Here is a 1,153,433-nt window from a genome sequence, read left to right on the forward strand (position 1 = left end):
AAGATGACTTTCCACAATCTTTACCTTCAGCTATAAAAAGAAGAAATGAGGAAAAGGGAGCATGAGTACCTTTCCTTTTAAAGGTACAATCCAGAAGTTGCACAAACCAGTCTTGTTTATATGATCCCATTGACTAGAATTAAGATACGTACTTCTGTGTGAGGGAGGCTGGAGAAAATGTAGTCTTTAGCCCAGCTAAAACTTTTATTACTGAAAAAGAAGAGGAAAGCAGACAATGGGGAAACAGGTACAGCCCCTGCCACAAAGGTAAATCCGTGGTGCCTGCCCACCATTAAGAAAGCCAAAGGGCCCCATCCTTCCTTTCCCAGCACCAATGCAGCCAGGAGTTGGGGATGCAACTAAGTGTGGCCAATTGAATGCTCTCTCTTGGGGTTTTGAATCTTCAGTGAGCAGGCAAGGACAGAAAGTAAATCAGAGGCCTTATATTTAGTGGATATGTGCCGAACCAAGTTGCTGCCAAGAGGTTGCCATCCTTCTTCCTAGTTCCTAGAACTCTATGGCTCTCTGCCTATTCCCAAACCTGGCCTCAAAGCCTCCTGTTGATTCTATAGCAGCCACCCCCCTCCACATCCACGACATCCTGGATATCTTTTCAATAAATTTCCTTTTGCTTTAGTTGGCTAGATTCTATTTCCATTGCTTTCAGTGAAGAACTTCCAAGACAAGAGGGTTAGCCTGAGTCTAGGGAAATGAAAAAACTCAGAACCAAGAGGTTGGACAAACCCTGGCAGGTGCAATCAGCACCAGCCACAGTGGAGCCTAGGGATTGTGTCATTAAAATTCCCTGTTTTCAGAGATCTAGGGCCCACTCTAGAATTTATCATTCCCATTGTACTCCCCATCTGTATTAGTTATCCTTTGCTGCATAACAAATAGACCCTAAAATTTCACAGTTTAAACCAAAAAACATTTATTATCTCACAGTTTCTATGCAGCAGAAATCTGAGTGTCACTTAGCGGAGTGCCTCTGGCTGACAGTCTCTCATGAGGAGACAGTCAAGCTACCGGCCAGGACTGTGGTCTCATCTGGAAGTCCAGCCGGGTGGGGAGAGAGGCGGGGAGGAGATCTGCTTTCTGGTTCATTCACGTGGTTGTTAGCAAGCCTCATCCCTCCTCATTGTGGCTCCTCAGGGCTGCTCACAACATGGCAGCTGGTTTCCCCCAGGTGAGAGATCTAAGAGTGATCAAGAGAGAGGACCCAAGATGGAAGTCACAATCTTTTACAACCTAATCCCAGAAGTGGCATCCCATTATTTCTGCATTTCCTGTTTGTTAGAAGTGAGTCATTAAACCTATCTCGCACTCAGGAGGAGAAGCTGACACAGGCATGAACACCAGAAGGCAGAGATCACAGGGGCCATCTTCAAGTCTGCCTGCCACACCATAACCATCATTCCTTACATAGAAATAAATCACAATCAGAGGAGGAGAAGGGTAAAGCTTACCTAAAAGTATGATTTCCCTTTTTTTTTTCATGAAATGGCCTAAAAATATTTAAGTGACTATTTTGCTTTCAAAATATCAGGCAGCAATTGTCAGGCAGAACCCACTATTGCCAATTTTTTTACGGTACTATAATTTACATTGCACTGTTACAACTGCTATTTTATATGACATTCCCAAGGATAGTTTAAACGATGATAAAAAAGACAGTTATATCAATTTCTTGAATTTTATTATTATTAACAATAATAACAACCAGGTGAGCAAAAAGAGGTAATGTGTCTCTTTCCCCACTTATCTCATTTTAGTCCTCTATTATGATGTCCTCAGCTGCCATTGTAGCTTTCAAAAAGCTAGTTCAATTACCAAAGCACTACCCATTAAATTAGAAATGATGGGTTTGCCAAAGAAATCAGCTATTATTTCGAGATAAAAAGCATAGGCAAAGATACTGCTAACCTTCAATGAATTTCCAGAAGTCTTAACACCTTTTCAAAGCCATTGTGAACAACATAACTAAATTGATGCTTTTGAAATCTAACAAATTGCTAAAGGTACAAGAGGGACAACACCTAGGAACAGCCAGGTTTTCTCAATTATCTAATAAAAGAGCTCATGTGAAAACCAAGTGATGTTTAAGCATCTATATGCCAATTGTTCAATCATCAGAGTCTTCGTTACTTTCCATAGCTTTCATCTGAATGAGACGAGGTCCCCTGCCCAGTGAGGTCTGCACACACTCCCTGGAAGTCTACCGCTTGGGGTGGCCAAAAGCATTGAGAGGTCTTGCAGGGTCAAGAAAATGTTTGCCAAATTTTATTTCAATACAGAAAAGGAAAGGAAGGGGAGTATTTATAGTCAGGGTGCCCAGCCTCGCCTCTAGCAAACATGTTATCTCATTTAATCCAAGCTTAAGCGTCACTTTCCTCAAAGAAAACTTCCCTGATCACCCTCTCTGAAGGATCTCCAACACCCCTTCCCCATTGTTCTCTGCCTCATGCCCTATTCATTTCCTTCATAGCTCTTATTTTTATGTTAATTATGCATTTCTTTCTTTCCTGGCATATGTACTACCCTACATCATAAGCTCCATGACGATAAGATCCCCACTCACACCACGAGGCAATGCTGCGCAGGAGCTGAGCACCCAGCTCCCAGCACCGGGCTGCCTGGCTCCCAGTCCTGGAGATGTCAGTCACCAACTGTGTGACCTGTGCAAGTTTCCTAACTTTTTTGTGCCTTACTCTTGCCATCTGTAAAATGGGGATAAAAACAACACCCCTCCCCCCCAACTTTGCTGTAAAGATTAAGTGAGCTAGTGTATATTAGCACTTTGAAGACTGCATGCCACTTAGCAAAAACTGTTTAAATATTAGTTAACATTGAATGCCTAGCTTGGGGCTCAATGAATGCGTGTTTAACGAATAAATCAATTCTCACAACAGTTCAACCAAATAGACATCATTGTTTCTAAGTCTACAGATGAGTAGCTCAAACCTCAGAAATCAGCCAAGATCATACACTAGTTAGTAGGCCTGGAATGTGTCTGAGCAACCTATATTTCCTGAACCAAATTATCCAGCTTTATGTTACTCTTCGGGTTAGCTTTATTTTCATTGTTTCCTAGCCTTTAGCAAAGTTTGCCAGCCTTAGAGTAACTGTGTTATGGTGTACTAAAGGGAAAATCACTTCTTTATGCTAAAGTCTTAAAACCAGGAGAGTGGGCTCCCTTGCTAGAGGCTTGCAGGGGGTTCCCAAGATGAGGGGAGCCTGGAGACAAGAGTTGGGGTTGCAGGACCGAGGCCCCTCTCCCCAGTGTAAGGCTCTTCTCCCTTCAAGGTCAGCTTGAAGGAACTGGGCCTCATTTATTAAGGACTCCACAGTTTCCTTTCAATATGTTGCTAATTTTCACAAGAATGCTGTTAATAAGTATTACTATCCTCATTTTACAGAAGAGGTATTGTGGAGAGATTGAGTAACTGTTCTCCTTCTCCCAACACACATGTGGAGCAGGACTGCAACGTAAACTGGTGGCCCATTTGATTCCAAAACACAGTGGTTCCGGAATGAGCCCTGGGATCAGATCCCTGAGGCTCTGAATCCTGGCCCACCCACTTACTAGCTGAGGCAAGTAATTTAATATCTCTGAGTTCAGCTTCCTAATCCGGAAAAGAGAAATAATAATAACTATCTCATTGGATTGTTGCATAATTTAAACAAAGTCTGTTCATGGAAAGTGCCTAGCACACTCCTGGGACCATAATGCACTAAGTGGGGAGGGGGGCGGGAAGCAAGACGTAGGTAGTGTTGGCAATTAGACCATGTACACAATGATTCTTAAAGTGTAAGATGAATTGCCCAGATGGACAAGAAGTCAGGTGAGAGGCCTCTGCTACGGAAGATACGGCCTGTGAAGGCAAAGAACATGAAGGCTTGTTTGAGCAACAACATGGCTGAAGGAGAGGCAGTAGGAAAGATTGGGATTGTCATGAAAAAGAGTTTCAACTAGAAAAGAGACATAAACAGATTTGCTTTTAAAAATATTGTCCTGGAGTGCTGAGTTCCACAGGTTGAATCAGAGGAGACAATGTGAAGATCAGGGCACAGTCCATGGTGAACACTTGAATTGCAGCTGGGCTTGCAAACAGAGAGAAGGGACACAATTTAAAATTTGGGGGAGAAGAGTTGACAGGATTTGACCATGGTTTGAGGGGGACTAGAGAGAGAGGAGGCTCAGACTCTATGTATCTAGCATGAGTGACCAAGCAGAGGGACCAGCCATTAACAGAGATAAGACAACTGACAGAAAACTAGGCTTCCAAGGTCAGGCAGAAAATGAAGAATTTTATGAAAGAATGTAAAACCCTTCGAGGGCAGACTTATCAGACAGCTAAATCCTGCAGGACCAAAGATCCAACACTGGATGGACATACCTCTTGCTGTGTTTGTACTGAAACAGCCTGACTGTGCTCTTCCAGAGCAGGGTTCCCGTGCCCTCATCCCTGGGCACAGTGCCTGGCCCCCAGCATCGTGTGTGAGAGTTAAGTTCTAAAATAAGTGCTGGTTCTTCATTTGAGCACCAGGTGAGCAAGTTTGGCTTGTGTTTAGGATCATGATGTGAGAACAGCATGTACGTTTAAACACTAGAATAAAACTCAGCATGAAGAGGTACTCACACCATGAGAGATACCAGGACGAGGGCTGCCTTCTCACTCTCCCTCAGGACATTCCGGCAATGAGTTGAAACCAGGTGGAACTGTCTAGTCAATTCAAGCTGTTATTTCTCTCCCCTAATTCTCCCCATTTTAATTTGCTGAGTGAATATAGTGGGATGCACGTAAGTTAAACATATGATGTGAGTCCTCTATAGAGGTTCAATTGGTCTTTAATGGATAAATTAGTTAACGAATGATTAAATCTTCTAAGCTTCATGTGCTTTCCCAAATTTGCCCCAACTGGAAGGTAATGCTATGTGTAAACTGAGAAAATGGAGTCCTACAAGCCAGTGGTCTTCAAATCTTCTTGTTGGCCTAGCCATTGAAGGAATTTTAAGAGTATGTGCCCACTTGCATATTTTTAAGTTGATACCAAAATTTTTTCATCATAGTTCAAATAGTTGCAAAATGTATTATTTTCAGCATGGTATAAATAATGATTTTTAAATAAAACTATGAGATCACTCTTTTAAATATATCCAATGGGATATAATATTATATGATTTTGATATCCATCTTCATCCATTTCTAAAATACACACTAACAAGCTCTCCTATAACAGTGAAAATTTTTATATTGTTCCTTTCTTCTGTATATACTTATGTCCAGTCCACTGCTCTTATAGAATTTTATCCTAATGTGATGTATTTTATCCTTAATGATATTTTTTATTATTCTATCACAAGTAAATTGGGGGTAGGCCGGCCCCATGGCTGAGTGGTTGGGTTCACATGCTCCACTTTGGTGACCCGGGGTTTGCAGGTTCGGATCCTGGGAGTGGACCCACACGCCACTCATCAAGCCATGCTGTGGTGGCATCCCACATAGAAGTAAAGTAGCTTACAACTAGGATACACAGCTATGTCCTGGGGCTTTGGGGAGAAAAAAACAAAAAGAGGAAGATTGGCAACAGATGTTAGCTCAGGGCCAATCTTCAAAAACCAAAGAAAATTGGGGAAAAAAGTATGTAAACTGAAACTAAGCTTGATTATTTCCTGTGACCATATAGTTCTAAGTGTTAAAGATATTTTTCTTTCAGAATGTTATCAACTTAAATATTACTAGTGATTGCAATTGATTAAAACAACTTAAAATACATCAATATGTTGATTAAATATCATTAAACATAACAAGTTCCTATCTGTTTCCTATTGCTACCATAACAAATTACCACACATTTAGCAACTTAAAACAACACATTTCTTATCGCACTGTTCTGGGGGTCAGAAGTCCAGGTATAGATGGCTTGGGTGGTTCCTTTGCTCCGAGTCTCACGAGGTGGAAATCAAGGAATCAGCAGGCTGCGTTCCCTTCTGGAGGCTCTGGAGAGAAGCCATGTCCTGGCTCATTCAGGTTGTTGGCAGAATTCGGTTGATGCAGGTATAGAGTTGAGGTCCTATTTCTTTGCTGGCTCTTGGCTGGGGACCACTCTGAGCTCCTAGAGGCTTCTCTCTGGTCCTTAAAATTAGCCCCCTACATCTCAAACCCAGCGATGGTACCACGATCCTCACTCTTCTGCCTCCTGTTCTGCCGCATCTCTCTGACTCACGTTTCTACCTTTCTCTTCTGCTTTTAAGGGTTCATGTAATTACATTGGTCCACGAGATAATCCAGGACAACCTCCCTATTTCAAGGTCAACTGATTAGTAAATTTAATTCTGCAAAGTCCCTTCACAGCAGTACCTAGATTACTGCTTGATTGATTAATCAGAGACCAGGCATCTTGAGGAGACATCTTAAGACTTCTGCCTACCAAAGTAACTTCTCATTAGAAAAACATCTAATGAGATACTTGAGGCTGTTTTATGTTTTCAATTAGTCCACGTGTTTGTGGATGAATATTACTTACCAGGAGGATGGGATATGTTCGACAAATATTATATTTCTATTTTTCGTTTTCAAAAATGTAAGCACTGAGAAACTTTGTCCACATAAATAAGTAAATGTGGATGGAAGGTGTTTTGTTATAGCAGTGCAACTGAAATCTTTAAACTCCTTCTAAGTTATTCTCCAAAATATCGTGAAGTGATATATCATTTGCAGTCTTTTTTTTAATGATCCATCTACTAAAAAGCCACTAAGGGTCTCTTTCAAATCTATAGAAAGCAAAGAATTAAAAAACCATCTGACTTGCAATATGTTTCTTTACCCAATCATCCTTATTCTCAATTTCTGGGACTTACACCAAAAAGTATTTATAAGACTTATTGAGTGACTTTACCACGCCTATTACTCTTTCACTTATGAAGATAATGGAAATAACTTTTTAGGCGTAAATAAGTTTGGGAAGAAAGAAATGTGTCATTCCCCAGCTGAGGCTTACTATGTAAACAAAATTTTAAAATCTAAGTACCCAAGTACCAGGGGTTGGAATGATTTCCCTAAAACACCAAAACCCATCAAACACAGAGCAAAGGGCCAATATCTAGTCCAACAAGCTCACAGGCTATTTCAAAGACAACGTAAGCTCAATAGAGAACTCACAGAACAGAGGCAAATGGTTAGGAATCCAATGGGATCTATCTCCCCAGTGGATCCTGAGAGGTCACACAACCAGAACCAAAGTCAGAATTTTTCTCTTAGCCCACCTTACAACTTACTGTCACTACGTCAGAACTGTCCCTGTGCCACTTATCAATTTATTGTCTGCCTCATCAGCAAAATCACCCTTCATTGCCTGCTGGGCAAAAATGGGTCTGGATCCTTTCAATTATTTTTTCTTTGCCAGGTGGCATGATATTAAGCTTTGCCAGTAGAGGGCGCTGGACAGACATTTCAGGAGGAAGGAGTTTTCTTTCGTAGTTCAGATTTGCTTTCTCAGAAGGCTCCTAAAGCTTGGGTGACTTCTCCAGCACCCAGCTATTGTAGAGCTGATAGGATCTTCCAGGGCACAACTCATGCAACACTCACAGCTCTGCCAGTGGCCAGCTCCTGCAGGGCATAACAGGAGCACCAAACCAGCTGGACCCAGGGGCCAGCAGCTTCCTTTGGCAACCCCTCTCTAGGAGGTTTTGTAGCAGAGTGCCTCCAGTGAGATACCTTCCCATCAACAGACTTCCCTGGTATCCTAGATGGTGGATTTCCAGCAGCTTCTACCAGAGAAGCAGCACAGCGACTTCTCTGCTGTTGACTAAACACAGCCATGCATTCCCCAACAAGGACTGGATCCCCCCCGGCAGTCAGGGAGAGCCCCTCTTCCCTGGGTACCCCTTCCTCAGCCCTCAGAGTAGTGGCTGCTCCTTACACCTGCCATTCCTGTAGTCTTTGAAGTTCCCTTTACTAGCCAATCCCTGATAACCCCAGTTATTGTTATAATCAATAATTCCCTACATTAAGCTTTCCCTGTTAAAATCTGTGTGGTTTCCCTCTCCTGGTTGGACCCTGTTCTAGCCCTAAAATCAGACACATCCCGGAGAACTTCCCTTATTTCAGCTAAGAGAAATATGTCTCTTTAAGATTCACAGAGAACGAAATTTTTTTAAGATGTTAGTTTCTCCTTTCACCAGATCACATTGTCTAAGACAAATTAATATTATTTTTAGCAAAGTCCCTTATTATACAGGATGAATAATTCCAACCCATTTAACCTTTCTCACAAGCTCTCGTTCAAATCATTCAGCACTTTTCATTGGTCTTTTGGGATCTCCTAAGTGTGAAGAGGGATTCTGTAACCCCAGACAGACTTCCAGACATGCTGCTGTGCACTTCGGTTAAAATAGTTACATTTTCACAAATTATGAAAAGCGAGAAACATGCTGATGCAAAGGTAAAATTATTTTAATAGGTAGAAAAGGCACTCTTTCTTTCATCTCTCTTTATTAAAACATGGAAGTGTGGAAAGCAGAGGGGAAAGAAGGCAGACCACAAAATGTTAAGCAACCTAATCAAAATAGAAAAGAAGCTGGTAATGCTTAAGTAATAAAATGACAACGTGGAAGTGAGAATAAGGGATCTATTGAGTTTTAAATCTACATTCAGACTACTGTCTGCCATTAGCAGAGGGGCCACGCTGAGCATTCACGGCTCTGGGAGAGGCCCGGAGAGAATCCCTGAGGGCAGGGCGACCCCCAGCTGCCGTTGCCCGCCCCGTGGGTCTAGGGATTGCCGGAGATCTCGGAGAAGACCGGGGCGGGGGGAACTTTCAAAAGGCCGGTCCTGCGACCCGGAGGGGAAGCGCCGGAGCTCCGCCCGGGCAGCAGACAAAACTCTCTGTCTGCCATTAGCAGAGGGGCCACGCCCAGCATTCACGGCTCCGGCAGAGGCCCGGAGAGAAGCCCTGAGGGCGGGGCGACCCCCAGCTGCCGTTGCCCACCCCGTGGGTCTAGGGATTGCCGGAGATCTCGGAGAGGACTGGGGCTGGAGAGAGTTCCAGAGACCCAGCTTAGTAGCCTAGGGGGAAACCCTACAGGCTCACAGCAGCCTTAGGGAAAGCCTCTGCACAGCACCAGTAGAAGGCACCCAGCCACCAGCCACAAGGCTGGAAGACCCAAGGGCAAAAGCAGCATAACTAGGTGTACTAACCACAGACTGTAGAAGATGCCAATAGCTCTCCTGCGACCTATAGAGGACAAGTGAGATTTGGTGGGTGCCGACAGCAACGGAGCAACAAATATAAGTGATCCCACCCCTGGCTGCTGGAAAAGCCCATAACACCGTTGCAGACCCCAAGGAGAGAGCACATCTAGGTGGGCTGCAACAGTAGGCACCTGCAGCCTGAAGCCCCCCTGTGACGGCCCCCACAGCAGAGGAGGGAATCCAAAGGGCCACTGTGGCTACGAAGAGGGGCCCAGGCCCAGTTAGCAACTACGGACAGGGTTCCTGGTTGGTGAAATATAAACAGCTGCTCCTCCCACCGCAGCAGCTGAAACAAGTGAAAGGAGCAACTAAACTCTATCTCCATGCGGAGGCACAAATCAACAACATCAAGCAATATGAAAAAATACATTAAATCTCCAGAACAGAAAGAAAGCAACAAATACACAGAAAACAATCCCAAAGAAAATGAGATGTATAACCTAAATGACGATGACTTCAAAACAGCCATCATTAAGATTCTCAATGAGTTAAGAGAGAATTCTGACCGACAACTCAACGAGTTCAGGAGCTATGTCACAAAAGAGTTTGATACGATAAAGAAGAACCAAACAGAAATATTGGAAATGAAGAACACAATAGAGGAGATTAAGAAAAATCTAGATGCTCTGAACAGTAGGGCCGATAATATGGAGGAAAGAATTAGCAATTTGGAAGATGGCAATATAGAATTGTTGCAGGCAGAGGAGGAGAGAGAAGCAAGACTTAAAAGAAATGAAGAAACTCTCCGAGAATTATCAGACACAATTAGGAGATGCAACGTAAGGATTATAGGTATACCAGAGGGAGAAGAGAAGGAGAAAGGGGCAGAAAACCTATTCAAAGAAATAATGGCTGAGAACTTCCCAAATCTGGTGAGGGAGATGGATCTTCAGGTGACAGAAGCCAATAGATCTCCAAACTTTATCAATGCAAGAAGACCAACTCCACGGCATATAGTAGTGAAGCTAGCAAAGGAGACAAGGAGAAAATATTAAGGACAGCCAGGCAAAAGAAACTAACCTACAAAGGAACCCCCATCAGGCTATCAGCAGATTTCTCAGCAGAAACTTTACAGGCTAGAAGAGAGTGGAATGATATATTCAAAAATCTGAAGGACAAAAATCTACAGCCGAGAATTCTCTACCCAGCGAAAATATCTTTCAAATACGATGGAGAAATAAAAACTTTCCCAGACAAACAAAAATTAAGGGAGTTCATTGCCACAAAACCTCCTCTTCAGGAAATCCTCAGGAAAACCCTCATTCCTGAAAAATCCAAAAAAGGAAAGGGGCTACAAAACCAAGAGCAGAGGAGATAAGTAGAAGGACAACAACAGAGAGTAGTAGCTCTACATCAGAACAGATTAAACCATGGGACGAGAAACAAAGGAAACTGAAGAAAACCGGAAAACAAGACACAAAATGGGAGTGGTAGGCCCCCACGTCTCAATAATCACTCTAAATGTAAATGGATTGAACTCCCCAATCAAAAGACACAGAGTGGCAGGATGGATCAAAGAACAAGATCCAACAATATGCTGCCTCCAGGAAACACACCTCAGCCCCAAAGACAAACACAGACTCAGAGTGAAGGGATGGAGAACAATACTCCAAGCTAATAATGAACAAAAGAAAGCAGGTGTCGCTATACTAATATCAGACAAGGTAGATTTCAAAGCAAAACAGATAAAGAAAGATAAAGAGGGACAGTATATAATGATAAAAGGGACTCTCCACCAAGAAGACATAACACTTATAAATATATACGCACCCAACACAGGAGCACCAAAATTTGTAAAGCAACTCTTAATAGAACTAAAAGAAGACATCAACAACAATACAATAATAGTAGGGGACCTCAACACACCATTAACACCAATGGACAGAACATCCAGACAGAAAATCAACAAGGAAATAATAGAATTAAATGAAAAATTAGACCAGATGGACTTAATAGATATATATAGAACACTTCATCCAAAAACAGCAGGTTACACATTCTTCTCAAGTGCACATGGAACATTCTCAAGGATTGACCATATTTTGGGAACCAAAGCAAACATCAATAAATACAAGAGAGTTGAAATAATATCAAGCATCTTTTCTGATCATAACGCTATTAAACTAGAAATCAACTACAAGAAAAAAGCAGAGAAAGGTGCAAAAATGTGGAGACTAAACAACACGCTTCTCAACAAACAATGGATCATTGAAGAAATTAAAGAAGAAATCAAATATTATCTGGAGACAAATGAAAATGAGAACACGACATACCAAATCATTTGGGATGCAGCAAAAGCAGTCCTAAGAGGGAAATTCATCGCAATACAGGCTCACCTCACTAAACAAGAAAAAGCTCACGTAAGCAACCTCAAACGACACCTAACGGAACTAGAAAAAGAAGAACAAACAAAGCCCAGAGTCAGTAGAAGGAGGGAAATAATAAAAATAAGAGCAGAAATAAACGATATTGAAACAAAAAAGACAATAGAAAGGATCAATGAAACAAAGAGTTGGTTCTTCGAAAGAATTAACAAAATTGACAAACCCCTAGCCAGACTCACCAAGAAAAGAAGAGAGAAAGCGCAAATTAATAAAATCAGGAATGAGAGAGGAGAAATCACAACAGATACCAATGAAATACAAGAGATCATAAGAGAATACTATGAAAAACTATATGCCAACAAATTGAACAACTTGGAAGAAATGGACAAATTCCTAGACTCCTACAATCTCCCCAAACTGAATCAGGAAGAAATGGAGAATCTGAATAGACCAATCACAAGTAAGGAAATAGAAACGGTAATCAAAAACCTCCCCAAAAACAAGAGTCCAGGACCAGACGGCTTCTCTGGAGAATTCTACCAAACATTCAAAGAAGACTTAATACCTATTCTCCTCAAACTGTTCCAGAAAATTGAGAAAGATGGAGAACTCCCTAACACATTCTATGAAGCCAACATCACTCTGATCCCCAAACCTGACAAGGACAACACAAAGAAGGAGAACTACAGGCCGATATCACTGATGAACATAGATGCAAAAATCCTCAACAAAATTTTGGCAAACCGATTACAGCAATACATCAAAAAGATTATACACCATGATCAAGTGGGATTTATACCAGGGACACAGGGATGGTTCAACACCCGCAAGTCAATCAACGTGATACACTACATCAACAAAATGAAAAACAAAAACCACATGATCATCTCAATAGATGCAGAGAAAGCATTCGACAAGATCCAACACCCATTTATGATAAAAACCCTCAGTAAAATGGGTATAGAAGGAAAGTACCTCAACATAATAAAGGCCATATATGATAGACCCACAGCCAACATCATACTCAATGGACAAAAGCTGAAAGCCATCCCTCTGAGGACAGGAACAAGACAAGGGTGCCCACTTTCACCACTCCTATTCAACATAGTACTGGAGGTGCTGGCCAGAGCAATTCGGCAGGAAAAAAAAATAAAAGGAATCCAAATAGGTAACGAAGAAGTAAAACTCGCGTTGTTTGCAGACGACATGATCTTATACATAGAAAACCCCAAAGAATCCACAGAAAAACTATTAGAAATAATCAAAAACTACAGCAAAGTAGCAGGGTATAAAATTAACGTGCATAAATCAGTAGCATTTCTATACACTAACAATAAACTAACAGAAAAAGAACTCAAGAACTCTATCCCATTCACAATCGCAACGAAAAGAATAAAATACCTTGGGATAAACTTAACCAAGGAAGTGAAGGATCTATACAATGAAAACTACAAGACTTTCTTGAAAGAAATTGACGATGACATAAAGAGATGGAAAGACATTCCTTGCACATGGATTGGAAGAATAAACATAGTTAAAATGTCCATACTACCCAAAGCAATATACAGATTCAATGCTATCCCAATCAGAATCCCAAGAACATTCTTCACAGAAATTCAACAAACAATCCTAAAATTCATATGGGGGAACAAAAGACCACGAATTGCTAAAGCAATCTTGAGCAAGAAAAACAAAGCCGGCGGAATCACAATCCCTGATTTCAAAACATACTACAAAGCTACAGTGATCAAAACAGCATGGTACTGGTACAAAAACAGGTGCACAGATCAATGGAACAGAATTGAAAGCCCAGAGATAAAACCACACATCTATGGACAGCTAATCTTCGACAAAGGAGCAGAGGGCCTACAATGGAGAAAAGAAAGTCTCTTCAACAAATGGTGCTGGGAAAACTGGACTGCCACATGCAAAAGATTGAAAATCGACCATTCTTTTTCACCACACACCAAAATAAACTCAAAATGGATCAAAGACCTAAAGATTAGGCCTGAGACAATAAGTCTTTTGGAAGAGAATATAGGCAGTACACTCTTTGACATCAGTTTCAAAAGAATCTTTTTGGACACTATAACTCCTCAGTTGAGGGAAACAATAGAAAGAATAAACAAATGGGACTTCATCAGACTAAAGAGCTTCTTCAAGGCAAGGGAAAACAGGATTCAAACAAAAAAACAGCTCACTAATTGGGAAAAAATATTTACAAGCCACTTATCCGACAAAGGGTTAATCTCCATAATATACAAAGAACTCACACTGCTTAACAACAAAAAAACAAACAACCCGATCAAAAAATGGGCAGAGGACATGAACAGACATTTCTCAAAAGAAGATATGAATATGGCCAATAGACACATGAAAAGATGTTCATCATCGCTAATCATCAGGGAAATGCAAATCAAAACTACACTAAGATATCACCTTACCCCCGTTAGATTGGCAAAAACATCCAAAACCAAGAACGACAAATGTTGGAGAGGTTGTGGAGAAAGAGGAACCCTCATACACTGTTGGTGGGAATGCAAACTGGTACAGCCACTATGGAAAACAGTATGGAGATTTCTCAAAAAGTTAAAAATAGAAATACCCTATGACCCAGCCATCCCATTACTGGGTATCTATCCTAAGAACCTGATATCAGATATCTCAAGAGTCCGTTGCACCCCTATGTTCATCGCAGCATTATTTACAATAGCCAAGACGTGGAACCAGCCTACATGCCCAGAAACTGATGATTGGATAAAGAAGATGTGGTATATATACACAATGGAATACTACTCAGCCATAAAAAAAGACGAAATTGGCCCATTCACAACAATGTGGATGGACCTCGAGGGCATTATGTTAAGCGAAATAAGTCAGTCAGAGAAAGACGAACTCTATATGACTCCACTCATAGGTGGAAATTAGTATATTGAGAAGGAGATCTGATCGGTGGTTACCAGGGAAAAGGGGGGGTGGGGGAGGGCACGGAGGGGGAAGTGGTGTACCCACAACATGACTAACAAAAATGTACAACTGAAATTTCACAAGCTTGTAATCCATCATAACATTAATAAAAAAAAAAAAAAAAGATTTCTAGCTGCCCTTGGAATTACCTGACAGACCTTCAAATATACAACCATCATTTAAATTAATCCCGCTTTTGCTACTGTCTTCTGACACGAGCCCAGAGACTTCTTCAATGCTTCAAGGTCATTTTCTGTAGCAGGGGCAATAGAATTCTACAGCCAAAGTCAGTCAATTCAGCAGCTGTAATAACATGAAGCCATCTGCAGCCCTCTATTTAGTATGTAAATGAGAGAAAACAAAGTTCTAGCATTAGCTGCAAGATCTTAAATTCTGCACTTCTCTGTAGCTTTCTGTTTACCTCTGGTAAGATCTGATTCATTCATTCCTTCATCAAATAGTTATGGAGTGTCTGGGGATACAGACATGAACTTGAATATAAGAGAAATCTGCACAGGCCTCTTGATTCTTTCTCATTCCTTTAGTCTATTGACTCCCTTTTGGATTTACTCACTTCCCTAAAAATCCGGAACCAGCCAATCATTTACTTCCTCACTTTCCATTTCCAGGCTGCTAAGCTTTGTAAACGTCTTAATGTTTTGGGCCTTTTAAAAGGTCCTCTAGCCCCAAGCCCATTCCTATGCCAGCAGCTTACAGCAAATGACCTCATCCAGTTTTGTGGAAACCTGAGGCCATACAGCATGAAGCCCTTCCATTTTCTTTCTTTCTTCCTCAACTTTTGTTCTGACTTGTCCCTCTCATTCTCCCAACCTCCTCCTTCGTATCTAATCAGTGATATCTATATGAGAGAATTTTCCTACATCTTTCAAATCAGTACTCTGCATCCATCTCTAAGCTTTCCCTCTGAGGCAAACCCTAGTCAGCTCTCATTGGAATGATGGCAATATACTCATTCATAGCATCTTGTATTGATCAGTGTTCTTAGTTGCAAGTAACAGAATCTCCACACACTGGGTAGCTCACAGAAACTCCAGAAAGGCCGGAGATCCATCTCTGAGCTGCGCATCCAGGAACAAGACCCCACATGCCACCGGGGTTGCTCCAAGTAAAAGCACCAATGCCGCCTGGCACCTGGCAGGATCAATACTGAGGGCAGGGACTGTGCCACTGCTGCTTCCAAAAAGCCACGTGTGTCTGTCTCTGACCTTGTTACAAGAGCAGTTTCCCCAACACTTCACATTCCCCAGTTCTAAATACAATTGTGTGTGGATAGTGGAATGAAGGTAACACGCCCGTGCTCTGGCTCCAAGGGAGCCCAGGAATGTGGGTTTCCTGAATTGAAGTTTTGGAAGCTAAAATTTACAGTGTGGGAAATTACCAAAATGTAGGAGGGCATTTACAATGTTGGCTGCCACAGAAGCAAATGACCACTAGATATACCCCTTTAATCCATGTTTTAATATTAATGAGATTACTTTACTCCCTTTTTAAAAAAAAATACCTTCAGGGGCCAGCCCGGTGGCATAGCAGTTAAGTTCACACGCTACACTTCGGTGGCCCAGGGTTTGCGCACTCAGATCCTGGGCGCAGACCTACACACCACTCATCAAGCCACGCTATGGCGGCACGCCACATACAAAATAGAGCAAGATTGGCACAGATGTTAGCTCACGGACAACCTTCCTCAAGCAAAAAGAGGAAGACTGGCAATAGATGTTAGCTCAGGGCCAATCTTCCTCACCAAATAAATAAATAAATAAATAAATATATAACTTCATGGGTTCTTATCACCTAATGATTAAATATAAGCCGTTAAAACAGTATATAACGCCTTGCATGTCTTTGTCTTCCTCACCATTAGTCATTCTCTGCTATTATTTGATACTTCTAGAAAACTGAAGCACTCAAGACTTAAAAACAAATACCCTCTGGTGGTTCATGACTTTGTATCCTTACATGTGCTTTCCCTTTGTCTAGAGAGTCCCTCTCACTTTCTGCCTTCAAATCACTGCTCAGAGCATGTATTATATGCCATATGCACTAGAAAAATAAAAACTAATAGTGGAGCTCCCACCTCAAGGTATTCAACATGGTGCTAGAGGCTGAATGTTTGTGTGCCCCCAAAATTCATTTGTTGGAACCTAATCTCCAATGTGACGGTATTTGGAGGTGGGGCCTTTGGGAGGTGATGGGAGGGTGGAGCCCTCATGAACAGGATTAGTGCCCTTATAAAAGAGACCTCGGAGAGCTCCCTTACCCTTTCTACCATTGAGGACGCAGTGAAAGGACCATGTCTTTGAACCAGGAAATGGGCCCTCACCAGACACTGAATCTGCAGGCACCTTGATCTTGGAATTCCCAGCCTCCAGAACTGTGAGAAATAAATTTCTGGTGTTTATAAGCCACCCAGTCTATAGTATTTTTTTTTTACAGCAGCCTGAGTGGACTAAGACACACGGTGAGTGAGATACATAAGCAAACTGAACGAAAACATAAAGCTACTCCTGGCATAGAGCAGTACTGGATGCTCTGCTAATTCTCTGTCCAGAGAGCCATGTGGACCCAAAGGAGGTGATTAATCCCTTCTATTTGGGGGGGCAGGGATGAAGAGGGTCAAGAAAGGTATGGCAAGATAACATTTTCAAATATTAATACTTGGGGACTTTTTGCTCCCTGATATTTCCCTCTCACCTTTTCCTGGTAAGAAGTACCTTATCATCTTTAAGCCTTTTATTGTTCAAAACCCTAAGCCCTTAGGATGGAGATCACAAACCAGCAATCCATGGGGTATATATAGCCTACAAACATACTTTGTTTGGTTCAAATAACTTTTTTATAAATTTAGAATTAGTTTCCAGCATTAAAAAAATTGGCAATTTTATATAAGATTTTAATTTTCCAGCTTCTCTTGAAAATCTGGAACTTCTACAAACTTTTGGCCCATGTGTTTCATGGTATCAATGAGCTGAAGCTGAGTCGGGGCTCCGTCTTTAAATGGACCCAGTCCCCACCACGCCTCATTATCTCTTATACACTCTTGGTCACTCTTTAAGTTACCAACCCTACCCTGTAGGCATCTGAGTTTTAACGCACGCCTTAGAATAAAAGAGAGGATTTTTCAGAGGAGGTAAATGGGAAAAGAGGATTCTAGAATACAGATAAATATGAACCAGACTAGGACTTCTCACCCCATCCCCACCCCGTCCTAGAAAGAGGTGTCACCTAGCTGAGAAGAGAAGAGAAGAACCATCTCCAGACTCCAGGGCAGCAGGAATGCAGCCCACTTTCAGGGTCATACTGCTAAAGAGATGCCGGGAAGCCCTCAAGAGATAAATGATTGGTTATAAGTCTATAGTCAGGAAGGACTGAGAACTCAACCAAAACTTCTATGCTCCAAGTATGGCATAGAAGTATCAGAGAGCTCCCAGAGATGCTGGGGCTACAAGGAAAAGGACATAGGTTCTTTTCAGCAACCTGAGGTAACCAGGTCATATCCTAAAATGGTGACTTAACTCCAGAGAAGGAAGGGAATTCCAAAAACGACTGTGATTAGGCTTTCCACCAGCCTCATAAAATAGGGGCATAGAGACAGAAATTGGCTTGAGGTGTAGAAAAATTTTAAGTGACAACACTTGCTCATCTGAATTTGTGGACAGTTAAAAAAGTTTGCAGAGGATCTGAAGATAACTAGGTATTCACCTTGAAGCCGGGAAGGGAAGTGACTCTGGGAACAGGGCAGGGATGCATGAGCTTTATGTATTCAGAGCACCACATCTGTTCATTTTGGCTGTAGTCCAGAGATCAAGATGGGACCTGAGAATCAAATATTGAAGTGGCAACCCTGAGCCTGATCATGGAAGATATAAAAGAGAATGGAGTTTATCCTGCAGGTAAGAGAAATAATTGAACAGAACACAAGATGTTGAGCAAGTTGGAATAGATGGAGAGGAAATGATGAATTCAATTTTAGACATGCTGACTTTGAGATATTTCTGGGTCATCCAAGTGGTAATGTCCACGAAGCAGTTGGATAAATTAATCTGGGATTCGGGAGAGAAATCTAGGTTATCAACACATATGTGGGCATCATAAGCCTAAATATGGTAATCAAAATCATGGGGGTGGGTGAAATCACTCAAGGAGCATGTCAAGTGGGAGAGAACCTTGAGGAAAACCTACACTTAAGTGATGATCAGAGAAAGAGGACCCTGCAAAGGAGATTGAAAAGGAGCTTCTAGAGAACAAGGAGGAAATATGAGAAGACATCATCATGGAAAACAAGAGAAAGAAGTGGTCAAAAATCACAAATACAGAGGAAAGATCAAACAAGATTAAAAAATATATATATGTGTGTGTGTGTGTGTGTTGGGTCTGGTGACATAAAGGCGCAGATTTTCAAGGCAAGATCAATTTCAGTATATAGTAGGATAAACATCATATTGCTGTGAGCTGAGGAGTGTGTGAGTGCTGAGGAAGTGGAGACTGTGTGAATAGATAATACCAAGGAAATGAAGCTCTGGAAGGACAGAAATGGAGCTGATGCTGGAATGAATTTGGGGGTCAAGGAACGGTCATTTTTAGGGTGGGAGAGAACTGAGTATGTTAGGAGGAACCTTATAAGGAGAAAAAAGTTTGAAGATGAATTAAGGACTTTTTTCTTTGATTTTATTAAATAAACACTTCTATAGCACTTATTATGTGCCAAGCCTTCTAACCACTCATGAAGTTAAGAGATTTGCTCAAGGTCACACAAGCACAAAATGACAAAACTGGGATCCAGTCCCAGGCAATGTGTGCAGAATTTGGGCTCCTCCAGCAGCTCTGTGCAACCTCTCGAGAAAGGGAGGATCATCAGGCTCAGTTCTGGGAAGGCAGGAAGGTGGAATCCAGGGTGCAGGCAAGGGATAAACCGGAGATAAGAAGGACACTTTGTCCCAGGTAAGAAGAGAGAAAGAAGGCCTGGACGAAACACAGGTTAGGATCATGAGGAGTTTCTCATCTGGTGACTTCAATTTTTTTTCCTCTAAAGTAAGAGCTGTTTGAAGGTGAGGGCATAAGGTGCATACATTTGGGAAGAGCAGAAAATGTTTAGCCATTGTGAACAATGGGGAAGCTGGCTAGAGAAACACATAGGTTTGGCTGGCTGGCTGTGTTGAGAACCCAGCTGAGGCTGGTAACCATGAATTTATGGTGGCTGCAATCAAAGCCAGCTATATGGCTTGCAGGGCCAAGTGCAAAATGCAAACATGGGACTCCTTGTTCAAAAAGCAGAAAAAGGACTACCAAAGATGCTAAAATGTTCTTCCACAGTCTTCCTCTTGGCCTGTCATGGTGTTTTTTATTCGCTATTTAATGTCACATTCCCTGGGGGCATGGGGATACTCTTTGGAGAAGCACAGAACCTCACAGGGCCCAGGGACCCCACCCCATGACTAAGCACATGTGTGTATGGGACCCACCAACTACTGTGTTTCCCCTACCCCCAGACTCTGGACAAAGATCTCTTTCCACAGGCCCATCCCAAACTGTGGCAGACCAACAACCCCCAAGGGATTCAACCTCCACATGGGGACACCCGTGGTACCTAGATGAAGGGTGGGAGAGAGGCTCCCCTCTACCTAATCACTTGCCACATGTGCTGTGGCATTGCCAGCCTAGGGCACATTCAGCCACATCAAGGTCACCCAATCACTGCTAGACAGAACGTGCGCCCAGTCTCTGGGGGCAGAGGGCTAGAAAGGGAGGCCAGGAGGGTGCCGGGGATGCCAGAGAATCCAAGTCCCAAAACCACTCCTGGAGGCAGGGAGGCCGAGAAGGGAACACACTTGAACCCCGGCTCCAAATCCCAGGTGCAACCAGGTACAGAAGGGTGAGTTTAGCATGTTTCCATTGTGTTTTCTTTTTTAACCCGGATGATGGAGGTGGAGGAAAGAGGGGGCATATCTTTGCCAAAGCACGGAATACTTCTGGGAGAACAAGATCTTCAAAATAAAGCTGCCTCTTGTGGGAGGGACCAGAACACTAGGGATGTGAAGCGAAAGGAAAAATTAGTTTCATTCATACCCCCTGTGTTGTTTGCATTTTTTTACCACATGTATACATTTCTTCTTTAATTAAAAAATAAAACTAGTCACTAAAAGAAGAAAGGAGTGAAGGAGAGGTGAGAAAACAGAGTCAGTGATTCTAGGTTTGTTATGATGGGAAGAGGATGCTTATGGTGAGCACCAGAGGGCAAAACAGAAGCTGTTCTCAAGGTGGATGAGACTGTCCTTGCCCGTGTTTCTAACCAACAATGATGGGCCACAACGAGAGGGATGCTGAACACCCAGGCGAATGGGAGATTGAATAGCAGAGCGGCATATGGGAACAACGAGGGGTGGCCTAGGGTGTACAGCGGGGAAGTAGTCCTGAGAAAAAGACCTAAATCATCTGAGACTGGAGGAAGGGATGTTCACACAGATGTAGGGGAGCATGCAGACTGACATGGGGCAAATCGAGGCCTGATTGTCCCATGTTTCCTGTGAAGGAGGCGGCTTCTGAGAGAGAGGTGGGAGGAGGAAAGTTAACTATGCACCAACATTTGAAAAGACTTCAAAGAAATACATCAAACGGTTAATACTGGTGGATTTCAGGGATAGTTTCATTTTGCTATTCTCCTTTTTTTAAATTCTTCCCCAAAAACGGTTTTTTAAATTTTCAAATAGTTTCGTCCTGACTGTGGGTGAAGAAGTATCTCACAAACGTGAAGGTGATGGCATGGCTCTGACCCAGACCCTCTCTCCACCCAAGTACTGTCAGCTCATCCCAGGAGGAGGCGGGGTTGGTCCTGGAGGCCACAGCCAGGCGAAAGATGCGCACTGGGTCTTCACCTGCTCTCTCTGGCAGCCATCCTCCGCTCCCGAGCCTGCCTCTGCCAGGGGCTCTGCTGGATTTTGATCAGAGGATCTTCGGAAGAAAAATTATGAGCCCACTGAAAGTATTTTTTTGTGTGGGAGCATCAGTACAGGCTGAATAATGCCTCTGGCTGCAGATCAAAGCAGCCTCTCAGGAAAGGGGCAGTGTGATTCTATACGAAACCTCTGAGGCCTCCACAGCTCCGGGAATCCACATCCCCCAGGTCCTGGGCTCCTTTCACCAGGCTGGGCTCTCCAGAAGGAATCCCACGCTCCAAAGCCAAAGAATTGAACATTCAACAACACATTTTTCAACAACACATACACGGATAAGCCAAAACCCAAACACAAGGCAGTGTCTTGCCTGACTTGAAAGAGTGAAGATTATGCAACTAGAGAAAAAAGAACTTGCATGGGCTCAGGGCCTAAACAGCTGAGGCCCTTCAGAGACACTTATGGTTAGGGAACATTTCCTAGCTCAACTCTTGCTTCTTAATTCACACACTCAAATAACTTCCTGTCTTATTGAGCAGATACCTCACTTTGTGTCATCTTGTTATGTGCAGAACAAACACCCTGCTTCCAAAACCTAAAGTGGAAAAGAAGCCTTTGCATTGCCTTCTGGAAACTCAGAGGGTAACTAATTTGGTCATGCTAATCTGCGTCTCAGGTGACCACTTGTGCAGTTCCTATCCTACTCCAACAGCGATTACTTCAAATTTACTTTACACCATCTTAACCATAAAACCAGCTTTTATTCTCAATTTTGATAAATTGAGAATCCACCGAGAGTTTCTGAATCCACTAAGAGTTTCAACTGTGAAGAAATTTCTTTAATTAGTCAAGCTTCTGGAACATTCCCCCAAAAGGCTGCAGTTTACAATATACTAATAAAAAGGAGTGGTTATTGAGGAGGAAACTTTTGATCTAAAATTCTCCAAGATTCTGCCCAATTTTAAAATCTCTCTGAAACATTAGAAAAGAAGTGAAAAGGAAAAGACCTCTCTAGCATTATATCCTATCATGCCTTCTCTGTGGAGCCTTAAAACAGATGTGGAAGGATTTGGGTTGTAGAACCTCTCTTTGAAATTGGCAGTGAAAAGTTAGTAGTTATGCAATTTAAACAAAAAATAGCTTTAAAAATTATAGGCCTTTCCAAAATTGATTGAATTTGAAGAAAAATGTGTATCTTTTTATTACCTCTGAACTCAAGGAAACTGAACTGAATGAATGCCTACATTGAACCAAGAATAGTAGTCTATTTAAACTGTATGAAATAGTGCTGATTTTCATGGCTGTTAACGAAAAATTTATTTCCCTCACTCTTAAGCCTAAATCACATTCAATTCTATTACTCTATGGAATGATTGTGACTTGGAGACTTTTATAATTTAACTTTTACTGATGACCTATATGCTCTAAAAAGCTGAGATGCCTTTTCCCTTAGAGAAATGGCAGTGAGGTTAATCCAGCTTATGTGAAGGACTGATAATTCCCAACCCCCATCCAACTTGGCTTAGTACAGACCACTGTATAAGCATTAGTCTTAGAATCTTTGAACTGGGTGAAGCCTTAGAGATCATCTAGGACAAGGTTCCATTTGCTTTGTGAATTTCACACACTTGCAAATGAATGATTCTTTTCCAAAATGTACAACAAGGTACAAAAAATAGCCTCAGAGAACCAGAAGAGCATAAGTGGATATGTATAAATAGCAAGCATCTTATACATCTAGCATGTAGATGAAGAGAAACCACTTGTATTTTTGTCAGATTTTACAGGCTATGATCATAGTCTAATATTGAACTTTAAATACTGCATTGTGACCCAAGTCAAATAAATCAGTATTTATTCTATTAGTACTGTTTTTCCCAAATCACACCAAACTACACCATATATTCCATCATGTAAAAGTTACAAACTAATGTAAGTTCACGCTGATATTTCTCCCAAAGAATAATAAAGAAAAAAAAATCCCACTCCCTTCTGAGAGGAAAAATGCTTGATTTCAAATAATGTTATGTTATAGTAATTTTCCTATTTTTAACATAGCAAGTGGCAAATATTGGAGAATCTCTACATGCTCAAGATAGAATCGCAATAGATCATATTCCAAAACAATCGACAGCTTGGGCACAGGTGATCACTCTCCTCCTTGAAACACTGTCTTCACCTGCCCTCCAGACACCACACTCACTTCATCGTTCCTGCTACCCACGGGGTGCCCCTGCAGTGCCTTTTGCTAGTCCTTTCTCATCCTCTCCACTTATTAACATCGAAGTTCCTCAGAACTCTCTCCTGGGCTTCTTCTCTTTTCCACTTGTTCCCTCATTGATCCCATCCAAGCTCACGGCTTTAAATGCCATCTCTTCACTGGAGATCCCAATCTACATCTCCAGCCCAGAGCGCTCCCTTAAACTTCCGACTCATATATCTAACTACCTACTTGCTATCTTCATATGAATAACGAAATAGATATCTGAAATCTAACACACACAGAACTGAGCCTCAAAACCTCCTTCTTCTAGAATCATCCCCGTCTTAGTTATTGGCAATTCTATCGTTCCAGATAAAAAGTAAAGACCTTAAAATTATCTCTCATTCCTTTCTTTTTCTAACATTCCATATTCAATCTGTAAGCAAATTCTATTTACCTTCTCAGTCAACACAAAATTTAACCATATCTCACCATGTCAATCATGCCCATCCTGGTCCAAGCCACCAATTGACTCTGCCTGAATTATTGCAATATCTTCTGGTCCCTCTGCTTCTACCTATTCTCAACACTGCAGCCAAAATGATCCTTTCCATCTTGTCTAGTCTTGCTAATCTGTGTCTCAAGTATCTACCTGTGAAGTTCCTATCCTACTCCAGGACTGAATACTCCAACTTCACTCGTTGGATTATATTACACTTTGGCTTAGAACCCTCCAATGACTTCCCAGTTTACTCAGAGTAAGCCACACCCTACAATGATCTGTAAGGCCTCACATGATCTGCATGTACGTGCCCACGCACACACGTGCACGGGCAAACACACACACACACACACACACACACTACGTTACTTCTCTCATGGTATCTTCTACTACTCTCTTTCCTTCTTATTCTTCTCTTACCTGTACCGGCCCCTGGGCTGAGTCTCCAACACTCAAGACAAGCTCCTGAAGCAGGAAGCTTTTCACAATCTGCTCCTTCTGCTCTTCCCCTGGATATTGACAGGATGCGCTCCCTCGCCTGCTCTGCTCAGATTTCACCGTGAGAGTCCTGATCAGTCCATTTAAAATTGCAACAGCATCCAACTCCCACAACTCCCTAGTCTTCTTCACTTTCTTTTTTCTCCTTAACGCTTATCAGTTTCCAATATATTTTATAAGTTATGTGCTGAGTTTATTTTCTTTCTTGCCCACTAGAATGCAAGCTTCATGAGGACAGGGATTATCTGTCTTGCTTACTGGTATATCCCTAGTACCAATGACAGTACCCAGTGGTGCTCAATAAATAATTATTGATCAAATATAGTCTTTAAACAGCTAACATGGTATGCGTTAAACAACTTTAGGGGCAATTTTATTTTCTTAAAACCAGATGCTTTCAAAGTTTTAATCCTTGATTCTTGTCACTTATACATATTCCAAAGACTCTTCTTTCAGCTACACGTTAGGGAAAAAAGATAGATATAAGATAAAGACAAGAGATAAAAATGGTGAATATATATTTTTTTTAACTTACTTCAGTTTAATTTTCTACATCTATAGAGGTCAGTGAATTGATTTTTTCTGACCTTGGACAGAATTTCATATAACAGGTACAAGCCTTTTCCAGCTTTAAAAAGTTTATTTTCCATTGAACAAAAAGATACGGAAATATAAGGCCACTTGCTCTAAAACTATAATGTAATAAAGGGCAGTCATGAAGATTGATACAGTTAATATGGATTTGGTTTACTTAGAGACCCTGTTCCAAGAATCTGTCTGCCAATCAATCTAATAGAATTATTGTTATTTTATTGAGTGTATATTGAATATTGGAGTTTAAAAACTCATAAAGTATGCTGTGCTATTATCTAAAAATCAGTTACAAAGTATTTGCTTGTTACATTTACTGCCTGATATTATGGAACCAAGGGCAACAGAATTCACTGTCTGTCTCTCTCACATACACACATGCACATACACACGGGCAAAAACACAAATAGTTTGAGAACTTTTATCACAAAATAAAAATATTTAAGTCCATTTCTTAAGAGTGAAGACTAGGAAATAAATTACACATTCAAGTTCAGAAAGGCAATTAGAAGTAGAATGAGACTTTTATCTGACTTTGTCTATTGCTCAGTCCAGGACTGGAGAAAGCATTGTTCTTTCAAGAACAATAGAAAGAATAGACAATGTCAGTTATGCCAAGGAGAACCCAACACTGCTACTACTATTTGCCATCTACCTATAGCTCACAAACATAGTAATCATAAAGTTGTAAGCTATTAAAAATCTGGGTGCCTGCAGTAAGAGGAGCGTTTTTGGAGAATTCAGAAGTGGGAATCCCAAAGAATTGCTGTTTTCTTCAGAACTGAAGAGAACTTTCCAGGTAATGTTCAATCTAGAAGCTGGTCTCTTCTACCACTTAAAAAAGAAGAGAGTCACATAGACCGGTCTTCTCCACCACAGGGCCTAGGGAGTAATGATCCAGGGAAAAAACCCTGGTGTCTCTACTACAAGTGGGCTTGACTGAGAAAGAACACTGAGGGAAAGCAAACCTTGTTTTCCTGTATCATAGATGAGTTAACCCGAAGGATCAGGTGGCCAAGTCACTCACATGAATCAAGGAACTTATCCAGTATCAAGCTTTACTAATAATTTCAGGGATACAAGCAGCTAAGACGCACAGACACAGCAAGGTGAGGTCCGATATCTCAAGTACAGCTCTCCAGGTCCTTACTTTTTACATCATTTTCACCTTCTGGCTCAGAGCCATGAGTGAGTTCTCCAGGTAAAGTATGGTTTTCTCTCCTGGAAGGGAGCATTCCAGGATATTATCTCTGAATAATATCCAGAAAGGTAGATCTGTGACATTTCCTAAGAAGCCATATTCCGTAAATCCATGGATCCTAGGTTTCTTTGCCATCAGCATTCTAAATCAGAGACATCTCACTAAAATGCTCCATAGATAAGGACCCCCCTCCTATAAAACACCATTAATTACGTTGTTTATTAGCATTCTTACCAGGATATTATATGTCATCACCTGTCTTCTCTCTTCTTGGGCATTGACAAAGATTCTCTCCTTGGCCAAACTCTAGTCAGCCTCTTCTGAGCTCTCCTTCAACTAGGTCACAATTTTGGGACCTCTTGTTTTTGTCTCTGAATTGTCTGATTTTAGCAAGAATTCTGCTAAGTCAGTTTCAGCAGAACCACCACCATCTCCCATCCTCCATATCTGATCATCCTTGATATCTAATCAGATTCCTCATTCTCCACCATCCCCTAGGTAATATCTGATGACGTTGACCTGCTTTCAGCAAGAATCCTATTAGGTGAGTTTAGCCAGAATCCCCCCTTACTCCTGATGTTTCCTCTTGGTAATTTTCCATCCACTGACCCCCACCCTGCTCCTTGGCTATCAATTCCCACTTTTCCTTCCTGTATTTGGAGTTGAGCCTGATCGCTCTCCCCTATTGCAAAATCCCACTGTAGTAGTCCCCTTTGAATAGTCTTCCTTACTGCCTTTACCAAGTGTCACGAGTAATTTTTTTTCTTTAAGAGCATGCACCCCCACCTCCCCACAAAGGGGGAGAACTGGATCACAGGCCATCTTCTTCCTCCCGTGTTGATCTGTGGAGCAGCAGATTAGAAATAACAGTGACTATTAGTACAGAAATGCAGTTAATAATCACGCAGTACTTAGAGTTTGAACCTTAAACAAATGTAGATAAAGTATCTGGCAAGTCTTTACAATCAGTAGAAAATTTTTCATATAGAGGAGGAACTTTCCAAAGCCAATTAACATAAATTTGAAGTACCATAACTGATCAGTAAACAACATCCCAAAAGACAGCGAAACACATGGTCTTGATAGAACCAAGACAGAGCTAATGCCCTTAGCCTATCTGCTATGTATTATTTGTAATTTATTGTCTACAAAATTATGCTTAAATCAAATATTTATAAATTGTATCTATTGTGTGGGTTCTATTTTTCTCAAAAAGTCTTCTCGTTGTCGTTAATATGGTTCAGATTTAATGACTCCCTTCTGGAATTGTTAAGCTGAACCAGATGATTCGCCAAAACATTTGCAGTGTCAAGATTATGGTACTCAAAGTTGGTTTTAAAAAATCATGCTGTGTTGCTGCTGGAGTGCAGTGTACATTATACACTCTCATTATTTTTTATGAAGTTCCTCAGGTACCATAAGAAGCAAATTAAATTTGCTTAATTTGCTTATACAAGACCTTTGCCCTCAAGGAAATTACACTTTAAAAGGATCAACAAACTGAGAAATCAGCAAAGTGACTGTTTCCACTCTGACCATGCTGAACTGACAGACGTCATTAAAACGAATGATTAGACGACAGAAGGACGTGCTGTCTGAACAATAGAGACCTAAATCCTGGCTCTGCCATTAGCTATCTGTTGGACCCTAGCATGCGGCTTCCTTTTTCTGGAACTCAGTCTTATCATCAGAGAAATAAACAAAATTTGGATTAGATGATGCAGAGACCCCTTCAATGTCTAAGTTCATGGAGGAAATGCATACAATAGATAGATGAAGAGAATTAGCATGCGTGATGCTGGCGTTACGAAACATGTAATTAAGTCCCAAGAACTGAGTACAGCACAATGTGTATTTCGTTTGGAAAATTCATATGATTTGCTTCATGGAGACAGGATTTGAAGTGTCATGGCTTTAGTGTTTCTATAAATATAATATGACTGTGGCTCATATTTTGGTCCCCAGTTATTTGAATGCCATGAGCTCTGACCTTAACCTTGTACTCCAAAGGCTGTTTAGGTAAAATGTCCTAATGAGCTTTATACCTTTAATTAAGTAACATACAAAAATGGCTCAATGGTAGGAAAAGTAAACATTGTTTCAAACTCTTAAAAGGGGCATTCAAAAACCTCAGAGAATACATTTGTGTTTTCTGGTCAAGTTACGCCCATAAGAAGCTCAACTCTTTTTATGAACATCTGAAGGTTTGCTGTCAATGTACCCCACATGGTACGGCATACTGAAGACCAGGGATCTGCATGCTCCCATTACAGGCGGCTTCTTCCCAAGGTAGACTGGAGTGAAAGAGATTATTATGCTAAGTGAAATAAGGCAGACAGAGAAAGATAATTGCTGCATGATCTCTCTTATATGTGGAATCTAAAAAAGTTGAACTCACAGAACCAGAGAGTAGAATGGTAAATACCAAGGGCTGGGGGATGGGTGTTCTCACCACATACACATCAAAAGAAGGGTAACTATGTGAGGTGATGGATGTGTTAATTAACTTGATGTGGTAATCATTTCACAATGTATACGGATATCAAACCATCACCTTGTACACCTTAAAGATACACAAGTTTTATTTTGTCAATTATACCTCAATAAAGTTATCCTAAATAAAAGGACCAAATTATTACTGAGGAGCTAAATCTTGAAACTGGCAAAGCCTTAGCTGACTGCAGAAGTTATGTAATTTTTTTTCTGAGTCTTCCCTAACACTAAAAATAAAGAAAAGAGGAAAAAATCCAGTTTGAGTCTTTTTTTTTAAACACCTCATAATGGCAGAAACATTTGAATTTCTTAACTGGTACACAAGAGAGAAGAAGAAAACGAGATGGGTAGAGATTCAAATTTAATCTTTTCTTCTATTGTGTGAGACTACAGCATCAACAACTGGCAATTGAGAGAAGAGATACATCATTATACTTATTTATAGCATTAACTACTTTACATTCATCCACACAAGTGAAACTGTAAAAAAAATTATAAAGGGAGTATGTGGTTCTTTCATTAGCTTGTCTGTAATACTGGATTGGTCCATAAATTAATGTGTATAAGAGGACGGGGGAAAAAAGAGAATTCAAAGCTCTGCCATTGTAATTACAGCTCTTTAAATATCAAAAGACACAAAGAAAGATTCCTTTTGAAAAGCCTACCAACTCTCTTGGCAAGACACTATTAATTACTTGCATAAATCTGCAGTTTGTACACCCAAAGCTATGGGTGACATTATTACATTATCCAAGCTTTCAACAGTCTCCATTGGTCTCAGCGTGTGTTTCTTTAAATTCTTGTTTACCAAGCAATCCCTCTGTAAACTTCAGCCTCCTGCTCAGAGGGAAGGAGCAGGGCTCTGGGACAACAGGTAGCTTTGAATCCCTCTTCACTGTCTATAACTCACACAATTCAATTAGAGAAACTGTACCAGGCGAATTATTAAATTAGGCTGCAGATTGCCATAAGCGGTAATAATACCACGATCTTATTTAAAAACAGGACATTTAGCTTCCGTAAACAAACTGTTTATAAACAAACCACATGGGCAAATGGAAAATAAGAAGTAGGCCTTGGATCTAAATTAATAGTTAAAGCCCTAGAGAAATGACATCTAGAGAAGCAGTTATATCTTAGAAAATATTTGACTCCACATTTCTAGCTTTTATATATAAACTTAATCAACATTTCTTTTTTGAACATCCATTGCATAGCAGAGTTAATAGAATTAAAATCTGGCCCAGGGCGCTATATTTTTGCAATAAACACAGACTCTAGGGAACATCCTCCAAGCTGCTTTGGAGGAGAGAGGGGGAGTGTGTTACCGGATAAAATGAAAACCTAAATTCAAAGCAGCAAATGTGTCCCCTGCTGTGCCCAAGTGCCAATTTTCAGCTTTAACCATGCATAGGAACCTTTTGCAAAAATGCTTTTAAAAGGAAAATGGATTTATGATCAAGCCGAATTGGTCCACATCTACTGGGGGAGAGACAGGAAGGAAGCAGACAGCATATCAAAACCTGAACTATCTGAAGGACCACACGCCAAGGGGAAAGTAATAGGTGCTATACCTTATGGTCTAGCCAACACGAAGCCAAAGTGGCAGGAGATTAGGTTCACCTCAAGTCAGACCCTGGTGGTGACTGTGGGTGTCAAAGATTCAAGGCTTGATCTTAGAGGTAACCCCACTCTCACAGCCGTTAAACCTAACGTGACACCATTTAATAATACAAGTTGTTGTATGCCTCTGGATTACCAACAAGCAAATTAATTATAAGACTTGGCCAACAGCCAATTCTGCTGATGTCATAAAACTTGATCATGTTACAGAATGGAACAGCTTTTTTACATCTTCTCAGTATTTATGCCTCTAATCACATAGATGAGCACAGGAATATGTTGTCCTTCGGAGGTAAGCATATGCAGGTGTGTCTGTCAGCAGATAAATTCATATGAGTGGCATGACCCGATAATAGAGACTATCAGGTAAAAATGGATGCCGTCTTAAGCAGATATCTACATATTTATAAAGAATATAAATATGTGTGGAGTGTCCCAGTGCCTCCTGGAGAAAGACTGCAAAACTCACAAACTGAAAGATAGTTTGTAGGTGTTCTGATACAACTCTTTTTATTTTACAGATGAGGAAACAGAGAGATAGAAAAGATGCATAAATTTTTCAAATTTTTACAAATTATTAGCGCTGGAGTTGGGATTCAAACTCAGATGTAGCTCTTACACAAAGATTCTTTTGCTGCTATGGGGAGAGTAGAAAGTGTAAATTGGTGAATATTGATTTTTGTTAAATCTAGCAACTGTTTTTGCTGTGGTGGCCATAATCTAACTAAATAATTATGAAAAGAAAGGAAATAAAAAACTAAACATAAAAACAAACGTATTGTATGAGAGAACACTTGTCTGGAAAGAGGATGAAGAGTCACAAATTAGATCATGTCACTTTCTTACTGAAAACATTTCAATGACTTCCTTTCATTGCTCTTATACTGAGATTCAAACTCCACTTCTCGTCAACCGTTGTATTACTAGGTCATCACTCTTGTCTATTGGTGGTATCTTTTATCATCTCCCTTCCTAGATGATAAGCCTCATACTTGTCTTTCTCGTTCATCATTTTATTCATGGTGCCTGGCACAGAGCCTAACATACAGTCGGTAATCAATAAATATATGTTGGATAAATGAATGAAGTCACACATGTAAGAATGCTTGGAAATTTTCCAGGATGTAAAATACTATTAAAGTGTTAGGTGTTTTTTCTATATAATTCTTAATGTACTTGGAATCTGATTTCTACACACAATTTCCAAGGGACAGATTTATGGCCTAAAGCTGCACACATTTTATTATGCAATGACATCTGGATGAGCCAGAGTAATTAAAAATACACTACTTTAATCATCTATCACCCAACTCCTTGTACTAACCAAACTGAGCATTCTTAACTCCACTTCTTATTAAAGAAAAAGAGGGTTCCTTCATGTCCAATAAACAAAAAGGAAAAGGGATGACCATTCACCTCTTCTAGTCTCCCATTTCTGATTGGAGAGCAGGATACTCTCAGGTCACACATAGTCATCCTCTGGGGACATATATGTGTGATGATAGACATAATGTTATTGGTCCCTTTCTGACCATAATGTGATTGATTGAGCTAAATTTCTGCTAAGGGTTCTCTCTAGGGAACACAGAAGGGGCTTCAGGGCATTATCCAAACAGAAAGCATGGGACAACCAAGTCTTCAACTCTGATGGAGCCTTGTTCCTTCTACAGATGTCCCCTCTCGCTGCTTACCTTCAGAGCAGTGGAAGCTCCCCACTGGTTTATCTCCCCAAATGTCGTTCTCTCGGAAGCTGGGCTTACCTCTCTTACATACATGTGTTTATGGGAGTGTGATATGTGGGGGAAAGTGTCAGCTGCTTTGTCTTGCTGGATATGCCATGTGAATTAAAACATTTTAACGGCCATGTCATGCTGCCTAGTGTAACACTATTACTGACGCATTTGTTCAAAAGAAAAAGCAATTAGTATCTTAAATTAAGTATTTCATTTATTCATTTTTTCAGGTACTGAGGGTGGATATATGTGTGTGTGTGTATAATAAATATAGAAGACTAAATCTCTGTCTCTTTCCATCTAGATAGATATATATATATCAGATAAAGTCTGATATCAGATAAAGTCTCTATACTCATGAAGTTTACATATATATATATCAGATAAAGTCTATATATTTACAAAGTTTACATTCTAATTGGGGGAGACAGACAATAAATAAGTAAACATATGTCAAAAGTGACAAGAGCTAAAGAGAACAGAAAAGCAAAAAGCAAGAGAGGAGAAAGGAGAAGATGGAGCCATGGTGAGGGAGAGCCAAATTACACGGGGTGGAGGTCAGGGAAGGCCTGTACAATAGGGTAATATTGAGTAAAGACTCTATGAGGGAGCAATCTATGCCAATACCTGTGGAAATGACCGTCTCCCCAGAGAGAACAAGAAATGCAATTGTATGTATATCAGGAGCATGCTGTATTAACCATATTTTCTTATTTTCTGTATTCTTGATGCTCTGGCATCTAGGGCTTTGCTGATCCTGGAAAGACTGACCCTCACAGGATTAGCTAATTCCTAGAGGTAGCAAACAACTCAGCCCAGAGGCATGTCTTCCAGATGCAAACCAGCCAATCCAAACTCATGGCCCCAGCCACCTCCTTTAATGGGCTTTTACACTCAGGGCCAATAGTTCCCTGTTCCAATCACCCAGTAACAGGTATCAGACGACTAGAGAGAATCCCTAAACATCAGGGGCCACTGACATTTTCACACTAGCCAATCCTAAACCTACTTACCCTTCCTTGTCTTGTCTTTCCCTGCAGAAACCACAATAAAGGCTTTTGCCCATTCTTTTCCCTCACTCCTTCTGCCTCTTGACTGGCCCTGGCACTTCCTCATTTAGTCCTGCATGGCATGACATGCCTCCTGCTTCTAGGGCACTGTGAGTAAAAACTTCTGTCTTCGTGACAGTCTTTTCCATGTCTGCATGTCTTACCGTACCTAATTAAAACAAATCCAGAGTACATTTTAAAATGCGTGCCTAGTGTGTTCAAGGAGCAGCAATAAGGCCAATATGGCTGGAGCAAAAATGGTGAGAGGCATAGGAGGGAGAGATGGAAACAGAGGGCCAGCTCATGTAGAGCCTTACAGACAGTTATAAGAATGCTAGCTCTTCTGCTGAGTGAAATAAAGAACCACTGAGAAATTCAGAACAGAAGGATGACATGATTTGACTTATATTTCAACAGGATCAATCCGGCTGCTATGTTGATATTATAGACTGAAGAGTAGCAATGGCAGAAATAGGGAAATAACTTGGGGATTTATTACAATAATCTAGGCAAGAGATATTGGTGGCCTGGACCAGGATGGCAGTAGGGGAGATAGCAAAGGATGGTTGAGTTCTGGATATAAAGTCTTTTGAAGGTAGAGTCAATAGAATTTGCCGATGGATTAATGTGGTGTTTGAAAGAGAGAGAGAGAAGTCATAGACGGCTGCAACTTTTTTGGCATGTGAAACTATAAAAATGCAGTTATTATTTACTGAGAGGGCAAAAACTGCAGGAAGAGCATATATGGGGTCAGGGGAGTGGGTTGAAAATTAGGAATTCAGTTTTAGGTTAAATTTGAGATGCCTATTAAACATCCTTAGTTTTATGATTAACTTATAGCAAACAAGAATAGGTAGAAGTATATCTTATTTAAAGGAGGATAAAGTAATCTTCTATGTTAGAGAGGGTCACATGGCAAAAAGCTCAGGGTGACCTCCAGCCAACAGCCAGGTAGGAATTGAGGCCCTGATTCTAACAGTCTGAAGGAAGGAATCCTGCCGACAACCATGTGAGCTTGGATACACATCCTTCCCCAGTCTGGCCTTCAGATGAGACCCTAATCTCCACTGACACCTTTATTGCAGCTTGTGAGAAATCCTAAGTTGGAGGTCCCAGCTATGCTGTGCCCAGATTCATGACCCACAGAAACTGTAAGGTAATAGATGTGTATTGTTTTAAGCTGTTAATATGGGGATAATTTGTTACACAGCACTAGATAACTAATACAAGATCATTAGAATGAATGTAGATGCAAGAAAACTGGAGTTTGGCCCTGGACACACCACTGTTTAGAAGCAAAGAAGATAAAGAGGAAGAGGCAAGGAGACAGAAAGTAGTCAGTGCTGTAGAAGGGGAACAAAGAGATCATATGACAAAGGATTCCACAAGGAGGGGGAATGATCATCTGATCAAATGCCACTGATGAGTCACATAAGATGAGGTCTAAGAATTTGTTGTTGGAGTCAGCAGGGTTGAGAATATTCGTACAATAACACTAGAAAAACAGTAGGTCAAAGAAATTGGGAACCTTAACTTTTTTTATAAATACAGCCAAAATTTCATAAATAAGGTTTCCTTTAAGCAAGATATAGTTCTATGTATTCCTGCTTGCTGCAGTTGATCACAAAATTTGAACACTGGAAAAGAACTTAGCCATTTTCAACTTGAAATATTTCTTTTGCAGATGAGCACAATGAAGTAAGTGAATTATCCAAGGTCACACAGTCAGCTAATAGAAGAGTTCAGAATAAAAATAAGACCAAAGATTCTTGACCTACTGCTCTGTCTGCTATATCACACTACTTCTTTGATTTCCTGCTTCAAGGTGGATGATTGACAATCCTAAAATTCTGTATAGCAGTATTAAGTGTAGCTAACCTCTTTTACCTGAAGTCTGATTTATTTGTGCTTTCCCATACTTAAGAGTTCATAAAAATTTTGTTAAGAAAATTTCTGTGGGATATTTTTTAAACCATTGAAAGAATCAACATGTAAAAGACAGAGGATACTGATATGGAAGCTCCTAGAATTTCATTGAAAAGCTCAAGAAAACCAAGAAGATGCTTTCAGTTAAAACAACCGCCAATGATCACACTATTTTAGAGAATGCTCTACAAAAATCAGTCTTTAATGAATAAAATCACTTGCATCATAACATTTTTCAGAAATCATTAGTTTTCTTGTGCATTTAACTATTACTCTTGCTTCCATTGTTCTAAAGTGTTGGCTCCGTGAGAGTGGGGATCTTCTATATCTTGCTCACCTCTGTATCTCAGTGCATGTAACAGTTGTTGGAAACTAGTAGAAAGTAAAATATATTTGTAGGACGAAGGAATGTTTGAACTGGGCCTTGAAGAACCTAAGTGGAGGCATGTAAAGCAGAAGAAAAAGCATAGACACAAGTCTGGAAGCATAAAGGTTCCTGATGTGTTTGAAGATGGTGAGGGGCCCTGGTCCCTGAACAGAGGGTGGTGGAGAGAGAGTGGTGGGAACACAGTGGTGGGGTAGAGTGGAGCCAGCTCTCATAAGCCTTGAATGCCAGCTGAAGAGTGCCAGCCTCCGTTCTGAAAGCTCAGGGGAACCACCAAAGATTACTGATAGGAAGAGTAATAAACATAAGAAGATCTGAGTTCTAGAAAGGACTTGGATCTCAGCGTGGACAAGAAGTTGAGATGAGACAGGAAGCAGGAAGATTTATTAGAATGCTTTGGATTGATTTTTAAAAATATTTCATCCATGTACTTGAGCTACAGCAGTGATCAAAACATCTGCCCTCAGGGAAATGACAGAGCAGTGGGGAGGCAGATGTGGAATCAGGTTGCTGCAGCACAGCATAATAAGTTAGTAAACGGAGAAAACACAGAATGTGGTGGATGCAAAAAAAGAGGTTCTGAGCTCAACTTTAGTGGCAAGTGACATTATCCCTGATGGCAGAGAGATGAGCAGCATCAGCAGTGCAGGAAGGTGGCCCAGGAACAGCAGGGCTGCTGCCCCAGAGGGGAAGAAGGGTGCTCAGTGGGAACAAAAAGCAAGAAGGCAATGAGGGCCACTCAGACCACAGGATCATAAAGATTCTGCGAGTGAGAGCACACATGAGGAGGGCAAAGAATATTTCCAGGACCCCATAACTTTCTTGAAGACCCTTTCTCAGGCTGTATCTTGAGTCCCCATCCGCTCTCTAATGCCCACACCCAAAGGTAAACATTATTCTAACTTTCATCACCATAGATTAGTTTTGCCTATTTTTAAATTTCATATAAGTAGAATCAGAGTATGGTCTATATTTTGATCTGGGTGGTAGTTACACAGGTATGCTTACATGTAACATCAACCTGTATGTTTAATATTTGTGTGCTATACTCTATGCATATTATACCTCAATCTTTAAAGCGGCAGAGAAGGAGGAAAGGAAAAATCAAAGATGGCTCCTACGCTGTGTTTCTCAAGATTTCCACCAGACACTAGTTTTACAGGATGTCAATAGGGGTTACATTAAGAAGAGGGATTCCATGTTCAAATAAGCAAGTAAATGCTGGGTTAAATTGAGTTAAAACTATTCTGTTCTGCAAGTCTCTTCTGAGTTTTTACTACATTAATAAGTACTGTGAATCTCCAAAGGGATAACAAATATCCAGAATTTCTCAAACCTTTTCTTGTGGAGTATTTCCCAGGACTCAGATATTAAGGATCTCACTTTGGAAAAGTTTGTTAGCCCGCACACTGTGGGAAATGGATTACGTGAAATGAGAACTGGTTCCTGAGGGAAATAACTCTCTTGGGCTTATTGCATTTGAGGTGCCAGAGGGTGAATCTGTCAGGCACCAGGAGTTCAGGAGGCAGCTGAAATGTAGGAATGGCCTTCCAAGAGGCATCAGGCCCGGGGATATATTTTGAACTCTGATGTTTGGTTGGTGTCTGAAATCTGTAGATAGACATGGATTACATCCCCTAGAGAGAGATGTCAGATGAGATACTCCCAGGGCCCAGGGGGTAGCTGGGCAGAAGGAAAGGGACCTTGAAAGTGACAAATAAAGAGGAGTTATGGGATCATAGGGCTTGAGTCTGGTTAAAGCTGATGCAGGAGGAGAATGCTCCTCCCGCCAACAACACAGTTTCAACGCCTTCAACCCCGTTTCCTTCCCATTTTAAGCCCTTTGCTCAAAGTGCGCCCAAACAACCAGAACTCAGAGCTCCTTAAGCATCTTTAGAGGCTCTATCTCAGAGGCCAGATTTTACTGGGTTCTTAACCTAGTAAGAAGAGAAGCTTAGTATCCAAAATATGTTTACTTTTTTGAGGTGTCTACAAATTTTAAACAAACACATGTTTCCAAAATAAAAACACTTCTGCTAATTTAAAAATTGGCTTAAAAAAAGGAGACAATATAAGTGTGGTTTGTTTACATTTTGTTCTCAGAAAAAACAAAGAAATTCCATTTGAATTAAATATCTTATATGCCTAGTGCTACTTAGTTAATAATTGTTATACCAATAGTGATGTACTTTGTTTTGATTATTAGCAGATATATGAAGATTTGTACATGGAATAGAGCAGAGGTAGATTTAGATAAGAAGTTAAAAGTTAAGCAAAGGAAAAAAGAAAACTAGTCAAGAAGAGGCAGCAATTAAGTGAAAAAACATTGCTAATATTTTATGAAAAATTGAGAAAAGCAAGATTTTGTCAGACCAAAGAGACAACCGATAAAGGTCTTGTTTCTTCCATCTGACTAATCTGGGAACAGCAGAGAATGTCGTTCATTTTAACCATCTTAAAAAAATGATCTTATAATATTGCCATCTGTTGGCATATGACAGATACAACATTCCAACGATGCAGATAATGAAGCAAAAATACAGAAAATTAAAGGGACAGATGTGAAAAACTCACACACTCATTTGGCTTAGCATTTCACATCTGTTCTCTCAGAAGCCTTCTCAGTCACACAAATCTAATTCCTGGATTCAATATCTTGAAATGTTATGCTATGCAGCAAGCGACATGCCAGTGACTTGCTCAAGATCCATTCCTTCCAACACATCATATGTTTTCTCATCAATATTGAGGGTCTTCTATCCAAAACTCAGTCTCTGTTATCAAGGGAGAATCCATGTAGGTATACAGAGGTGTATATTACGCTGGTTTTATTTATCCGTGCTTCTAAAAATTTGCCTCACTGGCGTTTGAAGTCAACTGTCACAAGAAATACAAGATGATTGTTATCCATATATTCTACATACCATTCTAAGATCATTCAGTTTTGATTGGCAGAGAGATAAAAAAATAGTAAAAATATTAACCAAGTTTTACATAATGTATACATCTGTTTATTTAAATATCAAATGCCTTTTTATATTTTAAAAATTTTGAACCATACATTTCCTTTTCAAAAGATTTACTTTAAAACATAATGCGATAAACATTTAATTATTTCACAACACTTGCCGGAGCCAACACTCACTATGCACTTTCACTGCCGAGGCAATGTTGTAGACATCAATGCTTCCCAATATAGAGTCCACGGACCACTGGGAGTCCTCAGCTGGATTCTTTTTTCTTCTCCCGGCTTTACTGAGACATAAGTGGCAAGTAATAGTCTGTAAGTTTAAGGTAGACAATGTGATGATTTGAAATACATATATGTTGTGAAATGGTTACCACAATAAAGTTAGTTAACACATCCATCACCTCACACAGTTACCATTTTTTGTGTGAGGTGAGAAGATTTAAGTTCTACTCTCCTAGCAACTTTCAAGTACACAGTACGATATTGTTAACTATAGTCATCATGTTGTACATTAGACATCCAGAATTTCTTCATCTCATAACTGGAACTTTGTAACCCTTTGACTAACATCTCCCATTTCCCCCACCCCTGAGCCTCTGGCAACCACCCACCTACTCTGTTTCTGTGGGTTAGGATTTTTTAGATTTCACATATAGGTGAGATCATACAGTATTTGTCATTCTCTGTCTGATGTATTTCACTTAGCATAATGCCCTCAAAGTTCATCCATGTTGTCACAAATGGCAGGATTCTCTTCCTTTTTAAGGCTGAATTATATTCTATTGTACGTATATACCACATTTTCTTTATAAATTCATCCATTGGCAGACACTTAGGTTGTTTCCATGTCTTGGCTATTGTGAATAATGCCTCAGTGAACACGTGGGTGCAGATACCTCTTCAAGATAGTGATTTCATTTCCTTTGGAGATATACCCAGATGTTGAATTGCTAGATGGTATGGTAGTTCTTTTTTAATTTTTTGAGGAACCTCCATACTGTTTTCCATAGTGGCTGAACCAGTTTACATTCCCACCAACAGTGTACAAGGGTTCACTTTTATCCACATCCTTGATCAATTGTATTCTTGACAGCATCAGAATTCCTAGCAGAATATTTAAATTTTGTGCCTCCATTAAACTAATAGTAATAAAAGCATATTTTCAATGATAGGGATAACAACCTTTTAACCTAATAGGGCCAAGAAACACTGTTTTTTCTTTAAGAGGTCTGTCCCTCACTAAAATCTGAGACCATTTGTAAAGCACCTGCCTTAGCACTTGTTTTTATGAACGTGTCAGTACCAAATTGCTCTGTATCAAGGGCTAACGTAAAATCAACAGAAGTGAACTTAATATAGAAATCCTGCTTTTTAGCCAAATGACATCAAGAGCTGCCAGGCAAAAAGCTTTGTGGCAGCTCACGTGGAGAAAAGTGGAGGGAGAATTGAATATCACAGAGCACGTGGTAGAAGGGTCATGCTGATCTCAAAGCTCTCAGACCTCTAGTAATCGGCACCATATTCACGTGGGAAAGACTAAAGCAACAATCTCTCTCAGATACTATCAAACATATACTTCATTTTCAGCTTACAGAAATTTAGCAACATCTAACAAAAATAATTTGTATGCATAATAGGGATCTGAGAATCCTCTCCCCCCACCTCTGACCCATTAAAGGTGTTAGTACAGACCTTAAGCTTGAGAAGAAGTGTCAATGTTACGGCCACAACTTTGGGACATATGGACCTGGGTTCCCCCAGGTTCTGGCTCTTACTAGCTGTTTGATGTAAAGTAAGTTACGGAACCCCTCTAAACCTGTCTCTTCACTTGTAACATGGAGATAACAACAGACAACGTCAAAACTGGTCAGAAGGATGAAAGGCTATTGCATTTGTTTATATCACATGCGTTCATAAAAGACCCAGCACAGAAATGTCCTAGGGCAAGATCTCAATATATTTTAGCTAGTTATTTTTATTATTATTTGTTCCTCTCAATAACACTTCATGGCAGAAATTATTGAGCCCATTTTAAGGGTGATGAAATTGAGACTCAGGAATTTCTGGTAACCGTTACACAGGAAGGAACTGAGAGATGCAAAGCAAGGCCAGGTCTGGCAGTCTCTGAAGCCTGTCATCTTTCCACTCTACCACACTCTTCCTCAGGAAGGAGCCCAAGAATTCTTATTCTCTGTAGCTGAAGATACACCTGCCTGGCCATTGGCCAGCACCATCAGCTAGAGCTGCCTCTCTTTCATTACTAGAAGCTGGGCCAGCACTTCTGACTGTACTGACCGAAGGTCACCAGGACAAGCGAAATACCAGTGATAATATTAGCAAGTGCACCTTCCTAGGACAAGGTGGAAGCTGCTGCTTTCTACTGAAATAGAAGCTCTTCTACTCTCTCTCTTCCTCAGCCTCCTTGGGCTACAGGAAGCCAGGAGCAGAAGTGTCAATGCCTCATCTCCCTTCAATGGATGGTGTATGGAAGGGGTTAAGATAAGCAGGCATGAACATTCAACATAAGTTTCTTTTTTCCTGCCAGAGAATTTTCCTCATTATCTATTACAGTTAGAGGGTTTGTTGTTTCTATTACCAAAGTAAAAATAAATAGCTGGAGGGTTTTTTTTTTTTCTCAAGAAACCTCTTCTATACCTTGATGTGCCCTCAAAAGTCAACAGAGGAAGCTAATGGTTGGAAGAATTGGGTATATAATGAGTGTGGTGGCTCACATTTCAGACATTACACTGTCTTCTTTACACAACAGGGAAATAAAATTCTCTAGACTATCAAATGTGACAAGTCTGCAGTAACAGTCAATCCTTTTTATTTCTTGTCATTAAATGTGCTCTGCATCAGTATAATATGTAATAATTGTCCATGAAATGGATGCCTTTAGACTGACTAACTTTCAGTGAAGGGGAAATAATAGAGATGTGTGATGTGGAGCTATTAGTGATGAAGAGGAGGAGGAAGCAGTATTTTTGAAATGGCTTCTTTTGAAAAACTAAAGGTAGGCTATAAAAAGGCCTAGACTATAATCAGTGGGCAAGGATTCTCAAGCCATTCTTTTAAATAAAACTTTCAGCATTATCATTAATCTTCATCCACTTTCTGTAGGATTCTTATTAGTGGCATGAGTCACGATAGGCATTGGGAGACCTATCCATAAACACTCATCTTTGTTCCCTCTAAAACGTGGATGCACACCAGGGTGATAAAGCTCTGCGCTGATCCCTTACTCTGATAATATCCTCCTCTCACACACAGTGTCAGGGTCAGCTTCCTAGAGGTTAAGTTACAGCTTGATGACACATTCAATCAGAATTTATGTGAACCCATGTTGCGCTGGGAAAGGATACAAGTCCCAAGGAGCTTGCAGTTGATTGAGCTGGCCTCTGCAACAGAGTGCAGTAAGTGCAACAATAGGATTAAGTATGAGGTTCTGTGGGAGCCCATAAGAGGGCTTTCTAACCTGGTCTTAGAGGGTCAAGGATGTGCCAGCTCAACTGAGACGTGAGTTTCAACAGGAAAGACCCAGGTGAAGAGGGAGTCGACAGGAGGAATGTCTCAGGCAGAAGGAGCATCATGCACAAAAGCGCGAGCCTTTGACAAATGGTGAGTGATTCAGGATGCCTGAAGAGAGGAGCCGGAGAGAATGGGGAGAAGTGAAATCTGAGAGCTAAAAAGATGGCAAATAAAAAAAATAAGGCCTTAAGGGGCCGGCCTCGTGGCATAGTGGTTAAGTGCATGTGCTCCACTTTGGCGGCCCCGGGTTCATGGGTTCAGATCCCGGGCAAGGACCTACACACTGCCCATCAAGCCATGCTGTGATGGGATCCCACATACAATAGAGGAAGATTGGCACAGATGTTAGCTCAGAGCCAATCTTCTTCACCAAAAAAAAAAAAAAAGAAGGCCTTGGAAACTTTATTAAGGAGTTTCACTCTTGGTAAACTAACAAAAGATTTTAAGAATGGGAGTCACATAAGCAGACTAACAATTTGGAAATATCATTCTACAGGTAAGAAAAATAGAAAAGGATAGAATAGAATAGAATAGAATAGAACAGAACAGAACAGAATAGAATAGAATAGAATAGAATAGAATAAGCTGAAAATGAGGACCTATTTGCAGTTAGGAGACAAGTGTGAAATCTGTGTGGAAAACAAGAGTGGCCTGAATTAAAGCACTTTGCCCAGTGACTGGTACATAGGAAACTTTCAATAAATTACTGGTAATGCTAACAATAATGTGATGCAGGAAAGGATGGGTTGAGATATATTTAGGATGAGGAGAATATATTTAGGTTGAGGAGAGGAGAATATATACCACTTCGTGATTGTTTAGCTGTAGGAGATGAGAAAGCAGGAGAAATCAAGGACAGCATGGTTTTCTGACCTGGGCAACTAGATGCATGGCTGCAGTAGTCTCTATGCCGGGGATACAGGAAGAGAAACAAATTTGAGGGTCACAAGAGAAGCTGAATTTAAGCGGAGACAGTTTCAGCTTGAGATGGACAGGGAAGATTTCTCAGTTCATTTTCCCTGTCCCCTCTCCTCTTTTTCTCTTTAATTCACCACTTTAACCATTTTAAACCATACAAGTCAAGGGCTTTCAGTATATTCACAATGTTGTGCAACCATCACCACTGTCTAAGTCCAGAACATTTCATTACCCCCAGAGGAAACCCCATATGCATTAAACAGCTGTTCCCCATTCCCCTTTCCCCCTAGCCCCTGGCAACACCAATCTGCTTTCTGTGTCTATGGATTTTGCCTATTCTGAATATTTCGTATAAATGAAATCACATATGTATGTGACCTTTTGTGTCTGGCATACACAAATGTTCATAGTAGCATTACTCATAGTAGCCAAAAAGGGAAAACAACCCAAGTGCCCTTCAGTTGATGAATGGATAAGCAAAATGTGGTATATCCACAAAATGGAATATTATTGAGCCGTGAAAAGATATGAAATACGGATACATGCCACAACAAGGATGAATCTTGCAAGTATTATGCTAAGTGAAAGAAGCCAGGCACAAAAGGTCACAAATAGGTGTGATTTCATTTACATGAAATATTCATAATAAGCAAAATCCATAGACACACAAAGGAGATTAGTGTTGCCGAAAACATTCCTCCCAGATATTTTTGAAATGGAACTGAAGAGAAGAGCTCTTTTCCTCTCCTGGTATGATGCTCTAAGATAGGAGCCTAAAAGCTGCCAGCAGTCACACTGAAAAGGCCAGGACACCTGACTAGAATAAAGCCAATATACCAAGAGAAGCCAGGACAAGTGATTGATCCAATGCACTAGAGTCCCTGATTCCAGGCACCCAGGACTTAGTCGCACAATCCAATGAATTCTCCATTTGGGCCTAAGCAAGTTCAAACGTAATGTCTGTTCAACACGAATTTGCAACCAAAGATTGCTGAACAACATAACTGTTGACTAGTGGACCCAGTAGGACACGGAAGTAGAGATACTGAGCAGGCAGCTGGCTGGATACAAGGTTCAAAAACAGAATCTGGGATCGAAATATCAGTTTAGGAGTCATTAGCCTATAAAAGGTAACTAACTTCATGAGAGCAAATAAGATCATCTGGAGACAAGACAGAGCGTGAAAAGATAAAACGAAACTTCAGGGAACAGAACTACTTAATGGACAGACAGAGAAAGATGAGCTAGAAAGGAGATGAGACAGTGAGTCTGAAAGGAAGGAGAAAACCAGGAGAGTGTAACATCACAGAAGCCAAAGGAAGAAAATGCTTTTGAAGGAACTGGTCGACAGTTAACTACTGTAGAGAAATCAAGCAAGAACAGGACTGAAAACTCTCCTTTGGATTTGCCAAAGTAAGACCACCAGTCACTTGAGCAAAAGCAGTTTCAGAGACATATCATCAGTGTTCACTTTATCGGGATTGAAGTGAAGAAGAGAGATGAGGAAGAAACGGATGGAGAAGTGAAAACAACATGATTTCAAAGTTACTATTCTGATTCTCACACTACTTTTGCAACTTTAGGCAAGTTGTTCAACCTTACTGGGGCTCAGTCTCCTTATCTATAGCAACACAAAAGATGGTCTCTAACTGGAAGCCACAGGCACACCACACCTTTTACAGAGGTCTTGATAAGTATCAAGATGGACAGAGGGGGATGGTAAACCCACCCAAGGACCTCTCAGGTATTCCCTGAGACTTCCTAAAGTCCTTTTTGCATAAGTCTGACTAGACTTCTTTAAAAACAAAACAGTAACAAGGACTTTGGGGTCTGTGGTCAGTTCTAGGAGCTCTGATTCTGCCTTGCAAATGCCCTAAACCTCCAAAAGGAAATGGGGGCAGACACTGTAGTGGAAACTGTGGTGCATGCTGCCTAGATGCCCTCTTTAGGACTGAAACACACACGTCCCCCACAGGGACTGATCCTGAGTGTCCACCCAGGGAAACTTCCTGCACCCAGATTCCACCCAGAGCCTGTTTCCTAGCAAAGCCCAACTCAGTTACCAGCATTTGAAAAGTTTATGGCGGATGAGAAGAAAATGCAGGCAGACAGGAGTTAGGAGTGAGTTCGATTCTGCAAGGTTCCAAACACTTAGGAGCCACAAGAACTCCTAAGTGGTATTTTTCAAGTGTGACCTGGACCACTCTCCGGAGACTTAAAACCTGAAAATCCCAGCAGCCCTTTGCAGAACCTAATACAAAATTTGTAAGGGTGAAGGGGCTCAAAAGGTGCAAACTTCCATGGGGACTACACTTAATAATACTGTATTGCATATTTGAAAGTTGCTAAGACAATAAATCTTAAAAGTTCTTATCACATAAAAAATACATATTGTAACTGTGTGTAGTGATGGATGTTATGATTTATGGTGGTGATGATTTCACAGTATATACAAATATTGAATTCCAATGTTGTACACCTGAAACTAATGTTAAAAAAAATCTGTACAGTGAAAGAGAGAGTCTGCCCCCACCTGGCCCTGGTTGGAGGTACAACTCTGTAGTCAAGGGTGGCCCTGGTGGCAAGAAGAAAGTTTCTTTACAGCCACCAAGAGCAAGAGAGCCACGCAGGGGTCCACCAGGGAAACTGGAGAGAGCAGGTGAGGACTAAGGCTTGAGGGAATGTGGCCGACATCTGTGTCCACCCACAGGCAGCCACCCTAAAGCAGTTTTCCTGCACGCCCGTGCCCAGCTCCATCCATGGCAAATGAGAAGCATGGTGGCAACATAGTGATACTTACACAAAGAGAATGTGAACTGCACAAAGCCGAAGAAGCTTGCTTCTACTCAAAGATTCATTAAAAAAAAAAGAATCAGTCCCTTACCCTAAATAGTTGAAAAATAATTTACTTTTTTTACTTCTGCTTCTGGGGTAAAAAATAGTAAAACTTTTGAAAGTCCTCTTTCCCCATCTCTCATTCTTCTACCCCACAGCTTCTCTCCTCAAGTTTCTGCCTCTTAAACTCAGCCTGCTTCCTTATCTCTCCTGCTCCTTCACCCTCTCTGTGTCTTTTTGTTTCTTGCCAGTGGTTGGCTAACTTCTCCATATGCCTCCCCACACCCTCTCAAGCTTCTCCAGTCTGTGGGCGTGTGTAGGTATTTTGAGAGAGAGCCGCCTTACGGGCACTGCCCACCACCCCACGCCGACTGCACGGGACACAGAGCCCCGGTCTGTTACTGTCCCACGACAACAGGCTCCTTCCTCACAGAACTGGGTCGGCACCTTTGCTTTCATTCTGTCATACTAGATTTATTACATTTAAAGACTGTCCTTTATTTCAAAACTACATCCTCCCCACCTTTTGGGTGTTAAAATATCATATTTTTTATGAAACGATGATGACAGTAGATGGTAGATTTTTTTCTATGTACTTGGCTAAATAAAATGTTTGCAAATTTAGATCAGCCCTCAAAACGTTCTTTAAATTTTACAAGTCCACTAAATCAAGAGGTCTGGGAATCATTATATTAAGACAATATGCACACATGAAAATATTATAATGTGTCAATTATACTTCAATAAAAAAAATTTTTTTAAGACAATATACAGAGAAAGAACACAAAGCAGGAAGGAGGGACTTGGGACTATCAGTCTGCAAAACATTGACAGCTACTACTTTTGGAAGAAGAATTTGAGGAGAGGGTAAAAACAATAGAAAGGAGCAAGGGGATTTAGAAACGTCCCAGGCAATATACAAGGGTTTTTTGCATACATTTGCATAGATGATGCTATGTAGGCATTATCACCTTGATGTTAGTGATGATGAAACTGAGGTTCAGAGACACTCACAGAGTTGCTCAAGACCATTCAGCAGGGAGGTAGCCCAGCTTCAGGTGGTGTGGAGCCTTCATGACAGCGGGGACAAGAAAGATGTCTCTGATTAGCATTTGGGTCTTAGAGACAGTGGAATTGACAGTTAGGTCCTAGTATACAGGGTCCCCAAAGAAAGAATTGAGGGAGAGTCTCGAAGGACAGACATGGACATTCTTCTGAGATAGAAATCAGTAGAAGAGCGTTAGATGTGGGGCCAAGCAAATAAAGGATGATTATCCCTAACTCACTAAATCATGACCACCACACATCTACACGCATCCATACAGAGGGTCGTACAGAAACTTAATTCACTGTCCACCAAGTGTATCTGCTGTATTCTCAACCTCAACTTTGTCTCAAGTTATCGATAGCTTTTCCTTCCTTTCTTTCTTTCTTTTCAGCTGAGCTCACTCTACCACTGCATCCTGACAGTATAATTAACACTAGCCTGGGGAGAGGAATTGTTCTGCACTAAAAAATAAGTATTGCAGACAGGTACTTTTAGACCCTCTTGCATGGCTGGGGAAGAATCAGTACACTGAGTGTCAAGTCAACAGAAGTCAAAGAACAGGGGAAAAGGAACACTAATGAATTCTCACATGTGTTAGAAACCTGTTCCGTTCTGGGTTTGACACTAGATGTGGAGTTAAGTGATTTTTAATTGTTTTTAATTGTAATTTTAAATTGAATATAATCCAAGAATGCTGTCTGTCATTTTAAACAAAGCCTCGCTAATGGTTGCACATGAAGGACATAGCAATTCCTGCCAAAGGGACTCCTTTAGGAATCAATCTTCTAAGAGTTTGGGACATAGGTGATCTTCCACGAAATTATGCATCTATTTTCCTGTATGTATTTCAGACTGAGCTGTTTATGTTTGTCAGGAGGGCCACATTGTAAGGTCAGAAGGTTTTTGGAGGTAGAAAGGAAGTTCATCTAGTTCAATACTTTTGTTAAAAGACAAGGAAATAGGCATGACACAGTCCAAAAACCAGTCAGTGACAACGCCAGGATGAACACTCAGGCCTGTGGATCCTGGTCCAGGTCCCGTTCAGTCTCATCACCGGACGGTTCTGGGATTCGAGGGCCCCCTTGAGACATTTATCCCAATGTATCATCTGTGGGTTGTCCTGTCAGGTTTATCAGTAATCAAATGATGTCCTTCATAAATCAGCAACCTCTTAATTGAATACAATGGCATTTTCCCCAAATAATCATCTAGGAAAGTAAGAAAGAGTTAGGGAAGGATTTCCTGAACTAACATACTGAAACCTTTCTGAATTTATATAAATCAGTCTACCAACTGTAAATCGCAAAATGAGATAGAGTGTAGGAAAATGGACAACTGCTCAGAACTCCTCGAATGTGATAAATTGTTATTATCATTATTATTACTACTACTACCATTACCGTATTTGAATTTGGTGTTGAAACATATAATAAAATAAACACTAATTCAGACTAATAGGGAGAGACTAGCATAAATCACACATTGTGTTACTAAAATGTAGTGTTATTATGTCAAGTTCATAGTCTAATGTAAAGCTAATGCTAACACAGTGCCACCAAATGTCGTTTTTGTGTGTTCGACTTCAAAGTAAGAAACATTTGTACTTGAAATTATACATTTACATGCTATAATTGATGTGCTAGATTTCTTACAAAAGAATTTATCCTGTTAATTATTGTAAACATGTCTATATATTAAAATCTTATTAATCCAGGCTTCCAACAATTTAGAGTTTAAGCTCATTTTCCTTATGCCAAAATGAAATATACCTTTTTTCCTGGATAACGTAATGGTATATTTCAGTAGAGCACAAGCTGAACTAATGAAATTTAAGTTCATTGTAGGGTCTCTGAAAAGAGATTTAATTTGAAAGGCTTTCAAAATCCTACATTGCTGCCACCTGGTGGTCAATGTGGTTCCCTGCTATAATTTTAAAATTAAAACTATTTGTAAAGATATGTAACAATTTGAACTTTACCAACATGTGCATGCTGTTGCAAATTTAAAAGCATTGCCATAGAGTAAATGCAAGTAGAGAATTATATAATTACCTATAAAAATGCATATTTACACTAGTAATATGCCCGAATAAATTCTTCACTCGAACATGTTCCATAGTAGATTATTAATTACTGTACAGAGAAAGGTCCCTGCCTAATGAATACAAGCCCAAAACAATGAGTAATAGTCTTTGCTAAGCCCACTTCATGTTATTCTGTTGGCATCATACAGAGTTTAGCAGTTCATGGGATTTTGAGTTCTCTCACCATAGGTCTAAGACACATCAGGTGCTATCACTTACTAGCTAAGTGACTCTAGGTAAATAACCTAAGTGCTCTGAGTGCTCCATGCCTCATTCCTCAGCCTCAAAATGGGGAGAATTACGCTTACCTCTCAGACTTGTTGTGAGGATTAACTGTGGATACGGATAAAATGTCTGACACATAGTAAGCATATAATTAATGGTAGCAGTTACTAGCATTTCTGTCCTAACTAGCAACATAGACCAGACTCAGGGAGAATGCATGGTTCTTGTTTGGACTCTAACCCTGAGTTTTCAGTCACCCTGAACCTAAAGTGCAAATCCATCACCTCCTTTCTACCCTTCCCATGTAAGCATTTAGGTGGGGTTTCTTTGTAACTACTCCTCCTGTAGGAGTTTTGCCCCTCTAAAGGCAAAATATTTCTTGGTATTTTCAAAATAGCCAGAATATAAGGAACCCACACTCAAACATGGGAAACATCCGCTGAGTTCAACCTGCACAGCTTTAAAATACTTCCTTAAAGGGCAAAGTTCTCAGCCCAAAGGTATTCCTCCCAACGACCCAGTTAAGAGGGGCATCCTGATTCTGATCACTCCTCCCCTGTCTGGGCATTCTGAGACAGAGCGGCGTGTCAGGTGGACAGCCGTTTGCTACCTCCTGCTCTGCCCTAAGACAGGTAATTTGCTACCCAGGAGCTAACATTGACTCATCATAAATTGTTTCATACACTCTGGTTTCCCAAAGGACTTAACTCAGATGTTTAGCCTTAAGTTGTTATTTCTGTATTGAGATGTTTTGGTAGTAGAAGAACAGCATGAGAGATTTTATCTCACTGAAAAGGCACACTCCAGTGACTGCATCACCCCATCCAGGATCGCCTGGCCAGACTGAACTCTCCAAACAAATCATAGCATTCAGTAAGTGTCATTTGTGATCTTGTGTGGATCGCTGTGCGAGGTGATAAAGACTGGTCAAAAATGAATAAATAAAGACATAATCCCTATTTTCAAGAAATATAATGACTGCCTGGGACCACCCAACGGTAATAAGGGAAACACTAAGAAATCACATGAATATAATGCAGAGGGAGCACATAGTTCTTTGCAACATGGAGAAGGAAGAAATCAGAGTACACTGACATGCTTCTAATCTTTGAATGTCTCTCAGTCACAGTCAGCATGATTGTCAGACACTCAGCACACTTCTGTCTGCCATGTAGCTCACCCCTAGTCTATATTTGCCCCCTCAAAAAAGTTTAATAGCTAAATCACTTAAAGAATCTTTTATTGATAACCAATTACTACGTAAAGGGAGCATCTGAAAAAATCCAATGTAGCATTCTTGTTCTAGGGGCATATAAACAGAAACTGGTTTATAAATTTCAGTTAATAAGCTTGGAAAAAAACTAGAGAGGGATTAACGTACAATTCGCGTTTGTCACAATCAGTCCCTGGATGTGAGAGTCTAGACAGGCAACAATACAGATTGACAATCTTATCAAGATTATAAGCCAGAAAATTCTTGGAAAAGATACCTTTGATTTATTATAGTCATCCAAGGAATAATTCCAGAGCTGTAGAAAATGATGTGAGTCAAATTCTAGAAGAGACAGAGTCAATTGTTAATCACTAAAATGACTTGTATCTTGGTATCTCAAAAATTATTTGAAAACACAACAAAAAGATTAATTTTGTCTATCTTGGAAAGAAGGATATGTAGCCAAGTTATCAATGCACATTTATACGAGCCTGAACTACATCAGACCTCATCACGTCTTTTGACATAATCGAATGAGTACACAGAAATACCAGAGTAATGATAATCTATTTACACCTTAACAAATTACTCAGCATAGTTTTGTGATGAAAATCCATGAAAAGTATATAGATATATAGGTAAAGGAACTGAAGTTGACATAGTAATGAACTAATTGGTTTCTAGAAAGGCTTTGATAAATGACACTACTATTGCCTATTACCTTTCTTCTTGAGCTCCAAATGGCAACATGGGGATTTTTCATGCATTCCACCTTCATAAATAAAACATTTGTCTCAGAGCACCCATACTCTGAGAGCATGTGATACAGAAAAGAAAAGATGTAGTGGGGAAATAGAGATGTGTTGAAGGGGGAAATTGTGCACACCTCTGAAGGGGGTACAGAAAATTCAGAAAAGTCAGATTGGGAAGGAGAATCACTCTCTTATTGACCATCAATTTGCCACACCTACAGGACACTGTTAAGTCATATAAATACTTTTTGCTCATTCATTCTATCCCGCCCTTCGCTCTCAATGACTGGGACCATATTTTCCCCTTTGGTTACTATGAGCATTGGAATGTGGTTCCACTAGGGAAGAGGTTTCGTATATTTTGTCAATTGCTCTATCCCAGTGCTTAGAAGAGGGATCAATAACTAGTTATTGAATGAATGGTAAATATGATCACTATACTCACTAAAGTAATCTGTCTGCTGGGTACAAGATAAATACTTCTAAAACAATAGCTTTTCTCTGCATTAACAGTAGCATTTACAAATGCAAATGGAAAAATACTCCGTTCAGAGAAGTGACAGAAACTATAAAGCAGTAACAATACAAGAACAGTACACAAATGAAGAGCGGTACAAATATTACTGAGAGACATAAAACAAAATTGGAACAAATGCAAAGATGAACATTGTTGGGTGGGAAGACGATAAAAACGTCAATTCTCCCAAAAGTAATCATGGAAATCAATGCAATTCTAATTAGTATCCCAAAAGAATCTTTTATTTCAATAAGATTATCTTGAATTTCAAAAAATAAATATCCAGAATAACCAAGAAAACTATTTAAAAATCTAATGACAATGGGAGACAAAGCCACTGTAATAAAAGCAGTATGGTATTGACATGAAAACAGATTAAAAATAATAAATCAATGGAATAAATTAGACAATCCAGAAATAGATCCCAGTGTGTATGTGACAAAGGGATACATTAATTTCATGAGTAATGAATTAATTACTTATAAAAGCATAAGGGCATAGCCAGCACCCTATGAGGAGAAAATAAATTTGGGTGGGCCTCTATTTAAACATATAAAACAAACTCCCAGTGCAGATAAGAGGTGACTGTGTAAATAAATAAAATGAAATAAAATATTAGAAGAAAATGTAAGATATTGCATATATAATCTAGGTGTAGAAGAAAATTTATTAACCAAAAGAGAAAAATCGAAAGCTGGGAAAAAGAAAGAAAGAACGAGGATGGGAGGGAAGGAGGGAAGGAAAATAGATATGACAATATAATTTTTTTCATTATGGTAAAATCATCATAAATAAAATCAATAGATAACATAGATAGTGCTTTTTGGGGAAAAAAATTTCACAACTCAGAAGATCGACAAAAGGTTATCATCTATATAGCAGGAAAAGCTCTTACATAGGAATGTGCAGTAATGCGGGTGAAGGACATGAACAGGCAGTTCACAAAGAAGCAAATCCAGTGATCAGCAAACACATGAAAATATGTTCAAATTCGTTATTAGTCAAGTAAATGCAAAAAAATAAATAACAATGAAATATCACATCTGGCAAAAATTAAAGTACAATAAATGCCAACTACTGACAAGACTGTGGGGGAAAGGAGACATTCAGACACTTGTAGGTGAAACGTCAATTTCTTGTCTTTCTGGAAGACAATCTAGCAACATCTGTTACAATTTAATATACTTACCTCCTTTGATCTAGTAATTATCCTGGTAATCTATCACATAAAAATAAAGGCATCTAAAAATATGTATAACATGTTTATTGTAGTATTGTTGACAGTGCTCAAGAACTGCAGGCAAAGAGGATGCTCACCACTTTGGGGAATGGTTGAATGTGTGAAGATTAATTTACATCAGGAAGTATTTTGCATCACTGAAAAGAATGAGTTTGAACTAGCCTACATATTTGCGAAGAGTTCCTTGAAGTTTTCTTGAGTGAGAAAAAGAAAATGCAGAAAAGTAGGAATAATATAATGCCGTTTTTAAAAACAACGGAAAAATTGCCTTCTATTTGCATGCTTGTGCATATATGCATGTGTCTGTGTTTAGTTTGTTTATAATTACAGAGCATGGAGTAAAACACATTCATAAGGGGTAAGGTCTGTCTGATTTGGGGGGGAGGGAAGGAGAGAGTTGAGAGGAGGCAAACAAGGAAGAGAAAGAAATTATAGCCCTAAAACAAATTATGATATGATCCCATTTAGGCACTTATGCAAAATTATATAAATGTGCATATATATGAATATGTGCATATTTATAAAGGATATTTTTTAATGAAAAAATGAGAAAGGAAAGGAGGGAGAGAGAAGAACAGAGGGATGGAGGAGGAGAGAGTGAGGGAGAAAGACAGGGAGATAGAAAAGAAATTGCATTGGCAATCACGATGCGATTACATTAACCCCAACTAACTACTTTGTTTGCTAGTGACTTAAGACTCAACCTTGACAGCTTTCACCAATTTCATATATTTAAACAGCTTCAGTTCAAAATGTGAGGACATTTTTAGTTTTTGTAATTTTTCTTTTCTTTTTCCTTCCCTCTCCACTTCTTTTCCCTTTTAAAAACAGGAACAACCTATTGCCAATGTCAAATGTCATCTACATGGCTTAGAATTTTACCTGACTGCATGAAAATCTTTTAAGCTGTTGTTTCTACAGACTGATTTTCTAAGCATTTCATAGCATGTATGAAGTCTCAGATAATCTATTAGGTGAGAGGCTTCTCTTAAAAGAAAAACTGTCCGATTCCAAGAAAAGCTTGCTTTTGCAAAACAACAACGAATGCTTCCACGTCTTTTAAGTTCCAAAAGACTAGAGGCTACATTTCCAACACAAAAGAAGCAATTTCTGAAACACATTAATAAGTCTCAGTAATTGTTAGAACATCATGAAGTCAAGCAGAAAACAAAGAAGGATATCAATTCCTCAAAAGATCAAGGTCAATAGAATTGGTTTCAGCAACCATTTGACAATTTATGAGATCAAACTTGTCACCAAATATCTTGCGAAAGTAATTACAATGGACATACTCTGAGGCTATGGGTTGGCATAAGGTGTCACCAAGGAATTAAGAATGATGACAACATTATAAATTTAGAGAACAATGGATGAGGAATATGAATACCACGGAAAGAGGTTTTAATACAGACATCAAGTCTGCAGAGCAAAATTAATATAAAACTTGAATTCAGCCTGGTATCATTCAAATAATCTATGTCCATTAAAATTGTATATTGAACCCTCATATCCAGTCATTCATTCAAGCTGCCTCCTTCATCTTTTCCCTGCTTTAGAAAGAATAGAGGATTGACCCTGAAGTACCTCAATTAATAATAATCTCAGAGTCTCTTTGTTGAGCCCCAGTTCTACAAGAAGCACCCTTTATATCCTATCTCATTTCAGCATGATTACAATTTTATGAAATAGGTATTTATTTCACCATTTTAAGGTGAAGAGACTGAGGCTTGGAGTACAATGAATATGACCAAGGTCAAACAGCTAGTAAGTGTCAGAGCAGGTATTCACAGCCACAGCTAACTTCGACACCTGTGCTTTTTCTGCTCCACTGCCCTGGGTGTCTCTTGTTAAGTCAGTCCTGTGCTGGAGACAGCCTAACACAAAGAAACCACCTACCCACAGCCATCTAGCTTGGAGTCACTGACTCGGTATTATTCATACTAGGTCATTGTCGTTGTTAACCCAACATCTGCGGGATGGATGAGAAGACACAGCTGCCCTCCCCCATCAGCTCATCTCCCTTAGACACTCATCCAGTGGGAAGACACTCAGCCATCTTCCCCAATCAGTGCACGCCCCACCCCTACCCAGCCACTGTCAGTATCCCAGACTCCCAGGACCCATAGGCAAGTGACCTCAGGAAACAGTCATGACCCAACCCCGTATCATCTTTTCTTGTGAAACATACACATTTTCTCCTCCTAAGCCAGAAAATCTCATTAGAAGAAGAATATTAAAGGCTAATGGGTGATTAAAATAAGGCTCCAGAATCTTATCCTTAAGAACATTGTGGGTTGAAGCATTCAGAGACTCTGTGAGGTAGAGGTCTCCAGGCCAGCACTTTTATTCAGCAGGTGAGGAAACTGGGCTTAAACTGCATCCTTCGTGATGCAGCCCCTGCCTACCTTTCCAGCCTCATCTCATGCCTCTTTGCCATCATTCATGTCCCAATTATAACACACAACTTAGAGCAGAGCAGCTACTGCCATGGACAAATTGCTTAATGTTTCTCCACCCGCATTTCCTTGTTTTCAAAATAAGAATAGTTCAACTTTTAATCTTTCAACATATTTTTATTGAGATTCAACAATACCAGGAACTTTCTAGCTAACCTCATAGAGTTTATAAGAGGATTAATTCATTAGAATTGATTAATGAGATTTAAGTTATATGTAAAACTCTTAGCCTAGCGAATGCTAAATAGTAAATTCTCCATGAATTTACTAGCTATTATTGCAGTATTAATTCCTTATCTCACCTCTCCATCTTTGTACATGCTGCCCTGTTTTCCCTTCCCCAGCTTATTCATCCTCAGAACTCAAAATAGCACCTCCTCTGTAAAGCATTTCCTTCTTTTTCTAGGAACAGTTACTGGCTGCCTTCTCCTCCTCTGCCTTTCTGAGAAGGTGATAGTTGACCCGAGATCTAAGGAATGAGAATGAACCAGACTTCCAAAGAGTTGGAGAAAAGTATTCGACTCAGAGAGACACGTAAGTACACAGACCCTCTATGGCAAAGGGTTGGAGTGACAAAGAAACAGAAAGAGAGACTCTGTGCCTGGTGCACAATGATGAAGGTGGAGGGAATACAAGATATGCTCAGAGAGGCCCAATCATACAGGGCCTCTTGGGCCAGAGAAAGGATTTTAGATTTAAGTATAGTCATGAGATAAACTGATTTATATTTTTTAAATCTCCCTGGTTGCTGTGTGGCTAATGGATGGGGTTTGAAGTGGCAGGACCACAGAGGAAGCTGTCACAGGTGGAAATGTGACAGATGATGGTGGTGTGGGCAAGACTTGTGGCAGTGGAGTTGGTCAGCAATTTCAAAAAATATGTTTGAGTCACTAGACGTGAATGGTGAGGAAAAAGGAGGACTCAGGGCTGATTCCCAGGTTTGGAGCCTGAGCACTTACTGAGCCTGAGCAGAGCAGGGTTCTGGGCAGAGCAGGGGGCAGTGGCTTGTGGAGCTGGGGAGCTCTATTTTAAAGATGTTCAATTTGAGAGGCCTATTACTCACCCACATGGAGATGTTAGTAAGATTTACAAGGTTGCAGCTCAAGGGACAAAACTGAACTGGAAATATCAATTCTAATGTAATCAGCAAATAGGTGGTATTTCAAACCACGAGAGCAGATGACATACCTGGGGACAGATTGTAGATGGAGAAGAAAACAATGCCCAGGAACAAGCCCTGGGGTATTGAATCATTTAGAGACTGCATAGCGTAAGAGGACAAGGAGGAGGAATCAGCAAAGGAAATTTAAGTAGGAGGAAAAGGTAGGTGGAACCCCAGGAGTGCAGTGTCAGAGAACCCAAGAGAAGAGAGCATTTTATGTAAAAGGTAATGGTGTCAAATGATACTGACCTGACCCCTGAGAACTGTCCTTCACATTCAGCAGGATGGAGGTTGTCAATGACCTTAGCATAGGAAGTTTGAGTGGAGTGGTAGGAACTAAAGTAAGATCCAAGCAGGTTGAAGAATAAATGAAGGCTAACAGAGTGGAGACGATTGGCCTGAGAAGTTTTGGGAGGTGGAAGGAAACCTTAAATTGATGGCATTTTCTTAAATCTCTTTGAATAACTCAGAGAACTCAAAAGACCTTTAATAAATAGTAGATGGAGATTATATTAGTCAGCGTTCTCCAGAGAGACAGAACCAATAGGATATATATAGATATATAGAAAGAAATATACTATGAGGTATTGGTTCACATGATTATGGAGGCTAAGTCCCACAGTGTGCCTTCTGCAAGGCGGAGGTGAGGAAAGCTGGCGGTATAGTCCCAGTCCAAACCCAAAAGCCTGAGAACTATGGGGTCAAGGCAGTAAATTCCAGTTGGACTCTGAAGGCTTCAGAACCACAAGCACTAATGCCCGAGGGCAGAATAAGATGGATATTCAGCTCAAGTAGAAAGCAAATTCACCCTCCCTCTACCTTTTTGCTCTAATTAGGCCCTCAACAGATTAGATGATGCCCACCCACACTGGTGAGGATGACCTTCTTTTACTCAGTCTACCAATTCAAAACACCTTCACAGACATGCCCAGAAATAATGATTAGCCAGCTATCTAAGGGTCCTTTAGTCCAGTAAAGCTGACACAAAATTAACCACCACAGAGATCAATACGTATGTGTGAATAATAATATTCATGTGTTCAATGTACATTGATAAAGCGCCTAAGTAGTGCAAATCACTGATGATTTGAAAGCAAAAAGATGAACAAATGTAGTTGCTACCATCTAACCATTACTAGTCTCTCTAGACAGATAGGACCTTTCCAACACAATTACGACATGTGCAAAGGACAGCAGCTGTGCCTGAGGAGGTCAGGGAGGTGTCATTACTGAAGCTGAATCTAAAAGTAAACAGTTACAGAAAAGATACTACATGCCAGGCACTCCTTTAAACACACTGCAGATATTGACTCATTTATTCCTGACAACCATATGAAATAGCCATTACTATTATTCCATTTTACAGATGACAAAACTGAGACACATAGGCTTAGGTTAACTTCACACAATCATACACCTAGCAGGTGGTGGAGCCAGGATTCAAAGCTACACAATCGGACTTCAGAGTCTGCGCTCTTAACTACTATACCTCTTAACTACTATGCCCCAGACCAGTAGCATCAAGATCATCTGAGAACTTGTTAGAAATGTAAATTTTCTCTGATTCTACCCTAGACCTATTGAATCAGAAATTATGGGAAAGAGACCTACCATATTTGTTTCAACAAACTCCACAGGTGATTCTGAGGCACACTAAAGTTTGAGAACCACTGTGCTCTACTATTCTGCCTCAAAAAGGTAAGCAGGTTTGCAGATAGACAAAAGTGGTCACGCATTCAGGAGGAGGGAGCAGTGTGTGAGAAGGCAGAGAGGAACAGAAGAACATGACGTGCTGTGGAGTGGAAGGTAGTTCCATGAACTGAACACTCCTCTTGCATCACTTCACAACTTCTGAGCCACCTCTTCTCCAGCCACTGCTGCAGCAGTCAATTCTGTGCAGATCTGGGCTCGCTTGGCACAGGTCTAATTAGTTAGTGCCCTTTCTCCCTGTGCCACTCATTGCCCACCTTGGGGCTTCTCTGACATCTGGTTTTGGGACGTCCATAGCAACTGCTTCGACACACACATGCTCCATCTGGACATGTGGGGGCATTAACCACCATGGGACCATCTTTCACTAGTAGAGGAGGAAGAGTAGAAGTTGATAAATACATGCTCTTTTTCATTCTCTAGGCACACAGTTCTGAAACATATGTCATAAGATTCTTCCAAAAGTCCCAGCAGGATCAAGTACCATTTGCCCACAGTGGGAGTCAAATCAATAGCACATTGCTGTGTTAGTTTTCTCTTCTTTCTGCTCCATTTCCCCAGCCTCTCACTCTTGCTCTCTGGGAACACATTCACAAACAAGCTACCTGCACATAAGCCTTTGTCTCAGGCTCTACTTTCAGGGGAATCCAGGCTAAGACATCCATTGTGGCTGAATTGTTGACAGTGTCAAGGACGGAGTGGGGGAAAGTCAAAAATGTGGGTTGACCAATCAATATGATGCCACACAGACAGGGATCAAACCACAGAGGGCTCCCATGCTTTGCTCAGAATTTGAGCGAAGGCTAGATTGGAGGAAGGCGAGATCAGAAAGAGGAAAGTCAATTAGGAGAGATTTACAGTGAGAGAAATGACGAGGGCATGAAATAAGGCAATCCTGGTAGAGAGAGAAAAAGAGAGAACTGATATAAACATCACAGAGGCAACAAAATTTCCCTGACTTACTGAATAGACATGAGAAGTAAGGGGAAGGAAGAGTCAAATATGGCACCAGTATTTCTGGCCTAAATAATTTTATATGAGATGACACAAGTTCACAAAAGTAAAAAATAAAGGAGGATGAGAAAATTTGTTGATAGAGGAAGGGAGATGAAGAGTTTGGTTTGGGTGCACATTCAGGAGGGTGTATATCCTACAAGCAGTCAGCAACATATTCCTGATGTTCGGGAGTAAGTTCTGAACCAGATACCTCCCTCTCAAACTCCTAGATTCTCTCCTCTGCCTTCTCCAGGACTTGCATTAGATTTCACCTCATCCTTCATTAGCCAAGGCGGGGTATGGCTTCTCCTGTATGTTCCCATCCCACTCTGTGCTAGCGCTACTGGAGAACTTATAGGGTAAGCTATTCATTCATGAGTCTCCGCAATATAACAGGAGCTATTTGAGGGCAGAGGCTATGATTCATTCATCTTTATGTAGAGTGCCTAGCACTCTACAAGTACTTATGAATGAATAAATAAATGAATGATGAATAAACTGCACATTTGAAAGTTATCAATAAAGAGTTGAGAGCTGGTTTGCCAAAGTAAGTGTAGTGTAAGAAAAAGTCTAAGGATAAAACAAGATTATCACACTCAGACACAAAGATAAGTTCATATTAGAAAGGGACCATGACAGTTGATGTGTATTTGTTGCTACTGTATCTTAAGCAAAATGGGGAGTTTTCCAGCTCCTTTCCTTGTAAGACTGCGTCTCTCTTCTAGATATAGAAAACACAGTGTTTTCCACATATGGCCTTGAACATCATGCATGGAATTAGGGACATAAGTGGTAATTCTTACTTCTTTTTGGAATTTTATTTTATAATCATTGATTCAGCAAATATTTACTAAGCAACTAGTATGCATCAAAATGTGCCAAGACCTGGTGTTACTGTAGAGAAGAGATAGGCGGGCCTTTGCCATCAAGAGGACTATTGTCTAGAGGTAAAAGTGGATTAGTGAGCCAGTTGTGGCCAAAGTGGAAGAATATCATCATAGGAAAGTACAGGGTGCCACAGAAGATAGACCAAGGAGCCCCACCTGGGCACGGCATCAGGGAGTGGCCTATGCTAACCTAATGGGTAAATAGGAATCAGCTAGATGAATGATGCCTAGGTGAGCACAGTTTCAAACAGGGTGTGAGAAAGCCCAGGGGTAAAAGACCAGGGTGTCTTCAGGGGCTGAAGCAAGTCCAGTATGGACACAACATACAGTGCAAAAGAAAGAGCAAGGAGAACTGAACCGGGAGAGGGCCCCGAGGTCTCCAGGGCCTTGTGACCCACTTCAGAAGTTTGGATTTATCTTCAGAGCAGTGGAAGCCTTTGAGGCATTTTAGCAGAGAGTGGCATGTTCTGATTTGCATTTTTCAAAATCAGCTTTTGGCTACATATATTGAAGGTGATTAAGGGTGGAGACGGGAAGACCAGGCAGAGGGCAAGAGAGATATTGGTGGTCTGGATGAAGACAGTGACCTTCGAAATGGAGAGAAGTGGACAGAATCTAGAGATGTTTAGGATGAAAAAAGGAATTAGTGATTGATTAGATGTTGGGAATGAAGGAAAAATAGCATTCAAGAATGGTCTCAGGGGGCTGGCCCAGTGGCACAGTGGTTCAGCTGGCACATTCTGCTTTGGCGGTCCGGGGTTCACTGGTTTGGATCTTGAGTGCGAACCTATGCACCACTTGTCAAGCCATGCTGTGGCAGGCGTCCCACATATAAAGTAGAGGAAGATGGGCATGGATGTTGGCTCAGGGCCAGTCTTCCCCAGCAAAAAAGAAGAGGATTGGTGGCAGATAGCTCAGGGCTAATCTTCCTCAAAAAAAAAAAAGTTAAAAAAAAATTAATGGTCTCAGCTTTCAGAGTTGGACACCTGGAAGGTGGTGGTGAGACTGGGGAGAGAGAACGGGGGATAGAAAGAGAAAATGAATTCGACTTTAGTCATGATGTGTTAAGGGATCTGTGTGACTTTCTGGTTTATGTCCACAAGGTAGTGGGATACATAGATCTGGACCTCATGAGTAAGGTCAGGACTGGATGCAGATTTGGGAATCAGCAGTATATTTAGACACCTCAAATCCCGGTAGGGCATAAGACTCCCTAGGAAGAGAATTTAGAGCGAGAAGAGAGAATCATTTCAACCACAACCCCACAGGAAACCAGCATTTAAAGGATGTATAGAATAGAGGGAGGCAACAAAGGAGCCCGGGGAAATGCTACGAGGGAGAATAGGATTAACATCGGTAGAGTTCAGTGTCACATAAGCCAGAAGAAAGAATATTTCTGGCCAGAGAATGTAGTCAACACTATCTTCAGGTAAGATAAGAACTGAAAAGTGCATATTGGATTTAGTGACATGATGATGATGACTGGTGACTTCATCCAAAGCAGTTTCAGTTGGCTGGTATGGGGGAAACCAGACTGCAGGAGGTTGAGTGATGAGTAGAAACTGAATACTCTGAAGAACTTTGGTTATATAGAGGAGAAAAATAGGGAGGCAGCCGAGAGGAAGAAGGTAAGGGGAAGTTGTTGATTTCTATAGCAGGGGAAGAGTTGAATACCTTGAAGTGCTGTTGAAAGAGCCACAAGGGAGAGATGGACTGAAGACAGGAGAGAGGGGAGAGAACGGATAGGACAGAGCCCCTGAGTAGGCAGGAGGACACGGGACCTGGCACATTCATGGCGGAATTGGCTTTGATCAGAAAGATTCTCATTGCATCGCAACAGAAGGAAAGTACATGCAGTACAGGGGTGGGGATGGGTGGGGATGTGAGGGCGTGCCCCTGAGATTTCTATGTTCTTTGTAAGACAGAAGCAAAAATCCTCTGCCGCTGGGGAGGGATGTGGGGGACAAATCTCATGGAAATGTGAATCAGGAGGTATAAATTAGGGATTGGGGAGACATGTGAGCTGAGAAGGAAACAGTAGAACTGACCACTGGAACATGCAGCTCTTAATAGGATTTTCCATCTTAGTCAAGTATTTCTCTTACGTCCCTTACACTAATGGCAAAAACACCCTGAGAACCCATAAAATGAGCATAATGGGTATTTTCCCCAAATCACAAAAGCAGGGAATGCTAGTGTCCGGTGTCTGCCTATAGCACATCATTTCCCCCGGTGCCCCCATTGAGGAAAAAGTGGAGCAGCATCAAGCTCCTTCCCCGCCATGTGTGCTGGGGTTTTTCACAAAGTGCCTTCTTATCCACAGTGCTGTCCCTGCTCTATTCCTATGCATTAGAAGCCCTCACTCTGGCCCTGCTGCAGCCAAGCCCCTTCCCACCAGGCAAGGAGCCCAGGGGGCTGAGCCCACCCCTAGATCTCACTCCAGACCTCCAGAATGGCCAGTGCAGGCCTCTTCCTCTGGCGTGTCTAATTGAGGGGTAACTAGTTATGGGAAGAGGGTTGAACTGTTCGGATTGCAAGGGGTCCACCACACACGTAAAAGCCCTCCTGGTGCAGCTTTCTCCTTCGTGTCATATTCTGATAAGAAATTCTGAGAAATCTGAGAATTCTAAATTAACCTTGATTTTCTAGGTCATTCTGAATGTATATTTTCATGGCAGGAGGATGAAACATATTTTATTTCAAAGTGTTTTCTCTTGATTTATAACTTTTAAATATTTGGGCAAATAGCACGTAAGCCTCCATTTGTTGTCTTGCCCCAGGCCCCACCAAAGGTTGAGTGGATCCCATATCCACACAGGCCTCCTAGCTGACCAGTCACCGTGGGTTTGACTTGGGTTCTCCTAATGACCTTAACATGTTGGCATTGTTGCTGCTGTGGCAACCTGAAGAATTCAAGTTCTAGTCTCACCAGACCCAGAAAATTCTCTCTGAGGTGGTGGCTTATTTCTTTGTGAACTCTACTCCATGTCGAGTTGTCTGCCTCACCACCTTCGGTGGCTGGCACAGCCATTGCTCTCTAGTTTGGGGCGAGACCTGGAGTTTTTTTCCCAACTATCACTTCAATAAGGCCCGAAAAATCTAATTCTTTCTCTCCTCTGAAGGGACAAGGCTCTTTGAATTACAACAGGTTAAGGCAGCTCCTCCTTCCCTCTCCTCCTGCAACATCAGCTTCATTTCCCCTCCCACGCCTGATCCTGGCCTCCATGTAAATGTTCGCTCTCAAATGGGAAAAGCAAATTCGTTCTTATCCTCATTCTCATTCTCCCTCCCTCTCTCTGTCTCTGTCTCTCTCTGTTTCTCTCCCTGCACCCATTCTCTCTTGTCTCTCCGACCTGCACATCTCGAGTATATAGGTCTCCCATTTCCCATACTCTCCATCATCCTTCCCCTCATTGAATTTCCAATCCAGTGCCACAGCTGATTTGCTTGATAAGGATTTTGACCACAAGTGACTTACCTCACCATTTTTGTTATATATCCTTAAACTTGTCTACTTGCAACTCTGGCAGATAAGCTTAAACTCATGTAGGGTAGACTTGGAAGATATGAAAGGGCATCTTTAGAGTCACTTGTTTGGAAGATGACACACGTGCACATAATATAAACTACTCAGTTGCTTCAATTCAGGTTACATATCACTGTCCCCCAACTCTTGTTGCAAACTTTGATCTTAAATGGTTTTTCCATTTGATATAAATTCAACTTTCTTTTCAGAGTTGAGAGCACAAAACAGGTTATCGTCACCATTATCAAAAATTCATGTACTATTTCACAACTGTAAAAAGATGTACCGATGTAAGATAGCAGATCATTTTGATTCAGACACTGAGGAGGGCTGTCACAATGGGAAAATCAGTTATTCACTGTATCTTCTTCGAGAAACTTGTTTACGACATTTCTAATGAGAGTAATCACAAACGTTTTTTCATGCTTCTTTGAGAAATCATTCCTAAACTCCCCAGCTGGAGGTGGGGGGTAGGAGGGTAGGGCTGCTGCCTTAAGGGTTAATTTGATATCCAAGTTATTCTAATTTACTCTTTCCCTCAAATATGGGAACTTAAGCCTACTGCAGTAACACATATGATGTCACATTTTCTGCCCTCTGGTTTTAGTTAACATTTAAGCAAAAATAAACATTTATCTTTTTTTCCAGCTACTTGTAATAAGACAAAATTTTTTCTGGGGATTTAAGTATTAAAACTTAGTGAGGTTGACAATTTCTGTTTTGGTCACATCATCTTCTATTAACATAAGTCTTGGCTTTGTTGTTAAAATTGCAGACTGCTAAAGAAATTTGACTGTCCAAAAATATATTTTTATATTTTATGAGTGTGTGTAAACGTCTATATGTATATATAGATATAGAGAGAGAGAGAGAGAGAGATCACCATATAGTGTTAAATTAAAAGTCCCTGATAACCCTAAGTGTATAATTTAAAATCTTTTCTCTACATAACATTCCATAGTTAACAGAGATCCAGGACACCAAAGAGAATCATGTCATTAGGATTGATAGAATTTATTCAAGGATTGTGAACAAACATCCGAAAGTGATTCCTTTGCCAAGCAGGCACATAATGGACAAGACGTGCGAGAGATGTACACTTTCTTCATTTTATGAATTATGGAAGAAACACCAAGGACCTGCCAAGCTTCAACTTAGTAGCCTGACGCTGTGGGATTTCACCTGTCTTATTTCAAAGAGAAGATGCTCTCTTCTTCCCTTCACTTTTTTATGCTTCTAGATACAGAGGATCTCTATTACATTTTCTTTTTTTCCCATTGTACAAATTGAAACACTTATTCCATTGTATCATCTTATTTTTTCACATTTCTATCTTCTATCTGTCAGCACTCTAAGATGGTGAAAATGTTTTCAAATGATAATGAACAATGGGAATTTTTTCCCCAGTTTTATTGAGATACAATTGACATTATATTCATTTAAGGTATACAGCATAATGATTTGATATATGCATATATTGTGAAATGATGACCACAATGAGTTTAGTTAACATCCATCACCTCACACAGTTACAAATTTTTTGTGTCTGATGAAAACTTTTAAGATCCACTCTCCTAGCAACTTTCAAATATACAATATTGTTAACTATAGTCACCATGCACAAATTACATCCCCAGAACTTATTTATAACTGGAACTTTGCACCTTCTGATCACCTTCACCCATTTACCTACCCCTTCACCCCCTGCCTTTGGCAACTACCAATTTGTTCTCTGTTTCTGTGAGTTCATTTTTTTTAGAATCCACCTATAAGTGAGATCATACAGTATTTGTCTTTCTCTGTCTGACTTATTTCACTTAGCATAATGCCCTCATGTTCCATCCATGTTGTCACAAATAGCAAGATCTTCTTCTTTTTGGCTGAATAATACTCCATTCTATATATATACACAACATCTTCTTTATCCATTCATCCATTGATGGACGCTTAGACTGTTTCCATGTCTTGGCTATTGTAAGTAATGCTGCAATGAACATGGGAGTACAGATATCTCTTCAAAGCAATGATTTTGTTTCCTCTGAATATATATCCAGAGTAGAACTGATGGATTATAAAGTAGTTCTATTTTTAATTTTTTGAGGAATCTTTATACTGTTTTCCAAAGTGGCTGCACCAATTTACATTCTCACCAACAGTGCACAAGGGTTCTCTTTTCTCCACATCCTCACCAACACGTGTTACCAGATGTCTTTTTGATTACAAGCACTCTAAGAGGTGTGAGGTGATATCTCATTGTGGTTTTGATTTTCATTTTCCTGATGATTAGTGATGTTGAGCACCTTTACATGTACCTGTTGGCCATTTGTGCATTTTCTTTGGAAAAATGTCTATTCAGTTCCTCTGTCCATTTTTCAATAACAATGGACATTCTTAAACATTGCTAGGAGGAGTGTAAACAATTAAAGCAAGCTTCAAAAATAATTTGACAAAATTGAGTGAAACTGAAAAAGTCCATACCCTAAAACCCAGTAATCCATTCCTACAAATGTGCCCTAGATAAAACTCTTGCATATTTACATGGAGACATGAATGAGAATATTCAAAGCAATCATGTCTCTAATAGCAAAATAATATAAATAACCTAAATATCCATTAAGAAGAGAATGGATTTGACATATTGCAATGTATTCATCTACTGGGATATTATGTAAAAGTAGAAATCAGTGGATTACAGCTACATATATAAACACGGATGAATCTCACAAATATCATGTTGAACAAAAAAAGCAAGCTACAGATGAATAAATGCAGCATTATGCTATTTATGCAAAGTTTACCAATATGCAAAGCAATACTAATAATGAAGATGAGAACCAGTAAATTCAGAATAGTGATATCCTGTTGGAAACACATCAGAAGATGTGATCAGGGAAGGGTACACAGGAGGAATTGGATATACTGGTAATGTTTTCTTTTTAAGCCAGGTTGTAAGTACAGGAGTGTTTGTTATATTCTTCTTTTAAAAGTAATGTTACTATTTATTGAGCAGCTACTTTGTGCAGGACCCATTGCATCCATTATGTCATATATTGAAAACCATGCAAGATAGGTATACTCCTTCAAAGGGGAAGGAAATGCTCAGAGAGATGATTAATTTGCCCCTGATCACATAGCATGTAACAGTGAAAGTGGAATTTGAAATTAAATCCATCTAAAATCAAATATTATGCACTTTCCACTACAGTACCATCCATTGTCTTGACTAATTTTTCTTTGTGGAACCGTCTTTCAATCTAAAGCTTTATGGCCAACTCCATCTCCCAACCAGGGATACACACATACTTTGTCAATCAAAGCACTCCATACTCTCAAGCAGAGTAATAAATTCAGAGAAGGACAGACGACACAAACCAGGTAAATGGAACACAATCCTGGGGCCATTATGAAATTGTTGAGAAAGATATCTGTTCAGCAGTTTGCTTAAGTAATAGGAGGCAGTTAAGTTAGGTGTTAACTAGGTTGCTTGGTGTTTAGGATGGAGTTGCTAGGCTTGTGGGATGTAAACTCAGACTACTGGTGACCATCTTTGTCACCACTTGTGGAGAATCCACTTAAGAATTAGAACAACACAGAGAAAAAGAAGACAAGTAAGAAAAAGAGAGATTCCTAACAATACCATTTGAGACCTGGAGTCTTGACTAAATGACCTATTCTCTTTTCTCCAGTTCAGCTTCAGTTGGTTTTCTGTCACTAGGAACAAAAAGTGTCCTAATATACAGTTTATTTTATTATATGCTTTCATATCACTATGGTCCTTTCTTCATATATAAGTGCGCTATTATTCATTTATTTGAATGTATTTTGATTCAGTCTCATCCTCTAAACAGCAAGGTCCATGAAAGCAAGAATCATGTTTTATTTTGCTCACCATGGTAGTCTCGATATTTCCCAGAATGACAAATAGGTGTTTACTACATATTTGTTTTATTAATAAGGAAATAAATAATGAGCAAGCAAACATAGAGCTCCCACTCAACTTTTGCATTCATGGAAGCAGCTAAAGAGGAGAGAAAAGCCACACCAACTCCCCATAATAGTCCACTTAGTTTTTCATTCATAAACAGAAATGAACAACCAAGAGTCACCAGATATTTGGGGAAAACATTTCCTAGAAGTACTGGGTGAGAAAATCTATCAAAACATAGAACTTGAAAACAAAGAGAACAAAATTAAAGGCAGGGAGGCTCATTTCAGAAAGTTCAAATTATCTAATATAAATTCTAATAAGAGAATAGGTAAAATAAGGGCAGAAAATAATCAAATAAATACAAGAAGAAAATCTTGCAAAACTGAAGAATGGCATGAATCCTCAGTTTGGAAGTACCCAGAACCAAGAATGAAAAAAGATCCATATGTAGACAAAACTGTAGAACTCAGAATACCAAAGCAAAGAGAACATACTGTAGGGAAAAAGTAAAATAAGTTATATGCAAAGGAAGGAGTTTCAGATTGGAATTAGAATTCTAGCTAACAACACTAGATTTAGGAAGGTAACAAAGCAATGGTTCAAAATTCTGAGGGAAAAACTATTTTCAATCTAAAATTATACATCCTCCCAAACTATCAACGTGTCATAGAAAACATTAGACTGTGTCACACATGCAAAGGCAGAAACTTTACCATGTACTTAGCCTGTATGAAAAAATATTTACTTAGAAATATTTACATGAAAAAATATTTACCTGATTATGTCATCCCACAGAATGAAAGAGGAATCCAAGAAAGAGAAAACAGAAGAGCCAAGAAACAGTAGAATTCAACTAGGAGTGCAATGAAAATAAATCACAGAAGACAAAAGAGCCACAGGATCCAGACAGTAATCAACCTAAAGTAAAACAGGAAGCCAGAGGGCTCTGAGGAAAATGTCCTCAAGAAAAAAGCACATTTCATTCAGCAGATGAAGCTATTAAAAGCTTGAAGCTTTTAGTCATATGGGTAAATCAGGTATAAGTTTCTATCATCAACAAGAAAAAAAGATAGCCATTGGGAGGAGAGGGGGAACAAAGGAAGTAAATAGCTGTACAAGAAAATTACAGTATCAGATCTAAAATTTTGCATGATTTTAAACTGATTTCTATGTGAGGAGAAGTAAATAATTTGGCCTTGTCACTTGGAACAGAATATAAGTGTTACAAATCTTGCCTATGTGAAAACACTGGTCACCTGGCAGAAGTTGGGAAGCAGAGGAGAACAGGAAGCTTGGGGAAGAGCAGCCAGGTTGACTTCCTCCTCTTCCACAGAGGGGGTCAAGAGGAGCTGACTACAGATGATGTCTCGAATATTAATTAAATGTACAAAGGTAATCAACGAGAATTAAGATTAATAATGACAAAACAAAATTATAAAAAATTGCAGTTATAAAGGTGGGACAGTATGAGTTAATTCATCATTTTTCATAGCAGGAAGTTAATGAGTATTGTACAAATTAATAAATCAGCTTCTAGAGATAAAAGAAGATTTAGAGAGATAAGCACTGAAAAAGCTTAAAACAAAAATAATTAAAAGTGGTTACCTCAGGGGGTAGAACAACTGGAGAGAAACTTTTCTTTTTCATTCATATCCTTCAGAATAGCTTGAGATGATTTCTTTCCATGTGTTGGAATTACTTGTACAACAAAAAGGGAAAAAATGACCAAAAAAATACATGATTGCTGTAGACCTTTTGAAAGATAAATACAAATTGGTCTTAAGTCAGGTAGTCAGGTTCATTGTAGTATGATTCATACACAATAAAATTCACTCTCTTTTGTATAAAATTTGATGAGTTTTGACAAATATATAGTCTTGTAGCTACCACCACAATCAAGTTATAGAATATTTCGATTAACCCAAGAGTGCATCCTTCCCCAGTTTCAGCCTCTGCCAACCACTCATCTAGTTTCTATCCCTCAAGTTTTGTCTTTTTCAAAATGTCATAGAAATGAAATCATAGGGTGTGTGGCCTGTTGGAATTCGGTTTCTTTCATTTAGCATAACGCTTTGTGAGATTTATCCATGCTGTTGCATATATCATACCTGTTCATTGTATTGCTGGGTATTTCAATACATAGTGTGTAAAAACTTATTCATCCATTCACTAGTGCATGAGCATTTGGGCTGATTCCAGTTTTTGACAATTATTAATAAAGCTCCTGTAAAATATTTGCATATAGGTCTTTGGTGGATATATGTTTTCATTTCTCTTGGGTAGATACCTTTGCACAAAATTGCAGAGAATTATGCTAAACTTACTATTAAGTTTATAATAAATTGCCTAATTGTTTTCCAAGATGATTGTACCATTTTGCATTTCTACCAATAATGTATGAGGAGAGTTCCAGTGATTTTTCATCCTCATCAACATTTGATTTTTGTCAATCTTTTGAAATTTAGCCATGCTAATAAGTGTAGAGAAGTATCTTATTATGATTTTAATTTTTCATTTCCCATTACTAATGATGTTAAGCATCTTTTCATGTGCTTGACACAAACATAAATGTATCTTTGGGTGCAGCGTCTGCTCAAATCTTTTCCCATTTTTCAATAAAGTTGTCTCCATATTATTGAGCTTGAAGAGTTCTTCGTAAATGCTGGAGACAAGTTCTTTTTTACTTCAATGGGTTGCAAATATTTTTACCTAGTGTTTTGCAAAGATTTGGTTTATCTTTTTATTTATTAACAGTATCTTTTAAAGCGCAGAAATTTTTAACTTTAATGCAATTTATCAGTTTTTTCTTTTACAATTTGTGCTTTTTGTGTCCAAAGAAATCTCTGCCTACCCAAGGTCACAAAGATTTTCTCCTATGTTTTCTTCTAGAAGTATTATCTTCTCTTAGGTTTATTTTTAAGTTTGTGATCCATTTTGAATTAATTTTTATATATGATACAAGGAAGGAGTCAAGTGTTTTTTTAAAGTTGATTTCCAACTGTTCCAGTACCATTATTTAAAAAAAAAATACTCTTCACCATTGAAATATTTTGGCCCCTTTGTCAAATATCATTTGAACCTGTATGTGTGGATCTATTTCTAGACTTTCTCTTCTGTTCATTTGACAGGAGTAGATATGTCTACCCCTTCCTCTAATACTACACTATCTTGATTACCGAAGTTTTATGTAAGTTTGCAGTGTGAAGCCTCCTACTTTGTTTTCCTTTTCCGAAATTGTTTTTATTCTAGGTTCTCTGTATTTCCATTTCCATTTTAGAATCAGCTTGTCAATTTCTACATAAAACATCTTCCTGAAACTTTGATCGAGACTGCATTGAATCTATCTATATACCAGTTTGGAAAAAATCGACATGTCAAAAATATTGTCTTTAGGGGGCTGGCCCCGTGGCCGAGTGGTTAAGTTCGCGCGCTCCGCTGCAGGCGGCCCAGTGGTTCGTTGGTTCGAATCCTGGGCGCGGACATGGCACTGCTCATCAAACCACGCTGAGGCAGCGTCCCACATGCCACAACTAGAAGGACCCACAACGAAGAATATACAACTATGTACCAGAGGGGCTTTGGGGAGAAAAAGGAAAAAAATAAAATCTTTAAAAAACAAAAAAATATTGTCTTTATATAAACCTGATGTATCTCCCCATTTATTTGTTTTTTCTTTCATTTCTCTCAAAAAAGTTTTATAGCTTTTAGCAGGCAAATTTTTCACATATTTTCCTCAAGCATTTTATGATTTTTGATGCTATTACTAGAATATAAAAATACAATTGACTGCTTATGTTGAACTTTTATCCTGTGACCTTGTTAATACACTTATTAGTTCTGGTACTTTTTCTGTAAGTTCTTTAGAATTTTTTACATTGATAATCATGTCATCTGCAAATAAATAGAATTTTACTTTTTCCTTTGCAATCTAGAAGATCTCCCTGTCTTGATTTTGAATAATTGCATTGGTTAAGAAGTCAAGCACAATATTAAAAATGAGTGGTAAGAGCAGATAGTCTTACCTTGCTCCCAATTTTGGCGGAAAGCGTTTAGTCTTCTATCATTACATATACTAAATAAAGGTTTATCATAGATGCCTTTTGAGGAAGTTGACAGAGTTCTTAGTTTGATAAGAGTTTTTATTAACAAGTGGGTATTGGATTTTTTCCAGTGCTTCTTACGTATCTTTTGAGAGTACTATATGATTTTCCTCAATAAGGCAATTTAAATGAATTGATTCTTGAATGTTATCAAATCTTACATTTCTGGGATAAATCTCACCGGTTCACTACCTATAATATATGTATTTGTAAATAAATATTTATAAATATATTTAGATATTAAATATGTATATAAATATTTAGGAATATATTTATATAGATGATTTGCATTTATTTTGTTAAGGATTTTTAAGCCTATTCATGAGAGAAAGTGGTCTGTAGTTTCTTTTCTTGTAACGTCTTTGGTTTGGGGATAAGTGTGACAGCCTCACAAAATAAATTGAGAAATATTCCCTCCTCCTTGATTTGCTGAAAGAAGCTTGAGTAAGACTGGTGTTCTTTTTTCGCCTTAAATGTTTGACAACATTAACTAGTGAAATCATCAGGCATAGTTTCTGTATGTGTGAATGCTGTAAATTATGAATCCAATTCATTTATAAATATAAGTCCCTTCATATTTTCTATTTCTTCTTAATTCATTTTTAATAATTTGTATCTTTCATATAATTTATCCTTTCCAAGTTGTCAAATTTATGAGCATAAAGATGTTAATAATATTCCTTTATTATCTATTTAATATCTATAGGATCTATAGTGATGTCTTCTCTTTCTTTCCTGATTTTGGTTATTTGGGCATTATGCTGGTCTATTTCTTGATTAGTCTAGCTAGACGTTTATTAATGTTATGTATCTTTACAAATAACTAGCTTTTGGGTTCTTTGATCTTCTCAATGGTTGTTTTCTATTTCATTGATTTTCATTCTTTTGTTATTATCATTTCCTCCCTTCTTTTTACTTTAGGTTTAATTTCTTTTTCTTTCTGTAGTTCCTTAAGGTAGAAGTTTAGATAAGTGACTTTAAAGCTATCTTCTTTTCTAATACAAACATTTCAAACTATAAATTTTTCTCTAAAGCCCTCTTCTAGTTGGATTACATAAATTTTAATAGATTTTGTTTTCATAGCATTCACTTCAAAGTGTTGTCTAACTTTCCTTTTGAAGTCCTTTGACCCATGGGTCATTAGAAAAGTAATATTTACTTTCTAAATATTTGGAGATTTTTCCAGACCTTTTTTGTCTTCTGTATGATTTAAATCCCTTCAAATTTGTTGAGACATTTTTAAGGTCCAGTATGCAATCTATCTTGGCAAATGTTTTGTGTGCACTTGTAAAAGAAAGTGTGTATTATATTGTTGTTGGGCGTAGGATTTTATAAATATAAACTAGTTCAACTTTGTTGATAGTGTTGCTCAAGTCTTCTATATCCTTACTGATTTTTTTGTCTCCTTGTTCTCTCAGTTACTGAGAGAAGAGTATTGACACTCCAAAAATAATTATGGATTTGTCTGTTTATTCTTCTAGTTCTGTCATAGTTATTGCTTTGTGAATTTTTAGGCCTGCTTCATGAATTGACATCTTTATCATTAAAAAATGCCTCTCTTTATCTCTGGTACATTCCTTGTCCTGAGTCCACATTGTCTGATCTTAATTTAGCCACTCCAGCTTTCTTGCAATTAGTATTTTCATGATATATTTTTTCCATTCTTTTTTTTTTATCTTATCTGTGTCCTTACAAATAGAGTTAAACTAGCCCTAGAATAAATATTACTCTTGACCTGCCCTAATAAAGCTAAATGACAAAAACCTCAAAAAATCAAGCTAATCCCTAAGTAACATATCTAGCCTGTCAAAATAAGATTCAAATATTTTCTAAAGGAAGACAACAAAACACAGGAACTTGACAATTTAAGATTTACAATGACAATCAAGAATTACCAGATATGGAGGAGTGACGTCAGCATCATGGCAGAGTGAGCTCTTCCCTCAGACTTTCCCTTCTAAAATACAACTAGAGGGACATTCAAACACCAACAGAGGACACACACACACAACACAGGAGATGTCTGGGAGACCCACGCAGCCATATGCCTGAAGGTGATGGTGACACTGGATCCTCCAGAAGAAGGTGAAGCTGCTCAGCAGGAGCTCCGCAGAGAGAGAAGACCCACAGCTAAAGGAGGGGCACAGTTGGGGAGAGGCTCTCTGTTCCTGCTGGGAATGCCAGTTCCCTGCTCCAGCCCCATGCTTGCCAGGAGAGCAGTGTAGTGAGGGAGGGGGAAGTTAAATGAGCAGCTCAGCTGGGAAGAGGGTGCTCTGTTCCCACCCAATGCACCAGCCCCACACTCCAGTCCCACGTTCACCCAGAGAGTGGCACAATGAGAGATGGGCCAGTTAGACTAGCGGCTCAGCTGGGGAGGGGCACTCTGTTCCTGCCCTGGTGTGCCAGCCCTGTGCTCCAGCCACACAATTGCAGGCAGCACCACACGGAGAGAGAAGCAGTGGCAGGTGGAGCCCTGTGATTGCACAGAGCACCACGCGGAGAGAGAGGCATTGGTTGGGAGGGGCATGCAGGTATAAGAAAGTGTTCCTCACCCCACCTGGCACTCCAGTCCTGCTATCACCCAGAGCTCCACACAGAGTGAGAAGTGGAGGCTGAGGGAAGCACAGGGGAAGGAGAGTACCCCTCCCCCTGCCCAGTGCTCCAGATCTGCCATCAGCCAGAGCATCACACAGTGAGAAAAGCAGCCAGTGGCCAGAGCTGGGGATGCCCAGATTGTGCTGGACTCAGAATACACAGTGCCTGATCCTCACCAAGTGGCGGGACATGGCAGCAGCGACCAGACAATAATGCCATGTGGAGGCAAAAATCCACACCATCAAGCAATAGGAAAAAGTATTTTAAATTTCCAGACAAGAAGGAAGATGACAAATACCCAGAAGCCAATCCCAAAGACACAGAAATATATAACCTAAATGAGAAAGAATTCAAAATAGCTATCATAAAAAAACTCAATGAGTTACAAGAAAACACAGAAAGACAAATTAATGAATTCAGGAGCTTCTTCCCAAAAGAGATTTAAACTTTAAAGAAGAACCAATCAGAATTGTTGGAGATGAAAAACATAATGGATGAGATTTTAAAAATCTGGACTCCCTAAACAACAAAACTGACAATATGGAAGGCCAAATTAACAATTTAGAAGACAATACTATAGAAATGCTTCAGAGGGAGGAGAAGAGAGAACTAAGAATAAAAATAAATAAAGAGGCTCTCAGAGAAATATCTGACTCAATTAGGAAATGCAACATAAGGATTAAAGGTATTCAAGAGGGGGAAGAAAAGGAGAATGGAGCAGAAAGCTTGTACCAAGAAACAATAGTGGGGAATTTCCCAAACCTGGGAAAGGAGATGGAAATACACGTAAAAGAGGCTAACAGAACTCCCAACTATGTTATTGTAAAAAGACATACTGCAAGGCATATAGTAATAAAACTGGCAAACCTCAATGACAAAGAAAAAATATTAAGGGCAGCAAAGCAGGAGAAAATAACTTACAAAGGAATCCCTGTCAGGCTTTCACAGGATTTCTCAGCAGAAACCTTACAGGCTAGGAGAGAGTGGAATGATATGTTCAAAATCCTGAAAGGCAAAAACTTCCAGCCAAGAATTCTCTATCCAGTGAAAATCTCCTTCAGAAATGATAGAGAAATAACTTCCCAAGATAAACAAAAGCTAAGGGAGTTCATCACCACAAGACCCCCCACTACAAGAAATCCTCAAGAAGGCTCTCACACCTGCAAGTAGAAAAAAGAAAACAGGAAAAGGGTTACAAAGCCCTGAGCAAGGAGATGAAGAGGTATGCAACAATCAGAAATTGGCAGCTGTCTATCAGATCAGGTTGGTAAACACTTAATTCTTACATCAAGAATGAAGAAAAGGAAAACACCAAAATAAAAATTACATCATCACCTTAACCACAAACTCACAACACAAGATGGAATAAGATGTGACAAAAATAAATTAGAAGAGGAAGAGGAGAGGGATGGAATCAGTATAGTCTAAGGAAATAGGAGGCAATCAGAAAATGGACTGTCTCATCTTCGAGACTTTTTATACGAACCTAATGGTAACCACTAAACAAATAATTAGAACAGAGACATATATGATAAACAAGGAGAAAATGAAGAAAACCAACATAGAAAACTACCTAATCAAATCGGTAGCCCAATATACATGGGACAAGAAAAAAGGATATGCAGAAGAACTGGAAAACATGCAATAAGATGGCAGTATTAAGTATTAAGTGATTATATCAATAATCACCTTAAATTTAAATGGACTAAATTTTCCAATCAAAAGACACAGAGTGGCAGGATGGATTAAAGAACAAGACCCAACAATGTGCTTCCTCCAGGAAACACATCTCAGCTCTAAAGACAAACATCAGCTCAGAGTGAAGGGATAGAAGACACTACTCCAAGCTAATGGCAAACAAAAGAATGCAGATGTTGCCATACTTATATCAGACAAAGTAGACTTCATGATAAAACGTAAAGAGAGACACAGAGGGGAAGCATTTAATGATAAAAGGGACTCTCCAGCAAGAAGACATAACACTTATAAACATATATGCACCCAACACAGGAGCACCAAAGTACATAAAGCAATTATTAACAAACATAAAATGAAATATTACCAACAACACAATAATAGTGGGGGACCTCAACACCCCACTTAATTCAATGGATATATCATCCAAACAAAAAGTCAACAAGGAGATAGTGGAAGTAAATGAAAAACTAGACCAGATGAACTTAATAGATATATAAGTGAGAGTTAAACTAGCCCTAGAATAAAGATTAAACTAGCTCTAGAATAAAGACTTTGGATAGAGTATTCCATCCAAAAACAGCAGAGTATACATTCTTCTCAAGTGCACATGGAACATTCTCAAGGATAGAACATATATTGGGAAACAAGGCAAACCTCAATAAATTTAAGAAGATTGAAATCATATCTACTATCTCCTCTAAGCATAATGCTATGATACTAGAAATCAACTACAAGAAAATAGCAGAGAAAGGAACAAAAATGTGGAGACTAAACAACATGCTACTAAACAACCAATGGGTTGTCAAAGAAATAAAAGGAGAAATAAAAAATTATTTGGAGACAAACGAGAATGAAAACACCGTACCTACTCATATAGGACGCAGCAAAAGTAGTCCTAAGAGGGCAATTTATAGCAATACAGGCCTATGTTAATATACAAGAAAAAGCTCAAATAAACAATCTTAAACTACACCTAACAGAATTAGAAAAAGAAGAACAAACAAAGCCCAGACTCAGTAGAAAGAAGTAAATAATAAAAATTAGAGCAGAAATAAATGAAATTGAAACAAAAAAGACTGTAGAAAGTATCAATGAAACAAGGAGCTGTTTCTTTGAGAAGATAAACAAAATTGACAAACCCTTAGCCACACTCACTAAGAAAAAAAGAGAGAAGACTCAAAAAAATAAAATTAGAAATGAAAGGGAAGAAATTACAATGGGTACTACTGAAATACAAAAGATTATAAGAGAACATTATGAAAAACTATGCACCAACAAAGTGGACAATCTAGAAGAGATGGATAAATTCTTAGACTCTTACACTCTCCCAAGACTGAATGAAGAAAAAATAGAGTATCTGAACAGACCAATCATAAGTAAAGAGATTAAAGCAGTTATCAAAAACCTCCCCCAAAATAAAAGTCCATGACCAGATGGCTTCTCAGGAGGATTCTACCAAACATTTCAAGAAGATTTATTACCCATTCTTCTCAAACTATTCCAAAAAATAGAGGAAGATGGAAATATTCTTAACACATTCTACAAGGCCAACATCACCCTGATACCAAAGCCAGATAAGGACAACATAAAGAAAGAAAATTACAGGCCAATATCACTGATGAATATAGATGCAAAAATCCTGAACAAAATATTGGCAAACTGAATACAGCAATACATTAAAAAGATCATACACCATGATCAAGTGGGATTCATACCAGGGACACAAGGATGGTTCAACATCTGCAAATCCATCAATGCGATTCACCACAGTAACAAAATGAGGAACAAAAACCACATGATAAGCTCCATAGATGCAGAGAAAGCATTTGACAAGATCCAACATCCATGCATGATAAAAACTCTCAATAAAATGCATATAGACGGAAAGTACCTCAATATAATAAAGGCCATATATGACAAGCCCACAGCCAAAATCATACTCAATGGGGAAAAACTGAAAGCCATCACTCTGAGAACAGGAACAAGACAAGGGTGCCTACTCTCACCACTCTTATTCAACATAGTACTAGAGGTTTTGGCCAGAGCAATTAGGCAAGAAAAAGAAATAAAAGAAATCCAAATAGGCACTGAAGAAGTGAAACTCTCGTTGTTTGCAGATGACATGATTTTATATATAGAAAACCCTAAAGAATCCATCGGAAACCTATTAGAAATAATCAACAACTACAGCAAAATTGCAGGGTATAAAGTCAACTTACAAAAATCAGTAGCATTTCCATACTCAAATAACGAACTAACAGAACAAGAACTCAAGAATACAATTTCATTTACAATTGCAGCAAAAATAATAAAATATCTAGGAATAAATTTAACTAAGGAGGTGAAAGACCTATACAAAGAAAACTATAAGATATTACTGGAAGAAATCGATAATGACATAAAGAAATTGAAAGATATTCCATGAACATGGATTGGAAGAATAAACATAGTTCAAATGTCCATACTACCTAAAGCAATCTACAGATTCAATGCAATCCCAATCAGAATTCCAATGACATTCTTCACAGAAATAGAACAAAGAATCATAAAATTCATCTGGGGCAACAAAAGACCCAAATAGCCAAAGCAAGACTGAAAAACAAGAACAAAGCTGGCGGCAGGGAAATCCCTGACTTCAAAATATACTACAAAGCTATAGTAATCAAAACAGCTTGGTACTGGTACAAGAACAGGCACACAGATCAATGGAACCAAACTGAAAGCACAGAAATAAAACCACACATCTATGGACAACCAATCTTTGACAAAGGAGCCAAGAACATACACTGGAGTAAGGAAAGCCTCTTTAATAAATGGTGCTGGGAAAACTGGACAGCCACACACAAAAGAATGAAAGTAGACCATTATCTTTCCCCATGCACAAAAATAGACTCAAAATGGACCAAAGACTTGAAGGTAAGACCTGAAACCATAAAATTTCTGGAAGAGAATATGGGTAGTACACTCTTTGATATCAGACTTAAAAGGATATTTTTGAATATCTTGTCTACTCAGACAAGGGTAAAAAAAGAAAAATAAACAACTGGGACTTCATCAGACTAAAGGGCTTCTGGAAGGCAAAGGAAACCAAGATCAAAATGAAAAAACAACCCACCAACTGAGAGAAAATAGTTGAAAATCATATATCCAATAAGGGGTTAATCTCCATAATATATAAAAAGCTCACACAAATGAATGACAAAAAAACCAACAACTCAATCAACAAGTGGGCAGAAGATATGAACAGACATTTTTCCAAAGAAGACATACAGATGGGCAATAGGCACATGAAAAGATGCTCAGCATCACTAATCATCAGGGAAATGCAAATCAAAACTACACTTAGATACCATTTTACACTCATTAGAATGGCTATAGTCACCAAGACAAAAAACAACAAATGTTGGAGAGGGTGTGGAGAAAAGGGAACCCTCATCCACTGCTGGTGGGAATGCAAACTGGTGCAGCCACTGTAGAAAACAGTATGGAGATTTCTCAAAAAATTAAAAATAGAACTACCATATGACCCAGATATCCCACTACTGGGTATTTACCCAAAGAACTGGAAATCAACAATTCAAAGAGACTTATGCCCCCCTATGTTCACTGCAGCATTATTCACAACAGCCCAGACGTGGAAGCAACCCAAGTGCCCATTGACGGATGATTGGATAAAGAAGATGTGGTATAAATATACAATGGAATACTACTCAGCCATAAAAAAGACAAAATCATCCCATTTGTAACCACATGGATGAAGCTTGAGGGCATCATGTTAAGTGAAATAAGCCAGAAAGAGAAAGACAAACACCATATGATTTCACTTATATATGGAAGATAAACTTATGGACAAAGAGAATAAATTAGTGGTTACTAGGGGAAAGGGGGTGGAGGGTGGGCACAAGGGGTGAAGGGGCATAATTATATGGTGTATGACAAACAATAATGTACAACTGAAATCTCACTATGTTATAAGCTATTATGACCACAATAAAAATAATACTAATAAATAAAAAATTACCAGATATGCCAAGGAGCAGAAAAACGTAACCCATAACCAAGACAAAAATCAGTCAATAAAAACAGACCCTAAAACTGTCAGTGATAATGAAATTAGTAAAAAAGGACAAAATCAAGTATTGATGCTGCCTGCCTAGGCCGTGTAGGCCCAATCAATCCATCATTTCATGTAGTCTTATCTCAGCATGGATTCTTCCCAAAAGTATTTATATGCGTTACAGAAATGTCCCATCTGGCTTCAGCAATGGCTTTCCAGAGCCCATGGTCTCACAGAAATGTGTCTTTAATATACCATTCAGTCGTCATCCAGGTGCCCAACCAGATAGTTACACTGTTAGTCACAGCTCAAGGCTCAGTAAAAACAAAACATATCTTGCATTTAGGAGTATAGTCTAGAGAAACAGTGTGGCTTTCAATTTAGGCCATTGTGCTCACCTGACCTTATCACAGTCAATCTTCCAAAGCTGTCTTTGGTCTAGCCAGCTGCTGTCATCCAGTAGACACCATTAGCTTTACATTTAGCTCAGCCATCAAGAAACCAGTTGCTCTTTGCCAGAGGCTCCAATCAACATTGTTGTGAGTAATAGATAGATATAGATAGTGATAGATAACAAGAGAACCTGTAGTTCAAGGAGACCCTGGAGTTCACAGGCCCCAAGAGTAGGGCTCTGAAACAGCCTGTTACACTGACTCTATCTCTGCTTGCTGCTCAGATCCCCAGCTAAATTTGGCATATTTTCTGATTGACTTATATATTGGGCTCAACCAAATGCCTCAATGAATCAATGTTGTCTCCAATACCCAAATAATCAAATAAAGAACTGGGCTCCCATTTTGGTAGTGGGCAGGCCATAAGGTAAATAACTTTTCCTTTACTGTCTCAGGGGTCAAACTTTGAGCCTCATAATACATTGCTCCCAAGAATGTGGCTGTTTCTTGTATTTTATCACAATTAACAAGCCTCCCCTGGGCTCTCATGTGAGTTAGTATACACTCTCAAATCATTGTCACCTGTTCTTTATGGGACCTATGGTGGGCAAACTCTAAGGTGTTCTCCAATAACCCCACCTCCCGGCATTCACAGCCTCGTATGATCCAGCCCTTGAATAACTTGCTTCCAACCAACAGAATACCTGAGCACTGAAGGGGTGTCACTTCATAATTAGACTACATAATCTTACGTAATTTCCATCTTGCTAACAGACCCCCTTCCTTGCTGTCTTCAAGAAGCAAGCTACTCTTTGGAAAGGCCCACATGGCAAGGAACTGAGGTGGCCTCCGGCAAACAACCAGCAAGGAACTGAAGCCCTCAGTCCAACAATCCTTGAAGAACTAAATTCACTCAACAATTATGTGAGCCTGGAAGCAGATTCTTTTCTAGTAGACCCCCTAGATGAGAGCCCAGCCTTAGCCAACACCTTGATTGCAGCCTTATGACAGACTCTGAAGCAGAGGACCCAGCTAAGTCATGCCAGATTCCTGATACAATGAAACTATAAATAAAAAAATTTGTGTTATTTTAAACTATTAAGTTGGTAGCCACTTGTTACCCAGAAACAGATAACTAAGGTAGGGCCTGTTTAAGTGATGTTATCAATCCAGTGAAACTACGCCCTTTAAAGAGAGAGAGATTTACGTCACGTCTCAGCCCACCCATTGATGGCAGATAACATAAGAATGCACATACTTCTGTTGCAATACCATAAGTGTGTATTGAAGCCCCAGCTAGGTAAAGGCAACTGATCTTGATCTCCCTGTGCCAAAGAGATTGAAAAGAAGGCATTAGCAACGTTCAAGATGACATTCAAGGTACTACCCGTTTTGATATACAATGCCTGGAAAAGCCAGGACTGTAATAACTGAATTCAGTGGCAGTAATCTCCCATAAGTATCCAGCTTCCATTAGTACTTTCAATGGCCACTGACCTGTTGTAAAGAATTGCATCTCTCAATACTCCTGCTGCCTTTAAGGCCTTAATCATGGTTTTGAATTCCACTATTTCTATATTGTAATTCTATTGTTTTCATTGTACAACATGGATGGAACTAGAAGCCCTGTTAGTGACTTCATCCCACTATCATCTTCTCATAAGTGATTGTTCTCAATTGGGAAAACCTTCTTGCAATTTATAAGCACTTATAATACAAGCATGTAAAACATCAATAGAAACTATGCATTCAGCAATGAGAGCAACAGCAGTGCCCAACAGTGGATTGAACAGCCCAATCCAGATGATTACAGTTACCTCCCCTCCACGTTTCACTCCTTTTTCAAATCCAGCGAATTGAATGTGTGGCCCCCACTGCTCAAAAGAACCTGTTAAGATAATCACGTGAACACTGGTATCCAAAAGAACCATAAAAATTGTACCCCTAACCCTTCTACCCTATCCCATTGTACCCTCAACGGAGTATAAGCTCTTCAGTTTCTTCTAGGGTCAGAGAGTTCCTTCTAGTGTCAGTTCCTTCTAGGGCCAGTTCCTTCTAGGGCCGGTTCCTTCTGGGGCCAGTTCCTTCTTGGTCCCACCCTTAGTCTTTTTCCTTATAAGCTGTCAAATCAGGACACAAGAGTATACAGTCAGGCAGCTCCCCAACTTATTCCCTCCCATAGCTGGAGGTTGATCACCACAGGGGAATATAGTTCTAAAAAGACACTTTCTGTTTCAGTTGGGTGGGCAACTGCCACCTGGATCCCACTTCTCCCAGCTGATATATGGGCCAAATTTCTCCAGTGCTTACCCCATCAATCTTTTCTTTGGGAATCCCTATTAATCCATATCCATATAGCCTATTGCTAGGTTCCTTTGAAGGGGAATTTTGTCTCAGATTGCAGAGAGATTGCTTCATTTGGGGGTGGCAAGGTCTATCTTTATCCTGGTAAATCATCATAGCCTCCTGCACAGGGACTCCAGGTACTAACAACAAAATTTGTGGAGTTCCCCACATTGAAGGGCAGATTTTAAGAACTCACCCATCATTCTCTGGGTACGGGGTTCATCACTAGAGTTGCCATTCGGTCCATTGTACAGATAGCATGGAGAAGCTAAAGCTCTCCTGCTTTGAATAGTTTATTCCACCACATTTCCTGGGAATTTATCAGCCTTAAGGAAGTCTCCATGAGTTGGCCATGAAGTACTCATTGAAACAGATATCCAAAGCCTTTCTGTGGAGCATGATTCCATCCCAGCTGAAGAGTTTTCATAATGGCTTGAGTCATTGGGCCATATGTAAGACAGCCTAGCTGCTGCCAGTCACCCTCCAACAACAGAACCTTTCCCATTTTCTCGTCAGATAGATGCACCTGCCAAGTCTCCCAGAGTTCCCTGCTTGGAAATGTGTCCTCTAGGTTCTGCTCAAAAACGCAACAGTTTCTTCTCTAGTTCATCTCTCTTTATTGATACCTTTTCATATAAAAGAAATCCATTAGTACTTTTCATTCTGCCTGACAAGCCCCTTAGCCAAACTGTGTTAAAAGTTTGACTCTGACACTTAGCAGCTGTGTGATATTGGGCAAAGTATTTAACCTTCATTAGTTTGAATTTCCTCACCTTGGGAATAGGAATGCTGATGCCATCCTTACAGGGTTGTTGAGAGGGGTACAGTGAATGTATGCAGAGAGCTCTAGCCACAAGTTCATTGGGTATATTCTCTATTTTCCATACTATCAACTTTCTGCCAAGCTTTTGGTCATGGGTAACACAGGTCACCTTTTCTCCAACCTCCAATGACAATTTCCTCTCTGTCCTTCCAGGCCTCACTAACAATCTCCTTGAATCACTTCCAGTTTCTACCCATCCCAAAGCCAAATTCCTACGTTATAGGTTCTTGTGACAGGTCTCTCACGAGGCTGTGATCAGGAGGGGGATGAGACTGAAGTCATTTAGAGGCTTCCCAACGACACCTGGGTGGATCGGTCTTTCTCTCCATGTATTATCCTGCGGTCCCTCCAACAGGGTAGCCAGACATTTTATATGGCCACTCTGGACTCCCAAAAATGTAAACCAGAAACTTCCAGACCTTGTTAAGGCTTAGATCCATTTAGGCAAGTGTCATTGCTCTGCCTCCCATTGTTTAAGCAATCACAGAGCAAGCCAGATTCCAGGGGAAGATAAACTCTACCTCTCAACTAGGGGAATGACAAAGGAACTGTGGCCATTTTTCATCACCCTAAGTAGGCTTATTGGAGATACACTTTAGGAATTATCTCCTCCCAGGTATATAACTTGGCATATTGACTTGACTGACAAAGTTTTGGCTATGGTGATCTGGGGGAATCATCTGACCTCTTTGCTGAGCTCTGGGCTCTTGCTAGAACGATGCATTTCATTAAGAACAGATTTTGCTACTGCTATTTTATGCAGACACATTTTCACTGAATCATTTCCTGGGATAACAATCTTAGCTATCAAGAAAAATAGACCTTTAATTTGTTTTTGGCATGTGGGCGGTGGGGGGGCAAGGTTTAAAACAGAGATTAAAACAGAAGCTAAAACAACACATCTCTTGTTGCTGATAAAAAGCAAAGTGTCAAAAGAAGCAGAAAGCTAAAACCAAGCACACTTCTGGTTTGTTGCTGAAAGGAACTAAAGGAGATGAGCAGCACTGAATTTTTATGGGATCTATTTCTGATATGTATTTCACTCACCTGGATTCACCATCTTATCACATTAATGCGGTACCAAGTTCCAGAAGCATCTTCTAAACAAGTGAACTCTGCCAGTAGCGTTTACATCTTTATGGAACAATCAAGCTGATCAGTGGTTCTTGCTATCTAAATGCTTCTCAAGAAGCAGAAGAAAATGTTTGATTATACTTCATTAAACAAAATGACATAAAATTAGATGCTTGGGAATATTATCAGACTTGGGCAAAAATCATGGGTTAATTCATTCATTTAAAAATTTGTGTTGACAAGACTGCTACGGACAATGCTGCTTACAATTTCAAAAGAAAGCATAAGAAAAAGCAGTCTGAGAGAAGTGCCTTTAAAAAGAGGTAGTTCATAAGAGGGGGGGCGACACTGTTAAAATTCTAAGACCACCCACTGTCTCTGATGCAAGCTAGTGATGCCCTGGGGGCAGCACCAACTTGACTGCTCTTCTCTGCTCCATGCTGGCCAGATAAAACTCACACCATCAGCAGTAGAAACTACCTATATAGTTGATTTGAGAATGCCAAATCTTCATGCTGAATTTTCTACAATCGTGCTCGTCCTAAAATGGTGCCTGGATGCCACCATTAGATTCCCCTTTTAGGTAAGTCAGTAGAGGACCATTGGAAACATGTCAGGCTTTGGTATTAAGACTTCATCAAGATTGTTCATCCAAACAGCTTGAAGTGAATGAGACATAGTACAGGTGCAATTTGATAGTCTAGAAACGTTGTTATGCCACAGAAGAAAAACCCTGTAGAAAAACCATTACTGCATTTATTTAACTGTCAAGGCTATTAGAATGGAGAAAACAACCTCCATCCTCAAAAAAACACTTAATACCTCTTACCGAGCATATCCGCCTGTCATCATACTATGAGCCTCTGCATAAATTCACTCTGCCTTTCACAACAATCTTGCAAGAATGGCATCAATACTCCCACTCTTATGGTGAAGAAACTCAGGCTAAAGGAGGTTAGATGTCTCAAGAGCCCAATACCACACGGCAGATAAAGGCTGAGTTATGATTTTACCCCAGTTAGGCCTGAGATCAAAACCCCTACCGGTTCTACCACATGAAGCTGTCTCAAGTAGAGAAGAGGATTTCAATTCAGTGACCACAAAGGAGCATCATCTAAATCAGAGCAAGGGGGTCAGGAACGGCATCAGGGGGACACTGACACCTGGGCTTCAATCTTGGAAGATCAATAGATTTATTCATTTAAATTTAAATTAGTTTGTTAATTATAAGCTCTCAGTAGACAGCTGAAATCAAAGAAAGCTACAAGACAAAAAGCAAAATCTCTCCTCTTTCCTCCCGCATACCCAGCAAGTCTAGGACCCACTTCAGAAGCAGCCATTGTTATGAATGTCTTGTGTATATTTCCAGAAACTTTACCTATAAAATCTTTTAAAACTTGCTTTAAGTTTAAATTATGTATTAAAATTATATGTAAATCACATATTTCAATTACACGTTAAATTTTAAAACTCACGGTACAGATCATACAGATCATATGTGCCATGAGTTTTTTAATTTAAGAAAATACGTCAATATTGTCCCACATCAGCACTAATGGCTAAATAGTGTTTCATTGTAAGGAATTCCAAATTTATTTTTTAGATGAACAGATTCATTCCCATTTTTTAATTTGCTATTACAAATAATCCTGCAAGGAGTATCCCTACACACCCACCCACTTTGCACTTGTGCACAAAAGGAAAAATCTCTAGAAAAGAAATTCAGAGTAGTGTTGAAAAAAATAAAGACTATGGCTGAAGTGTGGAGGAGAGGCTCAAGTCGGGAGAACTCAGGCTGAGGATCCAGTTAGGAGACACAGGACCAGCAGGTAGGGTAGGGAGAGACAAAAATACCAAGAGCAGAAGTAGATCATACACATGAATGTGACCTAAAGAAGATTGCGGAGAAAGGCCTGAAACCAACTTTTCCCACCACCTTCCACCCACGTACTACACAGGCATGCACGCACCACATCTAGTCCTGGTACAACTGTCCTCCCTTCTAATGAGAGTTTTTCACGAAACGCTGTGAATTTTAGCCCTTTCAGGTCTCATATTCCACTACATATAACTGAAGCAGGGCAGAGCACTGGCGATCATTTAAGCAGGCCCTAAGACTTCTGAAGCCCAACAGTGGTCTCCAGGAAGCCAGGCAAAAACACAGTTTGGGACAATGGGCTGTGGAGCACTGATCCTGATGACCCAGATTGCCACTAATGGAGCAGACTCATTTCTAGAATTACCACTGTAAAACTGTCATTACTTTTCTTATACCCACTACCTTTATAGGAGTGTTGGGGATGACGAGGGAATTGAAGGGAGCTGATAGAAAAAAAGCCTCAATTTTCACTCCCCTAAACGGTATATACATCCTCCAATATGATAAAACTTTTCCTGCATATTGATACTTGAGATGAGAAAGTCGAAGTCAAAATATTATGTAGTTTAAAGAAAAAAAAAACCCTCAGCCAGGGCAAGGGAAAATGTACTCAAACCTCAATAGCTCCCTCTGCTGTCACTTTGTGTAATTTTTCAAAGTTTTTATTTGTTTTATTTATCTTTGTTTTATTTTGTAATTATTCAACTAAGAACCACATTAAGCTGGGGAGTATAAAAGTCAGTTGATAAGATCTTTAACACTGTATCTAGAATTGGAAGCATCACTCTTGTATCATGAATAATGACCATCTTATGGTCATTTTTCTATATGGTAGAGGTGTTAGTGTAATTTAAAGAAGTGATGGCATCTCTCAAGTGAAAAGTGATATATATGCTTCAATAACAAGGAAACACCAATCTCTAAAAATCAGACTAATTTTTAAAAATAAAACTTTTAAAGTTTCACCTGTCTAGACAATTTTGGGCATGTGAAAGCTGAAAGCCGCCGGCTTTGACAAGGAGTTAGAGGATCTATGGTTGACTGCAGAGGAGGAAACGAACACTAGCCAAATTAGGGAAAGAACAAGCTTTTCTACATGAGGATGGCCAAGACTGCCAGACGAGGGAGGAAGAGCAAATGCTGGCACGCATCGAAGCCTTCAAGAGCCATGCAGTGTGCATTTCCATTTAATTCTCCAAACAAATCTGAGTGAGGATATTTTTCATTTTACAAATAAGAAACAGAGGCACTCAATTGCTTGGTGAGTCAACTACTAAGTAGTAGGTTTGGGCACAGATTTAGAAGCGTTTGACTTTGAAGTGAGAAATAGAAAATCTGGAGTCGAAGTCTTAGTTCTGTCACTAACTGGGACCTTGGAAAAGTCATAGACTCCCACCCTGTTTCTTCATCTATAACTGGAAGGTGTCATTAAATGACTTCCCAGGTCTTTCTAGCACTTTAAACAATCTCAGCGTAAATCACACTGCATTCCTCCCCCTTATCTGACCCAGAGAAAATCCAATGTAAATGAGAATCAAACACAATTTGGGGAAAAAGGAAAAAAAGAAGGAAGGGAGGGAGGGAGAGAGGGAGGCAGACTTCAAAGAGCAGCCAAATAGAATACTAAGGTGAAATGGAGATATTAGCTGGCAGTCAACTTGCTCCTTGATAAGGAAAATGAAAGTCACATGGCTTTTTGAAGCAATAATTAGCAGCACCAACTTTTCCCTACTCTATGCATCACCATTTCATGGACTGACTTCCGGTTCCTAAGCAATGAAGGCCACCATTGCAGCATCAATAGTAATGGCTCCATTCATCACAACCTAAGAAGAGGCTTGGAGGAATCAATGACTCATTCAACCAGTAGCTACTGAGCGCTTTATGTGCCAGGCAGTGTTTAGGGCAATAAAGAAGACGGAGTTCCTTCCCTCGTGAATCTCACAGCTTACAGAACAAAGACAAGGGCACGCACAAATACTTTTAGTTTTGTTCTAGGAAGAAAGTAGAAAGCAAGAGAATAGAGAGAATAACAATTTTAGATATCGTGATCAGAGACACACTCTCTGAGAAAGTTATTGTAGCAGAGCCCTGTAGGTGAAGAGAGAAAATATCTGATACAGGCAGAGAGGACAGAAAAACCCAGTGGTGGGAACGAATCTGAAGTTTGTGGAAAGGAAAGAAAGCCACTGTGGCTGGAGCACAGCAACAAGGCAGAAAGAAGGTGGTGTGAACTGAGACCTGCACCGAATCTGGGCTGGCTAACAATGGGCATGAAGAGCACTGACTTGACATGAGAGAGAAAGACAGCAGAGGAAAGTGGAGAAGCGCATTACTGATTACCTGACCATATGCCCCTGCTTTTGTTACCATGCCCTCTGCTTGGAGCTTGGTAAGTTAAATCAGTGGTACTGAAAGAAGAGCAGAGGGAAAGGGAAGCGAGAGAACACTATGGGGAGAGTGGGGCTTAGGATAGACAAGACAAGAACACCAAGGATAAGATAAAGGATAAGATAAGATAAAATCGTATCTTTTCAGATACAAAGTATCCTTATAAAAATTCCTCTAAAAACACAAAGCAAAACTTATTTTGTGGCACAAATCAAAATTAACTTTGAGTGTTAAACCACTCACATTCTTATTTTTACAGGCAATGAAGCACCAGATAAGGTGAGGAAATTATATAAAGTTAAAGAAAAAAAGTTCAATGATAACTAAAAGCTGTGAATCAATAGATCCTTTGTTATAAATGTTAACTGAGATATGTATTTGACTTTATGTTAATAGATCAAGAAGAGAAAAGAATGGTATGCCTCTGTGGGAAGGTCAGGGGCCCTGTGTATGTGGAGAGTGGAGAGTTGCCAAGACAGGACTGGTGAAGAAGTGATTCCCCAGATTTTTTTAATGAATATGAACACCAAATAGTCCATCAACAAAGTGTGTCCCAGAGGAGTGGTTCCCACAGGGAGTCTGCAATGCCAAATTTAGATTCACTGTCGTACTGACCTTTTCGCTGCATTCTCTGATGAGTGTACAATCCAGTTTTGCAGAGGATCACGTGGCAAGAGATATTGCAACAGACTGAACACACGAAAGATGAAAATCCAGCTGCTATTAAATGAAACAATAAGCACTTTAAAATTTTTCAGTTTTAGTTTCCAATGGGGTAAATATTAATAGATATAACCCACACGAACAAAACGCCTTTGGGTTCTTCAATAATTTCTGAGTAATAGGGTCCTGAGACTAAAAAGTGCAAGAACTGCTGCCCAACCTGTTAATAAATTTGATATTATTATCATATACTATAAGTATTATGTAAATATTACAAATACAACATTTACTGGTGATAAGTTTAATAAATTAAGAAATAAATGAAGACCAGATCCTTGAGACAGTAAATTCAAGGATCAAAACCATTCAGCAACCACTCTAAACAGTAGATAATCTGTGCCAGGGGGGGCCTGTGCACACCGTGGATGGTGTAAAAAAGGTATGGAATGATTAAACGTCTGAGGCTTTCCCTGCAAACAGTGAAACCTGCAACTTCATTGTGAACTGGAATAGTCTCTTCACCAAACTGTACATGTGAACTAAGGCAGAAGGAGAGGTTGTATGTCTTTATATGAATAAAACTTGGTACTAATGTCTTTGTAAAATTTGGACCTGTTGGAAAGCTGTTCAAAATGTCTTCTGTGAAATCTTTTTTTAATACGATTGCCTATACAAATAAATACTGATGCAAATAATTAGTTTATTTCTACATATATATGCTATTGATATGCATTCCATTGGTTTTTTGTTTGCTTTTAATGTGTGACTTTTCAAATATTGTCTGGAAAGCAACAGAAATTTAAAACAAAAACAAAGACAAAATGTAAAAACAAGCTTATCTAGAAAGCAAAAGCTACATAACTCCTAGATAGGTGTTTACGGCTAACTTCCTTTTCCTTGGGCATTTTTTCCCCCTTATTAAAAGGGAGTAATAGGGAAAAAACATCCATTTATATAAGTTCTGAGAAATGAAACATGTGCCTTTGCAAAGGAGGAATAGTTTACTCAAGGCAATTCCCAAGACTTGACACCGTCTCAGCGGCTTTAAATATAGATACCAGGAATTGTTACTGGGTGCATTTCTTCTGTCCAACATTTCATACAGAAAATGTTTCTCACAGTTTAGATATTTGAAATAAATATGTAGGCGCTAGCACATTATAATTTTCTAAATGGTATGAATACTTCTTTCTCACATTTATTTGCAAAGATGTCATAACAGCTTATCAATACACATGTACACATGGGCCACATGCAGATAATGGTTAACCTGTTTAATGTAGAGAGAAAAAAAGTTTTGGGACTTTAAAAAGAATAATTTAGGTTAAAATCTTAAAAATGAATGGTGTTAAATAATGAAGCAGATGTTAGTTAAGGAGATTCATAAAAAGTGATACAAACAAACCTTAAACACTTTAATTGAAAACAGACATATACTTTTATTCACCAATTTTCTGATATAGGCCCAAGGCTTTTCCTTTGAGTAGGAATCTGTTGATTCGAGTTCTCTGATGTCTTTCTTCTGTAAACCACACGTCACCTCTAATGCGTCATGTAACATTCCCCACCGAAGTGAGAACTGAAAATACACTTGCAAATTACATGCAAAATTTTATGGTTTTCCTGCCAAGTTTTTACAGTTTTCTGATCTATACCTCCAATCTATATAAATTAGACAACTCACTTTTATCAGGTATTTTTCCAAAGCAGTCAATTTAGCCTTCATAGAAACAACTCTCTTTTAGTCACATTTTACCAGGTTACATATTTAAATCTCATCATAAAAGAAACAAGTACAACTGGAATAAACAAGATAGAAGCACAGATGACTCTTAGTAAGCATGTAAACACAGGCAAACTAGAAAACAGCTACGGGATACAAGTAGTAATTGTGCTCTAAGCACTGTGTGCTTTAGCAAGGAAACCGAAAGTCAGTTAATGCAGCAAGCCCAAGCAGAAATCATGTAATATATGTGTCGGAGATAATTGCTTGAACATTAGCATGCAACAATATTATGTTGAAGCATTATTTGTAAACGTTTTACCTCAAAATAGTATCTTCCTTTTCAATATATACTAGAATAGTTAGAAGAGCCATCTTATTTTATGTATGTCAAATATCTGTTCCTTCTAAACTGCACAAGGTCACTGATGAAATATGCAGGTAACATCCATATTAGTGTGTCTATTTTGAATTGTTACTAAATATTCATAATGAAGCTCTTAGAATTTATTAATGATAAAGCTAATTCGTGATGAGGACCCAGAGAATGGAGGCCACCCCAGTGGCCGGGCGCATGTCACAAATCTAAACCTGGGTCAGCCTGCACTTATGGGAAAAACCTGTTAAGGAAACCTAACATTCACCAGCCACAATGCTCCAATTTGGCTTTAGCTAGCTCAGCAATAGGACCTGCTAGCCTTAGCAGGAAATCTCTGACCTCACAGCCAACCATGCTGTTTCAGTGTAACCTCTTCCAACCTTCTATAAAATGCACTCTTGCCCAAACTCCCTCGGGAAGAGCGCTCCGCTGCTCGTGAGGCACTGTACTTCCTCAAACCGTGAACTGTTTCCCTTGAATAAAGGACATCAAACTCTTAACTAAATTGCTTCAGTTTTGACACTAATATACTTACATGACATCAATAATAACAAAGCAAAAAATTTCTTCTTGAACTAGCTTTCATCTTTGGCTTCTTTAATTTTCTTCTATTGTTTATAGGTTTTCTTATGTTATTGTCCGTATTTGCTTTCCTTTTAGTCTAATTTGCCTTTGGTTCTGCCATCTGCTCTGCTCTATAGAAGGACAAACCAACTCTATGCTGTTATATTTTACTTAGAAAAAGCAAGAGTGATATCATTGAAAACCCTGGAAGCCAAAAGTTGCAAAAACAAAGATAAATAATTTAACTAGGCTTCATTCAGGCAGTGACAGTTCTCAGAATCTCAGTGTGAACTGAATTGAATTCAATATCAATATGAACCATATGAAACTAATCAACTTTCTACAACTGCTAAACTGCATGTAAGCAGTAAAGATTACTCTAAGAAATCTTCAATGATAATCAATAAATTCTAAATTCTCCCTAAGAAACAAGAGGATAGTAATAGTTAACATTTGAGGCCTTGCCACAGGCCCAGGGGCTGTGCTAAGCACTTTATGAATATTATTGCATTTAATCCTTCTGAAACAGAGGCTATTAGCCTTCTTTTATTTTTTTTAATCAATGAAGAAATACAGGCTTGGAGCTAGTTCAGTGGCCCCAGGATTCTGGGACAGGTCTATTGGCCTCCAAAGTCCATGCTTTTGGCCAGAATATTATGCAGCAGCCTCGTAAGTGTTTCAAAAGAATTCCATCAGAAAACAGATGCCAAGCTATTTAAATCACCTTTTCTTTTTAAAGGAATGCACCATTCTAACCATAATATCCTGTTTAACTCCTACCTCAGGTTTTTCAACCCAGCCAAATCTGAAGGACTATCCATTCTTACCTATACACATAAGATCAAAATACTGTGCCATCATTTAAATCTTCTCTATTGATAGATCTTCAATCCCTTTTTAAAAACCACTTTTTAAAAAATTGTGTAAAAATACACACAATTAGAATTAATTCAGGGAATAGGTATGAGTCTTCTTTAGAATCTCTCCAAAATACAACTGTTCTGTTGAAAAACGAGGAAGGGAAAAGAGGTGGCGGGGACGGCAGGGGAGTTGTTCTAAAAAGAGAAAAGCAAAACAAACATATTTGTATTGACACACAAGCCTCCTGGGATGAGGCTAAGTAGTAATAAAACAGATTCCCATACTCCCCTTTAAAACTACAAGGATAAGGGGGAATAAAATTGCCCAATCGAGTGTGGACTGAGACTTCCTTCCAAAGACTAGAGTATGGAAAAGAGAAGGGAAAAAAAAGAGTAACTTTACAATGGAGAAACCTAACACTACCTGAGCCAGGTGACGAAGCTCAAAATCAACAGGAATATGTTGGTAGTATGCATCCTTGATATAATGTGACAGAAATGGCACTTTACCCATGTGGTCTTCCTCCCCAAAACTTAGAACCTCAATCTAATCATAAAAACACAAGATAAATTCCAGAGGAGGAGCATTCTACCAACTATCTGACCAATACTCCTCATACTGTCAAGGTCATTGTGGGGGAATCAGAATTTGCCCCTCAAAATAAGTAAGAACAAAACACTCTGAAAGAAACTTTGACCTTCAGCCTAAGTGCCTTTTAGGATTTTAGAATTTAAGATAAAAAGGCTGCCCCCATGACAGGCCATCATCATAGACAACTCTGGCTATCAACAGACTGTGAGAGTCCTGGCTAAGCCCATTCTTATCTACCAAACATTTGCTTCTCCATTTCCACGTGATTTGCCTTCCTCCCCTTTGAAGCCCCAAACCACTACTCCCAACACTCTTCTTTGTCTTTGGCTGAAGATGCTATTTAAGCTGGCAGCTTGGCCATTCTGGCAAGTTACTCAGGTTTTTTGGGTCTCTCTTATGTATACACGTTACAAAGCTTTGTTTGATTTTCTCCTGTTATTCTGTCTCACGTCAATTTAATTTGTACGCCAGCTAGAAGGACCCAGAGGGTAGAGGATTTGTCATCCTCCTCTATTTCATCAAAAACAAGCCTGAGAAGCCATCACAGCCAAGAGGAACCTAAGGAGTCATGACAACTAAAAGTAATGTGATATCCTTGGATGGCACCCTGGACGAGAAAAAGGACATCAGGAAAAAACTTTAAAAACCTGAAAAAAGTGTGATGATAATGTACCAATGTTGGTCCATTAATCATAAAAAATGTACCATACTAACTTAAGATGTTAATAGGGGAAGCTGGGTGCAAGGTATATGGGCTCTCTCTCTACTGGCTGCCTAATTTTTCTGTAAAACTGTCCTAAAAAATAAGGTCTACTTAAAAAAAAAAAAAAGATAATGTAAAAGGGCAGTAGAATAAAAGAAACTTGGATTTCTTTGTGACATACATTCTCTTGCTGTTTACCAACACTGTGGAAAAGATGGGGACTTTGTACCTTTAGATTTTGAAATTCACTGAAGGGAAATAGTGGTCATATTTTATCAGATTCAATGAATAAAATATAATTTGAGGTATTCATTACCTATATTCTGAAAATAACCAAAGGATGACTATTAAAAATTATACTGGTTGTGTGCCTGCCAGTGGCATAGTGGTTGGGTTGGCACACGCCGCTTTGGCAGCCCAGGCTTTGCAGGTTCAGATCCTGCACACCTCTCATCAAGCCATGCTGTGGCAGTGCCTCACATACAAAATAGAGGAAGACTGCCACAGATGTTAGCTCAGGGACCATCTTCCTCATCAAATAAAAAAATTACACTGGTCCCAAACTTATTTTCAAAACGAACATTCACCATTGCTAGAATAAGCCATAGCCTTCAAAGCTATTTAAATCATAAATTACGAAATTTCAGAATGGCTAAGAATCATAGATGCATTCTACCAGGAATCTTAGATGCAGAGCCAAGCTCTGATTTTACCAATAAGTGCACTAAAAACAAAGGGAATGATTTGCTGTCAATCTATCTGCTAGAAGTAACTGGAAGTCCGGTCTTTCAACTCCCAATTCTAAGATCTTCCCCTATACACTAATTCCATTCTGGTTACATATGTGTCAGAAATATCCAATAATATTTTTAAATGACATTCAATTATCTACATCTCTAAGTGTGTTCTAAGTAGAGTATTCTTTGGAGGAGCAAGGGGGGTGGCAGGAAGGGATGAGGAACCCACCAGTGTTATGAACTCTGCACTCATATCTTTCCTTGCATACTAAGTTTTATGAAAACAATTTCTCATTTACATTTACTCCCAATGTTGTATAGCTAACTCAAATTACAAATTCTGAATTTACTGCACTCTTTATAAACAAACTGTATTTAAACTGCCACTACTATGCACGAATATAGAAGAGATCTGCTTCTCATTACTGCACCAAGACAAACGAGCAAAGACTACACAGCAAGATCATGTCATGGCAAATACTGTGATTAGAAAGCAAAGAAAAAGACCTTGAACTGGCCAGTTAACTTCTGACTCCAAGAATATTTTAGTTTCTAGACTAGAATTACTAAATCTAGTATCACTAAGCAAGACAAAGCCAAGCCAATTAGGGTCTCAACTTCAAATGAGTAGTCTCAAATGTAAGTATGCTAATGAGATGCAAACCCTCGCTTTAGAAGACCAGTCAAAAGGTTCTGGTGATGCTCCAGTGTGGGACACCTAAAGTGATTCTGTAAAACTGTGCCCTGGTCACAGGCCAACTCTGTTGTATGCATATGGTGGGTTTCAAGAGCACAAAACGAAACTTTTTGGTTTCCCCGCATCTGAGCAAGTACCTTAGATAGAGAGCCCAGCAATGATCAATGTGCCATCCAGAGTCACCATGATCCTATCTACATAAGCTCTATCTATCCCAAAGAATAATGTACAGACTGTCAGAAAAGCATTCTTTGGTACCAAGAATGGGGGATTAGGGTTATTAGACAGCTGGTGCCACTATTTCTTATTACTTGAAAATAAATAGGCCTCTTTCTCTTTTAGTATTAAGAGCACACAATTCAATAAGCTCACTGGAGTGGAAAAAAATTAGGATAAACTGTTATCTTCCCTCTCTTTAATTCCCCCACTTAATTTAAATGGCCAACTAAAATGAGTGATATAATTTATTTGTACTTGAAAGATATGTCCATCAGGAAATCCACAATAAAGTTGACAAAAATGTTATGTTTTCTGGCAGGCAATACATATTTATAAAGATAAAATGGAAAGAACACAGATATGAGTGAACAATTTTTATTGAAACCCTCAAAGATTAAAGAGGACCAAATGGTGAGTTTGGGTACCATAACAGAAAATCTCACCTAACTGTACCATCATTCACAGGAATGAACAAACCCAAACACGACAAAATTCAAATTCTCATGTAATTGCTACAAGTGAATGCAAATGAACTAATCATTTTATCATAACCTTTCTTTAATCATACGAAAAAGAAGGGAATTTACATGGCATAACAAAAGATATGCAAAACTCAATGAAAACACAATTCTCTTAAATTTCTCAAACAATTTATAGGACACAGAATGCACTTGAAATGATTAAATGACTTAAGCTGATTCTTTTTTATTGCAAACTGTTTTAACATCAGCTTAACCCCCATGCATGGTATTCAAAAAGAACACAGCTTTTGAATTAGAAAGATCACTTAAGTTAAAATAAGGAATCAAGTATTGAAATTAGGAAAAGGCTGGGGTTTCTTTTGCAAGGAATCTTCAAGTACCAATATGTATAGAGAAAGAATACTAATTTTGGTTACATTTTCCCCCTTACTGTTAAATATACAAACTATAATACCTTTCAAAATAAAATACCCACATAAGATAACTTTAATAAGAAACATTCAAACCAGATCTTGGAAAAACATTAAGCAAGAAATTCACTGGGCCAATAATATCCTAATTTGTGACTATTCGAACATTTGATTACATGTCTCCGACTGTAGAGCCCAAGTTCTCTCCCTTTTGGTCTCTACAGTTAGGAAACACTCAGTTAGCTGTGCTATTGAGACAACCTGTGATAATTTCGCTTAGAGGAAAAACATTTTGCAATACACTGACAGACCAAGGAGGGAGAGAAAGTAGGTGCTCTGAAGAAAAATGAGGAAAAAAATTACCAATTGAAAAGATAAAGTGTTTGTTGTTGTTTTTTTTTTTCCAAAAGGAATGCTGCACCCATTTCACTTAATATTAGAAATCCAGGTTAAAGGCACTGGGATGTACTCCTCACCATGAACAGACTACTCAATTACATTGGACACTTCTGAGTCGGCTACTGCAATCAGCCTGCTTGCTGAATGTTTCCCTGACACTTCTTACATAGAAACTTAAGTAAATTAAACAAGTTTGAATCCATTTATAATGTAACTAGTTTTATAAAAATATTCAGAGTTGCTAATAAAGCACCAAGAAAAAGAGAACCTCAGAGAAAGGACTCATATCCTTTCTACAAGGTCACCCCTTTACAGTTTTCTCTAATAGGACCTCCAGAGTGACAACAGTCACTTTGAACATGTCCTACCATATAGGGATGTAGAACATTGCTATGGTGACTACCCAAATGCCAATTTTCATTATAAATAGTTAAGAGATGTGTAACAAGATTTCATGGCTTACTCTTTAAAAAGGTAAAATAGGTGCAATTTTCCTTTAAGAAAGTCTTTATTCTGTAATATACCATTAATATTGTGATGTTCCCTTCAGTAGACACTGATATAACTACACTGGGACTACCAAAGAACCGTGAAGGAGCTATGATTATCTGCAAATACTGTATCTTTTTCACTTGAATACAGTATTTGTGCATTTTAAGAAAACATTGTACAAAAAAAATTATATAAATGAAAGCCTCAAAGAAATATGTCACGAAATTTTTGAACTGAAGTGACCAAAGACCATACTAAATGAAAACATCTCTAAACATGATGTAAACATAAAGAGAGTAATGCAAAACATCAAGGTATTCAAATCTACTGTATTGCTATTTCACCCTTAATGTATCTTTCTACATAGCTTTCTCCTTTTGGAACAGTAATATAAGGGGAAGTACATTATCTTCATAACTTTATGCCATCAAATCAGTTAATACAGATGCATGATACATTTAATTATACAAAATCAATTTGTTTCAAGATATAAAATTAATGTTGATATGTAATTAATGAAAAAAATAAGATGTTAAAAAGATAACTATAAGAATACCCAGATATATGCTGTATTCCCATTTATATAGATCTGATCAATAAAACATCAACACATTCACTTAGATACTGATTTAATCCATGGATCAAGGCCATATTTTCAAAGTATTTTAAGGATGCCAGGACACTGCAAAAGCTGGAGAAAAGAGTTGAGGAACAGTATATGCTTGCTAAACAAGAACTATGTTTATTTAGCTAGTGAATACCTAGAGTAATAAATTTTTACTTCATGATAGCAATCAGGCTCGCAAACACCCAGAAATAGGAATTAAGGGTTTTAAATGTAGTTATAAAGGTCATAAAAAGTCTGATTAGACTGAGGTACATTTACTCAAAATTTTGAGATTCATTAAGTGGTAGCAAACAAAATAATTCCTCAGACAAATGCACATTTTTCAGTATACATATTATTGGGGGAAGGCGGGGAGAAGAATGTGCATTAACTGGTGAAATCCACCAAGCTGCATATCAATATTCTGTTACACCAAACAGTTTGAAGACAAGGGAAATGTTCTAATATAATTTCAGATTATGTTTCATTTGGCTAAAATAGAGAGTAAGGTTGCTTTGCCATTTTAAAAGTTAACTACAATAATTTTTCACATAAACATTTAGACTTGAACTCCAGGACTAAATATGGCATGATTATTTTGCGTTTAATCTGTCAAATAGCTAAAAATTGACAATTTAAAAACTACAACAAAGAAAAAGTTGAAGCAGTGTGACTCTTACATCATTGAACCACTTCTAATGGTTAACTGTTAGTATTTAACAAATTCAAAGAGTTAATGAATCCTTGCATTCATTCAGTCTTCTGTGCCTTAGCTAGGATGCATAATTACAAAAGACAGCAGATACTGGTAAAAGCTTCAGGACAGAAAGTGCTTGACGAAGTTACAGTTCTCAAGTGTGTTTGGTGAGAGTATAAGGGCAGATGCGCTGATGAAAACCATTACAAGAAGAGTCAACTCTGTGTTAAAGAGTTCAAAGATGTCACCTTTAAGCAGAAAAAAAGCTTTAATAACGTCTTCTTTGACTTATTAGGCATTTTCAGAGTCTACATCATTAGTGTTGTAATCTAACAGGACATCTTCATATGGTTATTGTTTGTTTCTATTTCTCTCCTGAAAGAAAAACACAAAGAATTTTAACAAAATACCATCATTATTTAAAGATTTAAATTATATGCACATAGAATGCAAACATCTCCATAAAAGTTCTTCAAATAATTAATTCAAGTAATTACTTAAAAATGATTTACTATTACCTATATCCACCATAGTGGATTGATTATCACGAAATATTTTAAAATAAAGACATTCCAAACACAAAGACTTATTTCAGGAGAGTACAGACCCTCTCTACAGCCCTATTTTCCCACAAGGATTTTGTTTAAGGTGAGAATATTATAATAATGTCTTTCTAGCCCTTTCAATGAGTTTTTGATGGTGAGCTATCAAATAGACCTAAAAGGCCTTTGCAGCAATTTGAAAACTACTGGCTGATGTAGGGTTAGGAGGAAAGGAAAAGGGTTGAGGTAAATTGCATTAAAGTTGCATTAAATTAAGATCTCAGTAAAAATAAAAAAAATACTTTCAAGCACAAGGTTCCTCCATATCATATTCTCATATTCCACATCAAGAAATATTATTAATCCTTATTAATTTCTTCTACAAAACCAGAAACCCCTTGAATAAAAAGCCTGAGTGATGTTTTCATGTGTATTAACCAAACCTTTGCCCATAATACTTTGAAAAAAGGATGACCAGCATTGTGTATGCCTATCAATTGAATACATCACGTAGTTTGTGCCATCTTGCTTCAATGTGTAACTCAGCCGTTCTTTCAGAAGCATCAGAATCACCTGGATGGCTTGTGGAAACACTACCGGGCCCCAAAGGTCTGAAGCTGTATGTTTGAGTTCACATTTTTAACAAGTTCATAGGTGATCCTAGTACTGCTGGTCCAAGGACTGCATTCTGAAAACCACTTGTGTTTAACATTTTATAAGACTCTCTTTCTGTTTTCACTACTCTCATTTTTTTATGGGTAATACATGTTCCATAATAAATCTGAATGTATTTTGCACATGGTCAGATTAGCTTCCCATCCTCTGTGACACCATCAGAAAACTGTACTTTAAATCCCAAAGAGAACTTTAAGTTCTTTGTTATAAAGTCAGTTCTTTTTTATTTTAATATATTCCTAGAAACTTGAATAACAGTATTTAATACAGAAAGCTAATAAAATAAATGCCCTCATAACCACAAACAAAATTATTTCATAGACTCATAAGTTATCAGTGGGATATTTGGAAATTAAAGAATAAAACAAAAATGAACGCACAGAGCTAGCTAATTAATCATGTTTCAAAAGAATAAACAAAATCTAACACCACAAACAAAGGGGAAAAAAAAGACAAAGAATCTGGTACTAGGAAGCTGCAGTCTAACTTACAAAGGCCCTAAAGCTTTTAAAAAGCAGCCTAAACATACAGAAAGTTTAGTTCTCAGATGAAGGAAACAAAAAGATTTGTATGCGAAATTCTGAAGCCAGCCTTAATTAGCTAGATATAAAACAAGGTGTTATAGATGAAGCAAGAAGTGAAAGCACATTGCTCATTCTTCTCCATAAAATGACTGATCAAAACTAGAGAAATTCATCAACTTCATGAAAAGCCCCAAAACTATAGGAAAAAAGGGGACACTCCTTAAGGATAAGTTAGACAAAGAGGAGTTTAATTCAAGGAAGATGATTAGTTAGATCAATGAGGATGTGTTACTTAAATAGAAGTTAGAGGCGCTGTTTCCGTTTGAACTGTCATCAACTATGCACTTTAAATGAATCAATAAAATATACAGATTACATATATATTATAATACATCTATGTATTTAATGCATAACTTCCAACTCAGTGGACAAGAAGAAAATTACAAAAAACTCCATCAATCCAATAGGACAAAAAAAGAGGGAGAGATAGCTTGAAAGATCTAGATTAATCAGAAAGCACAAAAATAAGATGGCAGAAATAGTTATATTATTTATACATTTACAGTAAACAATCGAAAGATTGTAGGTTCATCAATGAAAACAAAATAGCTCAAATTTTTAAATTTTTTTTAAAATATGATTTACAAGAAATAACATGTTATTAACTAAAACATAAGGACCAGAAAAATTAAAAGTAATGAAAACAAACCAAATGAAGACTGATCCAACTACACTAATATCAGAGAAAATGGATTTTAAGGGAAAAACCACTGCTGGAGATAAAAGGATCGCTACATACTGAATAAGAAACACTTTTTTAAAAGCTATGACAATATTAAACTAAAAATACAACTTTACAAATGTTAAAAGTTGTCAAAATTACAAAGAAAACCTGACAAGTTCCTAATTACAGCAGGAGAATTGAACACATTTCTCTTAATAATTAGTAAAGCAGACAAGTTAGTAAAAATATAGACTGAATACACAGAATACAGAAAACTGAGTCAAATAATTACAGGGTACACAATGAACAAACACAAAAGGAGACTATATGCCAGACCAGAAAGCAAACGTAAATACCAAAGAGTATCATACAGATCACATTTTCTGACATCAATTTTAGAAGCAAAACAAGCACAAAACAACAAAAAACCCCCATCCACTTTTGGAAATTCTAAAACACTCTTCTAAAAGTCTCCCCAAAAATCATAATGGAAATTCAAAAATTTTTACATCAGTACAATAACAAAAATGCTAAGTCTAAGTTCCCAAAAAACACCTGGAAATTTACATGTGTAGAATTTTTTTAAAAACCTGAAAAGTAATGAGCTCATCATCCAACTCAATAATAGGAGATGAGTAACAGTAAGCCCCCAAAAGTAGAAGGAATGAAATAAGATAGCAGGAGAAAATAATGAAACAGAAAACAAAATAAAGAGACCAAAATTAAAAGGGGTCGGGGGACAACATAACCAAAAAAAATCTCTGGAAAGACTTATAAAAAAAAGAATTGAAGCATAAAAAATATCACAAAGACTGATATAGCTAAAAAATAAAATACCATTAATGCCAAGATGCAAAAGCTTAGGACAAAGCAGACAACTTCCTGAAGAGCCATACTAAAGAAGTTTAATCAACAACTAAAAATCTACCCCAAATAAAAAAACCACTGGGCTCATATGGTTTTATAGGTGTATTTGATTAAGTGTCCCAGAACTGATAATTCTAAACTTACACCAACTGCTCCAAAGACTAAAAAAGAGGGAATATTTCCTGACGCATTCTGAGGTTAGCAATACTTTGATACTAACATTGTCAAGAAAAGCATGAGAAAACTAACAATCCAGTCTCACTTGTCACAAAAAGATCTCTTAAGGGCTGTTTTTGCTGGTAACAGAGTGTGGAGGAGCAAGGTGGGAATAGCAAGGCCAGTAAGAAGGCTATCACAAATCATAAACCAGTAGGATAATAATAAGAACTCTTAGACAGGGATGAAAGATGGAGAGCTAGTGAAAAGTGCTTGGATTCAGGATACCTTTTGAAAGCAGAGCCAGCAAGACTTACTGATACTGATCAGACATTGGGTGAGAAAGAGAGGCATCAGGAATGACTCTAGCACTATTGGCCTAAACAACTGGAAGAAGAGTGGTGCCCTCTACAAAGACGGAGGTGGTTTGGGGCAGGCAATGCCCCAGGAGTAACAGGAGTTACACTGAATTTAAGATGCTTATTAGACAACTAGGTGAAGATATGGAAGAGGCAACTGGATACATGAATCTGGAGATAAGAGGAAAGGTCCAGGATGGGTATGCAAATTTGGGAACCTTCAGCAAGGTAAACATTCATCAATAAAACTCAAGTCCTTCTGAAGTTTATGATCAATATCTCTGCTTTCAGACAAAAAACAAAAAAACGCATTTATATTAACAAGATCTAGAACTGCATCTCACACTGTTAGTATTAAATATTTGAATATAATGAGATATCTATGGGCATGCTATCTACAAACCACTAGAAATATGAGACCAAGAAATGATGAGCTATCGGTAACATCACTAACTTCTGGTGTTGCTACAAAACAAGGTACATATTACATGGCTGACATCACAGTTACAAGTCCTGGTGTGTTGTGGGGAAGTAACAATTCCTTCAGAATTACAATAAAGGAGCCATGATTAGTAAACCCGGAGAAGGGCCAAGCCTCTAGTGATAGTTCAGAAGACTGCATTTTAGACATGTACACTCTTTAGGATAAACACTTCCCAAAGTGATTCACAGAACTCAATTTTTACTTCTGTGATTGAGAATTCAGAAAACAATTTGGAAAGGGATCCCTCCTCCCTCACTTTTCCATTAATGGAGAGCTGGGCATCACCAGGCAGATTCTGATATTTGAGGGCTTTTGAGTCTCTGATGTAAGGCTTCTTCACCACATTGAGCTGAGCAAAGGTACCAGAGACCAACATATATACATGATCCTAAGGTCAAGACCGAGAACTTGGCCTATGGAGATGAACTCCAGCAAGAAACTTACCTGCCAACAATATCTTTTTGACAGAGCTTAACAGATGAGCTAAGATTTCCCTATTCTTAAGGCTAGGGAAGAGCTGGAAAATGAAATCTCTTCAGTGTCCTCAGAGGAACTAACAACTTGCCCTTAACATTACACGTAAATGACTTAGTTCCTTTTAATCATCTGTAGGTTTATCACCGTTAGCAATGTCAGTAACCAGGCCTGAGCCCAAATGAGGAGAAAAAGTAACTGCGGATCTAAGAAGCCATACTACCCAGAAAGAAAATAACGATAAGCACTCAGAACACAAGTACAACAAAACAGAACTGCTGAAGGAGGCAGTGAACACTTAAAAAAGAAAAAAAGAGGGGCCAGCCCCATGGCCTAGTGGTTAAGTTCAGCGTGCTCCACTCTGGCAGCCCAGGTTTAGTTCCCAGGCATGGAGATACACCACTCATCAGGGGCTGTGGCAGCAAACCCACATACAAAATAGAGGAAGAATGGCACAGATGTTAGCTCAGGGCGAATCTTCCTCAAACAAAAAGAGGGAGATTGACAACAGATGTTCTAACACTCAGGGTGAACCCTCCTCAGCCAAAGAAAAAAATGAAAAAGAAAAAAGCAAGGAAGCAGGCACTTGAGACCCAAATGCAACAAAAACAAAAACCCTTTTTCTAGCTTAGAAATCTCATTTTCAAATTGAAATTTTTAGTAACTGAATTAAAGGGAAACATGGTCACTGCTTCATTTGGGAAGCAGAACATTAAGTCCAAGAAATACCTCAAATTACAAAGCAGAAAAAAAGAGGTAAAAATCACAAAGGAAAAAATAACAGAATTGGAGGATAAACCCAAGAAAAATGAACAATCTAGAAGCAGGAAAAAGAACTAATGGAAGAGCTAAATAAATAAAAAAATTTCACAAGTTCTTTGATACTCCTCCCTGCATGAACTGGGGCTTGATCTTCCTCCTCTTGAGAGTAGGCTGGATATACTAACTTGCTTCTAAGAAGAGAAGTACACAAAGGGGAAAAAAGGACATGTACATTGGAGAAACCCAGCAGGCACAACCTTAACCAAGTAATCAAAGTTAATATCATCAGTACTAAGTTACATATGATTAGATGAGAAAACACTTCATTTATGTGGTATTCTTCCCCAAACCACATAACCTCAGTCTGATCATGAGAAAGGATTAGGCAAAGAGACACTGAGGGACACCTTACAAAACACCTGACCAGCAGTCTTCAAAGGTGGTGTTCCAGGTCTTGAACAGAAAAAGACACTAGAGGGAAAACTGCGGAAATTCTGAAAAAAGTCTATAGTTTGGTTAACAGCATCAGATCGATTTAATTTCTTAGTTCTGATAAATGTACCATGAATATGTAACATGTTAATAATAAAGAAAACAATGATATAGAGAAATTCTCTGTATTACCTTTGCAATATTTCCATAACTTTAAAATTATTTCAAAATAAAGTTTTTAAAAATCATAATAAAAAGTTAGAAAAACACAACTCCCAAATACATTGCTGCAGAAATATGAAATACATCTATGTTCTACAGGATATTGCTATCTTAATGGCTGCCCTGCTTTTCTTCTCCTCGTTTACAAGGATAAAAGTGTTACTTAAATTCTGTCCGAAAGTTAAAATCAGTGAAATAACAGACCATATTTTTAAATTTAAAAGAGTGTGCATGGTCCAAGAAAGGCCAGTTTATAGATGAACAATGACTGAAGTTAAAATATACAATAAATTCAATTCTTCAGGAAAATTAATGATTTACCCAGAATGAAATCTGCATAGGCTGGCTGAGAGGACTGGAAAAATCCATGCTAATGAGTAAAAGAAGGGCCGTAACTGATGAATAAAACTCCCGGCTGTTCAAAAGACTGTACATTTGTCCAGAGCCCTTAAAGTACTGTAATACTGAGATAAGCTTCTGACATGCATTGTCCCAACAACAAGGATCCTTTTGCATTACAAGACCACAAACAAAGAATGCAAAGAAAATAGACCAACTCAGCACTGTAAAATAAATTCAAAACAAAAAATCAAGGGAAAGAACAATGATTATGTTTTGGAGGTTCTGTTTTTGGAAGTCAACTCTTCAAATTTCTTTTTCTTTTCCTTTCTTTTCTTTTTTGCTGAGGAAAATTTACCCTGAGCAAACAAACATCTGCTGCCAATCTTTCTCTATTTTTTCTACGTGAGCCACCAGTACAGCATAGCCACTGATAGACAAGGTGTAGGTCCATGCCTTGGAACCAAACCTGGGCTGCCAAAGCAGAAGGTGCCCAACTTAAGGACTAGGCCACCAGGGCTGACCCAACTCTTGAAATTTTTTAAACTTACATTTCCATTTAAGCGAGACTCTAATATTCTTGATCCTCTGCATGTCCACTCTATAATAAAAAAGTGCTTTAAAAGATTCCAGGGCCAGCCCAGGTGGCTTGGGTTCAGTTCCCAGGCACAGACCTACACCACTGTTAGCAGCCATGCTGTGCTGGCAGCACACATGCTAAAAAATAGAGGAAGATTGGCACAGGGATGTTAGCTCAGGGTGAGTCTTCCTCAGCCAAAGAAAAAAAGAGATTCCAGTGCCCAAGTTTGCATTTACAAAATAAAGTAGTATTTCAGGTTTCAAAAAAGAATAGATGCAGTCTAGTAACATAAAAACTATTAATCTGTACCAACCAAAGATTAAATAACTTTGAAGTGTACGATGAAACGGAAGAGTCAGGAAGAAGTTCAAATAGTGAAAAATGGGGAAGAACACTCATAACATATGTTTAGGTGGTCCAAATGAGAGTAAGAACATGGTTCTAAGACTTAGGACTAATTGATGTTTTAAACTGTGATTTAGTTTCAGCAAAATAACATCACTCATCACAATAAATTAAGTATTTTGTTTATGTATCATCTTATTTTGGTTTTACAGTTTTCACTTAATTTCATATTTAAGTAATACTACATTAAAAATATAATTGCAAGAATAAAGGAAAAAGTACAGAGGCCAGCCCAGTGGCAGGGTGGTCAAGTTCATGCACTCTGCTTCAGTGGCCCCCGGTTTGCAGGTTCAGATCCTGGGCGCAGACATGGCACTGCCCATCAAGCCATGCTGAGACAGTATCCCACATACAAAATAGAGGAAGACTGGCATAGATGTTAACTCAGCAGCAATATTCCTCAAGCAAAAAGAGGAAGGTTGGCAACACACGGGTTCAGAGGTTCAGATCCTGGGTGTGGACCTACACACCACTCATCAAGCCATGCTGACATGGTGTCCAATGTACAAAATAGAGGAAGACTGGCATAGATGTTAGCTCAGGGCCAGTCTTCCTCACCAAAAAAAAAAGAAAAGAAAAAAGAGACAAAGACAAAGATCATAAAGAAAAACATCTCCACTTGAGGACAACATGATTGTTAGGCAGAAAATCCCAAGGATGTTCTACTAGAACTACTAGAACTAACAAGTAAATTATGAAAGTCATAGGATACAGGACATTTCTATAAACCAGCAGCAAACAACTGGGAAGTAAAACTGAAAATACAACTACATTTACAATGACATTAAAAATACAAAATACTTAGCAATAAATTCAGCAAGAGACATGCAGGCCCTCAATGCTGACAACTACAAAACTCTCCTGAGAGAAATTATGTTTATCTCTCCAAGCAGACTGAGTTCTAGAAAGAAATGGCTATTTATCCTTAGTGGCTCACTGACAACCTTTACTATTTATCTGTTGTATGAATAAGAGAACTTAAGGAAAAAACATACAGGATGTAAATATATGGTGATACACGTTGACTACAATACAAGATGTGTGCTAGGAGAATTCTCAAAAAAAAAAAAAAAGACTGATCTGGGGGCCAGCCCAGTGGCTCAGCAGTTAAGTGTGCACGTTCTGCTTCGGCAGCCTGGGGTTCGCCGGTTCGGATCCCAGGTGCGGACATGGTACCGCTTGGCAAGCCATGCGGTGGCAGGCGTCCCACATATAGAGGAAGATGGGCACGGATGTTAGCTCAGAGCCAGTCTTCCTGAGCAAAAAGAGGAGGATTGACAGCAGATGTTAGCTCAGGGCTAATCTTCCTCAAAAAAAGAACCAGACTGATTGGGGACCTGGTAACAGAAGCTCCTAAAGCCAAGCAAAGGAATTCACATGCAACTCTATTTCACAGTCAGATTTTGAACTCTTTACAATAAAGTGAAAATAATAAGATAATTATATTCCAGACTGTCATTTACAAGTGGAATAGTCCACTAGTAGTTTTACATCCCAGTTCTTTTATTATATATGCTATGATCTGTTTCTATTCCCTTATGTTATTTCAAATGGAAACGAGGGTACACCAATACGGAATGTCAACTGTGACAGATACTAGAGCTGAAACATCATTCAAGGGGCCAGCCCCGTGGCCGAGTGGTTAAGTTCGCACGCTCCGCTTCAGCGGCCCAGGTTTGGATCCTGAGTGCGGACATGGCACCACTGATTAGGCCATGTTGAGGCAGCGTCCCACATGCCACAACTAGAAGGACTCACAACTAAAAAATATACAACTATGTACTGGGGATATTTAGGGAGGAAAAAAAGCAGGAAAAAAATTTTAAAAAAAAGAAACACCATTCAATAAACTCAGTTTTCTGCCAAGAGACAGTAAAGTCAGTTTCACTGAGAAATTAGAGTGCAATAGTTAGTAAATTCCTAAATGAAGAAACTGCATGTCAAATTTTTAAAATAAACTATTAAGAGGAAAGACTATTCAGTAATTGTTACTTCCAGAAACTTAAGATATTTCACATTCACTTAAAATTAAATATATATGTTCCTGAAGTAATCATGTATTTGCTGAAGAAAACTAAATGAAATAATTGAAATACCATTCAATTTACTGATGACTGTTCATACCATAACAGGTACAGAAGAACTATCTCCCAAAGATCTATAATTAACCCAACAAACTATAGGTAGTTCGTTTACTAAAAACTCATAGAATTATTTATCAGTACTGGAACATAACACAGTCACCATTAACTCTCCTAGGGGGAAACAAAATTAATCTGAGGAAAAATTAAAACAAACCAATATTATAAAATGTTAACTGAAGTACCTCCTTTCTCCCCCTGGCTTGAAAAGAATACTTACCAAGTTCAGAATAGATTACTACTGTAATAAAAACTGAATCATCTTGACTATTCAAACTATAACACAATGTTTTATCAGAGAATTATTTAAATATCTAATATAAAAGTTTTTGGTATCAAGTGTGATATCTCCTGGGCCAAAATGAATTTGTTTCTGTTAATCATAATTAACTCACTCAGAAACAGAGAACGACAATCAGAAAAGTTGACCAAAAAAGTAGCTGATCAGAAACCTCAACCCATTCTTGATCCTAAGACTGTAATTTGATTAATGGGAAAGCATTAAACTAAATGTTCTACTTGAGAAAAAGTAGTATAGAACTGTCAGGGAAATGCTTACTGCTGTCAGAGGTCTAACTATTAGTGAAGTAATTTCTTGTATATTAACACAAACTTGGTTACGATGTGACAGACCTAACATCATCTCATCTCAGAATCAATTATTCCAATTGTGAAAAAAATTATATCAGGTATTAAAATTTACTCTTTGGAAATACCCAACAATATAAAACAGCATAAATGACTAAAACGCATAGAAGATTCTAGAAATGAAAACTATTTCATAGGGATTTTATTATAATTATGTCTCGCTTGTTTCTGCTTATGCTGCAGGTCTTCACCTCTTTCTAAGGGAATAAGTAAATGCCATATTTTGGAAGTTCATCTCAAAGTTACGGGCAATTGAAACCTCTAATTATTCCTATATGGAATTAAAAGAGCCAGTGAACTAAAAATCTCACCTCAGATTATGTTTCCTGATCAATAAAGATTTACAAGAGTGAAAGAATATAGCAGGATCTAAATGACTCACATTCAACAAAGGTAAAATTTCAATAAAAAGATTAAATAGTAGAATAGAGTAAATGCTACTGCTATGCAGATTACTTGAATTTATACTGCAGAAATAAACTCAGTACATTATTAGTTCTTTGTTTTCTTTCTTTTATTTTCCAACTACAGTAGCTTTATCACTGAAAGTAATACATACAAAAAGCAAGTTAAAGTAAAGCTTCCCTTTCCTCCTCTAGCCCTCTCTAAATTAAGGTCCTCTGATGGGTTGCCATTCTAACTTTAAGTAGCATATTAATACACAAATTTCTTGATGTGTCATTTAGACATTATCAATTCCCACTGTATATGATGAGTAACTTATCACAGTGAATATATTATATTCTCCTTCTCTTCCCCATCCCTACACTAGACACCGCACTATTTTCAGTTCTAGTGACTGTCCTTATGACATTAAATAATATGCGTAAGGCACAACCGCTTGACATATCATCTTTAAACAATTATCTGTTCACTTTCAGAAAGATGAGAAAAATAGTACATTTATTTACCCTTCCTCAAACCTGTTCTTCCCACTCCACCTCATAACATTTTGTTCTAACTAATTAAACCTTCTATATACTATTGTCCATTTCTACAAATGCAAAAACCAACAGGCAGCATTTATTATATAACTTGAATGATCAAGTACATAGTTCCTAAATAAAGTGCAGTAATTAAACCAATAAAGAAAAAACATCCTATGACATTCAAATGTTCCAAAAGGAAAGAGATTCTTCAAAGCATTTACTCATCTAACAATGTTTACTAAACACCTACTTTACGCCAAGCATTAAGTGCTAGGAATCAGCAGAGAATAAAGCAAGTCTTACTTTCATAAGAGCTTATGTTCCAAAGAGAACAAAGATTGGCTAGGAATTTTATGTTTTCTTTTTAGCTTCTTTCACTTCTCAAGGTCAGTGGTTTCCAAGTGAGGGCTCATTTCGTTTGTCTGGCTTCAAAGACCACAGTGCCATTTAACAGACAGAGGAGAGAGCTGCTTGTAGTCCTGAGATAGACTGCATACAATGAAGACTTGTCTAACTCAAAACGCAAAGTCCCTGTTGTGAAAAATCTGTTCTAGTATAACCAGCTACCAACTGTTATTATCTCTTGACTTTCTTTTTCATTTTGCTGAAATACTCCTTCAAGTAACTTTCTCATGAAGGACATGCGACTAAGCTCTTGTACACTTGAAATCTTTATTTTGCACTCCCCACTACTAATTCAATACTCATCTTTAAGAACATAATTCTAATACTACCTCCCCCCCACTCTGAAATTAATTTTACATATGAGTATTTGGAGGTATAGATGAGAGAAGTATGATAGTCTGATTCTCCTTCCTTTGCAGGTAATTTGTCTTTTGCTCAGGAAGCTTTTAAGATTTTCTCTTTACCCTGTCTTTTTTCCCCCTTTTCTTTTTAATTTTAAATAATTATGCTGGTCACGCAGTAAGCCCATTCTTTCTGAAAATGTGTACCTTTTGGCTCTAGAAATTTTTCTTTAATCATTCTTCCGTTTATTTTTTCCCTGTACTCTTAATAACACTCGTTTAGAAAGAAGAGGATCTCCTCTCTTTCCATCACATCTTTCCCCCTTTATATTTTTCATCTCTATTGCTCCACATTTGGAAATTTCTTTGATTTAAAATTCTAGATCATAACTGGATCAAAAATATGAACATTTTATTAATCTGCTTGATCAATGATTTTTTTTTTTTGACAATTGCATTTCTCATTTCCAAGAACATTTTCTGGTTTTCTTTTTACATACGAATCCTAACAACAAGTCAAATTCTGTTTTATATTTTAAATTATCTTCTGCTCCCTGAATTATCTATTTCTTTTGGTAGGTCTGTCTTGGGTTTTCTTTCATAAAGCTTGATTGTAATCAAATGTATCAAAATTATGTGGTCGAATCTAAGAATGAAGAACTGGACAAATACAATAACATAGATTTCTCATCAATACCCATCACTCTAAAATAGAGGGCCTGACTAAGTTTTACATAACCAGACAAGATATGTCTGGTTGGCTCCTCCATAGGGTGCTTTGCTGGCAAGGCAAACTGGGGAATTCCTCCACTGAAAAAAATAACAAGAAGGAAAAAAATTAGTCAATAAAAAAGACCCAGCAATGACAAAATGGAATTAGCTTTTTAAAGTCCTTGTCTGCTATCACAAGTAGGCTCACGAATTTTAAGAAAACCATGAACACAGTAAGATGAGAAATGAAAGAAAACTACAGCAACTGCAGACCTAAACGTAAAATTTAAAACTATAAAACTTCTACTAAAATGCAAAGGAAACAATCTTCCCAAACTTGGGGAAGGCAGAGAATTAAAGTCAGGCCAGTATAAGCCTTCCAAAATTGTTCTTATCCAAAACTCTTTGGGCTATTCTAGGTCCTTTACCTGATCTTAGCCTAGACCTTGTATTATAAAAAAGAAAAAAAGGCTTCAAAGGACACTATGGCTCAAATAACAGACTACGACAGTTATATAAGAGAATATCCTTATTCTGAGGAAATACACTATACTTTTTTGAGGTAAAGAGCTATGATATATGAAACTTACTCTCAAATTGTTCAACAAAACATAATGCAAACAGGGAAGACTGCTAATAGGTGAATCTGGGTAAAAGGCATATGAGTGTCCTACATACTATTCGTATTTTTCCAAATACATTAAAAATCGTTTCCAAATAAAAAGATGAAGGAAAAAAGATTCACTCATACGTTGCATGTAACTATAGTTCAATCATCCTACTATATTACTATAGCAACAATGCATTTTGGTTATTTTCCTGCTTATAGAGATTTGGATTATTTCCAGTTTTTTACTATTATCGATTGTGCTCCTAAGAACATGCTTGCATGTCTTCTGGGGTATTTGGAAGTTTCTGTTAAGTATATATCTCGAAGGAAAACTAGTGAATTACAATGTATATGAAATGTTCAGCTTTATAAAAAAATGCAAAAGTGCTTCCCCAAGAGGCTATATCAATTTAATATTCCATCTGCAATTGTGTAAGAGACTTTGATGTATAGTCTCTCCAATACTTGATATTACGAAATTTTTTAATTTTGCCAAACAAACGGACAGAAAAGATTTTCTGATTATACTCTTTATTTGCATTTCCCTAATTATTAAGACTGAAGACCTTTTTATATACTTGTTAGCCATCTTCCTTCCTATCTCATAAAATGACTTATCCATATCTTTTGGCCAATTTTCTATTGGGTTATCTATCTTTTCCTTAAACTGATTCATAGGCATTCTTTATATATTCTTGATTCTAATCTTCGGTAAGTTATGTCCAAATTTCTCCCAGTTCCTAACATGTCTTTTAATTCTCTTTAAAGCATCTTTCGATGAACAGATTTTAATCTAGTCAAATTTTACCAATCTTTTCTTTTATAATAGTGCTGTTTTGTCTCTTGTTTAAGAAATCCCACTTTATTCAAGGTCTGAAGGATATGCATTTGGGAAAATGTGACCTCCACATACCAGAAGCTCTGAGGAATTTCAGCTAAATACAAGACAGATGGGGTCATGTTAAAAGAGAAACACTAAGTAATGACGTGCAAATCTTTATTTAAAGAAGAAACAAAAAATGTCTAACAAGTAAAGGAATGAATTCTAGCAAAACAACACTAATTTGTCCTTTTTGGTGGAGCTAAAGACGACCTAGAACAGACAGGGAGTACATCCTTCATCACTGGGATGCCAAGAGTATTTGAAAGCAGTTATGCTGGAAAGCCAAAGTGCAAGCACAAGCATATCTAAGAGAAAATACACAAATGAAAATCCACAAATTCTGCCTGGACAAGGGATAAGAGCACCAGGAAGAAAACTGGGCAAGGACACGTGATACCCCAATTGCCAAACAGTTAATAAGCATGGAAAACTGTTCAGTGACATGGAGGTTTCAAACTAAAAGAAAAGTCAAATTTCACTTACTAGCATACCCATTGTACTGATTCTCTCTTCTTACTCTTCACATGGTGATCAATCATTTAACTGGTAAAATCAACTTACATTATGACTCTTCCATCTCCACATTTGCAATGGGAAGAGAATATGCAACTAACAATAAGCATTAAAGGAAAGCCTTAAAAAAAAAAAAACTATTTTGGAGGAAACACCTGATGTAGATGATCCTCTTCCTAGTTCAGTGATGACAGAGAAAAAAAGCCAAAATGAGTCAAACTATTTTTTCAAAAAGAGGACACTAACACAATTATAATGAGTCCAGATCATAGCTGCCAGAGGTTAGACTCAGCGGAAGGATGTAAATATAAACAGATAGTCCAAGATAGTTTTCAGGGGATGATGGAACTAGTCTGTATCCTGACTGTCATGCTGGTTACACAAGTCTACAAATGTGTTAAAATTCACAGAACTGTACATCCAAAAAAGTGAATTTACTGTATGACTTTTAACTTTTAAAAAGTATATGTACAGAATATTTATAGGAGTTTATTTACACACTCCAAAAAGTGGAAACAACCCAGACGTCCTTCAATGGATGAATGGATAAACAAACGGTGGCATATCCAAAGAAGAGAAAGGTACTTAGTAATTAAAAGGAATAAAAAAGTGATACACAAAACAACACAGATAAATTGCAAAGATATCATGCTGAGAAAAGAAGTTAGTCTTAAAAAGATTAAATACTGTGTAATTTCATTTATGTAACATTATGAAAAATGCCTCACAGAGACAGAGAACAGATCACTAAATTAGGGGAAGACAGAGCGGGGCACTTGAACTACAGAGACAGCAAAAGGGAATTTACAAATTTACTGTATGTAAATTAAGAGAAGAAAAACACATTAAGAAGGATATGGAAGATGAAGTAGTTTCTAAAAATGATAATTACATGAAGCAAAAATAGGCTTTAAACAGTCATCTTTGTACTCAAAATCAACATGGACTGGGTCAAGGGATTTAGGTAAGAAAACAATCAACAGATGGAAAGGGGAGCTAGATGTGATAATGTAAGCAAACTAATACTGTCCCTGAAGAATTCAAAACCTCACAAATCACAGAATCAACACAAGCCAAATCCAATCAATAACAGAATTCAAATTTGAAAAGTTCTCCAAATGCAGAGAAAAATAATAAAGATAAGAACCAATGGCACTCAGGGACAAAGATTCAACATATTTTTAGACATTACTAGGAAAAAAAAAAGAAAACTTGGCCTATAGACAAAGGGTTAAGGAAAATTATACTAGAGACCCATACTGTACACATTCCATACATGTTCATACTGCAAGAATAAAGAAAAATCTTTTGTGCAGAGACAGAAATAGCTATTTGCAAAGAAGAAAATTTAGGCTGGTCTCAGACTTCTCCATAACATAGAACTATAAATAATATAAAATAAAGATAAAACTATAAAGCAGAGCCCTAAATGAAAAGACTGTGACCCAAGAATCCTCTAGGCGAACTGTTATTCACACATCATGGCCAAAGAAAAGCATTTCTTGGATAAGGGCTTAACAGATACATTACCAAATTACTCTTCCTAAAAAAATAACAAAATAAGTTAAATAAGATTCAAAGTAAACATGTCAAAGATGAGTTAGACATTATAAAAAGACTGGTAGTAAACCATAAAGCAATTTAAATGTAAAATTTAAAAATTATGAAGTTTAAATCACTGTATAAATATGATTACAAAACAATATGTAACTGTTGTAAATAACTCGAGACAATTATATAATAAAAGAAATAAAACCGGGACTAAATTTTCAGAGTGCATAGGGAAGAAATATGGGAAGACAAACAAACGTGAGTGTGACAAAGAAAAGCTGATATATATTTCCTTGCCACTCATCTTTTCTCCCTGAGTAATCTCATCCCACTTCCATGGAATCAACTATTTAGAACAAAAAGCTCCCTAACCTTTAACTCCTACATCCTGCCTCATCCAAAAGATTTCACTGTCTTTCCCAAAGGCATCTTAAAATCGGCACATCCTAAAAATGAAATTTTCACCTGCATCCTACTTTTCATACCCCAAATCATTTCTCCTGACCCTCTATTTGTAATGTCAGTTACCATATACCCACTTACTCAACTGCGGAGCTCAAAAATTCAGAAGCTACTTTTGATCCTCCTTTTTGCCTTACTTCTCACATTTAAATGGGAGAAAGCTCAATTATACTCAGCAATTCATTCACAAGGTTGAGCAGAGCCTTAAATAGTCATCTGTATTATTCCAAAGCAAAGTCTAACAATTCAGTACAGCAATCACTAGCACCTGAATCACCTGAGGTGCTTGTTAAAATGTATGCCACCAGGTCCCTTATCAAATATATCAGATTTTTCTGGGGTGGGTCTCGAGAATCTGCATTAAGAAATACTTCAATTGATATTTATGTGCCCTAAGGTTTGGAAACTACTGCTCTAGGATCATTACTTCAACATTATTCACCAGTGAGGAATGTTAGTTCAAAAGTTCCCTCTTCTGCACAGACCAAGAAGCCACAAGATATCTAACTTCACTCACAGAAACAATCACTGACGCTTTAAATAGAGTTAAGTTCCTACTTTATCTTAACTTCTACATAAGAGTTTTCCATTGCAAACAACACAACTTATTGTAGAAGGTTCTAACTTTATTCCTGCTTCACCTGAAAAGAAATTTAAATGTACTCTCCATGGAAAACTCAGCTAGTTGCCTACACCATCCGTTCTCTCTTGTCCTCCTAAAACCAAGACCCTAATTTTCTTTTGTAGTTTAGAAAGGAAAACATTCCCCAGCCTGTACTGCTCTATGTGCCCTGTGATCGAATTCTGGCCAGTATGCTGCAAGCACAGTGTGTAACTTCAGGGGAAATCTCCCTGAGAGTCTCAGAGAGGGTAAGTAACAGGATTAGTGATCAAATGCTGCTGAAATTAAACCAAACATCCGTGCCTTCCCAACTCTGAGCGGCTGCCCTCAGGTCAAATCCTTACTATATTGTATACAAATGCATTAAGTGCACAAATTATAAAAATGCTCCAGGAGTTTGAAAGAAAAAAATCTATTTTACTTCTGATAAATACAAAATGGATAATATTCAAATATTTATTTAAAAGCTATTGGTTTCAAACTCCAAACACATTTTCCCATAAAATTAATGTTTATGATTAGTGATTAGAGTCCCTGCCAGTTCCTAAGTCTGCTTAATTATAAACACAAAACTTACTGAACTCTGATGAACATGAATCAATGACCTTTATCACCTGAGGAGTATGAACAATAGGCAGGAAGCAAACTCAGAGTAAGGTTACTCACCCTTGGGAAAGAAAGAGTAAAGATTGGAATATGGCATCTGAGGCCTTTAAGGGTATTTGTAGACTTCTCTTTCTTAAGTGAAATGATTGCTTTCCTTCAGAGTAAAGTTCTTAAACTCAGAACGCAACATTCAAAGGCATTAAGGAATACCCATCCATGCATACCACCCCAATAAAAAAACCCTACACACAAAAATTACTGTACTCTTACCCTACGCATGGCTTCCTCCTCTTCTTGACGCTTTTCATAATGTGCAAAGTCATCAAAGATTGAGGTGGTATGCTTGAAAGTAGCAATTATTTTAAGCACTTGCTTAGCTTTTTCTAGGGGTACCTCTTGAGTGTCCCTTGAATTGGTAACTGGTTTGTTGTCATTATTTTCTAAGCGAATATGCCGCAATTGGTTATTGGGAACATCTTTGACAAAGATCCATTTAACTTCAAATTTGCCCTTCCACTTATCCTGAGACCAGACACCAGCGTATGCGTTATAGTCCACAACAGACTTCATTTCAGCCACTCCACAAAAATGTCCACTGCCATTCACACTGAAGAGTAAATAGAGTGGGCCTTTCCCATTCAGGGAACGGTAAGCTGCATCCAAACGCTTATTACCATGCTCAGTACTACACCAGATAGAGTACTTAATGGAACGGTGTATGTCATCCTCAGAATAGCTTTTAATTATAAACACACGTCCATTCTTCAGGTTCCAGTCAAAGTCTTTGGGATTATAGTTGTTTATGGCCTTTAGCTTTTCAAGCACTGGATGCACTTCTACACTAGAAGGTGAAGCACTGACAGGAACAACACCTAAACCAAAGTTTTCACCGCCCGCTCCATTGTTCTGGTTGAAGCCAGCTCCCCTATTCCGAGGAGCGACCCAGCGATTCTGCAGCTGTTGCTGTTGGGGCTGCACTTGGTGAGGCTGAGCCTGTGGCTGAGGTCCTTGTTGCTGCTGTGGTTGTGGTGGCTGAGGCTGCTGTTGAGGCAGTTGGCTTTGCACCAATGGTGGTGGTTGAATTAATGGCTGAGGCTGCTGGATTATAGTCTGAGGAGGCAGAACTGGTTGGGTTGGTGGAGCCTTTACCACTGACCCCTTTTCATCCCAAGTTCCAATATTCATATTGTGTTTTATAGGAGGTGGTGGCACAGCAGAACCCCCAATTCCCACATTGCCCTTGGGTTTAAGTTTCGGCTGAGGTTTGGCAGGCTTTCTGGCAATGGCAGCCCAGGAGGTTGGTTTAGGCGCTGCACTGCTAACTGGGGGCACACTATTGGTTGCAATGCTAGTCATACCACTGCTGCTCAAGGCTGTACCTACAGTTTTTGTCACTGCAGCTGTCAGGTCACCACCAATTTTCAGTCCAGTCATGCCTTGCTCAATACTGCTTATGCCAGGCACCTTACTTAAAGTATCATTGCCAAATCCAGCCTGTCCATCAGTAATAGCTCTCCCAAGAGAACTAGGTGGATAGCCATAACTGCTACTATAAGCAGAACTTTGTGTTGATTGTCCCTGAGATCCACTTGTCCCCCATGTAGAGAAATCAGCATTACCAGGAAAAAAGTTAAATCCATGTTGACCAAGAAATGGAGGGGTATTTCCTAATGCCCCAGGTTGACTAAACACACCATCTGGTATATAATGATGTTCTCCATTACTCATTTGTCCATAAGTTGTCAGATATGGCATAGGTTGGTCTCCAGCCGTGGACCATGCTGCTTCCCCAAGAGAATATGGAAATCCAATGGATGGAGCATAGTAACTAGGCATGTATGGATCTGACATTGGTGGATAGCTGTTACTCTGGAAAACAAAAGATGGTAATCAGGAGTGAAATGTCCTTTGAAGAGTAGAGGAAAAGAAGACATCTGAAAGATTAAAATCAAATAGTTTTACATAAATGGAAAACATATGCACCTGTTCCAGATAAACACAATTAAAACGTCAAATCCAGTTTTATCACCAGAAAAATTTGCTGATGATTATTTTTATTTTAAAATAGTTTTTATAAAATTGCAGGTTTTTTTGGGGGGAGGGGAATGCGGATTCTTTCTTTCAACAGCCAGATCCTCTGGCACAATTTAAAAATACTGTAATTTCTATAAAAGTCTCATTTATAAGCTTTGCAGACACAAAATGATCATTTACAGCCAGCTTTATTTTAAGTAAGTGATGTATCCAAAAATTTATATGCAAAGATTAAACAAGCTGGAAGCTATACCAAATAATAGAGGAATTAAATTATAGCATATCTTATATGATGAAATCCAGTTCAGCAATTAAATTTTGTACTTTCATAAAGAAAAAATAAAATAGAGAAATGTTCACACTCTAAGAAGAAAAAGAAAAGATTCAAGATTACACCTATAGCATGATTCAAATTTGTTTCTTCTTTTGCTTTGCCTTGCTCATTTTGAAAAAGCAAACCTTACTATGGTTTGTTAGCGGTAGGATAACAGATGTCTATTTTCTTTGTGCTCTACTTCTAAATTTTATGCAATAAACTTAACACTTTCCTGATCAGAATTTTAACTTAGAAATAGTGAGTTCTGGTAATTTTTTTCCAAAATTACTGCAATTAAATCAAATTTTACTTTTAATAATATTAACTAATCATTTAGTGATCTGCAGAAAATCAGGACAAAAAAATTCTATTAAAGAAAAAAAACAGTCAAATTTCTTACTAGCCAATGTTAAAAATATTTTAAGGATTTCTTTTGAAAATGGATTTCATATGCCAAAAACAGGCCTGATAATAAATTTTTACTCTTTGATTTAGGTGTGATTTTTAAAGCCTCAGGGAGAGCTTTAGAAGTTGTAGAATTAAGCAAGGTGAAAAAATTAAGCTAGTATCTAAACAGAACAACTAGTATTCCCTTTGCAAGGGTCAATACTATTTTGAAGGCTGATTATTCACAATTTATATAGACATTATTATTCTAAGTTCTCTGAAACAGTGTTTAACCCATTTTTTTTGCTGTTAATCTCTTGGAACTTTTCTGCCACTGCTTTCCCACTCAGAAAGTATATCACTACAAATCTGTGACTAACATCATAGATACTACCTTAACTCATTTTAAATTATTTTTTAAATGCCTATCATTGAAAACTGAGATGCTTTGGGGCCAGCCCGGTGGTGCAGCAGTTAAGTGCCCATGTTCTGCTTCGGCAGGCCGGGGTTCACTGGTTAGGATCCCGGGTGCAGACATGGCAGTGCTTGGCAAGCCACACTGTGGCAGGCGTTCCACATATAAAGTAGAGGAAGATGCACATGGATGTTAGCTCAGGGCCAGTCTTCCTCAGCAAAAAGAGGAGGACTGGCAGCAGCTGTTAGCTCAGGGCTAATCTTCCTCAGGAAAAAAATGAAAGAAAAAAAACTGAGATGCTTTATTGTTATGTTAAGTTACTCGTGACACATCTCACAACTGTTACAACTGTCCACTGTCTGTGAGAAAGTTAGTTTAATATTTTGTCTTTTGAAATGATTCTGATATAACTAAAATGAAAATAAGAAAAACAAAGAGGTTGCATTTAAATTAATAATTATGACACAGATTTACTGAGTATTTCCAGTAAAGCTTGAACTTAAAAACAAAAAACAATTGTCTTCTCAGTACTATTTAGTGAAAAAAATGACTTTTTAAATACACTTCATATTAAATATATTTTACCATATTCAAAACTGGAATGAAATAGTAACTGTGTTACTATTTACTAATTTAGTTGAACACTTTCTTTACTACAATGGATAATTATTAACTGTATTTGAAAATATATTCAAAGGATGCTCACAAGATTAGTATGAAGGAAATGAAGAGCATCTTTTGAACGACCACAGTAGTGGCATCATTACAGAAACTGACATTAGAAATACTCAGTGCTGTATTTAAATACAAATACAAGAGAAGCCTGAGGGAAGCTCAAATCACAAACAATGGTTTTCAAAGAAAAAATTCTTGGAAGAAATTAATGAGTAAACTTTACTATCCATGAAGATCTCTCTCTCTTTCTCACACACACACACGTAATTCAGCCACTAATTCATTAGTGAAAAACAGAAGTACTCCTAGTGTTTCATACTGACAAGGAAGTCACTGCTAGACTCTAAAAAACTTAAAGAAAGTGAACAGAAGTTCAGCCAGTATAAATGAACACATATAATTGATTAAAAAGACTTTAAAGACTGTCCTTTTTTAGTTTAAATAGTTACTAAAGGTATTTTTTAATACTTTATTACTTATTTTAACCAGACTGACAGAATGCCTACACTGTAAAAAAAAAAAAAAAACAAAAAACAAAAACTGATAAGATACTCATTCTAAAAGAAAATCTACAGTTAAAAAGACACATTAACATAGAAAGTAAACAATTCTACATGGGGAAAGAGTAGAAAAGCTGAGCTAAACATGGAGATAAGAAGTTGCAAAGTTTTAATTTAGAATGCTGGCACTGAAATCCAGACTCAGTAAGTTCTTACCTGGATGTGGGAGTGTAAAAGAAGACCAAGCAGAAAGTTTTAAGTTCATTCTTTGTAATAAAGTGTTTGTAAAATTACACTTATAAGTTATGGTGAATATTCTTATTTCACCATCACAAATGCTTTATACAACAGTTACACATCAAGTTTCTAACTTGGCTATACCCATAATACAGTTCAAGGGTCAGCAAACTAAAGAGTTTTCCAAGCCAAATACAGTCATTGGTCTCTGTCACATAGTCATCTTTTTTTTTTTTTTTTTTAAACAACCCTTTAAAATGCTGAAGGCTAAGGGCTGGCTCCGTGGCTGAGTGGTTAAGTTCGCGCACTCCGCTGCGGCGGCCCAGGGTTTGGATCCTGGGTGCAGACATGGCACCGCTTGTCAGGCCACGTTGAGGCAGCGTCCCACATCCCACAACTAGAAAGACCTGCAACTAAGATATGTATGGGGGGTTTGGGAAAATAAAGCAAGAAACAAAAAAAAAGAACACTGGCAACAGTTGTTGGCTCAGGTGTCAATCTTAAAAGAAAAAAATAAAGGCTGAAGGCTCAAGGGTTTTCTCAAAGAAAACAGGGAATCGACTAGATTTAGTCCCTGGCCTACAGTTTGTCAACACTGTTTTAACTGATTATCTATGCCATACCAATTTTAAAAAAAAGAAAGCCCCCAACCTATACTATTAAATTAGTGGGGAACAAATTTTTGCCGATTCTGTCACCTCTGGGGCTGCAATAGGCCCAAACTGTTTTGGATGTGGAGACTTTTATTATACATCTTTTCAATTATTTTTTTAAATTATGATTTTTACTACTTCACCCCTAAATTGGTGATTTTGTCAAAATAAGAAGTTTACCTTAAAAGGTGTTCCATTAGTCACAACTGCCTATCCGACAGACAGCTCTAGCTAATAAGCAGAGACGCACTTACTAAAGCTGCCACGGTGTTACTACCACCCTGAGCATACTGGATAAGTGGCCTGCTTTCTCCAGCTGGTCAAACAATGCTAACCATTTATTTCCCAATTCCTTCAGCAGTTTCAGCTGAATTTCAAGATGTTTCTTCCTTAGCTCTATGAAAGTAACTTAAGCAGTCTCCTTTCAAACGGCAGACTTCAGTTTGGGTTCTAGTAAGAACAAAGTTGCAGGAAACTCTTCAAAGTTTAAAAGTAAGATATGGTCAACAGTAGAGCTTCGACTGTAACTGGAAATACTATAAAATATGCTTTGCTAAATTTAAGATAAATCTTTAATTGCTAAGTAAATGAAATATCAATTAGAGGAATGTACTTAGGTAGTGAAGAGGAAAAAAATTTCCACTTACTGATGATGGAAAATAATAACTCAAAAGTTACTTTCACCTTTTACTTTAAACCTGGTTATAATGAGACATAATCAACTTAACAATTTATGTCCGAATGATTCATAATCGGGAAGTTAGTCAGTAATAATGAAATTTTACTATGTTCTTCAAAGATGTACAACCTTTAAACAAAGTGATGTGAAATGTTTGATATTTCTCTCAAGAACTAACTGGAAAGGGAAAAATAACAAGAGTATGTAAATATAAAGTGATATAATTAATGGATATAATTAAATATGTAAGAACAGATCCACAGACCCTTTACCCAAAGCATAAACTTAGAAACACAACCTGGAGAGGCCATTTAATACAAGGTTGAAGTGACGCCAAGAAGTATCTAAATTGTAATCCCAGCCCAGGTACTATCAGTTATGTGAAAGTATCAAGGTTACTTAAACTCTATAGTTTCCTCATCTGTTAAAAGGAAATACGGATACAGTGCCTAGGACACATTATTCAATCAACAAGTCATATTTATTAATACAACTTAACCTGCCTCTTTAAAACGTAAATTAATCACAAAGCACAAGGTATAATTATAACCTTAGTCCAGATCTTAAGAGTATAAAGTCAGAGGGTGATGTAGTAGTCAAAAATATGGGCTCAATTCTTTACTCTTCCACTTTGTATGTCAGGCATCTCATCAGATCACTTACTATCTCTAACTCTGTTTCTTCGTTGGTAAAATGGGGATAATACTTGCTGCTCTAATCAGTTTAAAAAATTTTTTAAAATCTACTTTGTTAATTGAAAAATGCTTATGGAAGTAAAGCATAGGAGTTAAGCCTTTAGTTTTTTTTTTTCTAATTTGGAAACTAAAATATAGGACAGACTAAAAGTTCTTCCTTAGAATTTCAAAATCATTTATAATCATTATTCCTTAGCCTTTTTATGTAGGTCAATTATTTTTCTATCATCTCAAAGAAAACTTGAACAGTAGAAAAACTTCATTCTGACCTGAGGACATTTTAATACAACCCATTATAACTGACAGTCTTTTATTTATAGTAACTTAATATCCATTTTTACTTTGTAAGTATCCAAACTTCCAAGAAAGAACATTGTACAATGTCTTAGAAGTTCAATTAAAAAAAGTTTAAGGCATTATTCACCATTAACAGCACTTCTGCACAGAGAAAAATGAAAAACTGCTTTCCATTAAAAACCTGAGAGGTACTTCAAACTCGAACTGACTTCTGAATTAACATCAAAAAATTAAGTGAGGTTTAGTATACTTTTAATGCTTCTATGTATTTTCTTCTAAGTTTTTAAAATATTATTGTACTTTTCAAAAAATATAATCCACGCATATCTAACCATAAGGATTTCATAAGAAAAACATGTTATACATCATACTCAACTTGAATATTTCATCAACCATACTTCTTCATTCCCTAATTCTAGCAGATAATCTAATTCATTCATTCATCAAATACATAATGAATGACTACTATGTGCCAGACATGGTGTCAGTCACTGGAGACAAGAAGATGAACATGGTCTCTGACCTGCAGCATTTCACTTCACAGGTCTAGTGGGGAAGACATAAAAGAAAATACTAAGAAAATATTTATATTTTCAGAAAATAATAAGTTCTATTTCCCTGAGCAAGTACGAGGGAAAAATTTGATCAAAGATGACGCAGGGAGGGAAGTGGAGCCATTTTAAGGGTATTCAATATAATAAGGGTATCCACTGTTGTGAAGCTGTGGCAGTTCTTTAACATGACAACAGTATAATCAGACTTGGACTTTAAGACTGCTAAGTGGCAATACAGAATTACCGGTTAGGATATCATTCCATAAGGGGGAGAGAATGAAAAACTTAACTAAAGGCAGTGATGGCAGGGACAGAAAATAACGAAACTCAAAATATTACTTTACTTTCTTAGTTCTCTATACTTCTTCTCTGTTAAACATGGCTATGAATTTATCTCCCCACATGTACAAGCAGATAAACAAACCATTTTTCCAATTCATTCTTTCAAATTTATATGCGCAAACCACATGGCATCTTTAACAGTGTCAATTAAATCTGAATTTTCCAATCAACTTAATCATCAGATTATTCTGAGGAACTATAGAGGATTTTAAGACCTGAAAGACAGATATTTACTTTTAAAATCGCTATAAAAATTATTCCCCCAGAAACTGAGCACTATAAAAGAAATATGCTGCCACAGAAGCAAACGCCAACAACCTGTTTTAAAGTATCCTTCGGTTTGATCTAAATTAAATCTAAGTATACAAAACAATTTAGATCAATAGCCAAAAACATCAAACATCTTCCCAAACAAAAGACTGATTTTTGTTTTTTATAATTTGAAAATCAGATGAACAGGTTTAATTTTAAAAACATTGTGTATTTAGTTGAAAATTTTTTAATTAAAGAATTATTTCAATTAGGCAAGTCCAAGGAACTATAAATACTTGCATAACTTTAAATCTGCAAATAATTACTTGAGATATTTCACCAATTAAGTCCAGTTTTCACTCATCTACATTAAAAGGTCAATTTTTTTTTAATTTTCTATTTTAGCTAGGCAATTATGAGTAACAAATTCTTATACAACTTACTTTTAAGATTTCAGATAACTTTCAATTTTTCTCTCGAATAAACCGAGTTTTCCATAGTCTACAGTTAGTAGTACTCTTTAAAAGGTAAATATGTGTCCTCATTACAGATGATTATTTTTAGTAGTATAGATAGATAATTGCTGAAAAACTATTCATTAGCACTGGCATGGTAACGGTAAGATACAGCCTTACCATATCAAATTTTAAAATTTCTCCTTAAGTAGCACAGGAATATATTGATTCGAATATCACAAATTAAAATAATGATTTAATTAAGAAAAGCATAAGATCTTCCACTTAAAACATCACATAAAAAAAAATCTTTTATAGATGTTTTTGCCCCAACATAACTTTTATGATACAATTTAAAAACTGAGTTCACTGAGGTAAATGCCTCTATATTCTTGAAAAGTAATGTTTTTCCAATACCTTTAAAGTTTTTTTACAAGCAAAATCTTATGCAGAAGTCCAATATACAAAACAGATAAAAAGCAGAGCAACGCTGGTGGCCACCTGGGTGGGATCCAGGGTACCCTGCTCTAGCCTCTCCTAGGCAGATATGGGCACCTCTGTGGAATGCCAAAACAACAATCTTGTAAGCCTCTGTGACAAATGAATTCTCATACAGGTAGTTAACGCTCAAACATTTACATGACACTACAATTCCTTGAAAACATAAGTGAAAGGATCTTCATCCTATATCCCCATCTTACAAGTTCATTTTACATTATAAAGTATGAAATCAAGTAGCAAAAATCAAATCAATTATTTAGAGCAAATAAACTTCCCAAACCTATCTGATCATAGAGACCTTTTTGGGGAAATATCTACTATACCTCAAAATAACAGAATTTCTGAAAAAAGTTGGGAAACTGCCACAAGGAATATTAACTGAGATTACCATACGGGCCCAAATAGAACACTGACTATTTCTTTTAAAACTTGCAACACATTTCACAACAAATGATCTTCCCCTACTTTCCAGTGATGTATGTTTTCACAACCTTTAGGTGGAAAGTTAATTTGTTATTGAGATCAAAACGTTAGGTTCTATCAGCATGAAATTAAGTTTTTCATTCTTTTTTAAGAGTAGCTGAACTTTTATAGATTAGATCACTTGTTTTTATTCTTTCTCATTTATTTATTCCCTCCCAACATAAGCTGGGGATGTAGATCAACAGAGAGAGGGGGTGGTTACAGAGAAATGACCAAGAGGTAGATCAAGTTGAAGGTAATAACCAGGGGTCTCCACAGTCCTAAAAATAATCCTACCTTCCACAAATTGGAAACTACTTTTTATTCAAATTTTCTGTACAACTGTCAAGTTCTGTAGTATCATTTGGTTCTTTATTTTTTTATAGTTTAAAAAAACTAGAGGTTAAGATTTCAAGGTACATTTTTCATATAACTTTTTTTAAGCAAAACAATAAAAGCAGTTTCATTCCATGACATTCTCTCTAAAGAAACGGGTTAAGGAAAGTTTTTAAAATTTATTTCTAGTAGTGCCATTTTTATTAACAGAAATGGATGCAGAAATGTATAGAGACCAAAGAGTTGCACTGTTTTTTCTTTTTCAATGTTTAAATCTAAATTACTCCTGTATACAAATTCACAAAATTATTTGTGAAAAATCTAAACACAAAAGAACCTCAAAAGCCACCAGTATTTGATGTGATGAAACTCTCCATGCTTGCAATATACAAGCATGTTTATAAAGTCTTTAATTCTATTCTCTATGTTACCAGGCCATATTAAAACTTTAATTATCACTGAAATTCAAATTGGAATGCCAAATAAAGAAGAAAAGACATTTCATCAAAAATTTTAGGCACAAACTAGTCCTCCCCACAAATTTCTAGCTAACTAAACCTTGTAATTTGCTTTGGCTATGAAGATGTGGCAGTGACCTTAAAAGGTTAAATTCTTTCAATATTCAAAAGAAAGAACCATAACATATACAAATAATGTTCATCTCCAAATCTGTATATTTCATAATCTAGTTTCAGGCATCTATAATTTCTAAAGAACTCTCCAGTGCCATAAACCTGCAACTGCTATTCACTATTATGCAGACAGACTAGATTAATCCATGTTATGGTTAGACTCATTCAATTAAAATACCTATTTGGAAAGTCAATTATTGCTAATAAAAGTTTGATTTCCTAAATATTGGACTGTCAGACTTACCTGATTTGTCTGGCTACTTAAGTATGGCTCAAAATCATCATCATTTACAGCATCTTTTTGATGAATCGAACCGTTTTGTACTGAAACTAAAAAATACGTTTGCATTAGATGTGTTGTAATTATCTTTATGAAACTCACAGAACAATGTAACATTTTCAATATTTTTCAAACCAACTCAGAGAATGTTAAATCCTAAGTTCTTTGCTCTCTTCATTTAAAAATCCTCTTAAGGATTAACTTAATTTGGAATATTAATACTTATGTGCCACCCAAAACTTACAAATCTTGTATATTATCAGGCCAAGACTACATAAACACTAACTATATATACCCTTCCAATTATCAATAACATAACATAAATAGCCCAATTTCAACACTGTAGTAAGCAAATAGTTAAATTAAAATGGTGGAAGGTTCATTAGTGCTGTATTTAAATCTAAAATAATCACTTCAAACATTATTGCAGACAATAGACTTCTGAATGTTCTCTACCTTTGTTAAATGCCTATATTAATTAGTTCAATAAAGGTAAATAAAGAAGAAAATAACTTTGGTAACTAAAGTTACAGTAAATAAACGCCTCTGGTTAAAGAAAGTGACTAAAATTCACTTGAAGAAATATCACTACGAATAATTATGAAAGATCTAAATAAAAAGGGCCTAATTCTAAAGCAAAAAACTATGAACTTTCACATGAAAGTACAAATACTAAAAATAACCATGATTACTCTTGCGACACACGAGAAAAACAGAATAATTTATAAACACCCTATTTGTTCAGAGATGATTTTTATAAATGCTCTATAAAGTTGCTCTTCTCTGGACAATGTCTCAGAGTGCTTCTGAACAGAGACTTAAGGTAAGAATGTCCTGGGTTTGAATCCCAAGTCCAACAGTGAGAAGCTGGGTGATCTCTAGTTAGCGACTAAGTCTCTCTAACTCCACTTCTCTGCTCAAGGAGGTTATTAATAGTACCTACCTCAGCTCATCTGAGTATTCAATGACAGTACTACATAAAATATTACAAGATCCAAACAGGACCAAAAATTACTCTAGACCACATAAACAGAAATTTTACAAGACTAAAACTTGATGTGCTAGCACTATGTAAACACACTGTTTATACTACTTCTGAAATACGTGAGATGAAAAAACAAAGTTTCTGATGCATGTTGACTAATCTCTTAGAAACAAAAAATCCCTCAAAATCTGCAAGATTTATTGCTTAAAAATACAGCGTCACAAAGTATAAATTAGGTTTGGGGCAATGGATTTAAGTTGTGTGTTCTTCTATAGTATCACAACATTTTTATTTTCCCTAATTTTCCCAACATCACCTAAAATACTATGAGTTGACAGTGGCATGGAAGCAAAGACAGGTGAAATCCACCCGCTGAGTAGCAATGATCAAAGAAACGATGCTACTCTGTGAAGCCGTCAAAGTAGACCTCTTATGATACTACACTGCCCCTCAAAGACTACAAGAGCAACCTCAATGTCACCTTGATCCTGGCTCCCCTGAGGTGGTTAACTGTAGAAGAACTGCATCAGAATCAGGCCTGAGCTAAATGCGCTCCCTAGAATTTAAATACGTAACAGCCACTAGAGAGGAAAATAAAGAGGAGGGCGCCTTTAGGTTATTTCTGGTGGGCTAATAATCATTTCAGTCCAAGAGATTCTGACATACCTGTTCTCCTTTACCCCTCCTTTATCAAAGGTAGTTACGCACAGTTTATTACCTCTTGAAAAAAAATTCTTCACACTATTGTACTATTACACTAGTATATATTAGTCAGTATCTGAAACAGGTACCCATTTCAAAATTACAACTATTTCTCACATTCATTAAGATTCTCAGGAAGTTAGTCCATACTGCTAATACAGCAAAAAAAAAAAAAAAAAAAAGTGCCTACTTAAAATTCATCTAAATAGATATTATACTGCTATTCTTACTCATTTCCTGTTCTATCCTTTCTCTTTTCTAATTCTGAGAGGCTGAGACTAAGAACAAAATATTCTCATACACTAAGTAAATACTGTCTACGGTCATTTATAAATGATGCATAAATACATCTAAAAACTCCTAAAAGATTATTCAAAGAGTATGGCACTCTAAGCAAAAAAATGTTTACCAAAAGTATTTCACTCATACTGACAAGCAATTTGCATTAAATTAGAAATGAGAATAGAAGCTAGCCCTTGAGTTTCAGAAGCATACCTTCCTTTAAGAAATTTAACTATTTTAAAGACTTTAGTTTTCAAACATTACTTAATGACAATCTAATGTCTTGGAGATTGAAAGCCAGTAAATAGTAATGAAATCCAAGCCAGTTCCATAGTCTGTACAAGTTCTTCAGGGAAAAAAGAACAGATGACTTACATGATTCTTCGCCTGTTTCCTCTGCTCTATGAAGCAGAGTCAAATCAAGATAGAACATGGGCCTTAGGAGCCAGGTGATTCTTTGCTCTGGTCCTGACTACATCAAGTTAGGAAAGTCAACAGATCTGTGCATCATGTTTTCCCACCTACAAAAACAGTGACAATACCATGTACCCTCTATCTCCTTACAGGAATGTTTTGAGGATTAGTATTAAAATGAAGCCTAAAATGACAGTAAAGTGCTTTGCAATCATTTCCAGAGGGGAGGTGGGGAGAGGATACAAAAGAATATTGCCAAAATACAAGGCATTTTCCGCTACTTTTCTGAAACACTGTAAGAGAGCCAAATTCAACCTTAGTCTTTTAAATTGCAGTTGTACCAAACAATGAATGGGTCCTTCCGCCAGAAGAGAATGGGGAGGAGAGGAAGGAAAAGATAAATTCCCTTCCATATATTTGCCTATTTATAAACTTAAGGGATAGGAGGAAGCAGGCAGCAAGGCCTGAGGCTACTAGGTATAAGGGATCTGACACTTCTATGTGTGCTACCTGCAGGGAAAAGCAACAGTACACTTTTATTCCAGGAAGCAAAAATTCCACTTGCTAATCAATAAAAGTGATAATGAAGTCAATTTTGCATTATGGACCAATAAGCAATTAATTATCCTTAAACTTCTACTACCCTTGAGTACTATCCCGGTCAAGGATAATTATAATATTGAACATGGGGACAATTTGTTAATTAAAAAGAATTCATATTTATAAACAAGTAAACCTAGAACTATTATTTATACTACAAAAGCATTTTTGCCCTACAAAGAGACTGATACAGAACTCCTTTCAAATTTCAGCTGCTTTAATGGATTTATGTCATTAAGGATATACAGAAAAACACTCAGCAGAAAATCAGACACTAAAGCCAGGTGTTAGGCTAACACTGTTAACTGAAGATAATTCAGGAAAGGAATATACCACCTCTGAAATTACATTAAGTCAACTGAAAAGGATTATCCTTTCAAAACTTTAACTCTTCAGAAATACGTATTTTTCATAAGTTTGATAAGTTCTGAATTCAAGTTTAATACTCATATTCTTAGAATAGTGAGGCCATAGCTCAAGAAAAATAACTTTGCTTTCTGCTTCATAAGAGTAAACAAGAATTATAAAACAATTTTACTAGCTTGAAAACCAAGTCAGCTAAGGCAGAGTAGTTTTTCTTAAATACACACACAGCTCCTTCTATCAGTTCACTGGAGGTGCTGCCTCTTCCTCGTAATTTGCCTTACAGAGGCATAAAAACACAAGTAATGTCTATGTGTATTTGTGCACTTGTAGTATCTACCATTTTAAAGCATCTTAAATGATTACCAATACTTTTAGGCAGTAGAGTTTTTCCCTCCTGCCAGGTCTGAGTCAACAGTCTTCCTGCACCTTAAAAATAGATGAGGGGAGGACGGTGAAAAGAAATCCTGCAAATATAATGGCTACCATCGGATTACTGTAATTGTAATTACAACAATCCTCAAGGCATACAAAAGGATTTATGGCTAGCATTAATACTTTTATAGATAGAGGGGAAATTCTGACCAAAAGGTGCAACGTGTCCAAGCTCACTTGGCATGTCAGTAGCCACAGGCAGTATTAGAACACAGGTCTCCTAGGATCCCAGTCCACGTTCTATCCATGGATGATATTATTAACTGAACAATAAGGGGGAAAGAAAGAAAATTTCTTGGAATAAAGAACTATCCAAATAAATACTTCGCATGTGTGTCTAAATACATCTAACAGAGGTGACACTGATAGATTAAAAAAATTTAGATAACCAAAAAATATTTATTTATAATCAATAGGCAATATTGTTTATAGATAACTTTTATTTACTATCATCAAAGATGTTACTAGGACATACCTAAGTGAAATGACTATGTCATAAGTCAAACAAAGTAATATAGTTAATGGCTTACAATGCTGTAGATGCTCTATTTTGTTTTGTCAAACAAGTTAAGTACTTCATAGAACTTGCATACTTACCTTAAAGCAGATAACACAAAACACTTAGCATTTCAAATAGCCTTGCAAAGTGCCACCTCCCCACAGATCTAGGATAAAATAATTTATGCTAGGCAATAACAACCACAGATTCCACATATCTCCAAGTCTATAAACTTCCTAATGGGTAGACTAGCAAAAAGAAATTAATGGATCATTCTTTTTAAATATACAGATAAATTTTTTAAAACTTATTTAAAATAAGTCAACAATATCAAATTCTGAGGTTTATGCTTACAACACAGAGCATAATTCTAAAATTAAAACCTTAAAAGTTAAAAATTAAATTGTAAAAATTAAATTTTCTAAATGTTTATATACTCCAAGAAAATATATCTTTCATCAAAACAAAGCAATAAATTTATGTTACCTAATACAGTGCCATATCCTGGGTATGTACAAATTCCCAAATAAATTGTACTACCACTCAAAGAAAATTAATTAAGCTGTGGTACAGAACCCATTCCTTTCAAATTTGCAATAGCAAATTAAAAAAACCTAAGAATATAAAGAGCACCAATAAACACTGAACTTACATCTAAAAGGCTACTGTAGATCTTATTTTCTAGGTAATACTTTGCTACTAAAATAAAAAAACAGGAAGCATAATTCTACTTAGTCTAATTTCAAGCCCTATTACAAATGTTATAAATATATAATTTGCTGCAATGTTATTTAATTGGCCCTGTCCCAAGAAAGCACATATTGTTCTATACTTACTAAGGTCACATGATTAATGTCATAATGTTTCAATCAGTAGACTGTATCATACCATACTAATAAATACAAATTACACTTATTTTTTAAAATGCTTTACTTTCAGTAATAGATATATTTTTTTAACTAAGGAGTAATCCTGGCAGAAACCTCACAAATTATTTCCTTCTCAGTCCTTTCTAAAATACCAGATTGAGTCACACCTTGCCATCAGGACTACACAGCAAGATGACATGCCTGTTCAGTTTTGATCTCTCACGTGTTAGTGCCTCACTGCAGCCTACTTCAATACAATCAGTGATCAACAGCACAATTTTCACTAATGTGACATGGTATTCCATGTGGGCTGCATGTGCCAATATAATCCGGACATGCCAAACAAGATGTCCACTTACTTACATACATTAGTAGAAATGTTTGTGGCACAAGTAGTTACGTAATACAGATAAAACTGTAGAATTAAAGAAATGGCACTACCTCCATCACAACACCTCCTTAACTGAAATACAACTAAGAAAACTGTTTCTTGTACCACTTTGGTTTCTATAAAAGTGGCTTCAAAGGAAGGAACCACCGAACCTTTGGATAGCATTTGGCAGCCTTAACCGTGATGAACGTTTCTCTAACCTTACATTTCAAAGAAACATTTAAAAAGAAACGGGAGCAAAAACAAAGAAAAGCCCCTCACATATTTTAAAAGTAACAGCAAACCAACACTGGGAAATAAGAGAAAAATATCCAAACTCACCTTTATTTCCTTGCCCTTTAGGTCTCTGTGTAGCAAGACGAAAGGCGTGGTAACGAAAAGGGAAAAGAAACAGAAGAGAGGGAACGTGTGTTAATCAAAGACGTTATCAACGACAAGTTATTTTAAACAATCCGCGTAGGAGGAAAACCCACCGCCTCCTCCAGGGCCACCGATTTCCCACCCATCCCGGGCTTTAAACCTCCTCCCCGCCGCTCGGGATCCGGCTCCCGGCGCGCCCGCTCTCGGCCCTACGTCCGCCGCCCTCGGGATGCGCCCCGGGGCCCCGCGAGCGGTCCTTCCCCCACCCGGCGCGGCCCGCGGCGCCCGCCTCGGCCGCAGGCTCCGGGGCCAGAGCGCACGCCCCGGCCCGGGCGGCAGGAGCGCCGCAACCTGCGCCCGGGGCACCGTTATGGGGCCGGCGGCGGCGGCGGCGGGGAGGAGCCGGAGCCCCGCGCGAGGGTGGAGCTCCGGGGCTCAGGCCTTCGCTGAGCCTGAGGCCTCTGCTCCCTCACCTGATCCACGCTAGTGGCTGACATTCTTCACCGCAACCCGAGAGGAGCTGCTGCTGCTGCCGCCGCCGCCGCCGCCGCCTGGGCCTCTCCCCGTGCACTCACAGCAGTTGGCTGCCGCCCTCGGCCGAGGGACTGTTCCAGCCGCCGCCGCCGCCGCCGCTTGCTGAGAAGCCAGAAGAGGGCCTCGCGCTCAGGAGTCGGTGGAAGGGGCCCGTCTTTTCCGCTTGCACGCTCCTCTTCCCCCTCTCTCTCTCCGCTTCTCGGGTCCACAATGGCGGACAGACGCCTTAGTCTCACTTCCGCTCCGAGCCTCCCTGACCTTCCGCTCTCCACTCTGACGTCCGTGCTCACCTCGCTCTTCCTCCCCCACCCTCCCGCCACCGACCTTGGCTCCGCCCGCGCCTCGCCACGTCACCGGAGACGGCATCGCGCGGCCGGCCCCGGCGCATGCGCCGAGGAGGTAGAGCGTCTGCGTGTTTGCGAGCGCCGACTGCCAGGGTCGCGGCGGTGCGTTCCTTCTATCCCGCTCGGTGGCCGCGGGAAGCCGGACCGGACCCAGATTCGGTCGCATTCTGGGCAGGAAGTGGGCCTGGGCGGGAGGTGGCGGCTGCCAGGGATTGTAGAGCGGGGCCGAAGGCGCAGGGTTGGCGGCGCCTTCCTGGCGTTGGACTGGCCCTTGGCCGGTTGGAATGCCGCAGCCGCGCCAGCCCCGGGTGGGCCAGCCGTGGTGGCCCGGCCTCCGCGGGAGTCTCCCGAGGCCATCCAGAGCCACGTGGGTGGTTGAGTCAGCCAGGCGCCCTCAGGATAGGGTTGCTGGGCCGTCCGCGCGAGCCGTCACGTGCAGCGAACGCGGTTTCCTTGGAGCTCTGGGCACCGCCACGCGGAAGCAAATAAGAGGTGCGCCCACAAGTGTTCGTTCTCTCCGAGCCCCAGGAACTGAATGAGAATTAGTCACGGTTCACCCGTCACCCCGGGAGTCTAACGTTGCCACCCAGTTCATGGACTTGTGTTCCCCTACCCTGACGTTGTTGATTTTGAGGAATGAATAAAGTTACCTTAGGAAAGAGAAGCATAGTTGCGTTTTTACTCCTAAAAGGAGAAACGTTTGAAGTTTCAATAGAAACTGACAGTTACTTTTCTGCAAATTGGCAAAACCAAAAGAGCCAATTTGCAACGTTTTGAACTGTTTGTTAAAGTAACTTCTTTGCAGTAAAGGCAAAGATTCCTTGCCTAACAGGTGTGATGCGGTCTCCGTATAAAGAAATAATTTAAATAACCAAATCCTTTATTTTAAAGCCATAAAATAAGTGATAATTTAGAAAGTATAAAATTGATGAATTATAGGATTAATTTTGGGTTTTACAATGTAACAAGATTTTAGAAGCACTGAGTAGTAGAACTGAAACTTATCTTGAGAGTACCGTTTTTTGTAAAAGGCCGAGAAGCACTTGTCACGTCTGTTCAGCTCCCCTGCTCTTCCGTTTTGCCACACCTCCCAGGGACTCAGGCTGAGCCCTCTGGCTATTTCCCAAGACTCCTCCCACTTTTCCAGTTGTCGCTGTTCGTCTCGCCGGTCTGCCCATCCTCCACTCAGGCACAGACCTTTCTAGTTTGAAAGTGCTTGAGTGGGGAAATTGAGAGTACACAAGAGGAATCCTGTGAACGCTTGCAGGCCTTATATCTGATCCTTAATTATCTTAGTTAAAAAGCTAGCTTTGGACTCCAACCAATCTTGAATTCTGGCTGGGCTAGAATTAGTTGTATAACCTCAAGCCACTGAGCCTTTCTAAGCCTTAGTTTGTTTCCTCATGAATAAAATTAGGTCAGATATGTACCATTCCTGGCACAGAGTAAGCTGTCAACAGACAGTTGCTATACAGGGCTAGTTTCTGGTTCCTTTGCTAAATTTTCAGAATGGTGGTAATAGCTTACATTTATTGAGTGTTCATTATATGTCAGAGACTGTAATAATCATTTAAATCTTTACAACATCCTTGTGTGTTAAGTGCTATCATAAAATCTGACACACAGTGAGGTTAAGAAACATGCCCAAAATAACAGTCACTGTGAGAGGCAGGATTTGAACATAGGCAGTTTGACTCCAAAGCTTGTACTGTCGCCACATATAATACTGCTTGATGCCATGATGTTCTGGTGAGTTTCTGTTCTCTTTCATTCCTGTCCCTCAACAAACTCCTTCCTTCCTTATTGTCCTTTGTAGCATTGAGGTCTGAACTTGCCGGATGGAGTGCTTAACTGCCCTGATATATACAAACCTATTTAATTTAATAATATATATTTTTTGAAGTATATCTGGGAACTATCTAAAATCATCTCCACTGCCTCCAGGAGAATGCAGATGCTATTTTGGAAAATGCTGCTCTCTCTAGATTGTAGACAAAATTTCCCTGTTCTACAGGGCCACTGGTATGTCACCCTCCTGAACAGCACTGTTCAGAGCTTGGAAAGGAGAGGGCAGGCTGGATTTCAGCCACCTTGGTGCCTTTATCCAGTGAACTTCCTCTCTGCACGGCTATAATCACTGGCCTTGCACTTATGCATGACTCCTGATTGTATCGAACTGATTGAACTTACTGTATCAGTTCAAATTAAGTTCAGCTGCAGGTGATATCAAGCCCAAAATAACGGGAACTTAAGATAGAGGTTTGTTTTTCTCTCATACAGAAGAAGTCTGAAGGTAGTCAGTCCAAGGCTTGGGCTGCTGTCAGGGTGTCGGGTATCCAGCTCCTTCTAGCCCCACCATCCTCATAGTAACACTTCCATCATGGTCCAGGATGGCTGCTCAACTTCCAGCGATCATAATCACATTCCTACCAGCAGAAAGCAAGGTGAAGAAAGGCACATCTCTTCCCTTTAAGGACATTTTGTAGAAATTGCATTTCCCACTTCCACCTACCTCTAACTAACTAGAACACAATCTTATGAAATACCTGGTTGAAGGAAACTTATATATTCTGATATATTCTGGGTGCCCTCTTCTGATATATTCTGGGTGGCCATGTGCTCAGCTAAAAATCAGAAAGTTTACTTCTAAGGAAGAAGGGGACAATAGATAGTGAGAGATAAATAGTAATAAACTGTGTAAGCATAGCAATTACCCAGAGTCGCTTCTTTTCTTAACAGCACTTAAACTTAGCTGTGAATTTTGCCAGTATTTAAACCAAACTTTTAAGGCTTTTTGTTATCTTTAAGTAACATAGTAAGTGAAACAAGCCTGGAAAATTCAGTTTGAAGATTGATTGTTGCCTTTTTAAAAGTAAGGTATACTTAAATATCATGCTTAAGGTAAAATTAAAAGCTGAGGACACTGAATAAAGCCTAAACAAAAAAAAATTAAACCTGCTTTGAAACAGAAAAGTCAACAACTTTTTTTTCTTTCTTGTGTTTACTGCAGAGAAATTTACAATGAGAAGACAAAGCAGAAAACATGACGTAGCCTAAAGGTTTCCCTAAACCAATGTTTTCCAAAGTGTTTCCCGGGGTTCTGACAGCATCATCTCTGGGGAACTTAATACAAATGCAAATTTTGGGGACCCACTGTATTAACCAAATCAGAATGTCTAGGGTTGGGACCAAACTCCGTGTATGGTAGAGAGGAGGAAACTTCTTTATTTTGAAATAATTATAGATGAACAGGACTGTTGCAAAGATAGTACAGAGAGTTCTGTGTTTTTCACTGAGCTTCCCCTAATGTTCACATCTTTCGTGACCACAGTGAATTTATCAAAACTAGGGGATTGACATTGATGCAATACTGTTAACTACAGACTATTTGAATTTCCACAGTGTTGTCATGAATGTCGTTTTTCTGTCTCCTTCATTCTGCAACAGTTTCTTGGCCTTTCCTTGTCTTTCATGACCTTGACAATTTTGAAGAGTACTAGGCAGATATTTTTTAGAATGAACCTCAAATTGAGTTCGTCTGATGTTTTCTCACGACGAGACTGGGGTGAGGGATTGTGGAGGACAATACCACAAGTGAGGTGCCTTTCTCATTGTATGACATCAAGGGGCACATGACATCAATATGACTTATGGCTAGTGATGTTAATCTTGGTCATTTGATTAAGGTGGCATCCACAGCAAAGTTACTGTTTTCCACCTTTCATACTCCACTCTTGGGAGGTGAGTCATGAAATCCAGCCCTCAAATCCACACTCAAGGAGAAGAGAATTAAAGCTCCATCTCTTGGAGTATCTACATGTCTTATTTGGAATTCATGTAATCCAGTATTATCATTATTTATTTTGTTGCTCAAATTGTTCCAAGCTCTGGCCACTAGGAGATCAGGTTAATTTTTGTGTCCTTTTGACATGGCCCCATCCTTTTTTTTTTCAGCACTTCACTTTGGAGCACAACAATTTTTTCATTCATTCATTCATTCTCGTGTTTAATACAGGGAAATTTACAATGACAGAGAAAAGGCAGCAGAAAACATCAAGTAAGCCTAATGTTTCCCTAAAGCATATCTTAGTGTGGTCCTGGGATAAGAGCATCAGTGCTAGGTGGGAGTTTGTTAGAAATGCAAATTCTCTAGGCCCCATCCCATAGTTATAAAATCAGAAACTCTGGGGTGGGTCCTGATAAGCTGTGTTTCATCAAGTCCAACAGGTGATTCTGAGGCACACTAAGTTTTAGAACCACTGAACTTAAGTTTCCTCAAAGATCTAGGCCAAAAATCCACCCAAAGAAGTCGTAAATTCTGTGATTAGCCCTGGTGAAAAAGTTTTTGAAGAGCTTCTGGTTATTTGCATTAAAAATAAAGCACATAAGATGTGGACAGATATTTCACCAAAGAGGATATACAGATGGCAAATAAGCACATAAAAAGATGTTCAACATCTTTAGCCATTAGAGAAATGCAAATTAAAACCACAATGAGATACCACTACACACCTATAGAGTTGCTAAAATAAAGTGACCAAATGCTGGCTAGGTTGTAGAGAAACTGCATTGCTCAAACATTGCTGGTGGGATTGTAGACTAGTACAGCCACTATGGAGAACAGCTTGACAATTTCCTATAAAACTGAGCTCTTGGGCACTTATCCCAGAGAAATGAAAACTTGTTGTTGGCTAAATAATAGCCCCACAAGAATGTCCACATGCTAACTCCCGGAATTTGTAAATGTGTTACCTTACATGACAGAAGGGTCTTTGCAGTTCTGATTAAGTTAATGATCTTGAGATGGAGAGCTTATTTAGGATGATCCAAGTGGGCCCAATGTAATCATAAGGGACCTTATAAGAGGGAGGCTGGAGGGCCAGAGTCAGAGAATCCTGTGATATTGAAAGCAGAGGTCGGATTAATGCAGCCAGGAACCAAGGAATGCCAGCCAACTCTAGAAAGAAAAGGCAAGGATCAGATTCTCCCCTAGAGCTTGCAGAAGAAACTTGGACTTCTGACCTCCATAACCGTAAGATAATAAATTTGAGATTTTTAAATTAAGTTTGTGGTCATTTGTTAGAGCAGCAAGAGGAAACTAATGCATGTTTATGTTCACACCAAAACCTGTACACAAATTTTTGTAGCAGCTTTACTCATAATAGCCAAAAACTGAAAACAACCTAGTCCTTCAGAGGATGAATGGTTAAACAAACTGTGCTACACCCACACCTGGCAGACTAGTCAGTAATAAAAAGGAAAAAACTATTGATGTATGCAACAACTTGAATAAATCTTATGCTAAACGAACAAGGCCAGCCCCAAAAGTTTGCATACTGAGTGATTCCACTTATATAAGATTCTTGAAATGACAAAATTATAGAAACAGAGAACAGATTAGTGGTTGCCAGGAGTTAAGGAAGAGTTGAGGGCGAGAAAGAAGTGGGTTTGGCTATAAACAGGCAACAGGAGGGATCCTCCTGTGATGGAAAGTTCTGTGTCTTTCCTGTATGGCTGTCGTTATCCTGGTTGTGATATTACTGTATAGTTTGCCAAGATGTTTCCACTGGGGGGAAACTGGGTAAAGAGTATACTGTATCTTCTGTATTATTTCTTACAGTGTATGTGAATGTACAATTGTCTCAAAGTAAAAAGCCTAATTTTAAACAACCAGTCACATCTCTCAAAAAGATAAAACAGACATTATAAAGACGTGACATGCCTCTTATTAAAGGTATCGAGTTATATTTTATTATCTTTTTGAACAATATTCAACGACATGGAAACCTATGTTAATGTTAAATAAAAAGGGAGCATCCAATGAGTATGGTTCCAGTCTTTTAATCTACTCTATGCATAAAAAGAGAAGAAATAAATCAAAATGTTAATTCAGTATCGATTTATATTGTTATTTTCTTCTTTGTTACTTTCTGTTTTCCAGATTTTCTACTCTTATAATTTAAAAAAAGTTAACAAGAATGTACCCATAAAATAGCTATGGATGAAGTGATATAATGTCTGGGATTTGTCTGAAAACAACCCGGCTATGGAGAGGAGAAAGAGGAAACAAGACTTGCTATGAGTTGTTAATTGCTGAGACTGGGTCATAGGCACCTGGGGATTCATTATGCTGTTCTGTCTATGTGCATATTTGAAATTTTCCCTAATGTTTTAAGAGAAGAATTAGCTCATTAATTTTTTTGTTGATTAAAAACAAACAAATGTACAGTGGATCCTCATTCTTCTCAGTCATTAGGTTCTACAAAGTCTCTGGGAACACTGACCTGGCATCTACTGAACTGTTGTTCCCAGGGAGAATAAAGGCGAGGTTCCCGTGAGCCTCTAATCACAACATTTTGTCAACCAATCAAAACGTAACCTTGTTTTATTTACGTTTCTGTTTAAGGACACCTTATTTCATGTATATTGTTGATTCATTAACAGTGAAATCAGGGCCAACACTATTGGCCAGGACTATACAAGGCCAGCACTACAACTCAGGCCTGAAGGAAGCTTATCTAACACGTGTTTTCTCCGTGGAGCACTTCACGGCCTTCTCGCGCTTAGGAACACTGGACAGCATTTCAGCACCACACTTAGGGGCCATTTTAAACAGCGAACTCAGCAACAAAAAGCACAAAAACATGAAAATCATGGAACTAAGCAGACCACAAAAAAGACATGTGTTTACAGCATGAGACCTGAAACAGGAAGGCAGAGTGTGGCCTTCTTAGACCTCAGCCGGGAACGTGTGCATCCTTGAGCAACTCAAATGTTCCCCACTTCGCGTGTGTGTATGTCTACTTCACAAAACCACTCCAGGTTTGATTTGGGGGTTACAAATAAACTTTAAGAAGTAGGCATATTTGCAAATACAGAAGGCAGGAATAATAAAGATTAACTGTAATTAAAGTGATAAGCATAGTGATTGGCACAATGTAAGTGCTATTTTTTTTTTGAGGAAAATTAGCCCTGAACTAACATCCGAAGCCAATTCTCCTCTTTTTGCTGAGGAAGACTGGCCCTGAGCTAACATCTGTGCCCATCTTCCTCTATTTTGTATATGGGATGCCTCCCACAGCATGGCTTGATAAGCAGTGCATAGGTCTGTCCCCAGGATCTGAACGGGTGAGCCCCAGGCTGCCAAAGCAGAGTGCGTGAACTTAATGACTATGCCACCAGGCTTGCCCCTGTGAGTGATAATTAAGTGTTCCTTTCCCTTTTTATAGGTACAGACTAATGCTGATTTAGTAAAGAAAATTTTATATGAGTGCTGTGGTTCTCATATAAGTGAGTTATATGAGTGAGTTAAATATATTAGAGAACAATATGTAGATTAAAAAAATATGTCATTTAACTGGTGGTTTGGTCATAGAAAGTTGACATAACCTCCAAGCCTCTGAAAAAATCAGATTTAACTTAAAGTTTTAAAATTATAACATTTTTGTCAATATTAAACCCACCATAAAATTGAAAGACTGACTACATGTCATTAAATGAGATTTGTGCTTCCCTGAGTTTCACATTTGCATCAAATAAAATATTTTAAAAGGAAAACTATTCATTTTAAGGTGAAAATTTTGAAGAATTCCAGTTTTGTTTTTCAAAAATCAGTTTTTTGAAATTGGAAACTTCAAAAGGAAAATGCTGATGTTTCAGATAAATCTAGCAAAAACAATGAAATTAGATTTAGATGGCAGAAGAGTACAAAAAGACAATGCTTGTAAATGTCATTCAAAAATCAGAAAAATCACTGGATCTTTAAAACACTGAATGAATACTTTAATTAAAATCTTATTTAATAAAATTAAGAGTGTAAAGCTCTTGAAACTGACCAAAAGTCCTCTTTTTTAGTAAAAATATTGTGTCTCGTTAGTCAACAAATACTGAATGCCTTCTGTGACTCTAGCACATTCTGAAGAGTTTTGGAGGTTATACAAAACAGACATGATCTTTATCCTCCAAAGAACTTTTCTAGTTAGGAAGATAAAACCTACCCACATTAATACCTCAGTTGAATAGTGGTTTACAGTTTTCAGGAATGTTTTTGCATACATTTTTATATGAGCCTCATTTCAGTCCTCTGAGGCAGGATACCTAGTATATAACCCATTCATAAAAGATGAAGACTGAGATTGTAATAATCAGTGATAAAATGATAGAACTGGAATTAGAACATAGATTTTCAGATGCTTAGGCCAGTTTTCTGATCAAGTTTTAGGCATTTTTTTGGAAAGGCCTCTGCTTTTTCTGAAATAATAAAATTCAGATGCCAAGTACCATAGGAGTTTTATGAGATCAACAGAGGTTAGGAAGTGGACCTTGAAGAGTGGATGGCATTTACATGGGCAGTGAAGAGGAAAAGTCTAGATAATGGGAGCATTGTGAACAGGAGCATGGAAGCAGAAACTTAGCAGTGGTACTAAGAGGTGATAGAATTGCTGACTTGTGAAGAGGCCATCTTAGGATCACTTGGGCAGAGAACTTCCCTGACTCTTACTCTCTCCCCTACCCTACCCCAAAGATTGCAAGGAGACTAGACCAGAGAGTGCTGTCCCAGGGTCACTGGATCTTGGCCAACGAGAGATGAGTTACCACTGACTTTAGCCCAGCAGAGTGGATGTGGAAATTAAGTAACTGCCCTGCCCCACAACTGCAAACCCAAGGGCGTACACATCTCCCTTGTAGATGTGGTGGCCTACTGTTTCAGGCTAAAGGCATGACAGTCCCCAGAGAAGAAAAGGATCAAGTACCTCAGGCTCAGATGAGCCAATGCAGTGACTGCAGCTATTCCTGCCAATACAAGAGTGACTCGCCATTGGTAAAAAGTAAAAGTGACGCATGAGTAACTGGCAGTGGTCCCCACGTGTGAATAGAGAATTACAAACTGCTGATAGCTGCAGAAGGAATGGGCTTTATTTTAACTACTCAGCAACACTGGTGGAAATCACGGATTTGGGGGTCGCAGTTCCCACAATCCTATAGGGGAGTCTCAGTCTTCTGACTCCTGTTCTTCTAGGCAGGGGCAGCTTGAGATATTGCTATTTTGTTTATGTAGGTTTCTCTGCCTAGAATGTCCTGTCTTAGTTTGTTCCGGCTGCTATAACAAAATACCACAGACTGGTAGCTTATACACAAAAGAAATTTATTTCTCACAGTTACGGAGGCTGTAAATCCAAGAGCAAGGTGCCAACATGGTCACATTCTCATGAGGACCCTCTCTCTTTCCGGGACATCTCCCTGTGTCCTCATGTGGCAGTAGGAGCTAGGGATCCCTTTGCTCTGCCTCATGACCTAACCACTTCTTAAAGGCCCTGCACTTCCTAAAACCGTCACAACAGACACTAGGACTTCAACATATGAATTTTGGGGGTACGTAAATATTCAGACCATAGCATGCCCTTCCTCACCTGTTAACATTTTTTTTGTTCTTCAAGGTCCAGCTGTTACTTTTCCTGTAACACCTCTGATCTCCCCAGTCAAAATGAATTGCCCCCTCCTCCAACCCCAGAGTACTTTTTAAACAATAAATTCTCATATCAGTCTGATTTGTAAATACAATTAATTGAGTGCCTATTATATGGCTGATGTGTACTAGGGCATTTACATATGTTATTTAATTCAGCCCTCACTGCAGTGTATCTCCTTTTTACACGAGTCAGCTGGCATTGGAGATAGTAACTTGCTTAAAGTCATGTGGATAGTCAGACATTGGTTTGTAATGTGCTGATAAACACTCTCATGTTGGTTAGTAATGGTGTAACAAGAACTCGGGTGACGAGGACTCTGGAATAGACTGTCCAGTAAGGCTTCACAAGGTCAGCTAGGCCGTAGATAACTAAAAAGGCAAGCTCTGGAGTAGGACCACCTGAGTGTGCATCTTGGCTTTTGCATTTACTAGTTACGTGGCCTTGGGCTAATCCTTCACCATCTCCGTGCTTTGGTGTTGTACTTGCCTCTTAGAGTTCTTGGAAAGATTCAATGAGAGAGAAGTATGTGCAGTGCTTGGCTCTGTCCTTGTCAATTAATAAACGTTCAATAAACATTAGCAGTTACCGTCATCATTATCATCACCTTCATCATCATCGTGAAATATTAAAATGTACAAGGATGTGCGGCAAGAGCTCCAGAATTTTGCTAAAAATATCTGGGTTCGTGTCCCAAGTCTGCCTCTTTAGAAGCCATGTCTTGAACAAGTATTTAACACTCTCAATTCCAATTTCTTAATTTTTAAAATGGACAAAAATATATGAGGATTGTTTTGAGAGTTAAGTGAGAAATCACATCCAAAAAACACTGTGAAACTACTAAGTGCTTTGCAAATATGTTGTCTCAGTAATATTTATAACGAACTAGTCTTTAAATATTTTGCGCATTTTATACACTGCATACTTAGGTTTAAAAAAAAAACTGCTAAATCCCGAAGTGGTAGCTGGTGATGAAAAAATTTGAGATATTTACTAATACTTTTTTCTTCTCACTTTATGAGATGTTAATGACCGAGTGTTAGTTCACTGTATATAAAATAGTGATTATGCTGTTTAAACTGTGACAATTCAATCTTAAAGCACTTAGAACATAACATGCTTATTATGGGTTGGATTGTGTCCTTCGAAAAGCTATGTTGAATTCCTAACTTCCAGTACCTGCGAATGTGACCTTACAGTTAAGATGAGATAGGAGTAGAGTGGGCCCTTAATTCAATATGCTTGGTGCCTTTTAAGATAGACAGAAACACGGACACACAAGGGGAGAACATGATGTGACGAAGGAGGCAGAGATTGAAGTGTTGCAGCTGCAAGCCAAGAACGGCAAGGATTGCCAGCAAACCACCAGAAGCCAGGAAGAAGTAATGAGGGATTCATCCTTAGGGGTTTCAGAGGGAGCTCGGCCCCACTGACACCTTGTTTTTAGACTTCTAGCCTCCAGAACTGTGAGACAAGAAATTTCTGTTCTTTTAAACCACACAGATTGTGGTACTTTGATACAGTAGCCCTGGGAAACCAATCTAATACCTTATGAATCTATTTTAAGGATGTCAGATGATCTTAACTTTTTTAAAAAATAAGAGAATCATTTGGAGAATTAAAAAAATCATAAAATAAAGTGAAAAATAATAAAAAAACTATCTTAGACCAAGACTACTCGTGAGTCCAGAATTCTATGAGAGGCAATTAGAAATAGTGAGAACACATGAATTTTTCAGTCATATATATATAGCTTCAAATTCTTGCTGAGCCACCTAATAGCTGTGTGAACTTAAGTTATTTAACGCTGGCTCAGTTTCTTCATTTTAAAAACGGAATCATCATGCCTGTGTCACAGAGTTGTTGAGAAGCATTTGACCGGCACCTGGGGCCAACCAGGGCCTCAGCCAATGGCAGTTCTCTCTGAGAACATGCCAGGGATGTTCTATACAATAGCATGGTGATTGTATTTTACCACATTCTCAGATTAAAAATATGCCAATAATGCTAAATTCCCGTTTAATAACTCATCACGAATATTTCATTCAGGAGTCAAGATTTTACTTATGAATATAAAGCAGAACACTAATTTTGCAATATTTATCAGTATTCATCCAAACCCTCTCTCCTCTTTCTCAGCATTTCCTTTTGTCCTCTTGGTCCTTTCTCCATAATTAAACAGCAGCTAGGCTCTGCTGTTTGTACTCAGGGAAGGAATGTGGCTACAGGAAAAAAAAAAAAGGATTTCTTCCTGGCCTTTGAGTTTTAAAAGCAGAGGCCTTAAGATAAAAAAGAAGAAACTAATGAATAGACAAAAGATTGGAGATAGCTCACTAGTAAGCATACAGATTCCCCTCCCTCTTCTGCACTCTCTCCACACTCTCTGCAAACAAGAATCCCCAAGGTTGAGAAGAGTTGGGAGAGGTGGAGAGTTGGGGATGAGAGGCACATGGGAGGGTCCTAGAGAAAAGCTCTGTCCTTGCTGAGTGACAGAGGCAGCACCATCCCTGATGAGTATGCGATGTCCCAGGGCCCAGGACCTCCGGGCCTGACCTCTGGGGCGGACTCCACGGAGGCAGCAGGGCTCACATGGAGTGCCCCTTGCAGTACCAAGGCAGCAGAATGAGTCCTGGCTTAAAGGAGTCGTGGAACAGGAAAAACAAAGTCTCCAGAGAAACCTACATGGACTAATTCAAAATGGCCAGATGGTATTGGGGAGAAACGAGCTTTCATCTCAGTAGCTTAGCTTTATGAAAATATTAGAGAAAAAGAGGAGAAGATACTGAATTGACCAAGACAAAATTTCTGCCAGCCTGTTAAAATGATGACTTGAAATAGAAATTAATTTGAATCATAGAAATTAAATTATATTTCTTGCACATATGAGTTGTAGGTGGAGATTCTGGCCTCATATACGTGATTTATAGGTTTAGCCTATAAAGCACAATTTAAACCAATTAATAATTATTTAGTGTCCATCACGTGCCAGGCAGTGTGTTCTTGCCCACTTGACGTCTACTGTCCATTTGGGTTGGTGGGTACTAAAAAATAATTGCAAGTCAAATAAATGTTACCAAGACAGAAGTATATGGGATCATATAGCAAAAATATTTAAAATCTATAATGGTATGATAAATGCCTCCTTGAGGAAATTATGTTTAAGCTGAAACATGAAAAATAAGACAGAACACACCCAAGGTGAACCGTAAGAAGAAGAGTGGTAGAGAGAACAGAGGGAAGAGCATGTTTCAGAATTGAGAGAGTGGCATGCGGGATGGCTAGAGCATAGAGAGCAAAGGGAAGAGTTAGTGCCTAGGGCTTGAAAAAGTTCTTAGATTTTTATTATATTATTCCTTTGCTGGGCAAATAGGCTGGAAAATAAGGTAATGTAACATATTTAGGTCTCAAATGGGGGGGAAGTCTAGCCATTATTTAAAATCGCATTTATTCACAGTGTTCCAAATTAACTTGTCATAACCGATAGTTTTAGAGTCAAAATGTTTTCACTCCTACACCCTGTGCCTATTTCTAGACATTATCTGTAGCTTCATATTGTGTCCAGATGGGTGTTCTCTTAAGGTTTTAGAGACTATGTGCTCTTGTAGCTATGTCACTATCTTTCACAACATTCTGTGGTGTTTACAAGTAGTTATGAATGAATTCAGAACTTTTAACTCATTGGAACTCATTACACTGCAAATGTTCTTTTCATATCAGAAAACAATAATTTGTTTTACTTCTGGAGTGGCAGTCTTCAACAACACATTTGTTGTCGTATATCTCTGTGAGCTGGAAATTTAGAACTTAAAATGCACTCTAACATTAAACTAATATTATAAACAATGGCTTATGCAAGACACGAATCCTGTAATATTGCTGAATTAATTTATTCTGCATCTGAATTTTGATTTGGCCCACCTGTTGTTGCTTTACGAGGCATCCGTCCTCTTCTTTTTGTTTCTGTTATTTCTATTCTTTTGTCCTCTATATCGCACAAAGTGTCAGTTTACCAAGCCTTATCTCTTTTACCTTCTAATTGTCCCTTTCTCACCATTCCCATGATACTCCCTAGTTCAGCTCTCATCCTTTCTCACTTTAACTAATGCCTCTGAACTGCCTGCACGCTCTCTCCCATCAACCATCATCCACTCTGCTGCCAGATTCAGATCTTGTTGCCATAATTCCCTCCTTAAAACCCTTCGTGGTTTCTCTTCACCCAGAGCAGCTAGCTCTAAATTTCAATGAACTCACACCCTTAACTAGGAAAACAATTTGGAGCATTCATCCCCAATACTGCCAAATTAATTTTTTATACTTTATTTGTATTATTGTATGAATATTAGGTCTAATATAAATTACATTATAGGAAGAAAAGTTTAAAATATAAACTAAACTAGGGGCTGGCCCCGTGGCCGAGTGGTTAAGTTCGCGCGCTCTGCTGCAGGCGGCCCAGTGTTTCGTTGGTTCGAATCCTGGGTGCAGACATGGCACTGCTCATCAGACCACGCTGAGGCAGCGTCCCACATGCCACAACTAGAAGGACCCACAACGAAGAATATACAACTATGTACTGGGGGGCTTTGGGGAGAAAAAGGAAAAATAAAATCTTTAAAAAAATATATATAAACTAAACTAAACGTAAATAAAAATGTTAATTTTTCCTACACTCTAGAGTACCATATTGAGCACATTCACCTCATAGGCCTCTATCTTCTCATGTTCTTCCCTCCAACTCCCACCAACTCAGGTACATATATGCTCCTACCTTCTAGCCACAATATATCACTTAGAATTCTCTCAATATACCACATTTACTCTCGACTTTGTATCCTTGCACAGGTTGTTGCTTCTGCATGGAAATCCTTTTACACTCCCACTCCCCCAACCCTTTCTTTGACTAACTCATATTCACCCTTCAGGGCTCACTTACATTACTATCTTGAAGGATACCTTCCCAGATCCTCTCAGACAGGGTCAGATACCTTTCTCTGTGTTCCCATAGCAACCTGGGTATCCTTTGCGTTACCTGCATCCCTTACTAATCATGAAGCTCCTTGAGGAAAAGGATCAGGGATTTCATCTTTATGTCATCATTGCCTAGCATAGGAGTCAGCACATAGCGTAACGTTACTATTCCGCTGAAAATAATTCAGCCAAAGGTCGTTTGGTGGAAAGCAGGCAGGACAACATGTCATTTTGGTCATGGGGTGGTTTTGTAATGTTTATGTATCTTCGAGAATTGTTGCCCGTTTTGCTTTTTGTTTCCCCCAGGGGCAGGATTGTATTTTTTGTATTAATTTATTTTTATCTCATTTGAACTTCTCTGCAGTATTTGTCATTTCAAAAATTTGTATAACCTAGATGTCCAATAATAGGTAAATTGCAAAACAGTGTGCATCATATCAGATTGTACAAAAATAACACACATTTTATTTAAAAGAAGCTTGGAGAATATAATTTAAGGTATTAATAAACATTGTACTACAAAAACAGTTTTGTATTATCGAGGACACTTCCTGCTCTTTACAGAAAACCAAAAACCACAAACAAGGAAATAAATGAAAGAATGGTCAAACTTTCGCCATCCTACAGACAACTGCTATGTGGCAGAGAATGGGAGGAAAGGAGAGATGTACGCGAACTGATTAGTGACTGATTAGGAAAAGCGTAATCTTGACAAGATTCTTGGAGGGAGACACAGAAGATCAAATGAATTTGATGGGGATCTAGGAACGATGGCTTGAAATAAATGAAGAACTCTTTTGAAGTAGCTAAACTGATCTTCCTACCTCAGATTAAAATACAATTCACTCATTTAATTTGCTAGCCCCAAATCTGAGTGAATTAAGCACGCATTTCTAACCCTTTATTTCCAGCTTATTTTCTTCTACTTCTCTTTTGCAGCCAAATTATGCTCCTCGTGCTCCCTCTAAATTTGTCCCTAACATTCTCTTGACTTTATGTCTATGCCCAAGTTATTTATTATAATGAATGCCACCGATGGTTTGCTATTGAAATTTGTCTACCTTTCAAAGCTCACGTGCAATGCTTCTTTCTCCATAAAGTCTTCGCTTTCCACCCCACTCCTACTACCCGACACAAGGAATCTTTTCCCTTTGAACCTCCATCGCAGTGTGTTTGTTGTCGACGGCCTCTGTATTCTGGCAGTGTGGAAAGGGGACAGAGAAGAGACTTTGTAATATGCGACAGTACTTTGTAAACTGAAAAGCATTGTACAAATATATGATGTTACTGTTGTTTCATCCTCAGAACTAGATTATAAGCTCCTTTATGGCAGACACTGTATTTTGTTTACCCTTTTGTCCTGATTGCCTAACGTGCTTATTTAATAAATATTTGTTAAATAGCATACAGTAACTCTTTTCTGCTTTCCTTTGTACTGATTCTTTAGGAGTGGCTATGAGTCTTAAGGATACACTTCTTGCCTTTGTTAACTTATTATCCAGTAATTTTGCAAAGTTCTGTGCTGATCATGGAAGAGGTTAACATATGCATCATCCCCAATGAGTTCGTGAGGTTTCGGTATAGAAAGTTGTTTATTTCCAGGCGTAATACTCTTTGATGAACAGATGACAAGGAATTTTCCTGAACCTGTAGGCTTGGACCAGTGCAAAGATTAGTGATCAGCATAGATGAGGGACTCACAATGTAAGGCCTTCTGTAAGACTTTCCTAATACAGGCAGAGCTGCCCAAACTACTAAGTGCAGACACTAGTCCTCTGCCTGGTGTATTCCAGATATCTGCACTCAATTTGGAATATCACCTGCATACTCTCTCCTACCTCAGATCTTGTTTTACTGTGCCACCAGAAGGATTTTCCCTACCTTTACTTGTCATAGAAGACAATGAATTTCGTCCATGCCAGCATTTCAGATTCTCTTGTCCATTATGTCCTTATGGACGAGTGAAGCCCAACATAAAATGAGGACACTTGGCTCTCTCATTCTACCAGCTGTTTCTGGACCATATTGGACTACTAGTCAAACAACATAAATTTTAGTCTTTAAAATGTGAGTTCTCAGGGAGGAAAGTTTGAGAAAACTCATTATTAGATACAGAATTATGTTGTTAGATTTATTTATCACAAAATTTCTTTATAGATGTGCATTCATTCATGCATATGTATTTACAGAAACATGTTTGCTTCTTCAGAGGCCATGCCTTTCAGTTTAGCACAGATTTGTTGTTGTATTTTGTGCCAGACACCCTACCAGCTCCTGAGGATAGAGAGTTGAATGAATGAGCCCTGGTCTCATGGAACTGAGATAGACCTTCTAATATGCCCAGGAGCTAATGGTAAATTGAGAAGACAAATAAGTCTAATTCACCATGAAATCTAGGATTGTAGACACAAAGTACAATAGTGGTTCAGAGGAAAGCATGATTATCTCAATCTCCGAGAATCAAGGAAAGCTCCACAAAGCTGGTGAGAGTTTTACAGGATGAGCAGGTGTCCAGCAGGCAAATGGTGGAGGTGAGGGCACTCCAGGAACAGGGAACAGTCTGTGCAAGGGCACAGAGGGGAAAGGTATGTGGCAGTTTGGAGGTACCATAGTAAGTAATGTGTGAGGCCTCAGGGCATGTGCCAGACAATCAATTGGAGTACCAGGCAAGCAAAAATCCAAAAATTCTATACACACTTTTGATAAGGTTATAAAGAAATACATGAACTTTCCACCGAGGGCACGAATGTAAATTGGTGCAGCCCCTACAGAGGCAATTTGAAAGATTTATCAAAATTACACACATGATTTTGACCCAGTAACTCCTCTTATTATAATTTATTATATTTGTATGTATATTTGAACACTTGCAAACTGACACATATAGTGTAGGTTTTTCATTGTAGCATCATTTGTAATACTTTTGTGATTCATCCGTGTTATTGCACATATTGGTTTTTCATTCCTCTTTATTGCTGAGTAGTGTTTCCATTATGTAGATAGTGTTTATATTATATATATGTTCCATTATATATATGTATCCTATATATACAGTAGTGTTTCCATCTCTCTCTCTATATAGATGTATTTATATACATCTATATATATACATCTATATAGTGGAAACACTACTCAGCTATAAAAACTACCAATTTGTTTATCCATTTACCAATTGATGAACATTTAGTTTCTTTCCAGATTTTGGCTATTATGAATAAACATTTGCTTATAGATCTTTGTGGTGTTTTCATTTCTCTTAAATAAATATGTAGGAATGAGACTGTTGGGTTGTACAGAAAGCACATGTTTAAGTTTACAAGAAACTGCTGGGACTGGCCCGGTGGTGCAGCTGTTAAGTTCACACGTTCTGCTTCATCAGCTGGGGGTTCACCAGTTCGGATCCTGGGTGCAGACATGGCACCGCTTGGCATGCCATGCTGTGGGAGGCGTCCCACATATAAAGTAGAGGAAGATGGGCATGCATGTTAGCTCAGGGCCAGTCTTCCTCAGCAAAAAGAGGAGGATTGGCAGCAGTTAACTCAGGGCTAATCTTACTCAAAAAAAAAAAGAAAAAAAAGAAACTGCTGAACTGTTTTTCTAAAATGGCAGTACCATTTTGCATTCCCATTGGCAATTTATGAGAGTTCTGCTTGGTCTATATTCTTGTCAGCACTTGTTATTATCAGCCATTTAATTTTAGACATTCTAGGAGCTGTGTAGAGGTATCTCATTGTAGTTTTAATTTGCTTTTCCCTAGCAATTAATGATGGTGAGCCTCTTTTCATATGCTTATTTACCATCCATATTTCTTCTTTGGTGATGTGTCCAAATCTTTTTATTAGACTGTTTGTCTCCTTATTATTGTGGTTTGGAAATATTTTCTCCCAGTTTGTGGCTTTTCTTTTCCCTTTCATAGAAGAGTCTTTCAGAACCAGAGTTTTTCGTTTTTATTGTCTAATTTATTCATTTTAACTTTTGTGGTTCATACTTATGGTGTTCTAAGAAATCTTTACCTAAACCGAGGTCACAAAGATCATCTTCTATGTTTCCTTATAAAATTTTTATAGTTTTAGCTCTAATATTTAGGTCTATCATCCTTTTGGAGTTTATTTATGCATAGTGCATATATATTCACCTTCAATAAAAAGTTAAAAAACAAAATTCTAACTATGCTGACCTTTATTTTGATAAGTGACTATTAATATTACTTCTCCTCGTGGATTCTTAAAAACACTCACACATTTAATCTATCAGTTCTTATACAGTCCTGTGTCACTTAACGACAGGGATACCTTCTGAGAAATGCATGGTTAGGTGATTTCATCATTGTGTGGACATCATCGAGTGGACCTATACAAACCTAGATGGTTTAGCTGACTACACACCTAGGCTGTAGGGTATAGCCTATTGCTCCTAGGCTATAAACGTGTACTGAAAACTGTAGGCAATTGCAACATAATGGTAAGTATTTCTGTATCTAAATATAACTAAACATAGCAAAGGTACAGTAAAAATATGGTATAAAAGATAAAAAATGATACACCTGTACAGGGCACTTACCATGAATGGAGCCTGCAGGACTGGAAGTTGCTGTGGGTGAGTCCGTGAGTGACTGGTGAGTGAATGCAAAGGTCTAGAATATCGCTGCACACTACTGCACATTTAGGCACTACATTTATAAAACAAAAAATTTTCTTTCTTCCGTAATAAATTAACCTTACCTTACTGCAAACTTTTTACTTTATAAACTTCTATTTTATTAACTTTTTGACCTTTTTAATAACACTTCACTTAAAACACAAACACATTGTACAGCTGTACAAAAACATTTTCTTTCTTTACATCCTGGTTCTAGAAACCTTTTTCTTTTTTAAGATTGGCACCTGAGCTAGCATCTGTTGCCAATCTTTTTTTTTTTCCTTCTTCTTCTTCTCCCAAAGCCCCTCAGTGCATAGTTGCATATTCTAGTTGTGGGTCCTTCTAGTTCTGCTACATGAGACGCCACCTCAGCATGGCCTGATGAGCGGTGCCATGTCTGCGCCCAGGATCTGAACTGGCGAAACCCTGGGCCACTGAAGCAGAGCATGCAAACTTAACCACTCAGCCATGCGGCCGACCCTTAGCCTTTTTCTATCTTAAAATTTTTCAAACCTTTTTTGTTAAAAACTAAGACACAAGCACACACATTAGCTTAGGCCTACACAGGGTCAGGATCATCAATATAGCTGTCTTCCACCTGCACATCTTGTCCTACTAGAAGGTATTCAGGGGCAATAGCATGCATGGAGTTATCATTTCCTACAATAATAATGCCTTCTGGAACATCTCCTGAAGGACCTGCCTGAGGATCTTCTTGAGCAGGTGTCACTCTTTTCAGAAACATGTCCATGGTGGTTTGCTTAGTTTGTTTCTTTTTTTTTGTCATAGATTTGCTTGTAAGAAGATAATGCACCATGAAAACATCCTTTCTGTTAATGAAAACCTTTTGATGTTGGGGTTCACGTTCTCGAACTTTTTAAGGAGCTTATTGAGGTCTGCAAAAGCTTCTGGTAAACCTTTCACTGTGAATCATCTTGGAGGTTCTTTTTCTTTTTCTTCTCCTAAAGTTGCACTTTCTCTTGCCCCTTCTTCAGCTATGCTTTCCTGTTCCAGTTCCAACAACTCCTCATTAGTCAATTCCTCAGAAACTACCTCTAGCAGCTTCTCAGTGACATCCCTATCCACATCCAGGTTAAAGTTGTTTGCCATTCAGCCACAGACTTGTCAATTTTGCAACCTCCTCATCCTTGGAAAATCCTTTGAAGTCATGAATGAACCTCTTGAGAGTCTGTCGGATGCTACATCACCCCAACCCCAAGCAAGGTTCCTGATGCAATCAGAGATGTAGTAATCCTTCCAGGATTACATCAGTGTCTCCCTCAGTTGCAGCAACAGCCTGGGCAAAAGTCCTCCTCAGTAGTAGGCCTTAAAAGCTTCTATAACTCCTTGATTCATTGGTTGGATCAAAGAGGTGGCATTTTAAGGGAGAAACAGAATTTTGATATTTGGATGAAGATCACCAATAAAAGAAGGATGCCTGGGAGCATTATCAACAATAAGCAAAATCTTCCAAGGTATGTTATTGTCCAAAGAGTACTTCTCCATTTCGCTGGCAGAGCAATTCAGGGGGGCACCTTGGAAGAGGAGCTGGGTCACCCATGACTTCTTACTGCTCCTGTAGTACATTGGCAGTGTGTGCTCTCTGATATGCTTGAAGGCCCTGAGGTTCTCACTGTGCTAGATCGTAAAGGGTTTCAATTTAGTGCCTGCAACATTGCCCCCAAATAAGATTGTTATCCTGTCCTTAAAAGCCTTGAAAACTGGCATTAACTTGGCCTCTGCATGGATGAAAGCTCTTTGGGGAATTCATTTCCAGAACAGGGAGGTACATCCATACTGAATATTTGCTCTGGCAAGTAATTTTCCTCTGCAATCAGCTTATCTAGAGTTTCCAAAAACTCTTCAGCTGCCTTCACATCAGCACGTGCAGACTCGCCACTCACTTTCACATTATGTAATGAATAACAATTCTTGAATCTCTTAAACCACTCAAAGCTAGCAGTACATTTAACCTTATGGTTGGGTACAGCGTTTTCTTTCAGTATCGCAAACAAACTTTTTGCTTTGGCCGTGATCATCATGGTGCTGAGAGGGGTACACTTCTGTGTCTGGTCTTGAATTCAGGTCGTTAGAAGTTTCTCCACATCTGATAGAAGCCCTTCTTGAGTTTTTATTGGTCTTGTTGCCTTCAATGAAGCAGATCCTTTAACAGCTTCTGTCACTTTGTTCTTGTTGCTCAAGATGGTAGCTATAGTGGAAAGGGACTTGCCTGACTTGTGAGTAATAACCATCACTGATTTTCCACCTTCGTAGTCCTTCACCACATTTAACTTTGTTTCTAGGTCAATCACTTGACGTGGCCTCTTACTGGCAACAGTAGCAGTGGATTTTATATGCTTACGGGCTGTGATGAACAAAACAACACAAGATTAAATCAAGCACAAGAGAAAATGATGCAATCAAAAGATATGATAAATGTGAGATGTATGAGGTGGCTGTTGACGTAACAGCATACTGTTTTACAGTAAACTTTTTTATAAGTAGAAAGAGTACACTTTAAAATAGCTAAAAAATTATAGTATAGTAAATGCATAAACTAGTAACATAGTCATTTACTATTAGTATCAAGTAATATGTACTGTACACAATTGTGTGTGTTACACTTTTATATGACTGGCAGTGCAGTAGGTTTGTTTACACCAGTATCACGACAAACCCACCAGTAATACATTGCACTATGATGTTATGATGACTACAATGTCACTAGGCAATAGGAATTTTTCAGCTCCATTATAATCTTCTGGGATTACCATCGTATATGCAGTCTCTCATTGAATGAAATGTCATTAGGTGACACGTGAATGTAATGACATTTTAACAATAAATACAAAAGCAGTTTTTTTCAAAAAAGAAACAAAAGCATTTTGAAAAAAATGTTTGAAATAATCATTTAATTTTATTTTTGAAGTAGATATAAATGTACCACCCTTAAAAATGCTCATATCTCCCCACACTTAGAAAACTTGGAAACAGATTTTTCTGACTTATTTTAAAGTCTTCCACATTAAAATGAAGCACTTCAGTGGGATTCACTTTTTTAAAATTCAAAAGTACAGCACCTTCTAATTACTTGTCAAGAACAGTTCATTGACATTAGGAAAGGTGGAAATTTACTAATTGATTTTCAATAAAAACTTTTGGATAAATGGATGGAATTGAAAAATGAGTATTGAATCTATATATCTTTGTGAGATATCTTTTTTTAATAAACAAGTATCAAAATAAGCTGAACTTATAACTCAACTTTTGGATTGCTGTATCAAAACGTGATAATCCAGGGGCTAGTGCTGGGGCTGAGTGGTTAAGTTCCTCTGCTCCACTTCCATGGCCCAGGTTTGCTGGTTCGGATCCCGGGGGTGGACCTACGCACCATCTGTCAAGCCATGCTGTGGCAGGCAGCCCACATATAAGAAAAATAGAGGAAGATGGGCACAGATGTTAGCTCAGGGCTAACCTTCCTCAAAAAAAAAAAGTGATAATCCATGATTTTAAAAAATGATTATGAATATTCACTTACTCACCAAAAATATTATTAATAGCAAAAGCAAAAAGAATTTTTTGTACCATTAATAAAAGAAAATACAATGATTTTTAAATTATTTCTACTTTATATCACACGATAAAATGTTTGTCTATGTTTTATAACATACATACATATATAATTTATAAGTATATAAACATATAATAATTAGATGTATCCTTGAAAAAATTACTCAGTCTCTCTGGGTTCCTGTATTCTCATCTGTAAAATGAGTGGTTTTGATTATATCATCTGCTGAACTTGCTTGAAAATGCTTTGATTTTATAATTCTATGCCTAGAGATTATTTTTTTGGCCTGAATGTCTACATTTTTTAAAATGATACTCTCATTAGGCTTCTTTTGTATGTTTAAAAACATTTAAGACCTTCATATTTTTTGAAATTCAGACAGCTCATTTTCCCCTGCCTGAGGTCAATTCCAAAGCTACACAAGTATCCTTTGAGGTAAAAAACAATTTTTTTTTCCATTGAGGAACAGTGGAGGCAAGGAGACCAGGTAGACAGGACCACTATGATTGAAGGATGAGAAGAGGGATTTACTTAAGACAGTGGGAAAAACAAACAAATATGGGGAATGACAGAAGAATTTATTTTACTTACTTTTCTGCTGAGGAAGATTTGCCCTGAGCTAACATCTGTGCCAATCTTTCTCTATTTCGTAAGTGGATCGCTGCAACAGCATGGCTTGATGAGTGGAGTAAGTCCATGCCTGGGATCCGAACCCGGGAACCCTGGCTGCCAAAACAGAGCACATGAAACTGTAACCACTCAGCCACGGAGCCGAGACCCAGAGGAATTTATTTTGAAGAAAGAAATGACAGAACCGGGTGATCGGATGACGCATACGGAATTTTGTAGAGAGGAGAGTAAAGATAATTTAGAAGATCCTAGTTTAGGATTAGGAGAAGGGTGATATTACGTACAGATTTATGAACAGATTTTAAAAATGCCAGTTTGTGATAGGAGAATGTTGAGCTCAGTTGCAAAAGTTAAACTTGCAGTAACTTTGGTACATCCAGTTATGATTTTTCCATGCTTTTTTTAATTAAAAAATGAATCACTGATTAAGGAAAAAATAGATTAATATTGCTAATGGATAAAGGTCATTTAGAAATCAAAACCCTGTGAATAACAGTGGAGCATTGTCTCAGACAGTGCCAGACGGTGAGAGGATGGCGCAAAAGGACGGGGCAGGGTTCTGCTCTGCTGTCCACAGGGGCGCCAGGAGTCAGAATTGACTCATGGCACCTACAACAACGAATCAATAGAAAGATACATTTACAATAGAAAATGCGCAAAGACGATGGCCAGGAATTTACCGAAGAAGACACCTAAATGACCAAGAAACTTGAAAAATGCTCAACCTCATAAATAATTTAAGTGTGAAGTTAAAATAATAATAATTTTAGTATAGATTATCAAGATAGGCTTCAGCCATAATTATGTTGGTTCTTTGGAGAAACGGTTATTTTCTCTTAGAGAATTAGACTTGAACGTGCTTGGAATGTACTCTGAAGCTGTGACTTCCGTGCTCTGGCTTGCAGAAAGGAGAACCTGAGAGGGAGAGGGAGGCAGGAAGCCTGGCTGGAGCGCAGCGAGTTGATATGACATAACAGGTGGTCCAAGAATGTGCTGAGAAGAGCTGACAATTGGAGGAATCGATGACTACATTAAGTGAAAAAGATAATCTTTTGCACACTGAAATGATATATCTCATTTGTGAAGATGAAGGAAAAGTAAAATATATCCCCTTAAATCAGCTAGCCGTTGATTCATTAACATAAGAATCCCAACATATCTGGAGAAGTTGAGAAAGCACTGGATAAGTACTGAAAAGCACCAAGGTGCAGAATCTTAGGAAAATCAGTAGAAAATATCGTTTGTCATGTACACTCTAATATCCAAGAAATGGAATTTCATTTGAAAATCCTGGAGGATGCTCTAGGAATGCAGAACAGAATGATACATCCTGTTAAATAAAAGACATCAGGAGAAACAGCAGAATTTCCCCAACTCCATTTGGAATCCACGGAAGAAATTAAGGAACAAAAATGAGGATGAAACTTCATTTCACAGGCTTCATGACTCTTTGTGGTATATTTCCTGGCAAGTCTTAATCTTCATAATAGTAGTACAGTCAATTTTCTAGCCTCCTTCTGTATATACTGCTGATTATTTGTACGTCTTTGTCCTTCCTTATATACTGCTGATTATTTATGTCTTTAGTGACTTTCTGCTTATTCTAACCGATTAAAGCTTAGAATCCTAGGAATGCCTCTTCACTTTGCAGGCTAAAAGTTTTGAAGCCACATTACCGTGCTGTGCTATGTAGAGTGGAGGGGAGCCTTCATTCAAAAGCAGTTTTTTGTTAGGCTTCTCAGTTTTCACAGAGGACATCAGACTTCTGAATTGTTTGATAATATACATGAGTCTATGTTTAAATGACAACACAGAAAATCTGGAGTTCAGGTAATGGTCAAGCATTATACATTTACTCATCGTTTACTGAGATGTTATCGACGTCTTAGCTGAGAGAAGAACCTGATCTAGGACCTACTCAGAATATTCTTTCACATTTTGTCAGCTCAACCCCTGGCTCTAGCTAGATGATAAGAGAGGTGGCTTTCCTGTTAACTTAATATTGGGCACCCTAGAATTGCTTAGTTTAATTTGCCTGGAGGGGTCTTATATCTGCTTTTGTGGAGTGATGCTATAAAGAACAGCCCTGTTGGGGCTAGCCCTGTGGCCGAGTGGTTAAGTTCACGCACTCCGCTTCATTGGCGAGGGTTTCGCCAGTTCAGATCCTGGGCGCGGACGTGGCACCACTCACCAGGCCATGTTGAGGCGGCATCCTGCATGCCACAACTAGAAGGACCCACAACTAAAATATAAACTATGTACTGGGGGGATTTGGGGAGAAAAAGCAATAGAAAAAAAAAAAGAAGATTGGAAACAGTGGGTAGCTCAGGTACCAATCTTTAAAAAAAAAAACAGCCCTGTGAAACTTGGTGTTATTTCTGCTCTAAACTTCTCATTATTTCTACAATTTCATTTCTAGAAAGTCTACCCTAAAGTAATAATTTGACTTGCATGCAAAGATGTATAAATAAAGATATTGATTATAACAGTTTATAATAAGGTAATACTGGAAACCATATACATATTCACCATATATACAATAGTTAAATTTTAACAACAACATGAATAGTTTAATCTCATTTTTTACATGCCCTAAATATGGTAATAGATGAAGATAACTGAAATTTCTCATGACAGGTCATGACCCAGTAATTCCCTACATAGAGGTGAACGTTGTAGCCACATCATTCTTACAACTCCATAACATTATATATATTTGACATATCTATCTTTAATTTTAGACAGATTCTAACAAAATACATGTAAAAATTTAATACTTTATTGAGTCAATATAGAATTTTTAAACAAATTCTATTAATGTTGTTTGTAACAAAGGAGTTTTAAGGCTTAGCTGTGATGGCCAGGTTAATTCTAATAACTATAAAATGAATTTCCAGCATAACTATATGATTTTTATATCTATTTAGTTTGCATCAACAAACTTATAGTTATTATTTATTGATCGTCTCTCTGTGTACTAGTTATTTTATTTGTATTATGTGTCGTTTATTCCTATCAACCTTATGAAGTCAACTTTATTTCTGTTTTACCGAAAAAAAAAACCTGACCTTCAGTAAATTTTAGTACTAGCCTGAGGTTGAACAAGAATTCATATAATTGTTCTGACTCAAACTTGAGGCTTTTTCAAATTTTTTGCTCTCGCTAATTTGCTAAGGAATATGTCTAATTTATATGTATGTTTATTAGATTCATTCATGAACATTGTTATAGATAAATATTTAATAGCTTAATGTAACCAAAGAAGTGTTAAATGAAGAGTACTACGACATAAACTCCATTTTAAAATATGAATGTATATACATGGATATAGAAAAAATGTTTGAAATGATACATATTCTTCAATAGTGGAATTATGAATGACTTTTATCCTGGTATGCTTTTCTTTATTTTGTAAAATACATAAAATGAATATATCTCAACTTATAACTAGAAAAATAAGATTGTTTTTTACAAATATTAAGTTGCTTCTTATTTTTAAATAGAGCATACCGGTCTCCCTCCTCACTTTAGGAAATGCAAATTTATATTGAGCTTACTTTCAAGTGAACTCTGGTTCATTTTAATTTTTCCTTGTTTCCAAGGCTGACAGAAAAACCGGTTGATTTCTTCTAAAGTTCCACTAGGTGGTGCTACAGTGAAATTAATTGTTGGTTTCTGTGTGTGTGTGTGCCTGTGTGTGTGTGTGTGTGTGTGTGTGTGTGTGTGTTTCTTTTTACTCCACTGATTCTCAAACTTTTGATTCTGTTTTGAAGTTCAAGGTGTCATTCACTTCCCCTTAATCAATCTCTTCATCACGTCACAACCAATTAACAAAAACATATCCCATTGCAATTCCAGTGCTGATTTAATGCAATATTAAGGAGGTGACACATTAAATATGATAGAAAAATGAATTGATTTATGCTAAATGATAATATAAGCAATCGTCTATTGTAAATATTAAAAGACATATATCCACCTTTGGTAACCGTGAGGTCCTTGGAGATAACTGGAGGCATCTAGACCATACTTTGTGAACCACTACAATACAGTACTTTACAATATAGTACTTTAAGAAATTTGGATCAGTAATTTCCCAGTTACCAGTAGTTCTCAAGTTTCAGATATTCATCTACAGTAATCCAAAGTTATGGCACACTGATGATTACATGCATGTAATTATGTATGGTATTTAGTGCAGTCTGTGCAAAAGTCCTACCTGTTCTGGCCCAGAGGCCTTTTATCAATGAGAGTCAAGAAATTTCTCCTTCACTGCGTGTTTTTCCCCCAATGATCTCACTTGCTCATGGCTTCATACATCACAAAATTATCTCATGTTAATATATGCTCTTCAGCTTTTTTCTGATAACATTGTCAATAAATGCAAGGGAACTTTAATGCCACTAGTTGTAATACTGTGCCATCAGATCTAGCAACTAAAAAATATGTGAGAGTTTATTACTTGTGAATAAATTTATGTAGTGTCTATAAAAGGTCGACGTGGTGGGCTGTATAATGATCTCCAAATATTCAAGTAACAATGCCCAGAACCTGTGAATATTACCTTATATGGCAAAAGGGACTTTGCAGATGTGATTAAATTAAGGATGTAGTGAGGGGGCTGCTACCCTGGATTATCTGCATGGGCCTGATGTAATTACAACAGTCCTTATAAAGGGGATATGGGAGGAGGCAAAGTCAGAGGAGAAGATAATACAAGCAGAAATTGGAGAAATATGCTTTGAAGATGAAGAAAGGGGCTACAGCCAAAGAATGCAGTCTAGGAGCTGAGAAATACAAGGAAGTGAATTCTCTTTTAAGAGCTTCTAGAACAAAGGAGGCCTGCAAGCACCTCGACTTGAGCTCAGTAAAACTGATTTTGGACTTCTGGCCTCTGAATTGTAAAAGAATAAATCTGCGTTGTTTTAAGCCACCAAGTTTGTGGCGATTTGCTACAATGGCACTAAGAAACAAATATAGTTACATACTTGATTTTTTGCTTAGTTACCTATTCCTATTAATGTAGCATTGCTGCTTTGGAATCCTTACTTGCTTACATTATTGTAATACAAAAATTGTAATCCATTGGAAAAATATGTACTACTTCTGGGGGACTTATTAAGTAGTTCAATTTTTCTTGAAGAAGGTTTACAACATGTATCAAATATTTTAAAATGTTCATACCATTTGAGCCAGCAATGCTAGATATCTAAAGATATAACCATAAATACATAGAAAGACCTAGATATAAGCATGGGCTTTGCAAGGAAATAATAAAGATTAGAAAATATACTAATAAAATAGAAAAACAAGAGAGAAAACAACATAAATATCCTGCTTCCAATAATGAATAAAACTGTGTGGCAGAAGATCAGCAAGAAATAGAAGCCTTGAACATGTTATAACTCAACCAGACCAAATGGATATGTATAAAATACTCCACCCAACAACAGCAGAATACACATTGTTCTCAAGTTCACATGGAACATTCTCCTTGATAGACCACAAGTTTGTCCACAAAAGAAGTATCAGCAAAGTAATAAGACCGAAACCGTACAAAGTATCTTCTCTGATCACAATGGAATGAAAGTAGAAATCAATAACAGAAGGAAAATCAGAAAATTCACAAATATGTGGAAATTAAACACCACACTCTGAAACAAGCAATGAGTCAAAGAAGAAATCACAAAAGCAATTAGAAAATACTTTGAGATGCGTGAAAATTAAAACACAACATACCAGAATATGAAATGCATTGGAAATAATGGTCAGAGGGAAATTTTTAGCTGTAAAGGCTTACATCAAAAAAAGACGAAAGATCTCAAATCAATAACTTAACCTTCCACTACCAGGAACTGTTGTTCTAAGGAACTGCTGTTCTAGGGAAGAAAATAGGAAACTAAACTCAAAGGTAGGAGAGGGAAACAAATGATAAAGATTGGAGTGAAGATAAATAAAATAGAAAATAGAAAAACAGTAGAAAGAATCAATGAAATTAAAAGTTGATTCTTTGAAATTATTGACAAAAGTTTAGCTAGACTGACTACGAAAAAAAGAGAGAAGACTCACATTACTAAAACTAGGAATGAAAAAGAAAACATTACTAAAGACCTTTCAGAGATAAAATGAATTATAAGCAAATACTGTGAACAATTGTATGCTAACAAATCAGATAACCTAAATGAAATGGAAAAATTCCTAGAAAGACACAAACTATCAAAACTGAATCAAGAAGAAATAGAAAATCTGAATTGACCCAGAGCAAGTAAAAACATTGAATTAGTAATCAAAAAAGTCTCACAAAGAAAAGCTCAGAATCCCATCCAAAAGCAACAGAATACACATTCTTCTCAAGTGCACATGGAACATTCTCCAGGATAGATCATATGTTAGGCAACAAAACAAGTCTCAATGAATTTAAGAAGATTGAAATCATATCAAGCATCTTTTCTGACCACAATGGTGTGACACTAGAAATCCATTACAAGAAGTAAACTGGAAAACTTACAAATATGTGGAGATTAAACAACATGCTACTGAGCAGCCAACGGGTCAAAGAAGAAATCAAAATTCACTTGAGACAAATGAAAATAGAAATACAACATACCAAAACTTATGGGATACAGCAAAAGTATTTCTAAGTAGTAGCAAAAGTAGTTCTAAAAGGAATGTTCATAGTGATAAATGCCTGCCTCAAGAAACAAGAAAAATCTCAAATAAACTACCTAACTTTACACCTCAAGGAACTAGACAAAAAAGAACAAACTAATCCCAAAGTAAGTAGGAGGAAGGAAATGAAAAAGATCAGAGCAGAAATAAATGAGACTAAAAAGACAAGAAAAAAGATGAATGAAACTAAGAGCTGGTTCTTTGAAAAGATTAAAAAAAAATTGACAAACTGTTAGCTAGACTCACCAAGAAAAAGAGAGAGAAGACAAATAAATAAAATCAGAAATGAACAGGAGATGTTACAACTGATACCGCAGAAATACAAAGGATCATAAGAGACTACTACGAACAATTATATGCCAACAAATTGGATAACCTAGAAGAAATGGATAAATTCCTAGAAACAACAACCTACCAAGACTGAATCATGAAGAAATAGAAAAACTGAACAGACTATTTACTAGTAAGGAGATAGAATCAGTAATTAAAAACCTCCCAAAAAACAAAAGTCCAGGACCAGATAGCTTCACTGGTGAATTCTGCCAAGCATTCAAGGAAGAATTAATACAAATCCTCTCAAACTCGTTCAAAAAACAGGAGGAGGGAATACGTCCGAACTCATTTTACAAGGCCAGCATTACCCTGATACCAAAACCAGACAAGGACATCACAAGAAAAGAAAATTCCAGGCCTATATCCCTGATGAAAATAGACGCAAAAATCCTCAAGAAAATATTAGCAAACTAAATTAAACAATACATTAAAAGGATCATACACCATGGTTAAGTGGGATTTATTCCAGTGTTACAAGGGTGGTTCAACATCTGCAAATCAATGTGACAAGCCATATTAACAAAATAAAGGGTAAAAATCATATGATCATCTCAATAGACACAGAAAAAGCATTTGAAAAAATTCAACATTTATTTATGATAAAAACTCTGAACAAAGTGAGTATAGAGGGAATGTACCTCACATAGTAAAGGCCATATATGATAAGCCCATAGCTAACATCATTGAAAAGTTGAAAAGCCTTTCCTCTATGATCAGGAACAAGAGAACAATGCTCACTCTCACCACTTTTATCCAACACAGTTTAGGAAGTTCTAGCCAGAGCAATTAGGCAAGAAAAAGAATTAAAAGCCATCCAAACTGGAAAGGAAGAAGTACAACTGTCACTAGTTGTGGAGGACACGATATTATACATAGAAAACTCTGTAGACTCCACCAAAAAGTGTTAGAACTAATAAATGAATTCAGTAAAGTTGCAGGATACAAAAATCAATATACAAAAATCTGTTGCATTTCTATACACTAATAATGAACTATCAGAGAGAGAAATTTTTAAAAAACAATCCCATTACAATTGCATCAAAAAGAATAAAATACCTAGGAATAACTTTAACCAAGGAGGTGAAAGCTCTGTACACTGAAAACTATAAGACATTAATGAAAGAAATATAAGACACAAATGAATGGAAAGATATACCATGCTCATGGATTGGAAGAATTAATATTGTTAAAATGTCCATACTACCTAAAACAATCCACATATTCAATGTAATCCCTATCAAGATTTCAATGGAATTTTTCACTAAAACAAAATAACCAATCCTGAAATTTGTATGGAACCATAAAAGTCCTAGAACAGCCAAAGAAATCTTCAGAAAGAAAACAAAACTGGAAGCTTGTTCTCCCTGTTTTCAAACTATGTTACAAAGCTATAGGAATTAAAACAGTATGGTATTGGCACAAAACAGGCACATAGATCAATGGAACAGAACAGAGATCCCAGAAATAAACCCATTCATATACAGTCAATTAATTTCTGACAAAGGAGCCGAGAATATACAATGGGAAAATGACAGTCTCTTAAATAAATGGTGTTGGGAAAACTGGACAGCCACATGCAAAAGAATGAAACTAGACGACTATCTTACACCACACAAAAAAGTCAATTCAGAGGCCAGCCTGATGGCACAATGGTTAAGTTCAAGTGCTCTGCTTTGGTGGACTGGGTTTGCGGGTTCGCATCCCAGGTGCAGACCTATACACTGCTCATCAAGCCATGCTGTGGCAGCCATGTGCAAAAATAGAGGAATATTGGTATGGTTGTTACCTCAGTGACAATCTTCCTCACCGCCCCCCCCCCAAAATCAATTCAAACTCGATTAAAGGCTTGAACATAAGACCTGAAACCATTAAACTCCTAAAACAAAACATAAGAGGTAAGTTTCTTGACATTGAACTTGGCAGTGATTTTTTGCATTTGACCCCAAAGAAAAGGCAACAAAAGTAAAAATAAACAAGTGGGACTACATCAAACTAAAAAAGTCTGCATAGCAAAGGAAACCATCAACAAAATGAAAAAGAAGCTTACCAAATGGGAGAAAATATTTGCAAATCATATATCTGATGAATTAATATCCAAAATATATAAAGAACTCATACAATTCAGTAGCAAAAAAACCCAAACAATCCATAAACAATAGGCAGAGGATCAGAATAGACATTTTTTCAAAGAAGACATACAGATGACTCACAGATACGTGAAAAGATGCTCAACATCACTATCAGAATGGCTATTATCAAAGACAAAAAATAACAAGTATTGTCAAGGATGTGGAGAAATGGAAACCCTTGTGTACTGTTGGTGGGAATGTAAATTGGTGCAATCACTATGGGAAAGAGTATGGAGGCTCCTCAAAAATTTAAAACTAGAACTACCATGTGACCAAGCAATTCTAGTTCTGACTATTTATCCAAAGAAAATGAAAACATTAACTTGAACAGATATACTTATCCCTACATTCATTGCAGCATTATTTACAATAGCCAAAATAAGAAAACAACTTAAGTGTCCATCAATGGATAAATGTGTAAAGAAAACATGATGCTGGAATATTATTCAGCCATAAAAAAGAATGAGATCTTGCCATTTGTGACAACATGAATGAAACTTAAGGGCATTATGCTAAGTGAAATAAGTCAGACAGAGAAAGACAAATGCCCTGTGACTTCACTTATATATGGATTGTAAAAAAAAACAACGACTGTGCTCATAGATACAGAGATCAGATTGATATATAATTGACATAACATTATAATAGTTTCAGATGTACAACATAATGATTCAATATTTGTAGTCCCACTTGTTTATTTTTGCTGTTGTTACCTTTGCTTTGGGGTCAAATCCAAAACGGATCTCAGAGATACAGAGATCAGATCGGTGGTTGCCAGAGATGGGGGTGAGGGGTCCAGCGTGGGCGAAATGGGTGAAGGAAGCCAAAAGGAATAAATTTTCAGTTATACAATAAACAAGCCATGAGGATGTAATGTACAGCATGGTGACTATAGTTAACAGTACTGTATTGCATATTTGAAAGTTGCTAAGAGAGTAAATCGTAAAAGTTCTCATCACAAGGAAAAAATTTTGTAACTATGTACGATGATGGATGTTAACTAGACTTATCATAGTGATCCTTTTGAAATATATACAAATATTGAATCATTATGTTGTACATCTGAAACTATTATAATGTTATGTCAACTATATATCAATACAAGAAAAAGAAAGGAAAGCTCAGGCCCAGATGGCTTTATTAGTAATTGTATTGAACTTTTAAAGAATTAATGTCAATTCTTCCCAAACTCTACTAAAGAATAGATTTGGAGGGAACACTTCCCTATTCATTATATAAGGCCAGTATTACCCTGACACGAAAACTAGACAAAACATGACGAGAAAACTGCAGATGAATATCCCATTATGAATACAGACACAAAAATCCTCAGCAAAATACTAGCAAATCAAATCTACCAAATATAAAAGGATTATATCCCATATCTAAGTGGGATTTATCCAAGGAATGTAAGCTTGGTTTAACATTAGAAAATCAATTAATATAATATACCATATCGATAGAGTAAAGAACAAAAAACACAGGATCATCTTACTAGGTACAGAAAAAGCATTTGATAAAATCCAACATCCTTTCATGATGAAAACGTTCAGCAACCTGGAAGTTGAAACCTCCTTAACCTGTTAAAGGGCACCTAGGGAAAATCCACAGATACTATCATACTTGACGAAAAACTGAATGCTTTTGTCTAAGACCAGGAACAAGACAAAGACATCCACTCTCACCACTTCTAGTCAACATTGTATCAGAGGTTTTAGCTAGGAAAATTGAAGAAGGAAATGAAATAAAAGTCATCCAGATGGAAAGTAAGAAACAAAACCATTTCTCATTGCAGATAACATGATCTTGCATATAGAAAATCCTAACGAATTCACAAAAACTAGTAGAGCTAACAATCAAGTTCAGCAAGGTTGCAAGATACAAGGTCAATATATGAAAATTGTATATTTACATACTAGCAATGAGCAATCCAAAAATGAAATTAAAAAATTGAAAACATCATATTTTCATCACAAATTTCATTTACAATAGCATCAAAAAGAATAAAATAGGAAAAAATTTAACAAAAGAAGTGTAAGACATGTACATTGAAAATTACAAAAGAGGAAAGTATGGGAGATAGTGAGAGTTGGTAAAAGGATGCAAGCTTTCAGCTATAAGATGAATAAGGTCTGAGGGTCTGATGTATATGATGACTACTGTATTGCATTATTGAAATTTGCTAAGAGAGTAGAGCTTAAATGTTTTCACCAAAAAAAAAAAAGTGATTGATGTGTCAATTACCTGGATAGGAGGAATCCTTTCACAATGTATATGCACATCAAATCATTAGGATGTACACTTTAAATATCTTAGGATTTAAATATCTTAGAATTTACTCAATAAAGCCAATTAAAAACAAGAATATCTTTGAAAGAAACTAAAAAAGACCTAAGTAAATGGAACGACATTCTACGATTATGAATCCAAAGACTTAATATTGTTAAGATGGTAATATCCCCCAAATTGGTGTATAGATTCAATGCAATCCCTATGGAAATCTCAGAGGCATTTTTTGTAAAAATTGTAAGCTGATCCTAAAATTAATAGGGAAATGCAAGGGACCCAGAATAGCCAAAACAATCTGGAAAAAGAAGAGCAAAATGGAGGACTCGTGGTTCCAAATTTTAAAATGTACTACAAAGCTACAGTACTTAAAACAGTATGGTATTGACATAAAGATAGACATATAGATCAATGGGATAGAATTGAGAGTCTAGAAATAAACCTTTTCATTTATGGTCAATTGAGTTTCAACAAGGGTGCCAAGACAGTTCAATGCGGAAAAGAATAATCTTTTCAACAAATGGTTCTGGGGCAAGTGGATATCCACATGCAAAAGAATGAAATCCGACCCCTTCCTCATTCCATACGTAAAATTAACTCAAAATGAATCATAGGCCTAAATACAGGAGCTAAAACTATAAAAGTCCCAGAAGAAAATATAGGTACAAATCTTCATGACCTTGGATTAGGTAAAGTCTTCTTAAGTATGACACCAAAAGCACAAGTGACAAAATAAAAAGTAAATTGGATTTCATCAAAATTCATTAAAAACTTTTGTGCTTCAAATGACACTATCAAGAAAGTGAAAAGACAACCCAGAGAATGGGAGAAAATATTTGTAAATCATATATCTGATGAGGGACTTAAATCTGGAATGTATAAAGAACCCTTACAATTCAATAATAAAAAGACAAAATTTAGAAAAGGGCAAAGGATCTGAATAGACATTTCCCCAAGGAAGCTCAACAATGGCTAATAAGCACATGAAAATATACTCAAGGTCATTAGTCATCAGAGAAATGAAATTTAAACCATAATGAGATACCATTTCACACCAAGATGGTTGTAATCAGAAAATCATATAATAACAAGTGTTGGTAAGGATGTAGAGAAATTGAAATCCTCATACCCTACTGGAAAGAATATAAAATGTTGTACCCATTATGGGAGACATCCAGGTAGTTCCTCAAAAAGTTAAAAATAGCATTCCCATAGAATGTAAACATAACACTACATCTATACAGTTAAGGGAGAATTTTTCTGCCCTCCTTCTCTCTCATCCTTCAACCCTGGTCTCTTCCTGGTCCCTTTAAACTCTGGGCTAATAAGTTAGTGTTGATTGGGTGAAATTGTCAGTTCATTCACCTCTTTCTCCCTGTGGAAAGACCCAGCTAGGAATCAGGTGAAAATGTAAGTCAAATTCTTAGTTCTGGTTATTACATAGGACTAAACATTCTAATTTCTAAATTGATACTGTTTTGGTGAAATAAGCAATAAGAGGAATTTTTTAATCTGAGAATAATTTAAAAAGTCTTCCAAGAGTAGAGGAAGAATTTCTTTCAATGGACATATTGTAAAGTCACAATGGGATACAAAAATAAAGTTTCCTTCTGATTAACTTCCTTGAGCCCTGCTTATTCAATGTATTGTTTACATATACTAAATTGTTTTCTATTATAATTTTATTTCTATAATTTTGTAATGCCCACTGTTTTATAACAGCTTTACTGAGATATAATTTACTTATAATATAATTCACCCATTTAAGTATACAATAGCTTTTAGTATTTTAGTATATTCACAGAGTTGTGCAACCATCCCACAATCAATTTTTTGGCAGATGTTTAACACTGACTCTTTCCTTCTTTTCTGTGATATAAACCAGGGTTTTTCAACCTTTTAGGACTCTTACATTTGAGCCAGAAAATCATTTGTTGTCCTGTGCATCCCAGGATGTTTAGCAGCATACCTGGCCTTTACGTGCAATACCAGTAGCACGCCACCCATCCCCAGTTGTGACAACCAAAAAAACCTTCAGACATTGCCAAATGTCCCCAGGGGTGCAAATTTATCCTTGGTTGAGAAACCACTATTATAGAGTATGTGTTTTCCTCCAGCTGAACCTTGCCCTCTTAGCTTGTTTTTGTTCTTATGACCTGTGTTAGACACAATTCAGCCCATGATAGGGTCTGCACTATACAGACTTCTTTTGGAACCAGTATCCCCAGGGAGCCCCTCTTGGACAGAATTTAAAGCAGCTCCAGGTTAGCTCTTGCTCAAGCATGGCCCAGATGTTGTCCACAAGAAGCACTCAGCATCTTTTACCCTGACAAGTTCTGAGAATGGGGATGCCCAATGTTCTTCTCTCTTCTTGCCGTTGGAGTAGCTAGCCCACAGGTCTCTGCCCTGTATGTTTTCTAGCCAAGAATCAGATACCAGGTCTGCCTAACTACAGGAGAATCAATCATATTAGCTCTTGGAGGACCGCGCTGAAGACAAACTCCCTTGACTTGAGGAAACAGGGACAAACATCTACTCTCATCTCTCCCAGGGAACTCAGCATGAATCTCTCCAGAGAACTCCTCTTTATAAATCTTTGCCTCATCTACACTTTTGACCCCTTTATATAGTAGATGAGGATAAAGCATTCAAAAGTTATGAGCCAGTTTTCAAGCAACTACTTTGCTATTCCTACAGAGTACTTTGTCTTACAACTCATCTGGTATATGATATCTAAATACCTCAGGATCCGGTGAACTTCAATTTTATCATTCTGTTCCATGATTAATAATGTCATGAATGGTTAAATAATTTATAGTGTATGTCATTCGGTAAAATATTATGCAACCATTAAAAAATTGCCCTTTGAAGAAATGCTCACAACATAATGGTGATTGAAGAAAAGACTATAAAGTGTGTTTTTACTCTATGATTTTAATATTAAAATATATACATTTCTAGACAAAAGACTAGAAGGAAATATACTTAAGTATTATTTGTGACAATCTCTAGATAGCATAACTATTTTCTTTTTAATAATTTTGTTTTCCTCAAATTTTCTACTGTGAGCATGTATTAATTTTTAATAGAAAATGTTATATGAAAATAAAGTGCTCAAAGTTTAGTCATATTCGTATTCTCTTCCTCTTATAATTTAAATATTTTTAAAACTCATGCATACTTAGACTTCCCGAAAATTTAACCTATTTCTCCTTTCTCAGGGAGCTTCTGATTGCCTCCAAAACAAACTCCAAACTCTTTGCACTCTCATCAGCCTGGCCCTCTGCATGTCATCTGCCCCTTTGCTCCCAGTCCCTACGCCCATTTGTCCCTTCTATGCTCTGATATGTACTCTTGTGATGGAGACCTTGCAAACTTTATTCCCAGACTTCCTTGGTAGCTGACTTCTGGTAGCTTCTACCAATGAAATACTAATGGGAGATTGGAAGATGGGAGGAGAGGAAAAGGGACTCACTTGCTCTTCATTGTGTCAGTAACCCTTCTGCAGCTGCAGTCAGCTATGAAAGAGTGTCTTTTAGTTGCACCATTACCCGCCGGGCACAGCCTCTTCCTCAGTCCCAGCATCAGCTCTCAGACACCACTCCATGGTCCTGACACCTGCTAAGGGCCCCTTCCCTCGGATTCCAGCAGAGCCATGTGGCGCCCCCCTCAGTCCTTCAGTGGATCCAGTACCAGTGAAAGGACTCCTCTGTGGTCCCAGAACCAGCCCAGGTGACACTGCTCCACAGTTCTGGTCTGTGGTGACCCCACCTATTCCCTTTATTCCAGTCCTAGGGGTGGTAGGTGCTTCTTACAGTCACTAATCTCTGAATTTCTTTTTAAATTTTTTCTAGTTTTATTGAGATATAATTGACATAAAGCACCGTATAAGTGTAAGATTTACAGCATAATGACTTGACTTACATATATTTTGAAATGATTACCACAATAAGTTTAGTTAATATCCATCATCTCATATAGATACAAAAAAAAAGGAAGAGAAAAATGTTTTTTCCTTGTGATGAGAACTCCTAGGATCTAATCTCTTAGCAACTTTCAAATATACCATATAGCAGTGTTAACTGTAGTTATCATGTTGTACATTACATCCCTAGTACTTATTTATCTCATAACTGGAAGTTCACCCAATTCGCCCCAATATCACCTACCCCTCCTCTGGTAACCACAAATAATCTAATCTCTTTTTCTATGAGTTTAGTTTTTTCTTTCTCTCTTTTTTTTAAGATTCACATATAAATGAGATCACGCAGTATTGTCTTTCTTTGTCTGACTTATTTCACTTAGCATAATACTCTCCAGGTCCATCCATGTTGTTGCAAATGGCAAGATTTCCTTCTTTTTTATGGCTGAATAATATTCCATTTATATATGTGTGTGTATATATATATACTTATCACAACTTCTCTATCCGTTCATCCATTGACAGACACTTAGGTTGTGTCCATGTCTTGGTTATTGTAACTAATGCTGCTGTCAACATGGGAGTGCAGATATCTCTTCAACATAGCGTTTTCTTTTCCTTCAGATATATTCCCAGAAGTGGGATTGCTGGATCATATGGTAGTTCTAGCTTTAAAATTTTGAGGACCTTCCATGCTGTTTTCCATAGTGTCTGTACCAATTTGCAGTCCCATCAACAGTGCACAACGGTTCCCTTTTCTCACAGTCTCACCAGCATTTATTACCTTTTGTCTTTTTGATCATGGCCATTCTAACAGGCTTGTGGTCACATCTCATGGTGGTTTTGATTTGCATTTCCCTAATGATTAGTGATGTTGAGTACATTTTCATGTATCTATTGGCCATTGGTATATCTGTGTTAGAAAAACGTCCATTCAGATCCTGTCAGAAAGAGGGGAATGAACTGACAACTACAGCTGCTTTGCCCATTGTTTATTTGGAGTATTGTTTTTTTTGCTATTGAGTTGCACGAGCTCTTTGTATATTTTGGATATTAACCCTTTATCAGATATATGATCTGCAAGTATTTTCTCCCATTTCGTAGCCTTTCTTTTCATTTTGTTGATCATTTCTTTTGCTGTGCAGAACCTTTTTAGTTTGATATAGTCCCTCTTGTTTATTTTGTTGCATCACTATATTGTTTTTCTACTTTCTCAATCCCTCTAACACTTGTGCAGTGAATAATCTGTATTAAATTGGCTATATTTGAAATGCCCAGAGTAATGTCTGTTTTCTTGACTGGTCCCTGACATCACGCATCACATCTGCTTAAGTTCTGTTGGCCAGATTTAGTCATGTCTCACCAACTGCAAGAGGCGGTGCCCTGAGAAATGTGGTCTAGCTGTGCCCGTGTCTAGAGAGGAGAACAGAGATAAGGGTGGTACCGGTACGCTTTTCCACATTGCCTAATGAGGCACATAGTAAGTTAATCAAATGCAAAACTAGACAATTAGGAAACAAAAAAGAACCCAACGAGGTACAATCGTCTAAAGAAAATCTAGGTATATATTGCCAAAGACTTGAAATGAGCTGATTTTGAAATTGGACATTGAGTGTAGCTTTAAGTTTCCTGGAAATGAAGGCATATAAAGAAACATATTGAATTGCAGCTTTTAAAGTGTATTTGACAGCCTAAAAAATTTGTCCTGAAATGAAACATGAGAATCATTTATCACATTTATCATCATATAGTAAATTAGAATAATACAGAAAATCATAATTTGAAACTATGATACTGTGTTCATAAATTTCTCTTCCTCAGTTCTGATCATAAGTATATTTACTTTAAAAAAGTATCAATTGCTTAGACAATCAATTTGAATTCTTAGATTATTTTCTGATGTTCAAGGCATGTACTACAAGTGTCTATAAGGAAAATAAAATCTCTATTCAAAACTTGAATAAATGATGTTATATTTACATATGTTTTTTCAAGAATAATATAGGTCAATAGCAGAATCTGGAATTTTCAAATTATTACTATTTCTATTAGCTTAAATTTTTTTTTGAATTCCACATCTAGGTAATGTGATCTATATATAACAAAAAACAATTCAATATGCTATTAATTAAGAGTTAGTTTCCAAAAATAAAATGATAGACCCAAAACATTTGTGACCCTAGAGTCTAGAAGAGCTTCTGGCCCACAGTAGGTACTCAATGTATTTACTGATTGAAGGAGATAGTTGAATCCAAAAACATTAAATCTTTGATTGACAGTTGTACACTTAAAATGCTAAAGCACACAACTCCCATATTTCCAGATCTGCCCTGTTTGTAAATACAAATTAGGTCATATTATATTAACACCTGAATCTTCCCATCTGTCGAAAAGTCCTCCCCCTCCCCCTGAGTATTTCGTAGAGGCTCAAGGTGGGTATTACACACTCACAGATCTGGGGAGGCTGCCCTCTTCTGTTGGTTCAAGCCAGACAGTCACTGTGGCTTCAATTACTCTGCCTGAGCATCTTGTCCTCACAGAGATGTTGTACTCTGCACATTCTCCATTGCCACAGTTCTAGCCCTCTCTTGGACCACAAAGCTTATCCAGCTCTCCCGGAGCTAGATTCAGGAGGATGCCTCCTCTCCCACTTCTTAGATTCAGTTAGGGGATCCCGCAGCAGAGACTTTGTGCCTTAACTTTTAATTATTTGGTGAGAAATCTTTGAGTTCACCACTCCTGCAAAGAACACTCCTATATGTAGATCTTTGTATTCTAAACCAATTATTTCCTCAGGATAAATCTCCAGGTGGAATTGCATGCACTTTTCCTTTCAGGGCATTTAAATGTGGATTGACAAACAATCTGGAAAGGGTGTGCCAATTCACACTTCCACCAGGAAATTTATATTAATTTCCAATGCCTTTATCAGCAATCATTTAGCTCTTTCCCTTTAATCAATTCCAATCTGACATATTATAAACAGTATTTCATTGTTTTATTTCTCTGATTATGGGTTAGGCAAGCATCTTTATCGTACATGAATATCAGGTTTTATAGAAATGCAATTGGGAAACATTTAAATTAGGAAAATTCTAATTTTATGTAGTACAAACTTTGAACTGGGTTAATTCATGTAACTGATCTTCAGAACTAATTCAAAGGGCAAGGCTAAGTAAACACATGCCAGAGCTTGTTTTTGATATTTACAACTGTGGACAGTGTACTAAAGGTCATCATTGAATAAACAGACTGCAGATGCCTGATTGCCTCATTCCTTCTAAAACTTCACAGACAGGCATTTATTCCCATTCTCAGAATAAGACAATTTATGTAAATGATTCTCACAAAACAGGAGAATTATGCATTAACATTGTCTATGAAACAAGACAAATTGTCATTGGTCATATTCTTAATCTGATGTTAAATAATAACTGTAGCACAGGAAATGGCTTCCCTAAGAAAACTCCTTTCTCAGTTGTTGCTCAGCTGCTGTCATCCTGCTTGTGGGGGATGGGAAGTCGGTTGGAGAGGGAGCTTTTCTTAGTGTTAATTATACAAGACATGTGCTATGTAGACCTAGCTACTTATGTTCATTTTACTTTTCCCCCCTAGAGAAGCACTTTCACACAGAGATCATTACATTTTCTAATCGATATGTTAGCCATATAAATGCTGTCATTTAAGATATTAGAGAAAAGAGAAAATTTTAGGTTGACTGGCTCAGAAATTCTTAGAGCTATAAAGTTTATACCTAAGAAAGTATCTAGTCCAGTTCTTTCCCTTATTAGATAAGCTAGAAAGATTGAAAGATTCTCTGTCACTTAAGTTTTGAAATAAGCTGTTTTAGCTTAGTGACTCCAAAAGAAAGTGTCATATGATCTTGCACAGTGCCTAGCACACAGAAGGCACTTTACAAGCATTTGTAAAATGAACTATCCTGCTGGAAGGTGTTAGAATGATTTCTCTCGAAATAGACTGCCAAAGTGTAACAGACGTAACATACGAAGTGCTTAGTATGATCCCTGGCAAGCAGTTAGCATGTATGTATGTAATATAAAATCCTGTTCCTCAGTTCAACATTCAGTGGGTTCTAAGCTACATGGCGTCCATTGGTGACTTTGCCAAGAAACGGAGTCATGTGGGCTAAGATTAGGAGCCAGTGCTTCCAAGAGATTTGATAGTTCTTTCAACCCACTGTGGTTTGCAAGTATTTTCTTGTATGTCTCTTTGACGAAATGAGCTTTAGGGTAACCTCAACAGCCAAAGAACTCCAATAATAGATCAAAAGCCTTACAAAGCAGGTTTAAGTGCTTAAATGAACAAAACTCAGGTCACAGGATATTATGTTACCAGACGTGAACCCCAGCTATTGTTATAATCACCTGTTCCTTCACTAGGGTGTACTTCCTGGATTTAAGCTAAGTGGAACTTAGAAAAGTTAAATTTATGTTTTTTAAAGATGAGACCATTGAGCAAATCTCTTTTGAATAGTTCAGACAGCTCCACAGTGTCTCCATCAACACGACTGCCCATCAAGGTGCAGGGCAGATATCATGCCAACGTTATAGTTTCAAAATCTGTGAGTGTGGGAGATAAAATATACTATCTTCAGTGAGTGGTTCTCAAACTTGCTTTATCCTAAGAATCCCCTGGAGCATCTGTTACAAATCCAGGTTTCTAGACTTCTTCTCTGAAGATTCTGATTAATAGGTCCAAATGGGGCTGGAAATCTCTGTCTTCATCAGAGCCCCAGGTAAATTATTCTAATGTTTGGTCCAGTTTGGGAAATACTGTCTTGATTACCATTTGTTAAGTAGAAAAGCTATACAAAAGCTCCTATGTGGGTCAAAAATCATCAGGGCTTGCCAAACTTAGTTCATGACTAAAACTCAGCAACAAAAGTATACAACTTCCACAGCCACCCCCAATCACTAACATCTTAAGAGAAAGATTTAGTTGGTTCAAACTGTCAGGACTTGATGTTGTACCTCTTAAATAAAAGGTCAAAAGAAGGATGGATACTGGTAAGCAGGAGTTAGAGTCATAATTTAAGTCCAGACTAGGAAGTGAACAGAATCAAAGGTACAGGTATAGCTGAGATGTTATGTTATCAGCTCTAACACACCATTAATTGTAAATGGAACCATTATTTTAGGTATTACTGAGAAAGAAAAACATTATGACACAATATTTTCTTATCATCCAAATACTTTATAGAAAGAGCTCTTTTAGATTTAATTAAAGATTTATATCATATACAACTCAACAACTTCTGAATACATAAAAAAAGGGAAATACTACATTTAAGTGAGTCTAAGACTTTTTTTTCACATTTTCAGATTACTGAAATCAGGAGGTATATTGTAATCAATGGTACCAAAGCAATGCATCCTAATTGAATGCATCTTTACTTTTACAACATATATAAAAAAATATTGTCTTACAGGACTGGCCCGGTGGCCGAGTGGTTAAGTTCGTGCGCTCCGCTTCAGGCAGCCCAGTGTTTCGTTGGTTCGAACCTTGGGCGCGAACATGGCACTGCTCATCAAACCACGCTGAGGCAGCATCCCACATGCCACAACTAGAAGGACCCACAACGAAGAACATAAAACTATGTACCAGGGGGCTTTGGGGAGAAAAAGGAAAAAAAATTTAAAAAAACCTTAAAACAAAAAATATTGTCTTACAACATATGACACAGAGTCGATGAAAGATGGTATTAACAAAATATTTTAGTTAATGCATTACTACAACTTCTTCACACCTGAGGACCACCTCTTCTGTATTATAGACATGAATGACTATGGCTTTCCACACAAATTATTATCCCCTGCGGTGTCAAAATGCAGCATTTAGGGGTCAGCCCCGGGGCCAAGTGGTTAAGTTTGCGTGCTCTGCTTCAGAGGCCCAGGGTTTTGCTGGTTCAGATCCTGGTCACGGACATGGCACCACTTGTCAGGCCATGTTGGGAGGCGTCCCACATGCCACAACTAGAAGGACCCACAACTAAAATATACAACTATGTTCTGGGGGGATTTGGGGAGAAAAAGGAGGAAAAAAAAAGAAGATTGGCAACAGTTGTTAGCTCAGGTGCCAATCTTTAAAAAAAAATGCAGCATTCATTCAAAGAGTCCATGAAAGAACTAAGTCCCATTGGTTCTGGACTCTAAGCCAGGTTTACAATTAAGTAGAACTACTGTACTTTGACTTTGGGAATATTGATAATGACATCTGATTCACTAATGTCTCCATCTATTGTCCATGACCTCTCGGGTTTTACCCTCAATCTTTTGGTTAACAGGAGAAAACAATTTCACCAATAGATGGGCTCAGCCCAGTAGTGCAGCGGTTAAGTTTGGATGTTCTGCTTTGGTGGCCCGGGGTTTGCTTGTTCGGATCCCGGGTGTGGACCTATGCACCGAATGGCAAGCCACGCTGTGGCAGGTGTCCCATATATAAAGTAGAGGAAGACGGGTACGGATGTTAGCTCAAGACCAGTCTTCCTCAACAAAAAAGAAGAGGATTGGTGGCAGATGTTAGCTCAGGGCTAATCTTCCTCAAAAAAAAAAAAAAAATTGCATCAATTGCAGCCACTGTGGAAAACAACTTTGTTATTTCTCCAAAGGTTAAACATAGAACTATCATATGACCCAGAAAGTCCACTCTGAGGCATATACCCAGAGGACCCGAAAGCAGGGACTCAAACAGATACTTGTACACCAATACTCATAGCAACATTATTCACAATAGCCAAAAGATGGAAGCAACCCAAGTGTCCATGGACAGAAGAACAGATAAAGTAAATGTGGCATATACAAACAACGGAATAATATTAGGCCATAAAAAGGAATGTAATTTTGATATATGTTACAACAAGAATGGACCTTGAAAACATTGTTAAGTAAAATAAGTCAGACACAGAAGGTGAAATATTGTGTTATTCCATTCATATGAGGTACTAGAATAGGCAAGTTGATAGACACAGAAAGTAGAACAGAGGTTACCAGGGGCTGGAGGGAGGGGATTTACTGGTTAATGGGTACAGCATTTTGATTGAGGACAATAAAATAGTTTTAGGTATAGATAGCAGTGAATACCTTGTGAATGTATTTAATGCCACTTAGTTGCACACTCATGAATGATTAAATTGATATTTTCTTATGTATATTTAGCCACACAAAAAAAGTTCGTACCACTATTTTATCTCTAGATTACATCGACCACACCATTCTTTTATCTTCTAATTTGCTTCCGTGCCACTCACACTCCTTCTGCCAGTCTTCACCCTGGCCCTTTTGATGTGTGCAGGTGGTGTCCACTATGTCACAAGTGTGGCCTGATTGATAGCAATTGTAGAAAGCCATTTAGATACATCCCAATTTCAGAGATATAACAAGTGTACCTTAGAAGCAATGAAACCAGGTTCAGAGACTTGGGATAGAGTGAAGTGTCACTGTTTAAAGTCAGACAAGGACAGTAATCACAAGAGACTAATGTGATCCTGAGATAAATTCACCTGGGGACGTGGGTAGCAAAATAGCAGATATAAAATATCTGATTTAGGTTAGCAGTCATCTAAATTAGAGCTTAACGCCAGAGTCACAAAACAAACAATGTGTGTGAGCATCATGGCGTGTTGAAGCAAAATATATATTATGAATCCATCTGACAATGAACAGATCTTGAACAAACAGAAGAATGCTTATTTGTTATCCTAAATTTGTGTTTACTTACAACATACTTTCACATCTGTTCTCTCATTTGATTTGAGCCTTGCAACGTTTCCGTGAGGTCATAGAAGGAACCCCACTCAGAGAGGGGGAAACTGAGCCTCCACAGCTGGGCACTTCCTTAGAATCACACAACTGGTGAGAAACATTCCAGAGATTCTAACTCTGGTCTGACCCCAAAGCCCAGAGCCTTTTGGCTTTGCCATAAGAAAGACTGTATCATCTGTTATATTGGATATGAGAACCAGTGTGTGATTTGGTTCTGTGGGTCCAGATGAGCCAAAGATGTGCACTTGAGTACGTAGGGGTATTCTAGGATTCATTCTTGGCCACTGGATTTTAAATGTAATCAGGGTTGACTACCATGTTCCAGAAAGAGTGCTCTAAATGCTCACAATGCTCCAAACATGCCAGCGGCTCAGGTAGGCAGATATTAACATCAAGAACTGAGTTTAGTCATCTTGTCCATCACTCAAGAGCTGAGTGGCATTAGGTTTCAGAGCAATCAACTCTTGAGACACAATTTCTTCATCTCTAACTAAGGATTACATCACATTGTGAAATTAGAGATAATGTGTGTAACATATCTAGCACATTATCTGGCAAAATGGTAGGTATTAGTAATAATTAATATTTACTCAGTGGTTTTATTTTTACTCATGACAGCTACAGTGACCCAATCAGTCAATTCTATGTTAGAGCAAGCTAGTTTCCACAATTTAAAATTATACGAAAAATAATTGCACATTTGAGGCAACATAGCATGGTGATGAAGTATATGGACACTTAATCCTGAACAGTCTTAACTGGACTGATTACCAGCTGAGATTTCTTCAAGGGAATTCAAAACAGTATTTTGACTATATATCCGTAATAAGATATTATTGGGTTTTTAATATTTATCTTTAATAATTTTATCCTGAATGTGCACATGAGGTGTTTGGGTCAGAGACAGAGCTCTTATTGGATACTTTACAGTGAATAATAAGTGGGTTAGTTCCCCTTGTCCTAATCCTTAACCCCAGGGCGACTCAATGTGAACTAAATTTTTCTACAGGACTGGCCAAACACCCCCGTTGGAAAATGTTGAGGAAAAATTATTTTTCTCTGCTTATAAAGGGGAAAAAGGCAGCTGTCCCCCTCATCCCCTAAAAGAGTCTCCTCCTTCCTACCTCCATACCTTTGGTACATAAATAAAATCTCCCGAAGAGCCAAAGAGGTCCACTAGTCTCCCTCCCACTGACTCTCAGCTTTTACTATTTAGAGACATCTCCTAGTTCCCAGGCCTCTCCTCCTCAAAATGTAAATTCCTAGGAGGACAGCCATTCCAGTCTTCATGGCACCACAGGGACTTAACCTAGGAAGTGAGTCATTTGACTTTCTCCAACAGATAAGAGAAGCTTTACTATCCTTTCAGGTCAGAGTGATTAAAGACACAAAGCTGTGTATCTCATTCTCACGGTATGTGAAGATGTTTCTCTGACTCTAGGGCTTTTTTATAGGAACACTGAGCAACCCAGGCAAGTTTTATTTCCCCACACACATATCTTAAGAACAAAGAAATCTTCCACAGCATTCAATAATCTTATTTTTAGTAGTATTGATACTGCCAATTTTAAATTTTCACGTGTAAATTATATGATTAAAACAAATAAGTAATTATGCTAATATCACTAGGTGGTAAGATTTTCAGTGTAAGAAAACAGGGATATAAATATAAAATCAAAGAAGATTAGTAACAACATGGCAACCTTAAGTTTGGGAAAAATCAGTATGAATTCATGAAGTATTTTCTGTTTAAAAAATGCATTTTCTGGTTCTCTCCACTAGAAACATCTAGAAACTATGCCAATCCAGTAGAAATGAGCAAAAATGGGAGTATCTTTGTCCCCTGCTCCCATGGGTACTCGCTATCCAGATTTCTAACACACAGTAGTTCTGCCAGGTTTTAAGCTTGTTATTGATGGAATAATACTGTGCACACTCTTTTGTGCCTGTCTTCTTCAACTCAATCTTATGTTTGTGAGATGCATCCATGTCATTGTGCATAGTTTTAGCTTGTTCATTCTCATCACATACAGTTCTTGACTGTATGAATATACCACAATTTATTTATCCCTCCTACTGTCGATAGTTTCATTGTTTCCGATTTGGGATGTAACAAATAAAGCTCCTATGAACATTTTTTTATATGTCTTTTGTTGAACCCATGGTACATTTTGTTGAATATAGGTGTTATACACACACATATATATTTTGTTGTACATGTGTTACACATAACATACATGTAGGAATGAAACCACTGGGCATAAGGCATGAATATTTTCAGCTTTAGTAAACACTGCCAACCAGTTAATGAAAACAATCAAGCATTTTTCTTACTTTTCTTATAAAAGCTGAATTTCAAGTTAACAAAATATTTGATAAGGAAAACCTCCTATTCATAGAAAAATTCCTTCTAATAAATGAGGAGAAAACGATATTAGAAAATGACCATTTTCCAATCCCTGATAAAGTAATGGGCCTAAGCAAAGACTGTCACCAGCAAATGCTAAAACCGTTAGGTAAAAGGGAAACGGATACTCTCAAATGGATGGTTCAGGGTGACAGCAGCTAAAGCAACTAATCAGTGCTAGTATACTAAAAGGGGGACAACACAGATATTATGTACGTCCTCATGTGATGCAAAGAAAAGTCACCTCATGAAACATTCTTGTCAAAGTAAGACTGAACCTAAATGTAATCAAACCTCTCGATCTAACTATCGTTCATAGGAAATGCAGGGGAAAGAGGAACAATTTAATGATACCACAAAGAAGCAATGAGTCAAATCTAGAATGTGGTAAGTCCTAAGGAAAACTGACCTAGTTATCCCAACAAATTAAGGGTATTTTTTAAAAAAAGGAGGGCGGCTATTCTTATCACTTAGGCTTACCAACCAAATGCAACGTATGGAGTTATGTAGATCCTAATTTGAATAACTTAAAAGAAACATTTTTTGGGACAATTAGGAAAATTTGAATATAAACTGCGTATTAGATGACAGGGAGAAATTGTTAATTTTTTTGAAAAATGGTATTGTGGTAATATTAAAAAATGTACATTAAAGTATTCACCAGGAAAATGATATATGTAGGTATTCTTTAAAATATTTCAGCTTATTAAAAAAGTGAGAGAGGAAGATAAAACAAGACTGGCAAAATATCATTGATTGCTGAAGCAGGCTGTATATGAGTATTCATTACTATTCTCTGTCTGCATGTTTGAAATTTTCCATGATAAATATTACTTCAAAAATTTTAAAATATGGCTTCCCATGTGATGTAAGATAAAACCAGTGCTTCAGTGGAAAACTCTGCATCGTACAGACTCTAGAAGACGCCCTGTTGATTATCTATTCTGTTTCTATCTAGGCTGTTTCACAACTCTTTAAATTATAGATAAGTGACAACAATGGCAAATAACTCTCGTCTAACAGCATGCAAATTCTGTCCTACCTGGTACAGTTTCAGTTCACCTCCCTCATTCACTGGGGAAGAAGTTAGTTTTGTCTCCATTTCCACATTCATTTCAACATCCTTTACTTCCTATCAATGTGCCCTGTTCTAACTTCTCCTTTGAACCTCTTATAACATCTGTCACTGTCCCTGATTACAAGTTAAATAAAATCTTTAACACGTGTTCATTTCTATATCTGCATGAGAGTCATAATTTTACCCTTTTTTGAAAGTTATCTCTTAACAGTGATATACAGTATTCATGTCTTTCTTGTGAAGCAGAAAGTAAAATAAACTGATTAGTATACTTATGAATCATTGTGTTAATGAATAATTGTTAAATAATTTCAGAATAAATTGTAAGGTACTCACACAAATATTAACTAACTTTTCCTTCCAATTTTGTTTTTATTTCTTCATACCATTAGTTCCAGAAACTCCTTTGGAATCTTTGTGCCAGATGCCTGGTTGCATTTGCTGTAAGCATGAAAACTCATCAGAGTAAAATATGAGTATAGCAAAACAGAAAACACTTCAAAACAAAAATTGAGTAACATCTGAAAATTTAGGCCAAGAATTCTAGACTTTGTATATAGATCCAAGATACATTCTTGAAAGACACAAGCATGGTCTGTGGTATTCAACAAAAAGTAATCAAGTTTCAGTGTAGGAATCTCACTTACAAGTCTACTCTACCACTTTTCCAACTTTTCTTCTTTCTCTTTTCTTAACAATGCACTCCTTTCTTCAATGAGACTAACTGTAGACATTGGAATTGCTTGACGTTTTAGTTACAGATACCCACTGCTACCACACTACCTCTTGGGTATTTAGGAGCATCATAGCCATCTGGGCTCCATGTTGCTTTCATATTCACTGAGTTTAATGGCAATCAATCAATCAGTAAATATTCTTTTGTGTTTATGAAAGTTTTACAAACACAGAAATAACTTTGAGCTCCATATCAACACATAGCTCACTTCCAAAAAGGGATACTACAGCTTTGATACTATAGCCATGTCTATGATCCCTCACTGAATGTTCTGCCTAATTCCAAAAAAGCAAATGCTAATTACTAAGAACAAGTAGAAGAATGTGATGAAAAAAATTTGAAAGAGAAAAAATATGCTATATATACTCTCTCATTAACTTACTTTTAAATCCTTTAAACTACTAGAGAGGACTGGCTTCCCTTGTAGTTTTAATTATTCAGAGCTCCAAGTAAGGCTTTGCACATTCCGCTCCTTGTAACTAGTACTTTCTTCTGGATCTCCTCCTGTCTCCTTCACCAGGCACACTTTCCCGATGCATCCACTAAGGCCAAGCAAACGTGGCCTCTCTGTGAAGCCTTCCCAGATCTCCTAAGCAAAGTCAAGGAGCCTTTCTGTATTCCCACAGCCCTTTCTCTTACTTCTTTCATCATAGTCTTCGCGTTGAATTTTAAACCTGTACTCCAATAGCTTTCCATCTCACTCTAAGTAAAAATCAAAGCGTGGAATCTCCACCCCTCAATACAATGGCTTTCTCACTGGATTCTGATTATTTACTCTACTGGCTTCCCAGCTCCCTCAGAAGAGAAGTCAAAGCCTGCGGCCCTGATATCCTGGATATCCCTGCGCCTGCTTCCTCATCTCTTTCCGGTGTTTATTCAAACATCTCTGTAGGTGCTATCCCCCTTCCTTGCTTTATGTTTCCCCATTGTACTTACCACCATCTCTCATACCATATTTTGTTACTTATTTATCTTATTAATGGTCTGTCTCCCTCCACAAGAATGAAAACTCCCTGATGACAAAGGTTTTTGTCTGTGTTGCTCACAGGTGTACCGCAGTACCTAGAACAAGGTCTGGACACAGCAGTCATTCAGTAACTATTCTTTTGGCAGTTTCTCTTACCATCCTCTGAGCTTCTTGAAGGCAAAGATTGGTTTTATTTGTTTGTGCAGTTCTAGCATTTCCCTGTCACATTGTACATATTCAGTAAGAACTAGTCTCGTGGCCTCCCCCTTGGGGAAACAGGCCAATTCTAGGATAGTTACAATGGGGTGAGATGAACAAAAGTCCAATTTGATATCAGCCCTGCTATCAGTTCCCCAACATCAAACCCAGCATGTATGGGGCTGAAACCGAAAGCACTCATATGTAAATATGTATTTCTTTAAACCTTGACTCGTGAGCTTTACAACCAAGTAGAAGTTACAAATTCTTAAAGCCCAGGTGGCTTCAGCTGGGCTCACACTAAAGTCTTCACTAATCATAGGTCCTTGAAGTCTATTACAGGGAAACTGATGTCCCGAGAATATCAAGAAACTGAAGCTTCCCAGTTTCCTGGCACCAGAATCCACTATCCACTAAGGACAGCCACCCATGGAATTCCTTATCTCCCTCTTTCTGCAAGCAGCCTCTCCAGGCCAAAGGCAGGCTCGTGGGGGGAAATGCTGGCCAACAAGGCTACATGCCCACTCCCCTACCTAAAAGCCCCCGCAAAAACACCTGCTTGTAGCTTTTCAGGGAGTTTGGGATTACAGTGCTGGCTGTCCATTCTCCCTGCTCAGCACTTCGCAATAAAATTCTTAGTTTCTTCCACTACACCCCGTGTCAGAGATTGGCTTGCTGAGCAAGGGGTGAGCTAACTCACTTCAGGTTTGATGTCAAATTTACCAACCTTTCTGGTTTCCACATCATTTCCTGGCTTCATTGTCATTACTTGGGATCACATAGATGAAGTTATATAAGGACTTCGGACTGTATATTGAGAGACTAGATACGGTGGTGGAGTGTAACAGAGGAAGTATGAGGTGTTTAAAAAGATTTTTTGGCACTTGCTAGTCATTTATTTGTATATGTCACTAACAAGGAAAGGTGCCAAGAACTAAGAAGATTTTGCGTGGCTTGGGAGGAAGGAGAAGAGTACTGTCAGTTAAGGCGGCATTATGAAATGTGTATTTAGAAACCACTCTTTTTACACAGTTTGAGTTGGGGAGTCAGTTTGGAGGCTTAATGGAAGGAGTACGGAGGGGGGCTCATAAAGGAGTCTGCCACGGTGCCAATAAATGCTTATTCGAAGGTTCCTTCCAGATCCGAGACAAACAATGAAGAGAGAAAGAAGAGGAAGGAAGGAAGGAAGAAATGAAGAGACAGAGAAAGAAGGAAGGAAAGAAGAAAAGAAGGGAGGGAAGAAGAGAGTGAAGGGAGGGAAGAAGAGAGGGAGGGGAGGGAAGAGGAGAGTGAGGGGAAGGAAGGAAGGAAGGAAGAAAAAAAGTTCTCCAGCAGATTATTTTTAAAACATCCGAACTAATCACAGTTAAAGTTGGCAAACTTTTTGACATCGTCCCCTTGGCGCTGAACACCAGGAACTTCCCTGCCTGGGGGAAGTTTCAGATTGTTATACAGAGCTTTCAGAACGGTCACCACCGTGGGCACACCACGTGGTTTCCTCTAAGGTGGCAGCGCCGCCCCAGCCCTCGGCCTTGTGCGAGGCCCGCCGCGGGGCGGGACGGTGGGTCTGCGCTGGGCAGCGGCCACCGGAGGAGGGGCCAAGGGTGGTGCGGAGCCCGCGGTTATTGCCGGCCGCCGGGCACCGGCGGGCATGGCAGCGATGCGGCCGGGGCCGGCGGCGGGGCTGCAGCTGAGCGCGCTGCCCGACCACTCGCCGCTGCTGCAGCCGAGCCTGGCGGAGCTCCGGCGGCGGGCCCGCGCGGCCAGCGTGCCCGAGACGCCGCTGCCGCTCACCGACTCCTTCTTGCTGCGCTTCCTGCGCGCCCGGGACTTCGACCTGGACCTGGCCTGGCGGGTAAGGGGGCCTCCCTGCTCGCTCCACCCTGTGCCCCGGGCTGAGTCCGTGTGGCGCTGCCAGACTGCCGCGAAAGCCCAAGTTGCAAGCCGGACCTCGGTGGGAACACGCCCCTAACGCACTGGGCGCGGGCTCTGTGGCTACAGGTGTTCTGAGAAATCCCGCACCGGTCCTTCCAGTTTCTCTGGGTCATGGAAACGGGAAACCTAGAAAAAGCTGAAGCCCTCTGGGGTGATGGCCCATTTGACCCCAAACACTTAAACTCTGCCCTAGAGGAGTCCGCCGAACCTGTGAAGTTTTGGGGAAACGCCTTTCCTCTCTCTGGCAGGAAGCCGTTGATATAAAACAAAGTAACACCTGAGAAGCAGAAAGGCTAAATTGATCACATTTTAGCAGATGTGGCGCGGAAAATGAAAATGCCAGTAAAACTGAAGGTCTAAAGCCAAATTCTGGCAAAATAGTATTATTAATAGTAATGCTTAAGTGTCGAGACAGGAAAGCAGTCCAGTATATTTTGAGTGGAAAGGTGGGGGTGAGGCTGTTCTTTTGTGTTTCCAGGTACAGGACAGCTAGTTGGGAGAAGGGGTGTTGGGAAGAGAGGCATCAGAAAGAGCGATGCGACCTTGAGTTCTGTCCCTTCGCCCTCAGCATCCTTATCTATTAAGTAATGGTCAGAACGCCTACCTCGTTGACTCGTTTCCAGGATTGAACATTAACCAATTTAACAGAACAAGACCTACGCAGCACAGAGCCAGGCACACAGTAGGCACCCAGCGACTGACCCCGAGCTAGCCCTGTCTCCAAGCGCCTTGCTCCTGGAGTTGGGAGGCAGAATCCAAACGTGTCTCAGATGAGGTTTTTTAATTGTTGATAACTGATTTTTAATTGAAAAAGTAAGGAGTGGGGGGTGGTAAAAAAAAAGATCCATAAATAGTAAAGAGTGTAAATAAATGTCTAAAAGCAACTTTCTAAAGGAAAAAATTTCCCCACCCTAAACCTTAGTTGGCCAGCCCCCTCGCCAGAGGCAGTACTCTTCCCTGTTTCTTCTTTATCTTTCCAGATATAGTCTACGTGCACACAAGCGTATGTACACGTTTTGCATTTTGCCTTTTTTACCTAATTTATCATAGAGATCATCCTATTTCAGCATGTGTGCGTATATCTTATTCTTTTGTGAGCTGTATACTATTCCATTGCATGAATTTATTATATTAAAATTTATTTACCAGTCCTCGTTATTGGACATAGGAGTTGGCCTCAGCCAGTGGCAGTGCTGCCATGCATGTTGTTCATTCCTTCACTCAGTGATTATTCCTGAACTCCTACGATTTGCTTGGCAATACACCAAATGCAGTAAACTAGACGAGAGAGGTTTCTTCCATCACCAACTGAGTATTCTAATATGTCTTTGTACATTTGTCTTTGTGAAAAAATAGGAATGTGTCCTTATAGGTTAAGTTCAACCTGCAAAATTCCAGGATGAAGTGAGAGGTGCGTTTTCAGTGTGGACGAATATAACAACTATCCTCCAAAGTGTCTGCACTAACTTCATCACTTCTATATTACCCAATGATGTATCTTTTTCTCCATATTATCACCCACATTGTATTATGAAACATTGTGATCTATCTGTCAGCCTGGGGGGTGAGAAATTGATTCTCATTATTATAATATGCATTTAATTACAAGTGAGGTTAATCACCTTTCATATATTTAAAATTTTAAAATTGTTTCCTAGTTAACTGCCTGTTTTTGCCATTTGTTCGTTTGGTTCAGTTTTGTTTACATAAAATATACATAAAATATAAAATATCTTTATTCATAAAGTATCTTTATGTATTAAAGAAAATAAGCCTTTGTCCCGTTGTCTTTTGACATTGTACTATTTTCTTTGTATGCAGAATTTTAAAATTTTTATGTAATCAAATATATTGATTAGATTGCCCTCCAATTGCTTCTGGTTTTTTTTTTTTTTTTTTTTTTGCTGAGAAAGATTGGCACTGAGCTAACAACTGTTGCCAGTCTTCCTCTTTCTCTCCTTTGTTTATGTGAGCCCTGGCCACAGTATGGCCACCTAACAGACGAGTGGTATAAGTCCGTGCCAGAAACTGAATCTGACTGCCAAAGTGGAGCATGCCAACTTCACCCCTAGGCCACTAGGACTGACCTGCTTCTGGGTTTTTAAGCTCTTCTCCTCTCCAGAATTTTCTCTAATAATTTACGACTTCTCTTTTTACTATTGGAATTGTTGATCTACTGGGATTTACTTTGATGTTAGGAATGAGGTAGGAATCTGCCTTTATTTATTTTTGTTTGGTCAGCTGACTACCCAGGTGTCCCAGCCTCATGAGTAATAAGCTAATATTTACTCAGCAGCTACTAAATATGAAGACACCATCTCAGGTCCTATGAAAGTGCAGTTTAAATGAGGCATTAAACATATATATGTGTAGAGGCAACTAACATTAAAAAGCATATGATTTATAGATTTCATTTTAGCTGCTTTTTAAAAGTAATGTCTAAACAGAAGAAATAAAATTTACCTGCAGCCTCTGTGTTGTTTTTTTTTTTCTGTATACTTTATTTTCCTGAATTGTTTTCACTGCTCCATGTCCTTGAGGAATTGGCTAGTAGGACTGTGTCTAAAGCCACTGGATAGGGATCAAGTTTCTGTCTGTGAACTCATTGCCTGACTTTTCTGCCAACATAAAAAGGAAAGGAAAAGGTTAGAATGTAAAACTATTTTGTCATTTTCCTCCACAAAGGCAGTTAATTCAACTCAGACTCCCTTCTTTACAATAGAAAAGCCCTATAGTTTTAGTGTATGAAGAAAGCTTGATAAGTCCCTCAGTTATAATGAAATTTCTCATTGTTCTAGCTTTTGTATTTGAAGTTATAACAAAGTAAAGACGTTTTTATAATTCTGATAGCTTATGCAGTGCCAGGTACTTTGGTTATTAGTGTTTGTGTGGATTATCTTGTATTTCCTCATTTTAGAAGAAACTGAGGTGTTGAGAGTAAATAGTCCGAAATCACAGTCAAGTGGTGAGCAGCGATTTGAACTTGGGTTGACCCCAGGCGAGCCTGTGCTCGCATGTACACCAACTACTCCGGCCCTTCTGTTTAAAACAGTGAACATGAAAACAAACAACTGTTAACATCTGTCTGTTCTACATATGTTTGTGAATTCCTGACTTTCACATGTGACGAGTCCATTCCTTATATTTTTGCTCCATGTGCTAAGTTTTTTATCCTTTAAGCATTTTTATGGTTTTCCCAAAGACTTCAAAGCTTTCAAAGCTCCACTGACTCGCTGCTAATTACCCTCTAAACGTAAAATTTCCCTGTTGTAAAATGTGTCATATCACATGTCAGTTTCAGTCTCCACTCTGCTCTGAGCGTTATTGCCCTTAAACAAGTGTGTAACTTCTCTGAACTTTAGTTTTCTTATCCATAAAGTGGGGTAACAATAGTTACCTCTCAGCATGGTTGTGAGGAATTGAAATAATGCCGTTAAACCCTATTAAAATAGCCCAAATATGGTTATTTTGTTTGAAAGTACGTGAAAAATATAAGAAGAAACCTGCTCTATTACAAAGCACAGTTAAAATAAACCATAACTTTTAATATTTATTTATTCCTACTTGTGGTACAAAACAAGTGCCTTCCAATAATGAATACTCCCTTTCAGCTGATTTTGTTGTTGTTGTGGACTTTCAGTGGTTTGTTCGAGAATTGCTCAGTAGCAGTTTACATTGTTTGCATAATTCGTTTATGTCAACTGGACCTTTGAATTTATTTATAAGTGGAAAAGTAATAATGAAAGATCCAGGCTTAGATCTTTCAACTTGCAAAAGTTAAATGTCAGAGGCATGAGAGTGATTTGTGCATCTTTACAAAAATAATTTTTTCAAGTATGTGGATCCAGCTGTTTTACTCATGCATTAATTTAGTCTTTCATTCAACACATGTACCTGTCTCTATTACCTAAAAGAACCCTTTTTTTTAGGATGATTAGCCCTGAACTAACTACTGCCAGTCCTCCTCTTTTTGCTGAGGAAGACTGGCCCTGAGCTAACATCCGTGCCCATCTTCCTCTACTTTATATGTGGGGCGCCTACCACAGCATGGCGTGCCAATCAGTGCCATGTCCACACCCGGGATCTGAACCAGTGAACCCCGGGCCACCAAAGCAGAACATGCATACTTAACGGCTGCGCCACTGGGCCAGCACCTGTAAAAGAAGCCTTTTAATGAAGCCATGACTTTATCATTGCGTGGGAAAATAAAATTGTAATTTCTGTGTAGGAGTTAATAAGCCGCTTCCAGCATTTGCTTGAATCAGAATTAAAAGAACTATTTTTATGTGTGAGGGAACTATCAAAAAAGTAATAAGCATTGTCAAATGCTATTAACACTTGTTTTGATGCCCGCTAAGACAGGAGGAAGAAGACGAGAAATTCATCTTATAGAGTAGAAGGAATATATCAGAATCTACAATGTGCCTTTTGTTCTTACTGCCTTTGGAATCTGCTATTTAGGTCACCAATTATTTCTTTGTTGGCAAATTTACCAACTTCCTTCCTTTCTTACCTCTCGGTTACATTTAACTCTTAGCTGCATTCTCTTTTTTTAAACAGTTAAGGTAAATTTGTTAGATGCACAAATGAAAAAGAGAGAGAAAGAGAGGGAGACAATATCAGAGAGAGAGAAGGAGAGAGGATCAGAGCAACACAAACACCTTTTTCCTCCCTTCTGTACACCGTAGTGCCATTTCTCCTATACTCCAACCAGCTTCTCTCTTCCTCCAGCCGTTCCCAGACATTGACCTTTCCCAGGGCTCCGAATTTCAACCTCTACTTGTTTTTGTCAAATTTGTACTTGTAGTTTCTCTTCTGATTGTTACTGCTTTGTGGTTACAGTGACCATGCTTATTTCAGTGACTCTCAGATATAACATTTGTCCTTTTTGTTCATCTGAACTTCGGTTCCACATTGCTAATAGATCTCTTTAAACTCAAAACAAATATATTGTCATTTTTGAAAAATTGAGAATGCTGAAAATCATAGAGGAAAATTAAAATATAATAAGTTTTAAATGTATAATTTGATTTTAGTATTCTTCACAATACACTGGCAATATTTGTATTCTTTGTATATGGAGAGTAACCATTATTTGTTGTTCTTTTGGGAAAAAAAGGAAACAGGATTCCTTCAAACCATATTTTGCTAAGTCCTAATACCCAGGCATAGTGTTCCACAGGTGCTCTGAGTGCGCTCCACTATTAACAAAGCTGATTTTTGTTGTTTTTCTATTAGTAAAAAGTATAGAAGTGGTATAGAGATGTCCCTTTGTATCTTTGATTGGCTCTTTTTCATAGGAAAGATAATAAATACCAAAAGATTCTAGTTATTTTTAATATAAACCTGCACTAAATACTTGGATGATTAATCCCAATAACATTTCCTTTTATAAGAATAGCAGTATTAACTACGACTCCTTACACCCATGCATGCTTTATACATGACCCTACAAGGTGGATATTGAGGAAACGAGACTTGGAGGAGTGAAACACTTACCTGAGGTCACACAGATGATAAGAGGAGGAGCCAAGGTTTTTCTGAAGAAGACACGGCACAGCCTGTAGGATCCAGTTGTCACCAACAGGCCAGCTCCCAGGGTAACAGAGATTTATTCTGTTCACTGCTGTCACTCAAGGGCCTAAAACAGTGTGTGGGACATTGTAGATACTCAAACAGTATTTGTAGAGTTAATTCATTTGATTAATTTCCATTCCTCCATATTTCAAAGAAAGACTAAAGATGGATGTTTCAGTTACCTGTCGCTGAGTAAAAGAATCACCCCACAATTTAGTGGTTTAAACCACAACAATTTGTTTGTGATTCTCCAGTTCGGGCAGGGCTTGATGGGGATGGCCCATCGCTGCTCCACATCGCATCGGATGGGAACGCCGCTGAGGTCAGACCATCTAGGATGGCCTCTCATCCTCCAGGGTCTCTCTGTGCATGGACTCACCATTTAGTATCTTACCTGTTGTCTGGATCCCAAAAAGCCAGAACAGAAGGTCCTAGACTTCTTAAAACCTAGCACAGTGTCACTTCTGCCACATTCTAGGAGTCAAAGCAAGTCGTAAGGCCAGCCCAGTTCAAGAGGAAGGAATCAGGCGGATTCCACTTCTGGGTGGGAGGGATGGCCTGTGTACACCAGCAGGGGAGGAGTGGTTGGCAGTCATCTTTGGAGACCATTTCCCTCAGGAGACAAAGGGAAATTACCAAACTTTGAATTTGTGATTAATGTCTGTCACCTGAGATGCTTGATGAGGAAACTTTTAGTTTTTACAGCTAAAAAAATGGCCAAGTGAATATTCTGACATAATAGATGGCAGGGGCCATACATAATGCCAAGGCTTTCTTCCCATTTTTACAAAATGTTTACCGTGTATGCCGTCTGCAGACAATTTTAATTTTATTTTTCAGTTACTAAAAAATTATTATAAGTGGAGAGCAGAATGTCCAGAAATAAGTGCAGACCTACACCCTAGAAGTATTCTTGGCCTTCTGAAAGCTGGCTACGTTGGCGTCCTGAGAGCCAGAGATCCCACCGGCAGCAAAGTTCTTATTTACAGAATTGGTAAGTCATACACAGCACTTCTTTTTTATTTTTCTTGATTGCCATATAGACAGGTTCAATGAGTCTATATTTAAGTAGTTAGGCTTTTAGGTTTTTAACTTAGGTTTAAGTTAGATTTTAATTCCCCTCCAAATATTGTAAAACTGGCAGTTGTGAGAAAATTAACAAAAACCAATGAAAATCCTACTTCCATTCTTCCACACAGTCAACTGTATAAAATAAGAGAAAAAGAAAACAGGGAAGAGAAATAGGGGGGAAAGGTGAAAAAGACTAAGGTAAAGAGTTTTGAAAACACTTAGTAGGAAATCCAAATAAGGATCCTGAACTATAATAATAGAAGCTCCATAAGAGCATGGATTTTGTCTGTTCTGTTCTGGTGCTCGATGTATCCCAAGCACCGAAACCAGGGCCTGGCACCTAGTAGGTATTATTAAATATTTTTGAAGCGAGTGAGTGAATGAATAGTTGAATGATGCCCCAGGTTGAGGAGCAAGAAGCTCATTGCCTGGACAGAGGAAGACGCAGTGGGAAAGCAGCTCCCTTGGGAAGTGTTGACAACATTGAATTCCACATGCCCCTCTTTGTTTTCAGTACTTCTCTTTTCCACCATTAGGCCTTCCTAGTGTTTCTTGTAAGTTGGTGACCTATAACCTATAACTTCTGTCCCTTCCTTAGACTTGTGTGTGACTAAAAATGGTGTGTAACTGAGAAGGACTCGTACTGCTCCCAGCATCCTCTCATGGCCCAGTTGAAAGGACAAAGATAACCAACATTTCATGAGCAGAATCCTATGAATTATAGTCTTACAGAGACTTCTACATCTGTAAATATTCTAGAGAACTTTGAAATTTTTGTAGAGTTGCTTTTCCTGCCCACTTAGAGATAAGATATCTGCCTATAACTCAACTGTTTGCTTTCTTGCAAGAAGACGCTGCATTTAATTCTTAAAAGGGATCAGAAGCCTGAGTAGAATGATGCTAGTTTTCTGCTCCAGCTTATGTGTCAAATACAAACTGAATTAATCATGAAGCCATTGCCTATAAAACAGACATCAGAATGTCTTTCCTGTCCTCTCATTGCCCCACCAGTGTTATAGGATGTTGAATGACATTCCCTAAGTTCCTTGGGATAGGGTTGCCAGATTTAGCAAAGTGTGTTTTATGTAGCAAGTAAACCTATATTTTATAAAAATAGAGTGTCCAGTTGCTTTTGAATTTCAGTTAAACAATAAATAATTGGGGCCTACTTATACTAAAAATATATATCCTGTTAGCTGAAATTCAACTTTAACTGGGCATCTTATATGATATCTGGCAACCCTACTCAGGGGTCCCAGGAACATAAAACTGAAACCTACGGATGATTCTTTCTGCAAGTGTCCAGGCTCTGCATTGTCTGGCTGGAGTTTTTTTGAGTTTGTTTATAAACTAACCGGGGCAAGTTGAAAAGTAAAAATGATACTTGGACGGTGAAAAAGCAAATGGCTACTTACCACTGAATTGATAATTTTCTATTGTCTAGCCAAGGTCTCTTGTCGTATATTAATTTATAAGTGTACTGTTTAACTCAAAGAGATTTTAAAATAAAAAATGCATGTAGGTTTAGTGATGGTCAGAACCGGAGGGTATGCAGCAAATCTCCTGTTATTTTAGGGTGAATAACGCATGTTATTCTAGGGTGAAAAGGAGAAACTCAGAAGAGTTTTATGAGTAAAACAAAAAGACGGGATAAAGATTTACAAATTTTCTAAATTTAAACTCAATTAATGGGAGGAACTAAAAAAGGATGTCTATGGTAGAGCTTTTTGGTAGAACATTAGCATAACCACCTTCCCTGGGTACCATCTCTGTGCAGGAGAAGCGGTGAGAAAATGCACAGAGCCTTTTTCTCTTGTCCAGCAGGGCGACCCAAGGCAAAACTAAGTTTTTGCCATTATTAGCCTACAAGCCAGAGGATGTAATTTTATGCCTTTTGAGACCGACTGCTGTACTACAACAGCAAAAGTAACATTTAACAGTGAGTATTAAGTTTTGACCATGGCTTAGTTCTTAAGAATGCAAGTTCTAGGGCACGTTGCCTGGGCTGGAATTTCAGCTCTGCTGTGTTCTAGCTACATGGAAAGCTGTGTAGCTGTAACTCCATTTTCCCTTCTGTCAAATGGGCATAGTAAAAACCTATTTCATAGGGTTGCTGTGAGCATTAAATCTTGTAACACATATAAAATACGTAATTAGAACATTACCTGGTATATAATATGCACTCAATAAATGTTAGATATATGCCGGAAAAGGAACTGAAAATTTAAGCCATGTTTTTCTTTTGTGTTAAAGGAGCTTAGAGTGTAGACCCGCACTATCCAGTAGAACTTTCTATGATGATGAAATTGTTCTACAGTAGCCACTAGCCACAGGTGGTTGTTGAGCACTTGAGATGTGGCTATTGCAACCAAGCTACTGAATTCTTAATTTTATTTAATGTCAATTCGTTTACATTTAAGTAGCCACTTGTGGCTAATGGCTACAGTATTGGATAGCACCAGTCTAGACCATGTTGGTGGGCTCAGAAATTTAGGTGAGTAACTATTTTCTGAACTGCAGACTTTCAGTGGTTCCGCTCACATTTTTCATCATTGTAGCTTTCAGCCAATGTCTGAAGTAGTACGGTATATTTGAGCTGGGTTATACATGAATTGGTTACTCAAATTCTTACCAGAAATCTGAGACTTTTAAAAAGCAAGGGGCAATCCCATTGCACCTTCCCTAATACTTCTGATTATCTCTTCTCTTTCTATATCTTCACATTTTTCCTTGCTTTGGACACTACCCGTTAACATTTACATCTGTTAAGGGTCAGCCATCCAAAACCAAACAAAAGCTCCTCCTCAACTCCACAAGACCCTCCAGCTGTCTCCCCGCTCCTCTCATTCTCAGCCACATTTCTTAAATTAATAATGTTAGCCATCCATATTTTTTCACACTTCCTCTCAATCCACCCTGATCTGGTTTCACCCCTACCTCTCTGCTAAAATGACCTTAAAAATCATCAGTGACCTTCTTTTCACCAAAACTAATGGATACATTTAGTCCTCTTTTACTTGACCTCTCCACACAGCAAACCACTTCCTCTTTCTTGAGACATCCTCTCCACTTGGCTTCTCTGATCCCACATTCTCCTAGGGTTTTCCTCCCACTTAACTGGCTGCCCCTTCTCTTTAGTCTCTTTTGCTAGCACCACCTATTCTACTCACCCTTTAAATTCTGAAATTCCTTAGGACATTGGCCTCACCTTCCTCTTCTTATGCTACTTTATCTCTCTCCTATAATAAAGATAAACACGGATCTAAGATAATTGCTGTTGCAGGCTGTCATATAAACTTAAACAACTCTCAGATTTGTGTCTTTACCCCATCATCTCCTTGTCTCCAAGGATCCATACAACCAGCCCTCCATTCCAGCTTTATCCAACTGGATGTCTCACAGTCACCAATTTTAACACGTCCAAAACTACTTATGATCTTTTCCTCACAAAACGTTTCTCTTCCAGTGTTTCCTATGTCAATAAATGGTACCGCCGCTCTACCCAGTTGTCCAAGCTAGAAACTGTGGTTTATTGAAATTTTACTATTACTTAGTCATGAATCTTTTTTACCCTTTTACTTTTGTCTTGTTAGGCACTCCATGGACCCTTCAACCTGAAAACTTGCATCTATTTTGGCTTTGGAAGATTTTTCTCTACTGTTACTATTCCTCTTTCTTCTGTTCCCTATTCTCTGTATTATTGCCTTCCAGAACTCTAATTAGTTGGATCTTGAAACTTCTGGATCTAGCTATATGTCTCTTAACTTTTTATTTATACCTGTCAACTCTTGGCTCTTGCGTGCTGAGTTTGAGAGAATTGCTGAGCTTGATGTTCCAAACCAATATTCACTCATTGGCTGTGTCTTTTCTATCATTTGCCCCATCAACTGAGATTTGCTTGAATTATCCAAGATTCCAACTGATTCTTTTTATTAAGAGCATGTTCTTATAATAACAGCCTCAGTAGCTTTTTTTTTCCCCACTGAAACTATTTTTCTTCTTTTCATGTCTCTTGCTTTATTAACTGTTTCTTTGGGTTTAGTGCCTTTGTCTATTGAGTTTGGTTCCTCTCTTCTTTGTGTGCGTTTTTAAAAGTATTATAATTCTTAGTGGATGCGTATCTTTTTTAAAGATTACCTGCTTGCCTGTCCATTACTGTCATTTCTGCATGTCATGGCCTGCCTCAGGGATGGCAGGAGGAGGGGAGTAAACAATATCAGTAACTCCTCTTCTTAGTACAGGTACTCCCTGTTTGTCCTGGGTGTGGATGGCTACCTGAGTGCTTCCTTGACTCTGCTTTCTAAAGCCTATGCTTACCTTTCTAGCCTACACAGACATGGCTGCCACATGTTGCTTGTCATTGAGGGATGTCAGAGAGATGAGCCTGCCTGTCTGCTCTTCATGCATTTCCCTTAGCAACCTCTTTGGTTGCTATAGGGTCCTAGATACTCTTCATAATCCAGGCCCTTGCTTTTCCCATTTCCAACACCTCTCAGTTTGGAGCATACCCAGAGGCACTCCCATCCTTAACTGCAGCCCTCTTTTGCATTTTTGGGGCTGTAGTTTCATCTGGCAATCAAATCCAGCCTGCATTCATTCCTTTTTTTCCCTTATGTTCTTAAAAATCTGATCTTTGCTAGGGATCTGAGGAGGGAGGGAGAAGCAGGCCTGTGTTCTTGGACCATCAATTTGATCTATTATTCAGTTCATGATTTTTGTACTTGTTTTTATTTCTACTGATCTTTTAAGTCTAAAAAGAGTTGGTTTGCCTTTGTAAGTCTCTCTGATTCTTTACACAATGCTGAGATATGCTATTTTTTATTTTTTTTAGCACACTGGGACCCAAAAGTTTTCACAGCTTACGATGTATTTCGTTTAAGTCTAATCACATCAGAGCTTATTGTCCAGGAAGTAGAAACGCAACGGAATGGCATCAAGGCCATCTTTGATCTAGAAGGCTGGCAGTTTTCTCATGCATTTCAAATGACCCCATATGTAGCCAAGAAGATTGCTGCTGTTCTTACAGTAAGTGTATACTTTAACTCCCCGGGATGTTAATTCCAAATAATAGATTTAAATTTAGTTATATGTTAGACAAAGAGAAGGGAGGGTACATTTATTGAAAAGGTAAATAAAATTTTAGAAATGATATATAGAGTTCAATAATGCTAAGATGAAGTAAAGTATTACTGATTTATGAAAGAAAGGATGTTGCAAGAAACTGAAAATATGTTCAAAATTAATAACCACAGAATTTATCCATTTAAACAATAATGTGGTGACTTTATCTATCTGTTATTAAAATTTTCTTCCTAAATTAAAACATTGACTCAAAAAACAAGATTTATAGCAGTGGCACAGTACAATTTACATAAGTCTTGGTAGGTATAAATTGATACAGTTGTTTCAGAAATCAAAAGGTTTTTAAAATGGCCATCATCTTTGCCCAATAATTCTACTTTTGGGAACCTAGCCAAAGAATAATCTTAAGTATAGTAAAGACTTTGTATGTAATAATAATAGCTTACTATGTGCCAGGTACTTTGCTAAACGTTTCAAGTACATTACCCCTTAATGGCCACAGAAGCCTATGACATATGACTATTATTTTTCCCATTTTATGAATTAATCACTGTGTCACAGAGATGACATAGCAATGCCCAAGCACACACATTTTGTCATCAGTGAAGAGGGATTTCAGTCCAGGTCGTCTGAATGTAAAAACTGCGCTTATAGCCACCACTGCCTTCTACAGATAAAGACAGTTACTATAGCATCAGTTTTTATAAAAGAAAATTAGAAATAGCTTATTTTTCCAGAAATAGGAAATGGTTATTTAAATTATAGTACGTCCGTGTGATGGATTATTGCAATAATATTAAAATTCATAATGTTTACAAAAATTGTACTATATCAATGAAACAAAATGGTGCAAATTTTTCAGATAGCATATCAGCAATTATGTGTAAAATAAAATTATTCATAGAAAGAACCTGGAAAGAAAAGTCCCCAGACTGACGACACATCTCTAAAAGCAATGCATAGAATAAAAAAAGAATTTTGCATGAAAGAAACTTGGCAGGAAAAGTCTCCATATTAATAACACATCTTTGGGTAGGGAAACTATTGACGAGGTTTTTCTTTCAGTTCTTAACTCTTTAAACCTTTTAAATAAGCCTATATTACTTTGTTGTGAAAGACTTCTACTTGTGTCAAAAGTTGAAAATTATGTGTTTGTTGTACTCTTTCAACGTTTATGAAAGTTTGATTTTTTTCCTCAAAGTAAAAAAATTGGGGAAAAGTTAAATATAAATATCCAAAAGACTCATGGGTCCCTTAAAAGAACACTTATATGTGATTGGGGAAGATATTTCCTGTCTTATTTATGAAAGATGCAGGTACTTTTTAAAATACTTTGCCTAAGCTACAAAGTGAAACCTTTTCAGAGGTCTTAATCTAGTTGCAGTGAACTATAAAGCAGGCTACTGTGTTGATGGAATAAATAATTTTGAAAATAAAATCACATTTTAGGTACTGCTGTAAGTTTATAAGTGTTCAAAGAAGGGACGTGTCAATAGGAATGTATATTGATTTATGCTTTGTTATTAGTAAGATTATTCTTTTATTTTCAAAAGGATTCTTTTCCATTAAAAGTTCGTGGTATCCATTTGATAAATGAGCCACTAATTTTCGATGCTGTCTTTTCCATGATTAAACCATTCCTGACTGAGAAAATTAAGCAACGTGTGAGTAAAACATTCAAGTCACTATTCCTCTGTACCTAACATTTCAATTCTTTTTTATATGAGAATTGTTTTATTATTTCTCCAACCCCCACAAACCATTAGCCCATTGTTTTGAGTATTCATGTAATAAGCCAACCACTTAATAAATTAAAAGTTTTTACTTTAGAAAAATCAAGTTAGTGAGGCTGTGGGGAAACTGGGTCTCTCGTACCTTGCTGGTGGGAGTGCAAGATGGTATATTCCCTGTAGGGGGCAGTGTGGTAATACTTACCAAAATGACAGCCTGCGCACTGCTGGGATTTTATCCTACAGATACACCTGCATAGAGACAAAATTACATACACAAGGAGATTGATTGCAGCAAAAGATGGGAAACCACCAAGTGCTCATCACCAGGGAACTGGTTAAATAAACTATGATGCATCTACACAATGGAATACAATAAGATTCGCAGGATGTATTGTAAAGTGAGATAGGAAAATGCAGACTGGTATTTATGGTATGCTAGCTTTTGTATAAAAAGGGGAGAAATCAGAATCTATAGGTATATTTGCATAAAAATCACATTAAAAGGTTATACAAGGAAACAGCCTAATTGGTTACCAAAGTGGAACAGAGTTGAGGTGTAGATGGTATGGATGAGATTAGGATTGGGAGCAAGACATTTCACTGTGGATCTTTTATCTTGTTTTGATTTCTAGCCATGTGAATACATTGTCTAGGCAAAAAGTAAATAAATATATTTAAATGAGACATGTAACTGAAAACCACAGTACCTAATGTATGTGGCTTAATGTCACATTAGTCAAAGCAAGAGATTTGATGTTCTGTACCCATCCTGTGAAGCCTTCTCTCAGGTGAATATCTAATATCTCTTAGGATTTCTCAAGTATTGAAAATAGAATCTGAGTTCCCAAGAATAGCAACCACTCTTCTATATGAATCTGTAAAGGATAATTTTTAGAGCATTTATGTAGACAAACATTGGCAACATCTAATGCATGAACACAGAACAGTTTTTAAAAGCTTTGACAATTTAAATCTCAAAAATTATTTAAAGATAAACAGTGATAGTGTGAGTAATAATAGCATATTCGGAGTTTTAGAAAGTATACTCTTTCATATTGAGAAAATGTAACATCTTGCATCTGGTCAGAAAATTATGACCCTAGAGCTTCTTTGAGATTATCCAGTGGGTAGTTCTGTTTACAAGAAAAACCACCCCTATGAAGATGGCCATTTTTCATTCTAATATTTTTATAAAAGTCAATTTATTTGCTTGTTCCCTTTTTTCTCTCCTCATCGTAGCTTGATAATAGCTGGCCATTTTCTCTTTAACTCTGACAGATCTAAAAATAAGTATTTCTATTTTGGGTTATATTTGAGACAAATAACAATAAACTGAACCTGATAAATAGGAGAATCTGAGCAAAAAAGAAATAAAAGTAAAAAATTGAGAAGTTAGATAAAGCATTTCAGCGATAGTTATTGCCAAAATGAGGGGAAGGGATCCAGTCTAGCCACTTTTCTCCAATTCAATATTTTGGCAATAACTAATGAATGATTTTATTTCCCACTTCCTGAGGAGACAGTAGAATTTCTTTTCAATTAGCTGATAAACATTTAAACATATCAGAAAAAATCAAAGATTGGTAGTGTGAGGTTCTGAGTGCAAGAGACTTGCTTCATTCATCTTTCAATCCTCATATCCTAGCACGGAGGAGGTGCTTATTGAATAACTGTCCGATGTTTAGGTGAATGTTTTGCCCTAACAGATGGAGAAAGGTTATTTATTTATTTTTAATGAGATGTGCTTTTAATTGAAGGTTCCAAGTCTTTAATTTCGGGGCATTATATGATCAATTTTTATAGTTTAAAATATTTGAAAATTTAAGGTTCTTAACCATCATAATTATCTCTTGATTTTGTACCAACCAAGAATATCTATCAACAGTACCAAATAAATTGTTCCCCATGTACCTAGTTGTGTGCTTATATATATGCTATTTTATATATATATATTATATTTATAGAAATATATTTATATATAAAGATATTTCTATAAATATAATATATTTATATTAATAATATGTTAATATATTTAATATATATTATAATATAAGATATATAATTTATAAACTCTAACATTTATTATAATTTCTATATATTATATTTCTAATATATTTTATATGTTTTAATATATAATATTTTATATGCTAATATATTATATATATTTTATTTAATACTACTAATACCAGGTAGTACATTTTTATGATCTACAGAATAGTCCCAGGATATTAGATATTTTGCTAAGAATCACTTGGACATTAGGGAATAGAATGTATAAAATAATTTTATTTAGAGTTTTAAAAATCTACTTTGGGGGGCTGGCCCCGTGGCCGAGTGGTTAAGTTCGCGCGCTCCGCTGCAGGCGGCCCAGTGTTTCGTTAGTTCGAATCCTGGGCGCGGACATGGCACTGCTCATCAGACCATGCTGAGGCAGCGTCCCACATGCCACAACTGGAAGGACCCACAACGAAGAATACACAACTATGTACCAGGGGGGGCTTTGGGGAGAAAAAGGAAAAAATAAAAAAATCTTAAAAATCTACTTTGGAAAGAGGAAAAGAATATCTTTTTATAAATCTTGTATAGTTATAAGAAAGCAAATATAAGGAAACAAAGAGATGATCAAATTCATAAACAGCACAATCTAAACATAAGTAAAATTCTTAGATTCATAAGCAGTGGAATAAATGATGTAGGTGTCTGTACACGCTCTCCTGTCTTGGAAGCTATTAGAGGACCTTATTTTATGGTGTTGATTTTCCATTGAAAATGCATCTAATATATTGAGAGGCAGAGGGCATGCCTTCTAAAACATTTTGGCTGTTTCAGATTCATATGCATGGGAACAATTACAAAGAGAGCTTACTTCAGCATTTCCCAGACATTCTTCCTCTGGAGTATGGTGGTGAAGAGTTCTCCATAGAGGACATTTGTCAAGAGTGGACAAATTTTATAATGAAGTCTGAAAATTATCTCAGCAGCATTTCCCAGACCATTCAGTGAGATGAAGTTATTTATCGTGAATGGCTTCCTAATTAAAAATACGTGAGTGAGATCCTAATTGGTTAAATGAATGAAAGAACAGGAATCTTTTAAACTAGTTAATGCTTGTCTGATTAATATTTAAAAATGTAAGAATCTTTTGACATGAGCAACATGAGTATTTGGGAAACCTCCTTACTTTTTATATGCATTTTCTTTACCTTTGAAGTAATTGAATGTTAGTACACCTTAAAAGCATAGAAGAGATTCCTGACTTTTGCACTTGAAAGAATATCTCTAAAGTAGCTACTCATGTGCATCTTTGTATGTTTCTGAAAAGTTTCATTTTAAACAAGTTCTGTGACTACATTGGTTTAGTAATAAATGTATAAATAATCCACTGAAAGGAAATATTAGCACAAATCAGCTGATGATAAAAATCTGTTAACACTCATTCTGGGTGGGTGTCAGATTAGATAATTCAGATTAAAATCTGAATAAAGTTGTACAGAGTTATTCCTGCGGGCCAGCAAGACAATTCATATCAGGGAAATTGTATTTTAGCATATTTCCACAATAAAAACTTTTGATTGAAGTCCACATGCCGTAAGCTATTGTATGTAGTATCTACAGGTCTCTATGAAATGACTAATGTTGACACAATTGATAACCAAAAATAATTTAGAAAATATTTCGGGCATAGTTGATGCCTTCTTAATACTGCTTCTGCATTTTCAGACAACTCAAAGATGTAATTTAACCTCTGTTTTTGGCTATTCTTTTCATAACTATGTAGAGACTTAGAGATGAAATAATATTTAGTTGTCACATACATGGACTCTATTTTTAATTGAACAATAGCACAACTATGTAAGGGAAAGAAAATGTTTACATTTTTTAAATGACTGTCAATTACATCTGGAACTCTTCAGATTATGCATGAAATAATTTGAGTTTTCCTATCATATGAGAATATTCTAGTCAAATCCTACAGTTCATTTTTACTTAAATCATTAATTAAAATGTGCCGTTTGTACTGTAGTTTATTTCATTTATTGGAAAAGATATGTCAATATAACTTTCAATTGATGACGGTTTTTATAGTGTTTTATAATTTTTTAAATTTTATTTTAAACTTGAAACTGAAAGAACATAGAGTGCAAAAATTTAAGCAGTTGGCTCAGCTTAGTTGGGTTTCAACATTAATCATACAATAGTACCTTTGTGGAAGGATCTGCGAAGGATGCTTTTCTTCATAAGAAAATTATTCTAATCACATGAGCTGATACTTATGATTCTCTGTACATATATCTATGAAAAAATTGAGAGTACTTGTGAATGTTCTTTGAATGTGCTGGATTTTAATTTAGCATTGGGAAGCTAACTTTACATTATAATTTGTATTAAAAAAATAGATTGTGCCTATTTTCTAAAAATATGTTAAAGTCTTCTTTACAAAATCATACAATTCAAAATTGTATAATTAAATATAACAGCAGAATAAAACCATTTAAAAAGAATAGACAATAACAGCAACAAAAAGCTCTGGTTTACCCAACTTTTATTCCTAGAAAGAGGCTTAGGTCGCAAAGTTCCACTTCATTTACATTTGGGCACTTAAAACACTTTCTTATGACTCTGAAGGAATGACTACTTTAGCAGATGAATAGAAGATAATATTTTTAAATGTTTTTCAAATGTGATTCATTGGTGATGTTACTGACAGTAAATAGAATTAAAATAAGGTAATCAATAGAAGTGCGTTTCATGATGGGACTTTGAAACTTCTATAAAACGCAACAATTCACTGAAGAACATTAAAAGAACCACGTGAAATAAGCAGGCAATTTTACAAGGTGGCAAGATAAGTAACTAGCGAATTGTCTAAATTACTTTACTATAATTGCACCAAAAGTGCCTTTTAAAAGATTAACTCTAACATGTGCTCTTTGTGTTACTGAACTGCATGATAATTTATTTGTTTTAATATTGCTCAAAAGAAAATAAAGATCTTTCACCTAAACTACAGCTGTTTCTTTTTCAGTTTTAGATAAGACTATGTATTACACATTCTTTTTCAAACCCTGCTTTTCTGTACAGAAAAGTTTAAGAAGACTTACCACATCTAGTTGCCCATTACACAAATGTCAGTTCTTTCTTTGTGAGTTTTTTATTGCAGGCTGGGGTTCCCTGCTGCTTAGTTCAAAACCATCTTCCCCTGACGTTTTTTACCCCCGCTGTGCTTAAAGCGACCACAAGCTAATTTCATAACACTAAGCCAGGCATTCTTAAGAAGTTAAAACTTCTAAATGAAAAAAGCCAGAATGTGCCACTTAATCAGATAATTTGATTTCGAAACAATCTGCTGTTAGCTTAGATCATGATATTATTCGTCAAACAATATACTTTTTTTACAGAAATAACACTGAAGTCCTAGAGCAAATATTATGTTTGGCACTCACTAAATTAAGCTCACAAAACAGGTTAAACATACAAACAACCCAAAAACCCAGTAAACTAGTAAGAGAGTGTTGTCTGAAACATTCCTTATCGGCATTATATGTTGAATTTTGCCATACTTAGATGCTGTGGAGGAACTATGAGTTACAAAGACTGAACTGGAAATAATGGCAATAAAATTAGGATCAGCAGGGCTGGCCGGTGGCTCAGCGGTTAAGTTCGCATGTTCCGCTTCGGCAGCCAGGGTTCGCCGGTTGGGATCCCTGGTGTGGACATGGCACCGCTTGGCACAACAGGCTGTGGTAGGCGTCCCACATATAAAGGAGAGGAAGAAGGGCATGGATGTTAGCTCAGGGCCAGTCTTCCTCAGCAAAAATGAGGAGGATTTGCAGCAGTTAGCTCAGGGCTAATCTTCCTCAGAAAAATAAATATATATATCCATTAAAAAAAAATTAAGATCAGCAGCAGTACATCCCCACCAGTCTTCTAGTTAGTGTAGGGGAGGAAGACATTTCCTCTTCCCAAATGGGGGTTCATCTGGCTGGAGAACGAATTAAATTCACATGAGACAGAATAGCAAGAGAAAATTAAACAAAGCTTTATGAAGAACCATGGCCCGGGGCCTTTCTTCCCAAAGGGGTGCACACAGTGGTTATATACCCCCAAACAGGGTGTTTCACATGTGATTGAAATGTGCCTCCCACAATAGTCACAAGATTGCCCTGTCAGCACAGTGCTTGATGGACACAGCAGGTAGTGGTCTGCTGTCTCAGAGAGCGTAGCCGGAGGCAAGTCGATTGTCTGGAGCTGGGTGGTCACAGGTGAGCTCAGCAATCAGTTCCTAGCCTAAAGAAGGATGCTTAGTCCTTAAAGAAATGCCAAAGTTGCGGGAGGGAGGGAAGTCAGTTACAGGAAGTTACCAGACTAGCACAATAAAATGCAGATTTAAGTCCTTGCTTTTGGTATTGATTAAGAGTTTCTAGAAAGAAGGTCATCTCCTTTCTTCTTCCTGGTACAGAGAGGGACGCACCTTTACAGATAGAGATTTACCTTACAAATGTAAATGTGTCCTAACAAAGGGCAAGTTCCATTCCTCAGAGCCTCCTTCCCTGTCCCAGTTTATCAAAAGCAATCAGCCTCAAATAATCCTGATGCCAAAGAGATGTATCTTGGGGTGGCCAATTCCAGGTCCCCACATTAGCAAGGACACATACCATCCTTCTCCTGTCCCCATACCTAGCACTCAATGGACTACCTCCTCTTATCTATCCAAGTCAATCATATTAATCTACTAAATATCTACTTTTGATAACACTGTACATTGAATTAAGTACTACAGTGAATAGGAAAATTAACAGGTGATACCTAGAAGAGAGAAAATGTATATCCCAAGTAACCAGGTAAAGTGCAATAGAGTGTAAGGTCGTTGGAATGGTTCCAATAAAGTGCTTTGGGAGTTCAACAGAAGGAAAGATAATTTCCATCTGGGGTAATTGAGGATGTGTTCTTAGAAGAGGGAATATTTGAAGCAGAGCCTTTAAGAAGAACTGACTTCCTTGGAGAGCAATGAAGAACTTAGGAGAGGGAGGAAATTCCAAGAAAAGAAATAGCACAAGCAAAGAATTAGATATGAGAAAGAATAGGTCATGTCTGAGAAATAGTAATATAGCTATAGTCACATATTTTTGAAAGGAGGGCATGGGTAGAGGGAGTGGGCCTTTTGCCTAGAAAGATCCATATGAAACAAAATATGGGAAGCCTTGAACGCCAACTGAAGGGCGCTCAAGTGTATGGATTACTTATTTTGTGCCAGCCGCTATATTAGATTCACATACATTATGTTCAATCTTTGCTGTGTCAATGAAAATAATCCATACCCAATCTATAAATGAAAATTTGGGTGAGTTTATTCTGAGCTGAAATCTGAGGACCATGGCCCGGGGCCTTTCTTCCCGAAGGAAGAAAGAGCACCAAAGAATTGGGGTGCACAGAATGGTTATATACCTCCAGAGAGGATGTTTCACATAGGATTGAAATGTCCCCTTTACAATAGTCGCCAGACTGCTCTGTCGGCACAGTGATTGATGAAACAGCAGGTAGGTCTGCTGTCTCGATGAACACAGCAGGATGGCAGGTCTGTTGTCTCCAGCTGAGTGGTTACAGGTGAGCGCTGCAATCAGTTCCTAGCCTAAGGAAAGATGCTTAATCTTTAAGGAAATGCCAGAGTTGGGAGGGGGAGGGAAGTTGCACCTTTATCTCAAGGGCCTTTGTCCTTGCCATAGGAAATGTATATACAATGCATGCTCAATGGCCACAGTCAGGCCCTTTTGGAAAAAACAAAGTCAGGCCAAATTAGGTTTATACCAAATGGCTTCCTCATATACTCCAATATATCTTATTGCTTGCCATTTTTATTTGTCAACTGAAAAAAAAAAGGGGGTAAGTGGCTTTATGCTCATTTTTATAGAAGGAAACTGACCTCTGAAAGTGTCCATTCCTTGCTCAGAATCACAGAGCTAGTAAATGCCAAAATCAGACTGAACTCAGCTGGCCTGGCTGTAAAGTCGACACACTCCACAACACCACCATGCTCCTAATAGACCCCCATGCTCCTAATGGACTCAATTCCACAGCCACAGGGATTGATGCCCTTCGGACTCTATCCATCCTACCTGGAAATGTCTGACCCTGACCCGTTTCTAAGGCTACTCGTCTCTCCTCTGAGCTGCTGTAATAGTCTCCACATGGGATTACCAGTTTCTCATTGTCCCTGCCCTTACACACCCTTCCTCTGCTGTCAGAGATATCTTTCTGCAAGATTTCATTCCCTGAACTTTGAGAGAGCAGCCCTGCACGCAAGGTTGCACCTGAGGCCCTTCACAACCAGGCCCAACCTGTTTTTCCATTTTCACATCGCAGGAGTCCTAACCCCACCTACGTCTAGGCATACCAACCTTTTTATCACTTTGAAAAATATCACCCCGTCCACACAGAACATCTCAGAGTCAGTGGCAAGGGGTGGGGTGTGGGAGAAAGAAGTGTGTGTATTTTATACTCTGAACATTTGCTCTTATTGTTTCCTCTGCTCCATGCCCTTTCCTGCTTTCTCTGTCTGCTCATCTGCAAAGTCCTGCTCACTTGTCACCTCTGTGAAGCCTTCTCTAACCCTCCCTAGTGAGAATTCTTTGCTCCCACTTGTGTGATCCTCTGTGTGAGTGTGTAGTATAGCCCTTATGATGCTGAATTTAGAGCTGTTTACCTGCCTGTCTGCCTGCTAGAAGGTGTTCTTAAATGTAGACGCTGTCTTTTTCATCTTTGGTAGTCAGTATCTAACCAGCAGCTAGCACAGGGTCAGTATCACAGAATGAGACCTGACTGAGGGATATTTCTTGTTGCAAGGCTGGGCGACAAGCCATCGGGGGAACACTCACAGGGCGTGATGAAGCCCTGCCCTGTGATACATGGAATATCGTTTACTGGGAAGTTGGGCTGACCTCAACAGCCTCCCTACCAACCCTCAGACTTGAATTCCTCTCTCTTCTTTTTCCCTCTCTCTCTTCCTAAATGTTAGCTGTCTTACCCTATTGAGCTTTATTTTTCTCTCAAACTTCAATCCATTTCTGTTTTAAACATCTTCACTAATTGGCTTTCATTTTTCAGTTGGTTTTAAATTTCATTTCTTTTAATGCCACACACATACATACATACAGGCTGGTCCCTATAGAGTTGTTCAGGAGAATCATTAACCATCGCTGAATAAATAAACCCCTGTTGCAATCTGGCTCTTAGGAGGGGCTCCCTCTCCAGTCAACAGAGCTCTTTGGCAGGTTTCCCACAGCAGAGCTTTACCATGCACCACACCCCTCCTTCTCAGAGCCCTATGCATTTGGGGTGATGTGGGGTGTCTGGAATGGGGAATGGTCAGGCACAGCTCCATGTTGTACTCAATCTTCCTTCCCTGCTGCTCAGTCTCAACCACTCATGACTCAGGCCAACCTGCTTTGAGGAACTTCAGTCTACCTTCGGAAATATCTGAGCCCCAACATGACCTGAATTCAGTATGTAGGTGACATTCTCTGCTCAGTGATCACTATCAACACCCAATATTTACTCCAAGCTCTTGCCCAAAAAGGACATAACATCTTTAATCATAAAATGCAATTAGCAGCCCTCACATGCCTAGGACATGATGTCTCCCCTGAAGGAAAGACTTTAGTCCTTAAAGAATTAACATCATTATCAATTTCCTTCTTCCTAAGACAACTCTGAGGGTTTCTAGGATTAGTTGGCTATTGCCAGAACTGGATCCCTAACTTATCTGGTATTGCTTCTCCCTTATATACCATGACTAAGGAGGTTGTCCCTGAACCCCTGAATTGGAACTCTCTTTCCATGTCTGTATTTCAAAATCTCAAATCCTCTCCATCCTCTTCTCCTACTTCTAGAGTCCCCAATTACGCATTAACCATTCCCCTTTTTATACATGAAAGAGATGGATACACCTTAGGGGTCCTTCCTTCCTTACCACCAAAAACTACAAGGAATACAATCTTGGGGTCACATTTCACACCTGAAAAAACACAAGCTTTACTTGAAATAGATATCCACTTCAACAGGAACCCTTAAAACAAGGGTCTTTCAAGAGCTCTCAGCAGCAGATGATGATATAGGGTGGCAAAATATGCCACTTTGACATAAGGATTATTTTGAACTGAAGGCAATTGAGAGGAAGCAGATACAAGAAAAGCTCTCTGCCTTCCCCCTATTTACCTAAAAGTAGGACACAAATTTGCAAAAATGTCTCCCCCTCCCTCCGCCCCCATCAGGAAGGACAAAAGTTCATCACTGGCAGAACATTAGACCCTTACCAGCCCAGAGATGGCACCAGAGGAATCCACATAACAAACTTTACTGGCCCTTATCTTCTACTCATTTCCCCATATATTTGCCTTCCCACAGTTTGCTGTCCCTAGAAACTCAAAGTCCTTTTCCTTTGCTTATCACTTCTCTAAAAATTTACCGTTCCTTTGCCAAGATGCTGTATAAGCCCAAGTTCTAACCAGCCCTTTGAGTTACTCTTCACTGAGGTTTCACACATATGATGTGTGCCACAGGTATTAATAAATTCCTTGTTTTTCTCCTGTTAATCTGTCTATTGTCAGTATAATTATACAGGGCCCCAGTCAGAGAAGCTAGCAGAGTAGAAGTAAAAAGGATTTTCCTTCCCTATAATGACATGAGGTAGCTTCCTTTTCCAAGAATAAATATATGGCATAAAGAAGTGGTCATCTTCCACTCAAGACACCAGAACAAGATCACCTACAATCCTATATTCAATCCCCTCCTTATTTTCCCTTTGTATCTTTCTTGTTACCCTCCTTTTATTTTTCCATCATTCATTAGTATCAAAACTTTCTTGAATCATATCTTCCCCCTTCTTTTTTGCCCTTCCTATCATTTCCTTCTTCCTTATCCTTCATTTTACCCACATTCAGGATCCCTAAAACCTTTGGATGGCTTTTGCTAAACTGATTACTCAATCTTAAAATCTTTCTTAAAATTGTTGCTTTTTTTCACCCTTTCCTTTTAGCTCAACCATCTTTCCTCAAACTCCTCTTTCCACTCTTAAAAACTCCACAGTTGGTTTAGCTGTTTTCCCCACACAATGTTAGGAAATTCTTCCTATATTTTATGTCAGTTAAGCAAATATCCAAATTCAATCTGGACCACTGTTAGAAAAAGTCTTATTTATTTCTCTGGTAATTTCACATACAAAAATTTTCTAGCTTCCAGTTTCTAAGTATCTTTTATTCTGCCAAATGTAGGGGAGGAAGACTTTTCCTCTGCCTAATGTGGGTTTGTCTGGCCAGAGAACGAATTAAATTCACATGAGACAGAATAGCAAGAGAAAATTAAACAAAGCTTTATGAGGACCATGGCCCAGGGCCTTTCCTCCCGAAGGAAGAAAGGGCACCAAAGAAGTGGGGTGCACAGAGTGGTTATATACCCTCAAACAGGATATTTCGCATATGAAATGAAATGTCCCTCCCACAATAGTCACAAGATTGCCCTGTCAGCACAGCGCTTGTTGGACACAGCAGATAGTGGGTCTGCTGTCTCAAAGAGTGTAGCAGGAGGCAAGTCTATTGTCTTGAGCTGGGTGGTCACAGGTGAGTTCAGCAATCAGTTCCTAGCCTAAGCAAAGATGCTTAATCCTTAAAGAAATGCCAACGTTGGGAGGGGGAGGGAAGTTGCACCCTTATCTCAAGGGCCCTTGTTCTTGCCATAGGGAATATCCAAAGCAGATATACAATGCATGCTCAACGGCCTCAGTCAGGCCCTTCTGGAAAGACAAGGTCAGGCCAAATTAGGTTTACACCAAAAGGCTTCCTCATGTACTACAATATATCCTATTGTTTGCCATTTCTATTTGTCAGTGTATACCTGGGAGCTGCTCAGGCAAGCCGAACAACCCACCAAAATGGCCAAAACCAACACCCCAAATATCATATCCCTAAAGACAAAGGAGGATGTTGGGGGTGGGGGGAGTCAGTTACAGGAGGTTACCTGACAAGCACAATAAACAAATGCAGATTTAAGTCCTTGCCTTCCCCATTGATTAAGAGTTTCTAGAGACAAGGTCATCCCCTTTCTTCTTCCTGGTACAGAGAGGGAGGCACCTTTACAGATAGAGATTTCCTTTACAATGTAAATGTCTCTTACAAAGGGCAAGCAAGTTCTACTTTTCAGTTGCTTTCCTGTCTGCAAAGAAACCAGCCTCAAATAATCATGCCAAAGAGAGATATGTTGGGGTGGCCAAGACCAGTCCCCCACATATGTATCCCCCTGATAAATGCCTTGTCTCCAGAACCCATCTCAGTTTCAGACTGCTGTAGGGCACGACACATGCTTCAGCCGTTTCTCCATGAACAGGGCCAACGTGAAATGCTGACTTTGGGGACTTTCTCTGAACCTTGACCAAAATTCCGCAGGAACTACTCTAATTCCTAAGTTTGTTCTAAGACAAACTATGTTTGTTTGATAAGGCCAACAAACACCAAACTTTCTCTTTTGCCTACACGTGCTGACAAGGCCAGACACAAATCCTCCAATTTCCCTCTCTTTGTCTCATTATTTATTAGCTAAAATTAGAGCTGTTTGTCCTCCTGCAATGTGCTAACTACAGAGAAAAACATTTGCTGTTCAGATATCTGACTGAGACTTCTGCTTGCAAAACAACCCTCACTGTAAATCCCTAATTTGCCATGTGTTCACTCCTTTCCATAAAAGTCAAAGGCAAAACCACCCCACTGAGACACTCCAATATTCAGATCTGGGATGCTCTCAGATTGCAACATCCAGAATCAATCAACCTCTTTCCTTGTCTAGTTTTTATCTTGGATAGAAGCCTCCCAAATATTCTCTGATAGTTAGCCAAGTGGTCTGTCTGAAATCAATAGAGGAATTCTGGGGAAGATTGTCAGCTACCATTTTCCCTTAGCTTTACTCAGCCCCTTGCTACGTGGGTGTTTTATATAGATACCAAGATGTAACTGGGCCTCCTTCACCTGATTCTGCCCTCACCCAGTCACTGTCTTGAAACAAATTTTACATCCTGCACACACATGATACATACATACACACAATAAAACATTAATAAATAATGTATTCTTCTAGTAAAGTTTTCATGTAGAAATGGAAGAGGGCTAAATTTCAGATCACCCAGCAAAAGCTCCTGTATCATTAAATTTTTTTCTTTTGCCTAAATTTGTTTTCCCTTCCTTCCCCTCCCCTCACCTCCCTTCCCCTGCCTTCCCCTTTCCTCCTTTTCTCTTCTATTCTCCTCTCTTCTTTCTTTATCTTCCCTCATTATGTCCCACCTCAGCGTTCCTTTGGGGTTTCTCTACATTCATAACCACTTTCCTCCCTTAGCAAAACAAAAGATCTCTTCCAGGATCCACCCTCCTTAAGGAGTATGGAAATAAGGTGGGATGAATTGATGATGACTCTTTATCCTACTTTTGGAGATTTAATTCTAGTCTTATGCTTTTTTTTATTTGGGGGAGTTTTAGCTCATTTTAATCTTCATTTTTTGTTTCTTTTAATTTGTCTTAAATATTATATAATTTCAAATTCGAATTTTGTTTTTCATTTTTTTAACAACTTTTAAACCTTTTGTTCCCTTATATATATTCCCACTAGATTTTGGCAAGCTATATTAATTTTCTACCACCTAGGGAATGTTACAATGAGTGAAGGACTTGTAAAGAAATGCCCCTTCCTAACTTCAGTGAGAAAACACTTGGTTTCAGATATTCCAGTACACATTCATAGGAAGTGACAGAGCAGAGATTCTGTAGCTAGACTCTGGCCCTTCTGCTTTTCTCATCTTACCAAGCTCCAGGATGGTTTATTTCACCTTCCCAGTAGAGTCGTAAGAGAACACCCTTGATGTTTGCTCCTACTAGCTTCCCTCACCCTCCTGTGAATCAAGGAGAATTAGCTAGAACAGGATTTAACCGAAGAAGGCTGTAGTTGTTATTCTGATTGGTGGTTCTCTTAAGCTTTTAGGTCCTGTTTTTAGTAATGAGAGCCCTACCTGGGAAGACAATAGAGAACAGCCCTTTCGTCTGTGATTAATGAGCCATTGCACACCCCCAGAAACGTATGTCCTGTTGGTTTTCACTAAATGGAAATAGATGCCTAAAGAGTTACTTGATGGAACTTCTGGATATAGGTCACATTGCCCCTGCTCTGCTCCTAACTTTATTCAGTTATTCATTCCTCTTGCTCCTCTTCTTCCTTTAGTGCCTGTTGAGTTCCTTCTGGGGCCTCACTCAGTGGACTGCTCTCTTCCTTTGAAGAGATCTCCTAAAACCCTCTTCTGACTAAAGGGTGAGACTAGAGCAGCTGCATTGAGAGAGCTTTTTGCCACTCCCCAGTCCTACTCAAGGACTTGCAGGGGAGGAAGACATTTCCTCTACCCTCTCTGGTTCGTCTGGCTGGAGAAAGAATTAAATTCACATGAGACAGAATAGCAGGAGAAAATTAAAGGAAGCTTTATAACATGTATACATGGGAGGCTCAGGCAAGCTGAGCAACTCACCAAAATGGCTGAAGCCCCCACCTTAAATATCATATCCAGCTAAAGACAAAGGAGGATGTTGGGGGTGGGGGGGAGTCAGTTACAGGAAGTTACCAGAAACAGGAATAAGATTATTATGCATATTTAAGTCCTTGCCTTTGGCATTGATTAAGAGTTTCTAGAGGAATGGAACTTGCCCTTTGTTAGGACACATTTACATTTTTAAGGTAAATCTCTATCTGTAAAGGTGCCTCCCTCTCTGTACCAGGAAGAAGAAAGGGGATGACCTTATCTCTAGAAACAAACAAAAAAAATGGTGCCTTCCCCATTGATTAAGAGTTTCTAGAGACAAGGTCATCCCCTTTCTTCTTCCTGGTACAGAGAGGGAGGTATCTTTACAGATGGAGATTTCCTTTACAATGTAAATGTCTCTTACAAAGGGTAAGTAAATTCTACTTTTCAGTTGGTTTCCTGTCTGCAAAGTAGCCAGCCTCAAATAATCATCATGCCAAAGAGACATATCTTGGGGTGGCCAATTCCAGGCCCCCACAGACTCATGTTGGAGTATTATTTTCCACACCACCACTACTGTGCTGGATCTCAAGGCTTAGGAAGAACTGCAGGCAGATGACGATTGGAGACATATACGTTATAGTGTTTAGGTGAACAGCACTCAGGACTCTGCTTTGGTGACAGTCGATGGTACTTCCAACAGCAACAAATGGCCTGCATGCATGTGGAGCCAAGTGTTGCTGGTGGTTTGCTCTAGAGGCAATAAAAAATGTAAAAGGAGCCAGTGGTGAAATCCTGCCATGAGCCTTAGGTAAAACATTGGCTTCAGAAACTCAGACATGAATTATTTTAGGCAAATAGTTGAAGTAAAATTAGGATGGGTTATCCAATTAACGAATAGATCTGTACTTAGAGGAGAATAAAGCGCTGACCTTTTGATGGTGGGAAAAAAAACATATCCTAGTCCCACCAGATGTGATAATATTACCAGAATTATTTAAGAAAAACAAGTTATTAATCATAAACTTAATCATTTCAAATGGTCCTTAAACAGATCTGAGGTCTAAGGTCATTCTGGAAACTTTACTTACCACATCTAATACTAATACAGTAGGAAGGATGAGGTATCTGTTTTGTTTTTGTCTGGTTTGTTTACTTGTTTGTTAGCTCTAGTGGCCTTTGTTTTATCCTTTGAAATTCCAATGGTGATTTATGTTTTGCTTTTTTCCCGATTTCTAAAAAATTTAATGTGTTTTGCTCTGGGTGCCCACTGTTGATTTTTATTTTGCATGATACTGCATTTAACTTATGAAGATTTTTTTATGTGTGTGTGAGGAGGATCAGCCCTGAGCTAACATCTATTGCCAATATTGCTTGAGGAAGATTGTCGCTGAGTTAACATCTGTGCCAATTCTCCTCTATTTTGTATGTGGGATGCCTCCATAGCATGGCTTGATGAGGAGCATGTAAGGTCTGCGTGCAGGGTCCAAACCTGTGAACCCCAGGCTGCCAAAGTGGAGCACATGAACTTAACCACTATGCCACCAGATGAATCCCTAAACTTACTAAGACTTTGTTTAGCTGTTTTTGTTAGCTAACTTAGAGTGCTTATAGTCTTAGGAACAAGAGTACCAGTAAAATGGGATCCTCTGATGGTCTTGCAGTTAAAGCTGTTATACAAAACAAGGAAATCTTATTCTTAAGGCACATTAGGGACACTTTTTAAATTCTCTTTTTATAGATTCCAATTCTCTGCTGAAAATTTCTCATCCATTTTGCCCATCTTTTTCTCTATTTTATTTAAAATTTATCACCCTTTGTTTAAAAGCATTGTCTTCTAACTCCAATATAAGGATCATCTATTGGGTCTTCCATCTTATTTTTCTTTTTAGATTACTATCACATATTTCTGCTTCTTCATATTTTTAGCAATTTTTTTGTATGTTGGACATTGTATTTAACTGTAGAGGCCTCATGTAATACCTTACTTCAGTAATGACGCTTCCTTTCTTTCGTCAGATAGAGTGAAAGGCTAGTCAGTCTAATCTGGTCTTGAGCTGGGCTGCAGATTTAGTACGACTCAGTCCATCTCTTGTTCATCCCCATTCTTCAGGATTGGTCCACTTGGGCTTTTGATTGATACCCTGGATATCTCTTTCTTCTCAGCCTTGAAAGTTCTGCCTTTTGCAGATTTTAAACTTAGTTATTATGCTTTGCATATTTAAAATTTGGCAAATGTCTTGAAGAGGAGCTCTGTTTTGTGTGTTTGTTGCAGGCTTCCTCCCTCTAACGGGACTTTGTCTCCAAAGCTCTGCCAGACAATCGAATGTTTCACTCTGCCTTTTCTACTCACCTTGCCTAGTCTCTGGGACCATCCCAGAACTCAGCACATGTCCTCTGCAAAAATCTAACCATGCAGTTTATATTTTCCAATCTTTTTTTGCCAGTTCTACATAACTACGAAAACCTCCATTGATTTCTCTTCTCCCCAGTAGTATCTCTGTTTGAGCTATGGTATATCTCTCTATCTTATATCTATGTGTATAGATATAGGTATAGATATTTATAACTTCTACCATGCTCTTTATTCCTCTTTTCTCAACTTTTTCTGTCTGGTTGGCCAGTTTTTAAATGGCCCCTTTTGGATCCTACCTATTACCTATACACAGTCAATGATCTTATTCTATTTTTCCTTTCCCCGCTCCCTTTTCCTCCCATTTTTTTACTTGCATTCTATCTACTTGGCAGAACATATGATGTCACATTGTATTCTTTGACCTATGCCCCTACCCTTTAGTCTTAGCTCTATGATTAAATATATTAACTGCTCACTGTCAATTATCTTGATAAATTTTCCCAGTCATCTTTTGTTTGGATGAAGTTCATCTTCTAGTTAGCTTTCCAGGAAGGGCATATGAGAACATCATTCTCTTAGTAATAGACTGTTCAAAACTGTGCTTCTATAGCCCTCATACTTGAAGTATAGCTCAGCCACATATAGAATCCTTGATTAAGAATTTACTTTAAATGCTACTCCATTCTAGCCTTGATTTTTTTGTAGCTTTCGAAAAGTGTGAGATCATCCTCATAGTCTTACTCTCATAAGTAAACTGACTATTTTGCCTCGTGCCCTTTATGATTTTTTTTTTCTTAATGTCCAATAATTTTACTAGGCTAACTCTCAGAGTTGATCATTCTAGGTATTGCTAAAGGCATGGATCATGTGTAATTTTATTTGTACTCCTTGTACATATAATTTTTGATGATGTGTGGAGAGATTTTAGTTCTGGCAGCTGACATTATCTTCTAGATAATTTCTCTTCTAATCCTCTAGAAAATTTATCTCTGTTACGTCTTATTAATAGAGATTTATCTTTGTTGATAAGAAACTCCAATTCATTCACTTTTATGCTTCCTACTAGTCTATTAATCATACAATTTATCCATTCTTTTATTGATGGTCATTTACACTGCATTTAATAGTTCACTGTTACAAAAAAAATGCTGCAAAGAACATACTTGTACATATTTCATTGTTCACACATGCAAGCATTTCTCTAGGGAATATATCTACGTCCAAAAAGTGCTGGATTACCAAATATGTGCATCTTCACCTTTACCAGATATTGCCTAATTGCTCTCACAAATGGTTGTAATAATTTATAATTCCGCCAGCAGTGTCAGAGAATTCTCATTTTTTTACACCCTTGACTTACTATTAAGGTTTCCATTTTTGTCAATCTGATGAATGTGACATATTATCTTGTCTTAATTTGCATTTCCCTGACGATTAGTGAAGTTTTGTTCTGTCTCTTCATATTCTTTTCTCATTTTTCTATTGGTTGTTGTCCTTTCTTATTGATTTTAATTCTTTGTATATTCTAGAAACGAATACTTTTAAAGTTGTATACTTCGTAAATATATTTTCCAAGTTTGTGTCTTACCTTCAATTTGCTTAAAGATATACAAAAGCTTTTAAATTGTAACGTCATCAAATTTATCAAGTTTTTCCATTATCTGCGGTTTTCAAAAATTTTACAAAAACTGACCACCAAAGTCATGAATATATGCTCCTATATTTTTTTTTATCAAAGTATAGTATTTTGGCTTTCACATTTACATATTTACTCACCTCGAGTTTATTTCTGTGTATAATGCCAGCTAATAATTTAACTTTTTCGCACGTGGATAGTCAATTGCTCCAGCACCACAAATTCACATTTACAAAGGCTCCCTGTCTGTTCAATTACGTTCAAAACCAGCTGAGTATTAAGGCATTTCACAATATCTTTAACTATATCCTTGGGGCTTCTCTCTCACCAGGCCCTTCCACAGTAGCATCATTTTCTTGTCAAACCAGACTACTGATTGCACTTACTCTTCTTGAAATATACCAGCTATGGTCTTGTTCTCTCTACAGTCATGCTCTCTTCCTGTCTTATTTCCTTACTAAATCGCAAACATCTTGTGTAAAAGACATTGTCCAATTCATCTCTGCATTCTCCATACTTAGCATTGATTGAGTAGATTTCCAAATACTCTTCAATTTTGCTCTGAATTTAATTTGGCCCTTACGGTGGGAACTTCCACCTAGGACAGGCCATTTCTATACACATAGGTTTCCACACACAGAAGAAGGTTCCTGACGTTTACCTACTTTCCCACCAAAATATACCTAGTGATTCTAAATCTCTTAAAATTTTAAACAGAACTCTCAAAATACTTTTAACGAATAGGCACCAAAATCATCACTTCTGCCCCTGTTTGTGGGACACACAAGTCTGCGGTGGCGCTGACAGTGAAGTCAGCAGGCATCATTTGGCCTGGACTTCGCGCTTTGCAGTTGCCGGGAGTCGGCCCCTCCTTGCCCAGCTCCGAGACGAGGCGGTGCGCCCGCGAACGTGTCCACATCCATCACCCCGCCCTTCCCCGGCGCTTCCTTTCCTCCAGACGCCTCCACTCTGCAAATAAACAGCAGGATGTGGAAATCACCTTCGAGGTCACGGCTCTCCTTATAGCGAAGCTCAAGAGTCAAACTCGGCTGTCAGCATTGCCACATAAGGCTCCGGCCTTTTAAGCAGGAGCTACAGGTGGCGCAGGGCTGCCAGGCGACTTGGAGATCTCTGGCCAGCCTCCCCCGCTGCCAGGTCGCCAGATTCGCTGAGGCCGGGACCCAGAGGTGCCCCTTCGAGAGCCTGGGCTGGGCGCCCCAGCTTGGTGTTGGGTTGCTGAGGGGCACACCGCTGTAACAGTCGAAAGGGCAGCGGCATCCGGCGCCTCCGCAGGAGCCGCGCCCCGCTCCCCGCGGCAGCCTCGCGCCGGGACTGCGTTTCCCAGAGGCCCCCGCGGCGGAGCGCCGCCCCCGCTCAACGCCACCGGGCGGCCCCCACGCACCGGCAGACCTGCAGCCCGGCCGCTCGCGGAGTCTTTGAAAGGCAGCGGGAGGCGGCGGCGCGATGGCGAGCCTTGGCCGCCTGCTCTGCGTGCTGGGCCTGCTCCTGTGCGGGGCGGCGAGCTTCAGGCTGTCGGCTCCTCGCGCCGGCACCTCGGAGAAGCCCATCATCGGTAAGCAGGCGGGCAGGGTCGGGGCCGGGGCTGCAGCCAGCGCATCCTGCCTTGGAGAAGCCCAAGTTCACGATTGCGAAGTGCGCCTTCCCTTACAGCACAAGAGCCAAGCCAAGACACCATCTAGATCGTGCTGAGATAAGCTAATACCTCGGTGATTTCCTCAAACTGATTTTGCTCATCAAGGTGGAAGAGCGGAGGATGCGCTGTGAAGAATCCTGCGCGTTGCTTTCTTCTTTGTACCTAGCTGGGAATTTCTGCTAATTAAACAAATTCTATACATGCATTATATTTACTAAGATTTCACTGGCCGAGGCCTTCTTTCAAGACAATGCATTATACTTATAAAACTCTAATTGAGTAAATAATCTAGAAATTGTGATATTCCTTCGACTTTGTCATCTTCACCATTGAAGGGCAGTGGTGGCTAGTATGATCCTAATGTCAGTTCTCTTTGTTAAAGTGAAGCATGTAATTTTTCGTTTTCAACTCATTTATGTTTTAAAAAGACAGTAAAATCAGTTTGCATTGCCAGAACGGACGTTTGAGACGGGGCGGGGGGAAAGCAACCCAGGAGAAATGAGCCCTAATATAAAATTTGCCAAAAGTAATTTATGTGCAGACAATTAAGATTGGCTTCGTTTTAGCTATAGTATTGTGCCGTTCATACTGTTTTTTCCCCCATGAAGATGAGCAGTGTATCTGTAATTAGACAGTAGATGAACATTTTTTCGTGTATATTGGTAGTGCCCAGTTTTCAAATGCTTTGTGTATCAATGTTTGGAACTTGGAGTGCCTTATTTTATAGCCGTTTGAAATGGTTGGTTAGATTCTCCGAGGAGAATTAACTCAAAGTATAATTCTGTGTAGTGTGTTGGGAATTCTAGGTGCAGGGAGGAGGAACAAAGGAAAGAAGAGGGAGAATTCTTTTCTGTTTCCTTGAAACGGTGGTAGTCCAGGGTCAAGTATAGAAAAAGTGAGTATGCTTTTGATCACCCTGATCAATTACCACCGAGTAGTTCACTCAGCACCTACGAGGTGCAAAGCATTGAGTTAGGAAGTGCAAAGGGTTTGAAGACAAGGAGGCCACAAAGTTGTGAGATGGCCTTAAAATAAGCGTGGAATTTTGTCACATTTTGAGGGGGTGGGGAATAGAGCCTGAACTCTTTTCCTAGGATGGGAAAAGTGAATAAATATGTGGCAGGAGGAGGGGAGAAGTTGGTGGAACTTCCCTCCTCTAGTGTACTTTTCTCCTTTCTAGTCCCTTGTGCTCACATATCCCCAGCCCTCCTTTGTGGCACCTCACCTTTGCATGCCCTGTACCACTCCATTTCCTGTGACACTTGCTAATTCTTTCCCTACCTAATTTCATTTTCCTCGATGAAGAGGATCTTACCTATCTGCGGGGTGAAAAACAGTCTGACTGAGAATATATAACTGTTTACTGGGGGGCTTTGGGGAGAAGAAGAAGAAAAGAAAAAAGATTGGCAACAGATGTTAGCTCAGGTGCCAATCTTTAAAAAAAAAAGTCTGAGTAAATTTCAGCATTTAGCATGTTAACTGAGAGCCTGTTAAATGCCAGTTAGCATAAGAAACTGGGACTACAGAAGTGATTGAGATCTACAGCTCTTACTGTCAGGTGGCCTACGGGAACATTGAAAGTCTTCACGATGGTGAAGCAGTGAACGATCCAAGCACAGGTACTATCCAGACAGACATCTTTGGATGGATACTGGATGCCAGTACTGTGCAACGGCTGAGGTTTCAGTGTAACAGGCAGCCGGAGAGGTAGGTGGGGAAGAACATGCAGGGTCTAGGTGCTTAAGCAAGGAGCTACCCCTGCTGATTTTTTGCCTCTCTGATCTTATTTCCTGTTGGTCCTTCCCTTGCTCACACAGGGCTCTAGTGATGTGGACTCTTTGCAGTGTGACAGGTACACATTTGACTCAGGGCCTTTGCCCCTGCTGTTCCTTCTTCCTCTTGCTCCAGGTATCTGCTTCTGGCTTACTCCCTCACCTCTCTGAAGTCCTGGCTCAAATGCCATGTTCTACCCTCTCAGGGAGGACTCACCTGGCCACCATATTTAAGGGACTCTGTTCCCCCCTATAGATATGGAACCCCCCCCACCCCCCAACTACACACCTTCTTCCTCTGCTTTACCTTTTCTTCGTGGCACTTGCCGCCAGCCTTCACACTACATGTTTTACCTTTTTGTCTTGCTTATTGTTTGTCCTCTCTCTTCTCCCTTCCACACGCTAGAATTAAGGCCCACAAGGCAGGGTTTTTGTTGGTTTTGTTTACTCGTGTGTCCTCAGCACCTAGGTCAGTGTCTGGTACATAGTATGATTCAGTAATGTATCCTGAAATGAATGAGTGGTAATATGATCAGCTTTCTTAGCCTGTGGAGAACTGGTGGAGTTGGTGGGGGTTGTTTAAGAAAGAATGTGGTGAGATATTTCAAGAGGCTGTTATAATAGTCTCAGGGGAGGGGAGGCAAGATGATGGTTGCTTGGATTAAGGTCTTATTGATGATGTCGGAGAGATGTGGGTGGAAGATATTTCCACTCTTTTGCTTTGTTGTCAAGGAAACAATGTGTCTTTGCGTGTGTGTGGGGAAGGAGAGGCCTTCTTCTAGAGATAAGGGTCTGTGCTCTGAGGTCCATTCTAGGGTGCGTGAAGGAGGCAGGTGCTATTGTAAACCTGCTTTGGGGCTTCTCTGGCCTCCCTGATGAGGCAAAAGAGGGGAACCTTCTTAAGACTCACATCAGCCTCCATTACTCCTTTCCCAAAGTCTATGGATGTACTTGCAGGTTCATGTTTAGTTCTGTGAATTAAATGAATACAGTAGTGATATTTTTACTGTGATGTGTTTCAGTTTTAGAGCAGGAAAAGAGGAAATTGCTTGAAACTAAAGCTTTTTTTTTTCTTTTTGAAATTTAGGAATATTAATGCAAAAATGCCGTGATAAGGACATGAAAAAGCTGGGGAAATATTATATTGCTGCATCCTATGTAAAGTATCTGGAGTCTGCAGGTGCAAGAGTTGTACCAATAAGGTATGATTCCACATTTTTTACACTGAATAAATAAAAACTGCTGTTTTAGCGCTAAAATTAATGCTTTCTCTTTTATGATTGTGTCCTTTAAATGTGGTAATATCGCACCTGATTTTTGCCACAAATCTCATGCTTAGAGTCTCTCGTTAAATTGTTTTAAGTATGAAGCTGTGTGTATCTATAACATCATTAGAGGTATGCCATGTGTGTTAGACGGAGAATGAACTGATGGTTTCCTTCACCCCAGGGAGGGTGGTCCTCCTCAGACATCCTGAAAGTAATGGTTCTACAACTTACCCAGCTTCGTTCCATGATATTAGGAAACGGGAACACTTAGGGAATGAAGGAGATTGCTAGCAGATGGCTTAAAATACCTTCACACGCTACTTTAAAAGTCTGTAAATGACTAATGCAGCAGTTTTGCTGCAGTATAAATTGCAAGTATTGCAGTTTTAAAGGAGGTGCATTATTTTTGTGATGTAATGGCCTAGTAAGAATAAAACGATTTGTGTCATATTTTGAGTTGGAAAGAGTCGAATTTTTTTAACAAACAAAACCTTACAAGTATTTATAATACCTTGCCACCCCAAATTAGGTTGTTTTCGAATCTCCCAGCACCCCCATCTAATCCATTATAAGAGATTTCACACACAACACACAGTTGTTTGCTCCAAGCAACCTGTTTTTGTAAATAATTCTGCATTAAAAAACTATAACAAAGTACTGTTCAAATAGAACATTAAGAATCAAAATGCAAATATTACAATTTAGAGAATTGTACCACAAAATGGTTTTATGTTTAGCTTCATAAGGATTATCTTCTTGCTTGATCTTTTACATTTAACTGTCGCTACCCCAAGATGAGCATTTGCTTTTGAAATTAGTCTTTAATTTTTTTAGTAGCAGATCTAATTTTTCAAATGAAATCTTATTTGAACCCAAATAGCACCAGAGTTTTAGAACTGAGGAAGAGGCTCCAGAGAGTCTTCAGAACAAAGTTGTAAAGTTTTGATTATGGAAGCTTTTCCTGCCAGCTGTTCTTTAAGGATATTAGTGCCAAAAACATGGATGGGAGGAAGGAGAGGCGAGAGGCAGGTGGACCAGTTCAGAGACTGATGCAAGAGGCCAGGTGTGAAGTGATGAGGGCTGGGCTTAGAGCTGTGTGGTTGTAGAACTGATAGGTAAACGTTCTTTAAAAAAATCAGCTAGACTCGGTGACTAATAGAATGAAAGGGCAGCGGGAGGATTAGACGAGAATGACAGAAGTTTTGAAACTGGGGAAATCTTGCAACTGGATGATTCACAGAATCCTGGTATTTATGACAGAGACACTGAAAATGTGACTGTCAGCATACATGTTTACTTCCAGCTTGAGTTGTCAAAGTTCATTTTAAGGAATATTGCTTGGACTTAGAATGATAGGATCCTATAAAAACAATGTAATGTGTGGCAGCTAAATTCCCAGGGTGACTTGCAAAGGATGGATTACCTAATGTAGAATGATGTGATCACACCAATAATGTTGGGTTCATTTCTGAATTTTAGATGCTAGGGGCCAACTTCTGCAGTTTAAAGGGGAAAAGGTGGAGGATGGGAGACCTAGGCAAAATTCTGGAATGGCTAAAGAAGCCTTCTTTCTGCTGCCGTCTCTCTCAGGTGCCTGGTGCTCTCAGGTCATCATACATTCCCCCTGTGGGACTAGTGGAACCCACAGAGGGTCCCCCTCCTGAGAGGGGCATGCTGCAGCCCATGGGCTGCTTTTATCTTAAAAATGTGTTTCATTCACACAGTGTTTTAAAACATTTCTAAACATTTACAAATCATAAAAGTGGACATTTACAAATCATTTACAAAAATATTTTCAAATCATAAAAACATTTACTCCATAAAAGTCTGAATTTCTGGCTTCTTTTTTTGTTTTGAAGACAATTATCTGGAGCTTATTTTGAATGGAGCAAGTGCCCTCCATTGGCAACAATGCCTGTCACCCCTTTTCATGCTGCTGAAGCTGTGTCATTTGCATCATTACCAGGCTTAAGCTGTTTTCTTTTAGTTAAAGAGAGAGTGAACTATTTCTCCTGCCCTATTGAGAGGGTCTTTTTCTTCGAGAAAGTCTGACAACATGCAGATCACATCTATGTTCAAAGACTGTGACCTGGGCTGTTTTCCCTGCCAGGCCTCTGAGGCACTCCTCCCCCCACAACACTTAAACCCCTTAATAGTGATAAGCAGGGCCCAAAAATTCAGTTATGGACAACGTGGGAACCATTTATTTAGAACTAAGGAAACGACTGAAACTAACCTGCGAGGCTAGCTGGTAGGAGTCTCTGGAATGCATCTGAGTGATCTAAATCCACTCTGGTTCCTGATGGTGGTGGTTGCCCACCCTGGCTTAAATATCCATGGGGAAGATTCTGGGTCCTGACTCGTTCCCTTTTTGGTTGACACAATCTAGGGAGATTGAATTAGCAGAATACTGGGAACGTGGACTCATATTTGGTCTCCCTGTCACTTCCCAATCCTCCATTTAAGATGGCGGTAAGCACCGTTTCAGTATCACCCACTGCTTTGTGGCTCTCTGCCAGAAGGAGGATTATTATGAACTTCTGAACAGACCTGGACTTGCACAGGTCATTTGGACGTAGAGAAGAGGGGTTTGCTGGCAAAGCACAGCCAAGTTCTAGGCATCAAATGTGTCTACTTAATAATGGGAGATGTGTTGTAATTCACCCTAAAACTTTTCCCTGAGGCAGAGATGGACTGTAGCTGACATTTGATCATAAACCTGTTTCTTCTGTGGCAGGTCAGGAGGGCATTAGACATTGTTATTCTCTTAGAGAACCAGAAGACTGCTAAATGTAGGAAAGTTCTTGCAAGAATTTCCTAAAGTTCTCTTTAGGAAATGCTCTCTTCCCGTGTTCTTGCATTTTCTTGCACTTTAGGAAGAGCAAATCCATCAGACTGTGACTTAATTAAATGTGGCCACTTGTCACAGATTAATCTCATTGGTTTTCTCTGGAGAAGGGAATAAAATGGTTAATAACTTGTTGGTTCTTAGGAGGCCCTTACGGGCTGTTTGATGAAGGGGGCTTCAGTGCTTCAGAGTAATTACCTGGGCAGATCAGGCCAGTCTCCAGTGATCTGCGTGTAGTCTCTCCCTGGATATGAACTCTTCTGACTTTTGAATATACAGGAGTCCCCAGACCTCTGCCATTGTTGGTGGGTGTGGGATGAAGCAGGGACCTGGTGTTATATATACACTCATGCATCGCTTAGCAATGGGGGTCCATTCTGAGAAATGTGTCCTTAGGTGATGTTATAGTTGTGCGAACATCACAGAGTATACTTGTAGAAACCCAGATGGTATAGCTTACTACACACCCAAGCTACGTGGTACTGATCTCGTGGGATCACTATATGCAGTCCATCGTTGACTGAAATGTTGTCATGCGGTGCGTGACTGTGTGGTTTTTAGCTGCCAGAGCAGACTGTAGTTAAGATAGGCGTGTTAATTAATCTTTTTATTTAATCTTTACATAAAACTACTGAATATCTTACATTTTTTTGATAGTTCTTGGCTAGCAGAGATATTACTGGTGTCCAAATCTCATGGTCTTTAAGGTTTTGCATATTAATACATACTTAACAATATTAAATTACCTTAGACCACAGAAAAATGTGTTTACTAGTCTGATTAGCAAAACAAGGATATAATTATTTGGCTTACATGTAGTTTGAAAAAATGCCTTTAGGAAGGTAGAGAGGTAGTATTTTCTAGTATTTAAGAATTATTTTTTGTCTGGCTGTTTAAAATTAATGTGGTGACTACATTTAGAAGCTTACTTTTTTTCTTAAGTTTTGGAGATGGATGTTTTGTAATTCTTTGTATTTTTTCAGGCTTGATCTTACATCTAAAGAATATGAAAAGCTTTTCCATTCAATTAATGGGTAAGTTGGCCACAGGGGTTTGATACAGTGTATGAGGTCTGTGTAGTCTGCTTCTGCAAAAAAGTACACATAAATATTATGGGTGTTTCTATGTAACTATCTTATCGTGGTGTAACATTAGTTTTATTAGTTATTTTATAGAAATTATTTTGTTGAGAGATACAAAAGTCCTGTAGAGAGGAGAAGACAAGTTGAGAAATAAATGTTACCGTAGTGGACAAATGTAATTTTTTTTTCTATGTAGCGTAATCTTTGTTCTTTTAATGCTTGTCTTAAGTGCTTTGGAGCCACTTTGAATGGCATGGTATACTGCTTGCTTAGTGGGTTTATGAGTCCTGAGTCTGAGGATATTAATCAGTTATCTTTCAGCAGAAATTTGAATAGAACTCGGAAAAAAGTTTCTATCCTCTGGCTTAACCACAAAAGATGTGATTGGTTAGCTCACAGAAAAAAACTTTTAATCATAGGAAAAAATATTCAGTGTTACTCATAATTAAAGGAAAGCTAATTAGAGCAATTGAAAACCATTTTTTAACCATCAACTTGGCAAAAATCAGAAAATTTGCTGTACTCTATGGTGAAGGTGTGAGGGAACACGTATTCTCATACTTTATTTATGGGAATGTAAGTTAAATAGTCTTTTTGGGGACAGTTTTGCAGTATCTGTTGAAATTTAAAATGTACATACCTTTGACCCAAGAAATCCTTCAGAAGGAATTTTATTTTACAAATATACTTCCCCCAAGGTGAAGACTTGGGCCCAAACATATGCATTGTAGTATCATCTGGAATAACCCCAATTTAGCAGCCACTCAATAGTCCATCAATTGGGAATTGGTTAAGTAAATAGACTCTATGTGTATAATAGAGTATTATGCGTGGGTTAAAAAATGAGGATATCTGTAGATGCTGCTTTGGATCACCCTTGTTATGTGAACAGTGTGATATTGTTTTTATTTTATTTATTTATTTTTTTTTGAGGAAGATTAGCCCTGAGCTAACATCTGCTGCCAATCCTCCTCTTTTTGCTGAGGGAGACTGGCCCTGAGCTTACATCCGTGCCCATCTTCCTCTACTTTATATGTGGGACGCCTGCCACAGCATGGCTTGCCAAGCAGTGCCATGTCTGCACCCGGGATCCAAACCGGGGAACCCCAGGCTGCCGAAGTGGAACGTGCGCACTTAACCGCTGCGCCACCGGGCTGGCCCCTGAACAGTGTGATATTGTTATGTGAAAAAAGTGAGGCACATAATGGTGTGACTAGTTTATTCCCATTGACTTTTGTTTTTAAGGTAGGGTGAGGAGATCTGCATATCTATCAGGTCAGCACAACAGACCTCAGCGCTGCTTGTTTCTGAGTGGGAGTGGAGTGGAGGAAGTCTATTTAGCATAAAGGTTTTCTTTTTTTACTTTTTCAAACTGCATTCATTTATTTTTTTTTTTAAACTTTGTTCATAGCAGTCATTTGCCTTTAGTTCAGTTTGGGTCAGTAAGTACTTACTGGAAAATCAGTTCAATTTCGTAAAACATTTACAATGCCTGTTCCGTGCAGTGTACTTTGGCATGGGCAAAGATAAAGAAGACCAAGCCATGCTGTGGCAGGTGTCCCATGCATAAAGCAGAGGAAGATGGGTAGGGATGCTAGTTCAGGGCCAGTCTTCCTCAGTAAAAAGAGGAGGATTGGCAATAGTTAGCTCAGGGCTAATCTTCGTGGAAAAAAAAAAAAGCTGAAGACCAGACTAGAATATATGGTAGAACCTCAAAAATATATACCAGGAAATGAGCAGTACTCTAATGCAACTTCAAAAATGCCTTTGTTGAGCCCCTATTATATATATGTGTGTGTGTGTGTGTGTATACATATACAACGTATATATGTACACAACACATATACATACATGTACAACATATATATACACACAACATATATATACATATACAACATATATACACAAATATAGATACAATATATATATACAACGTATAATATACATATACAACATATATATATATAACTATATATATATATAACTATATATATATATAACTATATATATATATATATATATGTTGAGCTGTGTTGTGCTCCGCTGTTCTGTGAGGAACACAGATACAGAGGCAGAGCCTTGCTTTAAGGGAGTTTGTCAACTGGGAAGGACAGTCAAGATTTACTTTATGAAAGGACTTTGGGGTTAAACATATCAAATTTGAGCCGAGGCAGCTTTTTAAATACTGAGTTAGTGAAAAGGGAGAATGCTAAGCAGTCTTCATGAAGCCACTTTTAGTTGTGGGGTGTCCTGCATCGTTTTGTGGCAGATGGTCTCCCTCAGAGGCTATACGTTTTCTTCTAGACTGCCATCTTACTTACAGCAGAAAGTACTCAGCTTTGTCTCTCCCCACCAGTGCCGAGCCTGGCTTATGCAAGAAGCAGAATATGTTTGTTGAATGAACAACTTGCTGCTTATGGAATAGGGAAAAAGTTGTTTTCAAAGAAAAAGATCATTTCTTTTCTGTGAGGGGAGAGGTTGAAATACACCCTGTTTGATGTTGTTTCAGCATCCTTTTTCCTGGAGGAGGTGCTGACCTCAAGAAGTCAGGTTATGCTAAAGTGGCCAAAATATTTTACGACTTTTCCATACAGGTAAATATCAATGATTCCAGATGGACTTTTGGCATTTGCATGAGGATAATTCTTTTTTAAGCATATGGTAGTACTTCCTTCACAATTACGCTGGCCTCAACACCTCTTAATTTTGAGGTGCCCGCTTTCAGCAGCCAGTGGCGACTCTCCCCCATTTTGTTTGCTTCCTTTAGTTCTGAGCTCCCGGGAACCGTCAGAGCCCTGCTGACTGGCCTTCTCTATTCCCGCTCATTAATGTGAACAGATCCTCAGGGTGGCTTAGTAAGCTGTTTTGATGATGTATGGTACATTGTCCATATGTTATTTATTCTTATCTCCTCTTGAAAGCTGCTCTTCATCCCAACTCACTCAGTCCCATCTGGCCTTTCTTCGCAGTCACTTTAGACTCCACATTCAGTCACTACCAGAGCCTCTTGACTACTTTGTGATGTCTCACACTGGGCCTGCCTTTGTACCATAGCTCAGATCCTTACCATTTCTCTCCTTAACTATGAACGGCGATTTTCTAGTTAATCTCACTGGCCCTAGGATCTCCCTGCCCCATAAAAAACTTCCCTAAAGAGCTCCTTTTAGCATATGAGATACTTGTTTGCAAACTTCTAATGCCTAGGCTGAATAACCTGCAGCCTTTTATAGTCTTTGGGTCAATACATACAGTGTGTCCACAGCCCCCCTTTTCCAGCCTTTCCTTATGGAAGTCACTGAAGCCAGGTTGGTATTCCCAGCATATATGCTGTGTCCTCCTACTTGTAAATCCATTTAGTCTGTTTCTTTCTACTCCTTCCTCAACTTATGTCTTAGCCATCTTTCAAGACTAAGACACTATTCCTCTTCTCTAGAGGTTTCTCTGCCTACTTCAGCTGGAATGGCATCTGACTCCCTCTTAACTTTTAGAGTACTTTGTTGTAGAATTGTTCAAACATTTATTTAGCTCCGCTTCTGTAATATGACAGCGTCCATGACCTTAAGGGTCTTGTATTTCAGAGGACCTACTATCTTGAGGTTAGCTGTTCATGTCTCATCAGATTTCATGGTTCTGACACCCTTTGAGCCATTCCTCATTTCATATCATATGCTACCATGTACTTAACTTAGTGCATGCTCAGTGGATATTTTGTTTAAAAAATCTAGCGAAAAAATTGAAATTTTATAGTGTGAGTGATTTAAAATGCATTTGAGAAATATCTATGTCCTTATAAGGTGCTTACTCTTCCTTTTGCGTACAGACTCATGTAACCAGCTTGCTCAATTAAAAAAAAAGGAGCCACCCAACCCAGAAGACCCAAAGATCTATTTTTTAAATGTAATTAGCTTCTTAAGGATGTCAAAGCAAAGGAAAAAAGCTTAGCAGCCTTGAATTTCTTATTTCGCTACAGCCTCTGGACTCCACAGAGCCCTCCCTGAAGAAGCCCTGAGAAGGGATGGGTCTGTTAGAGCCGTTCAGTTCCACTCTGTGTCCTTTGCTCTGCTGGAGTGTGTGGAGGATCCACAAAAAAGAAAGATATGGTCCTAGCAAATGGGGACTTAACATTTAGTTGAGAAATTAAATGTGGTACATATGACAACAGAACAGTAATCCCTCTTTTGTATTTATTATAAGTAAATTCAGTAAGACCCTTCAACTTAACATAGACGGTTCTAACATCTAAAAATAAAATTTGCCACACCTGTGCATAAAGTGTTAAAATCCTTTTGAAATAGAAAGTATAGGAATTAATGTAACTCTATATTTTTCTCAGTGAGGAACAGCAAAAAAAAAAGCCCCAGATTTTCTCCTTTGAAATTACTTACTGTTAGGTTATATTTTACAGTCTATGCAGGAAAACTGCCGCTTTTAGAGAAGTTACACAGCTCGTTTTTGTAACTCTCAACACATATGGGTTTAATCTTCAGTTAACCAGAAAATTCAGTTGCTAGAATACTTTTCCCCAGTCATGCTAATTGTTATGACTCCCTTTGAAGAAACCCAATACATTTGTACTTTTTTAGTTGACAGCTTTTACTCTGTGCAAAGTTATTTTACTTTTGCCTAGCTCCTTCCACGCTGACCGTTCTTTCCTTCCCGATCATGGCTGTTTTACCTAATGTACATGTGGTTGGCTGAAGGTGGTATAATGTAGCTCTTACTATAAATTCTGAGATGATGGAGGAAGAACTTCAGAGTGTCTTCAGAATTAGACAATCATCCAGAGCAAGCAGATTTGTAGAATATGTAACTAGGCATCTATCTGTCCTTATTTTTGATATTCACAGTCCCTAATTATTACTTGTGTAGTGTGGTAGTTGACTGGCAGATGCCCGTCTCTTTCCCAGGGCAGTTGAGGCCTGATAATTTTGTTGATTAAAACTGGATTATTATGTGGGAGCTTGGTCTGAAGAGAGAATAAGTGATAGCCTACTTATGGATCCTGGAAAATTCTTCAGAGATCTGTGTATAACTCAGGTGCCTGCCTTGTAATGACAAGCCAAATGTCTAAGTTTTGTTTTGAAAAGTTTGAATAAGCTGTTTTCTCTTTCACTCTGCAAAGAGTTTTAATGCTGGAGACTACTTTCCTGTGTGGGGCACATGCCTTGGATTTGAAGAGCTTTCATATCTGGTTAGTAACAAGTCCTTATTAACTTCCACAAATACTGATGGATGTGCACTGCCGCTGAACTTCACTAATGGTGAGAATTCTCTTTTCAACCCTTTTAAAAATATTAACTGGGCAGGATTAATGAGTAGCAAATATAACATTCAAAACTACTGATGACATTTATTAATTTTTAAATTATTTACACAGGCTGAAGATGTGAATGATCACTTTTGTACTGAGTTAGGAGGATGGGTTAAGGAATTTTGAGTTTTGATAATTTACTGCTTCTAGCGATGTTAGGACCTTGCATGATTAAGAACTCTAAAATTGGACCTGGTCTTGAGTCCTAGCTTTGTCACTTTTGCCTTGGGGAATCATGTAACCTCTCTGAGCTTTCATTTCCTGATTTGTAAAAGGGTTTGTCTCTTAGGGTTGTTTGTGAGATTAAATAAGATGATGTTTTCCAGGTACTGTACTAAGCACTTTAAGTACAACTCTCATAAATTTCAGCTATTGTTGTTACAGTACAGTGTTTTTCCCTTGGCCATATATTCTGTTTCAGCCACAGCTGGGGTGTACGGCTGTTCACTTCTGGCACTAACCACCTGGAGTTAGTGCAGACTCCACAAGTTAAAGGTCGTCTCCCCAACTAGACGACCCTTATTTCAGATATCAGCCACAAGTCACATCCCTGGGCCACCTACACTTCTCACCAACGAGCCACAAATTTGGAGATTTCCCCTGACCCCCTCAGGTTCAATGATTTACTCAAATGACTCACAGAACTGATACTGTGTTTGCCTTAACAGTTTTATTCTAAAGGATACACACAGGATGAGGTCTGGGAGGGAATTCGGAGCCTCCATGCCGTCTCGTTGTTGAGTCAGGGCCTGTCACCCTCCTGGCAGGTTAATGCGTTCACCAACCTGGAAGCTCTAATGAGCTTTGCTTTCCAGAGGTTTTATTGTCAGTTCACTGTGAAAGCACAATTGATTAAATCATTGGCCATGTGATTGAACTCAGTTTCCAGTCTCCTTTCCATCCCTGGAGGTCAGGCTGGCTCAAAATCCTAACCTACTCCAATCATGTGGTTAGTCTTTCTGGTGACCAGCCTCATCCTGAAGCTATCTGGGGTCCTCAGTCACCTCAGTAGCATTACACAGACACTCCAACACTCAGGAAATTTCAAGGGTTTTAGAAGCTCCTTGTCAGGAACCCAGAACAAAGACCAGACAAATTCTTTATCATACCACTCTTTCTAAATAGGTAATGATTCTGGTAGGTCACTTGATTTCTGAATCCTCAGATGAATGCTGCGAACCATTCCTGTTCTCATAAGGATTTTGGATGGAAGGTAGTAGTTATTATACATAGAACCTGTAGGATGTTCTATGCTTTTGAAAGCTCTTTCTTACATTATCTCACTTAATGATTGTAAGGACCCTGTGGGAAGTGAATGTATTAGGTCAGTCTGTTTTGGTTGTATGTGGTAAAACCCAGTTTATACAAAAAAGGAATAAAATCCATTGAAGTAGGGTACTTCAGTGAATTTTCATTATCTAAGGCACGGGGATTCTCATGGAAGCCATTAGCATCCTGAGTGAGAGGTCTCATTTAGGGACAGCTGGTGTCAGGGCCTTGAACACCATCAGGATATTTTTATCCCTTTGCTATATTTGAATCTATGTGTCAGAATCCAGAGCCTTCAGTGAGGTATATTGCTTTTTTCGGTCTATTTACTGAGTAGAAATTTCTTGGCCTGGTTAATGTTCTTTTCTACATTGTTGATATTTTTCACCTTTTAAGTCCCAGATACCTTTGAAAATATGTTGAAAGATCTGGATCCTTTCTTGAGAAAACAAATATATACACATGTGGAAAATTTTAACTGTTTTTTTAGCCCTGTCTAGGGAACTCAAGTTGAAAAACTCTGCTTACTCTATGGCTAGCCTGCTAATTATCCTATCAGAAGAATTTTAGAATATAGAAGAAAAGTACTTAAAGATGGAGCATATTTGGATTTGAATATTAAACTCATTTTGTGCCTGACTGGAATACTTCTGTGGAAATGATGTGTTTTGTTTATCATTTAGTCATCTTGATTGTGTCTTAATAATGGCCTTTCTTTGGCTGTAGATCAGTGACTTCAGTGGATTTTATTTTTTCTGTATTTAAATTATTTCCTTTATGCTTAAATTATTTCAGGTACATTGCAAAGCAGAATGTTCCGGAATTTTCCTTCTGACCTATTGCTGTCATTATCAGTAGAACCTTTGACTGCAAATTTCCACAAGTGGAGCCTGTCCATGAAGGTATCACATTAATTACATAATGAAATTAATGCATATAGATTAACAAGAGAAGTAATAATTTTGTTTTATTTTTATACTCCAGAATTTTACAACAAATGAAAAGTTAAAGAAGTTTTTCAATGTGTTATCTACAAATACAGATGGCAAGACTGAGTTTATTTCAACAATGGAAGGTATATATCACAGCCCATGTGCACTTTATTTCACTTAGTATATTTATTAATTTTGATTTTATAGTTCTCTTTCCTACAAATAAAATCGTATAACTTTGGAGCCTGAAGATGGAAGTTAGGATATTTTTGGAGACAGGAGACGTGTTTTGTCCATGTTCCAAATCAGTGTGGTTTACCTGGGTCATTTTCTAGAATGGGGTGATGAAAGAGGAAAAGTAAAGAGTAAAGGGAGAATGGATGAAGAAATAAATGGAGAAAGTAACTTCTGTTTCTAGCAATATTTTCAGATTAAGTACCTTGACAAGATGCTCCTCTAGACAACAACAAAACATGTGACTGACATACAGGAAAACATCTTCCTAAATACATTGATGCAGTGGCAGTAAAGACACTCAGGCCATAAACTCCAGAAGTTAAGTGGAGTATTTAAACCAGCTTTATTATTGAATCAGAAGAACTTGAGACAAAGCTCAGGACCCCCAACATGGAGAGTACCCCAGGGAGCAAGACCTGAAAATCTAGACCCTCAGAGAATCCTGCCTGCACAACTGCAAGGAGAATTGCCCCTCTTGAACCTTGGCACTAAGAGTGTGGGGGTGGGAAATAAGCCTTGAGTATTCATAGTGACAGCCTGGTCTAGTGTGGCTTGCATTATACTAACTGGGAAGTTCAACAAATCTCAAGTCAGAAATCTTGTTTAAAGTTGACTCAGACTGATAGTGCCCCAGTGTGCATGGTAAAATCAAACAGAAATAATATTCTCGGGAGAAAACTACATTTATCTCAGACTTCAAGGAATTTCCATAGTACGAGGTTTTAAGGAAAATGAGCAAGTCATAGCCAAGAAATCACTAATGCACAAAGAGCAAAGTACCATGAATGGGAACTTGCAGAAACAATAGGCAGTCTTTGAGTTGGTGAGGTTGCTTAGTGCTACTCAAGAGGCCAGGGTACTGGAGCGGAATAAACTGGAATAAAGTGGAAGTGGAAGTAGTTCATGTTATTCAAAGATTGGCCATATCACTGGCTCACTTGTTGGGAGAGGTCAGACATCTACGGGTTTAGAAACAGTATCTGGCGAATTCTGGGGAAGGCTGATCAACCCAGACTGAAGTGAACTTACCATCTGAGCTCATCATCTTCCCTGTAACCGTGTCTCCCATCCTCTATTTTTCACTTCAGTCGATAGCATCGCCGTTCACTATTTCATCCAAAGTTAGGAACCTGAGAGCTCTCCTTGACTTCCTGCCCTCATTCTCCATGTGTAAAAAATTCCTGCCTTTCTACTTCCCAAATCCTTCTTGAATATGTCACCTCCTCTCCATCTGGCCTACCCCCGTCCTGCTTCAGCATTGACCACCTCCACCTGGCGTGCCTCAGTAGCCTCCTAACTGTTCCACAAATCCGCCTTCCAGCCAGCCACTGACGACTCTTGCGAGAAACCAAACTGATCATATTGCTTGAGGAAAGCTCCTCAGTGCCTCTTCAGCACTTGGAGGGTCAAGTCGGGATTTACCAGGTCATTTTCTCCATGATCTCTCCCTTCGTTCTCTGCCTTCATTCCTGTGTGTCTTTAGTCGACCCAGCCCTCCACATAGCAGTGTTTCTTGCCCTTGTGCTTTTTCTTATGTTCTTTCTTCTCCTCCAAAAAGCTTTCCTTCCTCCCAACTCCCTTCTGCTGATGAACTCTTAGCTGTCTTTATTTTAAAGACTCAGGTGAGTGGTCATCCACTAGGGACCAGCCCTGCCCATTATCCTTCCTCCCACATCCTCACTGTTCCTCCTTTATACTTGCTCTGTGCTACCTAGGGTGTCTCTGTGTGCGTCATTTGCTCATGTTCTGTCTTTCCTCCTAGATTAAGAGCTCACTGAGAGCTGGACCTGTGTCTTACTCTTCTTTATGTTTCCAGGACTTTGTGTAAACCTCAGTAGATGTGGAGTCAATAACTAATCGCTTAAATGAACGAGTGTTGGGTTGGCAGTTAGGGAATCAAGTTCCATGTTGGTTGTCCTCCTGGCTATATCATCTTCCTGGGCTCTTTTGAACATTTTATCTTCTAAAAATTTTCTGACACCTGCTACATAGCAACACTTGAGATGCTCTTATTTGCAGATTTTTTTTGTACTCTTGATACTTTTGTTTTAAATTAGTGAAACAGGGCATGCTTCCTACAGTTGTCAGGAAGCTGCACTGATCTTTTAGCAGTGCAGTTTACTAAGGGATAGTAAATCTCGCTTGTTTCTGAATGTCAGCGTCTATCTCTCTCTGTCTGTTCATTTATCTATCTATCTATCTATCTGTTAAATTCTTGTTATAGTTGATCACTTAAGGCATTTTTTTATCCTAAATGATACTTTTCCTATCTCAAAGAAGTATATTAGATTTGCCTTTCAATTAATTATGTGTAACAGTTAATTTCATAGTCATCCAGCTTGTGGGGTTCCTGCCAGTAGCTTCACGTGTGGTTCCAGACACAAGAGAAGGAAAGTGCAGAGTCACAAGGAGGCCGGGAGAGGGCCGATGGGGAGGGACGGAGTAGAGTGATGAGAGCTGCTTGCTGGCAGGTTTGTCCCTCTTATGAACCCCAAGAAGGCTAGGATAAAATATGTTTCCTTCTTGTGACATGATCTCTAGTGGCAGAGCCTTGTGGGACGTGAGAAGACAGTGCTCTTTCCCCTAGATATCTCTGCGTTCAGCTAGTTCTCTTCATTTCTCCAAGTACTTTCCGATGGTAGTTAGGGTTATCATTTCAAAACAAAAATAATAGAGGGAAGATTTTTTTTTTAATTAAAATGAAGAAAGTCATACATAAAGAAGAAAAGAGATGAGTATATAAATTTTTCAGGAGGTACATATTATACATATTCTTGTTTTTAAAAAAATTATGGAATTTAAAAAATGTATATAAAAGGAGAGAGAGTAGTATAATGAACCTCCAGGTACCTGGCTCTAAGCTTCAACAGCTGTCAATACGTATGTGGCCATTCTTGTTTCACATTGACCTTCTCCCCATACTAGATTATTTTTTGAAGTGAATCCTAGGGACCCTATCATTTTTTTATATATAGAGATATTTAAGAGTTCTAAAAACAATTAAAATATATTACCCAAAATCTTTCATACTAAGTTTAAACTTTTAGAAACTATTCTAAAAATTGCCACCAGGAAGTCGTGAACCCTTCTGCAGACTGAGCGAGACACAATTTAGGCTGAGACAAACTGGCTTACATAAAAGGACACCAAAAGTGCTAGCACAGTTCATTCTTATATGAATAAATCATTATAGGGGGGATGAAAACGTGGTATGAAATGGGGCGAAAGAGACCCATCATGGAAGAAACTTGTGTCACTAATCAATGTGCACTTGACTATTGAACTGGGTTACATTCAAAGGCTCAACGATTTTACTCTACTCTGATTATCTAGTAAGGCGAATCATTACAAACTGTAAAAGGTTGAAAATCAGTGAAATACTGTCTTGTGAGTTTTCACATTGACTGTGAACTAAAATTCTTTATTTTCTGTCTGAGAGAATGTGTGCAATTTTACTTTGTCTGGCATTGTAAGTTATAAAATAATGTTTTACACAGGATATGAAACATAACTTAATTGTAAGTACTGTCGTAGGCTATTTCTAGTACCTACTACTTCCTCGTTTGTGTTCTTCATGCAGGATACAAGTATCCAGTGTATGGTGTCCAGTGGCATCCAGAGAAGGGACCTTATGAGTGGAAGATAGAGAAAGGCATTTCTCACTCGCCTAATGCTGTGAAAGCTGCGTTTTACTTAGCAGAGTTCTTTGTTGCTGAAGGTAATATATGGGTATATAATTTTATCACTCTAGCCTAGTTTTGAAGGAAATTGCCCTTATTTGAACTTTTGTATACTCTTTTGCTCTATAAATGTTCTATAGGTCTAACTTTTAAAAAAAATTACATCATGTGAAAGCCCTAAAATTCAGATATTAGGCATTAAAATAAACCCAGGACAAATTATTTCAGTTAGGATTTTACACTCTAAAGTGGGCTGAATTCTTGAAAAATAACATAAGGATTGTTCTTGTTTTTTCTTTCTTTCTTGAATATTTCTTTTTAGATTCTCGCCCATTGCTCTTCTTTTTTAGGAATGATGCTTTAATTCTAGCATTCTCTGAGAATTAGATGTTCTTATGTAAATTGAGTATATACTCACCAGTGTGTGGTTTTAAGGCCGCCTGTCTGTAGGCATTGGCACATTGAAGAAAGTTAATAAGCTTTGCATGCTTTTTTATGTAGAAGATACAGTTTCATGCTATGTAATGACTCTGAGAGGCGAGGCCGTTTGAAAACTTCAGCAAGCCTTGTTTGCATTCTCTCTGCAAGCTTGCCCTAAATTCTTATCAACCCTCCTGCCCACACTTGCGAGTAAAGTACTCCCTCCTGAGTTCTCTCAGAATTGTGCTCAGTTGAATGGGTAGTTTTGTGACAAAAACCCCAAATTAAAAGAAAAAAAGTTCTCCCATGTGCAGTATGAGTCCCAAGAAGCATTTTCTTGTCGTGTGTGTAGGAGTCAACGAGAACAGCACTAGGCAGAGCAAAGTTCCTTGCAGTATTATCACAGGGCAAGGTTACTTATTTGGTCTTTATTTTGCGATAGCCTTTATAAATACCATAAAAGCCTGTATTTACTTTATTTTGATTGTAGGGTAAAGTGTGAGCCTTCAGTCCCTCATGTCCAGACTCTAGCCATGCCAACCTCTTTGTGCCTCCTTGTTTTTCTTGTTTCTGCCTTAGCTGTGGAAAATGCCTCACTTCTCCATCTGCCTCAGCTTTGCCAGTTTCTCCATCTTCTTTACTCTTGAAACATCTAATGAAGATAGACTGTAAAAACGTTACAGCATACGATTCGTGTGGTGACTAGACTAGACTTCTTGAGCGTTAGGACCTTGTCTGGTTTACATTTCCATCCTCAGGCCCTCCCTCAAGTCTTGTACGCAGTAGGCACTTAGTAAGTGTTTGAATGAATGGTGGTGCGAGCACCCATGGGATCCGTGCAGGGCGGATAAAGCTGCTGTGTCAGCTGGTAACTTCTCTAAATCAAGCGCTGCTTGATTTGGGGGAAGTTTTGTAGGGCATTTCTCCTTTTTGGTGGTATTTTCCCACTTAATGCTGATTATAGAAAGAAATGTTACAAAGTAGGCTTTTGAAAATTTTATCCTCTTTTTAAAGATGAACACTTCTTTTTTTTCTTGCAGCTCGGAAAAACAACCATCATTTTGAATCTGATGTTGAAGAGGATAAAGCGCTGATTTATCAGTTCCGTCCAGTTTATACTGGAAATATTTCTATGTTTCAGCAAGCTTATATATTTGACTGAAAGCCTTCAATGTATTACCAGAGGAATTTTGAATAATTCCATGATTAAACTGTTCTAATAACTTGCCTCTCATGGCGATAACAGAAAGCCGCAGAGATTCCTTTTCTGTGATGTTACTGGCTCTGATCTTCATTCGTTACATTTGACTATATAACATTTGGTAATTAACCAATGAGACAGGTAAATAATCATAGTGTGTTTTGTGGAAAAGCTTTGTTTATTCTGAAGATTAGAACAAAATAAACTTACTGAAAATGCAAATATTTTAGTTTTTCTAATTGATTGGTTCTAGGAATAAACACCACCCCCTACCCATCCACCCCATCCTCGCTAAAGACTCTTTTTAAATCCTCCCTCTAGTTCACTGTGATGTGTCCCTCTGTCCAAGGACGCTCAGGAGTATGTACTGTGTGTATGTGTGTGTGTGTCTTTCCTTTCTGCTGTGTTAGCTCCGCAGTTCAAGTAATGTATGTAATGACTCTGAGAGGTGAGGCTGTTTGAAAACTTCAGCAAGCCTTGTTTGCATTCTCTCTGCAAGCTTGCCCTAAATTCTTATCAACCCTCCTGCCCACACTTGCGAGTAAAGTACTCCCTCCTGAGTTCTCTCGGAATTGTGCTCAGTTGAATGGGTAGTTTCGTGACAAAAACCCCAAATTAAAAGAAAAAAAGTTCTCCCATGTGCAGTATGAGTCCCAAGAAGCATTTTCTTGTCGTGTGTGTAGGAGTCAACGAGAACAGCACGGAAGCAGAGTCTGTGTCACAAGCTTTTTATCTCCCACGATGTCCAGCCCAGTAGCCCCTCCATAAGTACTTGTGACTATTTGTGAATGAATTTTTTTTTCCCATGGAAAATAATTTGAAAGCTGTCATCCATTTATTTGGGTACATTGTAATATATTTCTCAGTCTATGCTTCCTTCTTCCACCCGCCACCATCCCACGTACCCTCACAAACTCTGAAATTTAGGAATTCCTCGAGGACGACCAAGCGGCTAGAAGAGAGAAGTTTTCGAACTCTTTCTGATAGACAGGGTTTGTGCATCTGTTCTTAGCCCTCCAGAGCTGCTGCTACAGAAGTGGAAACAAGAAACAGAGTGATTGGGCAAGATGTTGGAGGAGATTATGAATGATTTTATGTGCAGAACGATAAGAACAATGATCTGAAGATACTGAGATAAATCATAAGCTTTGGGCAATAAGGCCAAACAGAACATAGAAACTGGAAGGGACGAACACAGTTAGTCAGCTAAAGAGGATTTTAATGGAAGTGTGGCAAATTTAGTTTCTGTGCATGAGCATGAAGATTCTCTGTTAAGTCTTATTGTCAAATGTGCCATTCCTGCTTCATTTTGTGTCTCTCACCACTAGAAAAGGGTGCGACACTGTTATTACTCGTACTGTCACAGCTCTTCCCAACTCGTTTGTATTGAAATATAGATCTGCTTGTCTCTGAAGTTCCCTAATAATACTTCATCCTGACTGTATCGTTACTCATGATGCTGTATCATCCATCCTTCTGCCCATGAGTACTGGCTTCTAATTGCCCCCAGAGGTTCTCACTGCTTCATTGATGATGACCACAAATGCACGAAAATGTGAACCATCATTTGTTTTCTTCTCATGCCATTTTTCATTTTTCCAATCATGTCTTTTTTTTTGAAGTTTTATGCTGGAATTACTTTATTCCAAGAATGGACTCTTTCAGAATTGACCACACCCCTGTCTTCCACATACCACCACCTGCAGGAAGGCTATGGAAGGGCCCTGAGGACAAGTGAGAAGAGCAGTCCCATTCAGGCAAGGAATGTGTAGGAGGAGATAGGCGGCCAGCCCTGGAGGACTGCCTGACACATCGGGTGGCGCCTGTGGAAGGTGTGGAGAGACCACCTTGGGCACCACTGGCTGGAGGCATGGAGGCTAAAAGATGGGTGTTGCCACCCCAGCACCTTTGCATGTTGTAAATCAGAGGTGATACTATGTTGGGAGATGGATGAGTGAGAGTCAATCATGGTCCCACATGTGTGGCTCAAGCTGGAAGGTCAGCAGTAGATCTCCAGTCATGCAGATCCCTGAACTTGTCCTGTGCCCAACGTGAGAGTCACTTAAAATCAGCACGTCAACACCATTCTGGCCACCCAGTCATGCAATCCTGTGGAAGAAATACTGTGTTTGCCAGGTGGCCCTCCTGGAACTGGCGTCTGGCCACAGGACCTGGGACAATTCTGTAGGTGTGATGCCCAGAGCTGCTCAGGGCATCTTGTTGATCTCACGAGTGGAGTAGTATTGGAGAGCATCTTGAAAAGGAGAAATGGGAGTCAGGGCCCGTGTAGGTCTAGCTAGGCTCAGAGTGCCCTGCTCACATGGCTCGGCCATGGCTGGCTTGTCAGCACTGGGAAGGCACTTAGGAAATGTTGAGGTAGGTGTTCCTGTGACCAGGACCTGCAAAAGGCCAGGTCCAAGTGTGGGGTACCTAGCCCGGATATCACTCTGGCCCTGACTAGTCCCAGGCACTAGAAAAAGGCTTAGACAACTTTGAGGAAGGTACTCCAAAGTGTGGGGACCTCTGATAGGCAAGGTCCTGAGCAGGGGCTCCACTTGCCTGAGGCTAAGGGTGATACTGCCTACCTCAGCAGGGGCCCAGTGACAGCTGCTGCTTAGAGAAGTAAACACAAAGAATTATTGGGGGGTTTCTTTCTAAAGACAAAGCGTGGATACCACACTCTACACCGTGCTCATAGAAGATAGCCCTTATAGTCCCAGGACTCATCCGCTGAACCAGTTCATGGCTCCAGGCAGCAGCTCCTATTACTGGGATTGGTTTGTCGGCTGAAACTTATTTGCCACTGCTTCTGGTCTAGAGCTGTGCTTGTCAAACTTTTATGTGCGTAGGAATGCCCTGGGGATCTTGTTAAAATGCAGATTCTGATTCAGTAGGTCTGGAGTGGGGCCTGAGACTCTGCGCCTCTCTAACGAGCCCCCAGTTGGTGCTGAGGCTGCCAGTCAGTAGGCCACACTTTCAGTTTCAAGGATCCAGACTTCTTTGTCAGCAGGACAGGAGCAGAGACAGAAAGACAAAGTGTGAGTGGGGGAACATGTGTGAATTAGGAGAAGGAATAGGAAGAAAGAGCAAAAGGAGAGAGGATTGGGCAGGTGTGGGGCTGTCTACACATAAGGGACAGCTGATGTGGATGCTTCCCCAGCCTACAGCTGATTTTGGTATCTAAGGATTTTTGGAGAACAATTGCAAAGTTCTTTCCTCCAGCATCTCCCATTCTCCCACCTCTGTGGCACATCTCAATGGAATGGGAATGTTGGACTTAAAGCACAGGTCTTGTCACTCATTTCTGTTCAGCCAGATATTGCTGAGTGCCCACACGTTTGTGTAACTTGTAGCCTGGCACACAATGTTTTACGAAGAGATGTTGGCTGTGTTTTCATTTCCACTCTGCAGGGTAGGAAAACCCTCAATACCTTGTCAGGCTGCTTCTGTGGTAGAATGGTCCTGTAGCTTCTCAAAGCACGGTGATAACTCACACTGAAGTATTCAAACCCAGTGCCTGGCACACAGTAGGCCCTTAGTAAGTACCCTTTCCCTCATTTCCCCTCCTTCCCTCTGCAATAATGGACCAGCCGTGCGTGCATGCAGGGTCTCTCTGTCCTACCTATCAGAATAGGAAATATGGGAAGAATTAAGAGAAAAAGGTCTTTTTCTCCTTAGAATCAGAAGCTTTGTTGTTATTTAGTTTGTAATTTTATTCCACTTAACAAATTTCTTTCTAAAATGAAGAAAATTTTTATTCCATATAACATTTTCTTTCTAATAGTAGTTTAAAATTACCTGAGATGTTTTGCAGTAATGTATCAGGAACACTAGATGTCAGGGGAGAACCAGCTAACCTCATGTTTCACCAGTGTGTTTACATTCAACTGTTTAGAAAAGTACATTTTAGGAGGTTGCCAGAAACCTAAAGAACATTTACTAGTACAATTGTTATATTTACTTAAATACTAACGGTTTATTGAATCACTGTGTTGTATACCTGAAACTAATATAATGTTAAATGTCAATTATATGTCAATTAAAAAAATGCTAATGGTTGCATAAACATAGATTTATACCTAATACAAGATATTTTCTACTCTGATCTCTGAGGAGGCTCTGAAGAACATGATTTAAAAAAATTAAACAATTTTAAGCATCTGTGAAGAGCCAGGTACTTTCATGTACATACGTTTGTGGACTGTATATAAAATTCCAATCTCCTTTCCCCTCTGCCTAACTGGGCAACTTCTAGGCTAGAGGAATTTTTTTTCTGCGTGGGTAAAGAACCAGAGCTTCCTATAATGAGAGATGCTTCTGGGGACACCTGCAGGGGGGACACCAAATCAATCAAGAAGGATTCCTTGAAGATCCACGATGAGTAAGACACAGGTCGGAGAAGCACTTGAAACAAACATTGACCTGGTTTCAAGTTTTTCCTGAAGAATAAAGTTTCTCAGTATAACATACTCTACATCTTGTCATAGTTTCCATTTTGAATTTAAGGAAAAGTCCATAATCATTAGTTTTTCTATTGAACATGTTCCTTTTTGCATAAATTTAGCATGCTTTTAGGCTTCCAATTCTCTCCCATTTATTCTAATTTCTCATAAGCCTAATTTAGAGTCAGTCTTGTTTCATAATATAGATTGTCTTTAGAAACTTACAATACCACTTTAACATGTTTTGCTGTAGTTCAGAATTCAAGTCAATCTATTCTGGAAACTTTTCAGGAAGAATGCAAGGGTTGGAGAGAATTAGAGCATCTCGGAATGGAACAGCTCTTGGATTATCACAGTGGGGAGTGATACACTCCGTATTTCCATTAATGAAGCCTAAACAGTATTTGTGTCAGGTTGGCCAACTTTCCCCTGGATTACATTGAACTGTCTGCAAATTAAAGATCATGATTCTTTCTTGCCGGTTTATATGTCACATCTTCCATCCAGCATCCCAGCCAGATAAGAGTGGAACGAGTGCAGGCAGTCAGGACGCTGAGGATTAAGGTCCATCTCTGCCATTTCCTAACTGTGACATCTTGGGCACATCATGCAATCTCTTAGTCACGAAAATTCCGACTCATACTCTGAGTACCTCATATACTTTAAAATTGTCCTTCAAGTTTTAAATCCAGAGCAGATACTTTTCTTTAATATCCTTTAGTAGTCTAAAAAATTTTTATTTCTTGCGTTTTTTATAAAGTAAAATAAGACAATAAAAATTTTCACCTTGCACAGTTAGAATAACAATTTTAATTTTCCATTAGTTAAAACTATCTTTTCTTCTTCAATTTTATAAAGTAAATTGAAGTGAGCATGAACACTGACATTTTTTCTTCCCTAATCAGAAGAATCTAAATGACTTGGTTCCTCTCTACTAGTCTCTACCAAGGGACAAAGGCGCTAACAAATAATATATGCAAATCTTTTGGTATAATTAAAGATAATGATTGAAGCAATTTTGAGGGAAAATAGACACAGAAAACACAATTTGAACCAAGAACAGAGTTTAGAACAATAATAATGTAACTATGATAATAGAAAAAATTGAATTAAAAATTCTATTTCCCCTGGGTGTATTTTCATGTAGTTGCAAATATAGTTTGTGTTCTGCTCTTAGTTAACTGGATCAAAAGCATGTTTCTGTGTTGCTATGCAGCTAGCCATTCTAGCTGGCTGGCTCCTTGCCCTTTGGGAGGACTGGATGACCCAGGCAAAGGACTAACCTTGGTGGTTGGGATTGGCCAGTGTGGGAGGTGGGTCGAGGGTTCAGACAGGACAGGAATTCTCCTTGATGTGGTTGGTGGGGCAGTGAGGCAGATCCAAACCAAAGTACACTAGGGAAGCAGAAAGTGTTAGAGCAAAAAGGACCAGAGGAATATAGTATCTAGAAAATGGAACCTAGAATTAGGACTAACGTGAAGAAAGCTTGGAAGTCTGAGCAGGTTCCTACCAGCCAGGAGAGTCCAAGACAAGTAGCCCAAACTCCAGGGGGGGATGGCAGCTTACTTTATGGTGTTCGGGTGGGGCATGCCCCTCTGTCTCCAAGAAACCCTGTCGAGACTTAGACTGATTTATTTCAATGACTGCAAGACATCCATCTGTAAAAGCTGGCGATATTTGCCTACTTTGGGCATGTAGGATGGGTACTGTAAAGTCAGCACAGGTCCACACTTTAACCCTCTTCTCCCAACACTGGTTGCAGGCTGCCTTAGTGTCCTCCTGTGTTAGAATTGCTCTGGGCCACCAGCCCCTCTGCACTTCATGCTTCATCTCTTCTGCATTCTCTCTAGTCTCTTCCACCTGAGAGGGTTTGATATTCAGTGTGTTTTTAAAAAAAATTTCCCAGTCTCCTCGTGTTTGTGAGTATTTGGGGTGGTCTGCCTGACTTTGTGATTCACTGAGTGATGTATATGGTCAGGCTCCAGCCCAGTGGTGCGAGTGTCTGCTGCCTTGTGGTCAGTGTGCTGGAGCAGAACATCCCCGCGTGCGGGGAAGATGGCCCTGCACAGTGTTCACTGGCTAAGTTTAATTCACGGGGAAGTGGTAAAAGGCCTCTCATTTCGGTCTTGTGTTTAAGCTATGCTCTCTAACGCAACTTTAGACAGCAATAAAGCAATGGCTGTATTTTACTTCTTTCCTGTGTGTATAGAGAAGGAAGGTTGAAGCACTAGGCTTCCCCAGAGCCCCTAATACCTGCAAGGGTGAATCAGTTAAAGGTCCTTGCTCCCCTTTTCAATGGGCTATTGCTTATAATCATTCTCAGGATGAAGGCCACTGCAGCAGCCTGATGCTGCTGTAGCTTCCTGGGGCTGGACACCACTGCCCCCCTGAGGCTGCCTCAGGCCACCTTCAGATGCATCACCTGGCTGGCAGAGGCCCCATGTGCACCTGTTTGTGATCTCCATCATGCTCACCCAGTCCTCTACCACAGGGAGCAGGGTCCAGGTCTGGGTCAAACTCACCACCTCCAATTTGAGGGAGTGCTAGACTCGGTGATGTCAGGCAGTGTTTCAGTTCGCTTTTGTGTAACGACTCCTGTCTCTCCCATTTTGGTGGCTTGAAATAACCATTTTATTTAGCTCACGATTCTGTGTGTCTGCTGGGCAGTCCTTTCGTCTGGGCATTTAGTGGGTTAACAGCTATGTGCCCTGTCTGAGAGGCAGATCCTTCCAGAGTTAAGCACACAAGGTGCCGAATACATTGGGAGAGAGTTAATTCAATTCAGCATCTGTGACCCCTGTCTAACTTTGTGGCCCTTTCAAAACATTGAAATAGAGCTGCTAAAACTTTTCAGCCTCAAGGTGGACAATCTGTCCATCAGTTACTGTTTTAAAATGTAGATTTTCGATCTGGCCCGGTAGCCTAGTGATTAAGTTCACATGCTCCACTTCAGTGGCCCAGGGTTTGCAGGTTCAGATCCTGGGTGCAGACCTACATACCACTCATCAAACCATGCTGTGAGAGCATCCCACATACAAAACAGAGGAAGATTGGCAACTTAGCTCAGTGACAATCTTCCTCACACACACACACACAAAAGTGGATTTTATTTTTCATTCAGGTATGATGAGGCCAACAGATCAGAAGATAGTTGCCATAAAAAAGATAGTTTATTACTTGTAGTTCCCAAGAGGAGGGGCGCATATCACGCCATGCAGGGCCACAAGGGGAAGTACCAATGTCAGTCACAGGGCAAGAGCCTTTATTATGGCTTTTGCAGGAAGGGATGGGCAAGGCAGGGTAAGAAGGTTTAGCACTGGCTAGTTTGTGTAATTTCAGCGAGCTCAGGGTGTAGGAGCTGTCCCTAGTTGTGTAATGGCTGGCCCTGGGGGGCTTAGGATGGGGAATAGTGTCCTGAAGTGTAAGAGCCTGATAAACCAGTGGATGGGGTATGGGTTGCTACCTCTAGGAATGAGCTAATCCTGAGAAGGGCAGTCCTTCTGCAGTTAGGAAAGCCTCGAACGTCAAAGCATCAATACAGAAGCTAGAAAATGTGGTAAATACAGCTTCCTGTGCCTCCTGTGCCTAGGCCAGGTGACTGCGTGCCAGCTTCTGATCTCCAAATGCCCCTAGGAAGTTCTCACTTAGATTTCTCTTCCTGCTTACCTTCCCTTGTAGTGGTGAGACTCAGGCAACATCGTCACAAAAATGGCAGAGGTTATCCTCTGGCGTGCACACTCCCACATCCTCTTCTCCTCTGATTATTGGTGAAAGCTGGAGTCTCCATGGACTGCCAACTCACCCAACATCTGATCCCAGCTCTTCGTTTGTGCCTGGATTTTGGAGCCTTTGAGAGTCAGACCCATCTGTTCACTTCTCCTCATTCATAGACCAAAGGCTTATTGGGTTGGGACCTACAGCAATCTGCGTTTGATCAACTACAGGACTGGCTCATCTGCCACCATTACCACATGACAGAAGTGGAAAGGCATTCCCCTTTTCTCAGGCACTATGGTTTTTACCCTGACTTTTTCCACACTTTCTGTGAGGACAGAGAAACCTCGGGTGCTGGTCAGTGTCTGGGACAGCCAAGGGTCACCCAGAGGGACCTCCTGGATGCCTTTGACATATCAGGGATTGGACATCAGCCCTACTTTTTAAATCAGCATCTTCTCAAGGTACTGTAGCATGTGACACATGTTACCAGTCTTACTCCTCTTTGACTCCTAAGATGGCTCCAGGAAGGCAGAAACTTGACCTGGATTGGCAGTTTCTGAAAATAATAAATCATTCTGTGTAAATAAAATAATAAATCATCCCATTTTTGTGCCCTTTTTTTGTTTCATGTTTTAGATAATTTCCTCAGCTGGGGTCTACAAAATGGGATTACTGGGAAACTTTTGGTTCTTGATTGAATTGCAAAATTGCTTTCCACAAGAGTCAACATATTTCACAGTATATCCGCCAGCTTATCGCACTAATTTTACCAGACCTCAATAGCCTTAAATACTGTAATTGAACACTTTCATTCTATGTTAGTAAATTAAGAACAGTACATCATGTCTTTCATTTCTTTGATTGTTAGTGGTGTGAAATGAGTTTAATATCTGTTTTATCTACATTGTGAATTAACTATTCATTCCCTTTGCTCTCTATTAGTTTCTCCATATTTTTCTTATTTGGTAGGTAGCTCTTTACATAACATTTTTTAACCCATTATTTGTCATCTTTATTGAAAATAGAAAAATTTTCTTTATAGGAAAAGTCTTGTTTTATATATTTTTTCCCTTGATGTAAAGAAATTTTTCTTTTTGTGTAGTCAAGTTTTTAGATTTTTTTCTTTCTTTTTTTCCCAGCTTCATTGAGGTATATTTGACAAATAAAGTTGTAATATATTTGAACCGTACAATATGGTGATTTGGTACACACATACATCATGAAAGGATTCCCACCATTGAGTAAATTAATACATCCATCACCTCACATATTGACCTTTTTTTTTTTTGGTGAGAACACGTAAGTTCTATTCTCTAAGAAAATTTCAATTATACAATACAGTATAATCAACTATAGTCACCATGTTACCCATTAGATCCGCAGAACTTATTCATCTTATAACTGAAAGTTTGAACACTTTTACCGACCTCTATCCATTTCCTCCAGCCCCCAGCCCTTGGCAACCACCATTCTATGCTCTGTTTCTATGTTTGACTTTCTCTTTTTAGATTCCACACATAAGTGATGCCATGCAGTATTTGTCTTTCTCCAACTTACTTCACTTAGCATAGGTCCTCAAGGTTCATCCATATTGTTGCAAATGGCAGAATTTCCTTCTTTTTGTTAAGGCTGAATAATATTCCATTGTAATTATACCACCTCTTCTTTATCCATTCATCCATCAACAGATACTTAGGTTGTTTCCATACTTTGGCTATTGTGAATAATCCTGTAACGAACTTGTGAGTGCAGTTACCTCTTTGAGATAATGTTTTCATTTTCTTTGGGTATATACTCAGAAGTGGGATTGCAGGATCATATAATAGTTCTATTTTTAATTTTTAATCCATATTTTTTTCCATAGTAGTGTACCAATTTTCATTTCCATCAGTGGTGCACAAGTGTTCCCTTTTCCACATTCTCACCAACACTTATCTCCTGTCTTTTTGATGATAGACATCCTAAAAGGTGTAAGGTGATATCTCATTGTTGTTTTGATTTGCATTACCTGATGATATTGAGCACCTGTGTGATGACCTGTTGGTCATTTGCATGTTTTCTTTGGAAAAAATGTCTATTCGGGTTCTTTGCCCATATCTTACCTGGGTTATTTGTCTTTTTGCTATTGAGCTGTATGAGTTCCATGTATATTTTTGACATTAACCCCTTTTCAGATATTTGGTTTGCAAGTATTTTCTCCCATTCCTTAGGTTGCCTTTTCATTTTGTTAATGGTTTCCTTTGCTGTGCAGAAGATTTTTAGTTTGATGTAGTTTCACTTGTTTATTTTTCACTTTTGTTGCCATTTTTTGTTGCCATTGCCAAGATCAATGTCAAGGAGATTACCCTCAATATTTTCCTTACTGATATTCTGTCTGGATGATCTATCCATTCTCGAAAGTGGAGTACTGAAGTCTCCCACTATTCTTGTATTGCTGTATATTTCTCTTTTCAGATCTATTAATATTTGCTTTATACATTTAGGTGATCCTATGTTGGGTGCATAGATATTTACAATTGTTATATTCTCTTCATGAATTGACCCCTTTATCTTTATAGATTGTCTCTCATTACAGTTTTTGGCTTAAAGTCTATTTTTTCTGATATAGGCAGAGCCAGTCCTGCTTTCTTTTGCTTCCCATTTGCATGGGCTATCTTTTTCCATCCTTGCACTTTCAGTCTGTGTTTGTCTTTAAAGGTGAAGTGAGTCACTCGTAGGCAGCATGTAGTTGGATCTTGTTTTTTTTTTTTTAAATCCATTCAGCCATTCTATGTCTTTTGATTAAAGACTTTCATCCATTTACATTTAAAGTAAATATTGATAGGTATGCAACTTACTATTGCCATTTTCGTTAATTGTTTTCTGGCTGTTTTGTAGTTCCCTTGTTCCTTTCTTCCTCTCTTCCTTGTGATTTGATGATTTTCTGTAGTGGTATGCTTAATTTCCATCTCTTTTGTGTATCTACCATAGGTTTTTGCTTTGTGGTTACCACGAGGCTTACACAGAACATCTTATGTATATAACAGTCTATTTTAAGCTGATGACAACTTAACTTCGAACATATACAAAAACTCTATTTTTACAGCCCCCCCCCCGTTATTTTGGATGTCAAAATTTATATCTTTTTATACTGTGTATCCATTAACAATCATTGTAGTTGTAGTTATTTTTAATACTTTTGTCTTTAAACCTTTATACTAGACTTATAAGTGACTTACCCACCACCATTACAATATTAGAATATTATGAATTTAACTATATATTTCCCTTTACCAGTGAGTCTTATACTTTCCCTGTTTTCCATGTTATACTTTTATGTTTTCACGTTACTAATTAGCATCCTTCCATTTCAGCTTGAAGAACTCCCTTTAATGTTTCTTGTGAGGCCCGTCTGGTGGTGATGAATTCCTTCAGCTTTTGTTTCTTTGAGAAACTTTATCTATCCTTCAATTTTGAGGGATAACTTTACCAGGTAGAGTATTCTTGGCTGGCAGTTTTCTTCTTTCATTACTTTGAATATATCATCCCACTCTTTTCTGGTCTACAAGGTTTCTGCTGAACAACCTGCTGATAATTTTATGGGGGTTCTCTTTCCTGTAATAATTTGCTTTTCTCTTGCTGCTTTTGATTCTCTCTGTCTTTATCTTTTGACAATTTAATTATAATGTGTATTGTTATAGATCTCTTTGGGTTCATCTTGTTAGGTACGTATGGACTTCTTAGATCTAGACGTCTGTTTCTTTCCTCATTTTAGGGACCTTTTCAGCTATTGTTTCTTTGAATAAGCTTTCTGCCCCTTTGTTTCTCTTTTCTTCTTCTGGGACCCCTATAATGCATATATTGGTCTCCTATAAGTCCCTTAAGCTATCTTTGCTCTTTTATTTTTTATTCCTCTGGTTAAATGAATTCCACTACCATGTGTTCATGTTCACTGATCTTTTCTTCCATTTGATCTTATCTGTTGTTGAACCCCCCCATTTAACTTCAGTTCTGTATTGTATTCTTCGGCTCTATGATTTCTGTTAGATACATTTTCATATTTTCTATCTTTGTTGAAACTCTTACTTTGTTCATGCAGTGCTCTCCTGACCTTTGTAATCATCTTTACCACTGTTATTTTGACCTCTCTATCAGATATATCTCTTATCTCTGTTTCATTAAGACTGGTTTCTGGAGATTTATCTTGTTCTTTTGTTTTGAACATATTTCCTTTTTTTTTCATTTTCCTTGACTCTGTGTTGGTTTCTGTGAATTAGACCAAAACAGTCACCACTTCTAGTCTTTACAGACTGATTTCCTAAAGGAGATGAACCTTGTCAATCAGGCCAGTTCAAGCTCTTTGTTGACTCTCAAACCTTTGTAATCATCCAAGCCACTATCTTTTTTCTTAGTGGCTCCTAGAAGTTGAGGGTGTGCCAAGACTGTCAGTGTATCAAAGGGGAGATGTGCAGTTAGCAACTAGATGCAGGTTGATTAGTAACTGGACTCTCAGACAGCAGCTGGGAAAATATGCAGTCAAACCCCTTCCAGGGAGAAAGTGGGAGATGGGAGTTTTTGCCTGCTCCCTCTGTGCTGAGCCAAAGTGTATAGCCATGGGGCATGCTCCTGCACCTGTTTAAAAACTTGCTTCTTTGTTTGCTATAGTCCTTTGGAACTGATGAATGCAAGTCTTGTTGGCTATCGGGGTAGGTGACTTAGGGGCCCATCCCTCAGTCGACAGCTGTAAATGTTGGGGCACTAGATGTGTGGACAAGCTTCTTCCAGGCAGATACTTTTGACTTGCTTTTATTGTTGGAACAAGCCAGGGGAAGAAGGTTGGGATGTGCCCACTGGCTCTTTTGGGCTCCAGGACTAATTGCAGTCAGCACCTAGTTGTGTGCTAATTAGAAGCAGAACTCTCAGGCAGCAGCTGACAAAGCATGCAGTTAAATTCCTTCCAGGGAAAGACTGGAAGATGGGCATTTTTGCTTGATCCTTCTACACTGAGCCCCACGGGTTAGCTTAGGCGAGTACACATCTGCCTGTTAACAACTACTTTTTTGTTTATCTAGTCTTATAGGACTTGTGAATGCAAGGCCCATTGGCTTTCAGAGCTAGGTGATTTGGGGGCCCATCCTTTGAGAGGCAGCCTTAGAAGTTGGGGCACTAGATGTATGATCCAAACCTTTCATTCCTCAAGGAGAAGGTGAGAGTGTAGGGTTCCCTCCCAACCGTATAGTGCTGTGCCGGAGGTGAAGTTTATGGTGAGAGTATATCTCAGTTCTTCCTACTCATTTTGATGTGGGTATTATCTCAGTTTCCTGACGTGTAGGAGTCACTCAGCTAATTTCTGGATTTCTCTCAGAGGAAATTGCTTTGTGTGTAAGGCATATTTGGTGTGTCCATGAAAGGAGGGAAGTTCAGGAGACTCCTATGTTGCCATCTTGGTCTGAACCTAGATATTTTTCTTTAAATGTGCATTTATCTTTTACATAAAGCCTAGAAAGTTCTTCCACCATTATATTTCTGTTTTCAATTTTTTTCTGATTTTCTACTGAATGACTATTTAACTCTGTAACTCACCCCAGGTTTGTTTTGGAGTGTGGTGTAGAGTTAGCAGCTGATTTTTTGTTCCATTTTTACAAATGGATTTTCTAGCATCATTATCAAATAATCATCTCCTTCCCCAGTTATTTACAATGTTGTCTATAAAATATACAAAATTATTGTAAACACTGTTTACAATATTTAAAACCAATCCTCTATTATTGGTTTTCTTTTAAAGAATTTGTTTTGATATCATTTCCTATTTATAAGTGAAAATGAATTTAAGAATTATTTTGTTGAGTCCTCAAAACTCTTCCCCACCCCAACATGGGTTTTATTGGGAATACAATAAGCCTATATATTAATTTGAGAAAAACTGACGTCTTATATTTAACTTTTTCCGTATAGCAATATACGTGTCTTTTATATGTCTTAATCAGTTAAGTAGTTTCATATACATTTCTCATGAGGATTTTTCTTAGTTATTTCATTGTCTGTTGCTATTTCTCAATATGATTTATTAATTTACTTTCTTACACGGAAATTTTTAAACACACTTCTTGAACTCATCAGAATAGGATGTCTTATAAAATTTTTAACAGGTTTTTTTTTTGGTGGGGATGGTGGGGATGTGGCATACTGGCATTCCACTGATTTTTGTGAATTTTTTACCTGTTTTTATTAATTCTAGTAACTTTTTAATTGATTCCTGAGGGTTTATCATATTTTCCTTATTATATATAATATATTTCTATATAAATATATGTAATTATATTTTATGCAAATATAAAAAATATATTATGATTATTAATTTACATTTTCTGTTTGTACATATGTGCATTTTCCATATTCTACTTGATGATTCTTTCCCAGAAATAAAGAATTGAAAGTACATGTTAATTAAAGAATGTTCAATCATTTAGACATTGAAGAGCTGCAATGAAAATAACATGGTTAAGGTTTACAGACTTCTACTTTACGTGACTAAAATCATTGCAAGAGGTGATAGAGTAATCATAACATGTAATTTTCTGGAAGACATTATCCCAAATCAGCTATTTACAGGTAGGTCAGATGTGTGTGGATTATTGCTCTCTGGTACTACGATTAAGCTTTACCTTTGCTTTCAAACAGAAAGGGCTGACAAACTAGGTAGTGCCTTCAGGGCCTCTTGGAAACTGCACAAATGGTGCCCTTTTGTTGGACTGTACCTGAAAGAAAGAACTGATGCTGAGCTAATGAATGTGTGTCAGCCTATCACCAGTTCAGTATCATCACTTCTAATTAGGGCCTCCAGAGTTCTATGAACCTCGCCAGGTCTCTGGCCTGGACCATTTTAATGTGTTTCCATTCCAAAGTCTGGCTACTAATTTTGATTTTTTTTAATCCTCTTGTGGACTTCCTGAATCATTATGACATAAAAATCATTTACTTTCATAATAAAGACTTTCTATTAAAAACACTTTTAGGGGCCGGCCCGGTGGTACAGTGGTTAAGTTCTCACTTTCTGCTTCTCGCCGGCCCGGGGTTCGCTGGTTCAGATCCTGGGTGCGGACATGGCACTGCTTGGCACGCCATGCTGTAGTAGGCGTCCCACATATAAAGTAGAGGAAGATGGGCACGGATGTTAGCTCAGGGCAAGGCTTCCTCAGCAAAAAGAGGAGGACTGGCAGTAGTTAGCTCAGGGCTAATCTTCCTCAAAAAAAAAAAAATTTAAAAACACTTTTAGTTTTCAAATGATTTCAGTCTTACCGAGAAGTTGCAATTATTATACAAAGAATTCCTATATATCCTTTGCCCATATTATCCAACTGTTAACATTTTATACATTTGCATTATCACTCTCTCTCTCTCTCTGCTCTGTGCACGTATGTACATGCGTACACACCCACACACCCACACACATTCTTTTTTTAAAACCACATGAGATTAAATTGCAGATGTGTTGCCTTTTACCCCTAAATACATCAATGTGTGTTTCCAAAACAAGGATATTGTCTTAAATAATACTGTATAATAATCAACATCAACAGACTTTATTAAAATATTGCCAATTGTCCCGCTATTGTTCTCTATAGCAAATAAAATGTTTTTTTTTCAGATCCACCATCCAGTCTGGAATCACATGCTGTGTTTAGCTGTCATGTCTTCTTAGCCTCCTTTAATCTTTTCCTCACTCTTTGTCTTCCCTAACCTTGAATTTGTGAAGAATATAGGCAAGTTATTTTGTGGAATCTTTCTCTTAATCCTAAATCTTCAACTAATTCTAAAGACATAACCTTTAACTTGTAATTGAGCTCTTGTTATCTTAATTTTCTCTTATCTAACTTGAAGACATTTACTTCCTATTTATGATTCAAGAGCTCAAATGTCCAAGGGCAGAAATAAGGGGAGGGAATTCATACTTCCTGAACACCTGCAAAGTTCCTGTACCCGGCAATTGATAAGCATCTCATTTAATTAGCACATTTTGCAAATGAGGAGAAAGATGCTCAGAGATTGTAACCTGCCTAAAGCCACACAGTTGGAGCTGGGACAGCCCAAATCTTCCACTTCACCACACCCCTTCTGAAAAGGTGCTTAAGCTACCTTGGCCCTCACCAACACTTGGTTCTATATAAACCTTAACTTCTGCAGGCTGTTCTAGCCTTCCATGGAGGTCACTAATTTATTACCTATCTTTTCCGCTGGACCGTAAGCCAGCTCCCAAGGTGGAGAGACCATAGGTTATTTACTTTGTAGCCCAAGTCTAACCTAAATATTAGCATGTAGACAGTTCTTGAATGAAGAAATTTGAGTGTATAAAGTCTAAGAGGAATAGGAAATGCATCCGTGTCCTCAACTTGAGTTTTCCTTGTCCGGGACCGTGACCACTGCCTGAGCCCTGGCGCTGTCCTGAGGCCTCATGAAGAGTGTGAGCTGCTGCATCCTCCACCACACGAGGCCCAGGGGTCTCCCTGCTGTGGGATCTGGGCTTGGAGCCCTGATGCTGTGGTTTGGATTTTGAAACTTAAAACACTAAAAAAGAATTCTAACTTGTAAACAGGAAAGAAGTGATGAGTCATTTTCAAGAGATAAAAATGATGAAGGACCAAGTGTTTCATGATTTTCCCACTTGTGAAATTTTGTGATACAAGGGGGAGAAATATCACCTGCTTCTAGGAAATTCAAGTAGTCTTTCTTGAATGAATGTCCTACTTAAGGGTCACGCAACAGAAGTACAAATGGTCACGTTTTGTGGACTTGCTCTCCACTCATCTATGTAGTTAGACTGCTGAAAGCAAGATAATATTGAGAGCAACACTGAATGTGGGCATGAAACTATGATCCTTAGAAAGGTGAACAAATCAAGTGAAAAGGGCAATTCAGTGGAAACCTTCATATGTGAATTTAATTTCTCAAATTTAACCATACACAATCAGCAAAAACTCCGAAACAAAAAAACTGTAATGAAGAAAAAAACCCTACTGTATTTTGTGTATAACACAGCCTCTACATGCAAACCAGTTGTTTGTTGCATTTGGTGCTCAGCTGAAGAGAGAGCAAGCAGGTTGCCATTGGCCCTGACCCCAAGCGCACCCCCAGTCATGCTTCACTATCTGGATACACTTCCCTAGTTGGCTTCCTTTTCTGTTCTCCAAGTTAAGTGTTTCTCATCCCTTCTCTCAAATCTCCAGCACCTTTCCTCTCTCCTCACCATCAGCTCATGAACTTGCTTCTGTTAACCTGGAGATATGAAAAAGGATGAGAAGAGAACTCCTACAGGCCCTTATTCCTCAGCTACTGTCACCTTTCTCTGAGCACAGACTCTCTGCCTTTCCTCACTGGGCCTGGGCCAGTATATGCATCACAACTGACCGTCCGAGGCTAACTCTTCCACTTATGCACCAAAACCTATCCATTTTCACCTACTCAAGGGCATTGCACTAGCAAATGGTTCCCTTTTTCCTACATTATCAGTATCTCCCTCTCTCTGGAATCATTCTGATCATTACACTTACATGCTGTTACATTTCTTACTTTTAAAAAATCTTTTCTCAACTTAATCTCTCTACTTACCTCTTCACTTTGCTATATCCCTTTACAATAAAACTGTTCAAAGAGTTATCTATACTTAATGTCTTTAATTTTCCCCCTCTAATTCTCTCTCAAATCTACTCCACTGGATTTAGGTACTTTCACTCTGACACTCCATGGAAACTATTCTTGTCAAGGTTACCAATGACCTCCATGTGGCTAAGTCCAATGGTCAGTGCCTAGGCCCCTCTGTCTTGCTCTATGAGCAGCATTTGGTGTGACTGTCCCTCTCTCCTTAGGGAAACACTGTGTTTACTTGGCAACAGGAAGACATGCTCTTTTGGTTCTCTTCTGACCTCACTAGCTGCTGCTTCTCAGTCTTGTTGATTTATCCTCACCTCTCTGACTGTTAAACACTGGATTGCCTGGCCCAGTGCACGGACCTCCTCTCTCCTGTCTCTGCATTAACCTATGTGGTGTTCTCCAGTCTTATGACTCTAAATACAGCTTGGCTACTTTAAAATGTGTATGGGTAGCCTGGACCTTTCCTGAACTCCAGACTCATATCTACCTGCTTTTTCTATGTCTTCACTTGGATGTCTAATCTAACTAGCACCTCAGATGTAACAGGCAACAGTAAAGTCCTGGTTTTCCTTCCATCTCTTTCCCATCTTAGTAAATGGAAACTCCATCGTTCCCGTTTCTCAGAATACTATGCTGTAGAACCATCCTTGATTTCCTTTTGTCTCATATCCACACACAATCCAGTAGTAATTTCTGCCAGATATTATAGGTGATACTATCATGAGGCAGTGGTAGTTTAAAAAATATCTTTCAAATTCTCACTGAAATTCAAATAGACTGATAAGGACCGAATTGTGTCTTCTCAAGATTCAGATCTTAAAGCCTAACCCCCAATGTGATGGTGTTTGGAGACAGGGCCTTTGGGAGGTGATTAGGGTCAGATGAGGTTGTGACCATAGGGCTTTCATGCTGGGATTAGTACCTTTATTGAAGAGACACCAGAGAGCTTGCTTTCTTTTTCTCTGCCATGTGAGCACAGAGTGAGAGGCAGTGTCTGCAAGCCAGGAAGAGAGCTCTCACCAGAATCTGACCATGCTGGCACCCTGATCTTGGACTTCTGGTCTCCAGAACTGTGAGAAAATAAATTTCTGTTTTGTTGTTTCAATGACGCATTCTGTAGTATTTTGTTATGGAAGCTGGAGCTGACTGATAAATAGACCAACCTGTACAGTGAATGGAAAAAATACCCATGGAAACCACCTTTGAGAAAGCTGGATGACAGAAAATCCTTAAAGTCACAGAATTCAGACATCTTGTCTCAATCGCTGCCAGCAATATGACAGTTGTGTGATGGGAGTGGTAGAAAATGAAAAGCAAACATGATAAGTCCTATTAGCTGCAAAACCCAAATATCACCAAAAAACACCTGTCCCTAAAGGCAGAGGAGCCACCCCGAGAGGGACTTGGGTGATTGGGTATGAGAACAACCAGTGAACAGAAATCTTCACAAGGTCCATAGTTGCAAGTGAGTACAGAAAACTGTGCAGATGGAGGAGATTCAAAAAGGGCTATGGAGGTTTAAGTCTGAGGTTCTCAGAAATGTCTAGCAAATAAGCTCTTGTATAACTTCACAGTGTTACAGGGTGGGAAAATAACCAGAAATAGAAAATGCATGGAACAGAACAGGAACCCAGGGGCAAGGAGTAAAGACGGTTCAGAGAGTGGAGGTGCTGGTGGGGGAGGGGAACTCAGAGGAAGTGGCTTCCAGAAGGTGCTGTCAATGCTAAGTGCAAACACAGGGCTGGAGGCAAAAACCCTTCCTGAACCAGTCCCCAATCCTTTTATTTTTAATAAAAAAAATTCCACCACCTTGTTGGAGAAATGGGCCAGTTGTCCTGTGGACTGTCCCACATTCTGATTTTGTCTGCCACCTACATTTCCTGTAAACCGGAAGTTAGCTCTAGGTTTGATTGGAAGCAGTTTTGATTTTTGGGCAGAAATATTATGTATTAGTACTTTGATGAGTACTGCATCCTGGATCACCTCAAGAGGGACATGATGTCTGGTTTTCTCATTTCTTAGGATGGGAAGATTGATCAGTAGGTCCAGGGGTGACAGCTTGATCCCTCTCCTGTAAAGACTTTTATCAACTAACTCATCTGATTGGCGAACCACAGAATGCATCCACTTCTAACCACTGTTGCCACCACCGCTGTGGTCAAAGCCACCCCCGTCTCTCACCTGGAGTATTGCAACCATATTCTTACCTGTCACCTGTTTCTGCTCTTGCTCCTCAATGGTTTCTTCTCAACAAAGTAGCCAGAGGGATTCTTTAGAAACTTGGGTCCCAACATGTTACTCTTCTGCTCTCTTTCTCTCCAATTGCTTCCTAACCCACTCAGAGTAACGTGGCCTTGTGCACTGGCCTCTTAGGTCTCAGGGATCCAGCCCTACGTCATCTCTGTCCACCCTGCCCTTCCCTCTCCATGCCAGCTGCCAGCTGCACTGGCCTCCTTCCTGTGTCTCCCACCCTCCAAGCACACTTCCTCATCTGACCTTTGCACTTACAGCTCCTTTGTCTGCAATATCCTTCCGCAGAGAGCTGCCCTCACATCCGTCCTTCCTTCCAGTCTCTACTTCAATGTCGTCTTCCCAATGAGACCTCCCCTGATTACTCCGCATAAAATTATAACTCTTATCTTGGTGTTGCTTCTCAACTTTCCCTGCTTTATTTGGCTCCACAGCACATAAAACTGATGTAATTTTACATACTTGCTCATGTCCTTATTCTTTGCCTCCTCGCCTAGGATGTAAGTCACATGAAGGTGGGAACTTTATTTTGTCTTACTTCACTGCCTGCGTGTGCGTTAAATAAGTGATGAAGAGCTGTGTGCTAATGCCGAGAAACTCCTGACGAGGCTGAACTTGAGTGTACAGTCAACGAGTACGGTACTTGAGGGGTGAGTACAGGGTTTTTAGTGGAAATTTTGACTACTCTTAACTTTTTCTTTAAACTCACTTTAAAACTTAATCCCCCGAATAGGATTTAACTTCACTATAGAAGATGGCAGCCATGTGACCTCTTCCGTAAAATAAATAACAAAAACGTGGCGACTCAAAGGTCTTTAAAGCCTCTGACCACAATTAGTAAGTAAGTGCTGGTGTCAATGGCCTCAAGCACCAAATATACTGAAAAAATGCACTGGGCTCATAGTCTCAATTTTAATAATTTAACCCAAATAACATGAGGCTTTCTTGCTTCCAACTCAAACCCCTGTCAGCCCTGCACCATACACACACAAAAATGCATAACTCTGACCAAAAGGCACGGAGGAGTAATATGAATTTTTGGTTGAAGTTTTCATTTTATTTTTTTATGAAGCTATGGGGAGGGGGTGATTTCACTGTCACAAATACACGAAGATTTCCTACCACACTCTCTAGACATCGTTCATTCTGAAAGTTCCTTAGTCACTCCATTCTCGTTTCAATTCTGCCTCTCCAAGCTCTCAGTCGACTTGCCCTCTCTCTCCTTCTCTCTCCCACTTCTCCATTCTTCTTCCTTCTACATATCTCATAATATTTCTAATATAGTTCTGTGTAGCTTCTCCCGGTTTTTAATCCGGAAACAACCCTAATTCACACTCAGCACAACCAAAGGCTGAGTGTGAACAAGGTTTTCCTCTCCCTCTCAGGCGAAGGCTGAGCGGCCTCCGTGGTAGCGTTCATCCGTGTCACAGGGTGAATTCTCACCTCGCTGCTGCCTGCCTTTTTACCGTATTTAATTCTCCTGGCTCTCGCCTTGCAGCTGCGCGGTTTGGAATGAACTCCTGAAGAAGACAGAGGACGAGCATCTGAAATCACTTCCCGTGATTAAGCAGGCAGCAGGATATGCCTTTGCCACGCCTATCTAATGGCGGTTTGTTTGTTTAATATTAAAATGTTGTTAGATCTACGTAAGACATCTGCGTTTCCTCCTGATTCGTTGAAGCCTGATGCATTAAAGCATCTGTAACGCTATTTCTTTTTATGTCATTAAGGGTGGGAATGTGCTAATGTAAATACCAATTGGAAAGCTTGAGTAATTTTTCAAATTTTTCAATCATGCTGTTTGCTGTATTATTATTCTGGATTAGTCTACTTTAGGTACAATTTTACAGTATCATCAAAGTCGTACTCCAATATTTAGATCCCAAATCACAGATTTAACGGCCTTAGTTAACATCCCCATGATGTAGGCTTAATTTTATGGTTCACCTGTTTTTGCTGTTTACTTCCCTGAGCTTCAGCCAAGCTGAAGTAACTGTATGAAAGCCGAGTCCGATTGTCCATAAAAGAAAATGCCACCTTCCTTAGAAAAAGGAAAACCTGGATTCTCCTGAGTGGGCACCTGAAAGAGACTCTGCACATGGGGCTGGAGGAAATGTAGGCCCCACACTCCTGCGCTTCTGCCCAGGTAAAGCCTCAGTCACTCTGGCTTCAAGGACACGCTCTCACCCTTGAATGTTCTAGCTCAGTTGAGGAGCTGTGACTCTTCTCTCAGTAGCCTGTGGTTCTGCTGGTTTAAGATCAAAACATTCTATTTATTTGTTATCAACCTGAATTTTCCCGAACAGATTATAAAAGGAAAGTCTAAACGGTCTATTCCTCGGTCTGTGCCCCCCAGCCCCCCAGCCCTCCGTGAGGTGACCAGCGTAACTGATTTCTTTATATCCTCTCAGAGACATTCCACACTTAGACAAATACTGATAAGATTCCCCTTTTCACAAACATGGTAGCACACTGCACACGCTTCCACAAGTGGCCCTTCCCCTTAGACTGTCTTGGAAATCCTCCAGCACGCAAAGTTCCTCATTCTTTTCTGATAGCTGCATAATGACCCATTGTATGGCTGTACCATAATTTATTTTGGCAGTTTCCTACTAATAGGCATTTGAGTTGTTTCTAGTCTTTTTAACTACCAAAATGCTTCACTAAAAACAATAAATAATTTTTTGCACAAATGCAACATCTGTAGGACAATGTTCTAAAAATTGCTAGGTGAAAGGATAGGTACCTCTTTAACGTTAATATATAGTGTCAAATTTACACTAATAATATTCCAACTTACACCCCTCCCCACACACAAATAACGTATGCATTTAATAAGAGTTTACAATCGGGATAACATAAGGAAATAGACCTAGTGACCTGAAGTCAGATAATATGGTTTCTGAGATACAGCTTACTCTTCTTTAGTTTCTGATCTGTTGGAAGAATGCTTTGTTCCTAGCCCTCAACTTGCTTGTATAGAGCAGAAACTATCTCCGTGGGGTAGGAGAGTTGTTTTCCCCATCACCTGCCTCACATCCCTCCACCTCTCTAAGCCAGAACGTAACACGAGATGCCTTAGGTAATGCAACTCAGGGAATAGAAAGTTTGGTGTTTTCCCATCTCCATCCTCCCAAAGCCAACATCTGGCCCAACTAGAACTAATGCCAGAGGCTGAGCTTGAGGAGTGGGTGGGTATCAAAAGAGGAGGAGGCCAAGGGGTCATGGTAGGTGGAAAAGAGAGAAAAGAAAAGGGGGCAGAGATTTCTCTACTGACAGGAGAGGAGGCTCTGTTGTGTCCTGAGAGAATGTGACGGTGGCATCATTTACTTTCCTTGTTCACCTATATGCTTTTGTATGATGTGTGCAAAGATTCAGATTAAGACAGTCACTATTATTCTACGGGAGCTTAAAGTTTGAGGACAATTTCTTTTGTTCCTACTCCTCTAATTTTCTTAAATATTGGTGAAATTCTAATACAACAAACACTGATTACAATGAAAAAAATACTAAATGAAACTATTGTAGTAAAAGATTGTTGGGGCATAGTTTGCTACGTGTGTACCATATTCTATTTCCTTTTCTTTCTGAGCCAGTACTAGATGCTATTTTTCTGCTTTCCTTGCCGTTTGGTGGGATCCTGTGAACATGTTCTGGCCTGAGGAATGTGGACACAAGTGATGTGCACCATTTCCAGGCCTGGTGTCTAAAAGCTTCCTCATGAAATTACCTGTACTCTCTTTCTTTCTCCTTCTGTGCAGCTGGAGGCAAAAGACTCCAAGGCTTTAGGCCATGGTTAAGCCTGAAGACAGGATGAGCCGGGAGCCCTGAATTCGGCTTGAGGAGAGCAACTCAAGAAAGCCGGAGTTTTCTGCCCTCATCAACTGGATGTTAGTTCTCTCCTTGGACTGATCTCTGCTGGCAGGTTGCTGTAACATCCACATACTTATAAGCTTCAGGGTAAGAGGGCATGACAATAGGTATAGGATTCAACTTCACTCTAGAGCTTTCTCCAATTTTAAATGAAAATCTTGCCCTTACGTCCTAGAAGAGGTCAGATAACTCTTTGTGAAACCTCTTGAAATAAAAAATAGAATAGAAGTTTACTCTACAGGCTGGAACGTCCTTCTGAGTGTATTAAACTATGTCACTGGTCTCCCTCCCGTGATGGGAGGAAGGAAACTCAGAGGAGGAAAGAGAAGAAAAGAGAGGGAGGGAGACAGTGGCTGAAGAATGAGATGTGATGTGACCCTAAGTAGCGCCTCCTCTCCAACCACCCGCTCCTCTTTTCTCTGAGATGCTTGCTCTGTAACAATGCCTGTAACTCAAGGAAATTGCTTCAGCCGCTTTTATTCCCCAGGACACTTTGTCCCTTAAGGAATTGTTCAATTAAAGAGCTCTAAAAGGATTGCATTAACTGAAGATATCCAGTATTCCTTTATTTCTCGTCACCAAAATGACAAAGACAGAATCAGGCACCATTAGTGCTGATGTTTCAGTCCATGTAGGTCTTCATTAGGCCCCTTTAACATAACCATTGAAGGCGACATCAGCTTTTGGGAAAAATACTTTTTGAAAGCAAACTTAATGAAATCATTTCTACATAATTTGGAAGAAAAATGTCTTTTATGATTGAATTTCCATTTCCAACATATTGACTAATGTCAGGGATTATTACGTGTCACAGTGAGCTGAACAAACACATGCTTCGCTCTGCGTTGGCACAGGTGTCTTCTCAAAGGATTAAGATGGCAAAGGCAGGGAGGGATAAAATTAAATAAAATAAAATTTCTGCTTAAGTAAGAGGAATAGTGCAGTACCGTTGTTCTTTGCCAACAATTCTGGTGTTTAAAGTTGCATGCAATTCCTAGTATTTGCTGGTATTTGTTACCCAAAGAGGTAACATTGGAGGTGACTTGACTTACCCATGGCCAGTCAGGGCCTAATGCTCTCCAGTAGTTTCCTATTGAATAAAATCTCAATTTACATTGACTTACAAGTTCTGAATCTGTCTACTTCCTACCTCCCACTTCCCAACCTTTTCTTGTACTTCTCTTCTGCTCTCTCTATACTCCAACCACGGAGGGCTCCTTTCAGTAACTTGATTGTGTCCCCCTCTTTCCCATCTCACAGTCTTTGTACTTACAAGTAAATTAGAGATGTTACCCAGCCACTCTTTTGAAGGAAGGGCCTTGTGTCACATCCATTTACTCTCCATCACATCATTCTGTTTATGTTTTGTAGGGAAGGTAGACATTTCCTCTACCCACTCTAGGTCCTTCTGGCCAGACTGTGAATTAAAGTCCCATGAGACAGAATAACAGGAGAAAATTAAACAAAGCTTTATAACGTGTATACGTGAGAGACCCAGAAAAACTGAGCAACTCACCAAAATGGTGGAAGCTCTCACCTTAAATAGCATCCTCAGTGAAAGACAAAGGAGGATGTTGGGGGTGGGAGGAATCAGTTATGGGAGATTACCAGAAAAGCTCAATAAGCAAGAGTAAGGTTATTATGCAGATTTAAGTCCTTGCCTTCCGCATTCATAAGAGTTTTTAGAGACAAGGTCATCCCCCCTTCTTCCTGGTACAGAGAGGGAGACACCTTTACAGATGGAGATTTCTCTTACAAATGTAAATATATCGTAACAAAGGGTAATTTCTACTTTTCAGAGTTTCTCTCCTGTCTGCAGTTTTTAAAAGTAACCAGCCCAAAACAATCCTCATGCCAAAGAGGCATATCTTGGGGTGGCCAATTCCAATCCCCCACCGTTTTCATGGAACTTATCACAATCTGAATTTATTTTTAATTTGTTTACCGGTTTGCTCCAAGTTTACCCACCATGTGATTTTTGGATTTCCCTTTCCTCATCAAGATATTAGCTCCTTGAGGCCTGCTAGAGACCAAGGAAATTTTATAATTGCAAATGGCTAATGGTTATCATTTCTTCACTTTCTCTGGTAAGAAGGATAACTTACCAGATAAACACTGGTAATTGTTAGTTGAAGTCTCATACGGTTGAAGAAAAGATCTAACTGGCCCCCCAATCTGTAACCTTTCAAGACACAAAGACTCAAAATGTGAACGACTCGAATGGAGGAATGTTTCTGTTTGGCTCAATAAACCTGCAGGCAAGACCATTCCTCTGGGTGAGTGGGAGGATCTTACAGGAGGAGGGGTGCCAGAAGACACCTTTACGGTCAATCACAATGGAAATTTGCAAAAAGTGAAAGAAAATGGATTTTAAAAATCATAAACTGGTGCATTTAGTGGAAATACCAGCTAAGATGCTCAGATATTACTTATACTATCTTGCAAAAACCAACTGTGGTCTTTAAGAACCAATATGAATTATCAACACCTCAGGTCAGAGATACTATTTCTTTTTCATAAAATTAATATTTTAGACTGCTTTAGAGACGTTAGGAAAATGATGAATCTGGGTTCCAGAATGGTACTTTAAAGTAGTGTATCACTCAGATTCCAAGGTGACATTTGGGGCCTGATTGATGGGAATAATGTGATAATTTGGCGATAATCACTTTCTAATTTGCCCTATTCAATAATTTGTAACTTCCGGTTAAAAAGTTGTTTGAATATTTGTAGGTCACATGAATCTGAGAAGAATAACTGATAGGTTGGTTTAATAAATCAGAACTCAAAATGATATCATCAAATTGAAATGGTTGGCTGAATCTAACAAAATTAAGTTTAATAGTAGCCAATATAATATAAATACCTGAAATTGAGCCCAATAAACCAATTGCACAGATGCAGAATGGGGAGTTTTCAGTTAAAGTAGTATATGGGGGGAAAACCTAACTTTATGGCTCTAGGTGATGGAAGAATTAATGGGAAGGAAAAGGGTAACATGCTTGCCAAAAAAGCTAATGTGATTCATATTTCTAAGCATTGAAAACTAACAATGACGTAGGTGTGGTTAGGGTTCACTGCATAATTATGGAAGCAGGACCAAAGTTCTTTGAGTGCAGAGAGACCAATTCTGCTAGGTGATTCAGGATCATCACATAGCAAGCTCCTTAATTATAAGTTGAGTGGATTTTTAATGGGATAACATTTGACTTAGATCTTGAAGACTGAGTAAAATGTATCTAGCATTCAAGATGGTATCAGCATTCTACATTCAGAGAAGGGCTCCCAAATAATAGACACATGAAAAGCACGGGGAATGTTTGGACAAAAGTGTGAAAGAGACAAACAGGGTGTGAAAAAGGAAGTAGTGAGAGGCGAGCCTGATAGTGTAGGTCAGGTCAGATAATGGAAGATCTTATATATCAAGCTAAGGAGTTTGGATCTGATTTGTTACCCTATTTTAAGATTGTAAGCAGGGTGCTATAACAAAACTCAGGTTTGTTATTTTAGAAATATATTAAAAACAGAGTTTGGGGGAAAAGTAGAGAGTCTAAGCTCCATTAGGAGGCTGTTTAATTAAGAGATGGTGAGAGCCAGCACTGAGGCGGTGGCAGTGGGATTGGAGAGGGGGGGGGCTAAGCGATGATATTTAAGTTAATTTGACATAAGTACAAAGTAGAAGAAAAATAAACTTCAGCATCCACTTAGAGTAAGAAAAGAATATATGCTGGTTTGTTTAAATTGATAGCCACGATTAGATTATAGGAATATCTAATATGATTTCTATTTGTCCAATGAGGCATAAGAATTCAAATGTCTAGATGAGGGAAGTGGCAATAAGATCAGCAATTTAGATTTTTCCTTATTCTTCTTGTAAGCATATGGGTGTTCTGAGACTAGACTATATTTTAATCTTTTTGATAAATGGAAATAGGGACAAAAAATTTGTAATTTTTATGTTGTGCTTGCATCTTTAAGGGTAGAATCTGGAATATACCACTTAAACAAGCCTCCCCACGTGATTTTTTAATAACTTAGTTTTAGAATTAACAGAAAAACTGTAAAGTTTCCACGTGCCCACCACCCCTCCCTGACTTTTTTCTGGGATGAACCCTCTGTGAGGTGCTACTCTATTGGTTCAACACAAATTCACTCACTGTTCTTAGAGGAAACTGATCTGGGGACAGAATCCCAGCACACAAGCTTCAGGCTGGATGCTAAGGATTTTGTTAATAAATATAAATAACAGTATTCTCTTAAATAACCTCTGTGGCGATTACTCTAATGTTAAGGAGATTTTGCTCCCTAGTGAGGGTGAAGTGGAGGGTATTTGGCAGCACGACCCAGAACCAGTGCAGAAATCAACAGTGTGCAGGTCTCCCCAGGAGCAAGGAGATAGCAGGCAGGGGGCTAAGAAGAGAGGGGCTGACAAAGACCATCCTGTGAGAGGGAATTCAGAACCACTGCTGGCCCACTGGTATCTGAGATGCACTTTTAAGCTTTTCTTTTCTGGGATGTAATCTCTTTACTTATCATCAAACCTTAGTCAAATTTATTAGTTACAAAGGTTTTTTTCAGCTTTACTTGAGAAATAAAAAGAGAGCCTGAGTTCCTGCTTTGGGAAGAGGTGGCCTGGAGTGAGCTGCAGGGACAAGAAGCAGTTCTGAGAAAGTCAGAGTCACTGGCAGAGAAGTCCAGAGCAGTTGTCTGCAGCGGGCCTCCACACGGAACACCTGGGTAGATTCATGGACCATCTGAACCCTCCCCAGGGATGCTTGGAAATCCGTGGGAAAGGGACTGGGTTTCCTATAGTCATGTAGCCTAAGACCTAACTTTTCTTTGTGCATGAGATAGAAGGGTAAGCCCTTGAAATCTGAAGAACGAGAGGACATTCAAGACGCAGGCCTTTTCCAAGTTTACTATCATAGATACACACCATGATGGAGAAAAACTCATTAAAAACAGTAGCCATCTTTTACTTCAATGTACATTTTTATTCAGAATTGAAAAGAATAGCCTATTACCATAACTTATTGTAAATGTACCCAGAATCAAAGGGTCCATAGAGACATAAAAAATGTATGTAGTTTCTATTAAATAACACTTTCTGGTCACTTTAGAATATGAGTATAATATACAGGTATCATATGCACAAAAAATGTAAAAAGGAATTGTGAAAGCAAGTCTTGTTACTAATTTGTATAAGAAAAAAAGACATTCATTTTTCACAGGCTACCAACATCACGTAGAATGGTTCCTAACAGGATTCGACTTTTTCAATTAATCCACCTGGTAGCTCAAAAATCTGTAGAAAAGAAGTTAATTTACAGTGAAGTCACTACACAGTGTTGGGGGCAGTAGAAATTCATATTGGTACAAAATAGCTTCAAGATTTTTACATTAAGTTGCAGTGTCGAGATTGAGACACACCTTGGTTGGCAAGCAATCTAAGAATTGTTCAAGACAGAAGGGTTTTTTTACGACTTCTGCTGGTAAAAATGTTAAAGGTTAAAAACACGTAGAAATAGACACGAGGTGCAACGTCCTTGCCTTTCTGTCCTCTTACCAGCAGATCCTTGCCTTTGAAATATAGTGAAATGCTTAGGTACTTCCAATATTTTCCATAAGATGGCAGAGTTGGCATTACAAATGTGAGAGCACACTAACCTTCATTCTGTTGGTCACAGCAACAAAGAGACTTTGCGTCTTTCTCATCATTTAAATACTGCTATCATGCTTTCAATGATAATAATAATATCCAGTTTGTTAGAAATAATATCAAAGAAACAATTAAGTGTGTGTAATCTCTGCAATTATGCTGTAGTTGCAAGGGGACTGTTTTCAGCATTGCCTTTGCTCCTTTAGTGAGTATCCTTACTCGTCTACTCTGTTTTACTTAAGCACTGACCCATCCAGCTAGGCCCTATGGCACCACCTCAGATCACTGCAGATGTAACAAGAAAATGTCTGTTCACATCCCTGAAACATGAAGCGGCCACGACCCCTTTTGATTGTTAGGAGCTGTAGACTGGCCATCTTTCTCGCACATGCAGGGGGCCTTCAGACCTTCTTTGTTTGACATGAGTGACTACAGTTCTTACACCTGTTATTCAGGTCCTGAGCCATCGGAGGCTCATTTTGTCAATTTGCTCTTTCATGCAGAGTCACAACAACAAATGTGCACACATCTGCCCAGAGGAACAGGCCGGTGTATGGGCCAGTGAGATTTCATATCACAAAGTGAGCAGTGTAGTTTCCAGAGGCTGAACCCAAGGAAAGCAATTCACTGACTGCCTGGAAACTACTAGGATGTCTTTGTAAACTTCTCAAGGCAAAGATGTGTATTTGATTTGTTTTTGTCACTCCCCCAGCTTCTTGCACAAAGTGTTTGTTGATTCCTAAGGAGACAGAGGAGGGTTGTGAATGGGCTCTTCTTCCTCCTGGGATTGCTGGGGCTCAGAATCTGGAAGAAGAATCCGGTACATCTCCTCAGGGCCTGGCTGAGCAAGGCAGTCACTAACATTGGCTCAGGAGCGTGAGGTGAACCTACCTCTTCACAACTGGACTGTGAGCTCCTTGTGGGCACACTCTCTTTCTCTCTCTATGCCTACCAAGTGCCTCACACACAGTGGGCACTTGGCAGGGCTATTTTGATAGAAAGCAGCAGTAGGCATAGCTTGCTAGCAGTGGACACTGGTACACAGTGTGGCTTGAAGGAGGCCATTTAAATCTGTCTCACCCACGTAGTTGGTGTACCAAATGCCAGTATGGTAACTACCTGCAGAGAAGCTTCAAGACCAATAGTATCTTCTGGGTATTGTCAGTTTTACCCACCAAAGAGCAAATTGGACTTATCCATGGATGAATAAGAAACTACACATCCCAGTTTGAGATGTGCTACTATCAAGAGAGAAGAGATTTCCTTTTATAGACAGCTGATAGGCCAAGAATGTGCCAGTAAGCACAGTGTTTTGGTGAATGAGGGCAACTACTTCCCATGGAGAAAGCATGCCATGCTCTTGCTTTCTGCAAAGGCTTTGCTTTTCTGTGAAATACTCCAAGACTTTGATATCTTTGCAGCTGAAAAAATCAGGGCATAATACCAGAAAAGATAATTTGTAAACTGTGAATTGGAAGAAAATTTATCAAAGGAGAAAATTCCAGAGAGTTAATAGCAAGGCCCACGGTCTTGAAAATTCATTTTTTTTTCCAGAGATAGCTTCACACTAGAACATGGCTCCTATTTAGAACATTCAGGGAATATGTCTTTAGTATTACTGGTGATTTAACATTTTAAATACGTAAGCATTTTTATTTTAACTATTTTGGACAGAGAGGTTTCTAAAATGAAATTTATATATCTGATTATTTAAGAAGACCATATTGACCACAGGCCACTATATAATGTTGTGCAGATTATGGAAGGCAGAGCATTGTTACACATAAAGGGTTCCCATTCAAATTGTAGACTTTGAAGATCTATGTTATTATTTGAAGAATTTTCCAGCAAATGACAGGAAAGCATCTTATTCAAATAAAAATCAATAATTAATATAATTTTAGGACAAATGAAAAGAAAGTATCTTGAGTAAGGGATTCTTGTTCCTGATTCACAATACACGTTTTTATTGATAATCTGGATTCATCATAATATGAATAAAATGGTGTTCTCTGAAGCAATACAATGTTGCCCATGGACTCTACTAAATATATTCGTTCTCCCCTTAAGCGTCCCAAGACAACTGGGCTATAGATTTTCACATTAGTTTTTGATCTCTATTCTTTTAGGGAGAGTATTTTAAATTATGTTCAGTATTCTGCTTATGTTATGCCATACTTATCTAATTTTCTGCTTGTAATTTATTATGTAATTGAAAACTATGCCATTAACATAGCTAGAATTCTGTATAGATTAAGAGTAAATAGGATTTAAATAAAGGGCAGAAAAGCTTTTCTATGGAAAAAGCTCAGAAGTTTCAGAGTGTGGATTTTATAAAATGCACTGGGACAGTCAGAGACCTTTTTGTCTGTTCCTGGTTCTCAGTTCTGTTGTGGATGGACGAGGTTGCCAGGTAGCCAAGGTCTTGTATGTATAGGAAGCTCTGAAAAATCTGAAAGGTAAGCACGTCTGAGAAGACAATGTTTTGTCTTTTTACCTACAATGGCAGACATTCCTTAGTGCTTTCAGATCAGAAGCTCTCAGTGGGAGTTCTCACCTATAGGTTCCTACCGCAGGATGAGAAACAACTGTTATTCTGAGGCAGGCATTGTGCTTTAGGAAGTGATGTGGAAATTAATTCTTTTCACTTCAGTTTTCCCCTTAGGACTTAAAAGTATTTTGAAGTGTTAACACCCAAATTCCCTTTGAGTTATACAGGATGAAAGTGGAATATTTATGTCTCTAAAAGAAAATGAGACATGGTCTTATTACAGATATCACCGATGTTAATAAAACTCTGTGCTGCTGGCATCTATCATAGGGCATCTTAGCTTTGCAGGGAAAATTTAATGAAAACTCCATTTTCTTAGGAGGTTGTAAGTATCTTGTGGCCTCATATTTATAGATGTGGAAATGTGAAGCTAAGGCAGAATAAAATCAAGGAGAGTTGATGGCCAAGGCCCTAAAAAAATAAGGAAAGAATCAAACAAGATCGGGAGTTGGCTTTCTTGACCTTCCTCTCAAACTTCCTTCTTGACAAAAATTAATGGGACCAATGAGACTCAAGTTCAGGGACTTTAGAGCAAAGTCTTTGCAGGCCTAGGAGCACAAGGAGAAGGTTACAAGGGGCCAAGCGATTTCGATTCCTGGGTGAACTTTAGACATTTGAGTTCCGTAATCAATGGCCTTTCTCTGGGATGTTAAAAAATCCAAAGACCAATCAACAGACTCTTCTTTTAAATTCACCACACTAAACAGGTGGTTTTAAAATAGTAATTAAAATGGAATTAATGAGCTTTGCTTGCCTATAGAAACATGTTAAGTATGCCGCATGAATTGCCCAAAATTCTTTTCTCTAAAGTTATTTAACTTGATACTCTATACATTGTATTGCCTAAAATGTCTTGCACAGGAAATTATTTTTCTTATTTAGAGTCATGGCAGAAATGAAAAGCCATAGAAGAACCTAAATAAATATTTCTAGGTATTGGTGGAATAAATGGGTTAAATGTGACAGTTTGAAATAATAAAAACCCTGGACAGTGCAGAGAGGGCTGCACAGTGCAACACAAGCTCTGCTGAAGGAATCAGAAAGCTAATTAACATTCACACATACAGTACTCTATTTGTATTAGCATTAATGGAATGCAATAGGAATAATTGCAAAGATTAAGCTCTTGGTTTCATATGATGTAGGTGACCCAAGTAAACTGTTTTGTAAAACTGCATTCAATGACCGCTATTTTAGGTTTAAAATAGATTGAAGAAGCCAGAAAGGGAAGAGAGCAATTTCCTTTAAAAAAGAGGTTTAAAAGAAATGAAACTATGTGAGAATTAAAAAGTGACTTTAAGCAATTATTTGCAAAATCACTTCCTCTGGAACAAAAGTCTGTAGCAGAGACTGACATCCAGATAGTAAACTGTCTCCCTGCTGATTGAGAGAGGTCGTGCAAGGCCTTGACGAGGGCAGGTGGAATTATGTTTAAACCACAAATAAAGAAAGAAGGCAGCCAGGAGTGAGCTGGTCTGGCTTTTGGAAAGCAAAGAACAGTGATCTGAGGTCTGCGATTTATCATTTGCCCTGAGAAGACAAATGGGCAAGGTAAAAGCCCACTGGAAAGGGACTTTCTGATGCTCAGAGCCAAGCAGGGGGATGGTGAACTGGAAGGAGCCAACAGCACATGTCTTCCTCAGCTGTCCTGAGCCTTGATGACTGGGGCCTGGAGTCCAGGCAGAAAGGGCTTCAGACTGCAGTCAACAGCCAAGGCCTGGTTCAGCTGGGACTTGTGACAGCTGATGGCCACCAAATGCAGAAGAAAGAAGGCTGGACTGGAGGCTTGCAGAGCAGACCCCGTGGGACATGGGACAAGTCACTACAGCCTCTGGCCTCAGTCTCCTCATCTATAAACTAAGCAAATGAATCAAAGAGGTTCTTTTCAACTCTGCAATTTGATCTTGCAGAGAAATAACACGTTATTCTGGGCATCTTATTTCTTCTAACTTTCATTTTCTAAATGATCTTATACTATTAATCGTTTAGGGAAATGGGTCATATGGCACATTTTAACAATGTGATTGTTTAGAAAGGGGTGTACTCAAGTGTTGAAGTTTGTGTGTAGATATGTGTGTTCAACAAGAATAAGTCAACTGATCTTATCTCAGTCATCAGTGACAGCTTCCAGATTTGTAGGCACAAGGGGTTAGGAGAAGATAACCAACATTTTTCAGTGATTGAAATCACTTGATGAGATATTGTTTAATAAGTAGTAGATGGAAGATTTCTCTATCTCTGTCTGTGTCTCTGTCTCCCTCTCTCTCTCTCTCACACACACACACACATACACACATGCACACATGCAGACACACTCCCAGCCTAGGAGGAATATACAATAAAATCTAATTACAAAAAAAATGTTATGATTTCCCTCAATTGTATCTTTTCTTAGAGAAACAGACTATCAGGTAGTTTAAAATACTCATTCCACTCTAGCTGTTCTGTTCTTGGAGAAAAACAGATGCACAACTTTTACTGAGAGAAAATAGCAGAAGAGGAAGGATGGATCATATACTTTTCACTTATGTGTCCGGCCCCACCTTCCTAAGCACCAATGTCCATTTCCAGCTTGTTGAATTCAATAAAAAGAAAATAATGACATTACTAGTCAATTCAGAAAAGAAGGTGCTGCCAAAATAAAATAGTTAAAGAGTTGTGACCATAGAAGGATGAATTTATTTTTGTAGCAGAACAGTGAGGACAATAACACATTAGATTGGCTCTTGAATTTTAAATTCAGTTTCCAGAGAAGGAAAGCTAAAATACACTCTGCAGACTTAAGGGAAATAGAGAAGGATCTTACATCACAGATTTATTGGTTTCTGTCTAAGAAGAAAGGCAGAAAAATGAGGTAGAAATTCTCATTTCACAGAGTCAATAATTAATTCCTCACTATATTGAAGAGTATATGTATTTTTTCAGTAACGTATTATAATTAAAGTAAATGAAAACGTTATTCTAAAAAATCACGCCAACTATTTGAACTGTGTGGCAGAGACTGCTAAGAATTCTTCAACATACATTTCCCCATTATACTAAGAAGTGAAGCCACTAAGTTTTAGATGGGCACAAGACCACCAAGAATAAAGACTATAATTCCCAGCTTTCCTTGCAGCTAAATTTGGGGTGGACCGAGTTTTGGCTAATGGGATTTAGGCTAGAAGTAGTGTGTGCAATCTCTGAGACAAGTCCTTAAATGAAATAAGCACCCTTCTTTGTTCCTTTTTTCTCCTTTTGGGCTGGAATACAAAAGGAATGGCTGGAACTGTGGCAGCCATCTTGAGTCATGTTATGATCTTGAGAATGGCAGGACACATGATGAAGCAATAAGAGAGAAGGAGCCTGGGTCCCTATCTTTAGGGACCCTAAGCCTAGCTCTTTGCTGACTCTCCAGAATTTTGAAATATGAACAGATATAGACCTTTATCTTATTTAAGCCGCTGTCATTTTTCTTTTTTTGTTACTTGTAGCTAAACCTAATCCTGACTAATATAGACTAACAAGGTTGTCCACCAAAGCAAGTTCCATAAGAATAACTAGATAGATCATTAGTTTCTTCAAACTGTTTTAAAAAACCTAACTCTGAAGAGGAAAGGAAAAGCATGCCCTAAATGGAAAATGATTCAACGTCACACAAAGAAACCACAACAACAAATATGAGTTAAGGATTGACATTGTCTGAATACAAATTAGGCAGACTTTCAATTTTGGATTCTTCCTTTCTTCCTCCTCCTTCCTCCCTTTCCTTCTTTTTCTTTTCTCCCTCTCTGCCTCCCTCTCTTCTTTCCATCCTACTTTATTTCTTTTTCTTCTTTTTACTTAATTTAGCTCTCAAATTCAAGCCAAGGCATATTTTGGATTCTTTAGATATTTCACTTTTTTTAATGCTCAGCACTCAACATGATTCTTGCCCTTTATATGCTTGCAAATCCAAGGAAGATGATTCATTTTTCACCTGACACCAAATTTTTCTACAAGTATCAATATTTAGGGAGCTTTACCCACCTTCTAGAGACGACATTTTTTCTTAGCCCTTAACAAACTAAACTTTTTCAGGAAAAAAAGAGACAATCAACTCGCAAATTATCAATTATTTGAGAATCCTACTTTTTGGAGAATTATGTATTAATAAATACACTCTAATATTTAAAATGCACCTGCTCTGTTTTTGCATTGCACACTGTGCAGTTACATGAGCAGTCATTTCCTTTATCGGTTCTACGTTTGGATATAACATCCTTAAGTTGTGGGCTTATTTATCATGAATATTTGAACAGGGTGCATAGACACTTCCACAGACCTTCTATCCAGCAAATGTTGTAGATTACTCTCAAATGGGAAAGAAACAAGAAAAACAGACATTCAAAGTTTCTATCTTTCAAAAGATCAAATATTTATATTTTTCCTGACTTAATTGAGTTACCCATTAAAAGTAGATTCTACCTCGGGCTGAAATGTCAAGTTAGAACATTTGAATTCTAATCATCTGTAAAAGTTCTCCTAGTTAGATACTAAAGTAACTCAGAAATGATAAGCGAGCATTTGCTTCAAGAAATAATTAGCCAGAATATTCACTTCATAGTGAGTCCACATTTTGGGATACTATAAATTTTTAAATTAGGTCTAAAATGAAGATCTGTTTATTCTTGGCAAGATTCCTTTCTAATTTGCTTCTCAAGTTAGTGGGGTCATGATGGTTTTCCTTACCTTTGTAATGTACATGTTACTGGTTCTAATGAAGACAAATGCCCCTCAATCACGAGTGTCCTGTTCATTAAGTGCGACAGATGGCAGCCTTGCTATATTCTGTTAGATCCATCCTTTTGAAGCTGGCTATTTCCCTTACTTAGGTCTATAGGAAATAACAGAGCTTATTTGTCTGAAGGAAAAAAGAACGAAGGCAATATTTTGCTAGGGTAAGATGTCAGGTTAACTTCAAAACAAGTGAACCCACAGCCCCTCAGATTTGGAGTGGTATGGACACATGTTTTCGTTTCAGGGACACATGCCATCACATTATATGGCAGGTGGAAGGCTAGGATACCTGGGCCATACTAGCTTAGAGCTTTTCCTAAACGATGTCTGGGATTTCTCTGATGTAGACCGCTCCACACCCCAACAAGTATTCTGTCCCCTGAGAATTATCTAACCCTCCTTGTACCTCCCCTGCTTAAGTTTTGCTGCACTGGAAGCTGAAGTAGGTAGAAGGTAAACTGGACAGCATCCCAGCTGCCTGGGGCTCCGCACAATGTCAGCAGAAGACACTTGGAAAGGATCAGTCACTGGCACAAGGGCCTGGGGCAGCACTGGCCAAGGTTTATAAGCCACAATGCCAAGGTTCAAACAGGAAAACAACGTAGGTTGTAACTTTCCCCTTCTACATTCCAACCAGCACTAGGGGCTAATGGGCGGTGGATGTCCTATCTTCAGCTTTACCAGGACTGCTTCCAAGGAGATCTTGGAATGGGGAGCTGCACCATCTCTTAGGATAGTGAGAGTCTGCCAACTGAGCACAGGCTCAGATGCATCTGATTTCCTTGACTCCAACCAGACACACACTTGCTTATGGGGACGCCAAGATTTGGAAAGCTTATAAATAGAAGAAACACATCTTTGTTGAAACCCTACTGTATGGTGCGCACTGCAGAGAGGATTCCCTAAAACGGAGGCAAAAGCTGCGAGAACTGGAAACACTCACTCCTGAGGAGCAGCACTGTGGCAGCACAGCCTCGGAATCACCCGGATGAAAAGGGTCACTGCTGAGAGCTACTGCACGAGTCTACACTTCTTTTCATCTCTTTGTCCTAAGGAAGCAGAACCTCCAAAGAGTAGCCAGGAAGAGGAGAGGAAGGGAGAAGAAAAGTGGGAAGGAGAGGTTGTGGGAGGTCTATGTAACTTGGGTCTGACGACTGGCAAATCTTCTGGAACTTTAGAATTATCATTACAGATTGCTGGGATTGGGGATTGAAATAGTTATAACAATTATTTAAAGGAAGAAAGATTAAAAACTAACACACATACCATATTAAGTAGTTGCCTATACTGAATATCCATAGAAAAATCACTAATATAAGAATTTCTTCCTCAAATCCATAGTCTGCAGTTAGACAATATCTAGACTCTGCAGGGCATCTTAGAGGTATGTAAAAAATTCACATGAAAATAAAACAGCAACAAAATGCTGCATGGTACAATTTTTTGAAATATTAACTGTGTTTTGTCTGTGCGTGTGTAGGGGATAATGGCAATTTAAAATATTTAAATATTAATTTTATCCTTCTGTGTTACTGATTTCTACATTTTTTTTTTAAAGATTTTATTTTTTTCCTTTTTCTCCCCAAAGCCCCCCCGGTACACAGTTGTATATTCTTCGTTGTGGGTCCTTCCAGATGTGGCATGTGGGACGCCGCCTCAGCGTGGTCTGACGAGCAGTGCCATGTCCGCGCCCAGGATTCGAACCAACGAAACACTGGGTTGCCTGGAGCAGAGCGCGTGAAGTTAACCACTCGGCCACGGGGCCAGCCCCTGATTTCTACATTTTTGATGTTCTGTTAGCTTTCTCCATAACAATAAAATGTACTTGTCTTGAAATTTGAATATAAAAGTTATTTTTTAATTAAGAAGTGTGATTTTTAGTCTGCATTATTTCTAACCACTTAAACATGGGCAATTTTTTCAAGCCACTTTTTAGAAAACTTCAAGAGTTTGGTGTTTCCATGGGCTTTTCACAGCGCTGGGGTGTGTGGCAAGAGCTCCAGATAAGACCCAACTTATTGTTTCAACATTGCAATAATGACTGCCCCTTCAATTGTGGAGCGCTTCGCAGCTTACAGAGTATTTTTTACATTTTCATCTAATCCTCATTTCACCCTTGGGAGGTAGGGATTATAGTTCCACTTTACAGATGAGAAAAACTTCAGAGCTCAGATGTCCAACACTGTCCAAGGTCACAGTGGTGGACCTGGGACCCAAACCCACCTTTTGCCCTCCAAGTTCTCCCTCCTTCGGCCACAGCTCTCGCCCTGCTGCATACATGCGGGATCTGGGCATGTCCGCCAAATTCCCTGGGCTTCAGCTCCCTCAGCTGTGCAATGGCAACTGGGATTTGACCATCTCCAAGTTCCCTGCTAGTTTCTCTTCATTTTGAATTTATTCAGTAGAATAAAAAGCGATGGGTGTCAGCTGAGTGAAGGGGCAAATAGGCTTCCAGAAAGGCCACAGTGGTTGTCATGAAGTGGGAGGAACCAGCCAGCCTTGTTGCCTAAGTTCTGACTCTTAACAGACTCTCATGAAACATACGAACTCCAAACAAGAAGAAGAACATGCCTCTACATGCACACAAAAATGTACATACAATTTTAGATGGTTCATAGGCTGACTTCTTAGGGATGTATGAGCCAAGTTAACAACTTCTGGATTAAAGAGTATGCATGTACACAATTTTGTGGCCTGCAGGAGGCCTCACCTTGGTTGTTGCACAAAGTGAGCAAAACTTATTTTGATATGGGAAATAGTCATTGAAAGACGTGAATGGAAAAAACTGTGATGTGTTTGCAACAGTCCCTTTTTCTGTAGAAAATTATGTTTCCCATATTATTTTCTTGGTTATTGGGATGGGGTTTGGAGAAAGAAAAGTTGATGTGGAACAAATGTAAATGTCTTTTTCAGAAGTAATTATGGAGAATTCTACACCATGTTAATGCTCCTTTTGAATATCCTAAGAGCAGCATCTCTGATTGCAGATTCATGAGTGTGATTTCTGTCCCACAACCCTCAAGCTGTATGTTTAGGTCTGACACCAATGACAGGACTAAGATAAAGCGTAGAAAATAGGAACCTCAGAAATACCCAAATTCCCTTCAAAGGGGAAAGGTGTTCTACTGATCATTTCACTCTTCCGTTTGCCCATGGCATATGTTTTTCAGAACACAGGAAGAAGAAGATATAACGCATGATTCCGAAAATTTAGATTGCCATAATATTATTCTGGGTTTTGGTAAGTCGAGAACAAGGGAGGATGCCATGTTCTGACTTGTGGTGTTGAAAGAATGATCCATACTCAGTCTGAGAGCCAGAGCCACTATTTGCACCCCTTTATCAGCTGTCACAGCATCTGACTTCATGTCTTGTAACTCCATGTAACGTCTACTACTGCAGACTCCATCAGGCCCAAGATAATTGCAGCGGTCAGCAAAACTCGCTTGAAACCTCAACTATACACACCAGTATTTCTCTTAGCATTGACTGTAGCAGGTTTTCACAGAATTTTTTCATTTTGCATGCCTCACATTAAATATTGTTAAAAAATTAAAAACGATTTTTTTTTTTTTACAATTTACAAGTATTCATATAAGAAGAAAATGACTAAAAAAATACCCACCCAGGCACCTACAGCTCATCTAGAGAACAATGCTAATGATACACAGGCTGTGGCCGAGGAACCCCGTGATTCGTGGGAAAGCCGGCAGGCGCAGTCCCTCCTTCGGGAGAAAGTGAGACGTGTGGATGCAGACAGGTACTGTCAGTGGTGCTTTGCTTCCTAGGTCAAGTTCAGCAGCCGCATTGCAGAGTCAATGCCCTTACTTATTTCGACCTAAAACAGAAAATATAAATTGTTTAAAGAACTTCAAAATTGAAAACCAAATTTCCTTTCTAATCATCGAAGTTTTTCAAAATGCAAAATAGCTTTTGGGTGTGCCTTGTACTGTCTGTGTACATGATTGTAGCAATAAGAAAGCCAACAATTTGGGCTTCCTGACTTTCAGATTAGGGCATGCCAATCAGGTATAAACATCAGAGGATAGGACCAGTTTCCTGGGAGAGAAGTGCCAACCACATAGCAATTGATGAAAGATTTAGAGGTATTGCCTTTGGTTGTCTTGGGGTAAAGATGACAGGGTAATATTGTGCCTGCAAATTACTAGATACATCCCTAGCCCAATTTTCCTATAGCATTCTGTTGGTTGACTGCTCAAGAATCATCCTGGTCTGGCTTTCATACCACCTAACCATCAAATAATGTCCCTTACACAAATCCCAACCTGTGAGGGTTAATTTCATGTGTCAACTTGGCTAGACCATAGTTCCCAGGTATTTGGTCAACTGCCAGTATAAATGTTTCTGTGAAGGTATTTTTTATGTGAGACTAAAATTTAAATCAATAGACCTTGAGTAAAGCAATTTCTCTCCATAATGTGGGTGGGTCATATTCAATCAGTCTAAGGCCTTAAGAGCAAAGACCGAGGTCTCCTGAGAGGAAGAAGGAATTCTGCCTCCAGGATGGTTTCGAACTCAAGAGTGCAACAACAACTCTTCCCTGAGTCTTCAGCCTGCCAGCTTTCCCCGCAGATTTCAGACTTGCCAGCCCCAATAATCACAGGAGCCAATATCTTCAAATCTCTCGTATATATATATGTGTGTGTGTGTTTGTGTGTGTCTGTGTCTGTGTAGATATATGAATAGATGTGTGTGTGTATATATATATATATGTATATACACACACACATCTATTGGTTCTGTTTTCCTGGAATATACACTCCCATCTCCAATCACTCCTGTCTCTACACATTTGACAAAGACCCTATATATTCCTGATCCTATACTAGGCAGTAAACCTTTGGAAGGTGAGGGTTCTGGCTTCTGCATCTTCCTTTGCACAATATCAATCTCAACACAGTGTCTGCTACGTAGTTGTCACTTAATAAATATTTGTCGAATACTTTTGCTCTCACAGTTTCTCTCATTTGAAAAGTCTCAGCTGATCCAAATCTTACTCATGTTTGAGGTTCAGTTGAAATTTCTTCTCGTCCATGAAGCCTTCTAATTCTACCTTAGTTATATTTCTTTCTCATCCTGCTAATAGCAACTCATATACTATCAGCTGAACCCCATGTGGGGCTAATGGCACTCAGCCTCACAATAAGCTGTGCTCTGATTGTTTCCTCAAGTATGTAAGTTTTCTCCCTTCAACTAAATTATAAGCAACATACCAGTAGAGACTGTGTTTTACACTTATTTTATATCTCCATCCAGCAACCCTCTCCCATTAACTCAGTTCAGTAATTCTATGGCTTGGAATGGACTTTTTAGTCATAATTTGAAATAGCTGGAAAATCCTCCAGCTTTCCAGTTTCACCTTCTGGTACCCACCCTTCTCCTGTAAATTCTGTTCCCTCCTGCGCGCCTCAGGAGCTGGAGTCCTCCAGTTCACTCCCTATCTTCCGATCACATTTCCTCCACTCTTCCATTTCTACACATTCTGGAAGACATAGCCCAAATGTGTGCCCCTTTTACCTCACTCTTGTTTAACAAGGATTTAAACGGAAAATAAAGGGATGAGATTATAATGGTGGAATTTTCATAGTTTGATACACCCTTTTAGTTAGAAGGGAGATAGAAGGTTCTGAAGTTCATTCATCCATCTAATAGGTGACTCTCTTCTAGAATGGGGATACAGTAGGAGAGAAGGGTGTTTTCTTTCTTTGTTAGTGATAGTATTGGCCGGGGTTTGGGGGAACTTTTAGGTATTCACTACATTTATCTTTAATGTCAGCTCTGCTTATAGCTACTATTTTCTGCTTTGGGGCTTTAGCAACAAGGATTGGTAAAGCAGTGAAGGAGGCTAAGCCTGTTCCTATGACGCCAGTAGGAATTCTGGAGAGCTACTTCAGGCATTGGGAAATATGTCTGCACAGAGTTTTCCAAGAAGACAGTGAAGCCACTGCGAGAGGAGGCATTGAAAGGACAGCCTATTGGCATCCCTGCCTTAGGTTTTATTGACAGATTGGTTTTTAAAAATCAAATATGCACAGAAGTAGAGAAAATGGTATTATGAATTCCTACATACTCACAATCCAGCTTCAACTAAAGTAAAAATTATGTTATCAAGTTTCATTTACCCACCACAACTTTTTTTGGCTAGAGTATTTAAAAGCAAATCCTAGGCACCATGTCATGTCATTTATCAACACATCTCTATGATTCTCTAACTCAGTGATTCTTAACCCCGGGACATTTATCGATTGGTTGTTACAATTTGACGGGGGTGGTGTGTGTGCTACTGGCTTCTAGTAGCTGGAGGCCAAGGTCACTGCTAAATATCCCAAAATGTACAGGATAGCCCCGACTACAAAGAATTATCTAGTCCAGTGTTAACAGTGCTGAGGTTGAGAAACTCTGCTTAACTGATATGCATTTTTCTTTTTTTACCTATTCATTAGCATACCTATTAAAATAGGAAACAATTTCTTAATATCATTTACTATCCAGTCCATATTCACACTTCCCCAGTTACCTAAAACATCTCATTACAGTCGGCTTGTCAACAAGAACCCAAACAAGGTCCACGCATCATATTTGACTAGCATGTCTCTTAAATCTCTTTTAATTAGTTACAGTCCCCTCCCCTCCTTTTTCTCATTTTCCCTACACTATATCCCACATTCTGGGATTTAGCTGATTGCTGCCTTGTGGTGAGATTAAACTTATTCTATTATTCATGTATTTTCTACACTTGCAGTTCAAGATCAGGCTTGACTTTGTGGCAAGATACGTCATAGGCGGTGCTGTGTCTTCTTATTGCTTCCCGTCTGGAGACGCGTAACGTCTAGCTGTCACTCTTAATGATGTTATGCTGGATCCATGAGTCTGGGTAGGAGAGTTTGAGTGTTGAGATCCTTAAGATCATTTCTTTTTCCTTCTTTTTTTCTTTTTTTGGCAGATATTGTAGATATGTTAGCAGTTATCTGAGGGTACGCACCCTCAAGGCAGAATGAAATCAGATGATAAGATGGTGATGTTATTTCAAAGTGTGTCTCCTGATAGGCTTATCATTGTCTCTTTTTCTATTGCTTTTAAGTCTCTCTGTATCACTTCTGTGTATGTGTGTGTTTGTACTTTTCTCTGTGTTTGGCATATTCTTTCTTGTGTCTTGTTTTTCCCCAGAATCTGTCACACTATGGGGATTATAAATATTTTTTTATGTAAATACAAAATGAAAAAATATATGTTTAACATAAAATTTGGTTTATGTTCATTGCCTTTATTTTAAAATCAGAGGATACTTTCTCTTGAAAACAGGGCAAAATGAAGTTTTTTTACTTAACATTGATCAATTTTGGGCAGGTTAATTTTGCTGCATATCTCCACACCACTACATAAATCTATTTTCTTGCCATTGACTTCTATGACAAGTACTGAGAAGAATCCTGAGAGTTCTGGGAAGGACAGGAATTGACAGCGCCCCTGGAGAGTGCCATTCAGATACAGGCTTTCTCATTTTGGAAAAAGCTTCATGTGCTTCATGAGGAAACAGGAGAACCAGGATCCACAAAGTTCTGGGGGCAGTGTGTGAGGTCACATGTCAAATGAGAAGGTCTCCATGTCCCCAGTGAGGCACTGGGCAGATGATTGACCAAAGGTCACAGCAGACCCCCTTGTGTGTGGCTGGCTGCATTGTTGGTGGCATCATTCTTTCCTAGCAAGGACAGTAGTGCATGAACTGACAAGTATAGTGACGAGTCTGAACTGCGTGAGCCATTTAAACACAGCCATTTCATTGCTACTTAGTCAAAAGGCTGTATATTAGGATGTGTTTTTGCATAATCCCTAAAATGGTATAACCACTTCCTATGATGGATCAAAAAATTATTAGTGCCAGTGACAAAGGGAAAGTGTGCCAAAGCTAGGAAGAACAATGAGCTCTAAGTGCTGCCACCTTTGTGCTAAGTAAGGCAGGTATGCAGGGAAGGCCATCTTTCCTTTGGAACAACTAAGAGGGTGTTGAGAGCATCACGGTTGTGGCACTCTGGACTCTTGAGATAGCCCGGGAGGGTTAACGCCTCTGTAAGTGCCCACCATTTCCAGGGACTGATGGAAGCCCTCAGGCAACAGAACTCCACGCTTAGTAGTGGGGAAAGTCAGCCAGCTATCTCTGTGAGCAGATCACAGACACTTTACTCTGCATGCCACAGGTGACAGACAGCAGAGAGAGACAAATATGAAAGTGTGAAAGGCAATCAAGGACAAATGAAAACAGGATAAAGACAGAGAGCTCCATTTTTTCACCAAGCACTTAAAGACTAATAAAATGATAGGAATGATGGGATAAATGGAGGTTGTAGACTCCAGGTCCCTCCAGCTGCAGTTTACTAATACATCACCAGTGGTTATTAAATCAGGATTTGAAAGCACATCATTCTCACTTCCCCACCTCTGACACACATATACACCCACCTGATTTGTCCTAGCTGATTTTTAATCTAGATACTGTACATGCAAAATGGCCTGGCATTAACTTATAGGGATACTGATACAAAACAGCAGTTCTTAGGAAAGAACAGATGGACGCGACCACCTCTGAAGCTATCCAGCAGATCATCTGATCATCAGAGGTAGATTTCCTGTGAGTCTGGCCTGTTAGAGGCAGAGGACGGGCAGTAGAGGCATGGTGGGAGCTGACAGCCCTGCCAGCCCTAGACGGGAGTTAGCCTCATCTGTCTTCTGGTACTTAGTTGCAATAGCAGACACTCAATCAGCAGTGGCCATATAGCACGTAACAACTTTTGTGAAGAAAAATTAGCCTCCAGCAAAGGCAATCAGACAAGTCAAGATGCAGGGAAAAGTCAAGTTCTCATTGGGAAATCTTGGAAAAAGTAGCTAAAAGTGACGGGAGAAGGCTTTTTCATCAAGTCGTTCTTAACTGCAGTCATGTGGCGTCTTCCTCATGGAAATTTTTAATATCCATCAAGATCTCCGTGCTTCTATTGTGGAACTCAGCTCTGAAATTCCACTGCTGTCTTTCTTTGAGAAACTGCCTTGGTCTAATTATTTTTATGCAAAGAAGTACTGCCACATAGAGCTTAATTTTCCCACTACCCAGTTGCTGACCATTTTGATGATTTTGACAAACTTTAAAGTAATTTAGTTGCTCCCTATGATGTTGCCTGATATTCTGCATCTCTTTCATGGCTTCATGCCAAGCTACTTTTCTTCCTGAGAGGTAAACCTGATTTAGCTAGACTTCTCCCCTTGGGGTTACTGCTGCCTCCAAGACAAGCCGCTGTGTAGGTCTCTTCTTCAAAGCCACCGCCGACCACGTGGTTCTGTGCTCTAAAGACAAGGGCAACCCTCGCTCTTCTCCTTGTGAAAGGTGGCATCAATGTGTAGTAGTAGTGATGGAGGAGATCCTCACGGAGGCCTAGGTTGTACTTATGTTGAGAGTTACGACCCCCTCATTGGTGGCCGTGGCAAGACAATGGACCCCAGCCCAGGCTACCCCTGACCTGTGTGTCACATATCCCCAAACCAGATCCAGACGACAACCACTGAAAGCATCTCTATAGCTTTAAGCATAAAGAGTGACATCTTTTAAGTGGTGGAGCAATGGCTGCTGAGGATCTTGGAGCATCCCCCCCAGGAGCCACCAAGATCCCTGCTCTGCTTAAACATCTGCTTCCTCATAGGTTTGCTCATCTTATGTGAGAACTACAGCAAACGCCAGATTGGATAGTCACAAATTTCAACTTTATCTTCTGCAGAATGGCCAAGCAAATTAGATTCCATGCAAGGAACACCGGCTTTCTTCTGCTGCTTTTGATAAACTCCTCATTGTTTTCCCAAAGTCAGCTCAGCCCTTACTTCTCAGTGGAGTGTTCTTTCCCCAAGTGAGAAGGAATTGCTCCCCCTTCTGCAAAAAACTGACTTGTATCTACTTATTTCTATGTAGGTCTCCTCTCCTAGGTCATTAGCCACTGGAGGTCAAAGCTCAAGTATTACTCATCTTTGTATCTCCAGCACCCAGCACAGGGCCTAGCACACACATTGTAAGTAATCAACAAACAGTTATAAATGGAACTAAACCAATGTATTTAATCGGTGGGCCTTGGTAGTTTGATATTATTACTTCAAAGAGAGACAGAGCAGGAAAGATCAAATCTAATTGTCAATTGCCTCACCCCCATCACATCACTCCCAATACACATATTCACACACAATTTGCCTGTGACCCTTGGAAAGGTACACTTTACGATTATGAGCAAGGACGCAAACACAAGAATGAAGGTTTCCTGTACGGTCTGCAGAGTTGCCTGTGAATAGACTGTCTGTAACTACTCATCTAGAGTTGACACGTATGCCTGGGAATGTGCTAAAGATTCTCCTGATCCCCTTAATAAAGTGGCTTCCTCATAAAACCTGGCTTTGTACTCCATGGAGATTAGAGACTTAACGAGAGTTAAAAGCCAGCATTCGCTCCCCTCTCTAACAATTTCGTACAGAAGATTGGCTTTTCCTGCACCCTGTTGCTGGGTGGTGATAGGGCCTCACAGGGCTGGGTACAATGGAGCCCAACATAAAGGCCTGATTAAAAGAAATCGAGCAGGCTGACTGGTGTTGACCGGATGGATAAACGCTGCTGCAATATTCGCATACCTGTGGGGAGCACGCATACTGACCTTTTACATGGTTTCATGCACAATGATTTTAAACCAGGTTTAGTTTGATCTTTCAGATTTCTGCTCCCTTCATGGTTGAAAGGCTTTCTATATTCATCTGACATCATAATATACATAATCCGTCAAAGCGGGAACTTGTTTTCCTGCTTTCTGCAGCCTGTAGTTTATGCTACATTCAGCTAAAAAGGTCTGAGAGCTCAGCAGTGCACTGAGCAATTGAGAAAACCCTTTGAGGAGGTAGTGGAGTTGAGCAAAGCCTGTTAGGTAATCTTGCGAGGACTTTTTGTGTGTTCCCGATTCACAGAGATGGAAGTCATTTGCCTCTGGGCCATGCCACAGAACACCCTTTTGAAGTACACGGATACCTGTGTATCATTCAAGAAAGGAGATTCCATTATCAAAATTAATCAATTGAGAGTTTTTTGTGGGGTTTTTTTGGTGAGGAAGACTGGCCCTGAGCTAACATCTATTGCCTATCTTCCTCTTTTCTGCTTGAGGGAGATGCTGCTGAGGTAACACCTGTGCCAACCTTCCTCTGTTTCATATGTGGGATGCTGCCACAGCATGGCTTTATGAGAAGTGTGTAGCTCTGCACCCAGGATCCAAGCCCAAGAACCCCAGGGCGCCAAAGCGGAGCACAAGAACTTAACCACTACACCACTGGGCCGGCCCCTCAATTGCAGTTTTTAATCACCTCTAATAGATCTTTCTTACTTCTGACTAACATTTTTCATATTGCAATTTCTCTGCTGAGTTATTTTTTCACAGTGGAGGTGAAAGAAATCATTCATCATCCTCTTATCACAGAACATATATAAGACTCTCCAAGTCACCATTAGGCATTGTTTGAGTTGTTTTCTCACTTCCAGTGCACTGATCACCTTTATTATTGTCACAATCCCTGCCAAATTCCCCAAATCCACAAGTATCAACTTTTAGAGCACATCATTTACAAGCTCTCACTGGCGTGAGTAAGGAGACGGTGACCGCTTGGTCCCTGAGTGCTATATGGGGTGAATGTTTTTCCAAATTGGATTTGCTTTAAGAAACCAACACATATTTAAACATCTATCATGTGACAGACACAGTGCTGATTTGTGTAGCCTGTGAGCTATGTTTCCTTTAGAGTATTCTTCCAGAATAAAATTAATTCAGCCTGGGGAGGTGGTGGAGCCAGTGCTGGGTGGGGGCTGTAGATTTGGGCAGGAGCCACTGTGGCAAAGAGGCAGCAGAGGAAGCCTTTCACATGTATTTTTTATACCAGTGACTGTTTTACATCATTTCCACCAGCACTACGGAATTACAGAGCATTGGGCTGAAAGAGTCGGAAGGTCATCTGAGCAAGTCCACAACATCACGGGGGCCGTTTATCATCCAGGAAAGACCCCAGCTCCACCACTTACTCCTGGAGGGACTTTGGGACAGTTGCCTAATCTCCATGAACTTCAGTTTCCTTATTCATAAAGTGGACTATTGATTAGTACGTTACAGTATTTTCATGAAGAGTAAGCGAGATAATATATGCAAGGTGCTTAGCACATGATAGTTATGATTTTACACAGTTGTCTATTTGCTACTTACAGTTTTCTAGGAAAAGAGTCACTACATTTATTTTCTAGTATTTTATCAATCAGGTAACCATAATTCCTTCCATACACTCAATTGAAATCTGTCCAGTTTGAGGTGTTTTTTATTGTAGCTGTTGACTTCCTTCTGTGTCCTCTTGGGACAGTTAGTCACATATCTGAGTACCTGGCACAAGCATAGGCAACTTTACATATATATATATATATATATATATATATATATATATGGTATATACAAAGCCTATTCCATCGAACCCATCCTCCCTCTTTCACCTATGGGTGAGAGAACCAAGTCTCAGAGATGTCAAGGAAGACCTCTGAGACCATGCAGGTAGAGCCTGGATTCTAATCTTTCTCCCCTTTTCCCTCTGCTATGCTGGCTCCAAGACACATATTTAGCCTCTCTTCTGTAGACTAAATCATCTTTTTAAATTTTTCTTTCCAATTTGGCAGTCAACTATTGATCAGAAAAACAAAATAAGGATATTATTTTAGAAACATAAAGCATGTGACCTACTTCAAATCCTTTCTGGAATGAGTAATATTAATGATGATGTTGGGTTACATGTGAAAGGTGTGGTTTAAATATGAGTGGAAAATTAAACCAATGATTAGTAGTAGTCGGTCCAAATTGTTTCAGGTTTGGTTAGTTTGGGCCAAGTTAGAAGGATTAATATTTTCCATCTCATCACACCTTTACTTACAGATTAACAGGCTTTAACTCAACATGATCCTGGTAGTAGGAGTGTGCATCAAGTCCACCTATGAAATCAACTGGAAATATAACAGAGCCCAATGTGAATAAATGTGAATACAGAAACACACATAATGCTAGGTGTTTAAAAAGGAATGTGTAAAAATAGTTCACACAAATATCTGTAATGGCAAACTGTGTATTTAACATAAAGGACTGCTAAAAATATTATCAATGATCAAAAAATGGGGAAATTTTAAAAATACACAAAAAACTTGGGATCTTAGGGACTGAAAAATTATAGTTGTTATTGGCTTTCATGAGAAATGAACTAGTAAAATTAAATAACATTAGATTTTAGATAATGTGTTTGTCCTTAGGCATACTGATATGCCCTTTCCCTCATATCTCAAAAGATTTACCTTCTCTTCTTGTTGCCAGAATCCATTTTTTTCCTTAAGAATATTTATTGCACCATTAGAAAGATCTTTGAGAAGTCACGTAGTCTATGTCCATGCCTTCTGTCCTCAACCCATCCCTGACAAAGAAGCATCTGCCTCTGCAGAGAAGGTTTCATCTCCTCTTTGGTAGTATGGTACCTGTCTCACAGTCTGTATAGACTTACTATTATTGGTAATATTCTTTCTAGTTTCTTTTTGTTTTGTTTTTTTTTTCTTCGTTTTTGAGGAAGATCAGCCCTGAGCTAACATCTGCCGCCAATCTTCCTCTTTTTGCTGCAGAAGACCAGCCCTGAGCTAACATCTGTGCCCATCTTCCTCTCCTTTATATGTGGGATGTCTGCCACAGCATGGCTTGCCAAGCGGTGCCATGTCTGCACCCAGGATCCAAACCGGTGAACCCTGGGCCACGGAAGTGGAACATGCAAACTTAACCACTGCACCACTGGGCCGGCCCCTATTTCTTTTTGTTTTGATCAAAGCCTCAATCCTAATGTCCACGGCTAACACTAGTTCCTTTTTCTTGTTCTTCATTTGCTGTTATTTCAGTCCATTTAAAATATTAATTGCTTTATACCAAGTTTTGGTTATACTATAGGACTCTAACATTAACAGGTACATGGGCAAATAGGGATGCTGAACTCTCAGTGAGTGTGTATGTGTGTGCGCGTCTGTGTGTGTTTAGGTACACAGCATTCAAATATTATATCATATCCTCAGCTCAAGACAGGCGTTTCAGTGAACCGTGATTTAGAGAAAGAAGAAGTAGCCTAGAAGATCTATTGAAGCCTTGACCTACTGCAGCTCTAGCCACTCTTGTCAATCTCTGACCTGCTCTAGCCTTTTCCCTCCACTGGAGGCGCTCCAGTCAGGCTGGGTCAGTCAAAGCTTCACCAGATCACTGTGCAGACTTGAGATTTGGAATGCTGTGGGGTACACAACAGCCAGGTGGCAAGGGCCATCTCCAAGTAATCCCCCTGGAGACCAGAGGAGCCTGAAGCCCATCCTTTTCCTACCAAGTCACATAAGTTACCTGGACACTACCTTCAGAGAGAAGCATTGAGAGGGGAGTCAATCTGAGATGCTGAAAAGATTTTCTCAGAGAGAATGAGTAGCACTTAAAGGGACCATTTAGTTATATTGGACTAAGTTTTTACCAGATTAGATATTTAATCAGATATCCACTCTCTCACCCTGCTCACCAATAGGTATGAATTTAGAAGGAAGATCACATTGATTAAAAGTTGAATGACCATATCATTTACACGGAACTTTTGGGAGCTAAAAGAAATGTTAAAAATAAAATTATAAATATATGCATTTGTGAATAAAATGATTCAATTGGAAAATTATATTCAAAATAAAATTATGTATAACAATATAGATAGCATATATCTGTTTTCATTAAAGCAAAATAAAAAGAAAACTTGTTTATATTGATGATTTGAACATTAAAGATATTAACAGAATCATTATTTTTGGGATTAATTCATGTACTGCTGTGAATTTGCTCCTTAGCTGTCTGTCTCAAATACACCATATCACTGGTGTTTTCTTGGAAGAATATACTTTTTATATATATATTTCAATATGGTTTTATTATTTTCATAAATTTGTTTACAATCTTATTCAAAATTTCTTTCTATGGCTAGTAAGTTTGAAATTGTTGGTACCTTAATAACTCTGTAAATCATAGTATTTTTAACTATGGAAATATTCTCTATACAGGTGCTAGTAAACACCAAACAAGGCGGCTAGAGAGACGATACGTGTAACGCAGTTTAGCCCACATACTTTCCCAAGCACTTTTATTTTACCTCCATTCAGTGCATCTTTCTTTGCCAGAAATTTTATAAGACGCAAAACATAAATTGTATCTATTCATGATTCTTTTCACCAAATATAAGTGCTGCAAAATCTTTAGATCTTCTCAAATCAAATTCTCTTCCTTCTGGCGCAGAATATAAATTTTTCCAATTAAAAACAGGAGCTCCATCAAAAGAGTCTTTTCTCAAGTTGAGATATTTCAAAAGGAAATTATAAAATTGAAAATTAAATCTTGTATAACATTTGAGCTCTCATTTTTTAATTTGTCCAGTTCTCTTGCTTTTGTGAGCATAAATTTCAATGTCCTCCTTTTTATAAGCTTTCAATTATTGCCATTTACTAAATGCCTCCAAAGGTAATTTTTGGGAGTACTTCATTTGCTGAGTGATTTGATTTAAATTTTTCAAGTGATCTTGAATGCAATGCAACTGAAATGTGGAAGACTCATTTGTAAAAATGCTCACAACCATTGTAGGAAACAGACTGATTTACAAAGTAGCTCTTTAAAGGACGAAATGTTGCTGACTCTGACTGATGAGGAGAAGCAAAGAGAGAAAATGTATTCTGTCATCCTGAAGTTCTTTTCGTTTTCAGCATCAACTTTATTACAAAAATATTCTCAGGAAAATGTAAATCAAAACCACGATGAGATACTACTTTACACCCACTAAGATACCTAGAATCAAAAAATCGGATACTAACAAATGTAGGTGAGGATGTGGAGAAATTGGAACCCTCATACACTGCTGGTGGGAATGTAATATGGTGCAGCCACTTTGGAAAACAGTCAGGCAGGTCCTAAAATGGTTACACGTAGAGTCACCATAGGACCCAGTACCTCCACTCCTAGGTATATACTCAAGAGAAATTAAAACATATGTCTCTACACAAAACTTGTACACAAATGTTTAGAACAGCATTATTCATAATATCCAAAAGGCAGAAAAATATCCTAGTTTATTTGCCCTAATGTGTGTGTGTGTGTGTATACATTTTGAAAACTAGAGTTTCTATGTTCACTGGTAAATCACTGAAACTTTATTAGGAGGCAATTATAAACTACCTGTGCATCTAAATTCCAAACACATCTCTGCTTTACAAATTTCTTAATTTTATAAGAATACTACACTTTTTTAAACCACAATACTGTGCTTCACCAAAATTTGTATTATTACCACGAAACAAATAATTTTACCATGAATATTTACCTCATTGAATTACCACAGCACTTTAAGTAATATCAGAAGTTTTATCTTGGAAAGAATGAATATCTAAAAGTTTTACTTTGATTCTATGAATTGGATTAAAAAAAATCAAACCATACTTGAAAATAAATTAATTGGTTTTTTGCTGAAAGCTTTTGATGAATTCATACAACACTGGTATTTTAGCTCTTTGGGAAACTCTTCTTCCACTGCTGGAGGCAGCCTATCTCCCACACTTGCAGGTGCTCTCCAGGGACCCCATCCACCAGCCGTGGACCCGTGCACAGGGCTGCTGGCAGGAGCTACAGCTTCCAGCACTTGCCCCACCTCCACCTCACGTGGAAGGAGTTAGTCATCTCTACCATCTCTGTCCAAGCACCTAGCTTTTTGAATATCGATTGACCTGCACGCGTCCTTGAAAGGAAGGTGCTAGTTACACTGTGTCCTTAAAGGTCTGGGGAGACGGTGGTGGCGTTGGTTTTCTTACAGAGTTTACCACGTGTTAAAAGGAGAAATCTACTCAATGCACTTGCATCTCACACACCTTGAGAAGACTATGACAGGAAATTAAAGTGCTATCAGTTTACCCATCTTAGATTACCCTAATACAACTATTAATAATAAAATTTCATTATTATTTAAAAATTTAAGACGAAGTCTAAATCAGATAGGATCCAGGGCCACTTGTGTAAAAAGAGACCATTTCAACAAACCAAGACATAAGGTCACCCCGGTAGAAGGCAGTACAAATGAACTCCACTTTCTCTGCATATTAGAAGTCTAGTGTGATGTAAACTTTGCAAACCTCTAAAAATAAAATATCACATATGGGTAAAACTTAAATTATCAAGCTTCCATAACTAGACAAGACTACAAAAAAAGTTACTAAGAAGGAATCATTGAAAAATAGGTTAATTAAGAAACTGAAAATGTGAAGAATCCTTCATAGATGGAAAACAACAATGTGGCTTTTTGGCAACAAAAGCCTACAAATCCACAAGATGATGATGTTTCCATATAAAAAAAAATAGTTTTTATGTATATACCAACTTTCCATTTACCAGACTGGGAAGATAGTTCAAGGAAAGGGGTAAATTTAAGTGTAAATAGAGGGCAAGTTTATAGATTCTGAAATCATGTTTTTTTCTCAATGATGTCAAATGCTTTTAAAAAAATGAAAATTTTTAAGAAGGTAACAAAAGACTTGAAAATAACTCAGTAGGAAAGACTTTCGGCTTCTGATGAAGTTTGCAGAACGGTAGCTATATTCCACTGTTAAGAAAGGAAAGCAACTATGCATTCCAAAATTCACTTTAATGAGAAAGATTTGAGAAGAGAGGATGCTGAATTAAGGAATTTCTTCAGTAGAAATAAGGGGATGAATTTCAATGGAACACCTGAAGTCATAGAAGAGGCATGAATAGGTTTTCAGAGGTATTAGAAAAGGATGATTAGAAAGAAAATATTCACAAAATCTGTAGTTATTACAGTGAGAACACCATTAAGGATCTTTGGCAGAAGAGTGCCCATGGAAGAGATGGGGAAGACAGGGAAGCTTGGTGCGGGGTGGGGGAACGGCTTGCTGGGTACCTGCAGGACAACTAAATTGAATTCCATATGCTCTGCTTATTAAAGTCCTGAAATGCAGAGCAAGAAATCAGTACAATTAAGAGCTGGCATCAGCTGTCCAGAAAAGCCAGTTACGCAGAGCATGGCTCTCTTCCCCCATTCTCAGAAACTAAGGTGTTACTATAGAAGAGCCCTCAGAGCCTGCAGCCAGGAAACCCTGTTATTTGCAGTTCTTTCAAATGTGTTTCCTGTGCCAACAGCACAGCCAAGCAACTTCTGGGAAGGAATCATGCTACTTGTAACTGAATATCTTTGCCGTTACTCGCTCCAGCCACTGCAAATTCATGACAAGCATTCTCACCGACCTGAAGGAATCACACAGCTACTCTAGATTTAAAGCAACATCCAACTGTACAAATACAGACTTGTTTTCCGCTTGTAAAAGCCACACAAGCAATTGCAACTTTTCTATTTGACTACAGGAAACTTTCGATCCTAAACGAAAATTCTAATAGATAATTCAGTGCTCCTGACTCAGTTCCTCACTCAGACATTGCAAACCTAATTGATTTTATACACCTAAAGCTACACATGCCATTTCCAGGGAGCGCTCAAGCTATCATTTATGTCCCAGGTCAAATATATTCACCAAATGACTAGAATGTAGGCGTTTTGTTTCTGATCCAGCTGTGGTGCATGCTGCCGTGTCACTGAATTGAGAAACATTGAGCCCCTGTAATATTGCATTTAACCCAGAGAAGTGAGAAGACTCAGGAAGACGGGGACGAAACACATATTTATTCTGAACTTGCCTCCTGGTCCAGCATTGTTTCTGCCACGCAGTTGTTATACTGTCTTAATAAGCATTTATTTTACCAGTTGCCAACACTAATGTCTTAAGGAAGTGTTGCTCAGGCCTTAAAGAACTCAAATATCGGGGCCGTTAGATTGTGATTTACTCATCCTATGATATGAATTCATAACAGAAAAGCTGTGGGAGGGGCTCGACATCAACTGAGTTCATGCAGAGGCCTTTAAAAGACCGCGGAGAGGATTTCGCAGCACCCCACAGATAATGAAGGCTTTTAGGAGAGACCGGTTATTTCAGAGGTGGCTGGCAGCTAAGCCCTGCCTGCGTTACTAGGGAACGAGCTAGTCTGCAGCATCACTGATCTGCTGCCATCTCCTTCCCGTCTGAAGAATCTGAGCTTTCACAGGCCATGACCTGCTGTACCAAACATATGCCACATTTGGGCTGCTCACAGCACATCAAGTGGCCACAGGGGTGCCATGACGGGTTGCCTGGCACAGTGAACCGACAGTGTCCTGAAACACTGCAAATGCCCAGAGTGGGTGGTTAGGGCTGTTCTGCTGCCTGCCCCAAATAATTTTATGAACCTTAAGAGCTGTTCAAGCAGGCAGATGACACCCAAGTGCAAGCTTTATGACTATTCATCATTGTTCTCTTGATGATGGAAGAAGTATAAAATCTCTTCCGCCCTTCAGGAGGCATGTGAAACTGAGGAAAGGAAGCACGTGGGCACAATGAGATGCTCAAGAATAAGTCAGCTCCAGCCAGAAGAGCAGCGTCCACAGTCCTACAGACTGTGTGGTCCAGATCAGAGTTTTCCAACATTTTTACCTCTTCCTGCCTGGTAACAGCCATGCAAAATGGACTCTTCTACTTCTCTCTTGTCCCTCTCAGTCTCAAGGGCTGACATGGAGAACTAGTATAGATCAATTGTCCCTGACAGCAATTTGGTCTGGAAAACACTGAGAGTTGTCAGTGGGAGAGTCTGGAGGGGCTGGAAGCAACGCTAGGTCTATCTGGGACTCCCAGTTCCTCTCATGCAGGGAATTAAGAAGGGAGGCAGTAAGAGACAATTAGTCTTCAGCTGGGAAATGCATGCACCAGGGCGTATGTGAGGACTTTCCAAATGGTGTGTAGGCATGTGTAGTTTAAGGTGTCAATTCCAACAGCCTTAATTCCAAAATTTATGCGCCCTGAGAAGGTACCTGTGGCCATTCTGGCTCTTGGTTCCCTCATCCTCTTCTGCAATTATCTTCTTTCCACTCTACTGAAAGGCATTTATCTCAGCCACCTGGAATCTTACCTTGGTGCATCCGCCTGGGGGGGGGGGGGGTGGGGTGAACCCTCCAGGACATTAAACAAAACAGCAGGTTTAATTTCCTCTGATGATAAAGTAATAGCAACTAATGACAAAGTGGGTGGTTTCTGATTTTTGCTTCCAAAGTAATTGAAAGAGAACTAACTGATTTATCAGCTGTAGTATCTTAAAAATAATTTTTGATAATAGATGACTATGTACCTTTTGACATATATCTCAGCCACTTTATTTATAATTTTACTCTTTCCCACTTGTCCTACCTCTTCCTTGCTTTATTTTTTCTCTTTTGTACTTATCACTATTTATCATGCTATATTATATATTTTATTTTAAAAAATCTTATTTGATGTCTGACTCCTCTACTACAATTAGAGCTTTATGAGACAAACATTTTCGTCTAATTTTGTTCACTGCTGTATCCTTAACACCTAAAACAGTGCCTGGGACAAGGTATGCCTTGAAGAATATTTGGATAAGGAAGGAATTAGAATAATTGAGTGACATTAATCGATTTCCTCCCATTCTTGTATTTTTTTGTGAACAAAATTTCTATAAATATAACACTAGCACCAAATATTGAAAGTACCTGAGGTAGCCTATTGCATTCTACCAATAACTAACATTCATCCGTGAATACATGAAATAAATGAAGCAAAACCACTTTGTCCATTTCATTAAGTGCTACCCTTCCAACAATTATTCCATTTTATGCTTAGGATTTATCATCAATATTTGTAACACATTTATCTTTGCTCATTCATGTTAGCAGCCAATAATCATAATTTTAACCCCATCCAAAGAAGAACCTTAACACTTAAAATCTAGTCACAGGAAAAAATTAAATTTTTGTTCATAGGAATAAATCTAAAGACATTTGTATGTCCTCTACATTGAATACAATAAAATATAATGAGAGAAATTAAAGATGTTTTAAGGAAATGAAAGACATATGTAACATCCGTGTATTGTGAAACTCAATATTACAAAGATACCCATTGACCTGTGGATCAATTAATCTATGGATTAAAGCAATCTCAAGAAAAATTTCAGGAGTTTAATCAAAATGCTAATTCTAAAATATATGTGGAAAAGATTAGCTGAGACAATTGTGGGGAATCAGAATTGGCCCCCCCAAAATGTGTCTCTTTGCCTTTGCCTTGATTATTTTTAAGAACAAAAGACTCTGAAAGAAACTTTGACCTTCCCCGTAACTGCCTGTAAGAATTTAAGATAAAAGGCCTGTCTCCAAGACAGGCCATCACCACAGACAACTGGGTATTAACAGACTGTGAGGGTCCTGGCTAAGCCCACTCTTATCTACCAAACATTTGCTTCTTCTTTTCCATGTAAATTGCCTTCCTCCCTTTTGAAATCCCAAACCACTACCCCCAACACTCTCCTTTGTCTGTAGCTGAAGATGCTGTTTAAGCTGGCAGCTTGGCCGTTTTAGTGAGTTACCCAGTTTTCCTGGGTTTCTCCAATGTAGACATGTTATAAAGCTTTGTTTGATTTTTCTCCTGTTATTCTCTCTCATGTCAGTTTAATTCATAGACCAGCCAGAAGGACCTAGAATGGGTAGAGGAATTCTCTTCCTCCCCTACACAATCTTCAAGAGGAACAAACCATGAAATTTCCTAATTTATGACTGATAACTGAACTATACAAATTAAGAACTTTTATTCATTAAAAGATAACATTGAGAATGAGATTTTAATCCACAAACAACTTTTCAATGTGGAAATGTATGATAGACTAAGAAAAAACTTCTTCTTCTTTTTTTCTTTTTTTTGCTGAGGAAGATTTGCCCTGAATTAACATCTGTTGCCAATCTTCCTCTCCTTTTTTTGGCTTGATGAAGAGTAGCCCTGAGCTAACACCTGTGCTGATCTTCCTCTGTTTTGTATGTGGGTGGCTGCCACATGGCTGATGAGTAGTCTAGGTCTGCACCCAGGATCTGAACCTGTGAATCCAGGCACTGGAGCAAAGTGTGCCAAACTTAACCACTACACTATAGGGCTGGTACCCCCAAGAATATGGGTGAAGTGGAAGTTACGAGTCAGAAAAGAAAATGGAATGAGTTAAAATTTCAACTGTTAATTAAAGCTTGTTTACATAATTTTAAAATGGATAATTATGGATATTAAATTGCTATGGCATTTAGAGTCCATGAGATACATTCAAAAGAGTAATGCCTTAGTTTTATTAGTAAACATCGTAGCGATTTTGTGATGTGTCAATTTATCTAAGCTGGAACTATGTTTCCTGAATTCTCTTCTGTAGATGGTGCTGAGTTAGGGCTGGCTACAAGAGACACTTGTGTGAGATACAGAAGACAGAAGAGAAACACTGGTTACTGTGGTCAGGAAGTTGGTCTAGGCTCCCAGGCCCCACAGTAGCTTGCACATGGAGTGCTGACAGCCCAGGGTGAGACACGCTTGACAACGGAGGCTGCAGTGGGACCACTGCACAGCTCCGTGATGCCAGTAGGAAGGGCAGGAAAAGACATGGATGCCCAGCTCTATCCCTCACAGCCAGGCCACCACACCAACCTTGACCTCAGAATCAGTGCTGGGACGAGGACAGCCATCCCTGCGCTGACAGCTGATGTGGCTGAGAAATCACCAAAATGGCCGAGTTTTCCTGGAGGTGCCTACCATGGGGAAGAAATGCTAAGCCTAGTTTTGTGAAAATAAGGAAAGTTATATTTTTGCTTTTAAAAACATTTTGTCTTATATTCTCTTACATTTTATGGAGCCAGAATTTAATAATGGTGAATTCTTCTAATTTCATTGTATAGCTATACAGAATGTTGAAGCTATTAAAATTAAACACAGCTTTTGGAGGGGGGGTGAGGTGAGGGGTTGTCTTTTCACAGTTTTGTAGTATTTGAATGATTCTGTTACTCTAGTGATAAGCTTCACATATCGAGTGTTCTGTGCTAAAACACGACAATTGGTCTGGAGCAAGATCATTGGGTGTGTTACATTACATATGACTCCCCATATCCTTTAAATTTTAGTGGGCTAGCCCATTATTTTTCTCCATGTTGTACAAGTAATTTATATTCTCATTCAGTATTTAAATATGAATGTTCTGGTTTTAATCTACTGAGTGACCAATGTCTCTTTCTTTACCTATTTATGAAGAATTTAGTTGTTATCCTTGTTAGAAAGAAAGGCACCAGTGCATGTTTGAAAGCACAGGGACTTTGGTACCTGAAATATCTGGATCAAATATTAGTTCCACTTCTTACAGGCTGTGTGAGTTGGGAAAAATTGCACCGTGCTCATCCATAAGATGAGGACAATGACCCACTGGGTGTGGTTGCCCTGGATGAGGTCATGGCCATGGAGTGCTGGCACAGAAAGCACGCAGCAAACAGCAGGCTGTTATTGATAATAGTTACACATTTACCTTACTCTGATGACAGATTCCCATCAACTATTGATTTTTGAAATTTCGGAAGCTTTGTTTAGAATAGAATAACAATGATTTGTGAGAATTCCAACTTTCTATGACCCCTATTCCCCAGAAGAGTGTCTCTCCTCAGGGAACTGGCATTGAACTTGTGTCTAGTTTGATTCTCTCACATTTGGAAAGAGAAGCTAGTTTGGAGGAGGGGAAATGGATTAGGTGGCTACCTTTTGAAGCCTGTGGTTTCATCTTCTATGAGCATTTTTTATTCTAGAAAGGTAAGCTTCTTTGTATAAAGACATGGTCCAAGAAAGAAAATAAAGCCCAATGGAGGCAGAATTTGTTGGGTTAAGTGTCACATGGGGTCGCTGGCTTTCCCTGTCTCCAGGGCTGGCCGTCGAATAGTCCACAAGTCGGTCAGGGGCACGTGACCTGCCCGATGTACATGTGACAATCTCGATCATCATTTGCTTAGTTTTTGACTGGCATTGTGTTTATTCTCTACTCATTTTTCCCCACAGTAGCACAAACCCTGAGGGGAGATCTCACTCTCTCTTTTTTCTTGGTATTTCAAGTCACTCCATGGGATTCTTTGTAGATAATATATCCTCTCTGTGCAAAGTGCACAAATTGACTTTCTCCTAATGTTTTCACTGTTATTCCTTTGGATGCGGTGATATGCTTATTCTAGTTATTCTGTAAGGATCCCATGGACTGTCTTTAGTATCTTGTCTTGGATTGTTGGGGGAGGCAGAACGTGGCTATAGTGTCCCAACAGGGTGCTTTGATACAAGCATCTACTACGGTGGCTTCTCTCTTCTCTGTTAGTGCAAGACTTGTACCACCTGTATAAAGACGCCTACACCATACCTGCTGCCCCCATCCTACCCCCTCAACATACATGCACTTTTTAGCTTTGATTTTCTCATATTGGGAAAGTAAGGTTTTCTTCCCCTTTCTTACTTTAGCCTTCATCTTTAATAGTGCCTTTTGCATTCTCTTTAAAATTACTCAGCTCTTTCAAAGCCACACAGATGGTGCTATTTTCCTTTAATAGATACCCTCTTAACCCTTCAGTTAATCTTCATCAGCAGCTCAGTAATTGGATGGAATGGCTGCTTGGTTATGACTACAGTTTGGCTTTACTGAAATCCCTTTTGAAGTTTTTATAACTTTTTAATTACTATCTCTTCAGAATCACTGGTGGCTGAAGGCCTTTATGTCACTATTGCTGGGCTCATTCAGAGGAACATTTTATTCTGGAGAAAACAAGGTTTAAAAAAATCCTGAAAACACCTCCTTTTCTATCTTTAGAGCCTCCTTTTCATTTTTATTTGGCTGCATTTCTAGCTTTTGTTCCTTTCGTGGGTTCAGATCTCTGGAATCAAATGTTCCCATAATCAGTGCTGACAGTTTCTTCCCACTTTAAAATTTCTGAGAGTAGACAATATTTAAATAATGGAATAATGAACGTCTAAAATCTCGGTGGGGTCAATAAAGCAGAACGGGATGGCTGAGAGGAAAAATAATCCTCAAAAAGTTAAGGGCTAAAAACAGTTCTAATTTGTCTAAACAATTGTAACTTTTCCCTATGTAATATATTTTTTCTTAGTTATCCAGTTTTTTCTAATATGTTTTTGCCATTCTCATTTAAATCTAGCCAATATTTTCCTTTGCTCTATAAATCAAGTGGCAAATACATGTTGACTTTCAAGTCTATAATTCCTTTTTATTGTCTACTTCTATAATTTTGGACATTTCCCCTTTGAATATTATTTTAATTTTTTTATAACCTTTTATTATTTTTGGTTCTTCCTTTTCTACGACAATCTCCATCCAAAAATGCCATTTCTTCTGAGATCTCTTTTATAAGTCTTTTTCATTTTCTATGAATTACTATTCAAGAAAATTGAATATGGTCATATTATTCCCAAGATGGAATCTGTTCATTGACTCTACATCATCCAGCAGGGCATCCCTGGTGTGACTTGAGTAGGAACAGACATGATAAGATACCAATTCCCTCGTGTGGAGTAGCCAGCCCTCTTGGCCAGTCATTTTTTGCTGGGAGAAAAGTAATTTATTTCCCACAGAGTGTCTTTAAATGTTGGCTTTCTCGATAACTGCCAAGATACGAAATAGGTTGGGAAGCACTAGTGTAGGACAGAATCCAAGTCCCTCAAGGACTGACCCCACTGTTGACTTAGTGAACTGAACATACCCAACTACTCATCACTTTCCAGGTGATCCAGGTTTTCCCCAGGCCTTCCTGAATATTCCATGGTTTTCTCAAGCTTTTTTGACATATTTTTTCCTGTATTTAAAATACATTTTCTTCGTTCCTTTCCTGGTGATGTAATATTCTTCGTATAAGACCATATTCACATGTCTGAGTAGCTGTGCTTGGTGCCCTGGGACGCAATTAGCCTCTGCTTATTTTTTCTGTGCACTTGATTCACTTTATACAGACCACTATCTACACTTCACTCTTCTGTAATTATTTACAGGCCTGGCTCACTTATTAGAATGTAAGGTCTCCTGGGAAAGGGATCAAGTCTTATTCATCTTTGTATCCTTGTGGTCTAACACAGAAGTCTTTCGATAACTGTTTCTTGAATGAATGAAAGAATAAATCAATAAAGGATTAGTTATTTAAGCTTGTTTAAAGCTCTAAAATTAAACAATAATATGCTGGGTCTGGACTATAAATACTTTTGGATCCGAACAGGTCAGTGACCTCAGAACAAGAAAAGATATGAGAGAAGTGCAGAATCCAGTCCAATATTTAAATGTCTACAAGAATTGGTAACCTACCTAGAATGTAGAAAGAACACAGAATTCTATAGATTTGAAATAGGCAAATGGAATGTCAACAAAGTGTCTGTTGAGTCACATGGGAAGACATTAAAATGTTTTAGAGAGTTAGCAAGTGTAAAAACCACCAAGAAGTAGCAAGTATAAAAACCATCAAGTCAAAAAGGACTCTGAATAGGAGTCTGTCCACTCATCTCTAATGTCATCTGAGTCCTGCTAGATTGTGGGCTGCTAGATTAAGCACAGTTGAAGGGAATGGAATGAGATCTCCTCTTGTTCCACTAACTATAAACAAAAAGTTCTGTAAATCCATTAATGGAAAGTTAGAGTCCTCTCGGAATTTAGGTTCTGCTTCCCAGCTGAAAATACCTTAATATGTAGCAACCTCAAATTGTTCGAGGTGCTTGTTTATTAGAGAAAGGCATTTCCAACACAGGGAATTGACTATAGAGAGAACAAAGTAAGCCAATTCCACAATTTTAATACTCTTATGAAGTACAGATTAGGATTTCGTAATCATTGGGATAATCTGTTTTTACTTGGTATGTAAAATCTTTGTGATTCTTAACATAATCACACAGATTATGCTAGATCTGGCAGATTCACGCTGTAAAACCAATTCAAAATTCAAATTGGATAATTAATTTTATACTTGTGATTTGAGGTTGACAGACATGGGAAAATTTTATTAAATTAGTGTAATACTTAGGAAAATTTAAGATTTAATATATGTATAAGCTTATTTTGTTAGATTTATTGGATTTGCTAGAATAGTTTAAAAATCAATGAGTGTTTTGTTGATTAGGACAAATATTTGAAGGACTTTAGAAGAATGATAATCGTAATGAATTTATGAACGCAGGTTAAATGTTCAAAGGACTTTAGTTTAAATTGTAAATGGAACAGATTATTTAAAGGAATTTAGACTATTGAATTTAAGTAGATCAAATAGTAATTGAAAGTTCAATGGAATATTACTCAGCCTTAGAGAGAAATGTAATTCTGATACGTGCCACAATGTGGATAAACCTTGAAAATACGATAAGTGAAATAAGTCAGACGCAGAAGAACAAATACTGTATGATTCCATTTATATGAGGTAACTAGAATAGGCAAATACATAGAGACAGAAAGTAGAATAAAGGTTACCAGGGGCTGAGGGGGAGAGAGAGAGAGGAGCTATTGTTTATGGGTACAGAATTCTCTTCGGGATGATGAAAAAGTTATGGAAATGGACAGTGGTGATGGTTGCACAACATTGTGAATGTACTAAATGCCACTTAATTGTACACTTAAAAATGTTTAAGTGTTTAATTTTACATTATGTGTATTTTGCCACAAATAAAAAGAAACAAAAAAATCCCAAAAAAGAGATCATTAAAATTTACTAGATTTATAAATGGAATATGAAAACTTCCATGTAGCATTTAGAGCTTAAGAAAAAACAGGTTTTAAAAATGTTGCCACTTTAATAAATTGCATAGTGATTTTTCTTTTTTTTTAAATTAAGATTGGCACCTGAGCTACCGTCTGTTACCGATCTTCTTCTATTTTTTTCCTTCTTCTTCTTCTCCCCAAAGCCCCCCAGTACATAGTTGTATACTCTAGTGTAGGTCCTTCTGGTTGTGCCATGTGAGACGCCACCTCAGCACGGCTTGACAAGTGGTGCCATGTCCACGCCCAGGATCCGAACTGGCGAAACCCTGGGCAGCCAAAGCAGAGCACGTGAACTTAACCACTTGGCCATGGGGCTGGCCCCACATAGTGATTTTTAAACCCTGAATAGATATAAGTAGAATTTTCTGAGCAGAAAAACTTCCCTAACGGTCATCAGAAAATGCAGTGACTTGGGCCTTCACCTGTTTTCTTGCATCTTTGTTGTCTCAGGAGGAAAACACAGTCAGTATGACATCTTGGCTTCACCTTTAGCACTAGTAACTAAGAGTTTTGGTTTTCCTTCAATAAAAAAGAAACAAATTTAATTTACTCTTCCAAGCAAACATGTAGGTGAATAAATAGAAAATGAGGCAAATATAGAAACAAAGAGGAAAAGAAAACAAAACTAAAGTCCCAGCTGTGCACCGTCTTTTCTCTCAACATGTGAAAAAATGGCATGCTTCTCATCATTTTCACGTAGTCTTTCTCCTCAATGCAGGGGTTAAAATTAAGTCCCTGATACAGTCTACCTTTTAATTTACTATTTTGAGAGTCAGCAGGCCAGGAAAGTCCAGATTGCCTTCTGACCCTCCGGAGCATCCAGCATGAAGTGGCTCCTGAAGTCAAAGCCTTTGCTTCGGCTGGAAGCTTCCTCCAGGAAGTGACTTCCTATGCACTTGCTGTTCCTCCTGCCAGGAATTTGCTTTCCTCTGGACATTCACCTCACAGGCTCCTTTCTATCCTTTAGGTCTCACTCCAGTGTCACCTCCTCCAAGTGACCTTTCCAAGCACACAGGTGGCACTTGTATATTTGTGGAATGCCTAAAATGCTCTCCTCCCCCTGCAGTGGTAGAACTCCTGCCTCTTTCTCCTGTAGGGTCTCCACCTCTGGGAACCCTTCCCTGACCATACCCTCTTGGATGCTTCTTAGTGCTGTGTGCCTCAAAGGCACTTATCATCCTGTTCTCAAGTCATGTGGTCGACTCTCCTCCAAGCAATCACACAGGGACCCAGCTCCCTTCAACACTGTGGCTCCACCATTTTAACCATGCAGTGTCCAAAGCTTCAATGTTTGTCTGTATCCAACAGGTGGAAAGGGGAAGACCATGGAGAGCCACATGTGGACGTTATTTAGGTGCCAGGCCCGGAAGTGGGCATATCCCTTCTCCTCATGTTCTGTGATCTAGAATTCAATTTCATAGGACTCCTAACTGCAGGGAGGCTGGGAAATGCAGTCCCATTGTGTGCCCGGGAGAAGAACAAACAAATGGGCTTAGTGAATAGCTGGCCAGTCTCTGACACAGACTTGTACATTACAACATTTGTGAAGGTGGCATCTAATAAACAGGGCTAGGAAATGTTACACGCTTTGCAGTTGATGGAACTATATGGAGAAAAGAAAGCTGTTCTTGCGATGCACCGCTAACTGTAATTTGGACTTTCTGTTCTTCTTACAAGCAAAGAGACAGAGTAAGAGCAAGAGCGAACAAAAGAGAGAAAGAAAGAGAGAGAGAGGGAGAGAGCGCCTGTTTCCTTCTGGGAGGAAAAAATGTGGACAATACTGAAAGGCTAGTTAGGTAAAATTTAGAATTAGTTTACTTTGTACCTCATACAACTTAGAAGGAGAGACAAATGCTTTTACTTCTCCCCTACTGTATTTTCATGTTGGCATCCAAATTATATGAATACTCCCAAATATCTCACTTAGATTCTAGTTTCAATCTTGCTCCCAGAAAGAACACTGAATTATTTTTCTCTTAGTCAATAAAGTACTTACTATAAAGCACATGACGATGTGTGTTCCATATATACCTTTTATTATTGGTTACTTGTATGATATTTCTTCAGAGAAATTATAAAATCGGTTTTCCATCAAATATTTGGTCTATGTATATAGCTCTTGAAAATATTATGTGTCACTTTGCTATCTAAAAGGGATAAGCATCTGTTTTTTTTTGTTTTTTTTTTTTTAAATTTACTTTATTGAGGTATAATTGATGTACGAAAAGCTGCACATATTTAAGTGCATAGAATTCAGTGAGTTTGGACATATGGGTACACTCATGGAACCATCACCACAATCAAGGTGGTAGACATATCCATCGCCCCCAAAAGTTTCATCGTGTCCTTCTTTTTTAATTGGTAAGAACGCTTAACATGAGATCTACCCTCAACGTTTTTTTTTTTTCTTTTTTTTTGTGCCCTCCCCCCACCCCCCCTTTTCCCTGGTAACCACCGATCAGATCTCCTTATCAATATACTAACTTCCACCTATGAGTGGAGTCATATAGAGTTCGTCTTTCTCTGACTGGCTTATTTCGGATAAGCATCTGTTTCATTGTTTGGTTTTACTTTAAAGTGCTTCTGTTTTATTGCCTTATTTTACTTAAAATGCTTCAGTGTAACCGAGGGAGTATAAGCTATTCCCTAGGGATGACCACTTAACATTTTAAGGACTTAACGATAAATCATCACTCCCCAAGTAGTCAGGGTAAGCACTTCAAAATTTGTTCCCTATGCTTGCATCAGAAATCTGCTTAATTGGCATAAGGATATTAGAATAATTTTCAATTGGTAAAAGAAGTGCTGCTCACGAGATGGGATTGCCTTGCAAAACTCAAGAGATAGGATTGCTTGGAAAGCCAAGAGAACTTTTTCAAGGAAGGAACAGTCAACGGTGACGAAGCCATCAATTGTGATGAAGCTTGATAAGATCTAAGTGAATTAGGAGGTCATTGCTGGCCTTCGAGAGAGCAGAGCGTCTCAGTGATGACATTGGACAGAAAGCCTGACAGCAGCAACCAGGAGTGAATAGGAGGTGAGAAAGTGAACACTACTTTGTAGAAAAGTCTGGATGTGGAGGGAAGAAGCACGAGAGACAGGAAAGCTAAATGTATACCAGGTGGGGAGTCAGGGTAATCTCTGTTTTCTTCTTTTTCAAAATTATGTGACTTTATTCATATGCTGAGGAAAAAGATCCAGTGAGGGGAAGAACCTGGTGAGGGAGCGGGGAGAACGAGAGAAAGACAGACATCCTATGAGACAGAGAGAGAGAGAATCATTACCGGAGCAAAGTGCCTGAATGTGTGGAAGGGATGCACATAGCCACAAAAGCCACAGGACAGAATCGAGGCCTCTTTTTTCACCTCAGGAAGAAAATAATCATAGATAAATATAGACACTTCCAATAGGAGAGAGGCCCTGGGGACTTGTGGGAACCCATGCCTACTGGCCTTCATTGTCTTTGCATCAGTCTTACTGGTAGAGAAGGGTGCCAGGAATCACATCACCCCTCTGGGCTTCATTTCCTCATTCTTAAAATGGGGGTAGGGACTCCAAAGTCTCTAAAACGAGGGTAGGGAGCTCTAAGAATGCAGTTTTAAGGGAACTGGAGAAGGCATTGACTAGGAATGAGTGAGAGGACTGGTGGGAGAGGTGGACAGCTCACATGCAACATTGTGAAGTTGCATCAGGGCCAGTGAATGCAGGCATGTGCTTCTCTCCAGCATCAGTGGGCAGCTTAGGAACAGATGTAGAGAAAAGAGGGATAAATGTACCTGCAGTGGGGCTGGCAGAACTATTGCAGTGGGAGGATTGAGAGGGTGGGGGGAGGGGGTGGGATAAGATATTGAATTTAGATTTAAAATGGAAACGCTCTCATTTAAATGAGAATGCTGTCAGCCGCTCTTCCCCCTGGGGGGAATCCTAAATTTTCCCACTAACAACCCAGAATAAAACCATTGCACAAGATCCGCATAAAATCCTTACAGCCCGTTTTTTTCTCACTGTGCATTTAGGATGCCATGAAGGTGTGAATTTTGTTATGTTACTCTGCTCCCTCATAATCACATCTGGTTCCCAAATCCCTCATCTTCCATTCTGGACCATCTGGATGGCAGATCCTTTATTCTTCCTTTTCGACTTAAGGACATGCTACACAGCTTTGGGCTATTGGTAACGGTGGTGAGAACCTGGGAGCTCCAACCTGTCTGGAGCAGGGATGTAGGGAGTGGTGGTTACACCTTCCACCAGCAGGTGGGCATTTGTGTAGAGGACTTTCTTTAGGCGTGAGGCTGATGTGTCACACTTCATCAACTATTGATCTGGATCAGAGAAATCAAGATGTTTTGAAACAGCTGTTGATATTTACCATTCATAAATGAATGAAGAATAAAATGTGATGCACTTGATTGTACCTTGAGATAACCCCACAGAGACAGGGGGCATCATCTATAGAGCTGCAATGTTAGAGCTCAGGGTACCTTCGGGATCTCCTAAAAGGAGACACAATTTGTTAATGGGCATAGAGCTAGACATTGGCAGAACTAGGATTGCCTTCATTTAAGTAATTACTAACATCCCGTTCAAACTGAAACAGAGAAAATTAAAATCCCCTCTGGAGTGTAGGTGTTCTCTGCTTGCTGGCGTCAACTTTTTGTCAAAACAGGCCACAATTAGTAGCCAATGAAAATTTCCATGGGATATAAGTGCATAATATATCTTATTGTGAATTAATCAGATTTTTTTCTATAGTGTAGGAAACTTAAATTTTCATAAGGTGTGAGGAAAGAGATATGAGAAATAACGTAAAGACAAGGGGGCAATTTCCCTACTATGTATTTTGTACAACAAATATTCACTGATTTCCTATGATGTTCCACGTACTGGACCACGTCCTGGGATCCTGGAGTGGGTAAGATATGATTCCTCTCCTCTACAAGTGGGGAATGCAGTTAATTAAAAAATAAATTGAGCACATGTTCAGAGACATACTCAGGGTACTGGGGCATGGGGGAGAGGTTATCCTTGGGAAGAACGTTAAAGAACATTTGGTTATTGGATGTGGGAGATGAAGGAAGAGTCAAGGAATATGCCCAAGTTTCTAGCTTGTGTGAGAGGTGATCATTTGTATAAATGGAGATAGAGAAGAGAAAAGGAAGAAATTGTCTCCCATCTCTGCCAATGGAAATCCTAAACATCCTTTTGAGTCCATTTGTAAATTTATCCATTCAATAATCACTCATTATCTTTGTATAGAGTATCTGTTATGTCAGGAAATGGGCTGGGTGCTGGGGATATTATGACTTTTAAAAATTACAGTTGTGTTAAATGTTTCCAAGGAAAAAGTACATTGTGCAATGAAAGCATGTAAGGATATACCACAGGTGCCCTTATTTAGCCTGGGAAGGACGAGAGAAAGTGGTAGGATTTGGGAAAAGATAATTAAGTGAGATCTGAAGAACGTACAGTTAGCGAATCATCACAGGGAGGAGTCCTCTCTGAAAGAGTGTGATGTGAGGAGGTGTGAGGAGGTGTGAAAGAGCTTGGTGGATTTGGGAAAACAGATGTGGCTAGAGATGAGGATGTGAGGAGAGCAGAAAATATGGCTGTGGATAGCCCCTAGGCAGGCTGAATTACTGGAGTCCTGGTTTGGTGGGATAGGCAATAGCCTGGGCTCCACTTTGCTGAGAGTTTAGCACTGACTTTGAGACCAATTCTAGTAAAAGAGCTTCTCTCTCTTGCCCCCATGGAGAGTCCCCACTTGGCTCACTTGTTTGAATAATTGGGTATTTATGATATTCTTTTTTAGAGAGACTGTCTTGATAACCTACCCAAGAGCTGTAATCTTATTTCTGAACCATAGCACTATAGCTGGAATCCTAGTCTGTGCTGCCTAATCTTCCCATGTGTGGGCTGGCCGAGATCCCCACACTGCTGGTCCCGACTCATTAAATGTTGGTCTATCCTTTTGGTCATATTTTGCAGTTGAAGTCACCCTGCAAGCGCATTTACTTTCCAAGTCCTTGTTCCCTCCAGGATGTCCAGGAGTGGACAAACTCAAGCTCTTACTCTGATGTGGGATAGTGGAGGTTTAATCCACCTCCTTATATCTCAACCTTCAAAATTACAAAAAATCCATCCAATTATGTTAAAGACATACAGGACCTCCGTTTACCAAAGATAAATATTTGTAAATGCCTCAGGCATCGAAATAAATTCTAAACATAAAAGAGTATCATTTCATCAAATTTGAGAACCTTAGGGTTTTGAAATAGATTTTGAAAAATGAATTGCTGGGCCAAGAGAATTTATTTAACAATATAAACTGAACAAACATTTCTTCATTAGATGCTACATGCAAGGCATTTTTCTAAGCTCTAGGGTTGCGTCAGGTGACGAAGCTCTTCCCCTCACAGTCCTTCTATTCTAGTAGAAAGATTAGCTAGTAATTTTGTAGCTATTTGGCAGAGTCATCTCAGCAAATTAGAGGAAATGGTTTAGGCTCTAAATCTGCGGTGTGGTGAGGATAGTTCCATGCAACTCACCAGATACTTACCAAAAGAAATTTATACCCTCTGAGAACCAGTAGATTCTTAATGACTTATTGGACAAAAACTGTGATTCCTCGAAATGTTGACTGTGACTACAGGATCATCCTTACCTGAGTCTCACACATTTCTCCATCTTTGACTCTCACAAAAGTCTCCTGTCCCTTTTCCCTCTAATATCCGTATATTGGATATATTCGTATCCTCAAATATCCATATATTGCAAGGCTCACAAGACAACAGGCAGGCTTTCTATTCTGAGGATCATCCAGGCCTCTGTGTCTTTCACCCCTTCCCCTAGTTCCTGACCTTTGGGTCACTCTACTTCTTTAAGGCTTCTTCATAGATTACAAAGGGAGGAAGGAAAACTTGGAAACTAACATTCAAACTAATGTTTCTCTTCCATTAACTTCTCTAGTAAATTCTTAGGAGGAGATAAGGTTATTTTTATTTCCAATTCACATCATTAGTGTGGTAATATCACCTTTTCTTCCTAAAAGGAACTCATAGGCAGACAGGCAAATACATGAACATGAGCCTGCAGGAGCCACGACTACAGTGGAGATACGGTATGTTTTTCCAGTAGTCATGCTTCCTTCCACTGAAAAGTTCCCCAAAAGTATATGGCAAGGGTCACATTGTTGCATAAAGAACTATTATGAGTTTTTCAATGTAAAATATTGAACCCACATCTGAAGGGTTCATTTCCTTTTCAAAAACTAACTGTTAGGGCTTCCAATGTGTATAGATTTCTCCCACCATTCAACATGTACAACCCAGACTAGCCTCTGTGGGCCCAAAGGGATGTCCCAGGTACAATTTGCAAACTCATAGCAGAAGGAGTAGAACCAGCAACAGATCCTCTGAAAAAGTCTGGCAATATTTATCTAAGGTAGTACCATTTTTCAGCATCTTTTGCCTCGCCTCCCTACTTCCCTGAGTTAAAAACACTCTTTTTAGTAAGTCTGACAAGATAGTAACAAGCCCACAAGTTCATTTTCAGCAGTAGAGGATTCACAAACAAGATGTTGACAGGTTTTTATGATTACAGATTCCAAATATCCTGGTCTCACAAAAGTGTTCATAAAGATTGATAGATATTATAAAAAGAAGTAAGAAATGGAACCAAGAGATATAAATAGGCTTTTTCATTAGAGTGAATGATGGAAAGTATTGACCTCACCTAGCGGTACTCTTCCTTTTGTGAGCTTTTTATTTCATTGTCTTTGACCTGCAATCACGGTCTTTATAAGAAATAGTTAGCAAAAGAGTCTGAAAGGTAACTAAGAAGCCGGGTGGCTGGAAATAAATGTTTCCTCAAGCATTTATTACCCTTCAGAAACGTCCATCAGCTGAAATTTTCGTCCCGTAGAACCACTTAAGCAGTGCAGAGGAGAGAAGCGGGTAGCTGTTATTAATTTTTAAGGCTGGCTGACAGCTTTCAGTCCAAGAATAAGGCTTAGCTTTGCATTTTGAATAATGTAGAGATTTTCATTAGTTGGAATAGGAATCGAAATGATAAATGATATATTGTCTGCCAAAATACTGTGACATTACAGAAAATATTTGCAGTTACCTTTCAGAATAAGCTTTCCAGAAGTATACTTAGACAAATTGGAAAGCTACCAGTACTGTTGTCTTATTTTGTGTTTAAATTTTGGAAAAACAATTCAAAGGACACATCTTCTTGACTGTGGGTTGGTAATGTCATGTCCAAAGGGCAGTTCATTATTGCACCTAAAAGCTAAGTGTTGGCACAAATTGTGCTAGCCCACGAGATCATTGCAATCACTTTCAGACATTTCCTTTTGCTCCCATCTGCCTTCTGAAGACTCTGGGACAATTTAATTACAAATGCACTTTTGATTCCTTCTTCTTTCAATAAAAAATGTAAAATTACACTCATTGGAGAACTATCAGACTAAAAGGTTTGTGATTGCTTTCCACTGTCATCTCTCTTCCAGCAGATTATCATGTCAGGTTGGTCTAGGGCATATTCTTTTTTTTTTCTGAGGACTCAAGACTCTTTCTGACTTTAAGTATTATTTGAATTGGTGGTAACACAACTGCTATATCCAGATGTCTCTTGGTAATTTAATGTATGGCCTTAGAAACAAACACTAGAATTACCATTAATAGAATAGACTGTTAGCAGCTGCTTCAACCCCAATTTGATGCACATTAAAATAGCTGATTCAGAGATTTTATAGAGAAACTTAAGTTAATTAAAGACACCAGGGTCCATGGAACCACAATATCTGCCAGTAGCAATACAGTCCATATACACTGATGTTATTTCTTTAAAAGAAGGCAGCTGGAAGGTCAAAAAACGTTTACCCGATTTAGATGAGCATTTGATTTTGCGTGTCGTTTTCTATTTCCCAGTTTTGCTTAAAATCACAAGCCTCAAAGAAAAGCTTTTCTATATTCTATTAGACAAAAGAAGACTATTGATTAATCTGCCTTTTCTCACACAATAAGGTAGGATGGAGCCTCCAACCAGTTCAGTGAGAAGAAAAAGAAAGAGGATGCTTTGGTACCTACTGGAAAATACCATAAGGGATTCAGCTGAGATTTGTCATTCAAAGTACTAATTTTTTGAAGTGTTTAATCAGCCCCATTTCTAATAATTTCCTTTAGGTCCCAGTTCCAGTTAAAATTGTTTGTGCTTAGCCAGTTGTTTTTGGCTGTGCAGCCTGTCTTAGCCGTGAGTGGGAAGCACACTGCTGATTTTCTGTACATCAATTTTGTTAGATCAGGGAACTACTAATGAAATTCCTGAAAATATACGTTGTGAAAGTAACCTCATAGTGGGAAGTGTTGCCATTATAACTGCACTTTTGAAATGTCAGAAACTTTCAGGCTCACCTAGCATTAAAAGAAAAATACCTGCAGGCAAGCATAAAAGATATGATGCAGTATGTTTGTGTGTTTTCACTGCCTGATGAGTTGAATCTCAGGGTCTAATATTTCTTCCGTGTGGTCAAATAAATTGAGATGAGAGCTCATTGTCAACTGGATTCCAGTTCATATATCATGAACTGCATCATTTGGTGGGAAGAATTCATCAGATCCTTCTGGAGTTGCGTTCTAGAAAGAAGTTATAATGGCCAGCTAGACACTCACCCGTATTTTGTTAAAGAGTCAAATTTTCAACTCAGACGGTAGATGCAATGACATAAACAAATCTCCAGGATGGTTGGGTGTGATTTGTTTATCTATAATAATTTAATCTTTTAATAGTTTACAATTTTCTTTGGTATTTCATGAGCCCATAACAGAGTTGTGCCAAGAAGTGCCTTAGACATTAGCAAGCACTCAATAAATGCCAGTTGTTGACTTATGTTGTTAAATCTCCTCCCACGTAACTTCAGGTCACATGTGTCTTTCTTTTGAGTGTTCTGCTAAAACATGACTACTTAGCTTTTTAGAATCCACTAATTCATTTTCAGCATCTCTTGTTTTAGGGTTTTTTTATTGAGGAAGATTAGCCCTGAGCTAACATCCACCACCAATTCTCCTCTTTTTGCTGAGGAAGGTTGGCCCTGAGCTAACATCTGTGCCCATCTTCCTCTACTTTATATGTGGGACGCCTGCCACAGCATGGCTTGGTAAGTGGTACATACATCCACGCTCAGGATACGAACCCGCGAATCCTGGACCACCTAAGTGGGATGCATGAACGTGACTGCTGCGCCACTAGGCAGGCCCATGTTTTTGTTTTTTTTATTTGCATCTCACCTTGAAAGACGTCATTTTTAGCTTTCTTAGAGCATTTTATATAGTTTATATACATATAAATCTTGCTATAATGTATTGTTGTACTGACGTTATTGCTATTAGTTAGACTTCAATATTCTGTAGGCAGCATCCTTACAATTGGATGGATAAAACAACCCCTAATCTTCTACCCAGCATAATATGGAGGTCTCTGATGAATAGTTGTTAAGACATGATATGCCAGCAATCGGTGGGCTTCTGTGTCTTTGGGCATCCTCCCATGCAACTTGGATGGAGAGTTTCAATATTTAGTGCCATTTTATTTGTGTGCAGTTTAGTTTGTAAATGTTTGAATGTAACTTTACTATGCTGAGTTCAATCATTTTAAATTCCAAATATGAAAGATTTTACAGCCCTGTAATGATGAGTTTTGGAAGCTATATCTCATGCAAAATAAACCCTCAAGCAGCTATAACAGTACTTACAAGTGTCCTCTTCTTCCATGAAAATACTGATCACATAACAGGCATACACAAAACCAACCAACTGCAAAGAAGAAAAAAAACGTACTTTAAGACTCAATGTTAAATGACCATAATTAAAGAGCCTATATAATCCAATAGATAAAGAATATATGGTAGTAATGTCTATGAATTTGTAATAGAAAAAACCTTGCTTTTAAATAATAGCTCTGATTTTAATGAGGCTTTTCATTTCTACTTAGCTTTAATAGCTTTCTAAAAAAATATACAGGAGTGGGGAAAAATCAATTTCTAGATGTTTCACTTAGATTTTGATTTGAGATTTACAGTTCTTATATTTTAAAGTTACCACAGATTATTGAGAACATATATTTTTTAAGTTTTAACTATTTATAGAGCAATTTTTAGCAGCACTCATTATTACTACAACTCTTTTAATGTTTAATATCCACAAAAGGAATCAAAATACGTTAATTATAAGTTAAATACCAATCACCTTCTTAATTATTTAAAATGCTCTGAGAATGTAAATTCTATTTAAATACTAAATTGCTTTGTTAATTATATCATAAGAAAATGCATAAACTTCCAGGTCATTAGTCATAAAATAAAATAGAAGAGATTATTTATACTTTGGATATTAAAGTTAAAAAAATACTGGTGTTGGAGTCTAGGCTTTCTAGCTTTTCATATTGTTTTCTGCGCTTATTATACTGAGAAGATGATTTCTATTCTATGGAGCCAGAGACACCGCAATTCCTGGAAGACAAAATTGTCAATGAATCTAGTCTAGGCTAAAATTACTCTGATAAGCACTTTGATGAAAAATAGATACCTCAAAAGCTGTTATATAGTCTGTCTTCTCGCCTGTCTCTCCATTATTAAAGTCTGTCCCCCTTATAAAATAACAATTGGAAAGGAAACTTCTGATAGTCCCAGCATCAAAAGCTGAAGTTCCCAACACGGATAACAATATACCTGGTGTTTGTGACTGCCCATGTCGATTGGGAGCCTAAACTCTGAACTCGTAATCTACCTCAAGACTGTGCAGACTAAGGCTAAGAAGTCCCTGAGAGAGGGAGAGGTCAGGGAGTGAGAAGGTCTTAGAGCACCAGGGTGCCAAAGGCTTCTTTTTCCCATGGGGTGCCTCTCCTCATCTCAAACCAAGTGAGGGGGTACTTCAGAGGACCACTTGAGGAGCTTAACATGTTTCTTGTAATTTGGGGAACACAGCAGCTTGGCACCTGCCTCACACTTGGAAAAGTCAAAAGGCAAGGGGCTGAGGCTAAAAGGGCTTTTGGTGGCAGAGTGTGAAGAGATGGTTAGGTGGGCATGGAAGGACAAGGATGTGTGTGTGTGCCCTTAGCCTAGGACGTGAGGCCTTCTGAACGGAGCTGGCTGTGCCCTTCTGGAGTAGGACCCCACCCAAGAGGACTTGCTGCCAGGGGCAGGTGGTCTTAGAAGAATGATGCTGGTACTTTGGATAGAGAAGGCTAGCAGGAGTGTTAAGTGGCTAGCCAGAGAGGCTGATCATCCAGAGAGACAGGGATGGGGTGGGTTTCTGAAGAACCCACAAAAGCACCCCACAAAAGGAAGGATCCCCATTTGGGATCTGTTACAACCACAGAGTGCCTCCCGCTAGATTACAACTGAACTAGCCACATAAGACCTTGTTCCTTGTTTCTTCTTCCATGATTCCTCCTTCCACTTCACCACTGGAATGACCCCAAAGAGCAGCTAGTGAGAGCAGAGAGAAATGGAGTGGGAAGAGGAGAAAGTAGCTATGAGTCCCTTCTTCACTGCAGATCTGCAAGATGAAATCAGGCCCAACTCAAGGAAGAAAGTTTTTAAGTGGATGAGGGTTTGCACTGGCCTGGACTGGGCTATTTAATATCAATGAGGGGCCAAAAGAGCTAAAAGTTCTGCCTGAAATGTGATCCAAAGGGTGAGATAGACTGAGGCCATAGAGTGTACCTGAAGGGGCAGTGGAGAAAGAGTCAAACTGTCTTTTGATGGTGTTTACTAACTCCAGCTCATTCAATAAACCAGTTGCATGCAGAAGAAAGAAATGGCTATGATTCCAAAACTAAGAACCTCCTAATGGATTTTTTTCCAGTCCTTTTTCTCATAGTTGCCATATACCATAGTTATACTCTTATGATCCAAGTCAATACTTTTCATAAGCTTCATTATTAATAACTACAAAATTTGCATGTTAGACTGAAATGTATTTCAGCAATCTCCTATTATTGACAGTTGTCTTCAAAGTTTTCATATTATAAATTCTATTATGATGAATAATCGTGTTTTTCTTGTATTTTGGATTATCTGATTCCCAGAAGTGCCATAAGTATTTTTATGCCTTTTTCACACTTTTGTAAATTGCTTTTCAACAGTTTTGTATCGCCTTTTAGCTTACTACAGCAGTGAATGACAATGCTTGCTTTATCATACCTTAGTAGCATAGGATTTTTCATTTAAACAGTATACACTAGTATAATAGACAAAATGACATCTCTTCATTTATTTAATTTACAATAGTTTTATTTCATCTGAAACATTTTCATATTTTATCACCCATTTATATTTTTTCTTTTCTGAATTATCTGCAGAAATCCTTTGCCCATTTGTTAATTTGATGTTGTTTTCATTATTTTGTATGAGGTCTTATGGAGTACATATAATATTTGCTGCAATTCTTTTCTTTGTGTTAGCAATTAACAGTGGTGGCTTTAGGGGCGGGCCCTGTGGCTGAGTGATTTGGTTCGTGCGCTCTGCTTCCACGGCCCAGTATTCGCTGGTTCTGATCCTAGGTGCAGACATGGCACTACTCATTGAGCCATGCTGAGGCGGCATCCCACATGCCACATCTAGAAGGATCCACAACTAAGAATATACAACTATATATGGGAGACTTTGGGGAGAAAAAGGAAAAATAAAATCTTTAAAAAAAAACAGTGGTGGCTTTATAACTGTGGTGGCTTCATAATTCATTTTCTTGGTAAACTATATATTGGAAAGCATCTGCCAACAAATTACTTTCAAGTTTCACTCCAAAGGGCTCTCCCTTAGGGGTCTGTGTGTGTGTATGTAAATTGAGAACTTTCTTGTATTAATTTTCTATTGTTGCTGTAACAAATTACCAAGAAGTGGATTAAAACAATGCAAATTTACGATTTTATAGCTCTGGAGGTCAGAAGTCTGAAATGAGTCTCCTTGGGCTAAAATCAAGGTGTCAGCAAGGCTGCACTCCTTCGGGAAAATCTGTTTCCTTGCCTTTTTCAGCATCTAGAAGATGCATGCGTTCCTTGGCTTGTGACCCCATTTTTCCATCTCCAAGGCCAGCAGTCCGCACGCTGCCCTGACTCTGGTTCTCCTACTTCTGCCACCTTGTTCCACTTTTAAGGACCATTGTGATTACATTAGACCCATCTGGATAATCCAGGGTAACTTCCTCAATTTAAGGTCACCAGATTAGAAATCTTAGTTCCATCTGCAACCTTAATTCATTCCCCTTTGGAGATTAGGCATGGATCTCTTCAGGGGACCATTATTCTCCCTACCACATCTGTGAACTTGTATTCTAAGTTCTCAGTAGGCTCTCTGCACAATTTAGGGCACAGTAGAGAAGGAAACAATATTATTTAAATTTTAATGTATAAAGTACAATCATAACATGCCGATTTTTTAAAAAATGACTTTAAAGGAAACTTTGAAAAGTCAAGTTGCATATAAATCCATTCCTCTCAGTAAATGTCATTTGTCAACACTGGGGAGAAAACTAATATCATCAATTTGGTGTTTGTACATCTAGTCTATATTTTTATACCTTTGCTATAAATATGCATCTACAAGCAGAACATAATTGTTTTAAAAAGCACTTATTTTGAATAGTTTCCTCGACAATTTAAATTTTGAGGGTATTTTCTTTTAAATTTGATCAGATCATCATTGCTTTTATTTTGTATTGTAAATGACAGCTCACACCAGGAGGAGGATATATGTCAGCTCTGCCATTTAAAAGTTTTTTCCATGCATGTATCCATAATGTTTTATCTTCAATCCATGGATTCTTGCAGGAAATGTTCTAAACCACACAACCATTTTGTGAGCATTAGTTTTCTTTAAAAGAGGCAATGGAACCTGTAAACCTACTTACCCCAGCACATAAAGATTGTAATTCTTCTCAATACATTCAACATGCACACCACCCTTAATTCCATCACACCGAGGAGCCCCTGCTGCCTCATGAGAGATGCTAGTACCTCAGCAACACATGCGACTTCCTAACATGTAGTCCTAGGGAGGCTACCAGTGTTAAACCACATGTTAGATATTGTTAAAGGCCAATTTTTCTTAGGTTTTTAGGTAAAATAAATAGAAATAGAAGTAATATTTTCTCCCCAGGCTCCCATGGATTATCTGGTTCACTCCTTTCAATACACGTGTTCTACTTCAGGTTATTATATGTACCTCTTTGGATGGATATGCCCTACTTTGGAGAACTTACTTAAAAGATGACCCAGTTCAGTGAGTTCAGGTGACATGAGTTCTAGTGACATAAACATAGATCAGATTTCTTTTGAACCTTAAAGAGCTAGACCAAGTGACAACCAAACAGATCTAAAGTCTCCTCCTATCCAGTGTGACCAAGATGATTGATATTCTGGGTCTCTTCCAGCCACACTGCAGGGAGATGGGTAGCAGCAGAATGGATGAATCATGTAATAACTGAAAAATTTCTGAACTTATTTTGTTACTTTGCTTACAGAGATAAATTTAGATGCTATATTGTGTATTTTATCCTGGAAGTTGATTACTGAACAGTTATCCCATAGTTGCTTGATAATTTTTGTACTCCAATAATTTTCCCTCCACAGCAAGCTCAGGTAACTTAAATCTGGAAAATCATTTTTTCATCTATGTAGGTGGGAGATAAGCAAAGATAAATAAAAATGTTTTGATTGAGTGTTATAAGACTTTTCTAGTATAAAGCTAAGGCCATCATAATGGATCAATACTACAATGAATATTATTTTTCTACTTTCCTAATAGACTACACTTCTTTAGAAAAAATATAACAACTTTATGCTGATTTAAAGTAAAAGATAAATTATTATTTTGTGTTGATTGATACCTTGGAGATGACAATGGTGTCTAAAGTATACTATTAGCCTCTTTGATAGTGAACATAGTTGGCTGTCTTCTAACATTAGCTCATTCAATTTGGCACGCTGGGTCCATCAGCATTTACTGGTCGGTTCACTGGCATTTACTGGAAGAAAGGCAGAGGATTGATGAGAGGGCCCAGTGAGAGCAAACTCTGTGAACTCAATGCTGAAACATTGTTCTCACATATTAATATGTAGAGTTAATTTGGTGAGGTTGAAAAAAATCCCATCTTGATAGAGAAATTTTGATCAAAAAGTAAGTCTACCCCACCCACCTTTGGTTTGCCTTCCAGTTGTTATAAGAGGCCAGGAAAATATTAACTGCTAATGGCTGAACAATTAATTGCTTTGTTATATACTTATACATTTAAAGATACAAATATAAACATCATCTAAGCAATCTTTCTAATATAAAATAAAATATTACTTTTTGCAGGAAACTTTTTTTTCTTGCTGAGGAAGATTTGCCCTGAGTTAACATCCCTGCCAATCTTCCTCTAGTTTGTATGTGGGTCGCCTGCCACAGCAGGACCACAGCCCAGTGGTGTAGGTTCACGCTCAGAAACTTAACTTGGGCAAGTGGTGTAGGTCTGCACCCAGGGACAAAACCTGGGCCATCGAAACTGAGCATGCTAAACTTAACCACTAGCCTACAGGGCCAGCCCCTGCAGGAAATTTTTTTTTTTTAAGATTTTATTTTTCCTTTTTCTCCTCAAAGCCCCCCGGTACATAGCTGTATATTTTAGTTGTGGGTCCTTCTAGTTGGGGCATGTGAGATGCTGCCTCAGTGTGGCTTGATGAGCGGTGCCATGTCCACGCCCAGAATTCGAACTGGCGAAACCCCGGGCCACTGAAGCAGAGTGTGCGAACTTAACCACTCGGCCATGGGGCTGGCCCCCTTCAGGAAAATTTTTAATGCTCTTCCTCCTCAGAGGAGCTTGCTTCAGCTTCCTCCTCTGTTTCCTTATCTTTTAAGGGCTCTCCTTTGATCTCAGAGTTGTCTTTTCCCTGGGCTGGATCAGTTTCCAGCTCTTCTTCACTTACTCAGATGGACTCCCTCTCACTCTGGCAAGTGAAGTAGGAGGGCTGGATGCCATATATGTTCAAACTGGGAGAGAGATGACTAAAGAGCATCTGCTGCTACTTGGTAGTCCCCTCACCACAAAGATATTGTTGGAATGTTGCTTCTCCAATTTTCTCATCACCTTATAGAGATTGCTCATCTCCCTGTAGAAGTCATCCCTCAAGCTGGAAATGTTTTGGAAGATGGTCGCATACAGTCAATAAGACCATTATAAACAATAGGCAGTGCTTCTAGTAGTTCCTGGTTCAGATCTTCAAACAATCTCAGCTTTGTTGAACTCTTCCTCCACCTTTGCGGTATTGGCTTCATCTTTCTTCTTGGCATTCTGCACTTCTTCCAGGTGGTGTTGGACACTGTCATAGTCCACGAGTTCTCTACCTCACTTGCTGATTCTTTCCTTAATCTTGCCGAACTGGGCTACATAATTTTCCATGGTCTTCAAAGCCTGGCCGGCTAGTTTCTTATCATAGTCTTCCCAAAGGAGATCATTATTCCCTACCATTGCCTTCACCCCCTCATGACTGTCCCACTCATTGCTGTAGATTTCCTGCAAGGACCACTTTCTTCACCTCACTTTGACAACACTAAGAAAGCTCTTCAGGTCCTTATATATCTTGTCACTTTCTGCTAAATTACTGGTTTACTATAAACGAATATAACTCAGGAACAGCCAGAAGGAAGAGATCCATGGGGCAAGGTATGGGGAAGGGGCGCAGACCTTCCACGCCTTCTCCAAGCACAGCACTCTCCCCTAGTCTTGAAGTGCTCACTAACCTGGAAACTATCATAGATGTTCCTTTATAAAGGCAAAAGAGAGCAAGCTCATTTGAATAATTTTTTCAGAATTATGTTTTTACTTAAGTCTTTTTTGTCTTGTGTTTTTTCCCTGTAGTTTTAGGGCCATCTATTATGCTAAAAATATTGGGTTATCTGTGTTTTCTGAAAAGAGTCTACGTCTACGTACTGAAGAGAACCGGTCGATCTATTTATTTATCCTTTTCCAAATGTATCTTTTGACTGACAGAAGGTAGGATTAGGTTCTTAATTATAGTGATAGCACACTATCCTTCTCTATTTAGCGATTATATAATTTGTTTTTTTAATAATGAAATGTGACAACACCCAGTTTTAAAAGAACAGAGCAATGTTTCACAACAGAAAATTTGTCAGATCCAGTTGTTCACTAATGGACCTTAATAATACCTTGACAGATAACAAGACAGGAATTTTGACTAGGTAATTGAAATATACAGTGTCATTAGCCGAAAACAGTAAGATAAAGACATGCCATACTAGAAATATTAGATCATTCTCCAGGCCCTCAAACAGAATTTGCCAGCTATGATCTCTATATTACAACAAATGAATTAATTAAAATACATCCTTTTACTTTTGCTTTATTGATGGGCACACTAATAAAATATTTATTCCAAAAATTACTTTTGCTATCGTGACTAACCAAACTGCTGTTTAATTAATAATGTCATTCTCATGAGAACCTGTCTAGACATCTTGTTAATCACCAATTTGTAGATGGCTGACTGTTGAGTAGTTCTTGGTTTCCCAGAATATAAGTTGAAATAGCCCCTGTGGCTTTCTGCTTATCTCCAAGAAATGGAATAAAATGCATTCTTGCCAATAGCAATGACACACAAAGTAAATACCATTAGGATAATAAGCCTTACTTCTGTGTTTAATAAAGTTTTGAAAGAGTCATTCATTGTAAAGACACCTTTTTTCTCTTCCATGAAAGCCAACCATCTCTATAATTATAACATTTAAATGAGTTTCTCCTCTGTATTATAAATTCTGACTGCATAAGTTCTCTTTTGATATATTAAATGAGGGCAAAGACAGCAGAGCAGATTCCAACCACTTTTTGTATGAGGGATTGATTGGTTTTTGCAAATAGGACGTGTATACAAGATAGATTTGTTTTGGCCTGCAGATCCTATATAAGGATTGACAGGATTAAGTTTCACACAGGCAGACACTAGGATGTCAGCCACTGGCTGTGTATCCTGCTAGCTGTGGATCTTACTAAGAATGAATCAAAGACATGAGCCATCTCTGGAAGCATGAATGTCTTCAGGGATCACTTTTAGGTGAAATAGATGGTCGAGAAAAGCTCATCGAAGGAACTTAGAGATGAGAGCTTGTATAAGACTAGCCTTAGGGTGAGAGGATTGGTGAATTTGAGGGAAGCCAAAAGGATTCTTGAACAAAAATATCTCCCCAACTGCTTTCCTAATTTTCCCAACATTTAAGCCTTAAAGCTTAAGAGAATCCCTAAGGAGTGACAGAAGTTTTTTATTTAACAGCAGGTTCTAAAATGGTCTTTGTTAGTTGATTTTTCCTCAAGTCATAAATGACTCTATAAAAGTCTTGGCCAAAACTGCCCGTGGGAGGCAGGCAGTGGCTGACACACTGCTAGCTGCAGAGAGCCTTATCCTTATGAAAGTGATTAAGTTGAACATTTGTGAGTAGAAAACTTCTGTATGTAATTTATTTGGGTTAAGGTGTTAAGTTACTTATAAAAGAAAGCATAGCTCCCTTATGTCAAAAACTGTGCAGGATCTGGGATTTTTCACTTGACTTATAAGCTGACAGGCTAACCTGCTACTGTTTCATGGATCCTGGGTCAGAGACTAAGGACTTTATTACTCATAGCACAGCAGCCAGCATGAACTTCATATCTCTTTGCTGCAGTCCCCATGCCCCTTGGGCAATGATGGACCCCACACACATGGTGGGTTGTGTTATAGGAGGAGCATGGTGCTACTTTTATAGCAAGGGGAAGCAAGCCTACTCTTTGTTGGAAGTGGGATGGGGGCGAAGTTACCTCTTTCCTAAAGGTTGTTTGCTGAAAACACAATCCTGAGAAATTGCTCAGGTAAGGAGCAATGATAAATTTGGAGGTTGTCACTATATTTAGAGATGGTATTTGAAGCTATGACTGGATTAGATCACTAAGGAAGTGAGTGAAGTCAGAGAAGGAATCCAAGAATGAAGTCTGGAACACTATGGAGAGAAGTCAAGAAACCAACAAAAGGGATTGTAAAGGCCTGATGAGAGAGGTATGGTGACATAAGAAAGTGAGGGCAATCACCTATGTCAAAGCCTCTGATGGTCAATGACAATGAACCATGTGGAGAACACGGGTGACCTTGATGGGAGTTGCTTTGGTGGAGGGTGAGGCAAAAATCTGATCAGAGTGGGTTCGAGAGAAAATAGGACGTCAACAGCTGTTTCAAGGAGTTTTGCTGGAAAGGAGAACGGAAAAAGGGATAGTAGCTGAAGAAAGATGTGAGATCAATGAGGTTTTTTGTTTTAGTGGTTTTTTTTAGGCAGGCATTACTACAACGTGTTTGTATTCCACTGGGAATTGAAATCTTCCTTAAATCATGATTCACAATTTGGTGTAATGGTGAACAAAGCTTATTTTGTCTGTCCAAGCACGCATGCACTTTTTATCTATCATCCTTTCTCCACCTGGCTTATCCTCCACTATTCTCTACCGTGAGCCTGTGCTCCAACTGTCTGAGCGCACCCCATTCTTTACTTGCCCAGGACCCCTAACCTGTTCTCACATCTCTGCTTGCACAAGCCCTCTCCTCCTTTAAGCCCTGTTGTTAATGTCACTTTCTTTGATCTCTCCAGTGTATACACCTCTAGTCTGAACTGTCTCAGCACTTTGTTCTCACATCTCTAATGGCACTTTCCAGTACTGCTTTGTATTATAGCTCTGAGTTCTTTTGTTATCCTCCCAGTAGGTCCTTGAAGGCAGAAACCCTCTGAGAGAGCTGATAGAAGGCCACATCCTCTGAGAGTCCCGCCCTGGTTCCCTCAGGAAGAGGATCTGTTCCTTCCCCTACTTTGGCATAGCCTCATATTCCTTGATTAAGAAACATTTCACATGATTACACCCATTTATTTGCATGTCTATGTCCACTACCAGGCTTTCAAGGTGAGAACTTTTTCTCAACTCAACTTTGCATTTTTGACACTTAGCACTTTGCCTGGTACAAAGAAGGTACTCGTCAAATGATTTTGAATGAATAAATGATGAGAAGCATTGTATTTCAAGGCAAAGTGGGGGAGAGAAACCAGTATGGCTGAAATAAAGTGGATGGATTTCAGAATTCCAGCATCTTAGCTACTTTAAAATTCTCACATGGGTCACTGTGTCACTCAGCCAAAGTAAAAGCAAGCTCTGCTCATGTGCAGCAGTAGCTACTGACTAGATTTGAAAAGTTCCATAGATTTTTGCTCCTTTGCTTTGATACCATCTGGGTGATGCAATAAACCAAAGAACAAGCCAATGACTATACCATCTTAGATGGATGAAACATAAACATGTAGAAAGAAAGGGATATAGGTTATTTTCACTTATGAGTTAACTATTGGTTGATTTTCCATGAAACCAAACTTTTGAAGTAGACTAAAAATACCTACAAGTATTCTTGAATAGACACTGCTTCCTTCGTTGGGGAGAGGAAAAATAATGTGATGGAATAAGAATTTTCAGCCACTTCATTGAAGTGATTCAGTGGTTTTCGTAAGGAATAGTAGTTTGAATTCAGCATGCCCTCTTGTCATGGTAGGATGACAGACAACAGAATGTCCAGATGTATAGCAGATGGTTACTAATTCGGGAATCTTCTGATTCCCTCTTCTAGAATGAGTGGGAGTTCAGCTTTGCGGGATGGCTCACCCCCAGTTTTGGATTGGACAGCAGGCGTATCCTGCCTTTTTAGGGAATTACCAAAAAACTCCAAGACTGAGAAACAGGCAGCAGGTGGACAGTCTCATCTCACAGCACTTTGTGGACACATTTTTTTCTCTATAGCTCCCAGGAGGACCTTTTTATACAACTGTCACCCATGCCCATCTGTTTTCTCTTGCGTGCCGCAGAACAGAAGTCTAGGATCTTAGGCTCCTCGGGGAAGGAGTCTCAGGAGGGACTGGCTTCTTATTTGTTTGGATCACTCTGGGAAGAGTGTGAATCCTAGTAATTCTTAGCCTATTTGTTTTTGATCAAGCTGCTCATACCTTTCCTTCAGGAATCCAGAATTAGAATTATGTCTGTTTATGGAAGTGTCCTCTGCCAAGTGAAGCCTGAAATTATTTGAAGACATTTGGTTCACTCTCCTAAGAGTCCCACTGGCACCCTGGGCTCCAAATGATTCCATGAATATGGAAATAAGTTGTTTTCTCCACGATGACCATAAAAATGCACAACAGCAACAGCCTCACATTTATTCAGGCGTTGGGGATTTATTGCCCTTACGTGTATGGGAAGCACTTGTGTAGACAGTCAAAATAGAAAACAAATGGCTTGCTGGCTTCTACCAAGGACGATAAGCCTTTTAATGACATGCTTTTGTGATGCAGACACTCTGCACAAGCCAGTTCAGCAATATCATAGAGGACACAAATGTTACTCGGACTTGCAAAGAGCGTTGTTCTCAGTGCATTTCTGGTGGCGAGTCATTGAGGAATAAGAGCATTATTCAAATAAATAAGTAAACAAATAAAGGTACTTATTTAAGTAGATCATTTCACCAAGATGTTTCTAAATGTCCATTGCCAAATTCAATAATTCTTCAATGGTATCATATGAACAGTTTGGTAGGATTTAATACCTGAGTGTTACGAAGTAATTTGAAGAAAAATGTTTCTTTTTTTAAGATTTTATTTTTCCTTTTTCTCCCCAAAGCCCCCCGGTACATAGTTGTGTATTTTTAGTTATGGGTCCTTCTAGTTGTGGCATGTGGGATGCCGCCTCAGCATGGCTTGATGAGTGGTGCCTTGTCTGCGCCCAGGATCTGAACCAGAGAAACCCTGGGCCGCCAAAGCGGAGAGCGCAAACTTAACCACTTGGCCACGGGGCCGGCCCTGAAAAATGTTTCTATTAAGGAAACTCTCATCTAGTTTTTACCTATTTTACAATCCTAAATGTAAACTAAAACAGAATTCATAAATATGTGAGATTAACATAGACTAAGTTTGGGGACAAAGAGTCGTTTTCGTGATAGTGTCTGAACGTGCTGAGTAAGGTCTTGGGTCCCCATATATATCTTTGTGGCTATGGGGACATATAAACAATCCAGGTTACATCGAGCTCTGCCTCCTCCATACCCACCCTTTAAATGGAGTCAGGTTCAGGAAACTGGAGTAAAAGCTGGATGCGGGCAGGAGCCCTCTGCCTGAGTCCACTCAAACCGGCCTCAGGCTTGCTTTTTGTCTTCTGAGCCCTGTTCCTGTCTTGAGCTATTGACTTCACTTTCTAGCAACTTAAACCTCTTGTCCTTATGACTCATTTGGAATCTGCTCTCTGGGTTACTACAGCCAACTGACTCTTTCTGTGCTCCTTCCATTTGGGGCACCCTCAGTATCTCAGGAGAGACCTTTCTGCCAGTTCACCATCAAATCCAGCTTGCCACTGGACCACAAAACCCAACAGTGGGATGTCCATCTCCAAACTTCATGTGTTGAGAACTGAGATCCCAAGAGTACCCATTGGAATGCAAAGGATGTCAGGGTGGCTGCGCTCTGAGCCCAAAGTTTAGGCAATCAGGCACCGCCCGGTGGGCATACAGATTCGCATATCTATCCACTGCCTGTCTGCTTCTCACTGAAGAGCTGGCTGAACCTACTGAACCTACTGGAGCTATTGAGGGGACATTTACAAATGGCAATGTCTTGAGCCCCATCTCTTGTGCACACTGTTCTGCCTTCCAGTGACAGTCATGTAACCTCAATAGACTGTTCAGCCTCTTATTGCAGATGGATTTGTATGTGGACAGATATACAGTTTACAGATCTCTGGAGAACTCAAGAGAAAGACAGGCATTCCTCTGCTTGTATGTGTCTGTGGAATTTGAGGGGAGACATTTTGCAATATGGAAATCTGCTTCTCTGAGATTAAATGAGGTTTTCACAGGCTTCTTAATTTGTTTGAGGGACATATTTGACAGCCCTGTCTAGTGAAATGTGGCAGATGTTATGATTCACTTGGCTGAATTAGCAGATGGAGTCAATTCCCCCTAATTCGACCTCCTTGAACGGAGTCAGAACGAGACTGATGATGCTGTGGCCCAGTTCTGAGAGGGCCCCGGGGGATTCTGTGTGAGAAACTGGCCACAGCACGAAGGTGTACCAGCCTTTGTAACTAGTGGACCTCTGAGTGAAGCCAGATAGGTAGCCTAGGATCTGCCCATACTTCTTCATTGCTGTAGCAGGTCACCTGATTGGAGAGCAAAGAAGGATCTCATGTTGTAGACCATCTGACGTACCCTGATGGTCTCAGTGAAATAAGTGCTAAGTACTGCCACTTTGCCTGTGTGGTGTTCCTGCATACTCCTTGGTTCTGAACCTCTATCTCTTCTCTCCTTACTGCTGGGAAACTTGCCCTCGGTCCTTGGGATCAATGACATTCTTAGCAGCAGAGATTCAAAGAGTTCCATTGAACACTTGAGGAATCAACATGGGGCCACTCTTGCTCCTAGCATTGCTCTGATGCATCCAAGAAGATGAGTTTCAGCTTTGTTCCTGGGATACAGTGCTTACCTTACAGTTAATGGTTATGGTGGTCAAGAGTACAGAGAGAGATCTCAGTTCAAATTTTGGCTTTCCCACTACTATCTGAGTGACCCCAGGCAAGGTTTTTAACTTCTCTGAGCTTCAGTTTCCTCATCTGTAAAATGGGTATAATGATCATTTTACTTCATTGATTGTTGTGAGGATTACTGCGATGGCAGATAGCTACTGCTTAGCACAGGGTGTAGCTGGACACTGTTCGTCCACTATTTCATTGAGTCCTTACAACTCTAAGAGTAAGTTTACTATTAACTCCATTCTATGGGTGAGAAAATCGGGACACAGAGGTTAATTAACTTGTCCCCAATCACTTAGGTAGGAAGTGACGCTCTGACTCTTTAGCCCATGATGTTGATCCCTTTTCTTACTGGAGCTCTGTATGTAGCTCTATAAGCCAAAGCTGCATTTACTTAGCAAAGCAGTTACAAGCTCTTTTATAATATAATCCCCAAGAAGACGGTGTAATTTTTCATAGTAATCTTTACGTAGTATTAACTGCATCCATCTATCCACTCAACACATTACTTACCTGTATATACATACTGTATATTTCCTAAATGATAGTTTAAACTTTTAAAGGTGAGAAGTACAAAATTTGAGTCAAAAGCATAAAATGGCTCCAAGATGCTTGTCTAATAATCTGGAGTTTGTAGACTTTACCTTTGGTTTTGTTGGATACAATCCAATCCAATGGGCAATAACCATCATTATTCCTTATAATAGGTTGAAATCAATAGAAGGGAGGAGTTTTTCACTAATGATACCCATTTTCTTATTGCCCTAACTGAGAGTTCCTTTTCTAAGATGGCTTTGGAATGATCCCAGAATCATATGGCCATGACATTTCCCTTCAAATACTAGGGCCTGTCTGAGTCCAGGCAAATTCATTTCTGTTGGAGTTCAATTGATTGTAAATGCTTTGTTGAAATTCAGATGCACTACGTATTTAGAGCCAAGCACAGTCTAGTAATCATGACCAAAAATGAAGGGAGGTTAATTCACTATGACTCACTCTGAGAGAGTCTATGCTGACCTCCAGGGGTTTTATTATCTTTGTAACTTAGAGTGCTTAAATAATGTGTTTAATAATCTATTCCATTTTGGGATGGTGGAAGGATGGTGTTAAGTTTTAGGCTCTATAATTTGTGGCATTTGTCTTTTGGAAAAATGCCACAGTTGCCCAGCTCCAAGAAGGAAAGCTTAAAGAATCACCCTGGTAAGCAATCTTGGTTCTCTAACACTGATGGAAAGCCAGTTGTGTGATTTCTGGAAGATGGGGATGAGCTCTGGGTTGTACAAGCCACATTCAAGGTGTTAAAATCTAAATATCCCAGATAGAGCCATGTACTACCAGTGGGGTCAGTGCGACCCAGCTGTGGGTTCTTACAGGAGCAGCTGTGTTACGGTGTTTCCAGACCTCGCTCTCAGCAACGTTGGTTTTCTCAATTTGGCCCTTTCAAGGTAGACATCTCAGGCCCAGTTGCCAACCTTTTTCAAAGTGAAGAATGTTCCCACCTAACAAATTCGAGAAACGAACTCCAGAAAGGATTTGGGGGTTCAAGTGTTCCTCAGAAAGGATATTTGGGCTGGGTAAGGAAGATCAGGCTGAATGAAAGTAGTTTAAAATTATTTTTTCATCTAATTGTTTTAAGGGGTAAATATTTTATTTCAGGAACCAGAGAAATTTCTAGATGCTTTAAAGATCTAATTTATACTTTAATTGAAAAAGTCTTTGTAGACATACTGTACCCACAAAAGTCCTAAATAAAAAATTAGGTTATATTTTGAGTAGTGTGAGTGAAAATAAATGGCACCTTTACTTCTGTTACAGGTGTTTACAAATAAGAATAGTTGACAATAGGTCTGACTATTGGTTTCCTGTTTCAGTTCTGCTTTATCAGTTATCAGACCGAAACTGTTCTGCTGTATGGACAACTCAGGAGGAAGGCATAAGCGTTGGTTCAGTGATAATTAGAGCTGGGTCTCTCTGCTCTGCCCTGAAAGACAGAAGCTGTGTGGGAAGAAGCTTTGGTGCCACATAAACTTAGTAGGAGAGAATGGTGTTCAATGAGCTTTAAAAATATGGCATCTTAAAATGGCATTTGAGGTCCCCCAAGGCTATCTCCATCAGAATCAGCGACAGAAAGTACATGTTCCCTACCAAGTTTGATAGTTTTCTCCACAGTGGGAGCTCAGTAGAGAGAATGACCTCCTTCATTATAGAGCGTTCTAGAGAATATCTGAATGGGAATATATTATGTGGCTGTTTTTATGGTAATAATCTGATAGATACTTCAAGACAGATTATATCTCTTAATATATTATGATGCATGTTCACATCTCATTAGAAAAAGAGAATTTGTAGCTACATTTTGAGTATTTACCTGGGGATAGGTATTCAGTGCTAAATTCTCAGTAATTTAATTTTCACAACGTGTTTGTCAGGTGAGTATTATTATCTCTCTTTTGTGGTTGAGGAAATCAAGGATAAGAATAACTTGTTTCAGGTTACATAGCTAGTTAGGAGGGGAACCAGAAATCAATCACAAGTCCTTGGGAGGCCTTGAACAAGGTTCAGATTGCTCCACATCCACTGAGCAAGACTTGAGAAGATGAAGTTGGTTCTATTAGGGATTCCCCATGGGCAGGCACTGTGGCCAGTGCTTCAGGTAAGCCCTAGCCTCCTACTCCTTCTTGCTCATTGACAGACCTCATTAAGCCCTAACCCTACATCACTCCTGCCACTGATAGCTTCGTCCCTGCTCTTGGATCATGAAGTAGAGCCGAACTATAATGCTCAGGCCCTATAAATAGCAAGTTAAACTTAACTTCTTGAGTTTCAACTTTGACCTTTATCTCACTTTCAAGCTTACCCTTGGCCTCAGCTTCATTTCCAGGACTTGACAAATTCTATCTTCATCTCTAGCTCATGATCTTCAGGGATTCTTCTAGATAGTATCAAAACCTGATGGCCACTAGATTCCTTTAAACCCATCTCGGCAGATCAGTTTATCTTATTCGTTCAGTTTCCCATCTCTTCAAATACAGTAGCCCCTCCTGACCCGTGGTTTCATTTTCAGTAGTTGCAGTTACCTGAGTCAACCATGGACCAAAAGTGTTAAATGAAAAATTCCGGAAAGAAATAATTCTTAAGTTTTAAATTGCACATTATTCTGAGAAATGTGATGAAAGCTCGCACTGTTCTGCTCCATTCCACCCAGGACGTGAATCATCTCTTTGTCTAGATATCCACACTGTGTATGCTTCCTGCCTGTCAGTCACTTAGTAGCTGTCTCAGTTATCAGGTTGATTGTCAACAGTATAGCGGTGCTTGTGTTCAAGTAAATAAAAGGCAAATAAGGGTATTTTACTTAACACAAGAGTAGTGATGGCTGGCAATTCAGATATGCTAAAGATAAGCCGTCAAGTACTTCCTTTAAGTGAAAAGGTGAAATTTCTTGACTTAATAAGGAAAGAAAAAAAATCGTATGTTTAGGTTGCTAAGATCTATGGTAACTTTTATTAAAGTATGTTGTTATAGTTGTTTGATTTTATTATTAGTTATTGTTGTGTATCTTTTACTGTGACTAATTTATAAATTAAACTTTATCATAGGTATGTATGTATAGGAAAAACAGTATATATAGGGCTCAGTACTATCTATGTTTCAAGCATCTATTGGGGGTCTTGAAAGGTATCCCCCATGGATAAGGGGGGACTACTGTACCTTAACAGATTGTTTCCATAAGCTTTTCCTACAATAGAAATCTTTGACTCCATGAAAGTCCCAAATCCAACACAACATATTCTTTATTTTTACGTATTACTTTGTTGAGTGTAAGACTATTAAGTGAATCAATTATCGTATCCACAGACACATCTTATTGTATTTTGCTTCTACATTTATTCCTTCATTCTTTTTTAATGTATCTGAGAATAAGGAGCCTTTCTCTTTAAAGATAATCCCTGTCTCTCTAATGATTTTTTCTTATCTTGATTTTCCAAGATCTTTTTTTCGCTCTTTTGAGTTTGTCTCTAATATCGCCTTTTCACAGACTCTTTTCCTTCTGCTTTCAGAAATGTTTAGTTCTCCCTTATCTTCTAAAAATGTCACTTGATTCTGTTATGTCTTACAGCTTCTTCCTTCCACCCACAAATGTCTGAAAGACTGTTGTTATCAGCCGCCTCCTTTCCTCCGCTTTTCATTCCTTCCTTAATTCATTGCAATTTGGCTTCTGGCCCTACTTTTCTGCTGAGATTGTTCTTTTAAAGGTTAACAGCCTACATTTTGTCAAATCGAATGGCCTTTTTATCCATCCAAATTCACATAGTATTGACACTATGCTCCAACTAGACTGCAAGTGTTCGGTTCGGCCAGGCTCCCACATCTCAGTCTCTGCTAGGCCCACTTAATCTACCTCTGTATTCAGCCTGGCTCCAGCACCTAGAAGCAATTCTTGCTGTGGTAACAGTGGACTGAAAGACTCTAGGTCAATGGTGGGATTTAGCAACAAGTTACTTTTTGATATTAGCAGCATGGTCGTGTATGGGTGTTATGCTGATTTCTCTTGGGCAAAAGAGAGCAACTGGGGACTACCCAGGCTTGGCACAAACTTAGGGTGGGAAAAATCTGCCTGGGATCTGGGGAGGGAGGACTGACTCCAAAACAAACTTTAGAAGAGTATCAGCTTCAGCTCTGATCCTGGCTACAGTCAACGGCCAAGGTTGTCCAGACTCAAGAAAGCAAAGAAAGCCAGGATCTGGGCTTCAGGGTGGTGATACATTCTCAAAGCTCTTGGTTTTAAGGATTAAAAACCAGTGAGGCCCATTTAAGGAGAGTTAAGGAAATGGGGAACACAGACAGCTCCTTGAGAAAAGGGGATGTAGAGACCAGAGAGAGAGGCAGGTGGAGTGGAAAGCCACCTTCCTTCCAGTTTAGAAGTGGGGATTGGAGGAAGGAACCCAGCCCAAGAAATCGGGGCAAAAGAAGCAGAGCTGCTGCCTGTTGGCACAAAGAGGAATACACTAGTAAGTCTACAGCTTGACACTCACACTGGCCCTTGTTTACTCCAGGCTCTCACAGATACCCATCTTAGGACGTGGGATCACCTCCAAACCCTAACAGCTAGTTTGGAGAGGACTCCTAATATACTACCAGGCTTGGCTGTCACTAAGCTTGGACCTTAGAAGGGCTGAGGGCATGTACTGCTTCTCAAACTCAAATTCTCCTACACATTACCTGGGATCTTGTTAAAATGCCAATTCTGATTCAGCAGATTTGAGGTGGAGTCTGAGATTGTTCACTTCTAGCAAACTCCCAGTGATACTGCTGTTGCCGGTTTGCAGACTGCACTTTGAGCAGCAGGGAGTGCAGGTAGCAATCGTTATGATGAACAGCTGGGCTGGGGCAGAACATGTCTTTTGGGGGAATCAGCACTAAGTGTGGTCTTCTGGTTTTGGTTCTAATAAAATCTAATAACAGTGGAGGATAGTCAAAAGCAATAAGATCATTATAGTATGCCACAATTTGTTTAAAAAATGTGGAGGAAGGGAACATACATCCATATCGGCTTGTATGTCATAATACATGGCTAGTTGCCTATTCAATGGCCATTCTTCCTGTATTCTTCACCAACAGAACCCCTATGTTTGAGAGTGACAAAGTGCCCATCTCAAAACTTACCCCCTCAGGGAGGGCTGGTCAATTAGATGTGGGTTGGGGCTTTCAGGAAAGCTCTTTAAAGGGAGCTGACTGCTGGGAGGCATGCTCTTTTGCTCTTCCTTCTTCTGGCCTGGAAGGTTGATGTGAGAGATTTCACTCTGGCCACCCTATTGTGATCATGAGGTGACATTCAGGATGAAAACTGCATCCCAGGAAGGATTAGGAAGAAAGATTAAAAGAGCCTGAGTCTCTAATGATCATGGAGCCACCATTAAAGGCTTGCTGTGCCTGCCTCCAGGTCCCTCTTAAATGGGAGAAAAACTAATCTCTGCCTTCTAAATAACCGTCATTTGAGCTTTCTTGTATATGTAGCTAAATTCAATTACTAGCTGATACTATAAGCACATAGCATTTCTGGAAGGTCATCCATAAAACTGATCTCCGCTGTTGCCTCTGGGGAGGAGAACTGATATGCCCTAGTTTGGGGGCTGGAAGGAAAATTTAAATTTTATAGTATGCCCTTCTGTCCTTTGTGGAATTTTCATTCTAATAGGATAACAACAACAATCACAAATAACAACAAATAAACAAATAACAACAAAACATAAACATAAAAGCAAACTAGCGAAAGATAAACACTAGTAATGTGAGAAACTTGAGTTCTTGTGAGTGTTCAAGAAAAATGTACTTTGAATTTTCAATCCCTATTTTCACGTCCTTTGAGTGACATTTTCTTTTCATTAAAGATGAAAGTGGACCCAGCTGCATTATATGAATTTAATCAGATATTTGTACAGGAATAGAAATTTGCATGCATAATTGACATTCAACTCAACTCTGATTTTTCTGTCTTGCCTTCTGCAGAATTTTACATCAGGATCACTATCCAAATAAAGCTCCAGCATTTTCACCACTAAAATCAAATCTCAAAGATTTTGAATTCATACTTATGATTGATAACAAGTGAATACATAGCTGAGAAAGAAATGTGTTTTGAAAGCATGTGTCTTTGTTGTTGGGTCTTCATTCAATTTAGTTAATCTGTTTAATAAGGTGTTGGATTTTCACTGGTAGTGTCATTTTATGGCAAATATCCTGGGAGGCACAAATCCTTACGTATGATCAAAATGCAGTTAATCAAGACTGTTCAAGAATCTTCTGCTCACACAAACACCTCCACTTGCCTTTCAAGGCTTTGTTTACTACAAAGTCAATCTTCTTCCCCTGACAGCTAGGAAAAATTTCTCCTCTTTCACTCAAAGATTCCATACTTTCTCATTATTCCAACCTTTGATCATGGATATTTCCAGTGTCTGGGTGACCGCCTCCCTTTTTATCTTTCCTAGTTGTATATATCCCACCCACTGCATACATTCAGGGAGTAACTCATTCCATGCCAGTAAACACCACAGGCTTTCTTTTTCTCCAATCCACACTAAATCACTACAGTCAATGTCATAAACTGCTGTTCTTTCTCTATAACCAGCCCACAGATATACTTCATTTGGCTAATATGTTGTTTCCTTGAGATGTTAACAGGGTTGCCAAAATAAGACATTTTGGAAGATCTCACAAAAAATTTAAAATTTCTACATTCCCTTAAAAGATTAGAGGCAAAACTGGACCTGGAGTCCTGCACTTCAACAGTCAGCTCAAATTGAATAGCTGCTGCTCTTTAAAACAGAGCAATCTCAAGTTTTCTGGATTCCTCACATTCTGTTGCCTTGCCTCTGGGTCATTTGAGTCTTTCCCCTTATCATATGGGCATGTGGGATCCTTAAAGTGGGGCATGGAAGCATGAGTGAGGTCAGGTGAGCGGGTTGACCCAAGCACAAAAATCTATGCAGACATTTGTGGATATCAGCATTTGTCTGGAGAAAGGGTTCGTTGCTTCAGTCACATTTAGGACTATGTACTGCTGTACACAAAACCCTGCAACTGGCTGTCTACAGCTGCATAATTGCACAATTTACTTTCCTCTTATTAAGCCAACTATTTATCCCAATGTACATTTTTAAGATGAAGTGGAGTCTATCGAGTATTAGGGTTCCTCCTCTTTATTTTGTAGGTCAGGAAACTGACCCAAAAAGCTAGTTATCGTTGCCTAACACACTCATCACCACTTCTTTATTATTTATGCCTGTATGTGTGACCTTTCCAAATTAGTGACAGACTCCTGGAGGGACAGAAATTTTTATTTATTTCTGGAAGCTAATAGAAGACTATGTAAATATATATATCTTTTGAATAAGTAAGTACCTAAAGTTTTTACCAAATTAAATGACTGGGATTTTGACATGAGAACACCTTTTCCTCCTAACCTTTGTATTTAAGATTGTTTTTCTCTTTGTATTTGAATTTAATTTTACTTAAATTAGAGTGACAGACTTGGCTTTGTTTATTTATTTTCTTTGGCAGTCCATTTGTATCTATATTTTCAAGCATATGATTCGAGCATTTCACTAGGGGGCTAATAACCATAGCCTGGAAAGTGTAAAGATAAATCTTATTCACACTTCATTAGATCAAGAAACATTTTCCCACATCAGTTAATATGATGCTAGTTTTTAAAATGTCTGCCTTCCTCCCCCGTGGTGCTAATGTGAAGTGAAGTTAACCTATGACTAGTATGGAAGCAGATTTAGAAAGAGAATTTGCAGATGCCATTTGAAATGTGAACCTTTCTGTGCCAGGCTCTGACTATGAAATAATGTTATCTTGTGTACCATGCTGTTGCTTCCTTTCCTCGTTTTTTTTGTTTGTTTGTTTTTTGTTTTTTAAATTCTGAGAGGTTTCACCTTATGTGATACCTAGAGATGTCTCTTCTCAGAAAAGTAATTAAATGATTTGTAACAAATAACTATTAAAATATATTTAATCCTTGCTAAAATAGATAAAAGCAAACTATGGAATTTATTATAACCTCTACCTCATACATTTTCAGTTCTTCCATTCTTATTGCTGTTGCTGCCAGTTTTAATCCTGTGAATACAAGGAATTTAAGCCTTAATGCACTTCCTGACGGATTCTCAAATAACTCTCAGCAGGGACTTTCCTAACATCCCTCTTCTGCTTATTTCATTCAATTAATAATATTTCTGTGTGTGAAGATGGAAGGGGGAATGGAGAGGGAAGGAAGAGGAGGACGAGGAAGAGTGGGAGGTACAGAAAGAGAGAGCAAGGATGTCACAAGCTTCATTCTTACAAAGAATTTTATCTGAATTTTAGAAATAGCGAAGTCGCCATGTGAATTGCTAAATGAGCAATTTTGTCTCTGCTCAAAAAGTTAAATAGGAATAGTATTTCAATTTGTCCCCTCCCCCCACTCTCTTCTCTGTTCCTTGGCCTCCAGAGGGATCCCATGTCACGTGTTCTTCCACATTGCTCCCTTTCAGATATTCTCAGACGCCTCATTGGCATTAAAGAGTAGAGTCACAGCCATCTGGCAGTCTTCAAAGGATAAAATATTAAAGGGATAAAGCCATCTAACAACCTTAAAGGGATAAAGGTTGTGAAATGGCACATTAACCAGTGAGGGGGGAAGGGCTTTATTTAGTGATCAAAGAGATGGTGTGAAAGACAGACATCATGCCCAAAGAAGGTGGTACCCACTTCCACTCTAGGTAAGCAGGCCAGCCCTGATGCGAGGGGACCTTAAATCTTGTCTCACTTGTCGCTGCGAGGCTGTACATGCTTGTGCAAGAATGTGTATGCTGAGAACATAGACACCTAAAGGGTGCTCCAGGTAGAACAGAAGAAAACCCAACTAATGAGTTTGGAATGATAATTCTTTATGTTTGAATGCATGTCATCCCTGGTTGCTGCTTCTACACTATTGTACAAGGGGAAGAGGGAGAAATTAAACACTAATTGTGGGCAGAGAAATTATCTTCCAATAAATTAGAAAACGGCTCATGGAACATAAATCAGTTGAAAGGAAGCACTGGTCTGAATAGCAAGTTTTTACCTGCATCCTGCAAATAGGCAGTGGACTTGAATGAGGAAACTACCCACATCCCATATCCTTTTACCATTATTCAAATTATCTAACAAAAGGAAATTTAGAAACAAAGACATAACTATCAACGATCATTTGCTAAAGATCTGTTTGGTGGTCAATATACTTATTTGCTGTCAGAGAATAAACATGTTTCCATAAACCCCTTTGAAGGGCAGTGTTTTTAAAAGTTTAGTAAATGTTGTCCTGCTATCTTTCCATGGGGGCTTCCTAAAACATTTTAATGCTGCTTCAGATCAACTAATTCCAGGGTCATGTGGATTCCTACAGCTAGAACTGTCAGCTAAGCTGACCTATTCAACTGAAGAACATGTTTAAAATAAATTATTCTTACAGCCATTTCAACATGCCACACTTTAATTGGGAAGGTGAACATATATTTGTTGTTACTACACGCTGTCACGTCAGCTCTGACTCTTAGTGACCTGGTGAACGATATCCACAGTGTCCTGTCCTCAACAGCCCGCCTCGGCTCCTGGAGACTCATGCCTATGGCTTCCTTTATGGAGTCACTCCATCTTGTATTTGGTCTTCCTCTTTCCCTGTGGCCTTCTGTCTTCCCAGCATTGTTTTCTTTTCCATAGAATCCTGTCTTCTCATGATGTGCCCAAAGAAAGACAGACTCAGTTTTACCATTTTTGCCTCCAGTGATGGTTTAACCTGAATTTGCTCTGGGACCCATTTGTTCACCTTTCTGGCAGTCCAGGGCATCTACAGAGCAATACTTCAACACCATATTTCAAATGAATCAAATTTTTTTTCTGTTAGCCTTCTCCACTGTCCAGTTTTTGCACTTGTCCATAATAATGGGAATTTGAGGATGTGGCTAATCTTGACCTGGGCCACGTCTATTCTGAGTCTCTAAGAATTCTGCTGCCAATTCCAATGTGTGGGTTTTTTTCCTCACACCACCAAGCAATTCTCTAATACCAGCTGGGTATCCAACAATTCAACTCAATTCTGACCTATTAACCTGGACGTAGAATCAGATTCCATAGGGGAAGGACTCAAGCCCACAAGACTGTCTCCCTCTTCAGACACCAACTGGAAGTCTAGGTTGTCACCTGTGCTTCTGACCGATTGGCCATAGATTGGAGGTTCCAATGACCACCTTGTTGGGTTTGATTAATTTGCTAGAGTGACTCGCAAAACTTAGAGAAACATTTTACTTACTAGATTACTGGTTTATTGTAAAAGGATATAACTCAGTGACAGCTAGATGGACAAGATGCATAGGGCAAGGTATGTGGGAAGGGGCACAGAGCTTTCATGCTCCCTCAGAATGCACCACTCTCCCCAAATCTCCACATGTTCAAAAACCCGAAAGCTCTCCATACCCCATCTGCAAAAGGGTTCCTGGACCCAATTCTAGCATGTGTGTGGAGACTTCCCCACACCAACAAGCAGTTCTCAGACACCAGTAGCGTGTCTGAGAATTCAACTCAATTCTGACACTATCTACCTGGAGATAGAGTCAGATTCCATAGGTAAAGGGCCCAATCCCCCAAGATCGTCCTTCACTTCGGACACCAACCACAGGTCCAGGTTGTTACCTGTGCTTCTGATCTGATTGGCTACAAGCTGATAGTTTCCACGACCCCTTCCTCGGGTTTGGTTAATTTGCTGGAAAGGCTCACAGAACTCAAGAAAACCTGTTTACTCACTAGTTTACCAATTTAATACAAAGGATATTAAAAGATACAAATCAACAGCCAGATGAAGAGATATATGGGGTGAGGTCCCAAACAAAGGAGCTTCTGTCCTTGTGGAGCTTGGAGCCTGGCACTGTGGCATATGGAAGCGTTCTGGTTCACCAACCTGAAAGCTCTCTGGAAAAGGACCCTACAAGCTGCCCTTTTGGGTTTTTATGGAGGCTTCATTATGTAGGCGTGATTGACTAAGTCACTGGCCATGGGCAATTGATTCAACTTCAAGACCCTCTCCCTTCCCTGGAAATCAGGAGGTGAGACTGAAAGTTCTAATCCTCTGATCACATGGTTAGTTCTCCTGGCAACCAGCCCCGACTCTTCGGTGGGGTCCAAAAGTCACCTTCACTAACATAAATAAGAAATTCCCAGGCTTGCAGAACTGTGAGCCAAGAACTATGGAAGAAGACCACATAACATAGGAGAAATATATTTGTCATATATATGTGACATTTATATATATATGTCATATATATATGAAGTATATTTGTCATCTGAATGCCCAAATATATATTTCTTATAAATCATAGTATCATACCATCCTTTCGAGGTTTTATAGATGCTTCATTACGTAGGCATAAATGATTAAATTATTGGCTACTGATGATTGAACTCAACCTCCAGTCACTCTCCCCTCCCCAGAGGTCAGGAAAGTGGGACTGAAAATTTCAACCCTCTAATCACATGGTTGGTTCTCTTGGCAACCAGCCCCCATTGTTAGGTGGGATCCCCAAATCACCTTATTAACACAATAAAAGACATTTTTTATTGGCTCTCATCATTAGGAAATTCCAAGAGTTTTAGGAGCTCTCTGCCAGAAATGGGAATGAAGACCAAATATATATTTCTTTTTTTTTTCTTAAAGATTGGCACCTTAGCTAACAACTTTTGCCAATCTTCTTTTATTTCCCCTTCTTTCTGGTTTTTCTCCCCAAACCCCCCCAGCACATAGTTGTATATTTTAATTATGGGTCCTTCTAGTTGTGGCATATGGGACGCTGCCTCAGCTTGGCCTGACAAGCTGTGCCATGTCCGTTCCCAGGATCCAAACTAGCGAAACCCTGGGCCACCGAAGAGGAGCACACGAACATAACCACTCGGCCATGGGGCCGGCTCCTATATATCTTATTATAAATCACAATATCACAGTCTATAAATGACATACCACCTTACTTGTTTTTCTTAGTTTCCAAAAACCAGAACAAATTCCCTCTTCCTTGGGTACTTTTTAATTGTTAAAAAAGACATTTATGCAAAAGGGCATATCAGAGCTCCATAACAGATTTTATCAGTAGCAAGTGATGGCTCTCTCCTAAATAGAACCACTGGATTTACTATTTGCATCCCAGGTTTATCACAGCCATGAATCGCATTATCTTGGTGGTCTTTGAAAGACCTCTTCCAATGTTCAACAGGATTTAAAATTTTTATCGTGCAGTCACTTTATCTTATTCTTCTTTGTAACTTTGCACCTAGTCCATTGCTGGCTCACAGCATTTGTCTAATAAACTCATGCTAAAAAGTTAAATATTGTTTTTTGGAATCCCTCAGATGAGCGCAACAAAAGGTGAGAAGGGCTCATTCAAAATTTGCTTGTTGGTGAAAGAATAGACAAGCAGATCAGTGAAACAGAAGAGGGGGCTCAGAAACAGACTCACATAAATACAGTCAACAGGTCTTTGACAAAAGAGCAAAGGTGATACAATGGAGCAAAGATAGTCTTTTCAACAAATGTTGCTGGATCAACTGGACACCCTCATGCAAAAAAGTGAACACATCCTTCACAGAGATTAACTCAAAATAGACCATAGACTTAAGTCTAAAACACAAAACTATACAACTATTAGAAGATAACGTAGGAGAAAATCTAGGTGACCTTGGATATAGTGATGTGTTTTTAGATACAATATCAAAGGCACAGTTCGCTAGAGAAAAGATTAAGATAGAGTTCACTAAAATTAAAATATCTGCTCTGTAAAAGACACTGTCAAGAAAAAGAGTAGACAAGCCACAGACTTGGGAAGAAAATACTTCTTCAGACTTCTTCAGGCTTGTGGAGAAAATATTTGCCAAAGACGTCTGATAAAGGACTGTTATCCAAAGTATACAGAGAACTCTTAAAACTCAACAATAAGAACATGAACAACCTGATTGAAAAATGGGCCTAAGACTTGAACAGACATCTCACAAAAGAAGATATACAGGTGGCAAGTAAGCATATGAAAAGATGGTCAACAGCATGTATCATTAGAGATTTTCAAATTAAAATAACAATGAGATACTGCTATACATCTATTAGAACAGCCAAAATCCAGAACACTGACACCACCAAATACTGGCAAAGACGTGGAGCAACAGGAACTCTCATTCATTGCTGGTGGGAATGCAAAATGTACACTTTGGAAAGGAGTTTCGCAATTTTTTACAAAACTAAACATACTCTTACTATTTGATCCAGCAATCACACCCCTTGGTATTTATCTAAAAGAGCTGAAACTTATGCCTACACAAAAACCTGCACGTGGATGTTGATAGCAGCTTTATTCATAATTCCCAAAACTTGGAAGCAATCAAGATGTCCTTCAGTAAGTGAATGGATAAATAAGACAACGGAACATTTTTCATCCAGACAATGGAATAGTATTCAGTGCTAAAAAGAAATGGGTCGTGAAAACCATGATAAGATATGAAGGTACCTTAAATACATATTACTAAGTGAAAGAAGCCAGTTTGAAAGGCTACATACCGTATGATTCCAACTAAACGACATTTCGAAAAATGCAAAACTACGGATATGTTAGAAGGATCAGTGGTTGACGAAGATTAGTGAGAAGGGAGGGATGAATGGGTGGAGCACACAGGATTTTTACGGGAGTGAAACTATTCTGTGTGATACTATAAAGATGGATACATGTCATTATACATTTGTTAGAACCCATAGAATGTACGACACCAGGAGAGAACTCTAATGTATACTATGGACTTTATGTGACGAGCATATGTCAATGTAGACTTATCGATTGATATAGATGTACCACATTCGTGTTTTTTTTTAATTAATAAATTTCCTTTTTTTAGAGCATTTTTAGGTTTACAGCAACATTGAGCAGAAAGAACAGAGAGCTGTGGGATTTTGATAGTTGGGGAGGCTGTGCATATGTAGGGGCAGGGAACATGGGAAAAATCTCTGTACCTTCTGCTCAATTTTGCTGTGAACCTGAAACTTCTCTAAAAATAAGGGCTATTAATTTAAAAAAAAACCCAAAGTTGTAGAAAAAGAGATTATATTTGTGGTTACCAGAGGTGAGGGGTCAGGAGTAGGGGAATTGGGTAAAGATGGTCAAAAGGTACAAACTTCCAGTTATAAGCCAAATACAGGGATGTGATATACAACATGGTAACTATAGTTAACGGTGCTATACGGTATATTTGGAAGTTTCTAAGAGAGTAGGTCTAAAAAGTTCTCATCACAAGTAAAATACACGTTTCTTTTTGTGTCTGTATGAGATGATGGATGTTAACTAAACTTATTGTGGTAATCATTTCACAATATATGTAAGTCAAGTCATTAGGCTGTACACCTTAAAATTATGCAGTGCTGTATGTCAATTATATCTCAATAAAACTGAAAAAAATAAGATCCATTAAAAAAAGTCAAGGTGCATGAATGAAATATATGTTAAACTAAATACAGAAGTGATTTTGAATATGAAGCTTCGACTGAATTTCAAATTAGCAGTCGAGCTCCAGCACCTGCACCCTTAGCCACGCCCCCCCCCCCCCCCCCCCCCCACTTCCAGCATTTCATAGATTCTGGACTCTGTCAGTTGACAAGCAGGGAGATGGATCAATCTATTTAAATCTAAGTGTGCAGCTACTGAACGAATCTTCTCATCTTTAACTGTGCTCTTCTTCTTCTCACTCCAAACTTTGTTATAAAAATATACAGGTCCCTTCACTCTGTGCTAAATTGTGGGCCCAGCCCTGGCAGGAGGATGTGATGGTGGATTTTAAATGAACACTCTTTTTGCTGTGGAGTTGACTGTGGGGCTTTTGAGAAGAGACGTCCATCCACTGTTGTCTTAGACAATCTGGTTGGAGGCAGTGGATGATCTGAAGGAACCGTGTGACTTCAGGTCCTTTGTTTCACTGAGAGAGGTGTTTAGCATGGTGGTAAAATGTCCAGATGGCTTGGGTTCAGATCCCAGCCTTGCCCCTGATTACATGTGTGACCTTGGGCGAGGGTTTCCCTCTCTGTGTCTCTGTTTCTTCCTCTACCAAATGAGGGTAATAATAATAATAGTAACATCTAGTCCATGAATGGGATTTCTGTTCGGATTAAGTGAATTATTATAAGAAAACTGATTAGGTCATGTCTCGCATGTGGTGTCTCACATACATGTTAACGTACGGACTGGAGATCCAGGACTTTAAGAAGGCTCCAGAGTTTAGGGAGCTCTGTGACCTCAGTGTGTGGATCGGGTGACAGTTCTCTGGGGGATGGATTTGACCTGAAACTATACTGCTCTCCTCTGAAAGGCTGCTGACCTAGCCGCGTCCCCGCCGGGGAACAGTCCTCCCTGTTAGATGGGAGCACGGGCCGAGCAGGCAGGCAGGGACTGTTCACAGGGGCATGCCAGGCACTGAGCTCGCTCATTTGGAGCCTTTCGTTAAAGCCTCCTGTTCACCAACAAGAACAACAGCACAAGTAAAGCTCTCCTACAGAGTACAAGTATCACCTGAGGGTCAGGTAAGGGGAGGTGATTCAGTGGCTAATGCATCTGCCAGGGGCCACCAGCAAGACTCGCATGTCACAGCAGCAAAATCAGACATTTAGGCTTTGCTTTTTCAGAGGGGATATATTAACTGATAAGAGAAGGATTATTCGATTAACCAAGTTATTATCTCCAGTGGGATTTCGTAGGTTGAATTCTCTTATAGGAAGAAAGGTAAAACCAACAGAGCAATATATTCTTCCCTTCAAACATCTAATCCACTATTGCCTTACTAAAAAAATCCTCCCGGTATTCTAAAGCACCAGAAAAAAACCTGGAAGTTTGGTATAAAGCAAATTATTTGCACATAGCTGATGCTTGGCTGAAATGCAACGTCTCCTATTAGATCTCTTTGTATCTTTCTAGTGTTGATGGCAATATTTAACAGAAAAATAAGGCTTCTTTGACTTATTCACTGGGAAAATGAAGGCTACTGTGCTGTGAATATAAATATATCAGATTTCAGTAGGACGAAACAATGCATAATTTTGGCATTAAAAATTTGTACTAGGGAGTGAGGAGTCTGGCTCTAGGCCAAAATCCTATGTGCGTTATTTCAGGCCCAACCCACGGGGAATTGCAAAGTCCTTACCTGGCAGCCTCATGGGAAAAGCTGCCCTCCCCATGCCAGACTGGGTACAGAGCCAATGCACTCCAGTCTCCGAAGGGAGGTGCTGTCAAGGTCTCACACCCCCGCCACCCCCACCACTGACCATGGTCCTTTGCATATCTGCACCCCTACCCTAGGTGCCTCCATTTGGAGGCCTTATTATTGGGCAGCTCTCGACAGAGGCCTTTCTCAGGAGCTTCTGCTGAGACCATCTTGTAGGGGAGGAGGGGCTTGAAAACACTTTTCTCTTCTCCGATTTAGCACTTTTTCACTCCTAGTCCTTCCCTCCATCCTCCTCCTGGCCCCCAGGTCTACAAAACGTCAGGAGCCTTTGGTTTGGAGCTCCTTTGACAGTGAGATGACTCCCGTCCCCATCCCCACTAACATATCTCACCCTCACACTGGTCCCATTTTGGGGGGGAATAATGGAACACTGCAGGAGCCAGCACCTTCTTTCTGGCCTCTTGCTTACACTATCACAGTAAGAGAATAAAGGCTTGACTGTTACTTTCAATTTGGCTCGCTGTCTAGTTGACGCCGCCACATCTGGCAGCTCAGCTCTCTCCCTTGACAAGGAGCACATATGGACTCAAGGTATTCACTCCTTCCCCTCTGAGAAATACACCCTCTGTCCATGATGCTGTCTGGCAGGGTTTTCCCTTTCTTACTCATTCCAAAAACAAAAGCACACCACAGTACCACAAATGTTCCAACATAGTTGTCGGGTCCACTTCCTAATGCTTGGACGGGAAGGGGACCCGGACATGAGTGTCAACTTGGATGTTCCCATGTTTGCATTTTCAGCTGTACCACTGTGAGGAGACCTTATCTGCTGTACATGAACCTCCTACGCCCCAGATGTCACTGGGGTCTCCTTGCCTCTCGGAGGTTTAGGATACTTGTCTCAAAATGAATGCAAGCCCTAAGTCCTCCCCATGATCTCAGCAATTCCTTGCCTTACATCTCACCCTCGGGGGTCTCTGTCCTGTGTTTCCAGGTACAAATTTTGCTCTATTTCAAATCCCTAAGTGGATTCTATTCACATTTTTCTAAAATTAGATGTTTTTCATTTCCCTTCTAAACTAATTTGCCTCCTGGATAGAGCACAGCTGAGGTATTCTAGATGGGGTGCAGATCTCAGATTCCTTACCGTTTTCCACAAGAAAACTGATGAAAATGATAATTTTACTGAAGATGTGAAGGGTTGCAGGGAGGAATCCCAACTAGGCCTTCCAGACCTCGAGCTGTTCACCTGCCCTACTTCCTTCCAGAAGCCCAGTTTTTCCCCTGAAACACTCTCCGTGGGGCTTGGCCCTGGGAAGGACAGCCCATGTCCTGACTCCAACCACTGAGGCAGAGCAGCTGCTGCTCCAGACCTGGGCTTTCCTTTAACTGTGGAGTCTGGGGAACAGCATTTTCTTCGTCTCATTATGTTTATTTGCTGAGCTCCACCTGGCCGCTGCTTGAAAGAGAAAAAGTAGAGAGCATGCCAGTAGGGTAAAATGAGTCTTCTGTTGCCTTTAGTACATAAAATCATTCCAAAGCAGAGGGCTATACCAGAAAAATTCCCTCTGAGAAAACTTGTTCACAATGAAATCCAGTCTTTTTAAAAAAATTATTTTATTGAGGTCATATTGGCTTATAACATTGTGTAAATTTCAGGTGTAGATTAATATATTTTGTTTTCTGTGTAGACTGCATCATGCTCACCCTCAGTAGTCTAGTTTTTATCTGTTGTCGTACACATGTGCCCCTTTATGCCTTTCATCCACTCCCCTACACCCTTCCCCTCTGGTAACTCCTAATCTGTTCTCCTTATCCATGTTTTTATTTATCTTCCACACATAAGTGAAACCATACGGTAATTGTCTTTCTCTGTCTGACTTATTTCGCTTAGTGTAATACCCTCAAAGTCCACCCATGTTGTCACAAATGGCACGATTTTGTCCAAAAGCCAGTCTTGGTCTCCAGTTTTCCCAATATGATTTCTGTTGTGCTAAAGAAGACAGATTTGAAAATCAACCTTTTTCTATAACTACTTTTCCAAAGCTAAACAGTAAGAGTAAATGGCTTCATTCAGTGATTTCCATTCTTTCAAATCTTAAATAAATATTGATTTCTTTTTAAAATCCTATTTAACTTTCACATCATTTTCCTATATTATTATCTTAAAATAATTTTCTACTCTTCCTTTTATCCCTTTTAAATTTAAAAAATTTTGTTGGATTTCAGTTGCCTAGATGGATTCTACTTAATTTATTCCTCAGATTAGATAACATTAATCTTCCTTCTCCACTAATTTTCCCATTGGAAAAATACTACCAAGACCGAATGAGTTTCTTTTCCTCTAATATTTCATCTTAAAAATATTTTTATAAAAAGTTAAAAACATCTTTGCTTTAGAAACAACATTTCTTTTCCACAGCATTCTTAGCCAAGGCTATTTCAGAGAATGTGCAGACAAAGGCACACCGCTCTCCCATTCTACCCTCTCCGTGGTCAGGTTGATATTTCTCTTGTCCTCATCCATTTCTTTCATGTACTCTATTCCCATGGATAGAGTGTGTTGTCAGAAAACTACAGGGGCAAGGAGAAAAGATCTAATCTTTTTACTTTTTGCTTCAATCATTTTACTTTTCTCCTCTGCCTCCACTGTGAGCAGCAGTGGGAAAGGTCTGCATACTAATTTGGGAGATGTCTTCGTCCTGCCATAGATCCATCGCTTGAAGTCTACTGGCAGGTTATGGAAATGCTACACATGATGTTATCACAAGGCAGAACACCCGATGACAGCCCTCCTATTCAACACTCACTCAAGTATTTAGAAGCTGAGCTTATCAGGGTTTACAAATGTTGAATGCATGCAGTTTTCCCTTACTAAGTTTTTCAGAATATGAGAGTTGAATAATAGTGTTCAAAAGTAGGCATTCGCAAAAATGATAACACTGCCATTATCGCAAAAGGGTCCCAAAGCACAGGTAGAACTCAGTGCACCGGATGGATCAACGTTACTGTGACATCATCAACATATTATTTTATTTCTGAAACCAAACCAGGGCTGGGGTTAATCCAAGCAAAAATTCTCTTTTGTCTACAACATCTTGCTACTTCAGGTATAAATTGTTTCTGCCTGAATTATTGAGATAAATGCCTCCTTGGTCCATTTCCCTTTGCTGGTGTAGTCCTAGCTTGTAACAAAAGCAAAGACCAGGTCATGAGGAAAAAAATAAAAACAAACCAGGAATGAATGAAAAGGAAACATGAAAAGAAAAACTACTCTCCCATCAGTACGATAAAATGATTTTTGCTTTCATTGAAGTTTAAAGTTATTATGCTACACCATAGAGGGTTATTTAAAACTGTTGTAAAGCTCAAGTGTTTGTAATTTGGCTTTTTATTCTAGTGAGAACATCTGCCTCCTTTTCGAACAGTCACACTTCTCTTCTTTTTCCTTTAAAGATGTTTTTCAAACTCCAGACACCCTGGTCTCTTCATGCATTCTAGTCAGATCTGTCTGTTATCTTCAGAATGACAGGAGAATAGCATACAAGGTTTCTTATCAGTTCAATGATTTAGGTGCTGATTTGCTGAAATGCCTTAAAGTCATTTTATTCTTACACAGCTGCATGTGCTACATTTCTCTGTGCATGCATTTGTGAAAATATGTGTATATTTTCAGTGTAAATCTATTCCTACATGCACAACCAAGCGACCTATTGCATTTTGGGAGATAGCTCAAAGAGAAGCTTTTTATTCTATGCTTTTAGACCGCTGTTGAAGGGTGGTTATTAAAAGTATGTAACATGCTACTTTAAATATCTAAAACAAACACCAGGCTATTGGATTTGCCATCATCAACTAATATTTCTTACTAGTAGGCAGTACGCTTTAGTAGGAAGTTTATCATGGCAACTCACTATTCCTGGCCTCTAAGAGTTTCCTTCCTGGATTGACTGTGTGGTCACAGGCTACTCAGAAAAGAGCAGCCAGGGCTGTAGGGTCTACATTAGCTGGGGCTGCAGGTTCCTATTTGAGTAAGCCTTTGAACTCGGACAGACACTGGCGACTCAGAGTTCTCTTCTCCTATCTCCTATTTTCTTGCTGGACTTTCTGGTGTGTCTTACTTTGGTTTAGGACTCACATTTATCTGTAAAAATAATGATCACAATGATGATCATCTATTGATCATACACTTTGTGCAAGTCACTATGTTGAGGATTTTATACATTATCTCACTCAATCCTTAAAATAATTTTATGAAGAAACTACTACCATTCTCATTTTGTAAATAAGAAACTGAACCATGGGAAGACTAATTAAATTGCCCAATGGGACATAGCATAGAATTGGGATATCAGAATTTGAACCCAGATGTGTATCATTAAAGATCATGTTTTTAACCATTAGACTATTCTGCCTTCTTCTTGAATAAAAAAAAAGAGGCCCTGTAATTACTTTCTTTGCTTTGCCCCTGCCTTAATTTCAGGGACATACGATGTGAAGGGTTGAAGGATCTAGATTCTCCAGTGTCTTCATGCCCATACACGCACACACGCGTATGCAGACATAGACCTGCACCCACACAGGTGGATACACACACACCTACACAAACATGCAGAAAACACATGCACACAAATAAACACATGCACATACTCACAAACATAGACACTTAAATCTGGGATTTATCCCTCCTGCATTGTGCGATGGAAAAGTAAGCCACTTTTCAGATCTTTTTAGAGTTTATGAAAAGAATAACTGCTACCACCTTTCCTCTTGATCTGAGACCCCAAAGCTCCATTTGTATTATCTATCTTCTCCGTGGGCTATTCTTATTCTTTTCAGTCTCTGCGTTATTTCTTGTGTCTTTATTCTTTCCATTTCTTCAAGTCATTGACTTGTATCCTATCTCTCCTAAAACGTTTAAATCACTCAATATTATTTCCTCCAAGTCCAAAATGATTTTCAGTGACTTCTAAAAACTCTTGACTGTATTTTATTTAGAACTAAGAATTTTTCATGACTTTTTTTTTTTACAAGGCAGTCACTGGTTTGACTTCTTACAAATAACGCAATAAATTCTCACAATGTTTTGAAAATGATGCAAACCGAAAACTTGTATGAGATTGTTCTCATGCTGGGCTACCAGACACCCACAAACTCCTTGTGGCATCACAACCAAGGGAAATGTCTTCTTCTGTGATCTCACTGTTGGCTCGCCTAGGCAGATAGAGTCTGAGGTGGAGTAGAAGGGCAAGGGATTTGAGTCCACAGTGAGGCAAGGGGAATTGCAATCCCAGTTGACTAATTGTGAAAATGGAGTTCTGACAGAGTCAACAAAGATAGTGGGAAGGGGGGTGGGCGTATCATGTTTCCTGGCAAAGCTAAGGAGAAAGGTACAATCGATACCGTTAGCGGCCACAGCAGAGTACAAAGGTCCAGCAAAGAAGAGCTGGGACAACAACTGTGGTCCAGGGAAGGAGGGAGAATCAAGATGCAAGAGGATTCAAGCCCAAGGTAAGCACCCCAGATAGCTTTGAGGCAGAAAGTAGCTCAGAACAAGATCGAAAGTAAGTTTCTTCTCTCTGGAGACAGCCCAACGATTGACTCAGCCAACTCTACCTACCATCTGTTACAGTTGATTGAGTTCCCCGATAGCAGGGATATGCTGTCATCCTCACAAGAGGCTTCTGTGTCTATGTCTGTGGCTACGTCGTGTCTGAGCAAATTTGGGCCTCCCATGGCGGGGTTGGGGTTGTCACAGCAGATAATAGAACAATCTCCGCTACTCCTCAGAGCCACAAACAACCTATTTTCCCTGTGTTGTTTCTGTGGATTAAAATGTTGAGTGGGACATTCTATATGCAAGTAGTGCCAATAAAGAAGAAATGGGAAATCTGAGATCAACCATGAGGTTATCTGAGAGCTAGATTCTGTATTCTTGGGACAATTTTTGAACCCCCCCCCCAAAATGTTTGATGAAGTTGGCCTCCTACCAGCTTTGTAGCCAGCTAGGCCAATGTAGGCATTAAATGGACAAGCACATCTGGTTTCCTATCTGAAGGACTTTCCTAGAGTTTATTGTTAGTCAATTTGCATAATCCAGATGTGTTTGCTCCCTGGCCTTAGAATGGTCTAGGGGCAGAGGGCAGTTGGTGCTGAAAAACGATGAGGACAAAACTGGTGATTAATATGCCAAGGTACGTTCTGGGAGCAGAGCATGGGAGTGCTTGAAGAAGTTGGCTGATTATCTCTGATAGATGGTATAAGTTGAAGGTGTGGCTGTAGGTACAGTCAGTTCTGCTACAATGCTTGCTTTGAAAATGTGAATTTGTGTGATTGATATATTGAGGAACAATTTGAACACCAATGTGAAGATGAAGGCAGAAATGGGGTGATGCTTCTAAAAGCCAAGAAATGCCAAAGATAGTCAGCTAATAACAAAAGCCAGGAGAGAGACATGGAATAGATTCTCCCTCATAGCCCTCAGAAGAATCCAACCCTGCCTACACCTTGATTTTGGACTTTGAGCCTCCAGAACTGTAAGATAATAAGCCCCCCACTTTGTGGTATTTTGTTATAGCAGCCCTAGGACACTAATACAGGATTCTTGGTGAAATTTCACTTGGGGGAAAAAAAGCACCACGACTTCTGAGATTAAAATTTATTTGAAAATTATTGAGTTAGAGAGAGATGGGCCAAGTGGAGAACTGTAGACGCTTCCAATACCGCACCACTTGAAGGACACAGCCCTCTGTGTGCCAGGACTCTACCAAAGTGAAGTCAAATGCATACTTCCTGACATGGGTATCGAGTTGGTCTTCTCATAGTGGGGCTGGTACTGTATAGTTTGGATGAGTGGTAGGAAGAAAAATAAAGTCACCCAACAATCAGATTATGCAATAGCCTAATGTAACCATAATTGGAAAAGGCTGAGTCGCCTTCATGTGTATTCAAAATGGTCATAATAGGGGCTGGCCCCATGGCCGAGTGGTTAAGTTTGAGTGCTCTGCTTTGGTGGCCCAGGGTTCCGCTGATTCGGATCCTGGGTGCAGACATGGCACTGCTCATCTAGGTCATGCTGAGGTGGCATCCAATACGGCACAAACCTGAGGCACTTACAACTAGACTACACAACTATGTACCGGGGGGCTTTGGGGAGAAGAAGAAGAAGAAAAAAACATGATTGGCAACAGATGTTAGCACAGGTGCCAGTCTTTAAAAAAAAAGGCCATAATAAGTTCAAAGTAGGATCTTTCATCTTTGTTCATGATCAGGAGCAGTTACATGTTCTCAGGAATCCCTATTTGGTATAACCTGTGGTTCACGTGTGCTAATACAGCAAGCCAGGAGTCGATGGGAAGGTATTGATTTTGAATAATGATTTTATTTAACACCTGGTGCTCCTTGCACAGATGTGCGTGCTTGCTTCTCCTCTTGACAAGGAGGACAGACAGTAGACGGGCGGATGGGGTTCTTCCGTAGACTTCTTTCATTAAATTCTCCACGGGATGCCATCTTTGACTGATCATGAATACATGTACCTGGCAGAAGATCAATGGCTCAGGCAGAGGGGTAGAAGGCAGGCAGGGTTTGGGCTGAGAAGTCTAAATATATTTCAAAGTCCTGAGATTTCTGTGTTAGGAACGGTTCATTTTGTTTTCTTTTGTACTCCAGTATGTGTGCTTGCTGAAAGAGGCTGCTGGAAGTGATGCTGGAAGCACCAAAGCCTTGGCTTTCAGTGATGCTGGACAAGCCCCCAAATCGCTGGAATTATAAGGTTTTGGGGGGCCAGGTAGTATCCAGAAATGTATATCCTTGGTGATATTCAAAAGTTTTTGGGGGTCCAGAACCTCTTGCAGCATTGACCAGAGACTGAGGTTGTCTTTGGATGTTGGGTTCCTGGTGCTGCCACCCAGCTGAAGGGATTACTCAGTCATCACACAGTGCCATGTGTGTGGGTATGGCCACCTGTTGAATAATAGTCTATGTTCACATTGAACTAAAGTATCACTTTGAGGATTCCCAGAGAATAAGATTTGCAGCTCTGTCATGTGTGCTGCAACAACCCTGTCCAGTACCCACAGCAGACCTCATAACTGACTAAGGCACACGTTTCTACTGAGCCCAGAATCAGCCTCAGAATTCTTCTTCACACAGCTCTCTAGATGAGTTGATGAGTTGTCATGTAAGATGAAACCTATTTCCATTGCTTATCTTAGGTCTTGAGTAGGCGTTCGGCATAATGCCTACTGCCTGTCCTGAAATAAGGCTAAACTGGTGGCCAGTTTGAGGAACACTCCAGTGTCCCTGTAGAGGACAAATCATCTGAGTGAAAGTGTCTAGATTGATGTCTTAGATGTATGCTTTGAGGTTTGTCTAATCGTTGGCTATGAACCATTTGCAAGAACACACGTTATCTTGGACACTGCTCCTAGTCAGCACTTGCAGCCCAAGCTCAAGCAGTTGGGCTCAGACCATTCTGCATCAGATAGAGAAATTCATCTGACACTATTGCATTGTGGACTAGTAGACTACTGACCTCAAATCCACAGGCAAGCAAATGTGGGCAAGCATCACTCACTATTCCCAGTGCCTGTCCAAACCTCTCCAGGGTCTGACCAGGAACTTGTTCAGCAGGAAGAGACAGGAATGAATTCACGGCAGTGAATTAGAGACTCCATCTGCTAGGTCTCTTAGCCCTGTGGGGCTTGGCTAGGTTCTCACAAGGGGCCTTGGGCCAAGTTCTTGATCGCCTGTTAGTCTAAACTATTTGCAATGTTAAAATAAAGTAGAAGAAAGGGGGAAAAGGCAAAGTGGCACTTACGGAGCCTGGCACTTTGCATATACTATCTCATTAATCTTCTCAATAGCCCCATGAGAAGGGTGGTATGATTTCATTTTAGAGATGAGAAAAGTGAAGCTCAGAGGGACTGTGTACCCTGCCTGAGGTCACAAGTAGGAAAGGGCAGAGGTGAGGTCACATTTATGTCTGCCCAGAGTTCCTCGTCATTCCTTAAGGTATCTGCTTCTACCACACCACACGGTTTATGCTGGGAAAGAAGCCATATCTTTCATATCCCATATTTTGCCTCTTGCAAAATTTGCAAAACTTCTTATTGTTTCCGGTCCTTACCCAACAGCCGGCATTTAAACAGATTGATGAAACACTATCGTCCACCTATCCAAACTCATAGTCTGCCGTTCATAATAATTCTGACATTTCTGAGGTCATCCCTCTTCCTCCCCTCAACACACAGATGAGCCTGGCTTCCTGATTCAGACTGAAAAAGGAAAATGGCAACAAATGTCAAGTGCAACAGTGATTCTTTCAGACAAAGCACCAAGAGAGCAAAGCTATTAAAAATGTCATTCTCCTCTGCCCTTCCATTTACTGGGCTGCATCCTCTGGGCTACTGAAATCAGCACCATTGGAAACAATATCTACTACTGCTGCATGGGATACAGGACTGCCTTGGTAAATGTGAATCTAACTAGAGGGAGACCCACAAATAGCTTGTTTAGCATTGGGGGTTACTAGGAAAGATCTAGTAAATTTTGTATTATGATTTATAAAGGAAGCAGGAATGGGAAAACAAGAGCTCATTATCTTTAAAGCAGTTTAAACTTATTTGTATGTTTATTTAATTTTGGATAAATATAACCAGACTCCTTTCATTAAGTCTTATTTTACCTGAAGGTAGGATATAGAAAAAGTTACCTGGATAAGAAAATCTTGCTATTTAAAAGGGAACGAAACTTCTTTTTAACTTTGAAAGAAATAGGAAGAAAATTATGCTTTCTTATATAAATTTGACATTTCATCATTGGCATCATTTCATAAACACATACTAAAACATTATTAAATCATGCCAGCAGTACTGAAAAAACCAATACTATTTAGCATATACTAACAGCATAAATTAATAGCATAAAACCAATATTTTTTAAATATTTGAATTTAAATATATGAATCAAATCAACTCTGTATTTTTAAAAATAAAAAAGCCAAACCACTTGCCACACTTCTTATGCTTTTGATAAATCTTGCCCTGCTGGTCCAGTTATTGATTCTAAGAAAATTCACTTGTCAGAGCTCTTTTAGTTGATGCCTCTCTGTTACACATTCATCATTTACCGGGCTGAAAACACACAGGCTTTCTTTCCTCACACTTTACACATCACTTTAGCGTTTTTGATCTTTATTCTTTGATAGCTGTGTGATCTTGTATGGATTTTTAAAAACTCACATACTGAGTGAGATTTTTCCATTTTCTGCATTACAGTCAAGTCTTGGAAATCCGACATTCTGAGATCACTTTATATCTTCTATCTATCTATAAAGGGCTGGGAGCCCTGGTTAGTTGTATGTGGCTAAGAATCATAAAGCAGGTGCATTTTTATTAAATAAAATAATACAGTAGAGAAAACAGGGTAAATGTTGTGTTTAGTGAAATTAAATAGAATCTGGTAGCATGTTGGATGTGTAGTGAACAAAGCTTTTTCTCTGGGTGACTCATTTTTGTCTTTTTTTTTTTTTTTAACATACTGTCTAATCCTTGCTTAAATAATGCCAGTTTCCTCTTACTCCTAGGCCTGCCTGCCTGAATATTGTGCCTGTTGAGCACACATGTGTGTGTGGCCTATTATATGAATGTCTGCTCAAAACGTCCTTTTCTCTATTTTATTTCACATCTTCTGGGATAGCTGTGATAAGTGAAGACAATAAATACAAATGTTATATCATTTACGTAGAAAGTTTTCAATCCTGACCTGGTCCTCTTTCATCGCTCATTTTGAGTCCTGTATTCACCCTGTCCCTGTCCAGTTCTTCTCCTGGACAGGACTCAGAGTCAGGTCCTGTGGGATGGAAGCCCTGAATCTCTTTTGTGGAACTTCTTGCTTGGGGAAAGAGTGACGAGGGCTGAGGGAGACGGGGATAAATACAGGGCAAGAAGTCAGCTCTGCGAGCTACAGGATTGTTTTTATCACTGAAGCAGCGGGTCAACGAATCTATACTACGAAGAAGAAGATGATTTATAAAACGTGTAGCTAGTGTGGGAAAAAGAGAATTGAAAATATGTAGGCACTGATGGCGTCCCTAACTTTGGATGTCTGCCTTCATATTAACTCTAAAAAATTCAGCACATGACAAAATATTACTTTTTAAATTTCTAATAATATCCAGATATGCCGTAGGTCTGGAGAGCTGTTCTTTGATGATTTATAGTTGTGTACAATGTACTTGGTGGGTAAAATAAGCATCCTTTCATCCACATTTCCCTTCAGATGTGGAACGGGAAGCTAAGTGGCCTTGGAGGGCATAGAGCACCATAAGACCTTCTCAGACAGTGTTTCCTTGTTGGGTAAGGCTGGTCTAATTCACCAAGTTTCAGGGCCACTGTGACTCATCAACTGCCCAGGCCCAATGCTGCTGTCTCCTGACAGCCCAGGCAGTGACCCATGTCCATGGGGAGCCCAAATGGGGACAGTCACCAAAAAGAAGCAAGTTCCTTTCATCAGTAATTCTTTCTCGTTCTTGTCTTTTGCCTCAATCTTCCTTTGACCTGGACTTCAAGAAGAACACATTAAATTCTAATACATCAGCATTTAGTTGAAAAAATTAATGTAGAACAAGAAAGCAAAGTGTTCCCATGAAGGTCTAGCTATGAACACCTGATAATATTAAAGTCAGAGGGAATTAAAATAGCCTCTGGCGAGGGCAATGGAGAGAGAATCTTCTTGTGAAGTAAAAAGGTCCTCTGCTCCATTTGTGGATTAAAAATAAAAATTTTCTTTTACCTCGATTTCACATTTTGTTCTAAGTGCTAATCTAAAGCTTAAGTAACTCTCCCAAATGTAAGCAGTTAATCTGAAGTTTTCTGAAAGGAATCTGAAATCCCTATTATCCCCAGAAATAAACCATCCTTCCTGGACACAAGAACAGACAGTTTCTAAGGCATTATTTTATTATGTGGATACACTTACTTTCTTTCCAGGTTTACGTCCAAAAATGCTGGAGGGCTGCCCCATTATGCCTTCTATAAAAAATTGAATACTTTCTTTTAAAAGCTCAAGGCAGAAATGCAAATAAATTGAGTGGCAAAAAATCTTTAAGGCCAAAGATGCCCTGTCATATCAGCCAGGCCAATGATCTGCCTGTTTGAGGCCCTAAAGCTCATATTTCAGCTCTTGCCCTGGCAGTTACTGTTACTACACTATTAATTTAGCGTACAAATAGCCTTTTAGCATGAAGTTGTAAAGTGCCTCAAATCATTTCTTAGTTACAGGTTTTAAGACCTTTCCCGTAAAGTTTGGGACCCCTAACAACTAATGAGATAGTCCTCAAGCTTTCGCAGTTCTCCGCGGCATTTCGTTGGTGCAGAGAGGAAAGGTCATGAGTTAGCGGGAACGCTAGCCTGGCAGGAGGGAGGCACAGCGCCCGGGGCTCCTTCTTCTAGCAGCAGCTTGTTTCCCAAGGAGACACAGGTCAGAGACAAATCCCAAGAAAACACTCCATTAATTTCCTATTGCTACTGTAGCAAATCATCACAAACTTAGGCACTTAAAGCAACACAGATTTATTTTCTTACAGTTCTGGAAGTTGAAAGTCCAAGATGGGTCTCGCTGGGCTCAACTCAAGGTGTCAGCAGAGCTGCGTTCCGTTCTGCAGGCTCTAGAGGAGAATCCGTTTGTTTCCTTGCTTTTTCCAGCTGTTGGAGGCCATCTGAATTCCTTGGCTCTGGGCCACCTTCCATCCTCAGAGTCAGCAAAGGCAGGTTGAATTCTCAATTTCTCTGACTCACTCTTCTCCTTCCCTTTTCCACTTTTAAAGATCCTTGTGATAATGTTGGGCTCCTTCGGATAATCTAGGACAATCTCTACATCTCAAGGTCCTTAATCTTACATCTGCAAAGTCCCTTGTGCCGCCTAAGGTAACATATCAACAGGGTCCAGGAATTAGGACATGCACATCTTTGTGGGGCCATCATATTACCTACTACAAATGCCTCTCTAGCTTGTCTCTTCAGTTTGAAAGTCCCTGGGACAATGTGAGAATGTACCACAAGAAAGCATATGCATAGCAGTCCCTGAGGTGCTGTGATGAAGAGATGCTGTTCGTACCTGTTCAGGTGATTCTTCTTTCTCAAATATCCTCACTAAGACCTATATTCCATACAGACATTTTTTCTTTCCTTCCTTTGTCACAGTTGAATTTTTCCTTTATGTGGGTTGAGTTACCAACTTTTAACATAGAAACTGGGCACTGAAAAGGTATGTAATACTGTTAAAATGGGTGGACAAATCACCCTGAGAGTATTTGCCTTGCTTAGAATTACAAAATTTATTTGTGCAACTTCTTTTATCCTGGAAGGTCAATCAGCATTGGGACAGCAAAGCTACCATCAGCTTGATCCTCTCAGGAAATCTGGCCCTCTGGAAGTCTCCTTATAGAAACAGTTTTTAATGCTAAAAAATACAGAGAGTAGGGTGAAAAGACAGGAGTCAGAAGAAAAAGAAATCTTTCTTTCTCTTTGATTGTTTTTCTCACCCTCCAGATTTAAATAAAGCAAGCCCTAGAAAAGAAGTAAAACCGTGTTTTACAACGAAAATTAATTTCTTGCAAATCCTGATTGATATGTTTATGGTGGAGCTGAGCAGATGATGTTAAACAGTGGCATATGCCTTATAACCTCTAAGTATATAACAAGATCACTAAATAAGTCAACAACCCTTTGAGATCTCTCTTTTTCATGTGGAGCTAGCAATGGAAGGATAACGTGGGTTAGGGAAGACGTATGCCAGAAAAATTTTTCCCCTTGTGGTAACAGTAAAGCTTGGCTCACATTTAACAAAAGCCATTCATTCAATCAAAAATATTTATTGAATGCCTACTAAGAGCAAAGCGGGGAGGGGAGATATATGTGGGTATGAATTTTTGTGAGTGAAAATAAAATCCAGCCCATCTTCCATCCAGTTTATAATCCAGAGAGAAAATACTGCAACTCACATGTGATTCCTGGGTGCAGTGAAGACAATTTACTGATGTCTTTGATTTTCTATTTGTAACCCACTTCTGATTTCATTTATCTGATCGATACCAAATCATCAAGGTGAGGTCTCTAAAAAAAGATTTATTTACTTTTATTTATAATTTTAAAAACCGAAAACATCACCATGTCAGATACGAATATCTTTTGGTTTTTTCAATTAATTCATAAGAGACTTTTTAGGAAACCCAAATCCATTTTATAGAGCCACAAGACCATATACATCACTCTGTGGTGTGTGAAAGTCTGGTTTTTCAATTTAGGCAAAAACGCCTAAAATCTTTAAATAGGATAGTCTGTCAGGCTGGGAATATTTTTAGATTGGGTTAAAAAGAGAAAATGGAGAATGTTCATAAATAAGAGAGATTAAAGTTAATGATAGACAAAGAATTCTTGCTATTAAGCCTTTGGAAGGAGGAAAGAAATGGAGTCAAAAACAATACGACATCGACACTTCTTCCCTGTGGGATTTCTGTCTGTTAGGGAGATGGGCATGGATGTGTTTTAGGAGGGGGATGAAGTCATGTCAGAAATATCTACGTTCTGTGGTGTTCAGGCATGGAGCCAATCCCTGTAACCCTCGTACTCAGGAGTGAGGAGAAGCGCCAACACATACTGAAATTTCTCCCTGAGTTATCAAACCTAAGACTGTTAATAAAAGGCCATTCATTTTCTTTCCATTAGAAGAGTCCAAGTTATCTTGGTGACCCCAGGAATACAAGTACCATTGTCTGGCTCTAGCTGCAGGACTTCAATATACATTTACATTTGACTCGAATGATTGGAAACTGATGTCTCAAATCCTAAGGAGTCTATTTCCTTGGAAGTGATCCCTGACAATTTTGTGTAAATTAAAATAAATAAGTGATGGTGTTACTAGCTCTTACACCTAATAATCGTATCTTATAAGTGCAAAAAGCTTCCATATATATAGTCAATAGCTCCCCCACCAACCAATACCCTCATCCACTAGATCTAAAGGATGGATTTTCTCTGGTTAAAACTTACGGAGATCGTACTTGAGGGCAGAGTAACATTTACACATCTAATAAAGCAACTATGGAACAACTTGAGAGTTATCCTTGCTACATAATTTTGCTTTCTTGCATCTCCCATTTCTTATTAGTTTCCACCAAGTCTACGAGTCTGTTTCTAAATGCTCCAGCCATCTACTCTGGGGTTCACAGGTGCCCTTTGAACAGTGCCTCCCCACACATGGTGATCCTATCACACACTTCTATACCCTAAGATTTAACCACTTCCTCCATATATATTTTATTTTCCTGATAAGTTTTTAAGAATCATGAGGGCTTATCCTTACTTTTCTGCTCTCATTAGCTCTTAGGATATACTTTGCACATAACAGACATTTCATAAACATTTATAGACTACACAGCCAAACCAATTTAAAAAATCTAAGTTTGAGGTCTCTCTTGATCTTAACCCTCAAGCATCCTGCAGCTCCCTACAACAGGACTCCCTTTGGTGGGGGGATATAGTAGATCATGTTTAAGGTAAATTGCTTTTGTAATTTCAAATTGTTCTTGGCATGAGACAAAGTGAATTAGTTGAGTGTCTTTTGTTTCTCATTAACCCCAAAGCACATTGAATTTAGAAAAATAGTCAGAATATTATTTGATAGTACATCACATTTTGTCAAATCTAGGTACTACAAAAATTATTCTGTTATAAATCAGTAGACAGATGGAAAATCCTCAGCTATAGTGTTGAAACAGAAATACCGTTTTCTGGTCACCAAAAATGTCACTATGTTTAAGGACTATAATATAATGCCATACATATTGTTTTCATATTCAGAATAAAAAAATTTCCAGCAAATAGTTAAAAATCACTTTAAGATAACTTTAGAATCTTACTAGAATTTTCAGGCATGGGGAGGGCATTCTTTAAATTGCCTGATACCAACTGTGGAGGTCTTTCCTCTACGTCTATATGACTGAATATCAGTGTTACTGAATCTGCTCAGTCCAGCAGTCGTGATCATTATTAAATCATTCATCGCTGACTTCAAAATATCATGAAGTAATGTTTTAACCTTAAATTGAGATGATGTTACCTTCCCTATCTTATGAAGATGCACAGAATCAATCACTTCAAGGATCTTAAATAAATTTTGCAAGTTTGTGAAGACAGAAAGAAGATGGAATTCATTAAAAATAAATGCCAGTTCATTATAGACAATGTCATTTACAAGGTTCTAACACTGGGGAAGCTGGTTACTCCTTGGTAATGTTTTCTGAGAAAACAAATAGTGGAATCTTGTAGGAATGTCAAATGGAGACAGGACGGTGAGTCTAGTCTTCTCTGTGAGTTATAGTAACAGAAATTGCATTTACTCCCTTTAATGATGAATGTACTGATCACACTTCAACTTTCCAGGAAAACTTATTTTTTGTTTATCAAAAGGTTTAGGGGCTGGCCTGGTGGCATAGTGGTCAAGTTCGAGTGCGTGGCTTCAGCTGCCTGGGGTTCGCAGGTTCGGATCCAGGGCAGACCTAGCACTGCTTGCCCAAGCCACGCTGTGGTGGCATCCTACACAAAATAGAGGAAGACTGACAAAGATGTTAGCTCAGGGCCAATCTTCCTCACACAAAAAAAGGTTTAAATTTCCCTCTCAGCTTGATTCTTCATACAGATATTTGAGGCTGTAATTCCTTGAATTGACTAAATACTACTTAAGTTCCTGAGTCGTCCCCTGAGTCCTGTTTATTAATTATCTCTGGATTCTGCTTCATGACAGAGTCTTCTCCAACAGGGACCTCACCACGGAGATCTGGAAGCCATCAGAGCCAAAGATTATGAGGTAGACACAGGGAGAGGCCCCTGATCAGCTCCGTCTGTGAGTGCTGGGCCCTTGATCCATGCTGGGGACTTTGTTCTCTGCTCTTACAGCTGTCAGAAAAATCCATGTAATTCTAGGCACTTGACAAGAGCAGCTGCTGTTTTGTCTTTTGGTTTTACTGAAAGGGAGTCTCGAAGACAGTCAGAGAAGGCCAGACTGGCATTATGCAACTCAAAGTCTTGAAACTTATGGATGGAAGATAGGATTATATTTAATAAATTTACTAAATCTTCCTTGTATTTTGCTGTTACAGGGGAGTATTATATTGGAAATCTAAAACAAAGGGTATGTTATATTAAAATATTTATTTTAGACGTGGGGTTGAGTGGGAATTTTATGCTTTATTTTCTAGCACAATGTTTTCAGCAATACTTTTACACTTGTATAAACAGCTACTTCTGTGGTTGTATCAAGCTATGAGAATGAACGTACATTCAAAAATCAGAAAAAATCAATAATAGAGACTCTAAGAAGCAAAAAGAATTAATTTAACTTTAGAAGGATTAAAGGCAAATTATATTAATTGAGCCCTTGTTACGTTCAGGGGTCTATATCGAGTGTGTTCAAATTTATTATCTGATTATTCAATCCTTTAGTTAATGTTATTTACTGTTTACATCAACCCTTGTGTTTAATATTAAAACTCAGATTTAATTCTAGTACATACACTATGGTTTATTGAATACAGAGGGAAAAAATTTGGATTTATTTCTTAGTGGGAGAAATCAGCAATAATTAAGTATGAATCTTAGACACTACCTGACGAGTAGTCACCAAAAGAACATTTGAGTATTGAAAATGTTGTGCTAGGTGACTTACAGCCATGGCAAAAAAATACAAAATAAAAACAAAAAGAAGAAAAATATTGGTTTGTGAAGGTATATCTAGAAATTTTCTGTGTTCTCTTGTGAATCTTAGATCCTTTCCGTTCCTGTCTATTGGAGCCTACTTTGAGCACCTTAAAGTTCATACGTATGTCTACAATAGAATTCTGGCTTCTCCTTTGAGAGATGCTTTTGCTTTTAGTAATTGCATCAGAATGACAATTTCTTCAATTTATTCATTTCCCACTTTGTTTCAAAGTCAATTTGAAGCAAATGTGGCAAGTTCTTTTTTCTCTCTCTCTTCTATTTTGTGATGGACTGTGGGAAGCATATCTTCCAGGAGTCTGCTTTAGGCACAAACGGCTTTAATGATCAAAAAATTAGTATGTACAAAAGAAAGTAACGTGGTTATAGTTTTTAAATGGTTTTTCTTTTATATACATACATAAAATATAAATATATATAAATTATATATACATAATATATAATATTTTATATATGACCAAAAAACCCCAAAAGCAAAAAAAAAAAAAGCCTTGTTGCCTTGCCTCCATAATAAGTCATTCTTACTTCATTTGTCAAAAATTGTAACATCATAGGACTTAAATGCCTTATTAATATGATGCGTTCCTACCCATTCGTTGCAACAAATGTCAGTGTATCCATTCTTTGCAATATGGCTGTTTAAATCATCTCTTATTTTCACGTCCATTTAGAATCTATGCTCCTGTGCTCTATTTTGTCTTGTAGAACAAGCTTACTTCAGGAACCTCTTTAACTGGTTTGCTTGTAGCAAATTTTTCTTCATTGAATATCTTTATCTTTTTTGGTAATGACACTTGACATCACCTCCCTGGTCCAGCTATTTCCAATTACTGTTTCCAATGTGTCTGAAATGCTGGGGTCAACCATTAGGATCATATGGGCAGAAGAATCATATGGGCAGCTTGTTAAAAACGGCCAGTTTCTGGATGTCCACTTCAAGAGATTTTTATTCATTAGGTTTGGTGAGGGGTGGGGGGTTTGCTTTTGTCACACTTTAGACCATTTCGATGAAGGTTGTTGAGGTTGACACACTAAGAAACTCTGCCGTAAGGCAATGACTCATGACTCTGAGACCTACTTTTTCCTGAGGAATTCTTTCAGTTATCTATCACTGTATGACAAACCACCTCAACACTTAGTCGCTTAAAACAATCATGGTAATTTATTTTGCTCATGAATCTGCAATTTGGGCAGGACTTGGCGGGGATGGCTTATCTCTGTTCATGCAGTGTCAGCTGGGATGGTTTGATTGGAATTGGATATCTGCTTCCAGCATGGCTCACTCACATGGCTGGCAAGTTGGTGCAGCTGTTGACTGGGAGCTCAGCCAGGAGGCTGTCAGTCAGGAGCCTCAGTTTCTTTCTACATGGGATTCTCCACACTGCTGCTTGGGCTTCCTCACAGCATGGTGGCTGGGTTCCAAGAGTGAGTGTTCTAAGAAAAAGTAAGTAGAAGCTTCCAGTCTCTTAAGACCTGGCCCCAGAAACTGACACAGCATCATTTCCTCTGTATTCCGCTTGTCAAAGCAGTGAGAGAGCTCTCCCAGATTCAAGTGGAGAGGATATAGACCCCATTCTCAATGAGAGCTGTGTCAAAGAATTTTTGACTATTTTTAATCTGTCAGAGGAACTTGATTATTTCAGACTGTGTTCACTAAAAGGGACTTTAGAAGTACTCTAGTCTACTGGCCTCCAAATTAACATAGACGATGAACCACTGGGGTACAAAGAGAAAATATTAGAACTTCATTATGTTTTTCTCACTACTTTTTTCATATATTATCTCCCAATAAGATGTACTCTTTTGCTTTTGGTGTACAGTTTTATGAATTTTACAATTCATTCTAGATGTATAGATTTGCATAGGCACTACTGCAACCAGGATACAGAACAGTTTTATCATCTCAAAAATCTCTCTTATGCTATCCCTTTATAATCACACCCTTACCTCACCCGTAATCCCTGGGAAATGCTGATTAACTTTGCATGACAATAGTTCTGTCTTTTCAAGAATGTCAAATAAATGGAATAACAGAGTATGTTACTTTTTGAGACTGGCTTCTCAAAACATTTTTGAGATTCATTTATGTTGTCGCACATATCAATGGTTTGTTCTTTTTTTACTACTGAGTTCATGGCATTGTATGAATATACCAGTTGGCTTATCTATTCACCTGCTGAAGGACATAGGGTTGTTTTCAACTTTAAGCTCCACAAGTAAAGCTGCTATGAACATTCATTATATTTTAACTCATACTTTAAAAATATATAATTGTGAGGTATGTTTTTAAATGTGCATAATACATTGATACAGTAATGCATGTTTATAATTTACACATAAATTGTGCGTGACTTCTCATTAACAAGGATAAGGGTGTGTGATCAAAAAATTTGGAGATTGTGTTGCTAACGGTGGAAGCTGGGTGATGGATACATGGGACGTCATTATAGGAGAGTAGCTTCTACTCCTTTGTTGTTTTAAAATTTACATCATATAAACTTTTAAAAGGTTTGTAGACCCTTATCTGGCCCACCCCTCTCATGTGTTGGTTTAAGAGCTGAGCATTGAGAGTACTACTGGACTTAGGAGCAGGTGGCAGACAGAGGCCCAGATCTTCTGCCTCTTTCCAATGTATCATGTTGATAACCAGCCGATTTAGACGAAATAAATTATGTAAGGATTTTAAGCTAACTAGATATATTCTCACAGTCCACCATTTGGTAACCATATATTTGAAAGTAGTGATGTATACTTTAAACAACCATATGAGAGTAAATCGAGGTCAGCGACACTGCCCTTGTTCAATCCTGGCACACTGGGCATGTGTACAGCAGAGAAGGCAAATTACTCGGCTTGTGGGACTGAGTCTTCATTCTCTTTGCCTGATGTGTGAAGAGACCCTATTTCTTCTTAACCTTTTGTTACTAATGTCAGCAAATAGTAGGAAAACAAAGGATAAAGACTTTAGCATGGGTATCATTCTGCAACACCAATGCAAAGGAATTTAATTTGTCGGAAACCTGTTGAGTGCCAAACTCTCCCTCTTTATTGTCACTGGCCCTTTGGTTTGAGTCGGGAAATAGTTCACTTACTATTTATTGCTATTTATTTATCTATTATTTCTCTCTGTAAAAGGAAAAGTAAACCACCCAGACCAGCTTAGTTTGGCTAAAACCTGCCAGATGGAGAGTTCTTTCCCTCTCACACTCTTAGACCCTGATGGCTTATCAGTGATGAAAGGGAAAGACTGAGACTATGGATATAAAATTGTATCCAAACCAGCCAAGGAGCCTAGATTTGAAACAAATGACTATAGTTCATTACAATTCAGCATGTCTCAGCTATTTAAGTTCTCACTTACTTCCTCTGTTTTCCTAGCTACAGTACAAGGAGAGCATTGCATTTCCAATAAATAATGTATAATTAATTAGCATTTCCAAAAGCATGGTACCCTCCACATATAATTGTCTTCTCTCTACCAAAACAGCAGGTATTAATGAGATCAGGTTTTTGTCTTGGAGCAATCAGTTCCTGTTATTTGGCAATTATAGAGTGCTGAGGGAATGGAACTCAATTTCTCTGGGTTCATCCATTTAAAATCAACCTTGTTACTACGGAATGGATAGAATTCTACATGGGAAATCTTATTTAACAAAGTTAGAGAAAAAGGACACTTGAGCTAAGGAAATTTTAACAAGTACCGCCATAGAGAACTTAATAATTCTGAATTAAATAGAATTTAGAAGTCAGTAGAGATGCTGATCACATTTTTGAGTATGGCTGTGTCTGCTAAGTAATAAATACTTAACCTTACTCAAGCAAGTTCAAATAAATAAAAGTTTGTTCATTTTACTCTTTAGACTAGATTCCAGGGCACACATTTTGATATAGGATGAAGCATGTTATAACTCAACTTCAAGGATGTTATTGATATGGCATGTAAAATATGTGTTCTTTCTTGTTTTTTGAGGCATGGCTGCTGCTGTGTACTTCATTCTCTTACTGCAGACCTCTCTGTAACTGGTGGGGCTGCCTGAAACTGACCAGCAGTCAGGGACCATGAGCCAGCAGGTACAACCACTTTACCCTCTGTAGTAGTGCCACGCAGTGACTGAACTCCATCACCTCATGCTTCACCACAGTATGATTTCCAAACCTGGCTGCCCATGAGGATTATCTTGGGAGCTTTTCATACATAGCTCTCTGGACCTCATTTCATACCCGTCAATGAAGATCTCCAGAAAGTGGGACTCAAGAACCTTTTAAAACATCCCTGGGCAATTCCGATTTTCAGCCTTTTGTTGACCATCGTTTCACTCAGTTTCTTTAACTGGTTCAAATAGAGGTATGTATGAAGATAACACACACACATTGTCATAACTAATCAAACCAGTGGTTCATTTAATCTAGTGGATTTTATCTCCTGATAACACCTGCGCACTTTTGGAGGTAGACTATAGAGATTAGAAAGACAAAAATATTCCCGGTTTCTCCAGAATAGCTCAACTGAATATACAGACTGTATTATGGATTTGCTCCAACTCTCTGTTGAACCTATAGTAAAAGACACTTATGACCTTTACCTAAATATATGTCTAGTAAAACTGAACAATGTGTAGGAATTATAAGTGAGATCACAAAGCTTGATAAAGTTTGCCTATTATTTTGGGGAAAAAAATCTACTTCCTAAGTGTTCAAAGTTTCCTTAAATTTGCTAAGACTGAGACTGACGAATTGTTTCATTTTTTGGAGGAGAGAGTTTAAGGCAGGGGATGGGAACCCATGGGTTTAGTTCTAATGTTAAATCTTTGCTTTGTCTGCTGAGAGACCTCAAAAAGTCACAATCTCCTTTCTCGGCTTTTTTTTTTTCCCCATTTGGGATGTTTGGTCAAGATCACCTCTAAAGTTTCTTTAGGCTCTATATGCTGTGATGATAATCATCTATTAAGCAACCACCAGTACAGTGTTGGCCACTGTCCTACTGGTGTTTAGGATTTAGGTAGGGTGACATGACATGTCCATGAAATGACAAGTGACATGCAGCATCAGGAACTAACTGGTGTAATGCAGAGCAGAAGTCCTTAAGATCATAGGGTGGGTTGATGAGGGGAGACCTTGTGGTAGAGTTAGAAGTGGGTCAGGGTTACAAAAAAGAGACTTTAAATACGCAAAAAAGAGTGGAGGGGGCATTCTGGGCCAAGTGGGAAGCATTGAAGTTGAAATATACATGCATTGAGCTCAAGCTTTCCATCCCCCGTGAAAGATGGACTGAATCTCCCCACAGAGTAAAACTCCTTCTTTGGCACTCCCAAAGCCTGTTGCAAATACCATTATTATAGTATTGACCATTATTTTTTTTCTTGTGGGTTTTTTTTCCCTTTAGACTATAGACCATTTTACATTCATCTTTCTATTGCCAAAACCCGGCAGATATCTTGTTTTCAGTAGATTGAGTACCTAATAAATACCTCTTACATCAATGGATAGGGGAAACAATGAGAATCCTGGGGAGGGGAGGCTGGTGCAGTGAATGTTGTGGCAAGTCACTCAGGTCACCCATGAGGCACCGAGTACTTATTCCCCTAGCTATTGGGAGTGTTGATAGATGGCACTCTACTCTCTACTCAATCACCCTCTGGGAATTGCTCTCAGCTGAAGAAAGGTGTCTCATCCTAGGCTGGCTTCCCTCCGCAGGAGGGGTCCATATCCAATGGCTGGTCAATGCGGGAGTATAAAATCTAAGTCTCTCTCCCTCAAAATGAACAATTTAGAAGGGCTGTCACAGCTCAAGAGCTCCCTGTGGGGTTTCTTGATGTCTTTGTTGAGTTTGCATTGCAGTTCAACTCTGCCCTCTGTTTAATCCTATTTCCTTCACTTCCTCCTGGTGTGCTTCCTAAGGGCACACTCCATTAAATAGCTGGTATGCAAATTTCCACCTCAGAGTCTGTTTCTCTCAGAATCCAATCTAAAACAGCTGGTGTGGGAGTTTAATTTTGGATACTGTGGAGGATAAAGTTGGAAAAACTCTGCCTGGAGCCCAAATGACACCCTTGGGGGAATTAGAAGGAGTTGCCCTTACTCATCTCTCAGAAAATTATTGCCCTAAATACACAAACCTACAGCGATTATAAAGGTGGAAGGCACTCCCACAGTCGACCAGTGCTTTACAATTGAGCTATATGACAGAAAGTGGCAGCCTTGAGGTGAAAGGGCAGATTTGTGCCAGATTATGAAAGGTTTTACTGATCAATCCGGGGACTTTATCTTCTCAACGCTACACTCTCATCTTTGCTGAAATTCAAAGGCCTATTGTGATGCTAGCTTTTAAAGCAAACTTAAGTAATGATTCTTTTCATAGATGCTACATGTGAATTTGCTATCAGGCTTCAACGCCTTAACATCCCTGAAATATGTCCCTGTGAGTTTTTCTGTTCAGTGTTATACGGAATTTACCTGTATTTAGCATTACAGTGTCAAGGAGGAAATGATCTATGGTTTCTCATGTATTTGTATATATGTTCACTGGGAAACATCTTCAGCTGAAGAGACAGTCTTCTAAATATGGTCCCTGAGTCTTCTCAGACTACACATCATACCATAAGTTGGACACTTGGCCAAAGGATGGCAAATGTGATATGACAGCAGCACCCTCCCAGGTCGGTGCAGAAAATGAGGGTTGAGAATCATAAGTCTTCCTTGGATCCACTTAGATCAGTTCATTTAGGCGTATACATATTCTGCAATATTTTCCTTATAATACGAAACCACAAAAACCCACCATGCACATTATACACATGCAACTCAGATTGTTAAGGTCAAATGCTTTAAAGATTGCTTAGGGCAGAATTTACCTCATATCAATGCTTTTATTGAAACACTCTTGTCACACTAAAGAATCTTTCAACTGCTTTCTATTTTTGTACTTTTATCAATAGAATTTTCCTTTTTGTGCCTTTTACTCGGAATCCTTCAAATATTCTCTCCCATTCCAGTGAGAGGAAATAAATGACGCCCTACCATTGAGAAGATAAAATCAGCAATAGAACAACCAGTATAGATCAGTTGGTGCCTTTTTCTTTTGACAATCTGCTTCATTTTGATAACAGAAGGATTTGGCCACCTTGCTCAACCCAATTTAAACTTCACAGAGGGTCATAAACTTGTAATGAGAAACTGGGTTTTCACTGCTGCATCCTGGAGGGAATTTTTTTTCCAGCCCTAATCTGCAGCTTTGGTCATCAGCCTCTGTATAGTGGCTTTTCAATAGCCAGGGTATAGATGCATTACATCCAAAAGTATAGCTTTTGTGGCTTACCCTTTCTAATGTGTAGCAAATAAGAAATTTATTATTATCTTAAGTTTCCCTTTTCATTGACATTGTGTCACTTAGTAAGACACATTTATGGGCACACGAATGCAAGGACCTGGTGGGGTGAATTTCTTAGGAATCTCCCACATGTCGTGCTCTCCAAATGAAATGAATATGGGAGCTCAGGAAAGATACTTTTAGCAAGTGAATATATTATCTTTTATAATCTCAACTAATGCCTAAGTTTATGCACTGAAGATGTGGATCAGGACAAACAGGTATGTGTTAATATACGACTTAGAAGTTCACGACCACTTAAAAAATAATGACATGTTCAAAATGAGATAGGAAGCAGTATGATCTCTCCAATTCTGTTTCTTATTCAACACGTCCTCCTCATTCCACATGAGATTACCTATTACATTGAAGGAAAGCACCAGCCAGTAATCAACTGTTCTTTCTCCTTCTAATGTTACAGTCTTTCTGGATGGAACTTCTAGTGATGAGAAAGACATTTAAGTGTTTGAGTATTAAAGCTGAACGTTGGTATGGAGACAAGACTTCAGTCTCAATATAGTGAAAGAGGAAGTAAAAAATAAACAAAAGAGAAAATGAAATCCACCACTGCCCTGTTTCCATCCTAATGGATTGTGAAATGTAAAACTTTGGCACAGATTATCACCTATTTGGCAGTTAGAGATTCAAGAGTTGATTTTGTCAGGTACAAAATAAAAAGAAACATTTACTATCAAAAAAGAGGGGAAAGACATTCTACTAGCGAATAATTAGTATCATTCCTACCTCAATTGTCATTTTATAGAAACTGAAAACTAGGGGCCGGCTCCGTGGCCAAGTGGTTAAGTTCGCGCGCTCTGCTGCAGTGGCACAGGGTTCGGATCCTGGGCGCAGACATGGCACTGCTCGTCAGGCCACGTTGAGGCAGCGTCCCACATCCCACAACTAGAAAGACCTGCAACTAAGATACACAACTATGTACAGGGGGGATTTGGGGAGATAAAGCAGAAAAAAAGAAAAAAAAGAAAGATTGGCAACAGTTGTTAGCCCAGGCGCCAATCTTAGGAAAAAAAAAAAAAGAAACTGAAAACTCGAACTCTGTAGCTTATTTTTACAAAAGATAATTTAGGCTTTGAATTTTGCAGGTGTCTCAAGGTAAAATGCAATCAGCATTAATTAAAATACTCCTGCTTATAATTATGCTTATGATGGATTCAGGAGAACAAAAACTACCGCGAAACAAATACTGCAAAGATAATTAAACAAAAATAAAGGCTTTGTAGACTCAGATTGCTTCAAGTTATTCAGCTAAATATGCACATTCATGTTTATGTTTATTTACTTAGAGTATCTTCTTCATGAATTGTTACAGCTCCCTAATACGATATTCTGCCGTAATCAAGCATTTTCTCAAATCTCACCTGCTCCATGCAGCTTTTCTGAAATTGGTAACATTTTCCTATGGTTCTACTCATCTCTGCGCATTGCTTTTTAACCTGCACCTCCTTCATTCGCACATTAGTTTGCCGGGTTCACCAGATTTCTGCCTTTGACCTTGTCTTCTTGTTCCACATGTTCTCCCTGGGTAATACTCTTACTTCAACAAAGGACAGCTAACCTCTGGTCCTAAACTGTCATCCTGAGCTCTGCCTGGATGTCCTGTAGACCTTTAAAGTGAACATGTCTAATACGTGTACTCATTATGTCCTCCCTCGCCCACCTGCTTTAATTCTGCATTCTCAACCTCAGTTAATGATGTTACTACCAACTGAGTCATCTTCTTCTTTCACTGAGACTCCAAATCTTAATGAAGTCTGTCTCGGACAAAGCATTTCCTTCCGTTCCCAATGCCATGGTGTAGTTCAGGCTCTCATCATTTCTTGTCTAGACCATCTCAAAAGCATCCTTCTTTTGATGTTCCTATGGTCAAATCATTCCACATTCACTATCTGAGATACTTACAAAACAAATACAATTCTGTTACTCCCCCATTCAAACCTGCATTGGTTCTCTTATGCCTATAGGAATAAATACAAACTTGTAAGTCAGGAAAAATTTGTTAGTTAGAAAATGCCCTTAGCCTTACGGTTAAAATCTTTCAGGTTAATTTTCCCACCCGCCCACCTTGGTTGCCAGGCTATCTTTGGCTCCAGCCAATATTTCCCCAACATAAATTTGTTTTTAATCAATGCTTTTTTCCCTGCCAGCAATGACTTTCCTTTTCTTCCTTCATTTAGCAGATCTACCCCCAAACTTTTAATATTTTACTTTATTTTTAAAAAATAAAATTTGTTTGAGACTAAAATTTATTTTTGAAAAGTTTTTCATTTTATGCAAATTTGGGGTAGAAAGTTTTAAAATCCTATCAGCTAATTCTCAGATTCACAAGCGTGGGCTAAAAATTTCAGAGTTGACAAAAACCATTCATAATCCACTCGTAATAAAGACAAAAATATCTTTTCCCCAGTAATTTCTCTGAAAAAATTCCATTTTCATCTAATCCACAGAGGAAAAACAAATGACTCTAATAAATTCTTTTTCTCCCTGATGTCATGGATGGTAACTAATTGGAATATAGAAGACTATGACCCAGAAGAAGAAAATATTACCACAGTGACTGAAAAATTAATCAGGGCTGGCTATGATTCGGAATAAATTAAAATGAAGATTAGGTGTTAAATGTTCTGAAGCTGTTATGTAAAGTGCTGATGATTAAGGAATATATTTTACTTTTTATTATGGAAATTTCCAAACATAAAATTAGCATAGGGAGAATAATGTTAATGAATTCCCATTCATCCATCAACCAATGTCTACAGTTGGTAATTTTTTGTCAATCACGTGTCATCTATCACCCACAATTTTGTTTTTCTGGAGTATTTTAAAGCAAATCCCAGTCATTATCCTGTTTTATTTGTGAATACTTCACTTTGTAGCTCTGACATAAAGGATTTTTTTAAGCTTAACAAAAATACCATTATGTTACCTAACAAAATTAGCAATAATTCCTTAACTACCATTATTATTAACAATACTGTATCTTTATCCATATCACTATTATTATATTATTATTAACAATAGTTCCTTACTATCTCATCCAATCTGTTTTCAGATTTCTTTGATTATTCCATTAATGTCTTTTTACAGTTGTTTTATTCAAATGAGAACTATATATTACATTTGGTTGATATCTTTCCTAAGTTTCTTTTAACCTATAATAATTTATCCAACTCCCTTTTTGTTTATTTCATTTATTTGTTAAAGAAATTAGGCCATTTTTACCATAAAATTTTTCGCATGCTGAAAAATCTGTACTTACACCTTTAAGATTGAGCTCATGTGTTCACTCTGGGATGCTGTCACTGATTCCCAAAGATGCATTTTCCTGCATTTGTGTTCCCACAGCACTTAGTGCTGTAACTGTGGGCCCTGCAGGACCAGTTCAGCCGACCCCTTCTCTTATCAACAGAGTGATTAAGAACTGCCTTTCAGAAAATCTGCAAAGTCACATAGCCAAGGCATGCACAAAAGAAGAAATCGTGACCTGAAATGATCACAGAACCAAAGATCCTCCTTCCCGTGGAACCCAAGGACCAGGACAGGACCAGGACCTGAAAGTTGGACTCTTGTCAGAAGCAAGGGGTCCCTCAATCAGGAAGACCCAGTATTAAAATTCCTTCCCCACCTCATCAAAAATGTTTAGAACTTCATCACAGAGGTTTAGAACCCTGTCACAAATGTTTAAAACCTCACCATAAATGCTTGAAGCCCACCAATCAAAACCTGTCCCACCAGCATTTCCGCCTGCCAGCCTGCTCTCCCTCCTCTTACATTTTGCCCCAAATTCTGAATTTGGGAGACAGACCTAAGAGCACATGCACCCATTCTCCCTACAGATCGATCTTGCAGAATAAAGCTGATCTCTTTCCCCAAAGGCTGATGCTGTAATTAATTGATTTATTTATGTGCATTGGGCAAGTGAACCCCAATTTTGTGTGGTATCAGTACATAGAATCATTAGGTTATTTTATAATTGTTTACATGTCCTTATTTCCCAATAGATTAGAAGACACTTGAAGACAGGGATGTTGTCTTATTCATCTTTGTTTTCTCAGGGCTTAACATCGTGCTTGACACGTAATTGATGCTTCATAAATTTTTGCTAAGTGAATAACTAAATGAACAAAGAAGATAAAAGACAGGTATATTTAGAAAGAGAAGTTGGCATGGGAATATGATCATTAGGAAAGGAGATAGAGTAAAATCTAGTTAAGGCTTTCTATTCTTTATAGGGTGTATCATTTGTTTCTTCCCCAAACTGCCTAATTCTTACATGAAAAATAAAATAATAAAAACAATTTTGCTATTGTTTGACTTTATAACGCTAGTTTGTTTTTGACTTTTTATTTTGAAATAATTATAGTCTCAGAGGAAGATGCAAAAATAGTACATCGAGTCCTGGGAACCCTTCATCCAGCTTCCCCCACTGTGACGTATATAACTATTGTAAATATCAAAAAAAAAGGGATTAACCTTGGTATAACACTGCTAATTATTATAGACCAAATTCAGTTTTCTCAAGTTTTTACAAGAACTCGTGTTTGCGTATGTGTGTGGGTGTGCGTAGATCTATTCAATTTTATAGAACCCTAGTTTCAATAACAGATTTATCTTCAAGTTTAAAATTATTGAATTATCAAGTCACGCAGATAAAATATTAGTTCTAGTTCACATTTTGGTCCAATGGTGCAGTTCAAATTATAGCACATCTCCTCTGCTTCAAATATACAGCAACAAAATATGAAGAGAGGGAATAAAAAAAGACAATGATCGGTTCAAGAGATGAGTTAAATATGTGTAAAATCAGAAATAGGAAAGAAACAGAAATGGTGAATAAAGATGGAGCCTCAGACCTGCTAGTCTCTGGTTTGGAAGTATGCAGTGGCTGTGAGGGTTTTGATCTCTAGAAACAAATGTGGGTAACGGCATTTCACAAATCCCAAGATTAGGCTCATTGAAGCCTTGGGCTGAGGTGGGAGGACTCCTCCTACATGCTAAAGTGGAATATGGCTGAGGACTTGCTGCCTGAAGTTGTGGCTTCACAGGAAGCTCCCAGGGGCCCTGGGGAGGTGAGAGAACAAACTCTCATCTTCTTAGTAAGAACTGAGCCAAGCTGCCTTTTGGCTCAGTGTCTGGATCTGTCATATCCTTAATATCAGAGAGGGAGAGCTCTGAAAATTCATTCTAATACCTGACTTCCAACTGAAAGCCTAGACTTAGTGACAGGGGGAGGGACAAGGAGGAAGTGACAAATGCTAGACCCAGAAAGGGTGAATCTAGGAGAAGAAAGAGAGAAAAACAAAAACTTTCTGGTCAAAATGAATTCGTCAGCTAAAATTCTACAACATATGGAAACCTTCATCTAAGAAAGATAGACAACAAAATTGAAAATTGGAACATGAGTTTATTTCAGATTTTTAAAAAACTGTGAGTCTAACAAAAGCTTTAAACCAGGTATACTTAAAATACTCAAAAGGTAATTGAAAAAATTCACTGAAAAAGAAAAAAGTTATGAAAAATAACCATGCAGAGATAAAACAGGAATAGTTAGATATGAGAAAAATGATTACAGGGGCCAGCCCAGCGGTGCAGTGGTTAAGTGCGCAGGTTCCACTTTGGCGGCCCTGGGGTTTGCCAGTTTGGATCAGGGTGCAGACATGGCACTGCTCAGCAAACCATGCTGTGGTAGGCGCCCCACATATAAAGTAGAGGAAGATGGGCATGGATGTTAGCTCAGGGCCAGTCTTCCTCAGCAAAAAGAGGAGGATTGACAGCAGTTAGCTCAGGGCTAATCTTCCTCAAAAAAAGAAGAGAAAAACTATTAGAGATATTTATAATTAACAAAATACAGCCATTGAAATGGATATCAATAAATGAGAAGTCTCTACATTGGAGAGAGAAAGAGAGAGAGTTAAGACACATCTAAGATAGAATAAAGGCTACAAAATACATCAGATAGTGGTTCTGGCAAAAGGGATTGGAATGGATGAGAAGTTTTGAAGAGCTATTTGAAGAGATAATGGGAATATTTACAGAATTGGAGCAAAATATGAGCTCTAACATCAAAATTCTACTCCAACTATTAGTCAAAGTAAATAAAAATAAATTCAGACTTAGACACATTGAAGATAAAGAGAGAATCTTAAAAACTATTGGAGGAAAAATGTAAAATTACCTACAAAGTCATTAGACTGACAGCAGATTTCTTGTTACAATAATAGCTTAAAATTGTTGAGAAAAAATTTTCAGTCCAGCATCTTTAAAACTTTCTATTAAAACATTTCAAACTTAGCCAAAAGTAGAGTCAATCTGAAATTGTATATTTAGCTAAACTAGCATATAAGAGGGAGCACAAACAAAAATGTTTTGAGCAAAGAAGGACTAAGGAAATTCACCACCCAATACCCTCATTTAATAAACAAAACTATTATTAAAGACAGTCTTCTGCAAGAAGAAAAATGAACTTGGAGGGAAGGTGTAAGTTGCAAGAAAGGTGATCAACACATAAAACTGACAAGATATATCAATAATTTTAATGAACTATTGATTATAAAAAAAAGACCAACCAAAATTTTTGTGTGTGTTTAAAATACGTAAAATAAAACTCTAGTGAACAATAACAAGATGGGGGGACTCAGTGCATGGTTAAAGCGTGACGCACTCTTAGGATTCAAGGAGGAGAATGGATATATCGAATTAATTTAAACTGTTAAAATTGTATAGTTCTCTCTATATATGTTAAAAATTAAGGGTAATAAAAGGCATACAGATTGGAAAGGAAGAAATAAAACTATCCCTATTTGCAGATGACATAATTGTCCACATAAAAAAATCCCAAAGAATATACCAAAAAACAAAACAAAAACACCTCTCCTAGACTTAATGAGCGATGCAGTAAGGTCACAGAGCACCACGCACAAAAATCAATCACATTTCTATACGCTAACAATGAATATGTGGAAAACGAAATTTGAAAACACAATACATTTACAATCATCCCAAAGAAAATGAAATACTTAGATGCAAACTTAACAAAACATGCACAGGGATCTGTACACTGCAAACTACAAAATGGTAAGGAAAGGAGTCAAAGAAGCTCTAAATAAGTGAAGAGCCATAGCATGTTGGTACAGACACTCCATTGGAAGCCTCAGCAAAGTAAAAGATATCGTTTCTCCCCAAACTGATCCATAGATTTAATGTGACTCCTAATAAGATCCTGGCAATGATTCTGTAGAACAGACAAGCTTGTTCTAAATTTATACAGAAATACACGGGCCCTAGAATAGGTTTAACAATCCTGAAAAACAATAAAGTGAGAGGAATCAGTACCCACTATTACGTCTTCCTATATAGTTACAGTAATCAAGACTGTGGTATTGATGGAGAGACTGATACATGGACCAGTGGAACAGAATAGAGAATCTAGAAATGGACTCACACGAATATGTCCAACTGATTTTTCACAAAGGTGCAAAAGCAAGTCAATGGAAGAAGACGTCCATTGTACAAATGGTGCTGGAGCCATTGGATATTCACAGGCAAAAAAAAAAATGAACCTTGACCTAAATCTCACACCTTATTCAAAAATTAACTCAACATAGATCATGGATTGCAACGTAAAATGTAAAACTAAAAAACTTTTAGAAAAAAGCACAGAAAAAAGTCTGGAGTTTACAGCAAGGAAAAGACTTCTTAGACTTGACACCAAATGCGTGATCCACAAAATGAAAAATTGATAAATTGAACCTCATGAACATTAAAAGCTTTGCTCTGTGAAAGACCCTGTTAAGAAGATGAAAACATAAGTTACAGAATGGGAGAAAATATTTGCAAACCACATTTCAACAATGAAGCTGTACCTAGAATGTATAGAGAACTGTCAAAGTTCAATAGTGAAAAAAGCAAACAGTCCAATGAAAAAAATGGACAAAAGACATGAACAAACATCCCACTGCAAAAGATATATGGATGGAAACACACACAAGAAAAATTATTCAACAGCATTAGCCATCAGGGACATGCAAATTAAAATCACTATGAGATTTCACTATCTACCTATAAGGACGGTTCAAATAAAAAATATTGTGGGGTTAGCCTGGTCCGTAGTGATTAAGTTCATGAGCTCTGCTTCGCTGCCTAGGGTTCACAGGTTTGGAGCCTGGGCATGCACCTAGACACCTGTCATCAAGTCACGCTATGGTGGTGTCCCATATATAAAACAAAGGAAGATTGGTACAGGGCCAATCTTCCTCACCAAACCAAACCAAACCAAACCAAACAGTTTACACTACCAAATGCTGGCAAGGATGCAGAGAAACTAGATCACATAGACATTGCTGGTGGGAATGTGCAGTGCTACAGCCACTTTGGAAAAGTTTGATAGTTTCATTTAAAACTATATGTGCAACTACCACACAACCCAGAAATTACACTCTCCTGGATTCAGCTCAGAGAAAAGAAAACTTACGTTCACGCAGAAACCTGTATATAAGTGTTCATACAATTTTATTTATAAAAGCCCCAAACTGCAAACAACTTGGATGCCCTTCCCCAGGCAAATGGTTAGACGAACTGTGGCATATCCCCATCAAGAAATATGGCTAGTAAGAGGAATAATTGATATATGCAACCACTTGGATGAACCTACAGGCAGTTAGGCCAAGTGAAAAAAAGCCAATCGCAAACGTTTATATACTGTATGAGTCCATTTATATAACATTTTTGAAATAACAACATAATAGAAATGGAGAACAGATTAGTGACTACCTGAGATCAGGGATGAGGTGGGGGAGAGGGTAGGGTGAGAGGCAAGCGGGTGTGGTTTATGAAAGAGTAACAGAAGGGATCCTTGTGGCTATGGAATTGTTCTGTATCTTGACTGTAACAACAGCAATACCCTCGTTGTGACACAGTACTATAGTCTTTCAAGATACAGTTACTGTTGAGGGACACTAGGTAAAAGTATACAGGCTCTATTTTATAATTTCTTACAAATGTATGCAAATCTATACTTACCTACCTATCTACATAAGTAAGACTAAGAACATTTAAAACTTCATCAATTTAACAAAAGTCAGGAAAAGAGAAAAAAGAAAGCAAAAATAAATACCTACCTCCTTATACGCATACACACATACTATGGTAAATAAAAACATAAAATAAAAAGATCAAAGTTTGTTCGATAAAGAGAAGCATAGGCTACTTGTGTATTAAAAGACAGAACTCTCCTTCAGAGTTTACATTTTATAAACGAGAAAACTGAAGCCCATAGAGCCTAAATGACTTGTGGGTGTTCTCAAAGCAAATTGGGTCCAGCATCCAGACTGAAACCCAGTCCCCCTAATTCCCATGCTCATGTGCTGTAAATAATAAACTTTTACCCCAGAAATGACCTACTCCACTGAATATATCCCGTTAGACTTGCTGGCATGCCTTGTGATATCCTCAAATCATAAAAGAAGTGGAATGTGCCTGAAAACTAAATTACATTTCTCTCCAGAGTAAAGACTCTTCTGTATTTCAAAGCTCATTTATTTTCCAATTTTGCCAGTTTTCAATTTCTCAACATGTGGCAGAGGGAACCTACCCTGAATCTAAAACTCATGAACATGGGCACTCAAGCAAGCAACTGAGCTCCTGCCTTCCAGCCTTCTGAAGCAGAGTCCCCTCCCCAGCCCTCAGGGTCAGGTTGGGGGTTTCCGAGCCTTGAGCTCAGGGGGCTGACTTCCATCTTGGACCCCCTGAGGAAGACAACATCGTAAATTACGGGATCATTAAATGAGAGTGACCAACGGCTCTGTGTCTTAATTAGTATTATTCTATTTCCTTTCACAGTCATGAAAATAAGTGAAGGCATGAAAACAAATATTAAAGCTTCTGGAGGCAACTATACTGGTTTGGACTTAGAAGACCTAGGCTTGCCTCCCATGAATGCCGTTTCTTAGCTGTGTGATCAAGAGTAAATTATTTGGCTGCCCTAGGCTTCAGTTTCTTCATCTGTAAAATGTGGAGCTATTAAAATTTCCTAAGATTGTGAGAATCAATGAGATGAGAAAGCCTCTGGCCGTCAATAGGCATTTAATATATTTTTGAAAGAACTGAATTTGAATTATTTTGAAAAGACTTAAATGTAACAGCAATGGACCTATTTAATTACCTGTAAAATTGCTTTCCCACGAAAATTACCAGTCTAGTATTTTCTTCGCACATACATGTTTCTGGGAATGTCTACCCGACTAGCGTGATTAATAACATCTGACAGTTACAGTAGACTCCAGAAGATGATGTGCTGAGGAGAGCAGCTGCCAACCTAAAGTACCTATTGAACTAAACTACCACTACAGGATGAAGATGAAATAAAGACATCAGACCAATGAAGACCGAGTTTATGCAAGTTCTGTGAAAGAACTACTAAAGCATATACTCAAGAGCAGGCTAATTGAACCTCTAATACGGGAATGGTATGCAAGAAGCAAGAGCGATGAAAGAAATTGATCAGCAGGTGCAAACATCAAAATAAGCAGTTGTTAAAAAATATTATTTACTAAGTTGTGGTCGTTATAAATAAGATGGATCTAAAATACTAGACAAAATTATATGGAAAGTGGGAGAGAGATGATGGGAATTAAAGTGAAAGGATTTTATGTCCTTATTCTATTAAAAAGGAAGATAAAAATATAAATCAAGTTTACATTTTTAAAATCAAGGACATACATAAAATTTTAAGGGTAACCACTGAAAGACTAGACATAGATATGTAACTCCTTAACTAGCAGAAGGGAAATGAAAAGAGTAAAGAAAATTGATCAATCTTACACAAAACAGAAAAAGAGAAGATAGGAAGCAAGGAAAAAGCAGGTAAATATAAGACATAAAATGAGAAATTTTAAAAATCTATAATCTATATGTTGTAAGTAATTCCATATCCATTAAAATTAGATAAGAACATGAGGGGGAGGATATTCCTCACCTTCAGGATAACAGGTACTTCTGAGGAAGGATGGAGAAAGAAAGGTTTGTTTAAAAATATCTGAAACCAAAATGGCAAAATGTTAACATTTGTTCAATTCGTGTACAAGGGCATGTGTTATATTATTTTCTGTTCATTTGAAATATATGAAAATAAAAAATCCATAAATTATATATGTCCACAAGGGCATATGTGTACACATTAACAGAAAGATCTATCCTTTGTTGCAAAAAAGTTTAATAAACTAAACACTAGATTTCTAAAATAGTGAAAGTATAATATATGATTTGGGGAAAGTTATAGCTATGAATTTGGCTAGGGTAATCAGTGTACCATTTTGCTTGTTACCCATCCTCCATTCTGCACCATTCCCTCCCTGAGAGACCAGTCATTAGCCTCCAGCGTGACTTCTGCTTGGTCTTACATAGACAATTGGCAATAAGCAAGGTATTGATCTGGTGATGATGATGATTATTATTTTTTTGGTGAGGAAGATTGTCACTGAGCTAACATCTGTGCCAATCTTCCTTTACTTTATATGTGGGATGCCACCACAGCATGGCTTGATAAGTGGTGTGTAGGCCTGTCCCGGGGATCTGAACCTGCAAACCCCTGGCCACCAAAGCAGAGCACACAAACTTAACCACTACACCACCGGCCGGCCCCTGGTGATTTTTGATAGGACAGCATTCCCGAAATTCTCCATAGTGACTAACTGGTGGAGAAAATCCCTGGAAGGCCCAGCTCTGCATGTCTTTTGATCTATGTCATGATTTTCAGTTCAGTTTACTTGGAATGCTTTTAGGAATAGATCTGAGATTTTATAATAAAATTTGATACTAGAATGGAATTCTATCACAACGGGTAAGTAAGTGGTGGGGTGGCAGGCTTGGGCTTTCTTGAGTGAAATGTGGTCCTACTGGACAGTCCCAGTGATTTTAACCACTCTACTAGCCTACTTCGTATTACAAACAGCCGAGCAGAGGACTTCACACAAACTCCCTCCTACGTGCAGATGTGTAATTGCCAGAATCAATGACTGGCATATACCAGATAATAATCTCGTGATGTGTACAGCATAGCCAATTTAACTTTCAGTGGGAAATATGCCCGAAACAGACCGACATTCTTTGGGGTCCGCTGGTTCCCGGTTGTTGCATTCCTCCTCCTTACCACATCCTGTTCCCTAGATCCCCAGATGCAGTTCTGCTCCATTCCCAGTCCCTGCATCAGTTTAAACTTGAGGAAAGAACAGTTAACCAGTTCTAATTCCGACCTTGAAGCAGTTCTGCTAACTAGGTCCTTGGGTGCTACTGGATCTCCAGTCTCCTTGGGCAGCTGCCTCAGTCTTCCTCCGGAGTCCCCATCTGGTCATTTGACTGGTATTCTGGACCAGGAGTCCTGCCCATCTCTTGCAAGGCATTAGAGTCCAGTTCTTGCATCCCAACTAGTGGCCGAGCCATTATCTCTGGCATGTATGTTTTCTTGATAGCTCCTTTCAACATTTTTTGGGCCTCTTTCTATTTCCACATTCTCAGTTGCTATATGTATCAGCTTTCTAGGGCTGCTGTAACAAGTACCGTAGACTGAATGGCTGAAACAACAAATTTGTTGTCTCACAGTCTAGAGGCTAGAAGTCCAAGATCAAGGAGCCCGCAGGGCTGGGCTCCCTTGGAAGGCGCTAGGGAAGGATCTGTTCTAGGCATCTCTCCTACCTTCTGGTAGTTTCTTGGCTTGTGGAAGCATAATGCCATTCTTCACACAATGTTCTTCTTGTGTACATGTTTGTCTCCAAATTTCCTCTTTTTATAATAACAATAGCCATATAGTATTAGCGGCCTATGCTACTCCAATTTGACTTCATATTAACTAATTATACTTGCATGACCCTATTTCCAAATAAGGTCACATCCTGAGGGACTGGAGGTTATGATTTTGATGCGTGAAGTTTTGGAGGACACAATTCAAACCTAACACTATCGTCTCTTTAACTTACTGAAACATTGTTGCTCATTTTTAATCTTTTCCATTCCCTCCTTTCTTCATTTATTCATTCAGCCAATATTTATTGAAAATTCACCATCTGTGAACTTTCAGGTGAACCACAGAAGAGCACTTGTTTTCCATCCTTCATTACAGGTTTAGAAAGGATGCCCTGCTTTTCCCAAGGACTGTTTTAACTGATCATGGTCTGCTGGACTTTGATATAACTGTTTGTCTAACTTACACGTCTACAAATTTCCCAAAAGTGCCTGTCACTAAATTTACCTGTGACCAAAGAGTCTACTATACTGATTTCAACCACTTGTTATTTGTAGACAGTAATTTACTGAGCTTTGGGTAGACAAGAGGGCTCATTCATTTAACTTTTGGGGCCTGGAAAATCCATTTACTATGCTATTGCTTAGCTATGCAAGTGAGCTTTGATAAGGAAAGAACTGTGGGAAAGACTTTTAAGCCTCCTGAGGAGGAATCCTTCTCTGAAACAAAACATTCTGCCTTTTCCAGAGAATAAATTAAAGGGCAAGTCAAATGAAAAATACAGAAGAAACAATAGGTAGAAGATATTTTCATACAGCTCCTGTTACATCACAGTGGAGCTTTCAGTCTCTAAACAAATTGCCTTGGAGAGCATGTCATTCTCTCTTTAAACAACCCCAAGCGACCCTATGAAATAAACTCTTCCTTTGTGGGAAGGACCAGCATGTCAGGGTAAAAGTCACTCTGGAAGTGTTTATGGGGTGCTTTCAGAATAACAGTAATTCTTGTTAGGTTCAACGCGTGTGTGTGCACATGCACAGGTGTGAAATAAGAACTAGTTTTTATCATCATAAAAATTATGCTTCCTTTCTACTAAACTGAATTACACAGTGTCCCATACCCTGTACACACTTGTTCCTCTGCAAAGGACAAGATAGGCTGGGACTGGGACCCCTGGCTCAACTGGTCCTTTGAGATTTAAGTGGTGAGAGAAAATATTCTCTGCAAAGCCAGATCTCTGGATAGATTTAGGCATTGTTGGCCTACGCACGAGGAATTCAGACTGGCTGCCTACAACTGGAGAAGCATCATGTGTGTTTTTGTGCACTGTAATTATCTAGTCAAATTGAGTGGCTTTGTCCACTCTGCAGACACTGGAGTCATTACCTGTCATCCACTGCTGACTTTAAAAATCACCAGTCACAGCTAACTTGGTGAACCTCCAGTTAAAGGTAGAGAATTAAAAGCAGTCATGTTGGGCCAGCCCCATGGCATAGTGGTTGGGTTTGGCACGCTCTGCTTTGGTGGCACAGGTTTCCGGCTTTGGATCATGGGTGTAGATGAACACCACTCGTCAGCCATGCTGTGGTGGCGACCCATATACAAAGTGTAGGAAGATTGGCAACAGAACTAACAGATGTTAGTTAAGGGCTAATCTTCCTCAAGCAAAAAAGAAAGAGGAAGATTGACAACAGATGTTGCAGCTCAGGGTGAATCTTTCTCAGCAAACATAAATAAATAAATAAATACATACATACATAAATAAAGGCAGTCATGTTGTTGCCCAAACCAAAACACTTTTTGAAATGGTCTTTGAAAAAACAAGGCTTGTTAAAATGGTTAAAGTGAGTTCATATAGTATTGATTTTCTGGGCCTAAGGATGTTTTAGGTGACTAATATTAACACAGGGAAGAGTGACAAATATACACTGAACACATTTTCTAACATTCACAATATTCCAAGCTACTGTCTGTTATCTGTGTTTAAAAATATGAAGCATTACTAAGTTGTTAATTCCCTTTTAATTGTATTTTAGAGCTGAAAAAGATTTAGACTTAGAGAAGTTAAGCAACATCTAGCTGAAGGTTCTGCAGCTAGAGAATTCTGGAACTGAGCTCCAAACTTAATACCACTTGATTCTAAAGTGGGTAGGCACCTTTTCCACTGTATGACACTGCTTTAAAATCTCTGTTTATAGGATTTTTCAGCATGAGGTCCACAGACACTCAAGGGGTTTGTGGATGGAGTTCAGGGGTCCATGTACATGGTGAGAAAAAGTTACATCCTTCTTTTCACTAAACTTTAACTGAATTTTAGCACTTTGTTCAATTATAAATGTTAGCAGCAAACCGCAGAAGTATTAGTTCTTGTTTTGTTTTGTTTTTGAACTTATGAGGGAGCGAAAGAATAGGGATAAGATTTGAGTGGTGGACCGGCAAAAGCAAAAGGGTGACTTCCTGGTGATAGGAATCCAGGTTATACATATTTGTAGCCCTTAAATAAGTGATACTCATGCAGGTCTGAGAATCAGAATTACCTTGACAGTTTTTTAAATATGCAAATTTCTGGACCTTGCTCTCCCAGAAATTTTGACACGACTGGTCTTGAGGCAAATTCTGGTCATCTGTGCCATGATAGACACACAGTAGATACACAATAAGTATTCTGAAGTGGAGGGGGAAGGAGAGGAATGGATGGATGGACAGATGGATGAATGAATGAATAACTGAATGCATGAACTAGAAGGTAAAAAGACAGTAAAAGAAGAAGCAGAAGCCAAAAAAGAACAAGACTACTGGCCCCAGCTAAGCGCTGTGTTCTCAAGGTCACACTGCCTTTCACCGTCTCTGCCCTGCACAGTCCCTGTGCTGGTGACCCACTCTGCAGTTCCACCAAGTTAGACACTACTTTGATGTTGGAAAGACAGATTATATACAGTATCTTAGGGATGTAGGCAACTGTCAGAAAATCTCCCATTACTGGGAACCCTCTCTCAAATAAATAAAAAATGTGGGAGATGCAGAGGGAAGAAACTGAGGCTGGGAGGAGGGTTGAGATTGAAGAGATCTCCAGTTCTCCGGACTACTACCTTTCAATTTCCCTTCCCCACTCCTCACCTCAAGAAACACTGGAATAGAAGTAAGAACAGTATTTTAGGTCTACTCGGTGGGGGAAGGGGCTATAGATTTTCCCGAGAGCAGCTTCAGGGTTGAGGACTATTTTGTAAGTACTATTACCAAGTTCCGCTTTTGCCTGATGACATTTTATTTATTAAGAGCATTTATTAGTGACAGTTGAATGGATTTTTCTTGTACTTACACACCACATAGGAAGCGAAAAAGGAATTTTCTCTGACATTTGTCTCATGCCTTATTAGATATTTATTGGAGCCAGGCTAGAATCTACACATGTTAAAAATAATCACCTCATTATGAGGCCATTTGTTGCTATTCAAGCCACCTTACTTCCTGTAAAGAAATAACATGCTACATGTGCAAAGGCTACTAATGGCGGCAAAAAAAGACCTAAGAGATGATAATAAGGCAGCAAAGCTATCGCCAGCACTGTGGTTCACTTGTTTTCCTAGTAGCTACTGGCACTGTAAGAAAGGCTTTTTATTTTAAAAACCAGAGAGCAGATATTCAAGCACGTCCAATATGGATAGGTATAAAAGGAATGACTGTCAACAATTACTTACATCCTCAAAAAGATTTAGTTAATAAAACAGGGCATCATGTTGTCGCTTCTTAATTAGTGTTTTTTCCCTCCCTCGAGCTCAGACTCCAGCAATGATAGGAATTATTTAACCCAGAAATGTCAGGATTGATGAGGATTGTGAATATTCTGCGTAATGATATTACAGATGCATTCTTAGAGCTGAAAATGAAATGTTAGGTTAGGTCCTCTCAGACCTTTGGAACTGACTCAAAGGCTCTCACCCTGACCTTACTGGGGTAAATCACCAGTGCTGCTCTGGCTCTCTAGGCCTGCCTGCCCCACCCACACCTCCTGCCACTAAGTAGCCATGCTGTTCACATAGTCACAGATAATTGACCTGCAGGTGGGTAATGGACCCAAAGAGATGGCCAGCTTTTAAACTGGCCTGTGACCTGGAGCCTACCACCAAAAAATGAGCTGGGTCAATGAGATTTATCCTCTCAGCATTTCAAAACATGTGTGTACATTCTCAGTTGATGGAGAATGCTGAGGCCAAAGGGTTATAATTCGGAGAAGGGCTGGGGGTGCCATGTTTATAGTAAGTTGAAAGCATGAAGGAGCGGCAACTATGAGTAAGCCAATGAAGTCAACTGATACAGAAGGAGAAGTGGAATAAACCTCTGGAAAGGACAGAGAGGCCACGGCAAGGGCAGAGTGGGGTCATTTCTATTTATTTTCCATGATGTTCAGCTAAGTCCAGGTCCTGTTCTTGGACTCCTAGGGGAGCTATTTTTGTTTTTCCTCAGTAAACTATCTTTCACCTGAAAAACATTAAGTGGGCCACTTTTTTTCACAGGTAAATGTGTCAGGTTAGATAAACTCACTTCAAAATGCCAAAGTTGAATTTTAGTTGAATTCATCCACAGATGAATTTTAGAAGTTTGAATCTCTGAAATTCCAATATTTGACTCTATGATCTACAAAAATGTCAATTTCATGTGGTTCAACCTGCTGTTGTGCCCTCTGTGTACCATCTCGGGTGTGCATAGAATAGGGAGCCTAGCACCTTTTAGTCCCTCACTGCCACCATTTTTCCTATTGAATCTTAAGCTTAGCAGAGTCATTATACTTCCCTGAACCACGCTGTTTCATGTCTCCATAAAATCATTTATGCTATTCTCTCTCACTGAAACACTATTCTCTAACTTTTCTCCCTGCAAATTCCTATTTATCTTCCAAGACTTACTTCAAGTGCCAGCTCATCTGTGAAATGTTCCCTGAATTCACCACATTTAATAGATCCCTTCTTCATTCCACTCTTCTTTTATACTTAGTTCTCTAACTTTATGTTAGCATATACCATGGTAAACTACTCTTGTCTGTTGAAAGTCTATCCGAAAGACTACCTAAAAGGCCATGAGGTTCCTGAGAGCAAGGGCCATGTTCTTTTTCCCATCTCTGGCAAGAGCCAGTCCTTGGGAGATGTGTGCTTTAATTAACCTAAGACACCTGGAATTTTAGAAGAGGATCCCAAACAAAAATCAAAATCAAATCAAAAATTCAAAATTCAAAAGGCATTCATCATATGGTAACACCACATTTTTTCATACCCTACCACTTACATGTGGAATGAAATAAGCTTGGAAAAAATAGAAATACAAACCCCAATATTTTGAAATTTAAAGCACCAGACACAATGTATACCCGATATTTCCACTTAAATAATTGTTGAACATGCTGCTTGAATTATAGCCAAGAAAATGAATAGTCTTGCCTTTGGAATAATAACTCAATTTCCTGTAAATGTATCCGTCCTTACTTTGAGAGCTTGAGAATAGTTTAAGTTAATCTGTTAATTTATTCTGAAATCCATTGAAAATATTGGTTTGGAATGGACTTGATGGATAAAGTGGAGATGCTAATTTTTTTTAAATAGGGAACTTAGATTTACATTTTAGAAACATGTAGAGAATAGCCCGAACAGGGAGAGATTACAGGCAGGAAGATCTGCTAAGTAATGGTTCAGAGTCTGCATTAAGGCAGTGGTTGTGGAGATGAAGAAGGGAAGGCAGAGATATTCAGGAGTACTCACAGTAAGTCACCAAATTTTCATATACATAGATAGATATGTTCAATGATACTTACTTTCAAGAACTTTGGTAAGGTAATGCTATTAATCTTTCTGGAATTTGTGTTATGAATATGGACAATAGTTTTCTCACAGAGAAGCTTTCAATCATGATATGAGTGAAAGTCAAAAAACCTACTTAGAATCAGCTAATTCTCACACATGTGGAATGGGCTCATTATACTGTCAGGAGTACTCCATTAGGGGAGGATACCAACACATCTTCCACTTTTCCACTGCAATTGCTAGGGTAGTGGGGATATATGGAGAGTATCAAGAATTATTCATTTGGATATAGCTCCGTTGTATCTATTTCCTAGAAAGCCAGACATTCATATTTTGCTCATAAACAGCCACAACAAAATAATTGGTATAAATCAGCGTATATGTGAAATTCATTCTAACGGACCTAGTACAAGTGATATGTCTTAGTCTGCACACTGAAGAACTTTTTTTAGTCCTTGAGGTACAGAGTCAAAGCAAATTCAATAATATTTAAATAACATTGAGGATCATGATTCTCAAAACTACCTGAGTTGTTGGTTAGTACCTTTGAAAAACCCTATATAATAACACAGTTTAAAATTGTAGTTTAAATTGTGGGCTGATTCTCAATCCAGTACCAAGTGATTTGCAAAAGTATCCAACCAGTTGCTCAGGACAGAAAATTGGGGGTCATCATTGGTTCCTTTCTTTCCTTTTTCTTCCCTACATCCAAACAAACATTAAGATCTAGTCATCCTGCATTCTAAGTGGTCTTTCATACCCCTGCCATGTGGAAGATTGTAAAAATGGCCACAGTACTCTGCAACTCCTCTCATCAAGAGGTGGAATCTATTTCCCCAGCCCTTGAATGTGGGTTGGTTTTGTGGCCCCCTTTGACCAATGCAATGTTGCAGAAGTAGTGTTTGAGGAATTCCCAGACTAGGACTCAAGAGACCTTGCAGGTTTTGCTAGCGTGCTCTTGGAACCACGTGACTGCCATGTGAAGAGGCTCCATTTAATCCTCATAATAACATAATTAGAAGGTAGGTACTATTGTTATCCTTATTTTAAGGATGAGAATCTAGAGCATGGAGAGGCTAAGTGACTTGGCTGAGGTTATAGAGCTAATCATCGTTTTTCTAGGTTAATCATTGCCTAGGATTCAAAGCCAGGCATTCGGACTCCAGAACCTGCACTCTTCACCACCACTCACTCAGGGAGAGAGAAATGCTCTGGTTAACCAGGGGCAGGTAGAACCTCCTTGCTATTAGTGACAGGAGTATGTACCCATCACTTTGGTAATAATATTTATCAGGGTTGCAATTAGTTGTTCAAAACAATGTCTTTCTCAATATTCTGTAAGTGTAGTGAGAGCAAGACCAGGTATGTCTTATTCTCTGGGTAGCCCCAGTGCTTGGAAAGTGCCAGACTATAGCAGATGTTTAAGAAAGAATTAATATTTCCCTTTCAGAATACCTGCATTAAAAACTAAAAACCCCAATTTTCAAATTCACAAGTAGCCTCTGAGCTTTTATTTCAACTGTTAATAAAAATGTCTATATACTATTCACACACACACAGACAATGAGCCCATTGCTCACTTTCTGTTGGTCCTCACCATCACACCAACACAGCCAGAGAAACAAATGGTGTATTGATGTGCAGTTTTGAGAGGTATAACTTCTTAAAAAAAGAGGATGGTAATATTTATTCATTGTTTTCCTCTTTGTTCTAGTTGCAAAGAAAGTTCATAATTATCATGTTTAGTTATTGTGGATTTTCTCAACCAGCAGATTTTGATCTCTTTCTCTACTTTCCTCTCTTATTTTTGATTATTTTCTTTCTTTTATCAATAGTTCTTTTTGGTCTTTTTATTTTTGTGCTTTTATTACTATATGCCTAAATCTTAGGGGAGTAGACAGGCTATGAAAAGATCCGCAAAACCACAAGTGATATATTTTTGATTTTTGTTTATATGACACATGCAGCATATAGAATTGGAAATGGAATATATATGCTGCTTAAGTGATGCCATATCTTTCAAAGAAAGTATCAGTTTATTTCCTCCAAGCCACGGTGAAGGATTAACATTACGTAACGTACACAGATACAGAATCATCCCAAGGAAAGCGTTTCATTTCCCCTGCTTCTTTCTCGTTTTGTTCTTGTATTCAGTCTATTCATAAGAGATTGATCCCTATTCCCAACCATTCAAGGTTAAATCTGCTAATCCATGGGTTCCACATTGTCCCGCTTCAGGTCAAGGTAGAGAGCAGCTGTGGGTTTGATAGTTCACCCACTGAAGCATATGTTCACAATTGCCCTCCGGGAGAGTGCCTCTGACAACTGCATTCAGAGTGTTCACATGTGCCAAGCACAGTCTAGTCTTTAACATATTAAGAAGTAACCAAATCATCAGGGTTTCATACTTCACTGGCTCCCTGCAGGTTACAGAACTTTCTCAAAGGGTAAAAGCTTATGCTGCTGTTTTCAGTTCAGCAATAAATATTTATAGGATTACCAGCCCATTGTAAATGGGATAACCAAATGCATTCTAATGCAAAACCGCTGGCTGCTTATCTAGCTGTTTGACAGAATGCAATTATATGACCAATTCTCTTTTTGTGCCCTTCTGTTACTGCTCCCTGGATCACCCATGATGGAGCCTCTGTAGGTGTTTTCTTCAACTTTTCCAAGCGTCTGCTTGGAAAAACAGGTCAGCTGTCTCAGAAGTATTGAGATATACATTATTCTGTTAATCTCCTGATATGAAAATGAGTTTTTTTTACTACAATAGAAGATCTCATTTAAAGTCATCTACAGCTAATTAGGTATGTCTTTGTTTTCAGTAAGAGGCAGTACCTTTGATGATTTATGTATAATAATATTGTACATAATGCCTATCATTTATGTAGCACTTTTTTCATAGGAGTTCCATACATTTTGTGAATCTTGAGCTAATTTACCTTTATGGGCACACTGGTGCTTGTGACATCATTATTATCAGCTAAAATTTATTAGATGCATATTATGTGCCAATCACTGTACTTACTTCCTTACATTGTCTCCAAGCCTTGCAATAACCCAGTAAAAAAGGCACCATTACTGTCTTTATAGATGAAGGAATAGAGCTTCTGAATGTTTAACCAGGATATGGTCGAGTCAGAATTCCAATCCAAGTATGTTTCTCTTTAACACTGATGAAAAACTGGTAAGGGTTGAATTGGTTCCCATGGGATCCAGTAGCAAAGAGTATGTACCTTTAAATAAGTAATTCAACAAGCATCCTTCTATAAGTAGATAAATAGTGAAGCAGAACTCAGCCACTCTCTGTGATTGTATTGGGCACCCTTCACCCTGGGAAGTAGGTAGCAATCTTTTAGGAGTATTGAGATGAGGCAAGGTTTTACCACGAAGTCCTAATCACCTCTAAGTTTCCCCAATATACAAAAATGGAGGACACTTTAAAAATATATATTATTCCAGGTGGGGTAAAAAAAATTCAGTACTTTATTATTAAATGTGATTCTTCTTTTTTTTAAATTGCAGTTATATTTGTTTATACCACAATATAAATTTCAGGTTTATGTCATTATATTTGGACTTCTGTATAGACTACATCATGTTCACCAACAAAAGCCTAGTTGCCATCCATCACCACGCATATGTGCCCCTTTACCCCTTTTGCTCTCCCCCCACCTCCCTCCCCTCTGGTAACCACCAATCTGTTCTCTGTATCTATGTGTTTTTAAAAACAACAACAAAATTAATGTGATCATTCTTAATCATTTATTCATTCCACAAACATTTATTTCTAACAGGAAGTTTTAATTATGATGTTCATATGTCTAGTGTAAGGAGCTCTGCAAAACGACCTGAATTTGCAGCCTCTCTCTCCATTCCTTGTGTACATGTTTGGAGGGACTACATGTTTCTAGGGAGTTTGAGAGCACTTGAATTCAGCTCTTTTCTCTTTGTTGGGGGTGTGGAGGTGGGGGTGTCAGAGCCAGGCCACCTGCATTGTCTGCTCTCTGCCACTGATTTCGGTACTGGCCGCAGTGGGAGGCCTGGCTGTCCAGCTGTGAGGGTGTCTAATTTGGAAGCCAGGATTAAAAAGCCAATTTAGTTGCCTATCTAAAGCTAGGCTCTTCAATTGTATTTATGCAGAATAAAGCTCATATTCTGATTTCCATTCTTCTGTTTTGTGAACTCTTTTCCTACCTGATTTTAAATTCAGAAAGAAAAGACGGGAGTGATGTATTCTCTTAAAAATTCCCTAAAAGATAACTCTAATTTTAGCAGAAAAAAAAGCAAGAAAAGACTGGATTTTTGGATGTTAACTAACCTTGCATTCCTAGGATAAATCCCCATTGGTCATAATATATGATACTTTAAAAAAAAATTGCTTTATTGAGGGTCCAGCCCCAGTGGCGGAGTGGTTAAGTTCATGTGCTCCACTTCGGTGGCCCGTGGTTTCACGGTTCGGATCCTGGGTGAAGAGGTGGCACGGCTTGTGAAGCCATGTTGAGGCGGTGTCCCACGTAGCTCAACCAGAAAGACCTACAGCTGGAATATACAACTATGTACTGGGGAGCTTTGGGGACAAGAAGGAAAACAAAAAAGAAGATTGGCAACAGATGTTAGCTCAGGAGCCAATCTTTAAAAATAAAATTACTCTATTGAGACATAATTCACAGAGTATACAATTTATCCATTTAAAGTGTACAATTCAGTTTTAGTATATTCACAGAGCTGTGTAATTACCACCATAATCTAATTTTAGAATTTTCAAGATTCCAAAAAGAAACCCCATAGTCATTAGTAGTCACTTCCCATTTTCCCCTCTTTTCCCTTCCCCAGCATTAAGTGACCACTAATCTACTTCCTGTCTCTACTGACTTGTCTATAATGGACATTTCATATAAATGGAATCATATGTGGTCCTTTGTGGCTGGCTTCTTTAACTCAGCATAATGTTTTTGAGGTTCATCCATGTTGTAGTATGTATCAGTACTTCATTCCTTTTTTATTGCTGAATATTTCATTGCATAGAATTCATGAGTTGATGGATATTATGGTTGTTTCTACTTTTTGGCTATTATAAATAAACTGATATGTACATTTGTATGTAAGTTTTGGGGTGCATGTATGTTTTCATTTTTCTTGAGTATATAGCTAGAAGGGAAATTGTTGGTTTATATGGAATCTCTGTAGTTAATCTTATGAGGAATCATTGGACTATTTTCCCAAATCAGCTGCACCATTTTACATCTCTATATATAAGTATATAAGGGTTCATATTTCTCCACATCTTCAACAATGTTTTTTATTCTCTGTCTTTTTTGTTTTGGACATATTAATCATGTGAAGTAAATATATCATGTGGTTTTCATTTGAAAACAAATTTTTTTATATGTCATGGATTCAGCATGCCAATCTCTGATTATGGATTTATGTGTCTACATTCACAAGAGATACTGGTCTGTAGTTTTCTTTCTCTGTGATGTCTCTGTGTGGTTTTGGTGTGTTAGGAATAGACTAATAAAAGGAGTTAGGAAGTGTTCCCTCCTGTTCTATTTTCTGAAAGAGTTTGTGAATGATTAGTATTATATACTTTTAAAATATTTGATAGAATCCACCAGTGAAGCTCAGGTCTGGGCTTAGGCCTTTCTTTGTTGGGTGATTTTTAATTGCTAATTCATTTTATTTATTTCCTCTTGGTTGTTCTATTCAGATTTTATATCTCTTCTCAAGTCAGCTTTGGTAATTTGTCCATTTTATGTAAGTTATCGAAATGTTTCCATAAAGTTGTTCATGGTATTCCATTTCTTTTCCACGTTTCATGTCTTTTTTGTTTCTTTTTTCCCCTTATGAACTTCTTTTGTGTTAAACAAATATTTTGCTTATTGTTCTTATTGTACCATCTAAATTTCTCTGTTGACTTTTTAACTATATTTTAAAAGTAATTTTTTTGTGGTTCTTTTAAGGATTATTATATGCATCTTTATTTATCACTGTCTAATTAATCTTCACGTTAATATTGGCTTAACTCTGGTAAACGATAGAAACTTTGCTCTAATATAGCTTCGTTTCCTCTTTTCTGCTAGTATTTTCATATATATTACATGTACATCTATTAGAAACCTAACAATACAGTGTTATAATTATTGTTTTATATAATATTATATCTTTTACATAAATTAGGAGAAGAGAAGAAGAAATTCATTCAGGCAGTCTTTTATACTTATCCACAAATTTACCATTTCTGGTGCTTTTCATTTCTTCCTTCTAATTTAAGTTACTGTATGGTATTTTCTTCCAGCCTGAAGAATTTTCTTTAGTATTTCTTGTAAGGCAGGGCTGCTAGTAATACATTTTCTCAGTCTTTGTTTTTCTGGGGATGTCTGTATTTCATTTTTCGTCCTTAGCTTTTTGGAAATAGAATTCCTCGTTGACGTTTTCTTTTCTTTAAGCACTTTAAGTACATTATTTCATTGTCTTCTAGCCTCCATTCCTTCTGATGAAAAGTCAGCTGGTAATTTTTATTGTGATTTCTTCATATGTGATGAGCTATTTTTCTTTTACTCTTTGCAAGATTTTGTCTTTGACTTTCAATAGTTTGGCTATGATGCATCTAGGTATGGATCTCCTTATGTTAATTGTTTATCCTACTTGGACTTTGTCCAGCTTCTTGGCTCTGTAGATCAATTTTTTCATTAAATTTGAGGAGATGTGGGTCATTACTTCTTCAAAAATTTTTTTGCCACTTTTTCTCTCATCTCTTGTTCTAGGACCTCAATTACAGCTATGTCATTATATTGTTATGTTGTCTTCAGATCTCTAAGGTTCTGTCCATTTGTTCCTCCCCTCTATTCATCAGATTGGACAATTTCTATTTCTCTTTCTTCAAGTTTAATGATTCTTTCTTCTGTCATTGCAAATCTGTGATGAAACCCATTTAGTGAATTTTTCATTTCAGTTATTATAATTTTCAATGATTGAATATCCATTTGGTTCTTTTTAAAATTTCTAGTTCCTTATTGAGATTTCTTATTGTTGAGTCATTGTCATTATATTTTCCTTTAATAATTTACACGTTTTCCTTTAATTTTGAACATTTTTATAATTAGTGATTTGAAGTCTTTGCTAAATACAACATCTGAGGTCACTCAGAGATAATCTCAATTGACTACTTTTTCCCCCAAGGAGTATGGATCACACTTTCCTGTTTTTTCACTTGTCGCATTTGTTTTGTTTGTTTTTGAAAACTGAACATTTAGATAATATATCACAGCAACTCTGGATTCTGCTTTTTTCCCCTGTGGGTTGTTGTTTTGTTTAAAAATAACTTGTCAAGGCTTAATTTTGGTATGTGGCTGGTAAGGCCTCTGCTCTGTTTTTGTTTATTTTTTAAATCTTCTTTTATTTTTTATCCTTGGATCCTAGAAATCACCACTATGTGTGCATAGCCTGGTGGTTGGTTGATGATGGATTAAGAGTTTGCTTAAACAACTAATGCCAGTAAAACTTCTACCCTCTGCTGACGCATCTATGTGTGGGTTGTGAAGTACGTTCAAACTTCAGAAAATTTTCAAATCTTCCCTGGCTTTTACTTTCTTCTGTGCTCTCAGGTCTTTCTTTCATATGAGTGCCGTCACCTTGCCCACTACGGATGTTTGTAGAGCTTGTGCCCCCTCCATTCTCTCCTGTACATGTGCAGTCTCACAGTTTTATATAACATAAAATAATCATGGGAGTGACATCTCATCACTTTTGCCATATAATGTAATGTATCATGGATGGTCATCTAATTATCTTTGCCATATCCTATTGTTTAGAAGCAAATCCCAGGTGTTCCCCACACTCAAGGGGAGGAGATTATGCAAGAGCATAAATACTAGAAGCAGAGAATTATTGGGGGTCACCTTAGGATCCACCGATCACTAAAGAAAGGTCATTGGGGATCTCAGTGCTTAACTGCTCTGTGGTGGGAGTTGGAAAGGTGTAAAATAGGAGGCTTTTTAGAGGATGATGGGATTTCAACACTGTTTAGGAGAATCAGCTGTACTCTTTTGCTATGCTAGTGACAATGAGATTTTAGAAATTTTGGATTTGGTGACATAGAGAATGTTCATTGTACTGGGGTAAGAGAGGCACTATAGGATGCTGACTGATTATCTTTCAGTGGAAGGAAGCAGTACAATAACTTGTTGAAGGAATAATGAGATGAGACAGAATCCCTGGCTCTTTAGATTATAAAACCTTCTTAGGGTGGGACTGTTTTGATCAACTCTTTTGGAAAAATTAGCTTGTCAATTAGTTGGTGAGCCTCTATATTACATACATATATTTTTCATATTAAATTAACTGAGTTGAATGAATTGAATTAACTAAATATTTTGGGCATCATGTAGACAGAATTTCAATCTGTGGACGTCGGTAGGAATTGAACAGGACAAATGTGGGATTTGAAAGGGCACTGAAGTGTCTTTGTATCTATTGATATTTTGAAATAGATTCATCACCACACAATTTATTACTTCTTAATTTACATGTCTGGATAATCAGGGCATAATATTGTGCCCACAAAACCTGGATGTTCCAGTTAGTGCTTGGAAGGAATTTTGAACTTGTTTTATTTAGCTTCTTCATTAGGAAATATATTTGCAATGAAAAGCCTTCCCTAGACAAGAAAAATTTCTGCTTGCTCTCTTGACTAAAATGCGGATTCTAAGTGTTAGTGATGAAATCTAAGTTGCAACAATAAGAAATGAAAACAGAGTCAATTTTGGACAGATAGATAGACGTGCTTTTGTTTTCAACAGTGTTAATATCCTGAAATACAAGGAATTCCAATTAAAAAGGATTAGTTTATCATGGATGCCCACAACTTTGCAAGGAAAATACTCTGAATACGTTAAAATCACAGACAATAATGGTGTTTTAAACCATGACTTTTTATCTTGAAAGGTTTTAATTCTATTTGATCAAAAAATAGGCATCAAGAACTTGAACCTTGAAATTTTCATGACATACTTAAGTAGCAATCTGTGGCATTCTACCTATATATTTTGATTTTTAAATTTAGAAAAGGAATTAAATTTCTTGGTACTTCTTTAAGAAGACTAATGACAAAGAAGCCCATCTCACCTATTGTAACCATCAGCCTGCCTTATGAGGCCTGGATTGGAGCAGACTCTGTTGTCTGATGAAAATGGACTCAGAATACCATTCCCTTTTACAACTGTCCTCTTCTCAGCCTAACTTCCCATGACAGAACTCAGGGCAGGCAAAAGCATCTGCTGGATGACCGTACCTTCTACTTCTCTCTAGGTCACACCTTGTGGGACAGAGAGAGCTTCCTAGGTCTCAAATAGAAGTCTATAGCTCCAAAAGAAGGAGACAGAGCCAGGTTTTGCATTAGGTCTAAAAAAGATCATGACTAGTAAACCTGCAACTGTTTCTAATGCAAATACGGGTTCCTATCAGCAAAGCACTTGTCAAAAATGTCTGTGGTGTCCTATTTGATAAGACTGTGAGATGAGGTGGATGGTAATCTTCCAGAAACAAACCCAAGAGCTAGATGTGAATGAAAAGTGGATACTCTTGATACTCAGGAGGCAGGACTAGTGCCAATAGATGGAAGTTCCAAGGCGATGGATTTGGATTTACAGACAAAAAATCATTTTTAATACTTAGAGCAGTCCAATAATGGATTGTGCTGTCTAGAGGGGTAATGAGCTGTATGATCAAGAAGAGGCTGCCTCACCATTTGTCAGGATGCCACACAGTAGCACTGTCCAATAGAAATATAATGTGAGCTGCATATGTGATGCTAAATTGTCTAGTAGCCAAATTAAAAAATAAAAAGCAGGTGAAATTAGTTTAAATAATATATTCTATTTAATATATCCAAACTATTTTTATTTCAACGTATAATCAATATAGAAAAATTATCAATGAAATATTTTATATTCTTTTTTATGTACTAAGTCTTCAAAATTCAGTATTTTTAAAGTTTTATTTTACATGTACATCTCAATTTGGACATGCTACACTTTGCCCTATGATGACATGTGGCTCTGCACTGGATAGCACAGTTCCAGATGGCTTCATAGGTCCTTTTCCATGAAAAATTCTGAGGTCCTATATAGGTACAAAATAAACACTCAGAAGTTAAGAGACAGGTCAGGCGCTCAAAAAATTTATGAAAAAGTGGTATTGGTAACAGAAACTCTCTTCAAAATGATTCAAGCAAAAAAGAGAATTTATCGATTTATGTAATTCAAACTTCAAAAACTAGGGGTGGTTTAGGCATGACTCAATCCAGGACTCCATCTGTGTGTCTCCCTCTGTCTCTGTATGGCTCTCTTTTCCTCTAGGTAGGCCCTCTCCATAAGGTGGTCACCTGCATTTACAGATGCCAGCCCTCCTAATTCAGCAGCCTTGGGGAGAAGAATTTACATTTTCTAAAAGTTAAGAATCGAGGAGCTGAGTCTCAGGATCAGCTTACCTCACATGATTATCCCTGAACCAATCACTGGGGTCAGAGGAAGGAATATGCGGATTGGTAATTCCTAGGTCCCATATCCAACCCTGGAGCTGGAGGGCAGTGGGATTAGCCCTGCCCGAACCAGAGCCCACCTTCACCACGCAGAGAGAAAGAGCAGATATGTAGTTCTCTAAAAGGCAACTGAGGTGCTGTTATCAAAAGTTGGGATGTGGAAGCTGACAGACAAAGACAACAAATGTCCCCTCTTTCTTACTCTGGCATTTGCTGTTGATCCTCTGCTCCCTATTCCCTTGGCTTACCTGTGAGTTAACCTGAAGCTGTGGTTCCCCTATACACTGACCTTCTGATTCATGGCTGGAGAGATTTCTCTGGCCCAATAGTGCCTGCTCAGGCCCTGGGTAGGACATGCTGGAATGTCAGGGTTTTAAGATTACTAGGGACATGCTCAACCAGAGAGGATGGGAACACACAGAACTCAGGAGGAGGATCTCTAGGGGCTTGAGCCATCTGTTCACAGTGATAACTTGCTCAACAACCCTCTGCTTACCAGCTTTTCTCACTGTGCTTCCTGGGATCACCTCTAAATCAACTACTTGCATTCAAGTCCTTGTTTTAGCGTCTGGTTTGCAGAATCTAGAACCCCCCTCACCTCCAGACTTCAAAGAGGACTTCAAATGTCTGTATATCTAATTGGAAGCCAACTCCGAAGACAATCTCTGTTAGAAGAGCAGAACACAGGCTTTTAACCATGTGTCTTTTGGAGCCAGAGTATTTGGTTTCAAATCTCAATTCTGCCACATGTTAGCCATGTGACCTTGGGAAGCTGTATAGTGTTTTCTTGCCTTACTTTCCTTATTTGTAAAAGGGGTAATAATAGAATTGTTAGGAAGATTAAATGAGTTAATGTTTATAAAGTGCTTAGAATGGTGCCCGCACATAATAGTTAGTAGAAAACTATTCTTTTCTCTTTTCCTCTATGTTATTCTAATCGCCAACAGTTCTCAGCCTAAGACCATGTCAACGTGTCTTATATCTGTTTTATTGAGATAGAAAATCTACCTAGTTTAGGCCTAGGCCAAAAGTAAATGCTCAATTAATATTTGTTGTTGATAATTACTATGGCAATAAAACAAACAATGAAGATTCAAGTCGTTTGAAAAGTAGTATTGAAACAGTTCAGAAATAAATATTTTGGCCTAACTTAGTTGTCTTAGTTCGTTCAGGCTGCTATCACAAAATAACACAGACTGAGTAGCTAATAAACTACAGAACTGTATTTCTCACAGTTCTGGAGGCTGGAAGGTACAAGATCAAGGTGCCAGCAGGGTCAGGTGAGGGCCCTCTTCCTGGTTCATAGCCGACGCCTTCTTGCTGTGTCCTTACATGGTGGAAAGGACTAGGGATCGCTGTGAAGTTTCTTTTATAAGGGCACTAATCCTATTTATGAGGGCTCTACCCTCATGGCTTAAGCATCTCCCAAAGGCCCCACCTCCCAATACAACCATCTTTCTGGGTTAAGATTTCAACATGAATTTTGGAGGGGACAGAAACATTCAGGTATACATATATATACATATATATATATGTATGGCCATATATATAGTTATGTATTGAAAATTTAATTAACATTTTGTCATATGAAAGTTGTGTAATTTTTATTAACTCCTCCTTTCTTACAGTGTAGCTCCAATACAAAAATAAATCCTGATTCAAAGGTGAGGAAAGAAGATCAAAATTGAATATTCCATGTTTACTCCAGGAAAGACAGAGTAAAATGAGAGCACACTTCCGGATTAGAGGCAGGTGAATTGTGCATAGACAGGGTGTTTCCACCGATCTGAAAGTTACAGAGGCTGAAGGAAGTACTGATGGTTGAGAAGGGGTTCTGGGTTACAAGACTGAAATCTGTCTATAAATTGAACCCCCACTCTCTCATTTCCCTCTGTTTTTCGTGCACAGTTTCATGTTCACATGTAAGCACAGAAGGGTCTTCCAAAATCCTACCTAAAAAAGCTATCTAGTAGTCTGTATTTTCAGTGTGATGATCCACTCCATTAATGGGAATAATTTGGAATAGAATTTGTTTCCTCTGTCCAGTACGGCTGGGACACAGAAATCTCACAATTTGAAGATTCTGAGTTACATGAAATTGTGAAACAGATGAACAAAATTTGCAAATTGACTCTTTAGAACTCTAATATCTTTCCAAACCATATACTAGAAGATACATTTATATCACTATTACCTTTTATTTTATGTATTAATGAAGTATCGTCAATAAGCACAGTAGTTTTGGGATACCATAGAACCAGTTTGATGCCCCCTCCTCAATCACTGACCACAGGACCTTGGACAAGATTTTATTTTATGCCCCAGTGTCTTCATATGTAAATTGGAGGTAATAATGCCTTTGTTGCATTACTCTTGAAAAGGTTAGGCAAGATAACTCCTCAAAGAAAGATGCCAGGCACATAGTATACACCCAGTAAATGATAGCGATGATTTTTTTTTTATTATCATTGGTTTTAAAATTATTTACAGCCAAGCCTTACAACACAGTTTTCTACTTATTGGGATTAGTTTAGCTGATTAATTAAAAGCTGTTGTGTATCCCAAGGATTTTAATTATTCATGTTTCACCATCTGCAAGACTTCCTGATTATCTTTGCTACTAAGTAATAATTATGCATTGCAAATATTTGCTTGAATTTTATATAAGTCAATTTTAAATGAAAGAGCTATTTACATTAATCAACTTAAATAAAGTGCACCATTTCCCTGTAGCTTTCTTGCAATCAATTTTACTTTTAGTCAAAAGCGACTAGCTAATACTGTACTAATTGCTTTAAACCATTATGAAATGACTATCAATTTTGAACCAACAGAATGACAGGATTTTCCAATCTGAGAAGGAATACCTTCTACTTCTAGATGATGCTTCTTTTAGGCTGACTATGTAAGTTTCACGATATATCTGGAAATAGTTCTCTAATTATTAAAACTAGTTTTGAATAATCTATGTTTGATTGCTATTATTTTATTTGTTGAGAAGAGATCAAAGTGGAGGTAAATCCCCGGACTCTGTCATCTCAGGACCTAGCAGCAGCATCTACCCCACTGCTCAAATCGAAACCCTAAGCTCCATCCTTATTTCTTCCTTTTCTTCACATGCCACTTCCTCTCCTCCTGCAAGAGCTATTGTCTAGGCATTTCCAATCTCCACTGCTACCACCCAAGTCCGAGACACCATCTTCTCTCCTGAAGTCTAGTGGAATAGCCTATAAAGTGGTTTATTTTCTTCTACACTTATTCTCCTGCAATCCATTCTCCAAACAGCTCCAGACTTGCCTAAATGTAGATCAGGCCACGCTCCTGGTTGAAACACAGTAACGTCTTTCCAGTGTCTTATAATCTAACTCAAATCCTGTACCATGTCTTCTTTAACCTCTACGTACTTCTCTGACTTCATCTTTCATCACTCTCTCCCTTATTCCCTAAGCTCTAGCCATTTGAATCTTTCTGTTTCCTCTGGAATATTCTTAGCCCGACTCTAAATGACTTAATTTGTGTATCAGCTCAAATGCCACTTCCTAAGAGACGTCTTCTCTGGCTACTCTGGTAAGTACTGACTAAAACAATTTGATCATTCATAATCAAGTCCTTTTTTGAGTAGATATTTAGAAGAAGTCAAGGGCTAAAGTTCTTCTCTCCCACAACCTTGCTACCAGAAATCAAGCAAGTTTCAGTATAAACTCCGCCAAATACATATCAATATTTCTCAGCAAACAGTGTAAAACTAGTCACAAAACTTGTTTTGCAAGCTCAATGAAGTCCCAGCTCTCTGTCCTTTTGAGCATCTGACAAGCTGCTTCTGACAATATTCTAGTAGCAAGATGTAGCCATACTTTGAGTCAGAGTTAGGCAACAGGATCTGCAAGTTTCTGAACAAAGGGCTGGAGGGAACCCAAACTCTAGAGCCCCATTCCAGAGTGTGTAGGGCCCAGTGGGCTCACCAGATTTATATGCTCTGTGCATGCAAAGCAGCCAGGAGTGCCTGAAGAATACTTCTAGCCAATTCACATAACTCGAGAACCCTTCGTTTAACCAACAAAACAACATTTCTAATATCAAGTATGCAATAAAACACTTTCTGGTGATCAGATAAAAGATGCTGAAAGCTTTTTGCAGCTGTCTCTGACAGGTAGGTTTGTTTAAGAGTCTTTCAAATGTGAACTAACCTCCTGATTAGGATACTAGAAGTGTGAACCCATCACGACAGACCCACCACTAACCCCTTCCCCCCAGCATATATAGTAAAGCCAACCCGCATGCATAGCACATTGTTTACATGCTATACTATCTTAAAGTAAATTATAGAGAGCATAACACACCCTAAGTCACTCCCTCACAGCACACTTTTATTTCCTTCAGATGACTTTTGAGTCTCTACAATTAGCTTGCTTAGTTTTGCTTACCTAGATATAAATATCTCATAAACCAGTAATTATGCAATTTACATTGGGAGCCTCTCATGTCCAAGGCGTGCTGCTAAGTTCTCCTGGTAAAAAAAAGCAAAAAAAATTTTGTTTTTGTATGCTAGGAAAAACTTACTAGGAGAAATAAGAAAACTAAATAGAAAGTAAGCAACAGTAGGAAAGAGCAGATATGAAGAGCTAAGCGGTATCTGACGTTATCCATTTGGGGTCAACCATCCCTTCATCCTCATCGGCGGGGTCAGAGGCTTCATGCTTCTCAGCGTTAGCCAAAGTCTCTGATTGCCAGGACCCATTCTGTTACTTTGCTCCTCAAATTAAAATTAAACTCTTTTACAATTTTTAAATTATGTGATAGATGAAATGAAATGACTTAAGTTTACCCTTAATAATCTTCCATTCATTGTTTCCCTCTCTCTGAATATTACCGCAATTTTACTTGTCACCTGGGCTGAAAACCTGAGTGTTCCCTTTGGGATTTTCCTTTCCATTGCTTTCTTCTCTAGTTAGTGACCAAGTTCTCCTGATTGGATCCCTCTCGCATATGTCTCTTTAGTTTCATTTTCCTCACGCTCTTCTAGCTCAGGCTTCATTACCTCTCACCTGCCTGCATGGCTGTCCTCCCAACTCCAAGTCTTCTGAACTCAAGCCCACAACTGCGACCTCATTCAACTTCCTTAAGCACATTTCTGCTTATGTTACTCCCTTGATGAAGAGCATTCACTTGGTCTCTACCTTTACTAAATTAAACACTGTTAACATTTAAAAATTTCAACACTTCAGACCAATCCCTATGTTCAGATTTCCAGAACAACCCATCCCCCGAAGGTTCTACATAATTAAATTTGTAAGGAATTGTGTTAATAAGTTTCCACAAAAATAAACATTTATATAAAAGCTAAAAATTCAGACAGTCATAAACCCGTTATTTTCACATTTCATCCAATATTTGGCCCGGGGATGTGTCTGACTGCTTGGTACAGAGAATATAATTTTTAAAAGATCACTTTGAATCTACATTGTTTGACAGGCTGTAGAAAAATGAATGTGAGTAACCTTGTCTTTACTAGTAATACTCGAGTGATAGAAATTGAGGAAGCATTTTAGAATCTCCAGGAACCATATTTTAAGTGTAGAATTCCAACAACTTTAATAAAAACACGTGGTATTGTTTAGTTTTGAATACCACGAAGGTAAAAAATAGACCCATGTTTTCAAAAATTCATTAGATTCTTGTGAATTCTTTTGGATAAACTGGTCTCTAATTTCTGCTCTCCGGCCACTCATTGCAATGAGGAGGCTATACTGACTGACAGAGCGAGAGAGAGGGTAGTTCTTTATCACAAACAGGCAATTAGGTTTTAAAAATATGTATGCACCTAAGAAATGTTAAGAGCAAGAATGGAATCAAGATGGATCACGTGTCCAGATCTAACCTCATGTATTCTCTCTGTCAATCCGGCTCTTTCTGCGAGCTGCTCTCTGCATGTAGACTCCTCTGCAGTCCTAGGGCACGTGGGCTGAGCGGCGCTCCTGTCTCCTTCACCTGCCTTCACAGTCACTTGCCAAGGATCAGTAATGTTTTGGGGATCTATCCTCTGATTTCCATTACCACTGATACCTCATAATGTTTCCTTAAGCCAGTATTTCCCAAAGTATTTCCTTTGAAAACATTGTTTAGGAATGCAGTATTTTCTTTTCAATCAAAAAGTATTTTTTTAAAATTTCATTTTGAAATAATTTCAGATTTACAGAAAATTTGAAAAAATAGTTCAAAGAATTCCTGTATATCTTTCATCAGGATTCCTCAAATGTTAGCATCTCACATCGCACACTACAATTATAAAAACCAGGAAATTAACCTTGGTACAATCCTATTATCTAATCTACAGACTATTCAGTTTTCAACAACTGTTGCACAAATGTCTGTTTTTTTTGTCCAATATCACGTTTCATTTAGTTGTCATGTTTCCTCAGTCTCCTTTAATCCATGAGTCCCTCAGTCCTTGACTTCCATGAGTTTTTTTTTTTTTTTATTAGTGGGTTTTCTCAGAAGCTTGAATATGCTAATTTACATAGTGAGTCTCAAAGGAGTGGATATAACACGACATCAGTCAAACTTAGGTCACCATGGAATCCTTCTTGAGGTTCAGTTTGTAGGATAGGTATTCCAAGGACACTCTGGGGCATATGGGCCCAGCCTGTTACAAGAAAAACCTGCTATGTGTTCCTGCTTATCTGATCCATCCTGCACACGCCTATCAGAACGGCTTCCTGAATTCCGAGTTGTGTGTATATCATTTATCTGCTTACAAGCCACAAATAGTTCTTTATTCCGCTTAGGATAAAAGCCCAAAGCCTTAAATCGGCATTTGAGCCCTTCCATCAACCTTTCTTTCCAACTTAAGCCACTACTTCTGTGCATATACTTTTTGCTCAAGCCAAAGAGAACTACTCCCTATTCTCTTGATTTCTTATTTTTTTTTTTCTCTGCTTATGCTGTTTCTTCTGTATGGAAAACATGTGAGATGTAACCAAGGGTTCTTTTTGTTGCAAGATCCAAAGCAGCCAGAGGAATCTGAACCTTGGTTTTCCTTGAGCCCGCCCTCGGCCAGCTGTAACAAGAATCAGCCAAAACCCATGCCTGGAACTCTCTTTGGCTGAGGGAATTCTGTATCCGGGGACTGTGAACTCTAGAAGGAGTTTCTCTGCCCTTTTGTTGGGACAATCAACCTGCTGCTTGTTTTTGCTCTGCTAAATGCTTCCTTCTTTGCACTTTGTGACATACATAAAAACAATATCCCAAGAGGTAATTGCTTTAACTTTCAGAATTCTTGATTCTCACTGTGGTGGCTTGAATGGAAGCTTCTGCAACCACACTGGTAACTCACTTGGGAGGTCCTTGAAATATTAAAGTTTGGTTCTTAAAAAAAAGTTTACTTCCTAGAGTGAATTCTTTAGACTAAGGTTAAATATCACAGCTTCCCCGAATGCTACTTCCTCCTGTGAACCCTGGTGGCACTTGGAAACTTAATTATGGAACTCTCATTTTCTGTCCTGTTATGGCACTTTGATTGCCTGCCTCATCTCCCCCAGAAGATGGGAAGATGAGGTCCTCCATGAGGAGGACCATGTCAAATTCAACTTGTTTGTTTGGTTTATTCCATCCTCTCATCCCCAAGGCTTTGGGGAGAGTAGGGGCTTACTGAGGGTTTTTCTGAATGAATAGTACACTGACTGTTTTCAGTTGGAAAGAATACGAAAAGTGACATAAGATTTTCTTTACGGAATTTATACAAAATTTTGTCTTTTAAAGTGAGAGTGTAAGTGTTTTTGAATTAATTCTTGTTATTATGAAAGCTACTTTTTTCTAACCTAATAATTATTCCTACCTAGGGCTAAAATGAAATGTCTGCCAACGTCTGAATTACGTTAAATTACACTAAATAAAGCATCAATAAAATTAACTTTCTTGCTTCTAATATCTCCATAAGCCTACAGTCACAATATTTGTCTTGATTAATTATTAAACATACTCAGATTTTCTATATTAATGGGTTTTCGTGCTAGATACGATTTCGAATTAAGCTTTGCCTTTCTCTGATGAAACTGTATTTAAATCTACCAAATGTCATAACTCACTTCTGCATTTAATAATCAATGTTTAGCAGATTATTTGAAACAAGCAGGGCAGTAATAATTTATGAAGATCTGCAAAATGTCTGAGATAATCATGAGCCTCTGGGCCTTGGGAGACTGGATTCTGTCCTTTGGAAATGGTATGGGTTTGTGGTTTGAAACGTAAACGTCTGTGATAACTAATTAACATATAGAATAAGATCCAATCATACACATATTATTAAGGAGAATGTTATGGCATATCAGGAATATGAACTTTAAATTTTCACACGTTTTGAGCTCTTAAAACCCCTCAATGCTGTGTACAAGTGATACCTATTAGCATTAGATTTATGTACGACTGAACATCTACATAAGAGTTGAGCATCACTATCTTTAACCTAGATGTTTCCAAAGCATGGATATAGATTTAGACAAAACAAACGTTGGATTGCCTACATTCTACTTAGGGTTTTATCAGTGAGCAGGTGACGGCAATATATATTTGAACTGTAGTTCTGAACATTTTGCTAAATCTTGTACATGTATTTATAGCAGACAAAAGTACTAAAAGTAAATGTATGATAGAATATTTTTTGGCCATAGAAAAGAATGAAGTTCTGATACATGCTACATGGGTAAACCTTGAAAACAGGCTAAGTGAAAGAAGCCAGACACAGAAAACCACCTATTATATGATTTCATTTATATGAAATCTCCAGAATAGGCAAATTTATAGGGACAGAAAGTAGATTAATAGCTGTTTAGGGTTGGGGAGGATGAGGGGTTAGAGAATGACAGCTAAAAGGGTGCAGGTTTTCTTTTAAATTTATTTTTTATCTTTTAATGTTTTTCAGTTTTATTTAGATACAATTCACATATAACATCATGTAAGTTTAAGGTGCACAATGTGTTGATTTGATACATTTATATAGAAAACATAAAAAAGAACCAAACAGAAATTTTGGAGCTGAAGAATACAATGACTAAACTGAAGAACTCAATAGAGAGCTTTAACATCAGACTTGAACAAGCACAGGAAAGACTCAGTGAGAGAGAAGACAGACCAATTGAAATTATCCAGTCAGAAGAGCAAAAAGGAAAAAGGATGAAAAGGAATGAAGAAATTCTTTGGGAATTATGGAATACCATCAAAAGAAATAATGGATGCATCATTGAAGTCTCAGAAGGAGAAGAGAGGGAGAAAGGGGTAAAGAGCTTATTTAAAGAAATGTACAGGTTTCTTTTTGAGGTGATGAATGTGCTCTAAAATTGACTGTGGTGATGGTTGCACATATCTATGAATTGAAAACTATTGAACTGTACACATTAAATGGTTGAATTGTATGATATGTGAATATTATATCTCAATATGTTAAAAAATGTATGCAAAATTCAAAGACCGAGAAAGTATACTGCATAGACATGAATACTGGAAAGAAATGACTTAAAATCAGTTTACCAAACAATTTTACTGACCAGGTAGATTCTGGTTCCTGAACACAAATGTCTCTGCTAAAGCCTTTTCAGTATTGTTGACATGACAATTCTCCCCCAACAACCACAAAGCTCTTTCAAGTATTTTGATGGTCCAATAAATGGCTCTTATATAGAAATTTAATGAAAACTGTTGATTTAGTTTTCTGAGGATGGAATTGAATGAATATAGAGACCAGAGGCAGTGTATAGGAATTAACTGATATAAATACTCAATACTTTTAGGTAGCACTTAGAAGGTGCTCAAAATTTGGTACAGGCAGAAATCATCTATTTCATATAAAAATGGATTCTCTGGGGAAGGGTGATTCTGGGGAGCATTCAGGGCAGGAGATGTTGACTGTGGTTTCTTTCCTCTTACTATCACCTACAAAGCCCCAGCAAGCAAGCAAGAAAACAAGGAGTCTGATATATCTAGCATTTTACAAGTGTTGATATCCTCCATTTTTGAGCAACAAAAAGGTGGGTGGGAGATGTTTTCAAGGGTGGAAGGAAGCATTTTGAACTATTCGCTCCATAAATCTTTTAACTATCAGATAATTCTTAATTGATTTCCATTACTTTCAGATAGCAGAGCTGCCAAGTAAACCCGACCGACGCAGTAGGAGATCCACAGCCTTACAGCTCTGACCTCAGCAAAGGGCTGTAAGGATATTGGAGGTTCTCTTTCCAATGTCATAAAGAAGCTCAGCAAAGGAGTTAAGAACATGGACTCTGATGTCCAACTGTCCGGGTTTGAGGTCCAGCTTCAGTCACTCACAAGCTGTGTGACCTTTGGCAAGTTACTTAACTCCTCTGTGTGTCTCAGTTTTCACAATTGTAAAATGAGTAAAATAATATCTACTTCTTGAGTAATTTTGAGGATGAAATGAGCTTATATTTGCAAAGCACTCAGAGTAGTTTCATGCACATACCAAGAGTTTGTTCAATAAGTGCTAATGTTAACACAGAAATAAAACAAAAAACACCTTGTAGCTATATTTACATTTTTGGAGGGGTATAATTGACATCAATTGGAACTTATTTCCAAAGCTTATCTTTTGACTTACATTCTTACACTATGTGAGTATATGTTACTGAATTAGCAATAGCATCATCTACTCCTGTCACTGTGTCGTTTGCTGTAAGCAGATGGAACGAATATCTATACAGCCTTTTGAGGATAAGCAATCCACAGGATACCTTGTGGTTTACTGTTACCTTTCCCTCTTCTCTGTTGAGTTTTAATTTATCTTCAAGCTGAATGTGTCTGATAGGAAGGACAAACAGTGATGAATGCTGACATGACTAGATAGATGCCATGCAAGGAATACGGGGATGATGGAAAACCAATTCTCAGAGCTCTGACCTCCAGCTCTGACCATGGTGACAACCTCCAAAGACATTAAAGAATGAGACTTGTCACCTCTCAGATGTGGAGGAGAATATCTTGACAGTGAGGATTCAAGACAATGTATAGGTGAAATTAGCTCCAAGGAGAGGTAGATAAGGTAAGTTTTAAAGATCTCGTCCAGGTTTAGAGATTAGGATTTGTCTACTAGCTATAAAAATGAGTTCCTTTAAAATATATATATCTTGTTTAATAGTTAACATAAGCATATGGATCTGTTTATCAGAAAATAAGTAATATTGAAAATTAAAAAGGGCCTTAAATTGCATATTTGTATTATTGACCTTTGACTTCAGACCTAGGCAGTCCACTGAAATAGAATAACTAGCTATAGTTAAGATTTAACAATGTCTCCAAATGATCAAATAAATATTATGAGATATAGGAATGTTTAATAATCTAAGGAAAACAATCATAAAATTTCTTCCACTCTTCTATACAAATCATGTGATGATTAATCAGTATTATTGAAAATGTGATACAATATTTAAAAACATTTTTGGGAAAGCATATACATAATTCTATATCTTTTTTTGTCTCTTTCTTCTCTTCTTTGACTGCTTATTTAAATCATAAATACCATTTCATGTTATATATATGGCCTTAAAATTAACATGGTTATTGCTACCTATTTAGTAATCAGTTTGATATACAGAAAATGTTATACTATGTCTTTCATAGTATATGTTTAGATCTACACAGGTTTGCTACTATAAATAACTGTGAAAGAAACATCATGCAGTAGCCTTTTGTTTCTGTTGAATCATTTTCTTGGGAGAAATTCCATGAAGTGGAGTTACAGGGCCAAAAGTTATGGACATGTTCATAAAGACTGTCTTTATAAGTAAGTACGGAACAATTTTTCAATGCTATGTGTTATTATTTTTTAAAGGTGTTAAATTAGTGAAAATAATTTTTCAAATTTACTTTGCACATTTCAAGTTACTATGAAGGATAATCATATTTTATACCTTTGTTTACAATTTGGATTTTCTGTTATATGATTACCTTTGTTCACATTCTTCGTTGATTTGATTATTAAAATTTCATATTATTATTTATTTATTTAAATGATTTCATCATATTATTGATAATAACCTTTTCCCAGTCATATGTGATACAAATATAAATTTTCATTACTTATTTATTTTAGTTTTGTAAGATTTCATGTTCAGATGTTTGGGAATTAAATGAGTAAAATATAGCACTGTAAAGTGATATTAAATGGTAATAGAGATTTCTTCAACCAGAAATATTTTATTCATATTCTCTAGTAGAAAAAGAAAGTGTAACATTTTGGGTTGTAGTATTTAATGTCATATACATGTTTCCTCCTTAAATCTGTAGTGTTACATTTGCAGAGTGAGAAACTGATTTGAAAATATGTACAGTTCAGTATGGAATTTGGACACAGTTCTAAATTTTCACCAGAAACTGTTTTGGTACTCCCCTTAATGAGAGCAAAGCAATGAAGGTAGGCCAAACTAGTGAAGTCACGCCCATGATGAAGAACACGTGGATGTGGAAGGACAAATTCAAAGGTCGAGTTATGGTCTTGGAGCAGATTGACTTTCCTCTTCCCTGCACCTGGGGACCCTCACCAATCCAGTCAAATAGCATCCGCATCAGAAATAATTTGGAAGAATGTTTTTTGCATGGGTTCCCTTTACCAAATGGTATGAAACAAAATGAAACAAAATCAAAACATAGCCTCATTAAATGACATCCAATGTTTAAAAATTATGTACTTTGCATTTTGTAAATCTAAAATCCAGAAAATTTATGTGACAATTTACTTAACAACTGAATGAGTGGCCACTTGGAGCTAGGTACAGCCTGAGGCATTAGGGATACGGGGTAAATAAGGAGTCAAAGCCACAGCCCTCAGGAGCTCACTACTGGCCTTTAACTGGCTGCTTCAACCCTTGTATCACTGAAGCAATTCTGAGGTTTTTCATGCAAATATGAAAAGTGAGCCAAATGCTCTTGAGAGGCAGAGATAGGAAAGAATTCTAGGAAGCCAGAATGTGGAAAATAGACACATGTTAAATAAAAGTTCCGTCTTCAGAATAGGGATTTATGATTGCGCGTCCTACGAACATCATATAAATGACACATTTCATGCAGGTACTGGGTGTCAGGTGTGGGATTAAAGAACTAAGAGTTCAACAGATAGAATAGCACCAGGAGGGAGCGCTTTGGTTTTTGAAGAGGGACAGGCAAAGAGCAACTGCAGTAATAACATCAGTACTAACAATACAAAGCTCATATTTATTGAGTGCTTCTGTGCCAAGCACTCTGCAGAACTTTTTGCCCACACTCTCGTCATTTCTCAGATGAAGGGAATTTTCACTCTGGCTCCTGCATTTTGTCTGCACTCACTGCTGCCAGTTTGTGATCAATAGAATCTGCCTTTTGCATTTACCCACTTCAGACTTTGGAACCTCTTATTTGTTGGTCATTGACTCATTTAACAAATTCTAGGTGCCATCACTCTGATAGTCAGTGGGACAACAGAAATGAACAAGTGAAAAAGGGGCACAATTCTGGCCTGCAAGGAGCTTTCATAAGATAGACAGAGCAGAGACTCAATAATTATGGGACAGTGTGCTCACGTGGCAGGCTGTCTAGTGCAGCCTGGGGGTGAGTGAGCCGGGCAGGTCTAGGAAATGCTCTCAGTGACACAACACTGTGTATAATAGTCACATAATTATAATACATAATTGACGTTATATTATACTATGTATTATATATTATGTGAGGTATATACGTATGTTACATATATTGTTATGTATATATATGTTATGTACATCCAAAATCATTATATTTGGATGAAGTTGACAGTCCAAATGTCCATAAATAGGGAGCCATCAAATAAACAAGGCAACACTGATGTGCTAATATAAAAATAACTACAAAATATATAATAGGTAAAAAAAAAGAAAAGCCTCAGAACTGCATGTCATATGCTGTCTTTCGTGGGGGCAAATAAAGATATAGAGTCGTATTTGCATAAAGACATTTTGGAATCACATGCGTAACACTAAAAAACAAAAAAACAGAACTGGCTGCCTGTCTGGGAGCAGAGATGGCGGAACCAGGCAAGTCGGGGCACAAGGATGGGAGGGAGTATTTTCTCTGCACACATTTTTACATTTTTGAACTAAGTGAATGTATTATCTACTTTAAAAATTAAATGAACATATCCTGAAACCTTGGGGGAAGATGTTTACTAGTGGACTGTGGCCAGGCGGATGAAGAGCTGAGATTGGGGTAAGAGGGCGCTTGGGGTGGAGAGCCCTTCCAAGCAGAGGGCTGCGTGTGGGCAGCAGGGCTGCCTTCGGAACGGTCATGCTCTGCAGAGACTGGATGGGTTCTCTTGGGGAGTGGCAGGAGATAAGACTGGGAGTCAGGCAAGCGGCAGGTCATAAGGGCCTCTCATGACAGGGCACGAATTCAGATTTCATCTCGAAGGTAATGGGAATCTTTGAAGGGTGATCAAAAGGAAAGTGAGCGATCACATTTGCACTTTGTAATCATCTCCCTGGGAGCAAATGCATGCGTGATGGTGGGTGGGGTGGACCTGGGGCCAGGAAGACTATTTAGGAGGTTACTGGCCATCCTTCACATGCCCAATGATGAGCATGTGAACCAAGGCAGGGGCAGTGAGCATGGAGGGGAGTGACTAGGACCACCCTACAGCCTGATCCTGGCTACCGCCTTTGACTTGTCATCTCGTCTGGGGAGTAAATCTTGCTCCTCCTCTCATACTGTCCACAGCCTTTCTGTGGATTCCACCCTGATCTGTAACATGCTGTTGCTGATCATTTGCAGGAGCCCTGCTCTAGGCCTCGGTGACACGAGGGCAACAGGAACTTCCCCGCCTTCCACTCTCCCTCTCCCCCTCAAGCTGAGCACCTGCGAAGGAAGCCCAAGGCAGATTGCTGCTGTGCAGGGTCAGGGGCTCTGGGAGAATGCATGAGCTACTGTGCTGGGGCCAGTTGAGTGGGTCCCAGATGCCCTCAGAGCCTTGGGTGACAGCCCCATATGGGATCCCAGCCCATTGCCCTCTTTCTGAGTTCTGCTCTTTTTTTTTTTTGTTTCCATCAAGTTTGTACACAGTTCCTGCAAAGTGCTTATGACTGGGATTTCATTTCTTCCAGTTCCACGCTCTACTTTAATGCAGGACCACTGTATAGGCAGTATTCACCAGCAGAGCTGTATCCACGGGAAATCAATCAAGCGCTTCCCTCTCACTTGCAAAGAGCTGCTGCCGTGAAACCCCGAGGGAATCCGTCCACCCTCCTGGCCGCCTCCATCGGTCTCTCCCATGTGTCCCAGATATTCCTGTGCCTCCAGCAAGTACGGGGGAACTCCTGGTGCAGGAGGGCCTATGGGACCTTGCCCGACACAAAGCCCTTTGTCTGTGTGCTTAGCTGTTGCTGATGAAGCACAGGCTAATCTTGCAACTATCACTCCTGTTTTTCAGTAACAAAACTGACATCTCAGTACATCCTAGGCAACTGATACAGGAAGTATTCCCATGTCAGATTAAAAAATCACAATTCTAGTAAATGTAAACATATTTATAAGAAATAAGTGTAAAATACAAGAAACTCATATAAAATCAACCACATAATTGGATAGTTGTAAAACAATTTCAAGATATATTTCATTTTAATATAAAAAGATAAAATATTGGAAATCTTGTCCCACAGGCATATTACACAAGAAAAGTCAGAGATCAGCATCTAATCCTTTTATTGCTGGAAGGCTGAACAGTATGGTCAGGACTATGTATGCAGGTGGACAGCTTGGAATGTCCACTAGACGAGTATGTCGAGGAATTCATTTATAAGTGGCACATACTTTCAGGTGGCAACATACACTTCATTTAGTATTTCTCTTTAGTGTAGGTTTTTATGTGTCAGTTCGGCTTCTTATCAAATAAATACTTTCACCTTGCTGTTCATTTGAATTGAGTTACTATGGAGAAATGGCTTTTTGATTTCATAGCATTCTGATGCATTATAAAAATTTGGACTTCACACCATCACACCACAAAATGGCTTAGCAATTTACTATGAATGACTTTTTAAAAGGAGGGGGTATAGGCACATATGAAAGATTCTAGAGGGACCGGCTCCATGGCCGAGTGGTTAAGTTCACGCGCTTCGCTGCGGTGGCCCAGGGTTCGGATCCTGGGCGCGGACATGGCATCACTCATCAGGCCACGTTGACGTGGTGTCCCACATCCCACAACTAGAAGGACGTGCAACTAAGATACACAACTGTGTACGGGGGCGGTTTGGGGAGATGAAGCAGAAAAAAAAAAAAAAAAGATTGGCAACAGTTGTTAGCCCAGGTGCCAATCTTTAAAAGAAAAAAAAAAAAGAAAAGAAGAAAGATTCTAGAAAAATCCTTCAATATTAAAAACGTTAAGGGGTCGGCCTGGTGATGTAGTGGTTAAGTTCACACACTCTGCTTTGGTGGCCAGGGGTTTGCAGGTTTGGAACCCTTGGCACAGACCTACACACTGCTCATCAAGCCATGCTGTGGTGGCATCCCACATGCAAGATAGGGGAAGATTGGCACAGATGCTAACACAGCAACAGTCTTCCTCAAGCAAAACGAGGAAGATTGGCAATGGACATTAGCTCAGGGTGAATCTTCCTTAACCAAAAAAAATTAATAAGAATCTTTAGAATCTATATGGTATATGGTAATAGGGTACTCTGTTACCTTAAAATAGGCTGAAAGATTTTAAGAGAAAACTTGCCTCCATATTTTTTTGATACAAAGATTTAAACATAAATACTTTGCCATAGTTTCTTTTGTAACTGCTGGGAGATTAAAGAAAGACCAGTGGATAGGGAAAGACTTATAAACATATATTGATAAATGACAGCATATAGAAACTGAGAATTATCAGATTCCCTGTTACATCTCTGAAAGAAATTTCCTCTGTATTGAGGTAAAACCTTCTTCTTTGAATTCAGGGTAGAATTTGCCTTTCATTGAACTAGAACATTGAAAGACTTTTAAATCTTTTACTTTAATCTTTAGTTTTTCTAGAAAATTACAATTCAAATGTGCTCTAAAACTATTTTAAAACATGACATATTCAGGTTAAAGAACAATAATTAATAGATTATGTAAGTGAGGTAAGACCGCCACATTGGTGGCCCCAAATGCCTCCTGGTATTCTCACCTTTCTCCAGACCCCTCCTGCATTCACTCTGGGCTTGCTCATATGACCCCCCATGGCCAATGGGACAATGGTAAGCATTACTCAAGTAGAGGCTTGATAAATGCTTACATCCTAGCCTTCTCCACTTGGAACCCAGCTACCTTGCTGTCCGAAAGCCTGTCAAGTTTTCTGCAAAAAGAGAAGCTGTGTGGAGGAGAATGTGGGCCAACTGCCAGCACCACATGTATGAGTGAGGTCTTCTTGGATATTCTGGCCCCTGGAGAGCTCCCGGTTGAAAGGTTCACACGAGTAACCCTAGCCAATACTATGTGGAGCAGAAGAACTACCCAGCTGAGCCCCACCCAAATTCCTGACCCACAGAAGTCTAAGCAATCAATAGATATTGTTTTGAGTAGTTCCATTTTGGAGTGATTTATTACACAGCAGTAGACAACAGATACGGTAAGTGATAGCAAGGATTTCTCAAAGTTTTTCTAGAAATAATTCCAAGTTATATTCTTCACTGACATACATCTCTTATATTGCTGTCATACATTTATTTATTGTTGAATCTGCATCTCTTAATCTGACTTTAATTATGCAATTGGACAGAAGAACTGAGATGGTTGGTTTATATGAAAGGTGTGGTTGAGAATGGCTTTATTGTATATTGACTCAGACAACATGTCAACTCCTTGTTTGATCTCAGGGAACACCATTCTCAATGATGGTATATATTTTAATTTCACTCCACACTGTGCTCAAATTGTCAGTGGGACAATCTGGTGGAAAGAAATTAACTTTAAGAAATCCCCAGCACGTAAACCTTCTGTGGTCCAATCAAGCCTTTTCTTCTCTCTCTTTCTCTATGTGGAATTGTATCCTGACACCAAATTTTAGGCACTAAAATGCGTAAGACTCTTTGAAGGGATCTGTTGTCTGAAAGAATAACTATTTGAAATATGAAGTTTATTAGATTGAGCAAGCCACTAGGTGCATTTCCATCCCTCTTTCTCTGGAACTGACAAGCAGTAGTAGAAGACTGCATTAGAAGCAGAAGCAGTAGTAGAAGTGATAGTAGAAGAGCCTGAGGCAGTGAACGGACAATGCATCACTTCCGGGGACAGTGATACTATTTACTGAATGATGTGGATTGTATCTCAAGTTAGAAATGACAGCAACTAACTGGTTCTAAAAACAAAGTGTCTGGATACCAAGAGGAATAATGATGTAACCTGCCAGTAAGTATAACTAATGTTAGCATAATGGCATCATCTACCAGGGGGGTGCAGATGGAAAGTTTAGATATAAAATGCCAATAAAGGAGAGTTCTGATCAGACAATGACACAAACGTGACACTCACGGAGAGTAGTATTTGGACGGCACTGTGGATGACCTCCAGGTACTGGAAGTCGACGATGCAGCCTGTGACGGAGACGTACGTGTAATCGTCCATCATGCCATGGGCTGATGGAGGCAGCACTCTCCGGACACAGCCAGGTCCGTGTTCCCGCCACCATGACCGGTGTACAGAGATGTTGAATGTCATTAGGTCTGTATCCTAAGTGAGGAGGAGACAAGAGGGTAAAAAGAGACAATCGTATCACATCACATCTTTGATTTTCACCTTAGGAAGAATCAGGATGAATAAAGTTGTTGAAACGACTTAAATATCAAGTGAAAAGTAACAAAAGGCAAAACCAAAAATGGCTGTGCATATCACATGCCTAAAGTACTGGGTTATAATTGTTCAGTGTTGAGACACAGTCCTTTGAATAATAATATTTTAACGTTAGCACACATCAAAAATCCAGAGATGAGGCCCTCTACTTATGTTCATTTAAAAAATTATTTTGTTCATTTTGAAACTTTTTGTCTGCATTTTCTTGTTGCTTTACCATCATTGACATCACCAATATGGGCTAACAATTATTGAGTGCTTTATTGCATAGGAGACATCATTCTAAGCACTTTTCTTCCAAGCACTTTTTATGTATTATATCCTTTAATGTTCACATAGGTACTGTTATTAAACCAATTTACAGTGGGATGAATAATAGTCCCTGCAGAAGATCTTTACGTCCTAGTCCCTGGAAACTGTGAATTTCATCTTCTATGGCAATAAAAGATGTTGCAGATGTGATTAAATTAAGGGTCATGAGATGGGAGGATTATACTGGATTATCTGAGTGGGCCCTAGACACAATCACAGGTCTCCTTAGAGAGGGAGACAGAGGGAGATTAGACACAAGAAGAAGAGAAGGTGGTGCGACTACAGAGATTGGAGTGACGTGGGCATGAGCATCCAAGGAATGTTGGCAGTCACGAGAAGCTGGACGAGGCAGGAAGGATTCTCCCCTAAAGCGCCAGAGGGAGCATGGCCCTGCCAACACCTTGACTACTGCCCCCTGGTGTGACTGATTTCAGACTTCTAGCCTCCAGAACCATGCGAGACTAAATGTTTGTTGTTTAAGACACCAGGTTTCTGGTAATTTTATATACCAGCCATAAGGCACTAACACAAGTGTGGAAAGTAAGTCACAGAGAGGTAAAATAAACTGCCCAATTTAGCTAATGAATAAATTAAATAACTTGCCTATCTAGTGGTAGACCCAGAACTTGATCCTATGCAGTCTGTACTTTCAGCTATGATGCTGTGTTACTATCCCAGTACCTACTGTGTTCTCACTCCCAATCCCTTCCAATTCCTTATTTCTGGAAGGGAGATAGGTCCTTCCACCTCAGTTGTTTCCAGAAAATATACTCCTAGCCAGGGCAAAAGAACAAAGAAGGCAATCCTCCACATTTATATAGCAAAGCAAGCTTTCAGAGATCTTAGGAGAGACCACAGCCAAGTGTTTAATCCTCAAGAGAGGCCCTTTAGTATTAGTGAAGTGTCAGTCATGAAGAACTAAGATCATAATGTTTTTGTCACAACAGTAGACTGAAAAGAATAGATATGGAACCAGGCTCTTGACTCCCAAACAAACTAAAGATTATAGCTGCCCCTGTGGAGAAGGAAGAAAGATATGTGAGGATGGAGAGAGGGCAAAGGGGCCTGTGGACCAGGACACTGGAGCTTCAGGGAAGCTGTGGACACAGACGCAGGGTCAACTCTTGTTAATTTCTCAGCCATGACTGAGCAAATTCTATTGTCACTAGTGCCAGGGGGACATGATGGAGTGGGCACTGTAACGCCATCTTTATCAGAGGCCCAGGGGCTGCCCCATGATTGTGCAACACAAATGATGCTCATTTCCACCTCAGTAGGGTGAGGACAGTCCCTACCTCAGTGGTGTAGGACACTCCTATGTGCCAGAAATTGAGTTTGGAACTGTGAAAACATAGAGGAAGCTGGTATAAAATGGAAAGCCCTTGAAGTTATAAGTGGCTTAGACTGAAAATAACCAGTTTGAGAGCTCCCTGAGCAAGGACAGTGGGGAAACTCTCCCCTGTTATTCTCTGCTGTATATATGTATGTCAATCACAAGGTTAGAAACATTTCCAGTTCATGTGAGTAAGCCAAGTTACTCTATGGTTTAGATTTGCCTCAGCTAAAGAAATCTGAAGTACCATTATAAGTATGCCTCAGATTATATCAATAATAAAACATTTTACATAGTTTTCTTTTCTTGGTGGTTGATTTGTTACATGTATCTTTCAGTTACCTTCACAGATATAGCACTTCATTGATAATAAAACATTTTGCATCTTTTTTTTTTTTTGGTTGTTGGTTTGCTACATGTATCATTTGCAGTTAGCCTCAGAAGGAAAAATATTATAGAAAAATAATTGCTCTAGCTAGTGAATTCAGTTTAACACATGGCAATTTACCTGCAGGCAAACTGCACACTGACTGCTCCCTTTCCTGGCCGTCAGATTTAATCTCTTACAGTTCGTCTTGATCACCACAGAAAAACTATTATTTCCCATTTTAATAGAGTTCATTCGGTTCAGGATGAACTAGCATAATCTCAAAATTCATAGCAATTTCTATTCTTTAAGCATTTTTACCCAGTGGCCTTTTCTATTGCAGGATTGCAAGTTCCTTTCAATGTGATTTTGACTAAAATTTATATTACATAAATAAAACAAAAGTATATTTGTGAACTAATGATATATATTCATTACACTCATAAAATCTCTCAGTGTAGTTCTCAATTTGTTGGCATTGAAACCAGTGGATAGTTAGCCATTAATGATTAGGTAGCTAGTAACTAAAGTTTTTTAGGCAATTATTAATCATAGTCTTTAGTTGTTCACTCACCCATTGTTAGCTGTGCTGCTTATTTTTAAGTCATGAAGACAGGCAGTATATTATCTGACTCCCACTAGGTTCCTCAGAGATAACATCTCCATGATGCTTGGGTCACCATGGTAACAGATGCCAAAGTTATTTTTCAGGAACTAACAGTTACCCCTGTCTGGTTCAGGCCAGTCCAGACTACCAACCCACCATCTGGGCCTTCATAGGTGTCCAATAGGTGAACTCCTGATGTCAGGGAACCGGAATCACCCTCAGATCATGCTAACATCACCATTTGGTGAACATTTGTCTATGAAAAGCCATGAAGCCTGACTACACTTGCACAGATCATCAATTACCTCACTTCTTACCTCCAATAATCTATTCCCACACTTCAGATCACCCTGCCCCTCTACTTCATAAATATCCCTAATCCCCATTTCTTGGGAGGCGTATTTGAGATTTGTTTTCCCGTCTCCTCACGCGGCTGCCTCGTAAATAAACGCTTTCTCTGCTGCAAGCTCATTGTCTAGGTGATTGGCTTTCCATGTGACAGGCAAAATGAACCTGGTTTAGTAACAGCACTATAACATGTTTATAAACTGTACTATTCTTTGCAATTACTGTATTAAATTTTGAATGAGAACATCAATAGTATCAAATTATACTTAAAGTTCAAACACCTTACTTAAATTTTGCATAAAATTTTATCTTAAGTTTGTGTCTGATTTCTGGCTCCTTTAGTAGTCAGATTTCAAACATTTAAAGAAAACTTAACACATGATAACTTAATTTCTCATATGAGGCATGTCAGAGGAAATGCAACATGGAAAACTGCAATCTTTTTTTTATAAAGAAAAATAAATAAATACAGAAGATTACTTATTTTTTTGAAGCTTTTTGTTACCATACCAAAGCCTGTAGTTTTGAAATATGTGGGTTAATGCTAAATCATAGATCCGCCAAGTAGTCTTAAAAATAATTTTGAGTAACTCAAATGTCGTTTTTCTTTCACTTCTTGGAATTAGGCTATTATGTGATAATTTAAGCACACCATGGTTAAGAACATTGACAACTGATATCCTCACCATTTTCTCTAGAATTTAAAAGATATAAACAATGGTATTTGTATTTATGCAAGTGTCTGTGTTTACTGAGGACAGTTTGTAGAACAAGGAAGAGGAAAGCAAGGAGAAGAGAAACATGAAATCAAAGCAGAAGAGCTTGAGAGGTGGGAGGAAAGCCTGGAAAGAAAGCATGTCAGGACCAACAGAAGAGAGAATTTCAGGGAAGTGGGCAATGCCTTTGATTCAAAATCTTGTAAAAAAAAGACCATTGAATTTGCTGATTGGTGAGGCAAGGGGGACCTTACAAAGGGCAATGCCAGGAGAGTGCTGGGAGTGAAAAACTGGATTTCAAGGAATTGAGGGGACCAAAAAGAGAGAATTTGGTGTGTTTTTTTCCATGAAGTTTGGGAGTCAAGGTAGTAAGAACGTAGGGTGGTGGCTTCAAGTGTGGGCAAGGAGGACAAGAGTCAATATGTGGGGAACCAGATGTCAGCTGTATCTGCTCAGACTCACCAAGTTATGATTTAAAAGAAAATTATTACAGAATATCTGCTTCCCCTCTAATATCTATTCAAGTAAATATTAAACGTGTAAAAGTTCTTTCATTTCGTTGGTGTGAATTTCAAACTTGTTTCCATTTTCTTCAAATACTTGAATAAAAAAAAGTAATTTCCAGAATTCTTTGAAATGCTGTTGATTAACTATATGTGGACATGTCTGCCCACATTCTCTTCATAGTAGGTAAGCATAGCCACAGTATTGGAATCGCTCACATCCTAAAAAATTCAATATTCACTTCTTTAGAGTATATCACTATACAATTTCTCATTAATCAAGGAGTTAGTCTCTGTCTTCTTTGTTCTTTTAATCATCTGCTTTTCTTGGTATGTGTCTAATTTAACTTTAGATTTAATTTAACTTTAATTTAACTCTCTATTTCTAGAAATGGACTCCCAAATACAAATACTACTCATTTTTTTCCTTCTCCTTAGTTATGGTTAAAAGGGTCATTGAATCCATATTTATATGACTATGTACTTTCTTTGTCTTTTCACTTTCTTTGTTCATAAGTCAGCCCACCTGGAAATAAAAATGTGGCCTTGGAGAGAAATCCACAAGTATTTAAGGAAATAGATTTTGCTCAATTTTAAAGAGTTAGCTTTGGATTTATATTTATATAATAGAACTCATGTCAGTCGAAACTTCTTTTGAAATACTTGTTCATCTCAGAATATGATTTAGAAAAGTTAAACCAACTTTTTTACATCTCTAATTATTTTCTTTTCACCGAAGCACTAAACTCTTCAGAGAGTATTGTAGATTTATATAATAAAGGACAAACACAGCGCTGCTGGGTAGTGAGGTTTAAGTGTTTGGAGACCATAATACAAAGATTTAGCACCAGTTCAAATATGTCAGCAATTATATACTATTTTCCTGCATGAAAAGCAGCTCTTATGGAGAGGCTTAAAAGATATTTAAGCTTCCACTGGGAAGTGTTTCCTATTTGCTGTGGCTTTCTTGAAGAATCTTTCCCACAAGCCATGAGGAAGTCAAATTCATTTAGGCCTCCGCCATTGGGATCGAATATAAAGAGCAGTCTGCAGAGTGAGGAGAGGCCATAGATCACTTTGTTTTCCTGTTTCCCATCTTTACAACTACGACTTGCTGGAATCAAGACTTTTGTCTTCATTCCAGAGCTTAATTCCCTAGATTGGACCACTTCAGGACACAACAGAGTCTCATCCATCTATTCAACAGATAGTTATAGAGTTTCTAATATAAGCTAGGCATTGGGATTCAAAAGCGAACATAAAAGATGTTATTCTTGCCCTTGTATATTCTCCATTAGAATGTATATTCTAATGGAGAAGACAGGTAACAAAGTAAACAAGTAGGTAGACAAAAGTAATTATACTCTGTGAAAACTAATATAAATAAAATGATGAATGAGGTCAGGGAAGGCTTCTCTCATAGTTGATATTTGGGCTAAGATCTGCTAGATAAGAAAGAACTAGACATGTGAAGATTTGGGAAAAGAGTGTTGCATGCAAACAGACCTGCAAGTGCAAAGATCATGAGATGGCAAAGAGGTCTAAATACTCCAGGGACTGATTAAAGGCCCACATAGCTGGAGTGAAGCTGAGGTGAGGATAAGAGTGGTGTAAAAAAGAAGACGTAAGAAACAAGCCATGATAAAAAGTCTGGATTTTTCAAAGTCCAGTTGACAAGGCAACTGCTTTCCATCTTGCAAAAGATCATTCTAAGAATTGTATAGAGAATAGATTTGACTGGGGCAAAAGTGGAAGCCAGTTAGGTGGTTATTGTAGCAGGTAAGGTGACTGGGATAAAGGTAGAGCAGTAGAGAGAGGCAGAACAGAGAGGTGAGATGTTTTGGAGGCAGAACAGCATGTGGAGATGACAGGAAGAGATAAATGAAGGATGACTCAAGTTTCTGATTGAGCATGCAGGCTCCCACCAGCTGTGACCCATCGGCAGAATAATTATAGCAGCTGGAGAGGGGGCACCCTGACCCTGTAAAGGGAGAAAGGATGGAGCAGTGTAACAGAAGAAGAGACAGTTATAAGGTCAAAGAAAAGAAATATAAATACTGTGATTTGGAAAACAGAATCTACTGCTCTTCCCGTTGGTAACATACATTTAAGTAATATATTTTACCATGCGTTTCTTTTTACCTTAGAAGTAAGAAAATATTGCCCATTATCAATTAACTCTAAGAATGATGAAATCAGTTCATTTAAATTTCTTCCTGATGTTACCTAAACAGCTTTTATGATCATGTTCTGAGTTTTGGCTCTAGTCCATTCAGTCATACTGTTAATTATATAATTTTCATGAAAATGTATAATATTTGTGTCCATTAATTTTGTTCTGATTTTTTAATTCATTCAGTTCAATATCTTAGTCCTATAGTAAACAGCACTTTAAAAAATAACTCTGTTGCTGAGTCTTTCATTTATATTCATATCTGGATTAGCTGAATTTTAGAATTAGTACAGTTTTAGTCTGTAAGTGTATATATTCATTGCTTTAGCTAAAGGATTAATATAAGCTCTATTCCCTCAGTCTTTGAAGGTTTGGTACTATATGCATGGCATCTTATACATGCAAATAAAATTGTATTGCTACCAAAAAAATATACTGCAATGATAAAATAAAACTGGAAATATCAAAATGCACTCATGATTTGAAATGATTATGTAGAGTGTGTGTGTGGTGTGTGTGTATGAGAGAGATCTCTGTCCACTGAAATGGCTGAGAAACAATGTTACCCCAGTAGCAATGAATACCTCTGATTCACACTGCGTAATATGATTTCCCAGTAAAAAGAACCAAAGTTATTCCCTGGAGAAATGGTAAACCCAGGTGCAGTGCAAGGAAGGAACAAGGAGAGTGCAAAATATACTAGAAAGCAAGAAAATTTTCAAAAATTCGTGAGTCATGTTAAAAGGATGTAGGAGTCAGTAGAAAGAATCTATCACTGGCTAAAGTTGAGATAATTTGAATCTTAAAAAGAATAATGAATGAGGCAAACCAAAACACGTTGAATCAATGAAAATCTGTGATTTCATAATGCTCAAAAAAGAAAGACAGAAAAACTCGTTAATATTGAAAGTAGCTATTTAAACAACACCTTCTTTGTGCTTTCTACTCAATTTTTCTGTGAATTGCTCTAAAAAAATGAAGTTTATTAATTATAAAGAACAACCTCACTTCAAAAATGAGTAATTAAAGGAAAAAATTAAGCATTTATTTTTCCTTTCCAGTAGGAATTCTACATCAAGATAACCAAGTTGATGAGGTAAAGCGCTACACTATTGATGAATGTCAGGCAATAAATATAGTAGGAAGGGAAGAATGTTTTTAAAGAAAAACCACAATTTTGCCAGTTCAAATTAAATTATTTGATTCTTTTAAGGATTAGCAATTGGTATAAAGAAAATTAAGTAAATAATGAATTCATGTACTGTCAAAGTATATAACACAGATTTCTTTTTGGTATCAAGTAGTATTTACATAATAACAATAATAAAGATACCATATTTCAGAACTTTTGAAGTGTACATAAAATGATATTCAGGAAAAAATTTATAGCATGTAATGTTTATAGTAGGAAAAAAGGCTTAAAATTAATGAGCTAAGCATCCAGTTAAAAATTTTTAGAAGAATAATAAGTTAAGACTAAAGATGTTAGAAGAAAAGATGAATAGATATAGATTTAATTAACAAATATTTGTTATTTGCTTATGCTGTTCTGGGATGTGGAATTAATTCATGAACAAAACAGACAAAAATCTCTACTCCAGTGGAGCTAATAACTTAATATGGGAAGACAGATCATAAATATAACAAAAAGTTAAGTATATTTCATCTTAGAAGATGAGTGTTATTTAAAAAGAGTAGGGTAAGAACATCAGAAATACATAAAAGCAGAAATTAATTTAAAAGAAATCAAAGATCCAATAGAAATGATCAACAAAGCACAAACTTGGTTCTTTAAAAAAACTAATAAAATTAATAATAACAATAAAATTAATGACAACAAGCTTGAGTGATCAAGCTTGATAGTACTTGTCACTGTCCAGTTATGGCATGATGGTCAATCAACACAGGACAAGGGCAAGTCTTAGAATAATGTGGCAACATTTAGAAGTTATGATTCTGCAATTTTACCCCTCTGTATTTATCCTAGCTCATATACACCTGTAGACATACATAAGAGTGTTCATAGCAGCATTGTTTGCAATAGCAAAAACTTGGAAAAAACCTAAATGCATATCAAAAATTAATAAATTGGTATTCATGCAATCACATGCTATGTGAAGTAGAAACAAATTAACTAATCTTATGCATATTAAAAAGGATGGATATCTCAAACATAATGTGGACTAAAAGAATCAAATTGTAGAAAAAAGATTGTATGACAATAGTTATATAAAGTTTACAAAGTTGCACAACAATAAGATGTAGTTTTTAGGGATGCATATATTTAGTAACGCTTTAAAGAAATAATCATTTATAATAAATATTAAATGCAGAATATAGGGTGATAAAAGGGATGAAGGTGTAGTAAACAAGAAAAGTTTAACTGTGTTAGAAAAATTTTATTTCATTGGTGACAACACAAGTATTTGTTGACTTATTTCATTACTTTTTATTAAGTATTCCATACTGCTTGAAGATAAAAATTAAAATTAAAAAAATCCTTGCATTTCTCTTCATTCCAATTGCCGCTACCCTAGACTGGCCAACCGTTGTTTCTCTTCAAGACAATTGCAATGACCTCTAAATGCAAGTCCTGGCATCTCCTCTTGCTCTCTTATTTTTCTTATTACAACGAGAATAATATTTTTTAAACTTAAATGTGTTGATGTCACTAGTTGCTTAAAACACTTATGTGGTTTCCCACTGCCCAAAGAGAAAAGATAACTCCTTGGCATAGCTTGAAAGGTCTATCACTTCTCCAGACTCCTTGTTTCTCTTCTCTTCACACTCCCTGCTCTAGCCATACTCAACTTCTTTCCATTCTCCAAATGAACGGTTCTCTCTAACCTGTTGGACTTCACACACCCTCTTCCATCTCCGTAGAATATTGTCATTCACCCTCACCCTTCATCTCCATCCTCTGTGTCTACAGTCAACCCTTCCCCATCCTAACTACCTGGCTAACCTGTTTGTTTTTAGCTTTCAGCAGAGACATCACTTCCTCTGGAAAGTCATCCCTGGCCCCAGGAAAGTCTGGGCAATATAACCCCTTCTATATGCTCCTAAGTGCCCGGTTCTTCCACACAATTTTAGATCTTTGAGTGGGAAGACACATTACCTTTTTATCTGCTGGATTATAAATCAACTATAATCTGCACTGCTTTCCAATGCCAAGCTCACAACAACAGCTCAATTTATGTATAAAATATAGATATATATTTTATACTATATATACTATATATATATATAGTAGTTAAATGAGTGAATAAACCTAACTTCTGGGTCTTTGAGGCACAATCTCAATTGAGAAAATCTAAAGAAACAGAAAGCCACTCCACATCCATCAAAGTGCCTCTTATATTGCTAGTGGGAGTGTGAATTTGTGCAGCCACTTTGGAAAAAGGTTTGTGTTTCTACTGAAGCTAGATATGTGTATGCCTTATGACCTAGAGGTTCCACTCCTGACTTTGTAGCCAGGAGAGATGAATGCATATGTCCGCCAAAGACCTGTACAATTATGTTCTCAGCAGCTTTTAATAGCCAAAACCTGAAAGTGGTCCAAATGTCCATCAACAGTAGAATAGAGAAATAAATATGTTTTGTTCATACAATGGAAGTTGCACAGAAATGAGAAAGAACGGACTGCTGATACAATCAAGGACATGGTTGAATTTCATGGACATGCTGTTGAGTGAATGAGATCAGATCCAACAGAGTGCACACCATATGATTCCATTTCTATGGGGTCCTGGGAAAGGCAGGACTGATCTGTGGTGATGAAGCTGGAAAGTGACGATGGGTGCTGATGAGAGGAGGTTGTCACTGGAGGTGGGAATTATGTGGTGTTGGAAAACCATGTAATTTCTTCTAAACCACAAACCTTTATTCTATATGAAGAAAACTGGGGTTGCAGGGTTTTTCAAATTTATCTTTTCCCAGCTCCTTCATTTTGGAGTTGACATGAGTCTTAAAAGATGCATTTCTTAAGAAGTGTAAAGGTGGGGAGGAACAATAATCTTTCTCATGTGTAATTAAAATAATTGAGACTGTGCAAAATGAGGAGGAAAACAACCTTGGTCAAAGACCTAATTTCCTCCCTTAAATTAGCTTCTTGTGCTGTTTGATGCTGTTGGAAAGAACTGAACAGAAACACCCAGTTTCCTAATAATGACTCTAGAGAAATCATTAGTCCCATTAGAAGAAATGATGTGAATGAAGCTCACTCTTACTGTAGGGCCACCTTGAAGGACGGTGGGAGAAATACATTGAGAAGTTAACTAAAATCTGCAATTTGCTGGAAAACTTTTTCTTTTAAATATCAAACTCCCCTTTTCTTATCTGTGTTTATTTCTTAGTTGTTCAATCATTAGCCATATCTTCCTTTACGCTGGTTTGTCTACTTTTTTTTTATGCAGAGGAACAAGAACAAGGCTTTATTATAAATTATGGAGAAGACACAAGGGTTCTGGTAGGAAGACAGGGAGTCAGCTGTAGGTGGCAGGGCGTGTCCTGTCTGCTCCAGGACTGGAGGGAAACTGGCCGAGACCCTGTCTACTGTCCTGAGGACTGTGACCACTGGGACAGGGGATGAAGGGACCCAAATGGCAAGGCTGCTCTTCACTGTGCCCCCTGCAGAGGCAGGGCTGCCTGAAGTGGAGGTGGGGATATTCATGCCCCCTAAGGCACCTCGCTGGCAGTGGTGCTGGCCTTCAGCTAGAAGTAAGGCATCTCGTCCTGGGTGGGCCCCTGAAGAAGGGACAGTAGTGCCTCCAAACCCAGATTTCTTCCTAGTGCTGGGTCATGTGGTCACCATGTTGCGGGGAGGAGGGCCCCAGGTGTTCAGGTCCAAGCTACACCCGTAGCAGTGTGTGGTGTTCAGAGCCCGACTTGTCTGTGCTGTAATGCTGAGTGTGCCAAAGGAACGGATCAGATATGAGACAGCCTTTCTGCTTCCAAAGCCCTTAGGTGCCACCAAGATCTGCAACCTGAAGGGTGCTTGGCTTTTGCTGCCAAATGATGATTGTTGCTGCCTCATGCTGATTGTTGCTGCCTAATGGTGGGCCCAACCTTGGTCACAGTGCTCTGTGTGTTGGTGGCAGCTGCAAAGCCAGAGGTATGGGCTGTGCCAGAGGGGAATACAGTTGGGGTGGCAAAGGCTGGCCAGGTGCTGGTATGGTTGCTCAAGATGGAAGGTGTGGGTAACAAACCCCAAAAAGCTGCCTGTGTGGTGCTGCCAAAGGCTGGCCGACCTGGAGCAGAGGTTGGAGCCCAGACTGGGGCTGGAGCTGCCAGCGTTGCTTCCTGAAGAGAGCTGTGTATGGTGGTGGCTCCATGCTGCTGCCCATAAGGGGCCCCAGATATGGGCTGGGCCATGGCTCTAGGGTTATCAGGAAGTTAGGGAGTTGCGGTGGGGCTGCGGAACCTCAGTGCAGACAGGTTGGTGGTGACTGAGGCCGTAATGTCACTGGAAGACATCTAAAGGGCCTGGGCAGATAGGAAGATGCTCCCACTGGAGCCAGGGGGAGACTCTAAGAGGAGAGGCTGGGGAGGTGGCGTGGTGTCCCATGGGGGTGACCTCAGGGTCAGAAGCTGGCTGGGGAGCCAGGCCTGCAGATGTGCTGGTTGAAGGGCTGGAACTGGCAGCAGAAGTGATTGGCAGGCCAGTGGAGGGAGGGGCAATAGGATCAGTGATGGGAGAAGGGCTTGGTGAGTGGAGACAGGGGAGTCTATGCATATGGGTGAGGGGGATTCTGTTCTGGAGGTGCTGGGAGCTGCAGGGAAGGAAGAACTGGCATCTGCTGCAGCTGATACTGTGGCTGTGGGTTTCAAATGTCTTCCTCCCCCACCATTCAGAGGGGGCCCCCAGGTGGACTTCAACATGAAGGCGGAGGGGACACTGCAGCAGCTGCAGCGGCAGGTCAGTCAGATGTTGGGCTTCTAATTGCAGAATCTATGCCTGGTGCACAGACAGGAGCAGGGAGGGAGGGGTTTGGGGGTCTAGGGGACAGGTCAGCCCTGTCTGATCCTGGGGAGGAAGCAGGGGTCAGAACGGTGAATGGGCTGATTGCAGGGAGTGTGAAGAGGAGCCTGGAAGGGGCTCTGACAGGGAGTAGAGGGGACATGGTGAATGTGCTTCCTCTGAGACAAAGGATGCCCAGAGGTGGCCACTCCAGCAGTTTCCAGTATGGCCAGTGAGCCCAGGGTGACCTGGATCTTCCTGTGATTCTCTAGCTGTGGAGTCCTGCTGGGGGCTGGAGGGTCAGCTGGTGGAGGAGCAGTCCCTGCAGCAGGCAGGGGACAGAACAGGAAGGCCGTGTGGCACCACGGTCCCAGATGGCCTCAGTCTCGCCCCGCAGAGCACTGTTGATGGTCCGCAGTGCTGCTTCCTTCTCTGAGTCTAGGTCTTCCACGGTGACTCGAAAACCCACCTCAGGGTGTGGTGGCAGCCTTAGAGGATCCCCTGGCTTGTGTGGCCACAGAAGAATCTTGCTTTTGGGGGCCAGCACCTGTCGGGTGTGGGTGAGCAGTTCCTCTGGGTTTGTGTCTGCCCTGTTGTTTCCTCTGCATCCTTCCCATGCTGGGTCTTCCTCTGGGAAAGCCCCGAGGCTGCAGTGGGAGACCCATGGCCCTCCTCGCTCACTTTCTTGGAGGACCTCTGGGGCAGCCGAGTGTGGGATGTGGCAGGACGCTCCTCCTCTGCACTAGTGGGAACCCTCGGGTGGAGCTATGTGAGCTCCTGATGGTGTTTCGTTTGGGATGGGAGCTCAAACATGAGGTCTGGGATTTCTGGATGGATCTGTCTTCTGCGCTCGTGGTGTGGAGGTTTCTCTGCAGAGACCCAGGCCTGGCCACGAAGGAACAGAGGCCTCCCTGGACCCCCAGCAGCCTAAATGCAGACTATGCCTCCCCAGGGTTCTCAGGGTCCCTTCCCTGATTGTCCTCTCTCTTTCTGACTCGGGGGTCTTCCTTCTGCTTGGCCATTTCCTTCCTGCTCTCTCCAGTGGTCCTAATGCCATCTTCTCTGTGTTGGAGTCTTGGGCACACCTAGGTGTAGTGGGTGGCATCGGGATGACTCCCTGCTCCTGGACCACACAGAGAATGACTGTCCACAGCAGATGTTGAGCTACAGGACATCTCAGAGGTATGAGCAGATAGCATGGCCTTCCTCTAATGGCCAGGCCTGCAGACGGAGGTGAGGACCCCCAGAAAGGAGCCCAGGGTCTTCTAGATCAAGGCACATTGCCTTGGAGTTGCTATGAGAAATCGCAGGTGTGAAGTCACTGGATTCCTATAGGATGGCCTGCGAGCAGATGGTGGGGCTTGGACAGCTGGGTGACCCCGGCTGGCTAAGGGAAGTCAGTGGGCATGCTGTGGGTGCTGGAGGTGGCTGAGCCCTCAGGGCAGCTGCTGGCCCCACGGTGCCTGGCACAGGCTGCCCAGGGTACCACCCATAGCGCACATGGGTGAGGTCTGTCCCTCAATAGAGACCTAAGCTCTGAGTTTTCTCCTTCAGGTGCCAACTACACCAAAGACTAAGCGGGCACTGTTTGGCCTGTTGCTGGGATGCAGCTTTGGAACATGTGAGGGAAGAATGGATGTGCACGAAGATTCTGGAGGGAAGGTCACTTGTACTGAGGATCTGTGAGGTCCTTGGGCAGGATGTACTAAACATATGGCCCAACAAAGTCACTCCTAGGCAGTTACCCAAGAGAAATCACAACTTATGTTCTCACGGAAACCTGTGTGTGGTGAATAGTTCTGCTGCCTCTTTCAAATTTCCTCATATAGGACTATAGAGGGTTTTCCAATTTTCTCGAGTGAGTTTGTGATGGTTTTTAGTTATTCTGGGAATAACACTATGTGTACAAATTGTTTCACAGTCTAACTGGACATAGCATTTTACCAGTGAAGTAAAATGTAGCAGACTTACAGCCCAATGGATTCTCTACCTTCCTCTGTGTCACAGTTGTCATTTGGGTCACCTTTATATGACTTGAATGCCACCCACTGAGACTGTGGCACCCTTTTTTCATTCAAAGTCATATATATATTAAAAAATTTAAGTGGAGAAAAATAGGCCACCACATATTTCCAGAGACAATCATTTCTGTTGCTCTCCTTTGTTCTTGAAGTTCCCAGCTTCTCTCTTGGGTCATTTCACCTCAGCCTGAGGAAGTTCCTCTCACAGAGTATTTTACAGCCAGTTGTATGGTGATGAATTCTCCTGGTTTTCTCTCATTTCCGTCAGCCTTAGTTTTGGTTTTGATTTGTTTGGCTTTTGATCCTTAAGGACGTCTTGCTCCCTAACATGTCCTGGGTTCATCTTTTCTTTCAGCACTTTAAAGACGTGGTTCCATCTCTTCTGCCTCTATGTTTTCTGAGGAGTAATTATAGCCCTTCAAACGTGTTCTCTTCTGTATGACCTGTCATTTTCCCGGACTGCTTTCAAGATTTTCCTTCATCTTTGCCTTTTTTTTTTTATTGAGGTCATAATAGTTTATAACATTGTGAAATTTCAATTGTACATTATTATTTGTCAGTCACCATATATACGCATCCCTTCACTTCTTGTGCCCATCCCCCAACCCCCTTCCCTCTGGTAACCAGTAAATAGTTCTCTTTGTCCATGTGTTTCTTTATTTTCCACATATGAGTGAAATCATACAGAGTTTGTCTCTCTTTGGCTTATTTTGCTTAACGTCATACCCTCAAGGTCTATCCATGTTGTTATGAATGGGAAGATTTTGTCATATTTTATGGCTGAGTAGTATTCCATTATATATATATATATATATATATACCATATCTTCCTTATCCAATCATCAGTTGATGGGCACTTGGGTTGCTTCCATGTCTTGGTTATTGTGAATAGTGCTGCAATGAACATAGGGGTACTTAAGTCTCTTTCAGTTGTTGATTTCAAGTTCTTTGGATACATACCCAGTAATGGGATAGCTGGATCATATGGTATTTCTATTTCTAATTTTTTGAGAAATCTCCATACTGTTTTCCGCAGTGGTTGCACCAGTTTGCATTCACACCAGCAGTGTACGAGTGTCCCCTTTTCTCCACAACCTCTCTAACATTTGTTATTTTTTGACTTGGTGATTATAGCCATTTAATGGGTGTAAGGCGGTATCTTAGCGTAGGTTTGATTTGAATTTCCCTGTTGATTCATGATGTTGAACATCTTTTCATGTGTTTATTGGCCATCTGTATATCTTCTTTGGAAAATGTCTGTTCGTGTCCTCTGCCCATTTTTTGATCAGGTTGTTTGATTTTTTGTTGTTCAATTGAGTGAGTTATTTATATATCACGGAGATTAACCTCTTGTTTGATATATGATTTGCAAATATTTTCTCCCAGTTGGTTGGTTGTCTTTTCGTTTTGATTTTGGTTTCCCTTGCCTTGCAGAAGCTCTTTAGTCTGATGAAGTCCCGCTTTATTTTTTCTCGTTTCCCTTGTCTTAGTAGACACGGCATTCAAAAAGATCCTTCTAAGACTGACGTCAGTGAGTATACTGTTTATATTTTCTTCTAGGAGTTTTATGGTTTCAGGTCTTACCTTCAAGTCTTTGATCCATTTTGAGTTAATTTTTGTGTATGGTGAAAGATAATGGTCTGCTTTCATTCTTTTGCATGTGGCTGTCCAGTGTTCCCAACACTATTTATTGAAGAGACTTTCCTTTCTCCATTGTTTGTTCTTAGATCTGTAGATGTGTGGTTTTATTTCTGGGCTTTCAATTCTGTTCTATTGATCTGTGTGCCTCTTTTTGTGCCAGTCCCATGCTGTTTGGAGCACTATAGCCTTGTAGTATATTTTGAAGTCAGGGATTTTGATGCCTCCAGCTTTGTTCTTTTTTCTCAGGATTGCTTTAGCTATTTGGAGTTTTTTGTTGCCCCATATGAATTTTAGGATTTTTCGTTCTATTTCTGTGAAGAATGTAATTGGGATTCTGATGGAGATTGAATCTGTCGATTGCTTTAGGTAGTACGGACATTTTAACTATGTTTATTCTTCCAATCCATGTGCATGGAGTATCTTTCGATTTCTTTATGTCACCATCAATTTCTTTCAGTAATGCCTTATAGTTTTCATTATATAGTTTCATTATATAGTTTTATAACCTCCCTGGTTAAATTTATTCCTAGAAATTTTATTCTTTTCATTGAGATTGTAAATGGGATTGTATTCTTGAGTTCTCTTTCTGTTAATTTGTTATTAGAGTATAGAAATGCAACCAATTTTTGTAAATTGATTTTGTACCCTACAACTTTGCTGTCGTTGTTAATTATTTTTAATAGTTTTCCCATGGATTCTTTAGGGTTTTCTATATATGAACTGACGTTGTCTGCACTCAGCAAGAGCTTCACTTCTTCATTGCCTATCTGGATTCCTTTTATTTCTTTTTCTTGCCTACTTGCTCTGGCCAAATCCTCTAGGACCATGTTGAATAAGAGTGGTGAGAGTGGGTGTCCTTCTCTTGCTCCTGTTCTCAGAGGGATGGCTTTCAGTTTTTCCCCATTGAGTATGATGTTGGCTGTGGATTTGTCATATAGGGCCTTTATTATGTTGAGGCAATTTCTTTTTATTCCCATTTTATTGAGAGTTTTCATCATGAATGGATGCTGAATCTTGTCAAATGCTCCCTCTGCATCTATTGAGATGATCATGTGGTTTTTATTTCTCGGTTTGTTAGTGTTGTGTATCACATTGATTGATTTGTGGATGCTGAACCATACCCGTGTCCCTGGCATAAATCCCACTTGATTGTGGTGTATAATCTTTTTGATGTATTGCCGCATTTGGTTTGCCAATATTTTCTTGGGAATTTTTACATCTATGTTCATTGATATTGGCCTGTAATTTTCCTTCTTTATGTTGTTCTTTTTGCATCAGGGTTATGTTGGCCTCATAGAATGTGTTAGGAAGTGTTTCATCTTTCTCAATTTTTTGGAATAGTTTGAGAAGGATAGGTATTAAATCTTCTTTGAATGTTTGGTAGAATTCTCCAGAGAAGTCATCTGGTCCTGGACTTTTATTTTTGGGGAGGTTTCTGATTACTGTTTCAATCTCTTTACTTGTGATTGGTCTATTCAGATTCTCTATTTCTTCTTGATTCAGTTTTGGGAGGTTGTATGAGTCTAAGAATTTATCCATTTCTTCTAGTTTGTCCAATTTGTTGGCACATAGTTTTTCATAGTATTCCCTTATAATCTTTTGTATTTCTCTGGTATCTGTTATAATTTCTCCTCTTTAATTTCTAATTTTATTTATTTGAGACTTCTCTCTTTTTTTCTTAGTGGGTTTGGCTAAGGGTTTGTCAATTTTGTTTATCTTCTCAAAGAACCAGCTCTTTGTTTCGTTGATCCTTTTTACTGTCTTTTTTGTTTCAATTTCAATTAATTCTGCTCTAATTTTTATTATTTCTATCCTTCTGCTGATGTTGGGTTTTGTTTCTTCTTCTTTTTCTAATTCTGTTAGGTGTTGTTAAAGATTGCTTATTTGAGATTTTTCTTGTTTGTTAAGGTGGGCCTGTATTGCTATGAGTTGCCTTCTTAGGACTACTTTTGCTGCATCCCATATGAGTTGGTAGGATGTATTTTCATTTTCATTTGTCTCCAGATAGTTTTTGATTTCTCCTTTAATTTCTTTTCTTTTTTGTTTTTTAAAGATTTAATTTTTTTCCTTTTTCTCCCCAAAGTCCCCCGGTACATAGTTGTGTATTCTTCGTTGTGGGTTCCTCTAGTTGTGGCATGTGGGACGCTGCCTCAGCGTGGTCTGACGAGCAGTGCCATGCCCGCGCCCAGGATTCGAACCGACGAAACACTGGGCTGCCTGCAGCGGAGCGCGCGAACTTAACCACTCGGCCACGGGGCCAGCCCCCCTCCTTTAATTTCTTCAGTGATCTATTAGTTGTTCAGTAGCATGTTGTTTTGTCTCCAACTCTTTGTTCCTTTCCCAGCTTTTTTCTTATAGTTGATTTCTAGTTCCATGGCATTATGGTCAGAAAAGATGCTTGATATGATTTAAGTCTTCTTAAATTTATTGAGGCTTGCCTTGTTTCCCAAGATATGGTCTATCCCTGATAATGTTCCATGTGCACTTGAGAAGAATGTATATTCTGCTGTTTTGAGATGGAGTGTTCTATATATATCTATAAAGTCCATCTGGTCTAGATTTCATTTAAGTCCACTATTTCCTGGTTGACTTTCTGTCTAGATAATCTATCCATGTTTGTAAGTTGGGTGTTAAGGTTTCCTATGATTAATTTGTTTTTGTTAATATCTCCTTTTATGGTTTTTATGGTTTTTTAATTGTTGCTTTATGTACTTTGGTGCTCCTGTGTTGGGTGTATATATATTTATAAGTGTTATGTCTCCGTGGTGGAGTGTCCCTTTTATCATTATATCCTGTCCCTCTTTATCTCTCATTACCTGTTTTATCTTGAAGTCTACTTTGTCTGATACAAGCATGGCACAACATCTGCCTTCTTTTGTTTGCCATTAGCTTGGACTATTGTCTTCCATTCCTTCACTCTGAGCCTGTGTTGTCTTGGGAGCTGAGATGTGTTTCCTGGAGGCAGCATATTATTGGGTTTTGTTTCTTAATCCATCTTGCCACTCTGTGTCTTTTGATTGGAGAATTCAATTCATTTACATTTAGAGTGATTATTGATATATGAATTTTTAATGCTGCCATTTTATTGCTTAATATTCCAGTTCTTCTGCATTTCCTTTATTTCTTGTCTCATGTATTTCAGACTGCCAATTTAGTTATGTAGGTTTCTATGATGGTTTTCTTAATTTTCTCTTTATTTCTCATTTGTGTCTCTGTTTTTATTGTTTAGTGATTACCATTGTGTTTGTATAAAAAATCTTTTAGATGAGACAGTCCATTTTCGGATAGTCTCTTATTTCCTTAGACTAAGCCAATTCCATCCCTTTCCTCTTCTCCTTCCAAGTTGTTATTGTCACAACTTATTCCATCTTGTGCTGTGAATTTGTGGTTAAAATGATGAGATTATATTTATGTTTGGTATTTTCCTTCCCTTTATCTTTAATGTTATAATTAAGTGTTTGCTAACCTGTTCTGATAGAGAGTTGCAATTTTGTGATTTTTTTATACCTATTTATCTCCTTGCTCAAGGCTTTTTAGACCCTTGGTTTTCTCTTTTTTTTTTTTCAGGTATGATAGCCTTCTTGAGCATTTCTTGTTGCGAGGGGGGTTCTGGCAATGAGCTCCCTTTCCCTTAGTTTTTGTTTATCTTGGAAAGTTTTCACTTCTTCATCATATGTGAAGGATGTTTTCACTGGATAGAATATTCTTGGCTGAAAGTTTTTGTCTTTCAGAATTTTGAATATATCATTCCACTCTCTTAGCCTATAAAGTTTCTGATGAGAAATCTGCTGAAAGCCTGATGGGGTTCATTTGTATGTTATTTCTTCTGCCTTGCTACCCTTAATATTTTTTCTTGGTCATTGACTTTTGCTAGCTTTGCTACTATATGTCTTGGAGAAGGTCTTTTGACATTGATGTTGTAAGGATATCTATTGGCTCCTTTCACTTATATTTCCAGATCCTTCCCCAGGTTTGGGAAGTTCCCAGCCATTATTTCTTTGAGCAAGTTTTCTGCTCCATTCTCCTTCTATTCTCTCTCTGGAATACCTATAATCCTTATGTTGCATTTCCTAATTGAATCAGATATTTCTCAGAATTTCTTCATTTTCTTTTTTAGTGTTAGTGCTCTCTCCTCCTTCTAGCTGAGGCACTTCTATATTTCTGTGCTTCAAATTGCTGATTCATTTCTATGCAATTTCGGCTCTATTATTTGGGGAGCCCAGATTCTTCTTTATCTCATCCATTGTGTTTTTCAACTCCAACATTTCTGATTTGTTCTTCTTTATAGTTTCAATCTTTTTTGTGAAGAAGTTCCTGATTTTATTGAACTGTTTGCTTATCTGTATTTTCTTATAACTCTTTGAGCTTTTTAATGATAGCTATTTTGATTTATCTGTTATTTAGATTATACATTTCTGTACCTTCAGGATTATTTCTGAGTGCTTGTCATTTTTCTTCTGGTCTGGAGAATTAATATATTTTGTCATACTGTTTGATGATGTGGATTTGTGCCTCTGCATAGTAATAGTATCTGGTCACAGCTTCCACCTGCTGTCATAGGGTAGGGGTCAATAGCTGTGTATTCTGAGCCTGCTGTGATCCACAACTCACTCGTTCCAAGCTGCTGACTGCTTTTCTATCTGTATGGCAGTCTGTCTAACTGGCTGAGCTGGAGCACCAGGTTGGGGAGGAGGGGTGCTTTCTTTTGCCTGCATTATCTTGGGGTGTTCTCGCTCTGCCCTTGCTATCTGCTCTTCTGGGGTGCTGGCTTGATGAAAACACCCCTGCAATAGCTTAGTCACCTCTGTGTGGGCATTTCCCTTGGGCTGTGAGGGAACTTGCAGAGCAAGGGTGTTCCCACAGCGGGCCACCCCACCTCCCTCTCCTCTCAGAGCCATGTGGTCCAGAGCTCAGAGTCACTGCCATTGGGGAAGGGAGAGGAGAGTCCCCTTACCTTCTTCCACTTCCTCTGGGGGGTCCAACACCTCCACCTTCAGATGCATAGCTACATGGGTCTCTCAGATGCCTTTTATGTTGTATAAATTTCCTCTGTTGGTATATGAATGTCCTTTTCACTGTATCTTAGAGAGCAGAGGCTAAGGAGAGAGCTCACTCTGCCATGATGCTGACATTACTCTTGGTTTGTCTACTTTTGATGTGCATCAGGTCCATTGCGCAGAACCAGGGATGTCCCTGTGAAAACAGCCTGGCAAAAGCTTCAAAGGACTTGAGCACTGAAACTGTTTCATGTCAATTATAGCTCAAATATTAATTACTTGTGAAAGTATAATGTACATTCACAGATATTGACATGTATGGTATGTAATTGCTGCACCTGGTTACTCTAAGATTTGCCTACAGAAGATTTTTTAAAAAAATAAGTCTAGGGGCTGGCCTGGTGGTGCAGTGGTTAAGTTCGCATGTTCTGCTTCTCAGTGGCCCAAGGTTCGCTGGTTTGGGTCCCGGGTACGGACATGGCACTGCTTGGCAAAAGTCATCCTGTGGTAGGCATCCCATGTATAAAGTAGAGGAAGATGGGTCTGGATGTTAGCTTAGGGCCAGTCTTCCTCAGCAAAAAGAGGAGGATTGGCAGTAGTTAGCTCAGGGCTAATCTTCCTCAAAAAAAAAAAAAAAAAGTCTACATTTCATTTGTAATCTATGAATTTTAAACACCTACAGTTTACTTAGTTAATTACCAGGCCCATTCAACACATCTGGCTTCTCTGTCTTTGTTTTAAATAATAATTATTTGATTACAATTTTATGCCTTTTATGCTAATTAGGATTTTGAGATCATAAAATTGTGCTACCTTTGTGCTTCATGCCAGTACTAATGTGTTATATTTATAGTTTGGTGTATTCATAATTCATGCACGCATATGCATGTATGCACACATTTTACTTCATTTGCACAGTAGAAACTTTTCTTTTCAATCTGTTTTTTGCTAAGTTTACCACCTGGAAAGAATAGCCTTGCCTATTTTGCACTTTTGGTAGGAAATATTCCTTGTCTGAGAAAAAAATAGACGTTCATTTTAACATAATAGGATTCTGAAGAAAAAAAAAAAAGGAAAGGCCATATAATCCTTTCAGTTGTTCCCTTTTTGAAGAGTAGCTGGATAAAGAGAACAATATTGGTATTTTTGACCTATGGATGTGGCTGCTAGTGTGGTTTAAAACCCTCTGCAAAAGAAGACTGTTTTTCTTAATTGCTTCCTTAGCTAAAATAATTGTGAAGGCTGGAAAGATGTCTGATTAATTGCAAAGTTGGATGTGGTTAAAACCTCTCTGGCAGGTTCTTATCTATCATTATCAATCTCAAGTCACAGAGTAACCATCTTGGATGGCTTGCAGAAGGCAACTTCTTGGGATCTGGAAGTTTCAGAGACCTGGACTCAAATGCAACCTCTGGGTGCATTTTCATCGCAGCTATGAGATGTGTTTGCCCATTTTTATTGCCTAACTCTTCATTAGGGTCTTTAGGCTTGCATACAAGTCTACTTGCAGGAGGCAGTGCTAATTCCCTCTGCTGTGAGGGAAGAGCTAGTGCGAGAATAAAAGCCCACATCTACCCGCTGTAGCAATATTCATTTTGAGAATATTATGTCTCTTCATATGTCCATGGATCCCTTGATATGACAGTAAGCAATTGTACCAAATTTGGAGATGCGTCATACCAACATTAGCTCTATGTCCTTAATCTAAACAAGATTATCACTAGTCAGATATTCCCTGAGTGTGTAAAGTCCAATGACCACAAAGGAATTACTTAAATAATAAACATTGTTTTATTTGATTACTATTGAATTATTTTGGGAGGAATGATAATGAAGGTCATTTCCTTCTTTTTTAACTCTATGGCGGTGTCATGGAACTATCTTTTCTAGTGTTGTTAGGAGCTCAGGACACTTCCAAACCATTAATTAATTCACATTAGAAAGTGAATGATTTCATTCTTACTATCAATGATTAGTCCCTAATAATTTTAACCTCCCTAAATGAAGCAAAGACCACATTTAGCTCTTCCTTAATTAAAGCTGAATTTGAAGTTTTACAAACAATGTTTGACTTCTTCTCAATTAGGACATCATGAAAGACATATCAGTTTCTGGCTGTTCACATTATAGGCAGCAGCTACTCTTAAATCAAAACATCAAACTTTTCCAAAAGCACACTTACCTATACGTTCCATAATCACCTAGATGAATACACATACGATTACCCAAAGTAGAAAAACTCCTTCCTTTCACAGATCTGCCTTTAGCCACCAAACAACCTTCCCACTGTGAACTAGAATTACTTCTGTGGGGAGACTTGCCAGGTGGAATCTTCAAGGGGTGTTGGGTTGGTTATTGTGGCAACATCTTTTGCAGTGTCTGAAGCAACAACAGTATGAAGCCACAGGTGCCTCTCTATGCTCTGCCCTATTTCCCCTTTGTCTAAACACAACGAGGCTTAAAACAGTGTAGGTTTCCTCCTTATGAATATAATAATCTCACTATACACATAGATCATTATAAATTAAAAATCTCCTTAGGTCACAAGATCTCTGAGAATGAATGCATAAATTTTTCCTTGCTCATCTCTTTAATATAAAGGCCGTTTACAGTCATTGTTCTCTATTCATCACAGAGTAAAATATTTCCTATTTTCTTAATTAGCTCTCTATAAAATATAATCTATATCGATCAAAATAAACTGGTGCATGCAGAACAAAGGTTTTCAGAACTACTTTAATTCAGAGCCATTACGTAGAAAGTGACTCACACAGTCTGATATAGTTTTCCTATCACTGATGCTTTGAGCATCTTGTCAAGGAATGATGAGGCCTGCTGGGATCTTGTTTGTTATTTGAGGATAAGTGTTGTGCCTACGGAGCTCTGTGCATACTGAAAGACTTGGTGCAGGAGCCAAGGTTTGGGAAGTGAAGCATGGTCCAGTCAGTAACCAGAATATGCCCTCACAGTCCCTGAGGCTGGAAAAGCTCATTAGTCTTCAGTCCAACCTTTTTTCTCTGAGTCTGGGAAAGAGATATACAGCTTTCGAGGAAGTCTAGCACTTTAAAAATTAATTTGGTGGCTTTCCAGAAATAGATCAGACAGGAGAAGATTTTTTTCTTTTTACTGTCATTCCTTAAAGACCTATTTCCTCAGTGAAGGGCAATGTTTCCAAGGGTCACGTTTGGCTGAGAAAGAAGAAGCTGTAGCCCTCAAAGGCAGGAGTGGCAACACAGACCTGGTAAGGGAGACTGAAAAGGCAGTTTGCCTGGTATTCTAATCACAGTCTCAACGTTAAGGAAAAAACTCTCAATTTGGATAGTGGGCTATTGGCTGAATTTTTTTTTTTTTTTTACCTTTAATCAAAGGAGAATTGAACTAATAGAACAGGCACTTGCACACTCTCTATATCTTTAAGGAGTTTAATTTTCATGAACTTGTTTAACATTCTCTAATTTTAGGTCATGTGCCAAGTAGTAGCACCAAAATACTTTAGGCCAGTTACATAAAATTTAACTTTCAATTTAAAAATCCAGGTAGTTCCCTTAAACTTTAAAATTGAGGCAGTCTTCAGCAAAGGATTATGCTATCTGGTATATCTGTCCCTATTTGGAGAAAGTTATATATTTAAATTTCCAGCTTCTAGATGTGACTCTGGTAAGGGATACATTACTCCAGGACAGACTGGGCCATGAAGTAAGGCACTAGAATTGGAGAACATGTGTGACATAAATTCTGTGAGGGCAGAAATCTTCCCAATCATCCACTCCCCATGATCTCCCATTACATGAGAGACCAGTACATGCTATTACATGGTCCTCAGTCAAGATCCAGGAAGGGAAGGAGCAGATGCATCCTGGGTAAGGATGGACTGACAACATGTAACTGAGAAGTGCAGCTAAGTGAAATGCTGCTGAAAAGGTAGCAGCTACTTTTCCCAGTGGGCTAGGTAACTAACATGGGGAAGAACAATTTCCTTCCTCTTCTTAACTCCTTCCCTTTGTCTAGAATCTAAACAGTAGCTTCTCTCTGAGTCATCCAACAAATGGTACTAATTTGCAGTAGGAAGTGAGGTAACTTGATGGCTTTGGCCATCATTGGCTTTGGGGAATATTTTGTGGACAAAGAGGCTAGAAGGAAAAGGGGAGAGGGAATAAATGCTGCCATTGTCAGAGAAAGATCGAGTGCCTGGGCCTGCGAGAAAAGAAAATTTTATGGGAACATTCAGTCAATCTGGAATCCACAGGTTAGAGCCTTGCATTACATACAATTAATGAAAGACAGAATTCGAATTACAAAGTGAGAATCCCATGGAGAATTTTTGTAGCTATTTAATGATTTATGGTACTCTTTGGTTGTTTATTTTATTCATGACTATGAATACTACTCTCAAATTCAGATAGTTTGTAATCGAATGTACCACACACAATGCATATTTATTTACTAATGTTTAGAAATAAAGATGTTCCCATAATTTAATGTAAATGCATAAATGTGTTAGGGCCATGATCTCAGCATAAAATACCAAGAATTGTTATTAAAAACATTCTGGACCATTTATATAATGATTCTCAATATTGAAAAAAGAAGGTTCTAATTCTGGGCCGTATAAATTACATCTTAGTTTCATACTCAATTTGGTCATAATTACACATAATATTAGGGCTTTGGTGTAGTGTCTGTGTGAGAATTGTGATAATTTTTTGATAGGTCAATTCTTGTATCTGATTGAAATGTATGCAGAGGATTAGAGAGAATGTCAACCAACCGACGGCATTTGTGTTGGTGATGGTTGAAATTTACCTGTTAGGCACAGCACAAGACAAATGAAGTATCTGTGGACATTTTGTGAGAGTCAACTGAGAACAAAGCTAGATGCTCAGAGCTAAAAAACAAACAAGATCTCAGCCACCCGTAAGACAATGATTCATAGGATGAGCTGATCCGAGAACTTTACAAAGTTTCTCATTGTGGACAAAAGTCTTGAAGGCTGGTTCCAAAAGGATCTAACTAGGCTCCTAGTCAAAGCCAAGAGTTGCCAACAAACAGAATTAAAGAACTTTAGCAACAAAAACAGGATCCATTTTTAGTAGGCTAGTTGCTTCTGATGGTGCTTAGACTTTTAATGAAGTGATGGCAGATCCTCCCTGCCTTTCTTCCTCACTCATGCTTCCAGCTCTACCCCCTTCCACGCACGCCTCTTGTCCCACAACTAGGAAAAGCAGATTGATGTGGTGGAGAATATGGGGGGCTCAATTTTTATAGGAAAGAGAAAGGAAACATAGATTCCAAACAAGCCTTCTCTGATCTAAGTTTCTACACCACACACAGGTTAAACATAGCACTGCAGAAATTCTGAGGACCATCCTATGCCTAATATTTACCTGGAAAGCAATCATAGTATTCTGCTTTTTCTGGACTTATGAGGTGGGAGTGGCAGCAGCAGTGCCTACCCGATGACATTTGTCTGTGGTCTTTGTCCAGCCTTGGACATAGCCAGTCCAGAGTCAACAGTACACCGACTTTTTTCCACTAATGTGAGTCCAGCTTTGTCATGAGAGTACCCCATGAACTCAGCATCCTAGCCGCACAAAGAAGCAGAACCCCAGTCAATGGAGAAACTACCACTATTGGCATAAATTTGTGTCATTTTCTTGCTCTTTGGCCCTTTCCACATTGTAGTGTAATTTATCTTTTTATAGCCTGTCTTCCACTGATTTTATGTTTCTCAAGAGTTGGCATGGATTCATTTTTGTATACACAGTGCCTAGCACAGAGCCAAACATGTAGTAGGTATGTAATAAATGCTCACTGAATGAATTACTGGTTCTTAAATAAAATAAATAGCATGAGCACTCTAAAATAAAATGGTCAATTTCATATGTATTAAAGAGTTAAGCATAAAATATAAACTATAAAAGAATTAGAGAAAACAAACATGAAAATTTATCTTAGGGTAAGAGAGTACTATATAACCAAAAGCACCAAAGGAAGAAAACAAGGAAAATGGTGGAGAATAGACATGATAAATTTCCTTGAGATGACAGCTAATGAGAATTGGCATTGGAATCAAGAGTTGACTGCATCCAAGCTGTGTTATGCTAAGCTACTTTGAAAATTGGTTTTGCCATAATTAGATGTTTCAACCACATGTTAAAAGGAATGATATTCATGTAATAACACTATTTACACAGATAAAACGGTTTAATGAAATAAGGAAAATGCTACATGAAATAAACAAGATGCATTAAAATGTCTTTTAAAAACCTATCAACGAATAATTGGTTTGACAGTATTTTTCAGAGTTTAGTCAATTAACTTGGTGTCATTTCAGTGTGATCCCAGAATTAAAGTACTAGGGAATTACTTGGTTGTAAAATACTGACAGTTTTACCACTCCACAAGTATATAGCAAGAAATGGTCCTTCTATTTACTACAGCCTTTTCTGCTGAGATTGGTTTCCAAGTAGTCTGCCATACTAACCAAGAAAGTCCACGATTGTAGGTTAAGCAGCCTAAGAGATAATCGAGAAAAAATCACATTCTGGAAAAGCCATAAACTTTATTCTTATACCTATAATTTTGCCATCTGATTCACCATCACAAAGACTTTGGGGGGTAAATTATTGTTTGTCTAGTAAATTTAAAAGGTTTTGAAATTCTATTTACAAAGCCTATTTTCTATACCCATAAAGAAACTCATGTTTATTATAAAGTAACAAAAATAAATACTTTTTAACTAAGAATCAATCTGTGTATATAAATATTGGACATATAATTAGTCTGATCAACTTAGAATTAAAAATTAGCACTTGATCAAATTAGCTGCATAATGATTATTATTTGGTATGGTAGAGATACAATTATAATTATAATAAAGCATAAAACACACAACTTTGTTGTTTTTTAATAGACTTTTGTATTATGTGTCAATTTTATTAGGCAGAAATCATCACTAATTGACACAGCAAAGAGTAAAGCATAGGCAGACATTAAAAAAATCACCTTTCAAATTTGAGAAGCTTAATGTATTATAGGGAATATTTCAATGCTTCTAGTGAAATATTTCCAAAATATAATAAAAGACTTTAGCTAGAAAATGAACGTTCTTTCTATACATAAGTGTGACCATTTAGTAATACAAGCCACAGGATGACTGCCTGAATTGCGGCCTCTTCACGTTTCACGTTCTGAGTATGAAACTATTTTAAGCTGTAGTCCAACGCCATTTGCAGTAAAATTCAGTGCTACCTCTTGATCAAGTGTCCTTTTGCTATAGCAATTTTTAAGGCAGCATTGAAACTATGATAATTTAACTGTGGGTGTAGCCTCCGTGATAATTGTGTATATCAGACACCGCTTCAGTAGCAGGTGTTAATTTCTGGGTAAATTTTGGTTGGGCTTCTTGAGAGATGATTCCTAACAGCCGCTGTTCTCTAAGTTTTTTCTGAGATTTCCAGTTTACAGGCCAAAGGGAGCAGCTCCCCAAGTGTCTATTAGGGTTCTGATGCCAGCTCTTTAGAATGATATTAATCTCTGTGCCACAGATTCATGTATTTTTTAATCTACTTCAAGAACAGAAAGGATATAATGGCCCATTAGGAAACATTAAATCCTGATCATTTCGTTAATGTTCTCGCTAATATGTATTCTATAAAGTTGCTCACTTTTATAACTAAGATTCTCGTGTCATGGGTTAATGAGCCACATAGCTTCTAATGTTGCACATCTGCCATTAATCCATTCTCAGGAAAGGACTAATCTATCGCCCTAGCAGATGGATCAGAAGTCCTGTAGGGGTAAATTAACCCCCATCCTTTATTGCTGTCTTACAGATTTACAGAGCATTTTCACATACTATCATATTTGATTCCTGAAACTATTCTCTAAAGTCAGGAGGATGTGTATTATTAATCTCATTTGCTTGACAGGCCTGGCAGGGAAGCACATCATCTTCTGTATCATTGACCAAAATGAGCTGTGGGATGGGATCTCCTCTTATTGGGAAGGTCATTAGCTGACTGCGCAGTGAGGGAGGATGAGGACCAACATACAGTCCCGTCAAAACAATCATGGGAAACCTAGTCCCAGTTTTTGGATGAGGCGTCGGTGTTTCAACCAAACAGCAGCACCATGGCAAAGGAGGCAGGCAAACTCAGGCTGCTGACTTGCTCATGGGCTTTCCCATTACGCCTTATGTCATATTCTTTGGGTGCACCAATGCGACCAGCTTCTAGATCAGGGTCACGGTAGACGAGAAAGGTTGTTGGGCCTGTGCCATTATGCCCCATCCCTGCGTGGCCCTGTGCCTCAGGGGAGGTGACTCTGCCCTCAGCTCCAGGGGGTCCTACCTGTTGGTCTAAGGGTAAACTTGCTATCCTATCTGGTCACTGTTTCAGGAAAGGGTCTGAAACCCAACTCCTGCAAAACAGATATGTGAGAAAATCTACTGCAAGGACTAAAAATTTCCATACCTAAGACAATGCCATAATTTCTTTTTCTGGACACTGTCACGACAGCATAACAAGAAAAACAACAATAGCTAACACATGTGTAGCACTTACCATGTAGCACCAGCCACAGTTCCTGGCACCTTATGGACTTTAACTGACTTAATTCTTGCCACAACCCCTAGGTAGATGCTCTCATCCTTCTGACCTTGTAGGTGAGGAAACAGGGACCACTATATGCAGCCTGGAACTGCTGTAACCTTCCTGCCTCCAGTCCTAAATCAACACCGCAAGGTTGTCATTCTCAGTGATGTTTGAATATACTTGGGATCCACGACTTTAAATAACTTGCTTTAGTTGATAGCCAGTAAGGAGTAGGTTTGATTTTGGAAGCCAGACTGACATGGCAAAACAGAGACATGGTAGTACCCTGGGTCCTTGATGACATCACCACATCAACCAACCTTGAAAGCTGCTTTACCTCTAAGCTTTGGGATGTGAGATGCTAAATGGCCTTAATGTCTGTGGCACTTTGAGTGAGGGTTTCTGTTCCTTGCAGCATAATAAAGTTCCCCAAGTGATGCAAGAGTCATGTTTTAGCACCAACTATGGATACAGCTGCTTGGGTTTGAGTTTTGGCCTCACGATTTTTCCCTCTGAGGGAAAGTGTCCCTTCCCTTTCTTATTTCTAAAATGGGAATGGTAACGGCACCTACTTCACATGTGTGGTGAGGATCAGATGACATAATGCACACAAAGTACTTAAAACAGTGCTCCAGGTAGAGGTGACATTCCTTAACATTTAGTGAATATTAGTGATTATTTTATTATTTTAATTATCATTATTATTTTTTTATTAAGCCTTGGTCTTTTTCTAATCTGTAAAATGTGAATAACAATAAACTTATAGGGCTGTTATGATTAAATGAAACAACCCATATAAAGTGTTTAGCAGAATATCTGGCAACAGAAAATATTCAATAGATATTTGGTATATACTTTCCAATTAATTTTTTATTTTAATCAAAATAATCTACATATGATGTAGATTAAACGCCAAAAACTTATAACCAAAAAAAGCAGTCCTTTCTATTTTGAGTTAAATCTGTCTTAACATGTCATTTTTCTTTAAAAAAAATCACATACATTAAAAAATAATGCTGTCATCTTTTACGTAAAGATTTACTCCTTCAATAAACCAGTCTGAATACAAACTTCATACTTCTTTTTTTATAAATGAAAACCAATTACAGTCTGTGCAAACTGTTACATAAGAAATGTCATACTATTGCACAAGCAATTGGTCTATTTCTAAATGAAAAATGGAGACACGTCTGGCAAATTATATTGCTTGCTGATCCATAAACTTGTATAGATCAAATATCCAAGTACAAAAATTAAATATCTAATACCATATCCCTAAGGAAATATTATGCTATCTGGATAAACTGAAATCTTGATCTATCAATATCTAGTGGTTGAAGTATAATTCTGGTTGAAAGAAATATTAATAATAGAAACCTGATTCTACACAAATTCCAAATACATTACAATTAGTTCTAGCCCTCTCAGAACCTGCTGAAGCTTTCCACAGAAGCAATAAACTACAATTTCATTTGCATTACTAAATTTATTAGTTGAATGAGGGATTCTATATTTCAAAGTTGTAGTTAGTGACACACATAAACCATTGAAATGTTTACTTCCATCTGTTCTTGATTTGGGAGCTAACAAATATTAACCTACAAAAATTCATTTAGAGGACATTCCTACTGAGTGATGCCCAATTTATAATAGACATGCTGTGTAACAAAATGCAAACACAAATCTCAGTGATTATTAGTGACATTGTGGCTCCTCAATAAATATTTGTTTAATAGATAAGAATACAAGAGTAGATAAAGTGCCCATTCAAAGTATTGCTAACTTTTTCCAATATAGACTTTTTGCTTATGGAGCGATCTATATGTTGCATTATTGGAAGGGAGAAGAAATATCAAAAAAGTTTTGTTTTTAATTTGTCAACTACATAAATCCGTAGCATGTCAAAATACTGTAGTACTATGTTTTGGATGTATTAAAAGGATTCATCTATCCAGTTCTACACGTAGCAGTTTAATGTCTACTATGTGCAAGACATTATTAAATGCTATGAGAGAGTCAAAAATGGAAACTATACCATCTTGGTCTCATTAAGATAGGGCACTAAAAAACACTTTATAAAAACTACAGTAAAGGCATATATTGTAAAGACCTAATCCACAAGGATGGAGAAATCTGAGAGGAGGCAAAGGACACACGATTTTCGAAGGTGGAAGCAAACTAATGAGCAGGAACTGATGGCAGTAGGGAAGATAGGGACAGACCTAAGTTACACTTGCAGAATCACAAAAATGCATCAGTTACTTCTGGAAAGGAGGTGAAGAGGGGTGATTCTGAAATCAGGCAACTTGGATAGAATCTGTCTGAGAATGAGTTAGACTTCTGATGTCTTTTGCTCCTCACTACTGTGTGCCCCTTCTCCCCCAAAAGTCTGGAGATGCATTCATTAGAGAAGGAAAACAGAGGATCTTGAGCTGGCAAATGCGATGCTCAGTTGAGGGCGTATGTACCACTCTGACAATGTGGGGTTTAAGGATCAGATGCATACCAAATGATGATGCGAAGACCCCCAGCCTCTGCCCCTAATTGGTTCTCAGGATGCTGGCTCTCAGATCCCTTCCCTCCAGATAGAAATTGAAAGATTCTTTTCTGGGGAATTTGATCTACTCCAAAGCAGAAAAGGCAAAGACACTGACACTTGGACTTCCCCCAACAAATGGTCCACACAAATTAATTCAGTGTAGCTCAGAGCTGAGAAGCCACATGACGAGCTCAGCAGGGCCAATCAGGTTCTAAAGCCCTCACTCATTATCATGCACAGAAAGCCACGGATAAGAGAATTCTGAGGAAGACTTTCAAAGATAAAGACCCAATTTAACAAACAGAAAAAACAAAAAAGTAAAGCAACTTAGAGGAAAGAGATTATGCAGGGAAAAAATGAAAAACAAAACCAAAGTATTAGTAACATGCACAAAGCAAAAATAAGATGCCATTAATGCAGAAGACTCAAATAACAAAATAAGAGCATTTGGAATCAGAAGCATAATGGCACGTGAAAATTCAGTAGAAGAATTGGAAGATATTTAGTAAATCTCACCAAAAGTAGAGTAAAAGGACAAAGAAATGGAAAATAGACAAAAGACAAGAAACTTAGAAGACTAATCCAAAATACTCAATCAACATTTGAATGATAGAAATTCCCATTAGAAAGTGGAGGATGCAGAACATCGAAGAGAGAAAATTATCAACAAATAATTTAAGAACATTTACCAAAAATATGTCATAAACTTCCAGAAAGAGAGGGCCTGTTAAATGTCCAGCATGAAGTGCCTTGTTTGTAAAGAGCCTCACGTTTCCCAGAACTCATCCATTGCTAGGTCTCATGATGCCGTAAGGGCTCTCAGAATCTCTCAAGCCAACCAGGAGTTAACTCTCTCAGCTCCTTGAAATATGAAAGACTAAACTCTGGAACTCTGGATGATCATTTAATTGTAAAATAATACACCAGTATAAGAAAAATCCCTGGACAGTATGATATTATTTAATAAGCATGTTAAAAATAAACAAGAAGGGAATTTGCCCATAATGTCACATTTATGCAACTTTTTAGAACATTCATCATCCATATCAAAATATGATGTCCCTTCTGGGCTATTAACTTCTACCACAAAGGTGTTTCATGGTTCCCAACTGTGCCAGGTGTTGCTAATAAAAAATAGATGGTTCTTAAAGCCTTTCATTCCATTTGACCAAACCATTGTTCTCAGCAACAAATGAGCCATACAAGTTCTCTAGAACTTTCAGACCCTTTAACTTTGAATTCAGAATAAAACCTTTCCTAAGCAAAGTATTAAAAAAAACCAGCAGCAAGGATAATCAGCTAAACTTCCTAGATTCTTCTCATTCATCATCTATTCATTTTCACTCAACAATATTTAATTAATCCCTACTTTTGGAAGTAATGCTCCAGCTGCTAAGACTATACAGAAACAAATGAGAATTCTTGATCAAGATGGTGATTTGAACAAAAATATATACTTCAGTTCCCTCCTCAAATATCATTGAAATATCAGTAAGAATGTTAAAAGTGCTAGGTGTGCAAGGATGAAGCCAGCCTTTACCTTCTAGGTGGCAGCCTAGAAGACTCTTCTGGGATATCTGATCAACTGGAGAACCAGGCCAAATCTATCCCCATAAGATGAAGGAGATAGCCAAGAAGACACCCAGCATGTGTTAAGTTTTTAAGCAATGTCTTCTCTACCTTCTAAATATGAGACTACAACAAAGGATTATTTGACATTTGAATAAAGCCACTAAGATGGGGGACAGAGACCACAGCAAACAGGGAAAAACAAATGATGCACTTGGAAGAAAGATTCGCCCTAATGGCAAAGACAGATTTCTTTCTCCAGAAAAAACACTATCACTCATACCCAAAGAAGGCAGAGAGAATATTTTAACCATGAAGTAACATTAAGATATTGTAAAAAGGGAAAATTTAGAGGAAAAAATTATCTTTTGGGTATTGAAAATATTCAGGGATAAACAAAAAGCTTATTTAGAAATGTTAGAAAATAAAGAAATCCTCCAGAGAAACTCCAAAGAAATTTAAAAAGTTGTTCAGGAAAGGAAAAACATCTGTATTTTACCACATCTCATCTGTGAACACCATTTTTACAGTCATAATACAATAAACATTGAATAATAAAAATAATAAAGTAGGATAAAACAAAATATAATAAAATTCACCTTGCTAATTTGCTAGAGTAGGTGTAAAAGCCTATATTTAATGATTCTCCTGCTGAAATGGTCTATTGATCTTAAAAGTCCAAATTAGAAAATAATATTGTTAAAAGTAAAATACTTGCTTCAGAGACTACCTAGTGAAAGATGACCAAAACGGTGGATATAATGAGATTAAGCAATTGTATGACTTACTTAACTGTGGTTTTAGGTAATATATTTTTAATAAATTAAAGTAATGAATGTATGTACTGCTTGCAAGGTAGAAGCAATTAAATTTAGTAGCTCTATCATGGAACAATACCCCCGTTCCCCAGGCCCGGAAAATAATGAGTTCCTTTGGAATATATTATCCTAATGCTGCTCATTCCCATGATGCTACAGAATGAAAGGAATGAAATATTGGTGCAAATGGAGGCAATCATTAATGCTGACAATTTGATTCAGTGCAGCATAATTCCCTGTGATTTTTATTTTTAATTATTCTGTTGTTATATGTCTTCATTGAAGTTTACATTGATATATTGTGGGGTCTTAATATTTCTTAAATTTGACTTAGAAGTCAACATGAAACAACCGTCAAAATTTCCCGGAACAAAATTCTGGGAACAAAATCTTCAATGTTGCTAAGTGGGTTCTACAACAGAACTATCTAAGAGACAAATTGAAAACCAAACTATCCAGAATTTTCAAAAATGGATCTGTGACTAATAATAGAACATCAGGGACAATTTACAAGAGTCATTAAAATCAAGTGCTAGTCTCTGACTTCTACATTGCAAAATGTAAACCATCTAGAAAACTCCAAAAGCCATATTTGGCTCAGCCATCAGTGTTCATTCTTGGTAATACAAATAAAATTACTATTAGTTTGATCAGAAAATAAATTTCCCAGGGATTTTATCTTTCTATAAACACTATCTGCATAAGAATCTAACTTTCAAGATCGTGATAAACAAACATTTGCTCCTAAAATGTCCACAGTTTCCATATTAAAATATTTTCCCAATGCTTTTGACATTCCCCCATTTTTCGGAAACATCGTAATTGTATGCTCTCCTGTCTTAAACTGAAGGATTTCTGAGTGGAATGATACCAATAATATTGGTTTAGAAGTTGTATTTTTATGTCAAATATATTACACAGCTGATATATTCAAATTCTAAAATGAGCTTATGCAACCATGGCAGAACTGAAAATTGCATAGTTTCGTTTGATATTCTACAGTCACTCAAATTTCAACGTTCTTTGGTTGCAGATCTTCAAGTGCAAAGGCACTGTGGGGACTACCCAGAGGAGTGAGGTATGGCCACTGACCTGAAGATGCTCATAATCTAGACATGAAGACAAGCACGTAAAGAACTAGATCATCAAACAAAGAAGAGTGGAAAGGGCTCTATAACACGCACACAAGCATACATGGCCGCTGTTAGCCCAGCGGGTGCATGAGTGGAATTTGAAGAGAAAGATGCATCTGTGGATGGCCGCAGCTCACTGCATGCTGGGCACATATGGGCATGGAGGGACTCTTGCATTCAGCCCTGTAAATTAGTGCTTTGGAACTGCAACAGACATATCAGCTCCAACAGGCATTCACAAGGAGGCTTCCAGGAAGAAGTGGCATTTGGATTTGGAAGAATGTGCAGCATCTCAGTTAGGGGAGAAGCCTGGGAAGGGTAGTCTGTTTCCCACTCTGGCCCATCTCTAAAAGATGGAAACAGGGCTCCAGAGACTCATTTTGAAGAAAGTTAATTTGAATAGCCAAGACGATTGTACCCGTCACATCATTTTCCCATGTAGAACCTTGCTGCACATGACTGCAAGTTTAGAGTCTCCCATTTACTCAGTGCTGAAAATAAGATTTTACTTTTATTTCAACATAGACTGAGCACAGGAGTGATAGTGAATGACCGATCCGTGGGGAGCCTCACTTGATTCGCATTTACCTGCTCGCCAAGTTTCTCAGCTGTTTGTCCATTTGAAGGACCCCTTGTGTTTCTGCAACCCATAAAACCTGTAATGACTAAATTTGAGATTTTTCTAATTGAGAGTTAGAAAGCGTGACTAAAGCATACGTGGCCACAGTAAACTGTTGGATACAGGCTGTGCATTTTTGACAAATGGCTGGTTGTGCATAGTGAAGAGGGGAACATCAGACGCTGCACCGATCTGAGACTCCATTGGTCTGCTGCCATGTTTTAAAATGCCCAGATGGCTGAATCTTAACATCTATTGCATTAGAGCGGCATTATGAATCAAACTGAGAGAAAGGATTCTGGGGCCAAAGTTGGTTATAGTACAGTGATAAAAAGCTTACAACCTAAGTAATACACGGGGATTAATAAAAGGTAAATCTGGCTGGATTTAATGCTGACCTTCAACAAAATAATTTGCTTTTCAGCAACCACAGATGGGTTTCTAGGATAAAAGGCAAGCTACGTATAACTTTACAGCTAAGATAAAGGGTCAAAATGCAAACATAATATTTAGAAATAATTTGTTTCTGGCCAAGAGCACCATGGAGCAGTTAGGGTCCATAAAGTAAACGGATGGAAGACAATGGTATAAAAATATAGTATTTTTCAGTTTGAGAAATATTGTCTGATGATGATTTATTTTATTTTGCCTGTAACAGGGAAAGTCTAGCATCTTCAAACTAAGTTGAAGAACAAATCAACAACACACAAAATGACAACAAAACAGTTAATTGATTATTGTTTAAAAAATGTGCTAAGATAAATTTCTTTTCTTTTTTAAAAAACTGGGCAACCATTAAAAAACTGGTTTTTTTAAAAAAAAATGTGCTTCAGATAAGGTATTTGAGCTTTTTATACAGAACTTGTTATTTTTGCATCTCCATTTTCTTTGCCAAAGGTGATGATTAATAGGTGATTCAAGGTTTAAATAATACATGTCTACCAAATTGACCATTCTGATTGAATTAGGAGATTGATGGGAAAAGAGATTATATTTCTGGGCGTCTGCACAGCATTTCATAGTTCATAAAACACTTCCACATTTGAGTGAAATTATCCTGAGGCAATCCTGGAAAATATTGTTTCTCCATTTTTTTGTTAAGGAAACTACAATGCAGAGTTGTAACAGCCTGACCCAAAGCCCTGTCCTGTAGGCTGTAGACCTGGGATCAGCTTGGCCTTCGGGCTCCTTGTCTAGTGCTCTCTTTTACCCTGTGCAGCTTCTCTAAATTATTAAGTAAATTCAAGTCAAAAAAGTTGCTTCAGAGATTCTTCTCCCCCGGCTGCCCCGCCACACTCCTTGAAGTTGGCTGTTTCAGAACAGTAGAGAAGTAGCCTGCTTCTAAACTACCGAAAGTCATTCTGAATTTCAAAATCACCTCCAAGCAATTAAATAACCAAGCTTTTAAAAATATCCTGCTCTAAAAATATCAAGATTCTAAGTAATAATTCATTGGTTACCTATTTTTGCACTCTGCATAGTTGGATAACTTGGAATAGCATAAAATACTATAAATTTACCTTTCTGTGGTGTTCTACCACAAAGACCACAGTTCGTGGCCAACTATTCATAATTCCAGGAATTATGAATTACTAATAACAGCCAAACAAGTTTAAAGATTTCCCTTTAAGAACACCAAATGACAGGACAAGGATGAATAAAACATGGGAAAAGAAGGTTAGACTTTTGAAGATCTTAAGTTCAACTAACAGACCCCTCCTTCTCCCCTCTCTCCCTTCCAAATGTAGAAAAGTAGGTGGAAGAGAAGCAGATATTTAGAAGCATTTGCTATAAAGGGTTCTTAATTAGTCACAGCAGCAATCATTTAAGCAGAATTGCCACAATATCAAAAATAGTTTATTTCATTAGCACTAATTCCATTTTGAAGGGCATTGCCAATTAAAGATGTTTTAATTGGTCATCATTCATGGTTTAGTATAGATTCTCAATGTAATTGATTCAGAATTAAAGGTATAATTATAGAGAAACTAGCATTGTGCTTTATAATAACGCAGGATATCATACTAATTTTTTTGAACTTGTTTGACCTTTTTTAAACAGCTTTTGTGCAACTATATAAAATTAATTTTCTAATTTTCAAAAAGATAGGTAGCAGAATTATTCAAATTATTGCTGTGTATCTCAAAAAAGATTTTAGGATAAATTATTAAGACATGATGTACAAATAGCCCAAAGAAGTCACAAAGAATGCATCATGTGTCTAATGACAACAATATATCAGGATTTATTTCTTTTTCTTTTTTTTCTTTTGAGGAAGGTTAGCCCTGAGCTAACTACTGCCAATCTTTCTCTTTTTGCTGAGGAAGACTGGCCCTGAGCTAACATCCATGCCCATCTTCCTCTACTTTATACGTGGGACGCCTACCACAGCTTGGCTTTTGCCAAGTGGTGCCATGTCCGCACCCGGGATCTGAACTGGCTAACCCTGGGCCTCCGAGAAGCGGAACGTGGGAACTTAACCGCTGCACCACTGGGCCGGCCCCAGGATTTATTTCTATGAGAGGTTAGCAGATGGCGAATGCAGAGAAATAGTTGCTCCGGACTAGTTCTTAAACTGGCAAAATCTTAGGCAATATTCTTATTCTTCAGGTAGAAAAATATGAAATTTGAACAATTGATAGGTGGCTTACTAGCTACTTGCATCATGGTCCTTCAGTGGTGCTGGTTAGTGAATTGATGTCAGTCACAAGGGAAGTTTCTGGGAGAGTGCTACAGAGTTCCATCTCTTCACCTGCCTGCTTCAGCATTTTTCCAATTACTTATTTCTTAAATAAAGAAATAGAAGGCAGACTCCCCTCAATTTGCAGTTGAAGTAAAGTTTATGATTAGGAAATACGCTGAATCAAAATTGTCCTGACGTGATGTAGCCATGGGCTGAAATCTACCAAATTGCTATTTAATTGGAAAAATATAAGGTCCTATACTTGGTTGTATACAGTAGGGAACATGTAGCCTAAGAGTTTTAGGAATTGAATTTGATAGGAACTCCATACAGCTCGTTAATATAGCCTCAAAAAAGAACACATGTGATGTTAGGCTGAATTAATAAAAGCAAAACATCTAGAAGTGAGAGGATGATCCTGCTCTGACCTGTGCTGTAGGGACCACAGCAGGGAGCACCCGGTTCTGGAGGTGGCTCTGCAAGAGGATATAGAAAAAGGGACTCAGACGATAGACGAACTTGAAATTCTATCAATTGTGAAGCAGTTTAGTGTTGACCCTGCTGCAGCTTAGACTAAGCACTTGAGGGGAGCAGGAAAATTTTCTTGAAACATTTTAAAGCCTGTTACTTAGAAGCGAGGTTTAAGAAAACTTTTTTCGCTCTAATGGGCACCATCACACTAAAATAATACCTACTCTACTGACTCCATCTGTGAAAATTTGGGAACTCTTTTCACTATTTTTACATTGTCCATTCTATTTTCTTTTGGTTTCCCAGTTTGTATTGATTCACTTTGTTATTTTAGACCCAATTTATGATTAAATTATATTATTATATTATTTTGGGTGTTTGAGATGAATCAACGAACAAAAACAGACGAAGATCCTTGCTCTTAAGGACCATATATTCCAGCAGTTCGGAGGTGCTGGAGGTTGGGAGGAGGGAGAGACAAACATCAAAAAGTAAACATAATAAATAAGCAAATTATTATGCATGTTAGAAAGTAACAAATGGTATAAAAAAAGAAGAAAAGGAGGAGTAGAGTTCATTGGAGTTGGAGAAGGTTTGCAATTTTAAATATGAGGTGATGAGAATAGTCATTGAAAAAGTGACATCCGAGAAAAGAGGTGAAGAAAGGGAGGCAGGGAGCTAGGAGGATGACTCATAGAAGAGAATACCAGGCAAAGAAAACAGCATATGTAAAGGCCCTGAGGCAGGTGTGTTCCCAGCAGATGGACCACAATGAGGCCAGTGCGGCTGGAGCAGAGTGGGCAAGTAGTAGGACAGAGGATGAGGATAGAGACGTTATGCGGAGGTTGGGAGGGAATGTTGCTATAGATCATGTAGGGCCCTACAGGCTGCTCTAAGGCCTTGGCTCTTACTCCAAGTCCAGTGGGGAGCCATGCAGAGTATTGAGTGGAGGGCCGACATGGTCTGACTTATGTTTTAAAAAGATCACTCTGGCTACAGTTTTGAAAATTGACTCTAGAGGGGCAAGCATGAAGAGATTCAGGTCAAGTTTCTTCCGTTTATTCCCCAGTAAAGTAAAAAGGAAGGAATTTAACAGAGTCGTTTTGCATTTATTACACACTTGTTTTTGAGTTTACTAGGAAAAAATGTACAGAACATATCACGGAGAAATCACTAAATTGTAAGAGTGGAAAAAACCTTGAGGAATAATCTATTCCACCTTGCCTCAATCAGATATATCCCAATAGATAATTTCAGACATATATGAATCTGCTTTATGTTAGAACACTTCTAGTAAAAGCAATTTCAGTTCTCCTTATAATCCACACTCCAAAGCTTCAGAGATGTCTCTTTTGGAAATTTCTTCCTTATGTCAAATTAGAATTTTTCATTCTGTGAATTACAATTTATTATTCTTTTCTCTCTCTCTCTCTTTTTTTTTTTTTTTTACAAAAAAAACCCCCTGGAACTTGGAATAAACAGTATCAAATGTAGAATCAAAAATCCAGATTTCTGATCACATAAGACTCTAGTTACAGCGGCATGCCATGTAACATTTGTCAGATCACTTCATCTCCAGGTATAAATTAAGCAACAGATGTAGCCTTCCTTTAGCTCCTAGGAAGAAATGAGCTCTATAAGTCCAAGATATAATTAGAATCATTGTTGGTATTATTCTCTCCTCATTAGAAATGAAGAATTAATTCAATCCCTTACTAGGATTTTAATTCAGCAAGATGGTGTATGTTGCCTATAGATATGAAATCTTCAGGGAACATTAAGTCATTAATTCTGAGTCAGGGGGAAAAACACTCTGAATTCACCAAAAGCTTTTAATCCAGATTTAGATCCATTCTTACTCCATTACAATGAGTGATCTTTAAGGAAAAAATCCTGACAGTAATTTAAAAGAAGTTCAACAGAACAGTTCATTATAGCTAACATAGATTCCCTATACTTTAGATGTTATATAAATCAGAGTGATGGATATATGCAGATATATATATATATATATATATATCTTTTAAAAAATATTTCTTTCATCTAGAACTATTCTTCTTAAACTGCTGGGAAATATGCTGCTTGATTTTTACAAATATCATGTGGTCTCCAATGTCATAGAAGAGAAAGTCAGAAACTACAGTGTTGACCATGACTAAGTGTTCTTAGGGTCCTGCAGTCAGCAATTCCTGAGCCCCCATTTTCCCCTGAGTTCTGCTTTAAAAGCTGGGGATAGTACAAAAAAGCCACATGCCGGCCATAGCTAGCACTGTGCACAGCACAGAGTCCATGTTGACCATATCCAAATGAAGCTCTTTAGCTTCCCTCCTGCATTCCCAAGGCTTCTTATTAAAATCATTCATTCTTAGCTCCACATTCAACCTTGGATTTATTGTCAATTACTCCTTCTGCCCTTTCAAGCCCTTACCGAGTACTGTGGATCCCGTTTTCAAAGATGCCCAATATTCTTCTTTGCGCCGTGTCCAGTGACAACTTCCTGCTTCACCTTATTTTTATTATCACCAACCTGGACCATCTCAACAGCCTCCTATATGGTCCCTTGCATATGGCTTCTTCTCTAATTCATTCTCCATGCTGCTCCTGTACTTATTTTCCTAAAGCTGTGCTCTTATTACTTGTTCATCAAGTGTCACTGGACCATCACCAGATGCCACGTACTGTATTAGGGGCTGGTGATGTGAAGGTAAATATGACTTGGTCCTTTCACTGGTGGAAAAAACAATTAAGTTTGGCAGAGAGACATGTAATTAAATAATTATAATACAGTATGATTAGTGAAACATTATGTGCGTTTACAAAGTGCCATGGCAATAGGAGGAAAGGGTCAAGGCTGCCTAAAGTGAGAGGGATTAGAGAGTCTTCAGACTGGAGAAGGTGATAGTAAATCTGTGTATTGAGGGATAGGTGGGTTTGCACCAGGAAGACACTAGGGAAATGCGAATTCCAGACAGAGAGAACAATTTTGCAGGGCCATGTAGATATGAAATATAGTGAATTTGAAGATCTCCAGTCTTTCACCATTGCTAGAGAATAAGATGTGAGTTAAGAAAGGCAGGAGAATTACCAACAGAGTCTGGGCAGGGACCTCTCTGGGTGGGTTTTGTGTGGCAGAGATGTAATTTGGACTTTATTCCATATTTCATAGATAATGTAAGTGATGGGGTAATATTTGGTTTTAAGAAGATAACTTTGGAAATTCTTCTGCTCATCTACTGGATGGGCCAGGAACTGGCAGCAAGGAGACCAGTGCGTCTCTTGCAGGCGTACAGGGAAAAGATGATTAGGGCAGTCCAGGTCAGGGAAGCAATGACAAGGGGTTAGAGAACAAAGGCCCCATTCTAGAGTCTATGACATGTACAGTTTTTACTGGAATTGGGGAGCTATTCTGTCTCTTCATTTGTCTGGTCAAGATTCTGAATCCAATCTCTTCCAATTAATGCAACTTGTTTCCTCTTTTGTTTTCTAGAATTGGTCAGAGATAGCCCAAGTCATTGTGTATTTCAATGTACAGTAAACGACATGTGCTCTTTTCCTAGAGTATATTGGTCTCCTGTTTCCTTTAGGCTCACAATTTTTAAATTGGTTTCTTCAGGGCCTTAAGATTAGTTAGAGGTACTTTAGGAGTCTTGCAGGAGATGCTTAGGTGGGATGGTTACAAGACCAAGGGGCAAAGTTCTCATACCTCTATCCTATACTTCAACAAAGTCAGCCCTGTTTTTGTTTTATGTGTGTAGTTCCACACAAGATATTCTTTGAAGAAAGCTGTTTAAACAACTTTTGCTTGAGGATAGTGGGTAGGAGTTATGCAATTTTGGTTTTCATTTAGTATTGACATAAAGGAATAACCCAATAAACTTTTTGCCAAGATGTAGAGAAATGCTGGGCTGAGCTTTTGCTGTGACCATGGAGAAATACTATATATATACCATATGACTGTAAGTCACATGAAGATGAGATTTCTGGGGCCAAGTGTATATAAAGGTCAAAAGTCACAGTGGAAAGCTTGCTCTTTCCAGTCTTTCCAGATAATGCACCTGCCTCGTGTAATAAGGTGCACATTCTTACATTGTAGGGAGAAGATTATGGAATGCTTCAAAGAGAGATAAGGTGTTTTAACTTAAACATCACTTGGTCAAGATACCATTATAACACCAACCATATCAGATACCATTATATCTTCCAACCAAAATTAGGTGAAGTAATTATCTCTGTCCTTAGTACATAACTTGAAGAACCCAAGGAACCACAGCCACAGCTAATAAATGGAGCATTATAGTACTGATAACGTTAGGAGATACAACTTACAGGGACCAAGACTAAACGTGAGAGGTGAGAGAGAGAGAAGGAGGATGTTCAGGTCTTTCCTGAACTTCTGGCTTGTGCATCTGAATGGATAATAGTGGTCCTTAACTGAAAGAGTACACAAGAGAATGAGAAGCATAGAAGGGAAGACAATAAGATTCACTGTGAGACAAGCTGAGTAGGAAATGAATGCGGAGTATCCAGGATACAGTTAGATAAAAGAGTCCAGAGTTCAGGAGATAGTCTGGGAGGGGTATACATCAGGGAGTCATCAATATGGCATTAGTGAAAATTAATTAAGTGGATGAAATTGCTGAAGAACAATATTTGAATGAGAAGAGAAGGGCAAGGATGGAATTTTGGGTGGTCCAAAATTAAGGGAGGACAGGGAAAGAGAGCTAGTAAATAAAACTGAAGAATAAACATTAGATATATAAGAATTAAATCAGGAAAAAGTGGTTATCACCAAATCCACAGGAGGAGAGAGTTTCAAGAATAAGGGAATGACAATCAGTGTTAAACTGCAAGCAAGCGATCCTCTGCAATAATTCTTTGTATCTTCAAGTGATCATAGAACAAAGCTCTAATTCTTAGCATGGAATAGGGATCCCTCCCAAATGGCATTTCTAATGTTTTTCTCACAGACCCCCAGTGTTCTTCTGTGTTTGCAAACAAAAAATCTTTGGTCTAATAGAAATTCTCTTTGCCCTTTATGAAACATGTTTTGTGCTTTTTTCTTATTGTTCCTTATACCTGAAAGCATTCTGACATGTTATCTCTGCCATTTGGGCTCCTACTTATCTTTGAAGTTTGTTGTGGCTTGACTGCAAAAATTGCCCTGTGCCTCTTACAGTATGACTTTGAAGATCTTTCCATCAAGGATCCAGCTCTTTAATTTCTATTTCTCCAGTTCTTTAATCTGGGCTGGCTTCTGGACTTGCTTGGCCAACAGAATGAGCAAAGAACATGCTAGTTCAAACCCTAGGCTTCAAGCATCCTTGAGAGGTTTCTTTCTCTTTTGGAACCCTGTTATGCCATGAGAAAAAGCCCAGGATGGCCTTCTGGAAGATATCAGATCACCTGGAGAAGAGTCAAGTTTATTACAGGCCAGCTACCAGCAGTCCCAGAACACGTAAGAGAGCTCAGCTGAGATGCGTTGAGCTGCATGGCTGACTCAGAGCTGATCACAGATGCATGAACATTTCTAACTGAGCCAGAAGATCTACTAGCTGGCCTTTAGAATCATGAACAATAACAATTGTTTATTATCTTAAGCCACCATATTTTAATGTGGATTGTCACACAGCAATTGCTATCTAATATGGTGGTCTTGCTCCTATCACATCAATTCCATGAACCCTGCCTTGATGAATCTTGCTAGGCAAACAAAATCAAAACCAAAAGCAAAGTAGTCTTTGCTTTCATAGGATGAGTGGCCTCAGATGAGGCAACAGAGGAAGACAGGACCCAGAACATGCAGTGCTTGACGGGCTATGGTGAGGATTTTAGAATTTAACATTCTCTCTTTCTTCTTTTTTTTTTTTGATGAAGATTAGCCCTGAGCTAACATCTGCTACCAATCCTCTTATTTTTGCTGAGTAAGATTGGCCCTAGTCTAACATCTGTGCCTGTCTTCCTCTAATTTATATGTGGGACGCCTGCCACAACATGGCTTGATAAGTGGTGTGTAGGTCTGTGCCTAGGATCCAAACCGGCTGCCGAAGTGAAGTACACAAACTTAACTGCTATGCGACCAGGCTGGCCCCTTAACATTCTCAAATATCACAAATTTGCTTTTTTCCCCCTTGGATAAAATAAACAAGCTAATACAACAACAAAATCTTAAAATTATGTTTAAAGTTAAAAAGTTTTGAAATCTGGAGACAACTGGAAATCCACATGAAAAGGTTTGAGAGTCCTGTTTCCTTTAATTTGGGCCAGCACACAGTGAGAGCACCCACCTACTGCTGTACTCAGCCTCGTGGCACTGCCCCCACTCTGCTTGTTATCTAAGACATGGATTTGGAACAGTGCTTAGAATCAGAGACAATGGAATGAGCACCTCCCCCTCTTTCTCAGGTTACATTCCAGACTGGAGGCACTTACCATCCTCCAAGGTTCATCTGAGCCAGCCTTTTTACAATAACACCTGCTTCGGTGCTGAAAGCACTTCCACTACGGAGGAGATATGGGTAATGTGAGAAAAAGAAACACAGGTTGCTACTTAGCTTCAAGCACTTCTTATAAAAAACTTTGAACTATCTACTTGAAACTGTGGAACTCTAAGAGATGTGAATGTTTTCAAAGGCTTCTAGGAGTTGGATGACTTGATCCTGTATTACAGATGGCAAGGATTGTGAGTCTGATACCCTCCTGCATTATAGCAGGGGAACAAATCGTTATCTTCATAATTTATTCCATGGCTTCTAGTTAGCATCCCAAGTCTCAGGGAACACAACGGAAATTGGTGAAGCAGTTAACAAACATAGCATCATCCTCCACCTGTGCTGAAGCAGTAACAATGGCAGTTGTTCTTGCATCTTCTCTCATAGACGCTGTGCAATGAAGCTTGTGACGTTACACTTTTCCCAGAGTGTAGCTTATTCAGACAAACTCAAGCTGCTGCCTCATCAGCGGAACGTTTTGCTTGTGTGAAATGTGTGCAGCTGTCAGGGAAAACCTTATCGCCTCTGAAAACTGAGAAACTGGCTGGGAATGCCTCTGCCACAATGCTTGGGGTCCTACCTACCCAGCTTCTGGACAACTGTCTACTCTTCATCGCTGCCAGCCAGGCAGACTGAGACAGAGACAGACACTTCCGTGGAGGCGCTGACACTGAATACCTCACGCTTTTCAGTGATGAACTTGGAAACCTTCCCAGACTGTACATCTGCCTTTGCATAATAGCTTGTACTTCAGAGAAAGAGGCTTTCAAGGGAGATAGTGAGAACAACCACATTTATTCACAGAGGGAGGGTGACATTTCTTCCTTCTTTCAGGGACAAGTGCCTGCCTTGTTAAACTCTGCCCCCGTTGTTGTAGCTGCTGGTGAATGTGTGTAGTCAGGAAGTGCCCACTTGGCACACAAGCCCCGCAGAGGGAAGCCTTGTGATGGTGCCACAGCCTGGCCAGCTCATCCAAAGGAGGCTACTTAGGATGGGTGGATGGGTCAGAAAGGGACACCAAGGCACCCTTGCGGCAAGGCCAAGGAGACGTTTCCACTCTCATCTTTCTCATCAACTTGTAGTATCTATTTTTTCTTTTTTGTTTTTGTTTGTTTGTTTGTTTTTCAGTATGATGGCCAAGTAGCCAGATGCCAATAAGGTTCTTTTGGTACCACCCAAGGAAATTGAGACAATGTATTGTAATTTTCCTTAGGGAACGGGCAGGGAATGCACAGGCCCAACTGATACTTTGTAAATCTCTTTAATGGGCTGATTTAATGATTAAATCTCATATTTATATTCAAATTTATATAATTTCAGTGTCAAAGAGACAGAGATACAGAAGAGGAAATTCTGGTGGGGTGTAGGAATTCTGGGCACCTGCCTGGGGTTAGTATGAATATCTGAACATTCTTTAAAATGTGATCTTCTGATATAAAGGTATAGTGAGCTCCAAAGAGGTCCACTTCATAAAGAAAGAGAGAGCGTCTTCTACGAGCAAGCACTTTTGGTCACTAGATATCTTATAAATAACTTTAAAATAAGTTCCCCGAAGGAAATAGATTATAGTTTCTGTTAAAATTTATTATCCCCCTCAACATTACAGAAGCAAATATAATGACAAATAAAAGTGGGTACATAGAATGTGCAAACTAGAAGAGGAATGCATATGTTTACCATTGTTATTTTACTTATTGAAGGGGAATTGAAAACATGAAAAAAATTTAAAATAATACAAATTCTTTATTTTTAACCTTACAGTAAGGAAGGATCTTTCAATGTTCCATAATTTAATAGGAAAAACTAAGCCATTCCATAACCAAGCTATCTGAAGAATGGATGAAAATATTGGAACGTTTATTCCTGAGATAAGAAGACTTTGTAGGAGAAGATAATACACTATGCTTGTGTGTGTGTCTGTGTTGGGAGTGTGTGTGAGAGAGAGAGAGTGAGAGACAGACAGACAGACAGAAAGTGGACTGTTCTTTATGATTCCCTTTGTATGTACTCTCTTAGTACCCTGGTGTTTTCTTTCACAGCACTTCTAACATTTGTAATTCAATGTTTATTCTGGATACACTATATCTTCTTAAGACAAGATACACTATACATTTGTTTTATTCTCTGATATATTACCAGGGTCTTTTCCAGGGTTTAGAACAAGAAAAATGCTAAGTCCATATTTTATGAGTGAATGAATGAACGGGTTTGGACCGTTATTGGACAGAAATAATATTTAGCAAACATCTACCATGACAAACCCTATCCCAAGTATTTATGTATATTTGCATCATTTAATCTTCCCTATGATTCTGAAAAACAGATATTATCAGCTCCATTTTGTAGATGAAGAAATAAAAGCTTACAGAGACTATCTGAACCATCTCTGTCTATTTAGGTGCAAGCTATTGTTCCTTTGACAATGATGGACATCCTCTGCTGCCCATAATGGAAACAGATGCCAACTCAATGTAAGGATGGACTTTCTAAGAAATCTAACAATTCTGTAATGCATTCTCTTATGAGGAACTGAATTACCTGTCATTGGAATTATGGAGTCTGCTTGACCATCTGTTAGGAACATATAATAGAGAAGATGCGAAAAGACGTTGAATTAGGAAACCTCTAATGTTCCTCTCAATGCTAAAAGTTTAATTTATTGTCTAGCCATATGCTGAAGAGGCAGAATAATATGGTTCTTCCCCCCTCTTGGTATTTTCCCCTTTTTCTTTTCCTTTTAAAGCAGATGGTTGCTATTGTACTTGCTGCCCCATGAGAAGGATGTACAGCACAACAAGCAGAAAGTCTGATATCTTTTGGCTTTTTTGTTACAGACACCTAAGCCTTCAAGGGAAGCTGGAAGCTCAGGGGCATAGACAAAATATTTGAGAGAAAGACCAAAAAAGAGATCATGGCTCCCTCATCAGTTTGAAAAAGATAATCTGTGCTGGTGAATTAGAATTAGATGTGCAGAGGAGTAATGTGTAAAATTAGAGGAGTAAATGATAGCAAGGTACTTGATGCTTGAGAGAAAGACACTCTTTAGCATCCTTCTTGGGTAGAGCCATGTGGAAGTAGAACTACCCCAAAAAGGGTTTGAGGGGCTTGGGAATACAAGAGTCTATACCTGTTTTCAGGTAAAACCCCAGGGAGATAGAAGGATTCAGCAAAACTTTATCTGGAAGGAGTATCCAGGCATCAACTGCCAGAGAGGGCACTAGGTAACCCCAGCATGAAAGGGACATGCCAGGACCCAGGGCCTTGGACCTTCAGGAGACTCCCCAAGCTCATATACAACTCTGGGCAAGGGAAGGAACTCTGCAAGAACAAGAATAGGGGAAGAATGAGCTTGAGGGTTTGTTTTGAAACTTTAAGGCTAATCAAACCAAAGATTAAAGATTTCTTTTTAATCCCTTACTTGTCATTCCTGTGTTTTTCTTCTCCTTTTAGCTAGTTGAAATGAAAACAAATACATTTCTCCAATGAGAATAGTTTAATGTGTGTGTTCTGAATAATCCATATGTGATCTTGTGATGGAATTCACATATGAACAGGGCTAATTTGTTTATTTTGAAAGACTGTCTTCATCCATTTCTGTTAGTTGTCTTCTCTAGGTTTGGAGCCTTAGAAGAGGTAATGGTTTGGTGAAGCAGGAGAAGTGGTAGATAACATCTCTCTATTCCCTTCTCTAATAACATGCTTCTCCTGTAGGCTGAACAGAGTTTGTTGTTACAGTCAGGGACCTTTGTGAAACAGACACCAAGAGTGCAAGAGATTTAATGTGGGAAATGCCTGTGAAAGATAAAGTGCAGAGGGAGCAGAAATAAGCAGGGAGAGTTTCCAGTCCACAATGCAGGTCTGACACCTTGGAAGGGAGATGGGGAAGGAGGAGCGTTGGACAGGAACATCCTTGATCGCAGTGCAGCTCTGAACGAAGACTGATAAGGAAGCCAGGAGTAAAGATGGTCTGTTAAAGCAGCACTTCAGGCAGGAAGACCCAGCTCAAGTACCTCTACTGTGCTTAGCGATAAGCTGGGGTTGGCCAGGAGAGAGGGTGGCCTTGGCAAGAAAGCCATGGTGGACCTTGAAGGTGTGACAGCTGGAGGCTGTCAGTTAACTGGCTTCCTTAAAGCAGACTTTCTCTTGACAGGTCTAAGGGTCACACCAACATGGCTTCCAGAATGAACACTGTTCATTGTTTAAAATGTAATGATCTCTTAGAATTGTATGGATATGGATAGGTTCTTGAGAGTTTTGGAGAGGGAAACACACAAAAGGAGATGAGATTACAATACAGACAAGAAGTGCCTGGCTTAAATGACCAGCCAATCATCAGAGAACACTTTATGCTAAAGACTTAACGGGCACACTGTCAGAATGAGTCACTTACCCTCACCTCACTAGACAGGGAACTGTGACTGTTTATATAGACAGTTTTGCAGTTATTCTTTGTACAGAGCCCAATAGCATCCCAATTAAACCGCTTGAGGCAAGTGTTTGAATGCCACTGTGACCATAAATAGCAATGAAGCTTAGAAAAAATAAAATTCCCCACTTGACTCAAAGGATAAGCAAAGAGAAATTAATGTTCTTGAACTTGCTTTGTTAAAAGGAAAGAATGAGGGAAGTCTTAGCGATTTATTTAAAATGATTGTTATTGATTAATTTTCAAAAGTGAATGAACCAAGGAGGTGCTTGAGAAGTAAAGAATCGTAGCTTATTAAATTCAATTTCCTCAGTTGTGAAGAATAGAAAGTTAATGAAACTGAATAAAAAGGAGGGTACTTTACAAGTCAGTGACTAAAAATGAGGACTGAAGACTTTTTAATATGATTTTTTCTAAACTAAATGTCATAATAATAGAGACTAAGTAGAAGATCTCACCTAAGCCCCAGTCTTTATGAGACCAATTTGCTCCCTTGAGCTTTGGCGAGTTTAAGCTATATATTCCCCAGACAGAAAGGATATTAAAAACCCTTTGCACCTGTTGTTATAATCTCACTAATGATGGACTGAAGCCTGCCTGGAAGGAAATCCATCAGTGGAGGTAAGAGCCTTTAGAAGAACTTGCCACACAGTCTTTCTAGCATATTTGAACCTGGCAACGTTAAGCGCAAAGCAGGATGTTGTCTTCCTGACCCACACCTGAGAACAAAGGTGTTTACAGGTCACCCTACCTTCTTCCTTTTAGAACTGCTAGCTTTTGGACCAGCTATCCCCCATCCGGTTTTGCTAGGAGGTGCTGGCTCAGCACCACTAGATTTATACTCCTCCCATCACCAACTCTCTCTCCCATACACCCGCATTAAGATGGCATGGAAGGAGAATTGTCACTTTCAGGAAAGCAGAGTTTGGGAGGGGGAGAGAAGGGAGTACTTTGCTTCCATAAATCTAAGGAAAGAAAGTTCTAATGAAATAGCTCATTAAAGACAATATGCCTATAAGAAGAGGAGATTGGCAATTCTTTCCTTGCTAGGGAGGAGAGTACTGGGGAGAGACGGCATGCTGGGTTCTGTCAGCAGAGATGGGTCCCGGACCACCTTCTTCCTCTTTCCCCTTGGTCACCCTTGAGTTCCCACTTCTTGAGAGGCCAAATGAATCCTGCACATGCCTGTGGCCTCAGGTGATAATGGATGATGGATGAGATTGGGGGCTACCATCCATATTTCAGAGGCATGTCAGGTAAGGCTGCTAGTGGGGGCTGGTCAGGAGATACGGACACATCTCCCATGTTCCCTGCATAGGGGAGCCACTAAGGACTGAGACCTTTATCAGTGGGGCCAGTTGGTGACACACCATCCATCCTTGTCAAAATCTGTGTACATGCCATGTCAGCAGTGTGACCATCCAAAAAGAAACTGTGTCACCCCAGGCAGTCTACTAAGGGCCTTCTCTGCTACATCTCTTCTCTCTGTGCCAACGTGTGTGACACATGTGCAACACAGTCTTGTGAGAGCCAGACCCAGACCCCTTCCACTCCATATTCTGGAGGGCAGGGCAGAATGGAGAAAGGGTAATGAAATGTCTATGAGACTGAGTTTTAAGAACTTTAAGTAACTGATTTAATAACTAAATAAAACTGAAAAGTTAATGGCTATAGCTATGATTTTGTTATGAGAGCTCAAGTGACAAGTAGAAAAGTCAGAATTCAGCAGAGCACATTTGGTACAGTTATTGAAAAATAAGTTTTATTTTATATTCCAATATATTATTTCTCAATAAACCAGCTACTCATTGCAGATAAAGGGTTAATAAACCCTATTCTCCTGCTGCATGAGAATCTGACCTTTGGTAACTCTCTCTGTTCTCCTGGTAACTCGGTAAATATAATATGTACCAACTAAATTATGAAGCCACACTGAGCATAATAAAGTGACCCATGATTGGCAAATCATATCTTGACTGGGATTATCCATTATAAACACTGATGAGAAGTCATACGTTTTGGCTTTTCTGAGTTCCACGTCCCTAACGGGAATTCTAAAAGCTATGCCTATGGGGATGTTACAAAAGATACGGGCTCCTCTGATGTATGAAGCTTTTAACTTAGTGCATCTCCTGCACTTGTTTGATGTAAAACTCACCTCAGACCTGACCTCCTGCGTGAATTGTTTCAAGAACTCTCAAAGAAGAAGATTAGCTGACGTTGCCCTAGGTAATCTGCTTCCTGCCTAGATTCATCTGAGTGCTGGTGCCACCTGTGGTCTATGACGGCCTTGAGTCTAAACGTTTAGTTGAAGCTAAGAAGACTCTCTATGAGTGATGTTCCCCTATAAAAGTGGCTGAAAAAAACTGCACCCAAACAGAGCAATTCAGAGAATATTTGTAAGCACCACCATCCAAGCTTGCGGGGTATCCTTGGGGAATCAAATCTACTGCTTAGTGGTTCCCCATGACTCCCAATGGGGGTGGAAAATCTTCCTCCTTCTTCTCAACCTCCCACACATACCCCTGCATTTTCTTCTGTGGATTCCTAATCTTTGTTTGCTTTTTTTCCCTCCTTGTTAATTGCCATTTTTAATAAAAATTATAAAATTTTTTGAGAGCTAACTACATTCCAAATACTTTTCTTAAGCACTTCATCAACACTATTTCCTTTCGCTTAATTATTACAACAAACTATGAGGTAGGTTAATAATCTTTATTACAAAGACCAAGATACATTTAAACAACTTCTCAAGATAATACAGTTATTAAGCCGTATAGCCATGATTTAAGCATGTCATCCAGGAGGTGATTTAAAATCATATTCTAATGATATAGAAGAATCTTTGATTTTCCCTTTGGTAGCTTTTATGAGTAAACTTATGGAACAAATATGTAAAGATTCATGTCCTAATACTGTTTTTTGAAAGCCTATCTCCCCCACCTTCAACTCTCCTCATCACTTCTAGTGGAAAAGAAAAATAATTGTCCATATGATGTGTTTTTCCTCACACTATATCCAAATGGTTTTAATGACAAACTACTATTAGAAAGGTGGAAGAAATTAAGATTGAAAGTCCATGGTTGTGCAAATAAAACATAAATCAACTGAATATCAGTTTTGTCTAGAACACCCAAAGGAGACCATGAGCCTCAAAAAAAGACCAACTACATGAAATTGAAACTTTTTCCTTAGGAAAGGAAGGGGAATGTGAAAGTCCATGTGCTAGAATCTCTCACCCAATAATTTCAAAGTTCTTCCTAAAACACAGCTGATCCAGTTGAGGCATCATTTAATAATACTGCAATTACACGGGCAATTTTGAAAGTATCAGCATTTTATCCACTTTTAAAATGGGCTCATGGGGAAAGTTCTTCACTGAGTGTCTTGAACAGTTTTTCTTACCAAGTAGGATGATTCAGGTGTGGTATGCCATGTTTTAAGATCAAAGGGCTAAATAGTCACCAAAAAAGTTTTTTCTCCTCTATAGAAATCATTCTAATTCTAATTTCATATTTGATAAGTTCGTGTTCAGTTGTTACAGCTTCAAAAACATCTTGGGAGATCTCTATAGTATATATGATGTTATTGAACCAATTAAAAACATTTACTTTCTAACTTTTCTCTAAAGTGCCAATTACTAGAATCTGAGACAAAATTCATTATAATTGAGTGGAAATTATCGGGGAAAATCTATACAGTTAAATGGAAATTATTTACCTGGAATAATTTAATATAAAAATAAGCTGAAGCATTTTTGCAAAAGGATAGTAAGACATATGAAGGATCCAGTCATCAAAAGCTTTAGTTCAAATCACACATTATACGTTACTTTACTGAATTTTGGAGTTCAAAAGATTGGATAGTCCTATCACAAAATGTCAGAGTTCTACAGAATATGCCCAATGAATAATGAAGTCACTTTTGTCTCACCTCTAGTATTGAATATGTTGAATTCCTCAACATTTTGAAAATGTGATCTCTTTTTTTTGTCTAAATGGGGCAGTGAAGGAAAGTAAAAGAAAGAGCAATAGCCAAAATCCTTTCTAAGCCATTCATGTCTCTTGACAGTTATAGGGTGCCTTTTGATAGCTGTATTAGTTTCCTACGCCTGCCATAACAAATTACTGCAATTTGAGCATCTTAAAGCACAAATTTATTATCTCCCAGTTCTGCAGGTTAGAAGACCAGATGGGCTCAGCTGGGGACTCTGCTGAGAGACTTCAAGGCTGAAATCAATGTATTAGCAGGGCTGCGTGCCTACTGGAGGCTCTGAGAAGAATCCAATTCCAAACTCATTCAGGTTGGTGACAGAACTCAGTTTTAAGTGGTTGTAGGACTAACATCCAGGTTCCCTTGCTGGCTGTTGGCCAGGTGTGGTTCTCAGCTTCTAGAGGCTACCACATTCCCTCGCTTGTGGTCTCCTTCATTTTCAAAGACGGCAATGTGGGTCAAGTCCCTCTCATGCTTTGAATCCCTCTGACCCCCTCTTCTGCCTCATCTCGCTGACCTCTCCTCCCAGCTGAAGCCAGTTCTCTGCTTCTAATGGCTCATGTGATTAACTAGGAAGCGCCAGGGCAATCTGCCTATTTTAATGTCCTTAACTGTTATTATATCTGCAAAGTTCCTTTGCCATGTCAGGTAACATATTCACAGGTTCCAGGGATCAGGGCCTGGACATCGTTGGGGGCTAGTCTGCTTACTATGCTGTTAAGAGTTGGCCATATCTCTGTCCCATTAGGTCTTGCTCCTACCAGATGCATCCTTTAATATCCCCCTGAAGACTCGGGATATATCCCCTAGCCTTTGCTTGCTTCTGTCTAGGCAGCATACAATGATTCTTCTCAGAAATGGCCTATTTCCAAGATCCCCACTCTTACCAAACCCTCACATCCACACTTATGCCACTTTAGGCTGCTCCTTCAATTCTGACAGATGGTCTCTTCTCTGCTAGTTGCCCGGATGTCGGAATATCTGATTTTATCTGTCTTCTGCCCTATCCTGGTTGGTCGGCATGGCTTCCAAACTTGTCAGTCCTAACCTGGGGTCTCCAACTATGTCTTTATGGAAGGTCTCAAGTCTTTCCATAACTTCTCTGGTTCTGACCCGAGTTATTCATCCTTCACCATGAGGCACTGTTGTTCTCATTTTTTTTGAGGAAGATTAGCCCTGAGCTAACTACTGCCAGTCCTCCTCTTTTTGCTGAGGAAGCCTGGCCCTGAGCTAACATCCATGCCCATCTTCCTCTACTTTATATGTGGGATGCCTACCACAGCATGGCTTTTTTTTTTGTCAAGCGGTGCCACATCCGCACCAGGGATCCAAACCGGCGAACCCTGGGCCGCCCAGAAGTGGAACGTGTGCACTTAACCGCTGTGCCCCCGGGCTGGCCCCTCATTTTTTAATATTTATTATGAGTTATCCCTTGTTATAGAATGTTACTAAAATGTCCTCTTTGTGTTCCAGCATTTGTTCGCTAGAAACATGACACATTTCTTAGCTATGGATTAAGCTAGTACCCATGTATTATGTGATAAATGACAAAACAAACTCAAAATTACTTTTCAAAAATCCGTATATCTGGGTTAATAGAAAAAAGTTTATACAGCCTGGATCAACTATTTTCCAGACATTTTTGATAAATTATTGAATTATGATGTAGTTACTTAGGTGATATTGTTAATATACCTGAAATGACTGGACTGTAAAATACTTCTCTTGGTAATTTGAATCACTTTAATAAATGAACAGTATAAATACCGTAGTAATCTAATAAGCTACTTGGCAATTGGTTGTTCTGCAGCTGAGAGCCAACTGTGGGTATTGGGTAGAATTGAGTAGTTACTATCAAAACGCTTACTAAGCTATTTCAAGTATTATGTAACTTCATAAGCTCAAATTACAAATATTTATTTTATGTCTATTGAGTGCAATTCACTGCAATACAAATGAGACAAACATGGACTCTTCCTTCAAGGCACTGACAGCCTATTAGAGGAGATAGCAGGTACCTCGATTCCTGGAATTCAAGGTAGAAAGTAACAAATGCTCTAGCAAAGGCACAGATGAAGCATTAAAGAAACTGAGAAGAGGAAACAAAAGGCCTCTACTATCAAGAAACATATATAGACTCTACTATCAAGAAACTATCAAGAAACTCTGAATCAAGAAATATATATATATAGCCTAGGATAGGCATTTAATAAATATTACTGAATGTATTGAGCCTCTCATTTGATTTGAATTTTGATATATTTGGACGTGGAAAGAGGGTGAATCCAGCAGTCTATCAAATGAAGAAATGTGAACCAAAGCAGAGAGATAGTGAAGGTCCTAATGTTACAGCTTTTACCTCCATCATTTAGACCTCTGTCCACTAGGTCATTCTCATCCACATTTTTCTCATCCTGGTCTCTAATACCTAGTCTTATCCACCATCTCCTCTCCCCTCCCATCCTGCACACATGGAGTCACAAAATCTTATCTATCTATAGCAGAAAAAATGTTGGCCACTCTCTTCTTTCCATTCCCACCATCATCATCCCAGATAAACACCCATCCCTTATGCATGGTCTACTGCAATAGCCTCCCAAATGGTGTCCTTGTCTTTAGAGTTTTACCTCTCCAAAACTCCTCACTGTCTTCAAACTCCTCACAGCACAACACTGAACATGTCACTCACTGCATCAAAACTATTTCATTTTTCCTGAATACACTCTGATCCTTACGCTGGCCATCAAGGGCTCTGTGATCTGATTAAACCCATGGCCCTCCTATATTTCCCTCTAGTTCTCTACACAATCCCTCTCCTCCAGCCCAGCTAGACCACTTGTGATTTACTGCTTTCCTGCTCTGCTCACATTTACTCTATTTTGGGTCTGTTTTTCTTCCTATCACTTCCTACATGCAGAAACTCATCCATCCTTAAAGATTCACCTTTTAAGCTCCTATAAAGCTCCTTACCTTGTCCTCCTATCTGGAAGTGATTTTTGTTCACATTGGACCCATTTTAACCTTTTCCGTACTTTTCCTATATCACATCTCACCCTGTCTCCCAGTACAGCTAAACCAGCCTTCAAACTCCTTGGGGAAGAGTACATAATTTTTTTCATGTTATGTCCTCATGATGGTTACTTAACGAATGATCAGTAATGGTTTAATGAATGCATTCTTGTCATTTGGTCCCTCCCTGTTTTATTTCTCTGCAGAACATTCATTTACTATTTGATATGTTCTAGTTGGCTGGTTGATTAAATGAATCTTTCAACACCAGAAAGTAGGCTTTATTTGAAAGACCTTGATAAGTCTTTTTCATTACTGAGAGCCCATCGGCCAGGACAATGTCCATTATGTCCTAGGCACTCACCCAACAAATGTTGAATAAACAAATGAATGAATAAAACTGAAAATTTAGGGAATAATGTTAATGTCTTTATACAAAAAATAGCTTGATTTGGTGATTCATAATCACTTCCATAAACCAGAAAAATGCTTCCAAAGTATTTGCAGGCATAGTATTCTCATATTTCCAGGTTCCTAGGTAATTGTATGGAGAACACTAGATAAACACAAAGTCATTAACTTTCCAAAAATGCTTACCAGTTGACATGTAGGAAGATACAGCATTCTCCATAATTAATTCTTATGAAACAGGGACATTTGAAAGGTTTCTTGATGATGCTGAAGTTTGAGAGATAGAAGAGCAAGGTAATTACCTACAAATGTTTCCTACTGCCTGAAAACTTCTATCAGGAGAATTGCTAACATGTTCCTTTATTATTCTCAAGAAGACATTCCTCTATGGTTGAGAGATCACTTGGAGATCTTCTATATGGTAGAGAGTACACTTAGAATCTGCGCTGAAAGAATAAAGTCTAAAGTGGTAGAAGCTATTTTCCATTGGCAGGTGGAAATGATGGAGCTCTCAGACTCTAATCTCCTAGAGGCATGGGCTTGAATCCTGGCACAGACAATACTAGTTCTGTGCACTTGAACAATTATTCCAACTCTTGTGTATAAAATGTGGGTGACAATGGTATCAATTTCATAGAGCTGTGGTGAGGATTAAGTGAGATACTGCATAGAGGTACTAACAACAGCTCATGCTTCTTATATGCCCTGCAGTGTGCTAAGTGCTTATTGTGAACTGTCCCCACTTAATCCTCATAATATCTCCTTAAAGTCAGTACTATTATTTTCCTTATGTTTTAGATAGAGAAACTGAAGCACAGAGAGTTGCCTGAGACCTAGTAAGTCCTTAATAAACATATAATGAACATAATTATTTGTATTTATTGGTATATACTATTAGCACATATTTTAATCAAATTATTTTAACCAAACTATATATTTTTTGGCATATATAATTTGATTAAAAGATACGATGGGGCCGGCTCCGTGGCCGAGTGGTTAAGATCACGCGCTCAGCTGCGGTGGCCCAGGGTTCGGATCCTGGGCGCAGACATGGCACTGCTCATCAGGCCACGTTGAGACAGCGTCCCACATCCCACAACTAGAAGGACCTGCAACTAAGATATACAACTATGTACCGGGGTGGGGTTTGGGGAGATAAAGCAGAAAAAAAAAAAAAACAACAAGATTGGCAACAGTTGTTAGCCCAGATGCCAATCCTTAAAAAAAAAAAAAAACCCGATATGATAATAGTAATAGCTAACACTACTGTGCACCACATTGCACCTGACGCTTTAACACTTTATGTGCTCATCTAATTTAATCCTCATAGTATGCCTACGTGATGTGATTATGACTCCCATTTTGCAGATCAGGAAAATGAGGTTTAAAAAGCTTAAGTCATGTGTCTGAGGTCACAGAGCTAGAAATTGATCGAGCCAATATTTAAACCCAGGCTGTCTGATTCCAGAGCTGGTGTGAGACCTCTACTTTTACTATATGGCCTCCAGCTCCATAAGTTTCATATGAAAATGTCAAAGGAAATGGAGTCAATGGAGAGCCGAGTCTTGGGAGTAGCACTGTGGGTGCATTTGTTTCTTGCGGTTGCCAGAACAAGTAACCACAATTTAGGGGGCTTAAAACAACAGGAATTTATTCTCTCACAGTTCCAGAAGCCAGACGTCTGAAACCAAGGTGTCAGCAAGTTATTTCCCTCCAGAGGCCCTAGGGGATGATCCATTCCTTGCCTCTTCCAGCTTCTGGTGGCTTCTAACATTCCGTGGCTTATGGCCACTTCACTCCAATCTTCAAATTTTTCTGAGCTCTGTTTTTACATTGCCTTCTGCTCTCTATGTGTCTAATTTCCCCTGCCTGTCTGTTTTTGTTTTTTTTTTTTTTTTGCTTGAGGAAGATTAGCCCTGAGCTTAGATCTATGCCAATCTTCCTCTACCTTATATGTGGGTCACCACCACACCATGGCTGATGAGTGGTGTAGGTCCATGCCAGGGACCCAAACTCAAGAATCTAGGCCACCAAAGCAGAGCATGCTGAACTTAACCACTATGCCATGGGACCAGCCCCTGCCTGTCTTTTTTAATGACACTTGTCATGGCATTTAAGGCATGCCTGGATAATCCAGGATAATGTCCCATCTCAAAGTCCTTAACTCAATCACATATACAAAGACTTTACCATGTAAGGTAACACTTAAAGTTTCCAGGGAATAGAACCTGGTATCTATGAGAATATCATTCAGCCTAATAGAGGGGGGGATATCTCATGGAATCTATGAATCCATTGATTGCCATGGATTCCTGGCCAGTCTACTAGAAGAACCCCCAACATAAAATGCAGACAAGGATTATACCCTCAGTGTAGATATAATCCAGAAAAAAATCCACCACACAGAAAGAAAGAGAAGAGCATCTTGCATGTTTCAACCTTGGCAGTGGGTAGAGGGAGGAAAACAAATCTCTGAGAATTTAAGCCCAGGTGAAGCCTGGGAAGATTTATTGTCTTGTGGTTGTGTCCAGTGTTAGTGGTACATCTCTAAGTATAGTTCCATGGCTTGAGAAGGAATCTGAGTCCTCAGAGATGCACATCTGGGCACATTAATGGTAAGCCACCTAGAGGAGCAGAAGTGCTCGCTGAGGCTGAGAGTAATTTAGAATGGAGAATAATTAGTATCTGTGGCCTCGAGACCAGCACAGCCATGGGGGCTGCAGTTTGCCTCACTAATCTTTCTTTTATAAACTATCCCAGGAAACGAGACTATTCAGAATCCTGGAGAAGCTGGCCTCGTATTGGGTAAATTTATATGAACCAATGGACCCTAAGGACACAGAAGGGGACTATACTGCATGCTGCAGTGTGCTGCCCAGGTCTCCCCTTAATGAGCAGGGCACTCTGGTTGTCTTTGCTGGACCAGATGGCTCTCAGTCCTTTTCCAGGAATTGCTCTCTCTGGAAGGAGGTAGCATCAGCCACACTTATGCTCTCTCCTCATATCCAGTGGTCCCTCTGGAGTACAAAGGCCCAGGCTCCTTGCCTCGATGAGCTCTTCTTAAGGCTCATGCCCACTTCAGAGTTCACCCTGGGATGGCGCGAGGCCTCTCAATGTCCTCTGCTAATCCTGCTTCCCTCCCTTTCCTACAGGTGCTGTCACTGAGAGAACACCACCATGGTCCTCCAGCAGGTAATGACCATCTCAGGGTCTATTTCCTGGGGAATCCTACTTACTGAATCTTTGAAAAATACAAAAATAAACCAAACAACAAACCAGGAAAACTAAAATACAAAAGCCCCAGAATTTGTCCATCTGTGCACCCTATTTAAAGGCTATTTCACACTGAACTGTCCTACAGTTAGGTTACAGATATATAAACCATGTACAACTCAGCCATCAAGTTAGAGACATTTCTAGTTTTTAAAACCTCTGGTAATTTAATTGGACCCACAAGACTGTGTACTTTTAAATATCCGTTCTATTCTAATCTAACTGGCATGTTCTTTGGAGTCAGACAGACCTGGGTATAAATTCCTGTCGTTCCACTTATTAACTATACAGCCCTGCACAAGTGACTTACTCCCTCTGAGATTCTGGAAAGTGGGGATCTATGTTACCCAGCTACCTTACAATATTGTCATGAAGATTAAATTAAAGATCCTCCATGCAAAAACCCTAGTGCTCTGCCTGGCGTGGAAGAGGCAATTTATGAATGTTAGCTCCTCTTCCGGTTCCTCTGAGGGTAACTGAAACCCCTCTCTTGCTTGTAGTCTTCTTCAGAGGATAACTGCAATAGAATAGCAGGAAATGTACTCTTTGTGGGCAGGTACTGTGAATAAAGAAAGCTAATACGCGGGGTAATAGGAAAAACAACGCCAAATAAATCCTGTCTTTTCTAATTTAAAAACAAACTCAAGGTAACAGCATCCATATGTTATTACTAGAAGGCATGGTTGGCCTAACCGCGGTCTAGGTACCATGCCAGGAGGATTTGATGAGCCCAAGTTGACATACCCTCCTGCTTCCATGGGAACTTCCTACCAGGCCAGTCTACTACTTACCGGTGTCACCTCCTGCTCCACCAGCATGCTTTTGCCTGGTAGCCCTGAGGTGACCCTGGCAGCTTTTGATGAGTGAAGGAGAGGACAATAGCTGCTGGCCGGGTATCCTTTCTTCTAGCTCATATTGAGATCTTAGAATCCCTGACCCTCAAAGTCCACACAGAACTTCCAGGGGTGTCTGGCACACCACTGGTGATGGTGGTTTAAACCTGGCTGCTCTTCAGGGAAGGAAAGCCAACCCAGCCCCTGATATTTCTATTCCCTGAATAAATGTGATCACCATGAATTTTGGATGGATTTCTCAGGCCTTAGTCAGAAGAAAAATCCATATACTCTTCCAAAATAAAAAGGCTGTAAGAAAAAATATTAACTTTGATTTGTAATAAATCAATTATTTTTGTGAATATCTATCAAGGTGATTTGGAAATATGAGTATATTGATCATGAAAAAGAGAGCTAAATTCAGTGATACTTGGCAACATACAGGGCATCTGAGAACTTTAATAGACTAGAGACAAGATAAGATCTTGCTACAGATAGAAAAAAAAATCACTTCTCACTTTTACAGCGCCATGCAGGTTACAAAGCTTTTATGCATATATTAATGTTCATGATAATTGTTTAAGATAGGTAGGTTACGTATTCTTAACCTCATTTTGCAGATCAACAAGTAAAACTCAGAAACGTTAACAGGAAATAAAATTAACTTCTTCACTCCCAGACAAAAGCTGGGCAAAGACTACACTTCTCCTTGGCACTTCCAGGAAGCCCGTGCAGAAGCTGTGTGGAACCTGCCTAGACTAACATTTGGGAAGGAGAATACCGAGGGGAGAACCAGATGCCAGATCTGTTCCCCCTACTTTCAATTGTCCTTATCTGGAGGTTTGTAATTGGCCATGCTCTCATGAAAGCCACAGCAAGAACATTTGTTCTACTCTGAGGTAACAATGCTAAAGGATGCTAACAATCCTATTGCCTCTTCCCGTCACATAGTCTCTCATCGGGATAGTTTCCACAGCTGAAGACATTTCCCATTAATAGTTGCCTGCTGAGCATCTCCACCTGGATGTCTGGCTGCTGCTTAAAACTGATCATGTCCAAATGAAATTAGTTATCATCCCCATCAAAATCTACCCTTCTATATGTTAAGCAACTTAACAGCAAGGCATCAGACTAATTGCAATTAAAATAGTTAATTCTTTGCTTCCTTGTCATCTGTTACCTTATGTGTTTCTGGTGACAGTGATACCATTGTATTGCCCACAAGCCCAAACATTTGGAGATATTAATTTAATTAATGCTAATTGGGGCAGTCCTAGGCACAAGGAGTTTCATTAATAGAGGGAGGTTGATATGTGGACGAATAAGAACCAAAAGGTAGATGGCTACAAAAAGGGTAGTGAGCCTATAAAGAAGGTAATAGTTACATCTGCTTCTGATGAAATAAGCCATGACTTCCCAAAGGAGGGAAGCCTGAGCTGGTTCCTGCATCTATGTTCACTAGACAGTCAGGCAGCAGAGGGAATTCTGGGTTAAGAGAGAGCCTGAGCCGAGGCACAGGCCTGAAAGAGCCTGGCACGTTTGGGGAGTTTTGGATTCTTCCAGAGGTCTGGATGAAGCCAGAGAGACAGTAAGGGATAAGATCATAGGAACGTGTTTACTAAGTAGGGTGGAAGTTATTCTGTAGACCAGTGACCAGCACAACTTCACAAGAGAATCACATGGAGGGCTTTTAATAAATAACATAGCCACCTCCCCACACCTCCCCTCCCATACACAAGAGATTGACTAAATCCTGCCACTGAAGCCTTGGAATTAACTAGTATTTATAGTGCTAGAGGTGATTCACAGGTGATTTCTAGGTTTTAAGAAAGAGAGTGACACACTCAGATAACTGGCCCCCCCACTGCCACCATGAAGGTTATCTGAGGGGAGCAAGACCCTATGTAGATATTCTAGGGAGATTTACTTTGGCTCTTCCATTCTTTTGGTCCTTCCATTTTTCATACTTGGCACGTCACAGAGATTGTGCCTGTAGCTTTCTTGAACCTCTTCTCTATTCTCTGTTTTCATTATTGTGTCCTAGTTTAGCACTTCATTATATTTTACTTGATATATTTCAGTGCACCTAGCTGGTGAGTCTCTATACTTCTAGTTTCTCTGCAGCCAAGTCAAATGTATCATACATACACACTAATCTTCTTAAACTGTACATTTGAGCATATCGTTGCTCCACTCAGAAACTTTCAGTGGCTCCCGATTGTTAATTGAATTTTGTTAACTTCTCAGTCTGACATCAGGAATCTTCACCTCAGTGCAATGCTACTGTTTTCTATTCCTTAACATCCTCTTTACTTTTTCTCTTTGCTCATTTTTTTTTCTTCCTACTAGAAGACATTTTTCTAGTCTGTGTTTACAAAAATCTCTCCCATGTTTCTTCCAAGTTTGGCTCATATGACACCTCTTCTATGAAGCCTTCCTTGACTGCCTAATCTCCTTGCAGATTTCATAGTCTCCTCTTAACAAACATTTATAACTTTCTAATATCTTCTCTATAACCATCATCTAACATGCTGTCAGATCACATTGTTATTAATGCTCATGCATAACTGGCCTAATTGCAAATAAAGATGGTGTCTTGGTCATCGCTATACATTACTACACATTCTGCCTACAGGCACAGAGTAAATAAAATAAATTAATAGTTTATAGATATATTAATAATTTTCAATACAATTTGAAATAATGAATTAAGAATTTTCATTGTCTCTAGATATAAAGAATTTTGCTTTTCTAACAGTTTTATAGTGAAGTTAATAATGAATGGGGGAAATACAAAGCCTATCTTAATATTCTCCCATTAGCAGTTACATGTGTAAAAGCCATTGATGTTGGAGTCAGACAAATATAGAGTTGAATTCTACTTCATCATTTACTGATTGGTTGACCTTGAGAATATTGCTAGATCTCTTTGAAGTTTAGTGTCTTTTCTATAAAATTAGACTTATGGCACCTGTATCACACGGCTATTACAATGTATAAATAAGATAACCTAGGGCATATGAAACGACCAGCATATAGTAGACACTCAACAAGTATTATTTTCATCTACAATATTAAATTAATAAATTCTATAAAAGAGTAGTAAAGAATGTCATTTACATGGTATATGGGATCAAAACCCAGATTTTTTGCAGGAGGTGCAGGCACGGCCTGATGCCACTAAACACCTGAATTACAAAACTAATCATGCCTCATCTGGTTCCATATATATTTGACATCCTTCTGATAATAATTTGACTTTTCCTATTGCTTGCTTATAGGCAAGTATCTAGTCACTTTGAAAAAATGATTTTTTCATTTTATTGGATAAACTGGCTTTTTGAGTTTGGAATCTTACGAGTTCTATTAGTGTGGATGAGTGTTTCCTTATCCAAAACCTCTAGGACACTCACAAGTCCAACATTCTGAGACATTCAGGTCCATGCCACAGTGTGCAGTCCATCCCATTATGAAGCACTTTTATATTGCTTCACACCCCAAAGCCTTGGTACAAAGTGATGGATGGTGTGAATAATCTTACACCGTACCTCTATATGAAGTTCTTGTTCCTAGTTTATAATGGCAATACAAGGAAGGATAACTGGACACTTGTTGGTTGCTTGTGCTGTGTCTTTTCTCCCTTTCCCCCTTCCCAATGGCCTCTTTTGGGGATTTATGTGGTTTCAGAGAGGCTGAGCCCACCATTGCTCTGGGATGTAACACATGACCTAGACAGACCAATCAGAATCAATTCCATGACGCCAGCTACAGTGATTGAGTTGCCATGGGCATGTGCTCTAATCCAGTTGAGTCAAATTGAATCCTGGGTCTTCTTCTTGGAACTGTAAGACAAATATATGTTATTTTCCTTTACATGATATGGGGTATGGCTTTCAGGCCAGGGACTGCTGCAGCCATTCTGTTCCAACCATGAGGGAAACTGTCCCAAAGAAATTTCCTTGGGAGGAAGGAAAAAACTAAGAAAATTTAAAGAAGCAGAGCCAGAACCCCAGTAATATCATAGTCCCAAGAATCAAACTGTGCCCGAAGCCTGACTTGTGTGTGACATCTCAGTTATATAAGCCAACGAATTCTTTCTTCTTATTTAGGACAGTTGAGTTGAATTTTATGTTACTTAGGACCATAACATAGAAAAGTACACTAGAGCATGAGCATAAATAATTTTTATTTTCTCAATTTAAAAAATGAAATCCTAAAAAGAACACATAAAATTATAAGCCAAATAGTTTCCTACTATTAATATTTCACAGAAAAATTCACAGTTACATTCTTTCAAAATGATTCTACTACGCTTAACTTTCTGATGTCATTAGGAAGAGTTGTTTATGGTGCTTACTTATCTGTATTCTCAAGTCAATAAAATCTTGGCACTAAATTTTCAGGTTTAAGCAGCTAAATCTTAAACTATTGTCAAGAGAACCTGAAGGATATAACAGAATGTTCTTGGGTAAGAATAGATTTTTTAAAGTAAAAATTTGTCAGGCAGGCTCTCAAAAATCTCAACTCATCAAGAGAAGTAGGATGCGTTCTCATCTAGTCTCATCCTGGGTGACCTGTCTCTCACATAAACTTAAAAGTTTCAGGTGTGTGAGAATGACGACAGCATACTAAAACATTCAAAAAAAGATAAGAGTCTAGGAAAAAACAACATGAATTTATTGAAAGCCACTAGATATAGCTCCTTTTTTACATGACAACGTCTATCATGCCACTCTTTCTTCACACAAGTAATTGTAAATGTTCAACTCTTGAGGACTGGGACAAATACACACTTCACTGGGGTTTTGCTTATCTGCTTTTTTTGAATGTAAGATTCAGAATCATGGAGTCTATATAATTAAGATTATTGGTTATAAGCAAGAGAAAGCAACTCTAGATACTTGAGTAAATAAGATTTATTTGGAAGGATATTAGTACAGGTATGTGCACAAGCAAATGTGGGGCCTCACAGAAATGGCGGGGATCTGAGGACCAGTTTTAGAAACAGGTGGAAGCCAAGGAAGCTACAGAGGGACAAAGACTAGGGAACAAGAACAGTTCCCTTATTTTAACCTGTCCAAGCTTACACCACTGGGATTGAAAAATCTGCCACCATTCCTCTCATCAAGATTTAACTTGCTTGTTTTAAAGTCTCAGAAGAGAATTCCTTTTGGCCACACGCTTGGCCAGGAAAGGAAGGATCTGGTCTCTTTAGCTTGTCTAGTGTGTAGCGATCACCTGGAACTGCCCTCCCAGCAGGACCACACACAATGGTGGAAAGGTCCATTTCCAAAATAGAACTGGGGCACTATTAGGAAGGGATTAACTCCTGGCCAACCAAAGCAACACCCATTTTCATTACAGCATCTACAGATCCAGGGATCCGGAGACAAGTTCCTTCCCTCAGATAGACCCAGAATGCCAAAGGAGGTAACAGCATGGTAACTGCTTTCTGCTTTGTGTCATGGGTCTAAGGCATTGGGTCTAGAGATACGTATCTCTAGGATAAAATAACAACACTCTTCAAGGCACACAGATTGAACAGAAGCATTCCTTCGAGGAAAAGTCTATGGTGAGATATTGTTTACATTGTAGATGGAGGAGAATGCCTGTGGATGCCGGTCCTGTTGTTCTGCTGTTTAAAGAGATTGAGCCCCTAAAATCACACACACAAAATAAAGAATGGCTCTCCTAAGAGACAGGGGTGGCCTTCTCTAATCCTTGAGCAAGAAATGGGGTAGAGTGTTTCTGCAAGTCCTCAGTCTCTATGTGTCTCCTCAGCAAAGGTGGTTTTTTCCTTTAGTGTATAGTGTAGAACCTGATTCTAATTGTGCTGCTTTTGCTAGTTTGAATCCAGGCTAGCTGAACAACACAGATTTTATTTGTAGACTAAAACTTTTGCAGACAAAAGCTTCGGGAGTTTGCTTCCATTATAGTGGAGTAGCATCAAACTGACCCTAAGAAGAGGAAAGGCAAACATATCATTGCTTTGTACCAAGTGACTCCCCAGTAGCTGACTTCCCTAACATGCAGAAGAACATACAGAAGAGGCAATCACTCTTTCCTTTAGCGCAGCTATTTGCAAATGTAACACATTAATGCAATGTCTACTCTGTGAGTTTCTGACAGTCCCATCCATCACAATACAACTCTCACCACGTCACCACAGCACAGTCATTCTAACGAGCCAAAGGGAAGGAAAGGCGACCAGATTATAAAGCCACTTAGGTCCTTTGACATAACTTTGCAAAGCATGCCCTTTGCTCTCCTTTTTCTTTTGTTGTGTAGCCATGATTGTACGTGCCAGCATGATTATATACTATGTGCAATTTCATCTGGTGAAAGACATTTCCCTAAGGTGGAAGAAAAAAGGAGTTTTGAAAATGTATCACTTTGGTTCTCTTAGAGGCAGACCCTGAGATAAAGTTAGGAGTGTAAGAGGTTTATTAGGAGGTAAGGTCTGTGAAGATAAAAGAGGGAGGAAGCAGGATTGAGCAGGGAAAGGCTTCAGACTGAAATGTAGATCTCATACAGTCTGGGCCAACTGAATGGGGAGCTCTAAAGGAAGAACTTCCCACTGGAGTTTTGCATTTGGCAGAGATGGCCAATGCTAGTATCCCCATCATGCTCATCATCGGCTGGGGCCTGTCTGGGGTGAATAAGACCCTGGCTCTAAAGATGAAACAAATCTTGCAGGAGACTGTCAGCTTATAGTGCTCCTTGCAGATAAACAGCGAGTGCTTTCTTGAAAGGAGACCTTCCTGGCTGCCATAGAATAGGAAACGGTTATTCTAGAAATAGATACAGGTTTAGTTCCAGTGATTGAAGTTAAAGAGTAAGTATCACCTATCGACTTGGTCAATTTTATGACTACTATCAAGGACACAGTCCTCAATTTCTAGTGAAGGCAGGGAGAGTGAAAATAATTAATTATAACAACTATTCTATCAAAGGAAGCATTTATGGATTTATTGTAAACCAATTAAAAATTACAAAAACATTGCCTTAGTTTGGGTTGCTGTAACAGAATACTACAGACTGGGCACCTTAAACAACAAACATTTAATTCTCACAGTCCTGGAGGCTGGGAAGTCCAAGATCAAGATGCCAGCAGATCCTGTGTCTGGTGAGGACACTCTTCCTGGTTTGCAGAGGGTTGTCTTCTCCTTGTATCCTCACATGGCCAAGAGCAGAGAGGGCTCATTGTTTCTTATAAGAACACTAATCTCACCCATGAGGGCTCCACTCTCATGACCTAATTACCTCCCAAAGGCACCACCACCAAATACCATCACATTGGCGTTTTAGGCTTCAACATATGAATTTGTGGGGGACACAGACATTCAGCCCATAGCAAACATTTCAAAGAATCAAGGAATACAGATATATAAAAAATTTAAAAGTATAAATTGACAGTCTTTCCTTTCCTCACCTTTCCTTTTTACAGGTTTATTATTTCTTTTACAGATTTTATTCTTTCCTTTTTTTCCCCAAATCTCCCCAGTACATAGTTGTATATTTTACTTGTGGGTCCTTCTAGTTGTGGCATGTGGGACACCACCTCAGCATGGCTTGATGAGCGGTGCCATGTCCACACCCAGGATTCGAACCAGCAAAACCCTGGGCCGCCGAAGAGGAGCACACGAACTTAACCACTTGGCCATGGGGCCGGCCGCTTTACAGGTTTATTATTAAGAAAATTGCTTAAGTATATCAATAGTCAGTATTTTATGGTGTTGACTTAGTAATTTTTGTGCCATAAGTCTTACTATAGATGATTAAACTAATGTGTGAAATCTTGAATAAACATATTTTCACTTAACACATCATCTGGGAAGACAGCATGCATATTGTAAGGGAAATAACATTGGCAAGATGTGAGAAGACTTCAGCTCTGGTCTTGAACTTTCTCCTTTTACAATTAATATCTAAATTCTAAGTTTCTAAGTAAATTAAAACATAATTTACTTTCTATTAAAAATTCCATTGTGGATTTTATTTTATCAGTATTATAGTAGACAATACCAAAAGGTTTTGAATGTCTTTAAGAATATCTCTCCATTCATTCACCAAGTATTTACTGAAGGCAGAACCCAGGCTAAGCACACTCCTAGGCATCAGGGATACAAAGCAAGGGTCATGCCCTCGTGTGGTTTATGTTCTAGTCGGGGAGACAAATAATCATCAAGAAAACACAAATACAATTTGTGATAGAAATAAGTGAAAATGCCAGTATGATTGTGTAGGTGTATGTGAGGGCTGGAGGCTTAGATTTTAGATAGGGTGGTCAAGGTCATCTTCTTCTAATGGAGAAGATGTTGGAATAGAGATCTAGATTACGTGTAGGGAAAGACACAGAAGATGTGGGGGCAGAAGGAACAGCAAGGGTAAAACTCTGGGGCAGGAATGAGCTGAGCTTCTTGGAGGAACCCCTTGAAGGTAAGTGTGGATGGATCATTGTGAAAGAGGCTGGTTGGAGAGGTGGGGTAGAAAAGGGAGGGCAGATCTTGAAGGATAGTAAAGACAAGGCAAGGAGTTTGAGGTTCATTCTAAGCCTGAAGGGAAGTCCCAGATGTTTTCAGCATAATGACCTGATCTGACATATCTTTTGGAAAGACCACTCTGGCTGCTATGGGGAAAACACCCGTAGGATGGCAAGAATGGAAGCTGGAAGCTAATGAAATAGCCCAGTTGAGAGATGAGATGGCTTAGACAGTGAGGGTTTCACTGGTCTGTTTCACCAAACATTTTGAAGGTAGAGTTGTCTTGAATTGCTGATGGATTATATGTACAGTGCGAGGATAAGAGAGGGATCAAGAACAACTCCCAATCTGAGCTACTATGTAAAGTGTGCAGCTCAAATCTGGTGTCAGGTATTTGCCAAAAATCAGGGGCAATTGCCTTGTGTAGATTAGGCTTAATTTTTGATTCTATTAACATAAGCAATGAGTGGTAATTTCAAGATATGCAAAGGGGTATGCTGTCCTTTATTTTTCTCTCACTACTTTATTCTCTACTCACTAACAATACAGCAATTGACTTTTGATCTGAATTAAACTTTTTTATATATGACTGGATCCTCTTTTGGGGAGGTAGACAGAGGAGATTTAGACCATAATTGGGCATCTTCATCAGAGAAGGGGCTTTCTGATGCTCCCTTTAACCCCTCTTAGGATAGAAATGCTTGGCAGTGATGACACCCAATCAAATCCCACACCTCATTCTGTGGGTTTCGTATGAGTAAGCCCGTTTCCGTTCTTTGGTATAATATGAAAACACAAGCTAGCACAATTTTTAGATAGTTTCTCACAGGAACTTGGCAGCTTTACGAGTTCCATTTGGTACCATAATGTAAAAGTTGCCTTTCTGAGAAAGGCAGATAGAGAGAGTGGCAGGACTTCCTTCAGAATAATAGCCTAGACAGAGACAGAACCAGCTTCTTTGTGACCTGAAGCTTAAAGAACTAAGGAGCCCTTCTTCAAGGTAAGGAACAAATAATTACAAATATAAAAATTAGAATGAGAAATTATTTAGTATGAGAAAAAAATCATAAAATGATAACTATTTAAAGCTGATAAAACCACAAACATCACATAATACACACAAATATCCTTTTTTTTTTTTTGGTAAATTAATCATCTGACACCCTTCTGTATCAATTTGTCCTTACTTTTTCCTGGTTGCATAGACTTTGATTGCTTTAACACAAAACAAAAATTAGGTAATTTTTGAATGGAGAATACATAAACATAATTTGGTTTACATGCTGGCATGGTTGATGAAACTTTTTAAAAAAATTTATAGTTGGGATGCGTAACGTGTCTTCTCACACAGATGTATTCACTGTTTGGAGAATTATGCCCTACGAACACAGAATTCTGATTAAATCTATTTTGCACCATTTTTGTAAAAAAAAAAAAACTACTATGGTTTAATGATTGAAATACTTTTGAAAGACTAACTCCTGGTTCTGTATGCTTCAAGTGTTATTCCTCTTCCTCTACTCATGGAAATTTAGTGCCGGGCACATAGACACCTTTGCACCAGGATACAGTGCTGGCCCTGCCCCTTTGTGTCAGGATGCTGGGGGAGACGACAGGGAGCCATCTGCATATTCTTGAAAGCCATTCCCACACTGAGAAGGCTACACAAAGAATGATCCATGAAACGCATAAATATACCCTATTAAACTAAAACTGAATGTATTCTCAATTTCCCTGTAGTCAAATGTCCAAAATGTCCATGTGTACTCTATCGCCATCCTGTCACCCAGGAATGTGACAAAACTGGAAGTGAAAAAAGACAGTACTCTTAAACAGTTTGAATGAACTACCTTGGCAAATTTTACTAAAACATGATTGTGTGAACGCATACCCGGGCCCTCTCTCAGCACCTGGGATGGGGCCTGTGCAGTGAGGGGCCCTGAAACCTCAGCTTTATTTCTTAACTTTTCTTTTAGTTAAGAGTCACAATTTGGTGCATCTTTTTTTTTTTTTTTAACTTGGTGAGAGAGAAAATAATAACTAAATAAGTGGTAAGCTGTAAAAGAGCTTCAGACTCATAGAAGGGAAATTTGTTCAAGAATCTCTGAGCACATTTGAAGAGGAGAAAGGGGAAAATAAATGACCTGTTTTTAGGGCATGTTAGGTTTTAAATGTTGCACCTGTGGATCCTGGGTGTCTCATTAACATGCAGATTTTGACTGACTAGTACTGGGACAGAGCCTGAGTGCATTTCTAAGTTCCTGAGTATTCCCAGTGCCAGTATTAAGATAATGTTTTGAGTCATGAGATCTTTGTAGTAGTAATTTGCGTGGTGATTTCAAGTCTCCAGAATTAAGCTCCAGAGTTTGGGCTTAGACACGGAGATTTTGAGTGTCATCAGCATGGAATCATCTAAGCATTAAGGGTAGTCAAAGATGAGAAAAGGACACACTGACAGTTAGAGCAGGCTTTCTCAACTGGAGCTCTTCATCTAAACCACAGATCTCAGAAAATGATTTGCATGATGATTTTCTCCATCCCAAGGATGGCACTTACCTAATCCAGTCTAGACGTATAAGGGGGAAGTGACATCAATGGATGCCTTTGGATCTTAGGGCTTTGCACTCTGGGGAGCTCTGGTTGAGAAAGGCTGATTTAAAATATAGCAAAATACAGCAAAAGAGAAATGATTCATCATGGTAGACTGAGAATGACTGGCTGGGAGGTTAGAGTAATATCAGGAGCCTAGGGCTTCCTGGAAATTCAGTAAGAAAAATGTATCAAGAATAAGAAAGTGATCAACTATACAGTAGTCCCTCCTTATCTGAGGTTTTGTTTTCTGCAGTCTCAGATACCTGCGGTCAACCATGGTCCAAAAATATTAAAGGGAAAATTACAGAAATAAACAATCCATAAGTTTTAAATTGCACACTGTTCTGAGTAGTGTGATGAAATCTCGCACCATCCTGCTCCATCTTGCTGAGGCGTTAATCACCCCTTTGTCCAGGGGATCCACACTGTAAATGCTACCTGCCTGTTAGTCAATTAGTAGCTGTCTTGGTTATCCGATCGACTGTCGTGGCACTGCCGTGCTTGTGTTCAAATAACCCTTATTTTACTTAATAATGGCCCCAAAGTGCAGGATTATTGATGCTGGCAATTCAGATATGCCGAAGAGAAGCTGTAGAATGCTTCCTTTAAGTGAAAAGGTGAAAGTTCTTGACATAATAAGGAAAGAAAAAAATCATATGCCAAGGTTGCTAAGATCTATTGCAAGAACTAATATTCTATCTGTGAAATTTTGAAGAAGGAAAGAGAAATTTGTGCTAGTTTTACTGTTGTACCTCAAACTGCAAAAATTACAGCCACAGTGCATAAGTGCTTAGTTAAGATGGAAAAGGCATTAAATTTGTGCAATATTTTGAGAGAGAGAGAAATCACATTCACATAACTTTTATTACAGTATATTGTTATATGTTCTATTTTATTATTAGCTATTATTGTCAATCTCCTGTGCCTAATTTACAAATTAAACTTCATCATAGGCATGTATGTATAGGAAAAAACATAGCACATATATAGGGTTCTGGACTACCTGCAGTTTCAGGCATCCAGTGGGGACCTTGGAACATATTTCCTGTGGCTAAGGGGAGCTACGTATAAAAGTTGTTAAGAGATCAAATAAAATGAGGGCTGGTTATTGATTACTATTCTCTCTTCCCACAAGACAGGCTGTGTTGACCTTGACAAGAGCCATTTCAGAGAACGAGAGATAGAAGGTTTGATTCGAGTGGGTTCAGGAGAGAATGTCAAGTGAGGAAGTTTAGATGGTGAGCATAAACACGTTTTTTGTAAAGAGTGGAAAAATGAGCTCTAGCTTGCCCCAAAAGGGAAGAGGTTGGGAAAATTTTTTGTTAAAAGATGAGAGCTATTGCAGCCTTTTTTGTATGCTAACCAAAATGATCCAGTGAGAGGAAAAATGGAAGATTTTGAAGTGAGAAGTGACAATCTTAGGGGTAAAAGCTTCAGCTGGAATAAAGGGAATAGGAGCTATGAGGAGACGAAGAGTTGGCTTTATAGAAGCGCATGGAACATGAAACAAGAGGGGACCATATAGGCTCAGGTGTAGGGCTGGACATATGAAGAGAATTAGAGAAATTATCAGCAAAGGACAGATGTCCTCACAAAGATATAATTTTTCCACCCTTTACAATACTTTTTAGGGCCATGTCTGCAGCTTCATACAGCTGCAAAAATTCTCCTGTATTGTTTCAATTCATTCACTCAGCAAACACTCATGGAGGACCAGCTGTCTGGGTGTCAAACGTTGTTGTTTCACAGGGTTGACTGGATTTGTCCATGGAACCTTTTTTCCTCTGCTGTTGATGTCTCACCACACTCACTGGGGCTGTTTTGTGAGTTTATTGGAAAAGAGTGGGCAGATAACATCACATAGAAAGGACTGGTTAGGATTAAGATGTGGGAGCCCAAGTTCTGGTATCGTGGAACTGTACTAAACCCTTCCCTGTATTTTTGGGAAACCCTGGAATTGTCAGGAGTATATGATATTACATAAATTGGATATTTGGAGGTAGTCGTATATCTCATAATCTCCTCGTGCCCCAGCACCATCTGACTCCCAGACACTCTGGTTAGGAAACTCTTGGATACCCTCGACCCTTCATTCAGCTACCTACCAAACTATCCTATCCTATACTGTCAAGACTGATCAAGGACTCTTGTGCCTAACCCTTCATTTTCATTTCTACACCTTCCTCTGCGTCTCAGCCCCTTAGAACTGACTGCGTGAATTTCTGTGATAGGCAACCAGTTGGTCTCTGCTGCTTCAAACCATTCCTTACTCCGTTTCCTAAATCACAGGTCAGATCCACCACTTTCCTTCTCAAAAATTGCCATTTACAGAAAGCCTGAATTCAATGGGACATTTGGAGCCTCCAAATCTGACATCTTTGTCTTCATTCCTTCTTCCATCCGTTGAATCACCCTCTGCTGGAGCCACCCAGAGCTACCTACCCCTCGTGCTCTTTCTTCTGCCTTCTCATGCACTTTCATGCTTTCTTCACTTCTCCTATTCTGTTTTCCAAATCTGAAATGTAATATACCCTTATCTTGGCCTTTCACAAACTGTTTCAGGGATTCATCAAAAATTCTATATTCTTGGCAAAGCCTTCTGGGATATTTCAAGTCACAATGACTTGCTCCTTTGTCTCCATCTCCACAGAAGTTAGCTTGCACAGTATTACAGTACTGACTTACATCCGCTGTGGTAGCTACATGCTTTCCCATGTTTATTTCCCATATTTGACTATCAATTCCTTGCAGAGGGGGACAGTATTTATTCATCACTGAATGGTCCCCCAAGCACATTCACACAGTGTCTCTCAAAGTGCTTTCTACACAGTAGGTGTCCAAAAAATTTTTCAGGAGCGCATCAACCAACTAATTTCTTAAGTATTTCAGAGAAAGTGAAATAAAAACAACTTTGGGCCATTCACCAGATTGTAAGTGCAACAAGATCAGAACATTTTATTAACTGCTTTATTCACAGCACAAATAACAAATCTCGATTCAATAAAAATTTGTTGTATCAATGATTAAAAGGTTCTAAGGATCAATGTATATAGGCCTATGTGATGGTTAAGGGGAAAAAAATAACTCCAGTGAGAAAAGTAATAAAACGAAAATAACTTCCAAACGAAAGTGAGTCATTCACAGCTGGATTAGCAATGATTGGTATGTCCAGGAGAAATACACTTTCAAAAGAAGCTGAGAAAGATGCTGTGGACACCATCCCTGGCTGGGAGGGGATTACAGGCACGATGAGAATGTTGACAGAAAATCTAAGTTGAGATGCCTGTGTTCACCACTATTTTGGCCTGCCTGGAGAGCCTGAGCAAGGCTGCAAACTGCAGAAACCACAGCAAGTAAACGTGCCAGCTCAGTGCATCTGGGCAGGAAGGGGGCTGGGTTAGTGCTCCTCGGCCAGCCTAGGCTCTTGTGTATCACAGAAGGGACCAGAAGTTACTGTTTCTCTTGGGGTCAGGGATAGGCATGAAAGCTGGGGAGGCTTGGAGGGGCTCATTTTGGCACAGGCTAAGTGACCCTGAATCCAAGGGCTGATGCACAGGCTTATCAGGACTAACACAATGACTTTGGCAGGTGAACTGTGCCACTCAGAGCTGGACAGGGACCTGCTCAGCAGCAGGGGGTGCTGGGCTCCCCAGGAGCATGGCCTGGCTGTGCAAACACACTGGGACGTACATCAGCCTGGGCTTGAGCAGAAACCCAGGCAGGACTCCATAGTTAAGACTGGATCCACCTCCTCTCAGCAGAGACCAGCTAGAGGACAGCCAGGACCAACAAGTCGGTGCAGGGAGACCAGCTTAAGGCCAGCTTAAGGCCAGGACCCCTTCCTCCATCTTGACATTAGGAGGACAGGAAGCTTCCCCTACAGCCAGCAACCAACTGGGGAAGCGGCAGAGGAGGGAGGGGAGGAACAGGTCTGTTAGGAGTGGAACTACATCAAGGGACTATTTACCCAGTAGAGACGACACAGAGACTGCGGGACTGCTAAGTTTACATCTCCCCATCCTTTGTCCCAGCCCAAGGAAGCAGGGACTGGTGAGGAGGAGTAGCTCAGCTAGAGAAAAAGAAAAAGTGCCATTTAATTTGTTTTCATGACCCCAGTGTGTTAAACTGCAATCTGGCAACTTGGAGGTCCAGGGGCTGTGGGAAGAGCAGCTTCAGCTGGAAACCAAGTGGTCGCCTGCCACTCAGACAGAAAGGGTCATAATGCCTCAAGGAGAGCCAAGCTTGACTGGGAAGGGATGGAGAGAGAAACAGTGGAAGGTCCAGATCACAGCTTGAGCTTGCTGACCCAGGGAGGAAAGCTAAGTGACCTGGAAGAATGGTATCCGTGCTTCAAATCTGCTTGCAACTAACTGAATCATGTGTGTTTCTGTAAGAATTCTGTTATGGAGCTCTAACTCTCCTAAACTGCCTGTGCTGAGTATCTGGAGATGCACTAGGATGATGGTAGAAACACTTTGTGTACGTCAACCCATGCCATTCTGAAGTGTTCAATAAGGGTGTTCCATGGCCAGAAGCAGGGAGAGGAAATTCTCCTGATGTCCACAGGGGCCAGAGCCAACTGGACTAGGCAGTTGCTCTCACTCCAGCAGTCATCTCTTTCCTTCTTTGGCTGAGGGATGGGGGCATGGAGGACATGGAGAAAAACTTCAAGAGATTGGTTCTGTGGTGTTTGAATGACTCTTCACTACTGCCCATAACATGCCCACATCCAGAACTGGGTTGAGACCCTGAGCTCTTACTCTCTAACTACTTTTGATAGATTCCTTTTCTTTGTGAATCAAGAGCAGCTGATCACACTGTGCCTTTAGCCCTGGACTATCTGATCTACCTTTAATCATTTCACTAGTCGTTTGCCGACATACTAACCTGATACATTAAAGTTTCCATAATGCCATCCAGGTCATCATCTCTACTAATGTAAGACCAAGATAATTAAGATCTTTACTTTTCTTAGAAAGGAAAAAAAAAAAAAAGCAAGGTCTATTTTTTAAATGTATAATTTACATGTGGCTACCTCTTCACTATCTATATACTTAATTATAGATTGTAAAACTAATTATGTGTTTTGTGGTGTTTCCTCCTGAATCCACTCCAGATAGTCTACATTAATCTTCACTACCTCTTTGTGAGATGTGGCCATAAGATCAATGATTTCCTTTTAACAGAAAGAAGAGAAGGGAAGTGGTTTGACCAAGGTTACTCAGCAAATTAGTGCTGGCACCCCGCATAAAGCCCAGGTCCCATGACTCCTGCTCCTGTACTCAGTCCAGGAAACCTTGTTGCCCCAAACCATGACATCGTTTCAGGAGTGGCTCCAGTCCAGCTAAGCAGGCAGACCTCCCCCTGAGGCGTTGGGCTAGCCAGAGAGGATGCAGCCAACGGCACAGCCAGGTCCAGTCTTACCCTTAGACCAGAAAGCAGCATAGACTAAAGAGATTAGAGGGCAACAAAGAAGCAGCCTCCCATCTCCACCCAGTGCAACAGACCATGCTGGAGCCCCTCAGTCTCATAAACCCTTTGTCAGCAATAGCAGAGGTGCAATGTACCCGTCAGTCACATTAATCTACTAAAAAATTGAGACTTTATTACACGCAAGGGCCTAAGGTATTTCTCATGTATCATCCCATTTAATCTTCACAAAACATTGTGAGGTATGTATAATTACCCAAACACGTAGTTGGTAAGTGCCCGAGCCAGGATCTGAACTCAGGTCTAACTTCAGCCTCCTTGTTAGAGCAGAAGGCAGCATGAGGGCGAGTCCTTAACAGAGTGAGTCATTGCTACTCATGAGGACAGGAGAGACAAAGATGAGCAAATCATCTCAGAAGCCGGCTCAGTAGGAACGAGGAGACAGAAAGTAGAGTGAGAGTCCCTCATGTCATCTCTTGGCTGTGGTACTAATTTAACTTTGTGACCTTGGCATAGTCAAGCCCAATGTCAAAGTGATTCCATGGAGATAGGAATGATTTCTGACTGAATGGACACTTGGAAACGGGAAAATGATGAATTCCACGTGGATGAGGGGTTACAGGGACATGCCTCTCGAGTGGGCTGGACCTCTCACTTTTTATCACTCTTTTCTCCTCATCACTGCTCCATTTTAAGCATCTCAAATAACTCCTGCTTTCCAGATATACAGTCCGGTGTAAATATGCAGAACATTCTGACACTTAAAAATATGTCCATAGCAAAGTAGGACAGGTTAGAATTACAGTCTAGCCTGCAGGCAGAAGGGAGAGAAATGAGTAGGTAATTCTTCACCTCCTGAAGTTACAAGGAATAGTTTACCAGCCAATCACCGCATAGGGAGGATAAAATTACTAACCAAATCAATAAACACATAGACTAGAAAACAAATAAATTATTTCAACAGTATTTCAAAAACCCATGTTTCATCGATGATAAATCTCTGAGTGGAAGGGAAGCTACGAATACTGTACTTATTTTAAAGACTCAATATATGACCTCAGTATCTTCAGGGTGATACATTCATTTATTCAAAAGTGCACCATCAAATTATGTGAATGGGTAAGCCTCATTTACATATAATATGCCAAGCAGTGATAAATTAGAACTCGCAATATACAGTGCCTCAGTTCCCCAATGATAAAGTCAACTAATTTCCCAGAAATGACTGTTTCCAAAGTTTACTGAAGACTCTTGCACTGCAACCTCACTATCAGATTAAATTTTTGACAAAGGATGGTGTGTCACGTTTACGATGCTAACCTCACAGCTGTCACAGGGCTGGGCATCCAATAAGCACCCGTGAATGCACAGGAAGATAGAGCATCACGTTTACCCCCAAGCCGGTGCCATGGAACTGGATCTTTGCGGTGGGATCTCATGATTTTGTGAGAACACACTCTCAGAATGCTACCCAGAGCACATTCAAATTTAATTCCAAAGCCAAACATAAGTGCTTGGATTATTTATGCCTTGGCTGCCCTTCATTAGTGCAAATAATTAAAAGCTGACTGTAAATAGAGGGGCACATGGACTGCTGAGATAAACCAAGAGATCAGCCTTCGCGTTAGTCATTCTGTTTTCTTTTGTCCTTTTGGTTCTTCGGGTGTTTACAGAGCTTCCTCCATTTGTACCACGTAATGCCTGCTGAGGGACAGGATAGAAAGTTTTATCCCCATTCCTCAAATGAGGAACCTCACACCCTGAGATACAGATTTGGCCAAGGTCACCCCAGAAGGGGCAGGAAAAGAAATAGATTTCAGTGCTTCTGTTTCCTCTCGCAGGGCTCTTTCTACTCTCCCACCTCTTTGGCATATTTTACTGAATGCACCAATAGTTGGCACCACTCGCTCATTCAACAAGTACCTACCGAGCGCTCACTGCCTGCAGGGGACTATTTTAGGTGCCGCAGATAGAATGACGAACAACAGAAAGATCCTGCCGCCATGATACCAAGGGACTGATAACACAACATGCCAATCATGAAGGTTTATTCTTTTTCTTCTTTCAGCTCTCAGCCATAAGAGAAATTAACAATTAGGTGATTGACTTTGAACCCAAAAGATGATAAGAAAAAGGATTACTTGCCTATTTGTGAGAGTCCTAGTTTCCTGTTACTGAGACTTGTGTGTGGACACAAAACAGGACATGCTTTCTTCTTATATACGGCATATGTAAAATGGATCCAAATGAATATAATGGAATGTAGGATACTGACCAACCAGTCTATTAAGGTGAATATTATTGAATATATGTGATATTACATTATTTCAATTTCTAAAATGGATTCTATCTCAGGAGGTTTTATTGTTCATCTATGAAATATTTACAAAACCGTTCTGGGCAGCTGACAAATAATAGCAAATTTCAGATGTGCTTAGAAAGCTATTGGGAAAGACAGAATTTCATGGATAGGCAGATTTTCTAAACTGTATGAAAGTTGAAATGTTTCTAACCTGAACAAAATAATGAAATTTATAAACAGAATAAATTACAATACAGCTTCATAAATTAGAAATTGATCTTTCTAATGCTTGAGCTTATAAAATACAAAGAATATCCTTTTATTTAAAAAGGATTCATTTACACAAAGAAATTTTTAATAAAATCTTCAGTTATTTGGTAATGTTAATTTACTCGTCACTTCCACTGCCTTTCCTTGTTTGTAGGTTTCTTTATCCGCCCTGAACAGTCTTGGCTGGAGGCAACCTCAGAAATACAGAACACTGTTACAGGCTTCTCCTGAAAATAAGAAAAAATTGGTGCTGGTCGTGGTTACAAAATTGCTGATAGGAAGAATGAGAACTCTATTTAGTTTGGGGATTAGAGGAGTGGTTGGGACTAGACATTTTGGAGTAACCATGAAAAACACTTATTCCACTTCACAAATTCAAAGCCTAAGGTAACACACTGTGGGGAAGAACAATTTTTCAATATAAATACAGTTTACAAAGTAAGGTTCTAATTTATGAGGCTGGTTGCCCTAAGCCACAGAAGAACCCCAAACATAGGATTCTATAATTCTATGCACCTCGCTCATTTTGTTTCTTTAGTTTGCTAAATGTTTCCCGATGCATGAAATAATAGCAGCTGAAATTCTGCAAGCCACAAAAATAGTCTCAAACTTAAAAATCTATGTCCTGATTTTTCAAGGCTGACATCAGAACAGGATGCTGCATCAGATTTTCTAAACTGGAACACAGGGAGTGTAATGGGGAATCAATTGTAGCCATGGTTCAGAACAACAGCGAAATCAGCTCCAGACAGGTACTGCTGCTTTTCATGATGGCGAGGCCACTGCTCAAGGAAGGCAGCCTCAGTCAGTTCTTCTCTCAGCTGCCACCTTCTCCCTGAGGTCCCCCTCCTAGAGCCATGTCTCTGGTCTCTCTGGGAGACAAAGCTATGAGGTTTGGCCATGAGGTTTGGCCAGAGCAGATGACTTTTGTTTAATTTTATTTGCAGAGTCAAAGGAAAAGGGGCTTATTTTATTTCCAACACAGCAATTATTTCAGTGTTCCTAACGTCCATGCCCAATATTTGCTTGTGATCCACCATAACTTCATTTCCCTTTGTTCTTCTCACTTTATATATTCTTCATTGGGGATCTCTTCTGTTCCCATGTTTACAATCGCCTATTGTTTAGGATGCCAAAATATCCATCCCATCTCCCTCCTCGGTTCCACATCCATATATCCTACAGTCTACTGGACAACTTCACCTGGATGCTTTGTGGCCAAAATGGACATCTTCATCTTCCTCTACCAATCTGCTCTTTCTCCTGCATTTTCTTTGTATTTCAGCAGACAGATTACCACCAGCACAGTTGTCTAAACCAGAAATCTGGCAGTCATTGTCATTCTCTCTCACCCTGCCTCACCAAGTTCTGTATTGATTCTACCCGTTTTGTTATACAGATATATTCTGTCCTCTCCTCATCGTCCATCCCTATTGTCACTATTTTAAACATCTGGCCTGTACTACTGCAGCCTCCTAAATGGTCTCTTTTCTTCTAGTTTTATTTCCCTCTAATCTATTCCTCACCCTGAAGCCAAAGTTATATTTCTAAAATTCAAATCTGATTAGGTCACACTCCTACCTAAAATATTTCAGTGAAAACCTATGATATAGAGTAATGGTTTTTCAATATTTTTGCCAGCAAAAGTTCATTCTTCTCTATTTAAAGTATATCCAAGAGGTGTAAGTGGACTTGTTCTGCTAGAAGCAGAGGAGGTGAATCCCTGGACCCTTTATGTCTTAGACTGAACCCCACTTCCTCCCCACCCTCCTCACAGAGTTTGAAAACAGTTGATATGTCATCATAGCCTTATGTCTCTCTGTTTACCTCCTCATACTGATTCTTATCCTCTCTCCCTACCACCAACACCTGCATCTCCAAATTTATTTGTGCCGTATCTGAACTTTGAAGAAAAGAGTGACTATGACTATAGTACAGAACATAGCTGTCCCTGGTCATTCGCTTTTGTTCTTGCTTCAATCTGGACTATGCCTATGAGCAGCAAAAATCCTGGGATCTCCCTTCATAACTCATGGGATTACCATTACCTCTCTCCTGGTTGAGACTTCCTGTTTCTTTTGAGTGCTTTTTTTTTGGTTTTGTTTGTCTGTTTTTTGTTTGTTCTCTTGTTTGATGGAACAAGGCCTCCAGTGTTTCATGAGGAAAAGTGAGTGAGTGAGTGTGTGTGAGATAAATTTTTGCATACCTTATTTGTCTTAAAATGTCCTTATTATATCCTCACTTGATTGATAGTTTGGGTTGGTCTATATTGTAAATAGGAAACAATTTTCCCTCTAATTTTCAATTTCAGGAGCTTTTTTCTCCATTGTCCTCTAGCTTTCACTATGCGTGAAGAAATATAGACTTTCTAATTTTTGATCTTTTGTATTTGACCTGTGTTTTTTCTCCCCTAAATCCTGTAGCATCTTCTAATTGTCCAAATTGCTCTGAAATTTCACAGCGATGTGCCTTATTGTGGATTTATTTAGGCCACTGGAGCTTTTCAGTCTGACAACTCACGTCCTACTCTCCTAGGAAACTTTCTTGAATTGTTTCATTGATTTTCCACTCCCCTTTTTCTAGAACCCCTATTAGTTGGCTGTTGGAGATGGACTTTCTTAACTAGTCTTCTAACTTTCTTAACTTTTCTATTTTCTTTTCCTTCACCTTCCATTCTTTATGGGAAAGAAATTTTATCAACTCTTATCGGGTTCTTTATTTCTGCTATAATATTTTTAATTTCCAAGAATTCAGTTTTGTTTTCTGCAATATTTTAAACTTGTTCTTGTTTTGGCGTTGTAAAATCTTTTCTTATTTCTCTTGGTATATTTAAATGATAGAGTGTTTTCTCCCTTTTCTCTAGTTTTTATTTTTTTGGCACAGTCTATATTTCTCTGTTTGTTTTATTTCTGCTTTGTTTTGGTCACTATCCTTCATTTTACAGGCTTTCTTTAGGTATTTGTAACCCTTGGATATCTGTTCATGATTAAGAGTGAGAGATTAAAAGAATGATTAGAACCATTGAGTCCATAGGAAGGGCTTGTCAATTTTGAGCTTCTCTGTTGAGTGATTTGGTTTAAATGTGTTCTCAGCCTGGAAGATCATCAGGTTTCTTTTCCCATAAAAGAATACTGAACTCAGTGTACATTTTGATCATATAGGCAATGAATCAGACCCCATCCTACTCCAATGGAGCAGCAGGGCTGGTGGAGCCCTCTGTGCTCTAGCCAACCAGACACACTTCCAGAGTCGATACAAAGTCCCCTCCTCTATAAAACCTGCTTTGATGTCATCCTGCCCCGTAGACCTGGACAAAATTAATTGCATCCTCTTTGAGGCTTTCAGGACACTTTGTATCTTACTTTACTTTAGAACCTATCAGGTTGCAATAACTTGCTTATGTATCCCCTTAGATTTTTATTTCCTTCAAGTAAAGAGCTATATCTTTTTCAACTTTTAAACTCCCATACTTGGATTAGTACTTGCTATGGACTGAATTATGTCCCCCCCAAAATTCATACATTAAAGCCCTAAGCCCTCAATGTAATAGTATTTGGAGATGGGGCCTTTGGGAGATAATCAGGTTTAGATGGGGTCAAAAGATGGGGGCCTCATGATGGCATTAGTGCCCTTATAAGAATAGATACCAGCGAGCTTGCTGTCTCTCTCTTTCTCTGTCATGTTGAGGACAGAGCAAGAAGGCTGTCTGTAAGCCAGAAAGAGGCCCTCATCAGAACTGGACCATGTAGGCACCCTGATCTCAGACTTCCAGCCTCCAGAACTGTGAGAAAATACATTTCTGTTGTTTAACTCACCCAGAATACGGCATTTTGTTATGGCAGCCAGAGCTGACTAATATAGTACCTAACACAGAAATGAATCCCATAACAATCCTGACTAAATCAAGATGGGGGCTACTACCCTGGAAACAAATTCCTAACGGCAAAAGGAAATTTGGTTCAATGTGCCGAAAAGAAGAATATCATATTCCTGCTTTCCTAGGTTCTGTTCCTTTTAGCATTCTTTATAAGTGCATAGTAGTTGAGAGCCTGGTTTCAGTATCATTCCTGACTTTTGACCTGACTCTGACACTTACTAGTGGTTGGACCAGGAGCAAATTCTTAATTTATTTGTGGTTGTTTCCTTCTCTGTAAAAGGGAAGCAATAAGTGTATCTACCTCAAAGAGTTGTTTGGAGAATTAAAGGTTCAGTGCTTAGAAGAGTTCTGGCAAAAATTATTTTCTCAAAAAATAGTATTTGTAACACTGAACTGCTCACACCATTACACCACAGGAATTCTAACCAATGACCAGTGAATTGGAATGTGTCAGACTATTCCTGATTTACCCCAAATAATCTGCCTCTTTAAAACCTCTTCAGAAACATTTTTGCTAATTGTCTGACTGAAAAAGAGGCTAGATATTTTTCACACTTGGTTTTTGTCCTAACATTTTGAGAATGAGAAACTTTTCTTATTCTTCTAAAAAATGTTATCTTTCTTCCAAGAGTAAATGATTTGTTCCACTTGTCTGGCAGTACTTCAGCTAGGCTGTAGGATGGCTAGTGCGAGGAGAGCCTTTGGGTAGTATGTTAACTGGTCCAAATGAAACCAGCAGAGAGTTAGCTGTTGAAGACTAAGTAGCTAGGAACTAAAGTTTTTTTCCTTTTTGCAATTACTGATTACAGCTTTTAACTGTTGAACCCACCCACTGTTAGCTGCGCTATTTAGGCAATATGCTATCTGACTCCCATTAGGCTCCTATAGATAACATCTTCCTGGAACCTGGGTCACCATGGTAATGGGTATGTGAGCTGTTTTTCAGGAATTGGAATTCCTTGTCCACTTCAGGGTGGTTGAGACCACCAGCTCATCAACTGGGCCCACGCAGATTACTGATAGGCGACCTTTTGACATCAAGAGCCTAAAACTCCACCCTTAGGTCATGCTAATGCCGCCATTTTGTGAACGTGTCCTATGAAGAAGCATAAAGTCTCACTACACTTTCGCAGATCATCAATTACTTCACTTCTCCTCACCTCCAGTCATCTATCTTCACATTTCAGACCACCTTGTCCTCCTACCCCATTAATATCCCTGAGTCCCTGTTTTCAGGGAAGTGAATTGGAGAATCATGCTCTCACCTCTGCGCATGGCTGCCTTGTGAGTAACTCTCTTTCTGCTGCAATCTCATCGTCTCGGGGTTTGGCTTTCTGGGCAGCTGGCAAAAATGAACCTGGTTTGATAACACAAATTCTAACTTCTCTTAGGAGACAGTTTGAATGATTTCTTTAAGATTAAAGGCCAAAAGTTCTAGATGGAGATAATGCCATATAAAGTATTGAATGACGTTATTGAGCTGCCGTGAAAATTGCCAAGTAATATTCCCCCCAAACCTTCCACAAGGGAGACAATCATTTGCCAATGAGACTTAATGAGGTGAATATTAGAGAGTTATGCAAATTGCTCCAACATGAGACTTGAAAATTGTTATTCCTCTTTGATTCTTTGGATGTCTCTCTCTAGCAATTCAAACCATAAAGAGGTACTTAAAAAAAGATGTGGTACCTTTTCTTATCATGCAAATATGAATATAAAATGTGAATAAAAGTAAAATTATAAATTATAAGTTGAAGAAAAAGAAAATGTATCAGTGTTATTCTGAAAAAAGAAAATCTACTTTTCTCAAGGGAAATCATCCTGCATTATTTTTTCCTTTCAAAAAAGATGTTTTTCTTTTTGTAGGTACTAGTGGAAAATCAAAATTATATTTAAATGAAGACTCATTAAAATACACATCTTTTAGGCATTCTCTGAATTTTTAAAACACTTGGAAAAGTTTAATTAATATCCTACAAAAGAGAAAACAAAAGCATTCCTGTGAGGACCAGACAGCTTCCCTGGTGACTTCTACAACACATTCAAAGAATTGTTATCAATCCTCTTCGAACTCTTCCAAAATTTTAAGAAGAGGGAATGCTTCCAAACTCATTTTACATAGCCAGCATTACCCTGATATCAAAACCAGACAAGGAGACCACAAGAAAAGAGAATTACGGCCCGATATCCCTGGTGAACATGAATGCAAAAATCCTTGACAAAATGTTAGCAAACTAAATTCAATAATACATTAAAAGGATCACACACAATGATCAAGTGAGCTTTATTTCAGGGATGCAGAGATGGCTCAACATCTTCAAATAATCAACCTGATATACCACATTAACAAAATGAAAGATAAAAATTATATGATCATCTCAGTAGATGCAGAAAAAGCATTTAACAAAATTCAAAATTCACTTACGATAAAAACTATCAACAAAGTGGGTATAGAGGGAATGTACCTGAACATAATGAAAGCCATATATGACAAGCCCATAGCTAACATCATACCCAACAGTGAAAAGCTTTCTGCTTTTCCTCTAAAATCAGGAAACAAGACAAGATGACCACTCTTGCCACTTTTATTCAACATAGTATTGGAAGTCCTAGTCAGAGCAAAATGGCAAGGAAAAGAAAGAAAAGGAATCCAAATTAGAAAGAGAGAAATATTTGTGGATGACATGACTTTATATACAGAAAACCCTAGACTCCACCAAAAAACTGTTAGAACTAACAAATGAATTCAACAAAGTTGCAGGATATAAAATCAATATACAAAAATCTGTTGCATTTCTATACACTAATAATGAACTATCAGAAAGAAAAATTAAGAAGACAATCCCATTAACAATTGCATCAAAAAAAAAAAAACCTAGGAATAAATTCAACCAAGGCACTGAAACATCAGTATCCTGAAAGATATAAGACATTGCTGAAAGAAATGGAAGACACAAATAAATAGAAAGATATTCTATGCTAATGGATTGGGAGAATTAATATTGTTAAAATGTCTATACTACTAAAAACAATCTACAGATTCAATGTGATCTTATCAAAATTCCAGAGGCATTTTTCACAGAAACGAAACAATCCTAAAATTTGTATGGAACCACAAAAAATTCCAAATAGCCAAAGCAATCTTGAAAAAGAAGAAAAAAGCTGGAAGCTTCATGCTCCGTCATTTCAAGCCATATTAAAATGTTATTGGAATGAAAACAGTAAGGTATTGGCATAAAACAGACACATAGATCAATGGAACAGAATAGATAGCCCAGAAAGAAACCCATGCATATATGGTCAATTAATCTATGACAAATGAGGTGAGAATATACAATGGAAAAAGGACAGTCTCTTCAGTAAATGGTGTTGGAAAAACTGGACAGCCAAATGCCAAAGAATGACACTAGACTACCATCTTACAGCATACACAAGAATTAACTCAAAATGGACTAAAGACTTTAAGGTAAGACCTGAAACCATAAAACTCCTAGAAGAAAACATCAATGGTAAGTTCCTTGACATTGGTCTTGGCAATGATTTTTTAGATCTGACTTTAAAAGCAAAGGCAACAAAAGCAAAAATAATCAAGTGGGACTACATTAAACTAAAAAGCTTCTGCACAGGAAAGGAAATCATCAACAAAAATGAAAAGAGAACCTACAGAATGGGAGAAAATATTTGCAAACCATATATCTGATGAGGGGTTTAATATCCAAAATACATAAAGAACTCATACAACTCAATAGCAAAACAAACAATCTGATTAAATAATGGGCAAAGGACCTGAACAGACATTTTTCCAAAGAAGACAAATAGATGGCCAACAGATACATGAAAAAGTGCTCAGCATCACTAATCACCAGGGAAATGCAAATCACAACCATAATGAGATATCACCTCATACCTGTTAGAATGGCTATTATCAAAAAGACAAGAAATAAGTGTTGGGGAGGATGTGGAGAAAAGAGAACCTTTATGCAATGTTGGTGGGAATGTAATCGGTGCAGCTACTATTGAAAACCGTAGAGGTCCTCACAAAACTAAAGATAGAACTATCATATGATCCAGCAATTCCACTACTGGGTATTTAGCTGAAGAAAATGAAAACACTAATTCAGAAAGATATACTCACCCCCATGTTCACTGCAGAATTATTTACAATAGCCAAAATATGGAAACAACCTGTGTCCATGAATAGATAAAGGGATAAAGAAAATGTGGTATGTATATTCAATGGAACACTATTTAGTCATAAAAAGAATGGAATCTTGCCATTTGCGACAATGTGGATGAACCTTGAGAGCATTAAGCTAAGCGAAATAAGTCAGATAATGACAAATGCCATATAATTTCAACTATATGTGAAATATAAAAAAACAAAAATCAAATCAAAATAAAACAAACAAGCCAAGTATGTAGGTACAGAGAACAGAGTGGTGGTTGCCAAAGGAGACAGCGGGTGAGGGTGGGCAAAATGGGTGAAGGGAGTCAAAAGGTTTTATAGACACAGTTATAACATAAATAAGTCATGGGGATGTAATGCATATCATGGTGACTATAGTTAACAGTATTGTATTATATATTTGAAAGTTACTAACAGAGTAAATTTTAAAAGTTCTCACTACAAGAAAAAGTTTTTTAACTATATATGGTGATAGATGGTAAGTAGACTTATTGTGGTAATCGTTTGGCTGTGTATACAAATATCAAAACATTATTTTGTACACCTGAAACTAATATAATGTTATATGTCAATTATACCTCAATTTTAAAAAACCTATATTAAAGATGTTAACAAAAAGCATTTCTGTTAGAAAATCTTGTTGCAATGGAAAGCCAATGAAGATTTTTCATATAAGGAAAATACTGTTTCAGCCAGTATAAAATCACTAAGTATTATTTTTTTATAACATCCTCAGTGGTGCTCTTAAAAAATCTTATATTTTCTATATGTCTAAAAATATGTTAAAAACCTGTGGCACCAGGACTGACCTTGATTTCCAGGAGATAATGAGAAGAATAAGGAAAGCAATGGCAGCATGTGACCGTGGCCAATGGTCAGTGTCCACATAACATACTCTGGTCCTTAATTGGTGATAATTGGAAACACAGAACTCAATATGCACATGTGTACATTGGTGTGTAATTAGTTACAGGAAATATCTCTTCATTTAATTTGCCTTACTCATGAGATGAGACCCACTAAAAGACATCCCAACCTCAGAGAATTCATAATCAAGTCAGGGAGAATAGGAGATAAAAAGACAGAAACATATTCAACTAACAGTGATAAAAGCAGACTATGTGCCCTAAAAAAAAAAGAAAGAAATTCCCTGTAGCTATTAGGAATGTGGTCTTTCACTGCACGACTTAACTGATGCTGGGATATTTAATTAACTTTGGGATTATTCACCTGGTAGTAGGGTATGTGATGAGGTATTGGAGCAAACGTTGGCAGGAAGCACAAAGATCAATGAGGGTGTTATTCTATTCTAAGCCAGAGGTAGTGAGTATCTGAATTTTGTAATATATTTTTAATAGGAAAGAAGAGTGGGTATGAGAAAGATTGTGAAAGAAAATTGAACCTTCGTGACAGACTTTTTACAAGTTCATGGAAAGATAAGTGTTGTGGTACAGTAAAGAATTACATAGAATTGATATAAATATTTCTACTTCCTCAGTCACTAGAATGACCAGACCTCAGAATCAAAATGTAATTTTACTCAGCCATCGGAAGGACAGAAGGATGTTGTCTTCTGTAAAACTCCAGATTGAGTGACTCCTGTGGGCTGCTTCTTGCTCAGGTAAATCTGGCATCTTAAATGGACCTATATTTAATGACAGTCCACTTTGTACCTGGCTCAAGGTTAAGTACTTGGGGAAAATAGAAATTAAGATAAAATCTATCTATTATCATGGAGTCTTTACAACAGTTTAAAATGCAGAGGTCTGCCTGGGCTCTGGCAACACTGAGTTGCCTGGCGTGATGCAGCACACCTGTTCCCTAGAAGTCCAGAGCAACGTGGCTCCAAGATGCCAAGACTGTTTGCAGGTGTCATTTCTGCAGTTTCCCATGTGGTCTCTAAACATGTGGTTTGACTTTCTCAGTCCTTTCACACGTAGGTGAAACTGCATTTTAAGGGTACAGGAAAAAAGATGAAGAGGCAGTAAGAATGTCCCCGACTTCTGCCTGTACCGCTCCACTGAAACCATTCTCACTGAAGGTGCCAACAATCTTTGTCACTAAATCTAATGGATACTGTTCTGCTTCTGTAGTAATCAAGTGTCTTTTGGTTACAAATGACAGAAAGGCAACTCAAACTGACTTAATAAAAAAAGACAAAATATTTATTGCTCACAAAATGTAAAAGTCCTAGGCTTCCAGCTCTTCCCCAGTTGTTCCAGTGAGTCCCTGGCATGGAGTCCTGGTTGACTCTCAGGCCATCCCTGTGTTCAAGGAGGTCACACACTGATTGTTTGCACCTGGGAACAACTGGGTGCGTTCACTCCATCCAAACCAAATGAACCAAGCGTAGGGAAGGCATGGTTCCTACAGGGAAACTAAAGTAATTTCCAGAAGCACAGGGAATCCATACATTTCCACTTCAGCATTTATTTTATTTGACTTGACAGAAACATTTGACTGTGATGACCGATTCTTGAAATATCGCCTTTTGCTGCTATCTTTGACATTATTTGTTTTCTCGCACTTTGCTACTCCTTCTCAGGCTTCTTTGCAGGATACACCTGACCCAGTTTATGCACTATCCCAAATCATTCAGGCCATCAGCTGCTTGCTCTGATTCCTAGCTAAAGTGAATCCATTGAGAATCACACCTCTCTGTCATTTATAAAATTCTAGCTGCTAATGCCATTGCCTCATCTCCTAATACAACTCCTTGTGTCAGCCTCTCCCAGGGGTACTGATTGAGCTGTGGCCAAGCCTCCATCACCTCCATTCCTGGGAGAGCGCTAGATGCTCCAGCACTGAGGCTTCACTGGGCTAAACCCATGGAGGCTCTGGCTTCCCCAGGGCTGCTGAGAAGGGCTGGGGGAAGCAACACTGAAGGGGCAAATTTTGATCAATGATAGGCAAGAAATCAAAAGGGCTGGAAGAGAGATTGCATGCTCTTTCTCAGCCTCACAGATGTATGGCAAGGGGAGGAGTTCCATCGGGTGTCTCTGGAGATATCTCCTGTGATTAAGCACCAGGCTGTTTCCTGTGAAGGTGACTAGGTAATGTACCATCATGTGTTTGCTTTCCCTCCTTGTCTACCTCACTCCTATTTTTCTCTTATTCTTAATGCACTACCATGGCACCCTCTCCCACAATGAAGAATTAGCATGTAGCTTTATTTCAGGCTTTGCTTCTGAGGAAACCTGGGCTAAGACATAATACCATCTTTCTCTGATGAATGCACATTTATGGTGCTCATTAGGGTTCTTCCTCGGTCACTTCACTTCTCATAGCACACATTCTTCAGGGAGGCATCACCCACTCCCAGGATTTCAATCACCAACTGTAATCAGATAACACCCAGATCTCCACCTCCATCCAGGCTCCTCTCCTGAGCTCCAGCTCCACAGATTCAACTCTTACTGGACATCTCTCCTTAGAAGGCTCACAGGGATCACCAACTCAACAAGCCCCAAACTCATGCACCTGCCAACCCCAAACTGCTCTTCCCTTGACAATTCCTCTTAGTGAATGACACGACCACACATCCAGTTGCCTAAATCAGAAACCTGGAATCCTTGATGCTTCACTCCTTTTACAACTCACTATTCACACCCAGTCTCTAACCAGGCCTTGACAACTTATCTTCTAAATACACATCAGCCACATCAATTTCATTCCATCTCCACCGCCATAACCTCTCCAAGTCATCTTCCTACCTTGCCTGCATTCCTCCAGTCCATTGTCTATAGAGTAGTCCCTTTATTGATGTTTACTTTTATTTTTTCCAGCTTTATTGAGATATAATTGACATATAACATTGTGTGAGTCTAAGGTGTACAGTGTGTTGATTTGATACACGTATATTACAAAGACTACCAAGGTCTAGAGAGTGGGAGAAATGGGAACATGGTCAAAGAATACAAACTTCCAGTTATAAAATGACTATGAGCTGTCTTTGAGATCCTTTAAAATATCAATCTCAAAGGCTTTCTGCTATTTCAGGTAGAACTTCCTTAACGAGGCTTACTCTGACCTTTACGCCCTACACTCTACCTTTTCCTCTGAGTTCATTTCTCACCTCTCAGCAATCTAGGAGATTTAGGCTTCAGCCCGATGACAGTTTTATTTTCTCATGGCTCCATGTTCTCTCTCACCTCTGAGTCTTCACATAACTTATCTTCTCTACTTAAAACAGTCTTCCCTCCCCTCTTAATCTAGCTAACGTTTACTCATCCTTCAGATCTCAGCCTAGATACTGCTTCCTCCAGGAAGCCCTTTGTCATCTCCACCCTCTTCCCCAGTCCAGGTCAGCGCCTACTGCTGAAGCTCCCACAGCACTCACAGTGCTGAGTCAGACATTCCATTTAATCCTTCTCCTTTCTACACAGGGGCAGGTCTTCTGTCTACCTCACTCCCAATTGCTTTCCTCAGAACCTGGCACAGCGACTGGTTTAAAAATACTCCTAATGTATAAATACCTTCATAAGTAGTTTTCCACCTCGATTTTTGTTTTGCGTCAAGACCCAGAACAGCAAGCATTTTCTCCCCAGAATTTTAGACAACTGTTGTATGCAGTCTTGCCCTTACAGACTTTTTTAAACAGCTTTTAGTACAGAATCACAAGTTATGGTATTAGAGAGACTTTCAACCCACGCGCTCTAAGGTAGAATATATATTATTGACTAGTTCTAAGTAATAATGCCGGGGCTGGCCTGGTGGCGCAGCTGGTTAAGTTCGCACGTTCTGCTACTCAGCAGCCCAGATTTCGATGGTTTAGATCTCCACTGCGGACATAGCACAGCATGGCTTTTGTGTCCCACATACAAAGTAGAGGAAGATGGGCATGGATGTTCGCTCAGGGCCAGTCTTCCTCAGCAAAAAGAGGAGGATTGGCAGTAGTTAGCTCAGGGCTAATCTTCCTCAAAAAAAAAGAAAGAAAAAAAGAAAGAATGCCACATAGATGTGAATGCAGTTGTTATTATATATTTCAGTTTGTCTCCTTTCTGTCTTACAGAGTTAAAAAACCCAGTCTTTAATAACTGATTTCATAGCAAGTGAATAAGTTAAGTACTCATCAGCATTGCTTGCCAGCGACCATGTGCAAGGAGCTGGGTTACAAGTGACCTTTTTATTCATTTATGCATCTTTGAGCCGAGATTCATTGCTGTTTTTCCCCCATGTCTTTCTACCTTGGAGCTCTTATTTTGTGACTGGCCTAACTTATGGTACCTTTAAGAATATTTTTTGATTATCATAATTTTTACTCGTGTGTTTTTATTTTATTCTCTGCTACTGTTTATCATCATGTGCATTGTTTCCATTATACTTTTTGCTCTGTTTGCAGTTTACCATTTGTTGAATAAAAGTTGCTGATGGCAATTTTTAGGGTTATAAAATGTAATATGGGCTCATGAGTGGGACTTTTTAAATGGAATAGATTTCCAAAGAAATCAACTTTATGTAAAAGCTAAGCCTGTTCAAAATGGGTAGATACAATGGCTTATGATAAACATTAGGAACACATACATTAACCTCCACTTTGGAGTTTTATGTTCAGAACAAGGTATTACAGGCTCAGTAAGGACATTTTTTGGTCTAAGCATATTATTTTCTGCACTAGTTTTCTTTACCATCTTAAATAACTTATTTGGAGTTGGGCGAATGAATGAAAAGGCTACACAAGCACAGATTCAAAATGTAACACTGCTCTGTTGTGCAGTCTCGTTCATAACTGGATCACGCTTCATACATTATTAGTCAGAGTGGATTAGGTCTCTAAAAATCCACCTGCTAAGCCTGGTTTTATTTAAACCTGTGAATTGAGTTCAGGATAGGCGTTGGGAGAATAAAGCTGTCTAGTAGACATGTGATCAACCATGTCTAACCACTCAACATGTCTGCGTCTCCTTTCCTAACGGAATGAGAAAAATATCTTTGCTTTTTGAAAGATTTTATTTTTTATTTTTCCTTCTTCTCCCCAAGTCCCCCCAGTACATAGTTGCATATTTTAGTTGTGCTCCTTCTAGCTGTGGCATGTGGGACACTGCCTCAGCATGGCCTGACGAGCGGTGCCATGTCCGCGCCCAGGATCGGAATCGGTGAAATCCTGGGCCGCCGAAGCGGAGTGCGCCAACTTAACCACTCTACCACAGGGCCCGGCCCCTACCTTTGATTTTTAAGGCACTGTAACTGAGATATGTATCCATCTCTCTCAGATGCTTTATCTCAAAAGTTTTTGGTATGCATTTCAAAGTAATAAGTTTCAAGATTCAATTATAAAACAGAAAATAGCTTTTGAGAACAGTAATATTTTTGGAAAGTAGAATATTAATTTCGTAAATGGGTGCTCAGATTAACTAGGAAATGCTTTTGAAAATTGTTTTGAGGGCTAAACAGTCGAGAACTTGAGCCTTACATGATTTGCATCACAAAATTGAACTAATGACAAGAACACTAGTTGAAAATGGAAACCCTAGAATATCTTTGTCTAAAGAAAAGCTGGTGCTCAGCAGTAATCATGCCCCATACATAACACCCCCCAAATTTCTCCTTTAGAAATACTGGACTTTGAGCTTTCAGAGAATCCATTTCTTCATATAAATTTGGTTAATTCTTTTATCTTCAATCCAGTGTGATATTTGATTAAAAAGGGGGAGAGGAAGATTTAAAAAGTTGTATTTGTGGTTGTGTAGACAATCTCTTTGCATCTTGATTATTTTAAGAATATTTATGCTGATTCATATTTAAAAACCTCAGAAAAACCAAGTACCCTCCCTACTCTTACCCCTTTCCAAAAGCAGTATGACTTTGTGACACTTATCATAAGGTGATAAGTAAACACCGTCATTCATATATTATCTGGCAGGACTTTTCTCTCCTTATAAACAGAAAACACAGAGTCAAATGTGAGGTAAATGGGAAAGTTTTGAGTTAAATTATCAAAAGTATGAACATGCAGTATTTTCAAAGAACTGTAGATCCAGTTTCATCCCAGAATTGTCCTTATTTTTGTGCCAGCCAACCCTGTGACCTGAAACCACTGAGCAGCGGCTCACTTTTAAGTACTCAGCCAAGCTCCATTCTTGTACCCGTGGTTGCTACTGCCCACGGCTCGTAATTAACACTGGAAACAGCCATCAAGAGACTACCGTGATTCAACTTAGGTGAACGATAACCTAATCAAGCAAAGTTAAGGACCCTCCTACAAGTAACGTTTGTTACATCATCTCCCTCTGGCTGTTCCTCTAACCTACCTAATGAGAAAATGCAACAAAATTCATGTCTTCCAGAAATGACATAGCTATGGATGGTCTGCCTGCACACAAAACTACAGAGCTGAATGTAGATAACTGCATAAACAATTACCTATGTAAACAAATTAATCAGCAATCAGTTATTACTCATCTGTTTGCGCTCGGTGCTATGAATGATAAAGACCTTCTAAATGCATATTAATTCTCTGAAAAACCATTTAACAACCAAAAATATTCAGAAAGAAAATGCCAAAATCAATATGTAGCCATTACTTAGCTTTCAGTCATAACCAAAAATAACTGAATTATAGTTGTCCTTTCTACAACTTCATTATGTGAAGATTGGATTCACTTAATTTTAAAAAGCTTCCCAAAAGTCATAATTCTGAATCTGTAGGAAATTTGGGATATAGGTATATAAACATATATAAGGATAAACAGATTAAATTGGAACTTATTCTTCTGGTTGTCTAAAAATGTCATTTTGAAGGATTTTTCTGTCTCCTAGATTTCTTTCAATAAAAAAATGTAGGTATACTCCTTAAACAGTATGTTGCTAGAGATAAGGATATAAAAGTTTGACATTTGTATCAATCAGGCTCCCCAAACGAAAGAGTGGGCACACTTAAATCAGGATATTTTTAGGAGGTCTTTATTTGCAAAGAAATAATTACAAAGACAGTGACAAGGAACAACAGAAGACAGTGCAGGAACCCAGCCCCAGAAAGACTAATGGAGGTGTTGCCCCTCCCAGACCTGAAGAGAATAGAGTGGTGAGAGGCTGGCCAGAGGGAAAGAGCCATGTAGAATAAGAGCATGAAGTGAAGGGACATAGCCAGCCTGAGATGGTCTCACAGGGAGGAGGCCAGACGATGAAAATCCCTGACTTCACTCTCCTTCTCCCTTCCATTACCTACTGACTCTCTTCATTTGCCAAAACCAACTGGAACCCAGAGAGCACTAAAATCTCTTACTAAAATACACATGTAGTCCTGGCATTTATGGGAAGGAGAAGGGTGTACCATGTGACTAGAAGGTCAAATGGAAGATATCTGGCATTACATTGAAAGAAATTTTGCATCACCATTAGAATAATAAGAGATCTAACAACTTATGCATAAAGACAGGAAAACGTCTTTCCAGATAGATACAAAGACATGTTTAGCAATGTTTGGAATGTGATGAAAAAAATTCCATAGGGGGTTGTTGAGCAACAAAGGCAAATAACCCCATAGCACACACAATGGGTCTTCCGAAGCCCTGTTGATTTGGGGAGCAGCTGTGCAGGTCTCCTTTTGTCCAATGCACTAGAGATCCACAGTGCCACCAGATATGGGGAGGTGACCCTGGCCTTGGGTTTTGGGTTATAAAGATGCACAGTTGGGAAGCCAACAGCTCCTTTCCTAGCATAGCCAGTGGCAGGGTCTAAGCTTGACTCTTGCAGCTCCTATGATACAGTGGTCCTTTGGCCCACTTCCCCAGGTCCGAATTCTGCAAGGATTGATTGCCTTGGACACTCAGCTGTAGCCAGTTTCCTTAGAACCTTGCAGGATGCAACTCCTCCTCTGGGAGACCAGCCTCCAGGAAATCAGTCTTGGATGAGTTAACACTCACCTATGTAGGTAATGTTTTTGTGTGTTAACTTCCTAGCTGATCATATATGATTTCTATTCTTTCCACATCAAAGCTTTAAAGTGGTATTTTAGCTTTGTATAATCATATTGGATATACTAGGATTTTAGAAATCTTGTACTGACTCTAAGTGAATGAACGCGGTTAAGTTATTTCATTTTTCTGGTGCTAAGCTACCTTAAACAAAGACGAGGAGCTGAATAAGATGATCTCAAAGGATTCTTTCAGCACCAACACTCTTTGGTCATTTCCATTTATCTGTGGAACATAGAAGAATGTTCTTAAAACTCTGACCTGAACATAACTTCTGAAGGTGACCATTTTGTGCTTAAAAACATATAAATTTCAGATAGTGGCAAGAATTTTTTATCTTAATCTATCCTTTTATTATAGAAAATGCATGCCTCTTTTTGTATTCACAACAAATCTTTGTGTTTATAATATGTTAGCCTATGAACCAATTGAGGAAAACGGTGATATGGAGCTTCCAAATCAGCCTCATGTAGGGAGAATATAGACAAGGAGGGAGGCATGTATCCACAGAAAGCTCATCACTATTTGATTTATATTTAACATAAATTTTGACAAACTAAACTGCCTACTTTCTTTGCAGGAAAAGGGACTAAGGGGAAAGCTATTAAAGATAAGAGATTAACATTTTTTTAAGATAATTATTAAGGTGTGAATTCAGTGGGATATATTTGCTTCAGAAAAAAAGCCAAGGGGTGTAAATTCAGTATCTACTTTATTTACATTGTGCATTATATTGTTTAGCATTATACCATAAAACAAGAAAGAGGAAATCAAATTATAAAGCTGAGGCTGTCCTTTGAGAACCCAGAAGTCTGAGTTCAGCACCAACATTATCCAACTTGAAATAAAAATGAAAGCGTCAAAAGCAATATTTTCTAAAATAACTACTCTAGAAGTGTGAGAATTGTTACGATAATATTGAAAATGGTATTGTCCTTGTCTAATGGACTTGACCCACTAGCATCCTACAGGGATACGTTTGGTTGAGAAACAGAATTCTCACTGAGGTTTCAATGACAGTTCTGCTCCATCATGTAATATGGACCACATGTTGGAACATCAAGTTTACTAGCGACAAACTGGTTTCTATTTCAATAATTAAGTTTAAAGTGGTTATCTCAGGGTAGAGGGTTATATGAATAATTTTCTTTATGATTTTCACAATTTCTAAACTTTCAAAAATCAACACCTATTAACTTTATTATAACAAAGGCATCATTTCTCCCCAGAGGACAATGGGGTTGTTTGTTTATCCATCTCTCCTGGCACAGTTTATCCTAACATCATCAGGACACATGACCTGGTGACCCGCCATTCTTCTGGACATTCACTAAGGGCCTCCTCTATCGCTGCTATTCAGTTCCACTTGAGATTAAAAATACGACAGAATTTCTGAAATTATCTTAGCTAAAGGCATCATAGCATTAAGCAGAAATAACTCCACAGAAAGAAGACTTTGAAAGGACTTATCAGATTTGTAGCATAGAAGAAAGCTGTATCTAAATTTTACAATTCTTCATCCTCATGCAGGTTTTCACAAAAATAGTCTGCTGATTTACATATTCAAAAGCAGGCTAACCCCTTCCTGGACTTGCATCTTGCTTTATCAATGAAGTATTTAACCTGCTAAGTAGTATTTTACTGCCCAAGAAACATTTCCCTGGCTTTAGGAATTTAGGGCCTGATCAGGATTAGGTTTTTGAATAACACTGATGCAGTTTCTCCGTATGTCAGTTGTCCTCCCCACTGCTTACGAAAAGCCTACAAAGAGCGAATGTGCTACAAAGCATTAGTAGATTCTTGAGAACATTTTTTGTTATCGTGATTGGGTATTTCATGTCCAATTTCTTAGCTGCAATTTACATGAACTATTAAACATAGTTCAGCTTTCCTGACAATTACCAAATAACCTTTCTGTTCCTTAGGTTTGTATTTACCCACCAGAAATATAGCAATACAGTGTGCCTTTATTTATGAAAAAATTAAAGCAATTATTTAAATTTTCATATATTTTGCAAAGCTTTCTTTTAGCACAATTATATAACCTTATTTGGGAGGTTCTCTTATCGTGCATTAGCGTGCTTATCGAATTTTGGTGGCTTGCAAATCACCTCAGCACCTCGTTAAAGTGCAGATTCTGATTCCACAGGTCTAGGGTGAGCCTGAGACCCTGAATTTCTAATAATCTCTCTGGTAATGCTAACGTGCTGGTGCAAGGGGCACACTTGGAGAAGCTAGGGTCTAGAAAAGTGAATTAGGCATTTCTCCTCTATTTCCAGGACACAGTCTGTGACTTCTGGTACTGTAACGCTGAGGTTAAAGAATTTGAGCACCAGAAGGTGCCGAAAAGGAACTGGCCCCAGTTTCCAGCTGCAAAGAAAGACACTAGAAACAGATGTCTCACACTGGGACTTCCTCTGGTTCTAGACAAGGCTGATAAGCAGAGGACATGTCTAAATGGCTGTGGAACTTGGACCCACTCTGAGTTGCTCAGGGAGGGTTCCATTGGATCCCTTAGCACTATGAGGGCTAAGCCAGACCCTGGTTTGCCAGGCTGTGTGCAAAGGCGAGATAGTAATGATTTATATATACCTCTATGTTAATAAGGTACAGGGCAAAGGGAAGGGTGCTATAAACATTCCCTGAAGTGCTTCATTCAGCTTATTCAATCTTAAATTCGACAAATGTTTATGAGGTACCTACTTGCCAGGACACTAAGGTATACCCCATAAAAGATACCAAGTAGTACAACCTTGGGATTCCACTTTTGAGAAACTTGCAAACAATTTGGGAAAATATGACTTTCACATGCAAAATGGTTACTAATAACATGATGCAGTATATGCTAAATGCCAAATTAGAGATAAGGGCTAAATTTATGACTACAAATTTCCAGTGGATACTTGCTGAAGCCTAGGAATCCTACTGTCATCCCCTAGTACAGCTGTGTTCTCATTCTCCAGGATGATTACTGACATAGTTTTCTGTCCTCATGTCCAAAGCCTTCTTCCTTATTCTCAGTTGTGTCCTCCCTCATTCTTTTTTTGATAAAAAGGGAAGTTCTCAGAAAAGAACCACTTCACCTCCCCATCACCAAATCAACTCAAATGTATACACCCTGCACCCATATTCTCCCCCTTTCCTCTTTTTGCATGTTCCTCTTCCTGCCTATGCCCAAGCTCGCTAGTTTTATCACCTCTACTCCAATTAAGGATCTTGTTTAGCGATTTCCCCTCTCTTGTGCAAGATCAATTTCTTCCTCTTAACTAGAATCATTACCATTGACTTTCGCGTATGCCTTAATATTGCCTAGACTAAAAACAAAAACAAAAATTCCGTTGATATTCTGTCTTCTTCTGGTCACTACCTCATTTTTCTCCTCACCTTTAGTACAACTTTTCAAAGTGGGTTCTACACTTTTTCCTCATCCACACATTGTGAGTGGGGTTCCTCCCTTTCAAATCCTGTAAGTGAGCTTCATTTCTTCTCTGCCTATCAACATGGGTTTTATTTTGCCAAATCTGGTGGCCTATTTCCTGTCCTTATCTCACTGGAACTCCTAGGAGCATTTGACATGGTTGACCATCTCTCTTCTTCTGGAGGCACATTCTTCTTTTGGCCTCCGTATTAACACTGTATTAGTTTCCCTTATGTCTCACTGGAAGCTTCTTTCTCATGCAACCTCTAAATTTTGGAATTCCCAGGCTCAAACCTTGGTCATATTTTCTTCTGTATCTACTGTCAAACTACAAGGATTTCACTCAGTTCCATGACTTTAAGTCGATTTAAAGAGCATAGTGTTCTGTTTTGAGATTTTTTTATTGTAATTCTGAGGTGTTAATAGAGCACATTGTAGAAAACAAAGCTACCACCTTCACCAGGGCCATCTTCTAAAGAAACCTAGAGACAAGAGAGTCTAAACTGATTTAGTAAACTTTAGCATTACGAGCTACCTGGTAAGAAGAAAGAATGAGGCAGAAGTTCCCTTCGGGAGGAGCCCAAAGTTTGTGGAACACCCAGCCTCCTTCATTTGTGTCTGTATCTTGTATCTTTGGAATTATATGAACCATCCACCCCTGCACTTATAGAATGCTGGTAGTTGTGGTATACGAAGCTGTATTGAGGTTCACGGAAGGAAAAGATAGTATATGGTTGTGAGATTAGGGTTGAATCAAAAATCAGGAATGAGCTGGCTTTTGTTCTGAGCATTAAATTGGGGCAAGACTATTAAATTAAGTCTTTAGAAAAAGAAACAGTATCAGCCATATTAATACGTGTTGCCTTTTTTGGCATTTGGGGAGGAGGAAACCCAAATACAATCTGTTGTTGCGCACCTGTGTAATAGTTAGTCTGCTCATTAAATCTACTCTTCCCAGGGCAATAGACCTTCAGGTCATCAGGTCATCTTGGCAACTTAGGGGATGGCCAACATGGCTACAGAAGACATTGAAAGGTGGATATGTCATATGTTGATGACAAGTATCATATTCTGTCTCTGGTTTTGCTTGCCTCTCTGTGTCTCTCATTTCCAATAAGTCTTCCTACCACCAGCCTCTGATTTGTAGCATGTAACTTTCAGATATGGAATATCTGGTCCATGGAAAAAGATTAACAGGAAGAATGGAGAAAAGTGTTTTTTTTTTTAATGATAATTGTGAGAAAAATAGTGGAGATGAGTTTTTATTCAAAATCTGTATTCCTCCTACCATCACTGTTTTAAAAAATTTTTCTAAGGAGGTTGCAGACCTTCCTAGGATGGGTCCACCATTCACTATTTTGTAAGGTCTTTGACTAGGAGTCAAACACTCTAGAAACACTCATATTTTGATAAAGTCATATTTCCAAGATCTTTACATATTTCCATATGTTAGAACATGTTATTAGCATATGGTGAGTGACTGTCCTAGCTTTAGAATATTAATTGAAACCCCTAAAGGAAGCAAATCTACTGGCTATTTCTTTCGTACTGAATTATAGTTATGTGTCTTTCCTGGATGGCGTTTACAATGTCAACATAAAATGAGTGGCATATTTCACCTCATAGAAACCTGACCCTTACATTTTCCTGTGTGTTCTTGGTTCTCATCTCCCTTTGCTGGCCCTCACTCTCTGGCAAGTGCAAGACAGAAGGACCTCGGCCCCAGACTCCCCTGACACTGGAGGTGTGCAGCCAACTGCCTGGGGGCCTCTTTCTGCTATACTATTTGTGCTGGCATTATGCATCTGATTCTCTAGAATGAACCAACAACAAATGCCCAGGACTTACAGTACTTCCCTTGAGGCATAAAGTTGGCCTGGAAGTCCATTTAGGCTCATCTAATAGTGGTTCCAAAGCACTGAGGATTCCTTGAGATGGGACACTAACTGCAGATAAGAAGAACATTTCCTCGAGAAGCCTGCTACTTGCTTAGTTTCATTATTTTATTTCTGTGCAGGAAATCCCAGGCTGGGAGTGCTTCTCATTTCTCAGCAGTAATCTGATGAGTGTCTTTCTAGTGGAGTTTTCCTGTGGGGCAGGATAAGAGTAGAAATCACCTGGTCCAGTAGGATCCGCAGTAAAGGAAGCTTATTTGCATGCGCGTGCTACTGCGCAGGTGCTGTGTTTCTTCCACAGCTCGCTTGGTCCTTGTAACAAAGGAATATTGCTGTGAACTCTCTGAGCAGCCTCAGCGGTGCTCTTCAAAGACTCCAGGCAAGGAAAAGGAAGAAAAGGACTTTCAGTTAAATACTGAACTTTAATAATTAGAAGAAAACATTTGTTTCATGCCTGGTTTTGCCCGGTATTAACTTTTGTTATTTAAAAAATTTTTGTACTACAGTCATAAACTTAAAAATCATACTTTTCCAAAACATACTAAATTCACATTTTTTTAGAGAAAGCTGATAGCTGTTGAAACATTTACAAAATGAAAAATTTTGCTTTTATGTAAAATAAGGAAGTTAATTCACTCCAAAGAAACAAAAAATCCAACTTTTAAACAGCATAAGTAGGAGAGTGTTGTTTAGAATTCGTCATGATGAAATGAAAATTGCTAACTATCATATATTTTCAAATATCAATTTATCATCACTAATTACCATCATTATGGAGTATGAACATAAGATTAATGGGGATTTCTGAGTTCTCTAATGAGGTCCTTCGTAGTAAAATTTATACCAGTGACATGATTTCCTTTTGTTTAGGCTATCAGTATAATTAATTCAGATCTCTAATTATGAGGAAAGTCCTAAATAGAGATAAAGTTTTCATCAATGAAATTACGCCCTCTAAAATGCTATCCTAGATAGAGCTGCAATTCACAAACTAACGAGTAGTCTCAAAGTGAGAACTTCATGTTCAGATTGAGAATTTTTTCCTTGGAATTGCCATGGACATGAATTTTCAAGCTCAAGATTGTTTAGAGATTTGTATTTTAAAAAACGCTATTTACTATGGTAAATTTCATCTTTTAGAGGTACAAAGAGACACTTACTTTAGTGTCCATTTCAAACTACTATGAATAAAGTGCACAAGAAAAATTCTGACAGGAGCTATTGCTATATATGATATATCATATATATGTGTGTGTGTGTGTGTGTGTGTGTGTGTGTGTGTATGTATCTCTTCACAAGGCTAACCCATTTCTATAATTTTTGGAAGCTGTAAAAAATGAAAATTTCTCTTTCTTGAATCATTCACCACGAGACACTGATATAGAATATTTTGAGGATTGCATCACAGATTAGGAAATAAATATTGTAAATAAGTTAATTACAAATTGGACTGGAAATCTGGCCTTCCCAAACCACAATTCTCAACTTCAATCTATTTCTGAAGCTGTCAGAAGGAATAAAATCAGTCATAAGTGTGTTTCGTTTTTTCCTTATTGCCACCTAGAATTGTCTTCAACTTGCGCCACTTTGACTTTAGTTCCGTATAACAAATCTGGATTCATATCTTGGTGCAGACCCCTTGAGTCTGTAGATGGTTTGGGTGCTGGCCTATTCTGTGTAGATGGGACAGTCATCTCTCGATATTTTCTCTTGCATTTTCCCAAGTTACAGTATGGTTTCTGCTAACATTCTATCACTGATTGTTATCACTAAAAGATTATAAGGTGAGAACATGACGCAACTTTCTTAGACAGTCCCCAAATATAAATCTCTCCACATGTGCCGCCCAGAGGGAAGTTCCTGTGGCCACCATCTCGGGGAAGAGGAGACCCTCCTTCAAGAACCACCAGCCTTAACTTTGGGGTTTTCATCTCAAACTTTACAAATCAATTTTTTTTTAACCATATTTTCAGGATCTCTTCACATGCATGAATGTTTCATACGTTAATTTGTGGGAAGCTCAGAATAAAAAATATATGATTGAAAGGGGAATCATAATGGGACACAATCTCATATAAGTGGGTGCATATTAAAAGCATTTAAAAATATTTTCAGATGTTTTCTCCTTTCGCTTTATTGTTTGATTTTATCTTTAATTAATTAATTAATTTAATCTTTTAGATACAATCTAAACTGTCTCATGATGCCTTCAATGCCTAAGGTCTCTGGAGAAGGTGTTTCATCTCTTTGGGTTTTCCTTCCTTACCCCCAGATTCCTGTGGTGGAGACAGTGCCACTTGACCCACCAGGTAAGAGAATCCCCAGATTCTCTCCTGTCCCATCTCAATTCTCAACTTTTTGTCTTTTGCTTCTCTGAGCTGAGACTCCTACCTAAACCAGCAACTTGGGTTTCTTCTTTTTCCTTTCTTTCTACTCTTCCCTTTTTCCTCCTTCCCTCCACCTCTTCCTCCTCTCTTTCCTCCCTACATGTCCATCACACTGTCCCCAGGCCAGTTACAGCAGCACTTCCATTCTTGTTTGGTTTAGCCCAAACAAGCACCTCCATTCGCTCCCTCTCCCTCTTTTCTCCTTTCTTTAAAGGCACTTTTAGGAACTTTTATGCTGAGTCTTTGCTGACATATCCTTGCTCCTTTACAGCTCTGTCCCTTCCCTCCCCACTGTCCCTGGAGTATCCCGACCAGAGACCACCTCTTCCCATCTCTGAGAGATACAGCCACTATTTTCTTTGGACATTACTTGTAGGAAAGAAGAGCACTTCTCTATGTAATTACGCTTCTAATTTCATGGCTTCAATTAAGTTGAGCATAAACTCCTACGTCCACCCTATGTTTATTTTCTTCTTCTTTGAGAGAGGAGAGAGGAGAGAGGAGGAAGAGTTCCAACTCGGTAAGTAAATACTCAGGACTCCTGATCCTTACTGCCTGCATTATTTGCAGTCTCCGAGATGCTGAGGGAGAGAGGAGGGAGGTAACGTGCATGCCCTCTGCATATCCTCTCTCATTCAGATTAGCTAAGTGCAGGTTTTATCTGGTTTCCACCAGGCAAGGTTCCTGCCAGTGCTCCCCTGGTTGGTTGCCCTTCTGGGCCAAGCACATCTGCCTCCAGTCATATGGCTGAAATTGGAGGGTTATGTGGCAGAAAGTGTGGCAGCTGTACATAAAGACAAGCTGTACCTTTGGCCTTTTTGTTCACAAGGAGCAGAGGACTTGACCACATCAGGCATTTTATGGACTTCCCTCCGGCACTCCATCCCTCTTTATTATCTGCAGTGCCTCTCTCTACTGTGGGCCACTGACACCTACCCTGTGGGGCTGCTGTACAGATTAGAAATAACATATGCAAAGGCCTGACATTCACTTAATGACCTCTGTTGTTATTATTGTGTTTTTTTACCCAGTGGGTCTTTCCCATTGCAAGAAACACAGGGTGAGAGATAGAATTCAGGATTACAGATATAGACATGAAAGCCCCACCCATGGTCACAAGACTACTGAGATAGTAGGTGTTGTAATGATTGGGAAGTTCAGGACCCTGCTGTGGCGGGGGATGGAGTTATCAACGTGACACAAAAGTAATAGTCATATGGAAAATAAAGAGAGGAAGAAGATGTGTCCCCATAAATACTTCATGCTTTCAAAATATTCTGAAATAAAAATGCTCAAAATAGCCTGTGGGATTTGAATTAGTTTTACCCAATTTTACAAGATGCAGAAACGGAGCTCAGAGAGGTTAGGTAACTTGCTCAGTCACCCAGCTATCAGGAGGCTGAGTGAGGATTTGGGGTCAAGAGTAGTAAGTTCCCAGGCCCTTCTCTTATCTTACACTTTGCAGCCTCCACACATCCCAAATAGAACCACAGAGCCGCCCCACTCTATCCCTGCAGCCCAGGGCCATTCTGCCTGCCATCCTGACTCGCTTCCTGGGGCAACCACTGCAGAAGAAGATAGAGACGAAGCATTGCATTGCCCCTTGGTAGGATAAATCGGTTAGAGGGACATTTTTATTAAATTTCCTTGGAGTAATCAGGATGTGAATTTATTCTTGCGTTCTATGAAATATACAACCCTTCAGGGCCATTTAAACCTAACTCCTACTTAGAGATATTTGTAAATCAGCTGTTACAGAAACTGACTATTCAAACACCTTTTCTACTTCAACCCCACAGAAACTCAGTTTCCTACTCAGAATTGAAAGGAGAGAATAATTGAAAGTTTGTGTTAATATTTATCAAAGGTGCCTGGTATTTTCATTTTATACCCTGGTTCAGCATTTCTCAGTTATATTCCTGAAGGGTTATAGGTATTTCAATTAAAAATAAATTCATGTTAGTAGATCATATTAAAAACATATGTGTTATATTAAAAAATAGATTGATGTGAAAAACTACTAAACCAATATAAATGGTTGCCCTTAATTATGGGGTCATCTACATATAAGAAAGAGAGTGTCACAGCTGAGAAAAGGAGGCGACAGGCCACCAAGAGACCGCCCCACATAGGTGAGCACTAGGCTTCCCCAGGTGTGACGCATCAGCAGCATTTCAGCAACTACAAGTGTCGCTGGGCTTGTCTTTTCAGTGTCCACGTGGCCATTGACATCGTGTTACAATTTCAACATGTGGTAATATTCGATACCTAATCTGTGCCAGACATTGAGATAGGTACCATGATTAAGACCATCAGTAAGACATTGTACCCACCCTTACGTGACTTGAAACCTACTCAGAGAGACTTTCAAGTCAACCATGCACATTTAATGCACAAATGTGAAGATGGCAGAAGGGAGAGCGGCCCTGGGAGGTCACAGGAAGAGAGAAATCTTCTGTAGACAGGACCTCAGGGGAGGTGGTGCTGAAACTGGATCTTGAGGATAAGGGGTTAGCTAGGCATCAGAGGGAGTAGGAGTGTTCCAGAGATGTGAGAGTACAGAGAAGTCTCTGGGAAGTAAAATTAGTTTGGAACAGATGGAATGAAAAATACCTATGAGGGAAGATCAAGAGAGTAGGTGCAAAATTCAGCCAAGGTCAGTTCATGAGGGACTCAGAGCATCTCGTTTAATGTTTTGGCTTTTCTTCTGAAAGCTGTGAAAAACCACTGAAAGCTTACAAATACAGGAGTGACATGATCAGGTTTTGATTTTAGGAAAATTATTCTGGCTTCAGGACGTTATAGGCATGGGAGAATGCGGAAGGTATAGAAGAATTTTTCATGACCCTGGATTAGGTTTTGGGTGAAGGTTGGCATCCTCACCAAGTTAAGGAATATCGGAGAAGGAGCAGGATGGGGGGAGGAGAATGCAAGGTGAGACATCACAGAGCTGCCGTTGAGGAGGAAATGTCCAGGAACAGGCAGAGATACCTGTGTGGAGGTCAGGAAAGACGTCCCTGTGGAGACATGGATTTTAAAGACAGTTGAAGAGAGTGTGGTCAAAAGTTTCTAATGCTACAGAAAATTCTAGTAAAAAGAGACCCAAACAGTGCTGTCTTGAATTGGCAGGGAGAGGTCATTAGTGACCTCTGAGAGAGCAGTTCCACAGGAATGGCAAGGGCCCCTCCTTCTGGGGAGTATTGGGAGGTTTGGAAGTGGAGACTGTGAGAACAGATTTGTCTTTCTAGAGACTTGGCTGTGAACAGGGAGGTACAGGGCGGGATGTGGAGGAAAGTTGCCCGTCTCCTAGTGTTGGAGGGGAGGCTGAAGGCTTGTTTATATGAAAAAGGAAAGATCCATCAGTGGGGGAAGAATAAAAACACACGAAAGAAAGATGAGATTTCAGGAGGAAGTAGGAGGTGTTGGGTGGAAGTGCATCTCTTTCTCCGAGTCAGAGAGAAGAGCTTAGAGAAAGACGGAAGGCAAGCTGTGGGAAGTCACAAATGCTTGCCTCTACTTCCACTTTGAAATAACAAGCAACATCGCCTGCAGAGCTAGGTGGTGATGAGGGTCTGGTCAGAGACTTGAGCAAGGTAACGGAGGTGGAAGCACTGAGACGGAGGATGCACAATATTCTAGATGCACCTCATCACAGTTTTGCTACAGTTTTGGTGACTTGCTGAATATACTTGGAAAATCTAGAAAACTTTTTTTTTTAGGGTCATAGCTCCCATCAGCCTTTAAGAACCAAAGCTTCATTATTACATGATTTTGAAGTGCTACTTTTAATGAAGAGTCTCAGCTCTCTAAGACTAATTAGGTCAAATCTCATTATAACTGTCTGCATTATGGCTTACACTTCTTTCACTGCAGAACATCATTTATATTCATTTGGAAGGAAGGCTCCATTCTACAGTATGTTTTTACAGTTCAGACTCTGCCTTTTGCTTAAACAACTTTCTAATGTAATTACATTAAAATTATTAGCATGTACCTCTTAAAAATCCAAAATGAATTAAACTCTTGAGTATAGATCCATATATAAACTTCATGAACTCATGTCTCATGAAAAGGAGTGAATTTGAAATACTTTGCTTAGAGTAAACGTTGCCCCCACATTCCTGAATCTATCGCCATCCAACACTTAGAATTTCTCTTACTGACTGGTGATGAATTTATATTGAACTATTTGTTCTCTCGCAATTCCCTCCTAATCAATGGGAAACATATATTTATCTATTTAGTCTACATATGTTGTTGCATAATAATAATGTCTAACATTTACTGAGTGCCTACTATGTGCCAGCATTGTTCTAGGTGATTTTACTAGTATTATTTCATTTAATACTCCTAGCAATCTGATGAGGTAGGTACTATTATCAATGCAAGATTACAAGGGCGAGGATATTTTCCCATTGTGTTTGCTGCTATTTCCCTACTGCCTACAACAGTGTCTGGCACACACTAGGAGTGCAAAATGTATTTATTCCATCGACAAAATTTCATTTGACCAATGATAAAATTGAGCCACAGAGATACTAAATAACTTGCCTTACTCCCTAAGGTTGTGGTACAAACTATATGAGCAACTGTTAAGAAAAGCACTTCAAAAAGAGTGGTGGTAAGGATCAAATACATTCATAGGTGTGTTGTTAGAACAGGGCCTGGCACATAGTAACACTGTCCAGGGGATTTGCCAACATTATCTGTTTACTTTTGTGTCTTGCCTTCATGATCAGGCGAGGCCTTATTCATTTCTCTACCCCTGGGCCAGTGTCTTACATAAATTAGGTAGTACACAAATATGTTGAAGGGAGAAAATGTTTTCAAATAGATATTTTTGAGAGCTTAATGAATTATTTATTTTGTTAAAAATAAAATAAATTTAAGCCATATATTCAATATTCACTCAACAAATATGTATCAAGGACTACTACATTCCAGGTACTCTGCTGAGTTTTTGGGAAAAAAAAGTCAAGAAAAAGACAGTCCCTGCCCTCATAGAAGTTGCCACCTGGGGACAGAGAGAGACACCAATACGTGTCTGTTTTTATAGTGTGGAATCGGAGGTTGTCTAAAACCATGACTTATGGATACAAAATCTATAAAAACTTCTTGATGAACTAGAACACATCCTAAAGTGCTAACAGTGATTAAGAATATGACCTACGCGAAAACATTAAGAACATAGCTTATGCATAGATTAGAGATAAATAATCCTGAGAAGAAAGGGTAACTACTTAGTAATATTTGGAAGAGAATAACAGAACAGGCTAGAATTACTTAAAATGATTTAGCATTGCATAATAAGAAATAACATTATGCAATCCAAAAATGAAACATTTAGATTGGAAATGAAAAAACTGGTAATGATAAAATTGGTTAGATAATGGGATAATTTGTCAAGAAACATCCTACTTTCAAATACAGGTGATGACAGAATGTGCAAAATTTGCTATGCAAACCACGTATAAACCCAGCAGGGAAAACATTAGCGCATCAATAATGTATTTTGTTGTGCGGCAACATATACAAGCACTTAATTCCACGTTGAGATAATAACATTTTAGTATCTCACTGACATAAGCTTGGATATAGTCCCAGTCTCCCCTCCAGGCCCCATGGCTTGTGAGATGTTTCCCAAAGCTGATGTGCAAGAGAACCTTATAGTCTCGATGAAGGTCTTCGACCTTTGTGGGCTTCAGCATCCCCATCTGTGAAGCAGGGTAATGATCTAACTCAGAATGAAGGAAACAATGACTAGCACTTATAGATCTCCCACAGTGTTTCAGAGTGCAAGATGCTCTTACAGATGCGTGCAGCTATAATAATAATGGGCCCTGTTTATTGAGTGACCTGTAGAAGGCATGTTGTTTGCAGGATCTTATTTATTCCTATCATGGCCTGTGAAGTAGGTGTTATTGTTCTTAGGGATGAGGAAACTGTGTCTTCATGGGATTCAAGAGCTTGTCTATGTGTATATGTTTAGTGAGGGGTAGAACCAGGAAAGACCTTTCTGCCTCCAGAATCTGCTTCCTGTCCTCCAGGTCCTGCTACCTCCCACGAAATTGGCCTTTCCTTCAAACTTCCATGAAATCAGCAAGCTAAAGATGACGAAAGACGCACCCTTTCCAGTTCTCTATTTTGCCAGAGAATTGTGACTTTTTCAGGAGGGAAGGAGCTTGTTAAATTTGAAATGGGTTATGAAAAGGCAAGTTGTAATTACTGCAATCGCTATCATATCATCATCTTGATGATCGTCATCTTATATCAGGGCCTGCATCAGCCTCACTTCAAAGCACGTGAAATTAGCAGAATTCCACCATCTTTCTCTCTGGATCCCTTCCCATCCCTGCTCCTGAGTACTCCATGTTCTAAGGAATATTGCTTTTCACATCACTCTTTCCACAGCACAGAGAAAGCTCCCAACGTCTGGCATCCTTGGTCCTAGCCACATATAAGTGGAAAGCAGCCTGACTGCATCTTGAAGTAATTCACAAGAGCCTACGAATAACTGCTAGACCAGCCCAACCCTCCAAGGACATAGGCATTTTAGCCCCTGAAGCAATGTGGTAATAATAGCTAGCATTTACACAGGGCATGATTGCTGACAAAGATATTGAAAGCATATTTAGTTTCGTGAGGTCCTGTTATCCATATTTCTCAAATAGGGAAACTAAAGTTTTGAGAGAGTATTTGGCAGAGAGTCATTCTGTTGCTAAGTGGCAGAATCAAAACTTGAATGCAGAACTTCTCGTTCATGATGCACATTCTGTCCATTCTCTCTCACAGTTGCTCACAGGCATTGGTTTGAGGAGGATAATCTTCTTCCTTGGCTTTTTCTTAGTTCTGGTCACCAGCATATCCTTCCTTTGAGGCACGGCATGTACAAATCATGCAGATAGCAATTTGGCAACCAGCTTCAAAAACTTGCTAAATATTCTCCTGTATTTCAATGACATGTTGAACAGAGTTAATTGTTACATTTGGCAGCATAGAGAGAAGAGTGGATGACTTGCTCTCTGAAATTGGTACTTAAGCCCTATGACAAGATGCTTTGGGCAACAGTGCATTACTTTTTCATTGTTTCATGTAATGTGTGGTGGGTACTATTTTGGGCACTTTGCTTACACTATCTTATTTAATATGCATGACAACCATACATATTATGATGAATTTGCAATTACCATGTGCATTTTATAGACGAAAACACCACAGGACAGTTAGGTAACTTACCCGAGAGGTAGCAGGTGTAGTTGAGATGCAAAGGCCAAGAGTGTGTCCCCAAGAGCCCTGCCTTTAGACCTGATGCCCCAGTGCCTTCTGTGCATCTCCCTCCTTTGCCCTGGGGAATGCTGCCGAGCTTAGTGCTGAATGGGTGTCCTGGCAGCTATGTTCACATAGCCTGAAGACAATCAGGACCTCGTGCTTCCAATGCTTTTTCAGCGTCTGTGCCCAACAGGCCACTTAATATGTTTGCTCAGTAAGAACAATCTCTGGAATCTTCATTGATATGAATTCAACCTCCTCACTGGTTGGAATTATTGAGCCCAGCATGAAACATGACTTTATATCAGAAACAAATAAACCTATCTCTGCATTCCCATCTAAATAAGGCTTTTCTCCACAGAAATCAATGAAAGTTGAGTAGTTCTGAAGGGCCTGCCTGAGATGTGCTCATACTAGAATCATTGGGTGCCCCTCCTACTTATTCTAGTGGAAGGGAAGAAACTCCAGGAGGTGCCTATATCCTAGTAGGGAGGGTGGGGTTGGGAACTAATGAACACAGAAATATCTCAAGGGCTAGAGAGCTAGAAAATTACCCTTCTCAAAAATTAAGCATACCACAAGTATAGGACTCGCGAGCTGTTTTCTTGTGCAAATTATTTAAACTCCTGGTACGTTAGTTTCCTTACATAGGGTTGCTGTTTGGATTATGTTGTATTAACATATGTAAAGTTTGTAATAATGTTTGACATTAATGTAGTGAGTTTTCAATAACTGTGATTTCTCTTTGCTCGTGACTCTTCTGAATGGATAATAGGAAGAGGGAGAAACAGTGGTTACGACTCAAAAGAGACCCATAAAAGATGACATAGGGAGGATATGGCAATTTCCAATTTCTTCTCACCCTTCAACTCCCTTGTCATACGTCACCTTTTCTTAGGAGCCCTTCTCAATTCCTTAGGCAAACTGAAGTGCTCCTTCTCCTGCAATTCACATGCTTTGTTTATTTCTCACAGTAACTGACACATTTATCAGAACCTGATGGGGCAGGAACTATTATGGTCCCCATTTTCAGATGAGGAAACTGGACTTCGATGTTCAGCAATTTGCCTGAGTCACAGAGTTGGTAAGTGGTTCTGAAGTGGAGAAAGGACTCAAGTGGAGCCGAAATAGCATCAGCAGCTTTACATAACTCAGTGTAGCGCAGCGCTTTATTAACTTTTGAGTCAGAAAAATCTGAGTGGGAGTCCAGGTTTCAGTGTTTATTAGCCATATGACCTTGGGCAAAGTCTAGATTCTTTATCTGTTAAATGTGGACAATGGTGTCTATCTCTTGGGACCCTTGTAAGAAGTAAATGAGACAGCACTTGCAGAGAACCAGGAGGAACTTAATTAATTGAAGTTTTTATTAGAATTATATACCACTTCTAGACCTTGCTCACAGCTTTATATCTCCAGCACAATGTTCAGTGTGTCATGGGTACTGATGAATGAATGAATTAGATGAATGAGACATGAAGGATTAAGTTGGGCTGAGAATATTATGCCCTGAAATATCACGTCAAAGAAATGTTATGTATCAGTTGTTCAGACCACAGTTAGTGTTGTTATTTTAATATAAATATATTCTCTACTGGACATTTTACGCATAAAGTAATGAAGGTAGGAGAAATCATACAAATATAAAAGTTAAACATAGCTATAAGCTTTATAAATGGCTATATCAATTGATTAACATTTCTAGGTACTTAAACAATGTCTGTACAAGTGCATGAATTTTTTTCCTAATCATAATATCCATTTGCACTTACATTACATTATCTAAAAGCACCTATTCATTATGTTACTGAAAAATCTACCATCAACCATTTATACTCCATAACATTTTTATTACGACTATTGTTCCTCAAGTAAGTACCCTGTCATTTGGCATAAGTTGATTATCCATATAAATTTAAAGTGGTGTGAAAAGTTTTTTCTGGCATCATTGATCTCATAGGAGCACAAGAACATCCTGAGTCATCTGCCAGGCCTGAGACAAAAGGGGCACCTCATGACCTGGCTTCTGCCCAGAAGGTTCCCTTTTTGCTGATGGTTTTGAGAAGCATTCCATTGCTACTGTCCAGATAGAAATATGCCAACGGTCTCAGGTACTGAATTTGTCTTCCTTCTATCTCTCTATCTTCAGAGAGACAGATTTTTTTTTCTTCTTTTTTTTCCCTCTCCCCTGGAGCCTTTAGGCCCTTTGCATAACTCACAGCCAACAAGAACGTTTCCTCTATTTTCATCATTGTACTTTATATGTTCTGTTTAAAAAAATAAATATTGACTCTGAGACATTTCCATTGGCCCCAAAATACATTGATAATTCCAGCTATAACATCAATATGGAGAGAGAGTTAAAACAAGTATGCTTATAAATCCTGTGAACCTAGATCCATGAATTTTCCTCATTTCTCTTCTCCAGGATGTGCTCTGTCTGACATCTTTCTGTCATCTCTTGAGCCTTTGATCCTGGTTCATAGCTTGCCAACCTAAATGGCATTTTTAGGGATTATTATCTGCCTCCTAATCTAGACATTTGTATTAGATCTATCTGGATTATAAACAAATATATGTATATTGTTTTATTTAAGATTATTTTATATTTCCTATGCAAAATTGCAATTCCTATGCAATTTTGCAATGAAATATGCAAATTTAATTTCTAAGGAAGAGTTTCCTGATTTTAGATTGTTTGATAATATTTTAATGCAGTTGCCAATGTTAGCACTATGTTGATATTCTTTATAACGAGAAAGAGAAATAACAAGTGAAAACAAAGAAGAGGAAGACAAGTGGGTTTGGTGGATCAAAGACTTCAATAGCTCCCCAGTAGGGATGAGAGGGGAGGAGCGGAGTGATCAACCTGCATTTTGGACTAGACCTTTGGGGACCTGGAAAAAGCAGACTGCCAGGAAGGGGCGTCAGTTTGAAATCCCGTGTCTTAAGCTGGTTCAAACAGACTGCAGTTTATCTTCAATTAATATCCAATTATGCCTCTTTCATCCTGGCTTCACTTCACCAGTGAATTTCTTGGTTTAATGCTCAAAAAAAGAAAAAGTTCTCCCACTGTGAACATATTAATTCAATCCTATATAAGGAATAAAATTACAGCTAAATTAATTAACTCAAAATAGATCACAGACTTAAATACAAAACATAAAACTATAAAACATTTTAAAAATAGGAAAATCTTCAGGATCTAGAGCTAGACAAAGAGTTCTTAGACTTGACGTCAAAAATATTATCCATAAAAAGAAAAATCAATAAATTGGATCTCAACAAATTTAAAAATATTTGCTCTGTTACAGAGTCTGTTAAGAGGATAAAAAGACAATCTACAGACTGGGAGAAAATATTTGCAAGCCGCAAATGTGATCAAGGATTAGTATCTAGAATATATAAAGAAGTCTCAAAACTCGACATTAATAAACCCAATATATCGAATTACAAAATGGGCAAAAGACATGAAGAGACATTTGACTACTGGAAATAAGCCAACGAAAAGATATTCAAAATCATTAGCCATTAAGAAAATGCAAATTAAAGCCATAATGAGATATCACTATACACCTATCAGAATGTCTAAAATAAGTAACAGTGACAACACCAAATGCTGGCGAGGATGCAGAGAAACTAGATTCATGCACTGATAGTGAGAATATAAAATGGTAGAGTCACTCTAGAAAATACTTTGGCAGTTTTCCATGAAACTAGAATGCAACGACCAAATGATCCAGCAATTACACACTTGGGCATGTATCTCAGAGAAATGAAAACTTACATTCACACAAAACCTGTACACAAATGTAACCTCGGGCCCATTTAAAGCCAGTTCAAACAGACCCTATCTCTTATCAACAAAGTGGTTAAGGATTGTCTTTCAGAAAAACTGCAGAGTCACGTAGCCAGGTGATGTGAAAAAGAAAAAATCATGACCTGAAATGACCGCAGAACCAAAGATCCTTCTTCCCATGGAACCCAAGGACCAGGACATGACTGGAACTTGAAAGCTGGACTCTTAATAGAAGCGAGGGGTCCTTCAATCAGGAAGATCCGGCATTAAAATCCTTCCCCACCTCATCAAAAATGTTTAGAACACTATAATAAGAGTTTAGAACCTCATCATAAATGTTTAAAACCATAAATGCTTGAAGACCCCCAAAGAAAACTGGTCCCACCAGTGTTTCCACATGCCTGCCTGTTCTCCCTAACCTCTTAAATTTCACCCCAAATCCTGAATTGGGGAGACAGATCTGAGGGCACACACCCCGTCTCACTGCAGGTCAGTCTTGCACAATAAAGCTGATCTCTTTTCCCAAAGGGTGCTGCTGTAATTAATTGGCCATTTATGTGCATTAGGCAAGTAAACTCCAATTTTGTGCAGTAAAACAAATGTTCCTGATAGCTTCGTTCATAAGAGCCAAAAGTTGGAAACAACCCAGATTTCTTTCAATGAGTGAATGGTTAAACTGTAACACATCCATATCACGGAATAAATACTACTCAGCTATAAGAAGGAATGAACTATTGATACATGTAACAACTTGGATGAATCCCCAGAGAATTATGCTGAGTGAAAAGAGCTAATCCCTAAAGGCTATATACTATATGATTCCATTTATATAATGTCCTTCAAATGACAAAATTATAGAAATGGAGAACAGTTTGGTGATTTCCAGGGGTTAAGAACAAGAGGTAATTATGTGTGTCTATAAAAGGGTAACATGAGGGATCCTGTGGTGATGGAAATGTTCTATATCTTGAGTGTATCAATGTGAATATCCTGGTTGTGATATTGTACTACAGTTTTACAAGATGCTACCCTTGGGGCCAGTTGGGCAAAGGGGATAAAGGCTGTCTCTGCATTATTTTTTACAACCGAATGTGAATCTATAATTGTCTCAAATAAAAGTTTAATTAAAACATAGTTTTCAAAAGATACTTGGGGGCTGGCACTGTGGCATAGTGGTTAAAGTTTGGCGTGCTCCGCTTCGGCATCCTGAGTTTGTAGGTTCAGATCCTGGACCTACACCACTTGTCAGCCATGCTGTGGTGGCAACCCACATATAAAGTGGAGGAAGACTGGCACAGATGTTAGCTCAGGGCTAATCTTCCTCAGCAAAAAAATAAGATATTTGTTACATAGGAAAATGCTTTTATTATAATACGTGAAAAAGCAAAATATGAAACTATATTTTAAGTAATGACAAATTTAGAGTGCATATATCTATACACATGCTGAGCTATGTATATACTATATATATGTGTGTGTGCATACACACATTCACAACATCTATACACATGCCGAGCTTAACAAATGGTAATATTAAAGTACAATGAGTCGTAGAAGGGGGAGGAGATAGATCTTTTTTTCTTCATTATAATTCAATATATTTTTCAGGGTTTTTAAAGTTTTATATATTACATTTATAATAAGCAACAATAAAACAAAACAGCTCAGGCCATGACCATCCATTCAACTCATACTTCAAAACTTCAGGCCTTTCTAGTAGGATATCAGAAGAAATGGCAATTTATTGAAAACCTGGATCTGATACTAAATAAATTATCCTTTCCTACTCTCCAAACAGATGACTTTTATAATTAATGGGCTAATTTAACTGCAAATCTTCAAGTCAGTGATATTAATTAAAAAGAAGACATGTAAATGACCTTCTGAAAAGGACTTATCTCTTAATTTGCCCACAAATGAGCACTTGCGATTACTTCTTAATCAATACCAGGAAGCTGGCTAGAATTAATGCCAAGCCTTTTAGTTTCAGCCACTTTTAAGAGCACTCAGGATCACCACATGCAGACTGTTCATGGCCAGCCCTATATTTTCCTTTAATTTACCTGACCTTTCAGGTAGTGAGTGAATTTAAGGCCTTTATAGGCTTGGTCTGAATAACTGGCAACTTTCATTACTTTAATCATGGACCAAAAGCTGTGGGAAATGTCAGCCTTCCCTATGCCATTGTTTAATATGTTAATATGATCATTAACATCTTCTTTTGCTGAGAAACACACCTGATAGGTAAAGAAAGTAGCAAGAGGCTAGAGGGGAGGGGGATGAATATAACTTCAATTTTATCTCTACAAGAAAATTAGAGGTCTTTCCTCTCTACTTTTCTTCTTGCATTAGGTGTAGCATAAATGGTGGCTAGCAGGATTCTAAGAATTGACACTTTTAGGCAAAATGCAGTTGCCTCTTATAGGGAGATAAGGGTCTAAAGTCAGCACATAAGGTAAAACTCAAGTATAATATATTCCCAATTACCCCTGGCATCCCTTAAATTGTCCAGAAAGGACATTGCTAATACACATTTGTATATAACATATCCTTGTAGCTCTTCCATTCAGTGTTAGCTCTTGATTGATTCTTTTTTTTTTTTCCTCAAAGATGTTGTTGACTGTGTTTTTTTTCTACATCTTAACAAGCATTTACTAACTTGTCAATGGTTAGGAAGGTCCTTAAAACCACTGGCATGTTCTTTCAGTAGATTTTACCAAGATAATATTGGCTGCTTCAAGTTTGAATGCTTCCATTCCCTTGAAAATATATGTGACCCAGTATGGAAATTGACAAGTTGACTTCCACTAAGGTAAATAAATACTTGCCTCATATGATTCACTGTAATGAAGGGGTAAGGATGAGTCTGTACATCTGTCTACTAGGCGTCATCTTCACATGAAATCACTGGTTACATTTTACTGCTTGACTTAGTACAGGATCTCTCCAAGTTGAGACCTGAGGTCTAACAAACATTAGAACCAAACTGGAATGCTTATTAACTCAACAGCACCACTGCAGAAAAAAGTGTAGGATATCTATTTTATTTCTTATCTTTTTTTATGAAGGGGAAGCAATATAAATAAATGGAAAAAAATAAACAAGGAAAGCCACTACAACTAATTGTCCATTGCACGAGAGGCAATCAGAACAAACTACAGCTGTTTTCAGACACAGTTGCATGGGACAGGAGCTTTGAACCAACTCAGCTTTAAGATACACCCTCCTTTCCTCGCTCTTGGCTGGGTTGACTGCAGAGGTAGACACTGGATCCTGATGAGTCAGTTAGATGCTTCCAACCTCAAACCTGAATCATATCCCTAAAAACATTATGGACTTGGGTCTAATATTCTAAGTTTGCCTCTCCCTTTAGCCACTCGTTTTGTGTGTGTTGACTAGAGATTTTGACTTCTTGGAGACATGATTTCCTCATGTGCAGAATGGGATGACGGACGATGTAGGGCAGGACTGAATGGGGCAACGAGGGTAGAGCTGCTGTAAATGGCAACCTTGCATTGCAGATGTTACGATGAAGATCACCAGTAAAGGCAGCAGGTGAGGCAGATCCTAATTTCAGATTCTAATTACAGGGCTGTGAGAACATAATCTTTTAGATAATTCAGGGCCAAAGCCTTTCTGCAATCTGAAAATACAAAAGTTGATTTACAGTCTTTGAATTCATAAGATTACTATGCTGTCTTCTTACCGTTTTGCGTTAGGTGGCTGTGGTGTCAGCTACTTGGACACATTTTTGTTTATTCATAGATCGCCCATGTCTCAAGCTTTCAGGCTGCTTAGATAAGACAGAACGCTCCTCAGTGGTGGGGGAGGAGGAGGAAGAAGAAGGTAAGAATACCAAATATGTTTGCCCTGTTTTTTCTTTTTTCTTCCGTTTTGTGTTTCTCTCACATACTAGAGGCAACTGTCAATAAGAGATATGATCTTAGTCTTGGAGAGAGCAGGCCAGGATTAAAAATTACATTTGCCAGATATCAGTTGGCTTACCAGGGATAAATTATTTACCTTCCGTAAAACTTCCATTTTCTCATCTATGTAAGGGGAAAGGCCACTTTCTTTGGGAGATTGATATCAGGTGAAATGAGCTCCTTCTGTGAACTTGCCTTGGATGCAGGAGACCGTCAAGCACTCACCTCTGTGCTCCTTTCTACCTGCTTTAAGCCCTTTGCACTCAGAGGCAGTGTCTTTTTCATTCTGGTTAAACCTCAGCACCTAGTGTCAGGGTCCTTCCAAACGTTCTTTTCTCACTAGGATAGCAATCAAAGAGGCCATGATTAGGGTAGTAAAATAAAAAATATATATTTGGTGTTTGTTGGTTTCTGGCACAGAGCTTCTAAAACCCTTGGGATTTCCTGAGTGATAAGAGTATGTTTTCCTATTCATAAGGAGCCCCTTTGGACCTTGTATGAGTTTATGCTAAGTATGCTAATGAGATGACTTTTAGGGGGTGGGGCCCCTAGATAGCTTCAGGATGGGAGATGGTTGCCAAAGGAACCGACCACATGATTACAGGGTTGGACTTCCAGCCCCACTTCCTCGGGACGGGGAGGGTGCTGAACATTGAGTCAGTTACTAATGGCCAATGATTTAATCAATCATGCCCACTTAATGAAACCTCCTTAAAAATTCTTGAACAATCTGGCTTGGGGAGCTTCTGGGTTGGTGAACACATCAGCACATCGAGGTGCTAGGAGGGTGGCACACCTGGAGAGGGCATGGAAGCTGCACATCCCATCCTCCATCCCCATACCTTGCCCTATGCATCTCTTCCATTTGGTTGTTGCTGAGTTGCATTCTTCATAATAAACCAATAATCACAAGTAAAATGCTTTCATGAATGCTAGGGGGGATTGTGGGAACCCCTGAATTTGTAATCATCTGGGCAGAAGTGTGAGTAGCCTGGGGATCCCCTTTGCAGCTGGTCTGTGAAGTGGGGCAGTCTTGTGGGACTGAGCTCTTCACCTGTGGAGTCTGTGCTGACTCTGGGCAGTTAGTGTTCGATTTGAATTGAATAGTTGGACACCCAGTTGATGGTGAAGAATTAGAGAATTGATTGGTGTCAGAAAAAAAAGCACACAATTAGAATTTCCCAAAGGACCAAAATGTGGGTTTAAATATAACTGATTCACTGTAATTAGAAGAATTTCACGGTAAACATATATAACTTGGTAGAAAAAAGTACTTTCTAATTGACTCTCAGTTTCCTTTTTTTACTCTCAATGCTAACGGCTGTCTCCGGTTAAGAGAGGAAGCAAATACTCCACATCTTTTTTGTTTTTTTTCCACTACAGTTTTGGATGTATCTATTAGAAGTACATCAACTGTTAAGTCAAAGATTTTGATAAGAGTCTAAAAATGCAGAGTGGATTTGTCAGGAAGCTAAGAAAGTTGGGCTGAAGATTCCTCACTTGGGCAGACCCCTTATGTGTTCAAAGATGGACCAGCTGGCAACATCTGGGCATCCTCAAATAAGGCATTCGGAGGGCAAGGACCATATACACCAGAGAAGCAAGAACCAAAGCGGGAAGAAAACTGAATGTGAAGTTAAAGAGGATAGAAAGTAAGAAAGACAAGGGCTAGTTGAGAAGCAGGAGGGAGGGGACAGTTTCAACGTGTCGAAAGCCCACTCTGTGTTTACTGGAGGCCTCAGTCCTCTCAGCCACTCTGATGTACAAGTTGTTTCTGTTGTTTCTCTCACAGGTGAGAACACCATAGCTCTGAGGCAACAGCGTGTGTGGCGGAGACAGAATTTAAAGCTCTCTCATACACAGCCTCTGATACACTAGCATATTCTGGCAGCTCTGTTTCCCAACTACATTTCAAATATGATTACCCTCCTCTCTGCCACTGCCACCAACCTAGTCCAAGCCACCTTTATTTCTTACCTGGACCACCACAGTCAGCTCTATGGGTCTGCTTGCTTCCACTCTTGTCCCCTACACAGCAGTCACACTGATTTTTGATCCTGTCATTCCTCTATGCTCAACCTTCCATTGGGTTCCCATTACATTTAGACTCAATCCAAATCCTTACCATGGCCAATAGGTTCCTACAGGATTTTGCCACTGCCTAGCTATCCAAAGTCATGGCCTGCCCTCCTCACCCTGTTCTTGGAATGTGAGCAACACCACACAGCATTCTTGCTGTTTCTCCTGCCTGCCAAGCATGCTCCTATCTTGGGGACCTGGCATTCCTTCATATCTTTATATGGCTTGCTCCCTTCTGCCACTTGGGTCTCCTAACTCCATCCATTCCCATGAAATCACTCTCTAGCTCCTTATCCTGCCTTTTTTTTTCTTGATAGCACTTAATACAACATGATATTATATCATATATTTATCTGTTTATATATCATGTCTCTTCTACTAAAGCTCTATGGGAGCAAATTCCTTTCATCCCTGAGTAGCATTCTCAGCCCCTACAAAAATACTTGGCATAGAGTAGATGCTCAATGAATTTGTTGAATTAAAGTGTCAGAGCCCAAAGCTGAGAAAAGAAAATGTTTAAGAAAGTTGGACCTTATTTTAAAGAAAATCTCTAAAAAGATTACTTCTAAAAAATTAAGAAAATCAACATTTTCCAATAAGCACTATGCCTTTGGAACATTTGTACAAGCATTATTTTTTGCCTTACATACCTGACAAAGTGTTTTGATAACTGCTGTCATGTTTTGTAAAGCCCCTTGAGGAAAATACAATATTTGAAGGAAAATACAATATAAATGCAAACTAATAACAAAGCACCTCTCTGTTTGGCACTCATGTTAAAGTGCATGAGGCTTTCATTGATTTAGCAAAAAATAAAGTAGAGAGTTTCTAAAGGTAAAGAAATAGATCAAGTCAAAATCATTATAGTCTGATCCAAGCAGCAAGCGGCCTTAGTGTACACACCTATCACTATTTAAACCTTAGAAATTCACTTCCAGATGTTTTCAACAATGGTGCAAACCTCCTACATTCAAGGCCTCCGGGTAGGCTGCCACTATTCTTGTACCCCAATCTAATCTGTAGTCAAACAGATGAACACCTGATTTTATTGTCTACAGTATAGCTATCTCTAAATAGGCCAACAGTTTTTCCCTTCCAGAAGTATCTATTTTTTAACATTAAAAATACTTAAGAATAAAATCCCATTTACAATTGCAACAAAAAGAATAAAATACCTAGGAATAAACTTAACCAAAGAGGTGAAAGATCTGTACACCAAAACCTGTAAAACATTGTTGAAAGAAATCCAAGAAGACACAAAGAAATGGAAAGATATTCTGTGCTCTTGCATTGGAAGAATTAACATCGTTAAAATGTCCATACTTCCTAAAGCAAACTATAGATTCAATGCAATCCCTATCAAAGTTCCAATGACATTTTTCACAGAAATAGAACAAAGAATCCTAAAATTTATGTGGAAAAACAAAAGACCCAGAATAGCCAAAGGATTCCTGAGAAAAAAGAACAAAGCTGCAGGGATCACACTCCCTGATTTCAAAATATACTACAAAGCCATAGTAACCAAAACAGTATGGTACTGACACAAAAGCAGACACACAGATCAATGGAACAAAATTGAGAGCCCAGAAATAAACCCACACATTTATGGACAGCTAATATTCGACAAGGGAGCCAAGAGCATACGATGGAGAAAGGAGAGTCTCTTCAATAAATGGTGTTGGGAAACTGGACAGCGACATGCAAAAGAATGAAAGTAGACCTTTCCCTTACACCACGCACAAAAATAAACTCAAAATGGATTAAAGACTTGGATGTAAGACCCGAAACCATGAAACTTCCAGAAGAAAACATAGGCAGTACGCTCTTTGACATTGGTCTTAGCAGCATATTTTCAAGTACATTGTCTGACTGGGCAAGGGAAACAAAAGAAAAAATGAACAAATGGGACTACATCAAACTAAAAAGCTTCTGTGCAGCAAAGGAAACCATCAACAAAATGAAAAGACAATCTAACAATTGGGAGAAGATATTTGCAAACCATATATCAGATAAGGGGTTAATATCAAAAACATACAAATAATTCATACAGCTCAACAACAAAAATCCCCAACAACCCAATCAAAAAATGGGCAAAGGATCTGAACAGAGATTTCTCCAAAAAAGATATATAGATGGCCAACAGGCATATGAAAAGATGCTCAACATCATTAGCTATCAGGGAAATGCAAATCAAAACTACAATGAGGTGTCACCTCACTCTGGTCAGAATGGCTATAATTAACAAGACAGGAAACAACAAATGTTGGAGAGGATGTGGAGAGATCGGAACCCTTGTACACTGCTGGTGGGAGTGTAAACTAGTGCAGCCACTATGGAAAGCAGTATGGAGTATCCTCAGAAAATTAAGAATAGACCTACCATATGATCCAGCTATTCCACTGCTGGTTATTTATCCAAAGAACTTGAAAATGCAAAGGCACAAAGGTACCTGCACCCCTATGTTCACTGCAGCATTATACACAATAGCCAAGACTTGGAAGCAACCTAGGTGCCCAAAAAGGGACGAATGGATAAAGAAGATGTGGCATTTATATACGATGGACTACTACTCAGCCATAAGAAATGATGAAATCCGGCCATTTGTGACAACATGGATGGACCTTGAGAGTATTATGCTGGTGAAATAAGTCAGAGGGAGAAAGTCAAATACTGTATGATCTCACTCATAAGTAGAAGATAAGAACAATGACAAACAAACACATAGCAATGGAGAATGGATTGGTAGTTACCAAGGGGGAAGGGAGAAAGGGCAAAAGGGGTGATTAGGCTCACATGTGAGGGGATGGACTATAATTAGTTTTTGGGTGGTGAACATGACGTAATCCACACAGAATTCGAAATATTTTATGATGTACATCCGAAAGCTATATAATGTTATAATCCAATGTCACTGCAATTAAAAAAAATAAATAAAAAATACTATAGACAAAGAATGAATAGTAAAACTATATGATTTAATTGGTTAAACCCACCAAAAGCCAAAAATGTATAAGTAATTGAAAACTTTCTTTCCGTAATAATTATGAATACATTTGTTGCTTTTATGATAAGAAGTTTGAAGGAAATTAGATTCTAAGTGTACATGCCTTAATTATAAATGTTTGTGTTACATAAAGCAAAGTATTTTGAAGGAGTTAAATGCGGTTGTCTATTGCCATTTCAAATCTATTCCTGGAAAACTATGCTTCTAAGATAAAAGAAAACATTTGCAAGAATGTTTCCCTACTGTCTGAGGTGGCAAAACAGTAAGTCTGCTGAGCCACTTCAGAGCTGTGTGCCTTCAATGTGATGGTTTAAAAGTAATCCATTCATGAGGACCTTCATTTATTGATTTTTTGTGTGTGTGTGAGGAAGATTGGCTCTGAGCTAACATCTGTTGCCAATCTTCCTCTTTTTGCTTGAGGAAGATTGTTGTTGAGCTAACGTTTATGCCAATCTTCCTCTATTTTGTATGTGGAACACCACCACAGCATGGCCTGATGAGTGGTGCATAAGTCCGCACCCAGGATCTGAACCTGTAAACCCCGGGCCACTGAAGCAGAGCATGCAAACTTAACCACTACACCACCGGATGGGCCTCTGATTATTTTTATATTAAAAAAAAAACTTCTCTGATAAAGCTAGAGTTATGGTCTAATACTAATCTCTATTAAAGAGTTCAACTTTTGCTTATGACACATTTCTAGAATTTTATATTTTGTCTTTAATACTTAACATAGAAAATAAAAAACTAGTTTATCTAATAATCATTTTTTTCTCCTTTCAAGAAAAAAAAACATACGGGAAAAAACAACTAAAGCAAAACACAAGAGCTGGCATCAATTTGTAAAGCAGTTTATAGACCCAGGAAGATGGGCAAATAGAGAAAGGGTGGAAAGAAGGCATTTGTCTTAGTTTTCAGAATCATTTTCTTGCTAACGATGGCACACATAGGAAGTCTTAACTTGTTTCTCATATGGAAAGCCAAAGTCATTTAAAAAAAGTTACCACTGGCATCTATGATTTCAGAATAAGAATTACCATTACAACGCTGATTTGCAAGATTTAAACTTACTGGGAATCTTTGGAGAAGTGGGTAAATTAATGTAAACATTGAGAATAAACTTCAAAGTATACCAAAAGTCCATTTTTTGGTAGAGCTCCAGAAATGGTCAATCATAGGTTAGACTTTGTCGTGTTTAAATTATGAGCTGCTGTGTTTCCTGTCTATTCTTCCTATGAAAGTCACCCTTCAGGATGACCTAGGGTTTCAAATTCCACTAGGGGCTAAGACTACCCTCACTTCACTTTTTTACAAATTCAAATATGAAGAAATTACTGTTACTGACTTAATTCCAATAGGGAAAAGAAGTGGAAAGAAATTACACTAATAAAAAAGGGATTTTTCTTTAATCAGCTTCTTATGAAGAACTGAAAAGTAAACTCCTGGTGCAGGATGAAAGTGATTATACCCCCCAGACGGCACGGGACTAAAGAAATACATGGTTAATGATTTCTTCTCCAAGAAATAAAGCCCATCACCATGCTTTCCCATGGACCAGTGTATCAGAGCACTGAGTACTACGAAGGTGTTTAATGGTTCCCAGAGAAGGTGCATCACCCTTCTCTGACAGTGCTCATTTGCATACACACGTTGAGTCCCAGCAGGAGGTGTGCATTCAGGGTCTCTGAGGGCAGAAATAAAGACATTCTCAGGTAAAAGCAGTTCCTCACTAAACTTTATAACCTCATTCCAAACTCCAGTTGTCAGTTAACAGCTTTCAGGATGACATCTTAAATCAAGAGAATGTCACACGTGTACAGTAACTGGCCTAATCTTTTCTGTAAATTGCTGCCTGTGGTTTTCAAAAACATAGTAAATTGCTGGCAATTGACAATGTGTCTCCCTGCGTGGCTAACTTCACTTCTGCACAGTTAACAAATCAGTGTTAAATTATTCATCAGATCACCCAGTGTCTAGGCTCTTCTGACTGTCATTGATTTCAGGGACCAGTAGCCTGTCTGCCTTTTACACTGACGCAAAATTCATACCATGCCCTCGGCATGTAAAATTAATCATAGGTAGGAAATAATAACTACACTTTTTGTCTCAGTATCTCAGTTAATGGTGAGCACAACTCACTGCACAATTAGTGCTCCTTCTCTCCTATGCTGCCCTAAAGGACAGAATACTTTCTCAGACTAATACTTAAAATAGCCTTAATGCCCCCGATACTTCAAATACACAGAGGAAGTGTTTTCTCTATTAATTCTATAATTAAGGACAAGAATAAAATGATGAATTGTATGTACAAACTGAAACATCAGACGGCCCATTTGGAAATGATGCCATCAAACCATTGCATATTGTTCTGGAAACAGGGTCAAATCAACTCCCCAGACAGCTCAACCAAATTGAATTTTGTTGCTAAAATAAGTGTGGGGATACAGGGCTTGTTCCGAAAGGACTTCTCAACTCAACACCATTTTTCTTTCAGCAGCATACAGCGGATTTTGCAGAAAGCATATTTACCTTTCCTTGAAATACTTTTTGAATCAGTACTGGCTAAACAGTGCAGCTGTGCAGTGAAATAGTCTTATATTTGAGGAGCTCATTAGTCTAGTTATGCTCAGGGAAATTAACTCCAGATCATCTCCAAAGGACCCCCAGCATTCTGACATTTTCTCCTAACCGTGCCTGAGCAGATATTTCCAGGCCACTGGTAGTCATGGGCTGTAACTCGAAAGCTCCCTTGTTTAGAGCATGTCCCTACATGACCACTGCCCAAGGGTAGTGACCTTGGCTCTGACGCATGTAACCACATGGAGTTCTCTCTCCAATGTATGCTGGCCAGAAGACAGTATGGAAAGAGTGTGGGATGGAGACGGGCAGATCAACAAAAATTCATTATAGGAGATTAAAAAAAAAGTAGCAACTCAAAGCACTTTTTTCACAGCTGGTAGGTCAATAACAGCACCTGTGTTTCTGAAGGTCAGCGTGGTACTTATAATGCTGTCCTTTACTCAGTGCGTACAATCCCATCTTTCCTAGGGAGGCTCCCCTGACCCCTGTGAAGACTATGCTCCCTGCTTTACGGTATCAGAGTTCTTTATCCTTCATTATTACAACACTGGTTACATTTTCTTCTTATTACTCATTTAATGTCTGTCTTTCCTATGATACAGAACATTTTCTGAGGAACTGGACATAGCCCAGAACAGTGCTTCAAAACAAGTAAAAGCTAAGTAAAATTGTCTGTAGAATTATACATGATTAGTTAGGTATTATTTTCAGCTGCATATTTCAAGCCCCAAAACACTGGTTAAACACATTTTCTAACATAAAAGAAATCTGTTGTGGGAAGGTCAAGGCTGATGTGAAAGCTCCACAGAGTTATTAGGTCCCAGGCTCCTTTTTTCTTTTTACTCTTTTATTTTCATGCATGGTTGGCATCCTCAAGGTCACCTCATGGCCCAAGATGGCTGCCACCACTGTGGTAGCACAATAATGGCCCCCAAAGATGTTCACGTCCTAATGCTCAGAACCTGTGAAGATGGTGCCCGGTGATAAAGGGGCTTTGCAGATGGCAGGCCAGTGAAGGACCTTGACCTGCTGAGATTAGCCTATATTATTCAGGTGGGCCTAATCTAATCACATGAGTCCTTAAAAGCAGAGAAGCCTTCCTGGCTGCAGAAAATCAGAGAGATGGCAGCATAAGGATTTGTGCTGCCATTGCTGGCTTTGAAGACAAGGAAGGAATGCAGGCCGCCTCTAAAATCTAGAAAAGGGGGAAAAACACCCAGATTCTCCCCCCAGCACCTCCAGAAAGGAATACAGTCCTGCTGACACTTCGATTTTATTTTATGTTTTTTCCAGTTTTATTGAGAGAGAAATGACATATAACACTATATAAGTTTAAAGTATACAACATAATGATTTGATATATGTATATATCACAAAATGATCACCACAATAAGTTTAGTTAACACTCATCTCCTCACATAGTTACAATTTTTTTTTTGTAATGAGAACTTTTAAGATCTACTCTCTAAGCAACTTTCAGATATACAATACAGTACTGTTAACTATAGTCACCATGTTGTACATTAACGTCCCTATGACTTATTCATCTTATAAGTGTAACTTTGTACGTTTTGACCCCCTTTACCCCCCACCTATGGCAAGAACCAATCTGTTCTCTGTATCTATGAGTTTGGTTTTTTTACATTCCACATGTAAGTGATATCATACAGTACTGCTCTTTTTCTGTCTGACTTACTTCACTTAGCATAATGCTCCCAAGGCCCACCCATGTTGTCACAAATGACAGCATTTCCTTCTTTCTCATGGATGAATTATATCCCATTATGTGTGGATTACCACATCTTCTTTATCCATTCACCCACTGAGAGACACTTGGGTCCTCTCCATGTCTTGGCGATTATAAACATGCAGCAACGAACCCGGGGTGCAGTTCTCTGTTCAAGATGGTGACTTCATTTCCTTCAGCTAAATACTCACAAGTAGAATCGCTAGATCATACAGTAGTTCTATTTTTAGTTTTTTGAGGACCCTCCATCCTGTTTTCCATAGTGGCAGTCTGACATCTTGATTTTAGCCATTGAGACTCATGTAGGATTTCTGACCTACAGAAGGAGTGTAAGATTTGTCTTCTTTTAAGTGTAAGAGTTGTTTTCTGTAAGTCACCATGTGTGGGTCTGCTTCTAAACTGAGTTAGCTCTTAAGTAGCCTTTTTGGAAGTCCTTCACAATTCTTCTGCTTATATCTCAATGTCCATAACTTAGACGATCCCTACTCCTCATATAGAGGCAAAGAAATATGGTTTTTCAGCCCTTCCACCTCACACAAAAGCAGAGTTTTCCATGACTCTTGACCAGAAGAAGGGGGAATAGATAATGGAAGATAACTAGAAACTTCTGCCACCATTTGCTTAATGAAAGAATGATTAAATGGATGTAGTTGAACACCTAGAAGATTAGGAAAGTGCTATGACTTTCATAGACAGTTATATTTCCCACTTGTAAATGAATGTAACAAATGGATAGCCTTCCTTTTTCTTTTAAATTAGCTAAATTTCATTCATTTTGTCCTCTCCCCATCTAATTTTAATCTTAGAAATGTATGTTTTTAAAGTTTCTATACTTTTAGATCACTAAGAACTATTGATATTCAGATTCCAGAAAGAAGTTTTCAGAGACCTTGAGTCAAACCAGCTTCTACAAGAATAAAGTAGAATTACATTCTTAATGCCTTCATTTGTTTTTCAGGCTTCAGTTATTACTTGATTGTGAGACATTTCATCTGTTTTCTGTAGCGGGCTGAAAGTTCTCGGAAAAAAGCCAACCTTTCAGGGAGTCTAGACCACTGGATGCTTTAGTGTGCTGATTTTAACAGACAAACACATTGACAATTCCTGTAAACACAACTGAACGTTGTGTTGTTGCTGTACTTCTCCTGCTACTCCTGAGTCAAAAACAGGATCGATGTTGAGGGCTTCCGAAGGGCAGAGGAGATACAAGCTCATCCCTGAATCCTGGACCATGGATGTTTCCTGCATCCTCTCCCTTCTAATTCTATCACCCTGTACCTCTGTTCAATAGTCTGGGCTGAAGCCAGACAGTTTTGCCTTATCTTCTGGGCAACCTTTGCTCCAGGTAATTTTTCTCCGTTTTCCTCTCTGTTGGTCCTCAGTCCTCAGATAGGGCATGGATGGCTGAAATCATTCATGTTTCCTGACTCTCTTCCCTAGGCAGGTCCACGCTGGAGCCAGCAACACAGTCAGCCCTGCTGGTGGGCAGACATGACTTGAAAAGAGCTTCATACCAAAGGACATCTCATTACAAGGATTTCTGACTTGTCTTTCTGTTAGCGCTTTCCTGAGTCAAGAGAAAGCAAAACATATCTCCCTTCCCACTTCTCATCTCTGACACTAAACTTCTGGCCAATGGTTTTCATTTTTCACATCTCCCCCTATAAATCTGGTTTGACTTCCTCATCCTTCTGCTTGCCTTGCATTCTCAAACTTGTCCTTTCCGAGTCAGAGATCCAGAACTCTTGTGCTAAGGCAGCTGGAGGCACAGCATTGGGCTTCCACTGGCAGCCATAACCTTCCAAACCACACATCGGAGGCGCAGACACTTTGAGGGCCATCTACGTTCAAGACTCTAACCCAAATCAGTCTGAAGCTTCAGGCCCATAAGTCCTTATGCCATCACAGCACAGTGGCTCAGAGAGAAATTTTCTCTGTACACAGTGAACTTTTTCAAGTTACTATTATTGGTGATTTACGCCCCCCACAGGAAAATTTGATACAAAGCACTGAAATGACTTGTGCTTGCCTCTGAGAGTAGTGTTGAGTAATTGCTATTGCAGGCTCCTCTGTTCCTGCAGAGCCCTTCAGCTTAATGTTCATCAGTTATAATTTGATTGTGTGGTGCTATTTTATAAGACTACTCAGTGATATATGCTGCCATTCTAGTTTTAAAAGTACGTAAATGCAACTAAACATGTTTATCAGGCTCTTTTTTATAATGTTCGGAAGCATTGCAAATGTCACTTGAAATTTTTCATCACCAGGATTGTACTTTTAACTGATGTTTCACAACAAAGGGACTGTCTTCAGAACAAACTAATTAACATCACAACTAGAAAATCCAAAATCTTAATGGCATTTACTCACATTCTATTCATTCTACACTTTGCTCTTCTAAAATGCTCTTATGTTCAACCGCCTGCATCAAAAATTCTGCAGTAGGATCTTTAAATTGTCTTTAAAAATACAGCAAAGCATTTGAAAATAAGCTATAAACCATTGTTTCTCTGCAGTACCAAAACTTTCTTGAAAATGATGCTTACATGGAAATTCAGCAGCTCTGTTCCACACAAAATGGCCTAACATTATATAACCAGCAGCTTAACAAACTTACACCTATTGGAATAATTGTAAATTTATTAAAAATATATGTTTTGTGGAATTTAGTGGAAGAATGAGCCATATCTGGAGACTGTCACATCAGTAGAGGCCACTAGCAGCAGCTGAAGACTAAGGCCAGCGTGAGGTCAGGATTCCTGCAACATCCAGCATCAGCTTAAGGATGGATATATAAGAAGCTAATCACATCCTGTCTCCTCTCCCAGAGCGGAGTCAAGAGAAGGGAGGAGAGAGAGATGTGTTAAGGCCTTAAGCATGGTGAGAGGAGAATAGAGTTAATTTTGACATAAGACTATTTTTTTTTTTTATGGAAGATTAGCCCTGAGCTAACATCTGCCACCAATCCTCCTCTTTTTGCTGAGGAAGACTGTCCCTGAGCTAACATCTGTGCCTATCTTCCTCTACTTTATATGTGGGACACCTGCCACAGCATGGCTTGACAAGTGGTGCGTAGGTCCACACCCGGGATCCGAACTGGCAAGCCCTGGGCTGCCGAAGTGAAACGTGCGAATTTAACCACTGCGCCACCGGGCTGGCCCCAAGACTAAGTTTTAATGACCAAAGTTGTTACAGAATCTGTACATAATGTAGTAAAGAAAGACAATGAGACAAAATAGCTGGGAGATGAATTATTCAATGAAATAAAATCTTTTCATACTTGTAATCCAACGAGTTGAGACAACAAACTGGATACACAGGTAAAATGTTTACCTTTCTTTAAAAATTGATCTCAGACATATTTTCGGTAGAAGAAGAATGAACTATAAAATACAAATAGCAGATACAGCACATTTCTGTGTAGTTATTCAGTTACATTTACATGGGCCTTGTTCAACGCAGTGACTCTAATTATACAGCAATAAATAGAGCTACTATTGATAGAATAATATATCCATCAGCTCTTTTGAAAAAACTGTTTGAACTTCTACAGAAGGCCATAAGATTATCATACAAATTTCTGATTACAAACCCCTAACACAATCCCAGTGGCAGCAATTACTTAGTGGTTTATTGTGGTTTCTATTTGTCATTGGACTATAACGTAGTGGCAAATTAGATTTTTAGACCAAAGGTTTTCAAAATATTTATACTTGATGAAATTTACGAAAAATATAATACTAAGTTTAAGCTTGTTTATAGTGTTCTTTATTGTGGGAAAGAAACTACAGTGGGAAACAATTATCTTACAAAGAAACACACTGAAGATGCTATTTTCGGAAGTTATGTCTACTTAGACCCATGTCAAAGGAAAAGGTATAGTTTCAGGCCTTTGAAATAAGAAATGCATGACTATATCTACACTGCGTTGCTATTTTTTTTAAAGAACATAATTGCGTCATTTTGGAAAAGGATTGTGTAGGAAATGAATATAATGATAAACACTTTCAAGTCTTTGGGTTTCCTTTTGATTTAATTCCTGGAAGCAGATTGTGACGCTTCTTCCTTTATAAATCCTTAATAGCTGGATAGATATCCACCACCACCTCCATCCTCCACAGTCAATATTACAGACAAAAACATTCTTTCAAGTGCTGGCCTGGCGGCATAGTGGTTAAATTCACATACTCCACTTCAACCGCCCAGGGTTTGTGGGTTCAGATCCTGAGGGCAAACCCACATACTGCTCATTAAGCCATGCTGTGGTGGGATGGGATCTCACATACAAAATGGAGGAAGATTGGTATAGATGTTAGTTCAGGGACAATCTTCCTCAAGCAAAAAGAGGAAGATTGGCAACAGATGTTAGCTCAGGGCCAGTCTTTCTCACCAAAAAAACCAAAAAACAAAAGAAAGAAAGAAAAAAAAAATTCCTTCAGGACAGCAGGATACGTATGCACAAATATGTTAGTTGAGAACCTGAAATGTTTTGTTATTCTAGTGAACTGAAATTGTTTATGCATTTTTCCAAAGTGTCTCATTAATATAGACATGTCATCTATTTCATGATATAATAAACAGAGTATCATTCTTCTAGTTCCAAAACCATGCATAGTTTTCCTGGATTTCTAGAATGCTATTTCTGTATCATCTATTGATACCTTATTCTTGAATAAAGATATTTTGTACCCTAGCTTCAGCCCTCTGTAAACATCACATTTCAAGATTCCTTTTGAAAAATGTCCAGGTAGGCAGAAATCATCAAAAGGAGAAGATAAATGTAAGTTTAATACTCACACTAGATTAAGTTGTATTTATTTAAATAAATAGAATTATACTATACATCATTGATTTAGTTTGAAACTGACATCAGAAAAAGAATTCTTTGAGACACAAAAATATTTAGAATATTTATTAAAAATAATGGGTGGATTGTAAGCACCTGAATGGAACTTCTGTTTCCTATGCAGTTGCTCCTACACAGAACTTTGATTGACTGTCTAAAAGTTTTAAGTGCCTGCCGTAAGCCAAAGTTAGTGGATGAATCCAACCTTGAAGGAAAATGAATCTTGATTAAGAAAGAGAAATTTTCCAGTAAGTACAGAGGAAAAATTCAGGCTAGATAATAAGAAGGAGCCTTGAAAAAAGAACAATTATCTCATTGAGCCTGTCTGGCTACTTAGGTGAAATATTCAACTGAAGAATCTCACAAGAGGAGAGGGCTTTCATGACTGAACGATGATAGGATAAGTCAAAAGAGGACAAGAAAGTGATATTGTTGCCATTGGGAGAAATGACTTAACTTTCTTTAGGAATCAAGATACCCACAAATGGAAAAAGTGCAGTCATTAAAACATGATATAGAGAAAAAATAAAGGTAGGTTTTCCTTCTGTGTGAAGGCAATGTAAAACACCTGTGCAAAGTAGGAATTGCTAAGGGTTAGTCTATCTCCCTCCTCTGGCCCTGCCTATAAATTTTTAGAAGGCCCATGATCAAAGCTCATAATTAATACAAGATAAATCTTCACGGAATTTCCTTACAGTTATTTTTTATGTCTAAATTATGCTCATGCAGAATCATGCACATTCTGAATTCTATGAAAATGTGCCACACTGAAAATTCTCTTGTATCACTAACGCATAAGTTCCACATATCTTTCAAGAAAAGTCAATCAGAAGAAATATTAGCCTACAGTTTCTACAATTTGGAGTAATCAGAAAGATGCCATAAGACATCAGCTTAATTTCTATGGAAGTTTTAAAAAGTACAACATGAGTTCTCAACATAACTTATTTTTCAGTAGCTTTAAATGTAGCAAATGAGTTGGGTTTTCATATTTACATTCTGAATGTATTCCTAGGGAGGAAAAAATGATTTCAAGCCTTGTAACTTCCAAAGAAGCAGCAATAACTTATTAATTGTGCCCTTGGTGTTCTTAAGTGCAGCATGAAAAACAGTCTTAGAGACTTTTAAAGATGCATAAAGTTCTCCCACTGGGAGAAGTAGGGACACCAGGAGAATCCAGCAGCAGAAGTATTTCAAAAAAGCTATTTACTTGTTGAAAGAAAGAATTTAATTAATAGTGTTATAGCTGTGAAGTTAATATGCAGATCTGAGGTCCTATCACAAGGGATTGTTACATATTTTTTAAATAAGTCACTCAGTCCTATATTTCTTCCCTTTTACAGTTCTTGCATAGTAATAAATATACCGCCAAAAGGTTTTCAGGATGAGGATCACGATGTCTGTTAATTTCTTCAGTAATACAATAAAGATGATGATGTTAATGACAATTATAAGAACCACTATTTACTGAATCCTCAGAATATGCCAAGATCCTTTCTAAGTCCTTTATATGCATTATCTCATTTAATTCTTTCACCTAACAATAAAGTTACTCTTGTGGTTTTCTTCATTTTGCAGAAAAGGAAACTGAGGCTCCAGTAGATTATATAAGTGCAGACACTTCTGGTTACTTATCCACAGTCATCTCGAACCTCAACATACATGTACTCATTCCTTAAAACAGTATATCCATTTCCTTCAAGTTCTGCAAGGCCTGGGGAGAATCAGAACCCTCAAGACCACAGTGATACGTGTATGCAGAGCTGCTTGGCAGATGAGATAACAGCCAAAGGAAATCTGGAGGCTGTGATCAAGAATCCCCATAATAGGCCAGATGTATGATAGCTCACGCCCGTGAGAATGTACACTACTAGTCAATAAGAATGGTTAGGTAGGTGCCTATTGCTAGAATAGCACCCAAATCCAGCGAGATGTTATGGAAATTCACTTGAATTCAGTTTTTAGAGAAAGATTCACTATTTCAGAATTTTTGTATTTTTGGGGGCAAAAGATCAAGGTATAGGAGGCTTGTATTAATCTATCGAAGTGGGTAATTCCTAGAAATACTGTCAGGGACTAAAGGAGATGGAGAGTTCTGTACATAAACCAGCACATACGGACAAGGAATTTCTTCTGAAATGCAGTCTAACCTGGAAGGGTGTCAGAGGTGCTTGTGTTTCTCCAGGAGCCTTAACTCTCTCTAGTTTTCAGAATAGATTTCCTACAGATTGGAAATGAGGCTAAAGTATGACTAATCAGGGAGATGTTAGCAGCCTTGGAGGCAGTAAATAGGAGACCAACAGAAAATCTTTAGGATGCTCCTTTCGGAGTCATCTATCCTTTTAATGATCTAGAATACTTGGTTGACTGCTTAATGGTATTTGAATGGGTAATAAAATGAGTAACTGGGACTACGATATCCATTTTTTTAAACTTGCACCCAAAGAAATTAGAAAAAAAACCCAAACCTTGACATGCATAGTGATATTAGAAAAGCAGTTACAAAAAGCAGTTACAAAAGTAACCTTGGGCAGTAGAGGGAAATTGGGCTTGTGTGGAACAAATGACTGCTATTACTATTTTTTTTTATTACTTCACAGGGCTATTTTGAAGCTTACCTAAATTACCATACATGATATGCTTAAAACAATGATAGATGCCAAACAAGCACTGATTACTACTATTATTGTCAAAGCTCACCATGTTTTTATATTTCACAGAGACACATTCAGGTTAAATGATTAGCCTAAGGGCCCATAGTTAATAAGTTCTAAAGACGAGATTTGAATGAGACTTATGATTTGAAATTCATCCTTCCTTCAACACAATATGATGTTGATTCCACAGTACAGATTTCCTCTGGTCTAATTTATTTCAAATTCAATTTTTATGGAAGAGAATAAAAGATAACTTCCACCCAGTGAAATGAAAATATGATTTAAAATGACCATTCAAATCACAAGATACAGAACACTATGGGGTGAAAAATGCTACACTTAATATTCACAATTATTTTATTCATAAAATTTGCATCTGAAAATTACTTTATAATCTGCATGTTACAGAAGATAACTGGGCGCTGATTTAAGTACTTTGTTCTGTCTCAGAAATCAGTGGTGAATGTGATTAATAGCACAAATATTAAAGGTAGGCGTTACCGCATTTGTGTGGAACTCAGTATTAGAAGTGGCATTTCTGGTTCCTGAATACATTTTCCAATGTGAGAAAATGATGACAAGTTCTAATTATAAAGTTTATTATAGTGTAGAACAAAGAGTAACCACCTCTGGAGGTTCTGGAGAAAATCCTTCAGGGATTTTTGCTGCTTGGCTGAATCAAACATTCTTTCTTACCTTATGGACCTCAGTGGAGCCTAACAATTCTAAAAGTCTCTGTGCTGGTCAAGGCAAATTTTCTTAAATATAAACCACAAATGTAGAATACCATTATGTTACTTAGAAAATCTGAGATTATCATGCAACAATAGAGTAAGTTAGCACAAATATAGTTGATAATGAGAAATCTAAAAATATAATTACTGCTTTCTTATTCTTTCTGTAATTGTACTGTTAAGCTTCTTCTCTACGATTTCTTCAAGTGAAAATTGCACTGGTTAATGAGAACAATGTTTACAAAACACAACTAGAAACTTAATCCAAGATGCTCTTACATTTTGGTGGCAATCAAAAGACGGTTCTACAGGAGTCATAATGAAAATCACGTGCCTTGCTGACATTAGTTCAACAGACAGAAGTAACATTTGTATCATGTTGCATTAAGACAACTCTCTTCTGTGTGATCAGAATTTCAAGATAAGAATCACCAGTCTGATGTACTTAGTCGTTAGTAAACGTATGCTCCACTTACATGTATAAGGATTTCATTCGTCAGTTTTTTCAGTATTAATATTCAAGCAAAAATAGCAACTTGCTATTCAACTTTGTTACAGTAACATCTTAATTAATTCCTGTTCCCACTTTAAACACAAGAATGTTCAAAACCATTTTTCACTTAACATTTGGGGCTGTGGTCACTGTACACCTTTTTAAACTGGACATGAGGATACACTGGAAGCTGAGTTCCACTACAGCTTAACAAACTAAACCATAAGGCTTTTGTTTTGGAATTCCATTGTATTAACATACTCCCAAGATCATTCTTTCCTGAATAGTATCCAAACTAATTTTTGATTAGTATTCCATTTGTAATGTTACTTAGATTACATATATACAGAAGTACTTTTTAAAGTGCACTTTAAAAGCATGATAAACTTACCTTAGAAAGCCCACCTACTTCCAAATAAAAGCAGATAATGAACACATTCCAGGTGACCCAGAGGGCAGTCCATACTGTGTACTAAAGAGAAAGGGGGGAGAGGGGAAAGAAAGAGAAAAAAAACATGGAGATGAAGGCACGTATACTAAATAAATCAATAATAAAAATGTCAATAAGTCTAAGTCTTCTGGGAAGAAACGGGGAGCGCCAGGAAAGTGTTCCTTATGAGGTCCCCTAAGATCTCCAGAAATTAAAAATCCAATAGTTTCGACTGTTTTCAGTAGAAGCCAATAAAGCTAGAGTTATTTTTAAAGTGCTGTGCTGGCTTGCAGATACAAGTCAAAGTCAAATCCAAGTGACGACTTGATTTCTGTTTTCTGAGCATTAGCTTTTCCAGGGAATGCAATTATGCAAATTTTCTGTGGGCTATCTATCTTTAATTATAATTTAAATTGTCAAATGTTTAGGAATGTTAGTCAAAACCCAGCACTTCCATATCCCTGTGTGAGGACCACATTTGAAAATGGATATTTACAGTAAAATTAACAAACTTTCATCTGTTGGACTATTCTATAAAGAGTAAAGAGTGGAGAGTGTGCCCCTAAGATAACCATACAAGAATATTTTTTTAAAAGCATGAAATTTAATAAATAGGATTAAGAATAAGTAAATGAACAACAGAGTACCATACTGGGAAAATACCTTTCAATCACATCCAATAAACTCTAAATAAGCTAGCCTTACTGATTAATTGGTTTTATTAGCGTATTATGTATTAGGAAATGCTTTCCTAGAGAGAATTAATCAGCCTGAATTAAAATAGCCTCAGATCAAGACTCATCAGTGGAGAGGGTCTTAGGACTCAACTCATCCAGTCATTTTCTCACGCAGATGAAGAAACTGAGGCCCAGAAAATCAATATATAGAACAGCTTGGATGACCAAGGATGATACTTACAATAGGAACACAATTAACAAATGAAATACAATGGCTTGCTCAGTCATTTTACTTAACCACAAAAATCTATGAATTCTTAGTTTCTCACATAGGCATACTAATTAAATTGTTGCTATCAGTGATTATAATTGTTACATGTTATTGATAAATTAAAATAAATATTAAAATCATTTTATTAGCTTATTCTATGCTCATAAAATCATGGAATTATGAATTTGAAACATTGTGTAAAATAGCCATGTTCCTATTAGAAAACTTATCAGAAGCTTTTAACTATTTGTAAAATTTAATTTACATTTTGTGTCTTTCTGTCACTTATGATTTTTTAAAGGCTTTCAAAATAATCTCATGTAGTTGTGTAGACCTATAATTGGTTACATGTAAGTCACATCATATATCTTTTCTTTTTGGAGAAGAGGCTTTTCCTTTTTGTTTTTTAAAAATAATACAATTTTAATAATGAGGAAGGCTCCACAGTCACTGGAAATTTAGAGAAGTTGGCAAATATGTTAAAACGTTAACAAAAGTTAAAATATAGATTGAGGCTTTTGTATTTGCAGACAGTGTTTATGTTGCTGCTATCTCCTGTTAGTCAGGTCTTCTAGTATGGGAGGACTAGACTGTTTTTAAAAATGTGTCAAATGCACTGAAACACACTTTTCTGAACCACAAAATATTCCCATGAATATTGAAAATAGCTAACCCACATCCTCAACGCAAACTTTTTGCCAGCTGATGAAGTCACAACAACTACAACAAATTTTAAAGCTGTTGCTAATAAAGATGGCATCTGGTATCTGATATTTTTCATTCTTAATCTAATGATGAGTACATTAGAATGAGAGAGCAGTGCAGAGCACTAAGTCATGAGAAAAAAGCCACGGATGAAGGTTAAGGAAAGCACATAAAATAAAGTAAGACTAAAGTAAGGACATGAACTGAACTAATTGCAAAACCATGATTCTTAATTATTAGGCCTGCAAACCTAAACCCGTAAGTATTCTGTTAGAAGAATCAATCAACTCATAGCTATAACGAATGCAAAATAAAACAAATCTATTTCAAAATCATAGCACAAACTTAGTGACTGAAGTATATTAGGATCTCTCACAAGTTGTACCACTGATGCCACTTCTGAACTTTCAAAGATAAAATTACCAGGCTGAGTAGACTTCAAATGTCAGCTCCTAAATTCTCAACAAAAACATGAGTTATTAGTCTGCTGCTTTCTATGTTCCTGGTACTGTGCTAAGCATTTTACATGGTTTTAAGGTATTCAGTCATCACACAAAAACCAAGGCAGGGAGGTAATCACTGGATCACCTAGTTAGTTAGTGTCAGAGTTAGGATGAGAAATCTGACAGCGTGGCTGCAGAGCTGGTGTGCTTCAGTGTTACACGATAGGCTTTATCTTCAAAGACCTTAGAAAAAGGACCGACAGATTAATTCGTGAGTCAACACTTCCCCAAATTTTACAATTCACCAAATGACCAATTCACCAAATTATCAGTTTACCAAAAGTTTATTTCATTCACATATATTCTATAACTGGCAATGTTTTTGGAATGCTGGTTTCTTTTGTGTTTGCAATTGATGTGTCATGCATTATATAAACATTGGGTTTTTCTTTTTTTAAGCAATATCATAAATTTCTTTAATACACTGGTTTGTTGAGAACAAAGAATATTTGTATGATTGAATTTTGGATTGTTATGAGATGTAAACTATATGCCTTAATATGCACCTGAGACACAAGTCTGCATAGAGAGATGAAAAAAAAGGATTTTCTAGCAATACACACAATACATCCATAGGAATTTACCTAGGCAGGAAGTGTTAGAACAACATATGGTATAAGAGACTGGCTATCCTCCTTGTCTTCTTTTTGACTTGGGTTATTTTAATTATAATTCAGTTTAAATTAGAATAAACAAAGAGATTCACTCCATTTTTAACAACCTCCCTTTGATTATTATGGAGCATACCTACACATTCATGTAGTCACATAGATATATCTGCAACATAAAAGACTTCACTTCCTAATGTAAAAAAATCACGTTGTATAATTATCTATCTGTCTATCTATCTATCTACCTATTTATTTATCCTACTTTGCTTATATCCAGTACACATATTTTAAATCTTAATTTACATAGACAATGCCTATAAAGATGAAAAAAAAATTCATGTGTTCTATGTGGCTTCCTGAATGCTTCCTAGTTTTACGAGGATATTTTAGCATTTTTTAATTGAAATGAACTTTAGAAGTCTTCCAGTCTATTTCTTTCTCATAGAGCAATTAGTCTATAACATGAATTATTTTTACTTTCTGAGCTTGTTTTCCAATTACCAGAAAGGCCACTTACTTATTCATTCATTCACATGTGTATCAATTGGATACAATATTATGCACGATATGTTAGATTTATAAAAATACTTAGGTTCCTTGCCCACTCCTTGTTCCAATATTTTCTGCAGGTTAGTATTCATGTCCAGAGTAACTTTAAGAGCAATGTACCATCCCTTCGTTTTAATAGCAAGGAAAGCAGAGTGAAAGTGAAAAAAAAAAGCCATTAAACAGCTCCATCATTTATCAAGCAGTTATTCTGTGTTAAGTTATGCTAAGTCAGTCACATACATTAGATAATATAATTCTTAAAAGCAATCTATGAGTCAGGTTTTTACAAACGAAGTCACTGTGGTACGAAGAAAGTAAATAAACGTCCCGAGTCTTCACAGCCAATATTTGGTGGAGGGGGATTTAAATCTGGGACCAGCTAACTGGAACCCTGACACTCTTAACTGTCACGTTGAGAAGTGGCTCAGGAAGGAGATTTATGACGACATAGTAGGGAAATTTTCGTGTATGACAATTCAAATGAAAGCAAGTTGTGGTTCTTTGCACATGAGTATTTGCATAAAAGTCCAAATAATAAAATTGTAGACCTGGAAAATTTACTTGGCTTTTAAAAAAATTTTTACAGGTGCTTTTGAGTTAATTTTAATTCCAAAATTAATCTCTATTCAAAAAATGCTAAATTAGCTAATACTTCTGCATTAAATCGATTTAAAACTGCTTGATTAAATTAATTTATTAGCCATAAGATAATAAAGATTTAAATAATTCTAGGGCAGAATCTCATTTTGGAATTCACAAGTAAGATTTTTAAATATTTGATGCAGGAGTAAACAGACAAGAGTAAATAGCTGATTCTAGAACAGTACTTTATGACTGCTAAATATGATTTCACGGCCCACACTCTGCTTCATTTTGTCTACAGGCAAAGAAACACAAAAGGTTCATTCAAACTCTATGACTAAACTACGTATGCCCTAATGTACATATCCCATCTTGTACTTTAGCTAAAATAAATTTTAATCAGTAAAAGAGTCCCATATGATAATGTTGCTTTTGCATTCTAACCATACAGAAATAGTAAATGGTACTTTATCAGGAGTGATGGCATCCCAAGGGGAATTATTGCTCTTTCATTTTGTGATTTGGGTGAACTTTTCTAATAGTCTTTGCAGCGATACCTCCTCAATTACAGTGGAAGGAGCCCAAGACATTATATTTCTTAGAAAAAAATAAGTTGAGGAGGAAGTCGGCTAGCGGTAGGTGCAGGCAGAGCAGCACACGCTATTTTATCATGTAAATCCCCGAGTTCAGATTGAGATAAGCAAGGCAGGAAGGCCAGTTTCTCTTGCTGAGCTATTGTTGACATGTTCTGAGATAAGAAATCACTGCCTAGTCCATCCGGTAAAGTAAAATCCCTTCATCCAATAACCTTTAATTCATTTATTACTTGTTCAATCAAGTATTAAGCTTCTTTAAAGGCCCATGCATACTGGGATAGACCTAGAATACAGCAACAGATAGGCATGGTCTGCCTACCAGGAGAACACTGTTGAATGAGGTGAGATGGGCCTGGAAGCAAGGAGGGCAACCGTGTAGAGAGGTAGAATAAAAGACTCAGCAGCATCTACAGGAGCAGAGAGAGAGAGGCACTTATCCTGGAGTGGGGAGGTCAGGGAAGGCTCTCAAAGGGGACCATTCTGTTGAAGGATTATTAAGAGTTTTCCAAGTGGGTAAGGCAAATAGGGGAATGTGTGAAAACTGAGGAGGCAGGATGTGACAGCACATGGCCTTTAGGAAACACAAATCATTCAGCATGGCTGATAGGCTAGAGGAGAGCAGGAAAGGCAAGACTACAGGACAGCTAAGTAAGAAGCAGTTTTCATAAGCTCTGACTTCCACCCTAAGGAGTTCCAAGTTTGCCTATAGGCATTGGAGAGCTTGTCCTGCATGGTCCTTTACCTTAACCATTTTCATTAAGGTGATTAATTCTTTAAATTCAACTGTGATAAACCCTGTTTACTGTCAGAAATGGGACTGGATTACAATTTGTGCTTTGGTGCTCCAAAACGTCTGTTACTTTGAAATGGATTAAATTTAATTGGCCTTACTGGTGACTGTTTCAGCCAATAAAAGAGGCCAATACTAAGAACACCACTGGCGAGTATGAGAGAAAATCTGCAGTCAAAGAGCTCTTTCCCTGATCAGAGAAAAGTCCATATGGATTTCCCATCCAGGTCTTCTCTCACTGCCATTGAAAAGTTGATGCCTTTGAGGCAGACTTTGATCAATGCGACCTATGTCATATTCATTCTCAGTCTTATTTAGGCATTTCTCCCAAACAGACAATTTATACCCATGTTAGAAGAAGAGGTAATCTGGAATTCTACACAGATACTGATATTCTATGACCAACTGAGGAGGTAGCGAAGGATCATTTCCAATATGAAAACTTATACTGACAATGGCACCATGTCATCTGGAACCTGGTGGTGGAAGCAAAGCACAGATCATGATAAAGCAACTTCATAAACCTAACAATAACAAAGGTGAGGTGGATACACATCCAGTCCTGCCTCTTCCTATCTGGGGTCCTTGGGAAAGTCATTTAACCTTTCCCTAAACCTTTCCTTGTCTGCCAAGTTAAGGATGCTAATACATACCCATAGGATATTTGTGAAGATTAAACCAAATGACATGTTTGGCATGGAGAGCTTTCCTGACAATTCATTATTTTTTTTTTTTTCCTTTTCCCCTTCCTGAAAGAAGGTCTTGAAAAAGATAGCAAATAAAACAATAGAGTTTTGGTTGGCATATGCATTAAAAGACAAAATTAAGACATGCGAAAACACGGATTGTTTGTCTTGTAGATGTTTTTCTTTGAAGGCTCTGAAAGACCTAAATCTGCCTCCTTCTACACACAGGAGGGAGAAGGGAGAGAAGGAAGTGAAGGAAAAGATGATACCAGAGAAAGAAGTGACACAAGTCCTATCATGAGTGGACTCTGAACTGGTATGAAACTAGATAAAAAACAGTGAATAAGTATTTATTGAGCACCCATTACATTCCATGCTCTCAAAGAACTCTTTGCCTAGTAGGGAAGATGTAAATGTGAACAAGTTATAAAACATGCTCAAGACACAGAGGCAAAGGAGCAGGGAGCGGTTAACTGTTAAAGTGCATGGAAGGAGGTGTGCATGAGGGACTGAGAAAATGATGCTAGAACTAGGGCACAAACACCAGCAGGGCTACAAGAGCGAGAGGCTGCAGAAGCAGGTGAGAGTAGAGGGTACATGACACTGAAATGCACAAACTCTGCTCTTTCCTTTCTCTAAAGTTGGTTCCTGCTGTCCCCAGACTCCTCCCCAGTGCTCTTCCCATTCCCCTTTCACTGTCATTCATCACCTGCAGAAAGTCCTCCTCACTCCTTGTATAATGAGTTCCTGGAGAGCAGGAACGCAGAATATACATTCTTTTCCATTTCCCCAGACCTAGCACAGTATAGTAGGTCCTCAGTAAATGCTTAATAAGTGAATGGGAACTAGTGCTATTAACATCCTTCCTGTGTGCACCACAGGGCTTCCTGCCCAGAACCCCATTCGGTCCCTTCTTCCCTAGTGAACTCACACTCACTCCACAGATCTCAGCTTTGCAACCACTCCTGCAGGGTCAGATGAATGTCCCCATTATATACTTCATGGCACAATGTGCTCCTTTGTCACACTTGTCACAGTTGCAACTTCACGTTTATCTGGATGATTATTTGATAAAGGCACATTTCCCCTCACTTAACTGTAAGGTAAGTACCCAGGAGGGCAGAGAATTTGCGTCTGTGTTTGCTTCCCAATGTGCCCCACACCTAACACAATGCCAGGTACATAGTATAAACCCAATAAATAGGGTTTGAATGAATAAGCAAATGAAAACTGGAAGGAAGGAAGTTAAGAAAGAAAGAAAGGAAGAAGGAAGAAAGGGAGCGCAGAAGATAGGAAGCAAGGAAGGATTGTGAGAACTGAGTTTGGTCAGGTGGGTCAGCCAAAAATATTAGATTTTATCCTGCTAAGAGTTAGTGAAGGGTTTTCAGCCAGCGATTTAGGAAAAGAACAAAGGGCACACTGGAAGGGAGGAAGGCCGAAAGCAAGCAAACTGTTCATATATGGGATATTGACAGCAGAAACTTCAACCAAGGCAGTCGTTTTGTGAAGAGCATGTAGAGCTAATATTTAGAGGGTAAAAGCAATAGGATTAGAGAATGTCACTAACGTACACCAACAGCCTCATCCCACAGAAGCCATTGGTTTCATAGCTATCTGGCATTTGGTGCTTCAGTAGAACACCAACATCGTAATATCAAAATTCCACAGTGAGTAAAGGTGCTCTGTGTTCATAGCAACAAATTGAGCACAGAATACAGCAATAGTTTGATATTATGCATATTAAAGCATCTTACGCTGCAAGTTCAACTCCATGAAAACCTCTTTCTAGTAGATTATACAGTGGCTTAGCAGAGGCTGTCTAACAGAGGAGAAAAGCCAACCCAGGGATTGTTTACTGAGAGACAGCAAATGCTCCTGCGCCCCGGGGCAGCCATTTTCAGTGCAGTCTGTGCTGTGGGCCAGTTCCCCTCACCACTGTGATATGGTGAAAGACACCAAAAAGCCAATTTTGAGATTCAAAATAGAGAATTGAGGCATTTCCAGAAAAAAAATTCTACATTGATTCTTTTTCATAGGTGTGATTGGATTAAATCAAAATGGAAAGATGACATTTTCAAGTCTACGGTTTTCTTCTAGTGAGGCAGTCATTGCATTGCAAGAAAATATTCACTAATCCTACTGAACAGTATATATTTATTCAGGCTCAATGAGCATTTTAGAGTATGTTACTCCTATTTCCAATTACTTATATATCCCTGTTATTTCTCACAACCTTCTTATAGTACATGTAGCCTAAAATATTGCCTTCTTTTTATAGAAAAGAAAACTAATTACTGTGAACTAATTACTAATTACTGTGAACTAAGTAATTACTAATTACTGTGAGCAACCTCCATTGGATTGTGGAGTACAGCATATACCTCATTAAATTATCCTACAGTGGAGGGTCTGCTGATCATGCTTGGCACAGTCAATGTATGGATTTATGTTTCAAATTTATTTTAACAAAATGGAGAAATGTTCAATGATATACAGTATGAAATACATTAAGGATGAGTACTAAACAACCTTCAGCACATGCATTTGTAATGTCTTAAATCAATTAATATTAAATTATAGTATTGTTATCAGTTAGGTAAACAGTTATGGCTAGGTAGCTTTGCTTTTTAGGGTTAGTGACATATGTCATAGAAATGGCAGTTAATGCATATTTGCATCTCATCATAACATCAAAACCACAATCAGTCCCCCTACTCTATCCAAACCTCATTTTAAATTTCCTTGTGAAACTTGAATTCAGTTGCACTGAGTGACACTATGCATGTCACACTTAACAGTCACATTGCTTTTCTCTCATTGTCGACATCCATTGAGCCTTCTTTTCTACAGATAATCATGTCTTAGAATTCAGTGCATGAAGGCTAGAACAGCAATACCACAATATATCAGAAGGAACTCTTAAATCATTTTATTTATCTTCTCCTAGCAATTTTGTAGTGTTTATATGAAGAGACATGGTCAAAATAAGACTTACCACCACGATATATCGAGGTCTGTACTGAATGGTTCCAAACAAACCCAATATGACGACTATTATATGTAGAAAGTTTCCAAGAATAGGCGCCCACTGGAAGCCAAGGAAGTCAAAGATCTGCCTCTCTAACGCTGAGAGCTATAACAAAGCAAGGAGAGTCCATTAGCTCCAATCCAAGCAGAATCACACCATTTTAATCTTCATTTCACAGCTAGAGAAGTCTGCGTATTCAACTTCAATCACACCTATGGACATCACATCACTAGAATAGTGATACCTATTTCGTGTACTGTTTTATGCAACTCTCTCAGAAAATACACTAAGATAACTTTCAGTATTATGACTTCAAGTATAAGTACATTTTAAATCTATCTGGAGAGCTAGAGATATACTCCTTAAGTCATTTTCTATGTTAACAATTCCAGGCAGGTATTTTATATCATATTTTATGATATTAATTTATCATTAGTTTTAATAAAATGATTGGCTTAGTATAATATTCTTGAAACAATAACTCCAGGCTTGCAATGCTAGAACTAGTATCATTTTGGGAAAAAAAATCCTCCTACCCATCCCTACCTGCCTGTGTGAAATATAAATTATCAAATCTTTGTGTTTTTTTTCTTTCGACTTTCATTGATGATAATGACTACCACTTTTTCAAAATGAAGCTTACCTATTTACTTACTCTGGGCTCAAGTCCCCAGTGTAAAGCTAGAGTTTAATAGTCCTTTTGAATCATATTTTATTGAGATCATATACCTACATGAAAATTCATCTTAGATTAGGTAAAATCCTTTCTGAATACTCAAATAAAAATTATGTGGCCATGACAATTTTAGACATGTCACGGTTTATTATATCTGCATTACATACAACATTTTTAAGCAATTCTAAAATGTATTAAAATATACAGTTAAAGCATTTATGATGAAACAGATGAATTTCATATAGTCCAGTGAATGCCAAGAATGCCATTATCATGCACAAATGATATTTATTGTATTTTATATCTATAAATTTTATAATTCCACCTTCTGTATTTGGACACTAATCTTACACATTTCAAGCATTTTTCTAGATTTACTTTGATAAAATAGTAATTCTAATAAAACAATCCAGTGATTAGCCATACTGATGGCACTAGAAACTGCAGATTTGAAATGAAAATGGTACCCTAGATATTTTTCTAGTTATGTGGCAGGTGTATGCCTGAATAGCTTTAATTTCCTTAGCCATAAAGAAATGTCCTCCATCCAAATTTACCTTGGTTAAGATTCACCTTCAGCAAGCTGTGGAGGAGAAGAGAAAGGAGCAAATGCTTAAAGACAACCACACCAGAACCACATTTCATGGGTATTTCCGATCATCAAGTGATTTGTCACCATCCCCTGCCTTCACAAGTGGGGAGATGCACAGAGATGGCTAAAACACAAAGTAATTGGAGCAAGGCATGCAGTAGAACCACGCTTCCATCCTCCCTCTCTGCTTGCGACTCATTAGTTCTCAGGAACCTTCCCCTAAAAATGCAGCATTTTATTTATTGGCCCATCAGTGATGTTTAAATATGCAGGCTTTTTTATGTCCAAGTAGGATGGATGTGCTCAGAAAAAAAAGAAACTCTAAGAGCAGCTGCAGGCAATTCATTCTAAAAAGCAACCCTATTTTAAAGCTGTCGCGCATCACAAAAACCTTTAAAGTGAACTTTTCAAACAGAGGAAAACCTATTTTTCTTTTCTGCCAGAAGATGCATGGATAGCATTCTCTTTTATGATGTTAAAGAAAACACACTTAATGAAAGAGAAGCAAACTAACATTACTTATTGGAAAATCTGCATGCGTTATTGAAGACACTATTTACTAATATTTATTCTCTGATAACTTACTAATAAATACATTTACAGTGGTTTGAAATAAGAGCATAAATAAAAGGCCTTAAAAAAAGACAGGAACGAGATCATATCAAGGATCAGGTGACAGTCAGAGATAACAACTACACAAACCATGAAAACTAGATTCTAGTACTGTCATTTAAAAAGTTAACTAACGATAACAACGAGCCCCTCAAAAATAAACAAAATACCGTTGAATTTTTTACTTAATTAGCTCATCTAATTTCCATGTTAAACTATTTAGTCATTTAGTTTACAGGCAAATATCTTCTCTCTAAATGTTATAATCTGTAGAGACACCACTTTTTGCCTTAGAGCTTGACATTAATAATAATGACCCAGAGCCACTCAATAAAATTAAATGATGCCCAGGTTGCTTTGTTAACTCAGAAAAAGTATGAATATTTTTTAGAAATATCTCTGTCGGAATGGTTCTCATCAACGGTGTGCTGAAGCTGCTGGCAGAGACCTGGGAGCGCGGATCGGGTGCATCTCTTTCCAACTCCATGGTCTGTGATCTCAAGTTCAAAACTTGACATTGGCCATTATATTTATAACACAGACATCAGAAAATGCTACAAATCAGTGTTTTGTTTATTTGTTAGGAGAGCCTATTGCTAAACATTAACCTGCACACCGCTGAATATGGCACCTAGAAAATAGCTGTATTCAGAATTCAGGAGAGCTCTGAAAGGAAGTGATCAAATGGGCAATGTAGCCTCGATAGCAGCCAGTCCAAATGAGAGCAGGGATGGAGGGCTCAGAGGACATCTGCAGAGATGCCACAGCAAAGAAGAGAATGATTGACACATCTGAAGGCCTTGAGCTTTTTTTTTTTTTTTTTAAAGATTGGCTCCTGGGCTAACAACTGTTGCCAATCTCTTTTTTCTTTTTCTGCTTTATCTCCCCGAACCCCCCCAGTACACAGTTGTATATCGTAGTTGCACATCCTTCTAGTTGTGGAATGTGGGACACTGCCTCAACGTGGCCTGACGAGCAGTGCCATGTCCACGCCCAGGATCCGAACCCTGTGCCGCCGCAGCAGAGCGCGCGAACTTAACCACTCGGCCACGGAGCCGGCCCCAGGCCTTGAGCTTTAAATAAAGGTAGGATTCAGGAAAATCTACAAGACACTCCAGAGAAAGTGAAACCATCAGTTTAAAATAGAACAGAAAGCAGTGACCTAAACAACAATGGAATCCTTTCTAAATGAAAGTAAAGTAGATAAAACTCCAGTAGCTATAAGACGAAAAAGAATATGTTTCTTTTTGAAACAAGTTGAAAAATAAAGGTAATCAGAATCTCAATAAAAAGGAGAGAAGGAAGGAAAAGAAGGAAGAAAGGAAGGAAGGGAGGAAGGAAGGGAGGAAGGAAGGAAGGAAGAAACAAAGGGCACCAAATCAGCAACGTGAGGAAAGCATGGTTCGAAAATACCAAGACAACTAAAATCAGGTGTGATTTTGAAAGTAAATATGGAGAAGGCATTGAAACAGTGTCCTTGAGTGTCACAGGGATGGCAACATTGGAACTACAGGAGAGAAATGTAACCCTAGATCATACTTGGGGCTGCATGAAAAATATTGCACACTCATAATGTAAATGTTGCTTATTGGATTGTCACTTTCAGAATCAAATTGCAGAAAGCATCAAAGTCCTCATTATGGTTATGGAACAAAATGTAAGTGTAATCTGACCATATAAAGTACATGTAACAGAGGTTGGGAGAGGCAGAATATTCTGTCAAAACACTGTGTGTGTGGCAAGGGGAAGAAGATGTGTTTGAAAATTCTTCCTGCAAGGTCAGGCATTTCCTTTATCAGGCTCCAAGATGAAAACATTTCCTATAAATCTATGAACCATTAACCACACCCCACATTAACCACACATACTCCCATAGCTCAAGAAGTGTCCCTTTTTCTTTATTTTATGTCCAAGCAATATACATAGAGACAAATAGGAGCACCTTTAAAATACAGGACAGGGGCTGGCCCGGTGGCGCGGTGGTTAAGTGCACTCATTCTTCTTTGGCGGCCTGGGATTCGCCAGTTCAGATCCCGGGTGCGGACATGGCATCACTTGTCCAGCCATGCTGAGGCAGGCATCCCACATATAAAGTGGAGGAAGATGGGCACGGATGTTAGCTCAGGGCCAGTCTTCCTCAGCAAAAAGAGGAGGATTGGCAGTAGTTAGCTCAGGGCTAATCTTTCTCAAAAAAAAAAAAATACAGGACACACTTGGCATTAAGAAAAATCCTCCTCCTCTGAGCATTCATGGTTCCACTTCACCTAGCTGCATGTGCACTAGTGTCACTCAGGCCACTGGAGGTGGTAGTGAAAACCAAGCAACAGGAAAAGGAGGTCATATATTAAACTTGATTTGATTTGATTCATTTCACTAAATGGCCAACTTTTCTATTGGTCCACTTACTATGTTTAATGCTTCATATGGTAGTTTACATAATTGCTCATAATTACTACTAATTGTAAAAATTAATTTACACTTAATTAAAGAGCAATAAAAACTCCATGTAACCACACATTTTCCCGGGCATTTACCTAGGCTGGATCCACACAGTAAGCTTCTACCCAAACAAAACCTGCGTAAGAATGTTCATTCTTACGGAGGGAGTACCCTGGGAGATTCAACTTCACAGTAAGAAACGTGAGCTGCCTTTTACTCCCATTCCCCTTGGACTTTCCCCTGCTCACTAGAGGCAGACACAATAAAAAGGATCAAAACAGGGCTCCTCATCTTGGCAGAATCATAAGAAAGCATTTGATCAAACCATCGTTTCATAAAGGACTGTGAAGTTAGAGCATATTGTATGACTTATTCTTCCGTATAACCTGTAGTCTAGGAATTCATGAGGTAAGTATTTCACAACCATGAAGGATCAAATCTTTCCTTGAAGTGGGAATTTAAAAGCTGTAATTAACATTCCCATTAGCTAAACTGATATATCCCAGGGCATTTCAAATAAGTTTTGGATTACTAGAGCAGGTTTCTTTATGTCTGGAAAGTCCATGGAGCCCTCAGCTCCACAACCATCATCCTTGCTTTCCTTGCTGTAAAATCTCATAGCAACTCAACTCCTAACAGACTTTTCATGCTTGACATTGATGATGTCCAACTTCTGTGTTCACAGACCTGGCTGAGGCCAGATTATGACCTTATATTTCAAGCTATAATTTGTAAATATTTTTTCATTGCTCTGAAAAAAAAGAAATGGATAATAGCATTTGCATCATGATCCTACTTCATAGAGGCATGCCACAAAGAGTCCTAATAACCTGGAGATTTATCACCATGTTAAAGCAGGTGCTATTTTGGAGAAGTTTCTATGTGTCTGTAGACAAGTAACCAAGTCTTAGGGTGTACACAGACTTCAATGGATCTGGGAATTCTAGATATGGACTATTCATTATTTGGTTCATCCAATACAGACAGAAATTGCATGGAGGGTTTCACAGTTTCTGAATGGCTTTGTATTATTTTTGGCAGACGTTAAGTGGGAAAGTCTATTCCAGTGAAACCAGAAGCCAATCATTTAGTGAAATGAACCAAATCAAATCAAGTTTAATATATGACCTTCTTTTCCTGTTGCTTGATCTTCACTACCACCTCCAGTGGCCTGAGTGACACTAGTGCACATGCAGCTAGGTGAGGTGGAACAAGAATGTTAAAGGATGAGGCTTTTTCTTAATGCCAAGTGTGATTGTCTAAGTTGTTCCTTGAATTAGCTGTAGGAGACATTGGTCTTCAGAATATCTGAAAAGGCTTCCTTAATTCTGTCCATACACTGTGAGTCCCTATATTTCAAGGAAGTGAAATGGGCATGTCCTACTCTTACAATCCAATAATGAAGACTTAAACTACTTGGTCAAGCAAATAATATTGGAAATCAGAAAACAGCTACATGTTGTGCTGTAAATCTACTTTTTGAAAAATAACGAACTGTGAGTAACATATCAAGGAACGTTTCCTGCTAAAAAAGGAACAGATATTACACTGCAAATTGACAGATTTATGGAGGCTGAGGAGCTGAAAAAGTGCATGTAAAGGGCATTTATGTATCACAAATTCACTCAGGAAAGTTCTGTAGTATATTTTCTACATTGACTCAGCACATCAACTAGTAGAGTGACAACTATTTCACCAAGTTCTCAATATGTCAGAGAATAAGAAAATGTATTTAAAAAGTGCTCTAAAGCCTGAAAGAACAGTAATACTATGAATGTGACAATATATATCACTGTAATTTTTCTGTATTAATCTAATCTGATGCTAACAAAATAGGATAAATGTTATTATCCCCACTGGATATATGAAGAAAGTCAGAACAATCAGCTAATTAGCATCAGAGATGAGACTGGCATCTTTATGTCCTGACCCTATATTCTTTCTTTCATATTACTCTGAAATCATGCAATAAAATGTACCTGTTTACTGAGGTTAAATTCTGAAATACGCTTTATCACAAGAGATAGAAATAACATAGGAAGCATAGTGCAGTGTTTCATGATTTAGTCCTCTTTCCTCCTCTCCACCCATCTCTACGTGGGGCAATCCCTCCCTCTGTCCTTCAGAAGCAGCAAGTTGCACCTTTCAGAAACTTACCAGTTGTGTTACCTTAGTCAAAGTTCAGTTTCTTCATCAAACGTAGATATAGTCATCTCACAGATAAATATTAGGATGTGTGTGTCAAGCACTTAGATGGCAATCAATAAGTGCCAACAGTTGTGTATTAGTGTCCTGTTGCTCTTCTAATGCTCTAACAAATTGCTACAAACTTACAGAAGTATACTATTTTCTGTAGTTCAGAAGTCCAAAATGGGTCTTGCTGTGCTAAAATCAAGGGCTGCAGGGCTGCATTCCTTTTGGGTCTCTAGAGGAATCTTTCCTTGACTTTTCCTAGAAGCTGCCCACATCCCTCTGCCCTCCTTCAACTTCATAGTCAGCAACAGTAGCTTGAATCTTCATGCTCCTATCACTCTAGTTCCCTCTCATTTACCTCCTTCTTCCATTTATAAAGACCTTTGTGATTACATTGGGTTTTCCTGGATAATCCAGGAAGATCTCTCCATTCTAACATTAGCTCCATACTTAATTCCATCTATGACCTTAATTTCCCTCTGCCAGGCCAGGAAGTGTATTGACAGGTTCCAGTGATTATGTGGAAATCTTTGGGGGCTAATATTCTTCCTACCACAAGTTGTCATTTCCTGCCCTCTTGATTTAGAGCTCTCTCAGGGATGGTACCCTGTCCTGTGGTGGAGATTTGTACATGTCTCAGCCAGGCCCTGACCAGTCCAGAAAGAGCCCACAGCCATCTGTAACCATATCTCAGCCGCAGAAAAATATCTGAGATAGTGTCAATATTTATTTCAGCTCCTGCTGTGACCAACCCCATTACTGAGGTGACCAGGACTTCTCTCAAACCTTCCTGCACCCATAGGAAGGTTTCTTTCCAGAAAAATTCATGGAAGTAGTATTATAACTCAAAGTCTGTGATATGGGTATTGGGATTTCGATGTAAATAAATATAGCTTTAACTCTACAAAAGTACCTATAAAGCTCTGTCAACAAGGCAGAATGGAAAGGAAAAGATAAATATTTCCAGTATATATACTAGGGTATTTATCACATATCCTAGTAATACCCTATTTGAAGTGAAAATATTATGAATAAGTCCTTATTTCTTTGCTTAAATAAAATCACTTTCATGTCAATAATGAGGAAAATCACTTGGGCTATGTCTAGAGAAACTTAATCATCAATAGCAATACTCAGCACTTACGCAGCAATTTTTATTTTCATGTCACTCTACTGATATTAACTAAATTCAAGATACTCTGACTTTTCCAAGAAGAACTCATTGAAAGAGAATTTGTAGTTGTTGGCCTCTCCAGAGTCCAGAATATGCTTTGGGTGGCAGGCATCACAAAATCACATGATACCAGATCACTTTAGGAAGTAAAATACCGTGTGTATGTATGTATGTATGTATGTATGTAAGTATGTATGCATGTGTATGTGTGCATAAAGTAATGATTAATGAATGTAATGTGGAAAGACTAGAGAGGCAAGCATAAAATAGTTTTAAAATGCTTTTAATTCAATCATTAGAATGTCATTAGTGATTTCTTTTTAGTTTCAGTTTTATGAACCTAAAACCTTTTATTTTTTCTCTTTTCTTAATTTATTCATTTTTTCAACGTGTACCATTTAACAATTGCTATGAGGTAGGCTCTGGGGGCACTAAGATAAATGGTAGAATTCTTGGTCTGAAGGAACTAGTCCATACTCTAGTGGGGAAGAAAGACATAGATCAAATAATTATAATAAAATATTACATATACTGTGGTACAGGAGTGTTCAAAGAGCTATAGCAGCACAGAGGAAAGTGTCTTAACCTCTGCCTGTCATGACTAGCATGTTTAAAAACCTTTACAAAAGATGTGGCTATTGAACGAGGTTCTCAAAGAAGGGTCAAAGGTTTTCAAGCAAAGAAGGGTTGGGGCAGAACTATTAAAGCAAAAGGCAGAGCAGAGCCCTTCAAAGTGTGAGGAAATGCCTCATGTGCGTCTGGGACAAATGCTTTAAATATATTCAATTTTAGTTCCACTGAATTTAAGCCCACTTTCAGGACTTTATCCTAATTGGACAACTGCAGAGGCAACACTGAGTAATGTTAGGCACATAGATTGTTGGGCCAAACTGGCTGGTTTCAAATCCTGGCTCTGCCACTTGCTAACACATGACCCTGGGCAATGGCCTTAAATTCTCTCTGCCTTGGCTCCTCATCTGTAAAATGACAGAACCTATTCTATTGTGTTGCTTTGCAGGCTAAATGAGTTAATATAAGGCACTTAAATCTGCACCTGACACACACATGCACATATATATACATATATATATATAACATATATACACACATACATATGCATGTTTGCTCTTACATAAGGATGTTCACAAAAATGATGTTCATAATGAGAAGCAATTGGAAACTAAACTAAACATGTACCTATTAAAGCTATTTGTTGATATATCCATAAAATGAAATACTACATACCCATACAAAATAATATAGATCAATATGTATTGATATAAAAAAATGATCAAAATATATTATGTAGGACAAAATTATGTATATGCATAATGGAATTCTATTGATAACAAGAAATTTATATCTATTCATTCAATCAACAAATATTTTGAGACATTTCTAGGTGTATGAAGTACTTGTGTAGTTATGCATATAAATCAGGAATATTTGTGTGTGTAGAAACATACAACACTAAATTTATCTATCTACATTGTATGTGAATAGTGGAATTTTGGTTGTTTAAAAATTATTGCTATTCTAATTTTTCTAAAAATTTTAGTTAACAAACATGGGTTACTTATGTTAAGAAAAAGATTTGTACTTTCTCCCTCTGTGTGTGTGTGTGTTTTACCTCAATCCACAGTAGGAAATACATTTTACATCTTCTACAACATACATTCTGACACAATCTTACTATGTGTGTGATCATCTGGTCTGTTCTATTGTATTTCACTAACAGCGTGAGCCAAGACCAACTAAGTTGATTTCCAACCTACCAGAGGGTCAAGAATTGTAGTTTGCAAAACATGGGTATGGAGAATATGCTATGGAAGATGCTTTGTAAGGGGAAGATGAAGAGCAAGGTGTGGCTGGTTAGAGTTTGAGATTTACCTTGCAGGTGTTAGGAAGCCATTAAAGGAGTTTCATAAACAGTATCATGCTTTAGAAAACTCCTCTATTGGAGGTTTACAAGTCTTCTGATCTTGAATGTAATGGGAGCAGAGAGGTAACGCGGGTAAGGATAGGACTCGGACTGAAGGTAGGGCACGTGTGCAAACTATTGCAATCATCGCATGAGAGCAGATGGAGCCTGACCTAAGACAGTGGCCAAGGAAAATGAGAACCGAGGTGGTGTCGAAACATTCAAGAATTAGAATCTAATGGCCAAGATATGTGAGAGGTGAAGGATAAGGCAGGTCCATTCGGCTCACCTGTTCACTCTGACTCACTGGGTGGATACTGTTGCAATCATTGAAAGTGAGGAGGAAAATTACAGGCTTGAAGCTAGTGTGTTTAAAACCCTTGGAGAAGATCTTACATAGTATCAGATTACATATTCCAATTGTGGGCTTTCCCTATCCTTTTTTTTTTTAAGGCAAATTAAAGTCTAATGTGGATGGTCTACCTGTTGATTGTGCACTTTGATAATGCCTCAGAGCAAGGAGCTGTGAACTTCCCCGCTGGGCTCATTCCAGGTACAGAAGGCCTCTCCTCTCCATCTGTCAATATGTGCACAAACAGTCAAGCGCTTTCCAATTTAGGTTAACCCAAATATAATTAGAATAATGGAAATAATAGGTAAAGACTAGGCAACAAACATCTTTTAAGGAAACCTAAACACCACTAAAAATAACTTTTGGGTTACTCACTGTTAGGCATTATTTTAATCACTACTCTTATATCAACCCAGTTAGCTTAACTAAATATACAAAATTTCAAGCTGCGGGGTTAATTGTAGGAATGAGAGTCTTCTGAGTAACTAAACGTTTAAAATATTTCCTTTGGCAGCACACAGTTTTTGAAGATTCTTACACTTTACCAGTAGGTTCTTATCAAGAGAGGGGTGTTTGTACTTGTTTTCTAGCAGCGCAGATACTGATACAGACATAAGACAAATCAGGCCATAAAGAAATGAGTCGGGGAGGAATACTCTCATTCCTTCTTTTACACTAAGTCAATAATACTCTGGGTAAGAATTTCACAAAAATTAGGCAGAAGGGAATAATCCATTATTGTTTATTCGAGGACGTGCCTTGATCTCTCAACATCATTTGATTCAGCTTCTAAGTATTCTTCCCCTGCCAGAAACAATCTCACAGCCTAACTCCTCCAACTTTGCCAAGCAGAAGCTGACCTTAAAAACATCAGCTCCAGTCCACGAATAGCTCAAACCAGGAATAAAGCAACTCTTTTAGCAAAAGCCCAAAGTGCCAATTTGTTACAGAACAGTGATTGAAGATTGAATTTCAACCCTCCAGTGGAGCCTTAATGGATCCAAGAACACTAACGTTGAACCCCTAGGCTGCATGACCTATACAATCTCACAAACAGCCGGCAGGCACATGCCTGCTGTGGCATTTAAGACGCCCATGGAGGTTTTACTTAAATGGCAACCCAGCATGGGAAGACAGAAGAGAGGGTTATGGGCCAAAAGTTTCTTTAAGGGCCTTTTCGCATTTTTATTTGTAGTAGAGACCACCTGCAAGAATTCCTTCTTTAAAGAATCCTTTTAAAGGACACATTTTCAGCAAGAACTAGATTTTTTTCATTTGGGAATGAAATTAAATGTTTCTTTTATAGAAAATAATGTAGAAATAAACTTGAACATGTCAAAGTATTTATGCTATAGAGAAGCCATTCTTACTTGAAAATTAGAATGCACAATAAACAAGTAATAAACAGTTGATGGTATTCAAGTAGGTTAACACCATCGACTGTTGATGTTTCTTTTGATGGTTCTTTTTGCCTCTCGCTTGCCATCTAAGTTCACTATGCAGCAGCTGCTTGAGTGTCCTGTTGCTGTCCATATCCTGAGAAGATTGTAGGTAATGCAGCAAACCACTACAATGGAACACGTCTCTGATTGCAGAACTAGTGAAAACCTCAGATGATGACTGAGGTGTTTCTGGTGCAAACTTGCATTTTATTTTCTTCTTCAAATTCGTTACTAATTTGACCTAATTTGGTGAAATGGTCTTCATCAACTTGATTTGAATGGCTTTAATCTTCAGTCTCAGGGGACAAACTGAATTAATCACTTTTTAATCATGTTCATACTTTTTGGACATTAAACTGTTTCCCAAAGGTGCAGTGAAGTTTGACCAGCTTCTTAGTTACCAGTTTTTTAGATTATAAGTATACAAACAGACTAAAGAAAAGAGAACATATCATACAATCTGTCTTCTGGGTCTTCTTCTAGTCACAGAGGTTGACTAAGTGTTAATTTTATGAGCTCTGTTGCAGCAACGCTGATCATACAGAGATACACTGCCAACATCCTGAGTTTTTATCTCAGCCACGCTCATTCCTTTGCTTGTAGTGAAGATCCATATTTATACATTTCTTTCTAGGGATAATGCTTTTTTCCTGTAATTTTATATGCAATGAGTATAATTACTGTTCCATACTGCAGCCTAAAGTGATGTTAATGTTACAGAAGAACATATTTATGATATTTTGACCTATTAAATAGGTTCTTGTACCTGTTCCAATGTGTGTGTGGGGTGTCTTCCCCACACCAACAAGCTATTCTCAGGACACCAGCTGAGTGTTCTACAATTCAACTCACTTCTGACACTATCTACCCGGAGATAGCGAGAGATTCCACAGATTAAAGGTTCAGTCCTATAAGACTGCCCCCTGCCCAACTTCAGATGCCAGTCTCAAGTCCAAGTTGCTACCCGTCCTTCTGACTGACTGGCTATAATTCAGAGGTTCCCAAGACCCGCCCCCCCCTCAGGTTTGATTAATTTACTACAGTGTCTCACAGAACTCAGAGAATCATTTTGCTTACTAGATTACTGCTTTATTCTAAAAGGACATAACTCAGGAACAGCCAGATGGAAGAGATGCACAGGGCAAGATATGGAGCCATTCCAGGCTGCAGGCATGGCACTCTCCAGCACTTCTCCCTATCCATCAACTTGGAAGCTCTCTGAACTCCATCATTTTGGGTTTTAACGGAGGCTTCATGACAAAGGCACAATTGATTAAACCATTGGCTATTCGTGATTGAACTCAACCTCCAGCCCCTCTCCCCTTCCTAGAGGTCAGGGGATGAAGGACTGAAAGCTCCAACCCTCTAATTGCATGGTTGGATCCCCTGGCAACCAGCCCTCATTCATAGGTATGATCCAAAAGTTACCTCATTAACATAACAAAAGACATTTATCGCTCTCTTCAATTAGAAAATTCCAAGGGTTTTAGGAGCTCTGTGTCAGAAACAGGAATGAAGACCAAATACATCTTCTTATTGTAAATCACAATATGGCACCTGTATTTCAGAGAGCCTCTATTTTAAAGTAAAAGAACTAATATTTTTACAAATCTGTTTCCTTTTCTGATAAAGTTAGGGAAAAAGAGGGAGCTAATACAGTAGTCCTCCCTTATCCATGGTTCGGATTTTCTTTCTGAGTATCATGACAGAATCTCACACGATCCCTCTCCGTCCCACCCGGGATATGAATCATCCCTTCCTCCAATGTTTTCACACCGTATATGTTTCCAGCCTGTTAGTCACTTAGCAGCCATCTTGGTTATCAGATCAACTGTCTTGATATCACAGTGCTAGTGTTCAAGTAACCCTTATTTTACTTAATAATATCCCCAAAGTGCAAGAGTAGTGATGCTGGCAATTGGGATATGCCAAAGAGAAGTTATTGTTGTTAATCTCTTATGGTGCCCAATTTATAAATTAAACTTTATCATAGGTATGTAAGTATAGGAAAAAACATAGACTACAGAGGGTTCACTACTGTCCCTGATTTCAGGCATCCACTAGGGGTCTCAGAACACATCCCCTGCGGATAAGGCACATATCCTAGTTTTGTATTTGCCCATCACCTACTGCGTGGACTGCATTATGTATGGTTTCTCATGAAATCCTAATAAGAAACCCTATGAAGAGATGTTTTACCCTCATTTTAAAGAGAATTAAGAGGTATCTAACACACTCAAGAAACACAACTAGTATTAGAATCAGCATGAGAACTTACATCAGTCAGGCTCCAGAGTCCATATTTTTTACACTACAGTATTGCCTTTCCCTGAAGGTTTAAATTAATTCCTACATTGCCTAAATAGTTTATTAAAATATACGTACAGCTTATAAAGTGCTTTCACAGACATCTTTATTTGTGACTCGTTCATGGATTTATTTTCTGCTCTGTGGTAGCAAGTTTACAGAAATAAATTTAGTCATTTAGGGAATAAATTCAACAAAACATAGAGAAGACTTTCACCTTCAGGAAGATAGATCAGACATACTTTTCTGTGTTCCTCCTGCTAAATACATCTAACAACTCAGACATCATGTGTAAAACAAACACAAGAAGACTCTGAAATGGATAGAGAAGGAAGCAGAGCAGTTATCAGCCTGAGAAATGAGGAGGTGGTGATTTCCCCAGGTTTTCTTTTTGCTGCATATACTCCAGACTTTGAACTGATGAAACTGGTAACTCATAAATGCCAATGGGTACAGACAAAAAAAAGTTCCCCCAAATCTACTCTCTCTAGCCAAATGACCAGGAAAAGAGCAGCCTAGAAAGAGAGAAAACTTTTAGGCAATAACCACTCCACTGTAGTCAAATACCACACACACAAAAAAACTGTAGCATATTCCCTTACTGATGCCAAGAAAGGCGGAGTGGGGAGCTTAGAACTAACCTAATTAGGATGTAACAAGGCAAGAATGGTGTCAGAGAAGTCCAAATAGGGAGCTGAGACTTTGATCCCTGCCAGCCAATAATGAGTCCCCCTCCCCCGCCACGGCAACAGTGGAGACCATGTGGGAAGCCTGAACTTCCACTCTTACCTGGTGGTAATGAGGCATCCCTCCCTTTCACCACTGGGGTGGTGTTAGATGAAAACTAATGGAGAGTTAGAACTTCCACCATCACCCAGAGGCTGTGAAGCTATTCCCATCTTGGTGTCAGTGGAGACCATATGGGGAGATGAAACTCTACTTCACACCCAGCAGTACCAATGAGCTCCCTGCCTTAGGTATCAGTGCAGTCTGAATGAGAAATCTGTACTTCTACCTCCACCTAGCAATAACAAGGTGCCTCACTCTCTTCTCTTGCTGGGGCAGTGTCAGAAAAAACACAGTTAACACAGAAGGTTTAAATAAGATCCAGAGTCTCCTAACAAAATGCAAATATGTCCAAGCTTCAATCAAAATCACTCATCATACCAAGAACCAGGAAGATCTCAAACTAAATGAAAAAAGACAAGCAAAAGATGTCAGCACCAACAGGAGAGAGATGCTAAAATTATCTGACAAAGATTTTAAAGCAGGCATGATAAAAATGATTCAACAAGCAACTACAAGCATACTTGAAACAAATAAGAAATTAGAAAACCTCAACAACTACAATAAGAATTTTCAGCAAAGAAATAGGAGATATAAAGAAGAACCAAATGGAAATTTTAGGACTCAAAATACAATAATTGAAATTAAAAGCTCAGTGGATGGGCTCAACAATAGAAAAGAGGGCACAGAGGACACCAATAGACTCTGATAAGATACGTGACCAAAAGAGAAACCACTAAAAAAGCTATAGATAGAGATATACTCAAAAACACTATAGATAAATCAAAAAGGAATTCTTAAAAATGTCCAAGTACCCCACAGGAAGGCAGGAAAAGAAAATAGAGATATGAAAAAAGACCAAACAGAAAATACAAAATAAAATGTTAGAATTTTAATTCTTAATATGTCAAGATCACATTAAATGTAAATGGTCTAAATATACCAATTAAAAGACAGAAATAGGCAGAGTAGTAAAAACCATGATCCATTTGTGTGCTATCTATAAGAAATCCACTTCAAATACATGATATAAACATGTGACTAGACTTATTTTTTCGATTCAGCCTGAGAATCTTTGTCTTTTAAGTCAAGCATTTTGTCCAAATGGATTTATGATGATAAATGATATGTTTGGATTTGTTTCTATTATCCTAGTTTTGTCTTTCTTCTTCTTGCAGTTTCTAGGCCTGCTTCTACTCTTTTTCCTTCTTTTGAAATGATCAGTGTTTTCCTCTTTCCATTTGCTACCCTTATTAGTTTCAAGTATATAGTCTTTATTTCTTTTATTTAAATAACTACTCTAGACTTGCTAGCATACGTACATAAGTTATCAATGCTGAAGTTAGTCATTATCTTTCCCTTCTTCCCAAACAAGACAATGGCCTTTGGACACTATAATTTCCCAAATAGGTATATTTTTTGTATAATTTCTATCTTGACATTATTATTGTTGTTGTTTGATTCAGTCAATGTTTGTATCTGATTTAGGAACATATATACCACTTTGTTGCTCACTATTTCTTCCTGTCTTTCAGACTTTCTCTTTGGGAAAACTTCTTTCTTCCTGAAGAATATACTTTCAAACTTGCTAAGTGAGGGTCTCTTGGTAGCAAACTCTTTCCATTTTTCTTCATTGGAACATATCTTTATTTCATTCAAAAACTTAAAAACATTTTCCATTAACTATATTTTACTTTCTTCACATTAAAAAAATGTGCTGGATCCAAATGATATTAATAAGAGATGAGCTATTGTTTAATTATGTTTCCTCTGAAGGAAAGTCTCCTTTCCATTCCCCCCAATAGATTTTAAAATCTATGTTCTTGATGTTTTGAAGTTTGGCTATAATGTACCTTTGTGTGGATGTCTTTTAATCTATCTTTCTTGGTAATTTTTGGCCTTCCAGTATCTCATGGTGCTTTTCATCAGTTCTGGAAAATTCTCAGCTAAAATTCTCTTTGAATACTTACACCTTTCCTATTCTGTCTTTTCCTGTTAGAACTCCATTCAGGAATGGAATAGAATTTCTTATTCCATCTTCCTGTCTCTTAATCTTCTATGTTTTCTAACTCTTGGTTTTCTGTACGGCATTCTGTATAATATCCTCAGGGAATATTTTCTCATTCATTATTTTCCCCGTTTTTTTGAATCTGCTAAACCCATCCATTGAGTTTTTAAAAATTAATATTATATATATTTCTGAATTCTATATGGTTCTTGTTCAAATTTGCTTGGTCATTTTGCTCTTTCATTATCTCAAACCTCTCTTTTATTTCTTTGAGCATATTAATTTATACTTATCTCAAACTCTGTGTCTGACATCTTTGTGGTTTTAATCAGCTGTTTATTTTTTCTATTGCTTTAGAGGTTTGGTACCTTGGTTTCTTGTATATTCTGAATTGTTGATTGCGAGTCTAGCTCCTTGAAATTTCATCTTTGGGAAACTTTATGATTTGTTTTGAAAGAGATAACCTCCAATAGAATTTTTATTTGCTTTGAATTTCCATTTGTATTTGCCAAGAGCCTTAAGATGCTAGTAGCCTACTACCACTTTAAATTAAATTCTTGGCCTATAGATTTTCTGGATCACACAGGTGGTGTGAATTTAGTTTACAAATCCATGTGGGGACCAATCTACTTTTATGAATATTCAGGAGAAATTTTTATTTTTCTCCATCTAGTACCAAGGTTGGAGGTGCACAATTTTACTTGTTTTGTGGGGATGGGTTTGGGTCTAGTTCTCACCTTCACTTTGAGGCTGGAGATGTTTGGGGTTCCAGCTTTATGTAAAGATTCTTCTAGTAGACTCCTAGCTTGAGTGTTCCTTTGGGGTTTGTCTTTTCTTCCCCATTCTTTGAATCTTAGAAACTGAGGCTCAAGTTCAGAAGAATGTAGTCTCTTATTAGCTCATTGATGCAATTAAAAAGTTTTGTAAATCTGACACTTACAATTGTTTTTAACAACAGTGTTGTTTAGGGAAATTATTCTACCACACAGCCAGAAATACATCTTCCAAAGATATTTCTGATCTCAAGTAATATATTGCCTCTAGGGTCCGGCACAATGGTGCAGCAGTTAAGTCTGCATGTTCTACTTTGGCGGCCCAGGCTTCACTGGTTGGGATCCCGCGTGCAGACATGGCACCACTTGGCAAGCCATGCTGTGGTAGGTGTCCTGCGTATAAAGTAGAGGAAGATGGGCCTGGATGTTAGCTCAGGGCTAATCTTCCTCAATAAATAAATAAAATAAATAAAATAAAACTAACTAACTAAATAAATAAATATTGCCTTTATTACATGTTCCTCTTACAGAATTACAAAGAAAAATGTCTCATTTCAAGAAAACAAAAATTCACTAATGTGTTTTATTAGGAAACTACGGACATAGGTCATCTCTATATTTTGAGACAAATTGAGAAATTGGGCTCATCTAGTTCTCCATCAAGTGATATTATTATTTAATGCTAAACATGAAACAAATAAAAGTAGCCATCTTCTTTTATAGTAGTGATTCAAATCTGATTTTTAATTATTAAATTGTGCATTTTTGGAAACTCATGGATCAGATTATGTTAAGTAGAAACACTACTGAATGCTCATTCTCATCATGTAAACATTAGAGAGCAAAACTGTGGCATGAGATGTAAGATTTAAATAATCCATGGCTCGGGTCAAATTATATTTTTATCAGATCGCATACACACAGGGAGTAAAGCAGTGTTTTGCCTATTGTGGCTGTATAATACATATTCTCAAGCAACATTCTCTTTTCTTCAGAGAAAGAGACGATAACTGTTGTTGAGATAACTTGCAATGAAGATATTTGGTGGACGATCTTGCTTTAAATCATGATAGATCTAGTAAATAAAATGAGTATTTACATAAATTAGGTGAAATAAGGAGAATGGTTTGGCAAGAGAAGTGGGAGAGGTAACTCCTGACCTTGGAAATAAGTAGATGAATAATGTGATGATTTTAAAAGTAGATTTCTGTACCAATGTGATAAAAAATGGCAATATAAGCCTTCTATGTATACATATAACATCCTTCCCTGAATTGTGGAATCCTGCATAACTTGTACGTGGAAGGAGATTTGGGGCTTTTATTTCTTTGTCTTCACCACAACTACCACCATCTGTTTTTCCTCTTATAGCCATCTCTCCATGGCAACACATATTGATTTACCAGCATGATTGCAATTGTATGGCCAACTTTATGTAACCTGGTACTGACAACCATGAATACAGCAATTTTCTCTTTCTACCTTTGCTTTCAGAGTCACCTTCCAGTGGCTGTGTTGCTGCATTTTAGGGCAGACCACACATAGGGCAGAGGTGGTGTCTTTTAGTGAAAGGTGGCTTTTATCCCAGCAGCCATCTCAGAGCCAGAACTTCTCCAGCAATTCTTTTGTGAAAGTTAAGATCTGGCTGACAACTGAAAGTGTACATACTTGTCAGCAGCATTAACTGAGATTTCAACATATCAAACCAGACAAAAGAGAAGCAGGAGAATTGGCATCAAGTTCAGAAATAGCACGTTTCTTTTTCATTAGTTCCACATAGTGCCATTCAGGATACAGTTTAATGAGAACTGGATGCTTCTTCAGTCACTGAATAGTGACATCCATAACAACAGAAAATGTGAACGAACTGATTATTGATATTGGACATTCTTTCATCTTTATGGTTCAACTAAGAAGAGCTTGCAGGCTTTGAATTACGACAGATTGCCAATGCAAAGAAATTAAACTCTCCATCAAGGGATTATATGATTCATGTTGTGAACAGCTTGGTATTTTTCCAGTGGATATCTGGAGTCAGCAGACTATTTTTATTCTAATATCTACTAAGATAATCAGAATAAATCTTCAAATAAATGAGAAAAGAAAGCCAAACGTCAGTATTCTTTCATTAATAACTGGCCTAAATACTCCTTGAAGGGAAAGAAATACAGTTTTATTTACAAATGAAAGGCCAAATAAATAACTCCTCAGCCAAAGCTATAGCTTTAGAAAGTAAAACACAGGAAATATTAAAACCAATTATAATATATAAATGTAGCTCAAACAGTGTTTAACAAGGTCCTCACTCTGTATTTCCCCAATAATTATATATCTGTTGGACTACAATATTTAGAACATGTTTAATTCAACAGTTGTATGTTGAGTAAATGAATTATGTCCCAGATAAGGCATAAGGAACTCAATGAAAAGACACATCCTCAAATACTTTGTTATTTTGCACATAGTAAGACTTAATTGAAAACACGTGCAAAGAAATGTGATCAAAAAGATAGTTTTTCCACCAAAGAGTAAAGGTGCAGCAAATGTTTCCAAAAAGAGGTTACTCAAGCTAAAGTTGCAGGACCAAATAAAATGTACACGGCCAGCAATATCTCTGCTATCAAGGTTTATCTACCAATATTTGGAGAATAAGCATGTTTTGCACATTTCCCATCTGATTTATGCATCCACCACTCTTCTTGCTGAAACTACTAGCAAAGTGGTTGGTTTTTCCAATGATACACCCCCATTGTCTCTGAATGCAGCTGAAATTACAAACTCATTTCCAAAGGTCTCAAAACACCTGTTCAAACATAATAGCTTTTCGTCCTCTCTGACCTTTGTAGGCTGAGTTAAAAGTATGTAAGTCAGGAGCAAGCCCTATTATACAAGCACCAAACACTCAAACAATGCAATACTAATTTCTCTCAATTTTTAAGATTCTTCCTTATTTTTCTCTTTTATAATAATGACTAAGGCACAGATAGGCATCATTCCTGCAGCTTCTTCAATTTCCCTCTTTGTTGTTGTTCAATTGCACTGATATTTCAAACTAAACTAGTCCATAGTTAAACAACAACAACACAAAAACTCCATGGCCATATAACTCTCTGTTAAATTTACAGAAGTCTTATCAAAAAAGATACTGAACAGAAGCAAAGATAAGGAGCCTAGAGACTCAATTCCTGCCCTTTCCTTCTACCACTCTGCCCCATTCCCCCCCTATCTACTAGGAAGGAGCATCATTTGAAAAATACTAAAGTAGATGATGAAATTATATTGACACATTCCAGAATAGCAGCTGATAAACATTTTCTCTTCTTCAAATCATTATTCACTGTAGGACTTTGCATAAACAATCTAATATAAAAATGTTTTGTCCTCTACTCTGTGTCAAGGATTAAGTATGGGGCCAGAGTCTACCCAAAGCCCACAGTCAAGTTGAGGAGATAGGCAAATAAAATAAGTCACATAAACATTGCAGAACAGTGAAGGGGAGGAGTAAGAGAGTGGCAGAGATGACATCAGGACCTCCCAGCAGATAATCAGTAGCTCCAAAGTGCTTCTGGGACACCAGAGTCAGGATTTATAATAAAATAAGGAATGTACATTGTTCTCCTTCGCCAGCCAAAGATATATTTGCCCTGTTCTTCTTGTATATACTCACTCCCCTCCCCATCTCCTATACAAAGGAGATCCCATTCTAAGAATCTGCAAAAATCCCTTACAATGTATAGTATATCTAATTTTACAGGAACGCATTAAATGCACCAAAGTCATTTTACTTGTATAAAATGCAATGCTCATTTTTTGCCTCAGAGAAGTTTAATAAATATAACTTTTTCCTTGAGAACCTTACTCTTTTAAAATCATTTCTATTCTCCATCTCTAGGTAAACATTGTTTAAAGTAACTGTGTCTCATTATTTGTAGAGAATGTCTCAGATTCTAGGTTCAATTAAGCCAATGTCAATGATGTGCTAGGAATCAATGTAGGCAATACCAGAGATTTAAAAAGAAAAATGGAGATAAATCATTATTTTCCTCAAAGGGGTTATAATCTAGTAGGAGCATAAGTGAGGCTCCCATATGACAAAGTAGAAAGAGATAAATGACATAAGAAAGAGGTAAACCAAACGCTGTCCTAGTTCAAAGGAGGAGATGGAATTACAGTTTCTTGGGTGTTGCCCATATATTTCAAAGGAAAATGGGGAGTTGGTATGAAAATAAAAAGATGAACACTTTTTTTGACTATTTTGACAGAAAGTAGTGAAGCAAAGGAGAACAAGAAATATTTACCCACAAAAGTGACATGATTCACGATACTAGCAAAGGGGCAGTCAGGGTGGATATGCAAACTATAATTGTAAGAGTTTCTAATAACTTTGTGGTCTTCAACACTAGTTCTGACCTCACTAGTAACAGGATTCATTCATTCTTTAATTCACATATTTACTCTTTCAATAAATTTATATCAAGTGATCTGTTAGGCTTTAGAGGTACAAGGTGAGCAAAGGGAGACTCATCTTCCTTTTTTGTCTCATGAGTCTTGCACCTCTGAAAACATGAGAGGATGCCACACCAGACACATGCACGTGTGAGTGTATTCATACATCTACACAGGTGAATATAACCTCTCAAATATTTGAATAAAACTTAATTCCAAAACATTTATCCAGAAGTGCAGATCGTTTAAGGGAGAAAATGGAATCAGAGATAAAGAAAGAGAGAGAAGCTGATAGGGGGAAGACTGGGCGAGAGACAAGAAGAGTGTCCACCTGGAGAAAGGCAAGGAATCAATAGGCTAGAATAAGAAAAAGAGAATTTGTCTTCCACTATTGTCAGACTATTTCAACAAGGACTTGTGTTGTCAAATTTCTAAACAGAATTTTCACTTCTCAGCAAAAATGCAAAAAGTTAAAGTGACCTTATCAGCTGCTAGCTGGTTTTACCTGATAATACATTTTCAAATTTGAAAGATGAAGAAACATACCTGTAACTGAGGCTCGATTTTACAAAGGATGACAAGAAAGATATGATTTTAAATTAGAAATAAATAACTCAAGTAGTGCAGAGGCCAAAAGAAAAGAAGTGCAGTGGGGAAAATATGATCCAATCAGATTTAAAGATGTGGGAGTTTTTATACACTCCATTGGATAAGATGAATTCCTAACAGCCTATTACATTTTACTGAGTGTCCTGATGAGAACAAAATAAAAGGAACAGGACAAGAGCTCTTCCTTAAGGGCCCTGTGAGATTCATTAAATTTTAAGGGATACTATAGAATTTACAAGTAAAACAAAAGCATTAACATAATGTATAAAAATCTATTCATTCTTAGAGGTAATTAAATGTTTACAAAATCTGTCTTTAATTTCTCTAAAGGGAGTCTTAGGTAGAGTGGGCTTTTGCAATTAAGTATGTGGAGGGAAGCAAGAATGATGTCTAATGATGGTAAAATATTATTCATTGTGGTTTCTTTTTATATATAATTTATTGTAAACTGTAAGATTATAAAAGAATACACACTTTTAAGAAGAGTTAAATCATCCATAATCTATACTTTGAATAGCCTACTGTTTTCAATTTCCCACCTTTCTCTTTGCTATTTATTCATCATTTATATCTATTAAAAATTGCAAACACACAAAAAACACACAGCTACCTCCAGCTTTTCTTCACTTAATATTATAAAATTTTCATGTTGTTAGAGTTGTCACAATTATCATTTCCTGAGGTACATTCTATTCCATCAGATTGACATGCCATATTTATGCCAATAAAGATTTTTTTCACTAACATTCATTGAGCGCTTGCAGGTACCAGATCCTCTATGTGGGCACAAGGACAAACAGGATGTGGGGGTGATCCTTGGAGCAGTGTGAGACCCCACCCCGAGGGTCGCCATAGTGCTATGAGGGCAATAATCCCAGGCTGGAGGGAAGGGCGGAACTGAGTCCTGACAAGAAAGCAACAGATTTGAAACTGTCAAACACTGTTTCTTCAACATTATCATTCTTAACAAATGTTCCCAACTACTGTATTTATAGTTCAACAAAATGTAAAATATGTTTAAAACAGTAAAATACTGAATATATTTCCAGTTCATTTATTAAAGCTCAAATTTAAGTTTAGGTAGTTTACTTTGTGACATCATAAGGAATGAAGGGATTATCAGAAAAAATACATTAATCATCTATTTGTGATTGTAGAAATTGAATTTCTGTTCACTTATGTCCAGGTAAGGGCATGGGAGTAGATAGGTCCCACAAGATGAACAGCTCAAGAGATCACAAACCAACAGAGGTTGTGTTTATATCCTTAGCTATAATGAAAAGATTTAGAGCATAAGACTTCTTATACTCAAAGTGTGGGTTGTAGATCTGCAGCATCAGCGGCACCTGGGAGCTTGTAAGAAATACAAAATCCTAGGCCCCACTGAGAACTACAGGATCAGAACCTGCATTTTAACACGATCCTCGGAAGACTTGTATGCATATTCAAATTTGAGAAGTAGTGCCTTAGAGGACACCTTCATCACCACTGCAAGCCATGGTGTGTGCCAATCCATGAGGCAATCCAATGGGAACAGTCACCCCAGGACTCTCCTCTCAGCCTGAAGGTCAGTAATTGTTGACCAATCATAGGGTCTTTGCTTGCCGGCCATCGGAGGAACAATTTTATCACATGTTTAGACCATCACTGAGCTAATGGCCAGGTGCCATTTTAAGGAGTGGCCTCGAAATTCTACAAGCATTTTAAAGCAGATTCATCAATGCGAATGTAATCACTAAAGTCATGGAAATATAGACTTCTCTTTCTCCTCACCATCAGCCTACTGGCCTCTGAGTTTTCCCTTTTGATCTGAAATGAATAAATAGGAAAAAGCCCCTGAGAGTCAACTGAAGCCATCATAAGCCAGGACCTTATTTTTACTACTTATTAATGACATTCCTCCTTACACAATGTTCTATTAGTTACCTTCTCTTTTGGCAAACCCATACAGGAGAAAATTGAACCTCTGAGGGCTGGAGAGGAGGAGATATGGTACTGCATTTATAACTGCTCAGGAGCTAAAAGAGGGAGATGAACCAATGGAGACTTCTTTAAGGACAAGGATGAAACCACCATGCTACTAACATAAGAAAATTCAGGCAGTTCGGATCAAGTGCAGATCACTAGGGACACTATCAAGTCATTCAAAACGTATTTGATTGTAGCAACTGCTGGGGCTATATGTGGGCACAATGGTAACTCAATAACAACCTCATCCTTGTCTGACTTCTTCGAGTGAGTCCCTCAATCCGTCTTTTGACTAGACAACAATGATGAAAAGAGTTGCCTCTGATGTAGGTTCAGCTGTTCTAGGTCTTCACAAATCCACTTTCTTCCCTGGCATCACACATCAGATAATAGAATATTCATTGTTCACATAAGACCATATGCTACATTGGCATGAATCCCATCATTCAATATTTAAAGCTGTGGTGGGTCCCTTGACAGCTTCTGTCAGAACCCTAGGGACAGCATGCCAGTGTAATGGCAAGACTTAAGCATCTACTACTCTATTTTCTTTTGTTACATTTTCCAACATTTTATAAGTTTATCTTTAAATAGAATGAAATTATATATAATACTTCATCCAGAGGCTATCTAAAGGCTTCTGATTTAAAATAGTGTCTGGTTCATACTCATGACATGGCCTTTCCAAATTCACACAGTGATAATGATAAAGACACCAAAATAGTGAAAGTTCAGAGAGGTGGAACACAAACAAAGGGCCAACTGCAGAATCGGGGAGAAATAATCACCGATATAATTGGGCCAAAAAGCACAACCAGTAGCCATTTGTTCTTTGTTATATGGAAACCAAGCAAGCCTGCAATTATGAATATAGATGCCTAGATGCCACCCCTCCACATCACTTCAGTATCTATCCCATTATGTGCTCCTTAGACCAGAAATGCAAGAGTCACCACAACTCTGAAACTAGTTTCTGCTTTTTTAGGTAGCCAATGTAAAGTATCAGCTTTGCCCCTATAAGTGCTTTTTCCTATATCCATTCCAACTACCATGCCCCGAAAATGACTGGGATTGCAATATGAGTGGTCTGATGAAGGTCTCTTGAATCTTATCCTCTAATTCTGAGATGGATGTGGGCATGCAAGTAACGCATTAGCCTACTATAGACAGAAGTAGGAACAGAACAAGCTCTGGAAGCAGTGCATGCTGGGAAATGTAGTTTTTCTACACAGAGTATCAGACAGCTAGCAGAAAACTACCTGTCTTCTTGCAAAAAATCAGGTTTAAATGAAGACTCAACCTCCAGGAAATATATATTAAAATGAAAATTGGTATTTTCATCCTGCTCAGATTGGCAAAACATTAAAAGATGGACAACACTCTCTATTGGTGAAGTGTGAAGAAAGATTCATATATTTTTGGTGTAACTAGCCCTTATGGAAAATAATTGAACCTTCCATTAATATTAAACATTCACATATCCCTTGACTGAATAATTCTAATTCTAGAAATCTATCTGACTAAAAAGACATTTTGCAGACATATGTAAAATGGTTCATGTTCAAAGATACACACAGCAATGTTATGTGTAATAGTAAAAAGCTGGAAACAATGTTGTGTCTATCAATTGGGGAATTTCTGCATAAATTATTTCATAATAATTTCATGTAGTCATTAGAAAGAATTAGTTAGGTTTTTGTGCACTGATATAGAAGATGTGCTCATTGTAAATCACCAAATTTAAAAAGCCAGTTATAGAATAGTATGTGTGTTAAAATTTTATTTATGTAAGGAAGATTAAAAGTTGGCGTGTACAGGGCTGACCTGTTGGTATAGTGGTTAAGTTTGTGTGCTCCACTTCAGTGGCCAGCAGCTCGCAGATTCCAATCCTGGGCACAGACCTATACACCACTTATCAAGCCATGCTGTGGCAGGCATCACACATATAAAATAGAGGAAGATGGGTACAGATGTTAGCTTGGGGCCACTTTTCCTCAGCAAAAAAGAGGAGGATTGGCTGAGGATGTTAGCTCAGGGCTAATCTTCCTCAAAAAAAAAAAAGATTTTGTGTGTGGAATGTGTTAGTGTGTATAATATACAAGGTATCTTTAGACCTTAGGAAATATATGTTTTATCATTATTGTAAATACTGTAAATGCATAGATAGAGGTCTGGAAAAATCGACAACAAAGTTTAAAGAAGCTAAATTTTGAAGAACTTTAGGGAATAGATCTTAAAAGAAAATCTTATTTATGCTCTATAACTCTGTATTATTTATATTTTTTAAATGAACATTTATTACTTTTGAGACTAAAAACTTTAAAAAAACTAGGCCTTAAAGAAATATATAAGTACAAAGTTTAAAACGTTCAGATCTTAATAATCAGATTCTGGGTTTAAATTTCTTATACATTTCTGTATTTTCCTAATTCTCTATAGGAACACATATTATCATAGTAATTACAAAAATAATAATAATTATCTTTTAAATTTAGCATGTCAATTTTGTTTTTATCATCATAGTAAAGAAAAAATAATTCAAAAAAGGACATAAATACTAACAGCAATTCCCCTTGGTTAATGACACGGTGGATAATTTTTTTGGTGTTTCTTCTATTTCACTGCATTTAAAAACTTTTCTAGATTACCAGGAAGATGGCAGACTCTGAACTCACCTCCTCCCATGGACACAATAAATCTACAACTACCTGTGGAACAATTACCTCTGAGAGAGAACTGGAAACTGGATAAAAAGAAGGCCCACAACAAAGGACAACACTGACAGAGGTGGAAGAGGCAGAAATATCACTCTGCTGAGGAAAAAAACCCATGTTCTAGCCATGATGCTTCATGGCCGGGAGCAATCTTAAGGTATGAAGCTTTTCTTGGAGGAGTTGAGGATCTGAGTGGGAGAGCTATGTCACAATAAGCAGCCTTTTAATTCAGCCCAACTGACATAAGTGCCATAATACCTGGCTTTTCTGGCTGTTAAAACCAATGAGGAACAGCTCCCAGAAAAGCTATTCAACATAAGAGAAATAAGAGTCTTCTTTTAAAGGACCCATGCACAGATTCACCCATTCTGGAAACTGACACAAAATCACCAGAAAGAAAAGTGGATAGTTCTTTGGTAAAAGAGACTTGCTTGATAAGCTCTGACTGCATCTCAGAGAGGCAGCAGGTGGCTGGGCCCACCTCTCCAGGGACTGAGACAGTGGTGACAGCCATTATTGTGACCTAGTACAGGTGTGCTGACACAGATGCTGGCAGATGCCATTGGATTTCTTCCTCTGCCTGCTAGCACCGAGGTCTGCCCCTCGACTAGATCAATGATTTAGTGGAGCTCAGGCAAGGCAAGCAGCCCATCCTTGGAACTAGCCCTGCCCCCAGAAAGCCCACATGGAACTTCTGGGCCCTCTTAGGCAGGATGTATCGGACCTCTGTAGCAGGGAAAGTGGGTCTACATTGGCAGGGTGGGATATGTGCACAGGACAGGAATGTGTTGGTGGGGTATGTGGGCCTGCAGGCAGGGCAGTGAGGCATGTCAGCTGCAGCTGAATTGTGACACTGGCCATTTCACATATCCACCCAGGATATTTGCCCCACCTTCCATCACATGAAACAACTGTGTGCTGCAATGCCTGGGGACAGCCCCACCTAGCTGTGCTCCTAAGAGAGCTAACAACAGCCTTACAGGCCCCAAACCTAGAGCAATTGTGACCTGCTGACCTAGCAACAAGCCACATTGGGGGCCTACTCATTTAAGAGCAAAGCAACAACAGGTATGTGCTATTAGACCTTGCAGCCAGACATGCTGGGACTTGCCCCACCCAATAAAGTGACTAATGTGACCTTAGTAGCCACACACAGCTGAGCCTTACAACCAGACAGCTCAGGGCACAGCCTAGCCTACCTGTGTGCCCACAGCAAGAGAAAATCTGGCAAAACAGAAGGGTATGCATAGCCTACACAGTGGACAATCCTTGAACATTTGAAACTGGTAACAAGAGAGAAGCACATTGCTGGGTGTCGTAAGGCATCTCTTACATAAGGCCATACTTCTATGATCGAGAGATGTAGCTGATCTACCCAATACATAGACATAAGCACAGAGAAGTAGTCAAAATGAGGATACAAAGGACTACGTTCCAAATAAGGGAACAGGACAAATTCTCAGAAAAAGAACTAAATGAAACAGAGATAAATAATCTACTTGATAAAGAGTACATACTAATATTCAAAAGGATACTTACTGATCTTGGGAGAAGAACAGGTGAACACAGTGAGAAGTTCAACAAAGAATTGAAAATATAAAAAGAACCAATCAGAATTGAAGAATACAATCATGGAAATGAAAAATTCACTAGAGGGAATCAACAGCAGAGTACTTGACACAGAAGAATGGATCAGTGAGCTGATGAAAGACTAGAGGAAATCACCCAAGCTGAACAGAAAAAAGAAAAAAAAATGTATTAAAAAGAATGAGGACAGAATGGACCTCTTGGACAACCTGAAGCATACTAACATCCATATTATAGGTGTCCCAGAAAGAAAAGAGAGACACAAAGGGGCAGAGAATTTATTTGAAGAAATAATGGCTGAAAAATTTCCTATTCTAAGGAAAGAAACAGACATCCAGGTACAGGAAGCATAGAGAGCACCAAACGGTGAACTCACAGAGGCCCAAACCAAGGTACATTATAATTAAAGATAAAGAGAGAATCTGAAAAGCTGCAAGAGAAAGACGAAAAGTTACATAAAAGGAAACCCATAATGCTATCAACAGACTTCTCAGCAGAAACCTTACAGGCTAGAAGGGAATGGCATGATATTTTCAAAGTGCTGAAAGGAAAAAACCTACAGCCAAGAATTCTCCACTCAGCAAGGTTATCACTCAGAAAGGAAGGAGAGATACAGAGTTTTCTAAACAAGCAAAAACTAAAGGAACTCATCACTACTAAATTGGCTTTACAAGAAACGTTAAAGGGACCTATTTAAGTGAAGAAGAAAAGACAACAAATAGGAATAAGAAAATTATCAATAAAAATAAATCACTGGTAAAGGCAAATATACAGTAAAGGTAGCAGATTAAACATCTACAAAGCTAATATGAAGGTAAAAGGACAAAAGTACTAAAAATATCTATCTCCACGATAAGATATTAAGGGATATACACACACAAAAAAGAGGTTAAATACGGTATCAAAAACATAAACTTTGGCTGGAGGGGAGTAAAAGTGTAGGGCTTTTAGTAGAAGGTCAAACTTAAGAGAACATCAATCTTAATATAGATTTCTATTTACATAGGTTATTATATATGAAACTTATGGTAATCTCACACTAGAAATCTATAATAAACACAGAAAAAATTAAGAGGAAGGAACCCAAACAAAATACTAAAGAAAACCATCAAGTCACAAGGGACAAGAGCAAGAGAAGAAGAAAGGAACAGGGAAGAACTACTAAGAACTACTAAAACACCCAGAATACAAGTAACAAAATGGCAGTGAGTGCATACTTATCAATAGCTAATTTAGATGTCAATGGACTAAAAGCTCCAATCAAAAGACAGAGGTGGCTGAATAGATTATAAAAGCAAGACCTACATACATGCTGCATACAAGAGACACACATCAGACCTAAAGACACTCACAGGCTGAAAGTGAAGGGATGGAAAAAGATACTCTGTGCAAATTGCAATGAAAAGAAGGCTGGGGTAACAAAACTTATATCAGGCAAAATAGACTTTAAAACAAAACTGTAACAAGAGACAAAGGAGAGAACTGCAGAATAAATAAGGGAACAATCCAATAAGAGGACATAATATTTTTAAATAGCTATGCACCCAACATAGGAGCATGTAAATATATAAAGCAATTGTTAATAGACATAAAAGGAGAAATAGACAGTAACACAATAATAGTAGGGAACTTTAATGCTTCACTTACACCAATGGATAGATCATCCAAACAGAAGATCAATAAGGAAACATTGCCCTTAAATGACACATTAGACCAGATGGACTTCATAGATATATACAGAACATTCCATTCCTAAACTGTAGAATACATAGTCTTTTCAAATGCACAAGGAACATTCTCCAGGATAGATTACATATTAGGCAATAAAACAAGTCTCAATAAATTTAAGAAGATTGAAATAAGACCAAGCATCTTTTCTGACTACAACAGCATGAAACTAGAAATCAACTATGAGAAGAAAACTGGAAAAACCACAAAAATGTGGAGATTAAACAAAATGCTACTGAACAAAGATTTGGTGAATGAAGAAGTCAAAGGAGAAATAAAAAAATACCTGGGGACAAATGAAAATGAAAATAAGAAATCCCAAATTTATGGGATACAGCAAAAGTGGTACTAAGAGGGAATTTTATAGCAATAAAGATCTACCTCAACAAACCAGAAAAATATCAAATAAACAATTTAACACTACACCTAAAGGAACTAGAAAAAGAAGAACAAACAAAGCCCTAAATCAGTAGATGGAAGGAAATAATAAAAATCAGAGCAGAAATAAATGAAATAGCGACTAAAAACAATAGAAAAAATCAATGAAACTAAGAGCTAGTTCTTTGAAAAGATAAACAAAATTGGTAAACCTTTAGCTAGACTCACCAAGAAAAAGGAAGAAGGCTCAAATAAATAAAATCAGAAATGAAAGAGGAGAAATCACAACAGATACCTCAGACATACAAAAAATTACAAGAGAATACTATGAAAAACTCTACACCAACAAATTATATAATCTCAAAAAAAATGGATAAACTCTTAGAATCATACAACCTACCAAAACTGAATCAAGAAGAAATAGAGAATTTGAATGGATCAATCACCAGTAAGGAGATCGAAACAGTAATCAAAAACCTCCCTAAAAACAAAAGTCCAGGACCAGATGGTTTCCCCAGTGAATTCTACCAAACATTCAAAGAAAACTTAATACATATCCTTTTCAAATGCTTTCAAAACACTGAATGGGAGGGGAAGCTTCCTAACTCATTCTATGAGGCCAACATTACCCTGATACCAAAACCAGAAAAGAACAACATAAAAAAAGAAAATTACAGGCCAATATCACTGATGAACATTGACACAAAAATCATCAACAAAATACTAGCAAATCAAATACAAGAATACACTGAAAAGGTCATATGCCATGATCAAGTGACCTTAATTCCAAGGATGCAGGGATGGTTCAACACCCAGAAATCAATCAATGTGATACACCACGTTAACAAAATGAAGAATAAAAATCACATGATCATCTCAATAGATGTAGAGCAAGTATTTGACAAGATACAGCATCCATTTATGATAAAGACTCTGAATAAATGGGTATAGAAGAAAAGTACCTCAACATAATAAAGGCAATGTATGACATACCCACAGCCAATATCATACTGAATGGTGGAAAACTGAAAGTTATCCCTTAAAGAACAGGAACCAGACATGGATGCCCACTTTCCCCACTCTTATTTAACATAGTATTGGAAGTCCTAGCCAGAGCAAACAGGCAAGAAAAAGAAATCAAAGGGATCCAGGTTGGAAAGGAAGAAGTAAAACTGTAACTATTTGCATATGACATGATTTTATCTATAGAGAACCCTAAAGAACACACCAGAAAAACTATTAGAAATAATAAATTAGTACAGTAAAGTTTCAGGATACAAAATAAGCATACAAAAATCAGTTGTGTTTCTATACACTAACAATCAAATAGCAGAAAGAAAAATTAAGAATACAATCACATTTAAAATCACAAGCAAAAGAATAAAATACCTAGGCATAAATTTAATCAAAGAGGTAAAAGACCTGTACTCTGAAAACTATAAAACATTAGTGAAATAAATTGAAGAAGATGCAAAGAAATGGAATGATATTTTGTGCTCTAGGATTGAAAGAATTAACAGAGTTAAAATTTCCATACTTCCTAAAGCAATCCACAGATTCAATGCAATCCCTATCAAAGTCCCAATGACATTTTTCACAGAAAAAGAACATGGAATTCTAAAATTTATATGGAACAACAAAAGACCTCAAATAGCCAAAGGAATCCTGAGAAAAAAGAACAAAGCTGGAGGTATCACACTCCCTGATTTCAAAATATACTACAAAACTGTAGTAACCAAAACAGCATAGTACTGGCAGAAAAACAGACACAGAGATAAATGGAACAGAATGGAGAGCACAGAAACAAACCCACACATCTCTGGACAGCTGATTTTTGACAAGGGAGCCAAGAACATACAATGGAGAAAGGAAAGTCTCTTCAATAAATGATGTTGAGAAAACTGGATGGCCACATGCAAAAGAATGAAAGTAGACCACAATCTTACACCATATATAAAAATTAACTCAAAATAATTAAAGACTTGAATGTAATACTTGAAACCATAAAACTTATAGAAGAAAATACAGACAGCATAGTCTTTGACATTGGTCTTATCAGCATCTTTTTGAATACCATGTCTGACCAGGCAAGAGAAACAAAAGAAAAAAATAAACAAATGGGACTACATCAAACTAAAAAGCTTCAGCATAGCAAAGGAAATCATCAACAAAATGAAAAGACAACCTAACAATTGGTAGAAGATATTTGCAAAGTATATATCTGATAAGGAGTTAATATCCCAAATGTATAAAGAACTCACACAACTCAAGAACAAAGAAACAAATTCCATTAAAAAATGGGCAAAAGATCTGAACTGACATTTTTTCAAAGAAGATATACAGATGGCCAACAGGCACATAAAAAGATTTTCAACATCACTAATTATTAGGGAAATGCAAATCAAAACTACAATGAGATATCACCTCATGCCCATTGGAATGGCTATGATTAATAAGACAAGAAATAACACCTATTGCAGAGGATATGGAGAAAAGGGAACCCTCATACACTGCTGGTGGGAATGTAAACTGGTACAGCCACTAGGGAAAACAGTATGGAGATTCCCCAAAAAATTAAGAATAGTAATACCCTATGATCCAGCTATTGCACTTCTGGGCATTTATCCAAAGAACATGAAAACATGAATGCGTAAAGATATTTGCAGCCCTATGTTCATTGCAACATTATTTGCAATAGCTAAGACCTGGACCCAACTCAGGTGCCCATGAAGGGATGAATGGATAAAGAAGATGTGGTGTGTATACACAATGGAATATTGCTCAGCTATACAAAACGATGAAATCTTGCCATTTGTGACAACATGGACGGACCTTAAGAGTATCATGCTAAGCAAAATAAGTCACATGGAGAAAGTCAAATGCCACATGATTTAACTCATAAGTAGAAGATAACAATAACAACAACGACAACAACCATAGATATAGAGAATAGATGAGTGGTTACCAGAAGGGAAGGGGAGGGAGATGGTGAAAGCAGTGACAGGGCATATGTGTATGGTGACAGATGGTAATTATTTTTGGGGCAGTGAACATGGTATAGTCTACACAAAAATAGAAATACAATGATGTACATCTGAAATTTATAGAATATTATAAACCAATTTTACCTCAATAAAAAAAATTTCTCTTAAGTTATACCTTTGCACTGATAAAAAATAAAATCAAAAAATAAATGAAAACCTTCTAAACTCTGGGAGATGTAGGCCAAAACAGTTATGCATTACCAAACACCTAAAATAGAAAATATGTCAAAACAGGACGGGAATTAAGTCCAGGATAGCAATTTGAGGGTATATGGACATATACAATATCATTTTTTGTGGTGTGTATTTCCATGTGCTTTAAATATTGCAAAAATAATTAAAAATTAAAGCAGTTAGACCTTAGATCCTCTCCCTCACTCCATGCAGCAGAATGACTGTCACCTCTCAATTCTGGCACAAGATGAAATATTTATCCTCTGGAGATGGTGATACAGAGAGACTATAGACTGGGCAACACAAAGTCTAATTAGGGGCAAGCCTCCTATGAAGAAAACCAGAAGGTGGGCTGCAAATCTACAAATGTAATGCTATGAACTACCACTTCATCAGCTCCTTTCCCAACTGGAGGCTCAGTGGAGTTGAGTTTTCACTCTCCAGGTAAGAGCCTTTGTGAGGGATTTGACCAGAGCAAGAGAAAAGATCTAGCCATGATGCCAATTGGGTCTTCCCCCACTGAAACAACCTGGCATGATGACTTTACAGTAAAGCCTGCAGGCAGCAAGCCCCACCCACATGCACAGAGCTTTGTTTTAGCTCACCCTTAAATATGAACAGACAGTCAAGAGTCATAACACATCTTTAACATAAAAGCCATCAAAAAAATTTAAAAAGCAACTCCGAAGAAAGAGACTGAGCAGAGAGAAGAAAATTCCACAATCACAATATGAAACAACTCAAAATCTACCATTTATATTCTTAGAGATATAAGGGAAGATTTATAAAGCAAGACTAGGATGCTACAAAGCAACACTACGAACACATAAAAGAACTCTTGGAAATTAAAATATAGCAGTAATAGAAAACATTTAGTAAGATAAATTTGAGAGACTATCTCATAAAATAGAATTAAAAATAAGACAATAGGAGACAAACGATGAGAGATACAATATCTAAATAATAGGAGTTCCCAAAGAAACATCAGAAAAACAAAGAATTTCATAAAATTTCTCAGAGTTCAAGAACAAAAGTTTCCAGATAAAATATCCTCTTTCTCAACCAAGGACCGAGCAAAATGGATGGAAATTACCCTAAAAAGCTACATCATTATGACATTTTAGAACATTGGCTACACAAACGAAGATTCTATTCTTTTTTTTTCTTTTTTTTGGGAGAGGGGGGAGCATTATATACACATCCAAAGGATTTAGAATCACAATCACTTTGGACTATAGGTTCATTCCTGTTGTCACAAATGGTAGCAATTCTTTCTTTTTAAGGATGAAAGGTATTCTATCATACAAGTATATTATATACATCTATGAGGATATGACATGTTTGTCCATTCACCCACTGTCCATATGAATGTTTGTCCATTCACCCACTGATAGACATTTAGTTGGTTTCCATATCTTGGCTATTGTGAATAACGTTGTTACAAAAATGGGTGTGCATATATATTGCTTCAAGAGTTTGATTTTGATGTCCTTTGGGTATATACACAGAAGTGGAATTGCTGGCTCATAAGATAACTTTATTTTTAATTTTTTGAGGAACCTCTATACTGTTTTCCAAAATAGCTGTACTAATTTCTGTATTGTAGATCTTAAGTGTTCTCGCTATTAAAAAAAAAAAAGATAACTATGTGAGGTGATGGATATGTTACTTAACTTAATTGTGGTGATTATTTCACAATGTATGCATGTATCGAAGCATCTATATGTATACCAAATACATATAATTTTTATGTCAACTATACCTCAACAAAGCTTGAGGAAAAAAAGAATGGTATTGGACTTCTTGACCCAACACTGGAAGCTAAAGAGCAAGGGATGAATGCCTTCAAAATTTGAAGGGAAAATAATTTTGAACCCAGAATTCTATATCTGTTAAAACTCTTAACTGAATGTTAGGATGGAATAAAATATTTTTATAAAGTAAAGTCTCAAAATGTTGCTTTTTTCACCCTGTTTCTCAGGAATCTACTGGAGGAGATTCTCTACCATAATAAAGAGTAAACCAAAAATGTAAGAGAGATCTAGACAATAGGAGAGTCTATAGAAGAAAGACAAGACATCCTAAACACCCAAAATGATGGCTGAGGGGGCTCTTCAGATGACAGCTGAAGAGTAGGCCCAGAGAGCACTCAAGCTGGAGGGTTCTGAGAGAGATGTCTCCAAGAAGATAAAACTGATAGAATAACCAATGTGTTTGACCACATTGACAGATTCACACTACGGAGGGGGGTTGGGAGTTACTTAGAGACAAATATATAGAAAACTAATAAACAGAAAAATAAGATTATAAGAATGGAAAACTAATTGTAGTATACTGCATGGCTCCGTTATGAACAGTCAGTTATAAACACCGAATATTGATCTATCAGAAAATTATGATTTATTTATACTGGGTAAATGGTGGGAGGTAATTATGGGGGTGGGATTGAGAGTTGTGGAAGATGATAAAAAATGCTAAATCTCCTTTTTTCAGGGTGGGCATTTAATTGCTAATCGCATCAAGCTAAAAATTCAGGAAGCAGCAGATTAAGCACGTTATGGAATGATTTGGAGGTAAATATCAAAAGAAACATCTAGAAGAATTGTAAACTGTTTCCTTTTGAGATCAGGAATTAGGAATGAAGGGCAGGCAAGAGACAGATATTTTTCATGATTGTTGAACTAGTTGATTGTTAAATATATGAATGTATAACTGATAAAAATTAAAAATAATAAAATGCCATAATAGTCACCAAGAGTTTTATAGCTATCCTTGACTGAGAGCTGACACAATATTAACACAAAATGAAGAAATGCATAGACTATTTGTTGATTTTGTTTTGAATGTGATTGACTGATTATATACAACATACATTAGAATGTTTATTTCAGAAAGAAGGCTTGAAAAGAAGAGAACTTGGAGCCCTATCAATATTGTTTATTCATTTGCCAAACACCCACTGAATGCCTCCCATGTTCCCCTCACTATTCTAGGTGGTTGGAGGATGGCGAGAGTAGATAAACAAACAAATATTTAACTTGTAGGACACTATAGAGGAAAATGAAAGAGGGTGACGGGAGAAAGTGGTAAGGGAGAGGCTATTGTATATTTCATTAACTGCTTCATTGAACTTGCATGAGTTAAACTTCTTGAAATTACTATAAGTAGAGATCCACTAGGATTCACAATAGTAGGAAAAACTCTTTGTAGAAAAAGTGCTACCTAATGTAGGAAAACATATCGATGGCACAAGAATGCAGAAATCAACAGTAATTCCAACTGAGACCACAGAAGCTGAAAGTATATTCAATGCTATGGAATATCTGAACTTTGTCACTGGTAGAAAAAATCTTCTTATAACAATGAACTCCAACAAGAATAAGTTTTGTGGCTGAAGTTAACTAACTGCCAATTTTATGGCAATAAACTCTCTGAAACCATTTTTCTTTTGGAACTCTGTTTCAGGTTTATTTCGTAGAAAAAAAAAGACAACTGTAAAGCTGCTTTGTAATAAGAACATCCTTTCCAAATGACGTGTTTAGAGATCAAGCCAGACCTACAATTTCCCGAAGTTCCTCAGGGCTCTTTTTTCCTGCTCCTTCTCCCTGTGCTCAGACACCTGCTTTCTGTCAGGGGAAGCAGCTCCTGGCAGAGACGCTGGTCTCAGGGAAGTTGGGCTGTAATTACAGTTGCCATCACTATGAGCCATGACACAAAGACACTGCTCTATCTTTGAACTCAGCTTCTCTGAGGTTGTGTCAAAAAGTGAAAAATATCCTGCACAAGCTTCTGCAAATGCAGCGTTGAGCAGGAGTGTCTTTCAAAAGCGACCTCATCAAAGTGGCCCAGACAGCAGAAGTCACTTTGGAAAGTCACCAGCTCCTTTGTACATGACTAGGCTCTTGCATGTTTTCAGACAGGATTTATTTTCTGAGATTCCTAAAGGAATCATAACTAATCTCTATAAAACTACACATTAATGCTCAAAGAATTACTCATTGAGAGCTGTTGGATGAAAAACAGAAAGACAAAAAAGGGAAATCAATTAGAGCGTCACTAGATAGAATGACACAATCAGGGAGAAGCGGCCAGGAGTAATGAAGTCAAACTAAGAGAAGGATAATCTTCCTGGGAGGAGAGACAGGAGAATTTGTTTCTAATTGAAGCCATTTTATCACTTGTGGCACCTTAAAAAGATGCTGAGCACTTTACAACAGTTGCAGCACCAACGCTGAGATGCTTTAGAACTCCAAGAACTTCTATTGGTTTTCTCTCTCAGCCACCATAAACAGAGAACTACATAAGAAGAAACATATATAAAATATAAACAAAGGCATCTTTTAAAAAACTTTGCTGGTATTTCCCAAGTAAAATCAGTCCATTTACTTGGCAAATGCCACCTTCAAAACAAGTCCCTTAGCAACTCCTTCAAACTAGATTTTTGTTCCTGCACCCCAACTATATATAGAAATTCTGGAGTAGCCCCTTCTTGGAGAAACAACAATCAACTACATAATGCATTCTTTCTAAGTCTGATTGCCAGATCTATTAGCATTTTGTTCTCATTCCAAATGTGCCCTACCTAGAATTTATTCCAAAGTAAAGGCATAGGGTAACTAGTCATCTTTTCTGTCTCTTTCCTGAAATGCTATAGTGCTTATTGCAAAAACTAGCATTGGAATATGTGTTGCCATGTATGCATGTCCTTGCTCCCTAATGAGATGGACCTTAGTTCTGATGATTACTGCTGTCTTTTGGATCTTTTCTCTCCTGCTGGGAAGGCAGAGTTCAGTGATACTGCACTAGGTTGAAAACTCACAATTCTCCCTCCACGCATGTTGGGAATATTGTTGGAATGTAGGCTGAAGATGGTTTGGTCTGTATATAACATGTATTCCAGTTTAGAAGAAATGAATGGAAGTTTATTGCCAGTAGCCAGTATAACTTAAGGGAATCTGAGCAAGTAAACTTTCTCAGCTCTAACTGCTTTCTTTGTCAAAAGAATTCAATTCAGGAGAGAAGAAAAAGTAGCAACTGTTCCAAGAGGGTTTTATAGGTTCTTCCAGAGACAGTTTCATGGGCACAGAACTGTTCCTGTCACGTTTCTCTAGGCCTTCCTAGATGTGTCCATGGATCCACCTAAAGGAACATCCGGGAAACACCCACTGCTGTTCTACTGGTTTACTTAGCCAATTTCTACAGAGAATATACTAAAAGCAAATGCAACTCAGTATATCCAAGTGATTAGGTTCTATCTCCCTTGCAGAGAAAGGACATATATTAACATCGTTGTTAAATTAACGCCTGACATGCACAGAAGTGTTTAGTAACTGTTCTTATGTTTATGCCTTAAAAATACTTTTTTCCAGATCTATTAGAGAAAGCAACTGGGTCATGCTGTCCTCCTCTTCTTCAGCTAGAGGTCTGAATCATGGAAGTTTTTGTGGCCTTGCTTTCTGAAAGCATTATTATGATAAATTTATTCTTTTTTTTTTAAAGATTTTATTTTTTTCCTTTTTCTCCCCAAAGCCCCCCGATACATAGTTGTACATTCTTTGTTGTGGGTCCTTCTAGTTGTGGCACGTGGGACGCCGCCTCAGTGTGGTTTGATGAGCAGTGCCATGTCTGCACCCAGGATTTGAACCAACGAAACACTGGACCGCCTGCAGTGGAGCACGCCAACTTAACCACTCGGTCACGGGGCCAGCCCAGATAAATTTATTCTTAAATGAATTATACTCTTAAAAATTTTATAAACATTCTTTATTCATGTCTCAAAGGGCTCCACTTATAGTGATGCTCCAAAAATACTTAGGGTCATTTCCCTGAAGTTTTTAATGCATGACCAAGGGAACTTAAAGAGTTATGTGTATATATATATGTGTGTGTGTGTATATATATATATATATAAAATATCAAAGATTCATATATATATATATGTCTGTTTATATATAGCTATATATGCATATTATATGAAATATATGACATGTATATGACTGAAGCAGGACATGTACTGTGACATATGCTGCTAGTGCTTGAATAAAATGAGCAGTATATGGATTCAACTCAGTGCTCATCTGTTAGCTCTCTCAATTTTGGATGCAAAAAGAAATCACTAACTGTTGAACTGAATGGGGGTAATGACTCCATAAAGACAGTCAAATTCCAAGTTTTATACATAATGCTACTCATAAACAAAACATGCACACAAATCAATTTGAATTCCAATATATTCTGCAGTGGGTAGAGTGTTATTTGTCTAGCTGTGTTTCACAAGAAGCTGCTTATGAACACTTCCTTTGGGACCATTTTGTGGTACTTTCAGAAAATCAGAAAATATATAAAGAAAAAAACAGTAAATGGAATGGTATTACATTTCTGCCATGAAGAAAGAAGCATTTCCCTGACAGGGAGAGACAGTCATGTGGAAAAGTAGAGATATCTGTTAGACTAGGTTCTCAAAGTGTGGTCTAGGAGCAGCAGCACCAACAAAGGCAAATTTTTCAAATTATATTAGAAATAGAAATGCCTGGGCCCCGTTCCAGATTTATAAAAGAGAAGTCTAGGGGTGGGACCCAGCACACTGTTTTAGAAAGCCCTCCAGGTAATTCTGACGCATGCTAAAGTGTGAAAACCACTGTGTTTAGCTATCAATGACAAGAAACAGCTGGTGACTTTTACAGTTGACGTGTGAGACTCATACGATGCTGGATTTTGGGGGTGAAAAATACATTTAATTATGATCAAATGTACATAATTTTCAGCTACCGAATGACATGAGCGTGGGGATAATTTCATAATTCAGCAATATCTGCAATGCAGAAGAGAATTTGTACAACAGAGTCAGCCCAGAGGGGTGCTGTTTTACTTATCAGCTCCCCTGCTGGCTGGTCTTTCCTTCAGACAGGTCTCGGTGTTCCATCCCACCTAGCCTGGTTCTCACTAGCCTTCCAAGGAAGTAACTCCACTCTTCTCACATATGGTTGCTGTTTATCTCAGAGTCAGCCTTCCTGTGCACACTCACTGGAACCCACATATTGGAACCAGCCTACTCAGGGGAAGAGCTTTCATTTCATGACCATAGTGCTTAATAAAGAATGGCAGATGCAAGGCAAGAAAATCATCAGAGAATTAGAGACAGCCTCAGAAAACTGAGTAGCTGGGCAAAGCTCAGCCCACCCTTCTCACTTTCATGAAGTTGCCGTGGTGATGAGGATGCATCTGAAGTCAGGGACAATCACTGCTCAGAGACCTGCAGGGCCCTCTGGGAGCCCCACATTCTCCAGTGTGCTCCAGTTCTCAATTTAAATCTGCTGCCTTTCTTTCATGTGTAACAGCGTGCAAGTTTGAATGACATTGCAGAATAACTATGATCACAACTTCATTTTCCATAAATCCATAGTGGAGGAGTTCTATTTACTCAGAGTCTGGAGAAAAAAGACTTAAAAAATCCAGGCATAATGACCATTCCTATGAATATAATATGAACTACCAATTTATACATATGGGCATTACTTCTCTATACAATTAAGGATCAAGGACTCAAGGAAAAGGGAGCACAATTTTAAAAGCTTAAGATGCTTCTAAAAACCATCTACAAAGGAAAGAAGCAGCAGGGGTAAGGAGGAGACCTTTACTGGGGTTTCAAAGTGAAATGAACTGTCTCCCAAATGTATTTCATGTTCCTCAAAGAATGTTTCTCCCTCCCAAGCATCCTGAAATGCTGGTTTGGGAGATAGGATCGGAAGATGACCACATCAGGGCCCCCCAGCCATGGGGCTAAGGTGGCTTCAAGCCAAATTATAAAATAGAAGAATTCTTTTTCGGTGTCACCATATGGAGTCACAATCTAATTTCTCCAACTTGTCCCATTACAGCCAGGTCATGCTTAAGATAATCTCCCAGAAGGTACCAACTGTTAACAGTTTTAGTTATTATTAGTTAAAATTCCACCTTTTTACATTTTTTCCCTTGAGACAATCACACTTTAACAGAGTACATTCTTAAAGTCATATTTTCAGTGGAGTCTTTCCTGATCAAACTATAAATCACAGCTGCCTTCCCAAACTCCCTATTTATTTCCTGTTTTCTTTTCCCTCTATGGCACATATCATCATTCCAAAATTATATATTTTAGGTATTTATTTGACTTTTCTCTCTCCCCCCACTAGTATGTCAGAGATTTTGCTTGGCCAACAGTTGTATCCACAGTGCCCAGAAAGTGAGTGACATAGAGGAGACACTGAAAGATTTGTCCAACGAATGAATAAAAGAATATTTTAGGAGATAATATCTTCTAGATCCAAAATGTTGACTCACCAATAGTGGAAGGAAAAGCATCAAGGCCAACAACGATATGGGATGTGAAGTAGAACTTTTCATCCATAGTCCTTCAAATCTCACTACCTCAATCAATTTGTACACTCTACCTAGAATAAGGAGGAGACTCCAGAAACTGCGTGGGGGAGCTGCCCCGGTCTCAGGCTACATTAATAAACTTTCTCATAGAATGAAATTGAAAGGCAGTGCTGGATCACAAAGCAATTACTACCATACCGACTTCTAATCAGACTCACATACAAAAGTATTTCCATTATGGTATTCATCCAGATATTGCTGAAATGCTGACACAAACACACTACAAAGCTATGTATCATCACAAAACAAATGCAAAATGCTGAGCCTGTCTGCCAGGGACACTAATTCTTAAAGAGATTAGCTTCCTAGCTCTATGAAAACATGGGTAATTACAGCATCATGTTTATTATGCTGTAGCTAGCAAGGCACACATTCATTATAAGGCAGTTCCCCCCCCTTGGGGCTTCAGTACAAATATAGATGTTATAGTTTGGACTGGATCATGAAGGCGTGAAGCCTCAGTGTGGGGGCTTGAGCAGGGTATGCTCAGTGGAACCAGATCACAGCCTTGGTGAGTGGCTTTCTCTGTCTTCCCGGCCTTGATGACATCTCCTGGCACCGTGAGGCTGGCCTTAACCTTAAGCTATCAGTCATGATCAGTGCGATGACATGGTCCATGTTAGATGATCATCTCACTTCTCATGGAGACCACTGACAAACAACAAACAGTTCAATAGAGCCCCTGGCCAAACTGAGCTGTGTTCAAGAAAGAAAGCATCAGACTGGGAGCTTTAACCAAAGAACAGATGCTAAAGTTAGTCAAAAGAACGTTTGTTTGGACTCACAATGATAGTCTAAATGACAATGTGTTTCCCTAGACGTGCTGAGGTGAGGTGAATTAAGTCCCTGATTCATTAGTGTCATCTGGGGGAACTGGGCAGTCATGATAACACTTGGCAGGCAGCTTAGCACATGGAGATGATTCAGAATTCTTTCCCCCGGAGGGAGTGTGATTGTGTGCAGCTGAGACCAGCATTCACACCAGGAAGGTAGGCAGTAGTACAGATGCTCAGCAGTATAGAGAGTCTGGTTCTTTTCCCTTCAATCTGTCTGTTCATCTCCAATCAGACCAGGTACCATCTGAGCAGGGTGTTGGGAGGAAAAAAACAGCAGCCAGTTATTTACTTCAGACCATACATAAGATGCATTCGACCACCTACATCGATGCATCTTAAACTACATCGATTTATTCCTTTATTCCTTTACTCAGAAAAAAAGTATAAGCCACCTACTAGGCATCAGACAGTGGGCTGGGAATACAAAAGAGATCGTGATCCTGTCCTTGAAGAGCACAGTCTAGTAGGGAAAACCGACATATGATTAGATCCTTGCAATGCACGCTGAGAGTGCTGTCACTGTGATTAAAAAAAGAGTCCCAGTGGGCTGAGAGTACAGGAGGCAGCAACTAATACTTTATAAGTATAGAAGGAAATGGCCTGTGAAACACAGGAAGAATGCACATGATACTTAAGGATAGATAAGTAAGTTACCAACCTATGAGACATATGAGGCAAAGATTTAGTAGAGCATGGTGTGCTGAATACAGATAGAAAGGCATAGAATGAACAAGAGGATCCTAATGTTCATAATCACCTGATATTAATGACTTACTAAAAAGTCATGCCGCACCATCAGGTCTCTGGTGAGCTGTGGATGTGGCCAGGAGGTTTTGCTACTGTGTCCCCCAAAGAGAAACACACGCGTTTCAGGCTCAGGAACTTTTTGTCTCTGGCACCCTGACTCTGGTCCTCATAACCACACCATCAGTGAGGAAGGCCAATGTGGCAGAGAGACAGAACATGTGAACAAGATGCAAATCAAGATTCTTGAAGTGTGGTTCCTTATTAAAATGAATGGACTGGCCTAGGTGGTGATAGATTGAATTTTAGCAAAAACTCAAAACCAGAAAAAAATGCACAGTTGAGGAAAAAGCAGAATGTAATATTGTTAGCATTTTCTGACATCTGAAGAGAATTTATTTCCAGAGGCAAATGATTTTCTAAGTTGTTTCAATAATAAGTGCTTTTAATCCAAGAACTAACAGCAGCAGAATCCATGAATATCATCATGTTCTGGTCTGAATTCACACAGGTCTGCAAACAACTGCCAAGATAGCTCTTAACATCATAGGATAAAGACCTAAGTTGCAAACGTTGCTTGAGTATGGGTTGTGATTGAGCTTAGGTTCTCCAGCCTATGGAATGGAGGCTGTGTATGAAATATATTTACTACAGCAACTCGCTAGAGTTTGGGACTATGAGGTGGAAACAGAAAGTGGGTCTAGTGTTTAAGTCACATTTAGAGTCACTTCCTGTCCTGGAGTTAAGTGATTCTCTTCAAGGTGCCTAAGATCCCCTCGCCTCATTTCATTGCTCAATTCTTAACTTTCTACTGTTGTTCCATTGGTTTTCCATGACAATTTCTATGACTTTATTGTAAGCTGTCTCAAATCTATTTGAATGTGGTGAGTAAATGTAATAAAAGCAAACTAGTCAGGGCAATGTCAATGGAGCAGTGCAGACAGCCACACTGAGGGATATCTGGACTGGCTGGTGATAGAACTAGCAGAGGAAGCCTCTAGGCCCTCGACCAAAGATATTGTGGGGGTTTTTCACTTCACATTAAGATATCAAAGCTCAGCTTTCAGGTCTCAGGCTTTCAGTGAGCCCAAAACAAAACAAACAAACAAAAACCAGAGCTCAGTTGACATATCTGATGTCTAGCATTCACTCTGAACATGGGTCACAACTCGTCAGCCCTCCAGCATGCATGGAAAGTGCAAGAGGACACGTCTACTTTGTTAGCCTAGTGGGAGGCAGAAAGAGCAAGGTGTCAGTAAGATTTGTCAAAAACAATTCAAAGTTAAACTACAGAAGGCCTTAGTGGGTTTTGGATAATTCTTTTCCTTTTTTAAATTAAAGAAACTTCAAGGTTATCATATAAGAATGACAGTCAAACTCACATCCTATTTGTTTTTTTTTCGGATAGCAGGGAAAAAGTTTGAATTATGGGAGAGGCCAGGAATTGCACTCAACTCTCGGTATGCCCGTGGGAGTGTGTTTAGTATGTGTATCTCATCTGCTATGTATGATAAAGGAGAAATTGCTTGAGAAATGCTGGTCTAACAGAATGAAAATGGGCCTTGGTGTCAGACAGTCCTGATTATAATTCTGCTTCTGCCACTGTGACTTCGGTCAAATCACTTAGCTTCTACGAACCTTGGTTTTCTTATCTGTAAAATTGGGAAAGTGGTATCTGCCATTTAGTGGGATAAAATGATAAAGTGTGGGCACTTGATGTATGACTTAGTTCCTCTTCCTTCCCCAAGTGTTCTGAATACTCACTATACAAGTTAGGAAGCTTTTGGTTGCAAATAACAGAAAAATCAGCTCAAACTGGCATAAGCCACATGGAATGTACTATCCCCATAATTGAAAGATTATGTAGGTTAGGTTTCAGGGATGCTTTGATCTACTGGTTAAGAGGATCACCAAGAATCTGTGATTTTTACTCTTCAACTCTGCTTTGAACAGAGCCTAACTGCCCTCCTATTACAAGATGGCTATCTACAGCTTTCAGGAGTATGAGCTTCAGAGAGAGAGAGAGAGAAACTGAGAGAGATAGAGAGAGATTACTATTTATCAACAATGTCCAGTGTCAATGTCACTCACACACTATGGATGCTACATAGAGGGAGAGTGTAGGTTAGATTAAATGCCCGGAGGTAACCATAAAGTCCACCACAGTAACAAACTAGCATCTTAAAGTCCTTATGGAAACATTTTACGTCATATTTATTAATACATTTCATATATATATATTTAAAGAGAAGAGTTTACTCTAATAGAGAATAGAAAGAAACCACAGATCAGTGTCCACCCACTCTGACACAGCCCCATCACCTCTTGGACTGGAAGTATGGGAGTCAAGGATAGTGTTTATCTTCTCTTCAGAATTCATCAGTTGTTTTCTTGTTTTCATAGAATCACATATATAGATATAATGGCCAAGAAATAACTAGATATATTTTCCTCACTAAAACTCGGACACACACCAACGACATCAAAAATCCCTTTATTAAATCCTTCATAAGCACCTGATTTCATATTGATATTATCAAGTCAAAACTCAGACCTAGAAAAAATCCTGAGGATCCATTATACTCTTGACATTTCTGAAATAGTTGTATACATAAAGCATGAACACTTCTGATTAGTATTTATTATTGGATCCTGGCTGGATCAGAGAGGCACGCATACTAATACATTTTCTAAAACATTGGTTTGTAACCTGTCCTTAGCATTTACTAAAGAGCAAATATTCTTCACATCTGAAGTATAGGGGAAAAAATGAGGACAGTGAATTAACTCCCAAAGAGACAGTAAATGCTCTGCTAATTATATAGAGATTTTGTGTCTTGAAACTTCCAAAGCGTCACAAATTCAAAAATCTTACCTTGCTATTTCAAATGGGATGCTCTATCCCCATTACTGTTTTGTAAATATATAGTTCCTGGTTTGTTCTTACTGAGGGAAAAGGTTTGATTGGCCTGGAATTTCAGCTAACAGTGAGTTAATATATGTCAGCTCTTAGACTGTAAGTAAGGTAACTCACTTTTTCATTTCCAACAATAGAAGAAACAGTAAACCTCACAGGAATGCTCAATAAAGTGGATGTGACTGCCGAAGTCTGGTTTAACTTCAGTCAAGAGTCCCGTCATTTGAGTGCTGAGTCATTTGGCTGAAACTGAGACGGGGGATTCTGGTCGCTACCTCAGCCCAGGATGGGAGGCTGGTTGGGTGGGTTTGTCAGTATCCAGTCGTGAGCTCCTCTCTCTCTGCTTTGAGGACCATAATGGGATTCCAGTCTGGGGACCAGAAAGGCTGAAGTTTACCTCTTTGAGACACTGATGTGACCACACTGATGTTACAACCATCCCAACGCTGCTCCATTTACGGAGGGCCTGTCAGGGATAGTGTGGATAGAGGGTGGGAGCAGGAAGGCGGTTTCAGGGACTTTCAGCGCTGTTATTGTTGTTGAAATACACAGATTACTGTGAGCTAAGCCTCAACAAGTGGGTGGAAAGAACCCTGGAGTGGTTACTAAGGATGGTGATTCACCCATTACTAACCACAAAGCCCTGGGAAGGGCTGCAAATTCTCTGAGCCTTTACTCCTCATTTCTCAAATGAAGTCCATTTTAGATCTAATGTTCTGTGGTTTTATAGGTACACAGGATCATGTGAGTTTTGTTTTCCTGATCAAGTAAGGTTTTGGGATTGCTTATCATGGTAAACGCTCCTATGTGCCTATCGTAGAAGCTGATCTGGTTTCTGGGAAGTGTGTATCAAGCATAACCAAGAAATTAAACAATCCATTATTCAAAATGTTGCCTTCTATATGAACAGATATATAATATGCAGAGGAAATCCAGTTCAACCTCTACTCCAAGGCAGAATTCCGCTCCAAAATGCTCTTAATTAAGCAACAGCTGGCTTCTTACTATAATGGAAAATTTGCTACAGGGGGGCTCATTCCACTTTTGGAGTCCTCTATGTTAGAAGGTACATATATATTTGAGCTGAACTCTGCTTCTCTGTTGAATCCAAACATTTTTTGCTCCTCTGCCCTGTGTAGTCATCCTCCTCATATTTACATCTGTACTGTACTTTGGATGATGTTATTGTCATTTATGCCCCCCTTAGCTCTTCCCTTCCTCATTCACTCAGTTCTTACTCCTTCAGCCCTTCTCTCATTCCATAGCTCCCAGGCCTTTGACCCCACAGGCTGCCCGCTCTGATCCACTCTAAATGATCAATGCCTCCCATAAGACGTGCTAGACACAATCTTCCAGATGGCATATAGCTCCATAAACTTGGGTATGACCTACAAATTGAGCATAAAACTGGGGTATATTATGTCTTTTAAAAGCCACATTGTAACTTATGACCTGTTAAAATCCTCAGTCTTTTTTTCCTTTTTTTGGTGAGGAAGATTGGTCCTGAGCTAACATATGTTGCCTATCTTCCTTTGTTGCTTGAGGAAGACTGTCACTGAGCTAACACCTGTGCCAATCTTCCTCTGTTTTGTATGTGGGATGCCAGCACAGCATGACTTGACAATTGGTGTGTAGGTCCACACCTGGGATCTGAACCTGCAAATCCCAGGCCACTGAATCAGAGCATGTGTACTTAACTGCTACACCACCGGGCCTGCCTCTAATCCTCAGTTATTTAATGTGACCGCTGTTTGCTTCCTATCCAAAAGTTTAATATGAGACACATACATTTCACTAATTATAGATAATCAGCATGCCCTCACCTGGTGTCAGCCCAGAGTCATATTCCTTGGACATCTCTAAATTCATAGAAAAGATCATGTAACTATGGGTCTATCAAATAAGTAACTCAGATTTTCCAAACTTTAGATAGGAAGACGAATAGCAAAAATCTTCGAACATCTACAGAAGTCTCAATATAAATTTTAATTGCTTCAGTAACTTTATGTAGTTGATTTAACCTTCATGAGACTGTCTGATAAAAATCTAAATATGAATATTTTGAGAAAAGTTATTAACATCTAGATGATCTCATCTCATTTTCTCTATTTTTATTTTAATTATGAATTATTTCAAATACATATAATGTAGACACTACTGTATTTATACCAGAATTTCCTTTTATCTTTTTTTTTGAGACATAAAGCATTGTGCCTGCAGCTAATGTCTCTTTCATAATCCCTTCCCTGTTTGTCCTTTCTGGAAGTACACAATGTGAAGTTGGTGTCTGTCATTCCCATGTGTATTTTTATACTTTTACCATATGTTTGTGTATGTATAAACCATAGATAATGCTTCTTTGTGTTTTAAATATCTACGCAAATGATATCATGCTGCATGTATCATTTTGCAGCTTTCCTTCTTTATTCAGTATTATATTTCTAGTCTTATTCACGTTGATATATGTACATCTAGCTCATTCATTTTGATGTAGCTATGGGAAATCTCTAAATAATTAGTCAGTTTAATTAGCAAACCTCTTATGGAAAGGTCAATCAATTGTATACAATTTTTCACTATTACAACGAAAGCTGCAATGAATAACCTTACACACAGTTCCTTCGTCTATGTGTGAGAGTGTTCATAGGGTCTATCCTTCAAAATAGACTTGTGAAGTTAGATCATAACATGTATTCAACTCTGTAGGTATTTCCAAATTGCTCTCCCAATAGTTATATTTATGTTCAAAAAGAAAAGATACAGTTGTGTATGAAGACAAGATAAAATTTTCCTTTTGTGGAACAAAAAGTAAAATGCCTAGAATATCTAATAAACCTATGAATTAGTTTAAGGAGACAACAGATAATAATTTAAAAAGGTAAGTCCAAACTCCAAGGAACTATTTGGTCAAATGTAAACACTGAGGAACATTATAAGAAAAGGTTTTGTGAAATTCTCCACCATAGTTATTACAGGGAGAAACGCCCCTGTAATTGCTGTCCACGGTATTACATCACGGCTCCTTTGTAGATGCTACGGGAAAGATTCCTTTGTGGGGTCGTAGGAAAGCTGTACTTCTCGACATCTGGTTTTATTTTATCCTCCATACTCTGTACATTTTATAATTGTTGATATTTTCCTCTTTACTTCGCCCACAGGAGCTTTGACCACACAACCCAGCGTGTGACCTTGGCAAACAGTGCCATTGGCAACAGTGCAAAACAGAACGGCAGAATAAACTTGTGCTAGGCACTCTTTTCTTTTCCTACTCATATCCTCTCTCCAACCAAACTTTCCAATGAATTTATTTCATGTAGTGATAATATTAGTATTTGTGTGATCAAATCTCTTTTGGAATGAAGCTTGAGGTGTGTAAGAATAAATGAGTGAATGAAACAAAGAAAAAGTGAGTCAATATATGTCTATCACCAGCTTTGAGCACAATCTCGATCTGAAGCTCTGGTCTTGCTTTTTAAACTACCCTGGGGACACTTCCAGTTAAATGACCTATAACTGACTCCAACTCTAAAATAAAATCCATCATCTTTCTCACAAAATAGCCTCCTCTTTTTGATATCCCATCAAAAGTGTTTTATTGATTATTTTTCATGATGAAAGTAATTACTCATTATTATTATTAATGGTAGGATGTTGGGGAAGGAAGCTCCCACCTCTATAATCTCCATCAGTCTCCTCACAATGTCACCTATAAAATATTATTACTTAATATAGAAATTTGAAGTTTTTCTCAGTCTCATTTCAAGTGTGAATAATAGATTGTTTAGCATGCATGTTAAGTGACTAGATTTAATATGTACCCTATGCTCAATGCCAGGAATACAAAATAAGGTAGACACAATCCACTTCCCTAAGAAGTTCAGGAAATATTAGCATCATCTTTGACTCTTTTACTCCTTCATCCTCCATATTTAGTCATGAAAGGTAATCGATTCTTCTTTTGCATTGTCTGTGGGATTCCTCCTCCATTCTTGTACAACCACCATTGCTTACGGTTCTTTCATCTCATTCTCAGAACACCGTTATCTCTTCCTCATTGATTTACCTAATCTTAGCCCCACAATCCTAGACCCCCAATCTTAGCCCCACTTCACAGAAAACAGAGAAGCCTCAAGTTGCTGTTATCCTCTACCTTCCTCCACTCCACCGTGTGCAACATGTCTACTTCTTTTATTTATTCATCCTTCATTTCTTCCTCTCAGCTCTGAGTAAAATTCATTCATTCTTCCTGACTCCCGAGTCAGTATAGTCAATACGTACTTCAGCAAAGTCTACTTCTGCAGCTCTGACAAATAGAAAAAGCCAGCATTGCCAGATTTCTATTTGAGAAAGAAACACAGAAGATTGTTAATCATGATTAGTGTAGTCACACTCATAGCAGAAGCAAGTTTACCATGGGAAACCATCCTCCATGCACAATCTAAAACACTAAGAACTGACCTAACTTAAATATAGGGATTTACTTAAAGAGACTTGAAATCATTCACTCAGGTCAAGTTTAATGGTAAAATAAATGTAATTAAATTTTTTATGGGCTGTAAAAATAAATTAGATTAAATACGCCTTTCAATTATTTATATGGTCAAAGATAGGAGGAACTCTTCCAATGAAACTTTTGATATAAACTCCTCTGATTAGCACCAAATTCTATCCATTCCACAGAGGAGCAAGAATGTGGTGTACAAAAGAGAAGAGAAAGAAGTGCTTACCCCATGGGCTGCCTTCACAGGTTTACCAGGAACAAGAGTTCCTTCCTTTCCTCTAGTCATGAAATTGCCTCTTGGGCTGCCTCCTTCTCCTCCCACTGCTCGATATTTGTTTCTTTTGAAATGTCAACTTTGAAAAGGGTACAATTCACTCTTAAGTATGCATCTCTGAGTAAGCATTTAAAAAATCTAATCAGCTCTCATTAGGGGTTTCTATGGCAGAATTCTTGATACACAGCTCCCCATTAAAGTAATCTGAGTGTAGCTGATGGGTCACAGCAGGAATTATAAGGCTGCCGGCAATTGAAGAAATTTATATGGAATCATTTATCTTTTGAGGGTCTCTCCACACTGCCCCCACCAATAGTAGCCTCTACAAAGGATGAAGTGACAAAGCAACAGATGATTCTGTATGGGGTCTTTCTTATGGATCCTTCAGTAAAATCAATCTTTATGTGTAATTAATACATCTTTAATATGACCATGTACATCACCAAACTAATGTAGCTGTTAAACCAGAGTATCTCAAGTATTCTCTGAAGACCTGCATTCATTTTATAAAATCTCAAGACATATTCAGTAGTGAGAGTAAACAAGTAACCACCATGTTACCTGGACAGCGTGCACTTAAGAATAAAGAGTGAAAATAGCACAACTGTTCAGTTTAAAACCTTTCCAAAGAAAGCAAAACAAATTTGAAAAGTCCTGGATAGCTACGTTAGAAGGATAGGGTGTGCCTGGAGATTTCAAATAATTGAAGAATGCCATGAGGGTTAATTGATGTCAGTAGCGTAAGGCTGAGAAACTACTCACTGTGGATTGAAGGTGAATAATTTGTTCTGTCCAGGGCTATTTTCTGAATGACCTATGCGATTCCCATCAGCAGACAGAATTACTTATCACTGCCAATGTGTCCCTCAAGCTCTGCTCATTTTTCAATTCACTGCCATTTGGTTGAGTTATTCCCTAAATGAATCAATCACTAATTCAGAATTAGCTCCAATGACGGCATAAATCTTTGTAGTGGAAAACTTTCGAAATGACAATGTGAATCTTTAGACAAATTGGAGACACAGCATGATTGTTATTCTTAAAACCAATTGAATCTTGGCTTAATATCTCGGTCAAGATACATTAGCTAGATTTTTTTTTCATGAGCTTATTATGATGAACTTAACACTTCTCTTTTGCATCTTTCCTTGTTTTTCACATATATACATGATAACTATTCTAGAGTAGTAGATTTATCAATGCTGTTGACATAAAAAGTCTTGTCACCAGCTCTAGGTTACAGGGAATATTATATGAAAACAAGTATTGTTACTTTAAAGTCAGATCATCATCCTCAAGGTCCAAAGCCACACAAGAGAAATTCCTTGTCACTATGCTAAAACTCTGTAAAACAATGGACTATAAAATAATAAGGCTGGATAAGCCAACTGGATTTCTAACTCAGTCTCCTCTCTGTGAGGCTTGGAGAAGTCCTGGCCTCCAGCATAGTGGTATTGGCATCACAGTCAGAATTCATTAGTCCTTCTTATCCTTGCTCCACTGCACATGCCTAAGTACAGTTGACCATACAGGTAAGTTTGAAACAAACTTACTATTGATGCATTGCCTCCCTACCTTCTTCCAAAATTCAGAACCCTGGTGCTTTTGTGGTTGTTAAGAAGACCCAGAGATCCTCCATTTTGAGATCTCATGGGAATGCTGTGCATCCCTATAGTGCGGACCTTTCTGTTTCCTTTCCCTGTACCAGGAAAATATCTCCCAGTCCTAAACATTTTGATTTCTAGTACGCAACAGTGAATGCCTGGGAGCTATTTAATTAGTCCCTCACACAAGTTTATCTAGCTGTTCCCTTCTCACTGAACTGCCTTACCACTTTGTATCTGTTTAGGTAAGTCTCACGAATATGGAGGAATGTGGTCAATACTGAGAAACTTGGTCACTGTGTTGTTATGGTCCAAGGGCCAGCATTCTTCAGCCCTTTCTCACCAAACACAGTATTTAAATGGATACACGTTTCACATGTGAATATGAAGAGATCTCACATCAGAGCAAATCCTAGACTGCTGCCTTTTGGGGATCTTTGCTTCCTCTTCACTCTCAGCCTCATGAGAGGACTAGGGTAGCTATGCAACTTGAATGTCATTGCCACCACTGCTTCCTAACAACTATTGGTCCAGAGAACCCATGCCTAATCTCAACCACAACATCGAGAACTTCCAGTCTCACATTCAAAATGTATTAAAAGAAATTACAGCGTTTAAGAATTCAGACTTCCCCATACTAAGAAATAAAAGGATTTCGAGAAAATCTTAACTAAATCTTATATAGGAATAAAGATTTTGATGACATCAGCCAGGGATGTTTTCCAGTTTCTAGAATTGTTCTTTCTTAAATTGACAACCTCTAAGTACTCTGTGTTAATGAGTTATCTGAGATTAAGTGGAACTGATTTTATAGAGAATCAGATGCTGCAATCCAGGTCCAGATCCAAGATGCTCATTTTGGCCATGATTCAGCTACATTGCCAACAATTAAAGCAGCTCAAAATTATGTGAAAGTGGAGTCAATGGGAGGACTGTCTGCATTTAATTCAACATGGATGTGTCCCTGGCCTCAGCAGTATTCTGCAGATCATGTAAATGGGATATATGTATTCCCTTCAGAGATACACATGGGATTCACTACCCATTGACCATGATCACACTTATGGCCATGGAAAGGTCTCCTCCACCATTCCAGAACATCCCTACTTTCATAGCTAAGCACTAGCTCAATTATCAACATATTTCCAGACGAGAAAAAAAGTTAGAAACTCTATAGATCCAGTCAGGTAATCACAAAGATTAATACTTCTTCCAGCAACAACATTCCCAAACAGCTGGCATGTGGCCTCTCTACCCACAGGTTATCCCAGAATCATAGAATCAGAGCAGGAAGAGACCTTGAGAGAACATTGATGCAATCCCTCGGTCCTTCAGGAAGCCTGCAACTAAATCATCCCAGACAGACGCACATTTGCCCTCATTTTCATGAGCTCCAGGCACAGAGCTCTCACAACGTCCTATTCTGAATAGAGGTCCTTTCTTACAGCTAAACAATCTCTCCCTTTAGAGCTGAAGTCTATTCATTGTATCTGGCTGTTGTTTAGGCAGGAGAGGGCATCTCTAACAATTCCTGCACCACGCACTCTTTCCACACAAACAGAAGTTGGCTCCTTTCTTGTGGGTCATATTTTCTCAACACTTTTAAAATATTAAAATAATTTTTTTGACATTCGCTTGTTTCTCAAAGTTATCTCTATTTCTTCTTAACTCTTACGTCTAGACTGAAACATGATTTTCCAGTCAAGTCTAACCAGATCTGGGTAAAATAAAGTCTCTGTGCTGTCCAGTATGGTAGCCACTGGACTCATATGCACTTGAAATATGGCTCATGTGACTGAGAAACTCAATTTTTAATTTTATTTAGTTTTACTTAAGTTTAGATCTAAAGACTGCTATTTTCTACAGTGTTTGGAAGACTTTAAATATGTTTGGAACAAATTGGGTTTATGAATCTACTTTTTTGAAATGTAAATTTTATGACATATAAATAATGTTCAAGTATTGCTGATGAAAATTTAGCACTCACTTTGAGATGTCTTACAGTGTATAATCCACAAAAGGATTTTGAAGACAATATAAAACGAAGAATTTACATATCTCTAATATTTTTATGTTGATTACACGTTGAAATTATAATATGTTGGGTATATTGGATGCTATGCACTGAAGGTTTGCATTCTTCCCTAAAAAAATTCATGTCTAAGCCCTAATCCCCAATGTGATGGGATTTGGAGGTGGGGCCTCTGAGAGAAAATTAGATCCTGAGGGTAGAGCCAACCATGCCAGCCAGCACCCTGATCTCAGACTTTCCAGCCTCCAGAACTGAGAGGAATAAATGTCTGCTGTTTAAGTCACCTAGTCTATGGCAGTTTGTTATGGCAGCTAGAGCTGACTAAAACACTGGGTTAAATAAAATATATTATCAAAATTAATTTTAATTTTTTCTTTTTTTTTTTTACTATTTTTAATGTAACTAATAATAATCATGAAAAAAATTCCTTAATGAGAGTGCTATCTCTTGTTATATTTCCCCTCATAAGCATCATAAATCTGACATAGGATTGAAAGGTTGAGAGGAAAGGAAGAGAGTCAGCAGAGCAAGATTTTAAATGTTGTGCCGCAAGGTGGTGATTAGAAGCAGCCCAGGGAAGAAGATTTAGGTCGTCTACACGGTCTCAGAACTCCAGCTAGTGACAAATCTAAGGCCCAGGGACATACATCTAATCCACATAAACAAGTTAATTTTAAGAGGTTTTTCTTGTTTTTTGATTCTTTATTTGTTTCAGAATTTGCATATGATAGATGTGAAGTGGGAATCTGGCAAAAAAGTGAAAATGCTGAAAAGGAAAAAAAAATCTTCAGTCTGTCTGGCTGGTCTGGAAGGACCTGGGACTGGCCTCTCTGCAGAGGGCTATTCCAGGCTACATATGGTGTGATGTGTGTGCACAAGTTTGTGGTTTGAGACTTGTATTCAAAGGTCTAATTCAGAGAGATAAGAGGTCGTCTCAATTTGAAAAGTTAGGAAGCTATTTTGAATGCAATGAATATGATAATATTAGCAGCATTACAACTTGGAAATGCTTTTTTAAAGTGTTACCTCATAGATTAGAGCTGAGAAGGGGCCCATTTCTAGACCCGACTCTGTCTTGGAGGAGAGATGATCATGCAGAGATGCCCACAGAATGTTAATTTTGGCAGGTCGGTGTTCACTTATATCACCTTAAGTTAAAAGCTTCTTTTTATTTCTTCTTGAAATCCCCTTCAGGTGTCTTTTAATGACAGCAAAAGAACACACTATGTGTGTAGCCCCTGTGATTGCAGGCATTAATATTGTATACGTTCTCACGGATTCCGACCTTCTAAGAATGTAAAACGTGTAATGACCGGCAGCTTTTCTTTGATGTGACATGTATTCATGACAGCACCGTTTTAAGGGTCAGGAAAGTGAATCTGGCCTGTTCTGACAGAGAAGCACCCAGGAGGATGAAAATAGAAGACATGACATTTCTGCTTCCAGATCTTTTAATGAATCAGAGAGAATTTTAGAAAGTCAACTTTCCACTCCAACTTTTCCTTGACATATTAAAATACCAATTTCTTGTTATTACATTTGTTTTTAATATGCTAACATGCCCGGAATTTAACCACACTGACATTAGAAGCTCCCTGAGGGCAGGGACTGTGTCTTTTGAGTGTCCTAAGTCCTGCTGTGTATGTGATCTGGTACAAAGGTCTACATGAAATATTGCAGAGTATCTTTTTTTCACCCTTGGGAAAAATATGTCCACCTCAAACATTGTTAAAGCTATTAAATATTAGAATTTGAATGCTAAAATGACTGTGAGAGATTGCCTAGTAAATCCCGTCATGGAAGAACAGACAAAGCTGGGACCCAGGCACTAATGGCATTTTTAAATCCTATAGCTAGTTAGCAGAAAACTGCAGCTAGAATCCAGGTCACAAAAAGATTTGCTTCCTTATGCTGTCTTCGCAACAGCTGAGATTATATAAGTGATCATTCATGAACAATGCAAATACACAGGAAATATTTCAAAGTCCACTTTTTGGTTTCTCCCTTTAAATTAAAAAAGTGATGGTACAAAAAAGTAATTTTTACTGTGTTTTTGGAAAAACAATTTTTAATCTTTTGATGCCTAATGATCTTGATGCCCAAAGTTAAAACTAAATGTTAACTACATGATGAAATCATATCTCTTTCATATCCTGCATCACTTAGAGAGCATTGACTATGTGCCAAGAACCATCCCAAACACTTCACATGCATTATCTCATTTAATCCTCCAAAATCCCAGAAGATAGGCACTATCTACAGAGGTATGGTGCTGGTGCAAGGTAGAGAACTCCGAAAATACTGCATAACTATGTTAGCTTGATATATGATTATGATGGTGCCACTATTAATGCTTTGCAATGAGGCAGCTGATACATAGAGAGGTAAGCTAAATAGCCCCAAATCAAACATTAATCTATTTCAATGATGGAATCAATTGGGCATGTGCAGGTGCTGAGTTTCTCTTGAGTCTTCAACATCTGCTCTCATATCAACTCACTTGGCTCAGGGGAGCTCATGCTGTGATTCCTGTGCCATTTGAAGTGGGAGAAATAGATACTGATATAGATAGAGATAAAGGTATAGATATGGATATAGATAAAGATATATTTCTCTTGGATAGGTGTCCTTTCTAATGAAATTCTGAAAAGCAAACATTAAAAATAGATCCACTGTAAACAAACTGTTGACCACAGTATCTCAGGGGAACTTAAAATCGACAGTCCTGAGAGAACAAAGTGTGTAACTCACAAGATGCTAATGCTTGAAGGAAACATGGAGGCCATCAGGTTACAGACAAAAATATTTACTTTTCCTCTCCTGGTCATTCACATTGTGTGGTGGAAAATACCACTGCTTGCTCACATCCCACTCTTTATGGGGGATTAAAACTTCCCTGCCTCTTTGTAGTTAGGTTCCAGTTACAGACAATGGTCGATGAGTAGAAATTAAATGTATCACTTCCACCCAAGCTTCTAATTACTGACGAAAGATCATAGAGCATTCTCTTTCCCTGCAATGTTAATAAAAAGTTGTGAGTTCCAGATTATGCAGCCACAGGATGGTGAAGCCTCCAGGTGCCTGTATTACTACAAAACTGTGTGGAGAACAACTGTCTTAAAGAATTGCCTAGAACGGTAGCAGACTTTGCTTAATAAAGAATAAACCTTCAGAATTTTGGGATATTTGCTACTACAGTATATCTTAGATTATTCTTAATTAATACTGACTGCAGTTTTTGAGAGCAAGCTTATTAGAAAAATAATTGTCCCTGTGACAAAGCATTATTTTATTCTATCTTTAAGCAGGAAAAATATTACTGCCGCATCTAAACATCATTACCAAACTGTGCAATCAGAGGAAAGAAATGACTACAACAATTCACTCATTCATTCAGTCAATATTTATGTACTAATTTTGAAAAAACACATAAATAATTTTGGCATTAAAATAGAACTTAGTGATAGAGTAAATGAGATGGTGAAGAAGAGGCTGGGGTAGGTAGGAAATCAGTAAAGGATTTATGATGAGATGTCTGGAAGTTGCTGAAAGTGGTACCCACTACTAAAATGTAGAAGACTGAAGGAGGAGGCATTTAGATCAAATTCTCAGTTAAGTACACATCAAGTTTTACATAATAAGAGATTTCCAAAATGGAAATATCGAATTGGCAGTTTGATACAGATACAGGGCTGATTCTCAAAAGAAAGACTTGGATTACTGATATATATTTATAACTGCAATAAAATTAGTGTCTAGGAATTAACTGAAACGAGAACCCATAAGATCTGCACAGAGTATATTTTTAAAACTGTTAGAGGACATCAACTATATGTAAATAAAAGGAGAAAAATACTTTGTTAATGGATGGATGGTTTCCCACTTTAAATATCTTCATTTTTCTCGTTTATCTATAAATTTGATATCATGCCAATTAAATTTGTGGAGAAGCTTTTTGAAGACCTTCGAAACCTTACTTAGGAGTAATGTGAAGCTTAGGTTATTTTGACAAAGAAGAGCAAAAATAAGTAACTTTTTTTTTTTAAGGTGTGCTTCTTTTTGATGAGAAAATTGGCCCTGAGCTAAGACCTGTTGCCCATGTCCCTCTTTTATTTTCCTCCATAGTGCCTCAGTATATAGTTGTATATCCTAGTTGTAAGTCCTTCTAATTCTTCTATGTGGGATGCCACCACAGCACGGCTTGATGAGCGGTATGTAGGTTTGTGCCCAGGATCCATACCGGTGATCACTGGGCCGCTGAAGCAGAGCGCACAAACTTAATCACTATGCTACCAGGCCAGCCCCAGTATCTTGCTTTATCATAAACGAAGGCACATTTTAAAGTCCTAGTAAAAACAGAGGTATGGTGCTGGTGCAAGATAGAGAACTTCGAAAATACTGCATAGCTATGTTAGCTTGATATATGATCATGATGGCACCAGTAGTCAATGGTGAAATGGCAGACTGTGCAGCAGAAGACATTGTGAGAAAACTTTCTTGTCAATTAAAGAAAAAAATTCCTCTGAATTCTAACCTTATACCACCAAGAGAGGGGATCAAGGTGGATTAGAAAGCTGACTGCGATTAGAAATGAATTGTGACAGATGGAACAATAAGGTTAATACAAGAATATATAGGAGAACATTGGGAGACTTCCAAATATACAAACTGTATGTCCAAAAAATCAAAGAACCTGAGTACCCCTAGATTTTGATTTTTTGTTCAACATAAGTTACCTTAGCCAAAGTTGACAAACAAATCATAGACTGTGAAAGATTTACAATATCTAAAACAAATGAGGCATAATATCTTAAAAATATAAAGAAATTTGTACAAATCAAGAAGATAGGAAACCCAATAGAAAAGCAAGCAAATGATATAAATAGGCAATTCATAGTGAAATCCAAATAGCTAACATGTATATGAAGAACTGTTGAACCTCATTAGCAATCTAATAAATGCAAATTAAAACAAGGTATGACTTCACTTTCATAAGATTGATAAAAATGAGAAAGGCTAAATAATATCAAGCGTTGGTGAAGATGTGGGGAAACAGAAACTCACATGGAGTTTTGGTGAGAGTATAAATTAATACAGCCTTTCTGGAAAGCAATCTGGCAGTATTTAGTGCAATTGATTATCCACGTAACCTATGACAACAGATCTGCTCCTGGATGGAGATATATATGTATATTACATTTTTCTCATGACAAAAGAGAATACACATAAGGGCACTCACCATAGTGTTGTTTATGGCATGGAAGAGATAGAGGCAATTCAGGAGAGAGGACGTAAAATGTGCAAGATTTCTGCTGTGGAACTTAGAAATGCATTATAGGTACATACAGTAACTTGTATATATTTTAAAAACAGTGTTGAATAGAAAAATAATGTTAAGATGCAGAATAACCCTTTGGCATAATTTCTTTTTCTTTAAATTTAGCATAATTTTGTTTTCTTGAAAATATTCCCAGACAAAAATAATATAGCAATGCTATATTCATATTCAAGGATACAATTCAAGGATACTCTATGTAAAAACAAAACAAAACAAAACACTAGCTGCTATTATTGTTAAATCTATGACCTGGCATATAATTTAAGTTATACTTAACCCCATGGAGCAGATCTGATTCCACATATCCTCACTACACAAACACAATTTTTGATGAAATATAGAGAAGCCTATGTGTAGCATAGCTATATTCCAAAAGGGAAATTTGGTTTAGAAAAGTAATACTTAGAAATTTGGAATTCAGAAATTCAAATGGATGTGTACTGCTGTATCCTGGTCATAACTATTCTTGTGTCTCAACTCTGGAAAATCTGAGTGGAGAGTCTGATGCTGAGCATGAGCTGATGTGACAGAATTCAGCTTTGTAGATGTGTTGTCTGAATCATGCATTACACTTCATTGCAGTAAATGGCCTTAGTATTTTTTTTTCTGGCAACGTATGAGACATCTATTTATCATAATGCATTACCATTATTTACATACACCAAACTAAATAGGATCTCTGTCTTCTAGGAAAGCAAATGCTTTGACAAGACAAGATTATTTTTCCCAATAATTTTGTTCCAAAGGAAATGTACATAATGCTAACTGAGCTGTCCAACTCGATTTCTTTTGACATTTTTTATTTTTTTAAAAAATAGATCTTATGATGCCAGTAGGAAAGCAAACGGTGTGATAAACTCATTTACTTAGTGAGTTTCCCATACACCCTGATGCCATATTTTTTTGTGGTTAATTTTATTTGTTTCTAAATACTTGTTGGGAAGCTAGTTATTTGTCGCTTGCTGGTAATGTACCATCTGTTCAGAGAAAATGATAAACATGAGAAATAAAAGTTATCTTGATCATAAACGACAGCCAAGATGAGGCTGAAACTGAGGATTTACCTGAACTTAAACGCGCGTTACATAAATAGACTCCCTGGGTGAGAGGCATGGATTTATTTGTAGCAGCAGCTCAGATACGAACAGTCTGACCAATTTGCAGTTTGTTCATTGCAAATGAAGATTTCCCAGCTTCAGGAACTGCGGTGTGGACACTGCCCTTTAGAACTTGGGTCTGTGGGAGTCCTGCAAAGTGCCCATTCGCCAGTGTAGCTTCTAGATGGAAAGGTGACCAAGTATAAGAGTGGAATATGAGATCAAGGGAGGTGGTTCAGAGGATTAAAAAAATGAAACAAGTATCAACCTGAAACAGAACTGACTATAAAGTTGGAAGACAAGTCAGAGGGATCTAAAACAGCAAATCCTTTAAAACCAGGGAAAACATGGTCACATATTGGAGGGGTCCTGTTTCCTCTGATCAGGCCATGATAGGAAGCAGAAATGAGAACATGTTTCCAAATCCTCATTAATTTTTTAAAAAAGAAGACTGGGGTAAAAGAAATGAGTTAGGAGCATTAAAAAGAAGTGTTAGTTGGGAGTACCAGAGATTTGCTGGCTAGGGCAATAAACTCCTTACAAACACAGAATCTTCCATCCGTAGTCACAGATTCATTAGCTTGATATTCACAATCATTCTTTTATTAAGTCAATCATCCATTGGTAATTTTAGTAACTTTCATGGATAAGAACCCTTCAAGGTCCTGGAAATATTGTGTTAAATCAGCATTGTCTCAGTTCTCCAGAATTTCATGGTATAAAATAGAAAGTTGGGCCAGCCCCAGGGGCCTAGTGGTTAAGTTTGGCACATTCCGCTTGGGTGGCCCGGGTTCAGTATCCAGGCACGGAGCTATACCACATGTCTGTTGATGGCCATGCTGTGACATCGGCTCACATACAAAAAGAGGAAGATTGGCAACAGATGTGAGTTCAAGGTGAATCTTCTTCAGCAAAAAAAATAAAATAAAATAGAAAGTCAAATCACTCATTCATTTTTGCTAAGAGAAATATATTTATTGAGCATCTACTACATACTAGGTACCATGCAAGACACTGGGAATGTGAGTGTGAGCAAAATAGATCCAACTGATATTTTCACGGGATTACTATTTAGATGGGGAAAGAGATACTAGTTAAATAATCATAAAAACAACTCCATGGTCACAAATAAAGATAAGCACAATGAATGAGTGGGACGCAGCTGTCCGAAGATGTGGACCTGAATGTTAAGGAATGCTTGCCCAAGGAAGCGGTTCTTGAGCCATCATTAGACTGATGAACAGGAGTTAGTTTGGTGAAGGTGGAGAAGATAACATTCCAAGCAAAGGAAAGATCGTTTGTAAAGATCCTGTGAAGGAAAAAGACGGCATGGCATTTTTGAGTAGATGAAAGAGGTCTGTGGGATTTTGGTAGAGAGAGCAAGTGGGAGACAAATGTGTACCAGGGTTGAAGACAGAGGACCCTTGTAGGGATTTGTATAAAATGTAAGAGCCTGTGTCTATCTCCTGAGAATAACAAGACACCTTTGAAAGATTTTAAGCAGAGAACAGTCATCATACCATTTTTATTTGGAAAAGATCATTTTGCTGCAGCAATAAGCACAGTTTGGAGAATAGCCAGAGGGATGCAAGGAGATTAATAAGAAGACTTTTCCAGTGATCTGGGTGGGAGCTGATGGTGGCCTGGAGTGGGCAGGTTACAGTGGCCTTGAGGAGACTTAGAGAGTCATTGGTCACTGAATCAATGACTAAATCCAGTGAGAGAAGCACTATAAAAGTGGGATGAGGCAACAGGGACCCCAGAGGAGAGTCATAGGAATTAGACTGCAGGAAAACATCCTGAAAGAAATGCCTCTTAAATGAAGTCATGAATGAGGAATTATTTGTTGAATAAAACCAAGGAGAGGACGTGGTATTCCAGGGCATGCAAAAACCATGAGGGGAGACAAAGAGGCTGAGATGCTGTGGGGAGCCAGACCGAGGGCAGATGAACAGTCAAAAGTCTGTCCTGGAGGTTGTGATCAATAAGTATAAAGCTGGTGAATTTATACGGATTATTTTAGGAGGGATAAGATGAGGAGAGAAACTGGACAGAGACCTTGGAACACTGCCATTTATGTAGGAAACAGAAAACAGGCACCAGGAAAATACATTAAGAAGCAGCAGCCAGTGTTGTAGAAAGGAAACACAGGAGAAAGGGTGACACAGAGAAGGAAGGTGAGTCAACAGGGTCAAACACCTAGAAAAGGTCAGTGAGAAGACTAAAAGCTAACTATGGACGCTAGCAACATGGGGTTTATCCATAATATGGTTCCCAAACATTATCCAAACTGTCTCTCATTATGCTACTAAAACTCAACTTTTATGCCATTTTCCTCTCCTCCTCTTCCTCATTCTTCTTTTTCTTCTTATTCTCTTCCATCTCTTCCTTCCTTTTTCTTCTTCTTCCTCTTCTTCTTCCTCCTCATTCTTGCTAACAAACCTTTTTTTTTTTTTTTTTTTTAAGGAACTCAATCACAATTGGTCTAAGGTAATCATAGCAAATCCATGCCTTTCCCGTGATCGGCCTAGAGGTGGATGTGAGACTCAGTACTGACATGAGTTGCCAGGGCAAAGCAGCAAAAAGAGCCAATATGCTAAGGATGATGGAGTGAAAGAAGTGAAGGCCAGGTCCTTGATGACCCAGCTGGCCCTGAACAGATCCTGGGACCAACTACCTCCAGACTTCTTGTAGAATAAATCCTTAATGTCCTTTCAGTTGAAGCTAGCTTAGCGGGGTGTGCTGTCCGTTCCATCTGAAAGCATTTCTAACAGATATAACACCTAATTATTCACTGGTCTTTGTGTTCACTCTTCCTTTTATTCATTCTATTCCTCTGCCAAGAGATTCTTTACTCAATCTTCATATATCCTAAATCAACCCAACTTTCAAGGACCTTTTAAGTGTCACTTCCATCATATGGTTTTCTTTCTCCTAGTCCTAAAGAATTACTCCCCTGTTTCCATCCCTTAATTATCTATTTCCCTTTCTGTAAATCTCTTTGACCACTTAAAATATAGGTATCTATTCACATGTCCTATGTCCACTGCTAGACTTTAATTTGCTTAAGGGCAAGATCCCTGGCTAAACTACTTTAATTTCCCAGCACCTAATACAACGTTTTGTCCATAGAAGGCACTTAACAAATTGAGTGACTTAATAAAATATCTAAAAAGTCTTGATGTAAATGAAGCTAATATTAGAAATATGTGGGAGATATAACATGTAGGAGAGTTATGATGAGAAAGAAAATTTCTAGTGGAATAACCAAAGTCAGAGAAAAGAGTTAATAGCAATTTCAGACACAGCATCATGACAAATGGCATGCTACTGGAATTGTGGACCTGTATCTTATGGCAATTTAGTGATCGTAGTACACTTCTGGCACTTGGATGCTTGTGGTGCTTAGTGATAAGAATGCAACCACTGCTGCATTTCATTAATAGACCATAGATCAGGAATAACAAACCAAGGCTGTCTTTGTTAAAGCAGGGACACGCAACATTGGCAATAAAGGAAGGGAGCATATGGAGCACAGACATAAGTGAAAGTGACAGATAAAGGATGTGAAGAACAAGGGCCACAAATCTCACTGGATGGGACACTTCACCCAGACAGACGGCACAGTGGGTGGCCAAAGTTATTCTAAGACAGTAAAACTGGGTCTGAGGTGCAAACTATAAAGTGAGGTGAGGGATAAGAAGAAGGGATGTGTCTCTAAATGCCTTTCTCAGCCTTTGACAAACAAGGCCTTTCTTGACAAAAATGCCCCCTGCACTCCCCTCTCCTGCTCTCTTGGTCCTCTCAGCTATAGTTCATGCTGATCTACCACACATTTCAGCCAGTCCTTTAGTTTTCTTTTCCTCATTCTTGGTATGTTTGCTCTCCCAACAAGGCTAGAAACTAGACCCCATAGAGAAAGCCACTTCCTCACTAAAGATAGTACAGCACGGTGCATACTCTGTGGAACCATACATGACTGTGGAGAGAAGTAGTGACTGAATTCTAAAAAGACCCTTGTTTAAAAACCTATTGAATTAGGAAGGAGCATGAGGGGAGCATTAGGGTACTGATAATGATAATGCTCTCTTTCTTTTTTCTGAGCGTTTCTTACATGGGTATATCTACTTTGTGAAAATTCACTCCATTATACACCCACAATTGGTATACAATCTGTATGTATGTTATACTTAAATAAAATTTTAACTTAGAAAAACTTATTGAAAATGTCATGCTGAAATATCTCTATTCTGAAAGAAAATCCAAAATAAAATTCACATTAATACAAGAGTCTGGCTGAGAGGTGAGGATAGCGAGGGACTAAGTCATCATCGTTGTAGATTATTGACTATGTCATCTTTGAAAAATGCTGTGGAGCTGGCCAAGCATTCTGAAACACATGAAGTAGGTTGTCCAACAGGTCCCCAGCATGTGAGGGGCTTGGCATGTGGCTCCAACTGTAGTTGCAGGACATTGTGACACAATGTGACAACAGCCAGGACATTTGAGATGTGCAGCAAAGGGAAACCAGTGGTTGTGACTTGGCCTGAGTGAGCTACTAAGTAATGGAAGATCCAAAAAGTGATGTCCAAGGTGGAGGGAGGGAGGGCAAAAATAGGTCTTGGGGCCAGCCTGGCGGTGTAGTGGTTACGTTTGCATGCTCGGCTTTGGTGGTCTTGGGTTCACAGGTTCAGATCCCGGCGCAGATCCAGCACCGCTCGTCAAGCCACGCAGTGGCGGCATCCCACATAAAACAGAGGAAGATTGGCACAGATGTTAGCTCAGCAACAATCTTCCTCAGGCAAAAAGAGGAAGATTGGCAATAGATGTTAGCTCAGGGCTTATCTTCCTCACAAAAATAAATGGGTCTAAAGCAAAGCGTTGAAAACAAGGAATGTGCTATAAGTGAGCAAAAAAATTTTCTTTGGTTGTGAAGACTTGGCCTAGAACGATTCCAGTTTACCATCTGAAAGGATTACTTTCCTCTTCCTTGTGCTTCCTCTTTGCATTTGTGGGAATGCCTCACTGCTCTCTAATCAAAATCTCCCCAGGTTTTCACAGATCTGCTTTCTCCCAAGCCCAGAGCACAACTTTCAGTGACTCTCTAGGAAATGAGGCATAAAAAGGAATTATTTCCTAGAAGTAATAATGTAACACCTTCTCTATGGAAGCCCATTCAGTAAGTTATGACAGGTGTCTGTTTTAGCTGAGCCTGAGAAGAAACGCACGAAAATGGTTTCCAGCCCCTTTTATGCTGTGCAGCTAGAGCACGGCACTTTCAGGCACCAATGCTTGAGCTAGCAGAGTCTCTCCAAAGGTCCCCTTATACAATCTCAGCCCCATCTCTTTTACATGTCCTTTCTGTAAGCCCTTCTTCTATCACGGGCCCCAGCACTGGACTGCCTGATACAGGCATGGTTACTTTTATAGATCCCACATGGAACAGCTTGTAATGTGCTGAATAATCAGTTCCAACTGTAGAATGTGAAATCAGGTTTGTAATACAAAGGAAGAGAGAGTCACATTAATAATGTCTCCTCTATCCATTCATCCTGGGATGCTACTTTTAAAAAGAGAGACAGAGAAAGAAAGAAATGATGAGAACTTTGTGATTCTCAACCAGCAGAGTATAATTTTAACATTTCTGAGAAGGTGATAGCATTCAGCGAAAAGCCTCGTAAGGAATTGGCATCAACTTGAGGTATGTGTGAACAACTGTAGTATGAGGCACTAATCCAACAGGAATGCCAATCATTTCTACCTCATTCAAATTAGATTGACTGGGAAGAATACAGTCAAACAACTATTGACTAAGGGGAAATAGTGAAACATGATTCTCTTGTTCAAATAAGTATATCTTGGGTGTCTACCGTGTGTAGAAATAGATAGCTGGAGAGATACTGATTTCATTGGACTTAGATAAATCCTAGTGAGTACCTCATAATCTACAAGCAGCATTTTATGCTTTGTTCACATTCCAGATTCAAATCAGAAATCTTCATCCATCTGGTTGTATCCACAATATCCAAGATTGTTTCAATTTTGTAAAGTGAAACCGACAAACACATAATAGAAATATTTTTTTCTAACCACTCACACACTTTGGAGAACAACGGGAAATTATTCACACAGTGCAAAATTATCTTTATTCAGAAGATCACATAAGCAGCATGTTCACCATCAAAAACATTTTATATTAGCAATAAACACCAGTCATTATGCAAGAGCTTCCCAGGAGGGTTGGTAGATATTTTTATTGCTTCATTTTGCTTCTGTCAAAGAAATGTAATAGATGCTTTTAACCCATTATCAATTCTACATCAGGTGTAGAGCAGGGAAATGCAAAGCATTAGAAAGAGATGGAGGAGGAGGGGAGAGACCTCCAATGTTCCCTGTAAAGGAAACAGATTCAGACATGGTCACCCCAGACAGTGTCTTCTAATTTATAACTTTACAAAAGCAGAATAAAAAGTATACAACCTAAGTCACACATGCACATATAACCCTACACAATTAACCATGGATGCTAAGGAAATGTAACTTTTCTTGTTTTATGGAAGGGGTGCAGAACTGCATCATAAAATTTGCTCTTCTGAACAGGTAGTTGGGAAGTCATTATCTCCATTGTAAATTAGAACATGCCAGTAAAATGGTAGGGCAAGTGGAATAAGGCTCCTCTTCAATGTCATCATACTAATCCCCAGGATCTGTTGGATATTTTACCTTACAGGACAAAAGGGACTTTACAAATGTGATTAAATGAAAGACCTTAAAATGAGGGGATTATTCTGGATTATCCAGGTGTGCCAATCTAATCAGAAGAGTCCTTAAAAGAAGAGGATGTTTTTGGCTGTAGTCAGAGGGAGATATGACTAGGTAATAATGACCAGAGGTAAACAATGTCACCGGCTTTAAAGATAAGGGCACAAGCCAAGGAATGTGGGTGCCCTCTAGAAGCTGGAAAAGACAATGGAACAGATTCTGTCCTGGAGCCTCCATAAAGGAACCCAGCCCTGCCACAGCCTGGATTTTAGCCCAGTGAGAAGTATAGGGTACTTCTAGCTTACAGAACTACAAGATAATAAATTTGATTGTTTTAAGCCACTTATTTTGTGGTAATTTGTTACAGCAGCAATTAGAAATCATTACATATGGGCTAGCAGATAAGGTTTTCTTGAGCACCAAAATCTTAAATAAAACACAGTGCTTGATTTCAACAACCATTTAGCAAGTCTCTACTATATCACAGGGGATATTAATTGCTTTTCAATATTATGCCTAAATTAACAGTCATATAAAGCTATGCTTCTATTTTTATTATGAAATCATTGCTAAGGGTCTTATCAGTCATTTCACTCAATATACCCTGTGTAATGTTCCAAATGGGAAATTACCATCAACATTTAGAACCCAGAGAAATTTTTCTCTTCATGATGAACTGTTGTATATATTCCTCTAAGATCATTTCACATATGTAACTTATTCCTGTAAATTCTTTGTGAGTAGGAGTCGATCTGTCTTGCTCTTAGCTGCCTTTCAAAAACCTACTGCTAGGCATGAGGGATTCACCCAAAATTATTTGTGAAGCAAATGAACTAATGACTAAATCTTGGCTGATAAAAGGTTCAGAGCTAGGTCATGTACAAAGCTAGAGTATTGTCCTTATTGCCATATTGATCTTATTGGCATTGCTTTCCTTGGTTCTTCCTTTACCATTTTTATTTTTTATAGCTTTATTCCATTTGTCTTGTCTGCTCTCAAAGGACTTAGCTTGTGGGGGGAAAACCACTTACATACTAACTAAAATAGAATGAAAAAGTGTTAAACAGATATTCAAGTGTTACAGAAACCAAAAGGAAGAAGCGGCTAAAAGTAGCTGGCATTTTGTCCAGGGAAGAAGGGCATTCCAAAATGAAGGGATGTCATTAACACAGATAGCTTGTTTGAGGGACAGTGAATAATCTAGGGTTGCTAGAGCATAAAGTAGTGGGAGAAGAATGTGGAAAGGACAGTAGGAGTAACACTGTGAAGGACAAAGAGCTAAGCTAAGGAATCATGGCATTATACGATAGGCAACAAGGAGCTACTGCAGGGCTTTGAGACTAACCTGTTTATTGCTGTGTTTCAGAAAAACAAAACTAAAGTAAACCCTGATGAGAATACAATGGATGGTTTGGAGAAATTAGAAACTAAAAACAGAGAAATCAATTTGAACATTATTTCAATAATCCAGGGAACAAACAATAAGGACGAAAACATAGACAGCTGGAGATAAATTCAAAGGAACCTAAAGGAGTGAAATCAACATGACATGACCAGTGATTGGATGTGAGGATTGGGATAGAAGGGAAGAGAAAATGACTATGAGATGACCACATCGTGATTAAAAGCAATAGGCATACAATAGAAGAAAGAGGCACTGAAGACAAGGTAATAAGGCAGAATATCTCCTAAGTATTGAATGACAACCGTTTGCCAGGTTTTATTTCAAATATTTTATATTCATAGTTGTTCTACAAAGTAGGTTTCATAGCCTTCATCTTACAGCTGCATGAAAAGTTTCAGTAGCTTCTCTAAACTCCTGCAGCAATTAAGAGCCAGAAATCTAACCCTGGTGTGTTCAACTACAAAGGTCATGCTCTTTATGCTGTTCTTCACAGTCCAATTTCATTTTGGACACGTTGAATTTGGAAAGCCAGAACAGCCTTGCCCAGCAAGCTGTTGCAAATGTGCATGCAGTGCCTAGGAGCATAATTGTTGCACACAGATTTCAAATCATCTGATGGTAAATGATGGCTGGGGAGGCATCTGAGATCTTTTAGAGAGACACATGGGAACAGAGAAGACCAAGAATGTTATACTCAAAAGGTAAATGGAGAAAGAGAAGTTGGAAGGGAAACAGAAATAGAATGAGAAGAAGCATAGTGTCACAGAAGTCAAGAGGGGGCATGTCAAGAAGAAGTGGATGCCCAGCTGGAATAAAACAGAAAAATTACATGAGGGTGAGAACTAGGAAGGAGCATCCAGACTTTCTGATAAGAAATTCATTAGGGACTCTGAAAGGGCAGCACGGTGTCAATCATCACATATTGGCAGAGTCCAGGAGCAAGACTGCAGGGTTGGGTGGAAGGAGTGGTGAAGAAATGCATCCTGTTCTTCATAACATTTAGCAATGACAGGAAGACTAGAGACAGGACAGAGGATGTACGGATGAGGAGAAAAAAGATAAGGTATTTTTTTTTATTGAGTTAATGATAGGTTACAATTTTGTGTGATTTCAGTTGTACATTAATGTTTGTCATTCGTGTTGTAGGTGCACCACTTCACCCTTTGTGCCCACCCCCACCCCACCTTTCCCCTGGTAGCCACTAATCTATTCTCTTTGTCCACATTTTTAAATTCCTCATATGAGTGGAGTCATACAGAGATTACCCTTCTCTACCTGGCTTATTTCACTTAACATAATTCCCTCAAGGTCCATCCATGTTGTTGCAAATGGGATGATTTTGTTCTGTTTTGCAGCTGAGTAGTATTCCATTGTATACATATACCACAACTTCTTTATCCATTCATCTGTTGATGGGCACTTAGGTTGCTTCCATGTCTTGGCTATTGTAAATAATGCTGCAGTGAACATTGGGGTGCATAGGACTTTTGGGATTGCTGACTTCAAGCTCTTTGGATAAATACCCAGTAGTGCAATGGCTGGATCGTATGGTAGTTCTATTTTTAATTTTTTGAGGAATCTCCATACTGTTTTCCATAGTGGCTGCACCAGTTTGCATTCCCATCAGCAGTGTATGAGGGTTCCATTCTCTCCACAACCTCTCCAACATTTGTTACTATTAGATTCAGATATTTTTGTCATTCTAATGGGTGTAAGGTGATATCTTAGTGTAGTTTTGATTTGCATTTCCCTGATGATCAGCAATGATGAGCATCTTTTCATGTGCCTATTGGCCATCCGTATATCTTCCTTGGAGAAATGTCTGTTCATGTCTCCAGCCCATTTTTTTGATCGGGTTGTTTGATTTTTTGTTGTTGAGTTGTGAGAGTTCTTCATATATTATGGATATTAAGCCTTTGTCAGATATATGACTTGCAAATATTTTTTTCCCAGTTAGTGGGTTGTTTTTTTGTTTCAATCCTGTTTTCATTTGCCTTGAAGAAGCTCTTTAGTCTGATGAAGTCCCATTTGTTTATTCTTTCTATTGTTTCCCTTCTCTGAGAAGACATGGTGTCCGAAAAGATCTTTTTGATACTGATGTCAAAGAGTGTACTGCCTATATTTTCTTCTAGAAGCCTTAGTGTTTCAGGTCTTATGTTTAGGTCTTTGATCCATTTTGAGTTTATTTTGGTGAATGGTGAAAAAGAATGGTCAATTTTCATTCTTTTACATATGGCTTTCCAGTTTTTCCAGCACCATTTGTTGAAAAGACTTTCTTTTCTCCATCGTATGCTCTCAGCTCCTTTGTCGAAGATAAGCTGTCCATAGATGTGTGGTTTTATTTCTGGGCTTTCAATTGTGTTCCATTGATCTGTGCACTTGTTTTTGTACCAGTACCATGCTGTTTTGATTACTGTAGCTTTGTAGTAAGTCTTGAAGTCAGGGATTGTGATGCCTCCCGTTTTGTTCTTTTTTCTCAGAATTGCTTTAGCAATTCGGGGTCTTTTGTTGCCCCATATAAATTTTAGGATTCTTTGTTCTAATTCTGTAAAGAATGTCATTGGGATTCTGATTGGGATAGCATTGAATCTGTAGATTGCTTCAGGTAGAACAGACATTTTAACCATGTTTACTCTTCCAATCCATGTACACGGAATGTCTTTCCATCTCCTTATGTCATCATCCAATTCTCTCAGAAAGGCCTTGTAATTTTCATTATATAGGTCCTTCACTTCCTTAGTTAAATTTACCCCGAGGTATTTTATTCTTTTTGTTGCTATTGTGAATGGTATTGTGTTCTTGAGTTCTTTTTCTGTTAGTTTGTTATTAGAATATAGAAATGCTACTGATTTATGCAAATTGATTTTATACCCTGCAACTTTGCTGTAGTTGTTGATTACTTCTAACAGTTTTCCAATGGATTCTTTGGGGTTTTCTATATATAAGATCATGTCGTCTGCAAACAGCGAGAGTTTCACTTCTTCCCTCCCTATTTGGATTCCTTTTATTCCTTTTTCTTGCCTGATTGCTCCGGCCAGGACCTCCAGTACTATGTTAAATAAGAGTGGTGATAGAGGGCATCCTTGTCTCATTCCTGTTTTCAGGAGGATGGCGCTCAGTTTTTGCCCATTGAGTATGATGTTGGCTGTGGGTTTGTCGTATATGGCCTTTATTATCTTGAGGTAGTTCCCTTCTATGCCCGTTTTGTTCAGAGCTTTTATCATAAATGGCTGTTGGATCTTGTCAAATGCTTTCTCTGCATCTATTGAGATGATCATATGGTTTTTATTCCTCAGTTTGTTGATGTGGTGTATCACGTTGATTGATTTGCGGATGTTGAACCATCCCTGTGTCCCTGGTATGAATCCCACTTGATCATGATGTATGATCCTTTTCATGAATTGCTGAATTCTGGTGGCCAAAATTTTGTTTAGAATTTTTGCATCTATGTTCATCAGTGATATTGGCCTGTAGTTCTCTTTTTTCATGGTGTCCTTGTCAGGCTTTGGTATCAGCGTGATGTTGGCCTCATAGAATGTGTTAGGAAGTGTTCTATACTCTCTAATTTTTTGGAATAGCTTGAAAAGGATAGGTGTTAAATCCTCTCTGAAAGTTTGGTAGATTCCCCAGGGAAGCCATCTGGTCCTGGGGTTTTATTCTTTGGGATGTTTTTGATTGCTGTTTCAATCTCTTTCCTTGTGATTGGTCTGTTCAAATTGTCTGCTTCTTCTTGAGTGAGCTTTGGGAGATTGTAGGAGTCCAAGAATTTAAGATAAGGTATTTTTTAATGCATATTTTAAAGTCTATTGGAAGGCTTGTTTGGGTATAAGAAGGCAGTGGAGAGGAAAGAGAATGAATACATGACGAAGAGATTTTCCTCACTGTCTTGATAGACTATTTGGTGGCAGTGCAAGTGATGTTACATTAGTGCTGGGCCACATCCCTTAGATGGCCATCTGCTGTGACCACATGGGTTGCTACAGGATGTTCTGCAGACAGAGCTCTGGGCAGTGCCATGGCACATCGAGAAAAGTGGGACCACTTAAACCCTCTGTAACTCAAACATAATATCCAACTAAGTTATATTGGCATTTAAAATTCATCCACTGAGAAAAATGCTGTATCCCAGACATGACTCACCACTTAGCATAGTTATATTGTTAGTAAATACTACGGATAGTCACTCAACTTTATGATTTTACTTTGTATGCATATAATAGCACTGCTCTGAATGCTTACACGCAGTAAGTGTAAGTCCAATGGCTTACGTTTGCTACAGAAATTGATTTTTAAGTGAGCAATCATAAAACAAATATTTGGAGTACCATAGGAAGACTATCTGCAAAGGTCTAGCCCAATGTCATACAGAATACACAATAGTAAATAATGCACATTTTTCATAATGGCTCGACATAAAGGGTGGAGAGCGAAGGATAGAGTTTGGCTCCAAAAGGAAAGCTGCAAGAGCCACAAAAGCTTTGGGATCAGCAACAAATATGAGAAAGGAGACTCGGAAAAGACGTGAGTAAATAGAAAGCTTTGTAACTTGGAGGGAAATGAGGAAGGAAATGAAAGACTGCAATAGATGCATGCTAGCCCTGAAGAGAAAGCCCAAAAGGAACAAAATCAGTGTTGCATCCTAGATTACTCTGTCCTAGAGGCACATTTTTTTTTTTTTTAAAGTTTATTTTTTATTTATTTTTTTATTTTTTTTAAAGATTTTATTTTTTCCTTTTTCTCCCCAAAGCCCCCCGGGACATAGTTGTGTATTCTTCGTTGTGGGTCCTTCTAGTTGTGGCATGTGGGACGCTGCCTCAGCGTGGTCTGACGAGCAGTGCCATGTCCGCGCCCAGGATTCGAACCGACGAAACACTGGGCCGCCTGCAGCGGAGCGCGCGAACTTAACCACTCGGCCACGGGGCCAGCCCCTAGAGGCACAATTTTAAAAAGAGAGAGAAAAGACAGGAAGATTTGGTATGTTTATGGGGGTGGGGGATGGGACCTCCAATAGTCACTCCCCATGGAGAGTCGGTATGATTTCTTCCTCCGCATCCACGTATTCAATATGTTTTCATATAGCAATACCAGGATATTTGGGTTAATACACTTATGTTATAAATGATCTTTGCCTTCTCAAAATACACAATTCACTCTACTTGGAAACAGTAAAAAAATAATAACATAAATGGAATAGCTAGACAATAGGAACATGTGTAAGAATATGTTTATGTGCATATATTTACCTTAACAAAAGAATAATTGATATATTATCAAATTTTCTGAAAAACTGAAATGTTCTGCTCTTGTTTAGCAATTGCATCGGCATAGCAAACCCCACTTCCTCCCTGATGACGGACAGAGTATGAGTCATCCCCACCGCTCCCAGGATGAACACTGATGGGGCCACATTCGTTTCCTAGGGCCTTTGGGCCTTCTGCCTTCTCTGGCTCTCCCTGTGATCTCCCTTTCCCTCCCAGCAATATTCCACCCATCAACCTCTGCCCTCACATCAAATACAGCCTCTTCTTCAAGGTCCAACTGCAATGTCCTTGGCCAATCCTCCCCAGCTGCTGTGCCCCTCTCTTCAGTCCTTCCCTCTGCCATGTGGTGCCGCAGAGGTAACATCTAATTGTCTTCTGATCATTTCTTACTTTTAGAATAAAGTCTGACATTTTTCTTCTGGGACTTAAACCCATGTAGCATTTTGTCCTTGATTAAGGAAGACATGATAAATGCCATTATCTAAGGCTTTAGATTGCTGAAATAAATCTCCAAGAAAGCTGACAAGATTCAAAGAGCACAGGATTAGAGACAGAATATTTGGGTTCAAATACAAGGTTTGACACCAATTCACCGTGTGCTTTAAAATGGGACATTAACTTCTCTGGGCCTCACATTACTGATATGCAAAATACCGGGGTTGAGGATGATAGAGTTCTCTAGTTTTCTGCAATCCCAATGCCATATGACCTTGCTCAGTGATAAGCGGTACACACACTCAGAGCCACCCAAACACACTAACATGGAGTGTTCACTGGAGTTGGTGTCAATCTTAAAATGTTAGGTCTGATCTTCCTCTTGAAATAAATCATCAGTTCTCCCCTCCTGTTATCAGTTCTTAGAAGATGCCTCAACCATGACAAGACATAATAAAAAGGAAGATTAATTGGTGAACCGGAAAATCCTTGGAGTGACAAGGACACAAAAAGAAAAAAAGAGAGAGAGAAAAAACCCCTGGCTACTGCATTCTTTTGAAGTCCCTGTTTATCTCAGGTTTCAAGGTTTTATTAGTGGGACGGCCAGCTTACAGCCTCAAAAATATACTGCCTCAGTTGTTAATGAAGGGAAATATACAAGTCCTAATCTTGTCATTAACTAAGCTTGATTAAAGCACCTGTTTACAGTGACTTTCAACCCCTTGGGAGGCATGATGCTATATCCTTTGCCACTTTATTTCCCCTCCACAGTGGTGCACGAAACATAATTTTCATCTAAATTAACACAAATAAAATTTAATTTTGCTTGGAGACTTTCAATGAAACATCTCTCAAATAAATCTCAGATACCATGAGTATTGCAAGGTTGGATTTGGGAATCATTCAGTGGCATTCTGTCCTAGACGGGCAGCAAAAAGAACAGAAAATACAGTTTCTATCATCAAAACGTGTGACACTTGCAGCTAACTTTTACCAAGGTCTCACCATGGGCCAGGGAACACATTTTCATACTCACAGCAGTCCTTTATGTAGGTGCCACTATTATCTCCACCTTAGTTATGTTTAGGACAATCACATGGCACAATCTGACAACTATATAGAACTACGTATCAACGAGAAACCCCTTTGTGGCACTAGAAAATCTGAATTGATAAAAGTAGGAGAATATAGAATCCAAAGGATTACAGTTGGAAATCAACTTCCTACGGAAGGTGACATTTGAATCAGTCTTGAAACTGTTATTAGATAAAAATATATGGTATTAAGGGGGAAGGACAGTCCAGAAAAAAAGAATAGTGTATGGCAAGGAAAGTCTTATCACAATAATTATCACACCTGTACTTTGCTTGCTCCATGTCAGTCGTCCCCACTGTATTGTAAGACCCATCAACTCTGAGACTCTGCCTTGCTTATAGCCATAATCCCAACTCCTAGTATATGATAATATGAGTTGGAGGAAGGAAAAGACGTGTATCACTTAGTAGCTCGAATTATTGGCCTAATTATTCATTATGTATCTAGGACTTTTGAAATGTAACTTCTCAGTTCCTCCCTAAAATGGTAAAGCGTTCTTTATCACTCTGTTACAGACTGAATGTTTGTGTGCCCCCCCCCACACCCCAAATTCATAAATTGACACCCTGTCTCCCCATGTGATGATATTTGGAAGCAGGACTTTAGGGAAGTAGTTAGGCTTAGATTAGAACATGAGGATGGGACTCTCGTGATGATTACTGCCCTTCGAAGAAAAGGAAGAGAGACATCTTTCCAGGCTCAAGCATGGAGGAAAGGCCCTGTGATCTCACAGTGAGAAGGCAGCTATGGACAAGCCAGGAAGAGGGCTGTCACCAGGAACCGAATCTGCCCACACTTTGATCTTGGACATCCCAGCCTCCAGAACTGTGAGAAATAAATGTCTGTTGTTTAAGGCACCAAGTCTACAGTATTTTGTTATGGCAGCCCAAGCAGCCTAAGACACACTCATTGATTTTGGACTGGGCCATGCGATTGGCTTTGGCCAATGAAATTATAGAAGAGGTGATCCAAGTAGAAGCTTGAAATGTGCTTGCCTTGTCCCTCGTGCTTCTGCCAACACCACAAGGAATACACAGCAGAGTGCATATGACAGCAGAGTGTGAGAGCTGAAGAGGCAGCTGAACAGAGTAATGTAACAAATTTGAAGCAGTTAATGCTGTATATGTTAGAGAGTGGAGGTGGAAATAGGAATGAGGTGTGGAGAAAACAGTTGAGGGAAGTCTTCACAGTCAAATTTAAAAGTTCACATTTCAATAGGGAGTCTTCTGAGGAGAAAAGCAATTACGCTATAGAATGTTTACAATGGAGTTGAGTAAGATAAACCAGAAACTAGACGCTACAAAAATAAGGCATTCTTCAGAACAATTCTGCCCTGCTCAATGACAAGGGTTGCAATCTGCTATCTTTATGTACAACCAGAGACACTGTTTCACGTGTTATATAACAACCCTTGCTAACTATTATTCTCAATCCAACCCAAAGGTTTGGTGATTACCAACCTTCCTTACTTCTGATGGTGGTATAAAATCATAATCAGTGTACCTTTGTTAAATACACACACACACATCTGGCAACATTCTAAAAACCAAATAAAAGAAACTAAGCAACAAGAGAGGATTTGAATTCCTGAATGCTAAGTAAAGTAGCTTAGCCACCATCCTCTTAACCACTCAGTCACTTCAGTGGTAGGTGTCAGCAGGCTTACTGACGTCAAACCTAAGATCTTTGTAGCTAATAATCCCAAGCTGGCAATGCCAAAAACTTAAGCTGCAGAAATTAATAAACTGAATTCCCTAAGGCTGGGAACCCAGAGGGTGATAAACATCCAAAGGCATCATAATCAAAGCCCCGACCGCATAGTACAGGACTCCTGGACCTCAGCATCAAGTTCAAATTTGGCTCTCAGTACATTTTATCCGCGGCGCTAGGGGCATCTAGTACATACTTAGGGTCCTTGCCTAATTGGAATTGGCCTTTCTGAGACAGGATGAAAGTCTCCAGTGCGTCTCCATTGAAAACAGGTCTGGAACCAGCAGGCACTTGGAGGTAGGAAGTGAATTGTAGGATTAGCACACCATTTTCTATCCCCATAGTAAAAGTTTATTATAAATTCAACTGCCTGCAAGGCAATAGACATCTTTCCCACTTATGCCAAGAGCTGGATGAGAAATTTCAGAGTATTTCTAGAAGTCACTGCCCACACATCTTGCATTCCAGAGAATATTGCTTCAATTATCATTATTTATTTTTATTGCTAAAACTGAATATATATCCTATTTCTCTATTATTTAGTTTTCAAGTCTACAGCTAAGACAGACATTTTATGTTTAGTAGTTCATTTTTCTATAATTTGTCATTCTCTTTCTTTCCCTCAAATTCTAGATTTTTATAACTAAAAACTATTGAATTATGTATTTAGTAGTTTTTTCTTTTTTGTAATTGTAGTCAAAAAGCATTCCAAACACTTTGTATTTTGTCAAGGTAAGAAATAAAGAATTATTTTTAACCTTAAAGCAGAAGAAACAACTTCTTTTCCAGATTAGGAAGTCTTTAGTTGGCAGCTGTATCGTCAGGAAAAAGACGGTTTTTTTTTAAGACCTTGAACTTCAATGCCTTCTTAATTGTGAAACTCATTAAGTGTTCAGAAATGACATTATTCTCTAATGCTCATACCCATTAAGCAGAGCATACCCATTGTAGTTACTAAGATACTAGGGAACCACTGCACCGGGAAGGAGGCAGGAAAATAGGAGGCCACAGACCAAAATGTAAGCATTCTCATTAAGAAACTAATTGCATTAACAATACAGAGCAAATGAAACTTCTGCTCCCAAAAAGAGGAGCTAAAGTCAGTCCAATCTACTCTAATCATGTCATACAATCCAGTGTAGTTCTGCTTTTTTGAAAGGGAGTCTCTCGTACCTTTTAGAACTCTTCCCACAGTCCCTGACACCACTGAAAACTACTCTTCAGATTGTTCCTATCACTAAGTGTGCTGAATAAATGCATGAATGAGTAAATGAATGAATGGAAGAGTCTAAGCTTTGAACAAGCAACGCTAGAGGGACTTCCTACTAAATTCATTTTGGCAGTTCTTTGTGTCAACTGGAGTCAGTGGGCAAAATGGTGCTCCATGCAATTCCTTTCTCTACAGTACTGCTCCTTTCACAGGACCTCTATCCATCTCTGATAATCCAGCAGGAACACTCTGGACAAGACTTGATAGCCAGCGCTCTCAACATCATTTAGACAGGCCTAAGGTAAAGACCAGGAACTCATTGGAGTTATTGAAACATGAGATTTTTTTCCCCATATGGTGAAGCTACGGTAAGAATGCTGGCTATCTCAGGTTTTTATGCCTACTGGGAGGCAGTATAAGAGGAACCTCATTAGTAGTCTAGTTTAAAATAGCTTATTTATTCTTGTGTGTGTTTATAACTTTCTGCCTTTCCTTTTATATTTACGTATTATAAGCAGTAAGCACATCATTAAAAGCTGTTAAATTAATAGGGCATGATAATTTTAATAAAGCATTTAACCACAAATTACACTAACACATAAAAGGCGCCCCAAAACTTAATGTCCAATTACTCAACTAAAATTCCTTGCTTAGACCAATTTACTGGGAAGCTTTGACTTAACTATGCTGTGGCGTGAACCCTGGGTTGGAGTCAGCACAGCTGGGGCTCCCTTAGTAAAGAGCTTTCCAGTGGAAAGCGGCAGGCTTACAAGTCAGCCTTTGAGTTAACTTATTAGCTGTGTGACCTTGACCAAGTTACCTAACCCTATGAATCTCAGTTCTCTTATCCATAAGTTAGGACTCTTAGTTCATAGAGCCACTGAGATATTAGATTAGGTAATGAGGGTAGACGGCTTAGCATAGTACAAGATGTCAATAATTGATAGTTAAAAATATCTCTACTTTGGGTGCTTCAGTTAACTCTGCTGTTCTGTTTTCTTTCTTATTTTTCATTTATTAAAAAAAGATTCTAAGACCTTCCTTGTCCTGTAAGAGTATATTTTTAATATATTTTCATATATTCACTGTTTAATTGTTCCCCAAGAACAGACAGCAGTTCTATTTTTGTATCCCCCATAACACTTGCATCATTGATCAAATGAATTTGTCAACAAAAGCCAGCTTAGCACAGAAGAGACGTACCTGTGTAATTCTGAAACATAGTGCTGAGTTTTAACATTTAATTCATGTTCTGCACTCATTTATTTATTTATTTCTAGTTCTCAGCTATAGATTTCCTTTCCTTTTGCTAGCAAAGTGTCTATTTTACTGACTATATAACCATGGTATTATATTAATTTCAATCCCTTATCCAAATCTGTTCTCAATTTTTGATTCAAAAATATTTAATAAGGATTTGCATAACTTACATGTAATTGGGCATTAAACAGTTACAGCAAAACTGCAGCGCAGCAAGCCAACAGTTTTAACTACAGCTGCTGTAGCAAAATATGATAATGGATAGTAAGAGATAGGAAGTAACCACAGAATAAAGGGTTTCTGATGATGGAAGGAGAGATTTCCAAGTAGACCTTAGACCAGACATTGCTCTTTCCCTCCAAAATTGCTACCAATTAAATTACTGATAGCACTTTCTGTTATTCACATGCAGCTGCAAAAAGCATAATTGCAAAATTGGTAGAAAATTGTACTTCCGACATTTTCACAGATTTGTGAAGTAACAAGTCAGAATATTTGAACTAGCTACTATAATGGAACAATAGTTGGAAGGTATGTGTTCAGACTGCAATTTGAGCAATTGCAGATAGAGTTGGGTAACGTCTTGAAATGAGTATGTTAGCTCTGCTATAAAGAAGAAAACAATCCAACAGTAGGGCATGGGCCTTCTACACAGTACTTGGTAAGATAAGAAGAAAAACCAAGACCAAAGCTCCATCCCCGAAATATGGGTTCACAGATTTGAGGTGGGGCTTCAGCATCTGTGTGTACAAAGTTTCTCAAGTAATTCAAGGATAGTGCCAATACCAAATGGTACCGAATCCCAACATTATACCTACTAAACAAACACTATACTCTTCACTTCTGGAGAGAAGTAACTGCATCACATTTTTTGTTGAACACCATCACACACCACTAAGATCTACTCAAGGCCCCGAGATGGCCCTCTCTTCAATCGTGTCTTCTTAGCTGAACTTCTTGGGAAAGCTTTCTACAATTTTCTATGTCCTCGCCTCACCGAACATTCTTGACTCAAGCTATTGCAATCCATCTTCTATACTCACAATTCCACTTAAACTGTTTTCATTAAGGTCATTTGTGACCTCCTTAATAAGTAAATCTAATGAGCGTTCAGTCCCCAATTTTTTTGGCTTCTCCCCTCAGAAATAACTGACATTATTGACTACACCCTCTTTAAAACAGCCATATTTTTTCTCTCTTCTTTTGTCCTCCTCCACAGGCTTCTCCTTCTTTTCCTGGAGCTTAACATTTGGTGTCTCCAGGGTTCTATTCTCAGTCCCCCTCTCTTCCCACTCTAGATGCTTTTCCTAACTAATAAAGGATATGGTGATAGCACTCAGACAATTTTCATCAGCCTAGACTTTTATTACCTACAATCACTCAAATAGGATTTAATGTCCAAGGTGGAATTATCTCCACCATCCTCACCCTCCCTCACATGGCACCTACTCTTTCTCCTCTATTTATATGATTGTCAATGCTTTTTAGATTTTATCTAGGCTGCAGCAAACTGCTCATATCTGTCTGTCATTAAATCCCTAGAGACCATTATTTGTGTTTGCCTCTATCAAGAAGTAGAAAAAGGGGGCTGGCCGCGTGGCGTAGTGGTTAAGTTTGTGTACTCTGCTTTGGTGGCCCTATGTTCATGGATTCTGATCCTGGGCACAGACTTGCACATCGCTCTTCAAGCTATGCTGTGGAGGTATCCTACACACGAACTGGAGGAAGATCAGCACAGACGTTACCTCAGGGACAATCGTCCTCAAGCAAAAAGAGGAATATTGGCAACAGATGTTAGCTCAGGGCCAATCTTCCTCACCAAAAAAAGAAAAGAAAGAAAGAAAAAAAAGAAAAGTCTATAATAAGTCTTTCAAAGACAAGTTAGATGTAGTGGTTAGTTTGATAGAGAGCAAGGGAAGCCCCTATACTCAGTTACTTCCAAAACATGTAACTTATAAATAGGTAGGCATAAAAAGGTGATCTAGGCATAATAATGAAGGAGATCATATGGACAAAGCCCAGACCAATAGTTGACCATTGGCCTGTAGGATCTATCTGTGATGTGCCTGCAATTTCAACTGTCTGGTAATGATGTGGAGAAAAGTGTATATTGCCAGTGGATATGCTAAGGGGTCCATTTCTTAGGAGAAGTATGGAGAGATTTATAATAAATCTTTCTGCACAATTTAGGAAGCATGATCTGATGACTTCTCTTTGGACATTTAGTATTCCTTCTTTCTTGTGGTACAATAGGTAGGGAATATGTGAGTGCTCTTAAACAGTAAAGAATTACCCACTAAGGATGCTTGTCCATCAATGTTGATTCTAGTAAGAAGTTCAGAAAATGACAAAGAGTCGAGTGTTGAGTATCCACAGTCCCGAGGGAGTGCTATCAACTACTATTTATTATTTATTTTATGCTGACTCTACTCATGCATTATCTTTTGATTCTTATAACATCCCTGAGAGAAAAGTATTATTATCCCATATTTACATTAGAAAGTAATATCAGGGGGACTTCCTCTCAATAAGATTAGTTATGGAAATTGCTATTGTATCAGCCAGAGAAGTAGAACTAATAGGAGATATATATATTAAGAGATTTCATGCAAGGAAGTGGTTTATACAATGGTGGGGCCCAGCTAAGCAAATCTGAACATAGGCCATCAGGAAGGGCAGGTCAGACTCCACGCACGGCAGGGGCACAAGTGGAATTTCTCCTTGCAGGAAAGCCTAGCTCTGTGTTTAAGGATTTTTAACTCACTAAATCAGGTTCAGACAGATTATCTAGGATAATCTCCCTTACTTAAAGTCAGCCGATCATGGGCTTTAATCACATCTACAAAACGTCATCACAGCAACACCCAGATTAGTGTTCCCATAACTAGAGACTGTATCTACCCAAACTGACACATCAAAAAGAATATCACAGCTATTATTACTGCTTTTAATATGAATAAATAATGTTTATTATACTCTACATGTTTTCAAATTATTTAACATCTGATCCTCAAAATATCTCTGAGAAAATTGGATTCGGGCTTATTGTGCCCAATTTATAAAAAAGAAAACAGAGTTAGATAACTTGAATATTTTTTTTTTTTAAGATTGGCCCTGAGCTAACATCTGTTGCCAATCTTTTTTTTTTTTTTTCTCTTCTTCCTCTTCTCCCCAAAGTCCCCCAGTGCATAGTTGTATATTCTAGTTGTGAATGCCTCTGGTTGTGCTATGTGGGATGCTGCCTCAGCCTGGCCTGATGAGTGGTGCCATGTCCACATCCGGGATCCAAACCGGAGAAACCCTGGGCAGCTGAAGGGGAGCGTGAGAACTTAACCACTCGGCCCCAGGGTCTGGGTTCACATAACTCGAATTTATCTATGGTCACACATAAGAAAATGATGGAAGAGGACTTGAAGCCAGACCTTTGGGGTCATGGGATACTCTTGGCAGCACACCCTGATGTAGGTCACTGCTCCAATTATTCATCAAAGGCACCAGACAATTTTAATGATGGGATCATGTTAGAATTTCAATTTGCAAGGTAGGAAAGTTCTGTCTCAGACAACTCTTACAAGTTATTTTAAATTCAGTGTATCATGTACTTGGTTTATTAATTGCCTCATTGATATTTGTTATGAGCAATTATGAGAACATAATTAAAATAAAATGCAAATATGATTTTCAAATAAAATAAAATTCAACTAAAATAATCATTCAAATTTAAATTAAATTAAATTAAAATTTATCATATGAATCTGCTAAATGTTTTGTCATCATTTTTCAAATTTATTATTTCTTAGAACCTACCTATAGGTAGAATTTGAGTTTTGTTTTTAAGATTGGCACCTGAGCTAACATCTGTTGCCAATCTTCTTCCTTTTTCTCTTTGTTTTTTTCCTTCTTCTCCCAAAAGCCCTCCACTACACAGTTGTATATTCTAGTTCTGAGTGCCTCTGGTTGTGCTTGTGGGAGACGGTCTCAAGATGGCCTGATGAGCGGTGCCATGTCCGCGGTGCCCAGGATCCGAACCAGTGAAACCCTGGGCAGCGAAGCAGAACCTGAGAACCTAACCACTCCGCCCCGGGGCTGGCCCCTGAGGTTTATTTTTTTAATCGCCCTTTCTCAGACATCGAAAGCAAGGCACAGGGGAGCCTAGGTCCCCAAGGACCTTCAGAGACTTTAGTTTTCATTCACTATCAGGCACCTTCCTATATAACATGTAACAATGACTTGATGAGGTTAAGGTGTTTCTACAATTTTAAAGACTTCAGGATCTTTTTTATTTTCTTTTAAAGATTGGCACCTGAGCTAACAACTGTTGCCAATCTTTTTTTTTTTTTCTTTCTGCTTTTTTCCCTCCCCAAATCCCCCCAGTACATAGTTGTATATTTTAGTTGTGGGTCCATCTAGTTGTGGCACGTGGGATGCCATCTCAGCGTGGCCTGGTGAGTGGTGCCATGTCTACACCCAGGATCCGAACCAGCAAAACCCTGGGGTGCCGCAGCGGAGCGCGCAAACTTAACCACTTGGCCATGGCACTGGCCCCCTATTTTTAATTTAATGTTATGAGTGCATAAGTCAAGACAGACAAGTATACATTTAACCTTTAAGATTTCAAATCAATTGAGGATTTTCATATAATAAATATAAGAATAATAATAGCTAACATTTATTGAATGGCATGCCTGCCATTTTGCTAGAATACTTTAATGTAAAATATCCTTTAATCTTTCCAGCAAACTTTAGAGTTACGAGGGAGGTTGAGGATCCACAGCTGTTAAGTGGCAGAGCCACAGTCTGAACCATGGTCTATCTAACTCCAGGCCCTCAGTTCTCAGCCCAGTAGCTATCTTCCTGATTAAGACAGCCTTACACACAGATATTTCTCAAAATCTCAAGCTTTACAAAGGTTTTGTTTTGCTCACAGTAGTCTATTTTTCTTTTTCTTCTGTAGTAGAAGCTCCTTCAGGTATCCCTAGCTACCTCTACTGATTCCATTATTCCAGGCTAAGAAGAATCCTATACGCTGATACCTTTTACCATAAGCCTTTCATGGAATGAGAAGGAGAACAGGACTCCCAGTGAATACCAACAGACATCAATCATTACCTCACTTATTAATTAGTTCATTCATTCATTCATAATAAATATTTACTGAGATGATGTGCTCCCCATTCAACTAGGAAATGGTAGAGATGGAAAAGAAAGAATTTTGACTCTCAAAGAATTTGTTGTCTATTGGAGTGGGGCAATGGGACAGTTATAGAAATCCATAAGTCAAGTGTCATGATAAAGAGGCATACAGGTGCTATGAAATCACAGGGAAGTTGACACTTAGCTCATCCTTGAAGAATAGGTCAGAATTAGGAGGAGGAAGGAAAGAAAGTCTTCAAAGTAAAAAGAACAGTATGTGCAGTGGCACCAAAAGAAGGTAGAGTCTGAAATGTTTCCAGGACACTGAGATGTCTCTGTAAGTGAACAAGCAAAAACAGGCAAGGAGGTGGTATCTTTGGGATGGGAGGAGGTTGGGAGAAAACTTGGGTGGGTTATTGCCAGATCTTTTGCAGCAGTGGATTCCATTAAGCCAAAGTGATCTAACTTTATAAATTTCAGTTTAAAGATGCAATTCTTAAGCTCATAAAAATAAAAATTAGATATTAAGGTAAAACATTGCTGACAATGCAGTGGACCAATAAATCCCCCAGTGGTCCAGCTGCCTTCCTAGAAATTTAATAAGCTACAGAAGTGATATTCTCACATTTATTGACAATATCAAGACCCCTGGAGAGATTTAAAGATATTTGTCATTTTTCTGGTTTACTCCCCTGAACTCTATTCCCGCATGTAATTTGTAGCTGGCAATGGAACTAGTCTAAATGCAGCTGTTATAAAGAATGACAATGGGCATGTACCAAGAGGATGTGATAGATTTACAAGATGTGTAATGATAACAGGATTGAATGACACTATTATTAATAGCTTCAGAATAATCCCCTTCTACCTGGTCATAATTTGCTGGATTGTCATGTGTATTTTATGATCATATTTGACAACGCAGATATTCAAGACTCTTGAAAAAAATGTTCAAACGAGAGAATCACTAAAACATTAAAGTGGTAAAGTAGCCATTAAGCCAACACAGAAAGTCAATCCTGTCTCTCCACGATAACGTCACTACCTGAATTACAACAAGAAATGCTGTCTTCACCTCTAAAATTATACCATTTCCTTGAGATTTATATAAAAAAAAGAGTGAATTTTCATTTTAAAAACCAGTCCTCCCCAAAATGTCCATGTCCACATTCACTTTATGTCTTAGTCTCAGTTTTTCCTCAAGGCTTTTCCAAACTGCCATCTATGAGCAGTGCATTGCTGTCCTTTATCCACTGAGTGACCCCATAGTTCCGACTTTTTGATGATTACAAAGGAAGCACAGATTCTTCCAGTCCCTTAGCACAACCTGTGCCATTTTGGAAACCACACCTGGCATGTCAGAAAACCTGCTCGCCTCTTAAGTTCATCAATTGTACCATGACCAATGATTGTGTGAGCTGTGTGGGAAGTGCAAGTGGGGCTAATTAGTTCCTTTTGTGATATTTTCAATGTTTAGGGCTTTATTTTGATTATGGTGAACTCCCTGATCTGGCATGGTCTGGGAATTGGGTATTCCAGCTGATGGCCCAGTTGGAAAAAAGAGAAAGTAAAGGTGTGACAGATGTTATCGCTTGTGAGATTCAGGCTGGGTCTGCATGAGGTGGTGGACTTTGTCAGCCTCCTCGCCTCCATTTCGTTGAACCATCAGATATCTAAACAGCAGCAAGGAAACTTCCAAAACTGTTATCTACTCTATTTTAAATGGTCCCCCTTCCCTACTCCTTTCATTCTTCCACTTTGCAGACTTTCCTCAGAAAAAGCATGTGGAATAAAGTTGTTGCCAGTCACCATTTATTGAGTCTTAAGACAATCACAAGCAGTAATAAGACTAGTAGGAAACTGCCCTGGGGATTAATAACATCTTTCTCACTTTCCAATCCATGGTGTGTGTCAGAAGTTTTCTCTATGTGTGATTGTGAAACTGTAATAAAGGATATTACTTTTTCACATTGCCTTAGGTCAAAGATCCCACATCAAAAATCAAATGCAAGTGAACAAGACATCCCATTCAGATTGTGGTTAGATGTACCAGAGATGAAACTTGCTCCCAAGCTTAATTTGAGCAATATTTCAAATTACCGTGAGGAGATGTTCCAAATATCTACTACGTTAACTGTTTGAGCACCAAATATTCAGATGAAAGAATTTACAAAAAAAAAAAAAAGAAGAAAAAGCCCTATGACTCAGAGCTAAGCATGCAATGAATTAACTACTTATATGACTTTTCATCTTTGAGATAAATAGATGCTGACTTATCCGAGGTTCCCTTTCTTCTAGACTTCAATGTCTACCTCCCTCTCTTGAAATTCCCCTTTCTTCTTGACTTCAATGTCTACCTCTCTTTCTTGAAATTCTCACAGCATCACTATCAGTCTCATCTGATTCTCCACTTGTCTGACTTTCACAGTCTTTGCTGGCTTATTTTGTTTTGCCCCTCAAACGTTGGAGCCCCTAGGACGCTGTCCTCAGCATTTCTCTTTCTGCTTTGCGTGTCTTGTGTGATTTAATCCTCTCTCACAGCCTTAACATATGAAGAATTTCCCAAATTTTCTTTCATCTCCAGCCCTGATGCTATTCCTAAGCTGACAACCTCATTTGCACTGTGTATTTTCAACTAAAAAGCCTAAGACTATTACTAATTAACATGGATTTATTGTCACCACTCAGTCCTGACCCCAGCCCATATTTCATAAACCAGTTAAGGCATTATCAATCCCCTGCTCACTCAAGCTAAGTCACTTCCCTTCAGGCTTCTTATCTTATCTGTCATTAAATCTCTAAAGTTGACCTCCACAACCACTCTCAAATCCATCCTCTCTTCTCTTTTCCAGGGTCATTGCCCTGTTTAGATCTTAGTCTCTTCTCCCTGAATGAATGCTACAGTCTCTTAACCGATGCCCCTAGCTCCCCACTCTGGTCCCTCTAACCCATCCTCAGTACTGCTGCTCTATATGACACAGAGTTACGCTTCCAGCAGTCCATGTGTTCTTGGCTCCACATTCTTACAGAATAAAGCTCAAACTTCTTGGCATAGAAGCAAAAGATCCTTAAAAGTTGACCCCAATATTTATAACTTAATCTCTATTACCTACTTTCTAGTTCAGTAGACAACAAACATAGCGAGCCACAATGAATATTGAACGAACAATTAAATAAATGATTTTTTAACAGGATTTAGCATATTTGTGCTATAAAAATGTTATTTTCCTCTCAATGTGGTGAAAACAAATAAAAATAATGGAATACATCTGAGCTGAAATTACATATACAGACCCCATGTAGCTTTCCACAGCCTCTTAGGAAGGGATTTTAAGAAAATACACCTCAGAGTTGACCCGTGGATTCTCACTTCCACAGTTACCAATGCTTCTCTCTAGGGTTTTTGTCCCCATTCCGATACTGTGAGGACAGAACAAGCAAGCAGGAGTTGCCTGGGCTGTGGACACGCTATAACAAAGGACCCAGTCCTGGAGCAGTCATGGCCATGTCTCCCTCTGGCCCAGGGGCTCTGCCTAGCAAGTATTGTTCATTTCCTGTTGGGTTGACAGAAACAAATAGATAATTAATATATGATATGGCAAGTTTAATATTAGAGTTGTTCACAGGATTTATTTCTCCTGGCTGGATGGGAAGGCTGCTGTCTCTAGGTCCACAGTCCAGTGAATGCCTGCCTACACCTGAACGGAGTCCCCTCCAGGGCCATAGCTGATGCTGCCTAACCAAAGGCTGTGCCTGGCTCACTATGACTAGAGGCCCCATAGTGGCCCCCGCTGTGATGGAGCTATGGTTGCACGAGGAAGCAGTGGCTGAAGACCAAGGTTTCCCCATGCTGGGTCCCTGTCTAATTCTGAGAGGAGAGAAAATTTCATACAAAGCAAGAAGAAAGGGAATAGATTCCCATTTACCCTGAGGGATAAGCTGGAGTACGTTTTTCCATTCATCATACCTATAGCCTAAAATGTTCTTAGTTTTGGGTTAAGCAAATTGTCCTGAATTGCAAAGCCTGTGAGTGGAAATTTGGGATTTGGAATCAGAAGCAGCTCAGAGTAAGTGCTATGCTGACTCTATTAAAAATCATAACAGATTTATCACAGAGATCTGTATAGGTCAAAGAGCCCACGCAGCAGAAGGCAGGATCAACTCAACTGGTGGTGAATGAGGAATGAGTCAGGAAAAGCTACATTGAGAAGACCTTCAAGCTGAATAATTGTGGAAAATGAGTAGACATTTTCTAAGAAAGGGAGACTTTACCCGAGTGCACAAGTAGCCAACAAAGGGCTGTAAATAGGGAAGCAACACCTATGGATTTGACCATCTGCTGTAGCTGTGTCAATATGTTCCTGTATCATTCCTTCACTTTGTGTGTCTATTAACAGGTCTTTGTGCTAGTAACTCTGTCTGCAAGTGAAGGATGCATTGTGGTGGGTAAGAATTGAAACACAGAGACCAATTAGTATACAGTACTCTGAGAACGTATCTGCCTGATTCAAGTATTAGTTACCGGGATGGAGAGAAGAGGACAACTGTAAGAGTTAAGAAGCCAGAACCTAGTGCTATGGACTGAATGCTTGTGTCCCGCCCACTCCCCGCCCCAGTTAATATGTTGAAGCCCTATCCCCCAATGTGGTGGCATTTGGAGGTGGGGTCTTTGGGAGGTAATTGGGTTAGATTAGATCATGAGAATGGAGTCCCCATGATGGTATTAATGCCCTTATAAAAAGAGGAAGACATATGAGATCTTTCACTCTCTCCACATGCACATAGAAAGGAAAGGCCACGTGAGGACATAATGAGAAGATGCAGTCTGCAAATCAGGAAGGGGACCCTCACCAGACACTGAATCTGCCAGCACCTTGATCGTGGACTTCCCAGACTCCAGAACTGTGAGAAACAAATGTTTGTTGTTTAAGCCATTGAGTCTCTGGTATTCTGTTACAGCAGCCTGGGCTGTCTAAGACACTAAGATAGAAATGTGTGAAAAGGAGTGAAAAAGAAGAGGATAGATAGTTGCAATGGAGACAGAAGGGTTTTGTGTAGGAACGGAAATTATCATTCTGAAAGTGACAATGGGGAGACAGGAGAATCTCGACAAGGCCTCCGGGATTCGTAATATGTCGGGGTGAAGAGAAACAAGCAGAGAAGTATTCTCAGGGGAGAAAGAGTCAGAAAAAGATTACCTAGGATTTTATGGGCTGGTGGCCTAGTGCGAGCACCTAACCAGATTCACAGCACAGATTCATTCAGTAAATACATTCTCAGGTTCAAATAAATGAGATTTTCAATTGAATGGAATCTAATTTGTTCACAAGTGAAGAATTCTTGCTTTAATATACGATTTTATCACACTCAACATTTAATTGTATCTCAGATATTTCTCTGGTTAGTAGACCTATTGTCTTGTATTCTGCCAAGTCATAAGGAGACAATGCATTAGGTTTTCAGCTTTGGTTATTTCTATACATTTCTAGGTGATCTGTAATAAAGTTCTCCTATAAATTTTCATTCTTTTTTTATTCCATCAGTTATTAAATCAATGGACATTTACAAAGCTACCATGGTACTGCCTCTGAGCTAGTTGATGGGGATTTAAAGATGGGCAAGGTCTAGTCATGGCTTTCAAACAGCTCACAGTTCTAGTTAGGGTGACGGAAATAGTTAGTTATTCTATAATGGGTTAAGTCAAATGACAGAATCATGCAGAGGGATTTTTACATCTATGTGGGATGGACACAGCATCTAGCCTGGGGCCTTCTTAGAGAAAGTGCCACCTGAGAGGTGTCTTAATGGATGAGTAAGGGAAGGCTAGACAAAGGGAGGAGGAAAAGGTAGAGAGCCTGTAGTCAGAAGTAGTGTGGTATATACAAGGAATTACAAGCAATTAGGTGTTGCTGGAGCATCAAGTAAGAGAAGGGGATGGCAGCACAGGATATTTTGAGCAATTATTAACATCATCTAGGTTAGAAGCAATTAAAAGAACATGAATACCTAAATCAAGGGAGAATTTAGCATTTCCTGTCACAAAACCAGTCACTAAATATGAAATGACAATGATATCATGATTGTAAATGTGAAAAGCACAAGATAAGTTGGGTTTTTAAATGACTATGCCCAGCCATTCCGATCTTACAGGAACTGTCAGTCCAGGAAGGCGGGGCTGCTCATTTCTTCTTGGGATTAGTGAATTTTCTGTCAGGATCCTCTCTCCTGCCTCTTTTCAGATCCCTGGAGAATGAATCCATCCTGATCATTTCTGAGTTTTGTCTCTGTAAATTCTGCACTCTGTGGACACTGAGAAGCTGCACCCCCTGCCCTCGTTTCTTCCCCCTCTGGGGCCTATTGCTCATGACTATTCTGCGGACTCAATAAGTCCATGACTTTGGTGTCTAGCTTCAAAGAAAGCCCCAAAGTCATTCAAGAAAGGCTTTTTTCTGGGCACAGTTCAGGGCTGTCCTTTAAATAGAAACCCAAGGCTTTTCTCAGCAAGCCCTGAGGCATCCTTCCTCTAGGACTGATTTGAAAGTGTCTCGGGCTGACTTTCTCTCTTTTGGGGACTTTGGGAAATCTCAACTCTCTGCCCTCTAAATTCTATATCCGAACAGGAATGATAATTTAATTACTTCTTCCCCAACTTTATCCTTGAAAACAAATACTATAACATGGCAAACTATGAGTGATTGAATTCTCATTTAAATTCCTGTGAAGAGAGATATTACATAAAAACCAAGTGCTGCTTTTTTTTAAAACTCTAATTCAAAATAAAATCAACCTAAATTCTGGAATATTCTAGGAAGATGCCAGGATCTTTCTCATTGTCTCTCTTCATTCCATTCCTTTACCTTTTCCTTGTTTCCTTGTTGTTTAGAATTCCACTGCAGGCAGGAGGACAGAAATATGCTGACCAATTTTGTACCAAATGAAGCTTGTTAAATAACATTTCTAAGGTTGATTTACTTCTGGAAGTTTACTCCTAGCCCCTGCGGGTTGGAATAATCCTTATTTTCTCTCTTCTCTGAAGAGTCGTAACTCCTCAGATCAGAGAGACAACAGACACCTTTCGTCTCCTCCCTCATCTTTGAATAAGGTTCCTGTTGGATGCATCCAGTGTTTCCAGAATCGTCTTAGTCCCTACTTGGTTCCCCTCAGGAACCAAAATTAATCTATTATTCTCAAGATGAAGAACAGTTTGGGATGAGTCCAGATCCAACAAGATGCTGATTGCGATCTTAACAGTGACTCAGGCAGCCTTTGTAAAGACAATAGGAACATAGTGGAGAAAGCGGGGGCTCTGGAGCTAGGATCTGGGTTCAGATTCTGACTTACCACTTATATGAGCCTGGGCAACTTGACTTCTCTCTGCATCACTTTCTTCACCTGTAGAATTTGGATAATAGCACCTATCTTGCATGGTTGTTTTATGGATTAATGAGACAATATATGTAGAACCTGGGATGGAACAGACACTTAATAAATTGTAGTTTTAATAATGGCGATAATAGTAACAAAATGAACCCATAAATATTTAAGTCAATTCTTGTGAAAATTCACATGCAGGAATTAATTATTAGGTTCCTCAAGCTCGGTGAACGATCAACCTAAGTAACACATCAACACTGCATCTTATTGTCTCTTATGACCCCAGAGACTAGCACCTGTAGCCACATTACATGCACAGTAAGAAAACAGACACAGTGGGTTAGAAGAGGAAGTGGTGGAGACTTTGTCTGAGGCCAGATCTTCTTGATTCTGGGGTCCATGCAGTAAGTCTCCATGCTGTGCGCTCTACATGGCAGGCGGATCAGTTTCGTGAAAACCTCTTCAGTGCCTAGCAAGGTGCCCAGCACGCTGCCACACCCAGCATGCTACCACACCCAGCATGCTGGCTTGCAGCTCATATGATATTAGTTGGCCAACTGTATTCTTAATACTGGCTGCACTTTAGAATTATTTGGGGATCTTTACCAAAATCTTGATAAGCAGCCCCCTGCCCCTAACCCCTCCACCCTTGGTATTCTGGCATGGTGTATGGCCCAGAAAAATAAATATTTAAAAAAATCTTTTCAGTTGATTTTAAAGGACTATTAGGTTGAGAAGCACTGGAAAAGTGCTTCTTTACTTATATTAATAACAAGATGATTAATAATAATGAGGATAACACTAACACTAATATATATTGAAAGTTTACTTCACGCTGCTTTCTATGCCAAGTGCATGGTTACACAATTTGTCGATGGTGGATTCAGGATAGAAAGCTATGTCTGAATGACTTCAACCCTTGTACTTTTAATCAGTACCATGTGTCTTGTTTTATTTTATATTTGATCGGCCATCCATATATTGCTGAAAATTAGCATACTGCATGACTTTACTTTCTTCCAAGGTAATGTACAGTCATTTCAGCAGTGGTCACTGGAGCCTGTCATCTTGGCCTTGTATAAAGGCATCACAGGGTGGTGGTCATGCATGGACTCTGGACCTGGATAGCCCTGGTTCAAATACTGGCCCAACCACTAACCAACTGAATACCTAGCTCTACTGGTTACCATTTGCTTAACCTCTCTGTTCCTCAGTTTCCTCATAAGTGAAATATAATATAAAATAATAATAATAATAAAATAGTAACTTACAGAGTTCTTTGTAGAGGATTAAATTACTATACATGTACAGTGCTTAGAACAGTGTCTGGCCTATGGTAAGAGCTATGTAAGTATTGTTTATTATTACTATATACCTAATTGAGGCAATGACTAATGGTGGGAATTTCAGGAATCGTGGAAGCCTGCCAGGGGAGACACTTTCACATGGTTAGCTGTTTAACATAGTTCTAGGAACATGTTATGTTTGTGGCAATTCAGTTCTGAATCTTTAGCACACACAGTGAATCACATGTGTTAGTAATTCTCACTGGAGGTGGTACTACCATTTAAAGAGAATTTTGGAATGTGTTGGGGCATTTTATTTGTCACAAGGAAGAGGGGAGCCCTACTCATATGTAGTGAGTGAAAACCAAGGTCATTTCATGTTCTCCTCAGAGAACTGCCCCAAAATGGCAATAACATCCCCTTCAAGAACATTTAGGAGGTAAGATACCGTTCAGGGGGATTGTACATAAAAGATTCCAATCATAAAGCCAAAGAGAAAAGGACAGCTGTACATTTCCTTAAAATTTGAAACATCTGGAGAGTTGAAGTGGCAGCCAATGGAAACCGGGGCTTGCCGGGCAAGAGAGAGGATGCTGCAGGGATGAGTACAAGGACTCCAGACTACAGCTTTAGTCTCGAGACTAAGGGCCTCAGGTTGTAGGAAGGATACATTTTGTTAAAAAGCTATGCTATCATTATTATTGTGTCAGGATATGTAAGCTTATGAACAAAAAATAGAAGGAAAAAAGTGAAAACACATTCTCGAAAAGTGTTAGGATAATAGGACTATGTATGATTTTTCTTTCTCTTAAGAGTTAAAACATTGTGAAAAATCCATAACGTGAAAAACTGACAAGCATATAATGACTTTCTAACCATAATGGTGAGGATGAAGCTAGTGTTAAAAACAGATACCCTTGGACAGGCGAGCAACCCGAGGACAGAGATAACAGAGGCAAAAATATGGCCTCGGCTTCCTCCTTTTCCTGAAAAAACTCCCCCAGTTTTTAGAAGTGTTAGGTACAAACTAATTTCCCATTTTTGACTTGTCCTTCTAATTAATCTAATGCGCTTTTCATTTACCCTTCCATACATGAGAGCTTTTAGAGCTCATAATTCTCTAGAGAATTAGGTCACCCCCCCTAGATTTCATAATTTTCACAGTAACGACAGTTCATTTAGGGTCAGTGGATTTGCCGACCGACGTTTTGCTTCACAACTTCAAATGCAGCTTTTCTTTAGTGTGAAGGCATCATTGATTAAGATAGGGTCCATCCTGACCAGACATCTTGTGCAACTTAACCATTTTCCTAGTTTTTATATCCTGCTTTCATTTCTGAATTACTCTTTATAGGCCATAAAACTGGCTGCTTATCATGAGAAAAAAATCACTCTCCCCCAGGCCAATATCAAGCACTCTAAGCAGATTTTATTCCATTTAATTTGATATTATACAGTGCTAAAGATAGTACAATTACACACTCAAAAACTCAATGTTTCTATAATCTTGATGTCTGATTCGCATTTTCTTCCTCAGTGGTTATATTTTCCTGTATGAGAGACTCTCTAAGACTTTAAATATCTGGCTTAGACGTGTTTGCACCTTTAATTGATTTATTTATAGGCTGAAATCTGCAACTCTCTTTTCAAACATCTCAGGAGTTTTTTGTCTTTTATTTGAAGAGGCATTTTCTTTCTTTGTGGGTGCTTCTTATTCTGATGTTTCTACACTTTGACCTTCTGTCTCTCTTGTGCTTTACTTTTTACACAGGCATTTTTTTTGCTTCCCCCAAAGCACATATAGATTCATTTTAGGAGCTATCTATTTGACCATCATTTTCCTATGGAACTATTTTTGTTTCAGGTCTCAGGAGCATCTTAGGTATAAGATAAGAGGACCACAAAACCTGGTTATTTCCCATCCTTTCCTTATTATTATACCTACAAAGTACAATAAAACACAGGACATTTGTTCATTTACCTTTTCTGCTTATCAATTTTCAGATTTTGTCAGGGCAACAAAAAGTATGAAGTTGAGTTTTTTTAAGTGTTTTCTGTTTTACATGCCTCTATTTAAAAATAATCTGTTATTTATGTAGAAATTTTAGCTCATAGAAGTCAGTTTGTTTCTAGGTACAAAGCTGATTCTGGAAACTAGTTAATAAATTTTTTTCTGATATCTTTAATCTCCTGTATTTTATGGGTGGGCCTATTTTTCTGCCCTGGTTCTTAGAAAGTCATTTCTCTTTTTCTCCACGTCTGGCCTGCACACACACGCTTTCTTGCCTTGTTGATTATATTTCAGTGGGAATCACCACGATTGCTTCTGTTTTCCTGCTGAATCCCTCTTTTCCATTTCCTTTCTCTGTGGGACTTTCCTGGTCCTAAAATATACACCTCCCAGCTGCCCCCTTCACACAATTAAGCATCTTATCTCCTAGAAATATTATTTCTCTTACCCAAGGAAGCTGAATATATGCAAGCATAAAAGGGATAGCCATAGGAAAGCATCCTGGTGAAAGAATTGTTTCCTGGGCTCTGTGGCTAGATGAGAGCAGCAGGGCCCTCGGAGAGCCATGAAATCCATGAAAATAACAGCCTGTGCTGCTTCCTCCAGTTGCCTCTGCAGTGGCCGGCACGGAGTCAGCCAATGGCTCTCCATTCATCCCACCACAGGGTACCCGTTTCTCACTGCCACTGGAAAAAGGACATGCTGTTGTCACTGTCCTTGGCAAAAGGTTCCAAAAGATGCTGGCGTGTGAGTGCATGCGCGTGTGGGTGCATGTGCGTGTCTGTGTGTGGATGAGTCTGTAAATCTAAGCCCATCCTTGCCCTCATTCCAGACCTGGCAAGGAGCCTGCACTCTCCTGCTGCTCAGCTCCATGGATACTTCCTCACATGACTGATACTCTAACATTTTTAACCAGCTGTTTCCTCCCCGCATGAACATTTCCTGCCCTGACTTGTCCTCTGCGCAGGAGATCTGTAAGAGTTTCCTCTGATTGCTGCTGTACCTTTCCTATGTTTTCCCCAATCAAAGCCACCTCCGCATCTGCAGTCAAGCCACATAGCTTTCCACGCTAAAGTCACAGCGTATTCCCTCTTCTCTCATTTCCCCTTGTCTTGATGCAGCAATCCATTTTAAAATTCTTGTAACACTTTAGAGTGTCAGAGACAAGCAGTATATTATTTATAAAACAAGAGAAAGGGAACAGATAGAAGTGAAAAAAAGATTACGCCAAAAAGTTGTATGTGGGGGAGGGTACAATGGCTTTTGAATTACTGAAGAAACAAACAGATACTAACTATACAACATCCACATAATAACCCTTTAACAGCAAACAATACCTGGTTGTATTCCATGCTTCCACAATAATAGTTTCAAAACTGTGCAGACTCAACTTTTCTAAATTCCATCTGAATAAGATGAAAAATTTACAGCCCTGACACCTCCCTCTGGGTTTCATATATCTATTTCTCAGTGACAACATGCCTATGAAATAAGAGCTGTGGTTATAAAATTCTAAACCTCTTACTTGACTGTGGAATGGAGTAGCAAAATGCTTCAAATTAGTCCTAGTATAACCCTAACCTGATTCTTAGCCATAAACTATAATGATTCAATAATTAACATCTGCTGAGCACTTACCCTGTACCAGGTATTTTTCCAGATAATTGACATCTTTTGTTTCATTTTATTCTCGTCACAACTTCAAGAAGACTGTGTTATTACAGAGAGGGGACGTGAGGTTCCATGAGTTTGAGTAACTTGCTCAAGTTCACAAAGATAGAAACCCATGATGTGACTTCATCACACTTCATGCTCTTGCTCTTAACCACTACTCTCTACTATGCTTTATATTAACTAGTTCAAGTGTTTCTTCATATTCTTCAGCAAGAATTTTTCATTTTAAATCTACATGAGTTTTCACAGGGCCCTCAGATTGTGTCAAATCAGGAAGCCCATCACAAACAACGCAGTGTAAGGTCTGCCTCTAGAGTTGGGCAATGCCAGGAACTCAGGTGTACCATTCATTTCAATGAGATTCTTTTCACCATTGAATAATGAGATCTCTTTGAACTGCCAAGATTTAAGGGAGAGGCAGGTGAAATGGATTTGGTGAGAAGAGGGCAGGATTATGATATGGCTGTCAAGCTTTAGTGTTCTCTAAAATCACCTGTGGGAGCTTGTTGCACACACACACACACACACACACACACACACACACACACATGTTCCAGTCTCCCAGCAGGCATTTGGTTTCAGTGAGTTTAGGGTAGATCCCAGGATTCCAAAATTTTAACAGAGTGGATAGAAGAAAAGCACTGATGGGTACAAGGTTTCTTTGGGGATGATGAAATATTTTTAAATTAGGTTATGGTGATGGTTGCAAAACTCTGTAAATATATTTAAAAACATTGAATTGTATCCTTTAAATGGGTGAACTGTATGTTATATAAATTGTATCTCAATAAAGCTGTTGGGAAAAAAATCATGAGCAGAAATGACTATAGAGGGCACAGGCTTCCAGGCAAGTCCCTCTGACAATACATCCATAGAGGCCCCACAATGATTAGGGTTTAATGGATCATTTCTCCGTGCTGGAAGTGTTGGGATTTGCTCATTCACTTCACCAAATTAAAGTAGTTTATGACAAAGCTAGATATTTACAGAGGGACTACATTGTCTCCACCTTCTTTTTGGTCCTTTCTATCCTTTGTTCCTTCTTCCTTTTTTTCTTTTTTCCTGAAGGGGGATGGTGTAAATAAGTATGTTTTAGTATCTTCTTTACTGGCTTTTTAGCTATGCTTTTTAAAATTATTTTTACAATTGCTCTAGGAATTACAATATGCATTCTTAATTTACCATGATCAACTTTGAAGTAATATTATATGTTTTCACATATAATGTAAGAGATTTTAATTGACTTTTAAAAAACTTAAGAGAAAAATAACATTTTATATTTACTCTTATCAAGGTTCTTTTTTCTGTATTGTAGGTCTGAATTTCCATCCAGTACCATCTCCCTTCAGCCTAAAATAACTCTCCTTAGCATTATTTAGTGTGAATCTGCTGGCAACCATTTCTCTCATCTTTTGTTTATCTGAAAATACTTTCATTTAACCATAATTTTTGAAATATATTTTTACAGTCTATAGAATTCTAGGTTGACAGGTATGGTTTAGTTTTCGTGTTTTAGCACCTCAAAAGTTTTGTTCTATTTTTGCCTCCACTGTTTCTTATAATGTCATATTTATTATTATTCCCTTGTAGGTATTGGTCTTTTTTTTCTGGCTGCAAGATCATGGGGTCTTCTTCTACTTTCCGTCTCAGCGCCCAGCCTCTGCTTACTCAGCAGAATTCCCACCAGAGGAAATTACTAGGCAGAGAGGATTACCTTTGTGTTTGGGTGCCAGGAGATTCAAATATAACATCCTGCCCATAGATTTGCCCAGCGTTTGATGGTTTCTGCTGGTCATAGCAAAGGCAGTCCTTCTCTGGCTTGTGGCCTCCTCCGTGTTCCCTGACCACAGCCTCAGAAACTGGTCTCACTTCCATCAGCTTCTCCCTCTGGTGTTATTTCTTTAAAATTTCTTTGTGCCCACAATTCTTCAATGTCTTTAAGAGAAATTATGATCGTTTTCATTTGCATGTTTGCTTGGTGATTTCTGATTTTTATTGCATGAACAAAGATCTTGCACATTCTTCTGTATCCAAACTGGAATTGGAACTCCTTTCTGAACACATACAACAGAACTAGGTTGGACACGCCAAGTGATAAGTGAATGATAAAGACAATCAATCTCCCAAGAGTTCAGAGGAGGAAGTAGGGTTGCCAGATACAATACAGGACATCCAGTTAAACCTGAATTCCAGATATACGAGGAATAAATTTTTAGTAAAAGTATATCCAAAATATTGCATCAGATGTAATTATATTGAAAAATATTCCTTGTTTATGTAAAATTCAGATTTAACTGGACATCCTGTATTTTTCCTAAATTTTTCCCTAGGAGAGAGGGACCACTGGCAGGGAAAAAGGTTCTGGAAGCAAGTAAAGGTGGACTCCGCCTGTTAAGGAAGGACTGAGATGTTCAAAAATTCCCACATAATGTGTCTACAGATAAGTAGTGAGAGAAATGATCAGAGAAATGTGTTAAGTTCAAAACCCCTGAGGATTCTGAATGCCAATCTAAGAAGAACGGACTCTATTTTGCTGGCAAAGATGAATAAGAAAGATTCTCTGTAAGTCTTTCATTTTTGACCTCTTTAAAGGTAAAAGTAGCAATAAGAATCAATTTTATGGCATAGGTCATCCATAGCAAAGCACTTTCCAGATTTTATAGGGCTTTTTGCTACAATAAGATCCCATATTCCTTTTTATGTTTTTCCTTAGGTTTTTACAGTCTTCCTTTGTTCAGGTATAAGGAATGATGATGGCTCTACCTTCAGAAATGTGAAATAAATAAGATTTTCTATTTCTGCCAAACAAATGAAAATCTACATCATGTAGAAATTGACAAATGCCAAACAATAGACTTTTAACCATGTTTATTAGAAGAAACTTGCTGTACTGCAGTGCACAATGACAAATCATTCTTTCAAGCGCTTCAGAATCTCAGACCTGCCAAGAGCTAATTAACTGCTCTGACAGTGGGAAGATGTGGCAACATAAGGCACAGTTTCTGAATGACTGCAAGGTATTTAGTTTGAATAAAAGGAGAATTAAAAAGCAGCAGCGAGCAAGAGTGGTAGCAGATAGAGAATGCCTACATTAAAGATTCTTATTTGATTTCAAAATTGTCCACTGGAAATTTATATTGGGACCAACGGTCTAAAGCATGAGATAGCAGATAGCAGTGACAGAGCGTGACTCCAAGTTTTGTTGGTGCAGCTCTCCCGGCAGAGACTAAGATGCCTCCTTGAGCACCTCTCCTGCTCTTCTGACTAGTGGTCAGAACATGAACCAGGATGCTCAGTGCTTGGCATCATGGTCAGAACACCGTGGTCAAAACAGTGAAGCTAACATGCATAGCTGGATCGAGTGACTGCTGTATCCTAATTTGAGGAATATATACATAATCTAATAGGTACCCTTGGCATTGATTTCTAGCTGTTTTTATTTTTTTTGAGGAAGATTAGCCCTGAGCTAACATCCGCTGCCAATCCTCATCGTTTTGCTGAGGAAGATTGGCCCTGCTAATATCTGTGCCCATCTTCCTCTATTTCATATGTGGGACGCCTGTCATAGCATGGCATGATAAGCAGTGTATAGGTCCACAGCCGGGATCTGAACCAACGAACCCCAGTCCACCTAATCGGAGAGTGCAAACTTAATTGCTACGCCACCAGCCAACCCCTGATTTCCAGCTGTTTTCAGCCACAACACGGTCTAATCCTTCACCCTAATCCTACTCCCAGGTTTGAGAAGTGGCAGAGATGGGCTTTTTTTCTTAGATCCCTTCTGAGACAGCACTCTAGATAACTTCAGCTGAAGTCTTCTGGCTGCTTCTCTCTCTCTCCTCCCTATTTCACGCCCAATTACACTTACCTTAATGAGTGGAGAGGAAAAAAACTTTTTTTGAGGTGCCAAGAGCTTTCTCTTGGTGTAATTTCTTTTAATTCTTATAAGAATATCTCCAGGGTAGGGTTACTCCTATTTTCAAGATCAAGAAACTAAGTCTCAGAAAGCTTTACTATCTTGCCCATTATTCAAAGCCAGGTGGGCTGACTCCAACCGCCTTGGCTTCCATCTCACCACACAGTCTCACTACACAGACTTTGCCTTATTCTTCAGCTCCAGTTTTCTTTGTAGCTTATCTATGATTCAATTCTCATTTCACGTGGAATTAAAGGTCCCTATAATTTTCTTCCCACCCAAGGCTGAGTCCTATCTGTAACTGAGTCCGCTCATCCCAGGAGTGAAGCTGAGTTGTCCTTATCAGGACACATGAGATTCAGCTCTCTGAACGCCCAAGATTTCTAGGCATTTCCTCTAGTTCCAGCCCTTAGCTCCTGTGAGTTAAAGTAGAAAGTGCTATTTAGGTTCATAGCCTTGTGAATCCTTCTGCTATGTGGATATTTGATCATTTTTCACAGCTACTGTTGCAACTCATATGTACCTCCTCCCACAGGAGGCGGCTGTGTGCAAGTAAGATTTTTTTACCACTTACTCTAATGCGTTTATGGTACACACAAGCTTTTCCTCTTCTAAATAATATCCTGCAACTCTTCATAGAACTTAATTTTAACAGAACTCATGAAACATTCCAAATTTATTTAAAAGTATGAGAAAAATACAACATCTACATAATTATCACCAAGACTGAACAGATGTTAACGTGTTGCAATTTAGGTCATTTTTTTTAAAGAAACAGAATGTTATAAATATTGCAAAAATGCTCCTTCCATCCCTTGCCCTTTTCTCTCTAGAAGTGTCTATTCTCCTGAAGTTGGTGTGGATCATTTCCATGCATGTTTTAGAACTTCCACAATATGAATAAATTCATCCATACAGAATATGTTTTTGAGTTTTAAAGATTTATATAATTGGAATCCAACGCCACATACCTTTTCACAACTTGTCTTCCTTTCACTTTTTATGGGTGTCTATCCTAGAGAAACTAGATGAGCTCAAAAAGATACGTACAAGGATTTTCATTGAATCACTGTAGGCTAGTAAAACAAAAAATGAAAACAATCTAATTGTTCCTCTCTTGTGTAATGTTTACATAAATGTCATTTATGGAATGGAATGCTATCAGTGCTATCCAGCAGTTAAAATGGATCAACAAGATCTACCCATATTTATAGAACTTAAGTTCTTTTTCTTTAAAATAGATTTAGGCCAAGGAAAGCAATTAATACAAAGTAAGATTTTACCATAGTAGGTTTCTGTTTGCTTCTTTTGAAGACTGATCCCTTGATAACATTAAATATTGAATGATTTAGTACATAAAAATTCTTAGGGTTATACTGGGGAGAAAGAAAAACATTGTTTCAGTATTTTCTGGATCTAAACCTCTGCTTTATCTTCAGCTCGTGTGTTGAATCCTGCAACGCAGATAGTGGAAAGATGCAGGATTTGACACTAAATTAAGTCAACATGTTGGCAAACTCTCATTCTGTTCCTGTCATTGACTCCACTAAAAAACTAAGGATAAAGGAAGATATATCTCTCATTCTTAAGAAATTCTTCCCATTTACTATATTTCTGTATGGCGATCAGATCAGTGATGCTTTCAGAGGCTTGGTCTTTCTTGCTATCTGGTCTTATCAAGTTAGTTCTGAAAAGACTTTAGATAACTCATTTGTATGCAGACCAGAATTTCCAAATTGGCAGCTCTAACTACCACAGCATTCGAACTGCCATATATAGAAGACAGTAAATTACTTTCAGTATTACCTCCAGACTATTAAAGCTATAGCAGTCTGAGAATAATGCATGTGTGCATATTGCTACCGTCAGTAGGTACCCAATCAATAAAACAATATTGCTCCGTATTTCAGCAAAGCAGAGGTCTGATAAGGTAATGGTGGCTTGAAATATGTTAATAAATATATTTAGTAAAACTTCTATTAGTGAAGACGAGGCTGCTGTGAACTGGGAGAGTTGTAAAGCATGCTGGGACCTGTGTAGCTCAGAGCTGGAATTCTGATGAAGAAACTTTGTTGTGGTTGAACTAGGAAAGGAAGTGATGTGTGAGTCAGACAGCAAATATGGAGTCATCCAGTTGAGTTGGTGAGACAAAGCAGCAATTCTCTGACCTGTTAGAATATGTCAGGCTGTCCCATTGTATGCTTCTATTATGCATTGCAATCTTCCTTAGTGAATTTTTCACAATATTAAGCATGCTATTCTTTGTAAAATTATGTGATTTTCTTTCTTCTGCCAGATGCTAAGCTGGATGGAAGGGACTGTGCCTGTCCTCTCTGTTACATGTCCCCACTGTCAAGCAAAGCTCCTTGAACACATTTAATAACAGAGTCATAAAAGTAGTTAAAGGGATGAGGGGGAGATTCCCAATGTAGAGGTCCTATCGGGCACCAGTCCTGAAAGGCAGATCTTCTCTGTGTCTCCGCCTCATCCGTGACCAACATGGCAGGAGCAGTAAGTCAGTAATTCCAGGGAAGAAATAGAGTGGAGTTCAGAGCGCAGGTCTGGATTCAGACCACCTGGTTCATATTCAACTGCATTATTGACCTGCTGTGTGACTTTGAGCAAGTTACTTAATTTTCCTAAGCCTCCACTTTCCCATCTGTAAAACACATAATGGTTTCATACATTGCTTTTATGGATGAGATAATCCAGGTATTGCTAAACATATAGTACTTGCTCAAAACATGATTTCTATTATTACCATTATTATTCTAATAGATTAGAATCTATTCCCAGGGGATGGGGGTTGATAAGTAATAACAAGCCATGACACAAGCTCCAGCCACAGGTACTCATTTAGGATAGGCTTCCAGCCCGAGGGATGTGAAGTCTCAGATGGAACCACTAAGATATTTCAGAGAACAACCCAGATTCATGGTCCAGGCTAACAGACGGGTTATGGGCTGGGGGAGGGTGACAAAGGTCTAAGCAATCAGGGGTTGAGGACAAGCAACAGGACACTGGGTTAGATGAGCGTAAGTTTGATTATTGGGAAGAATGCAGAAATCCAACGGATCTCCAGCAGGTGTTGGGAGTAGGGTTACCTTACTCAGAATTAGTTGAAACCAACTTAAGAAGCTGGCACAGAGAGAGGAAACAAGTCAGGAGCTGACCAATTCCTTCTGGTAGTGCCAATTCCTGTAGGAAGGCTTATCCAATGACATAAATATGACACGAAGCAGAACTAAACTTTTAAGGACATCAGAAAAGGGGAGTGATGGCCATACATTTGTTATACTTTTACTGAAATTAAATCACAACAAAATAGAAATGAATGTGGATAAACAGTGGATTTAGATTATTTTTCACTTTTGGCAAACAGTTTTCACCACATAGGAATTGTGCAAAAACATTGAAGAAACTTAAAACTAATCACTGACAACAGAAATCTTGTCCAGAAATTGCCATTACATGGCATATCTGCTGCCATTTTCGAATTCCGTGTCCTTGGGTGACCTCAAGGGATAATCCTGCATTCTTCCCTGGCGAGCCCGTATATGGCCTCAAGACACTTTTTTTTTTAAAGATTTTATTTTTTTCCTTTTTCTCCCCAAAGCCCCCCAGTACATAGTTGTATATTCTTCGTTGTGGGTCCTTCTAGTTGTGGCATGTGGGACTCTGCCTCAGTGTGGTCTGATAAGCAGTGCCATGTCCGCGCCCAGGATTCGAACCAACGAAACACTGGGCCGCCTGCAGCAGAGCACGCGAACTTAACCACTCTGCCAGGGGGCCAGCTGGGGCCAGACACTTTTTAATACAGTGTCGTAGCCTCTTCTAACCAAACTGGTTTGGCACAAAAGAGAGGACCTACTTGCCTTCCCTGAGCTAGATTAATCCCTTAGTATTTAAATGAGAAAGCTGAGGGCTAATGAGGCAAAACCACCTTCCTCTTAAAATCTCAGAGCCAGCTACTGCGCCTCTCCTGGTTAGTATATTTCCCCTCCTCTTTCCATGATCCTCATTTCTATCGCTATTTCTAGTCAATTAACATTATTGTTACACCAAACGCTTTTAGACAAAACGTCAGATACTAAATAAATTAATTAATTAAACGGTCTTTCTTGAAGTCACATGACTGAGTTCATGCTAAGTACTTATGGCTGAATCCACTGACCATGTAAGAAAAGGCCAATGGGAAAAATGTTGAGTAAAGTCAAAAATAAAAAGTCTTTTCAAAGGAAGACACATATATTTGAGCATCAAAATGACTCTCCTTGATGAAAGAAAGTCCTGAAGAGAAAAAGAAGACCTGAACACAGCCTACTTGAACAGCTTTTGAGAGAGATCCATCTGGACTACGCCAATTATCTTCCCTCAAAGTCTTGTAAATTCTAAACAGTAAAAATAATAGTTAATGAAACGGGTAACGTTTTATTATAGCCTCCTTATTGACTTCAGGTAAAGTTATGACAGAGACAACTATATTTTTGTATGAGGTATTTATTACATACACAGATCAAGAAGCAGCACCAATTCGGGATAATTTAAAGTGCTTACAGGAGGTTAGAGTGTTTGCACCTTTGTTTTCATAAGATTACTGATCATGGCTGTGATTTCTTTGCTGTAAAATCCTTGGTCCGCAATTTCTAATTCTTTCTTTTCTTAAGAAGTATATGATCTATTTGTTTTGATACTCTAAGAAATACAAGCACATAACATGAAGAAAGCACTGCTTAGAATCTCTGACTTGTGTGGGGCTGGGGGTGAGGGAGCAAGAGCAAAGGCCCTGAGCAGGAATGGATTAGGCACCTTTTAGGAATAAAAATGCACTTCCTGTGGGTGCTGCACAGTAGACCTGGAGAGCAGGGAAATAATCGAGAGGAGAGCTCAGAACCAAGTCATGTATGGTCTTGTAGGCTATGGGAATTGGATTTGAATTTAAGCCCCATGAGAAGTAATTTGAGGGAGGTGAGCAGGTAAATGCATGATTTGATTAACCTTTTAAAATGATGACATCTTTTCTCTTTTAATTAGTGTTATTTACCTAAGAATATTAACTAGACTCAGGACAAGGACTGTTTCTGATTCATCTCTGACACCTCCACATTGTCCAATTCATAACAGGCCCAGAATTAATGTTTACTAAATGAATAAGAGATGAATGACTTACTGAATGAAGAAATGAATATAAGAAAAGAACTGTTAATGCAGATAGAGTTCAAAACACATACAATTTGGGCCACATTTAAGTCTGAGTGGACAGGAAAAAGACTTTAAAATAGTATGCATTTATGATTTATTGTTGGAGATGTAATTAGTGCCTGACTTTTTTCCTTTTCAAAAGTTTGTGTATTCTATCTTTGTTGTATTAACATTCTTGTTTTATTTAAGTATTTTCTTGCTTATTAGCATGCATTTAGGTAGCCAGGATAATTAGGTGTGAACTACATCAATTTGGGAAGGTTAAATTCTAGTAATTATACATTTTCAACCTGCAATTAGAGTATATATCTCATGATGATATATTACTTGCAACGCATAGGATAATGGTAATATAAGAAAGATGTTGTAAACTTACATTTCTAGATGCTATTGACTTAAGCAATCCATTTAGTCTATAAAAATGTTTGAATTTGAATATTCCAAACAAAAATGTAAATAGATACCTTCCCATTTAATAATTGAAAGTGCTATACTATCTCCATCTTTAAAATGTTTTCCAAATAGGCAGACAGCCATTTAGGAAACTGGATTAGAAAACAGAAATTCCCTCTATATGCTAAACCCAGTATGTTGAAATACCCATTCCATCTTCACATATGAATTATAGTCTCAGGAACTTTTGCAAACAAATTGTAAGTTGCATTATTAAATAGTTGCACGATAAATAATTCACAGGTAGATCTCGGTTTCAAGGTGCAAATAACTAAATTATATATTTAGGCATGGGAAATGTCATTAATATGAAGAAAGACTGACACTTTTCAGATCTGCACTGAATAACTGGAAAGTTTACTGAACAATAAACAACTATTTTGGTTTCCAAAAATAGTTAAACCTCAAGCTCCTCCTGACCCATTAGGAGGACTCTTCTTATATTAGAAGATTTAGAATATCGTTAGGATCTATCTGTGAGCATCTTCGAGTAGGACATTCTGACTAGCATTTAAAATATACTCTTTAGTATTACCCTTCAAACAAGCATCAAAATGTCACTGAAGAAAAACAAGAAAAAAGGAAAGTCTACATATTGACTGATTTTTTTTTAAACGTTCTTTGATGAAGCAAATAATTTTAATTACTTCCTTTTCAACTTCCTTCGATGTGAATCCACATACAGACATAAATGTATATTTATGCCTGGAGAGATTATACATTAATAATTTTTTGATAAAATATGCTGTTATCAAGAGTAATTCTACCGACTTCATGGTCTAAGGGAAACCACGAGCCACACCAGGTTTCTGAGTTTTAATTTAAGAATACCTCTAAACACTGCACCTTCCATTTATTTATTTTTGAAAAACACTTTATTTTGGAATAATTGAAGACTTACAGAAAGGTTGCAAAGATAGCTCAGAGAGTTCTTGTATACCCCTCACCCAGTTTCCGCCATTGTCAACATCTTATTTTTTGTCCTGGGATACGAAGATTAGATAGAAGACAGATAGATAGTTAAATGTAGACATAGAGAGATATACAGATATAGATATAGATGTACAAATACACACAAAGCAAGGGAAAGATTACATATAAAATGAAAGCATTTAAGGACAAAAATTAAGTCTTAGGGGCAAGGAGAATGAATAATTCACCATGAGTTAATACGGTCTTCCATGTTGTGACATGGTTTTTTTTTTTTAATTTATTTTAGTGAGGAGGATTGGCCCTGAGCTAACATCTGTTGCCAATCTTCCCCTTTATGCTTGAGGAAGATTGTCCCTGAGCTAAGATCTGTGCCAATCTTCCTCTATTTTGCATGTGGGTGGCCACCACAGCACAGCTTGATGAGCAATGTGTAGGTCTGCACCCAGGAGCCAATCTTGGGAGCCCCAGGCCACTGAAGCAGAGCACCCAAACTGAAGCACTACGCCACCGGGCTGGTCCCATGACGTAGTTTTTAGATACCACAAAACCAAGTCCAAGGGCATAAGTTTTAATAACAAATTTACATTCAACAGACCCTTGGCACATTTTAGGATACGTCTTCTAGTTTCTATAACTGGACTTAAAAAGCACTGAGTTAACAATATTGTAATGCAGAACATAATAGGAATTTGGTGCTTCTGCAAAGTGGCTACGCATTGCAAGATGAATTACATTGATTTCCAACATTTTCTAAGGTAACATCAATGTTAATTGCTACTGAGCCTTGTACTGTGCCTAAAATATATTCAAAATTTTCTGGATTCTATTAAACTGAATTTTAATGGACTAAACTTACTTTCATTGCAAATTTTGTTGTTCCCGCTTATAGAGAAACACGTATTAGCTCTGAGTAGAATTACCAAGACGAATAAAAATGTCAGCCCTCCCTTTAAGGAGCTCAAAATATAAAAAGAGAGACAGAAGGCAGAATAAACAAGACTTAATAAAAGGCTGAATCTGAAAAGTGCTGTAAGATTTGAACCCACAAATCTTTGAGAACACACGTGGCTGGGAGAAGCAGCCTTTAGACTATGGGGATGACTGGAATGTTTTGAGCACTCAGTAATATGAGAGAAGGTCATTCTATGAAAAGAAAATGGTATGAAGCAAGGTTTGCAAAGCCAGCCTATGAAGCGCATATGTGGAGCATGAAGAGGCTAGTTTTCAAATGGATGGACAATGTTTTAGAAGCATCAGAAAGACCTTCCATCTGACAAATGAATATTGTTTTACAAAGGTAAAGACTTGGAAAACCATCTGCCTCAGCTACTTTTCCAAATCCAGATGACTAGCAGGTCATGCTTTCTTTCTGTCCTTCACAATGACAGCTGATTCAGGGTCCAGAGCTAAATTACCAACAGCCATTATTCACATCCTCGAACGGCTGGGTCGATGACCTCCAACTCTACCCACACCTCACGCTCCAGTCTGGTTGCTATGAGCAGATGTGTTTTGACATGTTTGTATTTTTAAAAGGCCTAGTCCTTCTTTATAAACATTCATCCACTTAACACGATCATTTACACACACTCCCTCTCTATAATTTTTCTTACTCCTTAGGTTTGGCAAATAAGTTTTTGTAGAGATAGCACTAGGAGTAAGCAATCAAGTCAAAGGGCTGAAGTTAAGGGCTTTCAGAAGCAGCAGCCTCAACGAAGCAGCTGAAGAACACACAAAGATTAATCTTGACAGAGCCAGACTCGCAGATGCTCAGACAGGAGGAGGATGAAATTCTTTGAGGTGTCCATTGTAGTGCTGTTATTTCTGTTTCATGTAAAACTAGAGCACTGAAGACCAGATAAAACTGGACTAATACACTAACCATTCCCCCCAGGGACCTACCTACCCATACGATCCAAACAAAAGAGACAGAAAATCTATAGGTAATCAATAGTGGGCCTATTACAGTGTAGTGGTTTAGGTAATTTTGACCACATGCCTATTTTATCCACCTGAAAAAAACTTGAATAAATCCACCCTGAATAAAAATTGAGTATAAGCAGGTGCTAATGGCCATGATAAGAAAAACAAAATGCAGTAAATGACAGACCAAGATTGTCTCTGATTATATCCACAGATGCCTAATTTAATCTACTAAGAACCATTGATGTAAATTTAAATCGATGGTAAACTGTGCTTAAATCATGCTTTACTCAATATTTTTTATCAATCATTATCTACCTAGAAAAAAGAACGCACACTTACAAAAATGAGAAAATAGATTTTCAAATGAAGTTAGGAAGTGTCTTGAAAAAGAGTTACAAACCACAAGTGGAAATCATTGTGCACTCAATTACATTAAAGACACAACCCAATACCTCAATAAAGCTGAAATTAAAAAAAAGGGTCAGACCAACCATCCCAAAAAAGTCACACAGTCAGAGTTGGAGAGGATGTCAAAGTCCACATGCCCACCCTGGAACAGATGGAAAGAATCTGCTTTATCACCCATCACTGAAAGTGGATTATCTTGTTCTGAACACTACTAGTGGCAGAGAACTTGACAGAGTTCTGTCAAGACAGAGAAGAGTCCCCCTCTGCTCAGGTGGGAACATTCTAATTTAATTTTAAGTCCTCCTCAACCAAAACAATTATCGTTAGCTTTAACTCAGCACCAGATCTCCCTATCGCCCCCTCGAGGTATGCAAAATTAACAATACCTGTTCCATCCAAGGGCCTTCCAAATATTTGAAGATGACTTTCATATCTCTCCCTAATGTAGTCCTGTTTCCATAAACAGTCTCAATTCAGCCACTTCCCATGTGCATGATTTCTCCAACTTTTATCATTTTAGTTCCCATCTTTATTCATTTAATACATATTAACTGAGCACCCGCTACACGCCAGGCACTGGGGACGTGCTCATGGATAGAATGACACAGCACCTGCACTCACGGAGCTTAAAGTCTACTAAGAAAGGCAAAGGCCTTAAGCAAGATAATTAAAAATATAATGAGCACCAAGGGGAAGATGATGGGCACTCTTCAATTCTTAAAAAGAATTACCTAGATCCCTATGTAAAACTCTAGGAATTGTTTTAATGAAGGCAAGGTACATTAGGGTGATTGATGTCCTTGATCCAACCCATGACTCTTAATTTGACCAAGATTGTGATAACTCAGAAGTCACATCGCAGAGTGGAAAATACTCACGCGAAGGCTGAGGTAAACCAGAAATTTGGTATGCAGATCAGTTTGGTACATAGCTCACGCCTGTAACTATACCTGCTGCCCCAGGTGAAAGTGCAAAATGTCCTGAGGGAAAATTCCAAAGGAAGCCCCCTAGTTCAATTAGTTAGTGGCTAATTCAGATGACCAGTGTGCATATCAGGAAAAGGATCCCCATGTAGTTAGAGAAAGGCCTGCTGCACTTTCTTTCATTTTTTTTTTTTGATGAAGATTATCCTCCTCTTTTTGCTGAGGAAAACTGGCTCTGAGCTAACATCCATGCCCATCTTCCTCTAATTTATATGTGGGATGACTGCCACAGCACGGCTTGCCAAGCAGTGGGTAGGTCCATACCCGGGATCTGAACCGGTGAACCCCAGGCCACCGAAGGGGAATGTGCGAACTTAACTGCTGTGCCATGGTGCCGGCCCCTGCACTTCCCTTTCTTAAGACTCTCTATATATTAAAAATAATAAAGAACAGCCAAAATGAAAACCTCAAATTAAATTATTTGCTGCTAACAAGATAGCAATTTTAAAGGAATATAAAGATTACTGAATGTATAATCATATTCCCTAGAGACATCTCCCAGAATTTCCTCCAACTTCATCCTGCTAGGCAGATGTCATCTCCTGTGTGTTTTTGCTGTATTTTCCTAGCATGGTAAATAAGTTCCATTATTCTACTGAACGGACCATGTTGTGGTGTTCAAACATTCTTAACTACTAATTGAGGCATTCTGGAAAATGAATAAAGTAGGCAAGAAGTAGTGTGTATAATAGGCAGTGTCCTACTAAGCAGCTTTGTCATCTTTGTGCCCCTTTAACTTTTCTGACCTTTACATTTTGAATAGCAAATGAGAGGTCATTTCTGAAGCTCTCTAAGTTTCTTCAAGCTTTAATGTCCTATTAATCTGAATATGGCTTAAGTTTAGATTAAGCTCCTATCACCATCTCCACGAGGTATGGAAAAGAAACCCTTTGGTAATTAGGAGACTAACCAAAATATAAAAATTACAGATTTTTAAAGGTCTCAAGAATACTTGACTGTGAATGATGTTAGGTAATCTATTCCCACTGTTTGAAACATTCAGTTCTTGTCATTCTACAAAATGCTTTTATGGCAGATTTTAGAAGAGATCTTCTCATCAAATTTCCACCAAATAGCTGAGTCTAGAAACAGATTGCTCACATGGCGCTTGTTACTACTTTGCACTTTCTGGATGAGCTGTTGTCCAGCTAGCTACGTTAACTGCTGCTTGAAATGTTCTGAGAGTAATAATCAATGCAGACAAACGGCAGATGACATGGATGTTGGGGTTTTATCATGCATCACTTTGACATTTGTTTGAACTCAATTTTTGTTTTGCAAATTCAGTAACTTCTGCTTAACTTCTCGCCTAGCCTCACGTGATTTTACCTTTCTTTGTAAATTATCAGACATAGGTAGTGAACTAGCTGGCCAGAGGTCAGTTGGAATACCTACCACTTTGGAGAAAGAGGGAATTGCAAATGTCATTCTGGTTCTGGAAGTGTATATGAGACAGAGAGAGAGAGAGAGAAGAGAGAGAGAGAAAGAGTGTATAATGTGCTCAGGATGAGATTGGTGAGAGAAATACACTGAACTCGATGTCTTTTTCAAATACTATTTAGAAATATTTATTTTCCTCAGTATCAATATACATATTATTTAGAAAATGTGTTGCAAATTTTGGTTTGCTTGTCTTCTATAAATTTCTTAAGAAAGCATGTACTTCTGAGAATTCCTGCCTAATTTCTATGTAAGTTATCTATCTAATCTATAAATCTATACCCATACATTATGCATGCTTTGAATAATCATGTAAATAGTTACACATTGATTTGGGCAATCCTTTGAGGCTCATCACTTGCTTTTTTTGATATCCATGTTAGAATGGCCACTGGACTTTTAAGTTAAACAGACTTTTCAGCACCTAGGACTGTTTTCAAGGGAGAAGAAAAGGTGATTCACTGGTGAGCTCTTGATTTTTAGTTAATTTATTTTATGGTAAGTATATGCTGCTTGAAAATTACTATAACCATAGTCATGAATGACAGCTGCCTCTTCTCCAAACAAATGTAGTCGAAACTAATTTAAAGGAAAAGATAGTCATAGTTCTAGTTAATATTTTCAAAATTGATGTTAAAACATAACTTACCCACTCTACATTACATAAATACCATCTATATAACCTTAGGGGAAAAAAATCACTATATGTCTCACTGTTCACTGAATGTATTTCCTTACCTACAAAGTGAATTAATCAGCTCTACCTTATTCCTATACAAAATTGTAGTGATGAGCTTTCAAAGTTTATCATGCCAAAGTAATATAAAACATTCTTCCAAATAGCTTTAATTATTTAGGAAGTGGATCAAAATTTCTTCTGCAGGGATTAGCGGTTCTAGTTTCTAATCTAGGAATATGTCGTAGATAGACGAGAAGACAGAGTGGCAGAGATTAGTAGCCAAGACTTTGGAGCCACACTGCCTGGGCTCCATCTCCTGGCTCTGCAGTCAACCTACTATGGGACTTGGACAGGCTACTCAACCTTTCTGAGCCTCAGTTTTTCACCTGTAAAGTGTGGATAATAACACCATTTCCCCCTTTGGTTGTTTTAAGGGTGAAACGAGTCATTATTGAAAGTGCTTAATGCAGTGCCTGACATATAGCAAGCCCCTATATAGATAATAATTATTATCACTGTATTGATTAAGTGTCATTTGCTTTGGAGAAGCACGCCTACAGCCACTATTGGCCTGTTGTAGAAGGTTTAACAGGTTTGAGGTGTCACTGGAGGCAGGATTCCAGCACTTAGCCCTCTAATCTTTATGAATCTGGGGAAGCCATACTTTTGGCCCTTCCTACCTTACCTGTACCCTGACACCAAATATCATCCTCAGTTCGCATTAATGAGAGCTTTTGAAATAATGTAGATGTTAAGACCATATGAAAAATAAGTAGCCACCTGCTTTGAATGTTGGAGATTAAGATCCAGGTTAATTCAAACATCATACCCCTCAAATGCCATTCAGATGATTTTTTTTCCTGAGGAAGATTCGCTCTGAGCTAACATCCATGCCAATCTTCCTCTATTTTTCAGTATGTGGTCCACCAGCACAGTATGGCCACTAAACAGAGCAGTGTAGGTCTGCACTCAGGAACCAAACTCTGGCTGTCGAAGCGGAGTGTGCTGAATTTAACCACTAGGCCACTGGGACTGGCCCTCATTCAGATGATTTTAATAAATCTAGATGAATTTCTTTTTTCTTGGGTTCTTGCCAGTCTTTAAATAAGGTTCTAGCAAATAGTGAAGGCAAGCTAGATCCCTCATTAGCTCACTCAATCATAAGAGCAGTAAAAAGATCTTTGGTCAAGCTAAAGACTGCAATAACAACTTATACCTTGGTCATCTGATTTATGGAGACGGTGACTTTACAGATTTAGATGAGTTTTTAAAGTAAAATTTGATACATTAGAGTAAGTTTTAGCTCTGGTTTTTGATTTGTAAAGTTACAACATTCTTCATGAATTAACAAAGGATGGCAAGTTAGAGGGCAGGAAATGACTGAAATAAAGACTGAAAACAACAAAGCAGTCACCAAAAGCACACTACAATTATCCTCCCCAGCAAAGGTACAGGGAACAAAAAAATAAGCATTAAAACATAGTAACCCGAATATAAAGAATACTGAAATCAAAAGTATATTATTTTGCTTCTTCTTGAGGCCCTGGTCTTAGGTTTTGTGGATGCACATTTATCTTCTCCCTAGGATTCACTTCAGTCAAAGCCATTTACTGCAATGAACACAGGGGTGCATGTATCTTTATGCCTTTGTGTTTTCAAGTTCTTTGGATAAATACCCAGCAGTGGAATAGCTGGATCATATGGTAGATCTATTCCTAATTTTCTGAGGATACTCCATACTGCTTTCCATAGTGACTGCACCAGTTTGCACTCCTACCAGCAGTGTACAAGGGTTCCCTTCTCTCCACATCCTCTCCGACACTTGTTGCTTCCTGTCTTGTTAATTACAGCCATTCTGACAGGAGTGAGGTGACACCTCATTGTAGTTTTGATTTGTATTTCCCTGATAGCTAATGATGTTGAGCATCTTTTCATATGCCTGTTGGCCATCTGTATATCATTATACACAATAGCCAAGACTTGGAAGCAACCGAGGTGCCCATTAAGGGACAAATGGATAAAAAAGATGTGGTATATACACACAATGGAATACTACTCAGCCATAAGAAATGATGAAATCTGGCCATTTGTGACAACATGGATGGTCCTTGAGGGTATTATGCTGAGTGAAATAAGTCAGATGGAGAAAGTTAAATACCGTATGATCTCACTCATAAGTAGAAGATAAAAACAATGAGAAAAAACACATAGCAATGGAGGTTGGATTGGTGGTTACCATAGGGGAAGGAGGGGAGGGCAAAAGGGGTGATTAGGCTTACATGTGAGGGGATGGACTAAAATTAGTTTTGGGGTGGTGAACATGATGTAATCTACACAGAATTCGAAATATATTACAATGTACATCTGAAAGCTATATACTCGTATTACCCAATGTTACTGCAATTAAAAAAAAAAAAGCCATTTATATCTGCTATTGACAGATAGAAAACCCAGTGAGGAAGGACCACATGTGGCAGCTTTCCTTGTGGTCTATGCTACGTGATGTTTTAACGTGGTTTAAATAAAGACAAGTTTTCCTGACAACTCAATAAGGCATAAATTTATCAAGAAGTAAAGTGAGGAAGTGGGCAACACTCGGGGGTTGTTCTCTTTCTAAACCATAAACATACACTTCATACATACCATACCATAAACATACCATATTTTAATACTTAAAACCCACTCATTCTGAAGACATATCCTACCTCTTTCAATCATGTATACATGACCCAAAAGCTGGAAAAGAAAGAAAAAAGACATGGAATGTCAAGTGCTTTTCAAAGCTTATTGTTAGTTTTATGATAGAATGCAATGAAATAAAGAGCAGCAACGGTAGCCATATTTGACATAAATGGACAAATCTGTCCTAAAAGCCCCAGCATAGGGCCATGCATGTGAAATAGATCATTTTGACAGTCCTGAGTGCTTCACGTGTTCTAAATATTTTATGTTTTCTCCATTTGTTAATGCTTCCAGTCAAATACAGATATAAAGTGGAATACAGCAGGTTGATGGTCCAGAAGTCAGACACAGATTTAAGAAACTATAGACAGAGTAAGCCTAGCTTCTAAACTTAGGTTTGTACTGCTGGCAAAGTATGCAGAATAGTGGATCCCATAACTTTTTAAGTACTGCTTCTAAAGGCCAGTTGTTTTTCACTTAAATGAAGCTGTCTAACCCCAGATAAGAAAAGCATTTTGAGATTTCTGGTGAGCTTTAAATATTCAGTTTCTTTCAAAGATCGCATTACAGACATCTTCATGTGGCAAACCATTGAGTTAGCAAGTATAAACCGTATAAAGGAAGACAGACAAGCAACATAGCTTGGAAATCCTAAGATAACACCTGCTCCCTCAACGGACACTGGATAAGACAACATAAGCTAGAACAAGAAACGGAGTTCCCATGGGCAATAGCAGCAAAGAAGAAAGAAAGCTGGAAAGACTGATTAAAATGGAGTTTGAGAATTTTCGGTGCATTTTAAAATTCCATACTACATCATATCCTTTCTAACCTTAAAAATTGATCTAGACTCAAGTTCAATGGTTCTTTACAAAAAACTGAGATTCTTACAATTGCCTTCTATATTTTCTGTCATGATGTGCAGAGCTGCCTCTTCTAGTTCTGCTGTCTTTTTCTTCAGTTTTTCTAATGTGTTTGGTTCAAAAATACTCTTGAGAATATCCATGATATTAACAGAATAAAGCAAACTATAAGCTTGTATGTACTATACAATCTCAGTTGTAGAAAAGGGTATAGAAGACATTCTCCCAAATGTGTGTGGCTTTTCTTGTCTTCTCAGCATTTTTCTGCATTTTCTAAAACTTCTAAATGTTTTGGCATTACTTTTATAATTCTAAAAGTAAACATTATTACAGGCCTTTAATCTTTTATCCACATACCTGAAATCCAAAATCTCTGAAAACTGAGTTTTTCCTAATTTTAGTCCTCCATCATTTGGCAGCACAATCTGACGTGACATAAGCAAGAAATTATTTATAGCCTTTATTCTCCTTGTGACAATTCTGATCTATTCCCCTACAGAAATACTAAAGAGTTTGATTATAGAATTCTGTCCCAGACTCCACTGGGGTTTTTACAAAATTTACAGGTATGTCTCATATTTCTAAAACCTGAAAAGTTCTGAATTCTGAAATACATCTGGCCCTAAGAATTTTGGATGAGGAACTGTGCATCTCTAATAAAGTGAAAAATCTGAATATGATCTTCCACGAGGTGTAAACACTATCTATGAGATGATCATGATCCAGTACGATTGAAAGTTCAGATCTGACCTAGCAGACATTTTATTCCATGATTAAATAGATCATAGAAAGGAAGAACCAACAACCATTCTTTTGTTAATGTTGTAATAAGTTCTATTGGCAATAAGATCCACTAACTCCTTACCTTTGAAAGTGCTTATAATTTTGAAAATGTTATAATTGGACATTATCTTATCTGATGCTTACTTATATGAGATTAACCTATGGAGGCTGGACAAGCACTACTACTGCTAAGTCCTAATGCTCAGAGAGGTAAAGTCATCTATCCTGCTGATAACAGACAAACTTCAAATTAGACCAGCTCTTCTGATTCCAATAATAATAATGTGTGTGTGTGTTTCCAGTATACCATCCTGCATCAAGACCTTGGACAAAAGCTTTTAAAAGAAAAGTCGTTCGGTTTTTAAACTTTTTCCATCCCTCGAAGCAGGCAGTACAAGGTAGAGTAAATGCTGTGGATTCTGAGGTCAAACTGACAATGATCAATTTCTGCCTCCTCCTCTTAGGAGATCCCAACCTTGAGGAAGTTACTTGACCTCTCTGAGCCATGCTTCATCTCGAAAGTGGAAATAATTATATGCATCTTCACAAAAATCTAACATAGGCAGTCAATGAATATATGGTTCCCTCTAGTTTTGATTTTCCAACATAGTGTCTGGTAACTCATGGAAAGTAAGCTACATGAAATTTTACTTTTAGATGACAACTTGTTTTATTTTACACATCATACTTTTAGGGCTGGTTAGTCTTTAATAATATTATATTTATTAAGTTGAACTTGAAAGACATCACCAGTTTTGGGAAAAACAATCTCATTTTATGTGTCTGCATGTGTAGCTGGATCCTTGTAAACCTCAGTCATTTATTTACAAGTGAATTTTTTAAACTGTTCTATTTCCTTCACTTGTCTTTTTCAGGAGTCAAATTCTTATCAATATATATATATACAAATGTTGTTTTTTCCCCTTCAAGTATGATTTAGATATTGAGAAATGGTTTGATATATACGTTATAAACATGTTATATGTAATATATGTAACATATCTGTATCTAAAGAGAGAGAGACAAAGATACTCAGAGTGAGTTCACTACCTAATTTCCTAGAAAGTTTTAAGTGAAGAAAAAAGTGAGGAAAGCATTTACGTATGCACATTTTCTTCCTTTATCAGTAGAGCCTCCTGAATTCACGGGACCATTTATTTAAAAAGGGATAATTTGGGGGAGGAGGTCAAACAACGGCTTGAACTACCTATAAAGTAAAATTTTCTAAGAAAGTTAAAAATATTGTGTATGTCCCAATATAAAGTGACCATAATACACAAATGTTTACTTGATTAATAGTAGGAAAGTTGCTTAAACTAGTGTGTTAAAAATAATGTTAGTAGCAGTTCATCTTGTAATATGAGAGACAGCAAAACTCAACTATATGGGGTCCCTTGCTTTTCTGAAGGAATAGTTTTATGAAAAAACTCATCTTAGACAAAAATGTGGCATATCTCGAAGACAGTAAACTATTATATATAATAACAACTTGTTAATTATAAATTATACCCAATTACTAATAGTTTCAAAGAAGTAATTCACAACTTTCTCCTCTCTTTACCCAATAATGGTTTCTATATAGAATACAATTTATAGAATTTCATGTCTTGATTAGATTCTGAAATTTAGAATTTTTAGAAATCCAGGCTGACTTTCTCCCTTATGTTAACTTATCAAGATTATTTCTGTTACTTAGGAATAATGACACCTAATATTCTCTGTGCCCTCAACAAACAAACAAGTCATAATCCAGAGTACAAATAAAGACTTTACATTTCAAATAATATTCCACCCCTATGAGACACTTTCCCATCTATCTTCACCATCCACCACAAAATTAAAATGGTTGGACTTGATTTTTATATTTCCATTTGACTTTGGAAAATTTATCACATATAGTTGTTGCACCCCTGTATTTTAGATATCCAAAAAGGGGCAAAAATAGCTAGAAGGATTGATGGGTCACAGGAATGTCTGAATTTCTGTTTCTGATGACTGGTGAGAGCTATGAGAGCCAGACATAATTCATTAATTTTAGAAGTGATTAGTATACCTTTACTATACGCATTGGTTGGTTGTTTTCATGTCAGAGAATGAGAAGAACCAAAAGTACAAAATTCCTTTTTATTGTGATTAATTATTTCATGGAGTATTGGGTTGACTACTGACAAAAGTGTTAGCAATGGACAATAATAGGCCCATCTATACAAATCTGTTTGGTGTCAACTCTATTAATAATCACCATGTCCTCAAATAACATCAAAGGACTATGTTAAGTGGTTAACTCAGGAGAAATAGATGGACTTGAATACATTTCACTACATAGAATCCTAATGGTTTAGCAGATGACATAGTTTTTTATATAGAAAGCCCTAAAGAATCCACTAAAAAACTTTTAAAAATAATAAATGTTGCAGGATACAAAATCAACATACAAAAAATCAGTTGTGTTTCTCTACACTAACAACAAAGTAGCGGAAAGAGAAATTAAGAATACAACCCTGTTTACAACTCCAACAAAAAGAATAAAATATCTAGTAATAAACTTAACCAAAGAGGTGAAAGATTTGTACACTGAAAACTATAAAACATCATTTAAAGAAATTGAAGAAGACACAAAGAAATGGAAAGATATTCCATGCTCATGGACTAGAAGAATTACCATGGTTAAAATATCCATACTTCCTAAGGCAATTTACAGATTCAATGCAATCCCTATCAAAGTTCCAACAACATTTTTCACAGAAATAGAACAAAGAATCCTAAAATTTATATGGAACAACAAAAGACTCCGAATAGTTAAAGGAACCCTGAGAAAAAAGAACAAAGCAGGAGTTATCATACTCTCTGATTTCAAAATAGACTACAAAGCTATATTAACCAAAACAGCATGGTACTGGCACAAAAACAGACACAAAGATCAATGGAACTGAATTGAGACCCCAGAAATAAACCCACACATCTATAGACACCTAATTTTCGACAAAGGAGCAAAGAACATACAATGGAAAAAGGAAAGTCTCTTCAATAAATGGTGTTGGGAGGACTGGACAGACACATGTAAAAGAATGAAAGTAGATCATTTTCTTATACCATACACAAAAACTAACTCAAAATGGATTAAAGACGTGAATGTAAGACCTAAAACCATGAAACTTCTAGAAGAAAACATAGGCAGTATGCTCTTCGACATCTGTAATATCCGAAGCATATTTTCAAGTATCATGTCTGACTGGGCAAGGGAAACAATAGAAAAAATAAACAAATGGGACTATATTAAACTAAAAATCTTCTGCACAGCAAAGGAAACCATCAACAAAACGAAAAGACAACCTAACAATTGGGAGAAGATATTTGGAAATTATATATCTGATAAGGGGTTAAGATCTAAAATATATAAAGAACTCATACTCTCAACAACAAAAAAACTAACAACCCAATTGAAAAATGGACAAAAGATCTGAACAGACATTTCTCTAAAGATGATATACAGATGGCCAACAGGCACATGAAAGGATGTTCAACATCATCAAGTATCGGGGAAATGCAAATCAAAACTACAATGAGATATCACCTCATGCCTATCAGAAAGGCTATAATTAACAGACAGGAAACAAAAAGTATTTGAGAGGATGTGAAGAGAAGGAACTCTCATACACTACTGGTGGGAGTACAAACTGGTGCAGCCACTATGGAAAACAGTATGTAGATTCCTCAAAAAATTAAGAATAGAACTACCATATGATCCAGCTATTCCACTGCTGGGTTTTTATCCAAAGAACATGAAAACATGAATGAGTAAGGATACATGCATCCCTATGTTCATCACAGCATTATTCACAATAGCCAAGACTTGGAAGCAATCTAGGTGTCCATCAAGGAATGAATGGATAAAGAAGATGTGGTATATATACACAAAGGAATACTGGTCAGTCATAAGAAATGATGAAATCTGGTCATTTGTGACAACATGGATGGACCTTCAGGGTATTATGTTAAGTGAAATACGTCAGAGGCAGAAAGTCAAATACCATATGATCTCACTCATAGTAGAAGATAAAAACCGCCACCAACAATCACATAGAGAAAGAGATTGTATTGGTGGTTCCCAGGGAAGAAGGGGAGAGGGAGGAGAGCAAAAGGGGTGATTAGGCACAAGTGCGTGGTGATGGACTATAATTAGTCTTTGTAGGGTGAACATGATGTAATCTACACAGGAACTGAAATATGACATAAACCTGAAATTTACATAATGTTATAAATCAATGCTACCACAACTAAAGAAAAGATCCTAATGGTTTAAATTTACTAATATACTTCCTAAATTGAGAAATAGACCCCACTTTCCAATGAGATTAAGTAAAATATTTCCATTTCACAGTTTTCAGTTACTATAAACTACAGATTGTTTTCATTCAATACCCTTTAAAGGATTAAGGGTCCACATGGTCTGGTTTACTTGAGACGGTCCTGATTTATGCCTATTTTCTCTGGGTAAATATTAATCATACTACTTTTTATTTTCAAAAGTGTCCTCATTTGGATGATACATTATATCATCATTTTAACTACAAATATTCACAAAATACTTCAAAAATTCCACCAGGAATGACACGTCAGTAACACCAAGCATTAGATTTCTCATGGCTTGCCAATTTGCATTAATGCCTAAAATATATATTTTTTAGATACCCAAATCATATGCCTAAAAAAATGAAGGCATGTACACCAATGTTCATAGTAGCATTATTAACGATAGCCAAAAGGTAGAAAAAATCCAAATGTCCGTCAATAAACAAATGCAGTATATACACACAATGGAATACTATTCAGCCTTAAAGAGGAAGAAAATTCTGACACATGCTACAACATGGATGAACCTTAATCCTTAATAATGAAAACATGCTAAGTGAAAAAAAACAGATACAATAGGACACATATGAGGTATCTAAAGTAGTAGGTTCACAGAGATAGAAAGTGGAGTAGAGTGGAGCAGAGGTTCCCAGCGGCTGGTGGGGAGAGGAATAGGGAGTATTGCTTAAAGGGTACAGAGTTCCAGTTTGGGACAATGAAAAAGTTCTAGAGTGGGATAATCATGATGGTTGAACAATAATGGGAATGTATTTAATGCCACTGACAGGTACATTTAAAAGCAGTTAAAATGGTAAATTTTATATCATGTACATTTTACCATAATAAAAAAGAAGCATGTATTAAAAATACTCACAAAACAAGTTTTATTAATTTTGACATGTTTTAATAATTTATTACAGATGTTCTCATTGAAAATCAGTAAAAGTTAACCATGTGTCAAGATCTTACTGGCGCACAAGGAATTTTGACAATTGGAGCTCTGTCTCAAGTGTCATAATCATGTCTATGATCACATGCCTAAGATCTCTTCTTTGTGCTATTACTGAGGGAGACTTTACAAGCACTTTAACTTCACCAGCTGATTCAGCAACTATTAAACACATTTCTTAGTTTCACTTAAACTTCTTTCACTTAGAGTTGAATCCTGACACCGGCAATCATAGTGAATAAATGGGCATTTTAACCGAAGCCAGAACAGAAAATGTTTTCAGGTTATTTAGTTGTTCGTATCTATAATACGCCACCCATTGCTATTGCAATACCTTGTCACTGAGTTGCTGCCACATTTCCTTTACGCATCTCTTTAAATGCACCATTTGTAACCTATGATTTTCAGTTTCTTGATTATCAAGCACATCCATATGCCTGAAATATCCTCAAATCTATAATCTTCTTCTACTATGGTCTCTTACCATTAGGCCCAGTAGAAATAACTAACTCACCAGGCCCCACACTTCAGTGTGAATGGATGTTTCAGATCCCATTTTGAGAGCAGATTTTTACTGGGGTAAGAGAAAACCATATGGAAGACTAGAGGAGAGAAGAACATGGGCCAAAGACTGGGAGGGCCAAGATCAAACAGACTATGCCATCTCTAGCCTCTGTTCCTAAATCACCTCCTCTATTTCATTCCTTGATTTCTTGGTGCCTCCCCAGCTTATATTGCATCTTCTGAGCTCTGTATAACCGGATAAGGCAAAAACAGTCCGAAGTGTGTGCTTGGGAACCAGACTCTAGTTCAAATCTCAGCCATAACACTTACTATGTGACTTACTACTAATTTCTTTAACCTCTCTGGGGCTTAATTTCCTTATAAAAGAGGTGGATATAACAGTACCTACTTCAGAGGGTATATGTAAAATGCTTAGGCGTATTGGAAGAAATCAAGTATTATTAACTATATTTATGAACATGATTTCTTCTACCACGTGGTCATCCCATACCCTGTATTCATGAAAAATAACAACTCAAACTCCAGTTTCTCTGGAAACTATTCCAAATAATTCAGTAATTAGGTATAAGCCTTCATTAGTCACTCTTTACTATTCCCATTAATATTATATTTACCTGTACATGGCCATTGAGAGGAATACATCTGCTTAATCCCTCGAAATGTGTTACAGTGGTTAATAGAATAGCATTTGAGAGCGTTCGCAGAGTCAGAACGCTTGCGTTCTAATCCAAGTTCCACAACTTATTTAGCTGCATGAATTTGGGCAAGCTACTTACTCTCGTTGCAGAATTTCCTAATAGGTAGGACAGAAATACTTTGAATATTTATCTTGTAAGATTTTTGCGTGCATTAAAATAATTAGCCCAACGCTTATCAAATAGTATCTGATGAGAAAGTATCTCTGTGAACTGCAAACACCAATAAGAAAGAAAACAACCTTAACTGGAGGAAGCAGAAATAACAGAGATGAGAGGAAATAATTTTTAATAATCACAAGAAATATCCTCAAAGATATATAGAAGGATAATGAAAACATGAGTCAGGAATAAACAATTTAAAAGAAGAACTAACTGGAGATACCAGGGATGAAAATATAATAGTCAAAGCAAAGACCTAATTTGATGGGTTTGATGGTCAAGTGAACACAGCTGAAAATGCTCAGGTGATTGAATTGTAAAGACAGCATCGGGAGTCAGAGATGGGAAAAAAAAGGGCCGTGGAGGAGAAAATACCTGCGTCCAGACTGTAGAAAACAGTCTGAAAATAAGAGAAAAAATGAATGGAGGGGAGACAAATTCTCAAGGGGTACATTCTCAAGTGTACCAAATCTGAGAATTTCTCCCACAACAAGCTCTTTGAAAACACTCTTGAAGAAGGTAAACCAACAAGAAGAGCAATAAACTGGAAAAGGTACTACAAGCTATGAAAAGGAAGGATGAATGAATAAGTAAAGTTTATTGTTGTCTAAATAAAAATTTGCCCTAGTACGAAGAAAAAAATTATATCTATAAATACCCCACAATAACTTCTTTAGTCTTTCTTATTCAATACATTAGCGAATGTCCACATCTGGATATTAAAATTAAAATTTAAATTAATTTAAATTAAATAAAAATCATCAGTTCCTCACTAAGTCACAGTAGCCATAGTTCAAGTGCTCAATAGACATGTAGATAGTGGCTACAGTATTGGGCAGCACGGTTATCGAATGTTTCCATCATCACAGAAAGTTCTGTTCAATGGTGCTATTGTAGATGATACGCAACATGGTGATTCACGGTGAGAACTGGGAAAGCCGGGTGAACTGAGCTAGGGAGAGTATCTCAGGGTACATATCTTATTCAGGGGGAAGATGGAGATATTGATATACTCAAGACACTGATATGAAAAAAGAACCATAAATATATTATATTAAGGCTAATAAACAAAGGCAAAAATCAAATATATAATTTCTACTATAAAAAAGCTTCTATCTTTTCTTGTTTTTGTTTTGTTTTGTTTTTTGAGGAAGATTAGCCCTGGGCTAACTACTGCCTCTTTTATTCTGAGGAAGACTGGCCCTGAGCTAACATCCATGCCCATCTTGCTCTAATTCACTTGTGGGATACCTGCCATGGCATGGCTCAACAAGTGGTGCATAAGCCTGCACCCAGGATCTGAACCGCTGCCGAAGCAGAATGTGCAAACTTAACCGCTGCACCACCATGGCAGTCCCAAGAAAAACAATTTTGTATGAAATAAAAAATCTGGTATAAGATGGCACAAATAAATTAACATAACTCTAATTATAATAAATATAAATAGATAAAACTAATAATTAGTGACTCAAATAGGATGTTTAAAAATTGATTCAACAATATTATATTACTTATGAGAGAGATACATTCGTCACAAAAAGATATGGAAAAAATTACAAATTAAGTGAGGAGAGAAGGAAAATTATAAAATAATAAAGTAAACTAGTTGACAATTGTGATGGAAATTAAAATACCAGACAAATAGAATTTAAGACAAAAAGTAAATGAAAAGCAACAATGAAGACATGTATTAGTAAAAGCAATAATAGGTGAAACAGTCATAATAATCATAAATATGAATGCATTGATCTATTCCTGAAATAAAAAATGCATTAATTTTCACATTTATAGGAAAAATAGATTAAACATAGATTAAGATTGTGATTGAGACTTATAAAACAACACTTTCAGAAACTGATAAAGATAAAAAAATAAGAAAACATCTAGAACTTTTGAATAAGATGATTTACAAGCTTAAATTAGTAGATATAGACATACTTTTACACCAAAAACCAGAATAGACATTTTAAGTATACATGGAACATGAAAGTCAATGATGAATTAACTCTCAAAGGAAACCTCAATTGACTTCAAAGAACTGATATCATAAATATTATATTCACTGACCATATGCAAAATAATTTGTAATCAACAAAAAAAGATAACTAAAAAATTGTATATATCTGTAAACTAAAAGACTTCTAAATAAAACGGTAATAGCACGGGAAATTAAGAACAGTTTAGAGCTAAAGGACAATTCAAAAAACTACATATCAACAATTGTAGGACATAGCTAACAGGAGACCTATACAAAAATTAAAGCTTTAAATGGATTTATCATAAAACAAGAGTGATTAAAAACAATCTAGATAAGAAACAAAAAAGGGAGTAGATACTAAGCCAAAAAATAAAAAATAAAATGGAAACAAAATTAAAGGAAGCAACGAGTGAAATAAAAAAGAAACACTAACAATTCAAAAAGATGAACAAACCAAAACTGATTATCTGAAAATACCAAAAGTTAGATAAACTTCTGTTAATGCTTACTTTTTTAAAAAAGTGTGGGTGGGAGGTGAAAAGATCTAAATAAACAAATTATAGAATGTAAGAAGAGAAATATCTCCAGATATGAGAGCTTAAAATAATACTTTGTGTATCCATATACCAATAAGTTTAGAAATCTAAAAAAATGATCCATTTCTAGAAAAATATAAAATGTCAAAATTGGCAATAGAGGTTTAATGAATGACCATTACAAATTAAACCATGAATCAAACATTACCTTTTCCATCAAAAAAGTACCCAAAGTCCAGACTGTTTTACAAAAAATTCTATCAAACTTTCAAGGACGTATAATCCAAATTGAAAAATGAAAAAAAAAAAATTGTATGGACATTTCTCAGGTGGGAAAAGAAAATCTAAATTAATTAAACTAGCTCCTTTAACAACAATTTAACAAAAATAACACACTACATCCAAATAGGATTTAATTTAGGAATACAGAAATGGTTTTTGCTTGTTTTGTTTTTTTAAATGCCTCACGTGACAGGTTTCTCACTAATTTTTTGTTGTTGTTGTTGGGAAAGTTTCACCCTGAGTTAACGTCTGTTGCCAATCTTCCTCTCTCTCTTTTCTTTCCTCCCTAAAGCCCTAGTACATAGTTGTATATTCTAGTTGTAAGTCCTTCTAGTTCTTCTAAGTGAGCCACTGCCATAGCATGGCTACTGACAGATGAGTGGTGTGGTTCCATGTCTGGGAACCAAACCCAGGCTGCTGAAGCAGAGTGTGCCAAACTTTAACCACTAGGCCATCAGAGCTGGCTGTACAAGAATATTTTAATATCAGAATATCTATCAATATAATTCATCAAATAATGAATTAATTGTAAAAAGATAGAATTGTCTTAGATGAAAAAGAGTGATGAAATTCAACATCATAGTAAACATTTTGAGAAAAGTAAAAGGAAATTCCTTAATTGATAAAATCAATATACAAAAAAACCCCACACAAACATAATGGGGTGACTTTGGTGCATATATCTTAAAAGAGAAAATGAGACGAAGATGTTCCTTATCAATGCTTTTTACTTTATTATTTCTATATGGTATTGAAGGTCTCGTAAAATGCAATAAGAAAAGATAAAATAAAAAGAGGTATAAGAATTAGAAAAGGAAAAAATAAACAGTCACTATTTACTAATATATGTTCATCTATAAGGAAAACCCAGGAGAGTTAACAGGCAAATTCTTGGAAATAATAAGATAGTTCTGGAAAATGTCCCAATACAAGATTAACTTTCAAAACTTCTTCTACACCAGGAATAACCAAACAGAAAATAAAATATTATTCAAACTAAAAAAGAGACAATAAATATCTAGGAATTATTGCAATAATTGTATAAAGAACGCATAAGGACATTATAGAGAAAATTTTAGATTTTAAAACCTTAACTCTACTAACAGATATAAAAGACCTGATTAAATGGAGGGTTACACTCTGTTCACTGACAGACGACTTGATATTGTAAAGATGCCACTTTTTCTCAATCACATTTATAACAAAGACTTGGGGGAAATGATTCATCATCAGATATGAAGACATACTGAAGAAACAAAATAAAATAAAACAAAATACCACTGCTATAGTAGTAAAAATATAATGGAAGTTAATTGTCTCTTAAAATCAGTAACATTATCTGCTACTTCCTAAGAAAGAATAAAAAGCTTAGCCCTTTGCTTGAACCAATGAGATGTAAACTTAGATGAAAATCTACATCTACAAAACTGTAGATGTAATGACAAGCAGGAGGTAAAAAGAAAATAGAATATAAAACAAACCAAGCTGAGTGTGTTGACTAATTACCACCAGATGAAGCCTTAGAAATGAAAGAGGATATATGACAGCGTGAGACAGGCTCAGCATTGAGGTTGATTTTAAAAGCAAATTTTGCCAAGTCAGGATATTTGGAACAGAAGTTTTGTGCAAACATTCCTTGTTGTACACTTAATAAACTCTTGAAATAGCCAAAAATAATGATCTGTTGCGCCTGGGACCCTGTCGCCAGATTAATCTTTCTGGAACACCGCATGTCAGGAAAATAAAAATGGCTGAGGGTAAAGATCTTTCATTGCCATCTTTATTTCACAGTCCTTCTCTCTCTCTTAACATAACCAAGAAAGGCAGAGAGAGTATAGTCATTAGAGAATTATTGAAGAGCAGGAGAGATTATACATACATAACTTAACAAAAACTTCAGCATGAACATGTATGTAGGTTTCAGGGAAACTAGCCAGTAGAAAACATTTGCAGATGAAGGAGACATGACAATGAAAGGAGATGGTAACAGAATGGATGAAGAGCAGTTAGAGACTATGGCCGAGCACTGGAGGAGTGAACCTCATTTTCTACGACTGAATGAAAGTGACGCACTTGTCAGTATCTTGGCTAAACTGAGTCCTCCCATACCTACAACAAAAATGCTGTCTTGTCAGCTGCAAATTTTATCTGAATCTTGACCAGTTTTTCATCCCCACTGAAGGTTGGACAAGGATCCTTTGACATTAATTTCTGAACAAGACCAAAGAAGTCATAAAATTCACACATGAAGGGCATCTTCAGTTTGAGTTGGATTTTGTTCCAGTATTTATCTTCTGGGTCCTTTCAGTGTTCTGAAGGAAGGTAAATAAGAAGACTGACAAATCAATATTAGAGATAATGATGTTTTCCTAATTCAAGAACTGCCCTGACCTTGGAATTACATAAAAGAGTAAATAAAATGCACATTTTCGTAAAGGAAGAGCATCCAATCTTGGGTACAAAGAAGAAGGCAAAATTCAATCTAACAGTGGGTCCTGAATGTCTTTCCATTAAAATCGACATCCAAATGCAAACAAAAAAGCAGTTCCCTTCCGATTACTCTCAGTTTCCCAAAAAAATAAGTAAAACAACAACAATAAACCATTGTTGGGACAAGAGTCACTTTGATGCAGTGAAGTAAAATGCTCCCCAACACAAACTCATGCTCATAACTTAACGGTAGACAAATAAGCAAAATCAGTTTCTCTGTTGACTGAACCTCATGTTCGGTGGCAATGGCTGTTCTATGCAAATGAACTGAGAAAACTGTGAAAAAAGAACATCTTTGATAACATCTGCCTGCAAATGTTCAGAACACTCAGCATTTGAATCCATGTGGCTAAGTACAAATGTTAATGATTCCGCATTAGATTGGATGGAGTATTGAGACTGCCAAATCTGACACCAAGAGTAACGCTAGGGGGAACAATCTGCGTGCTGGATACATTTTTTTTACTCAGGATGAACACTGAAGTGCAGAGACACTTGAAGGAAATCTATTTGTTAGCCAAAATCATGGTGGTATTTTTAATTTGCTTTCTTGCTTCCAGGCTCAAACACCTGCTAAGTTTGATCTTTTTAAGAACTGAAAAGTATGGGCTTGTTGGGATCAAAATTATACTAACAGAGAAGCTGGAGCTGCATGGTAATTGTCCTAAGAGTCTCTTAAAATAGGCCCCTCCCTTACAGTTGGTGAACTGCAAGTTGTACTTATCAGAGCCTTCTTTGCAGTCATGGAAAGGGTCCATATTTCACAATCCAGAGGAGCCGGGCTCTTGCCCTGGGGCATCTCCAGCTCTACAAATGTGGACCATAGCCAGAATCATCATTTACTTTTCACCTCAGGCGACATCACTCTCTCCTGTTTAAACTCTTTCAAGAGCTACCTAGTGACCCTTGGATAAAGCCTAACATCCTTAAGTAACTTGGCCTAGAAGGTGCTGCGTGACTGGCCTTGCCTATCTCTCCAGTCTAAACTTGTCCCATGCCCCTGCTTGCTGTCTATGCTTCTTCATTCCCCAGCACCAGCACTGCTCTGGCACGGAGCGTCAACAGCTTTGGGGATATCGGCAGTCTTGAGGACAGACACTGGCATTTTCATACTGGCTGCTCCTGACACTGGTCTCAAGGGCATCTTTGATAAGTTGCGAACCAAGGAGAGAGATCATCTGGTAGATAATCTGAGGTGATTCCGGGTGACAGACTAATCGGGGAGCTAAGAGACTCACTGTTGCACTCATAAACCACAGAAAGCGAGAAGGGGGGAGGGGAGCTCATAGCAATTGTAATCGGGCCCACATGTAAATGTTCCTCAATTGATGAACACAGTTTGTATTTGATTTTAGCACACTGATTCCCCAAACAAAGGGTAGCTAAAGAAAGGGAGAACGAAAATTGATTTTATTCTTTCCTCCAAATAAAGACAGGACCATTACCTGTGGAAAGATATACAAGAAAAATGTGAGACTTGCCAAAAGCAGCACAGAGAAGGGGGCTGAAAAGATGAGAGAAGAGGGGGGCAGGGACCACAGAGGAGCAGAAAGGAGAGGCATGGAGCCCAGAGCAGCTACTTCTCCTGTAAGGATCACTGAATTCCCTCCACCACGCACCTGCTCATGGGATCCACAATATATTTTCAAATAAGGGAGCATTATATTATAAAAATATTTAATACATGTTTATTAGAGAAAATTTGGAAGATTAGAAACATAGGAAGATAAAAAAGAATGACCCAAAGCCCATGCACAGTAAACCAAATAACGTGAAACCTCTGCTGCATTTTCTTCCAGGCTTTTTTGACATATGCAGTTTTTAGAATTATTTTTAGTTTTTTACATAGTTGATAATTTCTTTTACAGCAGTTTCCCAAGCTATCATAAATTCTTCCTAAACTTCGATTTTAATAACTGTACTGATTCCATCGGGAAGATGGCTTATCATATATTTACTCAAGTTCCCTACTTGGATGTTAAAGTACCTTCCGGTTTTTTACATATATAAATACCCACTGTGGCAATTATTTTTGCCATCATACATTTTGAAGTTCACAAGTTCTAAGCATTACCTGAGGACTTCCAAAATGTTGTCTTTACTGCTCTCAGTGGCCCCCGTAACTTAGAATCTTACAGATCCTTCCTTGCACATGAAGTCAGAAGAACTTCCCTTGAAACACCTATAAGTCATTTTAAATGATTTCTAGAAGAGACAGAAAAGCACTGCCCAGTCATCATCAGTCAACACTTCAGGCTGCCCACATTCACATATAAAATGGAGACTGTGTATAAATAAAACCTCACAATATTCTGCTATCTGTGTTTATCTGTAAGCCTGGGGGAGTTTATTTCGCAAAGCAAATTTAACTTATCTTTCTTTAACTAAGAGTGTTAAAGCTCTGTTTCCACTCCGGAGAAATTTTATGATGATTCCTTGAGGGAAGTTCAGATAAGTTAGTCATACCTATTTTCTTGTTTCAGTGGTTGTTTTGGGTGATATGATAGGTCATTAATGGTCTCATGTTTTTTCATGTGCTTTTAGTCTCTCTCTGTCAAAAGAAGGCTATTCTACTTCTGTCCATACTAATAATCTTGAAAATCTCACATCTAACAATAGCAATTTGTAATCATACATCTCTCCTTTCTAACTCACTTGCCTCTATTTTAACCTCATGAAATGACAAAGTGATTAGGAAAACAATATATTGAAGAATCTAAAACAATTTTTAATTCACTTTGGTACATTTTATTTAGATTTAAATATAATTATTAATTCATTTTAATATGCAGCCCTCCTTTTGGTGTGTCCAACACATCAAAATTATATACATATTTTTCACTTTGCAAGGACCTTAAATCCTTAATTCTGTTTGTTCAAAGTCTTGTACTTTTGAGAAACGTGAAAAATGCTAACTGCCAAGTCAAATGGCATCTGTTCAGTAGCCTGTGATATCACCATTCATTGTGCAACAAGGTGGATTTCTAATTCTGCAGTATTTATATGAAAAGCTATTTGAAATTTATATCATTGTTATTCAAGGAAACTGGTCAACATGTAAGAACTTCTAACTAAGTGAACAAAACTAAGATTTCTGAGAAAAAGGAGACTGTCTCCAATTTCTGTGTGTCAATAAAATTGCTTTGTTGTGTATTTAACAATTAATAACAAAAAAGCTGAAGACTGGAATCTATCGATAGTTAAGTAAAATGTCTATATTCATGAAGCTGGTGCTCACAGCTGTTTTACAACCATTTAATCTGACAAGAAAGAATGTAATGGCTTTATTCTGCCTCATTCAAAATCTCCATATTAAATACTATTTAAATAAATAAAAGATGTCTGTATAGACTCTTTTCAGAAAATACATTTATGTAAAATTCTTAGCCCTGAATTCAACTCAACAGAGCAGCAAGAAAAATGTTACCTAATTGCCTTAATCAGAATACAGCAAGTAAGATGTGAGGTAAGATATGGGTGAAAGAGGACTTTTAAAGAACTCTTTTTGGCTCTTGAAAATGTCGATTTACTAGTGAGGATGGGCAGATGCTGGCTCTTCCACAGACCCTCTGGCAGACCTGTGAGATGCATATCTGAAGGGCAATTCGACAATCTGTTACATTATAGTTTGAAAATGTTCATATACTCTGACCCAGCAATTGCCTTTAGGAATTTACCTTGAAAAAAAATCAAGGGTAAGCAAAAGAATTTACATGTCAGAACATTTATCTCAGTGTTTCTTTATAATATAGGGGGCAACTACATGTTAGAGAATTATAGCATGTTCCTATAAAGGCATACTGTATAGAGTACTTCATGACTAGGGAAATGACTATCGCTACAGTTTTTGTAGTATAATATGAAGTTTAAAAAAACCTTATACTTGCTTAGATGTATATCTTAGAAAAAATTCCTAAAATGATATACAGTAAAATATACTATTTATGACCAGAAAGATGATTTTTATATTCTAAATATTTTTTATTTTTTATAAATTTCTAATGAACATATATTACTTTGCAGTCTTTGACAACAATCCATATTAATTTCTAAGCATTTTACGTGGCTTAAAATAGGTGAGCTTTATCTTTGGGCCACTTGTATGTACTTATATACACGGACACAACTAATTAGTAATTAGCAGTTATTTTTAGCAAAACTCCCTTTCAATGGAGTTTTTAAGGGATTAAAATTATTTTTTGACTTCATATGTCTACTTAAGTTGACTATTTTTATTTTTCGTATGATCCATTTGCCCAGGAATCCAATCCCCATGCCCCTCACCTTGTAACTCTGTCAGTGTGTAATTTTGGGGAAGAGTAAAAATAAAGAAAGTTTGTACTGGAGAGATTTTATTGTGTCTACAATCTTTAGTTGCCAGCATCTGATGTTGCTGTGGATCAGAAACTGGTTATTAGGTCCCCAGGAAGAATTGTCGTTAACCATCAGAGAGCCCAGCCCTGAGGCCAATAAAGTCCTCACACTTCCAGGAGATGAAGGTGACCACAAAAGACAGCAAACCCAAGGGCAGCGTTTCAGAGCCTGCACTGTCTTACCTCAGCAGCTAGATGTGTTAGGGATAACCGGAAAATCGTCAGTTTATCAGAAATCTCCACTTTACTTTCATCCCCTTTTTCTCTCCCCGCCTCCTCCCTGTCCCGATCCTCCATCCTTCCATCTACTGCTCAGAGCTCAGTGTCTTCAAGTGCTCTCCTGGCTGATGTTTGCTATTGTGAAAGGGAGCTGATTTTGATGTGTAGGAATGGTCAATGCATCTAAAGCTGCTTCCAGGTCAATAGATGTTCTGTGAAAAACTAGGGAAGAGAGGGATGTTCAATGGTCAGCTCATTTATTTTTTAACCACAGGAGTTCTAGGCTGAATACATACATGTATAGTTAATTTTCAAGAGAGGTTTATAGATTAAAATACTTCCCAAATTTAATTATCGCAAAACACTTTGTGTGTGTGTGAGGAAGATTGGCCCTGAGCTAATACTGTGCCAATCTTCCTCTATTTTATGTGGGATGCCACCACAGTGTGGCTAGAGGAGTAGAGCTAGGTCCTCACTGGGGATCTGAACCATGATGCCTGGGCCGCTGAAGTGGAGTGCACGAACCCAATCACCACACCACCAGCCAGCCCCATCATGAAACCCTTTTAATCACACAACCCTTTTATTATCTAGGACTCATGCTTTTCAAGAGACAATTTTGAAAACCTTAGCCTAAATCCAGTGGTATTTTCTTTTAGGTAGATTTCAAAGCCTTTATGGAAAGGAATGACTTGATCATAATTTCTTTCATTACCTGTATCAGGTATAGGGGCAGAGACTTGGGGGAGAAGTTGTGCTTTCCTAAAATTTTCCTCCAATTATACATTATTGGGTCTCTATCTTAAGATAAACGTTTGTTCTGATAAAGCAGAACTCTTACTACCCAGCAGGACCTACTCGGGGCTGAAAAGCTTGCTGCCACATTTCTAGCTACCTCCAACGTCATTGCACCCAGGAATTATTCCCTGATTGCCCCAAACACAAGTAAACTTCCACCTTTTGCCTTTTCATCCCACATGTTGCCCATCACTTTCTTCCTTGTTTCATCATTCTCTCTCTCACCTTGTGAAGTTTGAGAGCAAGGACCCTGACTGACTTACCTCAGTAGCACCCTCAGCATCCTGCAAAATGTCTCTCACATCTTAGATTCCCCTTAAGTATTGTTGAGTGAATAAAAAATGAGAAGAAATGAAGTTGAGACATTCATGACTCAATGATAGCAACAGGGTCTAAATCCTGCTCAACTTTGAGACTCAGTTCAAGTGTTACCTTCTGAAGGACAACTTCTCTGACTTTCTTAAGAAGAGTAGAGCTCTTCTCCTATAAAGTCAATACAATCTCAGCGTACTTACCCCAGGCTGTAAGTATGCATTTTATGTGCAATTCTTTCACTCGATCTTCTTCTATTCACCTTTGTATGCTCAGTATCAAGCTCGCACAGACTCTAAGCTCCATGAGGACAAACAGTGTACCTGCCTTGCTCATATCTGCATTCCCAGGACTCAGCATTGACTCTCTCACTTAGTAAGTACTCAAAACAGATGAAGTGGATGAATGGATTGAAGGCTGAAAATCAAAAGCACAAAAGGCTGACAAAATATGAATGGACTGATTGACTCAAGCCCTTACTTGGATTTCAGATTCATTAAAAACTTAGTTTCAAAAGCTATAAAAAGCAGAAGCTATCGATATTTCTGCCAAGGAAATTTTTAACTTCTCTTAATCTAGTTAATTTAATTAATTAAATTTAATGTCAAGTGAAATTTAAAGTAATAACTCCTAAAATTGGGACTGACTTAGAGAAAAATCCCTGTCAACATTTAAAGAAAAAGTGTAATACATATCTAAATTTCCATTTCTATAGAGCTTTTTAAAATGGTTTCATTGGACATAGGGCTTGAAGAAATCACTATAAAATGGAAATAAAGTTACTTAAATCTGTGAAGACTGTATTTGCTGTAACTTTACCTGTATTTTTTCCTAGTAATTTAAAAGATGGATACTTGAGATTGTATTTTTATTTTACTAATATCCATAACTACTTTGTCCTTTGCATTTTTAAGTCTTTAATTTTTTAGACCAGCAAAATTGAGAGGAATGTACAGAGATTTCCCATATATTCCTTGCCCTCACACATGCATAGCCACCCCCATATCAGCATCTCCTACCAGAATAGTACGTCTATTATCAATAAACCTATTCCTTTTTTCCCTTTCTTAACCAAATTCTATGAGCTGATCATTCCTGTTCCCCACTTCGTACCAAGAGACTGTCAATAACCTGAGCTAATAAATTGAATATTTAGTAGGAATTGATACTTCTGCGTAGAGATGGCCCACAAACTTACAATTTGAAACTTAGCAGGAAATGCCCTTAATGATACTACATTTTCAGTTGTATGAACTGAAATAATTTAAATTTTATTTGAATAAAGAAGAGCTGGTCCAGCCCCAGTGGCCTAGTGGTTAAGTTTAGCACACTCCGCTTCGGCAACCTGAGTTTGGTTCCTGGGCGCAGACCTACAGTGCTCTGTTAGCAGCTATGCTGCACTGGTGGCCCATATGCTGAAACATAGAAGAAGATCAGCAGGGATATTAGCTCAGGGCGAATCTTCCTCAGGAAAAAAAAAAAAGGAAAAGAAGTGCCAAAATAGTTAAATTACTTTAAAAGAGCCACAACGAAAGCACTGCCCTGAGGTCAGTAAGACTGAGGTGGTGTGAAATGCATGGTGATCTTCTAAACAAGTCAGATTCTAAGGGACAAAACAGTCTTGTGTTCTTACACTCATTACTGCATGCTCAGGTTGAGAGATAAGCAAATGTTTGAAGTAAATATGAAATCTATATTCAAAACTCAATTCACATGGTCCAGGCTAAGGGGTTTAAACTGGGAGGCATTCTCTCTTCAATAACGCATTATACTTTGGATAGGCTATTTCCCTTGACACAGCCCTCAAGAAAGATCAAAGACAGCCTGAAAAAAGACAGTGTGTGATATGATGACAGACATCAAATATCATGCGAATGTACAGTTTCTGTCACAGACTAATTTGATGCATAAGCCCTTAAGTCACATCAATATCATAGAGGATTTTCTAGGTCACAAATCTAAACTATTCTACAGTCCTCTCTTCTACCATAGAAGTAGTTCATTAAAATAACCGTCTAGTTCTAAAGAAATAATTTCCCTATTTCTTGAAGTTCCTCCAAGTGATAAAAGAGCTCTTAGGCTAAGTTTTCCCTTGACTGGAAAGGCAGTACTCAGCTGGGAAATTAAATAAAACCACTTCTGAGGGGATTTCTAGTTTCTCATGATTTCAGACTTAGTAAGAACCATCATAATGATCCCATTTTCCCTTAGTATTTTTACAACATCAGAGACATTCTTTGTACATTTCTATGGGTTATTTTGAGTGATTTGGCTATCTTTTAGGAACAAGAAAATTGAGAGGACTAAAAGAGGAATGATCCAATTAGAAGCTTTTGAGGATAAACCCACATAGTCAACTGTTTGGTTCTCCATTTCTTTCCTATTACTTATTTTATTTCCTTTGCTAAGATGATTCTCACTCATCTACTTAAATATCTAAAAGGCTATGATATGTATAACTACATGTCAGTTATAAGTTTAATTGGGTGGATAAAGTTCTTAGAGTAAATTAATTAACTTTTTCCTTTATTATACGCCTTTCTTTTGGCTGTTCTTAGAGCATCTCAAGCAGATAATTAAGCATTCTCTAAGGCACTTTTACAGTCCTTGTTATCATCGATTGCTAACAAGTCTTAGCAGAAAATAAACCACCTTTTTTTTTGGTTACCTGAAAACATTAAAAAAAATCCTTTGTTATTTTAGAATACAAGAAAATCAATTGCTACACCAATAATGCTTTTCACCTACAAGCCTTGGCAAGAACAAACACAAAGATGTTATTTGTTTCATTTTGTGATAGTTTAATCCATTTGTTAAAAGAAGCTTTTACCTGAAATTATGATTGTTTCCCCACTATTCACTTTTCTGAACTTGCAATTTCAAATACAATATTAGTTTATTCTTGGTCGTATATCTTAGTCAATTTAACACAAATCAGTCCAGCCAGAGCTCAGGGCAAATAAAAGATATAGTTGACAGAAAGGAAATGCTATTAATATGTTTATTTTGAATGTAAGCTATATTTAACCTAAAAGTGAAAAAAGCATCAGATGCATCTTAGTTCTTTATGCTCTTGTTAAATACATTTAGAGAATTCGTTTTCATGTTTTCAGAACACCCACTTTCAAAGGATACAGCCTAATTAATGGCTAGAATTAAGGTAACCCAACTAGGAATCACTCTCTGATTCAGATTGTCTTTGGGTGTGACACAAGAAAACGCACCTAATGAAAGGAAGAATGGTTTCCAAGTGACATTAATATAAAACGCAAAGTTGTAAAAATATTTGTAAAATGTTGAGTGCTCTATCCCCCTATGTTTCTAACACAACCTTTCTCCTATATCATATCGTTGTATCATTTCTCGGTAAACCAGGTTCATGCCATCTGTACTCATTTTATGCCCTATGCCTGTGGTGCTTACTTGCCACTTCAGGATCAACAAAAACCCTACCAATTATTCACTATCCACATGTGCTTCTATCCCTTCCATGGTTCTTTCCGGCTGCCCATTTTCATACAGAGGTGCCCCCTACTCGGAGGCTGCCATCTTCGTACATACTTACTTCTTGTACTACAACAGGGGGAATTTACTCATAACTCTACCACATGTGCATTTGCTGTTTCAAGTTGATTTTCATAATAACCCATTTATGGCCCTATTCTCCTATTTCTAACATAATACAATTTCATTAATCTCCCCTCTTACTTCAGAAAATACCCACTCTCAAATGCAAAGTTTCTATCTTGACTTCTTTTAAGGACATGTAAAGAATGGATCAGTTCCCAGTGTAGCCACAGCACACAGACTGGAGCAAATGCCATGCCGACATGAAACATCAAGGCCTTCACTGTGCAGTGGTGTCTTAACAAAGGTGGCCAAAGGTACATTTTCAATGATGAAAGGGTTCTTCTTATAAAAGACATGGCTATATGACTCTTAGAGGGAGAACCAAAAGCAGCAAGCTCTGTACGCAGACATTTTCTGTGCATAGAAATAGTTACTGATAAATCATCTCTGTTATTAATGACATTATTAGCTAATGATTATTTTGTATCTAGTAATTATCAGTATCGTGATACACATTACCTCAATTCTTCTTCAGAAAATTCTTTAAAGTATTATTATCTACACTTCAGATGAGAAAACTGAAAGTGACAGATGACAAGGGATTTGTCCCAGCCAGCAATGAGCAGAGCGAGGATCTGAGTCCACATTACAGCCTCAGAAGCTTTTGCCTGAAAGCCTTAGTGTCTTTCGGGGACTCTTCCACTGGTTGACAGCAGTGCCTTGTAGAAATCTGGAGAGGTCTAGGACATTTCTAGTTTTTGAGGATCTAAGAATATTTTGTTTAATGTCAACAAAACAGATTTCCAAAAGTTGTGATATAGTTAAACTTACATTTAATATACTAATAATTTTGACATGAAAACAACCTCATTTGCAGATAATATCAAAAGCCTCTATTTACAGCTTCCCTAGATTAATAATTGGGCTATTTGGCTATCTTGACCCCCCTTCATTGATTGACAGCAATACTGCCAGTAGACCGCATCAAACACAAGGGTGATGTCCTCTCTATACCGAGTATCTTATACAAAAGTCTCAAGCTCAGGAGCATCCTTAAGATATACAGGTGTTTTATGAGGATCCAGTATGGTATTTATTACCCATGCTTCCACCTTATCTACATAGTGGCCAAGCTAACTGACATGAGCAGAATATATTTTTTTCTTACCTAAGTCAGCAGCTTCTGAGATAACATATCAACATGGATCCATTTAATAAAGAACAGAATAAAAAACCAAATAAACTGGAAAGCAAACCAAGGACAACTAAAGTCAGAAACTTCTTCAGCATTGCTTCTATGGAACATCTCTATGAAATATTCACTTGAGGCTGTTTTACTAAAGCTCTTAACTAATAAAATACACACCACTCAACCATATACAAAGAATCAAGGAGAAAATGCAGCAAGTCTGGGAAAGTACTGCAGGTACACAAACTCTCTCAATAGCAAATGGCCCATCAGAAGTGCTGTATTGCACAGGAAATGTGCTTTTAAAAGTTAATATTCTCATCTGCAAAAGGCCACCTTACAGTTAGATGTTTTTATCTCCTTGGCAATGGTTACTAGCCACTACTGAATTTTCATAAATACCCCATCAGTTTAAAATTATGTTGCTTGACCATCAAAGAAGTAGATTCTCATTCTAAATTCATATTGTGAAATAATTAGCTTTTTAAAAATTATACTTTACCTCATAGATTAGTGGAGGCTTTTTTATTGAAGTTATGATAGTTTATAACATTGTGAAATTTCAGTTGTACATTGTTATTTGTCAGTCACCATATAGGTGCGCCACTTCACTCCTTGTGCACACCCACCTCTCTCCTTCCCCCGGTACCCACTAAATAGTTCTCTTTGTCCATGTGTTTGTTTATCTCCCACATATGAGTGAAATCATACACTGTTTTTCTTTCTCTGGCTTATTTCACTTCACATAATACACTCAAGGTCCATCTATGTTGTTGCTAACGGGACAATTTTGTCATGTTTTATGGCTAAGTAGTACTCCACTGTATATATATACCATATCTTCTTTATCCAGTTATCAGTCAATGGGCTCTTAGGTTGCTTCCATGTTTTGGCTATTGTGAATAATGCTGCAATGAACATAAGGGTGCATAAGTCTCTCTGAATTCTTGATTTCAAGTTCTTTGGGTAGATAGCCAGTAGTGGGATAGCTGGGTCATATGGTATTTCTATTTTTAGTTTTTTGAGGACTTTCCATACTGTTTCCCATAGTGGCTGTACCAGTTTGCATTCCCATCAGAAGTGTAGGAGGGCTCCCTTTTCTCCACAACCTCTCCAACACTTGTTGTTTTCTGTCTTGGTGATTATGGCCATTCTAACAGGTGTAAGGTGCTATCTTAGTGTAGTTTTGATTTGCCTTTCACTGATGATCAGTGATGGTGAGCACCTATTCATGTGCCTATTGGTCATGTGTATACCTTCTTTGGAAAAATGTCTGTTCATATATTAGTGGAGTTTTTTTAGTAAGGTTCACTTAGAGAAGTTAACAAAGATTTATTAACAAATGTCCATGATCAAATTTTCCATGTATACATTTTATCCTCATGAAATCAGAAACTAGGGTAATTAACTCACTATGCATCACCAATGGTGGATTCCCCGTTCTTGTCATTATCCTTTCTAGATGGACAAGTCTTTTATTTTAGACCCCAAAGACTTGAACAGATATTTACCTGACATTTCCAATCTGATTAAATGCACTTGGTGATTTCTCATAATGATATAAGTAAATTTTTGGAGAATGTGAAAACCTTTTGACAAAGCTGTTAGGGTCAATCAATTAACCCATTAAAGCAGATGGGATGTTAAATGCTATTTTCTATTCTGACACATATCCTAATTTCTCATAAAATTAAGATATCTGAGTACCCAAGTCTATGAAATTGTGGAATATAACAGTAGATTTTCAGATAATATTGTGTAAGTAAAACAGACATGTAACACTGAGGCAGAAGATACCAGAGCAAAGCAAGCTACTCAAGGAAGCAAGTGCTTGACACTAAAGATCCCATTGAATACCAAGACTTGTATTTTGAAGAAAGCCAGCATACCTTGTAAGACACCTAGTACATTAATTCATGATTCTTTTTCAGACCAAATTAACTACACACAGAATATTTACAGGTTTGTTTTCATTATTAAACTCATCAGGAACAACAACAAAAAATCGAGAAAATAGAACATATCCCTTTTGTTGACTCCAAACCAAATCAATAACAGACTTATAACATGTCTTATTTAACTACATACAGCACAACTCTTATTTAACCACAAAGCCCATAGAATTAAACGCATTCATTCATATTTTCAAAAGATTCCGTCTAAAATGTGATGTAATCCAATATAATATAAGTTGCATATGTAATTTTTACATTTTCTATTAGCTATATTTAAAAAATGAACTCAACTTTAATAATATACTTTACTTAACCCAATGTATCCAAAATATTATCATTTCAACACTAAAAAGAAATATAAAAATTTTAAGGAGGTATGAGACATTTTACATTCTTTTTTTGTGCCAAGTCTTTGAAATCTGGTCTGAATTTGATAATTACAGCTCAACTTAATTCAGACTTTCCACATTTAAAGTGTTCAACAGCCACATGTGGCTCACATTTATCATATTAAACAGAGCAGGTCTAGAGTAATGTTTCTCTTCCTGAGAGGTTTTGTTACAGAACTTGAACTTTGAGAAGGGAATCCTCTGCTGTAGCCCTGAAAACTCATGTGTAGGATGTGGAGGGTGTGGATTCTATTCAAAAGAACAGAAGACAAGAAACAAAAGCCGGAGAACTGCTCCCACAAAGCCAGTGTTCACATTGGCACAATGACATAGAATGCACCATGCTATTGCATGTCTTCACAAGCGGAGACGGTGTGGGTATTTATTGAATGAGTAAGGAAAACTTTTAGCATAAAAATGGAATTTTTAATATAAAAATGTATGTTAGATAAAGTCATGGAGAGCTAAATTTGCTAGTTGTGAAAAATATGTGAATTGGCTGGAAATGGGAAGTTCTCTTGAGAGAAGACATGCTCATGTCAAATTGACAGAGAGTTGGAGGAATTAAAATAAAGCATTAAAAAAAATCACTGCTGAAAAATAATCTCAACATTTATTCCTAGGATGGCTAGACCTGGTTAAGTAGGGAGAGTATGAGGAAGAGGAAGATAACTCTATGGTGGTAAAGCTATGAAGAATAAGAATATCAATGATAGAATAGAGAAGCAAAAAAGTTTGTGTTTATTTGAGAAAGATGAATAGCTTCAAATTTAGATACTACATATACAGAAGTGTGTGTGTGTATATTTGGGTGTATATATATACATATACGTATGCATATCTATATCTATAATGTGAATGTTACATAAATATATTTATAGATGACCTAAGATTTTTAAAAGGACACATATGCTGCTAGAGATGAAGAATTTGAAACTGAGTGCAGATGGGAAATAAAACTTACAGTAAAGGTAAATCCTATAAATAAAGGACCATGCCTATTTTTCACAGAGTTGACAATCTTGAAACATTCAGGCTGTCCTTTAATGTCCTTTGGGAAGAGGAAGTCCAGTCAATGACTACATTTTCTAGCCTCTTTGCATTTAGCTGGGGTCATGTGACTTTTTCTAGCTAACAGATATAAATGTAAGTGATTTGTGTCACTTCCAGGGTGACACGGTTAAATATCCTACGTTCTCTCTTATTCTCATCTCAGCAAGCCTGGAGATGGAAGAGCCACAAGTCTGAAGGAGACAGTGTTCTTGGGTCACTCAGCCAACCAATCAGTAATATCTGCAATGGGCTTTGCAGAAGTGACAAATTTTTATTTGCTGAAGTCATTGAGATTCAGGGATTGTTTCTAACGGCAGTTTACCTATTCTGAACAAAAAACAATCTCAATTTTTTAGTTGTTCTATTTTCATTGTCTAGCACAATATATAAAACATAGTAATTAATTAATAAATATTTCATTTTTAAGCATATATCCACCCATGATAGAGTTGGTAGTGAATTGCCTATGTCAGAGATGTAAAATAATTTAATACCTCTACCAACTACAGTTAACTTTAAGTGCTGCCTCAAGCCTTGTGTTGAAAACAGTTCTGAGATAACATTCAGTTTCAATGAGAAAGAGTGTGTGATTGATTAGTGATGTCTCACATGAGTGCAAAATGGGAATGATGGGCCATGTGCCACATGTTTGCCATTTGTGATTTTCTAGGTTATTAAAATAGGATACTCAAAATGAAGTAAGACTTTGGTGGGGCTGGCCTGGTGGTGTACTGGTTAATTTCGCATGCTCCGCTTTGGTGGCTCAGGGTTCACAGGTTTGGATCCCGGGCACGTACCTTAACATGGTTGGTCAAGCCATGCTGTGGTGGCATCCCACATACAAAGTAGAGGAAGACTGGCACAGACGTTAGCTTAGCAACAATCTTCCTCAGCAAAAAGAGGAAGATTGGCAACAGATGTTAGCCCAGGGCCAATCTTCCACACCGAAACAAAATAAAACAAAACAAAAAAACAGTACGACTTTGCCAAAGTGTCAACTAAATCTGGATAGCTAATATTATGTTCTTAAACTCTTCTCAGAGTTACTTGGGACTTTATTTACTTGACCTTGCATTCAGAATACTTTTTACATTCCAAATTTGTTATGATGTTTCATAGTCATACCAAGGGAAAGACTCATGATCTTAAAAATTAATTAAAGTGTTGTTCATTTAAACCACATTGTTTTAATAGGAAAGACAGCACAGAGTTGAGAAAGAATTCTTACCATAAAAGGACATTTTCAAAAATCTTATTTCCTTAAATATTTAATGATGTATTTCATTCAACATTAAAGTAAACAGAATATACAGCCTTACTATATAACATTTTGCCCCAAAACAAAAGAACTTCACATATCTTAGTTTTCTGTAGTTCTTTATTATCTGCATAAGACTAGAGTGATGACTTCATCATATTCTTTAACTAGGAAATTAGCAATATCTCTAAAAACTTAATGCAGATGCCTATCAATCATGGGTATAAATAAACATAATAGCACAGACTCTCTCCCTACAAGACTGATCTAGACTGCCACTGCCAAATGCCCAATCTATTAGCAGCCAGAACGTACACTAAGGCCTCTCTTTAACACCATTAGTTGGGAATACCACATGACCATTTATCGGCAGATCAGTTACATCAGACCTCTTCCACCCTGGAGAGTGGTGATTTGTAACAACTCTTCCAGAGTTCTTTCCTGGGTGTACAGCCTCTGGTAGCAGGACTTTCCAAATATGTACATGAACTGTCAATGTGGTATTGCACAAAGCATTGCCTCGTTTGAAGGGACCCATTTTAAAAAGAAGGAAGTGTACCAATCATGGCATGCACATGGGATTCATGTACCCAGTTACCTACAAGCAGTTAGCTTAAGAGACTGGTGGAATGGCCGGACAAAGTCTCAACTACAAGCTTAAAACCAATACCTTATGGGGTCAATACGCTGACCTCCAGGATGCAGTACATTTATTGAATCAATGGTTAATATATACTCGTATGTCTCCATTAGCTAAACCTGGGTCCTGAAGCCAAGAGACTGAGTAGGATTGACGCTTTTATCGTCACTCCCAGTAACCCACTTATAGACCACATACTCCCCATCCTTTCAGCCTTAGGCTATGCAGGGTTAGAGATTGTAAATCCCAGTAGGCAAATGTTTCTGCAAGGGAACATATTAAAGGTACCATTGAACTCAAAGCTGCAACCTCCCCTGGTTCACACAGTGCTCTTGGTGCCAGTGGATCTGCAGCAAATAAAGGAGTAGCTGCACTGGTGGAGGTAAACATTCACGATTATCAGAAAGAGTCAGGGTACAAGGGGAGCAGGGAGGAGTAAGTCTGATACTCAAGAGACTCAATAGGACATCTCTTGAAACTTCCATGTCTAGGTTTGAGAGTAAATTAGAGAATGTAGTAACTATGACCTCCAAATACCAAAGAAACGGAAGCAGCAGAAAGAAGAAGGGACATTTGACAACTCTGAGATGAAGGTTTAGATCGTCCCACCAAGCAAGTTGCCTGGACCAGCCAAAGTGATGTTTAAGAGTGAGGGAAACCTCCAAAGTGTGGTGGAGAAGGAAGATAATAAATGTCAATTACAGCGTCATCATCAGCTATGGAAACAGAGACTATAGCTAATTTCACTAGCCCACTTACATTAAACTTTTCCGATGGTGCATTTGGTACTAGCTTAAAGAAAATTCTTTGACTGATTGGACTCTTTTGGGAAAGAACTGAGGGCCATTTACTTTTTCTCATTACATTATGAGAACAGATACAATGAAGGGGACTTAAGAGGCTGAATCGTGCCAAGGAGAGATTGTATCAGATACGTCTTCATCACCATTTCACGTCTTCTCTGCCTCACCTGCCCCTTGTTCCAGCTTGTATGACTTCTGATAGTCTTCATGTAGGCATAACTAGGCCATGCCTCATCTTCTTCCCAGGTATGTGTCTCTCACCTCCCATGCTCAAACATGTACAACCTTGAAGTGCAGAGGAGATAATAATCCATGGAATAAAATATAAACAAATGGAAATGGAAGATGATTGATACGTTCTTCCTCCTTACTCCTCAGTGGTGGATGGTCCAAAAATTCAGTCTGTACATCTTGAGGAAGATAGTTCCCAGATCAGACAGTTTCAATTGTTGGCAGCCAGCTTGATAATGCAGCTCATACACGGGGCTGGAACTGGGGTGAGGTGGGTGAGGCACTTGCTTTGGATAAAAAATTTGAGGAGACCTCAAAATCTCGGTACCAAATATAAAGAATATGTCAAGGCATTTTTTAAACAAAACTCAGAATTAATGAAAAAAATCACTGACGAACAAAATATAATTTTAAATAAACACAAAATCAGATAGCTACTGGCTCTCTCTCCTTCTCTCCTTCCCTCCTCCTCCTCTTCATTCATTCTTTCTGAATTGTTTCCCCTAATAAAATATTAGCCATCAGCCCTTTTTGTCAAGCTCTGCTTTCTGGGAAGAAAAGGCTGAGAATTCTTATAAAAGGAAAATGTCTAAAGGCAGGCACATTGGAGGACCACCTAGAGAAAAAAGAGAAAAAATACCTTTGGAGGATAAAAGAAAGGGAAAGCCTAAGAGATGGAAGAAGACAGTGATGCAAGAGAAAGCATCTAAGGCCCCCTCACCCTCACAAAATGGGAGAGAAGCAATCGTGAGTTTGGAACACGGTCTCAACACAGCTAGCGAATCCCTGGTGGGCATTAATTGTGGCTTTCTGGAGGGTGAAGAGTCAAGCAGAAGGCCATATGAGCTCCAGACTGCTCCTAGAAAGCAGCTCCATCATAGGATCAAGGTCTGAGATGCAGCAACAAGGGGATGGAGGACAGGGGACTCACCTCCTCAAGGGTACAAAAAATAATAATTCTTAATAAAATTATTATACGGAGACATTTGTACCAGTAAAAGGAAGGGAGTTTCCATATTTTAGAGATTATAATCGAAATGTCTTTGAAGAATATACATAAACATCAACAAATGCCTCACTGCAAAACTGAGGTTTGAATCATCTGTGATATAACCTACAATAAAAAATGAAAGGTGTTGGAAGAGTAGACTCTGGATAGAGTTAATATTAGAATATTGTATTAGCGCTTTATGTATCATTAATCACTACGTTAGAAAATAAAAACAAGCCTGGCGAAGATGTTCAACTCCTTTATAACTGTATAAAGTTAACCATGTTGATGGTGATGATAACACCATCCAGACTCTTCTGATCTCTCTCTCTCCCATAAACACACACACACACACACATCCATCCATCATCTCAAGCTTCACAAGGCTAAGAGGCAGAAATAGGTATTTCTAAATAATTCCTAATTCACAGATCAGTAAACTGGGCTCTAGAGAGGTCAGATATTTGTTTGAGTTTCAGTTGACAATCTGCGAGATCCAAAACAGCTGATCCTAACAACTACACTATATACAAACACTGCTCACTGCCATGGTTGGCTTCAAAGTGTTCTGGGTAAACTCCTCGTGAGTCTTCAAATTTCCACTCTGATAACATATACAAGTCATTAATGCTAAAATATTACTCATCTATAACTTGTTTCCTAACATTCTCTGCTTTTTTCACGTTACCTCTAACTGAAAGCAGACAACATTTCATACGTCATGGCTGAATACTGACAGCTGGCTAAGGACCTCAGCCAAAAGAAAGGATCAGAGATTTCATGAAATACAGTTCTTTTTAGCTATGTCCACATCATGCGAAGACTTTTGTAAGACCAGTTGAAGAAGTATTTATTGTGCTTAATTGAATCTAGTTTGCTGAAAATAACTAGAAGAATTGAATCATTGTTCATGTTTCTTTGACTACTCTTATCAAATCTTAAGAGTTCCTTTCATGAACTCTTAGCATGAATTCTTAGCAGAATTGCTGCTAATAGTCATACCACACATTTTGTTAAGAAGCGATTATACCCTGGAACAAAGCATCATAAGAATACTATCACCGAATAATTTTTCTCCACCCTCCGCATTCCTCAATTTAAATGACAAACTATCAGAAAACTAAATCAAAGCTTCATTTAAAGTGTCTTAAAAACGACATACTATATTTGCTTCATTAACAATGCAGCTGATTCTATTCACACAAAATGCACAAAAGTCCACTGAAACAGAAGTAATATATTTAAAAAGAAAATCTTGCTGTAGTTCAAAATAAAGCAATATATTCCAAACATGGTCTGCCGTGAAGTCAGGAATCGTTGGGGAGGGAGGCCTGGGAAATGAAGAGTGTCTTTATTCATCCCAAACAGGATTCAGTTGGCTTAATTTTATAAGTCCCAAACGAGAGACACCTATATGCAAATTCAAGTACAAAAAGATACTCCCAAGTTTTATCAATATTTATTTCAGATTTTGGTCATTGCTGATTTACTCAGTGACAGAAAATAAGCTTTTCTCTATATACTTAAAAAAACGATTTCTAAGTTTATTAGAATAAAAAGTTACAACATTAATAACTCATAGGTTATTACACCATCTCCTATTTTAGCGTTTAAAGTAAGTATGCCAAAGTAATAGGAAGCGATTGCTCTAGTGTGGCATATTTCCACTTAATAAAATGCACATTTACTCTGAGATAACTGCATATTTTATTTCATTAAGAAAATAAGCATAGCCAAAACTCTTTGAACAGTCTTGATTTAAACTTTATACTTTAGATTTCTCCTTCAATGTGTTTAGGGATTAGAAAAATCAAGTTTCAGCATTAGTTTCAATTTATTTAGCTCTTGTTGACTAAAATTTAATTGAAGGAACAAAGTTTTAAAACGATGCTGTGGAATTCATTGATCTATGGATCCTCTCTTGATATGAAAAACACTCACACATTTAAGACTGAGCGATAGCTGGATCCTCACTACTAGTGGAATGATAGCAACACTTCAGAGCTTATTTAACTCTCAATATAACCAGGAAAGAGAGTCATGAGCATTTTAATTTTTTATAGTTTAAATCTTTGTATGAATAATTTTTCAGAGTATGAATAAAAAGATCATTCGACTCAAGTTTATTATAAAATATACATATTTAAACACAGAAAATTCTTTTTCCATACCATATTTTCCTGGTTTTGAAGATATATAGAGATACACTGTGTATCTGAAATGTACAATGTCCTTTGAATAAAACTACCTGCTCATCAACTTCCATAAACTGAAACATAGCCACCCTGTAAATTCTAATTCCAAATGTTAAATACATCTTTAATCTTTAATACAGCTTAGCAAAACTTCTCATTCTTCTTGTCTTTGCATTGTCAAAATGCAATGCTAAAGACTTTCCAGTTTTATACTTTTGTTGAGGGGAGGATGGAAACTTTTGCTCCAAAAGTGATAAAAAAATTTTATTTTTAGATTTATAAACACTACTTAGTTAATTAGAGTGACTGATCAAGCCAATAGGTTTTTCACTTCTACATTATTTAGTTCCTTTTCACTACCTTTTATACCCATCAGATCTACTGACTCAGAACACTGAGGATGGCACACAGAAATCTGTGAAATATTAGAGATTCCCATCAAAACTAAGGGCAAAGTTTGGAGGATGGGTATTGCCGTAACTATTTATCACTTTTTTGGGAGTTCTGGCCAATGTTTTAAGGCATGTAACAGAATTAAGAGATCTAGTTTCTTTAAAGGGAAAGACAGAATGTGTAATCAAGACGATTGAGAAACTATTTCAATGAACATGACAGTTCAGTAAAGTGTCATGTGAAAGATGGATGCATAATAACCTATAGCGTTTCCTGCTACAGCTACATTGGAAGAAAGATTTCATTCCAACAGTAATAAAAATGTAAAATATTAAAAATTACTGTGAAAGAAAAATGCTTGATTTACATTTAAAAAGCTACAAGACTTTATTAAGACATTAAAGAAGATTCGAATACAGTATAGACCCCATGCTTGTAAACAAAAAGGTGGAACAGTACAAATCAACCAACTCTTCCAAAGTTAGTTTAACATTTTAATACAATCCCACTCAAAAGTAAATTGGCTGTTAAAAAATCTGACCAAACAAATCTAGGAGAACAAATAAGTAAGAATAGCTAAGAAAATATTTGAAGTGTCAATTCAATATGATGTATACCTACAATTATCTTCAAAATCTTGTGTTCAAAGTTTCCTCATATAAAAAAATGGGAAACAATCAAAATATTTTTAAAAGATGATAGCCTATGGTACATAAATATGATAGACTATAATGTACCCACTACACATTATATTTTTGAAAACTATCTATTGTTAGATAATAAATTCAAGGTGATGCTAAGTTAATAAAAAAAAATTTTGTATATGCTATGATCCCAAGTTATCTGAAAGTAGAAAAAGGCACACATGTATTTGCGTATAGAAAAAGGGAGTAATATACAAAAATATTAATATATTTATCTCTGAGTGGGGATACTATTGGTGCTTTTTATTTCTTCTCTATTAATGTCTCCTATTATTTCCTAGTTTCTACAATATTCATGTACTATTTGGAAAATCAGTAAAAATAAATATTTAAAAATCTTCTTTCCAATGGTATCCTGCACAGAAAAATTGTTGCAAATTATTCATCGTCAAATGTCTGGTTTATTATAAATATTCTAACTTAGTCAATGCTATGGTCTGAATGTGCACCCCCAAAATTCATATGGTTGAAATCCTAACCCCCAAAGTGATGGCATTAGGAGGTGAGGCCCTTGCGAGGTGCTTAAATTATGAGGGTGGAGCCCTCATGCATAGGGTTAGTGCTCTTATAAAAGAAACCCCACTAAGTTCGCTACCCTTTTCCATCATATGAGGGCACAGAGAAAAAGTGCCGTCTATGAAACAGGAAGTGGGCTCTCACCAGACACGCAATCTGCCAGCAGCTTGATCTTGGACTTCCGCCTCTAGAACTGTGAGAAATAAATTTCTGTGGTTTATAAGCTACCTAGTTTGTGGTATTTTTGCTATAGTAGACTGAATGGACTAAGACAGTCAGTGATTACAGCATCAGCAATGTGATTCACTGAAGTATGATAAAGGAAAATGAATCTTATTCACAACTAAAAATAATTGGAATATCACTCGGAATTTATTCTAAATGAATATTTTTCATTAACGTTTTCCCAGGAAAATACATATGGAACAATAAAATAGTCTATATTATTTGCATGATTACATATAAATTTGAGAAGAATACAATTCTCCTTTTCAGATGTAGAAGTAGAGACAGAAATAAATAGTAGGAAGAAGAAAATTCTTAAATACTTATGTGCTTAGAGATCTTTGTCTAAATCAGTGGAAATTCACTAAAATATTTTCTTAAATCTAAATAAAAATACTACAAATGGCATCTCAATGTGTGTAAATATGATATTTTTAATATAATGCTTTAACATCATAACTACAGGTTTTATCATAAGGCCAGCGTTTCAGCGAAGTTTAGAGCCCAGAAATTAGAGAACAATAGCCTAAGAATGTAAATTGATATTATTTTTAAGTAAGAGTGACTAAAGTATCCTATTTTTCTTTTTATGGGAGAGAAAGCTTTAGCTTTATACCTTATACCTGAGCAACTCACAATTTTGTTTTTCTGTGTTTGGAAAACAAATCCTAAGCATCATATAAATTTTATGTATTTCTTAAATTTATGTAGGGTTCCCCTTAAGAGCTCCCACATGGTTCACATATTACAGCAGACATTAATTCTACTGAGGTGCAGCCTTCTCCATTTTAAGATGTTGAAAATATTTTCAATGAAGTTATTTACATGTCTTTAAATATTTAATAGTTGCCCATATCAGGTCAAAAAGCATTTATTGGATACTTCAATGTACTCAGCCAAGGGGTAGGCATTGAGGATAGAGATTAAGTATGAGGCATGACTTCCCTAAGAATGACTTTGGAAGAATATTTCATTAAACATTTGTGGTGACTAAGATAAATCATCCTTGGGTATGCTGTAGTGAGCAATATCGATTAAAGAACTTATTGGAGAAAGGAGACTCATAAATTTCAAACAATGGGATACTGGTTCAAAATAATTTATAGTCAAGTGATAATTTGTATGGTATAAATTATTAATACTTAGTTAAAAGAAGGGAGAAATAAGTGTACTTATTAAAGTACAAAGACTCATCAAGAACACTTGAATTTAGACTTAAAAGATAAGCAAGATTAAGGCAGGGAGGAAAGAGCGGAGGATATAGCTGGGGACAAGCACAAGAGAAATGGCAGAGAGATGGGAGCGGCCTGGATATGTGGAAGGTAAAGTTGGGTGCTCTGCAATTCAGAATAACAGGTGAAAGAGTTTTAAAAGACTAAAATATATCATTTTATTAGCATCTTTTAGCCAAATGCCTATTAGTAATCTGATTTATATTATTACTTTAGAGGCATGAGGGAATATGCAAATGTAGCCTGGGAGCAGCCATGAGCTAATTAACATGGGGATAGAAAAAATCAGCAGACAACCCGGCCAGAAATGAAACTGAGAGAAATAACTGAGGCCATAGCAGACATATATACCACATGTAATAAAGAAAGAAAGCCAAATCTAAGGTTTGAGAGTACTTTTAGGAAAGAAAAAAGAAATTGGAGAATTCTTATACTTCTGTGACCAAACAAAAATTATTCATTGTGGCATTCAGACTCTAAGATGGCCCCCAAAGATCCCAGCCTCCTGGGATTCATAGATTTGCATAATCCTCTCTCCTTGACTGTAGGCTAGCCTAGCAACTTGCTTCTAACCAAAAGAATAAGGCAAAAGTGATGGGTTATCACTTCTGCGATTAGGATACAGAAGACTGAGACTTCTGTCTTCCTAGAAGATTCTCCCTTGATAGTATTGATGAAGAAAGCTGCTATGTTGGAAGGCCCACATGGCAAGGATCTGACGGTGGCCTCGAGCCAAGAGTCAATTAGGAACTGAGTCCCAGAGTCCAACAGCCCTTGAGAAACTGAAACTCTGCCAACAGCCACATGAGTTTGGAAATAGATCTGTCTCTTGTAAGCCTTCAGATGAGACCTTAGCCCTGGGTGACATCATGTTTGCAGCCTAGTGAAAGACAATGAAAGATTCCTGACCCACCATTTGAGATCATAAATGTGTCTTGTTTTAAGCCACTAAGTTTTGGGGTAATAGTGGTTACAGAAGCAACAAATAAATAATAAATTTACATATTACTTTTCCTTGCCTTTCTCTCTTCTTGTCCATGAAAAAGGAACATGACTTTAGTTTCTTCTCCTTTCACAACTTCTAAGAAAAGTTCAACCACTACTGGAATTATTCTCTTGAAGTTTGTGTTCAGAATCAAGAAGAAAGAGTAAGGGAATAAAGAACAAGAAGCATACAAAACCAGACTGGGGAAGAAGTTTATTCTGAAGAGGTAATTAAGGGGAGAGACATGAAGTGTGAGGTGAAAACAACTTAAATGAGAACAAAAACGAAAACATTTTCTTAAAAAACCCAAATATTTGCTATTTTGTCATTTGCTTTTGGTGATTGGGCTACATAATTTTCATCAAGGGCACTTCTCTGACATGAGACCACATGGCTTATGACGTCAATAGAGTAAAAGAATACATCCTCTCATTTTCACGGTGGTATTTGCTTAAAGTAAAGTTATGACTAATTAATGCCTCTGTTTGGTTTCTTTATGACCCTACACTTCAAGGAGTTTCACAGAGTTTCCATTTTATCAAGGGCACATTTTTGGAGCCATTCTAAAGTTGCTTTCTCTATCCACTCCATTCTAGGGCTATCTCCATGTTGAAGAGTAAGGGGAATGAAGATATTTAGGACAGCTGCCGAAGAATTAGGAGACAGGACTAGAGCAGCTGCTGGGAGAAGATCTCCTACCTGTGACACAGATCTTGATGTAAAAGTCTGGCAATGTCACCTGCTCTTATGGTACCAACATTTGATAAGCAGTATAGACATTGACTTGAAGGTAGAAAAGATTTATTTTTTCATAAGCTCACTACAAGTCACCAGCGTTCTGCCCAGGGTAGACAATAATAAAATAACTAACATTTTGACACTAATTATATGCCAGGGTTCTAAGTGATTTATATATATGAACTCTTTTGATTTTTACAGTAATGTATGGAAAAAGTTTCTACTATTATCTCCATTTTAGAGGTGAGGGAAGAGGCAAAGAGATGTTATATAATTTGCCTAACTTTACAAAACTATTAAGGGGCAAAGCCAGGTTACAAACCTAGGCAGTTTAATTTCAGAGTCTTTATTCTTAATAAATACTAACAAATACTGATTGATTGATGATAATTCTGGAGAGATTCCCACAGGCAGAGCTGTATACTGGTAGGTTTTAGGAGACATTTATATCATGTGTGCTTGAAAGTTTCAAGCATTAACATCTCTCTTATAATTATTGCAAATATAACTATTGCTAGTGAAATATCTTTGCAAAATTCTAAAACAGAAGTTTTTCTTTTTGCATGACTCTTTAATTCAAAAAACAAAATCCAATTAAACAAGTATTTATAGAATCCTTTTTTCTATCACCCTTCCCCTTCAGTCTGTTAGAAAGTCTTTCCAATTCTCTCTCCCCAGAGAGATCCTGAATGCAGTCATTTCTTGTTACTAAACCCTACTCCAATACTCTCATTGTCTCTTGCCTATAGGAGCCTTCTTCCCAGCTTCTCTGCTTCCACTTTTATCTCCCTATTTTTCATTCTCTAAGTAATACAAGAGTGATTTTATTAAAGCATAAAGCAGATCATGCTCAAAATTCTCCATGGGTTTATGAAAGCAATACATATGAAATCAAAACACTGTACCATGACCTACAACATCCCACTTGAACTGACTCCTGCCCACTCACAGTCCTCATGACCTGTCATTCCACACTTCAGTCACTCTGATTCTAGCCTTGCTTTTGTCCTTTGACTATGCTTAGCTATCTGTCTCAGGCCCTTTACACATGTTATTGCCTCTTACCAGAATGCTCTGTCTTCAGAGCATCACATGGCTATCTTCTTTACATATTTCAATATCAACTCAAATTAAAGCCTGTGAGCATCTTATCGCCTTCTTGATTTATTTTCTTGACAACATTTATCACTTTCTGAAATTATCTTATGTCTTGACTGTTTACCTTCCTTCCTACATCCATGAAGAAGGGACTTTATGTAAATTACTACTGTGTTCCCCATGCCTACAGCAATGTCTAACTTTTAGGAGATGCTCCATATACATTTGTTGAATGAATAAGTGAATGCATGAATGAATGAATAACTAATATTGGCTAGTAAGAATGTGACTGCTGGGGATTCCAAAGTAAATAAGAAAGATATCATACCTGCCCTCACATCTCAGGATCTTCTTATTTTCTCCCTAAGAAAGTAAAGTGTAAACTGAAACAAGAAGAGCAGATGGAATCAGCTTGATGGAGAGTGGGGGAATGTTGTCTATGAAGATGGACTATGAAACATCAAGGCCCAGAAGTAAGAGGGAGCTGAGCCTGTTGGAGGCATTGAAAGAGGGGCAGCAGCCTGGCTGTTTTGGGGCTAGACACAGAGAAATCAGATTCGATGCTGGAGGGCACATCACCCAGGGCCATATAACCCTTGTTAGAAGTATATCTTGAGGGAACAGAGAGCACTAGACAGGTTTTAAATAGGGAAGTGGTATTATAGTAGCGACAAAAGCTTGGAACTTGAATTCACCCAGTTGCAATTCAACTACATTTTAATGAACATTGAAAATGTAACCTCATGAATGATGCTATGGGTTAGGGGTAGAAAGGGTTAGTGATGAGTGGGGGGTTCCTGTGAATGTACAGAAGTGTATGTTCAAGACTAACAGTATATCACTCCCCTGAATGAATGATATAGTGACTCAATGCTGTGAGAGAAGTGAGTGGCAAATTAAATGGAAATCTTTCTTTATATGTATTTTTTCTTTCATTTCTTTTCATAAAGCTTAGAAATACATTTTTTTTTGCTGATAAGACTATTTCAGTTATGAATTAGTCCTAATTTTTATATTTTGCCTCTATGGAAAGTATTCAGTATTATTTTTACCCTTTTATTCAGGGGGAATGTAATTCAGACGTGCTAAATTGTATTTCAGAAAAGAACCCTGGCATGACTCTTTCGGACCATTCAGTCCTTCTAGCAGGATTTTCAGGACTTATCTTTTATTCTTGCATATTTTTATTTTTTCATATTTTTACTTTGTATTCTTTTCCAATACAACATGTATTTCTCTGAGCTGAACATTTTGGAATATAAATATATAATGTCGCTCCATTCTTCACTTTTTTTCCTGATTCAAAAATATTCACAGAAATCCTACTAGGTGAAAGGTGCTGTGGTCATAGGCATATCAAGCAGTGAGAGCATGATTATTTCAAAATAAAATCAAAACTAAGATTTGAGAATCTGTAAACAATTGATTCAGACAACTTAAATTTTTGGAATGTATTTATAACCATTTTTGCCCATCTTTACAAGGACATTGATCAAATAATTGGATTCTTTTCTTCATAGTCAGTTTTGTAAACCAAGTTTGCTGAAAGGTAATGAGACTGTATGTTAGGGGGTAGAAGTCAGCCATAAGCTCTTCCCCCTGTAGCCATCAGCAGGGTCCTGCACTCGTTTATACCATCAGCACTTTGCACAGCACCTGCATGTAGTAGGAAATGGCTGAACATTTACTCAATAGAATAGAGGGGGATGAAATTGACATTTGGATGTTAGACTTTACTACTTGTAATTCATTTATTTACAAGTCTATGAAATTTAACTTTGCAAACTGATTCCATATTAATGATGCCCACATACAAGTTAGCAATGTGCAATACTGGCAAAATTAACATTGATGTCCTTTTCCTTTTGCAGCTGTATCCTGTTCAGTCTTTTATCTCACCTATAGCTGTGATTCCCCAATGACCAGCTTTTGAAAAACAAGGATGTTCTTGTTTGTATGTGAATAATTTATTCACATTTTGTTCCACCCACCAATTTTACTGACACTGAAATGTGGCATAATCTCAGGCATATTGTTATTAATATTAAAGCCACCTCAAACTAGGGCAGAAGTCTGTTTTGCATTAATAAAAGTCCTTATCAATGCAAAATATTTTCACATTATCAAAATTAGCTATGCAAAAATGCAAATATGGTTCTCTAAGGATTCAAGAACTTGAGTTCAGTGGAATGTAGGTATTTCTGGGATTCCTGTAAAACTTTTGTTGACTCTACTGACCTAGCAGATTTGTAAACTTTGAAGTAATTTCTTCTATTTCTAGTTTAGTAGCTCTGAGAATTAATTAAATCACACTTGAAAATACAGAAAATGTCTATGATTTTTTCTTCATTTATTTCCCTAAATAGTTGAAAGAGAAATAATCAACTTGAATCTATATTTACCAAGATAATATCACAGTTATTAAAAAGAGTACCAAAATGGCTTTCAATATTAAGATGTGTTATTGCATTTCATAAAGGGCTTTAGATAAACAATGAAATGTGAATTCTGGTACAACATTCAGGGTACATGCGCAAAATAGTTTATTTAGTATAAATGCCACATAAACAGAAATATAGTCGGTGCTTACATTAACAAATCTATACTTTTAAAAATCTTTATATCAGATTTGTGCAAATAACTATAGCTTATATGCCCTTTCTAATTTGAGAGCAAACTATTGCACATTTAGAAATATTCCTGTGGTATATTTTTCTCGCATACTTACCCTTATATAAGAAGAAGTAGACTAAAAAGACAAATATTTACAATTAAGAAAATGTAAAGCCAGGTTTATTACAGTTGTTAGTTTAGTTTGTGTTTTTGTTGGTTTATGATCTGATCTTATCAACTATTTAATGTGTTTGAGTTTGCATATAATTATGCCACATGGCTATACCACTCTCCTCATCTTTGTTGTATACATGCCCTGTCATTTTCCACATTTACTGACAACTCTACTACCAGTCTCTAGCCTCCCTCTCCACTCAAGTCTTGCCATCACCTTGGCGATTTCAGTGACTGTGGAATGACCCCCCCTTGATGTGGTGGTTCCGTGAGCCATCTCTGGACCCACTCCTCGATCTTCTCCACTCCTGGGCCTTCCGACTTCCAGTCACTCTCCGCAGAAGAGCAATTTGTAGAAGATATAGCAGCCGCCATACAGGAACTCTCTCAACTGACCAGCCTTAATTACGATCTCCCCTTTTCCCTTCACTCCTGAATGAACAGGAGTTCCTTCTCTCAGCGAGACTAACTCACTGCTTCTGCTTTGTGCCCCATCCCCTCTTATCTGTTCAGCAAGCTTGTCTTATTTATCATTCTTCTGTCTCTTGTTTCATCCCTGGCTCCACTTTCTTGCAGCTTTTAATCATGCTATAAAAAATTCCTTCATCTATGAGACAGTTCTGATTTCCTCTGTATTTGAAGCATCTTCTATGCCTAGTCCTTCCATTTCTTCACCTCCCTTGCATTCTTCAAGCCACTGAAATCCAGATTTTCTATGTCATTCATTTCGACAGTCAGCAGATATCGAATGAAAGCTGCCTATGCACAAGACGCTGTCCGAGATGCTGGGAAACAGCAGTTAATGAGACTCGTACATTCCCAAGCATCAAGAATCTTAGGAGAAGGCCATGTCAGAGATGACATAAGTTATTTACATTTTCTTCAAGACTTACCATACTCTCTATTTTGTCCTTTGCATACAATTATCACTTGTCTAAATAAATATCAGAAAAGAATATATTTCATATCATAAGTTTATCTTAATTTTTGAAAAAAATAATTGAAATATCCCCAGTAATAGTAACAAAAAAATAAAGCTTAGGGGCCAGCCTGGTGGTGTAGCAGTTAAGTTTGCTCGCTCCGCTTCGGTGGTCTGGAGTTCAATGGTTGGATCCCAGGCACAGACCTATGCACAGCTTGTTAAGCCATGCTGTGGCAGGTGTCCCACACATAAAGTAGAGGAAGATGGGCACAGATGTTAGCTGAGGGCCAATCTTCCTCAGCAAAAAGCGGAGGATTGGCGGCAGATGTTAGCTCAGGGCTAATCTTCCCCCACCAAAATAAATTAATAAAAATAAAATTTAGTAGCTTTATCCCATATAAGTTGTGACTATAATTTCTTAAACAGCACAAACAACTCTGATATTCAAGAAGATACATTAGAAATCACTAAGAAATCAAAATAAAGATAATAATAAAGACAGAATAGCAACAGCTCATTCTGCTAATCGTGAACACGCTTCAGTTTATTTTTCCAAGGCACCATGACTACTTATGTGAAATTTAAGCATTTGAAATAATCTCCCTATTGAACCTTTTGATATATTTGTTTTAATTGTCACCATTCTTGTCTGGAAATCTTTAATTTACTGTCATATACCCTCAGTTTTGTCATACCCTTGATATTAGAGATTCAAAAGTTCACATGAAATCTGCCTGTTCATTTGGAAGGGCAGTAACCCTGCAGAGCTGTGAAAGCTCCAGCTGCAAACATCGCTTGCTTATTCTGGGGTTTAGATTTGACCTTATGTTTACTTAATTTCCAGGGTCATATGCGGAAAACGATATGTAAGTATGGAATGCCATTTCAATTTGCATCCATCTGCACAAATAGAGGGCAGTGTAATCCTCACCATCCAACTCCACATATCACTGTTTCCCAAAACTGTTTAGGTTATGTGTTTCCCACATGTAAGATCTTTTTACTCCCACCACTCCTTTGTGCCTTTTTTTCTGCCTTTGCCATAGCAGCAATGAGACAGCTGACCCGAAGGATGCTGGAAGACACCTCATAACCAACTAGAGAGCAATGATATGAATGTAAACCAGGATCTGTAGATGTCTACTATAAACTGTAGGTAACTGAGAGTTAGCTTTATATAAAATTTATCATCTATTTTCCAAGGACTGAGGGGGCAGGTAGAGTGATGCAGTGGACAGAGAACTAATTGGGAGTCAAGAGACCTGGATTCCATTCTGAGTTCCATTATAGCTGCGCTCTGTGACTCAGAGCAATTCGCCACATCGCTCTATTTCAATTGTCCCCCCTGTAAATTGGATATACTATTTATCACCTACAACCCTCTGCAGAATTTGAAGATCTAAATGAGTTATTGCCTGCAGAGTGGTTTATGCTCCTGAGGAAACAAGCAGCACATACTTCAAGATAGAAATGCTTTAACTTAAACAAAATAACTCCAATACTATCATATCTTTGCTCTGAAAAACAACAAAATGTGAATTTTAGAAGCTTTTTTTTAAAGAAGATAGGTAATTAAAGGTACAGATGGGATGATAAATTTTATTTTCTACTCTAATTAAACATGAGGATGATAGCAAAGATCAGTATCTTTAGAGCAGCAAGGCCAATGGCGTCCCTATGAAACTCTAAAATCTTAAAGATTGGGAAGGAAATCACTGGTAATAGAAATGTCATTTCTGAGCTGGGAGTTTTAAGATGATGATTCCTCTAGAATACCCCAAAGAATACGCCAAAAATTTCAATGCCCCAAATAATATTTAGTGGACATCTGTCGTGCACAACATCTGATAGCTAAAAACTGTGTGCACATACATACATATATATATATATCACTGCCTTTTCAAGGGCTCCATCCTCTCTGTCTGAATGATAAACCAAGGTTAAAGCTGTTTAAACATCACCATCACTCAGCATAAAAAATGCCAAAGAAAATCACTCTAACCTGGTGCCCAGGAAACAAGGTCACGTTAAGAAGGTTCTCTGAAATGGTAGATAGATATTTTCCTAATGATAATCAACACAAGAAAAGTCACAGGGACAAAATGAATCAAGGACTGGCTCTGGCAGTAAAGTGTAAACTGATTTGTCTTAGTTTCTTGCAGAATAGAGTAAGCAGGGCTAAAATAGAAGATTAGATAGTAGAAATCTGATACATATCAAATGTATTCTGATATAAAGTGGGAGCCACCACTGCTTAAGCAAATAAGTGAATTGGAAATTGTATAATAAACACGTTAGTATCTTAAACTAGAGGTGCCCAGGAAATACCCTGTCCTTTAAGTAGAGGGATGTCTGAGAATTAATTCCTTTAAATTCATTCATATTCCAATGCAAATTGTCTTTTTAAGGAAAACTCAAGCTTTTCATTGAATTGTCTTGAACAACATTGATCCATATAAGGAGAGAACAGGTCTAGGGACCAGGTTATGGCTTAGTCATATAAGAACTGGGCAGTTGGCACTTCTCTAAGCTCAGTTCTCTCAGCTTCTAAAAGGGAAATAATAATAGTACACTGAAAGATTATTAAGGTTTTTCAGTAAGCACTAATTTATGCATAGTGTTCTATCAAAAGTATGTGTATCCAGAATTTAGGATGAATATCTTTATTATAATTGAACATGATGTTCTAGAATTCACCACATTTAAGTCCAAATATATATATAATATATATAAACATATATATATCTATAAGTCCAAATATATATATATATACACACAAACAGACACATATATAAATGATAACTCACCAAAGACAAGTGTAAATTTGTCCCTGGGACACAAAGTTGGTTTTAATCCAAAGGTTAATTAATATACTACATCATCTAAATATAACAAAGGGGAAAACTGTATGATCATTTTAATAGAAGAAAAAGCATTTCACAAGATTCAACACCATTCATGATAAGAATAATTCTCAGCAAATTAGGGACAGAAGGAAACTTCTTCAACCTGATAAAGGATATCTATGATACACACGGAGCTGACATCATATTCAACAGTGAAAACCAGAATGCTTTCTCCTGAAACTGGGAAAAAGACAATGATGTCCCCCTTCTCCACTTCTAGCCAGTATAGCAAAGGAAAAAATAAACAAACGAAAGATAGACTGGTTACAATAGAAGAAACTACAATGTATTCATTTGCATATGCCACAGTGTGTATGTAGAATGCATGTAGACTATCCTAAGTAATCCATTTAAAAAGCTACTAAAACTAACGAGTTTGATAAAGTCTCAGGATACAAGATCAAAATGCAAAAATCAACTTTATTTTTTTACACTAGCAATGAACAACCTGAAAATGAAATAAAAGTTTGATTCATGACACCAAACTCCATAAAAAGTAAAATTCTTAGGAATTAATTTAACCAAGTTGTGCAATGCCTGTGAAGTGAAAAGTACAAAACATAGCTGAAAGAAATTAAAGAAGATATATCTAAATGGAGATATATACCATTTTCATGAAAATTCACTGTTGTTAAGAGATCAATTCTTCTAAAATTAAACTATAAATTCAACGCAGTCAGGATAAAAATCCTAGCAGTCTTTACAAAAGAATTTGACAAGCTAATTCCAGTATTTGAATTAAAAGGCAAGGGACCTAGAGTAGCCCCAATAATTTTTAAAATAAATTAAAAAAACAAAAAGTCAAATTAGCTGATATTTAAGATTTATAATAAAAACACATTAATGAAGAAAGTATGGGACTGGTACAAAAACAGACACACAGAACAATGGAAAATAATTGTGAATTCGGATATATACCCACAATTATTATATTGTAAGCTGATTTCCAACAAAGATGCCAAGGAAATTCAATAGTGTAAAGATTGTCTGTTTAATAAGTGGTATTAAATCCCTGGATATCTCCTTAAAAAAACGAAATTTGACCCTTTGCTCATACTATGCATAAAAAGCAATACAAAATTGATTATCAACCCAACTATAAGAGTGAAAACTGAAAAAAGTTTAGAAGAAAAGTTAGGAGAAAACCTTAATAACCTCTAGTTAGTCAATTTTTAAAATATGAGAAATAAAAAGCACCAACCATAAAATATAAACCCTGAAAATTAGACTTTATTAAAATTACACTAAAATATTTTGGTCATCAAATTACTCCATTAATAAAATGAAAAGGCAAGCCAAATATTGGGAGAAAATATTTGCAAAACATACATTTGACAAAGGGCTTATATCCAGAATACAAACAAACTCTTAAAACTAATAATAAGACAAACAAATCAATTTAAAAAATGCACAAAATATTTGAACAACACTTCACAAATGAAGATACATGGATTCAAAACAAACATGAAAAATACTCAACATCATTTGCATTAGGGAAATTACATGCGATGATGTGGAAACCTCACATACCTGCTGGTTGGTACAGCCAATTGGTAATGCAGTTTAGCAGTTTTTTTAAAAAAAGTTAACCATTCACTTACCATATAACTGAGAAATTCCACTCCTTAGGTGTCTATTGATGAGATATGAAAATGAATGATCACATAAAGACTTGAATGTGAATAAATACAGTAGTATCATTCATAACAGCCCCAAACAGGAAACAGCCCAAATGTCCATCATGGGGTGAACAGAGAAACAAAATGGTATATCCATACAGCGGAATAACACCCATTACTAAAAAATAATGACTTACTGTACCTACAACATGAATGAATCTCCAAAATATCATGCTTAAGGAAATAAGCTGCACGTAAAAGACTATATCCTATAATGACTTATTTGTAGGAATGTCTAGAAAATGCTGAGCTATAGAGAGAACAAGCAGATCAGTGGTTGCTTAGGCCTGAGGTACGTGTGGGTATTAACTGGAAAGAGTCAGAAGGAAACTTTTTGGTGTGATGGAAGAGTTCCAAATCTTGATCGCCAGGATGGTTGCACAACTGTATAGATATCCCAAAGAAATTGAACTGTACACTTACAATAGAAGATTATCATCAATTATACTTCAGGAAAGATATAAAAAAATTTGATAATTCTACAACTCAAGTGAGTAATATGAAAAGAGGAAATAAATACACAGTTTGAAGGTGGATGTTAAAATATCTATTTGTTAAACTATCCTTTTATTAAAACATGTGCAAGCAAAATTATAACAAAAAATTAACCAAGGAATTACTACGTGCAAAAACTAACACTAATTCATCTATTGACTGAGTAAATGCAAGATTTCACTGGGTTAACTGTTGATGTTACACTGGCCCCGTCTCACTGTAGGAAGTGGTAAGAGTCACCACCAACACTTCCTTTCCTGCTATTCTACTCAGCAAGCAGAGGACTAATTCAGAAACATCTAAACCAGGAGAGAACACTGGCCTGCATTATGAAACTGGAGGATTCCTACCCACCATCACCCGCTGCCCCATCTCAACAAGTAGATAAGAAAATACAAAATCCAAGAGAGCCCTACGTGCACCAGACACAGAATTCCCTGAAGTCACCCCAACTGCAGACTAAATATTCCATGACAGAAGGAACTCTCTTTGTTTTCTTATTCACCATTGCATTTGCATTCCTAGCTCAGCGTCTGGCATGGTATATCCAAAATAATAATTGGTGAATGATTGATGGTACATCTTTGGACTCCATATCTTCATCCCAGATCCAGCCCAGATTCCTAATAGTTTTCTTATTTTGTTGAGATTTCTTGCCAAAGCATCTGACATATTCCTGTATCTCTCATGTGTCCTTAATTCTATATACTATACACATCATGTAGCCTTTAGAAATAGACATTGAAATGCCCAATCCAATAAGACCAGGAATTAAATTTTCAGAAAGACACTTTAAAAAAAACAATATAAAATTGTTTAATAATTATCATTAGCAGATTCTGTTTATTTTACTCCCAAAACGTATTCTTAAGCTACTATTTCGTCCTCAAGCTCACACCTGACAATGTCAAAAACACCTCCTAACTGGGCTTTCTGACTCCCATATTGATTCTTTATACTGATTCTTTATAAACAAACCAGAGCAGTCATTTAAAAATGAAGATCCGTTATGTCATTCCTCTGGTCAACACCCCTCAAGGACATGGGTCATTTAGAATTAAATACAGCCTTGGCCTTACATAATCAAGTCCCTGCCAACTTCACTTCCCTTTGCTCAAAATTCTTGAGCCACTGGCCGTCTTCCTCTTCCTTCAACCCAGTTCACCCATGGGAGCTTCAGCACCTTTGCATTATCTGTTCCCTCTGCCTGGAATACCAGTCCTTCAAATCTGCACATGGTTTTACCAAGAGCATCCAGCACAGCGTTGAATGAATACTGTGCTAAATGTACACACTATGGATTAATTGAAGAATTGTAACCAAGAAAAGCAAGTCTGGCAAATTCTGGAGTCAGACAAACCTTGGTTTGAATCTATGCTCTCCCTTTTATTGCAATGAAATCTTTCTTGATGTGTATGACCAACACTTTCCTCATCTGTAAAATTGGAATGATAAAATTTATCTGACAGAGGTAACACATTTCCAACACTTCCCAGAGGACTTGATATTAAGTAGGTTCTCAATAAGTTGTTCCTAATATCAAATCAAAATATAATTTATACCCTAAGATAATAAAACAAAACGTGAGATTTCTATTTTTAAAGCATAATTTATATCCAGGACAAATAAATGTCGTTGGAGTTTTAACTAGTGCTGTTCGACAGAAATACAAGGTGAGCCACATATGTCATTTTAAATTTCCTCAAAGGAACATTAAACAGTAAAAAGAAACAGGTGAAAATTTTAATAATATACTTTATTTAACTCAGTATTTCCAAAATCTTACCATTTCAATATGTAATCAGCATAAAAATTACTAATGGGTTCGTTTCCATTCTTTTTTTCACATCAAGTCTTTAAATTCTGATATGCATTTTATCTCAATTTGGGTACTAAATTTTCACTTATTAAAGCGAGATATAGTCCAACCAAAACACTAAAATTATGCTTAATGGAAAAATATTTTATACTGGTTGTTTTTAAATTTAAATTAAGATAATTAAGATCAGGCAAAATTAAAAATTCAGTCCCTCTGTCTCACTAGTTACATTTCAAGGCCTCATAGCCACGTGCGGCTAGTGGCAACTATGTTGGACAGCACAGACTTATTCCACGGAATTTTACCTTTTTCAGTATAAGCGTATTTCCTCTCCCTACCACACATCACACTATTAGTTCTCTATTACATACAGATTTAATTCCAATCATTCTCCTCCATTAGAAAGAAAGGAGACAGCAGGTAAATTAGCTTAATCTGTAGTGATATTATTTCAGATTATGTTTGTAGGTTGCATGTGTCAGTTGCTCAATTCAAAATGCTTACACTCTAAGTTCGGAGAGTGCAATGAAATTAGAGTCTCTGTGATTTCCTTCAGATACACCACCTGCTGCCTCAAGCTTCTTCAGGCTCTTCATCCAAAATGAAACCCATAGCAGGAGCCGCAGTCAAGGTGGGGCTGAGCAAATGTGAGTGGGCTTTCTGGTAACCAGAGATCTGCTGCTGGAATCACAGAGCAATCTTCTCTAACAGGGACATCATTACACATTTTGACTTCTCTTATAATCTAAGGTTTCAAAGATGGCTCTTGCCGTGACAAGTGAAATTCCAGCAATCTTTCAATTAATGCATCTTTTTTCTAAAGTAAGCATTTTATTAAGAACAGGAAGATGGTAAATGTACCACATCATAAAGAAATTAACCCAAAATAGGTAAGTGGAGTAGTATTTTAAAATATTAACAGAAAATCTATTTAACTTTGTTTATAAAATTTGCCCCCTCTTATTCCCAAGGCCCTTTTACTATTCAAATTAGACCTTGCTAATAAGGCGTAGTTCCTCAGAGAATGCAAATGCAAGCAAATTTTAACTTTTGATGTAAAGTAAGTCTCAAGACCCAGAAATAAAATTCACTATTTTGAATCTCCAAAATATTAAGAACATGAAGGTCTTAGGGTGGTTGAGAATTCATGTTGACATAAGAACCTCTTTTCTTGCTCAGAAGGACATAAAGCTCTGCCAGCAGCGGGGTAGTCTGTATCAATTTTTCTCCTCCCTGTAAGTTCATTCCCCTCCTCACATCAAGAGGCGGATGCCATTTCCCCTCTCCTGAATCTGAGCTCATTTTATGGCTTGCTTGTAGATTGCTACACAGTGCTTTGTAAATGGCCTAGAAGCTTCAGTTTTCACTCTTTTGGATCCCCGAGTGGCCATGAAAAGCAGCTGAGCTACACTGCTGGGGAGTGTGTGAGAGAGAGATATAGCCCAGCCTGAGCTGTTCCAGCCACCCCAACTGAGGCACCAGATGCGTTAGTAAAGTCATCTTGGGTCAGCCAGCCTGCTTGAGGCTACAGATAACCAGGGTCACTTAAATAACCTCAGGTAAGGCCAGCAGAAAACAAGCCCAGATGGCTTAATTATAGGCAAATAAATGGTGGTTGTTTTGAGCCACTACTTTGGGATGGTTTGTTACACAGCAACAGATAACTGATACAAGCAGGCAGCTGAGTATAGGCAGGCAGGAGATTTAGTTAATGGCGGAGACTTTTGAGGAGGGACCTCTTATCACTCCTCTGGGAAATGTCCCAGTGTATGGTAGGCATTTAAAGGAGCCCTACATAGATTTTCCTTTTGCAGAAGAAGTGTCTGATGGGTGATGAGACCTATGTTTGATTTCTGGGTGAAGACTAAAACAGCAAGCTTCCTAGGAAAGACTCCAAAAGCAGAATAGTGAAGCACCAGTATAACAGAAGAAATGGCCAGACATGTCCAGGCAGAGAGGACCTAAAACAATCTTCCAAACTTTCCGTAGTCTCAGAGAATGTAGGGAAGTGTCCATGACTCCAACAGGTGTGTAGATGTGTCTGGATTCCATGAGCTGTCTCCAGCAGCGGATGCAATAAAGATAGACATAGATTAGCAAAGATAAGCAGCTCCAAAATACCATTCTGAATGTCAGAAGAGGATGGAGAATGACCACAGACCAGATGTCCCTCTTCCCAAAGGCCATGATCCAGTTTCAAGTCTCTTAACTCCGCATTGGAATTCAGACGCCATTGGAGGAAGAAGTATTTATGTGTGTGGGGTGGGGGGAGGGTGGTAGCAGGGGATGAGAACTCAGAACTGGTTGAGTTTAAACCTAGAATTGATGGAAAATTGCTGAACTTGCCAGTCTTACTCAAAAGTAATTAAACTTCTGATAAATAAATCAAATTGTCTGCATCAAAGGGAACAGCGACTTGAATTCTGAAGTTTAACATTTTAAAAAAATAATGGTGCATCCTTGGCCCCTTGAATCTGTGACTACTACATATATATTGTCTTTATCTCCAGTTTATGAATTCTTTACTGCTCCTAGATTAGATATTCATCTATAATTTTTATAAGATCTGGAATATAACATCTTTTCATCCACATTAAAGAAGGAATAAAGTTTGGCAGCTTTAGTAGAATATTACCAATATATTTTATCAGTATTTTTCCAGTCTTCTGGAGTAATAGTCCTTAACTGCTATATACTTTTAATAGTTTTACATTATATTATAAAAATTGTAAGAAATTAAAGACTATTCTGCCCCATTCTGTTGTTAGGCTGCGTGTGCATATGTGTGTGTGTTTACACTACTGTGCTGGTCTAGTGACTGTGGCATATATCATCAGTGAGGCATTGTTAATGTTTTTAATGACTTTCCATAATTAGTAACTTTTATAATATCTTTTTTTACAAGCCTCTATGATACTAGTAAAGTTTGAATCTTTGAATTCCTTAGCATTAGTAAAAAATGGAAAGAAAATTACCAAAAACAGTAATATCTAATTTAAAAGAACGTTTTCTTACCCAAAACTATTTATAACACGAAATTATACCATTTTGAAAGAATTCCAGATGAGGCAAAGAATTTCCTCAAACACGAATGATGGAATATTAAGTGATATTACAGATGAAAACATTTTGGTTCCTTCAAGAAAATAGCGAGTGTGCATTACTCTAGCGTCACTTCTTAGCTAATAAAGCTTAATTTATGTTTTCTATGAACTATGAATACAGATTCTACTAAAACAGAGTATGGAGTCCTGCACTCTGAAAACCTTTCTTATCTTTTTACTTAACCTTTTATGCCAATAAACAAACACGGTGTCAACATGAAGATTTGTGTTGCTGTTACAGCTCAGGAGACTGATAGGGCTGAATATGAAATCAAGTTACTTATCTCCAAGTCAGATTTTTTTTTCTAGCACTTTTGAAGAGAGTAGTTAGAATATTTTTATTTAAAACTAATCTACAGCTTTTAAAGGTGACAACACATATAAATTAGGATGATGAAAATGGAAACAGAATTACCCAAAATTGTTGCTTCTCAAAGCAACACTTTGAGAGTGAATCAACATAAGTTTTATTTTTTTTGTGCTATATCTATCCTGTTCCTGGACGACCTATTAATTTTAATGGCTCATTGGACTCCCATTTAATGGTTCAACGAATATAATACATTTGTGCTTTTCTTTGCATAATGAAGTGGGGAAGTAAGCAAGATAACTTTTTGAAGTTTATACAGCTAGAGGTTCCCAAAACAATTCCCATCACAATTAATAGTCCAACATCTAAATTCTATCCGTAACCTTGCAAACTAGCTCTAAAAGTGAGCTTCACTTTATTATAAAAACATTCTTCAAACTATACACATTTTAAAAAAGTTATAGTTAGCAAAATGCTCTTTATGATGCTGCAATAATAAACTTATTTCTCTGTTACATGCTTATTTAGTTTTGAATTACTCTGAAATCAGGTAATTGCCAATAAACTTTACTGTTCAGAGTAAAAATATTCAGTAATAACAATTCTCAAACGTATAGACACGTCCTACAAAGTTTTTCATAGGCTTATTCTATTAGAATGTTGAAATATTTGGCAGCTCTGACATTTTATCAATCTTAATTTTTTTCTACTAACTAGTTTTTTAGGGCTTTAAGTAGAATTCTGTCAAGTTGTCTAGTGAACTTTTTATTGTTGTTGTTGTTGTTACCAAGAGAGGGTCAGAGATTAAGGGTCAAAAAGAAACTATCTCAGTTGGGACAGAATGAGCACGGAAATAATTTCAGTCTGTGAAATATGAGAAAATGTTCATGACATTTTTGACATTACATAATTTTCACAAATGAATTTAATATTTTACACACACACACTCATCTTCAGACTGCATTAAACAATACGGGGTTTTAAAATTTTGCCTAATATTTCATATTCCACATTGTAATCTGCAAATTATGTCTAAAAGATTGGCACTTGCTCTTATTTTCATTTATTTTCATGTTCCTGTATTTTCACTAAAATCTACTTGAAAGTCATACTTTATATGCATTTTGCTTTTTACCCATAGGATCCCTAACTTTCCCATTTTATGCCATCTCAGTGTACTTTTTCTCTTTTTCCTTCACTGTGTCCAAATTATTTTTCTGCATGTTCAAAGGCCACCTTCCGATTTCTTCAGTTCTCCTCCTTCATCTGTTCTCTCGCTCCAGGTACAATCTTAATGCTAATCCTTCCTATTTAATGTTGTCTCGTGGTTTTGACCTTATTTCACAGCCTGAAATTGATCTTTATTTCCATCAACCAAATGACTGCCATTTCATTGAAGTCCCTTCTAAAGGGCTGTTTTAAATAAAGCCACCTCTTTGACTGCTGAGGCTGTGACAGAGCTGTGGCCTCCACAGAACAATCGAGGAAAGCTCTCAGGGACCAACAGAAGACCGCATAAGCTGTGTACAGGCGACTGCTGCTTCCAGGACTGTTTACTCCCAAAGAGGCCATGAAGGCAAATCAGGCTCTCCTTTGATTGAACTGAATTCCATTGTTTTCAAACAAACAAAATAAGCTAGGCAAAGTAACATTATCTAAGTCGGTAGTACTACTGCCCAATAAATGACATGCAAGTGGCCTAAAAACTTAATTGCATTCCCCTCGAATACTAAACTGTATGTATCAGGAAGCTACATAATGAACAGTTGCTCTGCCTTCTTTGCATCACCTCTCCTTGATACCTCTCTGTACATATTCCTATAACCAGATATGCTACACAAATTTACTCAGAGTTTCTCTTTTTTGCAAATGTGTTAATTATAAGATGTCAAGAAGAGGAATGAGATACATATTCAGTGACAGTAAAGCCTTGCTGTACCCTGAAAAGAGAGGAGCCCAGAGAATTCCCTCAGCTTGGCATGGCAGAGGCTGTCCTGCGATGGCGAGAGACAGTTGCTATTGCCAGTCTTCTCACTTCCCTCCTTTGCCTTGATGTGCAAGTCATTTCTACCAGCACCTCTTTTCCTCAGTGAAGTGCTGGGAGGGTGTCTCTACCTTCATTTCTCACTGTTTCTCTTCTCCACAGGAAAAGGAATCATGTCAGGTGGGAGCCTGCATTCCTTGGGCCATGTTGCTCTAATGGGTGGAGTTAAGGTGTTAAAGGGCAGGACTCGTGCGTGTTATGATATAGTGGATGTTATTCTTCTGTGGGTGAAACTGTGCTCCAGTTGGGGCATCATGTCTCCAGTTTCCACGTAGCAACCCTCCCTCCCACTGGCTAGGATATCCTTTCGGGCAGGGTGTCTGACCTTCACAGTTTCTCTACCTGCAGCTAAGCAGGTGAGGCCAACATCTGCTGTACCCGGAGGGCCTGCTCTAGTTTTCTGTCCAGTTTTACCAAAGAAGTCTGTGTCTTCAGGGTATTAGGCACTGCTAGGCTGGCCTATTAAGAAAGCTGATAATCCAATTCTTTGCTTGACTACAGAGTTTTTGGTTAACTAAAGATTAGGTTACCACTGGAAGGACAAGGACTTGAAAAGGGATGGCACGCCTTATGCCCAACAGCATAATGGAAGCCCAGAGACCTGACAGCAGTCAGATCTGGCTTAAATCCCAACTTGGAGATGACGTAATTGGGAAAGTTGTACAACTTCACTGAGCTCTGGTTTCTTTATTTTAAAATTAGTATAATGCAACTTTGATGGTTGTTTTAAAAATTAATTTAGATAATGATTGCAAAGTGCCTGAAGTAGAATTTGGTGTGCGATGTTCCAGCCTAGGTTTGATAAAAGCAGCTAACTAGGTGTGAACTATAATTCATCCACTTACATTTGAAGATTTTCCCAAACACTTGAGGGTTTTTTTGTTACCATATATTACTTTTGTATTACAAATAAATTTTTTCTTAGATTTTTTCTTCAAAATCATGAAATAAATCCATGCCCCACATATTATGTTCACCTATTAAATTTGAGGTGACTGTTTTTATAAATGAACAACGATCAGGCACTCTAACAGGTTTTATATGTTAGGAATAAACAATATAAGTTATTAATCTGGGGAAAAAATACTTTTGGGGTCCCAAAATAAAATTTATAAAAACCAAGGCATTTCATCCAACATATAAAACCATCACAATAACGTTTATAACATAAATGTTGATTCACAAGAAGCTTATATTACACATTGTTTCAGTGCCAAATTAGTAAATTAAGATCTGTAACTATTTAAAAAGAAACATTTTGGGAAATTATTCAATATTGTAAAAAGTCAGTATTTTATGGTAATAGGCAATAATTTACTCAGATACCCTACAACGTCATTAAATAGTAAGGCATACGAGTTAAACATACCCAAGCTAAAATCACCACGGCCTATGGGAAGACTTTTGGAAAATAATTGTTTTATTCACATAAAAGAGAAATTTTTTGTTATCAATATTTATCTAGGCAACAAGTAAGCCAAAAGCAGAGTTGTTGCTTCTCCTTTCTTAAGATAAAACAGAAACGCACATTGAATAGTATGCTTAAAATTATAATTATTACCACTCTTCCTATAGACACAAGGAACGTTAGAGGTGAAAGTCACTGTAGATGTAATCTAGTCCAATGCCTTCATTTTATAGATAAGGAAGTGGTTAAGTGACTTTCCCACAGTGCCATAGCAGCAGTAAAACATATGCCAAACTGGAGGAATATTATCACAACAGACAAGCTTTTGCATTTTTCTCCTCCAAATTGGGAGTAGGATCATGCTAAGAGGAACAGAGGCGATGATGAGCAAATGTGATCTATTTGCTCATATGTGTCCTCCATGGAATAAGGAGTCCTTTCTGAATGTAAGTACCAATGTTGAAGGTAAGATGAAGTGTTGCACTTGCTTCATATGGTAGCTTTAATAAACACTGCAGAAATAAGCCAACAGCAACTTACTCAATCAGCAGTCAAAAATGGCAGCCCAGGGGCCAGCCAGGTGGCATAGTGGTTAAGTTGGGCTGCTCCACTTTGCAGCCCAGGGTTCACAGGCCCAGATTCTGGGAGAGGACCTAGCACAGCTCATCAAGCCATGCTGCAGTGGCATCCCACATAGAATAGAGAAAGACTGGCACAGACGTTAGCTCAGTGACAATCTTCCTCAAGCAAAAAGAGGAAGATTGGAAACAGATGTTAGCTCAGGGCCAATCTTCCTCACCCAAAAATAAATAAATAAAAATGGCAGCCTTCATGTTGAATCTACCATAAGCATACTTTTATTTGATCAGCTCTATGTTTGGGACACAAATCTCTCTCACACACACAAAAAAACACTAGCATTCTGGCTTTTTGAAAAATCACATGGGCCCCTATACCATGTGACCCATGGTCCCATGTGGCAACATTCATCTAGAACTAAGTAGTGGTTGATAATTGTCTGCTCTTGATGATACAAGAACTCCTCCATTTACTACAGAATCCCCCATTTCCTGTTGCGTGACGCTTAATTCAATTATGTTACCTGCCAGCCTGGCCTGGTGAGTACTTGTGACCATCTGTTAAGACAATCATATAAATTATAAATTAATACTTTCCTGTAAGTGGGATGACCTTTCACGTACATCACAAATCTTAGAGAAGGATAATCTGTTATCATGTCCATGGGCTGCGTGATTTCTTGCCTCTCTTCCTCTCCTTCTCAGGTATTGATTTGGAGTTTCCAAGCACACTATTTCACTTGGTCCTCACCAAAACATGTGAGGTGCGTTACATGAGTTTCATAAGTCAGATTTTACAGATGGGATAACTGAGACTTAGGAAGGTTAAGGAACTTGCCCAAGGCCACTGAGTAAATAGCAGAGCTGCTGCTCAAACCCTGGTCTTCTCGGATCAACAGGCATTCAACTATATCAAGCCGCCTTACCGTGTCAGTCATTCTAACAAGACTGTACATGTAACAAAACTCTCAACTTGTCCCCCAGTAAGCACGTTAGTCAGAAAGCAAGAGTTATTATACATAAATTCATTCATTTGTTTATTATTTTTATTATTCATATTTATCATTTATTTAAAAATTAGACATAAATCAAATAATTAACTTAAAATCATGCATTGAGACAGTAGCTGTATCAGAAACGAGCACTCCTTGTGGGAGAGATCATGTCCTTTACATCCTACTGTGTTTTGCCTAACGGTACCTTTCCAGATACGCCAGGGATAATCACAGATATCAGTGACATTGCCTTACTAGTAGCTTCCCATTTTTAAAAATTTTTAATTTTCAAACAATCCTATCAGGTGGATATTATTTTAACTACTTTATAAATGAGTAAATTGAGATTTGGAGCAAGTAATAAGCAAGCCATCTGATTTTACACAACTTGCAACGTGATTTTGTCACATGTCCTTTCAAAACGGGGAGTCTATTCCTCCACATCATAACTCTGGGGCTTGGTCAAGTGACCTTCTTTGGTCCATAGAATTGTAGCAAGTTAGATGCCAGCAGAGGATGGAGAAATGCTTATGCAAGCAAGAGAAAAGACCCAGGGCACAGGCACTATTCCATCCACTGCATTTGGAACACTGAGAACTCTATGCGAGTGAGCTCAAGCTACTATTGGAGAGTCATGTGGAGAACTGATGCTCACTGGCTGATAGCCTGGTGACCACTAGTCCCAGGACAAGGCCACCCTGGAATATTAAATGAATAAACAAACTATGGGAGTTGTACAAATCCATTTCATCCATGGTGACAAACACAGCAGCCTGTATGAATCTCAAATGTATTATGCTAAGTGAAAGAAGCCAGACCAAAAAAGGATGCCCACTATAAATTTCATTTAAATGCCATTCTGGAGAAGGCAAAGGTATAGAGACAGAGAACATGTCAGTAGTTGCCAGAAGTTAGGCGTAGGAGAGAGTTTGACTTACAAAGGGACAACACAAGGGAATTTGGGGGGTAATGGAACTATTCTATATATTAATCAGGGTTGTGGCTATATGACACTATGCATTTGTCAAAATTCATAGAACTGTAACCAAAAGGAGTGAATTATATTTCATGTAAACTAAAACAAAATTTAAAAAATACTCTCTCTTCCTCTATGTTAACTGAGGAATCATGCTGAGCTGGTGACGCTGAAATTAGAAGGTCCTGGATTATTTACATTCTGGATCTCCACTTTACTATCTGAGTGATTTAAGTAAATATAATGTCTCTGAGTGTCAGTTTATAATATATAAATGAAAATAATAATACCCATCTTAGGCTTACATGCTTCATCTGTGAAATGAGGCAAGTAATACTGTACAAACTTATGGCTGAGAGTTGAATGAGATAATGTCTGTAGAGGGCCTGGCACAAGGTAAGTACTCAATAAAGGGCAATGATGATGATGTAGATTCTCATGACAATGATGATGATGATCATTTTCATCATTAGAGGAACACTATTTGGGGATAATTTATGCCTCTACAAAACTGGTAGAATTCTCAGAGTTCTGATTCTGAAGATACATTGTGTCATATGCCCTCCTAAAAGACCCTGCATCCCATGGCTAATGAGAGTTTCAACAAATGGAGGCTTCCAAGATGAATGAATTCAGCAGATATATATTAGGCATCTACTATACACAAAATACTGTTAAACAAGTGTTCTATGTAGCTATTACATTTATAATTTCTAAAAGATCTCTAACAACAAACTACAAGGATATCTTATAGATCTTTGACTTATCCTTGATTTAGGAGGACCCCCTGTAAACCTACTTGTGACCTCTGGGGTCATACTTTGCGATCTGTGGGCTCTGAACCCTAAAGATTTGTGGAATTATGGAGTCTTTGCAACTATGATTATGACTTTGCAGCAAAAGCTATTTATATTATTTTGGTTTCCTTGCCTTTATCAAATTCTTAGAATCAAGGAAATTATCTAAAGTCATTGAATCTTTGGGTAGTTAATGCTCAAAACACTAAACAATGTGCTAGCACACACCTGAATGCGGAATAGTCCCGAGAGAGAGAGCGATCCTTCACAGGTGAGGGCAAGGAGGGGATTTTCTTAGCTTAGAGCTGATAGAGTTTAACTAGAAGTTAGAAGAGGGAAAGATCAACCTGCAGACGCAGATTGGTAAGAATTTTATGAAAATATTCATGTCTCAGGGAGAGCTCATGAATATGTATATATTTATTGATATTAACCAACTATCATATATTAGAAAGAGCACTAAGCTGGGAGTAAGGAGAACTGGGCTCTAGTCCTGACTGCAGATCAAAATCTCTCCATTACATCTATCAGAGACCTGGACTGGACTGAGTCCAATTAATTCAACTATTTATATAAGTGACCATTTTACCTACAATAGGGCAAGCGTGGAGAAAGGATGCACCTTTATATTGCCAAGCAACACCTCATTTCCTTGTTCTATTTCACTTACAAATTTTTTCCTTAATTTAAATAAAGCACTATCCTTGCCAAACAGTACTTTCTAAACCTAAAGGATTAGAAGTTTGACTCCTGGGGGTAGTGAAGGAAACAGTAAAAGGGCATCCTTGTATAAAGTTGTTTCATGCATGCTTGAAGCTTTAGGCAAAGAGTAAAATTTTCGCTTGAATGTGATTGGCAAGATAAAAATGTCTTGGTGAATGGGGAAGAAAACTAATTCTCAGTATTCTTAAAGGTCCCCATACAAAGAAAAAGCAGGTAAAAATTTTAACTATGGAAATAACCGTCAATGCCAAAGGGGAGAAAAAGCAAACTAATTAAAGTTCCAAACATCTAGAAATGATAAATGGTCTTGGAAAGTATCAAAATAGTACTTTACTCACATTTATGATGCTAGAAAATGTAATATGGAATAAAGCATAGTTAATTTATGTTTTTAATTGCAAAACCAAGTAATTGATATTTTAAAAAACAGGGATACTCAAAGGTAGATCACTATGGGTTTTTCAATAGGCCCCATAAGAAGTAAATTACAACGTCTCCATTTGTGCTGCACAGGAAAAAAAAAAATCCATTACCATTTGCTCTTTATTGGCATAATAGTTCTCCAGAATGGCTCACAACTGAGCTTATATTTCACACATGAACGTTTGATTGAGCTCACCTGTTGTGCTCTGCTTTAAGTGCCCACATTTTCAGTAGCAGCTGTAGATTGCCAAAACCAAGGCTTTTATAATGTTTTAAAATAATTGAGGGAGCTTTTCCTTTGTTTTGCTCTCACTTTATCTCACTTGAATGTTAAACAGAAATTACTCAAGATCGAGAACTTGGGAGTTGCTAATGGAAGCTCGCTATTCCCACAGACTGTAGACTACTTTCCCTACTTCTTGTGACAAGGCTTTCCCAAGACCAGCACAGGAGCGACGCAGCCCTGTTCACTGTCACCTTTGTCAAAGGCACAACACAGGCACGTGCTCAGCAGCTGGAGTTGTTAGGGCCTTGGGTGCTTATGACTAGTGCTGGCAGGTGGGGCATCCACCTGCTGGATTTTGTCCAATAAGCCCAAAAGCGTTGCTATCCCTGGAAGGCTCTGGCCCATATTCCCACTGTCATCTGATAGCAGAAAGAGAAGGAAAAGCTCATTACATGAAAGTAGTAACCAAGAGGAACAACTACACTTATGACACCAGTGAAAGTCTAGAGGTCCGAGGGGTCATCTTGGTCATCCTACTGAAGCATGACAGTGAGTTCATTTGTCTTCTGAAAGTTCAAAGTTTTTATTAATTTAAAAAATCGTCTCATGACATCCTAGCTTGTATTAAAGGCTAAGTTGTCTATTTTTCATTCTTCAGGCAGAGTCTACCAAAGCCATTTCAAACAAAAGTATTTTATCATGTTTTTAAACCATGTGAACATGGGCCGGCCCAGTGGCGCAGAGGCTAAGCTCCCACGTTCCGCTTGGGTAGCCCGGGGTTCACTGGTTCAGATGCCAGATGCAGACATGGCACCGCTTGGCAAGCCATGCTGTGGTAGGCATCCCACATAAAGCAGAGAAAGATGGGCACGGACGTTGGCTCAGGGCCAGTCTTCCTCAGCAAAAAGAGGATTGGTGGCAGATGTTAGCTCAGGGCTAATTTTCCTCAAAAAAGTAAATAAAATAAAAAAATAAACCATGTGAACATACTAGTTACCAAACTCCTTTACTAATCCATTTTACTATTTAACAACGTTAGGTGCCAAGACAATTTTCCCTAAATACAGTTAATTGCCTCAGACAGTGAGATATAATGCCAAGGAGATCTATACAGACTCAAGTCCTAGCTCTGCCAACTGATGAGCCCAGCCTGAGTCTCGTTATCCTCATTCGTAACATGGGAATGCCAGCTTGAGGAGATAAGCTACATAAGAATTGCTGGTGGAGAATCTGTACCGAAAGAAATCCAGGCTACCTCTACCAGTGCTACAGTCAAAGTCCATCATTTTATACTTTCTACTCCATAAAGGCAAGAATAGACAATAGCTCATTAACACCCTTTGTGTACTTGAAAAAGGCCACCATTTTCAGCCTTCTCTTTCCTGATCCCTTATACTGGATATGTATGTATACAGCCCACTAAACATTCAAACTGCAATGTGCTTAATAATTGAACAAAATTTTTAAAAGAAACAGCTGTTACACTGAAAAGGATTCTGAGAAATGAAGCATTTAAAAAACATAAGTCTTCAATAATTTTTAGAAGCCTAAATAAGGGAATCTGGGAGGTTTATTTGGAAGGAAGAATAAAGAATAGAGAAGAAAGTTGGGTTTATATGTATGAAAATATACATTTGTGTTTGTGTGTGTGAGTATGAGAGACAGAGAAAGAGATAAAGAGATAGGGAAGAATTTTTTAAAAAGAAGAAGAGGGCCCAGCCCCATGGCAAAGTGGTTAAAATTCCATGTGCTCTGCTTCAGCGGCCCAGTTTCATGGGTTTGGATGCTGGGCGCAGACCTACTCCACTCACCAGCCATGCTGTAGAGATATCCCACATACGAAAAAATAGAGGAGGACTGGCATGGATGTTAGCTCAAGCAGAAAAAAAAAAGAGTAGGATTGGCAACGGATGTTAGCTCAGGGCGACTCTTCCTCAGGAAAAGAAAAACGAAGAAGAATGTACATGTTTTCACCAATTAACATTTTTTCATAGTAGAAATGAAAATTCAGTCCTAATTAAATGCTAATTTGGTAGTAAAATGTGTTTTTATTCTACTGTTAATTTTCCATTACATTAACCTTCTCATCAAAACTTATGTTTATATACTGGAGCTTTCTAATGATGGAACTTCATAAAACAAATTTAGACTACTTTATCTGCATAAAATGCAGATCTTCCTAGAGGGTTATTATCTCACGCTCTATAGAGAAAAAACCAAAATATTCATAAAATAATTAAGAAAAAAGTGGCTGTGACTTGTTAGTATCTTCCACAACACCATTTTATATAAGAGAATAAGACTAGATATGAATTTACCAGTAGCTCTAGAGAAAAAAAGTTGCATATTTTCTATTTAAATTATCCTAGAACCACGTCAAAAATGCCCTTCTACTTAAAGAATAAAGTCTAAACATATTAGCATTTGAAAGTGCCATAATATGATCCCTCTTATCCTTCCAGAAAGAACTCCTGACTTCTCTGTCAGCTTCCGAAGAACCGAGAGTGGTTGTCATCTTTCTACTCCCAACAGCGAGCAGGAGCTTGTACGTGCTTAGTACTCGGCAAATGTGTCTGGAACCAGACAGGTCACACAGGTTTATTCGCTATTCTCCAGCACAGCTTGTGCATTTTTCCCTCAACAAGATTTTATCAACCAGAAAAGGCCTTTTTCCTTTGTCTCTGCCCATTTCATTTCAATCTGTTTTTAAGGATGAACGCTAATATCACCTCCCTCATAAACCTGGCCATCTGAACCTCTTAATATCCACTGCTGTACCAACTCTTCAAGAAGTAAGTTTTGTCACAACCAGGCTTGGATTAGCAGTGCAACATGACAGTGCAGGGAATGTGGGCCCTTCTAGGAAGTCCATCAAGGTGGATCCTAGGCTGGACGTCGGAGTATAGAAGTAGGACTTAGAGGCAGTTTTCATAGCTTTATATTTGGAATCAAGAGTCTGCATCTAGATCAGTCCACAGGGAAAGTGCCAGAGGAAGCACAAGAGATGGGCCAAGATGTGGGGTGGTCTCAGACAATGGCAGGCACCTGCAGATTAGAAAGGTATCACTTGGGAGTCTCTATCGCAGAAAAACTGACTTTCCAGGGTTGAGTTACAGAGGCTGGGAACACTAGTGGACTGGAGATATCACTAAGGGGTGACAAGCCAGGAACGGATCAGATGGAGATGTGCAGCTTGGGCCTGGGCCCTTTGGGAGCCACCAAGAAAAGGACAAGTTCAGGGGTAAGGCAAGAAAGGAGGCTAAAGAGTTGGTGGTCAGGGAAGGCCTTTCTGCAGAGATGAACGAATTTTAAATTTCATATTAGATGTTAGTTGTTGAAGTCCCATTCATACTTCACAGCACTTCACACACATTGAGTGTCTGTGAATGTGGAACACTTAGATTCAGGAATGAGGAAGAGATTCAGGAGTGAGGAAGAGTGAAAGAAGTTTCCTCCTTCTGGGGTGACTTTCCTTGGATAGGAAAGTTCTCATAGCCTAGGGCACTGCTCCCTCATAGCTCTCAACACAATCACAGTTCCACATTTTGCATTTTATTTGAGCGGTTTTCATTAGTGGCTGAATGTAAGCACTGTCAGGGCAGGACTGTGTCTGTTATGCTCTTTGTTGTGCTCCAGCACCTAACATAGTGCCCAAGCGGAAGCAGACTCTGTGCGTGGACTCAGGCAAACATGATGTCAAAGAAAGGACAGGGTAAATACTGCAGACAAATGGCCCAGAACAACAGCAACAAGGTACATGGACTGAAGTTTTGACAGAAAACAAATCCTGAGAATTTACTACTGTTAAATATCCTTCTTTTTCAATTAGAGTTTTAAGAGTGCATGTGAGTTAAGCATTTTAACATTATTAAAGACTCTGTCTGGAACTGGTTGGCCTTTATCCCAAGAAGCCTGTCCAGGCAGTAGGATATGTTCTTTATCTACTTTGCTTATGCAATTTCATTCTTGGTCTCTCTAATTGGTAAATGAGCTAGTAGGATTGACATTTGACAGTCCTAAATATAGCACTACTATCTACTCATATGAATCAAAAAGCAACTGGAGCTCAGAATGGCTAAATAAATGACTTGTGGGCTCACAGCTACCAAGTAGCCTGGACAATGTCAAAATCGCTCTGACTCCCAAGTCTGAGTTCTTTCCACAGCACGCCACCTGGAATCACTGTCATGGTGTGTGGTTCCCATAGATTTATTTCCAGGGTGTGCCAGCTATGGGTTTCACACGTTTTCAAAGGGGAAACCCGGAGCGCTTATCAATATTAACACATAGCATTTGTACTGTACTTCACAGTGTTCATAGACCTGAAAGAATTGATCTTCACACCATGTAAGAAACACAGGCCTGATCACATTGCTCCCATTTTATAGGTGACAGATTTGAATTTCTGAGCTGAAATGACTTGCTTAGGATCAAGCAACTGGTGGACGAAAAAGTCAGTCTGGTTAATTCAAAACGTGTAAGATCGACTTTGAATTCAACATTGACAATCATCACTTTATTTCAAATAATGCATCTTGATTAAAAAAGCACAGATTGCTTTATTTGGGGTGGGAGGCACAGAGCATTTACACATAAGAAACAATGAAAATGGAATATGCACAGGATTGACAAACCCACAAAAACAGGAAGCAAAAATTGCGCAAATGATGCCAAAAAACTATGCCCCTCTCTTCACGTGCATGTGAATTTTAGTTGAGATTAATTTTCCTGAAGTTCAATGTTTTGTATTCAAATGATCCACCTCATTCCAAGTAAATTCAATAGGCAGATAAAAATGCTGTAACACTGCCGACCAAAGTCAGGTGCAAACTTCTCGTTTTAACACATATTTACATGAAGTTCCACTGCCTTGGGCTTTGCCAGATTCCTTTCAACTCTCCAATCCTACTCCCCACCCCCTAGGATTGCTTAATTTGCCAAGATTTCCTTTACTCGCTGAAACTGTGAAGCTACAAAGTAAAACCATGAAAATGGACTGCATCAGTGTGCAATTTGCCACTAAGAAGCCCTCATTTCATGGTTCAAACTCACAGCTGAAAACCAGCAGCAACCTTCCTAGGGGAGAAAACACTTATTGTCCTTAAAGCTGCCAAGCAATCCTTCTCAGCGTGGACTCCTGAATCCTCAGGCACCTGAGGTATCGCATCACTCCTGGAGAAACCAAAGAGTCATTTTTACTTGTTCTGACAATTTAGGCTAACTAGAGTTGGGCTGCAATTGCCACCACTAGTGAATTACACTCGGACGCTGTGAAATGTCTGTGTTCTAGTAATGGAAAATATTTTAAATGGAATTTTTAGTGGGTAGGACTAGCCAAAAGTGATTTTATTCCAAAGACGACCACTAATACTATTCTTGTTTAAGAGTATGTTAAGGGTGGCTTTCTGAGGTCAAGAAGTATAATTTCTACAGAGGGCATTGGGAGTCAAGTCTATAACTCACTGAAGTGACAATGAACACCTTTGCGACAAGAAAGTGCCTTTGGAGATAGACTGCTGCAGTTAATGACAACTCGTTTCTTCAGTGCAATAAGATGTAGCAAATCTTCATGTACGTTTTTGATTTGCTCTGCTTGCTTTGCAACCTTACATCAAATGATCCATCATGTCATTTGTAAAGGTACTTCAAGGGAACTAAATTCTAACTCTGAAGTAACATCCCCAAAGTCTTGGTTTAGAAGGGTTCTAAGTTTCCAAACTGGCAGAATACAACAAGACATGGGAGTAAAAGAGATTAGTATAATCTCTCCTCTCTCGAGGAGAAGAAGGGGACCCAAAAATATGGGTAGGTAGGTACGATTTCTGATATTTACTCTAAGAACTCTTTGGCTTTTATAAAATTATATTGACTTTTAAAACCAAGTTAGAATCTCAATGTGGGAATCTTAAATCTGGCCAGGAAAATTTTCTGACCCATATTTTATTTATTTAATGATAGAACACTCAACATAAAACGCTTTTTTCAAAATTCATCTAAAATTTGACAGTCCTTTAGAGTAACTTCTACTTATCTGGACCAAAAAGAGATAATGTTTGGGATGAAACATAGCACCTCACACAGATGCTGGCATCTAAGTATCATAAGTAGCTCCATACCAACTCTCTATCTAGTGATATTTTAAAACAACCCAGGGTTATTTTCTTAAGTTAATTTTCTAGAAACAGAATTTCTGAGTCAAAGGAAACGCACAAATTCTACAATTTTTAAAAAATGTTTTGCTAAATTGCTTTCCAGAATTTGCTTGTCCTAACAATAGGTATAAGAATGCTTATTTTCCTAAACAAAAACCAACAATAGGAAATATAATTCTCAAAAGTCTCTTCAAGAAGTGGGAAAGGGAACTGTTGAAAGATTGATTTTTAAGATCATAAGGTGAAAGACAACAAGGGTAGAGATGAAACAAGAGGTCATAGTTACCATTTTATCCTTCTGCTTCAGAATTTTATCTATTTTGTCTTCCTTTTAATTGTAAAGAAAGTGACGGTAAGTCATCTAAATAAAGATAAAAATTCATGAAATGCTCTACCACATGCCAGCCATCCTCCAGGATTCCTCAACAGACTCATATCCAACAGAACTTTTAGGTCACACACCACTAAAATATTTAGGTACTTACTCAGAAACCCAAAAGTCAGTTGCAAGTTACATGTAAACACCTTTCAAGTAATTGAGTTATGCCTGCTTATTGAAAGATTTGTGAGAAAAGAAATTACATGCAAAATATAGAAGGAAAAGGAAAGAACACAATACATATCGTGAAATTCTCCCTTTGCCTACTTTGGGCAAGTTTAGAAGCAGCATTGCCTTTCCAGGTGCTCAGGACAGCAGCAGTCAGGTCTTAGGTCTAGTAGGTACGAACAGTCCATCAGGAGTAAGGAAACAGCAACATCATACCACATAAGGACCTTGAGTTTTCTGTATTTTAACTCCATTAGTAAAAATTGTTTTGATAGTCTAAAAAAATTTATTTGTACTCAAACTGCAACCTTACCACCTTAGAAAGACAAAAGGCTTTGGTGACAGATGTCAGGGGCAATGCAGCACAGCTGAGAATGCAACTTGAGCAGTTTCTGAGATTTAGCATCTTCATTTTCGCTTATCAGAACTACCACGAGAATTTCCTGACTGGGTCATGTCAAACCAGATCCAGTCAATGCCCAGTCAACCATCCTCCACTGAAGCCTCATGCCAGCAAAGTCTACTCCTAGTTTCTAATACTAGATCATCTCTTCCTGACAGTCACTGATTAGATTCTATAGCTCTGTCCTGCTAGGGTTTAGATGGACTGAAAGTGGAAGGAAATTTAAGTTCCAGGATACACTCAATGCGACTCAATCTGATTTATTAGCAACAACTTTTGAAATGATTACACACACACTCACACAAACACACAGATGCTCTTAATTCAATATTTATTTTTATACCAAGACTACAGATACAACAAATCGGCATACTCTTTTATTTTTGTATCGGCCTTTTTGTTAATTTGACTTCTATGTTGAAGCCACATATTTTCCCTTTTTAAAATTTAAGGCCTAATTATCATAACGGTAAAATTTAGTCATTTTAGTGGACAGTTCTGCAACTTGTGATAAATGCATAGAATCAGTTAATCTCCACACAATCAAGATATAGAACACTTCCATTATCCCACAAAATTCTCTTTTACTCCTTTGTAATAAACCCCTCCCTCCTGTCCCCGGCAACCACTTTTCCCATAGTTTTGCCTTTTCCAGAATATCATATAAATATAGCATGTAGCCTTTTGAGTCCAGCTTCTTTACTTAGCATAGTATATTTGAGATTCGTCCATGTTGTGCATATCAGTAGTTCATTCCTTTATACTGCTAAATAGTATTCCATTGTATGGACATACCACCATTGATTTATCCATTCCAAAATTGAAAGATATTTGGGCTATAAAACCACAACTTTATATACCTCATTTTTTCTTCATTAAAAAAAGTTAAAGTTATATAGTCAAAATTTCCATTTTTAGATCTTTGAATCATTCTTAAGCTTTGTTCCCTTCTAGAGCCTCTGGTCTTGAGATTATTCTTATCTATATTCTGAATTTCTTTTAGTCTTCTGATTGTGGCTTTTATTTCATTCTCTTGTCATTGTGAACTTAAAGGTAGCATCACTTCTTTCAAAGGTTGCCATCAATTTCACAGTCAAAGCCTATTTTTCTTCAAATATGTGCACATGTTCCCAGTAAAGGGCCTATCTGAACCTATTATTATATCATTAAAAAATCAGGCATAGGTAAATGGAAAGATGTTTGATTTTTCCCTTACATCTAGGCAAACACATGCAGCTTGTTTCTTTCACAGAGAGGAGATGGGTAAGAGTCCCTGTCAGTTTCTCCTTACTATTGAAAATTTTGTCATAGAGCCATGATGAAAGCAAGTGCCAGCTATTTTTTGAAAAATAAATGTCTTCTTGCAAATTGAATTTAATAAAATATTAACTATAGCTCACATTAGAGAGAGTGTTACAAAAAGTCACCTATGTCTGCCTTTATGTGTGATCTGCTCTTTTGTAAATACTGCGTAAAATTGTGATTTTATGAGATTGTAATTGGTTGCCATCTTTGTAAAACAACCTGAAAACATTAAATAAAAATAAATTGAAAGCAATACCACTTTAGGATGAGGCCAGCATCCCAACAAGCATATAAAACTCAAATTATATCTCTCAAAACCATAAGAAAATCTATCCCCAGGTAAACAACATCTATTGCTCCGGGTACTTAATTTTGACACAAAAAGTGTGACGTGAACATCCACAACCAGACCAATATCTAAAGATAGTCATTCAGGGGACAGCTTTCTCCTCCTTTAAGCATAAAATCATATATTTTGTTAGAAACATGAAAGGGAAATATATTAGTTTCAAAGTTAAGAGAAAACAGTGAACTAAGCCTCTACCCATTTAAAAAAGAACACCATTAAAGCAAGATACATCTATTTATGATATTTTATGTTTTCTTAGGGAAATAATAGAAATTAATCATGTGTCTTGTGTATATAGCTAAATATTATCTAAAGTATATATGTGTGAGTAACCTAAACATTTTTTACTTTTTTATTTTTTAAGCAGTCATATACATAGAGGCAAAAGATTCCCAGACAAATCTACAGTCTTCATAAATTCCTTGTTATAACCCCGAGTCCCACAGCTAATCAATATGGCATTTGTCAATTCCAGAAAATCTAATTAGAACTAAAGCCATTTAATGTTAATTGGTTAAACCAGGACTAAGTTATATCTCCGATACATGTTTCTATCATCAAATATGAGAAAATGAGAAGAAAGTAAAACAGAAAAGGAATAACATTTTGATAATCCCTTGTCAAAAAACCAAAGGGGAGCCTAGTCTGCAAGGAATGACTGAGGAGTAAATCACTGAAAATAGTTTACCACACGAATCAGGAGGAAATGTTAGAAACTTCTTTAGCATTCTCACTAGTGCACAGAAAGCAGAATAGGCTGAAAGTAACAACAGCATGCAATAAAATGGAGATGTGTGAAATAGAAATGAATTCAAGTGTAATAAATTACCACCAAATACAAAAGCAGAATTAAAATCCACATCGGAGAGCAGAAATTGACAGTGCAGAATTTACACTGCAGAAAATAAAACTAAGGACTTGCAGCTCATGGAAGACTCTCCCAGATTTCAGAAGAAAAGCCAAAGATATTAAAACAAGAAAACCATGATAAGTATGGAGGGCAGAAAACAGTGATCTAACCTATGGGTTGTAGTTGTTCCTGACAAAGAAGCAATAACTGAAGTAGAAAGCATAATAAAAGAAAATGGAATTAAAAGTTTATTCAAGATTTTAAAAAATGTACTATGCATAAAATCACTAATTTCATTCCAGTTGAAAAACAGCAGAAAGTGACCTGTATGTAGCTGGATCTTGAAAGGACAAAGGAAGTAAAATAAATGAAAGACACAGAGGAGGGATGGAAGGAGAGAGAGAGAGAGAGGAAAAGAGAGAGAGAGAATTAAGAAAACAGCTGCCTTCAATATAAAAACAACAACAATAACAACAACAAAATATGTTGTCTGGATATGGCTTTTCTGGGGCATTCAATTCAGGAGGACAGAAACATAATGCGGACAGGGCTTTGTGGATAAGATGGCATGGTAAGACGGCATGGTGAGACGTCAGCCCCATTGTCATTGGAGTATTCAACAGAAGGGTAAACCACGATGTGCTCAGGACATATCACATTCCTGTGCTCTTGATTATAAATGTTCTTTAAGGTTTCCTACAGTCAATATGGAAAGGAAACAAATTTACAACTCAGGGCTCAGATAAGACTGGACTGGAGGGTCTACCATTACTGTCTCTTCTTTAAATCTCAAAGGAAATAATTCCATGGTGTTTTGTGCAGCCTACGGCAGCTGGACTCTGCAGAATTCCTACAGTTTCTTTCCTGGGTCTGTTCTACAACCAGTCAAAGGAAATGAGTTCCTTAATCCACATTTTTGCTCATGGTTCAAAGAGAATATTTTGCAATTTTAATGATTATTTGATACAATAGAACGTGCTGGATGTTCCATCCTTGGTAATACTCCTTAACTAACAATATTGAACATGATGATAGGAGAATTACTAATCCAAAAGGCTCTTTTTTCCTTTCATAAAAGCCAAGTTGTTACAATAATCAACATTGTCACAGTACTTAAGGAATATTTATTTTTCAAATCTGAAGCCTATTAAATGGCATTTGTCCTTTTCTTTTAAAATGAAGACTAAAATTCTGTTTAAAATCAATATACAATGTACAGTCATACCATGAATAACAATATTCAAAGAAAAACAAGACAGTAAGGAAATGCATTAAAATGCCAAATGCTAATAGTAGTTATCCATAAGTAATAAAGCTATGGGCAATCTCTTTCTTCCTGAGTTTTCTTTTTCCAATTTTTTAATGAGTACACTTTAATCGAACATTTTTGAAAAATATGTAAAGCAAATATGCAGATGCTCAAGCTTGCACTACTCAGATAAATGCAAATTAAATCAACAATGAGATACCACTTCACATTTGAAAGATAAGCAAAAATTTATAGTCAGAAAGTACTCAGTGATGGTACAGCAATATGTACTCCGGTATCCTGCAGTGGGGAGTGCACATTGTGACATTAGGATTTGGTAAAGTTGAAGATTTTTATTTATGCTATGATTTATCCATTTCACTCCTATAAGCTTAGAAACATTCTTGTAGCATGTATACAAGGACATATATACATAAAATGGCTCATTGTGACAGTTTGTAAGAACAAAAATGGAAACAATATCAATGTCCACCCTACTATACAGAATACTGTATAGAAAGTGAACCAGAGTTTCATGTATCAATATGGATAAATCTCAAAAACATTAGGTTTAGGAGAAAAAGCAATATGGTGTTATGCTGCATATATTTAAATTCTATGTACTAATATTTAAAATAAAACAAATACGCAAAACAATATCATATTTTTATAGGTCCATAAATATAAAAAGATTATTGAGAAAAATAAACACCAAATGCTGCCATGTGGAGGATGGGAGAGGACGGGATCAGCAAGAGATACACACGTTTGTGTTTTTTCTCCATAATTTTCTATATGCTCAAAATGTATCAAAATAATAACACACTATAATACGATCAAATCTTTAAATTGGTTTGAAAAACAAAGTTTCTAGATTTTGACTGATCTTTAGATGCTATCTATTTTGATTTTTCACCCTCTGATATCTTTAGAGAGTTACAATCAGTTCCCTGTTAGATCTGATCTTTTAACAAATCACCTTTAAGCTCTACTGATTGATCTTGAAGGTCAGCTTGGATAACAGTTCTGCAAATAAAGGTTTTTAACACATGTATATTTTAATCGATTGAAGCAAGAAAAACTTCAATGAACTACGGAATTGATAGGTCCCACAGATAATAAAACCGGTTAGAATGGGAAGAATAAAATAGAATGTCTTGTAATAATTTTAAACTCCACGGAGGAGAGGAACCACTAGGTAAAAATGTTGGAGTCTATCACGTAAGCTGCTACCCTTAAAAATAAATAAAGTCCGGGGCTGGCCCCGTGGCCGAGCGGTTAAGTTCGCGCGCTCCGCTGCAGGCGGCCCAGTGTTTCGTTGGTTCGAATCCTGGGCGCGGACATGGGACTGCTCATCAAACCACGCTGAGGCAGCGTCCCACATGCCACAACTAGAAGGACCCACAACGAAGAATATACAACGATGTACCGGGGGGCTTTGGGGAGAAAAAGGAAAAAATAAAATCTTTAAAAAAATAATAATAAAAAAATAAATAAATAAATAAAATCCAAACTCTGGATGCCATTCACTAGCTGAAATTACAAGAGGCTACACGCAGGGCTAGCAAGTATAGTAAATTCATGAAGAATTATTCATAAGCTTTCTATGTTAGAGAAGTTAAATGATTTGGGTGGAAAAAAAACTTTAACAAAAGTTTTACAATCACCTTTAAGGCATTGCTATAAGTCTTGATTTGCTAATTGACTTTTTTGTATGTTAATAGACTTGAATCTATTAATATACACATTAAGTAATGCCCTAATTTGTTTTAGTGCTTCCATTTAATGGAACTAGAACAGAGTACATATAGAAAACTATTCATTCACTCATTAACATGCCTAATAAACATTCACTTTTCCCCATACTCCAGAAGGTTTTAAAGAAAACGCTACCTGAAAAATTTTAAACACACAAATCTCTACACAGAGAAGGAAAATCAAATGAGAAATATCCTCTAGGAAACTATTCCCCATTATTATGGTACACTGCATCATTCTACATAGGTTTTATTTTATTATTTCTAATCTATACTAAAAAAGAGAAAGAAAATGAGAACTGATTAAACATCTTTCTAACGTCACACTAGAAATTCATTTCTTCTGCTTGAAAAAAGAAACTTTTGATTTCTTTCAAATTGAACTAGTTTTTGAGATAGTAAATTCACCAATAGAATTTATGATAAATGTTGGCTTGCCCAGGGGTTAGCCTATGGGGCAGACACAAAATATTTTCCTCTAATCCCCGGCATTTTTGTTTGATCACTTCAGGCAGAAATCATTTTCTTTTCTGTGACAATTTAAGGCAGTTATAACCTATAGTTCTGTATTATAATTTTTGAATAATCTATTTTATCTACCCCAATAATAATCATTAACATTTGAGTAGCACTGTAGAATATATCATCACATAGCTGATGATATGTTCGTTTGATGGGGCAGTACTGCAGCTTCATCCAACTCTTCATGGACAGCTACAAGGACAACATCAAGCTCCCATGTGTGGAGGAGACAGGCTGAATGTTCCTGGTTCCAGATAGTTAGGTAGCCGTCCACTGTTCCCACCATATGGGCTCAGGCAAAATGAAATCCGAACTGTGGATGACAAAGCTAGAGGAAGATGCATTCCAGAAAGTGATCTCCAGTGATAAGACTGGCCATCATCATGCTGATTCATCATCAAGAGAATCAAAAGTCCAGAAGATGCCTTAGGTGTGCACAGAGGCTGTCCTGAGAGATGAAGGGGAAGAGCATCACCCAGCACGTGCTGCAGGGCACTTATCCAGCTCTCTTTAGAACAGAGCTCAGTTATAACTGTTTCTTTCAGAGCTCTACTGCCCTCTGCATATTTTTATCCACACTTTTTCTTTCCTGCCCTCCTACATGATTCCTTTATCTGACTCTACCTCAGGATGTCCTTCACTTTTTTTGTTGTTGTTCTGGTGTTGTTTGGTTTCTGTTCTGTTTTGCAGTTTATCATGCCTGCTGTGCAGGAGTTTCCAATGCCTCTTGGGGTTCTCCACCCAGCTGGGAAATTGTCCCCGCTTTTGACACACACTGCTCTGTCCGCAGCTGCTGTTTCCTCACCAGCTGTTGTCTGTGCTCACTTTTCCTGGTGCCATTTTCCATTCTCGTCGCTTTTGGAATTTACATCGAAGTGTGGGAATTACCTGGCATGAGTGACAGATACATGCCCAGCTCTTCGAAATCCAGAAACCACTATGGCCACCTGAGTTATGCTGAACAGTTTGAGTTTGTCCCTCTGTTTCCTGCCTTCTGCTCCTAGTCTGCTTTCCAAATTTACATCTAGCTACTCGACAGTAATTCTTCTAGCATGACCACCTGCTCAGCCCTTGGTCTTCACTCATTCATTCATTCACTCATTCAATAGTTATTGAAATACACTGCTGTATCAGACACTGCACTGGATTGGAGAGAGAATCTCAAGCCTCCAAAACTGTATGGTCTAATTTGGGGAAAGACTAGTAAGTTCCAGGGCACTATGAAAGGGGCCAAAGCAGGTGGTACAGAACTCATATTTGGTCCATGTAGTAGGGCCTAAAAATGCTTCCTGGAGGAAGAAACATGAGTTAGCAAGGTGAAAGGGGAGGAAGTGAGCATTATAGGTAGAGGAAACCACAGGGACACAGTCTAGAGGCAAAAAGAAACATGCACAAGATGGCTCATTACTGCAGCTGCCGGGAACGGCAGAGGAAATTTTATTTTCAAACACTTAACTCTTCACTGCTCATTTCATTTTACATCAATTAAAAATAAATAAGTGCATACTTATGTTAAGAATATGAATCATTAAGCACATACTTGTATTAGGAATATGAGTCATTAAGTACAACACTGAATAAAATCATGGACCTGCAAAAATTTTCAATAATTCATCTGTCTCAACTCCCTAACAATTTTGAGTTGTTATTCTCTGTTTAAAACTAGAGTGAGAAAGAAAACGGGCCACTATAGGCTATATAGATAACTTTTTAACTTCATTCATTCATTCATTCAATCATTGTACAAATGTTTAATGAGTTCCTACTATTGCTGAGCACTTCTCTCATGACCTTCACTGTGCTCATGGAGGGAAGGAAAGACCAACACTAAAACAAGTAAACAACTAAATAATCATATAGCACTACAAATATAAACATTACAGGCAAAGCAGAGCAAATGATCCATAAACAGAAGACCAAGTCACATAAAAACATTCCTTTACTAAAAATGTTGTTGAAATCAAACTAAACACTAAAAATTCTTTCTAATAAATGGCATTAGTTATATTTCCTTTACAACTTACTAAATAACCACAAGTTGCAGATTCACTTTCTAGAATTGAACTCGGTTTATTAAGGATAACAAACGATTATGGCACATTGGTGAGAAGCGGCATCTTTAGGGATGATGTGGTCTGGCTGTAGAGACAGACTCAATCCTCCTTCTGCTATTTTGTCTACCTGGATGAATTTCAGCAGGTTATTTAACCTTATAAAAATCTCATTCCTTTTTTTATAACACGAAGATAAAAATTATAATAATGTTAGTACAAACTTGTTGGGTTGTTTTGAGGCTTAATATGAGTTAATTCACATTAAATGAGCTCTCAGAACACGTTAAGCTTTTAGAACAGTGCCTGGCCCGTTCTAAACATGTTAGCTCCCTGCACCATAATCCATTAAGAGAATTAGGCCCTTGCTGTTCAGAACCACTGTGAGGTTCCTCTGCCCTTCCTATGCCCTCAAAAGTTATCATGAAAGAGATATTAACTGCTCCAAATGGTAAAAAGCTGGTTTTCTTTTGAACCACCTTGCCTGGTTATGTCCTGACAGCCATTTTCTTTGATATTAAGAAATCAGGGGGTTAAGCACAAGCTGCTTGGGAACCTCCACTAGTCATCGACCCGTCCATGTGGAGATTCGACGCATAGACACACATTCACCCACACGACCAACCACAGCTGTTCAGTGTGATAGCTACCCTGCAACCCAGAATCTGGACAGACACTGCCTCCCTTCCTTCCTGCAGCCTCTCCCCTGGGTTGCTACATAGTATGGAACCTGGAAAGGGCTCCAGGGCAAGCGCATTCGCAGTGAGACTGATTATGCTCAGGTGAGTTTTCTGATGCGGGCAGCCTTGAGTAGGAGTGCAGGTTACAGACAGATGTCACAGCCAATGTTACTGGATGTTAAGGAGCTTGACATCGGGGTGTTCCCCCTTTGCCATTTGTGTCATAATAACTTTGGAATAAACCTCTGTCCCTTCAACCAGGAATGTTACCACAAAGCTGCATTTACCATTTACACAAGGAAACAGAATGAAGGCATAGTTGGATTTCCCATTGCTTCCCTTAAGACAATGCAGGGCAGTGGCATCTTCAGAGAAGAGTCTGCAGTGCATGTTCTCCTCCCATAAACACATGCGTTACCCACATCAGGAGTATTACTGAGACTTCTTAAGCTGGGAAGATGCTTGTTGCACTCCTCTGGTTTCTAAGAGAAGACTGACCCTAAGAAAAGACTTGTGCCTGCCTCATCCTTACTACTCGCCACAGTTGTGCAGTTGTGGAGCAGCCAGGTGGTGGATGACAGCCATTGGTCATCTCCATTGAGTGGATTATGGAGAATCTGGTCTCTATCTGTCCTCCACCCCTAGACCAAAGAGAAGTAGCAATCCTGGGTAAGTGTCTCTGGTCTGCAGACACACATCTTCCCCCCGATGCAGTGGTCCACAGTCCAGCCTGGAGATCAGGAAGTGTTAGTACGTCCATGTCACTTGCCAACAGATATAAGCTACAAGCTCCACTAGCTCTTTATCAGTTAAAAACCAAAAAGTGCTATTATGAGCTCCATCTGTCTGTGCCTATGTCTCAATTGTTTCCAAACCAGATAAATAGAAAGGATAGAAAGAATGATATTTATTAATCTCCCCCAATCCCAACACTTAGTTCATTAAGAAAAATAATTTTAAAACGTAAGGATCTTATCTAAAGACTGTAGGAATTAGTACAAGATTTTAGAAACATGGCTAAGAAAATGGACTCTCCCCCAGGAATTGTCTTTACACTATGGTTTGTGCTTGTTTGTTTGTTCTTTTTATCTTCATAAATCAGTGAAATCTGTAAGCTTGATGTAAATAAGACAGTAACGTGTAAGTTATTATTTTACATTTATTGATAAACATGAGAAAATAAGTGGAATAAGCTATATACACAAGCAATTGAGTTATAACTGAAAGCTTGATTCTTCAGCAATGCAAATGCCGAAGACATCTTCTTAAGTCTGTTAAAGGACGATTTTTATCTGAGGATGCTGAGGTGTACTTTGTGAAGAGGTGCTGGCCTCAGCAGTGCTCATCTCTCACAAATTACATATTCTACTACTCACATCTAAGAGAAAATGTTTAATTTTTTGAACCAAAGCATGAAAAATGCAAATGTGAGCTCATTTATATCTACACTTAACATATAATGGAATAAAACTTCTTCTTTTGGCTTACATAGCATTTTGTACCTTATCAACCACCATTAAAATGCATTAAAAGACTCTAATAATGATGCACAATTGACCTGCCCAGTACTTCAGCATTCCTAATCATGTCTAATTTCTGTCTGAAAATGAAGAACAGCCTAATTATCAAACTACTAACTTCAGGTCCTTTGAGTATTAAAAAAAAAAAAGGTCAAAGAACATTAATTAGCTTCAACTCTCAAAATTATGAACTTACGTACTTCTTGGGGAACTCTCAGTGACATAATTCCACCCTTTCCTCCATGCATGTGCCTGAGATATTAACAACACCTGGGCTTCATGTATTAGATATACCTTATGCTGCTTTTCCACTCGTTATCTCCATAGTATGAGTCTGTAATGTGTTCTAATATGTTTACTCTTAAAATATCAACCACAATAAGAAACCTGGTATTTAGTTAATCCTTTAAAATATATGTGCTACCTCCAAAGAACAAATAACCTGATGTGTCTATATACATCAAAGAAAAAGACTGTGTGATACTTTATCATCTAAGAACAATTTTAAAAATATAGTAGAACTAACAAATAATACAATTAATAGCATTTTAAGAGTGTAGACAATACCCCAATTTCAGAGGAAATCAAATCCCTCTCTTTCTTGTAAGCTCTGCTGACAGTTCCTAGAGTTTGAGGGTCAAGGGAAACAGGACAGGTGACAGGTAAGGATGGAGAGAGCATGAGGCCCTAGACCATGTTTCGGAGTTTGGGCTTTATTTTACAGGCTTGCATTGTCCTATGTGCCTTTCTTAAAGCAGTAACAGATGTTGTGCCAAACAAAAGAATTTTATTATCAAATAATTTGGGAATGTAACATAATTTGGGAAGACAAAGAGATGTCTTCATTCCAGGACTTCTAAGAGCCTTTAATATGCAAATAAACATTTTTCAGCAACAGGAATTTTGAATATATTCTACAGAATTTCTAATTTTCTTTTTACCATCAAATGCTTTTTTAAGAGACTATTGTTTTATAGAACTTAATTTCACAAATGCACTTAAATATGTTTAGACAAATGGGAGACATTTAGAGATTTTAATCTTAGGAGTGACACAACACGGTTTGATTTGCATTTAAGAAAGATTACTCCGATGGCTGTGTGAAAAGAGGCTGCAAGGTTAGAGTGGATTCTGTCAAGACAAGATGATTAAGGTCAGAATGCAGGAAGTAGTATTTAGGCAAAGAGAAGCATAAAGACTAGGATACATCTAAGAGAAAAATTTGGTAGAACTTGGCAACTAGTTTGATAAAGAAGTAGATTAAAGATGCCTCCCAAATTTGAAGTTTAGGTGACTGGGAGAATATGGGTGCCAATAATCAAGATAGAGAATAATGAGAAGGGACCTCATAAGCAAATAGACAAACACTTGTAAATTATGGTTTACAAAGTTCTTTCACACTCGTTATTTTATCCAACACTCATCACAACTCTAAGACATAAGTGGTATACATAGTTTTTCTTACTTAATGATGAGAAAAACGAGATCAGAATTTTAAATTACTCAACTAAAGTAAGCTAATATCCCAAGTATAATAAGGTGAGGATTCCCCTCCACCTCTTAAATCATCTCTCAGTAGGGGCCGGCCTGGTGGTGCAGTGGTTAAGTTCGCATGTTCTGCTTCTTGGCAGCCCGGGGTTCGCCAGTTTGGATCCCAGGTGCGGACATGGCACCGCTTGGTAGGTGTCCCACATATAAAGTAGAGGAAGATGGGCCGGATGTTAGCTCACAGTCAGTCTTCCTCAGCAAAAAGAGGAGGATTGGCAGCAGTTAGCTCAGGGCTAATCTTCCTCAAAAAAAAAAAAAAATCATCTCTCAGTAAAGTAAATATTTTCCTATATTCAAGTTTTCAGAAAATCTCTCATAGTTCAGAGCACTGTATAAGTGACTGCCGTTTTTTCTTTTTCCTGAAGAAGATTAGCCCTGAGCTAACATCTGAGGCAATCTTCCTTCACTTTATGTGTGGGTCACCACCATAGCACAGCTGATGAGTGCTATAGATCTGCACCTGGGATCCAAACCTACAAACCTGGGCCACCAAAGTGGAGCGTACCGAACTTAGCCACTATGCCAAAGGGCCAGCCCCCTGACTGTCTTTTGAAAAAACTGTGTTAGCCTGAAATGTTTTCAACCTATTCTAGCTGAGATGCTTTTGGAGCTCAGCTGAATAAATTGATAGAAAGTTGGGGGCAAGAAATATAACCTGGATTTAGGATTAATTCTTAGGGTTACGTCCTCATACCTGCCACTGCTGGAAGTTACAGAACTCAAAGTGTTAAAATATTGCTTTGAAAAGCCATCGACTACATTGTTACATTTCACAGATCATGATACACCTACAACGTATATGTAAAAAGAATTTTCCTTAAAGATTTACAGTTTAAGACAAAATTTGTAGTGGCAACAGCATACATAGAAACAAAAAACATCACACTTTAAAGGAATTATACAAATGTAGGATTGACGGTCCTAAAAAAGGGCATTAGATGATCACTAAATGGCTCTCACTGTGGAAGATACTTGAGAAGAATGTGAAGGACATTGTTACAGGAAATGAGAGAAAAAGCAGTTTTACTAATACACCATGTAGTTGCATATATTTGAAGTATGTCTGATTTGAAGTATCTATGAGTAATGAAAATTATAAATTAAGTACTATAAATAAGCTGTAGACTCTCACCTGCATCTCTAAGAGTTATACATTTAGACTGGCTAAAAATCTTAGTTCTTCTTATTGAAAATGGGAGAATCATCCTTTAAGCTGCCCTGCCTTCCATTCAGGCTTATCTGACATTTGGATCCTGTCCCATTCTTCCCTTCCAACACTGTTTCGACTGACTCAAAGAGACACCTGATCAGCCGAAATTGGGAAGCCAATGCTGACCTTGGAAGCAACAGAGGCAGTAAGGTCGAATTAGGAACGATATGTATGGTACTGACTGTCCAGACCTTACGAAGACTTCAAACTTTGCTTCTGACATTGGGAGGAACAAGGCTTCTAAAAAATGAAAAGCTGTATGTGCTATGACTTGGGTGTTTCCAGGGAAATAGTATGGTGCCGTGAGAAGAGCCCTAGGCTCGAAGACAACTGTGTCATCTTCTACAAGTGACTCGTCTCTTTTGGGAAACAAATCTCCACGGATCTCTCACATTTCTGCACATCTTGACAGTGAGGCATTGACTGCCCTTTATTCTAGACAATGTTTTCAAAGGTGTTTGGATAGCAAATAGCCTTGGAAGATGGACACAATATCTCTCTCCAGAGAAAAGGGAGGCATATTTACTCCCCAGTATAATAACGATAAATCTCCTTGCAGAAGCAAGGGCAGAAATGCTTTCTGCCCGCTTGAAAAGATTCATAGTCCCTAAGCTCAGACTTCTCCTATAGAGCAACCCACTGCATGTGCACATCAGATGGCCTTCTCCAAGGCCTCCTGTGGGAACTGGGGCTGAAGGATGGGTGCACACATGCTGATATGCTGGCTACTGCTATTCCTGTGTATAATAAACTGCCTTTCACCTCTGACCCAGGAGTCTTGGGTCTTCTACCAGCATCCACGAAACTGTGACAAGCTCACTTGCTAGTTTGCAAGTACGGTGAAATCTCAGACCCTTCAGACTTCTTGAAATTCTCTCCATTCCATCTTTACTTGTGTAGAATAAAAAGAGCTTGGGCTAGATAAACCTAGTTCTCTTTCCAGCTCATTGAGTATATATAATTTATATTAGGAATATAAATAAACGTGGCAAACATGGTGTTTACATTTTTATTGTTTAATAATTCTTAAAGCTTCAAGTTGTTTTTCCAAAAGAATTCCACATATCTAACACTTTGTGTTTAACATGTTCCCTCTTTCCTGAAAAAAAAACCCAAAAACCAAAAAACAACAAAACCCTGAATGCTTTCTATTTACTTTTCAAAACACGACCTGCTCTACTCAGTTAAAACTTCAGCTCTTAAACGTCCTGGATTGAGCTGTAATCAATCTCCTCTCCAATCCCTCAGGCACACTCATTTCCTGTAAGAAGTCATTCAATTACAGCTTTAGTTTTGAAGGTTCTCCGAGCACCTGAAAATGTCTCTTCACAACATACCTCCGAAACCAGCTGGTCTATTTTATACCTAAATTTTGCCTTTGTTGCTGTTTCAATTCCAAGAATGTTAGCCACAGTAAATTTTACTCTCCACCTTTGAAAAGAAAAAGTACTCTCTCATATTTGACAAAAATTTCCTTATAAGAGTAGGAAATTTATCTACTCATTAATAAATATTTATTGAGTTCCTACTATGTGCCAGAACTATAACAGATGCTTTGATATAAAAATTAATAAAACATGAATACTGCCTTCCTAAAATGTCCAATAAAATAGAGGAGTCTATAATCTAGTGATATATCTTATAGCCTGAATTTTCTTAGAAAACAGATAATATACCATTTGTACTTAACAAAAATTTTTGAATAATAGCTGAATGAATGAATACATGAATATTGAATGAATAAATATAACTATGCAAACTGAAGAGAATCCAGGCTATGCATCAAAAATATGCCATGGCAGCCTGGGGATTTCTGAAACCATTTCAGATCAGTAGTGCTAATGAAAACTCATTTCTTTGCAGAAAGTAGAGTTTAAATTCTAATTGCATTAAAATCCCTAGGCTAATACTTCTTACTTAGAATGCACATAGAAACTATTCAACTACACTTAAACTACCCCTGTCTTAGGGTTGACTATTTTTTCCCTTGTGTAAAGAAGCAAAGGTTCACCTGAGGATCTACAACAAGGTACAACTAAGCCTTGTCACAGATCTCTTATCCTGATGCCACAAGCTCACCTGGGGCTGGGCTGCACACTGAAGCTTTGTAGGTTTTGATCTTAAAGACATGGACTACACTACATCCAGGAATTAGGCTGTTGATTTGATTTGACTGCTGATCAAATAATAAGAGGGCAGATGAACTCTTGTTCCTCTTATTGGTAGACTCTCAAGTCATTAATCTGCCTGAGTGTACTGAGAATGGAAAGTTTAGTTTCCTGAAGTTACAATAGAGTTATTATAATGCAGTAGTTGTTTGTAAGGGGCTAAATCCTTGAGATTTTCATCATTAATTCATTCACTTTACAATTACTAATGCGGTGCCTATAACATGGGAGCCACTGTCTAGCAAGGAAAGTAACAGGAATGCGGAGAGGATGAACATCTCTTCACAGACCTGAGGAACCTATAGTGCAGAATGGAGAAAGGTATGCTCACCAGGAACTGGAAGGTGATGTGACATTTCCTCATGGTGGTTGGGAGTTCAGATAAGGGTCAGACAGTATGAGATTAAGTCACGTCAAGAGAGAAGAAGTAACTGTTTTCTATCTGATTCTTCAAGATCTAGAGGAAATGTCAGTTATCCTTAATGTTGGAAGGAGTGGGGCCATTTAAGAAGATGATGCTCAGCTTAATTCTTTTCCCTCAAAGAATCCTCCAGAACACCTGACTGGATCGTCCATTTTCAGCCTCCCTATCTGCTCATGTTTGTTATTTAATTCATTTCCTCCATAACTCCTGAGGAGGCAGAGAAGACATTGCCTCTCCCTACAAAGCACTTAATTTTTAATAAATAGGTTGGAATCAGTATAAGTGAATAAAATGGCCCCTGTGTTATGACAGAAATGTCTGTAGGATGCAGAAGGGAGTTGTCATTTCTACCAAGGGTTGTTGGAAAGACCTTAGAGAAGATCTTGATCAGAGCAGAAGAGTGCTCACTGTGAAGGCAAGGAGAGGAGAAACATGAGCCGAAGCTCAGCAATTTAAGGTATGAAACAGAGGTATCATAGCACCTACAGCCCACCCTTATCTGACTTCTTTAAACATCCCTCCTCTGATGAGAAGTCTGACTTGTTCCAGCAGCATAATTCTCTCTTCTTAGCATGTCCTCTCTCAAATTCTTAGCTGATTCTTTTGTCTGATAAGTGTTGCCAGCCTTCACGCCTGGTCTTTTACCAATTCACCAACTTCATCCCTATTTATTCATCCATAACTTGTACTGACTCAGCCCAGGAGGAACATCTCTGTCTCCATGCTGGAATATGACTTTTGCAACTCTGCTTTTTCCATGGTTGTCCGGATTACCTGCATGGTATCTCATAATGAAAATATTATTACTTTTTGGTGATGCTACTTCCTCTTAGAATCATAAATTCTGATGGGTTGAAGGATACTTTTCAGTATGTTAAGGCTAATAGAAATGAACAATTAATGGGCATTTGGTAAACCACAGAAACTATTCTGGGAAACAGCATATTTATCATATTATTTGGTTGTTCTAACAGCTCTTCAACTTGGAACTATATTTTATAAATCAGATATCTGAGGAGAAAAATGGTATAGCTTACCCAAAGTCACACAGGTGGTAAGTGACTGAGCCAGGATTCCACCTCCAGTCCCTCTAGCTATAAGATACTTCTCAAAAAATCTCTATCTCTGTTTCTACATCTGTCTCTATCTCTATCTCTCTATCTCTATATATCCTGCCTCTACTTGATCACTGTCAGTGATGAAAAGCTCATTACCCTCTGAGGCAACATATTTTGATATTTTATGATGATTCTAATACAAATGATATTCTGAAAAGAAATGCGCTATCAAGCCATGAGAAGACATGGAGGAAACTTAAATGCATATTGCTAAGTGAAAAAAGCCAATCTGAGAAGGCTACATACTGTATGATTCAACCATATGACATTCTGGAAAAGGCAAAACTAGGCAGACAATAAAAAAATCAGTGGTTGCCAGAGGGAAGAGAGATGAATAGGCAGAGTACACAGGAATTTTAGGGCATAACTACTCTGTACGATATTATAATGGTGGAGACATGTTATTATACATTTGTCCAAGCCCATAGAATGAACAACACCAAGAGTAAGCCCTAAGGTAAACTACAGACTTTGGGTGATTATGATGCATCAATGTAGTTTTATCCTTGGTAAAAAATGTACCATTATGATGAGTGATGTTGATAATGAGTGAGGCTACGCTTGTGCGGGGGGTAGGGGTACATAAAACTTATAGAAGAAAACATAGGCAGTATGCTCTTCAACATTGGTCCTAGCAGCATCTTTTCAAATACCATGTCTGTCCATGCAAGGGAACCAATAGAAAAAATAAATGAATGGGACTATATCACACTAAAAAGCTTCTGCACAGTAAAACAAGGAAGTCATCAACAAAATGAAAAGACAACAAAACAACAGAGAGAAGATATTTGCAAACCAAATATCTGATGGGGGTTAATATCCAAAATACATAAAGAATTCATATAACTCAACAACAAAGAGACAACCCAATTAAAAAATCGGCAAATCATCTGAACAGACATTTTTCCAAAAAAGACCTACAGATGGCCATCAGTCACATGAAAAGATGTTCACATCACTAACTATTTGGGAAATGTAAATCAAAACTAAAATGAGCTATCACCTCAGACCCATCATAAAGGTTATAATTAACAAGGCAAGAAATAACAAGTGTTGGAGAGAATGTGGAGAAAAAGGAACTCTCATATGCTCTGGTGTGAATGTAAACTGTACGTTGCAGTCACTATGGAAAACAGTATGGAGATTCCTCAAAAACTTAAGAATAGAACTACCATATGATCCAGCTGTTCCATGGCTGGGTATTTAGACAAAGAACAAGAAAACACAAACACGTAAATATACATGCACTCCTATCTTCATTGCAGCATTATTCCCAGTAGCCAAGACTTGGAAATAACTTAAATGCCCATCAAGTGATGAATGCATAAAGACGATGCAGTATATATACACAATGGAATACTACTCAGCTATAAAAATAAATGAATCTTGCCACTTGCTTCAACATGGATGAAACTTGAGGGTATTATGCTAAGTGAAATAAGTCAGATGGAGAAAGTCAAATACTATATGATCTCACTCATAAGTAGAAAACAATAACAACAACAAACAAACACATAGATACAGAGATTAGTTGGTGGTTACCAGAGGGAAAGTGGGGAGGGAGGAGGGTGAAAGGGGTGACTGGGCACATGGGTGATGGATGGTCATCAGTCTTTGGGTGGTGAACATGACGTAGTCTACACAGAAATTGAAATATAATGATGTACACCTGAAATTTATATAATATTATAAACCACTGTTACCTCAATAAAAAAAATCAATTCCAGGACCAAAGTGAAAAAAAAATTTTTTTCGAAACAAATGAAAATGGAAACACAACATACAAAAAGCTATGGGATGCTGCAAAAGCAGTTCTTAGAGGGAAGTTTATAGCAATAAATGCATATATTAAGAAAAAAAGTAAGATCTCAAATAAACCACCTAACTTTAGACCTCAAGGAACTAGACAGAAAAGAACAAACTATGCCTAAAGTTAGAAGAAGGAAGGAAATAACAGATTAGAGTGGAAATAAATGAAATAAAGACCAGAAAACAATAGAAAAAATCAATAAAACTAAGAGCTGGTTATTTGAAAAGATAAGCAAAATTTACAAACTTTTAGCTAGACTAGCTAAGAAAAAAAAGAGAAGACTCAAATAAAATCAAAAACAAAACAGGAAACTTTACAAATGTTACCACAGAAATGCAAAGGATCAAAAGAGATTACTATGAACAGTTATATACCAACGAATTGAACAACCTAGAAGAAATAGAGAAATTCCTAGAAACATACAACTTACCAAGACTGAATCATGAAAAAATAGAAAATCCAACCAGACCAATAATGAGTAAGAAGATGATGAATCAGTAATCAAAAACCTCCCAACCAAAAAGAGCCAAGGTCCACGTGGTTTCACAGATGAAGTTGATCAAATATTTAAAGAGGAATTAACTCCAATCTTTCTCAAAATCTTCCAAAAAATTGAAAAGGAGGGAACATTACCCCTGATGACTATAGATGTAAAAATTCTCAACAAAATACTAGCAAATCAAATTCTACAGTACATTAAGAGGAGCATACACCATGATCAAGTGGGATTTATCCCTGAGCCACAAGGATGATCCAACATACACATATCAATCAATGTGATACACCACATTAATAGAATGAAAGATAAATATTATATTATCATCTTAGTAGATGCAGAGAAAGCTTTTGAAAAAATTAAATATCCTTTTATGATAAAAACTCTTAACAAGTTGCCTATAGAAGGAATGTACCTCAACATAATAAAGAACATATATGACAGGCCCATAGCTAACATCATATTTAACAGTGAAAGGTTGAAAGCTTTTCCTCTACAATTAGGAACAAGACAAGGATGCCTGCTCTCACCATTCCTATTCAACATAGTACTGGATGTCCTGACTAGAGCAATTAGGCAAGAAAAAGTAATAAAGGGCATCCAAATTGGAAAGGAAAAAGTAAAATTGCCTCTGTTTGCATATTATATAATGTAACATATAGAAAATCCCAAAGATCACCAAAAACCGTTAGAATTAGTAAATGAATTCAGTAAAGTTGCAGGATACAAAACCAACATAAAGAAGTCAGCTGTGTTTCTATACACTAACAACAAAGCATGTAAAAAACAACTGAAGAAGAAAATCCAAAGAAATAAAGAAAACAATCCCATTTGCAATAGTATCATAAACAATAAAATACATTTATATGTCAATTATATCTCAATAAAACAGGGGGAAAAAACAATAAAATGCTCAGGAATAAATTTAACTAAGGACGTGAAAAGATCGGTACACTGAAGCACAAAACCTCCTGAGTAGCCAAAGCAATCCTGAGAAAGAAGAAGAAAGCTGGAGGCATACACTTCTTGATTTTAAACTACATGACAAAGCTATAGTAATCAAAACAGTCTGGTATTGGCTATAGAATAGGACAAAATATTTGCAAACCATATATCTGATAGCAGATTAATATCCAAAATATACAAAGAACTCATATAACTCAATAAAAATAACAAAGAAATTGATTAAAAAATGAGCAGAGGAAGTGGACAGACATTTTTTCCAAAGAAGATATCCAAGTGGCCAACAGGTACATGAAAAGGTGTTTAACGCCACTAATCACCAGGGAAATGCAAATCAAAAGCACAATGAGATATCACCTCACACCTGTTAGAATAGGTTGGTGAGGATGTAGAGAAAAGGGACCTGTGATATTGTGATTTATAAGAAATATATATATGGTCTTTGCCCACAGTTCCTGGCTCACAGCTCCTAAGGAATTATTTGTTATGTTAATGAAGGTGACTTTTGAAGCCACCCAAGGGTGGGGGCTGGTTGCCAGGAGAACCAGCCGTGTGATCAGAGGACTGGAACTTTCAGCCCCACCCCTTGATTTCTGGGGAGGGGAGGGAGGCTTGAGGTTGACTAAATTGTCAATGGCCAATGACTTAGCTGATCATACCTACGTAATGAGGCCCCCACAAAAACCCAAGAGGACTGCTCCTTGGCCCTTTCTCTTTCCAACAGCTTTAGGGTTGGTGAACACATGGAGGAACTGGGAGAGCGGTGCGCCTGCGGAGGGCATGGAAGCTCCACGCCCCTTCCCTCACAGCTTGCCCTATGCACCTCTCCCATCTGGAAGTTCATCTATATCCTTTATCATACCCTTTAATAAAGTGGTAAATGTAAGTAAGTGTTTCCCTAAATTCTGTGAGCTTGTCAAACAAATTAATCAAACCCAAGGAGGGGGTGTGAGAACGTTTGATTTACAGCTGGTCGGTGAGAAGCACAGGTAACAACCTGGGCTTGCGGCTGGTGTCCGAAGTGGAGGGCGATCTTGTGGGACTGAGCCTTTACCTATGGAATCTGATTTCATCTCTGGGTAGCTTGTGTCAAAATTGAGCTGAATTCTCACACACCATGTTGGTGTTTAAGAACTGCTTGTCGGTGTGAGGAAGCCTCCATACACACACATTGAAATAGGATTCAAGAATCTCTTTTGTGGGAATGTAAACTGGTGCAGCCACTATGGAAAACAGTATGGAAATTCCTCAAAAAGTTAAAAATAGAACTAGTATATGATAAAGCAATCCAACTTCTGGGTATATATCCAAAGAAAACGAAAACGAGATAACAAGAAGATACCTGCACTCCCATATTTACTACAGCATTCTTCACAATAGCTAAGATATGGAAATAACCTAAACGTCTGACAATGGATGAACGGATTAAAGACAATTGGTGTATATTCCTACAATAGACTATTATTCAGCCATGAGAAAGAAGGAAATACTGCCATTTGCAACAACATGGATGGACCTTAAGGGCATTATGCTAAGCAAGATAAGTCAGACAGAGAAAGCCAAACAGTGTATGATATCACTTATATGTGAAATCTAAAAAAATGAACTCGTAGAAACAGAGAGTAGAATGGTGGTTACCAGGGGCTAGGAGGTAGGGGAAATGGAGAGATGTTGGTTGAAGGGTACAAACTTACAGTTAGAAGATGAATACGTTCTGAGGATCAAAGGCACAGCATTGTGATTATAGTTACCCATACTGTATATATACTTTCAAGTTGCTAAGAGACTAGATCTCAAATGTTCTCATCACAATAAAGAAATGATAATATGTGATGTGATGTGAGAGAGGTGTTAGGTAATGTTATAATGGTAATCATATTGTAATATGTAAGTATATCAAGTCAACATATTTTATACCTTAAACACAGTTTTTTATATCTTAATAAAAAAAGAAAGAAAGAATAAAACTGCTGGGAGGTAGGAAGCGAAGGTTCTAGAAAATAGCCTACAGTGAAAAAGTAGGGGTAGGATCCTGGGGTGACGAGGCTCAAGGACCCTATGTCGATACAGGTACGGGGCAGGCTTGCTCAAGGTGCAGATTTAGGAAGCTCTTCTTTCCTTCCTTCTCCAACACCAGAAGGGGATGAGTATTAGTTCAATCTGGTATTAGAACAGGGGTCTTAACTTGGGGTCCACCGAAGAGTCTTGGGACTGGGAATCTGGGAATTAGATGGGAAAATAATATATTTTTATTTTCACCAACATTGAAATTTATCATTACCCCAATTATTAAATGTAGGCAATAAACTATAGTAGTATGAGCAGTACCTGTGACTTTGTTAACAATAAAAGTCACATGGGGCTGGCCCGGTGGCACAGTGGTTAAGTGCTCATGTTCCACTTAGGCAGCCCCGGGTTCGCCAGTTCAGATCCAGGGTGCCATGTCAAGCCATGCTATGGTGGGCATTCCACATACAAAGTAGAGGAAGATGGGCATGGATGTTAGCTCAGGGCCAGGCTTCCTCAACAAAAAGAGGAGGATTGGCAGTAGTTAGCTCAGGGCTAATGTTCCTCAAAATAAAAACAAAAAACAAACAAACAAACAAAACAATAAAAGTCACAGATATTTTAATTCTACTTCATAGTGTAGTTATTGCAGATATCTCAAACATCATTCATGCCCATCATTACTTTGAAAATAATGGAAGTTGGTAGACCCTCTGACAGATCTTGCTGTTTATAATAAAGCAGCACATATATTCCTATACCACATTTTAAAAACACTTTGATAATTGCATTTCAATATCTTTGATTTCCTTTGTAATCCATTGTTTCACTTTATGCATTTAAAAATACTATTCTGAGAAGAAATTCATTGGCTTCAACACATTGCCAAAGTAGTACTTGGACGAAAAAGGTCCAGAAACTCTGGGTTAGATGATGTGGAAGGGAGCAGATAGCTGGAGAGGCTCCTACCTTCTGAGCCTAGGGGAAGGGGTTTTGCTCAAAGAGAAAAGTGAGAGGATAAGCTGGGAAGTGCTAGGACCCACGTGTCTGGACTTCTGACCAGCCATTACTGATGCAGCCTGTTCCTGGGTGGCCCTGGATGGCTCTCAGGGCAGAAGAGGGAGCTGGAAGGACTTGGGCACCAGGAGGAAAAAGAGAAGTTTTGTGACAGTAGTTTTATGTATATTAATGAAAGAATTGTCATCTAAGTAAATAGGAGAATTTATGTAAAAATAATAACTACTCAAATAATGCTGACTCTACGCCAGGCAGTGTTCTATGTAATTTACAAACACTAGCTCCATTAATCCTCACAACAATCCTATACAGTAGGTACCACTATTATCCTCATTTTGCAGATGAAGTGATGAGGCAAAGCGAGGTTATGTAAACTGCCCAGAGTAGCCCAGAAGTTACGACACAAAACCAGGATACTGATGCAGTTGGTAGGACTCTGGACTATGGACCCTTATGCAGGCTGCACAAAATGACTTTCTAAAAGATTAATGATAATAACCAATGTTATCTGTTTGTACTCTGCAATAATAATGATAAGAAAGAAAATATGATAGCTAGAAATCGAAAATAGCATTCCGTGCTTGTATTTTCTACTCTGAGTTCCTCTCATCAGATGTGCTTCCTATAAATGTATTCTCAGTTTCTCCTCCAAATACCTATTATTGCAACATTAACAGTTATATTAAAGTATGCTTTGCTCCATTTTTCTAACATCTACAATGACTCCTACTGAATTCTAAGAAAGCAAATCTTAACCTCTCAAGGGCAGCTCTTCCTGTGACTGATGGCTTAACCCAAATTTTGACATGAATACATTCTTTTCAGAGAACATTATACAGAGTGAGGGCAGCTGTGCCACGCTGGCTGTGGCTGCTGTGATAACCCTTCTTCCACTCAGCACATCAATGAAAGAGCAGCCCTGTAGCTCAGTGTCCACAGATGAGCAACATCAGGAGCTCTGAGAGTCCCTTTGTGCAGAAGTCTCAGGCTACTCCATTGGGCAGGCAACCTGATGCCCAGCAGTATGTGAGCAGGTGATGTTCAAAATGCATTCATGCTTTCAGGAAGTCAGAAACCAAACAGTTTTGTTGCAGAGGAAAAGCTTGATTTAAAACGTTTCTATGCATTGGCCTTTGTGGATATGGTCTGTGTTCAAAAGAAAATCCAAATCGGTCCCTAACTTCATCGTGAATATATAGTCATTTATATAAGACTGTGAACAGTTCTCAGTGCCAATTTTATTTATTAATATTTCCAAACACAAAGCAAACAAAATAAAACAAACAAACAGAGGGAAACATTTCCTTTTCTTTTTTGTGCTCGAGGGTTGAGAGGTGTGATTATTAAGATTTGAAATTCAAGCCAAAGCTCCAGAAGGAGGCTGACACATCTTTTGCTTCATATCCTCCTTTTACACAAATATTGAAACAAGTATTTTTCTCTTTTGGGAAAAAACAGAGATATGAGTACTTTCCAATAATAACAGAATGGACGGGAATTTGTATTGAGAGTTGGAGGACCTGAATTGTAGTCTTGACTTTGTCCCTAAGCATTTACTTCTGAATAATTTATAGTTCAATAGCTTTCAAAAGGGATTTGTGGAGTGACTTGCAATAAAAACTTGCATACAAAAGGATATAAGAGAGGGAAAGGGGAAATCAGAAACAACATAGAGGAAAAAGGGAGAAAATTTGCTTAACCCATTTGATCTAACTGAGTGTCCTGGACACAAAGTAAAAAAGGGAAACATGATGAACTTCATGGGTGTCACTATCACTAAAGGCAAGTCCATCAATTTTTGATTAAAAACATAGTTTTGTTTTACTTTGTTTTGTTTTATTTCCTGGCTCTAAATTCTAGAAAGGATGTTTTCTTGTGGATCTTTGTATAAAAAAGGCATCAAGTTAGATTCTTTAGAAAATGCGAAAGCTCTGGATAAAGGTTAAAGGTATTTTATTGAATTATATTTGAGTAAGGGTAATTTCTTTGGAGAATTAATCCACTGTAGTTCCAGTAAATTGCTTTTGTTGCTCTACTTCGATGGAAGGAGTCACCATGTAGCTCTGTGAGCTCTCTTGCCTCTTAGTCGGTAAAATAGGGATTTTAATTAGATGAACTCCAAGGGTCCTTCTAACTCACAAGGTCGATTATTTCTAAGATTAATTTCATTTAGACTTTCTATTATTGTTAACACATCAGCTAAGCCCAGATGCCCACAGATTAGGGATTCCCATCACCTCCTTTTTGTCATAAAATTAACATTAAACATGTACTGAAACCAAGTTATATACTTTAAGCAAGAGACAGGTCTACCAGAGTAGCTGAAAAACAATGCCTGTTGAATTAATAAGTGAAAACAAATATTTCAAAGTTCCCAATGCCATTTTTATACCTTGTCTTTAAAAGGCTCAGATTAACGGCTACCAAGTGAGTTATTTGTATGTCCTGTGAATTCTAAAGTAAACACAGAAATCTTGCTGTAGCCCACAGCAGTTCCAAGGGTAATCAAATAGCACCAAAGTTCAGGCTGTAATTTCTAGATAAATAAAAATGTAACTACTATAATGGGTCATGAAGGGGAGCAGAATATGACCCCCCAAAATACGCCTCTTTGGCATACTGATTATTTTAAGCCGGTTGTTTTTAAGAAGCAGTAGACACAGAAGAAGCTCTGAAAACTGAGTAGAAGTTACCCTTTTGTAAGAGACATTTACATTAGTAAGGCAAATCTCTCTGTAAGGATGTTTCCCTCCCTGGACTAGGAGAAGGATGATTCTAAATTTCTATAAAGTCTTAACAATGGAGAAGGCAACCACTTAAAATGGCATACTAACCTTACTCATGTCTACTGTGCTTTTCCTGGTAACCTCCCATAACTGGCCTTGCTTTCCTACAACATCTTTTGTCTTTAGCTGGAGATGTTATTTAAGGTGGTGGCTGGAGGCCATTTCAGAGAGTTACTCAATTTTCCTGGGTATCTTCCCTGTATATAGGAGGTATATTAGTTATTAAACTTCTGTTTGCTTTTCTCCTGGTAATGTGTCTTTTATTACAGGGGAGTACCAGCCAAGAACCTAGAAGGATAGAGGGGAAATTATTTTTCCTCCCCTACAGCGGCACACAAAATATAACCATCAATCTATCGTATTATTGGAGCACCTATGTCTCAAGACTGTTTTAAAGAATGAATGCATATGATCTCAGTTCTAAATTTTTAAAATCCTTTCTTAAGGAAAATATACATTTTTTTTCACTTGGATAGGAGCAACAAACACATGTAGCTCTCTGACACCTCTTAGGAAGTATTATCATTTGTATAGAAGAAATTGTATTTAAATTCAAAGGACGCTAGATGTTTTTAAATAAAAATAAAAGATATAAATATTATTTTGCAAATTGACTACTATTTATAGGATAGCTTAGGCAAAATAAAACAAAAATTTGTTTTCTTTTCCCGAAGGAAGGTTAGCCCTGAGCTAACATCTGTGCCCTTCTTCCTCTACTTTATATGTGGGACACCTGCCACAGAATGGCTTAATGAGTGGTGCATAGGTCTGTGCCCCAGGATCCAAACCAGCAAACGCCAGGCGGCAGAAGTGGAGTGTGCAAACTTAACCACTGCGCCACCAGGCGGGCCCCCAAAAACTTGTTCTTTTTAATTTAAATTTAAAATGTTTCCATATTTACATATATGATTTAACTTATAAGAGCAAAAAATTATATAGAAAATAGTCAACGTAGAAACTGAACATTTATCCCTCAACGTTCTGAAAGGAACCAGGATTTGTCACCCAAAATATGCCTCTGTGGCATAGGATTATTTTAAGCTGATTATTTTTAAGAAACAGCAGACACAGGAGAAGTTCTGAAAACCAAATAGAAGTTACCCTTTTATAAGAGACATTTACATTTATAAGAGAAATCACCATTTGTATGGGTGTCTCTGTCTCTACCAGGAAGAGAAGAATGACTAAGTCTTTAGAAACTCTTATCAATGGAGAAGGCAGGGACTTAAATTTGCATAACAACCATAACCTTGTTTACTATGTTTGCCTGAAAATCTCCCATAACTGGCTTTCTCTACTCCCAACTTCTTTCTTTTGTCTTCAGTTGAAGATAGTATTTAAGGTGATGGCTTGAGTCATTTTAAGGATTTGCTCAGTTTTCCTGTGTATCTTCCACATATATGAGAGGCATACATACTGAACTTCTGTTTGTTTTTCTTCTGTTAATCTGGCTTTTATTACAGGAGGTGTCCCAGTGAAGAAGCTAGAAGGGCAGAGGGAAAATTATTTTTAACTCCCCAGTTTGCTGACCTCTGATGGGACTTTCTGAGATACCATACTCACTCTAGAGCCTACAGAAGGGATTCTGGAAAACTGGAAGAAGCCAGTGATGGGTAAGAATTCTTACCAAAGTCACCTCTCCTGGATCTCTCTCTATAGTGCCCAGTCATGAGAGGATGGTAAAATTTCACCTTGTCCCTTCCTTTCTAAATTTAGATTAGGAGGAGAAACTATTTGTGTAACAAGTTTCTTGGGTATAAAGATATTGGTACAGATCTCTGCTATGTGTACGCTTGTTTCTATGGATCCTGTTCCTCTCAGAGATAGTCATTGTCTTTTGTCTCTGTCTTCTGTGTTATTTGTCATAAGGAGGAGAACTATAGATTTGATGAGGGTTTCCTTTACCCATGTGTTGAGAAGTTGGCTTTGTGACCAGTGAGAATATTCTCTCTGGTCTCTGCCAGCTGCAGGATGCCTGTATCAGCATGCATCTAGCAGACAGCGGAATAGGCGATGGATCCAAGAAGTAGCATTCTCTTTATTCAACCATGCCAGCTCTCAGGGGAGTCTGTCACAAGGGATCCTGGTCCATAAGGGGCCTGTGTCATTTCAATCTCTGTTGCCTGTTAGTGCTGGAAAGGTCTCCTTCCAGTAGTGACTGGTGGTGTCAGATTAGCAGTGATTAGAGGCATCTCATTTTCTTGAGGGAAACTGGAGACACTGTTTTCACTACACCATTCTTACACCCTGTGACAATGAAGGTCTATGCTTTCTTAGGCTAACCTTGGAAGTAAACTTTCTGGATCTTGTGAGGTCTGCTTCTTCCGTACCCTCTTTTGGGATGCCTTTTGCATCCACAGTTAAGCCATAAAAAGGTTAGTGGTTTGAGTTACTATTGAAATGAAGATCCTACACATCAATGGCCAGATGATGGATCCTTTGAATTGGAACCACTTCTACATTTGAGAAAACAAATTTAGAGAGCTCTCATGCTAACCAATTGCCTTATTGGTACTCATGGAAAGATCAACTGAAAAGTGGGCACAAAGGAGTATGGTGGTTACCTTTAAGGACTCCCTTAACAAGATGAAATTACAAAGCCTTTGTTCCCTCCACTTTCAGGAGAACCTACCAAATTTACAGAAGAGGGAGAAAGATCAGTGGCCATTCAATCCCTGCTTACAGGACCTCAACTGGCTGCTAAGGAGTGTTCGTCCCACACATGATTATACTGCAGTTATCAGACAAGCCATACAGCTTGTGGAGAAAACCTCCCTCACAAAGGAAGCAGATGACCAGAATTTCTCCCAGACCCTCTTAAAAATGATCAGGAAATGAATCAGCTGAAGGCCAATATTTAGGGGCTGAAAGAAGCAACAGCAAAGGTTTTCCCCCTAAGGCGAACTGGTCTAAGGTTGAATTATAAACCAGTTCAGATCCTGGGTGCAGACCTATGCACTGATCATCAAGACATGCTGTGGTGGCATCTCACATAGAGGAACTAGAATGACCTCCAAGTAGGATACACAACAGTATACCAGGCCTTTGGGGAGAAGAAGGGAAAAAGAAGAGGAAGATTGGCAACAGATGTTAGCTCAGGGCCAATCTTAAAAAAGAAAATAAAATAAATAAAAGGAATCCAAATAGGCAATGAAGAAGAGAAACTCATGCTGTTTGCAGATGACATGATTTTATATATAGAAAACACCTAAGAATCCATTGGAAAAATATTAAAAATAATCAATAACTATAGCAAAGTTGCAGGGTACAAAATCAACTTAGAAAAATCAGTTGCATTTCTATACCTAAATAACAAACTAACAGAAAGAGAATTGAAAACTATAATCCCAGCTACAATCACAACAAAAAGAATAAAATATCTTGGAATAAATTTAGCCAAGGAAGTGAAAGAAGTATACAATGAAAAGTATAAGACATTACTGAAAGAAACCAATGATGACATAAAGAAATGGAAATATATTCCAGGCACATGGATTAGGAGAATAAACATAGTAAAAATGTCCACTCTACCTAAAGCAATCTACAGATTCAATGCAATCCCAATCAGAATCCCAATGACATTCTTCATGGAAATAGAACAAAGAATCCTGAAACTCATATGGGACAACAAAAGACCCCGAATAGCTACAGCAATCCTGAGAATAAAGCAGAAAGCTGGAGGCATCACAATTGCTGACTTCAAAATATACTACAAAGCTATGGTAATCAAAACAGCATGGTACTGATACAAAAAGAGACACATAGATCAATGGAACAGAACTGAAAGCCCAGAAATAAAATCACACATCTACAGAGAGCTAATGTTGAACAAAAGAGAAAAGAACATAAAATGGAAAAAGGAAAACTCTTCAATAAACGGGGTTGGGAAAACTGCACAGCCACATGCAAAAGAATGAAAGTAGAACATTATCTTTTGCCCTACACAAAAATTAACTCAAAATGGACGAAAGGCTTGAAGGTAAGACCTGAAACCATAAAACTCCTAGAAGAAAATACAGGCAGTACACTCTTTGACAACGGTCCTAGAAGGATCTTTTCGAATACCATGTCTACTTGGACAAGCGAAACAAAAGAAAAAATAAATAAGTGGGACTTTATCAGACTAAAGAGCTTCTGCAAGGCAAAGGAAAGCAGGATCAAAACAAAAAGACAATCCACCAACTGGGATAAAACATTTGCAAATCATATATCCAATAACGGGTTAATCTCCATAATATATAAAGAACTCACACAACTTAACAACAAAAAATCAAACAACCCAATCAAAAAATGGGCAGAGGATATGAACAGACATTTTCCAAAGAAGATATACAGATGACCAATAGGCAGATGAAAAGATGTTCAACACCATGAATCAACAGGGAAATGCAAATCAAAACTACACTAAGATATCACCTTACACCCATCGGAATGGCTGGAATCACTAACACAAAAAATAAGAAACATTGGAGGTTGTGGAGAAAAGGGAACCCTCATACACAGATAGTGAAAATGCAAATTGGTGCAGGCACTGTGGAAAACAGTATGGAGATTTCTCATAAAATTAAAAATAGAAATACCATATGACCTAGTTACCCTACTGCTGGGCATTTATCCAAAGAACTTAAAATCAACAATTCCAAGAGATTTACACACCCCTACGTTCATTTCACCATTATACACCATAGCCAAGATGCAGAAGTAACCCAAGTGCCCATCGACTGACGAGTGGATAAGGAAGATCTGATATATATATAGAACGCAATACTATTCAGCCATAAAAAACGACAAAACCATCCATTAGCAACAACACAGATGGACCCTGAGGGTACTATGTTAAGCAAAATAAGCCAGACAGAGAAAGACAAACACTATATGATTTCACTCATACGTGGAAGATAAACAAACACATGGACAAAGAGACCTGTTTAATGGTTACCAGGGGGAAGGGGTTTGGGGGTTGGGCACAAGGGGTGAAGGGGTGCATTTATATGGTGACTGACAAATAATTATGTACAACTGAAACTTTATAATGCTATAAACTATTATGACCTCAATTAAAAAAAAAGGCAAAGATGAAGGAAAATCTTGAAAGCAGTCAGGGAAAATGACAGGTCATATAGAAGAGTACACGTTTGAAGGGCTGTGATCACTCCTTAAAAAACATAGAGGCAGAAGAGATGGAACCACGCCTTTAAAGTGCTGAAAGAAAACATGAACCCAGGACATGATAGGGAGCAAGACGTCCTTAAGGATCGGAAGCCAAACAAATCAAAACCAAAACTAAGGCTGATGGAAACGAGAGAACACCAGGAGAATTCATCACCAGACAACTGGCTGTAAAATACTCTGCGAGAGGAACTTCCTCAGGCTGAGGAGAAATGACCCAAGAGAGAAGCTGGGAACTTCAAGAACAAAGGAGAGCAACAGAAATGGTTGTCTCTGGAAATATGTGGTGGCCTATTTTTCTCCTCTTAAATTTTTTAATGTATGTATGACCTTGAATGAAAAAAGGGCCCCACAGTCTCAGAGGGTGGCATTCAAGTCTTATAAAGGTGACCCATATGACAACTATGACACAGTGGAAGGTAGAGAATGCATTGGGCTGTAAGTCTGCTACATTTTGTTTCACTGGTAAAATGTTATGTCCAATTAGACTGTGAAACAATTTGTACACATAGTGTTATTCCCAGGACAACTAAAAATCATCACAAACTTACTCAAGAAAATTGGAAAAACCTCAATAGTCCTATATGAGGAAATTGAATAAGGCAGCGAAAACATTTACCACACACAGGTTTCTGTGAGAAAATAAGTTGATTTCTCTTGGGTAACTGCCTAGGAGTGGCTTTTTTGGGTAATATGTTAGGTACGTCCTGTCCCAGGTTCTCAACGATCCTCTGTACAAGTGCCATTCCCTCCAGAATCTTCGTGCACATCCATTCTTCCCTCACACCTTCCAAAGCTGCATCCTAGCAACAGGCCAAACAGTGCCCACTTCAGCTTTGGCCTAGTTGTCACCTGAAGGAGAAAACTCAGAGCTTAGGTCTCTATTGAGGGACAGACGTCACCCATGTGCGCTATGGGAAGTACCCCGGGCAGGCTGTGGCCCGCACCGTCGCTCCAAGCACTGTGGGGCCAGAACCTGCCAAGAGGGCTTGGCTGCCTCCAGCCCCCACACCATGCCCACTGACTTCCCTTAGCCAGATGGCGTCACCCAGCTGTCCAAAGCCCGGCATCCACTCGCAGTACATCCTATAAGAATCCAGGGTCTACACCCATGATTTCTCATAGCAACTCCTAGGCGATGTGCCATGGTCCTGAAGTCCCTGTGCTCCTTTCTGAGGGTCCTCACCTCCATGTGCAGGCCTGGCCATCAGAGCAAGGCCATGCTATCTGCTCTCACCTCCAAGAAGTCCTGCAGCTCAGCATCTGCAGTGGGAAAAGTCATCCCAATGCCACCCACAACAACCAGGTATCTCCACGACCCCAACACAGAGAAAATGGTGTTGAGGACCCTGGGAGAGAGCAGGGAAGAGATGGCCAAGGAAGAGGAGGACGCCCCCCAGTCACAGAGAGACAGGACAATCAGGGAAGGGGCCCTGACAACCCTGGGGAGGCATAGTCTGCATTTAGGCTGCTGGGGGTCCAGGGAGGCTTCTGTTCCTTCATGCCCAGGCCTGCGTCTCTGCAGAGAAACCTCCACACAACAAGCACAGAAGACAGATCCATCCAGAAATCCCAGACCTCAGATATGTGCTCCCGCCCCAAACGAAACGCCATCACGAGCTCATATAGCTCCACCCGAGGGTTCCCGGCAGTGCAGAGGAGCGTCCAATACCCGGATGCCCTAGAGGTCCTCCAAGAAAGTGAGTGAGGAGAGCCGTGGGTCTCCCTCTGCAGCCTCGGGGCTTTCCCAGAGGAACACCCAGCATGGGAAGGATGCAGAGGAAACAACAGGGCAGACACAAACCCGGAGGAACTGCTCACCCACACCCGACAGGTGCTGGCCTGGACAACATAGGATTCCTCTGCTGCCACACAGGTCAAGGGCCCCTCTGAGACTGCCACCACCCCCCCAAGGTGGGTTTTCAAGTCACCGTGGAAGACCTAGACTCAGAGAAGGAAGCAGCACTGCGGACCATCAACAGTGCCCTGCGGGGCGAGACTGAGGCCATCTGGGACCAAACCAGCAAACGCCACCGTGGTGCCACACGGCCTTCCTGTTCTGTCCCCTGCCTGCTGCAGGGACTGCTCCTCCACCAGCTGACCCTCCAGCCCCCAGCAGGACTCCACAGCTGGAGAATCACAGGAAGATCCAGGTCACCCTGGGCCCAGTGGCCATACTGGAAACTGCTGGAGTGGCCACCTCTGGGCATTCTTTTTCTTGGAGGAAGCACATTCACCATGTCCCCTCTACTCCGTGTCAGAGCCCCTTCCAGGCTCGTCTTCACAATCACTGCCCTCAGCCCTGCTCACCTTGCTGACCCCTACTTCCTCCCCAGGATCAGACAGGGCTGACCTGTCCCCTACACCCCAAACCCCTCCCTCCCTGCTCCTGTCCTGCACCAGGCACTGAGCCAGCAATCAGAAGTCCACCATCTGACTGGCCTGCCCCTGCAGCTGCTGCAGCATCCCCTCCCCATACAAAAAAATTAACTCAAAATGGATCAAAGACTTGACGGTAAGACCTGAAACCATAAAACTCCTAGAAAAAAGTATAGGCTGTATCCTCTTTGACATCAGTCTCAGCAGAATCTTTTCAAATACCATATCTATTTATACATGGGAAACAAAAGAAAAAATTAACAAATGGGACTACATCAGACTAGAGAGCTCCTGCAAGCCGAAGGAAACAAGGAATAAAATGAAAAGAGAACCCACCAACTGGGAGAAAATATTTGGAAATCACATATGCAACAAGGGGTTATCCTCCAAAATACATAAAAAAACTCATACAACTCACCAACAACAAAACAAACTACATGATTAAAAAAACAGGCAAAGGATACACAGACATTTTTCCAAAGAAGATATACTGATGGCCAATAGGCACATGAAAAGATGTTCAACATCACTAATCACTAGGGAAATGCAAATCAAAACTACAATGAGATATCACCTTACACCTATTAGAATAGCTATAAATATAGCTAGACAAAAAATAACAAATGTTGGAGAGGATGTGGTAAAGAGGGAACCCTCATACACTGCTTATGGGAATGCAAACTACTGTGGCCACTATGGAAAACTCTATGGAGATTTCCCAAAAAATTAAAAATAGAAATACCACATGACCCAGCTATCCCACTACTTGGTATTTATCTAAAGAACTTGAAATCAACAATTCCAAGGGACTTATGCACCCCTATGTTCATTGCAGCATTATTCACAATAGCCAAGATGAGGAAGCAACCGATCTGCCCATCAACTGATGAATGGATAAAGAAGATGTGGTATCTATATGTACAATTAAATATGACTCAGCCATAAAAAAAGACAAAATCATCCCATTTGCAATGACATGGATGGACCTTAATGGTATTACATCAAGCAAAATAAGCCAGAGAGAGAAAGACAAACATCGTATGATTTCACTCACATGTGGATGTTAAACAAACACATGGACAAAGAGAACAGATTAGTGGTTCCCATAGGGAAAGACAGTTGGGTGTGGTATAAGGGGTAAAAGGGCACATATATATGGTGACTGACAAAGAATAATGTACACCTGAAACTTCAGAATGTTATAAACTATTATGACCTCAATAAAATAATTTTTTAAAAAAGAAAATGATTTTCATCAGAATGAAAAAATTGAAGCATTTTGAAACTAGGCAAATGGAAAAATCTTCAGTCTTCTCCACAAATATTAGTAAAAAAGCTTTAGCCATCTGAGCAGGTAAACTTAACTTTTTCCAACTGCCAGAAACACAATTTGGATCCAACTGTTCTTTTATAAACTGTGAGTTTTGTATTATTATACCTGACTCTTGGCTAAAATTTTAGAACGAATGCTATAAGATTACTGTGTCTGTCTATATGTTTACATGTGTTTATTATGTGTGTATTGCAGATTTGTGATATTTTTCTCCCTCCAGATGGTATGGCAAAAATTAATTTTTAAAAGAGCTCTATTTGGTTCATTGGAAGGACACAGATTGGGTATCCTCAAGCTCTCAGATATATAGATATTAACCCACATGCTTTTCAAGTTAATGTGATCTGAGATTATCTTTGGTAGGTAAAAGCTAGTTTGTTGGTTGGTTTAATTAAAATAGGTGTGTGTTCAGAATAAAATAGAATGCAGATATACAACTTTTATTCCACCTGGTTTTACAAGTCATAAGTTCACGTTATCTCTGTTACAAAATTTGTCAGCAAGAAAAACAGCTTGGCATGATGGCTGATTTTGTCTAATATCTCATGATGTTTTCATGAGTATTCTAAACACAATGGTTGAGAGCAAGTAATTTAGATAGACGTAAGTAGGATAAGAGTTTTTAGGTGAACTTTTCAGCAATAATTATGTTTTATGATATGCTTACTTAAAAATAGCTTTCCCAAATCTCCTTGGTAACCTGAAACTGTTGAGTTTTGCTAAGTTAAAAGATGGGAAATTCATTGACTATCTAGATAATTTCCAAATAAGACAAAATATTGAACACTATTGAATGTAGTTTTATCTACTTTTGGCTTCCTACTACAGAGGAACTTAAGACATTTGGGTCTGTTGGTAAGCACATCTTCTGCCATATTGAAAAACTATAGTCATGCATCACTCAATGACAGGGATACACTCTAAAAAATGCACTGTTAGGTGATTTTGTCATTGTGTGAACATCATAGAATATTCTTCCACAAACCTAGATGGTATACCCTACCATACACCCAGGCTACATGGTACTAGGTTTATGGGACCACCATTGTATATGTCCTTTGTTGACCAAAATGCCATTATGTGGTACATGATTGTATACTATGAGGAGGTGTATGCTTCTAGAAATTATGAAATGTATTCATAAATTTGCCTGTCTAAATACTGGTATGATAGACAGTTCACATTTGCTTATTTCTTGGTTTTTCACTAGAAATTAAGGTTTCCAAGGGTTAAGAATTCCAATTAATATATTTAATTAAAGCTACTAGAAATAATAAGGGAAATAATACTGTATGCAAGGAAAGTAGGGTTTGTTTTTGGCTAAGAAAATGTATAAGGTATGGAGATGCATTTTTGTTAAGGGAAAAGACAGTAATTGTGTCCTAAAGTAAAATTGGTTATTTCAGAATGGGAAAGGAGAAAATGGTAGAGAAAGTTGGGAAGAGAGAGAGAATCTTACCTTGTGTAATCAAGCTGGCTAAAATTGGGTTGTTATATAAAGGTTTTAAAAATAAGCTTTAATATCAATAGTGCACTTACAGAAAACTAGAGCTTAATTTTCTTTCATTTATTAAAAGGACAAAGTTTTACTTTTATTGGACTATTGGTCTAATCCTGATAAGAGAGTGTCAAAGATTGTTTTTTATCTTTTAAGTAATCTTCCTAGAAAGAAAAGATTTTCTGTTTTATCAAAATAATTTTCCACATTTCACGTCGTTTTATCAATTCTTCGATTACTTAAAAAAAAAACCCTGAGTCTTCTCAATATTATAAGAGCTAAGCTTTGCTCACACATAAAACCTGCAATTGCTCTTAAAATCTTTTGCACTTTATTTAAATAGATAATTAAATATTGTTTCATAATGATCTGTGATCTTATTTATGCGTCCAAAATATTTTATACTTTTTACAAATTTCCCAAAATCATATTTTAAGTGAAGCCTTTTTCTTTTTTTTTGCTGAGGAAGACTCACCCTGAGCTAACATCTGCTACCTATCCTCCTCTTTGTGTGTGTGTGTGAGGAAGATTAGCCTTGAGCTAACATCTGTTGTCAGTCTTCCTCTTTTTGCTTGAGGGAGACTGTCCTTAGCTAACATTTCTGCCAGTCTTCCTCTATTTTTTATGCGGGATGCTGCCACAGAGTGGATTGACAAGTGGTGCTAGATCTGAACTCAGATCCAAACCTGCAAACCCCAGGCTGCCAAACTGGTGTGCGCGAACTTAACCACTATGCCACCAGGCCTGGTCCATATCCTCCTCTTCTTTGCTTGAGGAAGATGAGCCCTGAGCTAACATCTGTGCCAATCCTCCTCTATTTTTTTGTATGGGGGACACCTGCACAGTGTGGCTGGTGAGTGGAGTAGGTCTGTGCCTGGAATCCCAACCCACAAACCCTGGCCAACAAAGCAGAACACATGGAACTTTAACCACTTAGCCATGGGGCCAGGCCCAAGTGAAGTCATTTTGATCTGGAAGTAACTCTAGGATTTTCCAGAGGTCCCCCAGAACTTCTTAAAAGATTTTTTCTCTCTCCTTATAAAAGACAGGTACTAAACTAATTAGGCTTCTTTGATATGTTAAATTACATTGGGAAGTAGTATCAAATAAGAACTAATACTAAGCCATCTTTATGTTGTATTTGTACACATAGATGTTAATATAAGTGTTTCAGAAATTGTATAAGATTCCTAGAAATCTGATATGTCCTAGTACAATATTATCACTTGTGATTATAGTTATTATCTTAAAATGTTGCATATTACAGAAATAACCAAATTTCCTTGTCAATGGCATTATAATGAACTCTCATCAGGCTTTCAATCACGGCCATTTCTAAGTCATTTTGTCAACTACAGAAGTTATTTTTTTACTCTGATCTTTTGCAAATGTGTTTCATCTTCAGAAAGACTCATGGAAAGGACTCTGACATGCATAGGTTTCTGATAACTTTAAGATCATAGCATTAAACTGGGTAGGACTTTACAGAACTCTAAAGAAAAACTAGATTCATAAAATTGCTAACAAGATCAAGATCAAGAATTAATTACATGGCACTAAATGGACTAATGAGGATGGTCATAATGTTTATGACTTTGTGTTTGAAACATTGCTGGTTCTTTAATGTTTTGTTTTTCCAGATTTAAGGAAATCCTTTCTCTTGATCTATCTATGACTTACAGGAATTTAGTAAAGTATATCTTTACAAACAAAGATGAAACAATTATTTTCCCTACATGATTTCCCAGAATTTGGAAACACTATTAAGTATTCTTATTATCATGGCAATATAGTTACTTGCATAAGTTCAAAAAGAATCTATTTTTCTTATAACAGTTGGAAACATTGGTTCTGTTACAAAGGCTTACAGGAATGTCATATTTGAGAATGATAAGCATAAACTCAAATGTGTCAAGACAGCTTTAAGGAACTAGGGTTGATTCTTTGGAGCCAATAAAGCCCGTCAGAAAAACAGCCCTGTATCTTGCTTACCGAGTTCCTGGCAGCCTAACCAGGTAAGTAAGGAAGGTCACTTCCTGGCTCAGGAAGTTCAGAATATTTTGGGGACCTAGAGAAGAGAAAAATTTACCCAAATATATTGGTATTGCAGGTGAAGTATGATGGCGAGTTCTTTGCTTTGCTTCCTAGCCTCAAGGCTTGTAAAATTCTAATCTGAGATTCCTTATGAGAAGTTCCAGAAAAGCAGTTTTACAAGAGCCTACGTGATCGATCATTATTCTTGCTGAACTTATATAAATAATCAGGTCAAATTTATTGACGTTAGATTTAGTTTGCAAATGAATAGTCTTACTGTAATTATCTTTGGTAGAAATAGGGGTAATTACAGAGAGAAATTTCAGTTTTAGTAGAAACTATAATATACCTTTGTGGACTGATTCTAGTCCTGTTCATTGTCTTTGATGTTTCGTTATTTACCTGTAACTGGACTTGATCCTGAATTCTAGTTTCCTCAAATAATTTGGCTAAAACTCTCCAAACTAACATTTCCAATTTTCTCCCACTCTTTTTACTTGGAATCACTATGAACAAAAACTTGCCTTTTCCCCCTGGAACCCTGCAAACTGAATGTGAATGACTTGATATAAACTTCAGAAAAATCACCACAACAATAGCTCATGTGTAGACAATCTTCATGCTTGTTACTTTGTGGGCTATTTAGAAAGTTTACCTAAACACCCAATAACATCATCAGAGACATTCAAATTGCAAAATTTGCTTTGACCTCGAGATCTAGAAATCTAGATATCTTTATCTGGCTGACCTGAGGACTCAGATAGGCTTTATAATCTGCTCTAAACCATTAACCTTTGTGGGGATTTTTTTATTTCAATTGAAATGCTTCTTATTGAAAACGTTATTGTTTGCAACATATAGGCTTAACTTTGGGAGCCCACCTGCATCACTACCTCCTGAAATGAGATATAGCTGTTTGACTGAACTGACCTATTCTCAGGACTGAGATACTGCTTCAGCGAGATGGAGCAACTCAGCTTCTGGGCTGTTAAACCTCTTCAAAGTTTTAAAGGTGAGATTGAAAGGGAGCAGAATTTGTCACCCCAAAATATGCCTCTTTGGCATAAGGATTATTTTAGGTTGATTATTTTTAAGAAACAGTAGACACAGGAGAAGCTCTGAAAATCAAGTAGAAGTTACACTTTTACAAGACAGTTATATTTATAAGGAAAATCTCCACTTGTAGGGGTGTTTCCCTCTCTGTACCAGGAATAAGAGAATGACTAAATCTTTAGAAACGCTTATTAACAGGCCAGGCAGGGCCTTAATTCTGCATAACAACCACAGCCTCTCTTACTGTACTTTGCCTGAAAACCTCCCATAACTGGCTCTCCCCACTCTGAACATCTTTCTTTTGTCTTTAGCTGAAGACACTATTTAAGGTGATGGCTTGGGCCATCTCAGAGAGTTTCTCAGTTTTCCCTTGTATCTCCCATGTACACAGGAAGTATATACGTTATTAAACTTGTTTGTTTTCCTCCTGTTAATCTGTCTTTTATTACAGGTGGTGTCTCAGCCAAGAACCTAAAAAAGTAAAGGGGAAATTATTTTTACTCCCCCACAATTCAAAGAAATAACGTTAGTGTTCTCACTTCCAATTCTGCTCCACTCCAGGTGAATCTCCACACAGCAGTTAAACTGAGCTTCTTAAAACATAAATTTGACGTTGCTGTCTCCTGCACAAACTCCTGAAAGCTTCCTTTTGGGTTAAGGAAAAAAAATCCACACTCCTTACTGTGGCCTGTACAGCCCTGGTAGATGGACTCCTGTCCACCTTCTCATCTCATACAACTCCCTAGCCTAACTCACTAGACTTCCCTCACTCTGGGGTTTCAGTTCCCCAAACACAGCAACCATATCCTGACTCTGGAACCTGTACCCACTCTCTGGAATGTTCTTTCCTCTGGTCTAATCACAGGCAGCTCTTCTCATCCTTTTAGTCTGTTCTTAATTGCCACCTGCTCAGACAGGCCTTCCCTGACCACTCTGTCAAGAGCTGATCCCAATATTTTCTATTTCAGCTCATGTTTTGTCCTTTCCCAGCATTCATCAGAACTCGTAACTGTTTCGTCAACTTCTTTTCTTCTATGTGTCGTTGCAAAATGTAAGTTCCGTGATGGCAGATTTGTGTTGTCCTGTTTACTGCTGGATTTCAAGCACAAAGTAAACCCTTGTTTCGCAGATAACTAAAGGGTGACTCTAAATTTTATCGCTGCATAGTAACACTATAATCAGATTTATTTCATAGTCATTTTCCCATGCCTGTTCCTACTTAAAATCCTCAGCATCAATCTAGTGTTTCTACATAAACTAGAAAAATTATAAACTTTTCTTATCATAAAATGTGATGATTTCTATAAGGACATAATGGTATTTTCACAACCTATCCACGTTAACAAAGTTGTATGGCTCCTTCAAACTAACGTCTTATTAGAGCAGCTCAAACTTAGCACATACATCATTGGCAAATAATCAAATAACAGAACCAAAAGATATTGGGCACATGTTTTGTCAGAGAAGCCACAGGGCAAAGAATTGGTATGAAAAGTTCTTTCATATTCCCCTATTAGGTCACTTCCCAGATCTTCCTGAAAAGAATAAGTTTTAACAATAAGTTATTAGGCAACTATAACCCACAAGACTATTTGTCCTCTGCCTTTTCTAGAGAATTATTTTTCAAACTGCAGTTTATGAAATCAAACTACAGTTGTGAAATCAATTCAGTGGACAATGACCAGAATTTCTAAAAATTAAATACAATAGAAAAAATAGAAAAGAATGGAAAATATCAAAGAATATTGACCAGATTTAGGGTAAATGCAATTTGAAGAAATGCTTTAGTTATGTGTTTGAATGTGTGTGTGTGCATGTGTGTGTGTGTGTGTGTGTGTTGTGTATCCTTAGTCTGGATCATAATGTAAATCGTAGGTTGCAGTTGAAAACCCCTATACTTGTCAGCAAGAGATAGAAACTAGAGCAGATGACTACTTGTAAAACACATGCATATATCCAGATTTGTTATCCTCCTATAAGGACGTTAATGGAGTTCAGTACAAGCTACCCCAAAATATGGCACCTTGGCATATTAAGCTGAAGGAGTTTGCAAAAATAGCAGAAGCAGAAAGGTCATTCCGACCTTCCCTCTACTCTTCTCTCCTGAAACAGGTCCTTATTGTGAGAGGTGCCCTCCCTACACCCAGGGGAAAGGAGTGCCCTTATCCTAACAAACAGGACTTACTGAATTTCCCAGCCTACTATACAATCCTCATACTCTCTGACCTCTCATATTTCTACGTGAATGCCTACTCTTCACTAAACCTAACATAAAACACTCAGGTCTAAGTGCTTCTTCAGTTCTTCATTTCCTTATGAAGGCTCCTGTGTCACGTAAAACTTAAAGTAAATAAATTTGTAAGCCTTTCTCCTGTTAATCTGTCTTTGTCAATTTAATTTGCAGACCCAGCCAGGGACTCTGAGAGGGTCAAAGAAAATTTTCCTCCTCTACAGTACTCACACAGTTGATTTATTCCTGTCCTTCATACGTTTCATTCTGCCTTGTATTTTAGAATTGTTTTCATATATGTTTCCAACTATAACGTAAGCTCCTTGAGAGTAGGAAGATGTCTTATTCATCAGTGAATTGAATTAAGGCCATGCATTATGTTGGATTAAAGATGGCCACAAGTTATCTGACACTCTTTCCATTAAGAATCTCCATTAAGGGTCATGCCTTTTCCCTTTCAATCTGGGAGGGGAAGTCTATGATTCTATTGACCAATGAAAATGGCAGAAATGATGATGTGTGGTGTGTGTTTCCTGACCTAAAACTTATGAGGCTGGCAGCTTCCACTTCCTGTCTCCTGAAACACTCACTCACTCTTGGAGCCTGAGCTTCCAAGTGAGAAGTTGGACTACCTTGCTGGAAGAACCAAGGAGAGGGGCCCTGTAACTACCTAGAGGGGGAGAGATGCCCTGCTGAGCCCACCCTTCTAGCCATCTTCATGAAAGTAAAAGCTATTTGTGTGAAACCTTCTTGGGGCTTATAGACCAACTGCTGGTAAATTATGGCCCACAGGCAGCCACCTGATTTTGTAAATAAAATTTTATTAGAATACAACCACTCTACCTATATTTCTATCCCACAAAAATCATGAACTATAATAAAATGGTTGTTGTTCTAAGCCATTTGTTTTAGGATACATTTTTATGCAACAGCAGAAAAGTGGAAGGTAATTCATCACCTGGAAGTGTGGGGTGTTGTATAAAAATTGTGACATGTATCAATGGCTTTGGAATTAGACAGTGGACAGAAGCTGGAAGGGCCTCTTGGAGACTGTTAGTGGCAAGGAGGACTTTCAAGATATTGTTAATAAAAGCTGCAAGAGCCTTGAAAAGACTGTTGGTGAAGCCTTGAAAGAAAGTGAAAATATGTTATTGGAAGCTAGAGAATATGGGATACTCTCTCTGTACTGGCAGAAAGTTTGGTATTAGTGTTGCATGTGATAATGAACAAAATGGAAAAGAACCTAATGAATTTGTGGATTTTGCAGAGAAGATTAACAGGCAGAACAGAGAAAGTGCCAACTGGCTTCTAGCTGCCAAGGGTAAAATATGAGAAGAGAGATGAACTAAAGAAGGAACTGGTGAGTTTGTCAGCAGGATTTAGAGGAACTATGAAGGAGCCAGGGCAGGCTGGATATGAAAATAAAACTGTTTCTCACCACAGTCTCTCCCACCAATAGACTCACAAAGTCAGAAATGTCCTCAAGACAAAGGTTAAATCTGGGCTACTACTTGTAAAATGGGCCATGGGGTAAACAGTGTCCAGGTTTCAAGCTCCTCTACTGAGACCTCAAAAAGATTAGAGGGAAAGCCTAAGAGGGCTTCTAAGAACATTAAGGGCTGTACATCTCAGACCCTCTCTGCCAGAAAAGAGGGCCTCTATGAATCTTAAGATACACTTGGAAAACTCTTTCAACTAGACTAGAAAGCTTTTTTGTATACATTTCCCAGAATACCCTAAATTTCAGCTCAAAGGAGAAAAACAACTAAGTCAGAAACAAATATGTACACGTCTTTTATTTGGTGGACTGGATGATGATTTGATACACAGGTATTCTATAAAGTTTATATGGAAAAGGAGGGATGACACAGAAAGCAGAACTAAGAGCCATAGCAGTCATTTCTAGGGAAGAGGACCAGACCGTCATCAAGGACGTGGTGACCTGTATTTGGTTGGATCAGAATTAGTGTGCAACAGCAACTGCTATGTACCTCTCATTTTTGCCCTTTTGAAGAGGAGGATCTGCGGTTACCCTGTCCCTGTCTGACCATTATATACTGGGAGGAGAGCAGATAAACTCTCCCAATAGTTCACAGTGCTTCAGATTAAGAGGAATCATACTGAAGGACCTTCATCCATACATGACTTTGATTTAATCATCAGCTTTTGAAATTCAAGGCAATGTTGCAAGGACGCGAAATTTTTTAATTTCAGGAATGTAAGTATTCTGTGGCCAGAAGGTGACCAACAGTCCTTCCATAGAGAGTCATCCCTTTCTCCTTAAACCTAAGGGTGCTCTATGACTATACTGACCAATAGAATATGGTGGAAGATTTACCGGGCCAATTCTCGGGCTTGGTGCTTAAGAGAGTGAAAGTTTCTAGTTCCTGTCTCTTGGGTTACTTACTCTTGGAACCCTAAACTGTCAGATAAGCCCTCTAACTGGTCTTCTCAGGAGAGCATGTGGAAAGGTCATGAATCCACAGCCTTTAGCTAAGAATGAAGCCATCTTTGACTCTCCAATAGAGCCACTAACTGGATACTGCTGTGCATACAACATGGAGAAGAATTGTCCAGTCAGACCATGCCCAAGTTTTGACTTACAAAATCCTAAGATAAAATGAAATGGTTGTAGCTTGAAGGCGTTAAGTTTTGGGGTAATTTGTTACACAGCAACAGATAATAAACATACACTTCCTACTGGTACTAAAAGTACACAATTGTATTTTCAATATACCTAATCTCCAAAGTCACTGAGTTTGGAATGCATCGTCTCTGTTATGGGTTGAACTGTGTCTCCCAAAAAGACCTGTTGAAGTCCTAACTCCCAGAACTCGTGAATCTGACTTTATTCTGAAATAGGGTCTTTGCAGATACAATCAAATTTAGGTGAAGTCATACTGGATTAGGGTGGGCTCTAATCCAATGACTGGTGCCCTACTAAGAAGAAAGAGGGAAATGTGGACACAGACACACAGGGAAGAAGCCTGCGTGAAGGTGGAGGCAGACAGTGGAGTGATGCATCGTAAGCCAGGGGACGCAAAGGATTGCTGGCAGCCACGAGAAGCAAAGAAGGATCCTCTGTAGAGCCTTCAGGGAGAGCATGGCCCTGCCGACATCTTGATTTTGGACTTTTAGTCTCCAGAACTGTGAGAGAACAAGTTTCTGTTATTTTAAGACATCTGGTTTATGGTACTTTGCCGCTGCAGCCCTGGGTTTCTAATGTAGTCTCCTACAGCAGGTGGCATAGAAAGGAACGTGTATGTCTATTAGGAACACTACTGATAACATACAACACATCTTTTGGAATATTATCAATACTGGGTAATAGTCTTTACCTGGCCCGGCACATATACATTCCAAACATTTAGGCTGTTCTCCATATTGTGCCAATGCTCTTTTTTTGTGCTGATTCTTGAAGTCACAGGGCTGGAGTATTCCTGGCCCTTCAAAGCCACTTAATGGCCTATAGACCTTACACCTGAGGAGGGGCCCTGAGCCATAAAAAGGGATGAAATCCAATGAGGCAATGCGATCACTTGCCAGCAGTTTGGTGATGGACAACTATAATTATTCTCTAAAATGCAATTTGGAAATTTTCTGTGGCTCTTAGTTACTCGTTCTAAATACTTCCAGATAATGATACTCAGGCCCAAAGCCACAGGTAAAACATTTCATGATGGACATTTGTGTCTCTATCAATACTTCAGAATGCCTATCACTCTAAAAGCAGGAGAAAAGTTCTTGCAGCTTATTTTTAATATTTGATAATATGCATAGTTAAGAAAAATGATACATCAAGTTAATGCTTAGTAAATCCTCTTCCAAAGTGGTTCTATACACTAGGCTTCAGGAAAAGACCAGATAAATGTGACTATCACAGGATTTCACAGTAAGGCAATTGCAATAAATCTTAATTGATATTAAACCTCACTTAAGTAGCTCCTAGTACACCATGCAGAATTCAGAATTACCGCCTTACTATTATTAAAAATGCATGTCATGTTTCCAGATTGTATTCATTTGGCCAAAGGGACATGCACTATAATGAGCTAGTACCAGATTCATCTGAGCTATAAAAATAAATAGTAACTACATGATAATCTTTTGATGTACAGCCAAGAAGCATTTAATTTTTGGCGTCATAAAAAGGTGAAATGAGGCACAACTTCGAAAATGCCAGTGAGTACTTGAAGCAGATATCCTTTAGAGATAGGTAACTCTAGCTTTTCCACACATTAAAAAAATTAATTTCTTAGGGGAAAAGTTGATAGTAAATAACACATTTCTTTACTAGCATAATGGGAAACCTGAAAATATTTGCTTGAGTATTAGCTTCCACATTTTCAAAGCCATCTTGTAAACTGTGATAGAAAAACTTTTGATAAAGAAACTAATAAAAACAAAACCAGAAATACTGTATCTTACTGAATAGAAGGAGCAGAGGTTTGCGACTGTGGACCTAGGTTCCCACAGCAGCTCATTCATAGCTTAACAGGGTGACATAAGTCACTCAGTCTGCTCAGACTTCAGCCTCCTTACATAGAGAGTGAAATCATATTATTACCTATGACACTGAATCATCATAATGAAAAGTGAGAAAAATGTACAGAAAGTTTCATTCTAAACTGCAAAGCATTAGGCAGGTGTTATATTATTCATTAGTCTAACTGGGAAAGTCACCCCAAACTACAAATTTTCATGTACATTCTAACTTGAGAATTTGAAATTTAGGTTTCAGTTTGGTCTCTGCTTAATTTTTTCTGATGATGAGTTTTTATTTTACTCAAAATATAAACTCAGAATATACCAAACCAGTCACTTATTAACAGTGGATATTTAGAATAGAAACAATACGTTCTCCTGGAAGTCTAAAGCATATGCTGTTAAAACACTCTCACTGACCTTTAACAAACTCTGCTAAGCAGAAACAAGGAGTTAAGAATGTAACGGACCGAGAAACATTTTCTTATTTCTGAAGCATTTATGATTTCACACGTTCCCTTTTCAAAGTCCTTTTAACAGCTCTGACATAACACTCCACTGAAGTTCCAGCTGGAATGTAGACAGGTTGAAGGGCATACAAGTAAAAAGGCTTGCTATTAGAATCAAAATGGAAATAGCTCCTTAATTGTTCCCTTCAAATTCACATCATGATCAGTCAGAGCACATTTCTGCCCAGGTCATCCAGCTGGGGAGTTCCCCCTGACTTCAAAGAAATCCCTGCTCAGAGAAGACATCGGCTGAATCATATTTGAAGACAGAGTTAAACATTAAAAAAAAGGAATTTTTTTTTATCATTCTAAAAGCCCTTTTCCAAAGCACTGTTTAACTGGTCTTTCACAAACAAAGACAAAGATACACAATAACCCACTGGTCCTGGAACTATAAGTTAGTTGTTCAAAGTTCAGTTGAGAGGGGCTGGCCCAGTGTCGCAATGGTTAGGTTCACATGCTCTGCTTCAGCAGCCTGGGGTTCACAGGTCTGGATCCCGGGCGCAGACCTACACATCGCTCATCAAGCCATGCTATGGCAGCATCCCACATACAAAATAGAGGAAGACTGGCACAGATGTTAGCTCAGGGCCAATCTTCCACAAGCAAAAAGAGGAAGATAGGCAACAGATGTTAGCTCATGGCAATCTTCCTCACCAAAAAAAAATTTAAAAAATGTTCAGTTGGGGGGCTGGCCCCGTGGCCGAGTGGTTAAGTTCGCGCGCTCCACTGCAGGTGGCCCAGTGTTTCGTTGGTTCGAATCCTGGGCGCGGACATGGCACTGCTCATCAAACCACGCTGAGGCAGCGTCCCACATGCCACAACTAGAAGGACCCACAACAAAAAAAGAATATACAACTATGTACTGGGGGGCTTTGGGAAGAAAACGGAAAAAAATAAAATCTTTAAAAAGAAAAAAAAAAAATGTTCAGTTGGGAGATGTTTGTCTCTAATGCCCATTAATTCACTTTCCAGTTCACCCAGGATAAAAATCAAACTCCTTCCTACAGCTGATAAGACAGAATTATTCAAGCTTCCCCAGCTCTTAAAGAAGAACAAAGGCTTATGCTCACTTCTTTCTTCTTTGGATTGTATTCTTCAGAAAAAGAAGTGGAATGTATGAACACAATGCTCCTTCTAGCCATTCAGCCATCTCACAGCATTTACTGTCTATTTCATGCCAGTTACTGTGTTGATGGTAACAGGCACATGAGGGATGGTTCCTGCCTTCAAACAGATCACCACCCAGTAGGAGAGATTGTCATGTGAATCACAAATTATTTTACAGTGGGATGAGAGCTAGCATAGATGGGAATCAGAGATAGTAGTTTACGTGTCCAAGCAGAGGTGACACATAAGCTGGGTCTTCATAAATATGAAGAGTTAGCTGGATCCAGGAGGGAAGAGGATCCAGTCAGAGGGGAGAGCAGGTCTGAAGGGGCATAAAGGATCCCAGTAGTTTAATGTGGCTGTTCATAAGGCTTTGGAAGGGGGCAGAGAGGGCGACAAGAGGAGGCTAGAGAAGGAGCAAAGGGATTTGTGTCTAACGAGAGACTGGACTGCGACCTCAGTGATCTAGGGACCCAGTGGAGCTTGTCTGAGCAGGGTGAGGAGTGCTCACATTAGTGTGTTGTTGTTTTTAATGGCCCTGGAAGGGGTAAAGAAAATTAAAGAAGGTATGTGGTTAGGAGTAGAACCATTAGGAAGCCATGACAATAACCAGGGAAAGAGGTATAAGCATTTAGTTAACACCACTTTAGTGGGAAAGAAGGGAAGGGACAAAGTAAAAAGGCATATTTCAGACATTAGAAAGAAAGAAAATCTAGTTACTAATGGAATGCACTTGCAAAGAAAAGGGAGCTGTTTCCAACGATTTCCAGATTTCCATCTTGAGCAACTGAGTCATCAGAGATGTGAATCACTGAGACAGCTATACTACAGGAGGAACAGGTGTGAATTAGGTTTCCTGGGTTCTCTTCGTAAAGAAAGTGAAAGAGGAACGTGTCTGATTATAAATGTCAGCGTCAAATTCTGCCAATTCTAACCTCTTAACATGCCTCAAATCCAACCTCCTCTCGTCCCCTGCACTCCCCTCTATCAAGCTCCCACCACAGTTTCCCATTACTGGGCCAACACCTCCTGGTCTCTGGACTTACCCTGCCTTGTACTCTGAACTGTAGCCATGTTCCTGTCTAAAGATCTTCAGTGCCTGTCCTAGAACTTCAGGACAAAAATCAAACTCCTCCCTATAGCATCCGTGTTCCTTCAGTACTGTTCCCTCTTCACGCTCATTTTTTCATCACTTCCCGCTGCCCACATGAACCCTATCCCTGGGAACTACTATACTGCTTCTCCCTGCCCTGGGCCCTTGCTCACCCTCCTTCTTCTATCTGGAACACTGTGCCTCTCCTGCTCCAAGCTTTCCTCTGGCTACATCCTCATCCTCATCCTTTGAGCCTCACCTTAGGCATCATTTCTTCAGCTGTTCCTGGCCTCCAAGACAGAGAGGCGCTGCTTCTCTGGGCTCTCACTGTAGCTACCTTTGGCTTAGCAGTAAATCAGCATGTTGCCGGTTTTTCTGAACTGGAAACTTCTTGAAGTCAGAGACAATGTCTTGTTCATCCATGTGCCTCTGTATTAGTTTATCTATTGCTTTGTAAAAAGTTCTCCAATATGTATTAGAGTAAAAGAAAAATATTTATGATCTCACAGTTTCTCAGAGTTAGGAATTCTAGAGCAGATTTTCTAGGTGTGTCTGGCACAGGGCCGGTCATGAGTCTGCAACCAAGGTGTCAGCCAGGTTGAAGCTTGCCTGGGTTTAGAGGGTCCACTTCACAGCTCAGGTATATGGCTGTTGGCAGGAGGCTACGGTTCCTCACCACATGAACCACTCCATGGAGCTGCTGATGACCTAGTTTCCCTGGAGGCAGGGATCCAAGAGATAAAAAGCCCAACATGGAAGCCACAGACTTTTACTACTTAATCTCAGAAGTGACATGCCATAATTTCTGCAATGTTCTATTGGTCACACAGACCAACCCTGGTATAATGTGGGAGGGGACTACACAAGGGTGTGAGGAGCTGGAGACAGGAACCATTGGGGGCGATCTTGGAGGCTGGATCTCACAGTCTTCACCTCATAGCAGTGCAGTTAGCCCGTAAGAGGTACTAACAGATAGCCGAGAACGAATAACAAATGAGTAAAGGTAAATAAGTTTATGCAAAGTTTAGGGCTAATTACTGGAGAATGCAGAGGTGTAAAAGATGGACTTTTTATCTTTTTAATATATTTTTCTTCTAAAAAAGAGAATACCATAATCTCTAGGATGTCAGAGTCTTCTTTTGCATAAACATCTGATACAATGAGAATTGGTTTTATGGCATCTGAAGGCTGAGCCGGCAGGAAAGCTCTGTGAGATAATATCCACATCATCTCTCTACATCTTGAAAAGAAAATGAAAATATTGCTACCCATTGATTCTCATGTTTTACTTGTAACAGGACTTGTCTCATTATAGATATTTTGATACATTTAAGTTGATTAAAAGGTAAAGAAAAACAATGTCTGAAATAGCAGGTCCATTAAGCAAGAAAATGAGTACCATACACAATGCAAAGGATATTAAACTATTTTACCATTGATTGGACTTATGAATTCTGTAGAATATAATGCTGGGCTTAGTGAGGTGTAATTCAAAAGCTAAATTATAATAACAGTCTTGTCTATTGACACTATCTTCTAACTATACTGTATTAAATGTCATCTCACTGTTATAACAAATCTTTAGCCCATATGTACAATTAATAAGCATTTCTCTATCTGTCTATAAATAAAATAAGCTGGCATAATAAATAGGTCAATACATGATGCAACATTGTAATATAATGGTAATGTGCTAAGAACTGAACCAATAAGAAAAAAATCATTATTAAGGTAATTGCTTTAAAGTAACAACATTTAAAAAAGAAAGCTGGACAAGGAAAACTACAAAACATTGTTGAAAGAAATTAAAGAAAACATAAATAAATGAAAAGACATTCCATGTTCATGGAAAAGAAGACTTAAAATTGTTAAAATGTCAATACTACCCAAAGTGATCTACAGATTCAGTGCAATCCCTATCAAAATCCCAATGACATTTTTTGCAGAAATAGAAAAATCCATAGTAAAATTTATTTGGAATCTCAGCGGACCTTGAATAGCCAAAACAACCTTGAAATAGAATGAAGTTGGAAAACTCACAATTCCTGAATTCAAAAATTACTACAAAGCGACAGGAATCAAAACAGTGTGGTACTGGCATAAAGACAGACATATAGACCGATAGATGGAATGGACAGTCCAGAAATAAACCCTCACATGTATGGTCAAATTATTTTCAGCAAGGGTGCGATGCCCATTCAGTGGAGGAAAAGGCAGTCTTTTCTACAAATGGTGCTGGCAAAACTGGATCTCCACATGTAAAAGAATGAAGTAGGACCCTTACCTAACACTACATACAAAAATTAACTCAAAATGGATCAAACACCTAAATGTAAACAGTGCTAAAACTATAAAACTCTTAGAAGAAGACAAAGGGGAAAAGCTTCATGACACTGGATTTGGCAGTGATTTCTTAGATACAACACCAAAGACATATGCAACTGAAAAAAAAAAAGCAGACAAATCGGGCTTCATGAAAATTCAAAACATTTGTGCCTCAAAGGACATTGTCAACAGAGTGAAAAAGTAACCCATAAAATGGAAGACAATATTTGCAAACCAAATATCTGATAAGAGATTAATATCTAGAATATGTAGAGAACTCCTAAAAGCCAACAACAAAAACCAAACAACCCAATTCAAAATGAGCAAAGAATTCGAACAGACCCTTCTCAAAAAAGGATATACAAAGGCCAATAAGCACATGAAAAGATACTCAACATCACTCATCATTAGGGAAACGTAAATCAAAACCACAAAGAGATATCACTTCACACCCATTAGGATGGCTACCATCAAAAAAACCCCCAGAAAATAGCAGGTGTTGGCCAAGATGTGGAAAAATTGGAACCCTGTGGACTCTTGGTGGGAACATAAATGGTATAGCCACTGTGGTAAACAGCATGACAGCTCCTCAAAAAATTAAAATAGATTTACCATATGATCCAGCAATTCCACCTCGGGGTATTTACCCCAAACAACGGAAAGCCAGGTCTCAAAAAATATTTGTATAGATATGTTCAGAGCAGCATTATTCACAACAGCTAAAATGTGAAAGCAACTCTAGTGTTCACCAACAGATGAATAAATAAGCAAAATGTGGTATATACATACAACAGAATATTAACCAGCCTTAAAAAGAAAGGAAATTCTGACATATGCTACTACATGGATGAAACTTGACGACATTATCCTAAGTGAAATAAGCCAGTCATAAAAAAAACAAATACTGCATTATTCCACTTAAAAAGGTACCTAGAGTAGTCAAAATCATAGAGACAAAAAGCAGAATGGTAGTTTCCAAGGGCTCGGGGGTGGGGTGGGGAAAATGGAGACATTGTTTAGTGGGTATAGAGTTTCAATTTTGTAAGATGGATAGAATTATGGGGATGGATTGTGGTGACGGTTGCACAACAAGATAAATGTATATAATACCACTGAACTATAAACCTAAAAATTAGGAAGAAAGAAAATTTCATTTTATGTGTATTTTATCACATTAAAAAATTGGAAAAAATAGCTATAAATAAAGAAACAAAGGCAACAGGAGTGATCTGTATGGTGATAGAAGTGTCTGCATCTTGACTCTCATCAAGGTCAATATCCAGGTTGTGATATCGCACTATAGTTTTGGAAGATGTTACCATGGGAGGAAACTAGGAAAACTACGAGGGATCTCTCTCTATTATTTCTTACAACTGCATGTGAATCTACAATCATCTCAAAATAAAAATTTTAATTAACATAAAAAATAATGCTTAATAAATTAAAAATATAACTACCATATGATCCAGCTATTCCACTTCTGGGTATTTATCTAAAGAAAGCGAAAACACTAACTTAAAAAGATATATGCACCCTTATGTTCATTGCAGTATTATGTACAATAGCCAAGATATGGAAACAACCTAAGTGTTCATCAATGGATGAATGGATAAATAAAATGTGGTATATAAATGCAATGGAATATTATTCAACCATAAAAAAAGAGTGAAGTCCATAGTTTAGTTAATATTATTGTACCAATGTTAATTTCTTAGTTTTGACAAATACACCATTATTATGTGAAATGATAACATTAGGGGAATCTGATTAAAGGATACACAGGGAACTCTCTGTACTATTTTTGCAACTTTTCTGTACATCTAAAATTACAAGCATTTATTCAACACCTGCAATGTGCTGGTTCTCAGAAAGTTTACATTAGTTTTTACCCAACTTGTAGTTATCATAAGGTGAAGACTGAAATTCCCACAAGCTGTCCTACAGAGGTAAGTGCATAGATACCACTGTGATGTTATATTTAATAAACTACATTTTGTATTCAGAAAATAGATGTGTAATGAAGGGCAAATTATTTAGAGGCTACATTATACAGAATGAGTTATGTGGTAGCAATCTTTTTCAAGATATTAAAATACATACATTTAGTATCTTTGAACCAACTCCACCTGAATTCATTTTCATGGGAAAATTGAAAATACCCATTATATTCTATATATTTAGTAACTAGAGAATTGGAGGTGGGAAGAAACACTATAAGATGACATATCTTTTTATACTGTATCTTTTTTTTCTAGATCAGTATAGGACGTAAAGGTCCAAGATGTCCAAGCTTGCAGCCAAGAGCGAGAATAACCAATTTACTCCTTTGGACTATCAGCAAAATAGAAAGCTACATTTCATTTTCATGGGTGGGATGCTGCCACTTATCAAACTGTTAATCTTCAAAGATCCCATTCCTTTACCAGCAGCAGTCAAAATGGTTTAAATGTGCCTTGTTGTTCTGTTGACTTGTCAGGAATTTAGTGCTTTCTTTCTGCTTTTCCTCAGATTTTTTTTTTTTTACTTAAGGCCATTTAAAGGAGACTGGTACTTAAAGTTTTGGCTCTCTTTTGTAATGAATGTTTTCTGAAAAAATATGCATTACGTAACAATTGATAAAACAGCTATCTCCAATATACATGTTACTAATTCAACATATTATTATCAAATCAATCTCAGGTTTGAATTTCTGGTAGAAAGGTCAGTTTGAATTACTAAAAGAAGGGGATTTTCAAATAAGACATTTTAAATGTAATTTTCTTATTCACAAGTATATTTTTTAGATTATATAAGTTTAGAATGTATAAGTTGCTATTTAGACACCCAGCTGAACCTGTTTAATAAAGGTTTATGGTCTCTCTTTTTTAATAGACTTTATTTTTTGGAGTATTTTAGGTTTACAGAAATGGAAGCAAAAATTACAGAGTTCTCATATATCCCCCCCTAAGTTATTATTAACATCTTGCATTAGTGCGGTATGCTTGCTACAATTGATGGTCTATATTGATACTTTATTGTTAACTAAAGTCCATAGTTTACATTACAGTTCACGCTTGATGCACATTCTGTGAGTTTTGACAAGCGTATTAAGACATTATAGTATCATACAAAATAGTTTCACTGCCCTCCCTCCTTCCTCACGCCCCAAACTCTGGAAACCACTGATCTTTTCACTGTGTCTCTAGTTCTGCCTTGTCCAGAATGCCATATGGTTGGAATCACATAGTTTGTAGCTGTTTCAAATTGGCTTCTTTCACTCAGCGATATGTATTTAAGGTTCCTCCATGTCTTGTAGTGGCTTGATAGCTCACTTATTTTTGTTGCTGAGTAATATTCCACTGTCTGGATGTGCCAAGTTTGTTTATCCATTCACCTACTGAAGGACAGCTTTGTTACTTTAAGTTTTGTCCATTATGAATAAAGCTGCTACAAACATTCTTGTGCGGGTTTTTGTGTAGACATAAGTTTTTAAGTCACTTGGTTAAATACCAAAGAGCGTAACTGCCAAGTCATACAATAAGAGTTATGTTTCGTTTTGTAAGAAACCGCCAAACTGTCTTCCAAAGTGGCCGTACCATTTTGCATTCCCACCAGCAGTGAATGAGAGTTCTTGCTGTTCCACATCCTCACCAGCATTTCCTTTTGTCAGTGTTTTGGATATTAGCCATTCTAACAGGCATGTAGTTTTAATTTGCAATTCCCTAATGAGGTATGATGCTGAGCATCTTTTCATATGCTTATTGGCCATCTGTATAACATCTTTGGTGAGATGTCTGTTCAGATCTTTTGCCCAATTTTTAATTGGGTTGTTTTCTTATTGTTGAGTTTTAAGAGTTATTTTTATGTTTTGGATACCAATCCTTCATCAGATATAGCTTTTACAAACATTTTCTCCCCATCTATGGTATGATCCATTTTTAATAGCTTAACTAATTTTCTCATTCACCTTTATATGATCTTCAAAACCTCGAATAGGTGCCTTATATAGTATTTCTTTAGCAAGGGTTTGAAGATGCCTATTTAAAGTGCTTTCCCACTATAATATGGGTTTGCATGAAAAAAATTATTTTGTGCAAGCACATTTTCAAATATTCTGCAGTAATCATTGAGAATAAACGCTCATATATTTCCATTCACCCTCTAAAAATTGAGTTTGTTGTAACAGAGAGAAACTTGATGAAAATATATCAATCTGCTTTCAAGACTGCAGCTTGTTTCAGAGATACTTGCATTTTGAATAAGAAAACTCATCTTTTTCTAACTGGACCCCAGCCACCAGTGTAAAAAGATTTATACCACTTCATTGCTGCACTAGACCAAGATGGCCACATCGCGGACTGCTGCCCCTCCGCCAGCTAATTATGCCTGCTTCTTTCAGGTACATTTACATTTTAGATATTGCAAGCAGGGCCACCCTCTCCTTCCAACTGTTGAAGATTGACTCTGAAAAATATTTCCCGCGCTAAATCAACCCCAGTGAAGTGTTATGGACAACTGGCTAACAGAATTAAAGATCACCCATCCTTAGCATTTGCAACGAATCCTGAAGAATCCCTGAGGCTACCCTGGAAATTGAGGTCAAGACATTTAATAGATGGGTCCTGAGCTGAAAGTTCTCTGAATGAGGGTAACAGAAACCTATGAAATTGTACTACTCAGGGCATTATGTTTACATTACAATGTGTGTTTGTAGTTGATCTCTGGAAATTGACTATGTAAGAGCTTTCTATGAATTTCACTTTCAATGGTATTTTCCTTTCTAGTTTCTTTTTTAAACAACTGTAAGTACAGTTAAGCAGTAGTTGTTGCCTAGACAACATGCTAAAACAGATTTGCTGTCCTCCTCAGAAAAAGGAATTGTGTCTTATCTGATGACTGTGTCTTAAAAATCTATTAAGTCTTCCGTTGTGATCTATTTACACCAAACACCAGGCTGTTCTATCCGGAGTAAAGTCCTACCAGCGAGCACAGCTAGTGAAAACAAGCAAGCTAGGCGAATCATCTCACCTGCAACTCACAAGAGTGAGAGCTCTCAAGATTCAACCTCGTAAAAAAAAAGATGTTTTCTTCACAAGAGAATTTAGAGTTCAGTGTTCATGATTATAGATCCTTGTCACATAAGAGCTTTCGAGCATTAAATACAGTATAAAATGCATATTAAAAATATCTGATGCAGAGGAGCAGGGTCTTGATTATCGGCATAGGCATCATAGGGGCATCTTGAATGGACAGGATTGCCTAAACTAAACTTAACTAAAGATTGCCTATCAAAGAGAGTTTTAAATCCTAATGTAACACAAGTGAGGGGGGCTAACGCTTAGATTCCACTGCTGCCGAGGAGGAAGAAGTATGTGGTATAGGCTAGCATTGCAACTGAAGCCAGGTAAAGATCACTGAAAAGAGAATTCCCTTCACAAGGAAAGATCAGCTTCCTATCAACAGAGATAGGGCTACCTCCTGGGGAACCAGTAATCCAAAGTCAAGGACAGGAGTCTGCTCTCTTCACCAGTCTTGGGGCTCTCATTATAGCAAGACGGAGGTCTTTTCACTTGCTCAGTATGATGGGAACAGTAAGACCCAATTGAAGGCTTGGATAGTGGCACATCGAAGTTACACTGACTGCCACCACAGCCAGACTGTCACTCTGGATCATGTCAGCAGAATGACAGTTTAATACAGCGAGAGCATTTCCTGGGATGCTATTGAATACTGAAAGACCTACAATTTGCCTAGTAATTTAGAAATTTTAAAATCTTCATCCAGTTATGCTTTATACACTTAATTCAACATTATGCAAAATATTTTAAATCTTGCCTTAACTTATGGCCTTATTCTGAGTGCCATAACTTGAGTAGAAACTTGAGAGAGAGATAGTTTTTTAGAAGATAAATTTACCCACTAAAGGATATTTAAAATTAGTCTAACACAAAGAGATAATTAACAGAAGCAACTCTGATAAAAATGCATGCATATATTTTATTGCAGTTCTCTTAACTGTAAACACTGTTGTGTCCCTACTCTCCGCCACGAATGGGGTTTATCTTATTGACAGCAACATTTCCAGTGCTTTGTACATAGTATCCCCAATAAATGTCTTTTGAATGAATAAATAAATGAATGAAAGAGTAGGAAAATTGAGAACCATAAGTAGCTTGACCTTTGGTCTGACTGTGGGCTTTAGTGCATGGTGAACAGTTTTGCTAATGTTTATATCCTTTTACAAAAGGTGCTAGAATTCTTATAACACAGTTTCTGAAAGGATAGACTTTCATGCTTTTCTGAACCTGTGAGTGAAATATGTAGAAACTCCCCCAAATAGAACCAAACCTTTTTATGCATTCAGCTCTTTGTGTCCATTATTCTCATCACAAATATCTACTATTTTACCTTCAGTTACTTATAATTAATACCAGCTTTCTCAAAATTGTTTACATTTATGTCCTGAGCATGTGCTCTTCCAAAGAAACATTCTGACTTACATCACAGGGAAGTTTATATGCCAGCTGTGTATCAATACCTGTCCTATCATTTTTCTCCAGCTTTCAGAATAAAGGGGAAAAAAAAATCAGAATGCTAAATAAAATTCTGCAAAAAAAAAAATGTATTGGTATTTCCAAAACATAACTTTCATTGCTTAAATGACTTAGAGCAATAAGTTAACTTCATTCAATCTGCACAACTGATTTCCTGAAGAAGTCTCAATTATCTATTTAATAATATGGAAAACTTGAGAGAGTTTACACATACTAGTGTTTCCCAACAATTTCATGAATTAAAGCCACACATCCATAATTAGCTTGTAATAGAGACAAAAAGTAAGTGGTTCTTTTTTCTTTGCTGGAAACAATAGTTGGTAATGGGGTGGGGGATAGTAATCACTAATTTAAACTCAATCGGGTCCCATGTAAGCTTACAACTCACCTGAGACATATTTTCATATGTCCCTCCTTATGCTATCCACTATTCTCTCCTTCTGAAAATTGGAGGCAGACACATGTATGACAATTCATTAGGAAAAACACTTGAATATTAGGCTTCGAATCCTCAGATTTCTTTTAGCAGTTCCTTGGGGATCATAGTCCTTGAGATTATAAACCCAGAACATCACCCACTCCCCAACCCCCCACGACCCCCTGTGCCTTTTAAAGTGCATACGTGAAAGCAATGTTGGGGAAGTGGGTGGGGAGGGTGGGGTCCTTGTATACTTGCCTCCTCTCTCCTTCCTAAAGTTGATCCTATCTAGCTTGGTGATAAAGAAGATTCCAGTGAAATGGTTTATTCAAACCAGACACCCAGAATCTATAGTACTCACCAACATTTTTTGTTTATATACCCCTAATGTTTTTCCCTGAAACCCTCATACATTTTTATGTATCTGTCATCCAAAAAGATTAAATAGTTCCAAAAGATGTAATTCCATTGTACTATAACTAAATGCATTTTAAAATGAAACATCTATTTCAAAAAACATGAAAAATCTCGTCCTTAAGCATCAGAAATTTTACGTAGCTTCTTTCTCTCCTTGAACTCATATTCACGTTTCACATCCCCCAAAGAACTTCATTCTCATGTATAAATATTTTTTTCTGAAAACTTCTGTTCAAACTATCCTACTTTGTAAAAATCTGTCAATAATTAAGATTTTTATCTTTTGTCGCTATGTATCATTTTCTCTCTCAAAACTAACATCAGTACTTTGAAAGCTCCTTTCTTTGGTGTTCTCCTGGGTTTTACTCCTTGAAATCACTGACCACAGTAAAATTACAGGTGGGAGAGAGATAAGCCTTCATTTTGCAGAGCGGGAAAATGTAACTTGAGAATGGGGAGCATGGGGAAGGGAGACCCTTTCAACCACAGGCATATTTCATGCAGATCAATATTACAGAAGAGTACATGAAAGTCAAGGATCTGGAAACTGACCCTCCCAAAAGTCTCCATGCACAGGGACACGTTGGACAGTCTTCATGTGCCCTGAGTGGCATGCACATTCTAGTCTAAAAAGCACTAAGCTAAAAGTTCATTGGCATCAAGAATCTCACATGGACTTGAGCCAGTCTGGAAAATGCTCTGCATAGAAAGGTGGCTAGATGAGTGTAACTTCTTAGGCCTGGCTCCCACATTTATGCCCTCTTGCCCCATTAGTCCATAAGTCATCAAGATGGCCTCATGAAGTCATGGGCTCCTAGCCCACTGCTTGACCTCCCACTTGAATGCAGTCTCAGGTACTGAAATGATCGTGCAGTTGGCAGTCAGACAGACAAGAGTTGAAATCATAATCTGCCACCTATTATCAGAATGAACTTGGCCAAACTACTTACATCTCCGGGCCCCAGTTTCCTCACCTGAGAAATGGGGCTAATACATCTGCCTTTTGTGAGGATTAAATGAAGCCTTGCGTTTTGAAGTACCTAGCACAGCACACATAACACATTTGTTTCTGTTGCCCCTTTCTAGCCTTCCCCACAGGTTATCCAGCATCCCTCTCTGCTCATCTCCCATCTCCTTACCAAAATATACATATTTTAACCAAATCTACCTTAAAGCTAAAATATAAAATGGCAGAAAACAATGTATATGTTGCATTTTCCACATGTTTACATTGTTTTTTTTGTTGTGTTTTGTTTGGTTTGGTTTGGGTAGGTTTTTAAAACCAGTTATTACAGCCTGCAGCTAAGCATGATTCTTCAAGGGCTGAGATTTCAGGTAGAACTCAGCGGGGAGATGGAGTGGAAGGAAGAGAAAGCCTCCCTACAGCGCAGGAATTGTACAGTATTGGTGGTTCCTAAAGCAATCTGCATGTTAGGTGGCCTTGATTATGACTCTGGAGTGACTGCTGAAGTCCTCCAGGCCCGGAGGGGAATGGTCTCAATCCTCAGCATGATCCTAGAGTCACCACCATTGCCCACACCCCCTCCTAGCTTCTTGGTAAAGTCTGCAGTAGAGGGATCACTTTCTGGGTTGATGTTGGGTCTCATACATACAGCTTAGTTCCATCTCAGAAGACAGCAGACTCTAGGTCTGTGTAGATCTGATTATACAACTCCCAAGGATGGGCAAACGTAAGTAGTTCCTCTGCTTATTCAGTGCTTGATCAGATACTCCAAATCATGGCAATACCCACTTTTACTTCATTCGACCCTCAGGATCATATAGACTAATCACTTACAAGCTAATAAATAATTTTTTTTTAAAAAAGGAGAAAGTCCCATGTACTCTAGCACCTTCCATAATGTGGGAATATTTATGCTGTGGAAATACTTTCTAAATAGTTTCTAAACATACTAAACCCCATATAAAATTGTTCTTGTCCACCATTTTAGAATTAACAGCTACAATTCGCTTTGTAATGTTTTAAACATTGGTGTTTTCCCTGTCCTTTTGCTCTCTTCCTAACCGAATGGCTTTGAAAGATCATGCTGAGTTTCAATACTTTCAAAAATAGCAGAAACTTGCTTTCCACTTATATGGTAATGAATCCAACCCCATCTACTGTCTTTATTAAGCCTTTAAGTACAATTTTATTTTAGTTCAACTCTCACTTAAAGTTTCCCTTCTCTTTTAGTCTCTCACAGAAAGGCATTTTACAAGACTCAGTACAAAGAAGATAATTTGAAAAGAAGTATATCCTATTTTATTTTATGAATGCAACAAACAAGTTACACTACTAGGTCATTAGGCTGACACTGTATCATTAATTATTTTCTATTTTACAGAATATCACCTTTAAAATTTTTCTTCATGTATCAAGGTTTATAAAATAACTTATAATTGAGATTTAATGCAGGATACATAGTTCCATGAAGAATTGTGTGATAGACAAATTTCAGGGATATTTCACCCTGTCTATTTTAGGGTGTGTAGCTTAAGCACTGCTTGAGACTTTTGGAGATCTACTGATATGTCAAAAGTTTCACTACAAACAACTGAGGATGCTTCAAAGAACTAAGAGTCCTTCTTGCCTTCCTTCTACATTATGATGCAGAACATATTTCCTATTTCAGACAATTCGAAAAATCTCAATGATCATACTTATCTACATTCAACTGAAAATCATACAAATACATGCCTAGAAGGGTCTGGAGTCCCATTATTGAGTTCTCTGAAGGTAATAGACTCAAGGATTTGGGAAAAACTGGTCCAGGAATAGCATTCATATTGCAAACAAGTATGGTATTTTTCTCTTGAAATGTAACTTAGGACCTGTTAACTACCAAATTCATGAAACATGCCCTGACCAAGGTGAGTGATGGTTTTATCTTCTGCCATTAGTTGGATTAGAATTTAGTAGATTTGCAGCTCCTTGCTTTTCAAACCCTTCTGAATGTTCTTTGTATGTACATTACCAAAATAGGAAGTACTCAGGGCAGGTTGCCTTTTCAATAAACAAAAGGTGCTTCTTATAGGCATACATGATTTAAAAACTCAAATGAAATTTTTTTCAGCAATTTTAATCTTTTTTAAATGTTACATTTGCAACTTCTTGAATCATGATTAACTAAATTTGTTTTAATTTGGACATATAACACATATGCAAATCCTATTACTTTTAAAATTCAAACTCCAAACTAAAATGAAAACTATTTTCATAAAACAAAGCAACTTTAGGTATATAGATTGACCACAGGTTCTTAATAAATGGAAATTTTGAGTTTTAACATTATGCAGGGGCTGGCCCCGTGGCCCAGTGGTTAAGTTCATGTGCTCCGCTGCGGTGGCCCAGGGATTCACTGGTTCAGATCCCGGGTGCGGACATGGTGCCGCTCGTCAGGCCACATTGAGGTGGCATCCCACATGCCACAACTAGGAGGACCTGCTATAAGGTGTACAGCTATGTACTGGGGGGATTTAGGGAGATCAAGCAGAAAAAAAAAAAAGGAGATTGGCCACAGTTGTTAGCTCAGGTGCCAATCTTTAAGGAAAAATAAATAAATAAATAAAATTATGCAATTTTTTCTTTAGATAAGACACAGGATGTTTTCTATCCAGTCTGAATCTCACTAACTTTCAAGATAACTTGGTGCAAATAAAAAATGCTCTTTCAAATTTCAACACATGGTTGAGTAGATGATTGACTTTCCAAGAGTGAGGCAAAATAATGTATACTTTATTTTGAAGGTAAACAAAGTACCTCCTCCCATTTGTCAATGGGCTGTACAGGTAGACTTTCAGTTGTGAAATACAAGATTTCTCAGTGGATCTTAAAGCTCTGTTTCCAAATATCCTCATGTACTTGCTTATGTCCCCATTTCTGCTAACGGTACCTTTCTTTTCACAGAAGTTGGCTTATCACCTAGACTCAAGTTCAGTGAATTAGCTGACTCTTGCTTTTCATATGTTACCCACATTCAACTGACTGCCAAGTTCTGTTGATTTTATTTCCACCATGACCCACGAGGATGACCATTCATGCATAGTAAAATTATTCTAGTTGGTCTCTTCCAAAGATGTTGCAATTGATCCAGAAACGTTCTCCTGTACCCAGATTTGCTTTTGGCAGAACAACCAAAATACAGCTCTTGATCATGGCTTACCCTGACAAACTTCAAACTCTTCACATTGCCATACAAATTCACTCTCAATTCTTTAACTTGAATTAAAGCTCTCATTCGTCCCTGACTCAGCTATCTTAGCAACTACACTTACCCCATGCACTAGCTTGAATGAAGTACTTATCATTCCTCACAAACGTCAAGTCCTGAAATTACCATATTCTCCTCAGACATGGAGAGTGAGAACAGCTGGACGGCTGAGAACGCTGTCAGGCGAAAAAGATCCTGAAGTATAGCTTACTAGACCACTCAAGGCTATCTCCAGGAAAAAACAAAACAACGTTAAAATTAAAAAGGCATAATTTTCTTTAAATGACTTTCAGAATAACTTTTTTTTTTAAAGATTTTTATTATTTCCTTTTTCTCCCCAAAGCCCCCCGGTACATAGTTGTATATTCTTCGTTGTGGGTCCTTCTAGTTGTGGCATGTGGGACGCTGCCTCAGCGTGGTTTGATGAGCAGTGTCGTGTCCGCGCCCAGGATTCGAACCAACGAAACACTGGGCCGCCTGCAGCGGAGCGCGCGAACTTAACCACTCGGCCACGGGGCCAACCCCTCAGAATGACTTTTCCCACAGCTATCTGAGGAAACTACCTTTGGCTCTGGTTTCTCCCTGGCTATCCAGCCAAGCCTGCCCCGTCTTCTCATCCTAGATCACAGTTCCCGGTTCAACGCTTTGTTCTCCTGACCTGTTACACGTGTACTGTTCTATGCTTGAGGGAACGTTATCACTACGTCTCAGCACCTCAATTAGCTCTGACCAGGTCTGTTTGCCTTACTCTGTCTTCCCCACAACCCTACCTCAACCCCGTCCCCTGATTTAACTCTCCATTGGAATTAAATTCAGTTCATACACTCCTATTGCACAACCTAATACCACTCACCTCCCCCCAGAATACTTCAGCTAGAAGTGCTCTCTTCTTGCCTACAATAACAAATTGTACAATCCACATCGTACACGTCAGATTTCCCACATTTCCTACAAGATTATAAGGTTTTTTGTATCCCTAGTACTTAGTACGGTCTGGCACACAGTGGTGTTCAAAAAATGCATGTGGAAGGAAGGAAAGAAGAAAAATAAATAAGGAAAGAAAGAGAGAGAGAGAGAAATAAAGAAAGAAAAAATAAAGAGGGAGAGAGAGGGAAAGGAAGGAAGGAAGGGAAAGAAAGGAAGAAAAAGAGGAAAAGAGAAAGAGGAGAGAGAGAATGTTTATCCACAAAATTTGGCTTGTTGGTCTCCACTGAATTTCAGAACAACAAAGCAATTCTGCAGCATTTTTAATAGAAGAGAGTGAATTAAACCATAAGGAAAAAAGAGTTGTTTGTTTCTTTTAAAATGGTTAGGTAAGATGGCATTTAAAATGGAATCACATGTGGGGTGGTCAGTGTGTCACCAGAAGCCAGCTGCTTGGCTACCAAAATCCCATGTGGTAGCAGCAGATTGACAAGGACAGGCCCCTCAGCTCCACAGGCTCAGAAATGTGAGCAAGCTACAGCAGTGAATCATCTCTCAGGAGGCTATTCAAATTACCAAGCTCACAAAAATCAAAGTGGTAGAATTAGAATGCAACCTGACTCTTCTAATGTATATGGAGAAATAAAACTGCTGCAGAACTGATGAGGTCATGACCAGCGCACATTCTCCCTGTGGTCACACCTGCATGGAGTGTCAAATATTAAGGTTAATATTTCTTGGTGAGCGTTGGGATCAGAACCAGGCAAGTTTGTTACATGATTTGAAAGGGTAATAGCATTAGGCTAGGATGGTTTGTGGTGTCTATCTGCTCAGTGGCCATTCATCCTGAACAGGGAATTCTATTACCTGGTTCTTTGGCCAAACCTCTCTCTCTCCACTAAAATTATCATTTATTGAATGATCAATGTCAAAATTTGACATTCTAACTCTTCCTTTTCTATGTTCTATTGCCAGTCAATACGTACTTCCACTCCCTCCCCCCTCCCACACATACACACTGTCTTCTAATGATTGACACATCCTTTCTTTATCTCATGAATATATTTAGTCAGTGTTTCTCTGGCTGGGAGACATTAAGGTTTTACAGCTCTGCTCTTACTTATTTCATTCTGCTTTAATAGTTTAACTTCCTGAGCTCTTTTATTATTCTTAATTCTAAATTTTGAGAGATATCTAATATTACCCACCTGTCATATACAGTATAAGGCAAAAAAGTCCTCCTTTCAAGAACTCCCTAAGAACTTTGAAGGTGGTTGAAAGGTACAATCTTCCAGTTATAAAACAAATAAGTCCTGGGATGTAATGAACAGCATGATGACTAGTTAACAATACTGTATTGTATACTTGAAAGTTGCTAAGAGAGCAGATCTTACAAGTTCTCATCACAAGAAAAAAAAAAATGTAACTATGTGTGGTGATGCATGTTAACTAGACTTATTGTAGTGATCATTTCACAGTATATACATATATCAAATCATTATGTTGTATACCTGAAACTAACATAATGTTATATATCAATTATACCTCAATCAAAAAAGAAATCCATGACAAAAAAATTATAAAATTTAGTTCTCTCCCCAAATACTAAAATTCAGTAATACAAATAGTAAGAAAATAATTACTAGCACTTAAAATAGTAATAAATTCAACAAATACAAATATAGGCAGAACTTAATTAACGGTAGGTAGAAACAGTTTAAAACTAATAAATGATAAGGACGTTCAATCAAAATATTTGATTATAGATCAAAATTCCAAAAGAGATATTAATAGTTCGAGAAAGATGAATACATTGAACATGCTCGGTTAGGAAGCATCACCATCCTCCGTTATGTGTTACTTATGTGTTACTCTGAGCGCCATCCAACCCACTTCACTAGAACTCAGAGAAATGTCCGGGACATTAGACAGCAGAGTACAGACAGCTGACAGCTCAGATGCCAAATTTCCCATTTGCCAACTCGACGGTCAAGAATGAATCAAGGTCCTCAAAACTACAAACAAATCCAAGGACCATAAATTCTCAAAACCCAGATAAAGATGACGAGGAGAGACTAGCCTTTCATTCTTTTTCATCCATCACCATACATTAGTGCCCATGGATGAAAAAGGAGGGCCTGGCAACTAATCATGCTTAGACCTGGGGGAAATTTACAGGATGCTGGATGGGCATTTTTAAGGGACATGCAGGGAAAGGACTGGCTTCCATTGTCTCTAGAAAGGAAGTCAAAACTTGCCCTTTAAAAAATGGTGGCCTCTAGGAGAGCATCTGTCAAGGAGAAACAACAGTCAGAGGGCACTTTGTGAAGTTTACTGGTACATATTTATGCAAACTAATGACAAAATTCTGCATTAAGATAAGTTTTTAAGGTTGTTGCAGTTTTCCCAATATCCTCTTGTCAGAATTATATTTCTGTACATTATGGAATTTTCTAACTCAAATTCTATTTTCTCTTAAAACCCAATTTCTGCTGAATGATCTGTAACCACTACAGCTTTAAGGTCATACTTAATGAAAATATCTGTTTTCAAAACAGTTATCAATAATTCATATAGCAGTAACAGTGTATGTGTAACTCTGAGGATTGAAAGATGAGAAAATACTTAAGTTTTGTATAATCAAGAGTAAGCAATTTGTTATGGTAAATATAACGTTAAGAACAATCACTGTTTTGGGAGAAGCTGTTCTGTGCCAGGCGGCATGCTATTTCCTTTACTCCTTCTGGTCCTTGAAACAACTCGTAATTATTCTCCCTAAGGTAACTTACTAACCCAAGGTCATATAGCTAACGAGGCAGGTTTACTACTGAGATTTGATCACATTTTCCTCCAATATCTCTTGCTCTTTTCACTATAACTAAGTGTTTCCAAAGCAAGGTTTGATCCATCCAAAAATGGATTTTCCTGTGATTTTGGAGTCACTTCTGCTGACCTATGAACTTTTACCCTGGACATCCATGTGCCAAGGACACAATCACAGCAGGATGCTGTCACTCTAGTCAAGATAGAACAGAGGCAGATGCTTTCCTATGGCATCCAGTGGTACTTAAACTCCTGATACGTGAAACAATTAAATTATAGAATATTAGTCCTGGAGTGTTTAAGTAACCAGTCCGGGACACAGGTCAGTAAACAACAGACTGAGACTAGTCTCTTATATCTGCTGGCTCTTAATTGCTTGGTCTTTCTTCATTCTATTTGCATATTTACATTTCAGCAAATATGAGTTAAATGTCTACCCGTGTTAGGTAAATCATTTTTGAGGATTGAATTATGCACTAGAAAACAGCTTCTTAGGCATGGTATTAGAGCAGAGTAAATTGGACCTCCACAAAGAACACGTCCATCAAGCCACACTACCTTCCTCTGTCCCTTGATTGGGACTGGCAGAGGGCTGATAACTTCTTACATCAGTTCCCTTTCTGCAGGACAACATGCTTAAGCAGACGGATTTGGACAGGTACACAGCTCCTCAGCAATGCCTTTCACACCATCTCCTAGGAGGTATTTCTGTAGATGACTATGCTTGTCCTATTCCAATTTAAATATGAAAAATATTGCCTACGATCCTGTGGCTGGTTAGGGACAAGATGAAGTCTGCTCTATTTTCTATTTCCCTGCTCCTGGCAACTTCTTAAAAAGATAACTCTAATCACATTTTATTTAAAAAAAAATGAAATTAGAAATAGAAGACTAATAAATACTCCCTTGGAAATTCAACCTATAGTACTGTAACAACTTTTGCAATGTATATTGTTATTTTTATTCTATGCATTTATAGCCCTATAATACTAAAATTAAGACATTAGGTTTTAAGTTTTAAGTGCTGTATTTATTTTATTAATCAGGCAATATTTTCAATATGTATTTATAAAGATTCTATAATTCCAACAACTCGGAATTGAAATTATCTTATTTTTTAAGTTAAAACTTCCAAAAAATAAATTGATTCCTACCTACAATGTATTATATTCAATTTGAGAGAAAGCAATAAAGTAGAGTGCCTGTCAGTGCTGTTCTCTGATAAGTCAACTATATTCTCTCACAGCTTCCAAATCATGTATGCAAATCCCTTCACCACATTAAGCTACAATTTCCAAAAACGTCCTCATTTTAAGGCAATCTATTCTGCAATTAGCATTATTTGGTCCGAATACAGCTCACTTGGGTACCTTGAAGTATAGATAGGTGTTAGCAAACACCTTTTTGGGGGAATAGCTGATAAAAAATGCATGAGGTAGGAAATGAATGGCCTAGAAAGTGGATCCTCAGTCACTGGCTGTTTTTCAAGAGTCCTGTGTTAACTTCTGCAAATTAGAACAGGGAGCTTTGGCTCACACAGTGGAGCACTTCCAGGGTTATTAGGCTCACCCAGGGATCATTCAAAAGTTTCACGCATTTCATTTTAATTGTCACGACTTAGTGACCAAAGAGAACAGCCGTTTTCAAAAGAAACGGTAAATCAACCCCTGGAGAACATCTTTTCCCAATTGTCCCTGCTCTGTTTGAATTCTGTGCTTCGTTTTTAGTAGTCCCAAGGAGTCCAAAACCATGACCAGGGAACAAAACTTATTCATTCTACCCTCACTCCACCCATTAGAGTTCAGGCACTCAGCTCAAGTTATTTGCAACATGAATTTGTCATGATACCACTGTGTTCTTAAGAGGCACAAGCGGAAGGAGTTAACAGCTCAAACCTCCCTTTTAAAAGAGACCTCTGGGGAGATGAGCAAACACAAAACACAAATCTTTGAACAGAGATGCCCCAAATAATATTTTATTATCATCAGATTAAACCCTACCATCATTATTTTTCACTTACATGTTTGTTTACTAAGAAGAAAATAAACTCCATAACATGCTCTCTGGAGATTTACTGTTAGCTTTCCTCACCTCCGAAACAAAGTAGAAGATAGGATTTACATATTTATGCAGTGAATATTCACTGAGTATCTTCTTTTGCCTGGCGCTATGACAAAAGCCAGAAATTGTCATCCAACCTCCAATGGACATATTGACATCCCCTGTGGCACTAACTTGGGCTGGTCTGTCACTACAATAAAGCATAAGGTTAATTAAAATTATATTTCTAAATTAATGTTAATTTTCCTTGTTATTCATACAGCTTCTACAGAGAAGCTAAAGGGAAACACAGCTTTTGTGTAGTAAATTTTAATTACTTTTCTGTACAGCACCTAGAAATAATGCCTACTCTTTGAAACACTGACCTGCAGGTTTCGCTTTGATAAAACGGACTGCAAAAGAAGTTGGGAACCCAGCTGAGGTAAGAAGAAAGGATGCCTTTTATTCATGTGGTTTAGGGAAGTAGAAAAGACTAATGAGCAAGAATAGAGAAGTGCTTTCTTCCTAATGAATAGGTAACCCACATGAATGCCCTTGGTTTACCCATTTGGCAAACCTGAAATAGAAAACACTGCCAAGTCATGCCTCAATGAATAGCTTCACTTGAGAATTCTGAGCATGTCAAGGGGACAGTTCTAGAAGAACATATTTTTATTCATCTTGGAAGCCTTGTAGGGTAATTAGGCAAGTGAGAACACTCAGATTGAGTAAGGAGTGGCATTCAGACTATTTTTAGGCTAGCCTGTGGGGACAGCTGCTGAAAACAAAGAATTTTCCAAAAGATACAGGAGATAAGATAGCACTCAGTAGCGCTTGTCAAGATGAAATCTAGAGTTTAAGCCCCTATTGACCTCCCTGGTTTGATGTCAACTTGGGTTATGAGCAAAGTAACATTCATACTTATTTCTGTTGTTCTTTTATACGCTACCCTAAAAGATCGAATCAAATTAGGACTAATTTTGGACTTCCGTTTCTGTTTTGGCCATATTAAGGCCAATAGCAAACACAAAGCTTGTGTGTTTGTGTGTGTGTGTGTGTGTGTGTGTGTGTGTGTATGAGATGGGGGGGAGGGAGAGAGGGACAGAGAGAGAGAGAGAGAAAGAAAGAAGAGAGAGAGTGAAGTGGAATTGGTCTCAAATAGAAAAATCTGGTTATGTTCTCATTTCCCTGCCCAAGTTGAACAGCTTCAATTCTACTTCAAGTGCAGCTGAGGCATGTAAGTCTAACGAGGTGACTAAATCCTGATTCTGCTCTTTCCCCCAGGAACTTATTGAAAGGTGGTAAATTGCAGGAAGCCCTAGATCTCCTGGGAAAGGCAATCAGACAGCTATCAAATGATGTGGGTGTGTTCACGAGGGCAGCATTCATGCCACTCCCAGCTTGGCTCTGGTTGGTGGACATGTGCCCAAACACTAGGAAAAGGATAGAGAAAAGAGAGGACCAGCAGCAGTGTGCACTTCACAGCATGCTAGAAGAGTCCTTTCTAGCCAAAAGTTGTCCTCTCTGTTCATCCTACCAGTGTGGGATCATAAATCCATATGGTGAGGCTCTAAGAGTTATAATCCCTGAGGGCTGAGCTATACCACCTTGGCGCTAAAGCCAGTTGCCTTTCTGTTTGACAAGTCTAGCTGTATATTCCAGCATGTGGGGATCATAATTAGAGGTCCCTGGACTGCTAATTATAGTAACTATAGTAACTCTGAGGAACTACTAAATGCCTACTAACCCAAAAATAATTCCTGCTCACTGCTGGTGCTCCACTCCACCCTGTATATGTCTCTGTGATAGTCCTTCTCTCCTTGAATCCAACAACTTGTTTATTGGCTCTTCTTCCCTATCACCTGGGAGTCCACTGAAGATGGGGACTGTATGATATTCATCTTTGTATAACCTCAATAGACGGCATGACAGATGGCACACACAGCTACACATGACACACAAAAGATTTTGTGGAATGAATGAACAAAGATGAAATCAAATTTAGCTCCTCTTGAACACTTCAGTTACCCAAAGAGCAAATGAAACCTTAGAGAGCAGGTAAGCTCACTGCAGAGAAAAGAGCAGTGCAGAGTTTGAAAAGGCATGTATAAGGCTATGACATCAGGGACACACCAGCTCAAATTTCCCACCACCACTAGCTATGTGATATGGTACTATTTACTTAACTTCTCTGTGTCTCATTTTACTAATCTATAAAATGACTATCTTATAGAATTACTTGAGGTCTTAGAATAGATAACATTAACAAAACACCTTGTACAGTGTCTGGCACATAGAAGGCACATAATGTGTAAAGGTTATTGCTTATAAGATGCTTGAGGACAATGGGGAAGAAATATGTCTGGGGAAACATGTTTTATGTCTGAGTCTCCATGGTCCAGTGGCACGAGGACTTTGACTGACCTAGACCAAAGGGCCAGGCTCTAAAGCCAAAGGGCAGTAACCCACTAAATCACTTTTACATGGGGAAGATTAAAGCCATGTGCTGTGTAGAAAAAATTGCAGTGGATATCACTATAAGAATTAGAGGGTAGTGTTTATCTTTGCAGCCTTCTTGGCCTGTGCTCCTTCAAAAGTACTTTGCAGATACTAAGGTCATACAAAATTTCATATAGCTCAGGATTAAAGAGATGAGCAGTATATATATCTGGTATGATTCAAAATACGCATCATTTATGTACTAGTTTGATTATTTATTGATTTATTACTCTTACCCACTTCGTGAGTCATAGCACCAGGGATGAGCAGTGCAATAAAGAATAAGCCACACTATCTTCAATGAGCCCCCATTACTACACAGGAAACAGATTTACAATTTATAACTCTGTAGTCTTACGAAGTATGGTAGATTGATTATGGCCATGCCATCCTCCCTTCAGGTCTCAATATAAACATCACTTCCTTGAAGAAGACTTCCTCATCCCCTACAACCCTCCAAACCAGGCTGGGTCCCCTTACTCCCACAAAGCCTTGATATTTCTCCTTTGCATCCTGAACCATATTCCACTTCTCTAGGGTCAATCTTTACCACTTGACCAAAGACTCCATGGGCTTAAGTTCCATGCGCCTGGATCAAAACAGCTATTCAATAAATGTTGAGTAAATATGAGATGAGTCAGAAGACCAAAGTCAATGACACAAAAGAGCTCAAGTATGACTGGGAGATCAGCAGTGTAAAATGCTCCAGGAAGTTCAAATCAAACCAAAAGAAAAAAGGAAAAAGTATCTATGGCATTTGTCAGTAAGGAAGCCTTTATTAAGCCAGGTAGAAGAAGGAAGGGGTGAAAGAAGACTGCATTTATTTGAGAAGTAAATTAGAGTGGAGGAAGAAGAGATGGCAAGGGGAGACAGATTTTAAGAAAACATAGCTTAAAAGCTGGAAGGAATCAGGTGAAGGGGCCAGTGGCAAAAGGAAGAGGTTGAAAATATGAGAGAGAAACTTAAGGAGTAAAAATGTAAGCCACACATGGGGATAAATACTTGTAGCCTATATAAATGCCAATAGGTTTGTATCCAGAATCAATAAATAATCTCTGATAATTAACTTAAAACAATAGAAAAATTGGTAAAGAGTTTGAACAGGCATCATACAAGGGAAAATTCAAATGGCCAACAGGTATATGAGGAGGTGCTTTACCACACTAATAATTAGGGAAAGGCACATTAAAATAACAATGAGGCATCACTACAGCCCTACGGCGAGGAGGTGAGAAGGACTATGAATATAGATGCATCTGGAGGTTTGAGAGTAAGCAGTTAAGGTATTTCAGGTCTGTCTTTTATTCAGTATGTGAGAAGCTGTTAGTGACATAAGGACTTAAAGCGATTCATTAAAATTTGGGATAATCACCCTGAGGAATGGGAATGCATACTCTTCGGAACAAGAAAATAATTCCCCCAAAAGTTTTATGGGTCAAGCTAAATTGTAGACCTCAAATGTGTATCAGGAGCAAACTATACAACAGCAGTATTTTCTTTACATCGTGCAAAAACTCAAATGCAGGTGGAAGGCTAGACTGATTCAGGGTTAATAATTTGTAGGGTAGCTGTAGCAGACTGATAAAGGGAATTGAAATGACTGACAAAAGAATAATTGAATTATGAATTCACAGGAAATGTAGAAAAGGAAGACGTTCCAAGATGAGTAAATAAATTGGAAGAAAAAGAAGGTGATGAGGAATTTGACATGGATATCTCAATGAGGATGAGAAGGAAGAGTATTGGGAGTTGAGGTTGAGCAAACAGAGTACGTATAAGACTTCAGAGATTAGGCAGTTCCCAGCAACATTCAGGATGTGGTTAAGAGCCAGGATAACCAACACAAGTGGAGTTAGTCCTTGGAGAGGGCTATCTTTGGCCTCCTTCATAAAATAAGAACTCAAACCTCCCAGGGTTTCCAGTGAGAAGAACTGTGATGAGGACCAGGGCAGTCAGCCCTGATGGCCCTGACGCTTGTTCCCGGTAGGGATCTCTCAGTAAGTTCTAACTTACCATACATATCAAGCAATAAAACTTATTTCTTCCACAATTTACACACTGTTCCTAAAGTGCAAGCCTCAGGCCATCCATCCTCTTCTACTCTCAGTGGAAAAGTGACAGGAAGGTAAAGCTGAAATGCCCCTACTGGAGAAATAAGTCGTCCAGAAATGTGACTGTAGTTATTGTTGTCACCATTATCATTGTCATCAGTGCTAGGCAGAGCCTGGAGTTATAGCTAATGCATTTAAAAGAAAAACCATAAATCTTGACCATAGTCAGATAGAGACAGGGCTCAGACTAACTCACTAGGACAGGCAGTGGGACAAGGAGAACAGTATCAAAATGGCAGCACTTTAAGAAGCTATAATTCTTAATTATTCCCCAAGTGCACCAGTGAGTATTTTAAATGTCTGAGTCACCAAGAGTGAAGAACAGTAGTAGCCTAATTTCATACCCCTTAAGACTCAAAAGTCTAACTGATATGGAACATCAAAGCTTTTATCCAACTCAATAGCCAGTTCATCTCTTTAAACTGGTATTTCAGTTTTTCAAATTTTCCCTTTCAATCTGTATTGTTTTGGTCAATCTGTCATTGGACATAGATGTAATCAAAGCCAAGAATCATGAATCACCACTCTCTTCCCTATTTGATTGGCATATCTCATTACAAAATATGCTACAGGAAAGTACTTTTGACACATATCACTTCTTTCTTAGGAAATGTCTATTCAAAGATAAGGGAGGCCGGCCTCATGGCGTAGTGGTTAAATTTGTGTGCTCCGCCTCAGTGGCTCGGGGTTCATAGGTAAGGATCCCAGGCACAGACCTAGCACCACTTGCCGTGCTGTGGCCGCATCCCACATAAAATAGAGGAAGATCGGCACAGATGTTAGCTCAGTGACAATCTTCCTCAAGCAAAAAGGAAGACTGGCAACAGATGTTAGCTCAGGGCCAATCTTCCTCACCAAAATAAAAGAAAGGGAAAAAATTCCTTGAAAGTTGGCAATTGAAAAGGTCCATTTGAAATAATGTATATACAAATGCGCACATTCCAGTACATTGAACACTATCAGAAAATAATGGTAATTATTATATCATTAACTTATGTAGATTCCTAACATATATCTCCCAAAGCAAAACAAGATCCAGATTCTTATTTATGGTAAGAAATCTTCTTCCCTATTCTCGAACCACGATATATATTTTTAGTGCTGTCTTAACTCTTAATCCTTCTTGAAAGGGAGAGCCAATCACAACACACACATGACCAAGCCCATTGACCATACGCACAGAACCCATCTAAAGCAGGTCATTTAACCACTTGTCCACTCAAAGCACAAACCCTTTTCAGGCTCTCTCTCTATCACTCTGGGATCACCACCCTATCTCCAGTAGGGTCTTGGGTGTGCCCCGAGTAGACAATCAGTAAATACTTGTGAAATGAATCAAACCATGAATTCATTGTTTATTTTGCCTTCAGAGCCCCTATCCCTGTGCTCCTCCCATTGGATTAGTATCTGTTTTTACATAATCTTTTGTCCCAGCTCTCTAATCTGAATTCTGTCTTCCTCTCTACCTCTCAAACTCCCTGCTGGATTTAGCCTCCCCCTGACTTGCCACTCTGGAATTCAGGCTCCCTTACTTAGTTTGTGGATTGATTTGAATTCCAAAACCTCAGCCCAACTCCTTGGCCCTAGAAACACCATCCAGCACCTGTTACCCAGCACCCACAGGGATCCCATGACATGTGGAAAACATGAAGAGGAGGAAAGAGAGAGAATAGGTGGAGCCAGATTTCATTTCTAAGATTCTCTTCTGTTCAGATAAGCTGAACACTGAAGATACAGGACAGTGCACAAGAAAGCAAAAAGCAGATTGTGGGATTGGTCCTCTCACAGGAGCATAATTAGATGGGTCCACACTGGAAGCTGGGTTGGAGAGGAGCATGCTACGGATGCAAAAAGAAGGCCAAATAGGGACACATACAGTACCAGATTTTACACCAATGGCACTCTCCAAGAAAATCCTAAATAAAATAATCCATCTATAAAAAACCATAGAATATTAGTTCAAATGAAAAACAAAATAATTATCCTCTTCGTGATAAAAATATATTTAACTAACATCATCCATTCCTTAAGACATCAATAGCATTTTTTTGCATAACAAAAAAATTGATTCCAAATTGATATTTAACATGATATTCAGATGGGAAATAATATATTTATGTGTACAATAAAACCTTTTAGAATAACTATAAAAATTGTATTATTTGCCTATGACTTTTGCTTACACAAACTTTTTCAAATTCTAATTTTTAAACTTTCTAAGCTTATTGTTAATTTGAGAAAATATAAGATGAAGACAAAGAAAGTTTTTCACATAGAGCAAAAATACAACATCCTGTTGTCCTTATTCAACTTTTATAATGTGTATATATTCCTTTCTTGTGTTTCTAGATATCTTTTTACCTCATTATAATAAGAGTGCATACAATTTGTGTCTTGCCTTCTCATTCATCACTGTGCATGAAACATTTCCCTTTGTGGCTACCTAGTTTTCTTTACCATTATTCTAAAATGCTACCTATTTTTCTATCAAGAAGATATTATATAATTCATTTGAATATCCCCTAATTGTTGGATAGCTGCCTTACTTGCATTTTTTAAGGAATGTCATGCTGAACTGCTTTTGGCATTAATTTATTGGGTTTTGATAATTTGCTTATTAATTTTATGAATTCATTATAAAAATACCTTTATTATTTGTTGCAAATGATTCCTTCGTCTTTTGTTTGCCTTTTTCATTTCTGCCACACAATTTTACTCTTCATGTAAACATAGACCATTTGTTTTGTGATTTCCCAACTTAAAAAATAGGGAATTATCCTCCTGCAGAAACTGATAGCTAAACTGAGGTTTTATACTCATCTTTCTCTAAACTTCTAATCAGCATTACAGTACTACTTATTAAGGAATCCTCCTCTATCTTCATTGTTTTGTAATGCTTCCTTCAATACTTCTTAAATTCCAAAATAAAAAGAAATACTTCTAGGAAATCTGTTCTGTTTGAGGTCTATTTTTGTGCTCAAGCCAGAAAAATCCATTTTAAAATTAATTAGCTTTTTAATAGGTCTATACTAGCTGTAGAGCTGTCCCTCTTAAATAACATTTTAAATTTTTAATTCTTTTATTACTGTTTACTTCAAGTGAACTTTAGAATATTTTCTTTGAATTTACAGAATTTCTTCTTTAGATTTTGATTTAATTTCACTAAACAAATGAATTAGATTGCAGAGAATTCATACTTTTATACATTGAATATTTGCAAAATAGAGCAATGACCAGTCTCTTTGAGTACTAAAATCTTTATTTCTTAGGAGGTTTGGTAGTCTTCTGTTTGTAGGCCTACACAATTTCTGCTAATTTTACTACTATTATAATATAGATTTTATTTTCTTATAATACACTCTCTTTTTCATTATAATTTATACTTCATAATGGTTCCTATACTAAAGCAACTGTAAAATCTGGCTGCAGAGAAAAGAAAGTATACATTTAAGGAACATATAAGTGATTCAATGACCAAAAATGCTCAGAATACTTTCTGCTCCCGTTGCATTTTCCCTACTCTACCAAAAATGTTTCTTGCTAGCTGACTGTGACTTCTCTAAACTTTTTAAACTATTTATATAAAAAATGCATTTTGTCGGGGCTGGCCCCGTGGCCGAGTGTTAAGTTCGCGCGCTCCGCTGCAGGCGGCCCAGTGTTTCGTCGGTTCGAATCCTGGGCGCGGACATGGCACTGCTCGTCAGACCACGCTGAGGCAGCGTCCCACATGCCACAACTAGAGGAACCCACAACGAAGAATACACAACTATGTACCGGGGGGGGTTGGGGAGAAAAAGGAAAAAATAAAATCTTTAAAAAAAAAAAAAATGCATTTTGTCATTTTTCCCATTTGATGTCAAGCATTAAAATTTAAGATAAACTCTAGAGATTATAATAAAGAGAATTATTTTAACTGAATAGGATACCTTTTAAACTATTTCCATTTATCCCACATGTAATATTTTCATTTCATGACTTTAATTTATTTTTAATTACTAAAACTATATATTTATAATATATAGGGTAATAATAGGGTAAAAATGGGCCCTAATTTTTATTTTTTATAGTTAGAAATTGAAGTTTTTACTAGAGTCTCTCTCTGCTTTTCCATTTGAGTGGATAATCTCATTAGAATCCATACCTACCTTTATCTATTTATGTTCCCCAGATAAAGATAAGTGACATATCAGTATGGCTATAATTTCATTTGTTGCTTCTCTTTTAATTTAATTTTGTTTCTACATCTGTTCCAAAAGGGTTCTTCTTGTCTATTTTGAATAACAATAATACAATTATGTTTCAGGTTATTATAACTTTTTTTTTCATTTTTACCCCATGGCCACCTCTCAGGAGAGCCTTCTCCACCCCCATCGACTCACATACACATAGACACCACCACCACCACCACACATACAGACTAGGATCCACCTGGATGATCCAAATGTCGCTCCCAGTCAACAGCATCAACATGTTACAGCTGCTACAAGATGTGAAAATATTTGAGCCCCTCAGAGCCTCCCAATGAAAGGGAAATGATTCTTTTTCTGATTATGATTTTAAACACGACCATTCCTCCAATTTCTAATTTAAAATTTCCTGATTAACACTAAAGTTCCAAGGAACACACCAAAAAATTGATAACAAAATACAATGTTTCTTTTTAAATGAGGAAAATGTGGCAAAAGCAATATAAATAAAGCCTTTCTACATCCACACGTTGTTCAATTGATATAATAGCTCTAAGAGTAACTAAAAAAACTTCTTTTAATATCCCACATATGAACATTGCCATAAAGTCTGTTAAATAAAGAAAGCAAGAGGACTCAGGGTAATACACAGAGATGTCCCTTCTCTCGATTATTATCTACTCCCAAATTCACAACCTAATGTTTCCTTCTCTCAAACTATCTTGAATATAGATCTTCTCTATACACGAAAAAGTGTAGTGATAAAGTACAATTCATTTAAGGTACACCTTTCTGTGGGGGCGGGAGGGGCGGAGAACCTTAAAGGAACTGCACTTTCAATCCTGAGTTCTCCGTTTGAGGAGCCTTTATTCTCACAAGATGACAGGACACTCAGTCTCCCTGGGAGGCAGGCCTGTGTGAGTGTTGGAAAGGTTTCCAAGCTCGTCGTCAGGGCCTATCTTTCTGACACAGGCCACCAAACCAATGCATCATGGCTCTGTTTACTGTAAAACAGGCCCATGACAGTGCGCTCATCTGAGCACCCATCACACTAAAGCCACTGCTCCACAGAAACGCGGAGGCAATGAGAGTGACTGTGGGAGAGAAGAGAGGTTTTTCTCCTTACATAGAGTGCTCGGCACCAATTCCAAACACAAAACACAACAACAAAAAACACTAGTGCATAAAAAGATGAAAAATGATAGAACAGCAAAATATCTTTGACAATATAAAAACGTTTTATTAGCAAGAGAGAAACGACCTAACCAAAACACATATTCAACCTTGTTAGGAACTTAACGTTGGTACACAAACACTGGCTGCTTAGCTAGATGAGACAGCATGGGTTCCTCAACTCAGAGAAGCGATGTCTTAGAAATACAGGGAAAACATTATCTTCTCAACTCCAAACTTCCCTTATTTACTCATTCATTCGACAAACACTTACTGAGCACCTACCATCTCTCAGGGACTCTGTGAGTGACAGCAACATTGCAGCAAGAAAGCAGAGATGGTCCCCTGTGCACATGGGTTCCTCATGGTCTTGGAGGTACATACAACACACTAAATAAATATGTGGCTACAAGTTATGATAAATGCCATGAAGGACAAAAATAAGGGTGAGAATTGGAGGGACAGATTTAGGTTGGACAGTAAGAGAAGGCTTCTTTAGCAAAGGTGACATTACATTGATCCCTAAAAGAAAAGGGTAGGGAGACCCTCATAGTTTACTTGGGAGGAGGAGCATGTAGGAAGGCTCTGGATAGAAAGAGCAAGGGACTTTGGAGGACACAAAAAGGCCAGTGTAGCTGCAGCAAAGTAGACAAAGGGAGGTGAGGCCAGCAGGAAGTCAGGCTAGAGAGGAAGGCAGAGGTCAGACAGTCTGGGTTGCCCACTGGGACTCAGCATCGTAATGCAGGTAAGAGGTTGCTGGCAGAATTGATACTGGAGCACGTCAGAGTCTGATCTGAGATATTCTTTGAAAGATCACCATGGCCACCAAGTGGAAAATGAGAGGAGGTAGAGCAGTCTATTAGTCTATTCAACAGGTGATTGCAGTGATCTAGCATGAGGTGGTGGCTTCCTGCAGGCTAGCGGTAGTGGCAATGGCAAAAAGCAAATACATTCAAGAGCTATTTGGGGATAGAACCTAACAGACTTGGTGATGGATCAGGTAGGAGAGATGAGGAAGAGTGTGAGATTCTCAGGTTTCTATGATGAAGAACTGGATAGAAACAGCTGCCATAGGTGGCAAAACGGCTCAAGATACTGCAATGGGTGAGAGGGAGAGGATCAAGTGTTACACTTTGGAATTCTTACATTAGGAAGGCCAGTGAGGAAGAAAGCAACTTCTTCAGGAGCACAGAAGGAAGTCTGGGCTGGAGATATGAACTGAGGATCTACTGGTGTGTAGATGGCATTTGAAGAGGGGAGAGTGGGTGAAACTGCCCTGGGCAAGAGACAGAGTAAAAGAGAAGGCTGTCTCCTGGCCGAGTTCCTTGCCATGTGATAACACATGGACACTGCATGTAGAGATCTTGTAAGGAAAAGGAGTATAAAATAGCATTACAGAAGTTAATAAAACAGGGTGTTCAATGAAAGTGGTCGAGTGTAGGAAATGCTGCTGAAAGATGAAGGAAGTTAAGAATGAAAGGTGGATATTAGGTTAAGCTATAAAAAAGCCACAAGCAAGAGCCATTACAATAGAGTATCAGGAGCAGAAACCATATGGATGTGGGTTGAAGGGTTAAGTGGAGGAAAGTGAAGATAAGGTGTAAAATATACATAGAGATAAGTTGTTTATAAGACTATCCTAAAAATATTCTTATAAGGTAGAACATAGTACAGTGTGCTTTTTTTTTGATGGGAGATAAAAGGCATATTTGTGCATTAAGAGGAATGATGCAGTAGAAAGGGAGAAAATTCAAGAGAGAGAAGACATGCCCACCTAAGAAACCAGAAGCTATGAGATCAAGAGTAGATGAGCCAGGCTTAGAAAGGTGAGCTAATAGGTGGAAAGGAGAAAATACAGCGATTATGGTGGGGAGATAAGAGCGGGCCTACTTAATGACATCTGTTTACTCACTCAGTAAGAGTAGGGGATGTGTGAGGATGGGAGGTGGGGCAGAAGGATGAAATATAAAAGACGAGAAGGTTTGAAGAATGTGGACAACATGTGGAAGTCATGGAAGTTTAGGAATTCATGGAAAGATTGAATATTGTGGTGAAATTGGTGATAAGAAATTTATAGCAGCACTTGTATACTTGGTTTCCTCTGTAAATTAACAGCATTTATCACTCGTCCAGGCATTGGGCCTGAATGCTTGGGCTCATCCTTTGCTCTCCTTCTGCATGTACTTTCAACTGCTCATCAACCCTACACTTTCAAACTCCAGACTCTCCAGACCCATGGTCATTGACCTTGTTCAGGCCCTCATCATCGCTGGAATAGACAACTGCAGTAACTTTCAGTTTTCTGGCCTCCAGGCTCTCTGTTCTTGACATCTTTCCTAGATCCGCTACTTTACTAGCCACACCCATTAGAACTGCTCCCTGTGGCACTGGCTTGGTTCTATGCCCTTTTGTTTACTCTTTGTTTCCTCCAAGAATTCCCTTTCTCCTTCTAAGCAAAGTTAATTTATTCCCTCATTGGCAGTCTTAGCACTTTGATGTGTCCAGCTCCCCATTAGACAGTGAGTTCCTCAAAGAAGATGGTGTCTGGTCACCTGTTTCACCAATGCCCAGGAGACAGGACCAGCTACATAATTTTCAGAACCCAGTGCAGAATAAAAATGTGGGCCCCTTGTTAAAAAAAACTGTTAAAAATTTCAAAATGGTAATTGTAGAGCATTAAAGTAAGTGCAAGGCCCTTCGAAGCACAGTGCCTTGTGCAGCCACACAAGTCACACACTTACGAACACAGCCCGGCCAGCAAAGTACCTGAAGCGTATCAAGTGTTCAATGAATCATTGATGGACAAATACAGAATTTAGTGAAAGATAAATATATTTAGATACAGTCACTGATTAAGTAAGGCTGTACTAAGATAAAGAATAAAGCCCTAGATTTGGTCTGTGATATTAACTGGCTGTCTGATCTTGGATAACTTCTTTGATCTTCACGTTCCTAATCTCTAAAATGAGAGGACTGGATTAGGCAGCTTCTCGTACATACTTTTAAAATTCTAGAATTCGTAAATGTGCTTGGGCCTCAACTCAGTCTGACAAGAACTCCTGCTAGCAAAGAAAAATGATAGAAGATACTAACGACTTTCAGAATACCCAGGCAATCCCCTTTATTTATAAACTCAGTATCTCTTAGGAACTTAAAGGGTCCCACTTGAACAATATGAGAATTTTAAGTGAATATTACAGAAAATCAGTAAAAACTGGGAACTAGTAGCTAAACAGGAAAGTTCAAAAAACAAGTTTCCAGTAGACAAAAGAGAAGAAGGTGGCGACGATGAAATTTGTGCAATGCTCAGGTTTTCTGAGAGCTTATGATGAGCCTCACAGGGCGCCAGGCTCTGAGGATTCAAAGACAAAGAATTCCAGGTCCTGAGCTCAAGAAGTCTACAGTCTGCATGTTTCTGCACATCTGGACACACGTGGTTAACGTGGGTCTTCTTCCTTCCCAGGCCTCTATATCCACATAACTAAATGGAAATGAAGAGCGCAGAGCAGTGGTTCAGGGCATGGAAGCCAGGACAGTGCTCAGTGGAGAGCTAGGACTTGGGAGTCAAACAGCCTCTCCTTGGCTTGGACAAGCTACAGATTCCCCAGGAGCCCTCGTTGTCCCCTCTGTATGATGCGGCACATAGCAGTACCTTCCTTGTAGAACTAATTTAAAAACTGAATGCAAAGGACTGAGTTAGTTTTTGTTTTTCCTGTATCCACTGAGCACAGGTGAATTAACAATCTTAGAAAAGCTACCTGAAAAACTCACTAGACATACTCCTGAGATCTACTTTATACTTGATGCATGATCTAGGTTGGCCAGCAAGATTATCTTGTGCTCCACAATTAAACCAAGGTCTGCTCTCCTGGCCTATGCATACTAGCTCTCTGGGTTAATTTCATAGTGCACTATTCTATTTTACATAGAGCTAGATTTAATTAAAAGAACAGAAGGGGAAAACTTTCCTTAAATAACTCTCTAAATATATTTTGAGCCAAATATGACCCTTAAAACTATCTTCAATTGTCTTAATAATTCTTTAGTATCAGTATCAGTTTACACTCACATAAAGGAAAAGATATCCATTGATGAATTTTGACTAAAGTGGTAATAAGTAAATAAAAACTTAAAAACTTAATTTAATATTTCTTATCTTCCAATTGTGATTTATTCCCATCTCCTTAAAAAACAAATACAAAAAAACAAAAAATACTTGTACAAGAAAAAAGATAAAACTCACTGGGTCTAATAGAATAATAGCCCCTCCCTCCCCAGTATTTGAAAAATAGATCTATAAAAGTGCTGAAGCCTGACAGGCAACATCAGGCATCTTCCAGAAGAATGCGTTCTCAGGACATGTATGGTTTTTAGAATGTGTTTTTCAAGTTGAGGAAATTCTATAAAGATTAATATATCCAAAGATTCGAGGAGTTAGAAAAGTGAACAAAAAGTTATTATTAACTGGGCCCCTGTGTTATAAGCAATTTCACATTTTCAATAAAAAAGAGAAGAGATTAAGCATTTTTCAGAGCCTATCCAGGTAAGGGGTACTCACAATGCTGAAAAAAATATTTTTTCCTAATTATCATATTTAAATATAATACACTCTGGTTGGGTTTTTCTCTATGAAAATAAAAGATGGACAATGTTGAAAATGTAAGATGATTATTAGCTTATTTTTTTAATTCAGGAATATCTTCAAAAAGCATTTTAATAAACTTCAAAGGATTTTGTAGCTATTTTGTTCCACTATTTTATAGTGGCAAATAGTATTTAATTTTGTTACATCAAATACTGTTTGAGATATGAGACAGATTAGTGCATGGGAAGGTTAACACTTTTATTATAATAGAATCTGGTGGGAGAAGTCTTGTGACTGACCAGGAGTAAATCCACTACCGTCATTTTACCTCAGAAGGTTGATAAGGAGTCTTGATGTCACTGAAGTGCAAATTCAATCTAGAAAGACAAAAAGGTAGACTAAAGGCATTTTGTTTTTAACATATGTAATAACATATGATGTTATTATAACAAATCACACATATTTAAATACAATCTAGTTCACGCAATTGATACATACCCCTTGAACAGCAATTGGACGCCAAAGGAACATATTTATTTTCTCTCCTCTCTCTGCAGATTGCAATTTACAAGTCTAACACAGTTTCTCCAACATAACCTACGAAAATTCAAGTTGTCCATCACTTGAAATAAATCTTGTCCTTTCTTTCTCTTTTGATGATGTTAATTGCAGTAACTTTAGAATACCTCTTATTTTTTTACTCCAGTAAATATGCTACATCCATCCTTGAATATGAGATAATGAACTCAAAGATTTCGAAACACAGGCACATGGAATGTCTTCTAAATGCTTATTTGGATAGCATTTTCAAAGTTCCTATCACAGCCACCTCCCTTACAAATTAGTGGCAGGTTATGATGGAACGGTTGCAGATAGGCCACACTCATACATTTAATTTAGTTAGTCCAGCTCTTTACCAGCAGTCACGTTCACACGGCCTCCTCATGTAAGTTATTCAGACTCTTCTTATTTTTCACCTTTTTCCACCTTTAATTGTATCCCAGCAGGAAATAACAGCAAGCTTTTCAGTATCTTCTTCAATTCCTCCATGAAAGAGTCTCCATATATCCTTGTATCTCCATAGAAAGTCTTCTTTTCTCCAAACACGAAAATATTTTAGCCCCAAATGGAATTACACAAATCATAGGAAACACTAAGACAGAGTGAATTTGCTCCAGTCAAATGATCTGATTTTGAAATGATCTGATATAGTCTTGCAGATCAACCAAAAATATGTCCCAGCTTAACCCTCCAAAGTGCAAGCTGGTCTTGGCTAAAACAGAACATTTACATTTGGGTGTGACATTACTAGAAATGTAATTCCATGAAAGCATTGACTTGCCCGTCTTGTTCATTGCTGTATCCCCAGCACACAGAAGTCTGATGTCCCAAAGTTGCTACTCAATAAATATTGTTCAATACATAAACAAATAAATATAATTAATTGAATAAATTCTGGCAAACAAGCATAAAAACTACATGTGAGAAATTTTACTTTATGTAGTAGAATTCCTAACCAAAAAGCGTAGCTAAAGAGATGGGATTTGCTCTGAAGAACCTTACACAGAGAATTCTGGGAACATGGAAATTAAGTGCAGCTCTCTTACCCTCCACTCCCAACTCCAATATGGCAGCTCCTCCAGAGTCACATGGTCTCTAGGTCTGTGGGCAGCTGGGTGAAAGAGAAGCCTTAGTCTGTTTCAAGGTCTGTGGAAATGACCAACGCAAATCTTTTTTCCCGTTCTCAGGCAAAGAGTAACATCTAGAAGCATGAGTTTGGCCCACGGAAACCTGTAGACCTCTGGGGAAGAGCGACATCAGCTCCACACAAGAGGATCAGATCTCCCCGGCATTCCAAAGAGCAGGAAGTAGCTGGACCAGTCAGCTGCGTGCCCTTGACCCCTGAAGCAATAAGATTTCAAGGAGACCGGGGAGATGAGGAACAGGAACTTTCATTCCAAGAAGGAGAGAACAGATGATCTGCTTCTGCATTTTCTCTGTCGTTACTTACAGGAAACCAATACCTGGGATATTTGGACAATGAGCACAAACACACAAAAATAACCCATGTAAGGGGGTCCAGTGGCCAAAATAGGAACACATGCACAGTAAATTAGCATCGCTGGAGAAGACAGACAACCTGAATCTAAAACTGAAAGAGCACTAAAAAGATTCAAATTTAGCACCACAAGGATGTCCCTGAGCTAACAGAGATGATTTTCTAATTAGACATCTAGCAGATGAATATAAGGAGAGTATTGTTACGTTTGAGACTGATATTAGCGACCCACAGATCAACTGCAAAAAATACACAGCACTTAAAAAAAAAGCTAAAGACACGCTACTTAAATACATTTATCTCTCTCTCTATATATATATATATATTATATGCACATATATATGAAAGGATAAGAGACTAGAGAATAGATACAAAAGATCTAAGATGGAAAAATACAGTTTCAGAAGAAAAAAAAGAAACAGTTGGAAGAACTGCAATAATGAAACAAATAATTGAAATTCAATTTCTTAATCTGAAAAAGAAAAGTAAGCAAGAGAATAGAGATAGAAGAAATTCTGGTAAAATTTTTAAACTTCAAAAATTGGGAAAATTTTACAATGTTCCAGGCAGAAAGAACAAGTTACCTACAAAGGAGAAAGTATCAGTGTTATCCAACTGTGTTTTTTGACTATAGAGTCTAGAAGTCAGTGGAATACCATTTACTATCTACTGAGAGGAGGGAATGAAAATCGAAATCCCATACCATTTATCGGTCAGAGTGAAAGGAAGATATTTGAAAATATGCAAAATTGACCTAGCACACCATCTATGTTCTTTACAGGAGAAAAATATATAAATCAATTTAAATGAACAACAAATGAAACAGGATAGAGGTGTAGAGATGGGAGAATAGAAGGAGAAAAGCAGCCCCCGGCATTTGGTAGGTGGCCTGGCACTCAGAGCCAGGCCTTGGTGCTCTCCTACTGAACATAAAAATTTCACAGCACATCAACATCAGACAAGGCCATTCTGTCCTTGATGGTCAAGACAAAAACAAGACCACTCTGTAACCATGTCCAAAGTCAGACAAAAATACAGTGTCCAAACCACAAAAAAAAGGTATCTCCCTCTCTCAGTCAAAATGAGTGCCTGGTGCTCCTTTACCAATTACAGCTACAGCTTCACTCTAGTCTGCCCTTCCTGTAGATAAGATTTATTAAGATGCTCAGTCATAGAATTACACCCACTCCTTGCAGCAACCAACCCACAGGCTTAAACCATCCTCCCGATCACTGGACCTAGGCCCAAATTCTGTAAGCTCTTTCTCGCACTCTCTTCCTAAGGTGTTCCATGGTTTCTCAGGTTGGTGTTCTGCCTCCTTGTAACAAGCAATAAATTCAACTTGCTCAACTATAGGTATACTCATAGTGGTCTTCAGCTGAAGGACACTGATATTGATGATAAAGAGGAGAGGAAACAGTGGTGAACAATGAACTTAGGCCTATAGAAAAATGATAAAGATAAGCTGACTGGTAAATTGGTAATAAAAAGGCTTAATAAGGAACCTTGAAATTGAGGAGATACGCTGCAAGGGAAAGTCTAACATAGACTAGAATTAAAAGTCTTAACCCATTTCAGTAAACCTTGGAATTGTTGAGGGTAGGAATGCTAGTGTACACAGAAGTAGAAAAAAATGGAAAAGTAAAAGGAATTCAAATGATCTCATGAAGAGAGCAGGTGGAAGGAAAGATAATTTTATAACAAACATATTTTCATTTATTTAACAAATATGTATTGGATGCCTACTGTGTGCAAGGTACTTTTCCCAGTACTCCAAGATAGAACAATAAATGAAGCCGTAAAGGTTTTTGCCATCATGGAGCTTTTACTATATTGAGGAAAGGTGATAAATAAGATATATACATAATGTATTTTCATATAGTAATAAATGTAGAAGAAGAATAAAACTCAATAAGGAAATAGAACATGATAGCAGACACTATTTTAAATACTCTGTCGAAGCAGCAATAGAGCAGAGACCTAAACAGAGTGAGGGAGCAAGCCAGACATATCTTGGAAAGGGCAACAAGGCAGAAGGAAACATGAGAGTAAACATTCTGAATTGAGACTATTCTTGCTGCACTTTAGGGACAGCAAGAAGCCCAGTGTGGCTGGAGCAGAGTGACAATGGGGAAAGGCAATAAGATGGGAGAGAAGCCAGGGACCAGATGATGCAGGATTTTGGATTTTGAACAAATAGAACATTTTCTTACAGAACAAGGAGTCATATGGTAGGCAGCTGCATTGGTTCAGTTGCCCAGAATCTCCGTCAAGCCGTTTCCTACTCCTCTCTTCTACCATCCTTAGGGCAAAGACTCTCCCTTCTCAAGCTTGTTACCTCATATTTGGAACCCGATTGTGGCAGGTCCTGGAATCATGTTCTCACACAAGAGCCCCAAGTAGGAATGAAGGTGGAAGTATAAAAGCTTTCTTTTCCTGAGGATCTGTCTTTTCTTAATCCAGAAAAGAATCCTTCTTAGGTCTCATTGACTAGACTAAGTCAGATGTCTGGATTTAGACTAAACACTGACAAAAGGAATGGGAAGCCTATTATGCCAACTACCCAGGGGTAATACTCACCATCTGTGGGAATGGGAGAGGCCAGATAAAGGTATAAGTTAGAGTTAAGTTAGTAAGAGCAAAAGGTAGCAGAAATGGCTGTTGAGTAAGCAACCAAAAAGTCTGCCACCAAAATCCATTCTGTCTACAAATTCAAGAAGGGAAACTCATATGTCATATCATGTTTTTCAAATGCTAAAAGGCATTTGAAAAGATCAAATTAGCATTTAATCCTAATGAAACCACTAAGTAAAATAGGAAGAGAAGAAAATTAGCAAAAACCAACAGAATATATTATCCTCAATTTTAACTCAATATTATTCTTTATCTCATTTGAAATCAGAGATTTGAGAGCCACGATCACTATTCCATTGTTATTTTACACTGCCTTAGGTTCTAGGGAACATAGTAAAAGATGAAAGTGAAGTAACCTATATAAATGCAAAAAAAAGAAAATATGAAACTACATCTTTTGCTGATAGGATTATAAAATATAAGATATTCTAGGATGAAGTAACTAATAGAATTAGTATGCAATTTGGGTAAGGTGGTGGAATACAAAATAAATGTACCAAAATCAATAGTTTTTCTCTATTTCAACAATATACACCTAGAAATTTAAATCAGAATATACTCAATCCTCAACTGTTAAAAAATAGAAAAACACTACAAAATGTTAAGGAATATATTTAATACGAAAGACATAGGACTTCTATGAAAAAATGAAAATATTATTGCTGGGAACCAATAGAAAGATATAACATTTTCTTGGACAGGAAGATTTAATATCACACACATACATTAAATCTTCTAAGTCTAATACATAAATTTAATCCAATTTTTATTAGAATCCAGCAACCAGGATTCTTTTGGGGGGGGGGGATAAAGTGATCTTAAATTTTATTGGAAGAAGCATTCAAAAATGTCTAAAGAAGCCGTGAACTAGAAACATATGTTCTATATGTTTATGAATAATCATCAAAGATGTGTGTCAATATTCTTGCTTTTATAAATCACAAAACTGAAGCTCAGAAGTAATTATGTTGTCCTAGGTCACACAGTTAGTCAGTGAACCAGGATTCCAACCCAGGTCCCTCTAACTCCAAAGCACATATTATTGCCATGAAATGACACTGAGTCTACAATCATTAGGATGATTGCCTGACACACCTATGAGCTTTGCTAACACATTTATGCTTTACAGTAGAGCTTAAACCTTATAAAAATAAGGGTCACAAACTAATCTTACTCTTACATTTACATGACCTCATATGAACAAGAGATCTATTATAACCCCTGCATCCCAGAAGAGGGGGCGTTCTTCCATATCTATGTCCTGATTTGGTCTGCCACTTTGATACTGAGAGATGAGGCACACCAAATACGAAGTCAAGGAAGAAACCATTCTACTTAAGTCTTTGGCTCCTTTCCCTTCAAACCAACCCTAGTCTTGCTCCTAGTCTCATTCTTCCTAAAGTGATGAGGGACAGCACTGCATGGATTTCCAGAAGAGCAAAGTGATGCAAGGATCCATTTAAAAGTTCACTCTTGACAACACGACACAAACACTGAAACAAAACCTAAAAGGAAAAAAAACACCCAAAGAGGTATGTGTTGTATGTTTTGGGGAGTTAGAAGCTTGGGTCCTCTCTAGAATCTAAACTATGCATTTAATAGATTATTTTGACTCAATTTCTGTAGGAGAACTTTAGAACAGAAAAGACATATCTGTAAATGAACTGAGCTAAATGTTCATAAAATTTTTATTATGCTATATTTGGTGTAATTCAGTTAGAAATGCTGAATATGAAGGAAAGATCATTTCTATCAAAGCCCTTCAAATAAATTCACCTCAATAAATATTTTCCAAATGTCTAATATGGGCAATGAACTGGATTATATATGATGAAAGCTGATTAAAATATTGTTCTCATGGAGTTTACAGTTTGTGTGTAGGACAATAATATACACCTCCAGACAGAATATGATACTACCAGAGGCACAGTGGAAGCACAAAGCAAGCAGAAAGATTTATTTTACTAGGCAGATTAGAGAAGGTTTCATGGTGGAGGAGCTATGTAAACTGGGACTGGACGTCTTGATAGGCTACTGACAGGTGAGGATGGGAAGAAAAGAAGACATTAGGTGAGAAAATGCATGGAGCCTAGAAAGTACAGGTTATGCCAAGGCTGAGCAAGCCTAGGTGGCTGGAGCACAAACAGCAGGCATGAGGTGTATGTGCTCCAAGAGAGGAAGTAGGGATGGAGATAGTTGAAGGGAGGGTGGGTAAAGGGAGACAGAGATGGCAAGGTTAGAATCAGACTGGAGAAGGACTGTGCTAGGCATTTGGACTTGTTCTTTAGGCTCTGGAGAGCTGCCAAAAGATTTTTAATAGTCTGTCATGAGGGAATAATCCAGCAATTTCTGTATTCCACTTGAAAAACATTGAGCCTGCCTTCTCTTTCTTTCATACATTTTCTGAAAAGAGGTCCATGAGGAATTTAGAAATACTCTACAATAAATTTTCTAGAAGAAAAGCAAACAATAATGGAAAACATATTTCCATGCATCTATATTCCAAGAGCAGACAAATGCCATTGACGTGTTTCCACTAGCTTCCTCACAAAAGCTCCCTGAGTCTCAATCTTGGACTGAACGAACTGGCTTCTGTCCAAGTAAGAGCACAAGTCAGGCTCCTAACCCACCCACCAGTGAACACAACGTTGTCTCTTCACATCGAGATTGTTTCTTTAATCAAACACCATGACTAGCTAGCTGGACTACAGGCCCTTGTTAGAGAATTATGAATTTATTCGTACTGGGAACTTGCCAGGAACACTAATATTTGAAAGTGATTGTTTAATAGGAATCTATTCATTTAAATTATACAAGTCGTATTATATTAAATTGGAATACAAACAGAGGATTCCTAGACAGCCTTATCTCTGGTCCACAGAGAATCTCATCATTGAAATATGGCATAGTATTGTGCCTCCTACCTTTGAGAGCGGGGATATAAGAACTGTTCATTTAAAAAATATTTCTTCACCTTCTTTTATACAAATAAAAAAAAGTCAAGAGTACCGACCACTATATTTCACTACTTCTTTATGTGAGGCCTGCTAAGATAAATTTTACATGTTTTACTTCCAAGGTAAAGTTTATATTCTGTTTTGTCAGAAACTAAATCCTGAACAATTTATGACAAAGGGAATAGTGTGCTGAATGTAGGAAGCTCAGAGTCAATGGAATGGCCCAATGATAATATTCTGTTGCATTCAGATGTCAGTATGATCACTTCCTTCCTTGAAACCATCTTTGCTCTATTTTAAATTCAATTTGATTTGACAAACATTTACTGAGTATCTACAATATACTAAGCACTTGGCTAGACATTTGGGATGGAGATATAAATACGTATCTTATCTTGCACTTCAAAAAGAATGTAAGCTACCACAAGTCCAGTAAATGAAAGAATGTACATCATAAATAAACACACCCACATGCATAATACACAGATTCAATTTTCTAGGAGAAAAGTTGTGACTAATTTAGCCTTTTGGGTTTTTTTCAATATACAAGTATAGAAAATTGAATCGATAAATCATGCAAAATCCTAAGTGAAGAAGCTACAATTGCCTTCAAGCTTCCTGTTCCAAATATTTCTGTAGGAATGAGTGTTACACTGGTCTATCAACTCATGGGGAAAAAGGGACTGGACAGGGATGGAATATGAAGGCGCTGGGCATCAAGTTTTATCCAAAATTCAGGAGGTGGCATCAAGAATGGGCAGTGGGGGCAATAGTAGTTGTGCCCAAGCAGAGAGCTTTGAAAGCCACTCTGAGAGGAACAGGAAATCCTAATGCCGAGTCTGGCCAGGGACAGGAGAGGAGAGACCCGAACCCATGGCAAAGCCCAGGACAGCACTCAGGGAATCTCTGATGAATGTCTCCACATAATCCGCTCCTGTCTCCGCTAGTTTTAGGTTGAGCCTCTTAAACTGTAATTCTCATTCCAGGGACACCTTAAAAGAACATCATACCTCCTGACAATGAGATACACCAAAGCCAGAATTTCCAAAAAGAAGCAAATGCTATCTTTGTAGGTGAGCACAATATACATTTGTGTATTCTCTCAACTTTTCTCCATTATAAAATACACAACTCAGCAGCGCATTATTTTGCCAAGATCTTATAGCTGGCAACTCCAGATCGATGGCTTAGAAGGCGTACATTCTTGATTTTACAGTCATTTTTTCTTCTCCAGTGAAGACCTATATTTTGAGGGTTTTAGCATTTGTGAAGCCTGGGATATATCACGGGAAAGATTAAAGCAGAGGTCTTATGATGAGTATTGAAGGGTCCTAGGACCCTGTCCAGAAACAGTAATACACTTGAAAATATAAAGTCATTCTACTGCACTCCTTGACCAAGACTTTAAAATACTACTTTACCACTTTTCACAAAAAGAATCTGAAAAGTAAAAAGTCAGTTTTTTGGCCAGTTTGCTCACAGATGCATGTCTAAACCCCCAAACTGTGATGTCTCCGAAGCCATCTGTACCACACTTATTCAGTAATTCTTATTGGCTTATATTTAGGTAATTACGTATGTCAGATGGTCCAGTTTCAGAGTTTATTTTTGCATATCATTTATACCATGTTCATGTTTTACCCCTTTTCTCTGTTGAAATTCTACCCATTCTGCTTCATTATGGCTGGATCTTGAATGAGCCACATGCTCTGAAACTGAGCAACACGCAGCCTACCATCTTAATCAGAACTGCAAGGATGGCACCAAAGAAAGTAGAAAAAGCTGGAATGGCCACCATTGTCTTCCTCTAAGGGGTAGTCACAGGGGTTACAATGACCAATAAATAGACAACTTCCTAGAGGTCCACAAATAGAATTTTCTGAGCCAGCCAGTACAGTTGCGGTGTTGGCCCACCCCACCCCAGCAGAGACTTTCTTCCTTCATCCTTTCAGAGATACCCTTTCCTGTTTAGAACACACCTAGAAGTAGAGGAGGCAAGTCGTGTTCTGGACTGGGGAGACTCAAGATTGAAGAAAGGAAAAGTAGAAGCAGGCAGGGAGACATTTCAGGTTTTTATGTATAAGAATAGCATTTACAAACTTTAATTTTCACATATCACTTTCATAATTCTTGCTCATTTTGTGCTGTCCTATTGTATGATTTCTTTTTAAATCACATTATTAAAAGTAAAGTATCCCCAAAGGAATCAAAGAGTTTCATAGGCTTTTATTTCTGAAGTACATAAAATACAAAATTGTTAAAATAAACTGTTTGTCCATGTATCACCTAAAAGAACCCTGAGAACTACGCTCTGGAAAACACAGAAATGCTGTGCCACACTGTACAAAGAAGAGGACGGAAGAACAGTGGTCAAGATTTGCAGCTGATACTATTTTAAAAAGTAAGAAAATCTCCTGAAACACTATTCGATCAAAGATGACATATACAAGAAACTTAAAAACCTGATGACATCCTATATACCTTCAATAATCAGGTAAAAAATATAATGGTTTACATATAATTTAAAACAGCCACCTTGGGCCAAGCCAGAGACTACAGAGCTGCCCAATAAGGGATCCTGTGTAAAGACTTGAGTCTGTGGACTAAACCAAGGATTCAGTTGAAATTTTTTCTGTGCAATTTCCTTGTTATCTGTGACCCTTGACCAACATTTTATTCCATGGAACAACCCAGTCTCTATGACCACTTCAGGGAAATGAAGAACGGGTCTTGTGCTTGCCATTCAGGCAAATGTCTTCAGGGGATCCCAAAAAATAGTTAGCTAAGGGAAGACGGTCTCGAGTCAGCAAGAGATAACATGCAGGAGAACAGAGGAGTTAAGTGAGGTGGCAGTGACAGAACAAGAGAAGTGAATGAAACATGCACACATTTTTCTTGCCCTTTCCTCTGATCTTTGTCATGGGAACTCAAAAAATACCTGTACTTTATGCATTCAATTTGGATATGTGTTCAATATTAAAAGGAAGTGTGAACTTACAAGGTGATATACCTGGATTACACACACACACACACACACACACACACACTTATATATATATGTATAAACGCACACACCTAACATACCTAAAAAACAAATATAATATAATGATCAAAAAGACATAATCTAAAATATTAACTAGGTAACCACTCTGGATAAGATTGCAATTGTTTTTATATATGTCTTTATACTTGCCTTTATTTTTCCAATTTTCCACCAGTTTGAGTTACCTTTATAATCAGGGGGAAAAAAGGCTTTTCCTAAAAAAGAAAGACTTTTGCTCAAATGCAGTTTTTCCCAGAAAGCCTCCTTCAATCCTAGTATGAATGAATTTCTTCCTCTTACTAACCTCACAGCACTTGCCACCGTCTTGATTCGTCTTCACACAGTTATGTCCCTCACTAAATTGTAAACTCTCCTATGGTTATGGAGACCATGTCACCCTCATTTTGGTGTTCCCAAAAGTATCTAGCAAATACCTTGCATACAGGGAGTAAATATGTACTGAATCTGTAGATTATTATAAGTCACAGCTTAAAATTAAGTACTTTCTGATCTATTACCAAGCTTGGGAGCGTTAAACATAAATATTGTCAGTTTATTTGCAAATTTAGTAAACAAAAGCATTCCAGATTATGGGTTTTAGGAAGGTATGTAATGAGTGTGTCTTCTGTTTGGTATGATTTCAGCAGCTCTAGTTGGTGTGCCTCCATCAGTTCTCCTCCAATTCTTGCAACCTACAGAGCCATTAAGGCACCCCAGGCATCTTCCTAAAGCAGGTCTGTGTCCATGGCTATTCTGTCAAACAATTTGCCTAATAAACAAAGTATCTGAAACTCTAACAAGGGCTATGTGTGTGTGTTCCCCATAGCCAGTAATCCTCAGAACAGGATCCTCAGATCAAAAGAAAAGGAAAATCAGACCGTGAACGGGAAAATAGTCTAATTACCTGTTTTCCAGAAGTCCGTGAGAAATTTATTAACAGTCAATTGGTCATTACAGCGAATGGACATAATGGTTAAGAAGATGGAAGAAGCAGTCTCTGCACTAACACGTCTTTTAATGAAAGGACAAAATGCAGATCTGACTTAAGATTACTGGCAGCGTAATGTCTGTAGCCATCAAAATGAGGCACAAGGAAAGCCAATTAGCAGGTAACTCTGCAACATGTAAAAAGAATTTTTATTAAATGTGAAACATCAAAAAACTTCAAACCTTTAGAGTATTGAAAGGGAATCTACAACTGAATACTTAAAAATATCTTTGACTGAGGAAATAGTTACACATAGTAAAATGCAAAGATCTTATTTATCCAATTCAATGAACTTTGACAGATGTATACATCTCTTTAGCCAACCACCTAATGGAAATGCAGAACACTCCCACCATTCCAGAAAGTTCCCACTTGCCACCTTCCAGTCAATTCTTCTTCCTCCCCTCCCCACCCATAAGGAACAACCATTCTGATTTCTATCACAATAGAAGTTCTTGAACTTCATTGACCCAATCGTTGTTCAGTAGCATTTTGTTTAATCTCCACGTATTTGTGGCTTTTCTGATTTTCTTCCTGTAGTTGATTTCTAGTTTCATACCATTGTGGTCAGAAAAGATGCTTCATATTATTTCAATCTTCTTAAATTAAGAGAGACTTGTTTTGTGGCCTAATATGTGATCAATCCTGGAGAATGTTCCATATGCATTAGAAAGAATGTGTATTCTGTGGTTTTTGGATGGAATGTTCTGTATATATCTACTAAATCCATCTGATCTAACATGTCATTTAAGGCCAATGTTTCCTTATTGATCTTTTGTTTGGATGATCTGTCCATTGATGTAAGTGCAGTATCAAAGTCCCCTACTATTATTGTGTTACTGTCTATTTCTCCTTTTATGTCTGTTAATAATCACTTTATATATTTAGGTGTTCCTATGTTGGGTGCATAGATATTTACAAGTGTTATATCCTTTTGTTGGATTTTTCCCTTTATCATCTGTAGTGCCCTTCTTTGTCTCTTGTTACAGTTTTTGTTTTAAAGTCTATTTTGTCTGATACAAGTATTGCTACCCCAGCTTTCTTTTCATTGTCATTTGCATGGAATATCTTTTTCCATCCCTTCATTTTCAGTTTGTGAGTGTCTTTAGGTCTGAAGTGTATCTCTTGTATGCAGTATATATATGGGTCTTTTTTTTATCCAATCGGCTACCCTACGCCTTTTGATTGGAGCATTTAGTCCATTGACATTTAAAGCAGCTATTGATAAGTGTGTACTTAATGCCATTTTGTTACTTTTTCCGGGTGTTTTAGTACTTGTTCTCTGTTCCTTTCTTCTTCTCTTGCTCTCTTCCCTTGTGGTTTGATGGTTGTCTTTAGTGTTATGTTTGGGTTCCTTTCTCTTAATCTTTTGTGTATTTATTCTAGGTTTCTGGTTTGTGATTACCATGAGGTTCATACACAATAAGCTACATACACAGCAATCTATATTAAGTTGATGGTCTCTTTATTTTGACTTCTTTCTAAAAGCTCTACTCTTTTACTCCCCTCCTCCAACATTTTATATTTTTAATACCATATCTAACCTCTTTTTTGTCTCTGTGTGTGTATTACCTTCTTATCATGGAAATAGGTAATTTCATACAGTAAGAACTTCCATGTTTTCTTCTAGAAGATTACATCTGGCTTCTTTCTCTCAATATAATATTTTTGAAACTCACTCATGTTATTGTTTATACTAGTTCATTCTCTCTCTTTGGTGAGCAGTACCACAGTTTGTTTATCCATTCTTCCATTGATCAACATTTGGGTTGTTTCCAGTTTGGGGATATTATGAATAAAGCTACTATAAGAATTGTGTACAAGTTTTGGTTTTGACATATATTTTCATTTTTTGTGTCAATAGCTAGGAGTGGAATTCTAGGTGACACAGTAAGTATATGTTTAAATTTCTGAGAAATTGCAAAACAGCTGTTCAGTGTTTGTGCCATTTTACATTCTACTGAGAATGTCTGAGTGTTCCAGGTGCTCCATGTCCTCACCACCATTTGTGTTGTCAGTCCTTTAATGTTAGCTATTCTAAAGGGTAAGAAATAGTATTTCATTCCAATTTTAACTTGCATTTTCCTGATGAACAATAACAGTGAGAATATTTTTCATATGCTCTCATTTGTATATGTTCTTGTGTGAGTACCTCTTCAAGTCCTTTGTCTATTTTTTAATTGGGCTATTTGTCTTTTAATTATTGGTTTATATTAGTTTTTAAAATATTGTAATCAGAAATCCCTTGTCAGGAAGGTATAATGCAAATATTTTCTGCACTGTGTGTTTGTCTTTTCATTTGCAAAGTTTGTATTTTGATGAACAGAAGTTTTTTTGATGAAGTGTTCTCATTTGTTTCTTTCATGGTTTATGCTTTCATATCCTGTCTTTTCCTGTTCCAAGGTCACGAAGACATTCTATATTTTCTTCCAGAAAGTTATGAGTCTAGTTTTTATGTCTATGCTCCACCTCAAATTAATTTTTGTGAAGTGAATGCAAGAGGAGTCAAAATGCATATTTTTTCATATGTCTATCAGCTGAAAAGAGTTTCTTTAGTCCCTTGAATTTCCTTGGTGACTTTGTTAAAAATTATTAGGCCAACCATTTGTGAGTCTATTGGTGCACTCTTTATACTCCTTTATTCTGTGTGTCTATCTTTATCCCAAGCCACACTGCCTTAATTACTGTCAGTTTACAGTAAATCTTGAAATTAGGTAGTATGAGTCCTCCAACTTTGCTCTTCTTTACCAAGATCACTTTGGATATTCTGGGTTCTTTACATTCCATACATTTCAGAATTAACTTGTCAATACATAAAGAAAAAATTTTAAGATTTTTGGTTGAGATCGTGTTGAATCTATAGTCTGCATAGTTTGAATGTACTGTTTTATAAATATCAGTCGTGTCAATTTGGTTCAAAGTGTGGTTTAAATCTTTTACATCTATACTGATTTTCTTTTTGTCTGATTTTCTGATTAATTATCAAGTTGTTAAAATTGCTGATTGTGAATTTATCTATTTTTCTCCCTACTTGTGTCAGTTTGCTTAATATATTTTGAAACTCTGTTAATAGTTGGATGCACATTAGGATTTTTTTGAATTGATCACAATAAACAATTTTCCCCTTTGTACCTGCCAATACCCTTTTCTGATTTTCATTTTGTCTAATATTCATAAAGTACACTAGCCTTTTGATGTTTGTGGTTGGTGTAGTATCTCCATCTTTGATCTTTAACAGCATATATCAAGGTTTTGATTTTTTAATCCATTCTGACAATACACATCTTTTACTTGGAGTGTTTAATCAATTTATATTTGATGCAATTATTGATTTGTTTGTGATTTTCCATAGCATCATGGTACATTTGTTAATTTCTCAATTATGATTTTTACATCATTGTTCCTCCCCTCTTGCTTTCTTTAGGGTCATTATCATTATTTTGTTTTATTTTCTCCGCTGGCTTCAAAGTTACACCTCTGAATTATCTTTTGTTTTCTGTGAAGAATACAATATGCATCCTTTAATTATCACAGTTTACTTAGAAATTAATATTGCACTACTTAATGTAAAATATAAGAATCTTACAGCAATATAACTCCATTTATTCATCCCATCTCTTTTTCATATTTTACATCTATGTGTGATATTACACCCATAATACAATGCTATTATAGTTATGTTGTCTCTTAAAGAAATAAAGTATTTATCCAAATATTTATAACTTCTGATTCTATTCTTTGCTATTTGTGGATCTTATTTTCTGTTGTTGCTTTTCTCTAGCATGAAAGGTTTCCTTTAACATTTCTTGTAGTACAGTTCTGCTAACAACAGAGTCCTTTAGATTTTGTTAATCTGAAAATTGTGCTTCTTTTATCATGACCTTTCAAAGACATTTTTAACTTGGTATAGCATGTTAAATTACATGTTTCTTCTTTTTCCATCCAAAAATTTAAAGATGACATCCATTGTCCTTCTGGCCTCCATTGTCACTGATGAAATGTTTGCCATAATTCATATTGCTGTTTCCCTATCTGTAATGCGTCTACTATTTTTTGACTCCTTTGAAGACTTTATCTTAGGCAATGAGCAGTTTGATTACAGGATGTTGTTTTCTTTGTACTTATCCTACTTTGGGTTTACTGATTTCTTGAATTTGTAAGTTGATTTTTCTTCATGACATTGGGAAATTTTCTGCCATTGTTTCTTCAAATATTATTTCTTTCCCATTCTCTTCCCTCTATCCATTTCATATTGCTCAACAGATCACTAAGATTCTGTTCAATGTTTTTTCAACATTTTCTCTCTTTTCTTAAGGTTTTACTTTTTTTTTTTTTATTGATTTGTCTTTAAGTTCATTGGCTCTTTTCTCTTCAGTGCTCATTCTGCTGGTAAGTGCATTAAAGAAATTTTTCATTTCTGATATAGTACTTTTAAGTTTTGGAATTTCTTTTTCATTGTTTTTTCACTTTCAATTTCTCTGCTGAGTTCCCCTCTCTATTCATGCATCACTTACATGTTTCCTTTTAAATCCCTGAACATATTTATAACAGTGTTTTTAAAGTCCTTGACTGTTCATTCCAATATTTTGATCATCTTGAAATCTGCTTCTATTGACTACATTTCCTCTAAATTATGGAACATTTTTTTTGTTTCTGTGTTGGTTCTTTGCATATCTAATAATCTTTTTTATTTTACTCTGGACATCATGGAGTGGAGTCATGTGTAGTCTGAATTATGTTGCCCTCCTTTAAAGGGCATTGGTATTTGTTCCAGCAGCCAGTCACACTAATGGCAAGATCTCTGTATGCTGCCAAGCATGGTTTTATGCTTTATATAGAAGATCTGTTTTGTTTTATTCCTTAATTCTAGCTTGGGACCCTTACTCTAGGGTGTAATGCCTCTTACTCCTGAGCATAGCTTTTTGTAATATCAATTGGCTGAGGGGTGTTCAGAAAGGCCTCTTCACTCTGCTCCACTGGAAATCCAGTGGCTCCCAGGACTGCACAACCTCTGTCTCTATGTTCATCTCTGAGTCCTGCAGCAGTCATTCTGTGCTGGGCTTCACAGAGTCTCGCTTTGAGCATGTGTGACCCAGCCCACAGCCAATGTCTTGAGACATAACCACACAGACTCTTTATTCCCTGCTGTACAACATCCTCTCTGTGTTACCCACTGCAAATTTCAGTCTTAACCTCCAACACGTGCCTCTTCATGGCAGGGTGACCACCGCTCTCTGTGTAGGTTCCAATCCCTGCTTCATGTTCAGAAAGTACCCTCTACTGTCTCCCCTCTCTCAAGGTATAGCATGGCACTGCCTGTTGGCCAGTGACTAAAAACCATTGCCTCACCTATTTTGTCCAGTTTTATAGTTGTCTATGTCAAAAGAGTAAATTCAATACTACTTACTTCATGTGTTGGAAGTAGAAGTCTATAGATAATTAAAGGCGGATTTTAAAAATAAAGTGAATTTTATTCAAGGACATAGCCTAAATCCATGTTAACTTACCCTAATCTTTTTCATAAAATAAAAAAATTTAAATCCCCTTGTTTTGAATTTCTAATTGGGAAAATAGCTTTATATTAATAAATTTCTTCTTAACTTTAAAGACAGTTTCAGAGAAGATGATAAATTTTAACACCACATAAGCTATGTCACATAAAGGATAATGACTCATCTTCTCTCCCAATGAGAGATCATTTACCACCCATGGCCCAGAGCCCACAAGACAGTTTGCAACACTGGGCAGCCCAGAGGGGTCAGGAGCGTAAGCGACTGACCTAGGAGTCATCAATAAACCCCCGCACATCCTCACAAACCTGCCCCAGTCTAAGTTTAATTGTGGAGAAAACCAGGCACTCAAAAATACAAACTTTCTGTCCAATTACAACATATTAATTACATAGATTCAGAAAATATCCTAACAAAAAGGCATATTGTTTATATAATTTTATATCCAATAACTCTTTTGACAGGTTCATTAAAAACTTAGCTGAAATACACTTGTTTTTCAATAACAAACATATTCAATATAACTTATCTTTGACTTTCAAAAGTAGTTAGTTTTCAGACATTTTCTGAAAAGGGCATTCTATACATCATTACTAACAGTGAAATTCAGTGATCAATAAAATTTAACTATTATTAAAAAATAATTAAATTATACAAATCAAAAGAAAACATTATACAAGTCAAAAGTGAAAAGAATAGAATCTTATATAGTAAAAGTATGGAGTATAAAGAAAAATAAAATTCAGAAAATGAGAATATGCATTTTATCCATCATTGAAAATAAAGCATAGAAATATAAGTTGAATTCTAAAAGAAGTCAAAATAATTATTTTATTGTGATGATTGACTTGAACAAATTGAAACTATTCCTACTGAAAAAAGCATTGAAAATTACCATTCTCATTAATTTAAGCATGATTACTAGTAATTACACATTCTTGGCCTTTTAATTTTAACCTTTCTTAGCACTCTACTGAATATTACCTGAAAGGAATAAATGAACTAATAAATTATGAAATTTGCCAACCTAATAAAGAAAAGTGATTTTAATAGATAAAACTGAATATGTAGGTAAATTCAAAATTAATATGAAGCATATGCATACTTTATAGCACATCATCTCTCATTTTTATAACTGATCATTAGAACAGAGCTTGAGGTCATTAGAAGTACTATAAGTGCCTTATTTCTAGTTTTCTCTTCTTAAGTCCAGTTGCCTAGCAATGCAGAACCTTGTCACCACTCTAAAATACTTCTCTTCAATTACTAATTTAAAAAATAAAAATTAGAACTGACATAATAGGCCTGTACTAGTAAACTACTGTGCTCTCAAATCTGAATTTTTTTCCTACATTTCCAACATATCAGGTCTTATTTAAACCCAAGAAAAAGGTACTCTGAGTTTCTACACAGCTAACGTATAGCCTCAGATAGTTCATCTTTCTTCAGCATCTAAAAAGTCGTGGGAAATTCCAAGAAGAAAATGAATGGTAAGCTTCAAATTCAGAAGAGTGAATATCATTCGATTATTATATCCACTTCAACATTAAAACAATTATAAGGCTCACATTATGGTAATATTCCTAGAAATAATTTTCTAATAATAGAATTATATTAGAAAAATTATATATTACAAAAAAAGTATATTCTGATTCACTAAATTATACTAATTAATATTTTAAATATAAATTGCAAAAAATTCTCTTATTCCTTTAATATAAATAATATTTGACCATGTTTCACAGCACTTAGATTTCCTCTCGTAGTTCTTCATCAAAACTGGTCTCTAATCTGGAAAAGGCGGGATTTCTATGGTTAAAAAAAAGAATTTGAACTAAGTATGTGACAATAGAAGTAACAGACTTAAAACTTAGGGAAAATGGCAGAGAAAACTTAAAGAAAGTCTCAGGCCCAAGTGAATTTTATCATAATGCGCAATCCCAAAAAGTTATAGGATCACAGCAGACTTACAGAAATCATGGATGGTAGATAGCACCCAACTTCACTAACGATTAGCAAAGGATACTGACAAAGCATCTCTCTCTGAAAACTCTAGCCAGCATCCTAAGAGCCTGCTTCTTGAATAGGCCCATCAGCTGTGGCCCGTAAAGCCTTGAACAAACACTAACAGTTTCTAACAGCTCAAAGCTGCATCCCTAGGATGACCCTAGCCCCCCTTAAAGTACCTGCCTGAGAAAACTCAAGGCTGCCAAGAGTTTACTGTCTGGTATAGCCAACACCTGAAGATGGGTGTCTCCCAGTCTCTGTGGGAGGACTGGAGCTGAATTTCCATAAGTGCCAGTTAGCAAACCTGGACGGGTTTCACACAGACCAACAAACTGTTTCCAATTTTTGTAATAGTTCATTTCCCTGACTCTACAGAGCCCCCCTGACTCCCCTCCCTATTCCCTCATTCTCCCTTTAAAATGCCCCATCACCTCGGTACAAATTGAAGTGGAGTTCAGTGTACACTGGAGTCTTTTCTCTATTGGAATAGTTATTACCAATTAAAATCTGCTCTCATCACTTAAACTACTGTTGGACTTTGTCTATCTTTGACAGTACAGTAACCACAGGCACACCTGCAATAATGAAGAGCTCTGATCCATCACAATTTCCAAAAAATTCCTTTTTTAAAATGAGACGCAATTCGGTTTCAGAGTAACGGACGAGTGCTAACTATGTGTATGTTTGCAAGTTATATCAGAAAAAAAAGTTTAGGGCTTCTTAGTTTTTATAATTCATTTGTCAGATATAGAGCTCTTATGACTAACTGTTGGTCTCCAGCCACCTGAATCACAAAAATTCCAGGTTTATTTATAATAGTTAATCGAGATAGAACAAGAATTCCTGTCAGGCTGGCCCACGGGTGTAGTGGTTAATTTTGCTCACTCTTCAGTGTTTCAGTGGCCTGGGGTTAGTGGCATTGGATCCCAGGAACAGACCTACATGTCAGTCATCAAGCCATGCTGTGGCAGGATCCCACATATAAAATAGAGGAAGACTGACGCAGATTTTACCTCAGGGACAATCTTCCTCAAGCGAAAAGTGGAAGATTGGCAACAGGTGTTAGCTCAGGACCAATCTTTCTCACCAAAAAAAAAGAATTCCCTGTTAAAAACATTCTCAGATATGAAGTTCTTATGAACTTTCTGTTACTAAATCTCCTTAGAATGTTTACAGGATGTCTGATGGACATCAGCACGGCCCAAGATGTGCTTGAGAGGGGCAGGAGGGAACTAAGACCACTGCTAACCCTTTCCTTCTCACATAGGACACTAATGGATCCATAGCTATGATCTCAGAACCACAGCGTGAACCATGGCATCAAAACCCCAGGTGGGCAAATATTTCAAAAGGGGCAAGTGCAGGGGCCAGGTTGATAAGATTTACATCTCTTCTCAGCAAATTGCAAGAATATATGACTAAACAGACGACTTACTAGAAGTCAGTTTTACATGAGCAATATGAATTTTGCTGACATTAACAGAGTGGCAAGACAGGAACTTGTCATAGACACACATCTTGATTTCAGAAAGAAAATACAGACAATCCCCTCATGATTCTAGTAAAGAAAAGGAGTAATTGTGCTGCATAATAGAAGTTTGGTGTAGTTTCATGAATTAATTAATGGTTAAACTATAGGAACTAAATTTGTTTATCACTCAAACCACTAAACATCTTAAACTAAAAAACTACTTTAGTAGTGTGGGGTCTTTTTTACGCTTTATTCTGTTCAAGGTGTTTCTATTTCGTTATGGAGAATAACTAGATAAGAGCATAGAAGTCACGTATTAGGTGACACAAAGTGAAAAAGAGTCATTTTTTATTGGATAACAGGATTGGAATAATTAGAATTCAAAAAGTTCTCAGCTAGATGGGATGATTGACTGAAATCAATACAATAATATGAATAGATATAACAAAAACATACTGCCTTTGGATTTTAATCTAATAATTCTTATTAATAATTTTAATCTAATAATTCTAGAACAGGGGCTGGCAAACTGTGGCCCACAAACCAAATCTATCCATCTGTTTTCGAGAATAAAATTTAATTGAAACACAACCACGCTCATCCATTTATGTCTCGTCTATAGCTGCTTTCATGCTACAATGGCAGAGTTGAGTAGCTGCAACAGAGACCAAAGGGCCTGCAAAGCCTAAAGTATTTATTATTTGGCTCTTTACCAAAAAAGTTCGCTAACCCCTGGTAGAGAATGATGTAAACTTAGATTGGTAACAGCTTATGTAAAGAAGATTTGAATTTCATTGACAGTAAGTTGATAAAAAACAAAAAAAGATTAATGCAATATTAGGTTGCATTAATAGAAATAACAGTACTTACAACTATAACTAAGTAGTAAGTTAGTCATAATTAATAAAGCTATCGGTGCTCTTTGTGCTGCAAAGTCAAGCAATAGCTGGAGTACTGGGTCAAGTTCCAAATGCCTCCCTCACCTTAACAGGGACAAAGAAAACCTAAACAACACCCTGAGGAAAGTAACCAGGATGGGTAAGGTCAGTAAAGGAGTCGTAAGAGTAATATTAAAGGAAGCTGGCAGGTCTCTATTACTTTGGAGAACAGAACTGATGTCAATGGGTACAATTTTCAAGATTTTGGCTCAACATAAGGAAATCTTTTTCTGAATGTTATATGTCCAACAAGGTTACTTGAGAAAATGATGACTTTTGTGTCTCTAACCTTCCTATCAGAGAGCTCAGATGGAGACTCCATGTTTCTCACTGAGATGCTATTTATTATTTTAGGCAAGAAGTTCTCATTGGGCAGGACTGCCTGCTCATTGAAGGGCATTAGCATCTCTGCCCTTTGAGAACCTAAGTGCAGTAGCACCTTATAAACCCCACCACTCCCAGCATCGTGATAACCAAAATGTTCTCACACAGGTCCAAATGTCCTAGGTGAGGGGAGGGTGCAATACTGCCTTGGGTTAAGAATGAAGATGAAATAATATGTTTTTGGAATTCCAAAGGAAAATTACTGAATGACCTGAATCTAGGATTCACTTCTACCCCAAAAGTCCCTCATTTATTCACGTGTATAACAAACATTTATGGAGCACCTCTTACATACAAGACACTATGATCCTACTGTTTCATTTGAGACTGGCTGGAGGGCAGACTTTTTCCCTATAGTTTAACCACCCGTTACTGCCTCTGTTATTAGCCACATCTTTTTATGAATTGGTCAGCTGAGCTACGCCAGTGAGCAACACTTCCATCCAGCAGCCCTGCCTCTAACCACAGCGAGTAGGCAGGCTGCCTCTGGCTCTCCATAGATCCTTGAAGACTTTCCCTAAGTATTGCGGAGAACAAAGCTAAAGAACCACAGAATTTCAGCATGGTAGCACACCCTTTGAAGAAACGTGAGAGCTGAAATTAATTCTCTCTTCTCAGAAGAAGGGGATTGTGATAGATGATCTCTAAAGCATAAATTAAAAAAAAGGAAAAGATCCTAAGTGTTTTCCAGGGCTGTCACACCAATGGAACCCTTATTAGCCTGAAAAAATTAAAATATAACTCTTGGTACTCTTTACTATATGGAAAATATAGCATTAAGAAAGCATTACATTATTGGCTTGATAAAGTATAATTGAAATTCTCAGGTAATACTACCAGTCCAGAGTTGGGGTTTATTTAAATACCTCAGCTCTGAGTCACACCCTGACACTTTATCACAGACAACCAAACCAAGCTAGTCTCAATTCTCTCCCTGAGTCGGTCCCATGTAAAGCTTTCTTTCTAAAATCCCCAATTTTGAGACCTGTCAGGAATGCTGGGCTGAAAGACAATAGTAAGAAAAGACAAATCAAAGAGTGGATTGCAATAAAAACCCTCACTTGTGGCCCTTTCTTGCGGTCATGAACTATTTTGTTGGAAGTCTGGGTCACAGTAAATCTTATTCATGCTGCATTCCAATTCTGACAGAAACAGATCCACTCAGATTTATAATTTAAGTCTTCGACCCTCTGTACTGTTTCTAACTAAAACTAAGCAGCCTGTAAATACTTTGAAAAAATTTTCAGAGAGAACACTCTGAACGTGTTACATGATCGATGCCAAGAAAATAGAGGGAATACGTATGTTCTTATGAGGGACACCTAAAAATATTAGTTATATTTTAACACCACTTTTAATCCTTTCACAAATTTTCAAAAGAACAATAAAAGAGTAAACTATTTCACAAGACACCCTACGCTTCAATGTAGCCACCCTTTTGATATTGCAATACCAATACTGTAATATGTTCTCAAAATAAAAATTCGATATTTGGGTTACCAAACAATAGAAAAAAGCATGAAGACCTCTACATGACCTAAAATAATTAAACTGTTTTGCATTATTCATACTTTGACATAAATTATTACTTTTATTTTACTTAACCTAGAGTACATGGAAATTTTTAGAAGACAGATGGACTTATTTTGCCCAAGTATTGTGTTTATGACTTACGAAATGGTGAATCTGCTGAAAATGTTTAATTATGCATTATGCACATGCCCAGTTTTCCACCCAAAGGCAGTGTCAGCAACATTAATGAGTATTACCAAATGCCACACAAGTCAAAGTTGCTGACCTGAAGTAACTTACAACTGAGTGTAACTGACAATATATGGCTGTGACAGGAAACATATCTTCAGATGGACCCACATAGCTTGAGAAGTGCTAAAATCTTCAAAAATGTGATAATAAAATAACCCACATATTTGGGCACTTATTTTCACAGCCCTCTTAACTTTTCTATGCTGCATGATTAACTAGAACAGAAGATCACCTGCAGAAAGGAACACGGTCAAAGATAATTAGGATTGTATGCCCATCTCGGCAGTAGAATGAAAAAATAATGGACTGCTCCAGAGATATATTGTCTAACCTTTCTCAAAAGCAATTTTCTAGGGAATTGGAATACAAGAAACTATAAGGTCGAGAGAGAATTCCATAAACTGGGCAATTTTCAGTTTACCAAAGAGCCTTGTTGCAAAGAAATGTTTGAAAGTTGGTTGTGTGGCACTCTTTTGGGCTAACACTGTTTTTCGAAAACCTAGGTAAGCCACAGTGCTGCTGAGACATAGTACTGCCATATTAGTAAAGTTTCAGGCTATACTTATCCACCATGCACAGGAGTTTTATTGAGCAATGGTCTTCTTTGACAGAGAATACATCTGTCTACATATTAAGTCCAATCCCAGGTCTGCTTTACCTCCCAGTGATGTGACCTTGGCCAAGATACTTAACCTCTCTCTGTCTCATTTTTCCTATCTGTAAAAGAGGGATAACATTGGCTAAGTGTAGGGGAGCTATACAAAATATGAAGAATTACATAAAATATCTAGATGAAAGTTATAAAGTTGAGCTATTACTATACCTCCCTGCTTACTGAAACATTGTCAATGGTTATGTCAATTTCTGATAAGTTTAGGTCTTTAGAGAAACGTGCAGAACAGCCGTTCTCTAGTCCTTCTTACTGAGAGAAGCCTGGCTCTGCTCACGCAGTGAGGCGTCCCCAGAGGATGAGTCATGCTGGGCTAGGCCTTGACAGTTTTACAGGATTGGTCCAGGGAGGGCACGTGACCAACAAATAGAGGGAGAAATCCAGAAAAAGATTTTCTTTCCGGATGAAAAGAGAGCTATGAGAGAGGAAAGTCTCTTTTCTATCTGCTCTTTTCCTTCCTGAGTTGAATATTTTCATTTGAAAACAGGACGCCTGGAACTGTTGAAGGCATATTATAACCAGGGTAGAAGACCAAGAGAATCCCAGAAACACCAACCCAGAGCCCTACCATTGCTGAACTGGTAATCCATTTATTAATAGACACTCAGTGTCTGAACCTGTGCTTCTCAAACACTGTAATAATGGAACTGCGTTTTTTTAAATTTTCAATCAGTTGAGGACAAAAACTTTTGTAAAATACAATAAGAACAAATTCCTAGGATAATGGTCAGACACTTGAATGCCATGATGAATTCAAATTGCTGTAAATGTTTCTAAATGTTTCCTTCCTTACTTAGCTCCTTGCAGATCAGAAATAGAGTTTGTGTGCTGACACCGGTCTATGGGTCATACTTTGAGTAGCACTGGTTGAACCAACTTTTACCTGCACGCTTTGCTTCTTGCAACCAAAAGCATCCTGATGATACAGCAAACATCATAACTCATTTACCCAGAATTCAATATATATCTACTGAGCCACTCTTCTTGTAAGTCAGGTACAGGCACCCTGGGGAATACAAAAACCAGCAGGGCAGGAACTTTCCATCCTTACAACAGAGAGGAAACATATACTAATAATAACAAGATAAACTCAAAATGCTAACTATATGGGACATTGGCACAGAGTAATAATTCAAAGATAAGCATCTTCAAACAGAAAACATATTCAGGTGAATGTTGCTTATTATCTGCTGATAGAATCATGACAGGTAAATAGGGGAAAACATAAGAAACTGCCAATATTTGACCTCAAAACACTAAAATTTCATTGAAATTTCACCAGGCTTCACTGAGTTAGCAATCTATTAAAAAGGAAACAAATGGATAAGTTTTCCATGTCAGGAAAAATACTATGCAGGAAACTGGGAATTGAATGACTTGCTATATTGCTACGATTACAGTGAGAAAGGTCTATGTATTATTTGTTATAGTTCAGAAACCAGAGTTATTATACTTTTGAAAATAATACAATACAGTGAATATACGTTTGCCTTACATATAATTATTGTACAATGGCAATGATGGGTGCAGCCCACTTCAGCTCTTCAATGGAATATGTGTTACAATTCTCAAAAGGCTCCTTAAAGGACACACTAGGTAAGGTTAACTCTTTCGTGCTCTGTTCTCCTTTGAACATGTCTGAAGTTTTGCTAATATCTATTTAAAATACCCATTTTTATTTCATATATGTGTATATTTCTAAAGAGATTTGACATCATTTAACAAGAAGGTATGCACGTGAAGAGAGAAATCTTAATTTTTTAAATATGGAAAATTCCTAGCAAGAATTTTAATAAACAAAATTTTAAAATTATAATAAACAGAAATAAATAATCTAGATTTTAATAAATCTAGAACCACTTCACACTTACTAAACTCATGATTTTAAGATTCTTTTCAGCAGTAGAACCCCTTTCCCAAATGAAGTCTTATTTAGACTTCAGTATTTTATAAAACAGAGAATCTTAACTGCTCTGCTTAAAATGCTCTGAGCCTTCAATTTCCTACGTATAAGATCAGGAGTGGCGTCCACAATAAGACGAGGAGTGGAGTGTGGGGCCCCTTGCTGGGGACTCCCTCCTTGCTCCCCTCTGAGCAGCCAAGAGGCACTTTCTGGGATTCTAGGACCCCCTATGACATTTTACTATATGTGTGAAGGAGCACACTGGTGCGAGGGCATATTTCTTAAAGCTCACACCTCTTACTCCCTTTCCTGAAAGAGGTAAGGTAGATTGTTTTGTCACACGGAAATGCCATTTCTCATTGATATTTCTCATTATTTTAGATATTGCTAATGTTCTATGTGGTTTGACCTTCTACTTTGTTCACAATTGTACTGTGCATAAATTATTTACCCACAATTATATTGATCAGTTCATCTTATCCAAGTTGGCTGACACTGGGCCATCACCTTCGCACTTTGTTCGCCATGACCTCTTCCTGGGAGCCTTGAGAATCCCCTTCTCTCAGGCAGGGTCAGGCGCCCACTTAGGACCCCAGGGTTCCCCAGGCTTAGTTCTCCATCATAGCACATTACATTGACATTATCCATTTACTTAATTGTCTCTAGTCGCAAGACTATAAACTCCTCAGGACAAGGATGATTTTTACTTCATCTCATAGATAGTCATAAATGAAGTATGGAAAGCAGTAAAGAAAAATTATTTCAAACATTTTGTTAGCTAATGTCAATATTAACCACAATCCTACTACAAGAATTAGCCAAAAAACTCCTACAATATGTTATAATAGTTACTCATGGTATAATCCTCTGTGCTTCCGACATTTACTGTAACTAAACCATGTTTTGTTATCATACACACCACACTCCATGAGGGGAGGGCTAGGTGTGCCCTAGCCAGCCAGTGTCTAGTATTGTGCAGGACACATGGTTAGCCCTCAGTAAGTATCCCTGAATGAATTCATGAATAAATGAATGAATGAATACAATGGCTTCTGAAATTTAGTTCAGATCTATCTAATCACAATTCCTTGTTGTGATTCCATAGATGAGGTGCTAAACAGCCTCACAAACAATCATGTTGGTGGAAATGAATTAATTTTAAGTGATGCAAGTATCTCAAACAGGAAAAATAATGTTCAAAAATGACTTAGCACTCAGGAAATATATGTGCTATTGTACAATATATTATTAATCTTTCAAACTCACTTTTCTCTACAAGTTAATAGAAGGTAACATAACACAGGAAAGGCAGGAGGAAAGAGAGAGAGAGAAAAGAGTGAATTAAGAAAGGAGAGAGAGGGGAGGTGGGAGGGAAAGAAAGGAGGAACTCCCTTGAATTAAAGGAGAACTTAATTTAAATCAGTTTTATGGGGCATGGAACAGCCTGAGAAAGATGTCTCTGGGTGTTATATATTTTCACTGTGGTCATATATGGTAAATGTAGGAATTACATTGCATATTTGAATCCACTGGCTTTCAGATACTTAAAATCTCAAACCAAACTGACTGGGAAGGTATCCTGAGATACTAAAAGTTTGGAATTGTTTTAAATTCCCTTGTGTCTCCAAATCTGAAGTCACCTGATTACAGTTTTGATGCTATATACATAAATGAAAATGTGTATGGATAAAAGAAAACCAAAGAAGTTTCACGAATGTAGAGCTTCTCAGAGAGTCTAATTTAGAGTGTTAAAAATTTAAGTGAAAATAAAAAGAGAAGGGAATTGGCACAAAGACATGATTAAAATATAAAATACGCTGTATATCATATTTAAATGAAATTACATTCAAATTTACAATTTAAAAAAATGTTTGCTTTGCAAGTGGCATGTACTTATTGTATGTCTGTAAACGTTTACTGAAATCTGCGTGGTTTATTTCTCTGCCTCAAATAATGGCTGTGTGATGGTTAATGTCAAGCATCAACTTGACTGGGCTAAGGGATGCCCAGATCATTGATAAAACAATATTTCTAGATGTGTCTGTGAGGGGTCTCTGGGAAGACATTAGCATTTGAATCAGTAGACTGAGTAGAAAAGATGGCCCTGAGGAATGCTTGTGGGCATCATGGAATCCTTTGAGGGCTGGAATAGAACAAAAAGGCAGAAGAAGGAAGAATTTGCTCTCTCTGTTAGAGCTGGGACATCCATCTTCTCCTGCCCTTGGACATCAGCCCTCCTGGTTCTTAGACCTTCAGACTCAGGCTCAATTACACCACCAGCTTCCCTGGGTCTCTAGCCTGCAGATGGCTAATAGTGGGACTTCTCGGCCTCTGTTATCATGTAAACCAATTCCTATAATAAATCTCCTCATATATACATATGATAGGATATTCATTTGTATCATATTGGTTCTGTTTCTCTGGGGAACACTAACACAGACTGTATCTATCCTTTTGAACAAAAGTAGCCCCAGTCTATTCTATTCTTCAAATCTTCACAGAAATATTTTCCAAAATCTTCTTCATAACCTTCACAATACATCTTGTTCAGATAAAAATTTTTACAGAATTTGATCATGCCTACCATTTTGTGGAGGAGAATATAGAGCAGTCACTGCCGTGGCTTTCCTATGGACAGAAGAGCAAAAGGAGTAGTAGAAAGAAACACGCATGTGCTCTCAAGCGCAGGGAGTAACTTTAAACAATGATTTGGGAAGTAGACAGTTAAGAACTGATCACTTACACACCTAAATTAACGTCAAACTCACTTTCTGTAATGGCACCTTTTATGCACCTGTTTTATCCACCGTTTGCTGCCAGAAGCTGCAGGTTTCTGATATCACTTTTCTCCTATTGGAAGGAATTAGCCATACTGGAAATGTCACATGGCTCCTTCTCAGCCATCTGGGTGGAGAAGCCCATATCATAAAACACTGCTCCAGGTGGCCTCTGAGAGTCTCCAGAAGAGTGTCACACTCACAGAAATACAACTGAGGAGAGAATTCCTGGAGTGACAGGCAGGCGGCGGTCACAGGAGCAGCGGCACAAGCACAGTTATGTTGTAATTCTACCATTGCAATGGACAGCTGAGCAGATCAACCTGCAGCTGGGGTTTGTAGGGTAAGGGTGCCCTATAATGAAAATCGGGATATAATATAAACCTCAGTGTCTGCATCTCTCTCAGTAGTAAGAGACTGATGCAGGAACACCAAGAAACAGATGTAGCTAAATATAGTGCTAAGTTGACATCAACTGCATCTCACTGTATGAGACAGTACAGTAACATGTACATCTACACCTTACTCCAATAACATAGGGTAGAAGCACAAGTTAGCAGTTGTCAGACCTTGGGAACCACCAAAAAAGCTTGGAACCAAAGAGGTAAGGAGTCACAAGCGATCACTTTTGTAAGATGTCCAAGTGTCTCTAGTCAGCCACCTTGATGTGCTGCTGTCTTTCATTCTTTCCACCTCTGAGAAATAAAGCTTTCAGCATATGATTTAAGGTCTTAATGGCAATCAATTGGAGAACTGAAGATAATGATATACGTGCTCTCCTGACTCTGTCAATATTGGATCAGTAACCGGAGTGGGTCAGAACATGAAGAGCGGGACAATGATTCCTGGGATGAAGAAAACAGGGACCGAAGCAGGGTCCAGGCCGGGGAAGGAGGGAGGATATTTTCCTTTCAACATTCTGAGACAGCACCTTGTGAAACTAATAATCCACCATTAGGTTAAATAATCTGAATTTCTTCATTTTTCCTTCTGAATTATTTCCAAATTAGTATTCTCTTTAAGTTTGACTGCATATTTCACAAAATACGTCACTATGAGAATAGGAAACTATCATGTTCCTTTGTTTAAATGTATCTGATCAACACTGATGAGTGGATTGCTACATATCATGCTTATATTCATGCATTCCAATATTCGCTGCTTAAAGAATATTACACTGCTGATTCATCTTTTGCCTGTAGTTTATTACTGTTCACACCTTTACCTCCAGGACTTTCTTGCAATTGTTATCATTGTACATAATGGAGTTTATACATGAATATGTAATTTAATCCTGCCCAAAACACCATTTCTCTTATACTTAAATGTAACAGAAAAAAATAAGTCCGAATGTCAGGAACTCCCAAAACTGTTCAATGATTTTATTCCTTAAGCTTACAGATGAAGTATATAACATTTGCCATGATTTACTGCACTCTCTTTTCACTCACATTTAGTTCACACAGGACAACCTACTTCTAATGTCCCCTGATTTTCTACTGCTATCTTTGGTTAAGTTATACGATGTGAAATGTTGTCCTTATAGCGCTAATCATGCCATCTAGTTGTGATTCCCCCTATGAGGTCAGCCTCCAGTACTGCTTGAGCACCTTGGAGAAAATCATGGTACACAGTAGCTAACCATCCACTAATTCTATTGCCTGTGGGATGACAGTTCACCATTGCTTTTCCTTCATTTTGGGTCATGGAAAGCAGGTGGCCATTGCAAGTGACACGACCCAAATCTAAATTTTAGACTACCTCTTAATTAAATATAATGCAAAACACATATTGACTAAAGAATTGTATTTCTATTTATAAAAAGAGCTTTAACTACCATTCTCCTAAGAGCATTTTAAACCTTCCATTGGTAGAACGGCCATTAATCAACACTTCAAAATCAAATTAAATGTTACGATAACTAAAAATATAGTAACTATAAAGTTTAAATGTCTGAAAATATGTTTAAATATAACAAGCTCTTCAGCTTTGGTATGGTCCTCTAAATGCGAAAATAATATTATTTCTTCAATATAATGCGGGAAAAGTAGAGAAACTTGAATTAGAATCCATGCAGAATTTTTTTAACTACCAAACCAGTTTGTCATCAATAAGTTAAAATATACTACGAAAATCAACATTCTCTACTTTATACTGTCTTGAAAGAAAATCAAGCTGTTACTTATAAACTCCCCCAAACCTCTGCCCTCCAATAAAAATATCATTGGTAGTGAAGGAGTTAAAAAGTATGTATAAAGACACTTTTGGACTAGTCAAACAAACACATTAATAATAGATGACCAATGCTCCCCTGTCTGATGTAGTCTGTGAAATGTTACAAAACGTTAAGTCGGCTACTTGTGAAATGCTTCAACAGAACCACGTGCGTGAAGGACAGATCCCTGAGGACAGCTCCATCTGCGTATTTCCAACCACAGCTCTCTTTTAGATGAAAAGACTGTTAGGGGCTCTTTGCAGGCTTCCTAATGGGTCAGTGGCTTCATCTAATGCTTTCCTCTAATTGGCCCCACATTTAAGATGCTCAGTCAATGATGTGGCTGCAACATTCAGATCTTTAACAATCATACACTCCAAGGCCAAGAGTTTCCCATCAGAGAGCACAAATAATCTGTGGCTTAAACTCTTATGGAGAGGATACTTGTGAGCAGAGGTCTGGATGGTATTAGAAGATCACATGTGGACGTGAAAGCATTGTCAGAAGTGGTTCATCTGTTGAAGAAAATAGAGCATGCAAAAACTGCAAAAATATTTGGTCTGCAGAAAGCTTGCATTTCATTCACCTGTTTCAGGATAAATTGGGGTGCCTCCTGAGGGACTCTAAACATAGATACCAATCTTGAGGAAAACTACCTTCTACTAACAGAAATGGAAGAAAAAAATTGCCCTTTCAAAGAGTTACAATGTTTCTTCTAATTACTCAAGTCACCTGGATCACATCTTAAAAATCACATTTTATGTAAATAAATTGCTTGCTTAAATACTCTTTCCAACAGGTTTGGCCTGAGCCCAGAGAAACAACTTTTTCTTTTAATCCAGTCACAGGGTAACACACACAAAATTTGCTATCCATATTTCCACATTTCTGATGGCTTAAGCCATAACATACGATTTCAATATTCTGCTCAATTTCTCTACATTTCAGTTTTCTCATCTGTAAATAGGAATATATTAATATCTGCCTTATAGAGGTGTTATCAGAAGGAAACAAGGGAACTGAGGTACAATAGAATTTTGTTCCATATTGTAACAATGATTACGTTTTAAAATTCAGAAAATAAATTTTATGAGCCAAATATCTTTTAGGGTGTTCTCAAATAAATCACCTTCTCATAGCCTCCTTCAAGATTGTATATTTAGTATTTCAGTGTGGGGACGATGGAAAATTCAAGCTCATTCTAAGCCTGGAAGTACCAGGTGTGGTGTAAGAAGGTATTTTGATCTTTTTGCTATTGATTACTTGACATCCATGTAGAAGGAGTTAATTACAACCAATAACATGGACAGATGGAGGAGTTGGGCATTGGATTAAGTCCACCTTCACTCACGGGAATCAATCAACACCCGTTAGGTAGAAATGACTTTCCTTCATAGTGAGGGACTCTAGAGTCTAGTCAGTCACTAGAAAGAAAACCTATGAACCAGGATCAATTCTGGATCATTCTGTCACAAATCAGTTATCAACTGCAATGTTTAGGGAGATCGGAAAGCTATTGTATAAAAGGAGTTAATGCTGGTACTTTTGAAAATCAAAACTTCTCCATTATGTTTAAACAATTTTACAGATATACCCAAAACAATACATAAAATCTTTAGGTTAGGAAATACACTGTTTATTCATAATTGTTACATTAAGGGCTTATAAATCAGTTTCTACTTGTACAAGGAAGAAAATAATCTTTCTTCTGATGAAACTCCCTACCCAGCAGCATGCTAGTAAATGTTTAATAACTGGCTCGGAGAGGTGGGAAGAGGACCTGATTTGTGGGATTTGTGTATTTTCATGATATGAATACTTCCACCATAATAGATTTTTAGCTACCAATATGATGTCACTAGATGCAGAGTCGGAAAGAGATGCTCAATAGCATACTGTTATATAGAATTTCTACCATACAGACACAATAGATGTAAAATCACCCCTGGAGCATAGATAACAGTACAATTCAGTAAAATAATTAGGAAGGGTTGAATTTTGGATATTTATTACCTTTGTTTTTAATATCATTTAAAATTATATAATTAATTTTTAATAACGTCTGTGTTTAACAACTGGCTTGCAGAATTTCTGGAAATGTAACAGTAAACTCTCCCCATTTGGTATGAGCCGTCTCCAGTACGTCACTGCCTCCATCCGCTACTCATAATCCAGATGAAAGGCACATGTGTAGAAGATAGGATAGAAATTGAAGAATGAGAAGTTCAATTTAAATATAAGGAGAACTTTGCTAACAGTAGAGATTTCCATTCTCGGAGCTATTTAAGAATCAACAGGAGAGTCTTCAGTATTAAACAATCATGCACGGTCCTATCATGGTGCTAAAGACAGCTCTAGACAATTTCCTGAGGACTCCTCAAATCTAAGATATGTTACCTTTCACAAAGTATAATTTGAAAGAGCTCCCTCATCAAAAATTTATATTTTAAGTACAAACTGATAAAGAATTGCCATTAATGAGAATTTTATATTTTCCATTATCTTAATTATGATCAGTTACAGCTAGTTATCAGTAGAGCATAACTTGCATGTAGAGCATTCCTCTTTATACCCTAATTAACCGATTTAACCAATCAACATCTATAGCCTGGAACCTCCCACATGCAAGCACTTATTATACTCTGTATTAATCAATACCAAAGTATAACCATGTCTCTAAATACTGGAATAGAGAGAAACCATCAGAAATATATTTACGACTTATCATCACATCCATTGAGCTCATATCTCTTATGAGAATCTGATAGCTAAAATCCCATTCCACTACCTCTTGTTAATAAAGGAACTGGGCATCTGTATGAAACCATTTGTAATGCAAGTACCTGTGGAGGGAGTGGAGAGAAGAAACTCAAACATTTAATTCTACTCAATAATTCAGGAATACAATTCGTCAGGAAAACCATTCTACAGTGTGGTCCTCTATGCAGAAATGAAAAAAAGAAACTGAAAAAAAGAACAAGTTCATTAACACCACCATCATCTTGCCCCTGCTTCCCTTAACAAGGGACTATCTAATTCTTGCAATTAAAGCCCTTGTCATAACCCCCACCGCTGTTGCCCACTGACCTTCACCCCCAATCTCCTTTTCCCAATAGACAGATGCTTCTCCTCCAAATCAAAGGAAGTAGGAATTCTCTCACCAACACCAAAGAGAATATAATCAGCTAGTCCAAGGGTTTCACCTTCCGTAACTTATGTCACTGAGTAAGATTCAATGCTTTTGCTAGATTTTTTTTCAGTATGCCCATCTTAAAATATCTGGTCTACAGGGGCTGGCCCTGTGGCCGAGTGGTTAAGTCCTCGCGCTCTGCTGCAGGCGGCCCAGTGTTTCGTTGGTTCGAATCCTGGGCACGGACATGGCACTGCTCATCAAGCCACGCTGAGGCAGCGTCCCACATGCCACAACTAGAAGGACCCACAACGAAGAATATACAACTATGTACCGGGGGGCTTTGGGAGGAAAAAGGAAAAAACTAAAATCTTTAAAAAAAAAAAAAAATCTGTTCTACAGTACTCCACCTGGACCTAAGATAAGAATGTTGCATTAAGGCCTTTAGGGCCTATCTCCTATTTTATTTTAATATCTTTGCAAAATATATCAAATTAAAAATGTAAATTACATAGTTTGTGCTATGGGTCATTTGCTTGCACTACCATTTAACGGGCATTTTGAATACTAACCATTGATGAAGTGTTATCTTTTAGTCTAATGTCATATTCTGTTGTAAATGTATGAAGATTTACACACAATAATACCAATTAGCGTTAATGGGGATTAACAGCATGGATTTTGATGCACCTAAGAAAGAAGGTCCATTTTAACCTTATCAAGTATTTGGCAAACAGTCTTTCTAAAATTGACATTTGAAATGTCTTCAAAATTGTTTGAAAAATCTCTCCTTTTTTTCCAAGTGAATGTTAAAATTACTTTAAATTACGACATAAAAAGCATTACAAGAAAATGAAAACAAGCAGTTAAAAAATAATTTGTGCTTTTCTTCTTAATTTTCTTGTTGTTACCTAAACTACTATATATCTTAACTTACATATTAATCAGCTTTACTTTCAAAATGATTACTATATTTATAGTCCTATTCCATGTCACCTTCACAATGCTATTAGGCAGCTAACTCTCAAAATGCAAAACTAAGAGGCACCCAATCCTCCAGCTCCCTGCCAGGGCGCCCCTTGTGGCAAGAACAAGTGCTGGATTCTAGCCCAACACAGAACACCTCAGGGCAGTGGAGACGGCACCCAACCTCCTATTAAGACTGGGACCTTAGGAAGAAGGGAAGGTAGATGCTTCCACTGTTTGTCATTTTGTTCTGAAAGCCCTCAAATTTTGTTTTCCATTCTGATTTTCATTTTTATCTTCAATGAGTAATTTTTATTAAGCACTTGAAATCCTGCTTTTTTAAGCAAGACACACTTGACCTGATGAAAACAAATGCTTATGAAAATAGTAAAAATATATCTGTATAGATCTGTTCTTTTTTCTGCTCACTCATCCAAACTCTTGCAAAGAAAATATGCCAAGTTTATGTTAATGTGCATTTTGTTGCTGCCAAAACTTAACACTGACTCAAAATTTCTTATGTTTAAGTTATTTGAAATTTATCCCTTATATAATCTGGATAATTGTTCAAATCTTTCCTGGAGACCTAAAATGTATATTGTAAAGTTTGTGAGAGAAAGGTGAAAAAACATGGATAAAGCAGCTCATTTTTTTCAAATAGAAGGTACTATCGACATTCTGGCGATAGAAAGTAATTTATTTCGCAAAATCTTATGATAAGGATTATCTTCGTGGTGGGGGAGGGGGGAAACTAGACAAAACAAAAATCCACATGGAAATGATCAGAATAAAAGTGATTTGATTAGAATTGGGGACGATTTTCAAAACTCAATAGCACTTGATATATTATGAAGAACAAAATAACACAAGCATATGTAAATATTTCCATTTCAGTGAACTTTGTTCATTTCTGTTTTCTTAGTTTTACAACTTCGAGTCTTGCTTTTGGTTCTCTTCTCATCTATCTTTACAGTCTCTCTCTTGAGGTGATGTCATCCAGGGCCTGAAATCCCAATGTTGCTCCTGATTCCCGATTCTGAATATTCAGTCCAATCGTGTCCTCTGAGTTCCAAGCTCCTATACCTGACACCTCCTTGGCCTTAGGTATCAGAATGTTAAAGTGTCTAAAACATGACCCTCATATCTCCAAACAAACACTCCTGCTCCACCTCCACACCTACAACAGCCAATGTTTCCACTTGTAGTAAAAAGCAGCACAATTACATTCTGTTACACAAGATGTGTAGGTCAACCCCTCAGCAACTCCTAGGCTTTCTACTCCAAAATCATCTCAAGTCCATCCTTTCCCTTATCTGCTCTGTTATTACATGTGTCTGACTCGCATTGTCTCTTGCTCAGAATAACAGAAGAGCATCCTGTCTCCCACTTCCTCTGTTTCCCTCTAATTATTCTCTACTCAGCAATGAAAGTGTTTTGAAACACAAGTCAGATGATACCATGACACTGTTTAAAATGCTTCAGTGGATTCACATTTCTCTTTCAATGAAATCTGGTGCCACAGCATGTGTCTAATGCCATCTCCCTGCGTGTACTTTCTCCCATACGCACCCAGCCACACCAGACTCCTCTCATATCTAGGAGCTCACCATGCTCTTTCAAAACTGGAGGCTTTGCACATTTGGTTTCCTCTGCTTAGAATGGTTCCCCTCTGTTTGCATGACTGACTCCTGGTCATTCTTTCATAATCAGCTTTCAATTTCTGGGAAGTCTTCCTGACCACATCATCTAAGAAGATTTCACCCTCCTTCTCCGTGTATATAACATTTATCATCTCCTTTATGGCACTGAACAGAATTGTAATTAGGTAATCTTTGTTTATATATTTATTGATAGCCCTTCTGCCCTCAGATATAAACAACTCCTTAAGAACAGGTCCACATCTGAATAGTTTACACTTGTACATCCAGTGCTTAGGGACTCTATGCATATTTGTTGAATGTTCTTGATTATTTAAAGGACAGGAAGCACAGAACAGAATAAAGAGAGTGCAGACTCACATCCGAACCCTGGTTCTCTCATTTACCAGCTATATGATCTCGGGCATGTTACTTAAACTCTTTTTGCCTCAATTTCTGAATCTCTAAAAGGAGTGGTTGTGAGAACTACATGATTTCATAGATATAAAGTACCTAGAACAATGCCTGGCACATAAAAATGCCCAATAAAGTGTGGCTACTCATTTATTTATACAGTAATGTATTCTCCAAATATTTACTGAGTCCTTACCCTTTGCAGGGTGTACTGGAAGCCTCTGTGAGTAAATCAAAGTCTTTGTCCCAGGTAGACTTAAAATCCAGTAAAAGAAATAACATGTACACAAAGAAACAAATACAAAGAAACATGTGATTATTGTCCTATGAAAATAAAAAATAAAGACTTATATTAGTTTTCCAGGGCTGCCGTAACAAAGTACCACATACAGAGTGGCTTAAACCACAGAAATTTATTGTCTCACAATTCCAGAGGCTAGAAGTCTAATATCAAGGCGTCGGCAGGGTTGTTTCCTTCTGAGGGCTGTGAAAGAGAATCTGTTCCATGCTTCTCACCTAGTTTCTGGTGGTTTACTGGCAATCTTTGGCACTCCTTGGCTTATAGAAGGATCATCATGATCTCTGCCTTCATCTTCACATGGCATTCTTCCTGTGTGCTTGCCTGTGTCCAAATTTCCCCTTAACATAAGGACACCAATCATATTGGAGTAGGGTGGGTCCCATCTTAACCTAACTAATTACATCTGCAATGACCCTTTTTTTCCAAATAAGAGGAGATTGTGAGTTACTGGGGGTTAGGACTTTAACATAAGAATTTGGCAGGGGCATCATACAACCCATAACAAGACCATAATACAATATTTCCCGAGTAAATTCAATACCCTGAATGTACACATAACAACAAGAGAAGAGATCTGTAAATGGATCCAAATTTGTAGAAAATTGGCTAAAGCAGAATATTGTAATGATTTCAATACCAATTACATTATACCTAACATCTCTTACTAGCCACAATTTTAATTTCACTTAGCTTTTCTGAGTTTCATGAGATGAACCAGCGTATTTAATATAGAAAAAGAATGAAAACTAAATGATTAAGAATTATATTTCATAGGAGAAGAGAAAGAGCTATTAAAATTTAAAACACGTTAAAGCAAAAGTATCAATATATCTACATAATAACATAAACGTATTTCTGCATCCACTGCCAAATATCTACGACAGCATTTGTGAAATGCTGCATTTCATAAAACTTAGTTTAAAAACACATCACCTCAACTACAGCACCATCATTCAGACACCTCTCAACACATTTTATCTCAGCATTATAGTGTCCCAGGTGGTCACAAGACGGTTTGAATGTGTGAGGGAAAGTTAACTTGGTTTTCACCGTGAGAAAAAGAACTGTTAGTTGTCTTTAATTCGAGAGAATGTTCTCTAAAATAAAAACATACATCCCATAGAGGTGTTAAAAACTGCCTGTTTTCTATAAATCTTCTAAAGGTTTCTGTTACTGTAGATATTTAAAGCGAGAGTTTTTAATTTTGTTCCACTGATTATTAGGCCCAACAGGAATACAGCTGTCACCTTTCCATAAAATGATACAAGGTGCAATAAATCTTCCCTGGTAATAACATCCAGGGACAAACTTTTGTTGAACACGTCTTAGAGTCTGACCTCTGTGAAGTCAAGAAAACATCTAATGCTCTGTGGGAACGGTTCCTGCCAACCTAAGTTCAACACTTCTCTGAGACCAGTATAAGAAGAAGGCTCTGAAATGACATGTGGAGTAAATTCTAGACTTTAAAGACATGCAGTTAAGACACATTTAAATGTGGCAACTAAAAATAATTTACTAAAAGCATATGATCAGGTGTTTTCATTTATTTCAAGATTACACATATATGATAATAGAATACACGTTATTTTAACACAAGCTAAACCAAAGGCCTCCTTACAAAAACGTAGTTAAAAGTTTTTGGACAACTTGATGAATCTGTTACACAGGGATGAATTGCTTTTTCAGAAAAGATTCACTTTGCACAGTTTTCTCTGGGCATGTATTCATGCTTTTCATTTTCTCATTAAATTCATCTAGCAGAATTAAGAACACGAATGCAAAAATCTGGGGCAAACAAACAAATTTGCTTGTACTAGAGTAGAAACTAGAGAGAAAGCAACCATGGGAGATGGCCAGAGCAGGGGAATGAAGAGAGCAGAAAGAAGACTGAAATTTTGCAAACCAAAGCTCATCCAAATACACTAGCCTAAAATTGATAAATTCTCTCCCGTTATCTTCCCAATCTGATGTTCTACTCTGGAGAGTGGTTTATAGGAAATGCGAATGAGATAATAAAAACCCTTCATTTATTTCTTTAACTTTTAGAAGGAACCAATGTGCCATCTTTTAATGACCTACACAGTTGCTTCTAGGCCTCAGCACACAGAATCTCTTCAGCAAACGTGTCCTCCAGATACCATTCCCCTCTCAACAGCCACCCTTATTTACTGCTTCATAACCTCCATCTTCCAACAGTTGGTGGGAGCAGAAAAAACATGAAAGAGAAAAGAAGACAGTTGGCTTCCGTGGAAAAAACACTAGATCTGGGAGTCCAATCCAGTGGTATGCTAGAGTAGACTTATACACGTCATTACATTGTCATGTGTCATGCTATTACATTGTCAATAGCATGAAAAAACTGAGGGAGTAATTTTCCAGTATTTGAAAACTGTTACCCATTTCAGCAAAGAATCTGCCATGGGTTGGAGGAGGTCATTGAGAGGTTGTGACCCAGCTGACCCTCAAGCTGGAGCAGGACAACTGGAGGCATGTCACCCCCTCCCCTGTCCTTGAAATGTAATTTCCGCCCACCGTTCCCACGGTGGGAGCCTCTTCATAAGATATGTTTTGTCTGAGATCCAATTATTAAGTGTTTACCGCCACCCCACTTTTCTACCATCCAGAAACTATTGACTCAAAAAATTGTTTACAAGTATTGCCTTCCTCATCTGCAAACTAGTGAAATGGGTGCCTTCCTCAGAGGATAATTTTAGGGGTAAATTAAAATAATCTTTATGCAAAAACCCTGTAGGGATTTCAAAAGTTAATGTTCATAAATTCAGCAAATATGTTTCAGCTCCTAATATGAGCTCTCCCAAGGACGTGCAGGGTTTGGAAAGATGAACAATGTTTGATCCTGATCCTCAGTGATAAAGATAAGTGTAATAACTTAAGTGTAAATAAGTTAAAATGATTTAAGAAGATGAAATGTGTTACAACAGGAAAAAGGAAAGTGCTATGAAATTAAAGGAAAAGAAGCACGTGATTTTACTTGGAGCATCAGGGAAGACTCCGTAAGGATGGAATTTGGGGTTAAGCTTTGGAAAGTAAGTTACATTCGTATCAATTGAGAAGGTGTATGCGAAAAGTGGACAGATGAAACACCAAACACATTATCATCACAAATATTATAATACCAACTAGCTGCTGCATCAAAAACCCTTACACATTATTTCCATGTAAAACAGAAAGAATTATGCCATTATAGTTATACAATCCAGTGTGCCTATCTACAATCTTGCATATTCGAGGGTTGACTAAATATTTAGTTTTTCCAATTTATAAGCCATTTCTAATAAGCAAAATTGTAGATTATCCTTTGGCTTTCTTTCCTTAGTGAAAGAAAACATTCATGCTCAAGTGAATTTTTAAATTATTTTTCAAGACAACTCTATAAAATATGTCCTATTTAAAAGGACAGAAGGGACTGTCCCATAGATCTAAAGAAAAGTAGCCACTGATTTAAAATCTATAAATACATAAATTATGGACACGTTAAGAATGAAGAGCACATCTAAAGTGAGGTTTTTATGGGAGAAGGGAACACTGTGGCAAGTGAAAAGTGAAACCTTTTAAAACATTCATGGGAACAAGGACTAACTACCAAAGAAAGAGCATTATTTCATCCCTCAGTTAAGGAGTCTTGCAAGGGTTGACACCCAGTAAAGCTCACTGAAAAGCCTTTTCCTCTTGCTAGTTAAAATACGCTAATGTTCGTGACTTTAAAAAACAAACAACACAGAAAAAAGCTTGGCAAAGCGTCTACAGAATCTGTCTTACGTGTAATAAAAGGGAGTTTATTAATCTCTCACACACAAAAGTCTGACACAAAAGGTCTACGGCCTTGACCTCAAGTGACTATGGATTAGACCACAGGGCCAGCCTAGGTCCCAATAGGACATGTGGTAAGAGAAGCATTCGCTCCACACCGAAAGCCCTTTTACTGTCCACTCTGATCTCTTCCCATTCCACTCTGAACTTCCCATTACAGGCGCTCCCTCGGCAAGCTACCGCGCCAACGGAGCCTTTCAGAACGTTCTCTCCCCGATGAAAGCCGTCAGTCTGTCGCTATTTAAACGTGGAGCATTTCAACAAAATTTAAAGAGAAACTGGAAGGGTAGGGGTTGGAATACTGTTTAAAAACACAGCCAGACCTCCTTGCTGGAGCTCCAAGACTCAACAACCACCTTGCAACCTGCTGAAGGTAAGAACCACCTCACTCTTAACTAAGAGTTGAAGCTGCTTCTGTCTCCTCAGAACCTGGCCATTCCCATTCTTCTAACTAAACAACCTCACTGGAAATCATCGCAAGAAGAAAGAGCCCACAAGCTCCTGTGAAACTTCAGCAGGGATGCGGAGGGTGCTAAAGCCAGCTGTCCGACCGAGGGGCGGGGAAATCTCTCACTCCCCCGGCGCCTCGCCTGCCACCCCTGGACCTTGTAGCGACACCCGGCAAGGGTCCAGGGAACCCCAGCGGTGGGAGGCAAGAGGGAGACCGCGCCCTCCCGCAGGGCAGGGGCGACCTAGTGATTGTCCGCGAGGGAGGGCAGCGCAAGTCGGGGAGGCGGGGAGGGTGGGGGCCGGCGGGAGCGCCCGCCCCCGCCAGGAGCTGCGGATCTGCGGAAGGACCCGGGGAGGCCAGTCCCAGGGCAGGGGCCGGTCCCGGGCCGGGGCGCGCGGGGCACTCACCAGCTGCAGTGCGCAGAGGCAGATGAGCGAGCAGCGCCCGGTGCAGCAGCCCATGGTGCCGGCGGCGTCCGAGCGGCGCGCGCGGCGAGAGATCCGCGTCCTCCGGCGCCGCTGCCTCCCGACTCCGGAGCAGCCCCCGCCCGGCGCTTGCCCGGCCCGGCCCGGCCCGAGCTCGCCCGACCCGCGGCCGCCGCCCGCCGCTCGGCGCTCTCGGGGTCCGGGCTCGCGCAGCGCCTTTGTTAGTTTCCCGGGCGGGCAGAGGTCAGAACGGCGCGCAAGACCCGAGCGTCTGGCGGGGGTCCCTGCCTCCCACTGTGCAGGTCTGCTTCTTGGGAAGGGGGAGCCGGGCGGGCGGGGCGGGGGGCGGAAGGGAGGCTACAGATGGTGAGTGGGTGGAAGTCTGTTTAGGGGAGGGGAGTATGTAGGAGGTGGGCGTCTGAAAAGTGGAGTGGGCTGTCTGGGTTGGAGTGTGTGTGTGTGGTGGGAGGGGATGAATGAAAAGGAGTGCCGCTGAGGAGGATCGGCCTGGCTTGTTAAGAGTCTTTGGAGAAATAGGAAGAGGGAGAGAGAATGAGAATGAGAATAAGAATGAATATGAATGAACGTGAATTAGGGCGGCTGGTGGTGATGGAGATCCTCGGCGGCCAGTTTAACTGGAGAGATCCGGGCTGGGCTTTCTCTGGGGGCTGTGCTGGGTGTTGGGAGGGTGTTTGGAGGCGTGTGCAAAGGAGGGAACAGGGTTTTGCTGAGCGGCCCCCGAGGTGGAGAGGATGGGAGTTGAGAGGGCTTGGTGTCCGGGGACGAAGGGTGTGGAGGCGAGAAGCCGAGGGCGGGCGGGCGCGGCGGAGCGCCAGGCCGAGCTCCGAGAGCGCAGGGCTACGAGCGTGGGGGGCGGGAGAGGAGTCGGTGGGCGCCGCGCGGCGAGTCCGCTCCCCCCGGCGCTGAGCGCGCAGCTCTGGGGTCTCGGGACCGGGGTCGCTCCAGCCTGCCGCAGTCGGTGGCCCAGAGGGCGCCCCTGCTGGAGTCTGGGAGGGAAAGTTAGACCGAGTTGGTTTGGCGCGGGGCGATGCGGCGGCGCTGAAGTGATGCGCCGGCTCGGAGCGTGGAGATAAACCGGGACGCCACAAGGAGACCTGGCTTAGGTTTCTCGACCTCAAGGCTCTTTGAAATTGTCACCAGACGCGAAAGAAGAGAAGGCGAGAAAGAAGAGGATGTGTGGCTTTTTCTAGGAATGGGGAATGTTTCCGGGATGAGGATAAATAAGATTTCTTCCCATAGAGACTTAAATTGTTTGAGCAGGACTTGGAAATACCTGGTCCCGGCTAGTTAAATCCCGGCTAACTCTCCGTGAATCCCAAGGACACTCTCTTGCTCCCTGTCACCTAGTAGAATAGTGGAGGAGATCTGCCGAGGGTTAAATTTCATCAGCGCTCGATGTCAGTTTTCATGGGCACATTTGTTGTACCTAGTGGAACTACGTGCGCGAGTAGCTCGAGCTGCCTACAAGAGCAGGGACAAGGCTACCAGCCAATTGTCTCCGAAGAGGCTTTCTTCAGAACTTGGCACAGAAACCCCGTTTCTCACCCACTGCTGCCCTCCTGGGTCCTTATGGTAGGTTAGTAAAAAAGAAAAGGCAGGAGAGAAATTTTTGCTTTTTTAAAACATTCTCTCCATACGTGGAAACTCTGCTCTAGCCGTTTCTTCAGGGATTAAAGGGAATTCTTTTTTTTAATTTGTTTTGCAACTAACTGGCTCATTCTGAGCCGTTTCTTCAGGACCTAAGTTTATAACTTGAAACAGTTATAGTTCCCAGGAAAATCCTTGCCTGATGTTTTTGAAATCCTAGTAGGGTCACACGAATAACCTCAGGATTTGGGTCAATAAAAGGCTCCAGAACATTTATTGTTTCTGCTCCACCTCTGTCCATTGTCTTAGAGAAGGGAAAAAATAGAATCAGAAGCTTTTTTTTTAACCCATCCTGTAAGACATCAATGATCAAGGATTATGAAGGTATGCTTCTTTTTCGAAAAATAAACATAACTATCACCATTCATGATGAATGAAAACAAGAGGAAAAAAATGGACCCCGACAAATAATTTAGTATATAGAAAAGGACAATGCAGAAAGTTTCAGGCCATCGACCTTTCCAAAAGCTGTAGGAGGCAGCTGAAGAGAAGACATGAACAAGTCTTTCTGCAATTTTGAGGAATTATTGTAGGTTTTTATCTCCAGAGATTGTGATGAATGATGATGAAAAACATAATGACCCTTCCTTCCCTCCAAATTACATGTTTACCCCAATATCCTTTTTTCATCACTTTATTTACTTATTTATTTAGTAAGTACCAAATTTGCAGCTAACATGCATTGGGTCCTTGCCAGGCACCAGTCTAACAGCTTTATGTATATTTACTTATTTATTCCTCACAACAGCCTATAAGATGGGTACCATGAGCATCCCCACTGAAAAGATGTGGAAATGGGAACAGCAAGTCCCATGGCTACTAAACAGATGAAGAGGAATGCAAAGCCGGGTAATCTGCCTCAAGAGCTCCTTGATTATCCATTCGCCATGCTGCCTCTGAAATTTAGGACACAGGTAACGCCTACACTGGAGCTAAGTGCTTGCTGGGAAGTAGCCATAGTAATTTGCATCGATCTGGCCTCCAGAGTCAGTGCCACCCATGTGGTATGATTTCAGGGGTCCAGGGGTGTCCTCCTGTACCTTTCCGTTTCCCACTGCCCTCTCTGCTGATCCACCCAGATTGGAATTTCTTCCTTGTATAATTTAAGACAATTGAAAACTCATTTGACTTTCAAAGAGAGGAATAGAGAAGCAAAGATAACACAATGCTAGTAACAAGTCTAGAAATTGTGAGAAGCTACTTTTATTTGTCTCTGAAGTCTGTTATTGTCATTTTCCAAATTGACCTGCATCCTGAGCTAAAAACCTTCCTCCCTTCCTTCTTTGTTTCCTTCCTTCCTCCATCATGCCCTCAAATATTTCTTACTTGCTTCATTTCTTAATAGCTTATTATGTCAAAGGCTATGCTAGTTGCCAGGTTTGCAAAGGTCAATGATAGTACTGCCTGCCCTCCCCTCAAGGGCTTGGAATGGAAAGAGAGAGATGTGTTAGTGAAGCAGAAGCCACTCAGAAGGAGGTTGGCACCAAGTGCTGTCACTGAGTTTTCTTCTTGTGAGGGTGAGGGAAGGTTTAAAAGAGGCCTTACCTGTCTCTTGGGGAGAGGAGAGGAGAAAAGAGTAGAAAATGACAGAGCAATGGGAAGGGTGCAGCCTAGAGAGGAGTTTGGAAAAGTCGATTGAGGAGGAAATAATACTCTAAGCAGAACAGCCAATCCAATGTATGAGTGGTTATGCCTCTTCCTAGCTGCAGAATCTCGGACAAGTCACTTTTCTTCCCTGTGAGTCCAAGTTTTTTGCTATGCAAAGTGGGTATGATGACATGACTTGTCCCATAGGACTAAGCCTGACATTTGTTCTTTATCCCCCATCTGCATGGCTCTTACAGCCTTGCCTCATGCAGGTCTCAGCCTCATGTCACTTCTCATAAAGGCCTTCACTGACCATGCCCTCTGAAATCACACCCCAGTCACTCTACTGTATTTTCATTCAAAACATTCATTTGTTTGCTTTGTAATTTTCTGTCTCCTCCATCAAAAACAATGCTTTCTCCAGCGCTTTTAACAATAGTTAGACTCAATATTTGTTGAATGAAAAAAGATAATGTGTGCACGTTTTTAGCATAATGCTTCACACCTAATGTTGCATATGTACGTACACACATCTAGGCAGTATTGCGTGTATGTAGTATACATGTGGGAAATGTAAGTAGCATATATTTATACAAATGCACCCATACTCTATTGACATTTGTCTATGTTTTTTCTTTCTTCTATATTTTTTATTTCTCAGCTTTTTTTGTAAGATTCCTTTTGAGAAACTCCAATCTGTCTCCCTAAAGTTGAGAGAAGCCAATTGTCTACACCAAGAATAAGATAACTGGGTGGAAGAGAGCACGCCTAGAGACCAGACCTGGAAAAGCAGGTTTCTATTTCACAGAACTTTCAAATACCAGGATTTGAGACACCAGCTTGAAGGAATTATAGTTTCTCTTTAATTATTTCACTGTTCTTTTCTTTTTTGAAGCCTTCCAGTTCAGCATTATTGTTTGAGTGAAATAGTGTACCGTCTGATCAAGCATTCTTCTATCCCCTTCGAGAAAAGTACCTAAATGTGCCACTACATATGTGCCTTTTCTCTGGTGCCTGCTTGATGTTGGGCCCCTCCTTGGCCCCTTCTTGGAGCAAGCAAATTATAATCCTCTACGCCTCCTCCTACAACTGGCTTGACTTCAGGATTATCTGTCACACATTGTAATAACAGCATGGCTCCTCAGTTGGAGCAAAGAAAAGGTTTCCACTGGAGCAAAATTGGGAGACACACATGTGGAGAATTTGAAGCATGGCTGGAAGGCTGTGGTACATTAATGTGCTGCCCAATGCCTGTTGAGACCATCCGTCTAGTTAGAATTGATCCACTTGTTATGCATAGCAATGAAGGTCCCAGAATGTTGGAGGCAGGAGAAGACATGGCAGTTATAATTTCAATATTTTCTTACTCCCTAAGAAGAGAGATACTTCTAGCTATTTATTATAAGCACTTTATATCATAGGGCTGTTTTTTTTGGGAGGTGAGGTGAGAAAGAAGTAGGAGATGGATATGTGGTGTGGGAGTGTTTTTGAGGACACTGGAAAGCCTGGAGGTTTGTGAGAACTACGAAGAGAGAAAGAATAAGGAGATTCCTTTGGTGTATTTTGCTTCAAGAAATGTTAGTAATAACCAGTTTTATAATTTGAAAGGGGTAGCCAAGCACCACCCTTCTGGTTTCTGTTTGGGATGAAAAATAAGCCTCAATTAATATTTACATATCATACTCTTCAGTGGTCTGACAACACTGATCTTGTTGTTGCTATTATCATAATTAGTATTGCAATGATGTACATTTAGAGTTTTTCTAATGTCATTCACTGAGCAGCCCCGACTGACACCAACAAGTTCAAGCATTTCTCTCCAGGTAATTTATCGCCGAGTGTTGGCAACCGTTAGGGATTTCTATGCAACAAACGTTACTGCTTACCTCCTGTGTCACAGTCCTCATATCGGAGACTCGAACACTTCCTTACTACCATTAAAATTTTCTCCCCTGCTGTCTGCTTTTCTCAAAGTTCCAGAAGATCAGATCAGACTCCTCAGCATAGTGGTTTATCTAGACCCCCTAACAATTGGCAGTAACAAAGGAAGAGAGAAGGTAGCATAACTAAAAGTAAAAAGAAAACATTAATACAAAGTCTTAGTGAGTCCTGATACCACCCAACATGTGTTTTGTATGTATGCACACATGTATTTATTTACCCATGTACTTATTGGATTACATTAAGTGTTCCAATGAGAAGACTTTTTTCTTTTTTTCCCCTCATTTTTAAACCAAGGAAATTAAAAAAATATTTTTATCCTTTCCTGTACCATCTATGAGAGAATATTTCTGTAAGGTGATGAACCTCTGCAGCAGACTTCCTCACATCCACCTGGTTCAAGGACCAGTCCTCTAGTATAGGATGATGCTTCTGTGAGATTTTAACATGGAGGAAGGGACATGGGATCTTTGTGATTTACTCTGGCACCTTTTTTTGTAAGTCTAAGATTATTTCAAAATAAATAGTTAAAAATAAGAAACAGTCATAAAATGTGTTACGCTTACACAGCAGGAGTATGCAATACTGAACAGACTGCCCATCAGAAACACAAAACCTAACGTAAAGTTCATTAGCTCAGGCTAATACAGAGGGAACTATTTTTCAGTAATATATGAATGATGGATCTTTTATTTGTCCATGGTATTTTAACATGCATATAAAACTCCCGAAAATTATTTTTTCCCATGCATTTTTATTCCAGAATGTTGGAGAATTTAAAAAAACAAATTAAGGATAGTACAATCACATAATTTCCCTTTATATTTTGAATGGGAAAATAAGATAAAATTGGTAGTGAGAGAAAACGAGTAATCATTAGTAAAATCACTGCGATATTCTGAAGCAGTCTTGAAAAGTAGAAGTGGCATCAAGGCCAAATGGCATAGATTCCTTTGGCATTTACTAGATCCCAGACATACCCTTGGTAAGGCTATGGTCTCACCTGAAGCAGATGCAACTCACCACAGAGAGCACATTTTATTACACAGTGTCTTCGCATCTTAGGTTTGCCTAACATGTTTTCCACAGTGTAAGGAATGGACAGATTTCAAATACAGTTTGTAAATATAGCTCAGTTTTTAATGTAAGTCATGTATAAACAAATTGATTACAATAAAAAAGTAAAAGTCACGAAATTCAATTTTTGGTTACAAACAACCCTGAGTACTTGCAAACAGGTCTTCAGGTGTGGAGCCAAATCACTGGTGCTGGGACAGAAGGGGAAATGCACAAGAGTAATTTTCCCAAGAGGCATATCCAGTCTTTGCCCTCACCATTTTAGTGCTCTTGGGGCCAACTTCCTCCTGGCAGCACCTGTATTTCACCTGCAGGGGAGGCTGCAGGTGTGAAGAATTACCACCTCCAAGGAGCAACCCTGGAGCCCCAAGTGATGGGAGTTGGTGTATAAATACCTCAGCATGACTCAGAGGTGCATATTCTGTATCGTTTCCAGAGTTCCCCAGCTTCGGTGGCCCACGGGGGTAATTTGTTTCATAATCCACCTTTCATTGGTCCTTCCCCTTCTTGGTTTCAGATAATCCTCTTCAGTGTTTTCCTGGGCTAATCTCCCAAACAAATGGCTTGCATGTGAATTCTTGTCTAAGAGTCTGCTTCTGTAAAATCCCAAAGACATGCCACACTCACCTGGTCTTCCATTCTTGGCACCAGCATCTTGAATAAAGAATCTGTAGGATTCAATCCCATTTATTTGTACATGAAAACAACTTGAAGGATTCTTTAAATCCAGATTTTATAAAGGTAAGAAAAAGATTAGCAGAAAAGGACTTAACCCACAACGTAGGATCAGAACCGTACACAATTCCTGATCGCTAACCCAAACATCACGATATACTGCATACATATTGGAAATTTTACACCATGGGCGTGCTAACATGAATTTCCTGTTTCCTCCTCACTAAGGATTAGGAACACTTAGCAAGAGGTGACTAGAAAAATCAACTCTCTGTTTTGGTATGTATTTTTCTTCCAGCATTGATCGGTTCTGCCAAGCCTACTTGTAGATTTTCTGTATCGTGATGATCTCCAATGAAGTCATCTTGCCCTTCTTTGTGTCAAGACTCTTAGTCTAATTATACACCACATATTCTCAGTCTCTGCTTGTGTGTACCTCAAAACCTATTTTCAATACAAAGCTATCATCTCTTTCTTTTCTGTGTCCCGTTTTTATTGTTTTGCAACAGAAGGCCCAACACAAATCTCGCAAATATTCAGCTGTGGAAAAGATAGTGCTTAAGTACAAGTGGGAAACATGATTTCTTTTTAAATAAATACTTAAAAATAACACAAGTTATCATTTCTTATGTTCAGAAAAAAAGTTGCTTCTGACAAGGGTTTTTTCCTGCTTGTCTCTCTGATGAGTCCCTTGTATCTCCCTGTATCTCCAGGGAGGGCTTATTTCCCTATGAAGCAGAGCTCAGTTCGCTGAGTCCTCATTTTGAAAAGGAAAGGGGAGCTTTTATGTCTCTACCCCTTTTGGCAGAAAGAACAACTTCCAGATGGTGTCTTACTTTGAAATGGAAGCGGACACATACACCTGTGATACTTGCTGTCGTTTCGATTCAGGCTTTACGGCTTTACTTTTTAATTCCAGTCATGTGATGACATACAGATTAATGGGGCTGGGTTTTCTCCCTTAAGTCTCATTGGATAACAGACACTTCCAAGGTTGAAAGATGGAGAGAGAGGTCCATCTCAGCTAGAGATAAACTTGAATCTATGGGGACACACATCAAAGCACATTAGAAATAGAAAAGCTGCCAAAAGAACAATGCTGTCAGGGTTTTTCTGCCATAAATGCATACTATAAATGATTGCACTTGGCAGACAGTCTCTGCAGGAGGAGCCACCCCTTACACTGGGCATGAGTACATGTCAACGTTAATGCTTTGCCCAGATTTATAGTTCTAACGTGCTATTATATCTTTTAATTCACTTGGTTCTCAAAATAACGACAGAGATATCTAGAATAAGTGACAAACACAGCTACTCAGTGGCTGCTATATCTTTTTCCACCTCATAGCCTTTGCTTACCATCAGCAAAATGCATGTAAACTGTTAGTTAAAACAAGTATTATTACCTGCTGTAACGAACAAATCCTAAATCTTAGTGACTTTACACAATAAAACATTCTCTGTCCCTCACACAAATGTCCCTAGTTGCTGGGGAAGATCTTCCATGTGATCATCCAGTGACTCAGCTCCTTCAGTCTTGTGACTTCATCCTCCTCCCATTCAGCTGATTGAAGGGGAAAGGGTGAGAGAATGCAGATTTGCATGTGGGAGGTTTTAAAGGGCTAGACCTGGAAAGGAATGCATCATTTCTGGGCTTATTCTCTGGCCAACACTCAGCCACATGGCCACACCCAAGTGCAAGGGAGGCTGGAAAAGGTAATCTAGCTCTGGGACCAAGAAGAAAGAGAAGCAGGATTTGGAAAACCCATGGGACTCTCTGTGAAATACAGTATGCTGTTTCTAAACTCTCCATTTTGTCCTGTAATCTCCTCTACCTAGAATACTCCCTTCCTTTCATGTACTCCCTTTTCTAGAAAAGGTTCACCCATCATAGTAGCTGAGCTCAGATGTTGCCTCCTCTGAGAAGCCTTCCCTGATGTACTCATTCATCCCCATCCTCAATTTGTATAAGGTACCCCTTGTCTTATGTACTTTCACTCTTAATTAGCCTCTATTATTGAATTATACGAGCTTTATTAACATTTTCTATCTTTAGACAGTGCATAATGGTAACAATACATATTTTTTGAGCTACTGAAAGAATGGAGCCCACCTTTCCTTTTATATTCTCTAGTGGCACCAAAATAGCAATCTTCCAAGGGGTGCATGGCTGACTTCATAAGAATCAGCTGTAGAGTTTATTAAACCTTGTCCCTAGCACCAACCCCCAAGTGATCATTCCTCCTCCCTTCCTCCTTAGGGTAGAGTATACTTCCCAACCTCACCTTGGGCTTGGTCATGTGTCTTGCTTTGACCAGTAGAAGGTGGGCAGAAGTGAGGGTGGGTCAGTTCCGAACACAGGCTTTAAGGGCCATCACGTGTTTTCATTCATCTTATGCTCCTGCCAACTGCCATGCAAAGAGCAGGACCCAGATGGCTGCTATTCTCTCAGTCTATGCTCTAGAATGACAGACATGTGGAGCAGACCTGAACCTAAGCCCAGCCCGGCCCAGCTGAGCCACAACCAACTTGCATGCCTGTGAGGAAGAAATAAGTGTGTGTAAGCCACTGAGCTTTTTAGCAATGCTTGTTACAGAGTCTTGCTGAAGCAAAAGCTTATAAACTCTCACACCTGATTCTTTTATAATTGGTCAGGATGGGGCTTAGAAACCCCAGGGTGATTTTGGATGCTTGCCAGCCACATTTGCAAACTGTTGTACACACTAGTCTCCTACTCAATAAAAGAAAAACCTAATATTGAGGCCTGTGGGACAGGTCATCTGTAAAGACTTTATTTTTGTTGTCAGCCATTTCCCCAATCCCACACCAGGAAACATGACTTCAGACAGGATCCCAGAAGTTTTCAGGTGGCAGTTGAACAGGAGCCCAGCTGCAGTGGGGGATCTGGGAGGCAGAAGAAGCTAGAAGTGAAGACTACTCACTTCCAACCTCAATGTGGACAGGAGCGCTGTCTGAGCCTACTCATAGTCTCATGTAGGTTGGTGTATTTTTTTTCTTTCAACCTGAATTCATTGTTTTCCACTGTATTAAAATGGGCCAGATTACCAAATTTTATGTGATCAGTTTATTCTCGCTAATCCTTAGGTAATAGATTTTAAAGGTAAAATAATTATGTTCTGCATAAATTCTAGTAATAAGAGATGTGGCTAACTGTGAATAGCATAATTCCTATTTCATGTACGATAAGGTATTTTTCCCTACATGCCTGGCTTATAGGATGCTATTGTTGGCTCTTTTTTAACATGCTTAAGTGATTTTTTAAAGCCTCTTTTTTAGGTCTACTAATGTCACCACATAATATTTCTCCAGTGATATGTGTTCTCTGTTCATGATTTGAGGATATGCAATAGGCACGAAAGAAGTCAACTCCATGATAGCGCTTCTTAGATGCTATGGTTCAGTAAGTGGCAAAAGTATTTGACTTTTACTATTTCTTTGGCAGAGTAGGGAAGGTGTAATGAGAAGAATTATATTTAACTCTATAAATACTATAGCTTGTTTCTTCCCATGATGGTATAAAAGGAAGACGAGATAGTCATAAGAACATTGAGAAATTTGTCACATCCATGAATCACATTAAGTAGGGAAATAGAAGACTTTTTCTTTAAATAGTTGACAGTAACCTTCATTTCAAATAGAGTTATAATCCCAAAGGACAAGCATTTTATGTCAGAATACTCCAGGACTCCTTTAGAATTTGTCAGAGGCAGCAGTCCTGGCTCATTCTTTGTGCTTGCCCTGCTCCTAGCATAGTTCCTAATTTTATAAATGTTTGTTGAGTGAATGGATGGGCAAATGGACAGTGGAGGGGAGGGAAGATTTCTGCTGAGTACAAATGAGAATCATTGAGGATGCTAATCCAAAAAGCTGTGCATGTGGTTAAAGAAACACATGCCAGAAACTTTTTCCCTTTATCCATATCCAAGGAGGGTCTCAGGCTCCCATTCATTGCCTGGGGCTTCTTGAGATGCCCATGCAGATAAGTCTTCTAGATCAGCCTGTCCCTTCCTCAGGTGCTGGCTGACTGATACAGGAGCTTCAGAAGATTTTTGTCTGAGGTTATATTTTGTGTGAACTTCATTAAGTATTTTGTAGTATCATCAGTATTTTTAGAAAATCCTATTTTAAATATATCCTTTAAAAGATTGATATAAAAATAATGTAACTTTAAATTCATTTATGTTTATATCTCATGCTAGGAAATAACATTCTTCATTGAAATTGAAGCAGTTTTATGTAAAATGACTAAGGGGTGAAGTATTTGTAAGCAAACTGATAGGAAGAGTTTTATCTAAATGCTTTGCAAAAGGATGGTGCAGAAGAAAGCAGTCTTCTTATCATAACCAACATAGGAACCTGCTAGTAATCTGTGTAAATTTAACTTATTCTACAAAAAATAGGAGTGGATCCTCTGAGCTTAACCAAAAGAAGACAGGCAATTTTTTTCTCTCATTAATGCTTGGTCTAAGGCACAGGAATTCAGGCAAAACTTCCTCTCATTACTCTTGAGTCTAAGTCATAGGATGAGGGTAAAGTAAATACAACAAATTCTATAGCACAGCACAATCATTTTAAGCATAAACATCGTTAGACAATCAAAAAAGTAAATGCAGATGGCTTAGTCATATTAAAAAAGCACACGATGATACTAATTTTGATCTTGAATGAGAAAGGAAAGCTCTGGGCACTCCAAGCCAGGTTCTAACTACAAGTTTGGCCTGAATCTTACTGTTCCTTATCTTTTAATGCCTGGAGCAAAAGCTTGGCTAATGGTGTCCAGCAGCTCTGCCCAGGAGACAGTCTGTTTCTAAAGCGTTTGGCTAAAGAGGGCCTGCGTTCTTCTCCCTAGGCCAAAGATGTCAGCTAGTCCTCAGCCCAGGGATGCAAGTTTCACCAGAGCAGGCTGGTGGTATTTTGCCTTCCCTACAGGAAATTAGAAACAACATTGTCTTCTGGACCTCCTTTGGGATCCAAGGCCTTTCACAGGCTCGTTCGGGCCGCTTATCCAAACTTAACTACCACTCTTTCCTAATATGACCTCCAAAAGCTACTGTAAATCTGGCTTCCTCTCCTTCCATTGCCTCTTTCTGAGATGGAGACATATGACCTGAGGGCAGAGAACAGGAGCTTTGCAAACAGACCCGGGTGAGTCTGACTGCCCTCTTCACAGACTCGTTGGGAGGGGCCCCCTGAATAATAGCTATGACCATCTTCAAATCCTATTGCTTTTCCTTAGTCCTTCTTTCTTCTGAATCTACTGTTAACCTTCTTCGCTGGTCTTTTCTTCTCCCATCTGTCTGAGTATTCTTTTCTTGTATGATCCAATGCAGTTTTCTTAAAAAGAATGTAATGACAACAATAGTAGGTCAAATATTTATTAAGACTCTACAATGAACCAAGTGCTGTAATAGGCATTGGGAAATAAAACCTTGTCCCACCATTAAAGAGTTTGCTGTCTGGAAGGAGAAATGAGATTACAAAGACATCATTGCAAACCTCATAACACGTACGTAATATAGCAGCAGCAGCAGTAGTAGTATAGTAGTAAGAGACAATTAGAGACTAGGTTATTAAAGTTCTAGAAGGCCTGCCTGAGTAGCTTGACCTTTATTCTGTAGGTCAGTTCTATCTAAACTTGTTTTATTAGGCACCATTATCAGAAAAAAAAAAATTGAGAATACACCAATGAATATATATACCCACACCACAAAATCAATCCCCATTATTCACAGAATCTGTATTTACAAATTCACCTACTAGCTGCAATTTATTTGCAGCCTCCAAGTCAATGCTCTAGCGCTTTTGCAGTCATTTGCAGACAAGTGCAGAGCAGGGGGAAATATCTGTGTGCCTGATGCACAGGTTCCTTGCAGCAGTCGAACAAGGTCATGCTTCGCCTTCTAGTTTCAGTTCCCCTACTGTAAACGTGTCCTTTTCACAATTCATTTAGGGCCATATTTTTTGCATTTTTGTGTTTTTTCTTGGGGAGTTTTCTGTTTTAAATGGACCCCAAACATAGTGCTAAAGGACTATCTAGTGTTCCTAAGAGCGAGAAGGCTGTGATGTACCTTACGGAGAAGATATGTGTTAGATAAGCTTTGTTCCAGCCTGAATTATAGGGCTTTTGACTGTGAGTTCAAGGTTAATGAACCAGCAGTATATACTAAATGAAGTGTCTTTAAAGAGAAATATATGTAAAACAAAACCTTGTTTTATCAGGAAAATTTTTTTTCAGCTGGGCACACAAGGACAGATTATGATGAGTTTATATAGACAATTCAATGATTTTTTTTATGTTCAATTGATTATTAAGCCAAAATAAACATATCATTGGGTAAAAATTTTAATATAGTCTAACCAGAGCAGGGCCCTGGAATTTCACTAGTTGTTACTTCCATAATACATGCTTGATGAAGTCACCATCCTAACCTATTTTCCTATTGGCAGATTTGCCAGGTATTTATCTTCTGGTGTGCAATTTCTATTAGTGATTGCATCATGAAACCCATCACTGTCTTCTGGGGTCTTTATAGGAAACAAGATTACCATCCTTGACCCGTGGAGTCAGAGAGACCACAGGAGGAGTCTTTCGGAAAGGAGGGACATGGTGGTAGCATAAAATGAGACAGAAAGGCCAATATTTCAGTCTGAGGAAAGTTAGAGAGCATCCTTATCAAGAAATATTTCTATCAAGTGCTAGATTCAGAGAGTGGACTATAGGAGTTTGCGATTTCAAAGATGAAGGAATTCTGGCTAATATAAAGGTCTGGGCCACTACCATGAGAGGAAGTGGCTAAAGCTGATGGGAAGTGAAAATAGTTAGAAATCAATTGGTCAAATTCTACCTCCCTGAAAATGGCAGAAACTGGGATTGGAAAAAAATCCATGAACCAAGCACTAAAGTTCTTCCTAAATGCAGAAGAGTGACCCAGAAGCTGAAGATCATATGGAAGTGGGCAGAACAGTGGTATTATAACCTGATGCCATGAGCTTCAGTACATCTTTATTTAAGAATGGAACAGTAAGTGTTTGAAAAACCTTAGAGTAGATTGCTCTAGGTTCAGAAATCGGCAATTATATGGGGGAGGCAGCAGCTCTCACCTTCCAGGAAACCTTTATTCTCTTGGGAGTGCAAGGATGTGGTAGGAGAGTACTATGAAGATGATTAAAATATAGAAGAACTTACTTACAATACTGTTGGATTCCGCTGGGCACAGTCTAAGGGGTACAGAATAAATAGGAAACAGTGCTTGAGAATGAGTCAAAGGGTAGAAGAGTAGAACCACAAGAAGTGGCCAGAGAGGCCTGACTTTTGGTTTGGGCCCAAGATAAGAAGAATGGAAAGAATTTACCAGCCAAGAAAGGTTCCTAAATTTGATATTAACATTATCTTAAAGTTAGAATTGGCTGCAAGTCTCAGGTGTTATCAAGAACTGGTGTGTACAAGACTTTCCTCTTTGTGGCACACTGAGTATCTCATAGCATGTGGAAAGGTGTTGTTCCAGCACAGTTTGCTGAACTGTGGTCCAGGTGTGGGCTGAGGTCCTAAGATGGTTTACAGAGCTCTTTATCATCCATCTTCATCTTGTAGTATTTCTCCCTGGCACAACTAAATGTCCAACAACATTCCCCCCTCCACAATTGGGCTCCAGATGAGCATGATGCTCACGTCCTATCCACCTTCACCTGAGGAATTCATAATCAAATTCAAGCATCAACTGAAATGTCCACTGCTCTATAAAGTCTTATCAAACTGCTCCTCCCCTCCCCAAGCTTCACCAAACTAACTCCTCCTTCAGGCCAAAAAGTTCCCAGAGCACTTCAGTCAAACTGAAGGTGACCTGGAGGGGCAGAATTGGTTGAAATTAGATAGAATTGATGTGCCCTGAGACTCCTAAAGACATGTCTACTGTCCATATATAATGGAGAAGACGTTGGCAAAGTTTCGCTGTAAATCCACATGAAACGCATATATCTGGCCAACGAGAGCCAGCAACATGTGGTAAAACCTCTAGACCCTGATTACCTGGGCCTGAATCTCCCGGGGATTAGCTCCAAGGCATTGAGAAGCTTTCATTGCTTGCATTTCCTTCTCTGTAAAATGAGGATCATGAAAAGGTATTTAACACAGAAGTGTTATGAGAATTAGATGAGTACATTAATATAAAGCCTTCCGAACTTCCCCAGACCAATAGAGTGTGCAGTAAGAGGCAGGTATTATTTTGATTAGTACGATTTTTAAAATTCTCTTGATTTTAATTGAAAATTAATGTTGAATTTACATAATTGATTTTTTCTTTTGTTTTTGTTCACTATTTTATACGTTTGTTTTTCTCTTTCTTTTGGGAGAATTCAAGCAGTAAAAAGGAAATTATTAAGAAACACATTAATTTTCCCTAAGGTTAATATAGCCCATGCTTCTTTTCAAATTATGATTTATTTTTTTTTACACCTAAGAACATACACACAAACGTATATTTAATAATCATTTGAAAGTAATTTTAAGTAGCTATTTAAGAGCTTATCTCATCATATTCTATCCATAATCCTCGAAAAAAGAGATTTCTATAAAGTTTTTTAGATGGGTAAAGCAAAATAAGAATATGTTTAGACAGTATGTTTAAATTAGCACAAAACTCTACTTCTTTTTTCTCACCAGTTCTTGATTTTACAAGTCTGTGTATTATTTTAGACAGGGATTCCTTACTTTCAATTCTTATTAGAATCATGTGGGAATGTAAATACTGGCAGCTTTTCAGATGAAACTGCTAAGTGAAATGTATTCTGCGCTTTAGTGGAGCTTTACTCCACTCTTAAAATAAAATAGCAAGTGGAAGATTTTAAGACTTGAGGTCTATTTATTAACAGGCTGCTTAGGGCAGCATTTGTACTGTCCTTTCCTGGAAATCTTACTAACTCAACACGAGCCAATCCATCAAGGCTTCACAAAGGAGGCGATGAAAAGCAGGCCTGTCTCCTGCACTTAAAATTGAAATTAGCCTGATTGGATTGCACAAAGAGTCCTCTGCAGTCAGCCCTGGTTGACTTCAAAGGATTCATATCCATGAAGGAAAAAAAAATCCAAAACTACAAAGAGTTGAGAATCTGGCACAAATGATGTCATTTTTTCTTAAAGCTTAAAACAAAAACAAAACAAAATCTTGCTACTTCCAAACAATTAATTTGAAAGCTATGTTTATTTGATGTCTATTTATTTGTCATTTAATAGATACAGTTGACTCTAAATATTACTACTCAAGTTTAAGTCAATTATCTTTATGTAACTTATAAAATACATCTTGCTTTGGTAAGTGAAGAAAATCAATGATATTTCTGAAATTTTGTTATGTTGTTGACCATTTATAGTAGATGTGGCAAACATAAATGTGTGCAAGGCTGGCAGGAGGTATGATGGAAGCAGTTTGGATGGGGAATGTGGTGAACTGGGAGGACAGTCTTGTTTAAAGGGAGCAGCAATTACTCAGCATTGGCCAATTGTTGCCTTGCAAGGAGCTGAATCAGCATTGCCAGCCCTAAAGATTGTCAAGAGAAGGCTGAAAATTGGATTTTTATGTGATCTCTCCCAATTTTCCCACAATTGCAATTAATGAAAAAATTAAGACTCTCCGTGGGCTAACAAAACAAGTTATATTTATCATATTTCATAGAGAAATCAGTTACAAGGTTCTGTGGCTCAAACGATTGAAGATCAGGTTTGCAAAAATTAGTAATTGAAGAAATCTCTGCTTCTTCTAAGTTGGTAAGGTGAAAATGTTGCTCAGAGGTCAGTGGCAGGTGCCTCAAGGCTTCAGATGCCAAGTTCAGCTTCTTAAGCAGGAGCCTAGGAAGTTGCATTTCTGGGGCTGAGTCATTACTGCTGTCTTTGAAGCTGCCACCATGAGGACTCGCACTTCAGCTGCTACAGCTGTAGGGAATATTGTCATTACTTCCTGAATTATTCCCAGTGCTACCCCTGTAGCCTCCATTATGGGGATTCCTCAATGCTGCTGCTGCTGAAATCAATATTTTTACTACTTCCAGAACTGTTGCCATTGCAGCTTTATTATCACTGCAGCTACCACCGGAGATAGCTTCAGATGCTGGAACCAGGAAGAGAGTCACTTCTCTCCTCTAGCTGTGTGATTTTCAGCCAGTTCCTCCCATAGGCAGATGACAGAAATGATATGCCAATTTCCTTAAGAGTATAGATGCAAAATTCTGAAAATATCAGAAAACTAAGTTAACCCATATATTAAAAAAAATCATCAGTAATGCAGAAAAATGGCATTGGTTTTATCTAGTGATGCAGGAATGCTTTAACAATAGAAACTCTTGTAATGTCATTTACCACGTTAACGATTGAAGGAGGGAAAGTAGGATTATTTCAGAAGATGCAAGAAAAAACATGCTAAAATCCAATATCCATTTAGATTAAAACTTTATACCAAACTAGCACTAGAAGACAACTTTCTTAATTTGATATGTTTATTTATAACAAAACCATCAACACTATCATATTTAACGTTGAAACCTAATCAATATTTTCTATCAAAGCTAGGAAAAGGAAAGAGACATCTGCTGACACTGCTTATATTTATCATTGTCCTAGAGATCTCGGCCAGTGCAGTAAGACAGGACAAAGAAATGTCATAAAATTAGAAACAGAAAAAAACACAAATTGCCATTGTTTGAAGATGTTAAAATTACCCATAGAAAATCTGTAGTTAACACTGTTCAAATCAATAAAATTTTTAGATATAAAGTCAAAGTAAAAAAAGATCATTAATATTGTAATAAAACAGCAGCAACCAATTAGAAAATATTATTTTAGAAGTATAACATTTATAACAGCATAAAGCATTAATGTACCTAAAAATTAATCCAGAAAACATGTATATGATCTTTCACTTAATTTTATTGACTGGCATAAATACCTATATATACCTAAATTAAAAATAAAACATGAAGATACCCTGTTCATGGATAGAAAGGCATAGAATCATAAAGATAGCAATTTGTAAATTTATGGTTATTCCAATAAATACTCCACTAGCATTTTTCTTAGAACTTGACCTTAAAAGGCATATTGAAAAATCAATGGAAAGGAAGAGCCAAGTTTATTTTAAAATATAATGCCCTATCAGATATTAAAACTTTTATAATTAAAATTGCTTGCTTTGACTTAATGATACACTAATAAACCAATGGGGAAAAAAATGGAGCATCAAGAAATAGATCCATGGATATGCTGAATATTTTGGGCTTGTAATAAGAGATGAAATATGACAAATAAGTGGAAAAATCGTGCTGTTTAGTAAACGATGCTGGGATGATTGACTATCCATATATAAATAAAATCTGTATTTTATATCTTATCACAAAAATCCACTTTGGTTAAAGACTTAAATATGAAAAATAAATCTTTAAAACATTTAAAAGTGCAGATAGGAAACTAATGACTTTGGTGTAAGGAAGGATTTATTAAACAAACACAAGAAAATATGAAGACCAAAAGAAAAGACTGATAAATTAGACTACATGGAAATTAAAAATTATAGGCATCCTAAGTAAAGGTTAAATACAGCCAGAAAACTGAATGCGATATTTACAAAATATGAAACTGCAAAATTTAGTATCCGTTTTATATCAAAGATCTCTACAAATCAATGAGATAATTCAATAGAAAAAATTGGTTAAAGACTCTGACACAATATTCACAAAAGATGATAGAAATGAATGGTGAATTATTATGGAAATACAGTTTAAAACAGCAAGGTGCAATTTAACAAGTATAAAACTGTGACCTTTGCCAGTGTGAAAATACAAAACTATGGCAGGAACTCATGTACTGCTAAGAGGAATTTAAATCTGCCACTTTGGAGAGTAATTTGGCAATAAATGATAAGGTTGAAAAAAACATAAAATATGTATATGTATATAAAAATACAAAATATATGTATACATATATATAATATGTATAATAGCAACCAGAAATTCCACCAGGTAAATCTTCCTAGAGAAATCCACACCCATGTACAAAAAAAAGGTATGTCCAAGGAGGTTGGTTGGATCATTATTGGTAATAGCTAAAAATCAGAAATAATTTAAAAGCCTATTACTAGGAAAATGGAAAAGTAAATTGTGATATGTGCATAGAATGTAAAACTATACATTAGTTAAAATTAATTATCTGAATATATATGAATCAACATGGATGAATCTGGAAAAACAATGTTGAATCTGGAAAAACAATGTTGAGTGACAACAGCAAATGTCAAAAAAAATCTAAAAAATGATATAATTTATAAGAAATGTAAAAGCACATGTAGTAACAGATTGTTTACAGCTACACACATACCTGGACACATACAAACATTGGGATATTTGGGAAATGGGATGGGAATAGGAGTTCAATTATATTTGTAAGATTTATTTCTTATAAATGAAGGATCTGAAGCAAAAATGCTAAATATTTACTTTGAGTGTTTTAATAAAGAAAAATTAGAAGATGGAAAGAATGATTTTAACAAATTTAACGCAGGAGCTTTTTTCATTTTTATGTTATCTTTTTATATTATCTTATATTTGCTTATCCTAATATCAGTGCTTATTATTTTAATTTGCAATATATGGAAACTAACACTTATAGATTTTTCTTCTTAAAAAAAACCCTTTTATTTATTTTGGTCTTAAAGGCTTAAATATTTTTCATACACAGACCCAGGCTTTGCCTCCCAGAAACATATGCACATGGCAAACACACCAGTAGTCAGGAAAGTACTGAACTTAGAGGCTCTTGGTGTTGCTTCTTATTGTCCTTCATATCCTTTATTGGCACCCATTCTTCATCCTAGAAGAGTCCAAAGAAGGCAGATACAAGTTTCTCAGCTGCCATGGTCTGTTTGGGCTGCTGTAACAAAATACTCAGACTGTGTAGCTTATAAGCAACAGAAACTTATTTCTCACAGATCTGGAGGCTGAAAGTCCAGGATCACAGTGCCGGCAGATCCGGGTGTGTGGCTGGTTGAAGGCCCAGCCCACTTCCTTGTTCATAGACTGCCGTCTTCTCGCTGAGTCCTCACATGGTGGAAGAGGCAAGAGATCTCTCTGGAGCTTCTTTTATAAGAAGAGTAATCCCTAATCCCATTCCTGAGGGCTCCACCCTCATGACCTGAGCACCTCCGAAAGGCCCCATCTCCTAATACCGTGACATTGGGCTTTAGGATTTCAACATATGAATTTGGAGGGGACACAAATATTCAGAACATAGCACCAGGGCTGTTCAGGTCCTCCTACTTAATATCAATTTTGCCCTGAAGGAAATGCATTGCCACAGTAATTTACCTAATGAAATCACTCCAACTTTTTGACTCAAGCCACACCCACTTTTGGAAAACTGTATGTCTCTCTCCTCCAGCGAGACTCTCACAGGATATAAATTTGTTAGAGTCCACCTGTGGACAGTCCACTCAGTAAAGTAACATGATACTAAAATATCTATGAATCCATAAATCAAGGTGTTACACCCTGTGTTGCTGTGCATCCAGGTGGCTCTGCTTAACTTTCTCGGAGTGTGTAAATTCTTGGACAATAAGGATGCCTCATTTGGCATTTTGATCGAATATGTCACCCTCACCCATCAATTTAAACTATCAGGGTGGGATTGTCAGCCCTGAGTAGAAGGCACTCCACCAGCATTGGAGCAGTATTTCCCGTAACATATGACTACAGGGCTGAAGTTGTGTAAAGGCTGAAGGCATATTATTCTTATTCCATAGATTGGAAAACTGGAGCCCAGGCAGGCTAAATAACTTGCCCAGGGTAGCATTCTGAGTGTTAGGCAGTGGCAGTGTTTAAATCCTACTTTTCACTCTTCTCTGACTTGGGATAGTGTAACATACTTGAGTACTGACCAAAATCCACAGCTCTAGCCCTGTCACAGCACTCTCTTTTCAAACAAAGCTGTTAGGTAGATGGTTAGAAAAGTGACAGTGGTATGGATTCCGGGAAATGCTGTTGCATCAGTATATCACTGTCTTTCATGAGTAACCATAACCCACCTTAGAGAAACTGCATACGCTGAGAAGTTGGAGTTCTCCCTTCCCTGAAATCAATCAATCTGTAAATTCCTATTAACTGAATAAATGAATAGCATTTCAGTATCAAGTCACAAATACTCGAAGGAGGCAGAGAAGACCATTTTTATAAAACAATCTCAAATTTTCCTGCAGATTCATCTTGCAATTTGTACACCCACCTGCTGTATAAGATCAGCTCCTTTTATTCACTGTGGGTACTATAACCCTTTTAGAAATAGTAAATATTTTTATGATCACATGAGTAACTACCCAAATAAAAGGCAATAGATGAACCAATTATCCAAGGGCATAAACTTATCCTTGGAATGAAATTCGATCGTTAAAAGACTTTGGATCACTTTTTTTTTCTATTTTAGGAATACCAAACTAATTCCCAAATAAAATCTAAGGCACTAAGATAATCTGATTCAATAAAAGAAATAGCACCTTTATGCCCTTTCTAATGCAGAAAATTAATTTCGTGCCATTTTTGAAATGTCAGAATTTACACCCAAGATTTCTATGAACTAAAATCAATAAACTAATAATAAACAGTTAAAGGAAAAAAACTGAAGTAGTGGTGTTATCAAAGGGGTTATATGATAATGCCTTCCATTTACTAAATAAAGATTTTCTTATATTTTCCTAAATATAAATTTTCAAAGAAAATAGAATGCTCTGTTAACATAGGAGAGACACTCAAATGGGGTAAATGAATTTCTTTTCCTATTTTGAATAAAATAAATGTCAGTCAGTTGGCCCATGATATACCAAGTGAGATATACAGAAAAAAAGAATGTGATTAAATAGCTTCTCATTTGGTGCATTGTTTGTATATTCAGTCTTCATGATAATGCACTCAAACACAATCCATCACTGATTTTAATTTCCTTTATTGTCTTACAGACGGATGAAAAGGAAAGAGAATTAAATGAAGGAGTTGTTTAGCCAGACTGTGCACCATCTCTTGGTACAGATGGCACACACATGCTGTGTTCTTTGCAAGATGAGTTTGGCTAAGCAGCAATGCCCACCTCTCCCAGTCTATGCTGCCCACAAGCACTTACCTAGGAGATGGAGTTAGAAAAGACTCATTACCTGACTTTTTATTTGTAGGGATCATAAAACAATGAGCTTAATTTTCATGAATCACGTAATAAAAAACAGTCTCATATTCTGTGCATGTTACATGTTTTAAAATTACAAGATCAATAATAGATGTCTTTGATGCTACCAGGGACTCACTGATCAAGAGTATATTTGCTAATCCTTTTTCTTCTAATATGGTTGGCAATTCCTGATTCTCTCATCCTCCCTCTTTTCTTTTCTTTCTTTCTTTCTGTTTTTCTTTTGGTGAGGAAGATTGCCCTGAGCTAACAACCATTGCCAATCCTCTTCTTTTTTATTTTTTTCCTTGAGGAAGGTTGTTGCTGAGCTAACATCTGTGCCAGTCTTCCTCTATTTCGTATGTGGGATGCCTCCACAGCATGGCTGATGAGTGGAGTAGGTCTGTGCCTGGGATTCAAACCCGCAAACCCCCGACCTCCCAAGCAGAATGTGGAGCTTTAACCACTTGGCCACGGGGCTGGCCCCTCTCCCTCTTTTTTTAAACTATACAAACATAAATCAGAATTTATATTATAAAGTGAATGAAATTATTGTGTACAGATAATGATAATAATTTTTTCTTCATTAGGTTGAATATTTTTTGCAGGAGTAGAGTAAAACCTAAAAATATGATCTATAATCAGAGATCTGAAATTTCTTAAGTTTTATGTCCATTGAGAATATAGGGGTTTTAAAGCCTTTTATTCAGCACCCAGGTTTACTACCTGAGCATATCAGTTCTGAAATCCTTTAGCTTGAGAAAATGTTTCTTCAGGAAACTTCTTCAAAATGCTTGACTTTTCCTGGAAATTCATACATATAGCCTCTTATCTTTGACATTCGTCAATACAAATGGTTTAAAAGGTAAAGTACTTGGTGACTAAACAAGAATGCCTTCTTTCACACAACCTTCTCTGATGCTCAAGGGGACATGACCTCTCCCTTCTTGGGCCCCCAACATTCTCCACCTCTCATACAGCACCAAATGCCCAAAGGGTGTTTATTTGTTTCTAAGAATCTTATCCAGTTGACTGTGTGCTCCTTAAAGGATAGAGCCATGACTTCTCCATTCCTTTATCCCCAAGGGCCAAGGACAGTGCTTAGACAGGTATGTGAGTTCAATAAAATGAAAAGGACAGCTGAAAAATCCCCATATTAAAAGAAAATCCACTTTTGTGTCCCTTGTCATTGATTCTCTGGATATTTCTGAATAGTCCAGAGCACACTTAAAACATTTCATGCTGTTCTGTGTTCTTTTATGTGAAGGTCAGTCAGGTGTGGCCACAAGAGGAGACACAGGAGAGATTTGGGAAAACAAAGTTTATTATACTCACAGGTCCCTGGCACACAATACGGAGCCACGTGGGGAAGACTCAGGGTAGTGAGGAGGCAGAAAGCAGGAGCAGAGTGAGGGGAAAGCTGAGGCTGGACCCTTTATTGGGGGTTCCAAGGGAAAGGCAAGGCGTAGCAGGGTAAAGAGTTTAGGACTGACTAGTTTGAATGATTTCAGTGGGCTCCCAGCTGTATGGGTGGTCCCTAGTTGCCTGGTACCTGGCCCTGGGATGATTAAGGCAAAGGCATATTGCCTCCTGGGGTGCGCGAGGCTGATATTGGTTAATTTGATTGGTTCCAAATCCAAATTCAGATTGGTTAATTTGCAAATCAAAGGCATGCTTTGGGCTCGGTCCTTTAGCTACAGAAGGGACAGTCTCTCCCTAGCCAGAAAGGTTTTAAAATGCAGAAACATTACGATATACAGAAAATTAAAAATATATGTAAACAATACACACATCCTCATGGAAAGGTTCATGCAAGGTAGGAATCAGGGAAAATAGTGGTCTGTCATTACCTTCAGGGTCACAGCCACTTCTCTGCACCACTGTCTAATTCTCCTTTCCTCTCCCAGTATGAACCCTCCTGGTGGCCTCTTGCTTATTCCCCATCTCCTTATTAGGTGGTATGTAGTTGAATGAGAAGAGCAGGGACAGAGTGGTGCCCAGTCATGGAAGTAAGGAAGGCAATTTATCAGTTTGCTTTACCAGAGGCATTATGTGGTATAGAGGCCGAGGATTTGAGGATTGAAGTGTGAAACTCTCTCTTCGTCTTGTTGATTTCACACTTCCTTTCTTCCAGTTACCCCTGCAAAAGAAGTAACATACGGAACCCTGTGAATTAGGCTGACTTCATCCTGGAATCACAGCGGGGCTTAAGGTCCCAGACCGCCAGCAGTATGGAGAATGGAGCCAGTAGTGGTGATTTCTCCATTTTTGCCTCTTCGTGAGCCTCACCAGCCCAGGCATGATGCTCTTTTCCACGTCCTAGGACTTCCCACTCTGACACAGGTCACCCAGTTCAGGAACCTACTCCTCCACACATCCATCGGGGGCTCTGTCAACAGCCCCCGAAGCAGGTGCAGACCTGGAAGACTCCGTTTCATGCTCTGGCACTTCGGCTCCACACTTATTTTCTACCTTGCTGCTGCAGCTACTGTTCTCCCTTGTGCTCTCTGAAACCACTGCTGACAGATCCTGAGTGGCCCCTGGCAAACAGGTATTTTCATTAGTGTAATGTGTCAGTTAAGAGAACCCAGTTACACTAATTTTCCTCTTTGGGGATATTGTGGGACATCAGTTATTATTTCCTGATTGTTCCAATTCAGTAGTTTAGTCTATTGCAAGGGATTACATCAAAGAATGTTAGTCTTCCCAAAAGCATTATTGCCATTTTTGATCTACAAAAAGTATTCTATATTAATTTGTTTTTGATCTAAAAAAGGTATTCTATATTAAACTGGGAGAGTAAAGAATAAATGCTCATAGATAAATTCTGATTATTTCCTCTCTTCTTATGGAATGTTTTTATAAAAACCTCCAGCCTGAAAATTCTTTTCCTGCAGCTCTTTGTCTGACCTATGTTGTCAGAATTTGGTGTATGCTATTCAAACCTGTTCCCACTTTAATCTCTAGGGCATTGAGAATATAACCTAAAGAAGATATAATCCTAAAAAATTAAACTATAGCTTTTAGGACGTAAAACCACCATGAAAAATTAAAATCTACTTCAGTGCACATAAAATAGTTAGAAGAGACTTCCCAAGGCTCATACTTCAAGGACAAATGATAGGAAAACTAATAGCTATGTTCAAGGTTGCAGGTATCTTCTCCATCCTCACAATGGACTGTAGATACCAGGTTTAGAATGCTACTGAAACCTATTACAATCAATAATAATAATCATAAAAAAGCATGTCCCTATAACTCCATGGAACTACTTTCCATAAATTTTTACTTAATGGAATTGAACTGAAAGTGGTTCTAGGTATTCATAGCGCTCTTGTTGCCATGTGGGGACACAGCACAAGAAGCTCCCTTAATTATCAAACCTCAAGGTCAAGGAGAAGAGAAAGACTGCCTTTTTGTTTCCTCCTGTCCTGAAATGTGGCAGTGTACTAAGTGGCCACACTGAAGGAAGGCAAGAAACAAAGACATAAACAGCAAACATCGTCCCCAGGAAAAGCAGGCAGAACATGCAATGAAACAAATATATCATATATACCGCATCTTCTTTATTCATTCATCCGTTAATGGGCACTTTGGTTGTGTCCGAGTCTTGACTCTTGTGAATAATGCTGCAGCGAACATAGGGGTACAGATATCTTTTCAAATCAGAGGCTAAATGGGGGGGGGGGAGAGCAAAAGGAGTAATGGGCACATGTGTATAGTGACAGATGGCAACTAGACTTCTGGTGGTGAATACAATGTTGTCTATACAGAAGTCGAAATATAATGATGTACACCTGAAATTTATATAATTTTATAAACCAATTTTACCTGAAAAAAAATAGGAGAACAAATATATAATGTATCCAAAGGAAACGGAAAAAGCACTTTCCCCTTGTTATAAATAAACAGAATAAAATCGCCAGCAGAAGAAAAATGTGCACACAATGGAAGGCCTTCTGTACTGTGTGATTCATTATCCATGTATTTTTGCAGTGATATACTTCTCTGATTCCGTATGCCAGGCAACTGGTACCTAATTAAAAATAAGACTGTGTAAAAAGAAAGGTGAAAACAAACATTAAGCGAAATGATCAAATTTCTCTGAAGGAAGTTGAGGGGCACCAACGATTGCTTTAAATCACCATCTCAGACCTTGTAGAGATTATGCCTTTAAGCTTCCATTTCCTTTTCTACCTCACAAATTGATTTGAGAAACAATGAACTGCTGTTTGTAAAGCACTTATATGCTTAAATAATGATTGTAATCGGAAGGCAGATGATGGTCAAAGGAAGAAGTATTCTTTTCAGAGCTGGACCGGTTTTATCCAGTGACATCATCTCTGGACGTCTCCCGTTGCCTGGGCCGGCATGATATTCTAATACCTGCACCTCATCTCTTGGGAAGCAGTGAAGAGTTGTCCACAGCAACCCTCAGACACTGAGTACTTGATTTCCCTATGAGATCGAAGCTGCCACTCTCAGCTTTCTCTTGGGAGATAAAATCAAGAGTCGTTTGTGCATCCTCATACCAAAAATTAAAAATGAGTTAACTCTGTCACTCCACCTGGAAGAGAAAACTCATGGCATTCAGTCTGCCCTGGCATAGGATGTTGAAAAGATAAAACCTGTCTGGCTCCTTGGTTATCAAAAAGAAAAAAAGAGACAAATTGCAACTAACACCAGAGTGTCGGAAGTCTCAAAAGTGCCGTTTTGTTTATATTTTCTGCAACACTCTTAACACTAAATTAGAAAAGATACTAAATAGCATTGGAACTGACAGAGTGTAGAAAGTGATATCAACAAAACTGCTCAGAAATAGAAGGAAGTCTTGGCTTTAAACGTCAAGTCCAAATTGATCTGTAGACAGAGGAAGACTCCCTCCTGGAAAAAAAAATTGCAGCCAAATGCTCATCAGTAGAGACAAAAGATGAGCTTGGCAAACTGATTATAGCGCCAGTGAAGCTGTTTGATAAACCACAGGACAGAAACGAAACTCTCTGTTAAAAGAGCAGTCTGAGGCTCTCCACTCAACCTGCCAACTGCAGCGAACACGAACATCTCTTAACAAGAAATGTGCAGGGGGTGGAAAAATGAAGGAACGATTCACTGAATGAGACAGAAAGCTCCAGATCAGTCAAAGGCATTGCCTGAAATGCCTGGAGTTGGTTATATGCCAAAGCCCAATGATGCAGCAAAAACATCTGCAATCAGCGGCTCAGAAGAGATCAACATTTAGCACTGGGTTGCTCGTGTTAAATCAACATTTACCACTAGCATTAAAATTTAGCTAACTATTCATTTACAATCCTAGACACATGGGGCAGAGCAAGACGGAAGGGGCTGAGCTAAATGCCATTCATGGGATCGATGAGTGCTGAATAGCAGGACAACCATTTCTTCCTGCTTGGCTCAAAACTTCCTTGCAGATTAAGCCTTGTTCAGAGCATTTGGGACTTTGCATGGGATCAGGATGTGTAGGCTTATACACTTAGCTCTAAATGAGTCCGAGTCTGCTGGTCTTGACAAATTTTACTCCAAGCTATTGAGAGAATTTGGCCAGAAGTCATATATGCTCAAATATTCAAAAGGAGATAGTGCTGCTTTGAAAAGAGAGAGGTTTGTGGCAACCATGGAGATGCTCCAGCTGATATCTCCCATCAAGAGAACCTCCTGCAGAGGACCAGCAGCCTCCAGCTGCTGCACTTCTGAGTGCTCTGTTTCGCGTGCTGAGGCCGTGCTTCCCCCTGCTGCTCCCATCAATGACTGAGTTCAGGCACATATGGCTGATCTGGGACTCCTCTAAGAGGCTGTCTTTGTTTGAGGACTTCCTATCAGCTTGGTGAGACTATCTCAGAATTGCCCTTCCTACTCAATTCTTCTATTCCCTTCTCCTCTCACAGGTGCCACAACCACGACAGTCTAAAGGCTCTTTTCTCCTACTCTTGCTCCCTCTGTCTTTATCCTTTGTGGCATTTTCCCCAATAAATTGCCTGTGTGTCTAAACTTTCCTGGTGACTGCTTCTTTGAGGACTTGAACTAGCATGAGCTTGTATCTACAAAACGTAGATGGCCACCAGTCTTTGATCCTACAAGCTACAGATTCTACCTATGGAAGAGACGAGAGTGATTTATCCAAATGCTTGTTTAGAGTTACAAAAGCATAGCATGGATTTTCTAACTGTAAGTCATGGAGGATTTAAATGATTTTCTTTTTCAACAGGGTTCCTGGAGTGACACATGGGGAAAAATACAGAACATAATTTGATTTTCCCATGGCATCTCGCAATGTCTCACATATGACTACATTTGGTCTGTGAATGTTACTGAGCACTGTGACTAACTGTGACTGAGCCCACTAAAGGACACTTCAGAGGGTGTCTGTGAAGGATGCATGGGAGGGGGCATCAGGGAAGATGGAGAAGGCTGGGCAAAGACCCAGTGGACTACAAGCTGCCATCCCCTGGGAAACTTTCAGAACATTCACTATGCACCAGACAGTGTATAAAACACATTGCATGCGATATGTATATCAACACATAAAACCAAAATGTCATCCTTCAGATACGCTCAGGAAAGAGACGCTTTCCCCTTGTTAAGGATGAGGAAGCTAAAGCATGGGCAGTTTGTTTAACTTGACAAAGGATACACCGTTGGTTAAGAGCCAGGATCTAAACCCAAGTCTATCACCCTCCAGCCCTGTGCTAACCACAACCCCTGCCTCCTGTCTTTGGGGAAGGATTTCAAGTTCAGTTTAGCTAGACTTTAATATGCACCGTGAGCAGTGGTGGGAAACAAGGGTCTCTCTGTACAATGCGAGGTCACAGTTTGCAAAAAGACCTGCAGTCCTCTTTTACGTGTAACCAGTGTCATCTGCAAGGTCATCCATGAGAATGCAGGAGAATGTGCTGTGAGTCTCTGCCTGCTCTCCAAGCACTAACACAGATACCTCATTGCTGGAGTCGTATCTGGACATTGGGGCTAGCAGGACAAGGTTCCACATGGAGAGGGGGAGTGTTAGGTCAGGCGAAGAGATTGCTCCTTCCCCCTAATGCCACATCGTAGCAGACATATCACGTGCTCTTTTCACAACAACTTGGACCACTTTTTATTTTAGTTTTAACCATGGTAGACAGTTCCAATGAAGCTCAGCCTGCTTTTGTGCTACCAGCATCCCAACTAATCAAGCACTTTGCATCTTTTGTTATTCTCTTGAAAGATCTTATCCAACTTAGTGGGATCCCATTTCAGCCTATGCTCATATGCAGCCTAAAAGTGCAGAAAATTTAGCAGCTTCATCAGGGGAAGGGAGCCATTCGATAATTCTGGGGGCATTCTCTCTGCCGCTTAACAGACACAGTAGAATTGAGCTGCTGTTGATTATAGAAGCATCCTAGAAAACGTGCCCTTATAATGGCTTTTCGTCTTTCCCTACCTCAATTTCTCTGCTTCCTCCTTCTCCTGTGATCACCTCTCAAAAAATAGATGCACTCTCACCCTTGTCACAGGCTTTCCTACTAGGGGAACTTAAACTAAGACAATTGGTACACGAAGTGATTCTAGAAAGTACTCAGGATGGGATTCTGGAACTGGTCTATCACAGATCATCACTCCATTTCTGATTATTAGAGGGGGCAATAGTCTCTGGAGTCCCTAGCATCACAATTACTAAATCATGTGAGAGGTGATTGGGGCGGACAGAAGAGCAGGGTGAGTGCTGGGTGATGCCACAGCTCCAGCACTTGAACCGTATGGGGCAATGGTAAATAGGGAGGTTATGGAGTTGGCTGACTTTTCCTAACTGCCTTAGAAGCCTTGAACAAAAAAGAGAATCTAGGCTCAGGTTAGTCAACTATCTACCCAGGTCATGCTGTGACAGCCAGAAGGACTCACGGCAACGCTTAAATATGTCCTGCTGCCATAGGGCAAAATGTGCTAAAAATGCAGCCCGGATTAAATTATAAGGATGGGCGCTCGGTGGAGACTGAATGTGTAATCTTGAGAGGTATCCTCCACTAAAGCAGGGCACTCATAGGAAGTAATGCACCTGGAGGCCTGGGATGGGGACTGTTAGACATCTGCATCAAACAAGTGTATGAGTAGAATTGCCTCACTCCCCATCACTTCCGGCAACACCCCTGCAGAATGTGTGCTATAGAGACCTCAGGCCCCACTGGATCTGAGGTCCAGGGGAAAAGAATACCAAAAAAAAAAAAAACATTGCACCAAGGGACAGTTTCCCCTGAAGCTGGAGCTCTGATTAGTTGTTTTGGACTCCATATTTCGGCATAAAAAGGAGTTATTGCATTTTTGAGTGTAGATTCTGATAACCATCAGGAACTAAGAGAGGAGTATGGCTGCAACTTGGGGATCCCCTGGGGTGCTTTGGTGCTCCTATGCCTGATGATCACAGAACAGACAATTGTAACAAGCATTGCACAAAAAGGGCAAGGCAATCAAGAACACAGGGCCTCTGAGATGAAGGTCTGTGTCACTCTACCAGGTAAGCAATTTAGTTCTGTGGCAGTGCTGGATGAGCGTGAGGGAATTCTAGAAGGTGTGGTTACAGAGGGAGATGATAAATTCCAACTGTGGTCCTGATACCAGTTGCAGCTGGCAGGACTATAGCTTGTTCTCCTAAACCTGCCTGCATAAAGCTTTTTGATGGAAACTGCAGTCAGTCCCCATCTTGAAAATGTAGTGACAGGATAGATTTAGTGAGGGACATAACACAGTCTGAAGAGTACGATAGGCTGAACTGTAGCAGAGGCCACATGGCTCATCTCATTTTTATCCTCACCTACAGTGGACAGTGGCATATGGGCCGTGACTCACCTTGCTGTACCTCAGACAAGCATATCCTGACTCAATGCATCGTGCTCCAGGGCTTTCTGAGATGCCAACAGAACTTGCTTGGCCTGCTTGTGGGCACAGCCTGAAGCTAATATACTTGGCAGTGACTTTTAACCAATGGGAGATAAGTGTCAGTAGATAAAAGCTTCAGCGTCCTGTGTTTCATGAAGACACTTCTGGGAAGTATTCTGTTCATTTCTCAGAGGTTCTGGATGAATTGCCCAATTGTCTATGGCAGTGGAAACAATAATGCCTACTTATATATATTGGCTTTCCCTCCTTCTGTGTCTTTTTGTCTCCCTCCCTTTCTCACTTCTGTTTTCTAAGATCATCTCTCAGACAAATTACCTGCCCTGAAACCCCTTTTCAAGCTCTCCTTTCGGAGGAAACCAAACTAAAACACACAAAATCTTCATGTTTTCTGCTTTATGGAAAATGCACTCACTCCAGCCAGACGGGTAGCTGGACTGAACATTGGATAAGGAATATTTATTATTTAGAGTCCAAGAGCAATTTGAGTCTGGGGTATATGCCAGATTTCAGATTTCTAGTGCTTTGCAGAATCTTCTTGATAAAAATTGGCAGAGATGCTGAAAACCCACAGTCACAGCCTGACGAGTTATTGCTCCTGGAATTTTCCAGTCACTCAGATAACTTATTTTTAGAGAAAATCCACCCCAGAGCAAAATTGGAAGCATCGAAGGGAACATCCCTTATAGGCCTATAATTTTTCACCTTTCAGATTCCCTTACTACCCAGTTCAAGCTATCATTAATATTGCTTTGGGGCACTCCAAGTTGTCCCCAGTGAGCAGTCTGCTACTAGCTCTAACTACTTTCTAGGAAACATGAAGTTCAAGCAGTGTCTAAAAGCTTAGATCAATGAGTCATGAAGAAGCTAAATGGGATGACTAGCCTTCACAGAACTCCCAGACCCCGAGTGCAATGCTGACGGATGCTCTCTGCGGCACAGCAGTTAAAATAATACTTAGCACTTAGCAGTTTCCAGTCCCAAATTATTTACTGAAATCTTCTATATTCCATAGCCATGCCTTTGAAACATGTGATATTGCCCTCATTTTTCTAAACAAAGGAAAATAGATTGAAAGAGACTTATTTAGTAATATAGCAGTCAAAAATAAAAAGTTGAAATTCAGTAGTTCCCGAATTCAGGAATATCTCCTTTGTTTGTTTAAGTCTGAAGAATGCAAACCGGACTTGTGTGTCATCCGAGAAGTTATCTTTTTCTACGTGCTATTTTCTTGCCTGTTCCGGAAGCAAATGACGTCAATGAGTTCTTTGAATGGGTGGCTTTGGCTTCAAGCTCTTGAGAGTGAAGGATGTTTTTGTTGCACTCGAAAGGCCATGGAGGTTAAAGAGAACTCAGAAACCATTTGTGAAGACAGTAAAAGAGTATTTACTAATCCTTACTTATTTCGAATAGACAGAAGAGGAGCTTCAGCTTAAAAGGAGTGGATTGACAGGTAGGAACAGGGAGTGAAATTGACATCTTATTGCGTGCCCACAAGTAATCCAAAATTGAGGCAGCATTTTTTTTATTATGCTACTGAGTTGAATAGCTTTCATTTAGAGTGCTCATTGCAGAATGTGAGTAAAAGGAATTCATTTTTTATATATTGCAAAATTTGCTTTGAAATATGGTTAAAATGAATCCATTAATTAAACTATTTTAAATTATCTTTTCACATAGACGTAATCCTGAGATTCTGGGCATAGCTATATCCCCGAAAAACTAAAAGTTTTCTCAACAAAGATGAATCCAGTGAAAACTAAAGAGTTTAGAAGAAGAGAATTAGACTAATATAAAGTAGTTCTTATAATGTTTGAAACTAAACACTGACAGTGAAGTGCCATTTTCTGGAAAATCTCTGGAATGCTTATTAAAAATACCGGTTTCTGGACCTCATCCAGGACCACTGAATCAGAATGTCCTAGAGTGGACTCCTGGTCTCTACTCCCACCTCCCCCTCCACCAGCACATGACTTACCAACTGAGTCTTAGGATGTTTGGAGAAAAAACCCTGCACTTTGTATTAATCTCCGTGTTTGGACGGCAGCAAGTTGCATGAGATTATTTTTCTCACGTGTCAAGAAGTCTGCATGCAGGTGCCTGCTGGCTTTGCTCCAGCGGTGCTGTGGTGCCAGGGCCAGTGTCTGCAGATCCTCTTGGTCTCTTCCTCATGAGTGTCACCTTATACCAGGAAACACTGCTCAGCTAGAGTTTAAAAGCCCTGTCTTCACTCCTCAGAGAGGGCACCCTAGGGCATGCACATGGTCATCTGGGGATGCCAGTTGGATTAGCGGGGTTCTCTTTGTCTCTTTCTCTCATCTCTCTGTTAAGCTGTCTACCTCTGATTGCATCGTCTGTAGCTTTTAGGCTGCGCTAATAGCTGACTAATAATCACTCTCTTGTTTTCAATAATGCCCTGGGGCATAAATTTCTCCAAGGTCTAACATCCTTTGCAGGGATATTTTTTGAGGTCAGAAGTTGAGTTTTGTTCTGACCCTGAGAAGACTTTTTCTTTTCTTTTTCTCTGGTTGTCTCTGGTAAAGTAGCTAGCTTTCAGTTTAGCTTGCTGTTCTCATGGAGCTACCAACCTCCTCTTAATAGTTTTCCACAAAAATCTCCATTGTTTCTGAAAGCCACCTTAGGCTTGCACATATCCACACTCAGTTCCAAATAAAGTCAGTTTCTTTGGGGAAAGATCGAAGTTCTGACCTGCTTCTCTCTCTGAGCAAAATCTCTGAGCCACTGCTCTTTAGCTGGGGGTGGGGCAGTGGCCCCCTTCTTTCAGAGTGACCCTCCCGATTTAGGAGCAGGATGCTGGGTGCAGGCAGCAGACTCAGATCTTCTCAGCTTGGCTTTCTCAGTTTTGAACCTCTGCATATGGTGTGAGTGACCTAGGGAGAAGGTGATTACGACCTAGAGTAGAGACTCTGCCTTAAGTAGGGGCTGAGAAAAGAGCCCTAACATCTTAGCTTACTTGAAATTTAGCCTCTGCAAGAAGGAGCTGGGAGATGATGAGAAATTCTGGCTGCCTGTTTGCCCTAGAAAGATATCATATCCCTTGACTAGGAGCTGTGTGGACAAGAAACCCTATTTCCTAACCACATCCCCCTGGGGAGTGGAGCTGCCATCACGCAGAGTGGGCTGGGCAGAGAAGGAGCAGGTCACGGTCAAGTGACACAGACTCTTGTCTCACCAAGATTTAGTAGATTTTTTTTTCAGGAAATGTTTCTTCATTTCCTGTAAACACTTAGCACACTTTCCAGAGACTTTAATTTTTTTTTTTAATTAATATTGGTCAGTTATGGTTGTATTGCTCGGGAACAGGTCTGTGGAGGTCCTCACACTGCCATTCTGGAAGTCATCTCTTTTCTTGATTTTTTAGACCCGTTAACACATTACAGAATTGACATCTCTGTCTGCGATATTAGTTGCAAATATTTTCCTCCCGTTCGTTATTCGTATTTTTGCACCACTTGTGGTGCATTATTTTGGCATGAAATTTTAAAATGAAATTGTATGTAGATTACTTAATTATTTTCTCCTTATTACTTTAGATTTTGAATCTTCGTTGAAAAAGCATTCTCCACTCCCATGTCATAAAATCATTCACTCTTTTTCCCCTAGTACTTGTATGATTTAATATTTACATTTAGATCTGCAGTCATTTTTAGTTTATCAGAGTGGGTTGTATGGGATATAATTTCTAAATTACCTTGTTCTAAATTGCTATTTAGGTCTTCCAGATTAATTATTAAAAATTCCATCTTTCTTAAGAACTTAAAATTGCACCTTTATCATTTAAAATTTTCCACATATATTTTAGTTGTTTTCAGATTCCATTCTGTTTTATTGGTATACCAATCTATTTATTAGCTTATACTCTTTTAATTATAGAGGGTTTATATTATGTTTTTAAGCAGTTAGCATCCTGGAAATCAATTATTCTAATTTTTCAAGGTTTTCTAGACAGTTCTTGTTTATTTATTTTTTAAGTTTATTCATATTAGAATTAGCTCGTGTAGCTTCAGACAACAAAATAAAATTAAACTTTTTGGATTGTGTTACCACATTAAATTTATACATTACCTTGGGAAGTACTGACATCTTTTGATTGAGTTGTTCTATTCAAAAATCATAGAAGTTCTGTCCATTTGACCGAGCCTACTTTCTCTGCTTTTCAGGGGTATTTTAGATTTTTCCTCATGTAGACTTTGCATGTGTCTTATCAAAAATATTTCTGGAAGCCAACCCAGTGGCATAGAGGTTAAGTTTGTACGCTCTGCTTTGGCAGCCTGGGGTTTGCAGGTTCAGATCCTGGGCATGGACCTATACACTGCTCATCAAGCCGTGCAGTGGTGGCATCCTACATACAAAATAGAGGAAGAGTGGCACAGATGTTAGCTCAGTGACAACCTTCCTCAAGCAAAATAGAGGAAGATTAGCAACAGATGTTGGCTCAGGGCCAATCTTCCTCACCTCCCCCCCACAATATATATATATATATATATTTCTGGATATTTGTTGCTATTGTTCTTGCTATAATAAGTGGTGTTTTTCTTTTCTAACATATTTTACACATTGTTATTTTTGGTCTATAAAAGGGTCATTGATTTTCGTATTTTAACTTTTATAACCTGCTAAATTACTGATTCTCTTGTTGTTTATATTAATTTTTTCACTGATTGTCTTTAGTTTTCAAAGTATACTATTGTATAATCTAAAAATGAAAATAATTTTTCTTCCTTCCTTTTAATTGTTATGCCCCAAATTGTTGATTTTCTTTGAAGGATTGGCTAATTTCTCGAATATAATAATAAGTAGTAGTGGACATTACAGTAATTCTGGCCTTGTTCATGAATTTAGTGAGAATGGGAAGATGTTTCCTTATTAATTAAGATGCTGAAGTCAATTTGTCTTCATTTTCCTGAAATAAACCCCACTTACTCAAGATGAATCTTTTATATTGTATTGTTGGATTCTATTTGCTAATGATTTATTTATAACTTTTCATCACTATCTGTAGGTGAGATTAGTTTGCAATTTGGTTGTTTGTGTGTTTTTAATTGCTGTTGCAATCATTTTCAGGTTTGGGGATTACTGTTACATTCCCTTCACGAAATTAATTCAGAAGTTTTCCTTATTTTGTAAGCCTCAGATTCATTTAAAATAGCAATAGCATTATTTGTTCTTTGAAGTTTTGATAGAAGTCCCTGTGAAAACTTATAAGTGAAGTCCTTTTTGAAGGTGTAGCACGTTGATACAGTTTTTTAAATTTCTTCTAAGGACATTCAAATTCGAAGTTTCTCTTCTTCTTGGGGTTGGTTTTGGCAAATTTGATTTTCCTAGAAATTTATCTTTTTCATCTAAGTATTCAAACTAGTTTAGAAAGAATTGTGTAAAGTCTTCTGTTAGGAATTTATTTAAATTTTTATAATTTCAAAAGTTCTTTTCCCTGTCGTTTTTTATTTTGTGTATTTGTGTTTCCTTCCTTTTTACTTGATTATCTTAGCTAGTGGTTTGTCTGTTCAGTTGATTACTTCAAAGCACCAGCTTGTTTATTTATATATCAGTTATATTTTCCTATGTTGTAATTTGTTAATTTCTGCTTTTATCTTTAGCATTTTACTCTTTCTACTTTCTTCATATTTATTTTATTCTTTTCCTTACTCAATGAGTGGATCCCCTCTCCCATTTTTATTATTTGTATTAAGAGCCATGAACATCCTCTGAACATTGTTTTAACTGTATCCTGTAGATTCTCTTTTGTACGGTTTTAATCATTCTAAAATAAATTCTTCAATTTTGATTTGTTTTGTCCCTTTGACGCAAGAGATGTTTAGAAGGAAGTTTTAAAATTCTGGTTGTAGGGACTTGTACCCTCCCTAAAAATTAACTTCTAATTTAATGATCACAGAATGTTGTTTGGATGAAATTTATTCAAATTTATTCAGAATTTATATCTTCTGACCTCTTTTAATCTACAGATGGCAACAATTCCCACTGATTCTAGCCCTAGGAAATTACACTATCATTGGTAGTTTCCTCACTTCTGTCCACACTTCTATAAGTATTCCTTTATTAAAATATTTCAAATTATCCATTTTGAATTTGCCATCCATTTCATGCAGGGACCCTAACTAACATGATGGCTGGAGACTCATAAGTGAGGGTGAATCTAGTGTGTTAATGGGATGATGAGGAGGTCAGCTGGACTGGAATAAGACGGTATAATTTGAATAAGTGAGAAATAAGGTAGAATACATAGATTGAGGCCTGATCATCAAGGTCACAATATCTAAAACTAGGTTAATCTTAATTCTGTGGAGAAATATAAAGCCATTGGAAAGTTTTGAACAGAAAATTGATATTCTTAAAGTAATCCTTGATAAAGATTGGCTGTGGTGTATGCAAGATGGATTGAAGCAGGAAACATGGAGTTCAAATGAGCAATTAAAAGAATGACACATGACATATAAGGTGAGGGAAGCTACATAATAATTATGCAGTGGGAATGACAAGCATAGAAAATTAGATCTTGGAAAATAAGTGGATATAGGACAGGAAAGAATAAGATGAGCCAAAGATGACTTTAAAGTTCGAAGTCTGGGTGCCTGGAAGAATGATGATGTTATTAAAAGATGACATTTGTTGGGAGGACAGATTGATTTGTAAAGGAAAATGATGTTTGAAAATAAGGAACTCACACCCTCACAACACCGCCTCAGGAATTAGCGCTGGTTGGTGGGTTTGATTTCAGCTTTGAAAAATAATTTTTTCTCCCTGTGTTAAACAAAACTCTAAAGTTATTAATCTCCATTGAGAACCAGCAGATAACTCACGTGCAGAATTTAAAGAGTGTGATTTCAGGGATCATTGGGAAAAGAAGTTCCAATCCCAGGAAGAAGATAAAGAAAGTAATTTCTGTGACTCGAATCAACATAATAGGTCACAGATAGGTGGTTGGAATCAGGCGAATGTTTCTTGCATTGGGTTTGGAAAATGGAAAAACTATCTAAACTGAAAGGAAGACTGATAATGAGAACTTACCTAGCAGAAGTTGTAGTACACAGGGGTAAAGGCAAGGGGGATCATTATACTAGACAATTTATTTACTTAGATTACCAGGCACACTAAGCCTAATTACTTCAGTGTAATTCGTCAGCCTGGGAAGGAGATGGTGTTTTGATTCAAAGACCACGAAAGTACATGGTGTCACTTCTGCTCCATTCTTGCCTCTGATTAATGATGACATATTTTGTGCAGTGTATGGGAACCAAGCCAATGTGATCAGACCTTTGAATCTGATGTTGGAGAAACATGGTTTAATAGTAGGATTGGGTTCCCTGAGTGGTTATTGATACTCTTGCTGCAAATGTGAAATCTGGCTTGCGACTTGGGGAGGAGAGAAGATGCAGACAGAGGACATCTTTGACATCAGGTGAGTGAAAGGAAACTGACAAGGGAATACATCCTGGTCTCATACTTGTGAGGAGACCCAGACTTTTTCTTCTTTTTTTGGTCTCATACAGAGCCTAACACAATACTGGATTTAGACAAGATCCTCACTAAATAAATGTTGAATTGAATTGATACTAACCCATAAAGGTGGTCCTATATCCAAAGTAGAATATTATTGCTTGAAAAAGCCAAAAAGTTGTAAGATGCAGAGATCCCCAAAAGGTGTTTAAGTTCTGAAAAATCCAATATGCTTCAGGAAGCATGAAGTGTGATCCGAAAATATGTAGGGGCAAATAAATGTTTTTTAAATAAGGGGAGTGGATATGATAAGACAATATATATATATATATAGCTCAACAAATACTGAAGGCCTAAGAAGGCATAGGCAGACTGGAGTTACTATTCTTTATTTTTCAAAGAAATCCCAGTGGTGATGAAGATTAGAGTTAAGAAAAGACTTATCAGAGAAGAGTCAGAAAATCTGTGATTTCTCTAACTTGAAATTAAAACAAGTATAATACAGTATATCTGCTCACACATACATACTTCATAAGTTTCTTTCATCTCAAAAGATTAACAGTAGATATGAAGGAGACATTTCAATGACTGGTTTAAATTCCATTTAGAATACGTGTAAAGACGATCTTCCAAAGTACATTGCTGAACTATTTCTTCCTTGGATAAGCTTCCCCAGCTGTGTTTCCCAGTGGTCAAAACTTCATGATTCAGTGTGGACAGTGAAATCTTGAGTTCACATTTTTATCATTGAATCATGAGGCTCAGCGGAATTGTTAATAGAGACTCTAAAAGAAACCTAACTGAAAATTTGCCTTCATTTCCAGAATCACTTCTTAGCCTATTAGAAAATACACGTATCTGTGATGCTGGGGTTTTCAGTTGTAAAAGATATCACTGTCTTGATGCTTTGTGATTAGATTTTATTCATTGTCTTTGTCCAGGAGGATTTAAGTAATAGTGCATAGCCAGTTTATTGGGAGTAAGCCTCAGAAAAATTCATAAAAGAATACTCTTTAGAACATATTTACTAATTGTCTGCAATATATCATAAATGGCTGCATTAGTATTCCTAACAATAGGTTTTAGTACTGATATTTTAATTATGGTGGAAAGAATTAATTTTCCCAGAATGTATATTGTATACCTGGAGGTCAGAGGTCACTTTGATTTGTTCTTAATTTTACTGATATAAAAACTGAGGCCTAGATATAAAGACAAGAGCCCAAAGTCACACATCAAGCTAGCTCCCATACTACTCTGAGCAATAAATTCACTCAATAATCAAATACGCAAACTCATTTTTCACAAGATACACATCAAGAAACAATGCCTTTTATTTTTATGTTATCAATAAGAGTAAACAACATAGCTATATTAAGGTATTTACAAAACTCACAATAAATGTAACAGAGGAATACTTCTCAATATCAATACATTATAGCAGATAACAAGGGAAATTTTAAGTGGACAGGTAGACAGGTATTTATTCAGTTCTTGATGTTTCATTAAATTATTCAAATCACAAAAGCTCTAATAAGCGCTTCCCAGCAGAGATAGAATAAATAAACTAATTGGAGAGGTGTTCATTTAAAAAAGAATACACATTATCTTATTTAAAAGTTTATTGATAAAAATCTAAATTGGTCCTTTTCTTCAGGCTTAGAGAAGAGTAGAAATTCCCTTGGGAAATTTCCCAAGCTTTCCTCAAGGCTGAAGAACTTGGTTTTATATAGATTAATAACATTAGAATTTTATCCTCAAAGAAATGTTTCATAGCCTGATAGATTACGGTATAGTGCAAGTGATTTCTATGAAATGTTACCTTTTACTTGTTTTCAGGATGGCAAAAAGGGACCTGGTGTAATTGTCGTCTCCCTTCCTCAGTGTAGTTTCCATTACTCTCCGGGTTTATCATGAAGAATAATGATGCTTTGATTAAAAAAGGAACATCACCACTGCTGTAGTCAGACCTCGCCAAGGGCAGGCCAGCACATCTTTCTTTTACTCTTTTCCCCATAAACATGACAGAGAGCAATGGTAAAATACATCAGATTATGACAATTGTGCAAGGACTGCTATATGTCTTCAGTTCCTCATGAAACATTCACAAAACGTTTCTAACCATTGCTGTGCATACACTCATTAATCTTCAGTTTTGCTTCTCTATAAAAACGTAGAAATATGCTAAAAGAGGCAAGGTGTATCAGCCTCTAGGCCCTCAGCCCAGAGTTATTCACCCATTAGCGTGATTCTAAGATCTAAATAGAAGGGCAACAGAAGAAATTGAATATATTCTATATTTTCATCTTACATTCTTCCACGCTCACTATCACTGCCCTGGTTCAGTTTCTCATCACGCCTAAGCTGACTTGCTGCAATGGTCTTCCATCTGATTTGCCTGCTTCTTATGTCTTGCTTCTGAATCCATTCTTTATGTATTCCAGATAGTGATTCAGATTTACACTCTGCTCTCTCATTGCCCAGGGTTTCCAAGCCTTTTGGATTCTTGACCCTCTCTGCCACACTCTCACCCACCCTCCCAACCATGGGGAATATCCTTTGCCCACCATTCTGCTTTCAGTCTCTTTAGATTTCAAGGCCATCTGAGTTTGGCCTCCTTTGTCTTTCCCATCATCCTATTATTCTGGGCTTTGTGCCACTTCCCATCCAAGTTATGTGATTGTGATTTGATGAGAACCCTTCATTGATAAAACTTGATGAGTTTCCATTGGGTTCAAGCTAATTCATCTTGGAGAAATATTCATGTGAATCTGTTTTTAAAATACTGAGATTTCTCATCTCTCTTTCTTTGATCTTTCATGATATTTCTTTCACATTATTTCCATGAGACAATTTCTGGTCCTTTTAAAGGCTAACATTTTATATATTTTTAATCGCTTTAAGCATATAAAAGACACTTTCACTATTCACAATGTGTTGTCAAAGTATTTTTGAACACTGGAAACATTTCTGGGCAAAGTGAAGTGCATTGTTCCCTAAATTGACATTGATCTTCCTCTTAACATTATCACTAATGTAAAGGGTTGTGAATATCTTCTATATGTGAAGTTCTACATATGACCCAAAGAAATTGTATAAATGCAGACTTAGTCACATGGGTCTGCTGTTTAAGATCTATGTTTGGAAATGGTCCATATGTGAATAATTGGTCCTGCTCTTTGTAGAAAAACCAATGGGGTGATATAAATTACATTGATATTATTGATCCTGACTTTAGATAAAGTAGGTGTTCAAAACTAAGTCTGGGAAGAAAGTGGTTTTTCTATTTCCTTTACCATTTTTCCTCTTCAAAGCAAAATTTTGAAAGCCACACAGCTACATTCATTCAACAATGGAGAATTTGTTGTTGAAAGTCACTTTGTCCCAGAACATATACCATGCTAAATAGTGTCTGTATACAGCCCTTTATTCAAACCCTTGGGACCCGATGTGTTTCTGAATGCAGAATTTTCCAAATTTGAGGAAAGTAAACCAGTGAATGCATCTTCTATTTCAAAATACTCCCAGGGGAATCCTGAGCAGTGTCCTACAATCAAACACACTAAAGGGTCAGCAGTGAAAATCGTAACTATTCACTTAGGAATAATGTAGTTTATAAATGGTTTCACATCAAGATAGACAAAGGTTTTGCAGACAAATGAGTTAAAGGACAGTTTTTATTTCTTACAGATTTTTAGATTTCAGAATTTTAGATAAAGGCTTGTAGACCTGTGGTGTTTCACGAAAAATGCAACATAGTTTCTGCTTCCAAGGAACCCAACAAGTGTAAATATTTAGGTGGTTCATACTGATAGTCCCATACTGGTGTTAAAATATTGAAATATTTTTTCTAGTAATTAAGTGGCCATTGTCCAAAGCCATTCAAGGATTCTCCCCTCCAATGCATCCGTACCCTGGATCCATGGTCCCTTCCCTGCACTCACCATGACCCAACAATTGAAGGAGTGACTCCCTGCTCCCCTGCCCACTTCTGTGTTGCGGTGGGTGCCTGAGCCATACCACCTGTTCAAAATTTTGAATATCACTCCTGAAATCACAGAACAGTGAATTTCTTCAGTAGAGCCAGAGGATTTTGACAATGAAGAGGGGTTGGGAGAACTAAGGAGTCCCACTTCCTTTTGTTTTAAATGTTTCTAGATCACAGGTTTAAGTAAGCAAAAAGCCAGTGAAATTATCTGTGACCCCAAGTCTCTGCTGCTACAAGAAGGACAACCAGTCTCCAAGAGGGCGAGAAGGGAAGAACGCCCCTGGCAAAGAGGCTCCTCCGTGGTCTCTAATCAGTGGCTTTTGCAGTTCAATTTATTATATTTATCTCTGATGTAGGAAATTCCGTATGTGCTCCTTGATAGTTTTTTTCAGAAGATGTTAATTTCCAACATGGTAGAAATTGAAAGAGAACGTGATTTGATGAGAAACCTGTTGTTGAGAACTTCTCCTTTACTTTTTAGAAATAATATCCCTGAGCAACTTGCAACCTCACTGAAACTTAGTTTTTATTTTTCATCTGTAAAACGAGTGTAATAATTCCTACTCAGTGTTAGGATGTTGGTGAAAATTAAATGAGGTGGTATATATTGCTAAACAAATATAAGACATTACCATTTGTTTTTTATCAGATTGAAAATGACTCTTTAAGATTCTTGCTGTTATTTTTTTCCCGCTGAATTTGATCAGCCCTGATGGCTGTGCCTATAAATGAGCTGCATTGATCTGTCCCCACCCTGCTCACTTGGCCAGAGGTCAGTGACTTGAGTGGACACTAATTAGGACTTCCATTAAAAAATATTCCGTGTGCTGGGGTTGGCCCAGTGGCACAGTGGTTAAGTTTGCTGTACATTCTGCTTCAGCAGCCCAAGATTTGCTGGTTCAGATCCTGGGTGCGGACCTACACACTGCTTGTCAAGCTATGCTGTGGCAGGTGTCCCACATAAAATAGAGGAAGATAGGCATGGATTCTAGCTCAGGGCCAGTCTTCCTCAGCAAGAAGAGGAAGATTGGCAGTAGTTAGCTTAGGGCTAATCTTCCTCAAAAGAAAAAAAAAAAAGCTCCCTGTTCTAATTTGTGAGAGACAGTATGTATGAGAGACAATACAACATGGTAGTTAAGATCATGGATTCTGGAATGTGATGGCCTTGATTTAAATCCCAGCTCTGGCACTTCTAGCTTGAGCATGTTGCTTAAATCTCTTTGTTCTTCAGTTTCTTCACTGGTAAATTAAGGATAATAATTGTTCCCATCTCATAATATTGTTATAGCTATTAAATGATTTAATGCATGTATAACCCCTAGTACAGTGCCTAGCAGAGATTAAGGTTTCTTCAAGTGTGGAGCATTACTGGAAGGCCACCTGCCTCCAGGGGAAGCCCTTACCACCAGCTACTTCTCAGTTTCTGCTGTGCTAGCCAGTCGGATGCCTTAGAGTCTTCTATCTATTCAATTTCTCCAAAGCCATGCAATCAAAGCAGCTCAGCTTATCAGCTCTTTCTTGTTGTCATTGCCATTGCTGCTGCTGCTGTCCTTCTCCTCTCTTTCCCTTTTTCCTTTTCCTTCTCGTTGTCCTATCCTCCTCTGCCTCCTTCTAGAATGCATCTGTAAGGCATATCTGTTAGTACAAAAACCTATGTAACCTGTCATTGTTTTTCGCTCTTCCAACTCTCCACTTCCCGCGCCTATATTCTCCCGCTTCATCCTGATAATACTGAAATAGCTCACCGCACAAAAAATGTCTCCATTCTATTGTCATCATCTCTTTAGACTTTGATTTCTTCTCTTCTTCAGGCATCTTCTTCTTCTTCTGTTCCTCACACATCTAATATTGCGACTATTATACATCCTATTCTAATCTTCATTAAACTCTGAAGAACACTCCAACAAGTCAGTGTCACTTCTTCCCCCCATTTCTCTACCACCCACAAGTTTAGTCATGTTTCTTAGCCTATGTCACAGCTTGCTGACTGTCTTCAATTTTCTCTTCTATTTTCTAATGCCTATTCCTAACATACCATTCCTCAGAAATATCATTAAGGCCACAAGATTTAAATGGCAAGTTAAGAACCATCTAACTTCATGGAGCAAAGCTTCTGATGCTTTAATTTTTCATATATTAAAAAGGGTTAAGTTTACAGGATTTTCCCTACAGAGGTTTTTCCTGTATCTACATTTTAAGCCAAAACTTTAGGTAACTAACTGCATTTTAGGATAACACACAAACTCAGTAGAAAAGTTTATCACTCTTTCTAACTTGACTTTGTATAAGGAAGTTTGACCTTCTTAACACCACTTCTTTAACTACCTGAACTTTGAGAAAAGAATAACAATGAAGCGTACAAGGAAGAATAATTCAAGGTTTTCTTTTTTCTTTTCTGATTTCTCCAGAAGCTTTTCAAGTAACAATGATTGCTTTTGCTCAGGTTCCCTAGCAAAGAGACATCAAGATCAAAGCATATATGCTAACATTTGGCTGATTTAGTAACTATAAGGCAATGTGATGATGGCAGCAGAAACTAGAGTAAATCAGCCAGGAGCCAAAGAATCCCACAGCCTCTAGAAGCAGGAAGAAGCAAGGAATGGACTCTCCCAGAGAGCCTCCAGAAGGAACTAGCTCTGATGATTCCTTGACATTAGCCCAGTAAAACTGATTTTTATCCTCTGACCTCCACAAACGTAAGAGAATAAATATGTGTTGTTTGAAGCCATTAAGTTTGTGGTAATTTGTTACAGCAGCAATAGGAAGCTAATACACATTTTAGTACCAGAAGTGGGGTGTACTATAACAAACACGTAAAGCATCATAAGCAGAATTTGGTAAAAATATGAACATTAAAGCTGCTGCTGGTGGGAACTCAGAGGAAATATGGAACGTGTTATTGGAAATTGGAGAAAAGAAAATCCTTGTTATATCACAGCAGAAATGTTAGCTGAATTGTTCCATAGAGTTACATGGGAAGCAGAACATGTAAGGAGTGAACTTGGATATTTGCCTTCCAAAGTTTTGAAGGTATGGCCTGGTCTCTTCATGTTGATTATGGTCAAATTTAAGAGAAAAGAGATAAATTGAGGGAAGTACTATTAAGCAAAAAGGAACCAGGATTTGACGAGTTGGGGAATTCCCAGCCTACCAGGATTGCAAAAGATGCTAAAATTAGGAGATTCGCTGTCAGGAAAGAATGCTCTGGAGAGAAAGCCAAGGGTGTATCTGGACAACTTTTTGTTATTCCTGGGAGGAATCAAAAGATCAAAGTATTCAGTTACACAGAGGACTCTATAAGAGATTAGGCATAAGAGGCATGGATTCTGTCAGCCATATCAGCAAAAACAGGAATAGATATGAGATTATCCAGAAAAGACCTTTGAATGAGCCTTTGTCTAGTGTAGTGAATACCTAAAACATATGTGGGAAACCCACAAGGTTTTTGCAAGTGTTGTATCAGGAGAAGCACTGCTAGTTTGGACTGAAAGGGACAGAAAGGAGGAAATTAAAGAAGGCTATTGGATTCTATAGACAGGAAACAGAATGAAAAATCTTCTCAACTACAAATATATGCTATTCTTCATTAAAAAGGAATAATGACTCAGAGGGCACAAATAGGCACCAAGAGAGCTGAACCTCAGTCCTGGAGGGTGAATCCACGAGCCAAGTAGAGGGAGCCAGCAGCCACAGAGGGCTTTTCTCAGGCCTGGAAACTTATGGAAGTTCCTATCTCAAAAGTTGATCTCAAAATTGCTTGGGAATAGCGACTGCTTTATTCCTTCCACTTTCTCCATTTTGAGACGGGAATTGCAATAATTTCCACCTGAAATGTTTGGTAGAATTCACCAGTGAACTCATCTGGGACTGGTGCTTCCTGTTTTGGAAGGTTACTGATTATCGATTCAATTTCTTTACTAAATATAGGCCTATTCAGATTGTCTGTTTTTTCTTGTGTGACTTTTGGCAGATTCTGTCTTTCAAGGAATTGGTCCACTTCATCTAGGATATCAATTTGACCTGTGACCTCACTTCGTTTCTGGGTCTAAGAGTTGTTCAGCTTTTTCTTTCTTTTTTGTTTAAGATGAAGTGGTGACTTTTAAGCTACTTACATACTGAACCAGAATCCATAAAAATCACAAACTACTTTTTTAAGCAGCATAGTTTAGGTGTGAAAGAATGTAATAAAGATGAATGATCAAAGGATTTTATTCATTCAGTGGTAGAGACTCAAGCTGCATAGAAAGAATCAACAGAGGGGAGAGGTTGCAAATAGAGAAGAGGAAGAATCTGACGGATTATCAGATGGAAGGGAACACAAGTTGAGCACGGATGAAAGTATCCTTGAATAGAAGAGAGAAAACCTCCTCAATGGAGATTGATAATTCTATTATTTATCTGTACAGATGTATAAACATAGTAAGGCTTGGTGTCAATAACATTTTAGGTGGACAGCTGAACCAGCAAAATAAAATATTGAGACGTGCTAATAATGTGTGTTGTTCAGAAGGCAAATGGGACAAATGACGTCTGTGCTAGTCCAAAAACCACATAAATGTTCCATTTCAAAGTTCCCTTTCATCATACTTTCCTGATCTACACATCTGGAAATTGTCTACTTCCTCCTTTTCCTCCCAAACTGTACGACCCTTTATCTCCACTTTTCTTAGAACCAAGTTCTCTATAATTGCATCATAATGAGTTTTTTCATTTTCTGAGCTCAATATTGATCGACAAATATGTATTGGGTACCTATATTGTGCTAGATGTAGGCCTCACATGTCTTCTTCAAATGATTGAAATTGGGAACTTTCTCTAATTCATTCTTGTTTCCTGCAAAGGGTCTGAACCAGGATCTTATACTTATGTAGGTGATAAACAAATGCTTACTGAATTAAAAATAAATAAAATCACTTTAATGTTAGCATGTTCACTCTTGCATACATTAACTGGCAGAGATAGCAGCTAAGAGTGCTAAACATTTCTCATGAATTATGTCACTTAATCCTCATGCAAACTTGTCATGTGAATCTGCTTATCTCTGTTTTACTGTTGAAGAAATTTAGCTTTAAAATGGTTAAATGATTTACTCAAATTTTCTCAACTAGTAAGGACTCTGATCCATGACTAGCCAACTCCAGTAGCTTATTTTTTAACAAGCATCTTCTTCAGTCCATAAAGAATGCCGCCCGTTCACATAAACTCTTGACCTTCCATCATCAGAACTTATCAGAAATGTGAAGGAGAAACATTAAAAGAAAAGAATTTAGAGGGCAAGCAAAAAAGAATACCTTCATCTGGGAATACTTAAGTTGTATAATCACAGATATTACAATGGTATTATGAGAGGAAAAAATAAAACCTCCTGGAAAGAGTATCTGTTGGTGGAGTCCCCTTTTGCTCACAAGATGCAAAGATGCCCAGGAACCTTGGCTCAGCTTGCCTTTATCTGCTCAGACATAGTGTGTTTGCTGAGATCAGCTTGGAATGCCTGTCTGTGTACATAACTTATCACCCATAGGCTTGTCCTCCATTTGTCTGACTCCTTGTCATGGTTCATCGTTAGCTTTCAGTTTTGGCCCTGGTGTTTATATTGCTCAAAACTGTCCTGGAGGGCTTTGCGAAGACCGTTTGGTGACAATCATCCAGCTAACTGCAGCACAAGCACTTTGTGGAGTCGGGGGCACTTGATTGAAAAGCACTTACCCAATCCCTGAGAAGTAATATTTTCAGTTTATTTCACACAGACAACACTTTTTCAAATTCAGAGTGGATGTCTGTTTCCATAGCACAGGTAATTTATTCCAGTTACTTAGGATTGAACTCTAAATCCGTGTGCCATTGGTAATTTAGGATGGATATAAGGAAGAATTTCCTGAGAGCCCTATGGGTTATTAAACACTGAAATGTGCTACAGAAGAAAATTGAAGGACCCTCTTCTTGCAAAGGACTTTAAAAGTGGAATCAATGAACATTACCCAGTATGGGCTAGGGTGGACCCATACGAAGGCAAGGATATGGAATAGATGACTTCCTGAAGTCCTTTATAGGGCTGACATTCTGTGATTCATCCTTTAAAATAATGATCTGTGTTGAGAAAAATTATATCTTATCAGTATGTGAGGAAAGCAAACACAAAATATTCTAGAGGCAACGATAAGCATTTGTAGTATACTTAACCAATACGGTTAATACTGCTATTGAAGATATTTGGCAAGTTTTATGGATTGCAAATGTGGCAGTAGTGCTACAATCTTAGGGAGAAAACCTAAATTTTTAATGCATCACTTAAAACTCATGCAACGAGAATGGAGAAATTCTTCCAAAAATACTTTCATTTACTGTCTACATTCAGTAAACAGGAGAGGGGTTAGAAACCTTCCAAAATGCTGCCCCTGCATTCACAGTATAAAAGAAACTGAAGATATAAATGGCTCTGCAGGATTGTACCATGCTATTTTTAAATGGCATATAACCTGTTTATTTTGCACACTCATAGATTATTTAGGTAGTTCTCCATTGAGTGTAGTTGTTTCTCCGAATTTTGGGCTTCGGGAAATGAACAACATTGATTTATTTGCCTGCTTAGCCTCTAAAAGGTGATTTAGCCCAGTGAATAAAAGCAATGCTGCTTTAATCTTAACAATAAAAAAATAAATGAATTGGAAATTGATGCCTTGTGTTCCATTTCTTCATCTTGAATATTGGAATTGAAGGAGGTAGAAGGACATTTACGTAGAAATATCGCAAAAAATTTCTGGGCATTTTCATAGGCTTTGTTACTTGGTGTGACACTGAGTACCATTTGTAATTTCATTAACACTTTTGACTTTTTTCCCCCAGTGTATAGCATATCATTATTGCTAATTTTTCACTTAACTTTGATGGTGTTCATATTCCCGTTTGTTTATTGAACAAAAAGATTTCCAGGCACTGTGCTGGCTGCTGGCATATAATAGTGATCAAAAAGATGAACCCTTTTATTCACGCATTTTATAAGCCACTAGAAGAGACGTAGTGACAAGATAATCAGAACAGAAGATTGTTTCAAATGTGCACACGTATTTTAGGCAGGAGGGGACTGTGAAGTGCAAAAAGGTGTGGCAAGAATTCTGAGAGCAAACGGGAAAGTTGCATGAGATGGGGCTGAAGTGCAAACAAAAAAGCAATGAGGACACTTTGAAGAGTATTAAGCAGAATATTTTCTTAGCATGTAGACAAAAGAGAAAAGAAGAAAAAGAAGAAAAGAAGGAGAGACAGTTGAGTAGATTTTCTTAAATTAGCCAGGGTAAAGTGGGAAGAGGAAAAGAAAAACATGGGTTACATATGAGAAAAAGATAGACTGATTATGGAGGATAGAAAAGCATGAGATGGTACGAAATTTGTTCTCTATAAAAATGCCTATATACTGGATGTGAAATCTTCTAAAACTGAGGCTGCCAGGACCTTGGGATGTAAGCCTTTTGGGCATTGAGCAACAGATAACTAGAACAGTCTTTCTTGCAAGGAGTGAAGTGTTGCAATACAAAAGTCTAAAACCAGTGGCATTGAGACCAGGCAAAAAGAAGCTAGATTGGCTTCAAGGAGACTGTTAGTGAAAGCTGGAGGAGCCTTGGGGAAGTTGTTCATGAACATTTGAAAGACAATGAGGAGAGCATTATTGGAACTGAAGAAAATGGAATGTAGTGCCAGAAAGTTGGGCAACACTGATGATCTGCAGTGATGTAAAAGATATGAAATGTACATAACTAATGAATTTGTTCATCTGGCTGAGGGGTTTTCCAGGTAGAATGCTGAAATGTTGATTATTCTAACTATGATAAAATAGTCTAGTCTATTACAAAATATAAAAATAAAAGTGGAAATTATTCAGGGCTTCAGTAGAATTTAAAGAACATATAGAGTGTCCAGGACAGTCTTTCCAGCCAGCAAAAGTTTCCTAAAGTAAGAAATGGTATTAGGGCAAAATTCAAACCCAAGGCAGTATGACTAAGTCTCTGGGAAAGGTTGAATTCAGGATAAGAGTGTAACACCCCTTGTTTAATCCTTCAGGAAGATATAAAGGTATGTCTCACAGATCCCTTTTTGTTAGGCAATAGTATTTTTTAGAATTTTAATAATTTTTTTTTCACCAACAGTCTCACAGGTTTCCCAAGGCAGGTAAGTGGCTGTCTTGGGAAGTAATGTGAGCATGGCTTTTGCCTCATGAGGTGGAATATAATCTGATATATTAGACATCTACGGAATTTTAGGAGATTTGTACTAGCTGAAAGACTGTGCATTAAAATAGACACAGTACAAAATGAAATAAAGAAAACTTTGGTATTTGGTCTCCTAACTGTTATGGACAGAAAGTAGGCCGAGAAGACTACACAGCTGCAAATGTGGTACATTTCTTATGCAAAATGAAGGATGACTCAAATTCACGAAGGGTGGATCCAAATGCCACTGAGAATATTTCCCAAAATCAGGACAGAACCCTAATCAAGGAACTGGCAACATGTACCTGGCCAGTTGCAGAGTCTCTATGAATTGGTGTCAGATTATTTTCCCATGTTTTGAAGGTGAGTGTCTAATGTGGTTGCCCTAACTCTGTTTCATATTGTATGTTGAGTGTGTGGTGTGCAGATTACTTGCCTCTTTAGTTCACAGGTCTTCAAATTAAAAGATACCATACTCAAAGAACCACTCTTAAGGAGCCTAATCCAAACCTGGTCCTGACATAGATAACAAGATTCTGGACTTTGAGAAGATGCCATAATGGGATAAGACTTTGGTCATCTTGCAGGGAGTGAGGAGTGAATGCATTTGCATGTGAGAGAACTGTGAATAACTTGTGGCAGTGGGAAAGATGGTAGCAGAGTAACAATATCTGCAAATTCTTTGATGTTTCTCGCTTTGAGGGGTCAGATCTATTTCCCTTCCTATTGAATCTACATTGGACTGAGATTCTTTTGAACATTATGATGTGGTGGGATGGAATGATGCTCTGCCAGCACCAAGCCTAGACTTTAAGACTTCTGCCTTGATCTCTTAAAGTTCTGAGCCACCATTTAAAAATCTGATTTCCCAGGTAGAGATACGACATGGAGAAGACCTAAGACTACACAGAGAAGGTGAGGAGCCCAGCTGAGATCAGCTTTCCAGATGTCCTCTTCCAAGTGCCAGGTATATGAATGAAGCTACATGGACCTTCCAAACATTCCAGCTGAATATCACTGAGAGATGCCATTCAATGTCAAATAGGGAAGAACCACCCAGCCAAGACTTCCAAAATTCTGATCCACAAAACCATGAGATATAAAGAAACCCTTTTTGTTTCAAACCATTATATTCTGAAGTAATTAGTTTTGCTGTAGGAGATAATTGGCACAACCCCTAAGAAACTGAGTTAGGAAGAACTTAGAAATCGAAGTGGAATGCATATATTTACATCAGTGGAAGCAGTGACTGCATCAAAGATAGAAGCTTTGGGAATTGAGAATAAGGATTGACCTTTAGTGAGAGGCCACAATGACCACAAGGCAACCAGGAACTATTATAGATTCATAATCCACATAAGCAAATAGCTGACAACTATTAGATCTTTGGTGGACCATATGAGTAACGAATATTGGTACATAAAATTTATGTGTATCTATCTTTGTAAGAAATTTGCAGTGGCCATGGTCCTGGACAAATTTGAGGAATGGATTAGGTGGGTCTTCAGAAATTCAGATCCTAAAGAATTACTGACCTTTTTTCTAAGAGTCAGACTTCTCTCAGAGGTTTTCTGACACCTGCTAAAAATTTTTACTTAATTCATTATATCTATTCATTCAGCAATATTTAGTGTATTACCTGACTATTCAAGTTCAGTGCAAGGCTCTGTTAGGGATACAAATAAGTATACACTGTTCTTTTGTTCCAGAGACTCATAATAGGGTAGAAAGGAGCAGACAAAAACTGAAATAACTAATGCAGAAAAGAAAATAATGATTGCTAGTATTTGGATAGGTTTGACTGACTATAGGATTTTGGAACATAGTTAAGAGGCTCCCTAAGTTTAAGAAGCAAGAAACCAATTCCTGAATATACTAGAATACTGGACAAAGATAAAGGAATAAAGCAAGAATCCAGTTACTGGAAAACACCAAGGTCTCTGTGCAAGTTGCAGCAAAATTGGTTATATCCTGAAACCTAGCTACTTCATTAAGCTTTTAGAACCCGGAAGATACTAGAGTGTACATTTGAGAGGAAGGGCAAGTGAGAGTCAAATTACTCCAACTAAGAAAATTAGAGGCCCATCTGAGACTAAAACCAGTAACAGTAGGTGAGGTGTCAGCAACCCCACGAAAATGTCACTGCCCAAAGTTCCAATAAAATCCCCATTGGAATGGTAGGATATTGGCCAATAAGTTGGATAGAAGTTGTCCAAAACATTATGATGTATGCTGCTGGTTAAACTCCAGAGACAATGCTCCAGTTGCCCTCACCCCTCCTCTCTTGTTTCTGTCCAATCCTCCTTCTAGAAATTGATTGTGTCCTGTATCACTCAGTTCCCCCAAAGGACTCGTCCACCTGCCTCCTCACCTTTCCCAGCTCCAGCTGTGTATGGTTATTCAGGCTGTTCAATAATATACAAACTTAAAAATAAAAAGTTTTACTTTTTTTTAACAAGAGTGACTCCTCAATACTCACTTTCTCAGCCTCTCTAGCAGCTGTGGTTGGCCGTATTAAACAGTTTTTGCCAAGAACACATACAAAATATCCTCAAATTAGTTTGTTGTTAGTGCCATTGCATTGATTCTGACTCCTAGCAATGCTTCATACAGCAGAGCAGAACCCTGCCCCATCTTTTTGCACCATCGTCTCACCTTCTGGTGCTATATCAGACAATGCCCTGCTGCTATTTATAGAATTTTCATGTCCAATTTTTTGTTGAAGTGGATGGCCGAGTCTTTCTTTCTAGTCTGTCTTAGTCTGGAAGCTCCACTGAAACCTGTCCACCATGGGTGACCCTGCTGGTATTTGAAATACCAGTGGCATGGCTTTCATGCATGACAGCAGCCACAGTATGACAACCAACAGCTGGGTGGTATGGTTCCCCTGCTGAGAAATGAACCCAGACTGTGGCAGTGAGAGCCCCAAATCTTAATCACTAGACCTCTAGGGCTCTTCAAGTTAGGAAAGATAATTTGATTTCTTAAGCTGCTCTTTTCCCTTCTTTCTACCTTGAATATAGATGTGGTGCCTGAAGCTGTAGCAGCCATCTTGCAACATGAAAAGTCAATACACCAAGGATGACAGAGAGAAAGGAAGGAAGATTTCCATCATTGGAGACTTTGTTGAGTTTCTAAATCAGTCATGAGACTTCTTGCTAAGGACATAATAAACATCCTTATTTAAGCCACTGTTGGACAGGTTTTCTGATACTTGTGGGGGAATGAAATTCTAACTGATGTAGTTATTATTTTATTTCATTAAATATGTGAGGCAATTGATTGTAGGTTATATCATTATTTAATATACCACTGAGCAAGAAAATAAGCTGAGATTTGCACATAACAAAGTGTTTATCACATAATTTTTATTTTATCCTTCTTAAAATAATACTTTTCCATCTGAAAAGACAGATTTTTATCATAGATTCCATTTGTGAATGCATTTAAAAAAATAAGTGGAGTGAATTTGTTAAAGAGCCCTAAAACTTCTTCACATTCAGTGTACAGCTCTACTGAATAATGTTGTTACTCACAGTCTTCTATTTCTGCATTCTTTTCTACATGATACCATTCTTTGTCATCAACAGTGTGGATGATGCAGTATTTCTTAAACTAATTCATAAAATAATTAATGCTAGTTTTGGGGCTTTTGAGCCTGGCTTGCCTATAGGACATTTGAGAATGTCCCTGAATCCATATGATCAACAATTTCCAACACCCTTCTCCACATTATTGGGTTCCTACAACTATTGTCCCTGGGAATTTCTTCCATGTCACTGTCACTCTAAAAACATTGAAAGTTTTTACTTGCTGGGGCTTCTGATAGTCATACCTCTTGTGCAGGCAGTGAGTCCTGTGTCAGGACTGCTGTCTTTCTGCCCCAACTGGAAGACCCACCCTGATGAATGTAAGATTCATCCTTTCTGACATCAGAGTTCCCAGAAGCAGAGCCTGGATGAAGTGACTTATTGAAATACAAAGTGACTAGCAGCATTCATACCTTTTATTGTTGAGTGCGACCCTCACTATACACCCTTCTCTGGAAACCAGTATTTCCAGTTACGCAGAATTTAAAATTGTGGCAAAAATTCAGCAAGTAGATCACTGCAAGTGACAGTGATTAGGCCACCCGAACTACTCCATTTTGATTTTCTAGCCAGTGTATTCCACAAGTGGATAACGTGCCGTATACTGACCATTGGTTCAAGATGTGTCAAACACACTGACAAATGGCATACCATTTCCAAGCTGGCACCTCGGTTGCAACTTCAAGAGTGTTATAGTACGTTAAACAGTTTTTCTGTTGTGCAGTATATGTGGAACCAGAGGCTACCATAATCATGCACCCATTACTGCATTTTCTTTGCTGTAAAATGGGTCTCTGTGGTGATCCATGGTGATGTGTAGGAAGCCATGTTAGCAATCAGATATTTTATGAATCCTTGGATAGTGGTTCTGGCTGAGGTACTGTAGACAAGAAAAGCAAAACCAGTCCCAGAATTGGTATCAATCTTAGCAGAATGAAAAACTGCCTGTTAAAATGTGGAGGATGTCAGCTATAACCAACTTGCTATCAAGTTGTTGACTTGATTCATTTACGGGTTATACTTCTGCTCAGCAGTGGTTTCTCAAACAAAGGCTGTAATGCTTGAGATGGAAAATAAGCATGGAAGTTATAAGGATTTGGCTACAGAGTTGAAGAGCAAGAAAGTGAATGTGGGTAAGAGACGTTATGGTGATAAGATCAGGAGAAGGTATGGTGAGACAGGCTCTCCTATCCACTAATAGTGGAAAAGAACATTGTTATAAATTTTCTGAAAAATTGATTTGTAGAATAAACCAAGTATCAATGCCATTTGACCTAGTAATTCCATTTCTCAGATCAATTCTAAAGATAAATTTAGATCTTAATTTCAGTATAAATAATAGGATACACTGTTCAAAAATATTTATTATAATTGATCAAAAATTGAGGTAAACTAAATAAATGATGTTAGATCCATAGACTGGACTACTATACTCTACTAGGTTGTGTTTTAGCTATAGCAGCTGTATAGCAGCTAGATCTGCTCTGGTGAGAGGGACGTCATGCTGTTACCACAGTTATCACCTCCATCTTCTGCCAAAATGGCTACTCCATTCTGGAGCCCGTTGTTCAGATACTGGGTGGCTGTTAACAAAGGCTGCCTGACATCTACCAGATGAGTCATCTAATCCAAATGGAATATTTAGTGCCTCTTCTACAGTGGATACTCTCAGATAAGTACTAATGTGTGACACATATATTTTCGCACTTTGTTCCCACTCCCATAGGTCCAGCCAATATTCAACGGATGAAAGTTTCTACAAACCTTTGGAGGCTTACTCCACAATATGACTCTTGATGCTAATCTTCTTTCACATCCAGGTACCCTCCTCACCATCAGGTCTGCCAGACATATCTGTACATTGTCATTACGTATCTCAACCCCAGTGGTAGGTAAGACTCTTTCTCTCTTGTGGACACTGTTGCCTGTCATATATACTGACTTTCAGAGTCTCAGTTCTGGTTCAGTTAAGAAACCCTTTGCCTGTTACCAGTGAATAAACATTCTATGATTCAGATAAAGTACCTGGTACACTGGTTGGCCTGGATCAGAGACTACGTGAATCTCAGCTCCTTTCCTCCTGCCTTCCCTACACGAACCATATTTACAAAGTATTTCCATCACCTAATGCTTCCATGTATTCATTTTTTCTATTATTTTCAGTGATAATATTATTTTTCTTCCAGTCTGGGTTAGTTATGCTGTCTCTAGGGATATTAAAATGTTTGCTTAGCAACTTGTGGGATATACTGAAATTTTGGACTTCTGATTATAATATGTAAATATCAACAGTCATATCTGAGCCTAGAAGCTCTGTTTCATTATCAGAAAGAAAAATATAGTCAGTCTACTTTTGGAGGGCCAGATCATGGACATATCTCTGTCTATTTCTCTTCTTCCCTCAGGCTGCCATTCAATCCTACTGCTACATTTCCTTAAATTATAATACATAGATTAAGCTTATTGTAGACATTTCAGAAAATAAGTAAAAGGAAGAAGATAAAGTTTATCCCTACAGAAATAAGCAATATAACACTTTGGTGTGTCTCCTTGGTTTTATTTTTTAGATATATAAGTTTCTATGAATATGTTTATATACATCAACAGTATAGTATATTTATATTTTCTTTTAGCTTCATATATTAGTCATTGAGCAATATTACTAAAATTACTTCAAAAACATAACTCAGTAGGAGTATAATAGTCCATTCTATGTATTTAACATCATTATTTAATTTACCTCTAGTTTTCAACTTTGTATTAGCAAAGATAAGTATTTTCACACCATGTGTCCTATTGTTTCTATTTAAATTCTCATCTCAGTTTATCTTTTTAGAATTGATACTTACAAATGGAATCACTAGGTCAAATTAACACTTAGTTTATTCCATAAGTTAATTTTGCAGAAAATTTTTAACAATTTTCCTCTCCCACCATTAATGGATGTGAGAGCCTGTCTCACTATACTCTCCTGACCTTACCACTATAGTTTCCCTTACCCACATTCATTTTCTTGCTCTTCAACCCTATAGCCAAGTCCTTATAACTTCCATGTTTGTTTTCCATCTCAAACATTACAGCCTTACTTTGGGCTTAGTCCCAGTATAAACTATGGGTTAATAAGCACCCAGTACATAACCTGAGATACTGGTAAAAGTAAACTAAAAATTTTGTGTCCTAGGAATGCTCTTATATGCACAATTCATTGTTTTGACCACATCTCCCTTTACTCCATTAAAGGTCCCTACCCTTAGCCCAAAGACTCTCATCCATCTTTCCTAAGCAACTGTATTTGGTTTATAAACTCTCAGAATTTTAGACCTGCAGTGACTCCATCTCTCTCTTCTTTTTACTGATCTTCTCATCTTCATTAAATACATCTATTCAAAGTAACCTTTCCTTACTAATTTCTTTTCTACTTGCAAAACTTCCCTGATACTAGCCTCTTCTGCATCATGCCCACAGTTTGCCATATTCGTCTTCTTTTACTATCAAAAAGAAACATGTCTTAGAAGATCTTCCATTCGTTCATTCTTTTGTTCATCCAAGAAATAGCTATTCACTCTGGGGAGTCCTGGAAGGTTGCTGCGTTTCTGGTGTGCTTCTACAGCTTGGAATTCCTGTGGGTTTCCCAGGGTCATTAGTGTGTAACTGGCAGTGTTTTATTGCTCTAATTGACTTTAGGTTTTGCTTTTCATTAGTCTTCATCTGCCACAAAGTGTGAGTGAGCCCAAAGGAAAATGTACATCCCCTTCTTACGCTCTAGTCTAAAACCACACTATTAATACCATCTTTATATATTTCATATGGATTATAAATATTTGACAATATCTATCAAGTCTTCTTCCCACTTGTTTTCCCTTTGACATTAACCAGCGATTGTGTTAATTTGCCAAAGTTACCTTATTCATTATTCAATTTATAACAGATGTTCCGAATAGCAATGCTCACATGGTTACATGGCACTATAAATTGTGTCACCATAGCAAGCCTCCTAACACCCAAAACTGCTTTTGCATCCTTTTCTCATCAGTCAACCGTTTTAATATTAAATTATATCTTGTTACTTATACCTTGTGAGTGCTTGAGTTGGAGATTAGAAGAATGCTCAAAAATGCAGAGTCAGCATGATGAAAGCAAACCCGGGACCCATGGAGATCCTCTTCCTGGAGTTGAAGATCTGAGGAGAGCTGATTTGGTCTTAGAGGCTTGTCTCAGAGCCAACAACTGGGCATTCTCAGATATTCAAGGGGCCTCAACAATCTCAGCCCTATTTCTGGAGCTCAAGATGAGCCTTTGGAGACTAGAGTAGAGAATCTTAAGATGAGTCTCTGGACTGAGGGGGAGGCCTGGAGCCCTGGCAGAGAACCTAATCTTTCAAATTAGCATCAATGGGCAGAAAAGGGGTACTGGACTCAAGGGCTATGAGTTCATAGTGCTGAACCCTATGTGACTCATGGAGAGGAAAAGAGAGCCCCGTGTTCTGGAAAAGATCCCATCTCAACTAGGTTTTAGATCTTAACTATGTTGAAGCTCTGCTGCCCTTGGGGAACGTGGGGCAGGGAAAAATGAGGAGGGTCAATATTGGCAGAGACCTGGGCCAGACTTGGACTTGCAGGTGAGATCTTAGATGAAGGAGGGTTTGAGGAGCCAGAGAATCAAAAAAAGTGCTGGTAAAATAGTGTGTCTTTTGGTTCTACTTTTGGCTTATATCCCAGCTTTTCCTTTCCTTACTATGTAATAAGGAATTTGATGTCTGATGCAACTATAGCCACTTCTGTCTGAATTTTTTGTTTATATCTCCATTCATGTTTCTTTGAACTCATTAAAGGGATTCTCTGCCTCTTTTCTCTGGTAGCACTATTGCTCAGCTTCTGAAGAGGTTGTTCACATTGCTTCTCTCAATCCACGGAGGACTTGCTATTGTAAGGCACTATGCAGGGTGCTATGGGGAATGGGCATATAATTTTGTAAGCGAGGGCCCCTCGAGGAGCTTAAATATAGTCAAGTAAATGAAACACGGGCATGTATAATTCTAATACAAAGTAGTATGTACAAATATTCCATGAGGGGCTGGCCCAGTGGCATAGTAGTTAAGTTAGCGTGCTCCGCTTCGGGAGCCCAGGATTTGCCAGTTCTGATCCTGAGCACAGACTTATACACCACTCATCAAGCCATGCTGTGGTGGTGTCCCACATACAAAATAGAGGAAGACTGGTACAGATGTTAGCTCAGGGACAATCTTCCTCACCAAGGAAAAAAAGTTCCATGAGAACAAAACCATTTTAACTTTCCTAGAAAAAGACTGATTGTTCTTTGTCCATAGTAACAAGTAACTCCCAGATCTGGTATTAATCCCAATTGATCAATGACAACTTTGAATCAGTAATCACATTTCTGGATGCCAGGCATTTTGTGACAGATCCATATTTCTGAAAGCATCAGCAACAGCTACACTCCAACCTCCACACAACCAACCCTCCACAGCTAAAGATCAATTCGTCACTAAAAGATGTTACTTCTGTACCTCACCAATCCCAATCTCCCTGCTTCTCCAAACCCTGTATAAGATCGGCAATTGCTTTATTCAGAGAGATTGCATCCTGCAAGCACAATTTTTCTTTGTCTCATAAGCAACCACTGCACCTTTCAGATTTAGATTTTGAGTAATAACTTCTTTCTCTGACATTATTGATTAAACCCAATTGGTCTATTTGGTCAGGTGTGTTTCCCCTGGAGTCACAAGCTATAAGGAAATGAGCAGTCTATCAGAAACAACCTTACAAGTCTAGACTGACCGACCATAAGTCTTTAATAATGCCATTACCAAGTCTGCTACTCTGATCTTGGGAAATAATTATGCCAGTTTGTCAGGATATAGATGATACCATGGACAGAAGCTTTCCTTATAAAAGCAAGATACTAGACAATTTTGGCAGAAGGCCTATAAATGATGAGGTGTGCTCTCTCTCCCAATGGAGTGTCACAATCAAAGTGGAAAAAATATAAAATGTTTACCCGAGCCTGTGAGGTCAGTGATAATCTGCCCCCCCACCAGCCGTTAATGAGGATTTAGATGGCCAGGTCTCTTATCTCTATTATATTTTTTTCCTGTAAAGCCAGAGAAGAAAGAGCCAAAAGTCTAAAGAAAGGAGATTTATTTTTTAAAATCTAGGCATGTGAGGGAGAAAAAAATTAGAATCAAAGAGGAAAGGTAAAAGATCTGAATTACTACATTTATAATGTTAGTCATCGAGAAGTAAAGTCTGGGAGGCTTTCTAGTATAAAAGTCATCTATGCTTTGCTTTAGAGATGTTTGGAAAGTGAAAATATGTAACTGTGGCTTGATAGACATCTCTACTCACTGGATATGGCAGGCTTAAAGAAGGTTAAGATATCTCATGTTTAACTAATTCTTTTTGGTGGAAAAGTCCCTCAGCTTCTACACTAGGTTTTATGTGGAGATGCACGGCGAACTGAGAAGTCAGTCAGCTGAGGAGAATTCTCATTTACAGCTCTCACATTTGGCTGACTGATAATGAACAATGCAGATAACTAAGGGTCTATAATCCTGCAGGAGAGAGGGGATTTGGAGGGGCAATTATATTGTGAGGCAGAGTGGAAAATATCTTCCTGTAATGAGGGAGGAAGCTGGGCATAACTAACTGAGGGAGAGATATTTCCCTTAAAGCAGGGCCTGGAATGAGATGATAATATGTTCAGTTATCAATGATAGGTTGCTGGGACTAACTCCCTCAAGCTTTCTGCTAACTTTGCAAAGACAGAGGTCTTGAAAAAATATTGTTGTCTCTAAAGTCACAAGCATAACTGTTAAGAAGTCTCCCTTCTTTTAGGACCACTGAGGGTTAAAGGAAGAGTTGAGGCCAGGATTCTTTTCACCCTGAAATATCAGACAAGGTCATGTTCCTTTTTGGGGGGATTGTTTTTCGTTTCTTAGGTGATCCCACAAAGGAGAAATTGTCTTCATTCCAAAATTATATAGTGAAGAATCTTGGCCCTAGCCAACCTCTTCTTAGCATGTAGCACCGTAAAAGAAATCCTTAAAATCTCATGCACACTTATCGTTTGATTAAATTAATCCAAGAGGGAGGCACCTTCCTGGAGTAGAATTACCAGCCAACCTCTCTGCTCTGTTGAACAGCCACATATTGCATGATTTACTTTATGAGTCATGATTGCACAAGAAAAACCATATATTTTAGATTATGTATTTTGCTACAGAAAGGGTTGTGAGAGGCCAAAACTCTCCTGAAGGTCAAATGAAGCAATAAAAATGTTCTAACCAGGGCATGAATTACTTATGTGCCTGTTCCTGATATATTTTCTACTAGTCAAATTAAGAAAAGCTAAACATAAATTTAGCAAAAATAAAAATATGAAAGAAATTAAAGACAATAAAGAAAATAAACAAGGTAAAAAAATTTAAAAAATTCAAAAAAATTTAACATTTGCTAAGATAAACACAAGGAATAAAACTTAAAAAAAACCTAAGACAATTTCAAGTGAGTAGTTAAAAATATATGTTAGAACATATATCAAAAGTGGTAAAAGTTTAAAAGGAAAGAATATAATCAGGTAAAATAATGCAAAAGGAATATTATTTGAAAGACTGGGTTAAAGCAAATAGAGCAAAAAGAAAAAGTTGAGAGATGCAATAATAATAGTCTAAGATTTAATATCGTGGCGCAGTGGCATATGTCCTCAAAACAGAAAGCCAGTGAGTGTAACACAAAAGCTTTCCTTTATAAATGTGCAAAAGACTTAATTGTCTCGTTTTTTAAATTAAGATTTTCTCTTTTCAGAAAGTGAAAATGAGCCAATGTATGGAACAATTTTATTTAAATAAAATATTCATCACTTTATAACAATAAAATATCAGAAACATTTAACTATAAACAAAAGTTTGAGTACCCCATAGCCACAATTGCCAACTCCTCCTTCTAGATGGTCCTACCCCTACTGCTCACTCAAGGTTTGTCTCTTGTAATTTTTGTTCTGCATCTTGAATCACTAAATTATCCCTACCAGTATACAAATGTACTTTAATATTTCCCATATCTTACGATAGCCTTCAACCAGGATATCACTCATATCCAGAATATAAAAACAATATCTAGAAATCAATGAGGAAAATGGAGCTAAGCAAAGAGAAAAATGGGCAAAATGCTTGAGCTGACACTTCTCAAAGGCGGTGTCCAAATGGCCAGTAAATATGATTCACTGGTCTGCAGTGAAATGCAAATTAAAACTATATTACAATTGATAAGATGAAATTGTAAAAAAGCAAGTTAGCATTAGCAAAATTATTCAGCAACTGGTACTCTTATATAGTGTTTTAAGAAAAAGCGTTGTGTAGAATTGTTTGGCTATAATTACTTAATATGTGTGTTTTCTATGATCTATCAATTCATTCTTAGGTAAATTCATACATATGTTCACCAAAACTCATGTACTCAAAAATACGTGACTAGAAATCAGAAAATTATGACTAGTACATAGCAGCACTATTCATAAAAGTTCCAAACTATAAACTTCTCAAATTCCCTTCAACACTGTAATAAATAAATAAATTGTAGTGTATTCAGATAATAGAAAATTAAACAGAAATGAGAATGAAAGCCCTCCCTATAACCAACTACCTGTAACCAAGTGAATAATTCTCACAAGCATAATGCACAGCAAAAGAAGTCAGTTACAAAAGGGTAGCCAGCACTGTATGTCAGACGTTAGTATAGGTGTTGCCCTTTGGGGTATAATTAGTGACTGCCTGGAGCACTGGGGCGTTCTAGGAAAGTGGTAATATTCTGTTCTTTGATCTGCAGGCTGTTGAGTTTCTGAAAATTCATCAAGAGCTATATTTACATGTGCACATTTTGTAAGCATATGCTTAAAAGTTAAAAAAAAACTTGATCTCATGTGCTCTCAACTACCACACATGTAATGATCTCTTATAATAAGCCTTCTGAAATGAGTTCTATACTTGCTGCATTTACTGTATCCACTTCTCACACTGTTTTCTTTGTAGAACTCATTTCCATTGGTCTTTTATACCCACTGCTCAACAGCAGGACTCTTTTTCAAGGCCATTAATGACTCTAAACCAATGGTTAGTTTTCAGTCTTCATCCTACTCAACCTCCCAGCAGCACTTGTCACATTGATCACTCCATTGTTCTTGAGAAATTTTTATCCTTTGGCTTTGTGACACTACATTCCCCCCACTGGCCACCCCTTCATAATCTCTCTTGCTCAATATAACAAATAAAACCAGCAAAATGACGTAACTAGAATTCAGAGAACACAACAAACTTCAAATTACCTGTAAGTACAAAAGTACATGCTAATTTTCAGCAGAGCCATCTCTCAAGTTTTGCAGACAGATGCAGGAGGGCTGGGGGAGGATGGCTTGTAAAAACTGCTGAGGAAGAGGGAACAGGAGAGGAAAGGACCACGATTGATTTAAAATCTCCCTAGAAAGAGAAAGTCCATGGTAAGTGTAAAATTACTGAAAAACATTACGGATAAATCAAAGCACTGACAGCAGAGAAGGAACATAATAGTGTGGCGGGGCTCACAGTGACAAGATTGAGAGGTACTGTTTCTGAAGGATGAGGATACAAGAAAGAGAGTGGTGTTCTTTGGAGACTAGAAGCTGAAGGGATAAAAGGAGCAAGAGGGGAAAAACTGTGATCCTGCTAGAAAAAAAGAGAATAAAAACAAAACAAAAACATACTCTCTCTTTTCACATTAACCAAGTAAACAATCCAAACACTCAGAATTTCCTATTCTTGAAACGCACAAGGAAACAGGTGACCCATCCCACTGGCATCCTGTCTGCAAACTGCATGGATGTAAGCTGTCTTCATCTACACACTACGTCTACACCACTACCACAGGAGGAAAACAAGGTGAGCAGCAAACATTTTACCAAAGAAAATTCTCTCTCAGAAAACCAACCACAAAGCAGAAGAAAACTCTAACAGAGTGTTCCAAACTAAATTAAATATCTTCAGACAAGCATTTACGAACATATAGCCAGGAGAAGAAATGTGTGTATTCAGAAAGAAATGAAGTGAAAATTGACTGAACTCAGAGAAGAAGAAATAGAAGAGGAAGAAGGGAAAATTCTAACAGCAGTGATGACTAAATTCCAAGGTACCCCAGGGGACATAGGCTGACATTTAATAAGAAACTTTGGAGAAAGGTAGGAAGATAACCAAGAGAATGAAAACGAGTTAAAATAAGAAGTAAAAAGGATGAGAAGGAAAATGGTTAAAACAGAAAATAGGCAAATATTAAAAAAACCATATAATATGGCGTCTCTGACGATGAAAACCAAATAAAACAGAACCAGTATTTAATTATTTAATATAAAAATCCTTAGAAATAAAATAAGAACTCCTTCTAAATATGGAAGACACCCACCAGGTACCTGAGTCCTTTTCTTGAAATGACTGTAGAAAAATAAAGTTGGAAGAAATAAGCTACTCACAACAAAATAACACTTGGCTAAATTGTTAACCTACTGGGGTGCATATCAGACACCTCAGCACGGCTCACTATGGCTCCACTTTATTCACCTTCTCCCACACTACAACTATGCTAGAAATCTGTCCACTGCAAGATGTTTTAAAAATCATTGGTGGGTTCCAGTCATGTACATATAACCAAGACCTCTGGTCTCTCTCCCTAGGCCTGGAGATAAAAGGGTCCCAGGCCAGGGACTCCCCTCACGTTGCCCTTGGCTGAGTGAGTAATGACTGTTTGAATTACTTATACTCACTCAAAGCGGTGAGGTGTGTTTTGAAATTTGATATATTTAACAGCTAGAGCTGGCTCCATTGCACCTTAACAATGGTCAGCTCCAAGATGTATGTTAATAAATCTATAAAACTTTAATGATTAAAAAAAATCTTTAGGACTTACAGGCAAGTCCTTTTGACTTACAGGCAAAAAGATTAATAATTTAAAAGGACAAGAGAATTAGACTGACATCAGATTTCTTAAAAGCAACATAAAAAGCAAGACAACAATAAAGTGGCATTTTCAATGAAAAAATGTGAATCAAAGATTTTTTATTCAGAAAAATGTCTTTTAACTATCAAGTCTATAGAAAAATGGTTTTAAACATTCAAGAACCCAGGTTATACCGCACTCTTAAGTTGTCCTTGAAGAATCTTCTAGAGGATGGACCAACCAAGAGATAACTGGAGGAATCTTCAGCAAAAGGAATCATGATAAGCATTTAGTCTATTGAAGTGTAGGACTAAGATCGAGGTTATGGTGTGGAGGAAGGCGGAAGAATGGTGAATAAACGTTATGTGTTCTGACAAAGTAAAAATAATGCAACTAAAATAACGGAAGAAAGAAGAGCAAAAGGGAAACAAAATAAGCTCACTGGTTTTGTACAGGCAATAAGTCAACAAACTAAATAATAAATGTTTATGTAAGAAATCAAGATACTGAGAGAATTAGAAAAGTTTAAGTAAAAAGTTAATCACTAGAAGAAAATATAAACTATTCTAAATATTAATACAATTTAAAAATGAAAACCAATGCAGAAAGAAACAAACCAAATATGACAAAGTCCATACAATAATTATGCTTATATAAATTTATAAAAGCTATAAAATATGAGCTATCACATCAATCATATCAATAAATGTGGATGGGCTTAACTCAGCTATTAAAAGATGGCTTTAAATTTTACTCACAAAGCACTGCCAAGCTATGATTCTGTCTACAATAATATACCTAAAATAAGGTGATTCAAAAGGCTAAAATAAAAGAAAGTTCAGAGACATATTGGTCAAATGTAAACAACAAGAAAGTAGGATTTATGATCCTGATAGGCAAAGCCAAGTCAAGCCAAAAAAAACCCAAAAAATGTTAAGTGTGACAGAAGAGGACACTTCTAATGATAAAAGCCACAATTCTTAATAAAGATGTAACAGTTATGAATGTGTACACCAAATAAATGATATACTAATATCTTTATACAGCAGAAACTACAGGAAATAAAAAAATTTAAAAATCTTCTATTAAACAACTCGAAATAATCTTCTTGATTAAAGATAATACAAACTGAAAACATATCTTAAAATAATGATAACACACTACATCCTATATATATTCAAAGCAGTAACCAGAAGAAAATTAGGAGACTGAAACCATAACAGCAATAAAAAGTAAAAGATGAAAAGAAATGAAATAACTTTTTCTACTTCCTCTTCCTTTTCTTCTTCCTCTTCGTCTACCTCCTCCCTTCTCCTTCCTTTTAAATTGAATCATCAAAAGCTCTTTGGTGGGGCAGGACAGGGAGCCATCCATGGCAGCCTAGAGGGAGTGACTGAAGCTGATGGGATGAGGAAGACATAGTCCCCATTATCAGCACCCCACAAGAACAGTATATTTGTTGCAACTGATGAACCTATATTGACACATCATAATCACCCAAAGCCCATAGTTTACACTACGATTCACTCTTGGGGTGTTACATCCTACAGGTTTGGACATATGTATAATGACACATATCCATGGGATCACAGAGTATTCTCCTTGCCCTAAAATCCCTCTGTTATTCATTATTTCCCTCCCCTCCCCAACCTATGGCAACCACTGATTTTTTTAACTGTCTCCATAGTTTTGCCTTTTCCAGAATGTCATATAGTTGGAATTATTTAGTATGTAGCTTTTTCACATTGGCTTCTTTCACTTGATAATACGCACTTAATATTCCTCCATGTCTTTTCTTGGCTTGATAGCTCATTTCTTTTTAACATGGAATAATATTCCATTTTCTGTATGTACCACAGTTTATTCATCCATTTGCATACTGAAGAAGATTATGGTTGCTTCCAAGTTTTGGCAATTATGAGAAAAGCTGCTATAAACATCTGTGTGCAGGTTTTTGTGTAAACACAAATTTTCACTTCATTTGGGTATACACCAAGGAGAACGACTGCTGAATCATAAGGTGAGAGGATGTTTAGTTTCATAAGAAACTGCCAAAATGTCTTCCAAAGCAGCTGTACCATTTTCTATTCCCTTCAGCAATGAATGAGAGTTCCAGCTGCTTCACATCCTTGTCAGCATTTGTTGTTGTCAGTGTTCCAAATTTTGGCCATTCTAATTAGTATGTCACGTCATCTCATTGTTGTTTTAATTTCAGTTTTCCTGATGACATGAGATGTTGAATATCTTTTCATATGCTTATTTGTCATCTGTGTATCTTCTTGAGTGAGTTGGCTGTTAAGATCTTTAGTTTACTTTTTAAATGGGTTGTTTGCTTTCTTATTGTTGAGTTTTAAGTATTTGTATATTTTGGAAACCAGCCCTTTATCAGATACGTCTTTTGCAAATATTTTCTCCCATTCTGTGGCTTGTCTTCTCATTCTCTTGACGTTGTCTTTTGTAAACCAGAAGTTTTTAATTTTAATGAAATTCAGCTTATCAATTATTTCTTTCATGGATCATGTCTTTGATGAATCTAAAAACTTATCACCATGCTCAAGGTCATCGAGGTTTTCCCCTATGTTATCTTCTAGGAAGTTTACAGTTTTGAATTCACATTTAGGTTTGTGACCCATTTTGAGTTAATTTTTGTGAAAGCAGTAAGGTCTGTGTCAAGATTCTTTTTTTTTTTTTTTTGCATGGGGAAATTCAATACCGTTTATTGAGAAGATTATCTTTGCTCCATAGTATTGCCTTTGCCTCTTTGTCAAGGACAAGTCGACTACATTTGTGTGAGTCTATTTCTGGGCTCTCTGCTCTGTTCCATCAATGTCATGCCTATTCTTTCACCAATACCACACTGTCTTGATTACCATGGCCTTAGAGTAAATCTTGAAGTTGAGTAGTGTCACTCCTCCAACTTCGTTCTTCTTAAATATTGAATTGGCTATTCTGGACTATTATATAGTCTCCATATAAACTTTAGAATCAGTTTGTTGATATCCACAACATAATTTGCTGGCATTTTGATTGGGATTTCATTGAATATATAGATCAATTTGGGAAAAATTTACATCTTGACAGCGTCAAGCCTTCCTATACATGAACATGGAAGAACGCAATTTTAAAACCATGACTGTATCTATGCAGAAAAGAAGTCAACTAGTTTTGAAATAAAGACTTAAAAATAAAACTGTTGACAGCAATATTTTTGGTGACTTTTCACCCTTCCCCTTACCCAAATTATCATAAATTCACATGTTCTGCTTTACTAATTGGAAAAGAAAATTTCAAAAATACCCTGGGTGTCCTTTTATGTTGTCAATAAGCAGTTTACCTTGTTTTATCATCCTTGGGTTAAATATGTGCACCTAGGGTCTCAGGGAAGGAGAGGGGCTGAGTTCTTTCTCCACATAGCAATTACTGCCATTATCATTTTGAAAAGGCTTCTCTTCAAAGGAGAGGAAGAGCCGTGGTTTCAAGCATGGGCCTCTAGGGTCAAGTGGACGTAGTTTCTGAGTCCCAGCTCTGCCTAGTACTCAGTATGTGAAGTGAGTGAATAATTTAACCTTTCTAACTTCAGTTCCACTACCTATGAAGTGAGGATCATACGAGAACCTTCTTTTTGCTTTGTTGTGAAAAGTGAATGAGATGATATGCTTGACCTAGTGCCTGGTATATGACAGCAGTCAATAAACTACCTTTTTTTTTTCTTTGAGGAAGATTAATCCTGAGCTAACATCTGCTGCAAATCCTCCTCTTTTTGCTGAGGAAGAGTGGCCCTGAGCTAACATCCATGCTGATCTTCCTCTACTTTATATGTGGGATGCCTGCCACAGCATGGCTTGATCAGCGGTGCATAGGTCTGCACCCGGGATCCAAACCAGCAAACCCTGGGCTGCAGAAGCAGAATGTGCAAACTTAACTGCTGTGCCACCAGGCCAGCCCCAATAAACTACCTTTTTTAAAACTCATCTTTCTTATTAACACAAAATACTCCATGTATATGTGTAATTCATGTTACACAAATGTATCAAAACCCACATACTGATGCGAATAAATTGAATAAATAATTTAGTAGGGATTAATCACTTCACTAAATGGATGCATAGCAACATTGTAAGTCGTAAGTCACTGTAGTACACTTACTTTTTCTTACTAAGTAATTCCCAAAAGACTTTTAATGAATGCATATAAATAAAAAGAGAACCAAGCAATTAAGATTTATATACATGAAGAACATACATATCACATTTATATAATGTCAGTCATTCTTAATAATGTAAAGCAGTTGAACTTTTATTTATCTGTATCAGTGTATACACTGTAATTCTAGATTACAATCAGCTGGAGAACAGGCAAAGGAGATATTTAACTTGCCTTCTTCCTTTCCTTGTATTTGTATAACACTAAAAAATATTAATGTCAACGACAAGCTGACTTGGTATTTTCCAAAGTATCTCAAACCTAATCCTGTTGTGCATGTGCAATACAGAGAAAAAAAGCCTGTCTGTCGTGCTGGGGTCTGCTTCTCGCTCCAGGTGACTGAATATCAGGGCAGGATGAGGTTCTCCTTCCTCAGGGCTCGATGGACCAGGCTGTTCAGATCTAGAAAGAAGACCATAACCATCCCATCGTTTAGAAAGCCTGGTGGAGGAGCCGCTCAGGATCGAGAGGACAAGAATAACAGAAAAGTGCCTCACCTGGTTATTCTGTGGTTGCTGAATAAAAGTGAAAGTGGTTCTGAGACACGTACTCTTGACTTTTTTTTTTTAATTCTGGTACTATTGTAACCTTGCCATTAGGCGAGTAAGCGGAGGCCTTCAGCAAAAAAATTCAAGGGAATGGAGGCGTTTTCCCTGTTCTATCAGCAGTGTCAGAAAGAGAGAGGGACTGTCTGCTCTGTTCTTAGCCCTTCATCTCCAAGCTCCATCCTGTGAGCAGTCTTCATTTGTGTACATGAAGAGGCAACTTACCTATCCAGGTCTGAAAAGATGTCTGGAGAAAACGAAACACTGCTGGGGAATTGAAAGGTCAGCGGAAACAATAAAAAACATAAAAGATCAATTGACCCAAACAGGCTACAGCCAGAAGCTTGCTGACTCACCCGCACTGGCAGAGTGTAGAGGCGGTTACAAAGCACCCTGGGTCAGGGCACGCTTGAAATGACTGACAGGGAAAAGGGTTCTTCTTCCTTGAGCTCAGAATATTTGTCTCAACCGCAAGACCTCACTTAGGAAAATCTTCCCTGTCCTCTACATAGTGTCTTGACTTTGATTTTTATCAAATCATTCTTCAGGTAAAAACTGTCACATGGGGATGGTTGACCACATTGGTTCTTTCAAAAGAGAAGAATTTCTTGAAGAACCTCCTCTTTTGGGGGTACAAATGTCTTAAAGATCCACAGGCACGATCTTATACTGACTAAAATAAAAAGACAGTTGCTACTATCTAGGCACGTGTGAACTAAATGAATGGATCCAATACACACCCACGATGCCTTTTATTTTTCTGTAGGCTAGAGGTTCTATTCATGGAAAGCAATTTACCTGTTTATATTTTCTTAGAGACTAGCTCTCCTTTTAAGGCCCAGGAAGCCCTAGCTTAATGTTTTCTGACCTTCTCTTTTGAGTTTTAACTACATCTTCACAGCCTTTCCTGCTGTACTTTGGATTGTCAATGTGAGGTGACATAATTCACTAATTCTATGTAAAATCGTATTGCGTCTATTTCTGTGTGCTCTTGTGTGTGACTGGTTGTGTATAAGATGCACCTGTACTCTTGGTAAATTAACAAACATAAATACCTGGAGACTTTAAGATGTTAAAATCCATGAGAAAATAACCTTGAAGTGGATGCTATTAATTTCCCACCTTAATGATTGCACTTGTTTGATTTTCAAGGTTATTTTGTTTGTGACAAATTGTTCCTTTTGTCATAGTACTTGTAATTCCACAGGGGAGAAGAAAGAAACAGCGAAGTTTAGGAAAATGTACATAGCAATGGTATATTTAGGTAAAGATAGTGTAGATTGCTAAGTATTATGCATTTGGTTTTAAGGTTTACTTTCAAAATATCATTAGACTTGCATTTGTAATATTGGCATTGGAAACATTAAAAGTGTAGTTTTTATTTCCTCAATTTTTTAGTTTGTAGGGAAAAGCTCTTATTTAGTTTATTATCTTTGTTGTTGAGAAAGTGTGAATGAGTAACCTAACAATATAAAATGGAAAATCAGAAGACATAACAAAAAAAATCTAAATATCTAAGGGGCTCATAATGGTATAGAAAACAGGACTATTCTTAGCCTGACCCCTAGTGTTAACAGCAAATAAGTGTGGAGTCTGACAGCATTAGACCAAAAAAGAAAGTTTAAAAAGAAATACACAACAATAATTTTTTTATTATAAAATAATTTATCTTTAGTGAGTAAATGCCTAGCACAGAAGCATCAACCCAGAAGGAGCTCGGAGATTTAACACCTTCATTTGATAGAAGGGAAACCTGCGCCTGACTGTTTTTAGGATCACAGAGTTAGTCTGGATCAGTTTATGGAGCTGCATTTCAGTCTTGGCACCCACTCCCCTGGCCGTGAATCTATTTCACAACTGTGGGAAGACTCTCCTTGGCGTTTAATCCCTGTCTTCACCCCTCCCTCAGCCCTACTGTGGCTGGGACACGGGTGCACTCCTTGTCTGCTCTGAGGTTGGCAGGCAAGTTCAAGCCGTGCAACGGGCACAGCAGAAAGGGCCAAAGAATTTGTTCTGTATTTATCCAGACCGAGTTTAGAGTTGTCTGACTTTTATGAACTGAGGCAATCTTAGTAATTATCCAGCTGTTTTCAAGACAATTTCTAAATATAGCTCCTATGATTCAACCGGTTCAAGTTTTTCCCTCATTTCTCTGATAGGGGAAGTCTCTTCTTACAGCAGAAGCCCTCTGAAGCTTTGAACGAGGTGCCTCACCAAATGAAGTTACCAGGCAGGGGTTAATTCTTATCCGCGACTTCTGGTGTTATGTTCTTGGCAGATAAAGAAGAGGAGAATTGTGAATTGTTTGCTTATTTTTCTGAAGATCTGAAACATCCAGCTCTTCTGATCTCCTTCGCCCTGACATACTAAACTTGTTATAATACCCCAAATTGACATTATTTAATTTTCTCACTTATGAATTTTTACACTTCCTTTTGTCCTAGACTCAGTCAGTTTATAAAAGTTTTCCCAATGGTGATTGCTTACCTTTAGATCTTGGATAATTCAACTGTGCTTCCTATTACCAAACTAATAAACATATTTGCTTCCTAAACCAGGAAATTGTCCCCAAGGCATTCTAAGATACTTTTGACAATATGTAACCTCCCAAGTTGATTTTTCAACAGAAGTCTGAGTAGCTAATATTCCAATTACCACTCAATTCCTTATGTTAGAAATGTTTATAAGATGATTAAACAAGGTCACGCTTAGAGGTAGCCTAATTATTATTGGCCTTAAATTGACACAATTCTCATTGTCTTAACCGTTTGTTCTCTTGTCTCTTAGTGTATTGATAGAAATATCAATAATAATGTTTAAATAATATAGTAAAAAAGTGCTTTTAGAGATGTCAAAATAAACACAATAAAACAGCAAAATTTTGGATGGTGCAATTGCAAATGATGCATGTATATATATTTGAACTTTTACTGTGTTAAGTTTGCAAAGATTAAAGAAGAAACATACATGATAAAGATAATTTTTGGCTGAATACTAACTCTCACATTGTAAACTATGGTGACTCAGATCCCCCTGTCCCCGAATCCGCTTAACTGCAACCCTTTTACTCACTTCTCAGGAGTTCCTTGATTCCTGTCTGCTTTCCAAATATGTGGCCAGCAACCTAACCATTTTATGAGCTCCTCCAATAGTATTCAGATAAATCTCCCTAATTGTTTAATATTGGTTTCTGTTGCTTGCAAAAGCCCTGATTAACCCAGGTTAGCAACATTACAGCTAACAAGCGAAAGCTGGAAGTAGTTCCAGGCAAAATAAGGCAGCCGGCAGTAACAGTTCTCATCCATAAACCCAGAGAGGAATACAGTAGTCCCACCTTATCCACGGTTTTGCTTTCCTTGGTTTCAGTTACCCATGGTCAACCACAGTCTGATAAATGTTAAATGGAAAATTCCAGAAGTAAACAACTCATAAGTTTTAAATTGCATGCCATTCTGAGTAGTGTGATGGAATCTTGAGCCATCCCACTTCATCCTACCTGGGATGTGAATCATCCCTTTGTGCAGTGTATCCACACGGTATACACTACCCACTCGTTAGTCACTTAGTAGCTCTTTGGGTTACCAGATCAACTGTTGCTGTATTGCAGTGCTTGTGTTCAAGTAACCCTTCTTTTACTTATAATGGCCCCGAAGTGCAAGAGTATTTATGTTAGCAATTCAAATATGCCGAAGAGAAGCCATCAAGTGCTCCCTTTAAGTGAAAAGGTGAAAATTCTCTACTTAATAAGGAAAGAAAAAAAGCATATGCTGAAGTTGCTAAACTCTACAGTAGCTTTTATTACAGGGTATTGTTATAATTGTTCTATTTTACTATTACTTATGGTTGCTAGTCTCTTACGGTACCTAATTTATAAATTAAACTTCATCATAAGTATGCATGTATAGAAAAAAGCATAGTATATATTATAGGGTTTGGTGCTATCTAGGGCTTCAGGCACCTACTGGGGGTCTTGGAATGTGTCCCCCATGGATAATGGGGGACTACTGTATAGCGCTCCATGGAATGAAATGGCTGGATTATTTAATTAAATTACCACCTGTGCTTATCCAAAATCAAATTCCTATTTATGGCAAGACTTTGGGAGATTGTGCTGCTTCTGCCATGGGGAATAAGAGATATTCCAGACCCCAGGGTGACAAATGCCAAGCTGCAGCACTCTCTCAGGCAAACATGGTCATCAAAAGAAGCAGCAGGACTGGCACAATAAACTCACTTGACTCACGATATTGCCATGGTCAACTGAACATGAATTTCCTGGAAGCAAATAAAAATAGAAGTTCAGATCTGGGGTACAAAAGTCTGTCGTGAGCCACCTTAATACATAGGTTTGGTCTTTTCTTAATACCCAGTCTTGACACAGTTCACAGACAGAGCTCCTTGAATGAAGAAAGGCAAGGTGGACTTCAAAGTGAACCTTGAATGAAGAAAGGCAAGGTGGACTTCAAAGTGAAGCTTGCAATGTATCCATTAAGTATACTCAGGGAAAATTTTCCTAACCATAATCAAAGGGTACTAAAGCTACTTACCAGGGTAATTCTTTAAAGCAACAGAAATACCAAACCTTTCAAGGACTATCAGGCACTTAGAGCTAATTCCTGGGAACTCAAAACACTGCTGCATACCCCCAGGCTTATTCCGGGTTTGTGGGCAACAGGAAGACAGTGGAGTTTCCACATTAGCATCCTGGAAACATAAAGGACTTCAATTCCATTTGATGGTCTTTTTAGCAGTTCCTGAGTGCATAGTTCGAACGGACATCTGTGGAAGCAGGCAGCATCCCCACACTGCTGCCTCCCTCATCAGCTGAGACGATGGGGCCAAGTGAGTCTCCGGAGCCCTCTCCTACCATGCGGCGCATCATAATCTCAGCACTGAATCCTCTTAGTGGAAAGAGGAGAGAGAAGGGTACGCACCACAGCTTACAAGATTTAGGGGTGGTAATATCTCTCACATCTCCATTTAATTGTGCAATTTAACTGATGCAAAAGTGAACAGGCCTAAAAGAGTAGGCATTTTTGGGTTTTGTTATCTGAAAATAGTGTTCATTTTGGCTTGATTCTTGAGAGGAAATTTCTCTAGACATTAAATTCAAGGTTACCAGTCATTTTCTTTTAGCACATCTGAGATATTCTTCTGTCGCCTGGCTGTCATTTATGCTCTAGAGAAGTCACTTGGCAGTCTAAAAGCTGCTACTTTGATTTTTTTTTTCTTTGATTTTCTGCAATTTCTCTATGATGGTTCTTGGTACGTGTTTCCTTTTATTTAACTTGCTTGGGGTTCACTGGGGTTTTGAATGTGAGGATTGAGATCTTTCATCAGTTCTGGAACGCTATAAGCCATTACCTTTTGAAATATTGCTTCTATCCCATTCACTCTTTTCTCTGCTTCAGGAACTCATGTTTAGATCTCCTCACTCTCTTTTGTTAGCTTCTTAACCTGTTCTCTATTTTACATCTTTTTGTGTCCTTATCCTTTATTCTGAATGATTTCTTCTGATCTATCTTGATTTTCTGACCCTCATTGATTCTCTCTTCAGTTGTATCTAATCTGCTATTCACATGTTCGTTGACTAATTTAGTTAATTTATTTTTAGTTAATATTAATTTTAATAGAATTTATTTTATAACAGCTTTAGATTTATAGAAAAATTGAGAAGCTAGTACGGAATTTCTATGTACTCCACATCAAGTTTCTCCTATATTTATTTATTTGGTGAGGAAGATTGTTGCTGAGCTAACACCTGTGCCAGTCTTCCTCTATTTTGTATGTGGGATGCTGCCACAGCACGGCTTGATGAGTGGTGTGTAGGTTTGTGCCCAGGATCTGAACTGGTAAACCATGGGCTGCCAAAGCGGAGCGTAGGAACCCAACCATTACATCACTGGGCCAGGTCCCCAGTTTCTCCTACTATTAAGGTCTTACATTATTATGACACATTTGTTAAAATTAATGAACCGATAGAGATATATTATTATTAACTAAAGAATATAGTTTATTTAAATTTCCTTAGGTTTTACCTAATGTCCTTTTTCTGTTTCAGGCTCCAATCCAGGATACCACATTAAATTTAGGTGTCACGTCTTTCTAGGCTCCTCTTAGCTATGACCGTTTCTCTGACTTTCTGTGTTTTTAGTGACCTTGGCAGTTTTGTTGAGTACTTGTCAGGTATTTTGTAGAATGCCCTTCTGTTGGAATTTGTCTGATGTTTTTCTCATGATTAGATTGGGATTATGAGTATTGGGAAGAAGGTCACAGAGGTAAAGGGCCAGTATCATCACATTGTATCAAGCATACATACTATCACTGTGATTTATGACTTGTTGACACTGACTTTAATCACCTGGCTGAGGTTGTGTCTGCCAGGCTTCTCCATTGTAAAATTATACCCCCTCATTACTATATGGTTTGGAAGGAAGTCACTATGTGCAACACACAGCTAATGAATGGGATTTATGCTCCTTCTCCTTGAGTAGGGCGTATCAGTGTAAATTATTTGAAATCTTCTGTGTGAGAGATTTCTCTCTCCTTGTGCATTTATTAATTTATTAAATATTTTATGTATGTATCTATAAATACATGATATTTATTTTATATTTTTGATAATAGTCCAATACTACTGATTTATTTTCATGCTCAAAGTGTTCCAACTTTGGCCATTGGGAGCTCTTTCAGTTGGCCTCTATGTTCATTTGACATACTCTTATCGATGTGTGGGTTTGTTGGTTTTTTTTGTTTTTGGAACTTTCTTGTTTTCTGACTCTACAGATGCTCTGAACTCATCCTCTGTATTTTCTGGCCCAGGCCTAGAATCAGCCTTTCACCAAGGAGCACTGGTTCCTTTTATTGGAGAATGGTGTTAGAAACCAAAATCTGGATGCTAGATGTGCATGTTGCTACAGCAATGTCATTTCTTTTAGGCCTTTTCAGCTGAAAAGCAAAAAATATATATGTTTGACTAACCTATGTATTAAATATATGTATAAGTATTTCTATATGCAACATCTATATCTATGTTAAGCAAAACATGAATTCATGTGATGTGTCCCACTAATCTATTGCCACATGAATGTTTCTAGCCCCTTCCCCTTATTTGTAAATTCCCAGTCCAACAGTGAGAAATCTAGTTCCCACTATCCATCATCCACTAACTTAGCTGTTCCGTTCCAGGATACACGTATAGCAGTGTCAGATTTGTTAACCTGTAACACTGTGGGAACAACTTTATCAATGAGAGTACAGTGCTGATGGGCAGCTCCTTATATCTTTAGTCCTACAGATGCCACTCATTTCCAACAATACTTAGTACCTTCCCCAATCCCTTCAGTGAGATTCCTTTATGAATTTGTAATATAGACTTCCTTGTCACAGCCTGTATTTCTTCCTTGGATACTCCAATCCCCTAAATGATATTTTTTTTTATTTGCATCCATTAAGGTTTGCCTTTTGTGCTCTACAGTTCTATGAGTTTTGACAAATGCCTAATGTCTTATATTCACAATTACAATAGCATAAAGAATAACTTTATTCCCCTAAAATTTCCCTGTGCTTGATCTATTTATCACTCTCCTATTCCCTCATATCCTTGGTGACTACTAATATTTTAACTGCCTTTATAGTTTTACCTTTTCCAGAATGTCATATAACTGGTTTTCTTTTTCCACTTAGCAATAGGCATTTGAGATTTGTCTATCTGTTTTTTGTGGCTTTGTAGCTCATTTCTTTACATTGCTGAGTAATATTCCAATGTATGGATGAACCACAGTTTATCCATTCAGTTATTAATGGATATCTTGGTTGCTTCCAGTCTTTGGAGATTACCCTCAAAGCTGCTATGTGCAGGTTTTTGTGTGGACATGGGTTTTCAGGTCAATTGGGTAAATAGTAAAAAGCATGTTAGCTGAATCACATGGTAAGAATGTGTAAACTTGGCATAAGACTGCCAAACGGTCTTCCAAAGTGGCTGCACCATGTTGTTTTCCCACTAGCAATGAATGAAAGGTCCTGTTCTTCCCCGTCTTTATTATCTCACAAAAAGATTTTTGTTTGTTTGTTTTATATTTCACGCTTACACCCACTCAGAATTTTTTTCTATAAATGGGGTGATATATGGATCCATGGTTTTCCACATGGATTTTTAGATAGGATATTTGATGCTTTTGCAATTATAAAGGATAATTTTATTTCATTTTTTACGATTTATTGATGACAGGTTGAAATGCAAATGATTTTTGTATAATTTCTGAGTTTTTATCCAGCAACATTGCTAAACTTATTAATTAATTCTAATCAGTTATCTGTAAATATATATAAAGTTTGTTTCCAATATTTGTGCATTTTATATATTTTTCTTGTCTTAATGCATTGGCTAAGACCTTTTATTCTCTAGAATAGAAATGGTTATAGTGGACATTCTTATGCTACTCCTAATCTTAGAGGTAGAGCATTCAATAGTCCATTAATAAGTGTGCTCTTTACTGACATCTAAAAACATTATGCAGTTATTAGATCACTTAATTATTAGATTACTTTCAGATAATTATTTATATCAGATTAAAGCAGTTTCTTTCTCTTTCTAGGTGGATAAAGGCTTTTTAAAATTACAAATAAGTGATGAATTTTATCAAAAATGTTTTCCTACATGTACTGCATTGCTCATATAATTATTCTCCTTATATTCTATAAAAGAAATGCATGATATTACTTGATTTTCTAATGTTACATAAATTTAAATTCCTGAAATAAGTCCAACTTGTTTAAGATGTATTAACTTTTATAAATATCACTGGATGTGCCTTTCTAGACTTTTTAAAGAATATTTACATTTAAATCACAAGATGTATAGACTTATAATTTCCATTTTACTATTGCCCTTGACATATTTTAGTTTCAAAGAATTTGAACTTATAAAATTAATTTTGACATGTTCTTGCTTTTCTATTCCAGGAAGAGCTTGTATAATAAAAGCATTATTTCTAGCTTAATATTTGGTAGTTTTTTTTCATTGATGTATTCTGGCTGTAAAACTTTCCTTGCGGAAAGAATAGTTATAGAACTATTCAGATTTTTCTATATTGTCTTAAATCAGGTTTGGTAAATAGTATTGTCATAGGAAGTTATACTTTCTGTTCACTGTTAATTAACTGGCATGAAGTTATCCCTGATGTTGTTGTATCATGTTTTTGTTTTCTTTGAGGTACACAATAATATCTCCTTTCACTCCAGAATTGGTTATTTGTGTCTTCTTTCTTTTTGTTCTTGATAAGCTTAGAAAAGCTTTTATTTTATTAGTATTTTCATAGAAACATTCTATTAATGTTTTTGTATGAACAGTTTTTGGCTATTTTGGTCCTCTCTAATCTATGTTTGTTTTCCATACCACCAATTTCTGCTCTTTATTTTATTCCCTTCCTTCTTATTTCTTTGGTTTAACCCTGCTGTTTTTAATCCTTCTGTAAAAAACTTCCTGTTTTCTTGAGAATACTCAGCTCATATATTTAGGCCTTTCTACTATTTGTAAAATATTTATTTACAGCTGTAAATGTCTTGCAGAGCATGAATTTAACTACATTCTACAAATCTCATAATGAAGAATTTTATCATTTAGTTCATTTACATTTTTAATTTACATTATGATTCCTCTTTAATTCAAGAGTTAGGGATATGTTGCTTAATATCCAAATAATGGCAATTTTCTGATTAACTCTTTGTGATCAAATAATAAATTGTTTATGAGTCCTTTGAAAAGTTGCCGAAGGTGTAACAAATTTTCATAAATACTTAACTTCTACTATGATTGTGAGTATGTCCCAACCTTTTAGACTATCAGGATCTAAAAGAAAATTGGTTCCTCCCAAAAGCCAGAATCACCTCTTGGGTATTTTTGTCTTCTTAGTTTCTGGTCCCTTGATTCTCCAAGAGGCATTATAGCTCTTTGATATCATTCAAAGTATTTTTAAAAAATTTTGTACATCTTCTCTGGTTCTTAGATGTCGTGTTGTCTGAATGACTTATTCTGCCTTAACTCAAAACAAAACTTTCTGTGTATTACGTTGCAGTGAAAAAATTATAGAATTTTGAGAAAAGGGGAAGAATAGGAGACTTATTTTTCTCAATTTTGTTTGTAAAATATGAGCAATATGAAGTGAGATGATTATCAAAAGAAACATTCAAGGAAATTAGAGTTACGTAGAGAGTCGTTTCTTAATTTCAATTTGACATTTCTCATTCTTGATTTCCTGTGAAATTTCAGGCAAATATAGTAAGTTTAAGCTTTTCTCTAAACTTTTGCTTTTATACCCTTTGCTACGAGATAATTTACATTTCCATACACAAACTGGCTACAATTCAGAAAGAAAATACAGCCTGTGTTATAGTTAAACGATCTTAACATAAGTCATGTGAAGAAAGCCCCACATAAGCTGATTATCTAATCATTCAGAAAGACCTGACCAATGTATCTGCAAGAAAATGAAATAGCAGATATTGTTGTAAGGAACTGGTGAGAAAAATTTGAATAGTGACACTACAATTTCATTTCCCTGGGATTTGGAATGGTTTAATTACTAATATTTTCCTTCTGCTCAGAGCAGAATCAGATACCTCCAGGAAGTTCTGATTCAGTCATGTAGTTTTAATCGTCAATGTGATGACCCTGTGTTACTCGCATATTTTAAGCATGAATTAAGGGTCAGAGAGTTCCTGGTGACTTCTTTTCTGTAATTACTATGATGCCACTAAAAATATGTTGAGCTTTTGGGCCAAGAATCTTAATATCTGAATGGCAGTGATTTCCATGGGGCAAGCAGTGTTTTTCTGGGCTGTAAATAACACAATGTTTGATATGTCGCAATACACAATCTTTTGAAACAAAGATAAAAGAATTTGAATGACAGATCCCAATGAAACATTAATTCCATCGGTATTTGAAATATTCACAAGGATATCTCTGTAGATGAAAAGAAGTGTTCAGAATGGGAAGAAAATATTGTCAGTCAATACATAAGTTGTTTATATTGAATTTATCTGTTTTTCCCCTACTTAAACTTATAGAGAATAGGAAATATAAAGGCAGAAGAACAGAACACAGAAAAGGGGACTTTCTATCATTCCTCAACATTAGCTATATATTAATATGAAGCTATCAAGCAACTGATTCAGAATAGCATGACAGTTTCTAAAAGCTGCTTTTTCTAGAAACTGAAATTCTTTACAGAAAATTAACAACACAGAAAAATTACATTTTAATACTGAAGACTTACAAAATAATTACCTGATGAATCAGATACCTTTTATTTATTTTTTATTGGTATCTTGACCTTTAACTGTTTAAATCACCGAGGAGATCCAGGGGACAGAGTAATATTAGAAATGGGATGTTCATGCTTTTAGTCTTTTATAAAGCTGAGTTGGATTGAATTTGCTCACTACTCTAGCTGGAAAGTTGTGTATTTGAGGACAAAATTCAATCTAAATATTACCTTTTGTTTTTCATTATAGAAAAACTAAAAATCACACGTCATTAATGTAATAATATAAATTATTCTACTTAATTCATAGTTCTTTTATCTGTTTCCAAATTATACTGTTTACCTTCTATATATGAATTCTGCCACCAAAAAACCCCAGAAAGACCAACATAAAATATAATATGTTACAAAATATATCCTATCAATGAAAAGATGGGATTTCTGCCACAAGGAAACCACAACAAATAGTGGACTTTAACAATGCAATCACCTTGATGCCTCAGGGGTATAATCTCATGCCAGTCAAAGGGTTTATGTGTGTCATTTTAAATATATGGACTAGTGTCCAATGTCACCCTGAGAAAAATCCTTCATAAAAGAAGTTCAAAACCTGCTGTCTAAAGAAATGCAATTTCCAGTGCAGGAGGGCTGGCTCCCCAGTGTGGTCCTTACTGCCAGGAAGGTTGGAGGAGAGAGTTCAGGAGACTTTCTTCAAGCACAGTTCCTATGGTAACCCCAATTTTACACTCCTTATTCAGCCTTGAGTTACCCCAAAACATCACCTTGACCACATGTTAGTATTGTTCAGGCAATAGTATTAACTATTTTGTGAAAAATGCTTGAAATATGGATAAATTCTATATTCCTGCTATCAAAACACTACCACTTTAAAAGCTTTAGTTCATGAATTAAATAATCTGCATATTTTCTGGCATAAAGCTATTTTTTAAGTGGATTAAAGCCATAAGAATTTAGAAGCCAACAGAGGGCACTTGAAACCTAAAAGTGAAAGATTAGGAATTGAAATATCTGAGTTATAATTCTGGCTTGTCCATTAACTTTCAGCAAGGCATTATCCGAGACTTGATCCTTTTCTGTCTCGATTTTCCCATGTGTAAAATGATTTGGGTTGAACTTGAATATCTCTCAGGTCCCTCATTTCTCAATAATGTATTTGAGGTACAGACCATTGAAGAATTTGAGGAATTCCCCATATTCTGGAGAATTAAGGCAGCACTGAATAGTGTCACAGTGTCTGGAGTGGACCAGGGCACTGGGACTGAGGTTATGCCTACCTACACTCTCATCACCTGGAGTAAAAATTGAGCCTGCTCGTTTGGTGTGACACCAGGTTTATTCAAAAGTCATTTCATCGGTGAGGGTACAACCAAAGCGCTCAGTCTCCAGGGGCACTTCCTCCTTCACAGCAGGGATCACAAGTTGATCGGCATGCTGGGACTAACAATAGTGATGCCTCCAGAGCGTCTACACCCTTACTGGAGGTGGAGAGAGCCCCAAGGAGCGACTCTTCTCTACTCCTCAACTATCTCAGTCTTTCTAGCACTACCTGCTTTCAGCAATAGGAGCTAACTTTGTTAAGCTTGATTCTTCTGTCTTCAGTCACCACAAGGAGCCCCAGACATAGGACATCAGTCACCCTTCAGTCATTTATCCCCAAAAGGCTCCATCCTTTCCCTTTTCTGTCCCCTTTTTACATCTCTCTCTAACTTCTGAAACTCTTCCACTGTGCCCCTTGGACCTCACCTTCTTAGTTTCATCAGGAAAACCTCCTGGATTCTTAGCCTCTTATCTAAACACTCTGTTTGCATTCCTTTTTTTTTTTTTTTTTTTGGTGAGGAAGATTGACCCTGATCTTTCTCTTTTTGTTTGAGGAAGATTGTCGTCGCTGAGCTAACATCTGTGCCAATCTTCCTCTATTTTGTATGTGGCACGCTGCCACAGCATGGCTTGATGAGCAGTGTGTAGGTCCATGCCTGGGATCCAAACCTGCAAACCCCAGGCGTCAAAGTGGAGCATGCAAACTTAACCACTACACCACCAGGCCAGCCCCAACCTTTTGCATTCTTGGTGTAACATAACCTGGCTCTCTCCTCAGAACCTTGCTTCCTCTTAACCCTCTCAAATGGTGTCTATGTTTCTTCTGCCTTGTAAGTTGTGCTGGTGGAAGGTTGGGCAGATGGTTGACTTGCTCCTCCTTGCTATTTTCAAACTATTCTTCTTCCTTCTAAAGAACCCTCAAGGGGCCAGCCTGGTGACTCAGCGGTTAAGTGTGCACGTTCCGCTTGGGCAGTGGGGGTTTCTCCATTGAGATCCTGGGTGTGGACATGGCACTGCTTGGCAAGCCATGCTGTGGTAGGTGTCCCACATATAAAGTAGAGAAAGATGGGCACGGATGTTAGCTCAGGGCCAGTCTTACTCAGCAAAAAGTGGAGGATTGGCAGCAGATGTTAGCCCAGGGCTAATCTTCCTCAAAAAAAAAATAAATAGAGCCCTCGAACTTTCAATCTCATATATCAGATAATTCTTTTTATAACTCTTTTTTTCAGCCTTCTTATTTTCATTCATTTCTATTGACCCTAGATCCTAGCTCCTATCATTCCTTTTTATGAAACTGGAGGCTTTCTCCTGCTTTAATTCTTGGCAATTTCAGTATACATGTAGCTAATCCTTCTCACATTCTGGCCTCTCCATTGCTTGATTTCCTCACCACAATGATCTTATCCACCTAATTTTCTAAGACACTCACTTTTATGGCCATACCCAGGATCTTATCATAACCAATAACTATAGAACAAAATGGCAGCTTCTATTCAGATCCCAATCTGTGTCACTAAGTATGAGGGCAATCAGCTGCCCTTGTCACCAACAGAAACTTGTTCAACAACAGCCAGGGCTGATCACCTTAAGACATTGAGAATTCAGACTGGACCAAACTACGTCTCCTATTGAAACATAAAAGTTGGAGTGACGGGGCATCTTTTGCTCTTAATAGAGGGAACCAAAGATGTGTATGAAGACTATTTGTACCACTTACATTTGTGCTTTTTAACATGAACTATAAAATCCATAAACTTTCTAATACACAGACATGCACTCTGCAAGCACTGAATCAAAAGAAAAGAAACAGAAGGGTGATGGAAAGAGAAGATTCCCGTGTTGCCAAAACAAACAGACAAACAAAGACAGCTCCTAGTAAAATCTACTTAAAAAATAGTGATTTGACTTTACCTTTTGAAAGCAACTTAAATGAGATTGACGGGGTTAGTGTGTTCAAATTAGGGCTATGACTATCTAGGTTACTTAAATTTAAATTTTGAGTATAAGTTATTGTCAAAATGCAAGGGATTGAGTTAGCCCTAGCAAAAGAGCTCTATCTGCTAATTACAGGCTTAATGTTAAATTAGGTCCTATTTCTCTGTAGCAGCAAACTAATCGGATGAGAATCCCCTGCCTCTATTAAACATTTACATTAGAACTGCCTAATTACACCAGGATTTGTTTGGGTGGCACTGGCAGATGTTCTGAAAGGCCGTGGAAAATTCAGTCACTGTTTCATAGGAGATGGGCACCCACGTAGGACCATCCTGACATCAGAGCAGGGTACGTGAGTGCACGTGCAGATCAAGAAATGTACACAGTTCTCCTCAATATAATTCAGTACAATGGATTGTCTGAGCACCTATAAGGAAGGTGTTTGTTCTCCAGCTGCCTCAGGAAAATATTACAAGGATTCATTAAAGAAGCCCAGAAAACTTTAAGTTTTTCAGAATTCAGTGTTGTGGAAATAGAAAGCTATTTAAATTATTGTAATCAGAGTTTTAATGTTGGAAAAAAAAATCCATATATGTTTCCTTGGTGCCACTGGCATACATTTCCTAAGCTCTTTTTACCTTCACAAACACACGCTATTTGTAACACTATGAGATTTTACTGTTACAAGACCTGGTGATTCATAGTTGAGAAGATGGTCTCTGGTCAATCGTTACCACTCAAAAAGGAGTGCAGATGGCTCTGTTTCCTCTATTTTGTTTCATGATGCCATGCTTGAAGGGCTAAACATGGGTCAGACAAGCCAAAGAAGGAAGAATTGGAACTGTCTAGGTAATAGTTGATGCATAAAGAAATAAGCTTGTGGTCCAAGTTTACTCCACGTCTTCTCCTGCCCCACTGCCTGAGGCCCAAGATTCCTCTATAATAAGCTCCTTTCTCAGGTTTAGCACATTCCTCCAAGTTCTCTGAACTTCCACTGCTCACACTTGTTATCGTTCATTTTCCTAAGTTTCTACCTCATTCCTGGATCCTCCCTCTCTGTCCAGCTCTCTCTGACAAATAGATCGGTTGGGTGGTCTGCCTGATTTTCATTTGAAATTCTTCCCCATGAACCTCCTCCTTGGATGACCCCTTGGGTTGCACATAGTGTCGCCCATCGAGAACTCACCCCCTTCACATACACCCATTTCACATTGAACCTGACCAAATTCCTGGGATACACAGTGCCCAGCACCCCTACATTTTCAGGAAAGGAGTTCAGATAATATCCATATGTAGAAATATTTTAATGTAGGACTCTTGGAGGCAAAAAGTTAGTTATAATAGTTGGACTAACATTATGCAGCATTACTTTGGACACAAAGCTTACCTCTTCTCTTGGCCCCATTAGGGCCTTTCCTACAATGTGCAGACTTCATTCTTAGCCTTTCCATCTGCAAGTGCTCAGAGATGGCATCAAGGGAAATCCTTAGCATTGATTTTTATTGTTGTATTAATTTACCATCCTATGAATGACCTCCTCTGTTTGCTTGGTTCTGTTGCCATCTTTACACTCAGAAGGCTCTTTGACCTTTTAAAAAATTTTTCTGGATAGTATCTTTCTGCTCCCACTAATTTTCTAGAAGATGTGGAATGAACAAGCATTTTGAGCTCTTTTTAGTGGGAAGAATACTTTTCTGTTTGAGGTCCAAGTCTCAGAGTCACCCCAGTCAACTGCCCTCATGGCAGCTGCAGCTGAGGTTGATTCCTGCTTGATGCATTTCATGACTGCAATGTCTATGGCTGCACAGTGAGTTGCTATGCCTGTGGCAGCACAACTTTGCAGGTGGCTGCTGTAGCCACTCATTCATTCCATCTGCTCTTCTCTGGTCATCCGCATTGGCTATGGGCTCTCTCCCAAATGTTTGATCATAAACGAGATTGCAATGCAGGTTCTGATTCAATTTCTAACGTTGTCATGTGGTCTCAAAGACTGACTATTGCTCTGCTGAGGAGTGATAAAGGCTGAGAAACTTTCCTGGAAAAAATTAATGCAGCAATGACCTAACTATAAAAACACAACACTCCATTCCAATGACAAAGAAAAGACATGGAAGAGGTGTGGCTTAATTTCCACTATATCTAAGTACCTCAGGCACACAATTTTTGTTAACTTCTCATCCTATTTCCAGCATAAGCAATGATTCTTAGGAAGAAGCCAATAGGGATATTCCATAAGGATGGCTTAAATATGAACATGATATTTTTCTGGCTCTGAAATTCTGTTGTATTCTATAAAGAAAATATTTCTGGTCAAGTTCTAAACCAAGACCATGACTACAGATTTAAACCAAGTTTTAGGAAGAAGGAACAGGAAAATGAAAGAAGCAAGTTTCTCTCTGTAATGAGTTGAATTGTGTCCTCTCAAAAAACATATGTTGACATCCTAACCCTCCATACCTCAGAATGTACCTTTATTTGGAAATAGAATCATTGTAGATGTAATTAATTAGTTAAGATGGAGTCACACTGGAGAAGGATGTGCCCCTAATCCAATGTGACTGATGTTTTTGTAGAAGATGGCCAGGTGAAGACAGAGACATGCAGGGAGAACACCATGTGATGAGGAAGGTGGAGATTACAGTGATGCAGCCGCAAGCCAAGGAGTGCCAAAGATGGCAGCGAACCACTAGGAGCTAGGAAGAGGCAAGGAAGGATTCCCCTATAGGTTTCAGAGAAAGTGTGATCCTGCTGACAACTTGATGTCAGGCTTCTGTTGCTCTAAGCCAACCAGTTTCAGGTACTTCTTAGGTAGGGTTGCCCTAGCACACTTTCCTTTTCCCCAGTCCCAAAGCTGAGCCAGAGTAAGTGCTGTTGCAATCTGTGGTCACCAAGGCAGCGTTTCTGAACTGATCTTAGAGAATTAGGACTGCAAATAAATGCACCAGCGAAACTGCAGCCAAGAGTCCTGAGAGTGCCTGCCACAAACACTGGGGCTCCCATCAAGTATGGTTTTAATATTTGCTGGGAATCCATGGCTGAGGGAGAGTGAAAAGGCAAAGTTCTAGAGTTAGACAGATCTGAGTTCTAGTCTGGGCTCCGCCATTTCTGGCTTCTGATCTTGAGTATGTTCCCTAATCATTTTGATCCTCAGTATCTTTTTTTTTTTTTTTTTTTTTTTTGCTGCTGAGTGAGTTCAAAACCTGGGCTGCTGAAACAGAGTGCCAAACTTAACCACTATGCCCTGGGGGCAGCCCTAGTCCTTGGTGTCTTAATGTTTGAAAAGAGGTTAATAATATTTGTCTTAAAATGTTGTTACAGGATTTGGGAGAGAAATATACACAAATTACTCAAAAATGGCTATTATAATAACCATATAGAGTTCAAATTATTTATAATTCAGGAAACCAAATGCATCAGTTAAAACATTGATCTCTAGCTTTGTTGAAATGATTTTCTCAGTCTGTCTGGAACTTTTTCTAAAATACCTCCTTCTCAGGCCCCATAATTAGTAATAACTCATTTTATGACAATACCTCTCTCTTGCCTGGGTATCTCTATGTGGGACTTGGTTTTGTGATCACGGACCTACTCTAGACTGGCCTCTGCTCTGTGCTAAGGCCACATACAAGCTTTGTGATTAACCCTAGGAAATTGAAAAACATCCCAAACCTTTCTGGATTTTTCTGTTCCATGAAGGAGTAATGACAGCAACAACTACCATTGGGTAAAGACTACATGTCATTATAGTGACTTTTAAGGCATTTTAAAGCATTACAGTGAGTTTTAAGTTCACCATCCTCTTTTGTTCTCAAAACAAGCCCATGAAATATCATTATCCCTATTTTTAGGGATAATTTGAAGCCAAGTTAAGTTGGGTTGCACAAGTACATTCTCGCAGAAAGTGGCAGAGCCAGGATTCTGATCCAGTTCGGTCTAGCTCCACAGGACTTTATCCACTATATTAGTCTATCTAAGATGGTTTTTAGTCAGCACATCCCTTTTTGCTAAAACATTATCCAGTCTCTTTTTATCAAAATGTTTCTCAATCCCATTTATTATAATATTATCTGGATCCCAAATAAATCAAACAGACAGTACTGAGGTTTAAGCTCAGAACTTTAGGGCCTGTAAAACAAAACGAAAACCACTCACTTTAGTATAAGTTGCTTCCCAGAAACTACTTTGAGAAGTATCAACAGACTGCATAACGTCATGTGATATTTAACGTAATGGAAATGGTGGTATGTTCTGTCCAGTTGCCCAGCAGCCTGGGCTCTTTTCCCATTCTTTGTTTCGTCAGTTAGACAAGATCATGGTACCATTTCTAGTGGCAACAGAAGCCCTCCTCATCCAGCTTCCACAGAGAAAGCGAACGTGGATCACTCATTCTCCAAATTGGTGAGCCAACAGCGAAGAGACTGGAGCAAGAAGAATGCAGAGAATTTCAAACAGGGCTAGACTCTGTTCTCTCAATCACATCACTACACACGCGTGCACTGAGAATCTCACAAATAATTTGGGGTAATACTGCCATTATCCAGAAGGAATTTCCCCACCCAGGGCACCAGCTCATAACATGGATTACTGTTCGATCTCCAGTTGTCGATGCTAATGTACCCAGTGTGGCATGTACCTAAATTTGATGTTATTTAGCATGACCAACTTGAACATTTCCAACTTTTTGTACAATTTCTTCCTTGTGCTGTTTCTCAGGTAACTATTTCAGCCCTTGTTTCACTTTCACTGCTTTTACTCAACTTCAGCATTGCTAACATTTGATGATGAAATGCCCTTTTTTTGGACCTAGAATTTACCGATTAACCTTTGAGAACTGTCAGCTTACTGAAAGCAGCTATGCTCGATGCATTCAGTTCTCTGGTTCATGGTGAGGAGTATCTGCTACTGTCTCCTTGGTGATCACGTAAAGAGGTCCTTCTTCACCAGCAAAGGATCACAGCTGTTTGGCGATTACTCTCCAGAACTGTGTTGGTATTCATAGTTCTTAGCTCAGCAAAACTGCTAAACCTCTACCATGAATTGGAATATTCGACAAAGAGTAGGTCAAATGATGTGAACTCTAACAACTCATCTGCAGATTCACTTCATCTTTTCTTCTCCAATTCGTTTAATTTAAAGTAGTTTAAATAGACCAGACTTAAAAAAACCCCTCAAATATGTGCAAACATGGCTGAGAAAGTCACTAAGAAATGAGCTAAAATTACAATCCAGAGGAGACACGGTTTGGAAACTTCTTCCTGGCATTTAGTTGCCAAATATTGTTGATGATGGTAACAGCCAAATGAAGCGTAGTTAAGATTTCTTAAAGAGGGAAATGTCTGGACGCAAAACGCGCACAATAAAAAGTTCCGTGTTTTTAACAGCTTTAGAACTGCAACATATCTGATTATTTTTAAACTTTTAAACTAAATCTCTGGAGAAATATCAGGAGTTACTTAAATATCATTTTCATGTACCTTGAGCGGGAATTATTCAAAATGTTCTGCTCTACTTATAATTCATATCTGCTCTGTAAACAATCGTGGGCTGCTTGCTTGAAAAATAAGCACCAACCTGGATTCTAAAGAAATTAAATGATTTTTTATGAGAAAATGTTACAATATAAAGAGAAATGGCAAGCCTGGTTAAAGCGTTCTTAGGCCTTTTTTATTGTTCTTTTACTCATGGGGAAGAAAAAGATTTTTTGACGCTAGAAGATTATTTTTAATGAAATGCAAATGTATTTGCTTTTTATGAAAAAGAATTATTAAACCTAAATTCCCAATGATTAATTCAGAAGGGATTATTAACATCAGAAAAGTAGGATAGATTTACTTACGGTTTATAATATATTTTTTATACAGCTCTTTATCATACATAAAACCTTTTTAGGTTATAAATATTAAAGATCTACATTATCTTTCAGTACTATGCTTATTGCTTAAGCCATCTGTAATCAATGTGGAAAATAATACATGGCATTTCTATCATTATGTTTGTATTTACTAACATATTTATATTAGTGAATATCAGTGTCTCGTATGATTCAAAGAACAGCTATCAGAGTAACACGAAGACCAGGAAACTTGTAGCATGAGGATGACCAGCCCCCATGATGTAAGTCTTCTGTGGGGAACACAAATTGATATTTTAGATTAACAAGCTCTAAAGTTTTAAAAAACAAGCTATTTGCTTTGGTAGATGGTCAGTAGGCATCATTCTCCACCGTCTTAATAACTTGAACTTTAAAAAAAAAATACGCTTCTTTTACTTCTAAAAAAACTTTGATTCCAAAACAATTGCCAATAAATGTGTTTTTTATAACACCTAAATGGCAGTGTTTGTTAATTAGTGATCTTAAATTTGCTGCTTGCTAACATTTACACGTGCTTATGTTCTCTTATATTTATGAACTTGAAATTGTTTAAATCCTCTATCAACATCTCTACACATTGGCAGAGTCCGCTGAGCAAACTATAAGTGGGATATTCAGTTGAAAATGGGTTACTTTCTGCTTTTAGATCTTGACGTGTGGGGCTTCAAAGTCTGATTCCTGTAACAATATCTGAGATTCTTTTCTTGGGTCTGCAGGTAAGTGTTTAAATAGCTTTCTGAGGACTCTTCTCCAATCACTAGGGATGTAGACATGTATAAGATCATTTTTAAAAGATTTCTAGAGACTAGATATTTTGAGTGCATTTTAAATTATTCTTCCATGTTATTGGACACACACAATTGTTCTCACTGGCCTTAGTAGAAATCTATGGTTACTATTACCAAAATTTTTAAGTACCCAAATGAAAAGCACCACTTTGAAAACTTGGTCTTTTATTTTTAATTTTATAAAATTATGAGGAGTGAAAATAATTCATAATATGTAAGATATTTATCAGATAATATATTTTTATTTTGTGTATAATGTTCCCACGTGCTATGTGAACCTGACTGGCCCAACAGGCCTCCACACAAGCTATTGGATGGCTGTGATTACTTTCATTTTCCCAATAGGAAAGCAGGGTCCAGAAAATATACTGAGCAGGGAAAGGTGGAACCTTTCATCTGAACCCCGGTCATTTCCTTCATAATATCTGGCACTGCTTCCCCAAGTCTGTCCGTGAATGGAAGCCTGGTCAATTCTTTTTTTTTTTTTTTTTTTTTAAAGATTTTTTTTATTTTTTCCTTTTTCTCCCCAAAGCCCCCCATACATAGTTGTATATTCTTCGTTGTGGGTCCTTCTAGTTGTGGCATGTGGGACACTGCCTCAGCGTGGTCTGATGAGCAGTGCCATGTCCGCGCCCAGGATTCGAACCAACGAAACACTGGGCCGCCTGCAGCGGAGCGCGCGAACTTAACCACTCGGCCACGGGGCCAGCCCCTGGTCAATTCTTTTGAAAGGAGAAGGGTCTATACTCAAATATGTCTTGGCAACAATGAATACTATCATCCCCTTTTGAAGCTTCACAAGGCATATTAGCTTAGGATGAGCACTGAAAAGTTCTGCAGTGAAGAAACCTACTGAATTTCATTTGCCTCAGCACTTCTATTGTTGTAGAATTATTTTTAGAACAAATACCTGTTAACATCTTATGGAAAACGCTTCAAAAATTGTTATTCTAGAGACACTAGGCTTACTTACAAGGTTACGTTCACATTAATATACCTTTTCTTCTTTTTTTTCTGTATCTCGGATCCAAAGAACTTATTCATCTTATAACTAGAAATTTGTACACTCTGAATAACATCTCATTCCCCCACCCGCTAGCTCCTGGCAACCACCATCGTACTCTGTTTCTATGAATGTGGCTTTTTTAGATTCCATTTATAAAGGAGATCACACAATACTTGTCTTTCTCTGTCTGGCTTATTTCACTTAGCATAATACTATCAAGGTCCATCCACGTTGTTGCAAATGTTGGGACTTCCTTTTTGTCATGGCTGAATTCTATTCTATTCTATGTATATATTGCATTTGATTTGCATTTCCCTGATGATTAGTGGTTTTGAGCATTTTTTGATGTACCTCTTGGCCATTTATATGTCTTCTTTGGAAAATGTCTTTTCAGATCCTCTGCGCATTTTTAAACCAGATTGTTTTTCTTTTTGCTATTGAATTGCATAAGTTTCTTATGTATTTTTGCTATTGATCCCTTATCAGATAGAAGGTTTACAAATATTGTCTCCCATTCCTCAGGTTATCTTTTCATTTTGTTGATTGTTTCTTTTTGCTATGCAGAAGATTTTAGTTTGATATAGTCCTACTTGTTGATTTTTGCTTTGCTTTCTTGTGATTTTGGTGTCAAATCCAAAAAGTCATTGCCAAACCAATGTCAAGGAGGTTTTCCCTTGTATTTACTTCTAGGAGCTTTATGGTTTCAGGTCTTACGGTTAAGTCTTTAATCTATTTTGAATTAATTTTTGTAACAGGTGTAAGACAGGGGTCCAATTCCATTCTTTTGTTTGTGATTATATCCAGTTTTCCTGACGCCATTTATTGAAGAGGCTAGCCTTTCCCCATTGTGCATTCTTGGCTCCCTTGTCAAATATTAGTTGACTGTATATGTGAGGACTTATTTCTGAACATTCAATTCTGTTCCATTTGTCTTTGTGTCTGTCTTTATGCCAGTACCATACTGTTTTGTTTACTATACGTTTGGAATATAGTTTGAAATCAAAAAGTGTGATGCCTCTAGTTTCGTTCTTCTTTCTCAGGATTACTTTGGCTATTTGGGGTCTTTTGTGGTTCGGTGCAAATTTTAGGATAGTTTTTCTATTTCTGCAGAAAATGCCACTAGAATTTTGACCTGGATTGTATTGAATCTGTACATAACTTTGCGTAGCATGGACTTTCTAACAATATTAATTCTTCCAATCCATGAACATGGGATATCTTTCCATTTATTTGTGTCTTCTTCAGTTTGTTTCATCAAAGTTTTATAGTTTCCAATGTAGTGATCTTACCTTAACCTCCTTGGTTAAATTTATTCCTATTTCATTGCCCACCCCCCACCAGGTTTATTGAGACATAATTGACATATAGCAGTATTTTATTGTTTATTAAAAATAAGCAATAAATTATTGTGCTCGTTTGGTGGTGTCATGGTTTCTTGATTGTTCATGTTCCTTGGAGTCTTGTGTTGCTGTCTTCCAGTCTTTACTGAGTGACTTCAGGAGAGAAATATCTTCCATCAGCCCTACTAGGGATTCTGAAACTTTCTCAGGTCTTCCATGGATATGCTTGCTCCACACTTCCTGCTCCCTCTTGTAGCAGAATTCTTCAGCATGTATGCCTTCACTTGATCCTGCAAAACCAGGCCAGGTGTTGACAGCTTCTGCTTTACCTAGGGTGGTGTTGTATGCTCAAGTTTTTGTTTTATCCAGGCCCACAGATTCTGGCCAGCTTTTTGCACATGGCCACTAGCCATCTGCAAAAGCTCACTTTCACAGTCATTGATAGCAAGCATAGGGAGTTAGTCATGCGGTTAGAGGTTATGTACTTGAAGCATGCAGAGCACTAGGGGTTTCTGTGGGCCAACTGGGGGAATTCACAGGCAAGGCATCCCAAGAAGCTCATGAGCAGGCCTCCCAATGGAGTCCATAACTCAGTTAGCAGGATCTGCATCCCTTTAATATCTTCCATTCTGAGCCTTGGCTCTTTCTCCCAGCTGCTCACTGCCCCTGAGACGTGCAGCTCATGACTCAGTACTCTATAAGAGGCAAGAAAGAAATAGGCATGTTTGGCAGCATCCTGCACAGATAGGGAAGCCAAGCACACACTCACATGCTCTCATTTTTCCCCTGCAGGAGAAATCACAAAGTGAGAAGGGCTCTCTTGGCACTGAGCTGTGCTGCCTTGGGGGAGGGCTGATGCACGTAAATCAAACTGTTCTTTTCTCATTCTTCAAAGCACCCAATTGGATTTTTTTGCTCTAATAGTATGCTGCAACTTCTCTGCTGGACACCTGGACTTCCACAAAGGCTATCTCATCTGTGAGTGATTATCTAAATCAGTTTTCTCCAGGGGATCCTGGACCATGGCTAAGAGGAGCTGGAGCCAGATCATAGGCCATTTAAGGTCCACAGCCAGGACCAAGGTCTGTATACCTATTACCCGATTGCATAGGTGGGCATGACTTCTCCTGGGTCCCTTGGCATATGGTGTTGGTACAGAACCAAAGCCAAATGGGGCTGTAGTTGAGTCCTCATGGGTATGGAGCTGTTTTTGGGTCTATAGCCAGGACCATAGTGGGTGAGCTAACTGCCTGGGTGCGGTCTTGTTTTCTTACAGTAGTTCTTATTTTGGGACTGTATGAAAGTTTCACAATCTCCCACCTTGAATCCTGCAGCTCCCACAAAGGCACTTTTGTTCATGGCTGGATACCAAATTATCGTTGTTGAGGGGGGAATGTGAGCAAGAGATGTTTAACTGAGTTATCTTGCTGACATCACACCCTCAATGCAGACCTTAGAGTGCTGAATCCCAAAGGAGTGGTGTGTATTTTCTTCTTATTCTTGATAATTAGTACATAGAAAGTATCGTTTAGAAGCCAGAAATTTATTTTATCCCATCTTCCAAATGACATGCTACCATAAGTATGATTTGTAATTGGGAATTGCATAAACATTGATTCTAAGAGCTTTATTACCCTCATTAAATTCTACTACTAATTCTACATCTATTAAAGAGAGCAGGTATTGGTAGAAACAGGAGAAGAAGCAAATGCTCCTTCTTTATAGGAACTTCCTGAGAAATACAAAAAAAGTACTAAACATCCACTGCCTGACACCACACATAGTTATACTTATAGACTGACAGAGCTGCTAGAGCAGGTGGCTGGAGGTGGACTTCCATTCAGAGCTGACTTAGATAGACTGAAAGCCAAGGAATGGCCAAGAGCAGCACCTTTTCAATTAGACCTTGCAACTATAGCTCAAGTTTTCCAATCTCAGCATAACCATCAACTCTGACCAAGGTTGGAAACATAAGGAAGAGATTGTGAGGACTCTGTGTGTGTGTGTGTGTGTGTGTGTCCCTAAATTCAACTATAATACAGTTAAGTTTTGATTCTCTAGTCCTTTCACCTCCATTGTCTATCTCACTTGTAAAATTGCTGTAAGTGAAATATGAATAAAAGGATGATCAGAGCTTAAAAAAAAGAATCATTTACTCATTAACAATTATTTGAAAAAGCAAAGTGTCCAACTTGTCAATGTGCCCTTGCAGTGAGGGTCCTTTATGGAACTGATAGTATTTTCAATCTGAATTATCTGCTTTTCTCCAAACACACCCCAAGCTTTCCAAAATCTTTGCATTTGCTTATGTTACTCCTGCCACAGCTGAAATTCACTTTCCTTCACTGAGCATAACCAAAGTTCTCCTAAATTCAAGTCTTGGATGAAATGTCACTCTTTTCCATGATGTCTTCCATACTTCCCTTGTCCAGAAGGAGTTTTGTCATCTTTGGCATTCTCATAATATTTTTACTATATTTCTTTTACGCCACTTAATACTTTCAACTGTGAATTATATTTATTTGTCTGCATGGCTTAATTTACTCATAAACAGTAAACTATAAAAAGACAAGATCTAACTCACCTTTGTCTGAAACCAGTCCAATACTTTCTATGCATATATGCTCAATAAATATATGCTGATCTATGAAGAAATATCATTAAACTGAGAGTTTCTGTTTATCTTCTCTTTGCACTCTTTTTCATCCGGATAAGGCTCAGCTTTACCAGTAGTTATGTAGTTCACCACTAGGATGGTTACTTCCTGAGTGTTTCACTCTTCTTCAGAGTCCCAAGTACTACTCTGATATTTAATATTATCTAGCTACTTTTTACTGAAAAAATATTTTTTTAGGTTCAAATGGTATAAATCAGTCCTAGTATGAAATAAAATAATCTCTACAAAGTGTCCTTGGCCTAATTTGCAGATTTATCTCCCAGTGTCTGAGGCTTGCACCCTCTACTGCCAACACATTGGATTCTTCACCGCTGTTTTTTTGCATCTTGACCTTCCCTGCCTCTTGCATTTTCCTCCACCTTTGTCTCTCAAAGTCATCTCCACTCCTACTTTTCTAAGAAACCATTTTAGGCTCTTCAAATACAATGGAGCTTTTGCCCTGAGCTCTGACAGCTTCTCACACTTTTGCTCTAGTTCTTACCACATGTGCTGTACCTAATAGCTAATTGTGGATGTTTCTGCCTCTTCTATTAAGTTATTGAGGACAACAATTTTTTTTTACCCAGTATACAGTACATCCAGAAGGTCATATAGTGCCTTGCAGAGAGAAATTGTAAAATAAACATTTGTGCTTTGACTTCAGGAATGGTAGCACGAGGAGCTTTATGAACTCACTTCCCAGGGAAAGAAAAATAACAGGTGAAAATCATTATTTAAAAAACATTTAAAATATCTGCAAGTTGTCCTAAGGACATATAGTAGATGAGGAAATATTTATTCAAGAAATTCTGCTTAATTTCAGTAAGAACAGTCTGTGGCACTTAAACCATGACCCAGATCCTCCTGCCTCCCATCTCCCAGCTCAGTGTGATGGAAGCTCCACTACAAATAGTGTTGTCAATAAGACAGGGCTCCTTCTCTCCCAGCTCCCAGGCAAGAGATAGGGTAGCTCTGCAGGAGGAGCAGCTGCCAGCATTTCTCACTCTCCCCCAGCTCCAGGTGGCATAGACTTATTTCCAGGTGAGTGTGACTGAGAAGTTAGGGCTCCCTTCCTCTAACGATCCCTCATCCACAAGACCAAGCCTATATTCCAGGTGTAGCAAGCCAAGAAGAGTGAGGCCTCAATTACCTTCACTTAAGCTCGTTCATAGGACTGAGGTTCCACTATGGAAGAGGAAAGATGTGAAGACCAGATGCTGCCTTCACTCAGCTCCCTGAGCATGAAGCAGGGGATTTATTCCAAATGAAGAGGGAAACTGTCCCCACCCCCAGCTAAGGAGCACTGACTCAGAGATATGGCTTAAGGGGAGAAGAAAGCCTTAGGAACAGAGAGCTCTGAAGCTCTTGTCAAAAGAACTGACTTTATTTAGAATAGAGTATGCAGAATTTTAAATCTAAAGTCCTTCTAAAAAATGATAGATATTATGGTGGTAAACACTTAACAGGAGGCTGGTAGCTCCACTGGAACAAGAGGCTAAATTAAAAGACAGCTAGTTTACCAGAGATGACCAGAGACATAGAAAGATAAGAAGAGCCCTCTTGAAGTCAGAACAAAACAAACTATTTCTGCAAAGGGACCCAAACTTAATAGGTTCAGACTGTGAGGCAATTTATGCTCCATGGGCACTGTCTAAAACAATAGTGAAATCATCGAGCAATTAGTGCAGCCTAAGAGCTGCGTATAATACCAACAGAAGAAGACAGTGTAACATAAGTGAGGGAAAGAGAGAGTCAGAGAGAGAGACCTGCTGAAACCACTCTCATCCAAAGAGGACTGTGAAATCCTAAGGCTGCACCCTCTGAGGAGCAACATCAGAAACTTCACACTGTAAGGAAATAGACCACTAAAATAGTCCAGCCAAGTCACTAAAGAAATAAATAAGCAAACAACAACAGGCCCAGGAAGCAGGGAGATGAATCAGAGTTGCTACAAGGTACTATCTAGAATATTCGATTATAAAAGAAATAAGAGATATGCAGAGAAACAGGAAAGTGGACTTATACACAGGGGGAAAAAGGCAGGCAACAAAAGCTACATTTGAGAGGACCCAGATATTAAAGTTCATGGGCAAACTTCAAAGCAACCTGAAAAATGTGTTCAAAACACTAAAGGAGGGCCTAGCCCCATGGCCTAATGGTCAAGTTCAGCAGGTTCCACTTTGGCAGCCTGGGTTCAGTTCCTGGGCACGGACCTACATCACTTGTTGGCAGCCATGCTGTGGTGGCAACCCACGTACAAAACAGAGGAAGATTGGCAACAGATGTTAGCTCAGGGAGAATCTTCCTCAGCAAAAAACAAAACAAAACAAAACCACTAAAGGAAACCACTGTTAAAGAAATAAGGGAATACATGGTGACAGTTTCTCCTCAACTTGAGAATATCACTGAAGAGAGAGAACTTATTTTTAAAGGAAGCAAATGGAAATTCTGTAGTCAAAAATTTCAATATCTGAAATGAAAAATTCACTATAGAGGCTCAATAGTAGATGTGAACTGTCAGGAGAGAGAATTAGCAAGCTTGAAAATAGATTAACTCAGATTATTCAATGCAAAAAGAAAAGAGAAAAAAGAACAAAGAAAAATGAATAGAGCCTCAGAGAAATGTGGATCAAGATTAATTAAGAACACCCAAAGATGTGCAATGGGAGTAGCAGCATGAGGAGAGAGAGAGAAAGGGGCATAAAATATAATCAAATTAATAATGACTAAAAACTTCCAAAAATTAATGAAAAGCCTTAATCTACACATCCAGGAAGCTCAAAATAACTTCTCAAAATACCTCAATTTCCAAACAGAATTAATGTCAAAAGATTCACAATCAGCCACATAATAGGAAAGATGTTAAAAGACAAAGACAAAATTTGAAAGATTCAGGAGAAAAACAATTGGTCATGTGTAAAGAAAAAAAAAGCCAAAAAGACTAACAGAGGACTTTTCATTAAGACCAATAGAGAAGAGAAGGCATTGGAATGATGTATTAAAAGTCCAGGAAGAAAAAACAACTGTTAAACAAGAATTGTATATCCATAAGCAGTATCTTCCAAAAATCAAGGCAAATTTAAAATATTCAAAGATAGACAAAAACTGAGAGAATTTATTGCTGGCTGACCAACCTTACAGGAAATGTTAAAGAAAGTTTTTTCAGCTGAAAGCAAGTAACTCTAGACAATAATACAATCCACACAGAAAAAAGATAACCACCAAAAATGTAGTTATGCAATTATAAAACAGAGTATAATTGCATAATTCTTCTCTCAACTGATTTTCAAAAGCAAAATTATAAAAATAATGTACATAATTTTATTGTTGGACCTATAACACATAGAAATGTAATATATCTGACAGTAACAGCACAATGAAGGTAGGTGGGAGAAAAATCTGTATTGGAATAAGGAAATGACAGGAGATGGTAACTCTAATTCACAGAAAGAAATGAAGAGAACCAAGAATATTAAATAAGAAAGTTAATATAACAAACTTTATAAATAGATACTTGCCCTCCTTTCTTTTCTCAGCTTCTTTAAAAGACAATATTATATAAAGTAACAATTATAACAATGTATTGTAAGGTTTTTAATATATATAAATGTAAGATGCATAACAGTAACAGCACAGCATGCAGGAAGGGCAACAGAGCTACATGAGAGCAACATTTCTAAATCTTACTGGAAATGAGATCACTAATAATGGGAAACTGGTATAAACTGGAAGTGATTCTAATAAGTTAAGGGATATGTGACAAGCCCCAGAGCAAGCACTATGGACCCAACTACAATTCCGGTGAGAATTATTTTAAAAATTCAAATGTGGAGGCTGGCCTGGTAGTGTAGTGGTTAAGTTTGCACACCCTGCTTCAGTGGCCCGGGGATCAGGGGTTCAGATGCCAGGTGTGGACTTAGCACCACTCATTGAGCCATGCTGTGGCAGTGTCCCACATACAAAATAGAGGAGGATGGGCACAGATGTTAGCTCAGGGACAATCTTCCTCAACCAAAAAGAGGAAGATGCAACAGATATTAGCTCAGGGCCAATATTCCTCACCAAACAAATAAATAAATAAAATTAAAAATTTAAACTTAATTTTTAAAAATTTAAAATTAACTGAATGCAAAATATTCATTTAATGCAAAAGAAAAGAGTAAAGAAGGTACAGAGGAATAAAAAAAGACATGAGACATATAGAAAACAAAATGTAAAAAGGCAGATGTAAACCTACCTATATCAATAATAAAATTAAAAATGAATGGATTTAACAAATGGTTAAAAAAAATCATATTAAGTTAAAAAAATAGATTCCTTTATATGGTGTCTACAGAAGACACATTTTAGAGTCAAAGGTACAAACAGTTTTAAAGTAAAAGAATATAAAAAGATTTAGTTACATATGGAAAATATGAAAAATACAGTTATACTAATTCCAGACAGAAATAGATTAGAAAACAAACAAAAAAAAGTTGCTAGAAATAAGTAGGGACATTTCATAATAATAAAAGAGTCAATAAGACCGAATACACATTCTTTCAGTTGTACATGGAACTGTCTCCAGGATAGAACATTTAATAGGCAATAAAAAAGCCTCAATAAATTTAAAAGAATTGAAATCATAAAATGTATGTTCTCCAAAACAATGAGATAAAATTATAAATCAATAACAGCAATTAATTTGAGAAATTTACAAATGTGGAAATGAAACAACACACTTCCAAATAATCAATGGACAAAAAAGAGATCACAAAGTAAATTAGAAAATACTATGAGATGAATTAAAATGAAAACACAAGATGATGAAACTCTTGGAATGCAGCAAAAGCTTGCTCAGAAGGAAATTTATACCTCTAAATAACTCTATTAAAAAAGAAGAAATATCTCAAATTAATGACCTAAATTTCCACCTTAACATACTGAAAAAAGGAGAGGAAACTAAATCTGAAGTAATCAGAAGAAAGAAAATAATGAAAATTAGAGCGCAAATTAATGAACTAGACAATAAAAACATGGGAAAAATCAATAAAACAGACAGTTGATTCTTTGAAAGATCAAATTGACAAATCTTTAGCTACACTGATCAGGACAAAAGGCAGAAGATGCAAATTACTAAAATTAGGAATGAAAGAGGACACATTACTGCTGAGCTTACAAAAAATAAAAAAGATTCTAAGGATAATTTAGGTGAAATGGACAAATTCATACAAAGACACAAGCTGTCAAAACTGACCTAAGAAGAAGTAGAAAATTTGAATAGACTTGTAACAAGAGATTAAATTAGTAATAAAAAAAACTTTCCAGCAAGAAAAATCCAGTCCCAGATGGCTTCATTTAGAATTCTACCAAATTTTTAAAGAAAAATTAACACCAATCGTTTGCAAACTTTTCCAAAAATAGAAATGAACACATTCCAAGTCATTTTTCAGATCAATATTATATCAGCTTGATACTAAAACCAAACAAAGAAATCAAAAGAAAAGAAAACAACAGACCAATATCTCTTATGAATATAAATGCAAACATCCTCAAAAAATACTAGCAAACCAAATCTAGCAACATATAAAAGGGATTACACACTATGACAAAGTGAGATTTGTCTTGGAAACGTAGGGTTAGTTTTAAGACCTGAAAATAAAAAATGTAATACACCATATCAATAGAATAAAGGACAAAAACACATCATCATCTCAATGGACACAGAAAAAGTATTCAACAAAATAACACCTCTTCCTGATAAAAACCCTCTAGGAACTAGGAACAGAAGGAAACTTCTCAACCTCATAAAGGGCATCTACCGAAATCCCGTACCTACCATCACACTTAGTGGTGAAAGACTTCAATCCTTCTCCTAACATGAGAAACAAGACAAGTGTGTCCACTCGTACTACTTCTATCCAACGTTATATTGGATTTCCTAGCCAAAGGACACAGACAAGAAAATAAGATAAAAGGCATTCAGATTGGACAGGGAGAAGTAAAACCATCTCTCTTTGCAGATGACATGACCTTACATATATAAAGTCCTGAGGAATTCACTAAAAAGAATTTGAACTAATATATAAATTGAGCAATGTTGTAAGAAATAACATCAACATACAAAAATCCGTTGTGTTTTTACCACCTGCAATAAACAATTGGAAAATAAAATTTAAAAAATAGTTCCATTTACAATAGCATCAAAAAGAATAAAATACTTAAAAATTTAAGAAAAGTATTCTGAAATTTACACCCTGAAAGGTACAACATATTGTGGAAAAAATTTAAGAATTATGTAAATTAGAACACATCTCATGTTCATGGATATTCTTAAGATGGCAATATTCCTCAAATTGATCTAGAGATTCAATACAATTCCTATCAAAAACACAGTTGATTCTTTGAAGAAATCAACACTCTGTCCCTAAAATTTATAAATTCAAGAGACCCAGATTAATCAAAAATTTTTGAAAAAGAACAAAGTTGTACTGAGTTAAAAGCATTTCAAGAAGTTCAACTCATACCTCTTGGTTATAATGCTTACTACAGAGCTACAGTAGTCAAGACAATGTGATCAATGAAATACAATACAGATCAATGAAATAGAATTAAGAATCCAGAAATAAACTCTAAGGTTTTAGACAAAGGGGCCAAAAAATTCAATGAGGAAAAAATAGTCTTTTTAACAAATAGTGCTGACAACTGGATATCTACAGGCAAAAGAATGAATTTGGACCCCTACTTTACATCATACACAAAAATTAATGGAAAGTGCATCATACACCTAAATGTAAAAGCTAAAACTATAAAACAAGAGTAAATTTTCATGACATTGAACTAGGCAATGACTTCTTAGATATGACATCAAAGCAGAAGTGGAAAAAGAGAAGCTTGAAAAATAGGACTTCGTAGAAATTACAAACTTTTGTGTTTTAAAGGATACCATCAAGAAATGGAAAAGACAACCAACAGAACGGGAAAAAATATGTATAAATCATGTATTTGATAAGACACTTGTATAAAACATATAAAGAGATCTTAGCCAATCCATAATAAACCAAATAAACCAATTAAAAATAGGCAAAGAATTGGAATAGACATCTGTCCAAAGAAGATATACGAAAAGCCAATCAGCACACGAAAAGATGCTCAACATCATTATCCATGAGGAAAATGCAAATCAAATCCTCAAAGAGATACTATATCACCCACTAAGACCCACTAGGATGGCTATAATAAAAGAGACAGATAATAGCAAGTGTTGACGAGGATGTGGAGAAATGAAAACCCTCATAGACAGCTGGTGGGAATGTACAACAGTGAGGTCATGCAGGAAAATAGTCTGGAAGTTCCCTAAAATATTAGAAACAGACTTACTATATGACCCAGTAATTCCACTTGTAGACACATATCCAAGAGAAATGAAAATGTATGTCCACACGAAACCTTATGCAAAAATATTCATAGAAGTATTGTTCATAATGATAAAATGTGGAAGTAACCCAAATGTCTATCAACTGATGTATGGATAAATAAAATGTGGTATATCCAACAATGGAATGTTATTCAGCAATTAAAGAAATAAAATATTGATACATGATAAATATAAATGACTTTCTAGAACATTATGCTAAGTGAAAGAAGCAAATCACAAAGACGACATATTATATGATTCCATTTATATGAAATGTCCAGAAAAGGCAAATCTATAGAGATGGAAAGTAGATTCATTGTTGCCTCGAGCAGGTAGTTAGAGGAGAACAGGCAGTGACTGTTAATGGGTAACATTAATGGGGTGATGGAAATGTTGTAAAATTGATTATGTTGATAGTTGTACTACTGTGTGAATATACTCAAAACCATTGAATTGTACACTTTAAATGTGTGAATTTTAGGATATGAGAATTATATCTTAATAAAGCTCTTATATAACAATTTAAAAATATATATAATTTTAGTCTGAAATTGTGGAGTTATAGAGTAAAATCTGTAATTCAATGCTTAATAAAGGAAACTTTTGGCATTATGTACACAAAACTGTTAAATGTATTCATTCAAAGCAGGATTGATTCAAGCAGTCAGTGAGGAAATCAGAGTTTTCCAGATGGTATCAAGCAGGAATAGCCACCTGGTCTTTTCTGAACAATCTGAGGCTTTATAGAGGCAGGAGAGTTTTTTGGAGTTTTGGTATAATGAATGAAAGAATATTAGTAATTGGAGGGCAAAGTCATCACCAAACAAACCACTAAAAGGTTAGAAGAGGATAAAGGAGGCACTATGTTTCCAAATGTCAGAGAAGTGTCTGTTAGAGAAAGAGAAAGTCAGATGATGGGCAGTCTCTTGCAAAAAGTGTAGGAAATAAGAATCAGAAACTTCACTGTGGAAGGGAGAGAGAAAAAAGGAAATGATATTTTTTAAAAGTTAAAAAAAACGAGATGTGTGACTTCAGTAGCAATTTCAGTGATTGACTGGGTAAGGCGTGCAGGCAGAAATACTCTGGACCAGAGAGAGATGTCAGGCCTGCATGAACCTGTAATTGTGAGAAGACTTGGCACTAATGGCCAGTTTCATTCAGGATGCGGTCTGGTCAGGATCTGGAGGGTAGAGAGGAACTGGCCACACTGTCACTGTGGTCAGTGTTTCCTCAAAGGAGGTAAACAAACCACTGTGGGCACATCGGCCAATTATAGATCATATCAGACAGAGACGCTTAAAATTTATTTACTTTTATGCCTCATATGTTTGTAACTAGTAACGAATACACAATTTTACTGATGCTATTGCTTAGAGGATGACTAAAGGAAGCAGTGTTGTGTTGATTCATCAACAGAGACAGCGTGAATCACAGGTGTGCCCCTGGTGTGACATGGGCCTCTGGCTAAAATCAAGAAGAGAGTATATGAAGGAATAAAATTTGAGAAACAATGTCTCAACTGACAATTCTGCAAAGAGGTTCTCTAGCTTTACTAAAATTGTACACATTCTTTTTTACCAAATCTTTGCCATGTGATGCTTAACTTTGAGAGAAAATTGGTATATCTGGGTATACAACTGGTTGCACTAGAAAAATGTGAAGTGAGTTGAAATAATCTTCTACTCAGGCAAACATGGGACTTATTTCCCATATATTAGAATAAAAAATAACCCTAAATTATACAGGTATTTTGAACATATTTTGTGACAGAAATTTAGAAGAAAAGAATGTCTTTAATAAAAAATATCATATAATTTTACGTATTTTTTTTATTTCCCCTTTATCACACAAAAGAGAGTTGTTTGCATTTACTAGTTCTCTTTTATTGTTCCAAGGGAACAGTGTGATGGAACATTATTAAAAATTCAATTTGGAAAAGAGTTTTAGTATTCATTCTAGTCCCTAAAAAAATCTTCAGAAGTAACATAAAAATTGCATTATTTTGTAATGTTTATGATTTTCTCCTAGTGATTTTCAGCAATTTACTACATCTTTCCTCTTTCTATTGCTATAATCTACTTATTACTTCCTTAGAAAGAAAATAAAAAGAGGATCAAGGGATATTTCCTGGTAAATTATTCGTAATTAGTTTAGTTTAGCTTTTTAGGTAATAGAAAACATTCTTGATACTATAATTGGTTATAGGAGGAAAGAATAGTAGAATCAAAATGAGTGGCATTCACTTTACCTGGAATTCACTAAAATGCTTTACTGAAGTAGAGAATCATAAGAGAAGTGAATCTTGTGAAATACAGAATATTAAAAATAAGACTGTGTGTGTGTTTGTGTGTGTGTCAGAGAAAAACAGAACTAGTCAATATATGAAGTATGAATTATCTTTTATAAGAAGAAAGCATTATTATTTCAAATGTTGCCTTTTGCCAATAAATAATTTTCCTCACGTAGGACAATGGAATGTAACATTTTTTATTTAATAAATTATTGAATTAACAAACAACTAATGAACACAGGCCTCTAAAATGCAAGTGTGATGGATAAACACAAAACAACCATCAAAATATCTCAATCCCAAATCCAAATGTGTCTAAAAAAATAAAAGCAGTCATTTCTTTCAACTCTTATACACTAACTTCAAAATTTACTGGGCTGGAATATAAATGAAAGCCATAGAACTGAATAGAATACCAGTCTTCCTAATGTGGAGAACTGAGGCATATACAGGGATAATTTAAATACAAGATTCGAAGTGATTTGGCCACAATGTGGGTAATAAATAAGTCTGCAGATGTACAGTGAGAAATATCTGTGACGGAGGGCTATCAGAGTAATCTGCATGGAGGAAGCATCTTTGATTAGGACCTCAAAGACGAGCATGATTCAGACATGCAGAGAAAGGTGAACATGAGGACATGAAATTCTAGATATAAGGACCAGCATAAGCACAGCAACAAAGATAGGAAACATGGGATTAGAAAGATAACATTAAAACATGCAAATGTTTACAAAGGCAAGAAAAATAACTAAAATTAAACTTTTGTCATATGAATATAATTTTGTCACTTCAAAATGAGAAAGAAATAGAATTTTGAAAATGACTATACTTGCAGTACACAACAGGATATTTAAGATTTTACATAACTAATTATGAGAGAGAAAACATTGTGTCATCTGTATTTCATCAAATAAGTAGTCTTTAAAGGATTTAGAATTATTCTGAAGAGAATATATTTTCTTCTCAGAGATTAGTAAATCAAAAAAGACACATTTTTAGCATTCTTGACAGTTATTATTTACATTTTCAATTCTTCTAGACGTATGACATGTACGATTGCTATCATCAAATCAAATCAATAATGGCTTCCAGAACTTGCTCCTGTTAGGCTAGCCCTCCACAAAACAGCATAGACAAACTATAGACCATAAAATGCTGTATATATTATAACTTTTATGACAACAAATATAGTAACTTAGATGAAAGGGACAAATTCATTTAAAATCAAACCAAATATGACACTAGATGAAATGAAAATAATAATATGAACATATTCACACATGATAAATTGAAATCATGATAAAACCCTACTCAGAAGAAAAACCCCAAGCTCAGATGTTTTTGCCAGTAAATTCTTCAAATATTTAAAGAAGAAATGATGCAAACCATATAGAAATTCTTTTAGAAATAGAAAAAGAGTGAACACTTTCCTAATCATCTTATGAGGCCAGCTTATCCCTAATAACCAAACCTAAGAAGAAGGTTACAAAATAAGAAAATTACAGACAAATATTCCTCATGAACAGAGGCACATGTATCTTTAACAGAAATTAGCAAATAAACTCTAGAAATATATGAAAAGGATAATGCCATAAAACTAAATATGATTATGCCAAGGACGAAGATTGGTTCAACAGATAAACAATATAAACCCTACCTACAAAATAAAAGTGAAGAAGTATTATTTTTTCTTTCTTTATGGTTTATCATTTCAATAGATTCAGCAAAATCATTTGTCAAAATTCAATACCCATTCATGATAAAATCTCTCGGAAAACTAGGAATAGACATTTCCAAAATTTGACAAAGTGCACCTATGAAAAACCTATAGCTCACATCATATTTTATGTTGAAATACCAAAGTTTTTCCTCCTGAAATTAGGACAGGGCAATGATGTCCAAACTCATCATTTCTATTATTGTACAAAAGATCCTAGTCGGTGAGACAAGGGAAGAAAATTAAAATGCATAAAGATCAAAAGTGAAAAATTAAATTCTATCCATGGCACATTTTGCAATATTCTTTTAAATATTGAAAATCTAAAAGAATGCATAGCAGAGTGACAAGAACTAAGTGAATTTAGCAAGATCAGAGTTTACTAGGTCAATACATAAAACTCAATTCTATTTTCTGTGGACTAGCAGTCTTAAAGAAAAAAATATTCATGCCAACTATTAAAGAAAAAGTTATTCAGTGACAATTGTTAAAGCACTATAAGAGTTTATTCAAGGGAGGCCAATGGTGATAAGGCATAGGGACCACTGCAATGGGGTCTTGCAGTAGGAAAGAGAGATTGACCTTAACTCTGAATACAGTATGGACGAGTGAAAATTTATAGCCAAGGATTAGTGTGGAAGTCATTGGATCCAAAATTACTAAGAGGAAACATCAGTGGGAAGGGGGATTTTGGCTAAACTGACCCAACAGGATTCTTGCTGAAGGCATGCCAGGGAGACCAGACATCATCTGGGGGATGATTGAGGATGAGGAACCTGACGAAATATCAAGGGTGATCAGATACGGAGGATGAGGGATTCTAGCTAACCCAATCTAGAAGGATTCTTGCCAAAATTGGACAATGCAGAAATGAACACAGAAATCCAAAAGTCAAGGCCTAGTTGAAAAATTCAGGGTACGCTGAGTAGAGTTTGGTCAAGGGGAGACTCTTTATCAGTAGCAAAGCTTTAGAAAATGAAATTTAAGAAAAGTGATTTATAATCTCATCTACAGCATGAAATAATTATATATTTAGCAGAAATCATGTAAGTCTATATATTGAAAAGTACAAAATTTTGCTGAGGTGAATTAAAGAAGACCTAAATAAATGGGGAGATCCCCTGTTTATGGATTGAAAGACTCAGTATCATTACGTCAATTTTCTCCAAATTGGTTTACAAATTCAATAAAACCCCAGAAAGCTTTTGGCTTCTCTGTTTTCACTTTCTCCTCCCCCTCCCCCTGCTCCTCCTCTAGTTCCTTCTTCTTCTATTAAGAATTGATAAACTGAGTTTAGTGGCCAGCCTGGTGGCGCAGCGGTTAAGTGCGCACGTTCTGCTTCGGCGGCCCAGGGTTCACCAGTTCGGATCCTGGGTGCAGGCATGGCACCACTTGGCAAGCCATGCTGTGGCAGGCATCTCACATATAAAGTGGAGGAAGATGGGCATGGATGTTAGCTCAGGGCTAATCTTCCTCAAAAAAAAAAAAAATTGGTAAACTGAGGTTAAAATTCATAAGAAAATGCAAATAACCTAGAATATTCTAAATAAAATTTTTATTTAGGAAGAAAAATGGTAAAGGATCTACATTATCAGATTTTGAGAACTACTATAAAGATAAAATGAACAAGAAAGTGTGGTACCAGCATAAAGATAAATCAATACAATATAATAGAGATCAATACAACATAATAGAGTTCCCAGAAATACATCCACATTTATACAGCTCACCAACAATTTTCTACAATTTCTACAACACCAAAACAATGCAATGAAGAAAGGAAAGGATTTTCGAAACAGGCTTCTTGAGCAATTAGATGTGCATTCAGAGAAGGAAATTACAAAGCATTTTTAATTGAAAATGAAAACAACATTTCAAAATTTGTGGGATGCAACTAAATAAGCACTTATGGGGAAAACATCACAAAATTATATCAGAAAAAATGAAGATATCAAATCAATGATCTAAGCTTCCACTTTAAATATCCTCATGCAAACCTACTGTGCAATCTTTTGATCAAGAAGTTGAGGTCAATCATTCTGTTGGAGTGAAAGGCAGTGTCCAAGTTTTCCAAGGTCCTCAGTAATGGAGACAGCACTTGTCCAGGTGTCCACAAATGGTGGCTCTAGGGACAGACTGATCTGGGTCTGCACCCTGGCCCTGCCGCTTCAACCCCACAGCCTTGGGCAGGTGATTTAACCTCGCTAAGCTCCAAGTCTCTTGGCTATGAAATGGGGCAAAGATATACTCAATATCCTAACATGTACATGAGGATTAAATACAATAAAATGTGTTGGTTTGCAACCTCAGGAGTTCCCCAGATGAAATTCAAAACTGGCCCAAGGGCAAGGAGACACCAAAGACAGAGGCAGACCACCCCAGACTGGTAGGTGGCAGGTTTAATCAGCAAGGGAACTTACATACAAGATGAGAGGCGCTCCATACCCACTTGCCAGAATCTTAAAAGCTATATAGAGACCTTAACAGGGTTCAGCCATGTATACCATCAAGATGGTCTCAACAACGCATTGCTCTCTCAAGACTGCATCCTTGAAACGGCTCCTGGTGCGGGAATGGAACTTAGACTTCATGGACAGCGTGGGGAGTGAAGAACCTCCTGTTCCTCGTGGGTCAACCAGAAGTCACGTCCTCTCGATGACCTCCTCCAACCACATGAAAAGAGCTTAGCCAAGAGCTTAGCACCTTGGGTGGGCTTGTGGGGGCTGCTGACATCATCCTACAAGGACTGAGGAGGCAGGCTGGAGGCTGGGGCTCCCCAGGAAGTGCACCTGCTGGGATCCCTAAGATGCCTGGCATTTGAGGTGAGCCTGAGTCAGTGGGGGGTGCTTTCACAAAAAACCAAAAGCGTTTTGTGTGAGGAAAAAGCAAATTGCTCAATTTTTAAGGTTTCTGTTGCCTAGGTAAATAGCTGGTGACAAAATTTTTTCTCTTTTATAGAAATGAAAATCACTTTTCAGAAATCCTCCCAAAGACCACACTGTTCATCATGGTATATTTAGCTCACATACCCTATTATTTAATCGAGGAAATTACTACCTGTGAGCACAGAATTCTGAAATGTTAATTAGTTTTCCCTACATATTTTCTAAGAGCTATAGACTTTTTTGCACAGGTTTGGTACTAGAAAAAAATTGTAACATCTTTACTAAACTTCAATAATGTTTCCAAATGAAAAATGAAAATGCTGAAGTTTTTTTCCTATGAGTCACTTAGGAAAATTGAAAGTGCATTTACAGAATAATAATTTTTATCTTTGATACATAAAAGCTGCAATTCTTTTTAGACATTTAGACTGTCTCCATCTTTAGGTAGTTGAAGATTTCATTTGAAGCCAGGATATATTCCATGATTTGGAAATTTTAGACTCTTTTTCCAAGTAAATTTTTCTTTATAATGCTTCTTCCCTGACTATTCAAGCAGTAATGAATATGCTAAGTGATCACAAAAAGACCAACACAAATAAGAAGACTAATTTTTATTCACACCTAATCAATTGCTTTTATCAAACCCTGTATGTATGTATTGCTCACAAGGTGTTATTCTAGGCTCTCTACAATTATTACCTATAATTTTCAAATCATTATTGTAGTTAAGTTATCCTAACAAAATTAAGAAACCAGGGTTCAGTGGATTAAATAAATTTCTCAATTTTTCGGTTAGGTAGTCTCTGAATTGGGCTTCGACCCAGCTCTCTCTGTACCTAAAGTATGTGCCTTATTTTATCTGCCATATGACCATGTTGGACTTAAAGTGGTCCAGTCACTTGATAGCAAAGAACTCTGTGGCCAAGTGTGAAGCCAGCTTCTCAGTTTTATTAATGGGCCAGAGAAGTTCCCCAAGTCCACGAAGTACAGGGCTGTCTGATAAAGCCAGGAAAAAGGCTCCAGTTGGCCTCCCAAGATACATCTGAACTGAATTTACCCACTTAGATGTAAGTGGAGAAGCTGTGGCATGGCTGACCTGTTTTCTGAAAAAGAGGGAGATGATAAGTACTTTTTATATCCGCGTTCCTTGAATAGATATAGGCTTGCCTGATATGAGTAACAAAGGAAAGTTATGCAATATCTTTGTGCTTCCGAAGAGAAGAATATCTTGTTTATTCAGTTGCTTCCTGGCACAATTTCATAATTGCAGGGAATACAATCAAGTTTTCAGACCCCTTGGGGATCATTTAAAAAAATGTAGTAATTTCTATCTTAGAAACTTAATATTTATTTTCAAACACTTTTTCTCTGAGTAAAATGGACATTGAGTTTAGTCTGAGAAGAGTCTTTGCCTTTATAGCTCCAGTAGGGATGAGCATTCTGAGGGCAATAGTTAACTGCCCAGTTCCATATGCCTTTTCACTTTTGAGGACAGACGAGGAGAATCATTGCCACCACCTCTAGGAGTGCCACCTAGAGCCCTGGCTTTCTGATAACTTTCTTGGGCTGTTCTGCAGAGGCCAATTTGGATGTTCTGTCCCCTCTGAGTGTTTAAGGTGTATTGGCTGAAGATATCAGTGGACAGAAGGATGGCTCATTTACACAGTCCTTAGGAAAGGAGCTCAATGAAATCACCAACTTGGTGATGGAAATAAGGATATAATCCAAGCTGTGAAACAAGTAAGAGTCCCAGAGACGGGGTAATATTAAGGGGTTACCTGAAATAGGAGAACAGGAGAAAATGAGAACAAAGAAATAAGCATAGGAAGAAGGAATTTAAATGTGAAGACAATTTATTTGAATATAATAAGGGAAGAAGAAAAAACATTAAAAAAGGAATAAAAGGAAAAGCTATGAAACCCTATGGATAAGAAAGAAAACACGTGAAAATAGTATTTCTAAACAGATGTGGAAAAATAATTTTTTAAAAAGAGAAAAAATGTCAACTTTGGGTTATAGTTCCCCACTTTAGAATGGAAAATATAAAATATGACATACCCTCTAACTCCAGAGTTAAATGACACTGTGAATATGAGCCCATGTGTTGGCTAGGACATTTTATTTGCTACTCAAACTGGTTTCACACATGCATGCATACACACACAAGCACATACATACACATATACTGACTAGAATTCACTTTCTATGTTTCCTGGGGGTAAACCAGTCCTTGGAGTTCCTGTGTTACTGATGATAATCAGTATTTAAGAAAAACAGTAAGGCGTTTTCCTAATTTTGAGAATGGAAGTAGGAAAAGTCAAAAGAAAACGGATAAATTCGCCATCTGTACAAATAATTTAAAAGCTTGACATTAATAACACAAGCCAATTAGAGGTCTTCCCTACTATTTTCATATTTCAAATTCCTTATAGTTTACCCTACAGGTAAGAACAGGTAGCAAGAGATGGAAATGCTCTGAACTCTTTGATCATTTTAATTCTAATTGTAAACTTCAATAACTTGGTAGCGTGATTCGTACATTGGTGTCTTGTGCTTTGGTTCACTGTGAATCCTCCTACTTTAGCTTGATCATCTCTGAGGCACCGACAGAAAGAGTTTCTGAAGCAAAAGCTAAAAGCCCACTGCAGCCTTGCCCTACCTGCACCACCGCTGATCCGGCTGATGTCTCCTCTGGTTCGTCACTCTGTGTGGCAGCAATAACCTCATCCCCAAGTCTTGGAAGTGTCTATGCTGATGTACTTAGGCAAAACTTGTAGTTTAAAACGCTTCTACTTCCGTTGCCATTACCTCTGACCTTCCCTTCATTCTTATGATGGAGATACAATTGTCCCAATCCTTAATTTGATCGTTCTCCTCTTTGGAAATGAATGTGAAAAGACAGTGTATGGAAAAGTTTGGAGTACTCTAATAAAAATGGCAGATATTTAGTGAACGTTGTGGGGGGTGTATGTCATGTAGCATTTCTAATTATCACAACAGCCTCACAAAGTGATTTATTATTATCTCTAAAAACTTACCAGTAGAATTTTTAAAAATGCTAGATTCAATTGGGAAATGTATACAGTGACAAAAAGATTTGTTCCAAATATGTTTTCGATAAACTTTCTATTATAGTAAAATTGTTACCTAGCTTCTTCTGGCCAGCTGCTATAATACATGTTTAAATCACTAATTTATAACCTTTTCTTTGTATTTAAATAAAGCACTTAATAGACAAACTGAGAAAGATTTAATAACTGAAACCCTACAAATTATTTTGGAGAAAGTAAATTATTGTTTTATAATAGGAACCTGACATAATATCTCAATATTTTAAATCACTAAGGCCTTGAGAAGCTTTGTAGAACATCTATACTTTTAATAATGTTGTTTTTACTGAATATCTTTAATTTGAGTTAAATTTTAAATGAAATAAATGCGTAATTTAAACAGAGAAATAGATTTATTCCTCATTGTGAGTATTGCCAATTGTATAATCTTTAAAAAATATTAAATCGCTTTACTGAGGTATAATTGACAAATAAAATTGTAGGATATTTAGAGTACACAATATGATGAATTGATACACGTACACACTGTGAAAGGATTCCCCCCACTGAGTTAATTAACACATCCATCACCTCAAATATTTGTCCCCCTTTTTTCGCGTGAGAACATTTAAGTTCTACACTATTAGCAAATATCAATTGTACAAGACAGTGTTATCAACTAAAGTCACGTGTTGTATATTAGGTCCTCAGACCTTATTCATCTTGTAACTGAAATTTTATACCTTTTTTAAAGTGCATACATTATCAAGGAAATTCATTTAGTGCATTAAAGCTCATTTTTACAGCTAGACTACAAGTTTACATAGAGAATTTAGAATGCAATTTTAATAATAATATTAAAGGAAATGTGAAATGTTTGTATCATTTTGGCAGCCTCTGCATGTATGAACTTCAAAAGTTATTTTACTTACCGGATCACTTCAATTATGCAATGAAAACCACAAATGTGTTATATTTATTGAACCATTAAATGAGAGTCCAGTGTGCTATGAAAATTAATTGGACAGCCAGGACTAGGGTAGATAGAGGAGTGGGAAACAAACAAAAAAAACCTAAGGAGGTTAACTGTCAAGTTCTGCATCTGTCTGTCAGGATGAATGGAGAAGTAGCATGCTTTTTGCAACTGCCTTTCCATTTCGTACATTGTAATTCACCTGTGGTTGCATTCTTTAAATGATGCTGATTAGAATGAAATTAAAATTTTGTAACCACCTTCTTCAACAATACTGCTAATAAATTCTAGGAACTGAAGTTATGAGAGTTGATTCATATTCAGCACTGTGGGCTCAGGACTGCAGCCACAGAGAATACAAGTTACATCCATCTTTGTCCTGACAGCCAATGCAGGAGTGTTGGTGGATCAGCAGGATGGTAAGCGAATAAGAAGGATGGAAAGAAACCTTTAAAGTGCAGAATCCTATGTGCTGTTTCATAGAGGCTGTGCTTGTGTGATAAATGGTATTAGCCAATAAGATACATCCCAGGAATGCACTCTCACTGTTTCCCGAGGAACCAAAATGTCTGAAATATAATTTAATATTCCACAGGTGGAATTTAAGGCCAATTATTTACCTTATTGTGAGCTATTTGAGTTAGGAGTCTTCTTCCTGCTTTCCTTCTTTTCCTTCCTCCCTCCTTTCTCTCTCTCCTTCTCTCCATCTCTCACATCTGTCTGTCTTTGTTTATTTTTGGATAGGAAAAAATTTCTTTCCTAATGTGATTTTACTATTTTAATAATAGTTACAGAGTTTATGATTTCCAATTTTTGTATGTATCATGAAAGTTCGTAAAAAAAATCTATACAAAATTAGTGATTACAGAGGCCATAAATGACCAGTGGCTGTGCTCTGACTGACTAAAGTATGTCACAGTGAGTGGACAAACAGCTAAGTATTAAGGCCTTTGTGTATTCAAGAAAGTATACACATGAACATATTCATACACACACGCAGAACCAGACACACACTCAGGAGAATGAACCAGAAGAGTCAGTAATTATTTATAATTTTCAGAACAGATTCATATAACTTTTAAAAGTGTTTAGAAACTTGGGAAGCTCAAGTGAATGAAAGGAAGGAAGGAAGCCATGTAAACATGTAAATAGATATTACATAGATATTACACGTGTACAAACAATATAGATATAGATATTATCAATATACAAATGATATATAGATAGTGGTAAAAATTCAAATATGTGCATTTATGTGCATAGAATCCATATATAATATGTATATACTGTACATAATTTATCTCACATAATATCTATACACATTATACATGTATATATTTTGTATGGACACTAATAAAGAATTCAAAGGCTTGAGATAAATACATCGTATGTGTGGTATGTATGGGTTTCCAAAGTCACCCTTAGGATATGCAAGAAATGCAAAATTTTAAATCTTTTTGTTAAAGAGATCAAAGTCTCCTTCTTTCTTTTTTCTTTCTTTTTTTTTTTTTTAGGAAGATTAGCCCTGAGCTAACACCTGCTGCCAATCCTCTTTTTGCTGAGGAAGACTGGCCCTGAGCTAACGTCCATGCCCATCTTCCTCTACTTTATATGTAGGATGCCTACCACAGCATGGCTTGCCAAGCAGTGCCATGTCCGCACTTGGGATCCGAACCAGTGAACCCCAGGCCGCCGAAGCCGAATGTGCCAACTTAACTGCTGCGCCACCTGGCCGGCCCCGAAGTCTCCTTTTTTTCTGATGCAGAAAACTTAATCTAATCAATCGTAGATTGGCTTTCTCAGATTCAGTAATTTCTCAGTCAATTCAGTTTTAAACCCAACCAATGTAAAGTTTTGCCCAGCCAGCCCACCTGCCGACTTATCTCTCAGAGTGTCCCTGGTTCCTGGTCCCCAGTTCCCGGCAACCCTCTCTCCTCTGCAGGCATCCACTTGCAGTGGTCCTCACACTTGAATCTGCATCAAAGTCCCCTGGAGGGCTTGTTAGAATACACACTGCCACCTCTGCTCCCAGAGTTTCTGATTCAGTAGGTTTAGAGCGGGATCTGAGAATCTCCCTTCCTCACAAGGCACCAGCTCATGCAATTCTGCATGTGTAGGGACCACATTTTGAAGACCACTGCACTAAGACATTCTTAGCACGTGCTGACCTTTTCTCTGTTGAACCTACTGCTAAAGACAATTCACTAGGTCAACGTCACACTTAAATCCCTGCAGTCATGAGAGACTTTCCTAGGCCTTTCTTTATTTTCTGTGCACCCAGGGGATTGAGGAGACTGGCACATGCCCCTTCTGCCTGACCTTGTCTGGCCACCCTTCGTTTGTCTGCTACTTCCCTCTTCCAGTGCAATTTTAGACGTCACTAAGGAAATGGGATCCAGGTCTCGTTCGCTTTTAAACTTCCCTCCACCTCTAAAATACATCTAAGGGCCCTTTTATTCTCATATCCACCCACTAGGGCTTTGCCCAGAGGAGGGGGAATGAAGCACTAACTCTTGCTCTCCTGAGCTCAATTTCTCTTCCCTGGAGCTTCATCTCCTCTGCAGAAATATTCATTCTTATATCATCATGCATTCTTCTCAAACGTATGTTTGCATTTCTTCATGCCTTTAGCATTTTTGGGTTTCAAAAATGTTTCTCCCAAAGAAAAGCTTAATTATTAAGCTAGTAAAATCGATGCTTTACATTTTATCTGATATGGTTTTTAAGACTATTTTATAGGTAAAGAACCAAATTTTCATGTTTTATTTTGTATTTTCAGCTCCTCTGAGATCATAAGGCTTTAAGATCTAATTTTAACTATGGCAAGGCCACAAGGGGAGAAAAACTACTCAAAACAGCAGTAAAAAAAAATCAGTTAAATTTCAAAATATTACCACCTTGCATACATTTGGTTAGTTTTCTTGTGGAATGGCACTCTTGCTATCTTTATGCTTTTCCTGAAAATGTTACTGACGCTCTTTGGAAATAAAAGTACCTCTATGGGCCGTTGTTAGATTTTCTTTCATCATTTTAAGAGTCATACGAGATCTGATTATGAGGATGTCAAAGGTGTCAAGATGCTCCCTCTGGGTACCATCCGTTGGTTGCTCAGGTAGCCATACCTGTCATACCTGAACTTCTGTGCTGATTTGCTGAGTTCTGCCTTCAGAATCCTCTCACTGTGGGCCCTGAATGAAGAGCCTGAGGAAGCCAAAGGCTGGAGGGCTTACATTTGAGTGAAGTTACCCTGAATCTAATTTGGCTGCACTCTATATATTTAGAATACAAATATTGTCAGTTGAACATGGAATACTATGTTAATTGGCCTATACAATTACGCAAATAATGTGCAGTAAAAAGATTTTGCAGATTTAATTTAAATAAAGAGAAGGATAGATTTAGTGAAAATATAAGCTAACCTTCCTGCTGCCTCTATTCTGTCTAATATGCAAAAATGACAGACTAAAATTGTTAGAGGACAGAGAATTAATAGTGTATATTGAGCTAAGGAATGCTTACATTGAAAGAGAACACTATGGATTACAATTCATAAAGAGAACCTCCCCCAAGGTTAGAACCTCTCAAAGGAGTACCTGTTGTCAATGAAAACTCCAACAGCATATATCTGAATGTAAATAATCATTTCACCTTTATATGTATGTGTGTATATTTATATATATGTATTTATATACATAAAATCACACTTGTCCCTTTGTTCCTTTTTATTATATTAATAGCTACTACTCATTAAGTGCTACTATATATGTTAAGCCTTCAGTAGTATGTACTTAATATGTGTTGCCTTTAAAGCAGAAATTATTATCCAAATTTTACAGATGAGGAAACTGAAATTCAGAAGTGTTAAGGATAGTTTCAATCTGAAAAGTGGCTGAGCATGAATTCAAACCTAGATTTTTCTAAATCCAGAAATTTCATAATTTTCTTTTCTTAATTCAGATTCTTCAATTTATCTTTGGTTTTTAAATTAAAATATAGTATTTACGTAAGTGTTATAATTACTGCTGGGACACCATGTGCTTATTTGAAGAAGTTACCTGCCAAGCAAGGGACACCCACAACTAAATGAGCCTCATGAGTTAGAAGAACATAAAAGGGGTAGATCTTAAATGCTCTCATCACAAAAGAAAGGAAGAAAGCAGGCAAGCAAGAAAGAAAATAAGAAAGAGAGAAATAAAGGAAGAAAAAGAAAAGAAATGGTAAATGTGAAGAGATGGATATATTAATTAGCTTGATTGTGGTGATCATTTCACAATCTATGCATATATCAAATCATCCAAGTTATATACCTTAAGTATATACAATTGCTGTTTCTCAAATATACCTTGATAAAGCTGAAAAAAAAAAGAGAAAATAATGAAGGCCTGTGTGACCAGAGTGTCCTGAATAAAGAGGAAATAAAGAAAGGCAGTCAAGGCCAGGGTTTATATTTTATTCTAAATAAAATAAGAAAACTATTGGAATGGGTTGACCAGAGGAGAAATGTGATCTAATCTAATCTATTAAAGAGTTGCTCTATTTTGTGAAGAATGGGGCAAGAATGAAACCAGAAAGGCCAGTTTAGAGGTCATTGCCATATAAGACAAGACACAACAATGGCTTAGCTGTGGATTTGAGATAGAAAGTGGATAAATTAGAGACATTTTTTAGAAGTGGAGCCAACAGGACGTGCTGGTAGTGCATATAAAAAATATGCTGAATATATATATAATTATGATAGGAATTTAGGAGGAGGGTAAACTGGGAAGTATAATAGAATTGCCAAGAAATATCTGCATTCTACATGAGGACTGGGAACATAGAGGCATTGATCTACAGTTGTGTTGGCTTTCCCCAGGTGTGGAGAAGGAAATTGGGTGGTTAGTCCAGAGCTGGAAGATGGAGCCACAGCACAGAATGAGTCATTCCATCAACAATGAAATCATCCAGATTTCAAGGAGAACTCAAGGTGGAAAGTACTAAGAGCCAGTAAAAAAGTTTTAAATATATGGGGGGGGGTCAAAGAAATGGAGAATATAAAAGAGAGACAAGGGGCCAATCCAAATTGGAAAAACAATAAGTTAAATATTAAGAAGAGTGTGGGTGATTAACAAAGAAAAAGATTCATTTCAAACTATCAGCACATATTTTGATGTTTGCTTCAATTACGTATGTCATTTTGGCACTCTTCTGTTTATAAATTAAAGTTTAAAAAATACAACAAAAAAATTCTCATGGCTCTAACATTTTGCCACCAAATTTGAAAGAGTACCTAAAATTTTGTTAGTTTAACACAATCATGAGATGTATCACTACCTTATGTGCCTTTTTGTATATATGAATTATTTTGCACATGTATTTTGGGTGCTGAGAAAAATCAGACTTGAAAGTTCATTATTTTTGTAAAGTTCTTCATGAAATTCAATATCAATCCTAAATAATAAATAGTTTATTATATTATATATTATCTTATATATGATATAGTATAATAAATCCAATAAATTTTAAATAGCTATCATGGCTGTTGTCTTGTTAATATCCTCATGGTATAGTTCTTTAGATACAGCTTCAAATAAGTTATTTCTTATTCAATTATTTAGAGAAATAAATGAAGACAATACATAAGCATTTTATTGAGTTTGGAATTTTGGAAGTTTCATTTTATTTTGTTCTCTTTCAATCTGACTGATTTATTTCTCACATCTGCTTAGCCTAAAATATAAATATTACCTCAGTGTTTAAAAATTTGGTAAAGACAGTCTTGTACCACATAATGACATTTTGGTCAACCATGGACCTCATATACCACAGTGGTTGCATAAGTTTCTACCATATAGCTTAGGTGTGTAGTAGGCTATGCCATCTAGGTTTGTGTAAGAACCGTGGGGAGAAAGAGAAGTTTTCTTATACCCTTCTAGGCTCTTCTGGCTGGTCTAAGAATTAAATTGACATGAGAGAGATTAAGAGGAAAAAACAAACAAAAGTTCAACAACAGGTATACATGGGAGAAACCCAGGAAAGCTGAGCAACTCACCAAAATACCCAAAGCCCTCACCTTAAATACCATCCTCAGCTAAAGACAAAAAATGACGTTGAGGGTGGGGAGAATGAGGTACTTCAAAAGGAAGGAAGGCAATTCACAGGTAGGTGAAAAGCAGCAAACGTTTGGAAAACAAGTGATTGTTTGGCCCCCAGAAACACAAGAACAGAGGGGAGCCCAACAAACAGGCTTTTCTAGGTTCCTCCCTGTCTACCACCAGTTCACATTATGCTAAAGTGATAGCTGGCTTCCTGAGAGAGGTTTTTTTTTCAATCTGAATTCTTTTAGGCAGTTAAGGAGGAGGTAACAAGAAATATTTTGGTCTTTTGTTTCTTAAAAATAATCAGTCTGAAATAGTCCTCATGTTAAAGAGACACATTTTGGGGTGGCAAATTTTGTTCCCCCACAGTACACTGTATGATGTTCGCACAAAGATGAAATAGCCTAACTATGCATTTCTCAGAACGTATCCTTGTCATTAAGCAATGCACGATTGTATATATTTCCAGCAGAAGTTTTTGTTTTATCAGCTATTAAAATGCTGGTCTTACCATGTATTCAAGTTCATAAATCCTTGGAGAATGATATTTACATTTCTGCATTACTAATTTGACAATGGAAAAATAGTTTGCATAAGGGCTTCGTTAATGCAAAACAAACTTCTATCTTACTTGAACATTAATATCAATAATGATATGCTCTAAAATGTCTATATTTCAATGTCAGTAAAACTGATAGATCGAATAAGATGTGAATATAAATTATACGTGTACAAACAAAGCATTTGAGTTTTTACAAAAGCTAATCTTTGAGAAATCAAAAGTGTCCATGTGACAAAAGTGACGGAAAAGGGTATATATGCAAGGGGAAAAAGGACAGCAAGCCTGATTTTATAAGTGCCAAATGTTGGTAACTGGAGTGAGGACATGATTAATGTGGAATCAGTTTTCAATATGAGATTTCATAGACATTTAAATAAATTGTCCAATTATCAAATTTAACAGCCAAATAATTTGCAGGAAGAAAAGACAAATTATTCTCACTCTGTTCCATTTAACAAGTGTATATTTTGCATCTCTACTCTGTGCCCAGCATTGCACTAGATACAAAGAATATAAACATAAGTAAGATTCAGTTTCTGATTACAAAACAATTACAGCTACAGGAACTCATGGATGAAGTTTAAACCATTTTCTAAACCATACATGTGCAAATACTTTTCATTAACTTTAGTCTACGAATTAAAACAAATGATTTATTAATATTTTTGTGAAGGTGGTCAAACCTGCTTACACATTCCCCCTAAAATTCCCATTGGACCCTGAATTATCTGGGTTATTTTCTCATAGACATCCAAATCACTGTTTAACTTTGTGTCTTACAAATAATCACGATCTTTCTGCTGATGTGCTTACAGCACCAGCACCTGGCACATAGTAGAATATACATAAATATTACTCAACAAATGAAATAAACAATTAATGAATACTGAATATTGATAATTAGAAATACTCCTCCTGAGATCCTGGTAGAGTGATACAAAATGATTTCATTATGTAAATGGAAGGCAAATGAAAATTGTCTGAGATGAAAAGTAATTACAGAGAGCCCTGGCTGGTATGAATGAATGCTGTGATTGAATCTGACCGCTTTACTTTTTGTGAAACATAATTTAGCAGATCTGCACATGAATAGAAGAGGAAAAATTAAATCAATCTTTTTAAAATGGAAAATTCTGGAAGAGCTCACAACTGAAGTAATCTCACTAGTCAAAAAACGTCTTCTGCAATTTGTGAAATGTTTAATATACTGCGGAAGAAAGAGTGTCATTTGATCCAGGATTTGACTGGCACTGAGCCATTTTGTCATTCATCCAGTGTGAGTCCTGAATGTTGGGTTATAAACATTAGCAGGAACCGTACATTCTTCCCTAACTCTTCTACTTACCCAAATTACGCTCTCACTGTTTACGCAAATATGGCTTACTTTCAGCCTTCATTAATTCAGGTTCTATATTTTGATCACGATGTAATATGATAGCATTACCTACTGATTTAAAACCCTTCTAGAACTATCCAGTCTTTCATGATAAAGGCCACACTTTTAACAAAGTCTATATGGCTCTTGTGATCTGCTTTCTAACCTCCAGCCACGGCTCTGGTCCCTCCTGTCTACAGAACATCCATCTTCTCCTCTTTCAGTGCCTTATGAAGGCTCAGCTCCCTCTTACCTCTGAGTCTCAGTGTTTCATAGTCCTTTTATACTGAAAGCTCTTTTCTGCCTCTCCATCTGGATAACTCATTCCTGTTCTGTGAGTATCATTTAACACTTTACTTCCCTGAGAAGAAAGTAACCATATCCTAAGATTGGAGGATAGGTATTGTGTTTACCTTGTGACTCCATAGCATTCAGCAAATTCCTAGCCTTTAGATTTCATTCATTCTTTCAATCATTCACTAATTATTCAATAAATATTTATTGCTATCTATCAGATGTCGGGCATTGCTCTAGACATGAGGGATGCAACAGCAGTGGAAGACAAAGTCCTTTCCCCGTGGGGCTTACATTATTGTAATTAATATAGACAACTAAGACATAAAGACACGTTATCATTTCAAAAAGTGATAAGTACTATGAGGAAAATCAATCCTGGGTCAAGGATAAGGCCTCTTGGAGAAAGTTTCATTTGAGCTGAGTCCTAAAAAATGAAAGAAAAAAAAAGCCATGCCAAACTCAGGAGAAAGAACATGCTAGTCAGAGGAAATGTAAGTGCAGAGCCCTGAGATGGGGATGAGCTTGGCATACTCGTGGGACAATGAAAAGACCAGTCCCTGGAAAATAGTGAAAAATAAGCATCATGGGGAATAAGAACTGAGCTTAGGCAACAGCCAAATCTCATGGCATATTGCAAGTCATAGTTGCAGTTTGGATTTGATTTTAAATCATAAAAGAAGCCACTGGGGGATATGGAGCAGAGGAGGGCCGTGTTCCTATAGACCTTAGAAAAATTGCACTGCTACTAATGAAATGTAGAAGGAACAAAAATGGAAGCAGAAATGATGACTGCTCGACCTAGGTTTAGAGTGATAATTGACGGGATTCTGGATTTAATTTGAGAAATAGAGTCCTGAAGCCATATGACAATGTAAATGCAGAAGGTCAAAGAAAGAGAAATCAGTAAATACTTATTGAAATTAATTCTCTTATTTCAAGAATAATGCAAAGAGAACAGTCTTAGATTACATCATGGTTTCTCAACCTCAGCCCTACTGACATTTTGATCTAAATAATTGTTTGTTGTGGGAGACTGTCCAGTGCTCTGTAGAATGTTTAGCAGCATCCTGGCCCCAACCCACTAGATACCAGTAGTACCCCTTAATTTTGACAACCGACAATGTCTCCAGACGTTGCCAAATGTCCCCAGGGGATAAAATCTTCCCTGGTTGAGAACCATTGGATTAGATATAGAAAATGATGTTTCATTTGTAATAATGTTGAAAATATTAATTAATTAATATTATCAAAGGAAGTAATATTATATTATATTCTTAAAACTTTCAAGTAAGATTTGAACCATCTTTTCTGCATGAATTGTTTGCAGGTGTTTTTGTCAGAATCTTTTCAGATCTAACATTCATCAATGAACATTTATTTTAATATTTAGAGTAAGAAATCTGCTGCAGATGTCCTGACGGTAATCCTGCCTATGCCATTCACTAGCTGGGGTTAGTGATGATAATAGAAGAACCTTTCTCATGAGGACTGTTTTACATGTAAAACCTGCAAAGCCCTTAGAACAGTTCTTGGCACATAGTAAGCACTCAATAAACATTAATTGTTATTATTGATATAATTATCTACTCAGAGGAAACTATTGGTGATTTGCGGGGTATTCCATAAAGAAAAACGTTTTTATCCTTCAGAGAACATATCTGTATTTCCTACAAAATGGTAACATAAGAGGTAATTGAAGTTACTGTGATTTATTCAGGGTCCCTGTCAGGATGAGATGAGTCATAGTAGGGGGTTTTATCCAGAAGCTGTTCTAGATTTTTCTCCAATGGTTCAGAGACATTTCTGCCCTATCTTAGTTTCCTCTCCCTTCTCAATACAGAGACATTTTGACGGTAGAGTAATTGAGAAAACAGTGGGTGAAGCTTTGGAAGTTGTGGAGAATGTTGATCCTTTTCAGAGATTGGAGGTATGAACAAGCTGAAGAGTGACATTGATTCGTCTTTTAACTCAGGATGAACTTAAGAGATGCAATATTTTTCTTGTAGTGGATATCACAGTATAAACTTGATGCTCACTATAACTAAACTGACATCATGAATCATGCGCTCCAGTCTCAGCAAAGAACACGCAGACTGACGACTACTAGCAACCAGAAAATAACTCAAGTATTCTTTGTATTTTTCACCTGCAGTGAACAGTATATGCAGTCCACGGCAATACTCGGCTTTCTTCCCTTTCTTTTTCACATAAATCCCTTATACCTCATGGCTTATATCTACCACCCCCCAAACATCTTCCCCTCTCCAATACTACTCACCTCTTTTTTTTTCTACTCTCCCCTTCTGGCTTTCAATCTGCAACATAAAATCCAAAAAGGTGAATATGGTAGATTAGGGGAAAAAAAATCTGAGCAGGGAAGGCTAGCTTCCTTACTGATGGACAAATGGAAAAAATGTATGGAATGATAATACAGGGATATATTTTGTCTTGTCCCAGCAGTATGTGATTTTGCCACACTGTTTTCTTCTTTCCTAAAGCTATTCTCATGTTTTAGATTTATATCTTGTTGGTCAAATCAAGAATCAGATGGTACATTTGTCCACAATGACCCCAATACTTTCTCTTGTCTCACTCCATTTTCGTGGTTAGACTCCACAGCCCTTCACCAGCCCCAGGTCAATTAGCATATGTCTGTTCATTTCAGGTCACATTTGCAAATCCTCCATGATTCACGGGCTCTACAATGTTAATGTTAATATGGGTTAAGTGCTAATATGAGTATGCCTAGATTATATTAATGTTTAATATAATTAAGCTCTTATTTAGATTAACTATTTTTTCAACTACTCTAAATATCCGTCTTGTTGTCTTGCCCATATGATCATCTCCATCTTCATGCCATTAAATGCTCTTCCCCAGCTAACCCCTTCATCCTCTCCTCTCTACCTAATACAATTTTGTTCATGTTTAAGGCTCATTTCAAGTGTTTCCAATAATGCCTTCCTACTCTAACTCACAGTAATTCCTCTACTCTAACAAATGAAGCATTAATAATTTATACAATACAAGATGTCACTTGACTGGAAATTATTTTGTACTAATTACTAATTGTTTCTACTTTATAAGCCTCATTGCCTCAGTAAGAGCGTGAGAGCGTCAATCAATGGAGCTTGGTAGAGGATAGCTAAAGAAGATTTATCACCGCAAATGATAAATGAAATGTTATTTTGATGCCTTTTCTTAGGGAAGATATATTTATCCTTACTCTGTCCCTTAGTGCCTAGCACTTGAGTGGGTACATACAAGGTATTCAATAAGCATTTGTTGGCTGATATGGCAAATATGTAAATAACTTCATTATGTATATTTTTATACCATAAAAGGGAGACTGATAGTCCTCACTAAAATTTGATTTGCCTGTAATGTATTAACTGTGTCAGCGAGTTCTTAGGAAGAAGAGCTCTATGTAACTTTTTAAAAACCGTAACAGTTGATTGATGCTAAAGATTTTTTTCCCTAATCTATGGAAATAAAATTGTACGTTGCTCAAGGCAGAATTTAAGCAGTGATTTCCAAACTTTCGCATGAATCAGAATCTCCTGGAGAGGTTGTTAAACAAATTATTGAGCCATCCCCAGAGTTTCTGATTCAATAGGCCCAGGGTAAGACCCAATAATTTGAATTTCTAACAAGTTTTCTGGTGATTCAGATGCTGCTGTTGCTAGAAACATACTTTGAGAACCAATGTGTAAAGCATTCTGTCTCCTAAAGAGAAAAATCAGCTACTTCAAGTCACACTACTATCATGTTCCAAGAAGTATGTTGGTGAAAGGCAAAAAACTCCAAAGACACAAAAATGATGATTTTTTACTCAAGACAAGATATTCAAACAAGTACATGCTAATTTTCTCAGAAACTGAAGTGTAGATTGTTCTCTGGAAAGGAGTCTTAGAGTGACTAGGGGCTCTCAGTTTTATCTAGTCTACCTGGATGTCCCTGTTCTGAGTCTCAGGGTCCCACACTTTCCCAAATGTAATCCTCACTTTTACATGAAAAGTTTGACGAGACTGTGAATCCATTTTATGTTGTAGTTCTGCAACCTTAACAACTAAATTCTTATGTTTGTTTTTCAGAAAAATTATCCCTGTGGCTTCCTAAATGAAAGATTCTTCTAGGACTACTTTGGAAGCTCTTTGGTTCTCTGATCATGACTTTGTCTGAGAGTTTACAGACTTGAGTTTGTCATTGTTTTTATAAGCACTCCAGTGTGGTCCAAAGAATCAATCCCGTGCAGCCATGTGTTGGAGCTGGCTCATAGCACCTAGCAGAAGATGATGCGTGTGTCTCTTCTCAAGTCCATGTTCAGTGACACCACATTCATAGTTTGCTATTGGCCATGGTGGGAATATTTACACCAAGGAAATTTGCCATGACTGAAAATAAGATGTTTTTGAGAATTATTTGCTAAATATTCACCAGCCCCACACTAATTCCATGTCGCTATTTTTGTAGTTAAAATTACGGTAAGGTTAGGTGCAGAAACCTGTAGTTCCCAAGACACTTGCTTGAGAAAGCACTTCATCAAAATCAACCATAGGTGATTACTCAAAATTCTGCAGCATCCTTTGACTAACTAGGGTCCCATTTCCCAGTGGAAAGGAGCGTAGTACTGTACTCATGCTCTGATACAGAAGCAAGGCAACTTCCAAATCCCATCATTGAGGGACCATTTCCTTGGACCACTCCTGATAAAAACTTCTATATCAGTCAGTGTCTACTCAGGAGACAGAAATTGCAGCAGACATTTTTAACAGAAAGTTTAATTTGAAGACTTGTTAAACTCAATATACAGAATTATTGAATAGGTAACAAAATGCAAAAAAAAAAAAAGCTCATTTAGATATCATGGCAATATATCCTATATTAGATACATTATATATCTACACCAATATATGGGAAGTATCTACTGTCATAGAGAAAAGTAAATCAAGGGGAAAGTTGAAATCATTAAAACTTAGAAGCTTGAGAAATGAGCCCCACCAAGCTGAAACCTCTGGAAGGGAGTTGACTCTGTTTGGCAGGTTCTGGTGTTTCTGAGCTTGGAGATGGCGGTCTATATTTGGGAACCCTAACAACTAAAGAAAGGATCGCGTTGGGCTGATGCTGGTGTCTGTGTCAACATGCCCCAGAAGAACAAGTAAAGAGTCTAAATCAGAAGGAAATAAATAACATAACAAAGGCATTGCAAAAACACAGGAAAATATGCTTGGGAATTGATTCCAGGGTATCAGACAAAGGACAACACAATATTAGTGTGGATCAGAGCAAAATTACTGATATGAGTGCACTTACTAGAAATTTTGGATTCAATGTATTAGTGAGTGCACTTGAAAGTTTACATGAGTTTATGACTAAAACTTGGACTGAGGGTTGGTCTTTCTTTAAATATGTTGAGATGCAAGACTTTCCTGGCACAACGGTGAGGAAGGCATGCAAAGGTATGTGCAATGTACCATACGCCATATTCTTTACCTGGACTGTCTCTGTCCTTCGTTACCACTTCAACTGGAATCTGGTAGTTCACAGTTTTAATATCACTTCTTCAATAAAGTCTTCCCCTATCACTTGAACATATTCTTTATCATTTGCCCACAATGGAAATTAATTAATTGTGATTATTATTTAATATCTCTCTCCCTCATTAGTCTGCTTATGAAAGCAGGGGTCATTTCTGTATTATTAATGGCATTGTCTCAGCAGATGTTCAATATATCCCTGTAGGAATGAATATCATATAAAGCATCTGAAACAAGTAGATAATCAATAAGTGATAGTTAATACTATATTAATCATTTATATTTTTACTTTATAATTGATACAATTTACACTGAAGTCTTTAATAAAAATCTGCTATGATGTTATTTTGTGCAGTGACCTTTTTTGTTCTACAGAAGTATAAAATCAAAGGGCAAATTTTACTACTTCATCAGACGGATATGTTGGGTTTTATTTACCTCTAGAGTTTTATAGATGTGAGACTTTTTGGAGTAGAAAGTTTTCCCTTTGTTCATGTGTTAGAAAATGCTGATATTCTCTTTGGTTTATACTCAGAGTTAAATACTTTTTTAAACAATTCTCTTTTGACTGTAGGCCCAAGCCTAAAACATGGCGGCGAATGATCCACTTTGCTTGTTCAGGCATCCTCCCAGCCTCTATTGCTAGCAAATTGACCACAGAGAGGTAGAGGTTGTAACCCAAAGCAGCCAGGTGGCCAAGAATTATCTGTCCCCCAAATTGGACCTTTTCTCCCAGCTCCCTTGTACCAGGCAGGCCACTGTCAATTTGTTTGTGCCTAAGGAAACTCTCCTGGCAGCCACCTACCCCAGGTCAGTATTTGCAAGAGGAGAGGTGACTATTCTTGTAAGACTAACTCCCTCAGGATCCTTGATTCCTACTCCACAAAGGACTTACACACAGGAAATTCCACTGAAAGATTAAATTCTCTCCCTGATACTGCCAGGATCACCCCTTAATGAGGCTTGAGGAATAAATGGTGTGAACCTCTTGAAAAGTATTAGGAGCCTGACTTAAACAGCATTACTGAAAAGAAAAGAAGCATATTTCAAGTATTACTCAATTGTTTTCCTCATGAAGATCATAGAAATTCATTGTAGAAAATTTAGAGAATATTGATAAACATAATGAGCCTACCTGCTGATAACCATTGTCAATACTGGGTTTTGGTACAGATCTGTTCAGATCCCTTTGAGGTGTGTGTGTGTATAAATTTATGATCTAGGTGGATAAATAAATCTTTAGTTCTTTTCTACCTTATGTATATGAAATAAATGTAAAATATTACTATACCATAATACTTTATGAACCTCCTTTACGTTATTATATATTGTTCTACAATATAATTTTATTGATTATGTAATATTCTGTTTTACGGAAAGAAAATAACCCTATTGTTGGAAAACTTACACATTGACCTTACTGTTGAACATTGTATGGTTTTACTTTATAAAACTCTAGTATTCTTTCACATATATATTTGTATGACTGATCATTTTATCAGCATATATTTCTAAAAGGACAATTTCCTGGTAAAATGTATGCAAATCTTCAAGGATATACATATTGTCAAGCTATCATCTGAAATGTTTGTACCAATTTATACTCTTATTAGTGTTATGAAGGGCCCTGTTTCCTTGTTCCCTCCGAAACACCAATTACTTAATTGAACTTTAAATACGTTTTGCTGCCTTGGTGCCAGAAAAGAATCTGAAGCCCCATGGCTTCGCTCTTTGAAAAGCAGCCTGTGTGGGTAACATTGCTCCGTCTGCTTTGAGGCAGAGTTTAATTTTCTGCAGCAACTAACAGAGCTCCCAAAGGACTTTCTCTCCGTGGGTGCATTTTCCTTTCTCTGAATTGGCTTGTGGATACAGATCTGTAGAATTTCTCTACTTAACAGCTAAAGCATATCGAATGCTTACAATGTGATTTATATTTATATAACTTAATGTTTATAATTACCTTATAACATGGCTACTATCATCCCCAGTTCCAAAATAGCTACCACTATCCCCAATTTCTAAATGGGAAAACTGAGGCACCAGGAGGTGAAATAATTTATAACTCGTACATTCTGAAACTAGAAAGTGATGAAACTGAAATTCAAAGGAAGCTGGTCCAACCCAGAAGGTGCACTCTTCACCACTAAGTAACGTGGCTGCAGAAAAGAGTGGTGATGAGCGAGAATTTACATTTCTGCCTGATGTATATATTTATATAAATGAAAATAGCAGAATTTATTTGACTAGTCAAAGACAGATGCCGTGCTTTTACTATGCATATCAAAAAAAAAAAAAAAAGAAAGAAAGGTCAGTTGGACTGAGATTAGGGGATGTCCAGGGAGGACTTGATGAATGAGGTGAGCTTGAACTCAGTTTTGAACAGTGACTGTGCTTGCCAGGCTGATGTGACATAGTGCAGAGAGACCGACAAGGGCCTTCCAAGTGGAGGAGCAGTCGGGCAGAAGCATGATGGTGTGAAGCAGCGTGGTGCACCCACCATATGGCGTGTGTCAGGACCTTGACTTTGTGCGGAGTACTTCTCTAGCTGTTGGCTTCACGTCTCTTCTTCAGATTGGAAAGCATACTTTCTGCTTCCGACATATAGATTTTAAAGGCTGGAGCAGAGGCTTCCCCTGACATGTGTCACTTTCTTTATCAAAATTTCCCAGGAAGGGATAGATTACTCTGGACAAGTGTCTGTTAAATGAATGAATGAATGCTTGCATTCAAGTATAGGGATTGCCAGGTTAAATAAGAAAAAAAAATGAAGATTGACTTGGTTTCGAGACAGCTAAAGGGGCATGTTCTACTTTCTATAAATGTTTTTGTGGTTCCTCATTATAAAAATTTCCTCTAAATATGCTGACATTTTTATTCAATCAACTTGAATGCTCATTAGATACAAGAGCATCAATCAATATAAATGCATCAAATAGTCCATTCCTGCAGTTAAATGTAGCTTGTGCATAATTCAAAATAAAAATATTAAGAACACTTTTGTTCTGTGGCAATCATATTCCTTTACATGCCTGGAGCTCAGACTGAATTGATTTGTGCTTTATTTATTGAGACATAAAACTTATAGTAACTAGTATGTATCTGAACTTGTGAGTTCTGAATAGTGAATGGTGAAGAAACACTCTTAATGTCATGTACGTAAACCTATTGACAGATTCAAATATGACCACAGAAAACAAATGGCATCTCTGTGCTTGCCCTGACTCCAAGTTGCGTCTGAAAAGCATTATGGCTGTAGTAATTGAGTTCATCATACTCAAAAATAACAAAGACTGTTCAAAAAATATTCTATTAACCTGAAAAAAAAGTAAATTACTTTCTGCTGTCGTATTAGCAATCAAAGATAATAAAGACTGTGAAAATGCCTTAGAGAGTGTTTAATTATCTTCTTGAGGTCCTCTGAGAGGGTCAACTGAAAGAGAGGCTTGTCAAAAGGAAAGTTAATTATCTTGTTCTAAGGACTATACCCACCAATTAAAGTACAAATAAAATATTGTTAATTCACCATAGGTTGTTTGATATATAATTTATGCAAGAGGAAGAAATAAGCACTAAAAAACATTTTAAAACCCAACAGGTACCTTGCCTGTTTTCCTTAAAAGGTATATCCTCTAGTTTGATAAATTCTCTTTATTTTCCCCTTAAATTATTCCTGCTCAGAATATAGTCAAAGGGCCCCAAATAAACCACAGCAACGTGCACAGAGGCCTCTGACCTTGCAGACATGCTCAGGGAAAACAGGATCATTATGATAGAGATTTTCAAGTCAGAAATCATCACAAACTACTAGATAAGTATCCCTCTAGACATTTCATTTAATTTCTCAGCTCAGTCTTACCTTCCTGGTAGAGAAAAAAACTCAGCCTAAGTCCTTGTCAATCATTTTGAGGTCTTTAAACAAGAAATTTGGGAGTAGTTTTTCAAAAATAATACCCATTACTATAGAATTATTTTAGCGAACTACTATGTAAGATGAAAGAGTTGTCACTCAAAATTCTCTCTGTGACACTGACGTGAATTAAGGGCATATGCTTCAGAGTAACCTGGGAAAGACATGGTACATTAGCATGCTCTTTTATGCCTTATGTTTTGCCATGATGTCTCTAATCTTTTCATGGAGAATAGCCTCACTTAAAATTACCTGCTTGTCCCAGACCATGTGTTTTGAATATCGATTTTATATCATCACCAAAGATTAGATTGTCTCAACATGAAAATGCAGCAATGAACCTAAGAAATAATGAATAGTGTGTCCCTTAACATTGCCATCTGGAAGACTGCAAGGCCTTTTAGACTTCCTCTGCACTCTTATCTCCACAGTGCTTTCATATTTGATCAGGCCTCAGTATTAAGCACTACTCTCTGCCCCACGTCTCAATCGGTGACATGGTACATGTCGAACTGGGGAATTGAATCCCTCTCACTCGGAGACACACAAGAAACCACTGACCACTGGTACAGCAGAGTGGTAAATCCAAAGTGGAATAATACTTAATTTATAATTTCATAGAATCTTTTATATTTGCAAACGTTTAGCAAATATTGTAGTCCTGATTTCTACATCTAGCTAGAAGGCAAAAAGACTCAGGAGACCGTTCTTCTGATTGTAACAATGAGAATAAGCCAGAAAAGCTGCAAAATCACAGTAAGCCATGTTGGAGTAACCAGTGTCAAATTTTGCCTCCTGGTATAGACAACTAGGAAAACAACTTGACGCTGTACACATAATGGCTGATTTTACACATGGGACTGCAGACGCCATGGACTGTGATCCCTGAGAAAATGAAAATAAACCAAGAAGCTTAGAAGTCGCCCTGAGGCTTTTCATGGAGGCACTTTCAGAATCAGAGTATAGAGCTGACCGTGGAGATTTCGCTGAATTGAGGAGACAGAGGTTGCGTTTTGATGAGGCCCTAGGAGCCGAAATTTTAAACACAGAGTGCTGGAGAGGAGGGAGCTATGCAGAGGAAAGCTCCAGAAATCTGCAGAGGCAGGCAACGTTAAACTACCTGTAGCATGTGCTGCCAGAGGCTTCCCTTCCTTTAATTTTTGTATCCTTGTTGCCTTTGGGCCTGCTTATGAGCTCCTTTTAGATGGCGTTTGCATCTTGCAGCTCTTTCAGCTGTTATCCACCGTTATTATACTGAAGCCCAGTCGATGTGGTGGTAAGCTCTGGGAAAGGAAGCATTCTATAGTCTTATGAATAAATGTCAGTCTCTTAGTGCAACTGTGTCCCTGGGATGTGACCTTCACAACTGTTTCTTAGCTTTCGCACTCATTTTTAGCAAGAGAAGAAAGCTAGAAGGCACTGGAACCAGAGAAATGCCTTTCTCTCAAGCGGGATAATGATCTGGTAAAGATTTTTACCCTGAAGAGTTGCTCTTTGTTTGTGAGAATGTTGTGGTCGTATTTTACAATGCTTACTCTTTCCCTCTTGCTGCCAGAGCCAAGAGGAAGTCTTTCTTGGCACTTCACCATGAGAACTTGTTGGTTTCCTGAAGCTAAAACCCACAAAATTGCGGGGATGTCTCTAAGAATGGGGACACCAGAAGTTTCTCACTCTCAAGCTAGTTCTCACTGAGCCACCGTCAATTCATCAAAGTTGCCATTTAAATGTACCTACTGGTTTACGGTTCCAGCGGCTTCTGCTCCAGGCAGGCAGATCTCAGTTGTGACTCTCTATATTCAGCTCTCTCAGATTTGAGGGTGATGAACTGCCCGAAACCTCAGTCTTCTGATGGCTCTAAGAAAAGTCATTGATCTTCAGTTTGTTCAGCCTTTTTTTTTTTTTTTTTTGGTGAGGAAGTTTGGCCCTGAGCTAACATCTGTTGCCAATCTTCCTCTTTTTGCTTGAGGAAGATTGGCCCTGAGCTAACATCCATGCTCTATTTTGTATGTGGGACGCCACCACAGCATGGCTTGATGAGTGGTGCCATGTCCATGGCCAGGATCCGAACCCACAAAACCAGGGCCACAGAAGCAGAGTGAGGGAACTTAACCACTACACCACCAGGCTGTCCTTGTTCAGCTTTTTCTCATTTAAAGACACAAGTGATGACTTCCAAGATCTTTACATGTAAGAATAGAAATCAATAATCTATTTTACGTTAACTTTTAACAATTTTTTATACTTGGAATCTAGGTGTTTATTGACTATCACCTGTCGTCTCAGGAAGAGTAACATTAATACTTATGTCAAATTATAGTTCTATGAGCACCCCTCTCATTCCTTTCACGTGCATAAGCACATAAGTTATTTGAAATTCCCTGAGCTCCTAGAATGATGTGTCAGTCAGAATCACCTGAAGACACCTACTATGTTCTCCCTCTGCTCCATGTCTCACACTAACTCAGTTTGCTACAAAACCAGTGTCAGGAATCCTTCCACTGCCAAAGATGACTATGACCATTGCAGGATGCCAAAATCTGTTCTCAGAGTATTGCTACCTGATGTTTCCAAGATTTCCTATCCTTAGAAGCTAGAGAAGTACTGAGATTTGGAGAAGTGAAAGAAGACCAATACCTGTTGTATAGCCCAACTTAGACTGGAGAGAGAGGTACAATCTTGGAGAACATGTTAAGGATTCTTATTATGAAATTCTGGAAAGGCTTTAACTTTAAACGAAAAAGTGATATATGCTAATGTGCATATGGTTAAAGTCACCTGACTGGCAAAGGATATACAGATTTTTATCCAAGGCTCACTGTTTTCTAAAATGCATTGTCTTTCCACAAGGAAAGCTCACTTATATGCAATGTACTATTCATAAACCCGGCAATGACAGAGGTGGTGCATTTTGCAAGACTATTAGGACGATTACCGTGCAACTCCATCTTCTTTGTGAATAGTATTTTTGACTCCGTTCAGCCTTCGCCTTCAGTTCGTAGAAAGACCAAATTTAGCAATGTTTGAGCATAAAATAAAGAGTCCAAGTGAAAATACAAGCACCACTGCATGGCTGAAGAACATTTCCCTCAAAGGTTTGCACGTAGCATTCGTCCTGAGGGGAAAAATGTTCTGCACACAGATTGTATCTCCCGCATATTATACAGGCTGTGCCAGACTGGGCAGTCTCCACACTCTTTCATTGACTCAGAAACCTTGACACTTCTTCTAACCCACATCAATTCAAATATCAAATGCTTATTTTCAGACAGAAGTTATCAGACATTTTCTTGCCACCATTTCCTCAGTAAATTTGCATAGGACAATCATTGCCACTGGAAATGAGGTGCAATCAACAGAGAAACAATTTGTGTTTGTTTTTGAGATCTGGGAATATACCTGCATTGAGGAAGAAGTTTTCCTTTACAGCACTAAAAATACTTTTATTCCAACAGTGGTTTTTTTTGCATTTAATCTGATATAAATATTTACTTCTCAGATTATCAGATTAAGTATATATATAATTTCCCCCCTTGATGCCCCCCAATTCCTCACCAAGTGGCATATTATCTTTTTCTTTTATTTTTCCCATCAAGAGAACTGGAGTCAACTAACTTCTACTTTGTGTTAGTATTTAAAGGGTCACAAAAGGCCATAAGTCTCACTATAATAATAAAAAAAATTTGGATGTTAAAAAATAGTCATAGGATTTTTTAAAGCCATTAGAAATCTGAGGATAGAAAGAATTTTAAATGAAGTAAACTCTAGAAAGAAACGAATACTTCCTAGAAAAAAAGAAATTGCTGGTTACTTTTATGCCTGGAGGCAGAGTGAACAGAGGATAAAACCTTCTATAAGCAAGGGATGTTTAAGAGGAAACCACCTAAATTTCTAAATTTCTAATGTAAAATGAGAGATGACAAGACGGATTAGATTCCCAAAAGCCCCAGAAGCAAAGACTTCTTCAACCATCCACAAACTCTTTCCTGTAAGCGCTCCAAATGTATGGAAACATGCTAAATACTGGGGCCAAAACAGGAAGTCAGTGCATCATCTCCTGAGGTGCATAATGTTGAACAGGGTGTGGTTGGAGAACTCACCAGCGGCCCCAAAAGCTGCCTGTAAAGCACAAAAAAATCCTGTGAACCTCACAGTCCTTAGATCTCAAGTCCTTCTGAAATGCAGAGTTCTGATCTTACCCCCAAAACATTTGAAGCCAAAAGTGAACTCAAAAGAACAAAAATTCCAACCTGTAGCAGATCCAGTTCGATAAAGCTTAGATAAGACCTCATAAGGGAAGTGGCATTTTCTGTTCAGAAATCAAAGTGTCATGATTTCCTGCCTATTTTTTTATACAGAAGATTCAATAAGACATTATATGACATGCAAAAATGAAAAAAAACACACAAAAATCAGAAAACTATGAGCAAAAATAAAGGAAAAGATTGTTATGAGGAGTAGAACCAAGTATTACTTTTAACAGGAAAGAACGCTACAATAATTACTTTAAATTATATTTTAAAACTTAAGAAAAATATTATACTAATACCATGAAATTAAAAGGAATTTCAGCAGAAAAATTATAGTATTGAAAAAGACAATATCTGAAATGAAGAATTTGCCCAAGAGACTTAACAACAGACTTTACACAGCAAAAAACAAAAAAGAAAATCAGTAAACTTGGAGATAAATTATCTAGAAAAGAGGGCAGGAGAATTTTCTGAAAATGACCAAAATAGATGATTGGCATTAACACGCATACCAAAAATGCTCAGCAAAACCCAAGTAGAATAAATATAATGGAAATCACGCCTTGACAAATCAGAGCAAATTGTTGAAAACGAAAGCTAATGAGAAATTTTTTTTAAAACCCACAGAAGTAAGGCCTCTGGAATGTCAGAATGAGGAGCATTGAAAATTCTCTCCCCAAAAACAATTGAAAAATTATTTTAAAAAGTCAAAATCAGGGGCTGGCCCCGTGGCCGAGTGGTTAAGTTCGCGCGCTCTGCTGCAGGCGGCCCAGTGTTTCGTTGGTTCGAATCCTGGGCGCGGACATGGCACTGCTCATCAGACCACGCTGAGGCAGCGTCCCACATGCCACAACTAGAAGAACCCACAAGGAAGAATACACAACTATGTACCGGGGGGGCTTTGGGGAGAAAAAGGAAAAAATAAAATCTTTAAAAAAAAAAAGTCAAAATCAACCATTCTGGGGCTCTGAAAAATGCCAAAGAAATATACCAATTTGAGAAGTGTTTATTCAAGAAAAACTACCAGACTTTTATCAGTATAACAGGATCTGTGGTGATTTGCCCTAGGCAGTTCCCATCCTCCTTCTGAGCTCTGTGGGCTAGTAGCTCTACCAAGCTAGAACAAACTGTGAGAAGAAGCAGTTCTGCTGCTGAGAAGCCCAGCTTGATTTCAAGAGGAGTGAGGGAAAACCACATATCTAGGCATGTTGCCAAAAACAATAACAATTTTCATGGCAAAAAAATGAGGAAGTTCAACATTGCAGCTGCCTGAGGCCTCAATATTGGTTAAGGCAAAGAAAATAGCAGTCAGAAATGAAATAGGAAGAATTGCGGGACAAGACATCCATAGTGCGACTTGATAAGCGTCAAGATACTCCTGGTGGTTTGGAATACTATGTGTTTGCCCAAGACAGTGTGCGTGCTCAGGAGAGACCAGAGAGGGACCCAGCTATCTACTCACCCTGGGCTCAACATGAGGCCTTGCATAAGCAGGAGGTAAAAGCTGGGGCAGACTTGTAACTGCTTGAACTTTCAACATGTTCCCCATCCACATACAAAGCAATAAGCAAAAGGTGGAATTCTTACTGGCTCAAAGTGTTTAAGTGCAAATTCTGATCAATCATTGGCTACCCACTAAGCTATACTAACCCGAGGGTAATGTCTAGAAATCTAAGTTTTAAAACAGAAAAAATAAGTTGGTAGAGATATGGCTGACTAGGGAGACAGACTCTAGAGAATTAGTCCAGGCAAGTTTTTAAATAAGAAAGAAACAAACAATCAAAAATAGCAACAAAAATAAACTTAGGGGGTGGGGCTCAGAACCTTGTATTGATGCAATACACCATCTAAAATGTCATGTCTGATTTTCATCAAAAAATTATGAGACATGCAAAGAAATAAGGAAGTATGGTCCATAGAGAGGAAAAAGAAAAGCAGTGTAAGTAGAAATTATTTTTGAAGGATCTCAGATGTTAGATTTAGTAGACAAAGACTTCAAAACATCTATTATGAATATTTTCAAAGAACTAAAGCAAAGTATATTTTTAAAAATTAAAGGAAAATGTAATGACAATGACTCATCAAATAGAGAGGATCACTGAAAAGATAGAAATTACATATACATATAAATATACATATATGTATACACCACACATGCACACATAGAAATCAAATGGACATTCAGCAAAACACCTAAAATGAAAAATATGTTAGAGCAGCTCAACAGCAGATATGAACAAGCAGGAGGAAAAAAACCCCACTAAACTTGAAGATAGACTAATAGAGACTATCCACTTTGAAAATCAGAAAGGAAAAAATTAATGAAGAAAAATGAACAGAGTTTTGGAAACGTTGGAAACCATTAAGCATACCAGTGCTTATATAACGGGTGTCCTAGAAAGAGAAGAGAGAGAGAGAAAAGGGCAGAAAAACTCTCTAAGGAAACAACAACGGAAAATTTCCTAAATTTAAAGAAAAGCCTTAATCTACACATCCAAGAAGTACAAGAAACTCTAAGTAAAAGAATGGTCATAGTCAAATTTTTGAAAGACAAGGTCAAGGGAAAAACCTTGGAAGAAACAAGGAAAAAGCAAGTGAACACGTGCAAGGGAACCACAATAAGACTGTTAGCTGACTTCTCATCAGAAACACTGAAGGTCAGAAGCTAATAGAGTGACATATTAAAAGTGCTAAAAGAAAAAAAAAGTCTGTCAAAATTTTTGTATTCAACAACACTTCATTTCAAAGAGGAAGATGAAATAAAGACATTCCCAGATGAACAAAGACAGGCAATGCATTGCTAATAGACCTGCCTTACAAGAAATGTTAAAAGATATCTTTCAGGCTGAAAGGAATTGACACTAGATGATAACTTAAATCCACACACAGAAATAAAATACACAGTAAAGGTAATTACATAAGTATACAGTATATATTTTGCTTTTTATTTTCTTAATTTATTTAAAAGACAATTACATAAAGCAATATTTATAAGATTGTCTTGATGCACTTACAACATATGCAGAAGTAATAATATGCCACTAATAGCACAAAAGTGGGGGAAGAAATGGAGTTATGTTGAGCCAATTTCCATATTTTTATGGAATTGTTATTAATCTGAAATAGATTATGCTAAATTAAAGTGTATATTAGACTCTTTTGAACATAAAGAAAATAACTCAAAAATATGTGAAAAAAACAACAAAAATTTGAAATGGTACACCAGAAAATAACTAACACAAAAGAAAGGAGGAACAGAAGAACAAGAAAAATATGAGATATAGAGAAAACAAATAGTAAAATGGTAGAGGTATATTAAACAATACCGATAGTATTAAAAGTAAATAGATTTCATACCTAATGGTGAATATTATACCCCAAAGATCAGGAACAAAGCAAGGATGTTCTCTCTCGTCATTCCTACTCAACGTAGTACAAGGAGTCCTAGCCAATGAAATAAAGCAAAATAGAAGAAAATAAAATGGAAGAGGAAATAAGGGAAGAGGAAAGGAGAGGAAAGAACAGGTGAAAAAGAGAAGAGAAGAGGAGAAAAGAGAAGGAGAGAGGAAGGAAGTAAGGGAGGAAAGAAGGAAGAGAAAGACAGATTATAAAGGAACCAATAAAACTGCCTTTATCTTCAGATGATATGGCCTGAGATGAAAAGTCATAGAATCTACAAAAAAGAAAACAAACCAATACAAAATTCTAGAATAAATAAGTGAGTTTATTAAGATCATAGATTACAGAGTTAAGATACAAAATTCAATTGTTTATTCTCAAATATTTTATTCTCTTTGATGTTATTGTAAATGGGACTGTTTTCTTAATTACCTTTTTGGGTACGTCATTGTTAGTGTATATAAACGCAACTGATTTTTGTATATTTATTCTGTATTGTGCAACTTTACTAAATTTGTTTATTAGTTCTAACAGGTTTTTTTTTTTTTGTGGAATCTACATATAAATTTGTTTTGCTACTATTTTTTTTTCTTTTTCTTTTTCTTTTTAGGAAGATTAGCCCTGAGCTAACATCCACCACCATTCTTCCTCCTTTTGCTGAGGAAGATTGGCCTTGAGCTAATATCTGTGGCCATCTTCTTCTATTTTTTTTTATATGTAGGACACCTGCAACAGCATGGCTCAGTAAGTGGTGCGTAGGTCCGCGCCAGGGATCCAAACTGGTGAACCTTAGGCTGCCAAAGTGGAACGCGCAAACTTAACTGCTACACCACCGGGCTGTCCCCTCAGTTTGCTACTATTTTGTTGAAGAATTTTTTAAATTTGTGCTCATCAGGGATATAGACCTATAGTTTTCTTCACGTGTGTTGTCTTTGTCTGGCTTTGGTATTAGGATGATGCCGGTCTTATAGAATGAGTTTGGAAGTGTTTCAGTCTGTTCAGGCTATTTCTTCTTGATTTAGTCTCAATAAGTTGTATGTTTCTAGGAATTTTTCCATTCCTTCTAGGTTGTTCAACTTGTTGGCATATAATTGTTCATAATAGTTCCTTATGGTCCTTTTTATTTCTGTGGCATGGGTTGTAATATCTACTCTTTCATTTCTGATTTTACTTATTTGGGTATTCTCTTTTTTTCTTGCTTAGTCTATCTAAGTGTTTGTCAATTTTGTCCATCTTTACAGCTATGAGGATAGATCTTATGTTCAGTGCTTCTAGCGTAAAAGAAAAAGAAATGTTTAAAAAATCATTAAAAGGGGCAGAAAGAAAGTTTGGAATTTATGGATGTTTATCCATAAACTTTGATTTTGATGATGGTTTAACTTAACTCTAAGTTTCATACATTAAATATGCTCAGCTTTTTGAATGTCAGAAAACAAACAAATGAAAGTCAATTTTCTTTCTACATACAAACTATAAAAAAATGGAATTTTCTTTAAAAAAATCCTTTAAACTAGTACCAAAATATAATGAAGTAACTGTGTATAATTATGACAAAATACGTGCATATCTATATGCTCAAAACTATAAAACACTGATGAAAGAATTCAAAGATCTAAATAAATGAAGAGCTATTCCATGTTCATGGATTGGAAGATTCAATATTGTTAAGATGTCAGTTTTCCATGGTTTGGTCTATAAACTTACCACAATCTATCAAAATCCCTAAGAGAGTTTTGGAGATATTGTGATTCCAAAACTATGTGGAAAGGCAAGTAAACTAGAATGATTGAAATAAATCTGAAAAGGAAGAATAAAGTTAGAGGACTTACATTATCCAATTTCAAAACTTACCATAAATCTACAGTAATCAAGATGGTGTGATATTGGCAAAAGAATAGACACATAGATCAATGAAACAGAACACAGAATTCAAAAACAGACCCACGCAAATATTGTCAACTTCTTATTGACAAGGGTGCAAAGACAATTCAGTGAAGAAATTATTGTCTTTTCAAAAAATGATGCTGGAACCATTGGATGCCTACATGCAAAAATATACACCTTGACACATATCTCACATCTTTTACAAAAACTCACTCAAAACAGGCCATAGACCTAAATGCAAAACAAAACTATGATACTTCTAGAAGAAAGCATAGGAAAAATATCCTCATGACTTTGAGTTTGGCAGTGAGTTTTTAGGTACAATAAAAGCTCTATCCATAAAAGAAAAAATTGCTAAATTGTACTTTATCAAAAGTAAGAGCTTTTGCTTTTGGAAAGATATTGTTAAGAGATTTAAAACAAGCCACAGCCTAGAAGAAGAAAATACTTGCACATCACATGTCTGTGATGAAGGATCTGCACCCAGGATATATAAAGAACTCTTAAAAACCCAACAATATTAAATGAACTACCAAATAAAAAATGTGCAAACTGTCTGAAAAGACACTTCATAATATATAAAGATAAATTAATGAAAAAATGCTCAACATCATTTGTCATTAGAGAAATGAAAATTAAAACTACAAAGAAATATCATCACATGCCTATTAGAATTGATAAAAGTAATAATAAAAAAAAAATGCCATCTACTGGGGACAATGTAGGGCAACACGAACTCTCACTCATTGCTGGTGGGAAAACAAAGTATTCCTGGAATAGTTCCTGGACACTCTGGAAGATGCTTTGGTATTTTTTGAAAAAATCAAACGTCTACTTACCATATAATCTAGCAATCTTACTCCTAGGTATTTACCCAAGTGAATTGAAAATTTTAGTTCACACAAAAGCCGATAGGCCTATATTTATTTAGCAGCTTTAGCCAGCAAAAAAATGGAAACAGTCCTGTGTCCTTCAACAGATGAATGGATAAACAAATAGTGGCATATCCACTCAATGAAATATTATTCAGCAATAAAAAGAAGTAGACTGTTGATTCATGCAACAATATGGATTAATCTTAAGTACATTTTGCTAAGTGAAAGAAGCCAGACCCCAAAAGCTATATATTATATGAGTCTATTTATGGTATTCTAGGAAAGGCTTAACTACAGGTATAGAAAACATATGGGTGGTTTCCAGGGCTGTGGAGAGGAAGTAGTTGACTAAAAAGGGGCTACACAGAGGGGTTTTTAGGGTAATGGAAACTATCCTGTATGATACTGGGCCAGTGGCTACATGACTCTATGAATTTGTATGAGTTTCACACAATGTGAATATTACTCTAAATAAATTTAAAATAAATCAACCAAGGTATCAGGATCCTAGAATGGAGTGCAAACTGTGATAAATGAATCTAACCGTATTACAAATGTGTGACATAAGCTCAATGAAGGGAGTGGAGAAAAAAGTGCTGACATAAATTACTGTGGAATATGGTGTTTTTACTGGTTGTTGTAAGCCTAAAGACAAAAGAACTATACAAATTTACTATAATTTACTTGATGAGTTTTTTTCTCATAGAGATAGAGGTTAGCAGTTCTAAAGCTAGTTTACATATACGTTAAAATTGACAAAATAAATCAATAAATTGTAGATAGTGAAAGGAAGTTTTCTGACTATCAGAGAAAGATAAGCAAGAGAGGAGGCCAAAACAAACCCTGTGTTGCTAGATTAGAGTTAGAGATATCAGTATGAATGTATGTTTAGCTTAGTATATACAGATGTGTATATATATAACTAATTATAACTATGTGTGTATACATAGATTAGTACAGATACATGCATTTCCTAGCTCTGCCTGCTGAGAGAGCCAAGGCAGTGACAGCCAGTAACAATGAGCACACCAACACCCGGACATTAATTTCTAAATACTATTGTCTAAAAAAATCTTTCAGTACCAAAAAGTAAGGAATTGTTAAAAAAAAAAAAAAAAAAAGACAGGGACTGGTCAAAAAGACATAGGTTATAGATGTAACCTGAAAGAGTCCCCATGGCAAAAGCTGGAATGCTTTGAGCAACAAAGTAAATGATGATAGTAGTATGGGATTATACCACAAAGAAGGGACTAATCTTTCTTACAGAATATTTTGTAGCAATATATGTAGATGCTCTCCTTCCTTCCAGAAAATGGAACTTAATTCTCCTAACTTTAAGTGTGGATTTTACTTAATCACTCAGTTCCAAAAATTAGAGTATTAAAAAGGAAAAATATAGAATTTGTACTGGAGAATCCTGGCAGACACCACCTTAACCAAGTAATCAAGGTTAACACCACTAGTGATATGTCATGTTGATATCATATACCTGGCACTATAATGAAATAAGAAGGGCATTTCACCTTTTGGTATTATTCCCCAAAAGCCGTAGCCCCAATCTAGCATGAGAAATCATCAGATAAATGTAAATGGAGGAATATTCCATAAAATACCTGGCCAATATTCTTCAAAACAGTTCAGGAAAGTCTAGAAAAAAAAGAAAAGATGGAGAAATTGTCAGTCAGGAGTAGACTAAGAAGATAGGATGATTAAATGCAATGCAATATCCACGTTATATCTTGGAATGGAAAAAAGATAGGCGTGGAAAAACTGGTGAAATCTGAATATAAAATCTGTACTTTAGTTAATACTATTGAACCAATATACATACATATTTAATTTTGATAACTCTACCATGGTAAAATGAACCTATTAAGTAATAGAAGATAATATCTGAATTCCTCTTTAACCTTGAGTAGAGAAAACCTTTCTATCAAGACTGATTATCTAAGAATTAATTAAATAAAAGATTGATAGACTTGGGTACATAAATATTTTTTAACATAATCAAAGAATAGCTGACAACCTGGGAAAAATTACTTTCAATATATACAAGAGAGGAGACTGATATTCTTAATGTATATTAGGACAACCTCTTAAAAATTAAAGTATATAGAATCAATAACCCTACAGGAAAATGAGAAAGAAAATTTACAATGAATGGTATAAAAATGGTCCTAAAACTAGATCTAAATAGGAAATCAAAAATCGTTAAAAGTGGCCTTAAACATATGAAAAAAGTTTTCAAATGCACTTACAATTAGACATATGTAAGTTAAAACAACATGGAGATACTAGTCTCACCTATGTGACTAGCAAAAATTGTAAAGCATGACAACATGTCCAACATGGCATGGCTGTGAGGAAACAAAAAAAAAGAACAAAGCTGGAGGTATCGCAATTCCTGAGTTCAAAATATACTACAAAGCCATAGTAACCAGAGCAGCATGGTACTGGCATGAAAACAGACACACAGATCAATGGAAAAGAATCAAGAACCCAGAGATAAACCCACACATTTATGGGTAGCTAATATTCAACAAGGGAGCCAAGAGCTTACAATGGAGAAAGGAGAGTCTCTTTGATAAATGGTGCTGGGAAAACTGGACAGCCACATGCAGAAGAATGAAAGTAAACCATTATCTTACACCATGCACAAAAACAAAGTCAAAATGGATTGAAGACTTGAATGTAAGACCTGAAACCATGAAACTTCTGGAAGAAAACATAGGCAGTACGCTCTTTGACATTGGTCTTAGCAGCATATTTTCAAGTGCCATGTCTGACTGGGCAAGGGAAACAAAAGAAAAAATGAACAAATGGGACTACATCAAACTAAAAACTTCTGCACAGCAGAAGAAACCATCAACAAAACGAAAAGACAATCTAACAACTGGGAGAAGTTGTTGGCAAACCCTGTATCAGATAAGGGGTTAATATCCAAAATATACAAAGAACTAATATAGCTCAACAACAACAAAAAAACAAGCCAATTAAAAAATGGGCAAAAGATCTGAACAGAGATTTCTCCAAAGAAGATGTATAGATGGCCAACAGACATAGGAAAAAATGTTCAACATCATTAGCTATCAGGGAAACGAAAATCAAAACTACAATGAGATATCATCTCATTCTAGTCAGAATGGCTATAATTAACAGGACAGGAAACAACAAGTGTTGGAGAGGATGTGGAGAGAAGGAACCCTCATACACTGCTGATGGGAGTGCAAACTGGTTCAGCCATTATGGAAAACAGTGTGGAGTATCCTCAGAAAATTAAGGATAGATCTACCGTATGATCCAGGTATTCCACTGCTGAGTATTTATCCAAAGAACTTGAAAACACAAATGCATAAAGATACATGCACCCCTGTATTCATTGCAACATTATTCACGATAGCCAAGACTTGGAAGCATCATAGGTGCCCATCAAGGGACGAATGGATAAAGAAAATGTGGTATATATACACAATGGAATACTATTCAGCCATAAGAAATCATGAAATCTGGCCATTTGTGACAACTTGGATGGACCTTGAGGGTATTATGCTAAGTGAAATAAGTCAGAGAGACAAAGTCAAGTACCATATGATCTCACTCATAAGTAGAAGATAAAAACAACAACAAACAAGCACATAGCAACAGAGATTGGATTGGTGATTACCATAGGGGAAGGGGTGAGGGGAGAGGGCAACAGGGGTGATTAGGCTCACATGTGTGTTGATGCACTATAATTAGTTTTTAGGTGGTGAACATGATGTAATCTACACTGAATTCAAAATATATTACGATGTACATCTGAAAGCTATATAATGTTATAATCCACCGTTACTACAATAAAAAAAATTATACTGAATAAAATGAAAAAAAAAGAAGCCATTCTGAAAAGGCTACATACTGTATGATTCTAACTATATGACATTCTGGAAGAGGCAAATATATGGAGAGAGTAAAAAAAATCAGTGGCTGTCAGAGGCTAGAAAGGAGGGAGGGAGAGATAGGCAGAACACAGGATTTTTAGGACAGTGAAATTATTCTACATGACACTACTTTGGTAGATAAATGTCATTATACATTTGTCTAAATTCATAGAATCTACAATACCAAGAATGAACCCTGATGTAAAGCAGGGACTCTGGGTGAAAATGATGTGTCAGTGCAAGTTCATCAACTGTAACAAATGTACTTCTCTGCTGAAGGATGTTGACTATGGGAGACAGCATGCACACGTGGGGACAGGCTGTATATGGGAAGTCTCTGTATCTTCCCCTCAGTTTTGCTGTGAACTTAAGGCTGCTCTAAAAATTAAAGTCTAGGGGCTAGGTGGCGTAGTAGTTAAGTTCACATGCTCTGCTTCGGTGTCCTGGGGTTCACAGGTTCAGAGCCCAGACATGGACCTACACCATTCATCGAGCCATGCCGTGGCAGCAACCCACATACAAAATAGAGGAAGACTGGTACAGATGTTAGCTCAGGGACAATCTTCCTCACTAAAAAATTTTTTAAAAGCAAAGTCTATTATTTTAAAAAGTGCACATGTGTATGTGTATATATATACAAACAGGGACTTACATAAGTATACATATTAATTTGTTGCTGTTTATATTTATTCAGTATATACATATAAAAAATCTGTAACACTAAATACCAAATAGTTAACAATTGATTTTCTTATTGGGAGACAGAGGTGGGCAATCGAAGGGACTTTTACAGTTACACTTTTTGCTTTATGTATTTTACATTTTTCTGTCATGTTTGAATTTCCATAATGAGGATAGATTCATTTTGGCCAAAACAATAAAGGTATTAAAATTTAAAAAGATACGTGTTTGAAAAATAGGTGGGTGAAAACCAAATTTAGAAACTAAGCTTACTTTATCCATAGTCCATTAAATACTTGCCTGATTCCCTAAAGCACTGCTCCAGTCAACCTGCTTTATTCCAATTTATCTGTTTACCTGGAAACGTTAACAAATAGGGAAGGTATAAAATATTTAAAACCCATGGAGCACTTAGGACCATCAGGATGATCTATTTCGCACACACAGCCCTGTGCTATGGCTTTTAGGTCAGAAGTGCCCATTTGTGTTAGCTATAGCTACACTGCTGCTTTCTTGTATTCATTTAGTTGTATCATAAAAGTAACAATAAACTTTGATGCCTACTAAAGTTCCCTTTATTGTCTATCCTTCAGGTCATGTGCAAATGATTTAGAGTGGCAGATTATGTTTTCCACAGGAGAAATTTTTTAAGTAGTAAAAATACCTAGAAAATATATTTGTCGTTTAAGGGAGAAAATTACCTTCACATTACCCCCCACTTCCAAGCCCATTTAATTCTTGCTGATAGTGTGTCTTGCTGTGTTTTCAGAATGCACTAAACTTGTGTTTATTCAAACTTCTAATGAGCTACATTAAGATTATTCATTTTCTGCGTGGACCACAAGTAAAGTTATCATCACTGTCCGTGTGGTCCTTCCATGCCGGAACTGCTACACGTCAATCTTGCATTCACATGACTGGCTGATGGCATCTGAAAAAGGAAATGAGTGGGGATAAAAGTCTTTTAAAACAGGCTCTTTTGGAGATAAAAATCATGTAATTTTAATGTTCTTTGCATTTAGATTTCTGGTGAGTTTTTGTGTCTGTGATGTTTCATGTAGCAATTATATCCTGCTTTTGGTATCTATATTTTCCAGTCCTTCACTTCTAGTTACGTCTCACCCTTCCTCTCCTCCAACAGAATTTGGTAACTCCTAAAGAATGTCATGGTTTTTCAAATCAAAAACTAAAGCTATGGAATGATATTAGGATAATGTAGTAATTTGCAATCTAAAAAAATTCATTTAATCTATAAAGTCACTTTCTTAATGAATCAAAGTAACTAGGGAAGTTATGTAATATAGTGTTACTGCCCCCAATTTGAAGAAAGTTCTTCTTTTGTTGTTACTGTGATTAATTTGAGCCATTGAAGATATTGGTGGGCATTGAAGGCCCTCGCTAGTTTTTACCACTTATGCAAGAGTAATGTGTGGATTAGCAGGAGCATAAGAAAAATGATGCGATAAAGGCAAACTGTCTGGATAACCCCAATAAATCACCAGAAAGTGCCATTTAAAGTTAGGGACAAACTAAATGTGCATCCGAGGGCTCCATACTCATTCACATTACTATGACATACCTTAAAAATATATACCAATGTAGATTAAAATACTTTTTTTGAAAACTGCTTAAGGATTTGGGAAGTCTCTTGAGGTACCTAGATTCAACTAGAGGTATTTCAAACAAAAGAGAATTTCTGAAGATTTTGACTTTCATTTTTGAGTTTGACTTTTTTTGTCCTAAAGCAGGGAACTGCAAATTTTTTCTGTAAAGGGCCAGAAAGTAACTATTTTAGGCCTTGTAGCACTATAGTTTCTGTCTCAACCACTCACCTCTGCTACTGTAGCACAATAGCCGCCATAGACAATATATGAACAATGGGTATGGCTGTGTTCCAATAAAGATTTATTGACAAAAACAGGAAGCTGGCTGGATTTGGCCCGTAAAGCATCACTTTGTATTTTAAAACATTCTCTATAAAGTGCAGTTAAATCAAATTTGGGCCTAGCAGAACAAAAGTTCTATTTTTATGGACACCCATGAAAAATCATATAGACTGAAGAATCTAGTTGCAAACTGAAAAAAGCCTTGTGTATATATATTTTTTAGAAGGCTTTGAAGTTATATAAAATTCAGCCTAATATTACTAAAGAATTATGGTAGTCTACAGCTTGTCATTAGAAATGCAGACATTAGAAATGATTTGGTCTGACACATGCATATTACATATAAGCAGTTAGGGACTCAGGGAGATGGCGTGACCTGCCCAGAGTGTCATGGCTACTAGGTGCCAAGCTAAAATCCGAATATTACTCCTCTGCTCTTGTCTTCTTTGTATATCAAATGCTACGATTTAAATATTAAGCTAACAGTTATATGATATTTATAATATCTATACTTCCTGGACTTTCTAGTTAAATATCCAGGAAAATGCCAATTATATTGGAAGACATGAACAAATAAGTGAACAAAGGCCTTTTGTGACTTAAATAATGCAGGCTCTTTCCTTTTCACACATCTTTACTCCAAGGACATGAAAAATGCAACTCTCTGAAAATTAAGTATAATTATTAAAGGGAACTGTCATTGAAGGTTAAGTATAATGATTAAAGAGAAAAAATGACAAGCCTAATGCAAGTAAACAATCTTGCTTTTAGGTAATATTTGTGTCCAAAGGCAAAAAGATATAAAGAAGAAAATTTAATCCTACCGGATAAGGTAAAGCCAACTTCATGACACACAAAAAAAGAATATCATAGTAATGAATAATTATAAAATAAGGAACTGTCAGCTGAGGTGGTACTGAGGTTAGCAGCAACACTGGCTACTCACAGTTTCATCTTGAAACACAGGAGTCTAATTTATGAAGCTTCTGGAAGACGAGGAGATCAAAGTGCAGCACTTGTCAATTTAGATGAAGACCCATGGCCTCTCCCACATGTTGAGTGTGGACTGTTGGGGGCCCTCACAAGGGAACACTGGACCATGGAGGAGAAGAAGTTCCGTTCCTTCTCTTACTTTCTGCCTCTCTCAGTGAACTCTTTGAACTGTAGGGATGAAATCAATGTCCCAAACAAGACAAATGTTTATTAAGTGTTCCTTGATTTTTATGTAAAATTTCCTGGGGAACCAGACATGAGACAAAATGTTTAGTCCATTTCCATGGAAAATAATTACCAATATTATGGCAAATTTTAAGGCTGCAACAAATTCCCCCATTTCACAAGCTCTTCCTACAATGTGCCATTAGCATTTCTTTCACCAAGAGATGGGTGCTAGGTTCCCTTCCTTAGGATCGGAACTTAGGGTGGGCCTCTGACTGTGCCAGAAATGACACTCATGACTCCCAGTCTAGCTCATAAATAGGATACAACTCCCTCCCTCAGACCTAGTACCTACATTGCAGCCTCCTGGGCACCGCTAGACTTGAATCTCTGGGTCATCAGCTCCGTGGGACCATGTTTCTCCAGTTTCCGTCTCCCTACACTGGGATCTATACAGCACTCCCAGGCAGAAAGCCAAGGCAGATGTAGCTTTCACCCCATGGGTTTCCCTTCTCTCATGAATCACAGTCCTGTGCTGCCAGCTGTCCAAAGTTGAAAACCGTTGCTTCATATATTTAGTAGAGTTTAATAGTTGTTTATAGTAGGAAGGTAAGTCTGGTCCCACTTATTCCATCATGGCCAAAATGGAAGTTTGATTTTCTGTTGTATTTAGAAAATATTTTTATGTCATGTCCCTTGTTCAAAGGTAGAGCTTGTTACCTTAATGTTCATGAACTTATTGTTAAGTTGGCAACGTAGCTAAGTTTGCATTTTTGTAGAAACTAACCAACTCCTACTTCTAATTAATGTTACGTTGTTTGAATCTGTCAGGATTTCATGCATATTCAACTGCAAAGAAAAAAAAATCCCTCCGTCTGGGCCTCAGCTCCTTCTCTCTATTGAATGGAAAGGGAAGGAAGTTGAGTCCTAACTGACTCCATCCTTTGAAAGTTAGCTGGTCTTTGAGAGTCTCAGTCTCATCTAAGATTAGAGATCTCTGCTGCAGGAAACCAGTGGCTCAGACTGGGCCTGAAGGCTGAACAGATGCTGGTCCTTCAGACAGGTCATGATTTCAGGCCAGGTGAGATTTTTCCCTTCCAAGGATTATTTTATTGATTCAGCAAATATTTATTGAGTACTTACTGTGTTTCAGGGAGTTGGCAGTGAAAAACAGACTGCATTCTTTTGGAGGGAGCCAAACATTAAATAAATATATAATTGATTAAATATGTAATCTGTAAGGCAAACACAAGTGCTATGGAGAAAATAACTCCAAGTAAGAGAATAGATTCCAAGGGTGAGTATTCCAAAAAGTAGGAAGCAGAAGTTACCAGGTAAGAAGAAGTCAATGCCATTTTCTGATGCATAACACCATGTCCTCCATATTCTGTTGGTCCACACCGTCACAGGCCTGCCCAGGTTCAAGGGGAAGGAGGAATAGATTCCACTTCTTGATAGGGAGTGGCCAGGCCACACTGCAGGAGAGCATGTGGGGTGAAGCCACTTTTGAAAAAATGCATTTGACCACAGTTTACATGCCTAAAACCACAAATTAATTATTGCCACATGGTAACAGAGATATATTTGTGAATTATCTATCACAACGCTATTGAAGAGTGAGAATCAAAATTTGCAAACATGTCTGAGGCTATCATTCACATTTGGAAATGCTATGAGAATATTTTAATATACTGACTTTATCATTTAAAGGAAATTTTTGGCTTCTTTTTAATCTTTTAAATTACATTGTACTCATTTGGAAAACATCTAAACAGATAAAATAGAGCATATTCAAAGAGTTAAATGAGAGCTATTATTCTGCAGCTTTTATTTTTGAGAATATTTGATTTTAAATCGATAGTACTTAATACTCCAATTTTATATCTTCTTAAATTGCCACTATCCTATCTATTGTTATTCATATAATATCATCATATTTATTTTATAATTGTATGTTACAAAAGTATAATTATAATAATTTAACCTCTCTATAAAGATGTAATTTAACCAATTATCCTGGCTATTTAAATGCCTGCTAATCAGCAAGAGATTACTTAAGGATAACAAGAAAATTAACACAAGAAATAGAGACCAAACAAACCTCTGGAGAAGGATAATTTTAGGGACTAATTACATCTCCAACAATAAATCATAAATGCATGCTAATGTAAAGAACTGTTCCTTTCTATTCAGATTTTAGATGTGGCCAGAATTGGTCCAATATGCAGTTTTAATCCTGCCCATATTAATACTTCCATTTTCATATTCAGTTATTTATTTAGTAATCCATTCATTCTTCATTCTTTCATACATTTGATGAATGTTTGCTCCTGGTCATAATTCTGTTACGAGTAGTGTACTAGTGAGGGTTTTTCCAGAGAAACAGAATCAATAATATATATATAATAGGACCAGAATCAGTGCAGGCTTCAGGCCCAGTGTGAGTCACTGCTTTATAAATATATATATATAAAGGAATTGGCTCTTGTGATTATGGAGGCTAAGAAGTCCACACCCAAGAGATCCAATGGCTCCAGTCCAAGTCTGAAGGCCTGAGATCCAGGAGAGCCCATGATGTAAGTTCCAGCCCTAAACCGAGTCCAAAAGCAGTAGAAAACCAATGTCCCAGCTACAAGACAGGCAGAGAGGAAGAATTCTTTCTTACCCAGCCGTTTAGTCTATTCAGACTTTCAAAGGATTGGATGAGGACCACCCACAGTGGGGAAGGGAATCTGCTTTACTCAGTCCACCGATTCAAATATTAGTCTTATATCCTCACAGACACTCCCAGAGATATCTGGGCAACCCCGTGGCCCAGTCAAGTTGACACATAAAATTAACCACCACAAGTAGTTACGAATGGAAGAGTCAGAGATTAATCAAAAGCTGTTCCTGACCTTGAGATGCTTACCAGCTAGTCTACAAGGAAGTTATTTATCAAAATAATGATAATTCAAAGTTAAAAAGGATATGATCCTTTTAAAAGATAAATCAGATCTTGTCAGTTCACTGCTTAAAACTCAACTGTGTCTTCCCAATGAATTTATATTGAAATCTAAATTCCTAGCCTCGGCCTGGACAACCTTCGATGGTTGGGCTGCTCAAGCTCTCTGACCGCACCACCTTTCCTGTGTCCATGGCTACAGCCAGGGCAAACTTGTTTATTCCAAAAGATGCTAAACTCCTTCTTGCCTTGGGGACTTTGTCCTTGCTTTCTTCCCTCTGCCTGGAGGGCTGGCTCTTGCTTCCCCATTCCCAAGCCCCACACAGATCAGAGACTGAGGCAGCACGTTCCTTGCACAACTTCCATATATATCTAGAAATATCACAAACAGATCACATTTTTTCCATTGGAAAATAATTGAAGCAGTTATGATCAAGAATTTCTTAGCAAATAAATCACAGTCATGACTAAAAATGTTATAAAAGCAAAGACATATCCACTATAAACACCTATCAGCATTTTAATGTATGTTGAAATACTACAAAATTGCAACTGCTTGTTGAAGCAATATATAAATTAAGTACCTGATATAAAAATACAATTTTCTCTGTAATAAATCTAAACCAAATTCAATCAGGAAGTTAAAATCAGTATTTAACATTAACCAACTATTGTTTTTATTGCTTCAAATTTATAAGAGTTTGGCAAAAATGATCTGGAATGTCCAGATCTCTCTAGAAAGCTGCTGATGGTAGCTGGAATTTGGTCTTCATTTGCAGTGGTTTTCTTGGCATCAATGAAAGATAGTGAAGATGCTCAAGTGTTGTGTTTTTTCTGTTGAGAAGCATTTTTAAAAACGAAACTAACCCAACAGTTTCCTGTTCACATTTGTTTATATGGGTAATTTATTCAAAATCACAAGTACAGCTACTTTGTGTTTGACGAGAATCTTCACTTGCTAACAACCAGTAATGTGACTTCAGGAAAATTATCTTTATACATTGTTAGACACTGACATTTTTCTTACCTGTACTTGAGATAGCTTCTAGCAATAAAGTTAATTGGATAAACACAGAAATGGAAAGGAAGACCATAAATGAGAGAAGGGAAATATACTAACTGGAGGAGGTGAGCAAACTGGCTCCATGATTTTAGGAGGAAACACCTTTTGCTTGTTGAGGGCTTGCTTTTCTCATTTAAAAACAGAGTGGTTGATTTAGACCAGGGATGGCAAGTCGGTCCTCTCTTGTGTGTCAAATTTGATTGGTTGAAACCTCTGCCCTGTGATGAGGATGTCCTTGAGGCCATCTATGGGCTCACCAAGTTAGAATGCCCAGATCACTCAGCGAGGTTGGCTGAAGTCACGGCACTGAGAAGTAGCCCAAGTGCCGTGTATTGGTCATTGCTGTACAAGATTATGGTTCTCAATGACTCTTCTAAGCGTCTACTCTTTTTGCGTAATTTCTCACTGTACAGAGACAAACTCTGCAAATAATGAAAAGTTATCTGATGTTATGCATATTTGTTGACACCCTTGGTTTGAATTATTTTAGCAAATGTATTCCCCTCGCCTCTCTTTTCTGACATCTTGGAAATGCTGAACATGGTCCCTGACCTCATCCAGCTGAGTTTCTAGTAGATGAGAAAAACCTTAATCAAGTAATATACAAATTGGGTAACTGCTGCCATGGTGAGCTCCATCAAGGAAGAGCATAGCATACAGTGAGGCCAACCTGGCCTGTGCCGACAGGGCTGGGAATGGCTGCCATGCCTCATCGCTGAATTGGAGGGCAGGCTACTTACTCTCTCACTTACGCAGGTATTTGCTTCCCCCTGTAAGGTTTTATTGAATATTTACTCATTAACATATTTCAAGCTACCATTACCTTTTCAGATCTCTGCTGTGTTGAAATACTGAGCAATACTGTTTTATTGATTGCGTACCTACTGACAGTAGCAAGATGCACGCATGCATTATTCTCACACCACTATAGCTTTAATAGTCTGGAGGTAATAGTGAGAGTAATGTACTGTTGCCTATGTATGGCAGTTTGGATGCTGTAATCATTAGAGCTGCCGATTTGGAAATGCACACAATGAGTTATCTGAAGCCTTTGCAGAACTAAGTTGATATATGGATCAATCTGATGCTGAGAGAGACCAAGCTTCTAAACAGCATCACTGATCTGATTACTGTTCACAGCTATAGCATATGGAAACCATTCTTGGAAATTAAAAAGAAAAGTTCTTCTTTTATCTTTACTTTTCTTGGTAGAGTCAATGACAAGGGCTGAATAAGATTTTGTTAACATGTTGACTTGAAATATCGAGATCCTGCATCCTTCAGCTGACTAACACAAGATTTAACACATGTACTGAAGGATTTGCATATATTCATATAGAGAAAATGGTAATAGCACCAGGAGTTTTTTTGAGTGAGGTTATTCACCATTTTATATTATCAAAGAAGTGATCTTTAAAAAAAAGAGAATTTTAATAAATAATTTTACATACATTGCTATTTTGGTTTAAGTATTTTTTAAAAAAAGAATCTTAAGTTCTGTAGATCTTATCCATTTATTTTGACTGCTAGACAGTATTTCATTTGCTATAATTGACAAAACATTTTTATTTATTTTAACCCTATTGTGGGATGATTAGCTTGTTTACAATTTTTTCCACTGTGGTAAAAATTCCTGTACAGATATTATGCACAGCTAGTTTCACTAGAGCAGACACCAAGAAAAAGAAAAAGAAAAAATTAGGAAAGAATGGGCACGGTAGGATACAATTGGCATAAAGTTTTATAACACTAATTTTTTAGGGATACGTTTTTTATTGAAGAGGGGCAAAATGTGCATAAGCATGATTCATTCTCGCTTCAGGCTGGTTTCACCTCTGGCTAGCGAGGGAGTGGAAAGGGACAGAGTAAGGCTTTCCTGTAGCTTTACCTTTTCTTCTTTATGTCTACTTAGAACCCCAGAATGTGACTTTATTCGGAAATAGGATCCTTACAGATGTAATTAGTTAAATTGAGATGAGGTCATACTGGATTAGGATGGATCCTAAATCCAATATCTGCTGTCCTTATAAAAGAAAAGGATACACATGCACAGAGGGAAGATGGCTGCATGAAGACAGAGGCAGAAATTGGAGGGATGCAGCCACAAGTCAAGGAAGACCAAGGATGGCTAGCAACCACCTGAAGGTAGGAAGAGTCAAGGAAAGATTCTTCTCTAGTGCCTATGGAGGGAGCATGGCTCTGTCCGCGCCTTGATATTGGGATTCTAGCCTCTAGAATTGTGAGAGATTGTTTCTACTATTTTAAGTCACCCATTTTGTGGTAGTTTGTTATAGCAGCCACAGCAAACTAATGCAAGCACTTTCTACTTCGATTCTCTGGTGGCTGGAATTGGGACTGAGGCAGCACACAGGAATCCCCATGATCAGAGAACTGAGACCCACAGGTCCTGCCAACAACAATTCATCTCATTTCCAGGATTAGCTGGACTAGGTTATAGGCTGCACTCCACTCAGGTAAGAAGGAAGCTATCGATGTCTTTAACTCCACAGGAAATCAAAAACAAGCCAGGGATAAGATACAAAGAAAATCAGAACAGATCTACCAAAAAGCACACAACAGTTCGAGGAGGCTCTGTCATGAGGTGAGACCCTGATGCAATTGGCTTGGAGTTAGATGAACCAGGTTTGAAATATTCTGGGACTCAGTTTCTTCACTCAAAATATATCATGTGGATTCACTGAAATACCTTGTAAAGATCTTGGCATCACAATGGAAGTTGGGTTCCTCCTCAATTATAAAGACAATAAAATTGGAGATGAGGTGGGGAAGGAACGGGCCAGTGCTGAGTCTTTCTCTGAAGCTCTCTCTCAGAAGGTATGATTGTTAATTTTCTGTGTTAACTTGTCTAGGCCACCGAATCCAGATATTTTGTCAAACATTAATCTAGACGTTTCTGTAAAGGTATTTTTTAGATGAGATTAACATTTAAATCAGTGGACTTTGAGTAAAGCAGACCACCCTTCATAATGTAGGTGGGCCTTATCCAATCAGTTGAAGACCTGAATAAAAAAAGTTTGACCTGCCTGGAAGAAGAGGGAATTCTGCCTCCAGATGGCCTTCAGACTTGAGTTGCAATATCAACTCTTCCCTGGGTCTCCAGCCTACCACTTACACTGCATTTTGGAATTGCTAGCTTCTACAATTGCATAAGTCAATTCCTTAAAATAAATCTCTCTCTCTCTCTCCCTCCACTTCTCTGTCTCTCTTTGTATGTCTCTGTTTCTGTCTCTCTCTGTCTCTGTCTGTCTCTGGCTCTCTCTCCATATATATATATAGATGGATATACATATATAGATATATATCTCTTTGTTGGTTCATTTTCTCTGGGGAACTCTAATTCAGAAGAAATTCAAGAAAAACTCAAAATGAGTTGCTTATTCTAAGATCAGGGAGTGAGGATGGAGTGCAGAGTTGATAAGTAGTGGCAGGGGTACTTAATAGATCCTGAACATAGTCCTCAATTTTTAAAGGTACTTGTTTGCAGGTGGGCCTGTGTTATGATTTGCTTCAGTTACATAGGCTTAGCAGAAGCTTGGCTGTTGAGACCCTGAAGCCATAAACCACTCATCCCCACTCACCTGTCGCTACAGACTAGAAACACTACATTAGCTTTTCCAGTGCAGAATTACAGAGTAATGGCTTCCCTTGCTGGTATTTGCCGTGTGAGGCCTTCTTAATGTGAAAAAAAAATTCAATATAAATCTTCAGGCAATTCAATTTTGAAATTGAATAAGAACTATTTAGACAGTATACTCCATCTGCTGATATGCTTGCTAACGGCTGCCCTTCAACTCTCCCATTGTTCAAATTAAATACCTTGCAGCCATTCAGAAACTGTGAATCTTGTTGCCACATCTTCCCCCTGGCAAAGCAGTTAATTAGTCTGAATATCTGAGAAGACTGAAAGGAGGATTTGTAATTGCATACTGAAGAAATACAGCGAGTTGCTTAAACGTCTTTTCCTTAGCATTTACAATTTCTGTACCCTTTAGATTTTAAGTTATCTAATAGATAATAGAAAACTTTATGTTTCATACTCCTTATGGTGGCATCGTCACTCTTTTAGCTGCATAAAAGGAAAAGAAAAATTGGATCTTACTGAAGCAAACGCCTCTATAAAATCTGATAGGTCTTCTCTAAGGAAGATCTATAGCATAAAATTTATTCTTATTCTTACTGATACCTTCAAAAGGGTCAGCTTTGAAGAATTTACTGAAAAAGTCTTTTATTGCCCTTTGACAGTAAAATAAAGTTCATTATTTTTATATTTATGCTGGCGTTTAAGAACCTCAACAGTTTTTTTAACTTGGCAGATAGATTTCTCTCATCATTTTTCTTCCTACTCTCCTATATAATTACATCACAATTAAATAGGATATCTTGGGATTTTTTTCCCCAAAATTATTTTCATCCTTTGCAACTCAATGCAATTTTTATCTCCTTTCTGAATCCTTTCTGGACTTACCATTGTTTTTTTCTTTTTCAAATCCTTTGAAATCCTGTGATGCTTAGCATCTGTGCTTGTCACTTCTCACCTCTTATTTTCAAGCAAGTTTGGTTGAAAATTGATAAGGTTGCCCGAATCCTCAGGCAGCCTCATCAGCTTATTGAGAATAGACATCACATCTTCTCTTTGGAGTATACTGTTTTATTTTTCATAGGTGAGTGAGAAAACAATCTTATTGTTCTAGAAGCCATCTTTCCCTCTAGAGTCAGAAGATATTTTCTTTTTTTTTAAAGATTGGCACCTGAGCTAACATCTGTTGCCAATCTTCTTTTCCTTTCTTTCTTCTTCACAAAGCCTCCCAGGACATAGTTGTATATTCTAGTGTAGGTCCTTCCGGTTGTGCTATGTGGGACACCACCTTAGCATGGCCTGATGAGTGATGCCGTGTCCACGCCCAGGATCTGAACTGGCAAAACCCTGGGCTGCCGAAGTAGAGCACGTGAACTCAACCACTCGGCCACAGGGCTAGCCCCCAGAAGACATTTTCTACAAGGCACTGTCTTTAAAAAATTTTTCCCCAAGTCCTTTAATATTTCCTTGGGTTCTGTATCTATCCATGGGTAGTCCAACTCAATAGTCTGTCAAAAAAATATGACAAATTGCAATCTAAGATAAAATCTTATTTTACTCTCTGTGTTATTTAAGTCTCTTCTGGGCACACTGGGTGTTAGAGATACTAGCTCCAGAGTCTGGCCACCTTCTACAGAAACCAGATCCAGGCACAGTGATCAGAGGGAGAGCTGGTGACCAGAAGGAATGGTGAGCCTGATAGTTCAGGCAAAGCATAAAGCAAGAGAATCAGCAGGAACTCGCTTGGTCAGGGAGGTCTCCTGTGATAGATAGGGAGGAGGGTGGCAGGAAACAAGAAGCTCAGCCACATCAGCACAGCTGGTCAGGGTACCACGTAGAATTGAGGTCATGGCCTCAAAGTCGTGGGGGGAGAATAATCTAAAAGAATGCTGGCTAAGAGGGGATCAACACCTCAGCCCAGTCCTGTGACATGGACCAACCCAAAACATCAAGGAAACAATCAACTGTGGAGCCCACCTAAGCATACAAACACGGAGGCTGGTTGGCAGCTAAGTTGATGGGGATGAAATTGTTGATTTACTTTCTGCCGGTATTGCAGGAGCCAGTGACTAGGGGTGATCAAGGATGGACTACAGAACACATTTTTAAGCTTCATAATGATGGAGTCGACAAAGAAGAGGGAAATAATACTAGAGATGACAATACTACCGCTGCTTACCACTCTCCTCTCCTGTCCTCTCCCCACAAACACAGCATTTCTTATACATTCAGGGTACTGCCTGTGTCAGCAGTACTGTAAATCCTTGTTAACCTTCCCACTGACACTGAACACGGAGCTGAGCCCAGAAATCTGCATGTTTCACCAGAATCGAAGAACTACATCAACCCTTCTCTTCTAACCAAAATTTCATTTCCTTTTACCTGTTTATTAGACTTCGGAAGTTCGGAAGTATTATGATGATGAGAACAATCCCACAGAAATTTCATGGTTCACTGAAGACCCTATTGCCACCCATCTCCAAGGCACACAATTCACATTGTATTTATGTGTGTGGCACCCCCTAGTGTTGTACAACATGTCTGCCCTGAGTAAACTCAGGTTGATTTAAATAGAAAATGCATCCTAAAGAGTATCAGTAGATAGTGTAGCTTATTAAAGAGTTGCATAAAGGTGTGGGTAAGAGTAATAGCTCTGTGGCTTGGCTCCTTGCAGGCAAGTCATGGTTCTGCCCTATGTCTTACTGAGGAACTTGGACAAATTACTCAAACTTCTGTGCCTCAATTTACTCAGTTGTCACCTTACATACTTATGAGGCTGAAATGAGACTTAAATGAAGCAAAATAAGTAATATGCTTAGAAATGTGCCTGGCACATGGTAAGCACTCCATAAACATTTGTTATTATTATCACTGTAGATTACAGTTATGAATTTGCCAGTTAGACTCACATTAGCTCCAACTTAAAGCATTTTGCTGCTCCATTTCAGGATCAATAAGAAGGTTTAAATTTTAGAACCAGTAGAACGATATTTATTTCATTAGAATATTGGGCCACTGTGAAATTGATTTATGAAAGCACAGGAAGTATCAAAGAAAGTGACTTACTTTTTCTTTCACATGGGATTTAGAAGAGAGAAGTCTGCGCATTGGAAGACTTATGTGGTGGAAGAAACGAATGACTTGTGTATTTTGGTGGTTTAAGTATTGCTATGAGTGTGCACATTTGTACAGTAGTTGTTTGTTTCTCCAGTAGTTCTAAAAATACATGAAATACTTGTCTCCATACACTTCCCCCATATTTTCTTTTTGGTAATTTATATGTTACTGTCCTCTCTTTGTCCTCAACTCCTTTCACCTCTTTCATAAATAATATACAACTTTTCTCTATCATTCTAAAGGGATCATGGGGACTTTTAAACTAAATTGATACAGCTATAAAGGAGAAAATGAGAGGCAAGGGAATACTTGCCTTAGTGCTTTAGAATGGAAACATCTGTGGTTCAACTGCAAATACAGAGGCAGCTTTGATTGAGGTGGAGCATAGGAAAAGTCCAAGAGCAGAGAAAACTTACAGATCTCCTGGGCAGAGGGAAAACTCAGTGGGAGAAATGTTCCTGCAGAGAGGTGGGGAGGAAACAGCTGGTTAAAATGTCAGAGCATCAGTCAAGTGGGGAAATACACAGCAGCTGAGCCAGGCAAGAGTACAGGTCCTTGCCAGGGCTGGCACGAGGCCAAGGATGGGCAAAGATCTACACACTCACCCAGGCCCACTCGTGCACACATGCATGCACACAAACGCACACACATTTTCAGGGTCCTCTGACAAGGACAGCATCCCAGCATATCCATGCTCCCCTGGCAGTGAGAAATGTTAATCTGGTAAATGGGATGAATGGAGAGCCATGGGCTGTCTGTGTGGGCCACTGCTGAGGGAAAGAGCAGCGCAGGCTGTTATTTTCACGGTTCCCATAAATTAGGCTCTGATGGTTTGCCCCGAGCACTTCATTTTGCCCTGTCCCATCATGTACTATGACTTTCCTGTGGGCTTCTGAAGGTGAAGAACCTCAGACCGGGTCCTGACACCGGCACTTGGACTGATTTCTTTGTTCTCCAAGGGCACTGTGGCTCACTTGCTGGCCATAAGCTGAGAAAAGTTTCCATGAGGATGGTATTTTAAGGTTATCATTTTCACACTCCCAACACTCTAGCATTTTGAGTTTTAGAAGCAGCCTTACATGCAGACAAGGATGTAGGCCTCCTATGCAACAGTGAGAGCTTCAGAAGAGCATCTTGGGGTGTTTCTTTCAGGTTTCAGGAAGCACCACAGAGAACCAGAAGGAATTGGGGAATTGGAGATCAGTAAATGGAATTCAGGAACTCGGTGGAGAAGCATGAAGAATATTTGTGACATCTGATTAATATATACAAAGGCGGAAAATTATAAAACAACTTAAGGGTAGTCCAAAAATTGGAAAATAAGAGAAATGGCATGTGGGATCAGGGGAAGGAGCAATGACCAGAAGTTGAGCAATGACCAGAAAAAAGCTATTGCTTTTGTTTGCCTAACATGAATCCAATCTAGGGGAATGAACTAGCATTTATGAGAAATAAAAGAAAAACATGATCATTTTTTATTTTAACAGAAAGTTCTAAAGAGGAAAACTATAAAATACCAGCATTATGTGCTGCACTTACAGAGGAATATGCACACTGACAAGAAGAAATGGTAAAAGGAGAGTCTATGTTTCATTGTAGTTTATGTGTGATATAATATGACAAGAGATGAAGAATTATCTGGCTTTTGGGATGTAACATCTTATTATATCTGAGATTCTCTTGGGGCTGGCAAGAGAAATTGCTGTACAGGAAAGAAGATTGGGGAAGGAATAGCTCACAAAATATGTGTACATGTTATGTGTCTTTTGAGGAAAAAACTAGGCAAAAATGAGATCACATTAGATGCAGTAACTGAAAGGGCGGTCTAAGACCAGGGTAATAAATTGTATCAATGAAAAAAATGTCAGAATAGACATTTCTTCAAGGAAGATATAAAAGTGGCCAATGAGCACATGAAAAGGTTGTCAATATCATGAATTTTCAGGGAAATAGAAATAAAAACCACAAGGAGACACTACTTTACCCATTAGAATGGCTAGACTCAAATAGTCAGATGATAGCAAGTTTTGACAAGGATGTAGAGAAATTGGGACCCTTGTACATGCTGGTGGAAATATAAAAAGGTGGAATCATTTAAGAAAACAATTTGGTCATTTCTCAAAGTGTTAAACATAGAGTTACCATTTCTTCCAACAATTCCCCCCTTAGGTATATACCCAAGAAAGATGAAAACATATGCCCACACAAAACCTTGTATACAAATATTTCTAGCACCATTATGCATTATAGTCAAAAGATGGAAATAACCCAAATGTCCATCAATAGACAAATGGATAAAAACTTGTGGTATGTCCGTACAATGAAATAGTATTTGGTCATAAAAAAGAATGAAGTCATGATACATGCTAGAACACAGGCAAACCTTGAAAACATTACGCTAAGTGAAAAAACTCAGTCACAAAAGACCACATACTATATGATTTCATGCATATCAAAGTCCAGAATAAGAGAATATATGGAAACAGAAAGTAGATAGTGTTTGCTTATGGCTGAGGGAGGGAGTGGGAGGTGAAGGGGTGATGGCTTAAGAATATGGGACTTCTTTCTGAGGTGATGAAAATGTTCTAAAATTGATTGCCATGATTGTTTCATATGTCTGTGAATATACAAAACATCATTGACTTGTACATTTTAAATGGGTAAATCCTATGGTATGTGAATTATATCTCAATAAAATTATAAGTAAGTAAATAAATAAGCTAATTACTTAATTGAAAAGAGAAGATAATGTTAATATCTTAACACCTTAACTTTGGATAGCCTCATTTAACCTTAATTACCTCCTAAAGACCTTATCTCCAGAAACAGTCACATTGGGAGTTAGGGCTTCAACATACGAATTTGCAGGGACATAATGCAGTTCACAGTGGAACAAGGCAAGGATCTCCACTCTCATCACTCTTATTCCACATAGTGCTGAAAGTTCAAGCCATTGCAATAAGGCAAGAAAAGGAAACAAAAGGCATGCAGATTAGAAAGACAGAAATAAAAGTTCCGCTCTTTTCAGATGACACTATTTCTATGTGGAATATCTTGAAAATTCTTAAAACAAAAACAACAATAAAGCAGTCAAAGAACTAAAAGTCATTTTACCAGGTCACAAGACACAAGAGCAATGTACCAAGTCAAACACATTTTTATATATTCAAAATAAACATATGGAAAGTGAAATTAAAAACCCGTCACCATTTATGATTGCTACCTCCAATATGAAATATTCGGATATAAATCTAACAAAATGTGTACAGGATCTGTATGCTGACAGTTAAGAAAAGCTGATGAAAGAAATCAAAGAAGACGTAAATAAATGGAGATGTATATTGTGTTCATGGATTGGAAGACATAGCAAGGATGTTAATCCTCCCAAAACTGATTCATGGGTTTAATGCAATTCCTATTGAATTCCAGCGAGTTTTTAATAGACTCGGACAAACTTATTCTAAAATTTATATGAAAATTCATAGGTCGTAGAACAGCTGAAACAATCTTGACAAGGAAGAAAAAAATCGGAGGCATCACTCTATTTGATATTAAGTTTTAATAGGTAATTACAGTACTTAAGACAATGTGTATTGGTGGAAGTATAGACATATTGCTCAATAAAGGAAGAGCTCAATAAAGATGCTGAGATAATGCTCAATAAAGAACCCAGAAATTGAGCCACATGGTTCATGATAAAGTGCAAAAGCTGGAGCAATTGGACAATCTGTTGTAAAAAAAAAATGAACTTCAACCTAAACTTCACACCTTACACAAAAATAACTTGGAATAGATCATAGACTTAAATGTAAAATATAAAACTACACAACTTTTTAAAAAAAATAGTGGAAAATCTTAGTGCTCTAGGGTGAAGCAAGGAGTTCTTTGATTTGACACAAAAAGCATGATCCCAAAAGGAAAAATAATAACTTGGGCTTCATTAAAATTACAATCTTTTGCTTTGCAAAATATCCTATGAAGAGGATGAAAAGAAAAGCTACAGAGTGAGAGAAAATATTTGGAAACCACATATCTGATTAGTATCTAGTATATATAAGAAACTCTCAAAAATGGGGCTGGCCCAGTGGCATATTGGTTAAATTCACGCACTCTGCTTCAGTAGCCTGGGGTTCACTGGTTTGGATCCTGGGTGTGGACCTACACACTGCTTATCAAGCCATGCTGAGGCAGTCATCTCACATATAAAGTAGAGGAAGATGGGTACAGATGTTAGCTCAGGGCCAATCTTCCTCAGCAAAAAGAGAAAGATTAGCACCGATGTTAGCTCAGGGCTAATCTTCCTCAAAAACAAACAAACAAACAAAAACTTTGTGAAAAACTCCATACACTTCAATTATGAAATGGGCAAATGACATGAAGATACGTTTCACTCAAGAGGACATACAGATAGAGACTAAGCACATGAAAAGATGTTTAACATAATTAGTGAACAGGGAAAAGCAAATTAAAACCACAATGAAATATCACTATACACCTGTCATAATGGCTAAAAGAAAAAGTAGTGCCAACACCAACACCAATTGCTTGCAAGGATACAGAGAAACTAGATCAGTCGTACATTGCTGGTATGAATGCAAAACAGTACCGCTACATGGAAAATGACTTGGCCTTTTCTTTTAAAATTAATATGAAGGGGGCTGGGCCCATGGCCTAGTGATTAAGATTGGTGTGCTCCACTTCAGCAGCCTGGGCTTGATTCCTGGTCATGGATCTATGTCACTCGGCGGCAGCCATGCTGTGGCAGCAACCCACATACAAAATAGAGGAAGACGGGCACAGATGTTAGCTCAGGGTGAATCTTCCTCAGCAAAAAAAAAATAAATAAATTTAATTAATTAATTAATTAAAGTAAAATTAACATGTAATTACCATATGACCTAGAAAATGCACTCTTAAGCATTTATTTCACAGAAATTAAAAGGTATGTTCATGCAAAAACCTGTGTACAAATGGTCATACCAGCTTTATTCATAACAGCTCCAAACTGGAAAGAGCCCTGATGTCCTTCAAAGGGTGAGTGGTTAAACAGACAGTGATGCATTCAAACCATGGAATCCTACTCTGTGAAAAAAGAAATGAGCTCTCCTCCCTGTGTGTAAGGCATGGGAGAACTTTCTGGCCAAGAGGACCTGTCTCAGTGCTGTGCTGTGCCGGTTAGAGAGGGGTGGCATGTGTAAAGTGAAACTGTTCTTAATCTTTTCAAGTCATCTTTTCTCCTTTCTGTGCTCCACAGGGGTGCTGTAATCTCTCACTTGGGATCTGGAGCTCTCATAAAGCTGTTTTCATCTGGGGATGGCTGTTAAATTGGTGATTCTGGGGGGGCTGGGAGGGGTGGTTGAGGGTAAGATGGGGATTAGGGCCAGGACCTCCCGTTCTGCTACCATGCTGACATCACTCCCCAAGAATCTTTTAAATAAATTATAAAAAATGAAAAAACCTACGGCATTGAAAATAGGCCTTTTATGTTTATAGAACTATTTTTCCCTTTTTGCTATTCCTCATTCCTCCCCGTAGACACAAGATATCATCTCTCTTCAGCCTAAGGATATTCTTGTAGTGTTTCTTGCATGGCAGATCTGTGGGCTATCACTTATCCCAGTTTTTTCTCTCCGCAAATTTCTTTATTTCATCACCAACTTTGAAGGATACTTTTACTGGATATAAATTCCAAGGAGTGGGCAAATCCCTGACTGCTTCCAGGTTGAATCCCGTGTCTGTGGTGTGTGTGCAACCCAGGTACCTCCATCTTGCTTGCTGTCTTGTCAGAGATTGGAGTGATAATAAAAACCCTAGAGAGAGGTATTTTTAATGGTGGTAGTGAGGACTCAAGAATTAACTCTAAACCTGTCTTTTAAAGTTTATCTTTTAGGAGACATTGGGAAGCTGAATGGAGTCTATAGATAGGCTGTCAAATGGGTTAAGTTCCTGTAATTTGTTTTTACCATAGGATAGGTGGAGATTGGGCATATATTTTAGGCTCAGGTTTTAAATGATTTTTCATATTGCACCAAAAATTTTGGACTTTATTCCGTGAAGCTGCGAAACCAATATCTCAGGGGACAGACATAACATCTTGTGTCATAAAGCTGTTCCTGGAAGGAGCACTTAGAATGGGTAGGACAGAGAACAGATAGGAGTCAGTGAGCTCAGTTTATGCTTCAGCTTTTAGCATAAACTCAGGATGTAGAAACCAAAACCTAAGCCAGAGTAACAATCATCAGAAAGCAAGAGAAGGAATGGGTTCAAAATACATTTTGGAGGATGATCTGACAATACTGAATAACAAATCAGTTTTGAAGTGTATGGAGACGTTTCTAATTCAAATGACCAGATGATTATAATGAAATGTAGGCAGATAGATGAAATATAAGGGAAGGGGCAACATTGAGGGTAGCAATAACCTCATTTTCTATGCTGTTTTGCTAAAGTATGTGATTGCATTTGGGACTCTTGCTAAAGAGAGAGATGAGGCATAGAGATCATATTTGATTTGAGAATTTTTTGGTCTATAATTGAAGCTATATGGAAGGAGTATGTCATACAAGTAAAGAGCAGAATGGAAACAGGAAAGAGCAGAGGACAAAGTCCTAGGGACAATAATATTTAGGAGGCAAGATGAAGAAAATGAGCAAGCAAAGGAAATTGAGAAGGTGAGACAGGTGGACAAGTAGGTGAGAGTGGTACAGTGGAGGCGATGGGAGAGGTTTCAAGAAATGGAGGTGGTCAACAGGATCAAGAGGAAAATGGGCTTCGCTAGGTTGGTACCTTGCTCCGTGACACTCGCATGTAAGGAAGGCAATTCATTGCTTTCTTAGCTCAGGGCGGAAGTGTTTCTTAAACTACGTTTTTAAAGGCTCTTTGCAGATGCGTTAATCTTAAAAAAATGCTACTCAAACAATATATTAGATATTTGGAACAGGGGACCAGGGGAAGTTGAAATATTGTTCAAATTAAACTTGGGAGCAAGCTTTATCTCTTGCGCTACTAACCAGAATGGGGCATCTTGATCACTTTCATTTAATTTTTGACGTGGAATCCTTGACTTAAGCCAACGAGAAAAAGCAATATTCTTTATGACAGTTTGACAAATACACAAAGAGAAAACTTCCTAGACCTCATGAATGAAAAAGTGAGAAAGACATTATTAATCTTCCCGGGCTAGACCCTCTGCTATTCCTATGACTGCTCCACGTTGTCTCAAGGCTCAGTAAATGGTGACTGGCAAGAACCTCATTCCCACATCCTTTCTCCAAGGAAAGGCTATAAATTAAAAAAGGGAATGAATGTGGGGTATCATTTAAACCAGGGTTGATCACAATTCTGAAAATTCTTTTGCTGCTGTTTTGATATCGGATGCTGCAATGTGATGGTCTTCTGAATGAGGAAGAGCACTCTGGCAAAATCCACTCACCTCATAGACCCAGAGTGAATCTCAGGAACATCAACATCTTTTACATTCTCTCTCTTTCAATTGAATCGTTAACCAGAATACCCCATTCCCTGGCCCTGCCACATAAGAGAATTCTCTGTAATTAGTTATAATAAGAGCCTATCTGTTTAAAATACCTTAAAAGATAATAATTATCCTCATTACACTGAAAACTCACCTGCATTTCAGACAAGCACTTGGCGATGGGTGCTACAATTGGGGCAGGGCTTAGCATTTGATAAGCTTGAGGCTGGAGAGTGGGATTTCTGATAAACAAATTTAGTCACCAAGGTGACACAGAATGTGCTAAGGAATTGAAAAGGTCTACCCTTTTCTTAACCAGCACAAATGCAGAACTATGAGGGTCAGCTCAGGGGATAAAGGGCCACTTAGGGATAACAAGAGGGGAAAAGACTTGATGAGGTGGTACACGCTGAAACAGCATATCCGATGTACAATGGTTTCATTGTTTTCTTTAAGGGACATTTCTACAAAGTATATTTATCTTTTTAAAAACTTTTGAGATGGGGCTGGTCCAGTGGCATAGTGATTAAGTTCGTGTGCTCTGCTTCAGCAGATTCGGATCCCAGACACAGACTTAGCACCCCTCGTCAAGCCACACTGTGGCAGCATGCCACATAAAATAGAGGAAGATTGGCACAGATGTTAGCTCAGCAACAATCTTCCTTGAGCAAAAGGAGTAAGATTGGCAACAGATGTTAGGAACAATCTTCCTCAGAAAAAAAAAAAAAACTTTTAAAATGTTATATACTTTTAGAGTATGCAACAGCATTTTCTGTTGTAATTCAAAATAATATCAGAAATATGGGGAATCATGGCAAAATTAACATGTGGCTTAATGGCTACATTGTTACTTTAATGTTTTGCTGCTACCCTCATTAAAGTTGACTTTTTCTCAGGAAGATGGGAAATCTGCATTTTCAAATGTGATGACAAAAAAATACATTTATAACTTACTAATTTACAAAGAGCTAGGGAGATGTGGCTTAATCTAAAGCTATTAATGTGTGTACCATTCTCAAACCTGTTATTACCATACATCTTGTAAACCAATGACATTCCCTTGATATGTGTAGCACATCACTATCTATGAAAGCTGCACTTAACCCCTACATAGTTCTTGATCACCAGCCACAGGCTACCCATGAGAAGAGAGTTGAGGAGTAAGCTAGGAGAATAACAACAACAAAAAAAACAGTAAATCTCTTGAGGGTCTTGGTAATGTTAATAAATGTGACAACTTCACTTTTGTAGCTTATTAGATTTCTAGGAAGCAACTGGATTACTGAGGGATTCGTTGCTCCATTTCATTCTTAAAAATGTTTTATGATAATTTTCATTTTTACTTTTATGACTAACCATCGCACCTTTAAATTGGAACTTTATAAAATTTAAAGCATTTTGGCTGGAATAGAATACAGTGATGTCATAATCTGGCAATAACTCATCCATGTGTAAGCCAAACCTCTCCAGAGTCCAAAGACATCACCTCTAAGTCATCTAAAAACCTCACCACATACTGTTGTCTTTCTTCCCTTCATATAGAGAGAGCGTCTACTGTTCAGAATGCATAGTCTTTCATGTGCTTTGAAGTTACTCCATCATTATTCAGCCCAATTCTACTCCATCCTAAAAGGATAAGCTCAGATAATACCTACCCAGAGAAGAAAGGAGTCTTTCTATTCCCTCAAGCATTATTATTCTCTAACACCTGCCTCCAATCTCCCAGCATGTGTGTGTGCCTTTATTATAAAACTTGTTTATCATTTTACGTAATTGTCTACTCCCCAGTACACAATCAGCAGACATCAAGTTCTTTGAGAGTAGAGATTCCTTCTTATTCATCTTCATATCCCCCGTGCTTACCTGAGTTAGCACATTAAGTCAATAATGGTTGTTAGAAGCGAATTGATACGTGAGTTAGTGACTTAATAATGATATTTACTAGGTGTTCTGTTCCTTTGAAATTTCATGGAGAGCTTTGGGGAGAAATTCTTATACTATTAACAACGGAAGAAATTGAATAGATAAAAAGATACAAGAATAGTTGAAAGGACTTCTGCTAGTGGCACTGAAGAACAGTAGGCTACCATGAGCAGGATAGGATCTCTGTAGAACTTGAGTTTTTAAGAAGTACATGTAAGGCAGCATTGATCAGAGAGGTAGCACGGCCAGCGAGGCTAAGAACGTTGACCATGAAGTCAATGAAATCCTTTGTTTAAACTGTGGCTTTGCCACTGACCAGCAAAGCTAAATTTTAACCTCTCTAAGTCTCAGTTTCTTCTTCTATAAAACCAACCATCTAAAGTTTTAGGATCATCTTAGACCTTTTGGGATAAATACCACAGATTTAATGGCCCACAAACAACAGAAATTTATTTCTCACAGTTCTGGAGGCTGGGTGTCTGAGATCAGAATGCACCATGGTCAGATGAGAGCTGTCTCTCGGGTTGCAGACTTCCTGCTGTCTTCTCACATGGCAGAAAGGGCTAGGGAGCTCTGTGAGAGCCTCTTTAATAAGAGCACTAATCCCCTTCAGGAGGACTCCACCCTTACGACTCGAGCACTTCCCAAAGTCCCCTCCTTCTAACACCATCATGTTGCACGGTAGTATTCTAACATGTGAATTTGGGGGGGACACAAACATTCAGACCATAGCAGGGAGTGACTAATAAGATAAATATCATATGAAGTGCTTGTCAAAGTGCCTAGGACATGCATGTGCTAAACTGTCGCTATTGTCATTATTATTTTTATGTATGATTTTACCTTCCAACCAATTTTTGATCTTTTGAGTTTTCAAGATAAATATGCATGTCCAAGGCTTAAATTAATGTGTGTATACAGGACCATGAAATTAAAAATATATTCTGAAGTATTCTAAATAATGAAAACCTTGGGGTTGTAGTAATATACCAACACCATCTCAGATATTACATTGAGAGAGATATGAGCAGGAGCAATGGGCTAAACCAAAACTCTAATGGTCTATAATGGTTTTTGTGATTGGGCACACTTTGCTCTATTTTTGTTAACCGGAAAATAGAGATAAAGAATCCAAATCTGACTGCAGATAGATTGTAAGGAACAGCAAAAAGGAAAAATGATAAGGAAGCACTTAGTCTTCTTTAAAGTGTTGCAAGGTGGTAGCATATTTTAATTGTCTTTTTCACAAAAGAAATTAAAAAAGCAGTCACTAAACCAAAGGCATAATTCACTAAATTTCAAACGGGCTCAAAAGCATGGTCTGAGACACACTGCAAATGGAAGCTTTAGCATCTCTGCTTTGTGAATACTGCCCAGTGCCGTGAGTGAATAATTAATGCCGTGATCTCCATCAGGAGGTGGCAGAAAAGCAGATGTGGATCAAATACCAACGTCATCGTTGTCTAACTTGGTGACCCTGGATATCTATGCCATCAGATTGTCATGTCTTCTCCTGTAAATTGGGCATAATCAACATTCTTCCAATGACCTCAGAGTTGTGTAAAAGATTAAAAATAATAATAAAAATACTATTAAATTTTGCACATTTATCTTCTATGTAGAGAAAGTAATGATGGAAAACCCAGGTAAAAACAGGATGAGATATATGTTATGAATAGCTAATAGAAATCTCCCTGAAAAGTTACCTTGAGAAGGACTGCAAGGGAAGATAATAAAAATAAGCAACAGTCAGCAGTTCAGTTATGTGGTGCTGGGCTTAATCACTAAATGAGAGATGTTTGTAATGTTTAAGAGGTGCTCCTAGAAGCTGAAGGGAGGGTCAGTCTGCCAATCAAGTCACAGTGCTGGTGTCTTGCTAGAGGCAGCATGTTGTTGTGGAAAGAGCAAGAGCTTGAAGCCAGGCAGGCGTGGGTAGGAATCCTGCTTTGGTGAATTATCATTGGCCCTATGTCCTTGCTGAGCCTCAACATCTTTTTAAGTAAATTCAGGATAATAATATTTATCTTACGGAAGGCTATGAGAATCGAAGGAGATAATGCATGTATGCACGTATAGTGCTTAACCTATAGTAAGCAGTCTCTGAATATAGCTGCTTGTTAATCCCTTGGAACTGGGAAATCTCAGTGCACTACCTTTTTCCTCATTGATTGTACTTCTTACCCGGAAACTGCACAGATCACCAAGCTTCTTTAGCAGAGCTCATCATTTTCTGTTATCATCAATCATATGTTCCCTGCCTATTTTGCCACAAATACATGTTCAATGTCCAAGGAATAGTATTTCAGATTAAGTTCCTCAAACTGGTAGAATAATGTATTATAAATCTATTGCCCTCATCCCTGACCATGTAGACTTCCTCATTACTATTGCTTGTATTTTTCACCACTTTTCAGTTACTATCTAATATTAGTTGTGTGTATTGGAAATAATGGAAGAAAAAGAGCCACATCTCCTTTTTTGTCTCAAACTAGCCACTTTAAATCTGAAAACTTTGATTTTATATGTTCTTAGCAGAGTACCTTGTGGACTTACTTTAATTGGAATGTATTTATGATAATATTAGGAATACCATTCAAAAACATCATCCTTGAACTTGGATAGTAGAGTTTTACTCAAGTTATATAATTTGTGAAAAATACACTCATATTTTCAAATTAAGATTTGTATGAAGATAATCATGTATGTTTAAGAAACAATCTAGATAGAACATAAGTAATTTTCTGGATATACCATGTTGCATATTTAAAATCTTTGCCTAAAAACATAATTTTAATTTAAGTTAAAATTTAAATTTATGAAGGCTAATGCAGAATGCCTAGTTGTATAAAGCTATATATTTGAGGAAAAATTAGACTTTCCTGTTCATATAGTAAACACTTGGTTTTGTAACTACAAAGCTTCCATACTCCTGTCTTGTGCTAAAGCATTTTCACTGCCATGTTCTTTTTGAGGAATTACTTATTTTAAAGACAAAAGAAGCAATGCCACGTGGTGGTAGTGTCCATTGAGATGGCCTACTTTCCGTGAGCCCAGGTGTGAACATGTGCCCTAAAGCAAACCTAGTGGACTCTGTCTCCTGTGATTTTGAAATATGACTAAAATAATGCCAATACAGAAAAAAAAATTGGAGCCAATTCACCCAAATGTCAGTATTCAGGTTTGGTAAATCCAGTGACTCAATGATGTCACTAAGGATCCAGAATCTTCCCTTTTTATCTCTACATTCACAGGGTGTAGACTCATCATTTTTAGCCACCCCTTCCTATGGTACCAAGATGATTAGTTCCAGCTCTCACAAGACAATGTGATTCTGTAGAATGGCACTTTGATCAGGGCTCAGCTGGACCAGTCACCTCTGCAACAATGGTGCCAGCCAAACTCGATCACATGGCTAAATAAATAAATACACGTCAATTATAATTACATTGTTCTAGATTTTCAAGTATTCTAATTTGTTATTTTACAAATCTGTGAAAACATCCTAAATACAAGGTTCTACCAATTTGAAATCATGCCTTTTGTAGTTGTATTTTAGTGCCAGAGAATACTTTTATTGACTTTTTTGGTAGCAGTTTTGGAGGGAAGAGAAAAACATCTTTTCTCCATTACTCAGAAATCTCTTACTCTATCTTAGTTTGTGTTTCTCTTTATACAGAATCCCCTCTAGCTAAAGCAGCTGTAGCTAAAATTGTCTGCTTGATGCTGCCATGGAATTTTGCTTTTTCACTCCCCTGTGCCCACTTCCATCTAAGATATGGGGATCTTATTAAATGTTTCTTGAATTAATAATCAAGAATATATTATTCTGGAGGAATAGGTAATTACTATGATATGAGCATGAAAGAGCAGCTCCTATAAACAACAACATGGACATGATCCCCACAAAAGAAAAGGAAATATATAGCTGAAGGACAGCAGAACGTGAGCTGCATATTAAAAATACCACTGTCTTGGAATTCATAAGATTTGTCTCTGAGAGTGACAACAATCACTCAGGCACATATTCTTGACAGTGAACAATTAAAAACATTTTTTGTTTGTTAAAAAATTCATTCAGTCAACACTATCCCTGACAAAAAGACAAAAGTAGAGATGTCTCTACTCTTGGTGTACATTCTCGTAGGAAGTATATCAAATTTATAGACTTGGAGGATTAGAAGGACCTAAACTTATTTTTCAGTCTAACTTGTTTATTTTATAAATGAAAATATTGAAATACAGAGCGGGTCAACTCATCCATACTATTTTAATAGCATCTATTAATCACTTATTTTGTGTTGTCTTAAGTCATTTACACACATTATCTTATTTAATGCTCTTAACAATTCTATGAAATAAGAGTTCCAGTTAATGGATAAGGTAACAGAAATTCACCAAGGTTAAGTAATTTATCCAATGTCAAAGGGCTGTGATTCTCATCAGTGCTAGGGCACAGCTCTGTTGACTCTCAGACTAGGGCTCATTCCACAGCCCTGGCAGCTGGTGCCTGGGCCTCTCAAACCCCCTAAGTTGGGAATCTGGAGCCTAGGAATTGGATGGAGACATTTAGGTGGCCTTTATGTGCAGGTTGTAAGGTATGATTATATGCTTTTATTAAGATCATCATGCCCGATTAATTTAACAGCTTATAATAATATGCTTACTGTTTACAAATGTAAACATAAATGGAAAGGCAGAAAATCATGAAACAGTACCTGATGAAATAAACTATGTTAAGCTAGACGACTTTGAAGTCTAATCAGAATGAAAAACAGCCAACATTCATAATGTAGCATAAACAGATTGGGAGGAGGCCAGGGGAAATCATGCTTAATAACTCCAATGATACCAGTTCCTGTTTCTATCTAAAGGATGTTGAGAGCACAGAGTATCAAGGAACCGGCCAGAGAGTCGTTATGAGCTCACGAGAGACTGAAAAGGCTCCTGCAGAAAGAGTCAGATCTGTGAGGGAAAGAGTGCCATTCACTGTCTTCCTACCCTGTGATTCTGGTTAATACTTAAAATGCTGGCAATGAGCTTGGCAGGAAGCCTCTCTAGCCTTCCACATTCTAAGCTAGGACTATTCATTAATTCATTCATTTATGCATTCAATTTGTCATCATGGTTGAGCCCATATCATTGGTAGGTTGCGATTGTGGCAGGAAATATGGGAAGAGTTCTGAAAGACTGCTAGAGACCCCCTTTGAAAGAGGCAGAGTTAGGATGTGTTGAGTAACATAATTAGAGCAGATTAGACTAACTTTAACTCCTCCTCTTTCTAGAGGTAGAAGCTTCATTTTTCTACATTGTTTTATATAATTGGTTTCCTGGTCTGAAATGTTTTATTTTTGTTTAATAGTTCCTCATTTACCAGCCTCTTTTCCAGGACAGTGTTTCCAGGTATCTTAATAACTGCAATGCGGTGGCTGTGTCCTGCTTAATGGGCATGAGCTTTATAAAATAATGTCATTCCTGAACACAGAGTTTCACAATTAAGATGGCATTGAAATTCAAGATCTTATAAAGAAGAGACGTTTTCCTAATCCTAGCCCAGCCATCTGAGTTAGTAATCCATGTAGGATTTTCTAATTTCAGGTTTCTTCTAATTTAAAGTTCAAAGACATTAATTTATTCCTATTTCTTCCTGACCTTGAGATAATTCAAAATGTGAAATGCTGTTTGACCACCTTCACAGAAAATTACTATATATGTGTGTATGCATGTGTGTGTATACATCTATATAAAATACTAAATATAGGACAGTATAATATATATGACACAGATCTAGGAAGTTAAATCTATATCTAGACATATATAAACATATATAGCAGTTTGTGTAATGGTTGTCAAATAGCCATTTCACATATTGAATTATATCAATAATAAGATATATCTATATCCACTATGATAAATAGTATATATTATAGTGGACATAGATACATACCAGTGTATGGATTCATCTTTTAATTATTAATAAAATATAATTTGAGGAAGAAAAAAGTCACAATTTTTAAAGAATGAACCAATACACATAGGAATTCTATTTTCAATGTAGGCTAGAATATTAATAATCATAAAAAAGCTCATTATATTTATTTTCTGTTTGAGAAATAGAGAGAATTGAAGCAACCCCTTCAAAATGATGCTCAGTGGAATGCATGCTACTTGGCAGGTACCACAAGTACACTCTGAGTTTTCTTCTCAAGCACCTCACAGAGATTGCAGAGGTCTGAATCCAGTCCTTCAAGCAGCCTAATTAGAATAGATTCCCACTATGGGAAAAATCTCGTCTGCTAATTCACTAAATTCACTTCCTACCTCCAAGACTCTGTGTAGTTCCAGATCTGTTTTCAATGAGAGTTTTATCTCCAGGAATTGTCTTCCTATTCTAAGACACCTGTTACAATTTGTAGAGGATCCTAAATATCTATTCCAGGCAAAATCATTCCTATCAAGATACTCGGAGAGTTGAATTTGAGTTTGAGCTAAGTCTAGCTGGCTCCTACAGTGGACTCAGGACTTTATTCTGACATCTTTGGACTTCTGATCTGTCTAGGTTCTCAGCCAGCTTGGGCTTATTATGCCCCTTGATAACTCCTTTGGGGCATACTGCTTGAAGCAGTTGCATGATTAACATGCTAAATGGCTCATGCCTTATATTTGGCACAGTCAACTCAAATTCTCCGTTGTTGCTTGGTTACTTTTACTTAGTTTTCACAATGGTGCCAGACACTCAGTGTGCTATTTAATAGATCTGTACTGATGATGATTGTAGCTATCACAACTATTAGGGGATGTTGGACAGTCTTTAGGCTTTCGGAGTAATTGAATGAGAATAACTTTTAGCCAGGGTCATTTTTAGAATAATACATGGAATACATGCCATAATCCAGGACCTCTGGGCTTTGCTAAAGAAATATAGTGAATTACAATCCTTTTTCTTGAGCGCTGAAGTATTCTTTGAAAAATATTTTATTTCTGCAGCCTCTAGTTTCTGACGTCATCTTACTCAACTCCATTTTAAACCAATATTTCTATTATTTCATTCTTTTTCTCCACAGAGTCCCACATTGAAATACAAACTTTTCAACAGAGTATTCTCAATTACTCTGCTTTTGCCCTATTCTGAATTTTCCAACACACACCATACACACACACACACACACACACACACACACACACAGAATCAAAGCTCTCAGACTTCATTATATTCCTTCTAAATGTCTCATCAGCTTTCACAGTCAACTTTATCCTGTATGAGTATGGCATCTGTCAGTTACTGCTACATAACAAATAATCTCAAAACTTCAGTAGGATACAATGATAAGCATTGGTTTTTCCTTCCTAAAGTAGTGAATTGGCAGGAGTGACTGAACTTCAGTCTATAATCGCTGGAGCAGGTCATTTCCACAGTTTCTCATCCTGGTCCTGGGAGCATCAGGCTAGCTGGCATATTTTTCTCGTAAAAATGGCAAAAGTACAAGGGAGCAAGCACCACTGTGCAAATTCATTTCAAGCCTCTACTTTTGTCACAAATACAAATAACACATTGCCCAAAGTAAGTGACATGGCCAAGCCAAAGTTGAAGAGATGGAAAGGTATACTCTGATATTTTTAGGCAGAACTGCAAAAGATGGATCCAGGGAGGGGTGAAGAATGTGGTCCAATAACTCAATCTACCTAAGTGATGAGACAATGCGTGCTTTTTCATGTGCCCAGCCTGCATTTGTTGTCGTCTATTACCTCCTAGTACTTGGAATTGCAGTTATAAACAGAAATGAGTTCAGAGAATATGACTGGAGCAGAATGAGCGTCCTGGATGTGACTTGTATACCATCACAAGGGAGGAATTATGGTTTGCTATATCTAAACTAATGATAAGGTAAAGGGAAGGTAAACACTGCAGTTAATTATGAGAAAAATTAACCATGAACTCAGTAGTAACCTTCTAAATAAAAATATGAGTTGTTCTTTTACGTTGCTAATTAATACCAATAAACAAATGCCATGAGTTTTCTTTTATTTCAAACTAGATTATAATTGTGAAATTGTGAAGAATAAATCCTTTCTGTTTTATCTTTCATTATCTCCAAATCACCCAGAATTATAAGTAAAATATTAAAAATATTGAATACACTTACATAGCAGAGTGGCTAAATTTTAAATATCCCAAGGCTGGTGAGGTCTGGCGAGGGTCATCGCAGAATGAATGGAGCTCTCCTACATTGCTGGTGGGAATACAAAAGGCTTCAGTCACTTTAGGAAACAGTTTGCAGTCTCTTAGGAAGTGAAACACATACCATAAGAGACAGCAATCCTTTCCTAGGAATCCTTTGCTATCTTTCATCTAGGATGCAATAATGGTTTTATTCCTTTGGGGCTTCTCTTTGGGGATGCCATGTTTGTTTTGCTATCTTTTATTTGCTTTTCAATTTCCCCCCAAATTACTAGCCTTTCTATTTACTCATGTCTTTTCCTGTTCTCCTCATTTCTCATGATTTCAAAGTTGCTGATTACTCAGTTGTCATAGCTCTTCTTTCAAAAGGGAAAATTCTTCTCTCTCTGTATGTCTAAGCATTACGCAAAATGTGCATTACTGCTATTGTGTGTGCCACTTGCCATCAACTAGACCAAAAACCCATGACCCCTACAGATAGTCTTCTTATAGGTCCTTGATTCTTTTTGGATCCTGAGATATTTGTTAATGATCACTTATTTAAAAAGTGAAATATGGAGATTTCTGGGGCAAACATAAACTACCTGTTTCTACTCTTTGATATCCAAAGAAGCTCTATTATACGTGTGCATAATACTGTCATCTGCTTGAGGAAACATCTTTAATTTAATTTCTTCATAATATAAATATGCTAAAAGGTGAGTCATGTTTGAGATACATCATTTTTCAGAGTGGATGCATTTCATATGCCAGAAAACTTAATTATGCATGATGTTTAAGTCAAAGAGGGTTAATGTTGTTCCAATTTGCTGAGTTTGTTGATCAGCTGCCACACAGCTCTGGTCTGCATCCCACCATGTCCAAGGCCATGTAGTTAGAGCACAGAGTAATACATCATCCCTCACTTTCTCTCTCTCTCTTTCTCCTCTTTTTGATATCATCCTCACCACTGCCTTCTCGCACTTCAAGAAGTCTTCATTATAGTTAATAAAAAAGAAAACAAAAACCAAAACAATGAACTACAATGAAAACCTCTTCATGTTGTGCCTTACTTCCAGTCTCTTTTCTATCTCTATTTTTTGATGACTGCCAAAAGTTACAAATAAAAAGGCTTCAGTTCTTTACTGCATCTTCACCTTTGAGTACTCTGAAGGCTGGTTTTTGAGTGGAACAATTTCTGATTCCTGAATGACGCTGCTCTTTCAGAGCCTTTAATGAATCCCTACTTGTAAGATCCAGGTGCCTCTTGCTGGATCTCACCCTCATGTAACTTTCAGCTGTATTTGGTGTTGCTGATCAGTCATTCCTTCTTGACATATTGCTTCTTTTTAATCTCCTTATTCTCATTCTACTACTTAATAGCCTCCTTTATGACCTCTTTTCCTCCACCTGCCTTTTAGGTGTAGCTTTCTCAAGGTTACGTCCTCAGTCTTCTCTCACATGCTCTCCCTAGTGATTTCAGCCGCCACTTAGTTTCAACCTTCACCTCCTTTCAGATGATACCCATTCTGTATTTCCAGCCTGGCTCTTCTCTTAGACACCACTCCAACATTTGTAGCCATTTGCTGGACGGGCATATTTCACTTCTCCCTAAATTCTACTTGTTCGAAATGAAAATGGACAATGAGGAATAGTGCACAGAACATGGCCTTGGACAAACCTGGCTTAAAAGTTTGCATTGGTCACTTATTCTCTGTGTGCCTATGGAAAGAACACTTAAATGGTATATACTGCTGTAATTTTGGGGAAGAGCACTCAATTTTACAGAGTTACAGTGAGGATTAAATATCTAACACACTATCTGAAATACGGTGGCACTTAATACCTAGAAGATATTCTGTGTTAATATCTTCTCTTCAATATCTCTCTTATTGGAAAACTATATCCTTTATTAGCATTGTTACAATCCTACAGCAATTTCTTCTCATTATCCATCTTCATATCCCATCAGTGGTCAAGTCAATTCTATTTTTTTTTTCATTTTTCCTTGAATCCATACTATCTTTCTCTATATTGGCCCTTATTATCTACAACTTAGATTATTGCAAAATTTTCCAATTGCTTATTCTGCTTTCAGTCTCCTATTCCTCCAAATCACCCTTCATACTGCCGTTTAAGGTATTTTCCTAAGGAACAGCTACAATGCCTTTACATTTTCCCTCAAGTTGCTCCAGTGGCTCCTAATCAGCTGAAGTATAATGACCACACTTTTTAATCTAGCAGTCACAGTCCTTCTCGGTCTGATTCCTAGTTGTCTTTTCAGTTTCATCTCCTCCTACTACCCTTATATGAACTCTCTGCTCTAGCTAGGTTAGATGACTAACTGCCCTCTAGAGAAGTTCAATGAAGTCCACTCAATACTTTTGCTCCCTTCACAAGGTCTCTTTTCCCCTCATAAATTCCAGTTGGACTCAAACACTTCTTCCTGAGGGTTCATGTAACAAGTTGCTTGTATCTCAAGTGTTTTATTTTTTCCTTTCTTCCTTATATTGTTGATAGGTATATGGGAGTCTTTCTTCACCACAAGCTGAGCCCATGGGAAGTAGAAATAACAATACAATAATGATACCGAACCTGAAGTGAGTTCGCTCCCCCGTTGCGCAGCAAGCCAATCTCTGACACCGCGTGTGGTGGAAGAAAGTAGGAATTTTATTTTTGCACAGCGCTGAGCAAGAAGAGAGGGCAGCCAATGCTGAAATCCCAAACTCTCTGAAAAGCTAAAAGGAAGGGTTTTTATTTGGGGTTTTAGGTAGGGGAGGGAGAGCATATGGCCTTGCTGGTCAGAGCTTTCTCACCAGCCTGTCTTTGGCTTTCAGACACTTGCAGAGAGGAGGAGAGGAGGGAGCCTGTGACCTTGCTGGTCTGCAGCTTTCCCACCAGCCCGTATCTCTTTGCGGGAGGAGATAGTCCAGGTGCTTGTCCTTGATGGTGTCTGTCTCCATGGAGGATAGTGGATTCTGGAGCCAGGAAGCCAGAGAGTAAGCAGGGAATGAATGTCTTGGTTTTAACCCCGTATATGCTGGGTTTAATGTGGGGAAACTGATATCAGGGTGGGTATCAATAAAGCTGGTAAAATAAAGATAAAAGGGAAAACCAGGACATTTTTTAATGAGGTAACCTTGGTTTGTAACATAAATTTCAAGTGTACATCATTAGATTTCAGTTTCTTTGTAGCCTACATCATGCTCACCACAGAAACTCTCGTCACCATCCATCTTTTTTCATTCTTTCACTTTCAACTTGCCTATGCTGTTGAATTTGAAATGAACTTCTTGTAAACAGTGTATAGTCAATGCCATGTTTTTTATCCATTCTGTCAATCTCTGTGTCTTTATAGGTGTATATACATCATATTTATATACATATTATATATAGACGTATTTAAGATAATTATTGATATGTTTGAACTTAAGTCTGCCATTTCGTTATATGTTTTCTGTTATTTTCCTCTGGTTCTTCTTCTTCTGTTTCTTTTTTCTTGTCTGTGGATTACTTGAATATTTTTTTAGGATTCCATCTTCATTTACTTTTACTGTTTTGAGTGTGTCTCTTTGTATAGTTTTTATGTTGGTTACACTGGATAATGCAATATAATACGTGACATCACTTTGTACTAGTATCAATATTTTACCACTCATAGTGAAATGTGCAAATCTTACTTCCATTTAGTTCTCTTTACCATCCTCACATTTAAATATTATTATCTTGAATATAAGATGGTGTTAGAATTTTTGTTTCAATTGTCAAATTGATTTATAAAACTCCTGAACAAAAGGATAGTTTACTGTGTGTACTCAGTTCTGCTCTTTCCATTGTTTCTTCCACCTTCCTTAAGCTTCAAAATTCTTTCCTTTTGAAGATTCTTTCTGTTTAAAGAAGTTCCAGTGGGCAGTTTTGAAGATAAGTCTGCTGGTAGCTTGATAGTAAAAGTACAAGTAAATATATTTTTAGTAAAAATAAATCTTTTTAGTTTTTCTCAGTCTGACAAAGTCTTTTTTTCCCTTTCATTTCTTAACGATAGTTTTTTCATATATAGAATTCACTGTTGACAGTTCTTTTCTCAGTACTTGAAAATATGTCACTTCCCTCTGGCCTGCATGGTTTCATAAGAGAAATCCACTATCGTTTGAATTGGTGTCCCCCACCGGTAATGTGCCGTTTCTCTATGGCTGCATTCAAGATTGTTTCTTTGTCCTGGTTTTTAAAAGTTTAATTATGATGTGTCTTGACATAAATTTCTTTGGGTTTACGCTTTTGGGGGATCGCTCAGTTTCTTGAATCTGTAGGTTTGTGTCTTTTGCCAAGTTTGGATGTTTTTGGTGATTATTTCTTTGAACATTCTTTCAGCCTGACTCACTTTATTTTTCCTCTTTTCTGGGATTGTGATAATGAGTATGTGAGATCTTCTGTTATTGTCCTACAGAGCCCTGAGACCCTGTTAATTTTGAGGGAGAGAGGGCTGGGTTTCTTTTTTATTCCTGTTGTTCAGATTGGCTGAATTCTATTAAATTGACTTCAAGTTCTCTCATTCTATTCTGTGTCATCTCCACTTTACTATGGAACCCATCCAGTAAGTTTGTTTTTTGTTTTAATTTCAGGTATTGTACTTTTTAGTTTTATACTTTCTATTCAGCTCTTTTTTATAACTTTTATTTCTTTTTTGAGATTTTCTCCTTTTCATTTGTTTTAAGAAAATTTGTAATTGATTGCTCGACAAATTTGATGATGGTTTGCTTTAAAATTCTTGTCAGGTAATTCCAATATATGATTCATCTCGGTGTTGGCATCAGTAGATTCTTTTCTCATATAAATTTAATTTTATAGATTCTTATTATGATGAGTGATTTTTCTCTTGTATCTTGTATCTTGGATATTTTGCCTGTTATGTTAGAAGATTCTGAGTTCTATTTAAATCTTTTATTTTAGCAAGAAGTCACCCTGTTAGACTTCATATTTGGGTTTAGAACTCTTTTTGTGGATTATAGTTCCAATGGCAATTTAATTTTCAGAAACTTTGTGGTGCTATTGCAGTCTACTTGGATTATCTGGTGTCGCTGAGGCTCCCTTGCTGGTGCTGACTGAGGGGATAGAAGGGGTTCCCCTGGGCCAGGGAGCCCAGTATCTGTCTGTGGGGGAAGGAGTCTCAGGTCTCAAGTCTGGCCCACAGGTACTGAGAAGCTTCCCTGGTCTGAGGATTTGTTGAAGTAAAATCCTCTTGCTACTGCTGCTGGCTCCATCCCCATATTTCCCACTGACTGGGAGAGTGGAGTGTTTTCCCTGATGTTTATTGTTAGCAAGGCTCTGACGATCCCCTTTTTGGTGCTGCGGGGCTCTCCTGGTGTTGTAGGACTCCTATTTAACCTGAGGGAGGAATGATGTTGCCACAACATTGAAATTAGGAGAAAGACATTCATTGAGACATCTCTCTTTTTATTTTACTTTTCCCTTTGTCTCTTATGCCTCAAGTTCTGCTTCACCTCACTGAGATAAAGTTGAGGACACATCACACCATCTGTCCAGGGGAAGGCTTCCATTCACTGAGATTGTGGTCCTCACTTTCTTCACCTGTCACTTTCACTAGTGCTGTGTTCCATATGCTACCTTTCTTTCTGGTCTATATTGTAGGTCCCTCTTTGCACAGAAATAGTCTTGTGTTTGGTATTTTTGACTAATGGACTCTTAGTAAAATGCAGCATTGGTTGCAGTTTCATATCTAAGCACTTCCAGCATCCAAGCAACAGAAGCATAATGTAATCACCAGGTCACCAGAGGAGACCTGAGCCCACAATTGCAAAAATATGTTAGGTAGATTTACCTGGTTCTTCTGACTTTGGTTATTTTTATAGTAATTTCTTGCTTGTTGCAGTTTTACTAAGGATTATATTATCTATTTTTATTCTATTACTAGCCTTGCTCATATAGGGACATTTCAAGACATATCATCTTGGGCATTTCAGTTATTCTCTAAACCAGTATTTATGGAGAAACTGCTACAGGCAAAACATTGTATTAGACACTGGAAATAGGGACATAATTTATACGCAGATTCTGCTTTCATTTGTCCTACTGTCTAACAATAGAAATCAGGATGTTTACATAAATGTCTTTTTTTTAAAGATTTACACAGAAGAGGGATGGATGTTCAAAAGAGGAATAAATTCTTTTGGACTGGATGGAGAAGGGAAAACTTTACAATGGGATTGACATTTAAAATAAGTCTTTTAATATTGCTTTGATTTGGGATATGTGAAGTTTAAGGGGAAGAACACTCTGGGCAGACAGAGTGTGCATAAAGGGAAAGATGGACCTACAATGGAGTTTGTAGAGGGAACAGTAAATAGATTATGAGTTAGGAATACTTTTAGTTATAATTAACAGGAAACTCACCTAAACAGTGGCTTAAACATAAAAACATTTATAGTATATTTACAGGAAGCCTGAAGATAGAATGGCTCAGGATGAGTTCCTTGGCTCAGGCCTGTCGTGGAGGATCTAGGCCATTTCCATCCTTCCGCTCTTACATCCTTACCACATTGTCACTTATCCTTGAGCTTCCCCCTTGTATTTCATCTCTTTGACCTGAACTGTGAATTCAGGTCTAGACCCCAGGGAAGGAGGAATGGAAATGACAAGCGCCGTTCTGATTCCTTCTCTGAAGCATTGTTGTTTCCCCAAGAAAAAGCAGAATCAGGAAAATAAAAGAGACCATGGCATTGGGTAGGTAATCTGATAGGCAACTGACAGTGTCTGGCTACACTTCCTTTGGGTTTCCAATGTTTTCAGAGATACCTTGGGTGAAAACTTAGGAGGAGTATTTTGGGACCGATCTGTATTGTTCAACCCAGTGGACACGTTTCAGCCCTGCACATACCTCACCTCTTTGTGACATTTGACCCCATTGACTCACCTTCCTTCTTAAGCTCTCTCTTTGCGCTCTTCTTCATTAAGCTACTTGTGTCACCTCTTTTTCCTCCTTCCTCTTTAGGTGTTCCTTCTTAACATATTTTGCTGGTGCTCTTCTCCTGCTCCTCACAAAAATGTCAACATTCCTGGCTCTGACCCAAGTCCTTGCCCCTTCTCACTCTTCCAAATGAAAGTCATATGCTGTCTTATATAGGTTTTCTGCTCTATTGCTCCCAAGTCTCTAGCACAAACCTCAAACTTCTTCTGCCTTGATACTCATTTCTGCCTTTAGAGTCCCTCCAATCCATTTCACATCTCTGGCCTTCACCCATTTTATTCCCTCTCTACCTGGATATGATTCCCTTCCCCTTCTTTGTCTAGTAAATTCATTCTCATTCAGACTGTGGTTCAAGTGCCACTCTTTTCAGGATGCTCTCCCATTTTCTAGTTTTGACTCTTTTCCTCTCTGCTATCTGATACCCTTATTTTCTCACTCCAGTCATTCTTTTAGAGACAACTTCTTTTCAAATCTACTATAATCTCTCTCATCTATGTTTCCTTTATCTCCCACGAAAATCACTGCAACAACCTTCTAATAATCTCTTTGCATCAATTTTGGCCATTCTACAAACTTTTCTTGATGCTCTAATGGATTAGATGACCACTTACTTAAAATCTTTCAGCTTTCCTGTTATTCTTAGGATAAAGACCAAGGAGCCTGATAGGGCCAGGCCTGGGCTTCCCTCTCCAAACTCATCTCACATCTGCTCCCTCTTGATCCTTGTTTCACAATCCCATGGACTTTCTTTCATTTTCCCAAAAGTTTTTCCTGCTGACATGGGGTCTTTACAAATGCTCATTCCTTTCTCCACCTTCACCAAATAAACTCATCTATATGATCACCCCTCAGCCATATGATCACAGCTCAGGGATCACTTGCTAAGAGCATTCCTTAACATTTCAGTTATACGTTTTCACAGAGACTGGTCCCATTCTTCCAATGTGCTTGTCTTTGAGATGGTCCGCTTGTTTGTGTGATCATTTGATTAATATCTTTTCCTCTTTAGCAGTATACCATAAAAGTAGCATCATATCTACATTTGCCCATATTTGTATTCACAGTGTCTTCCACAGTTAGTGGCATCTATTACGTGTTGATAAACATAATATTTGTTTTGAAAATTTATAAATAAAAGGTTGGAGTTTCTATTTTATTCAGTGAAATTCAGGACTTTACACAATACTTACACATGAAAGTTATAAAAGTTAATGGTGAATCATTGAATTAAAGAATAATTTTCTTCAGATTTTAAGCGATTTGGTTTCTTTTTTCCTCTTCTCTTATCTAGTTTGACTTAGTTTGCACTGTGTCGTCTTGGTTAAACCGGAACCGTATTCCCTGGGTTCCTCCTGTTTATATGTCTCCAAGTTTGCGTTTGCCACTGAGAAATTAGTGTCAAATTTGGGAGGCAGAAGTTAAGCAGTAGCCATCACTCCCTGATGTCAGTAGGTTTCAGCTTCTTCTCATTCTCCTTCATTTTGTGTCCAGCAATTCCTCCCAAATGCTGTCTCTGCACTTCCAGGCCATTCACCAAACATTTGGCTACAGACCCACAGGAGCAACAGCTTCTCCTGGAATTTTGACCAGCATCCTTCTACTTCTTCATCAGCTGGTCATGAGTGAATGGTCACTTTGACTGGTTGGTGACCACTCTGATCCTCCAACTCTGCATTTCAGATCTCTCTTTCCACCATTACGTAAGATTTAATTCCTATAGTGAAAACCTTATCCCTCATAATACATAGTTGATGTGCTTCCCAATTGAGTCCAGGTTGATATCTGGGAATAAGAAGTTACTGTACAAAAACTAAAAACATGTGGCGATGGCTTTGGAACATTGGCAATGACGAAAACAATGGGAAGAGTTGAAGAGTGTTTTGAAAATTGCTGCTGTAGGCTAGAGAAAGGGGGATTCATTCTTGCATTGGTGGAGCAATTAACTAGCCTTCCACCTACAGTAAAACGAAAGATAGAAAACGACTTTGTGGATCTGGCTAAAGAAATTTCTCAGCAGAATATTCAAAGTGTCAATTGGCTTCTCACATACTATGAAGTACTGTAACAGAGAAATGAGAAAAATAATAATAAATAGGCAGTTTTCAAGCAGAATTTACAAAATATATTTTTAACACGGAATTTCTTCGTTTGGAAATTAAAGTTGTTTTCATTACCAACCTCTCCTGCCAGCAAAAGATTCTCCAATTAAGAAATGTCCTCAGAGTAGAGGCCGGCCCTGTGGTATAGTGGTTAAATTTGTGCCCTCTGTTTCAGCAGCCTGGAGTTCATGGGTTCAGATCCTGGGTGTGGACCTACACATCACTCATCAAGCCATGCTGTGGACATGTCCCACACACAGAGGAAGATCAGCACAGATGTTAGCTCAGCAACAATCTTCCTCACAAAAAGAAGAAGAAGAAGAAGAGGAGGAAGAAGGAGAAGAAAAAAGAAGTGTCCTCAGGGTAAAGATCAAATCCAAAATGTTGCCTCTGGGTCAAGATCAGATCAAGGCAATGCTGTGAGGTCTTTTGTTAAGATGCCAAAATATTATAAGATGGTGCCTCATAGACCCTCTCAGCCAGTGGTGTGCTGATGCTGGCTCATATTAGCTCATGAGAGCTGACTATGTGCATCGCTTCCCAACTAGCATTCCATGACTTCATGTTAGTACCTTTAAACCAGACGTGGTGGGACTATTTATACCACAGAAATGGGTAAAACTTTAAATCAGTCCCCATGCTCCCCTCACAGAGAACTGCTTGTTAAACATTTAAACTTACACTCCTGCTTTTAGAGATATAAGAATGCTAGAGCATCCTCCTACAGCACTCCAGCTTAGTCCACAACAGAGAAGGACCTGCCTTAAAGACACTTTTTCTTTGAAAAATGTTTTTCTTTTTATTTCGAGATAATTGTAGTTCACATGAAGTTGTAAGAAATAATAGGGAGAGATCCTGCATTCCCTTTACCCAGTTTCCCCAATGATAATGATATCTTGCAAAACTGTAGTAGAATATCACAATCAGGATACTGATGTTGCAGTCAAGACACAGAACAGTTCCATCAACACAGGATTCCTCAGCTTGTCCTTTTGTAACCACATTCACCTCTGTTCTCCTACCCACACAACTGCTTCTATAACCCCTGTCAAACACTGATCTAGGATCTGATTCTAAAATTTTATCATTTCATGTTACATAAATGAAATTATACAACATGGAAACTTCAGGTGTTGAATTTTTTCACTAAGCCTAGCTCTCTAAAGATTCATCCAAGTTGTTTCGTCTCTCAATGGTTTGTTCCTTTTTATGGCCAAGTAATACTCCACAGAATGGACATACCACATTTGGTTAACAATTTACCCATTGAAGGACATATGGGTTGTTTCCACTTTGGGACTAAGTTGCTATGAATACTTGTGTAGAGGTCTTTGTGTGAATTTTCTGGGTTATACGGTAGTTGTATGCTTAGCTTTGTAAGAAAGTGTCAAACTCTTTTGCAGAGTGGCTGTACCATTTTATATTCACAAGAGCAAAGCATGACTGATCTAGTTCCTTTGCATCCTTGACAGCATTTGGCATTATCACTATTTTTTATTTTAGCCATTCTGATGGATGTGTAGTGATACCTCATTGTCCCTTTAATTTGCATTTCCCTAATGGCTAATTATGTTGAAATTCTTTTTTGTGTGTGTGAGGTAGATTGTCCCTGAGCTAACATCTGTGCCAATCTTCCTCTATTTTATATGTTAGACTCCACCACAGCATGGCTTGGTGAGCAATGTGTGTGTCCGCACCTGGGATCCAAACCCGCAAACCCTGGGCACCAAAGTGGAGCATGCAAACTTAACCACTCTGCCACCAGGCTGGGCCATGTTGAAATTCTTTTTATGTACTTATTTGCCATCTTTATATCCTCTTTGATAAAATATCTGTTCATGTCTTTTGCCCATTTTCTAATTGGATTTCATGGTTATTTTTGCTGTTGAGTTTTGAGAGGTCTTCATATACTCAGGATAATAGTCCTGTGACAGAGATGTAGTTTTCAAATACTTTCTCTCAGTCTGCATCTCGTCTTTCCTTCCTCTCTGCTAGGTCTTTCACAGAGAAATGTATTTGTTTTAATTTTGACTGTCTAGTTTATCAATTTTTTTAAAACTGTGGTTTTAATATTAGGTCTAAGAACTTAATTATTTTTTTATTGAGGTCATATTGGCTTATTAAATTGTGTAAATTTCAGGTGTACGTTGTTATATTTCAGTTTCTATATAGACTGCATAATGTTCACCACCAAAAGTCTACTTTTAATCCATAATCATATATATTTGCCCCTTTGCCATCCCCAACCCCTTTCTTCTCTGGTAACCACTAATCTGTTCTCCTTATGTATGTGTTTATCTTCCACATGTTAGTGAAATCATATGGTATTTGCCCTTCTCTGTCCGACATTTCACTTAGCACAATATCCTCAAGGATCATCCATGCTGTTGTAAATGGCATGATTTTGTCTTTTTACAGCTGAGTAGTATTCCATTGTGTATATATGCCACATCTTCTTTATCCATTCATCCATTGACGGGTGCTTGGGCTGCTTCCACATCTTGGCTATTGCAAATAAAGCTGTGATGAACACAGGGGTGCATAAATCTTTTTGAATTGTTGATTTCATGTTCTTTGGATAAATATCCAGTAGTGGAATAGCTGGATCATATGGTATTTCTATGTTTAATTTTTTGAGAAATCTCCATACTGTTTTCCATAGTGGCTGCACTAGTTTGCACTCCCACCAGCAGTGTATGACGGTTCCCCAACACTTGTTGTTTCATGTCTTGTTAATTGTAGCTATTCTGACAGGTGTGAGGTGATATCTCATTGTAGTTTTGCTTTGCTTTTCCCTAATAATTAGTGATGTTGAACATCTTTTCATGTGCTGTTGCCCATGTATATATCTTCTTTGGAAAAATGTCTGTTCATACCTTCTTCCTATTTTATGATCAGGTTGTTCATTTTTCTCTTGTTGAATTGTGTCTGTTCTTTATATATTTTGGAAATTAACACCCTGTCAGATATACAGTTTGCAAATATTTTCTCCTGGTTGACGGGTTGTCTTTTCATTTTGTTCATGGTTTCCTTTGCTTTGCAGAAGAAATTTATTCTGATGTAGTCCTATTTATTTCTTCTTTTGTTTCTCTTGACTTATTAGACATGGTACTCAAAAAGATATTGCCAAGACCGATGTCAAAGAGTGTTCTGCTTGTATTTTCTTCTAAGAGATTTGTGGCTTCAGGTCTTACATTCAAGTTTTTAATCCATTTTGAGTTAATTTCTGTGTATAGTGCAAGATAATGGTCTACTTTCCTTCTTTTTCATGTGGCTATCCAGTTTGCCCAGCACCATTTATTGAAGAGACTTTACTTCCTCAGCTGTATATTATTGGTTCCTTTGTCAAAGATTAGCTGTCCATAAATGTGTCATCTTATTTCCAGGCTCTCAATTCTGTTCCATTGATCTGTGTGCCTGTTTTTCTGCCAGTACCATGCTGTTTTGATTACTATAGCTTTGTAGTACAATTTGAATTCAGGGAGTGTGATACCTCCAACTTTATTCTTTTTTTCTCAGAATTGTTTTGGCTGTTCAGGGTCTTTTTGTTCCATATAAATTTTAAGATTCTTTCTTCTATTTCCATGAAGAATTCCGTTGGGATTCTGATTGGTATTGTATTAAATCTGTAGATTGCTTTAGGTAATACAGACATTTTAACTATGTTAATTCTTCCAATCCATGAGCAAGGATTATCTTTCCATTTCTTTATGTCTTCTTTGATTTCTTTCAATAATATAGTTTTCAGTGAATAATATTTCACCTCCTTGTTTAAATTTGTTCCTAGATATTTTATTCTTTTCATTGTGATTGTAAATGGGATTGTATTCTGGACTTCTCTTTCTGCTAGTTCATTATTAGTGTATAGAAGTGCAACTGATTTTTGTATATTGTATTTGTACTCTGCAACTTTACTATATTTGTAGATTATTTCTAATAGTTCTTTTTGATGGATTCTTTAGGGTTTTCTGTATGTAGTATCATGTCATCCACAAATAGTGAGAGTTTTACTTCTTCCTTTCCAGTTTGGATCCCTTTTATTTCTTTTTCTTGCCTAATTGCTCTGGCCGAAACTTCCAGTACTGTGTTGAATAAGCATGGCAAGAGTGGGCAGTCTTGTCTTGTTCCTCTTCTCAGAAAAGTGGCTTTCAGTTCTTCACTGTTGAGTATGATGTTGGCTGTGAGTTTGTCATATATGGTCTTTATTACATTGAGGTGCTTTCCTTATTTATGTACCCATTTTTTAGAGTTTTTATCATAAGTAGATGTTGGATCTTGTCAAGTGCTTTCTCTGCAACCATTGATATGATCATGTGTTTTTTATTCTTCATTTAGTTAATGTGGTAAATCACATTGATTTATAGATTTTGAGCCATCCTTACATCCCTGGAATAAATCCCACTTGATCATGTTGTATGATCCTTTTAATATGTTGTTGTATTTGTTTTACTAATATTTTGTTGAGGATTTTCCATCTATGTTCCTCAGAAATATTTGCCTCTGATTTTCCTTTTTTATGTTGTCCTTGTCTGGCTTCAGTATCAGGGTAATCATGGCCCCCAAAAATAAGTTAGGAAGCATCCCATCCTCTTCAACTTTTTGGAATAGTTTGAGAAGAATAGGAATTAAGTCTTCTTTGAATGTTTGGTTGCATTCACCAGAGAAGTCCTCTGGTCCTGAACTTCTGTTTTGAGGCAGATTTTTGATTACTGTTTCATTCTCTTTGCTTGTGACTAGTCTATTCAGATTCTCTATTTCTTCTCTATGCAGTTCTGGAGGTAGTACGATTCTAAGAATTTATCCATTTCTTCTAGGTTATCAAGTTTGTTGGTAAGTAGATTTGTAAAGTATTCTTTTATAATCCTTTGTATTTCTGTCACAACCATTGTAACTTCTCCTCTTTAATTTATAATTTTATTTATTTGAGTCTCTCTCTTTTTTCTTAGTGAGACTGGCTAAGGGTTTGCCAGTTTGGTTTACCTTCTCAAAGAACTAGCTCTTAGTTTCATTGATCCTTTCTATTTTTTTTTTAGTCTCTATTTAATTTATACCTGCTTTGATTTTTATAATTTCTTCTACTGACTCTGGGCTTTCTTTGTTCTTTTTCTAGTTCTTTTAGGTATAGTGTAAGCTTGTTTATTTGAGATGTTTCTTTTTTCTTGAGTTAGGCCTATATTGCTAAAAACTTTCCCTCTTAGTACCACTTTTGCTGCATCCCATAGGTTTTGGTATGTTGTGTTTTCATTTTCGTTTGTCTTCAGGTATTTTTTATTTCTCCATTGATCCAGTAGCTGTTTTTTATCATATTGTTTAGTCTCCACATATTTGTCACTTTTCCAGCTTTTTTCTTGTAGTTCATTTCTAGTTTCATAGCACTTTGGTCAGAAAAGATCATTGATATGATTTTAATCTTAAATTTATTGAGACTTGCTTTGTTTCTCAACACATGATCTGTCTTTGAGAATTTTCCATGTATACTTGAGAAGAATGTGTATTCTGCTCTCTTTGAATGGAGTATTCTATATATATCTATCTATTAAGTCTGTCTGCTATAGTGTGTCATTTAAGGCCACTGTCTTCTTATTGATTCTCTGTCCCGAGGATCTATCCATTGACGTAAGAAGAGTGTTAAGTCCCCTACTATTATTATGTTGTTGTCAATTTCACCCTTTAGGTTTGTTAATAGTTGCTTTATATACTTCGTTGCTCCTGTGTTAGGTCCATATATATTAATGTATTATATCTTCTCAGTGGAATCTCCTTTTATCATTATATAATGCTCATTTTTGTCTTTTATTATCTTTTTAAGCTTGAAGTGTGCTTTGTCTGATATAAATAAGGCTATATCCACTTTCTTTTGCTTGCCATTTGCTTGGAGTATCATCTTCCATCCTTTTACTTTGAGCCTATATTTATCTTTAGAGCTGAGATATGTTTTCTGGAGGCAGCATACTGTTGACTCTTGTTTTTTAATCCATCCAGACATTCTGTGTCTTTTGGTTGGTGAATTGAATCCACTCACATTTAGAGTGATTATTGATATATGAGGGTTTAATACTGCCATTTTGTCTATTGTTTTCTGGTTGTTCTATATTTCCATTGTTTCTTTTTCCTTGTATATTCTGTCTGCCTTTTCAACTTGGTGGTTTTCTGTGGTGTTTTTCTCAGTTTTCTCTTTATTTATGAGTTGTGATTCTGCTCTGATGTTTTATTTTGTAGTTACCATGAGGCTTGTATACAAGATCTCATAGATGAGATAGTCGTTTTTCTGATAACCTTTTATCTCCATTAGCTTATGCAAGTTCCATCCCTTTTCTCATCCCTTTCTATGTTTTTGTTGTCACAAATTACTCTTTTTTTGTGTTGTGAGTTTCTGAACAAATTGAAATAGTTATAGTTATTTTTGATTCTTTACTTCCCTTTATACTTTATGTTATAATTGTTTGCTCACCCATTCTGATATAGAACTGCCATTTTCTGGGTTTTTAGGTCTAGTGGCAATGAACTCCCTTGGCTTTCATTTGTCTGGGAAAGATTTTATTTCTCCATCATATCTGAAGGATAATTTCCCTGTATAGAATATTCTTGGCTGATTGTTGTTGTCTTTCAGTATTTTGAATATCTCATTCCACTCTCTCCTAGCCTGTAGGGTTTCTGCTGAGAAATCTGCTGAAAACGTGATGAGGGTTCCTTTGTAGGTTATTTTCTTCTCTCTTATTTTCCTTCATAGTTTTTCTTTGTCATTGACTTTTGACAGTATTAATATTATATTCCTTGGAGAAGGCCTCTTTGCATTGATGTAATTAGGAGTTCTATTAACTTCAAGTACTTGTATTTCCAGTTCTTTCTCCAGGTTTGGGAAGTTCTCAGCTATTATTTCTTTGAAAAATCTCTCTGCTCCTTTCTCCCTCCCTTTTCTCTTTGGGAATCTATAATCCTTGTGTTACATTTCCTAATTGAGTTGGATATTTCTCAAATAATTTCTTCATTTTTTAAAACCTTAGTTCTCTCTCCTCCGCCACCTGAATCATATCTAGGCTTCTATCTTTGACCTCACTGATTCTCTCCACTCTAAGTTCTGCTCTATTTTTAATGCTTTCTACATTATTTTTTAATCTCATTCATTGTGTTCTTCATCTCCAGAATTTCTGTGTTTTTTTTTTAGAGCTTCTATCTCTGTGGTGAGGCATTCCTTCTGTTTATTAATTTTATTCTTGAGCTCATTGAACTGTCTTCTTGAGTTTTCTTGTAACTTGTTGAGTTTCTTTATGACAGCTATTTTGAATTCTCTGTTAGTTAGATTATAATCTTCTGTGACTTCAGGTTTAGTTTCTCAAGTTGTCATTTTCCGCCATGTTACTGTAGTTCTTCATGGTGTTTGAATGATTGATGAATTGGTGTTTGGTGTTTGAATGATTGATGAATTGGTGTTTGGTGTTTGATGAATTGATCCTCTGCCAGTACATTTGTAGTAGTAACTGCCTTTTCTTATTTGGATACAGTTTTGGTTGCTTTGGTTCTGAGCTGCTTCTGATTGTATTTGAGAGCCTGAACTTTCCAGACTCCACTGCCACTGCCAGAGGCATCATCAGTGCCATCAGTCCCAGAGGAACAACAATCTCACTTGTTCCTCTGGGATTGCTGGAGTCTTGCTGCTTATGATGTCACTTCAGTCTCAGGGATGCCACTGGGATCACCAGGCTGTGAGTACTTCTTCTGCTTCCAGGGTCACCTGGGTCTTATGTTCCTCCACTGGCTCTCCATGGGCTCAGATGCTGCTGCCCCATGCACCACCTGCACTGCTGTTCTGTGTTGTCTGGGAGTAATGACTGCACTCCTGCCAGAGGTTCTGGGTTCACAGGTGTTGCTTTCTCTGCCTGTGACCAGGGTACCTGGGGACTTGTATGCAGCCTCCACTGTTGGTAGAGCTGGTGCTGGGAGTTCCACCACTGAGAGGCTGGGTCACCACTACTGGCATGGTTCCTGATGTCTCTGGTTGCAGGTTTCACCCTCTGCCTCTGGATGAGGGTCTGGGGGCTGCTTTTTCTGTCCCCACATCATTGCTCACAGTTGTGTGGGTTGGGCTACTGCTGCTGCTCTGCAGACAGTCCCACAGTTTGGGTTGCTGCCACTGCTGCTCCACAGGAAGTAGCATGCAGGCCAAGCCACCCTTGCCTCCACTCACAGTCATGCAAGCATGCAAACATGCATGAGAATCTGCACCCTGGATTGCTGCCACCAGGGCAGGCAGATCAGGATACTCCCCTAGTTCCACTGTTTCCCATGGGTCCAGTCCACCCACCTTCAGATGTATAGTTGCATGGATTTCTCAGGCATCCTGTTGTGCTGTGTAGGCAATCCTCTTTTGGTCAATGCATGTTCATTTGGTTGTAACTTAGAGAGGTGAGACAAAGGGAACTACTCACTCTGCCATGATGCTGGTGTCACTCTCCTAAGAACTTTTTGCCTAGCACTATATCTCAAATAATTTCTTCTATGTTCTTTTCTAAAATATTTATAGTTATTTTACATTTAAGTCTATGATGTATTTTGTATTAATTTTTATATAAGGTGCATGACTTTTGTAATTAAAAGAATTTGATCCACAGCTGCCAAAAAAAATTTAATGGAAATTTATCAAATTGGACTAAAAGGAAGATGGGAAGTTCAAAATAAAAGGAGGCTTATGAACCCTGACATTTCTAAGATTTGGAAATACACTGATATTATTGTTTATCTGAAAATACTACACTTTTTTTTATGGAAAGGAATGATGAGTATAAGAGTGGACCCAATAGCCCAGAGGGAGGATTCAAGAATTGTGGAATTCTGAGGCCAGGGACCAGAACTTAGCCCTAACAAGCAACAGTCCCTATCCCTGGATTGGGAGCTCTAGAAACATTTTCCTTGTGGGATTGTCATAGAGTTTATGTGAACTAGTCATCGGCCACCACACAGAGGATGGGAGACTACGACACTGTATTGCATTTTCTAGCCTTAGATGATTTCCCTTCTGCAGGCAGAATGACGTTACTCTATGAAACCTGAAGAACTATACAGCTGAGCCCATGCAACCGTAAAATCCTGAGAAATTATAGCTTGATGTTGTTTTGTTTGTTTGTTTTGTCTTGTTTTGTTTTGAGGAAGATTAACCCTGAACTAACTACTGCCAGTCCTCCTCTTTTTGCTGAGGAAGCCTGGCCCTGAGCTAACATCCATGCCCCTCTTCCTCTATAATATGTATGTGGGATGCCCACCACAGCATGGCATGCCAAGCAGTGCCTTGTCCGCACCCGGAATCCGAACTGGTGAACCCCAGGCTGCCGAGAAGCAGAATGTGCGCACTTAACCGCTACATCACCTGGCCGGCCTCTTGATGCTGTTTTAAAAGTCACCATATTATGTAGTGGTTATACAACAACAGATAATTGAAACAAGGCTATTACTTAATTTTGCCTTTTAATCTTCTCAATCTCATCCATTATTTTGAAATTGCACTATTATGCTTATTTAGTTTTTGTGTCTAGAAACCATAGGGAAGAAGGCAATTCCAAGCAATAATATGGACTTAGATCCTAAACTGCAAGAGTGTGCCAGAGTTGTTTCTACAGGAAAATCTTCTTTATTTTGCAGTAAAGAGTCTGTGCATTCAGTCATAATTTTTGTATTTGAGCTGTTGTTTCAATTATAAATGTAGCTCTCTCCCGTGGAGTCTATTTGTGTAATCACACGTTTAAGTTTAGGTTAATTCTTGGTTGTAACCTTATCCTGACTTTCTTTTACTCATCAGGAAAACTTCTATTTATCATCATCTTCATTGTCACTTTCTCTGAACACACAGTACATTACCGGCAATTATTTAGAAATAAGTAACTTTTTAAAAAGTTATGGCAGCAAGGTGTATAAAATATCATTGTGAAAATGGCTTTATCACACCATTGGTTCCTATTGACATTACGAATGTCATTACGGAAAAATAAAAAATGTTAAATGAAACTGATTTGGATATCATATCTCCTTTCCAAAACAATTATTGGGGGAAAATAATCTTTTCTTGTCAAAGCTTTGGTACACATGAGCAAAACGCTGTTGTGTAGCCTTCTATAAATACTTATAATGCATTATGATAAATAGATGCCTCATTTCTCCCTAAGAGAAATAACTAAGTAATTTATTGCCATCAATCATAAAGCAGATTTCTTTTACACGTCTACAAAACTACATTCTATCACATCAGCTCACATAGCATCAAACTTACAAGAGGGAGGAAATGAGAACATTTACATTTAAAGTGAATTACCTTTAGTGCACTTGTGACTAGAAGACTTGGTGTACATCCACCTGAATTTATCTTTTCTATTTTTAAGATATTGCGTTTCCTTTATTAGAATATAGCTAAATTTTCACAAAGTTTCCTCCCGCGATTTCTCAGATCATTTACTTATATAGTGAGGATGAGTAGAGCCAGGGCTATTCAATTAGGCTAATACTTATATTCATTCTGTCTTATAGATCCATCTGTATTAGCAAATTAAATTGTTGTGCATAGTATATCCATTAAAATATGAGCTCTAGGAGGGCAAATATCTTTGTATCCTATATACCTAGGCATCAAATGGGGATTTAATAAATTTTTAATTAATTAAAATGCTTCGTATTGATTCACTGGTAAATTTTAACCCATCATGAACAATAACTTGAGTGATTGATTTTTAATTATGCATAAATATTTTTATGGAGTAAATTAAGGTGAAATAGGAGGTCTGGTAGCATTAGTGATTATCATTTGTACTTCTCTTACTCTATTAATTAATTGTATTGTTTACTACTCTTTGCTAATTACTTGTTGACAGTGCTACCAACTCCTGTTCCTTGAGCTATCCTATCTTGTGTGTGAAATATTGAACCCTGTCTGGGCCTGGTGCTATTAGAAAGCAGAAATGGTTAAGAAATCTCTCAACCCCTTCATGTTTGGGAAACAACTAGTCAGAAAGAACCAGCCTGCCCTCCTTTATTCAGAGATAAGCCCCACCTCTGCCCCACCTCGTGACTCCTGTAAGACTTATTGCTCATCCTTCTTCATGATAATGATCGTCTTGTTTAACTGGTTCCATAAGACCCCAAGTTTTCTCCTTCTTCTTTGAGACATTCTGCATTAATGAATATTTTTCCTACTGCAGTAACCTGAATATAATCATCACTTTAACTGGGCAGTACATTCCATATTTCACGTGAGAGATGGCTTGATATGGAAATGCATGACTGGGGTAAAATAAATATGATAATTAAAATAAAAATATTAAGTACTTGATTAACATAATTCTATTTTAAATCATGCACACACAATGCAGGCATTCAATAGCGTATCTTAGAAAGAAAAGTGAAATTCAACAACTTACTGGGTTAAAATAGCTTCAGTAATAGATTGTTCTTCTTCCTGTGTTTTTTATCAAAATAAGGACAAATATGAGTTTGCAGTCATTTCGATAATAACCAACTATTTAACTGTAGAGAAATAATAGTCCAACTGTTCTTTAAACTGCTTTGAGCAGTGTATTTATTTCCTATTGTTACTGTCACAAATTATCACAAAATTAGTGGCTTAAAACACACAAATTTATTAACAGTTTAGGCCATCGGATGTCCAAAGTGAATCTTCACTGCACTAAAATCAAGGAGTCAATAGGGGCATGTTCCTTCTGGAGGATTTAAGATAATCTGTTTTCTTGCTTTTTCCAACTTCTAGAGGATGCCCACATTCCTTGGCTTATGGCCCACCGCCAACAACAGTAGTTGAGTCCTTATCATATCACATCACTCAGGCCTCTTCTTGTGCGTCCCTCTTCCACTTCAAAGGACTCTTGTGATTACATTGGGCCCAACAGTGTAAGCAAAGATAGTATCCCCATCCTAAGGTCAGCTGATTAGCAAACCTTAATTCCCCTTTGTCATGTAACAACGTAGTCACAAGTTGCAGAGATTAGCACTTGCATGTCTTCAAGCAGCTATTATTTTACCTATCACAGATACTATATTCATGCTTCACCCTAAGTGAAAATAGCCTAAGTTCTTCTGGCAGGAACAGTCCTAGGAAAACTGCGCTGTAGATGAGGTTTCTCTGCTCTCGTCTAAGATCTTTTTCTTTTCTTTACCCAGGGTTTGTTCCTGCCCCAACTAGGCCTTTTGCTCAGCCCCTGTCTCTCTGCCCCATTATTCCTCTGCACGAACCTGCTCTCAGGAAAGGATCTAATGAATTCAGTCCTAGTACAGGTGTATGTGGCCAGTGGTCTAATTCATTGCAGATCTTGCCTCCTCAGATTTTTATGGTTTAACAGATGCTAACATGTCTAATTTCAGAGATAAATGTGAACGTGGGAAGCATTGTGCTGGTGGAAGTGCTTCTCAGAGCTCAGAGACTGTCATGTACAAAACCAGCCACGTAAAGGAGATCTCTGGGATTGTACTCTTGTTAAAGTTCCTTCAGGAAAGAGAGATTTCAATCTTGGACCTAAGTAGGAGCATAGGTAAATGATTGCCTAGCTGCTTACCCTAATCTAGTCCCCAAATCTCCATGTGGTACAGAAAATAAAATAAAATAGAACAAAAATCCTTTAAACATACATTAGGCATAAAGTCAATGCTCCTCATATAGGTCTTAAAACTTAGGTCACCTAGAAAGAAGATAAAAATTATTAATATCAGGAATAAAAGAGAAGACATTGCCATAGATCCTAAACATCAAAAGAGTTATAAAGAAACATTATAAACTAAATTTTATTCCATTAAATTCAACAATTAAATGAAATAAATAAATTTTAGAAAGTTGCAAATTTTCAAGCCCATGGATGATGAAATAGAAAAATATGAATAGGCAAATATTTATTACTTAATGAATTCATAATTATAAACATTCCTATACAGAAAATTTCAGGACCAGAGAGATTTCTTGGTGAATTTTTCCAAGAAAGAAGAAATAATACCAATTATACACAAAATCTTTCAAAACAAATAGAAAAACTCTTTCTAATTCATTTTAAGAGGACAGCTTTATCTTGCTATCAGAGCACTGAGCCATTACAAGAAAATAAAACTATAGATGGCATCTTTCAAGAACATAGATGCAAAACTCCATAACCAACCATAACCATGTTAGCAAATCATATCTATTTATTATTATGCATGATAATAATTCTTGACTTTTAACAAAATAATGCTGGGACAAATGGATATCCATATGAAAAATAATGAAGTTGGACCCTTATCTCACAACATACACCAAAAAAAAAACTTAAAATGGATTAAATACCTAAATGTAACAGATAAAACTATAAAACTCTTAGAAGAAAGCACAGGATTAAATCCACATGAACTCAGATTTAGCAATAGATTCTTAGATATGACACTAAAGAATGGATGACAAAAGAAAAAATAGACAAATTAGACTTCATCAAAGTTTAAAGCTTTTGTGCTTCAAAAGACATTACTAAGAAAGTGAAAAGCTAACCAACAATATAGGAGAAAATACTTGCAAATCACACATCTGATGAGGGATTTGTATCTTGAATATATAAAGAACTCTTACAAATGCAAATGCAAATCAAAATTACAATAAGCTATGACATCACCACCACTAGAATGGCTATAATCAAAGAGAGATAATTACAAATTTTGATGAGAAAGTGGAGAAGTCAGAACTGTCATACACTGTTGGTCAGAATGTGAAATGGTGTAGTCACTTTGAAAAAGAATCTGGCAGATTTTCAAATTGCAAACATAGAATTAAATATGACCCAGCAATTCCACTTGTAGGAACATACCCAAGGGCAATGAAAACATATGCCCACACAAAAACTTGTGCATAAATATTTATAGCAGCATTATTTGTGTTAGCCAAAAGGTGACCACAATCCAAATGTTCATCAACTTCTTAATGGGTAAACAAGATGTGGTGCATTCATACAGTGGAACATTGTTTGCTTATATGGAAGGACCCTGAAAGCAGTATGCCTAGTGAAAGAAGCCAGTCACAAAACATGACAATTTTATGACTTACTTATACAAACTATTCAGAATAGGCAAATCTATAGAGACAAAAAAGTAGATTAATAGTTGCTTAAATAAGGGAGGATGGAAGGATAGGAGGATAAAAGTTAAAGGGTACAAGGTTTCTTTTTGAGGTGATGAAAATGTAAAATTGACTCTGGTGATGGTTGCACAAGCCTGAATATACTGAAAACCATTGAACTGTATACTTTAAATGAGTGATTTGTATGATATGTGAATCATATTTCAATAAAGCTGATAACTTCATATTTTCCTAGCTGCTGTCTGAGGTTCCAGCTTATAATCAGCCTGCATTTTAGAGCTGACTGAGATCCTGCCTGGAGCTCAAGAGAGACAGTGGGCACTTCCTCCGCCCTCTCCCTTGTGTTTGTTACAGCAATAAGATCAAATCTCCAGCTTCTCCATAGAAGGAGATTGTCCACACATCTAGCACCCAAACTGTTACAGTTGCCATCTGAGTGACTGGCACCTAAATCGTCTAGCTTTGGGTGTTGATGGAGCTGGGCATTCATGTGTCACCCAGGACCACACAAAACAAAGGGGCAGTTCTATTTGGGTGCAAAAGCATTCCTAGCAACTATATCCTCTGGCTCGGCACAGAGTGAGTAGACAAAAATTCCCAGTTGTGGTTTTGTCCCTGATAGGGTCTAGATTGCATGTCTAATGTCTTGAATTTCCCAGCTGCTACCTGAAGATTGGGCTTCCAATTAGCCTGTACTGGGGCATTGGGGAACTGAAGGGGCAGACAATTAGTAACAAGTTGGAAGTTGATGTTAAAAATGCCACTTTTAATAGGATAGGTAATATAAAATACCTTAGAATCAATTTAACAAAACATTGCTGATGGAAAATAAAGATGACCTAAATAAATGAACAAATGTACTATTGCTCTCAAATTCATTTATAAATGCAATTCTGATAAAAATCTGAGAAGGCCTTTTTTTGGTGATGAACTTGAGAAAAATTTATATGGAATCACTTTAGACCTCGAAGAACCAAAATTATTTAAAAAAATAATGACAATTTTGGAAAGTATACACTACTTAATGTCAAATGTCACTATAAATCTACCATAATACTTCAGATAAATATATAGATCCATGGAACAGAATAAATAGTACAGAAATTGTCTCACATATATACGGTCAAATAATTTTTGACAAAAGTGCTAAGTTCATTCAATAGAGATAGGAGGATCTTTTCAAGAAAGAGTATTGGAACAATTGTATATCCACCTGAAAAATTGTATCCCCATTGAAAAAAATATAAAAATCTGATCCATACCTCACATCATACACAGAAAGCAATTTGAAAAAATCATGGAATTAAATGTGAAGCTAAAACTACAAAACTTATAAAAATCCTTGTGACCCTGGGTTAGGCAAAGATCTCTTAGATAAAACACAAAAAGTATTAACCACAAAAAACATGATAAATTGTATTTTGTAATTTTAAGCTATTGCTCTTTAAAAGTCACTGCTAATACAAAGAAAAGAAAAGATATAAACTGGGAAAAAACATTTGCAAAAAATATAGGTGATAACAGATTGTATCTACAATCAACAAGGAATGTGTAACTCTTGCAATTGAATAACAGAAGGCAAAACACACAATTTAAAAAATAAGTAAAAGATTTGAACAGACACTTCACCAAAGAGAATGCAGGAATGTCAAATAAGTGAATAAAAAGGTTGTTTAGCATGTTTAGTCATTAGGAAAATGCAAAGTAAAACTACAGGGAGATGCACCTCCATACTAACTAGAATAGATAAAATTTTTAAAAACTAACAATACTAATTGCTGGATAGTATGTGTAACATTTGGTACAAAATGGTTCAGACACATTGGAAAAGAGTTTGGCACTTTTATAGAAATTAATCATATATTATAACCCAGCAATCTCATTTCTACAGATTTATGCAAAAGAAATAAAAACATGTGTCTACACAAAAAGTACCATGCTAATGTTCGTTGAAACTTTATTCATAACAGGGAACTCAAATTTCCATCAATCTAGTGAACAGACTGTGGTATTTCCATGAAATAGAATACAACCTTTCAATTTAAGAATAACGTTACTGACACAAACAACATGAATGTATCTCAAAAGCATTATTCTTTGAGAAAGATGCCAAATATAAAACATTACATACAGTTTATTTCATTTCTAAGAATTTCTAGACAGGTGTCAAGATGGCAGCTTAGGCAGACTCTGAATTTACCTCCTCCCATGGACACAACCAATTTACAACTACTCTGGGAAGAACTACCCCTCAGAGAGAACTGAAAACTGGATAAAAAGAACCCCTGCAACAAGGGATGGTCCTGACTGAGGTGGAAGAGGCAGAAATTACTTTCTGCAGAGGAAAAAAGCCACCTTTGCAAGCCACGGTGCTACATGGCCAGCTGGGAGAAATCCTAAGTTATGCAGCCTTCCCTGGAAGAGCGGGGACCTAAGAAGGGGAGCATTTCTGCTATAAGCATCCTTTGGACTTGGCACAACCAAAACAAGTCTCATAATATCAAGCTTTGCTGGCTACTAACAGCAATGGGGAATACCCCCAGAAAAGCTGTTGGACATAAGGGAAGAAAAAAAAGCTGGCTCTTAAAGGGCCCACCACAAAATTCACCCCCTGTCAGAAAGCAACCTAAAATCACCAGAAAGAAAGGTGAACAGTCTTTTGGTGAAAAGAGACTCACCTGATAGGGTCTGAGTGCATCTCAGTGAGAGGTGAGACTTCTCCAGGGACTGAGACATTGGTGGCAGCCATTATTGCAAACCAGTACAGGTGTGCTGACAAAGACACTGGCAGACGTCATTGGAGTTCTTCCCCAGGCTTGCTAGCTCAGCATCTGCCCCACGCACTAGAGCACTGATTTAATCCAGCTGAGCCAGAGCAGGTAGCCTGCCCTAGGGTCTGGCCTCAACCAACAGTAAGCCCTCAGGCAACTTATGGGCCTGGATAGGTTAGATGCCTGGATCCTCAGCAGCCTGGGCAAGTGGGTCTGCCTCTGAAGGGCAGGGCATGTTGGAGAAGCAGGTGGAGTGTGTGGGGCCTCTGCAGTGGGGCAACTTGGTCTGCTTCAGGGGGCTACAACACACACATGGGGCAGAACCAATCAGAAATGAAGAATACAATACTGGAAGTGAAAAATTCACTAGAGGTACTCAATAACAGAGTAGATGATACAGATCAGCAAACTGGATAAAAAACTAGAGGAAATAACCCAAGTTGAACAGATAAAATAAAAAAAGAATTAAAAAGTTAGAAAAGTCTAACAGACCTCTGGGACAACATCAAGCACACTAACATTTGTATTATAGATGTCCCAGAAAGAGACAAGAGAGAGAAATGGGAAGAGACTCTATCTGAAGAAATAATAGGGGGCTGGCTCCATGGCCGAGTGGTTAAGTTCGCTTGCTCCACTGTGGCAGCCCAGGGTTCAGATCCTGGGCGTGGACATGGCACCACTCATCAGGCCACGTTGAGGCGGTGTCCCACATCTCACAACTAGAAGGACCTGCAACTAAAATATGCAGCTGTGTACTGTGTACAGGGGGGGTTTGGGGAGATAAAGCAGAAAAAAAAAAAAGAAAGAATAGCTGAAAACTTTCCTAACCTAAGGAAGGAAACAGACATCCAGGTACAGTAAACACAGAGAGAATAAAATAAGATAAACCCTAAGAGGCCCATACCAAGACACATTATAATTAAAATGTCAAAATTAAAGATGAAGAGAGAATCCTAAAAGCCACAAGAGAAAGGCAATGGGTAACATACAAAGGAAACTCCATAAGGTTGTCAGCTGATTTCTCAACAGAAACCTTACAGGTTAGAAGGGAGGGGCATGTTATATTTAAAATGCCGAAAGGAAAAACACCTACAACCAAGAATACTCTACCCAGCAAGGTTATTCAGAATAAGGGAGAGATAGACTTTCTCAGATCAACAAAAATTAAAGGCATTTATCCCCAAGAATCTGGTTTCACAAGAAATGCTAAAGGGACTTATTTAAATGGGAAAGATGAAGACTACAAATAGGAATAAGGAAATTAGCCCCCTCCCCAAAATGCAATAAAATCACTGGTAAAGGCAAAAATACAGTAAGGTAGCAGGTCAACCATCTATGAAGATAGTATGAAGGTCAAAAGACCAAAGTACTAAAATTACCTATTTCAGTGATAAGAGGGTAATGGATAACACACACAAAAAAGAGGTTAGATATGATATCAAAAACATAAAATGTGGGAGGAGAGGAGTAAAAGAGCAGAGATTTTAGAAAGAGGTCAAACTAAAGAGACCAGTAACATAATATAGATTGCCATATATGTAAGTTATTATATATGAACCTCATGGTAATCACAAACCAGAAACCTATAATAAATACACAAAAAAGTAAGAGGCCCACGCAAAGGAACTCAAATGTAACACTTAAGAAAGCCATCAAATCACAAAGAAAGAGAGCAAGAGAAGAAAAAAGGAACAGAGAAGAACTACTAAAACACCCAGAATAAACGTAACAAAATGGCAATAAGTACATACTTACCAATAGCTACTTCAAATGTCAATGGACTAAATGCTCCAATCAATAAATGCTCCAATAGAGTGGCCAAATGAATAAAAAACAAGACCCGTACATATGCTGTGTACAAGAAACACACTTCAGACCTAAAGACACTCACAAACTGAAAGTGAAGGGATGGAAAAAGATACTCCATTCAAATGGCAATGAAGACAAAGCTCAGGTAACAATACATATATCAGGGAAAATAGACTTTAAAACAAAAACTGTAACCAGATACAAAGAAGGGCCCTACACAATCATAAAGAGAACAATCAAACAAGAGGATACAACGCTTGTAAATATCTATGCACCCAACATAGGAGCACCTAAATATATAAAGTATATATTAACAGACACAAAAAGAGAAATAGTAACACAATAATAGTAGGGGACTTTAACACTGCACTTACACCAATGGATAGATCATCCAAACAGAAGATCAATAAGGAAACATTGGCCTTAAATGACTCATTAGACCAGATGGACTTGGTAGATATATACAGAACATTCCATCCCCAAACCACAGAATATCCATTCTTTTCAAATGCATATGGAACATTCTCCAGGAGTGATCACATATTAGGCTACAAAACAAGTCTCAATAAGTTTAATAAGACTGAAATTATATCAAGCATATCTTCTGACCACAAAAGTATGAACCTAGACGTCAAATACAGGAAAAACATCAAAAAAGCCACAAATAGGTGGAGAGTAAACTAAATGCTACTGAACAACGATTGGGTCAATGAAGAAATCAAAGGAGAAATCAAAAAATACCTGGAGACAAATGAAAATACTACATGCCAAAATCTGTGGGATACAGAAAAAGTGATACTAAGAGGGAAATTTATAGCAATTCAGGCCTACCTCAACAAATGAGCAAAATCTCAAATAAACAATCTACCAGTGCATCTACAGGAACTGAAAAAAGAACAAACGAAGCCCAAAATCAGTAGAAGGAAGGAAATAAAAAAAATCAGAGCAGAAATAAATGAAATAGTGGCTTAAAAATCAATAGAAAAAATCAATGAAACCCAGAGCTGGTTCTTTGAAAGATGAGCAAAATTGACAAACCTTTAGCTACACCCACCAAGAAAAAAAGAGAGAAGAGTCAAATAAATAAAAGCAGAAATGAAAGAGGAGAAAGTACAGTGGACACCTCAGAAATACAAAAGATAATAAGAGAATACTATGAAAACCTATACGCCAACAAATTCGATAATCTAGAAGAAATGGATAAATTCTTAGCATCATACAACCTCCCAAAACTGAATCAACAATAAATAGAGAGTTTGAATAGACCAATCATCAGTAAGAAGTTCAAAACAGTAATCAAAAACCTCCCAAAAATAAAAGTTCAGGACCAGACAACATCGTCCCTGGTGAATTTTAGCAAACATTCAAAGAAGACTTAATACCTATCCTTCGCCAAACTCTCTCAAAAAATTGAAGAGGAGGGGAGGTTTCCTAACTCATTCTAGAAAGCCAAAATTATCCTGATACAAAAACCAAACAAGGACAAAAAGTGAAAATTACAGGCCAATATCACTGATGAACATCAATGCAAAAATCCTCAACAAAATACTAGCAAATCAAATACAACAATACATTAAATAGATCATACACCATGATCAAGTGCAATTTATTCAAGGAATGCAGGAATGGTTGAACATCCACAAATCAATCAATGTGGTAAACCACATTAACAAAATGAAGTATAAAAATCACACGTCATCTCAATAGATGCAGAGAAATAATTCAACAAGACACAGAATCCATTTCTGATAAAAACTCTGAATGAAATGGGTATAGAAGGAAAGTACCTCAACAAAATAAAGGCCTTCTATGACACACCCACAGCTAACATCATTCTCAATGGAGAAAAACTGAAAGCTACCCCTCTAAGAACAGGGACCAGACAAGGATGCCAATTTCCACCACTCTTATTCAACATAGTATTGGAAGACCTAGCCAGAGCAATGAGGCAAGAAAAATAAATAAAAAGGATCCAAATTGCAAATGAAGATATGAAACTGTCACCCTTCGAAGATAACATGATTTTATATACAGAATATCCTAAAGAATCCACCGAAAAACTATCAGAAATAATGAATACAGTAAAGTGGCAGGATACAAAATCAACATAAAAAATCAGTTGCATTTCCATACACTAACAACTAAGTAGAAGAAAGAGAAATTAAGAAAATAATCCCATCACAATTGCTACAAAAATAATAAAATACTTAGGAGTAAATTTAACCAAAGAGACGAAAGATCTGTACACTGAAAACTATAAAACATTTTTTAAAGAAATTGAAGAAGACGCAAAGAAATGGAAAGATATTCCATACTCTTGGATTAGAAGAATAGTTAAAATGTCCATACTTCCTAAAGCAATCTAAAGATTCAATGCAGTCCATCTGAAAGTCCCAATGACATTTTTCACAGAAATAGAGCAAAGAATCCTAAATTTCTTTAGAACAACAAAAGATCCTGAATAACCAAAGAAATCCTGAGAGAAAAGAACAAAGCTCAAGGTATCACACTCCCTGATTTAAAATATGCTATAAAGCTATAGTAACCAAAATAGCATGGTACTGGCACAAAAACAGACACACAGATCAACGGAACAGAATCAGGAGCCCAGAAATAAACCAACACATTTATGGACAGCTAATTTTTGACAAGGGTGACAAGAACATACAGTGGAGAAAGGAAAGTCTCTTTAATAAATGGTGTTGGGAAAACGGGACAGCCACGTGCAAAAGAATGACAGTAGACAATTACCTTACACCATACATGAAAATTAACTCAAAATGGATTAAAGACTTGAATGTAAGACTTGAAGCCATGAAACTTCTAGAAGAAAACATAGGCAGTATGCTCTTTGACATCAGTCTTAGCACATTTTTGGTATCATTTCTGACCAGGCAAGGGAAACAATAGAAAAAATAAACAAGTGGGACAACATCACACTAAAAGTCTTCTGCACAGCAAAGGAAATCATCAACAAAATGAAAAGACAACCTAAGAATTTGGAGAAGATATTTGCAAACCATGCACCTGATAAGGGATTAATATCCAAAATATACAAAGAACTATACATCTCAACAACAAAAAAAACTAACAACCCAATTCAAAAATGGGCAAAAGACCTGAACAATCATTTCTCCAAAGAAGATATAAGGATGGCCACGAGGCACATGAAAAGATGTTCAACACCCTTAACTATCAGGGAAATGCAAATCAAAACTACAATGAGGGGCCGGCTCTGTGGCCGAGTGGTTAAGTTAGCGCGCTCAGCAGCGGCGGCCCAGGGTTCGGATTCTGGGCGCAGACATGGCACTTCTTGTCAGGCCGCGTTGAGGCGGCATCCCACATCCCACAACTAGAAGGACATGCAACTAGGATATACAACTGTGTACAGGGGGGGTTGGGGGAGATAAAAGCAGAGAGAAAAAAAAAAAAAGATTGGCAACAGTTGTTAGCCCAGGTGCCAATCTTTAAAAAAAAAAAGCTACAATGAGATATCACCTCACGCCTGTCGGAACGGCTATAATTAACAAGACGGGAAACAACAAATGTTGGAGAGGATGTGGAGAGAAGGGAACCCTCATACACTGCTGGTGGGAGTGCAAACTGGTGCAGCCACTATGGAAAACAGTATGGAGATTCCTCAAAAATTAAGAATAGAACTACCATACAATCCAGGTATTCACCAGCTTGGTATTTAGCCAAAGAACATGAAAACACAAATGCATAAAGATTCAGGCACCCCTGTATTCATTGCAATATTATTCACCATATCCAAGGCTTGGAAGCAACCTAGGTGCCAATCAAAGGACGAACAGATAAAAAAGATGTGGTCTATGTACACAATGGAATACTACTCAGCCATGAGAAACAATGAAACCCGGCCATTTGTGACAACATGGTTAGATCTTGAGGGTATTATGCTAAGCGAAATAAGTCAGAGGGAGAAAGTCAAATACCATATGATCTCACTCATAAGTAGAAGATAAAAACAACAACAAATAAACAGAGACAAACAGAGATTGGATTGGTAGTTACCAGAGGGGGAGGGGGTCGGGAGGAGGGTGAAATGGGTGATTTGGCACACGTGTGTGGTGATGGATTGTAATTAGTCTTTGGGTGGTGAACCTCATGTAATCTACACAGGAATCAAAATATAATGATATGCACCTGAAAAAAAGAAATTCTAGCGGATTCAAAACTATAGAGATAATGAAATAAGTGGTTTCAAGGACTGATGGTAGGGATCTGGGAATTGACTAGAAAGTGCATCATACGAACTTTTACCATGATAAAACCATTGTGTATCATGATTGTGGTGGTGTGTGGAAATACATTTCCCAAAATGCAACAAATTGTAACTTAAAAATGGAGAATGTTATTGTATGTAAATGAGACTCTAATAAAGCTGATATATAAAATAACACACAATATTGAAGCTCTAGTTCCAGTAATAACAAAGTAGTTCATATCACCTAACCCACCAGATATGCCAATTACAGACTCTGGAAAAAATATAAAACAAGTCTTTGAAACCATAGAAGAACCAGTAAAAGTAGGCAGAAACTCTAGAGGACTCTAACTTTGAAAGACGAGAACCCCATTGGGTGAGATTTACCTTGAAAATCCTCCACTCTTCAAATTTAGGGTAAGTTGAGTATCAAAATAAGTAATGGTAGTAATAAATTACAAACTATCAGATTTTCAAAATGAATCCATATTGATATAAATACATAAATGCATAGAAGAGAAAATTCTTCCTTATAGAATTCCGACTAATAAATTTAGAATGAATGATGGAGTTAGAAAATCATTGATAAGTACTAAAATTATAGGTAAAAGTTTGATGAGGACCAATATATTTGCTTAATAGCAAATCATTTCTTCACAAATTTCTCATAAATTACGAAAGGAAAAATAAGAATTGAAGCAAGAAGTAAAATAATTCCTGAATTTGATTAGAAAGTACACTGGTTTCCTCATACTATTTTCCAATTTTCTATAAACAGTGAAATTATATCAAAGTAATTTTTTTAATTTGATATAGATCATAGACAATAGTAACCAAATGTCTATTATCCTGAGAATGGGTAGACAGATTGTGGTGCATTCACTTTGGTGTCTATTCAACAATGAGTAGTGAATTATATGATACACACAAATAAGGATAAACTCCCAAAACATTACATTGCATGAAAAATCCAGATGTAGAATTCACACTGTATGATTTCATTTATGTGAAACTCAAGAACAGGAAAAATTAATTAACTGACGATGATTGAAATTAAAACAGTTGCTACCCTCGGGGAATGGAGATTTTGGGGAAGACAGCATAAAGAAACGTTTTGGGGTGATTGAAATGTTCTATATCTTCACAGGGGAGGTGGTTACTCTGGTGTATAAATTCATCAAAACATCGCCACACACTTGAAATCTGTGCATTTTACTATATGTGCATTTTACCTCAATTTTTTTAAATGCCACTATATGAAGTTCACAATTAAAAGCAGAAAGAGAAAATTAAACTTTAAAAAGTTTTAGCTCCGTATTTGCTTTTTCCATGAAAGTCAGCCTACATAATCTTAGCTAATGCTAAATCTCATATCCTGTGTTCGCTTCTGATTATGGGTCCGTTCTCAGCTCTAATCCACAAATTAACACTTAAGTAGTTTTTAGCAGCACTAGTTGCTAATATTTTTATAACCAGACCAATTTTCAAAATTACTTTCAAACTTTTAAGCAGTCAGAACCGGGCTTCCGGGCTTCCTGCCTTAGTTCCTGATGCTCATTAGTTTGGGATTTGGAAATGGCCTAATAAGGCTGGACCACAGCTCTGCTGAGACATAACTAGGTCAGCTCTAGGATTCTTTACAGCCTCCAATTCTCATATTTAATGACTATCTCAAAGAGTGAGGTGGAAAATTTTCCTTCTAGAGTAAATCATAATATTTCATAGAGACTGTTCGTTGTTCCAGAATAGGTCGTACAAACAGTATGATTTTTGCATGCAAACGGAACCTTTTTTCAAGTAGAAGACAAAATTTATGCCCCTGAAGAGTCTTTCATACCTATGAGGTTAAAGCCTTTGCAGACTTAACACATTACAAACAGATAAAGTCAAAAAGCTCTAGTATCACAAAATGTCTAGGACGAGACAAGAGGTCAGCTGACTTGCTAATGTTCTCAGGAGGATTCATCAACAGAACTAGAGCAGAAATTTTATACCTCCTGTTTTATTCCTCTGGTGCAGTGTCCTTTCAATAGGGTCAGATGCAGTTTTCTGATCCTTAAAATAATGCTGCCATTAAAAACAAGACAAAACAAAATCTTCACCCCAACGAGGAGCTGCCTGTCACTTCACATTTTATTTTCTCTGCAGATTAGAATCTATGAGAACATATCCATTATTCATGCATGCAATCACAGAGGGATTCACCTGACATGTGTTTGGTGCCGTGAAAAACACACTCTAGGAGATTCCTAAGGAGACAAAAAGAGTAAAAATAAAGTAACATGCAGAAGTCCCTCTCCTTGGGATATACAGGGGACCTGGGTTGACACCACAGGGTAGAGCACAAAAATACAATATTGGGATGATTTAGTTCAGGCTTCCTGAAGGACCGAGGGATGCATCAATGTTCTCTCAAGGTTTCCTCCTGCTCTGATTCTATGATTCTCAGATAACCCAGGGGTGGAGAGGCCACATGCCAGCTGTTTTTAAATGTTGTTCTTGGAAGAACTATTGATCTGTGTGATTACATGTCTAATGCTATAGAATTTCTTGATTCTTTTCTTTCTCTCTTTGTTGCCTTGGAAATTTGCTGATAAATGAGTAAGATCTTCACTATAGAAGTGGGAAAACTGCCTGGTAGGAAAACTGTCGCCTATGGAAACAACTGTGATCATATTTAATAGGCATTAAATTCTACGTCTATCTTTGAGGAGCACACAAGCATACATTTAAACAGCCTGTAGAGAACTCCTAAGGCTAAGGATACATCCATGTTCAATTAAATGCAGAGGGTGAGCCCATGGACCTCACAAATGATGATTATTTGCAAATGGTTGCAAATATCTATAGCGTGCCTGAATTGTGGACAGAAAAAGAGCATCTTAAATCAGCACCTGGGTTGCAGCATCTGGGTCTTTACTCCCTCATTTTAAATTTGTCTCAGGAGATGGATTAATGCAAAGTACTTATGGGAGATGAATTCTAGAAAGAGTGATTCCAAAATTGATATAATGTACATTTTTATTACAGAATATGATTATAGATGTTTTTCCTAATTCACTCTATTTATAATGCTAAAGAAATGTCAATTCTAAAAGGCTGATTGATTTAAAATGCATGAAATACGGAACAAGAAGACCTCGCTGTATTAGTTTAGGTTAGACATGGGCTCCTTGAACCAGTCAGACATTAGAAAGCAATGATAGCAATAGCACTCAAGCTCGTAGTCTAAACTGAAACCGTTCCACTTGTGGAGGTGAAACTGACTAGAAGAAATAATTTGGAAAGCTATCTTGGTCACAAAGAGTTAAGATAAGTAGCATTAGGCCTCATCATATGCATTAAATGTAACAAGTATTTAAATATTGGTAGAGGATAGGGCAACTGCTACTGCTTGAACCAAAATTGCTTTTTGCTCACCTGACGCAGTGCCTCAATGTCTTATCATTCACAATAGTTCTTAGAGATTTAACTAAATCCATAAAACATGGTAAAGTGAGTGGGTGGGAAAGGAACAGCTAGCCAACTCCCTAATACAGAATAGTTAAATATCCCATTACTGTCCACTGTTATCCAGCAGAGATCTGCATGGGGAAAAGTTTGCTTGTGCAGAAGAGAAGGAATAGAAATGTCCACACCACAGGAGTGCCCCAGGACACCACGGAGGAGATGCTGCAGTCTCTATAGGTCATAAAGGGTCTGACTCCTTATTTTTATCTTTAACTGCTAACTTAAGCCTCACCCCTCTTCTTTCATATCATGCACCACATCTGTGAAAGTTGATAAGAAAGCTCAGGTGCTCCCTCCCTAAGCACCCATGGGAGAGTCAAACTACACGAGTCCCTGCTCACACACGTGCAGGAATCCTCGCACCAGCCCCACCCACTAACCAAATAAAAACCCCTGCTCTCTCAAGCCAATCTAACACCACCTTGAGCAGCCTGCCTTGCTCTCCCCAGAAACCCTCATTAGGTAAGAGAGAAACCTTTTCATATACTCCTGGTGTGCGTGTTTGTGTGTGTGTGTGACATGCTCAGTTTTGATGAGGACACATCCTGATTCTGCAGAGTGCCACGACACCTTGTAGTTCCAAGGACATCAGCCCTCTAAATGTTGGAAGAGGGAAAGGGATTAAGTTCCAACAGCGGCTTTGCATGTTTGACCCTTTGTGTAGGTTTAATTATATTCACATGGGTGGCGTGGAACAAAACCAGATGCAGGGATTTTGAGTTCAATACCAATAGCACTGACCTAAAGGCTGAGACTGTATCAAACCCTTCAGACTGGAAGTGGAAGTAGAAATTTGGCTGGCTTACTTTCTGGTGCATGAGACATTACGGTAACTTCAAGGAATTTCTCCTGCGTAGCTTTAATAACTAAGAGTGATGATAGTCTTAAAGGTCTATTTTAATCTTTTAAATTCATGGACTTTTTTTGTAAACTTGGTATAACATACCCAGATTAAGACATTTTATATTAGCAATGTTGAAAAACCTACTAATCTTTTACAGACGAAAAAAAAGAATTGCAAAACACTTAAATTTACCAGACTGCATTCATCCAAATAAAATTCTAGTCAATTTACTTTCACTACTGAATGATTTAAGGGCAATTAAGATTTGATAGTCTATTAGGGATATGATATGTTTGTTTAAGAAAGACAAACATACCGTAATCCTGATCTGTAAATATCCCCAGTGTCATCTCCAAAATTTTCTATTATGAAGATTTATGCTGCCATTTGGTCTAATTATGAATTAATGATTGGATTTATTTAGAAATGAATTTGACAAACTGAATATTCATGAAGAGAAATTGTCCATGGTAACTAATTCTGTATTGAGGATCAGAAAATGGAAATGAAAGCAAATTTCACTTACTATTTGCCTTCAACTCACCATTAACTTTATCCCACTGATGTTAATAATTTTTAATGGCATTCTTAACTGATAACATTTATATACTTATATAGTTATCCAGAACTTTTCAAGTTTGTCTTCTTTTCTTTGCAAAGATTTTAATCAGGACAACGGTGATATTTAAACTCTTCTACATCTAGACTCTTTATTCTTAAGAGCACTCTTCCAATTCACTCGAAGCTTAGTTACTCTGCGTTCACAACTGAGTACATCTTGACATTTTGAGAATGAATACAAGCCTAAAGAGAAAGTAAAATTTACTCGGGTTTAACAGCTGTTCTCATCTAGTGATATATACGGTCATGTTAAAGATGTATTAATTGCACATGAGGATGAACTCTGACGCTCTATCAAAAAGAGCTCGTACATGATCATTTATTGCTCTTTCACCTTACCCTTTGCAGAAGCACCTCTTGGGAGGTTGGCAAGGGGATCAACTGAAAGGGTAAATAAACTCATATACATTCTTTTAAAAATCAGCAACAACTTTATTATGCTCGCTGTGAGCCATCAACTATACTCAGATTAGCTTTAATGGGAAGTTGTGTACCAAGAATCCTTCCACAAAACCTCCTAACCTGAACTGTTTACATTTTTTTCAAATGCTTACTCAGGGAACCATACTTAATGGTGAATTGTAACTGTTCAAAAAATTGAAATTACAAAATAATTGGGGAGTAGGAGGAGGTAGAAGAGAACACAGTAGAAGAGGCAGTTTTATAACTAGAGGGAGGGACAACGTCAGAAGGAGTCCTTGCTCCTGGTAACCTGTGAAGGCATTCCACGGGCAAGCATCTCTTTCTCCTCTCTTGCTTCCCTTAAGAGCGCAAAATGTTCTGGAATTAGTCTGAGTTATTTGCATTAGAAACTTTAAAATTTGATAGTGTTCTGATAGCTATTTGGCATATAAGTCATTCCAAAAGATTTTTGTCTTATTTATTTGTTCAGCCCATATATTCTCTGTTAATAATTTAGTCTTGTTTGTCATTCAGTTTAACCTGAATAAGTAGTCAGTTTTAAGATCCTTTAGGTAAATGGATTTTTTCTAAGTTAGATCAGTTCCCAACATTTTCTCTGTGGCAATATCCATGGAAGATGATTTTAAATGCAACACGCTTCTACTTTTGGGTGCCCAGAGCTGAAATCAACCCCTGGCATGTCAACTGTAACTCCACACCATTTCCTTTTATCTCAAAAGGGTACCTGGAAACACAAGTGGCAAATAGTAATTTCATCATAGATTCAATCTTGAATTTGCTGTACTAGAATTTCAAGCTTTCACAATTTAAAATTTAACTAGTATTAGAAATAAAATACATCTTATAGCCAATGAGTATGTCATGATTAATAGAACAGGATATGAGGTTAAAAATTATGGAGCCATCAATAAGTAGCATTTGTGCTACATGGGAATGGAAAACCTTAACTTCTAAGGGCATTGCTGGTGACCCAGAGCGCTCTCTACATGATGACTTTTGGTTGAAGTAATTCTCTACCTTTTTAAGAGTCAAATTGTGACTGCCAATCATCTATGTCTCCTTCCCAAATAGAAATCTGAACTGTCGTCCTGAAAGAATAAGATTCCCTACAATCTACTTAACTGATCGCAATGATATTTCTTCTATTGATCAGTTCTATAGACATAGACTTGCCAAATCACACTGGGGAGTCAGACACATATCACTTCACTTTCATGACTTTGACTCTAGAAAGACAAAGGCCATTTATCTTGTGGAATCTCCCTCAACTGGAGTTTTACTACGTTTTTCCTGACTATTTTCAGTTTGTTCATCTTCAATAGGGATATTGCAGAAATATTGTGAAGTAATTTTCCCATTCTATTCTATCAGGTGGCACACATTTTTTGTGCATACCATTACCGACGATGTTCACCTCAATTACTTCATTGAGGTCATGCCTGGCAGGGTCCACTGTAAGTTAATCCCTTTATAGTTAATAAGCCTTTTGTAAGGAGATAGTTTTATGTGTCAATTTGGCTGGACTATAATACTCATTTATTTAATCAAATACTAATCTAGGTGTTGCTGTAAAGATATTTTGTAGATTATTTAACCTCTAAAATTATTTGATTTTAATTAAAGGAGATTACCCTAGATAACGAGGGTGGGACCCATTCAATCAGTAGAAAGGCCTTAAGAGCAACAGCTGAAGAAGAAAAACATCTGCCTCAAGACAGCAGCATCATCTCCTACCTGATTTTCCAGCCAGCTGGGCTGTCCTATGTATTTTGGACTTGCCAGCCCCTCAATCACATGAGCCAATCCCTTGAAATAAATCTCTTAGTATATTTGTAGAACATATTAATAATTAATTAATTGTACGTAAAATATATATTTTTCATTTATTTATAATCCTTTTGGTTCTGTTTCTCTGTAGAACCCTGGCTTATCTGACTCATAAAGATTTTGGTACTGGGAATGGTTTAGGCAGAAGAGAATCTTGAGGATGAGTTTTCTAGATTGATTCTATGGAGGTACTTTGAAATTTAAAAGTGCCCTATTGCGCATCAAAGTGTCAATTTATCCATTCTTTCACGTACATCAGTATGGACTCATGGTTCCCTAATTTATTCAAGGGTTTATAATCTATTTTTTTACGAACTTTATTGAAATATCATTCATTTGGAATATAATCTATGCACTTAAAGTACAGAATTTAATGACTTTTAGTATAGTCACAGAATTGTGAAGCCATAACCACAATTAATTTTTGAATGCTTTCCTCACCAGAAAATGAAGAAAGACTTGTACACTTTAGTTATTATCTCTAAAATTCTTCATCTTATTCAGGCTTGGCAACCACTGATCTACTTTCCATCTCTACACATTTGCCTATTCTAGACATTTTGTATAAGTGGGACAATATAATATGTAGTATTTTGTGGCTGGCTTATTTCACTTAATGTAATGTTTTAAAGATTCATCTATGTTATAGTATATATCAATATATTATTCTTGTTTATAGTCAAAAATATTCTGTTGTGTAGAATACCATATTTTGTTTATCCATTCATCGCTGATGGAAATTTAGATTATTTTCACCTTTTGGCTACCATGAATAAGGCCACTAAAGACACTTGTCCACAAATTTTTTTGCAGACATATGTTTTCAGTTCTCTTGAGTATATACCTAGGAGTAGAATTGATGAGTCTAATGATAAGTGTATGTTTAACTTTTTGAGGAACTGCCCGATCATTTTCCAAAGTGGCTCTACCATTTTGCACTGCACCAGCAATGTATGAGGGTTCCAATTTCTCCACATTCTTGCTAACAGTTGCTATTCCTAGTTTGATTATAATCATTTTAGTTGGTATGGCATGGTGTCTCATTCTGGTTTTGATTTGCATTTCCCTAATGACTAATAATGTTGAGCATCTTTTATGTGCTTGTAGGCCATTTGTATATTTTCTTTGGAGAACTGTCTGTTCAGGTTCCTGATCTGTTTTATAATTGTATTATTTGTCTTTTTAATTACTAAGTTGTAAGAATTCTTTACATATTCTACAGACAAATCCCTCATCAGATATATGATTTGTAAATATCTTCTCCCATTCTGTGGGTTATCTTTCTCTTTTGTGATAGTATCCATTGAAACACAAAAGTGTTCCATTTTTATGAAGCCACATTCATCTATTTTTTGTTGTTGTTGCTTGTGCTTTTCATGTCATATGTAAGAATACATTGCCAAATCCAGGGTCACAAAGATTTACTCCCATATTTTCTTCCAAGATTTCATAGCTCTAGTTATTACATTAGGTTTTCTTTCAATTTCGAGCTGTACGTGGTGTGAGATAAGGATCCACCTTTGTTCTTTTGCATGTGGACAACCAGTTTCTCAGCACCATTTATTGAAAAATCTATTCTTCCATTAAATTGCACTAAGATGTCATGGAAAATGAAGAAGTTGAAAGCTCAAGTAATTAGTGCCTCAACTGAACCAATCATTAAGCTGGTAAAAACTGATAGAATCAACTATTTTAGAACTCTGAAATCTAAAAAAGCTTACAGCAACCAAGTGAGTGCTTAATGAAGAAAAAGACTATAAATTTCAATAAGAAAACTTTGTAGCATTTTTGCTCACCTGCCTACCATCCTTCATTCTCCAGCTTAGTGGTGGCTGTCTGGACAGAGGCTCATGTTACCAGTGAGAATTGCTGATGCCAAGGAGGCAATACAGACTTGGTTCTCAAAAAACCATGCTTGTGAATTTTGACCTAACTGGCAGTTCCGTGAGGGCCTGGCACAAAGGGCCAGGGCCAGATGTATGCTCTATGTTCAGAAAACACCTGAGAGCCCACAGGCTTGCACCTCTGGCTAATCTGTAGGCTTCATGCAAGTAAGAAGTAAAGCAAAAGGGAGAGTTATATGCAGCCTGGCTTAGTGTTGAAGGAGTGCTCCAGCTCAGAACCAATCTGCAAAGATAGGGGGAGGGGTGTGTGTGTGTGTTGGGGAAGATCAGTTTGTATTTGTTTTTGTTTTCTCTTGACTCCAGGCATTAAGGAAATCTCTGTCAGCTGTCAAGTTACTGGCTGACCAGTGAGATAACAGAACAGAGACTTCAGTGACCACATATGACTAGGAACACAGTCTTTGCAATAATTGTTTGGAAAAGTACTAAACAAATGGATAACTCCATCCCTCAACAATCAACAAGAGCAAACCTTTGATGGGGGGAGAATCTGATTTACAGAGTTACCACATTACAATATTCAGATGTTGACTTTTCAAAAAAAAATTACAAGGCATACGAAGAAACAAGAAAGTATGGCCAATTCACAGGAAAAAAAGAAATTGACAGAAACAATCCTTGAGGAAGTCCAGGCATTGGATTTATAGAAAAGACTTTAAATCAACTGTAGTGTGACATGATTAGAAAATATTATTGGCACTAAATTTTTAATTATATGCTCAGAGTAAAACAACTGAAACCTTATTTTCATTAGACTGACTGCTACCAACTCTGTTTATTTTTAATACAGTTCTTTTTTCTACTTACTACTACTCTATATTCAGCTTTGGAATTAAAACCTTCAACTCCTCGCTTGCTCCAGATAAGGGAGAATAGGATAGTTCTCTTAAAGCTGGTGTTCAGCATTAGTGTGAAAGGTGATGCCATCTATTCTCTGACTGGATCATTCAAAAGGTATGGATCTGTGGGGAAAAATGAGAATGCTACTAGACCAGTGCATCCCAAAGTGCTGGCCTGTGGACTGTGTTGTGTACTGGTCCACAATGAGATAAGAAATTGAGAGTAAGTGTTTAAGAACTTTTATAGAAATTTCAAAGAGTAATTCTATGTCTGTGGAATAGAATAATAAAAAATTAGGTAGTATTTCAATGCCTTTTATTTCATTTTTCCAGTAATTTGTTTTTATTGTATTTTACAGAAGTACTGATCCACAACATATTAGGAAAAAAAATTTTAAAATTAATCCTTCACCATAGATTGTTTGAGAGCATTGTTCTAATCAGCTTCACCAGACCTCATAGGTCAGGTTTTATTTGGGAGGAATATAATGATTTCCTAAAATGCCAAAGATCTATATCTCAATGTGAAAACAAAATTGACAAACCATTTACCAGACTAGAAAAGAAAAAAAAGAGAGAAGACTCAAATTACTAAAGTCAGGAATGAGAGAGAATTACTCCTATCATTTTGGGGATCCCTTCTTTTTCAAAGAACTACTTTTGGTTTTGTTGGTTCTATTGATTTTCTGTTCTTATTCTGTTTATTTATGCTCTAGTCTCTATTATTTCCTTCCATCTGCTTGCTTGGGCTTAGTTGTTCTTCTTTTTCTAGTTTCTTAAGGTGAAAGTTTAGGTTATTGCTTGAAATTATTTTAATGTAGGCTTTAACAGCTATTAATTTCTAGTTGAGCATTGCTTTTTCTGTGTTCCATAAGTTTTGGTATATTATATTGTTATTTTCATTCATCTCAGAATATTTCCTAATTTCCCTTCTTCTTCATCCCATTGGTTATTTAGCATTTGTTAATTTTCCAAATTTTATTGTGTTGTTGATTTCTAATTTCATCCCCTTGTGATTAGAAAACGTACTGTGAATTATTTCAATCATTTTAAATTTATCAAAACTATTTTGTGACCTAATGTGTGGTTTATCTTGGAGAATGTTTCATGCACTCTTTATAAGAATGTGTATTCTGCTGTTATTGTCTGAAGTGATCTGTAGATGTGTGTTAGGTCTTGCTGTATAATGTTGTTCAGTTTGCTATTTTCTTGTTGATTTTCTATATATTAATGGAAATGGGATATTAAAGTTTCCAACTAGTGTTGATGAATTGTCCTTTCTTTCAATGGTGTCAGTTATGCTTCATATATTTTGGGACTCTGATGTTAAGTGCATGTATATTTATACTTGTGATGTTTTCTTGAAGTGTTGACTCTTTTCATTATGTAATGTCCTTCTTTGTCTTTTATAACAATTTGTCTTAAAGTCTATTTTGTCTGATATTAGCGTAGTCACTCCGGCTCTCATTTGGTTACTGTTTGCATGGAATTCCTTTTTCCATCCTTTTATTTTAAACTCTTTGTATCTTTGAATGTAAAGCGAGACAGTTGTACATAGCATATAATTGGATATTGTTTTTAAATCCATTCTGCCAATCTCTGCCTTTTAAATAGACAGTTTCATAGATTTACATTTAGTCTAATTACTGATAAGAAAGAATTACTTCTGCCTTTTTGCTGTATATTTTCTATATGTCATACCTTTTTTTCCCTTTCAATTCCTCCATTACTCTTTTCTTTTGTTTTAAATAGATGTTTTCTAGTGCATCAATTTAATTCCTATGTCATTTCTTTTACTATATATTTTTGAGTTATTTTCTTTGTGGTTGCCCTGAGAATGATAATTATCAAATTAACTTATAATAATATAGTTCAGATTAATATTTCTTTTACTCTATTATTTACTTATTTTTCTTTCCCTGTGGTACTGGCCAAAACTTTCAAAATTTTGTTAAATGGTGGTAAGTGCCCTTGTTTTCTTCCAGTCCTTTCATTTTAAATGAAAACTGATGTATAACGTAGGCCTTCCATAGAGGGGTGCTAAACATAGTAGGGGCACTGAACAAACATAAATTCCCTACCTGGCATAGAGTATGTGCTCACTAAATTTTTGCTGAATGAAATTGTATATTTTGTGTGTGTTTGGTCATGATTATAACTTTCCCACTTCAATTCCTCCCATCTTCCTCATCCTCAGTTGATGCTCCCAGACATGCCGTGCTTCCGTTTTACTGTGCTTTTGTGTGTGCCTTACAGACCAAAATGTATTCCTCCTCTAATCTTTGTATAAAGATATTATTTAGCCTTGTAAATAGTTTGCATCAATTCTATTTTAAAATTTTACTTAATTTCTTCCTCGAGACTGAAATATCTTTAATTTTCCCCTTTTTATTACCCCAGATGATGTGTTTTGCTCACATTTACAACACCCCTTGCCTTTCAGTGTAAGGATACTGTTTATACATCTTTTCTCTCAACTAGACTGTGACCTACTGAGGATAAAGATCAGGATATCTCTTTTATTTGTATCTTCAGTACAGTATTTATCCTATTGATGGGTGATACTGTGTGTTGAACAAAAAAGAAAGTGATGATTCTATTTATAATGTACTTTACAATGTAAAGGACTCAGAGATGGTCTGAAGTAGATGACTGAGTGACGATAATCTGATGGTTGGTTCTCCCAGAATGCTGCAATGATCAGCCTAGTTCTGATGTCCACTTGGAGATGAAGAATTAAGTTTAGGTAAAATAACCAGATCTTCCGTATGGTTGTGCAGCACCACCGCCTACCACCTTAGTATGAATTCTACCCCTCAGGTGCAAAAACTCTATGCACACAGCCTCCTGCAGAATGTCACCATAACTGCCTAGTTCCCTCAGATGACAGTAAAGAAGCTTGGGATTATTATACTAAAGCTTGACATGTCTAGGAAATTACATTGTCACTAACAGCTATCTTTTGAGCCCCAACAGACATGTTCTGTATGACTGATCTTGTCATCTACACTCTTGGATTAGGAATGGCTTGACACTCTGGTAAGTTAGTATTTATCAAGAGCATCTATGTTAAATAAGATAATCAATTAAGATGTACTATGTGGCCACACTGATCATGGCTGGTTGCTTGAAGAAGAAAGATGGCCTTATGGTACCAGCTGAAACAAGTGAAAACTTGAGGGCCTGGCCAGGGAAGGCAGAGTCCTTGGTCATTGCCAAGGCTGTGATCCGGTATTACTCAGCTTCTCCCACTGTCTCCCCTGGGATAAGGCTTTTTAATTCATGATTCAGCTCAAAAGACAACATCTATATTTGTACTCAAGACCCAAGGGGAAAACCGCATCATAATGAATATGTGCTTTACCATTAGCTAAAGCTTAGTGAATGTGATGCTATAATTATCCATGTTTCCATAGATCTTCATCTTTTAAAAATTTGTGTCCCTGGTACAGAGGCTCTGCATTTTGCATTTGTCTTTGTGATGATACACAGTTTTGCAGAGTATTTCTTTGTATCAGCATTTTGGCAATATAAAGCTTAACAGTGTACTATACTTTGATTACCCTCTTGATACCCATATTAAAGCAAAATAAAAATAAAGCTGTTGTTTTGTGGCCAAGCTCTGCCATGTGATTCCACTCTATGTAATTTTCATAAAGTAGAGTCAACCCATGGAATCTTCCCCATCGATGTCTCTGTCCTTCTCCCCATTCCAGATGATATTTACTAGTTGAATGAGGTGGTTGGTTTGGGGGACTAAGTAAGACAAACTCACCCATTTATATATATAAATGCCTCAACTTGACAGGCACATTTCAAATCCCTGCGATACAGCAGTTTACAAAAGAGAAAAAAATCACTACTTTCTCGGAGCCTACATTCTTTGAGGGGCAGGCAGACAACAAATCAAGTAAATGCATAAAATACAAAGGTTTTACACAGTACTATCAAAAATAGGAGGGAAGAGTGATATTGAAGAGAGGGAGCTTGGAGTGCCATGCTTCATTGTAAATTGTTTGTCGGGGAAGGTTCCAATGAGATTGTGACAATTGAAAGATTGTCCTGATAAAATGCAGTTATCTTCACTAAAAAAGGAATTTAAACACATTCTAATAAAGCATGAATAGTTTTTAGCTTTTAACATCTTCTTGGAGAGCAAAGTGACATAGAATAGGATGGAAGACTTGATTAGACTCACACAATTAGAGATGATAAGTGTAACTGTGAAACTTAAACTGTTTCATGGTTTGATCTACGACAAGCTTAGCCCCCATCCTCCTACCTCTGCAAACAAACTTTCATGATGCTTGAATGGGGGGATTGCCCTTAGGAACCATATACTAGAGGTTAAAGGAAGAATTACTCTCACTTGGGATCTCACTAAAATTTCTCCCCTTAACTCCACTGATTTTTCTTTTCCTTTGTGGATGGTGTAGCTGTGTAATCCTTTTCTTTTTTTCCGATGAAAATTAGCCCTGAGCTAACATCCACCTCCAATCCTCCTCTTTTTGCTGAGGAATACTGGCCCTGAGCTAACATCCATGCCCATCTTCCCCTATTTTGTATGTGAGACACCTGCCACACCATGGCTTGATAAGCGGTGCATAGGTCTGTGCCTGGGATCCGAACTGGTGAACCCAGGCTGCCAAAGTGGAGCACGTGAATTCAATTGCTGTGTCACTGGGCCAGCCCCTGTAGCTGTGTAATTCTAATATCTAAAACTACTCTCAGTTTCCTAGAATTCTTTATCTTTAGCTAGATAAAGACAGAAAGTTACTGAGAATAAACCAGAGGTTCATATTTTCTTCATAGGAATGTAAATTATATCTGAATTCATTTAAGTCTTTCTCTCTGGACTCTAAGTAGAACTCCTCCACTATGGAATTATGGAAAACAGAGTGGTGCTAATGGTTACTATGCAATATCATCTAGACTTGCAAGCTGTTGGATAGGAAAGAAAGGCGGCAGGTTGAGGTTTGGAGCACACTGGAGAATGTAGGATCCTGCAAGGCCATGGATGGTGCAAGAGGGCCCTGGAAGTCCCTGAGCAGTGATTGTCCCTCATTTCTGATCCATCATTGCCACAGCAGCTTCATGAAAATTGGAAAGGTGGGTTGAGCTTCAGCAGGCTGCTGGTATTTGAGAAGGTTTCTCCACAAATCTGGTGCCATCCTTAAATATGGAGAGTTTTCCTTACTTCTCTGTGTTGCTGGTTATGGTCATGAAATGAGAGCTGGCTCAATGAGTAGATCAGTGTCAATCCAGCACCAATAAGAGCAAAGACCAGACCTTTGGGTCTGCACTAAACACCAGGCACAATGTGGGCATGATTAAGTCGATTTCTTTAAAACAAAGTCTAGAAATATCAGAAGGAAATACCACATGATGGATGCTAAGAGACAGGAGAGTCTTTCTGCAGTTTTTAATGTTCCTCCTCCATTCTGTCTAGCTGTGCCAGAATGATGAGAGGATGACCACCCCTCCCTTTCCATTTGCTGTAATTTTGATTACAATTAAATATGAGATTATTCACCCGCTTACCAAAGTGGGATAAACCCCTCATGTGAACTGTAAATTGTAGCTTCCTTTCTTTGGAACTAATATCTAAGAGCTTATCCCTCTTTTCCATGGGTGTAAGGTTTCAGAAGGAGGGCTCTGCCACTTCCTGTCTGGAAAAGGGCATTTTTCTTTATGGAGGACTTTTAATAACATTCCATTTGTTTATCTCTCTTCATGGATTTTTTAATTATCTAAAAGTAACACAGTTAGTTCCAAAAGAAGAATTAATAAACAGCTACTTGTGAAACTATGTAGGCAAAACAACTCTACCCACTGCATATGTATGCACGTTGGATTTCAATTTCATTTGTATGCACACTTTGCATATGAGTAACGTTATTTATAAAATGATGAGTAGGGCCCCTTCATGGAATCATTCTCACCATTCAGTCACTAAATGATTTCTCTGTCACATCCAGAATTAGTAGAACTGACAGATAAGCACTGAGTGGAATCCACAAACTCTGAAGTGTATATGATGTCTCTACTTATTGTTTTTTGACATTTACATTTCCTAGTGCAAAGATTAAATTTGATGGAAACTATTTTTTAGCATTAAAAAAAACTGACCTTAAGTAATTTTGCAGTAATTTATAAAGACTCATTTAAAATTAGAATTTTGGTTTTATTACCTTCAAAGATTAGGCCTGACAAGCTGTCATGATGAGAGGCCGTTAGCCCAAGTAGAGAGGTGTAGCATACCCCCACTGCTTCTCTCTTGGTTTTGGAAAAATATGTCAATGGCATAAACATCCAACAACATTTATTAAATAGTGTGTACAAGATACCTGCTATGCACTGACTTAAAATTGCTGGTTATATGCAGTCCCTTCTCTCAAACAGCTATCTCCATATTGCAAGTGATAGAACCTAGTAAAGAGAACTTACAGGATAATATTTGCTTTGGCTGTATTTTTTGTAAAAATTGGATAAGGGAATAGTAAACCAGTAAGATCTATTTTCCCTCAATTTTCTCCCTAGTGTTCTGGCTTCTAAGGCGCTCTGGACACAATCCTAGGGAGAGCTGGAAAAACATTTATCCAGAAAAAGCTTCTATAGCCATAAAGATCTCTCCAGAACAATGTGTCATCTCTTCTGAAATATTTCCCATTTCTTTTTGTCATCTGGATTGTATTCATTTGGCAAAGGAGGCAGTTACATTTCAGTCCAGCAACTTGCCCAGCTTCTCTTTATGTTGATGTTGGCCGTGATGGCATTAGACCTCGGTTCAGGAGCCCTTGTTACCTAAAATGCAAACAAAATCCTCTCGCCTAACTTCTGATGCCTACCAGAATCTCATACCAAGATGAGCATGAACTGTTCCTTCTGTTCAGCATCACCAAGAACCTCTGTTGTCCTCATGTTACATTCAGAGGGAGGGAACCAACAGACAGGCATAAAATTACTGACGGACATGGCACTGCATTGTTTAGCGTTAAATTTTTATGGTACGTAGAACAGTAACTCAGAAAAGAGAAAATTAAGTCTTTTACTTTTGACTTTTCTTTGGAATGAACTCTGGGTAAGGGCACATTTCCAATCATGGCAAAATACTAGGAGTTAGGAAGAACTACCTTTGTAAATTAGCTGCCATTTAAGCCAGGGTCGCTCCAGAATTTCTATATGGGTGAGGCTTGGAAAGAACAATGTGTTTGGAAGGCGATGTTGAGTGACTTCTGAAATAAATGTATTGCCTTTACTTAGGGTATACCAGCAAAGTTTTCTAAAGATACTTTTTCTATACTTTATAGAATATGATTATAAATATATATTTCTACAGAATATAAATAATATTAAATGTATGAAATAATATAAATTATGTTTATAGATTTTTTTTTCCTCCATGTGAGACAGCTGGGGATATTGATGGAGAGCATCAGGGTATAAAAGATTCCTCCAAGCCACTCTTTGCTGTCACTATTATGAATAAAAGGAGGCAAACTGAGCCCGAGGATTTTGTCCAGATCAGTTATGGTCTTCATGCCGCGCCTCGTAGCGATGGCAACTGTGATTACAGCCCAGCCTCCCCAGAGATCAGCATCTCTGCCAGGAGCTGTTTCCCCTGACAGAAAGCAGATGTCTGGGTACAGGGAGAAGGGAGTGAAATCAGCCCTGAGGAGCTTCAGAAAACAATAGTTCTGACTTGACCTGTAAACACATACTTTGCAATAATTGTCCTTGCCGCAAGATAGGTTGTATATTTTTCTCTTTCCTTTCTTATTTTGTTTTCCCCAAAATAGATTGCGAATAGATGTTCAGGAAAGAAGCAGTTTCAGAACGAATGTTATTGCCATAAAATTCACATGAATTTCAGCCGCGGTAGTGATTCTCATTGGGTTTCTGCATTGTGGCATTATAAGATTTCTCTACTACTGACTAATTTCAATTAATTTATAGCACTGAATATGATTTCAACCCTGGGCATTCAGTTAAAGTTAATGATGATTTCTCTATCCTTTGTCATTCATATTCTTCCATACAAACTCTTTATAATACCTTGTTGTCTGGTGAAATTCTACGTTTGCCAGTTTTTAGAATTTGAACCAAGAATAAAAAGGAAAAGAAAAAGGAGAAGGAGGAGGGGAAAAAGGAACATATTAAAATGCATTTAAGGGGTCATTGAAATATAAGATAGCATTACTTTCCCCCACGTTATACTTTATTCCACCTGACATACTACACACTTAGTATAACCTCCATCAAAATGGGGGTTTTTATCGCTCTCCTCTAGCATCTAAAGCAGTGCCAGAAACAGAGGAGGCATGTAATAGATATTTGTCAAAGGAATGAGCAAGATTGGTGTGGCATCTAGTTCTCTTGGTTTTTAAATCTGATACACTCTACACACTAATTCCACTATCTTTGACATTAAATATGTGCGTCATTCTCACAATGGTTTTTGAACTATCCTGACTGATCACCAATTCCTTTCATGTAGGAAGGAAAATTAGCAAGACCACATTACAAATGACAGTATGAGGATTAATTACCTGTTTGAATAATTGAATCATCATGGGGAAATTTACAGGAACTATAAAATATAAATATTAAATATTTGGTTTAGAATCAAAAACATGAAGTTAAAATTTTAGCATCGAAATAGATACACCTTAACTATCTGAAAGGTAAAACTGTAAACTGGCAGAAACAAGGGCGGTGATTTATTTCAGGTCCTCTGCAATATGAAATTGGCCATCTGTCATAGACTGTCACTAAAAATCACGAAAACCTGAGCCACATGCTGCACAGATGATAAAAAACTGAAAAAGTGATTTCTGACTGAATCACTGACGTTGTCTGCACACACTGTCTGTCTTCCCACTTCTCTCAGGAGGAGACATTCCAGTACATCTAGTTCAGTCAGTCAATCACATTCAAAATAAAGACAATCAAAGATCTATGAAGTGCCGCATTTTCTGTTTGTGAATATTGAGTCAGCTTTACCTTGTGAGGAGCAGTAATATACTCTTGAGGAGTTTATAGTAGTTAATTGATTTCTAAACTTTTTATCAAAGAAATACATTTATGTATCCCCACAATTAATCACTTTAGCAATACTTATGACAAATAGCAGTCCTTGGATCACATCTACTCCTAATTCCTGCTCTCCAGAAGAAACAATTTATAGAATTTCTAATGATTAACCATTTTTACCTCAAAACTGGCAAATTCATGTTTCCACTTCATACTTTTACTGTGTGTATACCCAAGCCACATAAAATGTCTCCTTCTTGTTTAAACATGGGACTCTTTAATCAACATTATTTTTTGAGAATAATCTATATGTATAGCTCTGCTTAGTTCATATTATCCTTTTGTATAACATGCCATGTTTTTATCCATTTTGCTCTTGATAGACAGTTGCATTTACTTATTTATTTACAAACGGCACTATGGTAAATATTCCTATTCATGTCTTCAGGTGTGGACAGTTTACAGTTCGTCTGGGTTATATACTTAGGAATGGAATTTCTAGATCATGAAGTATATGCATCTTCACCTTTACTAGATATCACCCAATTGTTTTCAAAAGTAGTTGCATCAAGGTACCCTGCCATTAACAGTGTATAAATATTCCTTTGCCCCTTTGTGTCAAATCCTTGACAATGCTTGGTGTTGTCAGAAATTTTTCCAATATTTTTTGCCTCCCTCTTGGTGCTCCACCACGCCCCACGTCCTCCAGAGACATCTGAGATTCTGCAGTCCAAGTCAGGTTACTTCTTGTCTTTCTCCACTCACCGCTTTGATTCCAGTTTTCTTGGATCCATTATATCAGTTCCTGCTTGTCCTGCTTTCCAGCTTACAAAATTTGGTTGCTATCATCTTCACTTGTATTTTCTCTGTCTTGGTGGATTTATGCCTTTATTAACCCCTAAAATATTTTTATTTTAGTGGGTTTTCAATCAGGAATTTAGATAAACCAGTGTGCTCAATCACTATCGTTAACTAGAAGCTGTTTCATAGTGTTTCATTTGCATACACGTCAGTCTCTGTTGCAAGTACTCAATTCTGCATTATAGCTCAAAGCAACTATAGATGATATATAAACAAATGTTTATATATGCCCATATGCCCATATGGATTTGGCCTGTGAGCCATATTTTCCTGACCCCTAATAAAAACCCACTGCCTGATTGTCTGAAGGGGTGAATAGTACATGAAAAATACATTCCCCAAAATGCATTGCTTCCAGAACTGTCTTGGCCATACCTCTGCCATTAATAAATTAGTTGTGAGACCTTATAACTCACAAATAAAAATTCAAGAGCTTTCTCCGAGTCCATTGTCAATCCCAGGTTTTTCTGGCCATTGCAATCTGAACAGAGATGGGCTGGAAAAGGCTAACACAGAATGTTGGCTGCCTCCAAAAGTCAAAGTCAGTTCTGTAGTTGAACTCGTGTCTGAACTTAGGAGCAGCGACTGAGCAGTGTTTGGGTGGGATTTTTAGAAATCACCTTCAAACATTCATGCTTGGTTTGTCTCTGAGCAAGGAGCCCATGTAGGCCACCAATTGTGTTTTTCATCTAGTTACATAATTTCACGCCAGTTGCCATTGGAGACCAGAATTCTTCGAGTTGTTCATTCAAGTAAAATAGGTGTCATTTTCCTTCCATTTAAGTGTAAATTTTAAGCATGTTGGGAAACAGTAAGAGAAGAAAATACCATTTCAGATATTTAAGACTTGGTGTACGCTTAGCATTCCAACCCCAGAATTCTGACAGGGGAGTATCGCAGGAGCCAGTATAGCTATAAATATTGAATGATGGGATGTGTGCCAATGCAGCATACGGTTTTATGTGAACAATGAATATTCTATTATCTGATGTGATGCCAGGGAGGAAGCAGCTTTGTAGAGGCCTGATGCAGCTGAGCCTATGTCACAGACTACCCGTCTGTCTAAGGTGTCTAAGGTATAAAGATGGATTGAGGGACTCGCTTGAGGAAGGCAGACAAGGATGAGGTTGTTAATGAGTTGCAGCTGTGCCCAAAAATGGCACCAGCAATTGCTACAATCAACTGCATTTTGAATGACTTGCTAGTGTCCGTAATGATCTGCATTTTATGTGGGCTGCCTGGATGCCTGGATTAGTAGCATTAGTAGCATGGTGTTTTCATTCCTGTCCCTGGGGTGGTCTCCATTATAAGAGCTTCATTTCTACCTTCTGATCAGTTATTAAAGGATTATGCTGTCCACATCTTTATAGCATATAATACATAATATATAAAATATATGTGTTCATATGTGTGTATATGTAAATATGTATATATATGTATACACACACAGATGATTCTCCTTCATGAGTTTCTCAACAGCAAAATTGTAATTTCAATTTAATTAAAAGAATATTTGTTCAAAGAAGAATATCATTCACATTTAATGAAAGTAAAGTTTCAACTTCTGGAGGCTTCAGTGGATAGGCAGAGCCTTCTTGCCTTGCTTGCTCACTCATTCCTGGTCAAGCACGTAGCCTATACGTGGCCAAGAAGAAGTCAGAGGCTGGTGCTCTGATCACGAGGAGAAATACAAGTCTATATTCCTTGACCTTACTGACTAGGAACGTTCTAGTGTTTGATTCCATTTTAAAATATTTGAAGAATTTCCATTAGTATTACTTAAAATGCCCCCCAAGCACTAGCTCAATGATGGTCTAAAATGGAATAAATATGGTACTCAGATTACCAGCAATCAAAATCCTGTGATGGCCTCAGCTCTGTTGGGCTTCAGACTGCAGAGTGAGTCATGAGTTGCTTCATTAATTGCCGGACAATGTGGCCCAGAATGGAAATGAAGGAGTCTTCCAAGATGGTACATTTAAAATTTTAATATGTATACAAATCAAACTTCTACAGTTCTAACAAGCTCCCAGGTGATGCTTTTGTTGCTGGGTTACAACCCACAATTCCAAAGCTATTTGGAATCAGTGGTCCAGAGGAATAATGCCTTTCTGTGCTTTGCCAATTACTGAGAGATCGCCCCTGGAACCTTTTAAGCTGAGAACTACTTCTTTGGTTTTAAAGACAAATTTGCTAGTGGAAAAGTAGGATAGATATGTCAGCCTGGACTTTTGGTGTGGCTGCCATGCAGGTTTTGTGTGTATGTCTATCCGAAGCAGGTCTTGCAGACGTAGAAGTAATTGTACCATTGTCTCAGAAAAGTCATTATAGTTTCTGGATGCTATAAACCTGGAATTAGAGAAAAGAAATGTGATAATCTAGTTTAAAGTATCAGGTAGTATGTATTCTATAACTTTCTGTTATAATCTCATAATTCTGTAATGTCTGTTGTTTTAGTTATTTTTTTCTGTATTTTTACCCCCATGTCATTCTTTAAAATAAATTGAAACAGTTATCTTTTGCCTTTATATACATTTTTGAAGCTAAATTTATGATAACTATAAACCAGATTTTATGTGGAGCACATATTTGAATCTAAACTAAACCTCCTTCACCATAGCTAACTCTATGATAGATCTTGAGAGTTTCTTGCCCCTCCTTCAGTAGTATCAGACATCTGCTTTGTAGCTATGCAGTAACTGGATCTAAGAAGATTCCCCATCTCTCTCTCAGAGGAGGAAAACTTTTGCTTCTGTTCCTCCTAGCATCCTTTCCTGGTCTCTGGTTCCCTCCTCCAGTGCTTCATGTCTTTTGCTTCTTATTAGACAAGTGTACAGGAAGTGGGTAATCCCAGAGATAACCAATCACGACTTGCATGCCTAACCCACTGAAGAGAGCACTCTGGTCTTTTGCCCAGCCCTCAGTATTTCATACAAGGACTCAGTGGAGACCTATGGAAGAGAGGTTTTAAGTCAATACAGATTTCCCTTGTGTCTGTGGCTCCAGTTGTTCTAAACTGTCATGCTAGCCTATGCTTAGTCTTTCAGAATTCATTAAAATTTTAACTGAATTCTTATTATCCATTTTTTGGTAGCTATCGCTTTTTGCTATGTTCACCAAGGGGAAACAGTTCATATGTTCTGTCTCTCCTTGGATGGATTGTAACTATTTGGAATTCATTTCACTTGACAACATTGCAACCTCAGCTCTCTGATGCACTCAAGAAAATTTGTGATTTTGTAAATTATCCTGTTGTTTCCTGGTTGTTAGGGTAGAACTGATGTTCTACTGTGACTCTAAACAGAAGGTGCAAAAAACAATTTAGTTTTAAAGAAAGAATCAGGAAGTCATATCATAAATGTTACTTTTGATTTGAGACTAGAAAATACCGTAACTATGGGACAGAAGGAAGAAAAGCTTTCAAAGAGGAGGAACCAGTATGGGTGAATACCCAACAGTTGCATAGAGACAGAGATTGGATTGGTAGTTACCACGGGGAAGGGGAGAAGGAGGAGGGAGAAAAGGGTAATTAGGCCCATGTATATGGTGATGGACTGTAATCAGTCTTTGGGTGGTGAACATTATGTAATCTACACAGGAATTAAAATATATTGATGTACACCTGAAATTTATATAATGTTATAAACCAATGTTACTGCAATAAAAAAAGAGAAATATTTGGACTTTCAGATATTAAAAAGTATTGTAAACATTGAAAAAATAGAATTTCCATAGATGGGTTGGTAGGAATTGATTAGTTAATCATCTGGTAAGGATTGGTGTAGTTTGACTTAGAAAATGAGAATGGAAAATTAAATGTATAATTCTCTCATACATTCACGATTGGTCTTAAATATAAGGAAATCAACTCATCAGTCATACATTTTTACTGAATTGCTATTACATAGCAATATTACATAGCAATTCAATGGTTTCTACATAGAAATGGTTGGCAGAACTCAATATAAGCAGTATATTTTTAAAACAATTTACTTTTAAAAGATATATTTTTAATGATTTAATTTGTTTAAGTATATGAGAAAAACCTATGTTATTTTGTCATGCCTTGCAATATCCATTTCGGTAGAAATAGTCCACTTCCTGCAACTTTCTGGCTCCTTAGCAGAGAGGTAAAGTTCTAGAACCATACCAAGTGGACAGAAACTCAATTTCTATACAGACCAAAAGGTGCCTAAGAGGTTTTCCTGCCCTATCATTTTGCTACTCAAGACTTCACAAAGGAAACAGATAAAGTTTAAATTGAGTTTTAATGTGTAATCTGAAGATTATACTCAATATTTTAATGTTTACAGAATATTTTACATTTTGCTGAAATTTAAATATTTGAGAACATTCATTAAGAATATATTGTTTGAAACAATAGAAATTATTTATGTTTTATAATTTCATTTAGCAAGTTCTTGAGGACTTGATACCATGGGTATTTATTGAAATAGTTTGACTATAAACACTGTGATGGCAGAGGACCAACTCTTTCTCTGAGATTTTAGATTCTCTTCTCAGATTCTGGGAGCTTTATCTCCTAATATCTTTCTCTCTCTCACCTATCCTATATAACCTGTACTTATAAGCAAATATGCTAGAATTAATGTTTATTCAAATATTTGAGAAATTATATATATATATACATATAAAATATATACATTTGCACATGTATGTTGTACAATTTTCTGTTAATTTGAGAGATACACATTTCATGAGAACAAAGGGCAAGTCTCTATTTGCTCATCCCTGTACCTCTAATAACTTGAATAACACTGGACACTAAATAGGTTCTAAAAAATATTTACTGAATAAATAAGTGAAATCATGAATGGATGCAGTAAATATGTGAAAACTCTTACAATAGTATTCGATGTCCACGTTGATTGCCCCTTTGCTAATGTCTTCACCCCCTTGTCCCTTGCCAGTATTTCTCTTTCCTCTGTTTTGCTGAAAGGAGATCTCCTTATATTTTCCTCTCAGTTCCCCTTTTCATTTGAAAAATATTACAAACATTGAGAAATTTTAACTCCGTCTTCTTCTTTGTCCATGGAAACATTTGATTTACACTATTCTAATGTCATTTGTTTTTCTAATTTGTATTAACTGTTGAAGAACTTAACTCTTCACCACCATTAGATTTCTAAGCCCCATTAGAACAATGATGATGTTTCTCAGTTTTTAAATCTCTGGCAGTGACTAGATTAGTCCTTAGAACATTATTGAATCTGGAATTATCTCTAGTTACAGTGAGATGAGACTTTAAAATATTTAAATTTGCACAACCAGAGGCACTCACAACTAGAATATACAACTACATACTGGGGGGCTTTGGGGAGAAGAAAAAATAAAGAAGATTTGCAACAGTTGTTAGCTGAGGTGCCAATCTTTAAAAAAAATTAAATTTACTTTAAAATATTTTAACAGAGAGTAAAAATTATTTTCATTACATTAACTGTCTTAAGAAAAAGATCATATTTATTAAAACTTTGGAAGCAAGAAAAGAATAGTGTATATTTATACAAATAAAAAGACCATGCATTGGATCAGCTTCTACAAATTTAGATGTGTGTACACTCTAAGATATTTTAGAGAATCTTAGAGCAAGATCTGCTTTGTAGAGAAGATGGGGAAGGGAAAAAATATATGCATGAGGAACAGGTTAAAAAAAATTTTGATAGGCACAAAGAAAATAATGTAAATTTCTTATATATCATTAAATGTGGTCAATTCTCATTATTCTTAGTAGTTACATTCTGTAAAGTCACCACAAACACTAAATTAGTGAATATTGAACCTTTGTTCCTAATGGAAATATAGGCTTAGGTACCTGCCAGACTCTGGTCACATTCTCGTCAACTGATCAATACATAACCTTGTTTTATGACTGCTTCCGTTTAAAGACATTTGATTTAATATCTACTGTTGACTATTTATCGTTGAATTCAGGACCAATAGCATTATAGCTTTGCCTGAACAGAGCTTATATAATAAGCTCTCCGTAAGGCACATCACAACTTTCTTAAACTTACAAACTCTAGATAGCACTCTTGGGGGCCATTTTAAACAGAAAAATCATCAACAAAAATGACAATTTGTGAAAAATGTCTCGCCAAATAGACCACCAAAAGAACACATTTACTGTACATGCATGTTGGGTGACTCAAATTTTTTGCCACTCTGCACATGTCCATGTATGACCACAAAATCACTGCTGAGTATTATTTGGAGTTACAAATAAAATTTAACAAGTAGAAAAATTCACAAATACAGAATCTGAAAATAATGAGGATCGGCTATACTGTTTCTGATGACCTAGACGATCATTAGAACTGTTGGTCACCTTCCAGGAAGGCGTCTGTAGCCCTCAGCTTTTCTCTGCAGCACAAAGTTGTTAAGGATGCTTGATTTATCCATATCCTCAGCTTGACGGTGAGTTCTAGGTAAACTCTGGCCCCGATAAAGTAGAGGTAATGAATAATGAATTGTTAGTTTATATAAAAGATACAAAAATGAATAAAGTTATGGAAGGAAGAAGTGTATTTAATCTACCTCAGGTGTTACTAATTGAGGTGCTTCACGGCTCTCTAGGGAACATGGATGCGCTGGGCAGTGGGGGCGGAGGGGAGGCAGTGAAGAAGAAACAGCAAATATGGAGAACTCCAGGGTTTCTAACCTCACCTCAGTTCAGTTCAATGAGTTTAATTTACACCACATTTCTTAGATCTATTTTGTACCAGAGTTTTACAGTTACGTTTTTTTAACCAACTAATCTACCTAATCTGAGATATATTCAATTAATATATCAGAAAGAGTATATGTATATATCTCAAATGTCTGAGGATGCTAAACAACAGGGCATTAAGGAACTGAATTAGATCTGTAGCAATATGTTTGAAGTAAGGTGAGAAGATTTATAAAAAGGTGAAAATATTGGTGATAGCCCTGCAGGTTTAAAAATGTTTAGCTTGAAATATCCAATGCAATTGAAACACAATAAAGAGTTTTGTACATCATAATGATCTATGCCTTAGTAATTATAATAAAAAGGAGAAATAAAAATGTGTCTTAAACATTTAAAACATCAGTAAAATTGTTCTTTGAAAATTTGTTACTGGAATAGGATAGACTGTTACTAGTAAAATTTTGATCCTGTCCACACGTGTCAGAGAGGACTGAAAGCTATTGCCTTTGAAGAGTGGTTTTTTGACCTCTGTGATATGTGTTTATAACTTGATTCACAGGAAACAGGGTTACATCATTACAAAAACAACTGACACTACTAGTCACTTTACAAGTAATTTCAGGAAAATATTTTAGGTTCTAAAGTCAGACCAAAAAAAAGATTATTCCCTGAAGCTTAGCAAAGAATCTTGCTATCAGAGATATATCTGGCCAAGTACATTTTTATTGTTTTGCTTATTGAGTTTGATGAATCTCTTTCTGGAAATACTTATTATTCCTTTATTTAATTAGGGTAGGAAAAAAATGACTTTTTATGTCAAATTTCCCTAGAGGTGCATATTCTGAAAACCCTTTATATGTGCCAATAAGTAATGTTTGTAATATCAACATGGTTGAGGACATTATTTTCTTTCTACTTGTTCCTTATGCCTTGATTCAGGATAAAATATATTCACTTATGATGCAATTTTATCATGCACACATTATAAATATTGAACTGCAAGACATATATAATCGTTTGGCAAACACAAAGCAAGGACCTTGTTAATATAAGGTGATATTAGTTTGGGCAGCATTTACAAATCAAGAACACTTGTAATGTTCATATTTTCTACTTCCTATTTCTTATTTATTTACATGAATATTTATTTTAATTATCTTAGTCATTCTCAAAATTAATAGTACAAGAATGCATCAGCAAAAATGGTGGAGTAAGGAATTTCTAAACCCTTTGCTCCATAAAAACCAAGACAAAACTGGCAAAAAAAAAACCTACCAGAATTAACTTTTTTACAACACTGGAGAATAAGGACAAGCTTGCAGAAATGTAGTGGGGGATTCTCAACAAAACTTTTGCAAGAATAGTGAGCTTTCAATGTTTTAACTTACTGTAAACTCCCACTGCCCACTTCAGCGGAAGGCTTGAAATTAACAAACTGCCTTTGTCATAGTAGAACAGATCTCATCTTCAAGTTCTTGTTAGTTTATCCGTCTAGCAGTTTCCTGGAAGACCCAGTCAAAAGGTTTGTCTTTATCTCACTTGACTGTAACTTTTCTTTGCTAAGCCGCTACCCAGGCGCATTTGTTGAAAACATTTACAGGAAAATGCTTTAGTTGCTGCTTTCTGAGACAATGGATAACTGTTGGTCAAACAATAGACTTAACAAAATCTTAAGTGGAAAGACTAAGATGTGAGATACCTTGGGAATAAGTGCTTTGAAAAGTCCTGATATATTTCCAGGAATCTAGAAGCCACATGCATACCCCAGGGTGTGCATAGGATCAGGAAAGACCTAAGAAGACCCTAAACTCTCACCTCTAACCGACCTTGGAGCACTGGTCAAGCAGGATGTGAAGGCAAAGGCAAAGTCATAAACTGCTTGCTTGAATGTTAATGTCACATCCCAACAAAAATAGAAGCCATCTGAAAAAATAGATTTTTTTTTGGTTTAAAGAAATCTCTTGAAAATCTTTATCATTAGCTGACCACTAAGGTAATGAAACAGAAACATCAGTGGCCACACATGGCAAAGAAAGCAGATTTTATAGAATCAGTTCAAAAATTACTAAACAAACAAACAATAACTACTATAACAAGCAACAACAAACCCTGAGGAGCAGAGAGAGAGGGGATTTCTATTTCCAGAGTTGCCATATCATAATATAAAAAATTTCCAGTTTTCAACAAAAAATTACAAGCAGGCAAAGAAACAAGAAAAGTATGGCCCATGTACTGGAAAAATCACAAACAATAGAAACTGTTTCTGAGGAATCCCAAATATTGGACTTAGTCAACAAAGACTCCAAATCGGCTCTTTGCAAACACATTTAAAGAGCTAAAGCAAATGATTTTGGTTTCAGGAACTAAAGTAAAGCAATGAACAATGTTTCAGCAAATAGAATAGAATATTAACAAAGAGGTAGAAGTTATAAAAGCTAAGCAAATAGAAATTCTGGAGTTGAAAAGTACAATGACTGAAATGAGAAATTCACTAGAAGGGCTCAATAACAGATTTGAAGTGGCAGAAAAAGGAATTAGCAAACTTGAAAATAGGTCAGTTGACATTATCCTATCCGAGGAACAGAAAGAAAAAAGAGGAAAAATAAACAAAGCCTAAGGGACCTGTGGGACACCATCAACTATACCAACATAAGCATAATGGGAATCCCAGAAGAAGAAGACAGAGAAAGGAATAAAAGACTATTTGAAGAAATAATGGCTGAAAACTCATCAAATTTGATGAAAACATTAACGCATATGTCAAAAAAATTCAGTAAATCCAAGTAGAATCAACTCAAAGTGATCTACACCAAGACACGTCATTATCAAACAATCAAAAGCCAAGAACAAATAATCTTGAAAGCAGCAAAAGAGAAGCAACTCATCACATGTAAAAGATGCTCACAATCAGATTAACAGTTGGTTCAGTGTCTGTGAAAAACCATTTTGCAGTTCTTCAAACAGTTAAAGACAGAGTTACCACATGGCCCAGCAATTCCACTCCTACACATGTAACCAAGAGAGGTAAAATCATATGTATATACAAAAACTTGTACAGGAGTGTTCCTAGCAGCATTGTTTGTAATCACCAAAACATGGAAACAACCCAAATTGTCAATCGACTGATTGATGAGTAAACAAAATATGGTATATCCATACAATGGAATATCATTCAACCATAAAAAAGAATGAAGTACTGATACCTTCTATAACATGGATGAACCTGGAAAACTTGTTAAATGAAAGAATCCATACACAAAAAGCCACATATTGTAAAATTCCATTTATGTGAAGTTTCCCAAATGGATAAATCCATAGAAACAGAAAATAGTGGTTTCCAGAGCCTGTGGAGAAGAGGTAATTGGAAGTGAATACTAATTGGTACAGGGTTTCTTTTTAGGAGTGATGAAAACGTTCTGGAATTAGATTGTGGTGATAGTTGCACAACATCGTGAATATATTGAAACCCACTAAATTGCACACTTTAAAATGGCTAAAGTGATGAATTTGAAGTTATGGAAGTTTATCTCAATTAAAAATTATTATTATAGTACACGTGTATCTAGATTTTCATTGTAAAAGAACTAGTCATATTTTCAGCTGTTAACAACACAGATATAATAATATTTTTCTGAACAGTTTAAAACTTTGTGTTCTGGAAATCTTCCATACTGTGCAGCCTCTAAACTCATCTTACTTTTTGGAATTCCTCTTAGTAGAGCTATAAATTTGGAAGAAAGTCTACTCTCAATATGAAATTTATACCCATTTTTGTTGTTATTTGTACTTCCCATTCAATGACTAAGTGGTAAGTCTATTCTCATTACATTGTATCCTCACTAATCCTAATGCTTCTCCTGCTTCTATTACATATTACTTACTATGCTGGGGTCTCAGTTATTGCTGTTTACCGTATCAGCACTTTTAGTTGCTAGCTAGATCTCGACTCTTACCAGAAACAAAAACAAAACAGATGCAATAGTTCTGGCCCTAAGATTGCCTCTGCGATGACGGTACTTTTCCTTCAAAATCCCACCTCTGCCCTCTATGTGGTGTTCTCCAGAAGACAGCAACACAGCCCTTGAAATGTGACTTTGAAAGCAAAGCAAAAAAAAAGGATTCCTGGTCGACAGTGGAAGAGTTAGATGAAATCTGACACACAATTGCAACTGCACTACTAGGCCCATGGGCATTGCTATGGAGGGATGGATTCCAAGTAACACAGCAATGGTGATGATTGAGTAAAGACAAAGGATGAATGGTTTCCTTCAGTGTAAATGTGACATCGAATTTGGGAATATATGCGAAAGTATCTTACATACGTATGAGGCTTAGATTACTGTATTAATCATACAACTGCAGAAACAAATAATAGGAGTATCTTATTATTCATCAGTGTGTTAAAAGACATCTTCAAGCAAATAACAAATTTTCCTTTGGAACATTTCCTGTGAGACTCTTGCCAAGAATATTAATCCCTTGTTAGGTATGAAGAAACGCCAATATTCACCCCTTATTCAGTCATGGCTTGATGAGTTTCATGTCTATAGCAATAATTTTAATTCCACCTTAAATTCTTTAGAAAACTAGCACTAAACCTTTCCACTTACAAAGTAGCTATTGCTAAAATTCAGGACTTTTTTCTTGCATAATATGACTTAAAGTAAGAATATTGCCAAAGTAAATGATTTTAAGAGTTTACTTACTTAGGGAAACTGATTTCCTATAATTTAAATTACCAGTTTGAACCTCTGTATATTGAATTAAGGAAGCTGTAATATTAGAGGAGTACTGGTTAAAATAATCTTAAACTGTGAATAATCCAAAATCCTAAATCCCAAATCTGCACTTTAAATTTCCTGGTATGATCTTTCATGTCCACTTGTGAATATTTATTTAAATCTTTCTATTTATGTCTGACGTAGAAAAAGATTGAAATGCACTCAATCTCCCTCTGCACACATTGAAAGCAGGGGAGGAGCAGGACTTGTACTGAGCAGAATGAGGAAGCACAAAACTACCAGCTCTGGACACTATCAAATGTCCACAAGTGGACCGTCCACACGAGGCTTCATTCAACCTTAAACAAAGGATAGAGAATGTCCATCACTGGTTTCTGTGTTCGATACTCTGTACGGCCCTGCTCTCATCTTCTCTCCTGTATGATTACAATAGTTGCCAGCATTTCCCTATTTCAAGTGCAAACCCTCCTCCTTAAAAATGAAACCCTTTGAAATGGCTGTAAGAGTGATTTTTTCTAAAGCATGATTCTGATCTTGACACCTCCTTATTTAAAGACCTTTAGCAGTTTCTTCCCTGGGACTACAACTCCAAAACTCTCTACTAAAGCCCACAGTACTCTCCAGAGTCAGCCACCAAAACATTTTTCCAGAATCATGTGCCAGTACCCATGTTTTTCAAACTGCAATTCATCATCTGGCAGTTCCTAACACCGAACACAAATCGAGATGGGGAGGGCAGTTGGGGGAATAGGGAGAGAAGACATTGTAACAGATACATTGGTATTCATAAATCATTAGTAAATAAGGCAGGAAAATAACCCTAACTATTATATATAGTAACAAAAAAGAAAGGAAAACTAATTATAGGTCTGAGTGAAAATGGCAAAAGAAATTTTGTACATTCATATAACCTGAATGCACATGGGCATTAAGAATCATTTTTGAAAAGTTTGTTTTTTTTTTCAAATGTTCAAGTTTATTAGTGAGAAACCAGGGCAACAAACTAGATAATCATTATGGTCACATTTACAAAGAATACGCATTTTACAAAAATAAACTTACATGCTATATACATGTCATACATATGCATGTCAATCGGAAGAAACTGCACTAATGTATTAATAGTGTCTATTTATGTGTAATGGGATGGGGAGCGATTTATGTGATTTTTATTTTCTTCTTGTCACTTCTTTGTCTTCTCACATTTTTGACAATAAAAACATCTATTACTTTTACAAATAATAAAGTTTACAATTGCCATAATTGTCATTAACTGCCTAAAATGAGCCATCACCACATGATTTCTGTGGAATACATGCCTATACCATTCACATCCTGGAAACTGGAATGAGAACTTTTCATTCCATGAATTTTCTTGTGATAAAATGACAACATGTTGAATTTGTTTAATGCCAGTAAAGTGGTTTGAAGATGAAAACTACTACATAAGTGCTAAGTATTGTTATTGATCATTAAAAATCACTCAGCATAACGCAAGTGATTCTCTTCATTACTGGCATGAAAGCAATTTTCTCTCAGCAAAGTGTAAGGACTTATTCACAATATTGACATTTTAAAAAGTGTATTACTAGAAGACGTGGTGAGCTGGAAACACTTGTCTTTCCTTTCATTTAAGTCCTGTTGTTAGAGCTTTATATTTTGTGAAGTCAGGTCTATATTTATGTCAAATGTTGATAATAGTATATCACAAATTTTGCAGAAAAGTGCTATATCAATGAAATTTTTAACAAACAATGATTCCTTTTAACAAGAATGGCTTAGGTGTAGGTAGATTCCGTGAAGTGCTAGTCTCCTCGATACTGGATTGGTGACAATTGCAACTGGGACAGGTAACAATGTCAACTCAGACACAGATTTTTGAAGTTGAGAGAAGAATAGGGAGGATACAGATTTTGCAAGGGCTAATACGGGCCTGCTCAGGGAAAGGTGTTTTCTGAGTTTTGGCCTCTAGATTGTGGTCATATGCATGTCTCCATCAGTACCATCCAAGAGGGATCTCTAGGTTGAGCAGGCAGTAGATAACATCTTTCACTTATTGACAGTTATCTAAGCGTTTTACAGGCATTCAATTGCCAGTAACCACCTGCAGGGCAAGGATTACTGTTATATACATTTGACAAAGGAACTGAAGCTCAGAGGTTGTTACTTGACCAAGCTTACACAGGTAATAAGTTGCTAAAAAATGCCATTTTACTCTTCTGAAGGATAGCAAGATTTGCATTGCCCCTCTTAGGCACTAAGGGTTAAAATGGGGAAGTAGACAGGATCGAATAAGGACAATTTCCATCATACTTCCTGTGTTATTTCTAACTTTGGTGATAAAGTTCATTTTGGAATTCACTCTCTTAAAGAGTTTTTTGCTGCCTGATTTCAGGGTGGGGTTGTATGATAGAAATAAAATAGGACCAAGAGAGGAAATTTATATTCTTAGCTCTGCTGCTAATTATCTATGGTTCTTGATTCTCATATATCCAATAGAAATAATAACATATTCCCTACTTTTATAAGCATCATATGACATTAACAGATGTGAAAAAATTAAAGTGTTAAGTAAGTTTTTATCCATAGTATTGCTATTCTTTCAGCTTTTAAGGCATTTCTTTAATACTTTGGCCTACTTCCTGACATATTGAGAAATCAGTGAAATAGCTGTCACCTGTTTCCTATGATTTCATTATCACTCTGCCGGTTGATTGCTGAGTCAGTGCACAGGATGCTCTTAAGATCTATCCTGAGTGCATTTGTAGTATGTAGATGCCATTCATGTGCACTCTTTCAGCTATTCAACCTCCACAAATTTGTCCATTCACAATGAAGTATGTGCTTTCAACGGAAAACTGCTTTACTATATTATTCCAAATTCCTATTTCCAAAGAGACAAAATTTGCAATACGTCATGCAACTTTTCTCCAGTTTCCAAAATTGTTACCAGGATCATGCAGTTCACACATCTGTTATAAGTCGTTGAGTAAATTCAACTTCCTTAAGGTATATGGATTCAATTTGTAGAGAGAACTTACAAGAACCCTTCTCAAATATTCTAAGATAACTACTTCATTTAGTAATGCTATTTTGAATAACAATTTATGTGATTATATTTGACATTTTAAAAAGTTACCTCCTTCATATATTTATAGTTCCACCTCACTCTTAAGCTCTGCATAAGTACTAATGGTCATTCAGGCCACTGAAGTTCATACTTAAAGTCAAATAACAAGAAAAAAGAAGGAAAACATTAAATTATTTTGCTCTTTATCTACTTTACTTGATTTCATCTGATGTTTGGTCCCTATTTCAGTGACATAACTTTTGCAATTAAGTCAAAGCAAAGGAATATAAAATCATAGAATCTGCCAGGTCCTTAACACCATCACTACTTTTATTTATTGTATGAAAAAATTCTAAGAAGCCCAAACAGAGCACCTGGATACCCGAAGAAATCTATGTAGACACTTTGCATAGAATGTTCTCCAGATTTGGACTTACTTCAGCATCTCCAAATAAATAATCTCCAAGTCATTAGGACTATTAGCAGCAAATCTCTATGAAGTAAGTCTGTGATAGGAGAGCCATTGTATCTACTAACTTCTCAGAGCCACAAGCAATATTCAGAGAGGATGTCTTGAAATATAAGATTATAAATTGTTCTAGAACTTGACTATGCATAGAAGCCAGGAATCATCAGCTCCAAACGTGAAAAGTCTTTTGGGGAGTGGGTGGCTTTGTGGAAATGTTGGAGCACAAAAAGACAGAGTGAGCAGTGGTGGTGGTGATGGATTTGTGGGCTACAAAGACTTACCAGGTATAAAGATATGCTACCTTAGTAACTCAAGACTGTTATTTGAAATTTTCTGGGAAATTATCAGTTTCATCTGAATTCTAATTAGAGCTTTTAAATTCTCATTTTAAAGAGTATATACTTCATATAGCAGTGATTATAAAACAATTTTGGACATGAATTCCTAAACTATTAAATAGAGGTTGTTTAGAAGAGAGTGTCAGTTTACACAATGTGCTTAAACTTCACAGTTTGATTCACGACTGTCTACACAGCTGTGAGAGGGCCTGTACTGATCCCTGGGTTACAATCATTTTATTCTTTCTGCCTCTAGTTATCAGGAAAAATAGGAATAAAAGGCAGCTCACTTATGGTGATGCTGAGTTTCCCAGGGTAGGGTGCTCAGTTCTTAAGAAACAGCATTCTTATCCAATTTTAATTTGGGAAAATCTCATTCTATAGCTTCAGCATAGGTAAATGTCCAGGAACATGCTCTGTTATCTAAAGTTTTTGTAAGTATCTATGTAAGGAAAAACTGAATTTAGTAAATATAGACATAATGCTTATTATGCACAGGTATTATTTTAGGCATTTTAGGCAATGCAGAGATCAATAAAATTACTTTTAGGAGTTCTTGTGTGTGTGTATGTGTGTATGACTTGGGCATAACATGGCAAAGTAGGTCCATCTCTGGAGGTACTAGAAAAGGGAGAAGGGAGAAGTTTAGTGACTGACGTGATGGCAAATATATTGATGTCCAGTGAGGAGAGTGATTTTTGCTTTCATGCCAGGTGAAGAAATGCCTGACATTGTAAAAAGAGGTTAAAAACACCTTCCCTTTGCCATAACGTGCATGATACATGTCAGAACTCCCAGCACCTCACGCCTTTTGTTTAATATACTTAAACATTGTTGAATATGCTTACGCTTACATTCTAGTCTAGAACTGTAATGAAGTTTTTCATGCTTTTTCTATAGGTTGATTCTAAATTTATAAACCAATAAATGACATTTATTTTATAATAACATATAAATATATTTAATATGAAACCAAATAATAAGCTGAGATCATATTTCTCCTCTTCAGTTTCAACATCACAACTCATTCGTTCATGTACTTTGCATTCTTACACTAAAAATTATCGCCATTTTAGTATTCTCTTTCTGTGAACCATATCTTTCAAGTAACAGTTGGCTTTGTTTCCTTTATTTAGCCTTTCCTTCCTTTCTTTCTTTTTTGGTAATATCTGATTTCCTTTCATCTTTTTATCTTGGGAAAATAAGACATACATCTTCTTTACCATATCCTTAATAACTTCTGGCTGCTGTGCATTTTGCATATCACATAGAGATTATTCTACTGTTCTTCAGGGTCCTGCTTCCCATTCAGACTGGTTGACTGATTGCTTCATATTCAGCTTTCTGATTTCCTGGAGTGTGTAATTGCCATTCTTTTTTTACTGAATTCTGTAACTTCATTGTATCCTCGAGTTATTCAATTGTATGCATCAGAGGAAAGCAAACTTTTCCTGTGAAGAGGGCAGATAGTAAATAATTTTAGCCTTTGCACTCCATTCTGTCTCTGTTGCAGTGACTCAGTTCTGCCACTGTAGCACAAAAGGTGCCATCAACAATACGTAAATGAATGAGTGTGGCTTGCTCCAATTAAACATTATTTACAAAAACAGTTGATGAGACAGGTTTGGCCAATAGTTCGTTCTCTTATTTGTGTGGAATCTAGTGTCTGCCCCTAAGATCCCTCCATTCTACTGCTCTAAACTAGACTTGTTGCTTCCTACTGGATTTAATTACTATTAGCCAGAGACTGACTTTTACTGCTGTCCTGGGTCAGACCCACTATTTTTAGAGCTCATATTTTCATCTTTCCTGATTTACTCCCTCAGTTTTCTATATCATCAGGTAATTAATCAATAAAAGAGTATTAGTGTTTTTTTGATTACTTGTCTGAAATATCTTCATTTTTTGTTCATTATTTGATTGGTAGGTTAGCTAAGTGTTGAATCCTAACTGAATATAACATTGAATATTCAATATAATTTTTTCCCAGAACTCTGATGGCATCACTCCATTTTATTCTGACACTCATGTTGTTGAAGAGAAGAGTAACGTTGGTCTAAATTGAGATCTTTATGAGTAACCTGGGGTTTTTTTCCTCTTGGAAAATTTTATAATCTTCGTTTTACTGTAGGAGTTCTGTAATAACACAATGATGTGTCTACATGGGCATCATTTTTATTCAGACTACTCTCCATTCAGTAGGACATTTAAATTTAAAGACTAGTATCCTTTCCATTCCTAGAATGAAAATTCTAGAAAATCTCTTATTTTAATTATTTGATAATTTGCTCTCCTTTATTTTTTTCTTTTATCTTTTGGAGCTTCTACTAGAAAAAAATCGAACCCTTTGATTGTTGTTTTATATTGTTCCATCAGCTATCTCAAAATTTTAATCCTTATCTGGGTTCAGAATAATTCATACAATAATAACTCCGAAATATTTAGATTGTTTATTTCATCACATTTCTGGTGCCCAAGAGTCCTTTATATTCTCCAACTCTTTTTTTGTACCACCTTATTATTCTTACGTGGCTGAAATATCTTCCTAGAACTCTCTGAACATATAGACATCCTGTAAAAAGTGACTTTTCATGAATTCTCTGCTTTCTCCAGATTTATTTTTCTCTCCATGTACTTGGTCTTACTCTTCTGTGCCCCTAGCTTTCCTCTGTTGACAAGTAAGCCTTGACTATTTGTTTATCACTACATAATGGGACAAGCGAGAAACAGACTGGGAACTCAGTTCATGTGGGCAGACTTTGTCCCCTGGCACATGGCTTGGAGCTGAGCGTGCAAGGATCTGGTCATTACTGTGGGGGACTCAAATGTTTAAACATGGGGAATTTTCTCCTAGGATGCCACCATCCATACTAGCCACTACAGCTCTCATCATATAGTTCATTCAGTTTCTTCAGAGAATAGTACTCGTGTGTGTGTGTGTGTGTGAAAGAGAGAGAGAGAGAGAAAAGAAAATAGACAGAAAGACAGACAGAGACAGAGAAATAAACAGGGAAGGTAGGTAAAGGTGGTCTGGCTGCTGGATTCTGCATGCAGGGTGAGATACTGGGAGACTTTTTATTTACAAACTGTTAATTTCTCCTATCTTCAGGCGGGCTTTTCATGACCAGCCTCAGTGTGGTACTCGCTGTTTTGAGTCTGGGACTCTTCAGGATTCCTTTGGTCAGTTCTTATCATCTGTTAGCCAACTTCTATCTGCTTTTTATTTTCCAGTTATGTGGTGAAATTTTTCAGCCACAAATGAGCACCTCTATTATTCTCTTCATTGTGATCAATGTATACCTTTTCAATTTCTACACAAAGTTTTGGAGAGTACCACGGAAGGATAGGTTACAAATACCTGTTCTCAATTTGAATATTGACCTGGAAACTCTTATTTGTATTTTTGAGACGAAGAATGTTCTTCGAGGTTCATTCTGGTATGATTTGTGTATTAATGCCTGCTTCCATACCTTCTAATTTATGAGATATCTTTGGATATCTTTTGGAACCCAATATAATGGGTAAAATAATGGTATCTTATTAATAGCTTATAAATTACAAAATCTGTTTTGTCCTCCAAAAGTATCACCCCTTTTAAGATCATTTCAAAACCATAAGACTCTATCAAACTCATTCTGAACTGTTCTGTAATCTACAATCTTGAATGAATATACTGCAGAGATGGAGATACAGAATGAGCATGTCATAAATGCTAAACTCCAATTTTTACTTCTCTCCTGTGGATCCGAATAGAATTGCAACTCAAGGACTCAAGAGATAAAACGTCTGGAAGTTACGATTACTAGTCTTTAATTTATGTTGTGGAATCTGGGGATTATTTTTTTCCTGCATAAGTAGCAATATGCTTATAACAGCCTTGGTGTGTCTGTGTTGGCTTCCAAGTTGTGCTAAGCCGGATTTCAGGAAAAGTGGTTTTGCTATCTATGTGTAACATAAAATACTCATGACTCTGGGAAATGGGTTTCTCTGTAAATTGCATGAATGTTTTAATTTTATTCTAGTGTTTGTCAGTACAAAATTTGTAACTAACCTTCAATTCCTTTTTCAAACTTTGTTTTTTTCCTCTGAGTTTCAACTATTGCCTTAGTTTCTCACACAAGAAAATTCAAGACCCAGGAAATATTGTCTATTTCAAAGTTGGAGGAACATTTGTACCTCAGGCCCCTCCATTTCGAAGGTTTAGAAATTCTTCTTCCTTTCAATGATGATTATAAGACTTATAAATATATAGATAATGTAGATATGTGTAGATAAATATGTAGACATAGATGTACACATATGTATAAATATATACATCTATGCACTTAGCTAGTATATTAAAAACACCCACGATGTGGGCTTAAACTTGCAAAATTTTATTTCAGTTCATATCCTCTTCTTATATTCTGTACTTTTCTGGTGATATTGTGTCAGAGTTTGAAAATACATGTTTATGTTAAATGTTTATTTGTTGCTAGGAAATTTATAGAATAAGAAATCTGTATTTATTCATTGATAATATGTAATCAATTGATAAACAAGTTCATTTTGACAGTGAGTTAAGCTTACTCATTAACTACACTTTTTATTATACCTATTTAACAAAAATATTTCCAACATATATTTCAAACTCCTTCCAAGCCGACAATGCAAGAGGAATATTTTTTTTTAATCCAGCATAATAAAATGGTGGCTTTAGACAGGTTTTGAAGTATAGAAAACTTGCTGGAAAACTACTTGACTAAATAGCCCAAAAGATTTCAGTTGTTTTGCTGTTGGTAGCGTGCTTCTTAAGGTATGGTACCCAAATATGCTTTTGACAGATTTTATAGCATCCATTATTAAAGGTTTTCTTCAGCTAGGCTGCTTCTTGATATGATTTACTCCTTTCATTTCCTATTGTTTTGTCTCTTATTACACATGAATTATCTAAGGTAACCTTATATTTGTGTTCTTATTTCATGCCACCTCAAACGTATTTTTGAGGTATTCATGGAATAGATTGAAAGATAGATAGAAAAATAGAAAGATAGTCTTTCTCAGTAAAAAATACAGATTTCCTAATAGATGTCATTATTTAGAGTCCCTTTCATTAGGTACTTTTTGTCTAATATCATCAAGTGGAATGTTATCCATGCATTTTCTGATAGGAAATGGTGTTTTTATCTGTTTGAAAGTTTTACCTTGAGTGTTTTGTCCTACATGACAGCTTTAAAATAGTATTGCTTTTTCAGAAATATTTCCTGAAGCTACTCTTTGGGGATGTTTTTTCCTGAGAGCAGCACTTATGTTTGTACCTTCATGCCACACACGGATTGAGAAACAAATAGCTGTGTTTTTAGTGGATTGTTCATGGAGTTAGTGTCCCCAGCAGAGACAAACAGGGAATTGGAAGGCTGTCCTTTTATTTACGTTACTCTGACTGTTTTGCTTTTTGGTCCTTTCTATACATCTTTCAATATGTGGATGCAGGAGATGGTGACAAGTCACTTAATAATTAGGAGATACTCAGGACACGACTGTGGTTCTGGTGTGCTTGTCTTCAGGCGCTTGCTCTTATCTCTTCTCCTCCACACCTGACTGAGGGGGAATCTGAACCAATGTGGTTCAGCTTACTGGATGCAGGACATTTCTTTTGTCAAAGAAGATGAAAACTCTTCAATCCAAACACCTGTCACGCATGTCTAATAATATAATTCAGGTGCCATTTTCACTTCTAACCTCTTGCTCCTAGTGCTATCAGTATAACTAATCATTGGTTCATTTTGTTGGAATTATTATTTCATCAGTGTAAATCTTGGGGGGAAAAATGCCTGAGACATGTCAGATAGTATCCCAATACAGCAGAGGGGATTGTAAAAATTATAGATACAGAATATAAAATTCATTTATACCTGATAATGATCTTGATAGTCATTGAACTTGATGAAATCCAATTGCATCATCATAAATTACATAAATGCATATTTTAGTACATTTCACAATTGCTTAACAATGGCAGATATATAATGAAAATGAACTAGCACTGACATGCTCGAAAACTCTCATGGCTCTGTCATTTTCATTTGACTCTTCCAAAAGAGTTTTAATTAATTTAAGAGAAATTTTCTTGTGAGGGTTAAGTCTCCACAAAATGTGCTTCAAAGGGATGGCTTTCCTACAGTTTACACGAAGGCTAGAGGACACAGTAAGCCATAGAGAAGCTTTGCTTTTAATAACGGTTAGTTCTCATCAAAATTGCCATTCTTCTGAGAATAAAAGAAAAGCAAAGACTGCGTGTTTGCACATAGACAATAGTGAAATAATTTCCTCCACAGAGCATTAGCTCTGTTATTGTCTGCCTGAAGTTAGTGTTCAGAAAGTATGAGAAGCCAATCATTTTATCAAGCATAGTAGGAAATTTAAATCATATCTTCTCAGATTTTACTAATGTGGACAATAACTTAAGAACTTATTTCTCCAGATAGCTTCAACATCTATTTTATTCTTGAAATCATAATCCTCACAAGATTCTTGGCACATTCTGAGAGAAGTTGCATCAAATAGTTTATGAAATTGGTGAAAAATATCTATATGATGCCATAATATGAAACCAAATATGCAGACCTCGCTAGCTGTTCTGGTTATTATGATTGTGAAATTTAGGGGCTTAAGCAACCATTTATTATGCTAACAAATTTGGTTGTAAGACATTCAATCAGGGCCCCTTAGAGATGACTTGCCTCCGCTCCATGATGTCTGGGGTCTCAGCTGGAACACTCAAAGGCTGGAAACAGGCCATCTGAAGGCTCGCTCATGCACACGTCTGACAGCTGATGCAGGCTGTTAGCTGAGACCTTAGCTGGTACTATCAATCAGAACTCCTATAATAGGTCTCACTGTGTAGCCTGGACTTCTTCACAACATTGCGGCTGGGTTCAAGGGTGGACATTCAAAGACTGGGAGGAGCCACATGGAAGTTAATGTACCTGCTATGACCTAGCCGCGGAGTACTCGAAGCACCACTGTGTCACGTTCTCCTTGTCAAGGCAGCCATGGCTCTGTCTAATCTCAAGGGAAGGGGAAATTAACTCTACCTCTCGAAGAAAGAGTGGCAAGTTTCTAGAAGAGCATGTGGGACAAGAAATACTCTGTGGTCATTTTTGGAGACTGTAATCTGCCACATTAACCATGAAAAAAATATCAAAATAGTATGAGTGTTCATAAATTAAACACTACTAGATTGTCGTGCTGTTTTTTTATTTGAAACTTTCAGCCTCTTTAAGAGGCATATCTTTGATTTCCTTGACTTCCACTGGGCTGCTATTATTAGTAATTTTCTGCATATCATAGTTGCTGTGTGGGTTTTTTCAGAACCAGTCAGTATACTTCTTAACACATAGTAGTTGGAAGTGTCTTATTTTTATCATGGCTTTTCATAATAACACTACCAAATTGTTACAAGAGGATGAATGAAATAATGTGTTCACTTGGACATGGTATTATAGAATTATTATTCTAGAGCTCAAATATTAAATTTTATTAAGAAAAGATTGTCTGCCAGGAGGATAACAATGGCTTGCACATATTAAATATTTTACAATGAGAACAAAATAACAGGACACCGAACATAAAGTGGTGGTTTGTCTCACAACATGTCTGAATTGAGGGTTTCCCCATCGAATTTAAAATGGAGTCTGACCAGAATCAGAGGACAGATTTTGGCCATGCAAAAAGAAATGAACATGGTGTTTATCAGAATGTAAATTATAAATGTAAAAACCCTGAAAACTAATTTAAAATCATTCCTGTTTGAATATTGAAAATGACAATGTAATTATGATGAATTTAGTAAATTACAAACACATATACAAAATTTATTTTTGACACATCTATAATAAATTTCATCTTATATATTATTGAATATTTCTCCAAATCACTAAGTTAATTTTGGGGGAAAAAAGAAAAGACAAAAACTCCATATTCTAACTCTCCCAAACGTGATTGATACATACTCTACTCTAGGCCAATATAAAGGCCATATACTATGAGCCATAATCTAAAAAGTCATTGTATTTAATTTCACTTTCTGTAAAGATAATATTTAAGATTACTTGTGCAAAAAAAAATGTTGTGCAAAATAGCAAGTTCTATAGGTAAATGTAAACAAAATTCTCAATGAAACTATTTAAACATATAGAACTCAGCTTGGTTATAGAATTACTGAGTGTTTTCCTCAGCAATACCATGGTCTTATAGAATATTTTTTCTCCCCAAAACATGCCAGTGTTCACTGCTGACTTAAATTTATCCCTATCTGTCTAAAAAACAAAACTACAAATAATTCCCCCAAAGCAGCAACTTCCTTCTCTGAAACTCAAAATAGACTTTATTTCCTATCACATCACAGAGGTGAAAATAACTGGGACCACAGAATAGTCTCTGTGCTCAAAATGCCTGCCGTGGGGCACACTGAGGACTTTGATATGAGCTGGCTGGTTTCCTGGGTTAAGCAAGTTCTGCCTTATTTTTAATTCTGCAAAAGCTATTCTTTGCAATCTTCTGCATAATCTGCTAAAAATGTGTGCCATGCTATTGGAGTGGGTGGCATGATGATGCCTTTCAGAATGTCAAACTATTATTGAATTCTGACTTTTGTAGTTTGTTCTGGGAACATAAAGCACTTTTACTTATCAATGACGTTTTATTTTACACTGCTGGGGTTCTGCTCAGTCACCAAATGCCAGATGGTGCTGAAACCAATTGCTTCCAACAGATAGAGAACATATGTGATAGTACTGTTTTCAGTCCTGTTGCTTTTACCCTCTAGATACCGGCCCTTCACAATTTTCATACAACTACTGCCTTGATTTTTGCTCCTATCATTTCTTTCCTAGACTGTGATTTGCTGTTTGTTCTCAGCTCTTTTCCCCCCAACAATTCATCTTTTGCATTATTTCCTAAGCCATGTTATTCTTTTGCCTGAAATTCCCTGTTGGCCCCTTATTGTTAGCAGGATGAAGTTAAAAATTAGCCCGCAATACTCTTTCCTGGCCCACCTACATGACCAAATTCTTCTCACACCATTCTTCATTCTTCTTTCTCCCTTTTTCCTCCTCCTTCCCCCACCTTCCTCTCTTCCTCTATCTCTTCCTTCCTTTTATTTACTCATTCTAGAAATATGTATTTTGGTCTTGCTATGTGCTAGGCTCTATACTAGACTCTTAAATATGCTCACGATCAAAAAACCAATCTTCCATTAGGCCTACAGACTAGCGAGGGGAGACATACTTCCACCGAATAATCCCTCCCATAAATGTTAAATCGCAACCATGACATGTGCTACAAAGCAGTACATTGTGCAAAAAGGATGGGAGAATGCCCATGGGAGAAGTCAACCTTGGCAAGAGGGATCTGGGAAGGAAGAATTTACAGGCTTTATTCTACCACACAGCAAGAAGTATGTCAGTAGCTGGTAGTTTTCATTCATTCAATTGAGGACCTGCTATACAGTGCTGTTCCTCGAGAAATAAGGAATATGAAATATAGAGACCCTACTCTCTACATAGTAGTTAGCTATCCAAATTAGGGAGGCAGGAGCTGGGTGAAGAGCTCTCCTGGAGGAGGAGCTAGTGACAGCTGTGCTGGGATTTCAAGGCCTAACAAGGATGAGGAGGTAACAGCAGATAATTTGTGTCCTCGTTCTTTTTTCTTTGTAAGCCTGACAAAAGATTAATTGTATTCATCTTTTCAAAGGACCAGCTTTTGGCTTCATTGATTGTTCTGTATTATTGCCTTTTTTTTTCAATGTCATTGATTCACACTGTATTTCTTAAATTATTTTTTCTGTTCTTCTGCTTGCTTTAGCTTTTATTTGCTCTTCTTTCTCTAGTTTCCTAGAAGGGAAATTAGGTTACTGGTTTTAGATCTTTCTTCTTTTCCAATGTATACATTTAATGCTATAAATTTCCTTTTAAGCACTGCTTTTGCTGTATCCCACAAATTTTGATGTTTTATTTTTATTTTTAATTAGTTCAAAACATTTTTAAGTTTTTCTTGAGACTTATTCTTGACCAATGTGCTATGTAGAAGTGTGTTAAAGTAATTAAACAAGGAGGTCGTTAGATTGAGGTGGCTCTAACACCTTGGCAGCCTACACAAAAAAACTGAAACCTAAGCCGGAGTCAATGTACTGGAACCTCAGAAAGTGAAACTTAAGAACAACCAATCACAAAGTAGCCAGCTAGGCTTTCTCAAATAAGGTAATTACTTAAGCTATAGCCAATGAAATAATTTCCTTGCTTTGCTTCCTCATCTCTATAAAAGTCTCTTTCCTGGCTCCTGTTGGTGAGGTTCTCTTGACAGTTTTTGGTTTGATGCTGCTGATTGGAACCAATGTATGCTCAGATAAACTCTTGAAAATTTTAATGTGGTTCAGTTTATTTTTTAATAGTTCTTTAATTTCCAAATATTGGAGGATTTTTCAGCTACCTTTCTATTATTACTTTCTGGTTTAATTCCATTGTAGTTTAAAAACACATTATGTTGGGAGTGACGTCAGCATTATGGCAGTGAACTTGCCCAGGAATCTCTACCCTCCAACATACAACAAAAAGGGGCAACCATACTCCAACAGAAGATATCCTAAGAATGCAAAAACCTCAGAGACATGCAGCCACATGAAGGAGGGTGGAGAGGCTGGAGCCCTCCTTGGAGGAGCTGCAACAGGATAAGACAGGACTTTGCTCCCTCCCCAAAAGGCTGCGGTCAATGCCACAGGAGGATCCGTGAGGGAAGGAGTGGGGGAGGGGTTGCTCATCTTCGGGATCACTCAGGACTCCCTAGGACCCTTGCAGCCTAGAGGGAAGCCCTCTAAGGGGCAAAAGCTTTTGCCACAGGGTGACCTCATCTAGCCAAGACCCCAGGAGACCAGATAGTGAGAGCTGATAGAGAAATCCCGGACTGAACGCAGGAGAAGGCTCTCCTCCCCCAATCCACATGTACCATCTCAGCCTAAGGTGGAGGGCTCAGAATACACGGCTCTCAACGCCCACCCAGTGGTGATAGGCTGTAACTGCAACCTAATAATATCAGAATGAGAAAGACCTGAAACTTCCAACATCAGACACTACATCAAATCTCCTGACCAGAGAAAAAACGACAAGCACCCAGAACTCAGTCCTGAGGACACAGAAATATGTACGCTAAATGACAATCAATTCAAAATAGCTATCATCAAAAAACTCAATGAGGTAAAAGAGAATATAGAGAAACAATTCAACAAGTTCAGGAGCTACTTCACAAAAGAGATTGAAACTATAAAAAAGAATCAATCAGAAATATTAGAGATGAAAGACACAATGGAAGAGATAAAACAAAATATGGATTCCCTGGATGCTCATGTGGTCATCATAGAGGAGCAAATCAGCATAATCGAAGACAGACATGTTGAAATGCTCCAGACAGAGGAGGAAAGAGAACTAAGACTAAAAAATGAAGAAAGTCTCTGAGAAATATCTGACTCAATGAGGAAATGCAACATAAGGATTATAGGTATTCAAGAAGGTGAAGAGAAGGAGAATGGAACATAAAGCGTGTTCAAAGAAATAATAGCAGAGAACTTCCCAAATCTAGGGAAAGAGAGGGAAATATGTGTGGAGGAAACTTCCAGATCTCCTAGATTTGTCAATGTAAAAAGACCTACTGCAAGGCATATAATAGTAAAACTGGCAAAAATGAATGACAAAGAAAAAATAGGGTGGCAAGGCAGAAGAAAATAACCTACAAGGGAACCCCTTGTAAGATTTCTCTGCAGAAACCGCACAAACTAGGAGAGAATGGAATGACATATTCAAAATTTTAAAAGATAAGAATCTTCAGCCAAGAATACTCTATCCAGCAAAAATATCCTTCAGATGTGATGGAGAAGTTAAATCTTTCCCTGATAAACAAAAGCTAAGGGACTTCGTAGCCACGAGATGCCCCCTACAAGACATCCTCATTAGAAGGCCCTCATACCTGAAAAATGAAAATAAGGGAGAAAGGGGTCACAAAACACAGAGTAAGGAGCTAAATACTTAGAATCAGAATAGGATGGGAAATATTCAACTGTAGCATTAGGTTAAAGGGAAGAAAAACACCAAAAACAAAGACAATCTTGTCACTTTAACCACAAACTCACAATACAAGTTGGAATAAGATATGAGAAACAACTTAGGAGGGGAGGAGGAAAGGGAGTGAATCAGTTTAGACTAAGGAAATAAGAGACCATCAGAAAATGGACTATGTTATACACAAAATTCTGAATACAAACTTCAGGGTAGCCACTAAACTAAAAAGCAGAACAGAGACATAAAAAAATAAACAAGGAAAAAACAAAGAAACACGTCATAAAAAACTACATAATTCAATGGGTAGACCAAAACACACAAGATGAGAAACAAAGGAAATGCAGAAAAACCGGAAAATGAGTGATATAATGACAGTGTTAAGCCCTCATACATCAATAATCACCCTCAATGTAAACAGATTGAACTCTCCAATAAAAAGACACAGAGTGACAAGATGAATTAAAGAACAAAATCCAACAATTTGCTTCCTCCAGGAAACACATCTCAACTCCAATGAAAAACACAGGCTCAGAGTGAAGGGTTGGAAGACAATACTCCAAGCTAACGGCAAACAAAAGAAAGCAGGTGTGGCAATAGTTATATCAGACAAAGTAGACTTCAAGATAAGGCAAGTAAAGAGACAAAGCGGGGCAGTATATAATGATCAAAGAGACATTCCATCAAGAAGAAGAAATACTTATAAATATCTATGCACCCAACACAAGAGCACCAAAGTTCATAAAGCAACTATTAAAAAAACTTAAAAGAAGATATTAAAAATAACACAATAATAGTAGGGGACCTCAACACCCCCCCCCCACATCAATGAATAGATCATCCAGATGCAAAATCAACAAGGAAACAGTGGAAATAAATGAAAAGCTAAACTAGCTGGACTTAATAGACATATATAGAACACTCCATCCAAAAGCAGCAGAATACACATTCTTCTCAAGTGCACATGGAACATTCTCAAGGATAGACTATATGTTGGGAAACAAGACAAGCTTCTAAATTTTTAAAAAATGAAATAATGACAAGCATCTTTTCCAATCATAATGCTATAAAGCTAGAAATTAATTACAAGAAAAAAGTTGAGAAAGGGATGTGGAGACTAAACAACATGCTATTGAACAAACAATGGATCATTGAAGAAATTAAAGGAGAAATCAAAAAATATCTGGAGACAAATGAAAATGATAACATATCATACCAGTTCATATGGGATGCAGCAAAAGCTGTATTAAGAAGGAAATTCATCACAATACAGGCTCACCTTAACAAACAAGAAAAATCCCAAATAACCAATCTCAAATTACACCTAACTGAATTAGAAAAAGAAGAACCAACAAAACCCAAAGTCAGCAGAAGGAGAGGAATAATAGAAATCAGCATAGAAATAAATGCTATTTAAACAAAAAAGGCAGTAGAAAGGATCAATGAAACAAAGAGCTGGTTCTTTGAGAAGATAAATAAAATTGACAAACCCCTAGCCAGACTTACAAAGAAAAAAAAGAGAGAAAGCTCAAATAAACAAAATCAGAAATGAAAGAGGAGAAATAGCAACAGACTCCTCAGAAATACAATGGATTATAAGAGACTACAAAAAACAATATGACAACAAAATGGAGAACCTAGAGGAAATGGATAAATTCTTAGACTCTTACAACCTCCCAAAGCTGAGTCAAGAAGAAACAGACAATCTGAATAGACCAATCACAAGGAAAGAGATTGAAACAGCAATCAAAAGCACCCCAAAGAATAAAACCCCAGGACCAGATGGCTTTCCTGGGGAATTTTACCAAACTTTCAGAGAGGATTTAATACCTACCCTTTTCAAGCTATTGCAAAACATTAGGGAAGATGGAGCACTTCCTAACACATTCTACGAGGCCAACATCACTCTGATACCAAAGCCTGACAAGGACAGCACAAAAAAGGAGAACTACAGGCCAATATCGCTCATGAACATAGATGCAAAAATTCTCAACAAAATTTTGGCAACCCGAATTCAGCAATACATCAAAAGGATGATACATCATGATCAAGTGGGATTCATACCAGGGACACAGGGATGGTTCAACATCCACAAATCAATCAACACGATACACCACATCAACAAATTGAGGAATAAAAAGCACATGATCATCTCAATAGATGCAGAGAAAGTGTGTGACAAGATCCAACAGCCATTTATGATAAAAACTCTGAACAAAATGGGGATAGAAGGAAATTACCTCAACATGATAAAGGCCATATATGACAAACCCACAGCCAACATCATTCTCAATGGGGAAAAACTGAGCACCATCCCCTTGAGAACAGGAACAAGACAAGGGTGCCCACTCTCATCACTCTTATTCAACATAGTACTGGAGGTTTTGGACAAAGCAATTAGGCAAGAGAAAGAGATAAAAGGAATCCAAATAGGGAGTGAAGAAGTAAAACTCTCGCTGTTTTCAGACAACATGATCTTATGTATAGAAACCCCCAAAAACTCCATCAGAAAATGAATAGAAATAATTAACAACTACAGTAAAGTTGCAGAGTACAGAATCAACTTACAAAAATCAGTTGCTCTTCTATACTCCAATAACGAACTTACAGAAAGAGAACTCAAGAATACAATTCCATTTGCAATCGCAACTAAAAGAATAAAGTATCTAGGAATAAATTTAACCAAGGAGGTGAAGGACTTATACAATGAAAACTATAAGACATTACTGAAAGAAATTGCTAATGAATTAAAGAGATGGAAAGAGATTCCTTGCTCGTGGATTGGAAGAATAAACATAGTTAAAATGTCAATACTACACAAAGCAATCTACGGATTCAATGCAATCTGTATCAGAATCCCAATGACATTCTTCAGAGAAATTGAGCAAAGAATCCTAAAATTCATATGGGGCAATCAAAGACCCCAAAATGCTAAGGCAATCCTGAGAAAAAGGAACAAAGCTGGAGATAGCACAATCCCTCACTTCAAAATGTACTACAAAGCCATCGTGATCAAAACAGCATGGTACTGGTACAAAAACAGGTACACAATGGAATAGAACTGAAAGCCCAGAAATAAAACCACACATCCATGGACAACTAATCTTTGACAAAGGTGCCAAGAACATACAATGGAGAAAAGATAGTCTCTTCAATAAATGGTGTTGGGAAAACTGGACAGCCACATGCAAAAGAATGAAGGCAGACCACTATCTCATGCCATACACAAAAATAAACTCAAAATGGATCAAAGACTTGAAGATACATCCTGAAACTATAAAATTCCTGGAAGATAATATCGGTAGTACACTCTGACATCAAACTAAAAAGGATCTTTTCAAATACCATGTCCTCTCAAACAAGGGAAACAAAAGAAAAACAAGTGGGAATTCATCAGACTAAAGAGCTTCTACAATGCAAAACAAACTAGGATCCAAACAAAGAGACACCCACCAATTGGGAGAAAACATTTGCAAATCATATATCTGACAAGGGGTTAATCTCCATAATATATAAGGAACTCACACAACTGAAGAACAAGAAAGCCAACATCCCAATCAAAAAGTGGGCAGAGATGCAGAGACATTTTTCCAAAGAAGATATACAGATGGCCTATAAACACATGAAAAGATGTTCAACGTCACTAATCATCAGGGAGATGCAAATCAAAACTACACTATGATACCACCTTGAGCCTGTTAAAATGGCTATAATCACTAAGACTAAAAATAAAAAATGTTGGAGAGGGTGTGGAGAGAAGGAAACCGTCATACATCGCTGGTGGGAATGCAAACTTGTGCAGCCACTATGGAAAACAGTATGGAGATTCCTCAAAAAACTAAAAATAGAACCACCATATGACCCAGCTATCCCTCTAATGGGTATCTACTCAAACAATTTGAAATCAACAATCCAAAGTAACATATGCACCCCTATGTTCATTGCAGCACTATTCACAATAGCCAAGACATGGAGGCAACCCAAGTGCCCACTACCCGATGATTAGATAAAGAAGATGTGGTATACATATACAATGGGATACTACTCAGCCAGAGAAAAAGACAAATTCATCCCATTTGCAATAACATGGAAGAACTTAGAGGGAATTATGCTAAGCAAAATAAGCCAGTCTGAGAAAGACAAACACCAGACGATTTCACTCATATGTGGAATATAAACAAGCACTAGGATAAAGAAAACAGTTCAGTGGTTACCAGGGGAAGGGGGGTGGGGGTAGGAAAAGGGGGTGAAGGGGAGCACTTATGTGGTGACAGTCAAGAAATAATGTACAACTGAAATCTCACGTTGATGTAAACTATTATGGACTGAATAAAAAAAATAATTGGAAAGAAAAGCACATTATGTTGACTTCTGTTTATTTAAAATTAAGTGTGTTTTGTTGTCCAGAATGTAGACTGTTTTGGTGAATGTTCTGTGCAAGCTTGGGGAAAATGTTTATTCTATTGTTGGACAGAGTATTCTGGAAATGTTAATTAGATCAAGTTGATTTGATAATATTGTTCAAGCTATCTACATCCTTAGATATTTTCAGCCTTCTTGATTTACCTATTACTGACAAAGAGGTGTTGAAAACTCCAACTATAAAAGCGTATTCATCCACTGCTCCTTTCAGTTCTATCAGGTTTTGCCTCATGAATTTTGATGCTCTTTTCTTGGTTGCACACACATTTACTTTTGCTATGTGTTCCTGGAGCATTGACCCCTTTGCCGTCATGTAGTGCTCCTCTTTATTCCTGATAATCTTCCTTGTTCCGAAGACAGCTTTGCCTGAAATAAACATAGCTACACCAGCTCTCTTTCCATTGGTGTTACCATGGTATATACTTCTCTGTCCCTTCACACGGAACCTATCTGTGTGTTTGTGTTTAAAATGAGTTTCTTTTAGAAAACATAATTGGGTCTTATTATCCACTCTGACAAACTCTGTCTTTTAATTCATATATTTAAACCAATCGTATTTAAAGTAATTATAGATACAGGTGAATTAATATCTACCATGTTTGTAACTGCTTTCTATTTATTGCAGTTGGTTTTTTTGTTTCTTTTTACTCCTCATTTTCTGCCTTTCATGGATTTAATTGAGCATTTTTTATGATTTCAATTTATCTTCACTTAGCATATCACAGTTATTTTAAAAATATTTTAGTGGCTTTACCTAGTCTAAAACATACATTTTTAATTAATCTAAGTCCACCTTCAAATACACTATACAGCTTCACATGCAGTACAGTACTATAAAAGAGAGTATTCCCAATTTCCCCTTCCTGTCCCTTGTGACATTGCTGATGTTCATTCACTTATCCATATACTAATTATTTTGTTACTATTACACCTTTAAATAGTTATCTTATAGATCATTCAAGAATTAAAAAATAAAAGTTTTTCTTTTTACCTTCATTTATTCTTTCTCTATATATAAACTTTCCTTCCTTTCTGCAAATCCATGTTTCTAATCTATACCATTTTCCTTCTGCCTGGAGAACTTCTGACATTTAACAAAGTCCATTCCCCTAGAGTAGGTTTTATGGAGAAGGCTCTGGGCATATTTCACAGGGGTTCCTCTTCCCCACTCCCCACCCCCCTACAAAGCCGTAAGGGGACCATTCTCAGATGTTCACATGAGAACCTGGTAGATTTTCTGGAAGAAAAGTCTGTGGAAGTATGGGAGCTCCCTAAAACTGTGGCCATATGGAGTTTCTCACTGTCATGCTGGTCCACACTCAGCCCCCAACACTTCATCGAAATCACCGTGTAAGTGTTCCTACCAGTTCATGGTCCCACGTTCCGCTTCGGCGGCCTGGGGTTCTCTAGTTCAGATCCTGAGTATGGACATGGCACCGCTCATCAAGCCACGCTGTGGCAGGCATCCCACATATAAAGTAGAGGAAGATGGGCACAGATGTTTGCTCAGGGCCAGGCTTCCTCAGCAAAAAGAGGAGGATTAGCAGCAGATGTTAGCTCAGGGCTAATCTTCCTCAAAAAAAAAAATAATAATAAAATAAAATAAATAAATAAATAAAAATCATAAATGACAAAAAGCCCAGGGAATGTGAATTAACTCTTGTGACAATGGCTGAGCCTCTGATACCGCTTCTAAGAATGACTGTAACGATTCATAGGCACTGCCCACAATGCATAATTCTAATAACGGTAGAGTATAAAATAAAAGAATGAGCGGAGTAAAACAAATATAACATTCCTTATAATTTTACATCACTTAAAATCATTTATTATCATAACTGACAGAAAACAGTAACATAACTAGTGTGCCTATATAATGAAAATTAAGGAAAGCAAGAATTTATGGACTTTTTTGATAAAGTATGAATGGGAAAACTATTGTATTTAATGTGGTGACTTTTTTCCAAGGAAATTACCATTCTCAGTCATCCAAGCTGCTCTAGAAATTAAGTTCTTTGGGGCAGAGTTTCTTTATCTGAGTCTAACAGTGGCGGATGAGCTCTAAGATCTCCATTTAGGGCTAACCAGTTAAGTTAGAGATAATCAACGCTTTCTAGTAATTAAGATACTTTCTAATACAAAAAGAGTCATTAATATAAACCTATTAATCTTTGAGGTCAACAGATTTACAGGTTGCTGGGTTTGACTGGAAGGTTATCTTCCATTATGGAAATGTGCTGTTAACTTATTTATCCTAATTCTATTCATTAAAGTTCCACAGCCTTTTTTAGTTAATGTTTTTTCAGATAATCCAGGGCCAGGAAAATAAGCTCCACTTACTTAAGTCCAAATATCTGTTTTTAGGACTAGCTTTGTATCAGGACAATGAAAATGTTGCCATTTACTATGTCTAGTCCTGACAGTTTATTAGTATAATTTATTTTGATATTATGGGTCGCCTCACAGTAAATTTGCATAATGTTTTTTGTTACAAAATGAGAATACTCAGAAAACAGTAATCAAGTCAGCATTCAGGATGAAGTTGTATTTTCAGGCCAGCAAAACACATTGAAAATAAATCTAATTTTACTGACAGATACTGAAAGTGATAGAAACTATTGGACTTTGAGTTTGAAAGATCTTAGAGGACCTTATATGGAGCACACTTTTCCGAGTGCTCCTTGTCTTTCTTCCCAGAAGGTTTAAACCTATTGACATTTTTATTATTGACTTATTTTATACATATGCCTTTCATCTCCACATTTTTCTTCTCTCTCCTTCTATTTTCTTTTTGTCTTGTGTACAGTGTGATCTGCCCTTTGAGTCACTCGGAATGTGTTTATTATCTATTCTTATCAACTATGGTAAGTTTATCATGCTGTTTATCTTACTGTTTATCATACTATTGGTATGAAAAAAGTACACTTACAAATTATGACATGTTATTAATGTAACAATTGAGATAATATTATAAATGAAATGTTGATTTAAATAGTAAATAATGACTCTGGAAATATGTAAATATAATAAAACTTCAAAACAGTAGCCTTATGTTTTAGTTTTTCTTGCTGAAGTGGAACTTGGCTTCCAATGTATCTTTGTGTACATTTTTAAATGAATAATATTGGCATGAACTCACCTCCAAATGAGTATGTGAATTATTCTTTTAAACATTCCTGTTATTAAAGCTGGAAAAAGGATTGACTAAGAATGTTAACGCAACAATATGCATAGCAAACTGGTATCACAGTTTGAGTAAATTCTGAAAAGTATATATATTACGAAGGATGGTGTCTCTGCTTGTCTAAGCAGAACATTTATTTACAAACAACTGAATGTTGCATTGTGGTGATTCAGATTTCTAATTCTGAATCAGATAGTAGAGAGTTGCCCAGATGCACCCTTATACAACTGTGATGTCAGTCTGTCTAGCACAAATGTCAGCAGAGCACAGGACTTTCACGATTCCTGGCAGAAGCAGTATTTGATTGCCATCCAAATAAAAGGGCAGCTTATGCTCAATTTTTAATTAAGTGATTTAAATATTCTCTTGTATACAGCATAATTTGTCATTATAAAGAAGAAACTAAATAGTATGATTAAATCAAAAGCCACTTCTATTTTTTTAAACTTCTCATTTCCAACTATAGTCTTCAAATGTCTGGTGTTTTTTCAAGTCACTTTTGAAGCATTCTGAGTACCATGAAGGGGCTCTGCTTGTCCTTGTTGTTTAGATCTCAGAAAGCTGCCTTGATCAGCACACACTCTTCATCTAACAGACTCCACTGAGGCCCATTTGGTAACAAAGGGCCTTGATTTGGTCAAGCAGTAAGACATCCCCATAGGATTTCCTTTGAAATCCCTGAAGGTGATTTCTATTTGTTCGACATTATAATCACTGTGTTGTTAGAACGTGTCACCATTTCTCATGTCAATGAATGTGTTAATAAACCATAGAGTGTATTTCCTACACTAAATTCAGTATCTGTAAATTAATATTTCTCTTTAATAAAGTGTTATTATTTCAATAATTGTCTTCTAGCATATGCAGATTATAAAATAATTCAGATTTTATGAATAAGAAATTATGTACATTAAGTCTTATGCTTTAATTCCACCCATTTTGCATCTTGTAATTTGAATTCGCTTTATTTACTTCTTTTTAAACTGACTTGAGATAGACTGTCGATTGGATTAGAGAAAGTATGTCTTGTGGAACTGGCAACATGTAGCCTGTTTTTCTGCTGTGATTAAGTTTCTCATTGTCACTTTAGATGTTGTCCCTCTTCCACTTGCTTCCTCTGTTCCCTCAAAAATCAAAACACAGGACTGTTGTGCATAGCACACACTTATTGAAGACTTGTGATAACAAACAGATGACAGAATAGCACATTATGAGTAAGAACTCATCTTCAACATTGGACATCAATAATCCTTGACCATCTCTTCACAGGAAATTTATCATCGGCCATTTTTTTCCTTGAAGGATCACATTCATGACCATTTTAGTTGCCCTCCTTCAGCATGTCTCAAGATGTACCTGATTTCATGTTTATAATAGAATTTTAAAGTCCTGGTCTGCTAATTTTAACATCAGGGTTATCTCGAGTTCTTTTTTTTCTTGATATGGGTCATATTTTTCCACTTGGTCATGGAAGCCTTTTATTGTGTGTAGGACAGTCTCGATGATACATTGCAGGGAGTTTAGATTATGTTACCTTCCTTTATATGGAGTTGAGTTTTGTTTGGGCAGACAGTTGCTAGAGAATCCTTTTATCCTTCTGTTTCTGTAAAGCTTGGTTTAATTATTGGCTAGAGCAGAGCTACTTCAGTCTTCAAATTAGTCCTGGGACACGGCCCTTCTTCTAGGGCTTGCTTCCTATTTCTAAGACACACCTTTTCTAGAATTTCAAATGAATGTCCCAGATAGTTAAGTCTCTCAATCCTGGTGAAATCAGAGCCTTAAATCTCCCAGTCCCACTTGACCTCTCAGCCCCAAAGCAGATGATCTTCACCAGATGTCAGGGTGAATCATCTTGCACATGTGCCTTGTAACTCTTAGCCACTGACCTGCAGTGGATCCCCACGAGAACTTCTGTCCTCCCTTCCACCATATATCTCCCTTCCCTTTTCTCAGGTACCGCCACAGAAATTTCCAACATTTCAACACAAAATACCAATCTTCTTCCTCCATCCACTAAGAACACTGGTCCATAGCAGGAAAGTATCTCCACTCCAAAAAGCAGGGTGATCTATTTTTGACTATCGCATTGTGTATTTTGCTTCTTTCAAGAATCACATTCCTGAGCTGCCTGACGTTCAGTGCCTGAAAATAGTTACTTAGTACTTTTTTTCCAGGTTTACTGTTATTTTTATGAAAAGGACAATTCCAGTACTAGTTAACATGTCATGGCCAGAAATGCGCACCTTTAAGTTTTTATATTACCGTGATTAAATTATAGGGAAAATTTATATACTGTTTTTTTTCATTTTACACAATGCAAACATTTTTCATTGTATAAACTCAAAATATTTTAATCATTACTTAATACTAATCAAGAAGACACATAATTTTCTTAACTATTTCACTATTTTTCAACAATTATATTATTTCAAAAATTACTATTATAATTAATAATACAGCAAAAATCATTAGTTTTCCTTGTTTAAATTCATTTTATCTATTAGAATTCCAGAACTGAAATTATGAACTTAAATAGACTGTGTATTTAAAAGTTTCCTCATATATTTTTCTAAATCCTCAAAAAAATAGTTTGATAGTTTAAAAATATGTTTGCAAAGTGTTTGATACTCTCCTTTGAATATTGGCTGGACTTACTGACTTGCTTTTAATGAATAGCATATTATGAAAATGACCTCATGTGACTTCCAAGTTTAATTCATAAAAGGCCTTACTGCTTCCACTTTAGATTACTCACCCTGGGGAAAGCCAGACACCATGTTGTGAGTACCCTCAAGCCACCCTGTAAAGAAGTCCACACCATGAGAAACTAAGGCAGTCATGGGAATGCGCCATCTTGGAAATAAATTCCCCAACCCTATCAAGCTTTTAAGCATCCGTAACCAATATCCTGACTAGAATCTCATGAGAGATCTTTAACCAGCTGATTTTCCCCTAATGTCCTGACCCACAGAAAATGTTGACATAATGCTAATAGCTGTTTTAAGCCACTAACTTTAGGCATAATTTGCTAGGATAATAATAGATAATTAATATAAATGACATCACAAGAATGTATATAGCTACACTATCATTAACATTATCTAATGTCATTTCTTACCTTTGCTACTTTGGGAGTGAAAAAAATGTTTTTGTTTTTTTGCATAGCTGGGGATTTCTTTGGTTATGCATACAATTCAATATCTTCTTACATACTAAGTGAACAGTTCATTTTTTAATATTTGCTAATTGTTTATGTATTTTTACCATTTTACATTTAGGTAATATAATATTTTGTGTGTTTTTGCTTTATTCCTCTGGAGTTTAATTTTGCAAAATTTTGTAAGATAAAGAACCAAATACAGTCATGTGTCACTTAATGATGGGGACCCGTTCTGAGAAATGCATCATTAGGCAATTTCATTGTTGTGTGAGCATCATAGTGTACTTATGCAAACCTAGATGGCATAGCCTACTACACACCTAGACTGTTTGGTACGGCCCGTTGCCCCGGGCTATAAACCTGTATAGCATGTTGCTGTATACTGTAGGTAACTGTAACACAATGGTAAGTGTTTGCATATCTAAACATTGAAAAGGTACAGTAAAAATACGCTATAAAAGATAAAAAATGCTACACCTGTATAAGGCACTCACCATGAATGGAGGCTGCAGGACTGGAATTTTCTCTGGGTGAGTCCGTGAGTGAGTGGTGAGTGAATGTGAAGGCCCAGGATATTACTAGACACTGCCATGGACTTTATACACACTGTATACTTAGGCGACACTAAATTTATCAAAAAATTTCTTTCTTCAATAATAAATTAACCTTGGCTTACTATAACTTTTTTACTTTATAAACTTTTTAACTTTTGGGCTCTTTTGTAATAACACTTAGCTTAAAACACAAATACATTGTACAGCTGTACAAAAAGACTTTCTTTATATCCTCATTCTATAAGCTTTTTTTTTTTTTTCCTTTTAAACATTTTTGTTAAAAACTAAGACACAAACACACACATTAGCCTAGGCCTACACAGATTCAGGATCATCAATATTGCTGTCTTTCACCTCCACATCTTGTCCCACTGGAAGGTCTTGTGGGATCACTGTTGTATATGCTGTCCATCATTGACCGAAATGTCCTTATGTGGGGCATGACTGTAGATACTCTCTGCTAACAGTTAAACAATTGTATGAACAATATTTACTTAGCAGTCTTTCCACTGATTTATCATACTTTCTAAATGATATACTAAGTCCTTTTAGGGCCTTTTTATAATATATCTATTTGATTTCATTGATATTTGCATCTATTATGCCACCAGTATCATTTTAATTATTTTAATTTTGTAAGTCCTTTAATATTTCACAGATTTTATCTGTCTATATATCTATTCTGCTGAACTTTCTATAATAATGTTTCCTATTTGCTTTTCCACATAAACTTTAGAATAATATTGTCAATAATATTCTAAAAGTACATATAATATCTGTGCTCCAGTATGTCCCATTCCACGTGTTCTTTTCATATGATGTTGACACTCCTCCATAGAGAGCTGAATTCTATGTTCCCTTCTCTTGTGTGGGGGACAGGGGGTGCTGGGAGGTGCTGTGACTATGGTAGAAGCAATGCTATGTAAACTTTGAGACCAAGTTTAAAGCCGATAAATCTTCTTATTAGCTATCTTTCTCTCTCTCTCTCTCCTTCGCTCTCTCTCAGCAGACACAACTTGGAATCCCTGAGCCCACAGCTTGAGAGATCACATGGAGAGACTCTGTAGAGAAGGAGGGAGAAGCTCAAAGAGCATCAGTTGTTTGAGTCTTCCCAGCACAACTGCAACATACGTAAGTCACAAGTGATCCCAGCCCCCAGCTTTCAAACCTTTCTAGCCGGCACCCAGTGGACCAGAGACAAGCTATTCACATTGAGCCTTGCCCAGATTGCAGGTTTAGAAGGAACTAAATGTTGCTATTATTTTAAACAACTAAGTTTTGGGTGGTTTTTTATATAGTCATAATACCCAAAACAATATCCTATTGATATTGTTTGGTGTTCATTGTATTTAATTTTTACGCTAATTAGGAAATTATTGACAGACAATTGTTTCACAGAACTTCACAAAAATGATTTGAACAACTTTGTCAAATGCCCATGGAAAATTATATGACTTGAGAACTAAACCAAAGTCACAAACACTGTTGACGTCCACTCAATAGCCATTCTCCTTTTCTTCCTTACTAAGGGTACTCAGATTTTTTTCAGCTCTCACCCTCTGCTGTGTGACCTTGTTCTACATAAAGTGCACACCCCTGGTAAACCTCTGCAGATTGGGGTATGAATTGGTCTTTGTTCAAGTTAATCATGGTCATTATATTCCCTTTGCCTGGTTTAGGAATGGACGTATATCCAAATCTAGTCAATCAGATACAGTGTTAAGTTTGCCTAGAGAAGCTTTTACAGAGTTTTCTTAGCTCATATAAACAAAAAGAAGGGTGATTGGCCCAGAGAGTAACAAAGGAGGCTCCTGAGTTCCCCTCCTCCCATGGACACATCAAATGTACAGCTACAGATGAAGTAATTCTCTCTGAAAGAGATCTAGAAACTAGCTGAGCAAATGCCACACATAGGCAAAAGAGAAAATACCCACATCAAAGCAGCCCACTCCAAGTCATCTGTATCTCCCTGGAAGGAGCTTATACACAAGTCTGTGCCTTGGCTTTTATAGCTGCTGCCTGTGGCATGGGTCCCCAGACCAGCTGGCTCTGATAACCAACAAGACTTCCATTCATGAGTCCCACAAGACTGTAGCAAATGAAGAAGCTGTTGTTGGCAGGCTCTCCCCCCAGGGCTCAGTGCAGAGGAAGCAGGCAAAAATTCCCATCTCCCAATTTCCCCCTAAAAGGAGATTAACAATATACTTTCCCAGCTGCTGCCTAAGAGTCCAGCTTCTAATAAGCCTGCATCGAGGTGCTGACTGTGATCTTCCCCTTTGGGACACTGGTGGGTCTCAACTACTGGGAGCCACTAAGAACAAAGAAGAAGGCTTGGACAATCACAAAAGTTTAAGGAACAGCTAGGAGCTCGGGCTTGGCTGATTGATGAGGTTCATTGCCTACACAAGACCAGTCTGTCAAGACTAGGAAAGGTGTCTCTTTTATCTAATGTGCAGAAACCAACACAGAGAGTCAAGGAAAATGAAGAAACAGAGGAATCTATTCCAAACAAAAGAAAAAAAAATTGGAGAAACAGATAAATAGAGAAAAGTGATTGATCTGATGGAAACTCGTAATAACAGGCATAAAGATGCACACTTAGGTCAGGAGAGCAATGCATGAGAAAAGTGAGACTTTCAAAAATAAAACAGAAAATATAAAACAGTACCAAACAGAAATCTCAGAGCTGAATAATGCAATACCTGAACTGATATTTCAATAAAAGAGTTAAACCACAGACTAAATCAAATGGAAAAAAGGATCCGTGAACTTGAAGACAGTGGGGTGGACTTCATCCAATCAGAGGAGCAAAAAGAAAACAGAATGAAAAAGAGTGAAGGTAGCTTAAAAGACTTATGGGTCACCATCTAGTGAACCAATGTCTTCATTACAGGAGATGAGAGAGAAAAGGGCAGAAAGCTTATTCAAGGAAATAATGGCTGAAAACTTCAGCCTGGAGAAAGAAACAGACATCCAGATCTAGAAAGCTCAAAAAATTCCAAAATGAAAAATCCAAAGAGACTTACAATGAAACATTTTATAATTAAATTATTAGGAGTTAAATACAAGGAATCTGAAAAGAATCAGGAGAAAAGCAAATTGTTACACACAAGGAACCCCCCACTTGACTATCAACAGCTTTTTTAATAGAAATTTTGCAGGCCTGAAGGCAGTTGGATTATATATTTAAAGTGCTGAAATAAAAAAACTGCCAAACGAGAAAACTCTACCCAGCAAAGTTATCCTTTAGAATTGAAGGAATGATAAAGAATTTCCAGACAAGCAAAAGCTGAAGGAGTTCATCACCAGTAGACTAGCCTTACAATAAATGTTAAAGGGAGATTTTCAAGCTGAAATGAAAGGATTCTAATTAGTAACAGGAAAACACATGAAATTATAAGACTCACTGGTATAGGTAAATATATAAATTCAGAATATTCTAATGTTGTAGTGGTGGTGGGTAAATCAATTACATAACGATACATTGAAAGAATCATACACCATGATCAAGTGGATTTATTCCAGGAATGCCAGGATGGTTCAACATATTCAAATCAATAAATGTGATACATCACGTTAAGAAAATGAAGGATAGAAAATCATAGGATCATCTCAATAGACACAGAAAAAGCATTTGACAAAATTCAATATCTTTTTATGATAAAAACTCTCAACAAACGAGGTATTTAGGAAACGTACTTCAACATAATAAAGGCCATATATGACAAGCCCACAGCTAACATCATATTCACTGGTAAAAATGCTGAAAGTTTTTCCTCTAAAATC

The 1,153,433-nt window shown here is 38.0% G+C and overlaps 4 protein-coding genes and 2 long non-coding RNA genes across 15 annotated transcripts; 4 read left to right on the forward strand and 2 right to left on the reverse strand.

Annotated features, from left to right (window-relative positions):
* Window positions 1-96,503: 96,503 nt before the first annotated feature.
* Window positions 96,504-134,639, reverse strand: YTHDF3 (YTH N6-methyladenosine RNA binding protein F3). Of its 2 annotated transcripts, XM_014845885.3 has the most exons (6): window positions 134,274-134,636; window positions 133,762-133,786; window positions 130,245-130,390; window positions 127,865-127,950; window positions 117,469-119,067; window positions 96,504-99,606 (listed from the first exon to the last, which is right to left on the reverse strand). In XM_014845885.3, exons 3-6 carry the CDS (start codon window positions 130,300-130,302, stop codon window positions 99,583-99,585), a joined length of 1,767 nt encoding a protein of 588 aa, XP_014701371.1. In that variant the 5' UTR covers window positions 130,303-130,390; window positions 133,762-133,786; window positions 134,274-134,636; the 3' UTR covers window positions 96,504-99,582. The 2 variants fall into 2 exon arrangements, with proteins under 2 accessions (XP_014701371.1, XP_014701373.1); XM_014845887.3 differs by lacking the exon at window positions 130,245-130,390 and having other exon boundaries at window positions 134,274-134,639.
* A 53,320-nt stretch (window positions 134,640-187,959) lies between these two features.
* Window positions 187,960-206,858, forward strand: TTPA (alpha tocopherol transfer protein). Of its 3 annotated transcripts, XM_014845883.3 has the most exons (5): window positions 187,967-188,310; window positions 194,808-194,961; window positions 199,870-200,063; window positions 201,674-201,784; window positions 204,683-206,858. In XM_014845883.3, the coding sequence occupies exons 1-5, from the start codon at window positions 188,107-188,109 to the stop codon at window positions 204,854-204,856; spliced, it is 837 nt and encodes a 278-aa protein (XP_014701369.2). In that variant the 5' UTR covers window positions 187,967-188,106; the 3' UTR covers window positions 204,857-206,858. The 3 variants fall into 3 exon arrangements, with proteins under 3 accessions (XP_014701370.2, XP_070337283.1, XP_014701369.2); XM_014845884.3 differs by lacking the exon at window positions 201,674-201,784 and having other exon boundaries at window positions 187,960-188,310; XM_070481182.1 differs by lacking the exons at window positions 199,870-200,063; window positions 201,674-201,784 and having other exon boundaries at window positions 187,960-188,310.
* Window positions 206,859-221,247: 14,389 nt separating this feature from the next.
* On the forward strand, window positions 221,248-242,280 carry GGH (gamma-glutamyl hydrolase). The gene is made up of 9 exons (XM_014845880.3): window positions 221,248-221,957; window positions 224,898-225,012; window positions 228,910-228,960; window positions 231,518-231,602; window positions 234,131-234,269; window positions 236,384-236,490; window positions 236,573-236,663; window positions 240,338-240,475; window positions 241,898-242,280. The coding sequence occupies exons 1-9, from the start codon at window positions 221,849-221,851 to the stop codon at window positions 242,017-242,019; spliced, it is 957 nt and encodes a 318-aa protein (XP_014701366.2). The 5' UTR covers window positions 221,248-221,848; the 3' UTR covers window positions 242,020-242,280.
* Window positions 242,281-280,513: 38,233 nt separating this feature from the next.
* On the reverse strand, window positions 280,514-880,789 carry NKAIN3 (sodium/potassium transporting ATPase interacting 3). Of its 2 annotated transcripts, XM_044780225.2 has the most exons (7): window positions 880,470-880,789; window positions 569,312-569,449; window positions 560,308-560,388; window positions 420,877-421,074; window positions 317,519-317,579; window positions 291,923-291,992; window positions 280,514-282,773 (listed from the first exon to the last, which is right to left on the reverse strand). In XM_044780225.2, exons 1-7 carry the CDS (start codon window positions 880,521-880,523, stop codon window positions 282,764-282,766), a joined length of 612 nt encoding a protein of 203 aa, XP_044636160.1. In that variant the 5' UTR covers window positions 880,524-880,789; the 3' UTR covers window positions 280,514-282,763. The 2 variants fall into 2 exon arrangements, with proteins under 2 accessions (XP_044636160.1, XP_070337284.1); XM_070481183.1 differs by lacking the exon at window positions 291,923-291,992 and having other exon boundaries at window positions 282,511-282,773; window positions 880,470-880,661.
* LOC123290032 (uncharacterized) lies at window positions 492,346-546,416 on the forward strand. 6 transcript variants are annotated; one of them, XR_011493180.1, is made up of 8 exons: window positions 492,346-492,513; window positions 511,669-511,791; window positions 526,671-526,707; window positions 527,162-527,305; window positions 535,029-535,138; window positions 536,012-536,162; window positions 537,366-541,696; window positions 543,113-546,416. It is a non-coding gene; the product is annotated as an uncharacterized lncRNA (long non-coding RNA). The 6 variants fall into 6 exon arrangements; XR_006534296.2 differs by having other exon boundaries at window positions 537,366-546,416; XR_011493181.1 differs by having other exon boundaries at window positions 541,570-546,416.
* LOC139039892 (uncharacterized) lies at window positions 879,793-905,462 on the forward strand. Its single transcript, XR_011493184.1, has 3 exons — window positions 879,793-879,984; window positions 882,904-883,069; window positions 904,775-905,462. It is a non-coding gene; the product is annotated as an uncharacterized lncRNA (long non-coding RNA).
* Window positions 905,463-1,153,433: the final 247,971 nt, after the last annotated feature.

The sequence above is a fragment of the Equus asinus genome, chromosome 12 (assembly GCF_041296235.1).
Source record: "Equus asinus isolate D_3611 breed Donkey chromosome 12, EquAss-T2T_v2, whole genome shotgun sequence".
NCBI classification, from domain to species: domain Eukaryota; kingdom Metazoa; phylum Chordata; class Mammalia; order Perissodactyla; family Equidae; genus Equus; species Equus asinus.

What these genes read in the sequence shown, in the direction of transcription:
- TTPA (XM_014845883.3), top strand. Translation starts at nt 188,107, where the DNA reads ATGGCAGCGATGCGGCCGGGGCCGGCGGCGGGGCTGCAGCTGAGCGCG. An exon ending in AGTTCTTATTTACAGAATTG is followed by an intron (nt 194,962 to 199,869) that starts GTAAGTCATACA and finishes TATTTTTTTTAG; the next exon opens with CACACTGGGACCCAAAAGTT. An exon ending in CTGAGAAAATTAAGCAACGT is followed by an intron (nt 201,785 to 204,682) that starts GTGAGTAAAACA and finishes TGGCTGTTTCAG; the next exon opens with ATTCATATGCATGGGAACAA.
- YTHDF3 (XM_014845885.3), bottom strand. Translation starts at nt 130,302, where the DNA reads ATGTTCTATCTTGATTTGACTCTGCTTCATAGAGCAGAGGAAACAGGC. An exon ending in GGAAACAGGCGAAGAATCAT is followed by an intron (nt 127,951 to 130,244) that starts GTAAGTCATCTG and finishes CGTATTTTTTAG; the next exon opens with TTTCAGTACAAAACGGTTCG. An exon ending in AGGAGGAAGCCATGCGTAGG is followed by an intron (nt 99,607 to 117,468) that starts GTAAGAGTACAG and finishes TTTTTCTTTCAG; the next exon opens with GAGAGAAATAGAAACAAACA.
- GGH (XM_014845880.3), top strand. Translation starts at nt 221,849, where the DNA reads ATGGCGAGCCTTGGCCGCCTGCTCTGCGTGCTGGGCCTGCTCCTGTGC. An exon ending in CTCGGAGAAGCCCATCATCG is followed by an intron (nt 221,958 to 224,897) that starts GTAAGCAGGCGG and finishes TTTGAAATTTAG; the next exon opens with GAATATTAATGCAAAAATGC. An exon ending in GTTTATTTCAACAATGGAAG is followed by an intron (nt 236,664 to 240,337) that starts GTATATATCACA and finishes TTCTTCATGCAG; the next exon opens with GATACAAGTATCCAGTGTAT.
- NKAIN3 (XM_044780225.2), bottom strand. Translation starts at nt 880,523, where the DNA reads ATGGGCTGCTGCACCGGGCGCTGCTCGCTCATCTGCCTCTGCGCACTG. An exon ending in GCCTCTGCGCACTGCAGCTG is followed by an intron (nt 569,450 to 880,469) that starts GTGAGTGCCCCG and finishes GCTTTGTTATAG; the next exon opens with CTCTCAGCGTTAGAGAGGCA. An exon ending in CCGTCCAAATACTACTCTCC is followed by an intron (nt 317,580 to 420,876) that starts GTGAGTGTCACG and finishes TCTTCTTTGCAG; the next exon opens with TTGGTTGGTTTTGTGTATGC.